Source organism: Pleurodeles waltl, chromosome 6 (genome assembly GCF_031143425.1).
Source record: "Pleurodeles waltl isolate 20211129_DDA chromosome 6, aPleWal1.hap1.20221129, whole genome shotgun sequence".
In the NCBI taxonomy this organism is placed as follows: Eukaryota; Metazoa; Chordata; class Amphibia; order Caudata; family Salamandridae; genus Pleurodeles; species Pleurodeles waltl.
In genome coordinates, this window is record NC_090445.1 from 1,272,788,679 (window position 1) to 1,273,756,535 (window position 967,857).

At 45.6% G+C, this 967,857-nt stretch overlaps 1 protein-coding gene across 3 annotated transcripts; it reads left to right on the forward strand.

Annotated features, from left to right (window-relative positions):
• The first annotated feature begins 291,626 nt into the window (after window positions 1–291,626).
• Window positions 291,627–816,940, forward strand: LOC138302123 (probetacellulin-like). Of its 3 annotated transcripts, XM_069242497.1 has the most exons (7): window positions 291,629–291,747; window positions 346,965–347,023; window positions 374,411–374,455; window positions 585,854–585,974; window positions 655,120–655,269; window positions 693,393–693,460; window positions 816,444–816,550. In XM_069242497.1, the coding sequence occupies exons 2-6, from the start codon at window positions 346,996–346,998 to the stop codon at window positions 693,451–693,453; spliced, it is 405 nt and encodes a 134-aa protein (XP_069098598.1). In that variant the 5' UTR covers window positions 291,629–291,747; window positions 346,965–346,995; the 3' UTR covers window positions 693,454–693,460; window positions 816,444–816,550. The 3 variants fall into 3 exon arrangements, with proteins under 3 accessions (XP_069098596.1, XP_069098598.1, XP_069098597.1); XM_069242495.1 differs by lacking the exon at window positions 693,393–693,460 and having other exon boundaries at window positions 291,627–291,747; window positions 816,444–816,940; XM_069242496.1 differs by lacking the exons at window positions 291,629–291,747; window positions 693,393–693,460 and adding an exon at window positions 291,788–291,838 and having other exon boundaries at window positions 816,444–816,940.
• The last annotated feature ends 150,917 nt before the right edge of the window (window positions 816,941–967,857 follow it).

A 967,857-nucleotide genomic window follows, 5' to 3' on the forward strand; every position in this document is an offset into this window, starting at 1 on the left:
TTAAAAACAAACACAATTCATGGGTGTAGACGGGTCCCGGAGGCCGCGTCTTACTCACCTCGAGTCCGCCATCTTTCGGCTGGCTCCACGGAAACGGCGCGGCGTTCCCCTGGCAACGGGGAGACGCCACGTCGTTACAGCATCGACGACTTCCGGTCAAGGGGATTGAAGAAGGACGCTGATCCAGAAGAGAGGAGCGCGACGGAAAACCAGAGAGGAGAAGAGAGGAGCGCGACGGAAAACCAGAGAGGAGAAGAGAGGAGCGCGACGGAAAACCAGAGAGGAGCGCGACGGGAAACCAGAGAGGAGAAGAGAGGAGCACGACGAGAAACCAGGACGGAGAGAAGAGGACAGAGTCTTTGGCAGCCCCGGCGAGAAACCAGGAGGAGGTCCACAGAGGAAGTGCCGAAACGTGGGAACCGGAGGAGGGAGAGACGCCGGAGAGACGAGAAAGCCGCCACGACCCAGGAGGGTTGTGGCTTGACAAGGTACGGTCCCTCCTAGGGACAGGAAGGGTCATGGGGAATCTCGGGCACGGGGAAAGGCACTAGGGAAGTGGGAGGAAGGACGGGGAGGGTGAATGAGAGACAAGGGAAGGGGCACGAAGGGAACTAGGCACGTTATGGACCCCAGGAACCCTAAACTCCACCACTGATCAACCCCTCACGAACTTGCCCGCTTGCTGCCTTTTCCCTCACGAGCACAATACCCCACCCAGTACCTCAGAAATACTTACCTGTTCCTTTTCTTTTTTTTCCCATTTCTGCCGGGGTTCGAGGGAGACGCCCACATCCTTCACAGACCGGAGGAGACCGGCGGAAGAGGAAACCTAGGAGGGAAAAGAAAGAAATTGAGAAAAGCAGAAACCCCAAGACTTACCAAAAAGCCTTCAAACAATTATTAAGAGAATAACCTGTGAATAAACAGAGAATAAAATTTCAAACATAAAGACACCCCATTCTTTTGACTCTACTTGATCCGCTCGTAACGCAGCCTGCCACAGTGGTATCAGAAGTGGGATCTAGTTCTCAGGTGGGCTTACGAGTATTTCATCATGAGTGAAGTTCCATCCCTTGAGGATATGATTAAACAACTCGCGGAAGGACAGAGACATCTGCCGTTGGTGTGGGAAGCATTCCAAAGAGAGGCCAAGGAAGACCGGGAGGCCTTACAATCGGCTTTAAAAAGTCAGGCTACAATCCTAGCCAATAATCAACTAGTGCATGAGACTGCATTACAAAAGTTAACCGATACAATAGCGACCAGTGAGGTACACCCAAACGTTCCCAGTTCGGTCCTCCAAAAGTACCAAGAAGGGGAAGACCCAGACTCATTTTTTATGAATTTTGAGAGGGTAGCCTCATCTGCTCAATGGCCAGAGGACCGCTGGGGTCAGTATGTGGCCCCCTTGCTTACGGGATTCCTGCAGACTGCCTACCAATCCGCCAACCCTGATGGTACTACCCCCTATAAAGAGATAAAAAAAAGTATCCTGGGGCGAGTTGGGCATGATACGGAATATTACCATTTACGATTTAGAAAAATAAAATGGAGTACGAACGAGGACCCTCGCCCCTTCTACTTTAGGGTGAAAGACTTGGCTCTAAAATGGTTGGGACCCATAGGGACAACCCGGGAGGATGTCATTAAGACAATTATTTTAGAACAGTATTTGGATTCCCTGCCCCTTAGTACTAAGAATTGGATCCGACAACATCCAAAGGTGGACACTGAGGTTGATATTGATTTGGCTTGTGCTTTCCATCGCTCCACAGAAATTAAACCCGTGGCCCCGAGGCCTTTCCAAAAAAAAACCATCCCTCCACTAAAACCAGTTCCCAGGTATTTCCCCGAAGAAACGCGGTTCCCTAAACCCGTAGAACATCACCCTATGCAGTCCCCACAATGTTTCCACTGTGGAGAATGGGGACATATTGCCAGAATATGTCCCAGGAAATCCGAAGGACCGGAACCCATGGAAATTGGGGTCACGTGACGTAGAGTTCTATGTACAGGGAAAGGGAATGAGAAATTTAGATACCTGGTCACCATAAAAGGACTGGTCATTTCGGCACTAATTGATTCAGGATGCAGCCAATCTGTAATCCGGAAAGATCTAATCCCTGTGGATACTTCGGTCACTAACCGCTGGGTATCCATATGTTGTATACATGGAGACAAAGGAACTTATCCCCTCACCACGGTTAAGATAGAATGGGGTCCCTTTCAGGATATGGTTTCGATAGGGGTTATGGATCGACTAATCGAGGACTGTATTATCGGGACTGATTATAATCGATTCTATGACCTATTAGATCAAGTCCGTGGACCCGCTGAGACTCCCGAGTGGTGGACCGAAGCCCCTTTTTTCAATGTCCCCATAGAAGTACCACTGCACCGAAAGAAACTTACACGAAACGAGAAAAGACGGGAGAAAAGACAATATCAGGAAACCCGAAAGACAAAGGATATTCCTAAACTAGTAGCAGAGATTAGTAGCAGGCCCATCTCCTTCCCAAGCAGCCAGAGAGAAGATCCTACCCTTTCCCATGCCTGGAGCTCGGCCAAAACAGAGATCACTAATGAGGTGGGTCCTTATTTTCTTATCAAGAAACACCTCCTATACCGAATAACTAGAACTGTTAAAGGGGAAACCAAGCAACAATTAGTAGTTCCAGAACCATTTTGAGCTCATGTACTGTTTTTAGCCCATAATCAACCCGGGGGAGGTCATTACGGTCGGGAAAAAACAGAAGAATATCTGATGCGAAAATTCTATTGGCCAGGAGTATATGCTCAGATACGCAGGTACTGTTCCCAATGTCCTAGATGCCAATTAACTGAGCCAGGAATGCCCAGGAAAGCACCATTATACCCTTTACCCATTATTGATATCCCTTTTAAACGGGTGGGCATGGACCTGGTAGGACCCCTCCTTCCCTCTTCTAAAGGACATACCTACATTTTAGTCATAGTTGACTATGCGACTAGATACCCAGAAGCCATACCCCTCCCCAGCATGACCACCAAAACAATAGCCCAAGCCATGATAACAGTGTTTTCCCGAATAGGTTTTCCCCAGGAAATATTGACGGATCAAGGTACACCCTTTATGTCAAAACTCATGAAACAGATATGTCAGTTATTAGGGATCACCCAGCTACGCACCTCAGTCTATCACCCCCAGACAGATGGGCTGGTAGAACGATATAAGCGTACAATAAAGACACTGTTGAGGAAAACCGTGGATGAATCCGGTCGCAACTGGGATCAGAAGCTTCCCTTGGTCCTATATGCCATACGAACCCACGAACAGTCCTCTACGGGACATAGTCCCTTTGAATTGGTTTTCGGGAGGCAGCCTCGCAGTCTCCTGGATATGGCTGCCGAGACATGGGAGGAAGAACAGGAAGAAGGGAAACCCCTGATGGACTATATCCATCAACTCAGAAGTCAGTTACAAACCCTCTGGGAAGATGTTCATAGTCCTTTAGTCATGGCTCAAAATCAACAAAAATCATACTATGACAAGGGAAGCAAAATACGTTCCTTTCTCCCTAATGAACAGGTCCTCATTATGCGACCTACATCTGACCATAAGCTGATTGCTAAATGGCAAGGACCCTATAGGGTTATTAGATCAGTCTCCCCTGTTACTTATCTATTAGAGATAAGTACCAACCCAAGGAAAACCCAAATTTACCACATAAATTTGTTAAAACAATGGAAATCTGCAGAAGAGACTAAAGACCAGACGGACATCAGGTGTTTGGTCTCTTATACCAAAGAACAAGAACTAGAGATATGTCCTATAAGAATAACCCATCCAGAAGAAAAACCCAGTATTAATCAAAAGCTAACTGATACAAAAAAAAAACCAATTAGACACCCTAATCGAGCAACATCCCCATTTCTTCTCCAAAACACCAGGAAAAACTTCATTAACATATCATCACATTAACACATCTATAGGACACGTAGTACGTCTTCGTCCTTATCGCATCCCTGAAGCACGAAGACCTATCATTGAAGCCGAAGTCGAGGCAATGTTAGCCTTAGGGGTTATTGAACCCTCTAATAGTCCCTGGAATTCCCCCGTAGTGTTGGTTCCTAAAACAGACGGATCGATAAGATTTTGCATTGATTTTCGCAAACTTAATGAGATTTCCCTTTTTGACACATACCCTATCCCCAGAGTGGTTGACATCTTAGAGAAATTAGGAAAGGCTCGTTATTTATCCACCCTGGACTTAACCAAGGGATATTGGCAGATACCCCTCCACCCCGATGCCAAGGAAAAGACAGCCTTTTCAACCTCTTCCGGCCTTTATCAATTTACGGTTTTACCTTTTGGTCTTCACAGCGCCCCCGCGACTTTCCAGCGTCTGATGGATCGAATCTTAAAACCCTTCCAGACTTTTACCGCCGCCTACCTGGACGACATAGTCATTTTTAGCGAAACCTGGCAAGATCACTTAGTACATCTGGATACGATCTTCTCCGCCTTAACGGAAGCCGGTTTAACTGCCAACCCTAAGAAGTGTTTACTAGGAAACACTGAAATCTCCTATCTGGGTTATATCATAGGAAGTGGCACTCTACAACCACAACAAAACAAAGTTGAGGCCATATTACAAACAGCTAAACCCAAAACAAAGAAAGACCTACGGTCGTTCCTAGGCTTAGTAGGATACTACCGCCGATTTATCCCCAATTATTCCACCATTGCTGCCCCTCTGACTGACCTCCTGACCAAACAAAACCCCACAAAATTGGTTCCATTTACCGACTCCCAACAGAGTAGCTTTGAACGACTGAAACAGTCCCTTATCACAGACCCAATACTAAAATGCCCCGATTTCTTAAACACTTTTCACTTGTATACTGATGCATCGGATGTAGGTCTCGGAGCCGTGCTCACACAGCCCGGTGGCAAGGCTTTTGACCACCGAGTGGTTTTTCTAAGTAGGAAACTATTTCCACGAGAGACCCATTACCCAACGATCGAAAAAGAATGTCTCGCCATTAAATGGGCTGTGGACTCCTTGCAGTATTATCTTTTAGGCAGGTCCTTCGTTTTGTTCACTGACCATGCCCCTCTCACCTGGCTTGCCTCTCACAAAGACTCCAACTCCAGAATCTTGAGATGGTTCCTAGAACTGCAACCCTTTACGTTCCAGGTTCGCCATATCCCTGGTTCCCTGCAAGGTCCAGCCGACTACCTCTCCCGGTTTCCTCCTTCATCGGACCTCGAATAGCCCCGATCAAGGGTAGGGGATTGTAGACGGGTCCCGGAGGCCGCGTCTTACTCACCTCGAGTCCGCCATCTTTCGGCTGGCTCCACGGAAACGGCGCGGCGTTCCCATGGCAACGGGGAGACGCCACGTCGTTACAGCATCGACGACTTCCAGTCAAGGGGATTGAAGAAGGACGCTGATCCAGAAGAGAGGAGCGCAACGGAAAACCAGAGAGGAGAAGAGAGGAGCGCGACGGAAAACCAGAGAGGAGAAGAGAGGAGCACGACGGAAAACCAGAGAGGAGAAGAGAGGAGCGCGACGGAAAACCAGAGAGGAGAAGAGAGGAGCACGACGAGAAACCAGGACGGAGAGAAGAGGACAGAGTCTTTGGCAGCCCCGGTGAGAAACCAGGAGGAGGTCCACAGAGGAAGTGCCGAAACACGGGAACCGGAGAAGGGAGAGACGCCGGAGAGACGAGAAAGCCACCACGACCCAGGAGGGTCGTGGCTTGACAAGGTACGGTCCCTCCTAGGGACAGGAAGGGTCACGGGGAATCTCAGGCAAGTGGAAAGGTACTAGGGAAGTGGGAGGAAGGACGGGGAGGGTGAATGAGAGACAAGGGAAGGGGCACGAAGGGAACCAGGCACGTTATGGACCCCAGGAACCCTAAACCCCACCACTGATCAACCCCTCACGAACTTGCCCGCTTGCTGCCTTTTCCCTCACGAGCACAATACCCCACCCAGTACCTCAGAAATACTTACCTGTTCCTTTTCTTTTTTTTTCAATTTCTGCCGGGGTTCGAGGGAGACGCCCACATCCTTCACAGACCGGAGGAGACCGGGGGAAGAGGAAACCTAGGAGGGAAAAGAAAGAAATTGAGAAAAGCAGAAACCCCAAGACTTACCAAAAAGCCTTCAAACAATGATTAAGAGAATAACCTGTGAATAAACAGAGAATAAAATTTCAAACATAAAGACACCCCATTCTTTTGACTCTACTTGATCCGCTCGTAACGCAGCCTGCCACAATGGGAAAATCTAAGTCCCGGTCAAAGGAGATAGTGTTCTGAGTTGGCCCCATCAAAGAGATCTAAATATCATCTTGGATCCTAATTCTTCCACTCCGGTCATGATCAAAGATGATTTCATTGGTAATCTCCGGAATGTCTGCACAGTTTCCTTATACAATTTGGATTCTCCTAAATTTATAAAAGAATACAGTGATGTGTTCAGTGACAAACTGGGTTGTTTAAAGCACTGTGTTCATCGCATAAGAGTAAAGGAAGGATCAATTCCTGTTGTAGCTAAAGTGAGACAGATTCCCATCTCAATGAAACAAGATGTGGAGAAAGAAATAAAAAGGCTGTGTGAAGAGGAAATAATTGAGCTGGTGGAAGCTTCCGAATGGGTTTCTCCAATAGTAGTGGCTCGCAAACAGACAGGAGAGATCAGATTATGTGTGGATTTGAGGAATCTGAACAAATGTGTAGTAAGTGACCAGTTTCCTTTGCCGAATATAACTGAAATGGTCAAGTTACTGCATGGGTCAAAGTTTTTCAGCAAGCTGAATTTGACGTCGGCCTATCATCAGGTCAAGTTGCATGAAGACTCAAAAAATTATACAACATTCATCACACCTTTCGGAACCTACAGATTTAAAAGGATGCCGTTTGGTTTGGTTTCTGCTGCGGCAGCGTTTCAAAGAGTCATGCATAATTTGTTTGGGTCAGAACCTGGAGTTAAGTTTTTCCAGGATGACATTTTGATTCATGGGCAGACGGAAGCAGAACACGAGTTGAGAGTCAGGAAAGTTATTACTATATTGAGGAAGCATGGTCTGACCCTAAAACTTAAGAAATGCTCCTTCTGTAGAACTGAAATTGACTATTTAGGCCACAAAATAACCTCGGATGGAGTGTATCCAAAGAAAGATCTAGTGAAAAATATTTTGAAGCTGCGTGATCTGGAAAAAAAAGAAGAACTTTTGTCTTTTATTGGTATAGTAGAATTCCATGCCAAATGGTTGCCAAATTTAGCATCTAAAACGATGCACATGCGTAAATTGCTAAAGAAGGGTTGTGAGTTTGTGTGGAATGATGCTTGTAAGGAAGAATTTGAAAGCCTAAAGAGATAGTTATCGAGTGTTGATAGCTTGAAATCATTTGATCCAGGAAGAAAGTTTGTTGTAATGACAGATGCCAGTATGAAGGGTCTTGGTGCTGTTCTTCTGCAAGAAACAGAAAAGGGCGTGCTCAAACCTATTGTATATTTTTCAAGAACATTGCTAGGAGCTGAAATCAACTACTCCACAATTGAGAAGGAGTCTTTGAGTGTTCATTGGGCAATTAACAAACTGAGGAATTTTGTATGGGGAAAGAGTTTTCAAGTTTTCACCGATCATAGACTTTTAGTGGAAGTGTTCACGAACAAAGGTCTTGACACCATTTCCAGCAGGATTAGTAGGTGGGTTGTTGGTTTGCAAGATTTTGATTTCAAGGTATGTTATGTTCCAGGGTCTACTAACAGGATGGCTGATTGTTTGTCAATACTCTGTACAGTAACAGAAGAGAATGAGGGTAGAGTCCTGGAGGATGATGTAAGTGTATGTAGTATAACGGAAGGAATTGTAGGACGAGAAGAGTGGGTAAAGGCGATGGAAGAGGACTCTGTGTAACAGAGTGTATGCAGTAGTCTCTGTGATGGTTGGAGCATGAATGTAAAGCGTAAGGGGGAGTTAGAAAGCTATTGGAAGATAAAAGAGGAACTTTCGGTGGAGGGAGGTGTACTTTTGTGTGGCTCAAGATTGGTGGTTCCAGCAATCTTGAGGGAGGGAATAATGGAATTGGGACATGAAGGACACCAGGGGATGGGTAAAACGAAAGCGAGAATTCGCCTCAATTATTGGGGGCCAGGTATGGACATCATGATTGAAAGGAAAATCAGAGACTGTATAGATTGTTGCAACAGTGACAAGGTATACAAAGTCAGAGTACCACTTATGGGTCTTAGGGAAGTGTCGCACAAACCGTGGGATGTTGTAGCTGTAGATGTGGTTGGACCCATTCATGCGAGAGGTGGGTGCAGTTATATTTTAGTGTTAATCAATCAATGTTCTAGGTAGGCGGAGATGTGTATTAGTTGCAGTATGGAGACTCAGAAAATTTTGGACTCTTTGGGTGAGATCTTTGGTCGTGAAGGGTATCCTAATGCCATTGTCACTGATAATGGTCCTCAATTTGTGTCAAGAGAGATGGAAAAATATCTTAAGGAAAGGGGAATAGAGCACAAAAAGTGTTCTTTATATCATCCTCAAGGGAATGGCACTGTGGAGAGGTTCAATAAATGTGTGAAGGAGTGCATACAATTGGAGATTGCGGCAAATAGAAATTGGAAGGAAGGTCTTAAGAATTTTTTACATGCGTATAGGTTCTCTCCTCACACTACCACAGGTAAAGTTCCTTTTGAATTGTTTAAAGGACGCAGAGCTAACACTTTGTTAGCACCTGCTTGGGTAAGTTGGGAGAAAAATGATGGAGTATTCTGGAGAGACGTGAGAGAGAAGAATGAACAGGAAAAGAAATGTGTTCAAAGAAGAAAATAATACTTTGATAATAAGAAAAACACATGTGTAATTGATGTGAAAGTTGGGGATAAAGTTTTGGTTAAACAACCTATGCTGTGTAAAAGTGGAAGCAAATATTTGGGTCCTTTTGAAGTTGTTAAGTTGTTCAGGAATGCTGTGAAAGTTAAAGATGTCAGAGTATGGAATCTCAATCGTGTGCTGGTTTCAAAGAGATGTTCATGAGTTTATATATCAGCTTGCAGTGAAATTACTATATTTACTATACTATCTAGTTGTTATGTCTGGGTTTAAGTATTGTTTTCTTTTATGTTTTCATTTTTTTTCTTTAGGGGGAAGGTGTGTGGTAGCTTTAGAGTGAAAGGAATGCTGTAGGAATGCTGTGCATGGGACTGATGCTATACCTGATGTCAGATGGAGTGTTGGGGAGAAAGGATTCTAGGAGAGTGAAGAGACCGGTTGATGAGAGGCTGCTTTGCTGTATCGTGGATAAGGTACTTCAAATAAAGAACCTACTTCTCATCTATTTGGACTTCATCTTTATTACACTGATGAGCTTATCAATCGGTTGGGAGCTGACAAATACCTCAGCACATTTACTTTGACATCTTGGTATTGGCAGATTGCCCTAACTCAGGGGGCCAAGGAGAGGTCAGCATTTTTTACCCCAGATGGACACTTCCAGTTTAAAGTGATGCCATTTGGGATGAAAAATGCCCCTGCCACATTCCAGAAGTTGGTCAACCAGGTGTTGACCGGGCTGGATGACTTCAGCGCAGCATACCTGGATGACATTGCAGTGTTCAGTTCCAATTGGGAGGAACACTTGCAGAACCTCTGCATAGTGTTGGAGGCCCTGCAGAAGGCCGACCTCACTATTAAGGCTAGTAAGTGCTAAATAGGGTGGGGTTCAGTGGTGTACTTGGGACACCAGGTAGGGAGTGGTCAGGTGGCACCCCTCGGCCCAAAATTGACACCATTCTGGCTTGGGGGCCTCCCAAGACCCAGACTGAGGTGAGGGCCTTCCTAGGCCTCACTGGGTAGTACAGGAGGTTTGTTAAGGGATATGGCACCATTGTTGCCCCCTTGAATGAGTTGACTTCCAAGAATTATCCAAAGAAGGTGATCTGGACAGAGGTTTGCCATACCGCTGTTGATGCCCTGAAGCCTGTCATGTGCACAGGACCTTTGCTGAAGGGACCTGACTACTCCAAGAAGTTTGTTGTGCAAACAGATGCCTCAGAGCATGATATAGAAGCAGTACTCTAACAGCTTAATAAAGAGGGCTTAGCTCAACCTGTAGCCTTCATTCACAGGAGGTTACTTCCCAGGGAACGTAGGTGGAGTGCAATATAGCGTGAAGCTTTTGCTGTGGTCTGGGCGCTGAAGAAGCTAAGACCCTAATTGTTTGGGACTCATGGGTTTAGACCGACCACAGGCCCCTCAGATGGTTAATGGAGATGAGGGGTGAGAATCCAAAACTGTTGAGGTGGTCCATTTCCTTATAGGGGATGGACTTTACGGTGGAATGTCCCTGGGACAGAACACACCATTGCTGATGGTCTGTCCAGATTCTTCCGCCTTAGTGATGAGAACTCCCATGAAGTTGGGTAGTTGCTCCCCACTTTCAGCTGGGGGGACATGTGTTAGACTTGGCATCCTTGGTGTGACCTCCCCTCGCTTTTTGACTCTGTTCCCTAGCTTGCTGATGTGTGCTGGAATCTGTTTTTTCTGTTTTTGATACTTTGGGCGCTTTACCACTGCTATCCAGTGCTAACGTACATGTGCTCCTATATAAAATGTATGTGTAACTGGCTTTCCATGATTGGCCTATTTGATTTACTAGTAAGTCGCTAGTAGAGTGCACTAGAGGTCCCCAGGGCCTGTAACTCAAATGCTATTAATGGACCTGCAGCACTGATTGTGCCACCCACATAAGTAGCCCTGTAAACATGTCTCAGACCTTCCACTGCAGTGTCTTTGTGTGCAGTTTTGCACTGCCAATTCAACTTGGCAAGTGTACCCACTTGCCAGGCCTAACCCTTTCCTTTTTATACATGTAAGGCACCCGTAAGATAGCCCCATGGGCAGGGTGCAGTGTATGTTAAAGGTGGGACATGTACCTATCTGTTTTACATGTCCTACCAGTGAAATACTGCCAGATTCGGTTTTCACTGTTGCAAGGGCTATCTCTCTCATAGATTACCATTGGTGCTGCTTTTAAATGTTATTAAAGCTCAGATTCCCTTTGGGAGCAGATGGAAATGTGGAGTTTAGGGTCTCTGAGCTCACAATTTAAAAATACATCTTTTAGCGAAGTTGGTTTTTAGATTGTGTGTTTGAAAATGCCACTTTTAGAAAGTAGGCATTTTTTTGCTTAAACCATTCTCTGACTCTGCCTGTTTGTGGATTCCCTGTCTGGGTCAGTTTGACAGTTAGTATGTTTGCACCTCTCTCTAGACGGTGACACAAAGGGGGCTGGGGTGTAGCCCACATATCCTGATGAGCCATCTGTTCTGGAAGGTAGGGGAGGAGTGGTCACTCATCCCTGAGTGGGCTGTGCCTGCCCTCACACAATGTAGTCTCCAACCTCCTGGTGTGTGTCTGGGGCCTGCCATGGACAAGAAAGGATCTTACAGACACTTGAGACTTTGCTTTGAAGTTTGCCAACTTCAAAGGCAGAAAGGGGTTTAAGTATTGGACCCAAAACCCCAGACGTTAGATTACTTCAAGGATTCAAGAGGAACCTCTGCCTGGAGAAGAGCTGAGAAAAAGTGCTGCCCTGGCCCGTGACTGTGCTGTGTTGGGCTATCCTGCAGTTGCTGCTTCTGCCTGTGCAAGGGTACAGAGACTAGACTTTGTTGCATTCCTGCTTGAGAAGTGACTCCAAGTAGTAGAGCTTGCCTCCTGTTTTGAAGCCTCAACGACAGTAAAGGCTTCAACAACCAGACCTTAGTGTACTTCCTGTGGACTCTAGCTTGCCAGAGGGTGCCATTCCAGTTCCTGGAACCCTGGAAGTGAATTCCTGGATGAAACCCAGTCTACTGACACCAGACGACACCATGCGACTTCGCAAAGGACGCCGCTGCCCGGAACCACAACAACGCTGTCCCTGAGGCCGAGGACCTTGCTGAGTGCAACGAATCCGATGAGCTTGTGAGCTGACGCCGCTATCCCGGAACCACTACGCCACCTGCCCCAAGCCCATGTACCTCGTAGAAGTCCGACAACCCTGTAGGCCTTGATTCGCTGCAGCCGCTGATCCCACCCGACTTCGTTGACACCAGAGTGTTGTAAGTCCCACGTCAGTGATGACCTGACGCCATCAGAGCACCTGCAGCCCTGTGACATCATCCTGACCCTGTGAGGTTATCCCACTGCACGACGCCGCTGTCCTTCTGCCACGTAACACCGGAACCAATGCCTCATGGGACCCAGCGAAGCCGCTCTCCCTCACTCCGTGCACAGACCTGTTTTCTCCTTGTTCTTAAGGTACTGTACATGGTGGTTGAACGACTCCATAAACGGCCCCATTGGCGTTGCATTATAGGAAACAACTCTGTCACAACGCCGCACAATACCAACTTGCAGTATTTGTGCCTCCAGGCACTGTTTTCACGCTTTTAAGTGCTAAATTTGTATTTTTAACTGTATATTATGGATTTTTATCGTATTTGGTCTTGTTTATATAGATAAGATATTTACTATTTTTCTAAACTTGTGTAGTGTCATTTTGTAGTGGTTCACTGTACCACTGGGTGTGTTTGTACAAATACTTAACACATTGTCTCTGAGTTAAGCCTTCCTGCTCATGCCAAGCTTTTTTGTTCATATTGGCTAGGTAGGTAGAAGATATCTGGCAGAGTTTAGTTGTTCAGGGCTCTTTTTAAGATTATCTTTAATTTGAATTTTAATTTGACAGTATTGTCCAAGTGGCCATCCAATTAGCTAAATTAGCGACATAGTGGGTATGTTGGTATTAAATTGTTAGCGGAATAGATGAGAAGTATGGAGGGATAGCAGATATAAAGTAGGAAGGAAGGTAGGGAGATAAGAGTAATTAGGAGGATAGAAAGAGATAAAGGAAGAAAGTTAGGAGAAAGAAGGAGAGAGAAAAGAGTGGTAAAAGGGATAGAAAGAGAGAGAGAAGGAAAGAAGAAAAAGGAGAAAAAAAAGCTTTCCTCTATGTCTATGATTTGTAAGAGTTGTTAATGGGAAACAGGAGGGGCCACATGGTTTGTGCATTCTGTCATTTGTGGGCCAATGAAGAAGACCGAGATGGTTGAAACGTGTATATATATATCCCCTACACATTTCTACAAGTCAACCTACAATTTCTTAACTTTTGGGGCTTTTGTAATGTAACCCTGTTTAAACATACAAGCCGGCCTTTCGGGAAATCGCCAAAACAATATTTAGAACAAAAAATGGGGTGAATTTCCCCTTTAATTTGTATTTGAGTAGTACAGAAACTAGGAAAGTTGAAAGTAAATCTCAAATTGTTTTTAAATACCAGGTGGTTGTTGCCTTGTCTTTACCCTGGAAAGGTAACTTGTTTGGCAAGAAATGGATGTTATATGTTGTTTACATTTGCATGGTTGATTACAACTTATTGTATTCTGTTTTCATATTTTTTAAATGTGTATTCAGGGATTATGTCAGCTAGTCCTGCATGCTGGTTCCAGGTCGCAACTGTTTGTGCAGTTGGAGATTGGGATCTGCAAGTGTAGGATGCTGGCTTCTGGGCTCCACTTATGTTACAGATTTCTGGAATAAAACCATGAATAGTTACCTACTTTGGAGTCCTTGTTCCTTTCGTGGTTCCCGCTTCACCACAAAATATTGGTGGTGAGTGGCAAGGGAAGTATCATTGCTTCAAAAAACTTGGTGTGCTGGCAAGGAGCCCATCAGTGTATCCTTATCCTTTGCTGCCTACCGGAGTGCTGGAGTGTTAGTTGTGTGCTGGAAGGTTGCTGTCTGTTGCTGTTGGATTGAGACACGGCCCCAGGGTGTTTTTCCAGCATAGACAGTAATGTTGCTTGATTGCTTGACATACATCATCAAGTTGTGACGTGCAGGTCAGTCAGACACACGTGACATTGACTACAATCTGTGTCTGATGTCATCATGCTGACATATGTAATGTACAGGCAGCTGTTTTGTTTCCATGAAGATTTTTTTTTTTTTTTTAACCATCCATCTCATCTGTATTGCCATTCTTTGTTTCTCATAACAGATGTAATGTGGTAAATTATTTAGTAATGGACAAACGCATAACGTACAACAGTTAAACCTGGAACTGTTCAACAGTATGAACATTATTCACCTTTGGATTTGTCAAAGCCGGATTGTCCATACCTCAATCTCCCTGTACGCATTAACCAAATCCTGCTTACTGGTCAGATGGATGTTTGAAGCCAACCAAGAGTACTAAGGAGCTATCATCTGCATAAAAATAATCAATCATTACATTTTTAGTTCAGTCAATAAAGAGAGTTACTGTGAGTTAAATGGTTTTATTTTTAGATCTTTAGGTTTCCGTCTTCTAATTAAAGTTGTATTATTCTCCATATTGCATCATTAAAAGTTAATATCATCCTTTAATAGATATTTGATTATAAAGTAGAACAATATATTCGGCAATATTATAATGAAACAAGCATTTTCTAAAAACCAAGGGCCAGATGTAGGTACGTGACAAATTGCGACTTGCAATTTGCGAGTCATAGCGACTCGCAAATTGCAACTCGCAATTCGCGATGCAGAAAGGTGTCTCAGACACCTTCTGCGACTCGCTATGGGGTCGCAAAGACCCACCTCATAAATATTTATGAGGTGGGTTGCAGTTTGCGACCCCATAGCGAGTCTAGGCACTCACGGGGATGGTGGCCTGCTGGAGACAGCAGACCACCATGTCCGTGACTGCCTTCTGAATAAAGCATTTTTTTTTTCTCTTTGCAGCCCGTTTTCCTTAAAGGAAAACGAGCTGCAAATAGAAAAAATAGCGAAACCTTTTTGTTTCTGTTTTTTTGAGAGTAGGCAGTGGTCCATAGGACCACTGCCTGCTCTGAAATAATAATTTTGTGAGCATTCACAAAGGGGAAGGGGTCCCATGGGGACCCCTTACCGTTTGCGAATGAGTTACCATCCACTTCAAGTGGATGGTAACTGCAAGTTGATTTGCGACCGCTTTCGCGGTCACAAATCAACTCTACATCGCGGTGCGACTCGCAAATAGGAAGGCAACACCCCTTCCTATTTGCGGGTCGGAAACACATTTTGCGAGTCGGTACCGACTCGCAAAAATTTGTTTCTGCATCGCGTAAGGGCTTTTGCGCCTCGCAAATGGCGTTTTTCGCCATTTGCGAGGCGCAAAAGCCTTCCTACATCTGGCCCCAAGTTCCCTAATTTGTATTAAGCATTTAAGCATTGTGAGAAAATATTTGTCAGTTCAGATACCCATAAAGAGTTCTCATGAGAGAAATAAAGACATAGGTGTAAAACATTTGCATAATAAGCTGCAAGGTATTCTCAGCTCAAAATAACAGCAGACCATTCAGGAAAAATCAAAGGAAACATGCTTCTCATGAAGAAAGACTCAGAAACTCAAGGGTGAGTCTCCGCTCAGAGAGTTGGGGAAAGAATCTGCAAATCCACCTCTACTCTAGGAACATGCTCCAATATAAATACACAAATTCTATTTTGCAACACTATTCTCTTTCTTCTTCATGATGAACAGTAGAATTTCCATATGCTCCTTGGGATGGGTTCACCCCCATGCTCTCACCAGAGCACAATAATCTTTCTGACATTTGACCTTGAATGTTTCAGCATGACTTTCTTGTGGACCAAATACTTCTTCCCATGAATCATTCTTCCTGTTGTCTTCATCTCCTTGCGGTGAGAACCTTTCTATCATTTAGGTAATACAAAACAAGTGTCTACTCACTAGCTAACAGTAGCTTCCAAAATGGCAACTTCTGCAGTTAAAAAGAAGAAAAGCAGCTTGCACAAACAACTATTCAATGTGAAAACAGGCCTGTCAGTGTTAATGTATTATTTTTGAATTAACATGGTAGCATCAGTTAGGCTACATTTAAGACAATGGCCCTCATTACAACCCTGGTGGTCGGTGTTAAATTGGCAGTAATACCGCCAACAGGCCCGGCAGTAATAGAAATGGGATTTGGACCATAGCGGTTACCGTCATCCAAAACTGGCACTTTACAACACCGACCGCCAGGGTGGTAACGGCCGCTGAGCTGGAGACTTCGGTCTCCAGCCCGGCTGCTGCCACAATCCCATCCTCAGGATTCCGATCCGGCCTACCGCCATCGTTTTCGTGCCAAACATACCGCCATGAAAAACATGGCGGTAGGCACTATCTGTGCCAGGAAATCCCTTCCCTGGCACCGATAGGGGTCTCCGCCGGCCCCCTCCCCCCCTAGAGTCCTCCCCTGTCCTCCCCCTTCCACTCCTGCCCCCGCACATAAACACACACGCACCCATATACACACATGCACACATGGATGCACAAATACATTCCCACACACCGCAACAAACACCAACATACCTTGTTGCACACATGCATTCACAACAGGCAACACTCACAATCACTCATTCACACATGCATCCAACACGACTCACACCCGCATGCACGCATACCAATACATACACACACACACCCCACATACACACAATACCCCCCTCGCCTGTTGGAGAACCCGACTTACCTGCTTGCAGCGGGTCCTCCGGCTGGAGACAGTCCACAGCGCTGCTGTCAGCAGCAGCGTTCGCCAGCAAAACACGGCCAGGCCGTATCCTTGCTCCTGATACGGTCGGCGGTGTTTTGGTGGGGTGGCAGTGCTGTTGTCAGCAGCGCCGCCATACTGCCGTCTGCCACAATGACCGTTGGCAGAATACCGTAGGTGTTCATGATACCGGTAGACGGCTGGTAGCCATGGCGGAGGTATGTTGGCGGCCGTCGCCGTGACGGTAGGCGGTCGATACCACCAATGTTGAAATGAGGGCCAATATGTCTCCTCCGTTTTACAGGCCTAGAACATTTAATTGTGGTTGCGTACTACAAAATTTTCATTTAGCATCTGCTTATTTTTAACAGATGCTTTGCACATCATTTTAATAAAGCATTTTGTCAGTGAATACATTCACTGCAGCATTTTTCCTCCTCTAATAGTTGGAAGTCTATCCCATTTTCTTCACAAAATAATTTTTACAGTGCACACTTATTTTCAGTTTAGACATAGTATATCTTTTTCACTGTTTCAATTCCCTTCAGTTCCCTGTGTTCTCTGTTCTTTTTTCTCTTCCATTTCTAATTCCCTTTTTACTTGTCTGTTTCACATCATTTAAAACAAATCCTACAGGAGATAATATTGCTCTAAAATGTCTCCTACTAATTGTGTCCTATCCTTAGTACTATGCATATTGGGTGGTGTCATTGTCAAAGCATCTATGCTACTTACATGATACATTTTGAGTAACAACAAAGCTAAGTGACAAACATCCTCCTAATCAGCAGGTACCTGAAAATAAGCATCTTGGCCACAAGCAAAATAATCTCCTGGAGTAACTGATTTTTCTTGTATTAAAATTTGAACAGGTCGTCCTAAAATTTCAAAAGCGTGTTCACAATTGCTAATTCCAATATGTCTTTTTCTAACTTGGTTTCTTCTTTTTTTAAACATTTAATTTCCCTTTTTGGTGTCTATCTAATTTTAATTTTGGGTACACCATTTTCTTTTTATATTCCTCTTCTTCTTTCTTCCAAACATTCTTTAAAACATCTTCCTTTTTATTTGTACAAAGCAAAGTGTGAGCTCTTCTAACTTTAAAATTAATGTCTTCTTTAATGGTCTCATTAAACAGGTTATATTCTTTTCCTATGCCTTAACATTGTCTATAATGGTAGGTGATCTAAAGAAGAACCATGCAGTTTCCATGTCTTTTGTCTGTGGATGTGGATTGATCCTTTTCTGATGGGGAACCTTTGAAAGACTCCTGTCATAACTGGAAAAGATTATTAAAAATGTTCCTGTCAAGAAAATAAGCTAGGCACAATACTACATGTAATTCCATATGATACCTTTTCTGCAGCTGAAGAAGACAAGTGTGTGCATACTTAACAGTCCTTTGTATCTAAAGCTTGTGTGTATTGAACTAATCTAGAAAACATATTAGTTGAAAATTCTTCTTTCGAATAATCTACAAATGGAGCTTTCAATTTTATTTCATCTATTGTGTTGGCAGGTGTTGTAGATGCAGGTGTAGATATAGGTGTCAATCTCTGGTGTAAAACCAATTTAACCTAAAAGTGTTATGACAACTAATACTGTACAACAATCAATGTAACATCTACAAATCCTACATCTAGCCTTGGTAAGGAAACACCTGTGTGTCTACAGTCAGACCTTAGGTAGAACATAGCAGCAGGTAGAGTAAATATTCAGCTTTAGCTCCTACTTGGGGGAACAAGCAAAACTTTCAAAGATTGTCTTGGAATTTTTGCATTTAGCTTGTATACAATATTCTTTGTGAGTCATCCCTAGCCATTATCCCGCTTCATCTAAATGTGTTATCCCTACTTTTCTACTGCAACCTTCGCCCTAGGGAATTCTTCTTAATTATTTTGATTTCCCTTCATTATTTTTTTGTCAGTTTCATTTATTTCATCCTTTTATTTTGTGACTTTAAACACAGCTCATTGTTTGTCCTTGAAGTTGATTTCATTTTCAAGTTCAGTTAACAGTGCTTCTCAAGTGTTGAATTGTAATATTTGTTTCAAATACCTTAGATTAATCAATGCTATTTGCCATTTTGGCATGTCATGGAGTTTCCAGTAACTCTGAGCGCAATTCATAAGGGTTTTGATTCAAAGCGTTAGGCACAGTTTCTACATAAGTCCATTCGGGTGCAGAATAGCTTCAACAGGGAATTCTTGCTCGCTTTGATCTCCATGGTCTCTGTTAATCTTCTTCTCTTTCACTTACATTGCTAGATTCTGTCTCCTTGACGATTGTTTGAGGTACACATTCAATTGACACACTAGATCTTAATTGCTTCCTACCATTTCACCATTCAGATCTCCATGAGGGCCTTTCTCTTCTCACACGTGTTCCTTCATCTGAATCATTTGATTGTTCTTGTGATACTTCAATAGTTCCCATATTCTGAATTCTTAATTCTCCTTCTTCTTCAGTGGATGCTTCCACACACAACTTTGCAATATTTCAGGAACTTGTAGTGGTGTGTAATTTTTCTGTTCTTCACCCCACTCTGATCCTTCTCAATGTGCTGTCACAGGTCTCTCTGTGTAGGAAAGTACCCTCTATCATTGGCATGGTTACCCCATTTTCTGCCTGATGTCAGTGTGTTTGACTGTGTCTACTGGGATCCTGCTAATCAGGTCCCCAGTAGTTATGCTCTCTCTCCCTCTGAAATTGATTGTAGGATACTGGTAACACAGCATTTCACCCACAATCGGCATATTGGTGTTCCCTTATAAGTCCCTAATATATGGTACCTAGGTACCCAGGGCATTGGGGCTCCAGGGGATCCCTATGCGCTGTAGCATATATTTTGCCACCCATAGGGAGCCCATGCAAAGGCTTCTGCAGGACTGCCATTGCAGCCTGCATGAAAGGGTGCAAGCACCCTTCTATTGCTATTTACACTGCACCAGGTCACTTATAAGTCACCACTCTAGCAGGCCCATCATATCTGAGAGCAAGGTGCAAAGTAGTGCAGGGGTGCCCCCACAACCTCCAGGACCATTTTCCCAGACTTCGGGAGTGCAGGGACGCCATTTTACGCATGTACTGGACATAGGTCACTACCTATGTCCAGCTACATAATGGTAACTCCGAACATAAGCATGTTTGGTATCAAACATTTAGGAAGAATATCCCCATGCTTTTGCAAGCATTGGTTGTATGATCCCATGCACTCTGGGGGCTCCTTAGAGGACCCCTAGTACTGCGTTGCAGCTTTATGAGGTTTTCCAGGCAGTCCCAGCTGCTGCCACCTCACAGACAGGTTTCTGCCCTCCTGTTGCTTTAAAAGCTCAAGCCCAGGAAGGCAGAACAAAGGGTTTCTTTTGAGAGAGGGGTGTTACACCCTCTCCTTTTGGAAATAGGTTTTACAGGCTTGAGAGGGGTAGCCTCCCCAAGCCACTGGAAATGCTTTGAAGGGCACATTTGGTGCCCTTCTTGCGTAATCCAGACTACACTAGTTCATGGACCCACAGTCCCTGCTCTAGCACGAAACTGGACAAAGAAAGGGGAGTGACCACTCTTCTGTCCATCAACACCTCATGGGTGGTGCTCAGAGCTCCTCCAGAGGGTGCCTTGGTTTTGCCATCTTGGATTCAAGGCTGGCAGGGAACTCTGGAAGCATCTGAGTGGCCAGTGCCAGCAGGTGATGTCAGAGCCCCTCCTGATAGGTGGTCACCCAGCTAGGTGACCAATTCCCCTTTCAGGGCTATTTAGGGTCTCACCTTTGGGTGGTTCCTCATATTCAGATTGCAAAACTCCAGCCGGAATCCTCTGCACCCTCCACTTTGACTTCCGACCGAAGAAACTGCATCTGGACTCTCCAGGACCCTACAAGCTGCAACAAAGAAGTAAGATGCCTTCTACAACATTGTATCTCTGGCTCATTCCAGCAACTACAACATTTCCCCGGTCGTGCATCCTCTGAGGAGAGCCCGTCTTCAGCCTGCATCAGAAGAAAGAAGGGATCTCCCTTGGAATGAAGGAGTCACTTCCCTGCTTCTGCAGGCACAAACTGCGATGACGACCGGTTGCGTGGATCCCCTCTCCTGCTGAACTGCATGGATCCTGCATCACAGATGGTGGACCGAAGTGGTGCAGATGGTCCTGTCTTCGACCTGTCCATATTTGGTGGAGTTAAGACCTTGCCTTCCCACGCAAAACAGTACCCCAGTGCACTGCGTGCTTTGCCGCTGGCATTACCTGTTGGACTTAGTCCCCTTCTTCCACAGGTCTTTTTGTCCAGGCATCCACTGTTGGTGTCTTGTGGTGTCTTCTGGGTTTTGCAGTATTCTTCTTTACTTCTCTGTGTGTGTTCTGGGAAACGTACTGTGATTTATTCCTGTTTTCATGGTCCCCGCGGTGGGTTGTGGGACTTACCTTTGGGCTTTCCTAGTATTCCCAGCTCCCCTCTACACACTACACTTTCCTAGGTGGGGAACCGACTTTTGCATTCCACTTTCTTGGTATATGGATTGTGCTCCCCCTAGGCCCTTTTCTAACTATTGTGATTTTCCTTAATTGCACTGTTTTCTAACTGTTTTTTGCCTATTTCTGCAAACTAGTGTATATAATTTGTGTATTACTTACCTCCCAAGGGAGTATAGTCTCTATGGTATTTTTGGTATTTGTTTCACCAGAATAAATTACCTTTATTTTTGTGTGTAAGTACTAAGTGTGACTACAGTGGTATTGCATGAGCTTTGCATGTCTCCTAGATAAGCCTTGGCTGGTCATCCACAGCCACCTCTAGAGAGCCTGGCTTCTAGACACTGACTACACTACACTAATAAGGGAAACCTGGTATAAGGTGTAAGAACCACAGGTACCTACCACACACCAGGCCAGCCTCCTACACACCCCAGTGCCCTGACAGTCTAACAATGTTAGTTACATTCCACATTATCAAGACTTATAGTACCTGGTTTCAACCATGTCCACTACTCATGACTGTCTGCAATTCCCATCTGCTTCTGACACTGTCTGTCGTTTGCCAAGGTTGGTGAGCCAAGCAGGATCCAGGCAAATCTGTGACTGAAAGAGAAAAGGGATGGGACGTAGCAGTCAAGTCAAGTTCACAAGTGTAACTCTGCATCTACTATAACAATACATGATGCTGTAGACCACTCTGTCCTGTACACAATACATATTTTCAGTTTGCATGCACAGCTCACTCATAGGCATTGAAGCTAGCTACAACCCCACAGATGATGCAAGAAAGGAGGTGACATGCTACCCATCTACTTCAGGTTGCAAAATTATATCACAACATTACGTCTACTTCACATTCCTTTTAGTCAGTTAAAGTACTGATTGATAAGATCTGCCCTAGAGTCTCCTGCTTTATCTTCCTCTGGCTCCTCATCACTTGGCAAATCTGCATTTCCACCCAAAGGTTCTGCTGGCTCCCCCTTGTCTGGTATAAATGGTATCTGCCATCTCAGGGCAAGATTGCAGAGCATGCAGCAGGCAATTATTGTTTGACATACCTTGATTGGATGAGTAGAGGAGGGCTCCTCCTGATATCTCCAAGCACCTAAATCTTACCTCCAGGAGCCCAAAAGTCCGCTCAACAACACATCTTGTCCTCCTGTGGGCCTCATTGTAGCGGACTTCCCCTAGCGTGGTTGGTACCTCACTGGTGTCAACAACCAAGGACGGTTTGGATAGCCAGAGTCACCTGTGAACAAATTGGTAGAACAACACATATATGTGGGACATGCAACATAGTGATGGCAGGAGACATACATTGAAAACACACATTTCAATTGTAACTTACCAACCAGCCAGGCCCTCTCTTTGTGGAGTTGTGTCATTAGCAGTGGGACATTGCTGTTCCGCATAATGAAGGATTCATTGACTGATCATGGATACTTTGTTCTGACTTATGAAATATACTGGTCTGCCTGGCACACCGCTTGAACGTTTATGGAATGGTCTTTTTTCCTGTTCCTGTACACCTGTTCATTGGTACTGGGGGGGAACCAAGGCTACATGGGTGTCATCTATGGCTCCAACCACATGTGGAATGTGTCCCCATCGCATAAAACTCTGCCTTCACATAGGCCAAATCCACATGTTGGGGAAACCTGATGTAGCTGTCCAGGTGTTTTAACAATGCACATGGTACATCCTTCAAGAGCGGACTGAACATGAGCTGAGACATCCCTGTAGTTAGGGCCACTGTATTCTGAAAGGACCCAGTGGCCAAGTGTAGCACTGACAAGACTTGAACGATGAGAGGTATTGTTAGACCTGACAGCCTTAGGGTGGTCACCCCTAACTTATTGCCTGCCTCCTTCCACTTTTCTGACACTGTTTTTTCTGGCTTTAGACTCTGCGCACTTTACCACTGCTAACCAGTGCTAAAGTGCATATGCGCTCTCCCTTTAAACATGGTAACCTTGGATCATACCTGATTGAACTATTTAATTTACTTATAAGTCCCTAGTAATGTGCACTATATGTGCCTAAGGCCTGTAGATTACATGCTACTAGTGGGCCTGCAGCACTGGCTGTGCCACCCACTTAGTAGCCCCTTTACCTTGTTTTAGGCCTGCCATTGCAAGGCCTGCATGTGCAGTTTCACTGTCACCTCGACTTGGCATTTAAAAGTACTTGCCAAGCCTAAACCTCCCCTTTCTCCACATATAAGTCACCTCTAAAGTGTGCCCTAGGTAACCCCTAGAGCAGGGTGCTGTGTGGGTGAAAGGCAGGACATGTACCTGTGTAGTTTACATGTCCTGGTAGTGTAAAACTCCTAAATTCGTTTTTGCACTACTGTGAGGCCTGCTCCCTTCATAGGCTAACATTGGGGCTGCCCTCATACAGTATTGAAGTGGTAGCTGCTGATCTGAAAGGAGTAGGAAGGTCATATATTAATATGGGTAGAATGGTAATACCAAATCCTGCTTACTGGTGAAGTTGGATTTGATATTACTATTCTAGAAATGCCACTATTAGAAAGTGAGCATTTCTTTGCACTTAAATCTTTCTGTGCCTTACAATCCACGTCTGGCTGGGCTTGGTTGACAGCTCCTTGTGCATTCACTCAGACACACCCCAAACACAGGGTACGCAGCCTCACTTGCATACATCTGCATTTTGATTGGGTCTTTCTGGGCTGGGAGGGTGGAGGGCCTGCTCTTACACAAAGGACTGCCACCCCCCCTACTGGGACCCTGGCAGACAGGATTGAACTGAAAGGGGACCTGGTGCACTTCTTAGCCACTCTTTGAAGTCTCCCCCACTTCAAAGGCACATTTGGGTATAAAACAGGGCCTCTGCCCTACCTCATCAGACACTTGCTGGAGAAGAAACCTGAACCAGAACCTGCATCCTGCCAAGAAGAACTGCCTGGTTGCCTAAAGGACTCACCTGACTGCTTTCTACAAAGGACTGCTGCCTTGCTGTTGCCCTGCTGCCTTGCTGAACTCTTGTCTGGCTGTAAAAGTGCTCTCCAAGGGCTTGGACAGAGCTTGCCTCCTGTTCTCTGAAGTCTCAGGACCCAAAATACTTCTCTGTTTCATTTGGACTCTTCGTGCGCCGAAAATTTCGACGCACAGCTTGCTCCGCGGCGAGAAAATCGCCGAACACTGACGCTGATCGGCGCGACACCTTCGGGGCGACCGGAACTTCGATGCAAGGACAACGCCGCCCGACTTCCAGAGGGGAAATCGACGCGACGCCTGCCTTGAGACCGAGAATTCCACGCACAGCCTCCTCGAACGACGCGCAGCCGGGAAACAAGCCGAAGAATCCACGCACAGACCCCGGGACATCTGGTAAACCCGCGACCCACAGAAAGAGACTGTCCGCGTGCCGGAAAACGACGCCCGACTTCCCCGCGTGAAAAATAACGACGCAAGTCCGTGTGTGCAGGGGAGAAATCGACGCACACACCATTTTTCCACGTATCTCTTCTTCTGAGGCCCTTTGCGGAGATTTTCCACTTTAAACCAGGTACTTTGTGCTTGAAAGAGACTTAGGCCCTCATTCCAACCCTGGCGGTCTATGACCGCCAGGGTGGAGGGCAACGGAAGCACCGCCAACAGGCTGGCGGTGCTTCCAGGGCCATTCTGACCGCGGCGGTAAAGCCGCGGTCAGAAAAGGGGAACCAGCGGTTTCCTGACGGTTTTCCCCTGGCCCAGGGAATCCTCCATGGCGGCGCTGCTTGCAGCGCCGCCATGGGGATTCCGACCCCCTTCCCGCCAGCCTGTTTCTGGCGGTTTACACCGCCAGAACCAGGATGGCGGGAACGGGTGTCGTGGGGCCCCTGGGGGCCCCTGCACTGCCCATGCCATTGGCATGGGCAGTGCAGGGGCCCCCTAACAGGGCCCCATTAAGATTTTCACTGTCTGCTTTGCAGACAGTGAAAATCGCGACGGGTGCTACTGCACCCGTCGCACCCCTGCAAATCCGCCGGCTCCATTCGGAGCCGGCTTCATTGTTGCAGGGTCTTTCCCGCTGGGCCGGCGGGCGCCCTTTTGGCGGTCGCCCGCCGGCCCAGCGGGAAAGTCGAAATGACCCCCGCGGTCTTTTGACCGCAGTGAGGTCTTTCGACGGGGTTACTTTGGTGGGCGGCCTCCGCCGCCCGCCAAAGTTAGAATGACCCCCTTAGTTTACTTTTTAACGACTTAAGACACTTTGGCCCTCATTCTGATTCTGGCGGGCGGCGGAGGCCGCCCGCCAGAATTCCGCCCTCCAAAATACCGCGCCGCGGTCAAAAGACCGCGGCGGGTATTTCAAGTTTTCCCCTGGGCTGGCGGGCGGCCGCCAAAAGGCCGCCCGCCAGCCCAGGGGAAAACGACCTTCCCACGAGGATGCCGGCTCGTAATCGAGCCGGCGGAGTGGGAAGGTGCGACGGGTGCATTTGCACCCGTCGCGTATTTCACTGTCTGCCAAGCAGACAGTGAAATACTTGTAGGGGCCCTCTTACGGGGGCCCCTGCAGTGCCCATGCCATTGGCATGGGCACTGCAGGGGCCCCCAGGGGCCCCGAGACTCCCCCTCCCGCCATCCGGTTCCCGGCGGGAGAACCGCCAGGAACTGGATGGCGGGAGGGGGAGTCGGAATCCCCAAGCCGGCGCAGCAAGCTGCGCCGGCTTGGAGGATTCCTGGGGGCAGCGGGAAACCGGCGGGAGACCGCCGGTTTCCCTTTACTGACCGCGGCTAAGCCGCCGCGGTCAGAATGCCCCGCGGGGCACCGCCGGCCTGTCGGCGGTGCCACCGCGTCCCGCGGCCCTGGCGGTTCTATACCGCCAGGGTCGTAATGAGGGCCTTTATATCACTTTTTAGTGATATCTCTACAATTTCACATTGCATCTTTATTCATTTTGACCTACAATTATCCTGATAAATATTATACATTTTTATAAACACTGTGTGGTGTATTTTTGTGGTGCTATATTGTGTTATTGTATGATTTATTGCACAAATACTTTACACATTGCCTTCTAAGTTAAGCCTGATTGATCGTGCCAAGCTACCAGAGGGTGGGCACAGGATAATTTTGGATTGTGTGTGACTTACCCTGGCTAGAGTGAGGGTTCTTGCTTGGACAGAGGGTAACCTGACTGCCAACCAAAAACCCCATTTCTAACAGGTATGCTATAAGGATTGCAAATGGCAGGCATCAGATCTTTCTCCAACTGATCTCAAAGATCCATGATAGTATGATGATTCAGTCGATATATCTGAATACAGTGTCTCTCCTCCATGGTGTGCAGGTCTACTACTGGACGGTATACTGGTGGTTGTCTTCCTCTCCTCATGGCAGGGTAACTATGTGAAAAGATCTAAACATAGGGCCAGATGTAGCAAGGCATTAGCGCCTCGCAAACGGCAAAAAAAACGCCATTTGCGAGGCACTAATGCCCGCACGCGATGCAGAAACACATTTTGCGAGTCGGAACCGACTCGCAAAATGTGTTTCCGACTCGCAGATAGGAAGGGGTGTTTGCTTCCTATTTCCGACTCGCACCGCGATGTAAGTTGATTTGCGACCGCCAAAGCGGTCGCAAATGAACTCGCAGTTACCATCCACTTGAAGTGGATGGTAACTCATTCACAAACGGGAAGGGGTCCCCCTGGGACCCCTTCCCCTTTGTGAATGATCACAAAATTATTTTTTCAGAGCAGGCAGTGGTCCTATGGACCACTGCCTACTCTGAAAAAAAAAACCGAAACAAAAGGTTTCGGTAATTTTTTCTATTTGCAGCTCGTTTTCCTTTAAGGAAAACGGGCTGCAGATAGAAAAAAATAAAACTGCTTTATTGAAAAGCAGTCACGGACATGGCGGTCTGCTGTCTCCAGTAGGCCACCACCCCATGAGTGCCTAGACTCGCTATGGGGTCGCAAACTGCGACCCACCTCATGAATATTAATGAGGTGGGTCTTTGCGACCCCATAGCGAGTCGCAGAAGGTGTCTGAGACACCTTTCTGCATAGCAAATTGTGAGTTGCAAATTGCGAGTCAGAAGGACTTGCAATTTGCAACTCGCAATTTGCTTTCTACCTACATCTGGCCCATAGTATATGGCATGCAGCATGCACACATCATGTAAAGTTAAATAAACAACTTACACATATCTGCTGTCCAGGTCAGTTACAACCTCTGACATCTACAGTACAGCACATAGCTATGCTTCCGATGACACCCTCGGTGTACCTTCCCTCAACTAACTATCGAACTACACATACGTATTCATCTGTTACTATACATGTTTGTAAGTCCCACTGACTTGACATTTCGTACATATATTTTTGCACATTATCTACATTTTCAAAGCACATAGGAACCTCAGAATAGGTGTACATTACTATCACTACATGTCCTCCAGTAAAACAGTATTTACTGCACAGATGCATAAATAGGCAACTAAACATGAAGGCTCTATTCCTTCCAAAAAAGAGGGGGCAGCCCAACGCTCCATCCATTCTAAAAAAAGGAGGGGGCAGGTAATGGGAAGGGGCAGGGACAAGGGAGCCTCAGAGGGAGATGCTTGTACAGATGGAAGAAAAATGATGTAGCATCCTTGATTTAAAAATGGAACAGCCTCTAATCGAGCGTCTCAACTCGATAGAGGCTATGATTAAATGATTTGAGTTTAGCCACGACAACAGAGATCCCTTTACCAAGCCTAGGGAGGGAGGTTGTGGCAGGACCCATGAGCCAGGTGGAATCCCTGACGCCCAGAGAGCACGCCCAGGAGGGAATGTAGACGAACCGTTGATCCACCAAACAACAAGTAAAGGAAGAGGTCCACCTGTATTTAATAAACCCCCTAAGAGACTTTTCCAACGCCCAAGAAGTGGACACTGTGTGGGTGATGATGAAGGGTTAGGAGACCGTGACAGTGGATCTGAGGAAGCTGGGTCTGTGTGTTTGCGTACTGACGCCTCTGATATACGACCTAGCATTCCTCTGGAGTGCACCCCCTAAATTATCATCCTCTAAATTTGTTCCTCGGTTACCTAGAGGAGCAAGTGAGTCGCACAACTTATTACTAAATAAAGTTGCACACTGGTTACGGAAACAGTCGGGCTGGCCACAGGTCCTCTGTGAGGAAATTCTCACTACTCGAAGGGTGGTGTGGGTGGGTCCTATGCCAAAAGCTTCACATGGGGACTGTATAGTTGTTAACTTCAAGTCATCTAGCAGTGTTCAATCCCTGTTAAATATGATTGGTGCTAAAAACCAAGTGAATGGGGGTATTAGAGTGTTACCCCTGTTTTATTTTATCCCCCAGTAGCAAGGGGTTTGGGGAATATACTGTCTGACCAACATCGATCACTACAAACCAGGGGTATACAACATACTACCTTTAAGGTACCTATTCTGAACCGTTATTACCCACTATCCATACTATACCAGGTAGACTAACTAGGTCCTTTGGGGTTATGGACGGACAGGGGAACTCTTACACCCCTAGGACCAGCTGTCACCATATCAACCCTATAGGCTCCCGTAAGGGAGGCGATGGACAAAGCGGTGATCCTCCTGAAAAGGTGGCTGAATACAGGACAAACTTATCACTAATCTCCTGGAATGTGGTGGGGGTGAACCCTAAAGTAGCTGACAAAGTGTGGAACTCCCTTATAGGGAAATATGATGTCTGTGTGTTCCATGAAACATGGGCTGTATTCAAGGTCTTTGTTAGAGGACTTACCACTTATAGCGTTGAGGCCCTGCCACCAAAGAAAATGGTCCGGGCAATGGGAGCACTTATGATCTTGGTCAGAAATGACACAGGTGGTCATTATGAACATGGTGTTAAACACTGCACGGCCGGCAGTGGCAGTAACTACAGTCAACAGGCTGGCGGTCTGGACCGCCAAATAATGAAGCCAATGAGAAACAAGTAGCGGTCCATCCACACACTGCCATTTTTGTAGTCCCGACAACGGCGGAGGAGGCCACCCTCAGGCCTATTGAAAGGACCACCCGCCCACCAAATAATGAAACACCACACCACCATCAGTACTGGGGTGGGACCCACCGCCAGGCAAAGCGTGGTGGAAACAAACAATATGAAAGGAAGCACTCACCAGGGGTACACAGAACACTCCGATGCAGACATGGAGCGAGAGTGCTTCTCCTTGCCATATTCCTCCAGGACCGTGACCGACGACAACGGTAAGTAACGCAGCCTAGTACACGTAGGAAGAAAGGGCACAGTTACACACCAACCCCACCCACCCCACAACGCACTCCCAACACCTCCCACCATCCCAAGCCATACATTCCATAATAAAATGTACTTATTATACACAAGCCATTGAACACCTGCACCAATGTACACACCTGTGCACCCCACACCCCACAGTGAAACGCTGCACAATGTCTCTATATTGTACCAACAGCACTGCTGGGCACTTACATTTTATTTGAATAAACCAAAGTAATGTCCAAAGAAGGCCATTGGCCAGTCCATGATGAAGTTCCTGAAGGGCAAATATAGTCAAACCTGACCCTCACATGTGCAAAGGAAACTCCACTGGTAAGGGGCATCAATGGGGCAGCCATGCAGCACAGGGAACAGGGGTAGGGGGTGGGGACTCAGGTCTTGAAGGGGGGTCTTGGGCTTAGGTTTAGGAGGTGGAGGGGGTTTGGGCTTGCCCTTGGAAGGAGGGTGAGTGGGCCTGGACCGGGGGGTGGTAGAGGGACCTGGGGCAACACAGGGCTTCTTCCTCTCTGGGGAAGGGGCACAGGAATGGGAAGAGCGGACTGGGGCGGAATTAGACGAGGAAGGAGTGGACTGGGCAAGGGCATGGGAACGTTTAGGGACAAGACGGGGTGGGCCAGTGGGTTCAAACACACCAACACAGGATAGGAAAAGCTTCTTAGGTGCAGTTGTAGGGGATCTGGAAGTCTGGGAGTGGACATTGAGGGAGTGGTCATACCAGGTGTAGGTGTGCCAAACGTGGATGACGGTGCCTGTTTAGTTTGATTATATATGGTGGAGATGTGTGGTGTGGATGTGTGTGAACGTTTGAGTGTTTTGGGAGGAAGGGGGGGTGAACAAAGTGGAAGAAAACAGGCTGCCAGTTTAGATGGATGTTGTGTGGGTGTCTGCAGGTCTGGTGAGTGTGCTGCAAGTCCCTGTAAATGTAGTCGTGATGAGTGCAGGTGTGGTGTCTGGGGTGCATGTCTGGATGTTAGCTGTTGTGGTGACTGCATGAATGGGGGCAGCAGCAGTGCCTGAGGGTGCAGTGCATGTGGGTGTGCATGTTGAGTTGATAGACAGGGTGGCAGGGGAGGTTCACACACTGGGGAAGGTGGATGTTGAGTGTGCTTTGGTATGTTGGTTGTGTGCCTGCCTGTGGTGGGAAGTGTTTTTCTGTGTGCTTCTTGTGTGTTGATCTGTGTGCATGTCTGTCTGTATGTGTGCTTGGGATGGGTGAAAGTAGTGGGGTCCTGGAAGAGGTAGAGGTGGTGGGAGGGGGACGGAAAGACCAGGGACACTGGATACCGTCAAAGAGGAGGCCAGAGCCTGAAAAGATCTCTGTAGGCCAGACAATGCACTGTGAATGCCTTCCAGGTATGCATTGCATTGCTGTATCTGGGATGCTAGCCCCTGGATGGTATTAACGATGATTGTCTGCTCTACAGAGATGGTTCTCAGGAGGTCAATAGCCTCCTCCGTGAGGGCAGCAGGTCTAACTAGGGCAGGGGATGAGGTGCCCGGGGCGAAGGTGACACCCACCCTCCTTGGTGACCGGGCACAGGCAACTCGGTGGGGAACAACTGGGAGGGCGGTGATGGTATGGGGTGGTGGAAGATGACAAAGAATGGGTGGGCCCAGTAGGGTCCACCACAACCAGGGAGCTGCCATCGGAGGAGGTATCAAAGTCACTACCCCCTGTGGTAGTCACTTCACCCGTGGTACTTCCCTCGCCCTCCAACCCACTGGTCCTCTTGGCGTCAGTCGATTCTGCCTCCTTGGAACCATGGGCTGCAGCACCCCCACTCGCCAGTGCCTCAGCTCCCTCACCAGATGATGCTAATGTACACAGGGACACAAGAGCACAGGGGTGGGCAAACAAAACAAGAAAAGTGTATGTCAGATCCCTGAAATAGGTAGATTTTGAGACACAGACACTCCCAACCAGGTCAGACACGAACCCACAGCAGACACAACATATGTTATGAAAGTGCCCCTGACTAGTAGGCATGACCCCAGAATACACCACATTACCTTCCTGAAACACGACTCTGATACACTGTGTGAAGTGAACCCATGAGATACTATGCCAAGCCAATACATCTACAAGTTCATGAGGCCACAATGAATTCCAGATGACAAAAAGGGTACCCCCTATAGGCCCACAGACCCTGCCAAAACTAGCTATGACACTATCCCAAGGACCTGGAGGTGGCCAGGACTGCAGGGATACTCCTGTCTAAGTGCCTGGCACCACAATGCATGCGTCCCTCAGCACCCAACTACACTCATCATAGTGGCATCACAACAGGGTTGATACTCACTCCCTTGTGGCTGCTGTGCTGCCTTCAAGCACCCATCCAAATCCGGATATGCCACCGCCAGAATGTGGGCCATTAGGGGGGTCAGGGTTCGACTGGCACCACTTCCTCGTTGGGAGGCTTTCCCCAGCTGGGCCTCTCCGGTCTTCCTGGCCCAGCGCCTCAGGTCCTTCCACCGATTCCTGCAGTGGGTGCTCTGCTGGTTGTAGACCCCCAGGGTCCACACTTCCTTGACGATGACTTGCCACAGGCCTCTCTTGATGGGCGCTGACTTGCATGGGACACACAGAGTAAAGAAACAGACATCTGTGGGTGCACCCTACACAAATGCCATGCCCGTTCATACTGACATGGCCCATGGAGACTTGCAAATAAACGGATTACAAGCAAAAAGTGCCGGACAACCTACGTCTGGGCAGTCACACAGTGAACACACATGCATACAGGCACCCGCCACAATCACACACATTTAAGGATGACAGATAGCATCTCACCTGCTCCTCTGGTTACCCATACAACTTTGCATAGAGGGATAGGACCCCTTCCACCAGCTTCTCAAGCTCACCCGCGGTGAAGGCCGGGGCTCGTTCCCCTGTCACACGTGCCATCTCAGGAACCAGAGTCAGGACACAGTAGCACACGCAGTGGAGTTCTACCCTTCATGGGATGCAGGAGTCAAGGGGCTGTCAAAATGGCAGTAGATACCGCAGCAGTGTGCACTGTCACTGCCAGCGGCGATCATGATTGGCCCAGGTTCCCCATTGCCAACCATGTAATCCAGTGATCATGTGCACGGCTGTGAACACCGCCTACCACCATGACGACTAATACCAGCGGAATTAAGTCACTTTCACACTACCATACCTGGATGGCAGGAGGCTGCCATTTTGCTTTCACCACGTCTCAATGGCCTCGCCGGGGGCCTCATCCATGGCCCCATTCTCTCTTCCCTTCATTGATTACTGACATGATTCTTTGATCCCCATTTGTACTCACGGTTGGAAGTGTGTCAACAATTTGATGCCAATATGACAGAGAAACCTCAGGACACATTAGCCTGATGGTGAACCTCATTCTTTCTGTTTGTGTGCGTTACCTATGTGTTGCATTTTAGAAAAGTGTAGTGACATTATGTGATGCAAGTGTATGTCGAAACTCAAAATGTGTTCTTTTGTCACCCATAGGTACAGACCTATGTGGCGAGGGAGGGCCCCATCTGTTTACAGACCCCTGGTAGATCTGGCCACCTTGGAGGAATGTCCCATCATTATTACCTACAGACTTAATAGAGCTACAATCCATGACCTCTGTGCATTAATGGATCCTTTTCTGAAGCCGGCCAATCGGAATCAGCATGCCATCCCTACAACTGTGCAAGTGCCATCTGTGCTCCATTCTTTAGGCACAGGCTCATTTCAGGTGGGCATTGCTGCAGGGGTATCACAGCCAATGTTCAGCCACATCCTGTCCAATTTCCTGGATGCATTCGTCCAACACTTGTAAACTTATGTCCAGTTTCCCCAAAGGGCTAAACTCACCCCCATCAAATCTGGATTCTATGCCTTTGCTAATATACCACGTGTGATTGGTGCCATTAATGGAACCCACGCAGCCCTCATACCCCTAAGGGTGAATGAACAGGTGTATGGGAATCGTAAGAACTATCACTCAATGAATGTCCAATTATTGTGTACTGCTGATCAATACATTTCACATATCAATGCAAGGTTCCCAGGATCAGTCCATGATTCATTTGTCCTGAGAAACAGCAGTGTGCCACACATGATGGTACAACTACAGGGGGATAGAGCTTGGCTCATAGGTGAGTGTGTATGACACTGGATCAGTTACATAGCTGTTAGGCAGGCTGTATGCAAGTAAAATGGGTGTGTTCGAGTCCTCTTTCATCCACTTTTGCAGGTGATTCTGGCTACCCCAACATGCAATGGCTCCTCACACCTGTGAGCAATCCCAGGACAGATGCAGAGAGGAATTATAATGAGGCCATGGTCGTACTAGGAGGGTGATAGAGCACACTATAGGAATTCTGAAGGCAAGATTTTGGCCCTCATTACAACTTTGTCGGGTGGCAACCACCACCCGCCAAGTTGTAACCGCTGCGCGGCCACCAATGCGGCCGCGGAGGCCATTTCAACATCCCCGCTGGGCCGGCGGGGATGTCGGGCGCAACACGGGAGCCGGCTCCAAATGGAGCTGCGGTGTTGCGGCGGTGCGACGGGTGCAGTTGCACCTGTCAATCTTTTCACTGTCTGATATGCAGACAGTGAAAAGCTCCATGGGGCCGTGGCAGAGGGCCCGCAACTCCCCTTTCCGCCAGCCTTTTCATGGCGGTTCCTACCGACATGAAAAGGCTGGCGGGAGGGGGACTCTTAATCCCCTGGCAACCTCCGGGACCAACATGGCGGTAAACCGCCAGTCCCGGCGGTGCGACCACGGTGCTTCCGCCGTGGTGGTAATTCCATGGATTGCACCGCCATGCAGCCTGTTGGCGGTGCATCCGAAGAAACAGCCCTGGCAGTCTTTGACCGCCAGGGTTGTAATGAGGGCCTTTGTTACCTACATCTCCCTGGAGGATCCCTACGCATTGTCCCTGACAAGGGGTGTAAGATAGTGGTGGCCTGATGCATGCTGCACAACTTGGCTGTGAGGAAAGCTATCTCACTTCTGGAAGAAGTGGGGGCTATTCAACTAGCCCTGCAACCTCAGAGGAGGGATGAGAGTGATAGTGAGGAAGAAGAGGGGGGAGATATAAACTCCAGGACCCAGCTAATCCGGCTATACCTCCAGTGACTCTCAGGTACTGTTCAATGATGCTGATGTCATCACTGTGTTGTTTCAGTCTGACTCATGTAATAAGTACTGTGGTGTCTTTTGTCAGTGACAATGCAAAATCATGACTGAAGTGACAGATGCCAGGGAACCCAATTTTATGTACAGTGTGAAATACTTCCGACACTACAGTGTGTTGGATCCCCTCCTGCAATAAAAGTGGGATTATGATGGTAACTGGCTAATGCAACCACATTCACAATTGATCTCTCATATTGATTAAGGACATATATTTTGAGTGCACTGGTGTATTTATTCAATGTCGATATATACATAAGTTTTGGGACAGTGAAAGGGAGTGGGCCTATGGTGGGCGACATACTCCGGTGCATATGCTGAGCTGTTGGTTGCACAGGGGTATAGTCCATGGGGCCATTGGAAGATGGTGAGATGGCAGTGGCATGCCCATGAGGTAGCTCAGTGGCACACAAGGGAGACTGTTCAGGGCAGGGTCACTTCCTGACCCTGGGCTTGGTCTTGGCTGGTGTTTCAGTGGCATATATGGGTCTGAGGGCACGTTTGTGAAGGTACAGCTGGGATGCATGGGTAGGGGTGCTGATGTCCTGTGAGTCCTCTGGGAGTGCCACCAGTCCAGTGGAGGCTGCAGTTGTAGATGGCAGGGCAGTGTCCTGGCTAGTGGTAGGGGCCTGCAGGTGGGTGAAGGAATCAGGCTGGCTGTGGTACTGGCGCTGCAGCACCCCTGCAATAGAGGCCTTGGTGGCATTGAGCTGTTTCCATTGCTCAATGACCTCCTGGTAATGTGCTATCTGCAGCCTCTGATTCTGCTCCAAGGTGGCCAGGATGTGGCCCATCCTGTCCTGGTAATGGTGGTATACTCCCAGGACCTCAGCTATCACCTCCTGGACTGCTGCATCCATCCTTTGGCCACCCCCTGGGCCACTGATGCCCTCCCACTGGCCCTAGCCCCCTGTGCCTGTGTCCGCTGCACAGGTCTGGCAGTCCCACTTGCAGTTGGCCCTTCATCATCCTGCCTGTTGGTGGGTGGAGACTCTGGCCTCTGTACATGCGTTGACCTTATTGACTATCCTCTGCCATAGCTCTGTCTTCCTGGCCACGGGTGTCTGCTGCACCTGTGCCCTGAATAGTATGGCTCGACCCTGAGTATTTCATCCACCATGGTCCTTAACTCTCTGTCGGTGAAGCGGGGGTGCTTAGTTGGTGCCATGGTGTATGTTGTGGGTGGTGTGTTGTAGGTGTAATGGTGAGGGTGCTGTTGTGTGGTTGGGCGTGTGGCTTGTAATGGTGTTTGAGCAATGTATGGGTTTTGGTGGTGTTTTTGTGTGTGTGATTTGTGTGATGGTTAGTTCAGTGTATGCTTGTTTTGTTGTCAATATCTGTCATGCTGTTGGCGTTGCAAAGGATTGTGGGGTGTGTACGTGTGTGTTTTAGAGTGTTGTGGATGTCTGGCAGGTGTGTGGGTTTCAAACTTGCCAATGTGTGCATTTGTTGTTAGTGGGTCCCATTGCTGGCCGTGGCGGTCCATACCGCCAGTGGTCGTTCGACATTCACTGTCCGCCAAGCTAATTTGTGCATCATTATTTGGTGGGCGGGGGAATTGTCTGCATGACAGTGGCGGAGTGTACTGGCTTACCGCCGTTGTTAGCCCTGGTGGTGGGTGGAGGTTGCAGGATTTTGGAGGTTTGACTTTTTGGCATCATTATTCAGGTGTGTGCAGTTCACCGCCAAAGGTGGCCTTTTGTTCACCGACAGAACGGCTGTCGGCGGTGATTGCCGCCAAGTTCATAATGAGGGCCATAGTCTGCAGGCATGAATTACTGAGGATAGACTCCCTCTACCTAATGGGCATTAGCTTACGATTCCCAAGGGGATTAACCTTGGTTATATTAAATGTGTATGCACATACTTTGCCAGCAAACAAAGAGCCCTTGGTTTTGGCCATGCTTGAAACGCTAGTGGAAACTTATAAAAGTAAGTCTAGCCTAATAGAGACTGGTGAATTCAATACCTTATTTGAACCGTATCTTGCCCTCAACATGGTAATCAGGGAAGAGGATGAGCAATGGGGTGTTCCACAACAGGTAGGTAGGCCAATAAGTCATATTTCCCACATGGCACTACAGATTGTGGCAATGGTGGCACCCCACGGGCTACGTTGCTGTAATGGGAGAACAAACTCGGATCACGCGCGAGTGCCCACTTTTAGAAGGGGGCACCAGAGGAATGTGATTGAATATATCTTGTTGGATGTGCGATTATGGCTGGATCTGGTAGATATGCAGGTACTTAACACCACTGAGAGTGACCATTGCCCGCTAGTAGTATGGCTTATTGGAGGGAAATTTGTTAGGTCTCCCAACTGGGGACTTTCAGACCTGCCGGACCCAGTATCTCTAATAATCAGCGACGAGTAACATGGCCTTGAGTTCTGGCTGATCAAGAACCGCATGCTGAGATCTATCAGTGGTTCATACAGTTTTTAGACAAATTTGAAGATCTGCATGTAGACCCCAGTCATTTTTTACAAACTCATAGTCTACTGTTTGATAAACTTAAATTGATTTTCTCTAGTGAATACTGAGGCAGCCATAGGTCGGGAGCAAAACATCGACATTGGTTTAATCGGGATTGTAGGATGGCTAAGCGGCTGCTGGTAACTGCCACAAGGGAGTGTAATTGAGCAGATATTAAGTACGCATGAGCATTGTATAAAAAGGCTCAAAGGGTGACAAGGAAAGGAAGAGATGATGAAAGCTGGCAAAAGCTACTTAAGGCATTGAAGCTAAGAGATAATCATGCCTTCTGATGGATACAACTACCTGTGGATTCCTCACCTAATGAATACTCCCATGGCGCCAGCATTCGACGGAAATCTTCTTACTAGTCTCTGCACGTCGACGAGGACGTCACTCTAGCCCACGCGACGCCGTCTGACGTCATACAGGCAATAAGAAGTCCTCGACGACGTGCCGACGTCAGTTCCCTTTTTTCCGTGCATTCGAAACGGTTGCAGGGAGCAACTGTTACTTTTGTGGTTACAGTGTATTTTTGCTGCGTAGTCTTTCGCTGTGGTAATAATGTCGCAGAGAAAGTCTGGATTCAAGCCTTGTCGTGAGTGTGGAGGCAAGATGTCAGTGACGGATCCTCATTCCGACTGCCTTTGGTGTTTGAGCTCCGACCACGACGTCTCTACTTGTGATTCATGCCAGCACATGAATCCAAAGGCCCTCAAGGAACGTGAGGCGAAGCTGTTTATGGCGAAATCGAAGGAGAAGCATCACAAGAAGTCTTCTTAGCCAAGACATCGGCGTCATCGAGACTCCCGGCGCCGTAGAGAATCTCGGCGTCATTCAAAGGAGACTCGTTCCAGGTCTTCGGATCGGCGCCGAAGGACATGGGAGATCAGTCCCACGGTTACGCCGCATCCTTCGACGCCGTTGCCCTCTCCGGCGTCTCCGACTTCACCTGGACAGGCGTCGGTGATTGAGGTATTGGAGCCTCAGGTGTTATCTCCGGCGTCGCAGACGTCGAGGCCGGCGTCGGGGTCGCCTCTGAGACAGGCACCCCAGTATCCGGCTTTTCCCACCCCTGGAGCCGATAGTTCTGCATTCTTGAATGCGATGTATGCCATCTTCCAGCAGATGGCTCCAGGGGGTGCTCCGGCTGGGCCTTTGGCCTTTTCATTTGGTGATGCTGCGCCTCTTCGGCCGGCACCCTTTATGCCCTTTCTCCCTTTTGGGAACGTGGGCTCGGCGCCGGTGGCCGCTCCAGTGGCTTCAGAGGGATTGGCCCTGGGGATTTCCATCCCGTCGACGTCGGGATTTCGGCCTGTGACTCCGGTGGGTCCATCTGCTTCGACTGCTCTTTCGTCGGCGCCGAAGTTACCTGTGGCGCCGGACGCGGCGTCGGTGGCTTCTGAAGATCGGCGCCGATCTTCGACTTCGGCGGAGACATTGTCGACTCCGCGTATTGAACAATGGCTTCATTCGAGGAGACGTGCTCTCCGTGTATTAGAGGAGCAGGAGTACCAACGAGCCCTGGAGGAAGGAGAGCTAGAGGACTCGGGTGATGGGCTGCGTGGTCTGGAGTCGGCCAGTGGGCTGGACACTTCCCCTGAGTGGGACCTTTCGTCCCCGGGAGAATATACTGAGGAGGCTGCTTCCTTTCACGCAGTGGTACGGAAGGCAGCTAGTTTTTTGGACCTGCCTTTGCCGGTGGTGGAGGCTAAACAAAACCTTCTAACAGAGGTGCTACATCCGGCCTCAGCTGCAGCGGAGCCTCTTTTGCCATTTAATGACGCTCTGCTGGATCCGGTGTTAGAGGTGTGGAAGAGGCCGGCATCTTCCCCAGCAGTTCACAGAGCCGTGGCCAGGAGGTATCGGGCGGCTCCAACTGACCCTGGTTTTCTGTCTAGGCACCCTACGCCGGAGAGCTTGGTGGTGCAAGCCTCCTGTTCATCCAAGTCAGCGCCTGGTTCTTTCCCGACGGTGCCTGGGGACAGAGATTCAAAGAAACTGGAGGCGCAGTCCAAGAAGATTTTTTCGTCCTGCAGTCTGGCGTTGAAGGCCACCAACGCAACCTGTATCCTGGGGAGGTATATTCATGCTCTGATGGATGACATTTCCTCATCGTTTACAGAGCTTCCCCAGGGTCTTTTGGATGTTGTTTCAAATGCCCAGGCTGCTGCGACCCAGATTATCCAGACTGGACTGGATACGACCGACTCGGTAGCCAGAGCAATGGGCACAACTGTGGTGGCAAGGAGGCAGGCCTGGCTCCGTAACTCGGGCTTTTCTGCGGATGTACAGTCCACATTGTTGGATCTCCCGTTTGATGGGGACAAACTGTTTGGAGCCAAGGCTGATTCGGCATTGGAACGTTTTAAGGAGAGCAGGGCCACGGCTAAGTCGTTAGGGCTCCAAGCTCCTTCTTCCACGGCCTCTTCCATATTTTTCAGGAGGTTTCGTGGATTTGGGCGTGGCTCTTCCTCCTCTTCCTTTCGGGGAAGATATCAGCAACCTGCCTCTTCCCATCCCTATAGATCTTTTAGAGGGAGAGGTAGGGTCCGCACCAGAGGAGCCTCTCAGCAGCACTCTGCCTCTTCCTCATCCTCTGGCGGGGTGCAGCAGGGGAAGCAGCCTTAGGCTTCCACCATTTCCCACTCACTCCTCTCCTGTAGGGGGAAGATTACAGCATTTTCTCACCAAATGGAAGACTGTTACAACGGACACTTGGGTTCTCAGTATTGTGGGAAAAGGCTACACCCTTCCCTTTCGGGAGTTCCCGCCCCTCATCCCGCCCGCCCTTCTTATTGTTCAGAAGAACACCTCCTGTTGCTAGAACAGGAGGTACAAGCCCTCCTTTCAAAGGGCGCGGTGGAGTTGGTCCCAGAGCAGGAAAGGGGTCGAGGATGTTATTCAAGGTATTTCCTGATTCCCAAGAAGGATGGTCGTTTGAGACCAATCCTGGACCTGAGGATCTTGAATTGGTTCCTCAAGCAGGAAAAGTTCAAGATGCTGACCCTAGCACAGGTGCTTTTGGCGTTGAACAAGGAAGACTGGATGGTGTCTGTCGACTTGCAGGATGCTTACTTTCATATCCCGATACTCAAGTCACACAGGAAGTATCTCCGGTTTGTGGTGGGATCGCAGCACTATCAGTTTGCGGTCCTTCCGTTTGGTCTTACTTCAGCACCTCGAGTCTTCACGAAGGTGATGTCGGTGGTTGCGGCAGAACTCAGAAGGAAGGGGATAGCAGTATTCCCTTACTTGGACGACTGGTTGATCAAAGCCAAGTCCCCGGAGCTTGTGTCGCATCATCTGCAGTCAACAACCCAGTTGTTGTTCGACCTGGGTTTTTCGGTGAACGAGCCCAAATCTCACCTAGAGCCCTCTCAGCGCCTCCTGTTCATAGGGGCAGTACTGGATACAACATTGGGTCGGGCCTTTCCTCCGCCTCAGCGGATTCAAGATATTCAGGATTTGGTTCCAATGTTTCGAAATGGAGCGGTAGTTCCAGTCCTCAAGGTCCTTCGTCTGCTCGGTCTGTTTGCCTCCTGCATTCTGTTGGTCACGCATGCTCGCTGGCACATGAGGGCTCTTCAGTGGTGCCTCCGAAGGCAGTGGTCTCAACACAAAGGGGATCTAGAGAGTACTGTCAAGATCTCCAGAGATGCTGCTGTGGATTTGAAGTGGTGGATTGCAAGCAACAATCTTTCACAAGGAAAGCCGTTCCAGCAGTCGCCACCAGTGGCCACAGTCATAACAGATGCTTCCACTCTAGGGTGGGGAGCTCATCTGGGGGATCTGGAGATCAAAGGCCTTTGGTCTCCAGAGGAACAGATGTTTCACATCAATCTGTTAGAGTTACGGGCTGTACGTCTGGCTCTCAAGGCCTTCCTCCCTTCCCTTCGTGGTCAGTCGGTACAGGTCCTAACGGACAATACTACCACGATGTGGTACATAAACAAGCAGGGAGGAGTGGGGTCGTACCTTCTCTGCAGAGAAGCTCTTCGACTATGGTCCTGGGCAAAGGACTATCAGATTTGCTTGATAGCAAACCATCTGGCCGGAGTCTTGAACGTGCGTGCGGACAGTCTCAGTCGCCAATTCTCGGCAGACCACGAGTGGCGTCTCCATCCAGATCAAGTCCGTTTAATCTTCCAGAGGTGGGGGTTTCCTCGGGTAGATCTGTTTGCCACTCGAGAGAACGCGCATTGTCCGTTATTCTGCAGCCTCCAGTATCCGATGCAGGGAGCGTTGGGGGACGCGTTTCAAATAACCTGGTGCGGCCAGTTGCTTTACGCGTTTCCTCCCATACCCTTGATTCCTCGAGTATTGAGGAAGATTCGCCAGGACCGGGCTCTAGTCATCCTAATAGCTCCTGATTGGCCAAGGAGGGTATGGTACTCCGACCTTCTCCAACTCTCAATGTGCCTTCCGCTCCGTCTCCCTTTCAGGGCAGACCTCCTCTCGCAGTCGCAGGGGCAGGTTTTACACCCCAACCTCCAGAGTCTGCACCTACATGCCTGGAGATTGAACGGGGCAACCTGAGTTCCTTCTCTCTCCCGCCTGAGGTAGTGGATGTTATATTAGCGGCCAGGCGACACTCCACTAAATCTATCTACGCTAATAGATGGTCTAAATTTGTTGCGTGGTGTGGAGAGAGGCAGATTGATCCTTTGCATGCTCATCTATCGGACGTTTTGTCTTTTGCTCTGTCTCTAGCGCAGAAAGGTTGTGCAGTGGCTACCATTAAGGGTTATTTATCGGCCTTGTCAGCCTTCATATGTCTTCCAGACCAACCATCTTTATTTAAATCCCCTATTGTTATCAGATTCTTGAAAGGTCTTCTAAATAAATATCCTCCAAAGCCATTCGTTATGCCGCAATGGGATTTGTCCTTGGTCCTGACTTTCCTTATGGGGTCCCCTTTTGAACCTATGCATTCTTGCCCCTTAAGGTATTTGGTTTTAAAAACAGTCTTCCTGATAGCTATAACATCAGCAAGGAGAGTGAGTGAGTTGCAGGCCTTATCAGTAAAGCCCCCTTATACAACTTTTTATGGGGATAAGGTGGTGTTGAGGACCAAGGCTGCTTTCCTCCCGAAGGTTGTTTCACCTTTCCATTTGGCTCAGGCAATTACTTTGTCCACGTTCTATCCTCCGCCTCATCCTTCCAAAGAGGAAGAAAGACTGCACCGTCTGGACCCAAAGAGGGCGTTGAGCTTCTTTATTGATAGAACAAAGGATTTCAGGCTGGAGGATCAGCTGTTTATTGGATACGTGGGCAAGAGGAGAGGAAAGGCAGTCCACAAGAGAACACTATCCAGGTGGGTTGTTCTTTGCATTAAAATCTGTTACTCTTTGGCAAAGAAGGATCCTCCTGAGGGCATTAGAGCTCATTCCACCAGAGCTAAGTCGGCCACTTCGGCCTTGGCCAGAGGTGTTCCTGTGGTCGACATCTGCAAGGCCGCAACTTGCTCGTCCCTTCACACTTTTGCAAAACATTACTGTTTGGATTCTGAGGTTAGAAGGGACGGCCATTTTGCACGGTCAGTGCTGCAGGATTTCTTGGTTTGACCATTTAGGCACCCACCGCCGGGCGTGGTACTGCTTTGGGACTCTATTCATTAGGTGAGGAATCCACAGGTAGTTGTATCCATCAGAAGAACGAGTTACTTACCTTCGGTAACGACTTTTCTGGTGGATACATTAGCTACCTGTGGATTCCTCACGGTCCCACCCGCCTCCCCGTTGCCTTTCTGGTCTTACCAAGTAATCCTTGAGTACGCTCCTCTTGGTCTTCGAGGGTGCAATAGATGTTGTATATAATATATTTATATATGTATATATGTATATATCTTTGTGTATATACTTGATGTGTATATATATTTTAAAAAGAGAGAGTTATATATATATAAAAGATTTACAGTTATTCATGCAATGTTGTGTATTTTTACAATGTTATGGGATGTTGCCTTGCTCTTTCATTGCATTGCCTGGTTGTTCTCATGCACGTAAAAAATGATTGGTACTGACGTCGGCACGTCGTCGAGGACTTCTTATTGCCTGTATGACGTCAGACGGCGTCGCGTGGGCTAGAGTGACGTCCTCGTCGACGTGCAGAGACTAGTAAGAAGATTTCCGTCGAATGCTGGCGCCATGGGAGTATTCATGAGGTGAGGAATCCACAGGTAGCTAATGTATCCACCAGAAAAGTCGTTACCGAAGGTAAGTAACTCGTTCTTCTGGGCCATACTATCAGATGGAACTGGTGAATTGGGTACTTTGAGGTGCTGTAACATTGCACCAGATAAGTGGAGCACTTTGGTGCTCTATATTCGGCGAGTGTAAATGATAAGGGGGAGGTCTCTGGTGGTACCCCACATCAACACACTGGGAGCCCCTTTGTAGACGTTAATATAGCATAATGGGTGGAGAACCCTTGTATAGCTTTGGGTGAGGCAGATGAGGCAGATAGTCCTCCAATTGTTGTTTTTCAATGGAAGATACGCTGGCAGCTATCGATAGTCTGAAACCTCTTAAAGCTCCAGGCATGGATGGAATTCCCATAGACCTATACAAGTCTGAACCACGAGTGTGGGCAGGGTATATAAATCTCTTTCTAATGCAATTGTAAGTGGGGGCAGAATGCCGGATACCTAGAAAGGGGCCACAATTATTTCTGTGTTTAAAAAAGGAAACGCGAGCTGCCCTGCAAACTGTTACCCTATTAGCCTGCTGGATAATCTCCATAACATATTTGCTAGGCAGGTTCTTGACAAACTGTTGGGCTTGGCAGCTATTGTATAGTTATTGCAGGCAGGATTTCAGCCCAAGACAAGTTCCATTGATCAGTTATTTAGGTTTTCAGTATTGTACTGGAAACAGGTCCTCCTCCAACGTCAGAGGTTATATGTAGCCTTTGTTAATCTGCGAGCTGCTTTTGACTTAATCCCATATGATAAACTGTGGCAAGTTCTAAGGAAGATGGGAGTCCCTAGTAGTCTAGTGGACATCTTGATTAGAGTAAATTGTCGAAACTACGCCCAGGTCCGCTGGGGAGGGCAAGGAGAAGTGACATCTAGAATTCCGATAGGCCGGGGGGGTTTGACAAGGTTGTGTGCTGGCCCCTACACTTTTTTCTCTATATGTGAATGACATCACCAAATATCTTGGACAGTGTATAAATGATTCTCCCACCATTTGTGATGGGAAAATCCCCATCCTTCTGTTTCCAGACGACTCACTGCTAATTTCCATGTCACCAATGGGAGTGCTAAATCTGGTGTTAAAATTCAAGTCCTTTTGTACGGAAACTGCTCTAAGACCAAGTTTATGGTCTTTGGAAATTCTACAGTCAGAACGAGGAGCATAAAAGTGGGTGATTCCAACCTTGAAAAGGGTGTCAGAATTTGATTATGTAGGTATCACCATGTCCCCAAAATTAAAATGGGACCCCTAATTAGTAAAAAGTTCCCTAACACTAGAACATAGAGCTAACACCATTCTTCAATTCTTCAGAGCCACAAGCACTCGCTCTATCTCGAGCGAAGGCCCTCAATGCAGCAACCTATGGAGCAGAAATATGGGTGTATGCTAAGTCAAATAGGATAGAGATAGCTGAAAATAATTTTATTAGGGCACTAGCGGCCGTACCACCTAGTATCCCGCTTATACCTTTGAGATATGATATGGGTATTAATCAGGTGTTTGATCAAATACAGCTAAACACCTACTCTATTGGGTACGGGTTTGGTCTACCCCGAGTTGACCACCTATAGTGCATGTCTAAGACACTTGGTAAGGCTAGGCCTAGCTCAGAAAATCCCTTGGCTGGGCTTTGGCTTCGCATGGTTTAAAAAGTTGAAGCTTGAGGCACTTTGGGAACAGCAGGACCAAATCCGCAGTGATGACAAACAGGTAGTTAAGGTGGCTTACTGGCAGTATATTAGGGAGCGACAACAGTATAGGGCTAACCTGGGTCATCTCACAGAAACATACCTGGAATTCAAAGTTGTGCCCAAATTTGAAGAATTCCTGGACTATGTTACGTCACCTAGGGCAAAAAGTTTGTATCTGCGACTTAAATATGTCTGCTTGCCCTTAAACGCTTTCTGTAGTTTGTGGCGAGGAGGTGGGCCACCTGTCTTATGCCCCCTGTGTAAATCTAAGCCCAAACAGTCAATCATATTGTTATTGTCTGCCCTGGGCATCAAGCCTCAAGGCGGCAGTGGCTTAAACCGGTTTGCTCATCCCTTGGGATTAGGGATTATCGAGTGGTGATGCGCCTGTTTAAGATAAGTACAGACAATACTTTAGTCTATCCTATGAGCCGTTATCTCCTGGGTTTGTGGATCAGAAGAGATAGGGCTCTGGCTTGGGAGGGGGCATACAAGGGGCTTAGGGGAGTTATTCTACATGAAGTTTGAGGACTGTGGTAAAGTAAGGCCCTTGACAGGCTTGTTGTCGCACTGCCACTTTACGAGGATCAAGAGTGGGCTAGTTCTATAGCTAACATAGAAGCCATGTCCGAATGAGCATTGGTGGTATTGTAGGTGGGGCATAAATGTTTTAAACTGTTGTTTTTATTTGCTGAAAAGGTTTTAAGGATTTGTAAGGTGATCATGTGGAGCTAACAAAACCCTCACAGAGATGGCTGTAGTGATATATTGTGACAAGCAATATATGGTATATAAGAAATGGAGCACCTTAGAAGACTAACGATCAATAAGACTTTGCTGTCTTTTATGAGAATTTAGTTTTAACTGTTTTTATATTAATAATATATAAATCTATATTTATTAATGTATTGTTTTGTATAATGTATTTGTTTATGCATGCTTTTAGGGCAAACTGCCGAAATAAAGTAGTTTAATGACAATGACAACTAAACATGAAGGCAGTACGTACAGATGTGCTGCACAATATGGGGTGTAGTTTATGACACAGATTATAAAACTCCACCATACATCAAATGTGCTTAAAATGGCAACCTCCTGACCTTCTGTGCTGGACATGTGGAAGTGACCTAAGTCCACCAGTGGAAATCACCATGGCAGTAGGCGGTCACAACTGTGGTAGAAATTGCTATTGGAGGACACTGCTGCCTTTGGTGAACTTGGGCCAATGGCAATATCCGCTGGCTGTGACGGTCATGCACGTGCCAAACGTGACCTCCATCTTCTGCAGTTGACTCCTGACACTGCTGTCAGCAAGACTCCACTACCTGAGTTGCTGTGTACTGCCTCCGAGAGCTATCATGCCACATCCTGCAGGTGATGGGGCCCCAGCCTTCACCCCTCTAGAGCTTGATAAGCTCATTAAGCATGTCCTACCACTGTATGAACAGCTGTATGGTGCACCAGAGGAGCAGGTGAATCTAATGCAATACCAATGTGTGATAGGTGTGATGTATGATGGTGTACCTGAAATGTAATGTAGTGAAGGTGTTGATGCATGCAGATGATAATTTGTAAATACGTAAACCTCACCAGGAAGCACATACAAATATAAGCCTACCAGGTCTCCCATTTAAAGCTTCACTTCTTGAAATTACAAATGGTCCTAACTTCTGGGCTTAGGGAAGGTAAAGCAATCTGAAAAACGGAGTGGGGTGAATGCATCTTTCATCTATTGGAGCGTAATCAGGCACTCTCACTCCCACTCTCACACCCACATAGACCCTCTCACACCCATTCTTACATCCAGACACTCTCACAGCCATTCTCCCACCCAGAGACACCATCTCGCACCTATTCTCACACCCAGAAAGACACTCCCTGCAGTCAACGTCTGCGGCGCACAGTGTTTAGGGTTGTTGGCAGCAGGGACTGGTCGCAGGTCAGCCGTGTGTTGCGAGGGGTAGGTTGGTTATAGTGGGATGGCCGTTGGATTAACATATAACTTATAGTAATGGAAATTACTTTACATTAAAAAACACATAGAAATTCACTGAAAAAAACAAAGGTTACAGGGACGTTATAGTTAGGAAATAGAATTAATAAAACCTTAGAAATTCACTTAAAAAAACAAAGATTACAGTGACGTTAGTTAGGTTCTGAATTTACTCACACATAACCAGAGAAAATCAGCAGTTATACAGGGAGTGCAGAATTATTAGGCAAATGAGTATTTTGACCACATCATCCTCTTTATGCATGTTGTCTTACTCCAAGCTGTATAGGCTCGAAAGCCTACTACCAATTAAGCATATTAGGTGATGTGCATCTCTGTGATGAGAAGGGGTGTGGTCTAATGACATCAACACCCTATATCAGGTGTGCATAATTATTAGGCAACTTCCTTTCCTTTGGCAAAATGGGTCAAAAGAAGGACTTGACAGGCTCAGAAAAGTCAAAAACAGTGAGATATCTTGCAGAGGGATGCAGCACTCTTAAAATTGCAAAGCTTCTGAAGCGTGATCATCGAACAATCAAGCGTTTCATTCAAAATAGTCAACAGGGTCGCAAGAAGCGTGTGGAAAAACCAAGGCGCAAACTAACTGCCCATGAACTGAGAAAAGTCAAGCGTGCAGCTGCCACGATGCCACTTGCCACCAGTTTGGCCATATTTCAGAGCTGCAACATCACTGGAGTGCCCAAAAGCACAAGGTGTGCAATACTCAGAGACATGGCCAAGGTAAGAAAGGCTGAAAGACGACCACCACTGAACAAGACACACAAGCTGAAACGTCAAGACTGGGCCAAGAAATATCTCAAGACTGATTTTTCTAAGGTTTTATGGACTGATGAAATGAGAGTGAGTCTTGATGGGCCAGATGGATGGGCCCGTGGCTGGATTGGTAAAGGGCAGAGAGCTCCAGTCCGACTCAGACGCCAGCAAGGTGGAGGTGGAGTACTGGTTTGGGCTGGTATCATCAAAGATGAGCTTGTGGGGCCTTTTCGGGTTGAGGATGGAGTCAAGCTCAACTCCCAGTCCTACTGCCAGTTCCTGGAAGACACCTTCTTCAAGCAGTGGTACAGGAAGAACTCTGCATCCTTCAAGAAAAACATGATTTTCATGCAGGACAATGCTCCATCACACGCGTCCAAGTACTCCACAGCGTGGCTGGCAAGAAAGGGTATAAAAGAAGGAAATCTAATGACATGGCCTCCTTGTTCACCTGATCTGAACCCCATTGAGAACCTGTGGTCCATCATCAAATGTGAGATTTACAAGGAGGGAAAACAGTACACCTCTCTGAACAGTGTCTGGGAGGCTGTGGTTGCTGCTGCACGCAATGTTGATGGTGAACAGATCAAAACACTGACAGAATCCATGGATGGCAGGCTTTTGAGTGTCCTTGCAAAGAAAGGTGGCTATTTTGGTCACTGATTTGTTTTTGTTTGGTTTTTGAATGTCAGAAATGTATATTTGTGAATGTTGAGATGTTATATTGGTTTCACTGGTAATAATAAATAATTGAAATGGGTATATATTTTTTTTTGTTAAGTTGCCTAATAATTATGCACAGTAATAGTCACCTGCACACACAGATATCCCCCTAACATAGCTAAAACTAAAAACAAACTAAAAACTACTTCCAAAAATATTCAGCTTTGATATTAATGAGTTTTTTGGGTTCATTGAGAACATGGTTGTTGTTCAATAATAAAATTAATCCTCACAAATACAACTTGCCTAATAATTCTGCACTCCCTGTAGTTATTTCGAGTAACTATAACTCACACCCTCGCCATGCACTGCTAATTACTTCAGATATTACAGCGCTCATGACAGCTTTTATGACATCACTAAAAAAATCAATGAAACATTGGAAGTCATATTATTGAAGAAAAAACTGTATATGTCGGGGACGCGAGTAGACTGATGTGCTGTGGTCTGCACCTTTCAGCTTCTCACACTGTTCCCACACAACAGCAGTATGCTAAAATGTTTCTATAATTTCACCATCCTCTCATGATTTACAATCTGTAAATTGAGTGAGGTGTTTTACTGTGTCCCTCTCCTGATCTCTGGCTGACTGCCTCCATGGGTATGGCCTTGTAGGAACAAGTCTAGGTCTGGGCTAAGGAAGGTATAGGTCACTAGCCTGCTGGGTGCATTGGCAGTGTAAGGTATGAAGAGAGAAAGGGAGTGTGGTGAAGTGTCCGAGTTCTTGGTTGCCTTATTGTCTTATGGTCTCAATTGTTCACTTAGCTCTATGACAAGCTAAGCCAAGCCTCTGAATCTTGCAGGGCCCATGCATTTTAAAGTGAAGAGTCCTCTGTATTAGTGAGGAGAAGATGCCTAATTCTTACATTGGTTCCAGGTGGGCTGCATATTCCAGTATTGCTCTTTCTTTTTACAAATAATTTTCACATTTCTTCACCCACGTAAACTGCAGTGAACCAATACTGTCATACTTGGCTGGACACTTAATTCCAAATCAAAAGCAAGTTACATTTTTAATAAAGAGCGTTCATTTATAAATCCAGACATGCTATCTGTGGATAACGTTTAGCAGGGGCCTTTGGCATTGACTGCAGGCTTTAGCACCTAGGTTCACTAGCTTTATCAAAAATAAATACCAGCCATTTCTTCATGTTTTTGGGTTCTAAAAGGCAAGGAGCTGGTAGTTGTACAATATTGCCATGCTTAGATAATATTGCTCAGTAAATTCATCTGTATTGTTTTGCAATCTGTTTGATTCCTTCTGTAGTCTTTTTGTAGTACTGAATGAACTTTCCCAACCATCTGATCCTTATATGATGACTAAACATGGAGGATTTGGAGTTATACTGTTGAAATCAACGGAGAAGACAATGTTTGAAGAGGAATAAAGGTTTTCAAGGTGGATGATCCCACAAAGGTCTATGGAGGCATATTCCTTGTTTGGAAGTGAAGTGAGCTCTATAAAGTGTGAAACTCTTCAAATAAGGGTGAGGTGAGAGATATGAATTAGGAAAGCTGTAAAATACTTTTGAATCAATATATTCAAGTGCTTGCTTTTACATTTTAAGTTTTACAGGTTTGCCTGTTTTCATTCCTGGCCTCTGTGCTTTAAATGTTTAAGAAGCAAGTACCTGCACTTCTTTAATTTAAAAGGGAGATTAGTAGCACTTCTTAACCAGGAGGTTGAACACTCTCAGTGGGAAAGTACTAGAACCTCTCTCAGTAGAAAACTAGTATTCTGGGATAGTAACTACAAACATTTCTATACTATCCTTTCTGATTGTCATCTACCTATAAATACGAGGTCTGTCTGTAACAGCCAAGCTTCCAGTTGCATGTATGAGTAGGCGAACTAGCCTGGATTTTTTAAAAACAAAATTAAGACTTGTGCTCCTGATTTTATAAGGAGTTAAATAAGACTAAACATTCCAGTATTCAGTTACGAAACCTGGCTTGAATGAGGTACTCAGACATGGAGCTGGATAATAACTGTAACAGCTCTTCATTAACATGCAAAACAATACAAAGCAAGGCTACTTGCTCCTCTTAAGGCTGTATTTTATCCCACAGGTTGTTTTGCAGTTGCATTTATGTACCACAGCATGTTAAAAATATACTCTCCTCCCTTGAGTCACATTAAATATTTTAGTTATTGTAGTGTCTTGCACGTTTTATGACTTCATAGCAGTGTGACATGATCGCTAGAATAGAATGTGATGAATGCTTGGGTAATAATATTGGAGGTCACAGGTACAAGCTAAGGAAAAAAAGATGTGTGATTTACAGCTCCATGAGTGGCATAGTCATTGGTGGGTAGCCAGGCTGAGGAGAAAACTACAACTGTTAACGAAGATGGGATAAATAACCCAAAGAAAGATAGTGGTCTTCCAGACAGTTTGCCATGGTGCACGTAAATTGCTTGTGCAAGCCACTTGTGCCTTCGTCGAAGTGGCAAGTTGATGGTTGGCATATGTGGAGTCAAAGCCCAATTTCAGCCATGTTGAAGCATTTTGAAGATAAAGAAAACTTCACTGAGAAGTCTACCTATCAGTGGTCTAGAAACTATAACTAAGGCCAAACAGAATGTACAGAAAGGTACTGCAGTGCCACGCAAGATAAAATTAGATATAGTACAGAGTGTTAATGCTAAAGGAGGATACAACCAGGTATACAAAGCGCAGGTAATCATAATTTGCCAAATAACACTGCAAACAGAAGTGCTGCAAGAAAGAGATCAACCAGGTGTAAGAAAGTGAAAACTTAATTGTAGAAAGAAGGAAATAAATGACTTACCCAGTCCACTGAAGAGAGTCACCCGGCCACAGCATTTGAAGAAGTGGTTTGAAGAGAAGTGCCCAGGGTGTGCTTAAGCAGCCGTTCCTACCCGAAGCAGTTGCCCACAAGGCTGCAGAGTGGGGCTAAGAATAGCTGCCAAAGTCTTCAAAGAGTAAAGAGCAGAAGCAACTGTTTTGATTTGTGGAATCTGATGATTGCAGCTAAGAGAGCAGGCACAGTTCCAATTAATGTGAAAGACAATCCTGAGGCCCATAAGTCAAAGGCCTTTTAGAAAAAGTTTGCATAAACATGATCATCAAACAGCATCAGAAAGCACGCTGCTTCCAACGTTAGTAAGTTCCACACCAGTTTAGCATACTGCCGACTTCATGTAACCACCACCCCCTATTGATACAATACAGCCAAGAAGCAAAATATTTGCGATAGATGCACTGTTTGGATAGAGATGTTTGAAGATTTAATTGATTCACTTGAAGAGACTGATAACAGAAAGATTATGCAGTATCTCAAAAATCATGTCGGTGATGTGTGAAAGAAGTTATGAAGAAAATGCAGAGGACTTATAAAGAAGTCATGTGCTGTCAGTTTAAAGACGCTTTCATTCTTAAGTTCAATCCAGTACCAAACATTGATTAGGAACGATAAATTTTCAGTCAAGAACATCAAAGAGCTGGTGAAACCATCAGTGAATTTGTGGAAAAAATTAGATGCCCTCATCAAACACTGTAAGTTCAGTTACTTTAATGCCAAAAAAGCTATACATCTTAGAGATTGATGCTTGTCAGATTCATTCAGACGACGAATGCTGAGAGAAACTCTTAAGGCCTTATAAGGGTTTGATGGTCTGCCAACTTGCATGGCGGCAACGTCGGTCTGACCAGAAGATTATGAGTCATGTGGGCCTATGGAGCAAAGACTTCTGCAGCCCCGCTGGCACCACCAGGCAGCACAGACTGCCATGGTTACGAGGCAGCACAAACAGGCCAGTGGAGCCTTTGTTGCCGCTGGACGCATTATGAGATTGCACACCGCCAATGTGACTGTGCCAGTCCAACCATCACGTCCCAGCAGGTGGAAACGGACAGTATAAAGGGAGACACTCACCTGCAGGCAGCTTTACATATCCGATGCCGCCATGGAGCCCATCACACACTTCCTGCCGCTGCTACTGATCATCGAAGGTGCACAAAATCCAGGCTGCCATGGGCGCAACTGACCATAAGTACACACACCTACCTGTGCATTCAACAGATGTACACATGTCATTGTGTGCACAGTCAGAATCATACATACAATTAGACACATTCACAATCACAATATGCCCCCTTTGCGCATGTCACTCACACTGCACCGCAACACTACACAAAAACACACGTCTGACCATCTCAGGCTCGGGGACAATGAAGGGTACACAACATTGTCTCACAGAACACCAACAACACACCAACATCACCTATACAAATACAAATCACACATTCACATTCCTCACATGCCATGGACTGTCATCACATTCAGCACACATATGTATGGATGTGGCATGGAACACATACAACACTCCCAGTAAACATACCTGCAATGGGCACACACATCATCCACATTGCAACACCGTGAAAGGACAATGGGATGCACAATAGCCAGAGAGACAAATATACAAAGCTCACTATGCAAACAATACCTGCACAATAGGGATGGGGCCAGCAACTGCCCATAAAACAACTATTGGACAGGAATTGGCCCTTCAGGTATTTCTGGGACAAACAATACTATACCCAAATTAAATGCCTATCTGCACAATGTAGAAGTGGAATTTAACAAAGCACATACCACTCCAACTGCATGGGAAATACATCTACATAATGTAGCTGCAAGGCACATAGAGCTAAATTGACACATGCGCAGTCAAATGGAAACAAAACTAGCGTAATTCAACACACTCCATGTCTGCACAAACAAAACTTAAGCTGACACATATCACATGAATACATAATCTATATCAGGGGGACAAGTCTTTACATCATACATGATTAAATTGAACATCACAAGATGAAATACTTACCATAACAAACCATACACAATGGCATGACACCACCACTGCATTTATACCCACTGATCCATACAGTCAAGATATACCCTTGTCCTGGGGGACACCAGCACTGCTCACAAAGTCAGAGACTGTAAACAACAGCAAAGTGATCAGCAAGCGGGCTGAAACACACACAACTGTAGGCAGACAGCACAAGTCACTCAGGAACAACATTAAGATAGAAAAGGAATTGTACGACAAATGTGTATCCAAAATGAAACACAACTGTGTGGGTTGGGTAGGCTGTGGAGGTGGAAGGGAGGGGCTGGGTGGACTCTTGGGTTTGAGACAGGGGTGAGGGAACAGGGGAAAGGACAAGGTGAAACATAAGAAAATTCTTTGGGACACAGGGACGGTTATCAGAAGGGGGTCAGGATTTGGAGTTCGAGGGAGTGGTTGTATGCTGTGTTTGTGTGGATGTTGTGAGTATGTGCTTCTGGGAGGTTTGTTTGTGTTTGGTGGGTGTCAGTTGGGTGGGTGAGTGAGTGTGTTAGTGTGTCTGTTGGAGCCGTGACTGCGGGTATGCTGGTTGTGATGGATGACTGACCACTACTACCATGTCTGCATACAAACACCCACGTTTAACAGTTGATGAGTTGAGGGTCATGGTGGATGAAATAGTCAGGGTAGAGCCACACCTGTTCGGAGCACAGGTCCAGCAAAAATCAATAGCCAGTAAAATGGAGTTGTGGCAATGGATAGTCTACAGGGTGAATTCTGTAGGCAGCTATCAACACACAGTGGGGGACATCAGGAAGAGGTGGAACGACCTCAGGGGAAAGGTTCCTTCCTTTGCATCCAGGCAACCGCGGGCGGTACTCAGAACTGTTGGTGGGCCGCCGCCTCCTCACCCTACCTTCACATCTTGGGAGGAGAAGGTCTTGGACATTTGTGGCAGCCTTTACGCATGGACTCGAGAATATGACTTCTCAGGGAGTGTCGTGGTTAAACAGAGATAACCCCTTTCTCACATATATATCATGTCTCATGCAAACACAGGCAATAACGAAGATGCAGTAAAGTTTAAATGGTTTTTATTTAACATAACTGCAGTTTGCGATAAATTGCATGGGCTGCAATGATTAGAATAATGAACAGTGCAAGAAACAGAATTGTAAAGACAAGAGTCATTATTACAAAGACCCCCACCATCTTGCTTGAAAAGACATGAAGTAAATAATATGTCCTAATACCCTATCATGATGGGCTTACCTCCTGCCTAAAGGAGAGCTGGGTATGTTAAACCTAATCTGCCAATGCCATGTCCAGGAGAGGAGACCCTAACCCTCGTTACCTTGGAATGAGGTCTCTATCTCAGACTCCGTAGGGACACGAAGACTGGGTCAGCTTCAAAACGACATGCAGCATCGATATCAGCGATGCTGGCAATGCCCTCTGGTCGAATCCCTCTGATTATCTGTCTAAAGTGTGATGTATTTATACAGATCTACTTGGACCCCTGATGTAGATGTGTTCCCAAATAATAGATAACAGGCATGCTTGGGGCGGCAATTAATATAAACAATTCCCTCGAAAGCATAGAGGGAAAGTCCCTAAGTGTGAACACCTACTGTTTGTTTGTCTTTGTCACTTGATCTTGACGCCTTAACGCAGTGGCACTGATAATGCAAATCATAACAAGTGGCCTAACTATAAACAAGGCAGCCATCTTAGAAGAATTAAATAATTAAATGGGCTAAGACAGAGCAAGCTAAGTAGGTTAAAGGTCACTAGGTGACGGGGCACGAGTCTGTAAGCCAAAGGCTAAGCTAACTCCTGTTATTCCACTAAAACAAACTAGGAATCACTACACCCTCCCCATTGCCGTAACAAGTATGACGCCTTAACTGGACGCCACCGAAGGTAAATGAATCCAAACGCTAAAATTGCTCTGGACTAAAAAGCTAAAAGCATAAAAACTGGCTGATTTATTTTTTTTAAATGTGTTAAAAGGTAGTAAAAAAACATTAGTTAAAAAATACATACAGAGAATGTTAATGTCAACCATTGCAAGCACAGCAGGCCAAAGTAAAGGCAATTTGAATGCATACTTTTAATCGGCAATGGCAAGCCAATTCATCAAATTATTTGCTATAGTCATGATCTCTAAGAGTGTAATCGAAGTCATCAACCAAGGACCTCAAAATGAGTCCACATCGTCAGATGTTAGATCGATCACCAGGCAAGCAAATGGATCCACAGAGCAGTAGTGTGTGTCAGTCTCTTGTGCAGGTCCACCTGCAGCAGTGCCATTGTCCATAGTAGATCTTAGAACTGAAGGCTCATAAGTGGCCTCGCAGAGCAGCCTCAGTCTCAAGGGGAACGACCGTGAATGAACCCTCATCGGGGACATCAGCAGTTCCTGGTCCACAGGAGATGTCGGTGCAACAGAAAGACACACCATAGGCAGGTGTTTGAAGAGGCACCACATGCAGCTGAAAACTGGTTGTACGCACCAGAGAAGTGGCCGAAATGACAGCGACCAATCACACTCCAATTCCACCAGCAAGGAGGCATAGAAGATCCGAACCATGCGTTCACGGCACAGTTGAGTTGGTGGGAGCGGCTCCATTGCTCTGCGTAGCTTGAAAAAAACAACCACTGCAAATCAGAAGAAATAGCAGTAGTAGTCCGCCAATTAATGCCAAAATAATTGGAAAACCGCCAAACACGCTTGAAACGAATGAATGGATGGCTGATGGGATGACTCTGAAAACAGTCTGGAAGATGGACACAAAACCAGACCCAACAGCCTTAAAGAAATAGGCAATCCCAGCAGTGCTCGAAGCATTGAATATTCTGGATACCATTTCTCCAAAGTGCTTGGGGAAGTTGGTATTTAATAGGGATTGTATCTTGGCTGATGAGCTCGCTATCTGGAGAGCATACGTCTCTCTAGCGGATGTCAACGCGACCTGTTTTTGAAACAGTAGCGCCTTTAGTCTGCTCAGCTTGTCATAATTTACATGGATAGTATCTGTGTGGGGCCACATGTCAGATACTTTTATCTCTTGTGTGGCGGGGAAATAAAACATGTCCATAACACGTAACGACTTTCGAGACCGAGATTGCTTAGGCAATTCCTGGTCGCATGCCGCAACAACTTTGATCGCTCAGTACCACATAACTTCCATTTGAAAGTACATGAAACACCGGTCGACTCAAAGGGACGGGAGTACCCTTCAGAAAACAGGGCAAGTTTGCGACCCCCACATTGGAAAGGCCATGAAGGGACATCTGCTTACATATCATTGAATGACTGACAGAAGTATCACATTTGCTTCCACTTAGAAAAACATCTGTTACGCCGTTCAAACATTTATGCTCAACGGGCAGCTCCCACTCTTCCTTAATATAGCTATCACCTAGTTGCTCGAACCTGCCCATTGCAAGATGTTTCAAGCAATTTGAGAAACGAAAGGTCGAGATGGGCAATTTAATTATGCCATGTAAGAGCCGAATTGTTGAAGGACTCTCTGCTACCGTGAAGGGCAACTTATCTAATTTTTCAATGTGAAGCATGGTGAAACTAGCTTCCTTTTTAGCCATTGTCTGCTGTTCCCTTGAAAGATTAAAAGCAGTGAACAATTCACTACCGTTAATAAACTTCCATGGAATGCGGCAATTTTTCAGTGTCTGTAATGTCCAACCTAGCTGCATGATGGAACGCAGTTGCGTTTGTCCATGATATAAACGGGACAAATCTGTCTGAATGATATCAGTAGCAGACGACACAATGTTGGATAGTGAATAAATCCTGTGGACAGAGTGGTCATGCTGTTGTCGAAAACTGCTAAAGCCTTTTCCAAGTTTTCCCCATCTAATTGCCTTAAACGCGCAGCAGCTTCTATCTGTGAAAGTTTCCAGATCTCATTATACATAGGATATAGGAACTTTTTAGAGCGCTTCCTAGGACCTAGCAGAAAATCCTGCAAGTCTACATCTTCAGAAAGAGTGTTAAGATGTTTTTTAACTGCGGCAAACGTGTTAGTCTGTACCCATTGTTGGCACAGTTTACCCACACTGTATGTTGTAATTATACCTGTATGTTGACCAGATACAAAGCGAGGGTCTGGCTGTAGGAGGCTGGCCTGGCTTGTAGTGGGTACCAAGCGGTACTTACACTCTGTACCAGGTCCAGTTATCCCTTATTAGTGTAGAAGAGGTGTTTCTAGCAGCTTAGGCTGATAGAAGGTAGCTATAGCAGAACAGCTTAGGCTGAACTAGGAGACATGCAAAGCTCCTACTATACCAATGGTGTCATATGCACAATATCATAAGAAAACACAAAACACAGATATACTAAAAATAAAGGTACTTTATTTTTATGACAATATGCCAAAAGTATCTCAGTGAGTACCCTCTGTATGAGGGTGCCAAATATACACAAGATATATGTACACAATACCAAAAATATGCAGTAATCGCAAAAGGAAGTAATGCAAGCAAAGTAAAGTTACAGTAGATTGCAATAGGAGCACATAGGTATAGGGGCAAAACAAACCATATACTCCAAAAGTGGAATGCGAACCACGAATGGACCCCAAACCTATGTGGGCTTGTAGAGGGTCGCTGGGACTGTAAGAAAACAGTGAGGGTTAGAAAAATAGCCCACCCCCAGACCCTGAAAAGTAGGTGTAAAGTGCACCTATATTCCCCAGAGAGCACAGAAGTCGTCATAGGGGAATTCTGCAAGGAAGACCAACACCAGCAATGCAACCAAACTGGATTTCCGGACGAGAGTACCTGTGGAACAAAGGGACCAAGTCCAAGAGTCGCAACAGTGTCGAGATTGGGCAGATTCCCAGGAAATGCCAGCTGAGGGTGCAAAGAAGCTGCCACTGGATGGTAGAAGCTGTAGATTCTGCAAGAACGAAGAGGGCTAGAAACTTCCCATTTGGAGGATGGATGTCCCACGCCGTGAAGAAGCTTGCAGAGGTATTCCCACGCAGAAAGACCGCAAACAAGCCTTGCTAACTGCAAGGGTCGCGGTTAGGGTTTTTGGATTCTGCTGTGGCCCAGGAGGGACCAGGATGTCGCCACTTGGATGAGGAGACAGAGGGAGCGCCCAGCAAGTCAGGGAGCCCTCACAGGAGCAGGCAGCATCCGCAGAAGTGCCGGAACAGGACTACGAAGAAGAGTGAACCGGAGCTCACCCGAAGACACAAAAGGGAGTCCCACGACGCTGGAGGACAACTCAGGAGGTTGTGCACTGCAAGTTAGAGTGTCGGGGACCCAGGCTTGGCTGTGCACGAAGGAAATCATGGAAGAGTGCACAGGAGCCGGAGCAGCTGCAAATCATGCGGTACCCAGCAATGTAGTCTAGCGTGGGGAGGCAAGGACTTACCTCCACCAAACTTGGACTGAAGAGTCACTGGACTGTGGGAGTCACTTGGACAGAGTTGCTGAGTTCCAGGGACCACGCTCGTCATGCTGAGAGGGGACCCAGAGGACCGGTGTTGCAGACTTTTGTTGCCTGCGGTTGCAGGGGGAAGATTCCGTCATCCCACGGGAGATTTCTTCAGAGCTCCTGGTGCAAGAAGGAGGCAGGCTACCCCCAGAGCATGCACCACCAGGAAAACAGTCAAGAAGGCGGCAGGATCAGCGATACAAGGTTGCAGTAGTCGTCTTTGCTACTTTGTTGCGGTTTTGCAGGCGTCCTGAGCAGTCAGGGGTCGATCCTTTGGCAGAAGGTGAAGAGAGAGATGCAGAGGAACTCTGATGAGCACTTGCATTCGTTATCTAAAGAATTCCCCAAAGCAGAGACCCTAAATAGCCAGAAAAGGAGGTTTGGCTACCTAGGAAGGAGGATAGGCTAGCAACACAGGTAAGAGCCTAACAGAAGGAGTCTCTGACGTCACCTGCTGGCACTGGCCACTCAGAGCAGTCCAGTGTGCCAGCAGCACCTCTGTTTCCAAGATGGCAGAGGTCTGGAGCACACTGGAGGAGCTCTGGGCACCTCCCCTGGGAAGTGCAGGTCAGGGGAGTGGTCACTCCCCTTTCCTTTGTCCAGTTTCGCGCCAGAGCAGGGCTGGGGGATCCCTGAACCGGTGTAGACTGGCTTATGCAGAGATGGGCACCATCTGTGCCCATCAAAGCATTTCCAGAGGCTGGGGGAGGCTACTCCTCCCCAGCCCTGACACCTTTTTCCAAAGGGAGAGGGTGTAACACCCTCTCTCTGAGGAAGTCCTTTGTTCTGCCTTCCTTGGCCAAGCCTGGCTGGACCCCAGGAGGGCAGAAACCTGTCTGAGGGGTTGGCAGCAGCAGCAGCAGCTGCAGTGAAACCCCGGGAAAGGTAGTTTGGCAGTACCCGGGTCTGTGCTCGAGACTCGGGGGATCATGGAATTGTCTCCCCAATGCCAGGATGGCATTGGGGTGACAATTCCATGATCTTAGACATGTTACATGGCCATGTTCGGAGTTACCATTGTGACGCTGTACATAGGTAGTGACCTATGTCCAGTGCACGCGTGTAATGGTGTCCCCACACTCACAAAGTCCGGGGAATTTGCCCTGAACGATGTGGCTGCACCTTGGCTACTGCCAGGGTGCCCACACACTAAGTAACTTAGCACCCATCATTTACCAGGTAAAGGTTAGACATATAGGTGACTTATAAGTTACTTAAGTGCAGTGGCAAATGGCTGTGAAATAACGTGGACATTATTTCACTCAGGCTGCAGTGGCAGGCCTGTGTAAGTATTGTCAGAGCTCCCTATGGGTGGCAAAAGAAATGCTGCAGCCCATAGGGATCTCCTGGAACCCCAATACCCTGGGTACCTCAGTACCATATACTAGGGAATTATAAGGGTGTTCCAGTATGCCAATGTGAATTGGTGAAATTGGTCACTAGCCTGTTAGTGACAATTTGGAAAGCAGAGAGAGCATAACCACTGAGGTTCTGGTTAGCAGAGCCTCAGTGAGACAGTTAGTCATCACACAGGGAATACATACAGGGCACACTTATGAGCACTAGGGCCCTGGCTGGCAGGGTCCCAGTGACACATACACTAAAACAACATATACACAGTGAAATATGGGGGTAACATGCCGGGCAAGATGGTACTTTCCTACACTGGCCTGTTAATTGTAAAACCCCCTAAAGAGTTTAAAAACAAATGCTTGACACCTTTTGGTGTCAGATGGCCATATTAACTACCCGCCGGGACTGGAAAGTGAAGAATTATAGGTACCAGCCTTAACCATTGCATCTAGCGTTTCCTCGGTGATATTAAGGAAATATTGCCAATCATTAAACTTCGCCAGTGTGTGGATACTGGGCGTGTTCATTTCTTTAATTTTTGCTAACCCCAGACAGGATGTCTGTTGAATCGTGTCATTTAAAAATATCATTTGCACAGGAATCAGCCATGCTCGGAATAAAGCTTCCTTACCCTGTATTTGCCAATCTTGTGTTCCCCATACACTTTTTAAGTCAATAGTGCTCTTCCAGTATTCGTAACCTTGAACTGCAAGCCAGGAAACAAAGGGATCTGAATAAATCAGTTTTGTGTTAGCAAAATTTTCCTAATTTGTAACGGAGGTAACTTAAAATAGTATGACTCCGCATTTTTCGTGTCATGCCCAGTGAAATATGTAAATGTATCTGTATAGTGTTTTGGGCTCCCCACTGTTGGTGTTGAACAGTGTTCCCACTGTGTATAGTTCAATACTGGCCTGTGTCTAGTGGCACAGTGTAGGTAGTAATGTACCCAATTGTTGTAACAGAACATTTCCCCATAATTCATTGTATGTCCATATACATCATCACTTTCAAATATGGAATAGCCCTTCATTTCAGTTAGCATGGAATCAACTGTGTGGGCATCCCAATCATCAGATACAACATCAGGTGTAATCACATCTGTCATAGATATTTTGAATACATATGGAATTTGAATGACCTCAGTAGGCCTGTATATATCAAAGGAAACATTGTCCCACACAATCCTATCAGGAATCGGTATTTCTGAAATGTTCACAAGGGACAAGTCTCTTCGGACCTTATGTGAGGAATGATATGGAGTTAAGACTTCATCCACAGGCTCAACAGAGGAGCGTTCAGGAATGTAATGACCATCTGTGAGCAAAAAGAAAACAGTCACAAAACCAATCCAAAATAATAATGCAGTAAATGTCAAACAGAACCATAAATAGTTCCATGGGTATAATAAATAGTTATTTTTAAGCCATTGATACAGCCTACGTGTTTTTGAAACATTGTTAATCACAATAGTGGATGAGTCTGAGTAAAAATCGTCAATGCCTACGAAATAGCCAGAGGCAGTCTCTGCAAATACTAGAGCTGGTGCATTACTTGTACATTGGTCCACTTTGCGTGGAGGCTCATGGTAGACGGTATCATCAGTCTGTGTAGTGTTTGTATAGAAAACAGCCAAATCTTGGACAGTTGTTGTCATTGAAGTGGTAACTGGAACTAGCAAGAGTTTGTTTTCCGCCCTCCCCATGGTCGAGGAGGTATCTGTGACAGTGCTGGACATAATTGCATAGTCCGTAAAAGTGTTGTTCATTCTACTATGTAGAGGTATGTCCTGTTGGGTAGTGAGAGGGGATCGGGAACTACCCAAGGGACCTCTTGGTCTTATGTGAAGGATTGGCCACATGGTGTAGTTTGATGTCATCAATGGAAATTAATCTATTCGTTCTGGAAGCAGGCAGTGGTGGTAAGATGACAGTTCTGGTACCTTGAATGCCCAAGACCGGGACAGGTGCTCTGTGTAATGGGCCGAATTCCTTCTTCATGAACTTTAGGAATCCAGCCAGTCGAAGTTTTCGCTAAATCCCTTATTCCTAAAGTGGCAGCACTGGTAGATGATTAATCATCACGAAATTGCTGAAGCTCCTGTAAGACAGTGAGACGTTCATTTATGTCAAATGGTGTTTCTGCTGCCACCAAACCAGAGGCATCAAGGTCTGGGACATACATCGGTATCCCAAATAGAACCTCATAAGGAGTGCGTCTCCCCAAGGACTGTCTTGGCAGATTATTCAGTGCTCTCTGGACCCCATATAGGTGATGAAGCCAACTGCGGCCTGAATCTAATACTCGAGCTGTTAAGGACTGCTTTAGATCACGATTCCGCCTCTCCACGACCGAATTTCCGTCGGGATGGTATGGTGAGGAGTAATGGAGTTCAACACCCATCGTCCCCATGGTGTCCCTGAATGCCTTAAAGGCAACTGCAGGGACCTGGTCCGAATGGAATGCTTCAACCGCATATGTACCGATAAAGATCAGCAAGTCTTTTATAACAGTTCGAGCGTTAGCCGACCGCTGTGGCCATACCCACAGGAATCTAGAACAAGAATCTACAGCAACTAAAATATAATTGTATGCACCATCTGGTTAGAGTGGACCGCAAAGGTCCAGGTACACACATTGTAGTGGCCTGCTGGACACTAAGAGGGATATCTGTGGTGGGCGTTTGATATTGGAGCCCTTTATTTGCTGGCAAATGTCACAACAAAGGACGTACTTTTTTGTCCGTCTGCATAGACCAGGCCACCAGAAGCGTTTCTGTAAGAGTGTTATCGTGGCCGAGATACCAGCATGTCCAGAAGCAGCACCCTCATGCGCTGCTTTTACTAGATCTAATCTCTGGTCTTCGTTGGGCATCACTCGGTCTCCAACCCCAGGAATTGTTGCGTAGGCAACATTCTGTGCACTGATATGAAGAATAATTTTTAGGGTATCCTTTCGGGACGGACTTGCCTTCAGCCGAAGCTTTCAAGGCAGTCAGTATTTCATTATCCATTCTAGTCTGTGAACGAGTCACTGCAGCCACAGAAGCCATAGCTACTGCAGATTTGGCTGCTTCATCAGCCAAAGCATTGCCAGTAACGTGTACTCCTACACATTGGTGGCCCAATGTATGTACTACATGGACACACAGTAGCTTATCCTTAAGATCAGCCACCCTCCCCCACAAAATGTTGTGTTTTATGGTGTTCCCTTTGGAATCTCTAAACCCGTTTAGCCTCAAATTATTAAAATAATCATTGTATGACTGGACGCCGTAATATGAGTCACAGACTATTAAAGTCAGGCATCCTGGCTCTGTGTGTTCTAGAGCTAATATTAAAGCTTTGAGTTCGTGCAGTCCCCTAGGGTCTGTGTGTAGGTGTTTTGAGGGTGGAAAGCTCCATCCCCCATCACTCCGCTCACGGCTGCGTAAGCGGCTGAGTATTGATGTTTAGTACCTACAGCTGGTTGTGCTGAACCATCAGTGTTGATGACAGTGTGGTATCTGTCAAGTGGCAAGATATTTAGAGGAGCAGGGTACTCGTGTTCGTACTGGAGAAACTCTTGTGTCTGAAGTTTTGGATCAAAGATGTAATCAACATCAGTGGCGGTCAGAGACGTTGCCTACTAAATCCAACGTGGATGAAATGCTTTAGCGTTGGGAACGCTTGCTTTGGTGAGCTTTGCCTCTAAGGCGGTCACCTGGGAAACGACAATAATGTGTTTCCCTTGGGCAAGTAGCGTCTCTTTTATGACAGCCATTTGAACTGCTGTCAGAATCTTTTCTGTAGGTGCACAACTTCGTTCTGCATTTGAATATAGATGTGATTTATATGCTTTGGGTACCGTGTCACCTTCATTGAAGGTGACATAAGTAAATCCAATGGCACCAGCAATTATTCTGATGACCAAATTAGTTTTGTCACTTATGTTCAAATGTTTAGCTGCTAGCATGTCCTGTTGCAGTTCCCTAAGGATGCGTGTATGTTCAACTGTCCAGTGTCTGCTAGAAAAATTTGGCTGTACCAAGTCATAAAGTGGCTTGATACGCTGTGCATAGTCTAGAATGTATGTTCTGCCAAAGTTGAAGAAACCTAGTAATGACTGTAGTTTCTCGAGGGTGTTCGGAGGGTGCAGTGGAGCACATTTCTCTAGAAAGTGCGGGCCAGGCTCTTCCCCTCGTTCGATAGCTCGTAGCTCAGGAACAATACACTGAGAAAGGCAATCTTACTTTTCTTAAAGTTGAATTTGTAACCGAGGTTTGCAAATCCCAAAATGAACCGATCGTCCCTTACAAGATGAATGTCGAGGTCGTCGTCCGTGAGATATATGTTATCCACAAAGGAGAACACCTCGGGATCAATATCATGTAAGATTGATGTAACACAGGCTGAGAATAGCCCTGGGCTGTTCTTATAGCCTTGGGGTAACCGACAAAAGCGTTTTTGTGAGCCAAATGAGAATACACTCAGGTCCCGACTTTCATGTGCTAAATTCTGGCAGAAAAATCCATTAGAAATATCTAACATTGTTTTATATTTTTTACGCACTATATTGTTTATTAGTGCTGTGCTATGTGAGTTTTGTATAGCATTTGTACGTGTATTACTATTTAAATGTCTGTAATCAATGACTATTCTGTAGGAATGGTCTGGCTTTGCAACGGGGAATAACGGGTTATTCATTGCAGATATACATGGCTCCATTACCCCCTGATACTCGAGCTGAGTGAGGATCTGCCTCACTGGAGTTTTCGCTTCATGTTTAACAGGATATTGTGGCTTAGGTTGGGGTGTAGGCCTAATGGGAATTACATGACAAGGAGAGTCCTTGTCCCAACCTACATGATTGCGGTGTAACGCAGGTGCCTGCGCTAAAGCCCATTTAACACCATAGGCTTGCTTTACAGCTTCTGGAACAAGATGAGAGAAAAAAGGCAAAATGACATCTTCCCCATGTGGGAGCTTACGGACGTGCTCAGGTGGCCAGTCTCTTTCGGCCAATAAGATGCCACTAGTGAGTTCATCCCAGAATATCACACCAATGGTGCGCCTCACGTCTCCATCTATTTTAATTTTTAAATCGTAAACCCTGTCGGATGGGAGAACGCGGCCATCCGCAGTCTCAACTGCAATGAAATCGCTAGTTGCTGTCGCATCCAGATGATCTTTCAGACTCTGGCGACATGTCGTGACCTCTGCTGTGCTGTCTAACAGTGTCACTGCCCACGTCTTGTTCCTCAACAATGTTCTCAAGTGTACTGGCATTTTTAGCTGACAGTGCTGCCACCTTTTTCTTTTTAAACTCTGGCTTTTGCTGAGGAGTCTTTTCTTCTTTTCTGACTTTAGACTGTGTTAAGTCTTTCTTGTGTTTCACGTATTCAGGACGTCGATCAGGACGGCCCTGTAAGGAAATGCCTCCTTGGCATCGTTACCCCCTAACTTTTTGCTGTTGCTGATGCTAAGTTAGGATTTGAAAGTGTTCTGGGACCCTGCTAACCAGGCCCCAGCACCAGTGTTCTTTCCCTAAACTGTACGTTTGTCTCCACAATTGGCACAACCCTGGCACTCAGGTACGTCCCTTGTAACTGGTACCCCTGGTACCAAGGGCCCTGATGCCAGGGAAGGTCTCTAAGGGCTGCAGCATGTTTTATGCCACCCTAGGGACCCCTCACTCAGCACATGCACACTGCCTCCCAGCTTGTGTGTCCTGTTGGGGAGAAAATCACTAAGTCGACATGGCACTCCCTTCAGAGTGCCATGCCAACCTCACACTGCCTGTGGCATAGGTATGTCACCCCTCTAGCAGGCCTTACAGGCAGGGTGCACTATACGAAAGGTGAGGGCATTTGTGCATGGGCACTATGCCCCTACAGTGTCTAAGCAAAACCTTAGACATTGTAAGTGCAGGGTAGCCATAACAGTATATGGTCTGGGAGTTTGTCAAACACGAACTCCACAGTTCCATAATGGCTACACTGAAAACTGGGAAGTTTGGTATCAAACTTCTCAGCACAATAAATGCACACTGATGCCAGTGTGCAATTTATTGAAAAATACACCCAGAGGGCATCTTAGAGATGCCCCCTGAAAACATACCCGACTTCTAGTGTAGGCTGACCAGTCCCTGCCAGCCTGCCACACACCAGACATGTTGCTGGCCACATGGGGAGAGTGCCTTTGTCACTCTGTGGCCAGGAACAAAGCCTGTACTGGGTGGAGGTGCTTCTCACCTCCCCCTGCAGGAACTGTAACACCTGGCGGTGAGCCTCAAAGGCTCACCCCATTTGCTACAGTGCCCCAGGGCATCCCAGCTAGTGGAGATGCCCGCCCCTCCGGCCACTGCCCCCACTTTTGGTGGCAAGGCTGGAGGAGATAATGAGAAATACAAGGAGGAGTCACCCACCAGTCAGGACAGCCCCTAAGGTGTCCTGAGCTGAGGTGACCCCTGCCTTGAGAAATCCTCTGTCTTGAGTTTGGAGGATTCCCCCAATAGGATTAGGGATGTGCCCCCCTCCCCACAGGGAGGAGGCACAAAGAGGGTGTAGCCTCCCTCAAGGACAGTAGCCATTGGCTACTGCCCTCCCAGACCTAAACACACCCCTAAATTCAGTATTAGGGGGCTCCCCAGATCCCAGGAAATCAGAGTCCTCCAACCTGAAGAAAGAAGAAGGACTGCTGACCTACAAGCCTGCAGAGAAGGAAGAAGATGACAACTGCTTTGGCCCCAGCCCTACCGGTCTGTCTCCAACTTCCAAAACCTGCTCCAGCGACGCCTCCGACAGGGACAAGCGACCTCTGAAGCCTCAGAGGACTGCCCTGGACTACAGGACCAAGAAACTCCCGTGAACAGCAGCCCTGTTCAAAACCAGCTATTTCTTTGCAACAAAGAAGCAACTTCCAAGGACTACACGTTTCCTGACAGAAGCGTGAGACTCTACACTCTGCACCCGATGCCCCCGGCCCGACCTGCAGAAAACCAACACCTCAGGGAGGACTCCTTGCGACTGTGAGCCCGTGAGCAACCAGAGACGACCCCCCTGAGCCCCCACAGCGACGCCTGCAGAGAGAATCCGGAGGCTCCCCCTGACTGCTCCTGTCTGTAAAAAGGGACCCGACGCCTGGAACCAACACTGCACCCGCAGCCCCCAGGACTGGAAGGAACCGAACCTCAGTGCAGGAGCGACCCCCCAGGCAACCCTCTGCCTAGCCCAGGTGGTGGCTGTCCCGAGAAGCGCCCCCCCTGTGCCTGCTTGCAACGCTAGAGTGACCCCCGGGTCCCACCATAGTGTTCAATCTAAAACCCGATGCCTGCTTTGCACACTGCACCCGGCCGCCCCTGTGCCGCTGAGGGTGTGTTTTGTGTCCCTTCTTGTGTCTCCCCCCCCCCCCCAGTGCTCTACAAAACCCCCCCTGGTCTACCCACCCAAAGACGCAGGTACTTACCTGCTGGCAGACAGGAACCGGAGCACCCCTGTTCTCCATAGGCGCCTATGTGTTTTGGGCACCTCTTTGACCTCTGCACCTGACCGGCCATGAGCTGCTGGTGTGGTAACTTTGGGGTTGCCTTGAACCCCCAATGCTGGGCTGCCTATGCCCCAGGACTGAGACTTGTAAGTGCATTACTTACTTCCTAAGCTAACCTTTACTTACCTCCCCCAGGAACTGTTGATTTTTGCACTGTGTCCACTTTGAAAATAGCTTATTGCCACTTTTACAAAGACTGTACATGATATTGTTTTCATTCAAAGTTCCTAAAGTATCTAAGTGAAGTACCTTCCATTTAAAGTATTAACTGTAAATCCTGAACCTGTGGTTCTTAAAATAAACTAAGAAAATATATTTTTCAATATAAAAACCTATTGGCCTGGAGTAAGTCTTTAAGTGTGTGTTCCTCATTTATTGCCTGTGTGTGTACAACAAATGCTTAACACTACCCTCTGATAAGCCTACTGCTCGACCACACTACCACAAAATAGAGCATTAGAATTATCTACTTTTGCCACTATCTTACCTCTAAGGGGAACCCTTGGACTCTGTGCACACTATTTCTTACTTTGAAATAGTATATACAGAGCCAACTCCCTACAGGCCCCCTCTCTCGCTACGTCTATCCAGTGCGTCCTGAAAGGAACGAGAGGGACGTAAATCAGTATATCTGTCAGGAGTTTTTATATTTTCCCTATTTCTGAGATTGTATCTCCTTTCGGAGTTCTCCAGGTGTGGAGAATCAGCTCTCTTATTTAGTCTATCCTTAAATTCTTTTTGTTTTTCCCAGCACTTTTTAGAACCCTTTTGTGCCTGCTTTGTACCTTCCTTAAGGGTGGTAATTTGTAATTCCAACTTCTTTGGTTTGGCTCCCAAACTATCCCGCCCTATACTAGTATAGGTGTTGGAAATTATTTTCTATAGCTGTCTTTTCTGTTCCAATTGTGGAGTTTCCCAGAGACGCTGGCGTATAGCCAGTGCTACCGCTTCCCCTTTAATATTACTGAGTATTGTTGAGGAAACTGCGTCAAAGTTATGCATTAATTTCATCCCCACATCTAAGGCTGGTGCAGCCCTGTGCTCATTCTGTATTTGTTTTAACACTTCCGGTAAATTGGCAAGTGTCGGGGTACCATGTTTGGTAGCATATATAGCAGCGAAGACCATACCCCATGTGGCGCAGTCATCCACCAAGGGAACCATCCTGAAGGGCAAGCACATTGTGAGAAGTCTATGGCCCTCATAACAACCCTGGCGGTCAGTGTTAACGCAGCAGCAATACCGCAGACAGGCCGGCGAAAAAAAAAATGAGATTATGACCGTGGCGGAAACCGCCAACATAGACAGCCACTTTAACACTCCGACCGCCACAGCGGTACAAACAAACAGCATGGCAGACACCGCCCACAGACAGGCGGAACACAATGTATCGCCCCCCATCACAACGCAGCTATCCGCCACCTTTTCCGAGGCAAAACCAACGCGAATAAAAACACGGCGGAAACAGTGCACAGAAGGGAAAACACTCACCTCTCCACACCCCACGAGGAACCAGGTCTCCATGGAGCCCGAAATGCAGATCCTGCCGGTGATGGTCTTCCTGCTCCTCTATCAGGAGCTCCAACGACGGCGGCGAAGACCACTGTGAGTACTGCACCTACAACACAGGGGAGGGGGAGGGGAAAAAGAGTGACACATGCAACACCCTCATCCCTACCCACAACACCATACACACAAACACATGTTGAAACATTACAAATACACTCCCCCACCCCCCTTGATTAACGCAAGGTCAAAGGAAATGATTGTAACGATTGTAATAAAAAAAAATCCATCAGTCAAAACTCAAAATCCAGTATATACAATTATGTACACCAACTACACAAGTCCGGATAGTGCACCAATCATTGTCCGTGGACCACTGGGCTCAAAATGCATGGGCGAGGCCCACACTAGATACGTGACTCCAAACGGAGAGAACACTGGAGGGGCATCACATAGAAATCATACAGGCACCTCAGGGGAAGTGGGAGGGGGGCACCTCAGCCTGATGAACACACAACGCTACTGCTCCACGATGGGGGCTCCATGCCCATTGATGTATCCTGGGGAGTGCAAAGCCACAGTCTCTCAAGTCTCTCCAGTGGGTGGTTTGCCCACTGCTTTATCCTGGGGAGTGCAAAGCCACAGTCTCTCAAGTCTCTCCAGTGGGTGGTTTGCCCACTGCTTTATCCTGGGGAGTGCAAAGCCACAGTCTCTCAAGTCTCTCCAGTGGGTGGTTTGCCAACTGCTGCATCCTGGGGAGTGCCAAGCCACAGTCTCTCAAGTGGATAACAGTCTCCACTGGTTCTGGAGGGGGCTTTGTGCCCAGAGTGCCCTTTCCTGCCACGGAGTGAGGTAGTGTATGCCTTTCTCCACTGGTTCTGGAGGGGGCTTTGTGCCCAGAATGCTTCATCATGCCAAGGACTGAGGTAGTGGATGCCTTTCTCCACTGGTTCTGGAGGGGGCTGGATGCCTTTCTCCACTGGTTCTGGAGGGGGCTTTGTGCCCAGAATGCCTCATCCTGCTAAGGACTGAGGTAGTGAATGCCTTTCTCCACTGGTTGTGGGGGGGCTTTGTGCCCAGAGTGCTTCATCCTGACAAGGACTAAGGTAGTGGATGCCTTTCTCCACTGGTTCTGGAGGGGGCTTTGTGCCCAGAGTGCTTCATCATGCCAAGGACTGAGGTAGTGGATATGATACTCCACTGGTTCTGGAGGGAGCTTTGTGCCCAGAGTGCCCCACGTGCATTGTGGCTGCAACAATACACACGGCTGGGTGTGTGTGCCACGAGATTGCCGAGGTACAGGTAGGTTGATACGCCATGGAGGCAGAGACATACCCCACACTGCTGCGGCTTCGCATTCCATATGCAGGTGACAACTGTGATGACAGTGATGCTTCATGGAAGCTGCCCATGCTCCTGGAACTCACCACCAGCCTCGGACGACTGACCACTGGGGATGGCAGCCATGTCTGCGGTGGAGCCACTGGCTCAGGATGTCGCGGGGCCGCTGGCGGTGCTTGCGGCGGTGTCAGTCGCGGGGGTGCTTGCGGTGGGCTCTGTGGTGGCGGTGCTTGCGGCGGGCTCTGTGGTGGCAGTGCTTGCGGCGGGCTCTGTGGCAGCAGTGCTGGCTGCGGGGTCTGTGGCAGCGGTGCTGGCGGCGGGCTCTGTGGCGGCAGTGCTGGCTGCGGGCTCTGTGGCAGCGGTGCTGGCGGCCGGGCTCTGTGGCAGTGCAGGTGGCGTTGCAGGTGACGGTCTTCTCCGCCATACAGGTTGGCGTCGACGTGGACAGAAGGTGTGACACTGGTCCCTCAGTCGGTGCCACCATGCCCTCTCCTGACCTGCCCTTCAGTTTCTGGCCCTTCCCCACCTTTGATGGTGGCGCATCTGTCCTGCCACTATCCCCTTTTGTTTTCCCTGACCCCTTGGTGGAAGGTGTTTCGGGCTTCTCCTTCTGGGATGTGGGCACCTTTTTCTCCTTGGCAGGTGGCGGAATGTCCTTGCCCTCGCTCCGTGGCACACTGGGAGCCCTGATGGTTGGAGCACTCCATGACCCCGCAGATGCTAGCACCACTGTGCCTGGGGATGTGGTGGCTGAGGTGCTGGGCTGGGACCTGGAAAGCCTGGCCCTAGGGGAAGGACAGGGGGAGGTGTAAGGAAGAGGTCAATATTAGCCAGGAAAGGTTTTTTAGACACACTGGGACGGGTAGATGGAGGGGGTTTGGGAGTGGAGGTAGAGGTAGTGGTTGTGGGAGGTGTACGTCTGCTGAATTTGGGTGAAGGTGCATGGGCTGGAGGCTGTTGTGAGGTGGATGGCTGTTGGGTGGGTGTGTGCCTGCGTTTGTGTACTTTGGGAGGAGGGCTCACAGACACACTGGGAGAGGACACTGGGGATGTGTGAATGGTAGTGGGGGTGGTGAGTGCACGTGAGCGGTGTGTGGTGATGGGCGTGCTGGTGATGGAGGTAGTGGCTGAGGATGTAGTGCATGCAGGTGTGAGTGGAGACGAAACTGGGACGGAGGAGGGAGACGTGGAGGAGGGGGACACAGTGGAGGCAGTAGATGTTGTTATGTGTGCATGGGTATGATGCTTGTGTGAGTGCCTGTGGGATGTGTGGTGCTTATGTTTGCCTGAGCCACCCTTGTGTGTTGAGGTGTGTGCATGCTGGTCTGATGGTGTGCTTGGGATAGGCTGAGGTACATGGGATTGGGTCTGGGTGGAGGAAGATGGAGGCGAGAGGCTGGACACAGGGACAATGGCTGCCATCAGTGCTGAGGCCAGAGCCTGAAATGCTCTCTGTTGGGCTGCCTGCCCAGAATGAATGCCCTCCAGGTATGAATTTGTTTGTTTCAAATGCCTCTCAACACCCTGGATGGCATTCAGAATGGTAGACTGCCCAACAGTGAGGGATCTCAGGAGGTCAATAGCCTCCTCACTGAGGGCAGCAGGGCTGACTGTGGCAGGGCCTGGGGTGCATGGGGCGAAGGAGGTGCCCACCCTACTGGGTGAGCGGGCACGGGACACACGCTGAGTGGCTGCTGGGAGGGCGTTGCTGGTAGGGGGGGTGCCGGCTGTACCTGTTGATGCGGGGGCACAGAGGGGCCCGCCACCGCAAGGGAGCTCCCATCAGAGGAGGAGTCGCTGTCACTGCTGTCTGCTCCTGTCCCCGCTGTGGAGCTCCCCTCGCCCCCGTCCCACTTGTGGCTTCAGACTCCGTTGTTTCGCCCTCCAGGGCCAAGTGGGATGCAGCTCCCTCCTCCTCCGGTGCCATTGCTCCTCCGCCTGATGATGCTATTGCACACAAGAACAGGGAGACTACAAAAGGGTGGGAAAGACAGAAGAAAGACATGTTCAGTGCATGCAACACCACTACCGTTGGCGGACACAACAGACACGGCAGCCATCTGCACTACGCCATGCACTTATAGTTCCTAGATTTATCACATGCCCATGGGGTACTAGGCCTAAGCCTGATTGCTGCACACCTGGAAGCCACAGGAGCCTGACTATGTGTAGATAGCACTAACCACTAGTCGGGTTGGGGTGCCACAGAGCCTGCCTCACAAGGGGCCTTGCCTACAAAGCTCGCTCTGGCCTAGGGGAACCCACTGCCCACCTCCCCTACCCAGACACCTTGTAATGTGCGCAAAGTCAGCAGAATAATAGTGTACTCAACCCCTTGTGGCTGCTGTGATGCCCTCAAGCGACCATCCAACTCCAGATACACCTTCGCCATGATCCGGAACATCCGCCGTCTTCTTGCTCCAGCGGCGAAGATCCTCCAATCTTTTCCGGCAGTGGGTGCTCCGTCTGTGGGGGACCCCCATGGTCCGGACGTCCTTGGCAATGGCACGCCAAATATCCGTCTTCTGGTGGGCACTGACCTAGAGGAATAGTACAGGGGAAAAGGAAAATCTTTACCCGTCTGGACTGTCATCCTCTTTGGCCCACGTTCCCACCCTTGCCCTGAAGCACATACACTCACCGTCCGCACATGCTGGCCTCAATCCTCCCCCCATTTTTCTTCCATCCACACCACTCCAAACATGCATTGCCCATGCAGCATTCTCACAGTGTACTCACCTGTTTGTCTGGAGGACAGTACAGTTGTTTGTATTGGGGGAGGACCCCATCCACTAGTATTTCCAACTCCTCTGAACTGAAGGCAGGGGCCCTTACCCCAGACACATGAGCCATTGTCGCTTCCAGACTGAGGTCACTGCAGCACTTGCAGTGTAGGTCCTATCCTGCTGAAGGTCAGGTATCAAGTGAGGGAACAGATAGAAAATGGCGGTCACGTCCGACGCGGAGCGTACCGTCACCGCCGGCGTACATCGTCATTGGCTCCTGGGACCCATAGGGTCCAATGTTAACCAATGCAGGATTGCGCTGCGGTCTTCGACCACCTACTGCGATGGTGTACAACGCCAGCGCAGTTACCTCATATCCTCTTGTCCCACCTTACAGGTCAGGCAGACGCCATTTCAGGGGGTCACATGGCATTAATTTTAACTGCGTCACACCAATGTAGGCCTTGCATACACACAGTAACAGTCACATTGCAGATTAATAAATGTGTGCAAATGACATTTTGTGATACCTCTGTGTTGGCTGACTCTCTGCTCGCTGTTCTCGTCCATAGGGTACGTCCGCTGGGGCAGGTGATGAGATGGCGGCATCCTCCGCTGTACAGACCGCTGGTGGACCTGTCGACAATGGAAGAGAGACACGTAATAGTCACCTACAGACTTGATCGTGCAACAACCCATGAACTGTGTGCCCAGTTAGAGCCAGACCTGATGTCAGCTATCCGCCATCCCACAGGGATCCCCCCTCTAGTGCAGGTCCTGTCAGTACTCCATTTCCTGGCAAGTGGTTCCTTTCAAACAACAGTGGCCATTGCATCAGGGATGTCCCAGCCAATGTTCTCTAACGTGTTGTCCAGAGTGTTGTCTCTCCTGCTGAAACACATGCGCAGCTACATCGTGTTCCCTCAGGTGGAGGATTTGCCCACAGTGAAAGGTGACTTCTATGCCCTGGGACATATCCCCAACATCATAGGTCACATGTGGCCTTGGTACCCCCCGCAGGAGTGAACAGGTGTACAGAAACCGGAAGAGCTACCATTCGATGAATGTGCAGATGGTGTGTTTGGCCGACGAGTACATCTCCCATGTAAATGCCAAATTTCCTGGCTCAGTGCATGACGCTTACATTCTGAGGAATAGCAACATCCCTTGTGTGATGGGGCAGCTCCAGAGGCACAGTGTGTGGCTAACAGGTGAGGACAAGGACATAATACAGTGTGAATAGGTGTCTGGGTATTGGGCTGTCCCTACTGGTTAGTGTGTGTCTAACAGTTGTTGCTCGACATTTGCAGGTGACTCTGGTTACCCCAACCTGTCATGGCTACTGACCCCAGTGAGAAATACCAGGACAAGGGCAGAGGAACGCTACAATGAGGCACATGGGCGAACTAGGAGTCTGATTGAATGGACCTTCGGCCTCCTGAAGGCCAAGTTCCGGTGCCTCCATATGACAGGTGGTTCTCTCTACTACTCACCGAAGAAGGTGTGCCAGATCATCGTGGCCTGCTGTATGCTGCACAACCTGGCTTTGCAACAGCAGGTGCCTTTTCTGCAGGAGGATGGTCCAGCTGGTGGTCTTGTGGCAGCTGTGGAGCCTGTGGACAGTGAAGAAGAGGAGGATATCGACAACAGAAACAACATTATCCAGCAATACTTCCAGTGAGACCCAGGTAAGAAAATGTCACTGCCTCACCCATCTCATACTATTATTGGAGCTAGCATAAGTCTGTCATTTTCACTCAGTGTATGGACCCTGACTTGTCACTTTGCCTTTCCATTTAACAGATGTGGGTCCCACTTTGTGCCCTCTGCTATATTTCCTCCAGCCCTACAGCTGTGTTTCATCGGTATGTGAACAATTAAATTGACATTGCTATATTCCATAGTTATTGCAATTAAACATTTGTGAAAGCACAGACTGACTCCAGATTGTTTTGTGATTGAAGTGTGTTTATTTCTGTGCAAATAAGTGGAGGGGGTTGTAAAATGGGCAGGGGTGATGGTGGAGGAATGTCCATGGCAGAGTCCAGTCTATTTGTTTCACAGGTGCATTGTCCAAAGGGGCATAGGAAGGGAAGCAAGGGCAGTTGATGGATGGGAAGGGTGACAAAGTGGGACAGAAGGGTGACATTCTGGGGGGTCTCATTTCCTGGCGGGGGACTTGGCAATGTTCTCTGTATTGTTCCTGGATCACAGGGACCATTTGCAGGGTGGCTCTCCATCTGCAGGGGGTGGGGTGCTGGTGTTGTGTTCCTGTGGTGGTGCCTCCTGTCCACTAGCGCCGGCAGAGGTGGAGGGCTGTTCATCATCCAGGCTAGTGTCAGGGGCCCCTTGTCGTGCCACAGTGTCCCTCCTGGTGTTGACAAGGTCTTGCAGCACCCCTGCAATGGTGACTAGGGTGGTGTTAATGGACTTCAGTTCCTCCCTGATCCCCAGATAGTATTCCTCCTGCAGCCGCTGGGTCTCCTGAAACTTGGCCAGTACAGTTGCCATTGTCTCTTGGGAATGATGGTACGCTCCCATGATGTTGGAGAGGGCCTTGTGGAGAGTGGGATCCCTGGGCCTGTCCTCCCCCTGTCGCACAGAAGTCCTCCCAGTTCCCCTGTTTTCCTGTTCCTCTGTCCCCTGAACTGTGTGCCCACTGCCACTGCCCCAGGTCCCTGATTGTCTTGGGTTGGTGGGTTTGCCTGGATTCTCTGTTGTGGTGGACACACTGCTGATTGACGTGTCCTGGGGACAGAGGGATGGGCCTGCTGGGTGGGTTCTGTGCTGGTGTTTCCTGAGGGGGGAGGCTCTGTGGTGGCTTGTGCCAGTGTCAGGGGAACCAACTGTCCGAGGTCCCTGATGGGCTGGGCTGGTCATATGATCCAGTTGTGCAGAGCTGCTGTCATCACTGTGGGTCTCTTCTGTGGGGGACTGGATATATCTGGTACCTCCTGTCCGGTGACGTTGGGTAGGGGTCCTGCAGGGGTGTAAAGGCATGATTATTGCATCTGTGTGTGCCATCATGTGCAATGGGTGAGTGACCCTGTACTCCAGTGCTTGCATTCTTGTCTAGGTCCTTGAGTGATAATTGGTTTGGGGTCTGTGTGGGTGTCTGTAGTGGACATGCTTGGGTGATGGGTATCCATGCATTGGTGTTACATGCAGGGCTTGGTTTTGGGATGTGTGGGTTGTGTTGGAGGGGTATCTGTGGGTTGTTGGAGTGATGGGTGTGAGGGTAAGGGTGGGAGTATGTGATGGCATGCAGGTGGGGTGGGGGGATAAGGTAGTAAAGATTTGCCTTACCAGAGTCCAGTCCTCCTCCTACTCCTACGAGGCCCTCAGGATGCAGTATTGCCAAGACTTGTTACTCCCATGCTGTTAGTTGTGGAGGAGGAGGTGGGGGTCCACCGCCAGTCCTCTGTACAGCAATCTGGTGTCTGGAGACAACGGAACGCACCTTCCCCCATAGGTTCCACCTCTTCCGGATGTCATCCCTAGTTCTTGGATGCTGTCCCACTGCGTTGGCACTGTTGACGATTCTGCGCCATAGCTCCATCTTTTTAGCAATGGAGGTGTGCTGCACCTGTGATCCGAATAGCTGTGTCTCTACCCGGACTATTTCCTCCACCATGAACCTGAGCTCCTCCTCAGAGAACCTGGGGTGTTGTTGAGGTGCCATGATGTGGTGTGGGTGATGTGTGAGGTGGTGTGTGTTGTGATGTGTGAGGGGATGTGTTGTGTGTTGTTTGAGGTGCGTGGATGTTGTGTGAGTGATGATGTTGTGTGTCTGTGCATGCTGGTGTTGTTTCTGGTGGTGTCTCTCTCTGGCGTGGTATCAGAATTCTGGTAGTAAGGGTTTGTGGGTGATGTGGGTGTGTGTTTTATATTAGATTGGTTGTGTGGGTATGGTGTGTGTATGTGTATCAGGTGGGTGTATTTTGATTTGTCCAATGTGGTTGTGTTTTGTAAATGTGTGTGTATTTTGAGCTCAGCGGTGTGTACCGCCAATGGAATACCGGGGTTGAAAGACCGCCGCGTGGATTCGTGGGTAGTGATAGTGTGGGCGTATTCCTGTTGGCGTGACTGTATCGATTTTGTTTTTCGCCAGTTTATCACTGACCTTTGGTGTGGCGGACTTGTGTGGGTGTCTGAATTATGGCGGATTCCGAGCTGTGGGTCGTAATAGCTGCAGCGGAATTCCACCGTCGCTGCGGTGTGTTGGCGGTCTTCTGCACGGCGGTAAGCGGGATTTACCGCCAGGGCTGTAATGAGGGCCTATGTTTTTCCTGTGGTCCCGTATAGGGAAACACAGCTTCCAGATGGTTTGTTTTCTGGGCTATATAGAATGGTATTTTCTCTTGTTCTGTGGGTATTTTACCCATAATAGTATGCACTATTTGTGGATTAATCCCAGTAGCCAATTGGTACCCACCAGGTGCTGGTAAAGCTGGACGCGCTGGTGTCGTGTTCAAAGTTTTTATTACGAACTGGACTAGTCGGCTATATAGTGCACTAATTCATTATATAAATTTCGCAGATCTGCTGTTGGCATATTTGGTATGCCTGGGTGAGGTGTGTATGCGGCAAACATAGGCCACGTTGGTCCATCATTACTTAAAGGACCTAGTCTCACTCTTTGTAATTCATGTGGGAGGGCGCCTTAAAACCAGTTCTGATTCTCATGGTATATAAGCAATATTTCATGATACTGGTATGCTTTGTACCGTTGAGGTATGTTTGCAATTTCGTATGTGTGGAATGTATGTGTTCTTTGGTCCACCACAGGAAAGGTGACCCAACAGTAAAATGTTTCTGTTTAGTATGCTTCATTAGCTTCTATTATAAGAGTAACATCCCTGCTCTCTTTTGCAAGACCATGCGCTATCAGGTTCTGTGTTAATGCTTGTCTAGCATTCGCAGGAATTTCTATGGCGTTACCCATATTTGTTCTAGAGAAACGGAACACCAAATGGGGAGTACAGTCCTTTTCTAAGAGTTCGAGCTCAAACAACCTACAGCCTAAATAGGTGTTACCTGTTCAGCTGAGGAGGATCTTCCCAAAGACCACGGATGTCTCTGTATAATGGTACTTAGGATACCTGTGGTCTGCGAGACAGTGATAGTCAGGGTATCCGTAAATTAGTCCCTAAACACCATTGTTGGTGGCGCCATGTCGTAGTTTGGACTCTTGCTCTTAGGCAAGACTGCTGGTTTAAGGATGACCGTACTTATGTTTGTAGGCGACTATGCCTATCCTACAACACATTGCAACTGTTGTCCCAACCTTACCAGCTCACTAGCAGCACCCCACCAAAAATCCAAAATAGTAAAAGGTGATTTGTGGCAGCCTTTGCGCATGGACTCGAGAATATGACTTCTCAGGGAGTGTCGTGGTTAAACGGAGATAACCCCTTTCTCACAGATATGTCATGTCTCATCCAAACACAGGCAATAACGAAGATGCAGTAAAGTTTAAATGGTTTTATTTAACATAACTGCAATTTGCAATAAGTTGCATGGTCTGCAATGATTAGGATAATGAACAGTGCAAGAAACAGAACTGTAAAGACAAGAGTCATTATTACAAAGACCCCCACCATCTTGCAATAACATGAAAAGACATGAAGTGCATAATATGTCCTAATGCCCTATCATGATAGGCCTAACCTCCTACCTAATGTAGAGCTGGGTATGTTAAACCTAATCTGCCAATGCCATGTCCATGAGAGGATCCCCCAACCCTTCTTACCTTGGAATGAGATCCCTATCTCAGACTCTGTAGGGACATGAAGACTGGGTCAGTGTCAAGACGATGTGCAGCATCGATATCAGCGATGGTGGCGATGCCCTCTGGTCAGAATCCTTCTGATTATCTTTCTAAAGTGTGATGTATTTTTACAGATCTACGTGAACCCCTGACGTAGGTGTGTTCCCAAACAATAGATAACAGGCATGCTTGGGGTGGCAATTAATATAAACAATTTCCTCCAAAGCATAGAGAGGGAAAGTCCCTAAGTGTGAACACCTACTGTTTGTTTGTCTTTGTCACTTGAACTTGACGCCTTAATGCGGTGGCACTGATAATACAAATCATAACAAGTGGCCTAACTATAAACAAGGCAGCCATCTTAGAAGAATTAAATAATTAAATGGGCTAAGACAGAGCAAGCAAAGTAGGTTAAAAGTCACTAAGTGACGGGGGCACGAGTCTGGAAGCCAAAGGCTAAGCTAACTCCTGTTATCCCATTAAAAACTTGGAATCACTACAAAATCATGAACACCATCCACTCCGGCTCTCCATCTGACCCCTGCCATCATCACATCAAGCTCCGTCATCGCATCCCAACAACGGAAGATCATCAACAGCTACTTCAAGTCCGCCACCTACCCAGAAAGCTGGAAACATGCCGAGATCAACGCCCTCCTCAAAAAATCTAAGGCGGACCCAAAGGACCTCAAGAACTTCCAGCCTATCTCTCTGCTCCCCTTCCCAGCAAAAATCATGGAGAAGGCTGTCAACAGACAACTAACCCGCTTTCTCAAAGAGAACTGGACTGTTCCCAATCCGGATTCCGCAGCAACCACAGTACCGAAACTGCCATCATCGCTGCCACTGAAGACATCAGAACCATACTGGACAACGGCAAAACCGCGGCCCTCATCCTCCTGGACCTCTCGGCCGCATTTGAAACCATCTGCCACCGAACCCTAAGCTCACGCCTCAGCAATGCAGGAATCTGCAACAGAGCCCTGGACTGGGTCACCTCCTATCTCACCAGCAGAACCCAGAGTCCGCCTCCCCCATTACACTTGAAGGCCACCAAAATCATCTGCAGTGTACCCCAGGGGTTTGTCCCTCAGCCGGGCCCTCTTCAACGTCTACATGGCCCCGCTTGCTAACATCGCCCGCGATCGCACAACCTCAACTTCATCTCATACGCCGACGACACCCAGCTGATCCTCTCCCTCACCAAGGACTCCGCCAAGACCATTCTCCATGAAGGAATGAAGGCCATTGCTGAATGTATGAAGAGCAGCTGCCTCAAACTCAATTCTGACAAGATGGAAGTCCTCATCTTCAGCTCCACCCCCTCCGCATGGGATGACTCCTGGTAGCCTGCCACTCTTGGAGCCGATCCGACTCCCACCGACAATGAACGCAACCTAGGATTCATCTTGGACTCCTCATTATCCATGACCCAGTAACTCAATGCCATCTCAGCTCCTGCTTCAACACCTTCTGCATGCTCTGAAAGATCTACAAATGGATACCACCGAAACCAGAAGAACTGTCACCCAAGCCCTTGTGAGCAGCAAACAGGACTACGGCAATGCCCTCTATGCAGGAACCATGGCCAGACTCCAGAAGAGGTTGCAACACATCCAGAACGCCTCTGCATGTCTCATCCTGGACATCTCCTGCCACTGCCACATCACAGACCACCTAAGAAACCTGCACTGGCTCCCAGTCAACAATAGAATCACCTTCAGACTCCTCACCCACGCTCACAAAGCACTGCACAACACCGGACCAGAATACCTCAACAGACGGCTCTCCTTCTACACCCTGACCTGGCATCTCTGCTCTACCGATCTCACCCTCGCGACCATCCCACAAGTCCACAGAACTACAACTGGCGGTAGATCATTCTTGCACCTCGCTGCCAAAACGTGGAACACTCTTCCCACCCACCTGCACCAGACCAAAGACCTCCTTACCTTCAGGAAACTTCTCAAGACCTGGCTGTTCGAGCAGTAGCAGCACCTTGAGACCCTCATGGGTGAGTAGTGCGCTTTACAAATTTGAAATTTTTTGCAGACACACCTGTCATATGTGAGTTACCAACCAGCCACGCCTTCTCTGTGTAGAGTTGTGTCATCAGCAGTGGGAGATTGCTGTTCCACATGATGCAGGAATCATGGACTGATCCAGGATCCTTGGCACATACTTGTGACACCACTTGGATGCTGATGGAGTGGTCATTTTTCCTGTTCCTATATACCTGTTCCTTGGCACTGGGAGGAACCAAGGGTGTCATCCATGGCTCCAATCACATGTGGAATGTGTCACAAAGCATAATATTCTGCCTTCACACAGGCCAAATCTACACGTTGGGGATACCTGGTGTAGCTGTCCAGGTGTTTCAACAATGCAGGCAGTACTACAAACTGAACATGGGCCGAGACATTCTTGCAGTTAGGGTGATTGTATTCTGAAAGCCCCCAGTGGACGGAAAGTGTAGCATTGACATGACTTGAATGGTGGGAGGTATGCCATAGGGTTTGTAAATGGCAGACATCAGATCTGGCTCCAACTGATTTCATAGATCCATGATTGTATGCCTATTCAGGTGATATATTTGTGTAATGTGTGTCTTCTCCATGGTGTGCAGGTCTACCAATGGGTGGTACACTGGAGGTTGTCTTCCTCTCCTCATGTCAAGGTCACTATGTGGGACCAAAATAGAATGTAGTTGAATGTACAATGCACACATAATGAATCTGATCATATTCAAGTCACACATATCTCCATATGATGTCAGATGCAACACATGACGTGATGTGCAGCATATTGATATGCATCCTATGAAAGTCCCCTTTGATTCGGATTCCCTAAACCCTCTGACGTACTTTACATGCATACATATAGCTGTGACTGCCAGTGTTATAGTCCTATCTGATTTACATGAGAAGCATATTTGTTGCATCTACACTCCGTTGATGTCACACATAGGATGTTGCGAATACATTTCCATTACCACCAATATCCCTGTTACAAAGCTTTTACCACTCACATGCAAAATGAGACTACTAAACATGAAGCCAGCACTTAAAATTATTTTCGCACTATATAGGTAATCGTAAATAACGCACCTTCCATTACTGTCCCTTGCATATAATTGCCTCAAAATGGCAAGCTGCCTGACCTACTGTACTGGACTTAAGGAAGTGACCTAACTCCGCTGGCAGATGTCATCATGGCAGTAGACGTTAACAACTGCGGTGGACATTGTTGTTGGAGCACATTGCTGCCTTTGGCGGACCTGGGCCAATGGCGATGTCTGTCGGCGGTGATGGTCATGTACGTGGCGGATGTGGTCGTCATCTTCTGCAGCATTGCTCAGTTAACCCCTGACACTGCTGCCATCAAGACCTCCACTACCTGAGCTGCGGTGCACCGCCTCTGGGAGCTATTATGCCACGTCCTGCAGGTGATAGGACCCCAGCCTTCACTCCAGAATAGCTGGACAACCTCTTGGATGAAGTCTTACCCCTGTATGGACAGCTATATGGTGCACCAGAAGACTAGGTGAGTCCAATGGTATAACAGTGTGTGAAAGGTAGAGTGCATGACGGTGTACATTGAAATGTAAGGTAGTGAGGGAGTGGGAAGTCCTGTCTGGGTGTATGGAAATGTGTAAATGTGCATAGTCAGACATACTGTAGTGATACATGGTAGATAGTGTGTCTTCTAACTTCCTTTATACACAACATGGGTTGCAGCATGTACAACAATAATGGTGTAAGAAATGTTTATAGAGACATTGTAGGAGGCTGGCCTGGTTTGTAGTGGGTACTTTGGGTACTTACACCTTATACCAGGTCCAGTTATCCCTTATTAGTGAGGTAGTAGTGTTCCAACAGCTTAGGCGGATAGAGGTTGCTATAGCAGAGCAGCTTAGGCTGAACTAGGAGACATGCAAAGGTCATGCAATAACACTTATAGTTACATAGTACTTATACACAAGTAAAGACAATACTCAGTGTTACCAAAAATAAAGGTAGTTTATTTGGGTGACACAGTACCAAAAATATCTTAGAGGCAATACTCCTTCTGGAGGTAAGTATTATACACAATATATGCACTAGACACCAAAATAAGGTAAGTAATTAGACAGGATAGTGCAGCAATAGGAAATGCTATAGAATACAATGGGAGAAAATAGGTCTAGGGGCAACGCAAACCATATACTAAGAAAGTGGAATGCGAATCACGAATTCCCCCTTGACAAGTGTAGTGTGTACAGAATCACTGGGAGAGTAAGAATACAGTAAACGTAAGTAAATTACCCAACCCCAGAGCCCAGGAAAGCAGGAGTAAAGTACTGCAAGTTTCCTTAGGACACACTACACCTCGTGATTGTGATATTGCAGTAACCAACCAAGTCTGCAAACAACAACTGCTGGATTCCTGGACCTGAAGACCTGCAAAAGAAGGGGACAAACTCCCGAAGTCGAAGGAAGTTCCAGGAAGGCCAGGAGCCTCTGCCAACCCAGAAGAGGGTGCAAAACAAGAGTCCCCGGTTGGACGCAGACTGCAGGAATGCACCCTAGGAAGATGCCAGTGGGTTCCTGCATGATGGAAAGGATGTTCCATGATGTGAAGATGGATGCAGACGTGATTTCGTGTTGGAAGTCGCCAATAAGCCTTGGTTATGACAAAAGTGCGTTTTGCGTCAAAATAGGGCTGGCTGGACCCAGGAGGGACCTGGGGGCCTCAACTATGTGTGAGGAGGAAGAGGGGGCTCTCAGCACTTTAGAGAGCCATCAGGATGCTAGACAGCACCCACGGGAGTCCCAGGACACAAGGACAAAGGAGGTGCAAAACGCAGTTGGTGTAGCACAACAAAGGAAGGTCCCATGCCGCCGGAGAACAGCTCAGCGAGTTGAGCGCCGCAAGACGGAGTGCTTGGGACCTGGGCCAGGCTGTGCACAAAGGAATTTTGCAAATAGTGCACAGAGGCCTCAGGAGGTGCAGAAGACGCAGTATACAGAGGTACCATCACTCTCAGGAAAGGCAAGGTCTTACCTCCTCCAAATTGCATCAGCAGGACCTCAGGACAGTCTATATCAATGGGGTCCGCCCTCTGTGTCCTTAGGAGCATTCTCGTTGCTGTGAGAGGAGTTCAAGGGTACCTGTCGTCATCTTGGAAGGTGCTTGCATGAGCAGGGAAGTGACTCCGTCAACCCACAGGAAATTTCTTCAGTCCTTCTGGTGCAGGATGAAGACAGGGAGTCCTCTGCACACTGTGGAAACTGTTGCAGTTGCTGTCTGGAGCTGAAGTTGCAGAGGAAAAGTATCCCTTGTGGATACTCTGTTGCTGTTACAGTGGTTCCTGGAGCAGGCTGCGGGTGATCTGAGGTCAGAGGATGAAGTAGTAGTTGCAGAGGATTCCTGAAGGAAACTTGCAAGCAGAATCTGAAGAGAACCCACAGGAGAGACCCTAAATAGCTTTGAGAGGGGGGATTGGCTACCTTATCAGGTAAGAACCTATCAGGAGGGGTCTCTGATGTCAACTGCTGGCACTGGCCACTCAGAGCCCTCTAGAGTGCCCCCACACCTTGCAAAGCAAGATGGCTGAAGTGTGGGACACACTGGAGGAGCTCTGGGCACCATCCCTAGGTTAGAGATGGACAGGGGAGTGGTCACTCCCCTTTCCTGTGTCCAGTTTCACGCCAGAGCAGGGGACAAGGGGTCCCGTAACCGGTGTAGACTGGCTTATGCAAGGAGGGCACCATCTGTGCCCTTTAGAGCATTTCCAGTGGCTGGGGGAGGCTCCCCCTCCCCAGCCTGTAACACCTATTTCCAAAGGGAGAGGGTGTAACACCCTGCTGTCAGAGGAAATGCTTTGTTCTGCCTTCCTGGGACTTAGCTGCTCAGACCCCAGGAGGGCAGAACCCTGTCTGTGAGGTGGCATCAGCTATAGCTGCAGTGCAAGCCACAGAGAGCTGGTTTGGCAGTACTGGGGGTCCATAGTGGAGCACCCAGGATGCATAGAATTGGCTCCCCAATACCAGATTTGGAATGAGGGGACAATTCCATGATCTTAGACACCTTACATGGCCATATTCGAGTTACCATTGTGAAGCTACATATAGGTATTGACCTATATGTAGTGCACGTGTGTAATGGTGTCCCCGCACTCATAGGGTCCTGGGAAATGGCCCTGAACTATGTAGGGGCACCTTTGCTAGTGCAAGTGTGCCCTCACACTTAGTAACTTTGCACCTAACCTTCAGCAAGTGAAAGTTAGACATATAGGTGACTTATAAGTTACGAAAGTGCTGTGAAAATGGCTGTGAAATAGTGTGTGCACTATTTCACGCAGGCTGCAATGGCAGGCCTGTGGAAGGGTTTGTCTGAGCTTCTTATGGGTGGCAAAAGAAAATCTGCAGCCCATAAGGATCTCCTGGAACCCCAATGCCCTGGTTACCTAGGTACCATATACTAGGGACTTTTAAGGCGGGTCTAGTATGCCAATTGAAATTGGTAAATGAAGTCACTAGCATACAGTGTCAAATTTAAAAGCAGAGAGAGCATAAGCACTGAGGTTCTGGTTAGCAGAGCCTCAGTGACACAGTCAAGCACTACTGACAACACATACATTAGGCCACAAACTATGAGCACTGGGGTCCTGGCTTGGCAGGATCCCAGTGAGACAGGCAAAACACACTGACATATAAGTTTTTATCTATGAGCACTGGGGTCCTGGCTAGCAGGATCCCAGTGACACAGTAAAAACACACTGACACACACTCACAAACAGGCCAAAAGTCGGGGTAACCACGCTAGAAAGAGGCTACTTTCTCACAGACATACCATGTTGTGGATAACCATGTGGCCTGGTCATATGTGTCTATCAATAACAGGTACTGATCATGCATGGGGTATGGGAGACTCCACTTCACACATGGGCCGGCTGCAGATCGTAAATTGTGAATGAGTTTGGACTGAGAGAAAGGGACTGTTTGCCTTCTTGCTGTGACTGAAGTGTTCTGAGCACTTGTGTTGGGATAGTGCATGTGGAATTAACTTTCTCCATTTCTCTGTGTCATCCATGTAGGTCCATGCCCATTAAAAGAAGGGAATCTGGCGTGCCATCGCCAAGCAAGTGCAGACCCTGGGGGTCCACAGCTGGCAGAACACCCACTGTAGGAAGCGGTGGGAGGACCTGAGACACTGGGCCCAGAAGACTGGAGAGGCCCAGCCGGGATGTCCTCACAACAAGGGAGGGGTGCCGGTCGGACCTTGCTCCCTATAATGGCCTCTATTTTGGTGGTAGCCTACCCAAAGTTGGATAGGCATTTGAGGGCAGCAAAGCAGCCAAAAGAGGGTAAGTACCTACTTCATACTTGTACATCCCTCTGCCAGTTCAGTTTATAATGTGTAAGTATTTAAGCTATGACATTGTGGTGAGTGCTAAAGGCAAAAGTCCCCTAGATACACCTAGGTATACAAGTTATGACATTAATATACAGGTGTGGAGATTATGTTATGCATAGGGACATAATACTCACCAATGTTAACCATATTGTATTGAAGCATGTGGTGATGCATATGTGACGATGTCATATGCGTACCACTATACTGCTCTACATGTAACCTGCCTGGTCATCCTTCCCACCTTTTGAATCCTGCTCCAGATATCCTGCTGGTAAGTTATCCAGGTCTTTGTTCTTTATCCATTCCTATTCAACTGGATCTAGTTCTATGTGCAACATAGGGCCTGCAGGTAAGAAACAGACCAATCATTCATTAGTTGTGAACTAGATGTAAAGTTCATGTCAGGGTGTTATCGCAATCGGAAATCTCACATGGCATACCTGCTGAACAAGTTACTTACCTTCGGTAACGCCTTTTCTGGTGGATACACTAGCTACCTGTGGATTCCTCACCTAATGAATTCTCCCAATGCGCCAGCATTCGATGGAAATTTTCTTCCTAGCTCTGCACGTCGACGAGGACGTCACAATTGCCCGACTCCCACGTGACACCGTCTGACGTCATGGAGGCAATAAGAGGTCCTCGCCGGCGTGCTGACGTCAGTTTTCACCATTTTTTACGTGTCTTTGAGACGAACAGGTAACTACCGACAATACATACTTGACATGAGTACATCAATCAAATATAAAACACAATATTTAATCAAACATAAATTGCAGAATATCAAAAAAAAAATATATATATATATATATATACACATATTAAAAAATATATAACCTCACATATGTACAAATATATACATATACCATTAAGCAAAAATACACATTCTTATATACAAACGCACCCCAGGATATCCTGGCAAGACCATTCAGGCAACGGGGAGGCGGGTGGGACCATGAGGAATCCACAGGTAGCTAGTGTATCCACCAGAAAAGGCGTTACCAAAGGTAAGTAGCTTGCTCTTCTGATGGCTACAACTACCTGTGGATTCCTCACCTAATGAATAGAGTCCCAAAGCAGTACCGCACTCGGTGGCGGGTGCCTGAATAGTCAAACCAAGAAATCCTGCAGCACCGACCGTGCAAAATGGCCATCTCTCCTAACCTCTGAATCTAATCAATAATGCTGTGCAAAAGTTTGGAGGGATGCTCAAGTTGCGGCCTTACAAATGTCAGCCACAGGAACACCTCTAGCCAAAGCCGAAGAGGCCGACTTAGCCCTGGTGGAATGGGCTCTAATTCCCACAGGAGGAACCTTCTTTGCCAAGGAATAACACACTTTGATGCAAAGAACAACCCACCTGGATAATTTTCTCTTGTGGTCAGCCTTGCCTTTCCTATTCCCCACATAACCGGCGAAGAGCTGATCCTCCACTCGGAACTCTCTCATCCTGTCTATGTAGAAACTCAACGCCCTTTTTGGATCCAACCGACCCAGTCTCTCCTCCTCCTTTGATGGATGGGGAGGAAGATAGAAGGACAAGAGTGTTATAGAATGCCCTAAATGAAAGGGTGTAACAACCTTCGGTAGGAATGCCGCCTTGGTCCTCAACACCGCCTTGTCCACATGAAAGGAAGTGAAATGGGGCTTAACGTTAAGCGCCTGAAGCTCACTCACACACCTAGCCGATGTAATTGCTGTAAGAAAAACTGTTTTTAATACCAAAAACCTTAAAGGACATGAATGCAAAGGTTCAAACGGTGAACCCATCAGGAATGTTAATACCAAATTTAAATCCCACTGAGGCATAACAAAAGGAGTGGGAGGAAACCTGTTAGTAAGGCCCTTCAAGAACCTTAAAACTATAGGGGATTTAAATAAAGAAGGTTGATCACGAAGGCACAGAAAGGCTGACAGTGCCGACAAATAGCCTTTAACAGTTGCAACTGCACAACCCCTCAGCGCCAAGGATAACGCAAACAATAAAATGTCAGACAAATGGGCATGTAAGGGATTAATTTGACTCTCTCCACACCAAGCCACAAATTTTGCCCATCTGCAGCATAGATAGATTTGGTAGAGTGTCGCGTGGCCGATAAAATAACGTCCACCACTTCTGGTGGGAGAGAAAAGGAACTCAGATTGCCCTGATCAATCTCTAGGCATGTAGGTGCAGGCTCTAAAGGTGGGGGTGTAAAATCTGCCCCTGAGACTGCAAGAAGAGGTCTGCCCTGTGAGGGAGACAGAGCGGAGGGCACAGTGAGAGTTGGAGAAGATCTGTGTACCACACCCTTCTTGGCCAATCCAAAGCTATCAAGATAACTTGGGCCCGGTCTTGGAGAATCTTCGTCAGAACCTGAGGAATCAAGGGTATGGGGGGACGCGTAAAGCAACTGGCCGAACCAGAACATCTGAAACGTGTCCCCCAACGCCCCTTGCACCGGATACTGGAGGCTGCAGAACGGCCGGGCAGTGGCAAACAGGTCTATCTGTGGAAACCCCCACATCCAGAAGATATAAAGGATCAGGTCTGGATGGAGACGCCACTTGTGATCGGTCGAGATGTTCCGACTGAGGCTGTCCGCACGTACGTTCAGAACTCCGGCCAAATGGTTTGCTACTATGCAAGTCTGATGGTCCTGTGCCCAGGACCAGAGCCGCAGAGTTTCTCTGCAGAGAAGGTACGACCCTACTCCCCCCTGCTTGTTGATGTACCACATTGCGGTAGTGTTGTCCTTCAGGACCTGAACCGACTGACCGCAAAGGGAAGGGAGGAAAGCCTTGAGAGCTAGGCGTATCGCCCGCAACTCCAACAAATTTATATGAAACATCTGTTCCCCTGGAGACCAATGACCTTTGATCTCCAGGTCCCCCAGATGAGCTCCCCACCCTAGAGTGGAAGCATCCGTCATGACCGTGGCCACTGGCGGTGGTAGTGAAAACAGCTTTCTTTGGGAAAGGTTGCCGTCCACAGCCCACCACTGCAGATCCGCCGGAGTGTCTCTGGAGATCCTTATCGACTCCTAGAGGTCCCCTCTGTGTTGAAACCACTGTCTGCAGAGGCACCACTGAAGAGCCCTCATGTGCCAGCGTGCATGAGTGACCAACAGAATGCAAGAAGCGGACAGACCGAACAGACGAAGGACCTTGAGGACTTGAACAACCGCTCCACTTTGAAACACTGGAATCAACGCCTGAATGTCCTGAATCCACTGAGGCGGAGGAAAGGCCAGATTCAATGTTGTGTCCAGTACTGCCCCTATGAACAGGAGGCGTTGAGAGGGCTCCAGGTGAGATTGGGCACGTTTACCGAAAATCCCAGGTCGAACAACAACCGGTTTGTCAACCGCAGGTGATGCAGCACGAGCTCTAGAGACTTGGCTTTAATCAACCAATCATCCAGGTAAGGGAATACCACTATTCTCTTCCTTCTGAGATTTGCTGCAACCACTGCCATCACCTTTGTGAAGACTGGAGGTGCGGAAATACGACCAAAAGGAAGAACCGCAAACTGGTAGTGTTGCTACCCCACCACAAATTGGAGATACTTCCTGTGCAACTTCAGAATGGAGATATGAAAGTAAGCATCCTGCAAATCAACAGACACCATCCAATCCTCTTCCTTCAATGCCAAAAGCACCTGCGCTAGGTTCATCATCTTGAATTTCTCCTGTTTGAGGAACCAATTAAAAACCCTCAGGTCCAAGATAGGTCTCAACCGACCATCCTTCTTTGGGATCAGGACATATCTTGAATAACAACCCTGACCCCTTTCCTGCTCTGGAACCAACTCCACTGCACCTTTTGACAAACGGACTAGAACCTCCTGCTGCAACAACAGGAAAAGCTCTTCTGTGCAAAAGGATGGGAGGGGGAAACTTGCGAAAAGGAAGGGCATAACCTTTCCCCATAATATTGATGACCCAGGAGTCCGATGTGATTGACTCCCACATACAGAGAAAATGCAATAGCCTTCCCCCTACAGGAGAAGTATGGGATGGAATGGATGGAGGACTAAGGCTGTTTTCCCTGTTGCACCCCTCCTAAGGAAGAGGCAAGGTGCTGCTGGACGGCCCCTCTAGTCCTAACTCTACCCAACCCCTTATACGACCTATACAGAAGAGTAGTGGTACGTTGCTGGCCTGCTGGCTGGAATCTCCCCCGAAAGGTAGAGCCACACCCAAACCCCCTGAACCTCCTGGATGATCTAAAAGGGGTGGTGGTAGAAGCCTGCAAGCCCAGAGACTTAGCGGTAGCCCTGCTCTCCTTGAAACGTTCCAAGGCAGAATCAGCCTTAGTACCAAACAGCTTGTCCCCATCAATAGGCAAGTCTAGGAGGGTTGATTGCAAATCAGATGAAAACCCAGACAACCTCAAGCAAGCATGCCTCCTGGTTGCTACAGACGTGCCCATCGCCCTGGCCACCGAATCAGATGTATCTAGCCATGACTGAATGACCTGAGTCGCTGCTGCCTGCGCATCAGTCAGAAGGCCCAGAACATCCTGGGACAAATCAGGCTGCGCAGCCTTGGCCGCGTCCATCGAGGCATAGATATACCTGCCCAAGACACAGGTTGCATTGGTAGACTGCAGGGCCGTACTGCAGGATGAAAAAGTTTTCTTTGCAGATTGTTCCATCTTTTTCGATTCTCTGTCCGACGGGGCCCCAGGGAAGGACCCAGGAGTTGTGTGTGAGGAACACGAGGCCTGTACCACCAGACTCTCCGGAGTCGAGTGCCTTGAAAGGAAACGTGGATCCCCAAGAGCCACTCGGTATCTCCTCGCCACAGATTTCACAGCAGACGAAGATACTGGCTTTCTCCACACCTCCATGATCGGTTCCGTGAGCGCCTCGTTAAAGGGGAGGAGCGGCTCTGCCGCAGCCAAAGCAGGATTCAATACCTCCGTGAGGATGTTAGTTTTGACCTCAGCTGCAGGAAGCGGAAGATCTAGAAAATCCGCCACCTTCCTCACCACTGAGTGTAACGAGGCAGCCTCCTCAGTATACTCCCCAGGAGATGCCAAATCCCACTCCGGGGAAGTGTCAAGACCGCTAGCAGAGTCCAAGCCCTGAAGGTCTCCCAGGGGCTCCACGATCTCTCCTTCCTCCAGGAGCTGCCTTCTATATTCCTGCTCCTCTAACAGTATCAGAGCCTTTCTCCTCGAGTGCAACCTGGCCTCTATCCTTGGCGTCAATAAGGAGTTAGCCGACGTCGAAGACCTCGGATGACGTAGATCTTCGGATTCTCCCGACACCGTATCCATTGGGGCCGTGGACAGGCAGGCCCTCTTCACTGGCATTGACTGGAGCTGTGGCAAAGTCAATGGCGCCGGGTCAGCAGAAGCTATCGGCGTCGCAGGTCTTCTTGGTGACACCAACGGTACCTGCGCCGAACCAGCACCTTCTACCAGACAGAAGGGCATGAAAGGCGTCGGCCTGCATGGAGCCAGAACACCCAAATCAAAGGCCAAGGGACCTGAGGGACCAGCCGGTTCACCGCCAGGGGCCGTGGAGGCAAAGATATTGAACATCGCATTAAAAATGCATCCGGATCCTCAGCTGCAGGAAGCGGAAGATCTAGAAAATTCGCCGCCTTCCTCACCACTCAGTGGAACGAGGCAGCCTCCTCAGTATACTCCCCAGGAGATGCCAAATCCCACTCCGGTGAAGTGTCAAGACCGCTAGCGGAGTCCAAGCCCGGAAGGTCTCCCAGGGGCTCCCCGATCTCTCCTTCCTCCAGGAGCTGCCTTCTATATTCCTGCTCCTCTAACAGTCTCAGAGCCTTTCTCCCCGAGCGCAACCTGGCCTCTATCGTTGGCGTCAACAAGGAGTTAGCCGACGTCGAAGACCTCGGATGACGTAGATCTTCGGATTCTTCCGACACTGTATCCATTGGCGCCATGGACAGGCAGGCCCTCTTCACTGGCGTTGAATGGAGCTGTGGCAAAGTCAATGATGCCGGGGCAGCAGAAGCTATCAGCGTCGCAGGTCTTCTTGGTGACACCAACGGTACCTGCGCCGAACCAGCACCTTCTACCGGACAGAAGGGAATGAAAGGCGTCTACCTGCAAGGAGCTGGAACACCCAAATCAAACGCCAAGGGACCTGAGGGACCAGCCGGTGCACCGCCAGGGGCGATGGAGGCGAAGATATTGAACATCGCATTAAAAATGCAGCCAGATACGCACCCGAAGCCGGGAACACCGGATACCCCTGCGGCATTGCATACCCTTGCGGCGTCGGTGCTATAAACTCCTTTGGAGCCGGCGTCTGATCAGGCACCTCCGATTGCGCCGGCTAGAAGCCAGGGCTCTGTTGAGGGTCGACTTCAAAGACCGACGACACCGGAGAAGCCTGATGGCTCTGCGTCTGAGGCGTCACTGTCGGGCTGATCTCCCACGTCGAACAACGCTGAGCCAATGGAGACCTTGAACGAGACCTGTCCCTCCTCTACCGACGTCGGGAATCTTGCCGGCGCCGGGAGTCATGACAATGTCGTTTCTGGGTCTTCGCAGATTTGGAAGATGACCTCCGATGTCGGCGCTTCTCCTTTTTCTTCGATTTAGCCCAAAACAACTTGGCTTCACGTTCTTTGAGCGCCTTCAGATTAATTTGTTGGCACGAACCGCACTCCTCAACATCGTGCTCGGAGCTTAAACACCACAAGTAGTGATTATGCGGGTCCGCCACCGGCATACGGCCCCTGCACTCCCTACAGGGCTTAAACCGGATTTCCTAGGAGGAGACATAACATACAAAGTATCACCTTCTGAGAAACAGTTGCTCCCTAGAGCCTGAAGAAAAAAATGTCACTCGAAGGCATGGAAAAAATGGAACTGATGTCAGCACGTCGGCGAGGACCTCTTATTGCCTCAATGACGTCAGACGGCGTTGCGTGGGAGTCGGGCAATTGTGACGTCCTCGTCGACGTGCAGAGCTAGGAAGAAAATTTCAGTCAAATGCTGGCGCATTGGGAGAATTCATTAGGTGAGCAATCCACAGGTAGTGGTATCCATCAGAAACACTTATTTAGAGGTGTGTGGAGGTGTCCCCATTGTTAAGTGTGGACTGTACATTGTAAAATGTGATGTGTAATCAGGGTGGCCATCCTACATGATGAAAAGCATGGTGGTATTTCTACATTCCTAATGCAAAACATATTATTGTAATATGAGTTCAGATTATTTTTCCCATGTAGATGGTATTGTGAAGGTAAGTGGCTAGCCTGCTATTTCCTTAGCCAAAGTATTTTGGCCATGTTACATAGGGCAGTACACCTCCTATATGGTACAATATATACTGTTTTTGCCAACATCCTGTGTACAGTGGTAATTCCTGCCATTTTCAAGCTTTGTGATGCAAGTGTGGCATACTTTAGGTATTCTGAATCAGTTTAAAAGGATGTTAGTATGGGCTATGCTCAGTTTACACTGACTTCATTGTGTGGCTGGTTTTGTAGTTGTCATCCACATGTTGGTGTAATGGTATATCTTATCACTTGATTTGCTGGACTCTAGGTGTATGTCTCATTCGTGGTCACTTAAGAAGTTGTTTTTGTCAGTGTTACTTTACTTAAAAGTTGTAAGGTTACTCATGTCTGTAGTGAAGATAGTGATGATGACTTATTAAAATGTTTGATTTGAGGTTGATAATCATCAAGATTAGTAGAACTGTATGTGGTATTCATGCACATGACAGTTGTCCATTGTATTGAAAGTGTTGGTATGGTCACTGGAGTTGTCTGTGGATAAATTCTGTGTGCTCATTATGCCCCTATTGCTGTACAGGAGTTTGTTTACTATGTGTGAATGATGAAGATGAGTAGGTCCACATAAAGTATGTACTGACCTTTGCGAATACTCTATTGATACGTGTGTTGTTGAAATGGATTTGAATTTGATTATTCTCCAACTTTGGATATGTCAAATGGAGTAAGTGCATCTGTGGTTTTTGCCATTGTGAATGTTATGGCTACAGTTACAAGCTATGAATGGGATTGCCAAGCAACCTGATGTGTGTAATTGGAATGGGATGAGTTAACTTTCATAGGACATGACATCTGGTAATGAACTGAGCAAGTGTGGATTTGGCGTATGTATGAATGTGACATTAACACTAATTTCCGTTGATGAATTGTTGTTTCACAGTGATGCTTTGTTTTGGGACACACTTTTTATGTTCACAAATCATCTTGTGCAGGTATAGTTTGTGTTATGACTGAACTGATAGGATGGTGATGTAGTGGTCAAATAGTTGGCTTATGTTGTGTGTGACATATTTTGTCATATATGGTTGTGGAAGGTATGTTGTTGTGACATGCTGAGGGCTCAAAATGGTTTGTATCTGGGGGTATTATACACACAGATGTGATGTTGCCTATGTGCCTATGTTTGTCAGAGCAACCTTTGGATGTAAAGGTGGATGCATGCCAGTCTGTCTGTGTGCTTTGGCTGGGTAGGGGAAGTGGGGTTTGGGTTTGGGAAGAGGAAGGTGGAGAGGGGACAGTATACAATGGGTGAGCTGCTGTCATTGTAGAGGCCAGAAAATGAAAGGATCTCTGTAGGCCAGCCAGTATACTATGAATGCCCTCCAAGAACGCATTACTCTGTTGGACTTGAGTTGCCAGTCCCTGGATGGCATTCACAATGGTCGACTGACTGACAAGAGATCGACTTCAGGAGGTCAATAGCCTCCTCACTGAGGGCATCAGGGGTAACCGGGGTTGGGGCAGAGGTGCCAATGGCAAAGGAGACACTCACCCTCTTGGCCAACTGGATGGGGACCAACAGAGAGGGCGGCGATAGAATGGGGGTGGCAGACAAAGATGGTACAGGGGGATGCCTCAATGGGTCTGCCACCACTAGTAAGTGTCCACTGGAGGAAGAATCCGATGATGATGAGGATGTTGCGGTCTCCTGCGTGGCACTCCCCTTGCCCTCCAGGCCACTGGGTCCTGCTGTGTCGGTGGTGTCTTGACCTGAGTTTCCGTGGTCAGATGCTTCCCCACTTGGCTGTGCCCCATCTCCTTCACTTGCGGGCGCTGCAAATACAAGGAGAAATAGAGTCATCACATGTCCATGATCACACTTGAACAACAGCTCTCATCAGCAAACATCACCAGGATATCAGTTAGGCTCCAGCAAAAAACTCCACTTAAGTGGCCCCTACATGTACCATACCATATGCATGCATGCCATCTGAATTGTCAACAGTAGTCCACAGGAAATTCATGACCTCAGACAACTACAATTGCATGGCTGAAGCTGTGCAATCACAATAACCATTTAACAAGTAGGAGACACCATCACCCTCAAACCTTTGCCCCATGGAGCAGACATCAGTTACCTCTTGGCATACAGTGGTATGGCATACAATAGTAGGCCAATGCCAAATGCTTTTACACAGATCCCACACAAGTTCATGCACACATCTATTAGTCACATACATAATAACCCAACAATAAGAAATGATGAATCAAAATCTTGGCATGTTGATGACAACCGTACAATAGCCTGGAGAAAGTGACATGGAAATATCCATGTCACACTGGAAACATATCAACAATGCACACTTCACCAAGTGATATTTGTCCCCATAGAGTCATGGAGGTAGTATATTTGTTGTTCAGATAGGCCACACGTGGCATGGAAATGGACACTGTAGACATAATGTGCAATATGTCAGGGAGAGATGTCCCAAAATCCACAACACAATGAATCAGCAGGCCTCTGGCTAATCACCACTAATGTCTAGCAACCCTTACATTGACATACTATGAGGGCATCAGTAGACACCATTAGTCCCTTGGCTGTTGGAGAGGCTGTGATATTTGCAATTACCTGTTGACGGCCCTCAACATGTTGCTCGATTGGAAGCTATATCATTGTCTCCATTATGTTCATGCAGACCCAGAGGTCTGTGTGTGGCTGAATGTTTGTACCTAAACACATGTGATTTCAACATAACTGCAAGCCACTCCATGATGCTGGCCAACAGTCAGGGCACAAACCATACCCATTACACATGTGCAGTGCACTTTTCAACATGATGCCACACCACGGACATAGAGTTTCACATTGTGGCTCTAATGTCTAGGCCTATGTCATGTCCCTCATTGGTATTGTTGTTGTACATGCTAAATGATGTGCTATGACGGGTGAGACTATATTTCACCCAATAAACAATGATGGCACATTCCTGTATGTGGCACAACATGGAATGTACCCCCATTGTGAATGTATTATTTCACAGACAGTTTGCCATGCACATATATGTGATGGAATACAGACAGTATCTCATCAACATAGGTAGGCCATGCATAAAACAGCAGCTTACTAATGTTTTTCAAAAGCAAAAGGGACACATGCTGACATGTAGGCACAAGGAATGTTGGCAACAGCGATGGCACATAAATCATGTCAATGGACATTCCTCACTTACCAATGGAAAGTATTGACCTATAGCTGCATCCCAAGAACATTGTAAGCTCTGTTACACATTGCATTGTATTGTAATAGTATTTATATAGCGCTTACTACCCCTGATGAGGCATCAAAGTGCTTTTCGGCGAGTAGCACGCTACTCCGGAACCCAAGAGGAATTAGTGGTGGATTAGTATAGGGAAAAATGAGTACAGTTTTAGTATTATTATGAGTTAATTTGAGCAGAGGATATGTGAGTTTCTTAGTTGGATTGACTAGAGTAATGGTGGGATAGAGGAGGAAAGAATCCAGAAGTGTTGATTGGGAGCTTATAGTAACAGGATGAGGCTTGGGATGAGTAAAGGGGAGATGGAAGAGGGAAGAGTATGTGGAAAGGGTTAGGAGATCATAGGAGTAGGAGGGAGGGGTTTTGGATGAGTCAAAGGTGAGATACATGAAGGAGAATTTAGTAGGGTTGTTTGGAAGCTCATGGTAGTAAACTGAGGTTTGGGTGAGCTAGATGTGGAAGAGGAAGGAAGAGCTTAGGCATGGTTATTTTGGAGATGAAAGTAGTAAAATGGGTTTGGGATGAATCAGAGTGGGGATGGAGGATAGATTGATAGAGACATGACATATGGTGATGTGTAGACAAAGTAAAACTTACAAGAGAGTAAATATATATTATTTTTTTATTTCTAATTATATATATATATATGTATATACACATTTGTAATTATTATTGGTATTTTTATTTAATACATTCATTCATTATTAATATTTTCTTTTACTTTAATTTACTTATTTATAATTTGAATTGTATTTATAGATTTTATTTAATTTATTTTTATTTAATTTTTCTCTGTTACAGTAGGACTAGAGTAATAAATAAATAGATATGTAGATACATAGTAAAGGAATATGTGTTCAAGGAATATAATAATGGGTATAATAATATGAGAAGAAAAGTAGTATTGTATAACACAGACTTTCAAGATTTGTAATATTTGAAGTTAATTAATAAGTGTACTTTTCTAACATTTTTTTTTATCTTTCCTCAATTTTTGAATTGGGTCAGTCAGAAAATTCTTTATTCGGCAGGTTGCCATAAAAGCACAGATCCATTTTAAACAAAGTAAACAAATAACTAAAACACATTTCATAATATATAAAAAGTTGAGTACATGTCAATACAATACAAAATCATGTTATGTCCTGAAGACATGGACACAACTAACAGGTTAAAACCGTTATAAGTATACAAAAAGTAAAATGTGACATATACTTAATTAAGTTAAAAAATCATAAGTTTGTTTCGTAAACTTGTCCATATCTAAATTAAGCTAAAATGCGGCTTAGTCAACCTGTTTGTATCTTTTCCTAATAGCGATTGCAGACCTAATAAAATTTAATACAGAGTAGCAGATTTGAATTGTTGGCAATTTTTGAACGTGAATCAATGCATCCTTATGGGATACAAATTTTAATTTACGTAAGCCAGGCAGAATAAAAACATGTCTAGGTGCAGTGTATAGTGTACAAAAAAAAAGAAATTACATGTACTCTGCTTAGATCTAGCATCGCAGGGGCAATTTGGAAGCTCTTTTTGTCAGAAACATTGTTTGGGTAAGGCCCCTCTAAAATGGATTAAATTCAGTCTGAATAGAGATAACAGAATAGTGAGATGCTAATGATGATAAAACATTTGATCAGTGTGATATAAAAACAAGAGCAGATATAACTACTTATCTAAGATCTATGCAATGACCTATGAACATGTTAAGCATAGAATAACAGACACATATACATGTATATACACACACACGTTCATACACACATGCATACACACACATATATATATATATATATATATATGTATATATATATATATATACACATATACACCTACATATTTAACCGTGAATAAATATGCATTTGTTAAAAAGTTTAAAGGGTATGTGTGTAATTTTTTGTTATGACATTGTAGCGATACATATTTCCTAAAGAACTATACATATCTAGAATATACACCAAATCAGATTACAAATATTTATCAACACAGGCATGTGCAGTCTATTGCTGTTTGAATATGAGAGTTATGAAGAAAAGAGCCAACTCTTGAGTAGTCTCCTGAAGACAAGATAGTTATCTGTGGATCTTATATTTGGGAGTAAAGAATTCCATACTTTGACTGCTTGAACGGAGAAAGATGTACCACCTGTAGTCTTTTTCTTGTATTGTGGTGTTCCAAGGTGGGGTGTCAATCATGAGTGGAGGTTTCTTCGTTAAATGTATTTGGTTAATTTGTTTCTGATAAAAAGTGGCCCTGTTCCATGTATAGCTTTGTGGGTGATACAAAGCAGCTTCAATGTGGATCTTCTGGTAACCAGTATAGTGCTCCAAAGGCAGGGGAGATGTGGGCTTGTGGCTGTACATGTAAAAGTAGCCCGGCAGCAGAGTTCTGAATACGTTGTAGTTTTTTCATAATAGATAGAGAAGATCCATGGTAGAGTCCATTGGCATAATCCAGTTTGCATAGTACATGAGAGATAGTAGCCTACACCTTGTGTGGAAATCTGAGGTGGGGGAAGGCAGGTGAAGATGTATCGCAGAGTCTTCAAGGTGATGAAGCTTGTTAGTGCTAATTTGTCCACTTGGGCATTCATTGTTAATTTGGAGTCCATGGTAATGCCAATGTTTATAACTTCCTAGGATAATTGAGGAGGTGGTCCAAGATCGCCAGGCCAGGTGCACAGTGGGTCATACTTTTTCCAGTCACCACATATGAGTATTTCCGTTTTGGCAGCATTTAGTTTGAGATGGCTCCAAGTCTTCCACTGATCAACGACTCTGAGGGAACTGAAGATTTGTGAGTTTTCAATGTGTTTGGGGCATTTCAATTTAAGTAGTGTTTGTGTGTCATCTGCATAGTTGTAGCATGTGAGTTAAAAATCATTCATCAGTTCTGGTAATGATATCATGTAGATGTTGAAAAGCAAAGGTGAGATGATTGATCCTTGGGGGAACCACTGCTGTTTTAGGGATGGTTTTGAGGAGAAAGGGGGAGAATAGATAATATTGCTTCTGTTTTAAAAGTAGGATGTAATCCAGCCGAGAGCAGTCCCTTTTTTGCTGGCTTCGTGGAGCCTTTAAATTAGGGTGTAATGGTCAACCGTATCAAAGGCAGCAGAGAGGTCCAAGAGAAGTAGTGCAGCAACTCCATTGTGGTTGACTGTGTTTTTAAGATCATGCCAGATTGTTATGAGTGCCGATTCAGTGCCGTCTTCCTGGGTGGAATCCAGTTTGGTAGACTGAAAGTATGGATTTGTCTTCAATGAATTGTGACATCTGGGCGAATGCTGCTCTTTCTATCAGTTTGCTCAGAAAAGGTCAGTTTGTGATTGGTCTGTAGTTGTTGGGGTCCTGCGGGTCTAGGTTTCTTTTCTTTAATAACGGACGTATGTATGCCTTTTTCAGGTCTTCAGGAAAAGTTCCTGTAGTTAAAGGGTTGTTGATGATTCTTCTTACAGGTGTGGCAGCAGAAGTAGATAAAAGAATGTTCTTGAAGATGTGTAGTGGACAAGGGTCAGAAGGACAACCGGAAGGCCTGCTTGCTTTGACCAAATCCATAAATTCACCTTGTGATATTTGTTTGGAGGTCTGTAGAGACTGTGTTGGTTAATTCTTAGAGGGGATTTTAGGAAAGGGGTTGGTGCTGATGGTTTTCTTCTGTTTTGAATAGGGGTCCAATCTGTCTGCCTTGGTTGTGCAATGAGTTGCCAGTTTGTTTGTGAAATCTTGAGTAGTGGGATGACTTCCATCCATGCATATAGGTTTTCAAAATTAATTGAGAATTTTATACAATTCTGTGGTTGCAGATTTAGCATTTTGAATTCTGTCTGAGTAGTACCTTTTTCTTTTAGCTTTTTTGATTGGTGATTTGTATATTCTGTTAAGTTTGTGAAGCTGCAGTTTGTCTTGAATGTTGTTTGTTTTGAGCCAGGCCCGCAGAAACCTTCTGATTTGTTGCTTTGTCTTTTTAAGTTCTGTGTTTCTCCAAGGTGTTGGTTTTCTTTTGTCCTTTTAAGTTTCTCTGAGTGGTATAAGGATATCAAAAGCTTCTTGTAGCCACTCATAAAGTTTTGGAACAGAATTGATTGTATCTAAATCTGTGTTGGCTGTTAGATGTGTTTCTAAGTTATCAAAATTGAGTTTGCTGCATGGTCGATAGGTGCATGTATGTAAGTAGTTGTGCAGTGTGTTGATTTGTGGTGCTTTATGTCTGAAAGTTATGAAATGGTGGTCTGACCATGTGATTGGGGTAATGCCATGAACGGTAACTAGTTCAGGCTTAGCAAAAAGGACATCTAGGGTGTGTCCAGTGATGTCTGTGGGATTGTGTACAATTTGATGTAGGTTCAATGAGACTAGGCCAGTGGTGATAGCTTTTGGATGGGGCATATTGGGTTTGTCAAACCAAATATTTAGGTCCCCAGGAATGCATAGGTTTGAGTATAATGTAATAAGGTTTGCGACTGAATCTAGTAAAGTGTCTGGGAATGTTGAGTTGTTAGGTGGAGGTCTGTAAAGGAGGAGAAAGTTACAGGGGGAAGTTGGAGTAGGGTGGCATCTGGTGAGGAGGGCTTTACAACCTTGTATGGAAATGTTGTCTGTTTTACTGACATGTATTGCTTGCAGCTTCATGCAACACTGGGGCCCATGATTCTGTTATGAATAGTAAGTCAGGTTGTGTGTCCGTGAGCAGGTCGCAGATGCAGTGCTTGTTTGTTTCTTTAGAGTAAACAAGCATTTATGAGCTGTCAGTTTAGAAAAAAGTGTGTTAGTGGTGGTGTTGTTTTGTTTAGGAGAAGGGTGAGGAGTATATTTTGAGCTTGGAGCAGGTGTGTTGTTAGTTGTGATAACTGTCTGAGGGTCACAATAATCCTGTTTTTTCAATATAGTGTTCCTCTTCCAGCAGGCTTAGGAGGCATTTTTTTTGGTCTGTGTGTGTCGGTGGTGGACTTGGTGGCAGATAGAGACATAAAGAGAGTACTTTTTTTGTAGGATAGCCTTATCATGTAATAGACAAGGAGATTCAAAGTTGCTAAGAGTGGCATCTTGTTTATTTTGTTTACACCTGTTTAGTGAGGAAGGAGTATGGGCTAGGGGTGGTAGAGGAGCATGTGGATCATAATGTAAGGCTCTAAGTTGTGCAATGGATGAGAGGCGGGTGAATGAATGTTGCTGTGTTTGGATGCTTGTGGTAGATGTTTGTGAAGAGTGAGAATGTAGGGGTAAAGATTGGCCAGGATTTGTGTTCTTTGTGTAGTGATGAGGGTGGGAGTCGGTGTGACGGAAAGTATAATGAAAGTTTGTTATTTTGATGTGCTGCTGTGTGTAGTCTGTATTGTTTTTGTGGAATATTGAGAGGGGTTTATTGATGTAGTGGTTTTCTGTGAAGGATTTGTATGTGAGTTAGTGCTGGTGAGTAGGATTAGAGTATTACAGGGGCTGTTGATATGTTTTGGAGATGCGTATATGAGGTGTGTAAAAGGGGATGGATGTGTGTCAGGGGAGTCAGTGTTAATTGTGATGACTGGAAGAGGTAATAAGAATCTCAACCTTAGTATCAATCACAACCCCATGCCCTAAAAACCAGGAGTCAATAGGAATCTCAACCCTATGACCAATCAAAAACCCAACTCTAAAAACCAGGAACCAATAGGAATCTCAACTCTATTACCAAGCACAAACCCAACCCCAAAAACCAGGAATCAATAGGAATCTCAACCCTATTACCAATCACAAACTCAACTCTAAAAACCAGGAATCAATAGGAATTTCAACCCTAGTACCAATCACAAACCCAACCCTAAAAACCAGGAACCAATATGAATCTCAACCCTAGTACCAATCACAAACCCAACCCTAAAAACCAGGAGCCAATAGGAATCCCAGCCCTAGTACCAATCACAAACACAACCCTAAAACTAGGAGCCAGTAGGAATCTCAACCCTAGTACTGATCACAAACCCAATCCTAATCACTAAGCCAATAGAAAGATCAGCCCCCAACAACCTATCACAACACCGTCTGCAACAACCAATAGAAACTTATATAATGGCCACGTTAACTGAAGCCCCAGCCCCTGTGGTAAGGGAGGAGGGAGCTGCTGCTCTATTCAGAATCTCCTTGGATACAGACAGGCTGAATTCACACTTCCAAGCTAGGAGAGTCTACTTTCCAGGTAAGGGAGAGATTGTAAGAAACACTGAAATACTGCTTGTCACGCACTCAGAAAATTGGCTTTTTTCAAGGCAAAAACAGGTGATGCAGACAGCTTCTAAACACAATTTAAATCACAGAAACAGATTAAGCAGTCTCCTAAACACACTCTGGTTATCCACTGAGGTGCATGTTGCCTTTTTACTTAAAAAAGAAGGGTTTTTTTTTTGCAGTCTTTTGCCACAAACTAGGAGGGACATTGCAAACAGTCACAGCTATTAAAAAGACCAAGCTGCCTGAAACAGAGAGAGTCTACAGTAAACAGGCATAGATGGCAGTAGAAAACACCACTTTTAAACAAATAATAAGATTTCCCAGAAAAGTCTGGGGCTCCTTACCTAGGTTACCTAGGAATCCTTGATCAATGGGCTGTATTAGAGCGCAGGGAAAAAGCTGGGCTCACAAAATGGAGGTGGCTGTCTTGGGGTTCCCTCTACAAACTTTAAGGGGCCAGAGCATATGTCGAAGGAGGGCTCAGGTTGCCTAGGACTCAAAGAGCCAATCAGCAACTCCCAGCCCCTGTGGGAAGGGAGGAGGAAGCTGCTGCTCTGTTCAGAATCTCCTTGGATACAGACAGGCTGAATTCACACTTCCAAGCTAGCAGAGTCTACTTTCCAGGTAAGGGAGAGATTGTTAAAAGCACATTTGGGGGACATCTTCATATTACAGACTCCAGTGAGGCAGCAGCACCCATCATGCGCTGAAGACAGCTAGCCTCTGGGTAGCAGATGCCTATATACACATTTACCCAGACACATGGCTGAGGACAGTGATCCATCACCTACTTATCTTTTACATAACATTTAGGAGTAGTGGTCTGTTGCATAGAAATTACACACACTACAACAACAAACAATAGTTGTTTTATCAATGTACCCAGCCATCTGTCCTCTCTGCAGAGCAAGTGGTTTATGGATTCTACCCAGTTATTTCCTAGGTCCCTGGACCAATATGCAAGGCACATCGGTATGCACCACATGACCTGTCCACACAATCACTCATCTACTGTGTGACACATGGCTCATCCTTATTTGTCAGGGGGGAAATTCAGAACCTAACCCATTCACTTGGCACTTTAACAGGCAGGAATGTGTCCTGTACTCATCCCCTTGTGGCTGCTCTGCTGCCCTCAAACAGCCATCAATCTCCAGATAGGCCACCGCCAAAATGTGGGCCATTAGGGGGGTCATGGTCCAATGGGCACCTTGCCCACATTAGGAGGACATCTGCAGCTCGACCTCAGTGATCTTCTGGGCCTAGTGTCTCAGGTCCTCCCACAGTTTCCTGCAGTGGGCGCTCTGCTGGCTGTGGATCCCCAGGGTCTGCACCTTCTTGGCGATGGCTTTCCATAATCCCTTCTTTTGATGGGCGTTGACCTGCATAAATGCAAAAGAGAAATCGATCATGATCACAAGTTTCATCACAAACGGTTGAGTCATTTACATGTCAGTAACATCAAGCTAGGAATTTCCTATTTTTCAATACTGCCCAGGTGTGACACATTCAAGCCAATAAGTACAGGGGCATGACTACAGACTAATATTTCACCATCTGCAGACTAACACCCTACCCTGCTCAGGCACAGTGACTAAACAGACTTACCGATTTCATGTAGCCCATGCTCTAGCAACCTGACTGTGATGTGAGCCACTATGAAACACACTACACCTATGTGTCTTCTAAAGGGTAAACTCCTTAGGCATGAGTCAACCATCACATTGGCTCTCTGCATACAGTCCCTACAGGCAACTGCCAGAGTACAAACTCAAACATTACACATGGGTGACAATGAAGGGACAGGCATGGTGGGTACAGAAAGTGTCTTCCCTGTCCATGTGTGGACATGTGCCATAACAAATGCAGACTCATGCCACGTCAGGAGGTGGGGTTCTGTGGTATGTACTTGTACTTCTTTGGATTTATGTGTCCATCCTACAGAGATGGCATTCAACAAACAAAGGCACGCATTGTACAGTTTCTGCTATGTGACCAAGCTACTGAGTCACATATCATAGCCTCACAGGAATCAACACACTGTCTCCAGGGTGTGACTGTCATTTATGCAATAAGCCTATGAATTACAAATATTGTCAACACCAGGGCAGTGCGCGCTCTATTGGCGATTAGAATGCAAAAACCCAGCACTCTCAAAACAACGTAATTTATGCATTGTGCTGACATGTTGTTGTTTAACCTTTTGCATTGCAGAGTTTAATCCTGAAGACTCATTTTTAATGTGTTTACAAATACTGTTCATTTGCAATGTATTGCTGCAGGCTTTCAGAGTGTGTTAGGGTGTGGTCCCTTTCCAGGGCCTTCCAGAGACTTTCCCTGCAGCATGCCTGGGTGTGGTTGTGGGCGTGGCCAAGACTCTATAAAAGGGAGCCAGCCCAGCTCCAAGTGCTCACTATTCACAGGTCCCGGTGCAGAGCAGCAGCTACTTCCTGAGCTCCTGTCCCGGTGGCCTATTTGATCTTCCAGGCCTCTGCCCTTCATTCTTCATTGGTGATCCTTGTTCTGGGCGGTAAGACGGTGGTTGGGCTGACCTCCCGACGCCGTATTCGATAAATTTCATATTCTTGGCCTAATTATTTAATGATTAACAGATTACTTTGCGTGCTACCATTTCCTGACATTTGCATGGTGGCTTGCGAATCTGCAAGACGCGCGATTTGTTTCATGCTGATTTGATCTTGTTATTCATTGCGTGCTACCATTTCTTGACATTTGTATGGTGGCTTGCGAATCGGCAAGATGCGCGATTCGTTTCATGATGATTTGTCTTTGTTATTCATTGCGCGCTACCATTTCTTGACATTTACATGGTGGCTTAAGAATCGGCAAAAGACGCATGATTTGTTTGATGATGATTTGACTTTGTTATTCATTGCGCGCTACCATTTCTTGACATTTACGTGGTGGTGGCGCCTTAAGAATCGGCAAAAGACACGCAATTCGTTTCATGGTGCTTTAATCTTGTTATTCATTGCACGCTGTTATTTTTGGGCATTTACATTGTGGCTTACGAATCGGCAAGATGCGCGATTCGTTTAATGGTGATTTAACCTTGATATTCATTGCGTGTTACCATTTCTTGACATTTTACATGGTGGCACTCGAATCATCAAAACGCACGATTCGCTCTTCGAGCTTAATTCATGTTGTTCAGTGTATGCCATTTATTTTAAGACATTTATTAGGTAATATTCGAGTTGACAAGTTGTGTGATTTGTTTCCTGAACCCATATTGTGTTATTCATGGTGCACAATCCTTTTATGGTGTTTACTATATATATATGAAAATCTGCAATGTGCGCAATTCGTGTTGAAACATTTCAAGAGAACACAGAAGGCCAGAGTTTCTAGATGCAATATTGCATGGTCCTAGTATGCATTCTCAAAAAAGGATTCATATGACTGGTTTAGAACGTATTCAGAATGATTTCCTGATTCTCATGTAAAGGAAAGTACTTGAATTTGAAAGCTTCATTTAATCCATCTTGATTCCCTTACAGGTATCTGGCCATCTCAAAACTTAGTCATTTTAAGCCTAATTCTTAGGTTGTTCATGTTTTCAGAATGACTAGGCTTAGAGTCATAGGGCCTGATTCTAACTTTGGAGGACGGTGTTAAACCGTCCCAAAAGTGGCGGATATACCACCTACCGTATTACGAGTCCATTATATCCTATGGAACTCGTAATACGGTAGGTGGTATATCCCCCACTTTTGGGACGGTTTAACACCGTCCTCCAAAGTTAGAATCAGGCCCATAGTCTAGTATTGATTTCATGAGATGTAATTTTCATATTGTGTGTTTTAACCTTTTTCTTACTACAGGTCTCCTTCCCAGCTGTTCCCTTCCTAATCCCCTCTTCCCCTCTTGAACTCTCTTAGCCTCTGTGATTTATCTATCAGAGTCTTGGAGCTGTTCAGTGGTGGACGTGTTGGGAACGTGCGCAGACCCCGAGGATCTGGTGACTCTGACAAATATGACCTGTGTGAAGGTGCCAACAGGGCTGTGGTAGTAAGGGGCCTGTCATGAGTCAAAGACACACATTGACAATGGTGCTAAATGCACATATGGCTTGGATTAATAACTTAACTCTCTACCCATTCCTAATATAATCAAAGGAATGAGGCATTCTGGGCAGGATTTGCCACCAGAGCCTCATATTGGCCAAACGACAGGATATGCTGATGTACAGGGAGTGGGCACAGTGCCTAGACTAGGACCCATACTGGGAGATACATTTGACAGGCCCTGCTCTCTGCAGGCTGAGCATACAGAACCTACAAGACCCTCCATTCCCATCACTTCCATGTATGACAGTATGTCATGTAGACAACAGCTATTTGGCATGTGGTGTGTGTGGCAACCTAAAGGGCAGAGTGAGTCATGATATGCCTTCCCCACAACAGTTTAGCAATGTTATGCCGCGGCGCTCCCCGCGGCCGCGGGCTTCGGTTACCGCGGCGCAGCACGTTTTTTCTGCCGTGGCCGGCACCCGGGTCGCGGAGAACGCCGCGGCCGACACTCAGGTCGCGGGGGTTGCCGCGGCCCGGGCGGGAGCCATGGAGGCTCCAGGGAGCCGGGCTAGGGGTTGCGGCACTCGCCGCTTGCCATATTTTAAGTTCTGCCGTAAAGGCAGAAGCGGCAAAGTCTGAGACCCCGAGTGGGTTCAGGCATGGCCGCATCAGCGCAGTTTGCGCTCAACATTAATTTTCTTACACATCCGTTTCCTGTCATTTACTTACCGATGTATCCTGGAACAAACCGAACCCTTACACTTGGGGTACTTTATACTTGTCTCTTTTCTTCCCAGCATGCTGACCACTTCCTGTCTGCCCAGCATGCATTGTTTTACACACATACCTAATTCACTCTTGTTGTTTTCTCCCCAATCCAAGATGGTGGTGTTCTACTTCCTGTTTCCTACTTCCTGTCCAGGGGTATATAAGGGGATTCCAATTGCTTGTTCATTGCGTTGCAACACTCCTTGGTGGTAGTCACGCTCCGATTGATCTCCTCCTGCGAATCCTGTCTGTTCCTGTCCTGCCTTGTTTTCCAGTCTTCCTGATCCTTGGTCCTAACGCCCTGGTGTCCTCCTTTCATTTCAGGGAGTTCCTGTGGAGGTTTTTTACCCTACGGGGGTTTTTCCTCTGGGACTCCTTCTGGAGGGCACGGACTGTAGTGGTTTGCTCATACCAAACAGCACCGTGGCTACTGGAAGGGGTCGCCCCTACCTCGGCCAGAGCAGAACCTGCCGGAACAAGGGTCGTTCCCCTACGCCTCTCAGCTTTGACGGTAAGACCATTGAAAACCGCTACAGATTGCAACGCCAAAACTTCCAGTTGCAGTCCGGAACTATGGATAACCCAGTGGCAAACACGGAACCTACTAACCAGGACCTACTAGCGACAATACAACAACAGGCTCAAGAACTCCAGCAATTACGTACTGAGAATACTGTTTATCGACAAGCCTTTGCCTCCAGGACCACAGATGTCCCTGCAGTAGCCGCCTCTACACCTCGATTTTCCGGGGATCCCACCCCATTAAAAGAATTCCTGGATGCCTTGACGGTGTACTTTGCCTTTCGCCCCTCGCAATTTGTACAAGATAAGACTAAGGTGGGGTATTTGATTAGTGCCTTATCAGGGCCAGCCTTGGCCTGGGCCACACCTCTAGTAACCAGAAACGATCACTGTCTATCTAATTATTCCACCTTTATCACTACTTTTAAACAGATGTTTGAACGCCCTGGACTCGAGGCGTCAGCAGAAGAGGCTCTTTGCGAAGTCCAACAAGGGGGTCAAGATGTATTACAATACATCACCCGTTTCAGACAATTAGCTGCAGAAACAACCTGGGTGGAACGTACCTTGGTGACACTCTTCCGTAGAGGTCTCAGAGAGGACATCAAAGATGAACTAGTACATTCTGCCAGGATAGAAAACCTCAAAGGATTGATGGACCAGGCACTAACGATAGAATATCGGTTGAATGAACGAAGAATGGAGAAAAAGAAGAGTCGTTTGCCTTCTCACTCAGTACCATCTCGTCCCTTCGCCCATCGTACCGAGGAAGTCCGTCCTGAATCCAAAGGGAATACCGAGGAAGAGCCCATGCAGATTGACACAGCTCGCGGACCTTTATCCGCCAGTGAAAGGGAACATAGACGAAGGAAGGGGCTTTGCCTATATTGTGGTGCAGCTGGTCACCTAATTCGCGCTTGCCCCATTCGTCCAACCAAGCCCTTGGGAAACGCCAACTCCCGTCCCCAGTAAGAAGGGTGAGGACGGGATATCGTGATATACCTTCTATTTGCTCTTCCAGGGAGGAAGGAACTGCTCTTTTTCTCTTACCAGTTACCCTCCATTTAACTGATGGCCGTGAAGAAAGAACTTTGGCCTTATTGGACTGCGGAGCCAGTGGTCTCTATTTAGATGAAACCTGGGCCAAAGAACGACAGATAACACAAATACCCAAAGAAGTACCAGAACAGGTACATACCGTTGATGGGTCACTCTTGGCCTCTGGACCTGTACAATACACCACCCCTACCTTCTGTTTACAGTTTGGAAAACATCAGGAAATTCTCTCGTTTGACTTAATTTCATCACCACACCACGTCATGATCCTGGGAATTCCATGGCTTACACGGCACAATCCTTACATTAACTGGGAAACAAAAACCATTTCGTTATCCTCCCATTTTTGTCAACACCACTGCTATCCGGCCGGGGATTATTAGTCCCCAAAACGTCTCTCAACAGCACCCTCTCAGGTGGGAGGATCCATTAATGTCCTACAGGGAGTTCCCAGACATTATCAGGGCTATATCGATGTATTCCAGAAGCCTGAAAAATGCGAGTTTGATCAGATAGAAGTAAAATACTTGGGATACTGTATAAACCAAACCGGAGTTGCCATGGACTCAGACAAAGTACAGGCTATATTGAATTGGCCATCTCCTTCTTCCATCAAGGAGACTCAATGTTTTCTGGGACTAGCCAACTTCTACCGACAGTTCATAGCAGACTTTGCCCAGAGAACCAGCTTCATTACTCAAACCCTCAAAAAGGAACATCTAAAGAAAGGTTTTTGTTGGACACCAGGCGCTGAGTCAGCTTTTCAGGACTTAAAGAAAGCCTTTATTCAAGCCCCTATTCTTCGACACCCAGACACCAGCAAACAATTCATTGTTGTCACAGACGCCTCAGAAAGAGCCATTGGGGCTGCCTTGTTACAAAAACAAGACGATGATGACCTAGAACACCCTGTATTTTATCTATCACACATTATATCTGATTCTGAGCAAAACTATTCCATGCTAGAACGCGAATTACTCGCCTTAAAGGTCGCGTGCACCGAATGGAGACACTTTTTGATGGGATCAAAGGAGCCCTTTGAAGCCCGGACCGATCACAGAGATCTACAGTGCTTAAGAAATTTCCAGTGCCAAAATAGCTGGCAGGCTCGATGGGCCTTCTTCTTCAGCCAATATGATTTCTATATCACCTACATCCCTGGTTCTCAGAACATCCTGGCGGATGCCCTGTCCCGACGTTATCCTGGGTGCGGTGATTCCGCGGTTCAAAATTTATTTGACAACAATAAAATCATAGGGGTAGCACAGACTTTTTTAGATCAAATCAAGTTCGAATATGCCCGTCTACACGAAACAGAACTAAAAAAGTTACGTCCACAGCTGCACATAGATCATGACTACTATTATCGTGATAAGGCCCTGTTTTTACCCACTAAAACAGTGCAAATCGAAGCTTTACGCATGTGCCATGATTCCCCTATTGCCGGTCATCGAGGAATGAAAGCGACTCAAGATCTTTTACTTCGCTCTTTCTGGTGGCCAACTCTCAAGGCTGACACTGAGGCATATGTGTTATCCTGTCCTACATGTGCTCAAGCCAAGACGCCCCGAACCAGACCTGTGGGGTTACTCCGCCCATTACCTGTTCCCCCAGGCCCATGGCATACCATATCCACCGATTTTATGTGCGCATTACCTTCCTCAATGGGAAACCACGTCATAATGGTAACTGTGGCCTCCTTCACCAAGATGGCCCACTTCACGGCCTTGAGAAAGTTACCAACGGAAAAGGAGTTAAGTCAGATCTTTACTCAAGAAATCTTCAGGCTACATGGGTTACCCCAAGTTATTATATCGGACAGGGGTCCTCAATATATCTCCCGATTCTGGAATCAATTCTGCAAGACCTTGGGGATCCAGGTGGCCTTATCATCCGGGTTCCACCCTCAAACCAATGGACAAACGGAACGACTCAATCAGGGTCTCGAACAGTACTTACGTAGCTTCTGTAACGCTACACAAAGTAATTGGGCTCCCTACTTACCGCTTGCAGAATTCTCCTATAACAACTCTCTACACAGTGCCTCTAAAGTCTCTCCTTTCTATGGCTCTTATGGTTTCCATCCCAGGGCCTTCCCAACTCCCCTGAGAGACAACTCCAAACTTCCCGCCATCTCCTCCTTCGTTCGACAGCTACGGGGTATACAACGAATTATCCATTCCAACCTTGTGTCCACCAAGTCCCGCATGAAGAAGATAACGGATAGGAGACGCTGTGCGGCTCCTCTATATCAGGTGATGATAAGGTCTGGCTCTCCTCTAGATTCCTACCTCTCCGACTCACCCAAAACAAATTCAAACCCCGCTTTTACGGTCCCTTTCTAATTCTCAAGAAAATCAACCCTGTGTCTATGCGTCTTTGCCTACCTCGGACATGGAAGATCCACCCGGTATTTCATGTCTCGCAATTGAAACCCTACCGTCCTGATCTTTTTCATAGGCAGTTGCCCTGTCCCCCTCCTCTGTTGGTTGACAATGTGCCTGAGTACGAAGTACAGGAGGTCTGTGACTCTCGGTTTTTCCATGGGCGCCTCCAATACCTTATTCATTGGAAGGGATACCCTTTGAGTGAGTGTTCCTGGGAGGATGCCTCTTCAGTCCATACTCCTCTTTTGCTCCGCCGCTTTTTTCGGCTCTTCCCCCACAAACCTGGGGCCTCGGGGGGGGGGCATACTGTTATGCCGCGGCGCTCCCCGCGGCCGCGGGCTTCGGTTACCGCGGCGCGGCATGTTTTTTCTGCCGTGGCCGGCACCCGGGTCGCGGAGAACGCCGCGGCCGACACTCAGGTCGCGTGGGCTGCCGCGGCCCGGGCGGAAGCCATGGAGGCTCCAGGGAGCCGGGCTAGGGGTTGTGGCACTCGCCGCTTGCCATATTTTAAGTTCTGCCGTAAAGGCAGAAGCGGCAAAGTCTGAGACCCCGAGGGGGTTCAGGCATGGCCGCATCAGCGCAGTTTGCGCTCAACATTAATTTTCTTACATGTCCGTTTCCTGTCATTTACTTACCGATGTATCCTGGAACAAACCGAACCCTTACACTTGGGGTACTTTATACTTGTCTCTTTTCTTCCCAGCATGCTGACCACTTCCTGTCTGCCCAGCATGCATTGTTTTACACACATACCTAATTCACTCTTGTTGTTTTCTCCCCAATCCAAGATGGTGGTGTTCTACTTCCTGTTTCCTACTTCCTGTCCAGGGGTATATAAGGGGATTCCAATTGCTTGTTCATTGCGTTGCAACACTCCTTGGTGGTAGTCACGCTCCGATTGATCTCCTCCTGCGAATCCTGTCTGTTCCTGTCCTGCCTTGTTTTCCAGTCTTCCTGATCCTTGGTCCTAACGCCCTGGTGTCCTCCTTTCATTTCAGGGAGTTCCTGTGGAGGTTTTTTACCCTACGGGGGTTTTTCCTCTGGGACTCCTTCTGGAGGGCACGGACTGTAGTGGTTTGCTCATACCAAACAGCACCGTGGCTACTGGAAGGGGTCGCCCCTACCTCGGCCAGAGCAGAACCTGCCGGAACAAGGGTCGTTCCCCTACGCCTCTCAGCTTCGACGGTAAGACCATTGAAAACCGCGACAAGCAAGGGCAGATGTGTTAAGAAATTTCTGTGGCACCCATACACATTGCTCTCAACTGATTCATACATAATGCATACCCAGCTCATGCTGCCATGCAGTTACATATTGTCTAACATTTACAACAATCATGAAGAAAGCAATGTCAGTGGATAGTAGTAATGGCTCCTCACCTAGGTATGTGCTTCCAACACAAGGAGGATCTAGGAACCCAAAAAACCCACTGTGACGGGCTGGCCGGAACCCACCCACACACAGGACTGACTTGTGCTGCCGCTGCCTGTGGTGCACCGGAACACCACAGGGCAACCTCCAATGAGCAGCGGGTTTCAGAATCAACGCGGGAAGGAGGCGGAATAAAGAGGTCGGCATCGGGAGAGAGAGAGGAGGAGGAGAAAGATGCGGGACGAAACGTAGACAAGGAGGGACGAGACGAGTAGGAAAACGGAGACGAGGAGGCTGATCCAAACCAGAGGAGTTTGGTGACGGGAGAGTGGTTTCTCCCCAACCAAGGAGAAGAGATCGACGAAACGGAGAACGGAGGTCGGAACCCCGCGGCGACCCGGGATGACAGAACGCAGAATCCTGCCACGCTTCTGGAGAAGCGTGGCATAACCAGGTGTGTGGGGATACCGCTGTGAGGGAAGGGAGGACGGGTGGAGTAGATACAAAGGGAAAAGGGGTGGAGGGTGGAAACCAGAGGGGACAAACAAGAAACTGCACTGGGAGTTTTAAAATCTGCTATCATAGGTTGAAGGGGGAGAAGGGGCATTGCCTTAGAAAAAGCACATATAGGAATAACGTAGTAAAAAGCTACAAAAGAAAACAAAGAAGAACATACGCCATTATACAACAGGGCCACAGAGGCAGAAGGATAGGAAGAAAGAGGAAGTCAGGAGAAGAGTAAGGATCAAACCGCTGTCAGGAAGGGACAGAAAAGAGAAGACGAACAGACCAGGAGGAAACAGGAAAAAAAAGGATAGAGACCAGGAATGAAAGAACATTAATCAGAAGTGTGGAAGATAGGAACAGATAGAGAAGGGAAAAACACAACGAGCGGAACAAACCACTTACCAGTATCTTTCTGCTTCTCTTCACATGCGCTTCCCTGGAGGCCTAAGAGACGGAAGGAACCAAAAGAAAAATAAAGACCAGGAACATACCTAGAGACGTCAGAAAACAAAACAAGAAGAAACAAAAGAGGAAAACATCAACCCCACCAGCACAATTCAAAATTATTGCACAATAAATATCACCTACCTATTTGACGACCGTATCCTGTGTGGTTATTGCCCCGCGGTTCACTACAAAGTGGTGTCAGAAGTGGGATTTAAGAGAAACATGCTATCATGGAGGAGAAACCAACCATGGCAGACATGATCGCCCAGCTGGCTGAGGGGCAGCGTCCCTTACAGATTGTATGGGAACAACAGATGAAAGAGGCCAAGGAAGAACGGGAGGCCTTGCAGATGGCTCTCAAAAGTCAGGCGACGATTATAGCGAATAATCAGCTGGTGCATGAAACAGCCCTGGGGAAACTTACAGATACTATTGCCCATACAAAAGTTCATCCAAATGTCCCAAGTAGTGTGTTGCAGCGGTATCAAGAACAAGAAGATCCGGACTCCTTCTTCATGAATTTTGAAAGAGTTGCAAGCACGGCAAATTGGCCTGAGGACAAATGGGGCCACTATATAGCACCCCTACTCACAGGACATTTGCAGGCCACCTACCAAGCTATTAACCCGGGTGGCACTCTTCCTTACAAAGAAATAAAGAAAACAATCTTGGAACGAGTCGGGCTGGATAGTGAAAGCTATCCCACCAGGTTCCGCCAAATCGGGTGGCAGCATCAAGAGAACCCTTGCACCTTATACTATAGAGTTCAGCATGCAGCAGGAAGATGGTTACATCCGACAGAGAAGAGCATGGAAGAAATGTTTGATACTATAGTTCTTGAACAGTATCTGGATGCCTTACCCTCCAACACGCGCAACTGGGTCAGACAACATCCGGGACTGACGAACCAGTCCACAGTAGACCTAGTGTGTGCATATCACCGGGCTCCAGACTTTCGGGCTACAACCAGCAGACATCCTTTTCCTTCCCCTGTCCGCCCAACCATCGGTAAAGGCTCCACCCAACGACCAGTGATGTTACATGGTCCTGAACATTCCTTACCTGCAGCACCAGCGTCTCCCAGCTATCCGACCACAGGCCCCCAGTGCTACCACTGCTCCGAATGGGGCCATATCGCTAGACATTGCCCACTAAAAAAAGATACTGAGGAACCTATGGAGATCGGGTTAACCAGAGGATGAGTATTCTTGTCTGGAGGGGAGAAACCGAAATATACCTTGACTATCTTCCTCAATGACGTTGAGAGAACAGCTCTAATAGATTCAGGGTGTAGCCAGAGTGTAATCAGGCAGACGTTAGTATTGCCAGGTCAAGAGGATCCACAGGCACAGGTATTAATCGTATGTGTACATGGGAATCAACGTTATTATGCGGTGGCAACTGTACGCCTGAATTGGAGAGACAAAAAGGAGACATTACGGGTGGGAGTGCTTCCCCATCTGGGCGAGGATATCATCCTCGGGACTGACTATGAGGATTTTCCCTCCCTCTTAACCAAAACAGGACAGGAACACATCCTTAGGACTTGGTGCAAGGAGGTACCTATTGACGCTGCAATAGAAGAGAGCCGAAGACCCAAAGTGACCCTCAGTAGGAAGCAAAAAAGGGAGCAGCGGCAAAACTATATACAGACTCAGAAAACCCTGAAAACCGACTTCCCAGAAGCAGCCCGTAGTGTTTGTACCATTACAGGAGAATTCCGGCAGAGTCAACACGAGGACCCCTCTCTGAAACATGCCTGGCACCAAGCTTTGAATCCGGATGATCATGTGGTAGGTCCCAGGTTCCTAATACAAAACAACCTACTGTATAGGAGACCCTGTACAACGGGAGGGAAAGACTTACAGCTGGTTGTCCCTAAGAGTCATAGACAGCAGGTATTACACCTAGCTTATGGGGATAATGGGGAAGGGCATCTTGGACGGGAGAAGACGGATGAGGCCGTCCTGCGACGCTTCTATTGGCCTGGAGTGTTTTGGGAAATACGTAAGCATTGCTCAGAATGTCCAAGATGCCAAATCTTTAACCCCTCTCCACACCGACCAGTTCCCCTCGAACCCCTTACTATCATAGACACCCCATTTTCCAGATAGGAATGGATATTATCGGGCCCCTCACACCCTCGATCAGGGGACGACAATATGTTTTGGTACTGGTGGACTATGCCACCCGTTATCCTGAAGCAATCCCCATTCCCAGCATGCACACTAAAGCCATTGCACAAGCAATGATAGAATTCTTCTCCAGGGTGGGATTTCCTAAAAAAATACTTACCGACCAGGGGGCTCCATTCGTGTCCAGACTCATGACAGAGGTTAGTCAATCACTCGGGGTAAAACACATTAGGACATCTGTTTATCACCCACAAACAGATAGATTAGTAGAGAGGTATAATAGGACAATTAAATCCCTCCTCAGAAAAAGCATTTCGGAGGCGGGAAAAGATTGGGAGAAGAAATTACCTCTTGTATAATACGCCATACGCACCCACATACAGATCTCCACGGGGCATAGGGCCAGATGTAGCAATATTGCAAATTGCGAGTTGCAATTTGCGAGTACGAGCGACTCGCAAATTGCAACTCGCAATTTGCAATGCAGAACGGTGTCTCAGACACCCTCTGCGAGTCGCTATGGGGTCGCAAAGACCCACCTCATTAATATTAATGAGGTGGGTCGCAAATTGCGGCCCCATTGCGACTATGGGCACTCGCTAACATGGAGGCCTGCTGTAGTCAGCAGACCTCCATGTTCGTGACTGCTTATCAATAAAGCAGTTTTTTTTTTTTTTAAGTGCAGCCCGTTTTCCTTAAAGGAAAACTAGCTGCACTTAAAAAAAAATCCGAAACCTTTAGTTTCTGATTTTTTTCAGGGCAGGTAGTGGTCCGTTGGACCACTACCTGCTCTGAAAAAATATTTTGTGGTCCATTCACAAAGGGGAAGGGGTCCCATGGGGACCCCTTCCAATTTGCGAGTGGGTTACCATCCACTTCAAGTGGATGGTAACTGCGACTCCATTTGCGACCGCATATGCGGTCGCAAATGGAATTGCATTCCACTGCGAATCGCAAATAGGAAGGGAACACCCCTTCCTATTTGCGAATCGGAAATGCATTTTGCGAGTCGGTCCCGACTTGCAAAATGCATTTCTGCATAGGAAACTCAGGTTTGTGACTCGCAAACAGCAATTTTTGCCGTTTGCGAGTCGCAAACAGTTTCCTACATCTGGCCCTTAGTCCCTTCGAGTTGTTGTTCGGTAGACAACCCCGTTCCCTGCTAGAAATGTTGGCTGAACAGTGAGAAGAAACAGAGGAAGAAGTAAAAGATCTCTTGATGTATACACGTGAATTAAGAGAAAATCTCCATACGGTATGGGAAGAGGCCCATACCACCCTACGAGATGCCCAGAGCAAGCAGAAACAAGTGTATGACGCTAGAAGTGTTTATTGTAGTTTGAAGGTAGGAGACAAGGCATTAGTCCTGCTGCGTAGTTGTGAAAACAAACAATTGGCCCGGTGGCAGGGACCGTATGATGTTCTTGAACAAGTTAATCCCACCTCCTACAAACTAGCCATTCCACAAGGTACAGGAAGGGAACAAATGTACCAAATAAATCTCCTTAAGAAATGGCAGGAACCCTCGTGTGAACAGCCAGTCAGGTATATTGTATGTGATTCCATAGAGGAGATCCCCTACCCGTCTCTTCCCTAAAAAATCCCCCAGTCATCGGCAGCTCACCCAATTGATAGATAAGAACCTAGATGTATTCTCTAAAAGTCCAGGTCGAACGAACTTAGTGCAACACCCCATTCGGCTTAAAATGGATAGGGTACCTCAACAGCGACCATACCGTATCCCGGAAAATAAAAAGGAAATAATAGAACAGGAAGTCCAGTCCATGCTAGAAGCTGGCATTGTTGAACTGTCAGCTAGTCCCTGGTGTTCCTGTGTTGTACTAGTACCCAAACCGGATGGCAGCACCCGTTTCTGTGTGGATTATAGACGGGTCAATGACCTGACACACTTTGATGCGTACCCCATGCCACGTATTGATGAACTCCATGAGAGACTAGGCCAAGCCCAATATATGTCCACACTAGACCTGACAAAAGGATATTGGCAGATACCCATGAGACACGAAGACAAAGGAAAAAACGCCTTCGCAACACCATCAGGGCTCTATCAATTCACGGTCCTTCCGTTTGGGCTTCATGGGGCACCCGCCACTTTCCAGAGACTCATGGACAGGATCCTACGGCCGTATCGTCAAAATGCAGCTGCATATCTTGATGATATTGTTATTTACTGTATGACCTGGGAAGAACACCTAAAACATTTAGACTACATTTTACAGGCATTGAGAACAGCTCATCTCACTGCAAATCCGGAGAAATGTAGATTGGGACAAACCAGCATCATATATTTAGGCTATGTCGTGGGTGAAGGACAGGTTAGACCACAAGTAGAGAAAATAGAGGCCATCATGAACATACCATTTCCCCGAAAGAAAAAATACATTAGAGCCTTCCTAGGATTGGTAGGCTATTACAGACGTTTCATTCCACAATTTTCCACATTAGCAGAACCACTTACTAACCTTCTACAAAAGTCATGCACCAACAACACCCTTCTCCCTCTCACTGAGGCAGAACGTCAAAGCTTTGAACAACTAAAGGCAACACTAACTTCGGGTCCAGTACTGTGTTGCCCAGATTTTCAGAAGCCCTTCATTTTACAAACTGACGCCTCTGATGTAGGTCTTGGGGTGGTGCTTTCCCAGAGACAGGAGGATGGGATCCATCATCCCATACTGTACATCAGCCGGAAGCTCCTCCCGAGGGAAAAACACTATCCCACAATCAAGAAAGAATGCCTGGCAATTAAATGGGCAGTGGAGTCACTAAAATATTACCTCACAGGCAGATCATTTATCCTGGTTACTGATCATGCTCCCCTCACCTGGCTCGCTCACAAGGAGACTAATTCCCGTATCCTGCGGTGGTTCCTCTCACTACAGCCTTTCTCCTTTCAGATCCAACACTCCCCAGGTATCCAAATGACGAACGCTGACTTTCTATCCCGATATCCGACAGCAGAGCTTCACCATCAGCCGCTCTTTAGGTGGAGTGTATGTGACGGGCTGGCTGGAACCCGCCCGCACACAGGACTGACTTGTGCTGCCGCTGCCTGTGGTGCACTGGAACATCACACGGCAACCTCCAATGAGCAGCGAGTTTCGAAATCAACGCAGGAAGGAGGCGGAATAAAGAGGTCGGGAGAGAGGAGGAGGAGAAGGACGCGGGACGAAACGGAGACGAGGAGGGACGAGACGAGGAGGAAAACGGAGACGAGGAGGCCGATCCAAACCAGAGGAGTTTGGTGACGGGAGAGTGGTTTCTCCCCAACCAAGGAGAGGAGATCGACGAAACAGAGAACGGGGGTCGGAACCCGGCGGCAACCGGGGAAGATGGAACGCAGAATCATGCCACGCTTCTGGAGAAGCGTGGCATAACCAGCTGTGTGGGGATACCGCTGTGAGGGAAGGGAGGACGGGTGGAGTAGATACGAAGGAAAAAGGGGTTGTGGGTGGAGGGTGGAAACCGGAGGGAACAAACAAGAAACTGCACTGGGAGTTTTAAAATCTGCTATCACTGGTTGAAGGGGGAGAAGGGGCATTGCCTTAGAAAAGCACATATAGGAATAACGTAGTAAAAAGCTACAAAGGAGAACATACGCCATTATACAACAGGGCCACAGAGGCAGAAGGATAGGAAGAAAGAGGAAGTCAGGAGAAGAGTAAGGAACAAACCACTGTGAGGAAGGGACAGAAAAGAGAAGACTAACAGACCAGGAGGAAACAGGAAAAAAAAGGATAGAGACCAGGAAAGAAAGAACATTAATCAGAAGTGTGGAAGATAGGAACGGATAGAGAAGGGAAAAACACAACGAGCGGAACAAACCACTTAACAGTATCTTTCTGCTTCTCTTCACATGTGCTTCCCAGGAGGCCTAAGAGACGGAAGGAACCAAAAGAAGAATAAAGACCAGGAACATACCTAGAGACGTCAGAAAACAAATCAAGAAGAAACAAAAGAGGAAAACATCAACCCCACCGGCACAATTCAAAATTATTGCACAATAAATATCACCTACCTATTTGACGACCGTATCCTGTGTGGTTATTGCCTGCGGTTCACAACACCCACACAGTGTGACTGAACTTAACATATGGCACTGACCTCCAACACCTGCACAATGTTCCTCCCATTAATGCCACACAGACTGCAACAACAGGCACATAATTAGTCAACCCAGCACACATGGCTGCATTGTAACTCGTGAGGAGGGAAAGGAGGGTGAAGTACAGAGAAGACTGTGCACATGTGGTACTTACCTGCTCCTCTGGTGTACCATAGAGCTGTCCATACAGTGTAGGACCTCATCCACTATCCTCTCCAGCTCCTCTGGAGAGGAGGCAGGGGCTATATCACCTGCTGGATGTGGCATGATTACTCCCAGAGGCGGTACACAGCAGTTCAGGTAGTGGAGGTCTTGCTGGCAGCAGTGTGAGGAGTCAAGTGAATGAATCTGCAGAATATGGTGGTCATGTCCACCATATACACGATTGTCACTGCTGGCAACAACGTTAGCCTATGGCTGTGGCTGCTGAGGTTGCAACCGCCTACCGCCATGACGACTTACGCTAGTGGTAACAGGAGGTTCCTAATGTCCAGTAGAGTAGGTCAGGCAGTCCCCATTTTGGAGGCCTGAAATGCTGTATTGGCTTTCACAAACTGCGTCACACCTCTGAAAATGTTGTTTTGTGCTCACAAACATGCTTATCGATGCTTGTAGGTCCTACTAATCAAACACCATTGCAATATGTTGTAGGGTACAGATGGCATTTATCAGTGGGCGGGGCCGGGTCTAGGGCAGTGTGACCCATGCCACCACACTGGGTGCTGACTTTAGGAGGGAGTGCTGTGTTTGCAACCATATTATAGTTTTGAAAGCCCCTGCTGCAGCATTTCTTTCCTCCAGGAATTTTCAGGCAACAATAAAAATGTCAAGATAACTCTGGAGGTTAATGTTCTTCTCGGAGAGAGTTCGGAGTTTTCTCTAGTGGAAGTTTTAAGGTAGCATAGTGGGTTAATTGGCCTCCTGCAAAGAACATGTACTGTGCAGATCACAAAGTGCAAATGCCGCAAATGGGTCAGTGGGTTACCGCTTTTGTCAGTGGGGTCCTTTTATTACTAATAGTTTAGAAGTTAAAATCCTAATATAGAACAGTAAGCTATTAACAGTCATCAAGGAACTGCATGCATTCCTCAAAGTATAGATTAGAGCATTGTCATTTTTTCTCCAGTCTTTCATTATCATAATGTTGCAAAAAGAGTTAATTTGAGTATAAATCAGTTCTCATTATTAAAGAGAACTCCCAACCAAGGTGTTACATTTAAAATTCTGAGTTTGTGATTCTCCAGACTAAGCACTCCTAAACTACACAGCCTACACGTATAGATAATATTCTGCTCTTTCACCTTTTAGTGCTCTGTCATATGTAACATTTCTCATACCCTGATTTCCAAAGTTATGACTGATTGTCTCTGTGTAATGTGTGTGCAATGTAAAGTGCTCTGGCGCCCTACACTGAAATTAGTGGTGCTACAAAACTAAATAAATGCATTTGAGAGAGAGTAGTTATGGAGACTTGAGGGGCACTGTTTTTTTGGAGGTAGTGAGGAAATCTGTGGCATAAGTGTCATTGAGAGGCGCCAACAAACACTGTCGCACAGGGTTTCGTCATCTCTAAGGCCGGCCCTGGCAGTGGGGCACAGTCTTCCTCCATCGACGGTCATTTTGGCAGTCGGGATATCCAGACACATTTCGAGGGGCAATTGTGTTGCACATCTTTAAGTTTGGTCCAGATACATGTTGTGTACAGATGAATGGAAAACCATGGGGTCACATGTGACCCTTGTGTTATTTGCAGCTGTGATGTGTACTGGCTGCCATCTCTAACCCTTCTGAAATGCCTTGTCACATGATATCATTGACATGTATCATGTATGTTGCTGTGGACACAATGACTAATGTTATAAATCACATCTTGTCATACATACGTATCAAGGGAGAGGGAGGATGCAACAACCTCATGTCTACCGTCCGCTGCCAGATCTTCAGACCATGGAAGAACACCACATAATCCTTCTTTACCATCTGAATAGGCAAACAATAATGGACTTACGTCATCAGCTGGAGCCAGATCTGATACCAGCTATTAGTTATCCAACTAGCATACCACCCATTGAACAAGTGATGTCAGTATTGCACTTCCTAGCCACAGTGTCCTTCCAACATTCAGTGGCCCTGTCAGCTGGCATGTCATAACCTATGTTCAGTCTGGTTTTTAAGGATGTCCTCTCAGCAATATTGAAACAACTGGACAGTTACATCCAGTTTCCCCCTACATCAGGGTTTAGCTCATGTGAAGGATGGATTTTATGGTTTTGCCTGCCTCCCACATGTGGCTTGGGCCATTGATGGCACACATGTTGGCTTGGTCCCACCGCATGCCAATGAGCAAGTATACCGCAACAGAAAGAACTTCCATTCCATCAATGTGCATGTAGTCTGTTTGGCAGATCTATACATTTCACAGGTATGTGCCAATTATCTGGGGTCAACCCATGATTCCTTCATAATGTGCAACAGCACCATACCCCAGCTGATGGCACAACTGTACCCAGAGAGGGTGTGGCTGGTTGGTAAGTCACATCTGTCCTGTTTGAGTGTGTGTGTGTGTATGTGCAAAGTCAGATTCTGAAATCATGAAGTGAGAGATTTAGATGCACATCTGTCTCAGTCTTTAACGGGAGGCTCCGCATATCCAAACCATCCTTGGTTGTTGATGCCAATGAGGAATCCAAATATGCCAGGGGAAGTCCGCTTCATTGAGGTCCATGGAAGAAAAAGGTGGCTAGTGGAGCAGGCTTTTCGGCTGCTGAAGGCCAGAATTAGGTGTCTGGATTGGACAGGTGGAGCCCTCTTCTGCTCACCCTGGAAAGTGTGTCTGATCATTGTGGCATGCTCCAGAACATCACCATGTGGAAGGATAGTCTGTACATCCCAGAGGAGGGGAGCCTGCATTGCCACCGGGTGAGACTCATGTAATGCCAAGTGAGGTTGACAGTGGTGAAGAGGAAGAAGCTGACCTGCAGGAAGATCTCATCAATAGCTACTTTTCATAAGTGTAAGTATGTCATGTGATGTGATGACTGTCTGTACGAAGAACTGTAGTTGTGAGAATGTGTGGAGTTGAATATCTTGGAAACAACTAGGGAGCAGATACTCTGCAATATTCAGCATAAGTGTGCTTGAAGAATTAGCCTTTGACATATCCCCACCTTGATGTTGCCGCTTTGTTTGTGTCAGTCTCATTGCAATGTAATTTCCTTTCCAGATGCTTGTTGTGTGATTTGTGTAATAGGTATGTTTTCAAAGCTATACTCCTTGTTTTGTCTTTGTAGAGGTACCTTCACCATTACATCCTCATGTGGGCATTTCAGAGTTGTGACATTGGCAGGTATCTGATGCAGTTCTGACATACAAAGTGGACATGGACTGTTCCAGGTAATGTAGGTCAGATATTTGGGGTGGTTGAGACCTGTGCCAAGGCAGCTTGAACAGTGTTTGAGTGGAAGGTCAGAAGTGCACATTGTACTTGTTTAGTGTGCTGTATTGGGCCGACTGCATCCCGTGTGTGATCATGTAGGCATGAAATATGTTTTCATCAATTGCAAGCAAGGCATTCACCCTTCACATAGGCTAAGCACTATTCTTGTATGACATGTATGTTGCTGTAGATGAGTTTGATCATCACAGGCCACCGTTCCTGTGCCACATCACTGACATATGTTTGTGTCATACACTAGATGCATTGTCATTATATTATGATGGGCCTGTGACCAGGTACTGTTGTACTGCCCTCTGTATGTACTTTGGTTTATGTTATGTTGGAGTTATTTTTGTAGTATATGATAAGGCCCAAGCTGGTGACAACATCAATTTTTCTGTTTGCCTGTCCTACAGGACAGTGTCTGACAAGGCCTTCGCTTCTGTGGTCTGGGGGCTGTACCTTGGTATGTGTATCTTGACACAATGAGTCAGCCATTCTTGGCTATGACAGCCCAGACATTTCAACAGGCTATGTGCTATACACTGGAATAAAATGTTTGGTGTGACCAGACACTTGTAGCAATGTGTTTGTGTATGTTGGTAGTAATCCTTAGCAGAGCACTATACGTGTGGCATTAGTATCTTGTGTCGTCCGCATTTGCTTCACATGGTCTTACGTCTCTACATAGCCAAATGTGGAACAGAAGCAAGCAGACAATGACTTTGTGATAGGTGGATTTATTGAACATTTGTGCATAAAGCTAAATTGGGGCGTGATGGAAAGGAAAAGTGAAGGGTTCAGTTTTGGTGGATGAAACATTGGAGTAGATGTCACGCCATTGGAATTCCAAAGTCCAGTGTACGCCTCCCATTGGAAATAGAATATGGTTGAAAAACAGTCAACAGAGTGAATATGTGGCACACAAAGGAGGTCATTTTGGAAGAGGTCACTTGCTGGCAGTGGTGGGTGTCTTGCCATCTGCACCTCCTGGAGTCTTTGCTGGATGTCCCTGCTTGCGTACAGAGGCCCGGGTGCCTTGGGTGGGTTCTTCACCTGATAGGGCCTCTCTTCCAGTGGCTGGCACCAATGGAGGGCCTGGTGTAGGTGCACCAAAGGAAGGGGTAGTGTGTTGTTGTCAGTCTCTGCCCAGGGTGGTGTTAATGTCCCACAGCACCCCTGTTAAGGAGGCCATTTTGGTATTGTGAGCATCCCACTGTTCATACATTTCCTGATGGGACTCCCTCTGCAGCTGCTTCATTTCCCAGAGTTCAGCAAGTACCTGGCCCATTACGCCTTGAGACTCCTGATAGACCCCCAAGACGGGGCTGATGGTGTCCTGGTCAGGAGCTTCCCCAGTGGCTCCACCCAACTGGCTCACAACATCCCTTCCATGCACCTTACCCCCACAGCCCTGTGCCCTTGCCACAGGGTGCCCTCTCCCACTGGTTCCTGGACCATCATTGTCAGAGGTGTTGTGATGCGACTCAGGATCCTGGATGGGGGGCACAAGATGGCTACCACTGTCATAGGGAAACAGGCTGGGGGGCTAAGAGCTGCCTGTGATGTTGAGGCATCCAGACTGGGAGGTGATGTAGTGGACACAGTGAGACACACTGTTGAGGGTCTGTCTAGGTTGTCCAGATGGCCCAGAACCGTCCTCCACATACAGACGTCCAGGATTATCATTGTCACTGAGAGCTTCATCAATAGGGGTAGTGGCAGACTCTTCTGTGGGCTCTGTGTGGCCAGTTGCAGCTCGATCTGTTGATGTGAAACATGCAGTGTTACTGGTTGTATTGTGACATCTGGCCCAAAGGTTTACAGTGACATTTCTAAAAGCCCTTGTAGATGGTTGATTTGCATGTTATCCTATTCTTACGGGTACCCATGCTATTGGTTGTATTGACCTGACATTTGTGAAGCATGCCATTTCCATTTAAGTCAAGCAACTTCTGAAATGTGCAGATCATTAGCCCTTGGGAGAATGGCCTGAAAATGCCATCTTGCCACCAGTGCAGGCCAAACAGTGTGAAGACAACAAATGGATTTGGCAGTTTTGGGGCCTAGTTGATTGTTATGGAGGCAGACCCAGGACTTTGTTATATATGTGATTGGAGTCATTATGTGGTCAGTGCATTGTAAATGTTGCTGCTGCTAATACCATTCTGGTTATGCATCCTGAGGCCTTTGGGATCATTGTTTTGCACACTGGGTAAGGTGTCCTTCCAGTCCTCAATAGTTTCCTCTTGGGTTTGCAGGCCAAGATGGAGCTAGGTAGCCAGACACATCCCAGAGTTGAGCATGATCTGTATCTTGGCCCCACTCAACTGAGTAAACTTCAATTGAGAGATAGCAGGCAAGGGTTTTTGGACAAGTGACCATCATTCACCTGATCCCCTCTGACCTTCACTTACTGCCCCCGCAGTGTTTTGAGACCCTAACAGGGGAATAGCCGTGCTCTACAAGTACTTGATTGATTGATTGTTCTGGTGTTTGGAGTTACTGAAACACTGCCTCCTTGGAATTGCAGTCATGTCACTCTCTAAACTATACTCACTTGACATATGGTATCTACCCAGGTGAGTGAACTTCAATTGAGATTTCATAAATCAATAGAATTGGACAAGTGAACATTGTTTTTGTGTTTTGAGTTAAGGACACTGGGCCTATTGTGTTTTGCATTCCGGTTACTCCCTCTGCTCCACCCCACCATACATATGTTATGCTCCCAGATGAGTAAACTTCAGCCACCCTGCCAGGTTCCTGGAGGGGGATGGCTGGCCCAGGCATGTGGGTATTTTATGGAGTAAGGTGGGGTTTAGGGGACGGCCGTTGACCAGTATGTCACAATGTATGTTCTCCTCAAAAGAAGGCATCAATCATAACTGAATACTAGTGAGCTCCAAGGGCAATTCCTTGTCCATGCTCTGAATTTGTGGTTTTCTTTATTATCGTTGTTTCTTTTACATGATTGATTTTTGTTGAGGTCATTCGGTTATTAGAGCCTTGTGGAACTTAACTAGGTTAAATAATAAAGGCCTTAGAATAGAGTAACACAAAGTGGTGGGACAGGAATAGAAGTGAGGATCTCCCTCACAAGCCCATCACCTATGTATCAAGGCTGAAACTAACAAAACACTTACCTGTGGCTTTTTCCTCTTCAATCTGAGGGGCGTGCTTCATCCACATTGGTCCTTCCTCCCTGATCCCGAAAAGAATAGGAGAAGAAACGTTATTGTCACTCGCACTTGTAAACATACACCTGAATAAAAAGAAAAATACCTAATAAGTTTACAGTTTCCATCCTGTTACTTTTGAATAAATCTACAGTCACACATTATACCGCCACCCCTGTCTGTCACAATAAATCTAATAAAATGTGGTAACTACACAATGCGAAAAGTATATTCAATGTCACATCTAAACTTAAAACATTTCATATATTTATTGATGTCACATTTCTCCTTGTCTAGTGTATTTTCTATAAATCATTACATTTCATTTAACTAAAAAGTGGTTTTTTTCTGTGTAATGCATAGGTGTTTATTATGAATGCATTATTATTAAATAAACATGCCTACATTCACAGGTTACAAAAATATAAACATGCCTGCACCTAAATTAACGTGTCCATTACAAATGCTCATCACTAATGTATGCACTATACAAATGTGTCAAAAATAAAACCTGTTTTGTTCACTGTCATAAATGAAATTAAGTTCATGTTACTCATATTTTCATAAATAATGTTCTCATCAATTAATTACTTTTAATTAAAAATAATGTCAAGCCAAACTTTGTGAAAAGAAAATATATTTTATTTACAAATAAGCTCCTTCTCTCATAATAACTTTATTGAATAAAAAAAAAAAATTGACCATAAAATACTGATTTAATCACAAGTTGGGTTTCTGGCCCAGAACATGCTTCCTAATGACACTCCTCAGTGTCATGTAGTGGGCGGAGCAGGCACCTCAGTGATCCTTTTTTGGAAGGGGCGGGTTCGGGTTTCTTTGGGGTCAGGGACAGGTAAGCAGTAAAAGCAGGTGAAGGAGAAGGGGTATAAAATGTGGGAGAGGCCTGGGTTACGGAGGCAGAGGGAGCTGGAATGGGTGTTGTGTGTGTCTGTCTGTTTTGCAGGTGCTTGTGAGTCTGGTGTATGTGGTAAATGTTTGGGTGTGTGTGTTCTCAGGAAGGCATGTGGTGTTTGGGTGAGTGTGTGCCTTTGCGTTTGGTGGGTGTTGTTGTGGGTGTGCTTTTCTGTGAGTGTGTTTGTCTGGATGAGTGTGCTGTTGAGGTGGTTGGTGTAGTAGTGGTGTGTGTGTTTGTTTATGTTGTATTGCATGTATGTGTGGTATATGTTTGAATGTGTGTGGTTTTGCATTTGGGTGACTGTGTGTGGGTTTGGTGGGTGTAGTTTTGCATGCAGTTGTGCGTGTGTGTGTGTGTGTGACTGTGTGTGTTTGGTTGAGTGTGCTGTTGAGATGGATGTGGTAGTGGTGCTTATGTCTGTGGTGGTGGGTGTTGTGATTGTGGGTGTGGTGGTGGGTGTGGTGCTTGTGGTTCTTGTGGTGCCTGTGGGTGTAGTGCCAGTAGTGTGTGTATGTTAGATGGGTGTATGTTTGTGTTTCTTTGTATGTTTGTGTTTATGTGTGGATGTGGGTGTGCTGCTTGTATCTGTTGGAGGGGGTGTGTGTAAAGAGGTGTGTGTGCTTGGGATCGGGGTGGGAGTTGGGATTGAGGATGAGGAAGGCACCAGAGTAGAGGCACAAGGTGGGGTCGGTTGGGAAGCTGGGGGTCAGTACAGAGGCTATTTTTGGTGCAAGCAATATCTGCATGCTAGACATTGAACTATGAATACCATCCAGGATGCACCCATTTGTTGCATTTGGGAACTAAGCCCCTGGATGCCATTCACAGTCATTGTCTAGCTTACAGATATGCTGCATAAGAGATCAGTAGACTCTTCACTGAGATCAGCTGAGTGGGTAGGGGTGGGGCAGCGGAGGAGTCCCTAGTCCTTTTAGGGGGTGTGGGTTTGGCCAAATGGACAGGGAGATGGGAATCTGGGTGGCAGACAGGGATGCAGCTAGAACTGGTCCTGTGGGGTTCACCACCACTGGGAACTGGTCACTTGTGGAGGCCTCCGAAGAAGATGTTGAGCTGGTAGCCTCCATTCCTGTTTCCTCACCTCCATGCCACTATGTCCGTGAGGGTCTGATGTTTCTCCACCTGACACACAGCATCCAGCTGCTTCCCCATCTTCGGGCCAATGTCTTCTCCGCCTGCTCCTGAAGATGCTGACAAGGCACATACAACATTTTTATTATATCTATGCAAATAGAAATTAGCACAATGTTCTTTACAAAAATGGCCTAATTTTAATTTTTCACCAGCTACAAGGCTATAAAACTCAGGTATAATTTACCATTACCTCATGCATGTATGGAACATATCATGGACCCATTTGCTCCCAGTTTTGAAAATGACCATCATTACTCACATTTCATTTTAAAGCATTTCTCTTAAACACTTCAAATTTCTCATGGGATTGTTTAACACCTCTGAATGGTACAGGTTGTTTGTTTTGAATAGTGAACTCATGTCACAAAAAGTAAAGATCTAGCTAGAAAGCTTTGTACCGTGTATATTGTCCATCTTCAAAAGTCCCTTTCAATAACTCATTTGCTTCAACATTGATTTACCAACTGGACATAACAAAGGACACAAAAATGCTGTTTTGGGTATGTGTTACTCGGTCACCAATATATACACATTCCTCACTGGTTCAGTCAATAATGTTTGCTTACTAAATTCATGTTTGTTGAAACAGACTGGCTCACATTCACATTTGTGAAGGAGTAAGGCTTCATGCCAATCTGTAACTGTGATCATGAACTGACTTGAATCTTGCAATGAAAACATATTTATTAAATGTTTTTGTCAAGAAATGTTGCAATGGTTCTCAGGTTCCTAGTCATTTCAGATCAAATGCTCAGTATTGTTTGGTCATTATGCCAACACACCAATGTGAAGTTTGGAACATCCACTGTATCATAAGTGCATTAAATGCTGTGTCACCATTATTAGGGCAGACATAACCTCCTCACAATTGTGATGGATCATCACGCATGACACATTCATAAATTATAGCTGGTTGGCACAACTGTCCCTCATAGCATAGACAAAATCCAGGCCCCTCTTTTTTCTTAGGCAGGCATGTGCCTACTAAGAACATTCATTGGTAGTTGTAAGGAAGCTAGTGGCAACATTTACCACAAAGCAATACACAAAACATATCACCATACACCTTGTGCAAAACGTACACCTTTCAGAACTCCTCTTGTGCATCGGATGTGTGGCATCTTTTATGTTGATGCCATAAACGATTGCTGTAACAAAAAAAAGTTAAGTAACAATAAGAACTTAAAAAAACGTACTCCCTTGATGTTGCTGTCTCAAATGCCCATCAAGGTCTGTATAGGATACCATAAGTATGCATGACATTAGGGGGCTTGGGGTGCGGCACATGCGCTTCCCACATGGGGAGAACTGGCCAAGCTGGACTTCAGATGACTTTCGGGTCCAGCATTGTAGGTCCTCCCACCTCTTTCGGCACTGAAGGCTGTGCTGCTTGTGGACCCACAGGGTCTGCACCTTCTTGATATTGGCCTTCCGTATTGCCTTTTTCTGATGGGTGTTCACCTGTATGGATACACAATAAGAAAGACAAAAATATTTTGTGAGGTTTTTGTTTGTTTATATCGCTGTAACACAATTTTGTAAAATATATCATGAGCATTTCTTAAAAGTTAGTACAGATTATTTCATAAAATGTATTATTGCCTAGTAAATACTAATTTGTAGTGACCTGTTAAGACCCTTATTACTTTTTATGTCCTCATTTTACAAATGCAGGCCACAAACATCATCTAGGCCAGGAGTCTGAAACATTTCCTGAAATGAGAGCTACTTCTGAACAGTACTAATCATTGTGAGCTACTGAAGACTAATCAACTTGCCCATTGTTACCACACACACCCATACCTAGCTTCATTGGCTTAATGCCTAATGTTTTAGAGCCAGATACTATGGTTAGAGCCATATACTATTACTAAGGGCAGTGTTGAATGGCTGCCACGTGGGTCAGTGAGAGCACTGTTATTGGTGGTATATGAACATGTGTGTGTGTAGAAATGGGACATATTTGTATGGGTGACAGAGAGCCTGTGTCATATGTACTCGCAACACAGGATATACCTTGGCCCATATGTGGCACATATTCATATACATGTATAATACATACAAATACTAATTCTTCTGAAAATGGGATGCATTTAAAGTGCAAATAAAATTCAGACAAGTTCATTACTTGATTTATTTCCATACAATTTACATGTTTGTCATTTAAACATATGGCTGTTTTTTCACTTATACTTATGGCACAGTGTCTACTGGCCACTGAAATTAAGGGGCATGCAGTTTGTAAATGGGAAAGTTTGAATTGTGAGTACATTGAAATGAAAAGTCACCTCACTCATCCAGATAACTTTTCATTTCAATTTACAGACATTTAAAACATTGTTAAATATCATTTTGTTCACAGCCAAGTTATTGAGTTGACTACAGGCTAATCACAACACTTCACTCAGAAACTAAAAGGGACAATTTAGCCTGTGTTTAAAAAAAGTTAGTTATAAATACATTTTCCATTCAAACATGTTCCTTTTCCTCTGGGTTCCCATACAGCAGCTGTACAGAGACAGGACCTCAGTGGTCAGCAGTTCAAACTCCTCTGCCTAGACATTAGGGGCCCTGTTACCTGCCTTGCCCAGCACTGTGGTTCCCTGAGGTTGGTAACAGCAGCAGACGTGGAGGAGGTGTTGTTGGCTCCAGTGTCATGAGGCAAGTGGGCTTTTTTAGTAATGCTGCATACATGTACACAACGTACGGATTCGGACATTGGCTTTCATACATTGCTGTCACACACATTAGCCTATGGCAGTGTCCATCATGGAGTTTTGCACCCATTACGTAGTCAACTTCCACCGACAGCCGTCGGATTGCAAATGTACTGGTGGCAAGTTAAGGCAGCCATCACTTTAGAATGTGAACCAGTGTATTTTTAAATGTTAAATGCATCACCACCACTCGAAATGGTGGCTAGTTTGTTCACCTATGCAAACTGCATACATTACTGTTTTTTTTTTTTTTTAAACAGTATAATGTAATGCACTATTGTGTTTAAATATGATAGTGACATGGTTTATGTTATATTTCTGCTGACAGAATTTTTGGGAAAAAAAATCAAAAAAAAAATAACGTGTAAATAAAACCAGACAGATAACAAATGTCAGACATGTAACAAACTGTTATTTTAAGTTACAATATCCCTAAAAATGATGTGTACATTTATGTCACAAACACATATGGAATTTTGCAAAGACTTGAGATGTGTGATTATTATCAAAGATACGTTTGCCCATTTGAAATGATATTTCTATTTTTTCTTAAGTGCAGACATATGAATCCAGAGGGAGACAGAAGACGACCGCCTCAAGTGTTTAGACCATTTCCAGACCTTATCACCATTGAAGAAAGAGATATTATAAAAAAAACACAGATTGTATAGGCAAATTATTCTTGATTTATAATAATGCCCAATAGGAATTTCACAGCAATAACACCAATAGTGAAAGTTGTGATAATATTCCATTTTGTGGCCACTGGATCCTTCCAGTACACTGTGGCAGTATCTGGTAACATGTCACAACCAACTTTCAGTGGTGTGCTACAAGTGCTTTCTTCAGTGATGAGACACATCAACAGCTTCATCCAGTTTCCACTAAATGAGGATGACAATGTGAAGGGTGATTTTTGTACTTTGGGTGGCATAGCACATGTGGTTGGAACAATTGATCTCTCCTGTACTCACTCTTTAAGGTGTTCAAAACCACAATGGCCTGTTGCATGTTGCACAACATAGCCCTGCAACGGAACATCCCATATATTGCCGAGGATAGAGACCATGATGAGCCACTGGGTGAGGATCTTGAAATGCCAAATTAAGATGATAGTGGTGAAGATGTTATTGACAACTTCTTCACAAGTGTGTAAGTATATCTTTGCATGATGTTACATTCAATGTCAAAACATCTTGTAATATAATGAACATATCAGTCTGTGCTGTTTTGTGGAATGAGTAGTTCTGGAAATTCCAGGGCGAACATTTTTGGTGATAAAACATTTGACGCAATGACTACTGTGTTCATGTATATTGTTTATCTTTGAAAGTAAATGTGTCCTTGTAATTTGTTATTTGTAATGTGTCTGTTTTGTCATTTAAAACATTGCTTTTTTCTCCTCATGTTATCTTCATTTTGACATTTCAAAGTTGTGGCATTTGCAGTTATATGCTGCTGATGCACGGTACAAAAGGAACATGGGTTGATTCTGTGAAAGACACACAAAATTTGAATGTTCATATATTGTACAAAGACAACTTGCACAGTAATTGGAAGTTTATGAGTTTGCATTAGACTTATTTTCAGTTGAATGTTGCCACCAAGGTAAAATGTGCTGCTAAACTTGCTCTAACCACATGTGTAAGTGGACCCATAGCATACTCATCTCCCTTCACATTTGCAAAATCCTCATTTTGTATTGTGTATGAAGCTGTTGATGTGTCTCATCATTGTAGAAAGAACCTTTTGTAGCACACTATTCAAAGTTGGTTGTGACATGCCATTAGATACTGCCACAATGTATTGGAAGGACCCTGAGGTCACAAAATGGCGTACTGCCATGATTTTGACTATTGGTATTGTTGATGTGGGATTTATATTGTGAGACGGGAGATCTGGCTTCAGCTGATGATAAGAATCATTAATAGTTTGCCTATTGAATCAGATTTTTATGATGTTAGCCCGTTCTTCCATGGTATCAAGGTCTGGACCTGTAAAATTTTAAATGACACAGATTATATTAGTTATTCGTGGGTCCTATTTTTTTCCTTTGACAAACAATTCTGACTTACTAATGTATGAAATGAATGCATTAAGATTTGAGGTGTTTGTTATATTTCACTTTTTTGGAAACAAGAGAAACATTACCTAAATATAACTTTTTGGGTGGAATTAGTTTTTTGATTATTTGTATTTTTAAAATAATGACAGAAGGGAGAAATTAAAAAGTAAATACCACAAGAAATATAACATCGGCTTTGACTTTGTCTTTTTAGAATCTATTTGACAAACACAAATAAACTGATACAGGATCAAAATCAAATAACAAAGTTGAAAAACAAAAAAAGAGTCAATCATGGTGAAGGAAACTATTATTTTGAAGGCAAAAATGTTTAAAGTCCAATATACAAAATACAGTTGCCATCTAAATTCTATATGTGTCCAGAATCTAGTCTACAGAGTGAATGGTAGTCACACACTGGAGGAAAATATGATCTTTGTTTTTTGCTGGTGGTGTTGGAAGTCTTCCCATCCTCTCCTGGTGGTCCAGGTGTTCCTCTTGGTCCAGATGAATGTATCCACCTGGGGTGGGGGTGGTCCACAGTTGAAGGGACTGAGTTGGTTGCAAGTGTTTGTGCTTGTGGCAGGGCCTTCCTTTCTGTGGCTGAGGCAGGTGTATTGGGCCCAGATGTTGTATGGCCATGGACAGGGGTAGATGTGGCTGTGAAAGCCGTGCACATATGTTGGCAAATGTCAAACAGCACCCCAGTCAGGGAGCTCAAATTTGAGTTTAGAGTCTGCATTGCTACATTGTTCTCCCTCTGGAGCTGTTTAATGGCCTGGAGCTCTGTAAGGACCTTGCCCATCATGTCTTGGAACTGATGTAGGGATCCCAAGACTTGGCCAATGGTGGTCTGGGTGACAATGAATCCAGTGGCCTCACTTTGCTGGCCCACAGATTCCCTCCCATGTACCCTATCCCCACAGCCCTGTGTCCTTGAGCCAGGGTGGCCTATCCCACTGGGTCCCGGCTGGAGTGGAGGGGGTGGTGTTGGCTCAACAGCAGCCAGGAGTGGTGGGCACAAGATTTGGGGTAATGTTCTTTTGGACACAGGAAGTCAAGATGTATACTGACTAAGGAGTTACAGCAGCTGGGGTGGGAGGTGTAGGTGTGGGCCGAGTGAGACTCACTGGAGTTGTCTGCCCAAACAGCTCCACATCATCCAGACTTGCAGGAGTAGAGTGAGTCCTCAGTGAAGGCTTGATCCTAGTCTGTAGTGGAGGTATCCTCAGTGGCAGATGGTTGTCCACATACTCTGGGTGTAGGACCTAATATGAATTACAAGAAACAAATGGTAAAAGTCTGGATTATGCACCAAATGTGTTTAGAGCTACGAATGAAAAAAAAAAAAACTGAAATTAGAAAATAGCATGAATAGTATGTTCAGACCTTTCAGTGTTTTGTATTTGCTAAGTAGCAAAACATTTTAAATTACACACATGCAAACTTCAAAAAAGGCATGTGAAGAGATGTCCTAAAAAGAAAAGGATTACTTAGGAACCGCACATAAATGATACTGCACATTCAACCCAACTCAGTATGGGGGAGAAATGAGAAGTAAACCATTCCAAGGCCTAGGAGACTAACCTGCAGACTATAATACAACTTAGTAGGATTAATGGCTTTGGTATTCATATGAACTTTCCTAAGTAAACCTATTATCAATACAACTTATATTCTGTATATAACATAACATGATTTAAAATCTTTAACTCAACACACTTTGAGTTGTGAAACCTATTAAACCACTTCAATGAAATGACAAGAAAGTGACAACATACAAAATTGCATGAAATAGTCCAGCTCTTATTCAGTTAATAAAATAGGGTTTGAGAAATGTCTGACATTTTTATATATGTGCATATATGGGAGAAAAGAGGGAATGGCTAAAGTCATGTTGCAAAATATATTTTCCATATAAAAGAATAAGGAAGGCATAATCGCCGTTGTAGTCATTACAATTTGACATTGCCAACACTTGGAAAATTGTAAATTCAACACTTCTAGTAAAATATATGCATTGAAGATGTACACACATGTAATAATTATAACATGTGAAATATTTTAAAAGGTCAAAAATGACTGACAAGCACCATACCTTCATGGTATAACATATGTTTTTTTGAACCTGTTATCTTAACTACAACAAAATACATTCAAACAAACAAGCAAATACAAGAAATGATCAACAAAGAACAACACACACACTGACCACACATATTGCCCAGTATTAATAGGAGTGATGGGACCATAATGCTACTAATTTGACGGTAACAATACATTTGTGATTTTTACAATTGTGCGTATATATTTTACAAAGGTGGAAAGAACATTATGAACAGCTAACTTACGAGCAAAATCTACTTTTATGTTTAGTGAGACATACATAAGTCTAACGTAGCAATCTCCACTCCACCAGGGATTCTTGTCAAGCCTTCAGTATGTGGGATCTGAAAGACCATCTCCTCCCATGGAAATAGTTATAATGGGGAGCTGGGAAAACCACCACCAGCCATCTGGGCCTCCAGGTGAAGTTTGGAGGCAGGGAGTGCACTCTCTGCCACAGGCCATTCCACGTCTTCCTAATTTCCTCCTGTGTGCGCAGGTTGTTGGCTAGAGCATTCACTCTGTCAACTATTCTGGACCACATTTGCTTTTTCTGAGATATGGTTATATTTTGTACTTGGGCTCCAAACAATTGTGGCCTTACTCTAATGATTTCATCCACCATGACTGACAATTCTCCCTCGGTAAAACGGGATTTCTCCTCCTTGTCATTATGAGTAACTAACGATAAATGAAATAGCGACCCACAAGTTAACGAAAAAAATAAAAATAGAGACAGCTTAAAAATGAACAGAGGGAGGAAGAAATCTAAAACCAGCTGACTTCTGAGTGGCAAATTCTGCAGCAAAATGGTTTTCTGCAGTGGAATGGCAAAGGATCATGGTCTGAAATGGAGTGTGTTTTATAGTGTGGTATCCAGGTGTTCACAGTTAGCCAATATACATCAGGTGTGTGCTGCTGGCGTTCATCCAATAGCCACAGGCATAGTACAATATTGAGCGGGTCCTGCAATGTACTTCCGCCATCAGGAATCTACCGCCAGAACAATGCCAGTACAACTGTGAAATCTAAAAATACTCTGTGCAAGCCCGCAGCCTTGACAGCAATGCTGTATTGTTAGCCAGCATTAGAGTCTCCCTTGTTGGCAGCAGTAAATCACTTATGCGGTGGACTACACTCTGCCGAAGTGGGTGGAGGTTCAGCCTCCATACATCTAAATACAGCAGTCGGAATTCTATCAGCTTGACGGAGTACTTGGAACCGCGATCACGGCGGAACTCCCGTCAAGGTCTAAATCAGGCCCTTAGAACTTTTCCAATCCATCATTCGACGTATCATTCATCCTGTTGTAAATGCATTCAACTATAGCGATGACATATTGATTTTCAGAGCTACACAAAAGGAGCATTATAGAGCTCTCACACAAGTATGTTGTTTACTCAGTGATGCAGGTTTGACTTTGAATGCCAGCAAGTGTGAGTTTAACAAGACAAGACTAAAATTATTTGACCATATCTTTTCTGATGGGGGTATGAAACCTAATCCCATAAAAAAGGCACAAGAGAATCAAACATGCCGTTGAAAATTCTACAGAAGTGGCATACTTCAATCCAAAGCTTCATACAGATGTTGTTATTGACGCTAGTCCGGTCGGGTTAGTGGCTATCCTTGCACAGCACAGTGGACGCCCAAATGCTTGATGGCATATTGTGGCCTAAGCTAGTAGAAGCTTGTCCTAAACAGACCATTCTTACTCACAACCTGTGAAAGAAAATTTAGCCATGCTATTGGCTTGTGAACATTTCTATGCATTTCTGTACGGAAAGCCTTTTACACTGGTAACTGATCATCAAAATTTACTGACCATCTTTGGCCAATCAAAAGCCAAGATAACTTCTCGCATTGAACAATGGGGACTCTGATTGCAAGAACACTATTATATAATTGTGCACTGTCCAGGAAAGAATCAGAATCCAGCTGACTACTTTTCGAGAGAGCCGCTACAAGATCTCTGTAGTCCATCCTAGATGGCGGAAGCCTACATTGATTTCATCATCAAGTCAGACACACCTTCTGGTATCTCATTAGCCCAGATTATCACTGCCATGAGCCATGACAGTGACATGCTGAAGGTAAAAGACATAATTACACATCAGTCATGGAATCAACACACTCGATTTACCACCAATGAGGGTGAATATCAAAAATACAGAAATATCAAAGATGAATTGTCCATAACTCTGGAAAGAATTATACTGCAAGTGTCGATAATCCTGATTCTGGAGAATTTGAAGTGGCTCACGAAGGACATCGTGGTAGTGTTGCCACAAAAAGAGATCTCTGAGTTTGGTTTCCGTACATAGATGAAAGAGCTGAAAAGGAACTCAAGGCCTGTCATATGTGAAAATGCCTTTCTACCAATCTTACTCAACATACTCAGAACATTGTCTGAACTCCCTAAGCATGCATGGGAGAGTCTACCCATTGTCTTCCTTGGTCCTCTTGATAATGGACATCACCCGATGGTGATTGAAGATGAGTACTCACGTTTGCCCTTGGTTGAAGGTCTCTCATCTGCCACTCAGGAACGAGTCATTGAAAAACTTGATGGCATCTTTGCGCCCTTCGGCATTCCATCCATTGTGAAGTCTGATAATGGCCTGCCCTTTTACAGTAAAGATTTCAAAGAATGCCTGGAATATCTGAACTTAAAGCATCAGAAGAACACACATTTGTGGCTGCAGGCCAATGGACTTATTGAGCATTTTATGAGTACACTTAAGAAAGCTGTACAGCTTACAACTCTCGAAAAGCTCAGTTTAAAAACAGTACTAAATTCGACTCTAAGAGCTTATCGTTTGACACCCCACTCCACCACAGGCGAAAGTTCTGCAACTTTGTAATTTTTAATTTAACAGAGGGGCAGATGTAGTGTCTTGCAAGTTATATGACAGAAACTTTTTGGCTCCGAAGAAGTGTGACATAATCTCTAGAATAGAATAGAATAGAATGTAAGCTTGGTTTCGAATGTTGGCGTTCACAGATACATGCAGAGGAATAAAGATGTGTGATACGCAGGTCAGTGAGTGGCATAGTTCTTGGCGGGTACCCAAGCTGGGGAGGACGCTACAGTTGTGTCTCAGGACCTGATTTAGAGTTCAGCAGACAGGTTACTCCGTCACAAAGGGGGAGGGATATCCCATCTCCCGAAAAATATATATCTCATTATTTTCGATGGGATTTATATGTCCACGGATGGGATATCAGTCCCCTTTGTAACGGAGTAACCTGTCCACCAAAATATAAATCAGGGGCTCAGACGTTAACTGCCTCTGGCTCCTTCTGTAGGATAGGCATTAGAGGGGCAGGGTTAGGCATGTGTGGTGTAGGGGCTAGGAAAGTGACCAGCACAATGCAGAGGCATTGTGTAATGGCTGTTTACTTCATTAATTCCAGTACCTCCAGGTAGGTAGTTGAAATGTATTTATAGGAATGAAAGTTATAGGAGTCCATCTGCCACTATCCTCCCAGAACTGCAGTACTGCTCCAACTTATAAACCAACTGGTCATCATTCTAAGTAGAAGCAACACACAATCTGGAATGATACTTGAAGGATGCACATAAAATACAGGAGAAAGAAAGTACAGTATAACTTAACAATAGATCACATTAGAATACATCTCCCCCCTTTTTAAACACACAAAACATGTGTGCTATTGTAGGAAAAGAACAACAAAAGATAAATAAAGGAATAAGAAATATATAACTATGCCGAAAATCCTTCCAAAAACTTATTTTTTAGACAACTTACCACTTCTTGTAGAAGTGCAATTATTACAATTTTCAAATACTTCCTTGTTGCTACTTTCCTGTATGTTGTCTGTTTCATCAGAATACATTAAAATATTTGCTTCAGAAGTGTGTTCTGTGGAGTCATGATTTGGTGCATTTTGTTGCCGTTGCAAAGTATTTTCGTCTGACAACTTACTACCTATAGGAGGTAATGATATACTTAAAGGATTGTGTAATTTGTCTTTAATTACAGAACTCTGAAAATCATTTAAAAGAATCAAATTTATTTTTGCCCACTATTGACCATCGTCCAATTTAACAGATGACCGTGTCGCACAGGTTACTTTGTATGATTTATTGAAGTGGAAATCCACTTTTGATTTCGTCGGTCTCATGTCCTTTAACATAACCCAAGAATCAACACCGATATTTTTCTCACCTAAGTTTTTCTTTGTGTCATACTATATATATTCATTTTATTCTGAACAATTTTCACCCTATTTTGCACTTCCTTAGGATTGACTTTATTTTCTATGACACTTAAAGACTTCTCTTTCAACCAACATGGCAGTAAACCAGTACACGATTGCCTTCCCCTTAACAAAATAAAAGGTGCAACACGTGTAACACTGTGGGGAGTATTATTGTAAGCCCAAACTTTATTGCGAATGAATGATTCCACATCCATGCTGCACGTCAACGTTGTTTGGACCCCTTCCTCAATTAGCCAGGTGATCTTCTCAACAATACCATTAGCGTGTTGTGTGTACAATGGTACATTGTAATGTTTGATACCTCTCTCCTTCATAAATGTTTGCGTGCTTTTAGAAATCAATTGAACTCTGTTATCAGTAACCAATTCCTGAGGATACACTTCCAATTGAAAGATTTTTTCTGGACATTCAATAACTCTATGAGTAGAGGTTTCCTGCACAAAATCATAATGTATCTATTTTGAATACAAAACAGTCAGTGTGATCAAAAATGTCAACTTATCAGCTAAAGATGAAATTAGTCCAACTATATCTAAAGCCAACTTATGCCAAGGGCCTTGGGGAAGAGGAGTGGACATTAATGGGGTATTCTTTAACTTCCAGTGCTTGCTAGACATAACACATTCTAGGCATGTATTAACAAAATCATCAACATTTTTGTCCATATAAGGCCACCAAAAATGATTCCTCAAAATGTTCTTAGTAGCTGTGGGACCTGAATGCCCCCTACGAGCTAATTTAATGATTTTTTTTTCTGAAGCAAACTTCCATGTTCGCAATAGAATACCTGTTTCAATTGTAAGTTGCCCTGCAGTTTGACAAAAACTATACAGTTCCCCTTTGAATTGTTTAACAGGAGGCCATACTCATTAAACAAATGTAATAACCTTTCCTAAATCCTAATCTTCTTCATAGGCCTTGTTACACTCTGTTCCAGATATAGTACCTTGACATACATCATCAATACAAGCTACCACACATTCATTATCAAACACTTCACCACCTCTCATGTTCTTTTCCTCTGATGGTTGTCTGGACAAACAGTAAGCACTTGAATTAACACCTCTGAATATATATCTCACATAAAAATTCTATTTCTGTAACTCGGACAATATTCTTATTAGTCTTGAAGAAGCTGATGAAGTGCCATAGTCACCTAGTGACAGATGTTTAAGATCAGTACATAATGTAAAATGCGTGCCCGATACATATATTTGAAACTTATCAAGCTTCTCTCTTAATGGTGCTGTATTTAATCTCTGTTTCAATTGTGTACCCAGTATTATCAATGCGCTGACATAAAACTCCACTTAGTCCTACAGCACTTGCATCCACAGTGATGACACATTTGTGACCACAAATGTACATTTTTAAAGCAGGTACTGTGGTTAGGATATCTTTGATTTCAAGGAATATTTTTTCTTCTACTGGCCCCCAGCAAAATGTTCCCTTCTTCCTTAACATCTTCTTGAGTGGCTCCTTAAGAGTAGCGTACCCACTCACAAATCTAGAATGATCGCTCAGTCCCAAAACTGATTTTAATTCTTCCTTGTTACTAGGATGAGACACATCCCTTAATGCTTTTAAAAGTCATTCTTTAGTTTGATTCCTTCAGATGTGATGCAATGTCCTAAATACCCAACTTTGTCTATTAAAAACATACATTTGTCTTCTGAGACTGTCATTCCATGCTTACACAGTATATTAAGGACTTTATCAAAAACGTTGTTGTGGTCTACTTTTGTTTTACAAAGATTAAAATATTGCCCTGAAAAGCTAGAACTCCAAGTACATCTTTAATCAAATGAAACGTCAATTTTTGAAAAACATTTGCTGCTGATGCAAGACCAAATGGCAAAAAGAGATATTTATATACTCCAAAAGCTGTGATAAAAGAAGTAAGAGCTTCCGAATTTGCATTAAGTAGCACTTGGTGATAAGCTGCTTTGAGGTCTATATTACTAAAGAACGTGGCCCCTTCTAATGTGGATAAAAATATGTTAATTTTTGGCAATGGGTGACAGTCCACTAAGATATTTTTGTTCAGTGGGCGTAAATCGGCAAATAAACTAATCTGTCAAATTTTTTTCTTGGCTATTACAGTTGCACTGACCCACTCTGCTGCATTGACTGGCTCAATAAGTTTGTCTGGACACATTTGATCAAGATGTTTTCTAAGGTCGCCTCTGACCAATAAAGGTATATCATGCACTGTAGATCATACTGGTACCGCCCCTTTCTTTAATATTATTTCATGTTCAAATCCTTTTGCTGTGCCAATTTTGTTGGAGAACACAGTAGGATATTTCGCTAAAATGTAATCAATGTATATATTTTTGTCTTCAATTATCATCACAGGAGTGGTGGTGCCCGGCCTTAATACTATGCCTAGTCTGCCTTGGTCCACCCAACCCATTATATGTCGACCATTAACAGCTACATAAATGTTTGTAAATATACATCTACAAGAAAATTGCAAAGTGTTCTTGAAAATTCCCACAGCTTCATTTTCATATTCACTGTATGCTATATCTCTAATATCCGTTTTTTTAGGACCCTTGTGCTCCAGTACTGTTTAAAGCTCTCCTCAGATAGCATAGTAACTAGTGAACCTGAGTCTGCCATTATTCTTATATTCACTTATCCAATTTTAACATCACAAGAGTCCATTTCTTTAGCAATATACTCCATATTATGATCCTCAGACTATACAACCTCTTTGGATTTTTCAGTATCCACTGTTAATATGGGCATAGTATTTACAATGTTCTCACTGATAACTTGGTTTTGTTCAATATCAAGCACATAACTCACTTTGACAGTATCTCTCTGCTTACAAACATGCATTAAATGCCCAATTGTTTTGCATTTGTTGCATTTTTTTCCTTGTGCCGAACAATGTGAACTATTCTTCAAATTAATGTATGACCCACATCTGTAACCTGCATTAAATTTTACAACATTTTAGTCTTGAATCCTTCTTGTATTCTTTCCATGGCATTAACGTTGGTATTATCATTTATACTGGAAAGACTGTCTGATAATCCGGGTAATTATTATTTTGCTTGGGCTGAAGGTTTAGCCCCTTTCACTATTTTAATTGTTTCCTCCAATGTAGGATTATTGCAACAAAAAAGATGTTCGTGAACTTTCTTTGAATAACAATTCAATACTATTTTATCTCTCAGATATTTATCGTTACTGTTTTCAAAATTGCAGGTGATATCTAAAATTCGTAAGGCCGCCACATACTGATCAATATTTTCATCAGACATTTATTTCCTTGAAAAATAATTGAAACATTCTAAAACAAAACTTGGTTCTTCTGAGAAATTACGTGTTAATCTTTTTTCTGCCTTAATAAATGTATTCCTACCTGCATCTCCTGATCATTCTGAAGGAGAAGGAATTTCAGGAAGATTGTCAAAGATCTTTTGTCCTTCGGTCCCAGACAATTTTAAGGAATAGCTACTTTCTTAGCTGCACTGTATCCATTTCCATCAGTGCCCACTACGTAATTTTTCAAAACATTATCAAGAACATGGGTAGGTTGTTGATTACTACTCACTCCATCCATAGTGGTAAATATTAAACTCAAGTTGTAATTAGTATAGGAAATCTGTCACAAATTGTCATTAATGTGCCCCAAAACCGAAATGTCTTTCAAAATATATACAGCTATCACTGCTGTGCGTAGATAACTGAAGGATTACTCAAGTAAATAAAAAAATATTGTCTATCATGCAGTACCAATGCGTGCAGAAGAGAACACTCGATGAGCAAATATCATAAACAATACCTGAGGATGTTTGTAAATAATGATACGCACCATCATGAGCAATGCGATGTGTGTGACGATGATGTGGACGCTTGCCGGAATACCGCATCGTCACTTGGTAACCGCCAGTGGCGGCCCGTCCTTTAGGACGGAGGGGCCACGCCCCCCCCCACCTTTTGCCCCTCATGAAGAGTGTCTGTCAGGCTGAACAAAGGTCAGGGCAAACAGGGCAAACAGGGCAAAGTAAAGCGCTTGCTAGCGGTTACACATTACTGTAGATGCTGATTGGCCGTGGGACTAACTGCTGATAGGCCGTACAATTAACCAGCATGCATGGCTTCAAGAAACAGCAGGAATTCCTGCTCACGATATAAACCAACTTACTCCACAAAAGCTTTGATACCACACGCTGACACAACGGCAATTTACACAAACTTTGCCCACATCTGCCTCAGTAGATGGGTTTCGGATAGCAAACTCCTTCAAAAAAAATGCTTCTCAGCATCTCGTCGTTAATTTGTAGTGGGTGATAACTTCAATAACTCCAGCAACTTCAGTTAGGTAGTTGAAATCTATTTACTGGAAAGAAAGTTATAGGAGTCCATCCACTAGCATCGTCCCGGGTCTGCAATATTCCTTTGCTACAATAGCGATGGGGCAATGTCATAGGTGATAAGGTTGCAGAAGGCAATTTGCAGCCGGGCGATGTTTTCTTTGACCTGCAGGCACAAGCTGCAGCAGTGACATCATAGGAGAGGTAGTGCTGAACTAGAAAGCAAGTGATCTGGTTGCTTTTGGGGCGCATAAAAAATGTCCCTGGATGGAGGTGGCACATCTCCATTCACTTCAATGGCTGGGGCAGGCCGATAAGGATAAGGAGGAAGTAGGTGGCAAAACTGTTTTGATCATCACAGAGGGGCAGGCTGTAGGAGGGGTTCAAGGGGCTGCTCTGTTGGCAGTAACACATGCTTATTACTGCATTTGGTTTCACTTTGAAAAAAACAATATGGAGCTGAGTATGACAGAGTGCTCCTTATCTAGGGCCCTTAGAGGCCCAAAAGAAGGAGGGAACCAGCTGCGGACAACAGTTGCACCAGTTGAGTAAGTGGTAAGGATGCAGTTAAGCTTCTGCATCAGAGGCATTGTCACGCTCCCCTCCCTCACACACCAAACCACTGCACTCCCTGCTTTATCAGCTACAGGGGGTTGAGTTCTTGATGGGCCTCTTCTGTCTGCAGATCAGCAAAGGCTCATAATTAACTTGGGAGGGTGAGTGAAAGGAAGGATGGTGGATGTATGGATGGATGAATGAAATGGTGGATGGATAGAAGTATGGATGAATGAGTGAAAGGCTGGATGTAAGAATGGCAGAGTGAAATGGAGAGAGGGTGTATGAGTGAAAGGGAGGGTGAATGGGTGGGTAAGTGAAAGGGTGAATGGATGGAGGAGTGGCAAGATGGATTTATGGATGATAAGAGAAATGATGGATGGGTGAAAGAATGAGTGACAGGATAGATGGATGAGTGGATGTGTGAAAGGATGGGTGAGTCGATGAATGGATGGAGTGAAAATATGGATAGATGAGCAAAAGAATGGATAAGTAAAAGCATGTATGTAAAGATGGATAAGTAAAACAATGTATGGATGAGTGAAGGGCAGAGTAGATGGATGTCTGGAAGAAAGATGGATGGATGAGTGAAAGGTTGAATAGATGGATGAGTAGGAGGATAGATGGATGAGTGAGTGAAAGGATAGATGGCTGAGTGAAATGATAAATAAGGGATGGATGGATGGGATGAAGGGTGGATGGATGGGATGAAGGGTCGATGGTGTAAAGATGGATGGCTGGGTGAAAGGGTGGATAGATGGATGAGCCATAGGGATGATGATGGATGGATTAAGTGAAAAGATGGATAGATGGCGCAAAAGGATAGATGGATAAGCTAAAGGATGGATGTATGATTGAAAGGATGAATGAATGGATTGCTGAAAGGGGGTGGACAAGTGAAAGGATGGATGCCTGAGTGGATAGATAGGTTTGATGGATGCGTGTCCCTGAACCAGTGGCAGCTTTCCCTTATGGGTTCCAGAGCTACACTATACCTCCTTGTTTTGTGGTCCATTTTTCTTGCATCAAGAGTGAATAATAATTCCCTCTTGGTATAATAAACTTAAAATGCAGGCCTGCTTCAGGTCCAGCCCCAGCTAGTGATATTGTTTGATTGCTGACACAGGTGCCTTAAGGTGCCTGGACCAGCCATCAGAGATACTGTTCAGAGTTGGTGAAATTCCAGCACTGTGAACATGTCTGTGTGACTATGTGTGTGAGTTGAAGTGAGAGTGAATGAGCGAGTCAAAGTGAGTGAGACTGAGTGACAGTAAGGGTGAGAGTGTGTGAGAATGAATGTGAGTGAGTGAGGGAGAATGACTGTGAGTGTAACTGAGTGTTACTGTTTGTAAGACACAGTGAGACTGAGTAATTCAGAATAAGTGAGACCGAGTGAGACAAGGTGGGTCAAAGTGTCGTAGTTGGACTCTTGCTCTTGGCAAGACTGCTGGTTTAGTGATAGCAACACTTTTGTTCGTAGGCGACTAGGCCAATCCTACAAGTCACAAATGTCTGCCCAACCCTCCAGGCTCACAAGCAGTACCTCACCAAAACCCCAAACAGTAAAAGGTGATTTGTGGCAGCCTTTATTCATGGACTCAAGAGTGTGACATCTCAGGGGAGTTGTGTTCAAACGGAGATTACCCTTTTCTCACATGAGCAACATGTCTGAGTCATACACACAGGCAATGAAGGAGATGCAGTTGAGTTTCAATAGGTTTTATTAACAAGATTGCAATCTACTGTAAATTGCATGGGCTACAATGATTTGGATAATGAACAATGCAAGAAACAGAATGGTAAAAACAAGAGTCATGAGTACAAAGACCCCCACCATCTTGCAGGACCATAAGATGTAAAACAGGTGTGAAATAAACCTTAATACCCTAGCATGATGAACCTAATCTCTAACCTAAAGAGAGCTGGGTGTATTAAACCTAATCTGCCAGAACCATTTCCATGAGAGAAGCCCCTCTAACCCTTGTTACCTTGGTATGAGGTCTCTAGATCAGACTCTGTGGTGACACGAAGGCTGGGTCTGCATCAAGGCGATGTGTAGCATAGATAGCTTTGATGGCATCTGGTAGGAATCCCTCTGATAATCTTCTTTGTGTGAGATGTATTTATACAGATCTCGTAGGGCCCCTGATGCAGGTATGTTCCCAAACAGTATATAAGAAGGTATGCTTGGGGCAGCAATTATATAAACGATTCTCTGAAAACGTACATTTTGTCATTGTCACACAAAAGTGGGAAAGTACACAATGTAAATACCTACATATCTCATTTATCTTTGCCGCTGATAGTGACTTCTTTATAGAGTGGCACTGATAACATGAAACTAAAACATCTTCCTAACTACAAACATGGGAGCATCTTGAAAGAAATAATTAAATAAATGTGCTAAAACAGAGCACGCTCAGTAAGTTAAAGGTCGCTAGGCGATAGGGGTACAGGCCTGCAAGCCAAAGGCTAAGCTAAACTCCTGATTCCCATTAAAACAAAATAGGATCCACTACAAAATTAGAATGAGTGTGTTGTGGGGTAATTTGAAATGAAGGAGTCACCAGGCTATTCTTCTTAATGAGGGTTCTCTTTATTTCTCTTTTCCCTCTTCTTCTCCCTGTAAAGTATTTATTGTCTCTTTTTCTTTGTAATGTAGTCTCTTTTGAGGTTGTCTTTTCTTTCTGGTTTTCCTAGGCTGGGGACGTCTTCTGGACGCTTGTGCTACGCCAACCAGTTGCCTCGAAGGAAGAGTGAGAAGAACAAGAAAGCAGAGTCAGGTAAGGGCTTCAGATCTTGGGGTTATGAGGTGGAAAAACCAGGGAGGTGCTCGTGAGTGACCAGTGGGGGATTTTTAATCTTTGGTGACATACACCCAGGTGATGATCTCATGCGGAAAAAAAGTGTCTATAGAAAGGCCCTTCACCATAAACCTCAACCATCTCCCATGCAGTCTGTCATCTCCCCACTGTCTCTCTTCACCCCTCTGCCCCGTTTTATGGTAGGTCACTGTTCAATGCCAGTAGGACCGTAGATTGTTTAGCCACCATCCTCCAGGAACTTGGCGTGGCTGTCTGGTGCGGATTTTATCTCCGTTTGCTCCCCCGGCCTCCTCATAGAGCCGTCCTCCTCTGTTGTCAGGTTTTCCCTAGGCAGGCTCTTCCGTGGTCTTCATTTCAGGTCCTGCATCTTCTTTCCTGTGCATCCCCTCCTCTTGCTCGGGTCCCTCGTCTTCTGTCCGGCGCGTTCTCCCTCCTCCGTTGGGTCCTGCGTCTTCACTGCAGCACGTTCTCTCACCTCTCTTGGATCCCGTGTCCTCACTCCAGCGTGTTCTCTTGCCTCCCTCGGGTCCTTCATCTTTACTCCAGCGCATTCTCTTGCCTCCCTCGGGTCCTGCACTTTCTTTCTCTTCTTCCATTAGCAGATCTTCCTTTGGGCAGAGCTGCTTGTCGAGGTTCCCCTGGGGCACCTATCGGAGATCTCCGAGGGAGCCGCCATGATTAAACTTGCTGGAGTCGCCGTAGGAACCCTGTCACATGGCTCCCCATCCAGGTCTGGCCTATCGGGCCATGCAGACCCCATAGTTCCATTACAGGTAGTCCGCCGGGATCTGAAGCTTCCCCAGAGAATGAATTGTCTGAAAGGAAAAGGTTTGTAGGGCTGAAAACCAGCGTAGAATTCTTGGGTTAGTGTTCTTGTTATGGGAAAGCCATGTCACGGTGCGTGGTCTGTGAGTACAGTGAATGACCGACCTTACAAATAATATTGAAGAGCTTTGACCGCCCATTTGATACAAAAACATTCCTTCTCTATGGTTGGGTACTGCTGTTCTCGGGGCAACAGTTTACGACTGGTGTACACTACTAGGTGGAGCTCCTCCTGACTGTCCAGTTGTAGTAGCACTGCCCCCAATCCTTGATCAGAAGCATTGGTCTGTAGGAAAAACGGTTTGGAGAAATCGGGACAGCACAGGACCGGATAGGCACAGAGAATGTTTCGGAGAGTATCAAACCCCTTCTGGGTTGTTGCTGGGGATGTTAACCTATTGGGGCTTTTGGCTTGTAATAGATTTGTAAGAGGGGCCGCCTTGTCAGCAAAGTGCGGGATGAATCTTCGGTAATACCCAACTCCTTACAGGAATGGTCGTATTTGTTTTTTTTTTTGTTGAGGGATATGGGATATCCTGTATGGCCTTGAGTTTATCAGTTTGGGGTAGAATAGTACCCTGTTGGATTTGATAACCTAAGTATTGGATGAATTCCTGGGCCATTTGGCACTTACAGGGATTTGCTGTCAGTTGTGCTTCCCTAAGGGTACCTACAACCCCCTCTAAGTGTATCAGATGTGTATCCCAGGAGGGCTGAAGATGACATTGTCGTCAAGATAAGCAGCGGCATGGCTGTGGTGAGTCTTAAGAATTGTATCCATTAATTTGTAGAAGGTAGCTGGGGCTCCATGCAACCCAAACTGCATGACTTTGAAATGATAAAGACCGGAAGGGGTGGGAAAAGCAGTTTTATTTTTATCTTCTGGGGCCAAAGGTATTTGCCAGTATCCCTTTGTGAGGTCTAAAGTGGTGAGATACTTTGCTGTTCCTAACTGTTCAATCATTTCATCCACCCTGGGCATAGGAGAGGTATCAAAGGTTGATATGGAGTTAAACTGATGGAAGTCTATACAGACCCTGATTCTAGCATCCGGTTTTTGGGACCAATACGATCAGGGAACACCAGGGACTTGTAGAAGGTTCAATAATACCGCCTTCCAACATCTTCATTACCTCCTCCTGAACTGCATGTCTCTGAACCTCGGGAATACGACAGGATTTTAGGCGTACGTTTTCCCCTCCTCTGTATGAATGTGATGCATAGCGAGGGGCTTTCGCCCTGGGACTGTGGAAAGCACGTCCCTATGGTGGTCTACTAGGTGTATCACTTGTTTTCTTTGGTTCCTTTTAAGATTATCATTTATACCCGGCAAGGGTTCATTTAGTGCTAGAGCTGTTGGAAATTGTATGTAGAGCGTGTGGCTGTTGGTAACTAGGGACACAGGAGTAGTTACGTTACTGGTGTTCTGATTCTCCTTTCATTCTTTCAGTAGATTTATGTGATATATCTGTTGATTTTTTCTAGTATGGGTTACCTTATACGTAACAGGGGACACCCTTGCTGTCACGGTGTATGGTTCCTGCCATTTTGCGAGAAGTTTGTGTTCTGAAGAGGGTAGCAGAATAAGTACCTTACTACCGACCTGGAGCTCCCGTAATTTACTGTTTTGGTTGTAATATTGCTTTTGTCTCATTTGGGTGGTCTCCATCTGTTTATGGACCTTGGCCCATAATGAGTGTAGATTCTCCTTAAGGCTCTGGGTATAATCCAGTAAGTTCCTAGCCTCATCCTCCTACTCTTCCCACTGTTCCACATCTATGTCCAAGAGAGTCCTCGGTTGGCGTCCAAAGAGTAGTTCGAAATTACTATGGCCGGTGTAGGATTGACTGTGTGTACGGATAGCTATAAGATGAGTGGTAGTTTCTTATCCCAATCTCTACCAGCTTCCGTAATAGTGTTCTTGAGGAGAGTTTTAATTGTGCAGTTGTACCTCTCCACAAGGCCATCTGTCTGGGAATGATATACAAAGATTCTCAATTGTTTGTTACCTGGCAGGTCACATATTTGCCCCATTAGCTTCAACATAAAGGGAGTTCCTTGATTAGTCAGTATTTCTTTGGGAAAACCAACTCTTGAAAATAATTCAATCATGGCTTGTGCTACAACCCAAGTAGTCATGCTTTTCAGCGGAACTGCCTCCAGGTATCTGGTGGCGTAATCTACCAGCACCAAAATGTCATGATATCCCCGGGAGGATGTGACTAATGGACCGACCAACTCCATACCAACCTAAGAGAATGGGATATCAATTATGGGTGGGGAAAAAAAGGGGCTTTGAGGATTTGTGGGCTATTTGTGAGTTGGCATCGGAAGCAAGAGGGTCAAAACCGTCAGATATCTGCATAGATACCTAGCCAATAGAAATGGCTGAGGGGATATGTTTCTGTTTTTTCTCTGCCATAATGCCCTCCCCCTGTCTAGCTATGGGCTGTAGAACCTGTGATCCATATGGAGCTGGGACGATCAGTTGGGTTTGTGTTCTATTAGCATTTGTTACATGTCGATCCAACAACCCCTTCTTGATCGAAGAAAAGATTCCTACCTTGTCTGGGACCTCTGGTATAGCCTGCTCCCTGGCATTTTTGAGTGTGGGATCCTCCCTCTAACATGCTCGAAAGTTCCCCGGATTAGGCTCTCCGTGGTTTGCTTTGGGAGAGAAGGAAAGAGCATGTGGTAGTACTAAAAGTGAGTGTTTCTTTCTCTCTACCCTTTTCTCCCTACAACTAATTTGCTTCCTTTTCTTACTGCCCTTTAAGGCTTCCTCATGATGGGGGGCCATTGATAACCAGCTGGAGGTGTTCTCATGGGTGACGGCTTGATTTAACAGTAGTGAAAAATCATTATAATCGGTACTTATAATGAGGTCTTCGATCAAGTTAGGGATACCTCCGACGTTCACTAACTCCATAAACCCCCTCTATTCCAAAGCCATTTGGACTATGGGGTAGATTCTAGTTTCCCCGTGTACACATGTAATGACGGTTTTACCCTCTATACTCCATTGTTGAGGAGACACCCTATCAGCATTCACAACAGACTGACGACACTCGGAGTCTTTCAGATTGACCATTCAATTTAATTTTGAAAATAAATCTGGAGGTTCCATCTGCCGCACATAGTACTCTCCCTTTCGAGAGGCCTACTTCACTCTGTTCTGGATGCTGGCCACGACTGGGGACAATTCCGGGCGAGGTGTCCCTACTCTGCACAGTTATAACACTGGGGGTTGTGGCATTATTTCTCTTCCCAGAGGACTGGGAAACCTAGGGATCTCTGGAAGTCAGAGCCAAGGGTTCCTCAAGGCTGGTATCCCTTGTTCTCTGTTGTCCGATAATAAGCACTAGCCAATTCGATAGCTTCGGGTACTGATATATTTGGATGTTGTTGAATCCAGTGCTGGGTAGCACTGGGGAGGGCCTCTAAGTACTGTTCCAAAAGTATTTTGTTTACCAGCTCTTCCTTGGTGGATTCCTCTGGTTTTAATCACCGTAGGCCGAGACTCCTCTTTTGAGGTCATCTTTTCTTTCTTGTTTTCCTAGGTTGGGGACGACTTCTGGCCACTTGTGGTAAGCCAACCATCGTCTCGAACGAAGAGTGAGAAGAACAAGAAAGTGGAGTCAGCTAAGGGCTTCAGATCTTGGGCTCATGGGGTGGGAAAACCGGGGAGGTGCTTGTGAGTGACCAGTGGGGGATTTTTATCTTTGGTGACATACACCCAGGCGATGAACTCATGCAGAAAAAAGTGTCTTTAGAAGGGACCTTCACCATAAACCTCAACCGTTACCCATGCAGCGTGTTCTCTCCCGCCTGTCTCTCTTCACCTCCCTCCCTGTTTTATGGTCACCGGAAGCAGGTCTCCCTTTGGGCAGAGCTGCTTCTCGAATTTCCCCTGGGGCACCTATCGGGGACCTCCGAGAGAGCCGCCCTGATTAAACTTGCTGGAGTCACCACAGGAACCCTGTCACAGAGTGAGACTGTTAATTAGTGAGACAGAGTGAGAGTGAGTGAGTAAAAGTGAGAAAGTAAACTTAAAGGGTTATTTACAAGCTGCCTATGCTGCTGGAGCATCACTTTTTTATATGCTTCAGTGGTGCAGGCCTCTCAGTCATATCTGTGTGGGAACGCAAATCCACCTGCATGGCTTGGCCTGGCCTCATAGATTTGGAGTAAGGCAAGGCAGCGCATAGCTCTGTGTTGCCTTACTCTGCATCAAGGCGCCGTTCCAGGGGCATTGTGGTGGGTGTTGCCACGAAACACCCATGTATTTTGACGCTGCCCCAGATTTACAAAGTTACATAAACGTTGGGCAGTGCCAAATAAATACGCCTCCCCAGAGCAGGCGTAACGAGGAGAAATTAAAACATTTCTCGTTTTTTACTATTTCCATGTGTGCTCCATTCTGCAGCACACATAGAATGAGGAAAATGGCTGCATTAATTGTTTTTGTGCAGGAAGGTCTCCCTTTCTGCACAAAAACATACCTGCCAACAACACGGACACCCTTGCACTGTGGTGCAAGGGTGCTTCCATTGGCTTAAGGCACCAAATTGTGCATCCGCGCTGCCTGAGATGACAGGAATGCACCATATCTTGTAGATACGCTGCATTCCTGCCCTCTCGATTTGACATAGGGTGGGGCAGCAAAAAGACTTGTGGTGCTGCCCTACGCCAAATCTTTGTAAATGAGGCACTTAGGTTTCCCTAATTTTTTAATTTCTCATCCGTTTGGATAGTGAAGTTGCAGTGTTCCATTGCTGGAATGGTGTAGTCTGGGAGTCGGTTGAGGAAGGAAGGGATGAAAAGGGGTAATCCGGTGATGTGTTGGGTGGGGGAAGGTACATGATATAATTTCTGCTATCTTTAATAGTACTTAAGTGAATTGGGAAATATTATTGCTACCAAACTATTTACTGAATATATACAATGACAAAAAATGCTTCAAATGCATTCATGGATGGGGAATACATTAAATGTGTATTCTACAGTGGGTGCTTTATATAAATGAAGTGCAAAATGTTCTCATTCTGGGTTAGCACTTCCAAATGTCTGCAGTTTGGATCAAAGATATAATCAATATTGGTGGCAGTCAGGGAGGTTGGCCCTTGAAGCCAACGTGGATGTAATTCGTTAGCGTTAGGAACGTTTGCTTGGGTGACAGCCTCGAAGGCTGGCACCTGGGTAACGACAATAATGCGTTTCTCTTGGGCAAGTGGTCTCTCTTTAATGACAGCCATCTGTCCTACAGTCAGAATTTTTCTATGGGTGCAAAGCATTGTTCTGCATTGGAATATAAATGTGATTTATATGCTATGGGCAATGTGTCTCCTTCTTTAAAGGTGACAAAACTGAGTCCAGTGGCACCAGCAATTATTCTGATGACCAACTTTGTTTTGTTATCATGGGTGTGTAAATGTTTTGTTTTTAGCATGTCTTGTTGTAATCCTCTAAGGATGCATGTGTGTTCTACTGTCCAGTGTCTGCTAATTAAATCAGGGTGTATTAAGTCATAAAGTGACTTGATACTTTGTGCATAGTCAGGAATGTAAGTTCTGCCAAAATTGAACAAACCTAGTAAAGACTAGTTTTTTAATAGTATTAGGTGGCTGGAGTTGAGCATACTTCTCTAAAAAGTGTGGGTCCTGGCTCTTGCCCTCGTTTGATAGCTCGTACCCCAGGAACAATAGGATCAGAAAGGCTAGTTTAGTTTTCCTAAAATTAAATTTGTAACCAAGGGATGCAAATCCTAGAATGATCCGGTCGAGCCGGGCTAGATGAATGTTGAGGTCGTCTTCTGTGAGATAGATGTCATCCACATAAGACAACGCCTTGGGATCAGTATCGTGCAATATTGATGTTACACGGGCAGAGAACAGCCGTTGGCTGTTCTTGTAGCTTTGGGGCAAACAACAGAAGCGTTTTTGAGAGCCAAATGAGAATGCAGTCAGGTCTTGAATTGTGTGTGCTAAGTTTTAGCAGAAAAAAACATCGGAGATATCCAAGGTTGTTTTGTATTTTCTACACACTATATTGTTAATTAGTGCTGTGCTGTGGGAATTTTGTATTGCATATGTGCGAGTATGACTCGAAGTGTCACTACCTACGTCTTGTTATTCAGCAATGTTCTCAAATGTACTGGCATTTGTAATTAACATTATTGCCACCTTTTTCTTTTTAAACTGTGGCTTTTGTTGTGGGGACTTTTCTGGTGGATACAATGTGAGAAAGTAGCCTCTTTATAGCCTTGTTACCCCCACTTTTGGCCTGTTTGTGAGTGTATGTCAGGGTGTTTTCACTGTCTCACTGGGATCCTGCTAGCCAGGGCCCAGTGCTCATAGTGAAAGCCCTATGTTTTCAGTATGTTTGTTATGTGTCACTGGGACCCTGCTAGTCAGGACCCCAGTGCTCATAAGTTTGTGACCTATAGGTATGTGTTCCCTGTGTGATGCCTAACTGTCTCACTGTGGCTCTGCTAACCAGAACCTCAGTGGTTATGCTCTCTCATTTCTTTCAAATTGTCACTAACAGGCTAGTGACCAATTTTACCAATTTATATTGGCTTACTGGAACACCCTTATAATTCCCTAGCATATGGTACTGAGGTACCCAGGGTATTGGGGTTCCAGGAGATCCCTATGGGCTGCAGCATTTCTTTTGCCACCCATAGGGAGCTCTGACAATTCTTACACAGGCCTGCCACTGCAATCTGAGTGAAATAACGTCCACGTTATTTCACGGCCATTTTACACTGCACTTAAGTAACTTATAAGTCACCTATATGTCTAACCTTTACCTGGTAAAGGTTAGGTGCAAAGTTACTTAGTGTGAGGGCACCCTGGCACTAGCCAAGGTGCCCCCACATTGTTCAGGGCCAATTCCCCAGACTTTGTGAGTGCGGGGACACCATTACACGCTTGCACTACATATAGGTCACTACCTATATGTAGCTTCACAATGGTAACTCCGAATATGGCCATGTAACATGTCTATGATCATGGAATTGCCCCCTCTATGCCATCCTGGCATAGTTGGCACAATCCCATGATCCCAGTGGTCTGTAGCACAGACCCTGGTACTGCCAAACTGCCTTTCCCGGGGTTTCACTGCAGCTGCTGCTGCTGCCAGCCCCTCAGACAGGCTTCTGCCCTCCTGGGGTCCAGCCAGGCCTGGCCCAGGATGGCAGAACAAAGGACTTCCTCTGAGAGAGGGTGTTACACCCTCTCCCTTTGGAAAATGGTGTGAAGGCAGGGGAGGAGTAGCCTCCCCCAGCCTCTGGAAATGCTTTCATGGGCACACATGGTGCCCATTTCTGCATAAGCCAGTCTACACCGGTTCAGGGACCCCTTAGCCCTGCTCTGGCGCGAAACTGGACAAAGGAAAGGGGAGTGACCACTCCCCTGACCGGTACCTCCCCTGGGAGGTGCCCAGAGCTCCTCCAGTGTGCTCCAGACCTCTGCCATCTTGGAAACAGAGGTGCTGCTGGCACACTGGACTGCTCTGAGTGGCCAGTGCCATCAGGTGATGTCAGAGACTCCTTCTGAAAGGCTCCTTCAGGTGTTGCTAGCCTATCTTCTCTCCTAAGTAGCCAAACCCTCTTTTCTGGCTATTTAGGGTCTCTGCTTTGGGGATTTCCTTAGATAACGAATGCAAGAGCTCATCCGAGTTCCTCTGCATCTCTCTCTTCACCTTCTGCCAAGGAATCGACTGCTGACCGCGCTGGAAGCCTGCAAAACTGCAACAAAGTAGTGAAGACGACTACTGCAATTCTGTAACGCTGATCCTGCCGCCTTCTCGACTGTTTTCCTGGTGGTGCATGCTGTGGGGGTAGTCTGCCTCCTCTCTGCACTAGAAGCTCCGACGAAATCTCCCGTGGGTTGACGGAATCGTCCCCCTGCAACCGCAGGCACCAAAGAACTGCATCACCGGTACACTGGGTCTCCTCTCAGCACGACGAGCGAGGTCCCTTGAATCCAGCAACTCTGTCCAAGTGACTCCCACAGTCCAGTGACTCTTCAGTCCAAGTTTGGTGGAGGTAAGTCCTTGCCTCCCCACGCCAGACTGCATTGCTGGGAACCGCGACTTTTGCAGCTACTCTGGCCTCCGTGCACTTCCGGCGGAAATCCTTTGTGCACAGTCCAGCCTGGGTCCACGGCACTCTAACCTGCATTGCACGACCTCCTAAGTTGTCCTCCGGCGACGTGGGACTCCTTTGTGTGACTTCGGGTGAGCACCATTTCACGCATCCTCGTAGTGCCTGTTTCTGGCACTTCTGCGGGTGCTGCCTGATGCTGAGAGGGCTCCTTGTCTTGCTCGACGCCCCCTCTGTCCCCAGACGCAATTGGCGACATCCTGGTCCCTCCTGGGCCACAGCAGCACCCAAAAACCCTAACAGCACGATTTGCAGCTAGCAAGGCTTGTTGGCGGTCTTTCTTCAGGAAAACACTTCTGCACGACTCTCCACGGCCCGGGGGATCCGTCCTCCAAAGGGGAAGTTCCTAGCCCTTGTCGTTCCTGCAGAATCTCCAGCTTCTACTGTCCAGTAGCAGCTTCTTTGCACCCACAGCTGGCATTTCCTGGGCATCTGCCCATCTCCGACTTGCTTGTGACTTTTGGACTTGGTCCCCTTGTTCCACAGGTACCCTCGACTGGAAATCCATCATTGTTGCATTGCTGATTTGTGTTTTTCCTGCAGAATTCCCCTATCACGACTTCTATGTCCTTTGGGTAACTTTAGTGCACTTTGCACTCACTTTTCAGGGTCTTGGGGTGGGCTATTTTCCTAACCCTTACTATTTTCTAATAGCCCCAGCGACCCTCTACAAGGTCACATAGGTTTGGGGTCCATTCGTGGTTCGCATTCCACTTTTGGAGTATATGGTTTGTGTTGCCCCTATCCCTATGTGTCTCCATTGCATCCTATTGTAACTGTACATTGTTTGCACTGTTTTCTAATACTATTACTGCATATTTTGGTATTGTGTACATATATATTGTGTATATTGGCTATCCTCATACTGAGGGTACTCACTGAGATACTTTTGGCATATTGTCATAAAAATAAAGTACCTTTATTTTTAGTATATCTGTGTATTGTGTTTTCTTATGATATTGTGCATATGACACTTGTGGTACTGTAGGAGCTTCACTCGTCTCCTAGTTCAGCCTAAGCTGCTCTGCTAAGCTACCATTATCTATCAGCCTATGCTGCTAGACACCCTATACACTAATAAGGGATAACTGGGCCTGGTGCAAGGTGTAAGTACCCCTTGGTACTCACTACAAGCCAGTCCAGCCTCCTACATACAACTACCTGTGGATTCCTCACCTTATGAATTCTCTCAATACGCCAGCATTCAACGGAAATTTTCTTTCCAGCACTGCACGTCGACGAGTACGTCACAATTGCCTGACTCCACGCGACTCCATCTGACGTCATCATGGTAATAAAAGGTCCTCACCGGCGTGATGACGTCAGTTCCCTTTTTTTTGTGCTTTCGAAGCATAACGGATTTCTCCTAGCTCTTGGGAAAGGCTACTGTTGTCAAAGGTGTTGATTGTTGTTACAATGTCTCCCCCTAGGAAATCCGGTTTTAAATCTTGTCGGGAGTGCGGGGGTTGCATGTTTGTGACCGATCCACACAATCATTGCCTGTGGGGCTTGAGTTCTGAGCACGACGTGGAAGAGTGTGGGTCCTGCCAGAAAATGACCCCGAAGGCGCTCAAGGAGATTGAGGCCACATTATTTTTGACCAAGGTGAAGAATGACAGTAGTCATCGGAGGTCTTCTTCCGGAAAATCCTTGAAGTTGCACAAGAAACGACGTTGACATCATTCCCGGCGTCATTCGGATAGAGGTCCGTCTCGGTCGAGGTCTCCATCCAGTCGGCGCCGGGGCGACGTGGGAGGTGAGTCCAACGGTGACTCCACAGCAGAGTCCTCAGGCTTCTTCGGCGCAGTCAGTCTTAGAGGTGGTTGACCGTCAGGGAAGTCCTTGCTTCTCACCTGGAGCACAGTCGAATGTTCCAGATCCGGCACCGACGCCGCAGGAGGAGCAGCGGTATCCTGCCTTCCCCACTCCGGGAGCGGAACCGGCAGCGTTTCTGAATGCCATGTTTAATATCTTTAACTCCATGTCTCCTGGTGGTGCACCGGCTGGTCCCACAGGTCCTTTGGCCTTTTCAATGGGCGCTCCGTCTTCATACAAGTCGGCGCCGTTTATGCCCTTTTATCTTGCAGAGGGTGTTGGTCCGGCGCCGATGCTGATGGTATCGCCTGGAAGACCTTTGACACCGATGTCTTCACCTGCTAGACCAGTGGAGCCGATTCGATCGACGCCGGTGAAGCGGCCCGAGAGTCCACGGCACCAATGGATTCGGTTCCGGCGTCGGATGAATCTGGAAATCGGGGTGTGTCTGCTGGTCGTCAGTCAAGCTTGAAGCCGATGTCGACGAATTCCATGTTGACGCCGAGATTAGAGGCCAGATTAAGATCTAGGAGAAGAGCACTGAGGCTCTTAGAGGAGCAGGAATATCACAGGCAGCTCCTGGAGGAAGGAGAAATTGCTGAGCCCCTGGGGGACTATCAGGGCTTGGACTCGGCAAGTGGTTTAGACACTTCCCCTGAGTGGGATCTAGCCTCTCCAGGAGAATACACAGAAGAGGTGGCCTCTTTTCATTCGGTGGTACGAAAGGTAGCAGAGTTCCTGGACCTCCCACTACCTACTGCAGAGGTTAAGACCAACATCTTGACTGAGGTCCTGCATCCTGCTTCATCTGCTGCAGAACCACTACTTCCTTTTAACGATGCTCTTACGGAGCCCATTCTGGAAGTCTGGAAGAAGCCTGTGTGATGTTGTCAGCTGTCAACAGATCAGTGGCAAGGAGGTACAAGGTGGCTCGGGTCATCCGGGGTTCCTGTCACAACATCCGACTCCGGAGAGTCTGGTGGTCCAGGCTTCTTGCTCCTCTTATTCGGCTCCAGGTTCCTTCCTTGCTACTCCTTCAGACAGGGAGTCCAAGAGGATGGAGCAGTCAGCCAAAAAGACCTTTTTATCCTGCAGCATGGCCCTCAAATCTGCCAATGCAACTTGCTTATTGGGCAGGTACATACATGCCCTGATGGATGCAGCTAAAACTGTGGTACCTGATCTGCTTATAGAATTTCTGGGACTCCTGTCGGATGCGCAGGCTGCAGCTAGGCAAGTCATCCAGTCCGGCCTGGATACTACTGACTCTGTGGCCAGGGTGATGGGCACTTCCATTGTCACCAGGAGGCATGCGTGGTTGAGATCTTCAGGATTCTCTACGGATGTCCAGATGACCCTTTTGGACCTACTCTTTGATGGGAACAAATTATTTGGAGCTAAAGCTGACTGTGCTTTAGAGTGTTTTAAGGAAAGCAGGGCTACTGCCAAGTCCTTGGGCCTGCAGGCTTCCACTACCACCCTATTCAGGCCTTTCAGAAGGTTTAGAGGGTGCAGGAGAGGAACTTCCTTTCGTGGGAGACCTCAGTCGGCAGCCTAGCAGCCTTCAAGTCTGCCCTATAGGTCCTTTTGAGGGCAGGGTAGGGTTAGAACAAGAGGGTCCACCCAGCAGCACACTGCCTCCTCCTCTTCCTCAGGGGGGACGCAGCAAGCAATGCAGCCTTAGTTCTCCCCCCATTATGTCTGATGCTTCTTCTGTAGGGGGAAGGTTATTTCATTTTCTCCGCGAGTGGGAGTTAGTCACATCGGACTCCTGGGTTCTCAACATTGTGAGGAAAGGTTATGCTCTTCCTTTTTGGGAGTTTCCTCCTCTTTTCCCTCCCCGTCCATTGTTTTGCACAGAAGACCATCTTCTGTTGTTGCATCAGGAAGTTATCGTCCTTTTATCGAAAGGGGCAGTGGAGTTGGTTCCAGAGCAGGAAAGGGGTCAGGGTTGTCATTCAAGATATTTCCTGATCCCCAAGAAGGATGGTCGGTTGAGGCCTATCCTGGACCTGAGGCTTTTGAATTGGCTCCTCAAACAGGAGAAATTCAAAATGTTGACCCTAGCGCAGGTGCTTCTAGCGTTGAACAAAGAGGATTGAATGGTGTCTGTCTACTTACATGATGCTTACTTTCATATCCCTATTCTGAAGTTGCACAGGAAGTATCTCCGGTTTGTGGTAGGGTCGCAACACTACCCTACCACCTTGCGGTCCTTCTTTTTGGTCTTAATTCAGCATCTCAAGTCTTCACAAAGGTGATGGTGGTCGTTGCAGCAAATCTCAGGAGGAAGGGAATATCGGTATTCCCTTACATGGACGACTGGTTGATCAAAGCCAAGTCTCCAGAGCTTGTGCTGAATCACCTGCAGATGACAACCCGGTTGTTGTTCGATCTGGGCTTTTTGGTAAACGTGCCCAAATCTCACCTGGAGCCCTCTCAGTGCCTCCTATTCAAAGGGGCAGTACTGGACACAACGTTGGATCAGGCCTTTCCTCCGCCTCAGCGGATTCAGGACATTCAGGCGTTGATTCCAATGTTTCGAAATGGAGCGGTTGTTCCAATCCTCAAGGCCCTACGTCTGCTCGGTCTGTTTGCTTCTTGCATTCTGTTAGTCACTCATGCACGCTGGCACATGAGGGCTTTTCAGTGGTGCCTGCACAGGCAGTGGTTTCAACACAAAGGGGATCTCGAGGAGTCAATAACGATCTCCAGAGATGCTGTGGCGGATCTACGATGGTGGGCGGCAATCTTTCACAAGGAAGGCCGTTTTCACTACCGCCTTCGGTGGCCCCGGTCATAACGGATGCTTCCACTCTAGGGTGGGTAGCACACCTGGGGGACCTGGAGGTCAAAGGTCATTGGTCTGCAGTTGAACAGATGTTTCATATCAATCTGTTAGAATTGCAGGCTTTACATCTGGCTCTCAAGGCCTTCCTCCCCTCCCTTCGCAGTCAGTTGGTCCAAGTCCTGACGGACAACACTACCGCGATGTGGTACATCAACAAGCAGGGAGGAGTAGGGTCATACCTTCCCTGCAGAGAGCCTCTGCGGCTCTGGTCCTGGGCTCAGGACTATCGGATTTGCTTAGTAGTACACCCTCTGGCCGGAGTTCTAAACGTGTGTGCGGACAGTCTCAGTCGGCATTTCTCGGCCGATCACAAGTGGCGGCTCCATCCAGACCTGATCCAATACATCTTCCAGATGTGGGGGTTTCCTCAGGTAGACCTGTTTGCCACTCGGGAGAAGGTGCACTGCCCGTCATTCTGTAGCCTCCAGTATCCGGTGCAAGGAGCATTGGGGGACACCTTTCAGATGTCCTGGAATGGCCAGTTGCTTTATGCGTTTCCCCCCATGCCCCTGATTCCTCGGGTTCTGAGGAAGATTTGCCAAGCCTGGGCCCAAGTTATCTTAATAGCTCCGGATTGGCCAAGAAGGGTGTGGTACACAGACCTTCTCTGTCACTGTGCCCTCCACTTTGTCTCCCTCACAGAGTAGACTTCCTCTCGCAGTCGCAGGGGCAGGTTCTACACCCCCACCTCCAGAGCCTGCACCTACATGCCTGGAGATTGAACGGGCAATCTGAATTCTTTTTCTCTCCCGCCAGAAGGGGTAGACGTTATTTTATCGGCCAGGCGACACTCCACCAAGACTGTCTATGCCGGTAGATGGGCAAAATTTGTTACTTGGTGTGGAGAGAGACAAATAGATCCCTTAAAGGCCCATTTATCTGATATTTTGCTTTTTGCACTTTCATTGGCACAGAAGGGTTGCGCAGTTGCGACGGTGAAAGGCTATTTTTCAGCACTGTCTGCTTTTCTTTGCCTTCGTGATCAACCTTCCTTATTTAAGTCTCCTATAGTTCTTAGGTGCCTTAAAGGGTTAACTAACACGTTTCCTCCCACTCCGTTTGTTACGCCTCAGTGGGATTTGAATTTAGTTCTCTCTTTTCTGATGGGTTCACTGTTTGAACCTTTGCATTCTTGCCCATTAAGGCTATTGGCTTTGAAGACAGTTTTCCTCACAGCCATCACGTTTGCTAGGCGTGTGAGTGAGCTACAGGCTCTTAGTGTAAAACCCCCTTTCACATCCTTTCATGTAGACAAGGTGGTGCTGAGAACCAGGGTGGCTTTCCTACCAAAGGTAGTTACTCCATTTCATATGGGGCAATCCATAACACTCTCGTCCTTTTACCCTCCTCCCTATCTATCGAAAGAGGAGGAGAGACTGCATCGACTTGACCCAAGGACCAGAGAGTTTCAAGTGGACGATCAACTCTGCATTGGCTATGTGGGGAAGAGGAAAGGAATGGCAGTCCACAAGAGAACACTGTCCAGGTGAGTCATTCTTTGCATTAAACTCTGTTATTCTTTGGCAAAGATGGTTCCTCCTGTTGGTATTAGGGCCCATGCCACCAGGGCTAAGTCTGCCACTTCAGCCTTGGCAAGAGATGTCCTGGTTGCTAAGAGCTGTAAGGCCACAACTTGGGCTTCCCTCCACACTTTCGCTAAGCATTATTGCTTGGACTCGGACGTTAGGAGGGACGGCCATTTTGCATGTTCTGTGCTGCAGGATTTCTTGGTGTGACCATTCAGGCACCCGCCTCCGAGTGCAGTACTGCTTTGGGACTCTATTCATAAGGTGAGGAATCCACAGCTAGTTGTATCCATCAGAAGAACAAGTTACTTACCTTCGATAACGCCTTTTCTGGTGGATACACTAGCTACCTGTGGATTCCTCACAGTCCCACCTGCCTTCCCTTTTCCGGTCTGGTCATACCAAGATTTCTTTGGGTGTATATGTATATTGGTTTTTGCTCTTTTTATTTGAATAAATATTATGTATTATATTTGATTGATAGATATATATATATTGAGTTTGTGAAGTCGGTGATCACCCGTTTGCCTCAAAGCCACGTAAAAAATGGTGAAAACTGACATCAGCACGCCGGCGAGGACCTTTTATTGCCACGATGACGTCAGACGGAGTCGCATGGAGTTGGGCAATTGTGATGTCCTTGTCGACGTGCAGAGCTGGAAAGAAAATTTCAGTTGAATGCTGGCGCATTGGGAGAATTCATAAGGTGAGGAATCCACAGGTAGCTAGTGTATCCACCAGAAAAGGCGTTACCGAGTGTAAGGAACTTGTTCATCTTCTTTATTGTCTGAAGACTGTGGGGAGTCTTTCTTCTCTTTCACGAAAGCAGGATGTCGCTCTGACCAGCCCACTGTCTTGCTACATCTATCCGGTGCATCCTGAAAGGAACAAGAGGGATGTGAATTAGTATATCTGTCAGGAGCTTTTATATTCTCTCTATTTCTGAGATTATATCTCCTCTCGGAGTTCTCCGGGTGTGGAGAATCTGCTCTTTGACTTCGTCTGTCTTTAATTTGCTTTTGTTTATCCCAGCGCTTTTTAGAATCCTCCTGTGCTTGTTTAGTACCTTCCTTAGGGGTGGTACTCTGTATTTCAGGCTTTTTTGGCTTGGCTCCCAAACTATTCCGTCCTCTACTGGTATAGGTATCGGAAATAACTTTTGGTAGGTGTTTCTCCCATTCCAGGTGTGGAATCTCTTGAAGCTGCTGGCATATAGCCAACACCACGCTTCCCCTTTAATGTTACTGAGCATGATTGAGGAGACTGCATCAAAGTTATGCATCAGTTTAATTTCCAAATCTAGGGTTGGTGCAGCCCTGTACTCATTCTCAATTTATTTTTAACACTTCCGGTAAATTGGCAAGTGTCGGGGTACCATGTGTGGTAGTGTAAATTGCAGCGAAGACTGTACCCCAGGTGGCCCAGTCACCCACTAAGGGAACCATGCCAAACGGCAAGCACATGAAACACAGTTGCCAGATGATTTGTTTTTTGGGCTATCCAGAACAGGATTTTATCTCGTTCTGTGGCCACTTTTCCCATGATAGAATGTACTGTTTGTGGATTAATCTCAGTAGTGGCCAAGTGATATTCAGCAGGTGCTGGTGGTACTGGTTGCGATGGTGTTGTGTTCAGAGTTTGCATTACAAACTGAACAAGTCCTTTATATAGTGTTACTAGCTCAATGTATAGATTGCGCAGATCAGTTGCCTGCATGTTTTGTACACCAGGATGAGGTGTATATGTGGCAAACATAGGCCACGTTGGTCCTTCGTTACCTAAGGGACCTAATCTCACAGGTTGTATTACATGTGGTAGAACACCATTAAACCAGTTGTGATGTTCGTCATAAGTAATCAGAATTTCAAGATACTGGTATGCGGGGTACCGTTGTGATACCTTTGCAGTTCTGTATGTGTGGAATGTGAATGATCTAGGGTTTTCCTCAGGAAAGGTGACAAAGGAGTAAAATGTTTTTGTCTGGTAAGCTTCATTAGCTTTGAAGATGATTGTGATATCCCTGCCCCCTTCTGTTAAGCCGTGCACTACTAGGTGTAGTGTTAATGCCTGTCTGGCATTCTCAGGAATGTCTATGGCATTAGCCATATTGTGTAATGGGTAAAGAGATGGAACGCCAAGTGGCGAGGAAGTCCTTTTAATAGTTCGAGCTCGAACAACCTACAGCCTAGTTAGGTGGTCCCTGAGGAAGTTCTTTCTAAAGACCACGGACGACCCTTATAATGGCACTTAGAGTACCTGTTGTGTGTAAGACAGAGATACTCAGGGCATCCTTAAATTAGTGCCTAACCACCTTCAATGGTGGCGCCATGTTGTAGTTGGACTCTTGCTCTAGGCAAGACTGCTGGTTTAGAGATGACAGCACTTTTGTTTGCAGACGACAAGACCAATCCTACAACAAGTCGAAACAGTCGGCCCAACTCTCCCGGCTCACAAGCAGTACCTCACCAAAAACCCGAATAGTAAAAGGTGATTTGTGGCAGCCTTTACACATGGATTCAAGAGTGCGACATCTCAGGGGAGTCGTGGTTAAACGGAGATTACCCTTTTCTCACATGACCAACATATCTCAGTCAGACACGCAGACAATGAAGGAGACAGTAAAGTTTCAATAGGTTTTATTAACAAGACTGCAATTTACTGTAAATTGCATGGGCTGCAATGATTAGGATAATGAACAATGCAAGAAACAGAATGGTAAAAACAAGAGTCATGAGTACAAAGACCCCCACAATCTTGCAATAACATAAGATGTAAAGCAGGTGTAAAATAAACCCTACTACCATAGCATGATGAACCTAATCTCCAACCTAAAGAGAGCTAGGTGTATTAAACCTAATCTGCAAGTACCATGTCCATCAGAAGAACCCCCCCCTAACCCTTGTTACCTTGGAATGAGCTCTCTAGATCAGACTCCCTGGTGACACGAAGGCTTGGGTCTGCATCAAGGTGACGTGTAGCATAGATAGCGTTGATGGCATCTGTTAGGAATCCTTCTGATAATGTTGTTTTTGTGAGATGTATTTATACAGATCTTGTAGGACCGCTGACAAAGGTATCCTCCCAAACAGTAGATAAGAAGGCATGCTTGGGGCGGCAATTATATAAACAATTCCCGAAAAGCTACATTGTGTCACTGTCACACAAAAGTGGGAAAGTACATGATGTAAATACCTATGTATCTCATTTCTTTTTGAAGCTGATAGTGACACCTTTACAGAGTTGCACTGATAACGTGGAACTAAAACATCCTCCTAACTATAAGCATGGCAGCCATCTTGGAAGAAATTATTAAATAAATGTGCTAAAAAAGAGCAAGCTAAGTAGTTTAAAAGGCCCTAGGTGATGGGGGCACAGGTCTGCAAGCCAAAGGTTAAGCTAAACTCCTGATTACCATTAAAACTATATAGGATCCACTACAAAATTAGAACAAGTGAGACTGTGTGAATTAGTGAGATAGAGTGAGAGTGAGTGAATCAAAGTGAGACAGTAAAATTAGAGGGTTATTTAGAAGCTGCCTGTGCCTCTGGAAAGTCTGTTTTTTCGATGCTTCGGTGGTACATGCCTCTCAGTCATATCTTGAGGCAACGCAAATCCACCTGCATGGCTTGGAATGGCCTTAGTGATATGGAGTACCTCTGCTTTGCCTTATCTGCATCAAGTAGGCATTCCAGGGGTGTTGCGGTGGGTGTTACTCTTTCCATGTATGCTGCATTCTGCAGCACCCATAGAATGAGGAAAATGGCTCAATAAATTGTTTTTGTGCAGGAAGGTGTCTCTTTCTGCACAAAAACGTACCTGCTAACAACACAACATGTTGCATGGTGCAAGGGTGCTTCCGTTGACACTATGCACCAAATAGTGCATCCGCTGTGGCTGAAATGACAGGAATGCACTGTATGTTTTATTTGGCATAGGGGAGCTCAGCAAAAAGACTTGTGGTGCTGCCCTACACCAAATCTTTGTAAATAATGCCCTTAGCTTTCCCTAATGGTGAATTTCCCATTTGTTTGGATAGTGAAGTTGCAGTGTTCCATTCCTGGGATGGTGTTCTCTGGGAGTCGGTTGAGGAATGGAGGGATGGAAAAGGGGTAATCCGGTGATGTGTTGGGTAGAAAAAGGTACATGATATAATTTCTGCTATCCCTAATAGTACTGAAATTAATTGGGAAATAGTACTGCTTCCAAAATATTTACTGAATGTATACAATGACAAAAAATGCTTCAAATGTATACGGGGATGGGGAATAAATGAAATGTGTATTCTACAGTGGGTGCTTTATGTAAATGATGTGCAAACTGTTCTCATTCTGGGTTAGCACTTCCAAATTGTGGGCTATTACAGCAGGATACTATGTTTTCACCAGTTGCATCATCATCACTCCAGAGTTTACATTGCATGATCCCAGGATTGCTTTTGCTCAAGCTTGTCCTAAATATATTATTATGTTTTTTCTTGATCCAAACGTACAACAGACCTCAATTTGACAAGTGTTTTCCACCACTAACAAATGTAAACCTAGCCTCACATTGACCTCTTTGAGGTAGATATTGTTTAACTCTGGCCCAAATAGGTGAACCAAAAATATTGTTCAGTCCAAAATGAACAGGTGGCAACAAAAGCTGCTACCAGATTGATATTTGTATGTCAAGGACAGTAAAAAAATAATTAGGACATCAGCAAACTATATTTTAACATATAAACTGAAAACAAACATCCTTTGCGAGACGTGAATGGTCAGAAAGTGAATACCATAACATATATCTTAAAGTGTGAGTGTTAATTGTGGGAACTTCTATAGAAAAAGGGGTTTGCTTTCTACTAATAGCATACTTGAATTGTTATGTGTGGCAACTGCCATATCATACTAGAGCTGTTTTCTTCTAATGGTATACTTGAACTGAATGTTCCTGCTCAGCCACTTTACTAAACGTTCGAGGCATGAAGAGAAGAAGCTCAAAATAAAGCATCTTGCACTAGTGGAGGAAATACATGGGAAGCTACACAAAACATGCACTTGGATACTATGGCTGAAAAAGACTTGCTTCAGGGTTGTGTTCAACCAACCTCCCAATATTACCTCCAGGAAGAAAGCAGCACTAGTCTTCTGTCCCAGACTGCTGGACCTGCTCAGAACAACATGGCTCTGAATGCTGACTGCTTGGACAGTTTCCTGTGATTTCAGAGGAATTTTCTTTCCTGTTGGGGATCACAGTCAAAAAGTGTTGGAATCATTAGTGTACTGGAACTGGTTGTAGAAGTGTAAACTGGTCTGCTGTAGGTACTTAATTTCTAGGGCCTGTGGTGCTGGAAAAGGCAATGCAACCCTAGAGCACAGAACATCTCTAAGTGGTAGCTTTTTATGGAGGAGGAGATGGTTGTTGGAGACCTATGCCCTCATTACGAGTTTGGCGGTCCGAGGACTACCTCAGTGGAGGTGGCAGTCGCACCGCCGGACATCTGGCGGAGAAGACCGCCATATTATGACCACGCGGTGTACCCAACGGGACACAGCCAATACACCGCCAGTACTGCCAGTGTGGATGGGCCACTGCGGTCGGCGGCAGGCATCCCCAGTCCGGCAGGGACCATGTTACTGCCAAGCAGTACCTCACCAAAAACCCGAATAGTAAAAGGTGATTTGTGGCAGCCTTTACACATGGATTCAAGAGTGCGACATCCCAGGGGAGTCGTGGTTAAACAGAGATTACCCTTTTCTCACATGACCAACATGTCTCAGTCAGACACGCAGGCAATGAAGGAGACAGTAAGGTTTCAATAGGTTTTATTAACAAGACTGCAATCTACTGTAAATTGCATGGGCTGCAATGATTAGGATAATGAACAATGTAAGAAACAGAATGGTAAAAACGAGAGTCATGAGTACAAAGACCCCCACCATCTTGCAATAACATAAGATGTAAAGCAGGTGTGAAATAAACCCTAATACCCTAGCATGATGAACCTAATCTCCAACCTAAAGAGAGCTAGGTGTATTAAACCTAATCTGCCAGTACCATGTCCATCAGAAGAACCCCCCCCTAACCCTTGTTACCTTGGAATGAGCTCTCTAGATCAGACTCCGTGGTGACACGAAGGCTGGGTCTGCATCAAGGTGACGTGTAGCATAGATAGCGTTGAAGGCATCTGTTAGGAATCCCTCTGATAATCTTGTTTGTGTGAGATGTATTTATACAGATCTTGTAGGATCCCTGACAAAGGTATCCTCCCAAACAGTAGATAAGAAGGCATGCTTGGGGCAGCAATTATATAAACAATTCCCGAAAAGGTACATTGTGTCACTGTCACACGAAAGTGGGAAAGTACATGATGTAAATACCTATGTATCTCATTTCTTTTTGAAGCTGATAGTGACACCTTTACAGAGTTGCACTGATAACGTGGAACTAAAACATCCTCCTAACTATAAGCATGGCAGCCATCTTGGAAGAAATAATTAAATAAATGTGCTAAAAAAGAGCAAGCTAAGTAGTTTAAAAGGCCCTAGGTGATGGGCGCACAGGTCTGCAAGCCAAAGGTTAAGCTAAACTCTTGATTCCCATTAAAACTATATAGGATCCACTACAAAATTAGAACAAGTGAGACTGTGTGAATTAGTGAGATAGAGTGACAGTGAGTGAATCAAAGTGAGACAGTAAAATTAGAGGGTTATTTAGAAGCTGCCTGTGCCTCTGGAAAGTCTGTTTTTTAGATGCCTCGGTGGTACATGCCTCTCAGTCATATCTATGAGGCAACGCAAATCCTCCCCGCATGGCTTGGAATGGCATCAGTGATATGGAGTAAGGCACAGCAGCGCTTACCTCTGCTTTGCCTTATCTGCATCAAGTAGGCATTCCAGGGGTGTTGCGGTGGGTGTTACTCTTTCCATGTATGCTGCATTCTGCAGCACCCATAGAATGAGGAAAATGGCTCGATAAATTGTTTTTGTGCAGGAAGGTGTCTCTTTCTGCACAAAAACGTACCTGCCAACAACACAACATGTTGCATGGTGCAAGGGTGCTTCCGTTGACACTAGGCACAAAATAGTGCATCCGCTGTGGCTGAAATGACAGGAATGCACTGTATGTTTTATTTGGCATAGGGGAGCTCAGCAAAAAGACTTGTGGTGCTGCCCTACACCAAATCTTTGTAAATAATGCCCTTAGCTTTCCCTAATGGTGAATTTCCCATCTGTTTGGATAGTGAAGTTGCAGTGTTCCATTGCTGGGATGGTGTTCTCTGGGAGTCGGTTGAGGAATGGAGGGATGGAAAAGGGGTAATCCGGTGATGTGTTGGGTAGAAAAAGGTACATGATATAATTTCTGCTATCCCTAATAGTACTGAAATGAATTGGGAAATAGTACTGCTTCCAAAATATTTACTGAATGTATACAATGACAAAAAATGCTTCAAATGTATACGGGGATGGGGAATAAATGAAATGTGTATTCTACAGTGGGTGCTTTATGTAAATGATGTGCAAACTGTTCTCATTCTGGGTTAGCACTTCCAAATTGTGGGCTATTACAGCAGGATACTATGTTTTCACCAGTTGCATCATCATCACTCCAGAGTTTACATTGCATGATCCCAGGCTTGCTTTTGCTCAAGCTTGTCCTAAATATATTATTATGTTTTTTCTTGATCCAAACGTACAACAGACCTCAATTTGACAAGTGTTTTACACCACTAACAAATGTAAACCTAGCCTCACATTGACCTCTTTGAGGTAGATATTGTTTAACTCTGGCCCAAATAGGTGAACCAAAAATATTGTTCAGTCCAAAATGAACAGGTGGCAACAAAAGCTGCTACCAGACTGATATTTGTATGTCAAGGACAGTAAAAAAATAAGTAGGACATCAGCAAACTATATTTTAACATATAAACTGAAAACAAACATCCTTTGCGAGACGTGAATGGTCAGAAAGTGAATACCATAACATATATCTTAAAGTGTGAGTGTTAATTGTGGGAACTTCTATAGAAAAAGGGGTTTGCTTTCTACTAATAGCATACTTGAATTGTTATGTGTGGCAACTGCCATATCATACTAGAGCTGTTTTCTTCTAATGGTATACTTGAACTGAAGGTTCCTGCTCAGCCACTTTACTAGTGGAGGAAATACATGGGAAGCTACACAAAACATGCACTTGGATACTATGGCTGAAAAAGACTTGCTTCAGGATTGTGTTCAACCAACCTCCCAATATTACCTCCAGGAAGAAAGCAGCACTAGTCTTCTGTGCCAGACTGCTGGACCTGCTCAGAACAACATGGCTCTGAATGCTGACTGCTTGGACAGCTTCCTGTGATTTCAGAGGAATTTTCTTTCCTGTTGGGGATCACAGTCAAAAAGTGTTGGAATCATTAGTGTACTGGAACTTGTTGTAGAAGTGTAAACTGGTCTGCTGTAGGTACTTAATTTCTAGGGCCTGTGGTGCTGGAAAAGGCAATGCAACCCTAGAGCACAGAACATCTCTAAGTGGTAGCTTTTTATGGAGGAGGAGATGGTTGTTGGAGACCCATGCCCTCGTTACGAGTTTGGTGGTCCGAGGACTGCCACGTGGAGGTGGCAGTCGCACCGCCGGACATCTGGCGGAGAAGACCGCCATATTATGACCACAGCGGTGTACCCAACGGGACAGAGCCAATACACCGCCAGTACTGCCAGTGTGGATGGGCTGCTGCGGTCGGCGGCAGGCATCTCCAGTCCGGCAGGGACCATGTTACTGCCAAGCATATTACAAGGTTGCACACCACCAGGATTTCCTGCGCAGTCGGACTGCCACCAAATCCCTGGCGGGAACTAAGCATATAAAAGGGAACACTCACTGTCAGGAACACAGACACGTTCGGAGCCACCAGAACTTGAATTCTCCCCACTGCTCTTGATCACCTTTGGTCTTCGGAAACGGCAACAACGAAGAGGACAACAACCGTAACTACATACACCTAGCACACGCTGGAAGGGAAGGAATTAGTACATACGTACAGACAACACACACAGATGGGGCGGCTAACGACCAACACACATACATGCACCCACACACCACACACATTCTCACGTACCATACACACACCATGCACAACACACGCATTTCTGTAACATGCCATCACGCGCACACACACAACCCCGCCACAGGACAACACACAAATACACAACACCACAGTGTCACATAACATCACAATCGCAACTGTACAAACGCATTGCCAAACCATGACACAGCACACCTACACATGACAACACATACACACAACATACAAAGATATTCCACAACCACACAACACCAGCACACACCCACACAACGTCATAAATAACACACCATGTCCACCCAACACACTACACAGAAAACCTTGCCAACACCACACACACGGACGGACACACAACAAGCCCATACAATGGCACACAACACCACCACAACAGAACACACCAAGTACACTCCACAACATAGCCACACAAGCCTAGAATCACACAACCATCACACACACACACAAAACACATGAATTGCACCTGGGCCAACGTCTGGCCCACACACACACACACACATGCATACCAGCCACCACTAGACATACAACCAACACACCCAACATGCACAAACCAATTCAAACAAACACCGTACAGGCGAGATGAAGGAAGGGCAGGACAAGTATGTCACCATCTCAACACCAACATAAAGTTGGGCAAGATATACTAAAATATTGTCATCAATATGTAACTATATACAAACATAAGCCCATTGGCCAGTCCATGATTGTCTGTGTGCAATCGACATATGGCACATATTATTGCTCCAACTTGACTCCTGACTGCAAGATGTACCTCCACATGGTAGGGGCAACAATAGGAAAGCCAGGCACCACAGGGGGAGAGGCTCGTCCTGTGGGGGGGTCCTTGAGTTTGGTTTTTGCTTGGGGGGGGGTCTTGAGTTTGGGTTGGAGGGGGGGCTTTAGGCTTGGACTTGGGAGGGGGTGCGTTGGGTTTGAGGGAGGTTGACTTCTATGCACGGGGAGGAGCATGGGAAACACCAGGGGAGGCAGGAGTGGAGGCAGAAGTGAAAGGGCTGGACTTGGGCAGGGACACAGGGCACCTCAGGGGGTCACAGGGTAGGAGAGGGGTAGGGGACTGGATACATTCTAAAAGGAAACATTATTTAGGTACACAAGGGCGGTCATGGGTAAAGCATTTGGGAGTGGAGGGAGTGGGAGTGGTTGTCGGATGTGTTATTGGGTGTGGTTTGGGTACAGGTGCGTGCATGGAATGCTTGTGTGTGCTGGGTGTAAGTGTGGATGTTTAGGTGTCTTAGGAGGGAGGGAGGAGGTGCTAGGAATTGCCATGCTGGATGGGTGACTGCGTGTTGGGGTGGTGGCTGCAGTGATGGTGGATGTGCTGCATGTAGGGGTGTCGGTGGTTGTGGTGAGTGTGGATATGGTGACTGGTGTGGATGTCTGCGGGTCAGCTACTGTGGTGTCTGTGGGTAAGATGGGGTAGTGGCTGAATCAGGGAGTGTTGATGTACTGTCGGTAGGTGTGAGTGGTGTAGTGGCTGTGCTGAGGGTGTAGTAAGGGAGTCTGTGTAGGGAGTGTTGCCATGTATGCAGATGTGTGTTGTCTGGGTGCATGCCGGTGGTGGGTCTTGTGGTGCTTGTGTTTGTCATGTGCAACAGTGTCTGTTGGAGTGGATGCCTGCATGTGAGAAGTGTTCTCTGTATGGGTGTGGAAAGAGGGGTTTGGGATTGGGATTGGGATGAGATAGGTAGAGGGGGGATGGTATACATAGGGACACTGGCTGCCATCAGGGAGGAGGCCGGAGCTTGAAAGGATCTCTGCAGGCCAGCCAAAGCACTTCCAGGAACGCATTGCTCTGTTGCACCTGAGCTGAAAGTTCCTGGATGACATTCACAATGCTGGTCTGACCCACAGCGATGGACCTCAGAAGGTCAATAGCCTCCTCACTGAGGGCAGCAGAGCTGACTTGGGCAGGGGCAGAGGTGCTTGCGCCTCTTGGGTGAGTGGGCACGGGCAACTGGGTGGGGAGCTACTGGTAGGGCGGTGGTAGTAAGAGGGTGGCAGACACAGATGGTGCAACGGTGGTCCCCGATGGGTCCGCCACCACCAGGGAGTGTCCACTGGAGGAATAATCCGCTGATGATGCTGAAGAACTGGTCTCCCCCATGTCACTCTGCTCGCTCTCCGTCCCACCGGGTCCCTCGGCCTCATTGGATCTCCTGGGTCTCGTGGGCTGCTGCATCCCCACTCACCTGTGCCTCTTCTCCTTCGCCAGATGATGCTGATGCACATAAAGGGAGAGGGGGGAACGAAAAAGAGAGATAGGGAAATGGTAAAAACCTAACTCTCATTGACATATATGAACATGTACATATCACATTGTACATCTCATGTCAGGGAATGCCATTGCCAGTGCACTCAAAGTCCACCAATACCTATTGCACATGCAAAGCTGTAAGTCTTAGTTAACATCATATGTGCACACAGCTAGTAATATGGACATGTGGAGGCTGACTTTGCTCTACTACTAGGATTTGCCTAGAAAATCTGAAAATTCACACAGTGTTCTTAAGTTGTCACATCAGTGAGGTCCCTGGGCTATCATCTTAACTAGTAGCACTCCATTTTCATAAGGCTTAGTCCACACACTGACATCTAAATGAGCTGCACTTGCTATACCATCAGCCCTCATCTTAGAGCCATTAGCAGTATTCCATTGTTGTGTCACAACACAACCCTCAACTCTGATGGTGAGTCATGATTGCATAGTCAGCTATCAGCCTATACTCCAGTCCCATTAAGGCCCTTCTTATGGAGAACATGTAAAGCCAGACTGACAAACACTAATGGCAGCTACTGCATCATGCCAATGCAAACGCAGTTGCAGTAGGGGACTTACATAGGTAGGATTGATTGGTCAGTCACAATGAAGAGGCTGTTGTAACAGGCCCACTCATGTCAAGTTTGGAAGTGCACCTCACTAGCACCATTGCCTTGTCACACTTACTCCATGGTTACCCTGGCAGGGTTACTGATACACATTGTTGCTGTGCACCTTCCAGTGTACATATTCAAGAGTATGCCAGTATGCAGCCACCTAATCCCATTCAAGGCCTGTCAAGTGCCAGTTTACAGTCAGTACTTACCCCATTGTGGCTGTTGTACTGCCCTCAAGAGCCCATCCACCTCAGGGTAGGCCACTGCCAAAATGCGGGCCATTATGGGGTGGTCAGGGTCGGAGGGGCACCCCTCCTTTGTTGCGGGGACATCCCCAGCTGTGGGGAAATGTCCTGAACAACAACTCCCGAACAACGATTACATCTACAGTGCAAGCATAACCATGCTTGCCGAAACAACGACTGCCTTTTTCTCTGCTTTAAACACACATGTGCTGACCTACGCATATGCGTGGTTAAGGCAGAGTGGATTCAGAGAGGGCGTGGTCAGGTAAGTGGGGCTGGGGCAGGGTTGGGGGTAGTTTTTAGGTGTAGGGGTGGACTAAGGGTTTGGGGCGGGTTGGGGGATCATGGTAGTTTTGTTTTTAGGGGCAGGGTTGGGGCGTCAAGGTAGTTTTGTTTTTAGGGGCGAGAGTGGGGGGATTGGAGTAGTTTGTTTTTTAGGGACAGGGTGGGGGATCTGAGTAGTTTGGTTTTTAGTGGGGATCAGGGTAGTTTGGTTTTTAGTGGCAGGGGTGGGGGGGTTGATTGTTTTTAGGGCAGGTAGGCAGTCAGGGAAGGTTTTAGGGCTCAGGGTGGGTGAGGGGTGTCAGGGTAGATTTGTTTTTAGGGGCAGGGTTGGTTGGGTTGTGCTAGTTTTGTTTTTAGGGGCGGTTCCTTTCATTGCTGAGGCATCTAGTTTTCCAACTCACATATCAGTAGACAATACAATCTTCCATAAAATATCCTGTCCATCCCAATATAAACACAAACTGTTTGCATGTCTTCTTTCACTTTCTTCTAAAACAGCAGTAATTAAAAAATGTCTTTCATTCCATTACTGATGGTCCAATTGTAATATTTATTCTATGAACGTATCTTATATAGTAGGAGGATTAACCACCTGCCGGAAGGTATCTTTCAACTCAGTTTGAAGACCTTTCTAAAATAAAGACTCCCTTTTTGCATCTGGCCAACTGTTGGACTTGGCCTTCTCTGCAGGGTCGCCCCCAAAGGTGATGCCTTCACCCCTCCTGTTTTTTCTATGTTGTTTTTATTGGCAATAGGATTCTGTGCTTTGCATCACTGCTAACCAGTGCTAAAATACTTATGCTCACTCCCTAAAACATAGTAAAATTGTCTTACACCTGATTGACATATTTAATTCACACAAGTCCCTAGTAAAGTGGTATACCATATACCTAGGACCTTTACATTAAGTGCTACAAGTGGTTCAGCAGCACTTATTGAGCCACTCGCTTAAGTAGCCCCTTAAAACTTGTGAGGCCTGCCATTGCATCCTATATGCTGTTTCAAACTGCCACTTTGACTTTGCAAAAAATCCTTTTGCCAAGCCTACAACTCCCTTTGAATACTTTTTAATACATATAACCCACTCCTGGGGTAGGCCCTGAACAGCACATAGGGCAGGATCATTGTATGTAAAAAGTTTGACATGTAGTTTTACATTTTACATGTCCTGGTAGTGGAAAAATCACAAATGCATTTTACACTGCTATGAGACTTACCTCTCCCCCTTGGTAACAATGGGTTACCTTATTACATTTAATAGGTGAAGACTTTTCTTTAGGACCAGGTAGACATGTCATCTTTGGTGTCTAAGGAATTGCAATTTGAAATGGTAAAGTCAGATTTCAAGTCACAATTCTGAAAATGGCACTTTTAAAATGTTAAAATTTTCTTGTCTGACCCATTTTTACTTAGTCTTTTTCCTTGGTCCCATGACTAGGTATAGTTGGAGGTTGGCCTTTATGTATCCCAGACAGCCACATATTAGGTGGGCTGCGTGCTAGCAGGATAGGCGATTCTGACAGGATGGGACTTAAAGTTGAACGAAGCTGTCTCAGCCCACGCACAAAAAACTTCAAAGTAACCTTCTGTGCCTCCAGACATTCTGGGACCAGGCAAGGGAGGAAGGACATTCCACCACCACCTGTTGGGGGAAAATCTAGATGTTTCTTTCTCTTCAAATCTGCTAGCAGACATAAACTTAGTACCCTCAGGCCCATTCTTCAGTTCAGTTCTGGACCCGCTGCCTGTGGCCTGCTGTGTACTTCTGAGGGCTGCTGTGCTGCCCCAAGAGGACTGCCCTGCTGCTTGAAGCCTGCCTTGTTCCCTCACAGGACCACCTTGCTACTTGAGACCTGATTTTCTGCTTGAACTCAGGACAACAACAGTGACTCCAAGGGCTAGTTGGCTAGCCTCCTGTACAGAGCCTCAGGGACAGAAATGGCTCCGCACAACTTGAACCCACTCCTGGGCCCAGTCTGAGGGAGTCCTGACCCTCCAAGTAGTGCCCCTCTAGTCCTGGACCTTTAGAAGTGTTGCTAAAGGATCCCCAGGTAGCCTGAATCCAAAACTTGGGACTTTAAAAAGTTTCCACCAAAAAGTGCATTGACAACCAACTGAGAGGAGAACGTGACCTACCTGCTCACTGATCCACCCAAGGTGCATCGCCAGTCAGCCTGGCTTCACAGTAGTTCCTGCTACATTCTTCTCTGCAGCAGCAAATGCTATTCAGTGACTCTTCGCAGAAGGGGTATCCAGCCTTGTACATCTCTCATCAGTAAGGATCTGCAGCTTTGTCCCACTGGAGATTTTCGACTTAAAAGATATTAAGGCCCTCATTACGAGCTTGGCGGTCTGAGGACCACCACGGTGGTGGTTGCACCACCGCAGACCCAGCGGAGAAGATCGCCATATCATGACCATGGCGGTCTTCTGAACCGAACAGAGCCTATTCACGGCCAGTACCACCAGTGCGGATGGACCGCCTTTAATGCCGGTAAGCATCTACAGCCCGGCGGGAACCATATTTCCGCCGAGTGTATTGTGAGGTTGCAAACCGCCAGGGTTTCTGCTGCAGTTGCACTGCCACCAAAACCCTGGCAGAAATGAACCACATAAAAGGGGACATTCACCTTCAGGGAACACAAACACGTCCGGAGCCGCCATGGAACCAGAACTCGAAGTCTTCCCAATGCTCCTGCTCGCACTGTGTCTCCAGAGCCAGAACCAGCGACAACAAAAAGTACACACGCCTAGCACACACTGAAGGGAAAGCCATTAGAACACATGCACACAGAAGACACACAGCCGGAACGGATAGCGACTGACACACACATGCAAACACACACCCATACCAACACACACACATACACACGCACATGTGCCGTACACACATCAAGCACAACAGACACGTATCAGACACACACACAACACCGCCAAAAGCCAACACACATATACACGACACCAAAGTCACACACCAACACAACCGAAGCTACACAAATGCGTTACCTACAACAGCACTCATATACAACTCACAATCAGTCAACACAGGCACACACCCACACAAAGTACCAAATAACACACCACGCCCACACAGCACACAACGCAGATGACAAAGCCATACCTACATACACTGACACACACACACAACAACTACACAATGGTAAACAACAGCCCCACAATACATCACAACATGCAGAATGCACAACTAAGCAACACACATGCATGGAACCACACAGTCATAACACTCACACAAAACACATCACTAACATCAGGACCAATGGCAGGGCCACACAAACACACGCATGCATACCAGGCAACACAGCTATCACAACCAACACACACAACTCACACACACAAACCAAAGTCCACAAAAAGCAAACAGACATGTAAAAGGAAAGACAGGACAAGCATGTCATCATCAACACCAACAGTAGGTTAGGCTTGATGTATTAAATGTGAATACAAATAAAATAAACAACTATATACAAGTAAAAGGCCAGTGGCCAGTCCATGTCCGTTTGTGCCCAAGGCATATAGGGCAGCGTACATCTGCCCCAACTTGACTCCTGACTGCACAATATACCTTCACATAGTAGGGGCATCAAAGGGCTGGCAGGCACCTCAGGGGTGTGGTGGTGGAGAGGGGGAGGTTTGGGCTTGGGAGGGGGGGTCATTGGGTTGGGGGGCTTGAGTTTGGGCAGGGGGGCTTTAGCTTTGGAAGAGGGGACCCCGGATTTGGGTAGGGTAGATTTCTTTGCAGGGGGAGGAGCATGGGATACACCAGGGAGGCATGGGAGGACATGGAGGTGGAAGGGCTGGCCTTTGGCAGGGACACAGGGCGCTTCGGGCACTCACGGGGTAGGAGAGGGGCAAAGGACCGGGTAAACTCAAAAAGGAAACATTGTTAGGTACACAAGGGCGGTTATGGGAAAAGCATTTGGGAGTGGAGGGAGTGGGAGTGGTTGTCATATGTGTCCTTCTGTGTGTCTTGGGCGCAGGTACATGAATGAATGCATGTGTGTGCTGGGTGTCTGTTGGGTGGGTGAGTGCGAGTGTTTAGGTGTCTGGGGAGGAGCGAAGGAGGAAGTGCTACGAATGGCCATGATGGACGTGTGACTATGTGTTGGGGTGGTGACTGCAAGTAAGGTGGATGTGCTAAATGTGGGGGTGTTGGTGGTTATGGTGAGTGCGGATATGGTGACTGGGTTGGATGTCTGTGGGTCAGCTATTGTGGTGACTGTGGGTAAGATGAGAGTAGTGGCTGGATCAGGGAGTGTTGATGGAGTGCTAACAGGTGTGAGTGGTGTAGTGGCTATGATGGAGGGGTGGTGGGGGGTTTGTGCAGGGAGTGCATGTTGTGTCTGCAGGTGTGTGCATGCTAGTGATGGGTCTTGTGGTGCTTGTGTTTGTCATGTGCAACCATGTCTGTTGGAGTGGATGCCTGCATGTGTGAAGGTGTGCTCTGAATGGGTCTGGGGAGAGAGAATTGGCATTGGGAAGAGGTAGGTGGAGGGGGGACAGTAGACAAAGGGACACCGGCTGCTCTCAGAGAGGAGGCCAGAGCCTGAAAGGATCACTGCAGGCTAGCCAGGGCACCATGAATGCCTTCCAGGAATGCATTGCTCTGTTGCACTTGAGCTGCCAGTCCCTGGATGGCATTCACAATGGTGGTCTGACCCACAGAGATGGACTTCAGGAGGTCAATAGCCTCCTTACTGAAGGCAGCAGGACGGACTGGGGCAGGGGGAAAGGTGTCTGCGATGAAGGAGACACCCACCCTCTGGTGAGCAGGCACGGGCAACTGGGTGGGAAGCTACAGGGAGGGGGGGTGTTAGTAAGGGGGTGGCGGACAAAGATGGTGCTGGGGTGGTCCCAGATGGATCCCCCACCGTCGGGGAGTGTCCACTGGAGGAGGATTCCGAGGATGATGATGATCCGGTCTCCCCCCTGACACTCCCCTCGCCTTCCACCCCACTGGGTCCCTCAGCCTCGCCTGGCTGCTGCTTCGCCACTCGCCAGTGCCCCTTCTTCTTCGCCAGATGATACTGATGCACACAAAGGGAGAGAAAGACAGGGGGGAGAGGGAAAGTTGGGTAGGGAAATGGTCAAAACCTAACTCACATTAACCCATAAGTACATATCATACATTACATCACGTCAGGGCATGCCATTGCTATTGCACTCCAAGACTGCCAATACCTAATTCACCTGCAAAGCTGTAATGGACATTTAACATCAGATGTGCACACAAGTAGGAATATGGACATGAAGAGGCAGTGACACTGCATTACACCAGGGCACCAGGGTTTTGGCAGGGGAATATGTAACTGCACATGGATTCACAAAGTTGTCACTTCAGTGACCTCCCTGGGCATTTACCACATCAAGTACCCTCCCACTGTTGTAAGGCCAAGTCCACACACTGATATCTACAATACCTGCACTTGCTGTGCCATCTGCCCTCATGTAAGATCATTTAGCAGTACCCCCTTGTTGAGTCCCTACACATCCCTAAACACTGAAGATTGCATAGTCAGCTATCAGGCCAATACTCCTGTCCCATTGAGGCCCTTCCTGTGGGGGAAATGTGAAGGCAGACACACTTACAGTCAATGGCAGCAATTGTACTAAATACATATTCTGTTCCAGTAGGAGACCAACACAGATGGATATGCATTTACAGCTCTGATACACTGATGGTGATGGTTGGAGCTGCTCAGACACAATGCATGGGTAGTCAAAACAGCCAAAAACAAGGTAAGTTTGGGAGTGCACTCCACTGACAGCATTGTCTTCTCACACATAAATCATGGGTACCCTGGCAGGGTCACTGATACCCATCGTAGTTATGTGTCTACCATTGACCACATTCACAGTATAGCAGAATCTAGCCACCTAATCCCACTCAAGCCCTGTCAAGTATGAGATAACAGGAAGTACTCATCCCCTTGTGGCTGCTGTGCTGCCCTCAAGTACCCATCCAGCTCAGGGTAGGCTGCCACCAAAATGCAGGCCATTAGGGGAGTCAGGGTCCGATGGGCACCCTTTCCCTCTGGGAGAACATCCCCGGCTGGGCCTCAACGATCTTCTGGACCCAGCATCTCAGGTCCTCCAACCACTTTCTGCAATGGGTGCTCCGCTGGCTATTTACCCCCAGGGTCTGCACTTGCAGGTGATAGCATGCCAAATCCCCTTTTTCTGATGGGCACTGACCTGGATGAGTGACACAGACAGGAGGAGAACATGATTAGGAGTGGCACAACAACAACAACAGCAGTGGACTACAAACACCAGATACACCACATCGCCATTCACATCCATACAAACGGGTCACACTCCACATATCCATGTCCCCAGCATGCATGCACTCCGTGGCTGGTATGCCTTGCCACTCACTATGACACACACACCTAACACACACTACAATGGCATGGGGCTCACCTGTTCCTCTGGTGCCCCATACAGCTTTCCATACAGGGGTAGAACCCCTTCCACTAGTTTCTCCACTTCTTCTTGGGTGAAGGTCGGAGCCCTATCACTTGCAGGATGTGTCATGATGGCTCCCAGAGACAGTACACAGCAGCTCATGTAGTGGAGGTGATACATGCAGGAGCGTCAAGAGTCAAGTAAGCAAGGGGGCAGAAAATTACGGTCACGGCCGCCACGTACAGGTCTGTCACCGCTGGCGGTGTTCCTCATTGGCCCCAGTCCCCCATAGGCAGCAGTGTTAACCAATGAGAAGTTGCACAGCCGTTACGACCATCTACCGCCATGACCACATACGCCATCAGACTTGCATCACTTCCAACTGTCTTGTGCTGCAGGACAGGCGGCTGCCATTTTACTTACAGGTAATGGGTTTTTCCAAAAAATAAGTGCGTCATGAGAGTGAAATGTCCATAATTCTGCACAGGCCCCTGTATTTACATCTGACATTTAACACGGATGTCACCTGGACTGCATTTGCCCGTACATGCTGCCCCGTACGCAGTGTGGCACCTTAGATCATTGTCATATCTACATGCATGGACCCTGCGGGACACATATGTGCACACAACATGGAACATAACACATGTGTTGGGTGGCACAAACAATGTACAGGGCCATCAATGGGCAGCACGAATGGCATTAATGGCACTCCTGCATACACAATGAAATAACTGTCACCCATTCAGGCATGTCTGCACTGTTTTTGGTGCAATTGATGGCACCCATATTGCTTTGGTTCCTCCAAGGGTCAAATAACAGGCTTATTGTAACCAGAAAAACTTTCACTGTACTAATGTGCAGGTGGTGTAGCATGTGATGAGCACTCCTAACATGTTAGCAGTTCAATATCTTGTGTCACACACTAAATATGAGACACACATCCACACTAATACCTACCAATCGGCCAAGCCCTGGCCAATTGGTAGGTATCAGTGTGGATTTGTGTTTCTTTTCTTGTACCCGTCAACACTCCCTTCCCTGTGGCTGTCTTTTGTTTCCAACTGGCCCTGCCTTTATTCATACAGGAGACTCAGGATATGCTAATCTTCCCTGGCTGTTGACTCCAGAGAGGTATCCTGCATGGATGCCGAGGAACGTTAAAATGAGCCCCACAGCAGGACGTGGCGTGTGATAGAAAGGGCTTTTGACAAGATTCCGGTGTCTCCACGTCTCGGGAGCTGCCCTCCTCTGCAGTCCCCAAAAAGGTGTGCCAGATCATTGTTGCCTGCTCTATGCTCCACAATCTGGCCCTCAGATGCCAAATCCCAATACTGGCAGATGAGGAGATGGCCGCTGGACCAGTGGGTTGTGATGGATACATGGAAGGTGATGAGGAGGCAGATGATGATGGTGCAGCAGAGTCTAGGACAGAGCTGATCAATCACTACTTCCATTAACATACAGGTATGTTGTGTGTGTAATGTAGCAGGCAAAATATTTTCACTTGGATTCAATGGACAGCCCCTCCTGGCCAGGTATATCAGTGGGGATGTCACTTTGACATTTACCATATGTGGGTGGTGATGGACAACTGAGTTTATGTCAGGAGAATGGTCAGTGGTGTAAACATTGCCATATGTACCATATGCAGATTGCTAGTTTGACATCTACTCAGGACAGTCCTGTAACGTGCTTTGTGTGATGTGATCTCCTGTCCAGAAGTTAGTCAAGTTATGGGTTCTGATGTAGATGGCTCTGATAAGAGGGTGCCTGTGGAAGGGGCCTGCTGGTGGGTGGAGGTGGGACTCATGTTGTTGGGGAGGTTCCTGAGCACCCCTGCAATGGTGGTCATGGAGGCATTGAGTGCCTGCCACTGCTGCATGGCCTCATGATGGTCTACCATCTGCAGCCTTTGGTTTTCCCCCAAGAAGGCCAGAATTTGGGCCATCTTGTTCTGGGATTGCTGGTATGTTCCCATTGCTTAGGAGATGGCCTCCTGGTCAGTCGGGTCCCTTGGCTGCCCTGTCCTCTGGCCCAGAGGAGCCTTCCCATTCCCCCTACCCCATGTGCTTGTGCTACAGGCACAGTGTGCCCACTTCCAGTATCACCAGGACCTTCATTGTCTTGTGTTTGTGGGTTAGCCTTTGGTCCCTGTACTGTGGTGCATACAACTGATTGACCAGTCCCTGTGGCACAGGTTTGGGGACAAGGGGTTGGCTGTGCTGTAATTGCCGCAAGGTGGGATGGGTTTGGATGTGGGCAGGGTGAGGCTTGGAGTTGTGGACTGACTAGATGTGCCCAATGGGCCAGGTAAGTCATCACTGTCAAGGCATCCTGAGGCGTACTTGTCACTGGGACCTTTATCCTCGGGAGGGCTGGCACTCTCTGGCATCGTCTCCATGGTGCCAGTGGCTGGGGTACTTGTGAAAGGAGTGGAAGATTGTTATCTGGTGAAGTTGTGATTGTTTGTCTGTTTGTCTGATGCATACCGTGGCTAACTTGATTCCCAATTATGGCAATGACAGATGCAGCACTGCAGGCATTGTTTGTGGATAGTGGATTGTGAACAAGATGACACATTACATTGAATGTTGGGGCATGGGGATTGCATTGCTGTCATTGCCATGTATTTGTCCTCATTGTAAACATCCAGTTGGTGTGAGGGGTGTAATGGCTGTACATGCAGAAGTTGTACTGTTCAGTGCTATTAGCAGGTATTGATGTGGATGAACAGGTGCTTTGTGGGAGTTGTAGTGATTGTTTTGGCAGTGCTATCCGTGCACATGGTTGGGACTGTGTGGGCATTGTGGAAGGGTGATGGTGTGCCATGCAGGGGAGGGGTATTAGGTGATTCGGTGTGAGGTGGAGTGGTAGATGGAATAACTTAGCGAGTGATAAGGTGGTGAGGGGTATGCTAGACAGTTGTACTTAGTGCCAGGGGAATGATGGTTACTTACCAGACTCCAGTCATCTGGATATTCCAGTCAGGTCATCAGAATGCAGGATTGTCAAGACCGTCTCCTCCCCCAATGCAAACTCTGGAGGAGGTGGGGGGGTCCCGCCGCCAGTCTTGTTAATGGCTATCTGGTGTTGTTATGCTATGGAACGCACCTTCATTAGGTCGTTCCACCTCTTCCTGATGTCCTCCCTTGCGAGTGGATGGTTGCCCACTGACTTTACCCTGTCAACAATTCTCTGCCATAACTCAATTTTCCTGACAATGGAAGTTTGCTGGAAGCCACCAAACAGTTGTGGCTGTACCCTGATGATTTAAGCAACCATGACCCTCAGCTCATCGTCTGTGAAGCGTGGATGCTTTTGACGTGACGTGGTGGTTGTGCTGTGGGTGGTGGTGGTGTGTGTTGTGTGCAAGGGTGCAGTAGTTGGTGGGGTAGGGTGTGTTTTGTTGTGTGCGCTGGTTGCATGTGGTATTTGTGTGCAGTGGCAATGTGTGTATTGTGTTGCTGGTGCAGTTGTGTGTTGTATAATTCATGTGAAGTGTGATGGTGGCTAAGGTATAACAGTGTTCTGTCCTCCTTTTGTGTGCTCCTCATTGTCAGTGTGTGTTTTTCTGGTTGCAAAGGATTGTGGGTGTGTGTGGGGGTGTGTTATATAGTGCAGTGAGGAAGTGTGTGTGGTGTGTGTATGTGTCTCAGGTGTGGGGTATTCGAACTGTCCAATGTGGTGTTGTGTTCTGACAAGAGTGAGTTCTGAGCGCCGCTGTTGGGACTGCGAATGGTTTTCCGCCATGGAAAGACCGCTGTGCTGATTTGTGGCTCGTAATCTGGTGGGTTGAAAGTTGTCGCGGGCGATGCTGGTGGTGCAACTGCCTCTTTCCCGTCCCCCTATGTCCTGTCAGATTCGTGGCTCTTTTAGGTGGTATACTTTGTGGACTCTTAACACGGCAGGCGGGATACCGCCAGAACTGGCGGTCTTTTGTCGACCGCGACAGTCTTACCAAAAGACCGACAAACTCGTTATGACCATCTAAGTCTGAATGTAGAAATCTTCAAGGTGACTTCATCCAGCAGCTCCCCACTGCCAACGCCCCTTCTAGGACACCATTGTCTTTCTTGCCAAGCTGAACTTTACCTTCTCAGACAATTTTTTACTAAATTTCTTCTAAGTCTGAAGGTAAGCTGAGTCCAACCCACTTTGTGTATCCTAACCATGCTCCATTGTGGTCGGTCCTAACTCTTGACATGGTCCCGGTCTCATGTGACTAGTTGTCTGCGTTTGACGCTTTGATCTTTTAGGCACTATTTTTCACTTTAAACTTTAAAAATTCATAACTCTGATTGGACTTTTATTGTTTTGCTATCAAACAATTTATTAAATTTAAACTTTTTCTAAATTAGTGTGGGATTTTCCTTGTTTTGTGTCTTCACTTTATTACGATTTAAGGGCTGCATAAATACTTTATGCATTGCCTCTAAGTTAAGCCTGACTGCTTTTGTGCCAGGTTACCACAGGGTTGAGCACAGGTTAAGGTAGTGGCTTTTTGTGGTTCACCCTGATAAGGAATGTAACTTGGAATGTTACTGTTGCTTGAGATCTTGAGATGGGCTCCCCCCCAACCAACATCCCAGTTTCTCACCCCATTCATTCTCAACTACCAATTGATTGAAGGTGGTAATATAACTCAATAAATCCTAATGACCTTGTTCAAAATTTAAGAACTCACTACCTAAAGAAAGAGCATGTGACATTATATTACACAAATTCTACATTTGTTCAGTAAACGCAAAAAACTTGTAAAGCAATAAATAATTTCTGTTTAACAATAAACTACTCCAGTTGGGTGTATTCTGCTCAGATATGAGGGAACAAAGGCCACCTCTGTTTGATCATCTGGAATTGTTGTTGGTTTGCCCAAAAAATTAGAATGCACATACTAAGCAATAGTGCACATTTATTTGTCCCTCCCAAAAAACTCTCTCAGGATGCTAAGGGTGTAGTTGGGGGAACAAGAATGTACAAAAGATGGATTACCACTTGAGGGTGGTGGCAATGCCCACGAATAAATTCTTAGACTCCTTGGGCAAAGGTACCTGACTGCCATCTTTCTTCTATCTCTTCAACAAATTACTGATCTCCTATTGAATTGAAACTAGCTCTAAATGAAGTGATTTTTTCACTGATTTACCTACATGAATTTAATGTTGTCATTTAATTATGATATCCAAGATCTGAGACAGAGCAGTGTCCAAATCCATCACTCAGGTTGGATGATAATGTGAGCTAGGCAATCTGTCTCCTTGTGCACAGCGTCCGATCAGAGCTAAACACTTTTTCCAGCTGTTGCTACCCACTCCAATACCCACTTCTAGTTTTATGAAGAAATATGTGGCATCAGCTTTGTGATGAAATCAGGGTCAGTGGTATCAGTGGAAAAAGAGGAATGGTATAAGGAAGAAATCAGAGCAACAGAGCTTCACCACTTCTGCCTTGTCACGTAGCTGGCCGATGAGATGTGACAACTGTAGCGAATTCAAGATGGCTAAGCATATGTGTTCTGCATCTGGAATATCATAGAACTAATTGTAACTACAATTTGACTTGAGATGACTCTATTGCTCTATTATCAAGTCTTTGTACTTCGATATGGAACATGTAAATAAGTCTCAAAATGTGCATGTGCCCTAATATCTCTCCCTAAACTTTAGATAATTACCTCAAGCTCCATCGCTACACTCTCTCTTGTGGAAGATGAGTTATAGTTTTTACCTCACTTTTGTAAGTGTGAAACTATACCAGTTCTGTTAATACATTGTGTGTTCCCTAATCCACCAACGATATATTCTACTAGAGCTCTAATATTTTAAACATGGCATTTGTAAACATATGAAATTATCCTTTTTAAGAGTCTTCCCTGTCCATTAACATAGTACATTACTAGAGTATAACCGTTCTGATTAATGTTCAAGACAGTAGTTTAAAGTTTGTTTTAATCAAATGACTTCAGGATACATCTGCTGTGTTCGAGCTGCCCATTAAGAACTATCCCTAAAGAAACAATTGATCTCTGCGAGGGAAATTTGGAACCCAGGTAGTGAGATCCTCGCTGCAGCAACGTTTTATCATAATTGCTTAGCAAAAGGCAGTGTGAACCATGATTTAGTGATACCCGATAATCCACGATTCTTTGTGGAAACACACCAGAGTTCATGGCCAGCTAGAAATCGTAATATACTGCCCAATATCTCACTGTACACCACGAACTCTGCATATGCGCAGATTCATTGCAGACAGTACATGCACATCGTAATGACGGCTTTCCATCGCTGAAAGTTACCCAGTGTGAGCAGACTTGAACTACTACCTCCACCTGCAAGTGACACACAAAGTTGTAAGCAGAACCTTCGGCCCTGCTTTCTGGCAGTTTTCGTTTGAAACTGAGCTTTTCCCTCTGGCATGAACAACTTTTGTAAGGGAGACAATAACTAGTTGTCCCTTCTTCAGATGTGATTATTTTAAGGAAAGGGCATTCCGCGCTTTCATTTGACATGGGCAAGAATCTTTATTGTGCTATTCTAGTATTGGCACTGGTTCTGTGAGTTGCAGTAAGAGATGCACGCATTTATCTGTGCTTCTCAGATTTGTGTCATTTTATTAATTGGCAGCATTCACTTTGTTTTCGTGAGGATGGTCATAGATACTTGATAGATTAGAAAAAATCTGAAACGTAGTCACGTTTCTGACATTACATGTATCTGATGTAACATAGGTCCTAATTTAGATTCTAGTAGGTGGCCCACTTTCCTTCAGGGTGTTGGAGGTGATAACCTCTGTCACCCTTGTCGGACTCCCACCCACCCATGGAGATCATCATGCCTTTAGGGGGGCCACCTCCAGAGCAGATCCTCTCTAAGCACTGAAAGTTTGCTGAGTGGCCATCATGGTTCATGCAGCCTCTCAGAACACTTTTTTTGTTTTTCAAGAAACTTTGGGACCACTAGGCTTTCCATTGCAGTGCCAAACAGAAAACAAATTAAACAGGCCGCCCACTTTAAATACCGCAGGCAGTTTGATATACTTACTCTTGCAGCCCACTCTGGCTGGTCGTCATTGAAGGGTCTCTGCCGATGGAGCCAGTGAGGAACCTTCACTCGAAAAATGACGGTCGACCCACAGCTAAACAGAGTGGGCTGACCATAAGAATATTTGTAGATATGTTGTTTTGCTTCATTTGTGGAGAGTATCTTGCCCTCCAAACTCTAAATCAGGCCCTTAGTATGGAAACCATCCATTTTATCATTTTTTAAAAGAATTGTTCACCTTTTGAATTATGTGTTACATATTATGTATAGCTCACACATTACTCCTCTGCCCCTGCGTACAAGTTGAAACCTGGGGCACACGACATGAGGGAGCCAGCTCCCACCTAAAATTATAGATGGACAAACTGTGAGTAATGCCAATATTTTTTAACATTACGTTTCTGAAAAACATGATAGAGAACTCAATCTTTGCTCTCATTCTCTATTTGATGTCACTCAGAACCCCTTGGTGAAAACAAAACCTCCATTGTTCCATAACCAACTTATAACACTATGGGCCTGATTACGACATTGACGGATGAGATACTAGTCACAAGCGTGACGGATATCCTGCCCGCCGTTTTACGAGTTCCATAGGATATAATGGAACTTTTAATATGGCGGACGGGACATCATTTACATTTGTGACGGAGTATCCCATCCGCCAAGGTCGTTACTGGGCACTATATGTTGTGAATGGCTCTAAAGAAGCCATACTTTTGTGAATTTCAGATTCTAAATCATATTATTCACTGCTATCATTTAGCAAAAGTGGTTAACAAAAGCTCTTACACTTCTGTTCCAACATCTTAAAAGAATTCCAAAGTGTTCTAGAAGGCCTCTCACAGAGCCTGTCACTACAGCATTGGCAGATTAGACAGCGCATCAGTAGAGGAGAGGAGAGGGAAGTGAAGAAATTACAGCGGTTGATGGTGGTAGGATTGCAAGATGGTTTAATTTTGCAACAGGAAGAGGCCATGTTATGTGTTTCTCCATGATTACTCCTTTTCCCTGGATAGTACTTGAAAGCAGGAGCGGATGATTTGGATTGTCCATACATAACATAAGTCATAGACACGTAACAGTGAATTCTGTTGATGTTTTCACCTCGGGGTTCTGAATAATATCATAGACAGTTTGAGCTTCACTCTATGTTTGCTGTCAATCAGAAGCCCTCAGTGAAAAGCATCCCTGTTATTCACTGTTACCCTTCTACAACTCTATATGTTATGTATGGCTTCCATCAAGAGCCATTAATGTGAATGACTAGATCATGAATCCAGTAATTCTCTGCTATCACGTAGGAACAGTGGGTAGCAGAACTTGTTGACCACTGTTGCTATGTCATAAAAGAATTCCAGGGTGCTCTGCTGGGACTCTCTGAGAGCATATTAGAGCAGCACTGTAAAGCAGGGAGCACAGTTTTTGGAGAAGAGAAAAGGTAAGTGTGGGAGGCTGGCCTGGTGGGTACCTTGGGTACTTACACCTTATACTAGGTCCAGTTATCCCTTATTAGTGAAATGTAGTAGTGTTCTAGCAGCTTAGGCTGATAGAGGTAGCTGTAGCAGCTTAGGCTGAATTAGGAGACATGCACAGATCCTGCAATATCACTATAGCTACACAGTACTTATACAAAAGTAAATACAACACTCAGTGTTACCAAATATAAAGGAAGTTTATTTGGTGACACAAGGCCAAAAATATCTTAGAGGCAATACTCCTTCTGGAGGTACGTATTATACACAATATATACACTAGACACCAAAATGAGGTAAGTAATTAGACTTAGGATAGTGCAAACAATAGGAAATGCTATAGAATGTAATGGGAGAAAAATAGGTCTAGGGGCAACACATATCAAATTCTAAGAAAGTGGACTTTGAATTACGAATTCCCCCCTAGATAAGTGTAGTGTGCAGAGAATCGCTGGGAGAGTAGGAAAACCACAAAGGTGAGTAAAATAGCCCACCCCAGAGCCCAGGAAAGTAGGAGTAAAGTACTGCAAGTTTTCTTAGGACACACTACAAGTCGTGATTAGAGTTATTGCAAGAACCAAGCAAAACTGCAAGCAACAATTTGTGGATTCCTAGACCTGAAGACCTGTGAAGAGAGGAGACCAAGTCAACAAGTCGCAGAAGATTCCAGGAAGGACAGGAGCCCCTGCCAACCTAGAAGATGGTGCAAAAGAAGATTCTCCGGTTGGAAGAAGCATGCAGAAGAGCACAAGAAGCTGGCTGCAGGTTCCTGCGTGATGCAAAGGATGTCCCACGTGGAGAAGTTGGATGCAGGCGAGCTGCTGGATTTGTCCAACAAGCCTTGGTTCAAGCAATGTTGCGGATTGCGTCAAAATGGTGCTGCATGGATCCAGGAGGGACCTGGGGGCCTCAACTCGAACTGAGGAGGCAGAGGGGGAACCCACAGATGACAAGGCAGCACCCAGGGAGGTCTCAGGACACGGGGACAAAGAAGGTGCAAATTGCTGTTGCTGCAGCACTACAAAAGAAGGTCCCACGCCGCTGAGAACAACTTAGCTAGTTGAGTGTCACAGGATAGAGTGCAGGTCCCCAGCGGCCCAGGCTGTGCATGAAGGATTCTTGCAAATAGTGCACAGAGGCCTCAGGAGGTGAAGATGACATGGTGCACACGGGTATTGCGCAAACGGGGAAGGCAAGCTCTTACCTCCTCCAAATTTGGACAGCAGGACGTTAGGACAGTCCGTGTCGAAGGGGTCCACCACCTGTGTTCCAAGGAGCTCCGGTTGTCATCCTAGAAGAGGCCTGCTAGAGCAGGGAAGTGACTCCGTCACTACACGGAAGATTTCTTCGGTCCTTCTGGTGCAGGGTGAAGACACGGAGTCCCCAAAGTGTGCACACTATGGAAACTGTTGCAATTACTGGCTGGAGCTGAGGTTGCAGAGTCGAAGTAGCCCTTCTGGATACTTTGTTGCAGTTACAGCGGTCCCTGAAGCAGTCTGCGGTTGATCCGAGGCCAGAGGATGAAGCAGTGGTTGCAGTGGATTCCTGATGGAAACTTGCAAGCAGAATCTGAAGAGGAACCCACAGGGAAGACCCTAAATAGCTCTGAGAGGGGGTTTAGCTACCTAACCAGGTATGGACCTATCAGGAGGGGTCTCTAACGTCACCTGCTGGCACTGGCCACTCAGAGGCCTCCAGAGTGTCCCCACACCTTGGACAACAAGATGGCTAAAGTCTGGGACACACTGGAGGAGCTCTGGGCACCACCCCTGGGGTGGTGATGGACAGGGGAGTGATCATTCCCCTTTCCTTTGTCCAATTTCGCACCAGAGCAGGGACTGGGATCCCTGAACTGGTGTAGACTAGTTTATGCAAGGAGGGCACCATCTGTGCCTTTCAAAGCATTTCCAGAGGCTCTGGGAGGCTACCCCTCCCAAGCCTGTAACACCTATTTCCAAATGTAGAGGGTGTAACACCCTCCTCCCAAAGGAAATGCTTTGTTCTGCCTTTCTGGGACTGAGCTGCTCAGACCCCAGGAGTGCAGAACCCTGTCTGTTAGGTGGCCCAGCTGTAGCTGCAGGGCAAGCCCCAGAGAGCTGGTTTGGCATTACTGGGGGGTCCATGGTGGAGCCCCCAGGATGCATGGAACTGGCTTCCCAATAGCAGATTTGGAATGGCGGACAATTACATGATCTTAGACACCTTACATGGCCATATTCAGAGTTACCATTGTGAAGCTACATATAGGTATTGACCTATATGTAGTGCACACGTGTAATGGCGTCCCCGCACTCACAAAGTCTTGGGAATTGGCCCTAGACAGCGTAGGGGGACTTTTGCTAGTGCATGGGTGCTCTCACACTAAGTAACCTTGCATCCAGCCTTCAGCCTTCAATAAATGAAGGTTAGACATATAGGTGACTTATAAGTTACTTAAGTGCAGTGAAAATGGCTGTGAAATAGTGTGTGTACTATTTCACGCAGGCTGCAGTGGCAGTCCTGTGAAAGGGTTTGTCTGAGCTCCTTATGGGTGGCAAAAGAAATGCTGCAGCCCATAAGGATGCCCTGGGTACCTAGGTACCATATACTAGGGATTTATAAGGAGGGTCCAGTGTGCCGATTGGAATTGGTGAATTAAGTCACTAAACTATAGTGACTAATTTGGAAGCAGAGAGCGCATAAGCACTGAAGTTCTGGTTAGCAGAACTTCAGTGACACAGTTAAGCACTACTGACAACACACATATTAGGCCACAAACTATGAGCACTGGGATCCTGGCTAGCAGGATCCCAGTGGGACAGGCAAAACACACTGGCAAATAGGGTTTTCACTATGAGCACTGGGGTCCTGGCTAGCAGGATCTCAGTGAGACAGTATAAACACACTGACACACACCCACAAACAGGTCAAAAGTGGGGGTAACCATGCTAGAAAGAGGCTACTTTCTCACAGTAAGGCACAGAGGGTAGTAGGGATGGGTGGCAGGAGGCCATGAACCTTTTTAGAAATTGGGTCAGCGTGGAGATACCATGTTATGTATGATTCTCCCATTACTCCCCTTATTCAGTTGCCACTGCCTAGTAAATGAAGGTAGCAGCAGATGGTTTTGGGGGCCAGACGCAACATAAAAATTTAGATGGGTAAAAAGTAAATTATGGGGATGTTTTTCACATTGAGGTTCTGATTGACATCATAGACAACTTGAGCTTCACTCTTTTGGTCCGTGATTGAAAAACATACTCTAATTCACTCTTACTCAGTTATAATTCCTATATACTATGCATGGCTTCCTTTGGAAGCCTGTGTGGTAATATCAGATTCTAAATCTGGTTATTCCTTGTTATTATATAGTGACAATAGGAAGCAAACACTGTTTGCCACAATTGCTACATAAGAAAGAAATTCCTGGTTGCTCTCACAGGGCTCTGTGTGAGCCTTTCAGCGCAGTGCTGATACCAGCATGGCTTTGGTAGAGGAAAGTGTGGGGCCATATAGAGTGGTGGTGTGTGGCAGAAGACTTTTTTTTAATTTGGGACAAGGAAGAGAGGCCATATTATGGGGGTCATTACGACCTTGGTGTGCGGCTGAACCTGGTTTCCGCCCGCCGGCCCAGCAGGGATCTCGGCTCCAAATGGAGCCGGTGGTGTTGCGGCCGTGCGACGGGTGCAGTTGTACCCATCGCGCTTTTCACTGTCTGCATAGCAGACAGTGAAAAGCTGCAGGGGGCCCCTCCACTGCCCATGCCAGTGACATGGTGTCAACACCAGAGCAGTACGCGCTCTATTGGCGACAAAAATGCAAAAACCCAGCACTCTCAAAACAAAGTAATTTATGCATTGTGCTGATATGTTGTGGTTTAACCTTTTGCATTGCAGAGTTCAATCCTGAAAACTTATTTTTAATATGCTTACAAATACTGTTCCTTTGCAATGTATAGCTGCAGGTTTTCGGAGTGTGTTAGGGTGTGGCCCCTTTCCAGGGCCTTCCAGAGACTTTCCCTGCAACATGCCTGGGCGTGGTTCTGGGCTGGGCCAAGACTCTATAAAAAGAGAGCCAGCCCAACTCCCAGTGCTCACTATTCAGAGGTCCCAGTGCAGAGCAGCAGCTTCTTCCTGAGCTCCTGTCCCGGCGGCCTATTCGGATCTTCCAGTCTTCTGCCCTAATCCTTCATTGGTGATCATTGTTCCAGGCGGTAAGACGGTGGTTGGACTGTCCTGACACCGTTATTTAGAATTTTCATATTCTTGGTTTAAATTCTTAAATGAGTAACAGATTACTTGCGCGCTACCATTTCTTGACATTTACATGGTGGCTTAAGAATCGGCAAGATGCGCGATTCGTTTTATGGTGTTTAAACATTGTTGTCCATTGCGCGCTACTATTTCTTGACATTAACATGATGTTTACGAATTGGCAAGACGCACAACTCGTTTCATGAGCATTTAACTTTGTTGTTCATTGCGGGCTACCATTTCTTGACATTTTACATGGTGGCTTAAGAATCGGCAAAAGAATCACGATTCGTTTCATTGTACTTTGATCTTGTTATTTATTGTGAGCTGTTATTCCTTGACATTTACATTGTGTTTTACGAATCGGCAAGACGTGCGATTCGATTAATGATGATTTGACTTTGATATTCATTGCGTGCTACCATTTCTTGGTATTTTACATGGTAACACTCGAATTGGCAAGACGCACGATTCTCTCCTCAAGTTTAATTCATGTTGTTTATTGTATGCTACTATTCTAAGATATTTATTATGTAATATTCGAGTTGACAAGTTATGTGATTTGTTTCCTGAATCCATATTGTGTTATTTAGTCAGAATGTTTTTTTTCTGATTCTCATGTAAAGGAAAGTACTTGAATAAGAAAGTTTTCATTTAATTCATCGTGATTCCCCTACAGGTATCCGGCCATCTTGAAACTTAGTCATTTTAAACTTAACTCTTAGATTGTTCATGTTTTCAGAGTGATTAGGCTTAGAATCATAGTCTAGTGTTGATTTCAGGAGATATCATTTTCATATTGTGTGTTCTAACCTTTTTCTTAATACTGGTCTCCTTCCCAGCTGTTCCCTTCCTAATCCCCTCTTCCCCTCTTGGACTCTCTCAGTCTCTGTGATTTATCTATCAGAGTCTTGGAGCTGTTCAGTGGTGAACATGTTGGGAACGTGCACAGACCCAGAGGATCTGGTGACTCTGACACATGGGCAGTGAAGGGGCCCCCAGGCGCCCGCAACTCCCCTTTCCGCCAGCCTTTTCATGGCAGTGCAAACCTCCATGAAAAGGCTGGCGGGAGGGGGACTTGTAATCCTGGAGGATTACTCCCGCCGGGACTAAAATGGCGGGAAACCGCCGGTCCCAGCGGTGCAACCGCGGCGCTTCTGCTGCGGTCGTAATCCCCAGGATTTCACCGCCAGCCTGCTGGTGATGAAATCTGCCAAAGCAACCCTGGCAGTCAAAGACCGCCAGGGTTGCAATGACCCCCTATGTGTGGCTGTCCCATTACTCCTCTGTCCTCGCATAGCAGTTGAAAGCAGGGCAAAAATGTGGGTGGACAATAATTACATAAAATTAAAGATGGGTAACTGAGGTATGCTTTTATATTTGGGGTCCTGGGTGACATCACCAACAACTTGAGCTTTGTTTTTTTTGTCTCTGTGATGTTAATCAGAACAGCTCCGATGACTTAATAAGCTTGCAATATAGCACTCCTTCCCATCATCAGATAATTAGAAAAAAAGGAAACAAGATCCATCATCCATTTTACCGACACGAGGGTTGACATAGTGTAAACCTGGTCAGCAAGGACACAATGAGAGATCATCTATAATATGTATTCTCACTTGGACGCTTTCACCAGTATTGCCTAAATCTTTTGTGTGTCAATGATTATAGTTGATATTTTCTTAACACATTGTCAGTGATGTCCCGTCTATACGCTCAAATAAATGGGCCTCTTTTTTTTTTTTACATGGATCAAGAGCTGTATTCAACATACCATGAACTCAGGACAGATTGCAGGTGGGCATTCAAATAAGGTAAAGACTAAAATTGCGATATGTGTCTTCATGTTATCCTATTTTGCATTTTACCTTTTATTTTTTTTAATCCTTACTAGATTAAAAAAACATTGACTAACCTGACTCAGGAGGGGTCACACACTGAAAACAGTCCTAGGATCCTTATTTCCGATTCTGGGAGGACCTGGCCTGGCAGTTTGGGCTGGACTGTTCCCATGGGGAGTAGGGTCAAGACTGATTCACATATGGCTGGATCCAAACTGGAATGGCGTGGTGAGCAAAGAAATAATGTATTTAGGTCCAGATCTCTGACTGGGGGTGAATATTTGATATTGTTCAGCATTCTGCCCATCATCTGTTCTGCTTGGCCGTTGTAATTTAGTCCACACGTTGTTAACCCATGAGCTACTTTCATTTTAAAACCAGAATTATTATTTAGCAGGTCTCTGTGATAGTGAATGTTCTGCTGCAGTTGGTGAGTTGAACAATTCTGCTCATTCACAGGGTTGCATTGGATAGCAGGTGTACTTATTGTTCCTACACAGTTAGGCATGCATGAAGCAACAGTGGCAGCTATAGATTGTTGAGGTTATCTGTTGCAGTCAGAAAATTGTCTTTAAACCTGAATTAGCTGGAACAGATGGTGATCCTTGTCTATAGCCAAACTGGCGGCTTCTGGAGATGGTTCCCACCAAAATACAGTCAGTTTATGTGTGAGTGGGGCAGACATGAACTTTATGCTCGGTTGTGAGAGTTTATAATGGGCCAGGTCTTTCATCCCACTTGGGCCCCAAAACTTTGTAGGACAAGTTTGTTGACTCGAGTTATCCATATAAATGTAAGTTACCATTCATGTGTAAGGATAATTAACAAATTGATTGTTCACATTATGTGCAATTGAAAATTAATGAATTTCTGAAGGTTGTTTTAGGAGCATAACCTTGGTTCATGGCTAAAATACGAACAATGAACTTAAGTCTCGCTTTGCATTGAATAATGGCCACAGCCCGGACTAGCTATATTGTATTCTCTATGCCAGTGAGATTATGAGGGTCTACTCTACACAGAAGACCTCAATTGGACTCAAAAAGGCTGCAAAACAAAACCATGTTCTTAGTTGCAACAGGAGGTCAGGTGCATCACTTTATTTGTATGTATGTGTTGGTATTGTTTATAAAATGCAAACCTAACTGTGGAGCAGTTGAGCCCTGGACATGGTGCAAGCCCCATATAAAATATAATAGGGAGTAGGATCAGCGGCAACCGCCGCACTACGAAAGGGGAGTGGTGGCCAACATGAGGTACAAATTAAAAAATAAATAAAAATAACTTACCTCGCCTCCGTCCCTGTCGCTTCCTGCCGCCTCACGCTCCTCTTCTTCTGGTGTCCCAGCATTCACCACTTCGACACCAGCACAAGCTCTCCAGCAGTCCTGGCGCTGCTTTCATGCAAAACCTTGCATGAAAGCAGTGCCAGGATTGGTCTGAGCAGCAGTGACTGCCACTCAGACACAGCCCTGGGGTCTGTGCAGTTTCTCCAGCCCTGCTGTGTACAAAGCCAGGCTGGAGAAACCTAAGTGTGGATGTGTTTTGGCAAGCCTCAGACAGCTGGCCAAACACAAATGCGCACTTAGGTGCACTCTTCTCTCATCCCCCCTCCCACCTCCTGTGGCCCAGCCCCTCACCTCCCTGCTGGCTGTGCCAGAAGCAGACAAATAAAAGGATCTATCATTTTATTTGTCGGCACAGCAAGTGGGGCGAAACTCCTTCACCATAGAGAAGGACCCGCCCTTGGATGAAATTTGTGGATGTTGTGTCAGAGGTAGGATTCCGAGTAGAGGTGAGGATTCAGCCATGTTCCTTGAACATGAGATGTCAGTTTTTTCCAGAACTGGATACGAGTTGGGGCCATTCTGATGTTCATGGGATGTTGTTTTAAATCATATGTGCTTGAACAGAGATTGCCTGTCTTTGGGTATTGTCCTTCTTGCAGTGTTTTTTTCTCCAGTGTGTTGACGTCTGTGCTGCTGTAGTTTTCCAGATATACTGAGTTTCTTTGCTTTGCCAAAGTGAGCAGTACGTTCTTTCTGTTTGTCCCCCAGGATGCAGGTTGTAGGGTGATAGAAAGCCCACTAGACATCAGGGATTTTTTTCTGAGCAATATATGGGGTGGGACAGCTGACCCTGGCATAGGGCCATGCTTATACCCCTACAGTACCAACACAGTCTTTCAGCCCCCTGAGAGGGGCAAATAGGAGTGTCGTGTAGCCATTTTAGCTACAGCTCTATGCACGTTATTTTAACACACTAGGCCAAACCGCTGTGCACTCTAACCTAGATATATTTTATTCGGCTTTATTTTATTATTGTTATAATAGCCTCTTTTACGGTCTTGTTTTACTTTCTGTTTAACAATTTTTGCCTAGGCCAGCACTCTGTTCTCAAACAAGACATTCTTGCTCACTGTGCTTCTTCCAAGGTTACAGCACAGTACATTACAGGTGAACGTGGTAGAAGTTTAGTCTCCAACATTCATAGAAAACACACATCCTTACGTAGGGACATTTCTCAGAACATCAGCTGTGTTGTTATAAAAACACTTCCTTGTCCCTTACACGTTAGAGGGAGACTCCAGCCAGAGAACCAGGACTGTATGCTGATTGCCGAATGCTTCACAACCGATGCTAACGCAGACCTCAGGTATGGGGGATGATGTCTTCCCAGGGGAACCTGAAGGGCAGAATTAAGCATAACATACTGTGCTCTATCATAGCCTAGGTAGGAGTTAGTCTATTGACCATAGTGACAATATGATAGCGTTATTTCTATGCTTCACTCTCCTCGTCACAATTTTAACACTTATGCTGTGTTGTCCTGGTTATTGCAGCTCACGCTTTGCTATCTAAGATGCAGTCGTTTTATTAAAATCATTATTAAAACATATACTGCCTCTGTTTGTCATTTATATATGAGACTGAACTGAGAAAAACTGATTAGATCTGAGTGACCACGGCTTCCCTGAGAAACCAACTATGTCACGTGTTCGGCTGCCCAGTCATCCCTGCCCTCGGGTAGAGATGAGGCACTGCTAGTTAGCTGGAGCAGAACCCGGATTGGAGCGACAGGTGTCACCCGCAGTGGGTCAGACTTAGGCCCTCATTACAACCCTGGCGGTCGGTGTTAAAGCGGCGGTAAAACCGCCAACAGGCCGGCGGAAAAAAAATGGAATCACGACGGTGGCGGAAACCGCCAACATAGACAGCCACTTTAACACTCCGACCGCCAAGGCAGTACAAACAAACACCGCAGCAGTAACCGCCAACAGACAGGCGGAGGACAAAGTACCGCCCACAGAATTACAACAGTCCAATCTGCCACCTTTTCAGGGGTGGATTCACCGCAAACAAAAACACAGCGGAAACAGAACTTGGAAGGGAAAATGCTCACCTCTACACACCCCACGAGGAACCAGGACGCCATGGAACCCGAGCTCCAGATTCTTCCAGCCTTTATCTTCCTGCTCCTCTACCAGGAGTACGAACGCCGGCGGCGAAGACCACGGTGAGTACTGCACCTACGACACAGGGGAGGGGGGAGGGAAAAGAGAGTGACACACACACGCAACACCCCCAACCTCACCCACGACAACACACACACTAATACATCATGATACATTACAGTTACACCCCCCCAACCCCCCTGGAAGAATGCAAGGACAAAAGGAAATGAGTCGAATGATTGTAATATATTCAAAGACATGAATCAAAAATATATACATATATATAGATATTCACACTGTAAACAAATATATACACCAAGTATACAAGTCCAAGGGATTCCACCATCATAGTCCGCGGACCACTGGGCCCAAATGCATGGGCGAGGCCCACACTCAATACCCGAACAAGACGGAGAGAACACTGCTGGGACATCAGATATAAATAAAACAGGCACCTCAGGGGGAAGGGAAGGGGGGGCTCCTCAGCCGGATGAGTGCACGATGCCAGATCCACGAGGGGGCCACTGCTTTGTACTGGGGAGTGCAAAGCCACAGTCTCTCAAGACTCTACAGTGGGTGGTTTGCCCACTGCTGCATCCTGGGGAGTGCAAAGCCACAGTCTCTCAAGTCTCTCCAATGGGTGGTTTGCCCACTGTTCAATCCTGGGGAGTGCAAAGGCAAAGTCTATCAAGTCTCTACAGTGGGTGGTTTGCCCACTGTTCAATCCTGGGGAGTGCAAAGCCACAATCTCTCAAGTCTCTACAGTGGGTGGTTTGCCCACTGATGCATCCTGGGGAGTGCAAAGCCACAGTCTATCAAGTGGATAACAGTCTCCACTGGTTCTGGAGGGGGCTTGGTGCCCAGAGTGCTTCATCCTGCAAAGGACAGAGGTAGTGGATGGATCTCTCCACTGGTTCTGGAGGGGGCTTTGTGCCCAGAGTGCTTTATCCTGCCAAGGACAGAGGTAGTGGATGGATCTCTCCACTGGTTCTGGAGGGGGATTTGTGCCCAGAGTGCTTCATCCTGCCAAGGACAGAGGTAGTGGATGTGATACTCCACTGGTTCTGGAGGGGGCTTTGTGCCCAGAGTGCTTCATCTTGCCAAGGACAGAGGTAGTGGATGTCATTCTCCACTGGTTCTGGAGGGGGCTTTGTGTCCAGAGTGCTTCATCCTGCCAAGGACAAAGGTATTGGATGGATCTCTCCACTGGTTCTGGAGGGGGCTTTGTGTCCAGAGTGCTTCATCCTGCCAAGGACAGAGGTAGTGGATGGATCTCTCCACTGGTTCTGGAGGGTGCTTTGTGCCCAGAGTGCTTCATCCTGCCAAGGACAGAGGTAGTGGATGTCATTCTCCACTGGTTCTGGAGGGGGCTTTGTGCCCAGAGTGCTTCATCCTGCCAAGGACAGAGGTAGTGGATGGATCTCTCCACTGGTTCTGGAGGGGGCTTTGTGCCAGAGTGCTTCATCCTGCCAAGGACAGAGGTAGTGGATGTCATTCTCCACTGGTTCTGGAGGGGCCTTGGTGCCCAGAGTGCTTCATCCTGCCAAGGACAATGGTAGTGGATGGATCTCTGCATTGGTTCTGGAGGGGGCTTGGTGCCCAGAGTGCTTGAGCCTGCTCGTGGCGGCCTCAATAGAGTCGGAATCTTTGGCACTCACTGGCCTGCAGTGCTGGTGGCGGCGGTGTCCTGGGCAGCGGTGCTGGTGGCGGCAGTGTCCTTGGCAGCGGTGCTGGTGGCTGCGGTGTCCTGGGCAGCGGTGCTGGTGGCGGCGGTGTCCTGGGCAGCGGTGCTGGTGGCGGCGGTGTCCTGGGCAGCTGTGCTGGTGGCGGCGGTGTCCTGGGCAGCGGTGCTGGTGGCGGCGGTGTCCTGGGCAGCGGTGCTGGTGGCGGCGGTGTCCTGGGCAGCGGTGCTGGTGGTGGTCTTGTCCGACGTGCAGGTTTTCCCAGACTTGCCGGTTTTACTGTGCCCTTCCCCACCTTGGATGGTGGCGCAGCTGTCTCCACACTCCCAACTGTACCCGTGGGAGCGGCTTTGGTGGCAGATTTTTTTCCTCTCTCCCGCCGGGCACTGGCCAACTTTTTGTGCTTTTGAGGTGGGGGACTGTCTGTGCTCTGGCTCTTTGCCACACTGGCTGCCCTGCTGCCTGGCGCACTCTAGAAGCCGGTTACTACTGGCACCACTGTTCCAGCAGATGTTGTGGCTGAGGTGCTGGGTTGGGACTTGGAGAGGCGAGCCCTAGGAGACTGAGGGGGTGGGGGAGGTGAGGGAAAGAGGTCAAGGTTGGACTGGAAAAGTTTTTTGGGCACACTGGGACGGGTAGATGGAGGGGGTTTGAGAGTGGAGGAAGAGGTAGTGGTTGTAGGAGGTGTACGTTTGCTGACTTTGGGTGAAGGTGCATGGGCTGGAGGCTGTGAGGTGGATGGCTGTGTGGCTGAGTTTGTGTACCTTGGGAGGAGGGCTCACAGACACACTTGTAGAGGACACAGGGGATGTGTGAATGGTGGTGGGGGTGGTGAGTGCATGTGAGCGGGGTGCGGTGGTGGGTGTGCTGGTGATGGAGGTAGTGGATGAAGATGTAGTGCATGCAGGTGTGAATGGAGACGAGACAGGGAGGGAGAAGGGAGTCGAGGTGGAGGGGGACACAGTGGAGGCAGTGGCTGTTGGTATGTTTGCATGTGTATGATGCTTCTGTGAGTGACTGTGGGATGTGTGGTGCTTATGTTTGCCTGAGCTTCCCTTGTGTGTTGACGTGTGTGCATGCTGGTCTGATGGTGTGCTTGGGATAGGCTGAGGTACAGGGGTTTGGGTCTGGGTGGAGGAGGTTGGAGGGGGGAGGCTAGAGACAGGGACAATGGCTGCCATCAGTGCTGAGGCCAGAGTCTGTAAAGCTCGCTGTTGGGCTGCCTGACCAGAATGAATGCACTCCAGGTATGCTGGTTTGTTGCAACTGCCTCTCTACACCCTGGATGGCATTCAAAATGGTAAACTGCCCAACAGTGAAGGACCTGAGGAGGTCAATGGCCTTGTCACTGAGGGCAGCAGGGGTGACAGGGGCAGGGCCTGAGGTGCCTGGGGCGAAGGAGATGCCCACCCTCCTGGGTGAGCGGACACAGGGCAAACACTGAGGGGCTGCTGGGAGGGCGGTGCTGGTAGGGGGGGTGGCGGCTGTACCTGTAGATGCGGGGGGCACAGATGGGCCGGTCACCGCAAGGCAGCTCTCATCAGAAGAGGAGTCCGTATCGCTGGTCTCAGCTCCTGTCCCCGCCATGGAGCTCCCCTCACCCTCCGTTCCACATGTGAATTCAGACTCCGTTGTGTCGCCCTCCAGGGCCATGTGGGATGCAGCTCCCTCCTGCTCTGGTGCCACTGCTCCTCCGCCTGATGATGCTATTGCACACAAGAACAGGGAGTCCACAAAAAGGGGGTGGGGGAGACAGAAGAAAGACATGTTGAGTGCATGCAATACCGCTACAGTTGGTGGACACTACAGACACAGAAGCCCCCTGAACTACGCCGTGCACTTGGAGTTCCCTAATCAATCACAGGGACATGGGTTACAAGGCTATGCCAGATTGCTGCACACATGGATGTCACAGGAGCCTGGCTAGGTGTAGTTGGCTTTGTACACTGGTGGGGTGGAGTGCCACAGGGCCTGCCTTAAAAAGGGACCTTGCCTACTAAACTTGCCCTGGCCTAGGGGAACCCACAGCCCACCTCCCCCACCCAGACACCTACAATGCGTGCTGAATCAGCTGAATGAAAGTGTACTCACCCCCTTGTGACTGCTGTGATGCCCTCAAGAGCCCATCCAACTCAGGGTACGCCACCACCAGGATCCTGAACATCAGGGGGGCCATGGTGCGACGGGTACCCCTCCCACGTTGGGAGGCCATCCCCAGCTGGGCCTCCGCCGTCTTCTTGCTCCAGCGGCGAATGTCCTCCCATCTTTTCCGGCAATGGGTGCTCCATCTGTGGTAGACCCCCAGGGTCCAGACATCCTTGGTGATGGCATGCCAAATATCCTTCTTCTGGTGGGCACTGACCTACAGGAAATAGTACAGGGGAAAAGGAGAAGATATAACTGTCCGCACCGTCACAGTCATTGGCCCGCATCCCTACCCTTGCCATGACGCACATGCACTCACCGTCGTTTCATGCACGCCTCATTCTACCCCCCCCCCCATCTTTCATCCACACCACTCCAAACAGGTATTTCCCATACAGCATGCTCACAGTGTACTCACCTGTTTGTCTGGAGGACCTTAGAGTAGGGTGTACTGGGGTAGGACCCCCACCCACTAGTTTCTCCAACTCCTCCATGCTGAAGGCAGAGGCCCTTTCCCCAGACACACAAGCCATTGTCTCTTCCAGACTGAGGTCACAGCAGCTCTTGCAGTGTAGGTCCTCTCCGGTCGAAGATCAGGTATCAAGTGATTGAATAGAGAGAAAATGGCGGTCACGTCTGCAGCGGTGCGTACCATCACCACCGGTGTACATTGTCATTGGCTCCTGGGACCCATAGGGTCCAATGTTAACCAATGCAGGATTGCGCCGCGGTCTTCGACCGCCTAACGCGACGGTGTACAACGCCAGCGCAGTTACCTCATATCCCCTTGTCCCACTTTACAGGTCAGGCAGCCGCCATTTCAGGGGCCCACATGGCATAATTTTGGACTGCGTCACACATATCTAGGCCTTGCTTAAACACTAATACAGCCATATGTCGATTTGCTAACATTTTCCGATTAAGTTGTGTTTACGTACCTCAGAGTTGGTTGACTCTCTGCTCGCTGTCCACTGGGACAGGTGAGGAGATGGCGGCATCCTCCGGTGTACAGACCGCTGGTGGACCTGTCGAGAGTGGAGGACCTACAGACTTGATCGTACCACATTCCTGGAACTGTGTGCCCAGTTGTAGCCAGACCTGATGTTAGCTCTCCGCCATCTCACAGGAATCCCCCCTCAAGTGCAGATGCTGTCAGTACTCCGTTTCCTAGCAAGTGGGTCTTTTCAAACAACAGTGGCCATAGCATCAGGGATGTCCAAGCCTATGTTTTCCAACGTGTTGTCCAGAGTGTTGTCTGCCCTGCTGAAACACATGCGGAGGTACATCGTTTTCCCTCAGGTGGAGGATTTGCCTACAGTGAAAGGTGACTTCTATGCTCTGTGACATATCCCCAACATTATAGGTGCCATTGATGGGACACATGTGGCCTTGGTCCCCCCGCCCGCAGGAGTGAACAGGTGTACAGAAACCGGAAGAGTTACCATTCTACGAATGTGCAGATGGTGTGTTTGGCCGACCAGTACATCTCCCATGTGAATGCCAAATTTCCTGGCTCAGTTCATGACGCTTACATTCTGCAGAATAGCAGCATCTCTTATGTGATGGGGCAACTCCAGAGGCACCGATGTGTGGCTATTAGGTGAGGACATGGACCTAATACAGTGTGACTAGGTTTGTGGGTCTGGGGATGTCCCTATGAGTTAGACATACACTAACAGTTGTCCCTCGCCATTTGCAGGTGACTCTGGTTACCCCAACCTGTCATGGCTACTGACCCCTGTGAGGAATCCCAGGACAAGGGCAGAGGAACGCTACAATGAGGCCTATGGGCGAACTAGGAGGATTATAGAGTGAACCTTCGGCCTCCTGAAGGCCAGGTTCCGGTGCCTCCATATGACAGGTGGTTCCCTATTCTACTCACCAAAGGTGTGCCAGATCATCGTAGCCTGCTGTATGCTTCACAACTTGGCTTTGCGATGACAAGTGCCTTTTCTGCAGGAGGATGGTCCAGATGGAGGTCTTGTGGCAGCTGTGAAGGCTGTGGACAGTGAAGACGAGGAAGCAGAAGAAGAGGACCTAGACAACAGGAACACGTTGATCCACCAATACTTCCAGTGAGACACAGGTAAGAAGCTAACACTGCCTGCTACATCTGATTTAATTCTACTACTACCTCTCATCTGTCTGTCATTTTCACCCAGTGTAGGGTCACTGAGTTGTCACTTCCCCTTACAATTTCTCAGATATGGGTCCCACTGTGTGACATCTGCTTTATTTCCGCATGGACTAGAGTTGTGTGACATAGGTATGTTGACATTACAAATGGATATAGCATTTTGCCGCTGTTATTGCTAATACACATTTTCAAAAGCACAGACTGACTCCAGATTGTTTTGTGATTTAAGGGTGTTTAAGTGCTAACTAGTGGAGGGGGTTGTAAAATGGTCAGGGGTGATGGTGGAGGAATGTCCATGGCAGAGTCCAGTCTATTAGTCTCACAGGTGCATTGACCAAAGGGGCATAGGAAGTTGAGCTGGGGCAGTTTAAGGATGGACATGGTGACAAATTGGGACAAAAGGATGACAATCAGGATGGTCTAATTTCTTAGCGGGGGTCTTGGCATGATTCTCTGTCTTTGTCCTGGATCTCAGGGACCGCTTGCAGGGTGTTTCTCCATCTGCAGGGGGTGGGGTGCTGGTGTCGTGGTCCTGTGGCAGTGCCTCCTGTCCACTAGCGCTGGCGGAGGTGGTGGGCAGTTCATGGTCCAGGCTAGTGTCAGGGGCCCCTTGTTGTGCCACAGTGTCCCTCCTGATGTTGACGAGTTCCTTCAGCACCCCTACAATGGTGCCCAGGGTGGAACTGATGGATTTGATTTCCTCCCTTAATCCCAAATAATGTTCTTCCTGCAGCCGCTGGGTCTCCTGAAACTTGGCCAGTACCGTTGCCATCGTCTCCTGGGAATGGTGGTAGGCTCCCATGATGTTGGAGTGGGCATTGTGGAGAGTGGGTTCCCTTGGCCTGTCCTCCCCCTGTTGCACAGCAGCCCTCCCAGTTCCCCTGTGTTCCTGGGCCTCTGTCCCCTGAACCGTGTGCCCACTGCCACTGCCCCCAGGTCCCTGCTGTTGTTGGGGTGGTGGTTTAGCCTGGGTTCCCTGTAGTGGTGGACACACTGCTGATTGACGTGTCCTGGGGACAGAGGTATGGGCCCACTGGGTGGGTGCTGTGCTGGTGTTTCCAGAGGGGGGAAGCTCTGTAGTGGCCTGTGCCAGTGTGAGGGGAACCGACTGTCCCGACGTCCCAGATGGGCCGGGCTGGTCATCTAGATCCAGTTGGACAGAGCTGCTGTCATCACTGTGGGCCTCTTCTTTGGGTGGAGTGGACATGTCTGGACCCTCCTGTCCGGTGACGTTGGGTAGGGGTCCTGCAGGGGTGTAAAGGCATGATTATTGCATCTGTGTGTGCCATGGTGTGCAATGGGTGGGTGACCCTGTACCCCAGTGCTTGTATTCCTGTGTAGGACCTTGTGTGATAATGGTTTAGGGGGGTGTATGGGTATGTGCAGTGGACATGCTTTGGTGATGGGTGTCCATGCTTTGGTAATACATGCAGGGCTTGGGTTTGGGATGTGTGGTTTGTGATATTGGGACATATGTGAGGGGTTGGAGTGATGGGGGTGAGGGCGAGGGTGGGGGTATGTGATAGCATGCAGGTGGGTGGGTGGGGGATGAAGTAGTGAAAGATTAGATTTACCAGAGTCCATTCCTCCAGCTACTCCTGCGAGGCCCTCAGGATGTAGTATAGCCAAGACCTGCTCCTCCCATGTTGTTAGTTGTGGAGGAGGATGTGGGGGTCCACCGCCAGTCCTCTGTACCGCGATATGGTGTCTTGAGACCACGGAACGCACCTTCCCCCATAGGTCGTTCCACCTCTTCCTGATGTCATCCCTAGTTCTTGGGTGCTGTCCCACTGCATTGACCCTGTCCACTATTCTTCGCCATAGCTCCATCTTCCTTGCTATTGGGGTGTGCTGCACCTGTGATCCGAATAGCTGTGGCTCTACCCGGATGATTTCCTCCACCATGACCCTGAGCTCCTCCTCATAGAACCTGGGGTGTCTTTGCGGGGCCATGGGGTGGTGTGGTTGATATGTGGGGTGATATTTAGAGGTGTGTTGTGTGAGGTGCTTGGATGTTGTGTGAGTGATGGTGTAGGGTGCCTGTGGATGCTATTGTTCTTTCTGGTGGTGTCTCTCTCTGGCCATCTGTCGCAATTGTTGACGTAAGGGTTTGTGGGTGGTGTGGGTGTGTGTTTTATATTGTATTGAGTGTGTGGAAGTGGTGTGTGTATGTGTATCAGGTGCGTGTATTTCGATTTGTCCAATGTGGTAGTGTTTTGTAAGAGTGTGTGTATTTTGAGCGCGGCAGTGTGTCCTGCCAATGGAATACCACGGTTGAAAGACCGCTGCGTGGATTTGTGGGTCGTGATAGTGTGGGCATATTTCTGTTGGCGTGACGGTGGAGGTTTTGTTATCGCCAGTTTATCACTGACCTCTGGTGTGGCGGACTTGTGTGGGTGTCTGGATTTTGGCGGATTCCGAGCTGTGGGTCATAATGACCGTTGCGGAATTTCGTGGCCACGGCGGTGTGTTGACGGTCTTCTGCACGGCGGTAAGCGGCTTTTACCACCAATGTTGTAATGACCCCCTTAGTCTCCCACGCCGCTGGCGATTCTGCTGCTCAAAATCCAGTAGTCTCATTAGAATAATGAGAGCCTGCACGACATGGCGCTGCCAATGTTTAGTCAGGCTCCAATTTTCAGGTCCTCTGGAGTATCTCTGTCTCATTTTATACAATGATACCACAGTACCGTATACGGAGACATCCGTGGTACTGAGGATTTCCACTCCATCTACGTAGGCTATCCTATCTGAGGCTGGAGGTTGTTTAAGCTTGAACTTTAAAAGGAAAAACCGTATTTGGTGTGCCTTCTCTGAACATATCTCTTATCTAACATGGCAAATCCGCAGCAGGTAGTAATAGCAGTCAATATGAGACAACCTCTGACTACACATTTATTAGCAAATGGCCTAACGGACCAGGGGGTCCAGCCACATTTGTGGTGGATGCCCATCCAGCTTATAGAACAGAACTTTTCTATTCTTGGGTCATATTTCCAGCAGTTGATGAGAACACAAATACATTTCAGCATTATACACCTGCAAACGTACCTGGACAATACAGGGAATATGCATATTTAGAAATACCGTTATCTTATCAAGAACATAATAATTGGCTTGATGGCACCCTACCCCACACAATACTACCAGTAAGGTTAGGCCCTCTAAGTAATGATGGTCCTACCTGGCCTTTATTGGCCACCTATATACCACATCCTGCAGTAGCGACTTTAACAGTAGCTGAGGTTCGTCGCTTATATATTGAGTTAATAGCAACATATAGACAATTAGTACAGTTTGTGATGCAAACATTAAATACAAACCCAGCACATGCTGCACCAGCACAACCACATGCATTGATGCCAGGCATAAACCCGGTGACTGTACATTCGATCATGGGTAAAGTACCCGCCAAATGAGAGGAAACTCAGTTTTCGTCAGCACAAAAAATAAATGCGCTGGAAGCATTTTTTCCTCATACGGGACCTCAGGATAAACATAGAATTCTAACGGTGTGCTTGCCGTTTGGGTAGACAACTGTAATACCTGGGGCACGGTATTTGCAGCGCTCTATACAAATGCACACAGTACAGCGACACTTGCCAATTTGCCAATAGTGTTGAAGCAAATCCAAGATAAATACAGGTCTGCCACTGCCCTGGACTTGGGGATGCAACTAATGAGCAATTTTGCCACAGTATCCTCAATTATTTTAAGGAATCTTAAAGGGGAAGTGGTCGCACTAGCATGTGGCTCTTTGACGTTCCTCAACAGGATCAGGAACGAGAGCTGCCTAAGATTATCGCAGAGACCTATTCTAGTATTGGTCGAGATAGTTTAGGGGCCAGACCAACTAAACCCCATTTTCAAGGCAAATCTAATAAAGATTTTTTCAAGCAAGCACCTGAGGGTAATAAGAAAAGCTGTGATAAAAAAACAACAAACTCCTAAAAAAGAGAGGGGAGAATCTCCACGTATGGAGACCCCACAGAATAGATATAATCTCAGAAATAGAGACAATATAGAAACGCCTGATAGATATAAATATACAGATATGCGCCAATCTCGTTCCTTTCAGGACTCATCAGAAAAACGAAATGAGAGAGATGGGCGATCAGAACGAATAACAGAGTACGTGAAACTGAGACAGGAATCACAACACTCATCGGAGGTTTCTGTTAAAAAGGAAGAGAAACATTCCCAACAAAAAACCCAATTCAAAAAGAAAAAGATGGCAGCAGTTGCAGTTCGACATGCCACTCAGAAAGAGGGTCCTCTTGAAGAACAGGAAGTGGGCACTAGCACTACTAGACAGCATGGAAGAGGTCACAATAGTTCACCGGAGTCTTCTAGAGCATCTGGAGGTGAAAGCAACTGATGACTTTCTACAAGTAGAAACTGCAGACATGCGAGTCTCCGCGTGATAGGGTGTATAAAGTAACACTACAGTTATAAGGAGACATTGAACGCATAATAGACGCAATCTTTTGGGATTGCGTAGTAAACATATATGATGTTTTGTGGGCCGAACAGGATTTGCCACCTCAATTTGTCCGTACCTGCCCGTATGGAGAAGATGTAATTAAACATTCTTTCTCGCCCCTTGTTCCGGAGAAACTCGCTGAATCCTATGCCATTGATTGGGCTTTGGCACAGGCACCTGCGTTATATCGCAATCACGTAGGATGGGATAAATAATCCCCCTACCATGTAATTCCCATTAAAAATGAACCTCAACCCCAACCTCAGTATCCAATAAAACATGAAGCAAAAGCACCTGTGAGAGAGATACTCACACAACTTGAGTACCAGGGCGTTATTGAACCCTGTGTCTCCTCAATGAATAATCCCTTATTCCCAATAGCTAAACCTGACCATTCATATAGAATAGTCTTAGACTACAGACACTTAAACAATCACACAAGCACATATGCTATACAAAACTCACATAGCCCAGCACTGATGAACAATATAGTGCACCAAAAACACAAAACAACACTGGGCATTTCCAATGGTTTCTTCTGCCAGAATATAGCACCTGAGAGTAGAGACTTAACAAGTTTCAGCGCACTAGGCTCCCAGAAAAATTCTGCTGTTTACCCCAGGGATATAAGAACAGCCCAGGACTGTTTGCAGCTCGTGTTACTGCAATTTCACACAAGATTGACCCTGAAGCATTGTCCTATGTAGATGATATTTATTTTACGGATGATGAATTACTACAACATTTAAGACGGGTAGGCCGCATTGTTGTTGGATTTGCTGAATTTGGTTACAAGTTCAACTTAAATTTTTTTTTTAAATTGCCTTCCTCAGTGTCTTGTTCCTGGGATATGAGCTATCAAGTGAAGGAAAGAGCCTAGCGCCACAATTTTTAGAAAAATGCGCACAACTACAACCTGCAAACACAATCAAAAAACTCCAATCTCTATTAACAGAATTTATATTCCAGATTATGCTTCACACATAAAATCTGTATATGACTTGATACGTCCTGATTTTTCAAGTAAGTTTTGGACAATTGAACATACACGCATTCTCAGAGAACTGCAGACAGACATGCTTGCAGCACAACATCTACACACAAGGGACAACAAAAAACATTTGGTCATCAGAGTAATTGCTGGTGCCATAGGTTTCACCTATGTGACATTTAATGAAGGTGAAACAGTCTCGATTGCAGATAAATCACACTGATACTCAGCAGAAGAACAACGCTTTACTCCCACTGAAAATATTCTCACTGCTGTACAGATGGCTGTCATTAAAGAAAGACCTCTAGCTCAGGGCAAAGGCATAATTGTTGTTTCCCCAATCCCAGCCGTAGAGGCAGTCAGAAAAGCCAGCATTCCAGTCGTAAAAAGCATTACATCCACGTTGGATAAAATGAGTCACGTCTTTGACAGCCACAGATGTAGACTACATTTTTGGCCCAAGATTACAAACTCAAGAATGTTTGCAGTATGAACTAGAATACCCAGTTCCAGCAAACACACTACCTATCGAACAATGTCATAGAGTCATGTACACCGATGGCTCTGAACAACCTGCAATTGGCACAAAGCACCAATATTCTGCTGCTTGCGCAGTCGTAAGCGGCTATATGGAGGACAATACATTTTGTCCCATACATACATTCTCGCAAAGCCTAGGGGATTGCACAGCAGAATTGTCAGAGCTAAAAGCTCTATTGATGGCACTGGAACATGCGGATCCTGCACAGCCAACACTGATTGTTTGTGATTTGTACTATTGTGTACAGTCCTTCAATGAATACCTGCATTACTGGCACCAGAATGGGTTCAGAGATTCTAAAGGCAACACCATTAAACACAGAGTTCGGTGGGGGAAAGTAGAAGATCTAAAAGAAACGCTACCAAATGTCCATGTTGTACACACACTTGAACACCAGCGCATTGGAATATGCGTTGCTGGGAATACACTGGCTGATGAAGCCGCAAAGTCAGCAGTGGCTGCTGTTTCTGCAGTAACTCGCTTGAGTTCAAAACTGGACGCAGGCATATGGGCTGCCGTGAAAGCTACAGCTGATGGTACGCCCTACTCAAAAGCATTTCCTGACAAATATTTCTACCGAATGGGCGGTATCCTGAACACTGAAGTTAAGATACCAGGCGTAGGGGTAGGAGATATTCCCAACAGAGATATAAGACCACAATTGATTAAAGCAGCACATGAAGGGGTGGCATCTGTCCATGGCGGCTACAATCTCGATCTTACAAGCCCGCTATTGGTGGCCAGGCCTCTGTAAAGAGACCAAGCAGTATGTCCTTTGTTGTGACATCTGCCAGCAAATAAAGTTTTTGATTGCCAAACGTCCACCGCAGACACCCCTCCTGATTTTAAATAAACCCTTACAATGTGTGTACTTGGACCATTGCGGTCCCTTAACACCAGACAGTGCATACAAGTATATTTTGGTTGCTGTTGACTAATTTTGGTTGCTGTTGACTATTGCTCTAGATTTTTATGGGTGTGGCCACAACGCTCGGGTGATGCTCGGACTGTTATTAAAGATTTGCGAGTCTTCATCAGTACATATGCAGTTGCGGCTTTCCAATCGGACCAGGGCCCTGCTTTCACCTCAAGGGCATTCAGAGACGCCATAGCTTTGTTGGGGGGCCAACTCCAGTACTCATCTCCATTTAATCCAGAGGGAAATAGTGTCATGGAGCGATTAAACTGTGATTTAAAGCAATCCTTAACAGCCAGAGTCTTAGGTACGAGTCGTAGTTGGCTTAATCACCTATATGGAGTTCAGAGAGCACTTAACAATCTGCCTAGAAGGTCCCTGGGGGGTCGTACTTCATATGACTGCCTGTTCGGAACTCAAATATATGTTCCAGATCTTGATGGTCCTGGTGTGGAGGTAGCAGAAACACCTTTTGACATAAATGAACGTATCACTGTCTTACAGGAATTGCAACAGTTCCGTGATGACAATTCTTCTATCAGTGCTGCCTCCACAGGAATCAAGGATGTACCTGTAACGCCTACTGGCTGGATTCCTAGGTTCGGGGATCTAGTACGTGAAAAGGTTGCTGTGAAAAAGGAATTTGGTCCTTCTTATCGAGCACCAGTCCCAGTTTTGGGGATACATGGTACTAGAACTGTAATTCTACCACCGTTGGCAGGTGCCAAAGAAAATTGTTTTGTCTTCATCGACAATGTCAAACTACACCATGTGGCAGATCCTGCACAGTAGACCAAGAGGTACAGCCAGTAGTTCCCGAATCCCTCTCACTACTGGTCAAGAAGTTCCTCTTCAAGTTGTAAGCAGCAACACTGATCCCTCTCCGAGCTTGGGGAGGGTAAAAAATGATCTTGCATTGGTTCACTAACATTGAATAATACAGAGATAATTGATCGATTCGATACAGCTTCAACACAAACGGATGGTGCTGTTTATTCTGTGCCACCGCGAGAAACACCAACTCCAACAACTAACACAACCCCAGCTTTTTCACAAACTGCTTCTGGATATTTTGCAGACATCAATGACGACGTCTCAGACTCATTTGTCTCTTCAACACTTGAACTATCAAGAACACGTCAGCTATGGACTGGCTTAAAATAACATACTTTATTTTTCCATGGAACTATCTATGGCTAACTTGACTGCACCAGCTTTCCTACTTTTGATTGGTTTTGTTATCACTTCCTTTTATTAATACATGGCCATTTTCTTCCTGAAAAATCAACATTTGAATTGGTGGATGAGGTCTTAAAACCACATTTTTCATCACACATGGTCCGAAGAGACTTATCTTTTGTGAACATTTCCGCTATACCAATTCCTGATGGGATTGTTTGGGATAAAGTAATATTTGATATATTGTCCCACGGAGGTTATTCAAATACCATATGTGTTCAAACTCTCCATGAATTATATAATAATACCAAGCATTGTTTCCGATGATTGGGATGTGAAAACAGTTGATTCTATAATGACTGAATTGCGGTATTATACTGTGTTTGAAAACGATGATGTTTATCAATCTAAAGAAAATTATGGTGATATGTTTTGCTATAATTATTATAGGCACCATTTCATACACAGAGCAAGTAGCCCTAAAACCTTTTTTAATTATACACAATGGGAACATTGTCCGATTCCACCACAAGGGAGTTCAAAAACATATTCTGAAAAGTTTACATATTTTTCTGGGCATGATGTAAAAAATGCTGAGTCACATTAATTTAAATTGCCACCTACTAAAGATATACATATATTATTGACGAATACAAAATGTATATATTCGGAATCCTTTGTTTCCTGGTTGACTATAGAAGGCTATGAATATTGGCTAAAGTCGATTGACTTAAAAAGTGTATGGGGAACTAGAAATAGGCAAATAAGGGGGAAGGAAGCTTTATTCAGAGCATGCCTGATACCTATACAAATGATAATCTTAAATGAAACAGTACAACAGATAAGTTGTCTAGGCATAGTAAAGATTAAAGAATTAAACACGCCCAGTATACCTGCCCCTAATTTTTTTTACAAATGGCAAAAATATACAAATGCAACTGAAGATCTGCTCGACGAATGGGTCCAGAATGGTACATTTCACTGACACGTCCTGGCGGGTGGTTATTGTGGCCATTAGATACCAATGGGTGTCACCAACGTTTTTTTAACTCCTCGGGGGGTTTTAGAACTAATAGGCCGGACCCTCGCTATATATCATCCGAACATGCGGGTATAGTTACAACATACAGTGTACGGAAACTATGCCAGCAATGGTTAACAACTTCCTCACTAGATGCGGTTAGAGAACACCTCAGTCTCCTGTCTAATAATAGTGATTTACAGGATTTCCTGTTAGGCCCCAGAAAACACTGCAGAAAGCGTTTCTTATATGAAGTATATAATGAAATTTGGAAGCTTTCCCAACAAGAAGCAGCTGCCCAGTTAAGGGAAATAGACCAGGAAAATCTAAAAAAGGCATTAGCCGTTGTGGATAACGGGATTATTACCCTGTTCCAGGTGCTTTCAAACGGCAGCTCTGTCTTCCTCAATGGTGAAGACTGTTGTGGAATGCGAGCCGGAATAGTTTATGTTGTTTCAGTCTCTAAGATAGTTACATGCTGCAGGAACGTACTTTTTCCCCCCACTAAGATAAAAGAGGTAGCTGACATTTGGCCTTACACTGCTACTTTGAATGTGAATTTTGACAAGTTGAGCGGACTCAATGCCTTATTGTTTCAAAAGCATGAGGCCCTTACGTCTGCCCGCGAGACCCACGCACTTCAGGTGGCAAGATCGTCAGCAGAAATACAGTCCCTTTTAAGTACAAACTTTCCGAGATACTTTGGTGAACTCGTTGGATGGACATTTAATGCGTCCAGTACAACTGGAATCGCACATTTCTTTAAGGCTGTTGGTTCTGGTTTCATTCACACCTTCTCCTCCATATTCAGTTTAATACCATCGGCGATCCACTCATTTTTTTCTAGTATTTTCAGGGGATTTCCAACAACTTTGGCTTTATTAGCTGGCATTTTGCTGTTGCTGTTTTTTAAGTGCAATGGCTGTCCCGCCGCAACAAGGAGGAATGAAAGCGCTCCCATCAGCGCAGCTGTGTCGGGCACAGGGGAGACCCCTCAGGACAAGGAGGAGGGGTCTACAATCAGTAGCGTGTCTTCCAGTGAGTTCCGTGTGCTACGGAGTGGTAGTGCACAGCAGGGGTCAGGGGACCCACCAGGGATGAGCCATGCTGGCCGCTCAAGGAGGAGGGTGTGAGCCACCAAACAGTACGGTTCATGAGGCTCATGACGTATAATGTGTCCTCATCACATTTGGACAAATACAGACTGTGACAGACAGCACTTTTCTTTTCCCATATAGTTTAGAAATAAAAAGGTTTTGTTTGTTTCACTACACAACTGGGCTATGTGTGTCTGACATCAGTGAGTGTGGTGACAATTGCCACGTACCTCCCAAAGTATTGGGTTGCAATGTGGTTCCGTCTCTGTCTGCCTTGATTTGCAATGCTTCTATCCCAAGGTTGTTGGTGTGGTAGCTCTTGCTCCTCATCTTCTGAATCTGTGTCTTCAGGGGTGAGATGTAGCCCACGTCTGGTGTCAATATTGTGTAGGATTGCACAGGCAGCGACAATCTTGAATGCTGTTTCTGGGGCATACTGGAGTGCACTTCCACTTTTGTGGAGGCACCTGAATCTTGCCTTTAACAATCCAAATGTCCTCTTGATGACAGTTCTGGTCCGCCGATGGGCACTGTTATAAAACCTCTCGTTCTCATTCCCAGGTGTTAGGTACGGGGTAAGTATCCATGGTCTTAGAGCATATGCACTGTCACCTGTTTGCCAAAAATAAGCAATGTTAGCAGGGCATGAATGGTTTCCAATGTGACCTGTTTGTAAGGCATCAGGGTGTAGTCAGCAATACCTAATAGATATCCATCTCCAAACTCCCCACGTTCTAGGCGTTGGTGTATCCCACTGTGCCTGAATATGTATGAGTCATGTGTACTCCCTGGAAATTTAGCTACAATGTCAGTAATGACATTATGGGCGTCACATACCACCTGGATGTTTAGTGAGTGGGTACATTTCCTATTGCGGAACACATATTCCAGATTTGCAAGAGGACCGATTTGTATATGTGTCCTGTCCACACACCCTATTACATGGGGGAAGTTGGCAATTCTGTAGAAGTCCAACTTGGTGCTGTTAATTTCTGCCTCATTCCTGGGTAGGTATATATATCTGGACATGTGTGTGAGTATGGCATCTAGGAATGATCTGAAGAATTGTGAGAGTGAACTCTGGGATACCCCACCTGCCATAGCAATCACCCCCTGATAGCTACCCGAGGCCAAGAGGTGCAGTGAGCATAGCACTTGCACATGTGTAGGGATGGGACTGCCGCGCATTGTCTGTCGTTCAAGCTGCGGATTGAGTAGTTCAATTAATTCTAAAATTGCTGCACTGCTCAGTCTATATTTGTCATATATCTCCTCCTCAGTTTGTTGGAATAGTGTCTGCCTGGTTCGGTATATCCTCTCCTGTCTCTGCCTCCTCCTCCTCCTCTGCTGGGCGGCGTGGACTCTCCTCCTCCATACTATCACATACAGTTCAGCCATTTGAGTAACCCAGATGCCTTCTGGGTCTCCTTTTATACTTTGGTTCTGGTTACCACCTGCTCTGAATCAGTGGTAATCTGGATGTGCAAAATGGGCTTTTTGCGACTAGTTGCAATTTGGGACTGGCTTTTGCATATGGTTTGAGACTCGCAAATTGCGACTTCCTATTTGCGGGTTGCAAAATCAGGTCGCAATTTTTGTGAGTCGGTAATGGCTAGCATCACTATTTGCACTTCGGAAATGGGATTTTTGCATCCCATTTCGGATTTTGCGAGGTCGCAAATAGTGATTCGGGCCATTTGCGACTCGCAAAAGTTTGCTACATCTGGCCCTAGATTACTGGATTCCCAAGTGTGAACTTTCCTGGTAAATTTTGCTGAGTCACTGACCTGCAGTGCTGTTCTTGTTTGTGAACAATTTGAATTGCACAAAGAGATAGGGTGGAATGATTCCTGCATTTGGGAGTGTTCTAGTGTGTTATTGAAGTGCTGAGTCTTGCCCTACGTAATTGATTGTTATGTTGTGAGGCTTTTAGTTATGCACTGTTGATTTTGGGATCATTTGTTGTTTTGATTACTGTGATTTTGATGTACTATTCTTATATGTGATTTATGTTGAAAAGGTTGTTGTTAAATTATTGGTGGATTTGGTTACAGGATGTGCCTGGTGTTCTTCTTCACTCCTCTGCATGAGAACAGCCAGTATCTCTTTGTGTTTCAGTTCCAAAATAAAGCTTTTGCTTGGTGTCAAATTCCACAGGGGTATTCTATTTTTAATCAGATCCTAAAGAAAGATTTGAAAATTTTGCAGCTGCCATCTAACTCAGTCCTTTTGCAGTATATTGATGACTTAACGGTTGCATTTAAGAAAAAAGAAGACTGTAAACTAGACACAATTGCACTGTTGAACAATTTAGCTCACAATGGCCACAAGGGTTGCTCCACAAAGATGCAGTATTGTAAAGAAGATGTGATTTATATTGGGCATCAAATTGAGAAAGGGGCAATATTAGCCTCAAAAGAAAACATTTCTGCAATTCAGAAAATGCGTCATCCTACTACCCAAATGGAGGTGAGGATATTTCTGGGAATTGCTGGCTATTGTTGTCTGTCGATTACAAACTTTCCCTGATTGCAAAGCCTTTAGTGAGGCTGACCTATACTAACATCAGAGACCCGGTACCATTTGATGAATGTTTAGAGGCCTTCTGAGAATTCAGGGAGAAATTATGTAAAGTACCCACCCTCTGAGTACCCACACCTTTGCCATGAAAGGTGTGTATGTGCCTTAACCTAAAAACATGGTGGGATTGTAAGACTCATAGCCTACCTATCAGCTATATTAGATCCTAAAGTGGTTGTAGCTGTTTGCCTTGCAATTGAGCAAAGTTAAGGAATTGTGCTGAGGCACACATTCATTGTGTTGTGTTTGTGCTAAATTTTGGTGAGATTTTGCTACCCCGTACGCAGACTCCGCATATGACAAACAGTTGTTTGACCAGATATGAATAAGTCATATTGTCAGCTAAAAACATATCTATTAAGAGGTGTGATTTCCAAAATTATGCACGCTGCTTCCTGTTCCAAACAATAATGAAAATGAAAACAGGAGCCAGAACATGATTGCATCAGTGTCTCAGAGTTATGCACCAAGCCAAGACCAAATATCAAAGACATTCCCCTTGAAGTGACTATTCTAAGTCTATCGATGGCTATTGTTTACAAGACCATTGTGGAGCATTAAAGGCTGCCTATGCAGTTTGTTCCAATTCTGAAATTCTTGAAGCATCATACCTGCTGAATGTAACTTCAGCACAAGTGGCAGAATTTATAACATTGACAAGAATATGTTGCCTGTCAGAAAGTTTGAATGTGACAATCTGAACAGGCAGCCAGTAGGGTTTTGGGGGGCTCCATGACTTTAGCTAACTATGGTCACAAACTGATTTATGACATCCTCTGGAAGTCGCATCAGGAACAAATCAAGTTCCTACAGGCTTGATTTGTTGAAGCGATACAGCAACCACAAGAACTGGAAGTGGTAAAGTCTCCACCCATAAAACTGGAAAAGATATGGTCACACTTGGAAATAAATATACTGACTGGGTGACAGGAAACTGTGCAATTGAGAATGAATTGGTAAGATCGAATTAACATATACAATTCAACTAACTGAACAAAATGAATCATTAAAATTCTGTGGTAATTGCAGGAAATGTAGATTGTTTCTTATTGATCCAGTTCAATATTCATGAATTTAGTTGAGGGACCTCCAGAAGGAAGCACCAGTGGATAAGATAGTGAAATGGGAACTGTTGGATTACAAAAAGAATCATCTTCATATTTATATAAATTCTGAGTATAAATGTATCTTGCCCAATACAATGTTGAATTGTATGGCTAGGTATTCACATAATCAGTTGCATGCAGGGAGAGGCTCTGTGATTTGTACATTTAATATATACTTGTCAAATTCTAAATTCAGAAGTGTTGCAAAAGATTTGTGCCAATGATGCCTAATTTGTCAGAGAAATAATCAAAGGAAGAGTTCAACTGCCCTCATGTATCATATTGACAAATCAGAGGGCCCATTTACAAGACTTTAGGATATTTCATTGTGAGGCTAGCTTACAATGGCCGTAGGTACATCCATGTGATTGTCTGCTTATTCTCTAAATGGGCTGAAGCTTACACTACCTTTGCCAAGCTCTTGCTAAGGGGAATTAATATCCTGTTTTGGCCTGCCTACCTGTATTGCGCCAGATCGTGACTCACATTTTAAAAATGAAATTTTACAATTGATATGTCTCTAAATTGATCAAATGTTCCATCATAGCTACTGTACTCAATCTTCTGGAATAGCTGAGAGAATGGTTGGGACCATCAAAAACAAGCTGATCAAAATACATGCATGTACTACACTGAAATGGACTGATACTCCATGAGTATTAGCAGTATTCCACACAAAAGGACTGGTCCCTCGCTCCATCAAGTGGCAATGAACAGAGCAATGAGATTGGCATATTTGCGTTCAGCTACACTTGTTTCAATAACTGATGGCATTGTTCTAGGTTACTGCAAAGGCTTGGTTGATTTGGTGAAATCTGTTTCATGTCTGGTGAATTTGGCTTCAGCGCTGGCCAGAGAAATTCATTGTCACCCACTGAATCCAGGAGATTGGGTGGTCAACAAGGAGCACGTAATTGCCTTGCCTGGTGGAACCATTTCAAGTTATACTTGTTACTAACACTGCTGTGAAGTGTGCCTGAGTTCCACAAGAGGATCCATGTCACTCATATAAGAAGAGTGAAAGCTTTGGATGAAGAAGTGCTAAGGAGAACAAGTGATTCACACAGTCAAGCTCAAGTTCACATGTTCAAAATGAAACTGGTGAAGATTATAAATCCATAGAAGTTGCTGCTGATGGTGTGTGGAACGAAGACCTCGGTGAAGGTACCAGCAGCAGTGGCCATTTTCAAGTTTAGGTATAGAGTGAACAGGTGTTCCAAAGTCAGAAGTGGCAACAAGAAGTAGTCTCCCATCCAACCAGTGAAGAACTCCAGTTAAAAATTCAAGTCACAAGACTCCTCAGCAGAAAAAACAGTTCATACTGAATTGAGTTTCAGATGCTGATTAAAGTCCATCAATTAGTGGAGAAGATTCAGCAGTGGCCAGAAAGTGAAGATGCAAGACTCGAAACAATGAAGCCACTAAAGAGTAACTCTAGAGGAAAGCACTGGCAGAATAAAAGATTAAAGCCAATCAATGAAGAACCTGAAGTACTTGAAATTGACTCAGAGAGAAGTGAAAGTGAGTCTCCAGTTGCTAAAAGACTAGCAAGAAAAATAATTCCAAATAGAAAGTATGCATCTGTTTGGATGGCTGTATCTATCAGTAGTATCTGAAGAAGGAAACGAAGAGTCTTATATGCAGACCTGCAGTCCAATAAACCGTTGCCAATACAACTTTAAAAGTGAACCAGAAGAAGAACCACCTTGACTGTCCGAAAAAATAATAATCAGAAAGTAGTGTAAATATTGAAAAGAATCCAGACAAAAGAAATAATTTGAGAAAATGAACTATATGAGCTGATCCAAGAAAAAAAAGAAAACTATTTGAGTCTACTTTGATTTGTATTTTTCATTATTGGTTTCAAAGCAAAGAAGAAAAGTCTATTATTGTTTTACAAAAATATTCATTGATTTTTGGAGTTCTATGTTCCTTGTTTTGTTTTTGATCTCAGTAGTAAAATGGCTTCTGATGGATACAACTACCTGTGGATTCCTCACCTAATGAATTCTCCCCATGCGTAGCATTCGACGGAAACTTCTCTCTCTAGCTCTGCTCGTCGGCAAGGACGTCACAATTGCCCGACTCCACGCGGCTCCGTGTGACGTCATTGTGGCAATAGGAGGTCCTCGCCGCCGTGATGACGTCAGTTCCCTTTTTTCCGTGCCTTCGATAACGGTTACTTTTCTGTTACCTGTATCGTTAACTCTTCTGAAGGGATACTTTGCGTTTTTCCTTGATGTCGGCTCCAAAGAAATCAGGTTTCAAGCCCTGCAGGGAGTGTGGAGGTCGGATGTCGGTGACTACCCTCACAACGATTGCCTTTGGTGCCTCAGTTCGGATCACGACATCCAGGAATGCAACTCCTGCCAGAAGATGAATCTGAAGGAGTTGAAGGAGCGTTAGGCGAAGCTATTTATGGCTAGGTCCAAGAAGGAGAGGAAACAGCACCATGGGTCCTCTTACGGAAAGTCGTCTCACAAGAAGCGGCGTCATCGTGACTCCCGACGTCGGTCCAGAAGTCGGTCGGAGTCGAGGTCTCCATCGTCACGGTGCCGCAAGCCTTGGGAAGTGAGTCTGACGGTGTCCCCACAACCTGTGACACTGCAAACATCCCCGGCGCCATCAGTCTTCAAGGTCGTGGAGCCTCAGAGTCATCTGGCTTCGCCGGTGCATCCAGGCGCTGAAGAGTCCAGCCCAGCACTGGTTCCGGCTCCGCAGGGTTATCCTTCGTTCCCGGCTCCGGGAACGGATCCGGCGGCATTTCTTAATGCCATGTTTGCCATATTCCAAAATATGGCTCCGGGAGGTGGTCCGCCGTCTGGCCCCACTGGTCCCCTGGCATTCAATCTTGGCGTTCCGGCTCCATATAACCTGACGCCGTTTATGCCGTTTTGTTCGGCTGGAGACTCAGGTCAAGCACCTCTGCCAGCAGCGCAGCCCTCGACGTCGAGGGAGAGCCCCTCAACGCCGGTGTCGGAGGTGATGGAGCCTAGAGGTCGGATGACGGCGTCGGAGGCAGGAGCCTTCTCCATGGCGCCGATGGATCCATCCGCAGCATTGAGTGGATCCGGAGATCCTATCATGACGCCTTCCCGGCACCATTCACCGACGTCGTTGCACTCCATGTCGACGCCGAGGCTCGAGGCTAAGTTGAGGTCTCAACGGAAGGCCCTTAGGTTGGTAGAAGAGAGGGAATATCAACAGCAATTCCTTGAGGAGGGGGCGATCACTGATCCACAAGGTGACTTCTCAGGGCTGGACACTGCAAGTGGTCTTGACACTTCTCCAGAATATGATCTGGCCTCCCCAGGTGAATATACAGAGGAGGCAGCCTCTTACCATTCGGTGATTAGGAAAGCCGCAGCATTTCTGGAACTTCCCTTACCTACAGCACAGGTTAAGACCAACCTGTTGACTGAAGTTTTGCACCCTGCTACAGCCATGGCGGATCCTCTTCTGCCATTTAATGAGGCTCTGATAGAACCAATGGAAGAGGTTTGGAAGAAGCCTGTCATCTCCTCGGCTGTTAGTAGGTCAGTAGCCAGGTCTTATAGATCTGCGCCTGGGGACCTGGAGTTTTTGTCCAAACATCCTTCACCAGAGAGCCTGGTTGTGCAGGCATCCTGCTCTTCGAGGTCGGCCCCGGGCTCGTTCCTGGGAGTCCCATCGGACCGGGAATCCAAGCGGATGGACCAGTCGGCCAAGAAGGTGTTTTCGACTTGCAGCATGGCTCTTAAGTCTGCCAATGCAACATGTATTCTTGGCAGGTATATCCATGCTATAATGGATACGACAAGACTGTTCTTCCAGACATGCCCCAGGACTTGCGTAGCCTTCTTTCGGACGCTCAGGCGGCGGCTACACAAGTTATTCAGTCAGGGCTGGATACCATGGACTCTATTGCAAGAGCCATGGGGACTTCCGTTGCCACCAGATGGCATGCGTGGTTACGCACTTCCGGTTTTTCATCTGACGTTCAGACCACGCTATTAGATCTGCCTTTTGATGGGGCAAAACTATTTGGTTCAAAAGCGGACTCTGCGCTAGAGCGCTTTAAAGAATGTAGGGCCACTGCTAGGTCTTTGGGTCTGCAGGCTGCTTCCACCCCGTTTCGGTTATTCAGACGGCTGCAAGTTTTTGGTAGAGGGGCTTCCTTACGTGGGAGGTCACAGCTGCCGGGGCAGCAGTCTTCCAGTCTCCCTTACCGATCGTTCAGGGGGCGGGGTAGAGTCCACACAAGAGGGGCCACCCAACAGCAGCACCCTTCCTCTTCCTCTGGAGTGTTACTCAAGGAAAGCAGCCCTAGTCCTCTTGCAATTGCCTCTCATGTCTCTCCGGTAGGGGGGAGGCTTTCTCTTTTTCTTCCCATATGGGAGTCCATAACAACATGTTCCTGGGTCATCAGTCTGGTAAGATTAGGTTACGCCCTTTCGGGAGATTCCTCCTCCCATCCCTCCCCGTCCTACCTTTTGTTCAGAAGATCATCTCCTGTTGCTAGAACAGGAGGTTCTCTCCCTATTGTTGAAGGGTGAAGTGGAGTTGGTTCCAGAGCAAGAAAGGGGTCAGGGGTGTTATTCCAGGTACTTCCTGATCCCCAAAAAGGATGGTCGTCTGAGACCTATTTCGGACCTGAGGGTTTTGAATTGGTTCCTCAAGCAGGAGAAATTCAAAATGCTTACTCTGGCACAGGTGCTTTTGGCGTTGAACAAGGAGGATTGGATGGTGTTGGTCGACTTGCAGGATGCTTATTTTCACATTCCCATTCTCAAGTCCCACAGGAAGTATCTCCGGTTTGTGGTAGGGTCGTGGCACTATCAGTTTGTGGTCCTTCCTTTTGGTCTTACTTCCGCACCACGGGTCTTCACAAAGGTGATGGCGGTTTTTGCAGCGCACCTCCGGAGGGAGGGAGTAGCAGTATTCCCTTACCTGGACGATTGGTTGATCAAAGCCGAGTCTCCGGGGCTTGTGCAGCGTCATCTGCAGCTGACAACTCAGTTGTTGTTCAGTGTGGGTTTTTCAATAAATGTGCCCAAGTCTCACCTAGAGCCCTCTCAACGACTCCTGTTCATAGGGGCAGTACTGGATACAACATTGAATCAGGCCTTTCCTCCGCCACAGCAGATACAGGATATTCAGGCGTTGGTTCCGATGTTTCGAGAAGGAGCGGTAATTCCAGTCCTCAGGGTCCTTCGTCTGCTCGGTCTGTTCGCTTCTTGCATTCTGTTGGTCACTCATACACGCTGGCACATGAGGGCACTTCAGTGGTGCCTCCGCAGGCAGTGATTTCAACACAGAGGAGATCTCGGGGAGTCGATAAAGATCTCCAGAGACACTGCAGCTGATCTCCGATGGTGGGCTGCGGAAGGCAACCTTTCTCAAGGGAAGCTGTTTCCGCTACCGACTCCAGTGACCACGGTGATAACGGATGCCTCAGCCTTAGGGTGGGGAGCTCATCTGGAGGATCTGGAGATCAAGGGTCGTTGGTCTCCAGTAGAGCAGAGGTTTCATATCAATCTGCTGGAACTGCGGGCGATTCTTTTGGCCCTCAAGGCCTTCCTCCCGTCCCTTCACGGTCAGTCAGTTCAGATTCTGACAGACAACACAACTGCGATGTGGTATATCAACTAACAGGGGGGTGTAGGGTCGTACCTTCTTTGCAGAGAGGCTCTACGACTCTGGTCCTGGGCTCGGGACCATCGGCTTTGCGTAGTGGCAAACCATTTGGCCGGGGTCCAAAACGTATGAGCGGACAGACTCAGTTGCTTCTTCTCGGACGACCACGAGTGACGTCTACATCTGGATCTGGTTCTTTACATCTTTCGGCTGTGGGGTTTTCCCCGAATAGACCTGTTTGCCACTCGGGAGAACGCACACTGTCCGTCGTTCTGCAGCCTTCAGTATCCGATGCAAGGAGCTTTGAGGGGGGGCACGTTTCAGATGTCCTGGTGAGACCAGTTGCTTTACGCGTTTCCTCCCATACCCTTGATTCCTCGGGTTTTGAGGAAGATTCGCCAAGACCAGGCCCAAGTCATTCTAATAGCTCCAGATTGGCCACAAAGGATGTGGTATGCATACCTATTTCGACTCTCACTGTGCCCTCCGCTCCGTCTCCCTCTCAGGGCAGACCTCCTTTCGCAGTCGCAGGGGCAGGTTCTACACCCCCACCTCCAGAGCCTGCACCTTCATGCCTGGAGATTGAGCGGGGCAACCTGAGTTCCCTTTCTCTCCCACAGAGGTGGTGGACTATCTTTTGTCGGCCAGGCAACACTCCACCAAGTCGGTCTATGTGAGTAGGTGGGCTAATTTTGTTCGTTGCTGTGGAGAGAAGAAAATTGATCCCTTAAGTGCCCATCTTTTTGATATTTTATTATTTGCATTGTCGTTGGCTCAGCGTGGTTGTGCTGTGGCCACAGTTAAAGGCTATCTTTCGGCCCTTTCGGCTTTTTTATATCTTCCAGATCAACCCTCTTTATTCAAATCTCCTTTGGTTTTACGATTTTTGAGGGGGCTTACTAATAGATTTCCTCCCACGCCTTTTTTTATTATGCCGCAGTGGGACCTAAATTTAGTGTTGACTTTTTTGATGGGCTCCCCCTTTGAGCCACTTCATTCATGCCACTTGAGGTATTTGTTTTTCAAAACTGTGTTTTTGACAGCCAATAGGTCGGCCAGACGTGTTAGTGAATTGCAGGCCCTCTCTGTTCACCCGCCTTTCACAACTTTTCATAAGGACAAGGTGGTTTTGAGGACCAGGGCGTATTTCCTCCTCAAGGTGGTGTCTCCGTTTCACTTGGGACAGTCCATAACTCTCTCGTCGTTCTACTCTCCTCCACACCCATCTAAGGAGGAGGAAAGACTCCATCGTCTGGACCCTAGGAGGGCTCTCAGCTTTTATATCGACTGGACAAGAGAATTCCGGTTGGATGAACAACTCTTTATCGGATACGTGGGGAAGAGGAAGGGGAAGGCCGTCCACAAGAGAACGCTCTCCAGGTGGGTCGTTCTTTGTATAAAAATATGTTACTCTTTGGCGAAGAAGGATCCTCCTGAGGGGATCAGAGCCCATTCCACAAGGGCCAAGTCGACCTCATCGGCTTTGGCCAGAGGTGTTCCGGTGGCAGACATCTGTAAGGCTGCGACTTGGTCTTCCCTCCACACCTTTGTGAAGCATTATTGTCTGGATGCGGAGGTGCGAAGGGATGGCCATTTGCGCGGTCCGTGCTGCAGGAGTTCCTGGTTTGACCAGACGGACACCCTCCTCCGAGGTGGTACTGCTTTGGGACTCTATTCATTAGGTGAGGAATCCACAGGTAGTTGTATCCATCAGAAGAGCAAGTTACTTACCTTCGGTAACGCTTTTTCTGGTGGATACATTAGCTACCTGTAGATTCCTCGCGGTCCCTCCCACCTCCCCGTTGTCTGTCTGGTCATGCCAGGATCTCCTTGGGTGTGCACTTCAGTGCTTTAATTTCAATGTTTCTATTTATGTATATATGTTTATGTTCTAATTCAGGTTATTTTCAAGTTTGCAAACTGTTCAGGATGGTATGCTCCTTTTTTAAAGAGTTGTGCAAAAGTTTTTTATATGAAGATTCTCTATAAAGTTTATTCTTGTTAATCTTAAAGGGTATAGATTGTCGATGTTCTCTATATGTTTCAAAGGCACGTCAAAAATGGCGTAAACTGATGTCAGCGTGGCGGCGAGGACCTCTTATTGCCATGATTACATCACACGGAGCTGCGTGGAGTCAGGCAATTGTGACGTCCTCGCCGACGTGCAGAGCAAGAGAGAGAAGTTTCCTTCGAATGCTACACATGGGGAGAATTCATTAGGTGAGGACTCCACAGGTAGTTAATGTATCCACCAGAAAAAGCGTTACCGAAGGTAAGTAACTTGCTCTTTTAGGCCATTTCTGCCCCCCTTGGGGGCAGAAACCACTAGGCACCAGGGATTTTTTAAGTGTTTTTATTTTTTACAGGTGGGGAGCAACCCCTTAGGCAGGGTTCTCTCACCTGGGTGGCAAATTAATTTTAGGCCATTTCTGCCCCCCTCGGGGGCAGATCGGCCTATTTCTATTAGGCTGATCTGCCCCCCAGGGCGGCAGAAACCACTTAGGCACCAGGGATTGGTGTGTGTATGTGTGTTTTGTTTGGGGGGGCAGCCCCTTGGGCAAGAGTCGCTCCCTATGGGGGCACATTACTGTTGGCCACTTCTGCCCCCCTTTGGGACAGATCTGCCTATTTTTGTAAGGCCCATCTGTCCGACCCCAAATAAATGGGGACAGAGTTGTTCTGCCCACCGTTGGGCAGATGGGGCAATTACCCCCAAACCACTCCCGGGGCGGGGGGCAAAAAGCCTACAAGATGCCAGGGAATTAAAAATAAAAATACATAAAAAATAGTGGGGTGGTGGCTACTAACCAGTATGGACATGGTTATGCCTCCACCCCAACTGAAGGAAGTAACAGTCTTTCATCTCTTCCCCCGCACACTAAAACATCTTATGCCACGGCAAGCAAGAGGACATTTGATTATTTTGGGTTTTGGTTTTACATTTGGACCATGAGAGCTTGTCTAACTCTCAAAATTGTCCCACTTTTAATGGTGAGTGCTGTACTTTTTGGACTTTGGGATGCTGCTACGTAGAAAAATCTACGAGACCTAGACACATCTGAAAACTAAACATCTGGGTGAGTCCAGGGTGGTGTGCTTCATATGCTTCCCGCACCATTTTCTTACCCACAATGCCCTGCCACATTTTTGTGATGAACCTTCCGGAATCTGCAGGAATCCACAAAATTCCTACCACCAAGCATTGTTCTATTTATACTGATAAAAATTCTGCCCCACTTGTCAGCCTAAAAACTTTTTTTCTCAAATTGCCCTTTTGGACCTGCTTTGGTTCCCCCCTCATTTTCAACATGTTTTTGTCTCTTCCCTGTCACAGGCACTTGGCTCACCTACACAAGTGAAGTATCATTTTTACCAGGAAGTCTGAGGGGAACATTGGGTGGTAAGAAATTTGTGCCGGTGCTGTGATCCTACACAGAAATGTGGGAAAGGAAAATGTGATTTTTTAGCTAAAGTTGAGGTTTGCGGAGGATTCTGGGTAAAAAAAGCACAGGGTGATCCATGCAAGCCACACCTCCCTAGACTCCCTCGGGTGTCTAGTTTTCAGAAATGTTTGGGTTTTGTAAGTTTTCCCTAGATGGCTGCTGAGCCCAAGACTAAAAACGCAGGTGCCCCCCGCAAAAACAGGTAGTTTTGTATTTTATAATTTTGATGTTTCCATGTAGAGTTTTGGGGCATTTCCTGTTACTGGAACTAGGCCTACTCACACAAGTGAGGTACCATTTATATCGAGAGATGTGGGGGAATGCTGGTAGAAGGAAGTTTGTGGCTCCCCTCAGATTCCAGAGCTCTGTATTACCGAAATGTGAGGAAAAAGTGTTTTTTGCCAAAGTTTGGGGTTTGCAAAGGATTCTGGTTAACAGAACCTGGTGAGAGCGCTACAAGTTACTCCATCCTGGGTTCCCCTAGGTGTCTAGTTTTAAGCAATGTCCAGGTGTACTAGGTTTTCCTAGGTGCTGGATGAGCTAGAGGCCAAAATCCACAGCTAGTTACTTTACAAAAAACAGGTACGTTTTCTTTGGGAAAATGTGATGTGTCCACATTGTGTTTTGGGGCATTTCCTGTAGCGGGCACTAGGGCTATGCACACAAGTGAGGTACCATTTTTATCAGGAGACACTTGAGGGAATGCTGGGTGGAAGCAAATTTGTGGCTCCTCTTAGATGCCAGAACTTTCTATCACCAAAATGTGAGGAAAAAGTGTTTTTTTCTATGCCAAATTTTGAGGTTTGTAAAGAAATCTGTGTAACAGAACCTGGTGAGAATGCCTCAAGCTACCCCATCCTGGGTCCCCCTATGTGTCTAGTTTTAAAAAATGCACAGCTTTGGTAGGCTTTCTTAGGTGCCGGCTGAGCTAGAGACCAAAATCCGCAGCTAGGCACTTTCCAAAAAAGATTTCAATGTAAAAATGTGATATGTCCATGTACCATTTACTGTTGCGGGCATTAGGCATATCCATGCAAGTGAGGTACCATTTTTATCGGGAGATTTGGGGGAACACAGAATAGAAGAACAAGTGTTATTGCCCTCGTCTTTCTCTACATTTTTTCCTTCTAAATGTAATACAGTGTGTAAATAAGATGTCTATTTGAGAAATGCCCTGTAATTCACATGCTAGTATGGGGACCCCGGAATGCAGAGATCTGCAGATAACCACTGCTTCTCAACACCTTATCTTGTGCCCATTTTGGAAATACAAAGGTTTCCTTGATACCTATTTTTCACTCTTTACATTTCACCAAATTGATTGCTGTATACCAGGTATACAATGAAAACCCATTGCAAGGTGCCCCTCCTTTATTGGCTCTGGGTACCTAGGGTTCTCGATGAACCTACAAGCCCTATATATCCCCGCACCCAGACGTAACTATATATTGCTTTTGAAAATATGACATCGCAAGAAAAAGTGACAGAGTAAAACGTGGAGAAAAATGGCTGTTTTTTCACCTTAATTTCAATAGTTTTTTGTTTTAGCTTTATTTTTCTTGGAAACCCTTGTATGATCTACATAAATGACCCCTTGTTTATTTCAGAATATAGGGGGTCATTACAACCCTGGAGGACAGTGTTAAAGCTGCGGTAATACCGCTAACAGGGCGGCGGATAAAAAAAGGGAATTATGACCCAGGCGGAAACCGCCAAAGACAGCCACTTTAACACACCGCCTGCCACGGTGGTACAGACAAGCAGCGTGGCGGTCACCGCCAACAGACAGGCGGAAGACAATGTACCGCCCATAGTATCACAACCTGCCAATCCGCCACCTTTTCCGGGGCGGTTTCACTGTGGATAAAAACACGGCGGAAACAGCTTTTGCAATGGGAAAACGCTCACCTGAACACATCCCACGAGGAACGAGGACTCCATGGACCCGGAACTCCAAATACTCCCTGCCCTTGTCTTTCTTCTGCTCCTCTATGACCACCATCTACGTAGGCGCCGAAGACAACGGTGAGTACTGCACCTACGACATGGGGGAGGCAAAAGTTAGGGGGACACCCACCAAACACCCCCACCCTCGCATATTACAACATACACACCAATGCATCCACAAAAATCACAGTAACAACCCACAATCCCCCCGGAAGAATGAAAAGACAAAGCGAAATCCGTTCAAACATTGTAATGTTGCAATATACATGTCTTTCAAAAATATACAGATATATACGAAATTCAGTCAGAAATATATACATTACGAGAAGTAGTGCAGATCTGTACATAACAATGTCCGTGCACCAACAGTCCAAAAATGCATGGGCGAGGCCCACAAAAGATACCTGAATACAATCGGAGAGAACACTGCCGGGGCATCAGATAGAAATACTACAGGCACCTCAGGGGGAAGGGAAGGGGGGGGGCACCTCAGCCAGATTTCTGCAAAGCCAGATCCACGACGGGGCTCCATGCCCATTGATGTATCCTGGGGAGTGCAAAGCCACAGTCTCGCAAGTCTCTACAGTGGGTGGTTTGCCCACTGCTCTATCCTGGGGAGTGCAAAGCCACAGTCTCTCAAGTCTCTACAGTGGGTGGTTTGCCCACTGCTCTATCCTGGGGAGTGCAAAGCCACAGTCTCTCAAGTCTCTACAGTGGGTGAGTTGCCCACTGTGCCATCCTAGGGAGTGCAAAGCCACAGTCTCTCAAGTCTCTACAGTGGGTGGGGTGCCCACTGCGCCATCCTGGGGAGTGCAAAGCCACAGGCTCTCAAGTCTCTACAGTGGGTGGGGTGCCCACCGTGCCATCCTGGGGAGTGCAAAGCCACAGTCTCTCAAGTTGATAACATTCTCCACTGGTTCTGGGGGGGACTGGTGCCCAGAGTGCTTCATCCTGTGCAGGACTGAGGTAGTGGATGCATGTCTCCACTGGTTCTGGAGGGGGACTGGTGCCCAGACTGGATGAGTCTCTCCGTGAAAGTTCCTGTCCTGTCACTGTCCCAGTTGCACATGGGATAAGGATGCCTGATGTGGCGGTCTATTCATTCCTACCCGGTGCTTGCCCTGTTCAGCGGTCTTCACCATGGCGGTCTTTGCTATGTTCAGCGGTGCTTTGCCATGGCGGTTCTGAACTGTTCAGCAGTGCTTTGCCATGGCGGTTCTGGACTGTTCAGCGGTGCTTTGCCATGGCGGTCTTTGCCCTGTTCAGCGGTGCTTTGCCATGGCGGTTCTGGACTGTTCAGCGGTGCTTTGCCATGGCGGTTCTGGACTGTTCAGCGGTGCTTTGCCATGGCGGTCTTTGCCCTGTTCAGCAGTGCTTTGCCATGGCGGTCTCTGGACTGTTCAGCGGTGCTTTGCCATGGTGGTTCTGGACTGTTCAGCAGTGCTTTGCCATGGCGGTTCTGGACTGTTCAGCGGTGCTTTACCATGGCGGTCGTTGCCCTGTACCGCGGTGCTTTGCCATGGCGGTTCTGGACTGTTCAGCGGTGCTTTGCCATGGCGGTGTCTGGACTGTTCAGCAGTGCTTTGCCATGGCGGTTCTGGACTGTTCAGCGGTGCTTTACCATGGCGGTCTTTGCCCTGTTCAGCGGTGCTTTACCATGGCGGTTCTGGTACGGACATTGGTGTGTGGCATGACGTTCCCTACACTGGGCATTGGTGTGGCATGACGTTCCATCATAGCCCACCTGGGCTGTGGCAGCCGGGGCCCTGCTGGGCACTGACTCCGGCGGTGGTCTCCTGACCAGTGATGATACTTGGGCCCTCCTGGGCTGTGACTCTGGCGGTGGTCTCCTGACCAGTGACGATACTTGGGCCCTCCTGGGCAATGACGCCGGTGGTGGTCTCCTGACCAGTGACAATACTTGGGCCCTCCTGGGCTGTGACCATGGCGGTGGTCTCCTGACCAGTGACGATACTTGGGCCCTCCTGGGCTGTGACTCTGGCGGTGGTCTCCTGACCAGTGACGATACTTGGGCCCTCCTGGGCAATGACTCCGGCGGTGGCGGTGGTCTCCTGACCAGTGACGGAACTTGGGCCCTCCTGGGCTGTGACTATGGCGGTGGTCTCCTGACCAGTGACGATACTTGGGCCCTCCTGGGCAGTGACTCTGGCGGTGGTCTCCTGACCAGTGACTATACTTGGGCCCTCCTGGGCACTGACTCTGGCGGTGGTGGGGGTCTCCTGACCAGTGACGACGGTGCTGGCGGCTGTGTCTCGACCGCCGGGAATGATGCCGCCCTTCTCCGCTGTGACACTCACAACAGGCTGGGCAGACTTCCTCTGGCCCTTCCCCACTTTTGGTGGAGTCACAGCTGACTCTCCAATCCCCTTGGAACCCATGTCAGTTGTTTTCCCACCAGGAGTCTTCACACAGTCCCGTCGTCCACTCTCCAATTTTAGAGCCTTTACAGGGGGTGGGCTGCCAGTGCCTTGGCTCCGGGTCACACTGCCTGCCCTGGTGGCCGGTGCACTCCACAAATCTTGAACAGGCACCACTGGTATTGGAGGCTTTTTGGCTGAAGAGCTACGACGGGACTGATGAATTGGAGGGGGGGTGGGGGCAAAAAGGTCAACTTTACAGAGGGACAGTTTCTGACGTACATTGGGATGGGTAGTTGAAGGGGGTCTGGGAGTGGAGGAAGAGGAGGTGGTTGTCGGAGGTGTCACTTTAGGTGTTTTGGGTGCAGGTGCAGGTACTGGAGGCTGTCGTGAGGTGGATGGATGTTGGGTGTGTGGTTGCCGGCGTTTGTGTACTTTTGGAGCGGGCGTCACAGACACACTGGGAGAGGACACAGGGGACGTGTAAATGGCAGTGGAGGTGGTGAGTGCAGGTGAGCGGCTTGGGGTGCTAGGTCTCCTTGTGCGATTCATGGTGCCTGTAGATGTGGTGCATGCAGGTGTGTGTGTAGACGAGACTGGGAGGGAGGAGGGACAAGAGAAGGAGGGGGACACAGTGGAGGCAGTGGATGTTGCTGTGTCTGCACATGGGTGAGGCTTGCGTGAGTGCCTGTGGGTTGTGTGGTGCCTATGTTTGTTTGAGCTACTTGTGTGTGCTGACTTGTGTGCATGCTGGTCTGTAGGTGTGCTTGGGATGGGCTGGGGTACAGGGGTTTGGGTCTGGGTGGAGGAGGTTGGACACAGGGACAATGGCTGCCATCAGTGCTGAGGCCAAAGACTGCAGGGTTCGCTGAAGGACAGCCTGACCAGAATGAATGCCCTCCAGGAATGCATTACTGTGTTGCAACTTTCGTTCTACACCCTGGATGGCATTCACAATGGTAGACTGCCCAACAGTGAGTGACCTGAGGAGGTCAATGGCCTCCTCACTGAGGGCAGCAGGGGTGACTGGGGCAGGGCCTGAGGTGCCTGGGGCGAAGGTGATGCCCTCCCTCCTGGGTGAGCGAGCACGGGGCGAACGCTGAGGGGCTGCTGGGAGGGCGGTGCTGGTAGGGGAGGTGGCGGCTGTACCTGTAGAAGTGGGGCACACAGATGGTGCCGCCACCACAAGGGAGCCCCCATCGGCGAACGAGTCCGTGTCGCTGCTTGGTGATCCGGTGGCCGACGTCAAGCTCCCCTCGCCCTCCGTCCCACTGGTGCATTCAGAGTCCGTGGTGTGGCCCTCCATGGCCATGTGGGATGCAGCTTCCTCGTGCTCCGGTGCCACTGTACCTCCGCCTGATGATGCTGATGTACAAAAGGGCAGGGAGAGCAGAAAAAGGGGGGGGGGGAGACAGAAGAAAGAGAGTTTGAGTGCATGGCATACCGCTACCGTTGGCGGACAAGACAGACAGGGCAGCCCCCTGCATTACGCTGTGCTCTTGCCCTCTGCATATGCAATTTCTGGGATATGGCCTACATGGCAATGGTGGACATCTGCACACACAGGGGCAACTATACCTGTACTTGGCACTCTGCTGAGGTGGGGTAGAGTGCCACATGGCCTGCATTACGGAGGGGCCTTGCCTACCGAACTCGCCCTGGCCTAGGGAAACCCACAGCCCACCACCCCCACCCAGACACCTCCACTGCACGCAAAGTCAGCTGAATGAGAGTGTACTCACCCCCTTGTGTCTGCTGTGATGCCCTCAAGCGCCCATCCAACTCCGGGTAGGCCACCGCCAGGATCCGGAACATCAGGGGGGGGTCATGGGGCGACGGGCACCCCTCCCACGTTGGGAGGCCATCCCCAGCTGAGCCTCCGCTGTCTTCTTGCTGCAGCGGCAAATGTCCTCCCATCTTTTCCGGCAGTGGGTGCCCCGTCTCTGGTGGGCGGTCCAGGGTTCGGACCTCCTTGGCGATGGCACGCCAAATGTTCCTCTTCTGGTGGGCGCTGACCTTCATGAGATGCACAAGGAAAGAGGAACAGTCATTACCAACTGCACCGTCGATGTGAGTGTCCCCCTCCCTACTATGGCCATGTGGCCCATTCATTCCCATGCATTAATGTTCTATGAACTCAGCCCCCTTCCCTCTTCCAAACAGCCCTCTTCACCCAGGCATAGCCCATACAACGTGCTCCCTGTGTACTAACCTGTTGGTCTGGAGGACCGTAGAGTAGCGTGTACTGGGGGAGGACCCCGTCTACCAGTTTCTCCAACTCCTGTGCAGAGGCCCTTTCCCCAGACGCAGCAGCCATCGTCGCTTCCAGACCGAGGTCACAGCAGCACTTGCAGTGTAGGTCCTCTCCTGTCGAAGGTCAGGTATCTAGTGAATGAACAGAAAGAAAATGGCGGTGACGTCCGCGGCTGTGACGTCCGCGGCGGTGCGCATTATCACCGCCGGTGTACCTGTTCATTGGCTCCTGGGACCCATAGGGTGCTATGTCAACCAATGCAGCATTGCGCCGCGGTCCAAGACCGCCTACCGCAACGGTGTGCAACGCCAGCGCAGTTACCCCACAATCCCATTGTCCCAGTTTAGAGGTTAGGCAGCCGCCATTTCAGGGGCCCACATGGCTTAATTTACCTCTGCGTCACACATAGCTAGGCCTACACTCAACACACATACAGGAAGGGTTTTGTGAGTGGTGTAGTCTTGTGTGTAACTGTGGGTACATACCTGGAGGAATAATGACTGATTCGTCGCTGTTGTCCTTCGTAGGCACCGTCAGCAGGGACACGTGAGAAGATGGCGGAATCCTCCGGTGTACCGACCGCTGGTGGACCTGTTGACAATGGAAGAGCGACATGTCATCATCACCTACATGTTTGACCGTGCCACAATCCAGGAACTATGTACCCAGTTGGAGCCAGACCTGATGTCACCAATCCGCCATCCGACTGGAATCCCCCCTGACGTGCAGGTGCTGTCAGTGCTCCATTTCCTTGCTAGTGGGTCTTTTCAGACAACAGTGGCCATGGCATCAGGGATGTCCCAGCCTATGTTTCCCAACGTGCTGTCCAAAGTGTTGTCTGCCCTGCTGAAACACGTAAGGAGATACATCATTTTCCCTGAGGTGGCCGATTTGCCTACAGTTAAAGGTGACTTCTATGCCCTTGGACATATCCCCAACGTCATAGGTGCCATTGATGGGACCCATGTAGCTCTGGTCCCCCCCCACAGGAGTGAACAGGTGTACAGGAACAGGAAGAGTTATCATTCTATGAATGTTCAGATGGTCTGTTTGGCAGACCAGTACATCTCGCAGGTAAATGCTATGTTCCCTGGCTCAGTGCATGACGCCTACATCCTGCGGAATAGCAGCATCCCTGATATGATGGGTCAACTCCAGAGGCACCGTGTATGGCTATTGGAGGACTCTGGTTACCCCAACCTGTCGTGGCTATTGACCCCAGTGAGGAATCCCAGGACCAGGGCAGAGGAACGCTACAATGAGGCCCATGGGCAGACTAGGAGGGTGATCAAACGCACCTTCGGCCTCCTGAAGGCCAGGTTCAGGTGCCTCCATACGACAGGTGGTTCCCTATTCTACTCACCGAAGAAGGTGTGCCAGATCATCATCGCCTGCTCGATTCTTCATAATTTGGCTTTGCGACGCCAGGTGCCTTTTCTGCAGGAGGATGATCCAGATGACGGTGTTGTAGCAGCTGTGGAGCCTGTGGACAGTGATGAGGAGGAAGCTGAGGAAGAAGACAGACAACGACAACAGGGAGTCAGTCATACAGCAATATTTCCAGTGACACACAGGTGAGAACATTTTAATTTTTACCATTACATTAACTTTCACACGTCTACCTCTATCCTGTCTGTCGATTTCAACCAGTATTTGGTAACTGAGTTGTACCTTTCCATTACGGTTTCACAGGTGTGGTTACCAATGTGCCATCTGCTTGCATCCTTCAAGGACTTGTGATGTGTGACATAGGTATGTTAGCTTTACAATAGGAAACGCATTATGACACTGTCATTGATAATACATATTTACTAAATCACAGACTGACTCCAGATTGTTTTGTGTTTCAAGGGTGTTTATTGAAGTGCTCAGAAATGGGAGGGGGTTGTAAAATGAGGTTTGGTGATGGCGGAGGAATGTCCATGGCAGAGTCCAGTCTATTAGTCTCACAGGTGCACTGCCCATCTGGGCATAGGAAGTGGAGCTGGGGCAGTTTAAGTATGGACAGGGTAACAAAGTGGGACAGTGGGAGGACGAATAGGGTGGTCTCTTTTCCTGGCGGGGTCTTGCCATCTTGCTCTGTTCTGTTCCTGGATCTCAGGGACCGCTTGCGTGGTGGTTGTCCGTCTGCAGGGGGTGGGTTGCTGGTGTGGTGGTCCTGTGGCGGGGCGTCCTGTCCACTAGCGCCGGCGGAGGTGGTGGGCATTTCATCGTCCTGGCTAGTGTCAGGGGCCCCTTGGAGTGCCACGGTGTCCCTCAAGGTCTGCTGTATGTCCTTCAGCACCCCTACGAAGGTGCCCAGGGTGGAGCTGATGGTCCTGAGCTCCTCCCTGAAGCCCAAATTCTGTTCCTCCTGCAGGTGCAGGGTCTCCTGCAACTTGTCCAGGACCGTCGCCATCGTCTCCTGGGAGTGGTGGTATGCTCCCATGATGGAGGAGAGGGCCTCATGGAGAGTGGGTTCCCTTGGCCTGTCCGCCCCCTGTCGCACAGCAGCCCTCCCAGTTCCCCTGTGTTCCTGTACCTCCATCCCCTGGACGGTGTGCCCACTACCACTGCACCCAGGTCCCTGTTGTTGTTGGGGTGGTGGGTTCTCCTGGGTTCCCTGTAGTGGTAGACACACTGCTGATTGACCTGTCCTGGGTACGGAGGTTTGGGCCCGCTGGGTGGGTGCTGTGCTGGTGTTACCAGAGGGTGGAAGGTCGGTGTTGGGCTGTGCCTGTGCAAGGGGAACTGACTGTCCCGAGGCCCACGATGGTCCGGGCTGGTCATCAGGATCCAGTAGGGCAGAGCTGCTATCGTCCCTGTGGGCCTCTTCTGGGGGTGGAGTGGTGTTGTCTGGACCCTCTGGTGTGGTGACGGTCCTTTGGGTTCCTGCAGGGGCATAAGAGCGTGATTATTGCATGTGTGTGTGTGTAATGGTGTGCAATGGGTGGGTGAGCGTGTACCCCAGTGCAAGCATTCCTGTGTGGGAGCTTGTGTGATGGTGGTTTAGGGGGTTGTATGGGTATGTGCAGTGGGCATGCTTTAGTACTGGGTGTCCATGCTTAGTTGTGTCATGCAGGGCTTGGTGTTGGGATGGGTGGTTTGTGTTATGAGTACATTAGTGGGGAGTTGTAGTGATAGGGGAGGGGGTGAGGGTGGGGGTGTGTGAGAGCATGCAGGTAGGGTGGGAGATATGATAGTTAAGATTTGACTTACCAGTGTCCCATCCTCCATCGACTCCTCTGAGGCCCTCAGGATGCATGATGGTCAAGACTTGCTCCTCCCATGTTGTTAGTTATGGGGGAGGAGGTGGGGGTCCGCCGCCAGTCCGCTGAACCGCGATGTTGTGCCTGGAGACCGTTGAACGCACCTTCCCCCATAGGTCATTCCACCTCTTCCTGATGTCCTCCCTATTTCTTGGGTGCTGTCCCACGGCGTTGACCCTGTCCACGATTCTTCGCCATAGCTCCATCTTCCTGGCTATGGAGGTGTGCTGTACCTGTGAACCAAATAGCTGTGGCTCTACCCGGATGATTTCCTCCACCATGACCCTGAGCTCCTCCTCGGAGAAGCGGGGGTGTCTTTGGCGTGACATGGAGTGGTGTGTGTAATGTGTGGGGCGGTGTGAGTGTTGATGTGTGTGGTGATGTGTAGTGGTGTGTGGTGTTTTGTGCGTGGATGTGGTGTGGGTGATGGTGTTGTGTGCCTCTGTATGGTGGTGTTGACTTGGCTGTGCTGTCTCTCTGGCCTTCGTCTCGAAATTGTGGTCGTACGGTTTTGTGGGTGATGTGGGTGTGTGTTTTATATTGTGTTGGGTGTGTGTGAGTGGTGTGTGTATGTGTATCAGGTGTGTGTATTTTGAATTGTCCAATGTGGCGGTGTTTTGGAGATGTGTGTGTATTTTGAGCGCGGCGGTGTGTACCGCCAATGGAATACCGCGGTTGAAAGACCGACGCGTGGATTCATGGGTCGTAATAGCATGGGCGTGTTTCTGTTGGCGTGGAGGTTTTGTTTTCGCCAGTTTAACACTGACCTTTGGTGTGGCGGAGTTGTGTGGGTGTCTGAATTTCGGCGGATTCCGAGATGTGTGTCATAATAGCTGTGGCAGACTACCGCCGCGGCGGCGGTGTATTGGCGGTCTTCTGCACGGCGGTAAGCGCCTTTTACCGCCAATGTTGTAATGACCCCCATAGTCAACTTTTCAGAAATGTTTAGATGTCCAGGATCCAGAATTGATTTCACACCCATTCCTGCCAGTAACTGGAAGGAGGCTGGAAGCACAAAAATAGCAAAAATGAGGTATGTCCCAGTAAAATGCCAAAATTGCGTGGAAAAATGTGGTTTTCTGATTCAAGTCTGCCTGTTCCTGAAAGCTGGGAAGATGGTGATTATAGCATTACAAACTCTTTGTTGTTGTCGTCATTTCCAGGGAAAAACCACAAGCCTTCTTATCCCGCCCTTTTTTCCCTTTAAAAAAAATAAAAAATAATAATAATCTTTCCTGTTTTTTGGCTAATTTCTTGGTCTCCTCCAGGGGAACCCACAACCTGTGGGTACCTCTAGAGTCCCTAGGATGTTGGAAAAAAAGGAAGCACATTTTGAGTGGGTAGCTTATGTGGACAACAAGGTATGAGGGCCTAAGCGCGAACTGCCCCAAATAGCCAAAAAAAGGCCGGCACCTGAGGGGGAAAAGGCCTGGCTGCGAAGGGGTTAAACCTTTTGTCCTTTGCACAAGGATACTTTTCTCTCTTATTGAACACATTTTTCCATTTTACTAATACAACTGAGCTAACTTTGAATATTGATAGTCCTTCCTTCTTAATGCCACCTTTCTCACTTTTTTACTTTTCTCAAATAAGTTTTATTTAAAAGCAAGAATACTCTTACCAACATTCTGTATTTTCCCTTTCAGTTTTTCCTCTGGGCTTCTCTCTTTAGCCTTCACTTGCTTCTTCACTGTACCCATGTATACGTTTCTTTCTACTGTTGTCTTATTTGCTTTCTTTTTAGAACGTGATGACCTGCAGAGCAAGCATTAGAAAATGTAAAACACAATATTTATATTAAAGACATATAGCACTACAACCTTCATGGATAATAATCTTTACTGAAATTTGGGACATTTGTATCTGTTTTTCTAACAGTAAATTAGTACCAGCACCTTTTAAGACGAAACACTACTTAGTAATAGTAAATACACGTATGTGTATGGAGACTGTGGACTCTTAATAAACAGTTCTGTATAATGTGTAATCTGTTTATAGTATAGGCATGGCTAAATAAAGGGTCTTGGGTAGCTACAGGGAGTGGACTCTTTGTGAAGAGTTCTATAAGAGACAAAAGGTGCACATTGTAGGAATTTGAACCTCAGTGAGGCTTGGACCTCTGCCGGGAGTAGACTAGAAATTAAGACTACCGTGCAAGGCGTACAGTATGCATCAAAGGGACATGGCCACCTAATAGTGCTTGGATGTCTGCAGAGACTGGCTTCTACATGCCTGACGACTACACGTAGCACGAAAATAGCCATCTAATGAGTCTTTATTGTTTAGAGGGACCAGCCTCTCCATGAAAACCTTTGCATAGACAGAAAGCTGTGCATTAAATAGGCTTTGCCATCTTATGGAGCATGGCTGTCTAGACAGACTGGCCTTTCTTTGACTGAGCTGTGCGGAGGAAGAGCACTGTATGTAGTTGTAACCGGGCGTCTATCGCCGCGGTTACTCTCTCTCCAACAGAGCCCGTAACACCATACCCCCGGGGCACTCCTGGGAGTCCCGAATGGATGACGTCAGACGCGGACGGCGTCTCTTTTAGCACTGAAATAGACAACGGATAAGAATACCGGCGTTCAAGGAAGCAGGAAGGAACCCTGCCAACACGGACCGAGAGGAAAGACACGCCGCTGCAGGGAGAATCCCAGAAAGACCGTGAAGCGAGTAGAAAGGAGCCAGAGAGAAGGGGAAGTCTCGGAGCGTCTCCCGCAATCGCCGAGGAGAAACCCGTATACCACGAAGGGGCCAGCCACGTCCCAGGAGGGGCGTGGCAATCACAGGTACGATCGTACCTAGCATTGGTTTTCTTGCCGGCTTGGCTAAAGGGTGGAAAGCCGACTGAGGAAAATACGGGGAACAGGGAGGGAGGTGCTGCAGAGAAGGGGAAATCTACTGATCCCTAGCCAATAACATCACTGCGAGGAAAATCTCTCCTAGCTAAAGGAAGATGAAAAGGGGGGTGAAAGGAAAGAGAAAGGTTCACGGGAAGGTAAAAATGCACTACTGAGTGAAGTCCCCCAACACAACCCTGCACAGTCCACTCCTCCCACCTGCCCTATTAACCCACTTAAATCCCCTACCTTACCTCTACACTTACCTGTTGTCCCGTTCTTCTTTTTGTTTTGGGGAGAAAACCGGTCGGTCGCCACGAGGGAGAAAAGGTGGCCTTCTTCAACCAGGGGATGGGCTGGACTGGAACCTCGACCCAAAAACCTACAAGAGGGAAAAGAACCCGGATGAATATAATAACAAGCCAACCTGAAACATAAGAAACAAAGAAGACAACTTTGAATACATAACAAATAAAATTATTATCCCCTAAGTCCTGGGCCTATAGCGTTATTCCAATATCCCTCCCCGGAGGCAAAGAACCCATTACAGTGGTGTCAGAAGTGAGATATTTGGAGTAGGCCGTCAGGACGCACTGAGACTATGGAAAGTCCTCCCACCATAGCAGACATGATGTAGCAATTGGCTGAAGGCCAGAGGCACCTCCAGATTGTGTGGGAAGAACAACAGAAAGAAGCAAAGGTGGAAAGGGAAGCCCTACAAAGCGCTCTTAAAAGTCAGGCCACTGTCATGGCCAACAATCAGTTGGTACATGAGAATGCACTAAAATCCTTAACGGACACCATCGCGGCCACCCCAGTACATCCGAATGTACCAAGCTCAGTGTTACAAAAGTACCAGGAAGGCGAAGATCCGGACGCCTTTTTTACAAACTTTGAGCGAGTCGATACTTCAGCTACCTGGCCTCAGGATAGGTGGGGCCAGTATATTGCCCCTTTGTTAACCGGAACCCTTCAAGCAGCCTATCAAGCAGTCAACCCGACGTCCTACCAAGATATTAAAAAGAGCATCCTGGAGAGGGTAGGGTTTGATACAGAACATTATAGGGTTAGGTTCAGGAAAGCCAAGTGGGGACCATCCGAGAACCCCAGAGCATTGTATTTTCGGATAAAAAATTTGGGTCTCAAATGGCTAAGACCCATAGGGACTAATAGGGAAAATATTATTGAGAATTGGAACAATATCTAGAGGCTCTACCTGTCACTACCCACAACTGGATCAAACAACATCCAAGTCCCGACACGAATACTACCATCGAGTTGGCGTGTGCTTTCCACCGCTCCCTCGAGTTTAAGACACCTCTCCATCGCACCACCCCTACCCCAATCCAACAAAACCTAGGACAAAACCCCTCCCTGGGGAGAAGACAGGTCGAAGACCCAGGAAAACCCAGAGGGGTAGAGAGACCGTTTTTGGAGCAACCCCAGTGTTATAGTTGTGGGGAGTGGCGTCACATAGCCCAGGTCTGTCCCCTTAAAACTGAGAAACCAGAGCCTATGGAAATAGGTATTACTAGAGGACGAGTCTTCTTTACAGGGGGAAAATATACCCATTACAAGAAAGAGCTATTTATCAATGAGAGACTAACTGTGGCACTTAACGATTCCGGATGTAGTTAGTCAGTAATTAGGGCTGACTTAATAGACTGTCACACCCTTACGCCGGGGATTACTGTCTCCATTTGTTGTATCCATGGCAAAACCAGAGAGTACCCTATGACTTGGGCCACCCTTTCCTGGGAGGGAAAAGAAACCCCCATAAGAATGGGAGTAGTTGAACGGCTGGTTGAAGAAGCCATAATTGGAACAGATTTCAAGGACTTTGCTACACTTTTGGATAGCACCAAGAATAAAGACGATACGAGTTCCTGGTGGAAGAGTGCCCCCTTTTCTAACATACAAATACAACCCCAGGCTAGCCGGTATAAACCTACTAGGAAAGAGAAACAGGAAACAAGGAGACTTCATGGAAAAAGGGACATGGACTATAATAGGGTAATTACACGAGTTCATACCCTCAATAGTCTTCCCCCCTTCCGTACTTGCCAAAGGGAAGATCCAAGCCTGCTTAATGCATTGAAGAACGCCCGACCTCGAAACCCTGATGATAAGGGCCCTTCTTTTTCCATAATCAGAAACCTGTTGTATCGAATCACTAACATTGACAGGCAGGAAAAGAAACAATTACTGGTTCCCGAGCCATATAGACAACAGGTGTTACATCTGGCCCATAGTCAGCCGGGGGGTGGTCACTATGGGAGAGAGAAGACAGAAGAGTATCTGTTAAGAAGGTTCTATTGGCCTGGTGTCTTTTCCCAGATCAGAAAATTCTGTCAACAATGTCCTAAATGCCAGTTTATTGATCCTGGACCCAAGAAAAAAGCTCCCTTACAGCCTCTTCCCATTATTGAAACACCTTTTTCACGGATAGGGATGGACATCATAGGTCCTTTTATACCTTCCTCAAAAGGTTATCAATATATATTAGTATTAGTAGATTACGCCACTTGGTACCCCGAGGCCATCCCACTCACAAGTATTAACACCAAAAGTGTTGCTAATGCAATGATAGGGTTCTTTTCCCAAATAGGCTTTACCCGAGAAATTTTAACAGACCAAGGTACCCAGTTCATGTCCAATTTAATGGCCCAGATTTGTCAACTTCTGGGAATTAAACAAATAAGGACTGTGGTTTATCAGCCACAAACCGATGGTTTGGTGGAGAGATACAACCGCACCCTGAAAACCCTCTTAAGAAAATTGGTTTCGGAGTCAGGCAAGGACTGGGATAGAAGGTTACCATTAGTACTGTATGCCATCCGGACACATGAACAAGCCTCCACAGAACATAGTCCTTTTGAATTAATGTTCGGACGACAACCCCGAACATTATTAGATATGGCAGCGTAACTGTGGGAGGAGGAGGATACCAGGGAGAAATCCCTTTTGGAATACACCAGCGATTTAAAATCTCGATTACAAACTGTATGGGAAGATGTAAGGGAACATATGGAAAAAGCCCAAAATAAACAAAAACATTATTATGATAGGAACACTCGAATGAGGAAAATCTCTCCTAGCTAAAGGAAGATAAAAGGGGGGGGGGAAGGAAAGAGAAAGGTTCACAGGAAGGTAAAAATGCACTACTGAGTGAAGTCCCCCAACACAACCCTGCACAGTCCACTCCTCCCACCTGCCCTATTAACCCACTTAAATCCCCTACCTTACCTCTACACTTACTTGTTGTCCCGTTCTTCTTTTTGTTTTGGGGAGAAAACCGGTCGGTCGCCACAAGGGAGAAAAGGTGGACTTCTTCAACTAGGGGACGGGCTGGACTGGAACCTCGACCCAAAAACCTACAAGAGGGAAAAGAACCCGGATGAATATATAATAACAAGCCAACCTGAAACATAAGAAACAAAGAGGACAACTTTGAATACATAACAAATAAAATGATTATCCCCTAAGTCCTGGGCCTATAGCGTTATTCCAATATCCCTCCCCGGAGGCAAAGAACCCATTACAGTAGTTGTGGTTTCCCCTGTAATGGGGCTTAGGTGTAGTCTGTGCATAGTAGCTGCTTTGGCTATGTAATGGAGCTTAGTTGTGTGGACGAACTGGCCTCTTTGTGAACATTTGTACAGAGGGCAAATAATAGGAATTGGATGTCTGGATAGACAGGTTTCTCTGTTAAGTGTTAGCAGAAAGCAAAGACTTTTCGTAGTAGAGACATTGGCACCTAAAGAGACTTGGGCCCATATTTATTATTTTTTAGCGCCGCATTTGTGTCATTTTTTGATGTAAAACGGCGCAAGCTTACAAAATACAATTGTATTTTGTATGTTTGAGCTGCTTTTGCATCAAAAAGCGGAGCAAATGCAGCACTAAAAAAGTATAAATATGGGCCTTAATGTGTGGATAGACTAGCCTTTCTATAAACAGTGCACACAATTTATGATGTATGTAAAGGGGTTGGCAGAATATTAGATCTTCATTGTCCATGAGGATCTAGCCTCTCCCTGAAGAACTGTGCACAAGGGTAAAGCTGTTCATTGAAGAGGCTTTGCCAAAAATGGGGAAGTGTGTGTTTGGAAGGACTGGCCTCTCTATGCCTGGGCTCTGTCCATGATAAGGGCTTGCCCATGTAAGGGGGCTTGGGTGTCGAAAGGAACTGGCATCTCTATGAAAAGCTTTGTACAGGGTCAGGTGTGTGTGCAGTAGACTTGTAATGAGCCTATGTGACTGGAGGGACTGGCCTCCCCTTGAAGATCTGTACACAGAATCAACATTGTTTGTAGTGAAGGCTCTCCAGCTCATGGGGCATGATTGTCTAAAGGTAGTGCACTTTTCATGATTAGCTGTAAACAGACTCTGTATAGTCTGTATAAAGTAGGAGCTTGGCTGCTTAATAGAGGTTAGATGACTTTAGGAAATGGTCTCTGTATGAAGTGCCTTGCAGAGGGTGAAGACTCTTCATACTAAGGACATCGCCACCTTATGTTACTTGGTGGACTGGAGAAACTGGCATCTCTATAAACAGCTGTACACGGTGATGTCTGTGTTTAGCAGGTTCTAAACCTCCTAATGGCTCTTCATTGTCTAGAGGTACTGGCCTCTCCGAAGAACTGTGCATAGGAGGAAAGCTGTGCATCGAACAGCCTTGGTCTTCTAATGGGGCATGTGTGTCTAGGGTGACTGGCCTCTCCATTACTCAGATGTGCAGAGGGAGAGCACTGTTCTTACTAGGGGCATGCACACTTAATGGGGCTTGCGTATCTGAAGGGACTGTAAACTGTGTGCATAGTTGATACTTGGCTACATAACAGAGCTTGGTTGTGTGGAGGGACTGATCTCTTCATGAAACACAGTACGACACCTGCACATGTGTAGAGACTTGCTCACCTAATGAGGCTTGAGTGTCTGAAAGGAATGGTCTCTCCAGGATCAGCTGTACGTAGAGTAAAAGCTGTATATAATAGATGCTTGCCCACTGTTAGAAATGTGGTCTTTTGTTGGCAGTCAGGTTACCCCCTGTCCAAGCAAGGACCCTCACTCTAGTCAGAGTAAAGGAGAATCACACTTAGTTAATCCCCACTCATGGGGCTGGCGATGTGTCAGTTTTCTTCCTTGCAAGAAAGCAATGCATCGATTCCAGACAGGCAACTCGGATCTGTGCAGAGTCGGCTTGACTTGGACGCCCAGGAACGATGTGTGGAAAATCTGATCAATTGGTTTCACAAAAAAGCGCTGCGTGGGGTTTGCATCATTATCAGCCTCCGTAAGCTGATGTTGCGCGTAGATTCTCCAGCTGCGTTGCGCCGATCTCCCAATCCGCGATGCAAGTGGAACATCAAATTCAGCCGCGAGGCCAGTGGTGCGTCATTTATCAGCCACGTCATGAAGGATGTGTTGTAAATTTCCCCACACAGGATTCTGTGCATGGATTTTCAGTTCTTGGCTGCCAGCTTCACCTCTCAAGTGCCCAGGGACTGGATAGGGCACCACTTGGCAGGGCAGGAGTTTCAGCAGATGTGAGAAAGTAGCCTCTTTCTAGCATGGTTACCCCCATTTGTGACATGTTGGTCACTGTGTTTTGACTGTGTCACCTGGATCCTGCTGGTCAGGACCCCAGTGCTTATGGTTTGTGGCCTACTTGTCAGTCTCTTTCACTGTTTTTGTCAGTGAGCTTAACTGCATCACTGGAGTCCTGCTAACCAGAACTCAAGTGCTTATGCTCTTTCTGGTTCCAAATGTGTCCTTACATACTGTCAATAGTAAACCAGGGCACACCATAAGTAGTTCAGCATAGTTCGTCCAAGTGAAAAGCAACTGAAAGTCCAAAGCCACGTAGTTAGTGAAGATATACGTTTTATTCTTATCTAGGTGGAATAGGTCCAATATACAGCTTGCAGCCGACACGTTTTTCGTCACATTGACTTTCTCAAGGCTGTAAATTAGATGGGCAAAGTGAAGCAATGATAAGAAAAAACAGTACTGATGATAATCAGGGGTCATTACACAGATGATAGGTTTAAAAGCAGGGACAGACCACTTTAAGTGATCAAAACACCTGAAAGGGGAGGTTGATGGTGTTTTTTTTATAAATATATAAAAAAGAGTAAACAGTGACCATTGTCAGAAACAGGAAAGTGAGAAGAGTCATGCGAGGTAATGGACAATAGAACAACCATATTGCAAATACTTCGGGAATTAACCTTATGAGATCAATTAACCTCTTGAAAGTGAGCAGGTGATCCAAAGTAAACCAAACCGAGAAGAGTTAAAAAAAAAAAAACATACCTAATGTGAATATTGTGATCATAAAGTGTCCAATAGTAAGGACAAAAATGCGTTACCACAGTTAATCTATGAATCAGTATGTAAGCCAACCAAGGCAAATAGAGTCCTCAAGTGGAAAGCGACAATATCAGAGTCTCAAGGTATAAGCTCGGAGAAATACCATGGTAAGCCTGGAATGTAGAAAATTTAGAGTAAAGAAGACAAAAAATAATGATAGAGTACAGTCTAATATATTGTATGGCTAGATTCAAACAATGCTCTCATCATATTTTAAAGTACTGGTATAATAGGGGAAGTATGTACTGAAATACGGCACAAAAAGACTGAGTCAGGAGTCAATTACTTTGTGTATGAGAAAGATGATGCATGGATAAAAAATAGTTTTTTTAAATTTGATGTGAGTGGTGCTATTATGCTGCCCCTGTCTGGGCAAACACAGTGATAAACAAAACAGTTTGGCGTAATGTTAATAAAGATGCCACATGTGTTGAAATACGGCATTAGGTATAAGGAAGAAAAATGAAAAGCACCACATGTGCCGTGAGCGAAACTTATACTGTATTAAAAAAAGTTTGTTCCGATTATAACAGTATTTTATGAGCCCGTCCAGCGAGCAGAATTAAGCAGTTCGATTAACGCGGTCTCAAAAGGTACTAAAGCAGACTGTCCTGTTATGCCCTCAGCGAGCGTTTATTAGGTTGCTGGGAACAACCTCAAGCAATTAAGGCAAGGGGTACGTAAGTTTATAATTACACAAAAGGGACAGGAAACACAACATTGCTCACCTTATAGTTGTGCTATCCGTGCTCCTAGGCGTTGGGTTCACATCGTAGCTGTATCGCGATGTGAAGCGAGGCAATTTAAGGCTGGTAGGGGTGATGGAAATGAAAGTAGGACCAAGTGAGAAGCATGGAAGAATAGTGAAGTAAAACGAGCGCCATTTGTAATGAACTTTGAAAGTTTGACAATATAGACCCAAGTTGTTTACATCAACAAAAAACACAAAAATATACAGTATTAAGTCAGATACAGTTTGAGCAGTACGAGCACGTTTTTTCGTATGAATTAATTCATAAGACCTAAATTGATTCAATTAGTACAGACTGAATAACATGATGGACAAAAGAGAATGTATGGAAAACTAGAACCAGGGACCATAGGTAACAACAAATAGAGAGACATGAGGTAAAAAAATAAATCAATATCTATTTGGAAAAGCATTTGTAGCAATTAGAGAGTAGGCTAGAAATGCATAAATTGTTACCATTGTTACAAATGGAATGACATATGAGAAATTCACTACGCATTTGAGGACCAGTATGCTTAATGCAAAATGAAGTTTGGCAACATATGGATAATGTGTCCCAAGTCAAGATCATCGATACATCTTGCTTACAAAAAAACATGTAGGTCTTTTTCCACATTGAGCCCCTCCCCAACCGCTCTGAGTTTAATGATCCATGAGCTTTCCAGCCGTCTAAGAGCCAGAGTTCTGTTGCACCCTCGGGGTGGGGAGGGGGCTATATCTATCCCATGTGCAGTGATTCCCAAAATTTCTCGTTGGCCATAGTTAGTGTTGTAGTGCACCGCAAACGGGTAGTTGCTATTATTGGTGCAAATGGCTCTAATATGTTCCTAGATTCTCTCTTTTAATGACCTGATAGTACTACTAATGTAGATGCAATTGCAAGTGCATACTAGACAGTATACTACAAACCTAGTATTACAGTTGATGAAATTGTGAATTTTGTACGAAGTCTTGCTGTTGTATTTGAAATCAACCACCTTGTCCTTAATGTAGCAACAGATGTTACATTGACCGCACCTGTGTGAACCAATAGGTGGTTTTGTGTAGCCAGGTGTCAGTGGTGTGAGGTGGTAAAAAGCTATGACAAAGAGAATCACATAAGGTGTGGCCTCGACTGTAAGTAATGCTGGGATTTGTGGTGAGACCCTTTTTAAGGCAATTATCAGCTAGTAAAAAGTGCCAGTGTTTATGAAATACTTTGTGAATCTGTGGACTTATGGAATTAAAAGGAGTGATTAGTGATAGTTGTCTGTGTGTTTTCTTCTTTTTGGATGCAGTCAAAAAGTCCAGTCTTTTTACATGACTGATTTTATTGTTGGCTTTTTTCAAAATATTCTGTTCATAACCTCCTTGTATGAAATGCAAGTTCATTAGCTCTGATTCATTCTTGAAAATACTGTCCTCACTGCAGTTACATCTGATTCGAGTGATTTCCCCAAAGGGAATGGCATTAACTTGCAAAGCAGGATGAGAGCTAGTTGCATGCAAGATTGAATTGTGGGCTGTGGGTTTCCTGTAGATTTTAGAGCAGATTTTATTTTGTTTGATGTATAGTGTCACATCAAGAAAGCTAATTTGAGTTGTACTATGTTCCCCCGACAGGTTAATGTTAAATGTATTGGTGTTAAGATGTTGGAGAAATTGACCCAGTAAGTCCGAGTTTCCTGACCAAAAAAGAAGTATGTCGTCTATGTACCTGCCCCAGTACAGGATGTATTGTGACAGTTCTGGGGGGCATAGTTTTCATAGATGTGTCAATTAAAAAAAAAACATGTACAAGTTGGCAAACGAGGGGGAAAGTTTTGCCCCCATTGCAACTCCCGGTACTTGACGGTACCAAGTTCCATTGTGTAGAAAAATGTTGTTATCCAGAACAGTTTCGATGAAGTCAATCAACATGTTAGAATGTTCCAAAAAGATGGCATCTCGTGTATCCAGAAAATGCTGGATGGCAACCATACCCATCTGTCTGGGGATGCTGGTGTATAATGATGTGACATCTAAAGTTACTAGATAGTGTCCCTCTGTCCAATCAAAATCACTAATTTTGCACAGTAGGTCTTTGGTATCCCTAATGTAGGACAGGAGGTTGTTGACGAATCGTTGCAAAAAGATGTCAATGTATTCGGATAGTTTCTCTGTAGGGGATCCTATCCCTGAGATTATAGGTCTACCTGGTGGGAAGGCACATATTTTGTATATTTTAGGAAGTATGTAAATGCAAGGGGAAATTGGTGTCGGGTTGTACATATATCGGTATTCCATGTCCGTGATGAGACATCTATCTCTCCAAATGAGGAGTTTCTGATGTATGCAGTTATTAACATCCCTAAGAGGATTGTGTGTCAGATTCTGATATGCGTAGACGTTGTTGAGTTGACGATCTATCTCCCTTATGTAGTCAGCCTTGTTCATAATGACTATATTGCCTCCTTTGTCTGCCTCTTTGATGATTATGTCTTGTGTCTTGGTTAGAGAATTTAGAGCCTCTCTCTCCAATCTAGTGATATTATGCCTTATGTTTTTGCGACCTGCAAGGTACAGATCCTTTAGTCAATATAGGTCTTGTGTGACTCGTCTATGAAAAATATCCACGACATTGTCAGTCGGTAAGTGCGGTGTAAATTTGGATGATGTTTTTAGTCCACTATCTATGCCTAAATTGGAGTCAGTCTCCAGGTCCATCAAAATGTCTAATAGTGTTGGAGAGGGGCCGGAGATGTGTTCTATGGAGAGTAGAGTTTGGATGTTCTTGATGTCTTTAATGGCCAACTCGCTCGGTGTAGTATGCATGGACATGTTGGTAGCTGTCAATGTAGTCTTGCCTTCAAAGAATTTGAACAGTTTGCATTTGCGTACAAATTTATATAGGTTAACATGTAACTGAGTGAAATGAGGCAATGATGTTGGGACAAAGCTGAGTCCTTTGCTCAAAGCCTTTATTTGCTGTTCATTCAGTTCAAGATTGGATAAGTTAACAATGGAAATGTCATTACTTGAATCAACCGAGACTGACAAGTTATTTGGTGTCACTTCTGGTGACAGGAAGTCGACCTGGTAGTAAACCCCTCTCGTTCTTTTACTAGGTCTCTGATGCTTGTTTTTCCCTCTCCTGATTGTTTTGTGTGTGTTTCCTCTCTTGTTCGAGGTTGCTTTTGGCCTTTGCAGTATCTCTCCAGCTCGAACAAAAAAGGCGATTTGTGACTTGTTGTATCAATGGGTTGTCATGAAGACTCCCCAGTGTCCCCATTCGAAATGCTGGAGACACTGGATAGATCTGTGTCACTAGTGGAGGTAATCAAAGTTAAATCAACAATAGCTTTATAGTGGGGCCCCTCACTTTTGTCCATTTTTATATTATCATATTTACGTGCAAAAGTAAAAATTCTACCATTTTTGTAGTCATTATCATCCCTTCTCAGCTTACGTAACTTCTTGTCTTTAATGTATTCTTGATGTTTTTGAATGACTTCCTTCAGTATTTTAAAGTTTTTTTTCTTTTGCGTCTGGAAGATTAATGTCTGATTTCTCTTTCTAGTAATCTTGTCTCTTTTATTCCGGGCATCCCTGATACGGATGTCCATCATCCCAAAGGAAGATGTAATTAGTAACTGTTCCCATTCTTTAAGGAGTTCCGGACTTAGGTCCTCAAAAGAAGGGAAGAGAACAACTCTTAAACCTCTAGGAATTTGTTTATTATCAAGGTATTTTTGTAGGATGGTGTAATCCCACCATCTGGAGAGTTCTTGTTTTTTAAGGTGTTCCAATTTAATAAATGTCATTCTTAAACCTTCTTGTTTCTTATTTTGTGCAGTCGTAGGGGAAGAAGGTGTATTAGTTTGGAAAATCTCTTCTAACATTGCATCCCTGTTATCATCAAATGAATCCATATTCTGTGCAGATAATAGCAAAATCAAGTACAATATTTTTTTTTTTTATTATTTTCGTATTTCAAACAAAACTAGGAGTGCAAAGCAGGCATAATTTACAGACAATACAGAAAACAACAGGTGGCCAATGCCATAAGCTCACACATCCAATGAAATCTGTAGGCAAAAGTGCTAGAAACAAAATCCTGTATTTTAGGGTGCCAGCCTGGAGTAACACCCAACCAACCCAGTATTTCACTCCAAATTAGCATACTGGACCCCCATTATAAGTCCCTAGTATATGGTACCTAGGTACCCAGGGCATTTTGTTTCCAGGGGATCCTTATGGCCTGCAGCATTTATTTTGCCACCCATAAGGAGCCCATACAAAGGCTTTTACAGGACTGTCATTGCAGCCTGTGTGAAATTGTGCATGCACTATTTCACAGCCATTTTCACTGTACCAGGTCACTTATAAGTCACCTAAATGTCAGGCCTTCAGATCCTGACAGCTGGGTGCAAAGAACCTGTGTGTGAGGGCACCCCTGCACTAGCAGAGATGCCCTCACGTAGTCCATTTTCCTGGACTGTGTGAGTGCGGGGAGGCCATTTTAAGTGTGCACTGCACATATGTCAATACCTATGTACAGCTTCACAATGGTAACTCCAAATATGGCCATGTAAGGTGTCTAACAACTGGGAATTGTACCTGAATACTGGTTCCAGTATTGGTTGCACAATCCCATGCACTCTGGGGCTAAATCATGGCCCGCCAGTACTTCCATACTAGCCTTTTGAGGCTTTCACTGCAGCCCCAGCTGCTGCCACCTCACAGACAGGCTTCTGCCCTCCTGGGGCTTGAGCAGCTCAATCCCAGGAAGGCAGAACAATGCATTTCCTTTAGGAGAGGGGTGTTTCACCCTCTCCCTTTGGAAATAGGTGTTACAGGCATGGAAGGGGTATCCTTCCAGAGCCTCTGGAAATGCTTTGAAGGGCACAGATAGTGCCCTCCTTGCATAATCCAGTCTACACCAGTTCAGGGACCCACAGTCCCTGCTCTGGGGCGAAACTGGACAGAGGATAGGGGAGGGACCACTCCCATGTCCATCACCACTCCAGGGGTGGTGCCCAGGTCTCCTCCAGAGTGTCCCTGGGTTCTGCCATCTTTTTTTCAGGATGGTCAGGGAACTCTGGAAGCATCTGAGTGGCCAGGGCCAGCAGGTGACATCAGAGACCCCTCCTGATAGGTGCTTACCCGCATAGGTGACCAATCCCCCTCTCAGGACTATTTAGGGTATTTCCTCTGGCTGTGAGTGCAAGACTCCAGCAGGAATCCTCTTTATCCTTTACTTCATTTTCTACTGATGGATCAACCGCTGACTGCTCCAGGAACCCTACAAAACTGCAACAAAGAAGCAAAGATGACTTCTGCGACCTTGTAACTTCAGCTCCTGCTAGCACCTTCAACAGTTTCCAGGTTGTGCACCCTCCGAGGACTGTCTGTCTTCATCCTGCACCAGAAGAACCAAAGGAATCTCCCATGGAGTGACGGAGTCGCTTCCCTGCTTCAGCAGGCACCTCTCTGCAGCAACGACCAGTGGCTTGGGACCCTTCTTCAGATGACAAGCGTGTATCCAGCGACACGGGTGGTGGACTAAAGTGACTCCAGATGTCCCAACGTCCAGCTGTCCAAATTTGGTGGAGGTAAGAGCTTGCCTCCCCACGCAAGACAATATCCACGTGCACTGCGTGACTTGCAGTTGCTAAGGCTTTTGTGCAACCTTCCAAGAAGTTCTTTGTGCACAGCACAGCTTAGGCCCCCAGCACTCCATCCTGTGATGCACAGCTCCCTAGGTGGTTCTCCGGCGGCATGGGAATCCTGTGTGTAGTGCTGCACGTGCCTCCATTTGTGCCTTCTTTGTCCACATGCTGTGGTACTCCTGTGTGTGCTGTCTGGTCTTCTGAGGGCTCTCGGAGTTGCTGAGAGCCACCTCTGTCTCCACCTCCTGGGTAGAGTCGACCTGGTCCTTCCTGGGCCCATGCAGCACCATTTTCTCCGAACCGCAAGCTTTGCATTTACCAAGGCTTATTTGTGGAATCCAGTGCCGAAAACCAGACTGCATTCATCCATCCGGCGTGGGACATCTTCTGCACCAACCAGGAACCCGCATCTATCTTCTTTGGTACAATACTGACTTTGTCTTCTCACCGGTGGTTCTTCTTTTGCACCTTAATCCGGGTTAGCAGGGGCTCCTGTTCTCCCTGGACTCTTCAGTGCTTCTTGGACTTGGTCCCCTTCTTCCATAGGTCTTCAGGTCCAGGAATCCATCATTGGTGTCTTGCAGTCTCTTCTGGTTCTTGCACTGTCTTCTATCACAACTTCTAGTGTGTTTTAGGAAACTTGCTGTGTTTTACTCCTGCTTTCCTGGGCTCTGGGGTGGGGTATTTTACTTACCTTTGGTGTTTTCTTACACTCCCAGTGCCCCTCTACACACTACACTTGCCTAGGTGGGAAACCGACTTTCGCATTCCACTATTTTAGTATATGGTTTGTGTTCCCTCCTGGCCCATTGCAACCTATTGTCATTTTCACTATTTTCTGGCTGTTTACTTACCTGTTTTTGTTTACTAGTGTATATATTGTGTAATTTTCTTACCTCCTAAGTGAGTATAATCTCCAAAGTATTATTGGCATTGTGCCACCAAAATAAAGTACCTTTATTTTTGGTAACACCGAGTATTGTCTTTCATGTGTGTCAGTACTGTGTGACTAAAGTGGTATTGCAAGAGCCTTGCATGTCTCTTAGTTCAGCCTTGGCTGCTCTGCCCACAGCTACCTGTAGATAGCCTGGCATCTAGACACTGACTACATTTCACTAATAAGGTGTAACTGCACCTGGTATAAGGTGTAAGTACTTTAGGTAGCCACTACAAACCAGGCCAGCCTCCTACATTTGTGGTGCAGCTATGGGATAAGTACTTACAGTTGCCTTATCACTGTGCTCTGTACTTGGAGCTATACAGAAAGTATACCTAGTGTTTTCACTTGCATTCTAAAACTTTAAAAGTTAAATAAAGTAGGTATTTTCTTTCCTTTTACTTTACACTAACTTTTCTATCACTACGTCTTCCTCTGAGGCCACCCATAGGGTTATCAAAACGACTTATGAGAACCTAAACTTTAAATGTTTGAGGGGACTTTGCTTAGAGAGAAGCCTAGGGATTGGGAAGAACCCTAATAAGGCTTTCCTTTTAAATCGCCTTCTCCAGGATGACCAGGGTGAATCTGGTAACCCGGTAGGGGAGAGGGAGTGGGATTCTAGTTTTTTAGCATCTGGAGATGAGGCTGAGGATTCAGGAGAGGGTCCTTCCCACAATCTTTTCACTAACCGATCATCTAGTGTAGTTGGTAGTGGGAGGGGATCACACACAAGTAGAGCTCTCTTCACACCTTGAGGCCAGGTAATTAAGGTTACACAAGATGGGGAAAGATCCACTTCTGCTCATTCTCATATCACCTTAGTCTCTGAAGAATCTCTCACATCTGAACCTGAGGATAACTTCCTAGATAGGGAACTCAGAAAGCTGAGATTGGAAGAGGCTAGACTGGGGCTGACAATGCAACAGCTGGCCCTAGATAGGGAAGCCTTAGCTGTGGAAAGGGAAAGACAGGGAATGGGGTTAGTTCCCCATGGTGGCAGCACCAATATTAGTTTCAGAAGTTATGAGGTCAGTGAGGACACAATAAATCCAGGAACTTACACAAGATTGCTCCTCCATACAAGCTGGGGGATGATATCCAAAAGTGGTTTGCTGCACTTGAGAGGGCCAGTAAGGTACAAAGAGTCCCTCCGAACGTGTGGGCTGCTATACTTTGGTTGACCTTCTCTGACAAAGGGAGGGACAGACTCCTCACTGTTAGGGAGTGGGACTCAGACAATTACAAAATTCTTTAAAATGCACTCATTGATTGTTTTGGGTTCACCACAGAGCAATACAGAATTAAGTTCAGGGAAACCAAGAACGAATCTTCACAAGATTGGGTTGACTTTGTGGACTGCTCTGTCAAAGCTTTAGAAGGTTGGTTACATGGCAGCAAAGTGTCTGACTATGAGGGTCTATATAATCTGATTTTGAGAGAGCATATATTGAATAATTGTGTGTCTGATTTGTTACACTGGTATCTTGTGTACTCAGATCTGACCTCTCCCCTAGAATTGGGAAAGAAGGCAGACAAATGGGTCAGAACAAGAGTGAGCAGAAAAGCTTATCCAGGGGGTGACAAAGAAAATAAAAAAGATGGTGAAAAATCTCAGGACAAGCATGGGGACAAACATAAACATAAAGATTCCTCTTCAGGTCCACAACACTCTTCTGGGGGTCGGGATAAAAACAAGTCTTCTTCCTCTTTTGCACACACCAAAAAGCCTTGGTGTTATGTGTGCAAAAATAAAGGCCATAGGCCAGGGGATAAGTCCTGTCCAGGTAAAGCCCCCGAGCCTACCACGTCTAATACATCCACTTCAACTTCTAGTAGTCGTAATAGTCCCGGGACTACTGGCTATAGTCAAACTAAAGGTGTAGTTGGGTTCACTTTTGTGTCCATTATAGAAAATGGGTTAGGAGTAGAAACCCCCAAGACAGTTTCTATCTCATCTGGTGGCGTTGGCCTTGCTCCCTTGGCTGCTTGTCCCCTTAACATGGATAAGTACAAGCAGTCAATTGAAATAAATGGTATTGAGGCCCAGGCCTACAGGGACACAGGTGCCAGTATCACACTGGTGACTGAAAACCTGGTGTCACCTGCACAACACCTTTTTGGATAGAAGGACCAGGTTACTGATGTCAACAACTCCACTCGGCCTCTCCCCTTAGCTGTAGTGCAACTTAGTTGGGGTGGAGTTACTGGTCCAAAGCAGGTGGTGGTATCACCTAGCTTGCCTGTGGACTGTCTCTTAGGTAATGACCTAGAAGCCTCCGGTTGGGCTGAGGTAGAGTTTAGGACCCATGCATCCATGCTGGGTATCCATGAGGATTTTTTTCCTCTCGTTTCACGTGAAATGAAAAAAGCAAAGAAGAGAAGGATCCCTGAAGCCTCACGATCCTCATCACCCCACAGGTAAAAAGGGTATCAAAGTATCCCTTCCCCACCCTGCCACTAACCATTCCTGTGATGGGAGAGACCTCTCCTGGGGTGGAACCTGTACCAAGGGAGCCCAAAGCTCAACTCCCAGAGGTAAATGTCCCTCTCTGTGAAACCACTAAAACAGATAAGCAGAACTGCACTGTTATAGTAACTTTGGAGCAACCCTCCAGCCCTCCCAGAGAAACTTTAGTGCAGCAGTCCATCAACATCTCTAAAAACATAGGACAGCAGGCCTGTCTTTGTGTAAAGTGTAGGAAAGTACCATCTTTCTTGGCATGCTACCCCCAATTTCTGCCTGTTTGTCAGTGTGTTTTTACTCTCCCGCTGGGATCCTGCTAGTCAGGACCCCAGTGCTCACAGTTTGTGGCTTATTTGTGTTGTCAGTATGCTTGACTGTGTCACTGGAGTTCTGCTAACCAGAACTCCAGTGCTTCCGCTCTCTCTGGGTACCAAATTTGTCATTATAGTTTAGTGACTTCATATACCAATTCTAATTGACACACTGGACGCCCCCCCTTATAAGTCCCTAGTATATGGTACCTAGGTACCCAGCGCATTGGGGTTCCAGGAGATCCTTATGGGCTGCAACATTTCTTTTGCCACTCATAAAGAGCTTATAGAAACCTCCTTCAGGACTGCCACTGCATCCTGAGTGAAATAGTGCACACACTATTTCACAGCTATTTTCACTGCACCAGGTAACTTTTGAGTCACCTATATGTCTAACCTTCAGTTACTGAAGCCTAGTTGCAACGTTACTGTGTGTGAGGGCACCCTTGCACTAGCAAAGATGCCCCCATGTTGTCCAGGGCAAATTCCCTGGATTTCGTGAGAGCTGGGACACCATTATAAGCGTGCACTACATATATGTGAATACATATATGTAGCTTCACAATGGTAGCTCAGAATATGGCCATGTGAGGTGTCTAAGGTTGTGAAATTGAACCCCCCCCATCCAAATCTGGTATTGGGGAGGCCAATTCCATGCACCCTGGGGACTCCACCATGGATCCCCAGTACTGCCAAACCAGTTTTCCGAGCTTTCCACTGCAGCCCCAGCTGCTGCCACCTATCAGAACAATGCATTTCCTTTAGGAGAGGGGTGTTAACCCCTCTCCCATTGGAAATAGGTGTTACAGGCATGGGAGGGGTATCCTCCCAGAGCCTCTGGAAATGCTTTTAAGGGCACAAACGGTGCCCTCCTTGCATAATCCAGTCTATTCCGGTTCAGGAACCCCCAGACCCTGCTCCGGCGTGAAACTGGACAAAGGAAAGGGAAGTGAACACTCCCCTGTTCATCACCACCCCAGGGGTGGTGCCCAGAGCTCCTCCTGAGTGTCCCTGGTATCAGCCATCTTGGATTCCAAGGTGTGGAGACCCTCTTGGAGCATCTGAGTGGCCAGTGCCAGCAGGTGACATCAGAGACCCCTCCTGATAAGTGCATACCTGGGTAGGTAGCCAATCCCCCTCTCAGGGCTATTTAGAGTCTCTCCTCTGGGTGTTTCCTCAGATTCGGTTTGCAAGACTCCTCTGCATCCTCTGCTTCAGCTTCTGACTGTCAGATCAACCGCAGACTGCTCTAGGAACTGCTGTAACTGCAACAAAGTATCCAGGAAGGCTACTGTGACCTGCAACTTCATGTGCAGTCACCAACTGCAACAGTTTCCTGGTTGTGCACGCTCTGAGGACTGCCTGTCTTCACCCTGCACCAGAAGAACCGAAGGAATCTTTCGTGGAGTGACGGAATCACTTTCCTGCTTCAGCAGGCACCTCTTTGCAATGACAACCGGTACTCTGGGACTCCTCTCCTGTCGACGAGCGTGATCCCTGGAACACAAGTGGTGGACCGAAGTGATCCTGACTATCCAAAGGTCCAGCTTTCCAAATTTGGTGGGGGTAAGCGCTTGCCTCCCCGTGCCAGACAGTACCCCTTTGCATTTTGCCCTCTGCAGCTTTTTGGGTTTCTGTGCGCTTCTTCCAAAAGTCCTTTGTGCACAGCGTTAGCCCAGGTCCGCAGCACTCTATCCTGCGACGCTCAGCTCCCTGAGTTGATCTCCGGCGGTGTGGGATCCCTTTGTGTAGTGCTGCGATGACGGCACTTTGCAACTCCTTTGTCCCCATGTCCTGTGACTCCCGTGGGTGCTGTCTGGTCTTCTGAGGGCTCTCTGTAGTGCTGAGAGCCCCCTCTGTCTCCTCAGTCTGATTTCAGACCCCCAGGTCCCTCCTGGGTCCGGGCAGCTCCTCTTTGACGCAAAATGTGTTGTTGCGTGAACCAAGGCTTGTTCGCCGAATCCAGTGATGCAAACACCCTGCATCCAACGACTCGACATGGGACATCTCTTGCACCAAGCAGGAACCTACAGCGATCTTTTTTGGTGCATTTCTGTACTTTTCTTTCAACCACAGAATCCACTTTTGCACCTTCTTCCAGGCGGACAGGGGCTCCTGTTTTTCCTGGACTCTTCATCGACTTCTGGACTTGGTCTCCTCTCGCCACAGATCTTCAGGTCCATGAATCTATTGTTGGTTGCTTGCAGTCTTGCTTGGTTCTTGCATAATCCTTCACCACGACTTCTAGTGTGTTCTGAGGAAACTTGCTGTACTTTACTCCTGTTTTCGTGGGCTCCGGGGTGGGGTACTTTACTTACCTTTGGTGTTTTCTTACACTCCCAGTGCCCCTCTACACTCTACACTTGCCTAGGGAGGAATTTGACATTCGCATTCCACTATTTTAGTATATGCTTTTTGTTGCCCCTAGGCCTATTTCAACTGATTGTGTTTTTCACAGTTTTCACTATTTTCTTACTATGTACTTACCTGATTTTGGTTACTAGTGTATATATTGTGTATAATACTTACCTCCTAAGGGAGTATGGTCTCCAAAGTATCTTTGGCAGTGTCACTAAAATAAAGAACCTTTAACACTGAGTATTGTCTTTCATGTGTGTGAGTACTGTGTGACTACAGTCGTATTGCAAGAGCTTTGCATGTTTTCTAGTTCAGCCTTGGCTGCTCTGCTTACATCTACCTCTAGACAGCCTGATGACTATATTTCACTAATAAGGCATAACTGAGCCTGGTATAAGGTGTAAGTACCTTAGGTAGCCATTACAAACCAGGCCAGCCTCCTACGTCAGAGAGTCCAGGTGCTGGCAGGGGAAGTCTTTGATGGCCCTGAGACTTCAACAACAGGAGGCAAGGTCAATTCAAGCCCTTGGAGAGTCTTCTCAAGCAGGAATACGCAACAAAGTCCAACCGTTGTCCCCTTTCACAGGAAGAAGCAGCAACTGCAGGATAGCCCAACAAAGCACAGTCACAGGTAGGGGCAGCACTTCTCCTCAGCTCTTCTCCTTGGCAGAGTTTCCTCTTGGTCCGAGAAGTGATGTAATTTTTAGGGGGTTAGGGTCCACTGCCTATACTCCGTTCTGCCTTTGAAGTAGGCAAACTTCAAAGAAAAGTCTTGTTTGTAAGATGCTGCTTTGCCCAGGCCAGGCCCCAGACACACACCAGGGTGTTGGAGACTGCATTGTGTGAGGGCAGGCACAGCCTTCTCAGGTGTAAGTGACCACTCCTTCCCTCTGTCCTTTGTGTCACTGTCTAGAGGAGAGATGCAAACAGCCCAACTGTCAAACTGACCCAGACAGGGAATCCACAAACAGGCAGAGTAACGTAATGGTTTAAGCAAAAAAATGCCTACTTTCTAAAAGTGGTATTTCCAAACACACTATCTAAAAACAAACTTTACCAAAAGATGTAGTTTTAAATTGTGAGTTCAGAGTCCCTAAACTCCATATTATATCTGTTCCCAATGGGAATCTGCACTTTAATAATATTTAAAGGCAGCCTCTATGTTAACCTATGACAAAGATAGGCCTTGCACAGTGAAAACCGAATTTGGCAGTATTTCACTGTCAGGACATATAAAACACATTAGTATATGTCCTACCTTAAACATACACTGCACCCTACCCATGAGGGCTACCTAGGGCCTACCTTAGGGATGTCTTGCAGGTAAGATAAGAGAAGGTTTAGGCCTGGCAAGTGGGTACACTTGCCACGTTGAATTGGCAGTTTAAAACTGCACACACAGACACTGTAGAGGAAGGTCTGAGCCATGTTTACAGGGCTACTAATGTGGGTGGCACAACCATTACTAATGAACCACTAGTAGCATTTGATTTACGGGCCCTGGGCACCTTTAGTGCACTGTACTAGGGACTTGCTAGTAAATAAAAAATGCCAATCATGAAAAGCCAATTACACATACATTTTACATAGGAGTACTTACTCTTTAGCACTGGATAGCAGAGGTAAAGTACCCAGAGTAACAACAACAGCAAATACAGAGTCCAGCACACATCAACAACCTGGGAAACAGGCAAAAAGTTAGGAGAGACCAAGCCAAGGATGCCACGTCTAACACCCACTATCAGAATCCCCTTCAGAGGGTCACAGGGCAAGCAGATGGGGGCTGGAATACACATTAGAGAACAAGGGCTCACAACTCAAAATGGATACAGCAGCACCAATAAATGATTGTTTGGCCAAATACTCACTTTTATGCAAAAAGTGAAGTATTCTATTTTAACTCTACAAAAGAAAGAATATGACATTCTGATGGATACAACTACCTGTGGATTCCTCACATAATGAATTTTCCCCCATGCGCCAGCATCCAACTGAAATTTTCTTCTAGCTCTGCACGTCGATGAGGACGTCACAATTGCCCAACTCCCACGTGATGCCATCTGACGTCACCCAGGCAATAAGAGGTCCTCGCCTGCGTGCTGACGTCCGTTCCCTTTTTTCCGTGCCTTTGAGTGACGGTTATTTCTTCGAGGCTTCAGGGAGCAACTGTATCTCTGCGTAGTGATCACTTAGTTAATAATGTGTCAGCCACTAAAATCTGGGTTTAAACCCTGCAGGGAGTGTGGTGGCCATATGTCGGTTACGGATCCACATAACGATTGCTTGTGGTGCCTCAGTTCCGATCATGATGTCGAGGTGTGCGGTTCATGTCAACGGATGAACCCCAAAGCACTCGAAGAGCGGGAAGCTAAGTTATTCTTGGCGAAGTCGAAGAAGAAGAAGGAGAAACATCATCATCGAAGATCTACTTCTAAGTCTTTGAAGTCTCATAAGAGGCGTCGTCATGACTCCCGGCGCTGGCATGGTTCACGACGTCGGTCGAGTAAGGACCGGTCCCGCTCGAAGTCACCGTTGGCTCGGCGTCGTACTGGTTGGGAAGTTAGCCCGACTTTGACATCTCAACCGTCAACACCTCCTGCTTCTCCGGTGCCATCGGTTTAGGAGGTCGAACCTCATCAGAGTCCGGATGTCTCACCGGCGCAATCGGAGGTACCTGAGCCGACGTCGGTTCCACCTCAAGCACCGGCACCGCAGGAGTACCCGGCGTTCCCAGCGTCAGGTACGGATCCAGTCGCATTTTTAAATGCGATGTTTAATATCTTCGCCCACATGGCCCCGAGCGGTGGATCTACTGGACCTTCGGGTCCTATGGCATTTGACTTGGGTGTTCCGGCTCCGTGCAGACTGACGCCCTTTCTGGCCTGTGGGAGGTGCTGGTTCGGCACCAGTACGGGTGGCATTGCCTAGAAGGCCTGTGTCGCCGACGACTTCTTCTGCCCCGGCGCCGATGTCTTCGCCTCAGCTTCAATTGACGCCGGAGAGTGTGGTCCATCAACCCACAGCGCCGATGGATCCGGCGTCGGATGGATCCGATGATCGATGCCAACCAAGGTCTTTGGCATCGATAAATGCCTTGTCGACTCCAAGAATTGAGGCCAGATTGCGCTCCTGGAGGAAAGCTCTTCGAATACTTGAAGAACAGGATTATAGGAGACAGCTTCTGGAAGAGGGTGAGATTAAAGAGCCCCTGGGGGACCTACACGGCTTGGACTCCGCCAGTGGTCTGGACACTTCCCCGGAATGGGACTTGGCTTCTCCGGGGTAGTACACTGAAGAGGTGGCATCGTTTCACTCAGTGGTGAGGAAGGCAGTGGATTTTCTTGACCTTCCCCTTCCCGCTGCTGAAGTTAAGACTAACATCCTCACTGAGGTATTGCACCCTGCTTCAGCTGTTGCGGAACCGCTTCTCCCCTTTAATGAGGCGCTCATGGATCCAATCTTGGGGGTCTGGAAAAAGCCTGTGTCTTCTGCAGCAGTGAATAGATCTGTAGCGAGAAGATACTGAGTGGCTCCTGGGGACCCAGGATTTCTTTCAAAACACCAGACTCCGGAGAGTTTGGTGGTGCAAGCCTCATGTTCTTCACGTACTGCTCCAGAGTCCTTTCCTGGGGTCCCATCAGAGAATCCAAGAAAATGGAACAGTCTGCAAAGAAAACTTTCTCTTAATGTAGTATGGCCCTAAAGTCGACAAATGCAACCTGTGTCTTGGGCAGGTACATCTATGCCCTAATGGAGGAGGCCAAGACTGCACAGACTGGGTTGTCACAGGAGGTTCTGAGCCTTTTGGCTGATGCACATGCGGCGGCAACTCAGGTCATCCAGTCAGGGCTAAACACATCTGATTCAGTAGCCAGGGCAATAGGCACATCCATAGCAACCAGAAGATAGGCCTGGTTAAGGTCGTCGGGATTCTCTTCCGATGTTCAATCTACCCTCCTAGACTTACCTTTCGATGGGGACAAACTCTTCGCAACAAAAGCTGACTCTGCCTTGGAACGGTTCAAGGAGAGTAGGGCTACCGGAAGATCCTTGGGCTTGCAAGCTTCCACCCTCTACTCCTTTAAGATCATTTAGGAGGTTCAGGGGGTTTGGGTGTGGATCTTCCTTTCGGGGGAGATTCCAGTCAGCAGGACAGCAACATAATACTGCTCACCCCTATAGATCATATAGGGGGCAGGATAGAGTTTGTACGAGAGGGGCCACCCAGCAGCACAATGCCTTTTCCTCTTCCTCCGGAGGGGTGCAGCAGGGAAAGCAGCCTTAGTCCTCCATCAATCCCTTCACATGCATCTCCTGTAGGGGGGAGGTTGTTGCGTTTTCTCCATATGTGGGAGCCAATAACATCGGACTCCTGGGTCATCGATGTTGTGGGGAAAGGCTATGCCCTTCCCTTTCGGGAGTTTCCTCCTCCCATCCCTCCCCACCCATCCTTCTGTACGAAGACCAGACCATCTCCTGTTGCTACAACAGGAGGTTCTAGTCCTTTTGTCAAAGGGTGCAGTGGAGTTGGTCCCAGAGCAGGAGAGGGGTCAGGGTTGTTATTCCAGATATTTCCTGATCCCCAAGAAGGATGGTCATTTGAGACCAATCCTGGACCTGAGGATTTTGAATTGGCTCCTCAAACAGGAGAAATTCAAAATGCTGACCCTGGCGCAGGTACTTTTGGCGTTGAACGAAGGAGATTGGATGGTGTCTGTTGACTTACAGGATGCTTGCTTTCATATCCCTATACTCAAGTCGCACAGGAAGTATATCCGGTTTGTGGTGGGATCGCAACACTATCAGTTTGCGGTCCTTCCATTTGGTCTTACTTCAGCACTTCGAGTCTTCACAAAGGTGATGGCGGTGGTTGCAGCAGAACTCAAGAGGAGGGGGATAGCGGTATTCCCTTACCTGGACAATTGGTTGCTCAAAGCCAAGTGTCTGGAGATCATGCTGCACCATCTGCAGACCGCAACCCAGTTGTTGTTCGATCTGGGCTTTTCTGTGAACGTGCCCAAATCTCACCTAGAGCCCTGTCAACGCCTCTTGTTCATAGGGGCAGTACTGGACACAACGTTGAGTCTGGCGTTTCCTCCGCCTCAGTGGATTCAGGACATTCAGGCATTGATTCCAATGTTTCAGAATGGAGCGGTCGTTCCAGTCCTCAAGGTCCTTCATCTGCTCAGTCTGTTCGCTTCTTGCACTCAGTTGGCCACTCATGCACGCTGGCACATGAGGGCTCTTCAGTGGTGCCTCCACAGGCAGTGGTTTCAACACAGAGGAGATCTCGAGGAGTCGATAAAGATCTCCAGAGACACTGCAGCGGATCTACAATGGTGGGCTGCGAGCGGAAACCTTTCCCAAGGTTGGCCGTTTGCTCTACCCCCTCCAGTGGCCACGCTGATAATGGATGCTTCCACTCTCGGGTGGGGAGCTCATCTGGGGGACCTGGAGATCAAAGGTCATTGGTCTCCAGTGGAACAGATGTTTCACATCAATCTGTTGAAATTGCGGGCGATACGTCTGGCCCTCAAGGCCTTCCTCCCTTCCCTTCGCGGTCGGTCTGTCCAGGTCCTGACGAACAACACTACTGCGATGTGGTATATAAATAAACAGGGAGGAGTGGAGTCGTACCTTCTCTGCAGAGAAGCTCTGCGGCTTTGGTCCTGGACAGAGGACCATCGGATTTGCTTAGTGGTGAACCATTTGGCTGGGGTTTTGAACGTACGTGCGGACAGTCTCTGTCGGCTCATCTCGACCGATCACGAGTGACGTCTTCATCCAGACATGGTCCTTTACATATTCCGGGTGTGGGGGTATGCAGAGATAGACCTGTTTTCCACTCGAAAGAATGCGCACTGCCCGTCCATTCTGCAGCCTCCAGTATCCGGTGCAAGGAGCGATGGGAGATGCGTTTCAGAGGTCCTGGTCCCACCAGTTGCTTTACGCATTTCCCCCCCCATACCCTTGATCCCTCGGGTACTGAGGAAGATTCGCAAAGACCGGGCCCAAGTTATCATGATAGCTCCGGATTGGCCACGAAGGCTATGGTACTCAGATCTCCTCCAACTCTCTCTGTGCCCTCCACTCCGTCTCCCTTACAGCGAAGACCTCCTCTCGCAGACGCAGGGGCAGGTTCTACACCCCCACCTCCAGAGCCTGCACCTTCATGCCTGGAGATTGAACGGGGAAATCTGAGTTCCTTTTCTCTCCCGCCAGAAGTGGTGGACGTTATTTTATCGGCCAGGCGACACTCCACCAACTCTATCTATGCTAGCAGGTGGACTAAATTTGTGACTTGGTGTGAGGAGAAGCAAATTGATCCCTTACGTGCCCACTTATTGGACATTTTGTCATTTGCGCTATCCTTGGCGCAGAGAGGTTGTGCAGTTGTGACTGTTAAGGGATACTTGTCGGCGCTGTCAGCCTTTCTGTGTCTACCTGACCAACCCTCCTTGTTTAAGTCCCCATTAGTTTTGAGATTCATTAAGGGTCTAACTAACAGGTTCCCTCCCACTCCATTTATTACGCCTCAGTGGGACTTAAACTTAGTACTAACATTTCTGATGGGTTCACCGTTTGAACCAATGCATTCATGTCCCTTAAGGATATTTTTAAAAACTGTTTTTCTAGTTGCCATTACATCTGCCAGGAGGGTGAGTGAGCTCCAGGCACTTAGCGTGAAGCCCCCGTACACTTCCTTTTATGAGGGCAAGGTGGTGTTGAGGACCAAGGCAGCTTTCTTACCGAAGGTTGTTACACCCTTTCATGTAGGACAGTCCTTTACACTTTTCCTCCTTCTATCCTCCACCTCATCCTTCAAAGGAGGAGGAGAGCCTACACCGACTAGATCCGAGAAGAGCATTGAGCTTCTTCGTCGACAGGACGAGAGAGTTCAGACTGGAGGATCAACTCTTCTTCGGTTATGTGGGTAAGAGGAAAGGCAAGGCTGTGCACAAGAGAACAATATCCAGGTGGGTCATTCTTTGCATCAAATTGTGTTATTCTCTGGCGAAGAAGGAACCTCCTGTTGGGATAAGAGCCCATTTCTCCAGGGCTAAGTCGGCTTCTTCAGCCTTGGCTAGAGGTGTTCCTGTGGTTGACATCTGTAAGGCCGCAACTTGGGCATCCCTCCGCACTATTGCTAAGCATTATTGTTTGGATTCTGAAGTCAGGAGGGATGGCCATTTTGCAGGGTCCGTGCTGCAAGATTTCTTGGTTTGACCATTGAGGCACCCACCTCCGAGTGTGGTACTGCTTTGTGAGTCTATTCATTATGTGAGGAATCCACAGGTAGTTGTATCCATCAGAAGAACAAGTTACTTACCTTCGGTAACGCCTTTTCTGGTGGATACACTAGCTACCTGTGGATTCCTCACGGTCCCATCCATCTCCCCCTTGCCTGGATGGTCTTAACAAGTTTTCCTTGGGTGTATATCTGTATATAATTGATAAGTATATACTGTTGCCATTGTTTATATATATATGTGATATATGTATGTGTATATATATATATTTATGTATATATATATATATATATATAGTTTTGTAGTTATATATATGGTATTATGGAGTTTATTTCAAATATGTATTGTGGGTAGTCACCGGTTCGCCTCAAAGGCACGTAAAAAAATGGTGAAAACTGACGTCAGCACGCCGGCGAGGACCTCTTATTGCCTGGATGATGTCAGACGGCGTCGCAGGGGAGTCGGGCAATTATGGCGTCCTTGTCGACGTGCACAGCTAGAAGAAAATTTCCGTTGGATGCTGGCGCATGGGGAGAAATTCATTATGTGAGGAATCCACAGGTAGCTAGTGTATCCACCAGAAAAGGCGTTACCGAAGGTAAGTAACTTGTTTTTCACAAACAAATGCATATTCGTCCCATGATGTCTGGGATCTAATTTCTCTCTGGCGATCCCCCTTCCAACTCACTCCTCAAGTTAGCGATTGTGGTTATTCCCCATTTGCTACTGGTACTATGTGGTATATGCCCCACTAGTAGTCTGAGTCCAAAGAGTCCACCATGACTGTGATTAAAGTCAATAGTGTTCCAGCGCACATGCCTGAAAAACGTCTTAGCTGCTCCAGCAGCAGGTAAGTGTTTGGAGCATGGGAGTGCCTAGCTGCCTCTGTAGAGATTTCCTGCTACTTTTCAAGTGGGGTAAGAATTTACTCGCTCACAACAGGGAATTGGCTACAACGATCCTATTCTTGGTCCAACGCTTGGGTGACGGTGCTCCCATGGTGTCCTCACTTATCCAGTGAGGTAGACCAAGTCGCAGTCATTGGTATTTCAGTTGACCTCCTCCAATAAACTTGTGTTAGGCCTGTCTGCCTTAAGGTGGTCTTCCCCCAAACTATTTTTCTACTTTGTCACTCTTTTGCTGATCTGTTTCTGTTGCCCTTAGGACTCAGGGCACTTTACCATTGCTAACCAGTACTAATGTGCATGTGCTCACTCTCCAAAAAAATGGTAACATTGGTATATCCACAGTTGTCATATTTAATTTACTTGTAAGCCCCTAGTAAAGTGCACAATATGTGCCCAGAACCTGCAGATTAAATCTTATTAGTGGCCTTGTAGCACTGATTGTGCTACCCACTTAAATAGCCCTTTAAACACACCTCAGGCCTGCCACTGCAGAGCCTGTGTGTGCAATTTGACTGACATGTCTAGTTGGCATTTAAAACCCCTTACCAAGACTCCAACTCCCCTTTTATTATATATAAGTCCCACCTAAGATATGCCCTAGGTAGCCCAGAGGGGAGGGTGCTATATGATTAAAAGGCAGGGCATATACTTTCAAGTTTTACATGTCCTAGTAGTGAAAAGCTCCCAAATCCGTTTTTCACTACTGTGAGTTCTACTCCTCTCATAGGTTATCACTGGGGATTAATGATTACATTTAATAAAGTGTTAATTCCTGATTGAGAAGGGGTAGACTTGTCATGTTTAATACCTATGGAATTGTAATGCTAAATACTCTTTAATGGAAAAGCTGTATATACTATTACAATTTTGAAAATGCCACGTTTAGAAAGTTGGCATTTTCCTGCTCTTAACTCTGTGTGCCTGCAGCCTGTCTCTAATACACGTCTGGATTGGGGTGACAGCTGGTTTCCTGTATTCTCTCTAGACAGCCTCACACAAAGGAAGGGTAGATGTGACTGAGTGGCCACCTGCACATTGATGTGTCCTCCTGGGCAGGATGGGAGGGAGGAGCTGACACTTACACCTGAATAGGCAGTGCCTGCTCCCATACAAGGCATTGATTAACCCCCTGTAGTGAGTCTGGAGCCAGGGCAGGAAGTTTGGGCCTCTATACACTTCAAATATCACTCTTTGAAGTCACCCTCACTTCAAAGGCACAGCTGGGTATAAGAAATGGACATCTGACCCTGCCAAGTCAGTACACTTCTGGACCTGTGTAAACTCTGCCAGGAAGAAAGACTGCTGTGCTGCTACAAGGACTGCTACTCTGCTGGACTGCTGCTCTGGGAGAACTGCTTTTCTGCTGTGCCTGCCTGCCTGCTGCAGCCCTCTCTGCCTGGGTGAAAATGACTAGACCTACACCACTTGAACCCAGAGTAACTCCAAGGACTTGTCTGCTTGTCTCTCTTTAGGATTTTCACACGAGTTGTTTTTCTTTAGTGATGCAAGAGAGATCATTAGTCTATATTAAAATTTCAATAAACACGGGTGCTATTGCAAATATACTACCTTGATCTCTTGATAATTACCCTGGTGAACATATAACTAGAGATAGTAGAATATTGCTACTAGGCTACAAGATTAATTCTATAAGAACTTTGAATTTTGTGAGAGGTACAATATGGAGATTTCTGAGATTAATTGTGTTAGGTAAATGTACGATTCATAGTATGGTATGGCAAGTTATGAACAGTTTCTACATGAATACCCAGATCTTCTTTGTAGGAAGTTGGCTCTGTATGTACTATTTCCAAGTAAGAAATAGTGTGCACAGAGTCCAAGGGTTCCCCTTAGAGGTAAGATAGTGGCAAAAAGAGATAATTCTAATGCTCTATTTTGTGGTAGTGTGGTCGAGCAGTAGGCTTATCAGAGGGTAGTGTTAAGCATTTGTTGTACACACACAGGCAATAAATGAGGAACACACACTCAAAGACAATTCCAGGCCAATAGGTTTTTGTATAGAAAAATATATTTTCTTAGTTTATTTTAAGAACCACAGGTTCAAGATTTACAAGTAATACTTCAGATGAAAGTTATTTCACTTAGGAACTTTGAATTAGCAAAATAGCATATACAGTTTTCATACAAATGTCAATAAGCTATTTTAAAACTAGACACTGCAATTTTCAACAGTTCCTGGGGGAGGTAAGTGTTTGTTAGTTTTGCAGGTAAGTAAACCACCTACAGGTTTCAAAGTTGGGTCCAAGGTAGCCCACCGTTGGGGGTTCAGGGCAACCCCAAAGTTACCACACCAGCAGCTCAGGGACGGTGAGGTGCAGAGGTGAAAATGGTGCCCAAAACGCATAGGCTTCAATGGAGAAGGGGGTTCCCCGGTTCTAGTCTGCCAGCAGGTAAGTACCCGCGCCTTCGGAGGGCAGACCAGGGGGGTTTTGTAGGGCACCGGGGGGGACACAAGTCAGCACAAAAAGTACACCCTCAGCGGCACGGGGGCGGCCGGGTGCAGAGTGCAAACAGGCGTCGGGTTCGCAATAGATTTCAATGGGGAGACCCAGGGGTCTCTTCAGCGAAGCAGGCAGGCAAGGGGGGGGGGGGGCTCCTCGGGGTAGCCACCACCTGGGCAAGGGAGAGAGCCACCTGGGGGTCACTTCTGCACTGGAGGTCAGATCCTTCAGGTCCTGGGGGCTGCGGGTGCAGTGTCTTTACCAGGTGTCGGGTTCTTTGAAGCAGGCAGTCGCGGTCAGGGGGAGCCTCTGGATTCCCTCTGCAGGCGTCGCTGTGGGGGCTCAAGGGGGTCAATTCTGGCTACTCACGAGCTCGCAGTCGCCGGGGAGTCCTCCCTGTAGTGTTGTTTCTCCGCAGGTCGAGCCAGGGGCGTTGGGTGCAGAGTGGAAAGTCTCACGCTTCCGGCGGGAAACGTGCAGTCCTTTAAAAGTTGTTTCTTTGTTGCAAGTTGTAGTTTCTTTGGAACAGGGCCACTGTCCTCTGGAGTTCTTGGTCCTTTTAGATGCAGGGTAGTCCTCTGAGGCTTCAGAGGTCGCTGGACCCTGGAGGACGCGTCGCTGTTGCAGTTTTTCTCAAAGTGGGAAGACAGGCTGGTAGGGCTGGGGCCAAAGCAGTTGGTGTCTCTGTCTTCTCTGCAGGGCTTCAGGTCAGCAGTCCTTCTTCGTCTTCAGGTTGCAGGAATCTATCTTGCTAGGTTCTGGGAGCCCCTAAATACTCAATTTAGGGGTGTGTTTAGGTCTGGGGGTTAGTAGCCAATGGCTACTAGCCCTGAGGGTGGCTACACCCTCTTTGTGCCTCCTCCCTGAGGGGAGGGGGCACATCCCTAATCCTATTGGGGGAATCCTCCATCTGCAAGATGGAGGATTTCTGAAAGTCAGAGTCACCTCAGCTCAGGACACCTTAGGGGCTGTCCTGACTGGCCAGTGACTCTTCCTTGTTTTTCTCATTATCTCCTCCGGCCTTGCTGCCAAAAGTGGGGCCGTGGCCGGAGGGGGCGGGCATCTCCACTAGCTGGAGTGCCCTGGGGTGCTATAACAAAGGGGGTGAGCCTTTGGGGCTCACCTCCAGGTGTTACAGTTCCTGCAGGGGGAGGTGAGAAGCGCCTCCACCCAGTACAGGCTTTGTTACTAGCCACAGCGTGACAAAGGCACTCTCCTCATGTGGCCAGCAACATGTCTGGTGTGTGGCAGGCTGGTGAAACTAGTCAGCCCACACTGGAAGTCGTGTATGTTTTCAGGGGGCATCTCTATTTCACAATAAAATGTACACTGGCATCAGTGCGCATTTATTGTGCTGAGAAGTTTGATACCAAACTTCCCAGTTTTCAGTGTAGCCATTATGGTGCTGTGGAGTTCGTGTATGACAGACTCCCAGACCATATACTCTTATGGCTACCCTGCACTTACAATGTCTAAAGTTTTGCTTAGACACTGTAGAGGCATAGTGCTCATGCACCTATGCCCTCACCTATGGTATAGTGCACCCTGCCTTAGGGCTGTAAGGCCTGCTAGAGGGGTGACTTATCTATGCCAAAGGCAGTGTGAGCTTGGCATGGCACCCTGAGGGGAGTGCCATGTTGACTTAGTCGTTTTCTCCCCACCAGCACACACAAGCTGGCAAGCAGTGTGTCTGTGCTGGGTGAGGGGTCTCCAGGGTGGCATAAGACATGCTGCAGCCCTTAGAGACCTTCCCTGGCATCAGGGCCCTTGGTACCAGTTACAAGGGACTTACCTGGATGCCAGGGTGTGCCAATTGTGGATACAAAGGTACAGGTTAGGGAAAGAACACTGGTGCTGGGGCCTGGCCAGCAGGCCTCAGCACACTTTCAAATCATAACTTGGCATCAGCAAAGGCAAAAAGTCAGGGGGTAACCATGCCAAGGAGGCATTTCCTTACATTCTTGCTTAAGGAAATACATTTTGTTTGGTTATATAACTGGTTACTCTCTTTTTTTATATGTTTTTCTGTGTTGAATTATACGTATAAGTTGCCCAACACGAAGGCTGTGTGGATTGATATTACAGGAGTATACTTAAAAGATGGCCGCCGAATCCTTCGCCCTAATACATGATCGGGATGAAAGAAAGTGTAAAGATGCTGGCTCATACATAATAATATATTTTGTATGGCCATATGGTAGGGGACTCTTGTTTCAGATATGGTTTTGGAGTATTGCAGTAGATGCAGTAGTTGCCTAATATAAAGTTTCTGCTGATTGATAATTTAGGCCGTCATTATGACATTGGTAGTAAATCCCACTTACCACCATGCCGACTGCCGCCAATATAACGCCGCAGCTGCAGATAACCACCAACCATATTATGACACACACATACCAATCCGTCACTATACAGCCACACACACAAGTCTGCCAGCCCAAAGGTCAGTGATAAACTGTAGGTTTCAAAACCCACACCGTACGCCAAAAGAACAACACTCACAACATTATGACCCATGAATCACTGCGGCGGACATTCAATGGCGGTAAACCATTGGCGGTACATACCGCCGTGCTCAAAATACACTCAAACAAAACAACACCACATTAGACAATTCAAACTACACACACCTGACACACACACCACACCCACATTACCCACAACCCTTTAAGAAGACAAATCATTGGCAACAGAGAGAGACAGCAAGAGCACCCACACAACCAGAGCCACATACCACCATCCCCTATACACCACCCACGCACCTTACGTCACACACCCCAACACATCACCCCACACACCCTCACCCATACCACCCACACCACACTCATGGCACCACCACTACACCCCAGGTTCTCTGAGGAGGAGCTATGGGTCATAGTGGAGGAAATCATCCAGGTAAAGCCACAGCTATTTGGATCACCGGTGCAACAGATATCCATTGTTAGGAAGATGGAGCTATGGCGAAGCATCGTGGACATGGTCAACGCCGTGGGATAGCACCCAAGAACAAGGGACGACATCAGAAAGAGGTGGAACAACCTACGGGGTAAGGTACGTTCCATTGCAGCAAGACACCAGCTCGCAGTACAGAGGACTGGCGGTGGACCCCCACCTCCTCCCCCACAACTAACAACATGGCAGAAGCAAGTATTGGCAATCATGCATCCTGAGGGCCTGGCAGGAGTTGAGGAGGACTGGACTCTGGTAAGTCAACTGTCTATTACTATCAGCCCCGGACCTGCATGCCATCACATTCCCCCACCCTTACTCTTACTCCCATCACTCTACCACCTCCCACATACCCCACCATCACAACCCACTCATCCCAATACCAAGCCCTGCATGGAACACCAATGCATGGACACCTGTCACAGACCTGCATGGACACCTATCACCACAACATGCACACTAGAGAGAATCACCTAGCCCACCAAATAACAACTCACATAAGGAAAAACTGTCACTGCTACAACAACGATAGAGGGCAACACACCCATGCACAATATGTCACACGCAGAAACAATAACACTGCATTTACATCCCCACAGGTAACTGTGAGAAAGTAGCCTCTTTCTAGCCTTGTTACCTCCACTTTTGGCCTGTTTGTGAGTATATGTCAGGGTGTTTTCACTGTCTCACTGGGATCCTGCTAGCCAGGGCCCAGTGCTCATAGTGAAAACCCTATGTTGTCAGTATGTTTGTTATGTGTCACTGGGACCCTGCTAGCCAGGACCCCAGTGCTCATAAGGTTGTGGCCTGTATGTGTTCCCTGTGTGATGCCTATCTGTCTCACTGAGGCTCTGCTAACCAGAACCTCAGTGGTTATGCTCTCTCAGCTTTCCAAATTTGTCACTAACAGGCTAGTGACTAAATTTACCAATTCACATTGGCATACTGGTACACCCATATAATTCCCTAGTATATGGTACTGAGGTACCCAGGGTATTGGGGTTCCAGGAGATCCCTATGGGCTGCAGCATTTCTTTTGCCACCCATAGAGAGCTCTGACAAGTCTTACACAGGCCTGCCAGTGCAGCCAGTGTGAAATAACATCCACGTTATTTCACAGCCATTTACCAGTGCCCTTAAGTAACTTATAAGTCACCTATATGTCTAACCTTCACCTGGTGAAGGTTGGGTGCAAAGTTACTTAGTGTGAGGGCACCCTGGCACTAGCCAAGGTGCCCCCACATTGTTCAGGGCACATTCCCTGGACTTTGTGAGTGCGGGGACACCATTACATGCGTGGACTATACAATAGGTCACTACCTATGTATAGCATCACAATGGTAACTCTGAACATGGCCATGTAATATGTCTAAGATCATGGAATTGTCACTCCAATACCATTCTGGTATTGGGGAGACAATTCTATGATCCCCCAGGGCTCTAGCCCAGAACCTGGGTACTGCCAAACTGCCTTTCCAGGGTCTCCACTGCAGCTGCTGCTGCTGCCAACCCCTCAGGCAGGTTTCTCCCCTCCTGGGGTCCAGACAGCCCTGGTCCAGGAAGCCAGAACAAAGGATTTCCTCTGAGAGAGGGTGTTACACCCTCTCCCTTTGGAAATAGGTGTGAAGGCTGAGGAGGAGTAGCCTCCCCCAGCCTCTGGAAATGCTTTGATGGGCACAGATGGTGCCTATCTCTGCATAAGCCAGTCTACACCGGTTCAGGGATCCCCCAGCCCTGCTCTGGCACGAAACTGGACAAAGGAAAGGGGAGTGACTACTCCCCTGACCTGTACCTCCCAGGGGAGGTGCCCAGAGCTCCTCCAGTGTGTCCTAGACCTTTGCCATCTTGGAAACAGATGTGTTGGGGGCACACTGGACCGCTCTGAGTGGCCAGTGCCAGCAGGTGACGTCAGAGGCTCCTTCTGATAGGCTCTTACCTCTCTTGGTAGCCAATCCTCCTAACCTGGTAGCCAAACCTCCTTTTCTGGCTATTTAGGGTCTCTGCTTTGGGGAATTCTTTAGATAACGAATGCAAGAGCTCACCAGAGTTCCTCTGCATCTCCCTCTTCACCTTCTGCCAAAGGATTGACCGCTGACTGCTCAGGACGCCTGCAAAACCGCAACAAAGTAGCAAGATGACTACTAGCAACCTTGTATCGCCTCATCCTGCCGGCTTTCTCGACTGTTTCCAGGCGGTGCATGCTCTGGGGGTAGCCTGCCTCCTCCCTGCACCAGGAGCTCTGAAGAAATCTCCTGTGGGTCGACGGAATCTTCCCCCTGCAAGCGCAGGCACCAAAGGACTGCATCACTGGTCCTCTGGGTCCCCTCTCAGCCCGACGAGCGTGGTCCCTGGAACTCAGCAACTCTGTCCAAGTGACTCCCACAGTCCAGTGACTTTTCAGTCCAAGTTTGGTGGAGGTAAGTCCTTGCCTCCCCACGCTAGACTGCATTGCTGGGTACCACGTGATTTGCAGCTGCTCCGGCTCCTGTGCTCTCTTCCAGGATTTCCTTCATGCACAGCCAAGCCTGGGTCCCGACACTCTATCCTGCAATGCACAACCTTCTGAGTTGTCCTCCGGTGTCGTGGGACTCCCTTTTGTGACTTTGCGTGGACTCCGGTTCACATTCCTTCCAAGTGCCTGTTCAGGTACTTCTCGCGGGTGCTGCCTGCTTCTGTGAGGGCTCCCTGAGTTGCTGGGCGCCCCCTCTGTCTCCTCCTCCAAGTGGCGACATCCTGGTCCCTCGCAGGCCACAGCAGCACCCAAAAACCTCTACTGCGATCCTTGCAGCTAGAAAGGCTTGTTTGCAGTCTTTCTGCATGGGAACACCTCTGCAAGCTTCATCGCGACGTGGGACATCCGTCTTCCAAAGGAGAAGTCCCTAGCTCTCTCTTCTTTCTTGCAGAACTCCAAGCTTCTTCCTTCCAGTGGCAGCTTCCTTGCACCCTCAGCTGGCATTTCCTGGGCTCCTGCCCACTCTCGACACTGTTGTGACTATTGGACTTGGTCCCTTTGTCTTACAGGTACTCAAGTCCGTAAATCCACTGTTGTTGCATTGCTGGTGTTTGTTCTTCCATCAGAATCCCCCTATCACGGCTTCTGTGCTCTCTGGGGGTAGTAGGTGCACTTTACACCTACCTTTCAGGGTCTTGGGGTGGGCTATTTTCATAACTCTTACTGTTTTCTTACAGTCCCAGCAACCCTCTACAAGCTCACATAGGTTTGGGGTCCATTCGTGGTTCGCATTCCACTTTTGGAGTACATGGTTTGTGTTGCCCATATAACTATGTGCTCCTATTGCAATCTACTGTAATTCTACATTGTTTGCATTACTTTTCTTGCTATTTCTTACCTAAGTTTGGTTTGTGTACATATATTTTGTGTATATAACTTATCCTCATACTGAGGGTACTCACAGAGACACTTTTGGTATATTGTCATAAAAATAAAGTACCTTTATTTTTAGTACTTCTGTGTACTGTGTTTTCTTATGATATTGTGCATATGACACCAATGGTATAGTAGGAGCTTTATATGTCTCCTAGTTCAGCCTAAGCTGCTTTGCCATAGCTACCTTCTATCAGCCTAAGCTGCTAGAAACACCTCTTCTACACTAATAAGGGATAACTGGACCTGGCACAAGGTGTAATCACCTCTGGTACCCACTACAAGCCAGGCCAGCCTCCTACATTGGTTGTGCAGCGGTGGGATAAGTACTTGTAACTACTTACCACTTTGTCATTGCGTACTTTTCATAAGAAAATAATATACAAAACAGTTCAGTGTATGTTCACCTAACCAAAAAGTTTTGCTTTTCTCCTCTTAAACTTTTTACAAAGTTCTGAAAAGTTTCCTAAAACTTATAAAAGTTTTCTAAAGTTAGAGAAAGTTTTTGCTCTGTTCTTTAAAAAGTTCTGAAATGTTTTCTTCCTTCTCACTATCTCTAGACCTCCTGTTATCATGTCTGTGGTAGATTCTACTCTTAAAATGGTCAATACAACTTATGACAATTTGAATTACAAGAGCCTAAGGAGTCTCTGCTTAGATAGAGGTTTAGTGATAGGAAAGAACCCTACAAAAGAGTTTCTTTTTAACATGCTTATTGTAAATGATGAGTCCCAAGCAGGCACATCAAATGAGAGGTTAACAGAAGGTTCCCATTCTGACTCAGGAGATCTCCTTGAGGGAGGTGGGGAGGGTTCTGAAAAGGATCTGCCCCTAGCAGGACACCCAGTAATGTTGGTAGTAATGGAGCTTCCCATCACATTAGGGAAGTCTTTATTCCTAGAGGCCAAGTTGCTAGGGTCCAGTCAGTTAGGGACAGATCCCCCTCTGTTGTTTCCAATTTGTCATCTGTGTCCAAGCATTCACAACCCACCCACCCTGAGGATAACTTGTTAGAAAGGGAACTCAAAAAGTTGAGGGTTGAAGAGACCAGACTGAAGCTTAAACAGCAACAGCTGGCCTTAGATAGGGAATCCCTAGACATGGAGAAGGAGAGACAGAGATTGGGGTTTGGACCCCATGATGGCAGCAGCAGTATTCCTGATAGTAATCCTGTTAGAGAGCATGATTCCAGGAATCTGCACAAGATAGTCCCCCCTTACAAGGAGGGGAATGACATCAACAAGTGGTTTGTTGCACTTGAGAGGGCCTGTGTGGTACAGGGGGTTCCTCAAAGGCAGTGGGCTGCTATATTGTGGCTATCTTTCACTGGAAACGGTAGGGATAGGCTCTTTACTGTTAGAGAAAGTGATGCTAACAATTTTGCAGTTTTGAAGGATGCACTCTTAGATGGATTTGGCTTAACCACTGAACAATACAGAATTAAGTTCAGAGACACCAGAAAAGAGTCCTCTCAAGACTGGACAGACTTTGTTGACTGTTGGTTGGTTACATGGCAGTAAAGTATCTGACTATGAAAGCCTGTATAATCTTATTCTGAGAGAGCATATTCTGAATAACTGTGTGTCTGACTTGTTACACCAATATCTAGTGGACTCAGATCTGACCTCTCCCCAAGAATTGGGAAAGAAGGCAGACAAATTGGTCAGAACAAGAGTGAACAGAAAAGTTCATACAGGGGGTGACAAGGATGGCAAGAAGAAAGATGGTGAGAAATCTCAGGATAAGCATGGGGATAAGGGGAAAACCAAAGATCCTTCTCCACATCCTAAACAGTCTTCAGGGGGTGGGGATAAATCAAATTCTTCCTCTTCTTCACAACATTCACACATTAAAAAGCCTTGGTCATATGTGTGTAAAAATAAAGGCCATTCGCAAGGGGATAAGTCCTGTCCAGTTAAACCCCCTGAGCCAACCACCACTAATACATCAAACTCTAGTGCCCCTAGCAGTAGTGGTAATAGTGGTGGGACTGCTGGCAACAGTCAAAGTAAGGGTGTAGTTGGGTTCACTTATGGGTCAATCATAGAAACTGGGGTAGTCAGTCCCAAGACAGTTTCTGTCACACCTAGTGGCATTGGCCTTGCAACACTGGCTGCTTGTCCACTTACAATGGATAAGTACAGGCAGACAGTTTCAATAAATGGTGTTGAGGCCCAGGCCTACAGGGACACAGGTGCCAGTATCACTTTGGTGACTGAAAACCTAGTGTCTCCTGAACAACACATCATTGGACAACAGTACAAGATTATTGATGTCCATAACTCCACTAAGGTTCTTCCCTTAGCTATAGTTCAACTTAGTTGGGGTGGAGTTACTGGCCCTAAGCAGGTGGTAGTGCCACCTAGCTTAACTGTAGACTGTCTCTTAGGTAATGACCTAGAGACCTCAGGTTGGGCTGAGGTAGAGTTTCATACCCATGCAGCCATGCTGGGTATCCCTAAGGAATTGCTTCCTCTCATTTCTACTGAAATGAAAAAGCAAAGGAGAGAAAAAGGCCTGAAAACTCAGGATCCTTCTCCAACAACAGGTAAAAAGGGCATCACAGTATCCCCTACCCACCCTGCCATCCAGGATACCATTCCTGTGGTAGGAGAAACCTCTCCTGGGGTGGCACCTGTACCAAGGGAACCATCAGCTGGCACAGCTGAACTCCCTGAGGTGGAAGTACCTCTCTGTGGGATAACTAATATTGGTGAGAAAAAGTCCACCATTTTAGTTAACATGGAGCATCCCTCCAACCTTCCCAGAGAAACTTTATTGCAGCAACCCTGCACTGCCTCAAAACACTTAGGACAGCAGCCCTGCCCTAGTGTGGAGCACATAGGACAGCATCCCTGCCCTGCTCCAAAACAAGACAAACAGCATCCCTGTTGTCTCTTACTGCCATATGGACAACGTTTTTGCCCAGCTATGGCTTTACTGAGACAGCATCCCTGTATGGCATTCTCATCACTGGAAATAGGTCCAGTGGACAATCCCCACTGTTCTAAACTAAAACTTACTGATAGGAACTCTGATAATATATCTTCACATTGTTGGCTAGCTAAAAAACTTCAAACAGGGTGGTTTACATCCCCACAGGGAAGTAACCATATAGTGGATGATAAAGGGAGTAACCAGTCTATTGCAGAGCTACTCTCCACTTATCACCACTTAGACAATAAAGACTCAACTGGCCAAGGTTAGCCTTATTGTCCTTCGTTTGGGGTGGGGGGGCTGTGTGAGAAAGTAGCCTCTTTCTAGCCTGGTTACCCCCATTTTTGGCCTGTTTGTGAATATATGTCAGGGTGTTTTCACTGTCTCTCCCATTTCTGCCCCCCTTGGGGGCAGATCGGCCTGTTTCTAATAGGCCGATCTTCCCCCGGGGGGGGGAGGGGGAAGCAGAAACCACTTAGGCACCAGGGACTGGTGTGTGTGTGTATGTGTGTGTTTTGTTTGGTGGGGCAGCCCCCTGGGGGGCAAGGGTCACCTCCCATGGGGGCACATCACGGTTTGCCATATCTGCCCCCCATTGGGGCAGATCTGACTATTTTTGAAGGCAGAAAGCCCACCAGAGACCAGGGAAGATTTTTTTTCAAAAAAAGAGGGTGAGGGTATGACCATACCCCACCCCAAACAAATGGGGCCAAAGTTGTTCTGCCCACCAGTGGGCAGATGGGGCCATTACCCCAGATTCACTGGGGGGTGGGGCAGAAAACATACTAGATGCCAGGGAGTTAAAAAAAAAAAATAGTGGGGTGGTTGCAACCAACCAGTATGGGCATGATGATGCACCCACCCCAATGGGGGTAACAGTCTTTCAGCACTCCAGTGCACACCAAAACATCTTATCCCACGGCAAGCAAGAGGACATTCTATTATTTTGTGTTTTGGTTTGGCATATGGGCCATGAGAGCTTGTCTAACTCTCAAAATCGTCCCACTTGGAATGGTGAGGGCTGCATTTGTTGGACTTTGGGACGCTGCCATGTAGAAAAATCCACAAGACCTAGACACATCTGAAAACTAAACATCTGGGTGAGTCCAGGGTGGTGTGCTTCACATGCACCTGCACCATTTTTTTTTTACCCACAATGCCCTGCAAACCTCCAACTTTGCTGGAAATCACACATTTTTCCCATATTTTTGTGATGGAACCTTCCGGAATCTGCAGGAATCCACAAAATTCCTACCACCCAGCAATGTCTCATCTGTACCGGTAAGAATTCTGCCCCACTAGTCAGCCTGAAAATGTTTTTTTTTAAACTGCCTTTTTGGACCCGTTTTGGTTCCCCCTCAATTTCGACATAATTTTGGCTCTTCCCTGTCACAGGCACTTGGCCCACCTACAAAAGCAAGGTATCATTTTTACCGGGAGGCTGAGGGGAACGATAGGTGGTAGGAAATTTGTCCCGTTGTGGTGATCTAACACAGAAATGTGGGGAAAATGTCATTTTTTAGCTAAATTTGAGGTTTGCTGAGGATTCTGGGGGGGGATCCACGCAAGTCACGCCTCCCTGGACTCCCTCGGGTGTCCACTTTTCAGAAATGTTTGGGTTTGGTAGGTTTCCCTATATGGCTGCTGAGCCCAGAACCAAAAACGCAGTTGCCCCTCCACTTCCCCCGCCAAAACAGGTAGTTTTGTATTTGATACTTTTCATGTGTCCACATGGTGTCTTTGGGCATTTCATTTTGCGGGCACTAGGCCTACCCACACAAATGAGGTACCATTTTTATCGGGAAACTTGGGGGAACACTAGGTGGAAGCACATTTGTGGCTCCTCTCAGTTTCCAGAACTTTCTGTCACCAAGATATGAGAGAAAGGTGTTTTTTGGCCAAATTATGAGGCTTGCAAAGGATTCTGGGTAACAGAACCTGGTGAGAGCCCCACAAGTCACCCCATCCTGGATTACCCTAGGTGTCTAGTTTTCAAAAATGCACAGGTTTGGTAGGTTTCCGTAGGTGGCAGCTGAGCGAGAGGCCAAAATCCACCCCTAGGCACTTTGCAAAAAACAGCTCTGTTTTCTTTAGGAAAATGTGATGTGTCCATGTTGTGTTTTGGGGCATTTCCTGCCACGGGCACTAGGCCTACCCATACAAGTGACGTACCGTTTGTATCGGGAAACTTGGGGGAACGCTGAGTGGAAGGATATTTGTGGTTCCTCTCAGATTCCAGAACTTTCTGTCACCGAAATGTGAGGAAAAGGTGTTTTTTAGCCACATTCTGAGGTTTGCAAAGGATTCTAGGTAACAGAACCTGGTGAGAGCCCCATAAGTCTCCCCATCCTGGATTCCCCTAGGTACCCAGTTTTTAAAAATCCACAGTTTTGGTAGGTTTCCCTAGGTGCCGGCTGAGCTAGAGGCCAAAATCCACAGCTAGGCACTTTCCAACAAACAAGTCAGTTTTCTTTGGGAAAATATGATGTGTCCACGTTGTGTTTTTTGGGCATGTCCTGTCGTGGGCATTAGGCCTACCCACACAAGTGAGGTACCATTTTTATCGAGAGACTGGGTGGACGGAAATTTGTGGCTCCTCTCAGATTCCAGAACTTTCTGTCTCCGGAATCTGAGGAAAAAGTGTTTTTTTGGCCACATGTTGAGGTTCGCAAAGGATTCTGGGTATCAGAACCTGGTGAGAGCCCCCACAAGTCACCCCTTCTTGGATTCCCCTAGGTGTCTAGTTTTCAAAAATGCACAGGTTTGGTAAGTTTTCCTAGGTGTTGTCTGAGCTAGAGACCAAAACCCATAGCTAGGCACTTTCCAAAAAACACGTCAGTTTTCAATGTAAAAATGTGATGTGTCCATGTTGCGTTTCCTGTCGTGGGCGTTAAGCCATTTTTATCGAGAGACTTGAGGGAACACAGAATAGCAGAACAAGTGTTTTTGCTTCTTGTCTTTCTCTACATTTTTTCCTTTCAAATGTAAGACAGTATGTAAAAAAAAGTCTATTTGAGAAATGCCCTGTAATTCACATGCTAGTATGGGAATCCCAGTATTCAGAGAAGTGCAAATAACCAATGCTTCTCAACACCTTATCTTGTGCCCATTTTGGAAATAGAAAGGTTTTCTTGATACCTATTTTTCACTCTTTATATTTCACCAAATGAATTGCTGTATACCCGGTATCAAATGAAAACCCATTGCAAGGTGCAGCTCATTTAATGGCTTTGAGTACCTACGGTTCTTGATACACCTACAAGACCTACACATCCCCGCAACCAGAAGAGTCCAGCAGACGTGACAGTATACTGCTTTCACAAATCTGACATTGCAGGAAAAAGTTACAGAGTAAAACATGGAGAAAATGGCCGTTTTTTTCAGCTCAATTTCAATATTTTTTTAATTTCAGCTGTTATTTTCTGTAGGAAAACCTTGTAGGATCTACACAACGACCCCTTTCTGAATTCAGAATTTTGTCTACTTTTTAGAAATGTTTAGCTTTCTGGGATCCAGCATTGGTTTCACACCCATTTCTGCCACTAACTGGAAGGAGGCAAAAAGCACAGAAAATAGTAAGAACGGGGTATGTCCCAGTAAAATGCCAAAATTGTGTTGAAATGTGGTTTTCTGATTCAAGACTGCCTGTTCTGGGAAGCTGGTGATTTTAGCACTACAAACCCTTTCTGGATGCCATTTTCAGTTAAGAAACCACAAGCCTTCTTCTGCAGCCCTTTTTTCCCATTTTTGTTATTTAAAACGTTGCTTTATTTTGGCTAATTTCTTGGTCTCCTTCAGGGGAACCCACAAGCTCTAGGTCCATCTAGAATCCCTATGATGTTGGGAAAAAAGGACACAAATTTGGCATGGGTAGCTTATGTGGACAAAAGTTATGAGGGCCTAAGCGCACACTGCTCCAAATAGCTAAAAAAAGGCCTGGCACCTGAGGGGGAAAAGGCCTGGCAGCGAATGGTTTAACAGAACAGTTGTGTGTTTGCTAGCAAGCACATCCACTTAGAAACGGTACAGAAACCTTTGTAGTTTTAATGCATGTTGCAGAAAAGTGTGATTCTTTATGCGGCAAAGAAAAGTTAGTGTTAACTTTGAATTATTATAACATGAAGACATTCTTCAAACATACAAATATGTGTTTAAAAAATACAAAAGGATATAGAATGGAAAGAAAAAAGCATTGGCAAATGAAAGCGTTTGCACACCAGCCTAGACATTGAAGTTCACTACTTTATACATTTCACTTTCAGGGAATGTGCACATGTGATGAGGAAAAAGCTATCACTCGCAGTGCCTGAGAGCCAATGGCTGAAGAGGGCTAATCCACTGCCCTGATATGCTGTGGTGGGTGGGAGCAAAATGTGATTGACAGTTGAACAGATCAGTGCTTGAAGTCGGCTGACCAATAGCCCTCCTATGTATGTATTTTTTTTATTACATGTTATGTTATGTTATGTTATAAAGATTTATATAGTGCATGGCTACCCAGAGGTCTCCCAGCGCTATACAGACATCTTCAAAAACATAGCCGTAGGAACAGAAATGTTTTAAGTAGACAACAGAAACATAATTCGTGACCAAAGGTAGAGAATTCCACAGTTTGGCGCCAAGAAATGACAGAGGGGTTATATATTAATATTACTTATTACATGAGGTTAATTAGACACCTAAAGCTTTCTGGAGGCCAGACCTAATAAGAACAGCATTATATACTGATGCGTTGACAGTCACAAACTCACTCACCAATTAACATATTGCTAGGAAGAAAATAGACATGCTCTTTAACAACGCTTGGTTGTAGAGATGACGAACAGCAGCTTAATGGTTTTAATCATTGCTACGAATTGTCCATAAAATTCAGTTTGATAGAGCCTAGGCTTTACTGGAAACACTACATTGCATTCTGGGGGACGTAGTTTTGACTTGTAGAAGTGTAGTACTGGGACATTAGGAGGTCGGTTATGAGTCATGCTCTCGGCTGTTACGTTGATATGTTGAGATCAACGGTGCTTACAAATACGAAACAACGCTTATTGCGCTGATAAGCAACGCTACTATCGGCCGTAAATCATGCACAGCATACTCCGTGTCTCGTCCGGCTCGTGACTGTCCGGCGCCCCTCCAGCACGGCCCGTTTATTTCCCTTTCCGGCCTCTGGGACCAAACCAAAAGTCCCCTGAATGACAGGGGGATACAAACTGTTGTAATGAACACGCACGTAGGCTAAAGGACACCCCTGCCAGCCCGGCTGACTTGGGGAGTCCCAAACATAACATTCCTCCTCAACTAACATTAAATTAAACTAACAGTGAACCAAAACCTACGAACTCAAATACAATGCCATGCGGTTCAAAATCCCTGTCCTCACAGCTGCCTGGCCAAACAGCATGCCTTTGCGCTCCACACATTTCCGTCATCTGCTTCTCCTTGCGGTTGAACAGTATTAGCTGTCGTGTACACCATATCAAAACAAATCCAATTACTCACATATATAGTCCTTTAGTCTCTCGGGGGGTGACGTGCGGGACCGCAAATCATACCTGCCCCTACCTCGTCTTGGGACTGCATCATTTCTGCTGTTCTCAGGTGACACCTGTGTTAGCCGGCCCTCCTCACTCTGTGCAGGGGGGCCCTGTGCCATGAGGTTGCTGTCTTCCGGTCCCTCCCGGGTTTTCAAAGGACTCTTCATCAAACACCCCTCCGCAGAGGCGTCGGGTCTCCTAAATTCTTCATCTTCCCTGTCCTCCTGGTCTCCTCCATACTGACTGCAGTCATTTTTGCTCCCTTGACCATCCATTGGATCTCCTATATATGTCTTGAAACAGGATATGTTCCTCGTCACACTCTCACGTCCTCTAGTGGCTGTCACTAGTGTTCCTTTCACTCGAGTGACTGTCCACAAACCAGATTCAAATGGTGTTTTAAATTTTCCGCCTGGGTGTCGATTCTTCATCAATACCACATCCCCAATGGTCAGATTTCTTGTGTTAGCTCTTCTCTTCCGTGACATTCGGTCATTGTAAATACGTCTTTGTTGGAGTCTTGTTTCCACTTGGTTTTGTCTGGTTCTCGCCTGGCCCGGCGTCTCTGTTAGGGTCTCCACTTGAGGAATCGTATCTCTCACTGTCCGTTGCATACAAATTTGACTCGGGGATACCCCCGTCGTGCTATGTGGGGTCAGGCGATATTCCCTCAAAAACTCAAAAATGGCACAGTCCAGATTCTTCTCTCTCACCACCGCAATCCTTAATACTTTGTTTAGCGTCCTCATAAATCTTTCAACCTCTCCATTGGCTTGAGGCCACCGGGGAGTAATCTTCCTGTGTTTGATGGCATGTGATTCTAAATAGGCTGCAAAATCATGGCTGGAAAACGGGGGACCATTATCAGTTCTGAGCTCTTGTATAATCCCATGTGTGGCCATTATTTTCTCCATGCATGGTATCACTCTCTCAGTGACCGTGGATTCTAATATCTCTACCTCCGGATATTTTGAGAAATCATCGATCACTACCAGCATGTGTCTTCCATCCGGTAGACTCCCCAAATCTGCACTCGCTCTCTGCCATGGTACTGACGGTATGACTTCAGTGATGATGGGGGGTGGCGGATCTGTCGGCCCCACCAGTTGACACACATGACACCTTTGTATTGTCTTCTCCACTCGGGCGTCAAGGTCGGGGAACCACACTTTGCTTCGTAGTCGGGCCTTGGTTTTCACCATTCCCTGATGAGTGGCATGGGCCAAATCCACTGTCCTTTGTCTCATACTGTCTGGAATGACCAGTCGGCTTCCTCTCAACAGACAGTTCTCTGACGACACCGCCAACTCGTTCCGGACTCGGAACAAAGCCTGCAGATTGTTGTTGGCCTCCTCGGTCCTCAATGCCAGATTGTGCTTCAGTAGGTGCCATCTTCCATCACTGACGCATGATATAGCCAGCTGCAATACCTCATCTGCTCTCGTAGCCTCCTGTATTTCTTTCATGGATATTGGCAGTGGCCGGGATCTCTCTACTACCAGCCTCACGTATTCCTCCGTATTTTCAGTTTCCTCTTCTTCGAGCATGGTGAATGGTCTGGTGTGACGGGACAAATAATCTGCTGGGTTCTGGGCTCCTGGACGATATACCACAGAGAATTGGTACCCCTGTAGCTGAAGAATCCATTTCTCAATTCTTGGTGGAGGTTGGGAGGCTGTTTTATTGAACAATGGTATCAGTGGCTTGTGATCAGTATATATTACAAACGGGTGACCATAGATGTACAGATGGTAGTGTCGACAGGCCCAACTAACTGCTAACGCCTCTTTCTCAATGTGTGAGTATCTTTGTTCCGTTGCCGTCAGAGCTCGGCTGGCGTACGCTACTGGAGCCCACACACCATCATTTTCTCTTTGAGACAGTACTGCTCCGAGACCTATTGGGCTGGCATCCACAGAGAGCTCTGTTTCTTTGGCTGGGTCGAAGAATACTAAAGTTGTCTCTGCCGACAGGGCCTGCTTGGTATCTTGAAACGACCTTTCATGTATCGCATTCCACTCCCACGGACTGTGAGCCTTTGTTAGTTCCCGGAGTGGGGCAGTGAGTGATGTCAGATTGGGAATGAATCTCCCACAATATGTTACCATTCCCAGGAAACTTCTGACACCTGTGACTGATGTAGGAGGGGGTGCCGACTTTATGTCCGCCACCTTTTCTGGGTCAGGTCGGACACCTCTTTCAGAGAAATGATATCCGAAGAAAGCAATGTCCCTTCTCAGGAATTCACACTTCTCCCGATGCAAAGTCAGACCGTGTGTCTTCAGCCGTTGGAAGACTGCCTGTAGCCTCTGTAGGTGTGCCTCAATCGTTGGTGCATGTACCAGAATATCATCACTCACATTGATGACTCCCTCCAACCCAGCCAGAACGCCCCTTATGGTGTCTTGGAATACTTCAGCCGCGCTGGCGATCCCAAAACTCAGGCGTTTGTATCTTCTCAGTCCCACATGGGTGGAGAAAGTGGTGATTGCTCTGGACTCTGGAGCCAGCATGATCTGGTGATATCCCGCTCTCAGATCCATTTTTGAGAACCATTTGGATCCGCTAACCTCCGTCACTATGTCATCCACGGTCGGAGTGAGATGGCGTTCCCTCCGGATGGCCACGTTTGGGAGGCGCATATCTACACATATCCGAACTTCCCCTGGTTGCTTGGGTTTCCTCGTGACTACAATGGGTGACACCCATGGGGTTGGTCCTTCCACCTTCTCAATGATGCCTGCTTCTTCCAGCTTCCGTAGTTCTGCCTCCACCTGTGGGCGTAGATGAAATGCTATGCGTCTGTGTTTCAACGCGACTGGCTCTATGGACTTATCGATGTGTAGTTTTATTTGACGATCCTTGAGGCATCCAATGCCTTGGAATAGATCAGCGTACTCTTCCTGCAGATATTCTAGCTCACCCACTTGTATGCTGAACGCGAACGCCACCAACTTCAGCTCTTCCGCCGTGCGGCAGCTGAGCAGCATCCCCGTTCCTATCTTGGTAACGTATACCTTTGTTCGTACCATTGTATCCTCATGACTGATCTCGGTCACAAACACTCCTGCCATGGGAAGGGGTCTTGTAGACCCAAAAGCGAATACTTGTACTTTTGTGCGCCGTAGAAGGGGGCGATGCGTCATTTGTTCAAAAACAGATTCAGCCAGTATGTTGATTGAAGCCCCTGTGTCGATTAGAGCTGTCACTTGGTGTCCCGCCACTTTGACCTTACACTTTGGAATTTTCTTTCGTCTTTGGCAGCCTGATTCTGTTGCCTGGATTATGTACACCGTTCCTTCTGGCTCATCATCATCATCCATGTCGGGGATCAGATCTGGTGGTTGCACCGCCCTTGCTCCTTGACTTGTCTTTGGTCTGTCGCCTTTTCCTCTTGCGTTTGACCGGCAGACTTTTGCAAAATGATTTAGTTTTTGGCAGTTGGTGCACTGTTTTCCCAATGCAGGGCATTTGCCCTGATGTGGAAACGTTCCTCCACACATATAACATGATCGGTTTGCCCCGGCCGGTCTTGTCTTCTCCTTTCGTTTTATTGCGCTGTTAGAGGCAATAACATTTACCGGCTCTGTTTTGATGGTCTGCGCGAGCGCCGATTCCATGTGTGCTGCCCTTACTCTGGACAACTCCTTTGACCTGCCCATCGTCAGCATGTCAGCCATTGTCATTCCTGGTATTTGAAGGATGTGTTCTCTTAATTTGGTCGAGTGGCATCCCTGGATGAATTGTGCTCTTATCTCATCATCCGGGTCCGATAATGTGCATGTGCTTGCTAGTTCCTTTAATCTTGCATAGTATGTGTCCACAGACTCGTCTGAGTGCTGTCTGGCTTGTCGCAGGAGGAAACGCTCATAGTCTGGATTCGCCATGGGTTCAAAATATGCTGTTATTGCTCTTTTTAGGGTTCGGTACGTAAATGGGGGTCCTTCCTCAGCCACTGTTTTGCTGATTTTGTGCAGCATCACTCCCCCCATATGAAGGAGCATCGGTCTTTGTCTGTCCGAGTCTAGTGCGACCGCTGCAAAATAGTTCTCTAACCGTTCTACCCATGACTTCCATTTAGCAGCTTGTGCTGACGGGGGCCCTTCCATGACAAACGGCTCTATGATCGGAAAAGTCGCCATTCTTTTCTCTTTATTTTTGTTTCTTCTTTTTTTTTTTATTTATTTTTTTTTATATTCCTTTGTGGCTTATTTTCTGTCTGTGTGTGTGTCCTTTCCCCTCACTGCATACTGCTATGTACGAGCTTTGGGCCCAATTCCTCCTATGCCGATTATTCAGGCCTCCCTCTCCCAGAGCACAGGCTTCTTTCTTTCTCACCTCTTCCTGGTGTGTGGCCAGGCTCTCGGGGCCCGTAGGATCAGGTGTACCTTTCACGGAGCGTCACTGATTCCCTTTTTTAAATGCTGCTCATCCATGTGCACGCTCCGGGCGTTTCATTCACAGCATGCGTCTCTGCTGTGCCGGGCCTCCGACGCCGTTCTTTTCCCCACGTGGGTTGTGCTTTTCTCCTTTTTTTTTTTTTTATTTCTCCACTCGTCGCCAATTTGTTACGTTGATATGTTGAGATCAACGGTGCTTACAAATACGAAACAACGCTTATTGCGCTGATAAGCAACGCTACTATCGGCCGTAAATCATGCACAGCATACTCCGTGTCTCGTCCGGCTCGTGACTGTCCGGCGCCCCTCCAGCACGGCCCGTTTATTTCCCTTTCCGGCCTCCGGGACCAAACCAAAAGTCCCCTGAATGACAGGGGGATACAAACTGTTGTAATGAACACGCACGTAGGCTAAAGGACACCCCTGCCAGCCCGGCTGACTTGGGGAGTCCCAAACATAACATCGGCCAGTTGCTGCTTAACAACGTTAAAACAGTGTCAGTTTACTGCTAAACAAAATTCAACCACAAAGGTAGCGTTTAATTTAGGCAGTTTCATTTGGGAGAGACTGTAACATTTTGGGTTGGCAGAATTTTCAGTTTGCCCCAAGTTAGGTCTCAGGAGTTCTTTCAGTGGCGTTTATACATCCTTTACAGCCTTGGATTCGATCATTAAAATGTATAAATACTTTAGTAACGCCAAGAAAATAAGCACTTGAACGAGCTTCGGTACCTAGACATGAATGAACGTAAGTCCCCTTTAATGTCCCATTTGATAAGTAAGGAGAAGAACAGGTCAACATGTTAATGTCTGTCTCACTCCAGGCACTCTTATCAAATGCTTACAAACAAGATAATTTAATCGATCGTTTACTGGCTTTATCTACCTACCACTAACTGCCGTATTTGGGAGCGTGGACCAATTTCCAGCTGCAAATGTGATTTTAAACTAGACGGAAAGCTGTTAGTTGATTGGGTTCTATACTTGCGGGCGAGGTTATAAAAGGACCAGAGGAGGGGGGAGTTTTTTTTTTTTTCGCTTTGTCACTTCAGCTGCACTTACGACTCCGCGGCATTTTTTTTTTTTTAAACAACAGGTAGGTGATTTTTTATTTTGTGAATCGCCTGAAAATTAAAACTGTTGTTCATAATGTCGACGAATTGCATTTTTGGAATTTTATTACAAGTGGTAGGGCTGTCGCCCATTTTTAACTTGAGTGGTACAATTTAATAAAGATAACGCTGAAGTAGTGACCTTAAATAAAGTAACCTCTTGCAATTAAATGTGGAACAGGACATTTGATTTAACACAACACCCCTCCTCTCGCCATCTTACTTTTGTAGGTTCCTTTTCTGCCCTCTTTATCCATCAACCACTGGTGTACCCCCTCCTTTTTTCTATTGCTGAAGGTTAGTGGAAAATAAATTCACTCCTCAAAAATGAGCCAGTGACCATCACCTGCTCAAATTAAGCATTATCGGAGCATTAAGGTGTGCGTTGGGTGTTAAGGACTTAACCATCCCAATGCGGGTAAGTGAATGGTGGATTTCTAGTGCCGCTGGGCTCCAATGTTTGAACTGCGCCTATAGCTTAATGGGGTTTGTGTGGGCTGCTTTCTGCGGTAGGTTCTGCTCGACGCCACTCAAGTGCTGCTACTGTTTTTTATACTTAGCTGAAAGCTGTATCCTATTGCAAGCATTCTTGCACGTGAAACAAGCACGACCGAGTTATTTCAGTAATTTTGAGATTTTTGTTTTATCTTTGCTAAGTAAAATATTGTGTTTGAAAAAAAAACATTATTTTTTACGGATATTGTTTGAGGGGTGAACCAAAAATTATTCCAAACTCGAAACCGAAGCATTAATAAAAATGTGTTACAATAAAAGTACTTCAAGGCGTACTTTTCAAGAGCCCACTTGCCATGGGTGGCAACTTAAACCTTTCGTGCCAACAGCTTGAAGTTTAGCTTTTTCTAGTGGAAGCATAGGTGGTGAAATCCAGCAGGCAAAATGGCGTTTAGAATGCCAGGACTCCATTAATGTGCTGGGACTGGAAGTCTTGCGGGACCTTAATTTTGCCATCTAATGGCTACATTACAAGTTTGCACATTGATACCCGAGGGCAGCAGATATCGTATCATGAAATGCGTTTGTGTCTAATGTTCTCGCCTCAGATGCTGCATATTGCAGGCATATCAGCAGAACCAGCCCTTGCTAAAATAGCGCCGTGGGCATAGGGAAATTTGGCGCCCTTGCTGATGGTATTGAATTAAGTGAGCCAGCAGGGGTTTCCTTTTGTGTTCACTGGTCAGTACCTGGATAAGTAGCGACTGGCCCCTGAACACAAACATCCCCGGACCTCCCCCAGCTCACCTAAATCACTGATAGTTTAGCTGCTCAATGATGGTGTTAACACGTCCCTTTATGACTAATTTACTCACTTTGGGACTCGTTTGAGGCCAATGAATCTTTTGACCTTGATTGAAGACACCTTAGGACGAGATAGCTAATCAGCATGTCAATCAATATGTCAATAACGTCATCAAAGTTCACAGTAATGCGACAATTCAAATTGATCAAAGACATTTAATAAAACTCGATGACCTTTCAGTCATGAATAACCACACCAGTTTAGTACGATTTTGTGAAGTTTATGCCCTATTGATTACAATTCTACTAATAAGTTTATTAATTTCAAAACCAAGAAACACATTAGCGTAGTCACAATATGGCAACTCTGATAAGATTTCATCAAAGCAAGAATCACGAATATTAGAACATAACACAGCGTCAACATAGGTTATCCTTAGCAGAGTAACATTAGCGCATTATTCAACAAAGCATAGATTCAGTCATCTGTCTGTTTGCGTCAGTTTAGTGAACCCCTCTCCTAACCTCGAATTAGCATTGGCATGTTGGGCTTCATGCAAAACAATTTAGTAACACCAATTTAGAAAACATCTAGCTATGGTCTCTGTCAAAAGAAGCAGTTGGTACCTAGAAAGGAAAAGCAAACAGACAATTACAATTTCATTGTCATATAGTTACCTTCCTTATTGAGTCAGCATACATGATTTGTCTTCGTCCTCAGGACATCAGTTGATTCGCCAACAGCCAGGAATTAGGCAAGTTGGGTAAAGGGGTACTTCCCTCATAAGGAGGTAAAGTGTAAACGGGCAATATAAGGCAGGAATGGTTTTAAGAACCAAACAGCAAAGTCTCTATGCAGAGTGACAGTGTCTGGATCATAGCAAATCGCATCAGCATCTCCCTAACTCAGTTCCTTGTGTCAAGGGTTTTTATCCCCTTTTCGTTGTACAATCCCCTAAAATTTTATTGGATGAGGGGTTGAACCCCACTATCTCCCTCCAATAGAGTTTCAATTACTTCATCAAATTTGTCACTCCATAACTGTTCTCACGTATTTTATTGGTCCTTATGATTGACGTCTTTAGTGGGTGGAATGTCCGGTATGATTTCATACTCTCGTGGTCCTTTGCACATCTTCAGTCAGGGGCTCCATTGTTTGTACCGGTTCAGGCGACCTTATACCTGCTAGTAGTCTACACTGTTGCACTCAGCAAGTATGTTTCACTAAGCCAGTCGAATTTCATGAGAACGGATCTACTACAGTCACATTCATCTTCTAGTTTGGAAAAAAACCAAGAGTTCATGTCCTTCAGCAAGTCAGCACACTGCACGTTAGAAAAACACATTTATATGAAACCAGGCAGCTAGGCCTTGACTCATGCTAAGGCCTAATGATTTATTAACAGAATTCTAACATATAACCTTTCATTATTAGTACAAATAACTTTTCAATATAACATTTCATAATTGTTATTCAGTTTCATTAGTCCCCGTATATATTGGAGGCCACTCCCGTGGGCACATTTCAAGCACGCGTTTAACAAAACATATTAATACATTTTCTATGCAACATTATTATACATTAGTTCAAAATCATTTCATGTTAATATTAATTATATAAGCTAAGCTCTATCAGTCCGTCCTCTGATGACACTTGTCATCACACAAAACCTTTCCCTTCACAACCTTTCATATTTCTCAATATACGCATTTCAACATCTTCCCCCGTGTGATTTTTCCCAGATTTCTTTGAACATTTTCTCCTTTTCTTTTTCTTCATTTCTTTTGTTTCGTTTTGCCAAATTTCTTTTAATTCTTTCTTTAATTTTTCATGATAACCATAATCCCAATAAACATATCAGGACAATCAATAGACCCCCTAATATTTTTGCAAGAACCCCGTTCCAAATACTACTAAACCAATTCCCTACTTTTGTAATCCCTTTCCCAACTCTTTCCCAAACTCCAGGTTCCTTCAGCTCCTTCAAATCTGCACTATCTCTTGTTTGATTAGTAAGCATACCTCTAATCTTTTTACTATTGTCAGGAATGAATGCACAACAATGGCGCTCATTAAGCATCTTACAGACTCCGCCAATCTTTGCTAAAAGAATGTCTAAAGCATGCCGCTTTTGAAGAGTCATAGCTCTTTCCGCAGCAAGTTCAGTATCCATCAGGAGTATAGCCCCTGTGAAATTTGTCAGCATGTTATCCACAATAGTAGACAACTTTCGAATCTTTATGGAGTTTAAGATAACCCCTACTGAAGGAATTATGGCTCCAAATATGTCACCTACGACAGCAGCCGCTGTCTCTCTCTTTTGTCTAGTATGATGTAATTCAGACATTTTAGGAATTTGCTTTAAGTCATCAATTTGATAAATCTTTGGGAAAACTATTCCCAAATAACATGTCCCATACCATCCCTTAGGAAGACGGTAATAAGCATTAAACCCACATATATAATAGATCCCAGGGATCGCTGGATCCTGTCCATTTAACATGAATGTCCATTTACTCTGAAACAAAAACACATGCCTGCATTCACTCGTTCCCACAAATAAAGTGTCATGCTCAGATTTCGGCCTATATATGCAAAGTCTACCTACATGTAATGCATCTATAGCTAATTTGCCCTGTGTCTTTATTGCGGCGTAAGCATAATAATTTGCAAGCGTGCGTTTTTCTAATCCCTTTTCTAGCCTTTCCTTTAATGCCTTTCGTCTATCATCAGTATGATCTAAGAAGCTCTTTTCTACAGGTGTTAGTAAGCAGTTTAGATTATTGCGGTGCGCATAAGCTGTCCCAAATGTCAGTATCGGCTCAAAGAAACCCCTAACTAATTTTATGGTGTGTTCTTTAGCTAATTTGTTTAAAAACTCAATCACAGGCACAAAAGAAAATACTACATCTAAGTTAGAGTAGAAGTATTGCACATGTTCTTGATCATAGAATCTTGTTAACAGCAAATTACAACTTATCCCGTAGGTTAATGGCAGACTATGGTAAGTAACCCCTTCTTATTCTGATGAAGGAATCTTTGTGCACACATAACAATTCTTTGCATCCATTGTGTCAACATACTCATTCAGCAAGCGATAGAAGACGTTAGTAGGTAGTTCCCTTTTTGGATTAGTTCCCTCATGCAAGTATTTTGCATCCTGCTCAAACTTCTCCCATGGTGTTAATGTAGCAGTCTCAGGATTTGAAGCATTGTTAGTCACTTTCCTATCCACCAATGGCATTCCCACAATCACACCTATAATTATTATTGCACACACAATAGCCAGAATAGCACTCAACCAACCACACATCCTACCCATATTACTGTTACCTCTAGTGTAACCCATGATCTGTAAAGAATCAGATATAAAAAAAATACAAAGCAAACAACTTAAGGACGATATAAAGGCCTTTTTTTTTTCTATGCAAAGTCTCTCTCTCTCTCTCTCTCTCTCTCTCTCTCTCTCTCTCTCTCTCTCTCTGCGAGTATTTACAGCGTTTCACTCACTCCAGGACCCCTTTGTCAAATCAGGTTAGCCGCTTGTCATAATCGTTTTTTCAAAGTCAATTCAGATTAACAGTGTCACATCCGGTAATTTATCAGTCTCTCTTTCTTAGCTTTCCAGCTTTCAATTTCGATTTCAATTTAACACAGTCTCTTTCCAAGGTTAAATTTCAGGTGCTGTAGTATTGACCTGGAACCTCTCGATCAAAACAGAACGCCAAGAATTCCTGTTGCCATTCAGCTGATGTTGCATACGCCCATTCAGGACCTGCATACCTTCTGTTTGCAACTCTCTTTCTTTTCAGTTTATGTTCACTTTGCAACTCTCCTTCACTGAGATCCTCTTTTCTGGTTGTGTCAACTTCTTCCTCTATTGTTTCACTAGGGACCACTTTCTCTCCTGCAGCTTGTGGCTTCGGCCAGTTATCGCCTTCATGTGTTTTCTTCCTGCTTGGCCTTTCAGAACGTTGAACAGCGCCCTCCTCTTGTGCTATGGTGTTTGCTCTTGATGGCTCTACAAGCAGCTCAGGAGGAGTTGGAACACTTTGACCTCCCTCTGCCTCTTCCCCTTTGCCTTCAGGGTCTGTTACGGGCTCAACTTCAAACCTGTATCCGTCTGCTTCTGGGAGAACCTCTCTTTGTGTCGGTTCCCCTGTTACCTCAGCTGAGATAGGCTCACTGTCACTCCTCTGGAACTCGCTTTGAGTGACTAAGCCGTCCTCAGCGGGCTCTCCTTCAGTCTCAGTTCCCCTTTGAATACTCTCCGGCTCTGAGTCTTCCTTCTCTGCAGCTGTTGTTTTGGACACTTCAAGTTCCTCATCAGTTGGACACGTCACCTTCTTTGTGTGACTGGCGTGCATCCAATTCGGAAGGCCTGCACATTTCACAGCAGTAGTTGTTGTCAGTATTACTTGATATGGCTCCTTCCAACGCGGCTCCAAACACAACTTCCTCACGTGTTTCTTGACAACAACCCAGTCACCGGCTTTCAGGGTGTGACCTGGATCACTTATCGGTGGCAATGTGGTAGCCTCCACCTGGTGAGAAAAAGAGCAGACCACATCAGCCAGACCCTTGCAGTAGTCCAACACCATATCATCCGTGATATTCACAAGAGCATTTGCAGGCACTGCGGGCAATCACATAGCTCAGCCCATTAGAATTTCATGTGGAGATAGTCCTGTTTTCTTGTCAGGTGTGTTTCTCATTGACATCAGTACTAAGAGCAATGCATCTGGCCACTTCAAATTGGTAGCTGCGCACATTTTTGCCATTCTAGATTTCAAGGTACCATTCATCTGTTCCACTAGTCCGGATGCTTCAGGGCGATAACTACAATGCAGCTTCTGCTCAATGTTTAATGCAGCACACAAGAGCTTAATCACCTCATTGTCGAAGTGTCTGCCCCTATCTGATTCTAAAGTGATCGGGAATCCGAAACGTGGTATTGACTCCCTAAGCAGCAGCTTTGCTACTGTGAGGCTGTCATTTCTACGTGTAGGGTAAGCTTCAATCCAATGACTGAAAATGCACACAATCACCAACACGTACTTCAAGCCTCCACACACAGGCATCTCAATACAATCCTTCTGCATTCTGATAAATGGACCGCCTGGTCTCCCAACATGGCTCATATTCACTACAGTCCCTTTTTCTGCATTCATCTGCTGACAGATAATGCACCTGTGACAGATAACCTCTGCAGCTTGTCTGAATTGTGGATTGAACCAATCGATTTTGAACAACCTGATCATTGCATCTCTCCCAACATGTGCCTGCCCATGGTAAAACTTAGCAAACTGTGACAAAAGACTGTTTGGCAAAACCATTTTCACCTCTTCTGAGACCCATAAGTCATCAGATCTCTGTACACGTTGCATTCTCTGCCAGGAGTGTTTCTCTTCTTTGCTGGCACGTCCCTGCAGTGATTTTAGCTCATCTAATGTGTCAACCACTCTTATTGCAAAGTTTAAGCATGTTTCATTTTCAGTTTCAGGTAACAATTCCCACTGATCTCGAAACAATATACAGTTCAATGCACAAAACCTTACGACTTGATCTGCATATCCATTTCCCAATGATACAAAGGTTTGTGACTTAACATGAGCATTGCATTTCACCCCGGCAATTTCAAGAAGTAACTGAATCGCATGCAACAAATCCTTAATCTTTTCGCCATTTTTCACTGGTGAACCAGAAGAGGTCATGAAACCCCTTTGTGACCATAACTGGCCAAAGTCATGTTCAATTCCAATTCCGTATCTGCTGTCAGTATAGATAGTGACTTTCAAGTTTTCAGCTGCATGGCATGCCTTAGTAAGAGCAATTAATTCAGCCACTTGAGCAGAGAACACTCTTTCGAGCCAGGAAGCTTCTAAAATACCGATGATTGTACACATGGCATATCCAGCTCTCAGTACTCCTACTGAGTCTCTCAAGCATGAACCATCAACAAACATAATATAATCATTTTCTTCCAATTGGGTATCTTTAATGTCAGGTCTTAGTTTGGTGCATAGTTCTGTTACCTCAAGACAATCATGTTCTACTTCCTCAGTATTATCAATGTCTGCATTTTCAATAGGAAGTAAAGTTGCTGGGTTCAATACAGTACATCTCTTAAGGGAAACATTAGGTGATCCCAGTATAATTATCTCATATTTTGTAAGACGTGCATTCGTCATATGCTGCGTCTTAGTTCGGGTCAACAGAATTTCAACTGAATGTGGGACCATTACTATTAAGGGATGTCCCATCACTATGCCTTCACACTGAGTGAGGCTTTGACCAACTGCTGCAACTGAACGCAAACAACCCGATAAGGCTGCTGCGACTGGGTCCAAAGTAGCTGAAAAATATGCTACTGGGAGGTTTGCACCTCTATGGACCTGTGTTAAAACAGACAAAGAACAAGCATCACGTTCATAACAAAACAGTATGAAAGGCTTCGTGTAATCAGGCATACCTAAAGCTGGTGCCCTGCACATGCTTTCCCTCAATTCCATGAATGCCTTCATCTCTTTCTCGGGCATGGTTATGGTACCCGGGCCATCCTGGACTGCCTTAACTGTCAGTTTCACCAATGGTTTAGAGATAATCGAGAAGTTGGGAATCCACTGACGACAGTATCTTACCATTCCCAAAAACATCCTGACATCTCTCTTAGTTGTCGGGAGATTCATCTGCAGTATGGCTGTCTCTCTTGCTTTAGATATTTTTCTCGACCCCTTTTCAATTAGGTGTCCTAAGTACTTCTCCTCTTTCTGACAGTAATGCAAATTCTTTTGGGACACTTTATGTCCATTCTTTCCCAAATGGTTCAATAAGGCAATTGTGGCATACCTGTAGTCCTCTTTTGTTCTGGACGCAATTAACAAATCATCAATGTACTGTACTAGAGTCGAACTGAAAGGCAGTTCTAAGGACTCCAAGGCCCATATTTATACTTTTTGACGCTAAACTGCGCTAACGCAGTTTAGCGTCAAAAAATTTTGCGCCGTCTAACGCCATTCTGAAGCGCCATGCGGGCGCCGTATTTATGGAATGGCGTTAGACGGCGCAATCAGACCGGCGCTGCCTGGTGTGCGTGGAAAAAAACCACGTAGACCAGGCAGCGCCGGCGTTGGGAAAAAATGACGTTAGGGCGTCTTAAAATGGCGCAAGTCAGGTTGACGCAAAAAAATCGTCTTAACCCGATTTGCGCCATTTTTTCGACGCCCAGACGCCATTTCATGACTCCTGTCTTAGTAAAGACAGGAGTCATGCCCCCTTGCCCAATGGCCATGCCCAGGGGACTTGTGTCCCCTGGGCATGGTCATTGGGCATAGTGGCACGTAGGGGGGCACAAATAAGGCCCCCCTATGCCACAAAAAAAATAAAAAATTTAAAAAAATTATACTTACCTGAACTTACCTGTACTTCACTGGGATGGGTCCCTCCATCCTTGGGTGTCCTCCTGGGGTGGGCAGGGGTGGCAGGGGGGGTTCCTGGGGGCAGGGGAGGGCACCTGTGGGCTCATTCTGAGCCCACAGGTCCCTTAACGCCTACCCTGACCCAGGCGTTAAATTCAGGTGCAAATGCGGGTTTTTTTGACCCGCCACCTCCCGGGCGTGATTTTTGCCCGGGAGTATAAATACGACGCATTTGCGTCGCCGTCAGTTTTTTAGACGGGAACGCCTTCCTTGCATCTCATTAACGCAAGGAAGGCGTTCACGCAAAACAATGACGCTCTTTCTTCATACTTTGGCGCTAGACGCGTCTAACGCCAAAGTATAAATATGGCGTTAGTTTTGCGCCGAATTTGCGTAGAAAAAAACGACGCAAATTCGGCGCAAACGGAGTATAAATACGGGCCCAAGTTCTTTTTCAATATCTGATTGAAGATGGAAGGTGACTCAGAAAACCCCTGAGGAATTCTGCACCAACTGTACACCTTATCCAGGAATTTCAAACTGGAGAGAAATTGGCTATCCTCATGAAGAGGCACCAAAAAGAATGCTTGAGACAAGTCCACAACTGTGAACCACTCTGCATCACACGAACCCTGAAACATGATCACTGCTGGATTTGGCACTATGGGGCAGCATTTTACCACAATCTTGTTTATTTTCCTCAAGTCTTGCACAATTGTAACCTTTCCACAAGGCTTTTTCAAACCCATTATTGGTGAATTACACGGGCTACTCAGCACTTCCTTCAGAACCCATTGCTTCACAAAGTCCGCAATTATTTGCGCTACTTGAATGAGGACATCTTGTGCCATATGGTACGGCGGTACCGGAGGAAACACTGCAATCGGCTTTACCTGTACTTTGACCGGTTCTACTCCCTTTATCAATCCCACTTCTTTTCCTGTCAGGTCCCACACTTTCTCTGTCACTGTTCCCTGCAACACGGGTGGCAAGTCAGTCACTGTAAGCATTGGGAATAAGGTTATCAAAGGGTATTCCTCATTTGCGGTATCCATCTCTAACTCTGGAAACTGACCATCGTCCCCTTCATCATCACTGTTTGTCTGCACTTCAATTCCTTCATTGGAACAGGTAATCAAACATTTCGTTTTGCACAATAAGTCTCTTCCCTGTAGGGATACGGGACTCGAATCACAAACTACAAATTCATGTAATCCCCGGAAGTTGCCAATTTTAACTTGGACCGGGTCTGTAATCGGATTTGTCAGGAACTGATTTGCTACTCCTACCACTCTTATGGTACGCCCTGAAAGTGGCAATTTCGGAACCTCTGCACTTATGACTGTAGAGCGTGTAGCTCCTGTATAGACTAGGAATGAAACCTTATGACCCATCACCTTCCCCTCTCCATAGGGACCCCTCTGATCTACCTCTACGGACGCTGCAAGCCTGCACTCCTCACTGTCTGAACAATCATCCGACCATTCATCGTTTATTCCATCCTCACCACGCAATGGGAACTGTTGTACTGTGTTATTTTGACTCATCGTTTGGCCTGTGACCTGTTGAGGAAGCATCACCTGTTGCTGTCCCATTGGAGCTAATGGTATTTGCATTTGCTGTCTAGGTACCATGGGAACCTGCTGCTGTAGCTGCTGCATTTGTGCTGGCTGAATACGTGGCATATGTATCTGCTGCATGGACTGTAACCCCTGCATCTGAACCATGTTATTCTGGAAGTTCTGATTTTGTCCTCTAATCTTTGGACCCCTCACATTTTGAAATGTACCGACATCATTGCTTTGTTGAATAACACTATCCTGCACCACCATTGGGCATTCCCGCTTCCAATGCCCCACGCCCCCACACGTGTGACATGGTGACACCTTTTTCATTCCCTGCACATCATTTTGAACCACAACTGTATTCAAGTCTGGACCACGGTTCACAAAACCTCCTCGACCTCTTAGTTGTGCCTGAAACATGCCATTCCCCTGCGTTTGCTGTTGTACCCCCTGTTGTACTCCATTCCCCTGCATTCCTGCTTGCGCTGCCAGCCAGGAATTCAGCAAGTCTGGTAAAGGGGCACTTCCCTCATAAGGAGGTAAACTGTAAACGGGCAATATAAGGCAGGGGTGGTTTTAAGAACCAAACAGCAAAGTCTCTATGCAGAGTGACAAAGTGTCTGGATCATAGCAAATCACATCAGCATCTCCCTAACTAACTCATTTCCTTGTGTCAAGGGTTTTTATCCCCTTTTCGTTGTACAGTCCCCTAAAAGTTTATTGGATGAGGGGTTGCACCCCACTATCTTCCTCCTATAGAGTTTCAATTACTTCATCAAATTTGTCACCCCATAACTATTCTCACGTATTTTATTGGTCCTTATGATTGACTTCTTTAGTGGGTGGAATGTCCGGTACGATTTCATACTCTCGTGGTCCTTTGCACATCTTCAGTCAGTGGCTCCATTGTTTGTACCGGTTCAGGCAACCTTGTACCTGCTAGTAGTCTACACTGTTGCACTCAGCAAGAATGTTTCACTAAGTCAGTCGAATTTCATGAGAACAGATCTACTACAGTTACATTCATCTTCTGGTTTGGAAAAAAACAAGAGTTCAGCAAGTCAGCACACTGCACGTTAGAAAAACACATTTATATGAAACCAGGCAGCTAGGCCTTGACTCATGCTAACTAAGGCCTAATGACTTATTAACAGAATTCTAACATATAACCTTTCATTATTAGTACAAATCACTTTTCAATATAACATTTCATAATTATTAGTCAGTTTCATTAGTCCCCGTATATATTGGCGGCCACTCCCCGTGGGCACATTTCAAGCATGCGTTTAACAAAACATATTAATACATTTTCTATGCAGCATTATTATACATTAGTTCATAATCATTTCATGTTAATATTGATTATATAAGCTACGCTCTCCTAATGGCTTTGTTAATGTGTGTTAGCAGCACTGAGAGGGTGAAGGGAAGACATGGAAGGGGCCAAGAGAGGTGTCAAAAACATCACCAGGGGTCCTTTTCGAAGAAATGGATTGAGGGTGCTCTGAGTTTGGATAGAGTGGTTAGTAAAAAGGGTTTATTTCCGGTAGTGTCTTGTCTCTATTGTCGATCGGCTTCTTTACTTAAACTTGTGCTTAAGGGAATTTAAGACTGTTTTGCAAGGCATAAATTATAATAATTTCTGTCGGGAGAATGGACGCCCAATTGAGATAGCCCTGAAATAAAAAAATGATTATTTCTTTATATATATATATATATATATATATACATATATATATATATATATATATATATATATATATATATATATATGGATACATATATTTAAATATAAATATCAGTTTTTAGTTTTGAAAACTGGCGTTTGCATTTGTTCTGTCAGCATATACATTTTTGAGGAGCGCCATTAACTGAGATGAGGGTATCTGAGGGAATGAGTCCAGGATCATGCTTTTTCCATAAAATGGGTGAAGCCGGGATTAATCGGGCGACTGTTCAACCAGTACAGTCTTTGTCATTATGTAAATCTTGGACTTGATGGGTTGTTGTTTCTGAAATACACATGGTGGGGGCCACAATTAGGGTGACCACCCGTCCATAAATTTCACGGAGTAATTTCGCCATGCCGTCCGTTGTCTGTGATGAAAGGCCTAACGGACGGCATTTGTCCGTAATTTTAGCCTTTCACCAAAAGGACAATGGATGGTAGGGCGAAAGAAATTAAGGGCAGATCAGTTTCCCTAGCTGGATTGAAAGAGGGGAGTCTCCTGTGCTCGGAGGGAGGGGCAGACAGGTTAAGAAACAAATCTTCCTGCCAGGGTGTCTTCTTCCCTAAAGAAATGCAAATGTGGGCAATCTGCAAAGGGGCTTGAAAACCTGCATTGACTTTAACCAAAGGAGTCACTTAAAGCTTTCTGATGGCAAAGGTATTTTCTTTTAGAGAGGTACTGTAATGGTGTTCCAAGGTGAGCTGTGGAGTGTGTGGTTTTAATGGAGTGTTACAAAAAAAATTGAGTACGAGGTATAAACTGTATATTATTCAAATATGTATTTGAGAAGCACTTTTTTTTATTTAACCGAAATGTATTTGTGCATTTTGTAGCAGTCTATATTATGATGTAATTGTATTTATATAGCGCTTACCTCCCCTGACAAGGTGTCTAATGAATGTTTAAAATAAGGACTTAAACATTCACAGTTCTTTCAGGGACCTCGGTACCTCATAGCACTAAAAAACATTACCAAAGCCAATAGGTCTCATCTACGCAAGAGTTATTTTCTTTGCCAATGTGTTTTAGCCATGTTATGCATCAGAGTGGCTGCTGTTCAGCATGGCTAAAAGTTAGTGTCATAGTGGTGGGAAGTGGTGTAGAGTGGCATAGGAGCGGTGGCATAGAGCCCAGTGGTGCAGAGTACAGTGCAGTTGTTTAGAGTGCATTGGCGTAGAGTGCATTGGTTTAGAGTGCAGTGGCATGGAGTGGGGTGGGACAGAGTAGAGTGGCATAGAGTGCAGATGAGGAGAGTGGCATACAATAGAGTGGCAGAGAGTGCAGTAGTGTAGAGTGGTGCAGTGGCATAGAGTGCAGAGTAGACTTGCGTGGCAGAGAGTGCAGTGGCGTAATGTAGAGTGGTGCAGTGCAGAGTATAGTGCTGTAGAGTGCAGTCGCGTAGAGTGGAGTGATGCAGAGTAGAGTGGCATAGAGTGCAGTGGCATAGAATGCAGTAGTACAGAGTAGATTGGTGTACAATACAGTGGCGTAGAGTGCAGTGTTAGAGTAGAGTGTCAGTGCAGTGATATAGAGTGGAATAAAGCACCACAGACATCAGTGGTGTAGAGTACAGTGGTGCAGAATAGAGAGCAGTGATGTACAATGCAGTTGTTTAGAGTGCATTGGCGCAGAGTGCAGTGGCATAGATTGGCATGGGGTAGAGTAGCATACTCTGCAGTGGAGTAGAGTGGCATACAATAGAGTGACAGAGTGCAGTAATGCAGAGTGGTGTAGTGTCAGAGTGCAGAGTAGACTCATGTGGCATAGAGTGCAGTGGCAAAGAGTGGCGCAGAGTGGAGTATTGTAGAGTGGTGCAGTGCAGAGTATAGTGCCTAGAGTGAAGTGGCATAGAGTGCAGTGATGCACAGTGCAGTGGCATAGAGTGCAGTGACATAGAATGTAATGGTACAGAGTAGAGTGCAGTGTTGCAGAGTAGAGTGTCAGTGCAGTGGGGTAGAGTGGTACAGAGGACATTGGCATAGAGTACAGTGGTACAGAGTAAAGGGTAGTGGCATGCAGTGCCGTTGTTTAGAGTGCACTGGTGTAAAGTGCAGTGGCATAGAGTGGCATGGGGCAGAGTAGAGTGGCATAGAGTGTAGTAGAATAGAGTGTATTGGTGCAGAATGTAGTAGTACAGAGTAGAGTGGAGTAGAGTATAGTGGCGGCCAGTGCAGTGTTGCAGCGTAGTGTCAGTGTGCAGTGGTGTAGAGTGCAGTGGTCAGAGTGGCATAGAGTGCAGTGACGTAGAATAGATTGTTTCAGAGTAGAGTGCAGTTGCATAGATGGAAAGATGCAGGGTAGAGTGCAGAGGCACAGAGTACAGTGGCATAAAGTAGATTGTTTCACAGTAGAGTGAAGTGGCTTAGAGTGGAGAGGAGCAGGGTAGAGTGGAGTTGCATAGAATGTGATGGCATAGAGTAAAGGGGTGTAGAGTGCCATGGCATAGAGTGCAGAGTAGATTAGAGTGACGTACTGTGTATTGATGTAGAGTGCAGGGGCATAGAGTTGAGTGTTACAGAGTAAAGTGCACTAGCATAGGGTGTATTAGCTTAGAGTGCAGTGGAGTACAGTGCAGTATTGCAGAGTGGCATAGAGTGGAGTTGTGGGGACTAGATTGGTGTTGCCTAGACTGGAGTGGTATAGCGTGCAGAGCACAGCACAGTGGTGTAGAGAGGCGTCAAGTGCAGTGGCATAGAGTGGTACAGAGTAGAGAGGCATAGTTTGAAGTATTATAGAGTACAGTGGCATAATGTGGAGTGGTTCAGAATGGAGAAGAGTGCAGTGCAGTTGCATGGAGTGGCATAAAGTGGAGTGATACAGAGTAAGGTGCAAGGCAGAGTGGAGTATGCATGGTGGGGTAACACACTGCCATTACAGACAACACATTTTTGATTGAAATGACCATTACATTTGCACAGATATACAGTTTTTCAAATCAAACTATACTGTGCACAGACAATGATGTGTGGAAATTGCATCACCTAATGCAATGATTTGTTTTAATCATATAACGGTATTTGTTTCTAGCACAGTTAAGAATGAACAAAAATGTGCTTTATTTGTACTTCTAATTCAGATATATTCTGAAGTTTATTTAAATGTTGTCATGTGATAGAAAAAACTCTTTCCTAGCCCCAGTATCCAGCAAGATCATTGCATAAATCCTCTCACTTTGAAGTCAGAGGAAGAAAAGTAAACACCAAGGGGCACATGTAGGTACCATTTTTCCTGTCGCAAATCGCCCGATTCGTAGAATCGGACCATTTGTGACAGGGAAAAAACATTTTGGTATGTACAGAGCCTATTTTGCAACTCTGTAATCTATTTACTGAATCACAAAATAGGTTTGCGAGTTGCAATTCGGAAGGGGCGTTCCCTTACTAATTACGAATCGCAGCATAATGTAGCATTGTTTTGTGATTGTGAATGCGGTCACAAAACAAATGCAGTTAGCACCAGTTTCAAACTGGTGCTAACTTGTTCCCAAACTGGAAGGGGTCCCCTTGGGACCCCTTCCCGTTTGTGAATGGCAGCGAAAATATTTTTTCAGAACAAGATTTTGTTTTTTAAATGCATCTCATTTTCCTTTAGGGAAAACGGACTGCATTAAAAAAAAAAACAATTTTTTATTTTTATTTAAACAGGCCACCATCACTGTGAGGGCGGCCATTCCCTATGGGGTCGCAAATTGCGACCTACCTCATGAATATTCATGAGGTTGGTCATTTTCGACCCCATTGTGAATCACAAACAGTGTAAAGTACACTGTTGTACATAAGGTTTTGTGACTCACAAAACACGGGGTCGTACATCTGGCCCCAAGTTCCCACCAAAGACAGAGCCTGACATTTGACTTTGTTCTTTGAATGCACAGCAAATGTGGTGAGATAAGAACAAGATTTACAGGCCTGTTTACAGAAAGGGAGCACTCAGAATGATACTGTAAATAACATTTTGGCAAAGGAAGGGAGGACCTCAAGCAGCATAGCCTAAAACAAATAAAGCCAGCAAATTGAAAGCAACATAATGTCAATTACAAACTACCAGGCCAATGGCACGCACCGGGCGGAATGCATTCACAAGGAAGCACTATGAATGTACTTATAGTGACAGCTGTGGTATATTTGTGGGGGAAAGTCCAGTATTATCTTGTAGAGGTTTGGCCACAACAATCACCCAGGCAGTATGACAAGAAGACCTGGAGTGGCTTCCATTTTGCAAGAAAGGTCTGTACACCCATTCTATCAGTTTGCCACCAGTTCCTATGGTGTATAGCTTCTGGCACACATCTTGTAGGGTTAGTGCTAGGTGGCAGACATGAAATAGGGCATGTAATGATTATTTAAGGTGGTTTTAGGTAAGCAGTTGACCTGGGGGAAGATGGTAGCCTGCCACAAGGGTTTTGAAATTTAGCAGGCGTGACCCGTCCTTCAGGACATAGGGGACACGCCCTCCCCACCTTTTGAACCTCATGAAGAGTGTCTGTCAGCCTGAACAAAGGTCAGCCTGACAGACACTCTTCATGTTCAGCTCAGGCAGCCAGGATTTATGCAGACTCCTAGATGCCTGAGCTGAACTTTGCTGGGCTGAAGAGGTCACAGCTCCTATAGGCGTGACCTCCTCGGCTCATCAAAGGTGCCTCAAGGCCCTTCCCCTCAGTGACGAGGGGAAGCGTCACCAATTGACTCCGACCTGGGCACTTCAGGTTTAAGCCCTGAAGCGCCCATGGCCTGTGCCAATCAGTGACACCTCGTTGAGACTGCTGCCTTCCCTCATTGGCTGACCTAAGATCAGCCAGTGAGGGAAGGCAGCAGTCCCAACCCTCCTGGTACCTCCGAGCTGAAGGTGTGTGTGTGTGTCTGATCTTTTTAAATGGATGTTTGGTGCGTGCATGTACGTTTGAAATTTGATGAGTGTTGTTAATGGATGTGCATGTGTGTGTGAAAGAATGAGTATGAGTGTGCTTCCCACCTGCCCCCTCCCTCCTAAAACTGCTGACCGCCACTGAAATTTAGCAGGTCGCCGTCCAGAAACAAATCCCCCAATTTTAAGATACCTGCAGCATGCCACTGATGGAGTTGCTCTGAGCACAGCCATCCTGTGCGAGTGGGAAGGCTAAGCAAAGGTAGTGCAGGAGGATAAGGTTTCTTCATGTCAGTGAGTTTACAGGTTCTAGCAAGGCAAGAGAAAGCTGTGCATGATAACCCTGGATGGTGATCCGTAGAATGTTTAGTAGGAAACAATGAGCAGTGCATTAAGCCTTCCTTAAAAGTTTACTGGTAAACCCCATCTCATGCAGGCAGGTGGGCAGAAAGCCAGCGAACCACCCATTGGACCTGTGCAACTGAATAATAGCATTCTAAGTCCATAAGACCTAATGCACCCACAGTCACGGGTAGCTTTAGAGTGGAAAGAGGTACCTGACAGCTCCGCAGCGACCAAATCAGATGTGTGGCATGTCTGAAGAAGGAATAAAGGACGAGCAGGGGAAAGTTTGCAAAATAATACTATAATTGGGGTAGCACACCATCTTCACTAGTGCCACGCGTCCCACTACAGAAAGTGGAAGAGAAGACCAAAAAGCAAACTGGGCTTGGAGGGACAGTGACACTCTGCCAAGATTTCTATCCTGCAAGTCAGTGGGAGAAGGTAGATATTATTCACTAGGTATCAAAAGGTAACTGGTTCCCAGTTCAATTTGAGATCTAATTGTATATAAAGGGGAAAACAGTGCCATATGTTAAAGAAACACTAATTACATTTTAACATTTTTACATTTTGTTTGTGCAACTTACATCGTAAATATTTTGAAGAGTCTTTGTGTACTTGACACCTAGGGATAACCCAGATCGCTAGTTTGGCTTTTGCTCAATTTCAAAACCAGTTAACGACATGGACAAAGCGGACAATTTCTTTGCACAACCTTGCAAGGAGTCTGACCCTTGCTCACCCTTCACAAGCACCAACAGCGGACCATTGCACCAGGAGAGTTTGCCAAGATGGATGGATGTTGCTTGTTCAACTACTTGACAGTGCCTCTTCTGTTTCCTCCTGTGTGCAGAGAGAACTCCCCAGGTACCCAATACCTTCCGATAGTCATGGTGGACTCATCTTGTCTGATTTTAGGAATTGTCCCACCTTGTTCTCCTCTTCCTTATTTATCCAGTTTTTAGCAACAACTCTTTGAATCGCTTGCCGTGGATCTCCCACTTGATCTACATTTCTTCCTCCTCCTTTATTATCTTTGATTGGTAGTCCGGCCTCCCATTTCTGAGATAAATGTAGAGACCCAGACATACACTCTAGTGTTGTGAGACTACAGACAAGTTGTGGGTACCTCACATCCTGACATTAGGTGTGAGACTGTCACCCACACCATCTGCCCTGCCTCTTTAAAAAAAAATAGGTTTAAAGTCCATGGGCGGTTGGGGTAAGCCAGATGTTTTTGTTAAATTTGTTTAAACTAGCATACATTTAATTACCTTAATGATTCCCAAACTGTTTGCCAGGGGTTTTAAAATGTTCAGAAACCTAATCAAAATGTTGCTGTTACTTTCTCTTCAAGAAAGATTAGATAGATTTGGCCAGGTGTGATGGGCTTGCCGCAGTACTGGAGGGCATTAATTTACTACTGAACAAGGACGTAATGTGACACCTGAATGTAGCATATCAGGAGGCAATCACAAAAAGACCATAGTGAATAAATAGTGCCATGTTAAAAAAGAGTAAATAAATGCACTGACAACATAGTGGGGCATGGCCTCTCTTGCATGTGTCTGTAAAACTGATGCTTGTTCTTGAATTTTTGTCCTGAATTTTGACTCTTTGTCCTGAATTTTATACAGTCCTGTCCAGAATTTGCCTCAATGCCATGTGACCACCCTAGCCACAATGATACCTGTGGCTGAAGGGGTTATTTCTGTAAGGCCAGCTGGAAAGTAGTGGGCAACACGCGTAGAAAAGGTGTCTCGTAAGCACCACATGCTATTGCTCTTAAGTGCTTAGAGATTGGGGAAAACCTCACTGTCAGGCAATCAAGCCTCATCATTTAAACAGAAGTCCCTGTAGGTGCTTTGAGACTCAACTGCACTGTCCAGTTTTCAGGTCTGGGTTAACAAGGCAGCTCTCCAACAACTATATGAGAGTTGTATTTTCTCACATCATGTACTTTTGATTGTTTGGTGAAGCATTCCACCTTCTAGGAAGTGCTTATATTGAAATGCATATGGAACTCTTTCATTTGAAACATACATTACAATGTGTGAATTCATCTGGTATAGTCATTACATACATGAAGTAATCATTTTCACCAGGATTGACTAAACTAACATAGGTCTGGTATTAATGTGCTAAACAGGAGTTGTGTATGCAAAGCATGCAGACAGCATATGGACATGCAAGACTGCATTTGTACATGCTTGTATCTACAAACATTGGGACATCAAAGCGAGCCAAATTAGCTTTGGAGATGTTTGTTTTGATTAGTTCATAGTAGTGCTGGTGAGTATGTTTCTAAGCCTTGTTAATGTGTAGTAGAGCCACCAGAATTATGCAATTCTGTGGATGCTGTGTTTCCCGCATAGTTAGGGATTTACCACATTTATTACATAATTCACCATCTGCATATTTTAACATTTTGTTTTGAACTCAAATGAATCAAAAGTTACAAAAAACGTTGAAACATGTTTTCTGCACTGGAAGAGGCCCTGTGCATAAGTTGATTGGTGATCTTTCTGTGGGTAATTGCTGTATTAGCTTGTTAAACTGGTCCTTCTGAGGTGAACACCTTGCCCAGATGGTTACCATAAGCACAAAAAAAAATACAAACCAATTAAGAAATACTACTATAAATTGTGCTGCATTATATCCCATATTTAGCCTTTTTTGGCTGCATGACAGCATAATATGATGCCCCTGCTGCGTGATTCCAGTCTACCTGGTAATAGATGATGGAAATGTGGCTAATGAAGATAACATGATTTGACCAAGATGAGACATTTTTGGGGTAGGTGCAGGAGAAGAGATTTTGAACCAGGCTCCTCTTGTTGCAAAGACCAAAATGTGGTTCACTAGACCATATCCTGTAGTGTGGTTTTGTTAATTATCTGCAATTAGTATGGGATTACAGCACCTTTAAGTAATCAGGAATATACATTGAAAAAAAATTCTAATGCTGATCGGTTGTGGTTTTACCTCATTGTTGGTATAGTCAGCTGAGTGCCCATTCACCAGAATTTTATCTTTACTCTCTTCACTGTAGTCTATTATGTAAACTAGGAAGAGCGAAAAAGGGAGATTAGTTTTAGGGCACAAGTACAGAGGATTAGTTATTATGATTTCCTACTTAGCTTCTGCAGTGCTGTCACTTGCCCCGGGTAGTATTGTGTTGTTGGTCAATGCATTTGAAAATGGTGATACTTTCGACCTTGAGGACACTAACTTTGGTCACAAAGAACACAATTCTAAACTGTTAATGCAATAAAAGATGTTTATCTCAAGAAGCTTCATATTAATATGGGTTGTTGTAAGAAAGGCTAGGGAAAAAAGATAGAATTATCAAGAATCATCTCCGGAAACATATACTTTATTTACAGATGCAGTGGTGGGGGTCCTGCGTAGGGGCATGTTCACCAAATCTATGCTAGATTTGCAGAATAACTTGAAATACATTTACATACAGAGAATCTAAACTGACCTCTGTCATGGGCAGTACTTTAAATGGAAATATAGAAGTGCAGGTACTCAACATTTAGAGTATGTCTTTTTTCTTCAGAAGTGGTTGTACTTTCCCATCAAATGTATTGCAGTAGTGCTGAAAAGTACAGGTACACTCCCATTCAAATTAAAGAAGTGCAAGCACTCCGTACCTGCCCATTTAAAGTACTGGGTCCAGCTCTTCTTGACTCACACTGATCTCCCATGTTGCTCTCCTGGGCTTACATTGGCAACCCAGGTGATAAATGGTACCTGTGTTTAAAGTAAAGTAGAACAAGTGAATCTGGGCTTTGTTAAGCACTCTGAAATGACCCAACGCATCCTGCTTAGCGCTCTATATTTCTACCAAATAAAGGAATATGATTAAAAATCTCCAAGTTCCTCTTAGGGGTTATCCTGGATATTAATGAGGCCTCTTAGCTTATCAGTTTAACTTAAACATGGGGATGAGATAGTTTAAAACTACTTGTGATCAACAAATATGGATGTGGCTGAATTAAATGCTTGTTTCACGGTGCTCTGCCCCATGCAGTGGTTGAGGATGAGTTTGGTTAAGTGTGCACTAGCAGCAGAGAGTCAGACCTACGTTCTCTGGTGTCCTTGTAAGCCCCTCCCCATCCTAGGCACATGCCCCTTCTGCAGAGGAACAAATATATCCCCAGCTGGCATCAGATACCCATGAAGAAACTCTGTTCTCACTTTCCTAGCAGACGTTTCACATGTTTTTTGTGTCATGGGCAAATAAATAATTTTATAAAATTCTCAACAAATTTTGAAATCTTAACTGCATAGAAGGAGCTCATCCCATTACTCAAGAATTTACAGACACAATGGATAATCATTACACAACCAAGGCCGACACATTGGACTCCTATTTAAAACAAAGAAAAAACACCAGCACCAACCCATTTCCTAAAATCCCCTTCAAGAGTAAGCAACCCTGCGCCTGCACTCCTTCAAACAAATATCACAAAGTGAATTTATGGATTTGGTCAAAGCAGGCAGGACTCTGGCTGCCCTTCTGACCTTTGTCCAGAACACATCTTCAAGAACATTCTTTTATCTACCTCTGTTGCCACACCAGTAAGAAGAATCATCAATAATTATTTAACTACGGGAACCTTTCGTGAAGACCTTAAAAAGGCATACATATTCACATTATTAAAGAAAACAAACCTGGACCCACATGAGCCCAACAACTACAGACCAACTACAAATGGACCTTTCCTGTGCAAACTGATAGAAAGAGCAGTATTCTCCCAGATGTCTCAATGCATTGAAGATAACGCCATACTTTCAGACTACCAAACTGATTTCTGCCCAGGAAGAGGCACTGAATCTGCACTCATTGCAATCTGGGATGATCTTAGAAACACAGTTGACTGCAGTGGAGTTGCTGCAGTACTTCTCTTGGACCTCTCAGCTGCCTTTGACACTGTTGGCTATAACACCCTAATCCAAAGACTCCATGAAGCCAGCATAGAAGGGACTGCTCTCGACTAGATCACATCCTACCTTCAAAACAGAACTAATGTCATTTATTCTCCCTCTTTCTCATCCAGACCCTACTTCACAAAAGCAGGGGCCCGCAAGGCTCAGTCATCTCACCTATGCTTTTCAACATCTACATAATGTCATTGCCGGAATTGATCAATGAAGATCAACTCACATGCTACAGCTATTCAGATGACACACAAATACCCTTAAATTTGAATGCCCCAAAGACATTGGAAACTCATAAATCTTCAGTTGTCTCAGAGCCGTTGATCAGTGCATGACTTGGAGCCATCTCAAACTGAATGCTTCCAAAACTAAAATACTCACATATGACGACTGGAAAAATTATGACCCACTCTGTGCCTCGCCTTGACAGTCTGGGCCCACCTCCTCAAGTATCTAAGGACGTTAAAAACCTTAGTATTACCATGGATTCCAAGTTGACAATGAATGCCCAAGTGGACAAATTATCAAGATCAAACTTCATCACCTTGAAAACTCTGTGACAAATCTTCTCCCACCTTGGATTTCCACACAAGGTCCAAGCTAATTTCTCTCTTTTACTATCTAAACTGGATTATGCCAATGGCCTCTACCATGGATCATCTCTATCTACTATGAAAAAACTACAACGCATTCAGAACTCAGCTGCCAGACTACTATTACATGTTAAGCCACAAGCCCACATCTCACGTGCCCTGAGTGCACTATATTGGTTACTGGTTGCCAGAAGATCCACCTTCAAGCTGCTTTGTATTGCCCACAAAGCAATACATTGTACAGGACCACTTTTCATCAGGAAAAAAAAATCACCAAATACATTCAACTCTCAAGATTGGCATCCCACCTTAAAACACCACCATACAAGAAAAAGACACCAGGTGGCACATTCTTCTCTGTTCAAGCATCCAAAATATAAGATCCACTGATAACTATCTTACCTTCAGAAGACTATTGAAGAGTTGGCTCTTAACTTCATAACCACCATATCCAAACAGCAATAGACTACATATGTCTGTGTTGCTAAAAATGTATAATCTGATTGTGTATAAATCTAGACATGTATTTCTTTTAGAAATATGTATAATTACTATTTTATATTGACAAAAAATATATATATATATATATATATATATATATATATATATATATATTCTTCAAGTCTTAACAAATGTATATCTTATGGTTAAAGGTACATGTGTGTGTATATGTATATGTCAGTATGTATATAATGTGTGTCTATATATACCTATATATCTGTATATTATTCTATGCTTAACCCCTTTGGTGCGGTCCCTGGTGGGGGAGGTGTCGACCAGTGGCAGACACCAGGGAGGGAGTTAAAAAATCCTCGGGTGCGTTGCACCCAAAGATTGATTTTTTTTCAAAAACCTTTGGGAGACACGGAAGATCTTCTGTGTCCCCACCGACCCCCCACCCACCTCTGTGTGACGTCAGCGCGCCATGAGTCGCGTTGACGTCACTGTTTTGATGCTTCCTCCTCTAATGGGGAAAACAGCCTCAAACTGCCTTCCAGATGTTCGATAAGGCCTTGTTTGAAAGGAGAGATTTTCCCCTTTCAAACAAGGCCTTTCTGAACAGGTTTCCTACCCACTAGACACCAGGGATTTCACTTGGTGGGGGGTGTCCCCCCTCAGCAAACGGGCCGTCCCCCAACCCACCCCTGGGGCATTTTTTTTTATTTTTAATAAAGGTAGGTGTCCTCGGGGGTGGGGGGGGCATGGTCGCGCCCGATCACACACCCCCAGCACTCTGCCCCTGGGGCTGAATTAAAAAAAAAGAAATTGACAGGGGGATGTCTGTGAGAAGGGCAACCCCCTGTGTGGGCAATCCTTTTTTTCGTAGTTGTATGGTTTCCCTGGGGGCCACTATGGCCCCGGGGAAACCATACAACTACTAAAACAATATATATATTTATATGTAGATCTCTCTCTCTCTCTCTACACACACACACACACACATATATATATATGAAAGAAAAGATGTCCTGATCTGCGTGTTACGGCGCACTTAATTCTCCGGTGGTGCTGGTTTGAGGCAGGACAACCATATTTTCAAAAAACAAGATTCTCTTTCTGTTTTAGCAAGAGAAAACCGCACTCTGTCGTTGTGCCAAAAATACCTTAACTTTTAATACATTAGTGAGATCATAAACAAACAAACAGGAATCCCCTGACGCGTTTCGGTCTCACCAGACCTTGTTCACAGGTGTTTCCTGTGTGCTAATTTCGGCGCTTAAAATAAAGTACTCCAAAGTAACAGAAAAAATACTCAAGTTACACCACTTATCAAGAGTTACTCCATAACATCACTAAATATATATACTTTAACAAAGAAAAATTAAACGTTTTTCTATATACATATTTACCAAATTGTAACAGTGTTTTGACTACAATCCAAGGTGTTTTTCACTGAGTTCCACATTGCATTCTGGTATATGTAGTTTATAGCATTTCATTAAATCAAATTATTTTTAAATATATGTCATAAAATCTTGTTTCAGCGACTAATGGAGACTTCAAAACAATTTCTGAGGTGTGTTAACAAAATATAGGGGCCCTCATTAGTTTTTAATTTATATTCACATTGGATTCATATTCATGTATTGCATGTTACCTACAATAGCACAATCCCCAAAGTTTCTTTTAAACAAGGCCCTCGCTAAATCCTGCACCTCTGATGGAAGAAAATTAATGTTTTGGTATTATTCCTTCAGTCAATTTATATTGATAGCACCAAAATTGTATGTCTATCTGACAAATGACAACGGGAAAGAAAGCATCTTATCAATTGGTGGAAATGACATAAAATAAATGAATGGCAACATCTTATGAGCTATGACAACTCTTATAGGTGTACAAATAACTCCTCATCCTGGTTTAAACCTAGCGGGGTGAGAGATCGGATATCAAGTATATGTCTGGATTCTAGTTGACGCAATTTCTTTTCTCTGTCACCACCGCGTTCTGATTTTAGTACCTGATCAATTACATAGAATGTCATGAGTTCCCACTTGCTATCATGTTTCTGTTCCATATGTCTCGCTGTTGCATAGCTCCTATCTATATTGATAGTTGCTCGAATATGTTCTAAAATTCGCTTTTTAGTCTCACATATGGTACTGCCAACATATTTCAACCCACAAGGACATTCAATCACATATACTGTGAATCGACTTTTACAGTTCAAGTGCTTACGTATCACTCTCTCCATGCCAGTATTTGTTGAGTACTCTTTCTTATTCACCCCAATTTTACATGCCTTACAGCTGCTGCACTTCCAAAAGCCAGTTTTCTGTAACCAGTTTGCTTTTGTAGTTTGGAAATGGCTGTGCGATAATTTATCCCTTAAGTTTGCTGTTCTTCTGAAAGTCATTAATGGGTATTGTCCCATGATTTCCCCCACTATTGGGTCCATTTGTAAAATTGCCCAATGGTTTTCCAAGATTTTACGAACTTGTGTAGCACTCTGTGAGTATGTTGTTATGAACCTCAGCTGTTGTTGTTTGGCATGTTTAATGGCTTGGTTTCCTCCATGAATTAGTTGTTCTCTTGATGATTGTTTCACACGTTTCTGTGCCAGAGCTAAACACTTTTTCGGATATTGTCTTGCCAGGAATCTCTCCTCCGCTAATTTCAAGTGCTTCTCACACTCTTCCGGCTCTGAGCAGATTTTCTTTATCTTGGAAAACCATTGGGCAATTTTACAAATGGACCCAATAGTGGGGGAAATCATGGGACAATACCCATTAATGACTTTCAGAAGAACAGCAAACTTAAGGGATAAATTATCGCACAGCCATTTCCAAACTACAAAAGCAAACTGGTTACAGAAAACTGGCTTTTGGAAGTGCAGCAGCTGTAAGGCATGTAAAATTGGGGTGAATAAGAAAGAGTACTCAACAAATACTGGCATGGAGAGAGTGATACGTAAGCACTTGAACTGTAAAAGTCGATTCACAGTATATGTGATTGAATGTCCTTGTGGGTTGAAATATGTTGGCAGTACCATATGTGAGACTAAAAAGCGAATTTTAGAACATATTCGAGCAACTATCAATATAGATAGGAGCTATGCAACAGCGAGACATATGGAACAGAAACATGATAGCAAGTGGGAACTCATGACATTCTATGTAATTGATCAGGTACTAAAATCAGAACGCGGTGGTGACAGAGAAAAGAAATTGCGTCAACTAGAATCCAGACATATACTTGATATCCGATCTCTCACCCGCTAGGTTTAAACCAGGATGAGGAGTTATTTGTACACCTATAAGAGTTGTCATAGCTCATAAGATGTTGCCATTCATTTATTTTATGTCATTTCCACCAATTGATAAGATGCTTTCTTTCCCGTTGTCATTTGTCAGATAGACATACAATTTTGGTGCTATCAATATAAATTGACTGAAGGAATAATACCCAAACATTAATTTTCTTCCATCAGAGGTGCAGGATTTAGCGAGGGCCTTGTTTAAAAGAAACTTTGGGGATTGTGCTATTGTAGGTAACATGCAATACATGAATATGAATCCAATGTGAATATAAATTAAAAACTAATGAGGGCCCCTATATTTTGTTAACACACCTCAGAAATTGTTTTGAAGTCTCCATTAGTCGCTGAAACAAGATTTTATGACATATATTTAAAAATAATTTGATTTAATGAAATGCTATAAACTACATATACCAGAATGCAATGTGGAACTCAGTGAAAAACACCTTGGATTGTAGTCAAAACACTGTTACAATTTGGTAAATATGTATATAGAAAAACGTTAAATTTTTCTTTGTTAAAGTATATATATTTAGTGATGCTATGGAGTAACTCTTGATAAGTGGTGTAACTTGAGTATTTTTTCTGTTACTTTGGAGTACTTTATTTTAAGCGCCGAAATTAGCACACAGGAAACACCTGTGAACAAGGTCTGGTGAGACCGAAACGCGTCAGGGGATTCCTGTTTGTTTGTTTATGATCTCACTAATGTATTAAAAGTTAAGGTATTTTTGGCACAACGACAGAGTGCGGTTTTCTCTTGCTAAAACAGAAAGAGAATCTTGTTTTTTGAACATATATATATATATATATATATATATATATATGTGTATATATATATATATATATATATATATATATATGTATAGAGAGCGAGAGATATTTATCTATGTAGATATATCTATCTATGTAGATATATATATATATATATACCAGACCCACATATAAAAGTGACCTCTCTCTCTCTCTCTCTCTCTCTCTCTCTCTCTATATATATATATATATATATATTTTAACGCACACGTGTGTGTGTGTGTGTGTATATATATATATTTATATATATATATAATTTGCCACCAGTTGTCTTGCAGTTGCAGCTTGTGTCTTCAAAGCAATGCACATCCTTCAACTGACGCGTTTCAAATGTAGCTTCTGATGGATACAACTACCTGTGGATTCATTACCTAATGAATTCCTCACCTAAGTAATTCTTCCAATGCGGCAGCATTCAGCGGAAATATTCTTCCCAGCTCTGCACGTCGACGAGGACGTCACAATTGCCCGACTCCCTTTCGACGCCATCTGACGTCATTGAGGCAATAAGAGGTCCTCGCTGGCGTGCTGACGTCAGTTCCCTTTTTTCCGTGCCTTCGAGTAACGTTTTTTTCTCCTGGCTCTTGGGGAGCTACTGTTTCTCGGAAGAGATACTTTCTAGTTAAAATGTCTCCACCTCGGAAGTCCGGCTTCAAGCTTTGTAGGGAATATGGGGGCCGTATGTCGGTGAGAGACCCATATAATGACTGTTTGTGGTGCTTGAGCTCAGAGCACGACGTGGCAGAGTGTGGTTCCTGTCAACAAATTAACACAAAGGCGTTGAAAGAGTGTGAAGCCAAGCTGTTTTTGGCTAAATCGAAAAAGAAGGAAAAGCACCGACATCGGAGGTCTTCTTTGAAACCTTCACATAAGAAACGGCATCAGCATGACTCTCTGCATCGGCATGATTCCCTACGTCGTTCGGGGAAAGAACGATCTCGGTGGAGGTCTCCATCTGCTCGGTGTCGTACATCGTGGGAGGTCAGCCCGACAGTGACGCCACAGCCTCAAAGTCCATCAGTTTTTGAGGTGGACGAGGGTCACCAGAGTCCTGCCTTTTCGCCTGCACAATCAGAGGTACCGGATCCAGTGCCAATGTCGCAGTCAGCGCCAACGCCACAGGGGTATCCTGCTTTCCTGGCTCTGGGTGCGGATCCAGTGGCCTTCTTAAATGCGATGTACAGCATCTTCAACTCCATGGCTCCTAGCGGTGCACCGGCTGGTCCCTCAGGTCCATTGGCTTTTGGTCTGGGCGTTCCGGCTCCATACAAACCGATGCCTTTTATGCCCTTCTGCCCGGTAGAAGGTGCTGGTCCGGCGCCAGCGCCTTTGATGTCGCTGAGAAGACCTTTGATGCCAGTGGTTTAAGCTGATCCAGTGGCGCTGTTGACTTCACCACGGCTCCAATCGACACCGGCAGAGGGCTCGACTTCCCATGGCGCTGATAGATCCGGCATCAGAAGAATCTGAAGATCAGCGTCAGCTGAGGTCGTCAGCATCGGCTAATTCTTTATCGACGCTGAGGATAGAGGCCAGGTTGCGCTCGAGAAGGAAGGCTCTCAGACTGTTGGACGAGCAGGAGTATCAGAGACCGCTCCGAGAGGAAGGTGAGATCGCAGAGCCCCTGGTGGACTTTCAGGGTTTGGACTCTGCCAGTGGTCTCAATACTTCCCCATCGTGGGACTTAGCTTCTCCAGGCGAGTTCACTGAGGAAGCTGCTTCATTCCACTCAGTGGTGAGGAAGGCAGCAGACTTTTTAGATCTTCTGTTACCTGCAGCTGAGGTGAAAATCAATATCCTCACAGAGGTGTTACATCCGGCTTCGGCTTCTGCAGAGCCGCTCCTGCCTTTTAATGAGGCTCTCACTGAACCGATTATTGAGGTTTGGAGGAATCCACTGTCTTCAACTGCAGTTAGCAGATCAGTGGCTAGGAGATAGTGGCCTCTGGGGACCCGGGCTTCGTCTCTAAGCATCCGACTCCGGAGAGTCTGGTGGTTCAGTCATCCTGCTGCTCGTGCTCAGCTCCTAGTTGGTTCCCTGGGGCTCTATCAGACAGGGAGTTGGAAAGGATGGAGCAGTCGGGCAAGAAGATCTTTTAGTCTTGCAGTATGGCCCTGAAGTCGGCTAACGCCACTTGTGTGTTAGGAAGATTTATCCATGCCTTGATGGAGACTAAGGCTGAGATGCCAGATTTGCCCTAGGACATGCAGGGTCTTTTGGCTGTGCACAAGCGGCAGCGACTCAGGTCATTCAGTCAGGGATAGATACTGCGGATTTGGTGGCCAGAGCTAAGGGGACATTCATTGCAACCAGGAGACATGCTTGGCTGAGGTCACCTGGTTTTTCATCTGATGTGCCAATGACTCTTTTATACTTGCCATTTGATGGAGATAAGCTATTTGGTTCGAAAGCTGACTCTGCCTTAGAGCGCTTCAAAGAGAGCAGGGCTACAGATAAGTCCCTAGGTTTGCAGGCTTCAACCACCACACAGTTCAGGTCATTTAGAAGGTTCAGGGAGTTTGGACAAGGCTCTTCCTTTCGGGGGAGACTCCAGCCTGCAGGCCAACAACCATCTACGCTTCCCTATGGGTCATTTAGAGGGAGGGGTAGAGTTCGAACCAGAGGAGCCACCCTGCAGCACCCTGGCTCTTCCTCTTCCTCCGGGAGGGTGCAACAGGGAAAACAGTCTTAGTCCTCCATCCATTTCTTCCCATACTTCTCCTGTAGGGGGAAGGTTGTTTCTTTTTCTCCGCATGTGGAAGCTGATCACATCGGATTCCTGGGTCATCAATATTTTGGAGAAAGGTTATGCACTTCCCTTTCGGGCGTTTCCTCCTGCCATCCCTCTCCGTCCCTCCTTTTGCACAGAAGACCATCTCCTGTTGTTGCAACAGGAAGTTCAGACCCTATTATCAAAAGGTGCAGTGGAGTTGGTTCCAGAGCAGGAAAGGTGTCAGGGTTTTTTTTCAAGATATTTCCTGATCCCCAAGAAGGATGGTCGGTTGAGGCCTATCCTGGACCTGAGGGTTTTGAACTGGTTCCTCAAGCAGGAGAAGTTCAAAATGCTGACCCTAGCGAAGGTGCTTTTGGTGTTGAACGAAGAAGATTGGATGGTGTCTGTCGACTTGTAGGATGCTTATTTTCACATCCCTATTCTCAAGTTGCACAGGAAGTATCTCTGGTTTGTGGTGGGGTCGTAGCACTATCAGTTTGCGGTCCTTCCTTTTGGTCTTACTTCCGTGCCTCGAGTCTTCACGAAGGTGATAGCGGTGGTTGCACCAGATCTCAGGAGGAAGGGGATAGCGGTATTCCCTTACCTCAACGATTGGTTGATCAAAGCCAAGTCTCCAGAGCTCGTGTTGCTTCACCTACAGATGACAACTCAGTTGTTGTTCGATCAAGGCTTTTCGGTAAACGTGCACAAATCTCACCTGGAGCCCGCTCAACGCCTCCTGTTCGTAGGGGCAGTACTGGACACAACGTTGAATCGGGCCTTTCCTCCGCCTCAGTGGATTCAGGACATTCAGGCATTGATTCCAATGTTTCAAAGTGGAGCGGTTGTTCCAGTCCTCAAGGTCCTTCGTCTGCTCAGGCAGTTCGCCTAATGGATTCTGTTGGTCACTCATGCACGCTGGCACATGAGGGCTCTTCAATGGTGCCTCCGCAGGCAGTGGTTTCAACACAAAGGGGATCTCGAGGAGTCAAGAAAGATCTCCAGAGACACTGCAACGGAAAGCGATGGTGGGCTGTGGACAGCAACCTTTCCCAAGGAAGGCCATTCCCACTGCCGCCTCCGGTGACCACCATGATAACGGATGCTTCCACTCTAGGGTGGGGAGCTCATCTGGGGGACCTGGAGATCAAAGGTCGTTGGTCTCCAGTGGAACAGATGTTTCACATCAATCTGTTGGAATTGCGGGCGATACCTTTAGCTCGCAGGGCCTTCCTCCCCTCCCTTCGCGGTCAGCCGGTACAGGTTCTGACAGACAACACTACTACAATGTGATACATCAACAAGCAGGGAGGAGTAGGGTCGTACCTTCTCTGCAGAGAAGCTCTACCGCTTTGGTCCTGGGCTCAGGACCATCAGATTTTTGTAGTAGCAAACCATCTGGCCGGAGTTCCAAATTTACATGCGGACAGTCTCAGTCGGCACTTCTCAGCCGATCACGAGTGGCGTCTCCATCCGGACCTGATCCTTTACATCTTCGGGATGTGGGGATTTCCTCAGGTAGACCTCTTTGCCACTCGGGAGAACGCGCACTGCCCGTCGTTCTGCAGCCTCCTGTATCCGGTACAGAGGGTGTTGGGTGACGTGTTTCAGATGTCCCGGCACGGCCAATTGCTTTACGCGTTTCCCCCCCATACCCTTGATTCCTCGGGTTCTGAGGAAGATTCGCCAAGACCGGGCGCAAGTTATTTTAATAGCTCTGGATTGGGGACGAAGGGTGTGGTACTCGGACCTTCTCCAACTCTCACTGTGCCCTCCGCTCCGTCTCCCTCACAGGGCAGACATCCTCTCGCAGTTGCAGGGGCAGGTTCTACACCCCCCACCTCCAGAGTCTGCACCTGCATGCCTGGAGATTGAACAGGGCAATCCGGGTTCCTTTTCTCTCCCGCCAGAGGTGGTGGACGTTATTCTATCGGCCAGGCGACACTCCACCAAATCAATCTATGCTGGCAGATGGACAAAATTTGTGGCTTGGTGTGGAGAGAACCAAATTGAACCCATTACGTGGCCATTTGTCGGACTTTTTATTATTTGCGTTGTCCTTGGCGCAGAGGGGTTGTGCAGTTGCGACTGTTAAGGGCTATTTGTTGGCGCTGTCGGCCTTTCTGTGCCTTCCTGATCAACCCTCTTTGTTTAAATCCCCTATAGTTGTAGGGTTCTTGATAGGTCTTACTAATAAGTTCCCGCCCTCTCTTTCATTTAGCCAGTAGTAGAGATGGCATCTCGTTGGATGACTGCTGCTCACACCTTCACTCGGGTTATAGAGGACAGCTCTGACATAGGATCAGAGAATGAGACAGCAGGTACTGAGACAGCATCTGAGGGATAGGACAATGGAGCAGACTCTGGGAGTGATTTTTCTGTCAGAGGAGTCCCATTCAGTAACTCCTCTTCCAGTAATTGAGGGCGGTGATGAGGACAGCCCTGCTGTCCCTTCGCAAGCCCAGTCAGTGCAATGGGACAATAGCAGGATAGCCCAACCCAGAGAGCAGGTGAATGCGGGGGCAAGCACAGAGAGAGAATGCTCTCTTTGGAGCACTCCAATTTAGTTCAGTCCTGAATTCCCCTGCCCAAATCGTATTGTGAAGACATCAAAATTATATATCACACAACAAACTGATTTTGTAAGGTGGGCACCTGTGTTTTTGGTCCTGGGCTCGGCGGCCATATAGGGAAACATACTAAACCCAGACATTTCTGGAAACTAGACATCCGGGAGAGTCCACAGAGGTGTGACTTGAGTGGATTCCCCAAAGTTTTCTTATCCAGAATACCCAGCAAAGCTGAAATGTTGCATAAAAACTATTGTTTTCTAGCATTTCTGTCACACAAACTACACGAATATGCTGGGATCCACAAAATTCCTACCACCCAATGTTTCCTCTCCTGTCCTGATAAAAACACTACCCCACTTGAGTGCCTGTATCTCGTGCCTGCATCAGAAATGGATCACCCCAGGGTCAACAGTTGCCTCATGAAAGGACCAACATTGACCATTGTGTGGTCTTTTCCCGTTGCTGGTACTAGGCCTACCCACACAAGTGAGGTACCATTTTTATCGGGAGACTTGGGGGATGCTGTGTGTGGCTCCTCTCAGATTCCAGAACTTTCTGTCACCGAAATATGAGGAAAAAGTTTTTTTTTTTTTGCCAAATATTGAGGTTTGCAAAGGATTCCGGATAATAGAACCTAGTGAGAGTCCCACAAGTCACCCCATCTTGGATTCCCGTAGGTGTCTAGTTTTAAAAAATGCACAGGTTTGGTAGGTTTCCCTAGGTGCTGGCTGAGCTAGAGGCCAAAATCTACAGCTAGGCACTTTGCAAAAAACATGTCATATTTCAATGTAAAAATGTGATGTGTCCATGTTGCATTTTCTGTCGCGAGCATTAGGTCTACCCACGCAAGTGAAGTACCATTTTTATCGGGAGACTTGGGGGAACACAGAATAGCAAAACAAGTGTTATTGTTCTTTGTCTTTTGCTAAATTTTTTCCTTCCAAATGTAAGACAGTGTGTAAAAAAGACGTCTATTTGAGAAATGCCCTGTAATTCACATGCTAGTATGGGCACCCCGGAATTCAGAGACGTGCAAATAACCACTGCTTCTCAACACCTTATCTTATGCCCATTTTGGAAATACAAAGGTTTTCTTGATACCTATTTTTTACTCTTTATATTTCACTAAATGAATTGCTGTATACCCAGTATAGAATGAAAACCCATTGCAAGGTGCAGCTCATTTATTGGCTCTGGGTACCTAGGGAGCTTGACGAACCTACAAGCCCTATATATCCCCGCAATTAGAAGAGTCCAGCAGATGTAACAGTATAATGTTTTTAAAAATCTGACATTGCAGGAAAAAGTTAGAGTAAAACGTGGAGAAAAATGGCTGTTTTTTTCAGCTCAATTTCAATATTTTTTTATTTCAGCTGTTATCTTCTGTAGGAAAACCTTGTAGGATCTACACAAATGTTTAAGGCCCATCAGCAAAGAGGTTAACCTGTTCATAGGTCCTTGCATAGTTCCTAGATAAGCTGTTAGATTATATATTTATTAACACTTCTGGATTCTTCCCTCCTCTATCCCGCCATTACGCTATTTAATCCAACTAACAAACTCACATATCCTCCGATCAAATGAACTCATAATAATACTTTACTCATATTTCCCTGTATTAAACCACCACTAATCCTTTTGGGTTCTGGAGTAGAGTACTACTCGCCGAAAAGAGCTTTAATGCCTTGTCAGGGCTAGTAAGCGCTATTTAAATAAAATAATGAAGGACTAGAACCACTTTAAACTGGCAAATCGGACAGAAACAAACAGGTAGGGCCAAGGCAGGAGAAAGATGAGAAGGTGCTGCTGTACGGGCCACTTTGCTAGAGTGTGTCAGAGTGTTAAGAGTGACAAGAATGTTAATATCAGCAGTGTGTCTGATATCTGTGAAGGGTCCAATCAGAGTTTGGAAAATGAATTCCGTGACATGATTGTGGTTGTCACAGATGAGCAACTGCCAGTGAATGAATTTGAGAAGTGTGTCGACCCGTATGTAGATATTTGTGTGGGGAGTAAAACACTTCATTTACTTGTGGATTCTGGGGCACGCATTACTATGATAACTTTAGACTTGTTCAAGAGTACGTGGGGTCATAGAAAATTGTTTCCAACTGATAGAGCTCCTGTTTCCTATGAAGGAAGGAGGATTGAATTGGAGGGTTTCATTGAGGATGTGTTGGAATTCAAGGGGCGCAAGATCCGTGGTAAGGTGTATGTTGCTGTCAAAGGTCTTAATATTTTAGGCTGGTTCCACCAAGGTCTATTTGGGATGGTATTGAGACCAGGTACCACTGAACAGGTAATGGTGGTTAGAGACTATGATGACATGAACTTGTCTACTCTCCATTCAAGGTTCCCTAGGGTTTTTGGGAAGAATTTAGGATGTATCAAAGGTTTTAGGCATTGTATCAAAGTTAAAGATAATGCTATCCCGAGAAAGCACAAGTTAAGAGCAATTCCATTTAGTTTGAGGGAGGACCTTAAATCAGAATTGGAAAAGTTACAATCTTCAGGTGTGATTGAACCAGTTGAATCTAGTTTATGGTTGTCTCCCATTGTGGTTGCTCGCAAACGCAATGGTGAGATCCGTTTATGTATTGACTTAAGAAGTCTCAACAAAGAGATTTGGGTAGATTCTTTTCCTTTACCCAGAATTTGTGATGTACTTGAAAAACTTAGTGGCGCAGTCTGGTTTTAAAAAATTGACTTAGCTTCAGCTTATCACCAGGTTGTTCTTGAGGAAAACTCTAGGCATTTAACAGCGTTTAACACCCCGTTTGGTACGTTTCAGTTTCGTAGAATGCCTTTCGGCCTTGCTTCGGCTGCTTCAGTATTCCAACGCATCATGCCATTTCTGTTGAAAGATGTCGGAGGGGTAGTGGTCTTTCAGGATGATGTTTTGATTTTTGCCAAACAGTTAATGGCTCACAATACAGTGCTCAAGATGGTATTACAGATTTTTGAAGACAATGGGGTTGTGGTTAAGGAGGAGAAATGTGAATTTTGGAGGAAAGAGATTGAATTTTTGGGACATGTTGTTTCGTCAGAGGGTGTTAAACCGAGACCAGGGTTAGTGGATGCTGTTCGTCGATGTCTTCCCCCTAAGAATAAAGATGAATTAAGATCATTTGTAGGATTATGTGAATTTTATGCTAGGTTTATTCCGAACTATGCCTCCAAGATGAAGTGTTTGTCAAATATGTTTTAAAAAAATGTTGAATTTAAGTGGGACAAGGACTGTCAGGATACATTTGAGTTAGTAAAAGCTGAAATGACTGATGCTAAAGCTTTACACTCCTATGATCCTGCGTTAACGTGTAAAATTATGGTTGATGCCAGCAAATATGGTTTAGGGGCAGTTCTGGTCCAGGACACGGAACATGGTGAAGTCACCATCAGCTATGCGTCTAGAGTGTTGAGGGAAGCTGAAGTCAATTATTCAGTAATAGAAAAAGAATTGTTGGCTTGTGTCTGGGCAAGTGAGAAATTTAGGAGCTACATTTGGGGCAGGAGGTTTGTTATAGTGACAGATCATAAACCTTTATTATACATTCTCGGTGGGGAACAAAAAACAATTACACTACCCCACGCATTGCACGTCTTACCACTAAGTTGTTGCAGTACAATATGGAGGTTAAATTCTTACCGGGGAAGCTCAATGTAAGAGCAGATTTTCTTTCTAGGTTACCTGTGGGGGAGTTGGAAAGTGTTGATGCTGAGGACGATAGAGAGGATTGTTTTATTGCTTCTGTGGATCTACCGATGTCCAGAGCCTATACTAAACATGATTGGGAGGTGGCTTTTGCAAAGGATCCTATTTTAAACCAAGTCAAAGAGTTTGTAGTTAATGGGTGGCCAAGTGAAAAGAATGTTTCTTTACCGGTACAACCATTTTGTAAAGTTGCAAATGAGATCTCTATAGAAGATCGGATATTGTTGAGGGGCGAAAGGTGCATTCCCCTGCACGATTTACGTTCAGGTTTGATTAGTATAGCGCATGAAGGACATTTTGGAGTGACTATGACTAAAAGGAGGTTAAGGGAGAGTTATTGGTGGCCATCTATGGACAAAGAGGTTGATTTGCTTGTTAAGGGGTGTCTTGTGTGCAATTCGGCCGAAAAGGGATTAAAAGTATCTACTCCGCCGTTACATCCTATTGAAATTCCTCCAAGACCGTGGTCTAAACTGGGGATTGACATGATTGGCCCATTTAATTTTCTTCCTCACAACTTACGATATGCATTTGTTCTTATGGATTATCATAGTAGATGGCCTGAGGTTCGTTTTTATCCAGTTCCTTAGGCGCTTAATGCTGTGAATTTTCTAAAGGAGGTCTTTTTGCTGGAAGGTTTTCCGGAAATCATTATTTCTGACAATGGTGTGCAATTTGTTAATGCGGAAATGGAGAAGTTTTTAAAGCAATCTGGTATTAAGCACTTGAAGAGTTCAATTTTTCACCCACAGACAAATGGTTTAGTTGAAAGGATGAATCGGGTGGTTGGTGACTGTATAAAGTGGGCTAGACACAATAATTACGACGTTTTTGAAGCGGTAAGCACCATGTTGTGGGTTTATCGTTCCACACCTCATTCATTAACTAATGTGTCACCTTTTGAAGCCTTAAAAGGGCGTAAGCCAACCACCGTTCTCTTTCCCTCTTGGTTGAAGAGTTCGTTGAATACCAAGGGATTGTGTGGTAGTAAAAAGGGATTGGAATGGGAAAAGGTGAAGTCAGGTCAAGAACGTATGAATAGGAGATATGATTTGATCAAAGCCACTAAGTTGTGCAAGGTATTCCCTGGAGATTTGGTGCGTATAAAAAAATGTGTGTCTGTAAGAAAAGGTGATGATTGTTTTGGGAAGCCTGTCAGGGTAAAGAAAGTTTGTGGAAGTGCAATTATGGTTGAAGATGGTCGTTGGTGGAATCTTTCCAGAGTGGTGAAGTCACCTGATGAGCCTGTCTTGAATCCTTGTAATGACATTGACAGGTGTGCAAATAGGAGTTCTTCATTATAAGTTCAAAACTTAAGTAATGTGAAAACTCAGAAGTCAGCTTTACAGTATGAGGATAATTTTCCACGCAGATCTTCCCGTCAAAATTTTGTGCCATGTAAATTAAGAGCTGATCTATAGTATATATATATATATATATATATATATATTTTTTTTTTTTTCTTCTATGGTCATTATTAGGTTTGTGTTTGTTATTTCCTAGTTTTATCATTTTTGGTAGTTATAGTATGGTTTTGTTTAAAGTCTAAAAAAAAAAAAAAAAAAAAAAGGAAAAAGAGATGGTATGTTGTGTTGGCTCGCGAGTCGGGTAGAATGTAGAGGGCTCGCGAGTCGGGTGGAATGTAGAGGGTTGGATGGGGGCTCGAGGGCGAGAATGCGAGAGGTGCGGCGAGTCGAAAGGAAGGCGGTTGGAGTGGTGCCGGGGACGAATACTGGAGGTGGTTATTGATACTTTGGAAATAAACGTGGAATATACTCCTACCTGTTTCACCTCATTTATCTTGGATACAACAAATACGTTTGCCAACACACTGGTTAATTTAACAGAGTACCCTAGTTTTTTTAATCACAGAGGTCAACCACATCAAACATTGCTATGTTTCCGTGAAGTACTTAATTTTTCAAGGTCCCTTTTTTCTCAGATCCTGCCTGCTCCATACCTTATTTAATATTAAATAGTCTGGTAACAAGACACCAGAAACATTATGCCACCTTATGTATTGTATTAATGTCTTGCTAATTAGTTCCACCATATTGCCACTTTATGACATTTAAAGCATAGTATTCGTGTCTTAAATACAGCCTTATTTGAACGTTTTTCCAAGAGTGGCCCCCATACTGCTTTGTGCAAATCTCGATATTGTTTAGGGTGATTCAAAATGCCTGATACACCTAGTCTAAAGCATACCTTGTATATGACTTTATTTTGAAAAGAACACATCCTCAACTGACGAATACTAGGATTTACTGGGGGAAGGGGGTAATCCAAACGGTGGCTTAGGTCCTTAAAGTTAAAGCCCAAAAAAACTCTGCACATCAAGACCATAACAAAATGCAGCAAAATACATTTGCACAAACGATCTTGTCACACATTACACCACCAAGTGTGCTGTTAAGAACCAGTAGTAAAAGGTGTGTGAACGAAACGCTGTCTTAACCTCTTATAATGGGCGGACATTAGGTCATGCAGTGTTGTTAATGCAGGTTTTACACAGTAAGTGTTTGTTTAGGATGCTGTGGACAAGGGTATAAGCCTGATATGGGAATGGAAGTTATGCTATATTTTAGGACCCTGTGAACAGGAGCTATGTCCGAAGATGTTAGTCAAATAGTCGTTGAAAACAAAGATAAGATGATTAAACAAAAATTAAAATTCATAACAAAACGTACAGTTCATAACTATAAATCATCACGGAAAAATCACCACTTAACTCATTACCCAATATAGCATACGAAGGTATTGTTTTAAATTTGCCCTTTCTGCAGGATCACTCCAGACTTTAGCCTCTGTAGCTCAACCCTTTTTTGTTTGCATTAGGACTCTGCAGTTCACCCCTGCCGGCCAGAGGTAAAGCGTGTGAGCACTTTTCTTTAAAAATTGTAATACTGATCTCCACCTATTTGTCACATCTAATTTATTTCCCTAGTATATGGTACTCCATGTACAGAGGGCCTGTAAAGTAAACCCTACTAGTGGGATACAGCACTATTTGTGCCACCCACTAAAGTAGCCCTCTAAAATATGTATCGACGCCTTACCGGACAGCCTGTGTGCAGGTTTGAAACTGCAATTTCTACCTGGCAAAATAAACCTTTTTACCTACACCTTCCTTATTAATGCACCCCAAAGGTAGGCCCTAAGTACTCATAGTGCAGGTTGCATGACATTTAAAAAGGAGTAGTATATATAAAGTTTTACGTGTCCTAGAAGTTTAAAACCTTCAGGATCGTTTTTCAGTGTGGCTGGGCTGGCCCTCCCATAGAAAAAGACTGTGCTACATTAGTAACCTTTATAATGCATAACTACAGCTTGGGGCTAGATCGAAAAAAATATTCAAAGACTCATTCTGATAGGTTTTGAAGATTCACCCTAATGGTCAAGTCAGATTTTAAATTAATATTTTGAAAATGTCCCATTTAGAAAGCTGGCATGTGTCTGTCTAAGCCAAATGTGCCATTTTGCTGGTGTCACCTGACTGTTAATGTCTCTCCTGTGGTGTGATGTGTATTGCTCCCAGACAGTGTAAAAATGACCTGGGTATGGAGAAATATGGGTCTTCCATAAAGAATGGCTGGGGAGGAGCTGGGTTCGTACCCTGATTGCACTTCAAACAGTAGTCCGGGCGCTGTATCCAGCTCTTCCTGACTCCTGAAGAAGCCTACCCTGTCACTGGAAGATGCATCTCACACCCAGGCCTGCCTGCCCTTTGTTTTACCAGCAAGACAGAATCCAAACCCAACGTAAAGGTAAGAATTGACCAGAACCAGTTTTAGAGTTAGACAATGGAGAGCTCCCCCACCCATAGGCTGGGGCAGGGCATCCCCAGAACTGAAACAAAAACACTTGTGGACCTGAGAAGACTCCCTACTGTACTGTCTGAAGAGGGAAGATGACCAGCTTGCCTTGAACCATGGACCTCAGATGTAATTCCAAGGCTCAGGTGGCTGAGCACTGTTTGGCTCAAAAAGTGCTCCGCAAAATGACCCTTGGAGTCACATCCGAGATCCTGGGTTCAAGTCAAGCAGGTCCAGTCTTCCTTCTTCAGGCTTCCAGGGGCCTTTCCAGCTGAACGTCCCCAGCTAGGTCTAATCTAGTCCCCTCTGGCCTCTGTGGCAATGGGCCCTGACTCAAGTGTGGGCCTCACTGTCATCGACCTTTGGCTGGAGTTAGTGTACTTCTTCCTGCTTAACTGAAGGCTTCATTGTATTTGTTGCTGAGTAGCGCAGTGCAATGCAGGGTCTCGCCTTGCAGTACAGTGCAGCTCCTGATCAGTGGCTTCACTGCATCAGATGCAGAGCCTTGTATTGCAGCACTGTGTATTTCCTGATTGGCAGCTTCAAGGGTTCTGATGCAGAGCCTCGCACTGCAGCACCTCCTCACAGCCCTGCACCAAGGACATAAAGTAAAACTCTTAGAGGCCTGTACCTGGTCCCATACTCAGCCCTTGCTCCATTGTGTATGGCCTGAACTGTTGACTTTGGTCTCGTGTGACCTCATATCCCCAGTTGCTGCTTTGCAAATTCTGAGGCTATTTTCACATTAAGCTTTAAAAACTCAGAACTCTGGTTCTACTGATTTGATGTTTGTAGTTGTGGTATCATTTTATTTAATAAAATAGCCTCAAAAATATTATTGTGTTGTGTTTTCACTTTATTACAGTTTGAGTGCTGCATAAATACTTTACACATTGCCTTTAAGTTAAGCTTGACTGCTTTTAGGCCAGTCCTCCAGAGGGTGAAGCACAGGTTGTCTAGTGACTTTTGTGTTTCATCCTGACAAGGGTTGTGATTATTCTTTGAAGTGGGTTCTCACCCCTTCAATAAATATTCCAATTTTATGCAGGTATGAGTCATCAAGGGCAGCATCAATGAAAATGAATGATTTATTAAAAACCTGCAAAAAGACATATTTTTTCCTCAGGGTAATGTACAAAGATAGGCCTTAAATGCGCTAGGCACAATAATTGACTATATGTGTGTTTTACTTTACTGCTGACCGAGCCAAAATACACACGCTGAAAGGAGTTGAAAAGATTTTCCAGAATGCACTTCTTAGTCTGAAGCACACATTTATTATAACTTTTTGCAAGGCTTTTGAAGGAAAGTCAGTATAACCAAAAGTGTACTTTTACAATGTGCAACAATGAAATAAACATGTACAAAGAATCTTCAATCTATTAACAGCAAATATATACATGCAAAGATACAAACACCTATATTGATATGTGTATATATACATTCATACACAATGCAAAGCAAATAATTAATAAAAATGCATCACCGTAGAGCCTGTCTGGTGCTTCATCTTTCTTCTGCCAGCAAGTCGTTGACCCCGGTTTGACTGCAACGAGAAAGAGAAAGATCTACCCTCCTGGGAAGTATATCAGGCATTTGAGGTCTAAATCCTGATTGAGGTCTCTGAATCTCCCACTGTCGACCTGTCTTATATATCTTAAAGGAGGAATGAGATTTCTGGAAAAAAACATCCTGCTCCGCAAGAAGTATTAAAGAATGCTGGCTATTTTAGGTCAGGGTTGAAAGAAACAGGTTTGAACTGGCCAGTTTCCCAAGGTGTCTCTCCCAAACCTAAGCCATTCCCTTCTGTACCATAAACATCATTCTAGTACATCCTTATTGTGCTGACTGACTGACTGGCAACTCCATGTTATGTCGTAGCTGTTTGGTGAGAAAAGAACAAGCAGACACGTAGAATAGAAAACACATTGTATAAAATGTTTTGTACGGAAAGATACTTGCACTTTTAACGTGGTGGTGAAGCTAAGTCTAAGCTGACAACAAAATGGAGTCTAACTGACCTATAATGTGATGGTGGACAGCTAAGCCAAGTGCAAAGTGGTGCAACACGGAGTCAGTAGTCAAAACACAATTATCACTACATTCCGCCCTTTGACCAGTGACTCGTGTAGCCTACAGGTTTAAAATCAACTTTTTTCGGTCTAAAGATTGTAAGCAGTTTAGGAATACATAGTACACTGCAACATAATGATATGATAAGAGCTAATACCACAAAAACTCTACCTAAAACTTTGCTTAATTGTCCAAATTCAGGTAACCACTGAAACAACCAGTCTCACCATCCCTAATCCATATCCTCTTTTACCCCTTTCACTAATGTGTGTAATGTGTCAATGTGGGCCTGGATAGGTTGAGTGGTCAGAAAGGTTAAAACAAGACATGCCTTCAAAGTCATTGCAACCATGATTATGCTTTAGCAAAAGATAGTCTGTAGCAGCCCTGTTTGGTAATGTAGCTTTTCTAGTACCACGCACATCTCATAAAAATTCAGATAAAGCAATAGAAGTATGGGTAATGTTTTTACTATTAGACATGCCAGCTTATTTATCATCCTAGTATTGTATACAGCTAAACCAGGTATGCCTACAATAGAAAGACTTAAGCTTAGATACTCTGATTGGGATAATAATTGAATATCTGAATCACAGTCTTCATTTACTTGCATAATGTCTCTAAGAAAACGAGTATGTATAGTTAGATGGAAACATCATGAGTCCCAGGCATGTGAAAGTACACGGCCCGCCTGTTATGATAGCTGGAATGTAGGAAAAAGTCATGTTTCCACACGAGAACAGACAGCCAACTGACAACTTGACATGTTTAATGTGCCTAGATGATAATATTCCATGTGATTTGTCATGTTTTTACAATGTTGGTCCGTTCGGTAAAAGCACAAAACTCTATGTTCCCACGGTATGTTTTGAGGAGTTGATGTTTTCTTTTCTAAACGCAATTGAATGCATTTTCTAACACCAATAGAATTCCAGGACATGTTGTAACACATGTCACCAGTAGTAATGTTGTATGTAATTATCTGAGTGAGATTGTCCCACTTTTCATGGGTTGTTTCCTGAAAGTCCCTGCAATACTCATAGGGACTGAAGTGAATTTCCACGTCATGTTCTTGCACATATTTATCCTGGATAGTGGCATTGAAAATTTCTAACAAAATGCTTGTTGGTGTTGGTATGGCGATCAAACACGTTGACAAAACATCCACAGTGCTTTTCATGGCGTCCATGCAGACGTCAGATCTGTTGAGCACGGCCTGCGCCAAGTTAATCCAAATATTGTCATTCAGATGCAGTAAAGGTGTTGCACAACGTGGTCAGTTATCAAGTTGAAGTTGGGGGTGTTAGGTCTTTCCCGACCCCACACACACACATGCCAAAAAGGATACCACACGGCAAAGACAATCTGTAGTATGATCTGTAAAACAGCTTATACTACAGATGAATATGTTCCCATTTCTCCTTTCCTGGTTTCATGATCAACAGGACATTATTGGGGCCCTTTGCTATAATGTCTGCAGGTTCTGGAGGGTCATTTCAAGGATTCCACCCACACTTTAGCACCAGGGTTTTTGTCAGTTGAACCAAAACCTCCCTCCCTACATACAGTAAGAAGAGCTGGGGCAGTCCCCTTCCTCACCAAACCTCCATACACTGGAATTATGACAAATTGGGCAATTCTGTCTCCGATTTGTATGAATAAATCAGCTTCTCCACTACTATTTACAAAATAGCTTTGTTTCATCTTGGCAATCTGCATCAATCACTCCCCCTAAAATCTGAATACCTTTGAGGGCCAACCCAGATCTGGGAGCAATCAATCCGAAACGCTCCGGGGGAATCTGTACTCCAACAAATGTTTCACACAGTGCTATGTCTAGTGGTTTCAGTCTGTAAGCTTGTAAAGCATGTAAGTCAAGACCTCAGATTTGGGTGTGGCTCTGTAAGGAGCTAAGACTCCAGGTTTTATTTCTCAGTACGTGATGGTATTGGTGGCCACATGTGGGTGTATTTGCAAAGCTGGAGTTAACATTCGCATCAGGGGTGTTTCAGCATTTTTTAATGGTCTGTTGTTTAGAATCTTGAGGGCTTCATTTAAATGCTCTCTCCAGTTTTTCAAAGTTCCATCAGATAATTTTCAATCAGCCCTGAGGATTGTGGATAATAAGGAATATGATAAATACACTCAATATTGTGCTAAGAACTGTAGTCCTGCACCACTTTGCCTTTGAAGTGTGACCCATTGTCACTCTGGACCTGTAGTGGTACTCCATAGTTGTTAGAAATTGGGTTTTTGGTTGGCAGTCAGATTACCCCCGGTCCAACCAAGGACCCTCACTCTAGTCAGGGTAAAGGAGTATCACCCTCAGCTAATTCCCGCTCCCTCCCTTGGTAGCTTGGCACGAACAGGCAGGCTTTACTTCAGAGTGCTAGGTGTAAGGTATTTGTTCCAACACACACAGTAACTTAATGAAAACACTACAAAATGACACAACACAGGTTTAGAAAAATAAAAAATATTTATCTAAACAAAACAAGACAAGACAAAAACAACAAAAATCCAACATATACAAGTCATCAATTAAAAACCAAAAAGAATCTTCATATGATTTTAAACACGACGCTCACGCTGTTAGCGTGGAAATGTACATGGTGCGTCAAAAGGGCCTTGTGATGCGTCAATATCACTCACCAGCGAGAGGGTGCGCCATTTCTCCTTTGGTCAGGTGGGCGTGCGTCATTTCTTCTCTCCACAGGACAGCGATGCGTCGATCCGAACAGCACTCTTGGGTCCAGGCAGGCCCTGCGTCGTTTTTACATGCCTAGCAATGTTCGCATCAGAAATCCTGCTGCATGATGATCCGAAAACCACGCAGCGCGGGTTGCGATCTCACCAGCCTCCGTCAGCGATACTGTGCGCCGTTTCTCCAGCCGCGTGCATCGATCTTCCAGCTGCGCTGCAGGTGAGCGTCGATTTCTGCCACGAAGCCGGCGGCGCGTTGATTTTTCAGCCGAGTCTCAGAGTTGCGTCAATCTTTTCCTCACACAGCAGTCTGTGCCTGGATTTCTTACTCTTGTTCTGCCAGCTTCTCCTTTCAGGGTCCCAGGAACTGGATGGGCACCACTTGGCAGGGCAGGAGTCTCAACAGAGGCTCAAGGTGCTGGCAGAGAGAAGTCTTTGTTGTCCATGAGACTTCAACAACAGGAGGCAAGCTCTATCTCAAGCCCTTGGAGAGTTCTTCACAAGCAGGAAGGCACACAAAGACCAGTCTTGGTCCTCTTGCACAGGCAGAGCAGCAACTGCGGGGTAGCTGCACAAAGCACAGTCCCAGGCAGGGCAGCTCTTCTTCCTCGGCTCTTCAGCTCTTTTCCAGGCAGAGGTTCCTCTTGATGTCCAGAAGTGATCTAAAGTCTGTGGTTTTGGGTGCCCTTCTTATAACCATTTTGCCATTTGAAGTAGGCTTACTTGAAGGAAAAGTCTCCCTTGTTTGTGAAATCCTGTCTTGCCCCGGCCAGGCCCCAGACACACACCAGGGGGTTGGAAACTCGATTGTGTGAGGGCAGGCACAGCCTTTTCAGGTGTAAGTGACCACTCCTCCCCTCCCTCCTAGCACAGATGTCTCATCAGGAAGATAGAGATAGGCCTTGCAACAGTGAAATCCGAATTTAGCAGTATTTCACTGTCAGGACATATAAAACACATTAGTATATGTCCTACCTTAAACATACACTGCACCCTGCCCATGGGGTTACCTGGGGCCTACCTTAGGGGTATTTTACATGTACAAAAAGGGAAGGTTTAGACCTGGCAAGTGGGTACACTTAGAATTTAACCAGCGTTCTGGTGAGTCAATGGGACAATGAGCATCCACATGGTACACCATGACTTTACATCTGTTCTAACATTTCCCAAATTTCCTGCCACAACTGTTTGCCCCACACCTCCTTTGAGTGGATAAACCAGTTATGTGCATGCCATGTGGGAAACCAAGTGGCTAACCCATTGGCAGTGGACCAAGAATCAGTGTAAATATGACAAGTTCCAGGCAGCTCTTGCTTTAGAGCCTGATACATAGCAATCAATTCTGCATTTTGGCTAGTTTTCCCTTCTCCTGTGGTGCTCAACAACTTTTTGTTAACTATATTGTATGACACCGCTTTCCAATGTCTTTTGGTACCCACGTATTTGGATGAACCATCAGTAAACCATACATGCTTCCTGTCCTCAGGGGACAAGGATTCAAATGGCGCACCCCATCTCACTGGTGACTCTTTTACCTGTGGTACTTCCTGCACCCTGTCCTCATCCTGTACAGGGGTTTGTGACACCTGTTCATGTAGGGTTGCAGTGCCTGCCGGTCCTACTTGAGCCCTGTCTTGTATGTACCATTTCCAGCGTATGATACTAGCCTATTCTGCACGTCCTATACAGTGAGATTTAGGTGAACTCATCACCCACTGCATGATTGGTATTTTAGGTCTCAGAATTCCATTATGACTTAGTGTTATTTGCTCTGTATCCACTAGAACCCAATAACAGGCCAAAAGCTGTTTTTAAAAAGGAGCGCTCCCCAGAATCAGGTAGTTTCTAGTCCAAACCCCCAGAGGCACCCTCGTCCTCCCTTGTTTTTGACACATACTCCAATTTGCATATTGTCCCTGAACAGTAACATGTAACTCAATGTCTCCCTCCTGCACTGGCCATAAGTCTAAAGCCTGTTGAATTGCTTCCTTTGCCAAATCAAAAACACACTACTGCTCTTCACCCCATTCAAACTCATGTTTCTTCCTGGTCACTTTGTACAAAGGGGATGAGATCTGACTCAAATGAGGGATGTGCTGTCTCCAAAAACCAAACAACCCAATAAATCTCTGTGTCTCCTGCTTAGTGCAGGGTGTGGCAAACTCGAGAATCTCTTGCTTCACTTGCGGCAACACCTCTCTGTGTACCTGATTCCACTGAATGCCTAAAAACATCACATATTGAGATGGTCTTTGTATCTTATGTGTTAATCATTCAACCCTTACTCTGCAAGAGTTCCACCACCCTCTCCAACTGAATCTGCACCTGTTCCTCTGTCTCTCCCTGAATCATCACATCATCAATGTAATGGGTCAATTGCACACCTGGAATGACAGATACTTCATCCAGGTGCTCTGCCACCAGCCGGTGACAGATAGTGGGACTATGTACCCTTGAGACAAAGATAACATGCAAAACTGTCTTCCACAGTGTGAAAATGAGAATTATTCTTGACATTCTGGCACCAAAGGTATAGGGAAGCACGCGTTGGCAATATCGATGGTGGAATACCATGTCCCTGTATGTTTCTGTATTCGTTCAATCAAAGTGATGGTGTCTGGAACCGTGGCTGTCAAAGGGGGTGTATGTTTATTCAGCTTGCAGTAATCAACTGTCATTCTGTACAGCCCGTCGGGTCGTTTAACTGGCCAGTGGGGATTGTTCCATTCAGTAGTAGTTGGAGCTATCACACTAGCCTCAATCATGTCTTTTATGGTTTCACTTGTTTCATCATGCCCTCCAGGAATGCAGTACTGTTTCAAATGAATTACTTTAGTTGCCAGGGGCACCTTCACTGGGGGAATTTTTAAACGACCCACTCTCATGGCTGCCACTGAAATGTATCTTTTGTTCCAAACTGATAACAACCATCATCTAGATACAAAGTAATTACTTTCAAAATGTCAATTCCCAGTATGTACTCCAAAAGAGGCATAATCGGCACAGTATATTCTCTTTTTGCTGTTCTCCCTATTATCATTTGTACTGTAGTTTGCACAGCAGGGGTCTACCTTCCCTCCAACCATGTGATGGTGTAATATGGTTCGTTAAACTTCCTAGGGTTTCCATAAAACAAAGAGGTCTCCGCACCAGTGTCAACTAAGGCTTGAACGTTTTGCACAATTTTGTGTTTCCAATGTATTTCTACATCAACATGTCTGTTATCTCAACAAGCCCAACTTTGTACCGGAGCCTGGCCAGTTTCCTAGGCTGATTTAAACCTGTCAACTTTTGCCCAAGTGGGGTCAGGATATACGCTTTCATATTTGCGAGCAGGCTCGCCCACGTCCCTGTTCTCAAAAGTAAACTAGTCACTGTCCACATTTTCCTCCCTCTCTCGTGAGTAAACATTTTTCTTCCTTTCCTTTCCTTTCCTTTCCTTTCCTTTCCTTTCCTTTCCTTTCCTTTCCTTTCCTTTCCTTTCCTTTCCTTTCCTTTCCTTCCCCTGATAACTGTGACTGACTCTGCATTTCACACTTGTTATTTTGCTTGTTTACCTTTTTGCTGCCTTCCTTTTGATCCACATCTTTTACAATACATCTCTCACAAGCTTTTGGTATCTATCCCATCAATCTGTTCTTTCTTGACACCATCTTTTAATAGCGCAGTGAACTTGTCTTTCCTGGACACTCTGTTGTTATCTGTGCGACCCTCATATCTTGACGATCTCTCTGGTTGATCCCAAATTCCTAATTGACCTAACTCTCTGACCACCTCTAGTTCATCTTTCAAAGCCTGCCCTGTCTGATTGATTATTAAAGTCATAATTACTTGCTTATAGGTAGGTGGAGCAAGGCGAATTATTTTGTTTCTTACTGGCACAGTAAGTGGTCCATCTAACATGTGTGCATTGCCCAAGAAAATGGCAGATTCCATTGCCTCCTCCTTAATTCTTTGCATTGCGTCTTGTCAGGTATACCAGGGTTTCTCATTGGGAGGCCACTCTTAATCAGTCGGGTACTTCAGATTACATCCATCAACAACTATTTGTAAAACAATAGTGGTCTGGTGTTGTCCTTAAACCCCAGAACTGTTCCTACATTACTGGGTCAGAACTTTAAGTACAAAACTTGCAAGAATCCCCAATATCTAACATAACACCAGAAGTGCCAGTTTCAAACAACCTCACAACCCAAGCAAGTAGGGACTCCACTATTCTCTGTTTAAAGTGCTCCATAATGGCATTTACTTCTTGGTGAGTGTAATCTTCTAGAGCATGTAGTGCAACTCCTGCTGGATCTTGTGATGTGTGCTGCAATTTTCATCTAAATATTGGTTGTGCATGCACTACATTCTGCTCTTCTAAATCCCAGTGTCCCCCACCTTTTTTACTCTCCTCCTCACTAGAGTTTGACAGATCACTGCTGGTCCAAATGTTACTATCCTAAGACGATTCTGGGCACCAGTGCAAACCAGCATTAGCAATGACTAAATTAACCTTTTTCTGACTTATCCTTCCTCTACGTTTACGATATTTGTTTTGAGCTACTTTGATTGCAGCACGTTCTGCGATGTTTTGATACATGTCTGCCTTATCTTCCAATAATTTATTCTGACAAGACAACATGGTTAAAGTATTCTTTGAATCAACAAGCTGTTTTTCTAATTGTTCATTCACCCTTTCTAACTGTTTACATTTGTCATGCATTTTTCTGTAGGCAGACAAAAGTATCCACCCTCGTCTGCCAAGAACTGAAAGATCATTCCCTTTAACTGGTACTCTTCTTAAGCAAGACAAAACATCTGCTGGATCTGCTTCATTCCAACATTCATCCCAGCTCTCTGATAAACCAGCCAAATGTGAAAAATCATTAGCTAATACATGATAGGGTGCCCGGCACCATCCAGGAATTTTAAAAGCACTCTGTTCACACACGTTTTTAGAAGCAGATGCTTTAGTTTTCTTGCTAAACATATTTTCACTTTTAAAAGTACACTTTCAACCTATAACACCTTCCCCGCCGACCTACGCAAAAGTGTTCTGCTTTACTGATGACCGAACCAAAATACACACACACTGAAAGGTGTTGAAAAGATTCTCTGGAATGCACTTCTTAATCTGAAGAACACATTTATTATATCTTTTTGCAAGGCTTGTGAAGGAAGGTCAGTATAACCAAAAGTGTACTTTTAAAATGTGCAACAATAAAGTAAGAGCATGACCATATAATCTTCAATCTATAAACAGCAAATATATACATGCAAAGATACAAACACCTATATTGATATATGTGTATATATATTCATACACAATGGAAGGCAAATAATTAATAAGAAAGTATCACCTTGTCTGGAGCTTCATCTTTCTCCTGCCAGCAAGTCGTTGACCCCGGTTCGGCTACAATGAGAAAGAGAGAGATCTACCCTCCCAGGAAATATATCAGGCATTCAACGTCTAAATCCTGATTGAGGTCTCTTAATCTCCCACTGTTGACCTGGATCTCTTATATATGTTAAACAAACGAGGAAGGAGATTTCTGGGAAAAAAAACACAGGCTCTGCAAGTAGTATTAAAAAATGCTTGTTATTTTAGGTCAGGGTTGAAAGAAACAGGTTGGAACTGGCCAGTTTACCAAGGTGTCTCTCCCAAGCCTTCCCTGCTGTACCATAAACCTCATTCTAGTACATCCTTTCCATGCTTACTGACTGCCTCCTCCACGTTATGTACTAGCCCTTTTCTGAGAAAAGAACAAGTAGACGCGTATAATAGAAAACATGTTGCATAAAATGTTTTGTACGGAAAGATACTCGCACTTTTAATGTGGCGGTGAAGTTAAGGCTAAGCTAACTACAAAATGGAGTCTGCAACTGGTGACAACTGTGACGGTGGACAGCTAAGACAAGTGCAAAGTGGTGCGACACTGAGTCAGTGGTCAAAACACAAATATCACTACAATGTGTAAAAAGAGCTAGCAGCAAATGTGCAGGTGTCAAAACAAACCGCCACCCCTTTATAAAGTCCTCCGAAGTTTGAGTGCTGAATATAGTTTGTTACATTCAAGCAAACAAATATATATTAATAATTGAAGATAAAACATGGCAGATATGTACTGTCCAAACTTGGCAGATCTTAAGATCAGCATCAAAAAGTACTTTCTGGGGAGAACATAACATGCGTTGTTGGCAGGGGAGAGCAAGAACGTGGTTGCTTGGTTGGTTTAGAACCATGCTCAGGGACCCAGAAAGTGTAGGATCTTTAACCTGTTGTTTGTGAATAGGTATCTGCTGTGAATATGTAACCCAAGCATTGCTTAATTTGAGCCAATGGTTTGTATTTCGGGAGGGCATTTATTTTTTCCATGTCAGATATTTACCGAGTGCAAGAGAGGGAAAAACATTCAGATCAGAAGGACTGAGTAAGACAAGAACAGCAAAACCATCACAAACAGAAAGCAGGAAACCTACAATAAACATTTGACACCAGCCCATAAAAATGTGTTGCATTTTTAGACACCCACAGCAAAAATCCCCGGGGGGGGGGGTATATGATTTTTTTAAAGAAAAATCATAGCTTGAAACTCAATGTAATAAATTATTGAAATCTCCCATGACTCACAGTTTAGGGTTAGCCTCAACAAGTTACTTGCAAAAGGCTATAAGGGCACTCTTTTGCTTATCTTCATCTGCATCTCATTCACCACTGACTTCCAAGAAGTGAAAGTCTTCTGTCGGTGGTGAGATCAGAGCAGTGAAGATTCACATGAGCAACAAAATATCCTACTTGTATGTCTGTGTGCTGGCATGACTTTGTGGTGGTGGACCTTGCAATGTGGCATTTTGCTGCTAGTCTGTCATAGTGCTAGAATCAACAGCACCTGAGCTGGTTAAGTATTTTTCTCTCCTCACTAGTGACCCAGCACTCCAATCCCAATCTCTGAGGCCTTGAGTTTCCCAAACAAAAAAGATTAGCAACACATTTGTAAACCAAGAGTGCCCAATTGGCCACAGGGGTGGTAAAGGGGCCTGGATTCCCTTGGTGATGCCTAATTTAGTATTTGGGATGGATGTTGCTGTATGCTTCTATCCAACTACTGAGTCCTAGTATTCTTGAGCATGGCTATCAGAGGGTCCACAGTGCTCCAAACAAGCCTAGTTTTCTGACTTGCTCCACCCTCTCCTCATCTCTACTTGAAAGTCTCTGTTGCTTTGGAAATCAAAGCCTCAAGCACTGCTTGCACATCATCCAGACCTGAATTTCCAGAGTCAATGAAGCTCAACCCAACCAAGACAGCATTATTGTTATTTATCAAGAAAAATAAACAAGATAAAATACAAACCTGGCTCAATTACGTAAACCTTCTCTGCTTCCTACTCCAATTTGTACCCAGTGCAATGTCACTTGGATTCACTATGGACACCAACCTCACTGTCAAGGAACACACTGCCAAAGTAAGATAGCCTGGACCAGCCTTTCTTCTGAGTGAAAACATTTCTTCCAGAAAGCGACTTTTGAACTGCTATTCAAGCCCTCGTAGGTTTGCATGGTATTAATGCCCTACTACATGGCCTCTGAGACTCCCCACTGGTACTCCTTAGAAGGTTCCTACATGCTGCATCACATCTCATCCAGGGCCTGAAGAAATATGATCACAACACCTTCCTCCTGATGGAACTCCGTTGGCCACCCTTTCTGGCCGGCATAATCTTAAAGAAACAGGTGAATCATTTACAAACCTTTCACAACCAGTACCCCTGCTTATCTTGCAGAAAGGCTCACCTTCTCTGGCAGATCCTGGTACACCTGGAGCAGGACTGCAGACTAAGAAGTGCAAAAAAGAAAAAAATGTTACAACAGACCTTTTCCATTTGTGCACCTATGATTTGGAACAACATTCATGTATCCATCAGGACTGCCCAGCACTGCTCCTGTTTCGGAAGACTTACATCTTTAAAGAACAGTACATCACAAAGCATCAACCATCCACAAGTAAGCTGCCTCTCCTCCTACTTGTTGACTTTGCTTGTCTTTGACCATGTACAGTGGCTGGGTTCAGGCTGTAGAAATACCATTTAAATGCATGACCCCAAATGAGAAACGGTCATGGAGGAAGGGTGTCAGTGTTGCACAACCATATATACACACATCTTCAGTGCATAATTTAAAGAACTAATCTTTGCACATCCAGATTTACTTTGAGGTCCTAGCATGCCCTTATGCAAGGCCAGCAATACCGTCAAGTGATACTCACTGAGCCAAATGTATGTGTTTCGTACTGTCACATTTACTCTTGGGACCTGAATATGTTCCTAGGTAGGTAAATGCACAAACATTTTGAGTCAACTTCCCCCAATGATGATAAACGTATTTCATAGCAGACTTTCTTCACACCTTCTGCCTTGGGACAGTTTACGGTGTTCCATAGGGACAGTGGTTTTCCAAACTCTGTCTTCCTTAATGCCCGTAGCACTATTTGAGCATGTTCTGCTTTGATCAGTCAGCATTGCTAGTGGGGAGGCATCTACATTTATTTTTCCAACTTTTGATTAACTTTGAAGACAGATGCTACCCTATTGGCTGGTAGGCCACAATTGTGGGGTGGATAGTGTCCTGTATTGCTCATTACCATCCTCAATCAGATGGCTGGACCCATTCCACCAGGGTGAAGGCAACATCGGTTGTCCATAGGGATTTGCCTGTCAAGACATACTGGGTGGTTAACTGACATGCATTCTGCAGACACTATACTCATTAGGCTTCTGGGCTCTAAAATATATGGCCCGGAAGTTCCTCACACTTGGATTACCTAGGCCAAAGCTGCCTGATGTTTTTCTCCTTTTGTATCTCGCTGTCATTTCCAGGGGTATGTTCCCAAAAGTTGATAATGGTGAAGAACCATGGTGTAGAAGTAGAATAATATCCTTGTGGTGACTGTCACTCTTATGCTATAGGCAGTTTGCCTCTAAGTGTTCTTCTTATATCCTTTAGCACTCAAGCAAGATACATTAATTGGTTTACCCTTTCAAGGAGGGAACTGACAATAGTGCACCAGGCATGCATTGAGCTTAACACTACATGATGCATGCTTTTATACTACCTGCACAAATGTGTGTTCACAAAGTTTATTGGAAGTGATGGTGACTGTTCTAGATGACTGTACCTGTGTCGGTGGTGGTACTTGTGGTTACTGGTGGTAAAAGCACTGATAGACATATCAGTACAACATGTATTAGTGGTACAAGTGGGTGGCTCTCTATAATAGTTTCATAATCATACAGATCTGTGCTGAGCACTCTTCATACCAAATGAGTGAGCAGAGCAAGCAAGTTAGAGGAGCTGTGGGTCAGAGCAGGAGCAGGGATTGCATCAGCTGCATTGACAAGGAAAAAGTCAAAGCAGAGGTTCACAGGCTGATGCAAAATCCATTACTTATAATTGGCTATCGCCTTCTGGACTGGAAAGTGAACCTCAAATAGGTAAGATTTCATCACACTGCCTGTCCATCCAAACAGGGAACCTGATAATTGACTACTTTGAAGTCTCTGACACTAAAGATTATTTAGCAAATATATGAATTTTTAGAAAGGCCTACGTCTTTGAGGAGGATGGAAGGGAAGCTTTTGGACGGGGGTGGGGGAGTGGTAAAGGGCTATGGTGACAGGAAGGAGAAGATATACACGTCTTATTTCAACTCATTATCGATCAGTGAGATAGGAACTGAACCAAGTAAAGTTGGAACACTTAGGGCCAGATGTAGCAAAAAAAAAATTTGCAAGTTGCAAATTGCGAGTCCATGCGACTCGCAATTTGCAACTCGCAAATTGGTATGCAGTACGGTGTCTCAGACACCGACTGCAACTCGCAATGGGGTCGCAATGACCCACCTCGTGAATATTCATGAGGTGGGTCGCAAATTGCGGCCCCATTGAGAGTATAGGCACTCGCTAACATGGAGGCCTGCTGACGTCAGGGAAAACTAAGGGAAAACGAGCTGCACTACAAAAAAAAACGAAACCTTTAGTTTCGGATTTTTCAGGGCAGGGAGTGGTCCCTTGGACCACTCCCTGCCCTGAAAAAATAATATGGGGTTCAGTCACAAAGGGGAAGGGGTCCCATGGGGACCCCTTCCCGTTTGCGAGTGGGTTACCATCCACTTCAAGTGGATGGTAACTGCGACTCCATTTGCGACCGCGTACGCGGTCGCAAATGGAGTTGCATACCACTCCGACTCGCAAATAGGAAGGGAACACCCCTTCCTATTTGCGAGTCGCAAATGCATATTGCGAGTCGGTAACGACTCGCAATATGCATTTGTGAATTGCAAACCCACGTTTGTGAGTCGCAAACGGCGATTTTCGCCGTTTGCGACTCGCAAAAGGGTTGCTACATCTGGCCCTTAGTTCCATCAGCCTAGGATCAGTGATTAGGCAGCGCATTGTTAATGACTGTGCTGATGGCCTTTGAGAAGTCAAGTGGTACAGTATGTGTCCTGTTTTTTAGGGTGGTATAGACCCCACCAAATGTTTTATCGTGTGATGTCTCTTTAGCCTCTTTCCAACGTACACCTTTTTCTCTTATCGACTAATCTGTTATGTACTGCTTGTTCTAACCAACCTAGAACATTTTTTATTGCGATGTGATTAACAAACTAATCAAACCATTATGCAAAACACAATCGTGCTTGTGAATTTACGAACCTGGCTGTATATTCTGGGGCATTATTTTATTTATTCTTTGCTATCTATTTTGCAGGACTGCGCTTCCACAGGAAAAAGTGAAGACAATGTTTGGAGTTTTTGCTCTTCTAGCTGGTAATTGTTCTAGCTATATCCCGTTTTACATTAATTGTATTTACAGATTTGTGAATTCAAACATGTCCCTCTTTGATTGCTTCCTAGTGTTTTCCACATTAGTGTTGAAATGCAAACACCTACACATGTGATTTGCGAAAGTTAGAGAGGGCTGTAATGTGCACTCATGACTACTCCTACCATTTTGTTGTACTCGTATGGTAAAATGCATGCATGGATAATTCGGTATACTGAAAGTTGAGGAAATGTACACAGGCAGCTATAACCATTTGAAGTCGCATCAGCTGAATTGAGGTGTGCAAAAAGTAAATTGAGGGCTGGTTTATAGTCTTTGTTCCTGCACGTGAATATATGGGGCCTGGTGTACCCTGCCATTTTAGGGGCACAAACCTTGTGATTGGCAAATTCCCAGGCCGTGAGACTGAAAATTGGCTTTTGGTATGTGTTAAACCTATTTTGGCATCCTGAAAAACCTTTTCGACTTCCTAAATGGATATACTGGCCCATAAAGAATTGCAATTAGGAATGGTCATAGGGGCTGTAGTTTGGAGCTCTGGCAAGATGGCAGCTCCCTTCTGAGCTCTGGCGATCCTGCAGCCTTCCTCAGAGGATTGAACGTGTTTGTACCGCAATAACAGCTCTGATCTAGCTGGGAATCGTTCCTGAAAACAGGGGTGTATGCTCCACTGAGTTTTCCAGCCCAGGTCTGAGCTGCATCTACCTGAACCCTCTGGTGAGTTGTCACCGCATATTCGAGATGACTGAGCAGCGAGCTCTGCACTCGGCTGGTTTTCCACCTTTGTCACTTAACGGTGCTGACCCCTTCAAAGCGCGTGATGCACATTCAGCAACATACAGAGCTGTCACGCAATTTTTACCACAATTGTGGTCTACAGGCTTTCTACGGATAGTGTAAATCTCAGAGCGGTGGAGTCCCCCTGATGGTGTCTGGTCGGACCACTGAAGAGCAGAGTGAGTGTAGCTCAACCATCTGCCGCATTACGGCTTTTATCTACTGCCAGTCTCGCCTTTATACCAAGACAGTTCTGCAATGCCCGATAACTCGTGTGCTTCTGTTGAATCTACTCATTAGCTTGTGGCTGGATGTCGACTATCTAAGCACTTAGGAGTTTTGTTGCTATCAATTATATATTCATGCACTGTGCCTCTCCCCAGTCTAGCTGTGATCTGCTAGGTGACACATTAAACTGCAACACTACACTCATGTTAGACACGCGTTTGCTTGCCTGCCATGTTTAAAGCTCGAGCAGCAGAATACATGGTTATCTTTGCGACCCCCACCGGCTGCAGAAAATTGCTGCCCATGGATACTGGTTTAATACCCTGAAGGTATGACAGAAGTTTGGAACAATCTCTACTTGTGCTCTTTCACTATTCCTACCTTTCACTGACCACGTAGCAAAGAGCTTTGTATGCTGCTCAGTACTCTCCTTTGCCTACTGGTATGGCAAGTTAGATTCAATTTCATACAAGTCCATAACTACACAACCTGCCCCGAAGTGCCTCCTGTTCAGCTTAGGTGCTCTACACTAGTGGTTCCCAACCTTTTGACTCCTGATGACGCAGAAAAAGAAAGACTAACAAATATTCATATATCATGTAACAAAATCGTATAAGGTAGTGTGATTTTAGCAAAGAAAAATAATGTACGTGGGAAATTGTGCCCACGAGGTAGTTCGCCATTATTATAAACAAGCTTAATTAATCATGAAGAATCGACAAATGTAGTAATCCGTCATAACTGCAAATGTATTCTATGATTTTCTTGTTGAAACTGTTATATGCTTAGCTTACATTTAGCAGATGCTTTGGCCTAGTTGCCTGGTCTCAAATTTAACTGCATGGTTTTCACTTGTATTTAACAGACATATTGTTTTACTTTAAGGTTGTATTTTTCCAGTAGAAATGACTAATACACTTATCTCAAGGTTTCGTGCTAGGCTAGTTTCATCCCCTTTGAAGCAAGGTCAGCTTCTGCAGGTGCAGACAATAAAGACACTGATACAGAATTAATTGGCAAACTTTGTTGCAACTTGTGTTCCAAGGCTCCAGAGACACCTCATGCATAAATGAGTACTAAGAGAAAGACACTATTCATTGGTCAAAAGTAAGCCACCCTATGAACCCTCCAATGGAAGACCCTGAAGAATTTGGAACGTTTCTTACTTAAACCCACTGGTCAAAGAGAAGTCAGCCATTTTCCTTGATGCCATTTTGAAGTCTGATTCAAGACGCCATTTTAAAAGACCCTTTGATGACTTTTCTCTGTCGCAGAGAAAGAGACTTAAGAATTCTCACCCTAGAGACTTTAACTTTAATTTTGCCCAGTCCTGTCCATGCAGTAACTTTTGCCCCATTTTCCTTGCTGCCGCAAGGAAACTTGCCCTTAACTTTGCCCCTTTGAAATCTGCCCCATGCTGATCGAACCGGTACCTGAAGGACGAAGACGTTTCTTGAATGCTGATTGTATTTGGTAAATATGAAAGGATAATTGTATTATGCATTGTGTTTTCCTTCTTAGGTACCAACTGCTTAGGGCCCAAGCTAGAAGTTTTCTAAATTTATGTTGACTAAATTTGTTTTGCATGAAGCCCCACATGCCAATGCTAATTAGAGGTTAGTTGAGGTATTCACTTGATGCACCAGGCTACATTGAAATCTTGCTATGCTGACCGATGTATGAAATTAGTCAAATTCAGTTGCTTATATTGGTGATTTGCATTGCTATAACTGAGTGCATTATAATCCAGATATTACGTAGATTGCGTTTCTTCCGTCGCTATGGACAGCTAGTAATGTTCATATACGTATATCATTTGATTTTGAGACTTACTTATATTGTGCTAGCTTTGTTAATATAGGGAAATAAACTCATTAACTTTTAATAAACTGGTGTGGTTATTCATGACTGAAAGGTCATGGTGTGTCAAAATACTGATAGTTATTGATTCCTAATGTGTTGTTTGATCTTTTAATTGAGTATTGGGTATTGATTATAATGGTTATTGATTATTGATTCAAGTGATCTGACTATTCTTGGATGAGGAGAAACCCAACTCGGTTAAAAGGTTCACCGACCTCCAGCGTTTCCAAGTACAAGTAATTTATAAAGACTGGACGTGCTATCAGTAGATGGTAGCAGAGATTGATGGTTTCACCCTTTGGGACCCCATCCGAACAATAGACGGATTCAAGTTAGAATTTTCTTTGATCAAACAAGTTGGAGAGATGATGATGCCCTAAATCCCCAATGATTTTCCCGGAATCTCGGAGCTTGCGAATGGAGGAAATGGAGGTGTGAGAATGTTTTCGGCGTTTCTAGTGACAGTATGAGTGAAGTTAGGGTTTCGCGCTTGTACAGCTTATGCCGCAGATGAATTGTAAAGTTTGTAAGGATTTTAGGGGGTTACGAACCCCAATCAAAAATTTTGAAGGAGTGATACTCCTAAGTGTGACAGTAGGGAAGTCGTCGAACTTCATATGTGTGTAGCGCTTTGTGCAGGAAAAATTGTCCACGTGGTTGTTGATGTTGAGACGGGCCCTGCGAGGTCAAGAGACTCCGGAGTATGTTGAAAAGAATATGAGACACTTGATTGATGTTGTAATCTGTTAGGTTTAGTAGGTAGATCGGGCGTGGTCAACAAGTCAGTCTGAATATTGAGAAATGAAAGAAAATTTTCGACTTTGAGATTTGACGAATTCTAAGGCGCGCTAGAATAGTTCATTGATCAGTTGAGAGTAAAGTTTGCGGGTCAAAGTTTGCTTGAGAAAGTGGGAAACCGAGAAAGATGGAATAACTGCAGAGGCTAGTGAAAAATCCCTAAGGTTTCTGAAGCGATAGTATTACCCTTCCTGTGGTAAACCGACAGATTTGCTTTCTTCTTTTTGGTTAGTGCTCGCGACATATTGCAGAAATTAGTTTTGAGTGAAGCTGAATGATGGAGGACAAGCCGCGAGACTTTGTCAGCCGCAGTGTGTGGGTGTGACGTCACTAGGAGCCGCGCTGGGATCGGTTGGTTGGTGAGAAGGGACGCACACGGATTGGACGCAGTCCGTGAAGTGCAATTGGTGGGGAAAGGCAAGCGAAGAGTATTCCGGGAATTAAAGTCACTTATTGATCACATTTTAAGAAAACAAAAGACAGAAAGATTAAATTTTTCAAAGCACTTAAGAGTGCCTTGAGGGGAGATGTATATATTAAAGCAAATGTAGGAGAAGAAACACCGCCTAAGGGTACACCAGCTTACATCGTGATTGAAGAAAAGGGTGTCGCATCATGTCTTTGGTTAAAGCAATGGTGTAAATTAACAGAAAAGCATGGAAGTGTAGCGTTCCCTATCAACGGGTCGTTTAATCTAAGAGTCTTGGAGAATCTAAGATTCGCGCTATACGACATGAAAGTACCTCCAAGACCAGCACAGTTTGAAGCATTAGCAATTTGGGAGCAAATGGCTAGAAGGCAACTACAAAAGAAATTTGAAACAAGAGTGAGAAAAGTAGAAAAGACACTAGCGGATGCTAAATGGGATAGTACTCAAAAGGTTTGGAGATCAGACGTATTGCAAGGAATTAAATTGTTTCCAGCAATTACCGACGAAGCAGAGACGGAAGGAAGGAAAGCTACCTATAAAACAAACAGGAGTCAGTCCAGAGATAGAGAAAACAATAGAAATTCGAAAAGGTCAGACGAATCAGACGATGAGGAGTTCATTGTACAATTGCTAAATGACCGCACGCCACCATATGTGGAAAGCAAAAATGGCCCAAGCACTATTACTGCCCCTCCAGAACCAATACAGGGTAATGTAACACTGAATTTGAGAATATCGCAGAGGCAAAGTAGTCCCGACATGCCTTTTACACCAGAAATACCACAAGTTCAGAGAATATATCCCGACATGCCTAAATTGAAACCTGTCAATGATTATCAGCCACAGGTTCAAAGGCGCTATTGTGATGAGCATATTTTGGAAATGACTTCTAGTTTAATGGTGCAGGGAGGACAGAATTACCAAAGGCCGACATTGATTCAAGCCGAATCAACACAAATGTTGATGCCTCAAAAGCAGATGCAAGAAGTGCCGAAGTACATTCAAATAGCCAAAAATCAGTTGAATCATAATATGGGAATTAACATGCCACAGAATTCGGGGAAAAGACAGAATCTGGATGCAATATCTTTGCCTATCACTGTAGGTCCGCCAGTACCATTGTATATACAAGCAAAGGCAAAATGTATGCGACCAAGGGGTAATGACACAAAATGAGACAGGGAGGAGATGCATAGAAAATACTCAAGAAACGACTCCGGTAGGTACACTGCTAGATAGATCTGGGTCCTTGTTGGAATTTAGTCCAATTCCAATTTGTGCTCCGTCAAGTGTTGTAAGGTCAAGTCCACCACTAATAGTACGGCTAACTTAAAAAACAGAAACGTTACAGAAACCATCAGTAGCGGTCGATGTAAGTGCTACATTGATGGGACTGAACGCGCAACAGTTAACACAATGGTTGAACAGCCTGAACTCCCCACAGAGCACACCCAGCGGGAAGGGAGAAGAATATTTGAATAAAATAAGATTGGGCATGGAAGCAGACGAACTAGTAGAGTGAACGATGGGTCTGAACAGGTTAGAATCATACACTGAAGAAGAGCTGAGATACATTTGCCCTAGAATTACAAGAGAAGTAAGCAGCATACATAAGAAGTTACAAGAAATTGCAGACAGAAACAAAATCGACATAGGTAAAACCAAACACTTGAGCAGAAGTTACAGGTTAGATTTTGAGACAAAAGATTTTGAATACATGAGATCTGCAGAAATGAAAATGCACCTTAAAGAGATACTGCAAAGCGCGCAGGTTTGGAGATGTCTAGATAAGTGGGAGAGCAGGTGGGTTAAGAAAAAGGACAAGAAGAAAGGGAGTACCCCAGACCGGAATTAAAAAGTACAACAGAATGATGATCTGATAACCATGTTACCAATGAGAGAAACGGCAGGGGGAAAGCTTGTCCATGTACCATGGCACAGGTGCGATATTCAATCCTTTACGGATGATTTCCCTAAATTAAGAGAGAAACCGATCGAATAGTATCAACAAACAGATAGATTTGTGAAACTCGCAAAATGTCTTTGGGAAGACCTGAATACTTTATTCAAAATTGTGGTTCCGGCAGATTTGTGGGAAGATTGTAAAAGGGCTGTAGGTTGGCCAACAAGTGAACCAGAAAGAGATAGGGACACAGGTGCACCATCGCATACGGTAATGAGTTTATGCCATAACGTGATTGAGCATTTAAAAACAAAAGTTGCGTCGAAAAATGTGGATTGGCAGAGAATTGACAGAACAGCACAAGAAGTTAAAGTCTCGATACATGCATACTATGAGAGATTGTTGAAAGCGTTTAAAAATTACAGTGGTATGGAAACGATTGAGGCAAAGGACATGCTCCATTTTGTGTTCAGATTTGTGGAAGGATTGAGACCCGAAATCAGTCAGATGATTAAAATGCATTTGATTTGTTGGCAGTCAAAATCGATTGATGAAGTGTTGAATTATGCAAAATACTGCAGTTATGAGATTGAGACAAAACAGAAAAGGTTGAAAGAAAAAATTATGGTGATGCATATTAGAGCAGCTCAGACAGGCTTGCAAGGTTTGCAAGGTTTCCAACAGCAGTTGCCGCAGCAGCAACAGCAGGGAAATGCTGTGTTTCAGCCACAGTTGAGAGGCAGAGGCCGAGGAGGTTTTGTGAATAATGGTCCTGATTTGAATACTGTTGTGATTCCAAATGGTATACAGGCAATGAAGAAGGTGAAAACAATGGCAAAACAATGATGTCAATTCATTTCAGAATACGAGAGGACTGAAATTGAGAGGTCCAAATCCAAATTTCCAAAATAATGTAAATCAGATGCAGGGTTTACAACCCATACAACAACAGCAGTTGCAAATACCCCGTGTACAAATGGCACAGTTGCAGCCAATGCAACAGCAGTTTCCTATGGTACCTAATCAGCAAATGTAATGCTTCCTCAACAGGTCATGGGTCAAGGAATGAATCAAAATGATACAGTACACCAATTCCCGTTACCTGTGAGAATGGAATAAACGATGTATGGGAGAGTGAAAGTTCAGATGAGGAGGGAAATTGTATGCTTGCTGCATATTTGGAAGTTGATCAAAAGGGACCGTATGTGGAAGGAAGAGTTATGGGTCACAGCGTTTCATTTTGATTGACACAGGAGCTACACGCTCTACAGTCAGAAGTATTGAAGTACCAAATTTGCCACTTTTAGGGAGAACAGTTCAAGTAGTGGGAGTAGCAAATAGATATCTGACAAACCCAATCACAGATCCAGTGCAAGTCAGAATTGGTAACTATCAAGGGTCACATAAATTTGTGGTGTGTGACTGAAGCCCGATAACCCTATTAGGGAGATATTTATTGTGCAAATTGGGATGCTCGATTATGTGCTCAAATGATGGAATTAAAATTCAGACAAACAGTGATGAGGAAGAAGAGAACAGTTTAGGAGGGGACGAAGTGGAAACTGTCGATGAAGAGTATCCCCTGATTACTCTTTATCCAATGCTCACTGAAGCAGATATTCCTGCTGAACTACAGGAAACAGTTGAAAAAGAAGTGTGGGATATGACAGGGAAAGAAGTAGGATTGGTTAAAGGAGCAGAACCAGTGAAAGTGACTGTAAAACCCAATGTAAATTGTCCTCAGACTCCGCAATACCATATGTCGCAAGACACACTCATGAAAGTCGCCCAACTCATTGACGAGTTTGTGAAACAGGGAGTACTGAGAGAAGTACTAAGTAGTCCATGTAATTCACCAATCATGGGACAAATAAAACCAAGTGGAAAGGTCCGAATTGTTCAAGATTTGAGAAAAATAAATGACATAATAGTTAAATGTTGTCCAGTGGTACAAAATCGAGCTGTGATAATGTTTCGAATCCCCTGTGATGCAGAGTGGTTCTCAGTCATCGACTTGTCACAAGCATTCTTTTCTGTGCCTCTTTATGAGGACAGCCAATTTCTCTTTTGCTTCAAATTCCTGGACAAAGTCTATAGTTGGTGTCGAATTCCTCAAGGGTTTTTGGAGTCACCATAAATTTTCTATCAGATTCTAAAGAAAGATTTGGAATCATTGGAATTACCTTTTGAATCAACCTTAGTACAGTATATTGACGATTTACTGATCGCATCCAAGACAGAAAACGACTGTACGGTTGACACTATTGCCCTTTTGAACCATTTGGGAAGGAATGGACACAAAGTGTCTCCTTCAAAATGACAATTCTGCCAGAAGAAAGTGAAATATTTGGGTCACTAAATAGAGAGAGGGTCGAGAAGAATCATGAAAGAAAGAATAACAAGTGTACTTCAAATGAGCCCACCCAAGACGAGAAAAGAGGTGAGAAAGTTTTTGGGAATGGTAAGCTACTGTCGCCAATGGATTCCCAATTTCTCAACTCTAGCCACCCTTTACTGAAACTGACCCAGAAAGATGCGCTGGATGAAATAGTGTTGAAAAGAGATGAAATGGATGCTTTTATTGAGTTAAAGGAATGCATGTGCAGAGCTCCAGCTTTAGGTATGCCTGATTACACAAAGCCTTTCACATTGTTTTGTCATGAACGTGATGCATGTTCCTTGTCTGTTTTGACTCAAGACCATGGTGGCATAAACAGAACAGTAGCATATTTTTCAGCTACTTTGAATCCAGTCGCAGCAGCCTTACCAGGGTGCTTGCGTGCTGTAGCAGCAGTTGGTATAAGCCTAAACCAGAGTGAAGGAATAGTGATGGGACATCCTTTAACAGTTATGGTATCTCACTCAGTCGAAATACTTTTGACACGTTCCCGAACACAGCACATGACCGGTGCTAGGCTTACAAGGTACGAGACAGTAATTTTGGGATCACCCAATGTGCAGCTGAAAAGGTGCACTACGTTGAATCCAGCAACCTTGTTTCCCAGTGAAAATGTTGAAATTGAGAACACTGAAGACATCGAGCACGACTGTCTTCAGGTGACTGAATTTTGTACAAAACCAAGACCTGATATCAAAGATACCCGATTGGAAGAAAATGATCAAATAATTTTTGTTGATGGTTCATGTTTAAGAGATGCACTAGGAATATTGAAAGCAGGATATGCTGTATGTACAATAACAGGTTTTCTGGACGCATCTTGGCTTCAAGGAGTTCACTCTGCACAGGTAGCGGAACTAGTAGCCCTTACCAGAGCTTGCCAACTTTCCGCATTAATGAAAGTCACCACTTACACTGACAGTCAGTACAGATTTGGAATAGTCCATGATTTTGGACAATTGTGGTCACAGAGAGGCTTCATGACCTCTTCAGGATCACCAGTGAAAAATGGCGAAAGAATAAGAGAATTGTTACCCAGTTGCCAGGAGAAGTTGCAGTGGTAAAATGCAGTGCACATTAAAAATCACAAGACTTTGTTTCTTTGGGAAACGGATATGCAGATCAAGTCGCAAGGTTTTGCGCATTGAACTGTATATTGCTCAGAGACAAATAGAACTTGATAAATGAGCCAGAACTTGAACCAAGTGAAGCCTTTGCTCCAAAGGTTGTAGATACAATTGAAGAATTGAAATTCCTACAAAATAATGTCAGTAAGGATGAGAAACTCTCATGGAGCAAACTACAATGCATAAAGAAACCAGATGATTTGTGGGTTTCAAGTGAAGGGAGATTGGTTCTACCAAGCAGTCTTTTAACGCAATTGGTCAGGTTGTATCATGGACAAGCCCACCTTGGAAGGGATGCCATGATTAGATTATTCAAAATCGATTGGTTTAATCCTAAATTCCATCAAGTTGCTGAAGCAGTTTGCCATTGTTGCGTCATTTGCCAACAAATGAACGCAGGGAAGGGAGCATTAGTAAATTTGAGCCACATTGGAAGAGCAGGTGGTCCATTCAGCAGGATGCAAATGGATTTCATTGAGAAGTCTATGCATGCAGGCTTGAAGTATGTGCTGGTGATTGTGTGTATTTTTAGTCACTGGATTGAAGCATACCCCACACGCAGAAATGACAGTCTCACAGTTGCAAAACTACTCTTGAGAGAGCTAATACCACGTTTCGGATTCCTGATCTCTTTAGAATCAGATTGGGGAAGTCACTTCAATATCGAAGTAATCAAATTATCGTGTGCAGCACTGAACATTGAACAAAAATTGCATTGTAGCTACCGCCCTGAAGCATCAGGGCTAGTGGAGCAAATGAATGGCACATTGATATCGAGGATGGCGAAAATATGCGCATCCACAAACTTGAAATGGCCTGACGCATTGCCTTTGGTATTACTGTCAATGAGAAACACACCTGATAGAAAAACTGGACTATCACCTCATGAAATCCTCATGGGCAGTGCCATGAAACTTCCAGCAGTTCCTGCAAATGCACTTGTAAATATTACCGATTATATGGTTATGGACTACTGCAAAGGTCTGGCTGATGTGGTCCGCTCTTTTTCTTACCAGGTGGAGGCAACCACCTTGCCACCGATCCAAGGTCCAGGACACGCCCTGAAACCAGGTGACTGGGTCATGATAAAGAAGCACGTGAGGAAGTCGTGTCTGGAAACCCGTTGGAAAGGACCTTTCCAAGTGATTCTGACAACTACCACCGCTGTGAAGTGTGCGGGAGTTCCCAACTGGATTCACGGCAGTCACACGAAAAGGGTGACGTGCCCCAAAGAAGAGGAAGTTGAAGCGATGAAATTACCAGCAACCGTCAGGAAAGTACCAGGCACTGAGACAGAACAAAGAGAGCCTGAAAGTGAACGAGAAGAAATCGAGACAGAAGAAATATTTTCTGAGGAAGACGCAGCCGATCCTCTTGAGGACAACAGAGAAGAAGCCTCAGGAAGCAACAAAGATCCTGAAGGTGACAAAGATCCTGTCACATGTGAAGAAGCAGGAGAGCCTAATAGGAGAGGGCTTTCCCAGAAGCAGACGATACAGGAAAAGAAAGAGAAAACCTGATTGACCTCCTGGTGGAAGGAAACAAGACAGAACAGAGTGAAACCGTTCAAATTCTTCCAGAACCGGTTGCAGGTCCATCAAGTGAAAGCAGCGCGAAACGAAGGCAAAGCATATTGCGAGTGAAATTAAAGACTAAAGAAATATTAAAAGAAAATGAAGGGCCAAAATTGAAGGAGAAAAGAAAAGAAGTGTCTATCGTAATAACGACACAGAGTGACGAAAAAGACACAGCCAAAGAACAAGACATTAGCAAGAGAGAATCAAAAGGAGATGGAAAATTGAAAAGGAAAAGAATACCGAGCAGAAGATATTCTGGTCCAGAGTGGGCATACACAGCCGCTAACGATTGGTCAGATGAATTTCTATCTCTCAGTCTTGAAAACGAAGAAGCAGAACGACACTTTGGTACCTGAGAAGTGAAATTTCATGAACATTACTGAATAAGACATTGATAACCTGATTGACCTTTGAACCGGCTAAGACATTGATAACTTGATTGACTTTGAAACCAATTTTGAGACGAAAGCTGCTAAACCGATAAGAGACTAAGCTGCTAAAGAAAACTGTGTGAACATTTAACTCGTTCAGCTTTATATATATCTGCAAATCTGATTTGATAAAGTGTCTTCAACTTTCTGATTCTATATAGATCATGCCAGGCAGTACTACAAAGGGACATAAAATGAAGTGTTGTAAATATATGTGTATAGGTCTAATAACTGCATGTGTACTAATAATTATAGCAATAGTTATAGAAATGCATGGAAAGAATGAAAGAGACGCGAATGATGCTTCTACTTCTAAAACTCCTACTGAATTAACTCCTTTGCAGAAACTCGAACAAGACGAGAAATATTTACATAACAAGAAGGAGCTCTCCTCGAACATCTTCTATCGCTTGCTGAATGAGTATGTTGAGACAATGGATGCTAAAGATTGTTATGTGTGCACACAAATACCTACCTCAGTAATAGAAGGAGTGACATATCATAGCATGCCTCTTACGTATGGAATTTCATGTAGTTTGTTACTAACCAGATTCTATAATCAGGATTCTATTCAATACTTTTATTCCAATCATGATGTCGTATTTCCATATGTCCCCATAATTGAGCATTTGAGTAAAACAGCAAGAGATCATTATATAAAATTAGTTAGAGGTTTCTTTGAACCACTATTGCCTTTTCCTGTAGTCCACGCTCATAGAGACAACCTTACATGCTTACTTTCACCTGTAGAGAAAAGCTTTTTAGAACACACTGAAGATAGAAGGAGAATGGTAAAGGAAAAATTAGAAAGGGAATTACACAAAAGGACATCTGTAGATAACTATGCTTTTGCCGCAATAAAGACACAAGGGAAATTAGCTTTAGATGCATTACATATAGGGAAACTTTGTGTATATAGACCTAAATCATATTATGGCACAATCTTTGTGGGAACGAGTGAATGTAAACATACGTTTTCATTTCAGGCTAAATGGACGTTCATGCTGAATGGACAAGACCCAGTTATTCCAGGGGTCTATTATATTTGTGGACTTTATGCCTATTATCGTTTTCCTAAAGGATGGTATGGGATGTGTTACTTGGGAATAGTATTTCCAAAGATTTATCAACTGGATGACTTAAAGAAATTTCCAAAGTTGTCTGAATCACATCGCATTCAGAAAAGGGAGACAGCTTCTGGTGTGGTAGGAGATATATTTGGAGCGATGATTCCTTCAGTAGGAGTCATATTGAATTCAATTAAAATACGAAAGTTGTCTACTATTTTGGACAACATGCTGACAAAATTCTCAGGAGCCATAATCCTGATTGATGCTGAACTTGCTGCAGAAAGAGCTATGACTCTTCAAACCCGGCTTGCTTTAGACATTCTTTTAGCAAAGAATGGCGGCGTTTGCAAAATACTTAGTGCACATCACTGTTGTGCAGATTTGAAAGAATTGAAGGAACCAGGAGTATGGGTAAAGGTTGGAAAAGGATTTGCTTCCGTGCGAAATTGGCTCAGCAACATTTGTAATGGACTATTACTAAAAATAGTAAAAGGAATATTAATAACATTAATTTGCTTATTAGGTATTTGGGGAATTTGGAAAGCTATTAAAATATTGAAATCAAGAAACAAAAGGAGAAGAGAAGAGAAAGAACAAAATAAAATGGTAGAAATATACAGAGAAAAATCAAAGGGAACAAAAAGGAAGAGGGAATTGACTGAAGTGCCAAATTACTGAAACAGACTTTTAATGAAATAAAATTTGTGATGGAAGATTTGATGTAATGACATAATTAGTCATCAGAGGAGGGATTGATGACGCAGAAAAAGAAAGACTAACAAATATTCATCATTCAACAGAGCTTTATTCGATCAATGATCATCAAAGCAATACATAATCTATTTACCATAACGAATATAAAAATTAAAATATAAATATAAATATGAATATTAAAAGCATTTCATCCCCACTATAAAAACACAATTGTAACATCGACAACAGAAAAATAAAATATTCGCTAACCCTTTGGGATATAAAAGCTCCTAATGCGCCATGCCATGAGTAAATATTTGCTAACTGAAGCTATTAGCATTTTGGTAGAATCGCTTTTTAAAATCCTTAAAGCTAGTGCACAGTTCCTAATTCCCATTTCTAGACAAGGGGCTCGAATCCATTTGTTCCTAGGAGCCCTATATGCGGGACAAAAAAACATAAAGTGCTCCACTGATTCAGAATTAGAGCCACAAGCAGGGCAAAGGTCATTTGACGCATTTGTGTCCTACCTGCACACCACGGTCTTCAGTGGTAAGGTCCCGAAACGAAATCTGGCAAATAGGCTTTTGCCTAACATATCGGGTATAATGTCTAAATAGGACTCAAGCTGTGGATACCATTTGATGTCTATAAATAAGTTGGTTAGATGGCCGCCTGAATTATGGGTAATAGCAACATTCCTTATGTAGGACCAATATACATGTTTCAGTGTTTTAAGATGGACTTTTGCAAGTTTGTTTGGGTGCTCCCAGTAATCCTCTAATCCCAATATCCTGAACCAGGTAGATACATGCTTGACCCATGGAATAGAAGTTGCATTAGAAGATGTTAACAAGTCTAAAAGTGCGACTTTATATGTATCTAATTCAGGGACGGTCCATAGCCTGACCCAATATGTCAAGGGTCTTAAGTTTATCAGGTCAGCGATCCTTTTAAAACCCAAGTCCAGGAAAAGAGGTGTCAGTGGGGTACTGGGGGGACATGCACAGAGGGCCCTTGCAAATGTGTTCTCCCCAAGTGTTAGTTTGCTGGTATTAGTGAAGCCCCATACTTCTGCGCCGTACACAGCAGCTCCCTGCGCCTTAGCTACATATATCTTAATAGCAGGGGAAACAGATTTTGTGTAGGTACTCCTGAAAAAGCGCAAGATGGAAGCTGCACTATGCATGAGAAGGCCAGTGCTTTTGTTAATCTGTTCTTCCCAGCGTAAATTATCGGTCATCCTTACACCTAGGTAATCGAAGAAACTAACCTTGTCAAGGGAAACTCCATCGAGAAAGATGGAACATTTCTTCCTTTTCACGGAGCGCAACACCATTAACTTGGTTTTCTTTGTGTTTAACTCCAAGCCATATTCCTGGCAAAAAGCACTAAATCTATCAAGGAGGGTTTGCAGACCCATGGGAGTCTTTGAGATTAAAAGCGAATCATCAGCAAAGAGGAGTATGGGTGTTTTATGGGTCCCTAGAATGGGAGCGTCACTCTGGCAGTTCATCATATGTTGCACTACCTCGTTAATAAATAAAGAGAACAAGAGTGGTGCCAGCACACATCCCTGTCTTACACCCCTGTGTATAGGAATTTTGTCCGTGAGTTCACCTTGTTCACCCCAACGAACTTGCGCATAGTTCTCCTCGTGTAGAAGCTTTATTAGGGAGACTAGGTTTCTGGGTACTCCGGTTCTAGCTAAAACCACCCACAACTTCTCCATAGGGACCAAGTCAAAGGCAGATTTCAAATCTACAAATGCAACGTACAAAGGCTGTTTGAAGAGAACAGTGTATTTCCAATACAGCACTGACAACCTAAAGATCTGGTCCACTGTGCTGATTCTAGGTCGAAACCCTGCTTGAAGGGGAGATAGTACCTTACATTCCTCGGCCCATTGTGTTAATCTACCAAACAGTTGTTTAGCAAAAATCTTTTGTAGATTATCTAAGAGGCTAACTGGCCTGTAGTTTACTGGTAGATTAGCATTACCCTTTTTATGAATGGGTATGATCACGGCACCCTTCCAAGTAGAAGGGATCTGTCCCTCTTCAGAAATTTTGTTAGAGAGAGCATTTATATACCAGGCCCAAATTCGGGGTTCTGATCTATATAGATCCCCTGGTATTCCATCAGGACCTGGAGCCTTCCCGATTTTTAGTGAACAAATTGCCTCTATAGTCTCTTCTATGGAGAAGCAGATTGGGTCCTTGATATCTAGATGGTCCTCTCTCAATTGAATAAGAGGGGATTCGATATCTTGATGAGTGTCAAGGTCTTCTCTCTTACCATGTTCTGTGGGAACATCAAGAATGTCCATTATACTATAGAGGGAGGAAAAATGGTTCACCCAGCTTTCTGGCTGGATGTGAGTTGACGTGATGGTTCTACCCTGTGCTCTCTTTTGGCTACAAGTTCCCAAAACCTACCATTATTGTTGGATTTGGATGCTTTTAGCAGTTCTTGCCAAATGGAGTCCTCCCAAGTTTTTTTAGCTCGTAAGATAGATTCCTTATATATACGTCTAGATGACTGAATATCCCCTATTGACCCTTCCGAAATAGCACACTTAACCCCTGACTTGGCCCTGGCACATGATTCGTCAAACCAGGAGTTCCTTAACGGGTTACCTCTTTTTGGGCTTGCTTTGCACTTCCTATAAAAAATATCTTGAAATTTGCCCACCAAGATTTCATGTATGTGAAGAATGGGGATGACTTGGGGGTCTTGATCTTGATAGGGTGCCAGATTATCTAATAAGGATGAGTATATTGCATGCAGCAAGAGAGGATTTGACACCACATTTGGCCATTTAACCTTGGTAGTTGAATACTTCACAATGGGGGTGGGTACCTTAGTAACTTGATTATTGGCAAGACGACCAAATACTTCCCCTGAAAAGGACAATAATAGTGGATAGTGGTCACTTTCGCTCCTGCAATCTACCAGCATATCTTTAAGCTGTGGCCACAGTCTGACATCTACTAAGAAGTAATCGATTGTACTGGTACAACTGCCTCTTTTGAAGGTAGGGGCAATGTCCGGGTCAGAGGGCGTTCGGCCATTACAGGCCCTAAGACCTTGTTTCAGACATAGTGTGGCTATTGTACTGCCACACAAGTGCGAGAACAATAGCGGTCAGCATTCAATTGTGCTATCCCCCATAGTGAATCTTCCTCTTTAGTTAGATCAATTAGGAGGGTCGATGGTTCGAAAGTGCAGTTTAGGTCCCCTGCTATAATCAGCTGACCAAGAGAATTAGAAGTGTCCAAATACTCAAGAAGCTGGGTGAGGGTCTGGGATTCTACACTACGTGAAACTGATCTTGCATAGACATTAATGAGGGTGATAGTAAGATGCTGTCGAAAAACTAATTGCAACCCCATCAAGTCAGCACAGTCAAAATGTAAGATCTTATAATCGCATTGCAATCTTTTGTTCAGAAGAATCAACAGCCCCCCTTTGGCACGACCTGACCCTTTTTCTGAAGGTTGGGCAGGGACATTAAAAGAGAGAAACCCATCAATAAAGATCATATCCTCAGCCCATGTTTCCTGAAAAAGGCAAACATCTTGAGATTTGATATAAGTGCACCAGTCATTATCGTCCAATTTCCTCCCAATGCCAGCCAAGTTCCATGACATAAGGAGTAAGCCACCTCTGGCGTCAGGTGAGGTGATATATGGCTGTGTGACATCTTGTTGGCTTGGCTCAATAGTACGGATCAGGGGTGGCTCGTTAGTTCTAACCCCGTCGGGAGCCTCTTGACTTATAGGCAGTCATTGTGGTTTAGGCAGAGTAACATCAACTTGCCAAGACGGAATAATATCATTACAGACTCGTGCAATCGTTGGGACCTGCAATGCGTCAGACATCCCAAACTCTAAGTTGATAGCCCCCCTTTTCCCTTTGAGCCAAAGCGAACGAGAATCGAAAGCTCTCAGATGATCAAGCAGGGAGTTATCAAAAAACTTGATTGTAAGAATATCAAAGGTGGACTCCGGGGGGCTCAGCCGTTTAACATTAAAAATGTCTGAACGTACAACCGATAAGCAACCCCTTTGGTTCCGAAGCCAATAGATGGCTTTATTTACCCTAGATTCATGGTCCTCCTTTGTTCCTTGAAGCAACTTGGGTACGTTGGATAAAAAGAGAATGTTCCTCTCATACTTGTAATTCTGATTATCTTTCAGTGGGCTAAGAACGGCAGAGGCTCCCCGAGGAGGAGGAGGGTATGTAAACTCGTTGGTAAGTGTAAGAGAACCACTTAGGGACGAAGGAAGACCCCCCCAGCATATCTAGAATTTCCCAAAGCTTTGGGTCTTTCTAGACCCCTCGCCCTTGTAGGAGGAAGGGGGCTAATAATGGTAGATGTCCCGTTTGTCGCAACAGACTTCACAGATAATGGCTGCAGGTTCCCGGGCTGGATGTAAGTAGGACCTTTCTTGAGGTAAGATTTGTCGTATGGACCAGGTACTAACTTTGGATGAGTGCTCCCTTTAGAATTAAGAGGACCACTTCTCCCCCTTTCCTCCTTTGAGCAACACGTGCAACCAGAGAAGGTGCCCGATCTTTCTTGGACAAGACGAGTTAATTGCTGCACCATCCCTTTGAGCTCGTCTACTCTCTGCAAGATGAGAGACATGTTGAATCCTGGAGACGGATGGGCCAATGAAGAATTTATAATTGGAGAAGCTGGACAAACAGGAATCATAGGATCTAAAATTTCGGAAGAAGCGACATGTGACCCAGGAGAAATGACCTCCTCAGCTAACGGCTGAAATCGGTTAAAACAAGGAATGTTTGGGAGCACTTTGATCTCCGGACTTAGAGGAATATGAGCAATAGGTGGACTAGTTCCCTCTTCTATTTGAATTGAGCTTTGAATAAGAGAACAGGACTTGCTTGCTTCCTTTACTTCACAGGATAGACGAGGGGTTGAAGAAGATACATTAAGTACGACCCCTACTCCATAAGGTGGAGAGTTTCTTCCCAGATCAGGGCCCTTGCTCTTCTTGGAGAAGAAGTCCTTGAACCTCTTAGATTGTGCAGGGACTTTCCTGGTGCCTGCTGCGCAATTTAAAATTGCCTCCACCTCCTCAATGAGATGGTCAATCTCTTCAAACGATTTGAGTCCGTCTCTTTTGGACTTGATGGCAAGGTTACTTGTACGTTTTTTTATTTTTTTATGTTCTAACCGAGTTTCCGGCATCTCGGTAGCCTTCCTCTTCCCCATGAGTTTTTAATAATGTAAATAGACCTATGAGTTGGTGAAAGCAATTATGCTGGTGCTGCCGCTGCCCAATGATGCGCGTCCCGCTGGGCGGGAGCGCGAGGGTAGAGTTTTAAAGGGCTCCTGCCCCGATTATGCTGGTGCTGCCGCTGCCCAATGATGCGCGTCCCGCTGGGCGGGAGCGCGAGGGTCGAGTTTTAAAGGGCTCCTGCCCCGATTATGCTGGTGCTGCCGCTGCCGCTGCCCAATGATGCGCGTCCCGCAGGGCGGGAGCGCGAGGGTCGAGTTTTAAAGGGCTCCTGCCCCGATTGTGCTGGTGCTGCCGCTGCCCAATGATGCGCGTCCCGCATATTCATATATATGATTCATATATATGATGTAACAAAATCGTATAAGGTAGTGTGATTTTAGCAAAGAAAAATAATGTACGTGGGAAATTGTGCAAACGAGGTAGTTCGCCATTATTATAAACTAGCTTAATTAATCATGAAGAATCAACAAATGTAGTAATCCGTCATAATTGCAAATGTATTCTATGATTTTCTTGTTGAAACTGTTATATGCTTAGCTTAAATTTAGCAGAGGCGTTTGCCTACTTACCTGGTCTCAAATGTAACTGTGTGGTTTTCACTTCTATTTAACAAAGACATATTCCTTTACTTTAAGGTTGTATTTTTCCAGTAGAAATGACTAATATACTTATCTCAAGGTTTCGTGCTAGGCTAGTTTCATCCCCTTTGAAGCGCGGTCAGCTTCTGCAGGTGCAGACAATAAAGACACTGATATAGAATTAATTGGCAAACTTTGTTGCAACTTGTGTTCCAAGGCTCCAAGGACACCTTATGCATAAATGAGTACTAAGAGAAAGACACTATTCATTGGTCAAAAGGAAGTCACCATATGAACCCTCCAATGGAAGACCCTGAACATTTTTGAACGTTTCTTACTTAAACCAACCGGACAAAGAGAAGTCAGCCATTTTCCTTGATGCCATTTTGAAGCCTGATTCAAGACGCCATTTTAAAAGACCCTTTGATGCCTTTTCTCTGTCGCAGAGAAAGAGACTTAAGAATTCTCCACCTAGAGACTTTAACTTTAATTTTGCCCAGTCCTGTCCATGCAGTAACTTTTGCCCCATTTTCCTTGCTACCGCAAGGAAACTTGCCCTTAACTTTGCCCCTTTGAAATCTGCCCCATGCTGATCGAACCGGTACCTGAAGGACGAAGATGTTTCTTGAATGCTGATTGTATTTGGTAAATATGAAAGAATAATTGTATTATGCATTGTGTTTTCCTTCTTAGGTACCAACTGCTTATTTTGATAGGGCCCAAGCTAGAAGTTTTCTAAATTTATGTTGACTAAATTTGTTTTGCATGAAGCCCCACATGCCAATGCTAATTAGATGTTAGTTGAGGTATTCACTTGATGCACCAGGCTACATTGAAATCTTGCTATGCTGACCGATGTATGAAATTAGTCAAATTCAGTTGCTTATATTGGTGATTTGCATTGCTATAACCAAGTGCATTATAATCCAGATATTACGTAGATTGCATTTCTTCCGTCGCTATGGACAGCTAGTAATGTTCATATACGTATATCATTTGATTTTGAGACTTACTTATATTGTGCTAGCTTTGTTAATATAGGGAAATAAATTCATTAACTTTTAATAAACTGGTGTGGTTATTCATGACTGAAAGGTCATGGTGTGTCAAAATAACATAACATAACAAAAAATACTGATTGTTATTGATTCCTAATGTGTTGTTTGATCTATTATTTGAGTATTGGGTATTAATTATAATGGTTATTGATTATTGATTCAAGTGATCCGACTATTCTTGGATGAGGAGAAACCCAACTCTGTTAAAAGGGTCACCGACCTCCAGCGTGTCCAAGTACAAGTCATTTATAAAGACTGGACGCACTATCAATACCCCCACTGAATCACTACTGGAAGTCGGGGACCCCCAAGCAATTTGTACAATTTAAATTTCAAACATTAAAACAGTAATTCACAAATACACAAACAAGTACACACCAAACAAATACTCAAATTAGTAATGCTATATTTATTTTATATTGAAAACGTATACAAAATCATAATAATTTAATGAGAAGTTTGCCGCTGCATCTTGGCGACTAACTTTTTAATATTTGGATTTATTTAGGAAAGCTGAATTCTTAGGTCAGAGTCTACATTTCTCAAGCAATTTCTGTTTTTATTTTTTAGGTACATAAAATCTGAGAAAACATTTTCACATAAATATGTGGTGGGGAAAGGAAGTGAAGCCATAAGGACCTCTCATGTTTCTATGGCCTCTCTGTCACATGTAATTCATTTGCTGTATAGCACCTTGTATACCAGTGTAAGATATCAGAGCACTTCACAGGGACTACGCGGTGTAGGATTCACGTCATCCACAATGGCAGGCTTTTCCTAAGAGTGCTTGGTCTGGAGAAGCACAGACTCAGAGCATATCACAGTGGTTAGCATTGACTTTAATGATAAGAATGTATCTTTACGCAAGCAAACCTTTTTTTAAGCAGCATAAGGATAATGAAAGGCTGGGAAAAAAACCAAACTCTAATTTGTGTCATGCAGCTTTTTGATGGCTGTACCCAAGCCTTTGGGATGAGTAAATGAGGGATATACTCCCAATTAACATTTCTGGATTTCTTTCCTCCTCCACCCCTCCATTACTCCAGTCAATCTAACTAACAAACTCTCATATCCGCGGCTCAAATTAACGCATAAAAATCCTAAAACTGTACTCATATTTCCCGATACTAATCCATCACTAATTCTTGTTGGGTTCCGGAGTACCTTGCTACTCACCGAAAAGCGCTTCGACGCCTCGTCAGGGGGTAGTAAGCGCTATATAAATACTATTACAATTACAATTACATCGCTCACTGTGCTAGATTAGGATTCTAACTTATGAACTGCACAGTATCAAAAGAATCTTTGTGACAAAAGCAGTAAGTCACTGTGCTGGGCACATAAAATAATTTTCTTTGCATGATAAACGTTTATTGCTTCTGATGGATAAAACTACATGTAGATTCCTCACCTTGTGCATTTTCCCAATGCGCCAGCATTCAACGGAAATTTTCTTCCTAGCTCTCCACGTCGACGAGGACGTCACAATTGCACGGCTCCGCACACTTCTCCGTCAGACGTCATCGAGGCAATAGGAAGTCCTCTCCAGCGTACTGATATCAGTTCCCTTTTTTCCGTGCCTTCAACAGTAATGTTTCCTGGCTCTCGTACCATTACTGTTTTGAAGGAGTTGTTGTCGAGTTACAATGTCTCCACTGAACAAATCGGGCTTTTAGCCTTGCCTTGAGTGCGGGGTCACATGTCAGTTACAGATCCTCATGAGGACTGCTTATGGTGCCTAAGCTCGCACCATGATGTGGAGGGGTGAGGGTCCTGCCAGCGGATGAACCCGAAGGCCTTGAAGGAGAGAGAGGCTAAGCTATTCTTGGCAAAAACTAAGATAGAGCATAAGAGTCATGACAGATCTAAGCCAAGAGACTCTTCTTCACATAAGCCCTTTAGGTCACATAAGACGTGGCGTCAGCACGATTCTCGATGCTGTTCTTCCAGGGATTGGTCTCAGTCCCCTCCGAGACAGCGCCGTACGGTGTGAGTGGTAAGTCCAACGGTCACTCCTCAGCCTCAGAGTCCACAGGCTTCTCCGGCGCCGTCGTTGATAGGGGTCTTCGAGTCCTGCGGGTTCACTTTTCTCCTGTGTCCACTCATGGTCAGGTGTCGGTGGTACAAGCTTTGGATTCGGTTCAAGCGCCTCAGAACGAGCAGAGGTTTCCTGCCTTCCTGACTCCGGGAGCGGATCCAGCAGCGTTCCTTAATGCTATGTTTAGCATTTTCAACAGAGCTATGGCCCCTGCTGGTGCACCAGCTGGTCCCACGGGTCCACTAGCTTTCACGTTGGGTTCGTCTGAGCTGTACAAACATGTCCCGTTTGTACCCTTCTATCCAGCTGAAGGTGCTGGTTTGGCACCAATGACGTCGTCACCTCAGATGATGCTGCCGATGGCACCGATGGAGTCGATGCCGGCGGCGGATGGTCCAGAGTGGGACGCAGTGTTTCTCCTCCCTCTCCTCCGCCGGAGCGTCCATCTGCTTTGAAACCAGCGTCGTCGACGTCAGCTAATTCTCTGTGAACGCCGCGGTTGGAGGCTAGACTGAGGTCGAGAAGGAGGGCTTTGAGGCTTTTGAAGGAGCAGGAGTATCGGCAGCAGCTGTTGGAGGACGGGGAGATTCCTGAGCCTATGGGTGAATTTCAGGGCCTGGACTCTGCAAGTGGCCTAGATACATCCCCTGAGTGGGATCTTTCATCCCCTGATGAGCTCACAGAGGAGGCAGCATCTTACCACAGCGTGATGAGAAAGGCTGCTGAGTTCTTGGACCTTCCTTTACCAGCATCGGAGGTGAAGACGAACATCCTGCCTGAGGTGTTGCATTCTTCCTCTACGTCTTCAGAGCCACTACTCCTTTTAATGATGCCCTTACTAAGCCCATTCTAGACATTTGGAGGAAACTTGTCATGACTCCAGCGGTTTCCAGGACTGTGGCTAGGAGGGACAGAGTTACTCCAGGGGATCCGCAATTTCTGTCACAGCATCCAACACCTGAGAGCTTGGTAGTGCAGGCTTCTTGTTCTGCCCGGTCTGCATCTGGTTTGTTCCCTGCTACTCCATCAGATAGGGAGACTAAGTGATTGTAGCAAACAGCAAAGAAGGGTTTGTTCTCGTGCAGTATGTCCTTGAAGTCTGTCAATGCTACCTGTGTGCTGGAGAGGTATATTCATGCCCTGATGGACACGGCAAGAGCTGTGGTGCCAAGCTTGCCTCAGGAGGCAGTTTAATGAACTCCTGTTGGACACTCAAGCGGCTACATACCTGGAGATTGAATAGGGCAATCTGAGTTCCTTTTCTCTCCCTCCAGAAGTGGTGGATGTTATCTTATTGGACAGGCGACACTCCACCAAGACTGTCTGTGCTGACAGATGGGCAAAATTTGTTGCTTGGTGTGGAGAGAAGCAAATTGATCCCTTACAAGCCCATTTGTCAGATGTTTTGCTTTTTGCCCTTTCTTTGGCACAGAAGGGATGTGCAGTTGTGACTGTGAAGGGTTATTTATCAGCACTGTCGGCCTTTCTGTGCCTTCCTGATCAGCCTTCCTTATTTAAGTCCCCTATAGTTATTAGATTCCTGAAAAGTTTGACTAACAAGTTTCCTCCCACTCCGTTTGTCATGCCTCAGTGGGATATGAATTTGGTTCTGACTTTATTAATGGGTTCACCATTTCAGCCTATGCATTCTAGCCTGTTGAGGCTTTTAGTTTTAAAAACAGTTTTCTTAACGGCTATCACCTCAGCTAGGCGTGTGAGTGAGCTTCAGGCTCTTAGTGTAAAACCTCCTTTTACAAACTTATGTGCTGACAAGATGGTGCTGGGAACCAGGGCAACCTTCCTTCCTAAAGTAGTCACTCCCTTTCATATGGGTCAGTCTATAACACTCTCATCCTTTGACACTCCTCATCCATCAAAGGAGGAGGAAAGACTTCATCGCTTGGATCCAAAAAGGGCTCTGAGTTTGTACATTGAGAGGACAAGAGACTTTCGAGTTGATGACCAACTATCCTTGGATATGTGGGCAAGATGAGGGGCAAAGCCGTCCACAAGAGAACCCTTTCCAGGTGGGTGATTCTTTGCATAAAGATTTGTTATTCACTGGCAAAGAAGGCTCCTCCTGAAGGTATTAGGGCCCATTCCACCAGGGCTAAGTCTGCTTCTTCGGCCTTGGCTGGAGGTGTCCCAGTTGCTGAAATTTGTAATGACACAACTTGGGCTTCCCTCCACACTTTCACGAAGAATTATTGCTTAGACTCAGAAGTTAGGAGGGACGGCCATTTTGCGTGTTCTGTTTTGCAGGATTTCTATGTTTGACTGGTCAGGCACCCACCTCCGAGTGCGAGACTGCTCTGGTATTCTATTCATAAAGTGAGGAATCCACAGGTAGTTGTATCCATTAGAAGAACAAGTTAATTAACTTTGGTAATGCTTTTTCTGGTGGATACAGTAGCTACCTGTGGATTCCTCACAGACCCACCTGCCTCCTCGTTGTCTGTCTGGTCATACCAAGACTTCTTTTAATATAAATGTATATAAGTTTTTGGCGTTTATATATAAACAAATATTGTAGTTTATATTTGTATTTGGATTGGTATATATTGTCCTTGTGAGGTCGGTATTCACTTGTTCTCCTGGAAGGCACGTAAAAAATGGTGAAACTGACATCAGCACACCGGCGAGGACTTCTTATTGCCACAATGACATCAGACGGAGTCGTGTGCTGAGCCGTTCAATTGTGACGTCCTCGTTGACGTGCAGAGCTCGGAAGAAAATTTCCGTTGAATGCTGGCGCATTGGGAAAATTCCTAAGGTGAGGAATCCACAGGTAGCTAATGTATCCACCAGAAAAAGCGTTACGGAAGGTAAGTAACTTATTCATCAGGCATATTAACCACCTGCCCTACCTTAGATGAGCCAAAACCGCCACTAGATAAAACTCCCATCTCTCACCAGCAGGAACATTAATCACCAGAGCTACCTTGATGCTTTTATTTTTACCGAAAAGCTGCTGATTGTACAAGGAACTTTGACATGCTTTTACAACTGCTGCACAAACAAAAAAACGCATGTGTTTCTGTCAGCCCCCAGCTGGAGAAGTACCTTTCTGTTGTCCCAGGCCTGCGGGCCCCTTGGGAATGTCATTGACCCCTGGGGTCCACGGACCACAGGTTCGGAACCGCTGCTCTACACTATTATGGCCCTCAGAGATCATAGAGAATATAAAGAACACTAAAAATTGGTATTTGGAAAGTTACACGGAAAAGAAAAAAGCAAGAACCACTGATTCTGGAATCTCCTGTTAAACTAAAAAAAACAGATAGCCTCTAGCCATGAAGAGTTAAATTTACTTATTGCAGGTGGAAGTAGCTCTGTTATTTGAGTCTATATTGACATTCTTATATTACTATAGTTAGATGTATATCCTATTTTAATATATCTATTTTATTGTAGTATTTATTAACACAAACCGTTTAACTGCAAACTACTTGCTTTTGTTCATTTTACCAGCAGGTGAGGTGTTATCCTAACATATTATGGTTTAGGCCTGTGGGATCCCCCTCGCTTTCCTAGGTTTCCCCATTGCCCAGTGTCTCATTCCTTTTCCACTAGGGACTCCTTCACCCAGATGACAGGATGTTTTTTTAATTATCTTCCTTTCTGTTTCTGTAAGATTTTGTTCAAACAACTTTCACTTTTCCCCCCCTAGGATGTGTCCACCTATCATCTGGTCATCCCAACGACGAACCTCACGTCTACTGCTCCAAAAACATTCTATCCTAACCATGCAGTGTACTTATCACATTTCAGCTGGGTGTCTCTAGTTGCATTTTTTAATGCTCCACAATAGGTCCTTCCACCTACTAGACTCAAATGGCCATCTTGAAATTAATATCATTAATCACCAAAGGTCTTAACCACCAAGTGAAAAGACGCAAAATGCCAGATTATTACAAAAACTTTAAGGGTGATATGATGTTTCTTCAGGAAATCAAAATTGGTTACATGGAAGCACTGTTGATGTGTAGCGGCTGGGCTTCTGACCTGTTGTTCTGTGATAGTGAAAAAGAATGGTGTCACCACCCTAATTTTAAAGTAATCTTACGTCTGTCATCACCTCAGAGCAAGATAGCAAGGGAAGATGGCTAAACATAACACTTAAATGAGGCAATACTAAAATCTACGCTACGCTATTCACATTTATACCCTAAAAGGTGGTGCTTCACAATTCTAGTCAACATTAAACTCTAAAATAATTCTACTCCCCCAGTCAGCCTGAATTATCCTAGGGTGAGACTAAATAACTTTTATATATTATTTTAGAGAGACAATCTTTTTTAATTCAGCCCTTCAAGAGCTCATAAAATAATGCTCAACATAGGCATGTCACACAAACTTGCTGACGTTTGCAGACAGCATAATCCCAAGGGTACTATCTTCTTCTCACCCCCACATCAACGTTTATCTAGAATAGATTATGTACTTTTTGTTCTGTCTCCTACAGGAGACCATTTTCTCATCAGTCAAATTCAGTTATCCGACCACGCCACCATAACTGTTTTAATATAGCATATTCTTCCCTCACTGCGGCTCTCCACTGTGCCACTTACTGTGCCACAGTGTTATGCTTGTTTGACCTCGCCTAGCACACAGTAGCTCAGCTGTGGCCCTAAACCTGTTGCTTTGGTCAACAATTTTGCAACTGGGAAGATTTTTAAGAATGACTCTAAGAATTACTCTGAGAAAGATTGGATTAGACTTAAGAGCATTCTCCAGGGCACCTCAAGCAGAAATCTGGCATCGGACCAATCTCGTCCTTGCACTTCTTTGAGCCAGCACCTATGGTGGTATTTGTCAGCAATTTCTGTTGCTGTGCTTGTGCCACCCACCCAAGGAATTAGGCTAGCAAAGTCAGTGATCCCTGTGAAAGCCATCTTTGTCACATGATTAAAAGATCAGAGGATCTGGAGAAGACGGCAACAATTCTACTTTTGAAACTGTGAACCTGCCCCAATGCTACCTTTAGACTTCGTGTAAATGGATAAACATGATAGTCTTAAATTGTGGTATACAGGCTTTCTATGTATAGTGTACAGGAGTTGATCTACTCTACTGTAGTGTACAGTAGAGTCTGATGGATTTTAACTATCCTTTTCTATCTTTAATAGGCTTATCCTTTTGTGTTGGCCAGAACTTCAACACTGAATCACATTGTAAGTATTCCAAGCTTTACGTAAACTGCATGAAGTTGTTAGCTTGGGATTTTACTTTTGTTTCATTCCCATCAATGGTTGTAAACCAATGAAAAGCATAATACAGGACAATAATGTATTTTGGTCATCTGAATAATATAATAGTCGAACTTCTACCACAATTTAAAGAACCCTCCACCCAACTCCATAGCCTCATTTTACCATGTTGATAGGTCTGTGTTCTCGAGGTCCTGCTAAACTGAGTCTTCCCATACTAAGGAGGAAAAGTAGGTTGGTATGACAAGTTTCATGATAAATAATTAATTTACATTCCATTGGCCTTCATGAGTCCCACACTAAAGTCAATTACAGTGATTCATTTTTACTAATTGCTTCTTTTCGATTAGTACTATGTGAGTCACTGGTACAGGTTCCTCGCAACCTTTTTACTCCCACAGCCTTTTCCCCCTTACTTTCTCATAGATTTTCGAGGAAGTTTTATTACCAATGTGACCAACTATATTTTTCTTGTTTATCTTCCTGCTTTATTTTTGAGAGTCTGTTGTGTTAAAGTACATTACAAAAGTGTTCCAATTGCCCATAGGGTCTTTCTGCAAAGCGAAGCAGGTGCCACAAACAGAAAGAAAGCTTACTCCAAAAGTTATTTGAAAATCTGTTTTGAGCAGCTTGCAGAAAAGAAAGGCGGGGAATCCCTGAACTGTGATTGGAGCTCATGCCTGTAGGAAAGTACCATCTTTTTTGGCATTTTACCCTCTTAGCATGTTACCCCCATTTTTACCTGTAAGTCAGTGTGTTTTGCCTGTCTCACTGGGATCCTGCTGGTCAGAACCCCAGTGCTCATAGTTTATGGCCTAATGGGTGTGTGTATAGTGCTTAACTCTGTACCTGAGGCTCTGCTAATCAGAACCTGAATGCTCTCTCTGCTTTTAAATTAGTCACTATAGGCTAGTGACTTCATTTACCCAGGCACGGCTCGTCCTTTAGGGCGGCAGGGCCACACCACCCCACCTTTTACCCCTCATAAAGTGTCTGTCAGGCTGAACAAAGGTCAGCCTGACACACTCTTCATGTTGAGGTCAGGCAGCCAGGAGCAGATATGCGCGATTTGCGCAGACTCCTGGCTCCCTGAGCTGAAGTTTGCTGGACTGAGGAGGTCACCGCTCCTATGGGTGTGACCTCCTCGGCTCCGCAAAGGTGCCGTAAGGCCCTCGCCTGGGTGACGAGGAAAGCATCACCCATTGACTTTGACCTGGCCGCTTCAGGTTTAAGCCCTGAAGGGCCCAGGGCGAGTGTCAATCAGTGACACTTTGTCACAGAGTGGGGTGGGGTCAGCAGTCTCACTGACCCCATCCCATTCTGTGGCGAGGCTGGGACTGCTGCCTTCCCTCATTGGCTCACCTCAAGGTCAGCCAGTGAGGGAGGCAGCAGTCCCAACCCTCCAGGCACTTCTGCGGTTGAAGGTAAGTGTGTGTGTGTGTGTGAGATCTTTTAAAATGAATGTTTGGTGCATGCATGCATGTTTGAATGTTATGAGTGTTGTTAATGGATGTGTGTGTGAAAGAATGAGTGTGTGTGTGTGCTTCCCGCCCTCCCTCCTTAAGTTGCCAGCCACCACTGCAGTTAGCAATTTCAATTAGCACACTGGACCCCCCTTATAAGTACCTAGTATATGATACCTAGGTACCCAGGGCATTGGGGTTCCAGGAGATCCTAATGGGCTGAAGAATGTCTTTTGCCACCCATAAGGAGCTCGGGCAAACCCTTCCACAGGCCTGCCATTGCAGCATGCTTGAAATAGTGCACACACTATTTCACAGCCATTTTCACTGCACCTTAGTAACTTGTAAGTCACCTATATATCTAACCTTCATTTACTGAAGGTTAGGTGGAAAGTTACTACGTGTGAGGGCACCCTTGCACTAGCAAAGGTGCTATTGTTATATTTAGGGACGTTTTTACAGAGTATGATGGCACTTCCTGCTCTAGATTCACTAGTTATTAGCCCAGACGGTGCACTTAACTGGATGAATACCCCCCCAAAAAAGATCCTGTGTACCAGCAACCGTAGTCATCTCGGACCTATTTAATACATTTACGTCCACGCCCTTCGGGTTCAACTCACTCCTGCAGCTCTCTGCTTTCTCTCTTTGTGACGCTTTTTCGTTTTTTTTTCTTCTTCCTCCACCTTTCCAATATGTGTCTTTTGCTCACAGTAAATGCCTGATGCAGAAAACTGAGTGCCGGCCCTCAAGAATAAGTGCCGGTGCCCAAACCCACCGTCTCAAATGAAGCACTGGACGATCCTGATACCATTTATTACCACTCGGAGCATCTGCCCAACATCCGATTTTTGAAAGGCCGCCTAAACTTGATGATCACAGTATTAGGACTGTGAGCGCTCTGGTCGTTAAACTAAGACTAGTTATCATGTCGCACAGCGGCCCCACTTTCCTGAGGGATCATTGATTAGTGTAGGTTTGACTTGGCTCAAAGAGCACACAGCAGTGTCAATGTCCGGTCAAATGCTTATTTTTATAATTAAGTATTTTATTTCCAACTTACACATTTAAAGACAGGGTATGACATTTATATTCAACAACGTATTTCCCTTTGAGGTCAAGTTTCTCTGGCAAATCCCTGTTCTACTCGCTCCCCGCGGTGCGGGAAAGCTTTTTACCCCTTTCACCAGTGGCCACATCCATGGAATGCTTACTAAATTATACATAAGAGTCCAATCTGACTCTTAGAAAATAGTCATGTCTTTGCACCAGAGTGTTCCTAGTAGTGAGTCCCCTGGGGGTGGTAGGCCTGTTACCAGTCATACTCACTCCAGCAAATAAGAAACATGTTAGGTCTCAGAGGTTTCACTATCCATAGGCACATGCAAGGCTCTGGTTCTAGTTGGTGAGTCAACTGCATACAGGAGGCACAGCAGCCCTTGAAAACCACAAGCTCTCCTCTGAGCCTATGCGGTCGCCTCAGGCAGCAATCGAAGATGTTCTTGAATTCCTCCTTTACAGAAAGTTCTGCGCTCCCCAGTGTGGTTGGGGATCGGCGGGGGGGTCAGGAGGAAGTCCTGGCTTCCAGGGCTCCTGATCTGGGTTCTAGTGCTCTGGCAATGCGTCCACGGTGTCCTCACTCCATGGGTGAGGTGCAGTCCCCAATGCTCCTTATGACCTACGGGCCATCATAGCTTCACATTTCTCCAGTATTGGATCTTTCATAGATTCACATGCTTGAATCATCCCCGTCGTCGAAGTGGGAGTCCCACAGTACCTTAAAAGCATGAAGAAACTTACCATAGAAAACCATGGTAAAGTGTATTCACTTTCACAACTTATTTGCATCACTAGAAAAGATCCAAAGTCCAGCCAATAAGGCAACAGCATCCTCAAGAACCCTCAGCACAGAAGCTCCAGTCCCTCAGATTTTTCTACAGCACGTCGTGTGAAGGGAGTCTCTCTGAACTCTGCTCAGTTTTCCTTACTTTAGCTTCTGAAAGCATCAAGATGTTGGATGTTACTAAAAAAGGGCTCTTCAGATCCTGCAAAAATTGTGGCAAGAAGAGAGTACATGTGGATGACCCACATAAAAGCTGCATATAATGTCTCCATTCTGACCACAAGCCTAAGGATTGCAAGGTTTGCAGAACTTTCTCTACCAAAACCCTTACAGACAGAGACGTGAGGCTTCTTTTGTGGCTACAGAGTATCAAGCCACAAAAAGACAGTTCCTCAGACAAGAGCGACACCTCACCTCATTCTCACAAGAGAGCAAGGTCCGATGACCAAGGGACCTCTGAGGTAGCTAAAAAGGCCCTAAAGACTTTCCACCATTATTAGAAATGGGGTCTTTGGTTGGCAGTCAGGTTACCCCCTGTCCAAGCAAGGACCCTCACTCTAGTCAGGGTAAAGGAGAATCACCCTCAGCTAACCCCCGCTCACCCCCTTGGTAGCTTGGCACGAGCAGGCAGGCTTAACTTCAGAGTGCTATGTGTAAAGTATTTGTACAAACACACACAGTAACTTAATGAAAACACCACAAAATGACTACAACGCAGGTTTAAAAAAATAGAAAATATTTATCTAAACAAAACAAGACCAAAACCACAAAAATCCACAATACACAAGTCAAGTTGTTGATTAAAAAGCAAAAAGAGTCTTAAATCCTTGAGAAAACAGGAAAAACACGGTTAGCGTTGAAAAGTACCTGGGTAGCGTCAAAATAACATGCACGGGCGAGTGTGTGTCTAAAAAGCTAAGCAGTGTGTTGATTTCTCACCCGCAAGTGAACTCGTGCATCATTTCTCCGTCTCCGGTTGGGCCGGCGTGCGCAGTTTTTCCTCCCCGCAGGGGAGTGATGCAACGAACCGGGCAGCACTCTGGTCAGGGCAAGCGCTGTCATTTTTCCACACCCAGCAAGGTTTGCGTCAAATCCTGCCACACGGTCTCAGCAAAACCGCACAATGTGAGTTGCGACCTTTACAGCCTCCGTCAGTGGTGTGTGAGCATCGTTCTTCCAGCTCCGTGCGTCGATTTTCCAGCCGTGATCCCAATGGAGCATCAATTTCTGCCGCGAAGCAGACGGTGCTTCGTTTTTCAGCCACGTCAAATTTTTCCCCGCACGGAGGTCTGTGCATGGATTTTCAGTCTTGTTCTGCCAGCTTTTCCTTTCAGGGTCCCAGGAAATGGATGGGCACCACTTGGAAGGATAGGAGTCTCAGGTGCTGGCAGAGAGAAGTCTTTGCTGTTCCTGAGTCTTCAACAACAGGAGGCAAGATCCATTTCAAGCCCTTGGAGATTTCTTCACAAGAAGGAAGGCAACACAAAGTCCAATCTTTGTCCTCTTGCACAGGTAGAAGCAGCAACTGAAGGGTGGCTCCACAAAGCACAGTCTCAGGCAGGGCAGCACTCCTCTTCATCTCTTTTCCAGGCAGAGGTTCTTCTTGATGTCCAGAAGTGATCTAAAGTCTGTGGTTATGGGTGCCCTTCTTATACCCATTTTGCCCTTGGAAGTAGGCTTACTTCAAAGGAAAGTCTCTCTTGTTTGTGAAATCCCGCCTTGCCCAGGCCAGGCCCCAGACACACACCTGGGGGTTGGAGAATGCATTGAGTGAAGGCAGGCATAACACTTTCGGGTGTAAGTGACCACTCCTCCCCTCCCTCCTAGCACATATGACTCATCAGGAAATGCAGACTACACCCCAGCTCCCTTTGTGTCACTGTCTAGAGAGAGATGCAAACAGCCCATCTGTCAAACTGACCCAGACAGAGAATCCAAAAACACGCAGAGTCACAGTAATGGTTTAAGCAAGAAAATGCCCACTTTCTAAAAGTGGCATTTTCAAACAACAATCTTAAAACCAATTTACTAAAATATATATCTTAAAATTGTGAGCTCCGAGACCCTGAACTCCATGTCTATCTGCCCTCAAAGGGAATCTGCACTTTAACCGTATTCAAAGGTAGTCCCCATGTTGACCTCTGAAAGGGACAGGCCTTGCAACAGTGAAAAACACATTTAGCAGTATTTCACTGTCAGGACATATAAAACATATTGCTATATGTCCTACCTTAACCATACACTGCACCCTGCCCTTGGGGCTACCTAGGGCCTACCTTAGGGGTGTCTTACATGTAAGAAAAGGGAAGGCTTAGGCCTTGCAGAGTTGCCATGAATGGGAGCTGGATCAAGAAGAATTTAACAAAAATGTTCACCTTTGAGGCAAACCAGAATTAGACTTCTTCACTAAGAGCGAGAACCAAAAGTGCATTTTTTTACACCAGTCTGCACCCACTCCTGGGTTCATGGGGGGAATGCCCTTTTGATAAGATGGTCCGGGATATTTGCATATGCTTGAGCCCCCCACCTCCTTCCCCATGATACCAAGAGTACTCAGAGAGATGAAGGCAGAGAAGTGCTGTTTAATTCTGATATCCTCTAAGTGGCCAGACAGTACTGGTTTACAGTGCTTCTTCTGTTTGAGATCAGGCCTATTTATGTTGTCACTAAAACTCTGCTGACGAGGAACCAGGGCCAAGTTCTTCACCCGGATACAGGCTTTCTTCGATTACATGCATGGCTCCTGATTTCCATTAATTCCAGAATATAGACATTCCTTAATAATGCAAAGATATCCTGGTCAAGAGCAAGAGCAGATTTCACCAACAAATCTTACAGATTAAAATGGCAGCGATTTTGCTCATGGTGTCATAAAGAAGACTTGCATCCACAGAGGGCAGCATTGGAGCAAATTCTACCCTTTCTCCTCTCCCTGGCTTGCTCAGGTTTGATGCATGCATCTGTAAAAGTTCATCCAGCAGCTAAATCCAGATACAGACGCTCTTCACAGAATACCTCGCTCTTCTCAACACGGATAATCAAACAATTCATGGAAGGCTTATTCCGTGGCTTCCCTCCAGTCCATCTACCACCTCTGGAATGGCATCTAAATGTGGCCCTTGCTCAATTAATTAAACCACCATTTTAGTCCGTTCACAAGGCAGACTCGAAATTCCTCACCTGGAAAGTGGCCACACTGTTGGCGTTAATGTCCACTAGAAGGGTGAGTGAAATTCAGGTGGTCACAGCCTGCAAGACAGTCTTCAGATTCACAGATGAAGGAGCAATACTAAGAACTAACCCAAAGTTTATTACTAAGATCCCCTCACAATTTCACCTTAATGAAACCATGATTTTTTATGAACATTCTTTCCAAATCCAACCACTCCAGCAGAGTGATCTCTGCATACGCTAGACTTAAGAAGATGGCTGAAGTTTTACTTGCATCGTACCAAACCCTTTTGAATATCAGAACAGCTATTTGTTGCAAATGCTCAGTCTCAACAAAGCATTGCTATTACAAAATCAACCATCGCCAGATGGATTTCAACAACAGTACAATTATGCCATTCTTAAGCAGGCAAACGTCTTCCCTCCAAGGCAAAAGCAAGCTCTACAAGAGCAGTTTCATCTTCAGCGACTTTGTTCGTATGAGTTCCAGCGGAGAAGATTTGTTGTGCTCCAACCTGGAAGAGTTTACACACGTTCACTCAGCACTATTGTTTAGACTCATCACACCGCAGTGACGCAGCAGTCGGGCAGGCTGTGTTACGACATCTATTTCACTAAGGTGAGCCCCTGTTTTCACTATTTCTCATTTGACTCGGAGCTTTGTATCTCAGATCGCATTATATTGTATGTTCTGCTTATTCTTATGATGGTTATTAACTTTTTATTATTAGTACTGTTCATCGTGCTATCGTTTTGTTACCTACCATCTACAATGTATGACAAGCATAAAGTGTAATATTATAACACTGCTTGCTATTCTGATTCAAACATGTGAATCTATGAAAGATCCAATACTGGAGAAGAAAATGAGTTTCTTACCTGCCACTACAGATCTCCACTATTGGCATCTTCCATAGATTCACATGCAACCCACTCTCCTCCCCATAGACCCCCCCTTATGTCGCCTTAATATTTATCTTACTTGTGCTGGAAAATCTGAGAGAATGGAGCTTCTGTGCTGAGGGTTCTAGAGGGTGCTGCTACCTGATTGGCTGGACTTTGGGTCTTTTCTAATGATGCAAATAAGCTGTGAAAGTGAATACACATTACCATTGTTTTTTTTAATGTAAAGTTTGTCTATTCTGCTATTTTAAGGTACTGTGGGACTCCCACTTCGGGGATAATTCAGGCGTTTGAATCGATGAGATACCAATACTGGAGTTTTATAGTTACAGGTAAGTAACTCATTTTATTTCCAGACATCAAGGGTGAGAAACCACAGCAAGGGTTTCTCACTGAATCAAAGAGCATTCTTTGAAGTGTACAAGGAGCGTCTCTCTCTCCAGTCAGTGTCACACCCAGCGCACAGGAATGCAGCAATGCAAAAAATCTGTCTAGGAGGATTCCTCTACCACCTCATATCTTCATCAGTCACGCCTGGGCTTCCCGAAATGGAACCCACAGTCCTCCATGTAATGCACTGTAGGAAGCTGGCTCTGTACATACTATATCAAAATGAGATATAGTGTGCACAGAGTCCAGAGGTTCCCCGGAGGCTTAACACAGGCTAAAGTAGATAATACTAATGCTCTCTTTTGTGGTAGTGTGGTCGAGCAGTTAGGCTTATCAGAGGGTAGTGCAAAGCATTTGTTGTACACACACAGACAATAGGAGAATCACACACTCACTGACTTAACTCCAGACCAGTGGTTTTTAGATAGCAAAAATATATTTTCTTAATTTATTTTTAGAACCACAAGATTCAAGTTGCAGGTAGGTAAAAACCTTAAAAGGTTCGTATTTCACACAGGTATCAACAGTACTTTGTTTGAAATAGGTAAGTAATACAGTTTTTGAAATATTGACAGTAATCTGTTTTAAAAAAAGGACACTGCAATTTTCAGAAAAAGTTCCTGGGGGGAAGAAAAGTTAGATCGGTTTACAGGTAAGTACAACACTTACATGTTCAGTCTCCAGGTTTTAGAAACTCCACCGGTTTGGGTTCAAGTTAACTCCAAACACCTACCACCAGCAACATGGGGCCCGCCGGGTGCAGAGGTCAAAGTTGAGCAATTGTAACATGGGTTCCTATGGAGACAGGGGTACTCGGAATCAGGCCTGCCTGCAGGTAAGTACCCGCAGCTCAGAGGGCATGCCACGGGGATTGAAGGAGCACTGGGCAGTCAAAAGTAGACACGAAACACACATCCTCAGCAGCACGGGCGGCCGGGTGCAGGGTGCAAAGAGGACGTCTGGTTTCCAATGTTGGTCTATGAGAAGACCCCAGAGGTCACTCAGAGGCTGCAGGTGAGGTCCGGGGGGGGGTGTCTTGTGCACACCACAGGTTGGACAGGGAGGAGGGCCACCTGCTAAACGTAGATGCACCGCTTGTCGATTTCTCCACGGCTTGGTGGCTGCGGGTGCAATGTGTCTTTAGGCATTGGATATCTTCGTATGGGGTGTTTAGCAGTCAGGGGGTCATCGGGATTCCCTCTGCAGGCGTCATTGTGGAGGGGTCAACCCAGGGTAGGCACTGGCTAGCAATCACCTGGGAACCCTCTCTTGCTGGGTGGACCGCATGGGCCATGGGCATCGGGTGCACAGGGTCAGGATTCACGCATCCGGAGTAAGGTGGGAGTCCTTGGTTGTAGATTTTTCTTAGACAGAGCTACTGTCCTCTGGAGTTCGTGGTCCTTTTGCAGGTTCTTTGAAGCAGGAGACAGGTTGGTAGTGCTGGGGCCAAAGCAGTTGTCGTCTTCCTTCTTCTCTGCTGGGGGTTTCAGCTAAGTAGTCTTTCTTCTTCTTGTCAGGCTGCCAGGAATCTAGTGAGCTGGGTTCAGGGAGGCCCTTAAATTCTATATTTAGTGGTGTTTTAGGGGTCAGAGGGCAGTAGCCAATGGCTACTGTTCCTGAGGGTGGCTACACCCTCCTTGTGCCCACTCCCTTTGGGGAGGGGGGCACAAACCTAATCCTATTGGTCCCTGTCCTCCAAACCAAGATGGAGGATTCTGCAGGGAGGTGGTTACCTCAGCTCTGGACACCTTCGAGGTGGTCCTGGCTGGGGTGGTCACTCCTCCCTGTTACCTCTAATTTTCCCGCCAGACTTGCCACCAAAAGTGGGGCTTTGTCCGGGTGGCGGAATCTCTACTAGCTGTAATGCCCTGGGGCACTGTCATCCGAGGCTTGAGCCTTTGAGGCTCACCGCCAGGTGTTACAGTCCCTGTAGGAAGGAGGTGTGAAGCACCTCCACCCAGGACAGGCTTTGGTTCTGACCACAGACCTTCTCTGGCACACATACAACCAGTGCATTGTCACTAGTCCTGCACAGCACTTCATATTTTACTGATGTAGGCCATAGGGAAGTTAAGCACAGCAGAAAAACTCTATAAAGGCTGAATGAGTCTGTAGGCCATACTTCAATGAAAGGACCTGTTCATTCCCACTGATACTACCATCATGGTGCTAGTGTTCACTCCTTATGAAGGTGGGAGCCTTCCACCAGTAAGGGTAGGGCTTTGGGCGGCCCTCCTAGTACAACAGAATTGCAACCCATGAGTCTGACTTAGGTGATGGCGCACTCGCATGATCCCAGTTTGCCTATTAGGACAAATATCCGGATTAAGGATCCAGACAAAGGTACATTTGGGTGGGAAGGGGTACATGTCCATTACCATGTAGAGGACTTTTCTGTCCCAACAGTGATGTTTTGCCAAGATCTGTGGGTTAGTTATAACATTAATCATCTGTACTGTGGGTGGTGGCAACTGAAGTTCTGAAATCCAGTGGAACTGTTAACATTCTCCCCCCATATCCTCAAAACTTTAACCTTATATTCACACAAAGACCCCTGCAAGAACCATAAGATCTTTGATGCCTTTTGCCATTCTAAGATCTTAAGCAGAAGCAAGACTCTCTCAAATCATATTGATGAAACTAGACCGGTTCCCATAAAGAAGCCCTGATTGGAAAAATAATTAATCAAAGGCTTAATTAACAAAACTTATTTTCTGCGCACAAATGGATCTAGGCTAGACCCCACAAAGATCAACCTCTTATCAACTGCTAAAAGGGCATTCTGCCTACAAAATTGTCTCAACAGTAAAGGTGCACAAGGGATTTGGACAAACAGAGGAGGTGGAGGTACTGGATGTTTGTCCAAGCAAGGTTATAGTGGTCAGGCAGTAGCACATGCTCCAACACAAGGTGTGGCAGGAGTACCTTCACAATTGAATACATCTGGTCAGCCAACACAGCTCTTTTTTTTAATAATGAAGGTAGACAGAACTCCTACCTCTACTGGGACAAATCATGGTTCAGTTTACTAACTTTACAACAATAACCTTTCTCCACTACCCTAAAACCTTTGGACATCCTGCCTACTACATAACATACTAGAATATTAGAAGTGACAAGTTCTCAAATTTCATCAGGCAACAAAGTCTTTACTGCATCAAAGACAATATTAGTTTCCACTTTCTAAGTCCACTAAATCACTCTCTTTAAATTCATTTTTAGTAATATAACAGATTTGGTATTTGGGAGTCGTTTAGACCTAGGTGGTTTAGTTATCCCATAATCTGGTAAAGTTTGTAGGAATTAAAGGAGTGATATCTTGATGAGCAGAAAGAATCTGCTGTGTTGAACACTTGAAAGAGTTCTTTAAAAGCATTTGCTTTATTGTATAAAGGCAAGTAGCTTGGGGATATAAACCATATATGTCCTATTGTAAGTTGAAAACATCAAGTGCCAATGAATGAAAATTGCACTTTGTGTGAATTTACTGAAAGCAGACCGATCCAGCAGAGCCAAAAACTTAGTGGAAGCTCCTTTTTGGTATTAGGTTTAAGCTTTTGCGTCCACCATATCAGTTGGTGTATTGTTTCAACCTCACTCAGTATATTTTGAATTTGTGGAACAGGTAAACTGGCTTTGAGATCTCTTTTCATGACCAGATGTGTGTTCTAATGGAGTTGAGTTAAAAACGTAAACTTGAGAAATGCAACCCATGCCAGTGCACAGGAAACACCAGGCAGCTTAAGAACAGCTTACAGATCCACCAGTTAGCTTTTAAACCTTCGACAGCCAAAACATCAAGAGTAGTGAGTGAATGGTATTGTAGGAATGTCTCTGTACTTTTGCAGAGGTACGTTGGTGACTATCTCTGCTCCTGATAACTATGTCATTGGTCCATGCTTTCCAATGCATCATGCAACCATGTGGCATATAGATAATGCAACCTTTTAAGGTCTCCTCATAGTGTTTTGGATGTGACCTCAGCGTTCCCTCAGTCGTCTGAGAACCATAGTCTTCTTCCTATGGCTACTTCTTCCCTCTGTCACTCATCTTTCATAATTGGTGCTCGAGCCACAGCGCAGTGATTGATTACTCTGGGAAGATAGATTTTACAAGTCTCAGGTGTAACAGAGGTACTGTCAGTTGCCATATCATTTGTTGTTTTTCCAGTATATAATATTGTCTTCTGGTTTGGCCAAACAAAAGTTTGTAGTGATGGATTGATCACCAAATTTTCAGAAAAGACTGAGCTGCATCTCTAATGACCTATATAGCTGCTCAAAGGGATGGGATTTGGAGAATGATGTTTGATCGGTGTTAAAAAATTGGGAGGTGGCAGATATATTTCTGCTGACTAAGCTATGAATTGCAGCTGCTTGTGTACCTGGGACAAAGTGGCAGATTGGTGTTATGCATTAGGCATGATCTGATGTTCTGCGTTTGTGGTGGATCCCTTCGGGAGGGAGGCCTCACTAGAAATTCAGTGGAGAGCCGGACATAGTGGTGAAATCCTTCAGACCAGTAAAGTAATGTAACAGCTATGTTGGCATCCAGTTAACAATCTCCATTTATGGTGTTTGTTGAGGCATACTATCTGCAAGAGTTAATGCTGGAGAGAACTTATTAAATGGGGAACTGTAGTGATGCAGTAGCCGGGGTTACTAGATTGCTGATTGCCTTGAACAGGTGTCCCCCTGATCCCTTGACCTTTTTGCTGAGGGTGAGCAGTTTGGGGGAAGGAGGCGGACCTGCAAAATGGCAGTCTATGCCATGCCTTATCTGCTCAGCTGCTCTGGGTGTGGAGAAGAATCTTATAGATTGGCACCAGATAATAAGATGAGCAAAGTAGGAAGATTTTCCCCCAGCTTCCCATCATTTTCACAAATTTGGAGCACTAGCATAAGTGTTTGTCACAAGAGGAAGCTTGGAAGAAGCTCCAAAATGTTCCTCTTCTTTTAAGTCAAACAAGCTGTTGTCAATATTTATAACAGCAGAGACAAACAGTGGCAGACACAGTGAATGCTGGTGAGGGTCTGGTCGAATTAACAGCCAGTAACAATCTAGCAGGCATAGCTACAAGTGTGATGTTGAGAGACCAATTATCTCCACGAGAGTCTCCTCTAAAATAATTAATGGTACCATTGTTTCTTCCCTGCTTACCACCAATCTTGGCCACAAGCAGGTCAAGGTTGAGCATTCAAAAAGCTACTGTAAATATGTTAATGGGAGAGTAGGTGGCCACCTGATCAGTCTGTGGTACCTCCAAGCAAAACCTTGAAATATCGCCATTCTTATTTGACATAGCAGCTAAATAACCTGGCTGGAAAAAACAGCACGGTACTATATTAGGACCAATGCCATTTAAACTGGCAAATACTTGTGAATTGTTTGGCTCATATTCATCACCAGATTCTCCAGTGGTGGCTTAAGTTGAGTCAGTGAGACAGTAATATTGGAGGATGGCTGGGCAGGACCTGGATGGAGATGTGATCAAAATTTGATGGTTAGTGTTCACGCTGAGCACCTTTTGAGAGGGTTTGCACAGGTGCAGACTGAAGCGAAAAACCTTGCACATTTCACTTGTCTCCTCACCCCACACTCAACATGCAAATACTCAACGTTCAAAAAGAAGAAAGGTGAATATTGTAGGAGGCTGGCCTGGCTTGTGGTGGGTACCAGAGGTACTTACACCTTGTGCCAGGTCCAGTTATCCCTTATTAGTGAGGAAGAGGTGTTTCTAGCAGCTTAGACTGGTAGAAGGTAGCTATGGCAAAGCAGCTTAGGCTGAACTAGGAGACATGCAAAGCTCCTACTATACCACTTATATCGTATGCACAATTTCATAAGAAAACACAATACACAGAGTTACTAAAAATAAAGGTACTTTATTTTTATGACAATATGGCAAAAGTATCTCAGTGAGTATCCTCAGTAAGAAGATAAGTTATATACACAAGTTATATGAACACAAACCAAAATTAGGTAAGTAATAGCAAGAAAAGTAATGCAAACAGTGTAGCATTACAATAGATTGCAATAGAAGCACATAGGTATAGGGGCAACACAAACCATATACTCCAAAAGTGGAATGCGAACCACGAATGGACCCCAGACCTATGTGAGCTTTGTAGAGGGTCGCTGGGACTGTAAGAAAACAGTGAGGGTTAGAAAAATACCCCACCCCAAGACCCTGAAAAGTAGGAGTAAAGTACACCTACTAGCCCCAGGGAGCACAGAAGTTGTGATAGGGGGATTCTGCAGGAAAAACAAACACCAGCAATGCAACAACAGTGGATTTCTGGACCTGAGTACCTGTAAGACAAGGGGACCAAGTCCAATAGTTGCGACAGTGTCGAGAGTGGGCAGGAGCCCAGGAAATGCCAGCTGAAGATGCAAGGAAGCTGCCACCAGTTGGAAGAAGCTTGGAGTTCTGCAAGAAAGAAGAGGACTAGGGACTTCTTCTTTGGAAGACTGATGTCCCACGTCGCGATGAAGCTTGCAGAGGTGTTCCCACGCAGAAAGACCGCCAACAAGCCTTGCTAGCTGCAAGGGTTGTGGTAAAGGTTTTTGGATGCTGCTGTGGCCCAGGAGGGACCAGGATGTCACTTTTTGGAGGAGGAGACAGAGAGGGTGCCCAGCAACTCAGGGAGCCCTCACAGAAGCAGGCAGTACCCGCAGAAGTACCCCAACAGGCACTTAGAAGAAAAGTGAACCGGAGTCCACGCGAAGTCACAAAAGGGAGTCCCACGACGCCGGAGGATAACTCAGGAGGTTGTGCACTGCAGGATGGAGTGCGGGGGACCCAGGCTTGGCTGTGCACGAAGGAAATCTTGGAAGAGTGCACAGGAGCCAAAGCATCTGCAAATCACGCGGTACACAGCTTTGCAATCTAGCGTGGAGAGGCAAGGACTTACCTCCACCAAACTGGGAGTGACCTATGTACAGCGCACGCGTGTAATGGTGTCCCCGCACTCACAAAGTCCAGGGAATTTGCCCTGAGCGATGTGGGGGCACCTTGGCTAGTGCCAGGGTGCCCACACACTAAGTAACTTTGCACCCAACCTTCACCAGGTGAAGGTTAGACATATAGGTTACTTATAAGTTACTTATGGGCAGTGGTAAATGGCCGTGAAATAACGTAGATGTTATTTCACTCAGGCTGCAGTGGCAGGCCTGTGTAAGAATTGTTAGAGCTCCCTATGGGTGGCAAAAGCAATGCTGGAGCCCATATGGATCTCCTGGAACCCCAATACCCTGAGTACCTCAGTACCATATACTAGGGGATTATATGGGTGTACCAGTATGCCAATGTGAATTGGTAAATTTAGTCACTAGCCTGTTAGTGACAAATTTGGAAAGCAGAGAGAGCATAAACACTGAGGTTCTGGTTAGCAGAGCCTCAGTGAGACAGGCAGGCATTACACAGGGAGCACAAACAGGGCACATATTTATGAGCACTGGGGCCCTGCCTGGCACTGTCCCAGTGACACATAGACTAAAACAACATATATACAGTGAAATATGGGGGTAACATGCCAGGCAAGATGGTACTTTCCTACAAATATGGCCTGCCATTGGCTACTTTGGATGAACAAAACAATACTTGCTGCTAGATTCAACACAGATGTCATCCCAAGGGGAATCACCCATAGCAGTACTGGACTCATCTTACAATAATGAATAACAAAACAGAAATCTACAGACTCACTAATGATTTCCTCTCACACCCAATGAAACACTGCTGGATCATAATTCAGGGTCCTTATAAAAATACATTACTGTCATGCAACCTAACAAAAGCAACAGCATATGCAGCATCATAAATGAGCAAGAGAGAGATAAGACGGAACAAAGGGATACGATTATGCTACTTTAAGAAGCCACTAGATTAAATTCTAACAAATGTACGAAAGAAACTTGACTTCCACCATTTAAAGCCCTCTACTCTATTTGACATTAGTGCACTGAACTTGCTATAATGCAGTGGTAAAGTAGAATCAGCTGCTTGTGTTGTACCATGTACTCAACTTTGAGATTATGAATGGCCTTGGATTTAGAGCAGAACAGGGGTGAGGTGGGGTTGAAGTCTATTCCTGCCTTAGACTGTCTATTTCATGTAAACTATTAGCTGGAGTCCACTTTTGAAGAGTGATGGAATAGAAACTGTGATTGTACCTACTGATGTTTTAAAAGGTGAGCCTTAAAAGAATACTGCACAGGCTAATCAGTCTTATACCACACGTAGCTTACTGTCTACCTTAGTGTCGGCCATAGAAGATAGGCCTGCATGGGCCGAGAAGTCTAAGATAAAATGCTACTTATGTGCCGAATGACTCTTGGTGACTGCGACCTACGACAAGATGCAAGCCAATCTGAGATAAACTCACAGATGGTTAACAGATGGTAATCCTGGGAATATAGATTTTTGGAAGGGGGGTACCAACAGCTCAGAGTCTTGAGGTTTATGAGTCACCTTAAGAGTGGACCTCTGTGAGGGTGGGCATTAAACTGAAGTTCAAAGAAAAGTAGTAGTTAGAAGCTGTGTTGAAGAAAGTTGAAAATGTGAAAGTGGGTTATATATGTATAGTGAGGTTACAGTGACCGACAATGGGGGGAAATTAATATTTATAACCATGGTAACTATAGTTGAATCAAAAGAAATATCTAAGTTCAATCCCTCCTTAGGGCCTTTCAAGAAAGATGGCATTTGCTGGAAAATCTAAAGAACAAAATCAGTGCTGGTACAATGGTTCTATTAAGGATACTATACCTGAAATTAAGTTATCTCCCTTGTGTATCTTGGGTAAAATAGAAAATGGTGCATAGTGGTATTTTCAGCAGTTAAAAAGCCACTTCTGCTTTGACCGCCATCAGCATCAAGACTCTTTGACCACCACCACTAGCTCTTTCTGTACAGTATCAGTTCTTTACTCCATTTCTCCATGTCTTGTAGCCCTGCTCTTTGTTAAATTAAACAAGATATTCCTCTCTCTCTAATCGGTCAGACATAGGTGGACAACAGCACCTTCTTTGTTTCTTTGTTTTATAATCATATCATCATGACATTAATTATTTCAGAGCCTCCCTTTCAGATTTTGAGAAGTTATTAAAAACTGAAGATCAGTCTTTTTCAATCGTTTCAGAATCCTTGAGGACCTAAGAGCATGTGCTTTGCAGCATATAGAGCTTGGGAGGGGGTGGGCAGAGGGTGTGGTATGGGGGAGGATTAAGGTTTTTTTTTTAACCCGGTTTCTGATCATCCTGCAATGTTAATTGGTTTCTCATTATAGTCTGGCAATTTATTTTTTGAAAAACTTTGGTTTATCACGTTTATTCAAGTTTGAGCAAAACCCCAAAACTTGTTGAAGACTTTAATTTTCCATATTAGTTAATCGACCATTAGTTAGGCTAAACAAGTTCTTGTCTGGGCTTGATTCCCTTTTTTGACCCTTTCTCTGCTGTCTAAAGAGCAAACCCAATTTGTCAACCAGATAGCAAATTCTCCAGCCGATTCAACACCTAATCTGTCCCTAGAGGGCCACTACAGAGAATGCAACTTCACAGAATATGTTGTTTGTATTCCTCTACCTCCAGAACACCAAAATTATATGTATAGTTTCTCTGCCCTTTCAGACAACCAACCCTGTAGTGGCCTTGAAAGGACATTAGGTAGAAAAGGGAAGGGTTGCAATTGGGAAGGTCCAATTGATGTAGAATCAATGCAGGAGGCGTGGGTAAATGAGAGCAAAATAGCAGTTAATATAAATGTAATAGTTATGAGGCTTCAGGAAGAGATAAGTGATTTAAGGGCGAAATTAGTGGCTCCAACGGCCCTTGTTGAAAAATTACAAAATAAACAGCTTGAGAGCGCAGGTGAAGTTAAAATTACCCACTAACCCCCTGTGGGGTGACCACCTGGCACTGCGGCAAATTCTGGACAGGACTGTAAAAAAAATTCAGGAGAAAGGGTCAAAATTCAGGACAAAAATTCAAGAGCAAACGTCAGTTTTACAGGCACACCCAAGAGAGGCCATGCCTCACTGTGTTAACAGTGCATTTATTTACTCTTTTTTAGTAAAGCACTATTTATTCACTGTGATCTTTTTGTGATGGCCTCCTGGTATGCTACATTCAGATGTCACATTACGTCCTTGTTCAGTAGTAAATTAATGCCCTTCATCATTGTGTCAAGGCTATCACCCCCTAACCAAACCTACCCAATCTTTCTAAAAGAGAAAGTAACAACAACATTTTGAGTGCTTCTTAACATTTTAAAACTCCTGTCCAACAGTTTGGGAAACATTAAGGTTATTAACCTTAGGCTAGTTTAAACAAATTGAACAAAAACATCTGGTTCACCCCAACCTCCCATGGACTTTCAACCTAAAAAAAATGTAATGAAGCAGGGCAGATGGCATGGGTGACAGTCTCACACCTAATGTCAGGATGTGAGGTACCCACAACTTGTCTGTAGTCTCACAGCACTGGAGTGTATGTCTGGGACTCTACATTTATCTCAGAACTGGGAGTCCGGACTACCAATCAAAGACCATAAAAAAGGAGGATGAAATTGAGATCAAATGGAAGGTTGTTGCTAAGAACTGGATAAATAAGGAAGAGAAGAACAAGGTGGGCAATTCCTAAAATCAGACAAGATGGGTCCACCAAGACTATCAAAAGGTATTGGGTACCTGGGGAGTTGCCTCTGCAGACAGGAGAAAAACAGAAGAGGCACTGTCAGGTGGTTGAACAAGCAGCACCTACCCACCTTGGCAAACTCTTCTGGTGCAATGGTCCGGTGTTCGTACTTGTGAAGGGTGAGCAGGGGCCAGACCCCTTGCAAGGTTGTGCAAGGCAATAGCCCCCTTTGGCCATGTCTTAAAATGGTTTTGAAATTGAACAAAAGCCAAACTAGTGATCTGGGTTATCCCTAAGTGTCAAGTACACATAGAATCTTCAGAATATTTGGGATGTAAATTGCACACATGAAATGTAAACATTTTAAAATGTAATTAGTGTTTTTTTTAACATATGGCACTGTTTTCACCTTTATATACAATTATACTTCAGATTGAACTGGGAACCAGATACCTTTCGATACCTAGTGATTAATATCTACCATTCTCCCACTGATTTGCAGGATGGAACTCTTGGAAGAGTGTCACAGTCCATCCAAGTCTAGTTTGCTTTTTTGGTCTTCTCTTTCTGTAGTGGGCCATGTGGCACTAGTGAAGATGGTGTGGTACCCCGATGATAGTATTATGTTGCAAACTTTCCCCTGCTCATGCTTCTTTCCTTCTTCAGACATGCCACACATGCTGGGGCACCATCGTGTAGCTCTTTCCACTCTAAAGCTACCCATGACTGTGGGTGGATTAGGCCTTCTGGACTTAGAACGCTATTATTCAGCTGCACATGTCCAATAGGTGGCTCACTGGTTTTCTGCCTGCCCCCCCTGCATGAGATGGGGTGTATCCGTAAAGACTTTTAAGGAAGGCTTACTGTACTGCTCATTGTTTACTACTGACCAATCTACGGATCACCATCTGGGGTTATCATGCACAGCTTTCTCTTGCTTGGCTAGAACCTGTAAACTCACTGACAAGAAGAAATCCTGTAATCTTGCACTACCTTTGCTAAGCCTTCCCACTCGCACAGGACGGCTGTGCTCAGAGCAACTCCATCAGTGGCATGCTGCAGATGTCTTAAAATTGGGGAATTTGTTTCTGGACGGCGAGCTACTAAATTTCCAAACCCTTATTTCATACTACCATCTTCACCCTGGTCAACTCCTTACTTACAACCACCTTAAAAAAAAAAAAAAAAAACCCTATTTCATGTCTGCCACCTCGCAATAACCCTACATATGGGGTGTTCCAGAAGCTCTACACCATAGGGACTGGTGGCAAACGGATAGAATGGGTGTATAAACCTTTCCCTCAACATTGAGACCACTCCAAGTCTTCTTGTCATACTCCCTGGGTGATTGATGTGGCCAACCCTCTGCAAGATACGGACTGGACTAAAATACTGGACTTTCCCCACAGTACATTCATAGAGCTTCCTTGGGAATGCATTCTGCCTGTTGCTTGCCATTGGCTTTGTGGTTTGTAACTCACATTTCATTGCTTCAATTTGCTGGCTTTATTTATTTTAGGCTATGCAGCTAGGGTTCATTCCTTCCCTTGCCTAAACCTTATTGACAGTATCCTTCTGAGTGCTCCCTTTCTGTAAACAGGCCTGTAAATCTTGTTCTTCTTATATCACCCCATTTGCTGTGCATTCAAAGAACAAGGTCAAATGTCAGGCTGTGTCTTCAGTGGGAACTTAGTGTTTACTTTGCTTTCCCTGACTTCAAAGTAAGAGGATTTATGCAGCATCTTGCTGGATACTAGGGTTAGGAAATAATTTTTTCTATCACATGACAACATTTAAATAAACTTCTGAATATATCAGAATTAGGAGTAAAAATCAAGCACATTTTTGTTAATACTGTATGCCAATGCACTCTAAACAACTGCACTATATGCCACTGCACTCTGACACTCTGCTCTGCAATACTGCACTGGCTGCCACTATACTCTACACCTCTCTACTCTGTACTACTGCATCCTGCACCAATACACTCTATTCCACTTAACTCTAAACCACTCTACTCTCCATAACTCCACTTTACAACACTATAATCTGCTCTGCACTGCACCATGCTACAGTACTCTGCTCTGCACCACTTTACACCACTGCACTCAATGCTACTCAAGTCTACTCTGCACTGTATACCACTGCACTACTCTACACTGCTGCACTATCTGCCACTCTATTGTATGCCACTCTACATCACTGCACTCTATGCCACTCTACACTGCCCCATGCCACTCTGCCACTGCACTCTAAGCCAATGCACTCTAAACAACTGCACTGTATGCCACTGCCCTTTACTCTGCAACATTGCACTCTCCGCCACTGTACTCTACACCACTTTACTCTGTACTACTGCATTCTACGACACTGCACTCTACAGCACTATACTCTACTCTGCACTGCACCACTCTACGCCACTGCACTTTATGCCACACAAGTCTACTCTGCACTCTGTCACTGCACCACTCTGCACTACTGCACTCTCCACCACTCTATTGTATGCCACTCTACCTACTCCACTGCACTCTATGCCACTCTTCTATGCCCCATGCACCACTCTACACTACTCCACTCTGCACCACTCTATGCTACGTATGCCTGCTCTGCACTCTATGCCACTGCACTCTATGCCAGTGCACTCTAAACTGCATTCTACGCCACTGCCTTCTAATCTGCACCACTGTACTCTGTGCCACTGCCCTCTGTGCCGCTCTACACCAATGCACTGACACTCTACTCTGCAACATTGCACTCTCCGCCATTGTACTCTACACCACTCTACTCTGTACTACTGCACTCTATGCCACTGCACTCTGTCACTGCACGCTATGCCACTATACTCTGCATCACTCCACTCTACGCCACTGCTCTCTACAGCATTATACTCTTCTCTGCACTGCACCTCTGTACACTACTCCACTCTGCCACGCGTCTACTCTGCACTCTGCCACTGCACCACTCTACTCTACTGCACTCCCTGCCACTCTATGGTATGCCACTCTACCCCACTCTACTCTATGCCACTCAACTCTGCCCCACACCACTCCACGCCGCTGCTAAACAACTGCACTGTACCCCACTGCACTCTACTCTGCACCACTGTGCCCCATGCCACTGCTTCTATGCCACTCTATACCAGTATGACACTAACTTTTAGCCATGCTGAATAGCAGCCACTCTGGTGTATAACATGGCCAAATCATATTGGCAAAGCCAATAACACTTGTGTAGACAAGACCTATTGGCTTTGCCAATGTTTGTTAATTCTATGAGGTACTGAGGTCCCTGAAAGAACTGTGAATTTGTCAGTCCGTTTTTTATACATGCATTACACAAATCATAATATAGGCTGCTACAAAATGCGCAAATACATTTTGGTTAAATAAAAAAAGTCCTTCTAAAATACAGATTTGGATAATATACAGTTTATATCTAGTACTAACATTTATTTTTATAACAGTCCAATAAAACCACACACTCCACAGCTCACCTTGGAACACCATTTACAGTACCTCTCTAAAAGAAAATATCATTGTCATCAGAAGACTCCTTTGATTAAAGACAATACAGGTTTATATGCCCCTTAACATTTGCAGATTTTCAAGTTAAGCACATTTGCATTTCTTTAGGGAAGGAGACACCCTGGCAAGAAGGCCTTTTCTTATCTGTCTGTCCCTCCCTCCCTCAGAGCACAGGAGACTCCCTGCCTTTCAATCCAGCTGGGGAAACTAATCTGTCCTAATTAAATTGTGTCATTTTGATGAAAGGCTAAAATTATGGACAAATGCTGTCCGTTAAGCCTTAAATCACGGACAACGGACGGCAGGGTGAAATTACGGGCAGCCCGTGAAAATTACAGATGGGTGGTCATCCTAACCCCCTGATATTGTACATACTGGCATGGAGCACAAACGATACAAACCAGACAGGGATAGAATCCATCTTGATGTGGGTTGTAAGCTCCAGATGGGGTCAGTCTTGAGTCTAATGTTCACATGCCACAGCTAACAACTTTCCTCCCTTCAGGGAATAGCACCTCGAAACAGGCTGTCCGCACCAGGCATTAGTGAACAGACAACAATGGGACTTTACCCAGAGTCCAAGGAGAAGGGCTGCATATGGGAGGGGCATGAGGAGAATGTTGGGAGGCTAGATTGTGTTTGTGTAACAAATGTGCCATAACTGAATTGTGATGGATACATCTACCTGCAGGTTCCTCACCTTTTGAATACCCCCATGCACCAGCATTCCATGGAAATGTTCTTGACTGAGCACATAACCTTGCATGACTTCATTGGAGCCATAAGAAGCTCCCGTTGGCATGCTGACGTCCGTTCCCTTTTTTCTGCGAATTCGAAGCATAACGGTTTCTGTGGCTCTCCATTAGGAAATGGTTGAAATCTTTCAAGTTTTGTTTTCCCTAGTGTTACATTGTGTAGCAGCAGTGTCTTCACCTTGGAAATCTGGGTTCAAGCCCTGTAAAGAATGTGAGGGTCCGATGTCTATCACTGACGTTCTTGATATTTGCCGGTGGTTAAGTAAAGACCATGATGTCGAAGCATGTTCGTGTCAGAAGATGAACCCTCAGGCACTGAAGCAAAAGGAGGCAAAGCTTTTCATGGCCAAGGCAAGACATGAAAAGAAATGGTTGGAAATTTCACCATTGTTTATGGTCACTGTCTTCCCATTCACTGAAGTTGGCGAGAAGGAAACAAAAGAAGCAGCGTCATGGTTCCAGACGTCGTTCTTCTAGGGATGAGTCACTGAAGTCAGTATCCCTGTGGCCGACTTTGCATGAAGCTCGAGCAGAAGTGTCTCCGGTGCTGTCTCCAGTAGCCATCCTGGCATCACCTTTGGATTCAGTGCTGCCACCAACTTCGGCTGGATGTCCTGCCCCGATCCCGGTGGATCCCAGTGCCTTAACTTATAGGAGAAGCCATATCCATCCTCCCCTGCTCCAGGAGCAGAGGCTTTCAATTTTTTGAATGCTATGTTGAGCATTTTTAATAGGGCGATGACTCCAACTGGTTTGTCTGCGGGCCCCCGTGGGTCCGCTGTTGTATTCGTCGGGAGGATCCCCGGGTGCATTATCAACAGGCACCACTTATGCCTTTTGTGCCATTGGCCCAGGTTTTTTGGCCATCTCCAGAACTGAAAAAGAAGGCTCCTTCTCCAGTCTTTGTCCCCCAAATGTCACAGGTGTTGATGTGCCTTCTCCAGCGTGAACCGGATCCATTCTTGTATCCAGTGCCTCTTCTCACCTCTCCAACACTGATGCAGACATCACCGATGCCTGTGCAAGTACCACTGACATAGTTACCAATGTAAAAGCATAGATCTGGAGGGGAAGCTTCGTGAGGAGGAGCAGTGTTTCTTTGGCGAAAAACTCTCCCAAAGTGGTAGAGGGAGAGGTTCTCTAGATCCATACTTTGAAGGTTTAGCAGAGGCAAGTAGTTTACATGTCATCAGGATGGAAGTTGTCATCACCAAAAGGTATTCCTCCATTCTACCATTCAGTCATTAGAAAGGTGGCTTACATGCGGGAGTGATTAGCCTCTTTCCTATACTGAACTTAAGTCTAATCTACTAACTGAGGTGCTTTATTCTACTTTGTCTTCAGAACCCTTGTTGCGTTTTAATGACTTTTGACTGACCCAATTTTAGAGGTTTGGCAGAAATCTGTCATCCTCTGCTGTTCCTCGGTCAATGGCTAGAACATATAAGTTGTCTTTTGAGATCCACTCTTTGTCCTCTCACCCTTCATCTGAGAGTTTGGTGGTTCAAGATTGATGTTTGTCAAAGCTTACTCCTGGATCTTTTCCTTCTTCCCCAGCGGATAGAGAGACTAAAAAGATGGAGCAGCCTTCAAAGAAGGTGTTTTACTCTGGCAGCATGGCATTGAAGTCCACAAATGCAACCTGCTTGTTTGGCTGTTATATTCATTCTTGATTGGACTCTGCTAAGGCTGTGGTTACAAAGCTACCAGAGGATGTGCAGGGGCACTTTACTGAAGTCTTGAACGATGGACAGGCTGGAGCCTGTCAGGTTAAACAGTCTAGTTTGGATCCTGCTGATTCCATGGCCAACGCAATGGGCACATTGTTAACCACCAGAAGGCTTGCTTGAGTCTCCCAAGATGTGCAGAATGCTTTGATGGATTTGTCATTTGATGGAGCCAGATGGTTTGGTGCAAAAGCAGATTCTGCCTTCGAAAGTTGTAAAGAAAGTAAAGGCTCACTCCCTGGGTCTTTGGTCCTGGCCCAAGGACTACAGAGAAAGTTTGGGTTTTTTTTCAGAAGCTTTTCTTTTCGTGGGCAACAGCAGTATCATGAGCAGCAACAGCAGCCATTTAGCTCCCTTTATAAATGTTATAGGGGGCGTGGGAGGGCTAGACACTGAGAGTTCCCCTTCCCCCAACTTCCTCCCCATCCTCTTCTACCAACATCACAGGAAAGCAGTCCTAGTTATTCCATCTTAAAGCATGCTTTACTGGTGGGAGGTCAGGTGTCCCAGTTTCTACAACAATGGAGATTCATAACATCGCATCTGTGGGTGTTAGATATTGTGGAAGAGGTGCAAGTCCTACCTTTCCAAGAATTTCCCCCGCCTTTTCTGCCCCAGCACAATTTCATTTCCGCAGACCATCTCCAGCTCCTCCCAAAAGGAGGTTCAATCCATGTTTCAAAAGTGTGCAGTGCAGATGGTTCCTGAGCAGGAATTGGGTCAGAGATGCTGTCTACATCATTTACTGATTCCCAAGAAGGGCAAATGTTTGTGTCTGAACCTCAGGATTTTGAACTGGTTTCTCAAGCAGAAAGTTCAAAATGCTGACCCTGGGTTAGGAGCTTCTTGCCCTGGAGAAAGCAGACTCAATGAGTTCCACTGACTTGCAGGACACCTACACGACAGTCTCACTGGAAGTATCTTCGCCTTACTGTGGGGTCTCAATTCTATTAGTTTGCGGTCCTCCGGTTTGGTCTTACTGCCACACCCAGAGTCTTGAGGCAGGTGATGGCAGTGGTCGCAGCTCTTCTCAGAAGTTTGGGAGTATCAGTATTCCCTTACCTGGACGATTGACTCATCATTGACTAGTCTCCGGAGTTGGTGTTGTCACGGTTGACGACTCAGTGGTTGGTCAACCTGAGTTTTTCCATCAACAAACGAAATTCTCACCTAGAGCCCTCTTAGCACACCCTGTTCATAGGGGTAGTACTAGACACTACTATGTGTTGAGCATTCCCTCATCCACAGAGAATTTTGCACATTCAGGCAATGACTCAGATGTTTCAAAATGGAGCAGTGATTCCAGTCCTGAAGGTCTTGTGCCTGTTAGTTTCCTGCATTCTGTTGGCCAACCATAGATCTCTAAGAATCTGTAAAGATCTCCAGAGACACTGCAGTGGCTCTACAGTGGTGTAGTATGTCCAGCAATCTCTCTCAAAGGAATCAGTCTTACCCTCCTCTGGTGACCACAGTTATAACGGATGGCTTCTCCTTAGGGCAGGGAGCTTATCTGGAGGATCAGGAGATCAAAGAATGTGCTAGACACTTTAATTCAATTACATCAAGACACCTATGTCTGATCTGGATTAGTCATCGGGGAGACCTTGTACAATCCACTTTAATAGGAGGCGAATGTACCTGCCACGCCATGCAGCTTGGTGAACATTTCCCTATGTGTGTTAACAATTTCAGGGATGATTCTAGATGATTGGTGGTGTGAAACCAACTAGTAAAATAGTTTCTTATTTTTGTCCCCCCACCCATATACACAGGCGTTGAAGGCACGCCAAAGGTGTTTAGCTGCTTCCAACGAGTGGTCACGCATTTATCCCCATATAAGCAAAAGACACCTGGTTACCTCTTTATTTGGCTGCGTAGATTGTTTAGCTTCCAGCCGGAGAGTTTGGGCTTCTAAGTGAGTGATGTGTAGCATCTGTGCCCTCTCCTGAGATTGGACGAGTCCCTTGGCCACTCCCCCACCACCGCATTGCTCGCCTCCCAGAGGGTACCCATCGATGAGCCTGCAGAGCCCTGTGAGCCCGTTATATTGCAAACCATGGAATGAAGCGTTTTGGCGGCACCCAGATTTTAAACCAGTCCTTCAGAAAAGAGGCCAGGGATGAACCTTCTGTACTTTTGTGGATGCCTTTATTCGGATACTGTTGCATTGTGAGCGATTTTCAGCATCCTCTGCTCTGTGGTGCAGCTCAGATGTCCGCACTAGAAGCTTAGAAACTTGAGATTTAAGGGCACTCACTTCATCTTCCACATTGGATAATCTGTATTCAGGCTCCGTAATCCTTGCTGTCACGTTGCGGAGATCCTGGTGCACCAGCGCCACATCAACTCTGACCTCCCCAATTTGTGTCTCCACTGCTGATTGAGATGAGTATATTGCCTGGAGAATGGTAGCTAAATCTTCTCTGGGTAGCGACTTTCCATCCAGCCCCACTTCCCCCAGAGAGGTCAAGCCTGCTCCTGTGGTGAATTGGTCCATGCGTGTTTTTGCAGAGGCTGACCGGACAGTTTTATCCATGCCTGTTGTGACACCACCTATTGTTCAGTAGCCTGTGACGGCAGGAAGAAGCTTTCTAAGGTCCAACATCTCCTTGCCCTGGGACCCCTCTGTCCGCTACTCCAGGACTCAGTCCAAGCCCGTGTGGGGCCCACCTTCTGGATGTTCCAGGAACGTAACTTGAGAGTTGTGGCTCAGTTTCCCGGGCTGACACTCCAGGAGCTGGAGAAACACACTTTCTTTGAAGGAGAGCCCTCCGCACTCCACTCAGGTCTCCTGAGTTTCACCATCCCTCTGCTGAGTAATGACAGACCCAGACTCTATGCATAATGGCCATAGGCAGCATCTCTCCCCCACCTGTTTCATCCACTCAGCCCCCAGATTCACTTCTGGGCCGCGATGCTGCCTTCTTATACAATGCTACGCTGCTGGTGCCGCAGACTCCATATGTCTCCCCATCTACCAGACGGCCACCATTCCGACCACCAAAGAGGTCTCCCCTCTGGCTCTCGTAAGTTCCCGCTGAGGGACCCTGCAGCCAAACTCCTCCGCTCCATCCACACAGCCTCGCACCCTTTCCTCACCATCCCTGCAGGTCCAGTTGCTCTAACTTCAGGGGCCAATCGATGCCACCCGGGGTGGCTGCACACCTCCGGGCGAGCCCCACAGTAGCGCCTCTGTCCGGTCTGTTCCCAGGCCTCACCAGCACCCGGTCCTCCTGCCCACCAGGCCTTCAAAGCCGCTCCGGCAGGCGGCGCTTTTTTACCACTGCTATTCTGGTCGGTGGCCTGACGGGTCCCTCGCCGCACACACGCCAATGGATCTCTCGCTGGGTTACTTCAGTGCCTCAGACTGAGCGATTCCTGTCGCGGTCAGTGGCAGTTGACATTTGAAGGATGGCCCGCTCCTCCGGGAATCGGCTTCTTTTGGCACGTTGCCTTCTCTGTTTCAAACGGTGCTCTGGATCATCTTGGAGTGCACTAGGTGGTTGCAACTCCGGAATGTGGGATTAAAAGGGCATTAACGAGGATGGATGATGAAGTGGTCCGGAGCACTTCTAAAGTGCGGCTGTCATCTTGACGCCTTGGCCACACCCCGACCCATAAATCATTTAGAGGATCCATCATACGGTGCAGCTGTAGTTTGCACAGGGTATTTGATTTTGACTATCTGGAAATTAGATTAACATCGAACATGTCCTGGACTCACCAAGTTTAAAAAAATAAATAAAAAGAAAAGAAAAAAGTAGTCTTAATTTGTGTCAACAAGCCTCAGGGATACTGAGGCTACATTTTAAAAAAGCAAGGCAGGTATCCCCAGGCCTAAATATTTACCATGCAAAGGCAGTAGGCAGTGCCTTATAAGGGGCCAAGTTGTGGACAGTTTCAAGGTTAACTATGCTGGCAATTGATGAAAACCGTTTTCTAAGATCCTTGTTGAGCTTGCCCCTGCTACCCTTGCTGTGGGACATATGCACAAAGTCCATCATGTGCAAGGGAAAACTAACATTAGCTTTATATGGCCGGAGACTGAAGTACACCTATGCCCTTGCAGATTACTGCAGTGCTTTCAAGGAAATAGAAGACCTAGATAAGGACAAGAAAATAAAGTGGCTACTCAACATATAGCAACCTTGTCACAACCAGGACTTGAGCACTGGACTTGACTATATGTGGGTCCCAACTTTCAGACAACTGCACATCAAGTTCCAGCATGATATCCTTCCTGTCAATAATTTTTGTAAAAAATGGAAAGATATTTCTGGTATGAGTGGTGTATACCCAGTATGCCTGCAGGAATGGTGAAACTGTATTACATTTTTTTTTCCCTGGTTATGAGCATCCGAGGAAGAAGGGATCTTACCCATTTGCAGGCAGGCAGCTTTGAATTAGACAGTGGCATGTGGCACTTAGATTGCAGTGCGCTGATACTAAAGAATTTGTTTGAGGTGTAACTACATTTTTGAAGTGATGTTGGATCATAAGAGCTAAAACATAACGTTAATTTTATTGAGGCGGCCTTTCCTTTTCACTATTGTTAGTGGTAGGTTATCCAGATATTTCAGTTGGTGGGTCCTCGTTGCACAAGTAGGGAGCTTTCTCTTCACTGCTAGGAGTATGAAGGTGTGACATTCTGCATTTTAACACAGGTTGTTGTAATTGAAATGCATACATTAGTTGTTTTAAAACTACTTTATGACAGCTATTTGATTCTATTTTTCTCATTATTGGACTTGCTATAAGTGTAAGGAGGGCCTTTTTTTAATTTTGTAGGCCCCAACATCAGTGGCTATTGCTTTTTAATCAATATTTTTGGTTTATAGATATGTATAGTGGAGGCAGTTAAGGTTCCTGTCTTAGATTTTTTTATTTTGTTTCATGTTGGTTGGCAGTGTGGTTTCCTTGCACTTCGTGTGTGATTATTTGCGTCTTCTTTTGCCAAAGCATTTGCGATTTTGCACATTTCACTTGTGCACTTGTGAACTTATTTACAAATCTTATGCATGACTTTCATTATCTTCCCAATCTTCTGTGTGAAAGTTCTTGCACATTGTGCATTGCCTGTTTTTTTTTTCATGTTATTTTGCACACTGTTATTTGCCATAACTTGTCTTTTGTACTATTATGGTCCTTGTAAACCAATAAAGTTAAGTTGCCATCCCATGCTGTAATTATTAGAGTTTTCTGTGGCCATTGTACTTAGTCTTTTAATTTTTTTTAATCTTTCACTTTGCTGTACCTGTTTGAATTTTTTTTAACCCTTGATACTGGTTAGCAAACCTTGAAAACAAAGGGTGGTGTCCAGAATGGAGCCTAGTCTGTTTAGTTGCTGGGGGTTTATGTTGCCTCATCCCCAAGAATAACCTCACTTTAGGCAAAAGTCTAAATTTGTGGGGTTGGTCTCCTTTGCATGTTGTTTTCTCCCTGGTCAAGGGAGATGTTTATTATTGCTGTATACAGGTAGATTTTATTGTGAGAGAATTTCTCTTCCAACTTTGAAAACATTAAATTCGTGAAAAAGTCCTAAAACTGGGTGTCAATATTTATCCCATCCACTTGTTTTCCCATACATGGATAGTGTAACTTTGGTTTTTAGATCACCTTTTGTTAGCTCAATCATCTTGTTAGATAAGCATTTGGCAGAATTTATAGTAATTATCAGTAAAGCACTGGTACCTTTCCAACCAACAAATGACCCATCTCTTCTAAATGTCATTCCATCCAGGAAGATCATGAGTTTGTTTTATATTATTAAGCTCATCGGATTGCTTTCACTTTGACCTGTTCAGATCAAGACGGCTCCACAAGAAGCCATGATGAATGATTTCTTTTAACTTCTATAAGAGTCCCAATAGTGTGCTGATCTATCATCTGGATCAAATTTATACCCCCTAAAAGAGAAGATGCTTGACAGTATCTCAACCACCGTCTTATCTGTGAATGCCAATCATACATCTTCCCCCATGGTTTGGTTAGAATAAAATGTGTGATGGCAATTTATGAGTAGAACTATAATAGCTATTTTGAAAAGGTGGTCCACTGTGCCTTATCTAATGATAGAAAACCGCTCAATCAGGAGAAATTCCACAGATACACCAAAAGCACTTCCCACAGCTGAGCCACTGCTCCGTAGCTATTAATCATAAGAGAGAAAAGGGGAAAAAAGTTACTAGATCTGTCCTCCTAAGATTAAGCTCCATGCAAAAATTATCAGGTAAACAGTAAAACAAACAGTATGTTTTTTTCTTTTAGCACACGGATTGACTGTGGACTCTAGTGTTGATTATTCCTTAATCTACATTGAGGTAAACTAAAACTTTTAATACCAATTTATCCTATTCATACGATGTATTATTCTAAAAGGACTGAAAACCTCACCCAGTATACAGTAGCATGATTCATCTGCTGCACCCTTACCATGAGCAAATCTATGGCACAAGGTGGGTTCTCCGTTTTTGGAAAGGTGTGTTAATTATGAGACAGGATATTCCCTACTACATAAATAAGAAAACAGACATAGAGCTACAACTGTGTTGGGGATAATAGTGTTCTTCACTTTTTATTTGAAACCATCTTGTTGCATGATTGAAATAATAAAATGATGCAGTATTGTGATGCAAACACCCTGGTAGTCTTATATAGGTTTGCCCTCTGTAAAACCCAACTGGGTCACGGCATTCATTAGGAAAAAGTGCCTCCAGTCAACCCTACCCATCAATTTTTCAGTCAATGTAGTCGGTCAAAAAGTGAAGTAAGGATACATGGTACCAAAAGATGCAAATTTTAAGAAGGTAGGTTCTTTGGTTACCCCAAGACCAGCAATAATTGGATATGCCACAGTCTATTTCGGTAAGAGTAAAACTAATTGAGCCACTCTCTCAATTGAAAAGTTGGATTGTGATCAAACACTACAAAAACATTTATTCTTATGTTGTATGTAAAACCTTTCGATTTTATATTTTGTTTAGTTTTAAAAACCTTAAATACAATCTAATTCCTTAAACTGTAACACGGTCTATAACATCTACATCAGTCGCAAGAATTTGTTATGACATCATTGCATTTTATTTGATATTACATATACTGCGTAATTCTCATAAATCATGTCCACAATCTACAAAAAACTAAAAATGTTGTCTTTCTACCTCTTGGGGCTATAATGGGGATTTACTGTCAACATGTAACGACAAGGGGGACGGAAAGCCCATTAGACACCAGGGATTCATTTATTTTTTTACTTTACAAAAAATTGTGTGGAGTCTGTCTGCCCATGAAGCAGCCCTTAACCCACGCCTAAAAGCCCCTACAGTATTTCTGCCTCTTTGAGGCCAAGAGCATTCTCATGGCAAACAAAAGGAAATTTGGGCGCAGTTTTGATATATGGGGTGGTAGAGATGGGGTAATTCCAGTTTCGTCTCACTGGCTGTACTATTTTGGCTCTGGGTCAGCCAGTGATTAGGGACGCCTAACATCCAAGGACTTTTGTGATACTGAGAGACCCAGGAGGATCTAGAATGGTGTGACTTGTGTTGATACCAGCATGTTTACAAGAAGCTTGCAGGGTATTGTGGGTAAGAAAAAGCGCTGGGATCCACGCAAGTCAGTCCACCTCTAAACTCCTCTGGGTCTTAGTTTAAAAAAATGTCTGGGTTGGGTAGGTTTCCCTGGGTGCGGAGCCCTGGCCCACACACTTCAGGTACCCACATTGCCAAAATGGGTCAATATTCAAGGCAAAATCTTAATGTCTCTGCATTGTATTTTGTGGCCTTTCCTGCCGTGGGTACCATTTTGACTGGGACAAGTATGAACATAGCATAGTTGGACATTTGTTATTATCCATTCCATTTATTTCTGTTTTGACCTACAAATGTATGCCAGTGTGCAACACTTTTTGCTAAATGCTCTGAATAATCCCAAACTTAGGGTTGTACAGAAAAACATTATCCCTTAAGCTAGAATATTTATTATCAAAAATTAACAGGTTTCCTTAATACCTAGTTTTCATTAATTAGATTTGACCTTATTAATTGATGAAAATCAAACAATGAAGATTCTATACAAGCTACAGCTCCGTTGTTGGCTTTGAGTAGTGCACGATTCGGACAACCAACAAACATTAACTATGCCTGCGACTAGAAGGGTCTGATGGATTTAATAATATACCACTTTTCTAAATCAGCCTTTGAACAAAAAATTCCAGATGAAAATTGTGGTGATTATTTTATTTCAGGTTTTAGTTTCTTTGGGAAAACCATGATCAATCTACACAAACGACCATCTGCTAAATTGATAATTTTGTCTGTTTAAAAAATGTATCTTGGGTTCACCCAAGGTTTTCTCACCTATTTGCACCACAAACTGCAAGAAGGTAGAAACCACAAAATTAGAAAAATTGACTTGCAGTAATAACATTTTTACTATGCTGTCTGTTCTGGAAAGGTAGGAAGAGGGTAATCTTAGCAAAGCAAAACACGTATCTGATAGAGACTTCTAGTTGCTCATTCCTTACCTTAGAATTTCCCCCCAGGCTTCAGACTGGATCCGTAGATGTTTAATTTGAGGAACACCTTTCTGCTTTGGAAGGTGGTGTCAGACAACTCTGTGGGTGCCGGTGGCGTCGTAGTCGATGTGATGATGTTGGAAGTAGTACATAGACGCCGCCTCAGCACCGTGACAGCAGTTCTTTTCTTTCCACAACATGCGCTGATCTGGAGAGAGCTACCCTGGTTTCTTTTTGACCGACTTTGACCCTTTTGTGGAGTTTCTGGTGAGTTTTTTGGTGCGTCGAAGATGTCCCAGAAGATGGGTTTCAAACTGTGCGAGGACTAGACCCGCTGATGTTGGTGATGGATCTGCAGAGGGTCTGTTTGTGGTGCCTAGAGCGTGACCACAACCTGAAGTTGTGCTCTGAGTGCCGGGCCATGCACCCAAAGTCCTTGAGGGCCCGGTTCCTCAAGCTTATGGCGGCCCGGCACTCGACTCTGCATAGGTCCCAGTCTCGCTCGAGGGGAAGGTCTTGAGACCGGTCACGGAGCCACCACCATTCTTCTTCCACAAAGTCTTTGGATCAAGGTAAGAAGAAGTCAAAGAGATCCCGTCACTCTTCAACTTCACCCCGTCGCTTGGCTCGTGCGAAGTGGGAGGAGCGTCAATGCTCAAGGCCTCTGTCTTCGGAGCCTGCTTCTGGGCCCGCTCTACAATTCCCGAGTTTCTGGGAGCTGGAGCGACCCCTGCCCAGTTAAAGGAGTTTTATGAGGCCATGTGCCTCATTTTTGGGCAGGCAGACCGCGATACGGTGCCTTTGGGCCCAAGGCGTTTGGTTGGGGGGCCCTCGGGTTCCGCGCTGTTGGCTCCGGCCACTGAGGTCCCCTGCAGATCCGCACCGGTGCTGGTCGTACCATTGAGACCTTCCCCGCCGCCGGTTCGATTGCCGGCGCTCCAGACGGTGGTGGTGCCCACCATCTGCATCGGCCCGATCCTCATCCCTGACAATTCCGAGTCAGACAGGCGTCAGCCATCATCTCCTCCGTCTTCGATGGGGACTATTCACCCCAGGTCAGATTCTGTCCCTTTTTCTTATGGTTATGAATTTGGGGAAGGATTGGAGGGGTCCCTGGACCCTTACGAATACCAGGATGAACCTAACTTGGACTGGGCACAGGAGTTGGGTGAGGCCAGTGGCCTGGACACTTCTCCAGATGCTGGCATGCTGTCTCCTCCTACCATGGCTGCGGCGGAGGGAGCAACCTATTCCATGGTGGTCAGTAGAGTGGCTGATGTCCTCGGCATAGAGCTGCCCACTGTTCAGGCCAGGTCTAATCTCCTGATGGAGGGGCTTCAGCCAGGGGCTTCCACATCTGAGCCTGTTCTGCCATTCAATGAAGCCCTCAGCGGTGTCCTATTGGGTACTTGGTCCAGCCCCAACACAGGGGCCCCTGTGAACAGGATTATCGCATGTCGCCATCGGCCCACCCCGAACGACCCTAAATTCCTGTCCCAACACCTCACGCTTCAGAGCCTTGTCATTCAGGCATCCTCTTCCTCAGGCGCATTCCCTTCTGCACCCCCGGATAGGGTTTCAAAAAGACTGAAACAATTTAGGAAGAAGATGCTTCCTTCCTCCAGTCTTGTGCTGCAATCCGTGAACACTGCATGCCTTTTGGGCTGCTATACCCACTCTCTGTGGATACGGTCGCGCAAGTTATGCTGCAGATACTGGAGGAGGCCCATGCTATCATCTCCCAAGCTGTCACTGATGGGAGAGATGCAGCAAACTTCACAATCAGATGTGGGCTGGACACGACCAACTCTCCAGGTAGATCAGTTGTGACTATGGTGGTCTTGAGGCACCACGCCTGGTTGTGCACATCTGATTTTTTGGGGGGATGTCCAACAGATTTATGGACATGCCCTTTGATGGCTCCCGTCTCTTTGGAGACAAGGCGGACTCTGGAGAGGTTCAAGGACTTCTGGGCTACAGCTCGGTCCTTCGGCCTTTCCACTGCTCCTCACCCCCAACAGTCTGCCTCTTTCCCTTTTTGTGGCCACGGAAGGGGCTCCCTGTCACATCCCTATACCAGTCACTGTGCCACCCATGCTGTTCTGCCATTGCGTGGCTTGGGGAACACGGAATCCCGCGTGGGACAGGGAACCAGAGGTCTGCCTAGTCCGCCCCTGCTCCTACCCCTGCTGCAGCCTCTAAACCCTCTGAGTCCGATCCCTCACTCTGATCCCATTGGAGCAGGATTCGCCATCACCTGCCCCAGTGGAAATCCATCACTACGGACAGGTAGGTGTTGCAGATCTTTCAAAGGGGCTACTCCCTCCCCTTCAAATCTGCCCCACCAGCCATGCTTCCATCAGTCAGCTATATTCTGGAGGATCATTTGGCACTTCTCCGCCCGTGTTGCGTCTCTCTTGGCCAAGGGAGCTATAGAGAAGGTCTCTGAGCCAGAAGTAAGTTGTGGTTGTTATTCCCCCTACTTTCTGGTGCCCAAAAAAGACAAGGGCTTACGTCCTATCCTAGACCTTTGGGACCGCAATCTCTTTCTCAAGAAGGAGAAATTCAAAATGCTCACCCTGGCTCAGGTCCTGTCTACCTTGGACCCAGGAGACTGGATGGTAGGGTTGGACTTGGAGGACGCCTTTTTCCAGATTCCCATCCTTCCTGCCCACAGACGTTAACTACGATTTGTGGTAGGTCACAAGCACTTTCAATTTATCGTGCTCCCCTCCGGCCTTTCCAGCACCCCTCAGGTGTTCATGAAAGTGATGGCAGTGGTTGCAGCTCATCTGCGCAGGTTGGGGGTTTCAGTCTTCCCCTACCTTGATGACTGGCTGTTAAAGGCAGCTTGCCCCAGAAGGTCATCTACCACCTTCAGACGATGTCAAACCTCCTGCAAACGCTGGGGTTCACTATAAATGTGCCAAAGTCACACCCGATTCCCTCTCAGAAGCTCCCTTTCTTCTGAGCTGTTCTAGACACAGTGCAGTTTCGGGCCTATCCTCCCAAAAAGCGAGCCCAAGATATTCAGGGTATGATTCCAATCTTTCAGCCTCTGTCTTGGGATTCGGTGAGACTGCCTCTGAGGCTGCTGGGCCTCATGGCCTCCTGCGTCCTGCTAGTGACACATGCCATATGTGGGCTCTGCAGTGGGACTTGAAGTTCCAGTGGGCGCAGCTTCAGGGAAATCTCTCCGACATGGTCCAGATCTTGGTGGGGACTGCAAAAGACCTACAGTGGTGGCTTTAAAATTGTCGCACAGCAGCACGCTGGGCGAGCCGAATGTTTGGCTCGGGACACGGCGCGCAGCAGTAGGATGTGCCGCACCCCTAGCCTTTCCTGTCTCTGTTGAGGCCCCAAATTGGGCATGGGGGCTCGCTTCTGCATTGGCGTGGCGCGCCCCTGTTCGTTCCCGCCTCTCCCCACTCTCCCTTTTCTTCCCCACTTACCTTCTTTATCTTTTTTCTTCTTTTCTGTTGTCCTTGTTTTCTTCCTAACTTATGCCTTTCTTTCCTACCCATGATTGCCTTCTCTTTCCCAGCATGCCTTCCTTTTCCCTGCATGCCTTGGAACCTTATTTAATATGGTGCTTTTTCTATAGAATTCTATGACATGATCCCAATCCAATATGGCGACTTTTACTTCCTGACGGTCACTTCCTGTTCTTTGGGTGTATAAGGTGTGTGATTCCTCTTCTCTTTGTGCTGCAACGCTTCCTTCGGTGGACATCTTCGCTCTTGTTCTTCTGCGTCTGATACTGATTTTCTGGTTCTGTTCCAGCTTTTTCCTGGTCATTTTTGCACTTTGTTCTGATTTATTTTTACCTTTGTTTTTGTTTCTGGAGTTCCTTTTTGAGATTTTTCTCCTTTTAGTTTTTTTCCCTCAGGGACTCCTTCTGGAGGGCACAGGACTGCCTTTGGCGTTCCCTCCGTCAGCAGCACTGTGGCTACCAGAAAGGGTCACCCCTATTTGGGCCAAGGCAGAATCTATAGGCACAAGAACCTTGCCACACTTCCAGTAGGCCACAGACACAGACTACGAGTAGGTCGTGACACAAATCCGCATTGGGTCCACGGCATATCTATCCATAGTGACAGATGCGTCACTTCTGGCATGGGGCGGCCACATGAGAGAGGCGGAGATCAGAGGCCTCTGGAGGAGTCTGGGCTCCTTATCAATCTTGTTGAGCTCCGGGCGATCAGGCTTGCGTTGAAAGCATTTCTTCCCTCTCTCAAAGTGAAAGTAGTGCAAGTGTTCACGAACAACACTACTGCCATGTGATACTGCAACAAAGAGGGCGGATTAGGTTCCTTGACCCTTTGTCTGGAGGCACTACACCTCTGGACATGGCTGGAACATCAGGACATTACCCTGGTGGTCAAACATCTGGGGGGCTCTCTGAACACCAGAGCAGAAGAACTCCACCGTCGACGCATAGCCGATCATGAATGGCATCTCCATCCGCAGGTGGCACAAGGTCTCTTTCAGCAGTGGTGAGAGCCTTGGTTAGATCTGTTCGCCTCCGCAGAGAACACAGAATGTCAGCTGTTTTGCGTGTTGGAGTTTCCAAGACGGCACTCGCTCAGAGACTCTTTTCATCTCAAGTGGAACTCCGATCTCCTTTCCGCCCATACTACTTCTGCCCAGAGTTCTTAAGAAGATCAGGAACGACCGGGCCCAAGTTATCTTGGTGGCTCCGGACTGGGCACGGAGAGTATGGTATCCCGAGCTATTGAGCATGGCCACGGATCCTCCACTCAGACTGCCTCTTCGGAAGGATCTTCTGTCGCAGCAGCAGGGGACGGTTCTCCACCCGAACCTGTCCAATTTCCGCCTTCATGCATGGAGATTGAGCGGCGGCAGTTGATAGTTTTTGACCTTCCACCCAAAGTCTGTGGCTTTATCTTGGCAGCCAGGTGTCCCTCCACCGAAACAGTATAAGCCTGTCGTTGGCATAAATTTGTGGCATGGTGTACCAACAAATCGGTTGACCCTGTCTCAGCTCCTCTTTCTGAGGTTCTCTTGTTCATTCTTTCTTTAGCCCAGCAGAACTCTGCTTTGGGCACCCTTAAAGGCTATTTTGGCCTTTCTTAGGTTACCTGATCAGCCTTCACTTTAAGTCTCCTATTGTCAATCGATTCCCTAAAGGTCTCACCCATTTGTTTTCTCCCACTCCATTTATCAAGCCTCAGTGGGACCTCAATCTTGTACTCACTTTTTTAATGTGGACTCCCTTCCAGCTGATGCACAATTGTCCATTACAGCTCCTTACTCTCAAGACTGTCTTTCTTGTTGCCATCACTTCTGCTCACAGAGTGAGTGAGCTTCAGGCTCTTTCTTCAAAGCCCCCATATTTGTCTGTGTACTCTGACAAAGTGGTGTTGCACACTAAGGCTTCCTTTCGTCCCAAGGTCGTTACACCTTTTCATGTAGGCCAGTCTATCACCTAGCCTAGTTACGCACCTCCACATCCTTCTCATGAGGAGGAGAGACTCCAACCTCTGGACCCAATCAATTGGCTTCAGCATGATTAGTTAAAAAAAAAAAAAAAGTCGGACAAAGCAGGACTATGGGGTGTTGTTCAGTTTAGACAAGATTGGTTATACCACTGTTCACTCTGCTCCTAATGAGCTGACCCTCAATTGTTGAAGAGCTCTTACTTAAGTTGTGAAATTGGACTACCCCCCACCCGTAGTATGTGGCATTTTTTCAATTACATTGTGAACACAAAGCAAACACCTCTAATATAACTTAAATGGGTTCTATGAAAGAAAGGAGCTGCTGTATTTGAAATGATTACTATACCATGATTTCCATGCTTGGAGATGTAGCGTTTAGGGAATAGCAAATACACATTTCATTTCACCCCACACTGCCAGTATTTAATGATAGAGTTAATATTCACCTCCGTGATCTCATAAAAAAGCAGGAGTGGCTTGTGGGGGTTGGAAGGAGCGGTTCGGTTGCGGGGATGTATAATAAACATTATAATAAATAAATTAAAAAATAAATAAATCACTTACCTTGTTCCTTGCTGCTCCCACGCCGCTCCTCTTCCGTCGTGCTGCAGGCACAGACTCACAGTCGGCAAGTCTGACGCTGCTCAAACTGGGAGCCTGTGCAGGGTCTCTCCAGCCAGCAACTGGAGACAGCCTACTGCGCATGTATGTTTGGCCAGCCCGAGACGGCCCACAAACCTATATGCACAATGCGGCAGAGTGCTGTGCACTCCCCTTGCTGCACGTCACCCTTGTGCCCCAACCTTTTAAAAGAAAAGAATAATAAACAAAGTATATAATCCCTTTCTTTCAAAGGTTTGCAGCTGCTAGGGGGAGGGGGATCGACCCTCCTCCGCCCTAATGGAGGAGCCACCCTTGCTAATAGACAAACTGTTTACAGTCTCACTATCGCATCTAAATTCAGGTCTTCCTTTCAAGTTCTGTGTGCTTTGATGGTGGAATGGTCCTACAATTCAGGTAATTAGTAATATCAAATCTAGTGAAGGATATGTATTCTTTGAAAATACCGCATATAACAAGACAAAGCGAATTTCACTAGATGGGCAACAACTAACACTCGGTTCAGGTCCATATCGGCTGGATAGAATTTATTTTATTGGTCTTTCAGCATAAGCCCAAAGACCGTCTGTTTTTTTTTTACACTTTTAAAGTGACTGCCATTGTGTCAATCAGCAAGCCTATAGCTACCAAATGTGTTACGCCCTACCTATACATGCCATACTTAGATGGCAATTACATCATATGTGTTAGTTGTGATAGCATGAGAAAACAGCAGGGCAACTAATTTGACGTAGTGCAGATTCTCACTTGTTCTGACTTTGGGAGCCCCCTAACCAAGGCTTTCATTGCCTTCCAGACTATAATGCCCAGTGGACTAATATTTGCTATGTATTCCAACTTATCCTTGGAGGTGGAGCAGTTCTTTTTAGAAACTGCCAAGGAATGACTGTGGCGAGTTCGGGTATCATGTCTCTTATGGCTGCCTCATATAAGTGCTCCATAGTCAGAATAAACAGCAGGGCAGATTGCAGCCGAGTACTTTTAGTAAAGGAATTTAGGACTGCAGCTAAAATTCCACATTCCTTAACCTCTTAAATGCGGGCGTCGGCCACTGGCCGACGCCCACACACCCTCCCTGGTGCGGGTCACGACCAGTGGCCGACACCAGGAAGGGCATTAATAAATCCTCGGGTGCGCGCACCCGAGGATTTATTTATTTATTTTTTTTTCCCCCCCCGGGAGACACGGAAGCTACTGTGTCTCCCCCCGCCCCCCACCCGCCCCTTTGTGACGTCAGCGCGCCCCTTTCTTACGAGGCCTTCCTGAAAGTGTTTCCTGGCCCCCGGTCGCAGCTGTGCTGCGATCGGGGGCCAGGAAACACTTTCAGGTTTCCTGGCTCCCCCGATCGCAGCACAGCTGCAATCGGGGGGGTCAGGAAACATTTTGAAAAGGCCTCGTAAGAAAGGGGAGACTCTCCCCTTTCTTACGAGGCCTTCTGAAACTGTTTCTGGCCCCCGATCGCAGCTGTGCTGCGATCGGGGGCCAGAAACAGTTTCAGAAGGCCTCGTAAGAAAGGGGAGAGTCTCCCCTTTCTTATGAGGCCTTCTGAAACGGTTTCCTGGCCCCCGATCGCAGCACAGCTGCGATCGGGGGCCAGGAAACCCCACTAGACACCAGGGATTTCACTTTTGGGGGGCAGCCCCCCCCCGGAAAACGGGCCGCCCCCCCCCCCCGGCATAATTTTCCTAAAAAAATAAAAAGGTAGGTGCCCCCTGGGGAGGGGGGGGGGGGGCGCGATCGCGCCCCCCCCCCCCCCCAGGGGATTTTTTTTTTTTCAAAAAAAATAAAAATACAAAAAAAAATGAAATGACAAGGGGTCGCCCGTGGGCAGGGTGACCCCCTGTGGGGGCAATTTTTTTTTTAGATGTTGTAGGGTTTCCCTGGGGGCCATTTTGGCCCCCAAGGAAACCATACAACAACTAAAAAAAAATATATGTATATATCTATATATATATATCTATGTAGATAGATATATCTAGGTACATGGATATATCTATAGATATATCTATGTAGATATATATTTATATATATATATATATATAGGTAGATCTGTATCAAAGAGATTTATAAAGCGCGCTACTCACCTGTGAGGGTCTCAAGGCGCTGGGGGGGGGGACGGGGGGGAGGGAAAGGGGCTAGGAGGTTCACTGTTCAAAAAGCCAGGTTTTGAGGCCCTTCCTGAAAAGAAGTAGGTTTTGGGTCTTGCGAATGTGAGTTGTGAGTGCGTTCCATGTTTTGGGTGCAATGTAGGAGAAGGATCTGCCCCCGGTGGTGGTGTGTTTGATGCGGGGGTCAGAGGCGAGAGAGAGGTCAGCTGAACGGACGTTTCGTGTGGGGGTGTGGAAGGTGACTCTCGTTGAGGTAGGCAGGGCCTGTGTTGTGGAGTGATTTGTGTGTGAGGATGAGGATCTTGAAGGTGATCCTTTTGTCAATGGGGAGCCAGTGGAGGGATTTGAGGTGTGGAGAGATGTGTTCGTGTCGGTGGAGGTCGAGGATGAGTCGTGCTGCTGAGTTCTGGATGCGTGTAGTTTGCACTTGAGTTTTAGAGTGGTGCCGGCGTAGAGGGCGTTTCTGTAATCAAGCCTGCTGCTGATGAGTGCGTGAGTGACAGTTTTTCTGGTCTCTGTGGGGATCCATTTTAATGTTTTTCAGTATACGGAGTTTGTTGAAGCATGAGGAGGTAAGAGCGTTGATTTGTTGGGTCATAGAGAGGGAGGAGTCTAGGATGATGCTGAGGTTGCGTGCGTAGTTGGCGGGGGTGGGTGCAGGGCCTAGCGTGGTGGGCCACCATGGGGGGTCCCAGGTTTTTTTGGTGAGGGCCAAAGAGGATTATTTCGGTTTTGCTTGAGTTGAGTTTCAGGTGGTTGGCTGTCATATATACATCACTTTTGTCAATATGTGTGTGGTTTCCCTGGGGGGAAAAGGGTCCGACTTGTCTAGTGGCAGTTTTAGTGCCATAAAGAAGCGCAGAAGGTTTATATGCCTACTGCAAAGAGCACATCTGTATTTTATGTAAATAGCTGAGTACATTAGTAAAGTCTATGGAGAGATGAAGGGCACTTTTGCTGGGTGGTAATGAGGGAATCCGAGGAGGAGGGAGTGGGAGCACCAATAATGATTGTTGGACTGGGCGCAGGAGGTGCTAAAGACTGTGACGAATGGTATGTGACAAGGTGTTTTTTGAGTGTCTTGAAAGTACGTGCTGATTGAGGGAAGAAGCGCAGGTAAGGTGGCCTCTACTGTTGCACGTATCTCACACACACCATCGATTTTGTGACTGTCTACGTAGGCTAGTGTTTTAGAGCAACAGTTTAGCCAATAGCAGAGATGGCATCTTGATGGATGACTGCTGCCTGCACTCGGGTTATAGAGGACCGCTCTGACATAGGATCAGAGACTGAGACATCAGATACTGAGACAGCATCTGAGGGATAGGACAATGGCGCAGACTCTGGGAGTGATTTTTCAGTCAGAGGAGTCCCATTCGAAAACTCCTCTTCCAGTACATTATGAGGGAGGTGATGAGGACAGTCCTGCTGTCCCTTCGCAAGCTGTTCGTGCAACTGGGTAATAGTGGGTTAGGCCAACCCAGAGAGCAGGTGAATGCGGCGGCAAGCAGAGAGAGAGTGCTCTCTTGGGAGCTCACCAATTTAGTTCAGCCCCAAATTCCACCACCCAAATCATATTGTGGAGACATCAAAATTGTCTATGGCAAAACAAACTGGTTTTGTAAGGCAGGCACCTGTGTTTTTGGTCCTGGATTCGGCGGCCATATAGAGAAACACACTAAACCCAAACATTTCTGGAAACTAGACATTCGGGGGAGTCCACAGAGGTGTGACTTGTGTGGATTCCCCAAAGTTTTCTTACCCAGAATACCCTGCAAAGCTGAAATGTTGAGAAAAAACTCTATTTTTCTCGCATTTCTGTCACACAAACTACAGGAATATGCTGGGATCCACAACATTCCTACCACCCAGTGACTCCTCACCTGTCCTGATAAAAACACTACCCCACTTGAGTGCCTACACCTAGTGCCTGTGTCAGGAATGGATCACCCCAGGGTCAACAGCTGCCTCACGTAAGGACCAACATTGACCGTTGTGTGATCTATTCCTGTCGCAGGCACCAGGCCTAACCACACAAGTGAGGTTTCATATTTATCGGGAGACTTGGGGGAACGCTGGGTGGAAGGAAATTTGTGGCTCCCCTCAGATTCCAGAACTTTCTGTCACCGAAATGTGTGGAAAACGTGGTATTTTAGCCACATTTTGAGGTTTGCAAAGGATTCTGGGTAACAGAACCTGGTCCGAGCCCCACAAGTCACCTCATCTTGGATTCCCCTGGGTTTCTAGTTTACAAAAATGTGCTGGTTTGCTAGGTTTCCCCAGGTGCCGGCTGAGCTAGAGGCCAAAATCCACAGGTAGGCACTGTTTTCTATGAAAAAATGTGATGTGTCCACGTTCTGTTTTGGGGCATTTCCTGTCGCGGGCGCTAGGCCTACCCACACAAGTGAGGTATCATTTTTATCGGGAGACTTAGGGGAACGCCGGGTGGAAGGAAATTTGTGGCTCCTCTCAGATTCCAGAACTTTCTGTCACCGAAATGTGAGGAAAACTTGTTTTTTTGGCCACTTTTTGAGGTTTGCAAAGGATTCTGGGTAACAGAACCTGGTCCGAGCCCCGCAAGTCACCCCTCCTTGGATTCCCCTAGGTCTCTAGTTTTCAGAAATGCACAGGTTTGGTAGGTTTCCCTATGTGCCGGCTGAGCTAGAGGCCAAAATCTACAGGTAGGCACTTTGGAAAAAACAGCTGTGTTTTCTATAAAAAAAATAGGATGTGTCCATGTTGTGTTTTGGGGCATTTCCTGTCGCGGGCACTAGGCCTACCCACACAAGTGAGGTATCATTTTTATCGTGAGACTTGGGGGAACACAGAATAGCAAAACAAGTGTTATTGCCCCTTATCTTTCTCTACATTTTTTCCTTCCAAATATAAGAGTGTGTAAAAAAGACGTCTATTTGAGAAATGCCCTGCAATTCACATGCTAGTATGGGCACCTCGGAATTCAGCGATGTGCAAATAACCACTGCTCCTCAAAACCTTATCTTGATCCCATTTTGGAAATGCAAAGGTTTTCTTGATACCTCTTTTTCACTCTTCATATTTCAGCAAATGAATTGCTGTATACCCAGTATAGAATGAAAACCAACTGCAGGGTGCAACTTATTTATTGGCTCTGGGTACCTAGGGTTCTTGATGAACCACAAGCCCTTTATATCCCCGCAACCAGAAGAGTCCAGCAGACAAAACGGTATATTGCTTTCAGAAATCTGACATCGCAGGAAAAAGTTACAGAGTAAAACATAAAGAAAAATGGCTGTTGTTTTCAGCTCAATTTCAATATTTTTTTATTTCAGCTGTTATTTTCTGTAGGAAAACCTTGTAGGATCTACACAAATGACCCCTTGCTGAATTCAGAATTTTGTCTAGTTTTCAGAAATGTTTAGCATTCCGGGATCCAGCATTGGTTTCACTTCCCATTCCTGTCACTAACTGGAAGGAGGCTGAAAGCACCAAATATAGTAGAAATGGGGTATGTCCCAGTAAAATGCCAAATTTGTGTTGAAAAATTCGGTTTTCTGATTCAAGTCTGCCCGTTCCTGAAAGGTGGGAAGATAGTGATTTCAGCACCAGAAACCCTTGGTTGATGGCATTTTCAGGGAAAAAACCACAAGCCTTCTTCGGCAGCCCTTTTTTCCCATTTTTTTGGAAAAAACAAAATTTTCACTGTATTTTGGCTATTTTCTTGGTCTCCTCCAGGGGAAACCACCAACTCTGGGTACCATTAGAATCCCTAGGATGTTGGAAAAAAAGGACGCAAATTTGGCGTGGTTAGCTTATGTGGACAAAAAGTTATGAAGCCCTAAGCGCGAACTACCCCAAATAGCCAAAAAAGGGCTCAGCACTGGGGGGGGAAAGGCCCAGCAGCTAAGGGGTTAAAGTAAGGTACGATTTCTGTATTCTTAAAGGCAAAAGGTAAGGTTAAATCAAGTCAGATATTGATGTAGTCCAGTGTTTCGATAGTGTTTAAGAAAGGAACCTTTTTGAGGGTAGTAATAACCATTAAACTCAACGAAACGATTTTAAGGAAACTATTAGCAAGTATACAGTGATTGCGGTATTTTGATTCTAAAATGGCTGAAAGAACATTACGAAAAGTGCAATTCTTAGAAATCCTCGTGTTTACACAGGTCACTAACTCTGTCCCACCCAGTTTTACTTGAAAACTAGGCACCCTTATGTGTGGTTTTATTTGGCTACACTACGTTTTGCAAGTCCGTGAAATAGCACCATCTTTGTATATATATTTGCAGCCTGTTGGTTCATTTTAGTCAAATTTGGCAATCCACAGTTGTTTCCTCAGATCCAATTCAAGTCTCTAGTGGTTTTTTATCAGCTATAGGGAGATATCAAGTATTTTCGTATTCCTCCAGCAAATCATTCATCTAGTGTTCCCTGAGGACACGACTACCCCTGAGCTCTTCTCGATTGCTTTAACTCTGCCTGGCAGGATGTCGAAATGTGGACTATTGGTGACTTTTTGAGGGTGCTCTAATTTGATAGTCAGACAAGCGATATGATATCAAATACTTCATTTTTCAATTTCTATAAATTAGAGCTTATTTCAATGTTATTTTTAAATGGAAATAAATCGCTTTTACAGCAAACCAGAATCAGTGTAAAATCCCAAACATTTCACATTTTCACAATGCAATTATGGAGGCAAAACGATGATCTACATGATCTACTGAAGTGGCTGTATTGGGTAGGCACATCTAATGATCCTTTTTGATATTAAACAAGTCCTACTAGACATCTCGTTTTTCTAAACACCCGTATGGTTAAGGGAATTGCAATTTTGCACTTTTTTTGTTACTCTTCTACATTACACCTCAGAGATTTTCAAAATGGAAAATGAAAGAACAGGGCAGATGTCAAGATGGTAACCACAAAATGCTAATAGAGAGGAATATTAGCAACATATGTGGAGCTCCAGACTTACAGAGGTAAGAATTCTGGATTCTTGCATTAATGAAAGATGGAAATTATCAATCGGACACATGACTATTTTTAACACTTGAAATTGTTGGTAATCAATTTGTGAGGGCGGGGCACCAAAAAACGTCTCTTATCTTTTGGCAGTGTGAGCAGTGTTAAGGAAGCAAATACATTAAACATTTCCGCAGCATAGCTAGACTATGTTCGCGTAAACACACTAAATTAAATTTGGATATTACCTGCCTATAATGACTAAACCATTGTTTTTTAATAAACCGGGCATAAGGGAGATTACTTTTTATGCGGTCTAGCTAGGAGACCTCTTTAGTTGTCTCGACAGCCTCATGTAAGCAACAAAATAAAACATATATATATATATATATATATATATATATATACACACACACATATATAGAGAGGGGAATTTGGACAGCCCTCTTTATCCATTGATTTTAAATGGTCATTCCCAATTTGCTTCCTCCCACTACTTCCCTACATTATGGCGCAGTGAGTGGGCCTTCCTCAGGCTATTGACTGTCTTGCAATGTGAGTGACATAATTTTGTCTGGTCATGTGAACATCCGCATAAGAGTGAACTTCAGTGCCAGGGCTGGGGAACTCTCTTCTGCCAATCCTTTATTCTTCCGTTCGTAATAGTTTAATTTTCTTATTCATCTTTGATATATCTAAACATGTCATTTATTTAAAGCCCATTTGTTAATCTGTATGTCAACCAACAATCCTGTGATGTGCACTATAACAAATTTGTCCCACTCCTGTCCTAAAAAATGTAAGAGGTAGTTAATTGTTTTTACTTAACATTGTATTTCAAGCATATGGCCACCATATTTAGGTGGCGTTGTTTACTTTTATTCTCCTTTTTATTTTTGTGGTGTGTAAAGCCAATAGGTTATTTTAATATTGTTTTGTCTGTAAATGTATAAAATTACTTCTTCCTTTTTTTTTTGCCTTTGAAAACCTAGTCTAACTCAAAAGGGGGCTGGATTCATATTTTATTTTAATTCCTGATCTTTTTGTCTAGGTTAAGATTTAAAGTTTGGTATGGAACACAAAAAATTGGTTTGCATGAACAAATGTGCAATTGCCACTTAGGAACAACACATAGGTTCCAGTGCAATGCAAATAAGGGAGAATATGATTTACTATGCTTTTGAAATCAGGCAAGGTACATAAATAATAGGGGCCTCATTATGACTTTAGTGGTTGGAATAGTCCGACCACCAAAGCCGCAGAAAGGAGGTAGCCATCATACCTGCATAATATCTGTAAAGCAGCCAGTGCACATTCCGAGGGTGCTGGGCAGGGGGGCCCCTGTACTGCTGACGACATGGTGGTGGCCAGTACAGAAGTCTCCCTGTGGCCCCCAGCACAGCCTTTCTGCCAGCCTTTTCATGGCGGTTGAACCGCCATGAAAAGGCTGGCATAAAGGGGACTTGTGCTCAGCACCAGCGTGGCTGAGCATGAGTTAGGCCTCTGTCAGCCCATCGGGACCTATGTTCTTGGTGGGCACGGTGATCGTAATATGCCAGTCGGACCGGCTGGAGTGCGGAGGTTCGACTGCCACTACAAGTCTGGCGGTCCCAGTGCCGCCAGACTTGTGGTGAGGGCCTAAATCTTTATAAGCTCATCTGTATATTATAGAAGTGGTTTTAATGTGTTTCTCAAATGAGCTGATATGCTAATATACAAAAGAATATCAAGATGGAAAAGATACCCATGAGGTGTTACTGATTCCTAAGGTGAATTGAGTAATGAAGAGGTTGTTGCCCGATGCAGAGTAAAGCAAATGCAGAACCACTTTTCTTCTATTCTGACCATAGACATTTTGACTGCTGCTAACACTGTAACCGATTTATAAGCTAAAATCAACACCTGATCAATGAAAGCTACAATCTGTTGTTGGACAACTCCCACATCTAGTTATTCTTGAATGCAAATTGTTGCAATGGTGTCTCTGAAATGCAAGGCAGAGGTATTGGCTGTAATCATGACTGTAGAGTCTTCCCAGAATTGTTTAAAAACTGGGTAAATCTCATGTGACCTTAACCTGTCTACTTGAGAGAACCTTTATTAGAAGGTCTCGAGGAATATGATTGAGGCTATTACAATGAGGAATTTGAGGCGCATTTTATTTGGAGTGTATTTTATGCACCAGAGTAGAGATGTATGGATTTTCTGTAAAATCCAATTCTGCAAAGCATGAATATTTTCATGCCAGGACTTTACTTTACAGTTTGCTGTTCTGAAGTGTGAAGTTCATGTGATTTCACGGATAGTAGATTTGCCTCTTAAAGTTAGTGCTTTTGCTCACACATGCACTACATAATTGAGATTTTAGAATTGTGATTCAATGGTCAATGAAAACCAGAAGTCATTACAATATTATTCTGCGTTTAAGGATCTTATTAAGATTAGGACTTCATAGAAGAAACAAGGGAAACAATATTGATCCTGAATCAACAGTGAGCAGAAAATAAATTAGTAACTGAAAAAAAAGGATAGTACTCTAATGATGACTGACTTCTGAGTTTACCCTGCATCCGGTTTCCATTAAAGGATGTATCATTTCCTCTAGTCAATGAACAGGCGCCCATTTGCTAAGCTTTGGAACATAGGCCCTCATTACAACCCTGGTGGTCGGTGATAAAGCGGCGGTAACACCGCCAACAGGCCGGCGGTAAAAATAAAAAAATGGAATCATGACAACGCCAGAAACCGCCAACACATACAGCCACTTTAACACACCGACTGCCATGGCGGTAGCAACAAACACCGCGGTGGTAACCACCAACAGCCAGGGGGAAGACAATGTACCGCCCACAGCATTACAATAGGCCTATCCGCCACCTTTTCTGGGGCGGTACCAACTCCATCAAAAGCACGGCTGAAACAGAATACTGAAGGGAAACAACTCACCTCTTGACACTTTTTTCCAATGCTGGTGTACCTTCTCATACACCAGGAACACGAATGCTGGCGAAGACTACCACAGTGAGTACTGCACCTAGCACACAAAGGAGAGGGGAGGAAAAAGAGAGTGTCACACACACGCAACACCCCCACCCCGTAACCCTCAGGAATAACGCAAAGACAAAAGGGATGGAGTAAAATGAGTATAATAGTACAGTTTTATATATATACGTCCTTAAACAATAAACAGTATGTACAATATATACAAAAGGAGGGACAATGCCCACTCCAAAATGTCTGTGGCCCACTGGGCCATAACACATAGGCCAAGGCCACACTTGACTCCTGCCATAATACGGAGAGAACACTGCAGGGGCATCAGGTCGAAAAACACAGGCACCTCAAGTGGACGGGGAATGGAGGGGCACCTCAGCTGGATGATGGTACAAATCCATTGGCCTGGAGGGGGCTCCATGCCCACTGCTTGGTCCTGGGGAGTTCAAGGCCACAGTCTCTCTATTGGGTGGTTTGCCCACTGCTTGGTCCTGGGGAGTGCAAAGCCACAGTCTCTCTAGTGGGTGGTTTGCCCATTGCTTGGTCCTGGGGAGTGCAAAGCCACAGTCTCTATAGTGGGTGCTTTGCCCACTGCTTGGTCCTGGGGAGTGCAAAGCTACAGTCTCTCTAGTGGATGCCTTCTTCCACTGGCTCTGGAGGGGGCCTTGTGCCCAGTGTGCTTCATCTTGGATGGGGCAAGGTCCCAGCCTCTCACCTGTGTTTCACACCGACAGGTGTTGCAGGGGCCAGGACGCACTGCAGCCCATGTAGTCACCACTACACACTGCTCTCCGGCAGTGACGGCTGCTCAGTGGATGCCAGTTGTGCTGCAGGTGGCGGTGCTGTCAGTGGTGGAGGTAGCCTCCAGGTCTTCACCTGCAGCCTCAGACGGCTGTCCACTGGGGCTGCTGGCGGCGGTGCAGGTGGCGGTGCTGGCCGCAGTGCAGGTGGCGGTGGTGGTAGCCTCCAGGCCTTCACCTGCAGCCTCGGACGGCTGCCCACTGGGGCTGCTGCTGCTGCCAGTGGTGCTGCTGGTGGCGGTGCTGGCCGCGGTGCAGGTGGTGGTGCAGGTGGCAGTGCTGTCAGTGGTGGTGGTAGCCTCCAGGCCTTCACCTGCAGCCTTGGATGGCTGCCCACTGGATTCGCTGCTGCTGGCAGTGGTGCTGCTGGTGGCGGTGCAGCTGGCGGTGCTGGCCGCGGTGCAGTTGGTGGTGGTGGTAGCCTCCAGGCCTTCACCTGCAGCCTTGGATGGCTGAAGTGCCATGGCTGGTGTTGTGTGCCCCTTCCTGCCCTTGGCAGATGGTGGTGCCTCCTTGCTTCTGCAAGCTGGTGTCATTTTCTTGCCCTTGCTGGCTGGTGGTGCCTCCTTCCCCTTGCTGGCTGGTGGTGCCTCCTTCCCCTTGCTGGCTGGTGTCCCCTTCTTGCCCTTGCTAGGTGGCGGACCCTTCTTGGCCTTGGCAGGTGGTGCTGGCACACTGGCTGGGCTGACGGGTGCCTCCTTGGAGCCTCTCACACCTGCAGATGCTGCAGAAACCACAGTGACCGTGGACTGGGTGGCTGAGGTGCAGCGCTGGGTTCTGGCCTCCCTGGCCCGAAGTGAAGGACGGGGGTGAGAGGGGTAGGGAAAAGGTCAATGTTGGTGAGGAAAAGTTTCTTAGGGACACTGGGGGGGGGAAGAGGGTGAAGGTTTGGGTGTGGAGGAAGAGGGAGTGGTTGTAGGAGGTGTCAGTCTGCTGTGTTTGGGTGCAGGTGCATGGGCTGGATGCTGTTGTGAGGTGTATGGCTGTTGGTTGTCTGAGTGCTTGCGTTTGTGTACTTTGAGAGGAGGGGTCACAGACACAGTGGGAGAGGACACGGGACGTGTGCATGGATATGGCGGCGGTGACTGCCAGTGAGGGGCGTGTAGTGATAGGCGTGCTGGTGATAGAGGTAGTCGATGAAGATGTAGTGCATGCAGGTGTGAGTGGAGTCGCTGCTGGGAGGGAGGTGGACGAAGAGGAGAGGGGGGACACAGTGGAAGCAGTGGATGTTTGTGTGTCTGCATGTGGATGGTGTTTGTGTGAGTGCCTGTGAGATGAAGTGTAGTGCTTGTTTTTCCTGAGCCACGTCTGTGTTGATTTGGGTGATTGATGGTCTGAAGGTGTGATTGGGATAGGCTGGGGTTGAGGGGATTGGGACTGGGCAGAGGAAGTTGGAGGGGGGAGGCTGGAGACAGGGACGATGGCTGCCATCATTGAGTTGGCCAGAGCCTGGAATACTCTCTGTTGGGCCGCCACACCATAGTGATTGCCCTCTAGGTATGCATTTGTTTGTTGTAAATGCCCTGCTAGACCCGGGATGGCATTCAGTATGGTTGACTGCCCAACAGAGAGGGATCTCAAGAGGTCTATAGCCTCCTCACTGAGGGCAGCAGGGCTGACTGGGGCTGGGCCTGAGGTGCATGGGGTGAAGGAGATGCCCACCCTCCTGGGTGAGTGGGCACGGGAAACACGCTGAGGGGCTGCTGGGAGGGTGGTGCTGGTACAGGGGTGGCGGCTGTACCTGTTGTTGGGGTGGGCATAGAGGTGTCTGCCACCGCCAGGGAGGTTCCATCGGAGGAGGTGTCGCTGTCAGTACTGGTTCCTCCTGTCTCCATCGTGGTGCTCCCCTAGCCCTCCATCCACACTGGTGCCCTCTCCGTCGGTGGATTCGGCCTTCAGGCCCATGTGGGATGCAGCTCCCTCCGGTGTCTCAGCTCCTCCACCAGATGATGCTAATGCACACAAGGACAGGGTGACAATACAAAAAGGGGGGGGAGAGACAGAGGATAGTCAGTGCCAGCAACAACACTACCGTTGGCGTACACAAGGAACAGCCCTATGCGCTAGGCCATGCACTACCAGTTACCAGTCCATGGTGAACAATGCCTAATGCCATTAACTGAACACCTGAAACCCACAGGACCCTGCTCCGTAGTAGATGTCCACTAACATTATTGGGGTTGGAGTGCATCTGAGCTTGCCCATCATTGAACCCACCCTGCCATGTTCGCCCTGGCCTAGGGGTACCCACAGCCCACATCCCCTACCCAGGTAATACCTTAACACGCGCAAAGTCATGAATCTGAATCTGTACTCACCCCCTTGTGGCTGCTGTGATACCTTCAAGTTCCCATCCAACTCTGGATAGGCCACCGCCAGGATGCGGAACATCGGGGGATCATGGTGCGACGGGCACCCCTTCCTCATTAGGAGGCTAGCCCCAGCTGGACCTCTGCCCTCTTCCTTGCCCAGCGGCGCATGTCCTCCCACCGTTTGCAGCAGTTGGTGCTCCGCCTGTCAAAGACCCCCAGGGTCTGCACCTCCTTGGCGATGGCACACCAAATACCCTTTTTCTGATGGGCGCTGACCTGCAGAAAAAATAAAGCAGAAAAGGTATTAGTCATACTGTCTGGACTGTTATACTCATGGCCCACCATATCCCTCCCATCCCCTTATGCACATAACTTGACCACCATACATGTAGCACTCTGCCCAGGACCCCTCAGACCCCCCCGCACACAAGGCTTACACACACAGCAATCCATACATTCATGCCCCATGCACCATGCTCACAGTGTACTCACCTGTTTGTCTGGAGGACCATAGAGTAAAGGGTACTGGAGTAGGACCCCATCCACCAGACTCTCCTACTCCTCCCAATTGAAGGCAGTCGCCCTTTCCCCAGACACTCGAGCCATTGTCGCTTCCAGACACAGGTCACAGCAGCACTTGAAGTGTAGGTCCTCTCCTGTTGAAGGTCAGGTAGCAAGTGAGTGAGCAGATAGAAAATGGAGGTCACGTCTGTGGCTGTGCGTACCGTCACCGCCCCCGTGCATCACCATTGGCTCCTGGAACCCATAGGCCCCAATGATAACCAATGCGGTGTTGCAGGTTGGTCATCGACTGGCGACCGCAACAGCGCACAACGCCAGCGGAATTACCTAATTTCCACTTGTCCCTCCTCACAGGTCAGGCAGCCGCCATTTCAGGTGGGCACAGTTCATGGCACCTAACTGCATCACAGCAGACATTGGCACATCAACTGACTTACGAGTTCACATACTGTTTCTGGAAAGCAAAAATTGCATATTATTGTGGAAATAGGTTTGAATATGACCTTCTGCTCACCGTTTTTCACCCTAGAGTTCAACCACTGAGGATGAATTGGAGATGGAGACATCCCCCTGTGTACAGGCTCCTGGTGGACCTGGCGCCAAAGGAGGACATGCATATTATCCTGACCTACAGACTTGATAGGGCCACAATCCAAGAACTGTGTGCCCAATTGGAGCCAGACCTGATATCAGCTATCCACCACCCCACAGGTATCTCCCCTATAGTGCATGTCCTGTCAGTGCTTCATTTCCTGGCAAGTGGTTCCTTCCAAGTGACAGTGGCCATGGCATCATGAATGTCACAGCCTATGTTCTCAAACGTGCTGACCAGAGTGCTGTCTGCCCTGATGAAACACATGCGCAGCTACATCGTTTTCCCCCAGGTGGAGGATTTGGCCAAAGTGAAGGCTGACTTCTGTGCACTGGGACATATCCCCAACATCATTGGTGCCATTGATGATACACATATTGCATTTGTACCCCCCCCCCGGAGAAATGAGCAAGTGTTCATAAATAGAAAAAGCTTTTACTCTCTGAATGTGCAGATGGTGTGTTTGGCGGACTAGTACATCTCGAATGTCAATACAAAGTATCCTGGCTCTGTGCATGATGCCTTTATCTTGAGGAATAGCAGCATTCCATATGGGATGTCTCAACTCCAGAGGCACAGGGTATGGCTAATAGGTGATCCCATGGTCCCCACCCAGTTGATGTAGGTATATGGGTGTGGGTTTGGCCCTAAGGGTGAGTGTGTGGCTAACAGGTATCCCTCGATATTTGCAGGGGAGTCTGGCTACCCCAACCTCTCATGGCTACTGACCCCAGTGAGGAATGCCAGGACAAGGGCAGAGGAAAGTTACAATGTGTCACATGGGTGAACAAGAAGGATCATTGAGCGAACCTATGGCCTCCTGAAGGCCAGATTCCGGTGCTTCCATCTGACAGATGGATCCCTGTACTACTCACCCAAGAAGGTGTGCCAGATCATCGATGAATGTTGCATGTTGCACAACCTGGCCTTGAGACGCCAGGTGCCTTTTCTGCAGGAGGATGAGCCTGGGGATGGTCCTGTGGAAGCGGTCGAGCCTGTGGACAGTGACGAAGAGAAGGCAGAGGAAGAGGATTTGGACAACAGAACTACACTAATTCAACAGTACTTCCAGTAACACACAGGTAAGACACTGTAACTTCACCTTCCATTGCAGTTTTGTGTTGGACATTGAACATGGCAGCCTTATTTCCCTATTTCTATGGCCACTTACTGTACCCTTTGGGATCTCTATTTTCAGATCTCTGTGCCCCACTCTGGCTCCTGGTGTGTTTACTGCTGCCCACTACAGGTCATACCTATGGGAATATTACAGTACATTTGAATTGCAATGTTTACTGTTTGTTAAACTAATACATATGTCAAACAATTGACAGACTCCATATTTGTAATAGTTCCAAGTGTGTTTATTTCAGTGCTGAACAGTAAATGTGATGTGCAATGGGCTGGGTTGATGATGGAGGAAAGTCCAGGATACAGTTCAGTCTATTGGTATCACAGGTGCATTGCCCAAGGGAGCATATGAAGGGGAGCAATGGCAGTTCAAGGTGGACAGGGTGACAGAGTGGGACAGAAGGGTGACAATCAGGATGGTCTTATTTCCTGGCGGGGGTCTTGGCAATGTTCTCTGGCTTCTGCCTGGATCTCAGGGACTGTTTGCGGGGTGGTTCTCCTTCTGCAGGGTGTGGGGTGCTGGTGGCCTGTTCTTGTGGTGGGGCCTCCTGTCCACTACCGTCGGCGGAGGTGGAGGGCTGTTCTTCGGTGTGGCTAGTGTCATGGGCCCGTTGGTGTGCCACTGCCTCCCTCATGGTGTTGGCCATGTCTGCCGGCACCCCTGCAATGGTGACCAGGGTGGTGTGGATGTCCCTCATGTCCTCCCTGATCCCCAGGTACTGTCCCTCCTGCAGCTGCTGGGTCTCCTGCAACTTGGCCAGTATCTGGCCCATGGTCTCCTGGGAATTGTGGTATGCTCCCAGGATGTTGGTGAGTGCCTCGTGGAGAGTCGGTTTCCTGGGCCTGTCCTACCCCGTCGCACAGCAGTCGTCCCAGCTTCCATGTTGTCCTGTGCCTCTGTACCCTGAACCGTGTGCCTACTGCCACTGACCCCAGGTCCCTGGTCGTCCTGTGTTTGTGTGGTTGCCTGGGTTCCCTGTAGTGGTGGGCACACTGCTGATTGACATGTCCTGTGGACAGAAGGATGGGCCCGCTGGGTGGGTGCTGTGGTGATATTTCCTGAGGGGGAGGCTCTGTGGTGGGTTGGGACTGTGCCTGGGTAATCGACTGTCCAGAGGTCCCTGATGGGCCAGGTTGGTCATCGTGATCCAGGTGTGCAGAGCTGCTGTCATCACTGTGGGCCTCTTCTGGGGGGGACTGGATGTGGCTGGCACCTCCTCTATGGTGACGTTGAGTGGGGGTCCTGTGGGGATGTAAATGCAGTGCTATTGTTTCTGCGTTTGCCATCTTGTGCATGGGTATGTTTCTCTCTATAGTTGTTATTAACGAGTCAGCTTTGGCTTCTGTGAGTTGTGATTTGTTTGGCTAAGTGATTGTCACTAGTGTGCATGCTGTTGTGATGGGTGCCCATGCAGGTCTGTGATGGGAGTCCATGCATTGGTGTTGCATGCAGGGCTTGGTATTGGGATGGGTGGGTTGTGATGGTGGGGTATATGTGAGGTGGTGGGGTGATGGGGGTGAGGGTAGGGGTTGTTGTTTGTGATGGCATGCAGGTAGGGTAGGGGATAAAGTAGTAAAGATTTGACTTACCAGAGTCCAGTCCTCCTCCTACTCCTGCCAGGCCCTCAGGATGCATGATCGCCAAGACTTGCTCCTGTCATGTTGTTAGTTGTGGGGAGGAGGTGGGGGTCCACCGCCAGTCCTCTGTACAGCTATCTGGTGTCTTGCAACCACGGAACATACATTACCCCGTAGGTCGTTCCACCTCTTCCTGATGTCATCCCTTGTGCTTGGGTGCTGTCCCACGGCGTTGACCCTGTCCACGATTCTCTGCCATAGCTCCATCTTCCTTGCAATAGATGTCTGCTGCACCTATGATCCAAAAAGCTGTGGCTCTACCCTGATGATTTCCTCCACAATGACCCTTAGCTCCTCCTCTGAGAATCTGGGGTGTCTTTGTGGTGCCATGGGTGTAGTGTGAGTGGTGTGTGGGAGGGTGTGTGGGGTGATGTGTTGGGGTGTGTGCTGTGAGGTGCCTGGATGGTGTATGGGTGATGGTGTTTTGTGGCTAAGATTCAGTGGGTGCTCCTGGCTTATCTCTCTCACTTGCCAAAATCTTTGGGTCGTAAAGGGTTGTGGGTAGTGTGGGTGTGTGTTTTATAGTGGTGTGGTGTGTGTATGTGTATCAGGTGTGTGTAGTTTGAATTGTCCAATGTGGTGTAGTTTTGTATATGTGTGTGTATTTCGAGCGCGGCGGTCTGTACCGCCAATGGTTTACCGCAGTTGAATGACCGCCGCGGTGATTCGTGGGTCATGATGCTGTGGGCGTATTTTTGTTGGCGTAACGGTGTGGGGTTTGGTACCGCCAGTTTATTACTAACCTTTGGGCTGGCGGACTTGTGTGTGTTTCTGTATAGTGGCGGATTTCTATGTGTGGGTCATAATACGGGTTGCGGTATACTGCCGCAGTCTTGGTATGTTGGCGGCAGTCAGCATGGCGGTAAGCGGCACTTACCGCCAATGTTGTAATGAGGGCCATAATCTTTTTGTTTCTGTAAGAGTTACCTAGAATATAGCACAGTTATTCACAGCTTATCTTAACTGTATATTCACTTTATTTTTTGTTTTTGAAAATGATGCTTACAATTTTGCACTAGACAGATTGCTTTGGGGGTAAGGGTACATAAAATGCTGAATACAGAAAGTTCTTGGAAGTGAGGAAACCAGTCAGTCAGCTGGCTGTTGGAGTGTGGTCATCTCACGAGAATTTCATTACAAGGCTTGCAGCTGTCATTATGTATTATCGTTTGCCTGCCGCTGCAGCACTTTGAAGAACACCAAAACTCTAATTTAGAATACTCCATTAGTCTGTACATGTACATCCCTGACAGCCTCATTTCCATCTTTTATTGGCTTATCTGTGGAAGATAGTTTTTAGTTCACTGTAAAGATTATTTTTTTTAGTTCTGAAAGTTCCATTTTATGGAGGCTGGGTTTAAGGAGGTATACATATTTGTGGACTTTGTGTTTTTGATTTAAAGGTTATCGGCTTATACCTTTAGAAGCTAATTTAATTTTATTTGGTTTTGCTTTTAACAGGCTATTTTTTTAGACATAAGTGTTGGGCAGTGAATCCATGTGAGATAGTAGTTGGCTTTTGCACCATTGTTTCCAAATGTCTTGTTGAGTCCGATGTTGTGGATTAAAATTGTGATAATCTGGAACTAACTTGTTGGGTTGGTTGCTCATATGTATTTTTAATGTCAAGGTGTTGCTTATTAGAGCTTTGGTTGCCATGGCAACTTAACTTATTATCACGTTTTACAAATCCAGTTGAGGTGGTGTCAGATTATTGGAAATTAAGAGCTGCTGTTGGGTATGGGTACAGATGTTTGAAGACTATTAGTTAATAAAACACCTTAGACACCTGCTTAAAAGTTGTGTTTAGTGAGATCATTAGGAGGTAAATGTAGGAATGTGTGAAAGCCCCAAAACAGTCATATTTTAGTAATAGAAAAAAATGCCTTCAGATAAGGAATTTTGGACAATGTCTGAGAATGAAGTGATAGTTAATAGGGGTGGGGAGTTAGTTTAAAAACAGAATATGGAGGATAGAGCAAAGAAAACAAGGGATTTTGGGGAAGGATGGTTCAAATATCAGAAGCATTATTAAGCACTGTATCCTGAGCGACACAAATGAGGAAGGTGCGCTTGGCTGGAAAATAAGAGTCCTGTGAATACAATTACAAATTTGGTGTTTTGAATAATCAGAATGAAGAGGTGGATGTATGTTTTGGAACTTCAGAATGGGGTGGAGGTGTCAGAGAATTTCCAGAGTGTATGAGAATGGTATAATCAAAGATCCTCCAGATGTAGACATGTTTGAAGACATCCCTGTGTGAGATTGGTGGTCTATGAAGCACCTGAGCAAGTTTATTAAGGAATGGATAAGGACATCTATATAGAAAGAAGCTTGCAATTTAGTTGACCTGATGATTGTTCTAGGCCTGTCACTGGTGCCAAAGTATGTGTAATTCCTAATTTAGATCTGGAATCAATCTCTTTGTTTAAACTGTGATAAAGGATGCGGAGCACTCATTGAATATGTCAGAATAAATTATTGTATGTGTTGGGGCCTCTAGTCTGTATCCTGGATATGCAAAAGGAGCACATTTCAAGGTATTAGAAGTGGATGTAATTTTAGTGAGATGTTGGAGTCAATGAGACTTGTTCTTTTAGGTATGGTCAGTCCTGGATTGATTTCAGAGAGATGAAAGGCTATTCTGAGACTCAACCTTAATTTAAGAGATAGGGCTTCTAAGGAAGCATCAGGGGAACTTAAAGGGGTGTTTGGAGATGAGAAGATCAGGTCACAAGGCAAATATATTTCACCCTTCACCTCACTAAATTAAATGGGGAAACATATTTTCGGGCTGCCAGCTGGAGCACGCAGAGCAAGAGGAACTGGAAGATGCTTTCGGTCAGTGCAGGTTTTCTACTTCATGGAGGTAGATATGGAAGATCAGAGGAGAGGCCAACTATTTGGATGATCACAAGGTAACTATGGAGAATTCTTTTGGATTTAACCAACAAGATGTGAGAGGCATATTAAGGTTATTCTGCCATAAGTGGCTAGAATTGACAATGAATCTTTGGGTCCTCCAATTCATAAGTGGTTTAAGAATAGAATTTATGGAGACTCCTTTTTCAAAGGGCAGAGCCAATTAAGTTATTTTTTTATACAAATAGCCCATGGAATTGGTGGATGTGTACACAAGTAAGATGTTGCAGGTGTGTGCTATTATTCAGATACAACAGTTAGACTAAAGTTTTGTGGGAATATACTTTTCATCAAGAACAGCAAGGGACTGAAATAAATTTGTGCAGTCTAAACCATTTTGATTTACAGACATTTCAAGATGTACAATATCCATATGTTAAGAGACAGTTTGCAGCAGAGCAATTGATTAACGACACTAGACTTGAAAGGGACTCACTTCTCAATGCCCATGCACCAGGAGTCAGTTTTTCGTGTTTCAGAAGGAGAGGATCACTTTATCATTTTTTCAGATTATCTTCTACCCCATAGTGTTTAACCAAGGTTTTAGAATCAGTGGTTATTGTCTGGGAGAACCAGGTTTTTGTTGATTTATACAACATTCTTTTAAAGTCACATGATCATTCAGAGTTATTGAAACATTTGAATCTGAGTACATTGTTTGAAAGCCTAGGTGTCATTGTCAATACAAACAATCTATTTCTATTTCAAGCCATTTGGAGTTTCAGGTGGATGACTTAAATGAGATATTAATATCAGAATGAAAGGTGAAACTTATAGAGAAGCTTGTTTGATGCTGACAAAGGGGCTAGTAACTGAGGGAATTAGCTTGCGTGATTGGCCTTTTATCTTTGTCCATTCCCAGTCCCTTAAATTACATAGTTTTGCAGAGATTGAAGACTATGGTCCTATGAACAGGCTCATGGTATGCAGCCTGCCTTAGTCAATGGAAGCAAGGGAGGCGTTATTTTGATGGATAAACAATTTACATGCATGGAACTGTTGAGTATTTATTTTTAGCTCAACTCCAGTTTTTGTTTTCGAGATAGATGCGAGAAACCTAGGGTTAGGTGCTCTGTGAATCTAAAGAACGGGGGAGGATGTCAGCAGTAGAATGCACTCTGGTTATAAATTGTCTAGAAGTGGCAGCATTATGTTTTAAGGAGTTTCAGAAACAGTCAGCAATGTAGTTCTAATGTTATGAACAATGTGAAAACAGATCAAAGCAGTTACCAGAATTGGCAAAGGAGTTGTGGCCCTTCTGTTGGGAACACAGAAATTATTTGAAAGCAGAATATTTGCCAGAAGCAGACAATCAGGTTGCAGCTTGAAATTTGAGGCATCTCAGATTTCAGCAATTGGATGCTGAATCAGTGTTATTTCAAAAGAACTATAGAGGAATGTGGGAGGGGGTGAGGTGAGAGTGAGGTATTTGGATTCCATGTAGGCTTCTCCAATCCAGTTGTAAATTTTTGAGTAAGGTATTTTGATCTGGTGGCAATCTGAATAAAATTTGTAAACTGCAGATTGGTCAAATATGAAAGTATTTCTTGAGTTTTACTTAAGGCCAGTGGAACACATTGTGAATGTGTAATGTGATTTCAACATGCACAGTAATAGCCTCTGATCTTGTAAGGAAATGTCAGTTCTCCAGTTGTTGTGGAGATAATCTAGAATTCACTAAAGACACGGAAGCTAGCATTATCCCAACTTACATTCCCTTTAGAATTGGAAAAAAAAAGAAAGTAATGCTTAAGGTTTTTCAGGAGGTTTTCAGATGGGAAGACAGTTGTATAACTGCTTGTTAATGTATGTATAAAAACAAGAATTATAAGAGTTTGTCAGAAAAGAGGGTAATTTGAAGTATTAAAGATATAAAATGTGTTTCTACTTGAACGTTTTAAACAATCTGGTGTTAGAAGCAGAAGAGGCAATATACTGGCCATTAGAAATAATTTTAAGAATGCAGCATTTGAAGATGGATATGAATACTATGTTCTTCATGGCTTATAAGAGGAAGGGAAGAGTCTGGAATGTATATAGACTATTAGAGCTTTGTAATTTACAGTTTGTATTTTATGATGTAGTTGTGGTCTTTGTAGTGCTGCAGGTGGCAGACAAAAATTGATGATGCTTAATGGTGTCCTCTACGTCTTTATTGAAATCTAGATTCTCTTTAGAACGGTTGGAGAAGCGTAATTTTCCAGAATGAATATTCTAGCTTCAATTATATACTCTTGAAGGAGAGCCAGCAAAGTCATATTGTAACCGGAAGAGAATGTAGAGGCCAGTTTTTGTGTTTGGCAGTCAAACACCTGTGTCAGGTTGCTTCAGGCACAATCTGAGTAAGGCTAACTTGTCTATAAACAAAAGCAGACTTGTGCACTTGATGATATCTCAGAATGTGCTACCTCAGGGTTTAGGTTGTATGTTAGAATATTGCTTGAATATAGTCACTGTCTCAAATTGATATATGGATGTGTGATAGAAAGCTTTGCTGTAGATCTAAAAATTGTAAACCATTTCTTGAAAAAATATCCTGTCTTTCCAGAATTTGCAATGCATCCTCTACAGTACAAGTATCTGTATTTGAATTAGCCCACTTTGTACATCCTTACGTAATATGCACCATTCTAACTTCATTCCAGGACTTAGTGTTAGAGAGGCCTAGCCTCCAAGCTCTGCTTTTCAGCTCGTGGGTTAGGTGAACGGATTTGCCAGCTTCATAGAGATCCTACCACCAGAGTGGCCGGGGATCTGACAGTGTATCATATCTGCCTAGTCTGCTAGGTCCTCATATACCATTGTCTCTTCTCTTCATCCTTTTGTGGTATTCTTCTGCTAAAGCCCACTAAGTCATCTCTTTTCTATGATTGTGCAGTAGGACCCTGGTGGCAGAGCCTTCGAATAGCCTTTCACACTTGCTAGAACAAACCCAAATGTTAGAAATGTATGGGCAGATACAACCCTTGGGCCTAGGAAGACTGCTTATCTGAGACCTGCAGGGTGATGCCTGCCTTTATAATCCTTTCGCTACTTCCCAGTATTTCTCTATAGTCCTGCAATACCAAGTCAGTTAAATAAATGAACCTTCCTGTGACTTTCAGGCAGGCAGAGAACATTTCTGGATATAGTTTTTAGGTTTTATCAAGGTAAACTGTGTAGTGAAGGTCATTTAAGAGTATTAACATAAACCTTGCATTGGAGGGCACTTGTGCATATGTCTGCTTCTATTACTTGTCAGTGATTTGTTCATGAGTATCATCCTTTTATTGTTATATTCTTTTTTTCTGATCAGATTACAGGACCCTATGCAATTGGGATACCTGCCTAACTCTCTGTTCCAGCTCTAAGATTAACTTGAGAGTATATGAAGGACTATGCACCCTCAGGAAGTCTGTTCAGATCTTTCTCGTTGTATTGACTAGTTTAGCGTATTGTAGGAACTGCTCATGTCTAATCTCAAACTTCTCATGCCCCCTGAAAGGAACTAAGACTCCTATACATACAGATTGTAAGTGTTTCTTTATTACCTTTACTGCACACTGGAACGTAGCAGAGCCCTCAGCAGTATTTCATTGCCTTTTGTATGTGTTGATTAAGGCATGATGGGCATTATGGGGACGACTGTCTTCTTGCATGCTGGCATCTCTGAAACACATAATGCAGGAACTTGTTTTAGTATGCCACAATGTATTAACATTTCAATATTTTCTATGATTACTTCTGAACCTGTCATTATTGTCAGTGTTTCTTTTCCCAAATTAATATAGCCAAACCACCTTTGGTTTGTCACTTCTTGCTATACACCATTTAAGTGGAGTCCAAACTGGTCTAATTCTGTTACAATAGTGAGCTACCCAAGAGCTCTATTCAGTGTCTCTTGGGCTCTTCCTTTCTTCCTCAAATTAGGTGGTGTGGAGGCATATGACCTTCCCTCATAAGTAGCATATGTCTTGTAGCAGATAAATTCATAGATTATTGGGAAAGTTCTTGGAGTATCAGTACAACAAGTAAAGATAGAAGAAGGCAGAGGGACTGGTAGGTAGAGGAAAGAGTTGGGGGAAAAAATGTGGTTGTAGGGTGAGGCCACATGTCTTAAGACTATAAAGGCTTAATGTTTTCCAGGAATGAGACTGGCTTGGTCCATAGCTCTTTAGATGCTTTTGCGCGGAAGCTACCATTGGTCCTCACTTCTAATAAAATAGAATATCATTTATATGCCATAAGCTTCAACGAGATGTGCAAGCCTAAGAAGTGTTACTGATACCTTTAGATGTTAAAACTTTTGTAAAGGTTTTCCGGTGACAACACACAGTTGTGTCTACCCCAGATGGATTGTTTGAAAAAAATCTAAAGCCCAAATACAAGCTAGGGCTTCTTTTTCTATTACAGGAACATTTTGCTCAGTTAGAGTTAACTAACGTTAGACAAGAGCTGTAACGACTTTCTCAATGAATATGTTAATTTAGGTAAGAACAGTTCAAAGTTCTCTGTCGCTCACATTAGTTGTTAAAAAACATTTATAATTGAGATCAAAACCTTGAACAGCAGAACAGATTTTTCCTTTTAACATACTAATTGCTTGATTACAGCCAACATTCCAAACAAATTTATAGTTTTTCTTAAACAAATCTCAAATGGGATATGACAATTTAGCAAAATTGCCCCAAACTTTGCATACTATTCTGCGGAATTGATCTAACATCTTTCTCGCTTTACGGCTGAAGAATATTACACATCGCTTCCTTCAGTTCCTTCTTTGGTTGTATTCCATTCTCACCAACCACATACCCCAGATAACTTAATTTATTTTCTGCAAATTAACATTTCTTATATTCATGTCTTGTATTAATTTGTAATACCTTTTTTGTTAAAGCATGTTTAAAACGTATAAAGGTTTGTCATGTTTTTTTACCCACTTTAGGGATTTCATCCTGGAACAAAGTTTTTTATTCTTTTAATAATCTAATTCATAAGCCTAAGAAACAGACACCAACTCTAATGCTACCCTCTTAAATGAGAAATATCACACAAGTGTAATAAAAGTAGTCAAACTCCTACTTTCTGGGTGTAATAACACTTGATGATGTATGCCACAGTTAAATCTATGGTAGGAAACCGTTTTATATCGTTTGTGACAGCCAAAGGTTTATTCTTGGCAGGGAAATTCTGTTTTTGATATTTTTATTTAGGTCCCTAAGGTCCACACATAGCCTTACCTTCTCATTGGCTTGACATGCCACAACCAAAGGAGCCACCATTCTGAACTTTCTACTGGCTCAATCACATCTGCTTCCTGTACGTTTTCCAGTTCTATCGACAACTCATCCATAATGGATAGGGAATCTGTCTACCCTTGTCAACACAAGGAACAGCATTGTGCTTTAAGTCAGTCTTATGCTTGAATCCTTTCCGTTCCCCAATGTCAGTTAAAAATATACAGGGAAACAAATGCAACATGTTTACTCCCACTTCCTCCTGTTGTTCAGCTTCCTTTTCAAACAGTGGCTATTGGAATCTAATTTCATTCCAAATTCTCCTTGATCCATTTACCCTAGGACTGAAGGACCTTTCAGTGAAAACTTTCTGGGTTGATGTCTGGCTTTTCCATTATTTCACTTAAAGCGTGAACAAATTCAGTTTCAGTTCATTCATGCAAGCTTTATTAGGTCTAATTTAACCATCAAAGCAATAACTTACATCAATAAAACCACGATCTGTGCATAATAAAAATATCAGAAATTAGAAATAAAAAATCAACAATTGTACAATAAAATATTGATGTAAATCTCACATGTGTCTCCCCTTCTATATGTGAGGAAGGACCATCGATCTTGGCTTCCTCATTATTGATTGGGTAAAAATCTCATTAAACTTAAAACTATTATATAAAACAGTAGTTAAATTAAATAAATTATGAACGATGTTTGATTAAAGACAAATCACTGTGATTTTTTAAAAGGCGTGTGCGTATGTGACATGCGGACGCAAGAAACTTGCTGACCGCACAAGTTAAAAGGGATGTGCAATCTCTCAACATCAACCTTAGGGCATCTTTACACGTTCTCAACCCCATATCCCTACAGGCGGGGCAGAGCCATTTCCACCGGGCAAACCCATAAGCGGGACAGATAAACATAAAGTGCACTACAGTTTCTGCAGGGCCGTTACAACTTGGGCATTGATCGGTTGGCGAAGTGGAACACCATGGGCTAGTAAGAGACTTCAGAGGTAGGCATCCATACCTGAACCGGACATACAAACTTTTGCTTAGTTGATCAGAAATTAAGTCTAGAAAAGGTTCATAGTGAGGGTACCACTTGAAATCGAGAAATTGGGATGTCAACCTACCATATGAAGTACATAACAGATAATTGTTCCTAACATGGGACCAGTAAACTGATTTCAAATGTTCCTTGTGAGCCCTCCTTAGATTGTGTGGCTGGCTCCAAAAGTCACTAAGTCCCAAGGTATGGAACTAATCCGAAATATACTTGAGCCAAGGGATAGAAAGTGCATTTGGTGTATCCAGTACATCTTGTAAAGACTCCTTGTATACAACTAATTCGGGGGTGGTCCAGATACGAACCCAAAAAGTTAAAGGCCTTAAAGCTATTACGTCAGAAATGTGGGAGAACCCTATGTCTAGAAATCCTGGAGCCAACGGGGTGCTGCGAGGTCATGCCAAAAGAGATATTACAAAGTTATTTTCTCCCACAGATAATTTGCTGGTTTTAATACAACCCCAAACCTAATCAATGGAGCATACCTTACTCAGGGGAACCTCATTGTGTAAGATGGTGCACCGTTTGGTGCGACCACGACCAAAAATCATGAATTTAGTTTTGCTAGAGTTAAGCTCCAATCCATGATCTGCACAAAACACACTGAACCTGTTCAGGAGGACCTGGAGGCCCATAGGTGTTTTGGAGATCAAAAGGGAGTCATCAGCAAATAAAAGGATTGGAATTTTTAAATTGTTCAGGGAAGGAGCATCATTTTGGCAGTCGGTTACAACTTGCACCACCTCATTAATGAACAAGGAAAAAAGAGTGGGTGCAAGGACACAGCCCTGGCATACCCCCCGCCTGATGTCTATGCAGTCAGTGAGTTCCCCCTGGCTGCCCCATCTTACTCGTGCATAGGTGTTCTCATGCAGCCTTTGAATTAGGTACACCAAATTCCCCAGGACACCGATTTTGTTTAGGACTTCCCACAGTTTCTCTCTTGGGACAAGATCAAAGGCGGACTTTAGGTCCACAAAAGCAACATACAAGTTTTGTTTGGCCAGAGTAACGTATTCCCAAAGTAACAGGAAGAGCCTAAAAACTTGGTCCATAGTACTAATTCTTGGGCAAAAACCGGCCTGGAGGGGGGATAAAACCTGGTTAGCTTGAACCCAATCCATAAGCCTATCTAGGACTTGCTTGGAAAAAATCTTTTGTAAATGATCAATACTTGAACAAATTATTTTTCCACACATCCATATTAAGTGTAGGGTGACCCTGGATTGGCTACAGTACTGATCATAATGCTACCTATTAAATCAGACTGTTTTTTCCTTTTCAATCCATTCGTATTAAAACATCCCCACACTTAACACACAATAATGTTGACCTTTCTCAACCAATAAGCATTCATCTTCATCAGACACATATTTGAAAGTGTTTCTATTCTTTTTAGGACATACTTATAGAAAATGCCCCATAATACCACAACCTCAACATTTTTCGTTAGGCATGGCTTGTCATATTCAAGGTATTATAGACCGGCACATCTGTAGCATCCAGTCTGTCCAATTTACTTCTTGGCATTGAGTCAGACTTTTTGACCATGACTTAGGTTTCTTTACAATCCACAGAAGTATGTTTGTTTTGAGTACTGTGCTTACTCCTAGAACATGGATGGAGTAAAATTATTTTTGTGTTCTGGTGATAAATCTTCATCCTCAAAGGTAGAAATATAATTTTTTTAATATTACCTCAGTTCTTCCCATTTTATAGTGGGTTCTCAGCCTGCGGTAAGGGTTGTGGAGGGGACAAAGGTAATGGATTTACTGTGTCATGGTGCTAAAATTAGAATTCTCAACTTGGACTTTAACATGGTGGAGATAGTAGTGCTAAAAATGCCACAGATAAAACAGAATACATAATATATTGAGTATAATTTTTTTACAATCATAAATACATCAGGATAAATACAGACTATCACTAAAACAGAAGTGATGCAGAGTTAAATCTCACTATCCTGCATGCATATCGCTGGTGTTCAGTGGTCAATAGCACAGTGGAATGCACAATATGCACACATAATGCATCATGTGAAGCGTATGTGGTGCATGCATATCTCAGTCGACCGTGAGGATTCTAATTCTGTTGGATCTTTACCGTCGGTCTACTTCCAATCTTCCATAACGTAAAATGCTGATACAAGCCTAGTAAACCTGTGTGTGTGTGTGTGTGTGTGTGTGTATATGAGCAAATAAAATGACTCACCAGCTAGTCTTCCTGACATGCAGAGAAATAGAAGTAGGTTGATAGTTGCCAACACCCGGACCGACTGGCATATGCAAAAGGTATAGAAGTATAATTTAGAAGAGGTATATGTTTATATCGGCCCGGCGACTATATCCTTCAAGCTTAGTCTCCCACATCCCATGCTGCTCACATTCTAGAATGGTACCCAGTAAGGAAATAACAGAAGCTACAAAGATACAAAGGTGTGCTCATACACTTAACAAGATGTAAAACTATATTCAAGGTACCATATTGTAGGCATCCAAATGCAGGTTAGGCAAACACTAAAAAATCACCCAACTGAATCCACAGAACTAAACGCTGAAAACAGGACATCCAAAACATGGGTCAGAACACCTATGTTTTAATGTTCTGATGCACACTTGTTTTACACTTCTGTTTTGCACACTGTCAGCCCCCATGCCTGTGACGACAGCCCACATTTCAGCTCCCTCCTGTGGAGTTCCACCTGGCCTCTACTATACAGTATTGGGAGCACACACCTCAAGAGCCGGGTGCTGACTGAAAGTGTTAATAAATACAGAGTGATAACTTATGGCCACTCCACAAACAGTATACTCAACACATGTGGCGGAGTCATTTGTTACCCCTAGGGCCTGGTAGTGCAAGCCTGATAGTATCACACACCAGCGCAGAAGACTGAGATGACCTGCATAAATGGCACACTACCCTGATTTTATGGCTTTGGTAGCCACCCGCATACCTGAGTTGTTGAAGAACTACAAGACGCTCTGCTGCTTCGTTGGAAGCTGGCATCTCCCATGCCGCACTGCCTCGCATAGGACAGGAGAAGCCACATCTGCAATTGTTAATGCTGCTTTCTTGGTGGACATCCTGAGAATTCCCCCTGTGGAGGAGCTTTGAGCCTCCTGCACCTCCCCGGAAGGCTGAAGACTGCGGCAATTGCCTGCACGATGCCCGTTCTCACGGGTGAGTTAAAAGGTCTTGTGCTGCTGCAAGGCGTAGTGCAGCTCCACCCAGAGGTGATCCAACGTCTCTGCAGCCGGCCTCGTGGCAGCTCCTAGAGGAGAGTCCAGATGCACCTGAGAAAAAAAGGCCAAACTCTGGAATAGAAAACAAGGTAACGGAGGGCTCGAACACAGCATGCCACAGAAAGATGAGCTGGTCATACCAGCATTCAGACAATGGTGCTTCACCTGGACATTGCATGATTCACGCCTGCTGCAGTTGACTGTGACATCTGTACTAAGTGACTGTATTGGCCAATATACACTAAACAAGCGGTGTGAGGGTATTGCATCCCAGTCACTTCACGGGCATTTCCACTTAACACAGGGCCGGAGGCACAGGCCGAGATCACCAAAGTGCAGGCAAACATTGGAGGCCCTGGAAGGGTGTGACTGGAGAGCTGCCTAAGTGAGCTGAAGTCACGCACAGCACCCCAGCCAAACTCAACAGAGAGGATCTCACCGCCACTCACACCCATACCTCCTACCTCAAGAGCAAAACTCAGCTAGCTGACTGCAATCCGAGCAGAAACAAAGCCCAGACCAGACCCACAAGATACTCCCACTCTTCAGTTGCAGCATTGCCACCATTCAGCCAACCAGCAGACCCTGTGATGGTGGCCCTGTGCTGGTGCACATGGATCGGGCGCCTGCAGCACTACTTTTGCCCCACCAATGAAATAGATGGGGCCGTGAAGAGGTCATTAATGCTCTACTTTGGAGGTGCAAAACTGTACAACCTATTTGAACACTTTCGAAATACCAGTGAGATGAGCACATTGACACTGCGGTGGCACACCTAAACGGCTATTTTGACCACAACTCAATCATGACTATGAAAGTTTCAAACTGGGACAAGCCCGGCAGGAAGAGGACTGGTCCGTAGATGTGTTATGCCTGATCTGCAAGCTAGCGAGCACCTGTACAGACATCAACCAGCCCTACTAGATCAAGGCACAACTAATCTAAGGCTGTTGGTCAGTGGTCCTGTGGAAGCTCATACCGTGTCAGATGGGCACATCCCTGAATAACATCCTGATCTTGTCAAGGTCTCACGAACTAGCAGACAGTTATGCCGATGATATGGGGCAGTGATAGCGAGCGGGCGACCCCAACAAATGTGGCCTGGGGGCTGAAAGTGAAGGTAGAACAAGTGGAAGTCTGATAAACCCAAGCCACGCCCCTGCCCAAGCAACATGAGAAGGGGTGCAGGAACTGTGATCTGACGCATCGTTTGTCAAATGTGTGCCTTGCACAATGAAAAGCGTGGTCAAGATGTGGGTGCATGAATCATTTCACCAAGCTATGCAGGAGCAGTGGACCCACCACGAGCAACAAATACAGGGGAAAGAGAAGGGCTTCCCTAAGAAAACTCTCACCTGAGGATGAGGTGAGACGTGCAGGAGCAGCAGCGGGCTCAACCGAGCGCCCAGATAACAGCGACGAAAAAGGGTTATTCACAATTAATTTTGCAGGCAGAGAAGGCAAGCATAAGCATCCCCCACCAATGTATGCTGTCGACATTGAGGGGGCGAAAATCAAGGCTCTAATTGACACATGCACCTCAGTAAGTGTCATGGACTCAACGAGATTCAGCGATATTACTCCACGACGCTAACTAACACCAGCAAAAGCCAGGATCTACACATATGGGGAGTACAGTACCACTGAGAGGCATAGTGTTCGTCCTGAAACCAGAGCCTGGTTTCACGTGACTGAAGATGGCACTTGCACTCTCCTCGGGTGCCACCCTGTAGAAGATCCAGGTTTTTTTTTTGCATGGCAAGCGTATGAGTCACATGCTACTGACATGCATGAGTTTCCCCAAATCTTTCTTTGGACTGGAGGGGAATGAAAGATTTTTAAGGTAAACTGCACATGGACTCGATGAGGCCCACAGCTCTCAACCACCAGGGAGTCCTGTTCCACTTGAGGCCACTGGAAGATAAAGAACTATGGAACTTTGAGCAATATAGAGTAACTGAGAAGGTAACAGGGCCTGCCCCATGAGTCTCCCCTCTAGTGATAGCCCCTAAACCGATATAACCTGGGGCAATTAGACTGTGTGGACAATAGGCTCCCAAATAAAGCCATCTGAGACATCACACCTACAGGCAAGATTGTGGCAGCCCTCACTGAGTCTCAGGGGTTTTCAAAAATAGATCTTAATGCAGTCTACCACCAATTGGAACTCACCCCATCAAGCCATTATATAACTACTCTTGCCACACATGTTGGCTCTGCAGATACAAAAGTATACATTTTGGAATGTCATTGGCTGCAGAGGTGTTTGAGAAAGCCATATGCGAGACCCTCTCAGGCCTCGTCTCATTGCTGAGCATCAGCAATTAATAAAATTTTCCAACATTCTGGAAGACTCCACATGTGGCTCCAGTCAACCCTGAAATGGCTGGCAGACTGTGGGCTGACTTTACACAAATGAAGTGCTTGCTGTGTGAGAACTCTATAGAGTTCTTTGGGCACATTTTCTCAAGAGACAAACTGCAAGTCTACTAAAAAAAAAAGTCGAGGCCATCAAAAACACAACCACTTGTTTGATGTAGTATACCACCCAGGAGTGGGTAACTCAGCCGACTTTCTAGCCAGACACCCCCAGTCACAAACTGGGATGGAAGAAGATGAAGGAGCTAAAGAGTTTGTTAAAATTGTTGTACATGATGCATGCTCCAGGCCTCTCTAGAGGAGATAAAAGAAGCTACAGTGATAGACACCACTCTATCAAAGGGTAAAGATGCCCTTCTCAGAAGCAATGTGCAAACTTCCTTGAAGACAAAAAAACGCTGATGGTTGTGGAGCAGGTTAACAAACCAGTTATGGAGAGTCAGACGAACTAAGCATGAGCGCCGAAGGACTGCTTCTGTGAGGGAGGCAAATTGTCATAACCAAAAGCCTGGAGGGGATAGCAGTTGATCAGGCATACCAAGGCCATCAAGGCATTGTGAAGACCAAAGCAAGGTTCCGAGTAAGTTTGGTTCCTCAGCATGGAAAAGTTGGTTGATGACAAGATCGTATTCTGTCACTCGTGCACAATGAGTGGGGCATTTACGACTACTCCGGTGATCACAGAAGAACCAAACTTGACGCTGTGGTCATGTATCAGCATGGATTTTGGCAGTTTTCCAGATGGCCGCCTGCCGGCCATGCTGCTCAACAGTCACTCCAAGTTCCCTGTCATTGAGCAAGTGTCGCCCACCGCATTCTCGAAAGTGAAGCAGGTACTTGAGAAGACATTTGCACTACTTGGCATCCCACATGAGATAAAAACAGACAACAGCCCACCTTTCCAAGGGCAAGACTTCCAGTCACACCTATGAAGCCGCACTATCAAGCACTGAAAGGTGGCGCCTCAATGGCTGCAATCCTTTGGAGAGGTGGAATGCTTTATGCACACTCTGAACCAAGCTTTATGGATTGTCATTGACCAAGGGGAATATGTGGAGTGCTGCCTACACCAGTTCTTAAGAGCATACCAGCAAACACCACTCAGCACCTTGAACTGCTCCCCAAGTAACCTGATAATGAAGAGACCCACTTGGGAAATGACAGGGCGAGCCGCGATTGCCATGCAGCAGTCTCGGATATAGCAATAAGGGACAAGATAGTCATGCAGGACGGGTACAAAGGCTGGAAGTTCTGTACTCCATTTGAGAAAAGTTTGGAAGGTGGTGAAAATAAATGGAAAATGAACAGTCCAGAGTGTGGGTATACCTTGTTTTTTTGATGCTCCAGTTGTGCAGTCAGTACCCTATTTTTACAAGGCGACGCATCTGGGCCAACGCACCAGTTTTTGTGCACCTGCATCGGAAAGTGTCTGCACCAGAACTGGCTGTTTGACACACATATTAATATATGCAAGGTAGACATTCCTGTGTACATTTGATAATAAAACTGCTGAAGTGATATTGATGATTTTCTGAAGAAGTGAGACACAGCATTCAGTGCCTGAAATGTAAAAATTCCTGAGCATTGGAAGTCCAGGAGTAGGAAATGATGCATTGGCTCTGGTACATAAACATAACACACAAAACAGTTTGGCAAGCTCATTATGCCATGGAGGTGCTCATTCTTCAGCTGGGAGCAGGGAGCAGGGAGGAGACCCAGACAACCACCACCTCATAGGCAGCTCAGGAGAAGGGAACGTGTCTACCGCCAGAGGATTACTCTCATTGACCTTGGGGAGGATGAGGTCATCACATACTATAGACTCAGGAGGGAGTCTATCATATGGCTGATGAACCAGATTTTACACCAAGGCTGCAGCTACCAACTATCAGGCTAACCAACATCCCTCTGCAGGTCAAGCTGATGGCAGTCTTCCACATGTTGGCATCTGGTTTATTCTAGACTGGCAGGAATGTAACATCCATCTTCCTCTGCATTCCTCCCCCCTGTCCTGGATGCAGTCATCAGCCTCACACCCTAGTGCCTCCTTTTCCCCAAGACACAACAGAAGCTGGAAACCAATCAAGGCTTATATGCTGAAGCTGGCTTTCCACATGTCTTGGGGCTATGGACTGCACACATGTGCAACTTGTTCCTCGTGCTGCAAAATCAAACCTGTTTCACAATAGAAAGCACACACACACTCCATAAAAATCCAGACAATCATGGACCACCTGGGGATGTTCACAGATGTTCACGCGTCTTGACTGAGCACCACCACAGGCTTATCAGGGCCTGCTACACCTGCCTTCTCGTACGTGTCAATGACCCCACTCAGCCATACTTTTAATAGGCTCATTTTTAGAAGCTCTAATTGACCTTCCAATAGCCCATACTTCTGATTACGGGGCACCCTCGTTGCTTACACTCGTTACATACCACTCTGGCCGGACGGCCCAGCCTTGATAAAGTCACTTGTGTGACGAAACACGTGTTGGCTGTATCTCATTGATGGTATTCTGATTTCTAGCTTCTACAAATAAAGTCATCTTCTGCAAACCAGACCCGAGACTCCATTGAACTATTTCACTCCAACAACACACTACCAGGGCTACCTATCCCTGCAACACTATTGAACTTTACATTCTGTGGCCTGCTTGTATAAATATGTTCACAAATGTGCTGGCCAAGCACCCTGGAAGTGCCCATGATGCTTACATCTTCAGGTGCTCCATCAATGAGCAGTTCTAGAATGGGAGATTTGGGAATGGCCTATTTGTTGGCAAGTAGATCTGAAAGATATAACGGACCAGCTAACATTAAATATAGTATGACAAAATAGACATATCTGTGTTTTCTCCTGACTGAGATAGGGCCATATGTCTGAGCCCTGTCACTCATACCTGTATAAAACATCGTGGCAGATGTGCAATGAAAGCACCCAAGTCACACATTAAGACAGTCCAAGCTACTCTGTGTGCCTTTAAATGATGTAAAGATCCAGAACAATGCAATACTGGCCAAAAACCAGTGTTGCATCACTGTGTGCAAGGGATGGGTTACATGGCTGTTGTGTGTTCACATGCAACGCATATGGTTCATGAAGCATGTCCTTTATCCCACGCCAGCTCTACTGTGAAGTGTGGACATTCATTTCCTCCTGTCAGGTCATGTGTACGAAGACAAAATAACCCAAAACACTCTTGCACACTATGGCCCTCATTCTGACCTTGGCGGGCGGCGGAGGCCGCCCGCCAAAGTCCCGCCGTCAGGTTACCGTTCCGCGGTCGAAAGACCGCGGCGGTAATTCTGACTTTCCCGCTGGGCTGGCGGGCGGTCTCCTTCAGACCGCCAGCCAGCCCAGCGGGAAAGAGGCTTCCACGATGAAGCCGGCTCGGAATCGAGCCGGCGGAGTGGAAGCTGTGCGACGGGTGCAGTTGCACCCGTCGCGTATTTCACTGTCTGCGCAGCAGACAGTGAAATACATGTAGGGGCCCTCTTACGGGGGCCCCTGCAATGCCCATGCCAGTGGCATGGGCACTGCAGGGGCCCCCAGGGGCCCCGCGACCCCCCCTACCGCCATCCGGATCTCGGCGGTCCGACCGCCGGGATCTGGATGGCGGTAGAGGGGGTCGGAATCCCCGCGGCGGTGCAGCAAGCTGCGCCGCCGCGGAGGATTCAATGGGGCCGCGGTACACTGGCGGGACCCCGCCAGTGGTGCCGGTCCGACCGCGGCTTTACCGCCGCGGTCGGAATCCCCATTGGAGCACCGCCGGCTTGTCGGCGGTGCTCCCGCGGTCCTCCGCCCTGGCGGTCAAAGACCGCCAGGGTCAGAATGAGGGCCTATGTGTGAGTGGATTACATGGCACACATACATAGCCCGTCCTGTCTCTATGGGTTCATGCTGTTCAGAAAGGTGGCCTATCATGCACAAAGTCAATCCCACATGTAATGCAAGCACAGAAGCAACATGTTGCAAGGGTGCCTGTCTCTGTGCTACACAGCCCATTTGTGCCTGTGCAGCGTTAAAATGTTGGACTGTGGTGTATGACCTACATTGTTTTTAAAAATGCCCTTTCTCAGTGACGCAGTACAGATCGGTGACTTGCTGCACTATACAGTGCCACATTCCCAAATATCTGGGCCCTTGCCTAACATAGTGGACCCAACACACTGCAACTGGTACATAATGATGTCTCACATTGACATGGGCTCACTAATATGTTTATGGCTGTAGCTGCAGAACAGCAGTGATCAGTAGTGTTTCATTTAAATGTGTATAATTAATTGGAACCACATCTGCACCAGTTAACAAATCATAGATAAAACATGTGCTAGTCTAAGTACCAAGCCAACACAATGGAGAAGTGTCCCCTCAATGGTGTACCTACTCCCCATATCTGCCAAGGCTCATCCTTTTCAGGACAGTGAGAACAAGTGTACTGTTGAGAAAGTGTGCTACACATGCCAGAATACTGGTGTGTACATTAAAGTGCAAGGACTACCATAGATGAAGAAGTTTTAAAGGCTATGTATGACATGCACCGTCCATCTCAGCCACAGACATGTGTAAATGTCACTACTGCATACCAGTATGGCATCAACAGTACAAACACGCATGTTCCAGTCATACTGACAGTCCACCTACAGACATACACTTAGGGTTACAGCCACAGTGACATTTGCTAACAATGTGATGGCTCACATGTTCAGTGCGGTATCTTTACAGAATGAATAGCAAATGCTAACCGCAAGGTGAAAGTCACATAGACTAACACAATACTGGATGACAAATATTGCATACATCTGTTATCCCAAATGCATTTCATGCAATGTGGACAAGGTACCACAGTGCACTCAGAATACCAATTTCAACATTCATTATCCCTAGCAATGATCAAATCATTGTATACAGTCACCTACAAGTTACAGTAACACATGTGAATATCAAAGATTTGTGTTCATGTATGTGGTTCACTGAACTTTGTTACAACATCAGTGTGCCCTAAATAGAAATGGTCCAGAATGCGATACCTTTGTGTCAAACCCAGTGCAACATGACAAATTCTGTGATGCTCAGCAGCAGCTGAAGGTTGGCAAAAAATCATACAACTATTCATGGGAAATCATTTGAGTTCACCACTTGTACTCACCCAAATCACTTGTTAAAGTAGGTGAACAAATCAGTGGCTCTATCATTGTCAGGTAGTTCAGCAACAACAACATTGGTTCCACAGGGACACATGCATGTGTGAGTGTGAAACAGGATGACACTGGTATAGTCTACCAAGGGATGACCAAAAGGGCTAAATTGAGATCAACATACTTTGCACAAGCACTGAGTGCACATACTCTACAGTGGCAATTACATTTTCAAACAAACAATCACTGTAAGCTAACAGCAAAATGTTAGTGTGGAAGGATCAAAGGTATTATGGCCTGCACAACGTTCGATCTGACACAGGAGATCTGTTGAATAAATTTGGCAAATGTTGTAAATAGTTTTGTCTCATAACGACTACAATTGTGCATGACTTAGTCAGTACACATAATAGATGTACAGGATTGTGTGTGTTGCAATCACCATAATCAATTACATAATTTCTTTTTTTCTGATTGCTACAACTACCTGTGGATATCTCACCTTACGATTCCTCACCTTGTGAATTCTCCCAATGAGTCAGCATTCAACTGAATTTTTTTCCCAGCTCTACATGTCAACGAGGACGTCATAATAGCATGGCTCTGCACGCGACTCCGTCTGACATCATCGGAGCCATAAGAAATCCTCGCTGGCGTGCTGACGTCGGTTTCCTTTTTTCCGCACCTTCAACGTTAATGGTTTTCTACCTCTACATTGTTTTATCAACTGTTTGAAGGGAATTTCTTTGACTGCTACTATGCCTCTGCCAAGGAAATCTGGCTTTAAACCATGTAGCGCGTGTGGAGATCACATGTCTGTGACGTATCCACACGAGAACTGCCTTTGGTGTTTGAGCTCGAATCACGATGTTGCAGGTTGCTCATCTTGCCAGAGCATGAATCCTAAAGCTCTGAAAGAAAGGGAGGCCAAACTCTTTCTATCGAAAGCTAAAAAGGGAAAAGAGGATGTCGTAGATCCAGGACTCTGCACACTTAGTTGCACAGATCATCGAGGTCCCACAAAAAGTGATGTCATCATGGATCGCAGTGCCATTCGTCAACAAAGGTCAGCCCTTAGTCGGTATCTCGGACTTTGAGATCATGGCGCCTTCCAACTTTGAAAGTCAGTCGCACTCTATCTCCCTAGCCGAAGTCACCTGAGGCATCTCCGGTGCCGTCGTAGGAAATTTCAGCATCTCCTGCGAGTCCTGTGGTTCCATTTTCTCCTGCATCCACACAAGGTCAGGAGTTTGGGGTTCGGGTGTCAGATCTTACCCAACCTCAGCAAGGGAAACATAAGTATCCTGCTTTTCTGGCTCCGGAAGTTGATCCGTCTCAGTTCATAAATGCTATGTTTAGCATTTTTAATAAAGCAATAGTCCCCTCCGGTGAGCCTGCTGGTCCCAGGGGTCCGTTAGCTTTTACACTGGGATTGCTGGTGCTGTATAGGCAGGCTTAGTTCATGCCTTTCCTGCCGACAACGCATTTTGAATGAACTGGCTAAGTGAAAATGACACCACCTCTACCCTAGATGATAGCGTCGGCGGCACAGGTACCGGCTTCGGATAGACCTCGAGCGACGTCGGCTCAGTCTACTCTGGCGCGGAGCGACGTCGGCTCAGTCTACTCTGGCGCGGAGCGTGGATCCATCTCCTCCTCCTCCACCTTCACCATTACAGGCGTAGTCAACGTCAGTGAACTCTTTGATGGCACACCTGGAGTTCAGACTAAAATCTAGAAGGGAAGCCTTAAGACTGCTAGAAGAGCAGCAGTAGCTGGAAGAACAGCAAAAGCTTGAATACCTGTGCTTTCAGATGAATACCAGGGGCTTGATATTAAAGACTAATACTCTGACAGAAGTGCTGCATTCTACAGCCAAGTCTTCAGAGCCCCATCTTTGTTCAATGAGGCTTTGACAGAACCCATATTAGAAATATTGAAGAAACCAGTCACTACTCCTGCGGTGTCAAAATCTATAGCCAGGAGATACAAGGTTGCTCTAGGTGATTCACAATTTTTAACCCAAAACCGGAAAGCTTGGTAGCACAAGCTTCTTGTTCCCCAAAGTCATCTCCAGGGTCAATACCTACAACTCCTGCAGATAGAGAATTGAAGTGCATAGAGCAGTCAGAAAAGAAGACCTTCTCAGGGAGCATGGCTTTAAAATCGTTGAATGTAGCATGTGTACTGAGGAGATACATGTATGCGTTAATAGATACGGCGAAAGAGGTGGTCCCTAAGTTGCTGCAGGATGTACAGGGCCATTTTGGCAGAACTGTTACAGGACAGTTAAGTGGCAGCCAAACAAGTGATCCAGTCAGGCCTGGACACCGCAGACTCTATTGCTAGAGCCATAGGGACTTTGATTGCTAGTGGGAATCATGCTTGGCTCAAAGGTTCTAGCTGTTCCTTGGACGTGCAAGCTACATTGATGGACCTTCCATTTGATGGTGCAAAGGCGGACTCAGCCCTGGAATGATTCAAGGATAGAAGAGCCACTGCAAAATCTTTGGACCTTCGGTCTTCATCTACGACCTACAGCCCATTCCGTATGTTCAGAGAGTTTGGATGTGGTTCATCATTTTGTGGGAAGTAGCAGCTCCACGTCCAGCAGGCTGACAACTCTCTGCAGGTCCTACAGAGGTTGTGAAAGAATCAGATTGCGAGGTGACGACCAGCAACCTTCCTCCTCCTCTTCACCCTCCGCTGTAAACCAGTCAGGGAAGCAGCCCTAGTTTTTCACCCTTTCATGAGCATTTGCTGCCCATAGGGGGAAGTTTGTCAGATTTTCTCCAGGAGTGGGAGTCAATAACATCAGACTCTTGGGTTTTGAGCATAGTGAGAAATGGTCATGCCCTTCCCTTTTGGGAGTTCAACTTCCCTCCTTGACATTCTTTGTGCTCAGAAGAGCATTTTCTGTTGCAGGCGGTGCAAAGTCTACTGTTAAAGGATGCAGTAGAGTTGGTTCCGAAGCAGGAAAAAAGTCAGAGATGTTATTTAATGTATTTCCTGATTCCCAAGAAGGATGGTTGTTTGAGGCCCATTCCGGACCTGAGGATTTTGAATTGGTTCCTCAAACAGGAGAAATTCAAAATGTTGACCTTAGCACAGGTGCTTCTAGTGTTGGACAAAGAAGACTGGACGGTGTCTATCGACTTGCAGAATGTGTATTTTCACTTCCCTATTCTGAAGTCACACAGGAAGTAGCTCAGGTTCATAGTAGGTTCGCAGCACTACCAGTTTGCGGTCCTTCCATTTGGTCTTACTTCGCACCTCGTGTCTTCACGAAGGTGATGGCAATGGTTGCAGCCCATCTCAGAAGGAAGGGAATATCAGTATTCCTTTACCTGGACGATTGGCTGATCAAAGCCAAGTCCCCGGAGTTGGTGCTGCACCATTTGCAGGTGACAACCCAGTTGTTCAATCTGGGTTTTTCGGTAAACGTGCCCAAGTCTCACCTGAAGCCCTCTCAACACCTCCTGTTCATTGGAGCAGTACTGGACACAACATTGAATCAGGCCTACCCTCATCTCCAGAGGATTCAGGACATTCAGGCTATGATTCAAATGTTTCAAAGGGGAACTGCTGTTCCAGTCCTATAGGCCCTCTGCCTGCTCAGTCTGTTCGCTTCCTGCATTCTGTTGGTCACTCACACACATTGGAACATGAGGGCCCTTCAGTGGTGCCTCCGAAAAGCAGTGGTTTCAACACAAACGGGATCTCGAGGAGTCAATAACCATCTCCAGAGACGCTGCAGTGAATCTGCGATGGAGGAGTGTGGATGGCAGCCTCTCTCAACGAAGGCTGTTTTGTCTTCCACCTCCCATTATAGCAGTCATAACGGATGCTTCCACTCTAGGATGAGGAGCTCATCTGGGGCATCTGGAGACCAAAGGCCTTTGGTCTCCAGTAGAACAGATGTTTCACATCAATCTGTTGGAGCTGCGGGTGATATATTTGGCTCTCAAGGCCTTCCTCCCATCCATTTGCGGTCAGTCGGTACAAGTCTTGACAGACAACACTACTGGAATGTGGTACATCAACAAACCGGAAAGTAGGGTCATACCTTCTCTGCAGAGTGGCTGTGCAGCTCTGGCCTGGGCTCAGGACCATTGGATTTGCGTGGTAGCAAACCATTTGGCCGGAGTTCTAAAAGTACGCGCGGACAGTCTCAGCTGGCTCTTTTCAGCTGATCACGGGTGGCTTCTCCCTCTGGAGGTAATTCTTCACATCTTCCAGCTGTGGGGAAATCCTCAGATAGACTTGTTTTCACTCATGAGAACATGCACTGCCTGTCTTTCTGCAGCCTCCAGTATCTGATGCAGGGGACATGGATGCTTTTCAGCTAAGCTGGAGCAACCAGCTGCTTTATGTGTTTCCTCCCATACCCTAGATTCCTCAAGTTCTGAGGAAGATTTGTCAAGACTGGGCCCAAGTCAAGTTAATAGCCCCGGATTGGCCAAGAAGGGTGTGGTATACAGACCTTCTTCAATTCTCGCTGTGCCCTCCACTCTGTCTCCCTAACAGGGAGGACCTCCTCTCACAGTGGCAGGGGCAGGGGCAGGTTCTACACCTACACCTCCACCTCCAGAGTCTACACCTACATGCCTGGAGATTGACTGTGGCTATCTGAGTTCCTTTTCTCTGCCTCCGTAAGTGGTGGATGTTATTTTATCGGCCCGGCAACACCTCACCAAGACAGCCTATACTGGCAGATGGGCAAAATTTGTGAAGTGGTGTGAGGAAGAGACAAATTGACCCTTTAAGGGCTCATCTGTCAAATGTAAGTTTGCTCTTTCATTAGCACAGCAAGGTTGCGCAGTTGTGACAGTGAAAGGGTATTTAACGGCATTTCCTGCTTTTATTTGTTTACCCAGTCAACCCTCTTTAAGTCCCCTATAGTTTAGGTTCCTTAGAGGTTTAACTAATGTATTTCCTCCCACTTCATTCATAATGCCTCAGTGGGATTTGAATTTAGTTTTAACTTTTTTAATAGGTTCACCGTTTGAATGTCACTTTTAAGACAGCTTTTCTGATAGCCTTCAAACAGCTTGGCGTGTTAGTGAGCTTCAGGCTCTTAGTATAAAATCCCCTTTTACTACCTTCCATGTTAATAAGGTGGTTTTGAGAACTAGGGTGGCTTTCCTGCCTAAGTTAGTCATTCCCTTACACCTAGCACAATCTATAACCCTTTCATCCTTTGATCCTCCTCACCATCCTTCGAAGAAGGAAATGCTGCACCGCCTGGATCCGAAGAGTGCCCTGAGCTTCCACTTAGAAAGGATGAAGGACTTGAGATTCAATGATCAGCTCTTCATTAGCTACATCGGCAAAGCCGCCCTCAAGAGGACTCTTACAAGGTGGGTCACTCTTTGCATAAAGATTTGCTATCCGTTGGCAAAGAAGGATCCTCCTGAGGGCATTAGGGCTCATTCCACTAGAGGTAAGTCTGCCACTTCTGCTTTAGCCAGAGGGGTGCCTGTTGTTGATATTTGTAAAGCAGCAACTTGGGCTTCCCTCCACACTTTAACAAAACATTATTGTTTAAATCCGGAAGTGAGGAGGGATGGTCATTTTGCCTGTTCTGTTTTGCAGGACTTCTTGGATTAACCAGTTGGGCACCCACCTCCGAGTGTGGGACTGTTTTGGGATTCTATCCATAAGGTGAGGAATCCACAGGTAGTTGTATCCATCAGAAGAACAAGTTACTTAACTTTGGTAATGCTTTTTCTGGTGGATAACGTAGCTCCTGTGGATTCCTCACAGTTCCACCCAGCCTCACAGTTGTCTGTCTGGTCATACCAAGAGTAGTATTGATTGTGTTTGATTGTAATATAGGAAATATTTGTATATATTTTTAGAAAGAATGTTTATACAATTTTATATATATGTGTGTGTGTGTGTATATATATATATATATATATATATATACACACACACCTAAATATGATTTTTTAAATGTTTTTATTGAGTTGGCACATGTTGTGCTTGTGTTCACCTCCACGGTAAAAAAAAGTGGGTGAAACCGACATCGGCACGCCAGTGAGGACTTCTTATGGCTCCGACGACATCAGACAGAGTAGAGTGTGGAGCTGTGCTATTATGCCATCCTTATCGATGTGAAGAGCTAGGAAAAAATTTCAGTTGAATGCTGACATATATGGAGAAATCATAAGGTGAGGAATCCAAAGGTAGCTATTGTATCCACCAGGAAAAGCGTTACCGAAGGTAAGTAACTTGTTCTTTCAGTTGATCAAGGGTATAGGCTGCTGTTGTGGGTCATGACCCCCTTTGAACATCCCCACACAGAGGCTGAGCGTCAATGCAACTAGGCATTAGGGAAGCCCCGGTATATAGTGGAGTGAATGTTTTGGGGTGCTGAAGTCTCGCTTCTGCTGCCTGGACAGGTTGGGGGCAGATTGCTATCATCCCCTCCTATGGTGTGCAAAATAATCCTGGTATGTTGAATACTATATAATATATGTGTAAGGACAAATGTAAAATGGGATGTAACCCTGAGGAGCAGGAAGATGAGGACAGAGGAGAAATCGAACAGTCAATTGGTGTACACGGAAACGCAACAACATTGTGCAGAACTTTTTTTCGTAAATGTTCTGTGTCTGGATGGACTTGATCTTGGTTTATGGACTGATGTCTGCAATTTTTTTTTGGGTGAATCAGTTTTAGTATTTAATCATTAAGTTGAATAACAGTACTTATACAGTGTTATCATTTACGTTACAGCATGCTTCTATGGTCTAACATCGAGGTTTGATTATAATATACATCAAAACATAATCAACCAGCAGTATATGAGAAATATTACAGTAATGGCAACAGATTTTATATATATATATATATATATATATATATATATATATATATATATATATATTGATAGACCTGACAGCCTTAGGGTGGTCATTCCCCAACTTTTTGCCTGCCTCCCTCCACTTTTCTGACACTGTTTTTGCTAGTTTTAGGACTCTGCACACTTTACCACTGCTAACCAGTGCTAAAGTGCATTTGCTCTCTCCCTTAAACATGGTAACATTGGTTCATTCCCAACTGGCATATTTGTTTACTTGTAAGTCCCTAGTAAAGTGTACTACATGTGCCCAGGGCCTGTAAATTGAATGCTACTAGTGAGCCTGCAGCACTGATGGTGCCACCCACATAAGTAACTACTTAACAGTTTCTCAGGCACGTGTGTGCAGTTTCACTGCCACTTCGACTTGACATTTAAAAGCACTTGCCAAACCTTAAACTACCCTTTTTCTATATATGTCTCCCCTAAGGCAGGCGCTAGGTAACCCATAGGGCAGGATGCTATGTAGGTAAAGGCAGGACACTTACATGTGTGTTTTATATATCCTGGTAGTGAAAAACTCCCAAATTCGTTTCCCACTACTGTGAGGCATGCTTCTTTCATAGGACAGCATTAGGACTACCCTCATATACTGTTTGAGTGGTAGATTCTGATCAGAAAGGGGTAACCAGGTTATATTTAGTATGGCCAGAATGGTAATAGACAATCCTGCAAATCTACTTATGGGCTGGGCTGGTTGACAGCTTCCTTGTGCATTTCACCCAGACAACCACAAACACAGGCCACTGTCACACCTGCACTCATCTGCATACTGAATGGGTCTTCCTGGGCTGAAAGGGTGGAGGGCCTGACACTTACATTTCAAAGGCTAGTGGATTTCCCTCACACAGTCGACTGCCAAACCCCTTACTGGGACCCTGGCAGACAGACCTGTACTGAAAGGGGAAAATGTGCACTTCAAAACCACTCTTTGAAGTCTCCTCCAATTCAAAGGTATTTTCGTGTATATAAACTGGGTCTCTGACCCCACCAACTCAGACACTTCTGGACCTGAACCTGCAACCTGTCAAGGGGAACTGCCTGGCTGCCCAAAGGACTCATATGGACTGCATTGTTGAGAAGGACTGCTGCCCTGCTGTTGCCTTGCTGACTTCTGACTATGCTGAGACCTGCTCTCCAATGGCTTGGATTGAACTTGTCGCCTGTTTTCTGAAGTCTCAGGGCCAAAAGCCTTCATCTCTTCAGAAAACTCCTTGTGTGGCAAAAATCAACGCACAGCCTGTCTTGCGACCGAGAAATCGACGTACAGCCGAACCAGAATGACGCAGGCCGACTTCCCGAGTGTAATTTCAACACAGCGCCTACATTGCGATAGAAAATTTGATGCACCGCCCTACCAGATGAATGCACAGCCAAACTGGAATGACGCAGCCCATTCTCCGAATGGAAAATCGACGCAGCACCTGCCGTGCGTCAGAATATTTTACGCACCGCCGCCCCGGATCAGCGCAAAGTGTGGGACTTCTTCCCCGCATCGTCACTGGGCATCAAAAAAATTCTCACATCGCAGTGAGGAACCAAGACTGCGCACCGAAAAACTACGCAAGCCCCTTGCAGTGTGGAAAGAAACAATGCAACGTCTGTGCTGTGTCAAAAAATCCGAAGCACACCTTATTTTTCCATTCGTCTCCTCCTTTGCAGTCTCCATTCGTGTTATTGTTTACGCAAACCAGGTAATTTGTCTAATCAAGAGACAGCTGTTGACTTCTAAGATTTAAGACTCATTTTAAACTTGAAAAGCGATATTTCAACTTGTGCTTATTGAATCTTTATCCTTTGGACCTTATCTTCACCAGATAAATCTATTTTTCTAATCCTGTGTGGTGTATTTTTGTGGTGCCTTCACTATATTACTGTATGATTTATTGCGCAAATACTTTACACATTACCTTCTAAGTTAAGCCTGACTGCTCAGAGCCAAACTACCAGAGGGTGGGCACAGGATAATTTGGATTGTGTGTGACTTAGCCTGACTAGGATTGTGGTCCCTACTTAGACAAGGGTGTATACCTCTACCAATTAGAGACCCCATTTCTAACATTAACAATTATTATAACAAGTCAGTCAATGCTCAGTAAACTATAATAGAGGCATGTACAGTAGGATGAATCTGTAAAAGGCAAAGAGAAGTGACAATGTAATTAGCCCATTGCTACCCTTGTATGAGTTATTAGTGAAGTATCTGATAATGACTGTATCACGCGATACATTTAGTCACTAATGACCGGTCAGGAGATGTAGGAGTTAAATTACAATTTGTGTTTCATGTTAAGGGTTGGATCCGTGCTTATTATTAGGACAGAGGGGACGTGTGTTCCTCTGGGTGCATGGCACTTCTTATTGGTGAGCTAGGTGTGTGTATATGCACTGGAGACAAAGGCGTATGCATGTCTGCAATTATAGCATCCCAATCAGTGGCTATGGGGTACTTTCGAAGGCAGATTGCATCTTCCCTGTGAAGGGCCACACTCTCAGCTTGTGCCCAGATCATTATGGATCTCTGCCAGTGTTCATATGCAGGACAATTCAAGGACCTCTATCTGCGAGTAAGGAGACTGTTATTAATTCTAAATCCAAAAACCTTGACGTGACCCGGTTTTTCTTAGTTCTGCAGAAAAATCCCAGTTTACAGGTGTCCCATGTGAGCGGTATTGTGCGACTCTGTGTTGTCATCTTTGTACCATTGCATCCCAGTAAATGCGCATAGCAGGGCACAGCCATATCATATGTATTAGGTCTGCATTTGTTAAATAACAACAGGGGCAGTCCCCATCAGTGTGGTGAAAGTATTGATTTATTTTGGCATGCATTATGTAGGCACATTGGGGGTCATTACAACCCTGGCGGATGGCGGAGAACCGGCCGTAAGACCGCCAACAGGCTGGCGGTCTTACCTTGGTGAATTATGACCATGGCGGTAACCGCCGGTTCTCCGTCCTGCCCGCCAGGGCGGAGACGACCGCCGGGCTGGAGACCTGGGTCTCCAGCCCGGCAGCCTTCAGTATACCGCCGGCAGTATTTGGACCCGGCTTACCACCGTGGATTTCATGCGGTTTCAACCGCCATGAAATCCATGGCGGTAAGCATTATCAGTGCCAGGGAATTCCTTCCCTGGCACTGATAGGGGTCTCCCCCACCCCGACTCCCTCCCCTACAACCCCCACCAACCCTGCCACCCCCCAAAGGGGGCAGGACCCCCCTCCCCACCCCGGCCCCCAACATCACATCACCCATACCCACCCGACATGCATGCAGGCACCACCAACAAACACACGCACACACCCCGACATACATGCCTACATCCACACACAGTCAGACACGCACACCCACATTCAAACATACACGCACACATCCATACCCACAGACATACACGCACTCATTCACATACACACAACACCCCCGCAAGCATACACGCACCCACACACCCCCTCTACATACACACACCCCCGTGCACGCACACAACACCCCCCCAACCCCCCTCCCCTAACGGACGATCGACTTACCGTCGATCCTCCGGGAGGGGACAGGAGCCATGGGGGCAGCTCGGCTGACACCACACCGCCAACAGAACACCGCCACGGCGAATCACAGGACGTGATTTGCTGGGCGGTGTTCTGTTGGCGTGGCGGTGGAGCAACCTCCACTTGCCCGCAAGTATGACTGTTGGCGGCTCTCCGTCGGAATAACGACGGAGAGCAGCCAACAGTCCTAATACGCTGAGCGGCAAACCGCCTGCACAGGCAGTCTTCCGCACAGCAGTCCATCGTAATGACCCCCATTGTATGATGTAATATTGAATGAAGCAAAACCTAGCAGACTTTCTAGGAGGCAGGCCCATTGCTTGTTGGTATATAGTGTGCCTCTATCAGATTCCCAACAATTACGTAGGAGTGTGAGCCGTGGTGTGCTGCCTGAGGGATTCTGCCAACCAGTGTACCAAGTGTCTTCCATTGCCAAACATGTGCAGATAGTGCATTGTGAGATGTGTGGGGAGTTCGGTAGTAATTTCTCCCCATTTTTTCCTCAGCGAACAGGTAAGGGAACGGTGTAGCAGGAAGCCTCCAGGAGGTAGGCTGTTCTCCTCACTTTATATATTATAGGGGAGAAGGGCGTGATCTCTATACTGGTCTCCCAGCGTGTGGACTCCCATCTTGTGCCAGGAGATTAATTCCTTGGCTGTTGTTGCATGCAACCCACATGGTGTCCCTAAAAGCGCAATTGCTGGTGCATAGGGATTGATATTGTGCCAAATAAACTCACGGATGGCCCATTCTAGTGATCAGAAAGAAGAAGTTGGGATGTATAAATGCAAGTTTTGCAAAGAAATAGAGTAGCCGAGGCTGAGCCACCATTTTTGAGAGGGCTAGATGACCTGTCACCGACAGCAGTAATGTGTTCCAAAACGCTATCTGGGACTTACAGTTCGTGTTAGATTTCCTTCCATCAAATCCTCATCTGAATAGTAGATCTGGACTCCCAGGTAGCAGAAGGTGTTTGATTGCCAAAGGAGAAAGGGGCAGTGAGAATCGGACCCTGGTCAGACATATTCGCCCAGAATGGGTATATGCATGTATTAGCCCAGTTTACTCGTAGGCCTGATAAGGTTACACATTTATTAAGGGTGTCAGTAATAGATAGAGAAGTGATGTTCCGCATGTAAATGAGAAGGTCGTCGGTGTAGAGTGAAACCACGTGTGTGCCATTACCCATTGGTATACCCCAGTCCTGACCCTGATTACGGAGAGCAATGGCCGGGGGCTCCACCGCCAGGGCAAAAAGAAGCAGGCACAGGGGGCATCCTGTCTCATGCCTCTCTTAATGGGGTGGATATCAAGCCGCCTGTGGCGTCGTGTACAGCAAAGGATTGTACCTGTACCTAGTACAATTTTCAACAGAACATGGAGCAGGAAAGGCCATTCTAGTGAGTTGAACACCTTAGCTAATTCGAGTACTAAGCAGCCTGTTTAGAGCCATCTCGCAGTGGCATGACTCTGAATACGGAAGAAGCTTTGGATATTATGTGACGTGGTGCAATTCGGGGCAGACTCATTTTGGTTCTCATGTACCAGAGAGGGGATCAATGGGGCCAGCCAATCTGCAAGTGTAGTGGATCCGATATAGTTTTAATGGGAATCTAGAGTTTAGCTTAGCCTTCTGACATTTAAGCTACATAGCATGTTATGTTTTAGCACATTTATTTAATTATTTTTTCCAAGATGGCTGCTATGTTTATAGTTAGGAAGAGGTTTTGATTTCACGTTATCAGTGCCGCTCTGTGGAGGTATCACTGTCAGTGTCAAAGACAAATGATATACTTAGGTATTCACATCATGTCACTATCCTACTTACATGTGACAGGAACATAATGTATTTTTGGAGGGAATTGTTTATGTAATTGCCACCGCAAGCATGTCTTCTCATCTATTGTTTGGGAACATACCTGCATCAGGGGTCTTTCAAGATCTATATAAATACATCTCATGCAGGCAGGTTAACATAGGGATTTCAACCAGATGTCATCAGCTATATCTATGCAACACTTCGCCTTGATGCAGACCCAGCTTTCGTGTCCCCACAGAGTCTGATCTAGAGACCTCATTTTGAGATATTGAGGGTTGGGGGGCTCTTCCCATGGACCTGGTACTGTCAGATTAGGTTTATCACACCTAGCTCTCTCTAGGTTAGAGATTATGTTCTCCATGCTAGGGTACTAGGGCCTATTTCACATCTTTTGTAATTGCAAGATGGTGAGGGTCTTTATATTCATGACTCTTGTTTTTACAGTTCTGTTTCTTACGTTGTTTATTATCTTAATCATTGCAGCCCATGCACTTTACAGTAGATTGCAATCTTGTTAATAAAACCTATTGAAAACTTTACTGCATCACCTTAAATGCCTGCATGTGAATGAGACTTGTTGCTCATGTGAGAAAAGGGTAGGCTCTGTTTAACCACGACTCCCCTGAGATGTCACACTCTTGAGTCCATGTGTAAAGGCTGCCACAAATCACCTTTTATTATTTGGGTTTTTGGTGAGGCACTTCTTGTGAGCCGGGAAGGTTGGGCTGACAGTTGCGACTTGTAGAATTGGCCTAGTCGCCTAGAAACAAAAGTGCTGTCATCGCTAAACCAGCATTCTTGCCAAGAGCAAGAGTCCAACTACGACATAGCGCCAACTATAGTGTTTTGGCACTAATCTACAGATCCCCTGAGTAGCTCTGTCTTACACAAAACAGTTACCTAAGTACCATTATACGGAGACGTCCGTGGTCTTTGGGATAATCCTCCTCAGCTGAAAAGGGAGCACCTAACTACGCTTGAACTCATAAAAGGAGTTCAATCTTTTTTTTACATTTCATAATATGGCTAACACCATAGACATTCCCGAGAATTTCAGACATGCATGAACACTACATCTGATAGGGAATGGCTTAAGAGAGGAGGGACTAGCGAGGGAGTGGGCCGATCAGACAAACTTCCTGACTGTGAAACAGAAGAAAGACTCACCACGATCTTCAGACAAAAAAGAAGACAAGTCCCCACAAAAAAGCCACAGTTTAAAAAGAAAAAGGTGGCAGCACTGCCAATTAAAAATGCCATTAAACTTTAGAAAATTGCTTAAGAACAAGACGAGGGCTGTGATACTGCTGGACAGCGCGGCAGAAGTCACACTATGTCACCAGAGTCTACAAGATTATCTGGATGCGACAGCAACTAGCTACTTTATTACAGTTGAGACTGCAGATGGGTGCATTCTTTCAACAGACAGGGTTTATGATTTAAATATCCAAATTGAGGGAGACATAGAGCGCACCATTAGTCTGATAGATAAAGTTCCATTAGTCTGGGATGAAACACTGGCCGATAGAGACTGGCCACCTGAGCATGCCCATAAATTCCCACACGGGGAAGATGTCATTTTGCCTTCTCTCTCTGATCTTGTTCCAGAAGCAGTAAAAGAAGCCTACCCTGTTAGCTGGGCTTTAGCGCAGGCACCTGCACTATACTGCAATCATGTAGGCTGGGATAAGGATTCTCTTTACCATATAATACCTATTAGGTCGATGCCTCACCCCCAATATCCCTTTAAACACAAAGCCAAAGCTCCAGTGAGGGAATTCCTCACACAACTCGAGTACCAGGGAGTAATTGAACCCTGTGTCTCTTCAATGAGTAACTCGTTATTCTCCCTTGCAAAACCCGCCAATTCATATTGAATAGTTTTATATTACAGACACTTAAACAGTCACACACACACATATGCAACACAGAATTCACACAGCACTGCACTAATTCATAACATAGTGCGTAAAAAATACAAAACAACATTGGATATCTCAAATGTTTTTTTCTGCCAAAACTTAGCACACAAAGTCAGGACTTGAATGCTTTCTCATTTGGCACACATAAACACTTCTGTCATTCCCCTAGGGCTACAAAATACAGCCCAGGGCTGTTCTCAGCCCATGTGACATTAATATTGCATGATATTGATCCTGAGGCGTTGTCCTATTTGGATATCATCTTTCTCATAGATGACGACCTCAACACTTATCTTGCCAGGGCCGATCGGATCTTTCTGGGATTCGCAGCCCTTTTTTACAAATCCAATTTTAGAAAAACTAAAATAGCCTTTCTCAGTGTGTTATTCCTGGGACATGAGCTATCAAACGAGGGCAAGAGCCTGGCCCGCACTTTTTAGAAAAATTTGCTCAACTCCAGCCATCAAACACCATTAAGAAACTACAGTCTTTACTTGGTTTCTTTAACTTTGGCAGAACATATATTCCTGATTATGAACAGTGCATCAAGCCACTTTATGACTTAATACGCTCAGATTTTTCCAGCAGACACTGGACAGTAGAACACACACGCGTCCTTAGAGGATTGCAACAGGACATGCTAGAAGCAAAACACACACACTCTTGTAACAAAAAATCAAATTTGGTCATCAGAATAATTTCTGGTGCCATTGGGTTCACTTATGTCACCTTTAACGAAGGCGACACAGTGGCCATAGCATATAAATCACATTTATATTCCAATGCAGAACGCTTTACACCCACAAAAAAATTCTAATATCAGTACAGATGTCGGTCATCAAGAAGATGCCACGTACCCAAGGGGTACACATTATTGTTTTTACCCCGGTGCCAACCTTAGAGGCTGTCACCAAAGCTAGCGTTCCTAACGCTACAGCATTACATGCATGTTGGATTCAATGGCCAACTTCTGTGACTGCCCTTGATGTTAATTACAAAACTTCAGACACAAGAACTTCTCCAGTAAGAACAGGAGTACCCTGCACCTCTTGATATCTTGCCGCTTGACAGATACCATACTGTCATTTACACTGATGGTTCTTCGCAACCAGCTGCAGGTACTAAACATCCGTACTCAGCCGCTTGCACAGCCATGAGTGGAGTGATGAAGGATGGTGTATTCCACCCTCAATACCTACAGGCAGACCCTGGGGGACTGAACAGCTCAGCTGGCTGAACTTAAAGCCCTTATCCTAGCGTTAGATCACATGCATCCAGGGCAACTCACATTGTCTGTGATTCCTACTACTGTGTCCAGTCCTACAATGATTATCTTAATCATTGGCGATTGAACGGGTTCAGAGGCTCAAAGGGAAACATCATAAAACACAGAACTCTGTGGGGGGGAAGGTAGCTGATGTTGAGGCTAAGCTACCTAATACTCGTACTCCATACATTGAGCCACCAACATGTAGGAGTACACGTTATTGGCAAGCCTTTGGCTGATGAAGCGGCCAAATCCTCAGTAGCTACGGCTTCTGTGGCTGCAGCGACTCGTTCCCAGACGAGATTGGATAATTACATTTTGGCTACTGTGAAAGCTTTGGCTTAAGGCAAGCCTCTCCCAAAAACTTACTCTACAAAATATTCATACCACATCAGTGCACAGAATGTTGCCTTTGCAACAATTCCAGGAGTTGGAGATCGAGTGATACCCAACCAAGACCAGAGATCTGCACATGCTGGTGTTGCCGCCACAGTAACACTGTTGCAGAAACGCTTCTAGTGGCCAGGTTTATACGAACATAACAGGCAGTATGTTCTTTGCCATGACATTTGCCAGCAGATAAATTGCTCAAACTTAAATCCCCCTCCACAGACATCCCTCTTAGTGTCCAACAGGTCACTACAATGTGTGTACCTGGACCTTTGTGGTCCCCTTCAAACCTGATGGTGCATACAAATACATCTTAGTCACTTTAGATTCTTGTTCTAGATTCCTGTGGGTATGGCCTCAGCGGTAGGCTGATGCTCAAACTCTTATAAAAGACTTGCTGATCTTTATTGGTACATATGCGGTTGCAGCATTCCATTCGAATCAGGGCCCTGCTTTTGTCTCTAAGGCATTCAGGGACATCATGAGGACGATGTGTGTTGACTTCATTACTCCTCACCCTGCCATCCTGAGGGTAATTTGGTTGTGGAGAAGAAGAATCTCGATCTAAAGCAGTACTTAACAGCTAGATTATTAGGTTCTGGTTGCAGTTGGCTTCAACACCTATATGGGGTGCAGGGAGCACTGAATAATCTGCCAAGACAGTCCTTGGAAGGACGCACTCCTCACAAGGGTCTCTTTGGGATACCTATGTATGTCCCAGATCTAGATGGCCCTGGTTTGGTGGCAGCAGATAAACCTTTTGGCATTAATGAACATCTCATTGTCTTATAGGAGCTTCAGCAATTTAGTGATAATTCATCCACCAGTGATGTCACCTTGGGAATAAGGGATTTGCCAACAATTTCTATAGGCTAGATTCCCAGAGTTGGGGATCTGATTTGTGAAAACATTGCTGTGAATAAGGAATTCAGCTCTTCCCACAGAGCACCGGTCCAAGTCCAGAAAATACAAGGTAACATACCTGTCATCTTACCACCGCTGCCTGGTTCCAAAGCATGTCTTCATTGACAACATGAAACTACATCATGTAGCTGATCCTGCACAGTAGAACCAGAGGTCCCTTGGGTAGTTCCCTAGAACAGTATCTAGTTTGACTTCCAATGTTTTAGTGCTTACAAATTGTCCAGGCTTAATTGTTGCAGACTCCGGTGGCTGCGGTATTGTGTGTTGTCATGCGGGCACATGTTGGTCAGTTGTCCTGGTCCACCCATTCTTGTCTGGATTAGCAGTTACCAGAAACGAGCGTTACACCCGGATTCTGTTATGATAATGATTGTGTTGTTACTTCACTGAACAGGTTCTTTTGGCACCAGCAAGTATGGTTAAGGGGTAGCATGGCAATAAGAGTGCAGGCTCACCAGTAACTCAAGGGACAACTGAAGCGCTCGCCTTCATTGTTCTGCATTTTACGTGCATGGGTTGGTTGCCAGCAGCAAGCGCGCCTAGCTTGGTATGCAGTTCAGTCCACCCCATCAGGCAACCACCACGAGGGGCGGGCAGCGGTTCAGTAGGACAGAGGGGGCTCCAGGTATGTGAGCAGTGGCCTGTCACCAATCCTGTAGTACCCACCTCACCCGTGGCTTGTCATAGAAGCGCCCAGTTCAGCTTATAGCCCTCATAAGTTGTGCAGCAGTGGCAGCTTGTCACAAGTTGAATGGGCCTTGGAGCATCCTAAAACTGGCCTCCAGTATCACCCACAGTTCTGATGAGGAGTTAAAAGGCCGGTTTGGGAACCTGGGAGTTTTCTGTGCATTTCCACATCACCTCCAAAACATCAATGTATCTCCATGCTGTTGTTTCTCCCCAGCTGCTGCCCACAAGAGGCCTTCACGCGGTGAGGTTGTTATTGCGTTCGATTCACCCAGGGCTGGCACAAGCAGAGGAAAGGGTGCACCTCCCCTGGGCATGCCATGCACCACAGTCCCCACACACATGCGGCCCTCACCGTTTCATTCCTCAGCATTGCGGCGTGTCCCTTGGCACATCATTGATCCGATTGCTGCTGCAGTCGCGTATCAGCTCTGCCACCGATCGGCGCATGTGGACTCCCCCGCAGGCATTCGCGCTACTCATTCACTGAGCTTGAGTTGTCAGGCAGCAGTGTTGCTTGTTTCAGTGTGGCTTCCCAACGCCGGCAGGCTGCCATTCTTCCCTGGCGCTCCAGGGCTAAAGCTGCTTTTTGGTTGTATTCAATGCAAACCATTGGGTTTGCATGCACATAGTTACTTGCTATGTGCATGCGGGTCCATGTACAGCCGAATTGGTGTCTGATGACGCCCCCCATCTGTAAATGTATTCGGATAATGGGGTGGCTGAACCCGGAGCGAGCTTAAAGTGCGTCCGCCATGTTGCCTTGCTGGCCACACCCTCATGGACTGATGACTGCATTATGTAAATGTTTATACACTACCATTGTGTTACCATTTTCATATCTCAATTACTGTAAACCACTCAAGACACATCTCATCTAAATTAAGGCCTATTACTAATGTATGTTGGTGGGTGTTACACTCACCCCAATCACAACATCATCTAGACCCAAATTAGTGTGCATATCATCATCATGTGGCAGACATGTGCCAGGTTCAGACAGACATTTGAAATCTAGAAATCCGGAACAGTGTGCACATTCTGAACGTGTGTTCTGCAAGCATGTGTTCACCTTCTGACACCCAAGCACAGCTCCAAAGGAATCTGGATCTAAACATTGTGAGCTGACTGAGTGTGCTATTCAAGAAGCTTCATAACATCAGACATGTGCATCATTTTTGCGATCAAACCAACTTCCTGGGATCATAAACAGAGGGGCTAAGAATGTGCATAGACACAGTGTTAATTGAAAAAAGGGGCAAACCAGTAACCCTTGGACTTATGTGTATACATATATTGCAAAGAATTTGGGTTCTCAAGGGGGAAGTGTAGCCTTCAACTCCCACTGCAATGTTTCTATCAATTTTTCATCACAATAAGATTGTTGTGTAATTTATACATTTTATTTAATTTACTTTTCAGTATTAGTTCAAAACCAAAATGCATTCCATTCATTCCATTTGGGTGCTCCTAAAATAGCTGCGCAGTGAAAGTGATTGAAGTGAAAAATGAAAGTGCACCAGTGTTATGTACAATATTTACAGAGGTGTGACTAAAAATAAAAGTGGTCTTCAAAATGACCCCTTCAATCCAGGTGTCTGGGGAGCTACATATGTCCCACCCATGGCTTAATGAGAGGTCAGCAGAGATACAATTCACTGTGGAACATAGCAAGGTTACTATTCTGTTTTTGTACTTGAGAATAAGAATTGTTGAAGATAAGTTATTTATGTCCCCGCACAGGAAATCTACTGAAAAGAACCCCTTGCTCCACTACAATTGTAATCATCCAAGAATCCAGGAAGAGATATAATTGGTCATTTGGGCAATTTTTGTGAATTTGCAGGAATTGTACGAAGATATTTACTTTAAAGACTCTGATGTACTCATCAATAGACTCATTGAGAGAGGGTACCCGAACAGATTGTACCATGCTCTCTTCCCTGCTTTTTTGACCAATCACAAGGAATGTCTTTTAGAGTCCTACTCCAGAAAGGACAGTATGAACAGACTAGTTTGTGTCAATACATTTGGTCCAGCCAGTAATAACATTAGAAAGATTATAAAAAGACATTGGGGGCTTGTTCAAGACCACCTCACGAATAAGGAACTACCCCCGTTCTCATTCAAAAGAGGGAGGAATTTGAAAGATACACTGGTGAGGGTGACCTTAAAACAACCGCCACAAATACTCTTAATACACTATTTTGGAGGGGCAGGGGGGACTCCCGGCAGTGTTAGGCCATTACAAGGGTGGGCAATGTCTAGCATACAAATTCACTTTAAATATGACTAATTTTACTTTTGGTAATGATGTATTTAACTTGACTTCCTTAAGCAATTGTAACACACAAGATGTCATCTATGTAGTGTGGTGTCCGTGTAAGTTGTATATTGGGAAAACAACAGAGAAAATGAAATGCAGGATTCTGCAGCGCAGGAGCAGTATCAAATGTGGAACGGTGGCGGCACCCCAGAGACTAGAACACAACAGCGAGGATCTGAGATGGCAAGTGGTGGAACAAGTCATGTTGGGGCCTCATGGAGGAGGCAAGAATAGTCTCCTCTCCAAGAAAGAACTTTTCTGGATGGAGAATGTGAAACAGTAACAAAATGCCTTAACACATTGGAAGACTGGAGATAGGTGGCAACAATGTGAACAAACAGAAGCTTCACTTAGTGTATGAATAAGAAAACAGGCCCTTGGATACTTAAAATTGCCTTACTCATTAATTGTAAGTGACCCCTAGTTGGATCTGGAGGCCCTGGGCCTCTATCACATTACACTGTATGTAATGGAGTAAGGACAATATGCGGATGTGACGGTTTTATATAATTTTTCTTCTGAGTAAGAGGTAGACCCCTAACAATCTCTCTCTCTCTCTCTCCCTCTGTGATTTGTTTTATGTTTGTGAGCCAAACAACATTTGGCCCTCCCTTTAGGCACTGGACACAACAAACTGGTATTTAATAAGTTTTTTATGGTCCATGAGAAAGTAGTCACATGATACATGACAATATACAAATATCCATTATTAAGGGAAGTGGCCAATAAATTAAAAACGTTAGTGATCAGGTAAAACACATTTTTTCTAAAAGTTTTTGTTGGCAAAACCGTAAGAATCATGACAGCCGACACCGTGGCCTGAGCTCAGTTCAGCAGAGTAGTAGGTTGTTAACTAGAAGGGTTTTTGTTATGGACACTGAAGGGTACTCCATGCTTACCGTGTGCAAAACATTAGTTAGCTCAGTTGCTCCAGCGTTGCCGAAGAGATGCAGGTTGGCGTCCTCCGGCTCGCTGATGTGAGTAAAAGATTTTGTTACTCTTTATGTGACAAGTCCATTTCAAGGACATAGTGAACTCTGGGTTTTATTGATATATTAACTTTCTACAATAGGGATTCGAGAATAGGATTAATGGAGTGATTAACCCTTGACTCTGGGAAATTATGTTTGCCTTGGATTGATGGTTGTTGCAACTCGCTGTGTATTCAAATTTGAACGTGATACTGACTCGCCGAAGAAATTGGAGGGTGAGTTATCAGATTGCTTGGTGTACAGCATTGCATTGACTTAGGTCATTTGATTCTAAATATACAGCTACAATGGAAATTATAAATGGCCTTCCATGTGATTATTGGGCTTCCACTTCATAGCAGAGGGAGTCGTACGCAAGGAGCAATTTTGGTTTCTAGTTACAGGCCGAAGGCTCGTTATGGGTTTAATAAAATGAACAGCACAACTTTGCCATCTAGACATAATTTGACCTGACATTAATGGTGATTAGGAGTGACTTCCGGTCGGACCAGTATACATAGGGAAAGAAAGTCATGTTCCCCCTCTAAACAAATGCGTGCAATATTACCACTTCCTACTAGGAAGGGAGCCATAAGCATTTATGTATGACTATTGACCGTGACTTTGACCCATCACGTGTAGGGGAGTGAGTATTACTGTCCCTGGAAGCATAAAATATTGGTTGGGGGGCATAGGGCTTATTAGATATATGAAGATTGGCTTTGTTTTCCAGTAAGAGGAATCTCCTGTATAAATGTTCTCATTGGTAAGTAATCAACTCCGCAATGAGATTAATTGGAAAAATGGAGAACGAGAATTGTTGTGGTTTTGCTGGGCAGGTTCTATAGCTTGGAGGTTAGTGAGTTGGCCTGGCAATGTACATAGAATAAAACAAATATATGATTAAGGGTAATGTGATTAAAACACAGTAGTAATTCAACCGGCGTTAATGAAAGAAAACATTAAAAGAGACATGGTCTAATGTACAGAGACTGATACATGGATCTATCATTCTAGGTGCTACCTATAAAAATATCCTGACCTGATGATGTTGATTGGATCTTTAGGTTGGGATGAAACGTCGACATATTTTTGATGTGGACTGTTTTTATAAATGATGAGTGGCTTCCAGACACCTGGATTGAAGGGGTCATTTTGAAGACTACTCGTATTTTTAGCTACATCTCTGTAAATATTGTTTATAACACTGGTGCACTTGAATTTTCAGTTATTTTCAATGCACCGCTATTTTAGGAGCACCCAGATAGAAGGATGGTAAAGCCTTTTGATTTTAAACATATACTGACATTTAAATTTAATCAAATGTATACATTTCACAGCAATCTTATTGTGATGAAAGATTAATAGAAACATTGCAGTGGGAGTTAAGTGCTACACTTCCCCCTTGAGGACCCAATATTTTTGCAATATATTTAGACACAGTGTAGCATGAAATACTCGTTAATGCATGGATGTGTCTGAATGCGCACTGCAAGTAAAGTGATGTCCATAACTGGATACAAAACATTCTGACTATAGTCTGTGCAGGCACACAAGCACCATGGAGCGGGATGGAAATTTCACATGCAGGATGTGCATGAGGGGCATCCTTTTGATAATACTAATGTCCTGTGTGCCTTAGTCCACCATCTGTGTGCTGCCAAATCCAGCTGACATAGAGTTCTGAAATGGCTATAAGATTTTTGTGGACAAGAATTTAATTTCACACATGGAAATGCATTAGTTAGTTACACACTTCAAACTGTGTTTTATGTACCACTGTGCATATTTTAGCATTGTCTGTACATGAGTGTACGCCTGCATCACTCGAGGAGGGAATATCTTGTGCAGCAAGAGCCAATACATTGACTGGCAACGATCGTGTTACTCAGTATGCTTCACAATGTTTACACCTACATCAGCTGACTGCATTTGTCAGCACCTGGACACCACCCTCTGTCACACAGACCTGACACATGCTGCCAAATGTCCACAGCTCTGCCAAATACCATTCATCACTGGATGAACTGATATTTAAATGACATAACCACAGCCTCACTGTACTGGCCAAAGTACTCACAAGCCACTTACAAAACACTGAGGGGCTTAGTTAAGGATGATTTTGTGTAGCCGAGCATTGCTATTCTTCATGCTGCAATGCTCTGCACCGATCTGAAGGGCAGGAATCCACCTTAAGAATGTAATATGGTGCATTTCTGTAATTTTCCCTTATGTTGGCCAATAATGGGCTGGCCAGTGGCAACACTGGCAGCTCGGAACCATGGTAAAAGTTGTTGGTGTTGCATGCTGGATTTTATTTTAGAGGCAGGAAGCCTCACATACATATTTCCCTGAGTTGTTGTATTAGCAAAAATTGGCACTCTACATGTCACATCTAAGAGGGAATTATGTCACACATAGGCACACTTAGACCACTTAAATGATGCACATAACCAACCTTTGTACATGTGTGCTGTAAGTGCAGTGCCAGTGGAATTGTGTCCAAGCTCTGAAATGATGTATCTCACTCTATAAATTACACATGTTGGGCCTGTAGCATGCGTTGAAAACCACACATTGCCCCTGATGCGTAGCACATTGCACTAGTTGTGCTGATTTTAACTGTGCATCAAGGCCAGTGTGTGTCTAAACCAGTATAAGTTCCAATGTGCTGGATGTTTATTTCCAATTTCAAAATCAACACTGATGCTTCCTAAAACACAACGCATTTGCAGAAAACTTGACGCAGCTCCGGCAGCAAATGATGCAGTGGATGAGGCAGACTGCAGTCTAGGAAGTGTGAAGTTAGTTCCAAGTTCTCTTACTTTCTGTTAGTCTATGCTGGGTGCTGCTGGTTTTTGAGAGTCGTTGTGAAATTAGTGGTTGTTTGGCCCTGTCCGTCTGTGCTTTGTGTTCTGAAAGTGTTTTATTGTTGTCTAGTCTTGTCTTTTTGTCCACTTTTGTCCTTTTATTGTCACTGTATCGTTTGGAGTTTGTCTTTTTGTGGGGTTTTAATATAGGGGTAGATTTAGTAGTTGGGGAGGTTTAGTTTTGTTAGCTTCTGTTGTGGGGAGCGATAGGGACATGTCTGGGCAGGGAAAGAATTTTACTGAGGCAGAGTTGGAGGGGGGTTAATTTGGTTAATAATGCATTACCTTCCAAGGATGGTTGCAGCTGGGTGCAATCTGAGCCAAGGTTATCCTGCCAAAGATGAGAAGGAACGGTGAGCAAACGTACGCTGGCACCACGTCAACACATTTGAATTAGACCGGACCTCCCACCAGGTGAAGCATCGGTGGGCAGATGTGGTGACACGTATGGGCTTGGAGATTGGTGGACCTGTTGGTGTTTATGGTTATCCACAATGTCTGTGAAGTAGCTAGTTAATGTGTGTTAAAGTAACCTGGTCTGTACATCATAATGAAAATGATTCTTTTAACAATGAAAGTTTTGCAAAAAGAGATAATAATGTACATATTTTATATAAACAACCTTTGTGCCATGCAGCAGAGTGTTTGGACATTTGCATCACTTTTCATGTTGCAGCGCTAGTGCTAGCCTATGAACCATATTTATGAGGCCGTCTGAATCAACTTTGTGATGTAGCTTGGCATCAGAGATATGGAGTATGGTATAATTGTATTATAACTTCATTTTGGCTACAAGGAGTGACCATAAAAGTGCACACAGTGATAGCAACATACAATTTAAAGTGATAAATCAATAAGATGGATGAAATGAACATGCATTAATAAAATAACACACACCCTTTTATAAGAGATCGACTGACAATAAAATTCCACCGCTTGAAACAATAGAGATTTTCTCCTACTGTGCACATTTTAAAAAAGAGCAGATGATCAAACAAGTGGTAGGTTAATCTAACTTTTGTAAGTACACCAGAGCAGCCTTTGTGGGTCTAATCCCCTTTTTACAGATGACTGGGACTAGGCATTGCATAGAAAGATCATTAAAATAATTATAAAATAAAATAAAATGCAAAAGACTTTGTGAGAAAGTTTCCTCACAAAGGCATAAAAGCACCTTACCAGGGTTGACTTGACATAAGGGAAACCTCAGACTCCACCACACAAAATCTAGCCTAAATCTCGTGAGCAGGCACCAATCCCAGGAGGTTCCATCCACACAGGATAAAGCTCAATAGAGGGAGAAATATGAACTTCCCCATAGTCCCTAACGGACCATTTCACGAACTCGAGACCCTCCCTCAAGAGCCTAGACCCATTGAAGAATGCAGTTTTGACCCACAATAAATCAGCTTTCTGAAGTGAGGAAGGATTAGTAAAGAGGGATGGCCTGCCCAATTTATCCAGTTCAGGCGAAACATAGTCTAACTAAGGGATTCTCTGGCCTCCTTCACACCCCAAACAGTCAAGAATAATCTCCCTTTTTAATGAGCATGTATTTGCCCAGATGGAGCACCAAAGAAGTAGAGGAGCGAACCTATCAATATCCTCAACGTACTCTGTCCCAAGCTCCTGATGGACAATAAATGTGGAGCATAAAGGAGATATGGAGTAGGGCAATGCTGTGTTAAAATATGTTTTGGTTTACTCTGTGTCAGGGAGGCCTTACTTGGATGTTGTGATCCCCTGCAACACCCATGGTTTAAGTTTCCCCCAAATTACAATATCATGTATAATTGGTGATGCGTCACAAGCTCAAATCTCCCAGAGAATGTGCAACACTGAGCTTTTCATTTATATCTCCTTCTATCAATCATAATTCCACGTGTATTCTGCAGCACACATTTAAGATAATGAAGGCTCACAGGATGTTTTTGGTACAGGTTTATGCCCATACCTGCGTCAAAGTGCAGCATGCAACACAGATACCCTGGAACCATGATGCAAGGGTGCCTGCATTGGGGCAAGGCTGCTGATACTGCGCAAGCGAGTGGTGAAATAAAAGTAATGTGGCATATGATATCCAAATGGCACATTCTTACACTTTCAGGCAGGTCCGTGCAGCACTGTCACGCTGATGTGTATTCTGCCATGATGCTGGCCACCATAGGTATGTACATCACGTGCCTGAGACATGCGATGAGTAATGCATCTGAAATGATTAGTCCAGCCAGACCTGGGAAGCATATTGACAGGATGTTTTCAATGTTGTTGCCATTGTCCGATATTTGTAACTGAATGTTTTAAAAATTCTTGATATCTTGGCTTGCATAGTGGAAGCAATGTTTACAATGCTATGTTCCAATTCGTTTTCCAATGGGTCATTGACCATTTACCCGTGGCGAGATGGATGCATTCCAAGACACCAATGCTACTGGTGAGCTTCATGAGCACATGCATGTTAAATGTTTGTGATCAAAGTCACATTGTGATGTGTCGTAGTAGTGTATGATCTACTACCAAATTGCTGTCACTGTGTAAAACACAACAAAACCACAACACATAATTGGAAATTAACAAGGATGTTTCCCGTTGAGAATGTAGGATGTATGGAAGCAGGTGCACATGATGCAAGCATGCAACCATTTGGATGATGTATGCACATCTATTGCCATGCAGCTTTGGGAACACTAAATATCACCTGTTGCAGAATCTGCATGTGTCCAACTTAAACACATTAAGTGTACTAAGAAATGGCAGGAAGCTATACTATGAAGTTCGATGTATGCAGTTGCTTATGTAAAAAATAGGTTTGGACACAGGTACAGAAGTTGTGCATTACCTTTACACAGACACTGATAGTATGCATGTAGAGGTAGCTATGATGGAGTCTGAGGAACACAGTCTCTCAATATACCAAATGTTTTGAATTAATCTATCACATATTTGGCCCTTAAATAGCACACACTCCCAAGCTGAACATATACTTGTTTGACTGACCTTAAGAGTGACAAACAATACCTACTGTGTTACCCCTCATTTTGCACCCAGACATACCCGTCTCTGCACAGTATGCCAGACAAAAATACATGTGGCAAAAAGTATAAAGGGGTGACATCAGGGAGGCAATCAAAACGAATATGGATTGTCATTGATATTAGCAAGATTAGCGTGTGATTTGGAAATGTTTAATGGACTAAATGAAAAAAATCCTTGACAAACAGATGACATGGGACATGTGTGATTGTTCATGCATGGGTTCCTAATCATGTGGATACCTATAAGTTATAGTTAGATTATTGTGAAGTATGGTTGTTTTGATGCAGCCTCAGGGATAATTGAGCCTCACTCAGTCATGGAGCAAGAGTGTGTGCATCATATGCAGCAAAGTACTGTCTATGATGTGTGCTCAGACATACATATACACACTTCTGCCAAGCATTGTATAAATCATGATGTGTTCAGCCAAATGCAGATTTAAGGTGATGTGTGTATTGAGACGTGGAAATATGAATAAGCATGTGATTGGCTGCAAGGGCCAGCCATGTCACAATTCCTAACAGTTGCTTAAGGCTACATAAATGAAAGGTAACCCAGTCATGTTTTGAAGGAGATAACTGACATACACATATCCATGTATGGGCTACCAGACACTGAGTTAAGTTTGAAATGCACAGTGGCTTTTGTGGCTCCAGATGGAGTATGCAATATAGAGGCACACTACATGGATTGTATCCCCTTACCTACTTTCAGGTGTATGCTAACCACCCTGCCCACTTGCATAATGCAAATATTCAACCTAATTTACAAACTCAGAACAGCCTCAGGACCATGTGTCCTCTATGAAACTGTACATCATCATGAGTACGAGTCAGGGTTAAGTTTGATATGGTCTACATACACATTGATCATATTTACAAAGCGGTAACCTATACAAATCGCTGTAGACACTATTTTCCATGATCAACAAGGGGATGCTCATCTATGAACAGTATCTTGTGCACATATCCTTCACAGATAATTGAGTTGCTGTGGTCATGCGCATATGTATGTGTCATAAGATAAGATAAACTATTGTAATATACATCCTGTGCATGTGCTGCTTTTGCTAACAAAGTTTGACAATTTTCACCATAGATAACATGTCTGCAGACACACTGTGCACATTAGAAATGTGGAGGAAAAGGCACTGTCATATCCGGAGGGTAGCCAAGGGGTACAGAAGAATGGTCCATTTCCACACCAATGCCAAGGCAGCAGAGGCATAGAATGTCCAAGAGTCCCCACGGTGAACACGAGCCAGGCCCACAGCTACATTGCCTGCCACAGGAGGACCAAGCCAGCAACAGACCCCACCGTCCCAGGTTCCAGCAGCAAGTTCAAGAGCTACAGCACTAACAACCACACGTGTCAGGGGGCCCAGTTGGAGGAATGAGTGTTTTTAATTATTCTATCTTAGTGAACTACACAAAATACGCAGCACCTTGGTTGAGATTAAGGAGGAGCAGACCTCTGAGGTAATGGGAAGATAACATTGATAACATTTAGAAGGCCCTCCTCCATATCTCACAGCTTATGTGAACTTTCTCTTGGACCTTGAGGGTGGGGGTGGTGGGCTTTATAGTTTTAGTATTTTAGGTTATAGTCATTTTAGAAATAGTGTTGGTGTAGTATAGTTTTAGTGTAGTTAGTTTTCCAGTTTTGCATATTTTTGTAGCTAAGTATTTCCATCATTCCTAGTATATATTTACTGGGATTTTAGAGGATGGGGCTGAGGGGGGGTTAATGTTTAGGATTAGTGTTAAAGAACACTTAAAAAAATAAAAATTGCAACAAATATATATTTGTTTAGCTTAATATGTCGTAGTTGCTGTCAGTATTATGAAAATACATGTGTGTTAATGGGGTTGGGGGATTGATGTTTACCCTCTCTTTAGGGTAACATAGGATAAGTTAAGTTTGTGTTTAGGTAATAGGTGTAGATTAATTAGGTTAAGATAGGCATAGATTCGATTTAGTACTTTAGAGTAGGCTAGGTAGGTTAATTAAGTTTAGATATAGGAAGTGTATATTAAGTTATTATAGGTTAGTATCATTATTTTGATAATTTCCAAATTCAGATCTATAAATATTTTTCATACTTGCACAATTTCATATTCATTTAATACAGAAGATTGCTCAACATTGCTTAGAATGAGTTGGGTACATGATGTACTAAATGCCACCATTGTTAGTCGAAGTGTAACTTTATCTGAGGCCTATGTACAAGAGGCAGTCTAACTCACACTTGACTCACTTACGTTAGGTTCACCATTCTTTGGACCCTGAGTGCTCCTCTTCATGTGTTGTTACACACAGCCCAACACAGATAGTCACCCAATGTTGAACTGTGTGTTTACCAGATGTATCTGTTAGAGACTTCTAGTTGCAGATTCCTTACCTTAGAATTTCCCCCAGGCGTCAGACTGGATCCAGAGATTTTTCTTCGAGTAATACCCTTGTGCCTCGGTAGGTGGCGTCTGTCGACTCTGATGGCGTCGTTGGCGCTGTAGTCGCCATGATATCGGGAGTAGTATATAGACGCCGCCTTCACTCAGTGACATCAGTTCTTTTCTTTCCGTGCCATACGCTGATCCGGAGAAGAGCTACCGTGGTCTGTATTTTTTCGACTTCTACCGTTTTGTCGAGATTTTGTGAGAACTTTTGGTGCGTTGAGGATGTCCCGGAAGACTGGTTTCAAGATGTGCAAGGACTGTCACCGTATGATGTCGGTGACGGTTCCTCATCGGGTTTGTCTGTGGTGTCTCGAGTGCGACCATGACCCGAAGTCGTGCTCCGAGTGCCGGGCCATGCCCCCGAAGGCTTTGAGAGAGCGGTCCCTAAAGCTAATGGCGGCCCGGCACTCATTTCCACGTAAGTCAGGGTCTCGATCGAGAGGAAGGTCTCGAGACCATTCGCGGAGCCATCACCGCTTATCTTCTTCTAAATCCTTGGGTACAGGTAAGAAGAAGACAAAGTCATAGTGTTCCCAGCGCTCGCCGACTTTGCCGTTTCTCTCGGCTGATGCAACGAGGGAAGAGTGTCGACGCTCAAGGCCTCCGTCGTCGGAGCCTTTGTCTGGGTTGGCTCCATGCTTTCCCAAATTTGCCGGAGCGAACCCCGCCCAGCTTAAAGAATTCTATGAGGCCATGCACCTCATCTTTGGGCAGACCGACCCCGAAATAGTACCTTCGGGCCCAAGGGGTTCAGTTGAGGGGCCTTCTGGTTCCGCGCCAGCTGCTTCGGCTACAGCCACTGAGGTCACCTCCGCCGGTCACACCCTTGAGATCTTCCCCAGTGGCGGGTCGATTGTTGACGCTCCCGACGTCGGTTGTGCCCACTATCGACGACGACCCGATCCTTATCCCCGACGACTCGGAGCGGCATCGCCCGACACCGCCTTTGTCTTCAGATTTGGACCCTTTTTCCTATGGGTACGAATTCGGAGAGGGATTTGAGGGGTCCCTGGACCCTTATAAATACCAGGATTATCCATCTTTGAACTAGGATGAGAAATTGGGCGACGCCCGTGGTCTGGATACTTCTGACGCTGGCATGCTGTCTCCTCTTACCGTGGCTACGGCGGAGGGAGCGACTTATGGTATGGTGGTCAGTAGGCAGCTGAGGTCCTTGGCCTTGAGCTTCCTACTGTAGAGGTCAGGTCCAATTTCCTGACGGAGGTGCTTCAGCCTGGGGCTTATACTTCAGAACCCCTTTTGCCATTCAGTGAAGCCCTCACCGATGTCCTTATGGGTACTTGGTCCAAACCCAGCAGAGGGGCTCCTGTGAATAGGACTATTGCACGCCGCCATTGGCCTGCTCTGAACGACCCTATATTCCTGTCCCAACACCCCACGCCTGCGAGTCTTGTCATCCAGGTGTCCTCTTCTTCAGGCGCATTCCCTTCCACACCCCCAGACAGGGAATCAAAAAGGCTGGAACAGTTTGGTAAGAAGTTGTTTTCTTCCTCCAGTCTAGCGCTGCGGTCTGTGAACACCACATGCCTTTTGGGCCACTATAAACACTCTTTGTGGGATACGGTTGCACAAGTCCTGCAGCAGATATCGGAGGAGGCCCGTGCTATCTTCTCCCAATCTGTGAACGATGGGAGACATGCGGCAAAGTTCACAATCTGTTGTGGGCTGGACACGACCGACTCTCTGATCAGATCGGTTGCTACGACAGTGGCCATGAGACGCCACGCCTGGTTGCATACTTCTGGTTTTTCTGGGGATGTCCAGCAGTCACTCATGGACATTCCCTTTGATGGCAACCATCTCTTTGGAGACAAAACGGACTCGGCCTTGGAGAGATTCAAGTATTCCCAGGCTACAACTCAGTCCCTTGGTCTTTTCTCTGCTCCTCGCCCCCGCAGTCCACTTTTCGCCCCTTTCGTAGCCGCGGAAGGGGCTCCCTGTCGCATCCTCCACCCAGCCACGGTGCCACCCATGCTGTCCAGCCTCTGCGTGGCCGGGGCGCAGAATCCCGCGTGGGATAGGGAATCAGAGGTCTGCCCAGTCCACCTCTGCCTCAGCTGCAGCCTCCAAACCCTCCTAGTCTGTCCTATCACTTCCATCCAGTTGGTGGCAAGATTCGCCATCACCTCCCCCCACTGGAAATCCATCACTACGGGCAGGAGGGTTTTGCAGATCATTCGAAAGTGCTACTCCCTCCCTTTCGAATCTGCTCCACCAGCCATGCCTCCATCCTTCAGTCACCTTCCAGAGGATAATTTGGCACATCTCCGCCAGGAAGTCGGAGCTCTCTTGGCCAAGGGAGCTATAGAAATGGTCCCTGTGCCCGAAGTAGGTCGTGGTTATTATTCTCGCTACTTTCTGGTGCCCAAAAAAGACAAGGGCTTACGTCCTATCCTCGACCTTCGGGATCTGAACTACTTCCTCAAGAAAGAGAAATTCAAAATGCTCACCCTGGCTCAGGTTCTGTCTGCCTTAGACCCAGAAGACTGGATGGTAGCGTTGGACTTGCAGGACGCTTTTCGACATCCCCATCCTGCCAGTCCACAGACGTTACATACGATTTGTGGTAGGCCATGAGCATTTTCAGTATACTGTGCTCCCCTTCGGCCTTACCACCGCCCCTCGGGTGTTCACAAAAGTGATGGCGTTGGTTGCAGCTCATCTGCGCAGGTTAGGGGTGTCAGTCTTCCCTACCTCGATGACTGGCTGTTGAAGGCGGACTCGCCCCAGAAAGTTGTCTCCCACTTTCAGGCGACGGCAAATCTCCTGCAGATGCTGGGGTTCACTATAAGTGTGCCGAAGTTACACCTGACTCCCTCTCAGATGCTCCCTTTCATTGGAGCTATTCTGGACACAGTACAGTTTCGAGCTTATCCTCCCGAAAAGTGACTCCAAGACATTCAGGCTCTGATTCCGATCTTTCGGCCTCAGTCTTGGGTTTCGGTGAGACTGACTGAGGCTGCTGGGCCTCATGGCCTCCTGAATCCTGCTAGTAACACATGCCAGATGGCATATGTGGGCTCTTCAGTGGGACCTGAAGTTCCAGTGGGCGCAGCATCAGAGGAATCTCTCCAACATGGTCCAGATCTCAGAGGGGACTGCAAAAGACCTGTAGTGGGGGCTTTTGAATCCGCATTGGGTCCACTGCAGATCCCTCTCCCTTCCCCAACCAGATCTCTCTATAGTGACAGATGCGTCACTTCGGGGTTGGGGTGGCCACATCGGAGAGGTGGAGATCAGAGGCCTCTGGTCTCCGGGGGAGTCTGGGCTCTATATCAATCCTCTGGAGGACCGGGGGATCAGGCTTGCATTGAAAGTATTTCTTCCCTCTCTCAAAGGGAAAGTAATGCAGGTGTTCAAAGACAATACTACCGCCATGTGGTACTGCAACAAACAGGGCAGAGGAGGGTCCCGGACCCTTTGTCAGGAGGCACTACGCCTCTGGACATGGCTGGAACATCAGGGCATTACCCTGATGGTTGAACATCTGGCGGGTTCACTCAACGCCAGAGCGGTCAAACTCAGCCGTCGATGCACAGCCGATCACGAATGGCGTCTCCATCCAGAGGTGGTGTAAGGTCTCTTTCAGCAGAGGGGAGAGCCTTGGTTAGATCTGTTTGCCTCCGCAGATAACGTGCAATGTCAGCTATTTTGCACATTGGAGTTTCCAAGGCGGCACTCGCTCAGAGACTCTTTTCGTCTCGAGTGGAACTCCGGGCTCCTTTACGCCATTCAACCTTTACCAGTTCTTCCCAGAGTTCTCAAGAAGATCAGGAACGACCGAGCCCAAGTCACTTTGGTGGCTCCAGAATGGGCATGCAGAGTCTGGTATCCAGAGCTATTGAGCATGTCCATCGATCCTCCACTGAGACTGCCTCTTCAGGCGGCTCTTCTGTTGCAGCAACAGGGGACTGTTCTTCTCCCAAACCTGTCCAACCTCCACCTTCATGCATGGAGATTGAGCGGTGTATGTTGATGACTTTTGATCTTCCACCCAAAGTCTGCGATGTTGGCAGCCAGACGTCCCTCGACCAAAACTGTATACGCCTGTCGCTGGAATACATTTGTGGCATGGTGCACCAACAAATCTGTTGATCCCCTCTCTGCCCCTCTATCCGAGGTTCTTCTGTTCATTCTTTCTTTGGCCCAGCAGGGCTCTGCTTTGGGCACCCTTAAAGGGTTACCTGATCAGCCCTCACTTTTAAAATTTCCTATTGTGAGTAGATTCCTAAAAGGCCTCACCCATTTATTTCCTCTCACTCCATTTATCATGTCTCAGTGGGACCTCAATCTTGACCTTATTTAATGTGTACTCCCTTTGAGCTGATGCACAATTGTCCCTTGCGGCTCCTCACCTTCAAAACTGTCTTTCTTGTTGCCATCACCTCTACTTGCAGGGTGATTGAGCTTCAAACCCTTTCGTCTAAACCTCCATACTTTTCTGCACCCTGACAAATTGGTGCTGCGCACCAAGGCTTCCTTCCTTCCAAAAGTGGTTACTCCTTTTCATATAGGCCAGTCTATCACCCTGCCTACTTTCTACGCACCACCACATCCTTCTCATGAGGAGGAGAGACTCCACCGTGTGGACCCAAAACGCGCTGGCGTTCTATCTTAATCATACTAAAGTTTTCCAGGTGGACAATCGACTCTTTGTTGGGTATGTGGGTGCGAAAAAAGAGAAGGCTGTGCAAAAGCCTACCATCTTTCGATGGGTGCTTCTTTGCATCAAAATGTGCTATGCCTTGGCCAAAAAGCAACCCCCTGAGGGCTTCCGTGCTCATTCCACCAGAGCAACTGCTGCTTCCACTTAGCACGCGGAGTTCCTGTCCTGGATATCTGCCAGGCAGCTACGTGGCCGTCTCTGCACACGTTTGCTAAACACTACTGCCTGGTCAGTCAGGTCCGTCGGGATGGCTACTTTGGTTGTTCGGTCCTGCAGGACTTCCTAGTATTGTATTGGTTTGCAGCCCACCACAGAGGATGGCATTGCTTGGGTATCTATTCTAAGGTAAGGAATCTGCAACTAGAAGCCTCTATCATATGTACAAGTTATTTACCTTGGGTAACGAAATATCTGGTAGAGACATATTCTAATTGCAGATTATTTACCGCCCACCCGTCCTCCCCGCTTGCAAACTGATTTCTAGGGACAGGGATTCCCCTTTCATGTCCTTATCTCTGGCGCACCAATCTCAGTGTTCTTAGCAGCTCTACGCTTTGGCGTGGAAAGTCCTTAAAAGAAATTGACGTCACTGCGCAAAGGCTACGTCTACATACTACGCCGATGGCATCACGCCCACGGAGTCGACCAACACCACCGACTGATGCGCAAGGGTATTGCTTGAAGAAAAATCTCCGTATCTAGTCTGACTCCTGGTGAAAACTCTAAGGTAAGGAATCTGCTACTAGAATATGTCTCTACCAGATATTTCGTTACCGAAGGTAATTAACTTGTACTACAGGTATAGTATGGAGGTTGTCTGTCAAGATCCCCCCTTGCTGAATGTGCTGGGTAACACACACTGTGGTCTCCAATTCCACACTCACCCTTGCACTATTGTAGTGGTAACTCATTGTTAGCCATTAGTAAATAATGGCTGTGGGCCTCAACTGCCTAAATTACCTCAATAATCCTTGGCATTGAGTATTTAAGTTGGGAAATTCTTGCATGTGACTTTCTGCAGCTACATGCTACATTAGTAATCCATAATTCTCCAATTTCCTCTTACCATAGGGATGTGTAGCTTGATATATGGGTGTGTGACCTGCTCCTACTTTGTTAGGTGCCTATATTGTACTATTGAGGTTGTGGGGTTACACACACTAAATGCATGTGAGTGTTCACGGGGCATAGAAACACATTGACCCTAGGTATCCGTTTGTGCTTTCATAAACCATTCTTCCTTTGGCCCTGGACCACCAATACGTGTTGTACTTAATGCTTACTGATATCCAAGGTGTCAAACAGACCTGCCACATCCTTCAGTGCGACATCTGAGGCAGTCTTAAGGAATCTGGCCATTAGTATCTGCATGTTGTCAGTGCATGCATGATTATCATACATATGGGATATCTTCAATGTAAGCATTTTGCCAGGAATGCATGTACTGGTGTTGTCTTGGTCAGTGAGCAAAATATCTGTGGTTGTGACTGTGGTAGTGGCTCACATGCCTTACAGTAACCATTTTTGGCATTTCAACATTTTGTGATTACTTAGTTAGGCTCACACGTTCCTGGCTAAATGCTTACATTGAAGAGATCCCTTAAGTCAGATGGTATGTAGCCCTATTTACTCTGTTTGAACATCCTCTGGAGTTCAAAGTTTTTTTGGTTGGTGCCCTAGAAATTAATCAATGTTGTACACACCTGTAAATAAATGCACCAACATGAACCTGTGTGTTGTTTGTAAACTAGTCTAACTGATCACAAAATGTTGACATGCCAAAAATGGTTACTGTGAGGCATAGGGAGTACATGCAATGCGACATGTTGAGTTGAGTTATTATTCCAGTGAGGAGGAGGTTCAAATTGTCATTATGGAAGGTAGGCAAGTTGGCAGTCCACACATGGATATGATTAGCAGGTGGGCAAACAAAAAGGGGACAGTACCATGTAACAAGGGTGGTGGCATGATCATACACACAGGTCCAATGGGAAACTGGCCAAGAGGCGTAGGCACATGTTACTTGCAGTCTTACGCTGGAAAGTGGTGGAGTCCATGTGGTCATCCTCTGTGTGCTGTGACTACCTTGCGGATGGTGGTGTTTGTGCAAGAGGCATCGGAGGCGCATACACATCGGGGCAGAAGATATGGCTCCACTGTCCACGGATGCATTTGTCTGTGCCAGCACGGAAGGCAGCACAGTACTGACAAGGGCCTCATGGCATGCCAACAAAGTCACTGTGAAAGGCACCCAGGGTAGCAACATAGGAGACCTGCTTGCGCACCATAGATTGGAGAATGTTGCGGATGCCCCCCATCCGTGGTGCAATTTCACTGGTGTCACATTAGCAAGGATGTTGATGCCTCTGCATCATTACACCAGCTATGCCAGCCAGGGACTTTTCCATTCTATGGAGTGAAGGGTAGGTGCCTTTGATAACCTCAGAGGTGTCTTTACTGGGACTGAGGCACCTAGGGACTCCCTCTAGGCTGCCCACAATGGTCTCCTTCGCTGCCTGCACCTATTCTACCAGCTTCCCCTGGACTCTTACCACTCGCTATTGAAAGACAACTTGGGGGCCCTCAGAGTCCAGTATGGGTCTTGGGAAAGCAGATGGGGCATGTCCTCGGGAGGTGGATCCTCTGGAGACCCAGCAACACTGTCATCCCTTGCTGTGACAGGAGGAGGTGTACCAATGGAGTACAGGAGTTGCTGTAAAGTGTCATCGTCCATTGGTAGCAAGATGTCCTCCCCAACAGGTTGGTCATCCAGGACAGGCTGCTGGTCAGGACTGGTTGTTTTTCTCTTTGCAATGTGTTAGCATTATATTACTGGTGACCTACAGTAGTTGTTGATATAAGTAATATGGCTGACATCTCTTTCTCTTTCATTTAAGCATTGATGTGTAAGACTTATGTTACTCTTGGGACATAATGGCAAAGTTGCATTGTAGTTGCCTTTGTGATAGCAATATTTCCATTGTTTACACAACCAATGTGTGAGAAGGTTGAATTAATGTTTCATGACAGCCTAAGAAATACAGTTATCCGGCTTGCAGCCCTACCCTGCTTCTGAGGATGATTTGAGGTACAGTACACTTCTGATTTTGTGGATTCTCATCATTTTTACATGAAGGGTATACTAATTATTGTTTCTGATGGATACAACTACCTGTGGATTCCTCACCTAATGAATACTCCCATGGCGCCAGCATTCGACGGAAATCTTCTTACTAGTCTCTGCACGTCGACGTCACTCTAGCCCACGCGACGCCGTCTGACGTCATACAGGCAATAAGAGGTCCTCGCCGACGTGCCGATGACAGTTCCCTTTTTTCCGTGCATTCGAAACGGTTATCTTCAAGGGAGCTACTGTTACCTTCGTGGTTACAGTGTATTGTCTGCTGCGTAGTCTTCTCTGCGGTAATAATGTCTCAGAGGAAGTCGGGTTTCAAGCCCTGTCGAGAGTGTGGGGGCAAGATGTCAGTTACAGATCCTCACTCCGACTGTCTATGGTGTTTGAGCTCCGACCACGACGTCTCGACTTGCGATTCATGTCAACACATGAATCCGAAGGCCCTCAAAGAGCGTGAGGCCAAGTTATTCATGGCAAAGTCAAAGAAGAAGGAGAAACATCATAAGAAGTCTTCTTCGCCAAGGTCTCACCGGCGTCATCGAGACTCCCGGCGACGTAGAGACTCACGACGTCATTCCAGCAAGGAGTCTCGTTCGAGGTCACCTTCGGCTCGGCGTCGGAGGACTTGGGAGGTCAGCCCCACGGTCACGCCGCATCCATCGACGCCGTTGCCCTCTCCGGCGTCACCGACTTCGCCTGGTCAGGCGTCGGTGATTGAGGTGGTGCAGCCTCTTGTGTTTTCTCCGGCGTCGCAGACGTCGAGGCCGGCGTCGGGGTCGCCCTCGATCCAGTCACCCCAGTATCCGGTTTTTCCCACTCCTGGAGCCGATAGTACCGCGTTTCTTAATGCGATGTATACCATCTTTCAGAAGATGGCTCCAGGAGCTGCTCCGGCTGGTCCTTCGGGGCCCTTGGCCTTTTCGTTGGGTGATCCTGCGCCTCTTCGGCCGGCACCCTTTATGCCCTTTCTCCCTTTTGGGAATGTGGGCTCGGCGCCGGTGCCGGCGTCGGTGGCCGCTCCGGTGGCTTCGGATGTTTCGGCCCCGGAGGTTGCCCTTCCGTCGAAGTCAGGATTTTGCCCTGTGACTCCGGTTGGTCCATCGGCTCCAAGACCTCGTCCTCCGGCTCCTGCCTCGGCGCCGAAGCTGCCTGTGGCGCCGGACGCGGCGTCAGATGCTTCTGGAGATCGGCGCCGTTCTTCGACGTCGGCGGAGGCCATGTCGACTCCGCGTATCGAGGAGAGACTTCATTCGAGGAAGCGTGCTCTCCGTCTTTTAGAAGAGCAGGAGTACCAGCGAGTCTTAGAGGAGGGAGAGATTGAGGACTCTGGAGACGGACTACATGGTCTGGATACAGCCAGTGGGCTGGACACTTCCCCTGAGTGGGACCTTTCATCTCCAGGGGAATATACGGAGGAGGCTGCTTCCTTTCATGCTGTGGTGAGGAAAGCAGCGAGCTTTTTGGACCTGCCTTTGCCGGTGGCAGAGGCGAAGCAGAATTTGCTGACAGAGGTATTGCATCCGGCCTCTGCTGCAGCTGAGCCTCTCTTGCCATTTAATGAGGCTTTGCTGGATCCGGTGTTGGAGGTGTGGAAGAAGCCGGTGTCTTCCTCGGCCGTTCATAGGGCTGTGGCCAGGAGGTATCGAGCTGCACCATCTGACCCTGGCTTTCTCTCTAGACACCCTACGCAGGAGAGCTTGGTGGTGCAAGCCTCCTGTTCCTCAAAGTCAGCGCCTGGTTCCTTCCCGACGGTGCCTGGAGACAGAGACTCCAAGAAACTGGATGCGCAGTCCAAGAAAATATTTTCGTCATGCAGTTTGGCGTTGAAGGCCACCAACGCAACGTGCATTCTGGGGAGGTACATCCATGCTCTGATGGATGATATTTCGTCTTCATTTACGGAGCTCCCCCAGGGTCTCTTGGATGTGGTCTCGGACGCCCAGGCTGCCGCGACCCAGATTATCCAGTCTGGGCTGGACACGACCGACTCGGTGGCCAGGGCGATGGGCACGGCTGTGGTGGCAAGAAGACAGGCCTGCCTCCGAAACTCAGGGTTTTCTGCGGATGTGCAGTCGACCCTGCTGGACCTCCCGTTTGATGGGGACAGACTGTTTGGAGCCAAGGCAGATTCGGCCTTGGAACGATTTAAGGAGAGCAGAGCCACAGCCAAATCGTTAGGACTGCAAGCTCCTTCTTCCTCTGCCTCTTCTAGATTTTTCAGGAGGTTTCGGGGATTTGGGCGTGGCTCTTCTTCCTCTTCCTTTCGGGGGAGGTTCCAGCAACCCGCCTCTTCCCTCCCCTATAGGTCATTTAGAGGGAGGGGGAGGGGTGGGGCCCGTACCAGAGGAGCCTCTCAACAGCACTCTGCCTCTTCCTCGTCCTCTGGAGGGGTGCAGCAGGGGAAGCAGCCTTAGGCTTCCACCGTTTCCCACTCACTCCTCTCCTGTAGGGGGAAGATTACAGCATTTTCTCCACAAGTGGAAGTCTATCACAACGGACACTTGGGTTCTCGGCATTGTGGGGAAAGGCTACGCCCTTCCCTTTCGGGAGTTCCCGCCCCTCATCCCGCCCCGCCCATCTTATTGTTCAGAAGAACACCTCCTGTTGCTAGAACAGGAGGTTCAAGTCCTCCTTTCAAAGGGCGCGGTAGAGTTGGTCCCAGAGCAGGAAAAGGGTCGAGGTTGTTACTCAAGATACTTCCTGATTCCCAAAAAGGATGGTCAGTTGAGACCAATCCTGGATCTGAGGATCTTGAATTGGTTCCTCAAACAGGAAAAGTTCAAGATGCTGACCCTAGCACAGGTGCTTTTGGCGTTGAACAAGGAAGATTGGATGGTGTCTGTCGACTTGCAGGATGCTTACTTTCATATCCCGATACTCAAGTCGCACAGGAAGTATCTCCGGTTTGTGGTAGGGTCGCAGCACTATCAGTTTGCGGTCCTCCCGTTTGGTCTTACTTCAGCACCTCGAGTCTTCACAAAGGTGATGTCAGTGGTTGCGGCGGAGCTCAGAAGGAAGGGGATAGCAGTATTCCCTTACTTGGACGACTGGTTGATCAAAGCCAAGTCCCCGGAGCTTGTGTCGCATCATCTGCAGTCAACAACCCAGTTGTTGTTCGACCTGGGCTTTTCGGTGAACGTGCCCAAATCTCACCTGGAGCCCTCTCAGCGCCTCCTGTTCATAGGGGCAGTACTGAATACAACATTGAGTCGAGCCTTTCCTCCGCCTCAGCGGATTCAAGATATTCAGGAATTGGTTCCAATGTTTCGAAATGGAGCGGTAGTTCCAGTCCTCAAGGTCCTTCGTCTGCTCGGTCTGTTCGCCTCCTGCATTCTGTTGGTCACGCATGCTCGCTGGCACATGAGGGCTCTTCAGTGGTGCCTCCGAAGGCAGTGGTCTCAACACAAGGGAGATTTAGAAGGTACTGTCAAGATCTCCAGAGATGCTGCTGTGGAATTGAAGTGGTGGATTGCGGGCAACAATCTTTCACAGGGAAAGCCGTTCGCGCAGTCGCCACCAGTGGCCACCGTCATAACGGATGCTTCCACCCTAGGATGGGGATCTCATCTGGGGGATCTGGAGATCAAAGGGCTTTGGTCTCCAGGGGAACAGGTGTTTCATATCAATCTGTTGGAGTTACGGGCTGTACGTCTGGCTCTCAAGGCCTTCCTCCCATCCCTTCGTGGTCAGTCGGTACAGGTCCTGACGGACAATACTACCACGATGTGGTGCATAAACAAACAGGGAGGAGTAGGGTCGTACCTTCTCTGCAGAGAAGCTCTTCGGCTATGGTCCTGGGCAAAGGACCATCAGATTTGCTTGGTGGCAAATCATCTGGCCGGGGTCTTGAATGTACGTGCGGACAGTCTCAGTCGCCAATTCTCGGCAGACCACGAGTGGCGTCTCCATCCAGATCAAGTCTGTTTAATCTTCCAGATGTGGGGGTTTCCTCGGATAGATCTGTTTGCCACTCGGGAGAACGCGCATTGCCCGTTATTCTGCAGCCTCCAGTATCTGATGCAGGGAGCGTTGGGGGACGCGTTTCAGATAACCTGGTGCGACCAGTTGCTTTACGCGTTTCCCCCCATACCCTTGATTCCTCGAGTGTTGAGGAAAATTCGCCAAGACCGGGCCCAAGTCATCTTAATAGCTCCGGATTGGCCAAGGAGGGTATGGTACTCCGACCTTCTCCAACTCTCACTGTGCCCTCCGCTCCGTCTCCCTCTCAGGGCAGACCTCCTCTCGCAGTCGCAGGGGCAGGTTTTACACCCCAACCTCCAGAGTCTGCACCTACATGCTTGTAGATTGAACGGGGCAACCTGAGTTCCTTCTCTCTCCCGCCTGATGTAGTGGATGTTATCTTAGCGGCCAGGCGACACTCCACTAAATCTATCTACGCTAATAGGTGGTCTAAATTTGTTATGTGGTGTGGAGAGAGACAGATTGATCCCTTACATGCTCATCTGTCACATGTTTTGTCTTTTGCACTGTCTCTAGCGCAGAAAGGTTGTGCAGTGGCTACCATTAAGGGTTATTTGTCGGCCTTGTCAGCCTTCATTTGTCTTCCAGACCAACCATCGTTATTTAAATCCCCTATTGTTCTCAGATTCTTGAAAGGTCTTCTGAATCAATATCCTCCAAAACCATTCGTTATGCCTCAATGGGATTTGTCCTTGGTCCTGACTTTCCTTATGGGGTCCCCTTTTGAGCCTATGCATTCTTGCCCCTTAAGGTATTTGGTTATTAAAACAGTATTCCTGGTAGCTATAACATCTGCAAGGAGAGTGAGTGAGTTGCAGGCCTTATCGGTTAAACCCCCTTATATAACGTTTTATGGGGATAAGGTGGTGTTGAGGACCAAGGCTGCTTTCCTTCCGAAGGTTGTTTCACCCTTCCATTTGGCTCAGACAATCACTTTGTCCACGTTTTATCCTCCGCCTCATCCTTCAAAGGAGGAAGAAAGACTACATCGCCTGGACCCAAAAAGGGCGTTGAGCTTCTATATCGACAGAATGAAGGATATCAGGCTGGAGGATCAGCTGTTTGTCGGATACGTGGGCAAGAGGAGAGGAAAGGCAGTCCACAAGAGAACACTCTCCAGGTGGGTTGTTCTTTGCATTAAAATCTGTTACTCTTTGGCAAAGAAGGATCCGCCTGAGGGCATTAGAGCTCACTCCAACAGAGCTAAGTCGGCCTCTTCGGCCTTGGCCAGGGGTGTTCCTGTGGTCGACATCTGCAAGGCCGCAACTTGGTCGTCCCTTCACACTTTTGTGAAACATTACGGTTTGGACTCTGAGGTCAGAAGGGACGGTCATTTTGCACGGTCAGTGCTGCAGGATTTCTTGGTTTGACCATTTAGGCACCCACCGCCGAGCGTGGTACTGCTTTGGGACTCTATTCATTAGGTGAGGAATCCACAGGTAGTTGTATCCATCAGAAGAACGAGTTACTTACCTTCGGTAACAACTTTTCTGGTGGATACATTAGCTACCTGTGGATTCCTCACGGTCCCACCCGCCTCCCCGTTGCCTTTTTGGTCTCTCCAAGCAATCCTTGAGTGTGCTCCTTTTGGTCTTCAAAGTTGCAATACATTTTGCATATATGATATTTGTATATATGTGTATATTTATATATAAATCTATATATATTGTGTATATACATGATTCGTATGTATAAATATATTTATTTGTTAAAAAAAAAAAAAAAAAAAGAAGGTTATATTAAATCTACAGCTATTTTATTGCAATGTTGTGTGATTTACAATATTAAGAGATGTTGCTTTGCTCTTTCATTACATTGGGTTATTATTATTCTCATGCACGTAAAAAATGTTGGTACTTCCATCGGCACGTCGGCGAGGACCTCTTATTGCCTGTATGACGTCAGACGGCGTCGCGTGGGCTAGAGTGACGTCCTCGTCGACGTGCAGAGACTAGTAAGAAGATTTCTGTCGAATGCTGGCGCCATGGGAGTATTCATTAGGTGAGGAATCCACAGGTAGCTAATGTATCCACCAGAAAAGTCGTTACCGAAGGTAAGTAACTCGTTCTTCACTTCTTGATGCCACTACTGTTCAAACTGAGCAAAGTCAACAAGGTGCCTGCATCCCCTTAAGCTACTACCCAGCCCACATCTCTAGGACAGTTATGAAGTTTTGTTCTTGTAATAGGTTGGGTCCTGCAGTCTGCCTTACACACACTACACCAGTGTTTCCCAACCTTATGACTCCCAAGGACCCCGACTGAATCACTACCAGAAGCCGGGGACCCCCAAGAAATGTGTACAATTTAAATTTCAAACATTAAAACAGTAATTCGCATTCCAAACAAATACTCAAATTAGTAAAGATATAATTATTTTTTTCCTGGGAAAAAATTGCAAAAATTGGAAATCTTTAATGGGAAAGTTTGTGTTGCATCTCGGCAACTAACTTTTCAATGTTTGGTTTTAAAAAGCTGAATCATGAAGTCACATTCCACATTTCCCAATCGATTTTTGTTTTTATTTTTTATATTCATAAACTTTTTATTTTAATGTGTGGTGGGCAAAGGAAGTAAGACCGTAAAAGCCTCTCATCTTTCCATAGCCTCTCTGTCACATGTATTTAATTTGATTTATAGCACCTCTCATACCAGTGAAGGGTGTTATAACACTTTACAGGGGACTACAGGGTGTAGGATTCACCTCATCCATACTGTTAGGCATTTTCTAACAGTGCATGGTCTGGAGAAACACAAACTCAGGATTCAGAACATAACACAGTGGTTAGCCTGGACTTCAATAATAGCGTACTCCTATGCAAGCAAACCCTTTTTTTAGTAGTAATGAAAGAATTGGAAAAAAATATAATTTTCTAATTTGTTCCATGTATTTCTTTGTTGGTAGTTCTTAACTCACTGTGCTAGATTATGATTGTGACTTATGAACTGCACAATAACAAAAGAATCTCTGTGACAAAAGTGGTAAGCCACTGTGCTATACACATAAAATGTGGTTCTTTGCATGATGCATGTTCTTTGCATCTGGCATGTTAACATCTGCACTACCTCCAATGAGTCAAAACTGCCACTAGACAAACTCCCATCTCTCCAGCAGGGACATTAATCATCAGAGTTATCTTGACACTTTTATTTTTATTGGAAAGCTTACACTGAACTGTGCAGTGCTTTTAAAGCTGCCACACAAATTAATAAACAGATAAAAGAGCATGCACATGTTTCTGTAGAGGGCCCAGCTGGAGAAGTGCCTTCATGCTGGTCCAGGCCTGCGGATCCCCTGGGAATGTGTCATGGACCCCTGGGGGTCCGCGGACCCCAGTTTGGGAAACGCTGCTCTACATCATACCAGGATGCCTGGCTTACAATCACTATGTGCATTCATTTGGGCAAGGGTTAATATTTGACACACATCCACAGAACTTTACCCGGCTAGCAACCAGGCAATAGTGCAGGAATTTGTAAGGGCATGTACATACAATATATTTACCTATTTATGTGAACACATGGCAAATCATTACACAGGCTCAGTTGTCACACTAGTTAAGAAGAGCAGGCACTGCAAACCTCTGATGGGATATGCCCAGTATATTTAAGATATTTACAGACACTGACACTCGTACCATTTTGTCAGTTAGAGTTGGTTATCTGCAGAGTATCCCACTTTCTTAAAGCCCAACTCACTTGTCACAGTGCATGTGTTCTCTGGCACTCCTCATTTAGATGCCGGGCCTCATATTGCAGAAAGTCCTTGATGCTGTTTGGGTCCTAGATGGCTTTTCATTTGAATACAGCACCAACAATGAAGGTAACAATATACAAGTATAATTGTTGAATCAGTTCCTCCTCCTTTTACATATGTGCTATAGTCCTAGTTAGACATATCTTTGTCCAGTTCCCATCTGTGATTCATTTCAAACATCCCCACATTTCATGTATGATATGGGACACCCATGCCCTACTTTATTTGCCCTGTTCTGTGGCATCCCTTCACAGCTGCTACAAGTGTTAGACAGTTAGATACAGACATTTAAGTATGGCGTAGGATACCTTGCAGTACACACATCTAAATTCACCTAATTGAAATGCAATGTCTCCCTATTCAGACAGTGTCAGATCCTTGATGTCACTCACACATACCTTGCACTATACTACCAGGGACAAACCAGGCTCACATACTGTCTTCCGAAAAAACGCTCGTTCCTGTGGTGTGCCTCACTTACATTCACCACCATCCCAAGTCTACCTGTGTAGTTGACAGGAGGTAATGTGTTGTCAACCAGGTTAGACAGCACATGTGTGCTCTCACTGTATACATCCTGACAGCTTCTGCAGTGTAGTTTCATTCTAGTGACTGTACTTGTAGCTATTCGCCTTAACCTATATAATAAAACTTCACATACCTGTAGTTGAAGCCACTCTCAAGTGAGGAGTTGAACTTCTGTTAACCCCATTCCAATCCTTTGAATTACAAGGGCCCAGAAATAGACACAGCGGTGAGAATGTGTGTGAGCCTTGTGCCACTGGAGCACATCTGTTATGTAGCTCCGGTGGCACAAACCCCACACCCATATCTGAGGCCAGGCAAAACCACTTTGCTTGGCTTGGAATAGGCTCATAGATATGGAGTAAGGCAAGGCAGCATAAGTCACTCTGTTGCCTTACTCTGGGCAAGGGAGACATGCCATGTCCATTGGGTTGTTTTTTCAAATGAACAATGGTGCATATTTACAAGCCCCATGTGGAGCGTCACTTTGTGTGGCTTTTCATGACCTCATGGATATGGAGCAAGGCAGAGCAGGTTTGTGTCTTGCCTTAATCTGCACCAGGGAGGCAATCCATAGGAGTTGTGGTGGGTTTTTCCCACTCAACTCTTATGGATTTTGATGCATTCCCTGATTTTCGGGAGGAGTAACAAGGAGAAATATTTTGTTCTCCTCTTTATTTCCTCTTTAAGACCTAGATAGAGGAATACACCTCCATGGATTGTTTCTGTGCAGGAAATTGCTCCTTCCTGCACAAAAAAAAAATCATGCATGCATACAGTGCATTCGTGCCCTTTCCGTGTGGCGCAGAGCTCTGCCCTATACCACAATTCTAGTAAATATGCCCCATGTATTTAATTGCTGGTCCAGATTTGATGATTCACATAAACCTGGTGCAGCAACAAAACCTTACACCTTACAGGCACAATTGTAAATATTTTGATTGATCTTTTTCCTCTTGCCATGTGCTGCATTGTTCAGCACTCATAGAAAGAGGAAACCAGCTCATGGGCAGTGGCATGACAAAAGGCCCCTGCAGTTTCCACAGTACGGGGGGCCTGGAGCTCCACGTGGCCCCCTCAGCATAGTACGCTGGCCTCAGAGCAACTAAGTGAGTCCAGAGGGGAGCTCTTCCATGTACTTCGCAGGGATGCCCCCTCAAGATTTGTTAAGCCACTGCTCACTGGATATTTTTGTGCAGAGGATGGCCGTTCCTGCCCAAAATAATCCTGTATGCAACACAGGCACTCTTGCATCATGGTGCAATGGTACTTGCGTTGATGGAAAATAGATTTGTGCACCACGCAGGGGGAAGGACATGAATGCACTGTATTGCATAGGCACAGTACATTCCTGCCCTTTCTCATTGATGACTGATGTAGGGCAGTGCAGCAGAAGACATGCAGCACTGCCCTATGACAATCCACCCAAAATAAGTCCAATTAAACTCTTGTTGCAAGGGGGCCTGCATTGTCAAAGTCAGGTTGGGCAGGGTTGAAGTGTCCATGTATGATGTGCCGTTGCATTCCAAGTATGTTTTCTTTGTATTGTGGAACTTGTAGTCCTGGTCACTCATGTTATATGTTCCACAACAAGTCCTAGTATGCAAAGGTGTACCTGGGCTGGTGCAGTACATCATACATGGAATGGACAGAGTTGACGCAGGTGGACTTTGCTGAACATCATGTAACTAGGCACTGTGAGTGATTGCTGCCTTTTGGCTTGCACGCATCACTTGACAGCACAAGAACGTAGCTTTTTACACTGCACAGCATGACATTTTTCTGCATATTGTCATTTGCTGCCACTTACACTGTTGGTCTAGCTGGTCTTCAACCCCAGCACTGTCCTGTTCTTCCACCAACTCTGCTGGGATGAATGATGCCACCTGCTCAATTTTGAGGTTACCAAGAGCTGATGTTCATGCTGTGCCACGTCTGTTACTAGTATTTCACTCTCCTCACTGAAATTCTTCTTCCTCTTCTTATTTCCCTGGGGTTCTGTCTGGACATCATGACTGGAGTTGGTGGTGTTAAGATTGTTGAGCCAACAAGCTGACAAGCTTTGGATATGCACCTGTGTGGCTGTGAGTGGTACTGTGACCTAAGAGGAATTTGGCAGCAGTTTCAGCAACCCCAGATAAATGTTCTATACTTAGTTTTCTACTACTTCTGCTCTCTACTGATGAAGGATGCTAAACCCAGAAACACATGTCTAGAGATATACAGTAATGTCTGTACCAACGTCGGTGAAAAACTCAAGTTAATTTTGAAGTAAGCGCTAATCGTGAACTGCATTTACAAGGATGCAAAGGGGCAAACTGTGCTGGGATGTGAGGCAGTGTGCTCCCACCCCTCTTTGTGTTAAGTTAGTTGCCCTGACTGCTGCCGTCTACTCCATATCTCTTTTTGGGTGTCTGAAGCATTTGTTTCACCAATGCATCACTTTTTAATGGAGTTTTGATGCATGACACACTCCATTGTGATGCATAGGTTATTTGTGCCACGTAAGCTTTGGTTTACGACCCGCAACGCAGCCTTGCTTTACTTTCAAACACATGCATCAGTGTTTGCTGCGACATCCTTTCCACAAATGCGTCACTTTTTTTGACACATCATAGACCATTATGACATGGTGTGCATACAATAAATACGGTGCATCCAACTGTCATACCGCAGCTCAACTTTTTTGATAGATCACTGCCTTGCCCCAGTGATGCGTTAGTTCTAACGAAAATGGGCCTGAGACTGTGCTACGCAAGCAGAGGGAAGTCTTTACCTTTTTAAGTCGAGCGTGCAAGCGTTTTGACCTGTTAAGTATTGTTGGCTTTTAACTATGCCCACCATGCGCCTATCATTTTCACGTTAGAAGTCTTGCCTTTCAAAAATCATTTGTTAACATTGGTAAATGCTTTGTTTGTCCTTCAGGTGGTTTTGTTACCGCCTTGCAGACTGCCCCTGTGTAGGAGGCTGGCCTAGTTTGTAGTGGGTACCTTGGGTACTTACACCTTACACCAGGTCCAGCTATCCCTTGTTAGTGAATGTAGTAGTGTTCTAGCAGCTTAGGCTGATAGAGGTATTTACAGCAGAGCAGCTTAGGCAGAACTAGGAGACATGCAAAGCTCGTGCAATACCACTTATAGTTACACAGTACTTATACACAAGTAAAGATAATACTCAGTGTTACCAAAAATAAAGGTATTTATTTGGGTGACACAGTACCAAAAATATCTTAGAGACAATACTCCTTCTGGAGGTAAGTATTATACACAATACATACATTAGACACCAAAATTAGACAAGAAAATAGTCATAGAATAATGCAAACAGTAGCAAATCCTATAGAATGCAATGGGAGAAAATAGGTATAGGGGCAACACAAACCATATACTAAAAAAGTGGAATGTGAATCACAAATTCTCCCCTATACAAGTGTAGTGTGTGCAGAATCGCTAGGAGAGTAAGATTACAGTAAAAGTAAGTACATTACCCACCCCAGAGCACAGAAAAGCAGAAGTAAAGTACTGCAAGTTTCCTTAGGACACACTACACCTCATTTTGGGGATTGTGCAGCAGCCAACCAAGTCTGCAAAGAACAACTGCTGGATTATTGGACCTGAAGACCCGCAAAGGAAGGGGACCAAGTCCAGAAGTCAAAAGAAGTTCCAGGAAGGACAGGAGCCCCTGCCAACCCAGAAGAGGGTGCAAAAGAAGAGCCCTTGGTTAGTTGAAGACTGCAGAAATGCACCCTAGGAAGACGCCTGTAGGTTCCTGCATGGTGCAAAGGATGTCCCGCGGCGTGAAGATCGTTGCAGGTGAGATTTTGTGTTGGAAGGTGCCAAAAAACCTTGGCTACGGCAAAAGTGCGTTTTTCATCAAAATGGCTCTGGATGGACCCAGAAGGGACCGGGGGGCCTCTACTCTGTGTGAGGAGGAAGAAGGGGCTAGCAGCACTTCAGAGAGCCCTCAGGAGGACAGCCAGCACCCCGAAAAGCCGCAGGATCTGGGTTCAAAGGAGGTGCAAAACTTAGCTGATGCAGCCCAACAAAAGAAGGTCCCAAGCCGCCGCAGAACAAATCAGCGAGTTGAGCAACGCTGGGTGGAGTTCTGGGGCAGGCTGTGCACAAAGGAATTTTGCAAAGAGTGCACAGCGGCCTCAGGAGACGAAGAAGACACAAAACACAGGGGTACCGTTGGTCTCGGGGAAGGCAAGGTCTTACATCATCCAAATTGTGTCAGCAGGACAGTCTATGTCGATGACGTCCACCCTCTGTGTCCTTAGGAGCACGCTCGTCACCGTCTGAGGAGTCCCAGGGTGCCGGTCGTCATCTTGGAAGGTGCCTGATTGGAGCAGGGGAGTGACTCTGTCACTCCACAGGAGATTTCTTTGGTCCTTCTGGTGCAGGATGAAGACAGGGAGTCCCCAGAACATGCACACAATGGAAACTGTTGCAGTTGCTAACTTGGAGCTGAGGTAGCTGAAGAAACGTGTCTCTTGTAGACATTTATTTGCAGTTACAGCATTTCTTGCAGCAGGCTGCGGGTGCTCCAAGGTCATAGGATGCTGAAGTTGTTGCAGAGGATTCCTGAAGGAAACTTGCAGGCAGAATCTGAAGAGAACCCACATGAGAGACCCTAAATAGCCCTGAGAGGGGGATTGGCTACCTTATCCGGTATGGACCTATCAGGAGGGGTCTCTGAGGTCACCTGCTGGCACTGACCACTCAGAGCCCTCCAGAGTGCCCCCACACCTTGCAAAGCAAGATGGCTGAAGTCTGAACACACTGGAGAAGCTCTGTGCACCACCCCTGGAGTGGTGATGGACAGGGGAGTGGTCACTCCCCTTTCCTTTGTCCAGTTTCTAGCCAGAGCAGGGGAGAAGGGGTCCCTGAACCAGTGTAGACTGGTTTATGCAAGGAGGGCCCCATCCATGCCCTTCAAAGCATTTCCAGAGGCTGGGGGAGGCTACCCCTCCCCAGCATGCAACACCTATTTCCAAAGGGAGAGGGTGTAACACCCTGCTCTCAGAGGAAATGCTTTGTTCTGCCTTCCTGGGACTGGGCTGCCCAGACCCCCAGGAGGGCAGAACCCTGTCTGTGAGGTGGCAGTAGCTGTAGCTGCAGTGCAAGCCTCAGAGAGCTGGTTTGGCAGAACTGGGGGTCCATGGTGGAGCCCCCAGGATGCAAGGAATTGGCTCCCCCATACCAGATTTGGAATGGGGGTGGACAATTCCATGATCTTAAACCTGTTAATTGGCCATATTCGGAGTTACCATTGTGAAGCTACGTATAGGTATTGACCTATATGTAGTGCATGCGTGTAATGGTGTCCCCGCACTCACAAGGTCTGGGGATATGGCCCTGAACAATGTGGGGGCACCTTTGCTAGTGCAAGGGTTCCCTCACACTTAGTAACTTTGCACCTAACCTTCAGCAAGTGAAGTTTAGACATATAGGTGACTTATAAGTTATTTAAGTGCAATGAAAATGGCTGTGAAATAACGTGCGTTATTTCACGCAGGCTGCAATGGCAGTCCTGTGTAAGGGTTTGTCTGAGCTCCCTATGAGTGGCAAAATAAATGCTGCAGCCCACATGGATCTCCTGGAACCCTATGCCCTGGGTACCTATGTACCATATACTAGTGACTTATAAGGGGGGTCCAGTATGCCAATTGAAATTGGTAAATGTAGTCACTGGCCTGCAGTGACAAATGTAAAAGCAGAGAGTGCATAAGCACTGAGGTTCTGGTTAGCAGAGACTCAGTGACACAGTTAGGCACTACACAGGCATACACATTAGGTCATAAACTATGAGCACTGGGGTCCTGGCTAGCAGGATCTCAGTGAGGCAGGCAAAACACACTGACATAGGTTTTTATCTATGAGCACTGGGGTCCTGGCTAGCAGGATCCCAGTGACACAGTAAAAACACACACACACACACTCACAAACAGGCCAAAAGTGGGGGTAACCATGCTGGAAAGAGGCTACTTTCCTACACCCTGTTACATGGATAATTGCACGATTGCCAATACGTTTGACTGTGAGCGAACTTTTTTCCTTCTGTGTCTCTCCTTCATGCTCATGGAGCTTTGAATCGGCTCGCTTATGTCAACTGTCTTACTTTTCATTTCAGTTTACGTGGCAAGAAAAGTCCTATTAGGAATTTACAACGCTAATATCTATTGGTGATAGGAATGTTAATGCCAATTTTGTTATTGACACTTGAAGAATTAGTCTATGTTAAAGGTATCCTCTCCGATATTTTTCTTGACCAACTGATGGTAAATCGCATCAGAAAAGGGTCTGTTTGTTTCAGAGAAAAGGGGAAATTATAAATGGAAAAGGTCACAGATGTTCTTACGAATTACGGTGGAATAATTTGAAATACATTTTATTTGATATGGGCTTGATTCTCAGGGTGTACGTTGTATTTGATTTTGTGTGGGGTTAATAGTTAAGACAGCTGTGAGTGGACTATTGTCTCTGTATACAGACATTCCTTTGGAACGCAGTTTTGTTTTCCTTCTTAGAATTTGTCTTTTTTTTAAATTTATGGATGTACGCCCCTCCTCGTTCTGCTCTGGCGAGGAGCTGACACAAACGCCTTGCCAAGATGTCAACTTCTACCTGGCACACATTTCGATAGCATGCTTCATGCAAACACCTCTTACCCAGAGATGTCTGTTGGTGTCCTTAGCTGTAAGACAAAGCATGTATATGATTAACAGTTCCCAGGTCTGTTGAGGCTTCGGTAATGGGTGATAATCTCCCATTTCTGTGACGAGGTTCTTTAAAATCTGAATGCAGAAAAACTGATGTCATAGTACTAGGGTATAGAACGTTTAGTCTACCAATCACATGCACACTAAGGTCTAACTAGGATTCCAACTAGCATGCTCGTCTAGCTTTGCATTCAGAGCCTGATAAGTATGGCCTTTCCGAAAATCTATAACTGGCTTCTAATAGAGGTTAATGAATTTCATGTAGTTTTGTTTCTTCAATGCGCTCGTCAATTTTTAAATTTAACGTTTTATATGTTTGCTCTGTTGGTTGTAGCTGCTCACATATTTATGTTACTGCTACTGCTTTTTCATCCCTTGGCCCCCTCCTGGCTTTCACTTGTTCAATCAACCAGTTTGGTAAAATTATACCACTTTGATTATCATTCTTATTCTAAAAGTCTTAAATGAAACCTCTTTATCTAGATTGGTAGCCTGGACTAGGCACCCCAGTGCTGCATAATTTGACTGAATTTGGCACAGTACCCTCTTTTTTGCATGGTTAGCCCCACTTTTATGCTTGCTGTCAGTGTTTTGACTGTGTTCACTGGGATCCTGCTAGCAAGGGCCCCAGTGACTGTGCTCTCTCCCCCTAAATGTGGTTGTTCCTGACTTTGTATACCCCACAGTTGGCATACTGGTGGTGCCATGTATGCCCCTAGTATATGGTACCCAGGGTTGCACCAGGGTTTCACTATTGGCTGCAGCATTTCTCATGCCACCCATGGGAACCCATGCAAAATGTGTCTGCAGGCCTGCCATTGCAACCAGCGTGAAAAGGTGTATGCACCCATTCACTACAGGTCACCGCACCAGATCACTGTAAGTCACCCCTAGCCCACAGGTCAGGGGGCAGGTTCCTGTGTGTGAGGGCACCCCCCCATGAGCAGGTGCCCTTACAAACTCCAGCTTCATTTCCCTGGCCTTTGTAAGTTCGGGGAAGCCATAATACCCCTGTACTGGACACAACTACATACATACTGTGTCCAGCTACATTATGGTAACTTCGAGCCTGGCCATGTTTGTTATCAAACATGTCGGAATAATACCCCAGTACTGATTCCAGTATTAATTGTATGATTCCATGCACTCTGGGGGCTCCTTAGAGGACCTCTAGCTTTGCTCTTACCAATTTAAAGGGTTTTCCCGGGCAGCCCTGCTACTGTCATCCTATAGCCGGGTGTCTGCCTTCCTGCTGCTTGGCCAGCTCAAGCCCAGGAAGGCAGAACAAACAATTTCCTTTGGGAGAGGGAGGTAACACCTCCTCACTGCTGAAGGTTACCTGGGACTCCCCTTTGTGGGTTGAGTCCCCCTGGACCTTGCTGGTCCCCGGCAGTTCCGCATTTCTTCTCCGACATTTGCTTTTGCCAAGGCTTGTTGGTGGTTTTTCCACGCCAGTGATGGACTGCAATCCTTCTTCTGGTGTGGTACGTCTACTGCATCACTTCAGGAACTCTTCAGATGCTCCAGTGATGCTCTGCTGACTGTTTCTGTTCACTGTCAACCTGGTCCTGCATCCACAGACTAATTGGTAGTGGTTCCTGCCACAACCGGATACTCCAACGTGAACTGGACTTGGTCTCCTTCTTTTTCAGGTCTTCCTCAACCAATATCCACCGTTGGTTTCTTGCAGTCTTGCCTAGGTCTTGCAATATCCATTTCTGAAGTACTTTTGGTGGTTTTGGGGAGAACCAGGTACTTACCTCTTTTCTCCTGATCGCTTGGGACACTCTGGTACTTACCTTTTGGGGTCCCTAGTTCCTCCAGCTCCCATCTACTGATTCCATTTCCTTGGGTGGAGGCCCGACGTTCCCATTCCACTTTTTTAGTATGTGGTTTGGTCCCCTCACCCACCCCCAGACCTTCAGTACTTACTATTTTACTATTGTTTTCAATGTTTTCTATGGCCTTTTATGCAAACTTCTGACGTTTAATGTGTATATAGTATAGTGTGTTTACTCACCTGCTAGTGGAGTATTGCCTATAAAGTATTTTAGTTACCATAATAACGTAACTTTATTTTTGTAATACTGTGTGGTTCTTTCATGTGTGTAAGTGCTGTATAACTACAGTGGTACTGCATAAGCTTTGCATGTCTCCTAGATAAGGCTGCTCATCCACAGGTACCTCTAGAGAGCCTTAGCTTCCTAGTCACTCACTACACCTCACTAATAGATGATACCTGGACCTGGTCTAAGGTGATAACACCATAGGTGCTCACCACACAACAGACCAGCTTCCTGCAATTCCCTCTGCCCTATTTTCTGCGGTATCTGAGGTGGTCTGGTAGTCTTCTTTTTTCCCTGTGGGATAGGGAGGCCTCATCATGTTTGACCTCTTTTTTTTTTTTTTTTACTGTGATAGTTTATATAAGTTTTTAAGTTATATTTAGTGTTAGAAATGGGATTTCTGGTTGGCTAGGATAGTCACCTAAGCCAGGCAGAACCCACCACTCTAGACAGGCGAGTAAGTTAGACACCAAAGTTAACCTGTGCTTACCCCCTGCTAGCGTGGTGCAGAGCAGTCAGGCTTATCTCCAGAGGTCATGTGCAAAGCGTTTGCACCACACACTCACACCAGTGACACCATTAACACACCACAAATAAGACTCCACACAGGAGTATTTAAAAAATATAGGTGCTATATTGTAAGTATAGATAATGGACCAAGGACATCATAAACCATAGATACCGTGCATGAACCATTGATCTCAGTGCCATTATTCATAAATATTGTGCACGTCATAGATACTGTGCATGAACCAGTCACAGAAATCACGAGTCAACACATATCATTAGACAAAAAGCAACATAATTCAGAAATAATTGGTACATTATGCGTGAATCATGATAACGCCATAGATGCCCATAATGACATGAAGCGTGTTAGAAATGAAGTCTCTAGTTTGTAGTGGTTTGCACCCTGTCCAAGTAGGGACCCTCACTCTTGTCAGGGTAAGGGAGCCACACAGCTAAGGTAACCCTTGCTCACCCCTTGGTAGCTTGGCACGAGCCGTCAGGTTTATCTCAGAGTCAATATGTAAAGTATTTGTACACACAACTAACAAAGTGAAAACACCACAAAAGTACTCCACACCAGTTTAGAAAAACAGCCAATATTTATCTAAATAAAACAAGGCCAAAATGACAAAAATCCTAAATACACAAGCAGTGGTACAAATTTTTCAAGATTAAATCTACGTAAAGTTCTTAAACACAATAACTCCAACTGGGGCCATCATAACATTGTTGACGGAGTTGTTCCAAACAGTCCGATGCCACTCGCAAGGGAGTGCAGGCCAGTCACGGGGTCGCACAGACCCCAGGTACAGTATCTTTGAAAACAATGAGGAAGCAAAGATGTTGCACAGAGTCGGAGGTGAGGAGTCTCTGGAGCAGGTGTGGGTTGGGTTCCTTACTGCTACTGGGGAGGTGAGGCCTCTGTTCCTTACTGCTAGGCAGGAGAGGTGAGAGGGGTCTGTACCTTACGGTTGCAAGGGAGGTGATGCAGCATTGATGGCTAGTCAAGATGCAAGGCGTTTACTTTGCAGTGTCGCAATCACACCACGGGGCCAGAGGTGCTGCAGTGGTGTCTGAGTTGGGTGAACAGGACGTTGGGGACATGGCACTCAGGACTCAAGCTGTGGCAGGACTTCAGAGGCGCTGCAGTGGTGTTAGTTGCTGTCATTGCACTCAACTGGGACCACAGCTCCTGGTGCAGGCAGCGGCATGCAGTCAGACAGCGGTGCTGGTTCAGAAAATCGTTCTACAGTAAATGCACTTGGTTTGTTATTGGTTTCACCAGAACTCACTCCCAAGGGCCCAGGAACTAGATTTGGCACCACTTGGTGAGTCAGGGCCCACAGCAAATGAGCCCCGGTGCTGCCAGATGAAATCTTTGATATTCCTAAGACTTCTTACAGGAGACAAGCTCAGTTCAAACCCTTGGAGAACCTTGGAATGCAGGATGTAGAAAGCAAAGTCCAGTCCTTTCACTCCCAGGACAGAAGCGGCAAGCAGCAGGCCAGCACAGCAAAGCAACAGGCAGAGTGGCAGTCCTTCCTATGGCATCTAGCTTTTCTTCCTGGCAAAATGTCCCCAGTCCAGAAGTGTTCTGAAGTTGTGGTCTCAGGGGCCCAATACTTATACTCATTTTTGTCTTTGAGTAGACCGACTTCAAAGAAATGTATTTGTAGTGTGCAAGACCTTGCCTTTCCTGCCCTGGGTGCAGACACACCCAAGGAGGTTAGATACTGCTTTGTGTAATGACAGACACAGCACTGTTCAATTTAAAAAACAACTTCACAAAAAATATGTATTTTTAAATTGTGAGTTTGGAGACCCCAAACTCCATATCTCTATCTGCTCCCAATGGGAAATTACACTTAAAGGATATTTCAAGGCAATCCCTATGTAAACCTTTGATACAGATAGGCCTTGCACTAGTGAGAAACAAATTTAGCAGAATTTCACAATCAGGACATGTGAAACATACCAGTACATGTCCTACCTAATACACTGCACCCTGCCCATGGGGCTGCCTTAGGCATAGCTTAGGGACACACACAATGCAGTGGCAGGTCTGAGAAATGTTTACAGGGCTACTCATGTGGGTGGCACAGCCAGTGCCGAAGGCCCAGTAGTAGCATTTGATTTACAGGCCCTGGACACACACTGTGCACTGTACTGGGGACTTACTAGTAAATCAAATATGCCATTCATGTTTAAACCAATCAACAAAACAATTTAGACAGAGAGCACTTGCACTTTAGCACTGGTCAGCAGTTCTAAAGTGCACAGAGTCCTAAAGCCAACAAAAATAGGTCAGAAAATATAGGAGGAAGAAGGCAAAACATTTGGGGTGACCCTGCAAAAATGGCCAGGTCGAAAAAAGCATAATACCTTTTGTAATGTAGGCACTTTCCCAACTCTATTACTCCTTTGTACGGAAGGCACAAAGTCCCAGCAATCAAGGCCACTTGTATATATCTCCCCATTGGAAGTGCCTATACCGATAGCCAATCAAGGCCATAAAATTGATAGTATTTAAAAACAGCTCTCTGCCACGGAGTTATGGCAATGTTGGTCTTAGTTTCCTCCAAGGCTCCTCCCCAACCCGTCTGTCCTGCACACAGACAGGGGAGGCACCAGCTTCCAGAGTATGCAGAGAGACATTGTTCAGTCCCTCCCACTGTGAGCAAAATACAAGGCCGGCCCTCGCACTAAATGTTCCTCCAGTCAGGCGGGTCAATTTTCCCAGAGAAGCACAGCGCCACGTTCGAAGGTAGTGTTGGACAGCTGTGTATTCTCCCAGGGTCCGGCTTACCCCCACAATCCTTAAAGATGCAACCAGGCTACTGCTGGCACATCGTTGGGCTCCCAGAGATTGGGGTCTATCATCGAGGCTTCTTGGGTGTCCCCTGGGACTAGGAACAGCACTGTGGTTGGACTCTACAGGTCGGAGACGCCAGGTCAGTGATATGGTATGGTATGCGAGCCCGGCTCTCCATGCCTCCTGTGGAAGAGGGGGTCCTCACTATGGGGTTTCTGATGGTGCGGGAATCCGGTTGTCTGTCCAGCTGGCAGGGCCCTTGTGAGGGGTGTTCTCACCTGGCAGCAGTCAGTTGGTCCCCACAATGGCACCATGTCCCCAGCCAGTCACTCCATTCATGAAGGGGAAAGGTGCCCACCTGTGCCTCGTGGTGGAACCACGCTTTCAGGTTCAGGCCAGCTAGATAAAGTGCTCGCTTTGCAACTAAGATAACATAAGGCACGTGCTTGCTTAAAAATGAAGTGGGCATCTGAAGTGCTCTGGCAGAAGTGAGTGGTGGCGTGCTCTCCAACCTTCAGTGGAATCAAATTAATTTGATCAGCCTCAGAGCCCCACAACAATCCTCCTAGCGTGGTTGCTCAGAGGGAGCAAGGGTTAGCCCGTGAGCCCCTAGAGAACACTTATAGGATGCACAAAGCAGCAGTAGTGGTTAGGCAGGCCAGCACAACAAGACTAATGCTCCCAGTGGTGATCCCTCCTGGTAGCTCCATGGCGCTTTAGCAGTCCAGTGTGAGGGTACAGCTGGCAGCAAGGCAATATGCAGAAAAGCCATCCTGTGAGTCCTTTATGCCACCCAGCCAGTAGCAGGGCAACAGAAGAGCAGTCTAGATGAGTCCTTTTGCAGCTCAGCAGTCCTTCTGGCAGAAGTTCAGTCCCAGTTCTAAAAGTGGTCTAAAAATCTTGGGGTCCGAGCCACTGTGCGTATACTCCAGGTGCCCTGCTTCTAGAAGGTAGGAGAAGTTTCCAGTCAGGCCTGACCGGTTCTGGGAGTTTCCCTCCTTCCTTACTCTGGCTTGAGACATCAGTAGGGGATAAACAAGCCTTTGTGAGGGCAGGACACAGTCTATACAAGTGTAAAGTGTGCCACGCCTCACTTTTTACCAGCCTAGGAAGACCTAGTTAAAAGCACAGAGAAATGCCCACTTTGTAAAAGTGCCATTTACAAAACAGTAATGTAAAATCCATCTACACCAATAAGCGTAATTTTTCACTACCATTCCAAACATGCCACACTACTCCTTACAGATCAGAAATTACCTCTTAGACCAGTGGTTCCCAATCTGTGCGCCGCGGCTTCCTGGTGCGCCGTCAAAACTAGCCAGGGGCGCCGCACACAGTTTGGAAACCACTCGGAGGTGCTTTGAATCGGTAGCTTTCATTGTGGTATTGTAAACAGAACACCCTGAATTAATTACTGTGACCAGAGGAGGGCGCCAAAGTACCATTAATAATATCCCTATGACAAAAGAACAAAAATAGTTTCCAATAAATTATTTTCCGCAACCTGAACGAGAGAATAAAGAAGACAAACTGTAAATAGTGTAGGTACAGGTAAATAGAGACAGACATGAGACTCCAGAGCGCCCAGCCTCTGTGACAAATCTTAATGTGGGAACAATGAAACCAGAGTTCATTTCTCTGGCGCTGACAAAGCAAGACGGATACCAGAAAGACATAGGCCCATATTTATACTTTTTTAGCTCCGCATTTGCGCCGCTTTTTGACGCAAAAACGGCGCAAACTTACAAAATACAATGGTATTTTACAAGTTTGCGCCGCTTTTGCATCAAAAAGTGACGCAAATGCGGCGCTAAAAAAGTATAAGTACGGGCCCAAATGTATGAAGGTGTCTGAGAAGAAAAGTAAATATCCAAGAAAAACTGAAAAATAATAACTGACCCATTCTAGCACAGGAAGGAGATATCAGAAGTAGCCGCCAGATGGGTTACATCCTTTCACCAGTTTTGTCAAAGGAGGAGATGTGGCCTAGCAGTTAGAGCTGTTGTCTTTAGAACTGGGGAACCAGGCTGGAGTCCTGGCGTCAGCTGCCATCCTTTGATTCTGTGCAAATTACTTAATCTCATCAGTGCCTATTTAAAAATAAAACCTGACCCTATGTAGTGTCATCTGGTGCTCTTCTAAAGCTCTCTAATGCCCTCATCAGATTCATCCCAATTATTTTCCAGGCTAAAAATGGTAGTACTCCAGAGGCTGGGATTATGTTCCCCCACCCGGCAAAAAAAAGTAACATAATGGGGAGCCGTGGCCAACACGGCCAATAGGTCAAAGGAGCCGGGGATCGAAAAAGTTTGGGAACCACTGTCTTAGACATACGTAAGGGAATTCCCAGTGCAAACCTATGAGAGGAACAGCACTCAAAGTGATGAAAAACGAAATAGGCTTTGTCACTACGAGGACATGTAATGCATAATATATGTCCTACCTTTTTCATACATGGCACCCTGCCGATAGGGCTATCTAGAGTCTGCTGTGGGGTGACATCAACATGGTGAATGCCATTCAAAATACTTTGAAATGGCAGAAGTCTTTATCACAGATGTTAGTAGAAGGCACAAAATTGTAAATTACACTTCAGTTATATGTTTGATCGTGCACCTCAACAGATTTAACCTAGTTAAGCTGAAGGCCCTCTGCCATACAACGATCTAGTCCTCAATTACCGGCTTGGTGGTGAATACCACCCAACTTGCACATAGGGCATTGGCATTTAGTAAATAACGGTGTTAACACTTAGTTTTTACAAGGTACAGCAGAATCGGTATTTAGCACATGTGGTAAATACTGTACCCTATAAATAGCACATGTACAAAACATTAGAAGGTGTCCATTTTCAAGCATTGGAGTTCCTGGAGTGAGGATATTAACCCCTAGAGTACAGAAACAGCCAGAGCAACAAACAAAAGGACGTTAGGCCACCACCAAAGTACACCAACAAATCTTTCCTTTGTGGGAGTATATATGCATTCCAGCCCTGTCAAGTTTCTCTATTCATGCATGATGTGCTTCCCCAATCCAGGTATTTGAATTCTGGGACTTGTAGTCTTGTGTATTCCATTATAAATCAGGGCTACAATTCCCAGAATTCAAGGAAAAAACCTGGACTGGAACGCACATCACGAATGGACCTTGGAAACGTGACAGATATGCATTTATTTTGTGTGGACAAAGCATCTTGAAAGAAGACAGAATCCACTGCCTTCCTCTATCAGTTAGTTGTCAGTAGGAGAAACGTGCCCAACTGCTCCGTTATGGAATTGGGCAGGAAAAATAATTATGCAAGTTTACACATCCTGAGCTGGAAACCCCAGCCAAGGATGTGATAAGACACCATGAACATCTAATGTGCCATCTCATACTGAAGTTGCCACTACAAACAAATATAAATGCTTGTGGAGGGGGATAATGGACGAAATCAATACTGAATCAACATATTCACATGGTGTTGAGAATATTCAAAACAGGTTCAAAACCTTAGAATGATAGATAATTAAGAAAGATGCCAAGCATACGCAGTAAAGCATAGCAACTGGCGGTAGTTCTCCACATCACCTTTAACTCAAGCTGATGGAAGAAAAAACTGTGACCATCCTCAAAATGTCTGAAGTGTAAGTCATGAAAGAAGGTCTTGAAGTCTGAGTAGTCCTAGGTTAGAGGCATGAGAACTGTAATAGAAACATGTGATTAACGATTCTCAGCCAAGTCAACTTTTTAACAATGTGAACTTACCGATGTAATTTGTTACTCATATTCACATTGATACATGGATGTGATGGAAAGGGGCTAACAACTATCTAATTGTACTGCCGACATGTATTTAGATTTGACTACAACAATTCTAATGCATTGTAGTCTTGTATTGAAGGGCTGATTTGTCTGCCCAGACCTTAAGGGTGATGTGTTCCATAGTATGATGATTCCCATCAGGATCATAGCAACACAAAACAATGATGGACGGAATGCTGAACATTGTCAAACATTCACCCCAGTCACCGATCTTGGTTAAATCCATTGTTTTTTTGCTCACTATGCCAACCCAGTTTGGGCCCAACTGTAAGAGGCTGGCCTGGCTTATAGTGGGTACCTGATGGTACTTACACCTTGTGTCAAATCCAGTTATCCCTTATTAGTAGATCAGTAGTTTTCTAGCAGCTTAGGCTGATAGAGGTAGCCATAGCAGAGCAGCTTAGGCTGAACTAGAAGACATGCAAAGCTCCTACTATACCACTTATATCATATAGCACTACATCATAAGAATCACAATACTCAAATAAAAATAAAGGTACTTTATTTTAGTGACAATTCCCTCACAGGATATACTCCCTTAGGAGGTAAGTACAATACACAAAATATACACACTGGCCAAAATCGGGTAAGTAAACAGTTAGAAAAGTAGTGCAAACACTGTAGAATACAATAGAATGCAATAGGCCTAGGGGCAACACAAACCATATACTAAGAAAGTAGAATGTGAACCACTTAGGGACCCCAGGCCTAGTGTAGTGTGTAGAGGGTTGCTGGGAATGTAAGGAAACACTAAGGGTGTCCAAGATACCCAACCCCAAGACCCTGAAAAGTAGGAGTAAATTTACCCTACTTCCCCAGAAACACACTAACGTTGTGATAAGAGATTCTGCAAAGACCACAACAGACTGCAAAGAACTGAAGAAGGATTCCTGGACCTGAGGACCTGCAAAGGAAGGGGACCAAGTCCAAGAGTCACAAAAGTGACCAGGGGGGCAGGAGCCCACTAAAGCCCCGGATGAAGGTGCAAAATTGCTGCCTCTGGGTGAAAGAAGCTGAAGATTCTGCAACAACGGAAGATGACAGGAACTTCTCCTTTGCACAGAAAATGTCCCACGGCGTGCTGGAGGATGCAGAGTTGTTTCCACACAGAAAGACTTCAAACAAGCCTTGCTAGCTACAAAGGTCGCGGTTGAAGAAAATGGGTGCTGCCCTGGCCCAGGAAGGACCAAGAGGTCACCCATTGGAGGAGGAGACAGAGGATGTGCTCAGCAACACAGAGAGCCCACGCAAAAGCAGGCAGCACCCGCAGAAGCACTTGAACACGGGTTCAAGAAAACTGAGCACGGCAGTCATCTCAACACTACAAAGGAGGCTCCCACGAAGCCAGTGGTCAACTCAGCGTTTTGAGCAATGCAGAACGGAGTGCTGGGGACCTGGGTTGTGCTGTGCATGAAGGATTCCTTGCAAAAATGCACAGAAGCCCTAGCAACTGCAGTTCACGCAATACACAGGATTACTGTCTGGGGTGGGGAGGCAAGGACTTACCTCCACTAAATTTGGACAGATGGACCACTGGACTGTCGGGCCACTTGGATCCAGCTCCTGTGTTCCAGGGACCACGCTCGTCACAATGAAGGGGGACCCAGACGACCAGTGAAGCAGAAGTTTGGTGCCTGCGTTAGGAGGGGTAAGATTCCGTCGACCCACGGGAGATTTCTTCTTGGCTTCCAGTACATGGTAAAGGCAGACAGCCCCCAGAGCATGCACCACCAGGAAACAGTTGAGAAAGCCGGCAGGATTAGGCGCTACAATGTCGCTGGCAGTCTTCTTACTAATTAGTTGCAGTTTTGCAGGCGTCCTGGAGCAGTCAGGGGTCGATCCTTGGCAGAAGTCGAAGAGGGAGATGCAGAGGAACCCTGGTGAGCCCACAGGAGAGACCCTAAATAACCCTCATAGGAGGATTGGCCACCTAGTCAGGTAAGCAACTATCAGGAGGGGTCTCTGACGTCACCTGCTGTCACTGTCCACTCAGAGGCCTCCATTGTGCCCTCTCACCTCTGCATTCAAGATGGCAGAGGTCTGGGACACATTGGAGGAGCTCTGGGCACCACCCCTGGGGTGGTCACTCCCCTTTCCTTTGTCCATTTTCATGCCAGAGCAGGGGCTGGGGATTCCTGAACCGGTGTAGACTGGTTTATGCAAGGAGGGCACCATCTGTGCCCTTCAAAGCATTCCCAGAGGCCAGGAGAGGCTACCCCTCTCAGGCCCTTAACACCTATTTCCAAAGGAAGAGGGTGTAACACCCTCTCTCAGAGGAAATCCTTTGATCTTCCTTCCTGTGACTGGGCTGCCCATACCACAGGGGGGGCAGAAGCCTGGCTATGGGTTGGCAGCAGCAGTAGCTGCAGTGAAAACCCCAGAGAGCTGGTTTGGCAGTACCTGGGGTCCATGCTGGAGCCCCGGGGATGCATGGGATTGGCACTCCAATACCAGATTTGGCATGGGGGGAACATTCCATGATCTAAGACATGTTACGTGGTCATATTCGGAGTTACCATTGTGAAGCTACATATAGGTATTGAGCTATATGTAGTGCACGCATGTAATGGTGTCCCCGTACTCACAAAGTACGGGGAAATTGCCCTGAACTATGTGGGGGCACCTTGGCTAGTGCCAGGGTGTCCTTACACTTAGTAACTTTGCACCTAACCTTCACTAAGTGAGGGTTAGACATATAGGTGACTTATAAGTTACTTAAGTGGAGTGTAAAATGGCTGTGAAATAATGTGGATGTTATTTCACTCAGGCTGCAGTGGCAGTCCTGTGTAAGAATGGGCTGAGCTCCCTATGGGTGGCAAAAGAAATGCTGCAGCCCATAGGGATCTCCTGGAACCCCAATACCCTAGGTACTTTGGTACCATATACTATGGAATTATAAGGGGGTTCCAGTGTGCCAATCAGAATTGGTAAAAATGGTCACTAGCCTGCCGTGACAATCTTAAAAGCAGAGAGAGCATAAGCACTGAGGTTCTGGTTAGCAGAGCCTCAGTGACACAGTTAAGCACCTTAGAAGGAAAACATTCAGGTCACAATTATGAGCACCTGGGTCCTGGCTAGCAGGATCCCAATGAGACAGGCAAAAACAAACTGACACACAAGTAAAAAACGGGGGTAACATGCCAGGCAAGATGGTACTTTCCGACACTACCCAAATACAAATCAGTCTTGCCCCTGATCCCCATGGGAACATTCTAACCTGAACTGCCAGGCTATGTTCTCTCTGGGCTGGACACAAGCATCCTTGGTCCGGTTTTGGGCTAACACCCCTCAATAGCCAGGCTAGCTTGACTCCAGTGGCTCAGTGAGCACAGGACCAACGTCTGGTCATACCCTTACAACTTAGGGCAACTATAGCAACATGAAAAGATGATGGACAGAATGCTGAACAGTATAAAAAATTCACCCGCTGTCACAGATCTGGGTTGAATCCATCTTTTTATTTTTTTTTTGCTCACCATGCCACTCCAGTTTAGACCCAGCAATATGCCAATTAGTCTTGACCCTGTTCGCCAAGGGAACAGGCCAGGTCTTCCCTTCCTCTCCATCTTTTGTGCTGCTCTCGGCAGGATCATGACATTATAGTTTTTTCGTTTTTTCCATAGCACCTAACACAGCAATTTTGTTCATCCAGATCCACTTCTTACAACATTTGCACATAGTATGCTACCTTTCATGGTTTCAGCACAGCTGTTCTGTCTGTGAGGCTACTAGGTGTACCTGAGTGCAGGCAATTGAACCTAGGATGTCAGGAAATCCTGCTTTAGCAGAAATGTTTGCTTTGCTGGCATTAGTTGTTTGGGTGTCAAAAGGAAACTGTACATGCTGCTTATTCACTCTGCAAAGCATTCCTCAGTTAGCAGTATTTTGCTAAAGTTGACAAATGCATGCAACAGTCCCACTGACTGCCGCCTTTTGTAAAGAACTATAACGCTGCAAGCATTTTCAGGAAGGGGGATGGCCCTGGATACCTATGTTGGGCTCCAGGGTATTCGTAGTGATGAAGCTGTTTTGTACTGGCCCATATCAAGCCAGTGTATCCTCTGGGTCTGAAGCAGAACCATGTTTATGAGGTCCAGCCTTACTTTGTCAACCTGTGTCTTGCGTTGCTGCGCCATTTGAGGTCATTGATTGGAGGTCTGATTGCTATTGTCATGCTGCATGGTGTGTTGTAGGGTAACATGGGTCTAGTGTGTGTGCTGGGGTGTGAAATGTGTTGTTTTTTTCAGCTCAAAGTGAATGTACTGTTTTTTTTAAGTTTTTAAAAACAAATTATTGTGTTGGTCTTGGTTTTTGTCTTCTGTTGTTCTGATTTTTTTTCATTCCCTACAGTTTCTGGAAGTTATACCACCTGCTATTGACTGGAATTATCATTAGGTGATTTTGTCCACTGGTATTTAATGACCTCTCATACTTGTAATTGTGTGTTATTAACACGTCCTTCATTTCTAGTAAATATCACATGCTGTAAATAACATACTTAGACTACAGACGTGAGGTATTGAGCACATGTGCTAAAAATCACAAGAGTTTAACTCCCAATGCGATTTGTTAGTTGTGTGCTTTTTACCCAGGCATGTGGTAATTACCAGTACACCTAATTCCTAATCAGGGCCTGATTACAAGATGAAGTGATATCAGCACTAATATATAACAATTCCATGGGGTACGTTATTTATCAGGTGCGATAAATAACACCTATTTTGAGTATATAGGGAAAAACATTTGGTGTTTCACACACCAAAATCCGCATGATACTGTAAGTTTCACCTGACGAAATGTATTGACTGTTGGGTTATTTAACGCATCCATTAATTATTGAATGCATAAATAAAAACAAACTCATAATTTAATTCTGTGCGTAAAAAAGGATTTACGCAGACATGGTGGTCGTCTGACCTCAGCAGGCCACCATCTCTGTGATTTTTGTGATTCCCAGTGGGTCGCAAATTGTAACCTTTTTCTTTATTATTAATAAGGAAGGTCTATTTGTGGCCCATCGGGAATCGCAAAAGAAACTCAGTGGAGTTTCTTATACTTGGAATTCGATTTCCTAATTGTGATTCACATGGAATCACAATTAGAAAATCGCAAATCCACATGTTTGTTCATGTGGCCCCAAGTCTTAAGGGTGATAAATCTCAGAATAAAAATTTGAGAGCACTGCTTCTCACTTCTCAATGTGGTTGTATTCTGTCGAAGACTAGAGAGAATTTTCTGTTAGGCAGAACAAACTGCACGTCATTCATGTTGAAAAATTGCTAGACTTAGTTGAAACAAAAGCTGGGTGGCTAGGTCCACCAATATAAAAACAAGCATTGTCAAAGTCAGTAGGTCTGGACTTTACAAACTGATGTTTTTTAATTACAAGCATATACCAGAAAAAAAAAAAAGCATTTCATCTGAATGTGATGGTCAAACGTCCTTTCATTACAAAGTTTACATTAAAAGGAAAAATGCATATTGGAGCTATGAGTATCTAGCGGTGTAGGAGATGGGGCTACAGGGCACAGAGAAGGTAATGTGGCTTTGAATTACTGTATTTTGAAGACTTTTTTTAAACACACAGTATGACTAAAAAAATAAGAATGTAAAGAAAAAGGCCATCAGCAAAATATAGTATTGGCCCACCAGCCCTGGCATCATTATGCACTTTATTTTGGGTGGATGTTCAAGGAATCATGCAAAATGGCTGACCTGCACTGGGAGTGTTCTCAGTGCAAGAGAGTCAACTGCTCAAGTGGGCCATGTGTTCCTCCATGCAGTATGCTGTGGTGGGCAGAGGAAACATGTGAATGACTGTTGAATTAATCTCATATTTGCAAGAAGATTGAGCAAGTCTATTAAAAGCAAAAATAAAGCAATTGGGGTCACTGCGCTGAGCAACAAGACCCCTTGCCATGCTGAGCATCTCATGCTGAACCTCTCTTCCAAATCTAAGGAATTAATATGTGCTCAAACCCTGCTACCAATGACAAACATGTGACACACCAAGATAGTTAGATCAAAGCAGGTGTGAGGTGTTCTCCTGAGAGAAGCTCCAGTTTGCGTTTGAAAGAAACAGGAATGTAAACCTTTTAGGGGCCAATCAAGCTGCTTTTGTATTGTGCTTAACATGAAAAAGAGTCTGAATGATTCGAAAGTTGGGAATCTTAGTCTTGTTGGTCCCCTACAACAATAAATTGTAATTTTTATAAAAGGGTTGATGCGCAGGATCGGGCCATGTGAGTCCTAGAAGGCAATAGCCCAGGGAGAATAAAGAAAACCTACGCTGGAAAATATTCAGTCAAAACCCAGAAGATTCCTTTCATAATTTAGGTATAACTATGGGTACCAACATGGTAGTCAGTTTAAATCACCAATAATTCAGAAATCAAGAGGCGAAAGTCAAAATATATGGTAAAATGACAAACTGTCATAGTCTCCGAGGCTACTCTAGAGATCACCGAAAATATTAATTGATGATCAACATTTGCTCTACATACAAGAGAAATTTACATTGCACTATTGGACAATAAACCAATATGAATAAACAAATGGGTGGCTGCTGGCACCAACAGCCTTGATTGTAACAACATCGCTGGCATGGCTTCCTTCGAAGCACAAGTTGGCTAAAATCTTTCATATTTCATAATAACTTTTAAAACACCATTAACCACTCTACAATAAATCATCCATCACTTTGTTTCTTCCACTTCATCTACTCCCATGCTTTATTTGATCATACACTCCAGATTTGATGTCATCACGTTTTTCTTTTTATGGTCATAGTCTTCTTTTCACAATCCCATTTCAATTGATGTCTGAACCAAATAACTTCAAAAGTTTTAATAGAGGTAATCAACTGAGAATAATTGTATTATTAGGGGTTAGTATCATCTTCAAATCATTCATAATTTATTTTTCAATGGAGCTGAACCCTGTACCATTCATTTCCCAAGCACCTGTCTATCCCAATGCTTCAGCTACCTGTGTAGCATTCGCTATGTTATTGATATAATTGTTGATTTGCAAGCTATTATGAGGTGCAAGCGTACATTATTGAGCCTTTATTAAATGCCACAAACCACATTCTTTGGTAAACAAAATATCCAAAGACATACAGTTTGGGATAACAAACGCACAAATAAATGACTCATCTCTTCATTTATTTTTAGTTAATGCACCTGCAGTACTAGTAGCCAGATGAGCTACTAATGTAACTCTTTGCAACACTCTTCTTCCTCCACTCACCTTCAGGCCAATCAACTTGATATGAGCTTCCCTCTCTGGGCAGATTTGTTCCACTTGCCTCATTTTCAGCTTCACTTGCTACATTAGTTGCACAATTTGACTGACACAAACGCCGTGAGTTGCTCTTTGGGTTTTCAGAGTTTGAGTTTTAAAAGCTTGATTTTCTTGTTCTTTCCGTTCTTCTTGTACGCGATCTGTCTTCATGTACTTGAACTCTTTGTTCTCTCCCCATGGATCCACATAGCGAACTTGACTCTGTGAATTATGGGCTTGTATCAATCAATCATTCGAAAGCTTTATTCGATTTCATATTAAAATCATACGCTAACAATCACACAGACACAGTCCAATACAAATTAAACATACATTATACAACAGTGCAAAAGAAAAACATGATACATGCTAAATAAAATCGTCAATGAAACCGAAATGTAGCTAGGACTTGGGGGGGCTCAGCATTGCTCGAGTGTTTAAGAATGGGTCTCACATATGGACTGGTGCAAAGAGCTAAAAAGGTGGTTTACCAAAGCAGGGACTGCTTCAAGAGAAGGGCATTGAAATGGGGCCCATGGATAGCCAGTCACGGTACCTGAGGGGTGGGGTCTAAGTATAGCGAGTTGAATTGGGTGATGGCAGGATGGTAGAAGTGAAGAGGCTAGACCGACATAATAGGTTTGGGGCCAAGGGAGTTGTGATAAATGTTTAGATTTTTTGTGAACTCAGCGAGGGTCCGGGATCAGCTCCATATTGCTGTATGAAGATATTCAAGATACCTTGTCTCATCAATTGTATGTCACGCATTGTTCAGTAAAAAATAATTTTAAAAAGTCAAGAGGAATTTTGCTGAGCCAGTCTGAGACCACCGTAAAGTACATCCGTCAGTGCCAATGATATCAATATTATCCACAATGTGTGGTTTACAACTCAACCAAATGACTGTCACCGCACTCAACGGATTCACTGAGGTTGATGATCAATCTTTGCCTTACTATGCATTACAAACTCCTTTATCATCCCACAGTAACACACCAAAAATAGTGCATAGTCTGTAACTGTATTACCACCCCTTGCATTAAAAGTATTTTTAAATGGGGCACGTGGGCCACAAAATTCATTGCAAAAGCCTAAGTCATACTGGCATAATAAGGTGTTAGGATCACCATACCTGGAGTGAATAAAATGTGAAAATGCCCTATCTTCATAGTTATACAAACCACAGATCTTGGCTGATGGAAATTGACACAAATTCACATTAAACTCAACGCCTTACAGGTTTATCAACTCCAAATTAGGTCTCTTAAGCAGTGTAGCCAATCCAAAATCCAACTGCCTAAGAGAACTACATGCTTCAGACATGTCCACATTATTATAAAAATTGACCGCAGCTAAAAGCACACACTTCACACAGCAAAACAAACCTCGACAAAAGGGGTTATCTATCAACACATAGGTATACAGACTTCCTTTTGCTCTCTCATAAGTAGATGGAATGGCTGAGGTATGAAACATTTTTATAGCCATTTAAATGAGTAGGTTCCAGTTGCCAGGTCTCTTTACTTTTTAAACCAGCTATGTTCCAAGGAACGTTATTAGTCCTCCGAGCACTCTTGTGGTCATTGGGAATGTAATGGCTATCCGGGGATTTCAAAGCTTCTCAGTTAGAAGGTGAAGCCAATTGCAAACTACATGGTCGAAGGTTAGTGCACAGATTACAAAACAACCACTTTGCTGGAATTTGAAACAATGATATTAGTATCCAATGATCCCAACACAGAGCTGGTATACAGTCAGTGAACCCTATCTATGGGGGCCAAACCACTAAAGCTATTCATTGTGGGAACGGCTGTAGGAGGCTGGACTGGCTTGTAGTGAGTACCAAGGGGTACTTGCACCTTGCACCAGGCCCAGTTATCCCTTATTAGTGTATAGGGTGTCTAGCAGCTTAGGCTGATAGATAATGGTAGCTTAGCAGAGCAGCTTAGGCTGAACTAGGAGACGTGTGAAGCTACTACAGTACCACTTAGTGTCATATGCACAATATCATAAGAAAACACAATACACAGTTATACTAAAAATAAAGGTACTTTATTTTTATGACAATATGCCAAAGTATCTTAGAGTGTACCCTCAGTGAGAGGATAGGAAATATACACAAGATATATATACACAATAGCAAAAATATGCAGTATAGTCTTAGAAAACAGTGCAAACAATGTATAGTTACAATAGGATGCAATGGGGAAACATAGGGATAGGGGCAACACAAACCATATACTCCAAAAGTGGAATGCGAACCACGAATGGACCCCAAACCTATGTGACCTTGTAGAGGGTCGCTGGGACTATTAGAAAATAGTGAGAGTTAGAAAAATAACCCTCCCAAGACCCTGAAAAGTGAGTGCAAAGTGCACTAAAGTTCCCCTAAGGACAAAGAAGTCGTGTTAGAGGAATAATGCAGGAAAGACACAAACCAGCAATGCAACAACTGTGGATTTCCAATCTAGGGTACCTGTGGAACAAGGGGACCAAGTCCAAAAGTCACAAGCAAGTCGGAGATGGGCAGATGCCCAGGAAATGCCAGCTGCGGGTGCAAAGAAGCTTCAACTGGACAGAAGAAGCTGAGGTTTCTGCAGAAACGAAAAGGGCTAGAGACTTCCCCTTTGGTGGACGGATCCCTCTCGCCTTGGAGAGTCGTGCAGAAGTGTTTTCCCGCCGGAAGGACGCCAACAAGCCTTGCTAGTTGTAAATTGTGCGTTTGGCATTTTTGGACGCTGCTGGGGCCCAGGAGGGACCAGGAGGTCGCAAATTGGACCTGAAGAGAGAGGGGACGTCGAGCAAGACAAAGAGCCCTCACTGAAGCAGGTAGCACCCGGAGAAGTGCCAGAAACAGGCACTACAAGGATGCGTGAAACGGTGCTCGCCGAAGTTGCACAAAGGAGTCCCACGTTGCCGGAGACCAACTTAGAAAGTCGTGCAATGCAGGTTAGAGTGCCGTGGACCCAGGCTTGGCTGTGCACAAAGGATTTCTGCCGGAAGTGCACAGGGGCCGGAGTAGCTGCAAAGTCGCGGTTCCCAGCAATGCAGCCCAGCGAGGTGAGGCAAGGACTTACCTCCACCAAACTTGGACTGAAGAGTCACTGGACTGTGGGGGTCACTTGGACAGAGTCGCTGGATTCGAGGGACCTCGCTCGTCGTGCTGAGAGGAGACCTAAGGGACCGGTAATGCAGCTTTTTGGTGCCTGCGGTTGCAGGGGGAAGATTCCGTCGACCCACGGGAGATTTCTTCGGAGCTTCTGGTGCAGAGAGGAGGCAGGCTACCCCCACAGCATGCACAAGCAGGAAAACAGTCGAGAAGGCGGCAGGATCAGCGTTACAGAGTTGCAGTAGTCGTCTTTGCTACTATGTTGCAGGTTTGCAGGCTTCCAGCGCGGTCAGCAGTCGATTCCTTATCAGAAGGTGAAGAGGGAGATGCAGAGGAACTCGGATGAGCTCTTGCATTCGTTATCTAAAGTTTCCCCAGAGACAGAGACCCTAAATAGCCAGAAAAGAGGGTTTGGCTACCTAGGAGAGAGGATAGGCTACTAACACCTGAAGGAGCCTATCAGCAGGAGTCTCTGACGTCACCTGGTGGCACTGGCCACTCAGAGCAGTCCAGTGTGCCAGCAGCACCTCTGTTTCCAAGATGGCAGAGGTCTGGAGCACACTGGAGGAGCTCTGGACACCTCCCAGGGGAGGTGCAGGTCAGGGGAGTGGTCACTCCCCATTCCTTTGTCCAGTTTCGTGCCAGAGCAGGGGCTAAGGGGTCCCTGAACCGGTGTAGACTGGCTTATGCAGAATTGGGCACATCTGTGCCCAAGAAAGCATTTCCAGAGGCTGGGGGAGGCTACTCCTCCCCTGCCTTCACACCATTTTCCAAAGGGAGAGGGTGTCACACCCTCTCTCAGAGGAAGTTCTTTGTTCTGCCATCCTGGGCCAGGCCTGGCTGGACCCCAGGAGGGCAGATGCCTGTCTGAGGGGTTGGCAGCAGCAGCAGCTGCAGTGAAACCCCAGGAAGGGCAGTTTGGCAGTACCAGGGTCTGTGCTACAGACCACTGGGATCATGGGATTGTGCCAACTATGCCAGGATGGCATAGAGGGGGCAATTCCATGATCATAGACATGTTACATGGCCATATTCGGAGTTACCATTGTGAAGCTACATATAGGTAGTGACCTATATGTAGTGCACGCGTGTAATGGTGTCCCCGCACTCACAAAGTTCAGGGAATTGGCTCTGAACAATGTGGGGGCACCTTGGCTAGTGCCAGGGTGCCCTCACACTAAGTAACTTTGCACCTAACCTTTACCAGGTAAAGGTTAGACATATAGGTGACTTATAAGTTACTTAAGTGCAGAGTAAAATGGCTGTGAAATAACGTGGACGTTATTTCACTCAGGCTGCAGTGGCAGGCCTGTGTAAGAATTGTCAGAGCTCCCTATGGGTGGCAAAAGAAATGCTGCAGCCCATAGGGATCTCCTGGAACCCCAATACCCTGGGTACCTCAGTACCATATACTAGGGAATTATAAGGGTGTTCCAGTAAGCCAATGTAAATTGGTAAAAATGGTCACTAGCCTGTTAGTGACAATTTGGAAAGAAATGAGAGAGCATAACCACTGAGGTTCTGATTAGCAGAGCCTCAGTGAGACAGTTAGTCACTACACAGGTAACACATTCAGGCACACTTATGAGCACTGGGGCCCTGGGTTACCAGGGTCCCAGTGACACCTACAACTAAAACAACATATATACAGTGAAAAATGGGGGTAACATGCCAGGCAAGATGGTACTTTCCTACACAACCCCCCCCCCCCCCCAAACGAAGGACAATAAGACTAGCCATGACCTGATGAGTCTTCATTGTCTAAGTGGAAATATCTGGAGAGTCCATCTGCATTGGAGTGGCTACTCCCAGGTCTATGTTCCACTGTATAGTCCATTCCCTGTAGGGATATGGACCACCTCAACAATTTAGGATTTTCACCTTTCATTTGTTTTAGCCAAAGTAGAGGTTTGTGGTCTGTCTGAACAATGAAGTGAGTGCCAAACAGGTATGGCCTCAACTTCTTCAGAGCCCAGACCACAGCAAAGGCATCCCTCTCAATGGCAGACCAACGCTTTTCTCTAAGGGTCAACCTCCTACTAATAAAAGCAACAGGTTGATCCTGGCCCTCAGAATTAAGTTGTGATAGGACTGCCCCTACTCCTAATTCAGATGCATCAGTTTGGACATAGAATTTTTTAGAGTAACAAGGGCTTTTCAGGACAGGTGCAGAGCACATGGCCTGCTTCAGCTCCTCAAAAGCTTTCTGACAGTTTGCTGTCCATAATACCTTTTTAGGCATTTTCTTGGATGTGAGGTCATTAAGAGGGGCTGCAATGGAGCCATAGTTCTTAATGAACCTCCTGTAATACCCAGTGAGGCCTAGGAAGGCTCTCACCTGAGTCTGAGTGGTAGGGGGAACCCAATCAATAATTGTTTGGATTTTCCCCTGAAGTGGTGCAATCTGTTCCCCACCAACAAGGTGTCCCAGATAAACCACCTTACCCTGCCCTATCTGGCACTTTGAAGCCTTGATAGTGAGGCCTGCCTTTTGCAGGGCCTCCAAAACTTTCCATAGGTGGACCAGGTGATCATCCCAGCTGGAGCTAAAGACAGCTATATCGTCCAAATATGCTGCACTGAAAGCTTCCAGCCCTTGCAGGACTGTGTTCACCAACCTCTGAAAAGTGGCAGGTGCATTTTTCAAACCAAAAGGCATTACAGTAAACTGGTAATGTCCTCCAATGGTAGAAAATGCAGTCTTAGGTTTAGCATCTTCTGATAATTTGATCTGCCAATACCCTGCAGTCAAATCAAAAGTGCTTAGATACTTGGCAGATGCCAGTGTATCTATAAGCTCATCTGCCCTGGGTATAGGGTGAGCATCAGTTTTGGTTACCAAGTTGAGACCTCTATAGTCTACACAAAACCGCATTTCCTTCTTTCCATCTTTAGAATTGGGTTTTGGTACCAGTACCACAGGAGAAGCCCATGGACTGTCAGAGTGCTCAACCACTCCTAGTTCCAACATTTTCAAAACTTCATGCTTTATGCAGTCCCTGACATGGTCAGGCTGCCTATAGATCTTACTTTTGACAGGTAAACTGTCTCCAGTATCTATAGTGTGCTCACACCAAGAAGTGGTGCCTGGCACAGTAGAGAAGAGTTCTGAAAATTGTCCTAGGAGATTTATGCAATGGTCTTTCTGCTCAGCAGTAAGACAATCTGCCAAAACTACACCTTCCACAAGAGCATCTTGTTCTGTGGAAGAGAAGAGATCAGGTAGAGGATCACTGTCTTCTTCCTGTCCCTCATCAGTTGCCATGAGCAGGGTGAGATCAGCCCTGTCATAGTAGGGTTTCAGGCGGTTGACATGGAGCACCCTAAGGGGACTCCTGGTAGTGCCTAAGTCAACTAAATAGTTGACTTCTCCCTTCTTTTCAACAATTGTGTGGGGACCACTCCATTTATCTTGGAGTGCTCTTGGGGCCACAGGCTCCAAGACCCACACGTTCTGCCCTGGTTGGTACTGAACCAAAACAGCCTTCTGATCATGCCATTGCTTCTGGAGCTCTTGGCTGGCCTGAAGGTTTTTACTGGCCTTTTTCATGTACTCAGCCATCCTTGATCTGAGGCCAAGTACATAATCCACAATATCCTGCTTAGGAGCTTTTAAAGGTTGTTCCCAACCCTCCTTTACAAGTGTGAGTGGACCCCTAACAGGGTGTCCAAAAAGAAGTTCAAAGGGGCTGAAGCCCACTCCTTTCTGGGGTACCTCCCTGTAGGCAAAAAGGAGGCATGGTAGAAGGATATCCCATCTCCTGCGGAGTTTTTCAGGGAGACCCATAATCATGCCTTTGAGAGTTTTATTAAATCTCTCCACCAGTCCATTTGTTTGTGGATGATAGGGTGTTGTGAACTTGTACGTTACACCACACTCCTTCCACATGGCCTTTAAGTATGCAGACATGAAATTGCTTCCCCTGTCTGATACTACTTCCTTTGGGAAGCCCACCCTGGAAAATATTCCCAGGAGGGCCTTTGCCACTGCAGGAGCTGTAGTGGTCCTTAAAGGAATAGCTTCAGGATATCTTGTGGCATGGTCCACTACCACCAAGATAAACCTATTGCCTGAAGCAGTAGGAGGGTCAAGGGGGCCAACTATGTCAACCCCTACCCTTTCAAAGGGAACCCCAACCACAGGCAGTGGTATAAGGGGTGCCTTTGGGGTGCCACCTGTCTTGCCACTGGCTTGACAGGTTTCACAGGACTTACAAAATTCCTTTGTGTCCTCAGACATCCTAGGCCAATGAAACAGGGGAACAAGCCTGTCCCAAGTTTTCATTTGTCCTAGGTACCCAGCTAAGGGAATGTCATGTGCCAGTGTTAGGAGGAACTTTCTGTACTCCTGAGGAATCACTAATCTCCTGGCAGCTCCAGGTTTAGGATCCCTATGCTCAGTGTACAAGAGGTTGTCCTCCCAGTAAACTCTGTGAGAGTCACTGACATCCCCATTAGCCTGTTTGACAGCTTGCTGTCTGAGACCCTCTAATGTGGGACAGGTTTGCTGTGCCACACTCAGCTCCTCTCTGGCAGGCCCCCCTTCACCCAAAAGCTCAGCAGTGTCTGCTTCCAGCTCCTCTGGTGTAGGTTCTGCACAGGGAGGGAATTCTTCTTCCTCAGAAGTAGAATCCACTGTAGAGGGAGGGATAGTAGGAAGTGGTTTGCTTCTACTAGCCCTAGCTTTAGGGAGCACTTGGTCCATTGTTCCAGGATCCAAGCTTCCCTGTCCTTTTTGCTTTTTGGCCTGAGCCCTTGTCAAAACAAAAATATGCCCTGGGATGCCCAGCATTGCTGCATGGGCCTCCAACTCCACATCTGACCAAGCTGATGTCTCCAAATCATTCCCTAATAGACAGTCTACAGGTACATCTGAAGCTACCACAACTTTCTTTGGACCAGTTACCCCCCCCCAGTTGAGATTTACAACAGCCATGGGGTGGCTTTGTGTTATGTTGTGAGCATCGGTTACTTGGTACTGGTGTCCAAGTATGTGTTGTTCAGGGTGCACCAGTTTCTCAATCACCATTGTGACACTGGCACCTGTGTCCCTGTAGGCCTGGACCTCAACACCATTTATTAGGGTTAGTTGCTTGTACTTCTCCAAGTTATGGGGGCAAGCAACCAAAGTGGCTAAATCAATAGCCCCTTCAGAGACTAAAGTAGCCTCTGTGGTCTCCCTAATCAGACCAACCCCAACTAAGTTACCAAAAGTGAGCCCAGCTACTCCCTTGGATTGGCTATTAGTAGGTTTGCTCCCACCACCACTGCTATTAGTAGGGACACTAGGTGTAGCAGTAGGGGTTGTAGTGGTAGGAGCAGTGGTGCCTTTCTTTGGACAACTGGGATCTGTTGTCCAATGGCCTTTTATTTTACATAAATAGCACCATGGTTTCTTTTCCTTGTTCTGATTAAAGGAGGATTTGGACCCACCACCCCCACCAGAGTGTTTTTGTGGGCCTGATGAAGACTCATTTTTAGATTTGTCCCCACCCTTGTCAGAAGACTTACCATCCTTCTTTTTGTTGCCATCTTTGTCACCCCCTGTATGAACTTTTCTGTTCACTCTTGTTCTGACCCATTTGTCTGCCTTCTTTCCCAATTCTTGGGGAGAGGTCAGATCAGAGTCCACCAAGTACTGGTGCAACAAATCAGACACACAATTATTAAGAATATGCTCTCTCAGGATCAAGTTATACAGGCTGTCATAATCAGTAACTTTACTGCCATGTAACCACCCCTCCAAGGCCTTCACTGAATGGTCAATGAAATCAATCCAGTCTTGTGAAGACTCCTTTTTGGTCTCTCTGAACTTTATCCTGTACTGTTCAGTGGTTAAGCCATAACCATCCAGGAGTGCATTCTTAAGAACTTGGAAATTATTGGCATCATTTTCTTTCACAGTAAGGAGCCTATCCCTACCTTTTCCACTAAATGATAGCCATAGGATAGCAGCCCACTGCCTTTGAGGGACATCCTGTACAACACAGGCCCTCTCAAGTGCAGCAAACCACTTGTTAATGTCATCCCCCTCCTTATAAGGGGGAACTATATTGTGCAGATTCCTGGAATCATGCTCTTTTGCAGGATGACTATGGGGAATACTGCTGCTGCCACCATGGGTATCTAAACCCAACTTCTGTCTTTCCTTCTCTAATTCAAAAGACTGTCTATCCAAATCCAGCTGTTGCTTTTTGAGCTTCAGTCTGGTTTGTTCCACCCTCAACTTATTGAGTTCCCTCTCTAACATTCTGTCATCAGGGTTGGTGGGAGGGACATTTCTAGAAACAGAGCTATGATGGGAATGAACAGAAGGAGACCTGTCCCTTACAGAAGCCACCCTAACAGCTTGGTTTACAGAAACATTACTACCAGTATGGTGAGAATAAATGCTTTTGCTATGATGTGAGACAACACTATTTATATGGTGTGGCTCATCATCATTACCATCTATGCTAGATTGTCTAGTAATGGGCAGGCTAGGAAGTTTCTTTCCTGAATCTTTTCCTGGGGGAGTCCCTGAATCAGATTGGGAACTATTAGGTACTTTTTCAACAGATGAGGCACCTATGGCCTTATCCTGTTCTCTAAGCATGTTAAGTAACAGTTCCAAGGAAGGATTTTTCCCTACACTCAAACCTCTCTCTATACAGAGACTCCTTGCTCTTTTCCAGCTAAGGTTGTCACATGCAAGTTTGGACAGATCAACATTTTGGCCTGTGCCAGACATTTTTAGAGAGAGTTAAAGTGATAGAAAAAGAGAAAAAAGTTTTCAGAACTTTTTTGGAAAGACAGAAAAAAACTTTTTAAACTTTTAAGAACTTTTTGAAAGTTTAGAAGTACTTTTCAGCACTTAGAAGAGAGTGAAAAGAGAAAATGCAAAACTTTTTGGCTATGTCTATATACACTGACCTTGTTTTGTATATTTTTCTCTTATGAAAAGTACAATGACAAGAGTGGTAAGTAGTCTCAAGCACTTATCCCACCACTGCACAACCAATGTAGGAGGCTGGACTGGCTTGTAGTGAGTACCAAGGGGTACTTGCACCTTGCACCAGGCCCAGTTATCCCTTATTAGTGTATAGGGTGTCTAGCAGCTTAGGCTGATAGATAATGGTAGCTTAGCAGAGCAGCTTAGGCTGAACTAGGAGACGTGTGAAGCTACTACAGTACCACTTAGTGTCATATGCACAATATCATAAGAAAACACAATACACAGTTATACTAAAAATAAAGGTACTTTATTTTTATGACAATATGCCAAAGTATCTTAGAGTGTACCCTCAGTGAGAGGATAGGAAATATACACAAGATATATATACACAATAGCAAAAATATGCAGTATAGTCTTAGAAAACAGTGCAAACAATGTATAGTTACAATAGGATGCAATGGGGAAACATAGGGATAGGGGCAACACAAACCATATACTCCAAAAGTGGAATGCGAACCACGAATGGACCCCAAACCTATGTGACCTTGTAGAGGGTCGCTGGGACTATTAGAAAATAGTGAGAGTTAGAAAAATAACCCTCCCCAAGACCCTGCAAAAGTGAGTGCAAAGTGCACTAAAGTTCCCCTAAGGTCAAAGAAGTCGTGTTAGAGGAATAATACAGGAAAGACACAAACCAGCAATGCAACAACTGTGGATTTCCAATCTAGGGTACCTGTGGAACAAGGGGACCAAGTCCAAAAGTCACAAGCAAGTGGGAGATGGGCAGATGCCCAGGAAATGCCAGCTGCGGGTGCAAAGAAGCTTCGACTGGACAGAAGAAGCTGAGGTTTCTGCAGGAACAAAAAGGGCTAGAGACTTCCCCTTTGGTGGACGGATCCCTCTCGCCTTGGAGAGTCGTGCAGAAGTGTTTTCCCGCCGGAAGGACGCCAACAAGCCTTGCTAGTCGCAAATCGTGCGTTTGGCGTTTTTGGACGCTGCTGGGGCCCAGGAGGGACCAGGAGGTCGCAAATTGGACCTGAAGAGAGAGGGGACGTCGAGCAAGACAAAGAGCCCTCACTGAAGCAGGTAGCACCCGGAGAAGTGCCAGAAACAGGCACTACGAGGATGCGTGAAACGGTACTCGCCGAAGTTGCACAAAGGAGTCCCACGTCGCCGGAGACCAACTTAGAAAGTCGTGCAATGCAGGTTAGAGTGCCGTGGACCCAGGCTTGGCTGTGCACAAAGGATTTCCGCCGGAAGTGCACAGGGGCCGGAGTAGCTGCAAAGTCGCGGTTCCCAGCAATGCAGCCCAGCGAGGTGAGGCAAGGACTTACCTCCACCAAACTTGGACTGAAGAGTCACTGGACTGTGGGGGTCACTTGGACAGAGTCGCTGGATTCGAGGGACCTCGTTCGTCGTGCTGAGAGGAGACCCAGGGACCGGTAATGCAGCTTTTTGGTGCCTGCGGTTGCAGGGGGAAGATTCCGTCGACCCACGGGAGATTTCTTCGGAGCTTCTGGTGCAGAGAGGAGGCAGGCTACCCCCACAGCATGCACAAGCAGGAAAACAGTCGAGAAGGCGGCAGGATCAGCGTTACAGAGTTGCAGTAGTCGTCTTTGCTACTATGTTGCAGGTTTGCAGGCTTCCAGCGCGGTCAGCAGTCGATTCCTTATCAGAAGGTGAAGAGGGAGATGCAGAGGAACTCGGATGAGCTCTTGCATTCGTTATCTAAAGTTTCCCCAGAGACAGAGACCCTAAATAGCCAGAAAAGAGGGTTTGGCTACCTAGGAGAGAGGATAGGCTACTAACACCTGAAGGAGCCTATCAGCAGGAGTCTCTGACGTCACCTGGTGGCACTGGCCACTCAGAGCAGTCCAGTGTGCCAGCAGCACCTCTGTTTCCAAGATGGCAGAGGTCTGGAGCACACTGGAGGAGCTCTGGACACATCCCAGGGGAGGTGCAGGTCAGGGGAGTGGTCACTCCCCTTTCCTTTGTCCAGTTTCGCGCCAGAGCAGGGGCTAAGGGGTCCCTGAACCGGTGTAGACTGGCTTATGCAGAATTGGGCACATCTGTGCCCAAGAAAGCATTTCCAGAGGCTGGGGGAGGCTACTCCTCCCCTGCCTTCACACCATTTTCCAAAGGGAGAGGGTGTCACACCCTCTCTCAGAGGAAGTTCTTTGTTCTGCCATCCTGGGCCAGGCCTGGCTGGACCCCAGGAGGGCAGATGCCTGTCTGAGGGGTTGGCAGCAGCAGCAGCTGCAGTGAAACCCCAGGAAGGGCAGTTTGGCAGTACCAGGGTCTGTGCTACAGACCACTGGGATCATGGGATTGTGCCAACTATGCCAGGATGGCATAGAGGGGGCAATTCCATGATCATAGACATGTTACATGGTCATATTCGGAGTTACCATTGTGAAGCTACATATAGGTAGTGACCTATATGTAGTGCACGCGTGTAATGGTGTCCCCGCACTCACAAAGTTCAGGGAATTGGCTCTGAACAATGTGGGGGCACCTTGGCTAGTGCCAGGGTGCCCTCACACTAAGTAACTTTGCACCTAACCTTTACCAGGTAAAGGTTAGACATATAGGTGACTTATAAGTTACTTAAGTGCAGTGTAAAATGGCTGTGAAATAACGTGGACGTTATTTCACTCAGGCTGCAGTGGCAGGCCTGTGTAAGAATTGTCAGAGCTCCCTATGGGTGGCAAAAGAAATGCTGCAGCCCATAGGGATCTCCTGGAACCCCAATACCCTGGGTACCTCAGTACCATATACTAGGGAATTATAAGGGTGTTCCAGTAAGCCAATGTAAATTGGTAAAAATGGTCACTAGCCTGCTAGTGACAATTTGGAAAGAAATGAGAGAGCATAACCACTGAGGTTCTGATTAGCAGAGCCTCAGTGAGACAGTTAGTCACTACACAGGTAACACATTCAGGCACACTTATGAGCACTGGGGCCCTGGGTTACCAGGGTCCCAGTGACACCTACAACTAAAACAACATATATACAGTGAAAAATGGGGGTAACATGCCAGGCAAGATGGTACTTTCCTACAACGGCATACACAGAACCTGAAGGAAGGACAGGATTGAAAGTTTCCTTTACACCTGAGAATCCCTGCACCGTGGAAGGTTGATAAAAAAAAACCTAAGGGGAGCGCAATGATATGAGTATCTGATTCCCTTGGCACACTTACCCAATTCCAAATAATTTCATTCTTTCGTGGGGTTTTGTTTGTAAGACAAAACAATAGCCTCCCCCCCACCCCCACCCATGGTTTTCCTCCCTCAACCGACCCACTTAACCCCCTGGCCATCTTATCATCTGAAAACAGAGTGAATGTTAAACCAGTATATTTCCCCACCCATTGCAGCAACTTTTTTTCTTAATGAGCCCAAAGACTCTTGACCACTTGGTTGTAGAGTAGGTACATTACCTAGTACTACTACGTAGGGTGTTGCCTTCGGTGAAAGGTCAAGATGGTTTGCAGGGGACAGTGTATTCCTACTTCTGAAAGGGCTGTTTACCCCAAAGGGAGGATCGAAAGAGTGGCAAGTTCCACTACTGATAGTCTTAACTCCCTTATGTAAAGACGTAACACTCTCTGGAGCTGTAATGCCCCCTTGGGTTGCCCAAAAACATTTTGGGGAGTATTAACAGATAAACCTGGATTATTTTCTTCCACTCGGGTTATGTTAACTACTGGTTGAGGTAAAGAGATTCCTCCTGATGGATCATCAGTATTCTGGGCGACAGACAGTTAAACTGCAACATGCCTCCCCTTTAAAAGATCCAAACACGCAAAAACAGAGCTTCCAACCTGATCCACTCTCGCACTCAAAACCCTCCTTTCAGCACTTACAGTGGAGACCAAAGCTTGTACAGCCATGATTACAGAATTAGGGGGTCATTCTGACCCCGGCGGGCAGCGGTTGCCGCCCGCCTGCCAGGAACCGCCATTTGGCCGCTCCGCGGTCAAAAGACCGCTGGTGCCATTCCGACCTTCCCGCTGGGCCGGCGGGCGCTACCCAAGGTAGCGCCCGCCGGCCCAGCGGGAAGGAGCCCTGCAACACAGAAGCCGGCTCCGAATGGAGCCGGCGGTGTTGCGGGCTTGCGACGGGTGCAGTTGCACCCGTCGCGCTTTTCGCCCAGCCGGGGGTAAACCGGCGGGAAACCGCCGGCCCCGGTTTTCTGACCGCGGCTTTACCGCCGCGGTCAGAATGGGCAAGGAAGCACCGCCAGCCTGTTGGCGGTGCTTCCGTCATTCGCGGCCCTGGCGGTCTTTGACCGCCAGGGTCGGAATGACCCCCTTAATGTCTTCTGAAGAAACCCTACTAGAGGATTTCAGAGGTACTCTCTTTTACAAAGTAGTAGTTGGATTAGCATCATAACTCAAGGTAACCTGTGACTCCAGATCTGGCTCAGACTCATGATTACTAAAAAGGGGCCAACATTTCGGGTTCCCTAGACACTTGGGGGGAGGCTAACTCTCAGAGTCACACAGTTATACAGTCCGAAACATCTTGTACACATCCATTCATAGGCACTCAGCCAGTGGTAGAGTTAGAGAGCTGAGGTTCGTCTGACTCTAGGAGATTCTTAGCCGCCCCTCCCTGGTACACAGATAGAGATTCTTCAACATTTGAAATGTGCTTTTCTAGTGCCACATTGCGTCTGTGATATAATTCAAAAGGCTTGAGCAAGTTTTAGCTGGTGGCTTTCTCCTCTGTTAGAGGGAAATCTGTTAATAAAATAAAACAAATCATTTTGACAAAATAATGTAAGTTTAATCGATTTTCAGCTGGGAACAACAGGCAGTCTCACATAGAGGCCATGACTGAAGTTCAAAGTTCTAGTTCAAACACAAGTAGAATTTATACTGTAAAAAACACAAAAAACTGTGGTCAAGAGTTCACCATTGACGTAAGCAACTACAAGCAGTACAGATAAGATAATGAGGTGCCTCTGGAAAGAAGCACTTGCACTTGTTGGCCTCATGAGTGGGTAAGTTACACTGACGTCATTCACCATATCTATCTTTCTGCACAACAAGAGATTATGGGGGTCATTCCGACCCTGGCGGTCAAAGACCGCCAGGGCCGCGAATGACGGAAGCACCGCCAACAGGCTGGCGGTGCTTCCTTGCCCATTCTGACCGCGGCGGTAAAGCCGCGGTCAGAAAACCGGGGCCGGCGGTTTCCCGCCGGTTTACCCCCGGCTGGGCAAATCCGCCATGGCGGCGCTGCAAGCAGCGCCGCCATGGGGATTCTGACCCCCTTACCGCCAGCCTGTTTCTGGCGGTTGTCACCGTCAGGAAGAGGCTGGCGGTAACGGGTGTCTAGGGGCCCCTGGGGGCCCCATGAAGCTTTTCACTGTCTGCCTAGCAGACAGTGAAAAGCGCAACGGGTGCAACTGCACCCGTCGCAAGCCCGCAACACCGCCGGCTCCTTTCGGAGCCGGCTTCTGTGTTGCAGGGCTCCTTCCCGCCGGCCCAGCGGGAAGGTCAGAATGGCACCAGCGGTCTTTTGACCCCCGCCCGCCCGCCGGGGTCAGAATGACCCCCTATATGTTGCGTGCTGCTCATGGTAGCCCTGCCTTGCAAATACTTATCTGACCCTTACACAGTTCCCCTTACCACGATATGAATGACTTGTGGTTTTTAGGACCCCTTTGCTAAGGAAGGATACATCCTTTTATTCCACCCTGTTCGTCCTAAGTGAACATTTTGAAAGCAACAGTTGGTGCAGCTTTAAAGAAAAACTCTCATTCCAATGTGGCTTGGGCCTCTTGTGTGTTTTTCAGCACAGCTAACTTAACAATGCAGCATGTGTATAAGTTTCCTAAGTAATAAGTGTTTTGTTTGTCCTAAATATGACCTGCCTTTTCTATTGAACCCACAGTCTGTCTGTTTTTAACATGTCATGTATTAAGCCTTTCATTACTTACATTGGTTTACAACTATCTAGCCTAAAATGTTTGTATTGGGATTTGGGAACTTATGTTTGTTTGTATGTGATGTATTCCTATTCTTCCTACATCACCTCCTCCCACCATTTGACGGAGCCTTTCTCTTATCAGTGGCCACAAACTAGCAAAAGAATGTCCCAATAACCAAATAAAAGCACTGCCCAAGAACAAAGTGCAGAAATAGGCAGATAATGTATATAACAAAATGAGCTTCAGATAAAATGAGGACTGACCGCAGAATCATGCTACTTTCAAAACCAGGACCTGTCTGAGAGTTGTGTGCCAAGGCGAGAGGAAAATGCCAAGGGGGTAGGGGACTCAGCCTCGTCTGGCTGCAGACAGGTGCAAATGGGCCAAGTATTTGCCCTGGCACAGGCCCGGCATGCCCCGCGGGGCAAGAGTGTCCCTCTTGAAACGCCTCCAGGCGATCTGCTGACGGCAGTAGCCTCCTAGCCGCAAGTACCATGGGGGGGTTGGAGTCCCTCTCTACCCCGGGTGTAAACAGTGCGTCCCGCTCCGTGGAGCAAAAGCGTCCCTCTTGAAGCTCCTCTGGTTGCTCAGCTGATGACAGTGGCCTCCGCTGCCGCAAGTAACAATGGGGGTTGAAGTCCTCCTTCACTCCTGTTGCAAACAGCTCATCCCACGCCGTTAGGCAAGAGTTTTCCTCTTTTTTATGTTTATTGATTTATCAATGTTATTGGAGACATTACAGTAAATTGTCATCACAAACGGTATCTATTTGCATATAATTGGACATTGTCTAGTCGCAGGATTACTAAGGGGGTCTCTTGACATAACCCTGTAAACATTTTTATAATCATCAAACATAACGATTGTATGAAAAACATAACTTTTGATGGATACAACTACCTGTGGATTCCTCACCTTATGAATTCGTCCTTGCGCCAGCATCCGATTGAAAGTCTTCTTCCTAGCTGTCCACGTCGACAAGGACGTCATAATGGCACAGCTCCACGTGACTCCGTCTGACGTCACCGTGCCAATAAGAGGTCCTCGTCGGCGTGCTGACGTCAGTTTCCTTTTTTCCCTGCCTTCGATGCCAACGTTTTTTTCTTTCCTGGCTCGTTGATTACTGTTGCGTTTTGGTGGTTACAGTGTCCCCCCCAAAGAAATCGGGTTTTAAGCCCTGTAAAGAATGTGGAGGTCAGATGTCTGTAACCGATCCACATTTGGATTGTATCTGGTGTCTTAGCTCTGAGCACGATGTCAAAGGGTGTAGGTCGTGCCAGAGCATGAACCCTAAGGCTGTAAAAGAACGAGAGGCTAAGCTTTTCATGGCGAAAGCCAAGAAGAAGGGTAATAGGAGGGTGTCGTCCCATGCTTCGCCAAAGAAGCATAAGAAGCGGAGTCACCATGATTCACGGCGCCGTCATGACTCTCGGCGCCTGTCGGAGCGGAGCCGATCGAGGTCGAGGTCTCCTTCTACTCGACACCAAAGTACATGGGAGGTGAGCCCTACTGTGACGCCTCAGCCCAGGAGTCCGGAGATATCTCCGGCGCCGTCGGTCTATGAGGTGACTCATAGCCTTCAGTTTTCACCGTCGCCGCAGGAGCCTGATGTGCAGCAGGCTCAAGAACAGCAATATACTGCTTTCCCGGCTCCAGGAGCTGATCCGCCAGCATTTTTAAATGCAATGTATGCCGTTTTCCAATCCATTGCTCCTGCTGGTGCACCGGCGGATCCCACGGGGCCATTGGCGTTTGATTTGGGCTCCCCAGCGCCGTTTAAGGCAGCTCCGTTTATGCCGTTTTGCCCAGCTGAAGGTGTCGGTTCGGCGCTGAGGATGTCTCCTCGTGGAAGATCTTCACCAGCTGGGTCTGTGGCTCCATCATCGCGTCAGCTGACGCCATCGCCACGTCATTCGACATCTATGTTGTCTCCTTCCCGGCCGGCCACATCGCCTTCATGCCCGCTGACTCCGCGGGAGACGTCATTGGAGTCCGTGTTGGCGCCGGCGGATGATAGGAGTCATCCATCTGTTCTTGTGCCCTACCGGGATTCGAAGTCTTCGGCGTCGGTAAATTCATTATCAACGCCGAATTTGGAATCACGTCTTAGGTCCCGGAGAAAGGCATTACGACTCCTGGAGGAGGAAGAGTACAGGCAGTTAGAAGAAGGTGAGATTGGGCCTTTGGATGAGTACCAAGGCTTGGGGTCTGCAAGCGGCCTGGACACTTCCCCGGAATGGGACATTGCATCTCCGGGAGAGTTTACAGAGGAGGCAGCATCTTTTCATACAGTGATCAGAAAAGCAGCAGAGTTTTTAGGCTTGCCTTTGTCTGTGGCGGAGGTGAAAAACAATCTGTTGACTGAGGTGTTGCATCCCTCTACGTCCACTGCCGATCCTTTACTGCCCTTCAATGAGACGTTGACGGAGCCCATTCTGGACCTGTGGAGGAAGCCAGTTACGACTCCAGCAGTGAACAGGGCAGTAGCGAGGAGACATAGGGGCGCACCCGGGGATCCGGGTTTCCTGTCAAGCCATCCAAATCCTGAAAGCTTGGTAGTCCAGGCGTCTTGCTCCACGAAGTCTGCTCCCGAAACATTCCCTGTGGTCCCAACTGATAGGGAGTCCAAAAGGATGGAGCAGTCTTCGAAGAAGATCTTTTCATTGTGCAGCATGGCGCTCAAGGCTGCAATTGATACCTGAGTGCTGGGCAGGTATGTCCATGCCCTTATGGACTCTGCTAAGGAGATGGTTAGAGACCTACCGCAGGATGTACAGAAGCCCTTTGGATCTCTTTTTTTGGATGCGCAGGCGGCTGCGCAGCAGATCATACAGTCTGGCCTGGACACGACGGATTCGGTAGCCAGGACAATGGGAACATCTGTGGCTACTAGGAGGCACGTCTGGTTGAGGTCCTCCGGGTTTTCCTCGGACGTTCAAACCACCTTGTTGGATCTACCATTTGATGGAGAGAAGTTGTTTGGGGAAAAGGCGGATTCTGCCCTTGAGAGGTTTAAAGACAGTCGGGCTACAGCTAAGTCTTTAGGCTTACAGACTGCCATTGCTACTCCTTATAGACCTTTTCGCAGGTTCAGGGGGTTTGCACGTGGTTCTGCCTTTCGGAGGCCCCAGTACTCGGCCCAGCAACCTGCCAATCCACCCTATCGTTGCCTTAGAGGGCGGGGTAGGGGTAGAGCTAGAGGGCCAGTCCAGCAGCCTTCATCTTCATCCTCTTCCTCTGGTGGACAACAGCAGAGGCAGCCCTAGTTTTCCCCACTTTATCGTTCATACCTCTCCTGTAGGGGGAAGGCTGAGTCTTTTTTTACACAAGTGGGAGTCGATAACAACGGACTCTTGGGTGTTAAAGATTGTGGCAAAAGGATAGGCTCTCCCCTTTCAGGAGTCCCCTCCTCCCTTTCCCCCCGTCCTTCATTTTGTTCAGAAGACCATCTTCTGTTGCTGCAACAGGAAGTTCAGGCCATGTTATCAAAGGGCGCAATAGAGTTGGTGCCGGTGCAGGAAAGGGGTCAGGGTTATTATTCAAGATATTTCCTGATCCCCAAAAAGGACGGTCGTCTAAGACCGATCCTGGACTTGAGGATTTTGAATTTTTCCTCAAACAGGAAAAATTCAAGATGCTGACCCTAATGCAGGTGCTATTGGCGTTGAACGAAGGAGACTGAATGGTGTCTGTCGACTTGCAGGATGCGTACTTTCATATTCCTATACTCAAGTTGCACAGGAAGTATCTCCCGTTTGTGGTGGGGTCGCAACACTACCAGTTTGCGGCCCTTCCGATTGGGGTTACTTTAGCACCTCCAGTCTTCACAAAGGTGATGTTGGTGGTTGCAGCACATCTCAGGCGGAAAGGAATAGCGGTATTCTCCTACGTGGATGATTGGTTGATCTAAGCCAAGTCTTCAGAGTTGGTGCTGCATCACCTGCAGGTGACAACCCAGTTGATGTTCGACCTGGGGTTCTCGGTAAACGTGCCCAAGTCTCACCTGGAGCCCTCTCAACGCCTCCTGTTCATAGGGGCAGTACTGGATACAACATTGTATCGGGCCTACCCTCCCCCTCAGCGTATTCGGGACATTCAGGCACTGATTCCAATGTTTGGAAATGGAGCGGTTGTTCTGGTCCTCAAGGTCTTACGCCTGCTTGGTCTGTTTGCTTCTTGCATTCTGTTGGTCACTCATGCATGATGGCATATGAGGGCCCTTCAATGGTGCCTCTGCAGGCAGTGGTTTCAGCACAAAGGGGATCTCGATGATTCAATAAGGATCTCCAGGGACACTGCAGCGGATCTCCAATGGTGGGCAGTGGACGACAACCTTTCCGAAGGAAGGCCGTTCTCACTACCACCCCCAGTGGCCACAGTTGTTACAGATGCCTCCACTCTAGGGTGGGGTGCTCATCTGGGGGATCTGGAGGTCAAGGGTCATTGGTCTCCGGTGGAACAGATGTTTCATATCAGTCTGTTGGAACTGCGGGCGATATGTCTGGCTCTCAAGGCCTTCTTCCCTTCCCTTCACAGTCGGTCGGTTCAAGTCCTCAGGGACAACCCTACCGCGATGTGGTATGTAAACAAGCAGGGAGGAGTAGGGTCCTACCTTCACTGCAGAAAGGCTCTGCGGCTCTGGTCCTGGGTTCAGGACCATCAGATTTGCTTGATAGCAAATCATTTGGCCGGGGTTCTGAACGTACATGGGGACAGTCTCAGTCGGCGCTTCTTGGCCGATCACGAGTGGCATCTCCATCCAGATCTAGTCCGGTACATCTTCGAGATGTGGGGGTCTCCGCAGGTAGATCTATTCGCCACTTGGGCACTGCCTGTCGTTCTGCAATCTCCAGTATCCGTTGCAAGGAGCGTTGGGGGACGCGTTTCAAATACCCTGGGGCAGCCAGTTGCTTTATGCGTTTCCCCCATACCCTTGATTCCTCAGGTCCTGAGGAAGATTCGCCAAGACAGGGCCCAAGTCATCTTGGTGGCACCGGATTGGCTGAGAAGGGTGTGGTACACAGACCTTCTACAACTCTCAAAGTGCCCTCCGCTCCGTCTCCCGCTCAGGGCAGGCCTCCTCTCGCAGTCGCAGAGGCAGGTTCTACACCCCCACCTCCAGAGCTTACACCTACATGCCTGGAGATTGAACGTGGGCAACCTGAGTTCTGTTTCTCTCCCACCGGATGTAGTGGATGTTATTCTGTTGTCCAGGCGACACTCCACTAAATCCATTTATGCCAGTAGATGGGCTAAATTTGTTAGTTGGTGTGGAGAGAAGCAGAAAGATCCCTTGAAGGCCCACCTTTCCAATGTTTTGTTATTTGCCCTTGATTTAGCAAAGAAAGGCTGTTCAGTAGCTACAGTGAAAGGTTATTTGGTTGCTTTATCGGCTTTTCTTTGTCTCCCGGATCAGCCCTCTTTATTCAAATCTCCGATTGTAAATAGGTTTATTAAGGGCTTACTTAATAAGTTTCCCCCCACGCCTTTTCACATGCCTCAGTGGGATTTAAATCTTGTGTTAACATTTCTTATGGGTTCACCGTTCGAGCTCAGGCATTCATGTCCTTTAAGGTATTTGGTTCTCAAGACTGTATTCCTTATTGCTATATCCTCTGCTAGGAGGGTTGGGGAGCTTCAAGCCCTTTCCATAAAACCCTCCTTTCCCTTGTATTTCCCTTATAAAGTGGTACTGAAAACCAGGGCGGCTTTCCTGGCAAAAGTTGTCACTCCTTTTCATATGGGGCAAACTATTACCCTTCCTTCTTTCTACCCTCCTCCCCACCCCTCTAAAGAGGAAGAGAGTCTCCATTGATTGGATCCTAGAAAGGCTCTCAGTTTTTATATTGAGAGGACGAAAGACTTTCACCTAGAAGATCAGCTGTTTGTTGGGTATGTTGGTCAGCAGAAGGGCAGAGCCTTCCATAAAAGAACGATCTCTAGGTGGGTCATTCTTTGTATAAACGTTTGCTACTCACTGACAAAGAAAGTTCCTCCTGAGCGAATCAGGGCTCACTCCACCAGGGCTAAGTCAGCCACTTCGGCCCTGGCAAGGGCAGTCCCGGTGGTGGATATTTGCAAAGTGGCAACTCAACACTTTCACTAAACATTACTGCTTGGATGGTGAGGCTCGGAGGGACGGCCATTTTGCGCAATCTGTTTTACAGGATTTCTTGGTGTAATCAGACGGGCACCCACCTCCGAGTGCGGTACTGCTTTGGGACTCTATTCATAAGGTGAGGAATCCACGGGTAGTTTGCATCCTTCAGAAGAACAAGTTACTTACCTTCGGTAACACTTTTTCTGGTGGATACAATAGCTACCTGTGGATTACTCACAGTCCCGCCCGCCTCCCCGTTGCCTGTCTGATTGCACTAGGGTATGTGGTTGTATAAATATACATGTATATAGATATTTTTTCCTGTATATATATAAATGACAGTTTTTCATTATGTTGCATCATGAAGGTTTTATGTGTATATGTATTTATTGGATTTATTGTGGAAGTCGGTTCGCACCTGTTCGCCTCAAAGGCACGTAAAAAATGGGTGAAACTGACGTCAGCACACCGTCGAGGACCTCTTATTGGCACGGTGACGTCAGACGGAGTCACGTGGAGCAGTGCAATTGTGACATCCTCGTCAACGTGGAGAGCTAGGAAGAGAAATTTCCGTCGTATGCTGGTGCAAAGGATGAATTCATAAGGTGAGAAATCCACAGTTTGCTATTGTGTCCACCAGAAAAAGCGTTACCGAAGGTAAGTAACTTGTTCATTAGAAATCACCTGACCCCTCTTCACCCTGGCTAGCGGTTCTGTATATAACGTGTTGATCCATCTCAAAAGCCGCGGTCTGAATCCCATGGCTTTGAGACTGACAAAAAGGAGATCCCATCCCAGGGTGTCAAAAGTTTTTCTATGTCTAAGGAAATTTCCACCCGGTGCAGGCCATCAGGTGGGGTATTATGGATGATATGTAACAGGCGCTGTATGTTAAGAAAAGTACTTCAGCCCGGAATGAAGCCTGATTGGTCATGATGGAGTAATTTCTGCATTACAGGAAGTAATCAGCTTGCCAGGATCTTCCCCAGTATCTTGCAGTCCAAATTTAATAAAGATAGGGGTCAGTACGACCTAACATCTAATGGATCCCACCCAGGTTTAGGTGGCAACACTATTGAGGCTTCGCACAAAGATACTGGTAGGCGGCCTGCTCAAATGCCTCTTGAAATACCTCCAAGAGACATGGCGTAACAGCAGCGGAGTAAGCAGCATAATATTCGATCGGTAGGCCATCTGCACACGGTGCTTTGTTACAAGAAATTTGCGAGATGGCTTCCTTGATCTCATCTAGCTGAATAGGTTCCTCAATAATATCCCGTTGGGTATTGGAAAGCCCGGGGAGGGACACCCCACCTATAAATTCCCGCACACTTCTCAGGCTTGGCTCAGCAGGTTTCTCATAGAGCTTTTGATAGTAATCCCGAAATGTATTGTTAATAGCCATCTGCGAAGTAACTATCGTGTCATAAGCTAGTCAAATCACCATAGCGGGGGCACTACGGTGTTCTCCCCGGAAGTGCCAGGCAAGCAATCTGCCTGAGCGATCTCCCTGAGCGTGTTGTAGAGCCATCCTTGTGGGAAAGTCATGATAGCCCAAGTTGGATTCCGCCTCGCTACGGCGGAGACGATACTGACAAAGCCGTGAAGGCGATGCAGTTTGCCCAGCGATCTGTACTTCTGTTTGACGTACATCTTGTTCCGCCGCAGAGAGGTCACGCAGCAGCTGCCGCCGAATCCCCCAGGTGGTCGCCATACAGTGACCCCGGATCACAACTTTATGCGCCTCCCACACCATGGCACGAGAGGAAGCAGAACCAGCATTTGTTTCGAAGAAATGTCGGATGCACTGTAATAGTGTGTCACGGAATGGAGGGTCCAAAAGAGCCTCTGGTTGGAGGTGCCAGTTGGGGATGATGGGTTGTAGTGTGCCCCATTGTTGAAGTAAGCCTCAGCAAGGCCTACTAGTGCAAGGGGTTCACCCTTCTCTGCACAAAGTCCTCAGACCATATAGGAAGAAGTTGGCACAGAAACTGAAATAAAACACAAAGTTCATTAGCACCCTTCGGTAATGTTTGAAGTAGCACACTGAACTGAGAGAGCATGGTCCTTTTATACCCATGCAGGGGCTAAAAGGAGGTGGTACAATTATATAAGCAAGACTTCTATACATATAAGGTCATGTGGAAATGCACAGTCGACAGGTAGGAGGGGCTAACAGTTTTCAAGGACTAACAGCTGCAGACCTTACTGGGCATGTGCGAAAGTGGGAGATGCTAAATATAACTTGTCACTAAGCAGATTTTCAAGAGTAGTTAACAGAAAGGTAGGACAGAGCACATGGTGAGCACATGGCAGCATGTGGCAGAGAAAATGGCTGCCATGAATACAAAATGGATTCTGCGAAATGTTCACAATAGTTGCTAAATACAAGATGTCTTCTGCTAATGCTTAATCTAATCACTGCTAAACTACAACACCATGATAGAGTTGCCACCAGCGGGTTATGGTCTGAGTGCGTTTGTGCTAGATACTCCAACCGAGTCAAAAGAGGGCCTGTGTGGGTGGTGCTGAAAAGGATGTCAATCCTGGTATGCAAGTCATGGACGGGTGAGTAAAATGAGTACTATCGCTCTTGCGGATGGCCTAGGCACCATATTTCATAAAGATTCATATAGGTGCACTTCTGAAGTGGTGGGAGATGTGGTGCTTGTGGCAGAGGATAGCGGGGGATGAGAACAATCTAAGTCTAGGACGCAATTTAAATCTCCCCCCATATTGCGGGAGTTAGTGGGTCCCGAAAGAGTGCAGGTGTTAGAGAATCTAGAAAGGGTGTTTGAGCAGAGTTGGGTGCATATATTGCTGCTAAACTGAGATGGGTCCCATCCAGTTGGCCCTCCAGGATAACATAACGGCTTTCTGTGTCTATCTTCTGAGTAGTTAGTGCAAAGGGACTCTGGAGCCAACCAAATGAGAACCCCCCTAGCGTAGGCGGATGTAATAGTGCCATGCGTCTGTCCTCGCCACCTAGACCTTAATCGATCTAGCTCCATGGCCGTAAGGTGTATCTCTTGGAGCATTGCAGTGTGGATCTGTCGATGTTTAAGATAGGAGTACACCCTATGGTGTTAAATAAGGAATGCCATGCCCCGTACATTCCATGTCAAAATTCTATATTGCGGGGTATGTTTCGATGTCAGAGTTTTAGGTGCCATGACCAATGCAGTGAGTGGGAGAAGTACCTACTGGGCTACCAGTTGTATCCCGGCCCTCACGATCCCCCTGTCCTGTAGAAGAGATACCTCCCATAGTCATCCACCATGTTAGTGTCCCACGTGTAATGTAACATCTCTGCATCAAACAATGCAGTGCAAAACAGTGTAAAACAAGCATACAGATAAAAAAAAACACCCCAACTGTAGTAACAATCCCCTAGGGCCGAAACCTCATGGTATACCACCCATTACACATAACCATTCGCAAAATAATGTTTGCAATGATAACTTAGTGAACAACGTGTCCAAATAGGCATGGCGTGGATGCGTGACTTGCATGTGCATTCCAGGGCACTGCACTGGGGCCTGGGTCAACATCAGTTGAGAAGCCCTGGCAGCAACAGAGAAGCACACAGGAGATATAGTGGCAGCGTCACAACAGTTTGTGACAAATGGGAAGCGCAAAATCAGATAAGGTCATCTACAGAACCAGTGGTGACGGGGGGACCCCCGCACTGCAAACCGAAGAGGCCTCCGATTCGCAAGTCTCCAATCCAGATGTTCGAAGAAGCCGAGCGAAGAACAGAGAATGAATTAGTTTGATGCTGTGTCACGTCTCAATTGCTCTGGCCTGCACCGCTGCTACAGAAAACAAGGGAGGTGTCTTATCTTTCAGCATGGTGTGCAGGAGCCACTTCTCCAGGAAAAGTTCGGCACAGGGGAGCTCAGAACATTCGGGGAAGCCAATAAACCGAATGTTATTATGTTGTGAGCGTCCTTCCACATCTTCCGCTCTGCGGTGTAAAACAGAGATTTCTACTTCCATAGTCGCTATTTTTGTTTGCAGGGCCTGAAGAGTCTGTGGTAAAAGTTGTGTGACTGATTTTGCCTGGGTTACCCTATCTGCCAACTCACAATGGTCTGCTCTCAATAAGTTCACCTCCAGGGAGACTGAGTCAAACTTGGCTTCCAGCGAGGTTTTGGTGTCCAGTATAGCGTGTATGATCTTCTCGAATTTCTCAGAGTGACTATTAAGTGTGGATTCAAGGTGTTGAAAGTAATCCACTTGTGGCGGTAGGTCCGATGCGGCACCGTCCCCTGATTGTAACATGTCCCCTGCCATTTTAGCGGGACGTGTTTTCCCCATGGTGTTTCGGTGGGGGGGCTGAGGATGATTGTCAGTATGTCGTCACCACCAATTTGTCGGCAAGGTGGTTCTCTCCCCGTTATGGGTAGAATGAAAGGATAGTTCTGGCTCGCGGTTCCTCCGAATCAGTGAAGGGAGCCCCCCCAGCTCCTGAGGTACATGAATTGGAAACTCACACAGTAGTTACTGCGTATCAGGACTATCTCAGCCAGGTAGGGCGGTAAACTAATGAGCGCGAGTGCTTAGGCGTGCATATCCTCCGAATTATCTCAGTCACTATAATTTCTCATTCACCACAAAGGATCGCTGTGTGAGGCAACCATCTCTCCTACGAGCACCAGCGTAGCTCCTTAAGTGGTCATGCACCCTTGCTCAGTACACCAGGCACTCTCGATGTACTTGCCTCTGCTCAGCCTCCCACTTATCATATTCCCCAACATGGGCTAGTTGGGTCAGAATACTAGTAGCTTCTGAGGCCGCACATTGTTTGTGTGATTTCATTGAATCACTGCTACTGAAAAGTGGCGTGAGGTGCGTCGCACCTTGGAGCTGTACCCCAGGGGTGCAGCCCGTGCACACTGGCCAATGCCGCACACAGCTCCCTCTTTGGTCCGCCTGACATCTGCTGAAAGTTGGGCCTGCGGTGCTGCGCTTACATATGCAGTGCAGCCATGCCCTATGGGCTCGCCTCTAGCATCCGCTGTCCCGTGATGGTCCGGGCCATCCTCACTGAGTTGTCAGCGGACCCCATGTCATCGCTCCCGGCCTCTGCCGATCCACGCAGTAGTCATGGGCCGCGGCACTGGCACTGCTGCATATGTGGCGTCCACAGCTCAAGGACGGGCGAGCCCCGCTGCGCTGTTTTTGGCTTCATTGATGCAGTCAAAGTATTGTCAGAACTTCTCTGAGTACTGCAGATCTCTGCGTTTTAATCACGGGACCTGCTGGTCACCAGAAGCAGGATAACTGCCAGGGCCAGCGCAGAGCTCTCTAAGGAGCTTCCGACGCAGTTGCCACCTTGGCCACGCCCCAGAGTGTCTATCTTTATGCTACTCAGCTCACTGCAATGGCCTCCTCCACTGCAATTAACGATGGGAATTGGAGTCCCTCTCCACCCCTGGTGCAAACAGCTCGTAGCTTTTATCACTACTTCATCTGTATTCTTGATTCTTTGTGTGAGATGCATGGATCCAACTTTGCAAACCTCCAGACTTTACTGAAGTATTCATCACCAAGTTCTCTTGATAGGGGCCTTTCTACAGCCGTTCCAAACAATGTTTCCTCAAATGTTTCTTCTTCATGGCAGGGTTCTTCACTAGGCCAATGTGTGGCAAGATTAACTTGATTATAGGTAGAGTGTATGAGATCAGCCATGCTCATGTAGTAATCCAAAACCAGATCATCAGTAATATTCAAAAGTATAGCTGAAGGAATACCAGGAATCCTCATAGCTCAGTAATATAAGGCTTCTGGAGGAGTCAAGTCTGCAGTCTTGTGGGACATGATGTTCATGCTCAAGAAAAACCAAGGGAAAGGAAACTGGCCATTTCTTGATCTTCTGCTCACACCTGGATATCTTTGCTTTTATGGTACCATTGGGCGGTTCTACAGTTCCTGAAGCCTTTGGATGCTATCCACAATGAAATTTCTACTCCAACCTCTACTAAGCAAAGGACTCTCATGACCTCACTCTTTACATGAGTTGTCCTATCTGATTCTATAGAAGTTAGCAAACCGAATCTTGGGGTCAATTCCCTGAGTAAAAGCTTGGCTACAGTGTGAGCATCACATCTCCTGGCTGCTTAGGTCTCAACTCACCTACTAAACAGATAGCAGCAAAGTGTACTTCAAACCATTACATAGGCATTTCAACAAATTTTATTTCTAATCCTGTGAAGGGACTGACCTTTTGAATGCCGTTTTGACTCTTGATTACATTTGATAATTTACCAATAATTGGTTGACAGGTAATGAACCTCTGACATATTCTTAGACTTTTTTCAAATGTGGATTATACCAAAATCTTTTAAAAATAGACTACAAGAGTCACGTCCCAGATGTTTAGGCCCATGAATGTATTTTATTTACAACAACGTGGAATTAGGTAACGCAATCCTTCCATCACTTGAGAACCAAACCTTGTTTTTTTTAATATCCTGTTTTTCTCATCTTTTATTGTCGTCTGCCACCTCGTTTTGCCTTTCCCTCAACTGATCAAGTGATTGAGCTGACATTGACAAACTATTGGCATTTTCCATTTCACATCCTGATTTTTTATTTGTTGCCAAAGTACCAGACAGTAGCATATTATTTTGCAATTTTGCCTGCAGGATTGTTTCTCTTCAAAATCCTATCTTTATTCTTGTGTGATCACAGTTCACAACAGCAATTTTCTTTGGAAGATGCAAAGCCTCTAACAACTTAAGAATCCATGGCCCATTTCCTATAGAGGTGACACTGGATGTTAAGAGATTCCTTTGTGACCATAATTGTCACAAATCGTGTACCACCCCAAACCTGTATTGGCTATCTATGTAGATAGTAAGGCTCAATCCATTCTAAGCAGCATGCTCTTGAAATTACAATTAATTCAGCCATTTGTGCTGAAGTTACATTACAGAAGTATGAAGCTCCACAATAAATGCTACTGTGCAAACACAAAAATGCTGCTGTGTGAGGACTGAAAGTCTGCACACCTTCTTTCATGACAAAATAATCTTCCTTGTAATTTTGCATTCCTAGAGCGGGGACACTACGCATCCAGTGTCTGAGCTCTAGGAAGGCTAGCAAACATTCATTGTCCAAAGGCACTGAATACCTCATATCACTCTGAGTCAGCCTCTGTCAAAGGTTTGCAATCAGGGAAAAGTTTGGTGTCATTTGACAACAGTAGCCAGCCATTCCTAAACATTTCCTTACTTTTATGTTAATGGGTTCATTTTCAAAATCATAGAAGTGCATTCTTTGGACTCCTTTCTTATTCATTTTCAATTTGGTGTCCCAAACAAATCACTTCCTCCTGACAATACTGTAATTTTGCAGGAGACACTTTATGTTCATTTATGGCTAGGTGGTTTAGTAAGGCACTATAAAGTTTACAGCCCTCTCTTGTGTTAGCTGCAACCAATAGGTAATTGACGTAGAACCAAATCACAGGGCAGATTTAACTTTCCAGTTCTCCTTCTGGATTTTGCAGATGATTGAAGGACTTTCTGTATATTCTTGTAGTATCGTGCACCAAACCTGAATTATATTGTAGAATCTAAATGCAAAGGTATTGCCTATCTTCATGAATTGGAATTAAGAAAAATGATTGACACAAGTCTATCACAAAAAAACATTGAGATTCTGTGAGAATCTGGAACAATATTCAAGCAAGATTAGAGTGGGATGCAGCCAGTACCCACTCAGTCCTAATCTGAACAGTCAAGCTTTTAAGTGGCATAGCCAAGTAATGGTGTGCAACTGATGATTACCCATTATGTCCCTAAGGTATTCTCATTAGTGTGCAAATTCCTCGGTTGACTATAACCTAATGCAATATAAAATTGGTTTTTGATTGGCTACATTCAGAAATGATTTTAAATTTAGGTCAATCCATAGTGGAAGTAGAGGTGCACTGGTGGGAAGTCTCAACAATTGTTTAATCAAAGAGTTCTTTCTTTTCTCAAGCTGGTCAAGCTTACAGAAACCCCACAGTGCTGCCCGTAGAAGGCAGCCCTATATGCTTGTGCCTTATAGATCTCCAGATCCAGGGAGATAGAGTAAGAGGAAGAAAGGTTGGCAAATATAATGATAGCCCCAACTCTGTGCGTTAGAGTCTGAGCTTTTCTCATCTGAGCATTACATCTCTGGGAATCGGTAAGTCTCATTCATAGATAATCAAATTATGTAACTCTTTCCAATGTGGACCCCTCCAAAAACTACTTTCCCCCTAGCTTTCTTTAATGAGTTGAACACCATGTACTTGGTTTTATTGCCATTTGTCTCCAGGCCTTGGTTTCTACAAAAGAGACTACATTTCTCCAAAAGGAGTTTAATGTCTGCAAAAAATAAACCAGGGACCTTCAAACCAGACACTTTGGAAGAATCATTCTCACAGTCCATCACGTTAGTGATACAACCATTGATGAAAAATAGAAAGGAGGTGTGAGCTAGGGCACATCCCTAGCGGACACCTCTTCTAATAAGGATTTCCTTTGTGGTTTCCCCACCTGGGCCCATCTGACTTTTGCAGTATAATTGCTGGATCAATGACAGTAGACCACGAGGAATACAACTATACTATCTGTAAATCTGTGTTTAGCTTTCATTATATCCATATATTGAGTCACTTGAATCTTGCATTAATGTCCTGATCCTTGACCAATTTACTTGTTTCTGGGCAGCCTTTGTTTTCAAGTTCTCAACTTCTATTTCTCTAACAATTTGAGAAGGCTTGTGAGGGGCTTCTCTCTGTTTCGTCTACTGGCCCCTTCACAATGGTCTTACACTCAGCCCACAAATCTCAAGGCACAGCAATCGAAAATGAAACGCCCCAATATATTGAAAGTACTTTTGAATTGGTCAGATGGTTCCACATCTATATACCACTTCTCATGCTCCTCTGAGAGCTTCAGGAAATTCTTTCTAAATGTACATTTCTTGACAAGAGTGCATGCACATATGCTCCTCCCTGCACTTATCTCAATGGAAACTTGTTCAGCCACCACTTAACAATCTGAATGGCTCATCATGTTCTTCCTCCTTCCCTTTTCCATCCCCTTACTTCTATTGGGTGGTTCTGTCCATCTTTCTTGAAATTGTAGGTCTCCCCATTTGCTAATTGTCTCTAATAATTCAATGAGAGTTTCTTGGATTGTTTGGGAATTGATGCATTAATTCGCTTAGACATCACTATCTTAGGACTGACGAATTATCTTTTGCCTTAAATCCACCATAAGTTCTTTAGTTAATTACTGATGTTTCCCAAAATGCTTGCTGAGCAGATTTTATCTTGCTTCTCTACCCCAAAATGCCAATTCATCTTGATTATACTTTGAAACGTTATCTCTGTCCATTCCCATTTCTGCCGTTATTTCCAAATACATAAGTTTAAAAGTATCAGTCTTCACTGTTTTCATCAAACTACATGAAGATGAATTAGCCACTGCCTCATCTCTCCTGATGCTGGGGTCTCTTACTAGTATCTCCTACATTTGTGCTTGTACATGATCCTCATTTATACAGAGGTGGTCTTGCTTCAGTCAACAATCTGTCCAAAACCTCATACTTTCCTTCAGTTGCTCATGATTTTCTGTCTTACTTATTCTCATCTTAGTTATATCCTGGCTTTGTTTTGCCTGTTTAGTCAGTAATGATAGGGCAACCACCTATTGTTTCTAACACTTCTGTCTCCATGCCTTTTCCCTTAAAGCCAATCTCCATCCATCCAGTGGTTGACCGTTTACCAATTTGCCGTTTTAAAATTTTATTTATGCTCTCATTCGCAATGTAGTATACTCATTTGAGGTTTAGGGTTGCACAAATCTAGGCTGCGGCCTAATCTCAAACATGGAACTTCTCAAATTCTCAATCTTTCACTTCAAATATACCACACACGGGAGATTGTATCTTATTTGTCAGTGCTAATTGTATCACATGTTTTAAGCCATAAATATTTCTGTAACCCTTGGTCCATAAGCATCTTGTGGGGATACTAATCGGGGTGGAGATTCTCTTCCATTATAAGGAAGTGCTGGCTAGTACAAATGCACCCATTGTAATCTGAAACTATAACTAATACACAAGACTAATGCAACCAATCACAATATGGTTATCAAAACGAGACTCGAAATGCAAAACAAATTCCCTATCTGCCTACCAGAATATGGATTCAAAATCAAACTCACCATAGGATTTCAGTCACACGGTTTGTCTCTTGACCAGCAGTAACCCACCTTTAGAGTCTATGTGTATTCCTGTGCACAAAGAAATAAATGTTGCACCGAGATTAGTTCGTACACAACCAGACTATTCAGAGCTTCATAGGACTTTTATTCCATAACCTGATGCCAGACTCCTTTTCAGCAGAAAACCTTAATATTTTGATCTTGGATTTCATTAACTCCTTAAACCTTATACATAAATCAAAAAACCTTTGCACATAAATCACATAACATCACAAAATTTCCATCAAACTCACAATTCTAATTAACTTCAGCAATTTGTGCAAAACATTACAATGCAATAGTTTTCGATGCATAGGCTACACAACACCAATAACTTCATAGCAATATGCGATTTGCACATGCCAAAAAACAATTGACTTACTTCAAATCACACATCTCATGCCTAAAAGAGCACATTGTTGTGATCTACATAAGACCAATCACCACACAAAGCAGCTCACTTCACAAGCCCTATTTACACTGATCTAATAAAACTCCAGACATCCTTAGGAACATCTGCGTAATCCACCTGATTCCAAGATTCCATAAATCAGTTTTTGGAAAGGGCAAATTTCACATCTAAATTTGCACTGATTTTGCTCCTTATGCCTGCACCCTTTACCAAAGTCTTTGGTGTGTTGTACCAATAAATTATAGAAGGGCTGATATTACAGGACCGGGACCATGTTAGTGCCAAACAACAATAGCCTAAGGCAAATACAGAAATTCTATACACGTCACTTCTGAAAGTAAAAACCCTTTTTTCATATGAAAATCCTTTTGATTAAATTCTATAAAAAGCATAAAAGTTTATTCGAAATGAAAGATCCTTACAGAAATCAAAATGGTAGTTACTATGTTCAAGAAAACAATATAATCCATAAATCAAGAGGAAAAGTATAACATTAAATGGCAAACTGACATAATCTGCTTGCTCTCAAAAATTGTGACAATCAAAAATATTCAAGTATGGAAATAAAGATTAAACTAACACCAAATAGGGAATACTCAGTGTAAAAGGCAAGAAATGTCTTGTACACATCCCACAGAGGGCATTTTCAATAGGCTTAGGGGTGTAAGAAAGCACACTCAGCATGGTAGCAGCACCTAGAGCTCAACTAATAGTTAAGGTACATAACATAAACTAATCAACACTACACACATTATTTTACATAAAACAGGTTCCCCAAGAGACCACCCAGAATATTAAATAATCCCCAACTAAGGAAATGACATTGCACAATTGAACAATAAACCATTTAAAATGATGAACAAACACTTGTGGCTGCAGGCAGCTAAAACCTTTGTTATTGCAACATTGAGACTATATCCGGCATGTGTTACTTTGAAACACAAGTTACTTGTTAATTTATTTTTGCAATTTTATATATTGTGGAAATAGCCCGAAGTCATTAAGCACTTTACAACACACAGGATACAGGGGGTTACAGTAATAGTAGTTAAGCTCAGACGTTTACATCAGTATAAGTATACAGGACTTACCACAAGAACCAGCTACAACAATAGGGCACAGGACATGACCAGTTATATGAAGGCAGATCAGGGTGCAGTGGAGAAAGTAACTAAGGGCCAGATGTATGAAAGCTTTTTGCATTCGGAAACGGTGCGAATGCCCGCTTGCGAATACAAAAAGCCATTCAGAATGTATGAAAGACATTCTGAACGCAATTTTAAGGACTCGCTAAAATAGTGATTCCTTAAAATTGCAACCCTGTTTTACATGTTGCAAAAAATTATTTTGGGGTGCAGCAGAGGGGGCCTTAGGATCCCAGCACCCTGGGGTTTTGTATTTCCAAAATTTTGGAAATGCAAAAAATTAGCAGATATGGGCCTACAGGCCCATAGGTGTGAATGGGGCCGGTATCGCAATTTGCGATTCGGAAATAGCATTTGCGATTTTTACGAAATCGCTATTACCGAATCGCAAATGTGATACATTGCATTTTGCGATCCAGAAATATCGATTTCTTAAAAATCGCTATTTCCGAATCGCAAAAGGCATTCTTGGTACATCTGGCCCCAAGTCTGGTCAAGGGTGAATTAAGCTTGAGGTCCTTTTTAAAGGTTGCTAAGCAGGTGGTTAGATGGAGCGAGGGAGGCAGAGAGTTTCGGATTCTAGTGGCGCTGACAGAGAAGGACTGGTTCATGTATTGTTCTCGCCTGAAGGTGGGGGTTCCAGGAGCAGGGACTGGACATTTCTGGAGCCCCTATTTGCTCCAGAGATTTTCAGTTTCTCGTTTAAATAGGAGGGTGAGGAGGAGTGCTGTGCTCTGTGGGTAATGGAAGCGATTTTGAATTGGGGCCCCACTTCAATGGGAGCCATTGGAGGGTTAGCAGGGAAGTGGAAATGCACTCAAATTTCTTGAGGCCTAAGACGAAGTGTGCTGCAGCATGTAGTGTTGCTCTTAGTGGGCCTATATGAACTTTGGAAATGCTGGAGAGAAGGGCAATTCCATAGTTTAGTCTAGAGATAACTAAAGACTGCACCACTGTTTTGAGGTCTTGTTTCAGAATCAATGGTCTGATGTCCCAAAGCTGCCTATGTTGCTGTTGTGCACTGTTGGCCGTGGCTGTGAAGAGTGAGACGATTATCAAGGGTGATACCGAGTGATCAGGCACTCGTGACAATGGCGGGGAAGGCGGGAAAGTTGGCCATTCATTTTTGTACTGGTGTTTTTGCTTTCCAGGGGTGAGATCAATAGAAATTCTGTTTTAGTGGGGTTGAGTATCAAATGATGTTTGGACATCCAGTTTTGAATCTTTGAGAGTATTTTAAAGCAGGGCACGTCCTCCGGGGATGAGATTTTCAAGTATATTTGGGTATCGACGGCATAGAGCTGGAAGAGAATCCCAGAGTTTCTGAGAATCAAACAGTGGTTCTAGGTAGAGGTTGAAGCGAGTTGGGGAAATGATCAAACCTTGAGGTACACCTTGATGAACACTAACTGGTCTCAGAAATGTGTTGCCCATTTTCAGAACTTGGGAATGGTTGGATAGGTAAGAGGAGAACCAGCTTAGGACACTGCCTCCTCATCCCGTGCATGGTTCAAGAATACAAAAGAGCTCATAATGTTTGATTGTATCGAATGTGGCAGATAAATTCAGGAGGACCAGGAGGCAGAAGTTGCCCGAGTCGAGAATTCTAAGGCAGCCTTCGACTATTTGGAGGATCACAGTTTCTGTACTGTGACCCTGGCAGAAACCTGATTGGAGAGTGTCTAGAAGATTTTGGGCCAGATGTAGTAAGACTTTTGCGCCTCGCAAACGGCGAAAAACGCTGTTTGCGAGGCGCAAAAGACATTACGTGATGCAGAATCACATTTTGCGAGTCGGTACCGACTCGCAAAATGTGAATCCGACACGCAAATAGGAAGGGGTGTTCCCTTCCTATTTGCGACCGCATCGCGATGCAGAGTTGCTTTGAGACCGCGAAAGCAGTCGCAAACCAACTCGCAGTTACCATCCACTTGAAGTGGATGGTAACTCATTCGCAAAAGGGAAGGGGTCCCCGTGGGACCCCTTCCCCTTTGTGAATGCCAACAAAAAAACATTTTCAGAGCAGGCAGTGGTCCTATGGACCACTGCCTACCCTGAAAAAAACGAAACTAAATGGTTTCGGTATTTTTTTTTTTTTTGCAGCTCGTTTTCCTTTAAGGAAAACAGGCTGCAAAAAGAAAAAAAAACTGCTTTATTAAAAAAAAGCAGTCACGGTCATGGTGGTCTGCTGTCTCCAGCAGGCCACCATCCCTGTGAGTGCCTAGACTCGCTATGGGGTCGCCTCATTAATATTAATGAGGTGGGTCTTTGCGACCCCATAGTGAGTCGCAGAAGGTGTCTGAGACACCTTTCTGCATCTCGTATTGCGAGTTGCAATTTGCGAGTCTCTATGACTCGCAAATTGCAAGTCGCAATTTTCAACTTACCTACATCTGGCCCCTAGTTTGGTTGTGTTAGGCTAGTTGGTACGCCATTCAACTTCAGATTACTTTGCTTAAAAATGGGAGTGTGGAGACTGGGTGGTAGTTGTTTAGGTTCTCTGGATCAAAAGTTTTTTTTTTTTTTAATAGCGGAGTTATTTCACCATCTTTAGTCATTCAAGGAAGATGCTCTGTTTGAGAGCGGAATTGACAATGGTGGTCCATATCGGGAGTAGATGTGTGGCAATAAATTTGCTGACTGAGCCTGGAATAGCATCCTGATGATGGTTTGAGGGTTTTACTTTGGAGATTGTTTGTTGTAGGTCCTGCTCGGGGATTGGAGAGAAAGATGACTGATTGGTGTGCCTTGCATGGTAGAGATTCAACATTTCAAGGGAGTCTTTGATGGGAAGTGAAATATGGTGTCTCTAACTTCTTTATCAAAGAAATCCACAAAGTTGTTGCTACGGGCCACAGATGGCTTAGCAGCTGAAGTGATAGAGGGGTTAGAAGACTGTGCAATAACCTCGAACAGACGCTTCGGTCTACTCCTTGCAGAATTCACGAGGCCTATGAAATGGGAGGATTTGGCTGTGAAGATTTGGTCTTTGTATTGTTTTCTCGCTTTGTGGAGCTTAGTCATACTCAGAAAAGATGGTGCTTTTCTCCATTCTTTCTCATATTTTGGTAAGCTTTCTTTCTTCATAAAGCTCTTTAGCAAACCAGGGCCTAGAGGGTTTTGGTCTGGACTATTTGCACTGCAGGGGTGCACATTTTTTAATAAGGGATTCCATGCAGGAGTTGAACTTGTCAGTGGCCTCATTGATGGCAAGATGAGGTGTAATGACAGCTAAGGTGGGGGGGGCGAAGGTGGCCATGGCTCCTGTGTCAAGGTTGGAAGTGCCTCTGCACCATAGTTTCTTTTTCTTGGGATGCCCATATGTTTTGGTATAAGAGCCAGTTAGAGAGATCGAGATCTGCATGAGATCAGACCAGTCAACTGTCTTTAGGCAGCGGGAACTGGAGATTATCTAATTCAGAATTGTGCCTTTGTGGTGTGTAAGTTTATGGCAGTGTTTGAGATCATTGGCATTGAAAAAGGAGGTAAAAGTGTCTAAAAAACTGTTGCCCACATCTCCCCAGTGGATGTTTGTCATCAAGGAAGATACTGTTGCCAGAGCTGATAAGTTGAGAGGTGAAGAAATCCATGCATTCCTTGATGAAAGTGTTGTTTTGACCCAGTGGGTGGTAAATCACGTTCAGTCTGAAGTTGGAGGTAGTGGATGTGGACAGTTCGACTGACAAGCTTTTGAATGACTGAAAGTGAGTCGTTGGGAGGGTTCGGCATATCAGAGTGTTTCAGTGAATGATTGTGAGACCTCCACTGTGTCTAGCTTCCTGGTTGCAGTGCAAAATGGAGTAATTGGGAGGAGGAAGGTGGTCTAGAGCTTGTTTAGATGAGACATTGAGCCTCATTTCCGTCAAAGTTGTGGGTCAGGATTGAGTCTGATAACTCTAGACCAGTGGTTCCCAACCTGTGGTCCGGAGACCCCTGGGGGTCCCCGAGAGCCTAGAGAATTAAAACATATTAACAAATATTGACAGATTAGGTCCCCAGCTTCCGGTAATGACTCAGGCGGGGGTCCCCGGATTCCAATAATGATTCAGTGGGGGTCCCGGGGTTCCATTAATGTTAAAGTGGGGGTCCACAGAAATCAAAAGGTTGGGAACCACTGCTCTAGACTGTGTAACTGCAGATTGACAATGTTGTAGCATGCAGTTCAGGGAGAAGCCGGTGTCTATATGACTTGGCTGATCAGCGAGCGTCGATGGGATTTGTATCAAGTGAAGAGGGAATGACCATTCACTGGGATGGTGTGAGTTTTAATACGGTCAGAGTTGGTGGGAATATGGCAGCCCCCTATGGGAAAAGAGGAGGAGGGGGTAGTGGAGTTTGAAGCTGCGTAACTCTTTAGGAAAATGAATAGGTCTGGGTTGTCAAGGGGTGGTTTTGTCTATCTGGGTCTGGGTAGGCAGCTGTCTCTTGGTATGCTAGAAAGGTGTGGGGGAGAGTCCGCAGGGGGTGATGAGGATAAGAGTGACAAGAAGAAAGTCACTAAGCTGGAATAGAGCTGATGTGAGGATGTCCATTCTTCGGGAGCAGTGTGAGAACGAGGAAAGGAGCTTATTGAACAGTGGCCTATTATGTTCAGTAATTGTAGGAGGATTGAGGTAGACTGTCAGGAATTGACTCTGAGGGGTTGAGGTGCAAGAGGGGGGAGGTGCTAGTTGTTGGAGTCTGATGTTTTGAGTTATTGGGGAAAGAGGCGAAAAAGGAAGGAAGGGAGGAAATGGGGGACATATGGCCGACTGGGGGGATGAAAGAACAGTGGTGCAGGAGGCTGGAGTGGGAGATTATGGTTTGTGGAAGGTTGGAGAGGAATGGTGCAGAGATGGTAAGTGGGAGGGATGTTCAAGGTCTGGAAATGGTGGTGAGAAATGGGTTGTGGGAGGCATAATAGATTTTAGGAGAGTCTGTGGTGTGAGAAGTTGTCTGGGTGGACCAGAAGGGGGTGGAGGAGTGGAGTTTTGGGAGGACAAAGAGGGGGATCGTAGGAGGGCTTAAGGGTGAGATAAATTAAGTCAATCATGTTCAGGATTGTGTCGTTGGCTTGGAACATTGTATTCCAATCGTTATAGATGGACATAGACAGGTTGCCCGAAAGGCCAAGTGGGGAGCAGCATTTGAGTTTGTCTCCAAAGGGGATGTTAGAGAAAGAGAAGGATCGGAGAAAATTGGGTAAGGCTATTGTTGCGTAGGCTCTCATTATTCTAATGAGACTACTGGATTTCGAGGGGCAGAATCGCCTGCCGTTTGGAAAACTGAGTCTGACCCACTACAGGTGACACCTGTCGCCCTAATCCGGGTTTTGCTCCGGCTAACTAGCAGTGCCTCATCTCTACCCAAGGGCAGGGATGATTGGGCAGCCAAGCGCATGACATAACTGGTTTGTCAGGGAAGCCGTGGTCACTCAGGTTTTATCCGTTTCTCTGTTACATCCGTCTCATATACACAATGACAAACAGAGGCAGTATATGTTTTTGTAATGCTTTTAATGAAGCAACTGCATCTTAGATAGCAAAGCCATACAGCATGACAAGATTAAAATTGTGACAAGGAGAGTGAAGCATAGAAATAATGCTACCATATTGTCACTACAATCAATAGACTAATTCCTACCTATGCTAAAATAGAGCACAGAGTGTTAAGCTCTAAATCTGCCCTTCAGGTTCCCCTGGGAAGACATCATCCCCCATAACTGAGCAAAGGCCTGAAGTCTGAAAAAAGCAACTGTAGTGAAGCATTCAGCAATCAGCATACAGTCGTGGTTCTCTGGCTGGAATCTCCCTCTAACGTGCAAGGGACAGGGAAGTGTTTTATAATAAAACAGCTGATGTTCTGAGAAAATGTCCCTACATAAGGATGTGTGTTTTCTATGAATGTCAGAGACTAAACTTATACCACGTTCACTGGCAACCTATCTTACTGCAGCCTTGGAAGAAGCACAGAGTGAGCAAGAATGTCTTGTTTGAGAACAGACTGCTGGCCTAGGCAAAAACAGTTAGATAGGAAGAAATAAAACAAGACTGTAAAAGTGGCTATTGTTACAATAATGAAGCAAAGCTGAATAAAATATATCTAGGTTAAAGTGCACAGCGGTAGGCCTAGTATGTTAAATAACATGCATGGAGCTATAACTAAAATGGCTACACAACACCATCCCTTTGTCGGTTGAATGTGATTCAAAGCCCAAATAGATATATAAAAGCTGTTAAAACTAAACCCAAGATATATATATATATATATATATAAAAATGTCAATAACGACAAGTTAAAAGGACACATGAACACATCACAGGTCAATTTAAAATGTTAACATGTGGCTTAAAAAGGATCTACTTTTAAGAGTCAGAGTAATTTTTAGTATTTCCAATCGACTCCGGGACAATGGAGGACAGGAAATTTTCAACTTCGGCAGGTGTTACAGTTGGAAAGGCATCTCAGAGAAGGACCAAGGAGCAGTTGTGTTCCTGAGCCTCAGCCAAGGTGGCATTCCATGGTGTGCCCAATGATGAGTCAAGAGCCACATCCTCCAGGAACGGCAACTCGTAAGTAGCTTCCCGTACCAAACGCACCTTCAACGCGCATGTCTGGTAATGAGCCCTCAGTGAGAACATCAACAGATCAGCGTCTAATGAAAGCAAGCGCTGCGTAGAAAGACAAATTTCCAGTGCATGTTCAAACGAGCATCAGAGGCACCAAAATATGGGCTGCACACAATGCAAAACCGGTCTGAATGACAGGGACCAGTGACACTCCAATTGCTCCAGGAGTGAGGCTCCTAAGTACTGCATGATGCGTTCATAACACAGCTGCGCTGGTGGAAGCGCTTTCAGTCTTCCTTGTTGTGACGGGACAGCCATTGTGCAGAAAAATTAGCAATAGCAAAATGCCACCTATTATAGCCAAAGTTATTGGAAAATCCCCTGAAAATACTGGAGAATATTGAGTGGATGGCTGAAGGTATTAAGTCGAATATAGAGGAGAAGGTGTGAACGAAATCAAAACCTACAGCCTTAAAGAAATTTGTGATTCCAGTAGTACCGGACGCATTAAATATTCGTCTTACGAGCTCACCAAAGTGTCTCCGAAAGTTAGTTCTTAAAAGGAACTGTATCTCTGCTGATGATCTCGCATTCTGGAGCACATAGGTGTAGCGAGCAGATGTGAGCGCCACATGTTTTCGAAACAATAAAGTCTTGAGTCTGCTCAACTTGTCAAAATTCACATTTGAATTAGCGATATGGGGCCAAATCTCAGCTACTTCCCTCAGTCATGTAGGAGGGAAAAGTGCGTTCCTGCAGTATGTAACAATCTTAGAGACCAAAACTACATAAACTATTCCGTCTCACATCCCACAACAGTTCTCACTGTTGAGAAGGACATAGCTGCCATTCGAGAGCACCTGGTATGCAGGTCTAATGAAGGGGACTGGGACTCCCTTCAGATAACAAGCCAAGTATGCTGCTGAAGCGTTGCACACCTGTGCAAGGACAGCTGTTTACAAACCATTGAATGGCTGACAGAAGTCTTGCATTCACTACCGCCAAGACCGACCTCTTTCATGCCACTGAGACATTTGTATGAGATGGGTAGCTCCCACACCTCATGGATGTAACTACCTACCACCCTTTCATATCTGCCTACTGGAATGTGTTTAAACAAGGATGTGAATTGAAGTGTTGAAATAGGCAGATTGATGACCTTGTGTATTAACCACACAGCAGATGGTATTTCAGCCACAGTAAAAGGCAACTTTACAAATTTTTCAATATTTAACATGACATAAGTCGCCTCTTTCTTAGCCATTAGTTGTTGTTGTCGCATTAAATTAAATGTGGAAAATATGTCCCTTGAGATGACATGTTGCCAGGGAACGCGACCTGCCTTCAGTGTTTGTAGTGTCCAACCTAACTGCATAATGGATCTTAATTGACTCTGTCCATGGTGTAAAGAGGACGTGTCGCTCTGTACTATGTATATTGCAGAGGAAACAATGTTGTTTAAGGTGTATATCTAGTTGGATAAGGTATTAATCCTATTATCTACAACAGCTACTGCCTTCTGTAAGTTTTCCTGATCTATTTTCCTTAACCGGGCAGCAGCTTCTTGTTGAGAAAGCTTCCAAATGTCATTATAGACTGCATATAAAAAGCGCTATCTGAATTGTTTTCTGGGGCCTAACAGGAAATCTTGTAAGACAGGATTATCAGACAGGAGACTGAGGTGTTCCCTAACAGCATCTAGTAAGGAACTCTTCAACCATTGCTGGAATAGGTTCCCTACACTGTAAGTTACTATACCCGCATGGTCAGATGACACATAGTGAGGGTCAGGCCTATTTGTTCTAAAACGCCCTGTGGAGTTTATAAAACGTTTGACACCCATTGGTATCTATTGGCCACAATAACCACCCACCAGGACATGAAAGTGAAGCAATAAATGTGCCATTCTGGATCCATTCATCGAGCTGATCTTCAGTTGCATTTATATACTTTTCCCATTTGTAAAATTTTGTAGGGGCAGGAATACTGGGCGCATTCAAATCCTTAATTTTTGCTAAGCCTAAACATCTAATCTGCTGTACAGTTTCTTTTAAAAATATCATTTGAACAGGTATCAGGCATGCTCTAAATAAAGCTTCCTTTCTCCTTATTTGCCAATTTTTTGTTCCCCACACACTTTTCAAGTCAATCGACTTCAATCAATATTCATAGCCTAATATAGCCAACCGGGAATCAAAGGAAACTGAATAAATGAATCTTGTATCTGTCAATAATATATGTACATTTTTCATAAATGGCAATTGAAATATGACTCAGTATTTTTATTTTTGTGCCCAGAAAATATGTACATTTTTCAGAATATGTGGTGGAGTCGGACAATGTTCCCATTGTGTGTAATTAAAAATAGTTTTTGGGGTACTTGCTCAGAGAATGAAATGGTGCCCATAATTGTAGCAAAACATGTCACCATAATTTTCTTTGGATTGATAAACATCCTCACTTTCATATACAGTAAAATACTGCAGCTCAGTCATCATAGAATCAACTGTTTTCACATCCCAGTCATCAGAAATCACTCTGCGTATTATTACATAGTTCATAGAAAGTTTAAACACACATAGTATTTGAATGACCTCCGTCGGGCTGTATATATCAAATGTGACTTTATCCCAAACAATCCCATCAGTTATTGGTATAGCGGAAATTTTCACGAAAGACAAGTCTTTGCTGACCTTGTGAGAAGAAAAATGGGGTTTTAGGACCTCATCCACCAGTTCAACTGTTGATCTTTCAGGAAGGTAATGACCATGTATTAATAGAAAGAAAGTAATAACAAAGACAATACAAAGGAGGAAAGCTAATATAGTCAAGGAAGCCACAGATAATTCAATGGGAAAATAAAGTGATTTGTTTTAAGCCAATTTATCAGCTTACATGTTTTTGGCAGTTCGTTGTAGAAGAGGTAAATGAGTCCGAAAAGGTGTCATTGATGTCGGCAAAGTATCCAGAAGCAGTTTGTGCAAAAACTGGATCCATATTTGAAGGAGGAAAACTAGTTGGGGTCTCCCGCAGTGGTTCACTGTAAATGACGGCATCTGTTTGTGTAGAAGTCGAATCAAATCGATCAGCCATTTCCATGTTGCTTGTTGTGATAGAAGTTAGTAGAACTAATGCAAGATCATTTTCCACCCTCCCCAAGCTCAGAGTGGTGTCAGTGTTGCAGCTCAAAACTTGCAGAGGGACATCTTGACCAGTAGTCAGAACATTGTTCCTATTGGTCTCCTGTGCAGGATCGGCCGCATGGTGTAACTTGACATTGTTGATGAAGACAAGGCGATTTTCATTAGAACCAGGCAGCGGTGATAGAATAACAGTTGTGGTACTGTATATTCCCAGGACTGGGACTGGTGCACGATAAAAAGGACCAAACTCCTTTTTCACAGCAACTTTTTCACATACTAGATCCCCAACCTTTGGAATCCAGCCGGTAGATATTATTGGTACATCCTTAATTCCTACGGAGGCAGCACTGGCAGAAGCATTGTAGTCATGGAACTGTTGTAATTCCTGCAAGACAGTGATATATTCATTTATGTCAAAAGGTGTTTCTGCCGCCTACACGCCAGGACCATCAAGATCTGGAACATACATTTGAGTTCCAGACAGGCACTTGTATAAAGTACGACCCCCAGGGACCTTCTAGGCAGATTATTAAGTGCTCTCTGTACTCCATACAGGTGATTAAGCCACCTATGACCCGTACCTAATACTCTGGCTGTTAAGGATTGCTTTAAATCTTGGTTTCCTTGCTCCACAACACTATATCCCTCGGGATGAAATGGAGACGAGTAATGAAGTTGGACCCCTAATGAAGCCATGGTGTCCCTGAATGCCCTTGAGGCGAAAGCAGGGCCCTGGTCCAAGTGGAAAGTCGCAACTGCATATGTGCCTATAAAGACTTGCAAATCTTTAATACCGGTCCAAGCATCAGGTTGTGGCCACACCCAAAGAAATCCGGAGCAGGAGTCAACAGCGACTGAGATGTATTTTTATGCACTTTACGGTGTTAGGCAACCACAATGGTCCAAGTACACACATTGTAATGGTTTGTTAGAAATAAGAAGGGGGGCTATGGTGGGCATTTGACGGTGGACCCCTTAATTTGTTGGAAGATATCACAACAAAGGACAAACTGCTTGGTCTGTTTGTATACACCTGACCACCAATAACAAGTTTGCAATAATGATATTGTAGCCGCCACACAAGCATGGGCAGAGGCAACACCCTTATGGGCTGCTTTAATCAACTGTGGTCTTCGGTCTTTATTGTGAATTACTCAAACTCCCACGCCTGGTATTTTTATTTCTGCATCGAGAGCCTCCCATGCGGTAGGAATATTTAGCAGGAAATGCTTTTGGAAAGGGCGTGCCTTTAGCAGTAGCTTTCACGGCAGCCCATTTGTCATCGCCCGGTTTCTTTCTAGAACGAGTTACTGCAGCAACAGCAGCCGTGGCTACTGTGGATTTGGCTGCTTCATCAGCCAGTGTATTTCCAGCAACGTGCATTCCAACGTGCTGGTGTCCAAATGTATGTACAACATGGACATTTGGTAGGATTTCCTTTAGATCTGCTACTTTTGCCCCACAGAAGTCTGTGTTTGATGCTCTTACCTTTAAAATATCTGAACCCATTCTGACGCCAGTAATGCAGGTATCCATTGAAGGACTGGACACAATAGTACGAATCACAAAGAATCAGTGTTAGCTGTGCAGGATCCGGATGTTCCAGTGCCATCACCAGAGCCTTTAGCTCTGCTAGTTGCGCAGTGCAATCCTCTAGGGTTTGCGTGAAAATATGTTGTGGATAGAATTTATTACCCTCCATATAGCCACTTACGACTGCGCAAGCAGCTGAGTTTTGATGCTTTGTGCTTATTGTGCTGAGCCATCAGTATACATGACTCTGATACTGACCAATAGGCAATGTATTTGCCGGAACTAAGTATTCTAGTTCATATTGCAAAAATTCTTGAGTTTCTAATTTTGGGTCGAAGATATAGTCAACATCAGTGGCTGTCAGAGATGTTGCCCATTGATTCCAACGTAGATGTAATGCTTTAGCGTTTGGAACACTGGCTTTGGTAACAGCCTCTAGGGCTGGAATTGGAGATGCCACAATAATGCGCTTCCCCTGGGCCGGTGGTCTTTCTTTAATGACAGCCATCTGAACAGCAGTGAGAATTTTCTCTGTGGAAGAAAAGCATTGTTCTGCTGTAGAGTAAAAATGTGAATTGTATGCAATTGGGACTGTCTCACCCTCATTGAAAGTTACATAGGTGAAACCAATGGCACCAGCAATCACTCTGATGACCAAATGATTTTTATTGTCCCTTGTTTGTAAGTGTTGTGCTGCAAGCATGTCTGTTTGCAAAGCTCTGAGAATGCATGTGTGTTCGACTATCCAAAATTTACTGGAAAAGACAGGACATATTAAGTCATATAAAGGTTTTATGCGTGATGCGTTTTCTGGAATGTAACTTATGCCAAAATTTAGGAAAACCAAAAGGGATTGGAGTTTTTTTAATGGTGTTTGGAGGTTGTAACTGTGCGCATTTTATCAAAAATTGTGGCACTAGGCTCTTTCCTTCAATTGATAGCTCATATCCCAAAAAACAGGACGCTAAGGAAGGCTAGTTTTGATTTTTTTTTAATTGAATTTATAGCTGAATTCAGCAAATACTACAACAATGCAGGCTACCCATCTTAGATGTTGCAGTAATTCATCATCCATGAGATAGATATCAACTACATAGGACAATGCTTCAGGGTCAATGTCAGGCAATATTGAAGTCACCGGAGCCGCAAACAGTCCTGGAATGTTCTTATACCCCTGTGGTAAACAACAGATTTTTTTCTGGAAGCCTAGTGTGCTGAAACTTGTTAAGTCTCTACTCTCAGGCACTATATTTTGGCAGAAAAAAACATTAGGAATATCCAGTGTTGTTTTGTATTTTTTGCGCACTATGTTGTTCACAAGTTCTGTGCTGTGAGTATTGTATAGCGTATGTGCGTGTATGACTGTTTAAATGTCTGTAGTCTAAGACTATTCTGTACTAATGGTCCGGTTTAGCGACAGGGAATAAAGGATTATTCATTGGTGAGACACAAGGCTCGATTACGCCCAGGTACTCTAGTTGTGTGAGGATTTCCCTCATGGGTGCTTTAACATCGTGTTTTATTGGATAATGTGGTTGAGGTTGAGGTTGAGGTTGGGTGTTCATTGGGTTTACATGATAGGGGGAATCTTTATCCCACCCTCCGTGATTGCGATATAACGTGGGTCCCTGCACCAATGCCCAATCAATGGCGTAGGATTCTGCAAGCTCATCTGAAACAAGTTGCGAGAAAGAAGGTTTGATAATGTCTTCCCCATATGAGCAAGTACAGACAAATTCAGGTGGCCAATCCCTTTCAGCCAGTAGAATATCATATATATTTCCGACGCGGTCCCAAAAGATTGTGTCGATTATGCGTTCAATGTCTCCTTCTAACTGTAACATTACTTTGTACACCCTATCAGTTGTGGAGACCCGCATTTTCAGCTTGAAAGAAGTCATCAGTTGCTTTCACCCTCAGAAGCTCCCGAAGATTCCGGCGAACTATTGTGACCTCTGCTGCGTTGTCTAGTAGTGCTAGTGCCCACTTCTTGTCTTCAATCTTGAGTGATGTGACAAATCGCCACTGCTGCCACTTTCTTCTTTTTGAATTGGGGCTTTTGTTGTAGAAGTTTCCCTTTTTTTTTAACAGAAACTTCTGTAGAGCATTGTGATTCCTGTCTCGGTTTCACGTACTCAGTTCTTTGCTCTGACCGCCCACCTCTCACTGCGTTTTTGCGGTGAGTCCTGAAAGGAATGAGATTGGCGTGTATCAGTATATTAATATCTGTCAGGCATTTTTATATCATCTCTATTTCTGAGATTATATCTATTCTGTGGGGTCTCCGTATGCAGAGATTCTCCCCTTTCTTTTTTAGGTGTTTGTTTTTTATCCCAGCGTTTTTTAGAACCCTCAGGAGCTTGCTTGATAGAATCTTTATTGGATTTACCCTGAAATTCTGGTTTTGTGGGTAAGGCCCCCAGACTATCTCGACCAATAGTAGAGTAGGTCTCTGCGACAATTTTTTGGTAGCTCACGTTCTTGATTGTGTGGAGGAACGTCCCGGAGCCGCATGCGCACCGCTAGTACAACTGATTTCCCTTTAAGGTTACTTAATAATATTGAAGATACTGTGGCAAAATTGCCCATTAGTTGCATCCCCAAGTCCAGGACTGGGACAGCCTCATATTCATCTTGACTTTGTTTCAACATTTAAGGCAAATTGGCAAGTGTTGGTATACCATGTGCAGTGGTATAGAGTGTGGCAAATACCGTGCCCCAAGTATTGCAGCTGTCTACTGTGAGAACCATCCCTAATGGCAAGCACATAGTTAATATTCTATGCTTATCCTGAGGTCCCATATGAGGAAATACTGCTTCTAGTGCATATATTTTTTGAGCTAACCAAAACGGAATCTCTTCTCGTTTGGCTGGTACTTAACCCATGATTGAATGTACAGTTGCAGAATTAATGTCTGGCGTTACTGCATGTGGTTGCGCCTTGGCAGCACGTGCTGGGTTTATATTTAATATTTGCATTACACACTGTACTAATCGTCTGTATATTGCCGTGAATGCGACATATAAGCGACGGACTTCAGCTAATGTTAAGGTTGCTGCAGCAGGGTGAGGTGTATATGTGCCCAATAAAGGCCAGGTAGGGCCATCATTACTTACAGGATCTAACATGTAGAATTGTATGGGTTAGGGTGCCATCAAGCCAATTATTATGTTCTTGATAAGATAGAGGTATTTCTAGATATGCATATGCTCTGTATTGTGCAGGTATGTTTGCAGGTGCATAGTGATGAAATTTATTTGTGTTTCCATCAGCTGCTGGATATGTGACCCAAGAATAGAAAATGTCTGTTCTAAAGGCTGGATGAGCCTCAAAAACAAATGTATCAGGACTATCCTGGGCCGTTAGGCCATGTGCTAATAAATGTGCAGTAAGGGGTGGTCGTACATTGACTGCAATTGCTACCTGTTGCGGGTTTGCCATGATGAATGGTAATTTTGTTCAGATATAATCACACCAAATGGGGATTATCCTTTTAGAGTTCAAGCTTGAACAACCTACAGCCTTAGTTAGGTACTCCCTACTTAGCTGTAGAGGAAAATCCACAATACCACGGACGTCTCTGTATATAGTACTGGTAAAGGTGTCTTTGCATGTAGTGAGTCAGAGATACTCAGGAGGTCCCGAAAATGAGTGTCTTACGAAACGTTGGTGGCGCCATGTCGCGTAGGCTCATTATTCTAATGAGACTACTGGATTTGGGCAACAGAATCACTTGCACTGTGGGGACTGAGTCTGAACCCACTACAGGTGACACCTGTCGGCCTAATGCAGGTTTTGTTCCAGCTAACTAGCAGTGCCTCATCTTCAATCTAGAGCAGGGATGATTAGGCAAATGAGCGCATGACACAATTGACTCCTCAGGATAATCGTGGTCACTCAGATCTCATCCGTTTCTCTCAGTTACATTAGTCGCGCATATGGAAGGACAATCAGAGGCAGAATATACTTCAATAAGGTTTTATTGAAGTAACTGCATCTTAGATAATAAAGCATGTAATGGAATAACTAAGACGATGAAACATGACAGGATTAAAATTGTGACAATGAGAGTAAAGTATAAAAATAACACTACCATATTGTCACTATGATCGTTAAGAATAGTCCTACCTAGGCTATGATAAAGCACAGCATGTTAAGCTCTAATTCTGCCCTTCAGGTTCCCCGGGGAAGACATCATCCCTCATCCTTGAGCAAGAGGCCTGTAGTCACGTTAAGCAGCTGCAGCAAAGCACTCAGCAATCGGCTTACAGTCATGGTCACCTGGCTGGAATCTCCCTCAAATGTACATGGGTAAAAGTAGTGTTTTTATAATAAAACAGTTGATGTTCCAAGAAAGAATCCCCACATAAGAGTGTGTATGTTTCTGTGAACATTAGAGACAAAGTGTACCACCTTTGCCGGCAACCTGTCTTACTGCAGCCTTGAGAAAAACACAGAGTGAAAGGAATGTCTTGTTTAAGAATGCAGTTCTGGCCTAGGCAAAGAACAGCTAGCTAGAGAAAAAAAAAAAAAAGACCGCAAATGTGGCTATTGTTAAAATAATAAAATGAAGAATAAAATATGTCTAGGTTAAAGTGCACACCGGCAGGCATAGTTTGCTAAAATAATGTGTCTGAAGCTATAACTAAAATGGCTACACAACAAGGTAGATAAGAAAATAAAATAAGACCACAAATGTGGCTATTGTTAAAGTAATAAAAACGAAGCTGAATGAAATATATCTAAGTTAAAGTGCACCGCTGCAAGCCTAGTTTGCTAAAATAACTACTGTAGAAAAAATGGCTTCACAACACCCTGGCAGCTCCAGACTCAGGCTGTGAAACATAGAAAGTAAAACCTCAGTAGTTCCTCTCAGAGGATCATCTAGGTCGGAGACCGAACATGACAGGCCACAGGAGTGGTCAGTCGCTCAGAGCGGTAAATTCAGGCTGCCATCTTGGAAAGGGTTTCTCCACTTGGAGATGGTTTTCTGCTGTTGGAACAGTTGATACTTTTCTGGCAAATCAATTATAAATTTGCTGGAATGACTTATTAATAGTAATGTGGTATATCCCTAAAGGAGAGAAGCGCTGTTTAAACAAGTTGGGACCGCTCTGGTCCAAGTCCAATACTTGCAAAACCCCACCTCGAACAAGTGATGTGTGGTCCGTCAGGGGGACCCAGTGGAAGGTGCCTGGAAACAAATCATTGAGGTAGGCACAACTGATCTGTTAATCATCCCCATGAAAATCAGAAAACAAACAAAAAAACAACCAACATCTGACCTTCCTGGTGAAACAGTTACATTGTACAGCTGTAATAAGGATGTTATATGGTGGGGAACCTTTGGCTGTGAGTGGAGCTAGCATGTGGGAAGCTCCTTGTTGTGGGGCTCAGGGGGCAACACGAGGAACCAGGATCGAGGTGAGGTGTGAATCAGATCCCCCTCACCCACTTATTTTTACCCTACAGGAGGCCATTATGGGTTGGGATCTTGTTGGATGGCGAGTACTTTGGGAGTGGATTTGTTTTCTGTAGGGCTTCGACTTCCCCTTAAACTGTAATTTTGAGAGATTTTGAAACAAGCAGGATTGTTAATTTGCTTATTACAATCCGGCTGCCTTGGGAAGAAACGCTGTCTTTGTAGGATGAGAATTCAGTCCTCTCTCTTTTTGGTGCAAGGGGTAGGCTAAGATCTCCACCCAAAGATGGTCACCTTCATTTGAGTGTATTGTTTCAGATGAAAGTTCTCTTTCTGTCACCATTTATTTAAGCTTCGGCCATTTTTGAAGCCTGGTGTAATTCTGTTGTGCTGGCGAGAAGGCAAGCATCAAAATGACCCCTGAAACTCTCACCTTTAGTATCCTGTGCTGTGAGAGGGTCAGCTTTCCTTCATCAGATTGGAGCAGGAAGCCTATGCCACTGTTATCCTCTATATATCTTCCACTCTTGCTGCAAATGGGTATCTCCTTTACCCGTTGGTGCTCTCTTCCTGTCTCCTAGTGTCTGGATAGGCCCAGAGTCATCACCCTCACCATTCCATGTTGAGCGTGCTATACCCCTTTGTCCATTATACAGCTTGCTCCCAACATCTCCGTTCTCCACAACCTCCATAGGTTACCTCAGATCAACGACAAACTTCTACTGCACATTGCAGCTTCTGATTCATAAATGCAGACATCACCATTAAGTCACGCTCTAATTTATGTCATAGATAAGCTGGGAACTAAGGTACCTAGGGCTATTTGGGACTCACTGGGTTCTCTTATGTGAGTGCTGGGTGACCCTGGAGTGCTCCAAGCCTTGCATCCCGGGTTCCCAGAATCCGTGCTCCTGTTTGAGCCTTCCCCAAAAATGGCTTTACCCTCGTTGAGCTGATTTGAGGATGTTTACCTTGTGTCTTCATTGTTGTTCTTCATTGTAATGATCTTTCTTGCTTCCCGTTCCAAAGTCCTGTTAGGGGCATAAAGTTCATGGATGGGGCCTCTCTGGAATTTCCATACCTATTACGATCCCAGGCCTGGGAGCTCTTACAGGAGCTCTTGCTCGTCGGCCAAATTGTTGACATTTCCCCAGTAAAGAAAACTGTACAAACGTGAAGGAGCACCCGGTGACAAATCTTTGGTTCGTTCATCCAGTCCCTTTTCTATGTTATGTTAAATACATTATGAGAAGCTGCAACACAAAATGAATCCTTTTTCAACTATTTTATGTTAATGGAAAAAGACCTCCAGCAGTCCTTTTAAATGTAAAGAATAAAACAGCATTTCTTTTTGAAATTGCTAAAGTGCAATTCTGTACAGGCAGTCTGATACCCAGTTACGTTAACTTGAGGCCTGGCTATGCTAATGTAAGCACACACAAATAAGTAGCATTTTTTAAAACAAATACTCTCTCAGTAATAACATGGTTAACAGCAGGCCCTGTGGCATTGGAAATAACAGTAGCACAAAAGCAAAACACAATTTCTCGCATTTTTACAAACCACTTAATGAAAATGGACAACCCAACCCCCTCCCCACCCATGTAATTGTGTCAGGGTGATAAGATAGATAACCTGGCTCACCATTGATTTAGAGGTGTCTTTATCCATCAACATAAAATGGAGATAGATTTTTTTGGAACATGACATTAGGATCTTTGAAATGGGTTAGAATGACTAGCTCTTGACATGCCATTGTCCGAGAAGGTCACAGTCCTCATTGCCCTGTTTAAGGGATAAATGTCCGAACCAGCAAATAGGTTGTTTCCTTATTGTCTCTTGAGAAGATGTTGTTGGTGCATAGTTCTACTTGAAATGGCAGACTTGTTAGATTTAGAATTTCTCTCCAGTTCCAGTTGGTATTGTCAGTGAAGCACTGTTATGTGATGGACCCTGCAGCACTTAATTGAACTTGAGGGGGAAGGGTCTGACGTGTTTGAATTTTGAAACTAGTTTGGATTTCTGTTACGTTCTTTGCGTAGCTTTCTGTCTGATGGTTATATCTTGTGTTAGGAAATAGAAGACTAAATTGGAGGAAACATTTGAGTGACTTTCATTTTAGAATTGCCTTAGATAGCTGTGGGGCTGTTCAGCAAATTCTCCTGGTGCCATCATGAAGATAAATAAAATTTGGAGCTAACTTTGTAATGAAATGCAAAGCTGATTTTGATCCCAATAAGATTATAGTGGATACTTACTTAAAGCGTTCATACCTTTATAGCAAGAACAGTTGCCATGACAGTGGGCCATTTTCACTGATTATATTCATGATCAAAATTGCTATAGTTCATTAAAATGGTTTCAAATAGAGATTACATGTTAATTAAAAAAAAACATAGTTATCCCTTCAGGCCATTTACCTCAATATCCTAAAATGCTTATCAGAATCACTGGCCATTTCCGGTGGCATCTGTGCGGTTAAAATCAAGGGAATTTATTGCCAATAAATCAAAGCTTTCAAGAAAATATCCACTATTTCACAAGCTTTCAGAGGTCACACAACAGTTATAAATATTTATAGTTGTGCATCAGGCTAGCCCTTTTAACACTGTATGGACTTGAAAAATCGACTTCCACAGAATTACTAAATGACCCCCCACATCTCTCATGTGCCGCAACTTGTTCCTGAAAATTTATTTAAGCTCATTCTGTTTGCCATAAAGCAGGAGCCTGCTTAGTGATGCTAAATGATTTTAAAATAGCCGAATCTGTAATGTTAGCTTGTGTGGTGCTGCAAAAATAACCATATTATATCTAAGGCTTTTGGAAATATGAGATCATTAAATATTGTTTTTACACTGAATTGTTTGTCTAAACTGCTTGATTAGCGGGTTAAATTATTGTCCGTCCCCATAGATTATGCAAGCTCTTATGACTCATATGTTTGAATTCAAGTTCGTGAAAGAACGGATGATGTAAAAAATGTAAAACAATTGTATCCAAATGGGAGCTGTTTTGCATCCTATCAGTTTCCCTTCAGTGAATAAGGTCTGTGAGGTGTTAAAATCAGTGGTGGCTCCTCCGTTTGGGCAGAGGAGCGTCCACCAGCAGCAGTAAAACCTTTACCAGGTAAACTTTGTTTATGATAGCTTTCTGATAAAGGGGGTGGGGCCATGGGGTTGATGTGCACTGAGGGGGAGTGCACAGCACTCCCCCCTCAGAGCACATGTGTTTTTGGTCAGCCGGCCATACACATGTGCACATGGCACTCAGGGCCTGCACAGGCTCCCAGTCTGCCTGGTAGCGCCCTGACTGGGTGCTCCCAGCCAATCCTGATGCTGCTCTGAGCAGCGTCAGGATTGGCGCAGGGCAGCCTCAGAGCCTGTGGCTGCAGCATCCGGCGTCGGAGAGGAGCAGTGCGGCATGGGGGAAAGGTAAGTGTTTTATTCGTTTTAATAAACTAAATAAATGTTTATTCCCTTCCAAGGCCCCTGTCAGCATGCGTTGCCCCGCCACTTCTGTTACGACTCGGTCGTCACCTTTCAAGGGGGTGCCGTAAGGGGACTGTCGGAAGCTTGGGAATCACCTTGAACACTTATGTAGAGTCCCTTGCTGACTATATTTTTTCTCTTTTTGCCATGTAATGTTAGCCAGTCACTCATCCAACTAGTCACCAACACTTAGTACTTTACACAGTATATGAGCAATATTACATCATTTGATAATGTGTTTATTACATTGGTTTTCCAATACAAATATGTGCTCAATTGGCATCAACCGTGTTTCTATGTGTCCAGACAAAGTCCAACAAATTCCATTAGTTGCTTGTACATATCCAGATCCTATTAGCTCCACATTCAAACTCCATCAAAGTAACAGTATGATGTTCCTTAATCCAGCCAACACGTGTTTCGTCAGGGATATCTCCCACTAGATTTCATTAGGGCTGTGATAATGTATAACAAATAATTGTTTAGTATAAAGTAAACCACAAAATCTGTAGATGGTATCACTCACCATGCGGTGTTGAGTGGGTATTAATACAACATGATTGGATAAACAAAATATTCCGTTCATGCGGGTTTCAAAGTAATGTTGTATACAGCTAAATGCATTAAAGTGATTATGTGCCCAACAACTCAATAAATCGATAATGAATAGTGCTGATAGTCATTCTAATGTGTCTTCTCTTAGCCAAGCAGTGGACATCCTTTATACACACAAAAAAAACATGTGACCAGTGCCAATGTTTCAAATACACTAACCTGCATATCTCCAATGATTATTCATTCCCAAGTAAAGCTCCTCTGATTCTCATAAGTTTTGCTGTCTACACAGGTCTCCCTTATTTGTGGGGCAAAAGCCTAAACCCTTGCTGAGCAAGGAGATTGCATCTCCAGATAGGTGCTTACTAGATTAATTAGTTACATTCATTTGCAGTTCCGTCATTGTCCCTGTGTCTTCCTGTCCCAAGACCTCATTTTCATGCCTCTCCTCTGTTTGTTGTTTCCTCCCTCTATGTCCCCCTCCTGGTTTTCCTATTACCTCTCTTTTTTGTTGTCGGTTCCCTTGTTTTATTCTTAACATTTCTTGTAAAAAAGAGCTCCCGTCACCTGGATCTACTCTGGTATTTGCTTTACCTCTATTGTTATCACTCTCACGAGTTATCTCACTACCCCTGAGGATGTCACAGAACTCAAGGAAGTACTAGGAGAGCGCTTCATATTGGTCTCCCTCGTTAGATGATCATATTTCCTAGCAAAGGTAAAGACTCTCCCATTCAAATAGTCCCACTCATCTCTTTTTAGCTTCCTTGCTTTTATTTGTTTAATCTCTTCCTGGTGTCGGGTTAAAATATCACATGCTGAACAACTTTACATCGTCAGGTCCGTCATTTACGTGTAGAAGAGGAAGGTCATTGAAGAACCTTCTGTGTCGGACCTACCCAAGACCCAAAAACAAAGCAAACTGTCTCACAGCAAAGAACCTAGGTTTGTATAACTGTGGACATTGTGGTGTTTGTAAATGGGCTTGTCACGGCATTACGTAATATGTAGATTGGGGTGGAAATGTGTACCAATTAAGATCACACATGACTTGTGACTAAATATGTTATTTACATTATTAAATGCAAATGTGAACGTATATATATATATATATATATATATATATATATATATATATATATATATATATATATATATGTGGGCAGCACAATACACACATTAAGAATAAGGATTGGTGAACATTTGAGGGCGTTGAAACAAATGGGCGAGAGATATCCAATAGTACAACATCTAATGTCTTGTACTCAAGCAAAAATCGAATTTTTTGGTTTAGAACATATTCCAACGGACCCTAGGGGTGGTAATAGGGAACTTCAGTTGAGACTTAGGGAGTCTCTATGGATTCTGAAATTACAGGCGGTGGAGTTGGGTTTGAATACAGACCATGAGTTGGAATATTTCCTAGGAACGTAAACCAGATTCCCAAGAAAACTCTGAAGAGTAGTAAATGAGCACACTATGATTTTGGATTTGAGTTTACAAATCTTGAAGCCTACGATGCATATATACATATATCTAGTATATTGGGAATTAGCTAGTGAAACAATAGATGTATAACAAAAGATATTAACACTGATGGATTGGTTGAAGAAATTTTGGATATTCTGACATTGTCTTATTGATGTTTTTTATACACAAGAGATGGTTAAATTAACAAAATTCTTTCTGGTATGTGATCACGGTTCTCAAATAGTAATTAGGGTAAAAAAATCTATGGCATGTAAAATGTATGCCCAGTCTTGTGCAACAGAGTGATGTATGACTATCTTTTACTGTATTCAAATAACATTATTGTTGCTATAGGAGGGTATTTGATATAACTAGTTACAACTTATAAGGAAGTGAGGTTAATATACCCTATACAGAGATAGCAGCATAGATGATTGAGTTCTCTTTCTATCTCCTTGCCGGGGAAACAGACAGGGAGACTGAAGTGTTACGTAGTTAAACGGGGCACTGAAAACTGCGCGTTGCGTGGTGACGCGGGTATTTAAACTTGGGTGCTCGATGCGCTCAGTGATGAGCATACTCTAATCTGACATTACCCATTAGAGAGACACAGTAGCGGCCACATGAAGGTAAGTGGGAATGGCTTGATTGGAGCACTAAACTTTGACGAAAACGGGCTCATGATTACACTGAGCAATTTGGTGACTGCTTGACTGTTAGTAGGTACGCAAAGCGGTTTTAAGTTCTGTGACAGTGATAATATTGGTTTAGTTAAGTAACGAATCAGTAGTGATGTGTACATTATGATTATCCACCCCGGCCTTGATTTTTGTAGCTATTTTTTTTGTAGCGATTTTGACATACACAGCTATGTTGTTGTGATTAATCTGATTACTGAGAAGCGCATAACTTTTTGGAAATATTTACTTTGGTTGATTCTGAGTTAATGAGATCGGTGAGTTAATGGCAGTCATCTTTCATGATAATTCAAAATAAATTATTTGACACTTCAGACAGATGGACTACAAATAAAGATGTACACTATGGGCGAACTATTTATGAACTAGAAACATAACAATCAGAGGAGCTTTACTTGGGAATGAATAATCATTGGAGATATGCAGGTTAGTGTATTTGAATCATTGGCACTGGTCACATGGGTGTTTTGTGTGGATAAAGGATTTGCACTGCTTGGCTAAGAGAAGACACATTATCATGACTTTCTGATGGATACAACTACCTGTGGATTCCTCACCGAATGAATTCTCCCATGGCGCCAGCATTCGACGGAAATCTTCTTCCTAGTCTCTGCACGTCGACGAGGACGTCACTCTAGCCCACGCGACGCCGTCTGACGTCATACAGGCAATAAGAGGTCCTCGACGACGTGCCGACGTCAGTTCCCTTTTTTCCGTGCATTCGAAACGGTTATCTTCGAGGGAGCAACTGTTACTTTTGTGGTTACAGTGTATTTTTGCTGCGTAGTTTTTCGCTGTGGTAATAATGTCGCAGAGAAAGTCTGGATTCAAGCCTTGTCGTGAGTGTGGAGGCAAGATGTCAGTGACGGATCCTCATTCCGACTGCCTTTGGTGTTTGAGCTCCGACCACGACGTCTCGACTTGTGATTCATGCCAGCACATGAATCCAAAGGCCCTCAAGGAACGTGAGGCGAAGCTGTTTATGGCGAAATCGAAAGAGAAGCATCACAAGAAGTCTTCTTCGCCAAGACATCGGCGTCATCGAGACTCCCGGCGCCGTAGAGAATCTCGGCGTCATTCGAGCAAGGAGACTCGTTCCAGGTCTTCGGATCGGCGCCGAAGGACATGGGAGATCAGTCCCACGGTTACGCCTCATCCTTCGACGCCGTTGCCCTCTCCGGCGTCTCCGACTTCACCTGGACAGGCGTCGGTGATTGAGGTATTGGAGCCTCAGGTGTTATCTCCGGCGTCGAGGCCCGCGTCGGGGTCGCATCCGAGACAGGCACCCCAGTATCCGGCTTTTCCCACCCCTGGAGCCGATAGTTCCGCATTCTTGAATGCAATGTATGCCATCTTCCAACAGATGGCTCCAGGGGGTGCTCCGGCTGGGCCTTTGGCCTTTTCATTGGGTGATCCTGCGCCTCTTCGGCCGGCACCCTTTATGCCCTTTCTCCCTTTTGGGAACGTGGGCTCGGCGCCGGTGTCGGCGCCGGTGGCCGCTCCGGTGGCTTCAGAGGGATTGGCCCCGGGGATTTCCATCCCGTCGACGTCGGGATTTCGGCCTGTGACTCCGGTGGGTCCATCTGCTTCGACTGCTCTTTCGTCGGCGCCGAAGTTACCTGTGGCGCCGGACGCGGCGTCGGTGGCTTCTGAAGATCGGCGCCGATCTTCGACTTCGGCGGAGGCATTGTCGACTCCGCGTATTGAGCAACGGCTTCATTCGAGGAGACGTGCTCTCCGTGTATTAGAAGAGCAGGAGTACCAACGAGCCCTGGAAGAAGGAGAGCTAGAGGACTCGGGTGATGGGCTGCGTGGTCTGGAGTCGGCCAGTGGGCTGGACACTTCCCCTGAGTGGGATCTTTCGTCCCCGGGAGAATATACTGAGGAGGCTGCTTCCTTTCACGCAGTGGTACGGAAGGCAGCTAGTTTTTTGGACCTGCCTTTGCCGGTGATGGAGGCAAAACAAAACCTTCTAACAGAGGTGCTACATCCGGCCTCAGCTGCGGCAGAGCCTCTTTTGCCATTTAATGACGCTCTGCTGGATCCGGTGTTAGAGGTGTGGAAGAGGCCGGCATCTTCCCCAGCAGTTCACAGGGCCGTGGCCAGGAGGTATCGGGCGGCTCCAACTGACCCTGGTTTTCTGTCTGGGCACCCTACGCCGGAGAGCTTGGTGGTGCAGGCCTCCTGTTCATCCAAGTCAGCGCCTGGTTCTTTCCTGACGGTGCCTGGGGACAGAGATTCAAAGAAACTGGAGGCGCAGTCCAAGAAGATTTTTTCGTCCTGTAGTCTGGCGTTGAAGGCCACCAACGCAACCTGTATCCTGGGGAGGTATATTCATGCTCTGATGGATGACATTTCCTCATCATTTACAGAGCTTCCCCAGGGTCTTTTGGACGTTGTTTCAAATGCCCAGGCTGCTGCGACCCAGATTATCCAGACTGGACTGGATACGACCGACTCGGTGGCGAGAGCAATGGGCACAACTGTGGTGGCAAGGAGGCAGGCCTGGCTCCGTAACTCGGGCTTTTCTGCGGATGTACAGTCCACATTGTTGGATCTCCCGTTTGATGGGGACAAACTGTTTGGAGCCAAGGCTGATTCGGCCTTGGAACGTTTTAAGGAGAGCAGGGCCACGGCTAAGTCGTTAGGGCTCCAAACTCCTTCTTCCACGGCCTCTTCCAGATTTTTCAGGAGGTTTCGTGGATTTGGGCGTGGCTCTTCCTCCTCTTCCTTTCGGGGAAGATATCAGCAACCTGCCTCTTCCCATCCCTATAGATCTTTTAGAGGGAGAGGTAGGGTCCGCACCAGAGGAGCATCTCAGCAGCACTCTGCCTCTTCCTCATCCTCTGGCGGGGTGCAGCAGGGGAAGCAGCCTTAGGCTTCCACCATTCCCCACTCACTCCTCTCCTGTAGGGGGAAGATTACAGCATTTTCTCGCCAAATGGAAGACTGTTACAACGGACACTTGGGTTCTCAGTATTGTGGGAAAAGGCTACACCCTTCCCTTTCGGGAGTTCCCGCCCCTCATCCCGCCCCGCCCTTCTTATTGTTCAGAAGAACACCTCCTGTTGCTAGAACAGGAGGTACAAGCCCTCCTTTCAAAGGGCGCGGTGGAGTTGGTCCCAGAGCAGGAAAGGGGTCGAGGATGTTACTCAAGGTATTTCCTGATTCCCAAGAAGGATGGTCGTTTGAGACCAATCCTGGACCTGAGGATCTTGAATTGGTTCCTCAAGCAGGAAAAGTTCAAGATGCTGACCCTAGCACAGGTGCTTTTGGCGTTGAACAAGGAAGACTGGATGGTGTCTGTCGACTTGCAGGATGCTTACTTTCATATCCCGATACTCAAGTCACACAGGAAGTATCTCCGGTTTGTGGTGGGATCGCAGCACTATCAGTTTGCGGTCCTTCCGTTTGGTCTTACTTCAGCACCTCGAGTCTTCACGAAGGTGATGTCGGTGGTTGCGGCAGAACTCAGAAGGAAGGGGATAGCAGTATTCCCTTACTTGGACGACTGGTTGATCAAAGCCAAGTCCCCGGAGCTTGTGTCGCATCATCTGCAGTCAACAACCCAGTTGTTGTTCGACCTGGGTTTTTCGGTGAAAGAGCCCAAATCTCACCTAGAGCCCTCTCAGCGCCTCCTGTTCATAGGGGCAGTACTGGATACAACATTGGGTCGGGCCTTTCCTCCGCCTCAGCGGATTCAAGATATTCAGGATTTGGTTCCAATGTTTCGAAATGGAGCGGTAGTTCCAGTCCTCAAGGTCCTTCGTCTGCTTGGTCTGTTTGCCTCCTGCATTCTGTTGGTCACGCATGCTCGCTGGCACATGAGGGCTCTTCAGTGGTGCCTCCGAAGGCAGTGGTCTCAACACAAAGGGGATCTAGAGAGTACTGTCAAGATCTCCAGAGATGCTGCTGTGGATTTGAAGTGGTGGATTGCAAGCAACAATCTTTCACAAGGAAAGCCGTTCGAGCAGTCGCCACCAGTGGCCACAGTCATAACGGATGCTTCCACTCTAGGGTGTGGAGCTCATCTGGGGGATCTGGAGATCAAAGGCCTTTGGTCTCCAGAGGAACAGATGTTTCACATCAATCTGTTAGAGTTGCGGGCTGTACGTCTGGCTCTCAAGGCCTTCCTCCCTTCCCTTCGTGGTCAGTCGGTACAGGTTCTAACGGACAATACTACCACGATGTGGTACATTAACAAGCAGGGAGGAGTAGGGTCGTACCTTCTCTGCAGAGAAGCTCTTCGACTATGGTCCTGGACAAAGGACCATCAGATTTGCTTGATAGCAAACCATCTGGCCGGAGTCTTAAACGTGCGTGCGGACAGTCTCAGTCGCCAATTCTCGGCAGACCACGAGTGGCGTCTCCATCCAGATCAAGTCCGTTTAATCTTCCAGAGGTGGGGGTTTCCTCGGGTAGATCTGTTTGCCACTCGAGAGAACGCGCATTGTCCGTTATTCTGCAGTCTCCAGTATCCGATGCAGGGAGCGTTGGGGGACGCGTTTCAAATAACCTGGTGCGGCCAGTTGCTTAACGCGTTTCCTCCCATACCCTTGATTCCTCGAGTATTGAGGAAGATTCGCCAGGACCGGGCTCCAGTCATCCTAATAGCTCCGGATTGGCCAAGGAGGGTATGGTACTCCGACCTTCTCCAACTCTCAATGTGCCCTCCGCTCCGTCTCCCTCTCAGGGCAGACCTCCTCTCGCAGTCGCAGGGGCAGGTTTTACACCCCAACCTCCAGAGTTTGCACCTACATGCCTGGAGATTGAACGGGGCAACCTGAGTTCCTTCTCTCTCCCGCCTGAGGTAGTGGATGTTATATTAGCGGCCAGGCGACACTCCACTAAATCTATCTACGCTAATAGATGGTCTAAATTTGTTGCGTGGTGTGGAGAGAGGCAGATTGATCCCTTACATGCTCATCTATCGGACATTTTGTCTTTTGCTCTGTCTCTAGCGCAGAAAGGTTGTGCAGTGGCTACCATTAAGGGTTATTTATCGGCCTTGTCAGCCTTCATATGTCTTCCAGACCAACCATCTTTATTTAAATCCCCTATTGTTATCAGATTCTTGAAAGGTCTTCTAAATAAATATCCTCCAAAACCATTCGTTATGCCGCAATGGGATTTGTCCTTGGTCCTGACTTTCCTTATGGGGTCCCCTTTTGAACCTATGCATTCTTGCCCCTTAAGGTATTTGTTTTTAAAAACAGTCTTCCTGATAGCTATAACATCAGCAAGGAGAGTGAGTGAGTTGCAGGCCTTATCAGTAAAACCTCCTTATACAACTTTTTATGGGGATAAGGTGGTGTTGAGGACCAAGGCTGCTTTCCTCCCGAAGGTTGTTTCACCTTTCCATTTGGCTCAGGCAATTACTTTGTCCACGTTCTATCCTCCGCCTCATCCTTCCAAAGAGGAAGAAAGACTGCACCGTCTGGACCCAAAGAGGGCGTTGAGCTTCTTTATTGATAGAACAAAGGATTTCAGGCTGGAGGATCAGCTGTTTATTGGATACGTGGGCAAGAGGAGAGGAAAGACAGTCCACAAGAGAACACTATCCAGGTGGGTTGTTCTTTGCATTAAAATCTGTTACTCTTTGGCAAAGAAGGATCCTCCTGAGGGCATTAGAGCTCATTCCACCAGAGCTAAGTCGGCCACTTCGGCCTTGGCCAGAGGTGTTCCTGTGGTCGACATCTGCAAGGCCGCAACTTGGTCGTCCCTTCACACTTTTGCAAAACATTACTGTTTGGATTCTGAGGTTAGAAGGGACGGCCATTTTGCACGGTCAGTGCTGCAGGATTTCTTGGTTTGACCATTTAGGCACCCACCGCCAGGCGTGGTACTGCTTTGGGACTCTATTCATTAGATGAGGAATCCACAGGTAGTTGTATCCATCAGAAGAACGAGTTACTTACCTTCGGTAACGACTTTTCTGGTGGATACATTAGCTACCTGTGGATTCCTCACGGTCCCACCCGCCTCCCCGTTGCCTTTCTGGTCTTACCAAGTAATCCTTGAGTGCGCTCCTCTTGGTCTTCGAGGGTGCAATAGATGTTGTATATAATATATTTATATATATGTATATATGTGTATATCTTTGTGTATATACTTGATGTGTATATATATTAAAAAAAAAAAAAAAGAGAGAGATATATATATATAAAAGATTTACAGCTATTCAGGCAAATGTTGTGTATTTTACAATGTTATGGGATGTTGCCTTGCTCTTTCATTGCATTGCCTGGTTGTTCTCATGCACGTAAAAAATGATTGGTACTGACGTCGGCACGTCGTCAAGGACCTCTTATTGCCTGTATGACGTCAGACGGCGTCGCGTGGGCTAGAGTGACGTCCTCGTCGACGTGCAGAGACTAGGAAGAAGATTTCCGTCGAATCCTGGCGCCATGGGAGAATTCATTAGGTGAGGAATCCACAGGTAGCTAATGTATCCACCAGAAAAGTCGTTACCGAAGGTAAGTAACTCGTTCATCAGCACTATTCACTATTGATTTATTGAGCTGTTGGGCCCATAATCACTTTAATGCATTTAGCTGTATACAACATTACTTTGAAACCAGCATGAATGGAATATTTTGTTTATCCAATTATGTTGTATTAATACCCACTCAACACCGCATGGTTAGTGATACCATCTACAGATTTTGTGGTTTACTTCATACTAGACAATTATTTGGTATACATTATCACAGCCCTGATGAAGTCTAATGGGAGATATCCCTGACGAGACAGGTGTTGGCTGGATTAAGGAACATCAAACTGTTACTTTGATGGAGTTTGAATGTGGAGCTAATAGGATCCGGATATGTACAAACAACTAATGGAATTTGTTGGACTTTGTCTGGACACATAGAAACATGGTTGATGCCAATTGAGCACATATTTGTATTGGAAAACCAGTGTAATAAACACATTATCAAGTGATGTAATATTGTTCATATACTGTGTAAAGTACTAAGTGTTGGTGACTAGTTGAATGAGTGCCTGGCTAACATTAAATGCATGCTTACCAGTGTTTTCTGCTGGTTTACAGGTTTTTTTTAGAGGTATTCACCCTGACCAGTGCACCTCTGAAGCTAGTAACATCCTGAAATGAGGGTAGGAGGCGCCAATATACTAATTGAATACTTCCCCATTCGTCTCAACTCTTTTCGCCATGGTATACTTTTGCAGTATTACATTTGCTTCTTGGGACTGCAAATCCCATAATGCACAGCCTGGTAGTCAGGAAAGCCTGGATTCTGCTTTACATTGTTTTCTAAGGGAGAAATCCAGTTGCTCCTTTTCACCGGATCCTCTCCTCCAGGAGTCGTGAGTGTCTGAAACTGCACACACCTGAGACCTCTCCTATGCAGCCCAGTCACGTGATCCCACCTGGGGTTTCTGCAGCTGGGAACTGCTTATAAGCAGCCATTTCCTCAAGATCCCTTGTTGTGCATTGGAGTTCGATTCCTTTGTGTTACAGACCCTTTATCGGGTGGAGTTCCAGTCTTGTTCCTGTTCTGTTCCAGTTTGAACCTGTTTCCTGTTTAGCTGCCCTGCTCCTGATTGTTCCAGCCAGAGTCTGCTCCCTTTCTCTTAGCCTTATACCTGTTTGTTTCTTCTAGAGCCTGCTCCCTGTTTCTCTGTCCTGTTTCTGCCTTATTTCAGCCTGAACCTGCTCTCAGTTTCCAAGTCCAGTTTTCTGCTTATTCCTACTCCCTGTATTCCAGCCCTGTCCTTGCTTGTTCCAGCCAGAGCCTGCTCTCTGTTTCCCAGTCCTGTCTCTTTGTTCCAGCCAGAAGTTTGCGCCCTGTTTTCCAGTCCTAGTCCTCCCTTTGCTTCAGCCTGAGCCTGTTCCCAGTTCCTCCCTCTGTCTCTTAGTTTGTCCCTTCTGTTTCTGTTTCCTCTTGGTATTTGTGTCTGGTAAGTGTTCTATTAGTCTTCACCAGTGTATAGGTGTCCTCCTTTGTACTGGGGTTGGCTCCTGGTTTCCAGGAGGCAATTCCAAACCAGTAGCCAATTCCAGCCCCCATTCTTGTCTAGTGTTATACATTGTCTTTCGTGCCTAACAGTGACAGTGTGCTATTGCTGTTTTTCCAGGACTCTCCACTGTGTTTCCAGCTGGACCCACAAGAGCTTGTCTTGTGTATGTAAGTGCTATCCTTGTTTGTTCTCTAGGGTCCAGAATCACTTCTGCTGCCTCCTTTTTATGGGGCTGGCAGGGTGACTATCTGTAACAGCAAACTGCACAGAGGCATTGACATTCCCTGTCACTGCGGGAGGTTCTGCACCCTACTCTTTGTACAACCCCAGTATGTTTGTCCATTGGTAATCTGTTTCCTATTTGTTTACAAAAGGGTTGCTCTGCTTTTTCTTTTCTGTTTCCTGTGCCTGTCCATAGCTGTCCTTTCCGTGTATACCTTTAGCTGCTCTTCTGCCCCAGTACATTACCTCTTTAGGATATTCGTGACCTCAAGGGGTGTCCCAACCAGAGTCCTGATCAGACCTGCCCAAATCCGTGACACCTTCAGCGCCCCGCAAACTGCTACTGCTAAAAACTTTCAGGTGTTGAACTCTTGGAGGAAGAGATGTTTGTCAGTGTGAACAGCTACTGAACACTTTGGAATATTGAGCCTTTACTTAAAACATTGTAAAGAAGGCTAAGGGGGTTCAACTAAAGCACTGGGAACTAAAGTGAAGTCTGTTCTTTCACCCAGTACTTCCCAAATGCTTTAGAACCATTGACCGCATTTGAGCATGACAAATGTTTGCGAACCACCTAGCTTTAATTGAAACGAGGAATGGACATGAGGTGGGCATTTTGCTTAATGTAACTAAAGCATCATGTGATAGCGCACTGCCATTTACAGATAGCACATTTTCCATTAAAATAGACACTGCATTTGCAGAGACAGTTTTTTGATAAAACTATATTGCACACAAATGATGCGAGGAAATCAGGTTTCAGTGAATATTTATCATTTGGGCATAACCAGGAAAGTGTCTTGATTTGTTTTGATCTCATTAAAATCTCTGTTACAATCACACTTCAAAATTACAAAAAACGTGCTTCATTTTTGCTTTCCGAACTGCTAAGTGTGTACAGTTCATCTAAAGGTATTTGCATTTGTTACAAAAAAGAAATCCTACAGCCTTTCCTTTCACAATCTGTACCCCAGAAGCAAGATTCACATAATTCACTTTTCTTTTCCTTTCTCTGACTGCAAAGCGAGAGTTTATAAATCCCAATGCTTATGTTAAAAACACAAGGAGTAATTTGTCTGCAGACATAGCCTGACATTTGACCTGCCTTCGAAGCACTGCAAATGTAACAATATAAATATACATTGTAAATGCATCTATATTTAATGCTTGGACTTTCAGGACCCACTAAAAGTTGGCTGGCGACCCAGCAGTGGGTTGGGACCCATAGTTTGGGAAACACTGCTCTACCTTAGTACTTGACTAGTGGACAGTGGTGCTGATGGAAGTGTGTAATCCGCTCTGGAATAGTGTTCTGGTCTCAAATCATTGTGTGTCTATGGTGAGTTGTTAAATTGTTGAGACAATGATTAAGTTCCAGCAATGAAGAAAATCACCAAGAGTGTCCACAAAAAAAAAAACTGTACAGCACTCAATGCACCAGCATTCTCATAAACCGGAGTACTGGTAACAGAGTATAGTTCTTAAACTGGTGGAGCTCAGATTAGTCAGAGAACGGTAATCACAATGGCTACACATTATGCAATTTAGTGGGTCGTTTGTGTCTGTTGCGACACCTGTCATAAATATGTCACACTTGCCTTTCAAGAGGTTATAAGGAGACTACATTCATTATACTAAATGATACATGTTGTTAGTTTGAGTTTTCAAAGACTTAATTGTGTCCATGATTTACATTTATCGGCTGTCTGTGTTTTGGCACTGTTATGAGGTGTGCATATGTTTTATTATGCATTAAAGTTTTAAACATTACCATAGGGATTCTATAATTTTTCAGGATATTGGAGTGTATTTAGACAATCTGCCCCATGGGATTTTTCCTTTGCTATTATTGTTGTCAAAGATATCATCGCTAAAATTATGGTACACTTCTAATCCAAATAGTCACCTAATCTAAAGAAGTTTTAATTTATGAAATAAAGCTACCCCTACCACCCAAATGCTCATAAACATTATCGATTTTGAATGGAAATCAACTATTATTTCTATTGAACAGTGACAAAGGCTCCAAATTCTTCGTTTGGCCAGATGTTTGCCAGTTGCCCAGATGTCTACAAACATTTTTGCATTTCCGGTACTTGTCGGTACATTGTATCAGAGGAGATCCCAGCGTGCATGTAAGTATGGCAGTGCAGTGCCTGTTTGTTTTTTTGTGGGGTGGTAATCTCTCTATGCCACACACAAGTATCTTCTTGCCTTTCTCATACCTGAAAAATAATCTTGTTGGTGCATTTATGTTGCTATGCTTTCCTTCTGACGATTTATAAACTCATGTCACCAGACTGAAGGAGGTGAAATAGAACTCTACGCAAGCACAGTCGTCTTCTGTAATGGCTTACATTCATGCATGAGAAAACATATTTTGACTTGGACTCTGCATAAGCGTTGTTTGAATATAGGAGTTATATTCGCATAGCAGTGCTTAATTTGTAAATAAAAACGTGTCGGCGCTCAGAGCTCTCCTCTGAAACACGCAGCTGCTGCAATTTAACCTGCGAGCACGGAATACTGAGGCAGCGTAATCCTGAAGCCATCTTCTCCTTCAGCTCACTCCTGCAGCGTTTTGTTCTCTCCCATTGTGACGCTTTTTCAGTTTTCTCTTCCTCCGTCTTTCCCAAATGTCTTTTGCTCACAGCAAATGCTTGAGGCAGAAGAATAAGCACCGGCCCTCAAAAATAGGTGCCGGTGCTCAGCACCGGAAACAACAAGCACAAATTAAGCACTATCTCATAGAGATGGGATCACAGGTGAGGGCTACTTAGTGCTGCAGCACAAATATTAGGTATCGTTACATCTATCAGAAATTAATATAGCTGAACATTTGCACCTCGTTAGTCAGATTTTTTAATGTAATGACCTTTTCAGTGACTTTGAAATAGTCACTTACCCATTGTGGCTAGAGCTGCTAAAACAAAAAAAGCAAGCCAACAATGTAAAATTATGGACTACATGAGGAGGACTTTCCCCATGTTGATCAATGTCTACATTCTTGTTCCTAGTTCTTCCATTAATGTAACTCCAGGATTGTCCTCCATTAAAGACCTGAGGGTCTGGCTTTAGATTCTCAACCATGCTCCTACTTGAGGGATTAATACCCTCTCTCTTTTTAGAGGGATTGTGGGCATCTAAGACATTCCAATAGATATCTCGTCTCATGCAACGCTGAGTTTTACTTGTGCTCCTTTGGTGGCTTAATCTTTATGGAGTGGACCAGTTCTCTCCTGTCTCTCTGTAGCATGCTAAGAGTTAGGAAGTGATAAGTACGTTTCTACCTTTAATCCAATGCATTGATCAGTCTCGCCACTGCCATAATGTAATGCCTCCAGTTGAGACCGTGGGTCCCTCACCTGTTGGTCCTGCTGAATGAGTTTTTATTTTTATTTTTATTTTTTAGTAATAGCTATGCCTAATTGCCCTTGCCAATTCTCTAGAAGGATCCACACCCCTTATGCTACCCAGGTCATTGCACTAGGCCTCAATTTGTTCCACCTTCTCCGGGACTCCCAGCAGTTTAAAAAAAACAATTTTTATTTATTCTGAAGTGACAATAAACAACATGGCCTAAGTCAACATATAACGCTAAAATTATAAAGAAAAAGGCCAGGAGAGAAACCAATACCAGCACACTTAGGCCCTCATTACAACCCTGGCGGTAAAACCCGCTTATTACATTGCAGAAGACCGCCAACATACCGTCGCAGCTGCGGAATTCCGCTACAGGTATTACGGCTCACAGCTCGGAATCCAACACAATACAGACATACACACAAGTCCGCCACACGAAAGGTCAGTGATAAACTAGCAATACCAAAACCCACACCGTCACACCAACAAGAATAAGCCCACAGTATCACGACCCACGAATCAAGGCAGCGGTCTTTCAACCGCGGTAATCCATTGGCGGTACACAACGCCACGCTCAAAAAACACACACATATAAAATACACAACCACATTGGACAATTCGAAATACACACACCTGATACACATAGACACACCACACCCACGCACCCAATCCAATATAAAGTACACCCCCACATCACCCACAAACCCTTACAACCAAAAATTTGAAAGAAGGCCAGAGAGAGAGATCAGCTAACGCAATACCAGCATCCACAGACACACAACACCATCACTTATACAGCATCCACGCAGCTCAAACAACACACACCAACACGTCCCCTCACACATCACAACAGACAGCACCTCACACATCACCCACACCACATCATGGCACCTCAGACACCCCAGGTTTTCTGAGGAGGAGCTCAGGGTCATGGTGGAGGAAATCATCCGGGTAGAGCCACAGCTATTCGGATCACAGGTGCAGCAGACATCCATTGCTAGGAAGACGGAGCTATGGCAGAGAATCGTTGACAGGGTCAACGAAGTGGGACAGCATCCAAGAACATAGGATGGCATCAGGAAGAGGTGGAATGACCTACGGGGGAAGGTACGTTCTGTGGTATCCAGACACCAGATTGCTGTACAGAGGACTGGCGGTGGACCCCCACCTCCTCCCTCACAACTAACCACATGGGAGGAGCAAGTCTTGGCGATCATGTATCCTGAGGGCCTCACAGGGGTAGCAGGAGGACTGACTCTGCTAAGTCAAATCTTAACTACCATATCCCCCCACCCCACCTGCATGCTATCACATACTCCCACCCTCACCCTCACACCCATCACCCCAACACCCCACAGATACCCCACTACAACAACACACACATCCCAAAATCAAGCCCTGCATGTAACACCAATGCATGGACACCCATCACCAAAGCATGTCCAGTAGAGAGACTCACTCATGCCCCAAAATCACCAATCACACAAGGGCCACGGCAATAATGCAAGCACAGGAGTAGAGGTTAACTCACCCATTACACAAGATGGCACACACAGATACTAAGAATATGCATTCACACCCCAACAGGACTCCTACCAAATGTCACCGGACAGGAGGTGCCAGACATACCCAGTCCCCCCACAGAAGAGGCCTACAGTGACGACAGCAGCTCTGCACACCTGGATCAAGATGACCAGCCCGGCCCATCAGGGACCTCGGGACAGTCGGTTCCCCTGACACAGTCACAAACCACCACTGAACCTTCCCCCTCAGGAAGCACCGCCACAGCACCCACCCAGCAGGCCCATCCCTCTGTCCCCAGGACACGTCATTTGGCAGTGTGTCCACCACTACAGGGAACCCAGGCAAACCCACTAACACAGGACGATCAGGGACCTGGGGGCAGTGGCAGTGGGCACACGGTTCAGGGGACAGAGGCGCAGGATAACAGGGAAGCTGGGAGGACTGCTGTGCAACAGGGGAGGACAGGCCCAGGGAACCCGCTCTCCACGAAGCACTCTCCAACATCATGGGAGCTTGCCACCATTCCCAGGAGACCATGGGCATGGTACTGGCCATGTTTCAGGAGACCAGCGGCTGCAGGAAAAACACTACCTGGGGAACACCCTGGTCACAATTGCAGGGGTGCTTGCAGACCTTGTCAACACCAGGAGGGACACAGTGGCACACCAACGGGCCCCTGACACTAGCCTGGACGATGAACAGCCCTCCACCTCCGCCGGCGTTAGTGGACAGGGGGCACCGCCACAGGAACACCAGGCCACCAGCACCCCACCCCCTGCAGAAGGAGAACCACCCCATAAACGGTCCCTGAGATCGAGGAACAAGACAGAGAACATTGCCAAGACCCCCGCCAGGAAATAAGACCCCCCTGAATGTCACCCTTCTGTCCCACTTTGACACCCTGTCCACCTTAAACTGCCATTGCTCCACTTCCAATGCCCCATTGAACAATGCACCTGTGAAAAAAATAGACTGGACTCTACCATGGACATTCCTCCACCATCACCCCAGCCCATTTTACAACCCCCTCCACTTATTTGCACAGAAATAAACACGCTTGAATCACAAAACAACCTGGAGTCAGTCTGTGCTTTCACAAATGTGTAATTGCAAAATCTCTGGAATATAGCAATGTCAATGTAATTGTTCACATACCAATGTTACACAGCTGCAGGCCACCAGTAAACATAACAGAGGGCACAAAGTGGGACTCAGATCTGTGAAATGGAAAGGCAAAGTAACAAGTCAGGGTCCATACACTGAGTGAAAATGACAGACCTATGCTAGCTTCAACAATAGTATGAGATGTGGAAAGCAGTTACATCTTCTTACCTGTGTCTCATTGGAAGTATTGCATGATGATGTTGTTTCGGTTGTCAACATCTTCTTCTTCTGCCTCCTCTTTTTCACTGTCCACAGGCTCCACAGCTGCCACAAGACCACCATCTGGCCCATCCTCCTGCAGAAAAGCACCTGCCGTCGCCAAGCCAGGTTGTGCAACATACAGCAGACCACGATGATCTGGCACACCTTCTTCAGTGAGTAGTATACGGAGCCACCTGTAAGATGGAGGCACAGGAATCTGGCCTTCAGGAGGCCGAAGGTGCGTTCTATAATCCTCCTAGTTCACCCATGTGCCTCATTGTAGCGTTCCTCTGCCCTTGTCCTGGGATTCCTCGCTGGGGTCAGTAGCCATGACAGGTTGGGGTAACCAGAGTCACCTGCAAATGTCGAGGGACAACTGTTAGACAGACACGAACCCTTAGGGACAACCCCATACCCAGACACCTATGTCAACTGTATTTGGACCTTGGGCTCACCTATTAGCCACACCCGGTGCCTCTGGAGTTGCCCCATCACATAAGGGATGCTGCTATTCCTCAAAATATAAGCGTCATGCACAGAGCCAGGATACTTGGCATTCACATGGGAGATTTAGTGGTCTGCCAAATACACCATCTGCACATTCATAGAATGGTAGCTTTTCCGGTTTCTGTACACCTGTTCATTCCTGCGGGGGGGAAACAAATGCCACATGTGTACCATCAATGGCACCAACGATGTTGGGGATATGTCCCAGGGCATAAAAGTCACCTTTCACTGTGGGCAAATCCTCCACCTGAGGGGAAAACGATGTAGCTGCGCATGTGTTCCAGCAGGGCAGATAACACTCTTGATAACACGTTAGAGAAAATTGGCTGGGACAACTGTTGTTTGAAAAGACCCACTGGCAAGGAATTGGAGTACAAACAGAACCTGCACTAGAGGGGGGATTCCTGTGGGATGGCGAATAGCTGACATCAGGTTTGGCTCCAACTGGGCACACAGTTCTAGGATTGTTGCACGTTCAAGTCTCTAGGTGATAATGATGTGTCTCTCTTCCATTGTCGACAGTTCCACCAGGGGTCTGTACACCAGAGGATGCCGCCATCTCATCACCTGCCCCAGCAGATGTGCCCTATGGAGGAGAACAGCGAGCAGAGGGTCACCCAACACTTAGGTGTCACATTGTGTTATTTGGTTCAAAGTTGCAAATTCGCAACGTGCCTTTATCTGTCCATATTCCAGGCCTAAATAGGTGTGACGCCGTTTTTTTCCATGCCATGTGGACCCCTGAAATGGCGGCTGCCTGACCTGTAAGGTGGGACAAGAGGAAATTAGGTAACTGCGCTGGCGTTGTACAGCATCTCGGTGGGCGGTCAAAGACCGCAGCACAATTAAGCATTGGTTGACATTCGGCCCTATGGGTCCCAGGAGCCAATGACGATGTACGCCTCCGGCGACGGTATGCACCGCCGCAGACGTGGCCGCCATGTTCTTATTGTTCCCTCACTTGACACCTGACCTTCTACAGGAGAGGACCTACACTGCAAGTGCTGCTGTGACCTATTTCTTGAAGCGACGATAGCTACAGTGTCTGGGGAAAGGGCCCCTGCCTTCTCTTCAGAGGAGTTGGAGAAACTGGTGGATGTGGTTTTCCCCCATTACACGCAACTGTACGGTCCTCCAGACAAACAGGTGAGTACACTGTGAGCATGGTGGATGGCACATGAGTGTATGGAGTGGCGTTGATGGAAGAGGGTGGGGAGGGGTATAGGCCAGCATGTCAGGATTGTGTGTGTATGTATTTATGGGCCAGAGTGGGAGGTGTTTGGCAATGCATGACATGTACTGGATAGAAACATCCATTTTTACTTCACTTTTCCCCTAGGTCAGCGCCCACCAGAAGAAAGGTATTTGGCGTGCCATCGCCAAGGACGTCCGGACCCTGGGGGTCTACCATAGATGGAGCACCCACTGCCGTAAAAGTTGGGAGGACCTGCGCCGCTGGAGCAAGAAGACGGCGGAGGCCCAGCTGGGGATGGCCTCCCAAAGTGGAAGGGGTGCCCGTCGCACCATGACCCCCCTGATGTACTGGCTCCTGGCGGTGGCCTATCCGGAGTTGGATGGGCGCTTGAGGGCATCACAGCAGCCACAAGGGGGTGAGTACACTCTCCTTAAGCTGACCCAGTGCGCGTTACGAGGTGTCTGGGTGGTCGAAGTGGGCTGTGGGTTCCCCTAGGCCAGGGCGAACTTGGTAGGCTAGGTCCCTTGTTAGGCAGGCTCTGTGGCACCCCAACCCCACTACTGGTAATAGCCATCTACACCTAGTCAGGCTCCTGTGACTTCCAGGTGTGCAGCAATTGGTCCTAGACCTCGTCCCCCAAGCCCATGTGAATTTTCTAGGAACTGTTAGTGCATGGCTTAGTGCATAGGGCTGCTCCCTGTGTGTTGTGTCCGCCAACGGTAGTGGTGTTGCATGCACTGAACTTATGTTTCTTCTGTTTTTCCCCCCTTTTTGTTTTGTATCCCTGTTCTTGCGTGCATTAGCATCATCTGGCGGAGGAGCATTGGCACCGGAGCAGGAGGGAGCTGCAACCCACATGGACCTGGAGGGTGAAGCAACTTAGTCTGAAGCCACGAATGGAATAGAGGGTGAGGGGAGCTAAACGACGGGGATAGGAGCATACACCAGCGACAGCGACTCCTCCTCTGATGGGAGCTCTCTTGCGGTAGCGGGCACCTCTGTGCCCACCGCTTCAACAGGTACAGCCACCATCACCCCTACCAGCACCGCCCTTCCAGCAGCACCTCAGCTTGTGTCATGTGCCCGCTCACCCATGAGGGTGGGCATCTCCTTCGCCCCAGGTACCTCAGCCCCTGCCCCAGTCAGCCCTGCTGCCCTCAGTGAGGAGCCTATTGACCTCCTGAGATCCCTCACTGTTGGGCAATCTACCATTTTGAATGCCATCCAGGGTGTTGAGAGGCATTTGCAACAAACAGATGCCTACCTGGAGGGCATTCATTCTGGGCAGGTGGCCCAACAGATAACATTTCAGGCTCTGGCCTCAGCACTGATGGCAGCCATTGTCCCTGTGTCCAGCCTCCCCCCTCCAACTTCCTCCACCCAGACCCAATCCCCTGTACCTCAGCCTATCCCAAGCACACCATCAGACCAGGATGCACACTCATCAACACACAAGTGTGGACATGGCAAACATAAGCACCACACATCCCACAAGCACTCACACTAGCACCATACCCATGCAGACACAGGGACATCCACTGCCTCCACATTGTCCCCCCTCCACGTCCTCCTCCTCCCTCCCTGTCTCGTCTCCACTCACACCTGCATGCACTACATTCTCAGCCACTACGTCCATCACCAGCGCGCCCATCACCACACACCGCTCACGTGCAATCACCACCCCCACTACCATTCAAACATCACCAGTGTCCTCCCCCAGTGTGTCTGTGAGCCCTCCTCCCAAAGTACACAAACGCAGGCACACACCCACCCAACAGCCATCCACCTCACAATAGCCTCTGGTCCATGCACCCCTTCGCTCAAATTCAGCAAACGTACACCTCCTACAACCACTACCTCTTCCTCCACTCCCAAACCCCCTCCATCTTCCCGTCCCAGTGTGTCTAAAAAACATTTCCGTAACGTTGACCTCTTTCCTTCACCCCCCCCCCCCGGCCTTCCCCTAGGGCCAGGTTTCCAGGTCCCAGCCCAGCACCTCAGCCACCAAATCCACAGGCACAGTGGTGCCAGCAACTGCTGGGTCATTTAGTGCGCCACCCATCAGCGCTGCCAGTGTGCCACGTAGTGAGGTCAAGGACATTCCGCCACCTGCCAAGGTGAAGAAGGCGCCCACATCCCGGAGGGAGAAGCCACATCTATCAGCCACCATGGGCTCATCCAAAACAAAAGGGGACAGTGGCAAGACACCTGCGGCACCATCAAAGGTGGGGAAGGGACACAAGCCGAAGAGCAGGTCAGGACAGGGCACGGTGGCTCCGACTGAGGGACTTAAGTCACCCCTTCTGTCAACCACTACACCAACCTGTACAGCGGCGAAGACTGCCACCAGCACTGCAACCTGCACCGCCCCCAGCACCGCCACCTGCACGTCTGCAGCCTCAGCAACAGTCCCCAGCATCTTCCCCAGCGGGCAGCCGTCCGAGGCTGCAGGAGACGTCCTGCTGTGTCCCTCAACAGGTGCTGACACATGCACCACCGCCAGCACCTCTGCCACAGACACTGCCACAAGCACCACTACCAGCCTCGCGACGTGCACGGACAGTGGCACCACCGCTGACATGGCTACCATCCCCAGTGGGCAGCCTTCCGAGGCTGGAGGAGACTTCTTGGCCCCTGCCCAGCTTCTATGAGGCATGACTCTCATCACTGTTTGTACCTGCAGGTGGAAGGGGAAGCCGCAGCAGGGTGGGGTATGTCTCTGCCTCCATGGCGTATCATGCTACCTGTTCCCTGAGCAATCTCGTGGCACACCCACCCATGTGGGGTAATGGGACCAGCCACACTGCATCTGGAGCACTCTGGGCACAAAGCCCCCTTCAGAACCAGTGGAGAAAGACATCCACTACCTCAGTCCTTTGCAGGATGAAGCACTCTGGGCACAAAGCCCCCTTCAGAACCAGTGGAGAATCACATCCACTACTTCAGTCCTTGGCAGGATGAAGCACTCTGGGCAAAAAGCCCCCTTCCAGAACCAGTGGAGAATCACATCCACTACCTCAGTCCTTGGCAGGATGAAGCACTCTGGGCACAAAGCCCCCTCCAGAACCAGTGGAGAATGGTATCCACTTGAGAGACTGTGGCTTTGCACTCCCCAGGATAAAGCAGTGGGCAAACCACCCATTGGAAAGAGTTGAGAGACTGTGGCCTTGCACTCCCCAGGATAAAGCAGTGGGCAAACGACCCACTGGAAAGACCTGTGAGACTGTGGCTTTGCACTCCCCAGGATACAGCAGTGGGCATGGAGCCCCCTCGTGCAGCAGTGGCGTCATGCGTTCATCCGGCTGAGGTGCCCCCCTCCCCTTCCCCCTGAGGTGCCTGTTTAATTTGGATCTGATGCCCCAGCAGTGTTCTCTCTGTTTCATGTCAGGTATCTTTTGTGGACTTCGTCCATGCATTTTGGGACCACTGGTCCATGGACAATGATTGGTACACTATCTGGGCTTGTGTAGTTGGTGTACATATTTGTATATACTGAATTTTGACTTTCACTATCTGATGTTCCATGATTACACTTGTTACAATCATTTCCTTTTGTCCTTGCGTTCTTCCAGATGGTGAGGGGGTGTATATGTAATGTTGCTGCATGTAGTTGTGTGTATGGTGTTGTGGGTGAGGGTGGGGGTGTTGTGTGTTGCATGTGTGTGTCACTCTCTTTTCTCTCCCCCCCCTCCTCTGTGTTGTAGGTGCAGTACTCATCGTGGTCGTCGACGGCGTCTGTCCTGCTCCTGATAGAGCAGGAGGAAGACCAGCATGGGCAGTACGTGTAACTCGGGCTCCATGGCGTCCTGGTTCCTCGTTGGGTGTCGAGAGGTGAGTGGTTTCCCTTCTGTGTACTGTTTCCCCTGCGCTTTTGATAGCGTTGGTTCCGCCCTGGAAAAGGTGGCGGATAGGCATGTTCGAATACAGCGGGCGGTACTTTGTCCTCTGCCTGTCTGTTGGCGGTTACCGCTGCAGTGTTTTTTTCTACCGCTGTGACGGTCGGAGTGTTAAAGTGGCTGTCTATGTTGGCGGTTTCTGCCATGATCGTGATTCCATTTTTTTTTCCCGCTGGCCTGTTAGCGGTATTACCGCCGCTTTAACATTGACGCCAGGGTTGTAATGACGGCCTTAGTCCCACTCAACCCCCCACCTAAATTCCATCAGTGAGACATAGAAAAAGTCACATTTTTAGATTGCTCACCCCACACCCACCCTACCTGTGCTCAGCCCACAAAAGTCCAGACTTCATCATGAACCACATGATACACCGAACAAACAAATTCCAATTCTATGCCCTGATAATCTGTCCATGCCTGCCATATCTTGGTGGTTTCAGGGGCAGCCTCTCACCTTATAAACCACCACATTCAAGCCCATACAATGTTCTAGTCCCCCCTCTTTAACATGGCCAGGGATGGGGGAGTCACAGCCTTCCACTCCTGTGCTATATCCCGTTTTGCTAAAGTCAGAACCAAGAATAAAAGTGATAGTCTACATCTGTCGCCACCCAAATCATGGGTGATAAGAGCGAGTTTGGGGTCTATCAGTATTGGCACTCCGAGCAGTTTTGAAACTGTCGCTCTAATCACATTCTTCAATACATTCAAAGAACGTTATGGAAAGAGTCAGTTGCTCCAGTGTCCTTCTCCTTCTATAAACTAACAAATAGGACAGGAGTTTGCCTTACTGCCTAAGCGCAATTTCCCTAGCAACGAAGGGGCCAATTGGAGGGACGTCTGAAGCCAAGAGTGACGTGGAAGCAGAATCCACATTCCGATTGGAATAGTCTGGTTGAAGGCTGTCAAGACAAAGGAAAGGAACATAGCCCCAACAAAATGTTTCTGATCATTGCAGAGTATACACCTTCCGCCAAGGTGAGGTGAGGCAAGAAAATGGATTTTAGGACGCTGGTGTGCTCTGTGTGGAAAAATAACTACTAAGTCAAAGGAGCACACAGGCATGTTCATGTGCTGGTCGGCCTAAGAATAGAGACTGAGGGTGGTGCATGCATTAAGAGTAGCTGCAGCCGACAGAGCAGACCTCTGCAAGGCATCATCAGTCCTCAACACCCACCTGCTGGTAAAACACATAGCTTCCAAGAGTACAGAACATTGATTCTGCCTGCCACACATCCCGTGTTCGTTAAGTAAAAACATTCTGCAACCTGAAATTAAAAAGATGACATCTGCACTGCGGTCGGTATTAATAAAAACATAAGAAAACTATAGAGGCAGCATCAGTGAGAGCCTGTTAAAGAATGGGAATCATAGAAAAAAGGATTTGAGGCTTATGTTGACACTGAATGGTAGCGTTCTCACAGAAAAAACATGCAATATGTTTAAACATTGTTTATGTTCAGTGGGGAGACCAGATTTGAAACATCTACCGTCACTTCTCCTGGAGGAAACGTTAGTTGAGCATGAAATGGCAATGCTGGATAATAGCTAGCTGTGGAAGGAAGAACAACGTTTTTAGCCATGTATTTTTGGGAAGGGTCCAGGTGCCTGGAAACACTATGGGCAGTTATGTGGGAGTTTTATGTTCATTGTCTGCTAAGTGAAACTACCCGACATTCCAAGATGAGAAGGGACTAGTTTATGTAGAACTAAGTATAGAAAGTTATAGGAAAATGATTACTCCCAAAGAACTTGGTCTTGGAAATGAATCATGACTGTGAAACAACCAAAGAAATCTTACAAGAACTCAAATTTGTGTCTGTTACAGGAAGTAGTCATGAAGTTAACTCAATAAAAACGTTAGTTCTAACCTCAAAAGTAATAGCAGTACAAGAAAAAGATAAATAGTGACTATGCCAAGGATGTTTTTTTAGATGTTGACTCGTGTGGCACAGGATGCAGACAGTGTCAGGCAACATTCCAAAGGGATAGGAAATGTAATCAGAACGAGCATTATGCCCAGATGTGCGAGAAAACATATTCAAGAACACGCTGTAAAGATGTCAGAATAGTGGAGGAGGGAGTCAATGTAGGCAAGGATGTTTTCGTATTGCAAGTATGTGGGGTGGCAGGGGAAAGAGGTGCTCAGTTTTGTGATTCCTTGGTGGGAAGAATTAGCATACATGTGAAGTCTATTCAGGTGCGTATTACATCTTAATTGAGGACACGAGGCACTGGCACTTGTACGGGGCACGGAGTTACAAGAATTTGAAACTGGATTGATGATGCATGGGAGGAGACGCAGTGAGGCTGTTGGGTGTCATACTGTGCTTGAGTTTTGAAGGATATACAGCCTGCGTCAAGGAAGTTGGTAGGTTTGCTGCTGGTGTTTGCAAAGCACAGGGTGGCTATGAACCATGCACCATGCAGGGTAGACTGGCTGAAAGATGTGGCATACTGTCAGGAGGAACTGATGGCTTATTGGGAGATGATGCTGCCCCGTTCTCGTCCAGCTAATGTTTGGATACCCCTTCAGATGTATCTTATGTCTAAGACCTAGATAGTGTGGCTCGCCTGTTTAGCGATTAGATGAGCCAACCCACCCTTCGGGACTTTCCCTACGGGGCTGGCATTTAGCGCACCCTCTACCTGAAAATGATGAGTGCGTGTACCCTTCGCTCTTCCCTCCCCCTTTCCTTCCCCCTCCTCACCTTTTCACAAATGACCTTTTCAGTTTAAAGTAATCATGTCAATTCTTTGCTCTGCCGTGTGCTACAAACAGTATTGTTAATATATCTCCCAGGGCCTGGACGTGTCACAGACACAAATTAGAAATTGATGCACAGGATAGAGCTGTCATGATGTTGATGACCATGAATACTTGCCCTGTGGCTGTTGGTCATATGTTGCTGTATATTGCAAAATTCAATAAATAACAATTTTCTTTTTTAAATGCCTGAATTTACTCCAAGGGTCACCGGAGCTAGTTTATACCCGGCAAACGGAATCGAAGTTGACTGGAACTAAAAAAGTGTTGCGAATTGCGTTGGAGCACAACCAGCAGAACCAGGTGTAATGCATGCGTGAGAAATTGACAAAGACAAAATGCACATGGAAGTTGGGAAGTAGTGTAGTGGTGATTTTGTCAAAACGAGGAATGGATTTTCTAGTTTTCTCTAAGACGAGTTGGTAAATCTTTGCTGATTTCATCATAAATAATAAAGCAAGGATGCAAGAAACCTGCAGAATGTGAGGCCGATGTCAAGGTCGGTAAGAGAAGAGTTAAACTTGAAGTAGATCGAGTGCATGATGATAACAATATTGAAAGGATTGAGGTATCAGGGTGGTTGGAGCTGATAGTTTTAAGTAAAGCCAATAGGAAAGTGATGGTTTATTTTGCCAATTTCACCATCGAGCTGTGCTCAAGCTTCTTTCAGTGCAGCAGTCCGAAATTGGCTGTTTAGAGAATAAAATGATTAGGCACGCTACGGTGATATTCTTTGTTGCATCTTTGACTGGCACGGAGCAAACTAGGTAACCTACTAACTTTGAAACATTGATATTCACCAATAAACCCTTCCACAGGCCCCAAATGGCTTTTCTTCCCAAGCAGTGTTTTTGATTCATCCATGTCTAGATTGCTACCTGATTCAGTGGTAGTCCAAGGAGCAGGTGAAGGACACATTGCTTACAGTTTCGAAACCCTAAGCTCATGATTACAAAAATCCCACAGAGATATCGAAGTACATTAAATTATGGGTTATGACTCTCTCGTGAAGTTGTACCTTCTGAACCCCCATGCCATTAAATTGAGGATTGTGCGTCACATTTAATGCAGAAACATGAGGAATCAGCAAGGGAATGACTCCAGGTACTGCGTACAGTGTTAAGTCCAAGGGTCCACAGCACTCACGTATGGCGATGTTGCTAAAACTGGATACATAAATTATAATATTTTGGTATCTGTTGAAGTGCACCAGTAACAAGTTTTGGTAGAGACTTTCAGTCTGCTCCAAAAGCGGATGTAACTACCTTTCCACAAACCATATGTTCTCTAGCAGGCAGTCTTTCAAACATTACCATATTTAAATCATTCCCTGTTAGGCTGGCAACCCACTCTGATTTTAAATTTACAGTAAAGTGTAAAATTGGCCATATGCCGAACACTTCACCAGCACAATCACCTCATTTGAAAAGACCCAATCTCCAGCCAGTGAGGTAGATGTCCTGCGTTTCTAACATCCTGCAGAGGCCACCATGGCTCTGACCACACGTCATGTTTGACGAAGTTCCTGTAAAGAAATTCGCTGTTTTAACATTAGTTGCAGTTCACAGGATCTAGACGTTTTCTTCCACTCCTCTAGGCTTATGATAGATCCTGACAGCTATTTTGTACAGTGAGTTGTTTCAATGCGTCATCTTTTTTTCTGGTCAAGGGTAGAAGCTCAACTGTCCTCTAGACAGACGAGGACCGTTTATTAGTATCTTGTGCCAGCACCCAGTTTGGGCTGATAACCCTCAGATGCCTGTATTGCTTGCACTTAAAACATAAAGCTTCTCACTGCAACACTTGAGACTTTCATCAACCCTTAAAGATTGTGAAAGGTGACTGCTCTATCTATTCCAGAGGAAAGATATCCTGCTGTAAAGTCCATAACTCCTCGTTGTGGGTTGTGTTGGGCAAGGTGATCCTTCATACTATGAAGGTGGTGCAAAAAGGAAGCATTTGGAACTCAAAGAACGGATATAATGAGTTTCAGAAGGGTAAAGCAAGGGTTCCTGTGACACGATAGCAAAAAAAAGTTTTGAGCACTCTGCATCAAAGATGGCATAAAAATCCATGTCCTCTTAAGCTCAGTCAATGTTCCTGACTGATCTATTGATAGCAGAATGCTTCTCAATTAAGGGAATACCTCAGCCAAATGCCCATCAAAGACCTGTTGACTTTGAAGACCTTGTGAGCGACTTTCCAGTCTTGCCGGTGAATGTCCTCTTGGCGGCACTGTGGAAGCAGATTTCACAACAAATAATTCTTTACTTCAACAATAGAGATGCAAATACAATGTCTACATCTTTTTTATATATCACTTTTTATTTGGATTTGAGACCTCATTACAATCCCAAGAAAGAGTAAAAATAGAATACGGACGCACAATGCTGCATAGTTGTCCAACACACCCCCAACCCCCTTTATCAATTAAGCTTAACATGGATTTGTTTTGCGTGCCAACACCCTGGCATTGAGCACCCCCCCACTTCCAGATCTTGTGATGTTTCTCTGGGCAGCCACAGGATTTATATACAAGTTTTGTTCAGCAGCACTGTAATCCAGCCCTCGTGTCCATTCAGACAAGGGCAGTGCCTGTGTGAAACGCCAAGGTCAGGCTACATACCTTTTGGCAATAAGGAATCCAATGCAACATGTCTTTGTGTCGCAACTCCCTCCCAATACATCAGCCACAATAAAATCAGTTTTGGTTTGGATATCACCCTCCTACTCTCTACATGGGAGATGATGGTGCATACATTCTGCCAATTTTGTTGAACAACAGGACATTGCCATATTGTGTGGAAGTAGGTACCCATGGGGTTTTGTCATCCTAGGCACTGTGGATCTAGGCCTTCCTGCATCTTATTTAGCCTTGTTGGGCTATTTTAGATCCGGTGCAGGTACTTTAGCTGGGTGAGACCTGGGTGTAGAGAACACCAGCGCCTTAGGGGCCATTCTGGCCTCCACCCAGCATTCCCCCTTTAAGAGCCCCTCATCAAACTACCACCTTTTCCTCAATGCCACCATTGGGTTCGGGGTGGTATTTACTATGGTATGGGTGGAAATGCCTTTCTTGCCCATCTTTGACTGGTTCCAGGGAGTTATACTGTGGGAGAGCTTGCGTTGAGTCGAGGGAGGCCAAAAGTGCATGACGTATTTGTAGATATCTGTAGAATTGCACCTTATGTACAGTATACATGTCTATGAGGTGTTGGAATGTACAATTGGGGTTGCCCCTCGAAATGTCCCCTAATTTAGATATATCAATATTTCCCAGTGCTCTGAACCACTCTAGTGTAGATGCATGTTTCAGGCAGGTCCTGGCCCACAGTGGTATTTCTGTTGTCGGCCCTCCATGCCACTTGATCCACTGCAGTGCTCGATGCCAGCCTGTGTGGGATATTTGAGATGCAGGTGGATGGGTTGTAGTGGTCGGATCCATAAAGATTAAACATGCCATGACAATTAAGAAAACAGAGTACTAATGCTATGGAAGGTTCATCTCGTCCTGGGAAAAACCACTCATTTATTGGCAGGAGGTGGCTGGCCCAATAATATAGTTTCATATCTGGAATCCCCAGGCCCCCATCCATCGTAGTGGTTGAGTACACATTTAGTGTAGAAGATACGTGTCAGGCCTCCTGTCCATATAAATTTCACGTCTCACTGGAGGGTGTGAATAAAGGCAGGTGGAATATTATGAGGCGGATTCTGTAGTGTGTAAAGGAATCAAGTAAGCGCTATTATTTTAAACAGTGCTCCTCTGCCCGCTGTATTCAGTGGAAGCCTATCTCAATGGTCCATAATCTCTCCATATTCGTGTGACAAGGGGGGATATTTAGGTCTCATGCCCTTTGTTGTGTAAGTGCAATGTGCATCCCTGAGTGTTTGAAAGGTTGGGTTGTCCATTATAAATAAGGGAATGACAGCTTGGTCTTCTTGTGCATCAGTTAGAGGAATATAGGTGGATTTGAACCAGTTTGGCCATGAGGCCAGACATGTGTGCCTATATCTGCAACATAGTCAAGAGTCTAGGTACAGTGATCTTAGGATCACTGTAATATATTAGGAGGTCATGGGTATTTAAGAATACTCTGTCTTCACGCCAGTCAGGCCATCGGATCCCACTAAATTGTGCGTCTCACTGAATCCACTCCTCTAATGGTTCGATAACGAAGGCAAACAAAAAAGAGATGGGACAGACCTGTCTTTTCCCTCAGTCAATATTAATGACCCTGGAAAATTCCACATTCACTCAGACGTTCACCCAAAGCTCATGCGTTCCAGGAGGCGAATATGAATTGCCAATGAACCGAATCGAAGGCCTTCTCAAAATCAATTGATATGAGGGCTTCATGCTTAGCGGTGTCTCTGGTTAAGGCTATTGCATTGTTCAAACATTGGAGACAGTGGTAGGTGCTGCACCCTGGCATGAAGAAGATTTGGTCTGAATGTAGGGTGGATGTAACTGTTTTTATCTAATGGTTTGCCAGTACTTTGGCTAAAGTCTTGTTCTAGTGTTGATATTGGAGATGGGGCAGTATGACTCAAGCTCGGCTGGTGGCTTCTGTGGCTTCAGGATTGAGGTTGTGACACGCATTGAGTGATACAGGAGTTCACAAGATCTCAGAGCATCATTTTAAATGTCAAGCAGAAGAGGAATCAGCCACGATGTGTGCCGCGTACATTTCAAGAGGGAAACCATTAGATCCAGGTGTTTTCTTGGTAGCGAGCGCCTGGATGGCTTCCAGTATCTCTTTAGCATTAAGTGGCTTATCTAGGTCTCGTTTCTCTGCATCTGAAAGTTTGGGTATAATCAATTCTTGGATGACAGGGTGGCCTCCTTTGGCTGTAGGTGTGGGGCTCTTTGGAAAAATTCACACATTTTTCAGCTATGAGATGGGGGTAGGGGTTGTTCAGCTTGTGATGGTGGTCAGACTGGGGATGAGACAGAACACCTGATCTCTGTTTGTGATCCAGTGCAAACGTTTTCCCACCCTGTCCCCCACTTTGTACAGTTTATATTGCATAATGAGATGTACTGATTGTGTAATTGTGAGTAATTTGAGAGTCAGCCATTTCATTTCTAAAGCATGGCTTGCTTAATCACTAGTTTTTTTTTTTTAATTGTTTTATTTTTTATTTTTTACAAGGTGTTCCTCCACCGTACATATGTCACATTGTAGATTGGCTATGTCCACATGTTTATGGGCTTTGTCCAACGCTTGGTTGGATATCATTTGTCCCCTCAGGAATGCCTTTTAAAGCCTCACATAGTATAGTAGGGGAAGTAACGATGTCTGTATTTGTTGTGAAATAGTAAGAAATTGTCTGTGCTTTCAGAGGTAGTCATCAAATGCGGTGTTCAGGAGCCACCAAGCACTGTCAGCATTGCAGGGGCTGTTATTTGGTCGCTGAGGTCTAGGCTGACTCAGGTGTCTTGAAGAAGGGGAACTTTGAATTATGCAGTAGTCTGTTTCACTGGAAAAAGGAGCATGTATCAAATTCATTGGGCCCTCAGGTGTTTGACTTTATTTTAGGACCTTCTTCACTGCTAGACCAAGTGTGTATGATTCGGGCGAATCATAATCCAGTTCACCTGATAATAAAGGTCACTACCTTACCTCAGTAGCGGCTCTTCTGATGTGGTGGAGGAGCATCGCCCGCCCGCAGCAGCATCCGCTGCAAATCCTTTAACAAGGAAAGGATAATAAACTATGTTTATTATCCTTTCCTTGTTAAAGGGCATGGCATGTGGGGTGATGAGTATTGATGGGAGTGCACTGTGCACTCCCCTCACTGCGCATGTATATTTAGCCAACTGTCTTGGGCCGGCCAAACACACGTGCAGTAGGCTCTCTCCAGCCTGGCAATACAGTTGCCGGGCGAGAGATCCTGCACAGGCTCCCACCCAATCCTGACGCTGCTCTGAGCAGCGTCAGGATTGGCTGCAGGGCAGGCTGGGAGCCTGTACCTGCAGCGAAGGAGGAGGGGAGCGGCGCGCAGAGTGGAGATAAGTATTTTTAAATGTTTCTAATGCCCCTCCCCCTTGAGCCACCGTGCCCCCTGTGACCCTTGTGAACCGCGACTGCCTTGCGAAATCCCCAGGCTAACATGTCCTTATCTCTGTAGTTCAGAAATTTAGCAATTCTCAGGCGAGGTGGGGTTGTTCCATGAGGAGCGTGTGTGTGTCTCAGGGAGTGATGAGCCCTCTCCAAGACAAAGAAAGCCGAGAGCAGAAATGGGGGAATCTATGTAGCACCCCAAGTTTCAAAGAATTGTGTGGGTGTGAGGCCCTCTAGGTCCTCGGCACATCCAACATATGGGTCCTCTCCTCGGCGTCCTCCACACAGGCCTCCAGAAGCCTATATGTGGCAGAGAGGCAAGAGACTGTTGATTTGTGTTCCTTCACTGTCCTTGAGTTTGGACACCTGACTCTCCATCTTGCTCTGTCTGCCACCCCACACAGATCCTGCAGCTGAAAGGTCACCTCAACCCCAACCTGTCCAATTTTGGACTCAAACACTGTGTGGGAGGCTTGAATGGTTTGCAGAATGGTGTTCAATGGTATCCAGATTCGCTGGTGTTGTAGATCAGTTTTCTGTCTCAGAAGCCCCCTGGGCAGTGGGCATTAGGATAGTATATTTATCTTGCTTGGGTCTGTGTGGTGGAGGGTCTGTCACAGTGCATGATAGTTGCTCTCCATCTCCTTAGTAGTATATCCTGGTCTGCAGTCATGGTCTCCTGCCTGGCTGAGCAAGGCTGAGGTGCGAGGAGGGTGGCACAGAGTCCATGCTGGAAACTGCCTCTGCTCTGAAGAATCTGGCCGGTGTCGGACCTCTCGCCTGCTTGCCATACAGTAGACCTGCACAGAGGCAGTACGAGCAGTCAGTGCCCCAGGAGTGTGGGGAGGGATCCTCATCAAAAGTTTTAATAGGAAGGGGGGGATTCTCAAAAAGCAGGGTGCCAGGGAGCCATCAGGCTGGTATCCCCTCCTTCACTTTCTTTGGAGTGCTGTTTGTGAGCAAGTTTCAGCCCCCAGAGCCCCCCTCCCCCCAAGACCACTCACCGGGCATGTCCAGGAGGTGCATCCAGGCTTTCCAAAAGGCTTCACCTGATATATTTTTAGGCCTGCGGGCACCAGCAGGGCCAGGCTGGGAGACGTCGTCCTCTAAATCAGAAAGGGAAAGCACCCAAGACTGCAATCCACAGCTGACCCCCGAGGCCCTGTGGCAATTAGTGGTGGGCTCCTTCAGGGCCACCACCCACAGGGGATAACTTTCTGGCAAGCAATCCGCAGGTAGTGAAGGGTCCAGTGAGGCTGGCCCGTAGCCTGCTTCAGGGTCTCATCCAACAGTACATGCAGTGATGAAGATAGGCCACACAATGGAGGTGGTCAGTGTAGCAGTTCCCTTCATAGTTTGACTTTTCGGTGGCTCCCCAGAATGCAGGGGTCCTAAAGGGCTGTTGAGCAGGAAACCAGCCTGCATCCACACCTAGAATGGAAGATGATTCCGGATGACAGCCAAGAGTTCAGTGAGGCGCGTCCACCATCTTGGACCAGCCAGGCCATGTCCCTGTACTTGTTTAATATAACAACGTTTTTAAAGTTAACATGAGTAGACCTAGTCAGTTCCACTTCCAGATGCTTGTGGTGTGCTCTGTCAGGCATTGTCCTGTTTTATTTTTGCTGCTTGTCCACTGCAGGCTCATATGTCACCTTCATTATTTTGATTGCCAAAATTCAATTACTTTTATGGTTTTGCTTGCACTGTATCAAACACATGTATCTTTCTACTTGTAATTTTCTTAAATGGAAGGAAACTTTAGCTATATAATTGAAGGCCAAACAGAAGTACTGTTTATATTTTGAATGTGTTTTGCTTTTTTAAGGGCACAGTACAGGATTATTCAATAGATGTAGAGCAAACATCAATTTACCATGTGATAGTTTCTGTTTTAGTATTGCATTAAGTAATTAATGTATGTCTTGTTTTACCCCATGGCATAAACAATTTCTCTGTTTAAAATGTATAAAACAATTCCTTTTGCGAGATGACTCAGGCTTTCTCTTTGCTGTTCTTACAGGCAAATGTCATGTCAAGCCTTTAGTTTATTTGTACATAGAATATGTTTATTTATATTTTCCCATGCTTTTAAATGAGCATTCCTTTTCACAAATTCTAGCCTTGTTGGTTTTGAGCTAGACCCTGTTTGGTTCTGGCTAGTGACTAGAGTTCAACTTCCACTGCAGTTTATAATTTACATTTATTCACATTTTGTGTATTTTAAATTGATTGACTAGCCATTATCTTTTTGCTGTAGCTAATGATTTGTAAGTTTTAAATGACAATTTGAGCTTTGGACTTTGTCTTGTGTGGATTTTATGTAAATTCTCTTGGTTTACATGAACCTGTGTTACGAACTCTTGTATATAAAGATTCACAAATATCCCTGATCAATCAGCCCTTTTTTTGGTAGCAGAGGATGGTTTGCCAAAATAAGTCGGCTAAGGCAAACTAGATGGTTTCAGATCAGATGAGCAATACTATGATATAAAATGATGGACAGTGTGTTGAAACTTTTCAAACACTCAACCCAAGTCACAGATCAGGGTTAATCCATTGTTATTTTGCTTGCCACGTCACCCCAGTTCGCACCCAGCTATATGCAAATCAGCCGTGATCTTGATCCCTATGGGAGCAGTCCAGCCTGAACTGCCAAGCCATGTCCTCCCTGGACAGGATTCAAGCATCTTAGGACCGGTTTCTGGGTATCACCCTTCATCATCCAGGCTAGCTTGAATCCAGTGGTGCAGCAAGCAAGGGACCCACGTCCAGGCATATCCTTCCACTTAGGGCACACACTCCGTTTAACACTTGTTCAGCAATCCATCCGTCATCCTTTTGTTTTGCTAAAGTTGCCCTAAGTGGGAAGGGTATGCACAGACATGGGTCCTGTTAGACCTGACAGCCTTAGGGTAGTCACCCCTAACTTTTTGCCTGCCTCCCTCCACTTTTTGGACACTGTTTTTGCTGGTTTTTAGACTCTGCGCACTTTACCACTGCTAACCAGTGCTAAAGTGCATATGCTCTCTCCCTTAAAACATGGTAACCTTGAATCATACCTGATTGGACTATTAATTTACTTATAAGTCCCTAGTAAGGTGCACTTTATGTGCATAGGGCTGGTAAATTAAATGCTACTAGTGGGCCAGCAGCACTGCTTGTGCCACCCACTTAAGTAGCCCCTTTTCCTTGTCTCAGGCCTGCCATTGCAAGGCCTGTGTGTGCAGTTTCACTGCCACCTCGACTTGGCATTTAAAAGTACTTGCCAAGCCTAGAACTCCCCTTTTTCTACATATAAGTCACCCTTAATGTGTGCCCTAGGTAACCCCTAGAGCAGGGTGCCGTGTAGGTAAAAGGCAGGACATGTACCTGTGTAGTTATATGTCTTGGTAGTGTAAAACTCCTAAATTCGTTTTTACACTACTGTGAGGCCTGCTCCCTTCATAGGCTAACATTGGGGCTGCCCTCATACACTGTTGAAGTGGCAGCTGCTGATCTGAAAGGAGCAGGAAGGTCATATTTAGTATGGCCAGAATGGTAATACAAAATCCTGCTGACTGGTGAAGTCGGATTTGATATTACTATTCTAGAAATGCCACTTTTAGAAAGTGAGCATTTCTTTGCACTTAAATCCTTCTGTGCCTTACAATCCACGTCTGGCTGGGCTTGGTTGACAGCTCCTTGTGCATTCACTCAGACACACCCCAAACACAGGGTACTCAGCCTCACTTGCATACATCTGCATTTTGAATGGGTCTTCCTGGGCTGGGAGGGTGGAGGGCCTGCTCTCACACAAAGGACTGCCACACCCCCTACTGGGACCCTGGCAGACAGGATTGAACTGAAAGGGGACCTGGTGCACTTCTTAGCCACTCTTTGAAGTCTCCCCCACTTCAAAGGCACATTTGGGTATAAAACAGGGCCTCTGCCCTACCTCTTCAGACACTTGCTGGAGAAGAAACCTGAACCAGAAACTACATCCTGCCAAGAAGAACTGCCTGGCTGCTCAAAGGACTCACCTGTCTGCTTTCTACAAAGGACTGCTGCCTTGCTGTTGGCCTGCTGCCTTGCTGAACTCTTGTCTGGCTGTGAAAGTGCTCTCCAAGGGCTTGGATAGAGCTTGCCTCCTGTTCCCTGAAGTCTCAGGACCAAAAAGACTTCTCTCTTTCACTTGGACGCTCCGTGCGCCGAAAATTTCAACGCACAGCTTGTTCCGCGGCGAGAAAAACGCCGCACACCGACGCTGATCAACGCGACGCTCTTGGGACGACCGAAAATCTGACGCACGGCTTCGCAAGGACAACGCCGCCCGACCTCTAGAGGAGAAATCGACGCGACCCCTGGCGTGAGATCGTAATTTCGACGCGCAGCCCCGCAGAACGACGCGCAGCCGGAAAACCAGCAGGAAAATCCATGCACAGACCCGGGACATCTGGTAATCTCCGCGATCCACGAAAAGAGACTGTCCGCGCGCCGGAAAACGACGCCCGACTTCCCCGCGTGGACAATAACGACGCAAGTCCGTGTGTGCTGGGCAGAAATCGACGCACACACCCTTTTTCCACGCACCTCTTCTTTTGTGGCCCTCTGAGGAGATTTTTCCACTCCAAACCAGGTACTTGTGCTTGAAAGAGACTTTGTTTATATTCTAAAGACTTAAGACACTGTATATCACTTTTCAGTGATATCCCTACAATTTCCCATTGCAAACTTTATTATTTTTTTGACCTACAATTATCCAGATAAATATTATATATTTTTCTAAACACTGTGTGGTGTATTTTTGTGGTGCTATATGGTGGTATTGTACGATTTATTGCACAAATACTTTACACATTGCCTTCTAAGTTAAGCCTGACTGCTCGTGCCAAGCTACCAGAGGGTGGGCACAGGATAATCTTGGATTGTGTGTGACTTACCCTGACTAGAGTGAGGGCTTTTGCTTGGACAGAGGGTAACCTGACTGCCAACCAAAAACCCCATTTCTAACAGGTCCCAGGCTCACTATTCCACTAGATTCGAACTAACTTGGCTGATAAAGGGTGATACCCTGAAACCGGTCCCAGGATCAAACCCAGACCTGTGACTGGGGGTGAGTGTTTGCATTGTTCAGCACTCCATCCATCATCCTTCTGTGTTGCTTCCCTGAAATTACAAGAGTTAAGGAAATTCATAGACCCCATAACTTTGAGTCCTAGAATTGCATGGATGGACTGGTCCCGTTGAAGCAGTTGTTGGAGTTTTATTACACAAGTATAAATAGACTTTGATTTGCTTTTCTATGTGTCGTTCAAGAAGTAGTGTCTTGCAAAAAGCGATGTAAAGTGAGAAATGTTTTGCAACTTGAGTGAATTGTGGTATGTTCAGTTTATTGTTTTGAATTGTGCACAATGTTAAAGTTGAAATACACTGTAAAATGTTTCACATGAATTGCTGGGAATGTTTTAAATGTGTATTGAAATTTTGTGTTTTGATCTGGTTTTGTTTTTTTGGTTATGGAATTCGAAGTAATCCAAGGTCTTGTGATAGAAATATTTAAGTTTTGTGCTGAAGGCTTGCGTCAACATGTCAAAAGAATCTTTCTTCTGATTTTTTTAAATATCTTGATGCATTTGAACTAATTGATGTTAACGTTAATTTCTTTGTGCACGGTAAAGAGTTGACTGCCTTTGATCAGATTGATCAGATTTATATTAATGTCAGCAAAGGTTTTGGTGTGTTCCGATTTATGCTGACTTTCAATTCCTTTCCTGCATTCCGGTACGACCACAGTCTTCGTTTTGAATTACAGGTTTGAGTTTCAGTTTGTTCTGCTTTAAAATAGCCTGTAGCTGCTGCTTGTGGTGTAGACAAAGCTCCACCTGAAGTGTCACCTACCCATGAAATATTGATGTGATACATTTGGGCCTTCTTTCTTATGTAGGGCTCTGTATATGGAATGATAAATGCAATTTTCTTTGAACAGTACTTTTAATGTGAGAAACATTGAGTATGAGAGAGGTTATGTAGAGGCAAAACCCACAGCCTAGAACTTCACGTTTTGAGGAATTGAATTAATGGGATTTTATGACAAATGAGCATAAGGAAATGCTGCAAGGTCACGTTAGAACAGCAGCGAGTCATTGAAGAGATGAGAGACATCAAATGAAAAAGAAAGCATGAAGGAGAGCACATTTTAGTATTGAGTGTTTCTTTTGCTAAAGAAACAGACAATAGGAAAATAAGTAGTGACAAAGCTAACAGGCATTTGCAATGTTATGGGTCTCCCGTTTGCTCGAGGTAGAGGTATTAGCATTGTAAATCCCTAACTGGACTTTTATCGCCACACAAACAGAAAATAAAAAGTAAAACATTAGACATAAGTCAGCCGATTCAAAGTGCCACCGTGAGCCCGAAGAGAGACACAAAAGGAAAAAGAAGTTTGCTTGCAGTCAGTTATCAACAAAAGCACAATTATCCATGTAGTAGGGTCGATGGCCAATGCGGTAACAAAAACGCCCTAAGGAGGGACAAACGTAAAGCAGAAAACAAAGAATTTTTGAAAGGCAAGCCCATGAATGCGTGATAGTGATGGACGTGGGGTGGGCGAGGTTAAAAGCCGAGATACATACCAACAAATCGGAAAAGCAGCGCTTGCGCACTGCTATGCTCCACCTAAAAATGAGAAAGAAAAAAATGAATTGCATTGCAATGATTCTGGTGAGGATGGGATTTAGATGGCTTGTTGTGTTTGAGACCACCTCTGTGTTATGATGCAGTCCACTGCATTGTGCACCCAACCCATGACCAGATATTCCAGCTAAACCACTTGAATTGGCTGATATGAATTTGTTTGTTCATGGTTCAAGTCTGAGAGAGGTATTTTGAGAGCAGCATATGTGGTTTGCACAGTAGCATAGACTGTAAAAGCATCATGCTTCTGTAATCTAATCTCTGCACAAGTAGCTGAATTAATTGCTATCACTAGAGCATGTTACATGGCCCATGGACTGAGTGTTACATTCTTATATAGATTTCTAACCACATATTCTTTGGCTTTTCAATATACCCTTAGTTTTTGACTGGATCTGAAAATATTTCTAGCAGGACCTTTGTACACCGGTAGGTGCTAACATGCTGTTCCCCACTGGTGCTGTTTTGGAAATGAGGTCTGGAGCCTACATACTCACTGCTCCTGCTTGCTGACACTGTCTCCTTTTGCATCACCAGATGCGGTTCTGGAGCTATCTCATCTCTACAATCTTTTTCCTCACAATCAATCAATCAATCAATCATTAAATTTATAAAGCGCGCTATGTACCCGTTAGGGTTTCAAGGCGCTGAGGGGGGGAGGGGGGGGGGGGGGGCAGCTGCTATTGGTCGAAGAGCCAGGTCTTGAGGAGTCTCCTGAAGGTGAGGAGGTCCTGGGTCTGGCGCAGGGGGGTTGGGAGGGAGTTCCAGGTCTTGGCGGCGAGGTAGGAGAAGGATCTGCCGCCGGAGGTCTTGCGTTGGAATCAGGGAACGAGGGCGAGGTTGGCAGAGCGGAGTTGGCGGGAGGGGACGTAGAAGTTGAGTCTGTTGTTCAGGTAGGTGGGTCCGGCGTTGTGTAGTGCTTTCTGCGCGTGGGTGAGGAGTTTAAAGGTAATCCTCTTGTCCACGGGGAGCCAGTGGAGGTCCTTCAGGTGGTGGGAGATGTGGCATCGGCGGGGTATGTCGAGGATCAGGCGGACGGATGCGTTCTGGATGCGTTGGAGTCGTTGGATGTCTTTTGCTGGGATGCCTGAGTAGAGTGCGTTGCCGTAGTCAAGTTTGCTACTGACAAGGGCCTGGGTCACCGTTTTTCTGGTTGCCGTCGGGATCCACTTGTAGATTCTACGGAGCATGCGAAGGGTGTTGAAGCAGGAGGAGGAGACTTACTGTGTGTAAGGGAAATGTATTCTTCCAATACAGTCATGGCATCCCCACACTTCTCTTAGCACCCATTTACTGAGAGCGGAGACATGCAAGCATCTGTCAGTCGGAGAAACCCAAATACTTTTCTAACAGCCACCCCATTAGACAGTCCAAAATAGTGGAGAACTTTAGGAAGAGGGCAGTTTCTTCCACATTTTGGCCCTGGGGTCCATCAATGCCATTTGCCTGTTGGGCTGGTAATCCAGCGCTCCTTGTGATCCAGTGGCTCAAGTCCTTCCCGGTGTCCCTGAAGACCTTCGACCTTCCCTGACCCATGCTATGCAGGATGCTCATGACGTGGACAAGTTCACAATTTGTTGTGCCTCAGATACCACCAATTTTATCAGGTGAGTCATTGGCACCAAAGTCAAGAGGTTTTTCATGGGAGATGAAGTAATCTTCTATATACATGCCCTTTTATGGGACTCTACTCTTTGGGGACAAGGCAGATTATGCTCTGGAGCATTTAAAGAGAGCAGGGTCACAGCAAGCTCCCTGGCCTTATCATCCCTGCCAAGCTATTTGCATCAGCCCTACCATTCCTTTCACGGTTTTGGTAGAGGTACCCTATACCAGAAGCCACTTCACCCTTAGCAGGATGCCTTTCATTTTCTACGGCCAAAGCACCCTCCCGCAGCCTGACCTGCCAACCCTCTTTACTGTGCCCTTAGTGGAGCACAGCCAGCCAGCTAGAGGCAGAATCCAATCATTGTTTTCAGGTTGGCAGGCCGTAACATCAGACAGGTGGTCCCTGAAGAGTGTCCAGAGTGGATACTCCTTACCTTTCATAGGCAGTCCACCACACCTTCACCAACTGATGGAAGATCATCTGTCTGTCTTACAGCAGTAAGTGTAAGCCCTTTTCGCCAAATGGGCTATTGAGAGGGTGCCTGCACCAGAAGTTGTAAATCACCTCAACCGGGGTTTGATCTTCTAAAGCACAGGAGGGGGAGGATCAAAAAATATAAAGCAAAGACCGCCTGACCGTCCCCGTCCCCCCCCCCCCCCCCGCCCCCCGGCTTGCAATCCTTTTTTTTTTTTAGAAAGAATACACAGTACATTAATCCTGTGAGTATTTCGATCTTTTTTTCAACCATTTAGGTAATTCAGAACACTTTCGTGCAAAGCAACCTAAAAAACATACAAGATCCTGAAGGCCTCCTTAGTAGGAAGAACAACAACAAATGGTTACATGGCTTTAACCCTTTTGCTGTTAGGCCTTTCCCCCTCCCGTGCCAAACCTTTTTTTGGCTATTTGGTGCCTAGGCCCTCGTAACGTTTTGTCCACATAAGCTATCCACACCAAATTTGCGTCCTTTTTTCCAACATCCTAGGGATTCTAGAGGTACCCAGAGTTTGTGGGTTCCCCTGGATGAGACCAATAAATTAGCCAAAATTCTCTGAAATTTCGTTTTTTAAAAACAAAATGGGAAAAAAGGGCTGCAGAAGAAAGCTTGTGTTTTTGTCCCTGAAAATGGCATCAACAAAGAGTTTGCAGTGCTAAAATCACAATCTTCCCAGCTTTCAGGACCAGGCACACTTGAATCAGAAAACCACATTTTTCAACACAATTTTGGCATTTTACTGGGACATGCCCCATTTTTACTATTTTTGTGCTTTCAGCCTCCTTCCAGTTAGTGACAGAAATGGGTGTGAAACCAATGCTGGATCCTGGACAGCTAAACATTTCCAAAAAGTAGACAAAATTGTGAATTCAGCAAGGTGTCATTCTTGTAGATCCTTCAAGGTTTTCCTACAGAAAGTAACGGCTAAAATAAAAAATATTGAAATTGAGGTGAAAAAAGAGCCATTTCTGTCCACACTTTCTTTTATAACTTTTGACAGCTATGGCAGATTTTTTAAATCAATATACTGTTACTTCTGCTGGACTCTTCTGGTTACGGGGATGTATAGGGCTTGTAGGTTCATCAAGAACTCTAGGTACCCAGAGCTATGCGATCGGGCTGCAGGAATGCTCAGAGAGATATGAAAAGGAAAGCAAAAACCTTTCCTTTCCTTTTCATGCCTCTCTGACTTCCCCTGCCCCTGTACCGAGGAGAATCAGTTTCTCCTCGGTCACCCTGGAAGCCATACTTCCAGCGCGATGGAGGCAACCTCTGATGAGGTCAACGTGCGATCGCATGCTGACGTCATCAAACATCACTGAGGGGGGATATAAGGTGGAAGGGGAAGCAATTCCCCTTCCATCCCTGCCCTGGGGGTTCGGTGTGAGGCCCACGGAGGGAGTGCTAGCTCCCCCCCCCCACGTGGGCCAGGTGCCGGACGTAATGGTTATGTTGGTGGCACCCGAGTGCTGCACCACCGGACGTATCCATTACATCCATGGTGCCCAGGGGGTTAAATAGACAAACATAAACAATTTGAAATGAATTTTAGTGGGGTTAGCAGCCATAATTGTCCCAAAATATTGTGCGAGTCCTATCACCGTTTGAAGAATTCAGTCTCTTTTTCTCCCACTGAGTCTTTTTCTGTCAGTGAAGTTGAAAAGGGTTGCTCTACACCTCTCGCGTCAGAAAATCGCTGACGCGTTTCGACCTGTAAGGCAAAGGGGGTTACAAATTTACCAAGGTCTTCATCAGGACTCAAAGTTTTATTTGACATCTGGACAAGCTACATAAACAAAAATAAATCATCTTTTTTTGTTGGGGTAACAGTCAAAGGAAATCAACTGTGTACTTCAACCTCATATTATCTACCTTAAAGGGCACCATAGTGGTTCAAGAATAGATTTGTGGTATTACTGAGTCAGGACTCAAGTACATGAGATCTAATCAAGGAAGGATGTCAGGAGTATATCTTAAAAGCAGCAGTGATCTCAAACAATGTAGGAACAGGAAATGTCTATATTTGTGACTGCATGCCTTGTCAATTTGCCTTGAAGTGTTTTGCCCGGATTAGAGCTTACTACATAGACACTTCTCCTGATTAATATGTGCAAGTCTGGAAAAAAGTTTAAGGAATGCTCATACTTGCGAATTATGGCACAAAGGAATTAGGCCCCCATTATCCTGCCACACAGCCGGCCTGAACCCTGCCAGCCCTAAGTTAAGCCGCCGCTGGGCCGGCTGTTTCCGCCCACCGGCCCAACGGGGAACAGGGCCTTAACATTGCAGCCGGCTCCTAATGGAGCCGGCTACAATGTGGCGGTGCAGCGGGTGCAGCAGCATCCTTTTGCGCATTCCACTGCCCGTAATGCAGGCAGTGGAATGCGCTACGGGGTTGTGCATGGGGGCCCCTGCACTGCCCATACCAAGTGCACGGGCAGTGCAGGGGCCCCCCGAGTTCTTCATTCCGCCAGCCTCTGGAAAGGCTGGCGGATGGGGACTCGTAACCCCCAGGGCAGCGCTACTTGCAGAGCTGACCTTGCAGATTACAACCGGTGGGAACGCCAGGCTGCAGGCAACCTAGCGGTGTCAACGGTAGGACCGTGGTGGCTCCGCTATGGTCATAATGTGGCTGTCAGACCGCCACGACTATGGAGGTCTAACCGCCACCATGACCTTGGCGGTTTCCTAACCGCCTGGCTCATAATGAACCCTTAAGTGTGTTTATAACAAGTAGCAGATACTGATTTTGCTAGGTATTTGTGTATAAAGAAAGAAAAACCTCTTTGGGAGCAGTTATATAGTGTGACCAATCCGTATGTGTGGTGGTATTCTGCATAGCGTGGCCAGAGGTTTAAAGGTTGGGCTTCTGCTGGTAATCTCCTAATTTTTGTCATGGACTAGTCAGCAGCCTTGTAAACGGGAGTTGAAAGCGGCGTGCATCAAAGTTGGCATCTTGTTCAAAACTCGAGCTTGTCTTTATGGGGCCTGGACACCAATATGTTTGTATTCAACTGGGCTTGACAGACATCGCTGCGTTGTGTAAGCATTGGCGTCATGACCAAGGTAAATTAAATCCACAACTTGCGCTCTCCTAACCGGATGGATGTTCGTAATTTCATGATCAAAAAAGATTCTTGTTGTAGAAGAGATTGATTGTTCATGGAATGCACCTCCTAAGAACTGTCAAAGTCTGGATAGGGTAGGTTTGTGATGCACAAGGTGTTGGACCAATGGAGCTTTGATGGCCTGACACCTAATTCGTGATTTATGTTGGCTGATCTGATGACATACCTCCTGACTGGTTTGGCTGATGTACGCCTTTTCACATGGGCAGAGAATGCAATAAATAACACTCTTGGATTTACAATTTGTGAGTTCATTCTGTTTTATCACTATGTTGTTGTATATGAATTCACTGCCTTCTATCGTGGACCTACATGCTAGGCAGGTATAACATCGTCTCAGGCCAGTAATGGGTGGAACCCCAAGTATGTTACGTAAGCTGGAAGTAGTTATTCTCCTCCCCATGTTGGAATGGACCTATCTATCCCTCAGGTTCCTATTTCTTTTAAGAGCAAAGAGAGGTGTCTCCATTAAGCAGTCCATGGCTGAGACGATGTGCCAATTGTTCCGGATGATTCGTTTTACTTTGTTCGTGTTGAAACTAAAGGTGGTAACATATACAGGCGGTCTGATTGATATTTGGACATGGTGGACTCCAATAGTACTTCACGTGGTATATACCAAGCTCTTTTCATGGATCTTTTTAATAGCTTATGAGGATAATTATGGGCTTTTAGGTTGATGAGTTATTGGGCATTTGAGAAGTAATCCTCTTTTTTAGAACAGTTTGCACAAGAAGTTGGCATGATTTTATTCCTACCACTTTCTGGTGCCAAAGAAAGATGGAGATATTTGTCTTCTTTTTTACCTGAGCCATCTCAATGGCTTCCTCCGGAAGGACAAATTCAAAATGCTTACCCTGGCCCAGGTCTCATCTCCCCTTGCTCCCAGAAACTGAATGGTGATGCTGAATCTGCAAGACATCGATTTCATATCCCAGTCCTGCAGACACACTGCCGCTCTACCTATGGTTCGTGGTGGGGCAGGAGCATTTTCAACTTAAGGTGTTCCCTATTGATCCGACAGTGCTCGTCGGGTGTTCACTAAATTGATGGCAGTGGTAGTAACACACCTTCGAAGTTCAAGGGATCCAGTCTTCTCTGGTGATTGGCTTTTGAAGGCTTCAATGTTCTGCAGTCACACCTGACTTCTTCTGAGAAACCCCTTTTGATCAGAGCCATTCTGGATACAGTTGTTTTTGTGCTTTTCCTAAATTGCCCCACCCCCACGACACTCGGGCTATGATCCAGATAAGTCAGCCTGTTCTGAGTTTCAGTGTGGTTGACTCTGAGACTGTTTAGATTGATGGCCTCCTGCATCCTGCTGGTCAAGCCTGCCAGTTGACATATGAGATCTCTGCAAGGGGGGGCCTGACATCTCGGAGGCTCCAACTTCAAGGGGACCTCTCTCACCATGTACATATTTCATAAGAGATTGCAATAGATCTGCTGTGGTGGCTACTGAACTGTGATCAGCAGCAGACCCCTGTCCCACCCAAAGCTTACACTGGTGACACATGTCAGACCTGGGTTGGTGCATCCACCAGGGAGAGGTGAAGATCTGAGGTCTCTGGGAAAGTCCCAGCTCCATATCAACCTCCTGTAGCGGAAGGCTATCTGCTTGGTGTTGAACGCCTTCCTTTCATCCAAGGGGAGGCTGGTAGTGGTGTGCACAGACCACAGGTCTGCCATGTGCTATTGCAACAAACAGGATGGGGTCAGAGTCACGGACCCAGTGCTAGGAGGCCCTGTGCCTCTGGAAATGTCTATTAAGGAATTTTCCAGGTTGTGAACCACTTGGGAGCATCCTTGAATACCAGGCTAGATGAGCTGTTGATGCTGTGTACTTCATGAGTGGCACTTGCACCTGAAGGTGGAGCCAGGATAACCTTGACTCAATATAGTTACCACAGCCAATGATGCACAATGTCAGCAGTTCTGTGCAGTTTTCAACGAGTCTCTCGCTATGACATGCGTTCCACCTTGGGGATCTTGGGACTCCTGTCTGCCTTCCACTGATGCCTCTTCTGCCCAGAGTTCTTAATAAAAGCAGGACCAAGTGGGCCCTAGTTATCCTGGTGGCCCCAGATTGGGCACAGTCTGGTAGCTAGAGCTCCTAATCATGACCACCTGTCCTCTGTTCTATCCACCCTCTATGAGGATCTGCTATTGCTGCAATGGGTCAGGGTTCTGCATGCAGACCTTAACAATCTCTACTTTCATAGTTGGAATTTGAGCTGCTACAGCTGAACACCTTAGACCTTCACCTGGGGGGTGGTGGTTATCTTTGCAGCCGGGCATCCCTCAACAAAAATTGTATATGCCTGTCACTGGGACAACTTTGTGACTTGGTGCGGCACAGAGTAGATTGACCCCTTCCAGGCAAAACTATGATGTTTTGTTTGTCTCTCGCCTGTCCAGGCTCTGCTCTGGGAATATCTTTCACATCTTTGGCATTTTTATTGTAGCTGGGCCATCCCTCCTCATTCATATTATTTGTTGTGATGCATTTCTATGCTCTCTTTCACACCTTAACTTAGTCCTCTTACATTTGATGGGCCCTTATAGACATGCCACAGCTGTCCTACACAGCTTCTCACCTCCAAAACAGTATTCCTTGCCACCATGACATCAGCATGTGGGTAAGTGAGCTTCTAGCTGTCAGCCCACTGGCAAACTGCGTATGCAGATGCAAGCATCTTCTTGCTGAATGTTGACACCATTCCATGTCTATCAAATATTACCTTACCAGTATATTTTGCTCTGCCTCACGTTTAGGGGAGACTGTATTGCTTGCCCCCCCCAAAAGAGCACTGAGGTTTTATGATCGTATGAGAGAACACTGGGTGGACAATCAGCTTTTTGTCAGGTTTGCTGGAGCGAAAACAGGCAAGGCGGTATAGAAAAGGACCAATCCCTGCTGGATCCCTCCCTGCCAAAAAACTGTTTCTGGCTGCATGCTCATTCCACCAGAGCAAAACATGCTACCACTACATTGGCATGCAGAGTTACTGTCCTGGACATTGGGCGGGCAGCTATATGAGTATCACTCCACACATTCACAAAGCACCACTGCCTAGACAGCCAGGTTTGCTCAAAGGGGCATTTGCCCCCCTTAGTCCAACAAGACTTTGTTTGAGTCCATTTATACACCGACCTCCAAATTAGTTCTGGTTTGGTACTTGCTCAAAAGGTGAAGAATCTGCTGTCATAAGTTTCGGTCAGAAGAAGAAGTTAACTTTCCTCCAATGACAATCCTACTGGTAGCAACTCAATCTGCAGATTCCTCACAGACCCATCCACCCACCAACCCTCTTTTTTTCTGTTAATTTGACTCTATCCATTCATATGATCCCAAATCTAGGAATATACACATTGGTCTCAACCAATTTCCTATTGAAGATCTTCTTCCTAGGGCATGGTCAGCTTTGAAAGAAACTGACGTCAAACGTTTGAGTGGTACCTATATAAGCCATGCATGTCCAGGTACTGCAGGAAAAGTTTCCAAATTTAGTCTGATTGTGTGGGGAATATTAAAAAGGTCAATATGATTTTAGAGTGATCCATGATTTTGACCAGATATGGTCACAAAGAGGGTTCTTAACAATCTCTGGCACTCCAGTTAGAAATGGGCCAAGAATGAAAACTCTGTAATGGATTTAGTCCTAAGGACACTAATGCAAAGACTATGCTGTTCTTGCTTCACTTTATTTTCAACAGCAGCATATTAAACACAACAATAATAAACTTCATTTCTCATAAACCACTGGGGAAAAAGGAATAAATTTAGTTCAGCCAGTTAGCAAACATGGTCTCTCGTCATATCCCTCTGTAGACTCTCGAGCCTCCTTTTTCTTTCTATGACAAAAGCAGAAGATGGTTTGTCTTAATCTTGTTTAGATGACTCTGCCACTATAAAAAAGCATATTCACATTAACCCTCAAGAATCCTTAAAAGAAGTTAAAAAATAGAAGAAGCCATCTTATAAAATTGAGCAAAGTCAACAGTCAATCAGCAGTACAGAAACATTGTACGTGTCAACAACAAGGATGGTATGATAGATAAATATGTACTTGGAACATTTGAAAGTCATTACTGCAGACAGGCAGGATGAAGATAATCAAGCATTCGATGGGCTAATCCTCACCTCCGTGTCCTTTGTTCAGACTGGAGATAAGGATTATGGTAGTACAAAGCTTATCAACCAACAAGGACGCAACTGGTCCTGACAAACTGATTTGAAATAGAATCTCTTAAAAGTTGAGCCTGTAGACCAGTCTGCGGAGTTGATATTTTCTAGATGCACCCGAAGGGCAAAGGCGTTTTAGAGGCCACAATTCCTCTGTCAGAAAGAGCCCCAAGCACTTTGATATCAGTACCCGCTCCCTGCATGGGCAATCTTACCCATCGTGCAGTAGTAGGAGAAGATACCACTTTGTGTTGTCTTTTGATGGCAATGAGAAGTTGTTGTTCACCAGGTGGATGGACATACTCAGTTATGGCTTTCTATGCCTTAATACAACAGATGACTCATAACTTTGCAGAATCTGTGAAAACCGGATAGAAAACAATGCAGGAGTTATACTTGGTTCATCTGAATATATGGAAAGTAACTCCCCCTGGGGTAAATATTCTTCCTGTTGTGTCCAAAAGTCTCATGTCAGAAACTTGTGTATTAGACACTGGACATGGCAAAGTCACCAGCTTTGCCAAAATCTTTTTCCTGTAGAAGTAGCGATTGCTAGGCCAAGACAAGAACAAGGTTGGTACCTTACTGACATCCCAAAGAATGAAATACCTTGGTTCCGGAGGTAAGGATAAATGAATGCCACTGAGCAACTTGTGCACCAGAGGACGTTCCCCCTGAGTATGACCAGTAATGTGTGTGTGCCATGCCGATATCACCAAACAAAGCCTATTGACTGAACTGTAAGCCCTGCCCTCTGAGGTAAGAGAAGCCAAAAACTTCAGGATATGGAAACGCTGTCCCCACGGGATCCAACTATCTCCGCTGACACCAACCCATCCAACGAGACCAAGCTGATCAGTATCTCTTGATGGTACTATTTGCCCAGGTTCTGGTAAGGAGGACCACAGCATCTTGTGAAAGCTGGGGCCCTGCCATCGTGCCCTGTAATCCTCCACCACATAAGCTGTAGAGTGTCCTCCAGGACAAGGGGTGACCTTCCTGGGCGTATCCCTGCGGTGATCCAGAAACCAGGGTAGACAAATTTGAAAATTTCCAGAAAGTTCCATCAGAACCAGAAACAAAACCTGAGACCTCCACATCGTGGTCACCAGCTCCGCTTGTCTTCAAGCCTGTACTGGTGAAAGGGGGAAAAGCATAACCCGTCCCCCCTGTCATTTCCTGCAGAAAAGCATTGTCACTGCTGTATTTGTGGCTGGTCCCCGCTGACATACAAGGGAATATGGTGGTCTAAGCAAGACCCGGAGATCTAGGGCATGGAACACTGTTGGGTCTAGTTTCCAAAGGCTCCCGTCTCTCACATGTGACTGCCAATCCACCACATGGTTGGCAGTGCCTGGAAGATATTCTGATACCATAGAAATGTGATTCTTGAGGCAGTATTCCCAGGAGCTCTGAGCCAGATCCGAGAGGGTCCCTGAAGTTTATTCTGCCTAGGTGATTGATATTCCGGACCTCCACAATGTTGTCCATTTTCAAAAGGACACAACATCTCCCTTTGTCCTTGGTCCAACATCTGACCGTGAAGGAGCTGGCCAACAACTCCAAGCAATTGCTGTGTAAGGACCTTTCAGAAGCAGACCATCTGCCTCCAGTGCCAAATTGTGCTCTCCAACCTGTGCTGCTGTCATCTGATTCTATTACTAGATCAGGATCAGAGCCAAAAACAGCACGCCTAATCCAGACCGCCATATGGGTGAGCTACCAGAGAAGTTTGCCATTGGCCTTCTCCAAGAAGGGAGCCAGGTGGGAGTATGTGAGGCCTTTGCAGAGTGCCTGATAGTACAAGGGTCCTGGAAAAATGGCCTGGATCAAGGAGAGGAGCCCCACGATCCTCTCAATCAGTCTGAGATAAGTAGTGTACCTGGCATGGGTTCTGCAGAGTTTGTGATGGATTTTGGAAATCTTCCTGGAGGGAAGGCTCAGTGAAGACTTGGCTGAGTCAAGCACAAAACCAAAGAATATGATGGTCTTAGTCAGTGTTTGGATAGATTTTTTCCCTTTGATAATGAACTCCGGAGACTATAGGAGCTCAATTGTTTGTCGCAGGAGGGCCGTTAAAGTTCTCCAGCATTGATCCATAAGGAGAATGTTGTCCAGACACACAATCATGCTGGTACCCTGGCCCTGAGATGCTCCACCACCGATTTCAGATTCTTAGTGGAATACCAGGGTGCAGAAGGTAGGCCAAAATGCTTGCGAGCTCGAACATTTAGATTTTACATTGGAATTGTAAGAACTGATGATACAGTGGGTATATTGGGATAGTCATTCACCCTTGAGATGCAGACATACCAACCAATTGTTGTCTCAGGAGGTCCTGAACTAGGTGAATCGCCTCCATTTTGAAATGACAGAAGACCAGCAACTCATTACATTTCCTTAGGTTGATTCAGTACGTTGAACTCCATTGGGCTTCTTCCCCATGAAGAGGTTGCAGAGGGAACCTGCGGGGTGGCTGTTGATAAAATGATAGCACCTTTTGAGAGTAACTTTGCTACCTCTGTATTGATGTGTGCCGCCTCTGCGTCAGAAGAATTGGGGGGGTTGAAAGGGTACGCAGTACAACTCTGTATAGAACCCCTTGAAGTACCTATGAGTCCGAAGTCACCACCCCCCAATCCCGAAATGCACTAGTCTGCCCCCAGTTTCTTGTGAGAAAGATGTACACTCACTGTGGGCACTGGCAGTGTTGTTACCTACTCCAGGAACTACCTCTAGTGTGGTAGAAAGCCTCAAACCTTGATACATCCTGCCATTGGCCCCGTTTGGAGCCCTGACCTCAGGAGGAGGCTTGGAACTGAGAGCAGCTGACCAAACAGTCCTGCAACAGGGAGCCCAGGTGAAAATATGAGGGGTAAACATTTGCTTAATGGAGGATTGGACCTTATCCAAAAAGTGCGACCTGGCCTGCCTCAAAGGTTGTCTGATCTCCTAATTTCAGGTCAATTTTTGGGAAGACCTTCCCCTCTCGACAAAGATGCTGCTATTTGCATTCCACAGGAAAATATTAGCCGCTTGGCCCAGCCTGAAAGGATTTCTGGAGATATCGGAGCTTCAGATGCCTCGGCATTTTCCACCATATCAAGAATTTTAGTCAGCAGTCCTGTAACTTCAAGGAGCTTATTTTGACATGACTGTCAAGAGTAGTCAATCCCCTTCTTAGGTTCCCTGATGTATTTGGTCAGAAAAGTAGCCATTCTGGGGTCGACTTTGGGCATCAGCACCACTTTACCATCCAGTGATGTACAAGCCCATTCTGCTCACAGGCAGCTGCGGACGTACTTATCCAATGATTTCCCTAATCTGCCTGCCACATATGTGGCTAGCATTTTTGCTGGGGTCCACTCAGGAGAATGAGGATGTAAGAGATCCTCTGGGTCCAAGATGTTGGATTGTGTGTCGTGGAATTACGAATGGAGTGGGGATCCTTGCTAGGTGTGCCTGCAGACGATGCCATGGCCTGACCAGCTCCTCATCCTCGTCAGATCCAGAGGGGGAGTCATCCCTGTCTGGGAAAGAGGATGGTCCACTTTGTGTTTGCCTGGCCCTGATAAGGCTCCTGTTGGAGGTGGGAATGGGGGGGAGGGACCAGGAGCAGAGCTTGGTTTCATCAAAGCTTTCTCATGCCTGATGAAGGTATCCAAACCCACCGAAGGATCACGTGTGCATTTGCGCGTGTTTGTGTGTGTTTTTATATCCAGCTGCTCTAGAATATGGGGATCAGAGGTCCAGAAGGGCCTTCCCTTAGTCGGAGGGGTTTAAGGCATTGTTTGCTTGTTTGAAACAGTCTCTGCTCTAAAGGTGCCACTGTGTCCAACACCACCGCTTGAATGGAGGCATCCATTGCCTCACAAAATTCATCGGTGATGGGGAAATAGAGTATATGGGGGATATTAAGAGAGATCCTGCTTGCTAATTGACTGGACTAAAGTTATTCCTTTTTCAAAGTGGATCATGGGAAATTAAGTTTGTTATTGTGTTTTATATCACTGCTGTTAAAAATAAAGTGAAGAAACAACAAAATAATCCTTGCCTCTGGTCCTGACGTAGAATTCTGGATGTATTGTGTGTACTTTCATTGCGTAAGAATTTTGCTGGTGTGAAGTGTGCGGCACATTAGAATGGAGATGATTTTCAAAAAATGGTAGTTTATCCCCCCCATTTCAGATCTGGTGCCGAAGATTTTTGTCATTTTAATATTGTCAACCACTGAACATTGGTAAGATGACTGCAGTGACTGTCATGGTAATCAGTCTGGGAGCATTTTGTAGACTCTGGATTTTTTTATGAAATGCCTTGGTGCAATGGATTGGCTCATCTGACTAGGAGATGTGATAGCCTGTTGAGGGAATTGATCGCTAGATTTGGTTTGTCATCTTCTTTATAATTAGATAAGGGCATTTATAGACTAGAACAACTTGGATTTGAGTCAGTAGTACTCACCAGTTAATGTTGTCCAGGAGTTGTAATTCAACATCACTCAAATGGCCAGATGCCTTACTATTGGCTCTAATGAGTCCCATAAACCAAGGTGTCTCCCCTTCACCCCTCCTGAGATTATTGTGGGTAGAGTAATGAGTTCCCGGCTTTCCTTCTGCTGCACCTGTAAACATTTCTGACGACCTTGTGTAAGATTATCACTAAGGTTGATCTTATCTCAATCTAGAGCCAGTTGTCTCACTTGAGGTGAAAAAGAACATAGGGAAGGGCTGCCTTGTTGAGGTGGCATGGACCACAGCATGAATACTTCTCTGAAGTGTGCAGCGGTGGCACAGTGAAACTAGGCATCTCTCACAAAGAGAGAGAACACTGGAGATGAAGTGGTGATAACATTCAGATTTACAGTGCAAACTCTGATTCATTATGTGAATCCAGAAAAGGGGAGGGGGTGGGAGAAAATCAACAAGCACACAGTAGCAAACTGAGCAAAGTAATCCGCAAGGAGGTAAACAAAGGTACTAGTTCCAAAAATCCCCAAAACAAGTCAAAATGGTGGAGTTAAAAACTGAACAAAATCAAGTAGTAAGTGAAGATGAATGTGCAGCAGTTGTCATAAGTGTGTCGGAGGATAAAGGCTGGCTCCACAATGGTTTTCCAGAGAGCGAGGAAAAGTGCCAAAAAAAGCTGGAGATTTTAAGCAGGTGAAGGAGAAACAGAGAAAATGCAAACAGAGGCCATTTTGAGTGACAGATCAATAAGTGGTCAGAAAATATACAAGAGTGACAGTACCAAGGAAGAAGTATCCAATGCACACACAATGACAGTAATGACCAGAATACACCACGCCAATGAATGTTCACAGTAAATCGAACAATCATCCAATGTGCTACAACCCTTGCCCTTGAGGCCCCATTGTCAGGAGAAACCCCCCACCCCCCCCATTTAACACCAAAAACACAGGGCAAAGGGGAGCACCTCCACAAATATATATATATATATATATATATATATATATATATATATATATATATATATATATATATATATATATATAAAATCTAAAATTCATATAATCCAACAAAAGTGGAGGTCTGTCGAATGTTCATAATCCAATTCACTTCTTCATTCAGCCCACTCAAAAATACTTGAGCCAATGTCGATTTTGCAAAACAGTTTTCTTCATATAGGACATTCTCAGCTCCGTCCCATCCTTCCAAATATACTAACAATAAAGACATGTTCCCATATGCTATCACCTATAGTCACTCACCCAAATCACTTTATAAGATAGCATGACACTCCACATCCATGCCCTGTACATCCATGCCCTGTCAATTTCCACCAAGAGTAAATGCGGCCATCTTCAACCATATCTCTCTTTTAACTTAGCCACCTTCCAATCATGCCACACTTTCATTACTGCATCAATTCATGTCATTCAAGGCATATCTCCCTCTCCTCACACCCGGTCTCAAAACTAGTCCCAGTTATGTTCAAACCCATACAGAGTCATCAGGCCACCTCTCCACTGCAATACATATCTATGTGACTCAAAAAGCTAAACCTAGAGCCATCTTAAAGTAGCACACATCATTACTACCATCAATCAAAAAACGTGTTTTAACTGGTCAAAGCACCCCATTAGAGTAGTAATATCTCGCCCATATCTATCACGTTGCAATTAGATCCATCCATACCTTAGAAAAACAGTTATAAATACTTGAGATAATCTGATGTGTGATTACCTGCACCGTCTTCAAAGTAGTACATTGAAATATTTGGTCTTGAAAATTGCAGTTTCCAAATGTTCAATAACACAAATATGTATTGGGGATGTTCAGAACGGGATATGTTCGCCCGTTCCACCGATTAGTAGTTCACCAACTTGATGATCTACTCATTGAGAACCAATGTGGTAATGGTAGCCGGGTGTGCAAATGAATACCCACGTACTTAAAAGACACCAAAGATGTCTTCAACCTACTTCAACGGATGCAGTTCGATAGAGATACTGAGCTTTTGATATCCTTGGATGTAGAATCCCTGTACAGCAACATACCACAGGAGTCAACCCTAGAGGTAATTAGCGATATGTCTGAGAATACTACATGGGAGTCAATGACTCCTCCTGAATTTGAATTAGACCTAGACCACCTAGCCCTGAAGAGGAATTATTTCCAGTTCGAAAAAACCTACTATCTACAAGTACACAGGATATCAATCATTTGCCCCAAGCCTTTCCTCTTTATTTGTGGACTCATTTGAAAGTCTTTCATGGAGACAATCCTTTTCAAGCACATATTAGACTATGGAAGCGCTATATTGACGATGTCCTCCCGATATGGACAGGGACAAAAAAAGAAGCATTAACATTTGCCGAATGGCTAAATGCCCTGAATCCCTTTTTGAGATTTACCTTAACCATGGGTGGTACAGAATTACCTTATTTGGACCTCCTCATATATGGAAAAAATGGTTTCCTGGAAGGTGAAGTATATTATAAACCAATGGATCGGAACAATCTCCTCCAGTTCCAGAGCTTCTACCCACGTTCTCGGAGAGAGAACTTACCTGTAGGCCAATTCCTCTGACTGAGACAAAATTGCTCAAACGCTGCAGATTATACCACACATGCAAAGAGACTAACCGACAAACTTCTTGCTGAAGATTAGCCAGCATAGCTCATTAGAAGAGCCGACAAAAAAGCATGCAACAATCATAGGGACCAGTTGTTACAACCCTCCCAACGCACAAGTCCTGATTATGAATGAATCTGCATTACTACCTTTAATCCTCTGTCTAACAAAGGGCAAAAAATAATAAGGGAAGAGTAGAAAATTGTGACCTCAGGAGGACTACCCTTTGATCCACTGCTCAAAGCATTCAAAAAGGCCAGGAGCATATGAGACATGATCATCCACACACATCCCCAAACCAGGACACCCACAGAAAAAAATAAACTTCTCAATGGAATATGCCACCACCGGCAGGGCATTATCCCTGTGGGAATTGCAGTGTATGCATGTTTACAAAAAAACAACTCAATTGGAAATAGGTTTACAAATGCCATGGGAATTAAGATAATTGACTAACAGCAAGAACATTGTTTATATTATCAAATGCCCATGCCAGCTTAGGTATGTTGGCACGACAACAAGAAGGGCTGGCACCCTTATCTGTGAACACAGAAGTACAATCCAGTGTCAACGGTATGCAACCAGACTCACAGACCACTACATCAGGAACAACCTCTCCCCTGATGAGATGGAACGGGTTGTTATAGATAAAGGGAAGGAATCTGTGATAAACATGAACCAAATACTTTTTTATTATGAACAGAGATGGATATGGAGATTACACACTGACACTAAAGGACTCAATGATGATATCCATTGGTTATCATTATATAGTTAAGCGATGGGAATAGCCTTTTTTCTTTGCCTTTGCCTTTCACTTTTTCTTTTTCTTCTTTCACCTTTTTGTCCTCGTTTTTCCTATATCCCCTCTTTTCTCCTTCTTCCCTTTTTTCTCCCCCCCTTGCCCGTTCCCACCCCCTTCCCTTTTTCAGTTTTCCCCCTTCCCCCTCCCTCCTCCTCGTATTTTACTGCTGTTGTTTGTTTTTGTTTGTTTCTTCTTCCTTTTTCTTTTCTTCCCGCATTCTTTCCCCTCTTTCCCTTTTTCTTTTTCCTTCTTTCTTTCTTCTCTTTTCTCCCCCTCCCTTTCACTCTCCCTTAACCTCCCACCCACACCAACGCCCCCCCCCAAAAAACACCCTCCCTCCCCCCGCCCTAACCCTCGCCCCCCCCTCCCTCTTTTCGTGTCTTTAGCTATTTTCCTGCAAGGGACTCGAGGGATTACCTCCCCAGGAGTCACACTTTCTAAAGACATCCCGGCCGATCTTTAACCCGAGCACATGGGAATACAACTCTCATGAGCTCGTACTTGAATAGTGATCCAATTAGGATGCACCTGCCTGATGCGCTTGATGAGCTGTCATCTGGCTGGGTGCCGTAACCGACGATGCAGTATTTAACCTCCCTCTGCCGCGGCCCACTCGAGCAAGCGGCTGGGACAGGGACACCTTAATGTGAAAAAGCAAGATGTTCTTTTGGAGTAGTAAGTGTTTTTTACTGTTCTCCCCCGTGGGGGCCACCTCTAAGACTCGAATTGGCTCCTGCCTCTCAAGGAACATGTGCTGGATTTCTACAGATAAGGTCTATGTGGTGGTGTCTCTATTTTGTTCTGTCTGTTGTGGTGCAAGTTGACCATGATAAACAGGTTTTTACCACACTCCTACATATGCAAGTGGTGTTGACCTTACATCTATCGGCCTCAACAGGCCTTTTTTGTTTTATACAGACCTCAGTTTAAGCAGGTTATTTGTGTTATGATTCTTTTATGTTTGGTACATGTGTGGTCTTGCGGACCGATTAAGGCATTTGCATTTATGTAGCTGACTCAAGAATTAAATTAGGCCATGAGCACTTTTTGAGCTTTGCACTCGCATTTTCATTATTTGTTCCTCCTGCCTTCCTTCATAATTCGGTCTTGTATCCCTACAACAGAGTGTGACTACAAGGGGCAACTCCCCTCTCTGCCTCAGACCTGAGGCAAACTGCCTTTTCTCTGAGGGTAAGAGCACCTGCCCTGAGTGTTTTCTTTTAGGGCTCTATTCAGAGCCAAACACAGCACATCTGTCAGTTCCTGCATGGCTGTTTGTGTGTCCCACTGCATGATTCTTCACATTTGTGTGCAGTGTTTTGCAGTGTTTGTTTACGCGCACCTCATATACCCTGTGTTCTTTAACTGATGTATTGATTGTCTTCAGGCCTAACTGTTTCCAATGCACAGGTAGGCCCAGTGTGCATGCCAACGTATGTGCTCACCTTTTAGCTTAGCCGGCCACCCCCTTTAAAGAAGGGATCCCAGGCCCTGATGAATGCCCCAGACCAGTTTGACGATAGAAGAGAGCAGAAACATGTTGGCCACTAATGATCTGACAACACCTTGAATCATTATATTCAAGATTGTCCCAATTAGTTTTTAATCTTACAAACACCGTAATTAAAGGTTCAGACCAGACACGTGATTTGTGAAGCAAATTTGAATTTATATTCCCTTTCAACTGGATCCCTGCTCTATCCCGAAAGATTCATTTCAGCACTCCCTCAGCGTTCTTTTAACAGCGAGGTTGAGTCCGCCCAGGTGGTACTGTCCTACCTTGGTTGGATAGGTGGTCATATGGTGAAGCGTGACACAAAAATGTGTGTGAGCCCACATAGTCCGTAAAGGGAATCCCCCGACCTTTCACTGGACACCTGGCTACTATTACCACATTGGTTCTCAACGAGTAGACCACCAAGTTGGTGAACAACTAATCAGTGGAACGGGCGAACATATCCCGTTCTGAACATCCCCCATACATTATTGTGTTATTGATTCTTGTTAGGGAGATTGTATGGTGGTGATATGCTCCCAGAGCTCTCTTTTGTGTGTAACATTTCCAAATGTTCCCCATACCAGTGGATTAATTTTAAATATCAGTATCAAAAAGTACATGTCAACTTTTTAAAGACAGTGCACCCAACCCTGTGCCCTGTTTGGGGCTTACCCTATGAGTGACTTTTATGCAATAAAAAAGGTTTAGGCCTTGCATAGGGTTTATTTTGCCCGGTTGAAAGCACAAGTTAAAATTGTGCATACAGGCTGCAGTGGCAGGCCTGAGATGTGTTTGAAGGGCTATTTAAGGGGGTGGCATAATCAGTGCTGCAGACATTTAATTTACAAGCCCTGGGTACATGTAATACCACTTTTCTTGGGACATAGAAGTAAACTAAATGTACCAATAGGGTGTAAGCCAGTCTTACCATGTTCAGGGAACACAAGCATTTTTGCTCAGGTGGATGGACGCATTAAGTTTGGGGATGACCCTGCAGACAGGCAAAGTTCAAAAGTGACTAATTATTTTTGTATGGTAGATAATGAATGCTTAAAGAGTTTGGTTAGTCTTCTCACAAAAGGTGGTGTATGCAGTGAGTTGAAATTGAGAAATGTGTGTTTGTTCCTCAACCGAAAAGTTATTAACGAATAGATTAACAATATACCTAATGTTAATATTATGTTAATCAGTTGGATCCTGGTTTAATGTGGCTGGGGATGGTATTTGAAAGGCTGAACAGTTAGGTAGAATGTTAAATGTCTTGACACGATTTATAATCATACTGGGTGTAAAAGGTTTCATATTTAACTTATTTTGGAGTGATGTGTTGTAGAAAAGGGTTAAATTGTAGGTGCAAGAAGTAGAAATGACAATTGGTGTAAGAAACAGACAAATATGAGACGGAAGACATCAAAGCCATAGTGTTTGATGAATGTGCGTTGGAAAATTCAAGATGAAAGAAATGATTTATGAAATCGTTTTGTATTGTGGGTTTTTATGAAGAGTATCTTCAAAGGGGGAGTTGTGGATTTAGATTTCACAATTCTGTATTTTAACTGTTATGTAATAGTTTTTTTTAAGTTGACACTGGTTGTCCAAGTCAAGCTTCAATTGCGCTTTCAAATGCGTGTGTGATCTGTGGGTGTCTGCATTGTCGTGTTTTCTCTTTTGCTGCCTGTCCACCAAGAGCCTCATATGTGACCTTCAGTATCTTAATGATTATACCAAAAAAAATGCGTTTCTGCTGGCATTGTATTGACTAAATGTTTTTTTGTACGTAATGTTTTTAAGAAAAGGTAACTATTCAGTTGAAGACCATCTTCATTTGGCCAAACGGAGGTGAATTTGTATTATCAATGTGCTTTTGTTTTCTATTGTAGGGCATAATACAGGATCATTCAATAAGTGTAGAGAATAGCATATGCCTTACCTGTTTTACTATTGGATTAAATGTATTCCTTGTTTCACACAACAATGGTTGTACAATTTCTCTGTGAAAATGCATAAACTTTCCATATGGAAGATGACCCAAAATTTCTTTTAGCTCAGTTTGGAGGCAGACTTCAAGTCAAGCCTTTAATGATCTGTACTTCTAATATTGCCATGCTCTTCTCTCCTGTCTTTAATTGAGCAGTGCTTACGACCAATTCTATTTGATTCTTATTTGTTTTGTGATAGGCCATATTCGGTTCTGGTTAGTGACTAGATTACGGCTCTGCTTCCAGTGCTATTTCTGACTACCATGTATTTGTATTTTGAGATGATTGACTTACTTTCTGCCTTCTGTAACAATCCTTAAATGCATAGTTTGTACTTCAAACTTAATCTGGTGTGGAATTTCTATTGCGGGTTTTCTTATGTGAATTCTCTGGGCTTACCTGAATTTGTATTTAGGACTCTTATACTTAAAGACTCGCACATAGCTCTGACCCCATTAATTTGCCCCTTTTATTGCAGAAAGATGCAAAAGTCACCATCAGTTAGTATAGCACATGGCTTCATTATTCCACGTTCACTGGAACTTCTGCAGTCTTTTTACATGCCTTCAGAGTTAACACAAGCAGATATTAGATTCCAAGAGCAGGTGGATGCCGCTTGTAATCCTATTGGATGTACAATTTTTCCGGACTATGAACCCACTGGAGCAAATTACGTTACTCTTCAGAAGGGTGCTTCCAAGTGATTCAGAAAGACCGACGTGAATATGACGATGGTCATAGAAACTGAGCAACCATACGAAGCCAGATAATACTGCTGGGATATAACTATGAAGGATGCAACAGTATGTTTTTTGAATACCACGAAACAGATGATGCAGACTATTCAGTAGTGGACACTATTTAGTAACACTCTATGGGTCTTCAGCAACATTCTTAATAGCTACCAGTCAGACCTCCAGTGGAATGGCCTCTTCAGCCACCACTGTTGCTAGACTGACTGTCAATGAGTACACCCAATACAACCTTCATAGTGGCACGATGGAGGCTGAGGATCTGCAGGACAGTGATCAGGCTGACTAAGCAGAAGAGATGAGTGAAGGGACTTGCATATGATTTGGGCAAGGAGGAAGACCACCACTGTAAGGAAATGCCTCTTTTTGCACGTTTACCCCCACATTTTGGATTTATGCGGCTGTTTTTTCGACTGAGTGCACTGAGGCCTGCTAACTAGACCTCAGTGCCAGTGTTCTAACCCCATGCAAATTACATGTCGAATTGGATACACCCAGTTGGCAAGGACTGACTTATAAGTCCCTAGTATATGGTACCCAGGACATGTAAGACAGTGTGTCCACTCAGGGCTGCAGCACTGTTTGTGCCACCCTTTGTGTGACATGTTAGAAAATGGCTCCTAGCCTGCCACTATAGAGTGGAAGGACAGTGTTTTCAATGCCAATTCGACTTTGCCATTTACCCCGATGGCAAAGCCACCCTGTCCCTTAACATTATATGCTTCTCCTCTAAGGAAGACCTGTGGAGCCCTATTGCAAGGAGCTGTATTTTGTTAAGTGAGACATGTTTTTCAAAATATCTTAACAGCAACACTTCCAAATTGCCATTTTTCTGTGGGTAAAGTTAGTAGCCCCATGGGCTAATACAGAGTTACGGGCTGTCATTCCACCCCCAGATAATTTATAAGTGGGAAGGTATCATATTAATTGTTGAATTAAATGCAACTTGATAGTCAAGTTGAAATAGAAGTCACTTTTGAAATTAAGCACTTTTAGAAAGATGCCACTCTGTTTCTCTCCTATTACAGTGGCCTCACAGAGGTATACACACACAGACTGCTTTCTGCCCACCTGGGGAAGGCCAAGAACAAAGGCAGTTGCTGCAGAGTGAGGTGCTACCTCTTCTGCCAGGGTGTGCACTTGGAAGGGTTGAGGAGAGCAACGTGGGGGTGGGGGTTACCCCAGTAGGTGAGCTTCAAAGGGGAAGCTGCCTTTGATGGACTGCCAGTCACATCACCCCTGAGCAGGATGCCTTTTATTCTTGTAGACAGAATGGAGACCGGGCCAGAGACGAAAAACTCACCCTCAAACTGGTTTTACCGTGGGCTTGTGGCCCTCAGATAACCACACCTATAGGACCAAGGAAGGGTCTGTTAGGGTTTGTACACAGCAAAGAGCATGTCCCCTCTCACTGCACTAGTGGGTTCTGTAATAGCTCCCTTTTAAACTTACTATTCAAAGCCTTTCTTGTTATCTCACCTTCCCCCCCCCCAGGCTTCTGTGTATGTTGTTTAATGTGCTGTTTTGTTTACACATTGGGCCTTGCTTTTACCAAGGCTTCTTTAAAACACTCCTCCCTAGGCCATGTGTTAATCCAACTCATTTGCATAATAACTGAAACTCTGCACACCTTTCAAGAACATGTGCAGCATGTGAGGACCACACCCAGCTCTTCAAACCACACCCAGCTCTGCACACCTTCCAAGAACATGTGCAGCATGTGAGGACCACACCCAGCCCTTCAAACCACACCCAGCTCTTCGAACCACACCCAGCCCTGTCTATAAAAGGCATCCCCCGAGCCTCACCCAGTGCTTGTGCTCGTCTACCTCCCGCTTACCTGAGAACAGATCCCTCGGCGCTGGCACTCCTGCTCTTTACAGACTTTCTTTGACTTCAATTGGCGCAGCTGCTGGCTCTTCCTTCTTCCGGTTTCCGGTTCCTCCTTGCCTCAGCCTCTCTCCTACGAGTAACCTGCAAAAGAGAAAGAAGACAAGGTTAGACTGATCAGTATCTCTTGCCAGCAACAAGTAAGTGCAAAACTTTTTATTACCTGAGGGAGCTTTGACGGCAATTTCTGGATTCGTGTATAGACAGTTTGAGGCGAAGTGCCTTCCACGAGCATTGTGATTAAGGCTCTTTGTTGCAGGATTATTTTGCAGGACTTTGTGAAGCGGACATTGTTTTTTTTCATGGAACTTTTGGGAATCGAACAGTGGAAACCATTGACAGCAAGGAAAACAGTAAATCAAGGACTTGCACAAATTACATGCTGTATTTTGATGTAAAAGTACAGTATTTGTTTTATAAAAGATTCTGGAAATATGCGAAAAGTGAGTCTGCTATTGGGAATTTAGGCTTTAGTTATATTATGATGAATGTTTGATATCGGTAATTCTGATAACGGTATTTGTTTAATTTTTTAGAAGCTTAACAGTAATAGAAAACACATCCCAGAGCAGTAACACATTCCAAACCTGGAAACTAGAGACCAGGATCCAAGAGGTACTTTTAGAAGAGAATTTCCAATAAATAAAGGGATAGTCAGGAACCCATTTAGGAATAGGTTGCACTTATCTGTTCTTTGTTTATGTTTCATTAGGCACCAGTTTCTATAGAAGTCAGAAAGGGCCGCAGATTTGTGCAGCACTTCAACAGTGGAAACGCAAGAACGGTGTTGTCTCTCTTTTTTTTATTTTATCCACTTCCCCCCTTCCCTTGAGCTTCTGTTCTTAGTGCACTGTTTTAAAAACTAGTGTGCTGGAACAAGCAGTTTCAGGGTGGGGTCGTATTGTCTTCAACCTCCATCAGAACTGAACAAGAACTCAGGTGAGCTGGGCTTTGACAGGGTCATGCCATCTCTAAAGGGGTTAAGAATGTGTCATTCTAGGATAGCCAGATGCCACACATCACACAAACTTCATCACTAGGTCAGAGGGGACACAGTAGCCCATTGGCTAGTGACCGTGTGGTCCCCTCCGAGCACTTTCCTAGGATAAATATGGCACCCTTGGCACCCTGACCCTCGGATCACACTGGAATCAGAGAGATGACTGAATAAGAACTGCCCAGTTGCCCTTGGACTTGCACAAAGAGAGGCTGCATGCTTGGAAGGACCGCACCTCCTGCTCTTCGGGCGTCGCAAAATTTGGACTGTGCCTATGGCTCCTGGCTCAGTGAAAAGTTGATTCCAGACATCCAAAAACAGCAGTGACTCAAAGGATCAGTTGGCTGATCTCTTGGAACCAGCTACAAGGACATGAGCTGAATGAGCTCAAACCGACAAGTTGGTAGCTGCAGCAGAGGCCACTACCAGTTGCCTGGCACCCAAGAGTACAAATCCAAAATAGTCAAAACATGCACCTGTCTCTGCTGGACCTGGGAGTGCTACCAGAGTCTGGATTCACTGTAACCAACAGACAATAACCTCCACCAAAGGATTTTGTCTCAACTGTGGTGCAGACTGACCAGTAGACCAGCATCGACTGGCCTGCTACTGCAACTTAGAGGACTTCGAGAGACCCCAACCTCTGTGGCCAAGTTCTCGTCCCACTTCATCTGTGGACCGAAGAACACCCACAAAGGCACACCGTTGACAGCATCACAATCTGAGCATCCTCTAAGCAAGTTTCTGCCTCCATACCTCACCATCAGAACCACCCTGTTGATGCCTATGTTGGCTGTCCTATAAAGTTTGGATCTGCTTTTCTGGCCAGGTAACTGTCCAAAGCGTTCTTTTGGGCCACCTAGACCTCAGTCCTGCCACACTTGGTCACTCACCTCAGGTCAGAGTTCCTAAATTACCCTTTTCAAACTTTTCAAAAGTTTCCAAACGTTTGGTGGCCAATTCTTGTTTGTGATTTATATAAAAGTTATTTATTGCTTCTAAAATCTGAACCCTCCAGTGTATTTTGATGATCAGTGTCTCTAAAAATGAATAATATATTTTTTATAAATTGATGTCCTATTTATTTTATGTGGTGTGACTTATTTTGTCGTTTGATGCTGTTAAATGCTTTACACATTGTTCCTTTGCTAAGCGTTACTGCTCGCAGCCACTCTGGAAAGTATTAAAATGAGTTAGAGGGCCAAAATACCAGTCATGCCAATGTCTGCACCCACAAATAGGGGTAGGAGTACATTGATAACTCGTGAGAGGCCATCTGGTTCATGGCAGAATCCTCCATCAAGGAAGCCAGTACCCTCGCCTTACTGGGACAATATGACCAACAGTTGTGACAAGAACATTCTCCTCTTGTTGACCTCATCCCAAAGGACAGAAGGAACAAAACCACAGCCATCATCACAGAATGGGCAAACAGTGCTGTATCAATAAATTCAGCTGTGTAACTGACGAAATGCAGATTTTTGCCAGTTTGCAGGCACTATGGTACTTTGAAGAATGGCCTGGCTGAATTTTCTTTTATTTTAGCAACACAAAAGGATGATGGACAGAGTGCTGGAACCACTCACCCCTCAGTCACAGATCTGGGTTTAATCCATTGCTCCTTTGCTCACCATGCCACCCCAATTTAGACCCAACCAAATGCAAATCAGTCTTGACCCTGTTCCACAATGGAACAGTCCAGCCCAAACTGCTAGGCCAGGTCCTCCCTGGACCGGAAACAACCATCCTGGGGCCGGTTTCAGGGTATCACCCTTCATCAGCCAGGCTAGCTTGAATCCAGTGGCACAGTGAGCAAGGGACCCATGTCTGGGCATACCCTTCCCATTTAGGGCACCTTTAGCAACACACAAGGAGGATGGATGGAGTGCTGAAACTTTTCAACCACTCACCCCCAGTCACATATCTGGGTTTAATCCATCGTTCTTTTGCTCACCATGCCACCCCAGTTTGTACCTAGCCATATGCAAATCAGTCTTGACCATGTTCCCCATTATGCCAGAAAGCACAAGCCTAGTTCCTTGACATGCCATTGGAAGGTGAGACTCTTTGTAAGCCTGTTGACAATGCCCTTCAATCCATGCAGACAGAGCTCATTCCCTTGGAGACCTCTTGTACTAATCTTCCTTTTTTTGTTTACTCCACAGGATCCTGGTAATACTGAGGACTTTCCAGGCAGTTTAACTGCCCGGGTAGTCCATGTCCTTATAGTCACTGAGTTTATGATCATGGTTACAACTTAAATAGAAGATTATGCCATCCCTACCAATGGAGAAGTGTGTTCTTAGGAAAACAAGCACGTCTGAATTCCTAGCTCCGCCTTTGCCACGTGTCTTAATCAGACAATGGATATCACTCTTCATTATAATGGAGGAATATCACAACCGACTGATTGGTACTAAAAATTACCTAATCAGGACAAATGTTGGAGTTTTTTATTTTTTAAATACCGCCATCAGCTTCCAGCAAAGGAACCTAAATTGCGCTTTCAAGAGCTGCAGTTGGAGAACCTCCTCCTTTAAATGAGATTCAGATAATATAAAAATGCTCCAGGCTTGTTTGTTTGAACAATGGGCAAACAATTAATAAAAGGCCTTTTCAGAGTGTACCCCATATTTGGAGCCTTCTGGTGCCGTGAGAGTTGAACATGGTGCTCAGTTAACGGATGCTACCATCCTTTAAGTCCAACCACAGGGCAAATCTCGAGTAAGTCTTTTGAAAGACAGCACTTCTGAAATCAGTAAGGAGTGTGAGGGAGCTACTGAAGAATGTTACATTAATTTCGCAAAGGAAAAGTTACCCTGCAAGGACTCAAATTGACTAAATTAACACAGATGAATCATGTTTTACATGGACAATATCCAGTATATCTGCTCATCAGGTCAGTTTTAATTTCCTTCAGCTACCCAGACAAAAGTTACCCTCTCGCCAAGGTCTGACCAATGCACATTGTCACTGGAAACAGGCGGTACCTGGGTAATAAGCCCTAACTAGGGCATTACAATGCTGGGTTTCTTGTGTTCTCTTTCAGAGAGGACCTGGTTTGGCTGTCCAGACTGGGCTGTTCCCACTGGAGCAGGGTCAAGAATCATTTGAATATGGTTAGGTCTCAATTGAGACAACATGTTATGCAAAATAATGATGGACTGGTAAGCGGCCCAAGTGAATACCAGTGGCTGAGATTAATTCATATTAATTCAAACATTATAGCCATCACTTTTTTGTATAATTTACACTGTCCAAGCAGGGCATTGCCTACTGGCTCTCAATTTACCTTTTGTTTTGAAAGTGCATTTCACCAGAGGCAGCGTCACTCTGCAGGAATTCCTCTTCTAACTATAGGCCAGAGAGCAAGCACATATGCACCAAACACTGCACCTGGGCTTAAATGCAGCTACTGATTCTTCAATGGGCTATACAGTCCTATGCAAACATTTGCATTAAAGGTATGTCTGCTTTCCGCTCATTGAAACTGAATGTACTGTGTTGTGTTCTGAAAGAGCCAATGCTGGAGAAGAAATCAGTTAAAACTCAAGCTCTCCACTGTTTTTATCTTTCATGGTCACAAATGTCCACCCCTCTCCCTGGCAAAAGCTCACTAAATATTCTTTGTCCTTCAAATTTGTGCTGTGAAACCAACACTATGGTGACCATTATTGGGAGAAAACAGCTCAGCACTTCCATTGGCTGAAGATGTGGTGATTTTCTTAGGTTGAACATACTGTAGAAGCACGCAAGCGCTGCTTTTCCGACGTGTTGCTATGCATCTGGGCTTTTAACAATGCCCACCTAACGCCCATTAATACCACTCATTCATGGGCTTGCCCTTCAAAAATCCTTTGATAACATTGGTAAATGGTTTACGTTCATCCCTCCACGGGTAGGCTTTGTTACTGCCTTGGCATTCGCCCCGTTACATGGCTACTTGCACTTTTGCTGATAAGTTTGACTGCGAGAGAACTTCTTTTCTCTTTTGTGGGTCTCTTCACGCTGGTGTTAATGGCGGGCCATGGTGCTGTGAATCGCCTTGCATATGTGAAACAGTTTTACTTTTCATTTTCAATTTGTGTGTCAAGAAAAGTCTGGTTAGGAGTTTACAATGCTAATAGCTCTAACTTGAGCGAATGCGAGACACATTGCATTGCAAATGCTTGTTTTTTTTAATGAGGTGGTGGTGCAACTAAACACACGCTGGTGTTAGATTTATGGTTGTTGTAGCCAGCTATTCCTAATCTGATGACTGCATCGAAATAAACTATGCAAGATTTATGTATAATACCCGCACTGGAGTAACAGGCAAGTAACACATTTCTTCTTTGTCCATCATGCTTACAGGCTAGGGAGGGGGCTTATTGTTGCAAGATGCACTGGGGATCTGCTAGGGACCCTGCTTCATCCAAAGGTGGCAGTTATTTAGAAGCATTACAGACAAACTGCATTGATAAGGGTGGTGGTGATCATTCCAGAATATTGTAACAGGCGTTTCTGAACCATCTGTGATAGACTGGGTGACCAGCTGTCTCTTAACTTTTGCTCTCGTCATAAGCAGGATGTTTGCAGTGCTTATTCGTGGAATGGAACATGATGATTACATCAGAGTGAGTGCTGCTACTTGAACCTTGTCCTTTTCTGCACTGGACGTCCACATACAGTCACCTGTCTTTTGGGGTGGAACTTGGTTGCAGCATTAAGGTTTTGTATTCACTTCATTGCTGGAGTGCAGTTTCAAATAATTTGACCTAATGCTCCAGTGCTGAGGCATAACAGACACATACAGAGCATAGAAATGTATGCTTTAGCCTACTCGGTTGAGATCTCAGTTTTTTAGCTATTTTTTTCACTGAAGGAACTCTCTCTTTTAGACCAACTACTGTCTACCTCCTTTATCTGATAGAGACTTATAGTTGCAGATTCATTACCTTTGAATTTCCCCAGGTTTCAGACTGGATCCAGACATTTTTCTTTGAGCAGGAATGCTCCGCGCCATCAGGTGGCGTTGGTCGACTCCACGGGCATCGTTGTCATTGTGCTTGCCATGATGACGTCATGGTCGTATATCGGCGCCACCATGGCGCACTGACATAATTTCTTTTCTTTCCGCGCAAGCATACACGCAGATCCGGAGAAAGCTACCTCAGTCATTTTTTGACCACGTCAACACTTTTGTTGAAGTTTTTGATGAGTTTGTGGATGCGTCGAGGGATGTCCCGCAAGACCGGATTCAAGCCCTGCGACTCCTGTCACTGAACCATGTCACTGACGGATCCACACCACGTGTGTCTTTGGTGCCTGGAGCGCGATCACCGCCCGAAGCCGTGCTCCGAGTGTTGGGCCATGAACCCGAAAGCTTTGAGGGAGCAGTTCTTAAAGCTCATGTAGGACCGACACTCGACTTCACAGTGCTCACGGTCCCGTTCGAGAGAAAGATCTCGAGACTGGCCACGGAGTCACCACCACTCCTCGTCCTCCAAGACATTGGGACATTCGGGTCAGAAAAAGAAGTGGAAGAAAGACAAGCGTTCTGCGACTTCACCCTGTCGATCGGATGATACGACGTGGGAAGAACATCGATGCTCTAGGCCTCAGTCAACAAAGCCTTCATCTGGGTCAGCTCTGTGGTTCCCAGACTACCCGGGAGCCGGAGTCACCCCTGCCCAACTAAAGGAATTTCATGAGCCCATGAGCCTCATTTTTGGGCAGTCTTACCCACCTTCAGGCACAGGTGAGTCGTTAGGGTTCCCAAGTTTTCACAGCCCTGGGCTTCGGCCACAGCTCCGGAGGACCTCTCAGGATCCAAACGTGGATCCGTCCTGATGCAGGTCGTGCCATGGCGACCTTCCCCGGTGTCGGGTCAGACGTTGACACTCCCGACGTCGGTTGGGCCGACAATTGACGTTGATCCCATCCTCATACCCGACAATCCGGAGCCGGAACGACATCGATCAATGCTGATTATGTTCTCTATGGGCTCTCCTGGACGCAGGGTTGATCCAGACCCTTATTCTTGTGGGTATGGATACGGGGAGAGTATGGAGGGGACTCTGGACCCTTTAGAATACCAGCTTGACTCCCAAATGAACTGGGTGCAGGATTTGGGTGATGCCAGTGGTCTAGACACCTCCCTTGACACTGGTATGCGCTCTCCTACTAGCATGGCTACGGAGGAGGTTGCTTTTTATTCCATGGTGGTGAGGAGGGCGGCTGAGGACCTGGATCTCGAGCTACCTTCTGTGGAGGTTATGCCTAACATCCTAACCGACGTGCTTCAGCTGGGTCTTCCTCTTCTGAGCCCCTCCCACCCTTTAATGAAGCACTGACAGACGTCCTTTTGGGTACTTGGTCCAGACCCAGCACAGGGGCTCCTGTGCATAGGACTATTGCCTGCCACCATCTGCCTGCTCCGTCAGACCCAAAATTCCTCACCCAACACCTCACGCCTGAGAGCCTTGTCATCCAGGCTTCTACTTCCTCTGGTGCATTTCCTGCCACACCCCTGGATAGGGAATCAAAAAGACTGGATAATTTGGGGAAGAAGTAGTTTTCTTCCAACAGTCTAGCGCTGCGGGCCATGAACACCAGATGCCTTTTGGGCCACTATTCCCATACTCTCTGGGATACAGTCGTGCAAGTGCTGCCTGCAGTTCCGGAGGAGGCCCAGACTGTCCTTTTCCCAAGCCCTAATCGATGGGACGGATGCAGCGAAGTTCATGATTTGTTGTGGACTGGATACGACCAACTCTCTGGGCAGATTGGTTGCTTCGACGGTGGCACTGAGACTTCACGCCTGGCTGAGAACATCTGGCTTTTCAGGGGATGTCCAGCAATCCCTGATAGACATGTCCTTTGGTGGCATACGTCTCTTCGGAGACAAGGCGGACTCGGCGCTCGAGCTCTTTAAGAATTCCCAAGCCACGGCCTGGTCCCTTGGCCTCGCACCCGCACCTAGACCTAAGCAGTCTGCCTTTCATGGCTGCGGAAGCGGCACCCAACTGCGTCCTCTCCCCCTTGGCCACTGACCCACGCATACTATACAGCTCCGGCGCGGACGCGGGATCCCAAGCCCCTCGGGATCAGGGAGCCAGCAGCTCGCCCAGTCCACCCCCGCTTCAGCCTCCAAGTCTTCCTAGTCTGCGGATACATTAGGCGGCAGTGGGTCGCAGGATACGCCATCACCTGCCCCAATGGCAGTCCATTACCTCAGACAGGTTGGTTTTCCAAATTGTTCGAAGGGGCTACTCCCTCCCCTTTGAGACATCTCCTCCAGCCATGCCACCTTCATACAATCAGATATCGGAGGATCATATGGCACTTCTCTGCGAGGAAGTCCAAGCGCTTTTGGCCAAAGGAGCTATAGAGAGGGTTCAGTTGCCAGAAGTAGGTTGTGGTTGCTATTCCCGCTACTTTCTGGATCCGGAAAAGGACAAAGGTCTTCGGCCTGTATTAGATCTTCGGTCCTTCAACCTCTTTCTAAAAAAGAAGTTCAAAATGTTGACATTGGCTCAGGTTCTATCTGCCCTGGATCCCGGAGAATGGATGGTAGCGTTGGACTTGTAAGACGCATATTTCCACATCCCATCTTGCTGGCCCACAGACGTTACCTACGATATGTGATAGGTCGCAAGCTCTTTCAGTTTACCGTGCTCCCCTTTGCCCTTCCCAGTGCCCCTCAGGTGTTCACAAAAGTGATGGTAGTGGTGGCAGCTTATATGCGCAGGTTAGGGGTCCCAGTCTTCCCATATCTCGACGATTGCCTGTTGAAGGCAAACTCGTTCCAGAGAGTCGTCTCCCACCTCCAGACTACGACAAACCTTTTGCATTCGCTGGGGTTCACTATCAATGTGCCAAAGTCACACCTGACTTCTTCTCAGACACTCGTTTTAATCAGAGCTTTTCTGGATACAGTGTAGTTTTGGGCATATTCTCCCGAAAAGTGACTCCAGGATATTCAGGCTATGATACCGATGTTTCAGCCTCTGTCCTGGATTTCAGAGAGAATGACTCTGAGGCTGCTGGGCCTCTTGGCCTCCTGCATCCTGCTGGTTCAAAATACCAGATGGCATACTCTTGCTCTGCAGTGGGACCTGAAGTTCCAGTGGGCGCAGCATCAGGGGAATATCTCCGACAAGGTCCAGATCTCAGAAGGGACTGCAAAAGACCTGCAGTAGTGGTTAAGGAATCCGGATTGGGTCAAGGCCAGATCCCTCTCCTTTCCCCAACTAGATCTTACAGTCGTGACAGATGCATCACTTCTGGGATGGGGTGGCCACATGGGAGAGGCAGAGATCAGAGGCATCTGGTCTCCGGCGGAAACCGGGCTCCATATCAATCATCTGGAGCTCCGAGTGACTCGACTAGCATTGAAAGCATTTCTTCCCTCCCTCAAGGGGAAAGCAGTGCAGGTTCTCACAGACAACACCACCGCCATGTGGTATTGCTACAAACAAGGTGGAGTGGGGTCGTGGACCCTTTGTCAAGAAGCCCTTCGCCTCTGAAATTGGCTGGAACATCAGGGCATTTCCCTGGTGGATCAACACCTGTCAGGCTCCATGAATGCCAGAGCAGACAAACTCAGCTGACGATGCGTAGTCAACCACGAATGGTGTCTCAAACTGGAGGTGTCTCAAGGTCTCTTCCTGCAGTAGGAAGAACCTTGGTTAGACTTGTTCGCCTCCATAGAGAATGCGCAATGTCAGCTATTTTGCGCGTTGGAGGTTCCAAGGTGGCTCTCGCTCGGCGACGCTTTTCGTCCCAAGTGGAATTCAGGCCTCTTGTATGCCTTTCCACCTATACCACTTCTGCCCAGAGTTCTGAAGAAGATCAGGCAAGACTGGGCCCAAGTAATACTGGTGGCTCTGGACTGGGTGTGACGAATCTGGTATCCCGAGCTTTTGAACATGGCCATAGTTCCTCTGATCAGAAGGATCTTCTGTCTTGGCAGCAGGGGAGGGTCTTCCATCCGAACCTGTCAACTCTGCGTCTTCATGCGTGGACATTGAGTGGCCACAGCTGACGTCTTTTGACTTGCCACACGAAGTCTGTGGCGTTATCTTGGCAGCCAGGCGTCCCTCAACCAAAACTGTATACGCCTGTCGTTGGAAGAAATTTGTGGCTTGGTGCATTGACAATTCTGTCACTCCTCTATCTGCTCCCCTTTCTCAAGTTCTTCTCTTTATTCTTTCCCTTGCCCGGAAGGGTTCCACCTTGGGCACTCCTAAGGGATATCTCTCTGCTATCTCTGCTTTCTTGAGGTTACCAGATCAGCCTTCCTTATTTAACTCTCCCATAGTTGGGAGGTTTCTTAAAGGCCTCACACATCTCTTTCCTCCTATCACATTTATCATGCCCCAATGGGATCTCAGCCTGGTCTTAACATACCTTATGTGTACCCCGTTTGAACTGTTTCACAACTGTCCTCTAAGGCTCTTAACTATAAAGACTGTCTTTTTAGTTGTCATTACTTCTGCCCGCAGAGTTAGTGAACTCCAGGCTCTGTCATCTAAGCCACCTTTTCTTGCCATGCATCCTGACAAAGTGGTTCTTCACACAAGGGCTTATTTTCTACCTAAGGTAGTGACACTCTTCCATGTCGGACAGTCCATCACCATGCCTACCTTTTATGCACCCCTCATGAAGAGGGATCCACTGTTTGGACCCAAAAAAGAGCGTTGGCGTTCTATCTTGATTGTACCAAAGACTTCCGGTGGACAATCAACTCTTTGTGGGATATGTGGGTGCAAAGAAGGGGAAGGCGGTGCAGAAGAGGACCATTTTATGATGGGTACTCTTATGCATCAAAATGTGCTATGCTCTGGCTAAAAAGCAACCTCCCAAAGGTTTGCGAGCTCACTCCAGCAGAGCTACTGCTGCTACCACTGCACGAGCACGGGGCGTTCCAGTCCTGGATATTTGTCAGGCAGCAACGTGGCATCTCTGCACACTATTACCAAATACTGCTGCCTAGACAATCAGTTCCGAAGGGACGGCTACTTTGGCCTTTCGGTCCTGCAGGACTTTTTGGTGTGTTCTTGGTTTGCAGCCCACCAACGGGGATGGTATTGCTTGAGTATCTATTCAAAGCTAAGGAATCTGCAACTAGCAGTCTCTATCAGATGCACAAGTTACTTACCTTCGGTAACTAAATATCTGGTATATTCTAGTTGCAGATTCCTTACCGACCAGCCCATCCTCCCCGCATTGCAAACTGATTTCTAGGGACAGGAACTTCCCCTTCAGGGCCCTAGTTTTGGCGCACCACTCTGTGTTCTTCATGGTTCTGCACTACTGGTATGGAAAGTCGTGAAAAGAAACTGACGTCAGCGTGCCACATATATACGACCGCGAGGTCATCACGGCATGCACGACGCCCGTAGGGTCAACCGACGCCACCTGACAGCGCATAGAGGTACTGCTAGAAGAAAAATCTCCGGATCCAGTCTGACGTCTGGGGAAATTCAAAGGTAAGGAGTCTGCAACTAGACTATGTCTCTACCATGCATTTAGTTACCGAAGATAAGTAACTTGTACTTTAGGTTAATAGTTTTGATTGAAATAGAGCGAAAGTAGTGACAAATGCTTGTAAAGATAAGGTCATCATATAATAAACTGTAGAGAAATACATGTTAAAAACAATCAAAGGAAGAGAATAATGGTGACTAGTAGATCACATTACAATGAATTCATCATTTTCAAGACCAGCAAAAATATTTACAAAGAAGGAGTACATTTTCAAAAATAAGGAGAAATATGGAAAATAAAAAGATAGGAAGGAAAATGAGCAGATTATCCCAAACGTTAGTGAAAAATACACTGATATCATCTAGATAATGTGTGATTATTGATAGAACCGAGAGATGCATTTCTAGTTAAAGTACATAACAATGGCGCATTTAATTTAAATATCTGTACGTAATATAACTTAAGCGCAACATGAAAATACTGCTCGATAAAGGATGTTTATACATTTTTGTAACATTAAGGGAAGAAGTAGCACATTGAGATAAATAATTTTCTAAAGGAAACCATATTTGTCCCATTTAGCAGTCATTTGTACACAGTTAAGACTTCAGTTATCCGGTCTATGATTGAAACACTAAATCTCACCAGTATGTTAGTGTCATTTGATCACACTGTCTCCAGTTGGAGGGTATAACTTGCAAAGCATTGACCAAAATATCAATGAAGTTGCCCAGCAAGGGGTTACAAACTAATCCATAGGCTCACCGGGAAAACTATGAACAGTAAATGAATTGATTTACCATATATCTTATTACAATATTTCTAGTAATATAATTCCAATAATCTTATTCCAAAACATCTTTCCAGTGCATGAACAAAACATATGTAGATAGGTATCCGTTTGTGACTCACAAAACCAGCACTTGTCATAGTTCACACATTTTCTTATGCATATACACCAGTGAATAGTATAATCGGATATATAGAAAATAGCGATTAGGTCATGCCAGCAGTCCTTAATGTGGAATGAATCTTTCACAATATATTATCCAGAGTTTAAATGGGTAGAGAGATTTTCAAATCCATTTCCCATAGTGTCTGTCACAGATTTCTTTCTCATGGAATCAGACATTTTAAAGAATCTATCCTGTTGATTACCTTTTTTTTGTTTTTTTTTTTAAATGTCTATTTTGTATTAAATCTAATCCATTTTTTGTACCAGATGGAGATATTTTCAAATTTTTCTAGGTAGGAAGTACTATCAACAAAAGGTTAAAGTAAGAGACGAGTGCCTAATAGTTGGTAAAATATAGAATTTGAAAGGTAGATTATGAAGGGAACGTAAAAGAAAGGTGATATGAAAGTATTTTAGGTGAAGCCATTGTATTAGGCGTATCAGGATCATTAATATAGGGAATTGTTTATTTTGTACTAAAAGCATTGCGATACATAGCAACATTTGGAACCCCCCCACTGCCAATTTTGAGTTAGGGGTTTTGAAGTTTACTGAGCGATTCTTCTTTCTCCATTAAAAACAAATAAAAGGCATACCTCAGTTTTAGAATAGAATGGTTTTTGTATTTTAGTTGGAAATATCATAAGGAAAAAATTTGGGTAATGATCCTGATAGTGGCCAAGTGATCTCACCAAGAAAGAAATAGAGAGGACCACTTCTCTATGAGGCTTTCAATTGTAACTCACTAGGTTAACAGGTAATGCCTGTCAGTTGCAATACTAAATCCATAGACATTCAATTTTCATAGAGCTCCAGGACAAGCTATGTTTTTCAAATGTTATCTAAAGCTAAATTTATTTAGAGGCAAAACCTCAGATGTATCTACATTTAGCTGATATCCCAAGATAGTTGGAAATGTGGTTAATTCATTAAAAAATGTAGACAGAGCTGGGTCAGTTCTAGAGATTAACACAATGTCAGTATATGCTGTGACTTTGGTCATTGATAATAGCACCTGTAAAATCAACTGCTCTTCAAAGCCTTTCTAAAAAGGGTTCTAATCAAGCATGAATAATAGGTAGGTGGGAGGGCAGCCGTGTCTAGTTTCCCTGCATAAAGGAAACAAGAGGACTGAATTTCATTAACAACCTTTGATGATTTTGGTGAGGAATATAAGAAAAATGAATTTAACAATTTTAAGCAATACCATGCTAGGTTTAATGCTTTGAAAAAAAAAAAGAAAAACTGCCAATCCACTCTGTCAGATGTTTTTTCCATATCTGATATGATTCCAGCCAATTACTTTCTCCTTTGAAGAACGATGAATCACATTCTAGAAGGCCCTGGATTGTAAAAAATCGCCATGCCTTTCACTAAATCTGATTGCTCTGATCCAATAAGTTCTGGGAGAATTTTTTCCTACCATTGGACTATAACTTTAGGGAAACTTTTACTGTCTGAGTTATCACAGCAGAGAAATAGGAGTAAGCTTCAGCTGAAAATCAGTTTAATTCAGGTGCATTGTCTTTTGGTAATTTATCACACCTAGGAATACATCTGACTTTAGGTTTTTTTCTGACTTCCAAATTAGCCTGTTGAGAACCTGTCTATTTTTCCCACATGAGATCTAGCATAAATGTTGACTAAATATTCATGCGCTCTTTTAGTGTTGTTTAATATAATCTTTGCAGCAACCAATTAATTTGCACATTAATTATTCTCACATATGGTATAAATGTTCACAATAATTAATGTTATTTAAAATAGCTGTTACTGCTCTATCTTCATTCTTCTTCCTCATAGAAACAGAATTAAAAATATTGCCTCTGGATGCTGCTTGAAAGGAATCTCATATACAACTAGTGGAGTCACCTTTGGGTAGATGGAGCAAAACATATGCTAAGCTGTTCCATATCATTTTTTTTATCCTGCAAAAAAACATTATTAAAGCACACTTTATTATTTGGAGTATGGGTTGGTAAACATATCAAAATCAGAACAGGGTGTGAATCTGAAATGAATGTAGATCTAAGTTCTGTAATAGCCAAATATTGTACTAATGGCTTCCTTAGAAATATACAATCTATCCTATTTTGAAATTGTTTGGGCTGGAGACTTGAAAGAGTATTCTTTAATGTCAGAATTAACATTCCTGTATGCATCAAAAAGTGCTTCCTTAGAGGAGGATTCTGAAAAATGTTCACATTTTGTTTGATTAATATCCAACATTTAAACTTCCTTCAAGGAATTTATCCATAAGTTATTTAGTCGCTGCCTAAAACAAAATCAGGGTACAATAGCATCTTAAATGATAAAGCATCCCAAAAAGTAATATTCATGTGGCCACCCATATTAAAAAAGCATGAAGGTAGTTTTGGATCTTACTAAAACCACCTCCCTTCCTTGTCACATTCATGCAGAAAATCAGACATTAAAACATTGTCATGAAACAAAAATAGCTGCATTGTTCTTGTTTTTATACACAGAAGAGCAAAACATCTCATCAACCCTGTGTATTTAAGCTTGCAGTGTTTTTAAGAAGACTAATTTGTTTCATGTAACATAATAATCTGTCTTTTTAACATGGCCAAATGTGCCAAAACTCTTTTGATAAGATTATTCAATCATTTGACATTCCATAGCATTCAACATTGTATAAGTAGCATATGGTATTGTTCTCAAATATTGTTAAATCGTGGTTTATAAAGAAAAGAAAATAGAAAACAATAGAAAACAAATAAAAGGAATAAAGGAAAAAACTGAACCAGAATAAAATAAGAGTTGGGAAATAATTCCTGAAATAAGCCCTTACAGTTTTAGAAGTCAACAAGGGGGAATAAGATCTCAGTTGAAAATTAAATGCAGAACTGAAAATGGGAAGAGGTTGGTGATGGTGAAACCCTTAAATAGAAGGTGTGGAAATAGGCTCTCCAACTAACTTAGAAAAGAGATGGCAGATTGCACAAAATATGAACTGAATATAGTGAGCCAGGAACAATTATTGTAACATGAAACATAAAAAATTAAGTTTATGAAGGACAGCATATACAAATGACACAAGCATCCATGTCAGGAGAAAAAGATGTACCCAAAGTTGCACAAAAAACATTTGTTTGACTTACCAAAAGCTACAATACAGCAGGCAGAGGGCAGAACATAAAATTCTTCATATGTAAAATCATGAAGGAGCAATTGGTATCAATATAGGAATCCACTAAGGGAAGGAAGACCTATTAAGTAAGATAATTACTTTAATAATCTAAATGATTTATTGTGAAACATTAGCAACATAATTGAACAGTAAAGGGTGAAGGCAAGTGCACAGGTTCCCATTCTGTCATCTCTCTGAGTCTTCTCCTTTATGGCAATGGATACATTTGTAAGGCTTTCCGGGATTTTCAAATAGAACTGTTTAAACTCTGTAAATAATCTTGAAATATTAGGGGTGGACTAGTCCATATCTAGCATTCATCTGTTCAAGCATTGGACGTAAAGTAAGAAATTACTTCTATTGGAAGTGGTTCTGGAAAATCCCTGATAAAGGAAAACTCTGTCCCAACCATTGTGATTTTTTACATTAACTGCTAACAAGATCACCATCAGACCTGTAAGAGAAACTTTATAGTACCTCTAGTTTTAAAGGTTGATGTTGTTGAAGGTGATTTGGAACCAGTATGATAAGCTCTATGTATTGGTTAGCCAAGTCCTGAGGTTCTATCATAGGAATGATTTTCTGCAAGAAATAAATCATAATTTCCCTCTGAACCCTGTGGTACACCATACATTCTAAGTGTTCCTCCTATTTCTATTTTTGTACTCTACATCTCTTTATAAAAAGGTCAACTTTGTTAAACATTTCAGCAACGTCAGTATCAACTTGCTTATCCTGTGTGAAATATCAGTTACTCTTCCATCATTCAAGGTTTAAGGGTTTATATTTTCTTCTAAAAGGCCTCGACATGTTAGTGAGGGAGGGGACTAAGGAGGGGAAGTACAGAATTTGTTTAGCTCTCTTGGCTGGAGTTGAGGGATTATCCTTTAGGGATTACACCCAAAGCATAATAGGACTAATTTGCCATAGATAAATCCAGAGTATTCTCCATGCTAACACAAAAGGTGAAATCAATCGGGCCAGTGGTGTTTTGAGAAGCAGCAGATCAGGATTCTTGTGGTTGAGAGAAAATGGGTTTTTAATGGTCTTTCCCTTGTTCTGCCCATGAAGTAGGAACAGAAGAAAAATGGCTAGAAAAGGGGTCACCCTTCATAAACTAAAGTGGGGGGAGAACCGGATGAGGTAATCAAAAATGCAAGAAGGGTGCTAATGAGAAATCCAACTTTCAAGGGCATTGCTGCAATTTTTGTGGAAGTTAATACAGGACCCTGATCTTTTCCATTTGCCATCTGCTTCAAAATATAAAGTACCTTGTCTTCCTGGCATGAGCAGGTCATGACATAACCTGCCAACAACTGAGGCAAAATGGAAATTCAAAAAATAATACACTCATTTTTCATATATACCATGGCACGTTCTGCAGGACAGCTCTACAAATGGTTCATTGTAGAGATGATGTAAAGCGAAAAAGATGCCTTGGGATGCGCTATGGTAAAATAGCAGATGCAGGGAGCAGACAAAATGAGGAGGGGCCAAGTCTTTATTTGGGTGAAGGATACATGGAATGCAAAGAGAAGTGACTCTGGCTTCCTCAGCTGCGGTGCTCCTGCGTATTTGACATTTCAGAGCTCAAACCTATTTAATCATTTGTATCCCTGTCCTTGCAAGGCTGTGAGAGTGTGGCTTCCTCACTAGCATCTTTTCTAACCTCCATTTGTGATACCTCTTTGTGCTTTGGCATTGTACTGGATTGTTGGCCAGGGGTCCTTGTTCGACCATCTTTCGAACATACATCCTATTTCTATACTATCTGTGACAGTCGAACCTTTTTAAAACTGCGTTAACCATCAAGAGTTCAAAAATTTGGAAGAACATTCCTTTCTGAATGTTTTCCAGTTGGTATTCTGTTTCCACCTGAACACTGAAACCATATTAAATGCTACAAGTAATGAAATCAAGATGATCCTAGATGTGGGCGGCTCTGTTATCCTCATCCTTCTTCCCGTAGCTTTTGATCGTGTCACAGTTACTTTGGTTTAATGTTCCAGTTTAAATCCATCAACTGTGGGGGAGGGGGGCCTTCAGGACTCCTATTTAAGCCCTATGCTCTTTAACATCTACCTAGTCCTACTTGCTACCCTTAATACATATTATCGCCTCATGTTCTATGCTCAAGTGGATCATTCCAAGATACATTTGAGAACTAGGTATTCCCACGCACAGGTTCAAATGTTTGTTTTTGGAAGCAAACTGGATGAGCTCCAACTCTCCCAGGTTTAACACCAATAATACTGAGATCACTTTCTTCTGCATCCTTCTTGTCTGAAACTCAAACTGGTGACTGGATCTCTAGACCCCCCTCCCTGCTCTTCTTACACACACGTTCCTTAGATCCAGGAAACCCACATTTAAGTGATAATGCACCTTATAAGTTTCCAGATCAATCTTTGTATCTTCATTAAAGAAGCCCTTCCTTCAGTTGTTCCTTTGCAGCTTCAAAAGTCCCTTGCACTCTCATTATACTCGTGGGCAGCTTCCTATGCAGTACGGCCCATTAACATACCTTAAGATGTGTAATGTTCAAGGACAGCTTTGAATGCAGAGTGCAGCCTCACCATTCCAAGATATGTCTTCAAATGTCAAATGCAGCCTCCTTGTGAGGAGGAAATGCATCGACTTGCTGTGTAGCTGTTATCACAGCCATTTTCCCTTTGTACTTGAAACTACTCGTTACTTTGTTTTTTGCAACATTTTGTTGGGGTCCTAAATTATAATGTATCATTCAAAATATAAATCGGTACTCCTCAGGGACATCAATATGGGCTACCCTTAAAGAGTGCTTCAGTTAGTCTCCACACCTTGCGGTCTCAAAGGTTCAACCTTCCTTGACATCTTTTGAAGAAGTCATGGCTGTCATTTCCTTTTCTTTGTGTGGCGCAGGGAACAAGCACAGATTTGTTCATCGTAATTAGTGCCCCCTCCCTCCCACTGCTCAAGCTGTGATTGATGTACTATTTCTTTCACTTCTGCAATTCTATATACATCTTTAAGTATTTTTATATTGCTGATCACTGTACAGTTTTCAGGACTCTTCTGCTGTTTTCAGTTGTTTTGCTGCTTTCGCCATTCCTTCTTTTTTCAAATGCATTTTGTGCATTGTTTATCTACACCTGCATATTTTGGCTTGCTTGTACAACTAAAATAAATTACATTTGACTTGGGAAGGAGTAAGCTTTTAAATATATAAATTCCACACCTACAACACATTTACATCTTCATGTTGCTTGCTGTGGCACACCTATTTTCATTGCCTTTCATCCATTCATCCCTTTTATGCCTCCTACTTTTGATTTTAAGTCTGGATTGTTTAAGTTACTTACATCCACATCTATACTACTCTATGCCACTTTAGTCTACACTTCTCGACTCTACGCCACTCCAATAACTTTTAGCCTTGCTGAACAGCAGCCACACTTCTGTACAACTTAGCTAAACGACATTGGCAGAACCTTTAGCTCCCACACAGTCGAGAGCTATTTGCTTTGCCAACGCTTGTTTTCAGATGTTTCTGGACAGCAGGAACATAACTTTAGCAATAAGTCAGACTGTGTGCACACTGTGAATGTTCACAAACATAATGGCTGCACTTGTCATTGGGGTGCCCATAGGTCTTCATGCACATTTCTTTTGTCACTCATGTTTGCAAAGCTGAGATGTTCGCTGTACACAGAGCAGAGCATCTTTTTCACTTCTAAAACTATTTGTATGTCCTTGGCTGTCATGAGTAATTACAGGCAGTTTCCCAACAAAGCAGCTATTTGTAAGGTATGTCTGGTCATCTGCACAAAGGACATTATCACTGCATAGCATTCTTGAGGGACCACCTTGCACTACTCAGCAAAGGGTACATGCATTTTGACATATAAGCTGGAGATTCGCTCTAACTTGTTAGATACAATTTTATCCTGAACCAGTGGGATCCAGCACTTACAGGTGTTTCTAGAATGCAGGGCTAGATGGTGTCCATGTCTGTCTTGCTGTGAAAATGCCTGAAACCCCCCTGCTGACGCTGTGCTTCTGTATGGAATCACCATGTCAGTCTAAGGAGCTCCAGAGATGGGGTGTCTGCTTAGGGCCTGGAGAAAACGCCTGACTCTTCCACTGCAAAAATATAGCTTCAAATGTACAGTTCTCACGTAAAATGCGTGCCAACAAACTCCTGCCCCAACCCTGATTCAGTATACTTTCCTTTTTGTACCTGTGTCCTACAAGAACCTGGCAACTACTTCGGCGCAGAAGGGCATAAACACTGGGTACGTTGGCTTTTTTGCCAGGACGAGCCTCGTGGAGTTTTTATTCTCTATTTTACTTTCTTTGAAGTTTCAGAAGGGCAGACAGCTTTCATTCTTTGACCCTTCAAACAGCCCACACTACCAAGTAGACTGCTGAGACCCTACAAGAGGGGGAAAGGGTGGCTTTATGTTTCCAAATCCTGGTCTCATTTGCTCACGAGAGACAATGGTAACAAAACTATATGAACTATAGAATGCTAACCTACCTCTCTGAGAGATCTTTTTTTTGGGGCTTCTCAGCAATCTGATTGGAGGGCATGAGGAAGCGCTGAAGCTGCCATAGGTCCTTCATGAAACATCCACCCATCCAAAGCTGGTTCCCCTTGTAGTTTTATTCTCCTATTCATTAGCACCCTCGTGCCCCTGTTGCCCATATATTTCACCCTCCCTCGATTTTCCTCATGTGTTGGTTGACAATAGGAGACTGGCCGAAGCTTGTAGTCTTTCTTGCTCTTCTAGATGCACACAATTTCACTAAGCCCAGTAGTTAATTTTAGAATATACTGTGGTAAACGCTGGCGAATTGTATATAATTTGGCGTTAAGATAAACAGTAGTTATTGCTGATTGTGCTTTCACTGTTGCTTCCCAGCTGTTTCAAAGGCTACATTGGTAGCAGATGTGAGAGCATGGACCTTCTACACATCATGTCGGAAAATCCACAGTCCATCCTCGCAATAGCATTTGCTGCCGCTGTTTTGGTTGCACTGTCCTTAATCATTGGTTTGGGACTTGGTGTTTTGTAAGTATGGAATATTTGTATTGTACTTGCATTTCTGGTTTGCATAAATGTTTCGAAGCATTGGCCTGTAAGAGAATTGTCTTAGTCTGTAAATTTGAGTAGGTGGCTGGGTGGTGTATACGTTAACTGGTTTTACTAGTGTAGAGGTGGTTAGACAATCAACCCAATATGATCGGAGTGCATAAAAACAGACTGTTGTAACCCCCAAGTCACAAATGTAAGCAAATAGACTGGACGATTCCATTTGTGTCTGATGCGAAGTTCAAAATTGTAAATATCTATACAATTCTTCAATTTCTGCCATTGTAATACACCTGTGTAGCACTCTGGAGAAACATCCACATGACTTCTGTTAGTTATCTGGAAGCAGGTTTGGAATGTTACTTTTGACATGAAAAGGAGTCTTGATAGGTTTTTGAGATTTCAGAATTATGCATAGGGCTTTACTCCACACCAAAACTCTTGCAGGATATTTGTGCAATCAAGCCATTATGCAAATATGTATGTACAACATCAGGGGATGTCCCAGCTACTACGTTTATTGCTGATTGATGTTTAAAGAATTGTATGCCAAATGTATTTTCTGAAATTGTATTGCGAGTTCAGTGTTCAGGATGGGATATGGCATCAAGAACAAAAAAAAATAATCGGAAAATGCCTTTTATACAGCTTTAGAGCACGAAGTTACAAACGTTTTAATCCGTAGGTTTGACTTTATATACCAGGAGTATGACGAAGGGTACAGAATGGCCCTGCCTGAAATCTAAATATGGAGGCATTTCTTTACCTTTACAAGTGTAAAGTAGAAATTCTGCACTGCGAATAACAGAACGCTACGCAGGATACTGTGCTGGAGGCTGTTATGGACACCAACTGCTCATAAAAAATTGTCAAAGACAAAAATGGCAGATAGAAAAGTCGCACTAATATATAAAAGAGCGAAGCAGGTGCAACTGCACACTGATAGCGGTCCGAAGGGAGCGCCAAAGCCAAACCCATTTGTACGTGTATGAGCACCAACCACACACAGCGACAGCCATGCTGCTGGTTTGGAAATAGAAGAGATGAGGTTGGTAGAGAGTATTGCCTACTCATGTAAGGAGTTAATAAGGCTGAGGATAGGTACAACATTGGAAACGACGGCAGAAGGGAACCGAGATCGCAGGGAGGACATCACAACAACAATGGTCAATATAAAGCCTGGAGGGGATTATGTGTGCCTTATTAAATGCACGCTCTATGCTGAAACATGTATGAGAGTTGAACATCCTTTTAGAGCCAACTGACTTTACAGAGATTTGGACCCCCTGACTCAGCAGTGAATCTAGGACATGCTCTCCAGGATTTAAAGAGGTGCATCAACCAAGAGCTGAGAAAAGAGGAGAAGGGGTAACAGTTATCTTAAAAGATAAATGGGAGATAGCTATTATACAAATTGACAAAATATTGAGCTTCTTCCTAAATGTCAAAGGTAGGACAGCATTTTCAGGAGTCTTAAACTATAGGCCACCAGGATCATTTAAATAACTTCATACCACCATTTCTGAAAATGATCACAAATCTGGTTTACCTAATTCCAACTTCTTTGTATTAGAGACTTTAAAATATGGACTGAGGATAGAGCATTTACCCACGGTGAAGAACCGTTAGGTTCTTGTAATATTATAGGACTGGCACAACTCATAAGTGGTCCTACACAGTGGACCAGATTACAGAAACAAACGGACATAATCCCACCAAGCTAGTCAGACAACTTTCTAATAGTATTTGAAATACATAGGACTAAACTAATGGAGGAAGACAAAATAGCCAAAATAAGTTCGGGGAAGGGTGTGGTATAAATTAAGAATGCTTACGGAAAAAAGTTATTTGATCCCTCAGATTGTTACCAGCAAGAAGCCACAGTTGATGAGAACTATGAATCCTTTCAGGATTCTATTAAAGGAACTCTAGGTAAAATAATACCTACAAAAAATCTGCCACAGCGATGTAAACCATCAGCTTCTTGGTTTACTGAAATCCTAAAATAAATTAAAACTCTATGCAGGAAATTGGAGAGGCAGTGGCGGAGGGCATACTTAGAACAGGATAAGTTGCAATTGAAACATGCATTGAAACAGTACAAAAAAGAAATTAGGGATGCCAAAGAAAATTACTATAGGAAATCTATCACACAAACAATGAGTAGATCGAGAAACATATTTGGTCTAGTTAGGGTCTTAGCAAACCCAGACTATGGCCCTCATTACAACCTTGGCAGTCGGACGAGGCCGACCTCCAAGGTTGTACCGCCAGTCGGCCACCCATGCAGCCGGAAACCCGCCGGTGGGCGGAAACAGAGTAGCTGCCCAGCGGGGACGTCGGCCGTAACATTGCAGCTGGCTCCTAATGGAGCCGGCGGCAATGTGGCGGTGCGGCGGGTGCAGCAGCACCCGTCGCGCTTTTCTCTGTCTGCCAGGCAGACAGTGAAAATCGCGATGGGGCTGTGCCTGGGGGCCCCTGCACTGCCCATGCCAAGTGCATGGGCAGTGCAGGGGCCCCCATGGGCCCGCGACTCCCCTTCCCACCAGCCTTTCCATGGCCCTATCCTCTTCAATATTGATTTACAGTTGCTGCGGACACACTTTAGATTTTATGGGATTTTATTTGTAAACTATTCAGATGGTACATAGTTAATTCTGCCGCTGGATAAAAATAATCACCCCCCCATTAGAAGGTCTTCACAGGTGCCTAAATGAGACGGCAAATTGGCAAAAAAAAATCCTTAAAATTAAATGGAGGACAAACTAAATGTTTGTTGTTCACCCTCCAAAGAGCCTTACTTTCTCCATGTATCTGTTGAAACACGAAATTTAGGAGTATACGTGGATGAGAAACTAACCACGGGAGCACATAGTAACAAAAAGGCAGCCACCTATTTCGAATTACTTCTGAACGTCAGGAAAATTGTTCCACTACTGCCCGAGCCAGAAAGAAAGCTGGCAGTTCAGAGCATGATTTTGAGCAAAATTGACTACTGTAACGCACTCCTGGGATACCACACTTTCTAGTGAAAAGATTGCATAGAGTGCAAACAATAGCAGCAGAACTCCAGTGTCTTGAGAGAATTAGATTGGCTGGCAGTAAAAGAGAGGATAGTTTTCAAATCAATGATTGTGGTCTATAAAGCTTGAATGGAACAGGTCTACTGTTGCTATATGGGTATTTTAGACGTTAAAGACCACAGAGAAATTTACGACAAAAACAGCCACAACAGCAGAGAACTCTTCAGCATCGTCAAGGAGTTCTCCAACCCCAACTCCAACGCCCTCACAGGATTTGTGCGAATCCCTCACCACCTTCTTCCATCGCAAGATCAGCGACCTCCACGACAGCTTCGGACACCAGACCCAACCAAACACCACCGAACCCGCACCTCCGGCCATCACCCTCAACAACTGGACCCACATCAACACTGAAGAAACCAAATCCACCATGAACTCTATCCACTCCGGCGCCCCTTCGGACCCCTGCCCTCACTTCATCTTTAACAAAGCCGACGACATCATCGCCCGCACCTCCAGGCCGTCATCAACTCTTCTTTTTCTTCTGCTACCTTCCCCGAATGCTGGAAACACGTCGAAGTCAACGCCCTACTAAAGAAACCTACGGCTGACCCGAGCGACCTGAAAAACTTCCACCCCATCTCTCTCCTGCCTTTCCCAGCCAAGGTAATAGAGAAGACCGTCAACAAACAGCTGACCACCTTCCTGGAAGACAACAAACTGCTCGACCCTTCACAAACCGGATTCCGAACCAACCACAGCACGGAAATCGCCCTCATCTCAGTCACAGACGACATCAGAACCCTGATGGACAACGGTGAAACAGTCGCCCTCATTCTCCTTGACCTCTCGGCTGCCTTCGACACCGTCTGTCACCGCACCCTAATCACCCGCCTCCGCTCCACCGGGATCCAAGGCCAGGCCCTGGACTGGATCGCCTCCTTCCTCCCAAACCGTTCCCAAAGAGTTTACCTCCCTCCGTTTCGCTCAGAACCCACCGAGATCATCTGCGGCGTACCTCAAGGCTCATCGGTCAGCCCGACACTCTTCAATGTCTACATGAGCCCCCTCGCCAACATCGTACGCAAGCACGACATCATCATCACCTCCTACGCCGACGACACCCAACTTATACTCTCCCTCACCAAGGACCCCGCCAGCGCCAAGACCAACCTACAAGAGGGTATGAAGGACGTCGCAGATTGGATGAGGCTCAGCCGCCTAAAGCTGAACTCTGAAAAAACAGAAGTCATCATCCTCGGCAACACCCCGTCCGCCTGGGACGACTCCTGGTGGCCCACGGCCCTCGGCACCGCACCGACCCCCACAGACCACGCCCGCAACCTCAGCTTCATCTTGGACCCTCTTCTCACCATGACCAAGCAAGTCAACGCCGTGTCCTCTGCCTGCTTCCTCACCCTCTGCATGCTCCGCAAGATCTTCTGCTGGATCCCCGCCGACACTAGAAAAACCGTGACCCACGCCCTTGTCACGAGCCGCCTGGACTACGGCAACACCCTCTACGCTGGGACCACAGCCAAACTCCAAAATCGCCTGCAACGCATTCAAAACGCCTCGGCCCGCCTCATCCTTGACGTACCCCGCAACAGCCACATCTTCGCACACCTGAGACACCTGCATTGGCTCCCAGTCAGCAAAAGGATCACCTTTCGACTTCTCACCCACGCACACAAAGCCCTCCACAACAAGGGACCGGATTACCTCAACCGACGCCTCAGCTTCTACGTCACCACCCGTCCCCTCCGTTCCTCTGGCCTCGCGCTCGCTGCCGTCCCTCGCATCCGGCGCTCCACGGCGGGTGGGAGATCGTTCTCCTTCCTGGCGGCCAAGACCCTCCCTCCTCACCAGCCTCAGGACCACCCAGGACCACTCCGCTTTCCGGAGACTCCTAAAAACCTGGCTTTTCAAGCAGCAGTAACCCCCTCTTTCCCCTAGCGCCTTGAGACCTGCACGGGTGAGTAGCGCGCTTTATAAATGTTAATGATTTGATTTGATTTGATCCGCATCAGCTAACCAAGTCTGTGTCCTGTAATTCAGGAGATTAAGTTCGGATGGAAGAACTTTTTAGATAACGGCAACCCAATTTGTGGAATAAACTTCCAGCTCCCCCCAGAGCCAGTGCAAACCTCTCTTGATTTAGGAAAAATCTGAATACGTGGCTCTTCCGGAAGTAGTAGTAATGGCTAATAACTATTTATACTGAGTAAACTGATGAAGAAGTGAGACAGTTTGCGTTCTGGGACCCGGTGAAGTGTTTGTAGCGCCAAGATACCTGTTAGGTGAACATTGCGCTCAACAAACGTCAGTTATTTTTATATGAAGTGGGTAAAGCAACAGTACTAAAAGAGGAGGAAAGTTGGTGAGTTGTGTAATAGACATGCATGCCAATAAATTGTCTAACGTCTTTCATAAAAGCCCCGGCAGAGGCGCTACTGCTCCCTCTCGGCCCTCTAAGCAACTGTTTAGCCTGCGGACAGTCGCTGCCCAAGAATCTAGAATCAAATGTACAAGTAATGTGGCCCCCACTGTAAAGCAGAACAGGATAAAACTGTAAAAGCAAAGTATAACGCACGTATTCCTCCTTTTAACAAAACAAAGGAAATGCCCCTTTGGGGGTGTGTGTGTTTGTATGTGTGTATATATATATATATATATATATGTATATATATTATTATATATATAATTGAAGCTTGGCCCAACATTACCTATAATAAGAAACCCAGATCCATCAGGGACATGCTTGTGCACAGTTATTCCAACCCAGAGCAAACATGCACTTGGTTAAGTGAACAAAAGGGCTTCTACAAGTGTGGTACCTGTAAGGCATGCAAACACAGCACAAACTGTAACCAGTTTGTACTTCCTAAAGAGAAAACCAAGTCTGTCACCAAATTCATTACATGCACATCAGATTTCTTTATTTGTGCAAATTAATGTATTATGGCAGCATGAAATTACCTCTTAAGAAGAGGATATTGGAGCATCTTCGTGCGAATAAAAAAAACAACAATACAATGATCCTACTTATTCTGTGACGCAGCACTTCAAATTTCACAACAGTGACAATCATTTACTCTCTTTGGCATGGAGTGGTAAAACATCTAAGATCAGGTGATAGGAAAATGGACCTAACAATCCTTGAATAACAGTACATTATTGAACTGAATACCAAATGGCCGGCAGGCCAAAACAGTGACTAAGAACTATCAGTGCATGTTGGTTGATGTATCCGATAGCAGTTATTAGCTTGCCGGCTCTCAGATGACTGGGTCACATGGATATTTATATGATCATATGTATGGACATACACACATATATCCATCATCTTTTTACTTTTCATTTTTTAATACAAATAGGTTTCCTACTATAGTTGTCACCTTTTTTCCTTTTCTTCTCTTTCACTTTTGGGATAACATTTTTCTTTTACGTCACAAGACAGCACATTTGCACTTTATGATCATGGCACACATGATCATCACATTTGTATTTTTACAAGTACACAATATTTCCACTTGGGCATCCACATTATGATATTAAAGTTGTTCCAGCATACATGTAATGTGCGCACAATAGGCCAATCAGGGGATATTTTGATCCAATGTATGGAAAAGAATGCCATGTGGTGACACATTAGTTGGTATTTGGGTATTTTCCTTCGAGAGTACATCTCTCTAGAAGGGATATTATGGGCACTGTCTCACAATATAATTTATTTCTCAAAACAAAATGCACGTATTGAAGGTTTTCTTTATGAATTGTGATATTAGGCCTAATATCAGTTATCATAACAAGTATATATGCAAATATATAGGATATACGGGCATTACATATTAGTATACTACTTATGCCCTATAATCAGTTACTGTTGCAGGTTATATTTTCATATGTATTGAGGTGATTTATTGTATGATTTCTGTGCATGAAAATCTTGGAGTCCATAAACTGGATGCTGTAGAAGATCAGTGTTCTATGATGCTTTATGTTGTGTGACTGATTTTTATATGCCATAAAAGAAAGAAAAACTTTGGGAAAGGCTTTTGTGAAGCTAAAATGTGCTGGATTCGAGCACAAATTAATGGTCGTATATCTGGATTGGTGTGGCACTTCTTGTTTGCCACGTATCGAAGTGAAAGGCAACAAAAGGAGTAAAGCGCTCACATGGGGGCAGTGAGTAGTATGTGTTTATTTCACAACAAGACATGTTTCAGCCCATTTGGTGAAATAATCACGTACTACTCATCGTCCCCTCTGTTAGCGATTTACTCCTTTTTTGCCTTGGACTTTGTATCGGCTAGCTGCTCTTTAAGCCTTACAATGCTCCTCCCCGAACTGGTCCAGGTTTCCTCAGAGAGATATTGTATTTTGTATATTTATTTATATATATCATTACCTACTGTTAATCACCAGTAGGTAATTATAGTTAGGACCTAGTTTCCATAGGAAAAGCATCTTTTGACTTGCTTATATCTTTGCCACCCTTTGATGAATCTTCACAAAATTTTCCAAAAAAGTGCCCTTTAGAGTCTTGAGTATGGGAAGTGTCAGGGTGATCTGTCAAGCATGGGCCAAGAAAAAGGGGAGTTGCAAATAGCATTTCAAATGTTAATTCCCATAGAGTCTTTAGGCATGCCTGCAGCCTGAACCACTGGACAGAATTACACCAGATTTGGTAGAAAGGTAGCTTTTGGTTCAGAGATCACACTTTTTGTTATTTGGTGTAAATCCATTCAGTAGTTTTTTGAGATGTTAAAGGAAAATCAAATTTGTATATCTAGTGTCGCGCAAATTTGTGATGAATCACAAATGCAAGCACCTACTGGAATGGCTTGATTGGCTGGCCATAACCTGAGCAGAAAGTTGTGGCTGCCATTTTATGTAACAGGACCAGTTCCCTGGGGCTGAAAACAAATAAGGAAAGTGGTGTAATGGGTCCAGGTGGAGGTATCTTGACCCCAGTCGTGAGATACGGTGTGTTTGAGTATCACATTATAAGTTTAAAACAAAGAAAAATTATTTTTTTCACCACATATGAGATTCACCAATATGTTGCGATGTTTAGCCCGGTCCCCCATGTAACGTTGTGACAATTCACGAATATAGAAAAAAAAAAGAAAAAGATTCACTCATTCACAGAACCACACAGACAATCATGCACTCACTCACAGACCCAGTGAGGCGCTTATGCACCCACTGACACTCAGACACTCATGCACCCATACACAGTATCGCCTCGTCACCTTCTTCCATTGTAAGATCACCGACCTACACAACAGCTTCGGACACCAAACCCAGCCAACCACCACAGAACCTACAACCCCAGCCATCACCCTCAACGCCTGGACTCACATCAACACGGAAGAGACCAAAGCCACCATGAACTCCATCCCCTTCGGTGCCCCCTCGGACCCCTGCCCACACTTCATCTTCAACAAAGCCAATGACATCATCGTCCCGCATCTCCAGACCATCATCAACAGCTCGTTTTCTTCTGCCACCTTCCCCGAGAACTGGAAACACGCTGAAGTCAACGCCCTACTGAAGAAACCTACGGCGGACCCAAGCGACCTGAAGAACTTCCACCCCATCTCGCTCCTCCCCTTCCCTGCCAAAGTCATAGAGAAGACCGTCAACAAGCAACTTACCATCTTCCTTGAAGATAACAACCTTCTCGACCCCTCGCAGTCTGGATTCCGAGCCAATCACAGCACAGAAACCGCCCTCATCGCAGTCACAGATGACATCAGAACCCTGATGGACAACGGAGAAACAGTCGCCCTCATCCTCCTCGACCTCTCGGCTGCCTTCGACACCGTCTGCCACTGCACCCTAATAACCCGCCTCCGCTCCACCGGGATCCAAGGACAGGCCCTGGACTGGATCACCTCCTTCCTCTCCAACCGCTCCCAAAGAGTCTACCTCCCACCTTTCTGCTCAGACCCCACCGAGATCATCTGCGACGTCCCACAAGGCTCCTCGCTCAGCCCGACTCTCTTCAATGTCTACATGAGCCCCCTCGCCGACATCGTACGAAAGCACAGCATCATCATCACCTCCTACGCCGACGACACTCAGCTGATACTTTCCCTCACCAAGGACCCCACCAGCGCCAAGACCACCCTGCAAGATGGAATGAAAGATGTCGCAGATTGGATAAAACTCAGCCATCTGAAACTGAACTCCGACAAAACGGAAGTCCTCATCCTCAGAAACACCCCGACTGCCTGGGATGACTCCTGGTGGCCCACGGCCCTTGGCAATGCACCAACCCCCTCAGACCACGCACGCAACCTCGGTTTCATCCTGGACCCACTTCTCACCATGACCAAACACGTCAACGCCGTATCATCCTCCTGCTTCCTCACCCTCCGCATGCTCCGAAAGATCTTCCGTTGGATCCCCGCCGACACCAGAAAGACCGTGACCCACGCCCTTGTCACGAGCCACCTGGACTACGCCAACACCCTATACGCAGGAACCACCGATAAACTCCAGAAACGTCTGCAACGAATTCAAAACGCCTCCACCCGCCTCATCCTCAACATACCCCGCAACAGCCACATCTCCGCCCACCTGAGACACCTGCACTGGCTTCCCGTCAACAAAAGGATCACCTTCCGACTCCTCACCCACGCACACAAAGCCCTCCACAACAAGGGACCCGAATACCTCAACCGCCGCCTCAGTTTCTACACACCCACCCGTCAACTTCGCTCCGCCAACCTCGCTCTCGCCGCCGTCCCTCGCATCCGCCGCACCACGGCAGGTGGGAGGTCTTTCTCCTACCTGGCGGCCAAGACATGGAATTCCCTCCCCACCAACCTCAGGACCACCCAGGACCACTCCGCATTCCGGAGGCAGCTCAAGACCTGGCTCTTCGAGCAGCAGTAACCCCATCCCCCTAGCGCCTTGAGACCCGCACGGGTGAGTAGCACGCTTTATAAATGCTTATGATTATGATTACAGACCCACTTACCCATGTACCCACACAAGACCCACTCAGAGACTCAGGCACCCACACACAGACCCACTATTACACATCATTTTGTGCCGAATTTGTGAATAACAAAAAATACTATGAGTAAACCACTAAAACTCCTTAATGGAAGACTTTGTATCCTTGAGCATTTGAAAACAATATATTAAATACTGCTACTTGGTGCTAGAATGACCTAGAACACCTGCCTGATTCGCATTACAGGCACGGATCACCTTCCAAGATATTTTCCACAGTAATGAACAGCTTACTAAGTTCATAAGCACTTGCCTTTCTCTCATCACTGCTTTCTCCTCATTCTGAACCCTGTTTTCTGCATGTCTTTCCTTCCTTCTCACTGCTTTCTCCTCTCTCAGCCCCATTTTGTGCGTGCCTGCTGCTTTTCTTTCCTTACTTCCTGCTTTCTCCTTGCTCTCAGCCCTGTATTGTGCGTCCCTGCTGCATGCCTTTCCCTCCTCACAGTTTTTTCAAGACGCGTTCTTGATGCACAGGAATATGATCACTTCTTCAACAAACAAAGAAGCACTTTTCGAGTGACGTGGGGTAGGACTCAGAGGCTGGCCACAGGCAAGGCCCTGCGGCCAACTACCACCGTGCCCAGCAAAGGTTGTGCGTGATGGTGGTTGGATTAATGAAAAATAATGAAACTTACTTTACATTAATAAAACAGAGAAATTCACTGAAAAAAACAAAGGTTACAGGGACGTTCATAGTTAGGTACTGAATTTATTCATACAAATCCATAGATATTTAGCAGTAATATTTACCAGCCCTAACTATGACTCTTCTCCCTGCAATGCACTGCTTATAACTTCACATATTATCACTGATGACATCATCCACTTAAAGAATCTCCCACCCCACTATTACGCCCATACAAACCTCTCATACACCCTCTAAGACCCTCACACAACTACTCACATATCCATTCACACACACATACAACTACACACAAAAACATTCATTGTTCAATGCACTTGCACACCCATTCACTTACTGAGATAGCCAGTAAAAGAACAACTCATTTTGTCATGCAATTTCTCACACACCAATATATACACCCAAAAAAACATTTATACAGCTACACAGCTAATACAGTCTTCACTTATTCTCAGATACAGCCACTGACTGACCCAGTCACACACCTGTACATCCACTCATACAATCAGTTACTCAGCAACAAAGCCACACGGACATCCAGTTACACAGACATAGTCACCAAGTGTTAGACCTGACAGCCTTAGGGTGGTCACCCCTAACTTTTTGCCTGCCTCCCTCAACTTTTTAGACACTGTTGCTGCTGGTTTTAAGACTCTGCACACTTTACCACTGCTAACCAGTGCTAAAGTACACATGCTCTCTCCCTTTAAACATGGTAACATTTGATCATACCCAATTGGACTATTTAATTTACTTATAAGTCCCTAGTAGAGTGCACTATGTGTGCCCAGGGCCTGTAGATTAAATGCTGCAGCACTGTTTGTGCCACTCACTTAATTAGCCCCTGAACCTTGTCTTAGGCCTGCCATTGCAAGGCCTGTGTGTGCAGTTTCACTGCCAATTCGACTTGGCATTTAAAAGTACTTGCCAAGCCTAAAACTCCCCTTTTTCTACATATAAGACACCCCAAGGTATGCCCAAGGTAACCAATAGGGAAGGGTGCTGTGTAGGCAAAAGGCAGGACATGTACCTATGTAGTTTACATGTTCTGGTCGTGTAAAACTGCTAAATTCGTTTTTACACTGCTGTGAGGCCTGCTCCCTTCATAGACTAACATTGGGGCTGCCCTCATATATTGTTTGAGTGGTAGCTGCTGATCTGAAAGGAGTAGGAAGGTCATATTTAGTATGGCCAGAATGGTGATACAAAATCCTGCTGACTGGTGAAGTTGGATTTAATATTACTATTTTAGAAATGCCACTTTTAGAAAGTGAACATTTCTCTGTATTTAAATCTTTCTGTGCCTTACAATCCACGTCTGGCTGGGTTTAGTTGACAGCTTCTTGTGCATTCACTCAGACACACCCCAAACACAGGATACTCAGCCTCACTTGCATACACCTGCGTTTTGAACGGGTCTTCTAGGGCTGGGGGGGTGAGGGGCCTGCTCTCACACAAAGGACTTCCACACCCCCTACTGGGACACTGGCAGACAGGATTGAACTGAAAGGTGACCTGGTACACTTCTAAGCCACTCTTTAAAGTCTCCCCCACTTCAAAGGCACATTTGGGTATATAAACAGGGCCTCTGCCCCTACCAACTCAGACACTTCCTGGAGAAGAAACTTGAACCAGAACATGCATCCTGCCAAGAACAACTGCCTGGCTGCCCAAAAGACTCACCTGTCTGCTTTCTGTGAAGGACTGCTGCCTTGCTGCTCTCTGGCTGAGGTGAAGAAGGCTTGGATAGAGCTTGCCTCCTGTTCCCTGAAGTCTCAGGACCAAAAGGACTCAATCTCTTCAAGGACTCCTTGTGCAGCAAAGTTCGACGTACTGCCTGCCAGAAATGACGCGCAGCCTGCACCTTGATGAAAATTTCATGGCACACCAAACCTGAACAACGCAGCCCTACTTCGCAACGAGAAGATTGACGCAGCACCAGCGTGGCGACTGGAAATTCGACACACGGCCCACTGGATCGACGCACAGCTGAGCCGGAATGACACAGCCGGACTTCCAGAGAGGAATCAACGCAGTGCATGCCATGCAGTAGAAAATTCGACGCAACGCCCACCGGATCGACTCAGCTCCTGTACCTTCGTCCTGCCAGTGTGGGAAATCCACGCACCGTCCCTGGGGTGTCTGAAAACCCTGCAACCCGAAGAGGATCCACGACCAATTGCCAGAAATCGACGCACAGCCGTCCCAGCATGAAAACTAAATGACGCATGCAGTATGCGGCCAGAGAAATCGACGCACACCCCTTTGTTTCCACGCTTCTCCTCCTCTGCGGTTCCTTGCAGAGATTTCTCACGCAAACCAGGTACTTTGTGCTTGAAAGAGACTTTGTTTGCTTTTAAGACTTAAGACACTTTATATCTTTTTTCAGTGATATCTCAACATTTACTTAGTGCATCTTTGATCGTTTTGACCTGCATTTATCCAGATAAATATTTATATTTTTCTAAACACTGTGTGGTGTATTTTTTGTGGAGCTATATGGTGGTTTTGTATGATTTATTGCACAAATACTTTACACATTGCCTTCTAAGATAAGTCTGACTTCTCAGTGCCAAGCTACCAGAGGGTGGGCACAGGATAATTTGGATTGTGTGTGACTTACCCTGACTAGAGTGAGGGTCCTTGCTTGGACAGAGGGTAACCTGACTGCCAACCAAAGACCCCATTTCTAACACCCAAACAATAAGTCACTCACCCGTACAACTACTTGCACACCCACTCACCCATACAACTACTTGCACACCCATACAACAAATAAAACAACCAGTCACTCACCCACAACTACTCACACACACACTCAGTCATATACAGTCACTGATACAAGCACAAACTCACCCATACATTCACTGACACTCACTAACTCACCCATACAGATACTGACACCTCTAGCTCACGCGGAGCCACTCACTGAGCCATAGATGCGCTGTCACTTACTTACCACTACAACTACTGAGAAAAACACTCACACATAGAACTACTCATACTTCCACTTTTATACCCATACACCTACACAGAAACCCACTCACTCAGCAAAACAGCTACTGACACAGCCAGTCACCCAGCTTTACAGCTACTCACACAACCATTCACATACAAATACAGACATCCACTCATATTACATACTTTACAAATGCTGTCACTGATCAGTAGCTCTGGAAGAGCACTAATTTAACTTATGCAATACCTTAGTATGTATTTTAACTCAAGTAAATGTTTTTTTACAGACTTACACAGACTGGATGATGTCATCAGTGGTCATTTGAGATGTCATCAATGATGTCTTAAGTGATGTCATTCACCTTGTCATGAGTGATGGAATACGTGAGGTCATAAGCAGTGCACTGCTGGGGCGAACGTTGTACGGCTGGCAACTATAACTGCTGAATATCCATGGTGTTGTACAAGTAAATTCACTGAAAAACAAAGGTTAAAGTAAAGTTAGGTGAAATGTTAAGTTTTAAAATCTAAAAACCACTGTACCTTGTGTGTGTGTGTGGGGGGGGGTCGAAGTGTGACTACAAAGCATGGCTCTGTGGCCCCCCCTTTCCTTGCCTATTATGGCTCCGTGGACTCTATACTCCAGGACCATATATAGATATGTTAAAGAGGAGGGGGACACAAGCCTTGTAAGGCCCTGGGAGATATTTATTTAAAAAATAAAGGGGAGGAGTCCAAGCCTTCTTAGGCTCTGGGGTCTCCAGGGCCACTAATTAAAACTAAGGGGAGGGGGGCATGCAGATTTCGGCCCCAGGGACTCTATCACCAGTGCCTGGTGCTTTTTCTTTTGGAGGAGGGTTGCAGGTCTCCCTGCCTGCTTCACTTCAGGCTGGGAAACAAATCACACGGGATTGCAGCTCCTAGGAATTGCCGATGCAGGACTCTGCATTGCTATACAGTCAGGATTTAAGGTACTCTTGTTAGGCTGGCCTACCTGGATCCCTGTGCTCCACCAGACCCCTTTTAATTACACTGCTTTAGAGACCAAACTGTACTCTATATGCTCGTAATTGAAAGTTATCACTATTTAAAGATAATAAGGTAACCCAAGGTTATCCTATAGTACAGTTAGGCCTTTTAGTAGTGAAATACAAATTTAAGAATTTTTTACAAGAGCATTTTAAACGTAAACATACAGGTTCAACTTTTTAAAGACACTGCACTCTGTGCTATGGGCTGTTTAGTGCGTACCCTAAGGATGACTTATGTGACCTAAAAAATAAGGTTTGGGCTTGGAAAAAGATTTATTTCAGCAGGTCGAAACAGCAATTTGAAACTGCACACACAGACTGCACTGGCAGGCCTCAGAAATGTTTAAAGGGCTAATTAAGTGGGTGGCACAATCAGTGCTACAGGCCCACTAGTAGCATTTAATTTACATGCCCTGGTTACATGCAGAACCACTTTACTAGGGACCTACAAGTAAATTAAATATGTCAATTAGATGTGTGCTAATTTTACTATGATTAAAAGAAAGTACAAACATTTTAGCACTGGTTGGCAGTTGTAAAGTGTAGAGTCCTAAATGCCAACATAACCAGGTTTAGGAAACAGGAATGTGAAGGCAAAAAGTTTGGGGATGACCCTGTAGAAAGTCCAGCATCTGCTATATCTAACCTACCTTATATCCTTGAATTTAAATATTCTTCTTCTAACCCCCAATGTATCAATAGGTTAGTCGGTAAACCTTTCCTGTTTGATGGCTGCCTCTTCTATGTCTTCTAATTTCTGACCAACCTTACTCTGCCACACGTCTTCCTTTACTATAAGGAAGCCAGAACTATAAGGTTTCTATACACCCACCACAATTATTTCCCTCATTGGTTTCTAACTACACCATCCACTCCTAATAATATTTACTGTGCTCAGCACTATTATCTTGTTGCGCTTCTATTACGTACCTGACACTACTTTCCTTCTGTGTCTGAATCTAACAATGACCCATAACACAGCAAATCCAAACATCTCTGATCATATGCAGGACATTTCTTACTTGTACACAATATGCTCTGAACTACCACATCTGTACCATTTTACGTACAATCCTATTTTTGCTTCTTCCTTGTCCTTTCACCGTCTTAATGACTTTCTGAGCATTACTAGCTGGATCATACCTATTGCTCTTATTATTCTTGACCTTCCCAATACATACTTGCCCCTGGCCCCTGATAGCGTAAACAGCACTTGTACATCTTTCCATTAGCTCCGATTTTCTAATGATGGAAGCAACATCCTGTAGAAGTGACTCTCTATTCACCCACAATCTGTCCTGAATGTTGGCATTGTTCATGTGTATGACAATTTGTTCCTGGATAAATTCTTTATGCAACAAACTAAAACAGACAGACACTACTCATTTCTTAAGGACAGAGACTAAATGATTGACATTTTCATTCTTCCCTTATTAACTCTGAAAGAACATGTAGCAGTCAATTTTCACGCAAACAGCTGAAGAAAAATAAGAATACAAGTCATCAAGGGCATGAGAGAATACATCCCCTTGTCTAACATGTCTTTTGATCTTCTAAAATGTTCCGTCTGATGTTCTGTATGCCCTTTACCCAGTGGTTTTATCTCCCTTGGTTTAATGCATTCACTGCTAATTGGCTCTTGGCTGAATGTGGTACTTTTTTTTTTTTTTTTATGTCCCTGATTTGGACCTGCTGTAACATTGCAATCCTGGTCACGAACTGCACTCGACTTCTCACCTCTGGATGCAGGATTGGAGAACACACCTGGTCTTCTACAGGTTCTGTATAATCCCAGATAGGAGCAACCCTCTCTAGTAGCCACGGTGCCGCTTGACAGGGAACTCCAAAGCAGACCGTACCCTCCAGAAGGAGTCCCAGAGGAAAAAAAACAATAAAACCCAAGAAAAGGGAAGAGTTTGCAATGCAAGGTAGAGCAAGACTGAGGCCCTCATTACGACCCTGGCGGGCGGCGGAGGCCGCCCGCCAGGATTCCGCCCTCCATAATACCGCTTCGCGGTCAGAAGACCGCGGAGGGTATTATGAGTTTTTCCCTGGGCTGGCGGGCGGTCTCCAAAAGACCGCCCGCCAGCCCAGGGAAAAACTCCCTTCCCACGAGGATGCCGGCTCGTAATCGAGCCGGCGGAGTGGGAAGGTGCGACGGGTGCTACTGCACCCGTCGCGTATTTCACTGTCTGCAAGGCAGACAGTGAAATACATTTTGGGGCCCTCTTACGGGGGCCCCTGCAGTGCCCATGCCATTGGCATGGGCACTGCAGGGTCCCCCAGGGGCCCCGCGACTCCCCCTCCCGCCATCCGGTTCCCGGCGGGCGAACCGCCAGGAACTGGATGGCGGGAGGGGGAGTCGGAATCCCTAAGCCGGCGCAGCAAGCTGCGCCGGCTTGGAGGATTCCTTGGGGGCAGCGGGAAACCGGCGGGAGACCGCCGGTTTCCCTTCTGGGACCGCGGCTAAGCCGCCGCGGGGCACCGCCGGCCTGTCGGCGGTGCTCCCGCGTGCCGCGGCCCTGGCGGTTCTGTACCGCCAGGGTCGTAATGAGGGCCTCAGTGGCTTCTATACTGAAAAAGGGGAAGTGACATCACAGGAAATGAAAAGAACACCATCTTGAATTGGTAAAAAGCCCATAGAAAAGAATAGGAAAAAAGAGGCAGTATATAAGAAAAAGAGCATGCTGGGAAATACAAACAGGAAGAAGACAAGATGGACACAAACATGAAAAGGGCAGAATACTGAGGCAATAAAAAAGAAAATGAAAAGAAAAAGACCAGAAGAAGGCCACCACCGACAGGGGAGATGAAAATGCCTTACAGTATGTAAGTGCAACGAGACCGGGAGTGCAAAACACGCTTCCCAGGACACGTTGCCAAAGTGACCAGAAAATGCGGGGAACGGCGCTCCGAGAATCGGCAGTGTGTTCCGACCACGGATGCAAAAAGAGACGCTGCGCCGAGGCGCGGCATTACAGTCCTCACGCAGATGGTTTCCACCTAGGTTCCTTGTGCCAGGGCAGTAATCATAAAATTTAAGTTGTATTCTAGACACCAATGCGGATTAAGTGTCAAGCTTCTTTGAGAGCCCTTGCACAGACCTCCCAGCAACCTCATAGCCAGCAAACAGTCCGTCTCAAAGAATCTAAAGTGGAAATCTAAAGGCAAGTATTGTGACACATAAGGCAGAACAAAATATGCAAGATATAACTGCAGTAGCAAAGTCAAGCAAGATGAGACTAGGCACATCCTAAGGACCCCCTACTGAGCAATGGGCGAGTCATAAGGGTAGAGAGGAAAAAGGGTGCATTGCAAAAATTGTACAGGAAGATGATGAAATGTCCACATAGAGGTTAGGGAAAAACAGTCCCCTATACCAAGCCTCCTCCTAATGCTACCCAAAAAGTTAAGGTTTTAGGTTTGGTAGCAGCTATGTACCCCACCACCACGTAAATGGTGATTTTTTTCCCTGATATTTACTGAGCCACTTGCTACATAGTAGAAATTATTTACTAATTGGCCGGCGGCCTTGAATATAGCAGAGAAACTTCACTATTTGCCTGGCCTCTGGCTTAATAAGACATTCTGCATTGTTTAGCCAACAACCAAGCAAACAACAAAATACCTTCACTACTTATCCGACCTCTGGCTAAGTAGTAGAGATTCCACACTGATTGGCTAGCAGCTGTGCAAGTAGCAGAAAAACTTCACTTCTTACCTAGCCGCTGGTTAAATGGAAATTTTGCTCTCTGTATCAATATTTACCCAGCTCCTATCTAAAGAGTAGAGATTCTGCACTGGGCAGCTGTGCAAATAGCAGTTGCTCCCTAAATAGTAGAGATTCTGCACTATTTGGTCAGCAGTTTTTGGAAACCTTCTCCTCCCCCAGGTTCTACTCTAAATATGGTAGATGGTAGTACATTCTTCCATCGGTCTGTACTTTGTTGGGCCATCAGAGGCAGTATTCTGTTGAGAAGGCTCAAGCAAAGGAATGGAACTATAATTAATTGAACTGAGTGTCATTGGAATATGAATTAATTTTGCCATTGAATTAGAGAAAGACATATGTGCATCAAAGCCTGGTCTTTGTGGTTCACCACATACTTTTTCCTCTGGTCCTGGCCTTCCCTATTAGGTCCTGTTGTGTTGAGCCTTGCCATGTTGGTCCTGGCCTGCTACCAGTGGTCATCATGGCTCTGGTTGTCCTCACCAGCCTTGTCCTACTACCCCAGCTCCTAGTCCTCCTGCTTTACTTTGGACTTAAGGTCCTGGTCCCTTGGTTCTGATCTCTGTAAACCTCCTATCCCTGTTCTTGCTTATTCTGATCCTTCTAGTCCTCCTAATCCTCCCCCATCAAGTCCCTGGTCTTTCTGGCCCTAGTTCACCTACTCCTGCCCTGGCTAGTTCTCTGGACCCTCCTCCAGCTCCTGTGCTGAGCAAGATACTCCCACTACAGCACCTGCAGCATAGCTTAGCAATGTTTAGGATCTATGTTATCTATGCACATACACTGGTGTCAGGGCATGTAGAGGAAGATTAGTTATTTTGGTGTATAGAATACTCTATGTATAAACATAGTGTATTAATTTGTATCATCGTGGACTAACTAGTCCACTTAATCTTGGACTAACTAGTCCACTTAATCTTGTTCTGATTTGACTGGTCGTCATTCCTGTATATTCCTGCCTCTTTGGATCATGGGTCTCCTGTTTCACAGGCTCCCAGTCCTGGATCTTTTCATCCTCCTCACCCTAATTTTCGTCCAACATTCTTCCTGGTCCAGCTCCCCTGGTTTATCCAGTTCCCTGGTTTACCTGTCATAATCCTTCTGATCCTGGTCACCTTGGCCCATGTAGTCCTAGTCTTAGTTCTGTGACTTCTTTGTTTGGCCCTTCAGGTCTTCTGAAGCTACTTACACCAGTTGTGGTTTCCCCTACTCCACCTCGTCCCTGGTCCTCCTGCCTAATCCTACTCCTACTAGTAATCCTGGTTTGCCTGTTATACCTAGATCTTGTCCTTTTGACCATGTGCTTCTCTATCGTGATCCACCTAGTAGTAGTCCTATTGGGTTTACTATTTCACATCCCTCTGATACTGGTCCTCTTAGTCCCTATGTTGTGGGTCTCCCTGGTTCATGTAGTGGTTGTCAACCTGGCTTGGGATCTCCCTCCCAACCCCCTCCCCACCGAGTCGGACACTCCTGTACCTTCTGATCCTGGTCTTACTGGACCTAAACTTTCTCATCCTTTATAACCCCCTTTGTCATGCTAACATTAGGTTACTATCCCTGGTCTTTTCTGGTTATGATCTTACTGGTCCTTTTGCTTCTGGCCCTTTGGTCCTCCTTGATATGTCTGCAGTCTTGGCCCTCCTTATCCGGTATTTCTCTCCGTTGGTACTGGTCCTCTTTGGTCTGTCAACTTGAGTCTACTTATGGTTGTCCTCTTCCCTCTGGTACTCGTTGAGGCCCACAGGCACTCATAGCTCTCCCAGTACCCCCAAGTGCTGTTCTTCCTTGTCCTGTTTCTCATTGTTATTTTTTCCTGTGCCCTGCGGCATTAGTAATTCTGATCCTTATAGATTAGGTCTCCCTGGGCTGGTTCTTCTTGACCTGATCCTTGTGGCTCTGATTGTCTTAGCCGTCTTTGTGGTCCACCTCTTGGCCCTTGTCTCTTACTTTTCAACCTGCTGATACAGCTTCATTCCCCTGCGCCCCCTCCACTATGGCTTTAGTCAGATACAGCCTCCAAACCTCTCACACAGATTTTTATTTTTATGATTTCCAAGTTTCTTTTGTTGAGACAGTCAAGAACAGAAATGAGGCCCCAGTAGAGAAAAAAACATGCCCACGTAAGACACTGCTTAACATGTTAAGTCAACTACCATTCCCAAGATGCATTGTGCAGGTGACTAAATTTTGTGTGGCTGAAAGGGCTGCTCATGATAGGCGACCAATACGTATCAATGAATAGTATGAAAAGTTGTTTCTTCACAGACAGTAGAGTAAACTCCTCCTGTGTTGTGAATTACCCAGATGCAATACTTACATGTTTCCTGCTTTCACTTCCTCCTTACACAAAAGCTCCATTAGTGTCTCACTCAATTTACCACCTGCAATTACCGCAAAGCACCGCACCCCCAAGCACCAATTACCTACTGTACACGTGTCTCCCTCTGGTGCTCAAGTACAACCTCTCTGTCTGCATTCCCTGTTTGCTGCTGCTGCTTGTTAACTGCTGCTGAGTTGCCAGATTTGAAATACTAAGCAAGTACAATCCCCCTTAAACTGAAGCAAAAAGCTAGTACAAGGCATTACATAGAAAGCCCCAAAACAGCCAAGTCCTCAAAAACCATCCAAAGGAACATCATTAACAATAAAAAAAAATGTATTATCATAAGTGAATAAAACATTTATGTACCATGCTTTAAAACCATACTCGTATCCCCTGCTGACAACCAAATGCTCCCTGACTTCTGCTCAAAATGTATTTGCCAAATACTGAATTTTCTGTATAATTTTTCCATATTTGAATATTAAAATAACATAAGGGTTTATATTCAGAACGGATTTTACATTTTTTCATCTGTAAACAGCTTAGATTAATTCATGTGCTTACCTTCATGCAAACTATACATTTGTATATGCACTTGCATTCAAATGCTTCACACAGATTGAATCCCCATTACAATACGGCCACCACACTACCATTTCCTGGAGTCCTTTTCTTTTTTTTTTTTTTCTTTTTTTTTTTTATGGACGGCTATATAAATACCTCTTTCACACTATTTATCAAGCCGCAGGACAAATTTTACGTCCTCTCCACTATTTAGTCTGTGGCCGGCTAAACAGCAGAGAGTATGTACTATTTTGCTAACCGCTGGGTAACTAGCAGAGATTTTGTACTACTTGGCAGGGGGCCAGGTAAAAACACACTTCCTCTAGATTTTGTGGTTTAGTTTAATTTTCATTTCAGGTCTCACTCATGGTAACATCTAAGAAAAAAATCAAAGCTGGCATTAAATCCAGAAGCATCTGTTAAGGATTTTGTGACTGAAGCTGTTGGAGTTCAGGATGAGGTCACTGGTACTGAATCGTCACTTAAACTTAAGGCCACTGCTAAAACATGCAACTCAAATTGTCCAGCCACCAATGATTTAGTTGTGTGAACCAGCAAATTGCTCTAGTTTTACATTACCTATTAATCCATGTATGAATTGTCAAATTGTGAACAAGATGGTCCCTCTTCTACTGGGGCAGTAGCTCGTATAAAGAGAGGCAGTAGTAAATACAGTATGGCATTGGTGATGGCAAACACAACATTGATCATTACTAAAACTTTGAAAGAAGCAATGTATGTTGTCCAATATTGTAGGAAGAATGTGTTTGGTTTGTGCTCCAGTTAACCCAATAAATTATTGATATATCACCTATTCCAAAGTAGTAGAAGTATTTGAGAAGCCAAGGGACGAAGGGGTTCCAGTGCTATTATTAGAGCCACCTAATGAATATTTTAGGTCACATGCCATACAGAATAAAGCTAGCCTTTATTCTGTTTTCCTAGCCTGGATCTGATATCCATCCTTAATCTGGTAGTGGGCAGGAAGGGCTAACACTAAAAATCCTTGTCCACCATCCTATATATGTTCCAATGTCTGTGCTATATACTTGTGATCATTCTCGTCTTTGTTTCATGACTACAAGGGAGCAATGCAGAAGATGTTTCAGCCCTAATGAATAAGTCACTCTTTTGGCTGCACCAGAATAAACACACTAAATAACTTTGTTTGTACTATGTTAACATGCAATGAAGATTTGCATTTAATAGCAATCCCCTTCAGTTTAATTGAAGGAGTTGTGCTGTTCTTATCCTGTGATCCCCAGAACTGCTGACGGTCTTGGAAGCCAGATGCTGGGAGTTGATAATCTATGATAGGGATTTCACAAATCATTTTATATAATCCTACAAACAACTCTGTGCCTTAGTGGGGGAGTAAGCCATGAACCACCCAGTTTTATTAATCTGAAAATGTTCACTCACTTTTGTGACACATGATGCCTCCTGCAGGAGATGAGTTGTATGGGAACTCAAGTGTCCCTGCAAAGTTGGCCATTTGAGTGATGAGAGTTGGAGAAAAGGGGCTGGGATCCATTAGTGAGGTTGAAGACCTGGAGTGCAAAAATATTTGAGTTTTTAAACGTTTGGATGCTAATGGACTATATAGGGGACACTCTGAGCATTGGTTTGCTCTGCCCCTTGAGGTCATCCGGGCTAAATTGTGGTTGATGTTGTACAGGATGGAGGTAGAATGAGGGCTGATGACACTCTTAAAAAGACTTCACTTTTCCCTAAGTCTTTCACCTGTACTGACACTAGAATCAGTTAAAGGGTTTTGTCAAGAATAAGTATTCGCCACTTTTTGTTGTTCAGGTACATTTTTGGCCTGGAACAGAAGAGTATTTTGCATCATGCAGACAGCCCGCCTCCGAAGAAAATGTTCCCTTCTGCTAAGTGCAGACAAGTGTTGCTGGCTAGGACTCCAATTCGCATAGGCACCTGACGACTAAATATGTCAAATTGATGGAAAAGCTTGTCTTAAAAGAAAACGCCCTTAACTTGAAGATTGTATCTCTTGGCCCCAAAAGCATGAAATCAAAAAAGTTTATGATGGCCAGTGTGACATTAGAGAATGTTATCTCCTTTTCTTATTTTTGAGTTACTTTTAATGTTAATTTTATTTAGGCGCCACTTGTGTACAAAATCTAAAATATTGGCAACAATTAATGGGGTATTTAGAGTTTTATTGTAACTAAGGGTGGATCCTATCTTGAGTCCATGGTCTGTGACTACCAGGTTCTGCATCAGTAGCTACATTTGGTGCTATAGCGGCGATAATCTAAATCAAATGTTGAAGAATATAACTTATTTAGCCATTCTCTTGGTCTGCTCCAGTCAGCTCCAACGTTTACAGTATATCACGAGCTTGCTATAGAGGCCTGGGGGATGGACTGCAATGTGCCTGCCTTGTTCAGAGAGTATTGATGTGGCTAACTGCTGTGAAGAAATGATGTTTTTAGGGTCCTCATGAGTATTCCTACCTAGTCATTGGTTGCATTAAAGCCGTCTTGTTAAAGTTAATTGGCCGTGTTAAAGACAAACCTTAGCGAATGTTTCCCTTTAAGAAGAAGAATTACTTCTTGGTTTTATACTGCGGCTTTACAGCCAGGGCAGCAACTGAATTAAGCCAGCTGTTAAAGCTCATGTCTTATTGAAGATCACTGGAGCAGGAGCAGTAACTGTAGTAGGGCGGAGACCACAGTATGTCCTATCTTTTGGTTCAGTTTAGTGTTTTTGTAGACTTTGCTTTCCCAAAGGGTAGAATCTCTGAGGCAATGTATACTTTGTGTTTAGTCCTGCTTTCATATATATATTTTTTTAATTTGGTGTAATTGACTCCGATATTACAGACTTTGGGACACCATTAGCAGATCTGTTTTTTTAATGTAATTTCGTTCTTAATTACTTTAACTATTGTGATATGTGTCTCGATTAATTATTAGGAGTTGCACTTTGTGTTTGTAGATAATACGTTTAGATTCTAATGTACTGTTTATCAGTTATGCTGCTATTAAAGGGTAAATCGTTTCATGTTTTAAGGTTTTTAACTCAAAACTATTTTGAAAGAGAAAATAATGTAGGTTATATTTTAAATTAAATAACAGATCCACAATTTACCTGGAAAGTGCCAAATTCTCTTTTGATGCTGACATTCAGGGGTCTCTATTAAATTGTAAAGTTGTGGGTCTGACCTACCAAGATTGCCAATAGCACATTTTTGGACTCCAGGTCTGAGACCCCTGTGCTATCCTATAGCATCCTGTGCTCCTCCCCAGCTTGTAATGGCAATCCACTGTTTCTGGGTCAGGGACAATATGGGAGCCTTTCCTTGAGATAGCTCTTAATTGTCATGCCAAAGCGAACAACCTAAAATTTCACCTAACAGATGTGAGGTTAAAGCTCTGATGCTTTGCCAGAGATGTGCCATCCTTGGAGAGGATTGAGGATGTAGCAGTCCCACACCAGCGTAACACAAGCAAGGATTGGAAGATTAGAGTCCCACTGCACAGGGACTTGAACTAACTAGTGCTGAGACGGCCTGTTGTGAGCTGAGCCCCTGAGCGGCTGGTAATAGCAGTGCTCATGATCCCAGCCACAGAGCTCACTGCCTCTGTTGCGAGGGTGGGCAATTTGCTAAGTGGTGCTTTTGGGTGGGGTCTGTATCCTGAGTCAGTGACCTGGTGCCAGTAATTAATTGTCTCAACAAATGGCGACATCCAAGGAGCATAACTGGGCGGGAAATAACTGTCGGAGGTGATGCAAATAAAAAAATATATATTTTTTTTAAACAAAAAATGGACCATGCCGGGCTGTGAGCCTTTCCCTCTACTGTGTATGTTGAATAGGTATGGGGCCTGACTTATTCAAATATTTCTTGGACCTAAAGGGCTTGGTCTCGGACTGCACTTTTGATTTAAACCTTTTGTTTGGCCCTGAAGTGGACACCTTGTGATTTCTTATTTGAAATGACCTGGTTGCGACTGCGTTTGACCCCTGAAGGTGAGGTGAAATGGGGCTTATCTGCTGTCAGACACACATTGCAATCGCTAGCTGTCTGCTTCCCCGCCACTGGGGCAAGACCTTTGATTGAACGATTGGCTGTCATAGGGCCCTTAGATCAACCCAACAAACCAAGATTGATCAGTTTAGATTACTGATTGTCTGTAAGGAACAGGCAGCAGTCTGGATCAGCCCCCAGCACTGCCAACAGTGTCTTCCAGTGCACAGATCCTAGCGGTGACTGAGCACTCGAAACCGCCCTCGTCAATCAAAATGGGTGCTATACCTATTGAGTTGAATTTATTTAGAGTGGGCTTATATAAATTAAATGAACGCTCACTTGTGACTGAAAAGAATGTAAACCATCTGACGAAGGCAGGTCAGGGGCTACCGTCCACGATCTTCAGTGGTATTGAGTGACCTGGATGACTGAATGGAAAATATTGAGGATAGGCCACACGGATGTAACAAGCTCTTAGTGGAGTTCCCAAAATGAGAGGATGATGATTACTCAGAACTTTTCCTGGAAGGATGGCTCAAAGATATTAGCGGGCCGAATTGTCATACCTGTTTGTTTATGGAGATGGTGCACTTTAGGCACACCCTATATGGTGATGCAATAAATAATGATTTAAATAACGAAAAATCTGGTCTTCTCCCATGACTGCAAGCCCCTGTATTTGATTTTACCCCCCCAACCCTCAAGGGAATTGGAAAATATAGTAATATTGTCCTCGGATTGTGTACCTTTATTCATAGTTCAATTTAGTTGCAAGCTGCATTAGTGATTATAATCTGCTCACTTTAATTTTCAACTCTAATTTAATAAGGGGTAGTACCCAGGCTGAGAGTGGGGAAACCAAATTTAAACAGAATAAAGCGGTCAGAATTAAGCAGGTGAAAATTAACCAAGCGGTTCATGAGAGTTAGGAGACGATTGGCATGTAGTTACAGAAGCTGCAAATAAGATTATCCTCAGACTATCCCAGAAGCGTAAAACCCTGTGTTCGTCCATCTCTGACATATCACTTTTCCATAAACCCCTTAAGAGTAAAGAGTTGTGTTGCTAGTTTAATCATGCGTGCACAGCTGCTCATAAAAAATTCAAGAGAGCCCTTAGCATATGCCATCGCTCCAAGGTCGAAATCCAGAATTTAGATTGAAAGCCAGGGAGTATTTGGATCCTGCACAGAAACTAAGACAGCACAACCTGGTAATTGTTAACCTCCCCATTTTTTCTGATTATGAAAAGCCAAAGGTTGAGTCCCTCATTCCAACCTGGGTTGAGCATTTCACGAGGGTTTTCGACCCAGCTTGCCTTGAGAGGGATTCAATTGAGGTCAAGATACTGCTGTATGCTTGAGTGTGTCAATTTATGTTAAGAACATCATTTGTGCAATCAATACGAGCAGGGGTAGCTTCAGCAATGGAGCCGCCCGGGGCGACAATATTTGTTGATGTCCCCCAATGACCACCTCTGCACGACTCCCTCACCACCACCTTTTAACAGTGCCCTTCAAATCTTACTAACCACTCTCTCAGATGTATTTAATTAGTTTTATAGCACCACTCATATCGGTGTAGGTTGGCAGAGCACAGAGACAGTCTATCATGTGTGTTAATCAGTTTAAAGGAAATATTACATAAGATAGAGGTCTACAAGGTGCAGAAGGCACATGTCAGCCATTCTGGTAAGCAGCATTGTTTGAGTGCTTGCTGGAGAAGCACAAACTCAGAATTTTAAATTTTAAATGTGACACCAGGATTGGGGGTTCTCTTTAATAATAAGAATTGATTTCTACACACATGAACCCTTTTTGCAGCATTAGGATAATTAAAGACTGGGGAAAAAATTCACAACCTCAAATCTATACCTTGCAGTTTGCATGCTGCTCTTTACTGATAGGTAATAGCTCTCTGTTCTATATTAGGATTTTAACTTCTAAACTGCACTAACAAAAGCAACTTTCCAGAAAAAGCAGTAGCCCACTGACCTATTTACATTACATGCACTTTGTGATCTGCATGGTACACGTTCTTTTCAGCAGGCATATTAGCCCTCTCCTCTACCTTACCATGAGGCAAAACGTCCACTAGACAAAACTCTGATCCCTCTCCAGGAAGAGCATTAATCACTGGAGTTATCTTGACATTTCTATTGTTGCCTGAAAATTGCTTGAGGCAAGGAACAGGCAGCAGGTGTGTTTAAAACCTTAATATACTTGCAAACATAGCATCCCCCTAACCGACGTCGGCACCCGGTGCGATGGCACTGGTCGCACCGCCGTTGAGCCGGACCTGATACGAGCTTCCCAGGCAAAGCACCAGGCCCAGATTGGGTTCCTATTGACTCAGTCAATGGAAATACATCATTCTGGGCCTCCTCCTTGCTAACAAATGTCTTGAGCAGCCATTGCAGGCCCATAAGTGCCATATTGGAATAAGGCAGTTGTTGTACCAATTTGTAAAAAGGAGACGGGATTCTCCCATGTTCCTAGCGCCCGATCCTCGCTATTAGATACCGCCATAAAGATCTTAGGTAGAGTTTTACTTGGAGGTTGGAGGTGTGGCCTGGGGAATAAGGTTGTATCGGGCGTGCAGATTGTATTTTGTTCTGCGTTGGGCAAAGCTGAGCAGTGCCTATACTTATACCTCATTATAGGGAAATACATCATGGCCGCGGGGCATTCATGTGACCTTCATAGACCTCTTCTGTGCCTTTAACACAGTTCATCACGCCAAAATTGTGAGGCATAATGGAGAAATTGGACATTGAAGAAAGCTTTGCTTGATCTACTTCAACAATTACGCTGGCTTTACATCGGCTAAGGTTAGTTTTGGATTAAAGGACAAACTCTCTCCTAAAATTAACGCTACTCGGGGGGGGTTTGTTATGGCTTTTTTATTTGTAACTTATATAGACAGTTAGAAAATTACCTGCACATGGTAGGGAAAGATATGCCTTACCTAGGGAACCACCCAGCTCCGGTACTCTTATACGCAGATGATGTGGTTCTAATTGCAAGAACTGCGAATGGGCTCCAAACACTTTTAGATGCCTTGAGTATTTTATGAACAATTTGGGTCTCAAGAGTAATTGAACTAAATCGTTCATTATGAATGTGGGTCAAACAACACCAAATCTAAGATGTTCCTTATTATAGGAGTTGAGGAAGCTAAAAGGCATCCCTTTTGATTCGGCTGTATTCTGGGATTTCATTCTTTATCTAAGGGTGCTCCAATTTCAAAGGTCCATCAAGTCTGTTTTGCATCAATACTGGGTCATAAACCAATGAAAGAGATAAACCTCATTTATAAGAGCAAACGTGTTCCAACAGGGAGTCATTATGTGGTGTATGAGAGTACACAAATGTTGAACAGCTGCAAAAGATGGCAAATCGCTTTAAATGTAGGTTGTTGGCTGTCCCACAATCTTCGTGTACCTTCATCTGTCATTCTGAGGTTGGACTTGATTATGTGGAAGATAGCATTTCAATAAGTCCCTTGCTTCTGTCTCTAAGGGTTTGGGGGAATGCTGAATCAAACTATACGAAAGCTATTATTGCTGATTGCTTATCTCTGGACAATGTCTGCCATACTGTGGCTGGCATATGTTAAACAAACATTTTCACCCTATTAGGGATTTCAGAATTGTACTCTTAAGCCAGAGAGTGCTGGAAATAAATCAAAGCATCTTTTTAGAATCTTTTTCTTTAACTTTAATCATAGGACTTGTATGAAGGAGACACAAAAATCATATTGGCTCTGAAATTTGACACATTTCCGACACAGGACCTTGGTTTTTAAATCTTCCTTGGTGCCCGCAACATCTCTTAGTAAAGCACAGTTTACTTTATGCTTCTTTGCACTATGTACACACAGTTGCGGCTCGTGGGGGAAAAGGGGAGGGGCAGCGTGTGGCAGGGGACGACAAAAGTTTTTTTTTTTTTTTTAAATGTACCTTTCTCGCCACGCCGCTCTGCTTCTGTGGCTCCAGTACTTGCAGGCACAGACTCCCAGCCTGCCCTGCGGCCAATCCTAACTCTGCTTTTATACTGCTGGCATCATGAAGGCAGCTTTAGGAGTGGAGGAGTGCCCTGGCTGGGCGCTCTGAGGTCGAGTGAGATGGCTGGCCAAACATATATGCGCACTGAGGGGAGTGCTTTGTACCCCCCTCCATCTCTGTCATTGCCCGTGGCCCTGTCCCTTTTACATTAAAACCATAATAAACATAGTTTATTATGGTTTTATTGTAAAAGATTTGCAGCTTCTGCTGCTGGCGGGGAGAGCGTGGATGCTCTTCAACAGTTAGTGGAGGAGCTGCCCCTGATCAGAAACGTTTCCTAGTTCCAATTTTACGGGAAACAACTATTAGACCACTTAAATTAGCTATACTTTTCTTACAACAGTTAAGATCACCGCAAATGTTATGCTGTAATTATATTAGCTGCTGACTGATTACGAGGAAGAGGTCTGTATGTAAATGTATTTACTACTGTATGCTTGTTCTTATTGCTTTATGAGGGTAAGATCGTTTTGAGCTCTTTTCTTTAACATTGTATGGCCCTAGTTTTATGCATCTTTTATAGCAGTATTTACGTATCTCGTTTTTTTCACTTTTATGGCTATTTCATCTGAATATAGAAAACTGACAGAGCTCATAAAGCATTGTTCCCTTATCCACCCCCAGGTTACTACTCAAGGGATTGAAAGTTCTTTACTAAAGAGCAAAAAATGGTATATCACACAGGGCCAAAAGTCAAGGTGACGTTCAGTTTGAAGGCCACATTGAGAATTTTCCCCGACTATACCAGAAATTTGCATTCAGATCAGAGAAAATCTGGTGGTTAAACAAAAACTGAGCAAGTTTGACATAAAATAATAGCACCCGTTTCCCACCAAAATCAGGGTAATACATGGAGGCAGCCTACTGATGTATGTGTCCTGCGGAGGTATGGGATTGGCTGGGTGGTGTGGGTGCTGGTGAGGGAGCTGCATCCTAGTGTCCATGCAGCGTGGGAACTGCAGCAGACCAAGTGGTTCAATACAAAGAGAGACGTTTGGTATAGCACTTAATTGATTGATCCCCCCTCAGAGGTTCAACATGGTGGCACTTTGGAAATGATTGACAGCTCTAGCTGGGGAGACACCTGATGCATCTGAAGAGGGTTCCCAGACGGATGCTAGACAGCAGGCCTGGGAACAATAAGTGATCATTGCTGAGACAGCCCATACTGTCATTATGTGCGATGGTTGGGTGGAATACAGGGCCACAGCCCTTCTTGTAAACATGGCTGGGAAGTGGTATTGTGTATATGGGGTTAGGCTCCTGCAATTCAGATATAAAGTTCCAGGGATAGGAAAATCTGTTCGTTCAGGCTCTGCAGAGCAAGGAATCACAAGGTTATATTTTATATTAGGCTAAGGGGGTTTACTGGAACCATCGAGTAGCATGGTTGTATTCCTTATTGGAGCATTTTATTTCTTAGTTGGAGGAAACCGGAGTGGACTGATTTTAGTGGTTACCCAATTGTGCTGAGCATAGGACCTCCCCTGCATATGAAGTAGTTTATTATAGAGAATTATTCTGTTTTTTCGTTGCACTAGTTTATGGTAAATAATGCTGTTGGGGGGTTATTGCAGTTATTATCACTACAGGAATAAATAATTTTTGTGTTGAAAGGGATGTTTATCTGGGAATGAAGGGGGTTGGAAGTGCTAAGTTACAGATGGGTAAGGTGGAAAGAGGGTGGTATTTTTTTAACAATCTGGACAGTTGGAGCATGGACACAAGTGGGGTAGGATGTTACAAATGCATTGAAATATCCATTGATTACAGGTTTAGGAGAATGGAGAAAATCACAGGTGCACACTTACAAGCTGGAATAGACCCATGCGGTATATGGAGGGAAGTATGAAAAATAACTTGGAATGAGAGGGATCTCCGGGACTACACAAAAATATACAGGGTGCATTTGTTCTATAAAAGAGTTGGATTGGCCTTCCTATAGGAAACACGTTTAACAGATGTGAGAGTGGCAAATTGGGCAAGAAATAGACAGGGCAGTTATACTTCTCCATATACTGTTTGCTAGATGAGCTGCCATTTGGGTTGCACTGGCATTCCCTTCTGGCATTAGGCTTCTTATGCTGATGTAGATGGCAGGTACATTTTTATATTTTGCCTTATGGATGTGAGGGAAATTTTTCTGATGACTATAGATGCACCTCATTTTTTTGCTTGAATCTTTTTATTAATATTATTTTAGAATTTCGTACCTTGTGTTTCCAACATTTGAAATTACAGTATAGGTGCATAATACCGATACATTGTCAAAACATATGGATGCAGTGCAGTGGAATGGGCAAGAGAATATTCACAGCACATGTGGGTTATGCTAGCAAACATTGGCAAGTCTCAATTGAATTTTTCATGCAACAAGAAATATAAATAAGTAGGGTTGATTTCTCCTCTCTCTCAGCGAGTGTTCTCCCGTGGATAACAAGTCTCCGTGGGGCATCTATGTAATAATTGCCTTACATAGATAACAGCTTATGAATGTGAAGATTCAGCATTGACATTATATAAAACTGTAAGGTTACTAAAACAATTTTTTTTTAAACTTGGAGTCCGGTTGTAACGCTTCCCCCTGCAATCTAAAAGAGTACCCCATTGTGTCCACTTGCACTTCTCTCACTAGGTCCCAGGGGCCACCTTTAATGCAATTTGTAGGGAACCTGCTTCAATCAAAGGTAACAGTAACAGGGAATCGCACCAGTAAAGTCTTAGTCTGCAAACCCAGTGCATGAACTGCCTATTCCATCACCAATTCGATAGTGTGAGCGCCTGCCTCCTCTATGCTCGTGCCATGCTCCGATTCTCGCAGTCGAGTCAGCATCTCGTCCCAACTTACGAAAGCCCAAGGTGTCCTTTCATCTCAGGGCCATCCCCTCAGCCCCTGCCCATACCAGAAAAGAATCCTCCCATGCCTCAATGGATGAGGTCTCAGGGGCCCTCCATCTCCTGGTAATTAAGCGTTTGGCCGTCAGAAGGCCAAGGTCTAGAAATATTGTCAAAGCTCTGTGTTTTTCATATTCGTGGGAAAAGACCCAAGATACAAGATTCCCAAGCAGCTAACCGTGGGCGCGACGTGAAAGCTGATAAGCGTGTTGTCACACCTTGCCAATAAGTGCCTAAAGAAGGGCAAGACCACAGCGTGTGGCGGAGTTCCGGCCCCACCAACTTACAGCAAAAGCGGGAGAGTTTGCCAAAAGTTCATCTGTGCACGGATAGATGACACTACTCTTCTAAGTTTGCCATCATGGAGATCCTCTTCATTGTGAAAAATGTGGATACCCAGGTATCTCAACATTCTAGGCTCCCAGGGGATTTGAACCCCAGAAAGTTGTAGGCGCGGCTCTGGCAAGTCAGGGTTGAAGGGAAAGAGGCATGATTTTGCCCAGTTAATTCTTAATCCGGAGAGATTAGCAAATTGGTGCAGTATATTCGCAATTTCAGCAGGGACGTTATCAATGTCCTTAAGGTACAAAAGAAGATTGTCCGCATATAAAGATATGGTATGTGTGCCATCACCTAGTGGGATACTCCATGTCTCTTCCCCTCCTGCGAAGTTCCACCGCCAGGGGCTCCATCACCAGAGAAAATAACAGTGGGGAGAGGGGACAGCCTCATGACTCTGAATAAGCGCCTGATGTTGTGGGAAGTGTCGCGGGTTGGCACTAAGCCATTCTGGTGAGGGTGAATCAGCTGAGGTACCAGAGGTGGCAGGCGCAACACCAAGGCCTTGGCGAAATTTTTTTTGTCAGTATTGAGCATTGCTAGCGGTCCGTAAGAGCCCAACTCCCTCCGGTATCTGCTGGGCTTGGGGAGTGATACCAGAAGTGCCTCCCGCTGCGATGCAGGCAAGGATGCCTCTTGTAGTGCCTCCTCATAAAGAAGGAGAAGGCGAGGTACGAGCACTGTAGAGAACTATTTATAAAAGTCAGAAGGGGGGCCATCAGGGTCCAGGGTTTTTTCCCGCAGCGCAGCGTTGGTCAGTTGTCAGCTGGGGTAGAGGGGTCAGGGAGAAAAGTTAATCATAGGCTATCATGTCCAGCTCTGCAGAGGGGCGATAAAGTGTCACGTAGTGCTGTGTGAACTCGGCGTGTATGTCATGGGGTGTGTGGAGTATGTCCCCCACTGCAGAGCGAAGCTCCACAATAGGAACGTGATCCTGGTCTTGACGAATGAGCCAGGCCAGCAGCTTACCTGACCGGTCGGCTGTGGAATGTGTGCGGGCAGAGTAGGCTGCATAGTTGAGGCAGCGCAACCTCTCTGACAAGGATGTATGTTCTGCTCTGGCAGAACATAACCGGTAAGTCACCAAGGGGTGTTGTGCAGGATTTTGTTCATGGAATATCAGGGATATCCACACTCGAGTCAGGTCGCGTTCAGTGGATTTGCAAAGATTCCACTGCATGCCCATGCAGTGCCCCCTGACAGAGACTTTAAATGCATCCCATTCAACAAGACCAGAGGATGCTGTGCCATTGTTGTGTTCAAAATATTCGGGAATCATTCTATCTAGTGATGCCCTGAATACTGCATCTTCTAATAGCTCTGGCAGGAGCTGCCAGGTGGGAATAGCTGGAGGGGAAGTGCCCCATCCCAGTTGCATAAGCTACGGATTGTGATCAGAGTGAGTGCAGCCTAAATAGTCAGTCCTTAGTACTGCGGGGCTTAAGTTAGCTGTGCATAATATTCTGTCAAGTCGGACATGTTATTGGTGCAGTGCCGAGTAAAACGAGTAGACCCTAGTATCAGCATTACGTTGGCGCCATATATTTATCAGTTGCCAATTTTGGAGCCAGGTACGCAGCGCTCGCGCAGCCACCACGGAAGGCGCAGTAGGCAGTGGTGGAAAAGAACAGTCCATATCAGGATCCAACATAGTATTAAAGTCACCCCCTATCAGCCAAGAAAGATCGCTCCAATGAGAGAGGGGGGCGGATAACGTGTTGAGAAAGGAGGCTTGGTCTGTACTCGGAGCGTAACACCATGGCTCGGCCGGCCAGGCGGCCATGCACCAGTATATAGCGCCCTTGTGTATCAATGGCATAATCATCAGCCACAAATGGCGTGCCCAGTCTGATCTGGACAAGGGCCCCTCTGGCATAGGAGGAGTGATCTGTTGCAAATAGCCTACTTGCCAACACCGCTACAGGCTAGAGATTTCTGGCTGTGCAAGGTGAGTCTCCTGTAAAAACGCTATGTGAATCAAGTGTCTTTTAAAATATGTGTATATGGAATATCTGTGTGCTGGCAAGTGTATGCCTCGCCCATTCCATGTGAGAATGGTGGTAGGATTCATAGTGTGTCAGTGGCTCGGTAATGTCTCAAATTTCCACTCCCAGAAATGCGGGATATGCTGGGGGGGAGAAGGAGGGGAACGGGACGGGGGGAATCCGGGCTCCATTTGGAAACAAACACACACAGTTTAAAACCAACGACTGGCAAAAAGGTAACATGAAAAAATACCATTAGAGCAGAGGGACAACTGGTATCTGTCCAAACAATCAAAACACCTGTGCGGCGTGCGTGGAGACAGTACCCACAAGTAGAGGGCGTGGAGAGGGTGTGTGGTACCCAATAAGCTCAAGGATGGGACCCCTAAAGCAGCATGGATGTGGGTGGTAACATTCAGTGTAGGAAACAAGGGATAGTATGCAGACTGAACATCAATTATTGGCTGTGGAAAGCGGCAGAGTTGCAGAACCCCAGGCCAGGTCAGATCAATAAGTTCACGTGCTAGTAGACCTGGCACATAGTGAGGTTTGGTCTTTCAATCACCACTAAAGCAATGCCACAAGGGAATGTCCAGTTGAGTGACCCGTGTGCAGCAATTAAGTGAGCTCAAAGTAGGTCATCTGCTGTTTGTGGCGTCACTGGGGAAGAGCAGAGAACCGCAACTTCAGAAGGCGTTTTAAGAAAGGAGCCATTGTCACCATCAGAATCTCTCAGCTCTGTGTCTACGTCCGAGGTAGCTAATACACAGATAGATGCTGCAGTTTGTAGGGCACAGCGTCGCTTCTGTATAATCTGTTCTAGATACGGAGTGTGGCTTTTGTCTGTCTGGGCAGCTCCAGGCCATTTGTGATTTCTCCACCTATGGGTCCTCAGACCCCACGCTGCAGGTCTTTCGGATACAGTATCCCGCTGAGTGATCAGGTCTGTTGACTGTGGTCCGTAGGTTGCATAGATGGAACAGCAGCACATCACCAGATACTGTAGTGCTTCAGGGCGTTGTGTTGTGGTTTCATTGCCCACTTACACAAGTGGCATGCCGTTCTTATTAAGGGACAAGTGAGAACTCAGGGTGGTAGGAAATATGTGGCCCCCTGCAGATACCAGAAATTACTGTGTCATTAAATTGAGGAAAATGTGATTTTTTTTTAACCAAAGTTTGATGTTTGCAAGGGCTTCTGGGTAACTATACTTAGTGAGAGACAAGCAAGTCACACACCTTTGTACTCTGGTTGTCTAGTTCTAAATAAATGTGCAGGTTTGCTAGGTTCCCCTAGGTGGCAGCAGCATTAGGACCCAGAATCCACAGCTAACAAGAAGGGATAGTTTTGAGTGGAAAAATGATTGTCCATTCTGTGTTTTGGCCCATTTCCTGTTGTGAGCACTTAGTCATTACCCCCACGCACACACGTACTTGAAAGGTACCTTTTTATCAGGAATCTTGGGGGAATTCTGCTTGGAAGAAGTTTGTGGCTCCTCACAGATTCTAGAACTTTCCATCACAGAAATGTGAGGAAAATGTTCTTGTACTGAAAATTTGAGGTTTGCAAGGTGTTCTGGGTAAAATATTCTGGTGATAGCCACGCAAGTCATCCCACCTTGGATTCCCCTATGTGTCTAGTTTACAAAAATGGACAGGTTTGCTAGGTTTCTGTAGGTGCCAGCTGAGCCCAAAATCCACAGTCACCCACATTAAAAAAAAAGTGTACGTTTTCAGTGGAAAAATGCGATGCGTCCATCCTATGTTTTGGCCCATTTCCTGTTGCAGATACTAGACCTACCCATGCAAGTGAGGTACCATTGTTATCAGAAGACATGTGGGAGTATGTAATAGTAGAACATGTGATGTTAGCATTTGGATTTAGATCTATTTGTGCCTTCCAAATGCAAGCCAGTGAGTAAGAATGAAGACATTTTGAAAAATACCCTTGATCATATGCCTGTATGAATACCCACAAATTTTGAGATGTACAAATAACCACTGCTCCCAAACTTTATATCTTGTTTCCAATTCAAAAATACATAGGTATCCTTGATACCCGAATTTCACTCTACATATTTCACTAATTGGAATTGGTAAATTCTTGGTACAAAATAAAAAAACATTGTACGGTGCAGCTCAGTTGCTGGCTCTCGGTACCTTTGGTTCTTGGAGAACCTACAAATCCTATAAATCCTCACAACCAGAAAGGGACTAGTAGATAAATGGCATATTGCTTTTGTAAATTGGTTGGTTTCACAAATTGCGATTTATGTCCTCCTCATTATCAATATTTATTTATTTCAACAGTTAGTTTCTTACGGAAAACCTTAGGGAATCTAAAAATAAATGACCCCTTGCTGAAGTCAGAATTTTGCTACTTTTTTCAAATGTATCACTTTCCTGGATCACCCAAAGGTTTCGCATTAGTTTTCACCACACCAAAGTGTGGCCAACGTTTCGGAAACTGAAAGTAACATTGCGAAACCTCGTTTGTCCAGAAAATTGCTGATTTGGTGTCTGCAGCCATTGATACAGATAACTAATAAAATGTCTCTTTGGAGATGGAGTTAGGAGGTTGTGAAACCCTGGGTGACCTATTCCCTGGGGAGGAGTTCATTACTTTTCAAGAGGCTTCAGAAGAGTTGAAAGTATCTTGGCCACATCAGAGGAATAACTTCCCTGAAAACGTGCCCTATGCGTTTCTTCTGTTGGTATGAGGGGCTTCTCTCTAACAAACTCCCCTTTGGATAAATGGATGAGCCTTAAATGTATGTATTCTTTGTCATACAATGTGTATTCATGTGTCTAATAATGTGCGCTCCCTGCATGAATATTTTTTTTTATACTTTGAATGCCTACCTCAGAAAGAGATCATGTGTAGAATGACAATAACTGTGATGGATGCCTGTCTTCTTATGTATCTGGGGCAAGTTCTGTACCCTATGCTTTACTTTGTTTCTGGAAAAATAAAAAATATTAAAGTCTGAATTGGTGCATTTACCACTGCTTAAAGACATACCCCTAACAGGGGTAACTGATAGGCTACGTGGCCCATTCACTTACATATTAGTTATGAGTGATGGCTTTGTAGTACTCCTCTTAAGCTCCCAGAGGACCCTTCCACCAGTTCACAAGATACATTGGTGTTCTCTTCAACATACTAGTAAATTACGTGGCTTTTTCTTGGCCCTCTTCCCCTCCTGAATCTTTTATGCAATTAAACAATTTACACGGTAATTGATAGCCATTTGTAAGGTAGTGGCCCTGCCCACTAGCGCAGCCTGCTGGAGATGCCTTGTCAGCAGACACTTCAAGTCTACTGTTATGAAGACTAAAGAGCTACAGCTGTAAACAATACTGTACTGCCCTTTATTCAACATGCCTCGGTTAAAATGTCTAAATTATTCATGACCATTCAAATAAACTCATTTTATTTGTCAGTAGATTGGTAATTGATTACAGCAGCAGTAGTGTGTATATTGTTGACTGATGCTTGTATATTTTTTCAGTTTCTGCAGACAAAAGAGGACTATAAGTCAGCTGACCCTTTTAAATAACAGTGATGTCTAAGAACAAGGTTGGTTTTACTTCTGCTGTCTTCTGAATTTCTAAGTGAGTGTGTAACATTAGTCTGTGCAAATTGCTTGTGATTTTGAGGTTCTAGGTGACCTTTTCTTGTAAAATCTCTTTCTTACATGATACTGGCACTGGACCTGATTTATAGCAATCTGCAAATGCAGCTTCCAATAGGGTAGCCCAGAACACAGGACTTTTCAGGACCACAATAGGCAGTCCATCAGGTTCTGGGGCGTTTGTTAATCTAACTTCTTTGGTACCAATTGTATTTGTTTAGATGGAGGGGAAATTTCTGTGTCTAGGGGAAAATGCAATTCTCTTTCATTGACCTTAGAGACTCCATTTGTAAGATATAAACCATTTAGATAACATACCACTTTCCTTCTGGGAGGAGAATGATCTTTCGCATTAAAGAACCAGAAAGACTCATTATTACTCGCCAAACATGTCTTGTATTTTGAGAGCTCCATAATTGGGCTTCCCTAGTTTCTATATTGGCTTATTTGTCTTCTGATGTGGCATATTAACTAGTTAAACCATAGTTGAAATGTTTGTTAATAGATTAATTTATATTAACTTCTGAGACCCTCGTCACCGTAGAATTGGGGATTTATGTCTGCCTAGATATCTTTGTGAACAAGCTCCAATATTTGTCACAATATATTAGCCAATTCGTAAAACTTATCGAGTACATCGACAACAAAGAAGCAATATTCATGAGGAGTTAACTTTCGAAATTGCACGTGGAGTCCAAAAATATTAACTATTCCTCTTTGGTATCCACACTTTCCGAAGCATTGATTTCCTAGCATAAGACCCTTTGACAGCAATATGAATGGATATCACCAATATAATGTGTTGGGTTTGAACGGCTATATCAAAGTAATCGGGGGAAAAAACTAGCCATACGGAAGGATGCGATAAATAACTGTACCACCACTTGAAGTTTATGTGAAAGCTGGTCACCTATTTTTGTACTACTGATCAGAATACAGCCCAGCTGTATTATGTGATTCAGTAACGTTTTCCTCGTATCCGCTCTTGCATTATTCTTTTGTTTTCTGGAATTCCCCAAACAATTAAATACTTTTAATCTTACATTTATTTGGAGATTGTGTTGGTGATTTCAGACATAATTTCTGTCCAAAGGGTATAATTGAAAACTCCAGGAGGAATATATAGGTTCCATAATGCCAGTCGATTAGGATCACCGGGGGGGTCCAATAGTTTAATATATAATAAATAAATGGATTTTGGATGCAGAACCAAATATTTCCATACCAATTTACAATTCGTCATTGTTAGGCCGCTTAATGTCAGCCACTAAGTGTTGGAGATGAAATATACTTAGCTAAACTAGATGATCAGCTGCCAACACCAGCTACTATTTAAACCGTATGCAGCATTACATAATTTATATTTCACTGCAAAAAATATAACAACTCGTTGCTGAGGGGAAGTAGTCAACTCAAAGGACAACAAACCAGGGTCTCTTATTACAGGAAGTTCCCTTTGGGAGCAGCTGGTGTGTGAGCCTGATTTGTGCACCCCCATCCACTTTTATACTACAGAAGGTGCCAGAGATGGTTGTGCTGCTCCTTCTCTAATACTGATGGCTCTTGGGAACATGTAGCACTATCGCTGTGTCTGTTCCCTCATTTGCATGAGGGCCTGGCCCCTTACAAATGTGGAGTCCCTTTGACTCTGTGTTTGCGCCGTATTACCGATGCAGGTAAAGAGGCAAACATGCCCTCAGGAATTGCACTGGCAATGTGCCACAAAAAGGTGGCACACTGTCAGTACACCCCCCTGAAGGAAGCCCTCTTCAAGGATGAAAGGGGGTCCCATGGACACCCCAGACGTCTCCCTAAAGGCGAGTGTAGTCACTTGCTGCCCCTGCCTGAGGGGGAAATCTTGAAAGTGCAGGTGGGTTGTTTTAAAAAAGCTGCTCAGTATTTCACTTGAAGGCGCTGGTCAGCACATTCATCACCTTAGGACAACTTTTCCCTGTTTGCACCCGGTGCACCTGTGCAAACAAGGAAAGTTTGCCCTATTGGCAGTAAAGTGTTAGAGATGCACGTTTACAAATAACAAAATAGTCTGGATGTGCTCATTAATCAAAAGCCCACATTTCCTGTAGACTATCAATAGATTTAGCTTTTGCGAAAATAGAACTCTTTGCCTAAGTGTTTCGAACCTGGAGTTCCAGATAGCCATTATGTTTCACTACTAAAATCTGTTAATGAGCTGGAATATTTAGTGGTAAGGATTCCAGATAGCAAGCACCATGTAGCATGCTGATTTTGTTTCTGTATGTTTTGTTATGTGATGTCATGGTGGTTCATGCACCTTTCTGCAATGGAGAATGCCTTTTTTTATCTACCAATGATCTAGACTCATATGAAGTTTCCTAGGGTGATGGGCATTTGTGTAGTTTTACCCCCAAGCTTTCCACAAGTAGAAAGAAAAGTGGGTAGGTAACACAAATGGGGGATTTTGCCTAGTGGATGTAAACCTATCTGAACTGATTCCTTACTTGACCAAACATGGAGAGCTTTCCTTTTAGGGATCCAAATAGGACCAGGAAATGTATTAGCTGCAGTAGATAGTGTAGTGTTCTAGAAACATAAATACCAATGTATATTGCGGCTGAATGTTGGAGCATACTGTCCTATCTAGTTTTATTTCTTCGTTGTTGTCTTCATTATTTTCATTTATGATTGTGTTCTCTTGACTTAAACATTCTTATGTTTTGGGGAGTTTAAAGGAAGATATTCCAAGTTTGGCAACAGGGAAAGGAACTATCAGTTTGAGCACCTGCCACTAATTTATTATTGGATTTGACCTTTTACCAAGAGACTGGCTGGATTTTGTTGTGAGATGCCTAGTAATGCTTGGGGTGTTGTATTTTTTAGATCTTTCTTTGTATATTTCTTTAAAACATACATTTGAAATAATTGAAGTATTATTTTTGACACTTTCGTGCAATTGTGAAGACATTTTTTCGATCATTGAAGTGAGATTTTCCACAGGTTTTCAGTCCTTGCAGGCAGATGATATATTTCAATCTGCTTCCATTAGTTTTAGGCTTCTCAGAGTTGGCTAAAGAGACATTTCCAATACCACTGATTAAAGTGGCTTCCATTTGATTGTGAAGGAAACACCTAGCCAGAGCAGGAGCCACATTTCTTAATGGGTGACCCTCAGCTAGATTCTGTTATGTAACCAGTGGAAGGTGTTGTTCACTTACACTGATCACCTTCATGCTACTTGACAGAGAAAGTGTGGCTAGACGAACGAGGCTAGGCCCAAGTAAAGCAAAGATGAGTATGGACCGCAATTATTTGTAATGAAAAGCTCTTCTGCTGTTCCTTTGGTGTTCTTGAATAACAAATAGTAAATTCAGGATGTAGCATGAAATAATTAAATACTATGTTTTAAATCGGTGAGTTCATCTTTCGTCATCATCATCAAGTCCGCTTTATTTCAGTAAAAATATACCATAAAAGCATAATGCTGAGTATTAAAAAAGATAAAACATAGAGGCATTTGCCCTTGAGTGCAACTTTAAAATGCAATTAAATGAAAAAAAGAACAAAAAATAAATATTGATGTAAATAAATATACCAGTAATAATCAAATATATACAAAGATACTAAACGGCAATGCATCATCTAAAAGTATGCTGCTAATCATACATTGTATCGCTTGAACTCTTAAATTGCAATTCCTGCTGCAAATATATAAAACTAAGGTTGACAATTTAAAATTCCAAGCCAAAAGTGCCAGATAGATTCAAAGAATTTAGCCAAGAAGCATGCCGTTGTCACAGATGGATCCGAACTAAGTGTACTTAAAGCTGGTAAATAATTCCTAAAGACCATGGATTTGCATAGCGGGATGATCCAACGGGCCCTCTGGTTGGTATATAGAGGGCATTGGAAAAGAACATGGATAACAGATTCATCAATCCCGCAGCCCATTGGGCATGACTTGGAGTTGTTAGTGGAATTGGACCATTTGTAGTTTAAGGTGCATAGAGGTAGCGACCCTAATCTAAATCTAAATCTGATATACAATGCCTGTGCAAGTGGAGATAATATTGCAACCATATAGTGCTCAAACTCATAGTAGCATTTGATTTGTAGGAAGCTGCTAATCATAGTAGAAGTAGAAGCTTCTGCTAATTTGGATGCTTGGACATTTAAACAATAGGCATCCTTTACAATCTGGGTGGCATTTGTCGGGATAGAAGACAGATCTGACCAATATTTGCCCAACCCAAGATTGGAAAAAGTCTGCTCCACATAGGTGCACCACCTGATTTTGTTGGTAGGGCCAGTGCCCACCAGATTACTCAGGCCAGATCGATAAGGACTAAAAGAATCTGACGACCAAATCCGAATCCAACACAAAAGCGGCCTTAAAGCAGCAGTATGTATGATGGAAAAAAGATTTAAGTCCATTCGGATTGGCAAAGTGGGAGTACTAGTAGGTACCTTTAGCAGCATCATCAGAAAATAGTTTTCCACTCTTTCTAGGTCCTCCAGGTTGCAATAGCCCCATAGTTCTACTCCATATAGGACATCCCCCCACCCCCCCTCCGGCTTGAGATTTATACATTTCTATAGCAGGGGTAATAGCAAATCTGGGAGACCTAGCTGCATAGCTCAAAATACCACCCACCCTTTGTTTCAGACACATGGATGATTTCTGTAAATGAGCATGGCAATTATGTGAATCCTCAAATTTTATCCCTAAGAAATCAAAGGCACTAACTCTTTCCAGTATAACATCTGCAAAACGTATACATCTCTTCATTTTATGTCTTTTATCCCCATCTTTCCATATTGATATATATGGAAGCACAATAAATCATTTGTTTTAAAAACAAAATTGTGGTCTTTACAGTATCAAATTTAATATCTTCTAAAAACGTTAATTAGTAACAGTGATCAGTTAGGAGAAAACCCTTCATCAGTGGTACAGTTGTGATCAAATCAGTGTAAATATCATAGGAATGGCGCATAGTGTATGTAAATTCATTGAATATGTATTAAAACAGGACATGAATTTAGCCACCGGTCCAAAGTTTGTGATAAATGTGGCAATAAGAAAGATTGACTCTTAAGAAGGTAATTCTACCCCACTTTCAAAGTATTTTCAATCAATCAATCAGGAATTTGTAAAGCGCACTACTCACCCGTGAGGGTCTCAAGGCACTGAGGAAGGGGGGGAGGTGCTGATACTGCTCGAACAGCCAGGTCTTGAGAAGTTTCCTGAAGGTAAGGAGGTCTTCGGTCTGGCGCAGGTGGGTGAGAAGAGTGTTCCACGATTTGGTGGCGAGGTGTGAGAATGATCTACCACCAGAGGGGAGAGCAGGCGTGAATGGTGTTCATGATTTCGAGGGTGTTGTCGTTATTGATGGGGGTCCAAGAGAGTATGAGGTTGGTTGGAGGTGAATCTTTGGTGTTGGTGGTTGACGGGGGGGTCTGGGTGGTCTGGGTGCTGAAGCTGTCATGGATGTCTGCAATCTTGTTGTGGAAGTAGGGGGATAGGGAGTCGCAGAGGTCTTGGGATGGTGGGATGTCGTTGGCGTTGGAGCCAGGGTTGGAGAGTTCCTTCACATCATTGAAGAGCTCCTTGTGGCTGTGTGCACTGTCGTTGATTCGGTCTTTGAAGGCAGTTCTCTTGGCGGCTCGGATGAGTTGGTAGTGTCAGTGGATGGCGTTTTTGAAGGCTGTGTGGTTGTACAGAGTCTGATCTTGGTGCCACTTTCTTTCGAGCTTTCGGCAGGTTTGCTTAGATTCGTGGGGGTCGGCAGTAAGCCAGAAGGCCTTTCTGTTGGTGCGTCTGTTGGAGGGATTCTTGATTGGGACGAGAGTATTTGCACAGGTGTCGACCCATTGCCTGAAGTTGCGGGCAGCTGTGTCAGTGTCGGTGGCGTCAATGGGTAAGAGGTCCGTTGTGGGTGGTGGTGTGTTGTGGGTTTCATGAAGAAGTAGATGCAGCAGAGGTCTGTCCAGTGGAGTTCTGTGGTGTGGCTGAAGGAGACGTGATTGCTGGCGGAGAAAATAGGGTTGAGTGTGTGTCCTGCGGAGTGGGTTGGTGTCGTGACGAGCTGTTTGAGGCCGAGATTGGGGAGTTTGTCGTGCAGGGTGGCGGTGTTATTGTCGTTGGTGTTCTCGAGGTGGAAGTTTAAGTCCCCAAGGAGTATGTAGTCAGTGGATGCAACAGCGTGTGTGCTGATGACATCGGTGATGGAGTCGCTGAACTGCTGCCTGGAGCCGGGGGGCCTGTAGATGAGGGACCTCGGAGGGTGTTGTTTGGGGCAGTGTGGACCTGGAAGTGCAGGTGTTCGGCAGTGCTGAGAGTGTCTTCGGTGCTGGTCGTGATCCTCAGGGTGTTCTTGTGGACGGTGGTGATGCCTCCTCCTGGTTTGTTGGAGTGGTCCCTGCGGGTGATCTTGTTGCCGTCTGGGATGGCTATGGCGATGTCAGGTTCTGAGGAAGGGTTCATCCAGGTCTCAGCCAGGAAGGCAACATCTGGGGAGGCTGAGTCAAGTAGATTCCATAGCTCTACTGCATGCTTGTGGACAGAGCGGGTGTTGAGGAGGATACATCTGAGATGGTTGCTTCCTGGCTTGATGGGTGGGTCGTTGACGTGGAGGCTGGTGAAGGTACAGTTCCGGAAGGAGAAGGGTCCATGGGCGGTCTGCAGGGAGGCTTGAAGGCAGGTGGGAGAGCAGCTGGTGTTGAGGGCGCAGAGGTTGACGTCATCGTAGTGAAGACGTGTGTGGCAGCGGTGGAGAGGACGGGAGCCAGAGGTTCTGGTGCTGGGCGTGGTCTGGGTGCAGACGGGCTTGCCTCTGGCATGCCTTTGGCTTACCAGCAGCATGGCTGCGCAACGGCCGCCATTAAGTGGGGAGGTGGGGGGAGGGGAGGACAGCTGGGAGGTGGGAGCGAAAAACTGCCCGAAAAAGGGAGCGTTGGCTGCAAAAAGGGGGCTGGCCGCAGGGACAGCAGCGGCGAGAGGGGGCGAGCGAAAGTGAGAGAGAGTGGAATGAGAGAAAAACGAGAAAGAGGACAGAAGAGAAGCAGAGCAGAGAGCAAAGCAGAGAAAGGAGGAGAAGAGAGGCAGAAGGTAGCCTAGTAGGAAAGCAGAGCTCTCCCACTAGACACCAGGGATGAGGCGCAGGCTGACGCCTGCGGGTGGAAGAGGGCTTCGAACTCCTGGCAGGGGTCAGGAGTTCAGAGGAGCCAGGGAAAGGTCTCTGCTTGCAAGGTGGAGCTACAGGAAGCAGAGCAGTGTATTGACCAGGATGGGGACTAAGATTGAATTTAAACTCCTTCTTTGTAATCTTCCAAATAGGGGCAATTTACATCATGGTGAACAAACTATTTTCTCCTCTGAGCAAAATATCCATTCTGAACCCTAATTATCTGGGGTATCCTCGGGATAAGGAACTGGAGTCATGTATTTATACTGGGAAACTTGTATTACTAATAGGTTATAGTTTTTTTTAATGAGGCAGATCTACTGGAATGCGGCTGTTAGAAATAGGTTTCTGTGTGACAGGCCATTTTAATGATCCATATATGAATTTGAGTTTTTTCCTTAAATAACCAGTACACATAGGCAAAATAGTTAAATAAAAGGCTGAGTTACTCACAGAACGTGTGCTATTGATCACCCATTGTATGGTCAACTTTTATTTTTACTAAGTAGGATGTTTCTGCATGCATTTCTGAAAAGCAAGTAATTGGTTATTCACAAGGATGAATTATTTTTAGGGGGAGAGGGAAGGAAGAAGGGAATGCCAAACTGTTCTCCCACCTTTCCAGATAGGTTCCTCTGACTCTTACTTTTGCTCCTGCATGCTGGTTTTGGTATTATTTGTAAAGAGTCTTCAATGTCTATACATTATCTTCAAGTGTTGTACAGTGATGTGAAAGTGTAGAGTGGCAGGGTTCTGCATCTAGTTTTCTTGGGTTAACTTAACATCATGGTTTCCGACGCTCAAGCAAGTGAACACCAGAGAGGGTATATTTTAGAATCTCTCTTCCCACTACTTTCAGACTGCCTAATGGGTATTATAGTAGAGAGAGCACTTATGTTTTCCTGGTTTCTTATGTGGGTTTTTTTCAAACATCTTAAAGGTTATTCTAAGTCACAAGGACTTTTTTAAACCACTAATTATTGGCATACAGATAGAGGACCAGGGTGCTAGTCAATGCCATATTGAGTTAATCAAAGAAGCTGTACACATTTGGCAGAAGATATGACATATTTGAGAAAATGTCATCTCACACCGGCCTTGTGTAAAATTATGTCATAATTTTAAAGATATGTTAATACTAGTCTTCATGTAGTGCACTAGAGTTTGTAACAAGGTGTATAATGTATTTTTTTGCAGCAAGGTGGGCCAATTACATTACACTAATCAGAAATCGCACAGCTAGAGGATTTGAAATGGAATATCCCTCCATATAGATCCCACCGAAAGCAGTCAAAATCCAATGTCAGGGCTCTGCAGGTCATAGATCTTATATTAACCCATGGTCGTCGCCCAGGGAATGGTCGATTCCCGTCAGATGTCCCTGCTAAACCTATGTATTTAAGAGGGTCCTATAGCAGCACTCTCGATCTTGTACTTATTGATGTAAGACTATGGCATATTATCAGAGATCTCAAGGTGGGGGATCAGATAATAGTGATCATGCCCCCATTTTGGTAATATACGACAGACAGCTCTGTAATAAAAAAGACCCGCAATTATCTCACAACGTTTCCTCTTCTCTAGAGGTATCCTCTAATAAGCGTACCTTGAAATGGAGTTCATTTAGAAACTCAAATATACTATGGGAAAAATACTGGAACTTAATTTCAATTCATCCACTACCCCATAGTTCCTCTGTGAGCTCCCTGAATGAAGTAATGGACTTGCACGAGGGTTTTTTCCTTGCTATGAAAGAGCTATTTGTTATATCATGTGGTGCGAATAAATGCGTTGGAGCAAATCTGTATAATGGATGGTTTGGTAAGATATGTAAGCGCGCTAAAAGTAACCCTTATAACTGTAATAAAACGAAAAGATAGAACCGAGATAAATTATGCTAGGCGCGAATACACATCAGCAATTAAGATTAGTAAACAACAATGGGAAGAAACATCTTGGCAGGAGCTATTGAAGGCGGCAAGGGACAAAGATTTCTACTGCTTTCGGACCCTCCTTGCCAGAAAGGAGCGTAGCGAAAATTCTAGACCAGATTGCCACATCTTCCCTGACCAATGGGTAATCCATTTTTTCTGAGTTGTATAGCTGTGAGCCTGACACTTTCCATGTTCCTGAAAACGAACCCAGCGAAGAGCCGCCATCTACATCTAGCTTAACCCCATTTTCTCTCAAAGAAACTGTGATTGCCATTAAAGCTCAAAAATCTGGTAAAGCCCCTGGGTTGGATGGCATACCCGTGGACATGTTTAAATCTGATATAGTCTACTGTGGTTCCTATATTAACAAGTTGCCAAATGCCGGTTTGGCTAGTGGGATTCATCCTAAAACCTGGAAGGGAGCAATTTTTGTTCCTATTTATAAAAAAGGCGAGAGGGACATACCGGGAAACTATCGACCAATTAGCCTCTTGGACAATTTATAAAAAATATTTTGCTACCAGGTATTGAGCAGGCTCAAGGAATTGGGTGAATGATAACCAAGCACTGAGCCAGTTACAGGCAGGCTTTAGGCAGAAGACCAGCACGTCTGACCAGGCTTTTCGCTTCCTCATGATTAAATGGAAATTGGTGGACCTGGAGGCTAGGAAACTCTATGTTGCATTTGTTGACCTTAAGTCTGCCTTTGATCTGGTCCCACGTAGTAAACTTTGGGAAGTTATGAATAAAGCTGGAATGCCAGGCTTTTGGTAAATCTTATGATAGAGCTGTATTCTGGGAGCTATGCCAGAATTAGATGGGGGACAAAAGGGGAATTAACAGGTGAGATTGCGATACATATAGTAGTGAGGCAGGGATGTGTGTTGGCCCCCACACTCTTTCTGTTGTTTATCAACACCTGTATCCCCCACCTAGTAGATTGTCAGCAATGCACCCAAAATAGAGGGGGTGAGGATTCCCTGCCTGCTGTTTGCAGATGATACTTTGCTATTATCTCAAACCTCCTTAGGTCTTACCAATCTACTTGAGAAGTTTACGGGTTTTTGTAGAAATCATGTCCTGGAAATTAATAGTTTGGTCATCTTAAACATAAAACAAGGAGGAAGGTATATCTGGAAGGAGAGGTTTTGTAAAGAGTAACTGACTTCGATTACCTGGGATTAAGACTGGAAGATTCCCATAAATGGCAGGCACATATATCTAAGTCAGTTATGAGTTTAAAACAAAAATCTGGGTGCATTTTAAGATATGCTGCTAAATCGCCCAGCTTCGTGATTACTCCTGCGATAGAAATATATAAAGCTCAAGCAAGTGGTGGAGTGTTATATGGTGCAGAGCTTTGGGGTTATTGTAATTCGATTGATTTGGAAAGCGCTATTAAAAATACCGGCAAGTTCCCCTACCCGCCCATTAGGTTGGATTTGAATCTCCACCCCATTTCGCATATAGCTGCCCTAAGGCCATTGATGCACTGGATCAGGATCTGGGCCGTGGACATTTTTGCCCCATACAGAGCTGGGCTTAGTGCCCTGATGAGTACGCAAGCCTCAAAGAAAGTCAGGTGGTGCAGCTATGTTAGAGAAACTCTCTTCAGTCTTGGGTTGGGGGATTTTCGGTCAGACCCTCTTCACCTCCCAAAAATGCTGCACAGATTTTGAAGGATGCATATTGGTTGAGTGTTCAAGTGAAAAAACTAGCAAATGTCCCCTCACTTAGTTTAACTAATAGTTTTTTATCTTTGAAATGTCATTATGAATTTGAGCATTTTATGGACTTGATTGTATCTCCATTAGCACGTGCATTTTATATTAGATTCAGGATGGGAACTCTACCATTTTGCTCTTTTACTTGTAAATGGTCAATTCCTGCCTCAGTCAATGACTTATGTCCGATGGGATGTGGAGCTGTTGAACATACAGCTCACGTTTTATTCTGTTGCCCCGCCTACTCGAAGCAGAGAGCAGGTTGGCTTATACCATTGTGCAGATCCTTGGGCTTTAGGAATGGGACATTAGCCCTTAGGATTTTCAAATCAGATACCCATGGCAATGTGGCATTTGCAGTGGCTAAATTTCTGTAGGCAATGTGGCCCGTCAGATGCAATTCTTTGAAACACTAATCACAATATATAGTACTATCCCTGTTATAAGCCAGTGATTTTAAATCGAAAACTAGTATCTTAGTGAGGATCTATGAGATCCAGTTTTCAGCTGAGAATATGTGATGTGTTGTGATTCTGCAGTCATTTTTAATATTGCTTACCATAGTTTTAAATGTTCTTGTTATATTATTATTATTTTTTGTCCTCATTCCACCACCTTCGCTTTGGTAGAGAGAGAAAAGAAAGAGCCAAAGGCCTTTGATGTATGCATCCAAGGGCGAGGCCCACAATACTACTGGGCCACACCACCTGTCTTACACACACCAATTTTCCCCCCGATTGCCATCGACCACATCTTACTGTTTTACTCAGGGTGTGATCATACCAAAGCAACACCCAATTAGGTGGAGGGAGTTTTAATCATTGGACTTAATTTTTGAGAGGAGGAATTCAGAAAGAAAACTGAAAATTACACATCTAAACACACTCCAGACTTATTAACTACTGATAAACATTTTCCCAATCCACCCAAAATTTGTCTCTTCTAGTAAGAGGACCAAATTGTTCCATTTTACATAACCGTTTTACTGATGATTTCCAGTCCTGAACAAAGGGGGGTAATGTGTTCACCTATTTGCAACATATTTCCCGTCTAGCCAAAAGCATTAATACAAACAACAAATGCTCTTGCTGCACAGTCACTTTCTGAACCTTTAGATCTGGATCGCATACCCCAAACATTACCATAAGGAGATTTATTCTTAAATTATTACCAAAAATTACCTTAAAAATACTTCCTATATCCTCCCAGTACTTACTCAAAATTGGACATTGCCAAAACATATGAACATCATCTGCATTGGCTTCCCCACACCGCGGACAATTTTTGTTGGATTTCCCAATGGCCGTTAATCTAGCTGGTGACCAATATACCCTATGTAATGTAAACAGATGATTCTTCTCCAATGCAGCCGATTTAATAGTACACCACAACTCAGAACATGACTTTTGCCATAAAGAAGTAATTTCTAGAGTAGGAAAAATCTTCCCCCATTTCAACACAGGGAGAGAAAAAACATCTTCTACTACTTCCAACTACACATGATACCAAAAGGCAATCTCATTTTTAATACATGTCTGATTTAATTTCCCCTCCCACGAACTCCTCCCTATTTCTCCTACTTGGCGAGACTTGACCCAACTAGATAATTGGAGATACTTGAACTTGGAAATTGTCTCACCTGTACACTCCTGTAATGCAGACCAAGATATTAATTTGGAGTCTTCCATGATCTGCCCCCATCTTACCACACCATTAACTCTCAGCAGAATTGATAACTTATCCATAAGACAATCAGGGGTACCTGGTGAATCCCAAATGGGAGCAGAGCTACAATAATAAGCTTTCCCTAACTCCTTCCGAAATTTCATCTAGACCTTACAGGCATGTCTGGGGATCTTCAAGCGAACCTTCTTAAAAAACTTTGGATGCCCAAATTTATATAGAAAATTATCAGCTCCTTCCGCAAGATGCGCCGTCAAGGCTCTACAGACAGATGAATAATCTGACTTCTTATTCAATAACACTCTAATATTCTTTAGTTGGAAAGACAGTACCTATAAACATCTGGAGATGCTATGCCCCCCACTCCTTCTTTCTACTTAGCTTCTTCCATGATATCCTTACTCCATTAGAAGCCCAAACAAATGTAGATAAGTCCCCCTGTAGTTTTTGAAACCAACCCGACTTGAACTCTAAAGGAATAGTATTAAATAAGAAAGTAAACTTTGGAAGAATGCACATCTTTAAAATATTAGATCTTCCAATTATGGAAAGGCGAAGAGCAGCCCATGCCTTTAGAAGTTTTTTAGTTTCCATATAAACTCTGTCAAAATTAACCCTAGCCACATCACTAAAATCAGCCGTAAACTGGATTCCCAAATATTTAATCTCCTGTTTAACTAACGGAGAAACATAGACCATACACTTAATTTCCGTCTTTTCTGTATTTATACTGTAACCTGAAATTCCACCAAACCGCTCCATCAATGTACTAATAATAGGTAGGGAGCCTGCCACATCACTAGTATACAGCATCAGATCATCCGCATATAATGCTACTTTCTTTTCCCAAACCCCCACTCCGAAAAGGGGGAATATCCCTGCAGGCCCGTGACAAGATTGCCAAAGGTTCAATGTATAAATTAAAAAACAAAGGTGACAAAGGACAACCCTGTTGAGTACCCCGACTAATCCTAAATTCCTGAGACAACAAACCATTAACCAAGATTCTTGCAGTTGGGTATCTATACAGTTCCCTAATAGCCCTAATAAAAGAAATTCCCAGTCCACTTGATTCCATCACAACCTGCAAAAAGAGCCAATTAACACGATCAAAAGCTTTGGCTGCATCGAAAAGTCAAAACCGCCAAGGGAGCCTTTTCTTGTAACGCTAAATCTACTGCAGCAAGTAAATCATGGGTTAACTCATAAAGCTGTCTGCCCTTCATAAAACTCTTCTGATCTGGATGAACCAAGTTACCTATAACTTTCCCTAATCTTCTGGAAAGAATCCCTGTATACAACTTGTAATCTGAATTTAGTAATGAGATAGGTCTGTACGATGAACATAACATTGAATCCTTGCCTGGTTTTAACAATAAACAAATTATAGCTTCATTCCATGATTTAGGTACCTGTGCCCCCTCTAAAAGCATAGAATTAAATAATTCCAGTAAAATTGGTATAAGTTCCTCCCCCAGTACATTATATAACTCATTTGGTAGACTGTCAGGCCCAACTGCCCTCCCTTTCTTCAAAGCTTTAATAACTTCAACAAGCTCTCCCCCGCTTATCTCACTACCAAGTAACTGCCTTGCCGATTCATCCAAAACATGGAGATGGGCTTTTTAAAAAAATGCTCTAATCATCTCCCCTGAGTTTTCAAGATTCACCGTATATATTTCTTGAAAAAACGACACAAAGGCTCTCTCTATTTCTGACTGCTCCACACAAGGCTGACTTGCAGAATCCAATTTAATCGATGAAATATACCTATTTGAGTAATCTGACTTGACCTTCCAAGCTAACAATTTGCTGCACCCTTCTCCATATTCATAATGCGCGTACCGACTACTTTCCCACTTTAATCTATTACGATTCTCCAAAAAGAAATCTAACTCCATCCGTACTTTTTCCTCTTGACGTACCCCTCTAGTCGCCCTTCCTTCCCTTCTCTTCGTGCATTGTGCATTAATGCCTGTAAGGCATTTATAGATGTTTCAATACTTCCCAACTTCTCTTTTTCTTCTCGACGCCTATAGGCCGCCAAACTAATAAGTCTCCCTCTAATATATGCCTTATAAGCATCCCATACACACCATAAACTTGGTGATCCACGATTCAAATCAAAATGCTCTCTCGTATCTTTCTTTAGCACCTCCACTATTGAATCATCTAAAAATAAAGAGCGATTTATTGTGCACCTAGGACCCGAACTCTCCACCTCAATACCCAGATGTAACTTTAAAGCTGAATGATCCGAAAGGTGTGCTGGGGTATGAGCTACTTTTATCACATCTGTACATAAGCTCTTATGTATTAAGAAAAAACTATTCTAGATTTATGTCCATTTTTTTTATTATAGAATGTATATCTAGATCCTTCACCCCCTTTCCAATGCCAGATATCTACCAATCATAAATCCAGCATGGCTTGCTTCACCTGTGACCTAGTTTTAGGTGAGTTAACCGTACCCCGAGGGGTGGACTTATCTAGAGCAGGATCCAACAGTATATTGAAATCACCTCCTAACACCACCGGATACCTAGCTAAAAGTAAGATATTATATAATTCTTGAAATGGTGTCGGATCGTCTGAATTTGGACCATAATAACCTGCCACTGTAACCCAGTATCCATATACACACACTTCCACCACTACCCATCTACCCCTGGAATCTACTTGCACATTTCCTACCTTGAACCTTATAGACTTTTTAAGCAAAATTGCCACACCTTTGACTACACAAGATTGAGTAGAGCATGCACTATATAACACCCATTTCATTCGTTTAAGCCAATTTTCCCACTCTTCTCATTGTAAATGAGTTTCATGCAGTATAATTATCTCTTCCTCGGCCAGTCTTAGATATTCAAAAATCTTCCTCCTTCTATGCATCACCCTTAGACCATTAACATTCCATGAGAGAATCTTTAACTGTGAACTACCGTACTTAGTCATTTAAAAAAAAAGAAATCTGGACACTATCCTCCCCCCTCCTATCTAAACAAATTATGAGGACTCTCTTATTTTTATCTTTTTGTGCCCACATGCCCCTACACCCAGTGCAAAACCACCCCTCCACCCACCAAACCAGTACCCAACCAAAACCCCACCCCAGGGGAACCCTCCCTACTTCTTTTAGGATAATCATCATGCTATCCTTATTTGAGCTCTCCGTCGGACATCATTTCCCATTTCCTACTGAGACGCCTTAATCTGCCCTATAAAAGCCCTGACCTCCCCCGGATCTCTCATATTGTGCATTTTGTTTCTTCACATAATGCATAAAGCAGCCGGAAACCTTAACTGTACCGTGGCCCCAAGAGATCGAAGCTCTTGCATGAAGTTCCCCAATTCCCACTGCCTATCCAACGTTGCTCTAGACACATCTGTTCTCACACGAAAAGACCAATCTCCTTTAGAGAAAGTTCCGATTTTAAGGGCTTCGGACAGGATTTTCTCCTTGATTGTATATGTAGCAAAGTTTATCAAAATCCTCCTGGGGTTTTTCCTTCCGGGGTTCTTCCTAAACGGATCCCGATGAACTCTTTGGATATCCTCCAATAAATTCAAAGAAGCTAAGCTCGGAATAGCCTCCATGATCAGTGAAGTCACATACCCTTTAAGATCCTCCCCCTCAAAGACCTCAGGAAGTCCCAGCAGCCTAATATTGTTTTTCCTCCTATTTTTCTCCAACGACTCCAACTTACCCTGCAACATCTTTTCTCCAAGTTTTAGCTGTGAGATAACCTTAGAATGTACTAACAACCGCTCTTCCTGGGCCTCCACCGCTGCGTCCAGCTTACCCAGCGTATCAGATAACAAATTAATTTTGCTCTCCAACACTTCACAGGCTTCCTCAATTTTAACTTGATTATTTTCTGAGATCTCAAACTTCTCCCTAATCTCTTTAGTGAGAGAAATTAGCAATTCCTCCACGTCTGAGCTATTAGTCGCTGAAACGGCTGAGGGAATAACCTCTACCTCCGTCAAAGTTGGTGTGGCAGAAGAGGCCTCCATTTGTCCTACTGGTTCCTCAGCTAACTGATCTAACATATTACTATCAGAGCCCGCAAATTGTTGTGTTGACCCCAGACCACCTAAAGAAAATCGAACATCAGCCATACCCTGCGGGGGAAGGGTTGTATTCCGAAAGGATCTAGTAATCAAAAACTCACTTTTCCCCGCAGGATCAGCCCGACCCTCCTTTGAAGAAAATTGGGACACCTCCAGGGGTAGTACTTTATGTTCAACCCCCCTCCTCTCACCACCTTTGCTGCAAGTCTCAAATCCACTTTCACCTCTGTTTTTGTTTATAGCCGTTACTGGTAAATGGGGAGTAATACTCGCCCCCAGGGAGCCAGGCTTACCTTTCTTTACACTCTCCAACTCACTGACCTCTGCCCAGGTGCCCCTGGGGCGACGCTTGACCGGCAACATACACTGTGACCCTCTTGTGCAGTCCCCAACTCCTCTCCTCCAACTTCCACCCAGGTTTTTCCTGAGAGAAAACCCAGGAGTTTCTGGTAATCCTCCACAAAGAGAGCAGCGAGAGGTATAGCGTCTCCCACGGCGCACACCCCTCGCAGCCTCTGCCCATATGCTGGAGTCTGTCGCGCGCTTCCAGCACCGCTCCTCGTCACCCTTCGCCGGAGCGCGCGTCTCCCCTGGCGCGTCTTTCTTACCCACTGTATTCCCTTTTTTTTAACGACCCGTCCGGGGCCGAAAACAAACGCGGCTTGAGAGCTCCTTGCGGCTCACACGCTCAGTTTCCCTCGATCCGGGCTCTAAATCCACGCCGGCGCCGCAGCGTAACTTCCCAACGCCTCGCGTCCGATGGAGAGCTCGCGGGCCAGCTCTCTAACTGGCCCCCATGTTCCCCGACTTCACCGCAACTCAGGGTTCTTGTTATATTATATTCTATTTTTTAAAGTAGGCTTTTTTTTTTCGAATTGATCTATTTATCTCTTGTTATTAGTAGTGAGAGATTTTATGATTCTCCTTTTTCTTATTATATTTTTAGATGAATTTATGTAATTGTCTATGTGCTTTTATGGTAATTTTTTTCCTACCGAAATAAAGCTACTACTACTACATTACACTGCAATTTTTATACTTCAGGTGGGTTTTTAAGCTGTTGTTCTAAATATTTGAAAGGGTCTGGAAGATTGTATTCCAATGCTGGGGGTGCTTGTGGAAGCAGAGGTTTTGTATAAGTTATGTAGAGGACTGAAATGTTTTTAGATATTCTGTAATGAAGTTCATAAAAAACTCAATCACTGCTATCAAATTTGAGGATGGTGAGTGTTTTCTTTCTCAACAGTTATCGATCTTAGCTTCCTCTACTTGTGCCACTACTAATATGGTCTCCCTTATATCATCTTCACTATGAGAGGACTCAGTGATGTTTGACTAAAGGGGTAGGTAGCACCTTGAACTTAGACACTATTTAGAGTTTGGCAGATGGGGTTACTTCATCCCAAATGTGACGTATATCCCGTCTGGCGAATTAAGCTCCGTTATTCCTATGTAAAATGTAATAAGGCAGATAGGATATCTATTACGTTGTGCGGAGTAACCCCATCCGCAAACTCTAAACCAGGCCCTGAATCTGGGACTTGTTGACTGATAGTTTATCTTAGTTCCTGGTTTGTCTTTCCTATGTAGAGCTTATCACAATGATAAATAATTCCATATATATTGTGTTGCCTCCTGATCCAAAAGTCTGAATTCCGTGCCCTCAGTTGTTTTAGCACATGTTGAGCACTCACTGAATTCATGTCCTTCAATAGGATTCACGTTCCTCAATTCTACTTTTTTTCAGGATGTGTTCCGTATATGCTCTGACCACATGGTGTTTAAGTTTCCTTTTTTGAAGTGAAAAATAGGCAGGAAAGGGGGGCATTTAAGAGTGGATAAAATGTGCCAGTTTTTTATTATTGATTTTAGAATAGATTCATTGTGGTTCTGTATATTGTGGCCCACCATTATTTTTTTCTTTTTCTTCTGTTTTTTCTCAAGCAAGGTTTGACATGTAGTGAAACAGGACCTAACACAAATAAATTTGATTTTCCCCTGACTGTAAGCAATACGTTATTTTATTTTTATTCACGCAATTCTGATGGTTCTGAAGAACTGGTTATACAGTAACTTGTCCCCTAAGGTCAAAGCTGTTGCACTAAGGTAACCTTTTCTTATCTGTTGATTTTTGTATAGGGTCATTAGGGAGCTATCCTCTTTTACTACTGTCTCATCCAAAGAAATTAATTCTATTGTAATCATGTCATGTTAAATGTGATGTCTAAAGGTCTTTTGAACCATTGGTAAATTGTTCCAACTCTTTAAGACTGATATTCCAGATTCAACAAATATCATTAATATAGCTGTAAAAAGTAATAATCATGTTTGAATAGTAGTTATGTTAAATAAACCTTTGTCCATGCTCCCAACATAAAGAGAAAGGCAAATATCCAATTAACATGCAGAGAGAATCTTGATTTCATTAAACACAACTGATGCAATCATCATGCATAAATCTTTTTTTGCTGCAGCAACATTCAGCCCTTTAAAGAACAAACATACATCATAAAGAAAAATATTCCATTGTGGAACCCTGATACAGCATACATGACCATAACAGCAACCATCTTTCTCTTTTAGGCTTTGATACAAATATATATATTTTTTTAACTTGAAACAATGAGGAGCTTTTGAAACAAGGCCAACATGATACGTCCAAACAATCCTTCGTGGTCTTTTCCAATTAAGAAGTATTCCTTATGGAAGAAAGATAGTTTTAAAAGAATGTTTCCAAATAAGATATAAAAAAGTTTAAACCAATTTCCAAAATAACATGTGTATACCAGAGCACATTATTTCCCCAAAACACATTTATTCTTTCTTTTCATTTTTTTAAAATGTGCTATGAATACCTTACTCCCCCTAAAATAAGAAGCACAGGGTGAGGTTGGTGGGCTAATGATAGCCTCTGTTGTCTTTAAAGAAATCAAGATTCTCTCTGCATGTTAATTGGAGAATTGTCATTTCATTACAATACCAGAGACTATCATTATGCATGTTTGAAGCTGTCTACTATTAAGCTACTTAAGTGCTTCACTGGTCTCAGATAGAAATTTGCAAAGGTGTTAGCATTCGACCAGTCCGCCGCTTTAAGGATCTCAGTGAGAGTACCACCAGCCCAAAAAAAAACTAGTAGCCATAGCACCTCTTGCTGAATGAGCACCAAAATGTAATAAGTCTATGCCTGCTTAAATCATTATTGCTCTATACCGCCTGGCTGTAGTGGCAGTAGAAACTGCCATGTGCGGTTTCACATAAGATATCAAAAATTGGTCTTCACCATGATGTCTAAACTCCAGCGGTTTTGTGCTCTTACACTTTCATGCAACACAACACACATAGCTTTGGGCAGTCCTGGAATAAAGGAGAAGACATTCTTTGTCCTTTTCCAAATGTCAAAATGAGCACCATCTGATGAATAAACACTGTTACAAACTTCCATGACTTTAATATTAGAAACCCTTCCGAAGAATATTAAGCAGAGAAGAGTTGCCAGTTACTGTGAAATTTGTATTAAAGAAAGCTAACAATTATTTGGTCATAACACAAAAACTTTGAACCCTAAATAAACATCCCAAAGGGAAGTATAATGAGGTCTAGGAGGACTTTTGATTTGAATACCCTTTATCATCCTACAATGTAGTAGGTTATTCCTAATTGTGGTGTCACCTATTAAGGTGTGACCAGCTGAAACACCTGATCTAGGGCAATGAATTGTCCTGTAAGATAACCCTGACTGAAGCAGTTCAGCTAAATTATTTGCTAAAGTACTCACTGGAGCTTCCATGTGATCAACACTCCTTTCCATGTACCAAATACACACCATTTGCACCAAACTCTTGTTTATCTTCTCCTGGTTCCTGGTACCCATGACTGGTCCAATAAATCTCTATCCTTTGCTAAAAGGCATGAGAATCCTGCAGAACCCCTGATATTCTCTAAACAAGAGGGTTCTGCTTTCCTTTTTTCCACTAAAGGATGTTCTTATCCATCTGGGCCTACCAGAAAACTCTGATGTAGTGGGATAAGACTGTAGTTCCTATACAGCTACTTCAACACCCCTGAAAACCAAAACTGCAGACTCCAAAAGGGAGTGACAAATTTTTCCGAACTTTCCAGAGTACCCTCTGAATCATGGCAAACAGTGGAAAGGCATAACTCCTCTCTGAATTCCAATCCTAGACAAACGTCTCTACTGCCATAGCTTCCGGGTCTGGTCTCCAGCTAATAATTCTGGGTACCTGACATGTGAGCCTGCTGGCAAAAAGATCCCAATCTATTGGACCTTAAAGTTTCTGAATCCCTCTAAAAATGTCTGGATTCAGCTGCTAATTGGTGAAGTTCTTGAGGTGACAAGAATTCCTATCTTCCCTCAGAATCAATTTGCCTGGAATATGGGTTACTGTCAAAATAATCCTGTGTTCCCAACACAAATACCAAATTTTGCTTGCTAATTCTGCTGACTGCTTTGATCTCGAACCCCCCAAGGTGATTGATATAGGAGACTGCTGAGACGTTGTGCATGCAAATCAGGACTTCACTGTTTACCAGGTGAGCCTTGAAGCTCCTCAGACCATTCAGACCTGCCATCAACTCCAAACAATTTATGTATAAGGGACTCTCTAAACTTGACGAAAGGCCCCATGCTTCTAAATTGTTCAGGCTGGCTCCCCAGCCCAAAGAACTGGCATCTGTCTTCAAGGTAAACTCTGGCACAGTGCCAAAAATTGCATTGGCGTTCCAAAACTCTAAACTGTTCAACCACCATTACAAATCCGTGGAATTTATCTGGAGATAACTCTATTGGATCTGCATACCAAAGGCCCTAGTGTAAACCAAATGTGTTAAGTCTCTGGATAGCCCTGTGATGTAGGTGACCTGGCAAAATACCTGAATCAAGGAGGACTGTCCTGCCATCATTTCAGGCACTGTTATAGGCCCTTCCTTGGATCCTTGCAAGATTTAAATAGAAACGTGATCAGTTTCGGATCCAGGTTTGGCGTCCGGCATGCTTTGTCATCAATGAATGGTCTTGGGCATTCAGTCCTCATCAAGTTTCTTTGCTGCCTCAAGGGGTGTTCTAACCAAATGCTTGATAAATCTCACCACGTGTGTAAGTGGCCACCACTCAGAACTAGGAGGATGTTTAATGGAATCTGGGATAAGCATTTCATTGCCCAAAGGGCCTTTAATAGGTGTAGTAGAGGAGGTGCTCTGCAAATCATCCTCAACACTGCCCATGGTGTCTGGGTCCTCCTTAATGTGAAAGAAAAGATCATCAAAGCCATTCTCATTGTTATTTGCATCAAACATATCCAGGCTAATCGAATCCTGGCTGTCTATTGTGCTGTGAAGGATACTACAATCTAGTGCCACGATGGACACCAACATCTTGTAGTGCTGTAGCTATCTTGGTCTCCTGTACTCAGGCTACCATGCATTGAGGATAGGGCGCCATCCCGTCTTGTCTTCAATCCAGTGTCTTTGGGTCTGTCAAGATGCCTTGTCTTACATAGGGCTTTGCTGCCTTTTCTGTTTCTGGGGTTAAAGGGTCCATCAGAAGTACTCCTCTTCCTGTTGGTTATTGCGGCCTCGAACCCTCCTTCGATGGAGCTTTACAGCCCTAATTCAAAATATTTTTTAAACATCTCTTCCCCAATCTCCATCTCAGGTAAACTATTCTCCTCAGCCATGCTATTGAATCAATTAGAAACCTTATAATAAAATTAAATATTATACTATTCTCTTTAAACCTCCAGTTGATTAGAAATGTTAAATTAACACTCATTGGTATAATCTTCCCACTTTCTTGAGAGAAAAACACACAATAGTTATGTGAGGCAGAGCATCGATTCAATCAATGTTATATAAAAAAAAAAAAAAAAAAAGCGGTGCAACTATGGCAACCAGCTGTGGAAACGAAATGTACGCTGTAGAAGCCCACCCTCCCTTTCTATTGCTGCGAGTGCTTCCTAAATAAGCAGAAAAAAGGATCACCACCACGGCCAGGTACACAAAGGAACCTTTGCTGATTTGTATCGTGAACGCCCTCACCGCAGTAGGTGTAAGCAGCGCATTTAGGTTTTGATGGCGGTTTGCGAGGTGCTCTCAGTGTGGCGGAGCGTATTGGTCAGGGGCTCATGTATCAGTAGGCCCATCGGAAGTTGGAGGATGCTCGGTAAGCCCCCAAAGATCAAAGACTTACCTTCTCCTCTCAGTAGGGTCCCCACATGCCAGGAGGGAGATTGTTGCCGCACAGGGACGCAAGCAAAAGGATTATCAAAACCGTGCGCTGCTATCGCCAAAAAGCACCTTTTTTTTGTTTTGGAAAATCCGGGCAGGAAATTAAGGGAAAAAACTAAAATAAGAATAAAGTATACACTATTAGTAATTAGAGAACTCGAATAGATGAAACCAAATAACTAAGAGCTTATTCCATAAATTAGAATACGTCCTACAATATGTATGTATTGAAATAATACAAATAATCAATACATCCTACAAATATAAACAGAATCAAACACTTCAGTTACAGCAGAAATGGAGTACTTATCTATGTGGCAGCAGCTAATAAAAGAGGAAGATAGTTGTTGTTATGGTCATATATGCTGTAGTAGTGTTCCACAATGGAATATTTATGATGTATGTTCTTTAAAGGGATGCATGTTGGGGAAACAATAAAGGATTTATGCATTATGAAAGCCTCCGGTCTTGTTCTGAAACTGCCATTTAGGGAGTAAGGAAGCATTCCATTGCAGTTTCATTTGATTGAATTAGAAGTTATCTCTTGTCATAGTAAAGTTGTTGATTTCAAGAGCTTTTTGAAAATGTTTTTGAGATATTTATATGAAGTGCGACTTTGTAAAACTTAATCAATATTTGTTTCCTTGTCAGATAGGATGCCTTCATTATGTTTTATGAAATCTGATTCATCCTGGATGTTTGATTTTATAGTCTTTGGAAATGGATGGCAAAAGAAATAAACGTAGTTAGGCAATTGTTCTAAAACTGATTTGCATACTTATATTATTGCCCTGCCATAAGGCTTATTGGAGTCTTTGTATATTTTGGGAGAAAGATACAGGACCTAAGGTCTTTGGTGTTTTAATTTGGAGGAATTCAAATTCTTTTGGGCCATCTTTCTGTTATGCAAATTCCCTGTTAATATGGGATATCTTCCTTGAGTTGCCTGGTTTAATGTCTTTCCAATTTGCAGTAGTATTGTAGGTCAGATACTTGTCTTAATATGCTGATATAATCATCCTTATTGAGTATCACCACAATCATCAGAAGCTGATTTTAAAGGGTGTGAGGGGCAGCAGTCCCACAAACCCACGAGAAAGAAGCAAAGGGTTAGGAACACTGAGCAGCTTGGAATAAATGTCACTTGTTGTTGGATGATAACGTTATCTAAATCTGTGTTTTATTTTTTTATGGGGGGTTGGGGGAGATGCTTGAAGCCTGGAGAGTGACACATCCTCCAAAGAACACATGTATTGGTTGGGCAAGGTCTCCATCGCCCACTAGGCATTTGCCAGGGCAGTGACGACACACTAGTGGGTGTGGTGGAATTCATTGGCAAATATACAGTTAGGTTCATTAAAACATATAGCCAGGGGTGGGTGAGGCCAATGGGTAGAATGTTGGAGTGGGTAGGACAGTGATCTCTCCCATCCAACTGCTGTTGTTTATTATCACGAAGGTGTAGGCCTAAGGGAGGAATCTAGCAGATTCCACCCACCTTTGGTTAGTTAGGTATCCAGGCCAGGGCCAGCAAGGTCAGATCCCACGAGGAGGAAAGAAGTTGGAAGGAACTAGGCTGGAACAGAAAATAAGTCGGTGTTTAAGTATTGCTGTGTTTACTTTAACCTCACTGCTGACCTATTGCTGTCCAGGTCAGTCTGACACCCGATTCTCCCCTGCAGCCTGCACTTTTACTACTGGTGCTGTGCCTCTGCTGTAGCACAGAGAAATCCTAGCTATTATCTCAGATCAAATAGTGGATTTCGCGCCTTAGGCCAATGGATCGAACGGCATTGATTAGAGGGTATGTCAATACTATTTTTCATAAAAATTCACAATGAACATCAACAAACAAGAAATCAATAATCTAATTACACTGCAATGTCCACACCAGCTTATTAAAAAGGTTTATACATTTATTTCCCTATATTAATAATGCTAAAGTCACGTAAATAATTCTTAATTATTTCCCTATATTAACAAAGCTAAAGTCACGAAAATAATTCTCAAACACAAATGATACACATAAAGAATCATCAGTGGCTGATTAGAACGCCTTATATATCTGAGTTTAATCAAACAGATTAACTCAAGTGTTATGACGCAACTTAATAACACCAAAATCTGTGCCAGTGAAATAATATACATTGAAGCAATAGATCAAAGAGCGTCAATATGAATCATGAGTATGTAAAGACAAAATCCCTCACTAACCTCTAATTAGCATTAACATGTTGGGCTTCATGTGCACATTTTAGAAACACAAATTTGGGAAAACATACTAGCTCAGGATATATCAAAAATAATATTAATATAATTTTTCAGCAATTAATTCATAAGTTGCAGCTGGTACCTGTAAAACAAAAGACACATATAGCCATTTGCAATTTATACATTACCCATAAGATAACAACAGGAAGAGCGCTTCAGTAAAGGGACACCATCAGTAGGAACGATCTACAAGTCCCCCCCAAGTCTACATGACTGCAAAACTCCCCGTTAATCTAACTCTGGAAATATCACTGGAAAGTCTCTAGAAAAATCTCATAAAGTCTACCCTAAAAAATCTCCCCTAAGAATAAGTGAGAGAACGTTATATTAATTTTCACAAAGCTTGTGATTGGTCAGCATATCGGGTTTTCTACATTTAGCCAATAAAACTTCTGTTAGATAACTAAAAGTTACGCATTCATAGTACACTAAATTCTCATTCGACAATTTTGCATTGACAAAATCATGAACTAATCACAATATATAACAATTTCTTCTTCTCTTCTGTCTCGTCTGTGGATTAATTGTTCCACCTCGTCAAAATCTCATGTTCAGGAAGAAACGTCTAACAATGTTGTATCTACTTCCATCCTCAAGTAAAAACCACATGTTAGTGACATTTTCTAAACAATAGGACAATCAAACTCTAGCAATGACCTAATAAACCTGACCTTGTAAGACATAACACAAAATTCCACAAGGGGTAGCTGTTTACATGTCTATAAAATATTAAACACACTCTTTTTGAGTTAGCATTGAGAAAATGAAAAAACACTCTATTACCACTAAAGTTAGCCTAAGTAGAAAACAAAATGGATTATGGTGGCCATTTACAAAAGTCACCCGTTTTGTTAGCATTCATTAGAAAAAATCACACATTAATACATCAATGATCAGTACATTATCTCTTATAAATTTCATCAGTAAATTCTCTGCTCCTGCACCTCTGACACAGAGCCATTAGGCCCAGAATAACAGACAGAGATCGGAGATGACAAGGAGAATGAAAAGTTGGTGTAAGTAAATTACTATGGGAAATAATCTACCAAGTAAGTGGATGGTGAGCAATGTGCTGACATGCAGGGTTTCAGTGTATTTTACAATGGTTCATCCACACACTGCAGATAGTCAGGCTGGCGATGTTGGGTGGGGGCTGGGGGCAGTCAGCATTAAGGGTGCCTGATACTTGCCTGTCTGTACACCAGCCCTGTTGGCCTCACCTATGAGATAACCAAGGGGAGGCCTCATGACAGAGTAATTGCCTAGGATCACAAACTCTGGTCAAACAGGGATGCCGGGAATAAAATCCCAGAAAAAGGTAACTTAAAAAACCCCACTGTATTTCTTTAACATGCAGATAGTTGTGTGTCACCTTAGTACATCAGATTATATCTTTGAATTATTCTTTATTAGAAGTGCAAGTTTTTTTTTTTTTAGTAAACAGAGAAACAATCCTGCCCTTGGTGATGACAATAATATTAGTAAATTGAAAGGCAAGGACCCTACATGTGGCCAAGAATCTTATTTAACCTGAAATTTAAACAAGCATTTGCAATGCAATAGGTCTCGCATTTGCTTGAGTTAGAGCTATTGGCATTGTAAATGCATAAATGGACTTTTCTTGCCACATAAATTGGTCATCCCTGCCACATAATTTGCTCATCTCTGCCACATAATTCCAGTGGTGCTTCATATAACTAAAGCACTTCCATTTACTGTAGAGATTTTTTTCCCTACCAATGACATCAAGGGATTTTTGTAAGGCAAGCCAAGGAATGAATAAAAGTGATGGATGTGAGATGAGCATGGTTAAAGGCCACAGTATAGATTACAACATGAAGGGAAAGCAGCGCTCGACCTAAAAACACCTCTTGAAACGGGCATTTGAAAGCACAAAGGTGCTCTTCTAATGTGTGTGTCCGCAGCCAAGTTGAGCTGCGTTTATGCATGAGATCAAACTCTGCAAGACGTTCAAGTCCTCTTTGGTTTGCCAATTCATGTAACTGCATCTTTGACCCTCTCCCACTTTACTGTTTACTAGTTAAGGAGAAAGTCAGTGAAGTTGACATGAAAACAGCCTCATGCCTGATTAACTTTCTTCGTTTTTTCCCAAATAAGGCATATGAGATTTTTCACATATACAGTTTCATATTTAATGTAATATGATGCACACTGCACTAATTAAGGTCATGAACTAATTCCACATAAATAATGCATGTTTAGTGGTAAAGGTGAGAGAGAGGGCAATTGTAATACAGACGTTCAGTTGTATAATGTATAATCAGGAAACCTGAGCTAAAACCCTGAATCCTCATATGACCAAGTTGTGTGATCCTACTCAAATCATATTATGCCATTGTGTCTCAATCGGATTGTCAAATCTCAGACCACTTTGAATAATTTAGTGGCAATGATGTTGCTCCATATACAGCAACATTGTTGGCCCCATATAAAGTGCACTTGCCAAACTGACTTCTCTTGGGTCACTGGTGGCAGTGTATCCAAGACATTGGGGTAGGGGAAAGTTCTTTTTAGAAAGCATTACTTTCAACAGATGTTAATGCTGTCTAAAGTATTGAAGAGAAACACAAGGTTTCAATATAGTTTGAGTGAATCTTTATCATATTTTACATGACGTTGCTAATTAATTTACTGTTGTAAACTAGCGGTTCAAGAGATAGTTCTTCCCGACTCGACTCGCTCTGCGAATTTGATATCTTGCCCACCTCTTTGTAACACATTTGGTTGTATTATTGTGTTATTAACACGAGTGGCCTTTTAGGCAAGAAGTTGTTTAAAATGAGATAACACACTGTGACGTGTTATGCAAGAGAGGGCTGTGCGTCCCCGAGCGGCCACTGTGTTCTCGTGTGCCATTACATAGAGTGGTGGTGATGTGGGAGAGGGGAGGCAGTGCCCGTCAGATCTTTTTTCAGCTGCGATGCAGCACTGAGGGGCTGTTATGTGCCTGCATGTTTCAGGACAGAAGCTGGTTTGTTGTGTGATGAAATGCAATGTGTGATTGGAGTAGGCAGTGCCTGTTTCTCTGGCATTACAGTGCAGCCTGTGGCGTTATAAACTAGAACTAGTGAACACAAAGTCAAGTGCTTGAAGTTAGATGTAAATATTCTGAAGCAGGTTTGCATGTGTGTTAAACTGGTTTTACTTGCCCCATCCCTGTTTCTTTATCCCGTCCCTGTTTCTTCTCCAAGTCTGTTGATTTTCTCTCGATCCAACTGAAAGGGAAGAAAACACTATAAAGCGGCTAGGTGGGCGCTTTACAGCGCTATTTAAATTGATTCTGTTATCCAAATCTGTTCTTGCCTACCAGCGTTATCCATCCCCATCTGTTTGCCAAAGCAAATATCTCGCCCTTGGGGTTGTGTGCCCAGCTTGGAGTGGTCAAACGGAGCTTCGGGTTCAGCTACAAACAAAAGTATACTTCAGTGTCATTCACTAGATGGCTAGGGGTAAAGAGACATTTTAAAGTGTTTTTGACTCAAGCTTTCTCCATATGTAAGAACGTGTGCTATTTAAACATGCCTATGATGGGCGTCTATCTACTGTACTACACTCTTCTGCAGCACGTAATAAACAAGCGGGCATCCGCCCTCCCTCCCACCACCAGGGACCGCATGCAGGCACACTCAGCTCCACAAAGAGAAAATGTGACAGCTTGATTTACAGCCTTGTTTGAAGCAAAGCAAATGTAAACTGAAGGTTCACTGAACACTAGCAGGCAACAAAGAAAAGAAAACAAGCATTTGAACTGCAATAGCTCTTGTGTTGCTCGAGTTTCAGCTATTAGCGTTTTCTTGCCACAAACTGAAAATAAAAAGTAAAACAGTTGACATAAGCGCCGCTGAGAGCTCGCAAAGACAGACAAAAGGAACAAGCATTTGTAATGCAAGAACAGAAAATGTGCGAGGGAGAGTAATGAATGGAATAAACAAAGTCACACCACTGCAGATGAAAAGTAAGTAATAGACTAGAGACCCTGTTGACAGAAACAGACTGGGGCCACTGAAGCATCCAGCGCTCTGGTCAAATGCTATTAGCCTTTGAACAAAGTAATCCCTAAGCACATGCTTCATAGGCACAAGTGGAAGGGTACAAGTACTAGGGCCATGCTCCAGGGGAGTGTACAACTGTGGAAAAGGTGGGACAAAGAGCAAGGATTGACCACTAGCAAGCAAGGATTTTTTAAGGACACTGAAACAAACCATTGAAAAAGCAGAGACCCCACAAAGAAGTATAGAAGTATATACTAAAGTATATACAAGAGGCCTCGAATGCTCGACCTAAAAAGGCTATTCAATCACATACAATAACAAACCGGAGGCCCGATGAAATACAGTATTTGCCAAGGAATTTGGTCAAATGGGGAAGCTGTCATTGTTTCCAGATGACTTCAAAACCATAAAAGTGTACTTCAATAACACGTCCATGTGTGTCACCTTAGTATATCAGATTATATCTGTGGATTAAGTAGTTCTAAGTGTCAACCTCTAATTCTGGGCAAATTGTTTAATCACTCTATGCCTCCAAAATGAATGTGACCCTACCTTCAAGTCGAGTTTGAATGAAACGAAAATGCTAAATGAAAGCTCTAGGAACGCATGCAGTGCCCACAGCCTATATGGAAGAAAGAAGTTGGAACTGGTTGAATCTGTCCCAGAACAGCCAGCGAGGCTGTGTACTGGTGTTTACATAGATGTTATCTTTCAAGATTAGTTATGGGCCGGAACAGTAGGTGAGGTTTGAAGGAAGGGTTAAGCAGGGAGACTGTTATTGCTTATGTTCCAACAGCCTTTAATGTCCCTCGCCACAATTCCATGTAATGTGTTTTTGATCCATTGATTCATCCACAGGTAGTCAGGCTGGTGATGTTGGGGCAGAGTCAGTTATACAGATTTTTCGGTACTTGATTGTCTCTTTACCAGCCCTGTTGGCGTCTCTTATGCAATAACAATCAATGCGGAGGCCTAATCAAATACAGTATTTGTCTAGGATCATACAATTTGGTCAAACAAGGATGCTGGGATTGATACCAGATAGGTGACTTGAAAATTAAAAGCAACGTATCTCTTTAACGTGTAGATAGATGCATGTCACCTTTGTACATCAGATTATATCTGTGAATTCTGAGTCTCGGCTTGGCTCAACAGCCTGGTTCTGAGCAAATTATTTAATCTCCTTGTGCCTACAAAAGGAATGTTACATTATATAATGTGATTGTTGCTCATGTAAAGCGCTATAGTTCCTTCTGGGTGAGCTTGTGCTGTGTAAAAATGCAAAAGAAAAAAAAGCTAGGAGCACCCACATGAAGAAAGAAGTTGGAATGGTTGAATCTACCAGGCCGGAACAGACAGCGAGCTAGTGTGTGTTAGTGTTAAGATAGTGTCTAGGCCCACCACTAAACTAAACATAACATCTGAGAGGAGGTGCTGGAGAAGGGCTTAATCAGAGAGGCCATTATTGCTCATGTTCCACCAGCTTTTAATGCCCCGTGGCCACGGTTCCAATTTAGGCCTTTTGGCGCCACTGTTTCATCCACGCCATGCAGGTAGTCAGGCTGGCGATGATAGGGCAGAGTCAGTCATAAGGGTGCCTGATACTTGACTGACTGTACACCAGCCTAATAGCCTCATCTATACAATAATAGGGAAGAGGCCTGATGAAATACAGTATTTGCCTAGGGTCACAAAATCTGGACAAAGAAGGATGCCGGGATTGATCCCAGATATGGTGACTTTAAAAAGGGAAAAAAGTGTGTTTCGTGAACTCGCAGATGTGTGTCACTTTAGTTCATTTGATTACACCAGTGAATTAGTCTTTCTTAAAAGTGCGAGTTTTTAAATGTGAACTGAGAATTGTCATCATGGCAGGGCAGGAATATTTCAATTTGTAAACTAAAAGGCATGTGCCAGCTTCCTTCCACATTAAGGAAGCGGCAACATGCAAGAATAGTTACCAGGTAACTTGGTATCCCAGGCACTGATGTCAGATCTAGGGGACAGGATATGGCGTTACAACCAGAGCTGCAGAGTTTGGAAGTAGAGAACCAAGGGCCAGATGTAGCAAGATATGCTTTTGCGATTCTGAAATTGCGAGTCGGTGTGACTCGCAATTTCAGAACCACAAAAGCATATGCAGAATGGTGTCTCAGACACCTTCTGCGACTCGCTATGGGGTCGCAAAGACACACCTCATCAGTATTCATGAGGTGGGTCGCATTTTGCGACCCCATAGCGAGTCCCTGCACTCACAGGGATGGTGGCCTGCTGAAGTCAGCAGAACTCCATGTCTGTGACTGCTTTTTAAATAAAGCTGTTTTTTTTTTTTCATTTTGCAGCCCGTGAAAAAATATTTTTGGCAACATTCACAAAGGGGACCCCTTCCCTTTTGCGAATGAGTTACCACCAGTGTGCATTCGCGGTCACAAAGCAAGTCTGAATTGCGATGCAAGTCGCAATTAGGAAGGGAACACCCCTTTCTATTTGCGAGTCGCATTCACAAATAGCGAGTCGGTACCGACTCGCAATTTGTAAATGTGCATCGCGGGAGGCCGTTTGCATGGCGCAAACTGTGATTTTCGCAGTTTGCGACATGCAAACGGCTTGCTACATTTGGCCCCAAGATCTAAGTCTCGTGTCAGCTCAACAACAGCCTGTGATTCTGGGCAAAAACTCATACTACAAAACAAATGTGACCCTATGTAATGTCACTGGCGCTCATGTAAATCCCTCAAGTACCTTCCAGTCGAGTTTGCGCTACATAACTATGGAGGGAAAAATCTAGGAGTGTGCTCAGTGCCCTCATCCCTGCCCCCTACATTCTCTGTTCGAGCTTGTTTGCTGTACTCCATCATTTTATACTTGGGTTGAAAATTTACTCCCCACCACTTTGAAAATCCACTAGCCGCCCCTGATAGCGATGCTCCTCTTTTGTCATCAGGTTTGAAACTTACTTCTGTTTTAGTTCCAAGAGGGCTATCGTTTGTAATTGTGTAAAAATATTTGCACTTTCTCAATCCGGTTGTTTGCTGATAAAACTGTTTTCTCAAAAGTCCAGCACAGGGGTTAGGTGGAACAAACGTTGATTTCTTACATACACTGTCTGCTTCTTCATTAATGGATTGTTCCTTGTCTTGAAAATAAACCTGTAGTCATATTTTCTGTTCCACTGTGAAGTCTTTAAATATTTCAATCTGTTTCTCTACTCATTCTCGTTCTTTGCTTTCAGCTAGTTTTACTGTTCTTTATTTCCTCTTTAGGCTACTGAATTTCTAGGACTCATTTCTTAAGCTGATTTGTTGGGATACTTCTAAGGATAGAACCTTACAGTCCCTTCCATATGTAATGCAAACACAGCTGAAATCTTTTTTTGTAAATTGGGTCCTCTGGAAAAAAAAACGGGATATGTTTTCCCTGTAACAGCAAGGTTATGGTGGCGCTCAGATTTTCAAGAACATAGCTATGTAGTTGTGTGGATGCTTCTTTTTAAGTCTCACCAGCTTATCTGGTTCAGTTAAATATAGTAGAAGCCTGAAGTTTAGAAAACTGAAAGGGGTGCAAGATGGCTTTATATGTGTTCTTTTAAGCGAGCTTCCCTTTTTTCACCTTACACAAAAGGAGAGAGCTGAGAGGTAAACCCTCCACACATCCTCCCAGAATCAAACCAATATACACAAAAGGTGTGGAGGAAATTAGATACACTAATTGTGATTTTATAATTATTTACTGTTAGGACTGTTAATTTGGAACCTATGCAAGGAATTCCTCCTTATGGAATAGGTGGTCTCACACATTTAATAGTGTCATGCTTCAACATAAACCACCTGTCCCCACCCTAGTAGAACGGTGCCACCAGGGTGGACTCAACCTCTCAGTGAAAAAAACCCAGAAGGAATTCTTAGATAAAGTATTCTGGATAGTGAAGGGATCCAGTTGAATTCAAATTAACTAGCGAACAACCAGTGTTAATGCACCTTTAATACTGGTGTCCTTTGGTAAGGTTGAAAAAATAAAATCATGGTATACCTGAATATAATGACTCACTCTATCTTACAAAAAGCCGACATGTTTCTCCCCTCACTATCTGCCTAACCCAGTCTTGGGCATTCTTTAGGGCCACGGATCCCTAACCGTACTTCTGTGGACTAACTACTCTTTTTTTGCTAGAAAGGAATACTTAATGTCAAAACACTCACGGCCTACCTGAGTGGCAGCAATAAAAAATATATATACCTTAAACTAAAAGGATGTGGGCCTCTGGGCTGAGGCATGGATGATGCCCCTTGTAGTCACACATTCGTCAATGGGTGGATCTTGTATAAGCACCCATTTGCCCCTCCTCCCAGCATCTTGTCTCCAGACATGTATAAGCACCTATTTGCTCCTTCTCCCAGCCACTTGTATCCACTCTTTTTAGCACACTTGATAACTTGCAAGGATGTTTTGTCCCTGTGCATGTGCTACTAGAGCAAGTTGTTAGTCAAGTACCCCCATATATACCTCCACAAAGGGAGAAAGCTCCTAAAAACAAAATCCTTGTCTTCTTCACCATTACGTCATTATTGCAAAATCAGTCGCCATGTATAGGGAGAAATAAAGAAACCTGTGATGAGAAAGAGGAAAACTAATCGCAGACTCACTAAGCAGAATCCTCATAGAGTAAAATGTGATCTGTCCATTACCCCTTCAAGCGATGAAGCAAAGGAAGTTAATGGGTCTTTAAATCAAACTTTTGTAAACACAGATGTTGTGCAAGCCTCTAGTCTTCTTCTTCATTCTCCCAGAAGGGAAGAGCTGGTGCAATTAAAGCATCAGACCCCTAACTTCTAAAGTCTTTTAAGGAAACTAGTCTACCTGTAAAAACACTAGAAACTCGTTCCATAGGAGGGTTAACATTGTCAAATTTAGTAATGAACCCAGTTGTGTTTCCTTGAAATAATGGATATTTTTGCGAATGGATATGACACTTCAAATTGTCAAAGAATTTTAAATCTCTTGCACAAGCCCCCTCTTTCTGATTCCTTAACTTCATCAGAAATAAAATGGGTGTCTTCTTAATAGACAAGATCCTTCTGGAGTTTGGGTAGAATTTTGGTCCAGCGCAATTCTATCATTAGTTCTCCAAGAAAGCGAAAGACTCCACATAAATGGATTTGATGTAGTGAGAATCCACCACAAATCCCCAGTAGTCTCTCCTTCTCTGCATGCTTCTGACTGGGAGTGAACCAGTTGTCATCGCCGCTCAGCTATAACGTGGATAAGTTCATTACAGGTTTTGCAATCCTATTAACAATGCTCATCAAATATGGAAATAAACAGATTTGGATCCACAGCCTGCCCGAAGAGGAGGAAACACATGAGAAAGTTTCCTAGTCATGGCTCTTGAGGAATTTAAATACAAATAAACCAAATGGTGGCTCCAAACTTCCCTTTTAGCAGTAATACCTCAATTATATTTTGGAGTATCACTGGACTAGAATTAACATAGTTGAGTAGTTTGCACAGATTTTCCCCAGCAATTATTTGTCTCCAAGAAACTTGGCCAACAGTTACACTTGATTGGAATAACTATATTGCCATAGATATCCCTGCTTTAAAGGTCAGATGAGGACATGCTTGGGAGGCCTTGCTATCCTGCTTACAGCAGAGATACAGTAGGACTTTGAATTAGTTCACTTTTCTCATAATAACAAATAATGTATCAAGATAAATCTTCCAGAAGTAAGTGCCCCCTCAGATGACACTTTATTTTTATTTCACAAATATGAACCTCCGGGTCTTGAATTTGATGTCCAGTTGGTCGAGTTGCTTAATCTGATAGAGCCTACCTTGGAGTCAATTGGAAATCTCGCAAACACTGGTAATGGGTGATTTCAATGCAAAAATGTCCAACGCTCTGCACAAAGCCTATAAGAACAAGGAGCTTAAGGGAACATCCTCTATTCCTGATACTGTTTTTCCGACAACTAGTAGGCAGACATGCGTGGAAGAACAATTCTGGAATTGCCAAATGGAATCAATGGGGCGATCCTGAATGGTAGAATGGAAGGGGATATTCCAGCAGCCTTTACTAGAAAGGGGGTTACATGCCTTTCTTTATTGGATTACATTATAACTAACTATGATTGATATAAAAAAAATCCAGCTTCTCAAATTAGAATTTGTACAAGGCAGCTATCATGCATTATTCTATTCAGAGTTAGTGTTAAAGCTACATATATCTTTGTCGTGGTCTTTAGCTGATAGCAATGGAGAGGCTTCAATTGTCAGTAAACTGGGCCGGATTATATGGAACTTCAAAAATATATCTAAGATTAGTGTAGTAGTTATTTCCTGGAGATGATACCATGCACCTGAAGGAAGCACTCCTATTTTGTTTTTTGAAGAGCACATTCAGCAGCTGTTTTTATACTCCAGGCATGGTCTGCTCCATGTAAAAAAATGCCCCCCAGGAAAAAAGGGTTCTTAGATCTTACTCTTTCTCGCTAGTTTAACAGGCTAACACAACATCAGCTGATTGACTTCTCTGCTTCAAGGAGCAAATAAATTGTGATCTTGCAGAAAAAAGTGAAGGAAAATGTATTGGTCCTAAATAAGAACTTCCATGCATAAGAATTTGGCTGAACAGAAGCAAGCAGTCTCACTAAAAAATAGCAAAGTCTTTTGGCAGTTCATTTCTAAGTTAATGGGAAGAAACACAAATACCTCTACACTTCCTATTCTGCAGAAGGAGTGGATACATTATTTTTCTGGACTATATCGGCCAAATTCTGCTTTGCCTGATTTGGTTTATCCTCTACCCTGCAGCTTAGCCACTTGTCCAACTAGCTCAGCATGTAACAGCCCCTAATGCCAAGCCGCTTGAGTCATTTATAAGAAAAGTGAGACCCTCAGCAGAAATGGTCCTTGATAAGATTGACAACACAATCAGATGCATGGCACTCCAACTGAAGTTGGCCTAAAACATTGTTATTCACGCCTTTAAACCAAATGTATCCCTTTCACCCCAACAGTACTGGGGACTCTAAGAAATGAATGAGGTGGGCTCACTCACATAATGTGACATGCTTCATCATTGCCCACCTCATCCCACCCTGGTAATATGATACTACCAGTGCGGACTCAACCTTGGGTAGGGCTATCCTAAGGGAGTTCTTCACATTTTCTAGCTGGACAAGGAACTCGGGTCCAGATATCGTAAAAAAATATCTAAGGATAAACCACGGACAGTATCCTGTTTAATTAGGTCGGTATCCTTGACCTAATTAAAAATTCCTACCAAGAGGAATTCCCATCAGGGTTCATTGTGGGTATTATGACCACTCACTACCCCTATCTATATTGCCTGCCAACATGTTTATGCCCATATAGATGGTAGCCTAATAAAGGCCTTGGGCATTTATTAGGGCTTCAATACACCACTAACCTACTTAAAGAATAGGAAGGTGAGATGCATGTAAAAAGTGAACCTACCTTGCATGTTCTGCTATTCTAATCGTAGCGGACCCCCATATTTGTTGGCCTATTAGTCTCATGGTCTGTTCTGTCACTTTTACTCCAAGGAGGAACACCTGTGAATCACATACCCCACCTCATGGAAGAGCCGACCTGGCGTGGCTGCTCATTAATCTTCTTTGGATTCCCCCCATGTGTTAGACCCCGATAAGATTCACATCAAAGTATTCCAGGATGACCTAGTAGGATGGAGCAAGTTTATTTTCCTGCCTTTTTCTTTTTTTTATGAAACATAATGCATCTCAAGTTCTTGGTCCGGCAGCATAGTGGTCCCTCTTAACAAAAAAGTCTACTGATTACCTCCCTGCGACTATCGCCAAATTGCACTTCTTGGTGCTACAGGGAAGCTCTGTGTGTTTTGGATCTTCTTAAGGACTGGGCTTTCACTAGGGGCGTGATTCTCACAGTCCAGGTGGGTTTTCCATCCAGACAGTCAGAGTCAGATAATATTGCCATGTTACAGTCATTGATAAGTACGTGGTGAACAAATCACAAGTGGTTTATTATGTGTTTGTTGAATTCTCTACTGCATTTAATAGGGTTGATAGGCCTAGCCTTTGGAAGAAATTAATGAGAATGGGTATCCCCTGCTCCTTACTTCGGTGAATAGCTGTACTGCACACATCCGCATGGTGTAGAGTTCTTATGGGGGGGAGCTAAGGGTTGAACCCTAGGATACCCACACAAAATAGCCTGAAGCAGGATTGTATTTTAGCCCCACTTCTTTGTTCCTTATTTCTTAGCAATTTAGTGGTTTGTTTTTAGAAAGTAAGTAATTTTCCAGTAAAACTTGCGTCTCAAAATGTACAAGTTCTAATGCACGCTGATGACGTGTTCATTTTTTTACCTTGTTCCTATTGGTCTTCAGGGTACTATTGATGCGTTATAAAAGTATTTAGAGGAAAAGTTCTTGAAAGTAAATATGTCTATAACCAAGGTGGTACCATTTAGAGGGAGGAAACAGTATTGCCCCTACAACTGGAAGCTGGGTGGAAGGCCTGTTCAAGTGGTAGAAACATATATCTACTTAGGGGAGGGTGTTCTCGCAGTCATTAGAATGCACTCCTCACCCTTCTCACATTGGGCTTAAGGCTATTGCTCATGTAGGTGCTTTAAAAATATTTTATTGCTCCTCAGGTAAGACATTTTAAAATCTTCCTTGATATTTACCAGGCCAAGATACCTTATATCCTCTCATGCACTTGAATATATTCCTGCTTGCAAATGGTCAATCTTATGAAGAGAGGCTTCTCTGTAAGATCACATCTTTGAGCTAAGCTACCATGTAGAGGCATTTTGCCTAGATTTCTCTTTACCCAGTGCCTCTTCCAGAACCTCTGGCAAATATTATCGAATGGGCTTGTAATCTCCTGCATGGGTCCGAAGGCTCCTTGAGAACACTCTTGAGAAATGAAAACTTTAGGAGAGATAAAAGGTGGTATACCTTTGATAGCAATCTTGAGATTGAGCTACAGAAATTCCAGTGCTCACTTGCCCATCTGCCATTATTGACACCAGCTCACTTGAAGCTCTTTTTGAGAAATGTGATGCCCAGATCAAGTTTTACACTAGACATTGCACATTGCTCTCGGTTGGTAATATACAAGCCCCTTGTAGGCAATTTTATCAAATCCTCAAAAAATCTGGGGTTTTCATTAGATCATAGCACTAGGCGTAGCATAATCATGTTACATTTGGGAACTTTTCAATTAAATAGCATTACTAGGCACTGGAAGAACTCTAGAGATAAGTCTGGGGTATGTGATGTTTGTCGGGGGAATTGAAGGTGTAGAGCATGTATTATATACTTGACCTTGTATGAAAGTGGGAGAGGCAAGGAATCAATTTTTAAAGCCACTCTGTTTTAAATTTAGCACATTTAAAATTAATGAGTTGATTGGTCTTGCAAGGTCCCCTACTGATGAATTTATATGTAACAATTTGCGTACATTTTTTAATACTTTTTTAATCTCTGTATTAATCGAAGGCGTTTGTAGTGTTGGTCAGGTCTTTAAACTTCTTTTGTAAAATTTTATAACTATGTATTGTTGATCTCTGTTGTGGTCTAAATCAATAAATGAATGATTTGACATAAGCAGCATTGTTCAAATACTTAGCAACAACATCATTAGCAGTTGCAAAAGTTACCATTGAGGGGCAGAGGCAGCTAATAGCCGTCCTTCTTTGCAGAGAATCTCCCTGTCACAGTAAGGCATGATCTCTTAACTTATGTGCCACTGTACGCTGTTCCTGGGGGAAAGTTAGGTGAGAGCTTTAAGAGGACATGTCACGAATCTGGAAGAAAGGTGAAGCATAGCCAAAGACTAATGGATGTTAAATATTCTGCAAAATTACTGTTCATTGTTAAAGACACCACAATGAAAGCTATGTTGAGCAGCACCAACATTTCAAGTGGTCCTCTTACGGGAAGAGAAACCTATTGTTTTAGAAGCTAGTTTAAAAACAAAAGGCCATGGATATAGGACGTCGATCCCAGCAGGAAAAAGATTTTTACAAGTACTTTCTGATACAGAAACAAGATCTAAAAGAATTCGGACGGATAGTGGATTGGCTTGGTTTGAAAGTGCAGAAACTTTCTGAGCTTTCTTGAAGGGCAATCATACTTCCAGTTCACAGTATTCCATGTAGTCTCAATCAGAATTAATTGTTGTCATTGTTGAAGTAAAAGGGTACCTCAAAGTCGAGACACCTCAAAATTTACTTCAGTCAATCGGCCCACAAGTTATGGGACTGGAGACGGTCTTCACCTCAATTTCATGATGTAATGTGCCCCCTCATTTAGGCACCTCCCAAACCATCAAAATCAATCAAAATAAATTAATTAATTAACTTGGTTCCACAAAATAGTGTTCTAGATCAATGAAAAGTTAGAGGTTTATTACAAAATAAAAATAATAAGTGGTACAGAGTCAGAACTCTGAAGGCTCTCACATGCAGAGTATGTAAAAATGAGAACAAATATTCTGTCTCACTAAGCAGTGAAAGCAAAAAAGAATCGGACAGCATCCCCAGTGGAGAGGCAGTCTTCCGGCTCACGTGTCAAATAAAGGGTTTTATATCACATAGAAGATAATAATTCCTGCGTGCAAACTCATCATCATGTGAGTGAATGTATCATTTCTCCAGCAAATCAGAGCACAAGAAAACTAGATGTCACGTTACCTTAACACAATCACTATCCCACTGCATGAATAATCATTCAGCGCCCTCTGTGCTAATATCATCCAGAGATGTTCGAACAGACCATCGTCTTTCTGTGAATGAATATACCTCAGGGAAGGAACAGAAGACATACTTATATGTTGCCAGTCACATCCGAGCTAGAGAAACATGAATGTGAACAGAACAAGAATAACAATAGAAATGTTCAAGTACACTGCAGAATCAGCTTTGTACTGGGAAGCTTACAGGAAGAGAATAGGTGCGGGGGAGGAAAAGGGGTTAGAACACAGAGTGAGTGACAGATGACTTCTATTTTGGACCAAATGGCGTTTTATACAGAAATGTGACCCAACTAAAACACAATAATAATGCACTTATACACATCCTAAACAACATAAAATGAATTGTAATAAATCAGTTTGTATATATGAATGAAATTGTGTGTAAATGCATGCTCTACATTGTTATTGATGCACATATATATATAATGGATACACATCTCTTACAGCTGTACTCTTAGGAAAATGAAAGCTCTTCATTTATCCTTGTATGATGGATCAGTTACTCAGGCAGGCCAGCGCACCACAAAACATCAGTCAATCAATCAATATTTGTAAGGTGCGGCTACTCACCTGTGAGGGTCTCAAGGTGCGGGGGGGGACGGGAGGGGCCTCATCCGAAGAGCCACATCTTGAGGTTCTTCCTGAAGATGGTGAGCGACGGGCTTTGTCTGAGGTGCAGGGGGAGGTTGTTCAAGCTCTTTGCTGCAGTGTAGGTATAAGATAGTCCACCAGCAGTGGTTTTGCGTATGCGAGGGACGGTGGCCATGGCCATCTGGGTGGAGTGGAGGGATGTGGAAGGAGACCCAGTGGTTCAGTTAGGCTGGTCCTGCGTTGCGTATGGCCTTGAATGTGTGGGTGAGAAGCTTGAAGGTGATTCTCTTCTTGACTGGTAGCAAAGTAAAGGGTACTCAGGTGTTGGGAGATGTGTTCTCGGCAAGGGAGGTCCAGAATGAGTCTGGAGACAGCGTTCTTGGGTGAGCTGAAGTTTGTTTGATGTCCCTAATTGAGGTGCCGGTGTGGAGGGCGTTGCGGTAGTTGAGCTTGCTCACGACAAAGGCATGGGTGACTGTCCTGCGACAGTCTGCTGGGATCCATCTGAAGATCTTCTGAAGCTTGCATAGTGTGTGCCAGCAGAAGGAAGCGACAGAGTTTACCTGGCGGGTCATGGATACGGAGGAGCAGAGGATGATTCCGAAATTGCGGGCGTGCTCAGTCGGTGCAGGGGGGGCGCTGAGGGATGTGGGCCACCAGTAGTCGCCCCACGTTGAGGTGGTGTTTCTGAAGATGATGAGCTCTGTCAGGTCGGAGTTGAGCTTGAGGCAGCTTTCTCTCATCCAGTTGGCAACGGCTTCCATTCCTGATTGAAAAATCGTTTTGGCTGCGTCCGTGTCTTTGGTGAGGGAGATTATGAGTTGTGTGTCACCGGCATATGACACGATATTCATACTGTGACTTCTGACGATGGCATCAAGAGGAGCCATGTATACGTTGAACAGTGTTGTCCTCAGTGAGGATCCTTGGGGGACTCCATAGTTGACTTCTGTGGGTCTGGAAGTGTAGGGCGGGTGTCTGACCCTCTGCATCTTCCCGAAGAGGAAGGAGTGGATCCATTCCAGGGCTCTTCTGCAAGTTCCTATGTCATGGAGTCTGGTGCACAGAATGATGTGGAGACCATGTCGAAAGTTGCTGAGAGGTCGCGGAGAATGAGTGCTGCGGTGTGGCAGCGGTCTAGGCGTAGTCGGATGTCGTCGGTGGCTGCCAGGAGTGCTGTCTCCGTGTTGTGATTGCTGCGGAAGCCGGACTCGGAGCTGTCCAAAGGTTGTTGGCCTCAATGAAATTCCATAGTTGTGTGTTGATTGCTTTCTCTAGTACTTTGGTGGGATAGCGTAGCAGCTAGATGGGCCAGAAATTCTTTAGTTCTGATGGGTCGCCGAAGGTTTCTTCGGGAGAGGGCGTATTTTGGTGTGTTTCCACTCCTCAGGGAAGGTGCCCGTGCTGATGGAGCAGTTGATTGTGTTACGAAGCTCGGGGCAATGGATGAGCTGGCTTTGGTGTATATGTGGTGCGGGCACGGGTTTGAGGGGGCTCCAGAGTGGGTGCTGTTCATGATGTTGACTGTTCCCCTGTTGTGAGCATGGACCAGCCGTGGATGGTCTGGGTGAGTCCTGGGGGGTGGGTCAGTCGCAGGTTCCGGTGCCTGGATTTTTCAGGAGGAAGCAGTCATAGGTGTCTTGGATCTTGTGGTGGAAAAAGGAGGTGAGTTTGTCACAGAGAATCAGTGACGGGGGGATGTAGGTGGCTTCAGCGGGGGGAATCTATGAACTCATTGATGAGTGAGAAGAGTTCCTTTGAGTTGTGTGCGGAGGAACTGTTGCACTCCCGGAGTGCGTAGCTCCTTGCTTTCTTGATTTTTTATTGGTGGGCAGCAGTTGTGGCTTTGAATGGTGCAAGTTTTTCGCTGGATTGGTTGCTCCTCTCTTTTTTCTCTAAATGTCTGCGGGTACGCTTTGATTCTTGAAGTTCAGTGGTGAACCAGCTGGTTTTCTTAGATATGCGTTTGGCCGATGTCAGCCGGAGAGGGGCTAGAGTTTCGACACATTCAGTGATCCATACATTGTGATTGTGTGCTGCTGTGTTCGGGTCATCAGAGGGGTAGGGAGGGGTTTGACGAACGGTGAGGTGAGTTGCTCATTGGTGATTTTGTTCCATTTCCTGTGGGGGGGGGGGGGGTCCTGGAGGTGGCGGTGCAGCTGCTGGGTGCGGTGATTGTGAAGTGTATGCAGCGGTGGTCGGTCTAATCTGGGGTAGAGATGGTTGTGATGGTGATCCGGTTGCTTGAGGTGAAGATGGGGTGCAGTGTGAGTCCTGCGATGGGTGTGGAGACCAGCTGTCTGAGGCCGAAGGTGGCAAGATTGTCGAGTAGAGCGGTGGTGGTACAGTCCTCGAGGTGGAAGTTCAGGTCGCAGAGGAGGAGGTAGTCGACTAACGCCAGAGCCTTTCAGATAACTCACTCTGCTAATTATTTGAGGCATTCAAGGTAAATTTCTCAAAAGTGTCTGAAATGTAGTGCAGCTCTTGAAAGAACTTGGAGCAAAGCAAGACACCCTAGACATGGGTCAACAAAATCTATTTCAATAAAATTCAAAATTGTTTCAACATTTTGGTTTCTGCTTTGCTTAGAGCATGGTTTAATATTTAACAAAAGCATCAGTGTAGATCATAATTAAATAAAAATAATTAACGTGGGGCTATGATCTTTTGAAATATACAGATTTTACAATCATACCTATGATTTTTTATTTTAAAAAGTGCATCAGAAAACAACACTTTTAGCAAACATAATTTCCATTTCTTATACAGGAAGAAGACATGGCAACTTATTACATGTCGATCAAATATTAATTTATGATCCAATGCGTGCAACAAGACTTTGAAAAGCAATATCTGATAGAGACTTCAAGTTGCAGATTCCCTACCTTTGAATTCCCCCAGGCGTCAATCTGCACCCAGAGATTGTTCTTCAAGCAGTACCTCTGCGTGCAGTCAGGTGGCGTTGGTTGACTCCACAGGAGTCGTGTGCGGCATGGTCACCATGATGATGTTGCAGTGGTATACAGGCACCACCCCGTTGCGCTGATGTCAGTTTCTTTTCACGACTTTCCACACCAGAAGCACAGAGCCATGAAGAACACAGAATTGTGCGCCAAAACTAGGGCCCTTAAAGGGAAGTTCCTGTCCCTAGAAATCAGTTCACAGTGCGGGGAGGATGGATGGGCTGGTAAGGAATCTGCAACTAGAATATGTCTCTACCAGATTTATCATTACCGAAGGTAAGTAACTTGTACATCTGATGGAGACTTCTAGTTTCAAATGCCCTACCTTTGAATAGATACCCAAGCAATCTTATCCCCGATGGAGGGCTGTGAACCAAGATCACACCAAGTCCTGACTGTACAATGACATGCCATACATTTTGGAGCTGAGAGGCAATATGGCGGCCGGCTGACCGGCTGATTCGGACCTGCATCCTTACCCGGCTTGCTATTCAATTGTGAAACGCTATCACAGAGGCTGCCGTCCTTCTCTTTGTGTGTTCGACGGATGGGCGAAGGTGCTATTCTGGCTGCCGTTTCGTGGCTCTGGTCTGCGCGGCTCTGTGGAGTATGGAGCCAGGGAGCTGTGGCTGGGAGCAGCTTGTGGAGACTGAAAGAGCTTGTGGGCGGTCGTAGTACCCCATGCCGGCTGCTCTCTTTAGGCGTTTACGGCCGCGCTGGAGGTGCAGAGGTGCTTGGTGTGCTTCAGATGGCCCCAAAATTGGTGAAGACCTTAATACCCCCCCGAACGTCAAAGGGGGGGAGGCTGGCGTGGAGATTAATGCAGAGAAGAAGGACCAAAGGCACATTTCGGGTCCCTTGAAAAACCGGACTTTCACACAGAGAAAGGCACAGCAGAGCAGCCTACTGATGGAAAAGCTGCCACTTCAGGCAAGTGGCCCGACGGCAGGGGATGTGGCACCACAGATCCCCGAAATGTTTAAACAGACTCTGAGAGTTCAGACTGAGGCCCCCCCCTCAAGTTTCTAATAAAGAAGGAACACCAGGCTCTCAGGTTTTTACACAGGATGGCAATGGTATCATCGGTACGACCAGCATGCCTAAAGCAGTACATATTCAGTATGGAGCAGGTATGACTTTACTAATTGGGGATCATCAGTTCAGTGATCCAGTCTCCTTTCAGGGGATTGAAGTGGCAGACTCCCTTCAGAAGGTGCCTGGGGAGGGTGTCGACCTAGGGGGGCTATTAAGGAAACTGAACCTCGCTGTTCAATTGAAGATTCTCCAAGAGACTATAAAGGGGGGAAGTAAGACTCTCTCTATATCTAAAATAGATTTATCCAGTAGCAGTCAAGAGAGACAGGTTGATAATCCATCAGCTGCCTCAGAAAATCCTGGGGGGGCTTCTTTGGGGGCAAGAGTGATGAGAGAGGGGTAGACTTGCCAAATAGACAATGGAGAGAGCTTTTTTTCTTTATCTGATCAGTCGAAAGAGTCTGATGATCAGATTTCTTCGATAGATATTGACTCAGCAGAAAGTTCTACTGTTAGTATATGGGGGTCGAGTAAGCGGACCTGCAGAAGGAAATTGAAATGCTTACAACTTAGCAATGAATGTAAACAAGGGGAGTTAACAAAGAAGGACAGCTGAATGACATGGCCGGTGCAAGGGAGATGCAGTGGGATTACACGGCAACTCAACAGGTGTACTCAAATATCGGTTCTGCTGACGATCCCTCTATAAACTTAACGTCCGGGTCTCCAGAACATGTGGAACCACCCTCGCTGGAGCTTATCTATCGTACAATGGTGCATAACCATGAGCAAGTACAAAAGGATAGCAGGAAAGCTAAGATGGCGAATAAACAACTACAGACCTCATTTAAAAGTGTCGTGAAATCTTGCCAAGATATAAGTGCACGGATTACGACAATGGAGACCCGCACTGATATATTGGAGATGGAAGTTAAGACTGTAGTCAAGCAGGATGCTGTGCAGGAGCTGCAACTCTCAGATATTCAATGGAAATTGGAAGAGGCAGAGAATTGCCAATGCCGTAATAATCTATGGATCCTGGGCATAAAGGAAGGTCTAGAGGGACAAGACACAAGGGCCTATATAGTCTCACTGTTTAAGAAGGCCTTCCCAGACTTTGTTGGCTGGAACTGGGACATGGAGATAGAAAAAGCACATCGGTTTCCACTATTTTTGAAAAAACAGGAGGCGGGCGTTAATGATGGCCAGAAACATCCTAGGGTCATCATTATGTATTTTGGTAACTTCTTGCTTCGTTAAGCTGTGTTTGAAAAAGCCCGCCCCAACACAATGATAAGCGTGGATGGGAGTTTTTTTTTTTTTTTCACGACCAGATTTCGCACATGCTACGGTGGAAAGACGCTGGTGGCTGAGGCAAATGACAGCGCTTTTTGAGGAAGAAGGGGCTGAGGCGTATCTTTTAAATCCTGCTCGTTTAAAGATTGTATACAAGGCTTCAATACACATGTTTACCTCAGAAATCAAGCCAGGGAATATCTGGCTGGCTGAAAGAGGACAGAAGCAATGGAGGGCCAAAATGAGCTCTGAAAATCTTGGAACTGGTGGGGGGGGGGGGAATTAAAGTTAATTGAAGCCTGGGGGGGGGGGAGCCGATGGCCGATGGCCGATAATGACTCCCCCCTTTTCCTTGGCTTTCAGTTTTTTTTTTTTTTCGTTTTTTTCTTCTCCTTCTTTTCTTCTTCCCCGTTGTTTGGTGGATTGGTAGCGGTGGTAGCTTTGAGGATGGATTCATATGTCTAAAGGGTAGCCACACAGCAAGTGAGGTGAGGGGCAGGACGACTTCCATCTCACAGACCTTGTGGTCTGGGGGTCTCACTCAATAGGGTGGAGGGGTGGGTTAGGGGTGGACTGTGTTGGGTTGGGTTGGGCTGTGGTGAGGGGGTCTCGACCTCCGATCAAGATGGGGGGGGTTGAGGTGACACACAGCAGCGGGGCAGCAGTAGTAGAGGACCTTAGGCAGGTACAGGCAGGACTAGGGTGCAGAGAGAATAATTGGTTGGTCTACTTGGGAAATAGAACAAAGTGGAGAACATGGGTCAGAAAGGTAAAATACGTATAGCAACATTGAATGTCTGTGGGCTCAACAATGGTAAGAAATTACAATTGGTAAGGGAGGGTCTAAAAGCCTTTAAGGCCGACATTGTTTGTATGCAAGAGACACACATTGCAGGGTCGCAGAAACACTTATTGGAAATTCCCAAATGGAGGCTGGTGGTGTATACATACCAAGGTACAACCACTAGAGGGGTAGCTATATTTAAACAAATTAACTCACTGGTAGTCCTAAAAGGGCTTGCGGATAAAGTCGGCTGAGTGGTGTTATTGGAGTGTTTAGTTGCTGGGTCGAAATTTTCAATTTGTTCAATTTATGGATCGAATGTAGTTGATCTGGAAGTGTTGAATTTCGTTAATAGGGAGCTTGCGTCTTGGGCGGCTCCTGTGATAATATGTGGTGATTTAAATATACACTTAGATAATATAAATTCTATTCAAGAACATACATTAGATCAGGGGAGGAAACCCAAATTCTTTGCTGCACTACAGACATTGATACTGAACTTTGGTCTGGTTGATGCCTGGCAGAATTGTAGGTCTTTAGAACTAGGCCACACATTTTTCTCTTTTCCACATAGGAAATCAGTGAGGCTAGACTGTTTTTTTGTGTCAGGCACTCTGCAAGAGGATTTACGGATTGAGAGATACCCGAGAAAAATATCAGACCATAATCCCCTGGTTGTGGAAGTGTGTTTGGGGAGGGATGGATGTCAGGCCAGGACCTGGTCTTTCGATAGAGGTTTGTTAGCCGATCCAGTCTATGTGCAACACATGAGGGGCTGCATTTCTGAGTTCTTGGAGGTGAATCGCGGCACTGCCTCTAGTCATGTAGTCTGGGATACGCTCAAAGCTGCTGTCAGAGGAGAGATGCTTAGGTACGCGGTTGGTAAAGAGAGACTACGTACTAGCCAGCTGGAGGTAATACAAAGGAAACTGACCTCAGCTGAATGACGGTTGGGGGAGGCAGCGATCAATGACTCTGTAATGTTAGATATTTTAAATGAAATCGTGAGATTGTGAAAATTTTCATGGAAATAGCTGCGGCCAAGTTCTTGGCTCACTGCCAAGAATGTAATGAATATAGTGAAAAAGTTGGCAAGTTGCTGACCCTAAAACAAGACAGAAGTTAGCCCATGGCAATAGTAATATACTTGAGTACGAAGATGGACAATTGGTTAGTGGCAACTCTGAAGTTTTGAGGGTGTTCAGGGGTTTTTATCAGAAACTATATTCACAAGAAATATACCTTCAGGAGGGCGAGCTGACTCAGTGCATGGCTAATATTTTGGTGGGACAGATACAGGATGGGGAGAAAAACGAGCTGGAGTGCTCTTTAGCGGATAAGGAGGTAGTAGGAGGTGTTAGTACACTCTCAAGTGGGAAAGCTGCTGGTCCAGATCAGATCCCTCTCGAATTTTCTAAGTTTTTTTTTCTGGAGTTAAAGAAAGAGCTTCTTACTCTATTTTTTGAAGGTACAAGCATGGTCTCAACCTTCGGCATCATGGGCAGAGGCAAACATGGTAGTCTTTCTGAAAAAAAGTAAGGATCCCCAGTTATCGGGTTCATATCGTCCTATCTCCCTAATTAATAGTGATGCTAAAATCTACACTAAGGTACTGGCTACCTGGTTAAGCTCAGTGATTGCCAACTTAGTCTCTCCCTGGCAACATGGGTTTATCCCAGGGAAAGGCACGACTGACCACGTTAGACGCGTAATTACATTATTGGACGCCCAGGAAGTGGCAAAGTTGCAGATGGCAGTAATACTGCTTGACGCAGAGAAAGTGTTTGACCGGGTGCAGTGGACATTTTTATGGGCAATCTTGCGCAAGAACAATTTTGGCCCTGGGTTTATTAGGGCTAATCAGAATTTACATCATAACCCCATAGCTACTATACAAATGGCGGGATCCAAATCGGATCCTATTTTTATTCAGAGGGGCACAAGACAGGGCTACCCGTGCTCACCGCTTTTGTTTGCTTTATATATTGATCCACTGATCAGAAAATTAATATGCAACAGAGGGATTAAGCCAGTTAAGCTGAAAGGGGGTAGTACTAAGATATTGGCTTGTGCTGATGACATTGCAGTTGTAACACCTGACCCAGTGGCTGCTATAAGAGAGATTAAACAAGAAGCTATTAGATTTGGGAGGGTTTCATGATACCTGTTAAATAGGTCTAAATGTCAAATTTTGACTAATGCTTGGACAAATATGGAGGATGAGCGTAAGGTGACTCATTCTCAGTATCTAGGTGTCAGGATGTCATCCAATTTGGACGAGGTTGATGAAATTAATTTGGCCCCGGTCTTAGCAAACACTAAGAAAGAATTGCGTCATATTAACAATCTACAGCTTTCACTGGTGGGGCGCTGTAATGTGATTAAAATGAATTTCCTACCCAGGGTGTTGTATTTTTTTTAGGACTATACCACTAGAATTTGGACAGGTGTGGCTCAAGCCGATGGAGGAATTGACCAATAGTTTTATATGGTCCTATGCTAAAACTTATTGGGCCCCCCATTATTTAATATTACCAAGAGAGAGAGGAGGATGGGCTCTTCCTAGCTTCAAGCTATATTATTTGGCGGTGGTGTTACAATATGGGCATTGTTGTGTTTTCCGGGCAATGCTATACAAGATACCCCTCCTTCCATGTATGTGCTGATTTTGGGTAAAGAAGCTTACGCAGCTTTTTTAAGGATAGTGGAACCCAGCTATTTTAAGAAAGTTAAATTCAAAACAATAAGGGTGGCTTTTAAAGCTTGGGCTCAGATTACGGGCAAGATGGGTTTGGGGCGGGTTTGTTAATATACACCACTCTGGAATACCCCAATGTTGCCGGGGATATTTAAAGTGAGGGTTTGTTTAAAATGGGTTAAACATGGGGTTTAGAAAGTGGGTTATTTTTTTCACAAGGGTGGTCAATTAAAGGTGTTTGAGGACTTAAAACTGGAGTTTGCCCTGGACGATAAAGAGTTTTTAACATTTTTGCAGATTAGGAATTTCTTACTGACCACCTTTAAACATAATTAGTGTGGTGGTAAGATTAGGTTAATGGAGGCTTTGGGCAAAACGGCAGGTTGTACCATTAGCAATCTCTATTCGATTTTGTTAGATTCAATGGAACTTGATCTGGAACTCCTTGCTAGGAACTAAGCTGATCTTTGTCATATGTGTGTCAGCGGTGGAAAATTTTCCGGGCTTATTAGTGACATTTCGGAATTTCTGGGAAATGTGCTGAAGCAGGACATTAGCCTAACACCCTAACTGGTGGTGTTAGGGGTGGATGAATTAGTTAGTAAAACTCAATCTCGCTAGTTTCTTTTCCTGGCAATGGATGTATTGCGCCGGTGTGTCACATCAGATTTACTGAAAGTCGAACCCCCCTTCTGGAACCAATGGATTATGCGGCTGCTGTCTGCATACCACTTGGAGTCCTGTTTATATAGTATCAAAGGTACTCCTTCTAGAAAAAAAGGGTTTGAAAATTTGGGCCCCTCTGCTGTCATGGCTTCAAAGTGTCAAGACGACAGATTAGTAAAAGTATGGTTAAGGAATTTGCACCTGCTGTATGTAGCTATGTATTAGTGATTGAAAATTCTTATTTTCTGTATGATGGATTAAGGTACTGAATGAATTTGTAACCTGCTGTGTTACTAATAAAATAAAAACAATTTTAAAAAAAAGTTGTCCCTGTGGACCCGACTTTCCAGGTAGTAGCGTTTGGTAAATGTATGCAGAGATGCCTATATCGCTGCCTGACAGATGCCCAGGATTGGAACGCCCGTGCGAGCGCTCTGGTAGCAGCAGTAGCTCTGGTGGAGTGAGCACGCAAACCTTCAAGAGGTTGTTTCTTAGCCAGAGCGTAGCACACTTGGATGCATAAGAGTACCCATCGTGAAATGGTCCTCTTCTGCACTGCCTTCCCCTTCTTTGCACCCACATATCCCACAAAGAGTTCATCATCCACTCGGAAGTCTTTGGTACGATGAAGGTAGAATGCCAATGCTCTTTTTGGGTCCTGACAGTGGACTCTCTCCTCTTCATGTGAGGGATGTGGGGGTGCATAAAAGGTAGGCAAGGTGATGGACTGTCCGACATGGAAGGGTGTCACTAATTTAGGTAGGAAGGAAGCCCTTGTGCAAAGTAACACTTTATCAGGATGTATTGCCAGGAAAGGTGGCTTAGATGAAAGAGGCTTGAGCTCACTTACACTGTGGGCAGAGGTGATAGCAACCAAAAAGACAGTCTTATGGTTAAGAGCCATAAAAGGCAGTTGTGAAGCGGCTTGAACGGGGGCACACATAAGTTATGTTAATACTAGGTTTAGATCCCATTGGGGCATAATGAATGGGATAGGAGGAAAAAGATGTGTGAGGCCTTCAAGAAACCTCTCAACAATGGGAAATTGAAATAAAGAAGGCTGATCTGGTAAACTCAAGGAAGCATAGATAGCAGAAAGATATCCCTTAAGGGTGCCCAGGGTGGAGCCCTGCTGGGAAACGGAAAGAATAAAGAGGAGGACCTGAGAGAGGAGCAGAGAAAGGATCGACAGATTTGTCGATGTACCATGCTACAAATTTCTTCCAATGACAGGCATATAGGGTTTTGGTTGAGGGACGCCTGGCTGCCAAGATACCGTCACAGATTTTGGGTGGCAGGTCAATGAAGAGGACAGAACCCTGAAAATAAGTAGTCTGGCTTCAGTACAGGTCAAACTTGAAGCAAGTTGTCAGATTCCTGACTCGAGAACCAACTGCCAAGATGTTGCAGCTGAATATGATGCTGAACAGCCTGCATTAGCTTCAATAGAATGTTAGTTCCAGTCCCTAAAACATCAGCCGTATAGTCACACATAGGTTAAAACAACGGGGCAAGCTTAGTTGGCGGATACGACCCACAACATGCAGCCAAATTTGTACTGATCTTATGGCTTATCTATTGCTAGAAGTCAGAAATTAGGTTGTTGGTTGTGGGAGATGAGACCCCTTTTCAAACAGCCACAATCCTTGTTAGGATGAACTACTGAGTCACAAAATTAACTTATCCTTAATCGTCGGGTAGCTTGGCAACAAAGCAGTCAGGCTTACCTTGGAGGCAATGTGTACAGTATTTATGCAACACGTAAACAACAAGAAAATGACAACTTTCTAAAACATGCATTTTCAGAATTTGGGCTTAATATCTAACTTTACCATTAAAGACAATTTTAAATCCCAATTCCTTAGATGACCAACATGAGACTTCAACCTGCTCCCAAAGAAGAGTTATCACATATTAAATGTAATAAAGTAACCCAATGTTCTCCTATGTAAGGCATAGCCCTCACAATAGTGAAAAGCTAATTTGAGAGGTTTTCAGTACCAGGACATGTAAAGCTTAAAAGTACATGTAAACCTTTTAAATACAAAGAATCCTGTTTAGGGCCTACTATATGGGTGACTTAAATGTATTAAAAATGGAGTCTTAGGCTTGCAAAAGTTTTATTTTGCCAGGGCGAATCAACAGTTTAAAATTGCATACAGGCTTCAATTACAAGCCTGAGACCTATTTTAAGAGGCTACTTATGTGTTTGGCACAATATGTGCTGCAGGCCCAACAATAACATTTAATTTACTTGCCTTGGGAATATGGTATATCAATTTACTGGGATGTTATAAGTAAATTAAATACGTCAGGTCTAAGCCAATTTTATGATGTTTAATGGAGTGAGCACAAGCACTTTAGCACTGGTTAGTAGTGAAGTGCACAGAGTCCTTAGGCCAACAAAACAAATTCTGCAAAACACAAGAGGAGAAGTCAGTGTTTGTGTATGACTGCTCTAAGGCTGACAGGTCTAACAGTAGAGCAAGCTTAAGCCTTCATTAATGGTTTAAATAAGGTAAATGTGAAGGCTGCAACAAAGCATGCTTAAAGAACAAGGTGTCCACAGCAGCCAGTTCCTGGGAACATACCTCAAAACATACAATGAGAGGATCTCCACCTCCAAATAACAGTCTCAAAAGGAAGACCAAACCTTTGGTGGGTGCATAGGAAGTTAACTTTGGGTACCAATGAAGAACTGTAAAAAAATATACCTTTTTACCTGAGTTGCTTCCATGGCAATGGACTGTAGCCTTAATGTTTACTCTCCAAATGTACTTTGATCACATATGCTACATAAAAATGATTTCCAATAGAACTATATATCCAAAATGCATAAGGTTCTTTTTAAGGTAGACCTTTCAGCACTTCTAGAGAAGTACCAGGGTTGGGCCTTTATTTCTCAAACAGAACACCAAAATTGACCATGCCCATCAAACAACCTCACTTGGTAATATTTGGAAAGCACAGTGCCATAACACGAGCTCATTGATGAAAACTGTAGTCTTTTTGCTATGTTTTTTTTTTCAGTATGCAATAAATGTGAATTTGAAAAGTTGTAGTAGATACACTGTAACTAGTGGAAGCACTAGAAGAACATTCAGCTTCCATACTAATCTCAAACTTAGCCTCCTCTAATGGAGCTCCTGGTACATGGTAGTTTCATAAACGGCAATACAAACAGCAAAGCATGCTTCTGCATCATAAAATCTTCATTATTAAACCCAAATGTGAGAATGATTCCTAGTTTCCTGTTTGAATCCCAGAACAATTCACCTTAATATATTTGGCCACAGATTTGTACTACAATTGCCCTTAGGGTAATATGATGAGTAAAACATTCAAAAGCTGATCCAAGGCAAGATTGGGTTAAAATGTCAACTATTGGAATCTGAATACTTGTTAGACCTGGCATCCTTGACGTGGTTTTCCTTAACCTTTGGCCCTTGGACCTTCTGTTTTTCGGACTCATTTTTGCAGTTTTTTTATGATTCTGTGCACTTTACCACAGCTGACCAGGGCTGAACTGCAGGTGCTCTGTGCTCTAAAACATGGTGCCATAGGCTTCTCTGCAATTTGCATATTTGATTTACTTGTAGTCGCTAGTAATGGCAATATATGTGCCCAGGGCCTGTAAGTTAAATGGTACTAGTTGGTATGCAGCACTGATTGTGCCACCCACTACAGTAGCCTTTCAAACATGTCTTAGGCCTGCTACTGCAGAGCCTGTGTATGTAGCTTTAAGCTGCAATTCTACCTGGCAAGTGAACCCACTTGCCAAGCCTAAACCTCCCTTTTTATGATATATGTCACCCTTAAGGTAAGCCCTAGTTAGCCCCAGGGGCAGGGTGTAGTGCATTTAAAAAGTTGGACATGTACTTTTAAATGTAATAGGTCCAAGTATTGAAAAACTGCTAAATTAGATTTCCAGTACTGCAAGGCCTAACTCTCCGATAGGTTAACATTGGGGTTATCTTGAAGCATCCTTGAGTGTAACTTTCAATTGGGAAAAGATAGAAATGTGGAGTTTGGTGTCTCTTGGCTCACAATTTACAATCACAGCTTACTGTTAAGTTGGATTTTAAATTGTAAGTCTGAAAATCTCACTTTTAGAAAGTTTAAATTTTGTCACTTTAAACATTCTGTGCCTCTGTCTGTCTCTGAATTCACATCTGGGGTGGATGACAGCTAGACAGTCATACACAAAGGGAGCCTGGGTGTGACATTTGCATCCTGCTGACCCTTCATCAGGCTGATGGGTCTTCCTGGGCTAGCTAGGTGAGAAGAGCTGACACACCCGAATATGGCTGTGCCTCTCCTCACTGCATAACCACTGTAGAGTGTATGGAGTCAGGGAAGGAAGGGAAGGGACCCTGTGATTTTCAAATGCCTCTTTGAAGTCTCCCCACTTTAAAGGCACATTTGAGTAGAAGTACAACACCCTAAACCACATCAAATCAGATCTCTCCTGGAACCAAGGACAGTCTGCCCGAAGAACTGTTGTGTTGCCAGGAGGGACTGACACTCTTGCGCTGCATTGCTGTGTTGGCCTACTGCTTGCTTTGTGTTGTGCTCTAGGAGGGACTGCCACTTTACTACTTGCTTTGCTGTGTTGGCCTGTTGCCTACTGCCTCTTGCTTACAGTGAGAAGGACTGGATTTGATCTCTACATTGTTGAACCCAAGATTCCTCAAAGGCTTGCCTTCTGATCTCCTGCTGGACATCAGACTGCCTGCAACTCTCCTGGTGCTGCTGGACTCTGACATCTGTGAGTCCTATCCTTGCCTGAGGTGCCCCTCTCCAATTATCGGCCTCAAAATTAGGTTTCTGCAGCCTTTTCCCTCTCAGTGGTGATGCATCGTTGACTTTGCGCTGGTTGGAACTGCTGCATCTACCCTTCATTGTCAATGTAGCGGCTAGTTGATGGCATCACCTCGATGCTCTAGGCTGATGGACTTTAGATCCATGATCTAATTGGCTCGATGACAACCTTGGAGCATCTTGATGTCAATGCATTCCCATTCACTTCAACGGAGTTTGATGACGCAGGACCTCATATGTAAGGCTCAACAGCGATGTAGTGGATTGTCGGCAAAGGCTCCATCGAAGCTACTATTTCAGAGGGACCTGTCTGGGTCCTGTAGCCGGCCTACCCGCCATTGCAGTCAGTCTGGATTTTGGATTTGCACTGGCCCCTCATGACCTCAAGCAACCTTTGGACCATAATTTGACTTCTCAGCACTGTGTTTGGACTTAATCTTAACAAAATCATATCTCGACTTTTACCAAATGGATTTTTGTTTCTTTGATCTTGTTTTACTCAGATAAATATTCTCTATTTTTCTGCAGTGTCTTTCACTGTGTTACTGTGATTGAGTGTTGCATAACTACTTTACACTTTGACTCTTACGTTAAGCCTGCCTGATCTGCGCCCAAGCTACCAAAGGGTGATAACAGGTCACCTGTGCCGAAAAAGACATGCCTATACCATCAAAACCCACATCACTTTGTTTGAGCCTTCAGAGTTTGTCATCCCATCTAGGGGACCTTTACCAGGTTACATTACGCCCTATAGCTTTGCCTCCACCATCAAGGGTGATTTCACAATCTACTTCCTTGTCTCAAATCAGAAAGTATATTTACCTGCCTCAGCTGCTATTCCGAACAGAACCACCAATTAAGTCTCTTGCTCCAATCTCTCTTCATGTTAAAGCAAAATCTCCGCACACCCTAGAAGGGCATAAGTCACCCGCTCACCTTCAGTGTGTGTTCTGTTCACAATCCCCAACGGATGACTCTTTAACATCATTCACCCGATGTATCCCGCTGCATCTCCTTCCTGAGTTTTGCTGGTGGAAGACATTATCACCTTCCATGACCGGCTCACCGGGGATGCTGCAAAACTGAATATAGCATGAGAGGCAGAACAGCCTGTGGCCTAAGTGGAGACTCTCCAGCCAATGCCATTACACATACCTCTTGCCATTAGTCCTGGGTCTTCTGGTGATTGCATCCCACCCCAGCAGCAAAACACCACCTCAAGACTATAGACCCTGAAAAGGGATTAGAATCCTTCAAATCTGACTCAAAGCCACATTCCAGAGTAAAGTTTGTCAGATGTCAATATGCTTTGGCCCTTAAGATAATCGCACCAGAAAGGGAATGTAGGTCCGTAGATGCCACAGGAGGAAAGGTCTGTGAAACAGATGCTACCGCATTAAATAATGCAGTGCCACTGCTCTCCTTTGATGATACCACTGAAATCTGCAAAGAAATTAAATATTTTCTAGTTGTGTTTCCTAGACGCATACAACAACTTAACAGATGGTGAAGAAGCATTCTTGTTCTCCAGCCAAATTATTACGGCTACAGTGAACTCTGCTGAGTTAGGTGCCAATTGCTATTTTCATGGAGTTTCACTCTGGAAATCATCTAGGTTTTGCTTGACAACCCTCAAGCCTGAAGCTCAACTGCAGTGAACCTCCTCTTGTTTAGATCTGCCTTCTTTGCCCAGCACACTGAGGAAATTATAAAAATGAAAAATGAAGCTGAGACCTTAAAGGCAGTATATCTTAAAGACTAAGATGTTCTTCAAGGGTCCAAGTGAATTTAAGGAGTGTCAATACTACCCCTAGAGGGTTCAGGTCCCTCGCTATCTTTATCTGCAGAAAGATAACAGATGCCATGATCAGAGGAATCAGTTGTAAAACTGCAATGTGAAGATTGATGAATAGGTCCATTAGACAGTGCTGCCTAGATTCAGATCTAAAGTGGGCCAAGCCACTTGGAAACATCTGCTCAGTTAGCCATATACCATTCAATGAAGATCCTATTATTCAGAAGAAATAGCTACTTACATGTAGTAATGTTTTTTAATACATCACTGACGTCTTAAGCACTTGCCCTCCTCCTTTATATTAATTGTTGGAATGTGGTTTATTTAATAGGGGTTGGTAGGTACTCATCACTAGTAACGTGGCCACAATCACAAGCTAAGGTCCAGTCAAGGTCTCGGTAAATTAATCCCTTCCTCAACCCATTGCAGCTGGCAACAGGCAGGCAGGCTTAACTTAGGAGACAGGTGTGTAAAGTTTTTTAAAAAAATAATAATAATTACACAAGACGCAACACACAATAAAAATCCAACACCAATTTCTAAAAATAGGAAGTATTTTTATAATTAAAATGACACCAAATTCACAAATGATTGAAGGGAACCAGAGACATGACTTTTTAAATGTTAAAACTAGCCCTTGAAAACAAATTGCGCTCAAAGGGTTAAAAACTTTTGCTTTGGACTTGAACAAAGTCTAGATTTTCAGCTGCTCGCAATGTAACACTTTTCTACTTACAGTAGTGTTTCTTTATGCAGAAAAGTTGGTCCACAGCACCAATCTGACGTTCCAGAATCCTTAAATTGGTCATTGGGATATAGGGACTACAGTTCCCGCAATGCACTTGGCCAAATCTTTAAAAGTCCACTGAATGTTGACCAACTGGGCTCTTCTGGCAGGAGTTGATGCAGGTGACTCTTGGTAGCTCTTTTATACCAGTCTCTCCCAGGGAGACACCTCCTGAATCCTTTAGAAGCCAGGCAATGTCCTCCTCTTTTAAGCCCAGAGTGTGCAGTAAGTGCAGTCCTTGTCCTCCTTTATCCCCCATCCCAGATTTTGGAGGTGGAGAGACATGGGACAGAGATGGCTGAGACGAGGAGGACAAACAACCCTAAAGTTCAAAGAGCACCACAGTCCCTTTTTTAACTCCATTAGTTTTTCAGTGCATTCAAAGTATAGGAACTGAAAAACAAATGAATTTTAAATGGGCTGCAGACTTAAATACAGCATGGCTCTTTTCCTGAATTCAAGCAGCAATGCCTGTTGCTCTACAAGTGCTTCAGATCTCCTGCCCCACCCACCTCCTCTGCTGTAGCCTGGGCTGCTGCAGCTTCCATGACACAGAGGATCTTTTTTTGATCTGTGTGCTGGACGCTAGTACTTCACAGGTCATTCAAAGGAGTGTTCATGTTTTTCTTTGCTTTTTTGCCTTTAAGCCATTCATTGCATAAGGCATTTAAACATAATCTTTAAAGAATAAAGTTATATTTTGTCATCAGTTTCTATAAATGATCTTATTTAGTGGCCCAGCTCTCCATGTCAATCCTCTCTTCTCATTCCAGTTAATTGTTGTCTTTACCAAAGTGTACTGTGCATGCTACAGGCCCAGTTGCACTGTAAAGTGCATGTCACAATTCCTTCCACTGAAGATGCTTGGGGGTAATGGGGTTAAAGTATACACCTTTACCTGCTTGAAGCACTAGGTTTGCACATCTGAATTTTGGTAGCATTCATAGCATATTGAGCATTAACTTGGTACTAATGAGCTGAAACATTTGCCCATACAGTTTTAGGATGTGTACAAATGGCAAAAAAATAAAGTAATACCATCACAAAAAGTGTCACATTATGCGGCATAATTTGCATAATTTAGTCAGTACTGTCACATAATTAGGTCCTTCCTGCCACATAATGCCAGTGGCCCTGACTATGGCAATACCTGCATGTAAAATATAATTGCATACACCTTAAATGAAAAATAAATACAAGAGAAACTAATCTTTCAGAAATGCATTGTTTGGAGAGTAAAGCTCTGTTGATTACCATGGATATTGGCGAGCCAACAAATTAACATGGCAAGCAAAGCCAGAGGTGGGCCCAGGCTTGGCTCTTAGAGCTTTGCACAAGTTGAGCCCTGAAAATGTTTGCCATGAAAATCACACCAAACATCACTTACAATATGAGAAATTCTATTCAAAATTCAAAAAAGTGTATTTCGTTAACATGCAGAAGCTTTGACGTCATGTCATGCTATACCACAACACTGACAAGTATTTATTGAAAGTGATAGTTTTTAAACATGAACTTAGAACCATTCCTGTACCGACAGGTGCCATGTGATGTGGATCTTTTATGCAATCCACACTCTTATAAATAGAGCAACATTGTTGTCTATTAAATGAAACACAATAGCTTTTGTACAGCTGGTATTCTCAACTCATGTATCTGAAGATGCTTTCATTTGCAATACTAAAGAAAAAGATGGGTAAAAAAAAAAAAACTTGTGCCTAAGATCACACAGTTTGGTTAAGCGGGAAAGCCATGATTAATCCAGGTTTGCTGGTTTTACTTTGTACACATCAGACATTAAATTGCTATTTATTTGTCTCCTTTCTACCTCAAATGTTTGATTTGTTATTACCTTCTGTGCATGAAGATAGAGTGAGGGTGGCAGGGAGAAGTTACATAAAAGTTTTTAGTTGTGGGCTAGAGGTTCCAACTAGAACCTGATCTGAGCCAAGCTTCAGGCTCAAGCCTGCTTGAGCTTTCAGTGGCTGGTCCATTTCCACACTTTTAGGTTAATATGAATACTTCTAAAATCTGATCTATAACCAGTTGGTGCACTGGGAATTAGTGACTTGTGTGTTTATAGATGTATGAGATCCCAGCCTGGGAGCGAAAGCACTATATGTAGTACAGTTTCAAAATGTATTACTGACTGCACACAGTATAAGATAGACTGAAAGTATGAAGAAAGACTCAGGGGGAAATTTACTAAACTTTTTCACTAGGTTTGTGCTATAAAAAAGTGACACAGACCAAGTGTTATGCTGGAATTTACTTTCCAACACAAATCTTGATTTACCTTGCAAAATTAGCTAATCAATCAGGATTTATAAAGCACGGCTAATCACCCAATAGGGTATCCAGGCACTTGTAGGTACGGGAGGCTTATTTGAACAGCCAGGTCTTGAGGGCCATTCAGAATTCCTGAAGTGGGGTGATGTTCCAAGTTTTTACTGCGATGTGAGAGAAGGAGTGTCCTCCACTTCTGCTTCGGTAGATGCTAGGAGAATGGGCAAGTGAGAGGGAGGCAGAGTGTAGTGTTCTTGACAGTTGGTGGAAGTTCAGGCAGTGGTTAGTGTGCGCAGGTCCTTGGTTCTGTAGAGCCTTGTGTGTCTGTGGGTCAGCAGCATGAATTGACATCTCCTGTATGGGGAGCCAGTGGAATAGCCTGAGGTGGGGTGTGATGTCCGTTCGTCAAGGAAGGCAGAGGATGAGTCTGGCTACGGCGTTCTATATGGTCAGTGTGAGGAGTGCAGCAATGCCTACGTAGAGGGCATTGTCATAGGTCAGACGGCTGGTGATGAGGGCCTGTGTCACAGTACGTCTTGTGTGTAGGGGTAGCTACTTGAGGGTCTTACTTAGCATGCGCAAAGTTAGGAAGCAGGCTGAGGAGATGGCGTTGATCTGAGATTTCATGGTGAGCTTGATGTCACTAATGATTCAGAGTTTCTGGTGTGGTTGGAGGGAGTGGGTGCGGGTCCTATGTCTGATGGCCACCAGGAGTCGTTCCATGTGTTACTGCTGTTGCCAAAGATCAGTACTTTTATCTTGTCCGTGTTCAGCTGCAGGCAGTTGTTCTTCATCTAGTCAGTGACGCTTGTCATGCATCTGTGGAAATTGGTTCTGGTGTGGAGGGGTTGTCAATGAGTGAGAGGATGAGCAGAGTGTTGCCTGCAAACGAAATTATTTTGAGACCGTGGGTTCTGACGACGTTGGTCCAGCAGGGTCATAAATGCATTGAAGAGTGTTGGGCTGAGGGATGATCCCTGGGGGGCATCGCAGGTGATCTCCTTGGGTTTGGAGGTGAAAGTTGGGAGGTGGATCCTCTAGGTTCTTCCGATGAGGAAAGAGTGATCCATCCAAGCGTGTACCCTTCATGTGGTGGAGTCTTTCAATCAGCATGTGGTGGGATACAGGGTTGAAGGCTGCTGAGAGGTCGAGGAGGATCAAAGCTGCTGTTTCTCCTCAATCGAGGAGTGTTCAGATGCAGTCGGTGGCTGTGATCTGGGCAGTTTCAGTGCTGAGATTGCTGCAGAAGCTAGATTGGGAGGTGTATATCATGAATTGCTTGTTGATGATCATTTCCAGTACCCTCACTGGGAATAAGAGCAGGAAGATTGGCCAGTAGTTTTGGGGTTTTTCTGGGGTCAGAGTTTTTTTTTTGGAGTAGTGGTCTGACTTCAGCCCGTTTCCAGGCATCGGGAAATGTTGCAGTGATGGTATAGGTGCTGAGCAGGGTAGTGAGTTCCTGGCCGATCCTTTGGTTTCCAAGGTTGAAGATGGGTTGCGGTCAGTGGGTCTGTGGGAGCTCCCGAGTGGATGGATTTCATGGTGGAGGTGATGTCTTGGGTGGAGAGGATATTCAAGTGGGTCAGTGTGTGGTTTGTGTTGGTTACGATGGTGGCATATCTATTGAGGAAGTCTGTAGGTGTGGGTTGGGATTCAAAGTTTCTGTATATGGCTGAGATCTTGTCATGTAAGAAGTGGGCGAGGTTGTCATACACCTCCTGTGAGGGTGTGTTGTTTTAGCTGACAGCCAGGTTGGATAATTCCTTAACGATGTTGAAAAGTTCCTTTTTGGTGTTTGCGCTGATTTCATGTATGCAGGAAAGGCTGTCTTTGTTGCCTTCAGCAGGGGTGGTAAAGGTTGAGGGAGGTCTTGAAGGCTTCTCTGTCAGAGGTTTGCTTGCTGGCACGGCACCGCCTCTTGAGCCATTTGCTATCTCGTTTCACTTTTCTGAGTTCCTGGGTGTACCAGCTAGACTTTTTGGAGGATTTGCTCTGGATGTTGCTCTTGATGGGGACGATGCTGTTGGTGCAATTGGTAATCCAGGTGTTGAAGTTTTTCACTCCCTGTTGGAGGTTGGTGATAGTAGTGGGGTTTGAAGTGTTGAGGGTATTTGCCCAACTGGTCTCCGAGATTTTGTTCCACCTCCGTTGGTCATCTTGGGGGTGGAGATATAGGGTCTGGAGATGCTAAAGTGGACAGTTGAGTGATCCGTCCATGTGAGTTCTGTGACATGGCCATATTTGACGTGGTTGCTGGAGGTAAAAATGGGGTCCAGCATTTTTCCTGTTGTGTGTGTGTAGAGTTGTCAATGATCTGTGTTAATCTGAGGCTGCTAATACTGCCAAAGAGGTGCACAGTGTTTAGTTGTTTGGGTCGTCGATTTGGAAATTTAGGTTGCAGAGTAAGATGTAGTCCTTGGAGTCTAATGTTAGGGGCGCAATGAAGTTTGCAATGGTGCTGCAGAAGCTGGAGCGCGGACCAAGGGGCTTGGTATGCGAGGGTGCCTCTGACTGTTATTTTGTCATCCGTGGGGAAGTTGAAGTTAAGATGTTCCATGGAGGTGGTGGTGTTGTTTGTGGTGAACTGGATGGTCTTTTTGTGGATGATGACTGTTCCTCCTCCCAGCTTGTTGCAGTTTTGGTGAGTGATTTTATATCCATCGGGGATTGCTGTAGCAATGTCTGCGGGATGTGGGGTTGAGCCAGGACTCGTTGAGGAAGACGATGTTGGGTGCGAGGGTGGCAATGAGGTCCCATAATTCGGTGGAATGCTTGCATAGTGAGTGTGGGTTGAGAAGTGTGCGTGCAAGTTGGTGTTGGTGTTCAGGTGGTGTCTGTGGTGTGTTCAGGATAGGGCTGGTATGTGTGCTGTGGTGGGTGAAGTGGCAGTGGGTGCATGTGAAAGATCCTAATTTGAAGCGTGGGTCGGTGCAGTGCCAGTGTTTGATGCAGCGACCGGGGTCGAGGGTATAGAGATCAGCGATGGTGTATCTTCTGGAGAGAGGGAGGGCCAACGGTCATGGCGCTGGGCGCAGTCCAGGTGCAGACAGGGACAAGAGGGCACACCAGTGGTACACCTGCTGCGTGCGTCCACTGCGCAGTCACGCTGCAGCCTGCATTAAGTAGGTCTTGGGGTGAGCTGAGCTTTTGCTGATGGGAAGAATGGTGAGTGGGAAAACCCTGTCGGGAAAACCCAGGCTGCTGCGGTGTCACTGTATCAGTCTGAACAAGCAGGAGCTGGAAGCCACAGGCAAGTGGCAGGCTCGATGTCCAGGTACCTAGCATAATGCAAACTAGAGCTAAGCACTACTATGCGGCAAGGGTATATTCCATGTGATTGTACATGGGCATTCCCATGCAACCATCCATAGTTTTTGGGGCAAAGCCTTATTTACCGAAGACCAGAATTTGTGCCAAAAATTTACACCTCCTTGAGACAGGCATAAAGAATTAGTACAATTTTCTTTTCTCTAAACTTTTGAAACTTTATATTTGTACAGCACTTTACAGCATATATACAGTGGTAAAAATATTAAACTATGTTAAAGCAAAGTTTTTGTGAAGAACAGTGCCCTTCTACTCCATAAACCTATGCTTGACATCACACACACACACATGCTCTAAAGTGCATGGCTGTGTGCATTGGCACAAGTTTGCCAACTGTGGTACGTGCAGAGAAAGAAATGACCAGTGTCATACCCAAATAGATATGGTGCTGGTCTACTCTCTCCTACTGATGTAGGAAAGCAACTTTGGTTACTGTGCTACATTGTATCTAAAGTTACAACTTTGCCCCTCAATCTTTAAATGCTTACAGTGCTTTCAGAAATATTTTTTTAGTATGACACATTTGGACTGTACCTAGTGCAAAACTTTCTAGAACTGTTTACCTTAGAGTGCCTTTAAAAAAAAATGCCGGACACAAGAAATATTCAAATGATTCCATGAATTAAAGTCTGGCTCCATAAAAGACCTTAGATTTGCTTATTTACCAAGCATCATCCACATTCCTCTCATTCTTCGTATTTCACTAGGCTGTATTTCTGTGAGAATCTCAGAAGCTGGTACCACATTTCTCATTGTTTCAAGCATCTCATGATAGGTTACTCCTTGTCTCACATAACAAGCTTTATGCATTTGTATGATATGTCAAACACACACTGCATCTTGTTTTTGTGGATGTTATATATTTTCTGTTGTGTTGAGGGGATTCTGATGAAAATGCCCAGAGATTGCCTTCATGGCCAAATGGCACTGTTGGGAGCCCTGTGCAGATCTTAATGAAGTGGTTATTACATCATATTTTCATTAAAAAGAAGTAGCTGGGATGAGAAATCTAATAGTTTTTTTTACTAAAACCTACACACAGGACCACGTTGAGGAGAGTGGTGCTGTCTGTCACTCCAGTGAATTGTCAACTGGGGAACTGGTCAAGGGGTTTTAATAACATTGTTTCTAAGCTCTATCATTCTTGACGTGCAGACTCTTAAGCCTTTTCTAGAAATCTGGGGTAGTAGGTGGTTACTGAATGATGGATACTGTAAAGAAATTGAGTGTTTGAGTGCGGTGAATGCACTTCTCAAGCAACAACTACAATCCTGGTCACTGTGAACCACAAAAGGTACTAGATTCACCTGTGCTCAAACCTCTGATGGCCTGGCATAAATGCAGCTTGAAGTTACTTGGAGGGACTGTGTTAAGTGTTTATGGTGCACACAAACCGTAATAAAAAGAAAACTCAACACAAGAAAAAACCCCACACCAATTTAAAAAATAGAGTAATTAAAAAAAAAAGAGACAAAAATGACAAAACTCCGATCAGTAGAAACAGAAATAGGTTATTTTAAGATTTTAAGTAAAAATAGCACCAAGGCTCAGAAAGCTCTAAGTAATCAGGTCACTGAGCAGGACAGTCACAAGTCCAGTCTGACCACAATGGAATGCAGGCCAGATACAGGGACTAGGTTAGTCCAGCTGAAAAGGTTACCTTCTCAAAGTCCTGCGCACAGAGTTCAAAACTCAGTATTTCACTAGGGAAGCTCACCTAATGGCAACAAAGGGTCCAGGACCTGCGGATGGCACCTATTGGAAGTCAGGAGCTCACTCCAGCAAAGGCCAGCAGGGCTTAGATAGGTCCAGTTGCAGGTCCAGACATGTCCAGTTGTTGATCCGAGCACAGACAATTGCAGCAGGTCAGCTGGACAGTTGCAAGGAGGTTGCTGTGTCACTGTAGCTCAGAACAGGAGGTCAGCTACCTGACCATTAGAGTCACTCTGTTAGTCCTGGGTTCAAGGAGATAGTTCTCTCTCCTTCAAGCAAAAAGGTAGGCCTCAAGCAACAGGGCTGTTCTTTGCATGCCTCAAGCTGCAGGGAAGTCCTCTGAGAAACAAGACAAATTTGAAGCAGCAGGATAGTCCTCTGAGAAACAAGGCGAACCTCAAGCAGCAAGGCAGTCCACTGGAGTACAAGGCAGTCCTTCTGTAGTCTTCCCCAGGACCGGGAGTGTAGTGAAGAGATAGTCTGAGGGTCCCATATTTATACCTGGTGTCAGCCTTTGAAGTGGGAGAAACCACTAGACGTTCCCCACTTCTGGTTCTGGAATTTCCTTCCTTCCCCTATCCAGGCTCCAAGGGTTCTGGGGTCACAATAGACTGTATCAGGTTCTTTGTGAATGTGTTGAGACAGCCCATTTGAAATGTAATTGGGCAGTCGAACAGCCCTGCTCCTTCAATCCTGCCAACACCTAATCCACCTTTGTCTCACAGTCTGAGGAGAATACACAAAGGCCAGCAGTCAACTACAGCCAGTCCTGTGACCCAATGGTTAGGACAAGAATGTACCAACTTTCTAAAAGTGGCATTTTCAGAATTGTGACTTAAAATCCAACTTTACCATTAAAGAGGGGTTTAAAGTATATTTTTTTAGACACCAAACTTGACCTTCCCACCTGTTTCCAACTGAAAGTTATCACTTTTTACATGTAATAAGGTAATCCAATGTTATCCCCTGGAAAAGTCAGGCCTTGCAGTAGTGAAAAATACATTTAAGAGTTTTTCACTACTTGAAAACACATGACCAACTTTTGAAATACACTGCTCCTGCCCTATTGGCCATTTAACAGCTACCTTAGGTATGTTAGGTATGAGGTATGTGCATTATAAATGGAGGTTTAATCCTGGCAAAAGGTTTATTTTGCTAGTTTGAAATGGCAGTTTAAAACCGCACTATGGGCTTTCATGGCAGCGTGAGCCATGTTTTAAAAGGCTGCTTAAGTGGATGACACATAAGTGATGCACGGCCAATATTAGCATTCCATTTACAGGCCCTGGGGACATGTAGTACCACTTTTCTAGGGAGATAGAAATAAAATGTGCCGATTTGATGTAAGCCAATTTTACCAAATTTAAAGGAGAGAGTATAAACACTTTACCACTGACTTGCTCTTTCTCTCCCACCCTTGTTTACTTGGTGCATGAAGATCCAAGGTTCCTGTTTTTCACATATTTTCTAATTAATTTCCAGAATGTAATTACTAATAAAGCATAATTACAGTCTGTGACAACATGCCATCCTTTCTTCCTATTTCACTTCAGAACTATGCAATGGTATGCCTTTATCACAGCCTGCGGCTCTCAGAGGACAGGCACTTTCTATAGGGTCAATAAAAAGTCCCCCGATGTACGTCAGAGTTCCAGAAGGGCATTCCTTCTTCTCTTTGTAGTTTCAGCCAGGGATCTGAGTTGCTAGGCAACTCTGCCATATTTCTCCAGTGTTCCTTGGCGATTAGTGGGAGGTACCCCTGACCAATCGAAAGCAGGGTGCCACCCTCCGGTATGACCACTTCCTCCAAAGTGTGGCATATTTGTGTTTCAGAAAACACTATTCCTTCAAAATCCAACTGGAGACGATCTGGCTAAGCCATCCCACTTGTGTGTCTACTTTACTTACCACTCCCCTTCAGCCTCTTCTGCCAATGTAATTACTGGGGCTCCCATCTGGCTGTGGTGGGAGGAAGTGGTGGTGGTCCTGTGTCCTGTCCTAACTGTAAATCTTCTTTTGAAACCCAGTCTTGCTACCCAGTCACTTTCCTGCCTTTTACTCTGTAGTTTGCAGAGATCCTCCCACCAAACACAACTTCTTTTCTGTGATAGTTTTAGTACCCAGTGTAGTAATTGTAAGGAATGGGTTCTTCCTAGAAAACACATTACCACATAATATATGATGGTGGGAAAGCTAAACTTGCCTGTGCCATTATGTCTCATAAAACATGAAATAAAGGAGTGGTTATTTTCCTATGTAAACGCCTGAAAGTGGCTTTTCAGATAAGGTGGTGCACGGAAATGCATACAAGTAAAGTGCACGTATGAGTATTACTTTTCATGTAAACCACATTTTTTTATTGTTTTGCAGTATGTTTATATTACAGTATTTTAGAAGAGTTATTTCTATAATCGTTTTATATTCAGCATCAGGGATGTTTCGCTTGGCCAGAGTGAAGGTACAAGTTATTTTTATATTTCTAACCTTCAACGTGAAAAGCTTATTTTATTGCATATTTTCCTAAGCTGCAGGTGCAATAGTATGAGTCTTTGGCTGTTAAGAATACTATTGTGCAAAGAAGATTAGGAAGCCTGAGAAGACGTGTTTCCAAGGTCAAGAGGAGTAACGTGAAGATGCTAGCCAAACTCCCATCTGAAATTCCTGAGCATGAGAGTGAATCAAAGCTGTGCTGATTTCATTTCAAAAGCTCAACTCTCAATTAGACTAATGATTTACAGAACTGTTGTTCAGTGGAAGGTTTTAGCTGTGATGTCAGCTTCTTAAATCAATATTTAAGTGTTGTTTAGCTAGCTGTAGCTAGATTCCCATTGTCCCTTGATCTGAGCGGACCTCTCTGAGTACAGACCTGCACACTGTGGGGGTCATTACAACATTGGCGGTAAAAGCCACTTACGGCCGTGCAGAAGACGGCCAACACACCGCCGCGGAATTCCGCCACAGCTATTATGACCCACAGCTCGAAATCCGCCAAAAGTCAGACACCCACACAAGTCCGCGACACCAAAGGTCAGTGATAAACTGGCGAAAACAAAAGCTCCATCGTCACGCCAACAGAAACACGCCCATGCTATCACGACCCACGAATCCACGCAGCGGTCTTTCAACCGCGGTATTCCATTGGCGGTACACACCGCTGCGCTCAAAATACACAGACATCTCCAAAACACCGCCACATTGGAAAATTTGAAATACACACACCTGATACACATACACACATCACTCCCACACAATCAATACTATATAAAACACACACCCACATCACCCACAAACCCCTACGACCAAAAATGTTGACGAAGGCCAGAGAGACAGCACAGCATAGACAACCCCACCACACAGAGGCACACAACACCATCACCCACACTACATCCACGCACAAAACACAACACACCACTACATATCACCACACTCATCACCACATACACCACCCCACACATCACCTGCACCACCCCACAGCACGGCAAAGACACCCCAGGTTCTCGGAGGAGGAGCTCAGGGTCATGGTGGAGGAAATCGTACGGGTGGAGCCACAGCTATTTGGATCACAGGTGCAGCACACCTCCATAGCTAGGAAGATGGAGCTATGGCAAAGAATAGTCGACAGGGTAAAGGCATTGGGACAGCACCCAAGAAATCGGGACGACATCAGGAAGAGGTGGAACGACCTACGGGGGAAGGTGCATTCCGTGGTCTCCAGGCACAACATCGCGGTACAGCGGACTGGCGGCGGAACCCCACCTCCTCCCCCACAACAAGCAACATGGGAGGAGCAGGTCTTGACCATTATGCATCCTGAGGGCCTCGGAGGAGTCGGTGGAGGAATGGACTCTGGTAAGTCAAATCTTAACTATCATATCACCCACCCTACCTGCATGCTATCACAGACCCCCACCCTCACCCCATCACTCCAACTCCTCACATATGTACTACGAACACAAACCACCCATCCCAATACCAAGCCCTGCATGACACAACAAAGCATGGACACCCCTCACTAAAGCATGCCCACTGCACATACCCATAACACCCCCCCAACCATCATCACACAAGCCCCCACACAGGAATGCTAGCACTGGGGTACACGCTTACCCACCCATTGCACACCATGCCACACACAGATGCAATAATCATGCTTTTCCACCCCTGCAGGACCACTACCCGACGTCACCAGACAGGAGGGTCCAGACATCTCTACCCCACCCACAGAAGAGGCCCACAGTGATGACAGCAGCTCTGGCCAACTGGATCCAGATGACCAGCCCGGACCATCGTGGGCCTCTGGACAGTTGTTTCCCCACACCCAGTCACAGGCCACCACAGACCTTCCACCCTCTGGTAACACCAGCACAGCACCCACCCAGCGGGCCCATACCTCCGTACCCAGGACACGTCAATCAGCTGTGTGTTCACCACTACCGGGAACCCAGGATAACCCACCAGCCCAACAACACCAGGGACCTGGGGGCAGTGGTAGTGGGCACACGGTCCAGGGGACGGAGGCCCAGGAACACAGGGGAACTGGGAGGGCTGCTGTGCGACAGGGGGCTGACAGGCTAAGGGAACCCACTCTCCATGAGGCCCTCTCCTCCATCATGGGAGCCTACCACCACTCCCAGGAGACGATGGCAACGGTACTGGCCAAGTTTCAGGAGACCCAGTGCCTGCAAGAGGAACAGTATTTGGGCTTCAGGGAGGAACTCAGAACCATCAGCACCGCCCTGGGCACCATCGTAGGGGTGCTGAAGGAGATACTGAACACCAGGAGGGACACCGTGGCACTCCAAGGGCCCCCTGACACCAGCATGGACGAAGAACTGCCCACCACCTCTGCCAGCGCTAGTGGACAGGAGGCACCGCCACAGGACCACCACACCAGCACCCCACCCCCTGCAAACGGAGAACCACCCCGCAAGCGGTCCCTGAGATCCAGGAACAGGACAGAGTACGAAGCCAAGACCCCCGCTAAGAAATGAGACCACCCTGATTGTCATCCCACTGTCCCTATTCATATTGGAACTGCCCCAGCTCCACTTCCTATGCCCATATGGGCAGTGCAACTGTGAGACTAATAGACTGGACTCTGCCATGGACATTCCTCCACCATCACCCCTCACCATTTTACCACCCCCCTCCAATATTTAGCACTTCAATAAACACCCTTGAAGCACAAAACAATCTGGAGGCAGTCTGTGATTTTGAAAATATGTATTAGCAATGACAGTGACAAAATACGGTCTCAAATGTAATGTCAACATACCTATGTCACACATCTCAAGTCCATGAGGAATCTAAGCAAATGACACACGTTGGTAACCACACCTGTGAAACCGTAATGGAAATGTAGAACTCAGTTACCATATACTGTTTGAAATCGACAGACATGATAGAGGTAGAAGTGTGAAAGTACTTGTAGTTGGCAGGAATGTGTTCTCACCTGTGTGTCACTGGAAATATTGCTGGATAACTGAGTCCCTGTTGTCAATGTCTTCTTCCTCTGCTTCCTCCTCATCACTGTCCACAGGCTCCACAGCTGCCGCAACACCGTCATCTGGAACATCCTCCTGCAGAAAAGGCACCTGGCGTCGCAAAGCCAGATTGTGAAGCATACAGCAGGTGATGATGATCTGGCACACCTTCCTTGGTGAGTAGAATAGGGAACCACCTGTCATATGGAGGCACCTGAACCTGGCCTTCAGGAGGCCGAAGGTGCGTTCGATCACCCTCCTAGTCCTGCCATGGGCCTCATTGTCGCGTTCCTCTTCCCTGGTCCTGGGATTCCTCACTGGGGTCAGTAGCCATGACAGGTTGGGGTAACCAGAGTCCCCCAATAGCCATACACGGTGCCTCTGGAGTTGACCCATCACATAAGGGATGCTGCTATTCCGCAGGATGTAGGCGTCATGCACAGAGCCAGGGAACATAGCATTTACCTGGGAGATGTACTGGTCTGCCAAACATACCATCTGTACATTCATGGAATGATAACTCTTCCGGGTCCTGTACACCTGTTCACTCCTGTGGGGGGGGGACCAGAGCTACATGGGTCCCATCAATGGCACCTATGATGTTAGGGATATGTCCAAGGGCATAGAAGTCACCTTTAACTGTAGCCAAATCCTCCACCTGAGGGAAAACGATGTAGCTTTGCATGTGTTTTAGCAGGGCAGACAACACTCTGGACAACACGTTGGAAAACATAGGCTGGGACATCCCTGATGCCATGGCCACTGTTGTTTGAAATGATCCACTTGCAAGGAAATCGAGCACTGACAGCACCTGCACTTGAGGGGGGATCCCTGTGGGATGGCGGATTGCTGACATCAGGTCAGGCTCCAACTGGGTACACAGTTCCTGGATTGTGGCACGGTCAAACCTGTAGGTGATGATTAAATGTCGCTCCTCCATTGTCAACAGGTCCACCAGCGGTCGGTACACCGGAGGATTCCGCCATCTCCTCACATGTCCCAGCAGACGGTGCCTAGGAAGGACAACAGTGACCACAGAGTCAAACAACTCAGAGGTATGTACCCACAGTCTACACAGAACATGAAACATAATCCAAAAGTTGTCTGTATGTGTGTTGAGTCTAGGCCTAGGTATGTGTGACGCAGTTGAAAATGAAGCCATGTGGGCCCCTGAAATGGCGGCTGCCTGACCTCTAAACTGGCACAATGGGATGTGAGGTAACTGCGCTGGCGTACACCGTCACGGTAAGCGGACGAAGACCGCGGCGCATTGCTGCATTGGTTAACATTGGACCCTATGGGTCCCAGGAGCCAATGACGAAGTGCGCCGGCGGTGATGATATGCACCGCCGCGGACGCGACCGCCATTTTCTATCTGTTCAATCACTCGATACCTGATCTTTGACAGGAGAGGACCTACACTGCAAGTGCTGCTGTGACCTCGGTCTGGAAGAGACAATGGCTCGTGCGTCTAGGGAAAGGTCCCCTGCCTTCACTGCACAGGAGATGGGGAAGCTCGTGGACGGGGTCCTCCCCCAGTACACGCTACTCTACGGTCCTCCAAACCAACAGGTAAGTACACAGGGAGCAAGTTGTATGGGCTATGCCTGTGTGGAGAGGGCTGGTTGTAAGAAGGAAGGGGCCACAGTTCTCCGTGCATGAAGGACTGTGAATGCATGTGCCACATGGCAAGGGTAGGGATGTGGGCCACTCACTTTGACGGTGCAGTTGGTAATGACTTCTCTTCTTCCCCTGTACATGTCATGTAGGTCAGCGCCCACCAGAAGAAGGATATTTGGCGTGCCATCGCCAAGGAAGTCCGGACCCTGGGGGTCCACCACAGACTGAGCACCCACTGCCGTAAAAGATGGGAGGACATTCGCCGCTGGAGCAAGAAGACGGCGGAGGCTCAGCTGGTGATGGCCTCCCAACGTGGGAAGGGTGCCCGTCGCACCATGACCCCCCTGATGTTCCGGATCCTGGCAGTGGCCTACCCTGAGTTGGATGGGCGCTTGAGGGCATCACAGCAGACACAAGGGGGTGAGTACAACATCATTCTGCGGACTTTGCGCGCAGTGAAGGTGTCTGGGTGTGGGAGGAGGGCTGTGGGTTCCCCTAGGCCAGGGCGAGTTCCATAGGCTAGGCCCCTCCGTAATGCAGGCCATATGGCACTCCACCCCACCTCTGTAGAGTGCCAAGTACAGGTATACATGCCCCTGTGTCATCTATGTGTGCAGATATCCACCATAGCCATGTAGGCCATATCCCAGGAACTGCATCTGTAGAGCCCAACAGCACGGCGTAGTGCAGGGGGCTGCTGTGTCTGTATTGTCCGCCAACTGTAGCGGCAAGCCATGCACTCAACCTGTCTTTCTTCTGTCGCCCCCCCCCCCCCTTTATGTGGTCTCCCTGTTCTTGTGTGCATCAGCATCTTCAGGCGGAGGTACAGTGGCACCGGAGCACGAGGGAGCTGCATCCCACATGGCCATGGAGAGCCACACCACGGACTCGGAATACACCAGTGGGACAGAGGGCGAGGGGAGCTTCTCGGCGGTCACAGGATCAGCAACCAGCGACACGGACTCGTCCTCCGATGGGAGCTCCCTTGTGGTGGCCGCAAAATCTGTGCCCCCCACTTCTACAGGTACAGCCGCCACCCCCCCTACCAGCACCGCCCTCCCAGCAGCCCCTCAGCCTTCGCCCCGTGCCTGCTCACCCAGGAGGGTGGGCATCACCTTCGCCCCAGGCACTTCAGCCCCTGCCCCTGTCACTGCTGCTGCCCTCAGTGAGGCCATTGACCTCCTCAGGTCCCTCACTGTTGGGCACTCTACCATTTTGAATGCCATCCAGGGTGCAGAAAGGGAATTGCAACACACAAATGCATTCCTGGAGGGCATTCATTCAGGTCAGGCTGCCCTTCATCGAACCCTGCAAACTCTGGCCTCAGCACTGATGGCAGCCATTGTCCCTGTCTCTAGCCTCCCTCCTCCAACTTCCTCCACCCAAACCCAATCCCCTGTACCCCAGCCTATCCCAAGCACACCATCAGACCAGCCTGCACACACCTCACCACACAAGGGAAGCTCAGGCAAACATAAGCACCACACATCCCACAGGCACTCACGGAAGGATCACACACATACAGACACACCAACATCCACTGCCTCCACTGTGTCCCCCTCCCCCTCGTCTCCCTTCTCCCTCCCAGTGTCGTATACACTCTCACCTGCATGCACTACCACTACAGCCACTAGGTCCCGCACCAGCACACCCACCGCCACACCCCGCTCACCTGCACTCACCACCCCCACTACCATTTACACGTCCCCTGTGACCTCTCCCAGTGTGTCTGTGATACCCCCTCCCAAAGTACACAAACGCAGTCACACACCCACCCAACATACATCCACCTCACGACAACCTCCAGCGCATGCACCTGCACCCAAAGCCACAAAAGTTACACCTCCTACAACCACCTCCTCTTCCTCCACTCCCAGACCCCCTCCAGCTACCTGTCCCAGTGTTCCTAAGAAACTTTTCCTGACCAAGCTTGACCTCTTTCCCAGCCCCCCCTCCAATTCATAGGTCCCGTACTAGCACCTCAGCCAAAAAATCTCTGGTACCAGTGGTGCCTGTTAGAGGTATGTGGACTGCACCGGGCACCAGGGCAGCCTGTGTGACACGGAGCCACAGCACAGCCAGTCCCCCCCCGTGAAGCACCAGAAGTTGGACAGTGCCCGGCGGGAGTGGGGGAAGGCTGCAACCAGCAAAGCAGCTCACAAGGGTCCCGTTGGGTGTGTCCACTCAGCTGTGACTCCTCCCAAGGTGGGGAAGGGGCAGAAGAAATCGCCAAAGTCTGGGAAGAGCAGCATAGCGGAGAAGACCGCCATCATCCCCGCTGCCCAGGAGGCCACCGCCAGCCCCATCGTCAGTGGCCAGTCAGTGCCCAGGAGGGCAGCCCCATCGTCACTGGCCTGGAGGCCACCGCCAGAGTCAGTGCCCAGGAGGCCACCGCCAGCCACAGCCCAGCTGCCCAGGAGGGCCCCAGCAGCCACAGCCCTGCTGCCCAATGAAGGACCGCCAGCCCCAGCCCAGTTGGGCAATGAAGGACCACCATGGCAAGCACCGCTGAACAGGGCAAAGACCACCATGGCAAGCACCGCTGAACAGGGCAAGCACTGCTGAACAGGGCAAAGACCGCCATGGCAAGCACCGCTGAACAGGTCAGAAACTGCAAAGTCAAGCACCGCTGAACAGGGCAAAGACCGCCATGGCAAGCACCGCTGAAGAGGGCAAAGACCGCCATGGCAAGCACCGCTGAACAGAGCAAGCAACGCTGAACAGGTCAGAAACTGCAAAGTCAAGCACCGCTGAACAGGGCAAAGACCGCCATGGCAAGCACCGCTGAACAGAGCAAGCAACGCTGAACAGGGCAAAGACCGCCATGGCAGGCACCGCTGAACAGGGCAAGCACAGCTGAACAGGTCAGAAACTGCAAAGTCAAGCACCGCTGAACAGGGCAAAGACCGCCATGGCAAGCACCGCTGAACAGAGCAAGCAACGCTGAACAGGGCAAAGACCGCCATGGCAGGCACCGCTGAACAGGGCAAGCACAGCTGAACAGGTCAGAAACTGCAAAGTCAAGCACCGCTGAACAGGGCAAAGACCGCCATGGCAGGCACCGCTGAACAGGGCAAGCACCCCTGAACAGGGCAAACACCGCCATGGCAAGCACCGCTGAACATGTCCGAAACTGCAAAGTCAAGCACGGCTGAACAGCGCAAAGACCGCCATGGCAAGCACCGCTGAACAGGGCAAAGACCGCTGAACAGGGCAAGGACTGCCAACTCAAGCACCGCTAGCCCCTGTGCGGCAGGGGCAGTGACTGAACTGGGACCGTCACCGGCCTGTTTGCGGTCTTACCGCCGCTTTAACACCGTCCACCAGGGTTGTAATGACCCCCTAAGTGTCTTCATGCTACTCCTGCCTTTCTTGACAGAAACAATTACAAAAGTTCTGTTGTGCTGATTTTTTTCTGTAAATTGTATAGATATTGGATTTAAAGCACCAGATGCTTTTCCCTAGTTTCTGCATTATCATTGTTGAAATATTGGTTCTGCAAATGCAGATTAAATTTAATGTTGTGCAATGCTTTAATTCTCCTTTGGTGATTTTGTACACCTATAGCATGGTTTTGAGACTTATTTATGTAAGTTTGACTTTGAGTCTGCAATGAAGCCTTTTGATTTGTGTCTTGGTCTCTGAAATTCAGTCTGTGGCCAACAGGTTATGCTGTAATTTGTATTAAGAAATTTTAATGTGCATCTCCTCACTCCTCTGTAAAAGATTAATTGTTCTCCAGATTTTGGAATAGTTCCCTGAGACAAATCCAGTGACAGCAAGGTTTTTATTTAGATGCTTGCCACAGTGACTGTGACAGTGGTTGTCACAAAATAAACCTGAAAAACTACACTAGGGGGATCTCTTACAACATTTAGTGCTAGTTAATGGGAAAAACACCAAATGCAATATAGCTACTGATGGCATACAATGTTTTGCAAACCTCCCAGTAACAAAATGTATGCTCTGGTAAAGCTAAGACTGCAGCACAGAAGCAAGCAGCAAATGAAGAACACTACTACATAGCAGTCAGAACTATCTTAAAATATTGTTGTTTTTACTGTGAGCAACAAGTTATCAACAATGCAGATTAGTGGTACTCTACCTTCAGCAACATGTCAATGTAAGTAATATCAAATTTTTAACAATAAAATAATTTGATTTATCATGCAAAATAGGCATGCATCTTGGCAAGGCAAATTAATAAAGCATGACAAATATCCAAAGATGGTAATGAACAGGAGAGTTTGCATGCATATGCACCCATGAGCCCACACCCATCTTGGATTACTTAGTTGTACTTTGAGCGCAGCCATTCAAAGATGACCAATCTAGCACACATGGGAGGCTGTCGTAGAATGGTGTTGCTCCTAGTAGAAGCGTTCTAAGGAGGGTGCCCGGACATGTCTTTGTCTATGCTTCCTCCTGGGCTTTCTAGATGGACATCCTTAATTTGGCCAATTAGCCTCTTGCGCCGTACTCTCACATAAAAAGGCAAACTTGTAACCTTAACTAATCTGAAATCCATCTTGTTTAAAAAATTTCACTGAGACATAAAAGAGAAGTTTAATTTCAAACAACTGCTGTTCTGGTAAATCCATTGTCTTTGATAAGATCTTGCCCGTGAACACAAACTGAAGTGACTCCCTGGGATAATGCCAATTTTACCTTCCACAAGGTGATCGTTCTCATGAAAAGTGTTCAGTACAATTGAGTCTGTAACAACACCAACACAGCTGGTGCATTAAAATTGATGATAGTTTAATTTGATTAGAGTTAACAGTTAGAACTCTGTTGCACTTTGTCATTGGCAAATAATATAGATTACAGACATTTTTATGGTACAACCTGACAGTCCATCTGTCACTAGACAAATATGTGAGAATCACAAGGGGATGAGCTTTGGTTCTGCCTATGTGTTGAAAGCCAGGAGTACATGTTTTGATTGGGCAAATGTTATGTATTTCCATTAAAAAAGTGCTTGCCCTCCACAAAGCTGCAGTTTTGTTGGTTTATCCAGTTGCTTGAGCTTGAACTTTCCAGCGCATACATATGACATTGTAGTCCTATTAATGTGTCTTGGACACCTAGATAATTTATTGTTTTCATTGACTGCAGCTCTGATGGGAGGAAGGCAGTCATTACCCTACATAGATTTTTAGGTCTGGCTTGACAGGGTAACTGCCACTCAGTCTTAAGTAATCAACAAAAAAGAGCATTCAGAGCCCTACTGAGAGAGAGAGAGAGTCTTAGACTCCATTCCCATGTTGGTCTCCATCAGTACAGCATTTGATTAGGCCCCATTTGTGTGATTCCACCAAAAAAGACTATGTATTGCACTCTCCTACTGCATCCAGTTTAAACTTTTGCCACAAGCCGGAGTTGGTTATGGTGACAAGCCATTGAACATGGCTATATGCTTCATCTGATTATAGGAAATGTTATGATAAAGGCACTAGGCCAGACATATTATGGTGAAAAACGTATGCCAAAGCATTTAGGTGTGAATTATAGTTGCATTAAATTAAAGCCTTCAGATATGTATTTTGCTGCATGGAATCTCAAATTACTGTAGTATTTGAGGATTTTGATGTTTTCCTCCTCCCACTCTGACAGATAATTAGAGATGATTATTGTGGGCCCTGTCCAGCAGTTTTGTATATTGTTTTGCATGCCATATTTTAGTACATATGTATATTTATAACTGTGTGGATGATGGTTGGCAGTTTGTGCACTTTAAAGGCCAGTTTTGGTTAAAATATAAAGCCAATGTTAAGGGTTTCATAAGTTCATTTGGGAAGCATGCCAGATTGAATATGCTTGATATGTTTATTATGAAATGTTATGGCAAAGCCAGTAGTCATGATCTACTTATAGTGAAAACCATGTGTTATTCAATAGACATTTAAGGGTGGATTGTTTCTAAACTGTTTTTGTTACATGGAATCTCATAAGTTACCTTAGAAGGCAAGGGTTTGGTGTTGGTTTCTCACTTAGGCAAACCATGATTATTGAAGACTTGCTCTGAGAATCTTGTTTAGTCCTGTTAAGAGATACTATTTTCCTTTCACAACTGTTATTTTGTACACATTGACAATTTTATGACTCAATGCATATTGGTTGTCTTGTGGAAAAGCTGCTGAGTTGGTTATCGTGACCAGCCATTGATAACTGCTATATGTTTGACTGGTGTGCATGGAAATGTTATGCCAGGTGCAATAGGTCTGACCTGCTTATTACAAACATTTATTACAAAGGCAGTAGGCAAGGGTTATGGTGTTGGTCACCCACTTTGGCAAACCCAGTAGGGTAGAATTGTATTGTGGTGATTCCTGTTGAAAGTGGCTGTTTATTGTTTTGACAAATATAATTTTATACATATTTGCAATTTTATAAATGTATGCCTGATGGTTGCCCGCTTCTGTGCACTTCTATAGACTTGGGTTGTATAGTGTCAAGCCATTGGCAAGGGGTAGAGGGCTTATCAGTTCAGTGGGAAAACATGTCAGATTCCTTAGTTGTGTTCTCTTTAGAATGAAAAGGTATGACCAAGAAAGAGGGCCTTACTTATTGTGAAAAGTATGAGTTAAAGGCAGACATCTTTAATGAGTGATGTATAACACCATGCTCATGCCTGTAGGTGTGTATTTTGTTACAATAAATCTCAGATTCCTGTACTAGGCAGGGGGTGGTGCTGGCAACCTCCTGAAGAAACAATGGGGATGATTTGCACTATGGTAACCCTTTTTAGGCTTTATTAGTAGGAATTGTATACAGTTTTGACTATTGAATTTTGTACAGATGTCATTTTTATGGTATATTTGATGGTAGCCTTATGGGAAGGATTTTGAACCAACGTCGTAGGTCTGAGTTGTTTATGGTAACAAGCTGAAAATAATTTATAAGCTTCATTGATTATAATGAAAAGTTAGGATTAAGACAGTAATTCTAGGTTTGATTGTAAAATGCATATGTTAAAGTCACAAATCATTGAAGGGGAGATTGTTAGTACCCTATTATAGCCTACAGAAAGGTAAAGGTGTTTTTTACATGTAATCTCACTGATTACCATAGGCAAGCATTTTGGTTCTGGTTACCTCCTCTGGCAAACCATGGGTATAGACCAATTGTACAGTCAAAATCCTTGTTAGGCCCTCTTAGGTGAGATATTATTTTCTTCTATACCCAATCTAATTTAGTATACCATGTTTTTATGACTGTATGCCTAATGGTTGCCTTGTGGGGGGAAACATGCTCAGTGCAGCAGGCCTCATCTGGTTATGTTGATAAGCCACTGGTAACAGCTACAGGCCTGATTGGTTAACTAGGAAAGAATATTTCTGTTGCTATAGATCTGATCTGTTTACTATGAACTATTACTAATTATTGTGAAGCTTTATGATAAAAGATTAGCCTTGAGATCTTGATTGTGAAAAACCCATGTTAAAATCAACAGACATGCAATGGTGGATTGGTATTCCTCTGTTGTAAAGCCTACTGATAGGCATTTGTTACAATATTGCCTGTGTAGGGAATGATTTTGGTGTTTGGTGCTGCATCTGACAAGCCCAGTGGGAGAAGATTTGCACTGTTATGATTCTTGCTAGGGTATCTTAGATGTCTGCTAAATAAAATCATTAAACAATTCATACATCCATAAACATGACTATATATCTATATCGGTATGTAGGAGGCATTTGAATCCAAACTATAAATGAAACTGATTAATGGCAGTCTGCTTCCATCCATTATACAGAACTGTATGTGGTAATGATTCAGTGTACATCAGTCCCTGGTTTCATTGCCCTGTGAATGAGGGCATTTTCTGATCATGTCTGTACATCCCCCTGAGAATGACACTCCTTCAATGCCTGGGCTGGTTGGCCAGTCCTTTAGTTTTGAATCTTCTCTTTTCATAGTTACCCCTTCCATTTCTTTCCTTTTCTTCTTTTTATTTTAATGTTTAAGAGGATAATACGGCTCTCCAGGCAGTGCATACAGGTTGTTCGCTTGCTGCTCATGTCATCTGCAGTTGCTGCTTTCCACTCAGCCATTTCCTCAAAACCAGGAGATCATTACGGAATGCAGTTATAGTATCATTGTTCTACCATTTCAAGTTGGCCAAACACCTTGGTTCTAAATTTAGCGGCCATGCTTGAACTTTAAAACAATGATAGACTATTTTCAGAACCTTTTCCAGACAGACAGCCCCTGCTGTGTTTAGCATTTTTATTGCAAGCATACATTCATTTTGTTTAGAAGGAAGCACGTTTACTTCTTTCTACTTGTATTCTTTTAATTTATTTCGTTTATGTTGAGTCTGTGTGTGTTTTATTGTGGTCGTGTCAGAGGATGAAAGGAAGGCATGAATCAGTGGACTGATAAATGGGTGCATGAGTGCAGAGATGAGTGACAGAGTGCATGTGAGAGAGATCACATTTTACTGATATATAAGTGGCATGGAAGTTACCCTATGGTGATTAGTTAGCCTGTATTTAAAGGACTTACAGAGAAAATAACATGAGTTGTAAAATGTGCACTTTTGAATTATGGTGAACCATGTGGCTACCATTCGTATAAAACACCATGTTTTAACATAAGAGTTTTGCATTTACATTAAATAAAATATGAATGTGAATTAATATTAAGAAATGCTTTTTAGAATGTTAAATGAATGAATTAATCATATTTATATTTAAATGAAGTTTTATTATTAGTGCAGAAAAATAAATACATGCTTAAAAAGGTTGTAACTTGTCATGAATAACGTTTGCAATTAAATAATTTGCTTGGCACATATGAACTGTATGGTGTGCAATAGGTTTATAATTGTATTTAAATGTATTATTTTGTATTAAGCCTTTTTAGCTTCACTAGGCCTGAAAAGGTTAATTTTGCTGCAATAATGGAAAATCATTTGTTTATTCTGTCCCCTCTGACCTGCATTCTTTCCCTAGATTGTTAATGTGAATGTTCTATTGTATCATAGCCAAGAGACATGTTTTAGAAGCAGTAATGAAACATTAGTTCTAGCTGTCTAACAGGACAGTAAACCTGTAGTTCTCATGTGAAAAGTATAAGTTTAGTTTATTGTGTGTCATGAAAAACGATTTCAAGTAACAAATAACTAGAGAATGTAATATTTTGTTAGAAATGTGTGAATTCATCTGATGCCAATGCACTTTTGCTGAGAAGATTCTGAATAGTAACAGAATTCAATGGTGCCATCTGTGGTGATTGGATGCTGAGTCTGACGTCCGAAATGCACCCACCTGAAGGACTACTGAATGGATCATGCATATTTCTAATTAGTGAGAAACTTTGAAACTTGGAGTTAGTTCTCCTCCTGCCTCAAAGCTGTCCAGAACCTTGTTTAAATCGACTGTCACTCTCCTATTTTCTAAATCCCCAGGTGAGTTTTCCTATCTTAGTCTTAACTGCCCTGTTCTGTTATGTGGTTCAGTTCTAATATTCCCAACCAATTCTGAACTGCTGATTTGCCCTATGTGCAGCCTGTTTTCTGCACCGTCCTGATGCTGCTGTCAACTGAAGCCAAAAGAAAGTGACCGTCGTGTCTTGATGAACTACTACTGTCTGCTGTCCCATGAGGAGAGGTATAACTAAATGTGGTTTCTTGTTTTCCTTTAGTTAGTTATTTACATCAGTGTATTTTTATAGTGAGTTATCCTAGTTAGGCTTTCTTTTAATTTTGCTTTTGCTTTTGTCCGCATCGGTTAGATGCAAGTCCAAATTTGTGTTAATGATAGGAATGGCCCAGCTCTGAAATCTGAAATTGAATGTTAAACTGAAATTGGATGATTTAGTGATGTCACCATCTTCTGCTTTGAATTCTAAACATAATGTGCGTATTGTATTGTTGTTAATATACATCATTATTTTGGAGTGTCTAACAGTATTGATGTTTAGTAGGCTAAATCTTTTCAGACATTTTGGTCAGCCTATGGTTTTCATGTATGTTTATAATTTAGTTTTGCATCATATATGTGACATTGATTTTGGGATTGTAATAAAGCTTTGAAACTCTATTCAGTTTAGAGTTTGACTCGGTGTCAAATTGTTAATGGTGTCTAGTATTGTTTATGGTATATTGTAATTAATTTGTGATTGAATGATTCTGACTACTTCACTCTTTGCCAAGTCCAAAGAATCAGTCGACCTCTATAGGTGAGAGTGGTGATGGTGTCCCACCCGAGCACTCGTGATTGTTGATCCTGGAACTGAGTAGAAGACATTCTTCTCCAGGGCCCCAGCTTGTCTGCAGTTTTTGGTAGAAGAGTTATAGTTTTGTCTTGTGAGGAGGAGAGTCAGAATTTGCCCACATTGTGAGTTGTTCTTGGCATTGTATGGTGTTGATGAAATTCCAGCATTGTGGTACAAGTGTGCGGTATGTGCTTTGAATAGGGTTTGTGCTTGCAAAGCTTCGGTTAAATCATGGTTAGGTGTTATGCATGAAGTGAACTAGGGAGTTTGCGTATTCCAAGGTAATTGAGTAGGGAGTTTGCATACTCCAAGTAAGAGAGTGGGAGGTGGCGGACTCCAACTGAATGCTGTGCTTTGTGCTAAAAAATTGCCCATGTGGTTGTTGTTGTTAATGGGTCCTGCGAGGCTTAAGACACTGGAGTATTGTACAAGGGTATGGAGACACTTGGTTAATTTATTGTCTGCAGGTAAGGTGTTGGTTAATTGAGCACTGTCAACAATACCAGTAATATTTTCCATTGAGTATGTGTGTTGTTGGTAGGTATTAGGTGAATCCTGAGTGCACATGGAGGATCTTTACTAATGGGCGTGAGGTTTATGGGTCAAACCTTACTTGCATTTGTGAGAAAGCCACAGCTGTAAGAGTAGCTTTTTGTGCGAAAGGCCACAATTGAACTTTCGATACAGCTTTCAAAGCGCTTGAATCCTACCCGTAGTGAGCCGACAGGTTTTGATTTTTGTTCTCACAATATTTGCATTTAGGTTCTGTGTGAGAGGTGTAGGAGACAGCTCTGAAGTGAGTTGCAGCTGCTGAGCAGAGTGAGTGATGTCATTTGGTCTGCTCTAGGATAGGTTGGTTGGTGAGAAAAGCTGTGTACACAAGACATCACTGCTTCGATAAAGAACAGCTTGTGAAAAGGATTGTGGGATTGAAAGTTTTTTGGTTTTGTAGATTTGTATTTGAGTTGGATTTGTGTAAAAACTATATTTTTCAAAGCTTTAAGGAGTGAGTTGAGAGAAGATGCCTTTGTTCCAGTTAGGGAGTGTGAACCTACTCCACCTGAGGGTATTTCAGCATTCGCGGTAATGGAAGAGAGGAGTTTCAGCACGTCTTTGCGTAAATCAATGGTGCAAAATAAGTGAGAAAGAAGGTACCTTAGCCTTTCCTAGTTAAGCACCTTTAATTTGAAAATTTTGGAGAATCTGAGGAGGGTGATGTATGAATCAAAGCCCCTTTCTAGACCTGCAGAACTTGTTATTTGGGAATTAGTTGAGAAACAAAGAGGCTCAGAAATTTGAAAGGAGAATGAGGAAAGCAGAAAAGACGCTAGCAGAAGCTAGGTGGGATTCAGAACAGAGAATGTGGAAAGCAGATACATTACACGCAGTGAAGTAGTTCCTAGCAGTTACACAGGAAAGTGATGGAAGTGATAAGCCTAAAGCTAAAAAAAGACATCTGAAGAAAATGCATAACAGAAATTGGTTGAAAATAAAAGGGTAGCAGATGTCGAGAGTCATTCAGATGATGAATTTATAACTCAGTTGTTGCAGAATCACCCCACTATAAAGCGGTGGACTCAGTAAATCAGAAGGTAGTCCGGAGTTGTCACAGCTCCAGTTCCACAAAGCCAGGTTTAAATATTTCCAAAAGTGCCTACTGCAAATGGTGCACAGGTACGAGCAGTATTTCCGATAGTTTCAATTGTTAACACAGTTCAGAATGTCTCCGTTTAAGTTGTGCCGCAGACAATTCAGAATGCACGAATGATTCAGTTTGAGTCCCCAGACTTTATGTACAGACACCGGCAAAAATTGTGAACCAGAGGCAGACCTTGCCAATGTATTCCCCAGTAAAGACACCAAAGAATGTTGCCCTAAATCAGTCAAATCAGACTTCTGGTACACTATTAACTGGCCAGGGTAAAGGATTAATGTTCCCACAAAGTCAGTCAAATGTATCAGGACCAGAAGCATTAACAGTTCCTGTAACAATAGGTCCAGTAGTCCTGTTGTATACCCAGAGTAATAATGACAGTGGTCCCCAGAGTTCAAATCCAGTAGCAGCAATGAATTCACCTTTTGGAACCAATGCAGAAATGGAGAGACTGAGAACTAATATGCCAGCCATGACCCCTATAAATGTTTTCGGTTCGAACCAGACACATAATGGAGTTGGTTCACTAATTGATGTAACATGTCCCCCATGCTCTGTGGGATCATCTGTGATGGCCCAAGAGCAGGCTATGAGAGCCCCATGCAGAGCCCGCAAGGAATGGTGAATCTAGTAGGAGTGCAGGGAATGCAACAGGAGGGCAATATGGTGCCTCAGTATAGAGGTAGAGGTCGTGGAATTCGAGTAGATCCAGTTGCAAATGTGGCTGATGTGCAGAACATAAAGAAAAGGCGTTCTTGTCATGCGTGCAGCAACGTCAGACATTGGAAACGGAAGTGTCCCTTTAATAATGTAAATAATTTGGTGCAAGGTGATGGTGTTGAGCAGATGGTTGACAAGTCAATTTCATGATCAGTCCAAAGGTCCCCAAATCAAAGCATGAATGCCCCTACTGGAACAGTCCAAATGTAGGTTCCTCAGCAACAAGTATAGTTTCCCCAACAGCAAATCCAAGTTCCACAACAAATGCAAATCCCAGAAGCACCTATTGCACTGCAACAGGTGATGGTTCCTCAGCAGAATGTGAACCAAAGAACAAATGCAAATGTGAATCACACAATACCCATTGATTGATTTCATTGATGATGACGTGTGAAGAATGTGTGAGTGAGAGTTCAAAAAGAGGAAGGATGTGTATTGGCTGCTTCATTGGAGGTAGATCAGTGTGGTCTTTGTTGTTGTAAGTGTTATGGGCCATGATGTTTCATTCTTGGTTGACACTGGAGCAGCTTGTTCCACTGTCATATCTTCAGAAGTCCCTCATGTGCCAAATCAGCATCTGGTGAATACCGTTACAGAGCCCATTCCAGTTAAATCTTTGAAGGTCAGCACTGATTTGTGGTTTGCAATTTAAGTCCTGTGAGTCTGTTAGGAAGATACTTGCTATGCAAATTAAAATGTTCCATCACTTGTACAATTCAAGGGATAGCAATTTAAACCAATCGTGATGATGAGACTTCCAGTCAAACTGTTGAGCTGTATCCTCTCATTACATTGTTTCTTTCCATGCCAGTTAAAGACTTGCCTGATTATGTACAAAAGACAGTAACGCTGAGAGTTTGGGATCTCTCTGGAAAAGATACCAGACTTATACAAGGAGTTAAACCAGTTAAAGTTACTGAAAAGCCAAATGCAGTTTTCTCCACAACAACACAGTATCACATGACACCAGAAGTGATTGAAGGTATTAACCAGTCATTGTAGATTTTGCTGAGCAAGGAGTTCTAAAAGAAGTGGTGGGCAGCCCATGTAATTCACTAATTATGGGACTTCAAAAGCCAAGTGGGAAATATCGCATAGTACAGGATTTGAGAAAGGTTTCACAGGAATTTTTCTCGGTGCCTTTGCACGAGGATAGTCAGTTCCTCCTTTTGTTCTGATTCTACAACTGTGTGTATTTAATGTGTCATACTCCACAGAGGTTTTCGGAATCTCTGACCATTTTTAATCAGATCCTACAGAAGAATTTAGAGTCTTCAAACATGCTGTTTCAGTCTGCTTTAGTGCAGTACATTGATGACCTGATGGTTGCGTCAAATAAACTTGAAGCTTGCAGACAAGATACCATAGCGCTATTAAATCATTTGGGTGAAAATGGACACAAGGTTTCCCCTGCTAAGTTACAGTATTGTCAGAAAGAAGTAAGGTATTTGGGCCACCAAACTGAGAAAGGTGCGAAGAAAGTGTCCAGAGAAAGAGTTGCAGCAATCATACAAATGAATCCCGCAGTTACACTGAGAGATGTCAGGATGTTTTGGGGCACGGTGAGCTGTAGTTACCAATGGATCCTGACTTTTTCAGTAATTTCCAAACCCTTGCAAAAGTTGACACAAGGAAATCACAGATCCAGTCTCCTTCAATGAAGAATGCATGAAAGCTTTCACTGAGTTGAGGGAGAGTTTGTGCAGAGCTTCAGCTTTGGGAATGTCTGATTACACAAAAAGGTTTTGCACTGTTTTGTCATGAACGTGATGGTTGTGCTCTTGCAGTCACATGGAGGAACAAACAGGCCAGTGGCATATTTTTACGCCACTTTGGATCTGTTGCTGCTGCTTTGCCTGACTGTTTAAAGGCTGTGGCCAGTGCTGGTGTAAGTATCAGTCAATGCAAAGGCATTGTGATAGGACACTCCTTAACTGTTTTTGTCCCAAACTCAGTTGAAGTTCTTCTAACAAGATCAAAGTCCCAATATTTGACCAATGCCCGTCTTACCCGTTATGAGTTATTGATCCTTGGATCTGCAAATGTAACAGTCAAGAGGTGTTCAGTCTTAAACCCAGCCACTTTAGTGCCTGTCAATGTTGATGATTCAGATGTTAGTGAAATAGAACATGACTGCCTCAAAGTCACTGAACTGTGCATGAAACCCAGACCTAATATTTAGAATACTACTTTAGAGCAGAATGACCAATTTGTCTTTGTTTATGGCTCCTATTTAAGAGACAGTGAAGGTACCCTGAGAGCTGGCTATACAGTTTGCACCCTCTCAGGGGGTGGTTGAAGCCTCAGGTCTTCAAGGGGTCGTTTCTGACCAAGTAGCTGAATTGGTTGTTCTTACAAGTGCATTCTTTATTTCTGAGCAGCTGAAAGTGACAATATTCACAGATAGTCAATACAGATTTGTTGTTGTCCACGATTTCGGGCAGTTATGGCACCAGAGGAGTTTCATGACCTCGCCTGGATTACCCATTCGAAATGATGAAATAATTCATAATTTGTTATGCCCTACAGTTATCTGAGAAGATTGTTGTTAAGTGTGCAGCCCACTAGCAATCAAATGAATATGTAACGTTGGGCAATGCCTATGCTGACCAAATTGCCAGATAACGTGCACTTCATTGCATCACTTTCTATAAAGAGTGGAGTAATTAAAGTGACACAAGTGAGACAAATTAAATTTCCTTGATGTCAGTGGTTGATACCTGGGAAGAGATTAAGAGGTTGGAGGAAGAAGCAACAGAGGAAGAACACAGAGGTTAGAGAAAAGCAGGTTGTGTTCAAAGAGAGGGAGATGATGTCTGGATTTCAAATGAAGGTAAAGTTGTGTTGCCAGATTGTTAGTTGATCTTGATGGCTAGATATTACCATGGTCAGGTTTATCCTGGCAAGGATGAAGAGATTCGCACATTCAAACAGACATGGTACAACCCCAGATTTAGATTGATTGCAGAAGCCGTTTGTCACAGAGGTGTTGCATGCCAACAAATTAATGTAGGGAAACGCACAGTAATTAAATTAAGCCACCTAGGCAAATTGGGAGGTCCATTTAACAGGATGCAACTTGATTTCACATGAACAGGTTGCTGATAAACTCCTGTTAATAACAGAAGCAGTAGAAGAGTCAAATCAGAGTCAAGATGAAGATGGTGCTGTAAGGAGAACAGAAAGGAAAAGAGTGCCAAGTCGCAGATACTCTTCACCTGAAAGAACCTATCTTGTCACAAATGAATGGGAGAGCACCTTTATGGCCTTTAATTTGACCATGAAAATTCAGTTGAACATTCTGGAACTTGAAATTGCATTTGAACTGAGCTATGAAATAACCTTCCCAAATGATCAACAGACATTGCACTCTGGAAGTAATAATAAGTGATCATCAAACTGTGTTCTATTGAAAACGAACGTTGAACTATTTTCAGAGCTTTTTGGTTGAATCCTGAAGAACTTTCTTGAAGATCAAAAACTGCTGTAAATGGTGCAAAGACTTTGGAAGCTGCTTGTTTTTTATTTTTTATTTTTTTTTACATTTTTCTTGTTACTTGTTTCTTCTTCTTTTCTCCTCTGATTCTACAGAAGCCATTAATCCTGAACAGGGCAAACACAGTAGTTGTAAATATGTGTGCGTTGGTTTAATAATTGTATGTATGATTGTGTGCATTTTACTGATTGCAGGAATGAGATGTGCAAGGTACAGCAACCCCAGTGCTGAAAACATCATCATCTAGCAGTCTACGTTCTACAAGAGGGAATGATTCATTTAGAGGACACAAAGGGAGATTTATCTTCCAATGTATATTATAGTTTGATGTACGAGTATGTTGGCACAGTGAATGTGTGTGATTTTTGTGTGTACACAAATTCCTTTGTCAGTACAAGAAGGAATCACTTACAATAGTTTACCACAAACTTATGGCATTAGTTGCAGTCTATTATTAAAACGTTTAGGCAACCAGCAGTACATTCAGTATTTATTTTCTAATTATGACTTTCTTTTCTCTTTTGTTCCCATTAATCAGCATTTGAGCAGCATTGCAAAGGCTAGGAACTTAGGGGCATATTTATACTCCGTCTGCGCCGATTGTGCGTCAAAACTTTTGATGCACAATCAGAGCAAACGTTGCCCCGTATTTAAACTTTGACGCCCGAGCCCGCGGACGACAAAATTCCGCTGTGTGCATCATTTTTTGGATGCGGCAACCCACCTTGCGTTAATTATATGCAAGGTAGGCGTTCCCGTCCCAAAAATGGCTTAAACGGCCGTGCGTCGTATTTATGCTTTCGGGCAAAAATGACGCACGGCCGAGAGGTGGAGGCAGAAAATGACTCACAGCCCGATTTGCATCAAAAATTAACACCTGGGTCAGGGCAGGTGTTAATATGGGGCAAACACACCTGTATTTAATCAGAACAAACAGCATAGCAGCAACAGGGAGCCATGGAGGTGATTCTAATCCAGCGTGCATGCAGACGCAGAGCCCAGCAGCAACAACAGCAGCTACAACAACACCAGCAGGGACCCCAAAGGCAGCGCAGAAGGCAGGAGAGGATATTCCGCCCAAGAACAACCCTTCAGGGCCTCAGGGAACACGACATCATACAGAGGTACCGGTTGAACTGGCAGGCCATTCAGCAGCTGCTGCGAAACATTGAACAGCAGTTGGCCCCCACTTTGGTGACACCCGCACCATCCCAACAGAAACAAAGCTGCTTGCCGTACTTCACATGCTGGCAAGTGGCTCTTTCCAAACAACTGGTGCCCTGGTTGGCGGAATATCACAACCATCAATCTCCGCCTTTTTGCTCAAAGTACTGGACGCCATCATTCGACTGACACACCGCCACATATGCTTCCCTAACACACTGCAGAAGCAGCAGGGAACAAAACAGGGGTTCTATGCAATCAGTGGCTTCCCACACGTCCTTGGTGCAATCGACTGCACACATGTACGCCTTGTGCCACCTGCTGCAACTGAACACCTCTACTGCAACAGGAAGCACACACATTCCATCAACGTGCAGGCCATTGTCGATCACCAGGGATTGATCACAAACATCGTGGCTAAATATCCTGGGAGTGTACATGACTCATACATCTTCTGTCACTGCACCATCAATGAAGACTTCCAGGATGGACGGTATGGCAATGGACTACTTGTTGGTAAGTACAAAAACCTACTTATATACACACTGCACAGCACCCCTCTAGGATACACAACACATACACCACAACAGCAACATGTCAACAGGAACACACTGAGGTCGTGACTTCACTAACCATGTTTCTTAAATCACCATTGAACCTGTCACACATTGGAAGTTACTGTACAGTCTAATGTGAAGACGTCAATGAGTGTGGTTGCCGAAATGCCACCTTGCAAATTGTAAGTGTCCCAATGACCTTTACATTAATACATTGCATAAGTCTAAAAGTATGGGATGTCCACAGTACTTTGATATGAACGTGTTAACTACACTTTTAATTTTAACTGTGCATGGAACTATCATCTCACCCCCAGTGAAGACACACGGACACCTGTATCACAAGTCACAATGCTAGGGAGGGCACACTGTACTGCAAATCCCAAAACATACTGCTGACAAACGGTTAGCAGACAAACACTTGTTCAGCCAAGGAAACAACACAATGCAGATGGTACAGCCTACAAGCATAGGATGTCACATTAGTACACAAAAGAGTCACAGACAACTACTGCCATGAAAGGTCTTTTCAATAGTGCCAGCTACATCAACATGATCCCATTCATTTTCTCTTGCAGCTGATCAGGGGTATGGCATCCAGCCATGGATTATGACACCATTTGGCAACCCAAGTACAACTTCAGAGCGTGCATACAACGAGGCCCATAGTAGGACACGCAGCATTGTCGAGCGGACCTTCGGCATCCTCAAGTCAAGGTTCCGCTGCCTCGACATCACTGGTGGTAGCCTCCTATATTGCCCGGAGATGGTCTGTAGGATCATCCTCACATGTGCAATATTGCACAACATTTGTATCAGAAGAAACATTCCCCTCCTGGAACCAGAGCCACACATGCCTGAAGAGGAGGAAGAGGAGGATGCTGGCCTGCACCAGGAGGGGGAACTACAGAACACAGCTGCTGGTATACGCAGGCGGCAACAGATTGTAAATAATTTCTTCTGAATATGATCACCTTCACCACTTTAGTTAACGAATTTAAATAAACACCTATTCTAATCACCATGTCATGGTCTGGCTATTCCTTTTTGCACACCTTCATCTCTACTTATCAGAATAAGAGTGTTGCCTCATGGAGCATTGCTGAGATACAGAGTAGGACACGGAACATCCCAGAGCTAATGTGATGCCTAACATACAATGGTCACATACACACACACTCTTAATGACATATATCATGTACATATCTCCTTTGAAGGCCAATAGCAGATGACCACAACTGTTTCACACACACATGTTGAAAGCAAGGTCCAACGCAGCATATGGCACACAACTATGACACCATCACTCAATAAGGGGAATACAAGCCTCATACATGAGGCAGTCAGTGTGCTTTGGCATCACTAACAGGAATGTCTGACAAGACCCTTGACAGCAGTTAGTCCAGCTGCATCCAATATTTGCAAGGAATATCTGTGACTAGAGTTCCATAGAAGCAGAACATTGACAGCACAAGTGCCACACATATGACATGCATTGCGCACATGACATTCCATGCACATGTCAGCCCATTTCCTAACTCCTGACACACCCATGCACCTGGTCACAACCCACCTGTCGGAAGAGGTCCCTGGAATACTAAGATGTGTACCCTGATAATACCTCCTCTACACACACAGACCAACATTAGCAAACCAGTGTGCTACACCCTTTACTAAGGTATGCCATTGTCATATAACATCTGACTGCATGGACGTCAGGTCAATGTGTACACTGTCTTCTAGTTTCAAAGCCCTGTTAGCACATGTAGATTGCTTCCCCTTGTGAAAATGTCTGTTTGCCCTTAGAATGCAAGTCTCACCTACAGGATTGGTGAGAAACAGATGCAGCCCACACCTGTGATCCCCTCCATGCACACCACCCATTTAAAAAAGCACTGCCCCTGATGATGCCTGGAACAGCATAGGAGTTGCCATTATGTCAAATACACCTTCAACCATTGATACTAATTAAGCCATGTAACACAGCCCTTGGGATCATTTGTCACCTTCAAAAACTCAGGTCGTACACAGTTTGACATGTCAACTGTCTAGTTTGTCCTCCAAACAGTCTCAGTCAGACCACTGATTATGTAACTTGTCCAGTAGCTGGCTCCTGAATCACCTTGCATTCTGTCAGTCTGACTGGCAACTGTCTGTGCGTCACAGTAAAGTATCCCTGTGTCTACATATGTACCACACTTGTGTTAGCAAACCTGCCATTCATCAGGGGGCATTGGGCATGGGCTTCTTCCATGCATACCCAAATCCATTGTATAGCATCAACTGCCTTTTAACTGTACCATTTGAGTTACTTCCTCTCGGAAATGCAAAATTCATGGCCCATCCCTTGTCTGGGTTGCATATATGCATGAATGACAAAGTTTGACAGTGTCCCAGGGTCATAGGCAGGGATTGGGTACGGGGCTTTCAGCACAACCAGCAACCTCTGATAATGTACATGAATAATACACAAATGTCAGAACCATGACAGTTCACACACAGCATCACAGTGCGCACAACATAGTGATGGGCCGTGTGTGGTGAATAGCTGCGAGAATAACCAGCACAGAGGCTATGATGTTCCCAGATGCAGTGGGAAGTGCAGAGGCCAACCTGTGTACAAATGTTGTATTGACACCTGCCGGAACATGACAATTGAGACATTATCTCACACATTATATCACATCAAGGTTGCCCTGTTGACTGTCTCATTACACGTCTTTAGTGACAGGGTGGGCCCATCCACATGTTGGTTCACATGTCCACATCTACTTTACTCACATTGATCAACAAAGGATACTCAGTAGTTACAGGAATAGCTGCCACTGACTCATGATGAGTCCTGGTCCGAACTGTGACAAATTACACCCCAAACAATCTACAGGATCATCATTGGACCACACACATGAACAAGACACCTATGTGCAATTGATCACTGGAAATATGTGGACACGTGCTGTCTTATATGCTGGTCCACCACAGCCACTGGATAGTTGGGGCTTACTTCTATGGCCTCAACTGTGGTGTCATCATACATATGATATTGACCCTTTTCTGTCTGTGCAAACAACATGGTACCCACTTCCTCAATGCATGTGTATGACTCACTGTGGAAGTCATCAACTAGTGCCTAGGAAGCTCTTAACACTACTCTAGGACATAGGATGTAGAAAATGTGGACCATTGACATGAACATGCTTCTGCCATCCATCTGGTGCATGCTATGTCATATGTGGTGTCTACGTGACCCTAAAACTTGGAAGTATACTTTACGGGTGTTGTTACATGTATGACTAACACATGCCCTTGCTCATTCCAATTTTGACTTGCATCTTAGGATTGGACACATGGACGTCACATTCATACAACCATATGTACAATAATGCTTCATGTGATATACACACACTCATGGTCAACCAACAAATTAGTTGTCAAAGCACACACTTTGAGCCAAAGGCATTTAGGTATTGTACATATGTGTGTCACATTGCTATCCTCTCCTTATGACAAACATGCACAATTTGTGCCACACATATATGTAGGCCACACTTATGACCATCTATGACATCAGCCAACTGTAAACATACTGTGAAGGGTGCAGTGGATGATGTTCCGCTGCAGTATGATGTCACACATGTGAACATACACCATTAACACCATACTGTCTTCAATTAGCCAATCTCTGATGTGTTCCAAATGTAAAATAACCAAAAAAGAAGTAAAAATGCCCCAAACCAGTTAATGCACTGTAATTTTGACGTCCCTAGCGGTGTGCGTCATTTTTTGTTTACCAAAACTGTATTTGTGTCATTTTTTTTACGCACAGGAGTCAAATTTAGCCCGCATCCAGATATTTGTACAGTCCATGTATCACTATATGGATGCGGGTTAATATTCACGTCTGTGCGTCAAAAAAATTACGCAAATACAGTTTAGTGCAACAAAAAATGACGCATAACGCGAAAAAGGCGGGACTTTTCATACAGGAAGTGATGTAATAGGATTTCCTGTTTACAGATCATGTACAGTGGGTGTACTTTCACTTTCACTTTGCAGTCTATGATCCCTCTAGACTGTGCGGCTGTGTAGAGAGTGTTGTCCAGAGATTTTGTGCTGTATTTGTCCTGTGTGCTATCTGTAAAGTCCTTTTGTGAAATAAATATTGTTTGTGTATACTGTAGTACTGTGTTTTGTCTACATTTGTCCATTTATCTTGTGTATTTCTTGTTTGTGGGAGTCTGTTGTGGGTAGTGTTAGTTTGGGGATAGTTGGGCTCTTTTAGTGTTTAGGTTTACTTTTATTATGTCTTTTTCTCCTTTCTATTTCTTTTATCCCTATTCCTTATCTTCAACTATAAGTATGTCTGGTAGGTCACGTCTTGGCAGGATGGGGGAAGAGGAGTTGGGGGGCTTCATCTGGCTGGTGACACATTTCTTGCCACTCATGATCCAGGCAGGGTCATACAGGGGTACCCGACAGAGGCGCGCAGAATCCGGTGGGGAAAGGTGCTGCATCACCTGCAGCGTGTGTATGCCAGCCAGAGGAGTGACCACCAGCTGAAGCACCAGTGGGCTGACCTTATCACCAGGGAGCAGGATCTCTTGGACCACCTGGGAATCATGATTGGTGGCACTGTTGGTGAGTACGACTATTGTTAATGTGCACGATTAAATGCTCTGTAGTGACATCAGGGAACTAGTGCAATGTCTGCCAGCTAACTTGCTGACTGTGTGTAATGCTGGGGAAATATAAGGGGATCATTGATGCACTATGGCAAGGATCACAATTGCTAGCTGTCAGGTAGCACGTGCTCAGCAAACTTACAGGTAACTTTACCATGAAGGAAATTGGTGCGGCCTTATTGTCAGCACAGCTAACAAAATAGGAGCCAATCATGTCTATATAGGGTATTATTGACAGAGAAGTACAGATGTACCAACATTTAGGCCAACTATGTTGACGCAATTGCTAGACTGACTTTAGAATCACTACATGATGCTGAAAATGAGTGCTGCCTTCACGTCAATTGACAATAGCAAAGTGGCTCAAACATTGGTCTCATGTTAGTCTGGTGAGTGTGGAAGGAAAGCGTTCACAGAAGTACTATGAATATGTGGGATTATTGTGTTTCTTGATCTTATTTGGATACATGTCAGTTCATGATTTGAAAACATTGTGAAAAGGTCTAAGGTGCCTTCAGCTAACATCTTAAGATGTTTGTTTGAATTAGTTGAGCCACAATCCAAATATGGATGGCAGTCCAAGTGTATGCACATGGCTTCACATCTCCATGGTTGGTGCAAATCACCATAGCTGGGCCACATCAATTGACTATACTGTAACAACAGGATGGCTTACAGGAGTCCCTGCCCCTCCCTCTGTACATTGGGCCTATGTGCAATAAATGTGTCATGGCCACAAGGCATGTTTGACTGGTAATGCAGTCCTCAAGTAACCAGGCGTTGGATGTTTCTCTTGGATGCACATGATGAGACGATTACACTCCATATTTTTTAGTGGTCACCAATTATGGGGCAAGTTTGCAAACCCATGATAGTTCTGGCCAATGTATGTGTGCAGATATGTGTGTAACTGTCACAGGAGACTCATGCTATGTACAAGTTGGCAGTGAAATATCAGATGCAGTACCATCATGTCTGAATGGCTGCCATGTCCTTATTCAGCCTACACATTGTAAATGATAATGAAATTGTTGCACTGTGCACAGATTTTGAGCACATTTCTTCCTTCCATACCTTACAGGTGGACCGGCACCCTAAACTGTGGGAGAGGTGGTGACATTTTAGGACCCCGATCACTCCAGTAAGTGTTGATATGTCTGTTATGTGTTGTGTTTGCTGGTTATGGACTTGTGTGAGTTGGACGCATAGCAATGTGTGATGTGTTGGGCAAGTTTTTCACTTGTTCCATGAGTGGGAATGCAGTTCTCACATGTTTTGAGTTAGCCAATGCGTATCCAATGGTATCATGTAGGGATTGTAGGACATCCCTGTAGGCCCCACTGTGAGTACAGGGGATAATCATGTGTCTGACACTTGTATCACCAAGAGTCGCAATGGAAGTCAGCTACTATTTAGTCAGCATGTCAGACCCACATTCTCTAAGATTGGTGGAGCTAATAGCTTCCCAATAGACATCTGCTTCACTATTTACCTACGTAATTTTGAAACAGTAGGTAGAACCTCCTAGCATCATGTACTTCCACATGTAGTGCATCAAGTCTGTGGAACCTGAGTGTAATGGCCTAGGTGTGCATGCAATTCATGATCATGGGTGTTCTAGCAACTCTGTGTCTGATGTAAGTCAGGCCTCACTGGAAGTATATGTTGTGTACTAAGTTCTGCATTTCCTGACATGTCTGACCCTATGAGTGCTCTAGGGTTTGCTGACTCCAAATTGTAGATATACCTTACCTGTGGTGTGTCTGTAGAGACCAACATGTGTGGAGTTGCCTATACACTCCTCGGTGTACATGTTGGCAAATTATATTTGTGTATCCACCGCCCCCCCTCAAACACGGCCATGGGTTTGTGAATGGGGTACCTAGTATTGATGCTACCAGTATGTTACACATACCTGTGAATAAGTGACGGTTTGGTTGCATAGTAGTATACACACTCAGGTTTGGCACTTGGTACCATACTGGAAAGTCAAGTTACAACTTCCAGACCATGTGGCTTTAGTTTTGCTTTCCATACACTGACATTTGTAGCCCAGCTCTTGGTGGAGGATATGCAGCATGATTCTTAGATGTTAACTGTCAGAACTCAGATTGCAAGTCAAAGCCAGTTGTTACCTATCTTGTGGGTTATGGATGTGCTTTGTGTGATGTCACCTTTGTTGTCTGGCCTGCCATATACTTCCTCAGGGACATTCGATGCTCTGTATCGTTATATGAGCTGTTACAAGTACAGTAGATGTAATGTCTGATTAACTTGCTGTGCCGTTTCACACAATGCAGTTACTAATGTAGCATATCTGCATTTGTCTTCACAGCAGCTAACATGACTCCAGACCAGGTCCGTGAATTTCAGCGTCGGGCCATGCGATACCAGCACATCCTGCTGGTGGAGTCGGGGTTCCGGAGGATGGCCTGGCGATATCGCCATGAACATGCCTCCGGGGCATGGCGAGCCTTCCCACAGGGTGGGCCTACTTTGCCCACCACAGCCACCACAGAAACAACCACAATCAGAGCCAGGTGGCCCCACCCACAGCTGCCTGTGTTGATCCAATATCTGCTGGACTTCCTGGCCCCAGCATTGCCACCGGTGCAGGACAGCCCACACAGACCTCCTCCACCGGTACCCAGACTGCCACTGCTCCAGCTGTTGACCCTGCAGCCTTCAATAGACTTGAACACAAGATGGACAAAGTGCTGCGCAAGGTGAGCCACCTGAGCCGGGACGTGCAGCACATTAAACGGCAGGTCAAGGATATAAAGAGGACCCTCCGGAGGGCCAACCTCTAGACAGTTGAATTGATGGACATGATACCCTCCCCTCCCTCCTCTTTCCTTGTTCTTATAGTTAGTGGGCTTAGGGGGCTTAGTGTTAGGTTAGTATAGGCTGTTAGTTTGGTTAGTGTTAGTGGGTGGGGGGTAGGGGGTCCTGCTTGTTTCTTTTTTGACTTATTACATGTGTGGGAGAGTGGGTGGTGGGCTATGTTGGGGTTCTTGTGTGTAAAAAAAAAAAAAAAATAGGCCAAAAAAAGAAAAAAAATTACAAACAAAAAATATCAAAAAAATATATATTTGTGTAGGATAGTATAGTATGTGTTTAGGTTAGTATGTGTTGTCCTCAATGTGTCCCGTCTCATAAGGGGGGTGGGGGGTAGATGTTTAGAACGTTTCGTTAGATGTCATTAGTAAGTGTAGCTTAGGTTAGTTAGGGACAGTTGTGGGTAATGAGTAGTCAGGGTAGATTTGGGTAGGTAATATTTTAACTTCAGTTTCCTCATCTATGGTTAGCTTTTAATAAATATTTGGTTACCCCTTAATAGTATGTGTTGAATGGTACTTGATCGTGGGTTTGGATTCAGTGTACATCAATTTTGTACTATAACATCTGTGTCCAATGCTACAAACAAATCCCAACTGAGCTGTACGATTGGCAGCTAACCCAGAGCTACCTTGCAAAGTGTCTACCCTTTGTTGCAACCACCAATCCCAGTTAATATGGTTCCCAATGTGTTTCTGTTGATAAGTGTGTTTTCAAAGTCACTAACAGTGCTTCCAGACTTGATATTGGGGAAACAGTTTTAGGTCTGACTGCAGTGTGATGATCATGCACACCCTTATAAGATGAGTTCTCATTGGCAATCTTGTATTCTTGTCTTCATGACCCTCATACATCATTTGTGACACAGTTCGGCATGATTACCTATTTGTATGTTAACTCGGGCACCTTCATTTGTGCAGTTTATTTTTTGTATTTACTTAGATTAGCGTGGCATGTTTATTGTGTTATTTCTGCATGTTGACAACATTTAGCGGGCACTATTTGATGACTTACTTATCCCCTGAGGAAGCATTCTTCTGTCCTACACAGCATGGTGGTGTATGGTTACTCACTTCCTCAGATTATTCCCTCAGGATGGGCAGAGTATGATGCAATCATGGTCACTGTGCAGATTTCTCTAACTACATAATATCAGGACAGTTGTTTTGACAAGCTACGTAATTTGACAGTAGGCACATTTCAGTTATCTACTGCACAGTTGATATGTCACATTACCCAGAGACAGATTTGTTGTGCAAGTGTTATTTATTGAAAGTGCTGTAGTGCTATATGTACATTGTCCATGATTGTGAGTCGATTATAGTGATATCTTCCATTGTGATCCAACACAAGGGTTTACCAAAATGCTTTTGTCATGCTGGGGTTGCTGTTTCAGACAGTGCAGAGGGACAGACTTAGCCAATGAGTAGGAGAGAGACAATCACTGGGCTGGGTGACAAGATATACAGTGGTTAGCAGAACAGTGCTTGAGTACAGTTGTTGTAAGACTATCATGTTTCAAAACGCAGGACTTTGGTAATAGTTGGCCATGTGGCAGGGACTAGTGCTTCTGGGTACTTTTCCTTGTGAATGTTATCTGTTCCATGTCTTCTTCTTCTGATGTGTGTGTTGCCTGCTTTGTCCTTGTTGTTGGTTGTGAAGGGGCAACACACACCTCAGTGTTAGAAGACGTGGAGTCAGACATCCCGGTCGCTGCTCCCTGTGAAGGTCTTAAGGGCAGTACTGCTGCAAGGAGGGCCTGCTGGTTCTTGAGAATAGCAGCCACATCACGATGGTAGGCAGCCAGGTCGGCCCTGAGGGGTTCAATGTTGCATTCGTGCACGCGTTGACAGGATTGCTGTTGTAGGTGTTGGGTCAACTGTATTACAGCTGTGCTGATTTCCTTCTGGGTTTTCTGCAGTTCCTGCAAGATAGATGTTAGGGCTTGCATAGCTGCTGCCTGATCTGCAAATGACATCATGCACGAACGCACCCCCTCAAGGCTGGCTGCCATATTTTGTATCCCCACCCGCACCTCCTTGGCCAGCTCCCGCTGTACTCCAACTACAGTTCTCTCAAAGCTGGTGCCAGTGTCGTCTGAGTCCTCAGCTGTATTGGAGCTGGCAGGTCTTACAATTGGGGTGGTGGGTGGTTCCTCTGCGATGGCTGCTTGTTCTGTGCTCCTCCTTGTGACAGAAGGTGGGGTCTGGAGTGTTTCAAGGACCTTTTGGATAGTCTCCTGGGGAATATTTATCGGCTCGTCATCCATGTCATCAGGGAAATCTTGGACAGGCATATCAGCAGGAGATCCATCTTCCTCTGCAATGAAACAGGGTACAATTAGTGTGTCTGTGTTGTGGCAATTGTGATGTGACATGCCTGCCTTTTGATGAATTCACTTTGTGATCTTGTTTTGTGTTAATATCTGCAGTCCTTCAGATGGGCATTGTTTCAGGCCTATGGCCCACCTGTGTGTCACATGTATGTTATTGAGTTATTAGACTTGTCAGCCTCATCTCCTCTAGGTGTTGATTTTAGCCAAATAGAGAATTGCCACCTTCTTTTCCTACTCGACCCTCCGTGAACATTCAATCTCATGTTGAGACCTTTCACTGGCTGTGGGTATTCTGATGGCCCTGGCAGCACACTTAACAATCTGGACCTGCCCCAATCTCTGATCGTTGACATCGACTTAAATGTAATTGACATGTGGCATATCCTATGCATGGCAATGTTATGATCTGATATGGATGTTGACATTGTTAATGGGTCCTGCTGATGTTGGATAATGTGTGTTACATTGGATTGCCCTGATAGTCGTATCAGTGTCCTATTTCCTCCTCTGACTGTGCAGGTGTAGTTTAGTGACCAGTTACATGTGTTCCCTCCTCAATGCTGTTGTCTGAGCAGTATGATATTTGGGATGTTGCCTTGTTACCCAGGCACAGGATGGACCCTGACATATGCAGCATGGGTGTGTCCTTAGTGCTGTGTTGCTCCTATTGTTGTTTACTTTGGCTGATGTTTTTGACAACTATGGCCATTGACATTTGAGTGTACTGGGGCCTTTGTTTAGTTTCTGGGGATTGTTGCAGATGTCATCCTCACCCCCTAATTTATGTGTGTATGATCCATGAGGAGGTTACTGCCATTGGCTACTTGAGCTGCACACAGAGCAGAGGTGGTAGTGGCAACTGTTGTGGCAGTTACATTGCAGTTGTCGGTTTGGCTAGAGGATTGCTAATAGGGCCCTAGTTAAGGTAGGAGGTATGTTGGCTGACGAGTGCCAGGATGTAAGTTTGACGTAGTGGCCTTCCCTCCTGTCATGGCTTTCCCTTTGCTCCATCGTTGGCATGACAGCATGCCCCCATCGGACTGTTGTTGGTGTAGTGTAATGGTGTGCCCCAGCTTCTGTCTGTGCAGGCCATGCCCCAATGCCATGCCCCTTTACCCATACCACTCCATGTATATGTTGACTTCCATGCATTTTGTGGTTGGTATCCCCCCCCGGTTGTAGATGACATTATTGCATTTTAATTCCCCATGCATGTGCGTTGTCTCCTGGTAGTCTGCGTTTGCAGTCATGCCAGCGTTTCTTGCACTCGATGACAGTTCTGCGTACTTCAGCCACACTGTTAATCTTGTCGACAATTTGTTGCCATATAGCCTCTCTCCTACTGATTGGCAACTTTGATGTGACAAACAGTTGGTGCTGGTGTTCCGTCACCTCTTTAACCAGGATTTCCTGCTCCTCTGCACTAAAGCGACACTTTCTTTTCTTCTTAAAAGTGTCCTGGTTCTTGTGTGGGTCCTCCTGGCTCGTTCCTGGTCTGCTGTCATCTTCCTGGGGTCTGTAGTGGCGTCTGGGATCCATTTTGGCTCTCCTCTGGTGAAATGGCTGTGTTCGCTGTGTTTTTTGACACTATTGCGTAAAAAAAAATGGCGCATAGCCGGTTTGCGGTGTCGTAAATCGACCCACAGTCATTTCTGCTGCGTTAACGTCGTTTTCCTTTACGACTTGACGCCGCAGTGTGCGTCAAAAATAATGACTTCCACCTGTTTGCGCCGCCGTGCATCAAAGTATAAATATGATGCCCGCACAGCGCACCAAAATGGCGTTAGCCGGCGGTAATATTTTTTACGCAAAACTGAGCCGGCGCAGTTTTGTGTCAAAAAGTATAAATATGGGCCTTGGTTATAGTAGGAGTGTTCCTTGAGCCTACACTGAAGTTTGGCACAGCATATGCACACAGGAATAACTTAACTTGAATTCTCACACACGTAGAAGAGGAATTCATTAATCAAGTAGATGATAGAAGAAAGGCAATGAAAGAAAGAACAGATAAGGGAATAGTTAGCAAGAAGAAAATAGTTCACAACACACCTGATGCAGAGGGACACTTAGCTTTAGATTGGCAGCATGTAGGAAAGGTTTGTATATATAGGCTGCAATCAAAAGCTAACAAGTGTGTAGGAACAAGTGAATGAGGACATGTGTTCCTGTTCAAGAATGCATGGGATCTATGCTAAATAGACAATACCCCGCTGACCTGGTGTCTATTACATCTGTGGTAAGAATGCTTATTACAAATTGCTATAAGGCTGGTACGGTACATGCTATTTAGGAGTGGTTTTCCCGAAAAGTTTGCAAGTGGACAACATTGACAATCCTGCGGGGATTGAGAAACTTAAAATGAGATTTAGAAGATGAGCAAGTAGTTCAGAGATTACAGGTGATATTTGTGGACCTGTCATTCCATCAGTGGGAGTGATCTTGAATGACATGAAGATAAGGACGTTATCAACAATTGTAGATAAGATATCAACTGATTTTTCTGATGCATTGCTCCTAATGGATACAGAAATAGTTGCGGCAAGATCTTCAGAATTGCCTAGTGTTAGAGATCTTTTTAGCAAAAGAGGGTGGAGTCTGCCGAGTTTTGAAATCACAGCACTGTTGCACTTAAATGCCACATAACACCAGGGAGATAAGGAGATACTTATCTAACTTGGCTAGACTGAAAAATGACCTAATTGACCTAAAAGAGACAACTGTTGGGAAAACAATAGGCAAAGAATTCTCAAAAGTGGAATCTTAGTTTGGAAACTTGGGAAATGGTTTTGTGAAAATGATCCTGAAAATGATCCTGAAACCTTTTTTGATTGTGACAGTGAACATAATTTGTGTACTTGGATTTTACGAAGATTACAATTTCTGGAGAAAACAAAGAGCAAAGACCAAACTGAAGAGGAAAGAAATGGAGACTGTGAGAAAACCGGTATTATCAGACAATGAAGAGAATGAACAATTATATCAAACCTAGATCTATGCGTTATCAAACTACAAGGTTTTGACCTGTCTCATTGTAAAGGAGAATAGTTCTTTTGTGATGGCATAGATTGCCGTCAGAGAAGGGAATGCGAGAGGTCAAATATTACCAATATATTAGTGGCATGGAAGTTAGCACATGGTAATTAATTAACCTCCAACTAACAGAGAAAATACTGTGTTGTAAAATGTGCGCATTTGAAATATGGTGAACCATGTGGCCACCACTGGTATTAAACACCACGTTCTAACATGAGTTTTGCATTTATGTTAAATAAAATATTAATTTGAATTAATATTAAACATATTAAAAATGTTAAATGAATATGAATTAATTATACCTACATTGAACTAAATAATTTCTTTTATTAATATAAGTTACATGTGTGCAGAAAAATAAATGCATGTTTAAAATGTTCTCACATGTCATTAATAACATTTGCAATTAAATAATTTGTTTGGCATATATGAATTGTAAGGTGCGCAATAGGTTTATTAATGTATCAAATGTATTTTTTCGCTCGACTAGTCCTGAAAAGGTTCATTTTGCTGCAGTAATGAAAAATCACATTTATTCTATTCCCTCTGACCGTAATTCTTTCCCTAGTCTGCTAATGTGAATGTTGAAAGTCCTACTGTATTGTAGTGAAGAGACGTTTTAGAAGTAATAATATAACATTATTTGTACTAGCTGTCGAACAGTACTGGAAACTTGTAGTTCTCATGTAAAAATGATTTGTGTGTTGGAAAGGATTGCAAGTAAATAACTAGAGAATGTAATATTTTGTTTAAAATGTGTGAAATCATCCGATGACAATGCACTTTTGCTGAGAAGCTTCAGAATAGTAAAATAATTTGATGGTGCCATCTGTAGTGACTGGATGCTGAATCTGACGTCTGAAATGCACCCACCTAAAGGACCAATGAATAGATTGTGCGTATTTCTAATTAGTGAGAAACTTTGAAACTTGGAGTTAGTTCTCCTGCCTCAAAACTGTCCAGAACCCTGTTTAAATCGGTTGTTACTCTCCTATTTTATAAGTCCCCAGATGAATTTTCTCATCTTAGTCTTAACTGCCCTATTCTGTTATGTGGTGTAGTTCTACTGAGCCCAACTAATTCTGAACTGCTGAATTGTCCTATGTGCAGCTCGTGTTCTGCACCATTCTGATGCTGCTGTCAACTGACGCCAGAAGAAGGTGACCATCCTGTCTTGCTGAACTACTATTGTCTGCTGTTGCATGAGGAGAGGTATGACTAAATGTGTTTTTTGTTTTCTTCTAGTTATTTACACCAGTGTATTCTTATGGTGAGTTATACTAGTTAGATATTTTTCCAAATTATCTGTCTTTCTTTTAATTTTGCTTTCGCCTGCATGTGTTAGCCCATTCCCACAAATGCAAGTCCAAATTCGTGTTAGTGATTGGAATGGCCCAGATCTGAAATCTGAAATTGAATGTTAAACTGTATTTTGATGATTTACTGATGTCACCATCATCTGCTTTGAATTCTAATAATGTGCATATTGTATTGTCGTTAGTTTACATTAATCTTCTGGAGTGTCTAACAGTATTGATGTTTAGTAGGCTAAATCTTTTCAGATGTTTTGGTCAGCCTATGGGTTTCATGTATATTTGTAATTTAGTTTTGTCCATCATATATGTGATATTGATTTTGGGATTGTAATAAAGCTTTGAAACTTTATTCGATTTGGAGTTTGACTTAGTGTCAAATTGTTGATGGTTCTAGTATTGTTTATGGTATAATGTCATTGATTTGTTATTGAATGATGCTGACTACTACCCTCTTCACCAAGTCCAAAGATGCAGTTGACCTCCATAGGTGAGAGCTGTGATGGTGTCCCACTCGAGCACTGGTGGTTGTTGAACCTGGAACTGGGGAGAAGACATTCTTCTCCAGGGCCCAATTGCGTCTGCACATATGATGTTTACACCCATAAGTGCCACAAAAGGGGCTTTCATTCATAAGCCAGACCCATTGCCAATGCTTGCCATAATAGCTGCCAGGTAGTTACTGTAGTGGAGTCACTTGGTCGAGAGTGAACGTAAATTGAATTTCTAATTGATACAACTACCTGTGGATTCCTCACCTTATGAATTCTCCCAATGCCCCAGCATTCAACTGAATTTTTTTTCCCAGCTCTTCACTTTGACGAGGACATCACAATTGCACGGCTCTGCACGTGACTCTCTCTGACGTCATTGTGGCAATGAGAAGTCCTCGCGGGCGTGCTGACGTCAGTTCCTTTTTTCCTGCACCTTCAATGCTAACTGTTTTTCCTGGCTCTCGAACAGTTACTGTTTTGAAGGTGTTCTTGTTGTACTAGTTACAATCTCTCCACCGAAGAAATCATGTTTTAAGCCTTGCCATGAATGCAGGGTTGCATGTCGGTCACAGATTCTCATGAGGACTGCTTGTGAAGCCTAAGCTTGGACCACGATGTGCAGGGGTGGGTGTCCTGCCAGCAGATGAACCTGAACGCCCTAAAAGAGAGAGAGGCTAAGCTCTTCTTGGAAACAGCTAAGAAGGGGCCTAAGGGTCATCGAAGATCTAAGGCGAGGGACTCTTCCTCACATAAGTCCTAGAGATCTCATAAGAAGCGGCGCAGGCACGATTCTCAATGCCGTTCTTCCAGAGATTGGTCTTGGTCCCCTCCAAGATGGCACCATACAGCGTGGGAGGTCGGTCCAACGATCACGCCTCAGCCTCAGAGTCCACAGGCTTCTCTGGCGCTGTCGTTGATTGAGGTCGTTAAGTCCCCTGCAAGTCCTCCGATTCACTTTTCACCTGTGTTAACTCAGGAGCTGGTGGCAGAAGCTTCAGATTCGACCCAGGCGCCTCAAGATGAGCAGAGGTTTCCTGCCTTCCCGACTCCGGGGCGGATCCAACGGGGTTCCTTAATGCTATGTTAAGCATTGTCAACAGATCTATGGCCCCTGCTGGTGCACCGGCTGGTCCCACGGGTCCATTAGCTTTCTCTCTGGTTTTGCCAGCGCTGTACAAACAGGCCCCGTTTGCACCCTTCTATCCAACTGAAGGTGTTCGTTCGGCGCCGATGATGTCGTCACCCCTGATGATGCCTATGGTGCCGATGGAGTCGATGCCAACACCGGATGGATCCCGATCAGGACGCAGTATATCTCCACCATCTCCACCGCCAGAACGTCCACCTGCCCTGAAACCGTTGTCGACGACGAAGGCTAGACTGAGGTCAAGGAGGAGGGCCTTGAGGCTTTTGGAGGAGCATGAATATCACCAACAGCTGTTGGAGGAGGGGGAGAGTCCTGAGCCTATGGCGGAATTTCAGGGTCTGGACTCTGCAAGTGGACTAGATACATCCCCTGAGTCGGATCTTTCATCCCCAGGCGAATTCACAGAGGAGACAGATTCTTATCACAGTGTTATAAGGAAGGCTGCTGAATTCTTGGAACTTCTGCTACCAGCATCGGAGGTGAAAACAAACATCTTGACTGAGGTATTGCATCCTTCCTCTATGTCTGCGGAGTCTCTACTCCCTTTTAATGATGCCCTTACTGAGCCCATTTTAGACATTTGAAGGAAACCTGTCACAACTCCAGCAGTTTCCATGACTGTGGCTAGGAGGTACAGAGTTGCTCCTGGGGATCCTCAATTTTTGTCTCAGCATCCACCACCTGAGAGCTTGGTGGTGCAAGCATCTTGTTCTGCCTGATCTGCACCTGGTTCGTTTCCTGCTATACCATCGGTAGAGAGTCTAAGAGGATGGAGCAAGTAGCCAAGAAAGGTGTCTCCTCATGCAGTATGGCATTGGAGTCGGTCAATGCCACCTGTGTGCTGGGGAGGTATATTCATGCCCTGATGGACATGGCAAGAACTTGCCTCAGGATGTGCAGGGGCAGTTTGAGCTCCTTTTGGACACTCAAGCGGTGGCCAAGCAGGTTATCCAGTCGGGTTTGGATACAGCTGATTCACTTGCCAGGACAATGGGCACTTCGGTGGCAACCAGGAGGCATGTGTGGCTTAGGTCTTCTGGCTTTTCCACAGACGTTCAGACAACTTTGTTGGACCTTCCATTGGATGGCGAGCAGTTGTTTGGATCCAAGACCGACTCTGCTTTGAAACATTTTAAAGACAGCAGGCTACCGCAAGATGCTTGGGGCTACAGGCTTCAGCATCCACACCCTTTAGATCTTTTTGGAGGTTCAGGGGGTTTTATAGAGGGAGGGGGAGGGTTAGAACACAAGGAGCTACCCAGCAGCCTCCAGCCTCATCATCTTCCTCTGGGGGAACCCAACAAGGAAAGCAGCCCTAGTTTTCTCTCCATCTTGGATCATGCTCCTCCCGTAGAGGGAAGGCTATTTCATTTTCTCCACGAGTGGGAGTTAGTCACATTGGACTCCTGGGTGCTGAATATTGTGGGGAAAGGTTTTACCCTTACTTTTCAGGAGTTTCCCCCTCCCATCACTCCCCGTCATTCGTTTTGCTCTGAAGATCATCTCCTCTTGCTTCAGCAGGAGGTGCAAGTACTTTTGTTAAAGGGTGCAGTGGAGTTGGTTCCAGAGCAGGAAAGGGGGCAGGGGCTATTCGAGATATTTTCTGATTCCTAAGAAGGATGGTCGATTGAGGCCTATCCTGGACCTGAGGATTTTGAATTGCTTTCTCAAATAGGAGAAACTCAAAATGCTAGCACAGGTGCTTCTGGCTTTGAACAAGGAAGACTGGATGGTGTCTGTCGGCTTGCAGGATGCTTATTTTTATATCCCCATTCTGAAGTCGCACTGGAAGTATCTCTGGTTTGTGGTAGGGTCGCAGCACTACCAGTTTGCGGTCCTTCCTTTTGGTCTTACTTCCACAACTTGAGTTTTCACAAAGGTGATAGCTGTGGTTGCAGCAGATCTCAGAAGGAAGGCAGTACCTGTATTCCCTTACCCGGATGATTGACTGATCAAAGCCGGGTCCCCAGAGCTTGTGCTGCATCACTTGCAAATAACAACACAGTTGTTGTTCAACCTGGGCTTTACAGTAAACGTGCCCAAGTCTCACCTGGAGCCCTGTCAGTGCCTCCTTTTCATAGGGGCAGTACTGGATACAACATTGAATCGGGCCTACTCTCCGCCGCAGAGGATTCAGGACATTCAGGCGATGATTCCAATGTTTCAAAAGGGAGCGGCTGTTCCGGTCCTCAATGTCCTACATCTGCTCAGTCTGTTGGCTTCCTGCTTTCTGTTGGTCACTCATGCACATTGACACATAAGGGCTCTACAGTGGTGCCTCCGCAAGCAGTGGTTTCAACACAAAGGGGATCTGGAGGAGTCGATAAAGCTCTCCAGAGACGCTGCAGCGGATCTACGATGGTGGGCTGTGGACGGCAACCTTTCCCAAAGATGGCCTTTTTGCCTACCACCTCTGGTGGCCATAATCATAACGGATGCTTCCACTCTAGGGTGGGGTGTCATCTTGGGGACCTGGAGATCAAAGGTATTTGGTCTCCAGTAGAACAGATGTTTCACATCAATCTTTTGGAATTACGGGCAATACGTCTGGCTCTCAAGGCCTTTCTCCCGTCCCTTCGCGGTCTGTTAATTCAAGTCTTGACGGAAAACAGTACCATGATGTGGTACATCAACAAGCAGGGAGGATTATGGTTGTATATTATCTGCAGAGAGGCTCTGCGTCTCTGGTCCTGGGCACAGGACCATTGGATTTGCATAGTAGCAAACCATCTGGCCGGAGTTCTCAACGCACGTGCGGACAGTCTCAGTCAGCATTTCTCGCCAGTCACAAGTGGCGTCTCCACCCAGACCTGGTTCTTCACATCTTCCGGATGTGGGGATTTGCGCTGATAGACCTATTTGCCCCTCTGGAGAACATGCACTGCCCATTGTTCTGCAGCCTCCAGTATCTGGTGCAGGCAGCGTTGGGGGACGCGTTTCAGATGTCTTGGTGAGACAACTTGCTTTACGCGTTTCCCCTCCATACCCTTGATTCCTGGGGTTCTGGGGAAAATGCTCCAAGATCGGGCTCAGATCATTTTAACAGCCCCGGATTGGCAAAGAAGGGTGTGGTACACAGACCTTCTCCAACTCTCACAGTGCCCTCCGCTCTGTCTCCCTCTTAGGGCAGACCTCCTCTCGCAGTCGCAGGGGCAGGTTCTACACCCCCACGTCCAGAGCCTGCATCTACATGCCTGGAGATTGAATGGGACAATCTGATTTCCTTTTCTCTCCCGCCAGAAGTGGTGGATGTTATCTTATCGACCAGGTGACACTCCACCAAGACTGTCTATGCTAACAGAGGGACAAAATGTGTTGCTTGCTGTGGTGAGAAGCAGATTGATCCCTGAAAGGCCCATTTGTCTGATGTTTTCATTTTTGCCCTTTCCTTGGCACAGAAGGGGTGTGCAGTTGCGACTGTGAATGTTTTTTTATCGGTGCTGTCGGGCTTTTTCTGTGCCTTCCATGTTTAAGTCTCCTATAGTTATTTGGTTCTTGAGAGGCCTGACTAGCAAGTTTCCTCCCACTCCGTTTCTGATAGCTCAGTGGGATTTGAATTTGGTTCTTACTTTTTTAATGGGTTCACCGTTTAAGCCTATGCATTCTTGTCCTTTGAGACTTCTAGTTTTTAAAACAGTTTTCCTCACAGCTATCACGTCTGCTATCCATGTGAGTGAGCTCCAGGTTCTTAGTGTGAAACCTCTTTTTATATCCTTTCATGCTGACAATGTGGTGCTTGAATCAGGGCGGCTTTCCTTCCTAAGGTTGTCACTCCCTTTCATATGGAGCAATCTATACCACTCATCCTTTTCCCCTGCTCCCCATCCTTCAAAGGAGGAGGAAAGACTTAATCGCCGAGATCCAAGAAGGGCTCTGAGTTTTTACATTGAAAGGACCAAAGCCTTTTGTACTGATGATCAACTCTTCGTTGGCTATGTGGGCAAGATGAAGGGCAAAGCGGTCCACAAGAGAACCCTTTCCAGGTGGGTCATTCTTTGCATAAAGATTTGTTATTCATTGTCAGAGATGGTTCCTCCTGAAGGTATTATGGCCCATTCCACCAGGGCTAAGTCTGCCACTTCAGCCTTGGCTTTAGGTGTCCCAGTTGCTGAGATTTGTAAGGCCGCAACATGGACTTCCCTCCACACTTTTGCAAAGCATTATTGCTTAGACTCGGAAGTTAGGAGGAACAACCATTTTGCACGTTCTATTTTGCAGGATTTCTTGGTGTGACCGGTCAGGCACCCACCTCCGAGTACGGGACTGCTTTGGGATTCTATTCATAAGGTGAGGAATCATCAGGTAGTTGTATCCATCAGAAGAAGAAGTTACTTACCTTCGGTAACACTGTTTCTAGTGGATACTGTAGCTACCTGTGGATTCCCCACAGTTCCACCTGCCTCCCCGTTGGTCATGCCAAGACTTCTTTTGCTATAAATGTATATATGTTTTTGGTGTTCCCTATATAAACAAATATTGTGTTTTATATTTGTATTTGGATTGGTATGTATATATATTGTTCTTGTGAAGTGGGTATTCACCTGGTCACCTCGAAGGCATGTAAAAAATGGTGAAAATGACGTCAGCCCGCTGGAGGGGACTTCTTATTGCCACGATGAAGTCAGACGGAGTCGTGTATGGAGCTGTGCAATTGTGACATCCTCCTCGATGTGAAGAGCTGGGAAGAAAATTTCCGTCGAATGCTGGCGCATTGGGAGAATTCATAAGGTGAGGAATCCACAGGTAGCTACTGTATCCACCAGAAAAAGCGTTACCGAAGGTAAGTAACTTGTTCATCATTTTGCCTCTTTCACAAGGAGTGGCAATGAAAAATCCAGTTGTTATTGTGACTTAGATATTCCTGTGCATATTTACTGCAACTTTCATTCGTGGCACTGGAAGTGTGGCTGCTGGCTTGTTGCATTTTAATGCTGAACACAACTGGGTGGTTTTCTGTTGATTTGGGTTTTTAAAGTCCAGTTGAAACATTAACATTTTGATAGAGGCTCACTTGAAACGGTGGAGAATGTTCTCTTTATTGACATTGTATTACATCCTCACCCAGCTTCAATTTATACTTTCTCCTGTTGGGTCAGGACGTTGGAGGTCATTGACTCCACAATATAAAGACAGATCTCCATGCAAAGCCTCATTCCATATAGTACTGATGCAGCACATCACTTCAACAATAAGATTACTCCTTGGGGAGTACATGAAAAACCCAAAGTAGAAACTGTACCAAACAAGCATTGGTAAAGCAGGTCGCTCTTGCTCTGCACTTGCTTGTTTGCTGCTGTTGGCTTTACAAGTGCTTGTAAATTGAGTTGGTGTTTGTAGGAAGTTAGCTCTGTATATACTGTCTCAAAGTGAGAGAGAGTGTGCACAGAGTCCCGGGGTTCCCCAAGAGGCTTGACTGAGGCAACAATAGATAATACCAATGCTCTATTTGTGGTAGTGTGGTCGAGCAGTTAGGCTTATAACAGAGTAGTGTTAAGCATTTGTTGTACACATACAGGCAATAAATGAGAACACACACTCAATGACTTAACTCCAGGCCAATAGGTTTTTATATAGAAAAATATTTTGTTTAAATCATAACCACAAGGTTCACAATTCAAGTAAGTACATAAATGGTAAGGTACTTGGCATAGGTAAATATAGAAGTTTGAATGAAAACAGTAATGTTCACAGTTTGGCATAAAATGTCAATAAGCTGTTTTAAAAGTGGACACTGCAAAATTCAACAGTTCCTGGGGGAGGTAAGTAAAGGTTAGTTTGTCAGGTAAGTAACACACTTACAAGTTCGGTCTCCAGGGCATAGGCAGCCCACCGTTGGGGGTTCAAGTCAACCCCAAACACCCAGCACCAGCAACACAGGGCCGGTCAGATGCTGAGATCAAAGTGGGGCCCAAATAACATGGGCACCTATGGAGACTAAGGGTGCTCCGGTTCCAGTCTGCTAGCAGGTAAGTACCTGCGTCCTCTGGGAGCAGACCAGGGGGGTTTTGTAGAGCACTGGGGAGGGGGGGTCCCAAACAGGCACACAAAATACACCTGCAGCGGCACAGGGGCAGCCAGGTGCAGTGTGCAAAGAAGATGTTGGGTTTTAGGTTGAAATCAATAGAGGGACCCAGCGGTCACTCTGGCGATGCAGGCAGGGTGAAAGGGGACTTCTCGGGCCAGCCACCGAGTGGGCAAAGATGAGTGCCGCCTGCTGGTCACTCCTGCACTGGTAGTTGGTTCCTCTCAGGCCTGGGGGCTATGGGTGCAGTGCTTCTTCCAGGCATCGGGTCGCCGTGGGGGTGCAGGGAGGTTGGCTCAGGGTGGACACGCCATGGGAGTTGTCCGGGGGTCCTCGCTGCAGTGTTGGTTTCTCTGGACATGGGCCAGTGGTATCGGGTGCAGAGTGTTAGGAACTCAAGATACAGGAGTGCGGTGAGAGTCCCTTTAAAGACGGTTTCTTCTTGTGGCTTTGGACAGAGCTGCTGTCCACTGCAGTTTCTTGGTCTTTTGGGTTGCAGGGCAGTCCTCTGAGTAGGCAGTGGTTTCTGGTCCCGCTGGATGCCTCGCTGTTGCAGGTTCTTTGAATCTGGAAACAGGCGGGTAGGGCTGGGGCCAAAGCAGTTGTCGTCTCATTCTTCTCTGCGGGGTTTTCAGGTCAGCAGTCCTTCTTCTTGTTCAGGTCATCAGGAATCTGATTTCCTGGGTTCAGGGTTGCCCCTAAATACCAAATTTAGGGGTGTGTTAGGGCTGGAGGGCAGTAGCCAATGGCTACTGTCCCTGAGGGTGGCTACACCCTCCTTGTGCCTCCTCCCTTTGGAGAGGGGGGCACATCCATATTCCTATTGGGCTAAACCCTCTAAAACAAGGTGGAGGATTTCCCAAGGAGGGGGTCACTTCAGCTCTGGTCACCTTAGGGCTGGACCTGGCTGAGGGGGTGGTGACTCCTTGTTTTTCTCATTATCTCCAGGACTTGCTGCCAAAAGTGGGTGCTGTGTCCAGGGGGCGGGCATCTTAAAGAACTGGAGTGCCCTGGGGCATTGTAACACGAAGCCTGAGCCTTTGAGGCTCACTGCTAGGTGTTACAGTTCCTGGAGGGGGGAGGTGTGAAGCACCTCCACCCAGTGCAGGCTTTCTTTCTGGTCCCAGAGAGCAGAAAGGCTCTCACCCCGGGGGGGGGTTCAGAAACTCATCTCTCAGTGGCAGCCTGGCACAGACCAGTCAGTCCTGTACTGAAGGATTGGGTAAAATACAGTGGGGAACTCTTTTCTTAAAATAAATCCATCACTGGCATCAGTGTGGGTTTATTATTATGAGATGTTTGATACCAAACTTCCTAGCCTTCAGTGTAGCCATTATGGGTCTGTGGAGTTTGTTTTGACAAACTCCCAGACCATTTACTTAATATGGCCACACTTTACTTACAATGTCTAAGAATGGACTTAGACACTGTAGTGGCATATTGCTCATGGAGCTATTTCTCCACCTGTGTTATAGTGCACTCTGCCTTAGGGTTTTAAGGCCCGCTAGAGGGGTGACTTATCTATGCCACAGGCAGTATTTTGTGTGCTTGGCATCCTGAGGGGGGATGCCATTTCAACTTTGCCTTTTTCTCCCCACCAACACACACAATCTGCAATGGCAGTGTGCATGTGTTAGGTGAGGGTCCCTTAGGGTGCCACAACACATGCTGCAGCCCTTAGGGACCTTCCCTGGTCACAGGGCCCTTGGTACTACTGGTACCTTTTACAAGGGACTTATCTGTGTGCCAGGGGTGTGACAATTGTGGAAACAATGGTACATTTTTAGTGAAAGAACACTCATGCTGGGGCCTTGTTAGCAGGGTCCCAGCACACACTGTCAAGTCAGCATCAATATCTGGCAAAAAGTGTGGGGGGGTAAATGCAACAAGGAGCCATCTTCCTACAGTGTTGACAAAGTCAATAGCAGTGGCCGGCCTTGGTAGGAGTGTATTTTCTATACTTCCAAAACATCAACAGAGCAGCCATTCTGAAAGTGCACAAATGTAAGTTCAGCTATTTTAAGCTGGCCTTTTCCAAATAAAAAAATACACTTCTAAGATGGTTAGGCAATATATTGTCATGGGGTGTTGTGTAGTGTAATGTGATGGCCATCTTGGAAGTATAAAGAGCACTTCCAAGATGGATGGCCACAGATTGGTTTGGCAATGCTGGCACAAGTTTAAAAGCATTCAGCACTGGGAAGTCGACAAGCAGTGGGTGAGGGGCAGCGGGAGAGCAAGAAGAAAGGACAGAAAGGAAGAGAGTGCAACTCCACACAGCAGCAGTGTGCTGTATCAGAAGGAGATAAAACATGACTTGGAGGGGTGAGAGGCACAGGGAAAAGAGTGAGTGTGCACTAGATTGGAGAAAGAAGGACAGAGAGAAGTGAAAAATCACAAATGATGGCAAAGCTCCTGAAAATAGTTCCCTGATGCCAGAAGTGGAAGCGTACATTCAACCAATCAAAAATCGTGTGATTCCTAAAGGCACGGCACCAAGAGGAGAGCTAGGGGAGATTTCAAGACCAGCGGGTATCTACTTCCAACTTGTAAACTCAGACACACCAAAATAACCGGGTCTGAGAGTTAACTGAAGTGTTGGTATGTACCATTGGACGTACAGGAAATATTTCCCTTTTAGGATGAAATCTCTCATCTACCAATACGTGGCATGCATCATCAAAGGGTTCCTCCTCATCAATAGAGTTGTGGTGTGGGGCTTACAATATTGTTTTATAAGGCCCTAGTGAAAAGTGCAGTTGAATGACCCAGCGTGAAAAAGATATACAAAGTGAACATGTGAGATTAAAATTATCACCACAATAGATGTTAGACTTTACTGTTGTCTGTTGAGGATAGGATTAAAATTACACAAAAGCGAGTCCTCAGGGAAAGGGTTCTCCAACCCTGGTTATATATTTTTGTCTACAAGTTACCCAGTTTACCCTTGCAACTGCCCAGCTGACCTGCAGCAACTGGGCCTGCCTGAGCCCTACAACGGAACCTACCTCAACCCTGCTGCTAGCCTTTTCAGAGTGAGTCCTGATACCAAAGAGGTCTCCCCACCGCCAGGTCCTGGACCCTTGGCTGGCATCACTGAGAGCTGCTATTAATAGGAAAGGTGAAACATTTTAAGTTTGGGCTCCTCCTGACTGCGAACTGGCCTGTTTGTGCTGAAACTCTGCTGCCAATGACACCATTCAATGCAGAGGTCCGGTGAGGCCTGTTCTTCGTGCTCAGGACTGTCCGCAGTGAATGACAACACAAGAGCTGCACTTCACCTGACAGCAACAGTAGACTGTGATGCCTGTTAACCGCTTCGCTGCCAGGCCTTTTCCCCCTCCTGTGCCGAGCCTTTTTTTGGCTATTTGGAGCAGTTCGCGCTTACGCCCTCATAACTTTTTGTTCACATAAGCTACCCACGCCAAATTTGCGTCCTTTTTTTCCAACATCCTAGGGATTCTAGAGGTACCCAGACTTTGTGGGTTCCCCAGAAGGAGGCCAAGAAATTAGCCAAAAAACAGTGAAAATTTCGTTTTTTTCAAAAACATGGGAAAAATGGGCTGCAGAAGAAGGCTTTTGGTTTTTCCCCTGAAAAGGGCATCAACAAAGGGTTTGCGGTGCTAAAATCACCAGCTTCCCAGCTTTCAGGAACAGGCAGACTTGAATCAGAAAACCCAATTTTTCAACACAATTTTGGCATTTTACTGGGACATACCCCATTTTTACGTTTTTTTGTGCTTTCAGCCTCCTTCCAGTCAGTGACAGAAATGGGCATGAAACCAACGCTGGATCCCAGAAAACCGCAACATTTCTGAAAAGTAGACAAAATTCTGAATTCAGCAAGGGGTAATTTGTGTAGATCCTACAAGGGTTTCCTACAGAAAATAACAACTGAAAAAGAAAAATATTGAAATTGAGGTGAAAAAAACATCAATTTTTCTCTACGTTTTACTCTGTAACTTTTACCTGCAATGTCAGATTTTCGAAAGCAATATACCGTTACGTCTGATGGACTCTTCTGGTTGCGAGGATATATAGGGCTTGTAGGTTCATCAAGAACTCTAGGTACCCAGAGCCAATAAATGACCTGCACCCTGCAGTGGGTTTTCATTCTATGCCGGGTATACAGCAATTCATTTGCTGAAATATAAAGAGTAAAAAATAGCTATCAAGAAAACCTTTGTATTTCCAAAATGGGCACAAGATAAGGTGTTGAGAAGCAGTGGTTATTTGCACATCTCTGAATTCCGGGGTGCCCATACTAGCATGTGAATTACAGGGCATTTCTCAAATAGACGTCTTTTTTACACACTGTCTTACATTTGGAAGGGAAAAATGTAGAGAAAAACAAGGGGCAATAACACTTGTTTTGCTATTCTATGTTCCCCCAAGTCTCCCGATAAAAATGATACCTCACTTGTGTGGGTAGGCCTAGCGCCCGCGACAGGATATGCCCCAAAACAAAACGTGGACACATCACAGAAAACAGAGCTGTTTTTAGCAATGTGCCTACCTGTAGATTTTGGCCTCTAGCTCAGCCGCCACCTAGGAAAACCTACCAAACCTGTGCATTTCTGAAAACTAGAGACCTAGGGGAATCCAAGATGGGGTGACTTGTGTGGCTCGGACCAGGTTCTGTTACCCAGAATCCTTTGCAAACCTCAAAATTTGGCTAATAAAACACATGTTCCTCACATTTCTGTGGCAGAAAGTTCTGGAATCTGAGAGGAGCCACAAATTTCCTTCCACCCAGCGTTCCCCCACGTCTCCCGATAAAAATGATACCTCACTTGGGTGGGTAGGCCTAGCGCCCGCGACAGGAAACGCCCCAAAGCGCAACGTGGACACATCCAAATTTTGGAAGGAAACAGAGGTGTTTTTTGCAAAGTGCCTACCTGTAGATTTTGGCCTGTAGCTCAGCCGCCACCTAGGGAAACCTACCAAACCTGTGCATTTCTGAAAACTAGAGACCTAGGGGAATCCAAGATGGGGTGACTTGTGTGGCTCGGACCAGGTTCTGTTACCCAGAATCCTTTGCAAACCTCAAAATTTGGCTAAAAAAACACATGTTCCTCAAATTTCTGTGGCAGAAAGTTCTGGAATCTGAGAGGAGCCACAAATTTCCTTCCACCCAGCGTTCCCCCACGTCTCCCGATAAAAATGATACCTCACTTGTGTGGGTAGGCCTAGCGCCCGCGACAGGAAACGCCCCAAAGCGCAACGTGGACACATCCAAATTTTGGAAGGAAACAGAGGTGTTTTTTGCAAAGTGCCTACCTGTAGATTTTGGCCTGTAGCTCAGCCGCCACCTAGGGAAACCTACCAAACCTGTCCATTTCTGAAAACTAGAGACCTAGGGGAATCCAAGATGGGGTGACTTGTGTGGCTCGGACCAGGTTCTGTTACCCAGAATCCTTTGCAAACCTCAAAATTTGGCTAAAAAAACACATGTTCCTCAAATTTCTGTGGCAGAAAGTTCTGGAATCTGAGAGGAGCCACAAATTTCCTTCCACCCAGCGTTCCCCCACGTCTCCCGATAAAAATGATACCTCACTTGTGTGGGTAGGCCTAGCGCCCGCGACAGGAAACGCCCCAAAGCGCAACGTGGACACAGCCAAATTTTTGAAGGAAAACAGAGGTGTTTTTTGCAAAGTGCCTACCTGTAGATTTTGGCCTGTAGCTCAGCCGCCACCTAGGGAAACCTACCAAACCTGTGCATTTCTGAAAACTAGAGACCTAGGGGAATCCAAGATGGGGTGACTTGTGTGGCTCGGACCAGGTTCTGTTACCCAGAATCCTTTGCAAACCTCAAAATTTGGCTAAAAAAACACATGTTCCTCAAATTTCTGTGGCAGAAAGTTCTGGAATCTGAGAGGAGCCACAAATTTCCTTCCACCCAGCGTTCCCCCACGTCTCCCGATAAAAATGATACCTCACTTGTGTGGGTAGGCCTAGCACCCACGACAGGAAACGCCCCAAAGCGCAACGTGGACACATCCAAATTTTGGAAGGAAACAGAGGTGTTTTTTGCAAAGTGCCTACCTGTAGATTTTGGCCTGTAGCTCAGCCGCCACCTAGGGAAACCTACCAAACCTGTGCATTTCTGAAAACTAGAGACCTGGGGGAATCCAAGATGGGGTGACTTGTGTGGCTCGGACCAGGTTCTGTTACCCAGAATCCTTTGCAAACCTCAAAATTTGGCTAAAAAAACACATGTTCCTCAAATTTCTGTGGCAGAAAGTTCTGGAATCTGAGAGGAGCCACAAATTTCCTTCCACCCAGCGTTCCCCCACGTCTCCCGATAAACATGATACCTCACTTGTGTGGGTAGGCCTAGCGCCCGCGACCGGAAACGCCCCAAAGCGCAACGTGGACACAGCCAAATTTTTGAAGGAAAACAGAGGTGTTTTTTGCAAAGTGCCTACCTGTAGATTTTGGCCTGTAGCTCAGCCGCCACCTAGGGAAACCTACCAAACCTGTGCATTTCTGAAAACTAGAGACCTAGGGGAATCCAAGATGGGGTGACTTGTGTGGCTCGGACCAGGTTCTGTTACCCAGAATCCTTTGCAAACCTCAAAATTTGGCTAAAAAAACACATGTTCCTCACATTTCTGTGGCAGAAAGTTCTGGAATCTGAGAGGAGCCACAAATTTCCTTCCACCCAGCGTTCCCCCATGTCTCCAGATAAAAATGATACCTCACTTGTGTGGGTAGGCCTAGCGCCCGCGACAGGAAACGCCCCAAAGCGCAACGTGGACACAGCCAAATTTTTGAAGGAAAACAGAGGTGTTTTTTGCAAAGTGTCTACCTGTAGATTTTGGCCTGTAGCTCAGCCGCCACCTAGGGAAACTTACCAAACCTGTTCATTTCTGAAAACTAGAGACCTAGGGGAATCCAAGATGGGGTGACTTGTGTGGCTCGGACCAGGTTCTGTTACCCAGAATCCTTCGCAAACCTCAAAATTTGGCTAAAAAAACACATGTTCCTCATATTTCTGTGGCAGAAAGTTCTGGAATCTGAGAGGAGCCACAAATTTCCTTCCACCCAGCGTTCCCCCACGTCTCCCGATAAAAATGATACCTCACTTGTGTGGGTAGGCCTAGCGCCCGCGACAGGAAACGCCCCAAAGCGCAACGTGGACACATCCAAATTTTTGAAGGAAAACAGAGGTGTTTTTTGCAAAGTGCCTACCTGTAGATTTTGGCCTGTAGCTCAGCCGCCACGTAAGGAAACCTACCAAACCTGTGCATTTCTGAAAACTAGAGACCTAGGGGAATCCAAGATGGGGTGATTTGCGGGGCTCTGACCAGGTTCTGTTACCCAGAATCCTTTGCAAACATCAAAATCTGGCCAAAAAACACTTTTTCCTCTCATTTTGGTGACAGAAAGTTCTGGAATCTGAGAGGAGCCACAAATTTCCTTCCACCCAGCGTTCCCCTAAGTCTCTCCATAAAAATGGTACCTCACTTGTGTGGGTAGGCCTAGCGCCCACGAAAGGAAATGGCCCAAAACACAACGTGGACACAACTTTTTTTTTCACAGAAAACAGAGGTGTTTTTTGCAAAGTGCCTACCTGTGGATTTTGGCCTCTAGCTCAGCTGGCCCCGGGGGGGGAAAAATGCCCTAAAATAAATTTGAACCCCCACCCCCCCAAACCCCCCCTGCCCAGGTGCGACCCTTGCCTACGGGGTCGCTCCCCCTGCGTGACATTGGTGCCAAAAAACAAATCCCCGGTGCCTAGTGGTTTCTGCCCCCTTGGGGGCAGATTGCCCTAAAATCGACCGAAATGGTCTAAACACAGTTTGCCCCCCAGGGGAGCGACCCTTGCCTGATGGGTCGCTCCCCATCTCTAAAAAAACAAACAAACAAAAAAAAAACACACAAAAAGAATTTGCCCTGGCGCCTAGAGGTTTCTGCCCCCCCCTGGTGGCAGATCGGCCTAATAGGCCGATCTGCCCCCAGGGGGGGCAGAAATGGCCTAAAATAAATTTGCATCCCCAACCCCCACCCCCCACCCCCCCACCAGGAGCGACCCTTGCCTACGGGGTCGCTCCCCCTGCGTGACATTGGCGCCAAAAAACAAATCCCCAGTGCCTAGTGGTTTCTGCCCCCTTGGGGGCAGATTAACGTAAAATCGACCAATCTGCCCCCAAAGGGGGAAGAAATGCTCTAAATACAGTTTGCCCCCCAGGGGAGCGACCCTTGTCTGATGGGTCGCTCCCCATCTCTAAAAAAACAAACAAACAAACAAAAAAAACAAAACAAATTTGCCCTGGCGCCTAGAGGTTTCTGCCCCCCCTGGGGGCAGATCGGCCTAATAATAGGCCAATCTGCCCCTAGGGGGGGGCAGAAATGGCCTAAAGTAAATTTGCCCCCCCAACCCCCACCCCCCCCCTCGGAGCGACCCTTGCCTACTGGGTCGCTCCCCCTGCGTGACATTGCCGCCAAAAAACGAATCCCCGGTGCCTAGTGGTTTCTGCCCCCTTGGGGGCAGATTGACCTAAAACCGACCAATCTGCCCCCAAGCGGGGCAGAGATGGTCTAAACACAGTTTGCCCCCCAGGGGAGCAACCCTTGTCTGATGGGTCGCTCCCCATCTCTAAAAAAACAAACACAAAAAAAAAACACAAAAAAAAAATTTGGCCTGGCAACAAGAGGTTTCTGCCCCCCCTGGGGGCAGATCGGCCTAATAATAGGCCAATCTGCTTCCAGGGGGGGCAGAAATGGCGTAAAATAAATTTGCCCGCCCAACCCCTCCCCCCCGGGAGCGACCCTTGCCTACGGGGTCGTTCCCCCTTCGTGACATTGGCGCCAAAAAACAAATCCCCGGTGCCAAGTGGTTTCTGACCCCTTGGGGCAGATTGACCTAAAATCGACCAATCTGCCCCCAAGGGGGGTAGAAATGGTCTAAATACAATTTGCCCCCCAGGGGAGCGACCCTTGTCTGATGGGTCGCTCCCCATCTCTAAAAAAACAGACAAAAAAAAAAAAAACACAAACAAAAATTTGCCCTGGCGCCTACAGGTTTCTGCCCCCAGGGGGGGCAGAAATGGCCTAAAATAAATTTGCCCCCCGAACCTCCCCCCCCCCCCCCGGAGCTACCCTTGCCTACGGGGTCGCTCCCCCTGCGTGACATTGGCGCCAAAAAACAAATCCCCGGTGCTTAGTGGTTTCTGCCCCCTTGGGGCAGATTGACCTAAAATCGACCAATCTGCCCCCAAGGGGGGTAGAAATGGTCTAAATACAATTTGCCCCTCAGGGGAGCGACCCTTGTCTGATGGGTCGCTCCCCATCTCTAAAAAAAAACAGACAAAAAAAAAAAAAACACAAACAAAAAATTTGCCCTGGCGCCTACAGGTTTCTGCCCCCAGGGGGGGCAGAAATGGCCTAAAATAAATTTGCCCCCCGAACCCCACCCCCCCCCCGGGAGCTACCCTTGACTACAAGGTCGCTCCCCTTGCGTGACGGCGCAAAAAAAAGATCCCCTTGGGGGCAGATTTACCTAAAATCGGCCGATCTGCCCCCAAAGCGGGCAGAAATGGCCTAAATACATTTTGCCCCTCCAGGGGAGCGACCCTTGTCCAAGGGGGTCGCTCCCCATCTGTAAAACAGAAAAACAAAAAAATCCCTGGTGCCTAGTGGTTTCTGTCCCCCTTGGGGGCAGATCAGCCGAATCAAAATAGGCTGATCTACCCCCCAGGGGGGCAGAAATGGCCTAAAATAATCCCCCCCCCCCCAGGGAGCGACCCTTGCCTGATGTCTAATGGTTTCTGCCCCCCTTGGGGGCAGATTGGCCTCAACAAAATAGGCCAATCTGCCCCCAAGGGGGGCAGAAATGGCCTAAATATAATTTGCCCCCTAGGGGAGCGACCCTTGCCTAAGGGGTCGCTCCCCACCTAAAAAAAAAAGAAAACATAACAAAAAGAAAAAAACAAAGAAATGATCCCTGGTGCCTAGAGGTTTCTGCCCCCCCTGGGGGCAGATCGGCCTAATAATAGGCCAATCTGCCCCAAAGGGGGCAGAAAAGGCCTTCCTAAAAAAATGCCCCCCCGGGGTGCGACTCTTGCCCTAGGGGTCGCTCCCTTTTGACAATTTCATTGGAAAAAAAAAAAATCCCTGGTGTCTAGTGGGGTTTCAAAAGCCGGATTGCAAGCAATCCGGCTTTTGAAACCTGTGAGAGACTTCAAAGGGAAGGAAATACATTTCCTTCCCTTTGAAGCCTCTCGGGGCCTCCCCGATGGGATTGAAAGAGAAATGCAAAAGCATTTCTCTTTCAATCGTGCTGGAAGCTCTGCTTCCAGCGCGATGGGGGACACCCTGTGACTAATCAGCGCGCGCTCGCGCGCTGACGTCACAGGGGGGGTTGGGCGGGTCGGGGGTGGGAGGGGAAGGGCTTCCCCTTCCATCCCTGACTTGGGGGGGTGGGGGGAACCCCACAGTGGGAGCGCTAGCGCTCCCTCTGGGCTCTGTGCACAGGACGTAATGGTTACGTCCTGGGCACAGCAGCATTGTGCCTCAGGACGTAACCATTACGTCCTGGGCACAGAAGGGGTTAAGGCAAAATCACAGCAATGGCTGTCTACGATGCCCGAGCAGTACTTTGCACTACAGCATGACCATCTATGATGCTCTGCCTCCTCCTCCAACACAAACAGAACTCTTCATGCTGGTATAGAAGATACCTTTTCAACTGGACTAACCTGGTATGTGTATCCAGCCTGCAGTTCATTGCAGTCAACCTGAACTTGACTTCCCCTAGTCTAGCATGACCAGCATGAGAGGCCTATTTTTTACTTTAGGTGCTATTTTCGATTGACTTTAAAATTGGATTTTTGTTGTTTTGTTGATAATGTATTAAAGTGTACTCTATTTTTCTAAATTGTTATAGGGTTTTTCTTGTGTTGTCACTTTATTACTGTTTGTGTCCTGCATAAATGCTTTACACATTGCCTCTAATTTAAGACTAACTGCTTTTATGCCACGCTACCAGAGGGTTAAGCATAGGTTAATGTAATTACTTTTGTGGTTCATCTTGACAAAGATTGTGGTTGTTGCTTGAGTGGGGCTTCCACCAGCCTCAACCAGTAACTTGATTTCTTACATTAACCCATAACCAGAAGCTGATAGTGCATGGGACAGGGATCATATGGAGGGTGAACTACACACTAGCAGGTGGAATTAAAAAGAAATGGATAGAAGAACAATGGACTTACTCCCAGGACAAGAAAACAGCTTAAGGAAGGGAAGGAAAATACATACATTGTTTGAGGTTAAACTAGACAGTTTAATCTGCCACCTGATTACGTCAGACAGCTTAATATGCCACCTGATGAGAGCCGCCCCCCTTTTCTAGAGCACCCATCATCAGGCTACTTAAATCCAAATAGTTCAGATGGGTTCCTAGAAACAAATGGTGATCTATATAAGACTACTAACCGAACATTGATAACACTATGTACTTCCTGCCCTAAAACTATACATTTTCTCATTTTCCTTTCTTTTGTTTGCAGATCTGCAGTAGTAGCTGGATTTCTGCTGTGCCGTACCCTTGGGGCGTGGAAGAGTGACTTCATACTGGAGTGTACATATATTTTTTAAACGTATAGTTCAATTTAGCATTGCATCCTTGCTTTATTTATTTTTTATTTTAGTTACAAGCACGGAGGTTTTTACTTAAAAAACAAAACAAAAAAAAACTGCATTGAGAATTCGAAGAATGGAAGATAACGAATGCTTAGCTTTACATGCCTTACGCCAACGAGAATTAAAAACATATTTATAGCATTGTAGCAATGCTAAGCTTCAGCTGAATATTTCCCAGCTAGTCCTATTGCCCTTTTTTCATTAACGCAGTCCAGTATGGCAAGTACAGGGAGCATTATACCCATGCTTAAAGTAGCCAAAACCATTCTGAAAAAAGTAGCTGCCAGTTTGATTCCTGGAAGGAATGTTGCTTGCTGTACTTAAATATTGTGTAAACCTTGCTTGTATGTTTTCTATTTGAATTTAACCGTATTGTTTTTTATTTATTGAATAAATTGTTTTTTAATAAAATGCTGTGTGATGATTATTTTAAATTCTTTCACGGGTCCCAGGAAAGACTGGGTTTAGTGGGCTTTGGTTGTTTAAATAGGAACCTTTTAACACGGGTATTGTGTGTCTTAACTTTACTATTGAACCGAAAAGTGGGCTCCATGTTCACCATTTTACTAATTGACCCTCAGAGTGGAAAAAATCGAGTAGTTCAAAGCTTAGGGAGGCATGTGGGGTTTTAGAAGCAGAATTTAACAAATCAACATACAGTATGAGGGCTAATTCAATATCCAGTCAGTGCCTACTCTTTGAAAAAGTAGTAATTTATTACGTAACACACTAACAGTACATAAAATTTCAGGAGGTAACAAACTGCCCTGGGTGATCCTGATAGTGAGGGGATACAGTGGTTCTTAACCTGTGGTTGCCATTCGGAGAGGCTCCAGCTGGTATATTAAATTAATAAGTTGTTGAGAAATAAAGAAGCAACATTCAAAATTTGAAAGTGTTAGGTAAATAAAGATGAATTTAAAGTTGAAGGCTAAAATGCAATTTTTCTTTGGGTTCATTTCTTGGAGCAGCGCAATTACAGCAAACAGAATACAGATAATGGGTGGTCTTAATTGAAGCCTCAAAAAAGAGCATAGATTAAAAGAAAAAAGAAAAATTGAGATACTAGAATTTAACATATTTTTGGTTCTTCAAGAATTAAACAAAACAAATTAAGGAAAGCTCCAACTTTCCAAGTACAATTTTGATGTTTGTGTATTTGATTGTGAAATAAATATTTCAATATTTGTGTATTTGTTTGGCATATACTTGTTTCTGTATTTTTCTGTTTTTTTTTCTTGCTCGACACAGAAATTTCTAATGCAGGGAGTGCCCATTTCAATAATAACTTGGTGGGGGTTCCCGGGTCAGGGGCGTAGGAGACAAAAACATTCTGGGGGGGAGAGCAACAGCCTTGGGGACTTCTCAATTGACCCTATACAAATCGCCCATTGTTTGAAAAATGCAGGCTCCAATAAATGTACACAATCATATAGTTTGGACGTGAAATAGGGAGGAAAGAAGGCATGTTCTCATTTTAAAATTGTTTTATTGTTATTTACATTCACAAAGTATTAAGACCAAATGTGAAAAAAAACATGTTGATTAAACTTGCATCTTCATGCACCAAGCAACTAAAGGTAGGAGGGAGAAAAGGAAGAACATACCTTTTGTGCCTGCACTGATCATGCCTCTCACCTCATGCAAATTGAAACCGCACTAGAGATATCAAAAGCGATCAGGTACAATAATTGTAAACTGTGCTCTGAAGCCATAGTTCTAATAACACTTCTGCTCCTCTGTGCCGTCTTGGGCAGGTCAGCTCCACATCAGTCAAAACTGGGAGTATTCACACTGAAGAAGCTCTTGGTGTTACAGACTATTTAATACATGGGATTTTGTGATCCCTGTATAAACAGCAGTTATTAATTTCTATATAATTGGCTACTTCTGATGCAACAAGTCACCGATGATAAAGAAAAGACATCAGAACTCGACTATTATAGGGTTATTACAGTCCAGTTTTGACTTGCCTTCTGCCAGAGCCAGCAGCCAAAGTGAAAGGCAAGTCAGGACATGGAACATAATTAAAGCAGCTGTTTAAAGCAACAAATGGAACGTTGCTTTTCTTTCTTCTGCTCTATTTCAATAGCTTACAGTTACAGAAGCTACGCACTAAGGCAGTGATTCCCAACCTTTTGACTCCTGAGGGCCTCTACTGAATCACTACTGGAAGCTGGGAACCGCCAAGCAATTTGTATAATTTAAAATTCAAATATTAAAACAGTAATTCGCAAAAAAAACCACAAGCAAGTTCAAATCAAACGAATACTCTAATTACTAAAGATCTCATTATTTGATATTGAAAAAATATCCAAGAATTGAAAAAGTTTAATGAGAAGGTTGGTGCTGCATCTCAGGTGAATAACTATTCAATGTTTGGTCTTATTTAGGAAAGCTGAATCCTCAGGTCAGATTCTACATTTCCCAAGTGATTTGTGTTTTAATTTTTTAGGTACGTAAGATCTAAAAAGGCCTTTTCACATAAATATGTGGTGGGGAAAGGAAGTAAACCATAAGGGCCTCACATCTCTCCATAGCCTTTCTGTGACATACAATTAATTTGTTTAAGAGCACCTCTCATACCAGTGTAAGGAGTTGGAGCACTTAACACAGGACTACAATGTGTAGAATTCACATGTCATCCACACTGGTAGGCATTTTCTAAGAGTGCTTGGTGTGGAGAAGCACAAACTCAGGATTCAGAACATAACACAATGGTTAGCTTTGACCTTAATTCTAATATATTACTACACAAGCAAATCTTTATTAGCAGCATAAGAAAAATGAAAGACTGAGAAAACAAAACATAACTTTCTAATTTGTGCCATGCGATTTGCATGCAGCTCTTTGATGGCAGTTCATAGCTCACTGTGCTAGATTACGATTGTAACTTATGACCTGCACAGTAACAAAAGAATCTCTATGACAAAAGTAGCAACCCACTGTGCTAGGCACATAATATACTGTCCTTTGCATGATACACATTCTTTGCAGCAGGCATTTTAACCATCTGTGCTACCTTAGATGAGTCAAAACTTCTACTAGACAAAACCCCTACCTCTTTCCCACAGGTACATTAATCACCAGAGTTATGTTGATGCTTTTATTTTTGCCCAAAAGCCTCTGATGACTTCTAAGAAATGGGGGTGGTGAGGCAGGGGGATGAAAAATAAAAAAAGAACACAATCTGTGTATGACTGCTGCCTCTCCTCCGTCCTCTTCTCTTCCTGAGTCCTGGCAACACGGAAGCACACAGGCTCCCAGACTCCCCTAAGCCAATCAAAATGCTGCTGTCACCAGCATGACAGCAGCGTTGTGATTAGTCTGAGCAGCCTGGTTCAGCACTCAGACACGGAGTGGGAACCTGTTCATGTTCTCCACCTGGCTATGCAATACAGCCGGGTGGGAAAATACTAATTGTGCATGCCTGTTTGGCAAGCCCAGGATGGCCGGTTAAACAGTGATGCACACTTATGGTGCACATTTCACTCCTCCTTCATGTAACACAGCCCACCCCCCCTAACTTGGCTCTGCAGTGGAAATTAAAATGATAATAACATTCTTTGTGTGACTATCATTTTATTTTTCCTTTTATACACTGCTCCGAGCAATGACAAAATATTGAAATAATATCACTATATTATGTTGCATAATTTGCCTCTTCTGCCTGCATAACTTACTCAACCCTGCCACATAATTTGGCCCTCCTTTGCTGCATAATTCTAGTGGCCCTATCACTAATGTATCCTCATGTAACTTATTCTTTATTTGCAATTTTTTCTGTCTCTACTCATAAAAATTGAAAATGAAATACAAAAATTATAATACAAGTCAAACTAGAATGGTAAATACAGAAAAGATAATATACTTCAATATGCCTAAGTAAGTGACAATTACAACAACATAACTAATAATGCTAGGCAAACTGCCTAAAATGAAACATGGTTTCTCCCTGTTAGCCACGCTGTAATCCAACCTTTTATTACTTAGATAAAAAACATTTGGCCCGATTCACAAAGGTAAACTTAGACTTTTGATATAAATTTAGACCAAACATCTAATTTTACTATTTTTGTGAATTCACAAAGGGCATTTACAAGTAGTATCTTTATGTCTGCACTTGGGGCGGATCTCTATTACGTGTAAATGTTAGAAAGAGATGCCCTTCTAGTAGCTAAATTGTATAGTGTGAAAAGATAAAATCTCGCCTTCCCTGTTTCACTAAATGGTGTGATCCTAGGAAACTACAAAAACTCAGGTCATGAGTCCTAAAAAAAAAAGTGAGGGGACTAACAAAGTTAGGCAGTATCACAACGCATGACATCATGGCGTGTGACTTCACATTTGGCATCCCAACCGATGTCCTCAAAGAAGGTGGCATCAGATCTTTACACCTCAAGACATATGTTTAGCAGGTCTATCATGAGTACATTTGAGTGCTTTACTATATTTAACAAATTAGATTTTGCTTTGGGGTTTTGCCAACAAAGTTAGGCAACATTGACACAAAATCTGGGCCCCAATTTATAAATGTATTTTTTAGAGGCTCTGCCACAAAGAAATTAAGGGAGAAATGTGGCAGTAAATCATTTCTGCTTATTTGGAGAAAAGTCTGCATTTTAAAATATATTATGGGGGTTAAGGCACCTGCTGAAGTGTGCCCAGTTTATTTCATGGAATAATAATGTGTATGATGTAAAACGCTTGGACACCCTGCATTGGATTAAGTAGCGCTATAAAAGAAATAAAACAAAATAGTGGTATTTAAATTTTTATTATCTGGCATTCTTACAGTGCATACCTATCTCTTCTGATGGATACAAACTACCTGTGGATTCCTCACCATATGAATTCACCCTTGCGCCAGCATCCAACTGAAAATCTTCTTCCCAGCTCTCCACGTCGATGAGGACGTCACAATTGCACGGCTCCACGTGACTCTGTCTGACAACACCGTGCCAATAAGAGGTCCTCGTTCTACGTGCTGCTGTCAGTTCCCTTTTTTCTGTGCCTTCGATACTAACGGTTTTCTCCTAGCTCTCGCTTCTGTTGGAGGTTTCATCTTGTTGCTCTTTGTAGTTATAATGTCTCCCTCGAGGAAGTCCGGTTTCAAGCCTTGCAGAGAGTGTGGGGGTCGCATGTTGGTCACTGACCCTCATGACGATTGTCTTTGGTGCCTTAGCTCTGAGCATGACATCGAGGAGTATGCGTCTTGCCAGAGCATTAATCCTAAGGCTTTAAAGGAAAGGGAGGCCAAACTCTTTTTGGCCAAGGCGAAGAAGGGTCATAGGAGCCATATAAGATCCTCTTCCCACGCTTCTTCGAAGAAACATAAGAAACGGCACCATCATGAATCTTGGCTCCATTCGGCTCGGAGCCAATAAAGATCGAGCTCTCCATCTCGTCGGCGCCGTGCAACGTGGGAGGTGAGTCCGATGGTGACTCTGCAACCCCAGAGTCCTGAGGCTTCTCCGGTGCCGTCCGTCTTTGAGGTTGTGGCACCTCAGGACAGTCCTCGATTTTCACCTGCTGCTCAGGAGTCAGATGGTCAGCAAGCACAGGTGCAACAGGGAGACCAGCGGTATCCTGCCTTCCCTGCTCCAGGAGCGGATCCGGCAGCATTTTTGAATGCCATGTTTACTATGTTCAACACCATGGCCCCTGCTGGTGCCCCGGCTGGTCCCACGGGTCCATTGGCTTTTTCTTTGGGCTCTCTGGCTCCATACAAGGCGGCGCCGTTTATGCCATTCTATCTGGCTGAGGGTACCGGACCGGCACTGATGCCGGGCCACGGCAAAGTCTTTAGGATTGCAAGCCTCCTCTGCTACCCCTTTTAGGTCCCTTCGTAGGTTCAGGGGGTTTGGACGTGGGGCAGTTTATCGAGGGAGACCCCAGTCCTCAGTCCAGCAGCCTACCAGCCTCCCATATCAGTCCTTTAGAGGGCGGGGAGGGTTAGAATGAGAGGGGCCACCCAGCAGCACCCTACCTCACCCTCTTCCTCTGGAGGACACCAGCAAGGGAAGCAGCCCTAGTTTTCTCCCCTTTGACAACCATACTTCTCCTGTAGGGGGAAGATTACGTCTTTTTCTCCAGGAGTGGGAGTTAGTTACATCAGACTCATGGGTGCTAAACATTGTGAGAAAAGGATATTCTCTCCCTTTTCAGGAGTTTCCTCCTCCCATCCCTCCCCGTCCCTCGTTTTGTTCAGAAGACCATCTCCTGTTGTTGCAACAGGAAGTTCAGAACCTATTGTGAAAAGGTGCGGTGGAGTTGGTTCCAGAGCAGGAAAGGGGTCAGGGTTGTAATTCAAGATACTTCCTGATCCCCAAGAAGGACGGTCGTTTGAGACCAATCCTAGACCTGAGGATTTTGAATTGGTTCCTCAAACAGGAGAAATTCAAGATGTTGACTCTAGCGCAGGTACTTTTGGCGTTGAACAAAGAGGATTGGATGGTGTCTGTCGACTTGCAGGATGCGTACTTTCATATCCCTATACTCAAGTCTCACAGGAAGTATCTCTGGTTTGTGGTGGGGTTGCAACACTATCAGTTTGCGGTCCTTCCGTTTGGTCTTACTTCAGCACCTTGAGTCTTCACAAAGTTGATGACAGTGGTGGCAGCATGTCTCAGAAGGGAAGGGATATCGGTATTCCCTTACCTGGACGATTGGTTGATCAAAGCCAAGTCTCCAGAGCTTGTGTTGTGTCACTTGTGGATGACAACTCAGTTGTTGTTCAGGCTGGGTTTTTCGATCAGTGTACCCAAATCTCACCTGGAGCCCTCTCAACGCCTCCTGTTCATAGGGGCAGTGCTGGACTCACATTGAATCGGGCCTATCCTCCGCCTCAGCGGCTCCAGGATATTCAGGCGTTGATTCCAATGTTTCAAAATGGAGCAGTTGTTCCAGTCCTCTAGGTCTTACGCCTGCTAGGTCTGTTCGCTTCTTGCATTCTGTTGGTCACTCATGCACGTTGGCACATGAGGGCTCTACAATGGTGCCTCCGCAGGCAGTGGTTTCAACACAAAGGGGATCTCGAGGAGTCGATAACTATCTCCAGGGACGCTGCATCGGATTTGCGATGGTGGGCTGTGGACGGCAACCTTTCGCAAGGAAGGCCGTTTTCATTGCCGCCGCCGGTGGCCACGGTCATGACGGATGCTCCCACTCTAGTGTGCGGAGCTCATCTGGGGGACCTGGAGATCAAAGGTCGTTGGTCTCCAGTGGAACTGAGTTTTCATATTAATCTGTTGGAATTGCGGCGATACGCCTGGCTTTCAAGGCCTTCCTCCCGTCCTTTCGCGGTTAGTCAGTTCAGGTCCTGACGGACAACGCTACCGCAATGTGGTATATAAACAAGCAGGGAGGAGTAGGGTCGTATCGTCTCTGCAGAGAAGCTCTGCGTCTCTGGTCTTGGCTTCAGGATCATCGGATTTGCTTGATAGAAAATCATCTGGCCGGGGTGCTCAACGTGCATGCGGACTCTCTCAGTTGGCTCCTTTCGGCTGATCACGAGTGACGTCTCCATTCGAATCTGGTCCTGCACATTTTTCAGATGTGGGGTACTCCGGTGATAGAACTGTTTGCCACTCGGGTGAACGAGCACTGCCCGTCATTCTGCAGCCTCCAGTATCCGGTGCAAGGAGCTCTGGGGGACGCATTTCAGATCTCTTGGTGCAACCAGTTGCTTTACGCGTTTCCCCCCATACCCTTGATTCCTCTGGTTCTGAGGAAGATTTGCCAAGATCGGGCTCAAGTTATTTTAATAGCCCAGGATTGGCCAAGAAGGGTGTGGTATACGGACCTTCTCCAACTCTCGCTGTGTACTCCGCTCCGTCTCCCTCTTAAGACAGACCTCCTCTCGCAGTCGCAGGGGCAGATTCTACACCCCCACCTCCAGAGCCTGCACCTTCATGCCTGGAGATTGAACAGGGCGACCTGAGTTCCTTTTCTCTCCTACCAGATGTAGTGGATGTTATTTTATCGGCCAGGCGACATTCCACTAAAACCATTTATGCCGATAGGTGGGCAAAATTCGTGGCTTGGTGTGGAGAAAAGCAAATTGACCCTTTGAAGGCCCTCCTTTCTGATATTTTATTATTTGCTTTAGACTTAGCAAAGAAGGGTTGTGCAGTGGCTATGATTAAGGGTCATTTAGCTGCTCTGTCAGCCTTTCTTTGCCTCCCAGATCAGCCCTCATTGTTTAAATCACCTATTGTAGTTAGGTTTCTTAAGGGTTTACTTAATAAGTTTCCTCCCACTCTTTTTCATGTGCCTCATTGCGACCTAAATCTTGTTTTGACCTTTTTAATGGGGTCACCTTTTGAGCCCATGCACTCCTGCCCGTTAAGGTTTTTAGTACTTAAGACCGTTTTTCTTCTTGCCATAACCTCGGCTAGGCGGGTTAGTGAGCTCCGAGCTCTTTCTGTAAAAACCCCCCTTTACCTTGTTTTTCCCAGATAAAGTGGTGTTGAAAACCAGGGAGGATTTCCTGCCAAAAGTTGTCACTCATTTTCATATAGGGAAGACTATTACCCTTCCATCTTTCTACCCTCCGCCTCACCCCTTGAAGGAGGAAAAAAGGCTTCACCAGTTGGACCCTAAAAGGGCGCTTAGTTTTTACATTGAAAGGACGAAGGTCTTTCGTCTGGAAGATCAGCTGTTCGTGGGGTACATTGGACAGAGGAAGGGCAGAGCAGTCCATAAAAGAGCTATCTCCAGGTGGGTTATCCTTTGTATCAAGATCTGCTACTCATTGGTGAAAAATGTTCCCCCTGAGGGTATCAGAGCCGACTCCATCAGGGCTAAGTCTGCTACTTCGGCCCTGGCATGGGGGGTTCCGGTGGTCGATATTTGCAAGGCAGCAACTTGGGCGTCCCTCCATACCTTTGCAAAGCATTACTGCTTGGACTCAGAGGTTCAGAGGGACAGCTATTTGGCACGATCTTTTTTGCAGGATATGTTGGTGTAATCAGACAGGCACCCACCTCCGAGTGCGGTACTGCTTTGGGACTCTATTCATAAGGTGAGGAACCCACAGTTAGTTTGTATCCATCAGAAGAACAAGTTACTTACCTTCTGTAACGCTTTTTCCGGTGGATACACTAGCTACCTGTGGATTCCTCACGGTCCCACCCGCCTCCCCGTTGCCTGGCTGGTCTTACCAAGATGCCCTTGGGTGAGCATCTGTATGTTATTTATATGTATATACTGATGCAATGATTTATATATGTGTATATGATCGTTTGTATATATATGTGTATATATATATATATATATATATATATATATATATATATATATATGTAGATATATAGATATTATTCATATTGTAGATCTGTATACAGTAGGATGTTTATTTCTACTCGTTATGTTCTTATTGGTTGAATTAAATGATGGTATATAAGTTTTGATTGATGTGTTCATGTCAAATATGTAGTGTCAATGTTCACCTGTTAGCCTCAAAGGCATGTAAAAAATGGTGATAACTGACGTCTGCACGTCAACGAGGGCCTCTTATTGCCTGGATGATGTCATACAGCGTCGTGTGGGAGTCGGGCAATTGTGACGTCATCGTCGACGTGCAGAGCTAGAAGAAAAATTTCTGTCGGATGTTGGTGCATGGGGGAAAATTCTTTAGGTGAGAAATCCACAGGTAGCTAGTGTATCCACCAGAAAAGGCGTTACCAAAGGTAAGTAACTTGTTCTTTTTGTACCTTTTTTTTGCACATTTATACGTTCTGTGGATTTTTTTTTTTTCGGAAATTGGTGCAAGGCTAGTTTTCTTTTTCTATTTTTCAAAGCCTGCTGCGCTGGTGGGGAGAGGAAGGAGGCTGCAGGGCGCTTGTAAGGGCAAGGAACAGCGCTGTATAATGCCCCGATCTCCGCACTATCTTCAGGGAAAAGGACGCCCTGCTTCTAGGGCTCCTAAAGCTGCCCGCACTGTTAAAACAAAGCGCCCAGCCACATCCGACAATCACCTGAATATGGTCTTGTCTTCAAATACCGTCCCTCCACCAACTGTCATTTTAGCTTCTAGCGACACTTCTCCTCACAGCTTACCCCCCTCTATGACTAGCTTGCAAAAAGCTGGTTCTGACTCTCCACTGGCAGAGGCAAGGAGCTCGGACTTGGACTTGGATTTAAATTCATAGTCAATGATTAAGGCTAGCCCACCTCTGAATCAATCGCCCTTGAGCTGTAGCACCGAAGCTACTTACAGCCGGGCTCTGGATATGGGCGCAGGCTCCAAAATGCTCTATCCTCTGTTCTCTGGACTTGTGAAGGGCCAAAAGGGGATGCTCCCGCATTGACTACTAACTCTGCCTCTGCTCCTCAAGCAAACAGCTCTCTACTTGATCTCTATTGTGAGTCCTGTGAGTCTGTTTCTGCGTCAGGGATAAGCACTACAGTTGGGCCCCCCCCCCCTGAACCCCTTCGTTAATGGACCTCCTGAATCGGTCCAGGATCAGCAGAACTCTCAAATGGGCTTGTACTCTCACGCCTCTAGAGACAAGGCAAGCTCTGATGCTCCTTCAGATCTTGTCTGAGTTAAAATAAGCCTTGAAAATCTCACAAAACAAGGCAAATCAGAGGACGGAATCACAACTGAATTTAATTTCGAGTAATATACAGCAACTTAACTCACGCATCAAGGAGATTGAACAGCAAGTATCTGACCTGGAGGCACCCGATTAAAGAAGGGTGGGGTTTGGGGGTTGCCCTGGATCGCTCAGGCGAGGGGGCCCCAGGCTCTGGCCACCCAAGGGTGGGGGTGTGGGTTGGGGTTGGGTGTCGGGAGGGTTGGTAGGGGGCGCAGGATCCTGGTTTTCCACACTAAATAGTAGCCATGTGTATTTCAGAATGGATAAGGTTATAGAGGGGGTGATGTTAATTGGACCAGCTTTAGATCATTTACTTCCTTGGCGATTTTCTTTGAGAACTCAATGGCAAGGTTGAATCTTTCATTAAGAATAGTTTCCTGGAATGTCAACGGGTTAAATAATCGGAGGAAAAGGTCTGTAATCGAAGAAAGGGTAGCTGCCCTAAATCCCTTGGTTATTCTTTTACAGGAAACTCACATCCTAGTTTAAAAAAAAAAACAAATGCGGCTTCCATATGTTTAAAGAAATGGTTGATTTCAAGATGGTTGCCACAGCCTCAGCAGCCCATAGAGGCGTTGCGGTGTTTCTAGCTAGAGGTCTCATTGCACGGCCGCTTGACTTTCTTTGAGATCCCGAAGGACGATGGTGTTGGGTGCACTGTTTAATTGCCAAAGAAAGGTTTGTTTTCCCTTGTAAGATGATCCAGCTTCCTATGTAGGATTGTTCCTGTCCCTTGTGCAATTATCAGGTAAAGTTATTATTGGAGGGGATTTTAACTTTCTTCAGGATCCAATTTTGGATATCACTTGTCCCTTGTGCAATTATCAGGTAAAGTTATTATTGGAGGGGATTTTAACTTTCTTCAGGATCCAATTTTGGATATCACTGTTAGGGGCAAGAAACAACATAAGCCTAGAGTTGCCAAAATCTTTAAAGACCATGTCAAAGTGTTGATGCTTTTTGATCCTTGGAGAATGAATGCCCCCCATGAGAGAGAGTATACATGTATCTCAGCCCAGTTCAAAAGCGCATCTCGCATAGATTTTTTTCTGATATCTAAAACATTGCGCTTTCAGGCTCAGTCGGTGCAGCACTCTGGCTTATCTGACCATGCCTCCCTGGTCCTAGAAGTGTCTCTTTATTCAGAAGTCCCCATGTTTCAGACTAGAAGGTGGGTCTTTAACCAGCAGCTTCTTCAAGATGAGGGATGGGTGCAGATCTCTAAGAATGAAATTAGTGAGTTCTTCAAACGTAATCAGAGATCTTCAACTCCAGCTATAATTTGGGATTCGTTTAAGGCCTTCTTCAGGGGCTTGGTAATCACCAAGGAGGCAGCAGATACATCTTCTCAGAGACAACAAACCAGGGTCCTGGAAGAGGCAGTGCAAAGATGTTTAATTGCTTATCTACATGCTCCTTCGGAAAACAATAGACAGTCTTTTGAATTAGCTACAAAGTCACTGGCCGACAATTTTCTTAAGAAGGTTGATATAGGCTATCAGACTTATAAACAAAAGGTATATGAAGAGAGTAATTTCACAGGCACATTTTTGACATGGCAGGCTAGGGATCGAATTGCTGGTAATATCATACATGCCCTGAGATGCCCTATCACTGGGGTTAGACATACTGACCCGAGAGCTGTGGATGAAATTATGCTAGAGCATTATAGGCGAATTTACAGCCATGCTCCGGATATTGACCCTAGGTCTATTAAGGAATTCTTGGGGAAACTGGATATTCCTAGTCTTACAGAAGAGGACAGCGATGCTCTAATACAGCCATTTACGAAGTAGGAACTCCTTAAGGTTGTCAAGAACCTCCCTACGGGGAAGGCCTGTGGACGTGATGGCTTTCCAGCTGAATTTTATGAAGCTTTCATTAAGACATTCATTGATGATTTTCTCTTTTTAATTAATGGCCTACTTAGGGGCAAACAGATTTCCAATTCTTGGCACTCAGGTAATGTGGTTAGTTTTCCCAAACAGAATAAGGACAGGGAAGATCCTAATGCTTATCGTCTAATCTCTTTGCTAAATACAGATTATAAAATTATTACAAAACTTTTGGCTAATAGGCTCAATGGGGTTGTCAATAAACTGGTGCATCCCGATCAAAACGGGTTCATAGCTGGTCGGCAACTTGCAACTAATACGCATTTTTTGGCTGAGGCTCTTGACTATTTCGCCTCTAATGAGATCTCTGCCATCGTTCTTTTATTAGATGCGGAAAAAGCATTTGATTTGGTAGCATGGGATACACTCCTTGCAGTATTGGCTAGCTATAAGGTGCCCTCTCAGGTCTCTGCACTAATTCAAAGGTTGTATTCAAACTCTGAAGCTAATATTATTATAAATTCTGTGTGTGTTGGTCAACTTCAAGTACAACGAGGGACTCGGCAGGGTGGCCCTTTATCTCCTATACATTTTGCTCTTTTCATTGAGCCTTTAGCCATTAAAATTAGACAAAATAGTCAGATTCAACCCCCTTTAAAATCAATGGGAAAGATTAAACTCTACACTGATGATGATATTATGTTTTTGGATGAAGAACGTACTTCGCAGGAAGCAGCTCTTAGTGTTTTTGCCGAATTTGAGCAAATTGTTGGCTACAAGATTAATATGAGTAAGACCGATATTATTCTGTGTGGCACTTCTTCTATTAAACTGCTCCCCGAATTAAGACATTGTGTGAATACTAGGCCAAAGAGATACTTTGGGATTTATTTTTCAGCCGATATGAGACCTGTATGACTTTAATTATGCCCGCTGCTCTTAAAAACTCAGGCTTTGCTTGGCCGATGGGGGTCTCTCCCCCTTTCTATACTAGGTCGAATTGCATTGATCAAAATGTCAGTTTTACCATTATTTAATTTTCTGTTCTCGGCCATCCTGTGTGTTTTTGTGGTTTAACACAAAACTTTTTCCAAAAACTTGAGCCTATGTTTCGTCCTTTTATTTGGCAAAATCAGAAGGCTTGAGCCGCATTAAGCACATTATATGTGGATAAAGAAAAGGGGGTTAGCTTTGGCCAATTTTAAAAATTATTACTTTGCCTTTTTTGCGCATTATCTCACTAGTTTTAAAGCAGAACAATCTGTAGGTTCTACATTCTCTAATGACTTTCGTGAGTTAATATGTAGGGAGCACGATATTCGGAATCTTGGCGAAATCTCCCAAAAAGGTTCGCTATAAGATTCTTAAATGGCTCTTTAAGAGAAAGTCAGATTTTGTTTTTAGAAAATATTCAATCCCATATCTGCATTTCAACACCCCCCTTGCACATGTTCATGTTACGCTCTGGTGCTCAGCTCAATGCAGACTTAGTAAGGAGGTGGGGGCATGCAGTATTTAGTAAAATCAGGGATTTTCACATCATTGACAACTGGGAAACTCCCTTAAACATCCAGATGGTTGTTAAAAATGATTTTCTTTTGGTGGGATCCTACAATACTATGCTATACAGTCTAAGGGATCCGGATATCAATTTAATCATTAATGCCCAGACGTTAGTCTCAGAATTGGTGGATCCTCCTGGAATAAGGAGTGCTGGGTCATGGAGAAGGTTATTGGTGGACAGGGATAAGGTTGATCTTGAGGCAAAGGCCCAAAGAAAATGGGCTCGTCAGGAGAACTTTGATCTTTCAAGTGAGTGCTGGGAGAGAATGAACCATCTAAATTTCTCAGTTTTCAGAGGCGCGAATTGGCATCGAATTATATTTTTCAGTAAATGGCTATTATATCAAACCCCGCAAGCCTTATCCCGTGTGTTGCCCAGCTGTCCTGATCTCTGTTTTCACTGTAAGGCAGTAGGGGTGGCGGGTTGGATACATGTGATTGAGACATGTTGATGTATACAGGAGTACTGGGAGGGAAAATTCAAGATGCTAACAACCATGGCTCAGGTTATTATAACTCACAGTATCCGGTTGTTGTGCCTAGGCTTCGACCCCGAGGCAAGGCTCCCTTCCAGGTGGGAGAAAATCGTTTTTAGCGACACTGTGGTTGCCAGATCTCTCTTGTTGAGAAACTGGCGTTTTGAGTTATCTCCCACCCCTCAAGAATGGCGGAGCAAAATGGTGCAAGTCAGAAATCAGGAAATAAGATATGCTAGTAGAATAGGAAGCAGTAAAAAATTGTCCTCGATTTGGGGCAAATTCTTTTTAGACAATCATGGATAAATCTGTTCTTGAGTCACCTATTGAATGAATTTGCATACTACCTAATCTTAGTGTTTCTGTTTAGAGCTTTTTCTCTGGGAAGCTATGGGGAAATCATTTAAGACTAAGTTTGGAATTGCAATGTATTTTTTCTTTTTTGTTATCATGGTGGATCCTCATAAAAATTCAATAAAAATAATAATATTTCAATAAAAGTCCAAAAGCATTAGTGTGGCCACTATGGAAGCACTTTCTGGGAGGGATGCCCTAGTGGCCCTAGAGGTAGCTGGCCAGATTAGAGATGTCCACAATGAACTAAGGTCTTATTACAAAGTTTGGTTTAACCCCAGAGCTGTATTGCTTGAAGTTCAGGGATATCCAGAAGCAGACAAATCAGTCATGGGCTGATTTTTGTGGATTTTTCCAGTAAGACACTGGAACGTTGAGTGAAGGGCAGCAAAGTAAATTATTATAGTGGGGTTTCTAGTTTGATGATGGAGCGCATTTTGAGTGTTTTACTGAGTTGAACCAGCTTCTGATAGACACCAAGGTCACAGTGTTCAGAGAGCTTGGAAAAGAAGCTGACCTCTGGATCAGCACCAGTATGTCCAACTTGGTTCCTGGAAGTAAGGGCACCCCAAAAATGCTAATTTTTAGGATTACTGTCACTAAATGGAGGATGCAGTGGCCTAGATAAAAAGTAAGGGTAGCAGGGTGTTGCTATCCATAATGGGAGTAATTCACTGGATTACTTGCTCAGAGAGGAGTGCATCACAAGACTGACCATGGTGAGGCCCCTTCTGATCTGGAGGTGCTGCCTGCGATGTCAGACAGGAGGCCTGTGTCTCCCTGAGAGGGGTGGTGTGTTCCTACTGGATGTCCTGGATTGCCAGGCACCTGTTTTCTCAGGATTCAGACCCTGAATTGAAAGGTCAGCCTCTGGGTGTCTTCCCTGAGACAGTGAAAGAGGGAGTTTAAGGATGGTGACTAACACCTGGGAAATGCTGCTACTGGAAGCAAGAGCTACCTGAGGCCCTAGATTGGAGCCTCCACCTGGCACTGAATGGGCTGGAACTTGGTTCCTGACACTGGCAGCTGACAGTGGCTTTTGTTGGTTGGTAAAGTTTTGATCTGAGCTTGCCCTGAGTTATCGGCAGATGTCTTACCTGGTGAAGAATGGCCATACCACCTTGTTGGCCATGGTATTACTGTCTTCCTACTGCTATACATCTATAAGCAAGGTTAGTCGACTACCAGGGAGGTCTGCAGGAGAGAAGAGTTCTCTGTGGACAGGGTAACTGGCATGGCTAGATTGTGAAAGAGATCTAGGTAGGTTCAGAGGTGCATAGAACATACAAATGCCTGCTGCAGAGGTGGTGAATTGTCTACTTTCTATCACCAAAGCAGGGAAGCCCATCAAACGGCTGATTAGTCTACCATAGTTCTTGCCTGGGTGCGGGGCCTGTGTAGGAAATCTGCCTTTTGTAGAGAGCTAGTGTTGCCCATTTAAATTGGTCCATTCTTAATTAATATATTTAATTTAACCTAGGCATACCTGGTATATGGTGCAAAATGACCCTCCGGTCGAAATATACCCCAGGGCCTTTAGATAAATCTCACTAGGTGGAATGCAGTACCTATTGGGCAATCCTGTACTGTGGCTGTGTAAAACATAGCTCCAGGTCTAGCAATGGGAGGCTGCCTTTTCCACACATTTCCCTTCCCCCTCTCTACTTGAAATCAGCTAATGTAGCCAGGACTTTGTAAGTAAAATGGGATAACCAGTGCTTCTTGTGCCCCAAATACTCAGCTTTTAACATATTTTGTCTAGATCTGTGCACTGAAGAAATTTCGTTATCTCCTTCTAATAGAGACTTGCAAAACATTAGTACATGCTCTGATCACAGCAAGGCTAGATTATGCCATAAATCTTTATTTAGGTCTTCCTGCTTATTTATTAAATTGCCCCAACAAATAGAATGCAGCAACACACAATTTTAAAAATCGTTTCAACAGCCAAGTTTATCTTGAATCTCTGCATAAGGTGCCTCCTTGTAAGAAACTTGAATATTAGTTAAGGGGAGTAAGAATCTACTTAAAATAATATCCCTGTCGAGGTGAACCACTGAAGTCACTAAATATACCTATGCTTAACCCTCTTGGCACAAGCAGTCAGCTTTAACAAAGAGGCATGTAAAGTATTTGTGCAGCACTCAAACCGTAATAAAATGAAAACATTACACTGGGAAAATCCTAAACTAATTAAGGAAACTAGAGTACATTTTAGGAAATAAAATGACAAGCCAATCATAATCCATTAAATAGACCCAGAGATATTAATTTTTAAAGTTTGAATAAATAAATAGTGTCAAAAAGCACAAAGCACTAACCTGAGTTACTTGGTCCTGCTAGACCAAGTCAAAGGTTAAGGCTGAGTGAAGTGGATCACTGGAGACAGATGTCAGGTTCATTCTGGTGGAAATTATACTGTCTGACTTAAGCATCTGTGCAGAAAAAAGGTGTTGCAGACAAGTGATCAGCATTGCAAGCTGGAGCTGAAGAGGGTCTTGACAACAGCAGATTGCTGAACAGCAGGATTCCGGTAAGATCATTGACTAAGGTGGGAAAACTTCAGCCAGGCCTGGGAAGGCCTTGACCTGCTTTGGTGAAGCCTGCTACATTCACACCTAAAAACGTTTCTTAAAATCAGATCTATTTTAGTGGGGCCAAACCAGCAAGTTGGGGCTCACCGGTGATCTGACAGTTGAAACTTCAATGGTGATCTCGGGCTGTTGTTTCTCCAGGCAGAAAGTTGGCAGCCTCACTTCATGCAGTTTGGGGACAGGAGAAGAGCACTCAAATACAAGCTAAGGGTCCAGGGCTTGGTGGGCACTACTTGGGGGTTAGACTCATTCCAACTGAGACCAGCAGCAGAATCTAGGGTAGTCCCAATTGGAACTTGTCAGCTGGGCAGTTGAAGGGTGAGAGGTCCCTGGAAGCTTGTGTTCCAGTAGCTCAACTGTCCCTTAGAGTCACTGTTTGGGCCCTGCATGCAAGAATAGCAGGTTCAGTCTTCATTTAGGTACTTCACACAGCAAGGCAATCCTTCTCATTCTTCACACATCCATGAATGTTCTGAGGAGAGGTCTGTGGGGTCCACTTTTACGGTGAGTTCCATCTGCAGGAGACGGGCAAGGCTCTGTCTACTCCTAAGCCATTTCTGGGCAGTCCCTCTACTCCCACTCGGTTTGATACCAGCCTGACTAGAATGGCAAAGGGGAGGAAGGCCTAGGTATGAGCTTACTCTGCCAGTGACAGGATAGGCATCCTTTGAAGCTCAGGTCAGGAATGGGCTTAACCAGCCCCCAGGCCATCCTGTCAACAGATGAGTCCCCCTGCCCCCTACCAGGGGCCTTTGTCCACTGTCAGGGAGCAATGCACATCTCACAACAGGGGAGCCATCAGGGGTCAGATTACAGGTGGACGCTGGCAGGAAAGCCTTTTGATTGTAGGTGGGAAAATGACAACTTTTGAAAAATCTAGTTTCCATAATAGTGACGTAAAATCAGACTTGACCATTGAATTGGATTTTAAGTGACTATTAAAATGAGTCCTTGAACCAGTTTTCTACATACTCCTAAACTGAATTTAGAACTTATTAAAGGTATTTGTGTATACCATTTGAAACCTACAGGAGGGCTTGTGTTGTCCAGTAAAAAACGGTTTTGGAAGTTTTTCAACTGCTAGGACATGTACAACTTTAAATCTACATGTCACACTTTTGAAATACCATGCCCTCTGCTCTATGGCCATTTAGATCCTACCTTAGAGTAGACTTAAAAATATAAAAAGTGCCAATTGGGGCTATGCCAATTCTAACATGTTTAGAGAGGAAAGCACTAGCACTTTGCACACTTTACTCCTGCTAACCTGCAAAAGTGTTGCTGTGAAAGCAGGCAAAAATCTTTGGGAATACGACACAAAAGATGGTCATTTTGAACACTGCTTATAAGCGTTTGTCTCAAGGCACTTCTATTGGCCCCTACTGCTTTTATAGCTTAGGACCCAAATATCTGTCCAATAGATTTGTTCACCATGCTCCCACAAGATCTCTGCAATCTTCAGGGGCTTTTATGGCTCTACCTCTCTGGTTCAGGAATTCCAGGGGAGATGGCAGCTTCTCTCTTTATCACATTATCAATAGTCTTAAAACTTGGTTATTAGTCTCTAGCTAATTTGTGATATTTTATAGATCCACCGTCTTTCTTTGTGCCAGGACTCTCCTTGAAGCAGGCTGTGCATCTTACTAATGCTTCATTCATTCATTGAAGCCCAACTGGCAGACGTATCAAAATAAACTTTTTTGGCAGGTCTAAACCTCCTTTTAAATATTAAGTCATCCCTATGTAGGCCTTGTCACCCACAAGGCAGGGTGTATACTTTTTAAAAGTAAGGCATATAGAGATTCAATATAACATATCCTTACAGTAACTAGTACCCAAAACCTATAACTGTTGCAGGCCTAGTAAATGTTTTATGAAGAAAACCAGAGTACAGATTAAAACCCTAATACTGGATCCATGGAATGGGTCAAGCTAGAAAAATAATCAAATAACTTTTTTCAATAGTTAATAAAAATCAGTTTCAATGGTGAAGTCAGAGTTTTAATAAATAAACTTTTAGAAAGTTACCTTTTCCCTACCTCAAGTTCCTGGAGGGTAAAGTTACATATGTGCTCCCACGTCTGCCAGCTAGAAATCAGCCTTTGAGGATATGAAAACTGCTCCCAGATCTGAGAGCAGAGGGCTGTGTGTTGGCTGGTGGTGCTTCTTTGACCCAATGAGCAGTAGTGTTTGTCCCAGGAAGAGGAAATGTTAGCTGACACCTGGGCAGGGACCTTCCTTGACCCCCCCACCCCCAGCTAGTCAGTAGGCTCCAATAACAGTGGGCCTCCTTTTAACTTTATAGTGTTATATCCTGCTTGACAGGTTTACATATAACTTTAAAGGCATTGAAGTAGGCTGCCGAAACAATCCTTGTCTATCCACTTTCTGTTTGCTGGAAAACCAGCTTTTCTTCTTTAGACTTCTGTCTCTGGGTTTTGGTGAGGGGTTGGGGGGCCTACAGTGACTGCCCAAAATTGGATCTTTAGTGTTAGATGAAGGAGGACAGTAGGGTTACCATAGAATACTCGCAACACTCTCAACAAAAATGTAGTGTGAATGAAGGCTTCCACCATCTTCAAACAGCCAGATATGGGTATGATTGGCCCTAGAACTTTTATTCCATTGTTTAGAGGGTGCCCAAGGGTCCTTTTCACCCATTAGCTCGTGCCAGGCATAAATGTGGGGTGTGAGGCACCCGGTTCAGAACATTTTGTGGGCACCTCTACTGGAGCGGTGGAAGATCAAAAGACTGACCCTGATGTCAGAGACTTGAGAAGAGCCCTGAATGACAAGACCTTGTCTCCCTCTTCAATCTGGGACAAAGAAGTGGACTCCAAGAGTCATAAGACTGATCTCCTGTTAGACACAAAGAGGTATAAGAGGCCTTTTCCTTAAGCTGACTAGTGGCACCTGGACGTTACCCTGCTGTTTGGCCACTGACTGACACCCTGTGAGTCTAATTACCTCCCCTGGGATCCTAGAAGATTTTAGAAGTGTACATCTGAGGTGGATCTGGAGTTGAAGGATTAAAATCAGAAGGTAAAAACTTTGAACAAGATGATCCCTGGAATGTTCTGGAGGAGCTCCATAATTTCAGTTGTTGCAAGCGTCTCCCTTCCAATCCTTGTCTTAACTACCACTTGGATGTAGGAAGCCCAAAATGGATTACAGTGCGGCTAAAGCCACGTGTCACAAAATCCACACACATCATCTATGCACAGTAGAAATGTATACATATGCAATGTCCAAGGATCACATAGGTGGCCGAAGAACTTAGTTACAGGGGATTGGTGGACCAATTTAAATTGTGTCAGAGGTCATTAAATGGCCCTCCATAGCAGGGACAGGTGAAGGTCTATCTTGCTGCTATAATGTTATTGCCACTACTAGCAGTTCTCCATGGCCTGGAAACCGACTGTTGTCTTGCTCAGTAAGGGGGGTACACTTGGTTTATTCAAGACATCAAAACTCTGCTCTGAGCCTCAATTTATACCAGAGAAGAAAGACTTCTAGGCCGTTTAACGCAGGGCATCAAAAATCTACAAAATGTGCAGAGATGAACTTTAGGTAGGTTGCACTCTCTCCAGAGCAATGCAGAGGCGGGGTGGTGTCTTTCCCTACAGCTGTACATGCATTGCAAGACAAATGTACTAGAGACAATGCCCCCAGCCACAGCTCTCCCTAGGTTACCATCCCTGAGGTCCTCTGTTCTGTGATAGATGTTGACCCCTAGGTATTTAAATGTGTCGAAGCACCATTTCAGGCGGCCCACTGGGGCGTTATCTTGTTTCGGTAGGGGCCAGCTGGTTAGTGGGAATATACAGGATTTTCCCCAGTTTACCACTAGGCCCGAAAACCCTCCATACTCAGACAGTAGCAACATCACTGAGGGCAGCACCTCTCCTCCATTCCGTATATATGTCAAGGCGTCGTCTGCATATAATGATATGGCATGGTAGGTCCTGTTCCTAATTATCCCCCACCTTTCCTTCATCGAGCGAACGCGTGCGGCCAGTGGTTCCATTGCTAAGGCAAATAGCAGGGGGGATAGGGGGCAGCCCTGTCGTGTGCCCCTGTTGATCGGGAAACTCCCTGATATGACCCCAATCGTCTTCACCCTAGCCTGTGGGTTGGTGTACAATGTCCGTACCCAGCGTGTGAATTTAGGACCAATGCCCATTTGCTGCATGGTGGCGAACAAGAAATCCCATTCTAGTGTGTCGAATGCTTTCTCGATGTCAAGTGAGATCACCATTTCCTCGTATGCATGCGGGAGAGTGTCACCCAGCACATTCAGCAACCTCCGGATTTTAAGAAAAGTGTTGCATTTTGGGATGAACCCGTTTTGGTCTTCGTGTACTAGGGTGTGCATGTAGGGGGCTAACCTGTTGGCCAGTATTTTACCGTCTAAGTTTAGCAGCGACAGGGGCCTGTAGGATTTAACATCGGTGGGGTCGTGTCCTTGTTTAGGAAGGACCACTATCATTGCCTCTCTCAACGTTGGGGGTAAGGTCCCATTGGCCCACGCCTCCTCGAATACTTTCAGGAGATGGGAGTTTAAGCATGTCGCAAAAGTAGAGTAGTATTCTAGTGGAAGGCCGTCTGCGCCTGGTGCTTTATTCCTAGGCAGTTGTGCCATGGCCAAGTTTAGTTCCCCCAGTGTCAGGGGGGGCCTCTAGTGTCTCCCTGTCAGCTTGTGAGAGTTGGGGCAGGGGTGAGCACGCCAGGAAGGACCCAAGTTGTTGGGTGGTACATGATGTGCGTTTGGTGTATAAGTTCGTGTAGTATTCCCTGAACGTGTCGTTTATTTCTTCCTGCCTGATAGCCAATGTACCTGCGCCTGTCTCTATGGCCCGATAGGTGAGCGTTGCCAGTCTTCGTGCAGGAGCCACCCGAGTAGCCTGCCCGATCTGTCGCCTTCCATTTGTAGTCGCATCAGGTAGTATTTATAATCATGTCGGTGGAGTGTGGCGTCAGCATACTCTGCGCGTGCATCTTTTAGTATCGTGTAAGGCGTTTCATTGCGGGCTACTGCAGTTTCTAATGCTCTTAATTTTTTTTCCAGCTTGCTGACCTCAGCGTGGAGTGTGTGTCTCACCCCCCAGGTAGTTGAAATACAGTGGCCGCGGACCACTACTTTATGTGCATCCCACTCTACTGCTCTTAGGTTTGTGGATCCAACGTTTATTTCCCAATACTGTTTTAGTGCTGTGTTCAGCGTGTCTGTGAATGCCTGATCGTGAAGGGCTTCCACCTGTAGTCGCCACGTGAGGATCGCTGTGCGCTTCCTACCCAGTTCAGTGTTATTTTAAGCAGTGAGTGATCCGATAGCGTTTTAGCTAGGTATTCTGTCCCGCTGGCCATTGTGCAGATTTCTTGGGTGCCCCACAGTATGTCTATTCTGGTGTGTACCTTATGTTGTATTGAGTAGAATGAGTATTCCCTTTGCAGTGGATGTTTCAAGCGCCATATATCATGTAGCCCCATATCGCCAGCCCACGTCTGGAGTGGGCGTCTGGCGTTTCTATTAGCTGTCGCTTGTGTGGGGGGGGTTTGACCTATTCCACGCCGGGTTCGGTATACAGTTGAAGTCCCCGCCCCATATGGCGGGTGCTTCAGGATTCACCAGTAATGCTGGGGTGAGTGTGCCCAGAAATTCAGATGACGCGTTGTTGGGGGCATATATCCCGATTAGCGATAATTGTCTGCCGTCAAGCCGACCTTCCACTGCCACATACCTGCCTCCCTGGTCTATCCTATGCGATGTTTGGAGAAAGGGGACCCCACCATCTATCCATATGAGGACCCCTCTAGTGAAGGCCGAATAGGATGTGCCTACTATCTGTCCGTCCCCCCCCCATTTGCCCTGCAGTTCTTGCAGGTTGGGGTCCCGTAGGTGGGTCTCTTGTAGGATTGCAATGTGTATGCCCTGGCGCTTGAGGCCTGCACCCGGGATCTTTTACTCGGCATCCCCAGTCCCCTGACTTTTCAGGTGACTATTTCATATTTATGCGTGATGTGGATTGCGGTTTGAGCCATGTTTTGATTTGCAAGACTACACCTGACATTCTGCCGACATGTCTGTGGTTGACCCCATCAGTCTCGGCAATGTTCCCTGTGTTATGAGCGGACCTGTAGTGTACAAACTAACTATTACCCCCCTTCCCTCCCCAACTGGATCTCTTACCCTACTGTGAACTTGTAACAAACTACACACCCCGCGGGTGTGTGAGCAAAACTGTGTCCATGTGGATGTCTGCAGGGGAGCAATTTTACCAACCGGATGTGGCTCGTTATGGGGCTCACATCATTCCGCAGACCCGGTCTGCAAATGGTATTGGGCGCTCCCGGGGTAGGCTGTTCCCTCCCCCCGTACCCCATCGCTGCCAACAGTGCGCCATTTGGGTGTAGGAAATTTTTTCAAAAGATACATAGCTACAGATGTGGTAGCCACCCACATCCAGTAGCGCACACACTGTCCTGCGCTGTTCCTCAGTTTTGGCAACCAGTTCTGGCGGAGGGGTGACTCAGAGGTACATGGTCAAAGTGTGTCTGTGGTTCTGGGGGTAAACTCCGGACCCTTTAGTACATCTGTTAGTGTAGAGTCCGAGCTGATCGAGTCCGACTCCGAGCCATCCTCGGAGCGTGACCTGAGAGCCTCAAAAGAGTTCTGTGTCAGCAGGGGCGTTTTTTTCAGGACCTTGGCTCTTTCTTCTGCGGCCTGTTTCTCTGTGGGTTGTCCCCTGGTGCGCCTCTTGGTGCGTTTCCGCGGGGAGGATACTACCAGTCCTCGCCAGTGCCATCGCCCTCCTGGGGGCGAGCGAGCCCCTTGGCGTGGATCCACGTCCAGGCATCCTCCGGGGAGGTGAACACGTGGGTGCGTTCATCGGTTGACACTCTTAATTTGGCAGGGAACAGTAATGCGTACTTTGTCATGCTCACGTAGACGCTGCTTTATTTTGACGTAGGAGTTGTGTTGTTTTTGTACCTCTTGAGTGAAGTCTGGGTAGGCGCTGACGACTGAGTCCTCATATCTGAAGGGGCCTTTGTTGCGGAACTGCTGCAGTATTGCATTGCGGTCTCTGAAGTTCAGGAACCTGGCTATCAGCGGTCTTGGTGGTTGGCCCGGAACCGGGGATATTCCCGGGATCCTGTGCACCCTTTCCACAGAGAAGAACTTCGATGGGGCCCCATTCAGAACTTCTTTGATTAGCCAGTGTTCCAGCAAGAGTTCCGAGTTTTGATCCAGTGATTTTTCAGGGAATCCCAGGAACCGTACGTTGTTGCGACGGGATCTGCCCTCCGCCTCCCCCGCTCTTCCCAACAGTGTCTTTACTTCTGCATCTAGGCGGAGAATTTGTTTTTGGTTGTCCGATACCGTGGGGGTCAGTTCACTTAACACCTCTTCCGTTGACTTCACTCTCTCAGATAGTTTACAATGGTCTACTCTGAGTAGATTCAGGTCTTGCGATACCGTGTCTATTCGGTTTTCCAGTGTGGATTTAGTGTCCGTAATTGCATGTAGCACTTTTTCGAATTGTGAGGAGTGGGCCTGGAGTGTGCTTTCCAGCAACTGTAGGGTTGGTATTAGTTGTTGATCGCAAGGTGTTGGTCCATGTGTGCTTTGGTCTTGGCTTTTCGCTGATTTGGATTTCCCGGGCATTTTGCCTGACTTCTAAGGGCCCTTCGGGTCGCTGTACTGCACCACCGGGTATGATCCGGGCGGTTGGCTGTGCTGGTGGCGCATCCGCGCCGGCGCCGATGGGCACTCCACGATCTGGAGCGCCGGCCCCCCTGGCATCCTCCGCTGGAGGAGGCAGGGGGCGGGCAGGATCCCCCTACTGCAGGGCCCACCGACCAGCGAGGACAAAAGAGAGGGGGGAGCTGAACCCTCGTTACACCTGCCGGGCCCCCCGCTGACAACAGGCTCCTAGCGCTGGACCCGCCGGTGGGGTGGGGGGGAGATCCACTGCGTGTGCCAGGCCGGGGGGTCGCCGGCCCGGCTCCAGATGCCCCCGGTGTCACCGCCGCATCCGGGAGCTGTTTTAGTAAGGCGGCGCTGCATGCCTGAGTCCAGTTCTGGGCTAAGCCCGGTCGCGCAGGTGCCCCACGGACTGCGGCGGCGAGTGTTTCTTGCGGCCCCCAGGTCCTCTCTGGGGGCTCGCCTCGCGCACGGGTATTGGGCGGCACGCCCAGGAGCCGGGGAGCCGGAGCCGCAGCTTCCGCTCCCCCCACCCGTGCAGGGGGGAAGAACAAAGGTGAGGAGAGGAGAAGGGGGGAAGGGGGTGGGGGGGCAACAGGGCCCAAGTCTAGGCCCGTCCCCCCTCGATTCAGGCCCCTCCCGCCACCACACACTCACCGCGCGCCCGGTCCCGCAGGCCAGGCCTCGGGACGCCGTTTCAGCAGGGTCGGCCGCCGTGGCCTCCCCGAGGCTCCCGGATCCCCGGCGGCCACGCTCCACGTCCGCTCAGCATCAGCCGGTCCCGCCGAAGGGGGCCGGTTTCCCCAGGGTGGATCCCGTCTACGCTGACGGGCAATGGCGCCCCAGGAGCGCCCTGCAGATGTTTTTTTTGCGAGCCCAAGACGGAGTGCTCAGCTAAGCGTCCTTCTCGCCGCCATCTTGGCTCCTCCCCTGGTTATACTTGAAGTTCATTTCACTGGATGTTGATGTTGCACCAATGATGATTTTGCATCTAAATGTAATCTTGCACCTTAATGCGATTAGTGTTTTTCCAGGTTATCCCACACTTGTGCTAATTTTGCACCAAAGATTGTTGTGTGTTTCAACGTGTTTGCAACCAAATTTGATGTCATACTACAGCACCACTTTTACACCCTCTTTGACGAATTAGTATTGCATGTTGTTTCTGTAGTGAGTGAATTTGAGCCTAAATTTGATACCAGATTTCTGTTCACTCTGCATCAAGCAGATTTTGCAATTGAATGGATTTGTTCACCCCAATGCCTTTTTGCTCCTAAATGTGCATTTTTACTAAGTGTCTCCAGACTCTCAATGTTTCATAACGAAAATGTTTGCACCTTAACGGGACTTTGTGTTTAAATGGGATTTTTTGCCCCACAGTTCTGTTTAGGTTGAAGCAACAGTTGATTATCACAAATGTGTTTTTGCATCTGAATGTTGACATGTACCTAATTCTTTTTTTCCCTATGTGTGATTTGTGCTCCAAAGGGTTTCCACATAGGCTGATTGTTAGAAATGGGGTCTCTAGTTGGCAGTGGTTTGGACCCTGTCCAAGCAGAAACCCTCACCCTAGTTAGGGCAAGTTAGTCACACAGCTAAGATAACCCCTGCTCACCCCCTTGCTAGCTTGGCTCAAGCAGTTAGGCTCATCCCAGAGGCAATGTGTAAAGTATTTGTACCCACAAACAGTAACACCGTAAACACCACAAAATTATTCCAGTCCAGTTTAGACAATTAGCCAATATTTATCTGATTAAAACAAGACCAAATGATAAAAATCCAACATACACAAGTAAAGATATGAAATTTCAAAGATCAAATCTGAGAATAGCACTTAGAAACCCAATAGCACTGCACTAGGAAACGCCCCCGCCCCAACAGGTCACTCATGCAACTTGGGCATCATCCTGGACTCCTCTCTATCCATGACCTGCCAAGTCAACGTTGTCTCTGCGTTATACTTCCACACCCTCCGCCTCCGGTGGAAGAGTTTCAAGTGGATTCCCTCTGACATGAGTAAGACAGTCACCCAGGCACTCGTTACTAGCAAACTGGACTACGGCAATGCACTCTATGCCGGCGACACCAATAAACCTCAATTAAAAAAAGGCCCAGCAAATCAACATCATATCATCCTCCTGTTTCAACACCCTTCACATGCTACGGAAGACCTTCAAATGGATTCCCATAGAAACCAGAAAAACCGTCACCCATGCACTCATCAGCAGCTGATTAGACTACGGAAAAGCCCTCTACGCTGGTACCACAGCCAAGTTTCAGCAGAAACTCCAGCGTATCCAGAACGCAGCCGCACGTCTCATCCTCAACCTCCCACGCCACGAACACATCTCCGCTCACCTCAGATTCCTTCACTGGCTGCCCATCAGCAAGAGGATCGTCCTTAAAGTCCTCATCCACGCTCACAAATCCCTCCACAACACTGGACCAGCCTACATCAATGAATGAGTGAACTTCCACGCACCCACTCAACTCCTCCACTCTACTGCCCTCGCCAGAGTCCTCCGCATCCAATGCACCACCTCAGGAGGCAGATCATTCTCCTACCTCGCCTCCAAGACCTGGAACTCCCTCCCCACCAACCTACGCAAGACCCAGGACCCCCTGACTTTCAGAAAGCACCTAAAGACATGGCTTTTTGAGCAGTAATACGGCAGCCCCTCCATCCCCCCCCCCCCACAGCGCCTTGAGACCCTATCGGGTGAGTAGCGAGCTCAATACATTTTTTGATTGATTGATTGATTGATTGAAAGAATCTAGAATGCAGCAGCCAGACTCATCCTGGACATTTCCCGACACAGCCACATCTCCTCCCACCTCAGAGACCTACACTGGCTCCCAGTCAACAAGTGCATCACATACAAACTCCTGATCCACACCTACAAGGCACTGCACAACATAGGAGCAGCATTCCTCAACCACAACCTTGCCTTCTACGTACCCAGCAGACTTCTCCGTTCTTCCAAGCTGGCCTTGCAGCCATACCCCACATCTGGAAAAGCACAGCAGGAGGAAGATCCTTCTCCTACCTAGCAGCCCGGAAATAGAACACGCTACCTCTCAAGCTCAGGCAGATGGCATTACTGAAGCAGTTCAGAAAGGATCTCAATACCTTGCTCTTCGACTGAGCAGCAGGCCTACAAACAGTACCTTGGGACCCTGTGGGTGATTAGCCACACTCTACAAATCCTTGCTAGTTTGATTGATAGCTCCAGCTTGGGCTATCACATTGTCTTTACTGAGTCATTCCCAGTCTGGCACCACTCGCGAGGGAGTGTGGGGTGGTCACGGAGTCGCACCGACCTTGGGTACAGTACCATGGAAAATGAGTTCACAAAGACATTGCTCGAAGTTCAGGAGGTGAGGGGCTGTTGGAGCTGTGTGGCGTTGGTTCTTTGCTGCTACCGGGTATGTGAGGCGTTGGTTCGTTACTGCTTGGCAGGGGAGGTGAGGCATCTGTTCCTCACGGTTGCAGGGGAGGTGATGCAGCATCAGTGGTGAGGCTTTGGTACCTTACTACAAGGCAGGGTCGATTAATCCAGCAGGTGAAGATGCAAGATGTTGACCTTGCGGTGTCTCGATCACACCCTGAGGGCCACAGGTGCAACGATGGAGTCGGGTGTCACGGATGTCAGTGGCACTGCACGCGGGACTCATGCTGTGGCAGGACTTTGGAGGTGCTGAGTCAGAACTGTGTTGCAGGTTATGGTTGTAGCACTCAGCGGGGGCCACGGCTCTAGTGAAGCCGGCAGCACGGAGTTGTAGAGTAATACTGGTCCTGAAGATGCTCTAGAGTTGATGTGCTTAGTTTTTTTCTTGGTTGCACCAGAGCACACTTCCAAGGGCTCAGGAACTGGATTTGGCACCACTTGGCAAGTCAGGACTATCAGCAAGGATGCCCAGGTGCAGGTAGGTGAAACCTTTGTCTCTGAGACTTCTTAAGAGAAGGCAAGCTCAGTTGAAGCCCTTCGAGAACCTTGGAAAGCAGTATGTAGAAAGCAAAGTCCAGTCCCACTCCCAGGACAGAAGCAGCAGGCCAGTACAACAAAGCAGCAGGCAGAGTGGCAGTCCCTCCCACAGCATCCAGCTCATCCTGGCGGAATGTCCTCAGTCCAGAACTGTTCAAACTATGTAGTGTCAGAGGTCCAGTACTTATACCAGTTTCTGTCTTTGAAGTAGGAAAACTTCAAAGAGAAATCTTTGTGGTGCACAAGACCCTGCCTTCCATGCCCTGGCCCCTGACACACTCCAGGGATTTGGATATTGCGTTGTATGAGGACATGCACAGCCCTATTCAGGGGCAAGTGTCAGCTCCTCCCACCACTCTAGCTCAGGAAGAACCATCAGCCTGGTGATGAGCCATCAAGATATGCAGGGCATACCTGAGCTCCCTTTGTGTGGCTTTCTAGAGTGATGCACAAAAAGTCTAACTCCCATCCTGGCCCATACATGCATTCCACAGAGAGGCAGAGGCACAGAACGGTTAAGCAAGAAAATGCCCACTTTCTAAAAGTGGCATTTTCAAACTTCTGTTTTTGGTGAAGCCCTTTTTTTAATTGTATTTTTAAATTGTGAGTTCAGAGACCCCAAACTCCATATTTCTATCAGCTCCCAATGAGAAATTACACTTAAAAGATATTTCAAGACAACTTCCTTGTTACCCTATGGGAGAGATAGTCCTTGCAATAGTGTAAAAAATGAATTTAGAAGTATTTCACAATCAAGACATGTAAAACACACCAGTACAGGCCCTTCCTTTTTTTTAATACACTGCACCCTGCCCATGGAGCTGCCTTGAGCCTACCTTAGGGGTGACCTACATGTAGTAAAAGGGAAGGTTTGGGTCTGGCAAAGTGGGTGCACTTAACAGGTCAAAATGACAGTTTAAATCTGCGCACTCAGACACTCCAGTGGCAGGTGCGAGACATGATTACAGGTTATCCAATCAGTGATGCAGGCCCACTAGCAGCATTTGTTTTACAAGCCCTGGGCACACATAATGCACTTCACTAGAGACAGGAAATTAAATATGCCCGTCATGTATAAACCAATCACCAATACAATTTAAACAGAAAGCGTATGCACTTTAACACTGGTTAGCAGTGGTAAGGTGGCCAGATTCCTAAAGCCAACAAAAAAAGATCAGAAAAATGGAAGGAAGAAGGCAAAACATTTGGGGGCAACCCTGCAAAAAGGGCCAGGTCCAACACTGATGTTTCACTTAAGGTGAATTTACACCATGACGTAATTTGCACCTAATTGCCAAACCAAACATGATACTACCATGCTGCTATGAGGCCATACATATGAACACCTTTTACACATAATAGGACCTTTTACTCAAGCTTTATCACTCAATTTGATATCTAACATATTGTGGTATTCCCACATTGAATATTCTTAAGATTGATAGCCTACATAGGTTTTGTGTGATAAAATAATGGCCACTATACACAAAATAATGCGCTTCACATCTAACTCCGTGTTACACCTCCTCCCCTTTATCTCTCTCAATCGCACCAGGTCTAGCCACATCTGCCTTCAAATACCACAGACAGCTCTCATGCCAAACCCAGAGACTTTAACCCTTAACAAATGCCATTCATTTGAATAAAAAACTGGCCTACTTTTTTTTTGATAAACAAATGTTATTGAGTTTTATGAAAAGGACAGTATCGGCACAATCCATCTCAGGAGAACAACATAAGACCACATTCAAGCAAGTATAATACAATTCCACCAACCTATAATAAGTAGGTAACAATACAGAGGTTTCATTGGTTTAGGGTCGTGTAAAACGTTCAAGGGATTTCTCCCGGCCCTTTCACCCACACGCGCTCATGCTTATGGGGGCAGCCCGCGCCTCCTAAACTGGTCGCTCCTGTCTCGCACGCCAGTCTACTCCCTGGCACCATCTTAAGATGGTGGGAGGCACAAGCGACCTCCAGTTGGCCGCAATAGCTATCTTGGCCACCCTCAGGGCCATTCCCAAGAAAGCCTGCTCTGCTTGCTTGCACCTAACCTCATCCATCACTCCCAACAGGATCATCAGAGGGGACAGTGGGACCTCCCACCCCAGTATCTCAGGGAGGACCCTCATTACTGCAGATCAAAACTTCTGGATCAGATGCATACGCAGGTCATGTGATAAAAATCAGCAGGGGTTACTGCACATCAGGAACATGCAGGATCTGGGAGGAGTCCTGCACAGTATAGCCTAGCCGGCAAGAGATATGCTCCATATAGATAGTACGTTTGTACCAGTCGTAGGGGAGGGGACATGGTCATGGACACAACAGGACATTGCGCCAGTCAATGTTCTCGATGGGGCCCATTCATTGTTCCTCTCGGCCCCTGCTTTAATTTTCAACTAAGCACATTACCTCCTAAACCAGTGTTTTTCAAACTCTGAATCATAAGCTGGTGAGTTGTAAAAGGCTAAGCAAGAAATAAAGATTCCTTTGAATTCTGGATTTATCTTTTCACATTTCCTGCACTTCAAAGACAGATAGCAAATATCAGGCTATGTCTTCTGACAAATTCCTGCTTGTATTTATTTTAAATGGGGATTGTTATTTACAAACTCATCTCACTTTGCAGTTGGAAAGAAAAGTAAAGTGAATTATGTGACAATTGTGCTAGGGTAGTGGAAGTGTGAAAGGAAAGGCTGAAGAGCAGTTATTTTTGCAACATAAAATGTAAGTATCCTTAAATGACCTATACATATTCAACAGTTAGAAAAGCACAAATGAAGCACATTTTTTGTATTTGCGATGTGCGATGTAAACAAAGACTTTATGGAATCAAAACAAATCAACACTACTTGGTGATGCATAAATAACAAATATTCACTGAAACCCGATTTCCATCCATTTACATTTGTGTGCAATATAGTTTTGTCAGTAAAACTGTATCTTTGCAAATGTAGTGCCCATTTCAATGGAACAATGTGCTGTAATGTACATTGCCTGCCTCATGTCCGTTAAAGCTAGGTGGGTTGCAAAAAATGTTGTTCTAAAAAGTGGGTTGTGGTTTCAAAATGTTTGAGAAGCACTTCGACTGATACGCTATGCTTTTTCTTCATCTTTAGAATGCAAACTTTAACCTGTAACAAAGCTGCTACTGCTCAAAATACTTTACACAAGAACCAAAGAACTCTTAATAGCCACCACACCCCCTCAGACAATTCACCTGTTAACTAAACTCATTCCAACTGCAATAAAATAACATCACACATACTGATTCTCCACTGAAAAACTCGACCTCCACCACAGGAAAGGTGTGACTATCCAAATGAAGCTTCATTACAGTCCCTTGCAATTGATGGGGGCACAAAACTTAAGCTGATAGAGACTTCTAGCTGCAGATTCCTTACCTTTGAAGTCCCTGGCATCAGAATCTAATCCAGAATTTTTTGCTGAGCGTGTGCTGTTGGGTGGAGTTGTTTGGATCCGTGTGCTTCGTTCAGCTCCGTGTGGCGTCGTCTGTGATTTCATGGTCGCCTATAAAGGCACCACCCTGGCTGACAAGATGACTCGGGCAAGTCGACCTTCCGAACAAGGTTCAGCGGAGCTAATGCCAGGGGCGAGTTCACGTCTCCCCCCAATCCGGGAGCTGGAGCAACCCCGTTCAATTTAAAGAATTTTGCGAAGCCATGCGTGTCGTATTTGAGCGGGCTGCCCCCACTGGTTGTCCTCTGTGCCCTGTGGGGTCAGCAGTGGCCCCTTCAGGTTTGACACCAGCAGCTTTGGCCTCTGCACCGTTGAGGACCCCGGGATCCTCCAGTGTCGGTCCCGACATCGACGCTACCCCCACTGCTGGCACCCACCGGTGGCACAAGTCCCATCCTCATTCCAGATGATCCGGAGCCAGAACAACGACGTACGACGCAGATTCCGACTTCAACAGCGCAGACAGGACCCATATCAGTGCCTGAGGCTTATTTCGACCAGCCAGACACTGGTGAGGAATGGGAGGGGTCTGAGGACCCTTTAGAACATGGATGGGAGCAGGACTGGTAAGAGGATCTAGGGGAAGCCAGTGGACTGGATACTTCTCCAGATAGTGGCATGCTCTCACCTCCTTCTGTGGCTACGGAGGAGTGAGCTTCATATGCCATGGTGGTGCGTAGAGAAGCTGAGGTATTGGGCCTAGAGTTGCCTTCGATGCCTCTCAGGTCTAACATCCTGACAGAGGTGCTTCAGCCAGGGGTTTCCACATTGGAGCCAATGTTATCCTTCAACGAAGGACTTAATGAAGTCCTGCTGGGGACATGGTCCAAACCTAGCACAGAGGCTCGTGTAAATAGGACGATTGGCTGCCACCATCGACCAGTTCCTTCTGATCCTGGTTTCCTCACCCAACACCACACCCCAGAGAGCTTGGGGGTCCAAGCCTCCACTTCCCATGATGCTTCCCTTCCGCTCCCCCAGATAAGGGAATCCAAGAGGCTGGAGGACTTGGAAAGAAATGTTTTCTTCCTCCAGCCTCGCATTGAGGTCTGTAAACACCTCATGCCTATTGGGGCATTTTTCCCATACTTTATGGGATATGGTGGCAAAGGTGCTTCCCCAGGCCCCAGAGGGCGTACGGGACACTCTCACTCAAGCTGTCAAAGATGGGAGAGACGCAGCCAAGTTTACATTTCGGTGTGGTTTGAAAATGACTGATTTGCTGGGCAGGGCGATTTCAATGACAGTGGCCCTTCGATGCCACGCCTGGCTTCATACGTCTGTCTTTTTGGAGGATGTCCAGGCAAACCTGATGGACATGCCCTTCGATGGCTCACGCCTTTTTGGAGAACAGGCACACTCAGCGCTTGAGCGGTTCAATGACTCTCCAATTACAGCAAGATCCTTGGACCTCTCTGCACCTGCTCACCAGCAGTCTGCCTTTCGCCCCTTTCAAGGCTTCCGAAGGGGTATGGTACCACACCACCCACAGGTCAGCAAGCGTCCTCTATCATCTCAGCATCCAGTGCGAGGACAAGGTTGTGGTACCTTCAGACCCAGAGGGTCTAGCCAGAGGTTGGCCACCAACCAGCCCCCCTCTTCCACAGTGCCAAAGTTGTCCTAGTATGATTTTGCAAGACCACACACATCCAGTTGGAGGGAGGATTCAGTTTCATCTCCCTCACTTGCGGTCCATATCATCGAACAAATGGGTCTTGCAGATCATACAGAAGGGCTGTTCCTTCCCCTTCCAGTCTTTCCCTCCCTCTATGCCTACATAAAAGAACAGCTGATGGAGGATCACTTAATTTTGGTCCGTGAGGAAGTTATGGTTCTCTTGTCTAAGGGAGATATAGAAGGGGTCCCGATGTCAGAAGTAGGCAGTGGTGGTTATTCCCGCTACTTTCTGATTCCCAAAAAGAACAAGGGTCTTCGCCCCATTCAGGATTTGTGGGACGTCAATCTCTTCCTCAAAAAGGAGAAATTCAAGATGCTCACTCTTGCTCAGGTCTTATCTGCCCTAGACAAAGGAGACTGGATGGTAGCAATGGACTTCCAGGATGCGTATTTTCACATCCCCATCCTGCCCGCCCCCATCAGTTACTTGCAGTTCAAGGTGGGCCATGAGCACTTTTAGTTTACTGTGCTCCCCTCCGGTCTAACCAGTGCCACTCAGGCGTTCACCAAGGTGATGGCGGTGGTAGCAACTCATCCGCGCAGGTTAGGAATTTCAGTCTTCCCCTACTGCCTGCATTCGCTGGGGTTCACTATAAATGTGCCAAAGTCACACCTGACTCCCTCTCACAAGCTTTCTTATCGGAACCGTTCTGGACACACTGCAGTTTCGGGCTTATCCTCCCGAGCAGCGAGTCCAGAATATTCAGGTTTTGAAACCAATGTTTCGGCCTCTAACCTGGATTTCAGTGAGACAGACTCGGAGGCTGTTGGGACTCATGGCCTCCTTCATCCTGTTAGTCAAGTATGCCAGGCGGCATATGAGGGCACTGCAGTGGGACCTGCAGTTCCAGTGGGCGCAGCATCTGGGAAATCTTACTAACACAGTTAAATCTCGGAGGGAACTGCAAGAGACCTGCAGTGGTGGTTAGTGAACTGCAATTGGGTCAGAGGCAGACTCTTCCCCAGCCAGATTTCACAGTTGTGACAGATGCGTCTCTTCTGGGATGGGGCAGCCATCTGGGAGAGGTAGAGGTCTTTGGTCTCCGGCAGAATCCGGAATCCATATCAACTTACTGGAGCTCTGGGCGATCCGACCGGCATTGAAAGCATTTCTTTCTGTTGGAAAAGGGAAGATAGTGCAGGTGGGTGTTCACAGACAAAACCACCGCAATATGGTACTGCAACAAGCACGGCGGTGTGGGGTTGTGGACCCTTTGTCAAGAGGCTCTGCGTCTCTGTACATGGCTGGAACAGCAGGGCATAACCCTGGTAGTTCAACGCTTGTTAGGTTTCTGAACACCAGGGTGGGTATCTCAACATATTTTTAGAGAAGGTGGTTCTCAGAACTCGTGCCTCTTTCCTCCCCAAGGTGGTAACCCCATTTCATCTGGGTCAGAACATCACCCCGCCCACCTTCTTTGCTCCACTGCATCCCTCTAAAGAAGAGAAGCAACTCTACCAGTGGGACCCAAAAAGGACGTTGTCGTTCTACCTTGACCGCACAAAAGAGTTCCGGGTGGATGACCAGCTCTTTGTGGGGTACGTGGGAGCAAAGAAGGGTCAGGCAGTGCAGAAGTGAACCATTTTGCTCTGGATTGTTCTCTGCATCAAGCTCTGCTACTCATTGGCCAGGAAGCAGCCTCCTGAGGGCTTGAGGGCTCATTCTACCAGGGGCAAAGCTGCTCCCACTGCGCTAGCTTGGCCGTTTCAGTCCTGGATATTTGTCAGGCTGCAACGTGGGAATCTTTGCACACGTTTGCAAAACATTACTGCATGGACAATCATGTACAGAGAGACTGACACTTTGCCCATTCGGTCCTACAGGACATTTTAATGTAATAGAGGTATCCGCAGCCCACCTCCCGGAGGTTATGGCTAAGGTATTTAAGGTAAGGAATCTGCAGCTACAAGTCTGTATCAGATGGACAAGTTACTTACCTTTGGTAATGCATTAACTGATAGATACTCTATGTAGCTGCAGATATTTACACCCACCCATGCCTCCCCACTCTGTGGATGTGTCTAACAGGGTTAGGGTTTATCCCTTTCAGGGCCCTACTTTTGCACAGACAAACTGTTGGTTCAGCCATTACTCTGCGCTTCTGGCTTGGAGGTTCGTGGGTAAAAGAACTAACATGCGCGTGCCGGGGTGGTGCCTTTATAGGTGACTGTGACATCACAGACGGCTCCAACAATGCTGACAATGCCATGTGGAGCGAACAATGCACGCGAATCCGACCGACACCACCTGACGGCACGTGCAGGGTATTGCTCACCAAAAAATTCTGGATTCGAAGCTGATGCCAGAGAATTAAAAGGTAAGGATAGACTCTATCAGATAATGTGTTACTGAAGGTAAGTAACTTGTTCATCACAACCCAACCTTAATGAGAGAAAACTGAATATGGGACACCTGCATAAGATAATGCAAAGCCCACACGCTTATTTCTGAAGAGCCCGATATGCTTAAACCCCAACACTTTAGAGTTTTTCAAATTACCTAAAACACCCAACAAATCTGAACACTCTATGATCACAAATCCAAAAATGTAGTGTTTTCAGTGTCTCCTTATCTAGACATCCTTAACACAAAGTTTGATCTCCCAAACAACCAAAGAACAGTCCCCTCTCTACCCAGTAAATCATCTCCTATAAAAATCAGGGCTGCGCTCCAGAACTGAAGATTTGTGGTTTGCAATGAAACTTCCATATCTGCCCTCATCTAAGAGAGTAACTTTCTCATTATTGCATTCAAGGAAACATGATGGTTCTCAATATTACTATCATACTGGTAGAATGCAATATAACTCACCTCACTAGAATGGGAAAAAACTGTTGGGTCTGAGATGGTCTATTTAGCTACCAGGAGCCCCTTAAGTACAGAGTAACTGTAGGAAGTTGGCTCTGTATATACTATCTCAAAGTGAGAGTGTGCACAGAGTCCAGGGGTTCCTCTTAGAGGTTGATAGTAGCAATAATAGATAATACTAATGCTCTATTTGTAGTAGTGTGGTCGAGCAGTTAGGCTTATCAGAGGGTAGTGTTAAGCATTTGTTGTACACACACAGGCTAGATAATACTAATGCTCTATTTGTAGTAGTGTGGTCTAGCAGTTAGGCTTATCAGAGGGTAGTGTTAAGCATTTGTTGTACACACACAGGCAATACATGGGAGCACACACTCATAGACTCCAGGACAATAGGTATTTATAAAGAAAAATATTTTTTTCTTAGTTTATTTTAGAACCACAAGATTCAGAATTCAAGTAAGTACATAAATTGTAAGGTACTTGGCATAGGTAAATATAGAACTTTGAATGAAAATAGTAATGTACACAGTTTGGCATAAAATGGCAATAAGCTATTTTAAAAGTAGACTCTGCAAAATTCAACAGTTCCTGGGGGGAGGTAAGTAAAGGTTAGTTTGTTAGGTAAGTAAAGCACTTACAAGTTCAGTCTCCAGGGCATAGGCAGCCCACCGTTGGGGGTTAAAGTTAACCCAAAAGACCCAGCACCAGCATCAAAGGGCCGGTCAGGTGCAGAGGTCAAAGAGGGGCCCAAATAACATGGGCTTCTATGGAGACTAGGGGTGCTTCGGTTCCAGTCTGCTAGCAGGTAAGTACCTGCGTCCTCGGGGAGCAGACCAGGGGGGTTTTGTAGAGCACTGGGGGATTCCAAACAGACACACAAAATACACCCTCAGCGGCACAGGGGAGGCTGGGTGCAGTGTGCAAACAGGGCATTGGTTTTTGTATTGGAATCAATGGAGGGACCCGGGAGTCACTCTGATGATGCAGGCAGAGCCCAGGGGGGCTTCTCGGGCCAGCCAGTGACTGGGCAAGGATGAGGGCCACCTGCTGATCACTCCTGCACCAGTAGTTGGTTCCTCTCGGGCTGCGGTTGCAGTGCTTCTTCCAGGCGTCAGGTTGTTTGTTACTGGGCAGTCGTGGTCAGGCGGGTCCTCTGGATTCTCTCTGCAGGCGTTGTGGGGGTGCAGGGAGGTCTGCTCAGGGTGCACACGTCGTTGGAGTCGCCTGGGGGTCCTCTTTGTGGTGTTGGTTTCTCTGGACATGGGCCGGGGGCGTCAGGTGCAGAGTGTTGGGGACTCAAGCGTCAGGAGTGAGGTGGGAGACCCTTTAAAGATGGTTTTGTTTTTGTTGCTTTGGACAAAGCCGCTGTCCACAGGAGTTTCTTTGTCCTTTGGAGTTGCAGGGCAGTCCTCGGAGTCGGCAGAGGTCGCTGGGCCCCGCAGTATGCGTCGCTGTTGCAGGTTCTTTGAATCTGGAGACAGGCCAGTAGGGCTGGGGCCAAAGCAGTTGTCGTCTCCTTCTCTGTGGGGTTTTCAGGTCAGCAGTCCTTCTTCTTGTTAGGCCCTCAGGAATCTGATTTCCTGGGTTCAGGGTCACCCTTAAATACTAGATTTAGGGGTGTGTTTAGGGCTGGAGGGCAGTACCCTAATCCTCTTGGGCTAAATCCTCCAAAGCAAGATGGAGGATTTCCTAAGGAAGGGGTAACCTCAGCTCTGAACACCTTAGGGGCTGTGCTGGCTGGAGGGTGACTCCTCCTTGTTTTTCTCATTAACTCCTCTGGACTTGCCACCTAAAGTGGGGGCTGTGTTCAGGGGGCAGGCATCTCCACTAGCTGGAGTGCCCTGGGGTGTTGTAACACCAGTCTTGAGCCTCTGAGGCTCACCGCCAGGTGTTACAGTTCCTGCAGGGGGCGGTTTGAAGCACGTCCACCCAGGACAGGCTTTGTTCCTGGTCACAGAGTTCACAAAGACACTCATCCCATGTGGCCAGAAACTAGTCTGGAAGTGGCAGGCTTGCAGAGACCAGTCAGCCTAGCACTAGCAGTTGGGCTGGCATGCAGGGGGCATCTCTAAGATGCCCTCTTTGTGCATTTCTCAATAAATCCTACACTGACATCAGTGTGGATTTAGTGTGCTGAGAAGTTTGATACCAAACCTTCCAGTATTCAGTGTAGCCATTATGGAACTGTGGAGTTCGTGTCTGACAAACTCCCAGACATATACTCTTTATGGCTAACCTGCACTTACAATGTCTAAGAATTAGCTTAGACACTGTAGAGCCATAATGCTCATGCGGCTATGCCCTCACCTGTGGTATAGTGCACTCTGCCCTAGGGCTGTAAGGCCTGATAGAGGGGTGACTTACTTATGCCACAGGCAGTGGGTTGTGGGCATTGCACCCTGAGGGGAGTGCCATGTCGACTTAGTCTTTTTCTCCCCACCAGCACACACAAGCTGTGAGGCATTGTGCATGTGCTGAGTGAGGGGTCCCCAAGGTGGCATAATATATGCTGCAGCCCTTAGAGACCTTCCCTGGCCACAGGGCCCTTGGTACCAAGGGTACCAGTTACAAGGGACGTATCTGTGTGCAGGTAGCTATGGCAGAGCAGTTTAGGCTGAACTAGGAGACATGCAAAGCTCATGCAATACCACTTGTAGTTACACAGTACTTATACACAAGTAAAGACAGTGCTCAGTGTTACCAACAATAACAGTAGTTTATTTGGGTGACACAGTACCAAAAATATCTTAGAGGCAATAATCCTTCTGGAGGTAAGTATTATACACAACATATACACTAGACACCAAAATAAGGTAAATAATTAGAAATAGGATAGTACAAACAGGAAATACTATAGAATGCATTGGGAGAAAATAGGTCTAGGGGCAAAACAAACCATATACTAAGAAAGTGGCATACAAATCACGAATTCCCCCCTAGACACATGTAGTGTGTGCAGAGTAGGTGGGAGACTAAGAATACAGTAAAGGTAAGTGAATTACCCCACCCCAGAGCTCAGAAAAGCAGGAGTAAAGTACTGCAAGTTTCCTTAGGACACACTACAACTCGTGATTGGGATTTTGCAGTAACCAACCAAGTCTGCAAACAATAACTGCTGGATTCCTGGACCTGAAGACCTGCAAAAGAAAGGGGACCAAGTCCAGAAGTAGAAAGAAGTTCCAGGAAGGGCAGGAGCCCCTGCCAACCCAGAAGAGGGGGCAAAAGAAGAGTCCCCGGTTGGACGAAGACTGCAGAAATGCACCCTAGGAAGATGCCAGTGGGATCCTGCATGATGCAGACGATTTCCCACGACGTGAAGATGGATGCAGACGTCATTTTGTATTGGAAGTCACCAACAAGCCTTGGTTACGACAAATATGTGTTTTGCGTCAAAAAGGCGCTGGCTGGACCCAGGAGTGACCTGGGGGCCTCAACCCTGTGTGAAGAGGAAGAGGGGGCTCTCAGCACTTTAGAGAGACCTCAGGATGCCAGACAGCACCCATGGGAGTCCCAGGACCCGGGGACAACGGAGGTGCTAAACGCAGTTGGTGCAGCACAACAAAGGAAGGTCACACGCCGCCGGAGAACTCAACGAGTTGAGCATCGCAGGATGGAGTGCTTGGGACCTGGGCCAGGCTGTGCATGAAGAAATTTTGCAAGTAGTGCACAGAGGCCTCAGGAGGTGAAGAAGACCCAGTACACAGTGGTACCGTCGCTCTCATAGAAGGCAAGGTCTTACCTCCTCCAAATTGCATCAGCAGGACCCCAGGAGAGAGTGTCGATGGGGTCCACCTCTGTGTCCTTAGGAGCACACTCGTTGCTGTGAGAGGAGCCCAAGGGTACTGGTCATCGTCTTGGAAGGTGCCTGTGTGAGCAGGGGAGTGACTCCGTCACCCTACATGAGATTTCTCTGGTCCTTCTGGTGCAGGATGAAGACGGGGAGTCCTCAGAGCGTGCACACCATGGAAACTGTTGCAGTTGCTGGCTGGAGCTGAAGTTGCAGAGGAAAAGTATCCCTTGTGGTCACTTTGTTGCTGTTGCAGCGGTTCCTGGAGCAGGCTGCGGTTGATCTGAGGTCAGAGGATGAAGTAGTAGTTGCAGAGGATTCCTGAAGGAAACTTGCATGCAGAATCTGAAGAGAACCAACAGGAGAGACCCTAAATAGCCCTGAGAGGGGGATTTGCTACCTTATCAGGAAAGGACCTATCAGGAGGGGTCTCTGACGTCACCTGCTGGCACTGGCCACTCAGAGCCCTCTAGAGTGACCCACACCTTGCAAACCAAGATGGCTAAAGTCTGGGACACACTGGATGAGCTCTGAGCACCACCCCTAGGGTGGTGATGGACAGGGGAGTGGTCACTCCCCTTTCCTTTGTCTACTTTTGCACCAGAGCAGGGGCAAGGGGTCCCTGAACCAGTGTAGACTGGTTTATGCAAGGAGGGCACTATCTGTGCCTTTCAAAGCATTTCCAGAGGCTGGGGGAGGCCACCCCTCCCCAGCCTGTAACACCTATTTCCAAAGGGAGAGGGTGTAACACCCTGCTCTCAGAGGAAATGCTTTGTTCTGCCTTACTGGGACTGAGCTGCTCAGACCCCAGAAGGGCAGAACCCTGTCTGTGAGGTGGCAGCAGCTGTAGTTGCAGTGGAAGCCTCAGAGAGCTGGTTTGGAAGTACTGGGGGTCCATAGTGGAGCCCCTAGGATTCATGGAATTGGCTCCCCAATACCAGATGTGGAATGGGGGACAATTCCATGATCTTAGACATGTTACATGGCCATATTCGGAGTTACCATTGTGAAGCTGCATATAGGTATTGACCTATATGTAGTGCACGCGTGTAATGGCGTCCCCGCACTCACAAAGTACCGGGAAATGGCCCTGAACTATGTGGGGCACCTTTGCTAGTGCAAGGGTGCCCTCACACTTACTAACTTTGTACCCAACCTTCAGCAAGTGAAGGTTAGTCATGTTGATGACTTATAAGTTACTTAAGTGCAGTGAAAATGGCTGTGAAATAAAGTGAGCGTTATTTCACACATGCTGCAATGGCAGGCTGTGCAAGGGTTTGTCTGAGTTCCTTATGGGTGGCAAAAGAAACGCTGCAGCCCATATGGATCTCCTGGAACCCCAATGTCCTGGGTACCTAAGTACCATATACTGGGGCCTTATACGGGGAGGTCCAGTGTGCCAATTGAAATTGGTAAATGAAGTCACTAGCCTACAGTGACAAATTTAAAAGTAGAGAGAGCATAAGCACTGAGGTTCTGGTTAGCAGAGCCTCCGTGACACAGTCAAGCACTACTGACAACACACACGCTAGGCGACAAACTATGAGCACTGGAGTCCTGGCTAGCAGGATCCCAGTGAGACAGGCAAAACACACTGACATATAGTTTTTTTTTTATCTATGAGCATTGGGGTCCTGGCTAGCAGGATCCCAGTGACAGAGTAAAAACACACTGACACACACTCACAAACAGGCCAAAAGTGGGGGTAACCAAGCTAGGAAGAGGCTGCTTTCTCACACCCAACACACTTTCACTCAACGCTGGCATCAACAAAAGGCAAAAGTTGGGGGGAACAATGGCAACAGTGGCATTTTCCTACAGTAACTCAAACTCTTCCTTTTTCAAATGCCTCACTATTGAGATTACAAACAAAACAAATACACGACTGAGACTAAAAATCTTTTGTTGTCCAACTGAGAGGCAACATTGAGGTCAATTCGCCTACTGTTTTCAAAGTTTACTTGGAGATTTCGACTGCCTCTAAGATAGACACCCGGACGTCCTTTCTGTCGGACAGCCTACTACATTTCACCTTCCGAGAGATCTCCCTTAGACGCGATGTCATCCCTTCTAGAATTCTGACTTTAGTCCATCCCTCCCTATATTAAGCAGATGATTGAAATGGGAAAACCTAGACGTCTGAAGCACATTAACACTAACCAGTATTGGCAATGCAAATCGGCATGACCTCTATGTGCTGATGCAAGCAAACTGACGTGAAAAGGCACACAGACTGTTGTGCAACTTGTATCTTTCACTGCTTCCTCTGAATTCACTTTGTTTTTTCCACTAAACTTGCAGGGCTGTTGCTATAGAGTACCTCAAAGTTAGGAAGTAGAAATTAAGATGCAGAAAAAGGCAGGTTTCACAGACATGGCACAAAAAAACTGCACATTTGTGCATGGATGTTTTAGCATACATTAGCAGATCTTAACCAGACCATTTGTTTTATCAAAGAGTGGTCAAATAATGTCTCACTACTATTTTGAAAGTGCATATCGGTCTCTGACCCTAGAATACAGCCGTAACGGCTAAGACACCACAGGTTCTCTGAGGAGGAGCTCAGGGTCATGGTGGAGGAAATCGTCCGGGTAGAGCCACAGCTATTCGGATCACAGGTGCAGCACACCTCCATAGCTAAGAAGATGAAGCGATGGCGCAGAATTTTGGACAGGGTTAACGCAGTGGGACAGCACCCAAGAAATAGGGATGACATCAGGAAGAGGTGGAACGACCTACGGGGGAAGGTGCGTTCCGTGGTCTCAAGACACCACCTTGCGGTTCAGCGGACTGGCGGCGGACCCCGACCTCCTCCCCCACAACTAACAACATGGGAGGAGCAGGTCTTGGCGATTCTGCATTCTACTCGCAGGAGTAGATGGAGGAATGGACTCTGGTAAGTCAAATCTTAACTATTACATCCCCCACCCTACCTGCATGCCATCACATACCCCCACCCTCACCCCCATCACTCCAGCTCCTCACAAATGTCCCAACATCACAAACCACACATCCTAACACCAAGCCCTGCATGCAACAACAAAGCATGGACACCCATCACCAAAGCATGGCCACTGCACATACCCATACACCCCACTAAACCACCGTCACACAAGGTCCTACACAGGAATGCAAGCACTGGGGTACACGGTCACCCACCTATTGCACACCATGGCACACACAGATGTAATTAACATCCTTTTATACCCCTGCAGGACCCCTACCCAACGTCACCGGACATGAGGGTCCACACATGTCCACCCCACCAACAGAAGAGGCCCACAGTGATGACAGCAGCTCTGTCCAACTGGATCTAGATGACCAGCCCGGCCCATCGGGGACCTCGGGACAGTCGGTTCCCCTCACACAGTCACAGGCCACCACAGAGCTTCCCCCCTCTGGAAACACCAGCACAGCACCCACCCAGCGGGCCCATACCTCTGTCCCCAGGACACATCAATCAGCAGTGTGTCCTCCACTACAGGGAACCCAGGCTAACCCACCACCCCAACAACAACAGGGACCTGGGGGCAGTGGTAGTGGGCACACGGTCCAGGGGACAGAGGCCCCGGAACACAGGGGAACTGGGAGGGCTGCTGTGCAACAGGGGGAGGACAGGCCAAGGGAACCCACTATCCACGAGGCCCTCTCCAACATCATGGAAGCCTACAACCACTCCCAGGAGACGATAGCAACGGTACGGGCCAAGTTTCAGGAGACCCAGTGCCTGCAGGAGGAACAGTATTTGGGCTTCAGGGAGGAACTCAGATCCATCAATTCCACCCTGGTGCTGAAGGAAGTACTCAACACCAGGAGGGACACTGTGGCACAACAAGGGGCCCCTGACAGTAGCCTGGAAGATGACTGCCCACCACCTCCGCCGGTGCTAGTGGACAGGACGCCCCGCCACAGGACCAGCACCCCACCCCCTGCAGAGGGAGAACCACTCCGCAAACGGTCCCTGAGATCCAGGACAAAGACAGAGAACTATGCCAAGACCCCCGCCAAGAAATGAGACCATCCTGAATGTCATCTTTCTGTCCCACTTTGTCACCCTGTCCATCCTCAAACTGCCCCAGCTCCACTTCCTATGCCCATTTGTGAAATGCACCTGTGAGATTAATAGACTGGACTCTGCCATGGACATTCCTCCACCATCACCCCTCACCATTTTTCAACCTCCTCCAATATTGAGAACTTAAATAAACACCCTTGAAGCACAAAACAATCTGTCAGTATGTGATTTCGAAATAGTGTATTAGCAATTACAGTGTCAAAATGCTCTTTCAAATGTAATGTCAACATACCTATGTCACCCAGCTCTAGTCCATGAGGAAACAAAGCAGATGTCACACAGTGGGACCCACATCTGTGAAATCGTAAGGGAAAGTGACAACTCAGTGACCATACACTGGGTGAAAATGATAGACAGTAGAGAGGTAGTAGTGTTAAAGTACATGCAGTAGGCAGGTTTATATTCTTACCTGTGTCTCACTGGAAATATTGCAGGATCTTCGAGTTTCTGTTGTCGATGTCCTCTTCTTCTGCTTCCTCGTCTTCAATGCCCACAGGCTCCACAGCTGCAACAACACCGCCATCTGGACCATCCTCCTGCAGAAAAGCACCTGTCGTCGCAAAGCTAAGTTGTGAAGCATACAGCAGGCCACGATGATCTGGCACACCTTCTTTGGTGAGTAGAATAGGGATCCACCTGTCATATGGAGACACCTGACCTTGGCCTTCAGGAGGCCGAAGGTCCGCTCTATTATCCGCTGAGTTCGCCATGGGCCTCATTGTAGCGTTCCTCCTCCCTTGTCCTGGGATTACTCACTGGTGTCAGTAGCCATGACAGGTTGGGGTAACCAGAGTCACCTGCAAATGGCGAGGGACAACTGTTAGACACACACTAACCTGTAGGGATATCCCCAGACAACCATTCCCACTGACTTTCTTCCAGGTGCTCACCTAATAGCCACACACGGTGCCTGTGGAGTTGACCCATCACATAAGGGATGCTGCTATTCCGCAGGATGTAAGCGTCATGCACTGAGCCAGGGAATTTGGCATTAACATGGGAGATGTACTGGTCTGCCAAACACACCATCTGCACATTCATGGAATAATAACTCTTCCGGTTTCTGTACACCTGTTCACTCCTGCAGGGGGTATCAAAGCCACATGTGTCCCATCAATGGCACCTATGATGTTGGGGATATGTCCCAGGGCATAGAAGTCACCTTTCACTGTTGGCAAATCCTCCACCAGAGTGAAAACGATGTAGCTGCGCATGTGTTTCAGCAGGGCAGACAACAATCTGGACAACACGTTGGAAAACATAGGCTGGGACATCCCTGATGCTATGGCCACTGTTGTTTGAAATGACCCACTTGCAAGGAAATGGAGTACTGACACCACTTTCACTAGAGGGGGGATTCCTGTGGGATGGCGGATAGCTGACATCAGGTCTGGCTCCAGCTAGGCACACAGTTACAGGATTGTGGCACGATCAAGCCTGTAGGTGATGATCACATGTCTTTCCTCCATTGTCGACAGGTCCACCAGCGGTCTGTACACTGGAGGATGCCGCCATATCCTCACATGTCCCAGCGGACTGTGCCTGTGAAGGACAATGTCGAGCACAGTGTCAACCAACTCAGAGGTACGTACCCACAGCTTACACAGAACACAAATCATAATCCGAAATTTGGCCTGTATGAGTGTTGAGGCAAGGCCTAGGTATGTGTGACGCAGTGAATATTAAGCCATGTTGGCCCCTGAAATGGCAGCTGCCTGACCTGTAAAGTGGGACAATGGGATGTGAGGTAACTGCGCTGGTGTGGTACACCGTCGCAGTAGGCGGTCGAAGACCATAGCACAATTCTGCATTGGTTAACATTGGACCCTACGGGTCTCAGGAGCCAATGACGATGTACGCCGGCGGTGACGGTACGCACCGCCACGGACGTGACCGCCATTTTCTATCTGTTCAATCACTCAATACCTGATCTTCGACAGGAGAGGACCTACACTGCAAGGGCTGCTGTGACCTCGGTCTGGTAGAGACAATGGCTCGTGCATCTGGGGAAAGGGCCCCTGCCTTCACATCGGAGGAGTTGGAGAAACTCGTGGATGGGGTCCACCCTCAGTACACGCTACTCTACTGTCTTCTAGACAAACAGGTAAGTACACTGGGAGCATGCTGTATGGGCTATGCCTGTGTGGAGTAGGGTGGATGAAAGATTGGGGGGGAGATTGAGGCGTGCATGAAACGACGGTGGGTGCATGTGCCACATGGCAACGGTAGGGATGGGGGCCAATGACTGTGACGGTGCAGTTGGTAATAACTTTTCTTTTCCCCCTGTACAATTCATGTAGGACAGCGCCCACCAGAAAAAAAATATTTGGCGTGCCATCGCCAAGGACGTCTGGACCCTGAGGGTCTACCACAGACGGAGCACCCACTGCCATAAGAGATGGGAGGACATTCGTCGCTGGAGCAAGAAGACGGTGGAGGCCCAGCTGGGGATGGCCTCCCAACGTGGGAGGGGTGCCCGTCGCACCATGACCCCACTGATGTTCAGGATCCTGGCGGTGGCGTACCCAGAGTTGGATGGGCGCTTGAGGGCATCACAGCAGGCACAAGGGGGTGAGTACACTCTCATTCTGCTGATTTTGCATGCAGTGGAGGTGTGTGGGTGGGGGGTGGTAAGCTGTGCGTTTCCCTAGGCCAGGGTGAGTGTGCTAGTTAGGTCCCCTTGTTCTGGCAGACCCTGTGGCACCCCACCCCACCTGTGTACAGTGCCAAGTACACCTAGTCAGGCTCCTGTGACATCCATGTGTGCAGATGTAGGCCATAGCCTTGTAGGCCATGTCCCAGGGATTGAACGGTGGACCCCAAGTGCGCGGTGTAGTGCAGGGGGCTTCTGTGTCTGTTGTGTCCGCCAACGGTAGCGGTAATGCATGCACTCAATATGTCTTTATTCTGTTGCCCCCCCCTTTTTGTGGTGTCCCTGTTCTTGTGTTCATTAGCATCATTAGGCGGAGGAGCAGTGGCACCGGAGCAGGAGGGAGCTGCATCCCACATGGCCCTGGAGGGCGACACTACGGACTCCGAGTTCACCAGTGGGACGGAGGGCGATAGGAGCTCCACAGCGGGGACAGGAGCTGACACCAGTGACACAGACTCATCCTCTAATGAGAGCTCCCTTGCGGTGGTGGCAACATCTGTGCCCCCCGCATCTACAGGTACAGCCGCCACTCCCCCTACCAGCAGCCCCTCTGCATTTGTCCCGTGCCCGCTCACCCCGGAGGGTGGGCATCTCCTCAGCCCCTGCCCCAGTCACCCCTGCTGCCCTCAGTGAGGAGGCCATTGGCCTCCTCAGGTCCCTCACTGTTGGGCAGTGTACCATTTTGAATGCCATTCAGGGTGTAGAAAGGCAGTTGCAACAAACAAATGCATTCCTGGAGGGCATTCATTCTGGTCAGGCAGCCCTTCAGAGAGCTTTTCAGACTCTGGCCTCAGCACTGATGGCAGCCATTGTCCCTGTCTCTAGCCTCCCCCCTCCAACTTCCTCCACCCAGACCCAATCCCCTCTACCTCAGCCTATCCCAAGCACACCTTCAGACCAGCATGCACACACGTCAATACACAAGGGACGCTCTGGCAAACATAAGCACCACACATCCCACGCACTCACGCAAGCATCACACACATGCAGACACACCAACATCCACTGCCTCCACTGTGTCCCCCTCCTCCTTGTCTCGCTCCTCCCTCCCAGTCTCGTCTACACTCACACCTGCATGCACTACATCTACAGCCACTACTTCCATCACCAGAACACACACCACCAAACCCCGCTCACGTGCAGTCACCACCCCCACTGCCATTCACAGGTCCCCTGTGTCCTCTCCCAGTGTGTCTGTGACGGCACCTCCCAAGATACACAAACGCAGGCACACACCCACCCAACAGCCATCCACCTCACAACAGCCTCCAGCGCATGCACCTTCACCCATAGTCACCAAACGAACACCTCCTACAACCACAACCTCTTCCTCCACTCCCAAACACCCTCCAGATACCCGTCCCAGTGTTCCCAAGAAACTTTTCCTGTCCAACCTTGACCTCTTTCCCTCACCTCCACCCACCCCGTCTGTCTCCTAGGGCCCGACTCTCCAGGTCCCAACCTAGCACCTCAGCCACAACATCTCTGGGACCAGTGGTGCCTGTAGTCACCGGAATCTGGAGTGCACCGGCCACCAGGGCAGCCAGTGTGGCACGGAGCCACAGCACAGACAGTCCCCCACCTGTCAAGCATCAAAAGTTGGCCAGTGCCCGGCGGGAGAGGGGGAGGACTCCAGCCACAAAAGCCACTCCCAGGGGTACAGGTGGGAGTGTGGATTCAGCTGCAACACCTTCCAAGGTGGGGAAGGGCCACAAGAAAGTCAGCAAGTCTGGGAAGAGCAGCACGGCAGAGAAGACCTCCATCTTCTCCGCTGCCCAGGAGGCCACCGCCATCATCCCCGCTGCCCAGGAGCCCACCGCCACCAGCCCAGCTGCCCAGGAGGCCACTGCCATCATCCCCGCTGCCCAGGAGGCCACCGCCATCATCCCCGCTGCCCAGGAGGCCACCGCAATCATCCCCGCTGCCCAGGAGGCCACCGCCACCAGCCCAGCTGCCCAGGAGGCCTCCGCCAGCACCAGCCCAGCTGCCCAGGAGGCCTCCGCCAGCACCAGCCCAGCTGCCCAGGAGGCGACCGCCATCATCCCCGCTGGCCAGGAGCCCACTGCCACCAGCCCAGCTGCCCAGGAAGCCTCCGCCACCACCAGCCCAGCTGCCCAGGAGGCCACCGCCATCATCCCCACTGCCCAGGAGGCCACCGCCATCATCCCCGCTGCCCAGGAGGCCACCGCCAGCACCAGCCCCGCTGGGCCAGACAGGACCGCCAGCACCAGCCCCGCTGAGCCAGACAGGACCGCCAGCAGCTGAGTCACTGCAAAGGACCCCGCCGCCACAAGCACCACTGAACAGGGCACCGCCGCAACAAGCACCGCTGAACAGGGCACCGCCGCCACAAGCACCGCTGAACAGGGCACCGCCGCCACAAGCACCGCTGGCCCATGAGCGCCAAGGGCACTGACGGTACTGAGTCCGTCACGAGCAGGATGAAGCACTCTGGGCACCAAGCCCCCTCCAGAACCAGTGGAGTAGCACATCCACTACCTCTGTCCTTGGCAGAATGAAGCACTCTGGGCACAAAGGCCCCTCCAGAATCAGTGGAGTATCACACCCACTACCTCTGTCCTTGGCAGGATGAAGCACTCTGGGCACAAGGCCCCCTCCAGAAAGGCATCCACTTGAGAGACTGTGGCTTTGCACTCCCCAGGATGGAACAGTGGGCAAACCACCCACTGTAGAGACTTGAGAGACTGTGGCTTTGCACTCCCCAGGATGGAACAGTGGGCAAACCACCCACTGTAGAGACTTTAGAGACTGTGGCTTTGCACTCCCCAGGATATAGCAGTGGGCAAACCACCCACTGTAGAGACTTGAGAGACTGTGGCTTTGCACTCCCAAGGATGGAACAGGGGGCAACCCACCCACTGTAGAAACTTGAGAGACTGTGGCTTTGCACTCCCCAGGATATAGCAGTGGGCAAACCACCCACTGTAGAGTCTTGAGAGACTGTGGCTTTGCACTCCCCAGGATGGAACAGTGGGCAACCCACCCACTGTAGAGATTTGAGACTGTTGCTTTGCACTCCCCAGGATGGAACAGTGGGCAAACCACCCACTGTAGAGACTTGAGAGACTGTGGCTTTGCACTCCCCAGGATATAGCAGTGGGCAAACCACCCACTGTAGAGTCTTGAGAGACTGTGGCTTTGCACTCCCCAGGATGGAACAGTGGGCAACCCACCCACTGTAGAGACTTGAGAGACTGTGGCTTTGCACTCCCCAGGATTGAAAAGTGGGCATGTGGCCCCCTCGTGGATTTGGCATCGTGCAGTCAACTGGCTGAGGTGCCCCCCCTTTCCCCTCCCCCTGAGGTGCCTATTTTATTGCTATCTGATGCCCCTGCAGTGTTCTCTCCGTCATGTTCAGGGATTGAGTGTGGGCCTCGCCCATACCATGTGGGCCCAGTGTTCCACGGACTTCAATGGAGCACTACCTAGACTACTATTCTTGGTGTATATTTTGTTTATAGTGTATATATATATTTTTGCGTACTGGATTTTAATATATTACAATGGTTACACTAATTTCCTTTTGTCCTTGCATTCTTCCAGGGGGGGTTGGGGGGTGTAACTGTAATGTATCATGCTGTATTAGTGTGTGTGTTGTCGTGGGTGGGGGTGGGGGTGTTGCGTATTGCGTGTGTGTATCCCTGTTTTTTCCCTCCCCCCTCCCCTGTGTCGTAGGTGCAGTACTCACCGTGGTCTTCGCCGCCGGCGTTCGTGCTCCTGGTAGGGGAGCAAGAAGATAAGGGCTGGCAGGATCTGGAGCTCGGGTTCCATGGCGTCCGGGTTCCTCGTTGGGTGTGTAGAGGTGAGCGTTTTCCCTTCCAAGTCCTGTTTCCGCCGTGTTTTTGTCCGCTGTGAATCCGCCCCGGAAAAGGTGGCGGATTGGTAGGTTGTGATACTGTGGGCGGTATATTGTCCTCCGCCTGTCTGTTGGTGGTGACCGCCAACCTGTTTGTTTGTACCACTGTGGCGGTCGGAGTGTGAAAGGGGCTGTCTTTGTTGGCAGTTTCCGCCACTGTCGTGATTCCATTTTTTTTTCCGCCGGCCTGTTTGCAGTTTTACCTCCGCTTTAACACCGACTGCCAGGGTTGTAATGACCACCTTAATGTGTTAAACATATTAACTTGGATGCATTTTTAATCGAATGATTAATTGAATGTTATGTGGGCACATTTATCTCTAGTTAAGGGCTACACACACATAATTGAACTGTGATCAAAGTATTTATCGCAATTAGAACTGTATACTTCCTTTAATGGACTCTATTCACTTATTTTAACGGTACTTGCTTAACATTTATTTCCATGTAATTTTAGCTTAGCCTGTGACTAGGCCCAAGTGCAAACTTTGCCCTTTTCCAAATGCTTGGCAGTAGTTTACCTGTCATCTGCAGATGGGCTATCAAACTTGTCGTTAGAGAAAGAGGATTTTTTTGTATTAACTAATATTGAGGAGCAATAATGAAGATTTGGTGGTGGATGGTGAGAAGAATCTTCTGTACCAGGCAGCCTAGAGCAATGATGCCTTCAGGGACGAGTAGATGTGTGGTTTGTATGGGCTAGGGAAAATGAGAAGTTTACAGTTTCTCTGGGGACTCGGTTGTGGGGTTTGTTAATTTTGGAACCTGATTGATAAGGGTTTCTGGAAATTTAGTTTTAATTAGTGTTCCATGGGTTAGTTTGAGTAGACTCTCTTCTGACTCCCTGAAGAGGAGTCCCTTTTTCTACTCTCCTGACTCATTTGCCCTGAGTAGAAAATCTTTGTTTGAACACTTTAATTTCCCATAAACCTTAACGAGGTTCACGTGATGCTGACACTGTCTTCCTTTTTGTGATTTTTAGAATTCCCAGATTATGTTCAATCCTTTTAGAGTAGGGGAGTAATTTATGGAACATTGAATCTGGCTATTCTGCTTTATCTTTGTGGTTAGTCTTTTGTTCTTTATAATTCTTAAATTTGGACTGCTTGATCATCTCAATATAAATGCTGTAATGATATATGTCCTAAGTTTCTGTTCACTAATTTGATTTATAATTTGATGAATCTGGTTTGGATATCATTTTCTGTCATTATTGTGAAACATTATACATTTCAAAATTCGTTGAAATGTCCTGCTTATGTTAGCACTTTTCGCATGCTTCAAGTCAACAAACAAGTCAACAAACAAAGGTCCATACGAACAGTGGGTAATTTTGTATGATGATTTCACTTGGAAGTTAAAATATAAGAATCCCTGCTCCATAAGGAACTCAGGGGGCATCCCTATGCTAGGTGGAAGTAAAATATTCCACCAACAGATGGTTTTAGGCAGGAGACAGATAAGCAAAGAAAAATATAGTTTGTTTGTTCCATGGAAAGTAATTTCTCTGATAATGAACAATTGTATAAAAGGCAGCGGGCAGTTACTTTCAGAGTCTAGGACAACTCCAAGTAGCCCTTATGGAGGAGTCTCTGTATAACAGGCACGAATGCTCAATATTTTAAATGTTACCCTTGACAATAATAAAGATCCCAACACAACTTCAAGAGGACAAAGGAGAATAGAGCATCAAACACGGAAAACAAGAACTGGACTCATGGAAAACATGTACCATATTCTGAGGACAAGGGCAGCACTGAATGCAAGGTCTGTAGAAATGGAAACCCTAAATGCCACAAAGGGAAGCTATAGAAACATAGGGACAGAAACAATGAACAGTGGATAGAATGAGAATCAAAGAATACGAATCTGCATGCCAAGAATGACAGGGAGTGTGCAGATGGGACTAGACACCCTGGTAAAAGGAGGGACCAAAGGCAGAAACCACAAAACAAGGGAGATCACGTAACCAAGCAGGGAGCAGGAAGCAAGTAACAGGGGGAAACCATAGCACAAAGAATCAGGAAACAATCCTGGGATCAAATCATCAAGTCCAAATCAGAACAGGTGTGGTTTCAGCAGAAGGCTCAGGGCTGTAGCTTGTGGGAGGTGGATAGGACAGTTTGGGGTGTTACACCCCCCTAATTAACGTGTTTTCTGGCAAATTGTTGGGTACATAAGCGGTCAGTCAGGTGTGGTGCGGTGTCTCTCGGGCTTCACCCAACATTTTTGTGAGAAAGTAGCCTCTCTCTAGCATGGTTACCCCCACTTTTGGCCTGTTTGTGAGTGTGTGTCAGTGTGTTTTTACTGTGTCACTGGGATCCTGCTAGCCAGGATCCCAGTGCTCACAGTGAAAACCCTATATGTCAGTGTGTTTTACCTGTCTCACTGGGATCCTGCTAGCCAGGACCCCAGTACTCATAGTCTGTGGCCTAATGTGTGTATTGTCAGTAGTGCTGCACTGTGTCACTGAGGCTCTGCTAACCAGAACCTTAGTACTTATGCTCTCTCTGCTTTTAAACTTGTCACTATAGGCTAGTGACTTCATTTACCAATTTCAATTGGCACACTGGACCCCCCCTTATAAGTCCCTAGTATATGGTATGTAGGTACCTTGGGCATTGAGGTTCCAGGAGATCCTTATGGGCTGCAGCATTTCTTTTGCCACCCATAAGGAGCTCAGATAAACCCTTTCACAGGACTGCCACTGCAGCTTGCGTGAAATAGTGCACACGCGATTTCACAGCCATTTTCACTGCACCTAAAGAATTTATCAGTCACATGTATGTCTAACCTTCATTTACTGAAGGCTAGGTGCAAAGTTACTAAGTGTGAGGGCACACTTGCACTAGCAAAGGTGCCCCCACGCAGTCCAAGGCCAATTCCCCGGACCTTGTGAGTGTGGGGATGCCATTACACGTGTGCACTACATATAGGTTAATACCTATATGTAGCTTCTGTCAACATCAGGACAGTGCGCGCTCTACGGGCGACATAAATGCAAAAACCCAGTCTTTATGCAAGAGCATAATTCATGCATTGTGTCTATATGCAGTATATTAACCTTTTGCATTGCAGAGTTTAACCTTGAAAAACACTATTAATGATGTTTGCAATAACTGTTCATTTGCAAGGTACTGCTGCAGGCTTACTGAGTGTGTTAGGGTGTGGTCCCTTTCTAGGACTTTCTAGAAGCTTTCCCTGCAGCATGACTGGGTGTGGTTTGTGGGCTGGGCCAAACTCTATATAAGGGAGCCAGCCTAGCTGCACGTGCTCACTATTCAGAGGTCCCGGTGCAGAGCAGCAGCAACTTCCTGAGCTCCTGTTCCGGAGGCCTACCTTGATGTTCCAGGCCTGCCCTCATTATATTGTTGATCCTTGAGCAGGGCGGTAAGGCGGAGGTCGGGCTGGGCCCCCGACCCCGTTCTCAAAGAATTATGGGGGTCATTCCAAGTCTGGCGGGCGGCGGAGGCCGCCCGCCAGACTTCCCCCCTCCGAAATACCGCTCCGCGGTCGAAAGACCGCGGAGGGTATTCTAAGTTTTTCCCTGGGTTGGCGGGCGGTCGCCAAAAGACCGCCCGCCAGCCCAGGGAAAAACTCCCTTCCCACGAGGATGCCGGCTCGTAATCGAGCCGGCGGAGTGGGAAGGTGCGACGGGTGCTGTTGCACCCGTCGCGTATTTCACTGTCTGCCAAGCAGACAGTGAAATACTTGTAGGGGCCCTCTTACGGGGGCCCCTGCAGTGCCCATGCCAGTGGCATGGGCACTGCAGGGGCCCCCAGGGGCCCCGCGACCCCCCCTACCGCCATCCGGTTCCCGGCGGGCGGACCGCCGGGAACTGGATGGCGGTAGGGGGGGTCGGAATCCCCTCGGCGGCGCAGCTAGCTGCGCCGCCTTGGAGGATTCCAAAGGGCGGCGGTACACTGGCGGGAGACCGCCAGTGTTGCCGGTCCGACCGCGGCTTTACCGCCGCGGTCGGAATGCCCTTGGGAGCACCGCCGGCCTGTCGGCGGTGCTCCCGCGGTCCTCCAACCCGGCGGTCATTGACCGCCAGGGTTGGAATGACCCCCTTAGAGTTTTGGGCCTAGTTGTGAAACTTTCAGTGTGTGCGATCGTTTCATGACATTTGCACATTCTTGTTCGAATCAGCAGTGTGCGTGATTCATTCCTGGCATGTAAACCGTGACATTCAGATCGGCAACAGTGTGCGCGATCATTTCATGGCATTTGCATATTCTTGTTCGAATCGGAAGTGTGCGCGATTCATTCCTAGCATGTAAACCTTGATGTTCAGATCGGCAACAGTGTGCGGGATCATTTCATGGCATTTGCATATTCTTGTTCGAATCGGCAGTGTGCGCGATTCATTCCTAGCATGTAAACCTTGACGTTCAGATCGGCAACAGTGTGCGCAATCATTTCATGGCATTTGCATATTCTTGTTCGAATTGGCAGTGTGCACGATTCATTCCTAGCATGTAAACCTTGACATTCAGATCGGCAATAGTGTGCGCAATCATTTCATGGCATTTGCATATTCTTGTTCAATCGGCAGAGTGCCCAATTCATTTCTCTCATGTAAACCTTGGCATTCAGATCGGCAACAGTGTGCGCGATCACTTCATTGCATTTGCATATTCTTGTTCGATTCGGCAGAGTGCGCAATTCATTTCTCTCATGCAAACCTTGGCATTCAGATCGGCAACAGTGTACGCGATCATTTCATGGCATTTGCATATTCTTGTTGGAATCGGCAGAGTGCGCAATTCATTTGTCTCATGTAAACCTTGGCATTCAGATCGGCAACGGTGGGCGCGATCACTTCATGGCATTAGCATATTCTTGTTCAATCGGCAGAGTGCACGATTCATTTCTCTCATGTAAACCTTGGCATTCAGATTGGCAACAGTGTGCGCGATCACTAAATGGCATTTTCATATTCTTGTTAGAATCTGCAGAGTGCGCAATTCATTTCTCTCATGTAAACCTTGGCATTCAGATCGGCAACAGTATGCGCGATCATTTCATGGCATTTACATATTCTTGTTTGAATCGGCAACAGTGTGCGCGATTCAACCCTGGCATAAAGCGCTTGGCTCTTAGTAAAACAGTGTGCGCGATCATTTCATGGCATTTGCATATTCTTGTTCAAATCGGCAGTGTGCGCGATTCATTCCTAGCATGTAAACCTTGATGTTCAGATCGGCAACAGTGTGCACGATCATCTCATGGCATTTGCATATCGTTGTTTGAATCAGCAGTGTGCACGATTCATTCCTAGCATGTAAACCTTGACGTTCAGATCGGCAACAGTGTGCGCGATCATTTAATGGCATTTGCATGTTCTTGTTCAATTGGCAGAGTGCGCAATTCATTTCTCTCATGTAAACCTTGGCATTCAGATCAGCAGCAGTGTGCGCGATCATTTCATGGCATTTGCATATTCTTGTTGGAATCGGCAGAGTGGGTGATTCAATTGTCTCAAGTAAACCTTGGCATTCAGATCGGCAACAGTGTGCACGATCACTTCATGGCATTTGCATATTCTTGTTCAATCGGCAGAGTGCGCGATTCATTTGTCTCATGTAAACCTTGGAATTCAGATCGGCAACAGTGTGCGCGATCACTTCATGGCATTTGCATATTCTTGTTCGAATCGGCAGAGTGCGTAATTCATTTCTCTCATGTAAACCTTGGAATTCAGATCGGCAACAGTGTGCGCGATCACTTCATGGCATTTGCATATTCTTGTTCGAATCAGCAGAGTGCGCGATTCATTTCTCTCATGTAAACCTTGGCATTCAGATCAGCAACAGTGTGCGCTATCATTTCATGGCATTTGAATATTCTTGTTGGAATCGGCAGAGTGCGCGATTCATTTGTCTCATGTAAACCTTGCCATTCAGATCGGCAACAGTGTGCGCGATCACTTCATGGCATTTGCATATTCTTGTTTGAATCGGCAGTGTGTGCGATTAATTTATTTCATGTAAACCTACCCAAGGGTAGGTCGCTCCCCCTGCCGCTGCAGCTCCTCCAGGTTCCTGAGTTCCTGAGACCCACCTCACAGTAAGTACCCCCCACCTCCCAGCCCCTCGCTCTGCCCTGCGCTACTCACCCTCTATCCTGCTCCTGCTTCTTTTCTTCTTTTCTTCTTCTCTATTCTTTTGTTCTTCCTCCTCGCTCCTCGTCTGTAATCTTCTTCTGTACTCTTCTTTCCCCCGTCTTCACTCTACTTCTCTTCTTCCTCATCTTCTTCTGTGGTCTTCTGCCCTCTGTTCTTTGTTTTCTGTATCTTCTTCTGTATCTTCTTCTGTGTTCTTCTGTGTTCTTCTGTGTTCTTCCGGTCTTCCTTTCTTCTCTCCTTCCGGTCTTCTGATCTTCCTTTCTTCTCTCCTTCCGGTCTTCTGTTCTCTGTTCTTCTGTTCTTCTTGTCTTCTTGTCTTCTGTTCTTCTTGTCTTCTGACTTCGGCTCCTCTGCCTCCTCCGTCCTCTTCTCCCCGCGCCTGCCCTCCTGCTCCTGCCTCATCCCCCTCCCCCACTCGCATCCCCCTCTCTATCTCCCCTATCTAACCCGTTCACTATCTACCTCCCCCACTCCTCCTATCTACCTATCTCTCTATCTCTCTATCCCACTATCTAACTCCCTCACTCTTTACCTCCTCCTATCTTCCTATCTCTCTATCTATTTCCCTATCTATCGATTTCCCTATCGATTTTCTCTATCTATTTTCACTATCTATTTCTCTATCTCTCCCCCCCTCCCTCACCCCCTCTATTACCTATCTTCCTATCCTCTCACTCTACCTCTCACCCTCACCCACCTCTACAACCCCCCCTCCCCTATCTTCTCAACCCTACTCCTATCTTTCTCCCTTATCTCCTAAACCTCCTAACACTCACCCCCCTCCACCCTTAAAACCCCTCCCCCAGCTCTTCTCACTCTACCTGTCCCCCCCTCCCTCGCGCTTTCCCGCCGCGACCTCCTGCACGCCCCCCAGCTCCCATTCGCCCCCACCTGACCCCTCCCCCCCCTACCTCATATGGCGGCCGCTGTGCGACAGTGGTAGCGACCCTTGACCCAAGGGTAGGTCACTCCCCCTGCCGGTGCAGCTCCTCCAGGTTCCTGAGTTCCTGAGACCCACCTCACAGTAAGTACCCCCCACCTCCCAGCCCCTCGCTCTGCCCTGCGCTACTCACCCTCTCTCCTGCTCCTGCTTCTTTTCTTCTTTTCTTCTTTTCTTCTTCTCTGTTCTTCTGTTCTTCCTCCTCGCTCCTCGTCTGTAATCTTCTTCTGTACTCTTCTTTCCCCCGTCTTCACTCTACTTCTCTTCTTCCTCATCTTCTTCTGTGGTCTTCTGCCCTCTGTTCTTTGTTTTCTGTATCTTCTTCTGTATCTTCTTCTGTGTTCTTCTGTGTTCTTCCGGTCTTCCTTTCTTCTCTCCTTCCGGTCTTCTGATCTTCCTTTCTTCTCTCCTTCCGGTCTTCTGTTCTTCTGTTCTTCTTGTCTTCTGTTCTTCTTGTCTTCTTGTCTTCTGTTCTTCTTGTCTTCTGACTTCGGCTCCTCTGCCTCCTCCGTACTCTTCTCCCCGCGCCTGCCCTCCTGCTCCTGCCTCATCCCCCTCCCCCACTCGCATCCCCCTCTCTATCTCCCCTGTCTAACCCGTTCACTATCTACCTCCCCCACTCCTCCTATCTACCTATCTCTCTATCTCTCTATCCCACTATCTAACTCCCTCACTCTCCACCCCCTCCTATCTTCCTATCTCTCTATCTATTTCCCTATCTATCGATTTCCCTATCTATTTTCTCTATCTATTTCTCTATCTCTCCCCCCCTCACCCCCTCTATTACCTATCTTCCTATCCTCTCACTCTACCTCTCACCCTCACCCACCTCTACAACCCCCCTCCCCTATCTTCTCAACCCTACTCCTATCTTTCTCCCTTATCTCCTAAACATCCTAACACTCACCCCCCTCCACCCTTAAACCCCCCTCCCCCAGCTCTTCTCACTCTACCTGTCCCCCCCTCCCTCGCGATTTCCCGCCGCGACCTCCTGCACGCCCCCGCCCCCCAGCTCCCATTCGCCCCCACCTGACCCCTCCCCCCCCTCCTACCTCATATGGCGGCCGCTGCGCGACAGTGGTAGCGACCCTTGACCCAAGGGTAGGTCGCTCCCCCTGCCGCTGCAGCTCCTCCAGGTTCCTGAGTTCCTGAGACCCACCTCACAGTAAGTACCCCCCACCTCCCAGCCCCTCGCTCTGCCCTGCGCTACTCACCCTCTCTCCTGCTCCTGCTTCTTTTCTTCTTTTCTTCTTCTCTGTTCTTCTGTTCTTCCTCCTCGCTCCTCGTCTGTAATCTTCTTCTGTACTCTTCTTTCCCCCGTCTTCACTCTACTTCTCTTCTTCCTCATCTTCTTCTGTGGTCTTCTGCCCTCTGTTCTTCGTTTTCTGTATCTCCTTCTGTATCTTCTTCTGTGTTCTTCTGTGTTCTTCTGTGTTCTTCCGGTCTTCCTTTCTTCTCTCCTTCCGGTCTTCTGATCTTCCTTTCTTCTCTCCTTCCGGTCTTCTGTTCTTCTGTTCTTCTGTTCTTCTTGTCTTCTGTTCTTCTTGTCTTCTTGTCTTCTGTTCTTCTTGTCTTCTGACTTCGGCTCCTCTGCCTCCTCCGTCCTCTTCTCCCCGTGCCTGCCCTCCTGCTCCTGCCTCATCCCCCTCCCCCACTCGCATCCCCCTCTCTATCTCCCCTATCTAACCCGTTCACTATCTACCTCCCCCACTCCTCCTATCTACCTATCTCTCTATCTCTCTATCCCACTATCTAACTCCCTCACTCTTCACCTCCTCCTATCTTCCTATCTCTCTATCTATTTCCCTATCTATCGATTTCCCTATCTATTTTCTCTATCTATTTCTCTATCTCTCCCCCCCTCACCCCCTCTATTACCTATCTTCCTATCCTCTCACTCTACCTCTCACCCTCACCCACCTCTACAACCCCCCCTATCTTCTCAACCCTACTCCTATCTTTCTCCCTTATCTCCTAAACCTCCTAACACTCACCCCCCTCCACCCTTAAACCCCCCTCCCCCAGCTCTTCTCACTCTACCTGTCCCCCCCTCCCTCGCGCTTTCCCGCCGCGACCTCCTGCACGCCCCCCCAGCTCCAATTCGCCCCCACCTGACCCCTCCCCCCCCTCCTACCTCATATGGCGCGATTGCGCAGCGGGCACGCCAGAGGCGCGCCAGAGGCAAGCCCGTCTGCGCCCGTCCACGCCTGTCCCGCGCCCAGCGCCACGACCCCTGGACCCCAGCTCTCCCAAGCCCTGCTGACCCGCTACGACCCCACCACCCTCCACGCCCTCAACCCAGGACGCTCCAACACTTGCTTCCAAGCTCTCCCCAAACGCACCCATGGACCCTTCGCCTGCAACTCCTGCAAACGCACCTTCCACCACGCAACAACCATGACCACCAGCCCACGCGCCATCAACCACCTCAAGTGCATCCTAGTCAACGCTCGCTCCGTCCACAAACACGCCGTTGAACTCTGGGACCTCCTGGACTCCATAGCACCGGACGTCGCCTTCATCACGGAGACCTGGATGAACGCCTCCTCGGCCCCTGACATCGCCACTGCCATCCCCGAAGGCTACAAGATCTCCAGAAAAGACCGCACCAACCAGGTAGGAGGAGGTATCGCCATCGTCTTCAAAGACTCCATCAGCGTCACCACCTCCACCGAAGACACCCCTCTCGCCGCTGAACACCTGCATTTTCAGATTCGCACCGATCCGAGGACCACCCTCAGAGGATCCCTCATCTACCGTCCTCCCGGGCCACGCGCCCCTTTCAGCGACGCCATCGCCGACTTCATCTCCCCGCACGCCCTCGCCTCGCCGAACTACATCCTCCTAGGTGACCTCAACTTCCATCTGGAACAAAACAACGACCCCAACACCACCACCCTGCTCGACAACCTCGCCAACCTCGGCCTCAAACAACTGGTGAACACCGCCACCCACATCGCCGGACGCACGCTTGACCCCATCTTCTCCGCCAGCAAACACGTCTTCTTCAGCCACGCCTCCGCCCTACACTGGACCGACCACAGCTGCGTCCACTTCACATTCCGACGCGAGACCCGCCACCTCCACACCCAACCCATCCCTCGTCGACAGTGGAACAAGATCCCAGAAGAGCAACTCTTCTCCGCACTCGCCGCCAACCAACCCACCCTCACCACCGACCCCAACAACGCAGCCCTCAACCTCACAAACTGGATCTCCAACTGCGCAGACATCCTTGCTCCCCTCAAACGCACGCATCGACAGACCAACACCAAAAAACCTCTCTGGTTCTCTGACACCCTCAAAGAATCAAAGAAAACTTGTCGCGCCCTTGAGAAAGCCTGGCGCAAGGACCGCACCGCTGACAACATGACCGCCCTCAAGAACGCTACCCGCGAACACCACCACCTGATCCGCGCCGCCAAAAGGAACTTTTTCACCGACAGACTGGACAAAAACAGACACAACAGCAGAGAACTCTTCAGCATCGTCAAGGAGTTCTCCAACCCCAGCGCCAACGCCAACGCCGTCACGCCCTCACAGGATCTGTGCGAATCCCTCGCCACTTTCTTCCATCGCAAGATTAGCGACCTCCACGACAGCTTTGGACACCAGACCCAACCAAACACCACCGAACCGGCATCCACGGCCATCACCCTCAACAACTGGTCCCACATCAACACGGAAGAAACCAAATCCATCATGAACTCTATCCACTCCGGTGCCCCTTCGGACCCCTGCCCGCACTTCATCTTTAACAAAGCCGACGACATCATCGCCCCGCACCTCCAGACTGTCATCAACTCTTCTTTTTCTTCTGCTACCTTCCCCGAATGCTGGAAACACGCCGAAGTCAACGCCCTACTAAAGAAACCTACGGCTGACCCGAGCGACCTGAAAAACTTCCGCCCCATCTCTCTTTTGCCTTTCCTAGCCAAAGTAATAGAGAAGACCGTCAACAAACAGCTGACCACCTTCCTGGAAGACAACAACCTGCTCGACCCCTCACAAACCGGATTCCGAACCAACCACAGCACTGAAACCGCCCTCATCTCAGTCTTTGACGACATCAGAACCCTGATGGACAACGGTGAAACAGTCGCCCTCATTCTGCTCGACCTCTCGGCTCCCTTTGACACCGTCTGTCACCGCACCCTAATCACCCGCCTCCGCTCCACCGGAATCCAAGGCCAGGCCCTGGACTGGATCACCTCCTTCCTCTCAAACCGTTCCCAAAGAGTTTACCTCCCTCCGTTTCGCTCAGAACCCACCGAGATCATCTGCGGCGTACCCCAAGGCTCATCACTCAGCCCGACACTCTTCAATGTCTACATGAGCCCCCTCGCCAACATCGTACGCAAGCACGACATCATCATCACCTCCTACGCCGACGACACGCAACTTATACTCTCCCTCACCAAGGACCCTGCCAGCGCCAAGACCAACCTACAAGAGGGTATGAAGGACGTCGCAGATTGGATGAGGCTCAGCCGCCTAAAGCTGAACTCTGAAAAAACGGAAGTCCTCATCCTCGGCAACACCCTGTCCGCCTGGGACGACTCCTGGTGGCCCTCGGCACCGCACCGACCCCCACAGACCACGCCCGCAACCGCTGCTTCATCTTGGACCCTCTTCTCACCATGACCAAGCAAGTCAACGCCGTGTCCTCCGCCTGCTTCCTCACCCTCCGCATGCTCCGCAAGATCTTCCGCTGGATCCCCGCCGACACCAGAAAAACTGTGACCCACGCCCTCGTCACGAGCCGCCTGGACTACGGCAACACCCTCTATGCCGGGACCACAGCCAAACTCCAAAATCGCCTGCAACGCATTCAAAACGCCTCGGCCCGCCTCATCCTCGACATACCCCGCAGCAGCCACATCTCCGCTCCCAGTCAGCAAAAGGATCACCTTCCGACTTCTCACCCACGCACACAAAGCCCTCCACGACAAGGGACCGGAATACCTCAACAGACGCCTCAGCTTCTACGTCCCCACCCGCCTCCTCCGCTCCTCTGGCCTCGCACTCGCTGCTGTTCCTCGCATCCACCGCTCCACGGCGGGTGGGAGATCTTTCTCCTTCCTGGCGGCCAAGACCTGGAACTCCCTCCCCACCAGCCTCTGGACCACCCAGGACCACTCCGCTTTCCGGAGACTCCTAAAGACCTGGCTGTTCGAGCAGCGGTAACCCCCCCTTTTTCCCCTAGCGCCTTGAGACCCGCACGGGTGAGTAGCGCGCTTTATAAATGTTAATGATTTGATTTGATTCAGCTCGGCAACAGTGTGCGCGATCATTTCATGGCATTTACATATTCTTGTTTGAATCGGCAACAGTGTGCGCAATTCAACCCTGGCATAAAGCGCTTGGCTCTTAGTAAAACAGTGTGCGCAATCATTTCATGGCATTGAAAACTTTGGTGTGTTGTGTTTGTTGAAGTGCACACATTTATCCCGAGCTTTTGGACTTTCTGTGAAGATGCTTAATTCAAAGTGCAACATTCTTTGTGCATATTAAGTCCCTAGTACAATTCCTGTTGTTTCCAGGGAATGTTTCAGATAGCCTTTGTCCTCATGTACAAATGCAATGTTCTGAAACATTATTTTAGAAGGTTCTTTTATTCTAGACAGTATGTGATATTTCATGAAAAGCTGATACGAAACATTGTATTAACCCATTCTTGATTTTTTCCAGATACCTAGATTTCTTGAGGTCTAGTTATAGTAATTTCTTAGGTTATCCATGGTGACAGTATGAGAACTCTTAGAACCATAGTCTATTGAAAGTCAATGTGATTATATCTTGATATTGTGTTGTTTAACCTCTTGCTTCCTACAGGTCTCCTTCCCAGCTGTTCCCTACCTAATCCCCTTTTCCCCCACTTGGACTCTCTCAGGCTCTGTGGTATTTCTATCGGAGCTTTGGAGCTGTCTAGTGGTGGACAAGTTGGGAACGTGCGCAGGCCTGAGGATCTGGTCTCCCTGACAGAATAGTGAGCCAATAAATTTAATATCCTCCTGGTTTACGTGTGTTCTCAGCATGGCCACATTGGATGAGCTAGTCAAAGTTATCACGCAGCTCCAAGCAAAGGTAGTGTCATTAAAGGATATAGCAGCCAGCTTAGCTGAGAGAATGAGTCAGTTGCAGGAGAGGGTAGAAAAGAAGGAACAAAGTCCTTTGGGTGTGTCTTGGCCTGGTCCTCCTTCTCAAGCTTCCGGAGGTAATCCTTCTACGAACATTTCCCTCAATGTTCCCTCAGCTATCCCCCTGGCTCCTCCAGAACGTTTTTCAGGCGATCCACTGAAAACACAATCTATCTTGGTTCAAGTGGAATTACATTTTACCTGCCGACCAAACACTTTCCCTGATGCCCAATCCAGGGTGGCCTTCTTGTTATCTTACCTGACTGGGGACGCAGCCGCCTGGGCAATCCCTCTTGTGCGTAAAGACAGTCCCCTGCTTTACAATTGGAGAAATTTTGTTTGTGAGTTTGAACCAGTGTTTGATCGAAGAACAGTGACACTGTCGGCAGATCATGAACTATTAGACTTGCGACAAGGTAACCAAGATCTAGTTTCCTACTTAGCTAGTTTTAATCGGCTGGTAGCAGAGACATCCTGGCCTGAAGAAAAGCAAGCAGCCTTGTTTTACAAAGGACTCAAGGATGAGTTAAAGGACATTCTTGCCCCGATAGACCCGCAGCCTACAGATTGTCAAGATCTAATAAACCTTGTTTTGAGACTAGATCATCGTCTTGCAGAACGAAGGGGAACACGCAAAAAGACTGAGAAATATTCCTGGCGTGTTCACGATCATAGAGAATCAAGAACTCAGAAAGAGAGAACTCCGGAACCCATGGAAATCTGAACTATCAGGAGACCTTTGACCAATGACGAAAAGGACCTACGTAGAAAGAAAGGACAATTTCTTTATTGCGGGCGCAAGGATCACTTGGCCAAAGATTGTCCAATCAAACCAAAGAGCAAACGAGGTCCTGTCCAGAAAATTGCTGCCAATGTACAAGTCGAGCTTGGAAAACTAGATCACCCAAGATGTAAAGAAGGGTTGCTCTTGGGTGTCACTGTGGACCTTTCACAATTTAGGCATCTCAAGCTGGGCATTAAAGTTCAAGTAAAGAAAAATAACTATTTCAAGAACGCCCTTGTAGATTCTGGGGCTCCCGGGAACATTGTTGATGCCCAATTGGTTCGCGCATGGGGGATCCCATGCACCAAGAAGAAGACTCCAGAGATAATACAAGCAGTAGACGGAAAACTCTTGACTGGAGGCCCAGTAACTCTTCAGACTGTCCCCTTGTCGGTGATCTGTGATGGGGGAGATCAAAGAACCAAACATGAAGAGAAGCTCATCTTTGACGTTATCCATGCTCCTCAGTATGGAATTATCCTTGGCTTCCCATGGTTAACTCATCACAATCCTGAGATTAACTGGGCAGAACGAAAGTCGTGTTCTCTTCCGCCTTATGTAATGAGAAATGTCTCAAGACGTCTTGAGTCGCCAAAAATTGCAAGTCTCACATGGCCACTGCAGCAGAGAAAGAAGTAAAGTTGCCCAGGCAGTAATCATCCTATAAAGATGTGTTTGATGAAAGAGAAGCAGAAACCTTGCCTTTTCATAGACCTTATGACTGCCAAATTGATCTAACTCCAAGTGCGATACTCCCTAGCTGTTGTGTGTACGCCTTGTCAGAACATGTAAATCAACACTTACGAAAGTACCTAGATCAATTCTTAGAGAATGGCTTAATCCGCCATTCCAAGTCTCCTGCAGCCTCTCCTTTGTTTTTTGTCTCCAAGGCTAACGGGGACCTTCGAATCTGTATTGACTATAGGGGTTTGAACAAGATCACAGTCAAGAACAAATACCCCTTGCCTCTGATTCCTGTCTTGTTGGATCAAGTGAAAAAAAAAAACATCTACACTAGGCTCGATTTACGAGGTGCTTACCATTTAGTCAGAATGAGAGAAGGTGACAAATGGAAAAGTGCGTTCAAGACAAGATATGGGGGGTCATTACAACCCTGGCGGATGGTGTTAAAGTGGCGGTAAGACTGCCAACAGGCCGACTGTAAAAAAATGGGAATTATGACCGTGGCGGAAACCGCCAACAAAGACAGCCACTTTAACACTCCGACCGCCACGGCGGTACAGGCAAACAGCGCGGCGGTCACCGCCAACAGACATTCTGGAGACAATGTACTGCCCACAGTATCACAACCTACCAATCCGCCACCTTTTCCGGGGCGGATTCACCGCGGATAAAAACACGGTGGAAACAGCCATTTCAAAGGGAAAACACTCACCTCTGCACACTCCATGAGGAACGACGACACCATGGAACCGGAACTCCAAATTCTCCCTGCTATAGTCTTCCTGCTCCTATATAACGATCATGAATGCCGGCAACGAAGACAACGGTGAGTACTGCACCTACGACATAGGGGAGGGGGAGGCAAAAGACAGGGACACACACACGCAACACCCCCACCCCCACCCCGACCCTCACCCACTACAACACACACACCAATGCATATCCAAACATTACAATAACAACTCCCAACCCCCCCGGAAGAATGCAAAGACAAAAGGAAATGAGTTCAACCATTGTAATATATAAAAATACAGTAACCAAATATATACAGATATATATACACATTCAACAAAATATATATCACGATTAGAAGTGCAGGTAATGCACCATTCACTGTCCGTGGACCACTGGGCCCAAAATGCATGGGTGAGGCCCACATCAGATACCTGATCAAAACGGAGAGAACACTTCTGGGGCATCAGATAGAAATACAACAGGCACCTCAGGGGGAAGGGAAGGGGGGGCACCTCAGCCGGATGAGTGCACCACACCAGATCCACAAGGGGGCTCCATGCCCATTGATGTATCCTGGGGAGTGCAAAGCCACAGTATCTCAAGTCTCTACAGCGGGTGGTTTGCCCACTGTACAATCCTGGGGAGTGCAAAGCCACAGTCTCTCAAGTGTCTACAGTGTGTGGTTTGTCCACTGTACCATCCTGGGGAGTGCAAAGCCACAGTCTCTCAAGTCTCTCCAGTGGGTGGTTTGCCCACTGTATCATCCTGGGGAGTGCAAAGCCACAGTCTCTCAAGTCTCTCCAGTGGGTGGGTTGCCCACTGTACCATCCTGGGGAGTGCAAAGCCATAGTCTCTCAAGTCTCTCCAGTGGGTGGGTTGCCCACTGTACCATCCTGGGGAGTGCAAAGCCACAGTCTCTCAAGTGGATGCATGTCTCCACTGGTTCTGGAGGGGGACTGGTGCCCAGAGTGCATCACTCACCCCGTGACGGTCCCAGTTGCGTCACTGCTCCTGCCGCCCATGGGGTAGCGGTGCTTGCCATGGCGGTCTTTGCCCTGTTCAGCGGTGCTTGCCCTGTTCAGCGGGGCTTGCCATGGCAGTCTTTGCCCTGTTCAGCGGTGCTTGCTATGGCGGTCTTTGCCCTGTTCAGCGGTGCTTGCCCTGTTCAGCGGTGCTTGCCATGGTGGTCTTTGCCCTTTTCAGCGGTGCTTGCCCTGTTCTGCGGAGCTTGCCATGGCGGTCCTTCATTGCACAGCAGGGCTGGGGCTGGCGGTCCTTCATTGGGCAGCTGGGCTGTGGCTGCCGGGGCCCTCCTGGACAGGTAGGCTGTGGCTGGCGGTGGCCTCCTGGGCACAGACTCTGGCGGTGGCCTCCTGGCCAGTGACGATCGGGCTGCCCTCCTGGGCACAGACTCTGGCGGTGGCTGCCCTCCTGGGCACAGACTCTGGCGGTGGCCTCCTGGCCAGTGACGATGGGGCTGCCCTCTTGGACACAGACTCTGGTGGTGGCCTCCTGGCCAGTGACGATCGGGCTGCACTCCTGGGCACTGACTCTGGCGGTGGCCTCCTGGCCAGTGATGATTGGGCTGGCGGTGGCCTCCAGGGCAGCGGGGATGATGGCGGTCTTCTCCGCCGTGCTGCTCCTCCCAGACTTTGGCGATTTCTTCTGCCCCTTCCCCACCTTGGGAGGAGTCACAGCTGAGTCGACACTCCCACCGGGACCCTTGTGAGCGGCTTTGCTGGCTGGAGTCTTCACCCTCTCCCGCCGGGCACTGTCCAACTTCTGGTGCTTCACAGGGGGGGACTGGCTGTGCTGTGGCTCCGTGTCACACTGGCTGTCCTGGTGGCCGGTGCACTCCACATACTTGTAACAACAGGCACCACTGGTCCCAGAGATTTTTTGGCTGAGGTGCTAGTACGGGACCTATGATTTGGAGGGGGGGGAAGAGGTCAAGCTTGGTCAGGAAACGTTTCTTAGGAATACTGGGACGGGTAGGTGGAGGGGGTTTGGGAGTGGAGGAAGAGGTAGTGGTTGTAGGAGGTGTACGTTTGGTGACTTTGGATGAAGGTGCATGCGCTGGAGGCTGTCGTGAGGTGGATGGCTGTTGGGTGGGTGTGTGCCTGCGTTTGTGTATCTTGGGAGGGGGCCTCACAGACACACTGTGAGAGTACACAGGGGACGTGTAAATGGTAGTGGGGGTGGTGAGTGCATGTGAGCGTGGTGTGGTGGTGGGTGTGCTGGTGCGGGACGTAGTGGCTGTCGTGGTAGTGCATGCAGGTGAGATTGTAGACAACACTGGGAGGGAGGAGGGAGACGACGAGGAGGGGGACACAGTGGAGGCAGTGGATGTTGCTGTGTCTGCATGTGTGTGATGCTTGCGTGAGTGCCTGTGGGATGTGTGGTGCTTATGTTTGCCTGAGCTTCCCTTGTGTGCTGACGTGTGTGCATGCTGGTCTGATGGTGTGCTTGGGATAGGCTGGGGTACAGGGGATTGGGTCTGGGTGGAGGAAGTTGGAGGGGGGAGGCTAGAGACAGTGACAATTGCTGCCATCAGTGCTGAGGCCAGAGTTTGCAGGGTTCGATGAAGGGCAGCCTGACCAGAATGAATGCCCTCCAGGAATGCATTTGTGAGTTGCAATTCCCTTTCTACATCCTGGATGGCATTCAAAATGGTAGACTGCCCAACAGTGAGTGACCTGAGGAGGTCAATGGCCTCCTCACTGAGGGCAGCAGAGGTGGCAGGGGCTGAGGTGCCTGCGGCGAAGTTGATGCCCACCCTCCTGGGTGAGCGGGCACGGGGCGAAGGCTGAGGGGCTGCTGGGAGGGCGGTGCTGGTAGGCTGGTTGCTATTCCTGTGACCCCTCGCCCTCCGTCCCACTGGTGTATTCCGAGTCCGTGGTGTTGCCCTCCATGGCCATGTGGGATGCAGCTCCCTCGTGCTCCAGTGCCACTGTACCTCCGCCTGATGATGCTGATGCACACAAGAACAGGGAGACCACAAAAAGGGGGGGGACGACAGAAGAAAGACAGGTTGAGTGCATGGCTTACCGCTACCTTTGGCGGACAATACAGACACAGAAGCCCACTGCACTACGCCGTGATGTTGGGCTCTACAGATGCAATTCTTGGGATATCCTACATGGCTATAGTCGACATCTGCACACATAGATGACACAGGGGCATGTATATCTGTACTTGGCACTCTATAGAGGTGGGGTGGGGTGCCACATGGCCTGCATTACGGAGGGGCCTAGCCTACGGAACTCGCCCTGGTCTTGGAAAACCCACAGCCCTCCTCCCCCACCCAGATACCTTCACTGTGCACAAAGTCCGCTGAGTGTTGTTGTACTCACCCCCTTGTGTCTGCTGTGATGCCCTCAAGCGCCCATCCAACTCAGGGTAGGTCATCGCCAGGATCCGGAATATCAGGGGGGTCATGGTTCGACAGGCACCCCTCCCATGTTGGGAGGCCATCCCCAGCTGAGCCTCCGCCGTCTTCTTGCTCCAGCGGCGAATGTCCTCCCATCTTTTCCGGCAGTGGGTGCTCCGTCTGTGGTGGACTCCCAGGGTCCGGACGTCCTTGGCGGTGGCACGCCAAATATCCTTCTTCTGGTGGGCGCTGACCTACATGAAATGTACAGGGGAAGAAGAGAAGTCATTACCAACTGCACCGTCGAAGTGAGTGGCCCACATCCCTAGCCTTGCCATGTGGCACATGCATTCACAGTCCTTCATGCATGCAGAACTGTGCCCCCTTCCTTCTTACAACCAGCCCTCTTCACACAGGCATAGCCCATACAAAGTGCTCCCTGTGTACTTACCTGTTGGTCTGGAGGACCGTAGAGTAGCGTGTACTGGGGGAGGACCCCGTCCACGAGCTTCTCCAACTCCTGTGCAGTGAAGGCAGGGGCCCTTTCCCCAGACGCACGAGCCATTGTCTCTTCCAGACCGAGGTCACAGCAGCACTTGCAGTGTAGGTCCTCTCCTATTGAAGATCAGGTATTGAGTGATTGAACAGCTAGAAAATGGTGGTCACATCCGCGGCGGTGCGTACCATCACCGCTGGCGTACATCGTCATTGGCTCCTGGGACCCATAGGGTCCAATGTTAACCAATGCAGCATTGTGCCACGGTCTCCGACCGCCTACCGCGACGGTGTACAACGCCAGCGCAGTTACCTCACATTCCATTGTCCCACTTTAGAGGTCAGGCACCTGCCATTTCAGGGGCCCACATGGCCTGATTCACAACTGCGTCACACAGACCTAGGCCTTGTCGCACAACACAAATACAGGCCAGATTCTGTGTATGAATGGTGTTCTATGTAGACTGTGGGTACATACCTCTGAGTTGTTTGACTCTGTGGTCGCTGTTGTCCTTCCTAGGCACCGTCCGCTGGGACATGTGAGGATATGGCGGAATCCTCCAGTGTACCGACCGCTGGTGGACCTGTTGACAATGGAGGAGCGACATTTGATCATCACCTACAGGTTTGACCATGCCACAATCCAGGAACTGTGTACACAGTTGGAGCCAGACCTGTTGTCAGCAATCCGCCATCCCACAGGGATCCCCCCTCAAGTGCAGGTGCTATCAGTGCTCCATTTCATTGCAAGTGGGTCATTTCAAACTACAGTGGCCATGGCATCAGTGATGTCCCAGCCTACGTTTTCCAACGTGTTGTCCAGAGTGTTGTCTGCCCTTCTGAAACACATGCGGAGCTACATCGTTTTCCCTCAGGTGGAGGATTTGGCTACAGTTAAAGGTGACTTCTATGCCCTTGGACATATCCCCAACATCATAGGTGCCATTGATGGGACCCATGTAGCTCTGGTCCCCCGCCCAACAGGAGTGAACAGGTGTACAGGAACCGGAAGAGTTATCATTCCATGAATGTACCTATGGTATGTTTGGCAGACCAGTACATCTCCCAGGTAAATGCTATGTTCCCTGGCTCTGGGCATGACGCCTACATCCTGCGGAATAGCAGCATCCCTTATGTGATGGGTCAACTCCAGAGGCACTGTGTGTGGCTATTGGGGGACTCTGGTTACCCAAACCTGTCATGGCTACTGACCCCAGTGAGGAATCCCAGGACCAGGGCAGAGGAACGCTACAATGAGGCCCGTGGGCAGACTAGGAGGGTGATCGAAAGCACCTTTGGCCTCCTGAAGGCCAGATTCAGGTGCCTCCATATGACAGGTGGTTCCCTATTCTACTCACCAAGGAAGGTGTGCCAGATTATCGTGGCCTGCTGTATTCTTCAAAATCTGGCTTTGCAAAGACAGTTGCCTTTTCTGCAGGAGGATGGTCCAGATGACAGTGTTGTGGCAGCTGTGGAGCCTGTGGACAGTGATGAGGAGGAAGCAGAGGAAGAAGACATTGACAACAGGGACTCAGTTATCCAGCGATATTTCCAGTATCACGTAAGAACACATTCCTGCCTACTACAAGTACTTTCACACTTCTACCTCTATCCTGTCTGTCGATTTTAATCAGTATATGGTAACTGAGCTGTACATTTCCATTACAGTTTCACAGGTGTGGTTACCAACGTGTGTCATCTGCTTACATTCCTCATGGACTTGAGATGTGTGACATAGGTATGTTGACACTACATTTGAGAACTGATTTTGTCACTGTGATTGCTAATACACATTTTCAAAATCACAGACTGACTCCAGATTGTTTTGTGATTCAAGGGTGTTTATTGAAGTGCTAAATATTGGAGGGGGGTGGTAAAATGGTGAGGGGTGATGGTGGAGGAATGTCCATGGCAGAGTCCAGTCTATTAGTCTCACTGGTGCACTGCCCATATGGGCATAGGAAGTGGAGCTGGGTCAGTTCCAATATGGACAGGGTTACAAAGTGGGACAGTGGGATGACAATCAGGGTGGTCTCATTTCTTGGCGGGGGTCTTGGCATCGTGCTCTGTCCTGTTCCTGGATCTCAGGGACCGCTTGCGTGGTGGTTCTCCGTGTGTGGGGGGTGGGGTGTTGGTGTGGTGGTCCTGTGGCGGTGCCTCCTGTCCACTAGCGTCGGCGGAGGTGGTGGGCAGTTCTTCGTCCATGCTAGTGTCAGGGGCCCCTTGGAGTGCCACAGTGTCCCTCCTGGTGTTAAGTATCTCCTTCAGCACCCCTACAATGGTGCCCAGGGTGGTGCTGATAATTCTGAGTTCCTCCCTGAACCCCAAATACTGTTCCTCCTGCAGGCGCTGGGTCTCCTGAAACTTGGCCAGGACCGTTGCCATCGTCTCCTGGGAGTGGTGGTATGCTCCCATGATGGAGGAGAGGGCCTCGTGGAGAGTGGGTTCCCTAGGCCTGTCCGCCCCCTGTCGCACAGCAGCTCTCTCAGTTCCCCTGTGTTCCTGGGCCTCCGTCCCCTGGACTGTGTGCCCACTGCCACTGCCCCCAGGTCCCTGTTGTTGTTGGGGTGGTGGGTTATCCTGGGTTCCCTGTAGTGGTGGACACACAGCTGATTGACGTGTCCTGGGTATGGAGGTATGGGTCCGCTGGGTGGGTGCTGTGCTGGTGTTACCAGAGGGTGGAAGGTCTGTGGTGGCCTGTGACTGGGTTTGGGGAACCGACTGTCCCGAGGCCCACGATGGTCCGGGCTGGTCATCTGGATCCAGTTGGACAGAGCTGCTGTCATCACTGTGGGCCTCTTCTGTGGGTGGGGTAGAGATGTCTGGACCCTCCTGTCTGGTGACGTTGGGTTGTGGTCCTGCAGGGGTGTGAAAGCATGATCATTGCATCTCTGTGTGTCATGGTGTGCAATGGGTGGGTGAGTGTGTACCCCAGTGCTAGCATTCCTGTGTGGGGGCTTGTGTGATGATGGTTGAGGGGGGTGTTATGGGTATGTGCAGTGGGCATGCTTTAGTGATGGGTGTCCATGCTTTGTTGTGTCATGCAGGGCTTGGTGTTGGGATGGGTGGTTTGTGTTAGTAGTACATATGTGAGGAGTTGGAGCGATAGGGGAGGGGGTGAGGGTGGGGGTCTGTGATAGCATGCAGGTAGGGTGACTGATATGATAGTTAAGATTTGACTTACCAGAGTCCATTCCTCCACCGACTCCTCCGAGGCCCTCAGGATGCATAAGAGTCAAGACCTGCTCCTCCCATGTTGTTAGTTGTGGGGGAGGAGGTGGGGGTCCGCCGCCAGTCCGCTGTACCGCGATGTTGTGTCTGGAGACCACGGAACGCACCTTAGGTCGTTCCACCTCTTCCTGATGTCGTCCCGATTTCTTGGGTGCTGTCCCACTGCATTGACCCTGTCGACTAATCTTCGCCATAGCTCCATCTTCCTAGCTATGGAGGTGTGCTGCACCTGTGATCCAAATAGCTGTGGCTCTACCCATATGATTTCCTCCACTATGACCCTGAGCTCCTTCTCCGAGAACCGGGGGTGTCTTTGCCGTGCCATGGGGTGGTGTAGGTGATGTGTGGGGTGGTGTATGTGGTGATAAGTGTGGTGATATGTAGTGGTGTGTGGTGTTTTGTGTGTGGAAGTAGTGTGGGTGATGGTGTTGTGTGCCTCTGTATGGTGGGGTTGTCTATGCTGTGCTGTCTCTCTGGCCTTCGTCTACATTTTTGGTCATAGGGGTTTGTGGGTGATGTGGGTGTGTGTTTTATATAGTATTTTTTTTTTTTTTCGTTCTTTATTTCGGCCAATTTGGCCATAAAAGATGTACACAAAAAACACACGTATGAACATGTAAAACCATCAAGGAAAAGTAAACAGGAAACACATCAGATAAAAGACCATACAATTAAAATAAAAACTTAAAGTTAGATAGGGGCCTGCAACTTTAAAATACGGGTACGAATATGCCAGACATTGGTAAGGAATTTGGCTAGTGCAAACACAATTGGACCTGAAACATCAGTTTTTAAAATTCTGTACACCGGGAGGTACTCCCTAAAACCAAGGTTTCTAATAAGTGGTAGGAGCCAATATTTCCTGGCGGCCTTGTAAGTTGGACAAAACAAGACCACATGCAGATCGCTTTCCTCTGCTCCCACACATGTCGGACATAGCTTGGTAGATGGCAGTGTTGACCAGGAGCAGGTGTAAGATCGCAGAGGCAATGTGCCATATCTCCATTGGAGAAATAGCTTCCTGGCCAGTACAGGAGACATAGCATCCAGAACCCTCTCCAGGCAGTATGAGTCCTTGCTTTGCGCGAATACAGATGTTAATGACCCCTCATTCTTGCAGTCTAGGGCCATAGCTAATTTCTGCTCGTGGTAAGCACTGACCAAAGCTCTTCGTGGGATCCTTAGTGAGGCGTTAGCTGGATCCGACCACAGTTCAGGGAGGCCCAATCCCATACAGGACTTTTTTATATATTTTATCCACGGGATCTGTAAAGCTTTAGGGTGGGTTAAAAACTCCCTCAGTTCCGTCCTATAAGAAGAGAGTTCTTCAGTGCTCCATAGCCTTCGCCAGAAGACTATGGGTCTGAGACCTAATTCATCTGCTATTGGTCTCAGACCCAGATCCATCCTCAGGGGGAGGAGCGGAGTACTGGACGGGAGTGCTACTATCTGTCTAATGAAGTTGTTCTCAGTTATAGACAAACTGCAGGAAACTGTGTGACCCCACAGTTCCGCCCCGTACATCAGAGCTCCTCTAGCCTGTGCCTTGTATATCTGGATAAGCGGCCCCAGCGGTCGATATGTGGAGCTTCTCATCAACCGAGCAATGCCGCCAGTGGTCTGCACTAATTTAAGATTGACCCTAGTCTGGTGAGTTCCCCAGGACATGGTTTCATTCAACGTTACACCTAGATATTCAAAGGTGGAGACTCTCTCTAAACGTGAAGCTCCCAGTAAGGGGTTCGGGCGTGATCTTGGGGTTGGGTTCATAACCATAAACTTGGTTTTATTAGCATTGATTTCTAACCCCCTATCTGTGCAAAAAGCCACAAGAGAATCAAGGATCCTCTGTATCCCCATGGGGGTTTTGGACAGCAGCAGGGTGTCATCTGCAAACATGATTGCAGGCACCCTGCTGCCATTCAATTTTGGGGCATCAGTGTATTCAGTTCCATTGAGGTGGGCGATTACCCCGTTGACGAAGAGGCAGAACAGGGTCGGTGCCAATACACAGCCCTGTCTAACCCCCCTGTCAACGGGGAATCTGTCCGTTAATTCCCCGTGTTTCCCGCACCTGACCCGGGCATAGTTATTATGGTGCAATCTCTTTAAAGTTATCAGGATGTCTGGGGGGACCCCCATCTCAGCCAGAACACTCCAGAGTTTCCCTCTGGGCACGAGGTCGAACGCAGCCCTCAGGTCCACAAATATAGTATATAAACTACCCCCTTCCAATATTACTGCCCTCCAATAGATAACGTTCAGACGAAAAACCTGATCCACTGTAGAAACTCCCTTTCTAAATCCCGCCTGATACGGACTGAGGGCACCCGTTTCTTCCACCCAGTCCTGAAGCCGATTCAGCAGTATCCTGCCAAACAGCTTCTGTGACACGTCAATTAGACTGATTGGTCTGTAGTTGGCAGGGAGCAGGGGGGAGCCCTTTTTAAATATAGGAACCACCTCTGCCCCCAGCCAAGTACTCGGAATTTCCATGCCACACAAAACTCCATTAAACACTGCAGCCAGATAGGGGGCCCAAACACCGGGCTCCTGCTTGAACAGGTCCCCGGGCAGGCCGTCCAATCCTGGCGCCTTTCCAGCTTTAAGTCCCATTAGTGCTACCTTCACCTCCCCCACTGTTATCAAGTCCCCGCCATACTCTACCAGTCCAGTACCGAAATCAATCTTGGTTTCTCCCTGCTCGGAACTGTAGAGAGACTGGAAGTGTGCCTGCCACACCCCTGCTGCAATATTTGGTTCTATTGCCGAATGGAGGTTCCCCGACCCCCCGTTTACTACTCTCCAAAACATTCGGTGGTCTCTTGTTGCGAGGGAAGAGGTAAGCTCCTCCCACTGGTTCTCCTCCCATTCGGTTTTAGCATGGATGACCAGTTTTTTATAAGCCCGTCTACTTTCTCGCAGCTTCTCTCTATCTGTTCCCTCCTTGATGCATCTGAGGAGTTCTCCCTTTGCCTTCCTGCAGACTGCATTGTACCATAAGGAGTTATGTTGTTGGATCCTCTTCTGATTCTGGACCCTGGTAAAAAGCTCAGAGGCCGCTCCCTTTATAAGGTCCTCATGAGCCTGATATAATTTCTCATGGTGGACTATATTGCCCACATCGTTGGCTAGCTCTCCCACTTTTTCCAAAATGGGGTTTAAACCTGCGTAGAGCTTCGAAAGTTTCACTTGGCTCGTAGCTAGTATATCCCACCTGATTCTTCTCCTGTTATTGTCTAATAGTAGTTCAGGTTTGGACTCCCCCATGGTTGTTATGGAGGCCTTTGGCCCAGGATGGCTAAGATCGAGTTCAAGGGCATTATGGTCACTATCCAGTCTCTCCACCACCCTAAAGTCCAGGATAGAAGACCAGTTCACTATCTGTACAAGAGCATAGTCCAAGCGGGACTCTCTTCCCACTCTGTTGTACGTGGTTTTGCTTGGTACATCAGACTTAATACGTCCATTGCAGGCTCTAATTCCATGCTTTAGGGTGAGAGCAGTAATCTGCAAAGCCACAGGCGTCCATGCCTTTGGGGAAGGTGCTACAACAGAGGGTACTGACCACCTGAACTCTTCTTCCATGGGAAATCCCTCTACGAGACCGACCAACGGCTCGAAATGGGAATTTAAATCCCCTCCCACTATGTAAGGGATATCTCTTGGCATTTCCGCTAAATATGCTGAAAGCTCCTCTATAGTGGGGGATTCACGCGAAGCTCCCACTGGCCTGGAGTAAATATTTATCAGGGCAAGTTTCGCTAGGTTCGGCCAGGCTAATAAAACCACTAGGATATCATCTGATGGCACCGGTAGGCGTGAAGCCTGACATCCTAAGTGGGAAGCCACCCAGGTTGTGAGTCCACCAGAGGGGCGGCCCTTACCCTCCCACCTAGCCGAGATGGAAAATGACTCGTAACCTTGATGGTTATAATCTTCCCTTGCCCAAGTCTCTTGGAACATGCAAACATCCCCGGACTCAATGTAAGTTATCCAATCTTGGGTGCCCAGTTTGCTGGCTAAACCAGCCACATTCCACCAAATTAGTCTCATGTGCGCTGGAGAAGCCACAGAACAGATTGCAGGGATGGAGTGGGGGGAAGAGCCAGTACCAAAGCCAGAAACTACACCAATTACTCTAACAGGGTCATTTTCAGAAGTGGATTCAGCCAGATCAGGCAGTTTACTGGGACCATTATCCAAGGTCACAGGATTTGAGTTCGGGTTTGGAGGCAGTCAGTCCACACCATCCAGACCATTCAGACAGTTAAAACGATTATGGTCCAAAAAGGGAGTCTCCGAAGGTCGATAAACTGGACGTGGAGCATATCCCCTGTATCTAGATCTTCGTTCCACCCTTGTCCAGTTACCTTGTGACAAGTCATGGTGCAAGAAAATAGGAGGGAAAAAGAAAGAAACTGGCAAAGTCTGTATGGTAGAATCCAGTGATCTATTTGACCCAGCACAAATGTATAGTACTGTTCCAGGGTCTCGAAAAGACACAATGATACAGTCCCCTGCTATTGATTTCCCCGACTTCCCCAACCATGGTACCCTTCTTACCATAATGATCTCATTGTTGAGGTGAGCTGGAAGAGGTCTGTTCCAATTCAACCATTTAATGGTTTTCCTCTTGAGTGAGTGATAGTTCTCATTTTCACCCAATTCTAGAGAGGGAACACCAGCCAACACCACCATGAGGCTGTTAGCCTCTGGTGGTAGGTCGGGTCCTCGTGGTCTAGGGCCAGGCTTACCAGGGAGTATACGTTGGAGTGCTGGGCCATCTGTTTCTGCTGGTAGGATGTTAGAGTTAGTAGGTAAAATTGGAACTGGGATAGCCATAAGTGGCTGTAAAAGAGGGGCGGCAGTAGTGCCCAAGGGAGGCCCCGTGTGGATCGGTGGGTTTTGTATATTGGGGAAGGTTCCTATTGGTAGAATGGACTCAGTGGTGCTACTCTGTTTGTTGTCCAAAATTTTCAGGGTGGTTAAAGTTGCCTCCAGAGTGGTCAGCCTGAATTCTATTTTCTGCAAGCTCTCGCTAATGGGCAACAAGAGTGATCTAATTAAAGATTCAATGCTCCCCAAAGAGCTACCGGGAAGTAATGTGTTAAGTGGGCTCTTCCCTTTGTCGCTAATGGAAGCAGTGGTAATAATATTAGTACCCTTGGGGGGAGTAGCCCTCTGCACATTAACTAAAGGCCTATCTAACATAGGTACGGACTTGAGTGACTTTCCAAAATCAGAGTGGGGGATCTTTTTCTTCCCCTGACCACCCCTCATCTTCCTTCTGCGTTTATTTGGTGGTAGGTCATACACCTCTGCCACCACAGTTTGCTTTAGCTTATTAATCTTGATTTTGGCTCTGGTGTGTATTTGGGTGGATAAGTCAACTGCCGAACTACTGGCAACTAATAGTGGAGTGATGTCCGTAGTTTGTTTAGGAGGTGGGCCAGAAATGGGAGAACTATCCCGGAGTAATAGGGGAACGTCTTCTTGGGATGAAAGATCCGGGCTGCCATTGAGGGAACCTTCCTCTTGGGAGATAGGATAGGGAGTTATGTCACTGAGGGGCCTATTTTTCATATGTTCAATCGAGCGACGACGCTCTGTCCTACGCATCTCCAAAGAGGTTTCGATTCCCCCATCACCCTTTGCCGATTTAAAGTAATTGTCCAGAGTCCCAGTGTTGGCTCCCCCCCCCTTCGCTGCTGTTCCACCTAGGGCTGATGATGGCATACCCAGAACCTTTTTCGTATACCAGGTAGGATCAAGGAAATGCAGGTGGAAGAGAGTGGGCCCAGCCCAACCTCCTGCGTGCCCTGACGGCCACAGACGGTCCCGCCCTTGTCCCGGGCTTATCCGCGACGCGGAAGTAGCTGATTGAATTTATAAGAGAAAAGTTAAGCTATGAGTGGGGCGGGGCTTGCAGGGAGAGCGGCCAGTTGACAGAAGGCGCGGGTTAACAGGACTACTGGGAAACGTAGTCCTGTCCCGACGCTCGCAGCCCTGCACTCGCCCAGTCCCTCACTGAAACTGTCCGTAGGTTTTGCACAAGCGGCTCTCACGCCGCAGCGGGACGCCGCAGAAGTAGAGGAGAGTCCAAAGGCAAAAGGCAAACCAGCAGCAAACAGCAAGTCCGACGGTATCCCAGGGGAGTGGAGCTCAGAGGTGGTTTTTCAGGCTGTAAGTGGCGCGGGTTAACAGGACTGCTGGGAGACGTAGTCCTGTCCCGACGCTCGCAGCCCCTAGGTTTTACACAAGCGGCTCTCACGCCGCAGCGGGACCCGCGACGAGGAGAGTCCAAAGGCAAACCAGCAGCAAACAGCAAGTCCGACGGTATCCCAGGGGAGCGGAGCTCAAAGGTTTTGCACAAGCGGCTCTCGCGCCGCAGCGGGACCCGCGAAGTAGAGGAGAATCCAAAGGCAAACCAGCAGACCTAATCTAATATATATTCCTACTTAAGCATGTACTGATCAAATCAACATTAACAATTCTATCTCAGAAAGAAACTACTAATTGTACTCTTACTAAATTACAATCAATGTGCACAAGAAGGTACAAAACGTGCTGTTGATACGAGAATTAGGATCCAATAGAATCAATAACTCTTATTTTGAAAGCAATCCCAGTTCGAACAGTCAGGACTTTTATTTTGAACGATATCCAGTTTCTCCCTTCCGTGTTCTTGGCTATGGGAATCACTAAGGAAATCTTTACAACTGTCGTGTCCCGATGCCGTGGGCTCTCAATGCTCCTTCATGCGGCTTGATCCAAGACTCCACACCAGGTAGGCTCCTTGCGCTGCTTAAGTTGGCCCACCGATTCCTCAAAGGGTTTCGTAGGCACAATGAAGGAGAGTTCCTGCAGCACTTCACACAACTTTGACAAACATGCTCAGAGAAATCCTGCGCGTTGCGGAAACCTGCTGCGCGCGCGCCGCGCTGACCTGGCTGGTTCTGCAAGGTCTTCTGACTGATTCCTCTTGAGGTAGGCTCTGGCGCCGCGGAAATTGGTAGCGCAGATCCCTCCCGGGGATCTGCGTAGCCAGGGGCGCTCTGAGGAAGAGCTTTCCTCAGCACTTCCCACGCCTTGTAGGACGATCAATACACAGAGATGACACGGCTTGCACGCCGCACAGAACAACTGCCTCAGCACGGTGCAATTATCACTCCACGATCAAACTTCACGCCAAGCACAGAAGTGCCTGTCACCATTGGATTCAGGGTACGGGTGATGGGTCCGCATGTCTCCTTCTTCCCCAGAAGGTGGTAAACTCGCCAGGCGCAGGCCCACCAGCCCAGAAAACTCAACCTTCCGCGTGTGCTTCACTTCCAAGCGGTATATAGTATTGATTGTGTGGGAGTGGTGTGTGTATGTGTATAAGGTGTGTATATTTCGAATTGTCCAATGTGGTGGTGTTTTGGAGATGTGTGTGTATTTTGAGCGCGGCGGTGTGTACCGCCAATGGAATACCGTGGTTGAAAGACCGCCGCATGGATTCGTGGGCCGTGATAGTATGGGCGTATTTCTGTTGGCGTGACGGTGGAGGATTTGTTTTCGCCAGTTTATCACTGACCTTTGGTGTGGTGGACTTGTGTGGGTGTCTGAGTTTTGGCGGATTTCGGGATGTGTGTCATAATAGCTGTGGCGGATTTCCGCAGCCACGGCGGTGTGTTGACGGTCTTCTGCACGGCGGTAAGCTGCTTTTACCTGCCAATGTTGTAATTACCCCCTTGGTCTCTTTGAATACACCGCCATGCCATTTGGACTGTGCAGTGCTCCAGCAGCATTTCAATTTTTCCTGAATGACGTCCTTAGAGAGTATCTAGACATATTTGCAATAGTCTGTATCGATGATATTTTGATCTATTCTGACAATGAAGCTGAACATGTACAACATGTCAAGAAGATTCTCACAGCTCTTCGAACGCATCATTTATATTGCAAACTAACCAAGTGTGAATTTCATGTTACCACAGTTGAGTTTTGAGTGGTTATCCTTACCCCTCAAGGTATGGTCATGGCAGAAAAGAATGTACTAGCATTATCCGTTTGGCCCACTCCAAAGACTGTTCGAGATGTACAGTGCTTCCTGGGTTTTGCAAACTTTTGTCGCAGGTTTAGAAACCATTTCTCTCAGACAGTGGCGCCAATCACCAAGTTATTGAGAAAGAATGAAAAATGTGTGTGGTCTCCAGAAGCTGACAGAGCCTTTTCAACTTTGAAAGAAGCTTTTTCCACAGCCCCAGTCTTGACTCACCCTGATGTGGATCGTCCATTCATAGTTGAAGTAGATGCCTTAGATGTGGCAATTGGTGCAGTCTTGTCACAACAAAGTAAAGACACTGGCCAACTTCATCCTGTAGCTTACATGTCTCGAAAACTGAACGAAGCCAAACAGAAGTATGTCATTGCTGAGAAAGAGCTTCTGGCGATCATTGATGCCTTTAAAGAGTGGAGACATAATTTGTTAGGTGCCAAGTACACTATCACAGTATATACTGATCATCGCAATCTCCAGTTCATGAGTTCAGCTAGACTTTTGACTCCACTGTAATTACGCTGGATGCCGTTTTTTGCTGAGTTCGATTTTGTGGTACCTTTTCAAACTGGTAAAGATAATCGCAAAGCAGATGCCTTGTCCCGCCAAGAGTCTACCACGTTACCTACAATCCAGCCTTCCAGAGCTATCATTGCTCCAGACAAGGTCCTCTGCATCATAAGGACCGAAGACTTCTTTGAAGACATCCGTAATTCCTTCACCATTGAGAAATGGCAGGCATGGGCTCAAGCAGATCCCAAAAGTTCAATCAAGCAAGGACTACCTTTCCATGAAGCACGTTTGTTTGTGCCCACTACCAAGTTTCGCACGTTAGTATTTCATTAGTTGCACGTTATACCTACGGCAGGTCACCCAGGTACTCGTAAAACTCTTGAACTAATCCAACGCTACTTTTGGTGGCGTACTCTGACAAAAGACATTTAAACAATGGTCACTAACTGCGAAGTCTCAAGACAAGTCATTCACAACCGAAAGGTTTGTTGCATCCACTCTCAACTCCACTTCGACCTTGGGAACACATCTCGTTAGACTTCATTACAGGTCTACCAGTTGTTCAACAGCACTCAGTAATCCTTGTGGTGGTAGATAGGTTCACGAAATATGGACATTTCATTGCCTGTAAGAAATTGCCCACCTCCAGTGAACTGGCAACCATCCTATTGAATAGAGTGGTCCGTTATCACGGGCTGCAGAGAATGATTCTCTCCGATTGAGGATCGCAATTTGCCTCCAACTTCTGGATAACGTGGTGCAAAACGCTTCAAGTTACATCCACACGATCTACTAGCCATCATTCTCAAACAGATGGCCAAACTGAGAGACTGAATCAGACATTGAAACAATACCTGCGTGCTTACACTGAGAAAGCACTTCATTCCTGGACATCAATGCTCTGGTTAGCTGAACTAGCCTACAATAACTCGTTTCACACCTCCACTGGTGTCACACCCTTTTTTGGTTTGTTTGGTTACCAACCTGATACCTTGCCCATCATGATTCCTCAAGAAAGTTCTCTTACACTAGCTGTGTCGGAAACCATTCAACAACTCCACCAAACCCAGAAACTGATTCAACAGCATCTAGAAAGAGCTAAACAAAAATACAAAAAGCACAACGACAAGAAACATTGTGAAGGACCTCAGTAGCAACCAGCTGAGAAAGTGTGGCTTTCTACAAGACATATTGACTTCAAGAAAAGCACATGTTCAATCCCAAATTCATAGGTCCTTACACTGTCCTCCAGCAAATTAATCCAGTGACCTATAAACTGCAGTTGCCCCGGTCACTACGTATTCATCCGGTGTTCCATACTTCCTTCCTGAAAAAAGAAGTCCAGAAGGTACGCTCCCAACCAGCTCCAGTTGTAGTACAGGGGGAATTGGAATACAAAGTAAAACAGGTGTTGGATTCCAAACTTAGAGGTCGTAACCTGTGGTATCTGTTCTCTTGGAAAGGTTACGGTCCTGAAAACAAGTCATGGGTCTCCGCATCTGACATTCATGCTCCATGACTAGTGAGACGTTTTCATCATCTTAACCCAGGCAAACCAGGCCTTAGAGCGCGTTTGGGAGAGGGGAGTACTGTCAACATCAGGACAGTGCGCGCTCTACGGGTGACAAAAATGCAAAACCTAGTCTTTATGCAAGAGCATAATTCATGCATTGTGTCTATATGCAGTATATTAACCTTTTGCATTGCAGAGTTTAACCTTGAAAAACACTATTAATGACGTTTGCAATACCTGTTCATTTGCAAGGTATTGCTGCAGGCTTACTGAGTGTGTTAGGGTGTGGTCCCTTTCTAGGACTTTCTAGAAGCTTTCCCTGCAGCATGACTGGGTGTGGTTTGTGGGCTGGGCCAGACTTAAATAAGGAGCCAGCCCAGCTCCACGTGCTCACCTCTGGGTCCTTGTGCAGAGCAGCAGCAACTTCCTGAGCTCCTGTTCCGGAGGCCTACCTTGATGTTCCAGGTCTGCCCTCATTATATTGGTGATCCTTGAGCAGGGCGGTAAGGCGGAGGTCGGGCTGGGCCCCGGACCCCGTTCTCAAAGACTTTTGAGTTTTGGGCCTAGTTGTGAAACTTTCAGTGTGCCGATCGTTTCATGACATTTGCACATTCTTGTTCGAATCGGCAGTGTGCGCAATTCATTCCTGGCATGTAAACCGTGACATTCAGATCGGCAACAGTGTGCGCAATCATTTCATGGCATTTGCATATTCTTGTTCGAATCGGCAGTGTGCGCGATTCATTCCTAGCATGTAAACCTTGACGTTCAGATCGGCAACAGTGTGCGCGATCATTTCATGGCATTTGCATATTCTTGTTGGAATCGGCAGAGTGCGCGATTCATTTGTCTCATGTAAACCTTGGCATTCAGATCGGCAACAGTGTGCGCAATCACTTCATGGCATTTGCATATTCTTGTTTGAATTGGCAGTGTGTGCGATTCATGTATCTCATGTAAACCTTGGCATTCAGATCGACAACAGTGTGCGCGATCATTTCATGGCATTTACATATTCTTGTTTGAATCGTCAACAGTGTGCGCGATTCAACCCTGGCATAAAGCGCTTGGCTCTTAGTTCAACAGTGTGCGCGATCATTTCATGGCATTGAAAACTTTGGTGTGTTGTGTTTGTTGAGGTGCACACATTTATCCTGAACGTTTGGATTGTCTGTGAAGATGCTTAGTTCAAAGTGCAACCTTCTTTGTGCACATTAAGTCCCTAGTACAATTCCTGTAGTTTCCAGGGAATGTTTCAGATAGCCTTTGTCCTCATGTACAAATGCAATGTTTGTTCTGAAACATTATTTTAGAAGGTTCTTGTATTCTAGATGGTATGTGATATTTCATGGAAAGCTCATATGAAACATTGTATTAACCCATTCTTGATTTTTTCCAGGTACCTAGATTTCTTGAGGTCTAGTTATAGTCATTTCTTAGGTTAACCATGGTTACAGTATGAGAACTCTTAGAACCATAGTCTATTGAAAGTCAATGTGATTATATCTTGATATTGTGTTGTTTAACCTCTTGCTTCCTACAGGTCTCCTTCCCAGCTGTTCCCTACCTAATCACCTTTTCCCCCACTTGGACTCTCTCAGGCTCTGTGGTATTTCTATCGGAGCTTTGGAGCTGTCTAGTGGTGGACATGTTGGGAACGTGCGTAGGCCCTGAGGATATGGTCTCCCTGACAGCTTCACAATGGTAACTCCAAATATGGCCATGTAAGGTGTTTAAGATCATGGAATTATCCTCCCATTCAAAATCCGGTATTGGGGAGCCAATTCCATGCATCCTGGGGGCTCCACCATGGACCCCCAGTACTGCCAAAGCAGCTCTCTGAGGCTTGCACTGAAGCTACAGCTGCTGCCACCTCACAGAGAGTCATCTGCCCTCCTGGGGTCTGAGCAGCTCAGTCCCAGGAAGGCAGAACAATGGAAATGCTTTAAAGGGCACAGATGGTGCCCTCTTTGCATAAGCCAGTTTACGCCAGTTCAGGGACCCCCAGTCCCTGCTCTGGCACGAAACTGGACAAAGGAAAGGGGAGTGACCACTTCCCTGTCCATCACCACCCCAGGGTTTTCCAAGGTGGGCAGACACTCTGGAGGTCTCTGAGTGGCCAGTGGCCAGTGGCAGCAGTTGACGTCAGAGACCCCTCCTGATATGTCCATACCTGATAAGGTAGCCAATCCCCCTCTCAGGGCTATTTAGGGTCTCTCCTGTAGGTTTCTCTTCAGATTCTACTTGCAAGTTTCCAGCAGGAATCCTCTGCAACTACTACTTCATCCTCTGACCTCAGATCGACTGCAGACTGCTCCAGGAACCGCTGTAACAGCAACAATGTATCCAGAGGGCTACTCTTCCTCTGCAACATCAGCTCCATCCAGCAACTGCAACAGTTTCCATGGTGTGCATGCTCTGGGGACTCCCTGTCTTCACCCTGCACTAGACGGACAAAGAAATCTCCAGTGGAGTGATGGAGTGACTTCCCTGCTCATGCAGGCACCTTCTAAGTCGATGACCGGTTCTCTTGGACTCCTCTCCTGGCAACGAGCGTGCTCCTTGGAACACAGGTGGTGGACCCCTTTGACACAAACTGTTCTGAGGTAATGCTGTCCCAGTTTGGTGGAGGTAAGAGCTTGCCTTCATCGAGTACGACAGTACCCCATGCACTGCATCTTTTTCACCTCCTAAGGCCTCTGTGCACTATTTTCAAAATTCCTTCGTGCACAGCCTGGCCCAGGTCCCCAGCACTCTATCCTGTGATGCTCAACTCCCTGAGTTGTTATCCGGAAGCGTGGGACCTTCCTTTGTAGTGCTGCACCAACTGCATTTTGCACCTCATTTGTCCCCGTGTCCTGGGACTCCTGTGGATGCTGTCTAGTCGATTGAGGGCTCTTTGACGTACTGAGAGCCCCCTCTTCCTCCTCACACAGAGTTGAGGCCCCCTAGTCCCTCCTGGGTCCAGAAAGCGCCAATTTGACGCAAAACGCAACTTTGCCGGAACCAAGGCTTGTTGGATGAATCCAGCGCCAAAACCCACCTGCATCCAACATCTCCTCATGGGACATCCATTGCATCATGTAGGAACCCGCTGGCATCTTCTTTGGGTGCATTTCTGCAGTCTTCGTCCAACCACGGTGTAGCCGGGTGTCGGAACACCCGGCTACCACCAATGGCGGCCTCCAGGCAGTATGATACCCCGGGGGCACCGCCGGGGAGGACCCGGAAGGCAAACACATCGGGAATCCGGATATCCGGTTTCCCGTGGTATTAAGGGCTGGACTTCCGCGTGACGGCCTGGGGAGGAAGAGGAGAAAAACGCAGAAGCAGCAGGGAGACGAGGAGAACCATTGCATGGCGAACCGCGACTGTCAGAACAGCTGATTCACAAGCGAACCTCCGACGAAGGGCAAGGAGGCCCAGAAACGCGAGGACTCCGCCACATCCCTGGAGGGGCTTGGCTCAATCAGGTAGGGTCCTGCTTACAAAGCGGAATAAAAGCCTTGGTGCTGAGGGAGGGGGGAGCCGGAGGTGACAGGGGGTGAAAGGAGAAAGAGGGAGGAAAGGGAAGGGAATTCAACTAAGTACGGGCAAAGAACAGAAGAAATCCTAGTAGGGTTTTCTATATAAGTGGATAGAAGAATTACCAGATAGAAACATTTCCCTTGATTGTTTTTTTTTGTGTGTGGTTGTGAAACCTATTCTTGAAGTGTAGCCCCCCCCCCACTAACACCCAAACTTACCTTTCCTACACAGGCAGTGTGAGTTTGAAGTGTCTTCTGGAGGGATCTAGCTCACATAGAAGATTCAATAATTGGTACCCCTTCCTTTCTAAAACCCTCTTTCCTATTACCTCACCGCACCCCCTCAAGACCCTCCCACTATACTAAAGCAACCCCAAAGGAATCCCAGAGTAAACACTTACCTTACCTTCTTTCCTTTTCCCGGTTTCCCCAATGACGCCACTCCACCACGAGACCTTCGGCTGGACCAAAGAAGACCTGGAAGAGAGAAGAGACAAGAAGGAGTTGTATTCACTAGGAGATAGAGACTTATGGACCGATAGGAAAAGACTTGTGTATTACCAATAAACGCCCATCTTTCACACCACCTAAACCCGAGTTGTCTTATATGTCCTTGCCGCTACACCCACCACTACACAGGGACTCTTCTTTTGCATCCTCTTCTGGGTTGGCAGGGTCTCCTGTCCTTCCTGGAACTTCTTCTGACTTCTGGGCTTGTTCTACTTCCTTTGCAGGTCTTCAGGTCCAGGAATCCAACATTGGTTGTTTGCAGTCTTGCTTGGTTAATGCAATAACTCTAATCACGACTTGTAGTGTGTCCTAAGGAAACTTGCAGTACTTTACTCCTACTTTCCTGGGCTCTGGGGTGGGGTATTTTACTTACCTTTGCTGTATTCTTACCCTCCCCGCGATTCTCTACACACTACACTTGTCTAAGGGGGAATTTGTGATTCGCATTCCACTTTCTTAGTATATGGTTTGTGTTGCCCCAGACCTATTTCCTCCCATTGCATTCTATAGCATTTCCTATTGTTTGCACTATCCTATATCTAATTACTTACCTTATTTTGGTATCTTGTGTATATATTGTGTATAATACGTACCTCCAGAAGGAGTATTGCCTCTCAGATATTTTTGGGCTGGTGTCACCCAAATAAACTACTTTTATTTTTGGTAACACTGAGTACTGTCTTTAGAGCTTTGCATGTCTCCTAGTTCAGCCTCAAAAACAGACAAAAATGCACACACACTGTCCCTCTCTGCTTTGAAAGTGTTAATTTTTTTTGGTTATTTTACAAAATATTGTGTTTTCTCTCACTTACTACCCCGGTCAACCCCTATTCGTCTCACTTTTTACTGCCCCTTTAGCCCCTCTCATGTGCTCTGCTTGTTTCATTTGTTGGAAAATCTGATGCTCACATCACCTATTCTTACTGACCAAGCTACGCCCGAGAAGACTGTTGGAAGCCAATGCACACTCAGCTTCCAGGCATTAAATAGTTGGAAACGCAAAGGAGGAGCACAGGTGCAAAGTGTAAGTCAAGTTTGAGTCATCAACCATGCTCAGGGAGACTCTAATGATGGGCAGACTATGCAGGAATTTGAAAAAGGTAAGACACAAAGAGAGAAACAGGAAAATTATAAATGGAGTGTAGAATTGAGTAGATTATCACAAGTTGAGGAAGCAATTCTGAAAATCAGTCTATCTGCAGAAGTCGGGAACCGTGATGCAAGACTGAGTACCATCACATGATCAATCCCAGACATGCCTCTCTGCTACCAGTTCTTCTCAACTCAAATCTACCTCAACTTTCACTCATCTTACCAACCGCTTGTTCCCAAGCGCCATCACCTTGTAAACTGTATGCTGATGAATACATGGTCCATGTGCAAGGGTAGACAAAACATCAATGGCCTGATGATTGAATATAGTCTGATTTAATTTTCATCTCTCAAACCACCTTGCTAGAAAATTATATGAGACAAGCTCTGCACAATCTAAACCCAACATGATACTGATGTCCTACAAAATCGCTAAGACTAAACTGGAGGTGCATTAGAAATGATTCTTATTGAAGCAATTAAGGCACAAGACCTGCACATTGCAAGTCACTGTTGGTAAGATGCAGCTCTACATCAACCTCCTGTACATTCAGAGACCTTTTACGGCATGGGCAGCGTTGGAACTGGCCATGGGCCCCAGCCTTTTAGGGGGCCTCCTGATAGAGCCAGCTCTGTTCTGCAGAGAGTCTTGTCGTGATTCCCTTGAATAAATTTAAGCAGATTGTTTTAAATACTGTTGTCCTTTAATTTATTATTAATGTGGGTGATGTGTGAGTCTAGTAGTTATTTTGCAGACAAATATTGTTTGTTTCATGCAGCATTCATTAAAAAAAGTTTTTAAAATTAAAACAGCACCTCACATGAGAAATGGGATGGCGTCATCAAGATTGTTTGCAGATTGAAACACGTTTGAAGATTGAAAACTCGTCACTATCCCTAAATAATAGATGCAAGCACATTTAGGATTTGGACAAGTGCGCCTGTTCACTCAGTGGCCTGGACAAAGATGGCAAAAAAGAGCTGAAATTGTATCATAAATTTAAAGCTGTTCCGAGCAGAGGGCCCCAAAGAATGTTTGCCCCAGGGTTCCTAAAATCCTTAAGAAGTCACTGTGTATATTACTACAATAAAGGCCACCATCAAAAACGCTTATTAACAGATCCATCCCTTGACATTCCATCAGTCACAGCCATCAAATACCCTAACCTATGTATACTTGGTGTTTGACAAACCAAAGATGCCACAGTGTCATAGGAGGCCTGGACGCTTACAGCCTTCAACTGATCTTAGGATCTACATGTACCGCAGGATGAACATGAGACTGTTTGGTAACCTGGATTCAATCAATAGGTTGCAATGTTCAATAACTGCAGTCTGTTGGCCTCTGGGATTTAGTTCTTTCTATTTGTTATTCTATACTATTTGTAAATCGTTCCTATCAGGGGCATAGCTTAGGTGACATCTCAGTTCATCAGCTGGCCCTGACACTCCACAACCTCTTTGGACATAGTTTGCATCTACTCTACAAAAACCAACCACTATTGCCATACACACACTATTGTATTTCTGCTCCCTGCACTGCAAGGCGAAGCCATAGCCCTGAAAAGCATTACCAAAGCCAATAGGTTTGTCACTTGTAAAGTGCATGCAAACAGACATAACATGCAGGGATCCCACACTTGCCCTGCTGCCCTCACATAGGACGACACCTCACACTGCTCTCAAAAAGGTGTACGCCTCAGTCTGCCCTCACACAGGGACGGCATTTAATCTGTAAATGACATACCCTGCACTCAGAAAAGATAGCACTCACATAAGCAGACTGCTCACTCACAGGTACACTACTCACTGGGAAGGAGCTGAGTTGGGATAGGAGGAGGCATCGACTGAGTAACTGGTGAATCGGTCTACTAGCACAACTCAAACCTGTCGGGTTAAGCTACACTAAAGCCTGAATGTCCACAGGTTATCTAATCTCTCATCAGCCACACTTGGACTAGCAATGCAGAGTGTGTCAGATCTTTGTGGACTTTTGCAGGGAAAAGTTTTGGCAAAAGTACCACTTACCTCTAAAAAAGAAAGGCACTGGTTTTCGTTGTAGTGCAAGCATATGCTTTAATAAAGAAAGAAAAAAAATATGCCAACTAAATTTGGAAGGCATTTTCTTCCATAAAAAATAAAAAGTAAAGGTTTGCACTGATCTGCCATCTTGGATCAGTAAAAAATTATTGAGTATGCAGACTAACATTTCAAGATGGTGGTGTGGTTTTGAAGCTTGCAGCAGTGATATCTGGTGCTCTGCATAGGAACGTTTTGGTCCAGTAGCAATGGAAGAGAGCAGCTGGTATTCTCATTACTCAAATCACTTTAGCCTGCAGTTGCAGGTGAGCTGCTAGGGTATGAACTAAAGGAAATCTTTCCTGGGGCCGCACTCCTCTGGATACAGAGTAAGCAGGCAAAATATGATTACTCGGACTACTTGACATCCTAAAGACCAGTAGCTGTCTACAGAGCCAAGCTTTAGCAAAAAGCCAATGGCTTAAGAGGCCTGATGTACTCCCCAATTGTATGTATGCTGTTCCGAAGAGCTGAAGCAGTATGTTGGATGACTCACTATCTGATAAATAAGTGAAGTCGGCTTACCCAAAGCCCATTTTCTCCAAGAAAGTTGATGCATTATACTTAAAAAAAAGACGAAGCAGACATAAAACACAAAAATCGTTACAGCACAAGGAACAGGAGAACAGAGGGTTGTTGGCCTCTAAGCATAAGACATATAGCGCTGGTCAAAAGCACCCTGTCTTCCCTGAAAGACATGGAAAAAGTGTGCTACTGCTAGAAATGTCAGTGCAAGCATCATTCAAAGTCATGCAATACATGTGATACTGCGGGGCCACTATAGTGTCCTTCAAAGACACAGAACAAGTCACTATTTAACACCTCCCTTAGATGAAATGAATAAGAAGAATTCAGATTTGATAGCGGTCTAAGGAACAGCACTGGGGTGTATGAGTGCAAGCTTGATTGACACACATAGCAAGATTTCCACACACCAAATAGGTACAGCACTGGGCAGGAGAACATGCTTCCTCTGCATCAATAGAACACATTCTGGTCCCGCCAGAAACATTGCAAGCTTCCCTCGTATGCACAGAACATGGAAAGTGTCTGCAGTAGCAGTCAAAGCCTGTGTGTAAATACACATGTGCAATGTGCAACATTTGGCAGCAGTGTAAGATCTTCTCACACAAAGCACAGGTACAAGATAATCAGCCATCATCCAAGCTAAGGTATTCTCCTGTTCAAAACAGGGATCACACTGGCAGAAGCATCTAACTTCATTTCAGGCACAGAATAAACTATAGAGGTGTGATAGCTACTATAGGTTTAAGCCAGATGCCAGGCTGTGGTTCTGCTCGAGATCCTCTTGAGTCCTATATGAGCTATTGCCTCCTACCCACACTCTAAGCTCATGCACCAAGAATGACAGACAAAGCATTAAACTGATGTCCAATAGGCACAAGAGAGGAATACCAATCTAGTGGAAGAATTCCTAGTGTGAAACCAAAAAAACAGTTATTGTCCAATTGTGTGATCCCAAGCAATTCTTTTATCATGACTCCTCATTTTTCCATTATTACATATGGGAAAATCTTGAAATACATGAGTATGTGTGCTGTATAAAAATCTTTCAGCTCTTGGTTTGCCTAGGGTGTGTCTTAACTGGAGATTGTTTTTAAATAATGTTGTAGTGTGAAATCCTCCTTTGGTTGTTTGAATGATTTCATTATGTCTCTAAGTACATGTTTCTATTTACATGATTACTCTATTTTTTGTTGACTGAAGCTGCTGTTTTGTTTACTTTGTGCACTGAGACTCTGATAACCAAGCCCCAGTGCATGTGCTCTGACAAAAACATGTTGAAATTGGCTATACTCCTAATTGGCACATTTAATAATACCTATAAGCCCCTAGTATGTGATACAAACTACACAGAACCTGTGAGTAAATATAACTAGCGTGCTGAGGCACTCATTATGCCACCAGTGGAGTGACAGTGAAAACATGAGTGCAGGCCTTCCACTGTGGCTTGCCTGTGCAATTTTAAAATTGCAAATTCAACCTGTCAAAATGACCTCATTTGACAAGCCTAAACACTCCTTTTAAATATGAATAAGACAGGCCTTAATACAAAGAAGGCAGGGTGCGTGTATTTAAAAGTAGAACATGTAAAATGTTAATGTTAAACACGTCTTTCCAGAGTAAAATCCCCAATTGCTATTCTCACTGTAGCAGAGTTAGCTGTTTCGTAGGAAAGCATTAGGATACAATATTAAAGTTAATACTTTTATCTTTAGCTAGTAAACAGCTTCAACATGTGTTGTACTCTTTGAAATATTTCTTACAAACCAAATTCACTGGTAAAATTGGATTGTAATACATTTTTTGGGAAAGGTGCTTTTAGAAAGCCACCTTTTCTGTCCCTAAACCTTCTAGAAGCCCATTCACCTAAGTTCCAACTGTCACCTGAATAGCCTCCTTAATGAGGTGTGAACTTGCTCCCACATGTGAGACAAAGGCCTTGGATGAGCGGAGGTGTCCTGTTTCTCTGGCAGGAGGACCATCTGGGCTGTGCCCAGGAACTTGATTAACTTCAAAGAGGCCTAACACAAGACTGTGTTAGCTATAATTTGAGCAGGGCCCTTTTTTTCCAGTCATCCAGGAACCAATCCCAGTGGGAGGGAAGCCGTCCCCATAATTGGTTAAGGATCACCACAGAGGAGCTGGTGCTCATTTCCATAGCTGCTCTTGGGTGAGCATAGGATCTCTACACAGTGGAAGGACAGGTCTGCCATCTTGGTTTGAATATGAGAGTGGCACTATGGGATTGTTTTCAGTAGGGCACACAAGAACAGCTGCAAACATGGACAGTATTATTCTTGCAAACATTTTTCTTATTGGTTAAGCAGGGGCCAGGAGTCACCACAACTCAGGGCTTTTGCCAGGAATAAATGTGGCACCATCTTCATGAATCTACTGGAGCTGTTGAAGACAGAAGGGCTGCACTTGCTGTTGAGACCTGTGAAGATACCTGAAACGCTGGACCAGCTCCTGCTTGTATCCAGGACAAACAAGTGGACACTAAGGATCAGTTAGTCCAAGGGTCAGTTGACTGTCCTGCAAAGCTGCAGCAACCCAACAAGCTGCTAGAAGCCCTTTTCTTGCAGAGCCCAGCTGACCAATTCCAAATGGTTCTCCCCTGGACCCTCATGGTTGCTTCAGCTGAAGAGAGTTAGGACTCCCATGTGCTGCTCCTGAGTTCCTGGGACCCTTGGCTCTGTCATCGTTTACTCCTCATAACATACTGACAAACCCTAGAGTTTAAACATTTTTACTCTGAAGACCTCTGGAGGACTGGAAGAAACCTAGCAAGTCAAACAGATAATGGTCCTTTGCCACTGGCCCAAAAACTGAGGTTTCTCCTGCTCCGAGCTTTTCCGCAGCAGCCAATCTGTTCCAGCGGGATGTCACAGCAAGGGTATCCTGTCTTATGGAACACTGTTTGGCCACAGCTTCCAACCTTGCCACGCTGGAAGAACCCAAGCTCTAAAAAAAAAGTGACTGAGTCAAAACATAGAAATCTTCACCGAGCAAAGGCATCACAAGTATCAGCTTGGGAGGAATCTTCCTTTGTTCAAAATTTTGAATTTTTCTTGCTCTGAGCCAAAGTCAATCAGCTTCACAGGACCTCATCTAATAGCTATCTGGTCTTGTGGAGCCCTTCTTGACCATAGCCTGCTGCCTTGACAAGCAGAGGATTTTTTACTTCATTTCAGAGACTAACTGCACGATTTAGATCTTGGCTGTAGCACCGTGAAGCCGTGTTGGAAGCAGACCTGAGAAGACTGCTAAGCCGACGGTCTTCAGCTCGCTGTATTTAGATGTATTTTGCCTGAACCGAAGACCACCACAATGGAGTGCTCGTCCTAGCCGTCAGCAGGTGGGTTGCTGCCGCTGTATTTAGATGTTAAATTTGGACAGGCGGTGTATTGGAGGCGGTTTGCTAATGGAAGGAGGACACCACTTGACCTAATGGACATCAAACAATGCCAGCGACAGTAGAATATAGGTAAGTCTCTCACCCCCCCACACACCCTTCACAAATGCATTCCCCTGCATCACACACGACACAACACATACACACCATTATCCATTGCCATTACACCACAACACCTACATGCCGAAAAATACACATACATTCATCACACACACACTAGTGACACTGCACCCACACACGACACAAACAAAACATCAACTAACATACTCATCTACACAAACACACACAGGCACAACTACACACATATCACAACAGCGGCCGTCACACAACAACATGTATCTACATTCTGCATGCAGCAACACTGCATACAAAACAACATACACATCCACACCATATGCACACATACTGACACAACCACATCTCCCATTACACCTATCGCCACCTCACCCAGCCAATCGCATCACACACATATACATAGACTGACTCACACACACAACTCAACCACAACATGACTGGTGCAGGTCCCCTTGCAATGTGCACACATTGGAACACAGTTTGCAAGTGTGAATGTACCATCATTGTGGTGCCAGCATTCATTTGGCGATGCTTACTGATGCTGTAATGTCAATTGTGTATTTGTTCGTTATGTGTTGTGTACCAGTGTGTCCCCATCCGTGTCTGACCCACCTGTATCCCCGATATATGAGTTTCTTTGCCTTTCGCCCCAATCAGCCAAGTAAGCAGTGGAGGTCCGACTGCCACTTTATGCTTGTTGGAATAGCACATCCAAGTCTGCTCGGCGGAAAGTGTGGCTGGAGTCTCACTGTCAGCCACATTTACCTATGGTGCCTTTGACATGGATGGGAAAGCTTGATGGAGTCAGCGGAACTCAGGCAGGTTGAAGTCTGTGGGACCGGCAACATCTGAATATGGCGGGTGGACTGTCATGACGGCAGATCAATCAATCAATCAATTATTTGTAAAGCACGCTACCCACCCGCTAGGGTCTCAAGGTGCTGATGGGGGGGAAAGGATTGCTTCTGCTCGAATGACCAGGTCGTGAGGCGTTTCCTGAAGGTCAGGAGGTCCTGGGTCTGTCGTAGGTGGGTGGGGAGGTGGAAAAAGGATCTGCCGCCGGCTGTATTTCGATGGATGCCAAGGAACGGTGGCGAGGGTGAAGTTAGCAGAGCGGAGTTGGCCGGTGGGAGTGTGAAAGGTGAGTTGCTTGTTGAGGTAGGCAGGGCCCGCGTTGTAGAGAGCTTTGTGGGCATGGATGAGTTTGAAGGTGATCCTCTTGGTAACGGGAAGCCAGTGTAGATCTCTGAGGTGGGCTGAGATGTGGTCGCGGCGTGGGATGTTGAGTATGAGGCGTGCAGAGGGGTTCTGTATATGTTGTAGTTTCTTCTGGTGTTTTGCCCTGGTTCCTGCGTAGAGCACGTGCCGTAGTCCAGTCTGCTGCTGACGAGGGCTTGGGTGACCGTCCTGGTTTTGGTGGGGATCGATCTGAAGACCTTGCGAAGTATGTGGAGGGTGTTGAAGCAGGAAGATGAGACGGCGTTGACTTGCTGGGTCATGGTGAGCGATGAGTCTAGGATGAAACCTAGATTGCGGTTCCTAGAGTGGCTGGCTACCAGGAGTCGTCCCATGTGGAGCGGTTGTAGCTGAGGATGAGGATCTCTGTCTTGTCTGAGTTTAGTTTGAGGCAGCTCTTCTCCATCCAGTTGGCGATGGCATGCAGTCCGTCATGGAGGTTGGTTTTGGCGGTGGCCTTGCTGAGGGAGAGGATTTGCTGGTGTCGTTGGCGTAGGAGACGATGTTGAGGTTGTGGGATCGGACGATGTTGGCGAGTGGTGCCATGTAGATGTTAAAAAGGGTAGGGCTGAAAGAAGATTCTTTGGGTACACCGCAGATGGTCTTGGTGGCTTCCGACAGGAAGGGAGGGAGGCGGACTCTTTGAGTTCTGCCGGAGACAAAGATTGTGATCCAGTCCAGGGCCTTGTGGCGGATCCCGGACTCCTACAGGCGAGTGCATAGGGTGTGGTGACAGATGGTGTCAAAGGTACCTGAAAGGTCCATGAGGATGAGGGCAGCGGTTTCACCTTTGTCCAGCATGGTCCTTATGTCATTGGTTGCGGATATGAGGGCGGTCTCGATGCTGTGGTTCCTACGGAATCTGGATTAGGAGATGTCCAGCGTGTTGTCCTCCAGGAAGCGGGTCAGTTGGCCGTTGACGATCTTCTCGATGACCTTCGCCGGGAAGGGAAGGAGGGAGATGGACCGGTAATTCTTGAGGTCTCAGGAGTCCGCTTTGGGTTTCTTTAGCAGGGCATGGACTTGCTCCATCGCAGTTGCCCATCAATTGCACCAAAGTTCCAGTAAAGCGCAACCAGATGACTATGGGTGGCGCTTAAAGCTTTGGGCTGTATTTTTATTTAAAACTTTTAAAGTTCTTATTTCCTATTCCCTTTATTGGATTTTCCTTTTTTTTTGTCCCATTTTGTTCATTAGAACATGTATTTTTATAAATTGGGGTGGAATTTTTATTGTGTTAACTGTTGTGGCACTCTTAAGTGACGTGCTTTACAGATTTTCTTAAGTTAAGCCTCTGCTCTGTGCCATGGCTTCCTGAATTGGGTTCAGGTTTAAATTACTGAGAGCTTTACTGGACCCCAAAAGAATAAAAACAATAATACTTGTAGCATACTATCAAACACCCCAAATAATGGTCCACTTTCCCAAAATGTCATTCTCCCAGATGTCTCCCCACTTTAGTTAGCCCTATTATATTCCATTTTCATAAGTAATTTAGCTTTTCCGAATTCTTCAGGCCATAGTTGTCACATAGTGCAGTTTCCTCTGTGTTTTCCCTTTGCATCCTGTCAGTTGGAGGACTGTTTTCCAGGCCAGCCGAATGATACATGTAGGTTTTGGCCATTTGTGTGGTGGGTTCCTACCATGTACTAATTAAGGGGTTATTTTCTTTCCTAACATTATACAATCTAAACAATAGATGACTTTGTCTCTCAGTGTATATATCCATTCAGTGAGTGTCACCATCTGCTCATCCCAGTAATATTTTTGATGCTGGGGAGTCTGATACCTTGACCATATTCCTCTTAGTGTAACTTTATCCTAGGCAGCTCTCTGTCCCATAGCAGGGTCCTCAGCAACTCTTCAACTTGACACAAAAGCTCTTCAGCACCCATAATGGGATGTTTTGAAGTATATGTAAAACTTGTGTGATGTGATAATTTTATCCAGTGCTGCCCTACATAGCCATGATATTGGAAATCCTCCCCAATAAGTCATGTATGCTTGGAAACAGCCCAGTATCACCAGCACGTTTTGCTTCTAGCACCGTTATTACATCTTTGGTGATGCCTAAGTATCTAAAGCCCACTTCATTGATATTCAGTGGAAAAGTCCAAGGGGTCTAGTTGTCCATGTGATCAGCAGTTACAATATTGATTTGGACCAGTTTATTTTATCTACCATATAAGTGGAAGGTATCAAGTACCATGGTAATTGTGTCTTCTAGTTCTTTGAAGTATAACATGATGTCATCCGCATTTAACAAAGTCTTTGAGTCCCAGTTTAGTTTCTTTTTAAGGTATCTTACGCAGGTGTCCTTTCTTAGCTAGCTGGCCAACGAGTGCTAATTTAAAACAAGGATTTGCAATGCAATGGGTCTCGCCTTTGCTCAAGTTAGAGCTATTAGCGTTGTAAACTCCTAACCATACATTTCTTGCCACATAAACTGAAAACGAAAAGTAAAACAGTTTCACATATTCGAGCCGACAGCCGCCATGAGCGTGAAAGAGACAAACAAAAGGAAACAGAAGTTCGCTCGCAGTGAAACGTATGGTCAAAAGTGCAATTATCCATGTAACCGGTAAAAGTGCAATTATCCATGTAACAGGGTCGATGTCATGCAAAGAGCTCGACTACTTCCCAGCGAGATCGCGCTGCGTAGAAAATAAAATAAAAAGTGGTCCAGAAGCCATTCAGAAAACATGGAGCCTCGTATGTTTTCAGTAATTTACCGGTGCGCTCGAGGAGGGCTAAACACCGGAAAAGGCATGACGTATGCATACCTTTCACTAATGAAATCAAGCGAATTTTAAAAGGCAAGCCTACGAACCAACCAAACTGATGGGTGTGACATGATCGTGGTTAAAAGCCCACAGAGGAATTACAACAGAGGCCAGAGTGCTTGTGCACTCGACCCTAAAAAAGTAAAGGACAACCCTGTCTGATGCCACAGTGAATAGTAAATTCTTCTGATATTGTCTAGTTCGCTGTAGTTGAGGCAGTTGGGGGTCCACTTCATAAATTAGGTTCTAAGACAATTTTTAGGAGTATGGCACACAAACAATTCATTTGAATCAAATTGTTCTCTGCAATAAGTCATAAGCTTTATCTCCTGGCGTGTGCATTTCAAGACAGCGCAGATTGTGTTTTGTAGCTCTCCCCGACATGAATCCTAATTGATCGTGTGCGGTATTTCAGCGCATTTATGCTGGAATATAACCTATTTACCATACCTTTGTATCATCATTTAGCAGTGAGTTTGGCCTATATGAGCATGTTTCTCTGGTGGTTTGCCTGTTTTCTGTTTTAGAGTTATGACGTCTTGCTTTAAGTCATTAGAAAGTTCTCCAGTGTCACTCACGTCCTGATATTAGGCCAGGAGATAATCGGTGATTTCACTTGAAATACATTTAAATAGCTCCACCAGTGAACCATGGGAACCCTGGGTCTTCTCCATATTAATGTTAGCCAGAGCCATAGCGATTTCATCTGCATTCAGTGCTTTGACAATAACCATGCTTTGTGCGGGGATAGGGTAGAAGAAAAGTAAATCTTTCACTTAATCGCCTAGTACTTCTGTTCTGTTTCAGAGTACTCTGAATCAATACATGCTCTTGTAGTATTTGGCAAAACTAGATGCAATCTCCTGGCTTTCATTTACTTCCCTACCATCCCCATATGTTATCTCATGTATTCAGTCCTAACCCTCCTCCCCTTTGGCTAGATAAGCTAATAGTTTGCTTATTCCTTAGTTCATGTAGGTGTTGTCGTTTTCATAGATAGATTTTGTTAGCATATTTTTCTTAAATGATTCTCTGCTCTTCCCTGTTTGTGGTCAGGTGACTAATTTTTTGGAATAATTGTTCTTTAGTATACCCCATGTCTAATTTCAATATGTCAGTTTCATTCTTTCCATTTGTTTATTCTGACTTTTTTGAGACCTGCTATTTTGGAGCTAGCCCATAGCCTGAGCACAGTCCTAAAGACTTTCTAAAAGGTAATATTACTAATTACTATCCTTGAGATCCAATGCATTAAGATACCTTATCCATCATGCCCTCCCCACCCTTCTCCTATTTTTCAATGTTCTGACATTCCTCTGGCCATTATCCTGGCATATTCTTATCTGCACATATCTTTTGTTTTTTAGGGGTGGTGGCAACTGGTAGCCCATCCATGATAGCGCCCCATGTGCCTCAGAGTGGAAAGTATATTGCAGCTCTATTGTGTTCAGTGTTTTCCATATGCCCCCAAGGCGCATAATATTTGTGCAACTAAGCTAGTGTTGCTTGTTGCTGTATTCTTGCCGTAGTCACAGTGTTTGTTTAACTCATCATTCACAATGAGGTTGAAATCTTCACTGCCACGAATAGCTCTTTGGGGAGATATAAACTTACCTGACCTAGTTTATTCAATATTTTCCATTTGCAACAATGGGAAATCAGTGGCGTTACGCGATATCATTCATCCCCCACCCCCGCAGAATGTGATGGCGGGCCCCTGAGTCTCCCATTTGCAACAAATATTCATTGGCCCTGGGATGATTGGCGGTCCCCATAAGGGATATGACACATTTTACCAGACGTAAATGGCCTATCAGGCCATGTGTAACAGGTAAAATGTGTTTTGCTATGTACCAAAGGCAAAATGCGAGTTGGTAACTTGTTACCGACTGGCATTTTGTTTTTGCGATTCGGTATTAGAAAGGGGTGTGTGAAGAGCGTCCCTTCCTAATAGCGAGTCGCATTGATATGTATAAATAAATGTGTTGCAAACCGGAATGCAGTCGTAAGACATTCGTGCTTTACCGACTCCTTGAAGGAGGCAGTAATCCATTCGCAATCGGGAAGGGATACCTCTTACCCATTGTGAATGGGGGTGCCAACATTTTTTCAGAGCAGGTAGTTTTCCCACAGACTATTACCTACTCTTAAAAAATGAAAAGCAACTTTTCATTTTTTTCTTTTTGAAATGTGTCACCTTTTCATTTAAGGAAACGGGCTGCATTTTAAAAAAAACTGCTTTATTTAAAAAGCAGTTACAGACATGATCGTCTGCTGACCCCAGCAGGCCACCATCCCTGTGAGTGCTGGCCATTCCAACTAGGTTGCAAAATGCGACCTGTCTCATGAATATTAATGAGGCAGGTCCTTTGTGCCCAATTTAGGATGCCCAAACAGTGTCTCATACACTGTTGTGCAATTTGAAAGTCAGGAAAAATGTGAATTGCAAGTCACAAACACTAAGGGGTCGTACATCTGGCCCACAATTTTTGTATGTTCAGTATAAAAGGTTGAACTGATGTGCAAGCTCGCCAGTCCATGTGGGACAAATGCGATGGGGCATGGCAGCAAAATGAAATTTCAACTTCCAATTTAAAAATACCTGCACTGTTCCTGCCTGATAAACATACTGGTGCAGGCTGAAGAGTTGCTAAATGAATTAAATGATTTTATAGGCATCCTTTAATAACTGCCTAGAAAGAGTGTTCAGCCGTAAAGTTATAAACCATGAGAAAAATATCAATCATTGCTGTTCATAAAAGAGTAGTGGCCTACCCTTCACATGATTTTACTAAATTATGTGCACTTGACTAAGGTCCGTAAATCTCATGAATATAGATGCTGTTTGTATAGTGTCAATCTATCTGACAAACAGCTGAGAGACCCATTCAGGGCCAAAGACGCAGTCAGTGTGTGAAAGGAGCTTATGGACTGTCACTCCACCGTGACAGTGTTCTTTAAGGAGGTGGTTGTAATATTGAGCTATTGAACTCTGTTTAGTTGCCATCTATCGTGCTGAAAAACTGCATTGACCATCATTCTACAATGTGGTCCAGGAACCCAGGTCCAGTTGGTAGTTGCAGGGTCGGCCCGCTACGGTATGGACATTTATTATTTAGAATAATAAATAAGCTGTTTAAATTAACTGCTTGCGTCTGTATTTTTCAGTGCATGTTCTGCTCTTCCCTAAATTGAAGCAGGGTTGGGACAGTATTTATGGGTGGTATGGATAGATCCCAGAAAGGAAACGGTCTGTTTCCTTGTTATCTTTGTTTCACACGTCTTCATCTACAGTAAGTCCTAAAATTGTGAGCATTTCAGCCAAACAAATGGGTGCCACAAGCAATGGCTTTGCAGAAGATGCATCTGGATTGTAAATGTAAACTATAGTATGTGTAAAGCCATAGCAATTTATTCAGCAAAATGAATGTTCGACTTTTCATCCTTGGAGTGGTCTCCCTTGATGTTTTGCCTCTGTTCCCCAGGTTGTTGATGTGTGCTGGACTCAGATTTGACTGTTTTGGTACTCTTGGCACTTTACCACTGCTAACCAGTGCTAAAGTGCAAGTGCTCCTTTGCAAAATGTGTATGTAATTGGCTTATCCATGATTGGCATATTTGATTCACTAGTAAGTCCCTAGTAAAGTGCACTAAAGGTGCCAGGGCCTGTAAATCAAATGCTACTAGTGGGCCTGCAGCACTGGTTGTGCCACCCAGATAAGTAGCTCTGTAATCATGTCTCAGACCTGCCATTGCAGTGTCTGCAGTTTTAACTTTGAATTCGACTTGCAAGTGTACCCACTTGCCAGGCCTAAACATTCCCCTTTCTTACTTGTCAGACACCCCTAAGGTAGGCCCTAGGTAGCCCCAATGGCAGGGTGCAGTGTAAGGTTAAGGTAGGACATATAGGGGGTCATTACAACATTGGCGGTAAAAGCTGCTTACCGCTGGGCAGAAGGCCGCCAACACACCGCCGCGGAAGCGGAATTCGGCCACGGTCATTATGACCCACAGCCCGGAATCCGCCAAAATCTAGACACCCACACAAGTCCGCCACACCAAAGGTCAGTGATAAACTGGCAACAACAAAACCTCCACCATCACGCCAACAGGAAAACGCCCACACTATCACGACCCACGAATCCACGTGGCCGTCTTTCAACCGCGGTATTCCATTGGCGGTACACACCGCCACGCTCAAAATACACACACATTTACAAAACACATCCACATTGGACAAATCGAAATACACACACCTGATACACATACACACACCACACCCGCACACTCAATACAATATAAAACACACACTCACATCATCAACAAACCCTTACGACCACAATTGCGACTGAAGGCCAGAGAGAGACACCACCAGAAACAACACTAGCATTCACAGGCACTCAACACCATCACGCACACAACATCCAAGCACCTCACACAACACACCTCTAAATATCACCCCACACATCAAAACACACCCCACCCCACACATCACTCATACCACCCCATGGCCCCGCAAAGACACCCCAGGTTCTCTGAGGAGGAGCTCAGAGTCATGGTGGAGGAAATCATCCGGGTAGAGCCACAGCTATTCGGATCACAGGTGCAGCATACCACCATAGCTAGGAAGATGGAGCTATGGCGAAGAATCGTGGACAGGGTCAACGCAGTGGGACAGCACTCAAGAACTAGGGATGACATCCCTAGTTCCATCAGGAAGAAATGGAACGACCTACGGGGGACGGTGCATTCCGTGGTCTTAAGACACCACATCGCGCTTCAGAGGACTGGCGGCGGGCCCCCACCTCCTCCCCCACAACTAACAACATGGGAGGAGCAGGTCTTGGCTATACTGCATCCTGAGGGCCTCGCTGGAGTAGCTGGAGGAATGGACTCTGGTAAGTCAAATCTTTCACTATTTCATCCCCCACCCTACCTGCATGCCATCACATACCCCCACCCTCGCCCTCACCCCATCACTCCAACTCCTCACAGATGTCCCAATATCACAAACCACACATCCCAAACCCAAGCCCTGCATGTAACACCAAAGCATGGACACCCATCACCAAAGCATGGCCACTGCACATACCCATACACCCCCTAAACCATCATCACACAAGGTCCTACACAGGAATGCAAGCACTGGGGTACACGGTCACCCACCCATTGCACACCATGGCACACACAGATGCAATAATCATGCTTTTACACCCCTGCAGGACCCCTACCCAACGTCACTGGACAGGAGGGTCCAGATATGTTCACTCCACCCACAGAAGAGGCCCACAGTGATGACAGCAGGCCTGTCCAACTGGATCTAGATGACCAGCCGGCCCATCTGGGACCTCGGGACAGTCGGTTCCCCTCACACTGGCACAAGCCACTACAGAGCTTCCCCCCTCTGGAAACACCAGCAGAGCACCCACCCAGCGGGCCCATACCTCTGTCCCCAGGACACATCAAGCAGCAGTATGTCTACCACTACAGGGAACCCAGGCTAACCCACCAACCCAACAACAGCAGGGACCTGGAGGCAGTGGTAGTGGGCACACGGTTAAGGGGACCGAGGCACAGGAACACAGGGGAACTGGGAGGGCTGCTGTGTGACAGGGGGACGACAGGCCCAGGGAACCCACTCTCCACGAGGCCTTCTCCAACATCATGGGAGCCTACCACCATTCCCAGGAGAGGATGGCAACGGTACTGGCCAAGTTTCAGGAGGCCCAGTGGCTGCAGGAGGAACAGTATTTGGGGTTCAGGGAGGAACTCAAATCCATCAATTCCACCCTGGGCACCATTGTAGGAGTGCTGAAGGAACTCGTCAACACCAGGAGGGACACCGTGGCACAACAAGGGGCCCCTGACACTAGCCTGGATGATGAACTTCCTGCCAGCGCTAGTGGACAGGAGGTACTGCCACAGGACCACCACACCAGCACCCCACCCCCTGCAGATGGAGAACCACCCGCAAATGGTCCCTGAGATCCAGGACAAAGACAGAGAACAATGCCAAGACCTCCGCCAAGAAATGAGACCACCCTGATTTTCATCCTTTTGTCCCACTTTGTCACCCTGTCCATCCTTAAACTGCCCTAGCTCCACTTCCTATGCCCCTTTGGACAATGCACCTGTGAGACTAATAGACTGGACTCTGCCATGGACATTCCTCCACCATCACCCCTGACCATTTTGCAACCCTCTCCAATATTGAGAACTTAAATAAACACCCTTGAATCACAAAACAACCAGGAGTCTGTCTGTGATTTCGAAATTGTGTATTAGCAATTACAGTGGCAAAATGCTATATCAAATGTAATGTCAACAGACCTATGTCACACAGCTCTAGTCCATGAGGAAACAAAGCAGATGTCACACAGTGGGACCCACATCTGTGAAATCGTAAGGGAAAGTGACAACTCAGTGACCATACACTGGGTGAAAATGACAGACAGATGAGAGGTAGTAGAATTAAATCAGATGTAGCAGGCAGTGTTGTCTTCTTACCTGTGTCTCACTGGAAGTATTGCAGGATCACTGTGTTCCTGTTGTCTATGTCCTATTCTTCTGCTTCCTCGTCTTCACTGTCCACAGGCTCCACAGCTGCCACAAGACCTCCATCTGGACCATCGTCCTGCAGAAAAGGCACCTGTAGTCACAAAGCCAAGTTGTGAACCATACAGCAGGCCACGATGATCTGGCACACCTTCTTTGGTGAGTAGAATAGGGAACCACCTGTCATATGGAGGCACAGGAACCTGGGCTTCAGGAGGCTGAAGGTCCGCTCTATAATCCTCCTAGTTCGCCCATGGGCCTCATTGTAGCGTTCCTCTGCACTTGTCCTGGGATTCCTCACTGGGTCAGTAGCCATGACAGGTTGGGGCAACCAGAGTCACCTGCAAATGGCGAGGGCCAACTGTTAGACACACACTAACTCATAGAGACATCCCCAGACCCAGACTATTCACACTCTATTGGGTCCATGTCCTCACCTAATAGCCCCACACGGTGCCTCTGGAGTTGCCCCATCACATAAGGGATGCTGCTATTCCTCAAAATGTAAGCGTCATGCACTGAGCCAGGGAATTTGGCATTCACATGGGAGATGTACTGGTCGGCCAAACACACCATCTGCACATTCATCGAATGTTAACTCTTCCGGTTTCTGTAGACCTGTTCACTCCTGCGGGGGGGACCAAGGCCACATGTGTCCCATCAATGGCACCTATGATGTTGGGGATATGTCCCAGGGCATGCAAATCACCTTTTACTGTGGGCAAATCCTCCACCTGAGGGAAAACGATATAGCTCCGCATGTGTTTCAGCAGGGCAGACAACACGCTGGACAACACGTTGGAAAACATAGGCTGGGACATCCCTGATGCAATGGCCACTGTACTTTGAAAAGACCCACTTGCTAGGAAATGGAGTACTGACAGCACCTGCACTTGAGGGGGGATTCCTGCTGGATGGCGGATAGCTGACATCAGGTCTGGATCCAACTGGGAACACAGTTCCTGGATTGTAGCACGATCAAGTCTGTAGGTGATGATCACATGTTGCTCCTCCATTGTCGACAGGTCCACCAGCGGTCTGTACACCGGAGGATGCCGCCATCTCCTCACATGCCCCAGCGGCCAGTGCCTATGGAGGAGAACAGCGAGCAGAGAGTCAACCAACTCTGAGGTATGTAAACACAGCTTACTCTGAAAATTTTAGCAAATCGACATATGCCTGTATGAGTGTTTAGGCAAGGCCTAGATATGTGTGACACAGTCCAAAATAATGCCATGCGGCCCCCTGAAATGGCGGCTGCCTGACCTGTAAGGTGGGACAAGGGGATATGAGGTAAACGCACTGGCGTTTTACACCATTGCGGTAGGCGGTCGAAGACCGCAGCGCAATCCTGCATTGGTTAACATTGGATCCTATGGGTCCCAGGTGCCAATGACGATGTACGCCAGCGGTGACGGTACGCACCGTCGCGGACGTGACCGCCATTTTCTCTCTGTTCAATCACTTGATACCTGATCTTCGACAGGAGAGGACCTACACTGCAAGTGCTGTTGTGACCTCAGTCTGGAAGTGACAATGGCTCATGTGTCTGGGGAAAGGGCCCCTGCCTTCAGCACGGAGGAGTTGGACAAACTAGTGGATGGGGCCCTCCCCCAGTACACGCTACTCTACGGTCCTCCAGACAAACAGGTTAGTACACTGTGAGCATGCTGTATGGGCAATGCCTGTGTGGAGTGGTGTGGATGAAAGATAGAGGGGTGAGAATGAGGCGTGCATGAAACGATGGTGAGTGCATGTGCGTCATGGCAAGGGTAGGGATGCGGGCCAATGACTGTGAAGGCGCGGATGGTAATAACTCCTCTTTTTCCCCTGTACTATTCCTGTAGGTCAGCGCCCACCAGAAGAAGGACATTTGGCGTGCCATCGCCAAGGAAGTCCGGACCCTGGGGGTCTACCACAGACGGAGCACCCACTGCCGGAAAAGATGGGAGGACATTCGCCGCTGGAGCAAGAAGACAGCGGAGGCCCAGCTGGGGATGGCCTCCCAATGTGGGAGGGGTGCCCGTCGCACCATGACCCCCCTGATGTTCAGGATCCTGGCGGTGGCGTACCTGGAGTTGGATGGGCGCTTGAGGGCATCACAGCAGCCACAAGGGGGTGAGCACACTCATTCTGCTGATTCAGCGCTCATCGGAGGTGTCTGGGTGGGGGAGGTGGCCTTGTGGGTTCCCCTAGGCCAGGGCAAGTTTAGTAGGCAAGGACCCTTCTTAAGGCAGGCCCAGTGGCACCCCACCCCACCTGTGTACAGTGTCAACTACACCTAGTCAGGCTCCTGTGACATCCATGTGTGCAGAAATCGGGCATAGCCTTGTAACCCATGTCCCTGGGATTGACTAGGGAACTCCAAGTGCGCGGTGTAGTGCAGAGGGCTTCTGTGTCTGTAGTGTCCGCCAACGGTGGCGGTATTGCATGCACTCAACAAGTCTTTCTTCTGTCTTCCCCCCCTTTTTGTGGTCTCCCTGTTCTTGTGTGTATTAGCATCATCAGGCGGAGGAGCAGTGGCACCAGAGCAGGAGGGAGCTGCATCCCACATGGCCCGGGAGGATGACACTACGGAGTCTGAATTCACCAGCGGGACGGAGGGTGAGGGGAGCTCCTCGGCGGGGACAGGAGCTGGCACCAGCGATACGGACTCCTCCTCTGATGGGGGCTCCCTTGCGGTGGCGGGCCCATCTATGCCCCTGCCTCTACAGGTACAGCCGCCACCCCCCTACCAGCACCGCCCTCCCAGCAGCCCCTCAGCGTGTGTCCCATACCTGCTCACCCAGGAGGGTGGGCATCTCCTTCACCCCAGGCACCTCAGCCCCTGCCCCTGTCACACCTGCTGCCCTCAGTGAGGAGGCCATTGACCTCCTCAGGTCCCTCACTGTTGGGCAGTCTACCATTTTGAATGCCATCCAGGATGTAGAGAGGCAGTTGCAACAAACCAATGCATACCTGGAGGGCATTCACTCTGGTCAGGCAGCCCATCAGCGAGCTTTTCAGACTCTGGCCTCGGCACTTATGGCAGCCATTGACCCTGTCTCTAGCCTCCCCCTCCAACTTCCTCCACCCAGACCCAAACCCCTGTACCTCAGCCTATCCCAAGCACACCATCAGACCAGCATGCACACACCTCAACACACAAGGGAAGCTCTGGCAAACATAAGCACCACACATCCCACAGGCACTCACGCAAGCATCAGACACATGCAGACACACCAACATCAACTGCCTCCACTGTGTCCCCCTCCTCCTCGTCTCCCTCCTCCCTCCCTGTCTCGTCTCCACTCACACCTGCATGCACTACATCCTCAGCCACTACGTCCATCACCAGCACACCCACCACCACACCCTGCTCACGTGCAGTCACTACCCCCACTACCATTCACACATCCCCTGTGTCCTCTCCCAGTGTGTCTGTGAGGCCACCTCCCAAGGTACACAAATGCTGCCACACACCCACCCAACAGCTATCCACCTCACGACAGCCTCCAGCCCATGCACCTTCACCCAAAGTCACCAAACGTACACCTCCTACAACCACTACCTCTTCCTCCACTCCCAAACCCCCTCCATCTACCCGTCCCAGTGTTCCTAAGAAACTTTTCCTATCCATCCTTAACCTCTTTCCCTCATCTTCCCCACCCCGTCAGTCTCCTAGGGCCCGACTCTCCAGGTCCCAACCCAGCACTTCAGCCACAACATCGGCGGGACCAGTGGTGCCAGTAGTCACGGGCTTCTGGGGTGCATCAGGCAGCAGGGCAGCCAGTGTGGCAAGGAGCCAGAGCACGGACAGTCCCCCACCTGTAAAGCATAAAAAGTTGGCCAGTGCCAGGCAGGAGAGGGGAAAGAAATCTGCCACTAAAGCCGCTCCCAGGGGTACAGTTGGGAGTGTGGAGACAGCTGCGCCACCATCCAAGGTGGGGAAGGGGCACAGTAAAACCGGAAGTCTGGGAAGATCTGCAAAGCGGACAAGACCGCCACCAGCCCCGCTGCCCAGGACACTGCCGCCAGCAGAACCGCTGCCCAGGGCACCGCCGCCAGCAGCACCGTTGCCCAGGACACCGCCGCCACCAGCCCCTCTGCCCAGGACACCGCCGCCAGCAGAACTGCTGGCCAGGACACCGCCGCCAGCAGCACCGCTGGCCAGGACACCGCCGCCACCAGCCCCGCTGCCCAGGACACCGCCGCCAGCAGAACTGCTGCCCAGGACACCACTACCAGCAGAACCGCTGCCAGGACACCGCTGCCAGCAGAACCGCTGCCCAGGACACCGCTGCCAGCAGAACCGCTGCCCAGGACACCGCCGCCAGCAGCACCGCAGGCCAGTGAGCGCCAATGATTCTGACACTACTAAGGCTGCCATGGGCAGGATGAAGCACTCTGGGCACAAAGCCCCCTCCAGAACCAGTGGAGAAAGGCATCCACTACCTCTGTCCTTGGCGGGATGAAGCACTCTGGGCACAAAGCCCCCTTCAGAACCAGTGGAGAAAGACATCCACTACCTCAGTTCTTGGCAGGATGAAGCACTCTGGGCACAAAGCCCCCTCCAGAACCAGTGGAGAAAGACATCCACTACCTCAGTCCTTGGCAGGATGAAGCACTCTGGGTACAAAGTCCCCTCTAGAGCCAGTGGAGAAAGGCATCCACTACCTCTGTCCTTGGCAGGATGAAGCACTCTGGGCACAAAGCCCCCTCCAGAAACCAGTGGAGACTGTTATTCACTTGAGAGACTGTGGCTTTGCACTCCCCAGGATTGAACAGTGGGCAAACCACCCACTGTAGAGACTTGCAAGACTGTGGCTTTGCACTCCCCAGGATTGAACAGTGGGCATGGAGCCCCCTTGTGGATCTGGTGTCGTGCATTCATCCGGCTGAGGTGCCCCCCCCTTCCCTTCCCCCTGAGGTGCCTGTTTTATTTCTATCTGATGCCCCAGCAGTGTTCTCTCCATCTTGTTCGGGTATTGAGTGTGGGCCTCGCCCATGCCTTTTGGGCCCAGTGGTCCACGGACTATGATTGTAGAATACCTTGCACTTGTATTCTTGGTGTATATATTTGTTTATAGTGTGAATATCTTTGTATATGTATATATTTTTGATTCATGTCTTTAAATATATTACAATCATTTGACTCATTTCCTTTTGTCCTTGCATTCTTCCAGGGGTTTGGGGGGTGTAACTGTAATGTATCATGATGTATTAGTATGTGTGTTGTCGTGGGTGAGGGTGGGGGTGGGGGTGTTGCGTACTGCATGTGTGTGTCACTGTTTTTTCCCTCCCCCCTCCCCTGTGTCGTAGGTGCAGCACTCACCGTGGTCTACGCCGCCGGCATTCGTGCTCCTGATAGAGGAGCAGGAAGATAAAGGCTGGAAGAATCTGAAGTTCCGGTTCCATGGCGTCCTGGTTCCTCGTGGGATGTGAAGAGGTGAGCGTTTTCCCTTCCAAGTCCTGTTTCCGCCGTGTTTTTGTTCACGGTGAATCCGCCTCAGAAAATGTGGCGGATTGGACTGTTGTAATTCTGTGGGCGGTACATTGTCCTCCGCCTGTCTGTTGGCGGTTACCGCCGCAGTGTTTGTTAAAGTGGCTGTCTATGTTGGCGGTTTCCGCCACGGTCGTAATTCCATTTTTTCCGCTGGCCTGTTGGCGGTTTTACCGCCATTTTAACACCGACCGCCAGGGTTGTAATGACCACCATAGTAATGTGTTTTATGTGTCTTGACAGTGAAATATTGCTAAATTAGTTTTTCACTGTTGCAAGGCCTGTCCATCTCATAGCTTAACACGGGGGCTACCTTTACATCTGATTAAAGTGTAGATTCCCTTTGGGAGCGGATGGACATGTGGAGTTTGGGGTCTCTGAGCTCACAATTTAAAAATACATCTTTTAGTAAAGGTGATTTTAAGATTGTGTGTTTGAAACTGTCACTTTTAGAAAGTGTGCATTTTCTTGCTTATTCCATTTCTGTGAGTCTGTGGATTCCCTATCTAGGTCAGTTTGACAGTTGGGCTGATTGCACCTCACACTAGACAGTGACACAAAGGGAGCTGGGGTGTAGTCTGCATTTCCTGATGAGCCATCTGTGGTAGGAGAGAGGGGTCGAGTGGTCACTCTCACCTGAAAGGGCTGTGCCTGCACTCACACAGTGCAGTCTCCAACCCCCTGGTGAGTGTCTGGGGCCTGGCCTGGGCAAGGCAGGATTTCACATTCAAAAGAGACTTTACTTTGAAGTAGGCCTACTTCAAAGGAGAAATTGGTCATAAGAAGAGCACCCAAAACCACAGACTTTAGAACACTTCTGGAACCAAGAGGAACCTCTGCCTGGAGAAGAGCTGAAGACCTGTCCTGCCTGTGACTGTGCTTTGTGGAGCTATCCTGCAGTTGCTGCTTCTGCCAGAGTAAGAGGGCAAAGACTGGACTTTGTGTGCCTTCCATCTTGAGAAGAACTCTCCAAGGGCTTGATTTAGAGCTTGCCTCCTGTTGTTTGAAGTCTCAGGGACAGCAAAGACTTCTCTCTGCCAGCACCTGGAGTCTCTGAAGAGACTCCTACTCTGCCCTGTGGTGCCCATCCAGTTCCTAGGACTCTGAAAGGAGAAGCTGGTAGCCTAAGGGGAGGAAATCCCCCCACAGAGAGCCGTGCGGGGAAAAGATCGACACGACTATGATCTGCGGCTGAAGAAACGATGCGCCGCCAGCTCCGTGGCTGAAAATCGCTGCTCACCGGAAACGCGACCGAAGAATCGACGCACAGAGCAGGAGAAACGACGCACAGCATCGCTGATGGAGGCTGGGAGATCGCAACCCGCGCTGCGTGGTTTTTGAATCATTGTGTGGCTGGATTTCCGACGCAAGCACCGCTGGGCGTGTAAAAACAACGCAAGGCCTGCCCGGACCCAAGTGTGGTGACCGGATCGACGCATCGCTCTCCTGCGGAGAGAAGAAACGACTCGCCCCAAGCCCGACGAAAGAAGAAGCAGCGCAAGGTCTCGCTCATGAGTGAAATCGACACAATGCAAGCCCTTTTTGATGCACACTCTCCCGTGCGGGGTTATTTTTGACGCACCCAAGGTACATTTTCACGGTAACAGTGTTAGTGTGTGTCTAAAACTACTTAAAGACTCTTTTTGAATTTTAATTCATATCTTGACTTGTGTATTGTGGAGTTTTGTCGTTTTGGTCTTGTTTTGTTTAGATAAATATTCTCTATTTTTCTAAACCTGTGTTGTATCATTTTGTATTGTTTTCATTGAGTTACTGTGTGTGTTGGTACAAATACTTTACACCTAGCACTCTGAAGTTAAGCCTACTGCTCTGCCAAGCTACCACGGTGGTAAGCAGGAGTTAGCTGAGGGTGATTCTCTTTTACCCTGACTAGAGTGAGGGTCCTTGCTTGAACAGGGGGTAACCTGACTGTCAACTAAAGACCCTATTTCTAACAATGAAGCTTGGATGATGTCATCAGTAATGTCATAAATGATGTCATAAACATGATAGTTGTCATGTGAAGTCATAAGCAGTGCATGACGGGGCACACTTTATAGTTAGTGCTACTACTGTTTCCTTTAGTTCAAAACATTAACATTGTCAATGAGAAATTCACCAAGCTATATTGTTACTTTAACCTTTGTTTTTTAAGTGAATGTACATATATATATATATATATATATATTAGTATATTAGCAAGTGCCGGTTGCCACTAGTTAGGATCACATTTCCATTGAAAAAGCGTTTTTTGACTTGCCGATATCTTTGGCACCGTTTGACGAATCTTCACAAAATGTTCCCAAAAAAGAGTGCTGTGAATCTTGTTGCGCACAGAAGGTTTTAGGGAGATCAGTCAAGTGGAAGCAGAGACAAAAGGGGGGTCAAAAGACAGAACTAAGCTAGCTGTCGGTACACAAATATGCTTTCGCTTATGTGGTGTAAATCCTTTCCGTAGTTTTTGAGAAATTTAAGGAAATCCAAATTATTATGACTCCAAAGCCTTTGTGAATAATAATGAGCTTGTACAGGTAAATGCACAGCTCTGATTGGCTGCCAACACTTCAACCAGAAAGTATTGGCAGCCATCTTTGGACTCAGCTTCAGCTGAGTCCCTCAAAGAAAATGTGAAATAAAAGAAAGGAGGCCAGACTCCGCGACCCCTTAGCTCTGGTGCTGGGGTCCCAGAGGGACCCCGCCAGGTAAAAAAAAAGGATTTAAAAAAAAAAAGGTTTGCAGCAAAGTTGTGAAATTCCTCCTCCCGCGTTTGTTTTTTTAAAGCGAAGTCCCGGGGGCAATGTAAAAAATAAGGAGTGGGTGCAAGGGCCCCTCCTTCTGGGCTTATCAGTGCTCCGGAGACCACCACCTGCCCGGGGCCTATTTTTCATTTAAAGCAGGGTGGCCATGCAGCCCCTGGAGCCCCAGGGACCACCACTTTCCCGGGCCTGGTTTTATTTAAACGTGGGGGGCCGTGTGGCTCCCCCGCAGCCCCTGCGACCACCACCTCCCTGGGGCAATACACGTGGGAGGGGTGCCAAACGGCCCCTCTTGAGGAGCCAATGATGGCCCTGGAGACCACTCTTCCCCAGAGGCGGCTCCTGCTATGTCCCAGGAAGCCACCCATAGGATGTAGCTGTTTGTTTTTGCTTGGTATGAGCTGACAGCTCCCACCAGGCACAAGCAAACAACGACTGCTTTCTGCAAGTGACAGCTGTCAAACAGCTCTCACTTGCAGAAAGCGGACTTTTCATCTGTCAAATATGTGTGCAGGTAAGACAGATGAAAACATAGCTCCTGCAAGCAGGGATCTGCTATTAAGGGCAGATTACTTCTTGGGGGAGCAGTGCCGGCTCCTCCAAGATGAAGGCAGCTGGCTAGGACCACTGGAGCCTCAGGTTCCCCCCGCGGTCCTGTCTCTCTCTCTTTCTCTTCCTTCTCACAATCGGATGGAGGAGAAAGAGAGAAAGAGATTGTCATTGCAATGGTCTCTCCATGCAATGACTTCAAAGAGTAAGACCAGCAAGATGTTCAGTACAAATATTGTAGTTACATTTGGATGCAGAGCAGAACAGAGTCACTGCTGGCCTAATGGTCAAGTTCTTGTACTGTCACTCAGTAGACTGAAAGTTCAAATCCTAATATTGCTTTGCAGTGTGTTTATTTACTAGTGTTTTGACTGTTAAACTATCCTAGTAAAGGAACATTCACATTTCTTTCCTCTCATATGTGTCGGTTGCATGTCCTCGGTATGTCTGGAAACAGTCCATCGAGAAGTCACCTGTGGCCTAATGGTGAAGGTCACAGACCCTTACAGTGACAGTTAAGGGTTCTACTTCAGGTGTGTCTGTGATCATTTCCCTCAATTTCTTTTATACTTCAAAAGTTTAAGATTCATACTGAAAGGTGATCTCACTCTTTTTAATTGACAAATACATTTTTGCCTGCTTATTGTAAAGCACTCTGGCATTGTCAGCACTGTAAAAGATCACAAAGAAATACATAAAATAAGGAGGCATTGGGGGGCATCAGCAGAAGCTGGTCGGCTTTTTTGGGCTGCTGCATTTGCTGGGCCCATTGCAGGAGACCACACCACCAGCAGAGATGTGGAGGGATGTCTCTCATATCTGCAGTGATGAAGTCATGAGCAAGAGGTTGTGGTAAGGGACCTCCCCCTCATTGGTAAGGAAGGTGACGTAGTTCAGGGGTTCTGTACAGGACATGAGGGAGGTGGGGGAGCTGAGCGGTGTGAAAGGAAGATACTACCTGAGGAGTGCTTGAGTAACTGTAGTTCATGTAAGTGTTTGTAAGGAGGTAGAGGAGTCTATTCCGATTGCTTGCGCTTCAGTCAGCAGTGGCATCAAACTCAGATAATTAGTTACAGGATTATAGAAATGCCAGGCAAGTGGGATGCTGAAAGAACATCAGAAATGCTGTACAAGTTTAAGATTACCCTGTCTTTAGCATCTTTAAAGTTCAATCCATAAAGGGTGGGAAAAAAGAGGGGCAGATCCAGCAAGGGCCGCAGGGGAGGGTAAGCGATGAGGCCAACATTTAAGTAGGCAGTAACTCAGAGGAAATAGAGGGAGCAGGTCAGAATAGCATACCAAGTGGCCTGAATAACATACTGGGAATATTACCAGCAAGGATTAAATTCCTGGTTTTGGCATGCAGAAATCGAAGAAAAATTGGAAAGCCTGGAGACTAACGCCAAGCCTAATGACTTAAGGACATTGAGGCCCATATTTATACTTTTTGACGCAAAACTGTGCCGACGCACTTTTGCGTCAAAAAATATAACGCCGCTAACGCCATTTCTTTGCGCTGCTCGGGTGTCAAATTTATACTTTGATGCACGGCGGCACAAACCACTAGTTTGAATCTTTTTTTTTTTACTCAAACCAATGCGTCACGTCGTAAAGAAAAACTACGTTAACGCTGCGAAAATGACTGTGAGTTGGCTTATGACGTCGCAAACCAGATACGTGCCTTTTTGTGACGCAATTGCGTGAAAAAGTGGCACAAACACTGCAAAATGTGCAAAGGAAAGCCAAAATGGATCCCAGAAGCTTGGGCAGACCCCAGGAAGATGACAACAGACCAGAAACCAGCCAGGAGGACCCACACAAGACCCAGGAGAGGGAGAAGAAGAAAAGAAAGTGTTGGTTCAGTGCAGAGGAGCAGGAAATACTGGTGAAAGAGGTGACGGACCACTAGCACCAACTTTTTCTCACTTCTAAATTGCCAATTAGTAGGAGAGAGGCAATATGGCAACAAATTGTTGGCAAGATAAACAGTGTGGCAGAAGTACGGAGAACAGTCATCGAGTGCAAGAAACACTGGCATGACTGCAAGCGCAGGACCAAGGAAAAGATGGCCAGGAACAGGAAGGCATCACTGCAGACTGGAGGTGGGAGTCCTCCACTGCAGGAGGCCCTGGAACACATGGAGGAGATGGTGGCAGCCGTCATCCCTGAGGAGATCGTCACAGGGATTCAAGGACAGGACAGCGCAGACTACCAGGAGACAACACAGATGCAGGCTAAGTGGCATGGGGAATTAAAATGCACAAATTTTAACTGTAAGCAGCGGGGGTGGACATACCTACTACACAATGTTTGTAAGTCATGATGTTCAGGGAGTGGAATGGGTAAAGGGGCACGGCATGGAGGCATGGCCTGTTCAGAGGAAACCTGGGGCACAGTACTACACTACACCAACAACCTTTGCATGGGGGTATGCTGCCATGCCAAGGATGTTGGAAAGGTAAAGCCAGTCCAGGAGGGTAGGGTACAACATAAAAACTGGCCTGCTGTCACACGACAGCTGGTATTCTCCCTACATAAACTAGGGCTCAATTAACAGTCTCAGGTCATATCCGCAAGTGGAATGTAATATTGACAACAGTTGCCACTACCACCTCTGCTGTGTGTGCAGGTCAAGTAGCTAATGGCAGTTACGTGCCCATGGATCAAAAACACCCAAATTAGAGGGTTCAGGATGACAACTTTATCAATCCCCTGTAATCAATACAAATGTGCTAATCCTGTCAAATGTGAATGTCCATAGTTGCTACAAACATCAGCCATTGTCATAAACATTATGAGGTACACAGCATTAATGTCATACCCATGCTGCATATGTCAGGGCCCACTCTGTGCCTGGGTCACAATAGCTGCAATGACACCATGCAACATCCCAACTGTTATACTGCTCAGACAACAGCATTGAGGGGGAGGACATATGTCACCGGCTAGTGAAATACACCCGCACAGTCAGAAGAGGAAATGGAACACTGCTAGGACCATCAGTGCAATCCTATGTAGCACACATTCTCTAACATCAACATTACACACTACCAATGCTGACATATGTAGCGTGCCATGCCAATGCTATACATAGTATATGTTAGGTCTCAGCAACATATAGCTGGATGTGAAATATCAGAGACTGGGGCAGTTCAAGATTGTTAAGTGTGGTGCCATCAGAACACCCAGAGCCAGTGCAAGGCCTCACCATGAGAATGGAAGTATACGGAGGGTTGAGTAGGACAAGAATGTGGTAATATACAATTTGGGCAGAACCTACACCTAGAGGATGTGACGCTGACAAATCCCTAAACTGACCACAATAAATGTGGCATGCAGGTGGAACATAGGCCTGGGAGAATGGTAATATTAAAGACAGGAACAATGAACAGGAACCAATATCACAATGTGAAACCAATAGGAAGGCAGGCACGTCACATTACAAATGCCACAACACAGACACACTAATTGTACAATATCTCATTGCAGAGGACGATGGCTCTCCTGGGGATATGCCTGTCCTGGACTTCTCTGATGACATGGATGACGAGCTGACAAACATCAGCCAGCAGACCCTCCAAGATGTCCCTGGAAACCTCCAGACCCCACCTTCAGTCGCAAGGAGGAGCACAGATACATCAGCCATCACAGAGGACCCAGCCACCACCCCAATAGTACGACCTGCCAGCTCCAACCCAGCTAAGGACTCTGACGACACTGGCACCAGCTTTGAGAGAACTGTAGTTGGAGTACAGGGGGAGCTGGCCAAGGAGGTGCAGGTGGGGATGGAAAATATGGCAGCCAGCCTAGAGAGGGTGCGTTTGTGCATGATGTCAACTGCAGAACAGGCAGCAGCCATGCAAGGGCGAACATCAATCTTGCAAGAACTTGAAAAAAGTGTGAAGGAAATCAGCACAACAGTAAGAGAGTTGACACAACACCTCCAACAACAAACCTTTCAACGTGTACATGAATGCAATATTGACCCCCTCAGGGCCTACCTGGCTGCCTACCACAGTGATGTGGCTGCTGTTCTTAAGAACCAGCAGCTCCTCCTTGCTGCAGTACTGCCCTTAATAGCCCCACAGTTGGCAGCTACCGGGATTTCTGGATCCACGTCTTCAAACACTGAGGTGTGTGTTGCCCCTTTACACCCACCACCACCAAGGGCAGAGGAGACAACGCACACATCGTAAGATGAAGACGTGGAACAGATCACCTTCACCTGTAAGAGTACCCGGTAGCACTAGTCCATGCCACCTGGCCACTTATAACCAAGGTCCTGTGCTTTGTAACATGCCAGTCTTGCAACAGCTGCTCTCAAGCACTGTTCTCCAGCCCACTGTTTACCTTATCACAATGCCCTGTGATTGTTTCTCACTACCTCATTGGCAATTCATGTCCCTCTGCGCTGTATGACACTTCACCCCAGCATGTCCAATGACATGTCCTTTTGCACTTGAGTAGAATCACAGTGGAAGGTGTCACACTATTGGGCTCACAATCATGAACAATGTAAATATAGCACTACAGCACTTTAAAATAAATAGCACTTACACAACCACTTTGTCTCTGTGTAATGTGACACATCAAACGTGAGGGAGATTAGTGATGACTGCCTCATGTCAATGCACATAGAATGTCAATACAACTGCCTTGAAAGATTGTGGGCTGACAACTATGCACTGGGGTCTGGATTGTACCATCATCTGCCCTTCCTAAGGGTTAATTCTGAGGGGAACAGAAAATGCACAGTATAATGCTGTGCCGGACAGAATGAGTCTTCTTCAAGGGATGTCTAAGCAGAAAAATATTGTCTAATAATTTTTTTTCCAGCCAATCTTTACGTATGTGACATTTGACTAAAATTTTTCATCACACACAACATACAGCAGGAATGGATGTGTATGAGTGTACGTAAAAATAAGAAACCTGTACAATGTAACAAATTATAGGTGTTAGTCATGTATACTATACTACATGAGATTATACCACCATTCACCTTATCAGGGTTCATATGAACATCAGGCTGCAGGCAGACGTAACACAGTGTCCTGAATACCAAATCTGGTCTCAAAGTATGTCAGATTGAAAACATGCATCCAAACCTAACAAAACATTGGGATCCATAGTAACCGTGAGTGGTGGGTGCAATGGATGGCAGATCCAGAGAGAAGTAGCTTTGGTGTAGCTGCCAATGTGACAGCTCAATTGGGATTTGGATAAGGATACTAAAACTAGGGGAAACACCTTAACTAACCTAACCTATCCTAACTACACATTACCCACAACTGGCCCTAACTACCCTTATCTACACTTACTTATCACATTTAAATAAACACTCTAAACATCAACCCCTCACCCACCTTATATGACGGGACACACGGAGGACAACATATACTAACCTAAACACATACTATCTTATACTAAACAAATATATATTTTTTATACACAAAAACCCCAACATCATCCCTCACCCACCCACACACATAACAAAAACTTGTAGAAAGATCATACCCTCCACCCCACTACTACTAACTAAACTAACAGCTTATTCTAACCTAACACTAAGCCCCCTAAACCCACTAATTAAAAGAACCAGGAGGGAGGGGAGGGAATCATGGGTGAGGGTATTATAGTCACAAGTTTGCCCTCCGCTGGGTCTTATTTATGGCACGCACCCTCTTACTTACTTGCGACACCTCCTGCTGCAGCCTGTTCAGTCTGCGCAACATCCGTTGCATGTCACTTTGCAGAGCATGAAAATCAGCAGTGTCAATGACTGCAGCAGGGGTGGTCTGAGTGCCAGCTGTTGTTGGTTGTCCACTTCATGGTGCCATGCTTGGAGGGGAGATGCAGGTGCTGCTGTCAGTGGACCTGGAGCTGAGGAAGTTAAAGGTCCTGCAGTGGTTGCTGACATCCTTGGTGCCACCTGGGTCGTAGTGGTGGTGCTGGTGGTGGCAGCTGTTGTGGACACAGAAGGGCCCCCTTGGGCAAATGCCCTCAACACCTCTGAGGCTCTTTCATGGCAATAACGCCATGCCATGTGGCGGAACCCAGACTCCACCTCCAGAATGTGGCAGTAACACATCGCCCGCCACAGAAATTCACGGATCTGGCTGGCATCCCTGTTGGCTGCTGTTAAAAAAGATAAAGCCAAACAATAGGTACATCATTGTGTGATACAGTTACTGTTGATAATCAGACAATACATCTAATGTAGCTGAAACATGCCATATCACCATAAAGATCACAGATTCTCCCTGAGGAAGTACATGCCAACGCAGCCTACACATGTCCTAGCTAACAGCAGAGCAATGCTCTATAGGTTGTGTACCAACTTAAATGATCTAAGCATCATTGTTCAGCCATTAGTCACATAACAAATGCTGCAAGTCTTCCACATGTGCCATGGCAACTAATGACTATCTTCTGGATGACAATCAAGGGCCACAAGATCTGTGATTTGTAAATTTAATTGCCAGGATGGTATGCAGTTGCAAATCAAGAGTGGGTATCCTAGGTTTGGACAAGTGATTTACAGATTTACATGTCTGTGTACTACACTTGGATCATCACACCTAGGTACACATTTCATATCTCTAAGTCTGTGCCTCAGGGGGGATGGACAAGCAACACATACTTTCAAACATCAAGGACACCCAGGAAGCTTTGGACAGCTGTAGATGGGTTTAGTCAGTCCACCACAGGTAAGGAGGCTGTCCAACTAGGATAGACACAAGCCTTGGACAATCCCATCCATATTTATGTTTGTAATTGCAGGCAATTGTCAACATCATTTGATACCACCAATACCTTTCCTACAACAAGTAGATGCAACCACACATCTGGGCATGAGCTGCATGCACACCTGTGACATTGTACTCAAGTGCCACATAGACGTAGCACAACATGTGGAGCTACATGCTGCTAGGAAGTCAAACATACAGTCGAACATGTTCATTAGTGAACAGGGAGGCTCAAGTCTGTAGGTAAGACTTTGGCATCCCTATTCTGTGAGATTCAGGGTCTGGCTTGCTGACTAAATCATGATAATGGCCCTCTGCTAATTTTGATCTATAAACATTTTATCAACAAATGTCACCCTCTTCACATGGCCATGCCTACAGGGCTGCACTAAAATCCCAAAATATGGCTCATTGTCCAACTCAAATATGGAGAAAAAAAGTGAAACTCCAGTCAAGTAACATATCAGATCATGTGCCAGCACATCATACCTTGCTATGTGTCCAATACACAGGAGTCAATCACACAACAGCTGCAAACACAACACAGAACAGAAATGTCAACACTCACTGGATATGTCTGGGTCCGCAAATCGAGACACTTCTCCAATTGTGTAGGGAGCAGGTCCACCTGTAAAACATGGAAGGGTGAAATGTGCTCAATGTATGCGCACTGTACAACACTTGGAACAAAAACTCACTGTGTGTGACATTATATATGATAGACCAGCACCTCAGGCATGTAGTCACCCCAACAGACATATCACTGGAAACATGTATTGACCCTGTCACTCCAGTGAGTGATGCACGCACATATGCACACATGCAGTGGCCCTAACAATCATGTGGTGACAAACATGATTACTCAATTGGGTCCAGATTTATTTATAGAGGGTACTCCATTTTATCATTTGTTGCTATGAGAGACATGCAAAGCCACATTCCTGGTGCACTGCAATACCAGTCACTCTGGTATTGTGGCTTGTGCATCAAGGGACAATCAGTTACTGTGTGATGCTCATGTGGGGTGAGTTTAGTTCATGCATTATTATGCTTTCTATAGTCCATTATATGTGGGCCTGTGTTGTCTATAGGTTACATATGCCACATCGCCAGTGTACACAGAGCAGTATATGCCCCTTATGACACCATGGCAGGGATCCTGTGTGTTACTTGATGACGATCTTATGCTGAACATGGATTGGCCATTTATCTAAATCACAACAAAGAGATATATGCTGACAGTGTATATTGTGGTCATACATGACAGAATGCATGGGCACCTGAAATGAGTCACTCATTGCCCCATGTGTACCCATAATGGGTTTTGAAAATCACAGTTAGCCACATTTATCATCTTACATTTGCCAAGTTGGGAGATCAGTGGGTATACAGCAAACTGACACTGTCACATTATTAAAACATGGTTTTGCAAATGTAACACTGTGTCAATCATGATGATGTAGGTTTCATTTTGTATGTTTCTTCAGAATGGCAGCATTCACAGGAATGCTGGTCTTCTGATCTTAGCATACACCCATGTCTGTTATAGCCTCCAAACTGGGAAGTTAGTTATTGTGCATATGCCGCACTAGATCAGCAGAGGTGTACCAAACAAAACTAGCAAAGTACTGTATTAGGGAACTTTATATGCATGATGGAATTGGTCAGGGGTCCCTTGCACGACATCATGCACGTAATACACTGTGACCATGCATTCCCCAACGTCAGGTATCCCATGATGACCCCATAACTTATGAGAAGTGCATGGCAATAGAGTAACACAGATGGGAAATGCATTAGCTCTGTTCCAGCTATTGTGCCCAAGACCAATTGAAAACACCCAGGTACAATGAACAGAGGGCCAGGGATAGTTGTTATCCCTCATTTTGTATCATTTGCTTTATGTTATTTGCTACAGCTATGGAAAGTAGCACCAAACATTTAGAAATGAACCCGTGTACATTACTTTGGCATCCATTCCTAACTTAATTGCGGCACAAGCAAGTCAAACTGTCAGCCTAAGATATTACCAGAGGTTCGAAAGAAATTGGTACGTATGGCCAGAATACAGTTCAGACATGTATTCAACATAATTGGGGAACACATTAATTCTTTGAAACAGCTGGTGAAAAACATCTCTTTCCTGGTACACTCACAGACCATGGATTAAACATATGTTAGAGCCGCATTAGCATCATCTATTGATGTGAAGGCAGCACTAATTTACAAGCTCCAGTTGTGTTGTGTAACTTAGTGCAGCTGTTGCGTCAACATATGACCGTAATCTGTAGCAATTATTGTATGACTCAGGGCCACTGTATGTTTAACTTGCATTCCACATGTCCAAAAACATTGCCTGCAGCATATCAACAAATCTGCTACTGTCACTACAGAGCATTTAAATGTGTACATTACTCTGAATTGTACTCACCAACAGGGCCACCAATCACAATACCCAGCAAGGTCCAGCAGGTCTTGCTCTCTGGCAACAAGGTCAGCCCAGCGGTGCTTTAATTGATGGTCGATGCACGGTGTGTTGTAGACGCGACGCAGATGGTATAAGACCTTTGACCACTGGAGCCTCCTTGCCTCTATGTGATACCCCTGTATCACCCTGCCACCTGCGTCAATCCTCAAGGGGAGGAAGTGGCACACCAGCCAAATGAATCCCCCCAGCTCCTCCTCACCCATTCTCCCCAGACGTGGCCTACCCAACATGACGGATATAAGATGAAAATTAAAGGGTACAGAGGATAATAAAGGGAAAAGAGGGAGGAAAATGAAAATAAGTAACCCTAAAACAGCCCAACTATGCCCAAACTAACAATACCCACAACAGACTCCCAACAGTACAAAAACTAAATTTGACCCTAAAAATGACAATTAAACACTTGCAGAGTACAACCGAGACACTTACAAATAACACTGATGACAAATTGGATGGCACACAGGAGAAAAAATCACAATTGGGACAGACAAAACTCTGAGCACAGCCACACAGTCTAGAAAAATCACAGACTGCAAATTGAAAGTGAAAGTACACCCACTGTACCAATTCTGTAGACAGGATATCCTATTACATCACTTCCTGCCTCAAATGCGGTGCGTTTTTATTATGATGTGTCAAAATATTATGACGCTTACAGTCTGTGCGTCAATTTTTTTGACACACATGCTGAAAAATTACCAAGCATCCATAGCTCCAAATAATTTGCCTTGGTAACCAATTTCATGGGGTACAGTATAGGAATTACCACTCGGGATAATGGATGTATCATGGCTGTGAGTGTCATTTTTCTACGCATATGCGACAAATTTTGATGCATATGCATCTTTTTTGATGCATATGCATCAAAATGTATGTCTTTTACTGGCTTTGGGTCATTTCTAACATTTTTATAGTACATGACAGCTATAACTATACAGAGATAGGCTGTTTGCACCTACATTTTGCATTCGAAGGTTTGGACACATGTGGCAGATCACACTACTGAGGACCATGATCCTCTAGTTGTTGTACCGGATTAGCACTCTTCACTGACACAATAGATACCCAAACTTTTGGAATACAAATTGGTATTACCCAGTCTGAGCAGGTTGTGCGTCAATAGAGGATAGCAAGGCTACGCAACTTAATACATTAACTCATAGCCTGTGTGTCAATGTCTGTGAATTGGCTCTTTCATTTTTAGTTGGCCCTCTGTGTGAACATCACAAGACATGTTTTCATAAATGTGCTTGTATGCATGTGTTGTAAATGTGGATAAACATCAGATGCTATTCAGTATGGCAATGAGTCAGGAAATGTGTTTGTCATACACGTAGCAACAAATGCTGTGTGAACTTCCATGACTTTTGGGACAAAAGCATCTCCCATGACAAACTATGCACAGGATAGATAGAGGACGGGTGATAATGGCAATGTTACAAGACTAAGCCATCACATGTACTGGAATGTTGGATACCACTTCCTGGTCACTTGTCTGTATACTACCCATGAGTCAGGCACTTGAAAATGCTATGTATGAACAATGTTTGTGACACAGAGTCCCAAAACAAAATCAAAAATGTTATGTCACTCCACAGTTTGAGTCATATAAATGACCTATGTTTCTCTTGTGGCAGTGGAAGACCAGCAGACCAAGCAGCATGTGTTCACATATATCCAGTGGTTAATTGCACAAAGGGGTCCAGTTCAAGTGTGTGGCCATGTGTACCCTGTGTCATTATTGGGGTCCATGTTATCACAGTTACGTGCAGGTCTAGTCATGAGTCTGTGGAGCCATTCCCTGCATTAAGAGTATCCTTCAAAGCAAAATTGAATGAAAGCCAAAGAGGAATTGAAAAAACACATGGGGATAGTCCAGCTATGGCACTGCAGACGTTTTATGAGACTGACAACAGGACAACCTTGGTGTGCTCACAAAGTTGATGAATCAGTAATTTTAAACTGGCAGGTTTCATCACAACATTTGTACACAGGGTGGCCTCTAAAATTCCCACTGCAACCGGGAACATCAGTGCCTCTATGCTGATTAATCTCACAGCTATTCACCATGCAAGCCCCATCAATAGGTTGGGGCCAATGTGAATCTGTGTGTGGACCGTCAGGGCCAAACATGTTTTGTCCTTTCATGCACATTAGCAAACGTTGTTTGTTGTGCTGGAGGCACCATACCCAATCCATGCATACAGCCATGGTACACTGTCACTGTTTGTCACTCATGCATACATGAAACCCAGACAAGGGGTGGGCCATGATTAGGCTATTCGAAGACATGTCCCACACCATGATACGATAAGTAAACTGATTACGCTATACAATCTATTTGAGGATTCATTGTAGACCTACCCGTTACAATACACCAGGAGTAAAGTGAGGGCATGGAAAGCAACTATGAGACAAATGTAGCCACAGGGAACCATTATGGTAGCAGAAAAACAGGAACCAATCAGTCTAACAGGATAGAGGCTCTGTCAGGAACTAACATGAACAAGGCAAATACACAGTGATCAGACTAGGAAAAGCAGGAACAACACTGTGGAAAATGAAAACTGTATTTGTCCTGTGGGCTGCAACGTTACACATTCACCCAAAACCTGTGTTACACAAGTGATTTATACGGCAATGCATAACAAGAATATACATATAATGGCAGCTTCTAAGCTGTTCCAGGCAGCAGCAAGGGCAGTGCAGGTTCAAATGGCTGGTCTGCATGGAAGTGCTCACAGGTATGTGCAGCTTCAGTCTCTCACAAGTCCTGTAGGTGAGAATCAAGTTCAAAGGGCCAACAGTACCTTTCACATGGGAAGCAATGGACAGGTGATTACAGGTCCTACAGACTACCAGGCAGTGCATTATCTGACCTGAAGTCCATGCAGACAGATGAACTATGACTAAGCACACTGGAGTCAGAATGTGAGTCTGGGTGTGTATAGATGAAGGATTATCTGGGTACAATAGTCCATTTCCAGGGCCCCCCAGAGAAGGGTGGGGAGAGACTGAAGACATGGCAGTGGCAGGAATTATGACCTGGGATGGCATGCGCAGGGCATGTCTTGTGAGCAATGCTTGTCATACCTGGGACACTCGTGCTATCCATTTGCAGCGTACATGGACTTCTTGGCACACATGCTCCTTGCAGAGATAGCTGATGTCACACTTACTGCTGTCAAGGGTCTGGTCATACATTCCTGTTATCAATGTAATAGCACCTCCAATGCCTCATTTATGAGGCAGTTTTTTACTTTATGAATGATGGTGTCTTAGTTGTGTGCCATATGCTGCAATGAACCATGTTGCCAACATGTATGTGTGCCATAGCTGTGGTCCTCTGATATTGATATTCAAATGTGAAATGGACAGGATATTTGTCATTAACACTGTGTGTGAAGTTGGGTGTACATTCATACTCATCAAATGTGATGTGGATTTTTCAGTATCCTAATCTGTATATCTGCAATGCTCCATGAGGCTAAATTCAATATATAATTACCCATAACAAGATATAGTGATTAGAATAGGTGTTTAATGACATATGGTAAGACAGTGGTGATGGTGAGTAGAGTTAAAAGAAGTTTGTACAATGTGTTGTCTCCAACGCAATCATGCTGCAGTGTTTGGATGGTCCCCCTCATGTTGATGGACAACATCCTCCTCTTCCTCCTCTTCAGGCATTTGTGGGTCTGGTTCATAGAGGGAAATGTTCCCCCTTACACAAATGATGTGCAGGATGGCACAGGTCAAAAGGATCTTGCAGACCATTTCAGGTGAGTATAGGAGGCTGCCTCCGGTGATGTCGAGGCACCTGAATCTTGACTTCAGGATGCAAAAGGTCCTCTCTACTATGGTGCGTGTCCTCCAATGTGCATCATTATAGGCACGCTCTGATGCTGTGCTTTGGTTTGCAAATGGGGTCATGATCCATGGCTGGATCCCATACCCCTGATCAGCTGAAAGAGAAAATGAGTAAAGATATTTGATGGAGCTCGCACCATGATTATCACTTTGCATGGCAGTTGTTCTCTTGTGTTGTCTGTGACTCATCTGTGTTTGTGTTATTGTGTGGAATCCTAGGCTTCTAGGATGTACCATCGCCATTGGGATGTTTCATTATCTGACCTGGTGTTTGGCTGATTGACCGGATATCAGCGGTATTTTTCTAGACTTGCAGTACATTGTGTACTCCCATGCATTATGTCATGTGAAAGAGGTGTCCATGTGTCTTAACTGGGTGTGACATGATACTTCCATACACAGAATCAATTCCACAGTGGTGGTAACACGGTTGCATCTATATGGCCTGGACATCCCATCCAATTTATCATATGCAATAGAATTTGTTAAACATCAGTGAGGCCCTTTGATTTGGCTAGGTGACATTGTACAACACATCTCCATAAGTTGGCAGCGCTGAAGTGTTGACAATTGACAATGCACAAATATCGCATGTGTGACGAGGTCTCTGCCGACCTATCTATCTGCCTTTACCGAGTTGACTCATGTTCAAACGTGTACCTACACTACTGAACCTGTTCCAGTTCAGCTGGCTAACTTGGTTGTGGGGTTGACGGTTTAAGTGTCAGATGGTCCATATGCCTGTCCATCTCTTGTGTATATGTGTCAGTGTCTCAAACCGTATGTGTAGGAATGTGCACTTTGCAATATTGTCACATCGATATGTGTTCTTAGGACAGTCCACTTGCTTATTGGTAGTGGGCAATATCAGATCAGGAGTGATGTGAGATGTTGGTACAGCCTCAATGATTCCATGTCCCATTCATTAGAGTCATCATCATCATGCTATGTGTGACATGGTATTATACCTGCAGCAAAACACATTGCGTACCCCTTACACTGTACATATTGTTTGGAAGGGTGTGTGATTGAGTGTTATTGATGTGATATTGTAAGATTAATCCTCCAAGTTGTACTGGCAGTTAAGGCCATGTCATTGTCACTGTGTGGTTTTAAATTGTTCCCTTGTGTCTAGGGCCTGGCATCTGTTGTTATTTGCAACTGTCATTTGTCCCTAGGTGTGTATCCCATTGGGTCAGGATATCAGACATGACTACCAGTGTCACAACCTCGGTGTCTTCCTGGCCACATGTCAATGTATTGGTGTATGTGTTGTGTGTCCTAGAGCGTTGCTGTGCTGTGGGTATATAAGTAGGTTTCTGTACTTACCAACAAGTAGGCCATTTCCATATCGTCCATCCTGGAAGTATTGGTTGATGGTGGAGTGGCAGAAGATGAATGAATGATGTACACTCCAAGGATACTTTGCCACGATGTTGGTGATCAAACCCGGTGATCGACAATGGCCTGCACATTGATGGAGTGTGTATGCTTCCTGTTGCAGTATAGTTACTGCAGGTGGCACCATCTGTACATGTGTGCAGTCAGTGACACCGAGCACATGTGGGAAGCGATTGATTTTGTAGAAGCCCTGTTTGGTCTCCTGCTGCTTCTGCTGTGTGTTGGGGAAGCTGATGTGGTGGGGTGTGAGGGAGATGATGGCATCCAATACCTTGAGTAGGAAGGCAGAGAATGAGTGCTGTGAGATCCCGGCAACCAGGGCACCAGTGGTTTGAAACAAGACACTTGCCAACATGTGGAGGACAGCTAGCAGCTTGGTCTCTGGTGGAATGATGTGGGATGTCTGCAAGCTGGGTGCCAACTGTGGCTCAATTTGGCGCAGCAGCTGCTGAATGGCTTGCCAGTTGAGTCTGTACCTCTGGATGATGTCATGTTCCCTGAGGCCCTGAAGGGTTGTCCTGGTCCTGAATATCCTCTCCTGCCTTCTGCGTTGCCTTTGGGGTCCCTGCTGGTGTGGTGGAAGCTGCTGCTGTTGGTCCTGTGCTCTGCGTCTTCATGCATGCTGGATGAATAGCACCTCCATGTCTTCCTTTTGGAGCTCTGCTGTTGCTTCTGTGTGTTTTCCTTAAGTAGTGGTGTGTTTGCCCCATTTTAACACCTGCCATGACCCAGGCGTTATTTTTTGACGCAAATCGGGCTGTGTGTCATTTTCCGCCTCCCGGCCATGCAGGATTTTTGCGCGGTAGGATAAATATGGCGCATGGGTTTTTAAGTCATTTTTTGGACGGGAATGCCTACCTTGCATGTCATTAACGCAAGGTGGTTTCACGCATCCAGAAAATGCCGCACATGGCGGAATATTGGCGTTCGCGGGGTCGGGCATCAAAGTATAAATATGGTGTAGGGTTTGCGCCGAATTGCGTTTAACTTTTTAATGCAGATTCGGCGAAGGCAGAGTATAAATATGCCCCCGAATGTCCTGGAAGGTGCAAAAGAGAGTGCCTTGAAAGTACCTGTTTGAAAAAAGCTGTACCCTGGCATGACACTGCAATTTAACTTCTCATGAGGTATTCAGAGGTACATCAAGATCCTTTTCAAGAAAAACCTTAATAGGAAAAATCCTTGTGAACTTCAAGACTTACTCTATTAAAAAGGGATATTGACTGAAGCCCTAAAAGTGGGCAGTTTGAAAGTGAATGACCTAACCTTCAGTATAAGATCTGACATCCTTAGAGTAACGTAGAAAAGACAGAGGGAAGTGGTGAAACGCATAAAAGAACTCAAGGAGTCGGAAGCTACTGTCTAAATTAAATACCATGAGTATGATGTGGTGTAATAATATGTATCATTTGAGGGAGCCAGGGAAGGTGGAGTGTTTGATCAATCAAATAAAATCTCCTCAGGTTTAATACAATGAGGAGGAATAGCTCAAAATAGGCAATAATCTAATACCCAAGGAAGAATTACAGAGGGTTTCCCGGAGGGCTTGGGTAGGAGTTGGACATAAGATCCAAAAAGCAAAAACAACTATAGTTCTTAAATGCACCATTCACAGTTAGGGATTCAAGAGCTGCAACGCACAGCCAGGGTGGGTATCGTGGAAGAGAACACTACAATAGGGATACATGGCAGCTAGTGGAAATGAGTGTCTTGTATGCATCTTGTTATGGAATGTTAACAGCCTGGTCAGTGGGAGATTGGACAACTGGGGATCCTAGAATATCTAAAGAAATGTGATGTGCAGGTCATATTATTATAGGAGACTCATGATCTTGAGAAAGGAACTCTGTAGGGCTCAGGGGTGGATTAAGGAATACGCCAGTACAGATTATTCATTTTGTTGGAAATGAGTGGGTATTTTGATAAAGCCTAATGTTACTGGGAGAGTTGTGGAACAAACAGCTGATAGAAGTGCGAGGTAGCTGGTAGTAAAGCTACCGTTACAGAGGCATTAAATGCAATTTCTTTGTTTTATGGGCCAAGCATTGCTGACCATGGTTCCAAAGATGTACAGTAGATAGGATGTTGTTATGGTTCAGGAGATGGTTGATCAGTTAGAACAGGAGACATAAAGGCATTTTGATGTACATATTGGTTCTGTACCTTTTTTTATATAGTTTAGGACACTTGCATGGTACTCATAAGAGGGAGACTCCTAAGCTTAGCTACCCACAAGAAGAGAGATGTTAGAAAAAAAACTTTTGGATATAGAGGATAAGTTCACTTGGATAGAAGTGGCACTGTGAAAATACTAGGGAAGAAACGCTGAGACTGCTTAATGAACAGACTGCAGACTGTCAGGAGGGAGTTGTCTGGGTTTTTGAAAGGGGGTATATGGAGAAGATGGGAGGTGAACAAGTGACCATGTTTTAAGTATGATGAGAGCTGTGGTAAACTCTTGGCTTGGAAAACTAAACCCAACCAAACTAAAACTGTTAGAAGAGATAAAGGGTAAGACCTCAGGAAAGATGTTGACCAACAGTAAGGATGTAGAGGATGTCTTTGTTGCTTTCTATCATGTTTAACATACTGAAGGACTTCAGGTGCCTGAGGGAGAAATAGAGAGTTGACTAAATAAACCTGAGCTTGAGCAGAAGGTAGATTTGAACTACTGTATGAGGCTGGCCTGGTTTGTAATGGGTACCTTGGGTACATACACCTTATACCGAGTCCAGTTATCCCATTTTAGTGAATGTAGTAGGGTTCTAGCAGCTTAGGCTGACAGAGGTAGCTATAGCAGAGAAGCTTAGGCTGAACTAGGAGACATGCAAAGCTCATGCAATACACTTATAGTTACACAGTACTTATACACAAGTAAAGACAACGCTCAGTGTTACCAAAAATAAAGGTATTTATTTGGGTGACACAGTACCAAAACTATCTTAGAGACAATACTCCCTCTGGAGGTAAGTATTATACACAATATATACACTAGACACCAAAATTAGACAAGTAAATAGTCATAGATCAATGCAAACAGTAGGAACTCCTATAGAATGAAATGGGAGAAAATAGGTGTAGGGGCAACACAAACCATATACTAAAAAAGTGGAATGTGAATCAAAAATTCCCCCCTAGACAAGTGTAATGTGTGCAGAATTTCTGGGAGAGTAAGAATACAGTAAAGGTAAGTAAATTACCCACTCCCAGAGAAAAGCAGGAGTAAAGTACTGCACGTTTTCTTAGGACACACTACACCTCGTTTTGGGGACTTTGCAGCAGCCAACCAAGTCTGCAAAGAACAACTGCTGGATTATTGGACCTGAAGACCTGAAAAGGAAGGGGACCAAGTCCAGAAGTCGAAAGAAGTTCCAGGAAGGACAGGAGCCCCTGCCAGCCCAGAAGAGGGTGCAAAAGAAGAATCCCTGGTTAGTTGAAGACTGCAGAAATGCACCATAGGAAGATGCCAGTGGGTTTCTGCATGACGCAAAAGATGTCCCATGGCATGAAGACTGTTGCAGATGAGATTTTGTGTTGGAAGACGCCAACAAGTCTTGGCTATGGCAAAAGTGCATTTTTCAAAATGGTGCTGGATGGACCCAGGAGGGACCTGTGGGCCTCAACTTGGTATGAGGAGGAAGAGGTGGCTCTCAGCACTATAGAGAGCCCTGAGGATGCCAGCCAGCACCCCCAGAAGCCTCAGGATCTGGGTTCAAAGGAGGTGCAAAATGTGGTTGATGCAGCACAACAAAAGAAGGTCCCATGCTGCCGGAGAACAACTCAGCGAGTTGAGCATCGTAGGGTGGAGTGCTGGGGACCTGGGCCAGGCTGTGCGCAAAGGAATTTTTCAAAGAGTGCACAAAGGCCTCAGGAGGTGAAGTAGACACAAAACACAGAGGTACTGTCGTTCTTAGGGAAAGCAAGGTCTTACCTCCTCCAAATTGTGTGAGCAGGGCCTCTGGGCAGTCTGTGTTGATGATGTCCACCCTCTGTGTCCTTAGGAGCATGCTCGTTGCCATGAGAGGAGTCCCAGGGTACTGGTCGTCACCTTGGAAGGTGCCTGCTTGGAGCAGGGGAGTGACTCCGTCACACCACGGGAGATTTCTTTAGTCCTTCTGGTGCAGGATGAAGACAGGGAGTCCCCAGAGCATGCACACCATGGCAACTGTTGCAGTTGCTGACTTGGAGCTGAGGTTGCTGAAGAAAAGTGTCTCTTGTAGACACTTTGTTGCAGTTACAGCGTTTCTTGGAGCAGGCTGCTGTTGATCCGAGGTCAGAGGAAGCTGAAGTTGTTGCAGAGGATTCCTGAAGGAAACTTGCAAGCAGAATCTGAAAAGAACCCACAGAAGAGACCCTAAATAGCCCTGAGAGGGGGATTGGCTACCTTATCAGTTGTGAACCTAACAGGAGGGGTCTCTGATGTCACCTGCTGACACTGGCCACTCATAGCCCTCCAGAGTGCCCCCACACTTTGCAAAGCAAGATGGCTGAAGTCCAGGACACACTGGAGGAGCTCTGGGCACCACCCCTGGGGTGGTGATGGATAGGGGAGTGGTCACTCCCCTTTCCTTTGTCCAGTTTCCCACCAGAGCAGGGGAGAAAGGGTCCCTGAACCGGTGTAGACTGGTTTATGCAAGGAGGGCACCATCTGTACTCTTCAAAGCATTTCCAGAGGCTGGGGGAGGCTACCCCTTCCCAGCCTGTAACACCTACTTCCAAAGGGAGAGGGTGTAACACCCTCCTCTCAGAGGAAATGCTTTGTTCTGCCTTCCTGGGACTGGGCTGCCAAGACCCCAGGAGGGCATAACCCTGTCTGTGAGGTGTCAGCAGCTGTAGCTGCATTGCAAGCCTCAGAGAGTTGTTTGGGCAGTACTTTGGGTCTATGGTGGAGCCCCTAGGATGCATGGAATTGGCTCCCCAATACCAGATGTGGAAAGGGGGGACAATTCCATGATCTTACACATGTTACATGTGGCCATATTCGGAGTTACCAGTGTGAAGCTACATATATGTATTGACATATATGTAGTGCACGCGTGTAATGGTGTCTCCGCACTCACAAAGTCCGGGGAAATGGCACTGAACTATGTGGGGGCACCTTTGCTAGTGCAAGGGTGCCCTCACACTTAGTAACTTTGCACCTAACCTTCAGCAAGTGATGGTTAGACATATAGGTGACTTATAAGTTACTTAAGCGCAGTGAAAATGGCTGTGAAATAGTATGTGCACTATTTCACGTAGGCTGCAATGGCAGTCCTGCATAAGGGTTTGTCCGAGCTCCCTATGAGTGGCAAAAGAAATGCTGCAGCTCATATGGATATGCTGGAACCCCAATGCCCCGGGTACCTAGGTACCATATACAAGGGACTTATAAGGTGGGTCCAGTATGCCAATTGAAATTGGTAAATTAAGTCACTGGCCTACAGTGACATATTTAAAAGCAGAGAGAGCATAAGCACTGAGGTTCTGGTTAACAGAGCCTCAGTGACACAGTTAGGCACTTCAGAGGCGTACATATTGGGCCACAAACTATGAGCACTGGGGTCCTGGCTAGCAGGCTCCCAGTGAGACAGGCAAAACACACTGATATAAAGGTTTTTATCTATGAACACTGAGGTCCTGGCAAGCAGGATCCCAGTGACACAGTAAAATTACACTGACACACACTCAGAAACAGGCTAATAGTGGGGGTAACCGGGCTAGAAAGAGGCTGTTTTCCTACAACTACGATGAAAGGAAGTCAGAAGTGCTGAGAGATTGCCAAAAGAGGTAGAGATGTGGGCCCCGATGCTGTGCCAGATGAGCTGTATATGGTGTTAGGGTACATAATCTGGCTTTGACCAGCCTTTCCCATAACATATTTGTCCTGGAGTTAATAATTTGATTCACACTGGGAATGAAGCAACTATTAATTTGCTTCTAAAACCATTAAAAGGTCCTGAAGCAGTATGAATCCTACAGGCTAATTTCCTTGCTAAATTCTGATTACAAATTTTACACATGTAATTTTGATTCATGGAAATAAGAAAGGCCTTATATTGGTGCAACAGCTACTTGAGCTGACACACTAGCTCAGGTGCAATAGATATGGCAACCTCCTGGAAACTTATGTTAGCTATTTCAAACTTTGATGTTTCGAAAGACTTTAACAGAATGACTTGGTCATATCTGAATGCAGTTCTTAGACATAATGATTGAGATGTAAATTTCTGCAGGGCAGTCCAGTGGATATACAGCGATTAAAATTCAATGTGGCACAAGCCAATAGTGCCCGCTTTTAACCCTACTATTTAATTTGTACATTGAGCCATTAGCTAGGAGATTTAGAGAGGATACTGGTATTACATCTTTCTCCTACAATAGCTGGGAGAGAAAATGTGCCTCATATGCAGACAATCCGATTGCTTATACATCTGGGGTCAGGTGTAGGTAGGAAAAAAATTGTGACTCGGAAATAGCGACTCCATGCGAATCACTATTTCCGACTCGCAAAAACGAAATTCCTGAAAGAATCGCTATTCCAAATAGCGAGTTGCACCGTATTTTGTGACCTCTTTTTTAGCGAGGTCGCAATTTGCGCAAAGGGTGTGGTCCGGTGTCGCAAATTGCGACTGACTCGCAAATTGCCTGCAGGTGGAACAAAACAGTTGAAATACTCACTTCCTGGTTCTCGGTGATGACATTAGAACCAGGAAGTAACCAAATGGAACAGGGAGGAGGGAGGAGCCCACCCAGCCCAGACTGCAGAGCCACACCCAGGTGAGAGGAGCTGCAGAAACAATGGCTACACAGGACAAAGAGACAAGCAGTGGAAGCAGAAAACGAAAAATCAAGTTTTCTGACAAGGAGTTGGAGGTGCTAACTGAGGAGTGCTGCCTGCACCATGAACAATTATTCGGCAAGGCAGCAATGAGTGTCCCTGACACCCCAAAAAAAAAGATATGGCAAGACATCCAGGACAAGATCAATGCCATTGGGGTAAGCCACCGCACCCTGGATGAAATACGGAAAAGGTGGTATGACCTACGCTCCAGGACCAAGGAGAGGGTGGCAGAGCGCATGAGGGAGATGCAGGGCACTGGAGGAGGCCCATCCACTGTTCCACCCCCTACAGCAATGGAAACCATGGTGGAGACAACTCTGGAGCCGGAGGCTGTACTGGGCATTGGAGATGTGGACAGTTCGGCACCTGGAACATCAAAAAGTAAGTACCAAAATATATACTTTCACACCCACAAATGCACTATACACACAATCCCAGTACACATCAGCAGGCACCTCCAAATTAGCTCCATTCCAGTCTAGCAAACTCTAGAATAGTGCATTGTAGGCAATGTAGTACAGTAGTCCAACTAGAGGAAAGTGTTTATTTTGAGACAAAAAACATATGTGCGAGACTGACAGTGTATCCCCTATGTCCCACAGGTCTCCCACAAGGTCCCCCCATCAGCGCCAACATGCAGGGAGAGGAACATGGCACAGACCCACAGGAGGAGGCTGCCACAGACACAACAGGGGAGTGCAGGACAACACCACCCATGGAATTGGCACCGGAGACCATGGACGATCCTGCGCTGGGTATGGAGGCAGCCGTAGAAACACCAGGGCTAATGCCTATGGAAAGGCACACACAGCCATCATAAGGCGCAGTGCGTAGACGCCACCGCAGATTGCAGTCTGCCCACAATGAGGATGTTCCAGATGTCGAGTTTGCAGGACTTGTGGCAATCTCATTGCAGGGTCAGTGCCTGCAAAACAGACAGATGAGGTTAATGAACCGGAACCTCACAAGACTGCAGACCACTGTGACACATGGGCCGGCTAATGTGGACAATCAGTTCACAACAATGAACACACATCTGGGGAACCTGACGAACTCCATTGACGATTTGGTCAGGGAACTGGTGGCTGAGAGGGCACAGGCACTGCGCAGGGAGCGCAACACTGCAGCCCGTTTAGACCTACTTGCTGCATCCATTGGGCGCCTGGCAACTAACACAACCTGCCTGTCAAGGCGCACTGTCAGCCTGCAAATAGAACTGGGGCATTTTGCAGGAGATGTGGCACGGGGACTTGGCCACATCAGCCATGTGGTTGATATACTGGAGACCAGACAGGCTGCAAGGGGCACAGGGGATACCCCGCAGGACAGTGAGGAGGGCTCAACAGTCAGCAGTGTGTCTGCCACTGATGCACGTGTGCTGTGGAGTAGTAGTGCACAGCAGGACTCAGAGGACCAACCTGGAGTGAGCCATGGTGGCCGCAGTCATTGGAGACTGTGAGCCACTGACATGTACTGGTACAGAGGCACATGAACATAATGTGTCTGATTTGACTGTTTCATTAGCATACTGTTGCATAGTGCACAATTATATCAACATAATAGTTTTGGAATAAAAAGGTTTGGTTTGTTTGACTACACAACTGGGCTATGTGTGTCTGACATTAGTGAGTGTGGTCACGGTTGCCACGTACCTGCCAAAGTATTGGGTTGCAATGTGGTTCCGTCTCTGTCTGCACTCATTTGGGATGCTTCTGTCCCCAGGCTGTCGGTGTGGTATCTCTTGCTCCTCATCCTCTGTGTCTATGTATTCAGGGGTGAGATGTAGCCCACGTCTGGTGGCAATGTTGTGTAGGATGGCACAGGTGGCTACTATCTTGCATGCTGTTTCTGGGGCATACTGGAGGGCTCCCCACTTTTGTGGAGGCATCGGAATCTTGACTTTAACAAGCCAAAGGTCCTCTCGACTACAGTTCTGGTCCGCCGATGTGCAATGTTGTATCGCCTCTCATTCTGATTGCCAGGTGTTAGGTATGGGGTGAGTATCCATGGTCTCAGGGCATATGCACTGTCACCTGTTTGACAAATTTAGCAGGGCATCACAGGGTTACACAGTGACCTGTGTGTAAGGCTTCAGAGTGTAGTCACCAATACCTAATAAATATCCTTCTCCAAACTCCCCACGTTCTAGGCGTTGGTGTATCCCACTGTGCCTGAATATGTCTGAGTCATGTGTACTCCCTGGATATTTAGATACAATGTCAGTAATGACATTATGGGCGTCACATACCACCTGGATGTTTAGTGAGTGGGTGCATTTCCTATTGCGGAACACATATTCCAGATTTGCAGGTGGACAAATTTGTATATGTGTCCAATCCACACACCCTTTTACATGGGGGAAATTGGCAATTCTGTAAAAGTCCAACTTGGTGCTGTTCATTTCTGCCTCATTTCTGGGTAGGTATATATATCTGGACATGTGTGTGAGTATGGCATTTAGAAAACATCAGAAGAATCCTGAGAGTGCACTTTGGGACACCCCACCTGCCACTGCAATCACCCCCTGATAGCTACCCGAGGCCAAGAGGTGCAGTGAGCATAGCACTTGCACATGTGTGGGGATGGCGCTGCCGCGCATTGTCTGTCGTTCAAGCTGAGGTTTCAGCAGTTCAATAATCTTTAAGATAACAGCACTGCTCAGTCTGTATTTGTCATAAATCTCCTCCTCAGTTTGTTGAAATAGTGTCTGCCTGGTTCGGTATATCCTCTCCTGTCTCTACCTCCTCCTCCTCTGCTGGGCAGCCTGGACTCTCCTCCTCCATGCAGTCACGTAAAGTGCTGCCATTTTGAGTAGCACAGATGCCTTCTGGGTCTCCTTTTATACTTTGGTTCTGGTTACCACCTGCTCTGAATCAGTGGTAATCTGGGTGTGCAAAATGGGCTTTTTGCGACTAGTCGCAATTTGTGACTGGCTTTTGCATATGGTTTGCGACTCGCAATTTGCGACTTCCTGATTGCGGGTCGCAAAATCAGGTCGCAAATTTTGCGAGTCGGTGATAGGTCGCATCGCTATTTGGTGCTTGGAAATGGGATTTTTACATCCCATTTCGGATTTTGCAGGGTCTCAAATAGCGATGCGAGCCATTTGCAACTCGCAATCCTTTGCTACATCTGGCCCCTTGGTTGGAGATTTCCCTTCCTATAATACAACAGAAAATTAATGAGTTTGGAGGGGTGTCAGGGTATTCAGTGAATGTTTTTAAAACCAAGTCTTTGGCTTGAAGCACGATTAGTGACAACCAATTAAACCAGAAGGGGATTAAGTACTTAAGGGTAAAAGTGAAACAGGATTTAGATATGTTGGTGCAGGTTAATTTTACGAAGGCTAGGATGGAAAATGGAAAGGTAAGATCATGGTGAACGTCCCTCTAGCATTGTTTGGTAGATCTGATCGAATTAATATGACAATCCCCCCAAGTTTACATTTCTCTTCAACACCATCCCCCTGTCCTTTAAAAAATAGGTTATTTAATAATGTGCAAGGGAATACAAGAAGCTTCATCAGGGCCTTCAAAGGGGTAAGGATTGCTTAGTAGAAGTTATGGAGACAAAAGGAGAAAGGAGGAGTAGCATCCCGGATTTTGATTACTGTTGGGCTTTCAATTGAAATATTAGTAGGATGTTATTGAAGGACCCTAACCAATCACAGACAGGCCTTATACAACAGGCTATGTTAAAGTATACATCAAGTGGAGTGACATATATATTTGGAGCTGTGTAATTCTTCAAAAAGGTTAAATTAAAGATTTTCCAAGCAGTCATTAGACTCTCAGTGGAAATCGGAAAAGTGGTAGGAATACTGTATTAAAGAGAATAGAGAATACTCCACCATTTGGAACTCTCCAGGGATGCCCAAATGCATGAGACAGATCAGCATACCCTGAAAAAAGCAGGAATCAATAGTTGGGGTCAACTAAATCAGGATGGGGAAATACTATCCTGAGAAGAAATTACAATATTAACAGATGGAAAGTTACTTGATGTGAATACCATAAATTGAAAAGATAGGCACAATCGCTGGAAAAAATGGATGCAAGATAAAATGCTGCGGAGAAACACCTACAAGACATCTTACCCAGGAAGAAAGAGATTGTATTAAGGTAGTAGTCAATAATGGATAGAGTGGAATGGGGACTTTAAACTACCAGAAGAACTCTTGAGGAAAGACTTGTTGTCATTGGAGCTATTTATGTGATACGATTAAATGTGCGTTGGTAAGGAAAAATAATTTGTTTACTTTGCACAAGCTTATTGGACTCCGCACAAGTTATTGTAGGTGGGGAATAGCGTTGTGAGGAAGTGCTACAAATGTGAGTTCGAGAAGGTGGATGATGTTAACATGTTTGCTCAGTGTCCCAATATACAAATCTTTTTGCAAAAAATGTATAAGGCTTTAACTAAGCTAACTCTCCAGGACATTAATGTAAGCCATTTACGTGTGTTCTATGGTGTTCCAGAAGAGTGTGCCCTAACTACCAAGTTACCAAATAAACAGTGATTATCTTTATTCTGTTTGATGCTGCTTGCCAGCCCCTCCTGCCCCAATTTACGCAGAATGATGGAGGGAATCACTGGCAGGTACGAAACAGCGAAATGTCCAATGACACCTGCAGTTGGTGATTGAATGTTGAAGGCTGACTTTTTATATGTTGTGGCTACATCTATACACTACGGAGTTGCCAATAGGATGCGTTTCATACCCACATCTAAGAAAGCATGTGGTAGATTTATAGGCCTGGCTTTAGTGATTGCAGAGTTCTCCAGCCATTGCCTGAAGGTTGGTCACCCTCACCACCAACGCTAAGCCATTGCAGAGATGATGGATCAAAAAATGGGCTTAGTGGCACTGCACAGGGAGAAGCTAGAGTCTAACCAACGAAGCTGATGGCTTAACAGTAGGATAAGGTACTGTTGTCTTTTCTCTCTGAATAGTGCGAAATAAACTGACAACAAAATATAGTGAAAACTAGAGCCAGAGCTCTCAAAGTAGAATGCGCTTTTGGCTGGCGGGCGAGATTTGGGGTAGAGAGGAACATGCAGAGATTGCCTTCACACAAAAGCCATCAGTTATGACTGTGATATGCATATTGTATTCAGGAGATTATTAAATAAAACTAGACTGAATAGAAGATATACTCTGATGTGGAAGTTATATCAATAAAAAAAGTTTAAAAAATGCTATCACTCCTTTACCTCCCCCACTTTGAAGAGCAAGGGGGTATTTTAACAAGAACATGTGCCTGTTTCATAGGGCAGAGATACAAGCTGAGAAAAGGCCATTAGTATGACTTTTGCCAATTACAACACCACTTTGCTAATAAATTTACTTTCAGTAACAAATAATTTGCAAACTGAACATGACCCGATCATTGCTCGAGTTTGGATGAAATTCTGTAGGAAAAGGTAGAAATTTCGCCAGTACTACTTTTCTACATTCTTCGATTTACATAATTTTTTAGAACGTTTAGAAATAAATAAAAAGTTTGATGGGATGAAAGGTGATTTAATGGGTATTTAAAGAATACAGTGTTAATCGTATCTAAGCACTCACGCATTTCAGAATTTAATGTAATGAAAGAGAGTGCAGCTTGACTATTTTTGTGTGGGATTTCTTTAAACCAACAACCAGAAATAATTTTATTGGGCCTTATATAAATGTTTTAGTACAACCTGAATACACTGCATTTCTGTAACCAGGCACAAGTATTACCTGAGGAATTGGGTCCTCTAGAAATAGTGAAAGAAATAGCAAACCTTCTGACTCAAGTAAAACGGATGTGAGCAGGGAAATCACACCTGGTACCCTATTACATATAGGGCACACTTTCTCTGTTTGCGCTACGGTGTACCTTCAAACAGATGTGCCGTGCGTAAACAGGGAAAGTGTGCCCTATTATGTTGAATGCACTGCCTGCAGGGCAGTCACAAACTGGTGCTGTCCTGAGAACAGCACATTCAAGTTAAATACAGAGCAGCTTTGAAGCAGTCAATCTGCGTATCACTGTGCAGGTGTCAACCCGTCTGCATTTCCAAGAGGGGAGAGAGAGTCACTTGCAGGCAGGTGCAGTCACTCACTGTAGGACCCCCTTAACTCCTTTTAGAGGGCTGCCATCAGGGGTGCACTAACAGTGCACCACATTTTTGTGGCGCACAGTGAGTGTGCCTCCTGACAGCTTCTTTGCCTCTGCACCCGCTTCCATTATATGGCCTGAGCACAGAGGCAAAGAGATTGCCTCATTTGCCACATCCCTATGTAAATGACGGAATGCCCTCTGATAGCAATGCTGGTGCTACATGTGCACCATTGCTCTCTGTATTACTGAAGGCAACGTACTAGCATCTGCAACCCCTTCTATAATACCAAAGTGTCTCGGAGCATGCAAAGCCGTCAGAAACACCTGTTGCGCCGCAGGGTACTTTGTGTAATACAGCCCCTGGAAGTCTCATCCAGCAGCCTGTAAAAGGGGATATACTTAATCACATTGATGAAAATGAGGAATTTGAAGCTTTGAATTACAATTAAATTCGCACAGATTACTGATGTTTATTAAGTGTTATGAGACAAAATATAAATTCTTCTGGCAAGCCTATGTGGGACACAGAATTTTTTCACTGTGCTATTGAACAACGTGGTGTCCAATATTGGTGGCTGAAAATCATAGAAAAAAATAGAGTAGATGGGCTCTCAAACACATTCTACAGTAATTGTTTTCAGAATTTGCAAGTTGTTTGCACAAATCATTTAATACAATATTCTTTCAGGGTTTGTACCCCTTCTGTTTATTAGAGGTGCCTTTAAAGAGAAACTGAAGTGTTGGTCTTAGCATTCTGTCCCTTATTTTGTATATATAGCTGATTGAATACATTCCTTAGGAAGAGGTTCATGCTAGTTTCCAAGTGTTTGGTAATGGACATGACAATGGACATAACTAGGAATGGACCTTGAATAGTTACCTAGAAGGAGCCTCTAGCAGGTGCGCAATCCTACAAAGCCTGACAGAAGATAACAAATCTAGCCCTTGGGTAGTTCACAAAAGCTAGCAACCTATAAAAACAGGTAAGCATAGCAGCAGTGGCCGCCGCCAACCAATCTCAAGGGGAGGGGCGGACATGGGGGAAAGGGGCGCAGGGGGAAATAAATTAATGATTATTTTTCAAAAAAACTTAGCTTTGCTGGTGCCGCAGCCGCCTCACTCCTCTTCTATCAATGGTGTTGGTGTCCCAGAAGTCCCTGGGACACCAGCACTGGCTCCCTACACAATCCTGGTGCAGCAACGTCAGGATTGGCCTGAGCGGCTTTATCTGCGGTTCAGACAGTGAATTGGAGTCTGTGCAGTTTCTGCAACCTGGTTGTGCAACACAGCCGGGTTGGAGAAACTCAAGTGCACATGTCAGTCGGCCGGACAAACTAACATGCAGACTAAGGTGCACTCCACTCCCCCTCCCCTCTCGCCTTCCCCTCTCCCCCTCTGTGGCCCAGCCCCCCCTCCCTGCACATGCTGCCTGAGCCAGCAGCTGAAAAATAAAGCAATAAAATATAGTTTTATTTTTTCACCTGCTGGCTCAGCCAGTGGGGTGACGCTCCTTTGCCACTGTGAAGGAGCCGCCTCTGGAGCATAGTCCAAACCATAATGGTCCCACAGCTTTGGGAAAGCCCCAGGAAATGTTCAACAGACAGGCAATGGGGTCTGCTACTCTATAGTGCCAGTCTAAACAAGATTTGCCTCAAAATCGGATATCAATCAGGAAGGGAGAAGAAAGGAGGGGGGTCCCAAAACCCATTTACCCCATGCAATTTACCATGCAAATTTTAGACATGACTACAGCCTGAACTGCTGAACAGAATTGTACCAAATGTGGCAGAAAGCTAGATTTTGGTCCAGAAAGAGTACTTTTTGTAATCTGGTGTAAATCTGTTTGGTAATTATGGTGTTATTAAAGTAAATAGATTTATGTATATCTAAGGCGTGGCTCCACCGATGCGGATCCACGAGCCAACTGCAGTGCCATGATTGGCTGGCCACAACCTGAGAGGAAAGTTGCAGCCATTATTTAGTGCATCAGGACTCAGTTCCCGGGGGGGGGGGACATGAAATTTAAAAGTGAAAGAAGGTGTCAGGGGAGAGGTAAGGAGCTCTGTGAGGGAACCATCATTGACAAGAAATTCCCCCCCAAAAACTTTGTGCTCAGCGTATGCTCCACGGTGGATCCATGGCTCCAGACCCCAATTAAAAAAACACATACTGTATATTCACAAAGCCACATATTTTCTCACACACCCACTTACACACCCATACAGCTACTCACGCACCCACTCACAGTACCGCAAACCCACTCACACCAATTAACACAGCCACTCACACACCCATTCTGACATCCACTCAGCCACTCACTCACCTACTCACAGACCCACAAAACCACTCACACACACATTTGTTGACCCACACAGCCACTCATACACCCACTCACACACCCACTTAAACACAGACCCACACAGGCACTCACACAGCCACACACACACCTACTTATACACAGAGGCACATAGCCACTCACACACCCTCTCACAGATCCACAAACCCACTCACACATCCACACACAGACCCACACAGCCACTCACACACCCTCTCATACAACCCACTTACAGACCCACACAACTACTCACATACCCACTCACACACCCACTCAAAGACCCACAAAAACACTCATACACCCCCTCACAGAAGTACACAACCACTCACACACCCATACATCCACTCCCACACCCACTCACAGACCCACAAAACCACTCACAAACACTCACAGACCCATACACACACACATCCACTCACACCCATACAGCCACTCATAAACCCACTCACAGACCCACATAGCCACTCACACACTCACTCATATACACACCCACACAGCCACTCAAGCACCCACCAAAACCACACAGACCCACACAGCCACTCACATACCTACTCACACACCCAAACAGCTGCTCCCATGCCCCCATACACAGCCACTTACCCACACAGCCACCCACACACTTGCTCACACACCCACATAGCCACTCACCCACACAGTCACTCACACAGACACTCTCACACACAGGCAGTGATACACCTATAGAAATTGCAATAGCATAGATCTGTGTTAAATGTGGTGGTGCTTTAATATTGAATGTGTAATTTTGGATGGGACTACATAAATTACCCCTTTTTAAAAAAAATAGTTTTGAAATATATAATAAGAAGGAATATTTGAATAAAATATATTTATAAACTTGTGAAAATGTATATTAGTAAATTTAAATTATAGTTCAAATAATAGTACAATTTATATTAAACAAGCAGTGAAATTCACAAAAAAACAAAGGTTACTGGGATGTTATAGTTAGGAAATAGCATTAAAAACAAAGACATTCACTGAAAGAAACAAAGGTTGCAGGGACGTTAGAATTTGGTTCATATTTTACACACACAAAACCATAGAAATTAATTGGTTATAGTTACCTGAGCTAACTATAACTGATGCCCCCACAATGCACAGCTTATGACCTCACACATTACATCACTCATGACATGGTCAGTGACATCACTGATGACTTCCTCAAATGTCATCACTAGGGCTTGGTACATCTGGTTTTCATGGAGCTTAGCGCAGAATTTGATAAGGTTAACAGAGATAAGACTCTGGGCTGAGCTGGGGTCCAGGAGGTTCGAAGTTGCTCTGATCAAATTTTTGAGAGATCTCTACACTGGCCTGACAGGTGTGGTCAGATATGGGACTGACGGTAAATGCAAACAGCCCTTTAATTTAAAAAGAGGTGTGCGACAGGCTTGTATCCTCAACCCATTTTTTACTTATTATGTACAACAATCGTTTAGAAGGGGTGTTGTCCAATAGTGGCCTAGATGTTCCCAGAGTAGATGGTAGACCTATCCCTGTGCTCCTATACACCAACAATGCTGTATTAATTACTTGCACAGCCAGGAGCCTCCCGCAGCTTTTAGATTTATTTGTTACTGGTATGGAGGGTATAGATCTGTCCACCAATAAAAACAAAATCACACTTCATGGTGGTTGGCCCTACGAATACAAAAACAGCTAGTTTTTTAGCCCAGGTTCAGATCCTAAGCAGGGTTGAATATTTTTTCCTACCTGTAGATTTTGCTAAATTCTAGCCTTAGCTGGCAATCACTGATCAAGAAAAATGTAGGAAGTCTAAAGAGACCCATATCTGACTTGATTGATTTTGCCAGTTGCCTTCGGTGCTGGCCCTTGAAACTAATGATAGATGTTTATAAGGCCAAATGTATCCTATGGCTGCATTTTGGAGTGAGATCTGGGGTACTCACCTATTGATAACATTCAGGTAACAGGAAACAAGCTTTTCAAGTGACTTTCATCCTTGGGACAGGGCAGACTAACCAAAATTATACATGAAGAACTGACCATTATTTTATCACAGATTTTATTTGCCTGTCTGCTTTTACTTTGGTGCTTAAATGGTACAAGAAGGAGTTAGATTTAAGCAGATTAATTCCCTGGAATTGTTTGTCTGCATTTCATATACCCTGGCTCCACTATATAAGATCCACCTTCAAAGATTTAGGGAGAATGGGTTTATTTTCTGATTCCAAGGGCATAGGTCAAGCAGGCGTTCTCTCTTTGGGTGCAAGCTGAACAAGAGTCCTTTGCTTTATCCAAGCAGTCAATGCGTACTTACATAATGGTAAAATCTGTTGGTGGAATCAAACCCTACCTCCTTTTGGAAATGTCCAATCATCTGTGTCTTTTGACCTATCTCAGACTGGGCATATTTCAGCAGCTTTTGTTTCCAAATGGGGTCTGGCATAAACCATCCAAACTGCCTCCTTGTTTTTGTGATATCAGTGTGTAATACAATGCACTTAGTGCTCATTTGTCCCAATTTTACTTCCCTTCATTTTAAGTACTTAATGCCCCTTTTGTTGCCCATGAGTTTTAGACAGATTAGACCTGCATTTTTACATTTGCATCTTTTATATACACCTACATTGTGTTTTTATGTAACAAGGTTTCTGGCTAGTGTTTTAGTGCAAATTTCTAGTCTTTTTGCACCTTTTCTGACCACAGGTATCAATCCTATTGTGTGTTCTGTCAGATAGTTCACTTTGGCACTAAGCACTTTGCTTAAGGTTGTCTGTGACATAATGACTCTGAGTTCTTAATCTTTTTTTCTTTTTTAAAAAGTTTTTGGTACTTATCTATGTACTGATTTTAAATATTATTCCATTGATGTTTCTCTTAATACTTGTATGATTTTTGTAAAAAAATCAAATGAAGTTTATAATGATGATGATATCACTGATGACATCATCCAGCATAGTAAACTTCAATATACTTCATAAACTACCATCTACATTTTTGTGAAATAAGAAAAGGAGACAGATGAGAGACATACAGCAGGGAGCTAACTGTTACCAAAAACTACTACATTCACTGAACACCCAGGAGAGAGTTCTTGGAGGATAGTCCTGTCTCTTCTAAACCACTAGTCTAAACACTAATGACCAAAGTAAGACATCTAAATGTACAGGCTAATCTATGGCACACTACAACAACACCATTTATCAACCAGGAAAGAGGTTTTAGTGCAGACGGCAGCTTTACACAAACCACTACTGTTGGAAAATGGGTTATTGGCAAGGGCAGGTAAGTACCTACACTTAGCAATAGGCCACTAACCTCCACTTAGGTCCAGTTAGGTCTCAGTAAATTAAACCCAGCTCAACCCTTGTTAGCTTGGCAACGAGCGACAAGGCTTAACTTAGGAGACAGGGTGTAAAGCATTCAAATATCACAATACAGTAATTAAATAAAACACAGGAAACAGTTTAAAAATCCAAAATCAATTTATAAAAATAGATTATATTTTTAGCTTTAAAATGACACCAAAACAAAGAAAATCGGATAAGGGGAACAGGCGATATGAATTTTTAAAGACTTAATGCTTTCTAGCGCATAGAAGCAACTAGCGCTCAAATGGTTAAAAAAGGTTGCACTGGAAAGGAACAAAGTCCAGAGTTCAGGCCACCCACGAGGTAACACTGTCACACTTACTTTCAGAAGTGTTTGATTCAGGAAAGTGATCCACAGCACCAGCCAAGGGTTCAGAGGCTCTGGTATGCCTCTTGGGGTCTGAGACCACAACTCCCACAATGCACCTCTTCAATTTATGGAGTTGCTCCAAATGTCTTCAAACTTCTGGATCTTCTCCCAGAGGTCCTTTTTGTGTCCTTGAAGTGTCCACAACTTGATCCAAGGTTCCAGAATCTCTGAGTTGCTCCTTGGGAGTTGGGACTACAAATCCCAGAATGCACCTGGTCAGAATCCTCAAATGGCCACTGGATGCTGGTCAGCTGGGCTCTGCTTGCAGGACTTGATGCAGGGGACTCTGGGCAGCTCCTTTGTGCCTGTAGCAAACAGGGAGTCCCTTCTTCAAGCAGTAGAAGACAGGTAAAGTCCTTTTAGTGGTGAAGCCCAAGTGTGCAGCTGGTGCAGTCCTACAGAGTGCAGTGTCCAGGTGCAGGTCAGGGGTCCAGCAGGGCAGTCCTTCTTCTCCTGTAGTTCTTCCTTGTTGGAATCTGATAGGGATCTGAGGTGTGGGTGCAGGTCTGCCAGTTTTATCCCTGCTCCTGGGTGAAAAACAGGGGGTCCTGGTTCTCCAATCAGGTGCAGGGTCTTTCCCCCCTGTGATGACCACTTCCTGAGAAGTGTGGCAAACATCCATCCCAGGGAGTAACATTCCTCAAAAATCCACCATGGCTGAAAGTGATTTTTGGAAGTTACATTTGGCTGAGCCCACCCACTGGTGTGGCTAAAAATCCTAAACACACCCCTCTCCTACACTCTCCTAATCTAATCAAGGGGGCACTTAATTGTCTGGGTTTGCAGGATATGGGGGTGTTCTGGGTTGCTACAAATGCCCTTCTCTGCCTTTGAAGACCAGTTTGGCAGCCCTCCCCCTTCCTGCCTCGCCATCTGCTGAGGGGAGATCTCCTCCCACAGGCACATCCCTTTGTGTGAAGCCAGGCCACTTCACACCTCATCAAGGCAGCCTGGCCAGGCTGCCAGAGGCTAGCCAATCAGAGCCCAGCAGCAAAAGCACTGCAGGGCTGAAGCTGGCAACTTTTTAGGTAAAGTTTAAAACTCTTTACCTGAACAAGTTATATTAAATCCAACAACTGGAAGTTGTGGGATTTATTATAACAATTAATTTGATACCAAACTTCTGGTATCTGTTACTCAAGGGGACTTTTAAAATTAAAATAAAGTCTCCCCATTCTAGCCTATGGAGGCCATTCACTACTATGAGGGAAAAACGAATTTGGCTGTTTACCACACTAGGGCTTATAAAACTATTTTTATAAGGTCCCTGCCTATAGTTACATGGCACCCAGCCCGAGGGACACATAGGGCACACCTTAGTGGGTGACTTATATGTAAAAATAAGGTAGTTTAAGACTTTGGAACTACTTTTAATTCCAAAGTCAAATTTGCATATAACTTTAGTTTAAAAGCAGCCAGCAAGGCAGGCCTGCCGTTAGAATGGCACTAGGCACCTCAGCAGTGCACCTATGGGTGCACTACCTATACTGGGGTACCTAAACCTCCATGCCCTACCATATACTAGGGACTTATAGGTAGGTTAACTTTGCCAATTTTAATTAGCCTAATTTGCATACTGATTTTACACAGAGCACAGGCCCTGGGACTGGTTAGCAGTACCCAGGGCACCATCAGAGTCAGCAAAACACCAGCAAAAAGTGGAAAATGGGGGCAAAAAGTTAGGGGGCCTCTGCAATCAGCCCTGTTCTCTCACAACTACAACACACACCCAGTAGAGAGGTCTTAGTTGACAGGCCACTGTGCCACAAACCACTAGTAAAATTATTTTTCATCCTGGAGAAAAGTGTCAGTAGAGTGGTCACTCTGTTGCAAACTACTACTACACTGAGCCAAACCCTAAAGAGCGTTCAAAATGAATAGATCAATTTATTGCCATCTACTACTACTACACTCATTCATCACAAAGGAGAGAGATCTAAGCAAAGTTGTCGGTATGTGTAACACACAATTATTCTCAGCCATCACTGTGGAGTGAAGTCTCAATGAACAGCTTAGGCTATTGCAAAGCACTACTATACTCATACATCAGCAGGGGACATGCGTCTCTGTATAGCCTAGTTCACTCATAAATAGGGAACACGCTTTAAAAACTGGATTATAGTTTTTTACAAAACACACTCACTGGATGGTATCATCAGTGATGTCATCAGTGATATCACTGACCTTGTCATGAGTGATGTAATATGTGAGGTCATAAGCAGTGCATTGTGGGGGCGTAAGTTATTGTTAGTTCAGGTAACTATAACTGCTGAAATTCTATGGTTTTGTGTGTGTAAAATCTGAACCTAACTACAACCTTCCTGTAACCTTTGATTGTTTTCAGTGAATATATATATTATGCAGAGAGATGGTAGCCACTCTATACTTAGGATTCTGAAAGATAAAAATTCCTCTGATTTTTGTCTGCTAATAACTTTGCCACAGTTTGATGAATCTCCACAGAACTTTCGAGTCCATCTGCAAAGTTTTATGGGGATTAGTTAACAGGTGGCAAAGAAAGGGGAGTCCCAAAAAACATGTTTTCACCACTGCATATTCCATGGACTTTTTGGATAGATGTAGCAGCGACACGGCTGAAACTATTTATATTTCATTTGGCAAGAATATAGATTATGTGGTGGGAAGTTTTCTTTTTGGTAATATGTGTAAAGTGGGCCAGTAGTTTTAAATTTTTATGGCACAAAAACTTACTGATATATTGTGCTGTGATATACAGTGGTACATGGAGATGATAAAGCAGTATATGATTGAGCAAGAAAAGCCCTTAAAAAAGTAAAAGACAACAATATTGTTTAGACTGCGCTTTGGCTTTATTCTGGTTTTCTCCGTTATATGTAGGTTACTTAGTTTTTTTCATCTATAGGAAGACATGAGGCACTTTACAAAAGTGTGAATAGTTAGGGAAAGATATTTTTTAACAAAAGGGATTTACACTAAACAAAAAAACAATAATAATTGCAAGATTGTTTTGTCATAAATTTAAAAAAATCAATAGGTACCACAGTACTACCTAGATAGTACCCCAGCACTGTTACCTATTTTTAAAAAATACATTGAAAAATAAAAATATATTTTCCTAACTATTCACAATTTTGTAAAGTGCCTCATTTCTTCCTATAGGTGAGAAAAAAAGTA

Excerpts from the sequence above, each read along its gene's own strand:
- LOC138302123 (XM_069242495.1), top strand. The coding sequence starts at position 346,996 with ATGTTTGGAGTTTTTGCTCTTCTAGCTG. Across the intron at positions 585,975-655,119 it reads GAGGAGATCCCAGCGTGCAT|CTGTTTCAAAGGCTACATTG; the intron begins GTAAGTATGGCA and ends GTTGCTTCCCAG. Across the intron at positions 655,270-816,443 it reads GGTTTGGGACTTGGTGTTTT|ATCTGCAGTAGTAGCTGGAT; the intron begins GTAAGTATGGAA and ends TTTTGTTTGCAG.